The sequence below is a fragment of the Schistocerca cancellata genome, chromosome 1 (genome assembly GCF_023864275.1).
Source record: "Schistocerca cancellata isolate TAMUIC-IGC-003103 chromosome 1, iqSchCanc2.1, whole genome shotgun sequence".
In the NCBI taxonomy this organism is placed as follows: Eukaryota; Metazoa; Arthropoda; class Insecta; order Orthoptera; family Acrididae; genus Schistocerca; species Schistocerca cancellata.
In genome coordinates, this window is record NC_064626.1 from 797,584,973 (window position 1) to 798,738,405 (window position 1,153,433).

Below are 1,153,433 nucleotides of genomic sequence, written 5' to 3' on the forward strand. Positions count from 1 at the left end.
CGTACCTGGCTGGCTGCTACTAGTCACTTAGCTGCACCGGCTGTGGTGCACCGTCGGTCGTGGAGCATACCAGTGTAATATATGTAAAATTTTAAGCGAATAGGACTTCACCAGCTCTCAAGACCGTTCATTATTGGATAAATGAATTTAAAAGTTTTTACATGAACACTGTCGATTGGAAGGTTCCTTAAGCCAGGTTGGGATTTCTCCTCAAGTAATGACCGATAAAATACATGGTTTCCTGAAAGAACCTCATCGTATTGGGATTTTTTAGAATTTAGTAAATTCATATGAAAAGCAAAGCCCCACCTCTCTGATTAAACCGTGTTCCCCTCTGCCAATGGCGGCATTGGGTGCGATGTGCAGGGCCTGGGCTCCCGGCCGTTATCGGCATTTTAGACCTGGGAGACGCTACTTTTCATTCAAGTAGTTCAGTTGTCATCATGAACCTGACTGGACCCCGGTCCAGTCCTCCTACCGAGGAAAAGTCCCCCCCCCCGGCAGTACCAAAAACTGCAATCGAATTTTCCGCATGGCAGCCGTCTACGCTGACCACACAGCTGCGGAGATGCGCCACTAGTATGAAGTAGTACACGGGATCCTCAATAAAGTTCCCCATATGAAGAGGCTGTCTGCACAACTGGTCCATGTTCGTTCACTCCAGGCCAAAACAACTCATAAAAATATTTCAAAATTGTGTTCGTCAAAAATGAAGCGTAATTCAAAGGTCGTCTGATTTCTTATGTGGTATCAGATTAAGCCTCGGAACCAAATCTACTGACAAGGTACTTGGTGAATGTTAAGGTGAAAGACCAACAAGGGATCAGAAGGAAAAAATGAACTTGACTGATTATTTGGAAAATGGTAAATACTGACTTAAGTGTTTCGCAAAGGCTTCAAAGAATCACTTCAATTTCTCGGACGTGCCACTCACGTACAAAGCTCGAGTAAAACGAATACCAAAATCTTTATGAGCGAGTTCCAATTTCTCTTATGATATTACGGTTGTGGCAACAAAAACGGTTTGCATTAGGAGGAAAAAGATGGTGGTTGAAATGTCGTGGAAACGACGTGCCACAATGAAAAAGTGCTTGTTTTAAAATTGCGTCTCCAACTCGTCCCCCTGCCCCTGACCCCTCCAAAATCAAGGGAAAGAAATAAAAACATCTACAACACTCTCTCCCCTAATTCGCTGTATTACAATAGCAGCTGTCTTCTTCCAACGTTTTCGATGTCCTCCGTCAGTCCCATCAGGTAATGGTCGCACAGTGCTCAGCAATATTCCAGAAGAGCCGAACAACCGTAGTGCTGGCAGCCTCCTTAGTAGACTTCTTGGGTCTTCTAAGGATTGTGTCAATAACCCAACATTTGTTTCACCTTCGCCACAACATACACTCCTGGAAATGGAAAAAAGAACACATTGACACCGGTGTGTCAGACCCACCATACTTGCTCCGGACACTGCGAGAGGGCTGTACAAGCAATGATCACACGCACGGCACAGCGGACACACCAGGAACCGCGGTGTTGGCCGTCGAATGGCGCTAGCTGCGCAGCATTTGTGCACCGCCGCCGTCAGTGTCAGCCAGTTTGCCGTGGCATACGGAGCTCCATCGCAGTCTTTAACACTGGTAGCATGCCGCGACAGCGTGGACGTGAACCGTATGTGCAGTTGACGGACTTTGAGCGAGGGCGTATAGTGGGCATGCGGGAGGCCGGGTGGACGTACCGCCGAATTGCTCAACACGTGGGGCGTGAGGTCTCCACAGTACATCGATGTTGTCGCCAGTGGTCGGCGGAAGGTGCACGTGCCCGTCGACCTGGGACCGGACCGCAGCGACGCACGGATGCACGCCAAGACCGTAGGATCCTACGCAGTGCCGTAGCGGACCGCACCGCCACTTCCCAGCAAATTAGGGACACTGTTGCTCCTGGGGTATCGGCGAGGACCATTCGCAACCGTCTCCATGAAGCTGGGCTACGGTCCCGCACACCGTTAGGCCGTCTTCCGCTCACGCCCCAACATCGTGCAGCCCGCCTCCAGTGGTGTCGCGACAGGCGTGAATGGAGGGACGAATGGAGACGTGTCGTCTTCAGCGATGAGAGTCGCTTCTGCCTTGGTGCCAATGATGGTCGTATGCGTGTTTGGCGCCGTGCAGGTGAGCGCCACAATCAGGACTGCATACGACCGAGGCACACAGGGCCAACACCCGGCATCATGGTGTGGGGAGCGATCTCCTACACTGGCCGTACACCACTGGTGATCGTCGAGGGGACACTGAATAGTGCACGGTACATCCAAACCGTCATCGAACCCATCGTTCTACCATTCCTAGACCGGCAAGGGAACTTGCTGTTCCAACAGGACAATGCACGTCCGCATGTATCCCGTGCCACCCAACGTGCTCTACAAGGTGTAAGTCAACTACCCTGGCCAGCAAGATCTCCGGATCTATCCCCCATTGAGCATGTTTGGGACTGGATGAAGCGTCGTCTCACGCGGTCTGCACGTCCAGCACGAACGCTGGTCCAACTGAGGCGCCAGGTGGAAATGGCATGGCAAGCCGTTCCACAGGACTACATCCAGCATCTCTACGATCGTCTCCATGGGAGAATAGCAGCCTGCATTGCTGCGAAAGGTGGATATACACTGTACTAGTGCCGACATTGTGCATGCTCTGTTGCCTGTGTCTATGTGCCTGTGGTTCTGTCAGTGTGATCATGTGATGTATCTGACCCCAGGAATGTGTCAATAAAGTTTCCCCTTCCTGGGACAATGAATTCACGGTGTTCTTATTTCAATTTCCAGGAGTGTATTTCCCAGTTATGTTGTTTATATTTGTGACCCCTAGGACTTTCGGTAGATCTATAACCATGAAATTTGTTTTACTTGTCGATTTCTCGAATTTTGACGAAACCTTCTTTGTAATAATGTGGAGAGCCTCACTTTTATTATTTAGGGTCAATTGTCACGTTTTGCATCCTGAAGATATATTTTCAACATCATTTTGTAATTTGCTTTGCTCTTCTGAGGAGTTCACTAGACAGTAGCAGTACCTGCCACAAATCTAAGAGAAATGTTCTGATTGTCTGCTAAACAATTTATATATGTTAGAAATAGCAGAAGGTCTACATCACTTTACTAGTGGAATCACACTCATCACTTTTGTTTCACTAGGTGACGTCCCATCAGTGACTGCGAACTGTGACCTTTCAGATCGGAAATCACGAATCCAGTTGCAAAACTGAGACGCTAGCCCATAGGAAAGCAATGTTGTTGGAGGCCGCTTATGAGGAATGATATCAAAAGCGTTTCGAAACTCTATAAATACGGAACCAATTTGAGAGGCCCTGTGTGCAGTACGTCGTGCGAATAAAGTGCCAGGTGTGTCTCAGAAGAGTGAGGCTTTCTAAATCCATGCTGGTTTCATGGTAATAGGTAATATATTTCGGGGTATTTCATAACGCTGGAACAAAGTATTTGTTCACACGTCCTGCTTTATGTCGTTGGCAATGAAATGGATCTGTAACTTAGTGGATTACGTTTACTTTTTTCGTATGTATTTCAGTGGTCTGTGCAACTTTCCATTCTTTTCCCTCACCATAAATACTAGAATTCTCCTCACAACGCAGCAGGAAAAGTGATTAAGCCGATGCATCGTCGATGTACAAGATGTACTCCTAAGTTAGCCCACTCAAGAAAGACATTGCCTGCAGAAACATAATCGTCCTGCTACGACTATGAGAGGGTCATGACAATATAATGGAACATGTCTGGTGTCCCTGTGATAGTTTTATTACTTCCTGGAATGACAAACAATTATCTTGCAAGATGCACTTGATATATTCGTGGTATACGAATCAAAGATTCTGAATGAATTCCGCTTTAGTGTGTCATCGACTTATCAAATATGTGTCTACAGACAGGAGAGATTACTTTCACGCAGCAACTACAAATAACCTCAATGTCTACTTTGCGAGTTATCTTATCAGCCATCACAAGGACAATGGGGAGGCGAAGCTGCAGATGTTCGCTCACTCCTTGAAAATGTCGACGAACTGTAAAGAGTAATAGTAAGAGTTCTGAGTTCCAAACCGGCACGAGAGTCACATTTTACCTCCGCTGCCACAGAGCTACAAACAGCTATATCGACCTCCGAACGACTTCTTTAGAAATTTTGTCATCATAAGACTTCTCGCTACGTTCAGTAACCACTTGATCTAGAGGTAAGAAACGTAAAATACTGCAGAACTGCTACTTAAAACACACAAATCTGTTAATGAAATCGTATGACTGAATATTCTGTTAACTTTATTTCATTCAGCAACTACTCTCACAGCCACATTGTCGTATGTACGTTATATTCCGGTAAAGTTACTTGAGTATGACAAAAAGACTTCACGTTTAATAAAGATAGCCATTCGTTGTACGGTATTACGATGAGATACCAGTTCTATCAGTGTAGTGCATATTAATAGCGTTTCCCGTTAGTTTACTGAAGAAAATAGACAAAAATATCAGGAAAATTGTAAACAATATATTCCACGTCGTTATCGAAAACCTTCTGATGATGCGCAGGTAGTTTTTCGATCCCACGCAGGTAGCGACTTATTTATTTTGGGCTAAGCCATGATTAAGGCTCAATCGCAAGAACAAAACATACTAAAACAAACAGAAGAAACCAAAAACTAACTTTTTGATTGATCGATAAGGGGCGAGATAGGTATATACATGCAGGGGCCATATTAGAAGACATGCGGTAGGCGTGTTTGCCAAACAAGCTCCTTGGTGCAATTTTTCAGGTTGCATTTGTTACTCAGTGACCGCAAGGCATTTCACTTTTTGGCAACAAATGTCAACTGCGAAGCACATATCCCTGGGAAGCAGTTCGAAACACAAAACACCTTCTTTGTGCCTCCAGATGTGTATCACTAGCAGTACATTTTGTGGATTTATATAGGCCATCGTTTGAGATAATAAATGAAAAACGCTGGTTTGCTTTTGTTCTACATGAAAACTTTTGCTGTGTTAGTCAGTTTTCGGCTTAGAAGACAATCTCCAGACATTTACTGACTATTGTCACCAAAGAAGTTACAATATTTGTGGCTCAAAAATGGCTCTGAGCACTATGGGACTCAACTGCTGAGGTCATAAGTCCCCTAGAACTTAGAACTACTTAAACCTAACTAACCTAAGGACATCACACACATCCATGCCCGAGGCAGGATTCGAACCTGCGACCGTAGCGGGCTCGCGGTTCCAGACTGCAGCGCCAGAACCGCGCGGCCACTTCGGCCGGCTACAATATTTGTAAACGATATTCGAAAAGAAGTTACACATCTAGACTGAAACAAAAACGTACGGTAAATAACATCTTGAACAGTGTGATGATAATGCAATGTAAGAAGTAAAAAGTTGAACAGTAAATAAATAAAACGGAGTAAACAGGAAAAACTTTAACACAAAACTGGAACAGCAAGCCTACATAGAAATTTATATTGATAAACAAAACCAATAAAATAAAACAAAATTAGTACTTGGTAAGTCTACTCCAGGAGGTATAAATAATGGAGAGCGATACACAAGTCAATTAAAAGAAGAAAGAATTATCAATGTAACTACAGAATATGTAAGAAATTTAAGCAATATCAATAAGAAAAACAGAAATGATTAAATGCAGGAAAATGGAGTCTGAGGGAACATACAGTAAATGCCATCTTTGAGAGTGTGGTGATACTGCATTTTAAAAAGTAAGAAGTTGAGCAATATCCAAATACAAAAGGAGCAAACAGGGAAAAATCATTAACACTCTACTCAAAACTGTGCCTATGTAACAGTTTGCATTAAATAAATCAAATAAGTAAAATAAAAACAGAACTTGATGAGGCAACTACAAGAGGTATCAAACATGGAAAGTAATAGAAGTACCAGTTAAGAGAAAGACTTAACAGTTGTAAGTACAGTCTGTATGGATTACATAGACAATTTCAATAAAATAAAAGAACTCAATGGATATAGGAAAAAGGGAGAATATGTAGGAACAAGCAAAGTGAGAAGTAATGAAAAACAGAGAGGATTATGTGAAGTTTAGAAGAGGGAAAGTGTTAAGCTGTGTCTGATCATTTAAGATCTGATCTGAACTGTGAGCTAGATGATTGTTAATTTCCAGGGAGTCCAGCAGGCTGAGTTCTTGGCTTTTGTTTGCTAAGTGAAGAACTTGGGAGTCTGGCTGGTAGTTGTGACCCTCACTCAATATGTAGTCGGCAAATGTGGAACCAGAATTTTTTAACCTCCAGCTGCATACATGTTCAGTCAGCCTATTGCTATGTCTCTGCCTGACGAGATCTGTTGTGATTGTCTCAATCAAAACAGATAATTTTATATACCCCACTGTTGACTAGTAATTGAATCTTATCTTTGCTACTGAAAACACAATTGGCTGTGGCGTTCTTAACACAGTAGGGAAGCCTATACTTGCAGTTTGTCAGTGGTTTTGCTACAATAGGTGATACCTCTCCTAGATGGTAATGTACATCACTTCTTGCTTACAGTGGGAGGGGCAGCAGATGAATCATAGAGAAGGGGTATAGTTTTCAGTTTTTGTTTCCCATGCAAGACGTTGTCAATAATGACTGAATTGCAACCATTGTTTGAGGCAATAAATTTTACTGTGTCTAATTCTGCGTTAGAATCATCTGTTGGCATGGGGACAGATATGAGACAGCGTACCATTGAGAGAAAGATGCATGTTTATGAGCTATGGGGTATTGTGAGCAAGAAGATATTACTGTGTCTGTAGTTGTAGTTTTTCGATAAATTTTGAAACAATATGTCTATGTACTGATGTGAATGATGAGATCTAAGAAGATTATGGATTTTTTTGCCAATCTCCATTGTGAATTGGATATTTTTTCGTTAATTCTTTAGGTTTTGCAAAAATGTGTTAAGCTCTCTTGTTGTGCCAGTCCACATACACAGGACATCATCCACATATCCAAACCAGTATTTAATATTTGCACTCAAAGGTTCTTCTTTCAGAAAATGTTATTCAAAATGGCCCATGAATATTTCAGCCAACAGTGGACTAAGCCATCTAATTGTTTATACAGAGTCCCTTGGAACTGGAAGTAGTTTTGGGCTAACCATGTCTGAGTAGCCAGTCTAAAGTCACTCGATTCCATATGATTGACATTAGACCTGTACATAAACTCTGTCAGAAAATCAATGCATTTCACTACTGGTATATTAGAAAACAAACTGCAGACACCAAAAGATACTAATTTATCACTGTGTGAGACAGATATACCTTTTATCTTATTTACAAGGTCCACAGAGTTTGAAATACCATGCTTTGGTTTGAATTTAGTCTTGCTCTTACTTCTTAATTTGACATAATATTTGTTGCAGCTGTTTTCTCCTTATGAAGTTACCATATGGTATTTCAAATCGCCATCGGGTCTCGTTGATTTAGGTTTAGGGTGACCTCGTTAAATCTATTATGGCAAACGCCGGAATCAGTCCTTTGAAAGGGCACAGACGACTTCCTTCTCCATCCTTGCAAGTTCGAGATTGTTTCACGTCTACTCTCGTTTTCGACACGAGTTTGTACCGTTATCCTCCTTCCTTTCTTTTAACCGCAGTATGAATACTGAAGGCAAGTGTCGCACGGAGGTTAATTGTCGTCACACCTGCCAATTATCGGACACATAGTAGTAAATCGCAGAAACGTCCTTCACGGACGCCTATTTGTCTTCCTTAATGTGGTGATTAATTTACTCGTATCTCAAAACTATCGTACTTGATACCATACAACTTAACTTTCTCGACAGCACTCACTCCATACAGGGCACAGGTGTTGTCTCCACTGCTTTCACCCTTTTATTAAACAAAAAAATGGCTCTGAGCGCTATGGGAATTAACATCTGTGCCCGCAGCTCGTGGTCGTGCGGTAGCGTTCTCGCTTCCCACGCCCGGGTTCCCGGGTTCGATTCCCGGCGGGGTCAGGGATTTTCTCTGCCTCGTGATGGCTGGGTGTTGTGTGATGTCCTTAGGTTAGTTAGGTTTAAGTAGTTCTAAGTTCTAGGGGACTGATGACCATAGATGTTAAGTCCCATAGTGCTCAGGGGTCAACAGAAACATCCGATCTCACGCGTCGGCTTTGACCCGTGACGTAAGGGTGTTGTGGTGTGTAACGTCATTACGGCGCGGAGTTTGGTTTGTGAGTGTGGCGTGTTTGTAGATGTTGCCTCGTTGACGTTACCTTGGTAGGAGTTTTAGGGCCTGTAATATATAGTTTACCTTTTTACTGTACTTTTTGTTTTAACGTCGTCTATGAGGCATTTATCAGTTTGCCATTAAATTGTTCAATCTTTATGGTCTATATGTTTTGTCGCTACTCGTTATGTCTAATGAATCAATAGTGTTTTTTTCTTTATTTTTTATTTGTTCCTTCTTTTTATCTTTTGATTGACCTACACACTGATCTGTAGCGTAGCCCTGAATACGAGGTTAAGTTGGGAGTTCTTTTTGGCGGGGGGGGGGGGGGGGGTCAGGGGGGGGCGCAGCCCCCCCCCCCTGCCTGGCCTTGAGTACCACTTGTTTATTATTATCTTTGTTTGCTATCAATGTTAGCAGATTGTTCTTGTGAAACCTTTGTGTGTGTTGTTTCTCTATGTGTTTTCGTCTTTGTGATACGTATGCAACGTTTTTATATCCGCCATATTGGAATTGTCGTTTATGGTCGTTTCCGCCATATTTGTGACGTCATGGGTCAAAGCCGACGGGTTGGATCGGACGCTTCCGTATTTCCATGCTCAGAGCCAGCCACTTAACATCTGTGGTCATCAGTCCCCTAGAACTTAGAACTACTTAAACCTAACTAACCTAAGGACATCACACACATCCATGCCCGAGGCAGGATTCGAACCTGCGACCGTAGTGGTCACGCGGTTCCAGACTGAAGCGCCTAGAACTGCACGGCCACACCGGCTGGCTTTATTAAATACAAACAGAACACAGTGTTACAAATAAAAGACTTATCTCCGTTTCAGACTCTGTTTTCTAATGAATAAACAACGCTCCTCATAATGTCAAAAATTAGAAATATTCAAGTTGTCATTCCGTGAGCTATACTTCACACTCGGACAAAATAAGACCAAAGTTAAACACGCTTACAGCAACATGCCATAAAAATCACCACGGAGCATGCTGAAACATAGTAATACATCATAGCAACGTTACATAACATTATACTTGCTCATTCGAGTGCAGGGAGTCCGCTGGAGATCTCAGTCTCTATGCCTGATGCGCCGGGATCACTTGGGCAGACGCAGGTCCGTATCAAGCGGCCACCGGCTGATGGCGCTGAAATTGGTCTTACAAGGGAACATCCCCATCGCACCCCCGTCAGATTTAGTTATAAGTTGTCACATTGGATAGGCCTTGAAACACTGAACACAGATCACTCGAGAAAACAGGAAGAAGTTGTATGGAACTATGAAAAAAATAAGCAAAATATACAAACTGACTAGTTCATCCGTAAGATAGGCAACATCAAGGATAATCTGCGCTCAGGATCGGCGTGGTCCCGTGGTTAGCGTGGGCAGCTGCCGAACGAAAGGTTTTTGGTTCAAGTCTTCCCTCGAGTGAAAATTTTACTTTCTTTATTTTCGCAAAGTTATGATCTGTCCGTTCGTTCATTGACTACTCTGTTCACTATAATAAGTTTAGTGTCTGTGTTTTGCGACCGCACCGCAAAACCGTGCGATCAGTAGACGAAAGGACGTGCCTCTCCAATGGGAAACGGAAACATTTGATCGCAAGGTCATAGGTCCACCGATTGCTCCACAGGAGAACACGTCTGATATATTCTATACGACACTGGTGACGGCATGTGCGTCACATGACAGGAATATATTGTCGACCCACCTAACTTGTACACTTGGTGAATGGGTAAAAAGATTCTTCTACCTTGCCCGATTTAGGTTTTCTTGTGGATGTGATAATCACTCCCAAAAAAGTGATGAAAACATAAGAGTTTGTCACATAAACTGCAACAAATGAATGCAACAGTTTCACAGTCGCTCAGTTTTCCCTGTGCTCTGTCAAAACATATGTTTTTAACGTTTTCAAATTTTTCCGTGTGTAGACCGTCAAATCCTGCATATGTCCAAGCAAATCTGAACATGTCCTGGAATTTTGGAGAGCGAAGTCAATTTTGTGTGAGTGCCTGAACTTTCATAATTGTCTGAAAATAAAAAAATTAAAATTTTCACTCTAGAGAAGACTTGAACCAAGGACCTCTCATACCGTAGCTGCTCACGCTAAGCACGAGACCACGGCGCTCCTGAGCTCAGATTAACCATGATGCTGCCTATCTTGCACATGGACTACTCACTTTGCATATTATGCAAATTTTTTTCCTAGTTCCACATTATTTCTTCCTGTTTTCTCCATTGATCTGTGTTCAGTTTTTCAAGGCCTATCCACTGTGCCAACTTATAACTAAATCTGAGGGGGGTGCGATGGGGAGGTTCCCTTGTTAGCATAACAGGCAGCTACGAGCCTTTTCGCAAAACACGTTGTCACAGCACTTTTCTGTTACTGGTTGGTTAGAAAATGAACGAAACTGTTTCTGACCTTCTGTCAGACTGATGCTCTTAGCAGACAGACGGAATACGTCTTCAAAAAGAAAAGAAAACGATGGGTTTGATATCACAGCCTTGCGTTCGCACTGCATGATGTTTACTACTAGACCACAAATAGGTTATTCACAACAACAGCTCAAGTGGAAGTCAACACTTCTTGTACCGCGTGGTGCATACCCCTTTAAGACAAAAACATGATGCTAACACATGGGAAATTCGGTGGTTGGTTGGACTGAGGCTTGCTTGTATTTGCTAATGTATGGGTTCGATCCTCGCACCCACAATCATACCCTCTTCACCTACAGTAACGCCAAGTAAAGGACGCAGGACTGTGCCCTGGTTCCAGGTCAACATTAATCATGTCCATTCGCTACTGACTGGAACAGAGATTAGTTTTGGCTGTCAGAGGTAGAAGTCACTGCTTGCAGTAACTCTGTCTCTAGTAAGCTTTCTTACACTACTAATGTTATTTTAGTTCACGAACCAATCTGCATGTAAGGTTATAGGACCTCCATTTTGGTATTTGACGCTATTGATGAACATACTCAATATCTGACATCTGATTGTGCTAAGTTGACAATTCATATAGGTATTGGGTTTACTCGTTATCCATCACAACTTAAGTTCACACTTGTGCATTGCACTTTATTAGATACCTTTCGTGGTTAGTTCTCGTGGGCAATATAAGCTTCATGTGGTTCCTAGTGCAGCGCTAAACTTATCGTCATTTATTTCAGAGTTAGGACATTCGGCCTTGTAAACTGATATGGTGAACACTTCGATATTTTACTTCTCTTTATGCCTAGTCATGTCTCGATTAGACATGCAAGTTTTCTTTGTTTAACAGTGGCTTCAAAGTCGGATCACGAACAAGAACTATTAGTCATGTCATTTAATGGTTAGGATAAGACTTCTGCAGTGTCTCTTAACGTATTGAAGTTAATTTACAAGCGTTAAGGACTGTCTCATCTCTAACAAAGTGTTTTCTAATATTTGTTGTATGACGGTATTAGTTTACAACATCTGGACTGATTGCCAAAAAGAGCAGGGTTCTCTAGCAATCTCCTGTGGTACCCATTTTGTATAATCAAACAACTGTACTGCAAGAGGATCAAAGGACCTGCGACACAACAATGCGATGTTGGTTGCGTACACTCAGATCCAACCTACGCATTGGAATTCAGCGGTGGTCCTATTTTTGTGCTGTCGAGTGTACAAAAGCCACACAGCAGCTGTAAGAGTCGAGGGAACCAGACTGCAGTTATGAGATTCAAAGAACTTGAAAAGAAGACAGTGGTCGGGAAAGGAGTGAGACAAGGATGTAGGCTGCCCTGATGTTGTTGAATCCTTACACTGGCAACAATGAAGGCAAGCAAGTAGTAATTTGGAAAGTGAATTAGTGTTGAGGAATAAGAATTAAAAACTTGCACTTTTCCCATGATACTGTAATTTTGTCAGAGATGGCAAACTACTTGCATGGCCAGTTAAACAGAAAGGTTAGCGTTCAAATGGTTTAAATGGCTCTGATCACTATGGGACTTAAAAAAAAACATCTGTGGTCATCAGTCCCTAGAACTTAGAACTACTTAAACCTAACTAACCTAAGGACATCACACACATCCATGCCCGAGGCAGGATTCGAACTAGCGACCGTAGCAGTCGCGCGGTGCCGGACTGAAGCGCCTAGAACCGCTCGACCACCGCGGCCGGCAAAGGTTAGTGTCTTGAAAATAGATTGTAAGATGAACATCAGCAAAAGAGAAGGAGAGTAATGAAATACAGTCGAACTACATCTGACGATACTGAGGGAATCAGATTAGGAACTGAGACACTAAAATACTAAAACTATTCAATGTGTTTTGCTATTTCGGAATCAAAATAATTGACAACGTCCGGAGCAAAAAGGATATAATATACAGACTGGTAATAGCAAGAAAATCGTTTCTGAAAAAGAAAAATTTATTAACGTCGAATATAAAAGTAAGGATTAGGAAGTCTTTTCTGGACGAATTTGTCTGGAATGTAGCTCTTTACAGAAGTGTAATGTAGATTTTAAACTGTTTAGACAAGAAGAGAAGAGAGTGTTTTGAAATTTAGTGCTACAAGAGAATTTTGAACATTAGATGAGTACAGAATGAGATTTTCACTCTGCAGCGGAGTGTGCGCTGATATGAAACATCCTGGCAGATTAAAACTGTGTCGTGCTTCGGTAGCTCAGATGGTAGAGCACTTGCCTGCGAAAGGCAAAGGTCCCGAGTTCGAGTCTCGGTCGGGCACACAGTTTTAATCTGCCAGGAAGTTTCATTAGATGAGTAGATCGAATAATCGAATACCGTATCAGCAGTTAATAAACCGAACAGGGGGGAATAGAAATGTATGGCATAACTTGACCAAAAGAAGGGATCCGTTTATAAGATCCATGCCGAGGAAGAGGCATTAAGAAATCGTTAGTTTGGCAGTGGAAGGAGGTGTGTGTGGGGCAGGATTGTAGAGAGAGATCAGAGCTCGACAGTACCAAGCAGATTCCAACGGATGTAGGTTGCACTGGTTATGTTGAGATGAAGAGGCTTGCACAGGGTAGATTAACGAGGAGATCTGCATCAAAACAACAACAACAGCTCCAAAAAGTATCTTACATGAAAAAAATTTTTCGTTGAATAAAGAAATTACCTGGGCTGCGAATGAATATTACACTTGATTGACGACTCCATAGAGTGCTGTGTGCACAACGACCATATGATAAATAAAATTAGAAGGAAGGACCAGCATTGGCCGTAATTTTGATGACTTATTAACAGCAAAATCGATTTTCGATCACATAATAATCATCTTCAGAGCTTTAGCGTACAAATTAAAGCTCGTAGGCACCGCTGTCTAGTTATTAGCAGTAACAGAAGCTATGAAACGATCGCAAAATTTCAGTGCTTCAAACAAAAATCTTTTCCAAGGAAAAATTTAAATCCCTCAAGATCGAAAGCACTGACTACACTCAAGGTTGTGTCGAGAATTAAAAACAATGTTTCCGCTATTCTTTTAGGCTGCCTGTTAGCGCGACCTGGTAAGGTGCGTGGCCGGACTGTGGGTACGCGTGTAGTGCCGCCGCCGGCGCCGTTACCCCTGGGGTGCTGAACAAAGCGCGCATCGTGCGCATCTGAGCGCTGAGCGGCCTGCATTATTCATGGCGCCCTCCAGCTCACGTGGAGTGTGACCCAGCCCGTCCACTCCTTAGCCGCACGCCTCGCGTCGCATCGCATCGCCGACGTGTCCTGTCGCCCTGCCGGTCCGACAGCCCGCTCGCTTCCTCACAGCTCTCTGCCTGACACGTCGTAACGCCGCGCGAAAAAAAAAAGAAAAAAAAACGAAAACATGGAAACAATTATCTGCGAAAAATACAATATCTGATCAAAACTATCTGTACACCTGTTATCGACATTAATAGGAGCTGTGTTGGGGCTTAGCGACGTATAACGATCCTGCCTTGGAGGCGGTTAAGTGGGAAATGTGTCTCAGAGCTGGATAGTGACAGATGGTGACGCGAGACTGGACGCGCACGTAGTTTATGTATCAGCCGATAGAGGACAAAATTGGATAGGGGGACTGTGATTTTAGTTTCGATTGTGCTCACCAGAGTGCACTAAAGTAATAGAATGTTTTTCATGAACTGTTCTACTGTTTTCATAAAGTGTTATTATGTCTTTTTGTGTATGTCAAATGTTATAAATGTGTTTTAGCAGTATGAATGATACGTGAGTGTGATTTAAGGTTAATATGAAGATAATTGTTGAACGAGTTATGTAGTGGGATTTAGTGTGGGAACATTTCAAAGAAGTATGGATGTGGACAAAGGAGATTTTTGTAGAATAGTTTTGTAAAGTAAGTTTATGGTAAAGGGAAAGTTAATTCAGGTATAAATAACAATAGTAAATAACTTTATGCATAAGCAAAACTTCAGCATATTAGATAATTAAGTCGGTAAAAAGTGCAGTCGTTAGGTTTACTATTTTGCGATTGGTTATTGAGGAAAAGCGCGGTTTGACGCGGGAGAATGTTGTTTTGCTATTGGTTGTTGAGTAAACTGACCAATGGTAAAGCAATATTTTTCCCGCGCCTTTCTCTGCTGGTAGAGAAGACTTAGAGTATTCTGGGGAAAAGTGGGAGCCTAGCCATGAAACAGATGGGACGTGTGAAGTAGTAGTTCCGATGGAAATGATAAGTTGCCGGATCTAGCAGTGTTTCATACAAATTTCGGAATTTTTAAGTGAATTTTCTGACGAGAAAAGACATATATTCCCCGTGGCGTATTGAGCAGGTCGATGACTAAAAACTGTGACTGCATTTGGTACCGACAGACTTAATATTTGGCGAGCATTCTCAATCAAAAACTGAAACGTCCCCTTTGAACAATTATAAAAGACTGTGCTTAACCTGACACACAATATTTTTAGCGCAACGCAATCTGACTTTCAAAAATCCCTACAAAAAAAATGGCCCTGACTAACATTAACCTATACGTTTCACAAATCGCTTACCTCACAAAAATCTTGGTTACTCGAACTACCGCAATACAGCGAGCGCCACTACTGCCAGCTAAATAAAAGATTCAAACTACGGAAGGCACTAACTACTGATAGGGATAGTTAGCAAATGAAAGATTTTAATAGAGAACAAACAATGTATTTACCTTAATATCATCAAAAGTCATAATATATGTAATTTCAAAACTCCGCCATTTCCTTCCACACATCCACCACTGCTGGCGGCTCACCTCCAACTGCGCAACGCTACGCACTGTTCACTTCCAGCTGCCGCTGCCCAACACTACAATGGCAGACAACAATGCAAACTAGCCACAGACTGCACACAGCACAACCAGTGATTTTCATACAGAGGTGGCGTTACCAATAAAAAAACCTAAACAGCCTACTTACATAGCCCCCATGCTCCCCACAAAAAATTTTACAAATTGTTTTTGGCATTGGCCAATAATGATTTGATAAAATTTTTCATAATTACAATAACAAAGAAATAAAATGCACACACTTATCAATACAATGTTGGTCAAAGGCTAAAATTTTCTCATAGTCCATAAAGACAGTCCTGATCATTTATCACAGTAAAATTACAGTGGTTTTTTTTTCCTCAAAGTCTGAGTAGTAAAAGAGAATGCACACGGAAGTAGTGGATTTCCATGCAGTCTTGAAGAAGTAGTGTTGTCCTTCCAACGGAAAGACAGTGCTGACTCTTGACATGCAGACAGGTAATGGGCCACAACAGAGCAAACCCACAGCAGAGTCATTCGAACTTTTGAAGAATATTGGTAGGTAGGTCATCACAGAGCAGACCCACTGTAGTCCTGGTAGAGATTGTGGTATTGGTGGGCCACCAGAGGTGCAGACCCACTGCAGTCCTTGTAGAGATAATGGTATTGGTGGGTCATTAAAGGTGTAGACCCACTGTAGTCCTTGTAGAAATAATGGTATTGGTGGGTCATCAAAGGTGAAGACCCACTGTAGTCCTTGTAGAGATGGCCAGCAGCCATCTGCTGCGACTGTGCAGGTGCACAATCACCATCGAAGGGTCTTGCAGAGAATATAGCAAGTCCATAAACCACCACTTGTGCACTCACAAAGTTTTTGGAATTGTCCTTAGAACCAGCAATGCTGTTATCCAGTCCCTTGCTGAATTAGTAACACACGTGCAAACACTAACAGTCCCAACTTCTCACATATTGTGCATTACTATGACCAACAGAAACATGTGCAGTGAAATGGAACTTACAAGTTACTTAATTTGATGAACTGGTGTCAATTACAATATTATAACATGAGAATACAATTACAAAGGTACAAAATACATCATTAAAAACATAACAATACAGATAACATTTGTAGGAATAGGGGCTTTACAAAAGAATAGAAATAACGTATACATCAGTGTTACAGGAATTATGACATAAGTAAATACATAAAAGATCAGAATAATTTTTGAAACATCAACTTTACACATGAGCATTAAAGCAAAACAGAATAAATAATGTCTACACATCTTTACAATGTAAATGACATATTATTAATGCAAATTATATTCGAGGATAACAGTATTCCTCATCACAGTGAATGTAGCTTAGTATTAGAAGAAGAAAAAATTCTACAACATAAGTCTTATCAGATAAACATATAAAGACAGGAAGAGCATAAATGCACAAGGGTACACAAACACATAATGGGATAACACAAAAGGAAAGGACAGGGTTGGTTTTCAGTGTAACATTTGGTACTGCAGTCCAACCCAAAACTTCATTCCATAGATCTTTCGTCTTATTTCAACATTTGTTTCCACCAAAAAATCCTATCCAAGCATGCTTTCTGTATTTTTCTCGTATAACCTCGGGACGAGGCAATGCAGCAGCACAAAACAATTATCACGAACAGCAATGACAAAAAAAATTGAAAATTGCAAAGCAAGCTACAGTAAATCTAAATTACCAAGCAATGCAACATTACAACTAATATGAGCCAATGTGCAGCAACAAGAAAAATAAATCAGTAGTAAACTGGCTTAGAAGAGTAACACAAACTCAAATTCAGTAACACTATGCCTGGCACACAGCAGCAGCAGCAAATTATACCTAAACATGACATAGCTCAAGCATAAAAAATATTACAGTAAAAATGGCCATGTTTAATACTTACGTCACATCTTAACACTAGAGTGCTGCATCACGAGAACTTACACTAGCAGATAAGTTAGCAAATCGTAAAGAAATTATTTATGCAATTCCTCTGAAGGGAAATGTCTATTTATGTCCCTCGTTTTCTTGGAAGTAGATCATAAATTTCTTATTGACTGGATCTGTAGGCATAAAATAACTATATTAGTACATATATTAAATTTTATTTTAACCAATGTTGCAGTGCAGCTAGAAACTAGATATCAAAGAAAATAGGCAAAGCAAGGCGTGAAACGTCATTCACTAGCCATATGGCATTTCATAATGCAGTAAACAGTCTTTCAAGTAGCAAGACAATAGACACGAAATGTTTCTCATCATTTCATTTCAGTAAATATCATAAATTAAGAACTCTACAGTGAAATCATGTTTTCAAGTTTGAGGGTGTCGTATTTACGACGCTTTCTACAAAGGAATGTCAATAGCGAGGATAATTGCCTCCCCCTTTTTTTTCTTTTCTACCTGTGCCTCTGAAAAGGCACGCACTCTAATGGCTTGTTCTCCAGGCGTCTGACACAGCTGGGTGCCCATGACGCATTATGTGCAAGTGGTCACTTAACTTTCTTACGGAAATATTTACGACAGCAGTTTCCGCTACAGTGACAGTCTCATATAAAAATATTTCACAGGGCAAGAATTTGCGTTACAAATCTGTAGAAACAAAATGCTAATGACATAACAATGCCCCAAAAATTTTCGTCGGCATTGTAATACATTCACGCATTTACATACATTTCATAACTCTTAAAGTACGATTCTTGGTTTCCAACAATCGTTTTCACAAACCAGAGTCCCTAAACACTACTCATTATTCCTTACCTTATTCGTCGACACTTCAATATTTCAGCATAACAGATATGTAGCTTAATCGAATAACTCATATAGCATCAGCTTATTGATCATAAACATACCGCAACAGCATAATACACATATAGTCATCGTAATAATAACATCATAACACCTCAGTCAACTCTCAAAATCGTCGTAGCTTCCTCCAATAATTTCAAAACCTAAAAAAAATGCTCTGCTCATTTAAATAGCGTCATCTACCTCAAACGTACTTTAAAAATCGTGATCCCATACCAAATATATCATTCAAAGCTCTCATAATATCACAATGGGTCCGAAAAAATATGAACAGTTCACAAAGTACAGACAAAATACAATTTTGTAAGTGTGAAGTTATCCAACGGTGTAATTACGTAAACATCTGTCACTGCCGTAGTAAAAAAGTTTGTCTCTCTCAGTTAAATGATCAGATAGCTGTGTAATTTATGTGTTAGAGAAATATGGTACCGATGTGTAAAGTTGTATAAGCAAATACCATATTAGCTAGGGCTCCTTGTGCTTGCCAAACACATGATACACAAAGTAAGCGTGTACCCCCCTGAGGATTAATGTAATTATACCCTCAGGTGTTACTGATTACAGCAATGGAATGAAATGTATTACGGAAAACTTTCTTTGTAATTCAAAAATCTTGACAAATAAATGGTTTAAGTACAAAATTAAGCACTCAAATGCGTGTCCTGTAGCGCTAAATGTGCGTCTTGCTGTAAGATAATTCTGTGGAAGTGTCGTAGTTATTGTCCTCCGAAAGCTAAGTTCTGCAGAAGTCAATGTACTTACCTCATGATAAACAAAAGTGAAATGCATTGCGTATAGATATCTTACTTATTACGCTTATTGTTGTGATGATGAAATTACTGTACTGTAACGTATTGTTGTGCTACGGAAAAGGCTGTCTCCTTGTAGCTATACCACAAAAGTTACTACTAAAACAGAATACTGGAATTTTTCTCAAGGTTAGCGTCTATGTTATTTTTCCCTGAGCCAGCGGGCGCAGGTGGCTGCCTGCGGTACGAGTCATTGTCTGTTCCTTTGTTGGCGCGCGTCGTTACTGGGATTAGGAGACCTAGCTTCTACAAATTCACGTTGTCGAAAGTGCTCTGCTCTATTTGAATCCCGCCAGTTCTGATAAAATTCAGGTCTGTCGTTATGATTATATCGTCTGTCGTCACGTCGGTAGATCCCACAGTTTCTTTCTTGTCGGTCATGTCGTGGAGAATTTCTCCCTGAATCGTAACTGCCCGCTGAACTGTTGCGTCTGAAATTATTCTGTCTCCGTTGATAATAATAGTTCTGGTTACCATATTGTCTGTTTCTATGATTGTCTCTATCATATTCATTACTACGGAAATGCGATCTTTCTCTGTAACTATTACTACTCTGCCAACGGTTGTCATACGGGTGGTGTCTGTTTTGGCCACGATTTACATTATAAGAATAGCCTTGTCGTGTATTATTTCTGTCATCGCAGAATTGTGACAGATGTGACCTGTAATTGTTGTGCTCCTGTTTTTGCGTTCCGCGATTGTCAGTGTCAATTTCCAGTTCTTGTAACAGTCCCTGAAAAGCTTCAATGTCGTCTTTGCAACGTCCTGCTAAAATAATATGTCGTAAATGTTCAGGCAGTTTGATTAAGCAAATGCGGATGAGTTCTAAGGAGCTGTATGGGTTTGAAAGATACTGATTCTTATGCAACATGTCTTCAAAATATTTCATAAGACTGGAAAATTCAGATTGTTCGAAACGTTTCATCATTATGATGCTATGTTTTACTCGTTCTTGTGTAGCTTGAGACCAATACGCTGAGAGGAAGGCATGATAAAATTCTCCTTCACTGTGACAATCGTGAATGACCAATCGTATTCTTCCAGCTGGTTCATTCTCCAAGTAGCCACACATAAATTCTAACCTGTGCTCCAATGACCAGTTTGGAGGAAAACAATGAGAAAATTGATGAAGCCATGCTTGTGGATGAATGTCGTTGCCAGAATTCTTAAATGTTTTGCATTTACGTGTAGTAATGAACAGCTTATAATCAAAATCATCATGTCGGCGAGTCGCATGTCGGTCATTGTTACGTCGTTTCGGCGGTTCCATCTCAAAATTCGGTGTACCTTGCCAATTTCTTTCATAATTTCCGAAGTGCCCTGTGTTATTATTTTGTGGCTGTTCCGTATTTCTATGTCCCTCTTCCCGTATTGGAGCACGAGTGTCCTCTGAAATACGTAATTCTTGTATTACCTGTGTCAGCTGATCTTGTACTTCCCGAATTTCTCTTTTGTACTGTGTATTGATTTGATTTTGATTTTGTTTGAATTTTCTAATTTGTTCATACTCTTCTGTGTCAGTGAAGGCTACAGGTCTTGTGTCATTCAGATCATCATCTACCTTTGTAGATAAGTTAGTGACCTGATCCGAAAGTTCGGCTACTTTCTTCGATAGTGAACACATTTCCTCAGTGTGTTTTTCTGAACCAAGTTTCAGAGTGTCCATTTGTGTTGAAATCGAATCTACTGTGTCCTTTAAGTTTTCCTGAGTTTTTGCAAGTTGCGTAACCGAATTGGTGGATGCAACTGAGTCAATTTTAGCCCACAAGGTCTCATGATTTTCATAAACAATGGTTTGCAGTTCTTTTATGGCTGCTTTGTGATTCTGTAATGCATTTTCATGCCGTGAAGAAATAGGTTGTAAATGCTCACAAATTTGTGTTTTTACGTCATTACAGACTTTTTGACATTTCGATTCAATGTTATGTAACTCAGTAGTTAATTCTTCACGTGTTTGTTCAAGTGTGGTGTCTAACTTTTGAAGCTTTTGTTCCATTGTGTCTAACGTTTTAAGATTTTGTTCCACTGTGTCTAACTTTTTAAGATTTTGTTCCACTGTGTCTAACTTTTTAAGATTTTGTTCCACTGTTTCTAACTTTTGCTGTGTTTGTCTCTGGTGTTGTTCCATTGTGTCTAACTTTTGAAGCTTTTGTCCCATTCGTTGCATTAATTGTAATAACAATGCACTGCTGTCTGAAACATGTTCCTCAGTGCTTTTCGGCAGTGAATTTGCACCGGCAACATTCACATTTTGACAAGCGGAAAATGTGTCTTGACTCATTTGAGAAAACGGTGAGAACCCAAAACCTGAGTCTACGGTATTTGCAATATTGTGTTCTGTCATTCCAGATTCCTGAGGCGAGCTGTTGCCGACCGATCGATCGATAATGCTTCCCTGTTCACTACCTGTTTCACTGTCTACTCCATTATTTGACGCCCACTCCATTTCGCTATGCACAGCTACCAAATTACTACTTTGAGTATTAGTTAATTCATTACATGGTGGCGCTAACACACTGCTTTCGTCTTCACTGTCATTTCTCAGTTTACTTTGGAGCCTAGTATTACGTTTTTCACACGCCATTATTGTCACAATATTTCACACGACAACACAGAAAAGCACAATTTGAAGAGCAAAAATAAGAGAACACATTAACATAGCACTGAAAATAATCTCTAGTTAATTGCAAGCGCAGCTGCGAAATACTTGGTGCAAATCTACATGCATGCCACAACTGTTTTACTGTGCAACAATGAAAAACCACAACTACCAAGGAAATTCTCTCTATAATTACGCGCTAGCAATAAACAAAAGCTACACTAAATACACAAACTACAAGAAAAAATCAGAAGATTCTAGTGTGGTATCCTAGGCTAAGGGTCGACATATGAAACGTCCCCTTGGAACAATTTATACATGACTGAGCTTAAACTGACACCCAATATTTTTTAGCGCAACGCAATCTGACTTTCAAAAATCCCTACAAAAAAATGGCCCTGACTAACATTAACCTATACGTTTCACAAATCGCTTAACTCACAAAAATCTTGGTTACTCGAACTACTGCAATACAGCGAGCGCCACTACTGCCAGCTAAATAAAAGATTCAAACTACGGAAGGCACTAACTACTGATAGGGATAGTTAGCAAATGAAAGATTTTAATAGAGAACAAACAATGTATTTACCTTAATATCATCAAAAGTCATAATATATGTAATTTCAAAACTCCGCCATTTCCTTCCACACATCCACCACTGCTGGCGGCTCACCTCCAACTGCGCAACGCTACGCGCTGTTCACATCCAGCTGCCGCTGCCCAACACTACAATGGCAGACAACAATGCAAACTAGCCACAGACTGCACGCAGCACAGCCAGTGATTTTCATACAGAGGTGGCGTTACCAATAAAAAAACCTAAACAGCCTACTTACAAAACAATCAGTATTCTTGTAGCTATTACGTTTTCGGTAAATGCAACACCATAAACTTGCTAACGTCAGTGAAAGGGATTGTGAGTGACTGTGTTAAGGCTAGAACGGGCTTGGCAGTGATACTTATTCACCTAAGTTTCAGAATATATTAATTGAGGACAAAATTTCCAAACTTTCATTTGTGTGAAAACTTTCTCCCGAAACGTAGATTAGTGACTTAAATTGCAGCCTGGTTCACGTCGAAGTACAGTAGGTTTCACTCGGCTTTCCTACTGATGATCTTCTGAGACAATGTTCACATGTAGGTGCAGGTTCGTCGTAAAGCGACGGAAAGAACCGCGCCGCCGCAGTGTCCACTCTTCGTCTTTATGACGGCCTGAACTCTGCTGGAAGCACTTACAATGAAATTTCTGAATCCGTGTTGAGGAATGGCACCAAACTCCGCCTCAGAAGTCGAAATTAAATAAGGTAGTGTTGTGGTGCACTGGCGTCTGGATAAAAGTTGACTTCTTGTCCAAAAGGAGTTCAGGTCGGGACACTAGCCAGACCAATCCGTTTCAGGAATGTTGTTGTCCACAAACAACCGTTTCACAGATGCTTACACTGATATGACCAAAGTCATGGGATATCTCCTAATATCGCGCCAACCCTCCTTTTACCCTGCGTAGTGCAGCAACTCGACGTGTCATGGACTCAACAAGTCGTTAAAAGTCCCCTGCAAAAATACTGGGCCTTGCTACTTCTATAACTGTCCATAACTGCGAAAGTGTTGACGTTCCGGCATTTCGTTCACGAACTGTCCCCTCAAATTTGTTCCATAAATGTTCGGTGCTATAAATGACAGTTGACCTAGGTGGACACATCATTCGTTCGAAATGTCCAGAATGTTCCTCAAACCAATGGCGAACAGCTGTTGCCCGCTGACATGGCGCATTGTAACCCATAAAAATTCCATCTTTGTCTGGCAGTAAATGGTCTCCAAGTAGCCAAACACAACCATTTCCAGTCAATTATCAGTTCAGTTGGACCAGTGGGCCCAATCCATTCCATGTAAAGACAACACACACCATCATGGAGCCACCACCAACTTACACAGTGCCTCCTTGACAACTTGAGCCCATGGCTTTATGGGATCCGCCACACTCTGACCTCACCATCAGCTCTTACCAACTGAAACAGGGACTCATCTGACAAGACCACTGCTTTCCAGTCGTCTAGGGCCCAACCTATATGGTCACTGCCCCAGGAGAGGTACTGCAGGCGACGTCGTGCTGTTAGCAGAGGACTCGCGTCGGTCGTCTGCTGAAATAGCTCCTAGTGGACACGTTCATCGTACACCTCTCTTTGATTTCTGCTGTTATTGCTCGCAGTTTTGCTTGTTTGGTAGCACTAACAACTGTAGGCAAACGCCGCTGCTCTCGGTCGTTAAGTGAAAGCCGTCCGCCCCTACGTTGTTCATGGTGAGAGGCAATGGCTGAAATTTGGTATTCTCAGCACACTCTTGACACTGTGGATCTCATAATATTGAATACTCGAACGATTCCCGAAATTTGCCTAGCTCCAACTACCAGTCTGCGTTCAAAGTGTGTTAATTCCCATAGTGTTTGCCATTTTCATATTAATCATCTGAGTACAAATGACAGCTTCGTCAATGCACCGCCCTTTTATATCTTGTGTCCGCGATACTGCCGCCATCTGTATATCTGCATATAGCTATCACACAACTTTTGCCACCTCAGTGTATAACAGAGTGCATTGTCATGATGATACAAACAATCAACATCTCCAAACTATTCCTAAACTGTACGTAGTACATAATGCTGTAAAATGTGCTCATATCCTTCCTCATCCAGAACTTTTTAAGCACACTAACGGGACCATACCCTAACCACGCCAAACACCCCCACACTGTAATACCCACTCCTCTGTATTTCAGTGTAGGCACTACATATAGTGGCAGGTGACGTTATACCATTGGATTTCCATAGGGCACATCATGATTCATCACTTCAAATCAATCGTTTACAGTAGTCCAATGTCCACTAAAATAAATGTAAATGTCGTGTGACTAGAGCCTCCCGTCGGGTGGACCGTTCGCCGGGTGGAAGTCTTTCGATTTGACGCCACCTCGGCGACTTGTGCGTCGATGGGGATGAAATGATGAGGATTACGACAGCAAAACACCCAGCCCCAGAGCGGAGAAAAATCTCCGACCCAGCCGGGTATCGAACCCGGGCCTTAGGACTGACATTCTGTCGCGCTGACCACTTTTTTTTTAATCTCGTTTTGTTCACTTCTGTTCGTTCCTTCTGCTCGGGGCGGACGTTGTAAGACATCCGTTGAAGTTCGTTGTTGATCTCTTAACTCAGATTTTTTATTACAGAGGGCAGCTAACCCTCTGACCGAACACGCCGAGCTACCGTGCCGGCAACCACTGTACATTCTTTTTAACTACTTACGCACAGTAATTTTGCTAGTTGGACTGTTGGTAGCACATTGGAACACACAATGACTTCTGCTCATTTGATGATTTTTTACAAATAGTCTCCACTATGCCTGACAGTCCTTGTCTCGTCTTGCTTTAGCTGTGATTATTCCGCACCGTTTCCACTTCACAGTCACATCACCAACAGTCGATTTCGGTAGCGTTAGGAGGGTTGAACTGTCCATGATGGGCTGTTACTTAGATGACATCCAACGACTAGTCCACGTTCAAAGTCTTCGAGCCCTCATAACCGGCCAGTTACGATGTTACTGCTTCTGTACTTACGATAGAAAACCTCACCTCCTTTTATACTACTGGGTATCTAGAGGTCAGTTATGCAATACAAAGGGGTATCTGGGCGCTTTTTACCAGATAGTGCTAGTGAGCTGGGGCACACCGACGTAAATATCATACGAGACGTCCAGTTTGCTATGTGACTACCTCCTGGCGATGATCTGCAGTTTGATAGAACACTTGTGTATGCTGCCAACAACTGTTTGTTGTTGTTGTGGTCTTCAATCCACAGACAGATTTGATTCAGCTCTCCATGCTACTCTGTCACGTGCAAGCTTCTTCATCTCCCTGCTGCAACCTACATCCTTCTGAATCTGCTTAGTGTATTCATCTCTTGGTCTCCCTCTACGATTTTATACCTCCACTCTGCCCTCCAACACTAAATTGGTGATCTGTTGATGCCTCAGAACATGTCCTACCAACCGATCCCTTCTTCTAGTCAAGTTGTACCACAAATTTCTCTTCTCCCCAATTATATTCAATACCTCCTCATTAGTTATGTGGTGTACCCATCGAATCTTCGGCATTCTTCTGAGGCACCACATTTCTAAAGCTTCTATTCTCTTCTTGTCTAAACTATTTATCGCCCACGTTTCACTTCCATACATGGCTAGTTCCATACAAATACTTTCAGAAACGACTTCCTGACACTTAAATCAATACTCGATGTTCACAAATTTCTCTTCTTCAGAAACGCTTTCCTTGCGATTCCCAGTCTACATTTTATATCCTCTCTACTTCGACCATCATCAGTTATTTTGCTCCCCAAACAGAGAAAGCCGGCCGGGGTGGCCGAGCGGTTCTAGGTGCTACGGTCGCACGTTCGAATCCTGCCTCGAGCATGGATTTGTGTGGTGTCCTTAGGTTAGTTAGGTTTAAGTAGTTCTAAGTTCTAGGAAACTGATGACCTCAGCAGTTAAGTCCCATAGCGCTCAGAGCCATTTGAACCAAATAGAGAAACACATTTACTACTTTAAGTGTCTCATTTCCTAATCTAATTAGTCCGGTCCCTTTAATCCCCCAAACCAACCAATCCTAATCTAATTCCCTCACCATCACCCGATTTTATTCGACTACATTCCATTATCCTCGTTTTGCTTTTGTTGATGTTCATCTTACATCCTCCTTTCAAGACACTGTCTATTCCGTTCAACTGATCTTCCAGGTCTTTTTCTGTCTCTGACAGAATTACAATGTCATCGGCGAACCTCAAAGTTTTTATTTCTTCTCCATGGATTTTAATTCCTACTCTGAATGTTTCTTTTGTTTCCTTTACTGCTTGCTCAATATACAGATTGAATAACATCGGGGATAGGCTACAATCCTATCTCACTCCCTTCCCAACCACTGATTCCCTTTCATGCCCCTCTACTCTTATAACTGCCATCTGGTTACTGTACAAATTGTAAATAGACTTTCGCTTCTTGTATTTTACCCCTGCCACCTTCAGAATGTGAAAGAGAGTATTCCAGTCAACTTTGTCAAAAGCTTTCTCTAAGACTACAAATGCTACAAACGTAGGTTTTCCTTTCCTTAATCTATCTTTTAAGATAAGTCGTAGTGTCAGTATTGCCTCACGTGTTCCAATATTTCTACAGAATCCTAACCGATCTTCTCCGAGGTCGGCTTCTACTAGTTTTTTCCATTCGTCTGTATAGAATTCGCGTTAGCATTTTGCAGCCGTGACTTATTAAACTGATAGTTCGGTAATTTTCACATCTGTTAACACCTGCTTTCTTTGGGATTGGAATTATTATATTCTTCTTGAAGTCTGAGGGTATTTCGCCTGTCTCATACATCCAGCTCACCAGATGGTAGAGTTTTGTCAGGGCTGGCTCTCAAAGGCTATCAGGAGATCTAATAGAATGTTGCCTACTTCCGGCCCCTTGTTTCGACTTAGATCTTTCAGTGCTCTGTCAAACTCTTCACGCAGTATCACATCTCCTATTTCATCTTCATCTAGATCCTCTTCCATTTCCATAATATTGTCCTCAAGTACATTGCCCTTGTATAGACCCTCTATATACTCCTTCCACCTTTCTGCTTTCCCTTATTTGCTTAGAACTGAGTTTCCATCTGAGTTCTTGATATTCATTCAAATGGTTCTCTTTTCTCCAAAGGTCTCTTTAATTTTCCTGTAATCAGTATCTGTATTCCCCCTAGTGATATATGCCTCTACATCCTTACATTTGTCCTCTATCCATTCCTGCTTAGTCATTTTGCACTTCCTATCGATCTCATTTTTTAGGCGTTTGGATTCCTTTTTGCCAGCTTCACTTACTGCATTTTTATATTGTCTCCTTTCACCAACTGAATTCAATATTTCTTCTGTTACCCAAGGATTTCTGCTAGCTGTCGTCTTTTTACCTACTCGGTTCTCTGCTGCCTTTACTATTTAATGTCTCAAAGCTACCCATTCTTCATCTACTGTATTACGGCTATCTGTATCGCTGAGGCGTGCAAGCCTCCCCACCAACGGCAAGGTCCATGGTTCATGTGGGGTGCCAACAACTAAGCCACATATATCACACATAAATCGCCCTCTCAAGTCAAAAAACACTGTGTATCTACACTGCTGGTCATTAAACTGCAGTACCATGAAGACAGCGTGCAACGAACATCAAACTGGCATGGAATGCGCTGCATGCTTCAATATGCAAATAATTAACCTTTTGACACAACAGCACATCGTAAGTAACAGTAACGCCGTCTTTGCCGTGTATATGAGTAAAGATTACGCAGCGGATTTCTCATTCAAAAATGGAACTTGGATGTTAGTGGTTTGTGAGAACATCGTGTTATGTCCCTGTAAGAAAGAGAAACGTGTGACAGCCTTTGGTGTACTCGCATGGTCATGGCCTACTGAGACTGCTGTTAATAGGTCCAAATTATTGCCGTTCGCATTGGTTTGGATCGTACTACTATCAGCAAGTGTCGAATCGTTGGCTCCTTCATGACCAGTTCTCAACAAAACCGATATATTTTTCGATGCACCGAGCCGGATAAAGCCACGTCACGCACCGTGTGTCAGGAAATGCTGGTATCAACTTGGTCAGTTTGACAACATCTAGAGAACCATGAACGATCTGCGTGGCCACCGTTGTAGTGATTCCCCTTGACAAGATTGACATGACAGCAGGAAGAGGCGCACAGACAGTGGTGCAGAGGAATCCCAGCTGTACGTGCAGAATCGCCACGCATGTAACCATGTGTTAAGGTTCCAAGAAGACCGAATGTTACCACATTGCATTTATCATTCGTCATTCGTAATACGCGCCCAGAAGCTGCGTGATGGTATGATATGTCACTGGATTACGCAACTCCATCACCTCTCGTTCGCATAGCTGGTAGTGTGGACAGTATACGCTACATTTCTGATATGTTAAGGCCATTGGCTGTGCCCTATCATCAAAGTCTCCATGATATATTTCAACAAGACAACAAAAGGCTGCATGTTCCACCTATGGTACTCTGAGCTACCTCGATACAGAGGCCAGTACGTTCTCCAGATATATGGCACGTTGAAAACATCAGATTGCAAACAATGCGAAAGAACACCTTCACACATTCTCTCACAAACACAAACAGACACACACAAACTCTGCATCAGGGAATGTCATACAAGTATCTGTCATCCAAGCTTAGTCCGACTCAGTACCCAGCTAGGTTGGAGCCGTTGTAACTGAGATGGCAGCACTGTATACTAAATTTCACGCACTATATACCTCAATAGCAGCTGAAATTTCACTAACATATTATTCCTACTATCCTATGTTCCTATTTAAGAGTCTTACGCAATAAATTTGTAAAATTTATATCTCTTAGTCATGTCATAATAAAAATGTTTATATGTACTTTATGGGTTAGCTTTTTCGCATCTAGGAAAAAAAAAACACATGCAGGGGTGTCGTGAAAGTTTTAAGAGTACTCTGGTGTGCTCTGAAAGAAAGAAAAAAGGATGAGAAACGCTTTAATAAAGTAAGGTCCACATGCACTGACGAGCAACTGTATTGGATACCCTGGAATAATGGTGTTCAGTATCCACCCCTTTTGCTCTGATGGCGGCAGCAGCTCATCATGCCATGGCGTCTGTGAGACACCGAAAGCATTGAAGAGCCATAGTCACTGCCACTTATGGAGATCATTCAGAGCAAGGAGCAAGATGGGCACATCTCACTATATGAGTAAGTATCCGAGATACGCACGATATAACTGAGACTGTGCCTCACAAGCACTGTCATATAAGTGGAAGTGGAGTGTTCCTCTAACCATTCATAGTCTGGGAGTAATGGGCTGTTCGATTATATGCTGAAAGTACAAGTCACCTGGGGTCGCTCTAGGTGAAGAAATGGATGCATGTGATCGTTCCCCCGGGGCAGACGATGGCATTTGTATCAAAGGCCGCATTCTATTCCACATAAATATCCCCATCCGTGAACACCTCTGTTAACTCACCTTAGTGGTGCCATGTATGTTATTGGGGTGCAACACCTCATGTTGTTTTCTATGTAACAGTACCACGCTATCGGTGAGCAACAGCGTGTATTGCGACTTTTCATCATGGTTTCAAAGCCTCGTTACCGAGCAACGTGGCGCACTCGCTAGATATTGAACTCCTTGGCGATTCTAATCTGTATTAGGCCAACCATATTTTGGTCTTGAGCGATTTCACTAAATACAATGATGTGTAAAACTTAAGGGCGAAAGTAACTTTCACACTATTTGTCACTGCCAAGCAAAGGAGCTCAGTGAAACTTGGACCACACATAGAAACAAACGCTACAATATATTACGGCAGGAAGCCGAAAAAAATACGCAAAGAGACAACAGAAATGACTCTTTGATTCAAAGACAATAATTACGCTGAACAAACTGCGATTTATCATGGTTCCTTGGACGTTACAAAGACGGGACACGGTTCTTAATCCTGTGGTTCGCACGTCTACTGCAGTGGACAGCTGTTAATGTTCGCTTCTGCAGCGTTTCAATCATTCCTGTGGCTGCAAATGCTCGCACGGCACAGGAGCGGCAAGGAGTGTTCACTGGAGTAAACTGCGTGCATTTGCAGCCTCGGGACTGATTGAAACACCAAATTCTGTCCATTTGGTACGTTAGACCATCAAAATCCCAAGCTGGACGACCATGCCCGTAATTTTGCAAACGTTCTCAATTGGGGAGAGATCCGATTCAAAAATGGCTCTGAGCACTATGGGACTTAACATCTGTGGTCATCAGTCCCCTAGAACTTAGAACTACTTAAATCTAACTAACCTAAGGACATCACACACATCCATGCCCGAGGCAGGATTCGAACCTGCGACCGTAGCAGTCGCGCGGTTCCGGACTGAGCGCCTAGAACCGCTAGACCACCGCGGCCGGCGGAGAGATCCGGCAACCTTGGGTTTGGCATGCATGTAAACAAGCAGTAGATACTCTCACCATGTGCAGAAGGACATTATCTTGCTGAAAAGAAGCCCAGGATAGCTTGCCACGAGGGGCAACAAAATGGAGAGTTGAGTATCGTCGACATACCGCTGTGCTTCGGCCTCCTCACTGACTGGAGTAGAATTGTCTTCAGTGAAGAGTCCCATTTCAAACTGAGCCCCGATGACCATTCTGTGCGTGGCCGGAGACGCACCAGACAGTTATGGGATACCAAACAGTTTGTCGCATGGCATAAGGCGCAACAGCCAGGAGTGTTGGTTTGAAGGGCCGTACCATTTTAATTCATGATCCTTTTGGTTGTCATCTGCAACACACTTTCAGCACACTGATACATCAACGACAACCTAATGTCAATATTTTTCCTTTCTATATTAAGTATATATGTATATATTTATATATCTATTCTAATGAACCTTGAGATGGGCATAAGATACATATTTTTGATCTATCTACATTACTATAAAAAGAAAGCCATTGTTTAACATTGTTGCCAAAAATCTACAAAAGTACTTGATCGGTTTACTTCATATTTTTACGCGATAATCTAACAAACATAAGTTAATATTTTTTTATTTATAACATATAAATGTATATAATATATAAAGGAAAACATTGTTATCAAAAATCTCCGAAAGGATTTGATCCATTTATATCATACTTTTACACGCTGTTCTAACGAATATTCGAACAGACATAGGTTTCATGTTTTAAATATTTATAACATATAAATACATATAGTATATAAGGTGAAAAAAATTTTACCAAAGATCTCGAAAAGTTATTGAGCGATTTATATCAATTTTTTACACAATACCCTAATGAACTTTCAGAGAGACATAGGATACCAATTTTAATGTATATAATTATATATACGCTGAAGAGGCAAAGAAACTGGTATAGGCATGCGTATTCAAATACAGAGATATGTAAACAGACAGAATAAGGCGCTGCGGTCGGCAACGCCTACATAAGACAACAAGCGTCTGGCGCAGTTGTTAGATCGGTTACTGCTGCTACAGTGGCACATTATTGAGATTTAAGCGAGTTTGAATGTGGTGTCATAGATGGCGCACGAGCGATGGGACACAGCATCTCCTAGGCAGCGATGAAGTGGGGATTATCCCGTACGACCATTTCAGGAGTGTACCGTGACTATCAGGAATTCGGTAAAAAAATCAAATCGCCGACGTCGGTGCGACCGGAAAAAAGATCCTGTAAGAACGAGACCAATGACGACTGAAGAGAATCGTTCAACGTGACAGAAGTGCAACCCTTCCGCAAATTGCTGCAGATTTCAATGCTGGGCCATCAACATGTGTTAGCATGCGAACCATCCAATGAAACATCACCGATATGGGCTTTCGGAGCCGAACGCCCATTCGTGTATCCTTGATGACTGCACGACACAAAGCTTTACACCTCGCCTGGGCCCGTCAACACAGACATTGGACTGTTGATCACTGGAAACATGTTACCTGGTCGAACGAGTCTCATTTCCAATTGTATCGAGTTAATGGATGTTTAGGAGTATGGAGAAAACGTCATGAATCCACGAACCCTGCAGGTCAGCAGGGGTCTGTTCAAGCTCTGAAATGGTTTGGGGCGTATGCAGTTGGAGTGATATGGAACCCTCGATACGTCTAGATACGAGCCTGACAGGTGATACGTACATAAGCATCCTGTCTGATCACCTGCATCCATTCATGACCATTGTGCCTTCCGACGGTCTTGGGCAATTCTAGCAGGATAATGCGACACCCCATACGTCCAAAATTGCTACAGAGTGGCTCCAGGAACACTCTTCTGAGTTTCAACACTTCCGCTGGCCACCAAACTCTCCAGACATGTACGTTATTGGACATATCTGGGATGCCTTGTAACGTGCTGTTCAGAAGTAATCTACATCCCCTCTTACTCTTATGGATTTATGAACAGCCCTGCCGGATTCATGGTGTCAGTTCTCTCCAGCACTACTTCAGACATTAGTTGAGCCCATGCCACATCGTGTTGCGGCACTTCCGCGTGCTGGCGGGGGCCCCACATGACATTAGGCAGGTGTAACAGTTTCTTTGGCTCTTCAGTGCATAAAATGTAAAGAGAAAACATTAATACCAAATTTTTAGATAATACTCCAGTGAACTTTCGGAGTGAAATAGGCTATATATTTCAACGTATATAATACATAAATGCGTATGTAATATACAGGGTGAGTCACCTAACATTACCGCTGGATATATTTCGTAAACCACATCAAATACTGACGAATCGATTCCACAGACCGAACATGAGGAGAGGGGCTAGTGTAATTGGTTAATACAAACCATTAAAAAAAATGCACGGAAGTATGTTTTTTAACACAAACCTACGTTTTTTTTAAATGGAACCCCGTTAGTTTTGTTAGCACATCTGAACATATAAACAAATACGTAATCAGTGCCGTTTGTTGCATTGTAAAATGTTGGTTACATCCGGAGATATTGTAACCCAAAGTTGGCGCTTGCGTACCACTGCTCCGCTGTTCGATCGTGTGTATCGGAGAACACCGAATTACGTAGGGATCCAAAGGGAACGGTAATCGACCTTAGGTACAGAAGAGACTGGAACAGCACATTACGTCCACATGCTAACACCTTTTTATTGATCTTTTTCACTGACGCATATGTACATTACCATGAGGGGTGTGGTACACGTACACACGTGGTTTCCGTTTTCAATTACGGAGTGGAATAGAGTGTGTCCCGACATGTCAGGCCAATAGATGTTCAATGTGGTGGCCATCATTTGCTGCACACAATTGCAATCTCTGGCGTAATGAATGTCGTACACGTCACAGTACATCTGATGTAATGTCGCCGCATGCTGCCACAATACGTTGTTTCATATCCTCTGGGGTTGTAGGCACATCACGGTACACATTCTCCTTTAACGTACCCCACAGAAAGAAGTTCAGAGGTGTAAGATCAGGAGAACGGGCTGGCCAATTTATGCGTCCTCCACGTCCTATGAAACGCCCGTCGAACATCCTGTCAAGGGTCAGCCTAGTGTTAATTGCGAAATGTGCAGCTGCACCATCATGCTGATACCACATACGTCGACGCGTTTCCAGTGGGACATTTTCGAGCAACGTTGGCAGATCATTCTGTAGAAACGCGATGTATGTTGCAGCTGTTTGGGCCCCTGCAATGAAGTGAGGACCAATGAGGTGGTCGCCAATGATTCTGCACCATTCATTTAAAGTCCACGGTCGCTGTCGCTCTACCTGTCTCAGCCAGCGAGGATTGTCCACGGACCAGTAATGCATGTTCCGTAGATTCACTGCCCCGTGGTTTGTGAAACCCGCTTCATCGGTAAACAGGTAGAACTGCAACGCATTCTCTGTTAATGCCCATTGACAGAATTGCACTCGATGATTAAAGTCATCACCATGTAATTGCTGATGTAGCGACACATGAAACGGGTGAAAGCGGTGACGATGCAGTATGCGCATGACACTCAGTCCACCGGCTCGCGCAATGTCCCGTGTACTCATGTGTGGGTTCATGGCAACAGCAGCTAACACACCAACTGCACCCGCTTCTCCTGTGACGGGCCTGTTACGGACCTGTTTGCGTGCTACGACCACACCTGTTGCATACAGTTGGCGGTAGATGTTTTGCAATGTGCGGCACGTTGGATGCCCTCTGCCCGGGTACCGTTCTGCATACACTCTGCAGGCTTCAGCTGCATTTCGTCGACACTCGCCATAGATGAGTATCATCTCCGCCTTTTCAGAGTTCGAATACACCATGGTCACAGTTCCTACAACACTACACTATCACAGACGTCTGGTAACACGGTGTACTACTGTTGGTCTGCGTGCGGAGACGAATGCAGAACAACAATAGCAGCAAGATCTACTTGCGGACACTGCGGCAGCTAGACCAAACCACAACAGTGCACTACAGCCACACTCGTAAACACGGTCGTCATCGTAAATATGTCCCTGCAGATGCTGTTCGCCGACCGTGGCCCGTGTTTGTTACAACACGCAACTGAACGTCGGAGGTGTCAAGCGTCAACTTTAGGTTACAATATCTCCGGATGTAATTAACATTTTACAATGCAACAAACGGCACTGATTACGTATTTGTTTATATGTTCAGATGTGCTAACAAAACTAACGTGGTTCCATTTTAAAAAACGTAGGTTTGTTTTAAAAAACATACTTCCGTGCATTTTTGTATGGTTTGTATTAAACAATTACACTAGCCCCTCTCCTCACGTTCGGTCTATGGAATCGGTTCGTCAGTATTTGATGTCGTTTACGAAATATATCCAGCGGTAACGTTAGGTGACTCACCCTGTATAAAGGTGAAATGTTGTTATCAAAAATGTCGAATAATTTTTGCCTGACTGACTTTATATTTTTTATAATATTCTAATAAACATTGAGGTGGAAATAGACTATATATTTTTTTATAAAATGTGTGAAGTACATAAATATGTATGTAATATATAAAACATAAACTTTCTATCAAAAATATCGAAAAGCTCTTGAACGATTTACTTCAAATTTTGTAGGATACTGATAAACATTCATGTGCACATAGTCTACTTATTTATTAAACAAAAATATGCATGTTTTCTGTTAAAATCGACAGTGAGAAAGAAAATGTGCATTTGTCTGCTGCAAGTATAGGATGTTTTGTTTTCTTTCTTGCAGTCAGCTTTAACTACGATAGGAGGGCAGTTAAAGCATTAGAAAAACTGTTTCTCCGGGCAGTTAAAGCATTAGAAAAACTGTTTCTCCCAGACACATTCTTTCTCATTACATACATTTTTAAAGAAGTATTTTATACACAACAATGTGCTATTTTGTTTTCTTTGCCGCAATCGGTTACTTATGGCTTATCAGCTTATGATTAGTATACTACTATAGAAACTGAATTTGCAATAACCATAAACATGGCTCAAGATCAGAGAAAGGGGTCAGTGGCGATTGACAGAGAGGAGGGGGGTCGGGGGGGTGAAGGAGATTTGGAAATAAAGTACACCCAATTCCCACATATATTTTCAGTAATTGGGAAACACTGCCAGGTTCACTAGCGTATACATGCACGTGTGTGTGCTTGTGTGTATATATATATATATATATATATATATATATATATATATATATATATATGTGTGTGTGTGTGTGTGTGTGTGTGTGTGTGTGTGTGTGTGTGTGTGTATGTGTGTGTTTCAGTAGTAATTTAGAATAATATTTACTGTAACTGTAGTGCATTTATGTTTGAAATGCTGATACTTTCCGGTATAACTTCAAGTGTGTGATATGATTTTATAAAATTATTGAAGGACAAATAAATACTGCTTCTACGTGGCACTGGCTTGTGCAGGTGATGTCTGGCCTTAAGAACAGCATGTGAAGACTGTAAACAACATGTACACACGAGCTTACAAAGATGTTAAAAAATTAAGGTGAGGAACAAAGAGTATCTCGTATCAACCCAGGTGGGAGTCGTTCAGAATCTCAGTTCATTCTCTCCCCCCAACATTTCCGTCGGTTCCCATCCATAATTACGCTTTGTGAACCTTGAATAGTGGTTCTGTACAGGCTCTCGATGTTTTCTTATTCTGAACTTACCAGAATTAAGCTTAATTCTTTTCGAAATGACGTCACTCTCTATGGAAAGTTAGGGAGCAACCAAAACACGAGATAATGAGAACATGGCTAAAATTCTACTCCACAAAATAAGTTAAAATTACGGGATGGATTTAGACTCCAAACACTCATCTTTCGCGAACACTGCTCCTTCATCTGGTCAGTTCGAGTATGCCGCACAATCAACTAACGGCTCAAACTTCCGACTGGCTTCACGGTACCGTCCGCACTTTCCACAGTAGCTCTCCTATGGGGAAGACGGTAGAGAGTGAACTTTAAATGTTGTACTCCTGTGGAAGGACGTACAGTAAAACAGAGGGGAGGTTGCAGACCCTTGCAAGACATTTCCTGTTCTTACTGGCAACTGGAAGTGCCAGGAAGCGTCTAGAGATGAACAGTGCTTTACGATCCAGTTCGCCAAGAAACTGCGCGGTAGCTTGACATTTAACGCCAAACTTTGTCACGTAATGTTGTGATCACAAACTGTAAGTGCCATCTCTTCTCCCCTTAGCTACTCTAATAGCGGTCATTAAAATCCTATCACCACTGAAGTTCTAGCTCCGGATCAAGCGGCACAGCGTAATATGCCTTTACGATATCATATATACAACTATATTATGAAAAGTAAATAGGAAATTTATTGGCAATAGATATGCTAAAGAAAGACATTTCCAAACATGTTTCATACATTAACTCTTGACGAGGAAGAAATAGATATCTTACGACTGTAAGTGCTAAGTAATCAGGGTGTATAGAAAATTCACAGACAACGCTTATTATTTTGTGTGGGACTACAAAATGGTTGTCTTTCAAGTGGGCTACTCTTTCTGGATATGTACAGATTGTCCATAAAGTCCCGTTATCAATTAAAAAATTCAGAGCTTGGAAACAATTAGAGGTATACACTGAAGAGCCAAAGAAATTGGTACACCTGCATGATATAGTGTAGGGCCCCCGCGAGCTCGCAGAAGTGCCACAACACGATGTGACATGAACTCGACTAATGTCTGACGTAGTGCTGGAGGGAACTGACACCATAAATCCTGCAGGGCTATCCATAAATCCGTAAGAGTACAAGAGGGTGGAGATCTCTTCTGAACAGCACGTTATAAGGCATCCCACATATGCTCAGTAACGTACATGTCTGGGGAGTTTGGTGGCCAGAGAAAGTGTTGAAATTCAGCAGAGTGTTCCTGGAGCTGCTTTGAAGCAATTCTCGACGAGTGGTGTGTCACATTGTCCTGCTGGAATTGCCCAAGTCCGTCGGAAGGCACAATGGACATGAATGAATGTAGGTGATCAAACAGGACGCTTACGTACGGTCCGCTGGTGTGGCCGAGGGTTCTAGGCGCTACAGTCTGGAACCGCGCGACCGCTACGGTCGGAGGTTCGAATCCTCCCACGGGTATGGATGTGTGTGATGTCCTTAGGTTAGTTAGGTTTACGTAGTTCTAAGTTCTAGGGGACTGATGACCTCAGATGTTAAGTCCCATAGTGCTCAGAGCCATTTGAACCATTTGAGCTTACGTACTTGTCACCCGTCAGAGTCATATCTAGACGTACCAGGGGTCCCATATCACTCCAGTTGCACACGCCCCATACCATCACAGAGCCTACACCAGCTTGAAAAGCCGCCTGCTGACGTGCAGGGTCCGTGGATTCAAAAAAATGTTCAAATGTGTGTAAAATCTTATATGACTTAACTGCTAAGGTCGTCAGTCCCTAAGCTTACACACTACTTAACCTAAATTATCCTAAGGACAAACACACACACCCATGCCCGAGGCAGGACTCGAACCTCCGCCGGGATCAGCCGCACAGTCTATGACTGCAGCGCCCCAGACCGCTCGGCTAATCCAGCGCGGCTCCATTGATTCACAAGGTTGTTTACATACCCGTACACGTCTACCCGCTCAATACAATTTGAAACGAGACTTGTCCGACCAGGCAACATATTTCCAGTCATCAACAGTCCAATGTCGGTGTTGACGGGCCCAGATGAAGCGTAAAGCTGCGGGCCGTGCAGTCATCAAGGGCCTTCGACTCCGAAAGTCCATATTGATGATGTTTCGTTGAATGTTTCTCACGCTGACACTTGTTGATGGCCCAGGTTTGAAATCTGCAGTTATTTGCGGAAGGGTTTAATTTCTGTTACGTTGAACGATTCTCTTTAATCGTCGTTGGTCCCGTTCTTGCAGGATCTCTTTCCGGTCGCAGCGATGTCGCAGATTTGATGTTTTACCGAATTCCTGATATTCACGATACACTCGTGAAATGGTCGTATGGGAAAATCCTCACTTCATCGCTGCCTCGGAGATGCTGTGTCCCATCACTCGTGCGCCGACTATAACACCACGTTCAAATTCGCTTAAATCTCCATAACATGCCATTATAGCAACAGTAACTGATATAACAACTGCGCCAGACGCTTGTTGTCTTGTGTAGGCGTTGCTGACCGTAGAGCCTTATTTTGTCTGTTTACATATCTCTGTATTTGAATACGCATGCCTATATCAGTTTCTTTGGCGCTTCAGTGTAGCATCCTGGGTTATTTTGAAACGTGTAACTAGGTTCCAAGTTTTTTTCAGTTTCGTGAGAATTTCAGTGTGTATCCCACTCGTTACTCGAAGAACATCAAGACAATATTCGAGTTCTGTCAGTGCACGGATTAGCATTGCTGCGTCAACGCTACTGATTGCTTCATTAATTCGTGCACGAAAGGTTACAGTGGCCACTCACATATCCAAAAATGTGGAATGTTGCTTCATTTGAAAACAGACGTTTTTTGGAGTAGTCATTGTCAGCATCTGTGAAGGCCAGCATGTAACACGCAAATGCGTACAGCACAGGAAGATCGTTTGGTTCAATGCATGGAGTATATGCAGTTTGTATGCAAAAAGGTGTAACCGCTTACGTAACATTCTATGGTAGTTGATCTTGGTTCCTGCAAATCGCGTGATATACGACGTATTGATGTCTGGGGCCTGCGCTGAAATGCAGTCTGAGCTGCCGGCCGGGGTGGTCGAGCGATTCTAGGCGCTACAGTCTGGAACCACGCGACCGCTACGGTCGCAGGTTCGAATCCTGCCTCGGGCATGGATGTGTGTGATTTCCTTAGGTTAGTTAGGTTTAAGTAGTTCTAAGTTCTAGGGGACTGATGACCTCAGAAATTAAGTCCCATAGTGCTCAGAGCCATTAGGACCAGTCTGAGCTACGTCAACGCGTGCTAGAAACCCAGAGGGCCGTCCACTTCGAGGAAGGTCTTTGACATTGCCTACCTCCCCGTCTGTTTCTGAAGTACCTCACTGTGCTTGTTTTTTTGCCGGTTATGCCCTCTCATACTGGCGTCGATAATTACGCAGTACCTTTGTCACAAATTTGGACTCAATACATCAGTTGACACGTTGTGTCATCTCCTGGTCAGTCGCCATTTTGATGCATCCCAAGTCAAACCTACAATAGAGGGAAGAGGAAGCTACTACACGTTTTACAACAAACCACTGTTCACTGTCTCTAACAGTTTCCAGCTCATGAATTATTTGAAATGATAGCGGAACTTTGTGGGCATCCTGTATAATTTGGGCGCTGTGGGCGTCAGGTTTGAGGGAGGTTGTCTCAAAGTTGCTTTGGAGTGTGTTTGATGCCTTATTAGCTAGACGACCCCATTGCCACAAATGCCCGGTAGAACTGCAGAATGACCAATACCCACCCTGCATACGTGTCTATTCTTAGCACAGTCCCCAGTTCTCGTTCTAATTGGGTACTTGCATTGTGTACCAGTGCAGTAACAGGTTTTGGCGGCATTAAGAAGCGATCAGTACACAAATAACGAAAGGAGGGATATTCTTCTCGAAAGTTTCATAACGGAAATACTGCGCATTTGTCGGCGTTCGGCGAAATTTAGTCCAGTGGATTCCAAACTTCGTGGTTCCACGGCCCTCTTTGCCTGAACATAAATACTTACGCCTCCTTTCACACAATATCCGATTCAGAGTGTGAGGTAAAAAAAAACTTGAGTTTTGACAAAAAATGAATGCAGTGGTTATTTCGTTATTAACTGTTGACATTTTAATAATCCTATTCCTGCATTAAATTTCGAAAAAAATCAAAATAGTAGCTATTTCGTTATTAATTTTAACCATCTTATTCTTGCAACGAAAGCAGTGGAAAGGATGAGCTTGGTTCTTCATCAGTTCTTCAAATCTCGGCACGAGAACGAAACAGCGACTCGCATCTCGTTATACATGTTCATTCACGATATATATTTCCTGTTCATGACTGGCACCGCTGAAAAACCTACCTCACCCAAGCAGGATGTTGCAAAACGTATCAAAAGTCTTAGTGCCTCGTAACCTTCCTGCGAACACTCCTGCTTCATCAACCTCCAAAACTCAAGCAGTGATGGGACAACTTACTTCGATCTCAATTTGGAATCTGAAGAAATATCAACAAAGAACTCTTCTTCTTTAGTGACAAAAATTCATGGAAGTCCAGTACAAAAAGAATCTTTGATCCCATTGTGTTGATAAATTATTTCAGAATGTAATCACTGAGTTCAGTTAAATTATCGACAAACACAAACTTCAGTTCTTCACTCAACTGAAAGTCATTGTATTCTGAAACCGCTTGAAGGGCAGAGAAAACGTAATGTGTATATTTACAATCCAGCCGTTTCTTCCACAATAGTAGTTTCTTTCTGACGGCTGAATTTTTTGTTTGACAGTAGCATAATGCCGTCTCATCGCCTTCAAGGGAAACTTTCAATGAACTTAGTTTTTCAAAAATGTCACAAAGATATGTCAGCTTCAAAACAAAGCCACTTTCTGCGAACTTTTCGAAACTCTAATTTATCTCTTGAACAAGATAAAAGTAAAGCTCATTCCTGAGTTCATCCACCATTCTCAAAACATTACCATGTAAAAGCCAGCAAGTGGTACTGTAATGAATTAATTAAATGTGCTGAGATCCCATAGCAACTTGTATCTATTGAAACATGTTGTATAGTGGCCACCTTTTAATGAAGTTTGCCATTTCGATCACTGATTGAAGAACATAATGAAGAATAGGGCTCAAGCTTTTTGATGCCCGTGCTTTTCGATGAATAAAATATCGTGTCTAAACAACACGATAAGCCTATTTACGGAGCAGAGTTTCCAGTCCAACGTAACATAACAGCCAGCCATACTACGACCTCCATCTGTACACACGCCTATACAACTTTCCCATTTACTGTTGTTTTCTTGCCGGCCTGAGTGGCTGGGCGGTTCTAGGCGCTACAGTCTGGAACCGCGCGACCGCCACGGTCGCAGGTTCGAATCCTGCCTCGGGCATGGATGTGTGTGATGTCCTTAGGTTAGTTAGGTTTAAGTAGTTCTAAGTTCTAGGGGACTGATGACCACAGTAGTTAAGTCCCATAGTGCTCAGAGCCATTTGAACCATTTGTTGTTTTCTTCCATAAAAGACTGTAATATTTCACAGAAGTCTGTTCGCTTTGTTCCAATTGTTATTTTCCTGCAGACCAAAAGAGCTTCATGAAATGTTTTGTTATGTATAAATCGCACGTAACAAAGTAAATGCGCATGACTATAGCTGGCTGTAGCTTCATCCAACTGAATAGTGAAATAACCATTACCTTTGAGTCTTTCAACCAACTGAACATTAATGTCGTCAGCTATACCGATCATTCGACGACTTCCTGTTCAAAAATGGTTCAAATGGTTCTGAGCACTATGGGACTTAACATCTGAGGTCATCAGTCCCCTAGAACTTAGAGCTACTTAAACCTAACTAACCTAAGAAAAGCACACGCAGCCATGCCCGAGGCAGGATTCGAACCTGCGACCGTAGCAGTCGCGCGGTTCCGGACTGAAGCGCCTAGAACCGCTCGGTCACCGCGGCCGGCCAACTTCCTGTGTTTTCTCACAAAGGCACACTTGCCAGTTGCTTGCAGCTGACACATCGTAATAGATACCATGTCAACACAGCTCGTAAAATATGGCCTTCCGTCATGAAGTTTCTTGTTCCTTGCTACATGGTAGACAACTTGGTAAGATGAAAGAAGGGCCTTCGCGCAATTCGTAGCTTGTGTGGTCAAAGCTATTTTTCTGTCGTTTCTTTTAACTTTTAGGAAATAACATCTGTGCTTTGGTTACCAAACAACCGTGGTTTTATTCCAATCGTTTCATTTTATTAGGAAGCATGCTTTCAGAAGTCAGGAATTTGAAACAAATGAGACACTGTGTTCGTTCTTCACTTCCAACAACACGTAAAACCGAAATTCAAGTAACAGACCTCATACTTTCATCATTTTCGTCTCTTCATGTCTTTAAACGGCTTGATATGTTTGAAATATCGGGCTTTGTACTTACATTTAAACATATGGCCATGTCGTCAGAAAAACACAAGACACAGAAGACAAATAACAATTAAAACGGTCAACAGTCGACAAAACTAACCTTAAAACTGATTGTTACTGAATAAAAACAAATGAGTCACGTAGTACTGCCATCTACAACGCTGCCATTGTAACAAGACTTGCCGGCCCGCAAGATATCACAACTAGCCCACACGTTGTTCTTTACTCAGAAAGCAAATTAACCACATTATTATTTTTACGAAAACCACCGCGCCTGTACTTGACTACTGCGGACGCTCCTAGAAGCCGCGACGCATATTGTGAAAACGCCTGATCTAGGGAGCTCTTTAGTTCGTAATGTTACAAGTAGCTACCGTATTTTCCTCCTGTACTGCTTCCAAAATTATTGTACGAACATACAAGGAGCGCCTCCTATGCTTGTTACATTTTATTTTACAGTAGCACTACGTGGCTCTGAGAATTTTACTGTACATTTAGAGGCCTTCTCATAAAGTGTCAGTTATTTTCTTTTTGTGTCCAGTTAGTCGCGCAGTTTCAGACCCGAAGCGTAGCATTCGGTACAAAGCTTTTTTCTCTTTTTTTATATTTTAAAGGGATACTCAGGAATGCTAATTTTGATGGGTGCCACTTTGGCACCCTTGAGCAATTTTTTATGACCTAATTTTATTCGGTCATTTTGAAATGTTCCGAAGAATGCAGGAAAATAATTACTTATTCTTCAATAACCAATAATAAGTGTGATTATAATTTTACAATTACATCTACGTTCCATCCTTGTACACCATTAGATTACAGTAATGTATATGTCTGACAAGGGAAACTTTGTCTACAAAGTTAAAATAATATATTCAAATACTGCATTCTCTGTATTTTATTTAACGTTACATTTTTTGCACAGTGTGTTATGTGTCAGTTAACATTTTCCTCAACCGTGTCACGTGTCAAATTATCAATATCATCTTCAGCATCACTATCATGTTACCTCTAGTAGCTGTGAAAATATTTATACAAGTCTCTGACGACGCCCATTTACAATATGTTGGGCAAGATAAATTATAAGATTTGCAACTGCAGTTACTTCGCTAGCATCTCATACATCTGCATTCCAGTGATTCAGGAAGGCCTACTGAGCTCGTACTTGCTAGGGGTATGCATGAGTCGTTTTCCACTTTCCAACCATAGTCACTGAGGTCTTATGCAGGTGACAACTGCTCTGCCTATTTCTAGTAAATCACTTGCAAGTGAACACGTCTTATATGGTTTTGCAGGACTTCATCTGTTGGTGGAAGCAACTTTCAGCTAGAAGTGATTTCTCTTTTGATTGTAAAGAATTGGTGTCGTAGCTGAATCTCTGATTCAAATGGTCTATTGTTATGCAAAAGTGAAAAAATTTGATACACAGCTTCCATGACCAATGTAAATCGCGCCTGTAGTTCAATTCCTTTATCTTGGCGGCTCGCGCTGCGTTGCCAGTTTCACGCGCCAAGAGAAGCAGCGCCATAGTATAGTATAGTTCGCAAACTTACGTTTAGGGTGGGGAGCTCGCAGTTTATGAAGTAAAGCCACCACGGCCGCATTAACCCTTTCGCTGCTTCAGAGACGTGCTCCCCGCATTCCGCGCTGTGCGAGATTTTGTCATCACTCCACTGCTCGCCTGAGCAGACACATGGTGTTCCGACTGCTTTGACACACTTATCATTCGATTTCACAAAAACTATTTGGCCCAAAAATTTGATTTTTACACATCTTCTTGACTGATACCTTCGCCCCATAAATGACAATTTTGTTTCGATGTTCAACGCAGTTATAGTGCAGCATTTGCAGCATTAAATGTTGTAAACCATTGCACGAAATTTTGAAGAATTTGCAGAGGGAAAAGTCCACAGCGTATACTTTCCGTATGGTCGATTTTAGTTGCCACTAGAAATTTCAAAAAATTATATTCAAACGAATAAAATTCATGAAGTAAGACACAAAGAAAATATTAGGCATCAAACAAGATTTGAACTCGGAACCTTTTGCTTAGCAGCCATACACATTAACCAGAACGCTGAAAGGCATAATCAGTCTTAAATGATGATGATGATGATGATAATTAAATAAATCACGCAAAATACCGACAAACATTGTAGGTATGACTATGAATTACTCACGTTTCGTCGAAGTACAATAGGAAATAAACAATTACCGCTGTTCTTTATTGCGAAAAAGGGGTTAGTGAGAATGAATTTCCTTGCTATCGCCTGAATTAGGAGGCTTATTTACTTGTTTGGTTTAATTAATTAATATAATTTGAAGCAGTTGGTATAAAGAATGCTTTTTCCAAACTTTCTTTTACAGAAAGTCTGCTATCAAGACATTGCTTTTGTTCAATTACTTTATTTATGACTGAACGTTTCTAAAACTGAAGACACTCGTCTGTACTGTGCACTGCAGTCGAGCTCTGACAACGTCGTTCACTGTTCATTGGCTGACTGTGTTTTGTGATGTCAGATGCGCAGAACGAACCTAAACTCGGCCGCCGTCGTAAGTGACGCGCACTTGAGTAATTCCAAGCCAAATTTTTCATGTCATGGTATAAACTGCATGATGCAGCTTTGCCTTTCCGCAATGGGAAAGAGACAGAAATACTACCTGTTACAGAACGTACTCTAAATACGAGGGCAAGCCAATTATTATCCGCAAAGTAGTTACAACATTTTATTTTAATCAAATAGGAAAGTTACAGGAACATCATTTTCGACATAGTCTCCTTGCGTTTCAACGCACTTGGTCCATCGTTGAACAAGCTTCCTGATGCCCTCGAAAAAGAAGGTTCTCGGTTGAGCTGCGAGCCGGGAATGCACCGCTTCTTTCACTGTTTCGTCCGAGGCAAATCGACGGCCCCTTGATTCCTGTTTGAGTGGACCAAACTAGTGATAGTCAGAAAGGGCAAGATCGGGACTACATGGAGGATGATCCAGTACTTCAAATTTGAGTTTCTGGAGCGTTTCAGCAGTGTGGGCAGCAGTATGCGGACGGGCATTGTCGTGCAACAACACGACATCTTGTGACAACAATCCTCGGCGTTTGCATCGATTTGCAGGCTTTAGCCTGGCAGTAAGCATATCACTGTAACGTACACTGTTTATTGTTGTGCTCCGTTTCCCCATAATGTTACAGTACTGGACATTGTGCGTCCCAAAAAACTGTAAGCATCAGTTTTCCTGCGGACGGTTGGGTCTTGAACTTTTTATTGCCCGGCGAATTTGGATGTTTTCATTCCATATTCTGCCGATTACTCTCCGGCTCGTAATGGTGGATCCATGTTTCGTCACCAGTAATGATCCTGTCTAAGAAGTTGTCCCCTTCGTTACCATAGTGATCCAAACGTTTCCTTTTTGCACTTGTTTATGCAACTGTGTGAGTTATTTTGGGGCCCATCTTGACAAACTTTATGAAACCCAAGTCTGTTGTGGATGATTTCGTAGGCAGAACCGTGACTAATTTGCAGACGATATGCCACTTTGTCAATAGTTACTCGTCTGTCTAAGAGAATCATTTCACGTGAACGCTCAGTGGTTTCTTCATTTGTGGTGGTAAACGGTCGTCCGGCTCCTTCATCGTGCGTAACACTTGTGGGACCATTTCGGAATTTTTCAATCCATTCGTAGACACTCCGTTGTGGCAAAACACTGATCCCGTACTGTACCAAAAGTCTTCGATGAATTTCGGATCCTGATTCGCCTTCCGACCACAAAAAACGGATCACAACGTTGCTCTTCTTTGGTGCAAATAGGAAACGTTAGCGACAGCCCCGGACACAGTGTTACCAACTGTAAAAAACCCGAGTCGCTAGATTCTATATCAAAAGTCGCTAGAAAGTCGCTAAAACTGATTTTACTAGGGGCGTTCTGAAAATTTCGTGCCGTGAATGGTGCAATAAGCCTGTGGGGGGGGAGGGGGGTAATAAAATATTAATAAAAATTGTCACATACGTAATTACTATATTGTCTTAATTAAATGACGCATCGCTTGCAACAACATACATATAAAATACGCTAACGTTTAATTAAACATGTTATCATAATTGCAACACATAAATTGTTGTTCCGATCACAGTAGTCAAATATACTAAAAATATACAACTATATTTGTAACAAAAGAAAGCAAGAACTCAAATTAGGTTACAAAATATGTGAGCTATTCATTGTCGTCACTCAGAAGATCGAATAACTCTTCCGTTTCATGCTCTGACAGAACTGTAGTTGATGTAGAGGGTTGAACGTCGCTCAAAAGATGATGTTGCGGTTCGACTGGTTTTGTCTCAAAAGAATAACTTTTGTTCGTTTCAATAAGCTCCAATACGTCTGACGGTATGTCAAAAGATGCACAATCTTTATTTTGTTTCTTCAGCTGGTCTCTCAATATGATCAAAGCATTAATTCTTTAACGATAATCTGTTACGTTGTTTAGTTTCTATAGTGTTCACAGAACTGAATATTCTTTCCACTTCATCATTTGAATGCGGTAGGCATAGAACAGTCATTGCTAGCTGTGAAATCAAAGAAAAAGGATTCTCCCCTGCGGCATTTTTATATTGCAAAACCTCACTCCAAAATCGAACAGTGTTAGTAGTGTTATTCCACCTAATGAAGTTGATATTATGCCATTCTTGCAGCATACCTTCTATCAAATCGCCACTAAAACCCAATTCTTTGGTTACATCCGCTACAGCATTATTTTTATTCACTTTTAGTGTTTCTTCAACATTCAGCATTGACATTTTTTTCAGGATCGAAACGTTACTTGGCAGTCTTTGTTGTATTTGTTTTATGAGTTTCAGACTAAACTGAATGCATCTCTTCTTCAAATAAACTTTATTTTCTTCAGACAAACTTGACTCAGACAATTTCTGTTCAAACATAAAGCCAAGGTTCGGATTTGCGTACATACATTCGCTTGGAACTGGTGTTGTCAACAAATCAACAGTTGGAAAAACTATGTTTTGTCCGAGTGACTGCAGGAGAAATACAAGTGTATCTAGTAATTTAGTGGGGTCATTGTCTTCTCCTTCAAAAGCTTTTATTGCTATTTGTACGTCTTTTAAAGTATGTTTAAGATAAAACATGTAAAGATGATTTGAGTCGTCACAATACATCTTGTACAAAAGATCGGCAGTGTAACAATTGTCTTGAACCATGGCAAGTGAAAAATGTAGCTTTAGTTCTTCCCACTGCTCCAAAATTCTTCGTATTGCTGGTTCAATTGAAAGCCAACGTGTTGCACAGACCTTCAAAAATTTTAGTGGCTGTTTTCCACAATTTATTGTCTCATGAACCTTTTTATATTCCTCTTGTCTTTTGGGTGAAATAGAGAACCAATTGTACGTTTCCCGTACAAGAAATTCTATGTTTCTAGGTATGGTATTCACTGAGGCGTGCGAAACTGCAAGCTGAAGAGAGTAACAAATGCAACCGATCAATACCAAATGCTTCAAACCTTATTCTCTCTTGAGTTGTTCGAAAAGCCCATTGTTTATTCCAACCATTGCAGAAGCATTATCTGTGCCAATTCCTACCATATTAGCGATTGGAAGTTTGAGATCTTTCAAAGAATTCACAGAACAGCAGCAAGAATTCTTCCATCTGCAGTTTCTACTACAGCGAGTTTGAGAAATGTTGATCTAATGGTTTGGTTGTTTACACTATAGTACCGTATAACGATACCTAGCATTTTATGTATTGATACATCTGTGGATTCATCTATTAGTACACTGTATTTTTGGTTACCTATAACTTCAACCAATGATTGTGTAAAACATGGAGCCAAAACTTCAGTCATAATGTTAGTGCACTTTGTACGATGTAATTGCATGTTTTTAGCGCCCTCATCACCGGAAAACACCTTCTTGCACAGTATTCCTAAATGATCTACAGCTAAAATAGGACAATGTTCAGCAATAAATAAAGAAAGGGTGCCTTCCACTCTGCTTGCTATTTTAACTGTAGTTTTCGAAACAATTTTTACTGGTAAGGTGGTTTGTGTTTTTTTTAATCAATTTTTGTGTTTATGCGTAATAGTTTTCGAATGCTTTCTAATATTACACAATTCAGCATAAAACTCTGTTACACATACTTGACATCTTGCCTTCGATAAGTCTCCAACGACTGATTTCAGCCACCCATTGAATTCAGGTTCTGCTTCCCACGCATCCCGATATTTTTGAGCGTACTGCTTCTTCTTCTGCGGTAAATCCATTATGTAAGCCACCACAACATAAGTTTCACCAATTTATAATCACTGAAAATACATTAAAACTCAGGCGAACTAGAGGTCATGAAACAATCTACTTACTCGGTAACTCAATATCAGTCCTATTGTTTATTGTTTAAAACGTAATAATGTCTGAGATATCCCCATCGAATTGTTCTTGCGTTACCACTGTGCATGTGGTAATAATTTGACTGCAAGTTAACATTTCGAAAAGTTAGATGTTGCTGGACAGAAATGTATTTTATTATAGTTAATATTACGTATGTTTTTTGTCAATTCGAAAAATAAAGGTTCAAAAGTTTAAGAATTATAGATCGATACGCTATCGACGATAACAGGCTAGTGGGTAATGAATAATGAATTGTTCTACAGTCAAGGTTTTCTTACTCTGTAGGCAATTCCCACATTCAGGTTTACTAAATGCTGAACAGTGCTACATAATCTGCTAAGAACTTAATTTAACTTAGTAAATCTAGAACAATGTCTGCATAGTACCCATTCGATAGTTAAAATCTTGGTTTTCTTAATGAAAATACTGGCCCAAAATAGTTTTGATTTGTGCTTCAAAAGTCGTCAGTGCTCCAAAAGTCGCCAGATAAGTCGCTAAATAATTTTTGTCGCTAAAAAGTTTTTTTGTCACTAAGACGAAGGTAAAAGTCGCCATTTCTAGCGACAAAGTCGCTAAATTGGCAACACTGCCCGGACATTTGCACAAGCCCCGCCCATTTACCCCTCTCCACACCTACCACCCGCCTCACCAACCAAGAGCGCATCAATATGATCTTTGGTAGTCCTCGTCGCTGTCGTGTTTTTGTTCGTCGTTTTTTGTTTTACCGCGGTTGTTCATACTAGCAGTGTTGTGCTGTTAGTACTTCTTAGCAGTTTGTATAATACTGTCAAAATGAAACATAGATATTCACTCTCAATAAAGTTATCATACACAAGGTACCTAATCTTGACTGTTGTGGCCTACTGCTGTCAAAACTGATATCTAACAGACTGATATCTAACAGACATTAAAGTATGATAAGATGTGTTGGAATGACACTGACGAAATTATGTACAAATGTTTAACAATAGGCAGCTCTAAAGCTCTCAAACACTGAAGAAGAACTCAAAGTAATCTCGTGTCTGCTATAAGCAAGCAGTCATAAGAGTTTACAAGTACAAATTCACCCATTACACAGACAAATATTAATGAAGAATGTCACTGTATAAATATCTGACTGCTTGCATTACGCATTTCTACATTATCCCACTCTTCTATTCTTTAGTCTTAACGAGGTAATCAGAAACAAACCAAGACATCGACTTTGCCTTGTTTATGCACAGCATTGACTTTAGACAATCGAGATAATTGACAGCATCCTTGGCGATACTACCAATTAATATTCCCCAACAGAATTTCTTACACTACGTGAGGTGACGGAAATTTTCACTCACTGCAGTTAACAAATATCAGATTTTTTTATATAGTGCAGATGAAAGCTCATGAAATAAAAATGGCAGTGTGGATACCATTTTTATTTTTCATTCTTATTGATGATTTTTCAACTCGCATATTCAATGAACATATTTCTAATCCTTTTCACAATGGTACCAGAAAAACTGTATTTCGTACTAACTAGTGATTTTCTTCCTTGTTATGACTGGCATATCTGTGATACCAACAACTTTGATGTTGGAACCTGCGGCAGACCATGGATATGGATTGGTGTGGAGGGGGGTGACTGGGCGGGACTTGTGCACCATCCGGGGCTGTCGCTAACGTTACGTGGTGCAAATACACATCCGAGCAGCCATGATCAACTGCACTGCAGCGATAATGAAACTAACCTATCAGCTTGAAAAATTACAAAGATATAACAACAAATAAACAAATCACGCGTCATCAACGTAAAACGACAGAACTACCAAAATAAACAAAAATATAACTAAATCGCGGATAATAATTGACTTACCCTCTACATTAACCTGTAACTGAAAAAAGTAACATCAATCAGAGGTCAATGCTATACCATTTTTCTGAGGAATCTGAATCTGTGACAAAAAATGAAAGGTGCAATTTAAGATTTTAAATTTACCCCCTCTCATCTACTCCCAATGAAGGAGGGAGGGAAGGAATTTTTTGCGTCATGCTCTTTCCCACTGTGGTCCAACACGTATTATGATTCACTTTCTTTGCTCCAATGCTTAGTTCTCGAGATATTTCACTAACTTCAGTAAAATTTACGACATCATGCATTATTTAATACGACAAAATATATGACATCATAAAAATATATGCTCAAGAGTGCCAAATTGGCACTGGCTACAATATATATTCTTTCATGTCCATCAGCTGGAAAAGAAAAACAACTTTATATCAAACGTAACGGTGTCACTAACCACTGCCGAGCTAGGTACAAGCACGGCGGGTTTAAGGGGTAAACGCGCAAGCCACCGCTTAGCTGTACGATTTCTACACAGGATGTATCACAGTTAGCAGCGACCACATGGGCCACCAGCTGAGAGACGCGCCATGGGTACCAAGTGCAAGATTTGTGTATAGAGCGTATCACAGTCAGAAGCGAAAACAGAGGGGTGAAAGGAGGTGTGGCCGAGCGGTTCTAGGCGCTACAGTCTGGAACCGCGCGACTGCTACGGTCGCAGATTCAAATCCTGCCTCGGGCATGGATGTGTGTGATGTCCTTAGGTTAGTTAGGTTTAAGTAGTTCTAAGTTCTAGGGGACTGATGACCTCAGAAGTTAAGTCCCATAGTGCTCAGAGCCATTTGAACCAATTGATCCATATAGCACTATGAGGTGCACGTTTTCAGACATTGGAAGAGAAAATCGCCAAGTGAGTAGGGATATGTAGATAAGGTCGTATTTCACAACCATCTCCCGCAGCAAGTTGTTGAACGAAAGATAAGTGTCAAGATTCATAGGAAAGACAATTATCGTTCGCAAAATTACGTACAGTGGTACCGATGGATATAATCTTTCTCCTCTACTGTCTAATCGTACTTGGTAGAAGCAATGACGTAAATAAAAGAAAGGTGCTAAAGCGAATGATCATGCCGTTTAGGACGTCAGATAAATCGCTCAATTTTCGCGTTACGACAACGGCTGCACTGTTTCCCGCGGCCCTGGCACACTTAATATATTCTCCATTGCTAGTACTTCCACCAGCCATCTGTGATTATTACATGTTGGCATCGAACATAGTGCGGTGGTCACATTAATGTGACTGCATCGCGCAGAATCACTGGTTACAGGTATCACCAGGAATGTTGAACAATGCGCCAAGATATTTATGCTTAAAAAGGATGACAAGAACATGTTTTTGATTACTTATGCGGTCGACATCAAACATTCATCTTTGAGAAAGAAGATTAATGAGTATAGCCGGGGAAAATTCAAGAGCCCTAGACAGGTGAATGCCGAGGTATGTTGTGAGGGTTTAGAAACTCCATCCACGTAGCTCAACCATGGTGATAGACCATGTGACAAACAAAACCGAATGAAGCTAGAATGAGCGTAAGGATATCTGCACATGTACCCTGAAGCAGTACAATAGTGATATGTTATTTACTAATCTGAAAAAAAAAATCCTAACAAGTCTTGGTCTTAGGTTAAGACAATAAGCGGTTCAGAGCCCTCTATCATACACCCAGTGTCTAGACTGGCACGGAAACAGAAGATGACAGAGGGAGGCCGAAATAGTATATTCCTTTAGCCGACATTGTTTTACTCAGGAAGGTGGCACTATGATTCCTCATTTTAGTTGTACGAACACAGAAATGACAGGTATCGAGATCAATAACAGCAGGTTAATAAATTAACTAAAATGGTTAAACAGAGATCAGAAGGTGTCCGATACAGTTCCACGTTGCAGCTTTATCACCTAAACGCTAGCGTCCAGAATATCATACTAGCTTAGTAACTAGATTGCGGGCAACGGCCTTGCTGCAGTGGATTCACCGGTTCCTGTCAGATCGCCAAAGTTAAGCGCTGTCGGGCGTGGCCAGCCCTTGGATGGGTGAGCATCCGGGCCGCCATGCGCTGTTGCCATTTTTTCGGGGTGCACTCAGCCTCAAGATGCCAGTTGAGGAGCTACTCGACCAAATAGCAGCAGCTCCGGACAAAGAAAACCATCATAACGATCTACAGAGCCCCTCCTATCCGCATCCTCAGCTGAGGGTAACACGGTGGTCGGATGGTCCTTGTGTGTCACTAGTGGCCTGAAGACGGTGTGCTTTAGTAACTAGATTGAAGAGCTTCTATGAAACAGAACACAGTACATCGTTCTTAACAGAGGAGAATTTTCAGACGATAAGATAATTTCGAACATAATCATACGATGAGTTATAGGACCATTACTGTTCACAATATGTATAACATACTTGGAGAATAACTTCAGAAACTGCATGAGGCTGTTCATGGACAAGATTCTTTTATAAAGAGAAGTCGCAACGCTAGAAAATTATGTCGACATGTAGGAAATCCTGTAGAGGGTCGACGTTTGGTGCAGGGATTGGCATTTGACCCTGATAGAAACAAAAAAATAGTGCATCGCTCATAAATAGTGGAAAAGATCCCTTATTGTTTGATAGCACTGTTTCAAAACAATCACTGGAAGCAAACACGGCCATTAAACATCTTAAAGTAATCGTACATAACTATGTAAGTTGGAACGACCACATAAAACCAATCGCACGAACGGCATGTGCCAGACAGAGATTCATTGAGAGAATCGCCGGGAAACGTGGTCCACCCACGAAACAGAGTAATGACAGAACCCTGGATCAATCGATACGAGTATTGTTCCTCAGTCTGGAGCCCCTACCGGGTAGGAATACTAGACGAAACAGAGAAGATCCAATGAAGAAAAGCGCATTTCGTCACGAGCTCGTCTAGCAAGGGCAAAAGCATCACAGTAATGGTCGTGAAACTGCAGTGGCAGACGCTACAATCTAGGCATTGTGTTTACCATTTAAATTTTGACAGTGTACATTCCTATAAGAACCGATGTCCTACATTTATTTCGCAGAGAGACCACGAAGGTAAAATTAGAGAGACTGGAGCTCATATGGAGGTTTACAAACAATCGTTCTTGTAGCGTGCGATTCGAGGCTGGAACAGGGAAGGGGGGAAGTAACAGGGGTGAACGAAATACTCTCCGCTAAACACACACCGCAAAGGTTACTGAGTGTAGGTGCAAATATAGAAGAAAAAAGTTGACGGAACACTTTGGTATCGAGCAATTAGGCAAGGCTAGGTCCTAGGAGCAGCGTGTTGACCACATGGGCAGGCAGTCGGTCGCAGTCAGAGAGAGAGAGCGATAAGAGACACGTGTGACGAACCGTGTGACCAGTTCACGGAGCTTACGGGCGCACGATTGCCTAAGTGGCCGGTGGTCGGTGGAGTTGTGTTAGCCGGCAATACTTGGGCCTTATGTCGACGCAGCCGGTTTACCCTGGATTCAGGAGGCATATTGTAGATGTGAGTGTTGGAGTGCTGGTCATTTTCTGGTGCCGTCTGTTCTTCCCTTTGGGGGTGAGGTACTCGTTACTTGACACATGTGCTCCCGTGTTGAAGTTTCTCCCGTTACGCTGGATTGCTTGTGGTTCTCCATCATTCTGGCTCTGAGCACTATGGGACTCAACTGCTGTGGTCATAAGTCCCCTAGAACTTAGAACTACTTAAACCTAACTAACCTAAGGACATCACACACATCCATGCCCGAGGCAGGATTCGAACCTGCGACCGTAGCGGTCGTGCGGTTCCAGACTGTAGCGCCTTTAACCGCTCGGCCACTCCGGCCGGCTCCATCATTCTGTCTCAAGTGTTAAAATAACCTTTTGGTGCCTGTGTCTGAAATTATCTGAATGCCATAGTTGTGTATCTTAAAATTTCTTTTAATTGCAACTTGTTCAATGTCTGCTTATCTAGTCATTCTGGCCTGAAATTTTGTCATATGCTCTAGGCCGTCACGTGTATTAGTGACCACTGAGGTCAACATTGAGTCTTACTTGTATTGGAAGTTGTCGCTTCCCAAACTAAAATAATAATAAATGTCGTGTGACTAGGGCCTCCCGTCAGGTAGACCGTTCGCCGGGTGCAAGTCTTTCGATCTGACGCCACTTCGGTGACTTGCGCGTCGATGGGGATGAAATGATGATGATTAGGACAACACAGCACCCAGTCCCTCAGCGGAGAAAATCTCCGACTCAGCCGGGAATCGAACCCGGGCCCTTAGGATTGACACTCAGCTACCGGGGGCGGATGCTCCCCTACCTGATGCAACGACTATAAAATTGCCTACGGCTGTGGTAAACAAACGCTAGCGGCCCTGTGAATCTTGGCTAATTTGGGTAATTAAGTTCCATAACTCTGGTGAGATTTTGCACCTCTTAAGAAGTTTAATATTTGTTGTTTTAAGCATACTTACTATTGTAGTTGTTTGAGTGTTATCCCTCAAGATATGTCTGTTACCTTTTACGTCACTAATGTGTTGAGCACCCTGTGATTTCTTGGTTATTACATTAACTTGTTGTTATATTTTATTGTAAGATTAATAGATTAATCCTTTTAGTAATTCTTATTGTAATATTCTTTTTGTTATACGTAAGTTTTGATTGGGGCTTGGGACCACGCTCACATTGAGTTCCTTGTCTTGATCTGAGCATTTTCATATGTTCCATGATTTTTATGCATGAATTATATATGTTTGCTTGTTTGTTCTCGGCTGCCCGAGCTGTTCGTAGCCTTTGAAGGCGCTGTCTCGGATTGTTGCTTGTTACCAGCCGGTCCACCGGGCCTAGCCTGTCCACGTCGGCTATGTATGCGAGCGCGGGCGGCGCGCCGCTTCACGTCTCACCGTAACCTCTGAGACGTTACAGCCTCCCGGCTTGTTACGGCATCCCTCAAAAATTGAGTTTCTATCTCGTAGCAATCGGACGTTAATTTATCCATACGTATGTTTTTGGATAGGGTCCGCCTTTAGCGAAACAAAATTTTGTTTTTTAACCCAAACATATTTCACTGCAGTTGCAGCATCTTCAGTGGGCTTTTATTTTATGGCTGTTAAAGATAAAGAATGTTCTTTACTGTTTGTATACATGTAACTATTAGTTTTTAAATCGTAATTACAGATATTTGAAGAAACACATAAAATAATGAATTAAACCTTTTTACCACATGGTGTGGTTTTTCTGATGTGTTGTGTTTCTACAGTGATTGTTTTGTTCCACAGTTTGTCATCTGCAACCACTTACACCTTAAAGTAGATAAATTGTTTAAGCCAATATTACGATTTAAAAATTGTTATTTCTATGCCTGAAATTGATTAATTCTGTGTGTGTGTGTGTGTGTGTGTGTATGTCTATTACGTTTTGTTCTTCCTCATCTTCATCACTATCAAGCACTATATATTGAGAAATGATAATTAATCGAAACCCTCAGCTGCCAACAGGTTTTGTTGACACACATCAATGGGGACAGCTGAAAATGTGTGCCACCCATGTATGTGTATCAACAACACCTGTTGGCAGCTGAGGGTTTCGATTAATTATCATTTCTTTCTAGAGAAGCTGCATGGTCATCACTGGTATCTGTTCTTTTGGAACAGTTACTATCTTCATATAGTATGTATTGAGTTGCCACTGTCACTGTCATTGTCACTGTTTCACTGTTTACCAGCAGTAAAAGCAAACATGGCGGACAGCGGAATAGTTGAAGGTGTAAAAACGAAATGGCTGACAGTGGAACAGTTGAAGGTGTTCCTGGCTGTTGTTCTGAATCTTTCAGAGGTGTCCGCGATTTTTTTTTTTTTTTGTTAATTTAACCAGTAGTTTACATTACTCTAAACCACCTCATTCAGACCTGGCTTGTCGTACCTGCGTGTTTTTTATTATTTTGAGCTTTCCTCTGTACAGAGGCTTCTCTCCAACATAATAATTTACTTGGAAATTAAATACAAAACAATAAACGTTCTTAAACTATATTTTCAAAATATTCCTCCAGGTGTTTCGATCTTGTGTGTCCTCTTCCTCTGCGCCCATTCTCCTCACTGTGTGCTGTACATTCTGGAGCCAGGTGGTCACAGGTCGTCCTCTTCTCCTTCTCCCCTCCGGTTCCCACTCCAGTACCAATTTTGGTATTCTGGTTTTCTCCATTCGTCGTACATGCCCGTACCACTGTAATTTCTTCCTATCCATAACGTCATATATTCTTTCTTTTATTTCCATTCTCCTTATTATTTCGGTGTCCCTTATCTTTTCTTTCCTGGAGATTCTTGCTGATCTTCTCCAGAAGTCCATCTCTAGAGCTGGTAATTTTTTAATGTGCTTCATGTTAATTGTCCAGGTCTCCGTTCCATACAGAACTACACTCTCTAATATGGATTTGTATATTAATTTTTTAGTTCTGCTCATTACATTCCTGCTCCATAAGACTGAATTAAGCATCCCAATGACCCTACGTCCGCTACTAATTCTTTTATTGATTTCTGATTCTGATTTTCCCTCGATTTCTAAAATGGATCCCAAATAACAAAAAGTGTTTATCTTTTTGATTTTCTTTCCTTCAATGTATAGCTCATCTGAATCATTTGTCATGTTTTCTGTTTTTTGATAATTAATCTTCAAACCCTAAGTTTTGTATGCTACTGCTAGTTGATTGCACATATAGCTAGCATCCTCCCCATCTTGTGCTAGGACTACTTGATCATCAGCAAACAATAAATGATGCAGGTAAACTCCATCTCTTATTTCTAATCCCATACTGTTACATTTATGAGACCATGTTCTAAGGCTAATATCTATATAGATTTTAAATAATGATGGTGACATGGGACAGCCCTGTAAAAGGCCTTTGCTTGTTCTAAATTTCTGTGAAAGTTTATTACCAACTTTCACTTGGCAAATGTTATCTTTATACATCTGTTGTATTATTTTAATCAAAGAAGGGTTTATGTTTGCCATATGTAGTGCTCTCCATAGTAATTTTCTTGGAACAGTATCATACTCTTTTTATGTACGCTTTTAATGTAACAGTTTTAATATTGGTGTAATGCTCATTTGTTAAATGGTACTGTATTCTTTTTCCATGTCAATATCCTGATCACGCCCAAAGGGCTTCTCTGATTGATCAAATGGTTCAAATGGCTCTAAGCACTAAGGTACTTAACATCTGAGGTCATCAGTCCCCTAGACTTAGAACTACTTAAACCTAACTAACCTAAGGACATCACACACATCCGTGCTCGAGGAAGGATTCGAACCTGCGACCGTATCAGCCGGGCGCTTCCGGACAGAAGCGCCTAGAACCGCTCGACCGCAGCGGCCGGCATTGATCAAATATTGGATATATGAGTTGATACCAGACTTGTGTAATTTTGTGTTACTACACTTCTGGGAAGTTATATTCATTAATGTCTTGCACCGCCTTCGGGCAGCCAAATGTTGGAATTGTAATCTGTGCTGTCATTGTTTTCCCAGCGCTAAGGGCGTGTTTGAGTTGTAATTGATTGCACTACTTGCTTTTTAGTCCTTCCTAAATTAGTGCTTTTTATTTGTTTACATTAACTAATTAATCATCAATTGGTTCAACTGAAGAAATTTTGCAGTAACTGCCGGAATCACATATTTTATTAGTGTTTTTCGTAAATGTGCAATTAAGATTGTTGGACTTTTGTGAAGTAACAGATGACTTGTTATAAATGACCTGCACCTTTCCCATGCCCATTTAGTTGTTCCTCATCGTTGGGCGTCCAGTGACATTTCAGCTTTCCTGCTTTAGGTTTACCACGGTCACCCCAAATTACTTCAGGTGTATAGTGAGGTGCCGACTTCCTCTTACATCAACGCCCAATAGAGTACGAGCTCCGTCTCTGAACACCTAGACATTCACTGGAAGTAAACGTCATTTTTAAATAATTGTTAACTGAGACCCAGAGAAAGCTAAGAATTACACCTCGCGAATTTTATTTGCAGTCTAAAACCGTATTTTGTTTTCATTCATAGTATACTCTTGGCCGCAGTTTAATAAAGAATTGACAGTTTCATTCGTCTCGCCGTACCTTTGGAATGCTTATTTACAGACTTAACACAGAGATAAAAGTGGTTAGAGATCTAATAGCAGTTGCTGAAAAGGTCTCAGCTAAAATTCCGAAGCAGGGCTTGCGTAGCTCCACCTCGATGCGTGCGAGCATTGCCGTTGTGAACAAAGACGGCGTTGGCTAATATATGTGCCCTTTGTCGAGCGATCTATGCAGGAGCCCATTGTAGCGCATGACAGGGTGCCATCGAATTTACTGCCTGTCCTCTTACCACGAAATCATCACACAGAAAGCCCATTAATTCTAAATTACAACAATCATCATTCTTCATTAGCTAATGGCTCGTCGACAGTTTTCTAACTCTACCAGAATTATCTTCTGCCAGTTATTAATATTTTGTGACACTACACTTGACGCATTAAACATTTATCCTTGTCTTGATGGCATTGAAATGGCAATCGAAAGCAGCTCCCGTTATCTTCCTGTTGTGGCTGAAGACAGCCGCCATCCTTTTCCTTTGATACTTGTTCAAGGGTGTATTACATTTGTCACTCGACAAAATTTCTGAAGTTTCATTCATCAGTTATTATCACAGACGTCCTTTATTTGTCTGAGGTTAGAACTTCACGTTGCACCAGAGGTCAGTGAACGTAAGACGACGTAAGAAGGAAACATGATGAAAATGTACGGAGCCTTGTACTTTGTGACGATTTAAACAATGGAACACCTCTTAGCAAAGAAGTGTCCTTGTAGCTTGGAAGAGTATAAGATAGTATAAACTGTAGTGTGAACGTGTGAATCAGAAAACGTAGTGACTAGTAAAGATTTATTGGCAAGACGTAGGATAGAGAAGCGAGAACTCGACCCAAGTGTGATTATAATCTCTCGCAAAAAATAATTTGAAACCTGTATATTTGTCGGCTTTCTCAATACATTCTGTCTATAGGTTCTTCGGGTTCTTTTTTTTTCAATATTAGATGTTTCCAAGAGCCTGTGTCAAAATTTCATACGTAACATAGAAGCAAAGTAGCAACAAAATAAGGTAAGGAATGTAGGTTGGTAAAGGTACCAGTCAAAATTCGTAAGTGCAGTTAGCAGCCAGTTATAATTACACTGCCTGACAAACAAGGTGAAGCACCCTGTATACATGGTCGCATGTCAATGTGACTTCGTAGACTTATACACCATCGGCTAGTATTAGTGCTTCAATTTTCCATGACAGGTAACACATTAGTGTCTTGTCGGATGTAAGGGGCGTAAACAGTGTCAGACAACGACTGGTCACTGTAAAGGACACGGAGATGGGCGTACTCGTGTGAGACAGCGTTATCATTACTTGACAGAATTAGAAAGGAGCCATATTGTGGATTTTCATTTGGCTGGCTGGTCAAATCGTGCAGTATCAAAATGCTGAACTGCATGGGGGGGGGGGGGGGACATGAGGACACACATGCTCATTGCCAAGGTTCCAGTCGACCACGTCTGATTACCGTAACAGAGGATCGCTGTACAGTGCATCAAGCACATCATAACCCCTTCACATTTGTCCCCGCAGTTCTCTGTGTCCTCCTGCAGAGTTACTTAGAGACTAATAGAACCTGGGCTAGTGAATTACCGTCCTATGCGCAGGCTGCCATGAACACCACAACACAAACGTTTTGAGTGGTCCCGTGCTCGTGAAGCATGGGCTGTTGATGAATGACGTCACATTGTGTTCAGCGATGAATTTCGGTTCTGCACTATTCCAGATGATCATCATCGACGAGTAGGGTGGCCACTTGGGGTGAGGTTCCACTCTGCCAACGTTTTGCGAGAGGCACAAGTGGTGTTAATCCTGGCGTCATGGCGAGGGGAGCCATTGGGTATGACTTCAGGTCAGATGGCACAAGGGAACTTGTCAGACATCTTCCGTCCCCGTGTGCCACCTCTCATGCGACAGTCCCATAGTGCCATACGTCAACAGGACAGTGCCTGACCACACATTGCACGTGTCTCTATAACTGTCTGCATAATGTTGAGATCCTCCATTGGGCACCAAGATCCCCAGATATGTCACCTAAAGAACACATGTGATACCACCTCACACGTCTACTACATTGCACAGCAAATTGGAGAATATAAAGGACCATTTACAACAGCTGTGGGCTAAGTCGCCTCAAAGGAAAATACAATGACTTTATGATTTCCTTCCCAACCGAATCATTGCATCCATCCAGACCAGAGGGTGTGCAATGTCATACTGATAAGTGCACTCACACTGGCAAGTTGTTTGTAAATCTACCTCGATTTTGTAAACACTGGAATAATATCACATACCCTCTCAACCCTCGAATATTTATTTCGTATCCTCCTCCCCCTCTGGGTACTTCACCTTTTTGTCAGGCAATTGGTCACTGACATTGCCATCTAAGATCTCCGAACGCGGTTACCAGAGGTTCCCCCATTAGCTATGCAGGGATAGCACGACTGGCGTAAAGGTATCGATGGAGGACGGTGATTTACGCTGTCACAGGGGTATGCTTTAATATGAAATGAAGTAAACTCAGTGAAATGATATGAATGGATCAATGAAGATCTAGATGCAATTATGCGAAATGATGTCAATGCAGACCGTTCCAATATGCGATGTAATCATTACGTACTTTATATAACTTTAACATATTAGAAATTGCATTTGAGATGGATAACTGATACGCAAGTATCGATACTCAAGTCCCTATCGATACTCGCGGGAGTTTCTACTTCCGGGACGGGGGGAGGGGGGGGGGGAGGGGACCTTTGCGCTCGAAAGGCGTTAAGACATGAGCTTAAAGCCTGCGTGGCTCCGGCTCCGGATCCGGATACCAGGAGATGACGTTAAAATTATATGTACGTCTCAAGCAGCGCATTTCGAGTAAGCTGAGCATGACATTGACACCACTTTGCCCCGTGGGTGAGTGGTCCTTCGGAAATCGTTGAAACAGCTGAATATTTCACTCGCAATAATTTGGTCCAATTGGAGACGTAAGAAGGGCGATAAATTTCATGCAGGGTGAGCCCCTTAAGACGTAACACTCCCTTTATACCTCTGGACGGTTACAGATACCTGAACAAGGCCCTCAGCAATTGTTAAGAGGGCACGTAATTTTCTGAATGGATAATGCTCTGAACTCGGACATCAATCAAAACAAGTATGGTTTTTTTTTTAATGGAACCGTATATTTTTCGTAACTGCATTCAATACTTCTTGGAAAGACAATTACTGTGATATAGCTCTTGTTGGTATTGAGGTTCAAACATTTCGCAAAGATTCCGATGAATGCACTAAAATGAGAAAGAAGAGTGGCCAGAGTCGGCTGCTACGGTGTAAATACTGCCACGGACAGCTCTCATGCCATGCTTCGTCGTTATATGCAGCAAGACAGGCCTACGCTACTAAAATAAAACCTTATTTCCTATGCGACATCGATACAGGGTTCAAAATGGTTCAAATGGCTCTGAGCACTATGGAACTCAACATCTTAGGTCATAAGTCCCCTAGAACTTAGAACTACTTAAACCTAACTAACCTAAGGACATCACACACACCCATGCCCGAGGCAGGATTCGAACCTGCGACCGTAGCAGTCCCGCGGTTCCGGACTGCAGCGCCAGAACCGCTAGACCACCGCGGCCGGCCAGATACAGGGTCAGCTATGATTTTCGTATATGGAAATACAGCATGTGCTAACTTCTGGAGCATCAGATTGGGCTTAGGAAAACTGTTTCAAATGAGCGTATGTTTCAAAAAAAAAAAATGGCTCCGAGCACTATGGGACTTAACTGCTAAGGTCATCAGTCCCCTAGAACTTAGAACTACTTAAACATAACTAACCTAAGGACGTCACACACATCCATGCCCGAGGCAGGATTCGAACCTGCGACCGTATCGGTCTCGCGGTTCCAGACTGTAGCGTCTAGAACCGCTCGGCCACTCCGGCCGGCGGCGTATGTTTCCAGGTTTTTGCAGAAACAACTGTAATTCGTCAGGCAGTTTTCCATTACCATTACGACAGCATATGGTTGACGTTCGCCTTATAAAAGTAGCATGTCTAACTTTTCTTCTGAAGCAGAAATGACCTCCCCATAGACAACACAGTTCCCGCTACTTCTGCAGTTCGACAAGTAAACATTGAACGGTTTGATATAACGAAGTAGTCTGGCATGACTGTGTTTACAACACGACTGCCGATTTCAGCCAACTTGCGTTTCATGTTTTTAATATTTCTCGGATTCTTTTGAAAATTAACATGCGTTATAGCACTGCACTCGTCTTTTCAAGCACTTTCGGATGCAGTTCAAAAAGTATATCACTCTATTTAAAAAATGATACTTGCTTCAATATCTCGATCGATACAAGACTTAATGTTTTTCATTATATACCAAAGTACGTGCCCCTTAGTGTACTATAATTTGCCGAAGACTTCGTTTCGATATCTGGAACAGTTCACGAAGCAAAAGGGGTGTTACGTCTTACGTGTCTCACTCTGTATACCAGAGTTCATCAAGTAACGTAAGTGACAAGTCTAACATCTACTTCACTTTTCATTAATTCTATTCTTTTAAATTTCCTCCGCAGTTGTAATGAGAAGCCAGCAGAAAGTGCCAACTCATATATGTTTAATGCAAACTCTAACTTCAATTCAACGCACAGTGTACTATCTCCACCCATTTCGCATTCACATACATTTCCCGACACTTTAGCAGAGCAAACCGTACCAAAAACTGACGCGTTCTGAAGAAATCCTTAATGCGGCGTATAATTAAAATTACGTATTTTCGTAATACGTATGTGTAAATACGAAAATCACCAATATGGCACACTAGCTTCGCACAAAGACGAATGCAATGTCATTCTTGGTCCCAGAATCTGTTACAAAAATCGGAGATAAAAAAAAAATTACTGGCATACTCGTACACCTGGACGCAAACCTGTTTTCCTTAGCACCGTACTACGACGTCTTTATCCACACGGCCAAGCTGCACAGGGGACATAAACAGCATTATTGTTGACCTTACGATGTCCTGGAGGCTTTTATTGCCAATGCGTCATTGACATTTCATTACAAGAAATCGTACCAAGAATGACGTGTTTGTGATAAATCTTCATTGCCCCATTCCCTTGAAACGGCGTATTGCAAGATGTAATACAAGAAAGTAAAACGCCACGAAACCAGTTTGGAGGATGTCGCATCGAGTATCACTTCGGTTTGACGTCATTTCCCAAAGCGGATGCTGGAAGTGTGGTGGAGTGCGGGGAGCCGCATAGGATTTAACAGTTATTGGCGTTAAGTGCGCGCCGTTAGGGCGTTGCTGGGACCGACGAGGGAACGGCTGGGCGGTCGGTCACGAAAGCGCTGCCGGAAAGCAGAGGATCGTGTGGAGGAGTCGGTCGCCAGTCTGTACACGAGCAACATGTGACAGAGGTTCGCATGAGGGGCGTCGCATATGGTGGTCCCTCCTCCCTGCCAACAAGCAGTGATAATGAGACTGAAGTAAGGAGGGAAACTGGCCGTGCTCTTCTGAAAGCTCCTTCTCAACACAGTAACATAACCTCCGCAGAAAGGGCTGCACTACGAAATCCCCGAGAAGATCCGGACGTTGTAGTACTGAAGGCCGATAAAGGCAATTTAACTGTACTGTTACCTCGCAGTTTGTATGTGGATAAGATGTATGGTCTACTAAATGATTCTGCCTACAGGAAGTGAAACGTCCCCTTTGAAAAATTATACACGACTGTGCTTAAACTGACACACAACATTTTTAGCGCAACGCAATCTGACTTTCAAAAATCCCTACAAAAGAATAGCCCTGACTAACATTAACCTATACCTTTCACAAATCACTTACCTCACCAAAAATCTTCGTTACTTGAACTACTGCAATACAGCGAGCGCCACTACTGCCAGCTAAATAAAAGATTCAAACTACTGAAGGCACTAACTACTGATAGGCATAGTTAGCAAATGAAAGATTTTAATAGAGAACAAACAATGTATTTACCTTAATAATCATCAAAAGTCATAATATATACAGCAGCTCATGACATCTATTTTTACAAATTTCAAAACTCCGCCATTTCTCTCCCCACATCCACCACTGCTGGCGGCTCACCTCCAACTGTGCAACGCTACGTGCTGTTCACATCCAGCTGCCCGACACTACAATGGCAGACAACAATGCAAACTAGCCACAGACTGCACACAGCACAGCCAGTGATTTTCATACAGAGAGCGCTACGTGGCGGCGGCGTTACCAATATAAGAACCTAAACAGCCTACTTACATAGCCTACTTACATAGCCCCCATGCCCCCACAAAAAAGTTTTACAAATTGTTTTGGGCAGTGGCCAATAATGATTTGATAAAATTTTTCATAATTACAATAACAAAGATATCAAATGCACACACTTATTGATACAATGTTGGTCAAAAGCTAAAATTTTCTCACAGTCCATAAAGACAGTCCAGATTGTTCATCACTGTAAAATTGCAGTGTTTTTCCCAAAGTCTGAGCAGTAAAAGAAAATGCACACGGAAGTAGTGGATTTCATTGGAGTCTTGAAGAAGTAGTGTTGTCCTTCCAACGGAAAGACAGTGCTGACTCTTGACATGCTGATAGGTAATGGGCCACAACAGAGCAAACCCACAGCAGAGTCATTCGAACTTTTGAAGAATATTGGTAGGTAGGTCATCACAGAGTAGACCCACTGTAGTCCTGGTAGAGATTACGGTATTGGTGGGCCACCAGAGGTGCAGACCCACTGCAGTCCTTGTAGAAATAATGATATTGGTGAGTCATCAAAGATGCAGACCCACTGTAGTCCTTGTAGAGATAATGGTATTGGTGGGCCACCAGAGGTCAAGACCCACTGCAGTCCTTGTAGAAATAATGGTACTGGTGGGTCATCAAAGGTGTAGACCCACTGTAGTCCTTGTAGAGATGGCCAGCAGCCATCTGTTGTGACTGTGCAGGTGCACAATCACCATTGAAGAGTCTTGCAGATAATATAGCAAGTCCATAACCACCACTTGTGCACTCACAAAGTTTTTGGAATTGTCCTTAGAACCAGCAATGCTGTTATCCAGTCCCTTGCTGAATTGTTAACACACGTGCAAACACTAACAGTCTCTACTTCTCACATATTGTCCATATACTATGACCAACAGAAACGTGTGCAGTGAAATGGAACTTACAAGTTACTTAATTTGATGAACTGCTGTCAATTACATTTTTATAACATAAGAATACAATGACAAAGGTACAAAATATATAATTAAAGAACATAACAATACAGATAACATTTGTAGTACAGGCTTTACAAAACAATAGAAATAAACATATACATCACTGTTACAGGAATCATAAGTAACTACATAAAAGATCAGAATAACTTTTGAAACATCAACTTCACACATGAGCATTAAAAGAAAACAGAATAAATAATGTCTAAGCATATTTAAAAGGTAAATAACATATTATTAATGCCAATTATATTTGAGGATAACAGTATTCCTCAACATAGTGAATATAGCTTAGTATTAGAAGAAGAAAAACTTCTATGAAACTACACAGAGACAGGAAGAAAACAAATACACAAGGGTACACAAACACATAGTGGGATAACACAAAAGGAAAGGACGGGGTTCGTTTTCAGTGTAACATTTGGTACTGCAGTCCAACCCAAAATTTCATTCCATAGATCGTTCGTCTTATTTCAACCTTTGCTTCCACCAAAAAAAATCCTATCCAAGCATGCTTTCTGTATTTTTCTCGTGTAACCTCTCAGTGCATTTCTTCAAATTCATCGCAACTCATTCTCTTATAGGCTACCCCCTCTTAAGCTAACTTAAATCTATTGAGCTCAGATGCTAAACTAAGGGACGAGGCAATGCAGCAGCACAAAACAATTAACACGAACAGCAATGACAAAAATATTTAAATTGGCAAAGTAAGCAACAATATTACAACTAATATGCAATGAGCAGCAAACAAGAAAAATAAATCAGTAGTAAACTGGCTTAGAAGAGTAACACAAAGTCAAATTCAGTAACACTATGCCTGGCAAACAGCAGCAGCAAATTAAATAACTTATATCTAAACATGACATAGCTCAAGCAAAAAAAAAAAAAAATTACACTAAAGACAATAATGCAGACAAGGGAAATGTATATTCACATCTTAATGTCTATGTAATTAAAGTGGTGCATCACAACTTATTCTACGAAAAATATTACCAAGTAATTGAAAAGAAAATTATGTATGCAAGTCCTGTGAAGGGAAATGTCTTTTTGTGCTCCTTCGTTTTTTTTAAGTTATTGTTTACTGGATCTGTAGGCATAAAGTATCTATATTAGTACATCTACTAAATTTTTATTTTAACCAATGCTGCAGTGCAGCTAGAAACTAGATATTAAACAAAACGAGTAAATAAATACATAAAGCAAGCCATATGGCATTTTTCTCAACTAGCAAGTCAATAGCTGTGAAATGTTTCTCATCGTTTCATTAGCCATTTTAGTAAATACCATAAATTAAGAGCTCCACAGTATAATCATATGTTTTCAAGTTTGAGCGTGTCGTATTAGTAATGCTTTCTACAAAGGAATGTCAATAGCGAGGATAATGGCCTCCCCTTTTTTTTCTGCCTGTGCCGCTGAAAAGGCACCACTAATGGCTTTTTCTCCAGGTGTCTGACACAGCTGGGTGCCCACGACGCATTACACGTGCAGGTGGTCACTTAACTTTCTTACGGAAATATTTACGACAGCAGTTTCCGCTACAGTGACAGTCTCATATAAAAATATTTCATGGGTCGAGAATTTGCGTTGCAAATGTGTAGAAACAAAATCTTATGGATATAACAGTGTCCAAAAAATTTTCGCCGGCATTGTGATACATTCACGCATTTACACACATTTCATAACTCTTAAAGTACGATTCTTGGTTTCCAACATCCTTTTTCACAAGTCAGAGTCCCTAACCACTACTCATTATTCCTTACCTTATTATACATATTCATATTCGTCGACACTTCTTCAATATTTCATCATAAGAAATACATAGCATAATCAAATTCCTCATATAGCATCAGCTTATTGAAAGCGCTTAAGGCCTCATGGCAGTGTGCCTCCAAGACTGTGTGGCCTTCCAAAGGTACATAAAGACGGACTACCCTTACGGCCAATAGTGAGCAATATTTGGGCCCCCACTTACGATTTAGCCAAACATCTTGCATCCTTGCTGAGGCCATTTGTGGGCAAATGTCCACATCACATACGTAACTCGGCCGATTTTATCAACAGACTGGGGGCCTCCGCCTAAGTACTTCTGATCTTTTAGTTAGTTTGGACGTGGTGTCTCTTTTTACAAAGGTACATCTCACAGACTCCTTTGCACTGATTGGCAACAAGTTTCAGGTGGTAATCACTGCTTTGTTTCGCCACGCTCTCTCCTCAGTATATTTTATGTTCAACCAAGAATATTTTGAACAGATTGACGGCGTCGCCATGGGTAGCCCCTTGTCTCCCTTGGTGGCCAACGTTTTTATGGAGGATTTTGAGAAGAGAGCACTTGAATCAGCAGCCCCCAAACCAACTGTGTTTTGGAGGTACGTGGATGACACTTTCGTAGTGTGGCCTCATGGAGAAGACAAATTAACTCAGTTTTTAGATCACCTCAACTCTATTCATGAGAACATTCAGTTTACCGTGGAATTAGAGAAAAATGGTTGCCTCCCTTTCTTGGATGTGCTAGTTAGACGGAAGAGTGATGGCTCTCTGGGGCATTCAGTTTATTGAAAGCCCACACATACTGATTTGTATTTAAATTCGTCCAGCTGCCATCACCCATCGCAAACAATGAGTGTAATTAAAACACTTGCACACAGAGCTCGTGTAGTGTCAGATGCAGATAGTTTACCTGAAGAGCTTCCCCATCTGAAGAGGGTTTTCAAAGAGAATGGATATTCTACCCGGCAAATTAGCAAGGCACTTGCAATTAAGCCAAAGAAACAGGGAGTGGAGAAAGAAGAGAGCATGCCTACTAAATCTTTAGCTTTTCTTCCCTTTGTTGGCAACATTTCCTTCAAAACTGCAAGTATCCTCCAGGGTTTCGAAGTGAAAGTGATTTTCCGTCCACCATCGAAGATTTCCGACCTGCCGGGATCAGTGAAAGACGATCTGGTATTTCGGAAGGCGGGACTTTATAAAATACCTTGTCAGTGTGGCATGTCATATATCTGACAAACATTGCGAACAGTAGAAGAACGTTGCACTGAACATCAACGCTGTACTCTCCTTTGGCAAACTAGCAAGTCTGCAATTGCTGAGCATTGCATTTCCACTGGACACTCAATGGAGTATGACAAGACAACAACTTTGGCCACAGTAACATCCTTTTGGGACTCTGTCATAAAAGAATCAGTGGAAATTCGCATGACAGACAATCTTATCAACCGTGACAATGGCTACCACCTAGATAACTCGTGGAACCCCGTCATCTCTAAGATCTGTTCCAGACGAAGACGTCAGAGTACTCCGATGGCCGCGGCAATTGACAACGCCGAAGACAGCTTGAGTTCTGCAGTTCCACCAGCGAGGGCGCTGCTGGCGGGCGGTGTTGTTCGTCTGTCCATATGATTTTGACGCATGCGCGGAAACTCGCTGCACGCTGTATATTGCGGAACGGAGGGCGTCTTCGTACCGGAGATCATCGCCATTAGTGTCTCGTGTGTGTCGTCGTGTTTAGTGTTCAGTGTTCACCGTCACACTCCATCGTTCACCAGTGCCATCGACATCTTCAGTGTTTGTGCTTCGTGTCAACAGTTTGTAGTGTGGATTGTCATCGAGTGTGAACAGCTTCATGTTCTTTATCTTCATGTGTCTACTGTTTTTTCCCCGTCGTTTTGTTCCAACTCATGTGTCTTCTCTGTTTTATCATTGTACTATCTTTGGCTGAAGAGCGGCGTATTGTGCTGCTGCCAGCCTACCTGTTATACGGGTATTAAAATCACAATAACGGAAAAAAGTGTCTTCGTCAGTCTTCGATGGCTTACCTGAGGATGGCTGGCAGTTGTCCAGTCGAAATATCGTGAATGGAAGCTAACGACGACCGGCTGCAAGCCCGAAATCTTTTTGAATATTTAGTTCGCCGGGAAAATTTTAAATTTCACTTAGGCAACATTGTCTGTGGAGTGCAGCGATCTGGTGCTAACTTTGATTAAAGCAACAGACGAGATCTCGATTGTTGTTTTAATCTAAATAAATTGTGATACCTACTTTTGTTTAAAGTTAAAAAGAAGACTGTGTCAGAAATTATTAAATCTAGTTTTACAAAGCAATAGTTCTCGCTCATTCATTTAAAGTGTTTCTTTTATCAGATCTACTTATTACCTGCATGTGCATATCGGGTGTTGTGAATATAATAAAGACTGTTAACTGTTTTTGCACGTGTCGGCTCAGTGGCGACCATTCCCATATCCCCATGTCCTGTTATCACATTTCAGTAATCAAAGGTGAAAGAAAGCTAAGTCGATCTTTTTCCGGATAAATATTTAAACTTTTCGTTAAGGAGAAAAATTTTAATTTTCATAATCCACTAAAATCATATGGTGAAATAATGCAAGAGAGTTTCATAGTGTAGCTCCTCCAAGTTTTTTTCTGCTAATGTACTATAACTTTTCTAAATTGTTACGTTCATACCCAGATTTCGGTTTATTATGTAAATACGAAAGAATAAAGAGTACTAAATAGAACAATCAAAGACTGAAAACTGCAAAAAAATATGACTAGGTGACTGCTATCGGTAAAGGTGAAATCCATTTTCTAGCCCTGGTGTGGCATAGATTTTCAATTTTTACTACATAATCATTACACTGTAAGTAACCCATCGATTTCCCGTGCACTTGACTGAGTGCGTTTAGATGGTTGATCGGGAAAAAAAGGAAGGAAGAAAACTCTGAGTTTATCGTCCTGTCGACGGCGAGACAGAATACGTTTCGGGACTTGAGAAAGATGGGGAAGGCAATCGACTGTGTTCTTTCCGTAGCATCCATTCCGGCATTCGTCTTAAACTAGTTGTGGGAAAGACGAGGAAGCTAAATCTTCATGGCCGGACAGGAAACTGGAACTCAGCCATTCAGAATATGGGTCCTCTGCCTGAATCACTTCCCCATCTCGCTCGGCATGACTGGTCGACCAGCTGCTCGAACTCTATTTATAAAGCTAGAAATTTTCTCGCTTCGTATCGGAAATACTCGCAACTGCTCAGTTATCAGTAGACCAAGTCCCCTAAATGGCACGCTCCGGGCGTCTCGTGTGTATATCTTCGCCTTCATACAATTATTATTCTTTTCTGAAGCATTTGTCAGCTTGATCTTAAGGAAACACTTTACTAGCCAGTTCAATGGTGGTACCTTACCGTAGCCATAACTCTTTTAAATTGTGCACACAGACTGCTGACATCTCGTTATTTAACTTGGCAGTGCATCGAAACACGTAAAGTCCAATGAAACTAGGTTTATGCCTGAAAAATATTGCTGCAGTTTCGAATATGAGTCCACAGTCTTAATCACTTCTCCATATCGAACAGCACACAGCATTTATTTTTACGCAAACAATTTGCGCCTTTCTCATTATTGTACAGATTTACAACAATGTTACAACAATAATGTACAATTGCAAATATAGCATAATTAAATCTGAAAAAGGTTGCAACTTGAAAATAAACAAAAATACATTAGACATAAAAAGAAAACATAAATACAACATATTGCAAAACATGGTTCAAATGGCTCTGAGCGCTATGGGACTTAGCATCTGAGGTCATCAGTCCCCTAGAACTTAGAGAACTACTTAAACCTAACTAACCGAAGGACATCACACACATCCATGACCAAGGCAGGATTCGAACCTGCGCCGTAGCGGTCGCACGGTTCCAGACCGAAGCGCCTAGAACCGCTCGGTCACATCGTCCGGCAACATATTCCAGCTCTTCCAAGTATATATATTACATACATTGAGAATATATTTATCTGGGAAAGACTTATTAAAGAACCCAACATGACAATAGTCACTGAAGCGGACGTATATCGGGTGCACATACAGCAATACAGAGATTTTTTTCTAGCTTATTTCTGACAAATTCATCTTTGGAATACCACTTCATCCTATATAACTGAATTAGGTATTATCAATGCTATACGTTTTGCTATTAGTCAAATGTCGAAATGAAAAACAAAATAATCGAGGAGAGGGGGTTTCGAAAAAATTACGTTTTCGACAAATCTGGATGCATCATTGTAACATATATTAAAAAGCATAGAACTTTTTCATGTGTGTTACCGTTTCAACGGTATTCTTTGAGTAACATTAAACTCAGTTTTTTTTCTGGATAGTGTTTCACGACCTCAACGGCTGTATGGGCAAGTACAAAAAATTTGTCTCTCATATTTTGCTCTCCTTACGATGTACTCAAAGCCGATCAAACTCGAAGCGTATCCCTTGGATAGGTTTCCTTGTTAGAATAACGGAGATTGTTGAAGTCTGTACTTCATGCCTCATTTGTCTTGGATACACGAACAGTAAACGGCTTCATCATCTTCTTCTAAAGCACAGCACAGCACAGTACCCTACTTACCACCAGGCAGGCACATCGTTAAGTTTAGGTATTTTCTGGTGTTCACTACTCAGTTCCCCTAAAATTAAACCGTCGGCGTACGGGACGAGTTCTTTAACGTTGACGTGGCGCTCGACGAGTTTCGTTACGTCACTCCCTGCTATTTCTCGATGGCAAACCATTTCGTCACGTGAAACACAATTGAAGTTCTTCAATATTTCGGCAGCCACGCAAAGTGAACCAATAGGAAGCAAGAAAACTCCCCACATCACAAGCAGAAAGAAAGACGCCATTCTGTATTTATCGTGTTCAGTTTGATTTTATGTCGTACGTTACACTCTAAGAATATACAGGAGACAGGCAAAATAATGTGAACAGCGGTAGTAACGGGATGGTTGTGTCTGACGTTCAACAACGCTGGTGAAGCAAGTGTCGCGCTGGATTGTGCGTTTTCAGTATGGACTAGGTATCTGTGCAGGTTGTTAACGAGTAGTGCACACTTTGTATCTACTTTCAGAGGCCGTGGCTGAAGTGCAACGAAAGACCTAACAGAGTTCCAAAGAGGGCAGATTGTGGGGGCCCGATTAGTTGGAGCATCAGTAACCAAGAGTATCAAAAGTAAATGACAGATATCGTCACACGCTAACACGAATTGTGTCAAAAAAATACAGAACTACGACAGCTAAAGTGACTAGAGAGCTCAATAGCCATATTTGAGACACGTATCTATCGACACTGTCCATCGAGAACTCCATAAAGCGAATATCCATGGACGATCTGTTATACCGAAGCCATTAGCGTCGACAGCCAACGCAAAGAAGCGTAAAACATGGTGTCAGGAACATAAATCCTGGACGGCTGATCAGTGGAAACAAGTCATATGATCCGACGAGTCAAAATTTTCGTTATTTCCAACACTGGGCAGGGTTGTCTGGAGAACGCCAAAAGAAGCCTACAATCCTGACTGCTTGATTCCAACGGTTAAGCGTGGAGGCGGAAGTGTTATGGTGTGGGCAGCCGTATCATAGTATTCTGCTGGTCCCATCATTACTCTCAATGGCTGTGTTACAGCCAACGATAATGGGAACATTTTAGGTGATCAGGTGCACCCCGTGATTCAAATGTTCTCCAACAATGATGCCACGTTTCTGGACGATAATGCATCCATTGACACAGCCAGGACAGTACAGTCGTGGTATGAGGCGCATGCAACTGAACTGCAGCGTCTTCCCTGGCCAGCACAGTCCCCGGACTTGAACATTATGGAACCCTCATGGGCGGCACTGGAGCACAGACTACAGAGCAGATTTGCGCCTCCCTCATCACTACAGGCACTAGAAGAGGTTCTGATCGAAGAGTGACATGACATTCCACTGGAGACTATACAATCATTATACGCCAGTCATCCAAGAGGAGCCGCAGCTGTATCATGGGCAAATGGGGGTCCAACCCCTTATTAATAAACCATTCCCAAGTAGGTATAACTGTTCACATTATCTTGCCTGTCCCCTGTATGCTATTTCTAAGCACCAGCACATTGAATGTCTCGAAAAAGAATCGTTATTGGTACGATTTTTTGGAGTAAAATGACAGGAAATATCATATTGATGGTTGAGGAATTTTCGTATTTTGTTATTTTCGCGTTATAGCTCACGTATTATGAGAGAAAACCGTTTTAAGGTAACAACCCACTGAAGATTCATGAAAAGTGTCGTTCTTGTTAATATTTGTTATAATTAAATGTCTATAACATTTCGGCGGTTAATGCCTTTAGAAGACTGTAACATAAAATACGAGGCCGGTAGCAGGTAAATTACAGCATAACGTAGTTGGTTGAACCAAGGTTGGATCGGAAGGCCGTTCGCGTTCCACTGTATGCCTTTTTTTCCACTTTCGCGTTTTCTAAAAGGTTGTGGGAGTTTCCTATGAAATTAATAGAAATAATTTCTGTAATGTTTGATGTTATGTCAGGAGTGAATTTGTTTGCTTAGGTGAACGTTTATAAGCTGGTGGCCTTCCTAAGTGGATATGTATCTACCATTTTGGTCGTATTACACGTTCACGGATATTGATATTTATGTATACCACAGACAGGAAAATATGACTAGCATATGATCAGAGAGCTAACGTAGGAATTCTACACATATGTATTTTCGCGAACAGGCTGTATGGTTTGCGAGCCGAATAAAGCCGATAGCTGCCCCTGGAGAGCGCTGAAAGCGCAATATCACGTTAAGCAGCTTCTGTCATGTGTCGACAGTGCTGTGTCTTATGACGTTGGATTTCCCGTCTGTGTCAGTGTTAGCTGTCTCATCCCGTCTGACAATGGCTTGAGGCGTACAGATCTCAAGAGTTAAGCTCGTAGTGATATTTATCGTTGCCAGATTTTATATATATATAGGTTTGGAATATCTTTGGTCACTAAGGTCGATGTTATTGTTTTTTTTGTGTGTGTTTTTTTTTTCTTTAGCCAAATGTCGTCCAGCAAAGTGCAGGCAGAGATGATTCGTGGTTTCAAGCCATTGCTCGAGTTTCCGTAATCCATTACTTCAAACGTTTTTAATTCACATGAACTGGAGTACTGAATTCCCAGATACCCATCCGTGCCAGTAGGGTCTCTGACAAACCGGTTTATGGTACACTAACTTGCCAGAGCCTGAAAAGTTTGGTGAGACACAGAAAAAGTGCGAAATACTCGACACCACTATGCTCATGGCAATCTCTATCCGGGTCTGACTGTATCTAAATCTGAGTATGGAATCAATGAACATGTGATGATCATGCACCAGCAGGGAGCTCAGACCGCCAGTGTACATTGTATTTAACAGTCAGTCAGTCATTAAGTAACTCAAATTACATTACGTCCTAAGGACAGCAGACTTTGACATATCACCCCGTCTACAGTGCATGTTGGTGAGCTGTCTGATTTTATTCCTACTAAGCGATATATCGAGATTTTTACCTGATTGTTACTAAGAGCTGCAATGCATAAAATTCCGGATTGGGCAGTAGAATCTACCCTGACTGGTTTCCTTAATCCTAACTAAGATTTGAAGAAGGGCTCTCCTCCCTGTTCTTAGTAGATTCATCTTTTGCAGGCCTTACATGTAAAGTGACGGATAAATCAGTACAAAACTTTCTCAAAATCTAAGAACAGTGTTGTTCCACATCCTCCTATTTCTGCAAATTTATTGTCTCGAAGTTTGGAATCGCCACTTATTATTATTCTCACAGCACTGTCTTGATGGACTTCCTTGCTCTTTTAAAGTTTTTACGTCTGGAACATGATCTCCAAACGCTGTTCAGTGCTGGTACAAAACCCATTTTTCCCGTTATTTTGTCGTTGCATTTATTTTGTGTAGCTACGATGAAACCACTGTTGAATCCTAGACGGGACTGTGATTAACGACACAAGCTTTAAGAGATAACGACGCTCCAGGAGGCAGCGCATTTCGACTTCGTGAGGATGTTGAACGGTAACCGTCGTGTGACTGGGTTCAATTGCGCCATTCTTTACGTGTCACTTTAGTAACCGATTGCAAAACATCGCAAGTAACTGATATTGTCAGCCATTCTGTAGTAAATAATTCAGTCGCCCAGGTTGACTTTTTTAAGTATGTGACCAACTACCGTTCAGTATGGTTGTATCTCGAAATTCTACTGGACACGTCCAGCGTACACCATCTTATTCCGTTAACCTCGAAGCTTCTACATCTTCTTGTAATACCTGAAAGCTTAGAGCTTCATGCTCATATACAGCTCTCCCACGAGATTTTTAACTGGAAACTTTGAAGTCTTCTTGAACTTTTTAATAGGCCCAACTCATATCTAACCTTCTGTTATTATTTTCAATCCTATACACAAATGATTTGCGCTAAGATAGGCAAGCACCTCACTGATATCAGAAACAAGGATCTTGTTTGTAGTGAGCTAATTTTGTGTGCATCCACCTACACCATCACTAAACGCCTGTACATGGGCTCAGTTTTTTGCAAATTACCTTCTACTTACTATCCAGTACATTCCAACACTTCTTCTTCTTTCTTTACATACGAGGTACATTGCTTGTTGCAATAGATCGAGTAATGCCGCAGGCAATGTGGTATCATTTGCTCATCTCTCAACTCATTATTGTTGTTCTTTCCTGGCAGCACACCATTTTGAGAAAGTTTACTATGCTCGTTTTTCTTTTATGTGTAAAATCACTCTCACTTAATAGAAGTACACAGGAAACTCATTTATCTGGATGAGGTGGGACTAGATGTAATCTGGACTACCAAAAATCGTGATAATCCAGAAATCTGTTTCATATATAAACCAGAATGTATGAATGTATATCCAGATTCTCCTCCAGAGCTCCCAGATCTATTTCAACCAAACCTGGCACAGAAACACCAGGCCTCAAACGTATCAGCATTGTGGGATCTGTAAGCTCCTAGCCCCAATAGGAGCAGAGATACAGGCCACAAAGTGTTTTCCAGCCCCTTGCATGTAGACTGCCCTGTATGACAGGAATTTTGTCTGGGAACAGTACTGATCTGCAGGGCAACCCCAATGTCAGGGTCAAGAAATGGTTTTCTGGGCCCCAACACGTAAGCTGCCCTGCATGACAGGCTTGTTGTGAGAAAAGTATCAGCCTACTTTGCAGGGACTATGCATGCCAATGAGCATGGCTGGGGACCAGCTGAGATAGATAGAAGAGAGGAGGACAGGGCAAAGGGGGAGGGAAGAAAATGGACAGAGAGAGGGGAAGAGGGGGAGATGCATGACGCAGATGGAAGATGTAGACAGGTAGTAGGCAGATGGATAAGGAAGAAGGGTGGCAGAGATGGAAAGAGAGAGGAGGAGGAGGAGGATATGGTCAGAGAGAACTGTGGATGAAGATAAGGTCAGAAGAGATGATGGAGGAAATGGATAAAGAGAGGGGGAGGAGGACATCAAGAGACGGAGACTGTGGTGAGGAGGAGATAGACAGGTAGAGGTGGAAAGACAGAGAGAGGAAGAGGTGTACATAGAGAGCAGGAAGAGGAGGAGTTGTGCTCAGTATACATGTCGAACGCATTTGTAGGTGAAGCCATGGGGAAAAGGCTAGTATTCTACTAAACGCAAAAACTCTAATACCTACTACAGTATACAAACCTTTCATTTTGGTAATAACAAAAAACACTATTTTTTGACTTAAACTCTATAGTTACTATAGTCTACTCACTTCTGTGACATCTGAGAGTAGCACAATCCAATGTAGACTTTTCACTAATATCAGTTTGGCTGTAGTTGCTCCTGGCTAATATTCTGGGTAAATGATTAGTTTTTCTAGCTGTACCTTTGTCTACGAATGCCGCATTATTTCTTCCCCTGAAACGCCACTTTCGTTGTCCGCTCCACCATCACTGCCGTTCTCTGTATAACAGGCGACAATACAGATTTCGTCATTGGTTATCATTACATAACCAGCATCACTGTCATTCCACAACCAACTTTTGTCCATCGAAACATACACTTCTTTCGCTTTGAAGCATTTTGACTCAAGCACAGTCGAAACAGGGGAACATAAGAACAATACCGGTACAACTTCTTAACTCTGTAAGGAATAGATATACACTGACCGTCGTAACGGTGGCTCGAAACGTAGGACTGACGATCTCAGCTGTATATTTACCGTACAGTACCAACTGTACTCCGCACATTTTACGTTAAAAAAGAGAAAAAGAAACAAAAAATGAACCCCGATAAATAGGAAATCCGGATTAATGAGGGCCAAATAAACGAGGTTCTTTTGTAAGATGAAGCCAAACAACATTTGACAGAAAGAGGTTGGAAGAGGTTCTTGGTATTACGGTAGTGCAAAAAATAGCTGTTATGCAATTCCACCTATGCCGTGAAGGGTTTTGGTAGATAACACAGAGTAAAGGATTAGAAAAAAACCTGTAACACAGGTATATAATAATAATAATAAAAAGATCCGTCATGTCCGCAGCTCGTGGTCGTGCGGTAGCGTTCTCGCTTCCCGCGCCCGGGTTCCCGAGTTCGATTCCCGGCGGGGTCAGGGATTTTCTCTGCCTCGTGATGACTAGGTGTTGTGTGCTGTCCTTAGGTTAGTTAGGTTTAAGTAGTTCTAGGGGACTGATGACCATAGATGTTAAGTCCCATAGTGCTCAGAGCCATTTGAACCAAAAACATCCGTCACTTCACATCACACTTTCGCACTATATTTATTTTTCTTTTCTCGAAAACCGAATGCCAAAGCTCTTCAATGGTCAATACTGACATACTGTTCTCTTTCTGAGCTCAGTGCCTCACTCATTATGGCCAAATAGTGGGTCATTTCTTCAGGCAATCAGATGGGAAGTCGCAGTACACAAAACGAAAACGAAATATCGTCACCATGATCCTGATATGAGCTCCTAGTGAGTGCAGTGTTACATTATGAAATAATGTGTGTATATTGTGTTCGATGGTAGGTATTGAGAAATGAATTAACAATGTGGCACTAGCTTTCTCCATTATTAAACACCGGTAATTTATTTGCAACAGAGAATTGTACACAAAGGATGCACGGAACGAGATTGCGCGGTTACCGACAGAATAGCCCTGTGTTGGGTGGTGGGGAGGGGGGGGGGGATGGAGGCTCCAGTCTCCATCCAACCACCCTGATTTAGGTTTTCCATGGTTTCCTTAAACTACTCCAGCCAGATGCAAGGATGAATCCTACTATAAGGCCACAGTCAACATCTTAACAGTCTTGTATAACACAGTCTTGTAGAACTAGACCTGTAAGTATATAAATAGCTGTATATTTGAATTACGTTTTTTGTTCTTATACTGTAATACCATGACTTGTCCAGAATACTTGTGAAAGTGATTCACAGATGAACAAAACTGCTGTCATTACTATGACTAATACTACTACTACCACTACTAATACTTTGAACGGTCGTTGCAAACTGGCGTCATAGCCTCGCAGAGTGGATGTGATTCCTTTTAAGCTCAAGAAGAACATGTTTTAAGCCTCATAAATACCATCTAAGAAATGTTCCTATCGGAGCACAAAAAAGGCGAATATGCTCCTCTTTAAAAGACCGATAGGGAAGTGGGGCAATCAGTTGCCTCATTCCGTCTTCCGCACCAAAAATTTTGGCCTCCAGACATATCTCGGTCTTTTAACACAAAACATTCTAAATCCTTTTACTCATTCGCTCTCTCTAGTGAATCCTTCATACTCAGTATCTCTCTCTCACTATCATGACTGTGTATGTCTCTCTCTTAGTGCTTTCTTTTTCTCCGATTGGCACTTTGTCGCGTCTGTCTCTCCCTCTGCCAATGTTTCATCTCTTTATCTCGTTCTTCCTGACCACTGTGTCTTTCTATGCCACTTTCACTGTGCTTCTGTCCCACTGACACTGTCTCTGTCTCATTTTTTTTTTTTTTTTTGTCTCACATTTCCACTGACCCTGTCTTTCTCGCTTACAGTCTGCTGTCTTACTTTTCAGTCAGCATTCTCTCTTCTCCCCACATGTCCTTTGGGCTGGTTTTTGCCCTCTATACTGGTATACTTTAACACCTACTTATAGGGGATGGGACAAAACGGGCAAATTTTTTCGTGTTGAACTTCGCAGTATTAGAGGAAGGAGGCAGGGACGGGGGTGGTCAGGGGGCTGCAGATCCTCCAGACCTATGTATGGTCTCCACTCACGTGTTTCATTTCCACTGTCTCCTCTCTCTCATGTTCCCACTGCCATTATCTTCAGCCCTTCCTCTTTCTTTTCTACTCCCACTATCTCTCACTGACCAACATTATATCCTCTCTCTTTGGCTTGCACTGCTTTTGTCTTCACCCATCTCCTTTTCTCTTTCACTGCCACTTTTTCTCTCCCACCATCAATGTCTCCTCTCTCCCACTGCCACTGTCTCTCCTTTCTTCCACCCTCACTCCCTGTTACTCTCTTTCAGCACAAAAGTGTGAATACGTTCGCATATCAAAATAAGAAATGCAGAATGAGGACTGAGGCACTTCTCCCACTTTTCTGCCAGTCTTTTACAGCGGAGCACATTCACCTGTTTTGTGCTCTGACAGGAAGATTCTTCCACTAGTTCCCTTCTTTCCCTGTTACAGTTGCGTGTGCAGCTTATATAAAATGAATTCTGCAGGCCACTAAAATTTTGATACTTTATTTACATACTTCGACACATTTACATACTTTGACACTCTTAAACAACAAATAATTATGCATAACATAAGGTTAATACGAAATCGTCTCAAATCCAACGCAAGTTCACATTATACTCCTTTACAAAGGAATGCACAACATTTTTAGACTACACTTACAATATACCAAAAAATGCGGTGTTTGACTTTCAGGTACAAATATTTTCATACACTCCTAGAAATTGAAATAAGAACACCGTGAATTCATTATCCCAGGAAGGGGAAACTTTATTGACACATTCCTGGGGTCAGATACATCACATGATCACACTGACAGAACCACAGGCACATAGACACAGGCAACAGAGCATGCACAATGTCGGCACTAGTACAGTGTATATCAACCTTTCGCAGCAATGCAGGCTGCTATTCTCCCATGGAGACGATCGTAGAGATGCTGGATGTAGTCCTGTGGAACGGCTTGCCATGCCATTTCCACCTGGCGCCTCAGTTGGGCCAGCGTTCGTGCTGGACGTGCAGACCGCGTGAGACGACGCTTCATCCAGTCCCAAACATGCTCAATGGGGGACAGATCCGGAGATCTTGCTGGCCAGGGTAGTTGACTTACACCTTCTAGAGCACGTTGGGTGGCACGGAATACATGCGGACGTGCATTGTCCTGTGGGAACAGCAAATTCCCTTGCCGGTCTAGGAATGGTAGAACGATGGGTTCGATGACGGTTTGGATGTACCGTGCACTATTCAGTGTCCCCTCGACGATCACCAGTGGTGTACGGCCAGTGTAGGAGATCGCTCCCCACACCATGATGCCGGGTGTTGGCCCTGTGTGCCTCGGTCGTATGCAGTCCTGATTGTGGCGCTCACCTGCACGGCGCCAAACACGCATACGACCATCATTGGCACCAAGGCAGAAGCGACTCTCATCGCTGAAGACGACACGTCTCCATTCGTCCCTCCATTCACGCCTGTCGCGACACCACTGGAGGCGGGCTGCACGATGTTGGGGCGTGAGCGGAAGACGGCCTAACGGTGTGCGGGACCGTAGCCCAGCTTCATGGAGACGGTTGCGAATGGTCCTCGCCGATACCCCAGGAGCAACAGTGTCCCTAATTTGCTGGGAAGTGGCGGTGCGGTCCCCTACGGCACTGCGTAGGATCCTACGGTCTTGGCGTGCATCCGTGCGTCGCTGCGGTCCGGTCCCAGGTCGACGGGCACGTGCACCTTCCGCCGACCACTGGCGACAACATCGATGTACTGTGGAGACCTCAGGCCCCACGTGTTGAGCAATTCGGCGGTACGTCCACCCGGCCTCCCGCATGCCCACTATACGCCCTCGCTCAAAGTCCGTCAACTGCACATACGGTTCACGTCCACGCTGTCGCGGCATGCTACCAGTGTTAAAGACTGCGATGGAGCTCCGTATGCCACGGCAAACTGGCTGACACTGACGGCGGCGGTGCACAAATGCTGCGCAGCTAGCGCCATTCGACGGCCAACACCGCGGTTCCTGGTGTGTCCGCTGTGCCGTGCGTGTGATCATTGCTTGTACAGCCCTCTCGCAGTGTCCGGAGCAAGTATGGTGGGTCTGACACACCGGTGTCAATGTGTTCTTTTTTCCATTTCCAGGAGTGTATGACAAGATAATTTTTGTAAGGTTCTTACACCACCAGGTGGCATCATTGAATAATTTCCAGGTCAAGACAGCCTGTGCATGTGTGAAGTACCAATTAGACAGAGGTAGCAGCGACATAAAGTTTTATTTGTGAAAAAAAGGCGACTAAAACATAGTTTGGTGACCTCAGACCTCCTGGGATCACCCCAGAACCCTTGCCATTTGTTCACTACGTCCTTTAAAACTGCAGTTACGCCTCAGACAGGATATTACATGTAAAAAAGCACGGTAACTTTGAACCTCCGCATCTCGATAATGGATACTGACATAGAAAAAATTTCCAAGGCTCCGCGAGAAAATCAGCGTAAGACCACGTGGTAAAAATTACGACGGTTTGCCATGAATAGAAATTATGCAAGTTGCCATCTCCACAAATGGTACTTTTGGTACAGTACCCAAAAATCTTGGTTTTTTGGGTGCACCTTGATAACGAATAAAGGTTTTCGAAAATGGGAAAATGGTATTCCTAAATACATGTCCAAGGAAAGTACGCTTGAAGTTTGAGCAATTTACTATGTTTGGTTATTTCGATAATTGCTCCCATTGAGCAAAAACGGCTAAAAACCCGTTTTTCGATTTCCTGCATAAGTACAGCAGTTTCGAAGTGCTCCGAGAATATAATCTTAAGAATATATGGCAAGAATTTCGACGATGTGAAATAAACAGAAATTACAGAAGTGGCCATCTCCACAAGTAATACTTTTGATATCCAAAAATCGGGTTTTTTCGGGTTTTTTCAGGAACCATCCATGAACAAATGATGCTTTTGTAAGCTACCTAAGGCGCACCTTCGACCACACCTCATGCACGCTGGCTACGTGTTGTCTGTGATAAGTTCTTGTTCCTCGAGATACTGTCTGGCGTAACAGAGATGCAACAGTTGGGATTCCTCTTCTCTGTTCTAGAAATGACAAGGTCAGAAAAAGATGAGAGAAAGCTGTCGACAGAGAAATGACTTTTTCAAAGGAGGAAATTCATCCACAGTTGAGATCCGACAATTTCCGAAATTATTTAATAATGGATGGGAAATACTTTTCTGGGCTGCTAAACCTCGTCAGACCACATTTCATTAAATGGAATACTGTAATTAGAGAAACTATAAACTGTGACGAGAAGCTCTTAGCTACGTTATGGTTTATAACTACTGGCTGAACTTAAGAAGACTAGTGATTCGGTACAGCGGTATATCCACATTTAGGGTAAAATTACTCCTGAAACCTGCATCGCCATTTACAAATGAGTATGGAGACACTTGATGATAAAGCAAAACAAATTATGTTCATATAAAAGTTGTGTATTTATGATGCTACGAAAGATGTCCCTCATAAGTTTAAGAAACTCATTTCAAATTAGAAGCATGAAGACTACAAATAGTGGTGGCGCACATCATGTAACAAATACACAAGAAATGAAGCTAAAAGCAACTATCAGAACTGTAAAAAAATTTTGTCCTTCATTTTGCTCTTCATAGCAGAAGGCGTGGCGTTCGGCTGTTTTTAAGACTCCTAGCAACGAAGGAAGCATATTTTATAATTATAAAAACTGTCGACTGTACGTATTTTGGGTTTTCGATTTTTTTTCAGTACGTATCGGAAGTCAAAACAAAAAACCGAAACATGACAATCGAAGGACTTATATTTTCACTGTCTGTGTGCCACTTGAAACCATTATGATTCCGTCAAATATTTGAACAGCGTTTATTCCCGCGCACAGTGACAGGCGAAGTTCTTTGGGCAGCTGAATGCCTATACACAAATAATATAGGCTGTCTTGCGCGGTTCGTTCGACAGCGTTCACACGGCAAAATTTGTGGGTAAAGTGGTGGCGGGGGGGGTGGGGGGTGGGGGGGGGGGTTAGGGCGGGTGTCGGGTAGTCACCCTACTGACCGACCAAAAAATAAACTGTGTCCGTCGGTTACTCAACAAACTTACACACGTGCAGTTTGTTGGTCGGTCCTTCGATATATCGGAGCGTTTGTAAGGGCCTTTTACAGGTCTATGGAGTAAAGGTTCCGCAAACATTGCTTCGGAATAGTAGTTACACATTATAATCAAATTCCTCGCCGATGTATATACAGTACATAGAATCAGTTTTTACGTTAGCGGCTCACTAAGTTCTTTAGTTTTTTCTTATTATTATTATTTCCGCGTTTGTCACGTTATCAGTTACGCCAAGAAAATTAGTATTTGTATACATCTCGTCTAACATTCCCGAAGCTCCTTCTTTAGTGTTGGATCTACAGAAAACAGTGAATGAATATTGATTCGAAGCCACTTACTTTTTGCTTTTTTGGGGGTATATCGCGGGAATATGTTGTTTTCTTGTTGATCATTGATTTGTTGTAAATTACTTCGACATCTATTACGTAAGTTTTTTACGTTAATATGATTGAATACCATAAAAATTAAATTGGTAAATAGACCATGACCTGGAAACCTGTCTTCGCTGATAATTACTCTCTGTGAAACAAAGAAGCAACGGAATCTAGTAATTCTTGTTTTTCCCCTCACATCCTAGTTTTGGTAGGGCAATGGAGCCGCTAAATTTGCAAGTTACGTGACAGTAGAAATGAAACCAAGTTTTAAAGCCATATTGGATCCCTGAACCTTTAAGAATCGTAAGTTCAACTTTTATTCGCATCTCTGTGTTCTTCTCTCAAGCTGCATCGTAGAGAAATACCGTACATATGTTTGTTTTTCGTAGACAACTACCGCCGCTCCTTTCGTCAATGCCAATATATGTTACTCTTAATTTAAGAATGAGTAATTCGTGAATACTGAATGCCATAGTCACCGGTACGTTAAAGTTTAGAATTTTCCGATCAGGTGCACGTGAATTAGCTATTCTGGCACGAGACGAGTATACCTTTGTTGTCAGCTACATGGAAACATTATTTCCCGTCGACATTAACTGGTACTTCTTGCTGTCTCCAACACAGGGATTTTTTTCCGGCGTTTCCAAGATGACTCCACTTTTGTATACATTGTTTGTTCTCTTTGAGCACATGCAATTCTTTTTCCATCTAGCGTTTTTCACGTTTTGGAGCTTCTACACCTACATCTAAATCTAGAATTTGTGTCTGTCGCTCTGTTTCTTAGCGTTTGGGCTTCTTGCGTTGGTACCGAATCGGTAACAAATTCGGTAGAACGTTTCTACCGGCTGATCAAGAAGTCAGTATAAATTTGAAAACTGAATAAATCACGGAATAATGTAGATAGAGAGGTACAAATTGACACACATGCTTGGAATGACATGGGGTTTTATTAGAACCAAAAAAAATACAATAGTTCAAACAATGTCCGACAGATTGCGCTTCATCTGATCAGAATAGCAATAATTAGCATAACAAAGTAAGACAAAGCGAAGATGATGTTCTTTACAGGAAATGCTCAATATGTCCACCATCATTCCTCAACAATAGCTGTAGTCGAGGAATAATGTTGTGAACAGCACTGTAAAGCATGTCCGGAGTTATGGTGAGGCATTGGCGTCTGATGTCTTTCAGCATCCCTAGAGATGTCGGTCGATCACGATACACTTACGACTTCAGGTAACCCCAAAGCCAATAATCGCACGGACTGAGGTCTGGGGACCTGGGAGGCCAAGCATGACGATTGTCATGGGCAGTCACTGACGTTTTGCTGTCCGGCGCCATCTGTCGGACATTTTGTTAACTTTGCTTTTCTTTGGTTCTAATAAAACCCCATGTCATTCCAAGCATATGTGTCAATATTTACCTCTCTATCTACATTATTCCGTGGTTTATTAAGTTTTCAAATTTATACCGACTTTTTGATCACCCAGTATATACCGGTACAGATAAAGTTTTATAACCGGTCGTTACGAACCTTAACAATAAAACGATGCTGTGCGTGTTCAGTGTCATTGTTTGTGAGGCAAAATGGATAATGATTGAGTTCATAATATGCCATGGGTGTTTCATACTATACCCTACTGACTGCCATCCTTTTACAGTCGTATAACACAAAGCAGTAAACGCAAAGCTAGTAGAGTGTGACAGAAGTGCGATTTAAATTTCAACAAGTCATATATGGTGTGCCTCAAGTGTCAGCATAGTACCCGCTGCTTTTCATTGTTTTTGTTCACATAAATGACAGGAAAACACCAGGGAGCGCAAATGTTGCTATGTAGGCTGACAATACATCTCTTATGGCTAGTGTTAGCACAGAGAATGAACTGGAGAATAGACACGCACTGGATGTAGAAGATACAACCCAATATTGCAGTGGGCCTACTATAAATTTGACCATAAGCGCAAATTTATACACAACAGAAACGATCACGAAACTTCCTGGCAGGTTAAAACGATATGCCAGACCGAGACAAAAGCTCGTAATTTTTGCGTTTCGCAGGTAAGTGCTCAAGCAACTGAGCTACTCATCGACTCACAGTTTTACTTCGCCGGTACCTCGTCTCCTACTTATGTCCTTTCTTCCAGGAGGGCGAGTCCTGCAAATTTCGCAAGAGAACATCTGTGAAGTCTGGAAGGTAGGAGACGAGTTACTGGTGGAAGTAAAGCTGTGAGGCAGGTCGTGAGTCGTGCTTGGATAGCTCAGTTAGTAGAGCACTTGCACCGAGAGGCAAAGGTCCCAAATTGCAGTCTCGGTACGGCAAACAGTTTTCATCTGCCACGAAGTTTCGTATCAGCGTACACTCCACAGCAAAGTGAAAATTTCATTCTAGAAATATTCACACTGAAAGTATCAGCCTACAACTTGGGAACACAAACCTGCGTGAGACAAGCAATTACACGTTCTGGGGCGTAGTGCAGTGCACAAGTACTGGTTTCGGGAAAATCACATAGATAATTTATGTCCACAAATTCGCTCAAACGTATTCCTAATGGGAAAGATGCCTTACACAGTAAATGGAGGCACATTACTAAAGTTGTACAATGATGTTGGGATACTTTGCACCCAAAAGGGTAACTTCGCTCCAACTTTGAAAAAGCATTTAATCTTGGCTAACACCTATTCTAATACATTTCGGAACAGTTCCGACTTCGGCCAATACTAGGCAGTACAAACTACCTCGTACGTGTGGGTTACTCTGCTACTCTTCATCATGATGATTTTATGCTAAGCAAATCAGTACTTCTGTATTTTTGAAGTAATTTTTGTCAAGAAAAAGTGATACTCCGCTACCGGAAAACTACCTACACAAAAATCAGATGGCACTTATTTGTGTGTAGTGTGTATATTGAAAAGAAAAATACGAAGCTTACTGTCGCAACTGTGTAATGTGAGCTTTCATATCTTTTTTATGATAGTGCAATGGAATCTTTGGAATGGTAAAACTGAAACTGTTTGGCGCTCTCAGAGTTCAAGACAACGAGTCACGGAACTCCCACCGTTCTTCTGTATCTTCGCTACTGCACTGCCGCCAAGCGACTTACGTGCATAAACACGCCGCGAAACATTTGTATGTATGGAGTGGAGAACCACATTCAGAATGCAAATGTTGTATTTCAGAGCTTAGTGGGGTGCTATAAATATGAAAAGTCACTGTATGACGTGGGATAAAATAAAATGTTTTGTTTTTCTCTTTTTTGGAATCGTGTGGTACCGCGAATATCAAAGCGAATTAGAATAGTCTGTGCTGTCAGATTTGTATTAGAAATCAAAACAATGACAGGTCTAAGGCAAGTTGATTGTCACGTGCTGACATTTATTTGTTCATTGTAAAGGGAATTAGGAATTAAAGGCCTGTTGTTCTCTGTCAAGGATAGTAAATTAGCACAATACTATTTATTCATATATATGATGGAGTGGTAGCCGAAAGTGAACAGGATTTAGGTTACTTGGCAAATACAATGCAACACGTGTTTCCTGTGTGTTAATGTATGCTCATAGATAAGAGGAGGACGTGAAGGAGGACGAAGAGAATGTAGAAGGGACGCGCTATATAGCCTACACTTTTGACACCTCGGAAGCAGAACAGACCAAGATTATGGGTACATGCAAGGCATAGAAGCGAAGACAAGGTGGAGAAGTCTTTTATAAGAATAAATAGCTGAAAATGTCCAAGAAAATAAAAATCATGCCTCGTTTTGAATGTGATAAATGAGCCTGAAATCCTGAAAGAAACTCGCGGAACGAACTACAATCTGCGCAAAGCACCAGGTAGTACATGGCAAGCACGCGTACTGTACTGGTAAGCAGTTCACTTTCAATTTAAACACATCAGGTCACAATTTATTTCTCTTGTTAAAACATTTTCGCTGCTACGGTTACTACTCGACTGTTGTGATCCGTATAGCCAGTATTAAATTACACTCAGATTTTATTATTATATCTTAATATTAACAAGAGGTGAGTTATTGGCTTAATTAGCTACAATTTCCTATTCGTATTGAGAAACATCACCTCCCCGTTTAATGACTGGAAAATGTGGAGGTAACTGCATTAAAAATAGCAATTTCTCTGTTGATATCAATATCACAGTGTACTACATGCAGTCACGACACTCTCATTTTTGTTAAACACTATGATAGCAGCACACCGAGAGGACAGAAAGCTACACTTCTAAATATGATATCGGATGAGTGCGGATAGTATAGTTTATATAGATCTGTAACATCGTTTTTATAATACGGAGCATATGGAGTGGTATAAAAATAAACGCTAACTAAAAAGTGACAGCACAGAGGTTTTTCTTACGGATCCTGGGAGATATTACACGGTACATTACAGGACAGCTTATTTGTGATTTTCTTGTAACATATAGATATTTAATCAAGCATATCGTTTTAAGAGTAAACAGATGGCTAGTAAGCAGTAGCAGACCTGATCGTTTGCAGAAGTGCGCTATATATCTACTTAATACCGTGAAGTTTTCGTCACTGCACTTACAGTCACATCTGTAAATAGGGAACGTAGGAAACTTGTATGAAATGCAATACCTTCGTTATTTAACGTAAAAAAATAAGCCACCATAACTTAACTGAAGGGAAAACCACACTGAAGTGATAATAACACATCTAAAACAATAACACTTCCCCCCCCCCCCTCAACCACCCACCCACACACATACACAAGAATCCAGGACGAGAATTGCTGCTATATCTGAGCTAAAAACGGCAAGAATCTTAAAAACGATCGCTTTTGAAGCTAAAGTAATTGCATTTACGAAATATTCGGGTATTAGAAAGTGGAGTGAAGCGTAAGAATCTGTGAATCCTTGGACTCCACACAAAGTTGTTTTACGTATCTCGGAAAAAGCCTAGTATAATAAGAATAGATAACAACATAAATACCGGGTGATCAAAAAGTCAGTATAAATTTGAAAACTGAATAAATCACGGAATAATGTAGATAGAGAGTTACAAATTGACACACATGCTTGGAATGACATGGGGTTTTATTAGAACCAAAAAACTACAAAAGTTCAAAAAATGTCCGACAGATGGAGCGTGGAAGGTGCTTTCGTTGCAGGTTTATCACATGGGTTCAAATGTCCGACAGGAGAAGGGAAAACGCTAATTATAGCGTATATAGAGTAGCAAGTCATTAATATATGTTGGGAACAATAAGTAATCCTCATTGATCCTTGTGGGGTCCTTTTTTTTAATGTGCACTGAGATTTGAAATAAGAAATAAGTGGCATAAGCACTTATCATACTGATCAACAAAGTCATTGCTGTCTGTTAATACTTTAGAACGCGTTAGAGCTGCGTTTTCAGCAGTACAACACAAAATATCTAATACACAACTAGGGTCTGTTTCCAGGCAATAAAACATTGCAACAACGACAGATGCATGTATCAAATCGGAACAAACAAATAGGCCTATCAATAAAGAGCTTACAGTCCATGAAGCGACAGAAGATCGATGTGTTAGCAATACTTCTTTGAACAATTCGAAAATTGGAGCCAGTATAAATGAAACCAGTCCCTACATCTTAGCCAGACCTTCAGATGAGAAACCTTCACCCACTACAGATACAAATTGGCGTGATGTACAGTGTAGGAAAGGAACTTTCCGATCTACAGATCAGCAAGTATCGTTCACAACACGAAGACAACAAACCAACAACATACACAAAACGAAGCAGAATGCATCTGTACAACCAAAAATGCTGTATGCAACTGCACTAAAGAAAAGTGTAGAGGAAGAAAGACCTCAAGCATCTGCCATAGCATCAGTCAGAAATTCAAGTACTAGAGAAAGAAAAAATCAGATAATAGGCACTGGTGAAGGACAAGGAATGCTATACGGCGAGAAAAGAGCATGATTTCATTTAGGAAAAGTGAAAAACGGCACAACAGCTAAAAATGTAACCAAATTCCTTGAGAAAATCTTTCCAGGATATAGCAACTTTCATGTAGAAAAACGGGAAACAAATGGTGTGAACAGCAGCTTCAAGATTTGTGTGGACTTCCATCTAAAGGAAAAGGTGATGAACACAACACTATGGACAAAGAATATTGTTGTCAGGCGTTTTTCATTCCGGAGATCGACCAGAGACCCAGTAAAATAGTGCCTGAAATAAAAACCCAAGGCCCCATAATATCTCACAGAAGTATGCAGTGTTTAAGAACCAAGGTGGACCTTCTATCATTCTTTGTAGGACAAGTATGTATCTGTGAACACTGGTTAGATGAAGCAGAAGGTGACTATTACAGAGCCATTGAATATTTGGACATGGTAAATTCATGGTATCGAACTACTACAATTCATGGTGGTGTATCTGTATATGCAAGCAAGAATCTTAGTGTAAAGGAAATAGACTTAAGAAACTTTTCCACAGACCTAGATCTAGAATTAGCTTCACTAGTGTTAACGGATATTGACCTTATTATTGTCTCTGTGTACCACTCACCAGATGGTAATTTTGAAAACTTTATTGCACAAATGGAAACCTGTTTGTCCTACCTAACACGTCTTAAATCTAAAATTGCAGTGTGTGGAGATTTCAACATACATATAGGTGATGGATGCACTAAAGAAAGAGTCTTCATGACTTTGATAAATAGCTATGGGCTGTTTGTTGCAAACCGACTGCCAACAAGAGCCAATGCCGGCCTAAACACAGTTATCACTAACCTCAATATCTGGGACTATAATATCAGTGTAGTTGAACCAATGATTGCTGACCATAGTGCATTAGTAATGGAAATATGTATGAAATGCTTGAGTCAACTGCAACCAAGCTCATGGCACTCCAATTACACATTTACATAAAAGAAGAAAGACTAAATGACCTTAAAATAGCCCTGTCAAGTGCAAACTGGCAACAAAAAATTGCAGGAATGGGGGCCAGTGACTCATTCGAATGTCTGTTCCAATCATTAAAAGCTAAATTTGATGATTTATTTCCAGAAATCCACAAAAAGTATCCTACAGGCAAAGCTAAAGTAAGGGACAAGGGAAGATGTGGTATACCCCTGAGCTAAACAAATTAAAATGCATTGTGCTAGTTTTCAGGGACTGTATGAAAGCAGCTAGAGATCTCCCATCTAGAGACCTGCTTCATTGTAACTATGTAAGAGCCAAACGAATTTACAGAAAGCAAGAGGAGGAGGCAAAAAAGAGATACAATGACAGGTTCGTTAAAGAGGCTCACAATCCATGCAAAGCAGCTTGGAATCTGGTAAACGAGTGCAGAAAAAAGCCCACCTCAGCCTTAAATTCCGGTAGCCCTGACGCCTTCAATCAGTACTTTGTTAGGATAGTGAAAGATACTATTAATGAAATACCTGTCACAGGCTTAGTCCCCACAAGTCACATGAGAAACATAACCAGTAGCACTTTTGAAAACTGGAAAGAAGTGCACCCTCAGGATATCGTACAAATATTAAGTCATAAAAGAACTCAGAGAGCGGAGATATCTATGGTATGTGTTGCACAATGCTGAAGAAAATTATTGTAGAGCTTGCTCATCCATTATCTATAGCAATTAACAAATGCTTATCCTCTGGTGTCTTCCTAAAATTTCTTAAACTAGCACGTACAGAACCAATCTACAAAAAAGGTGACCCTTGTGAAGTGTCCAGCTACAGACCAATTTTTATCATTCCTATTCTAGCCAAAGTTATGGAATCTGTTATGAAACTCGAGTTACTGAATTATTTTGTAGTAAATAAGCTCTTCCAGGACACACAGCATGGTTCTCGCAAGGGAAAGTTAACGTTTACGGCGGCACTGGACTTAACCAGAAAAATAAGGCAAGGATTCGTAGACAGAGAAAGTGTGGCACTGACACTCTGTGATCTTAGCCAGACATTTGACTGCATTTCCCACAAGATACTGCACAATAAATTGAAGTGTTGTGGTGTCGGAGGTGTTGTTCTGGAAACTTTTCAGTCTTATCTGGAAAACTGGAGACAAGTGGTATCAATTCATGGAGCAACATCACAAGAAGAAAAGTTGGAATATGGGAGTATCCCAAGGGTCCGTCATAGGGTCTCTCCTGTTCCTTATTTATGTCAATGATATGGGTTATAACCACAATATGTTAGTTTGCTGATGACACCATCCTTTTTGCCAAAGGAAGAACTGCTGCAGAATCACTCCAAGAAACAGATGTACTCTTCCAAAACATTAAAGAATGGTTCATCAAATATAAAATGAAAATGAATTAAGAAAAAAACACAACGTCTGATATGCACCCTCAACAACATCAGATGCCATGATAATATGGAGGATGCAAACTGTTGGGCTTCATGATAGACAGGAAACTAACAATGAACGAACACACAGTGTACGTGTGCTCCAAGCTCTCCCGTGTAATATACCTTCTGAGGAGGTTAAAAGGTGTATTGAGTGACCAATATCTCATAACAGTATATTATGCCCTGTTCCATAGCCACATCAATTATGGGTTACTGTTATGGGGACATCCTGCAGGTTGTAAGGATGTGCTAATTCTACAGAAAAAAGCTCTCAGAATAATCACATCAAGCAAAAGACAGGAGCACCGCAGGCCTATATTCAAGCAGTTAGGAATTATGACAGTCTTCAGCCAGTATGTTTTTTTGTCTCATCAGCGTGAAAGAAAACCAAGGAGTCTTCAGCACGAGGCAAGATATACACAATCACAATACCCGTAACAAGAGGAGCATCGAAATACCCAGGTGTCGACTGACGGGAACGCAAGACAGCTTTCTAGTGGTTGCCGTAAAGATGTTCAACTCACTGCCTCAAGAAGTGCAATCCCTGCCGCTAGGAACATTCAGAAGGAGAGTAGCACAGGACCTGAAAGAACGCCCATTGTACTCCGTTGGTGAATTCCTTAATAGTGACCAAAGTGAATGGACAAACAAATATTGTTTCTATTAAGTATAAATGTCTTAATTTTGTGAATATTTTTTTTAAAAAATGTATGTATGTAATCAATCTTGACGCAGTCTGTCCAGTCATGACTGGTACACGACACAGATCTAGTAATAAAGTAATAAAGTAATGGCGTAACAACACCCGTGAACGTGTGGAAAGATTGCTCACCAATCGCCGCGGCACGTGTTTTTCTTTACATGAGGTACACATTATTCTTTATTTCTCCAGGGATCATTTCTTACAACGATATTGGACACGTCAGGTTTACATAAGGCTTACATATAAGTAGCGAAAATACGGTGATATATTCGTATATATCAATTTATTTATGATTGAATTTATAGTCTGGCTGTTACATATATTTGCTAGTTACAAAAATATAGTAAACATGCGCATATTTTATAGAATTTTCACAAAAATGTCATTAAAAGCATATTATAAAAAGCACCAATGATAATACAGTTCATTTTTCTGCATGTACTTGGTCTTCACTCAGCACTGCCAAAAAAAAAAAAAACAGAGAAAAAGTAGAGGACAGCAGCATCGGTGTTTGGACACGGAACATTATTTCGTACGTCTTATATACTTGAAGTGATACTGTACACCGTTTTACATTTTTTACAGTTTCCGCTTGCAGTGTATACTGACACACTACTTTTTATTTCAATATATTCTTGAACACTGTAAGGGCAAACATTGATCAGATGTCTTTTTAATTTTTTTAAAAAAAGAGACGTACTTTCTATCATCGTTATACATTGTCGTAACCCCTGTACAGTATTTTTCCAGCATTTACAGATTCTTTGTCGGTTAATTTTAGCCTACTTCCTTCTATATGATAGTCATTACAATGAACAGAGTTTAGAAGATATTGTTAAGAGTGCTGAATTTGCGGAAGACGCAACCATGGAAAAAAGTAGTGGCACATCGGCAGTGGTTGAGAAACAATGCAAAAGCAACAATTTATTGACAAGTGGACCAGGAAAATCTGTGGCCGAGCAGTACGCAACGCCTAAACATGTTGCTTCAAGTTTTTTTGTCTGTGTTTAAAGGACGAAGGTAACATTACTCCATTTTGCGAAGTTGCATAATCTTTTCTTGTATGTGAATAATGGAATGCAGAAGCACAAGGAAAATGTTTTGTCTGAAAGAATTTTTAACGTCGAATTTTATCCACGCTAGGCAAAGCACAAGATATTATTAAAGACCTGAGGGACATGATCATAACTACAAACCATAGTATGAGCCTTTTGGTTGAAAAAGTGTGTGCAATGGGACTGTATGATCACAGTACGGTTAAATCAGCAGCATTTATCGCACACAGTGGTTATAAGAAGAAAATTCAGTGAAATAAAACTGATTACATTATTAGTAAAAAAAAATTGAAAAAGAATCTTGGATGTGCAAAACGAAACTTTCCTTGTCGTAAATATAGGCAAAAGTGTTTGATCAAAAGACATGCTGTTCACATAAAGGAGTCTGGAAAGTATTCTGTATTTCCGTCACATGTTTTCAGTGCCTCACTCGATAATTGTGTTGAAGCCGACAGTTGTACTGTAACAGTGGTTCCACAAATTACACTCCTGGAAATTGAAATAAGAACACCGTGAATTCATTGTCCCAGGAAGGGGAAACTTTATTGACACATTCCTAGGGTCAGATACATCACATGATCACACTGACAGAACCACAGGCACATAGACACAGGCAACAGAGCATGCACAATGTCGGCACTAGTACAGTGTATATCCACCTTTCGCAGCACTGCAGGCTGCTATTCTCCCATGGAGACGATCGTAGAGATGCTGGATGTAGTCCTGTGGAACGGCTTGCCATGCCATTTCCACCTGTCGCCTCAGTTGGACCAGCGTTCGTGCTGGACGTGCAGACCGCGTGAGATGACGCTTCATCCAGTCCCAAACATGCTCAATGGGGGACAGATCCGGAGATCTTGCTGGCCAGGGTAGTTGACTTACACCTTCTAGAGCACGTTGGGTGGCACGGGATACATGCGGACGTGCATTGTCCTGTTGGAACAGCAAGTTCCCTTGCCGGTCTAGGAATGGTAGAACGATGGGTTCGATGATGGTTTGGATGTACCGTGCACTATTCAGTGTCCCCTCGACGATCACCAGTGGTGTACGGCCAGTGTAGGAGATCGCTCCCCACACCATGATGCCGGGTGTTGGCCCTGTGTGCCTCGGTCGTATGCAGTCCTGATTGTGGCGCTCACCTGCACGGCGCCAAACACGCATACGACCATCATTGGCACCAAGGCAGAAGCGACTCTCATCGCTGAAGACGACACGTCTCCTTTCGTCCCTCCATTCACGCCTGTCGTGACACCACTGGAGGCAGGCTGCACGATGTTGGGGCGTGAGCGGAAGACGGCCTAACGGTGTGCGGGACCGTAGCCCAGCTTCATGGAGATGGTTGCGAATGGTTCTCGCCGATACCCCAGGAGCAACAGTGCCCCTAATTTGCTGGGAAGTGGCGGTGCGGTCCCCTACGGCACTGCGTAGGATCCTACGGTCTTGGCGTGCATCCGTGCGTCGCTGCGGTCCGGTCCCAGGTCGACGGGCACGTGCACCTTCCGCCGACCACTGGCGACAACATCGATGTACTGTGGAGACCTCACGCCCCACGTGTTGAGCAATTCGGCGGTATGTCCACCCGGCCTCCCTCATGCCACTATACGCCCTCGCTCAAAGTCCGTCAACTGCACATACAGTTCACGTCCATGCTGTCGCGGCATGCTACCAGTGTTAAAGACTGCGATGGAGCTCCGTATGCCACGGCAAACTGGCTGACACTGACGGCGGCTGTGCACAAATGCTGCGCAGCTAGCGCCATTCGACGGCCAACACCGCGGTTCCTGGTGTGTCCGCTGTGCCGTGCGTGTGATCATTGCTTGTACAGCCCTCTCGCAGTGTCCGGAGCAAGTATGGTGGGTCTGACACACCGGTGTCAATGTGTTCTTTTTTCCATTTCCAGGAGTGTATATCACTGGGAATAAACAATTTGTGTCATACCGGTAGATTATACAAAACTCGATGTTCCTGAGAAGATTTCAACTGGGAAAAGTGGTGTGAGCGTGTTGTCTCATAAACAGGAAGCTATGGAAATACAAATGCACTTGAATAATGTCAGAAAAAATGCCGAATTGAAAGATGTGCTATATGTTCCTGTTTCTATTGTTCTCTGTAAAAGCAGCTGCACGAAAGTTGAGGCCTGAGACCTTGTAACAAAAGCATCAAAATTGAAGACAAACTCAAGAGGGAGAAGATTTGTGTATAGTGCCGAGTTCTGAAGAAAGTCAAACATTAAGTGAAAAATGAAGTAGTAAATGTGAAAAGAAGAAACCAAAATGGATAGCCAGTGTAGATCATGAGTACATGGTAGGAACTCTTGTCATCAGGGACAAGCATCCAACTTTATATACCGAAGCTTTGCAGTCCAGCAATAAGATTTAGTGGCTGGTAGGCATTCATGAAGATTTCAAGTCCCTGAAAGGGAATAATAGATCAGTATTAGCTGAGTGCCCAAAAGGTGGACAGATTTTGCAGAATGGTGGACCTTGCACAAGAAAATTGCAGAAAATGGAAAAGTTTGCTTCAAGGGTTAACTTGTGGCCAAAGAACATGTACAAATGCAGGAAACTAACTATGAAGACACATTCAACCATCCTGCATACTGGTAGTGGCTGCTGCAGAGGAAATGAAGCTTGACCAGTTTGACCTCAAAATAGCTTTTCTAAATGGTGTGCTCAAAGGAGACATATACGTGGAACAACCTGAAGGTTTTGAAAATGGTAATGTAGGCTATATATATGTTTACTGAAGAGAAGTGTGTAATGTCACAAACAAGCACCACATTGTTGGTACAAATTTTTCATAGACATCATAACAAAAGCTGTAGATATGACAGAAACTGGATGTGATGCTGCTCCATTTCTCTTGTGTCATCAGAGCTACAAGAACAGTTTATATGTCATAGTGTGTGTTGGTGCTGGTTTAGTTGTGAGCAGCACAGCAGCAAAAATGGAAGAGTCCATAAAAATGTTGAAGATGGATTTACATACAACTGAATGTTCTCTCAACAGTTTTTTGGGTATAAAGATATAGCCAAATGATATTGGGTCGATAGCAGTGAGCCAAGAGGACTAGACAAAGGAAGTTCTGGAAAGATTTGGAATATCTGAATCTATTGCAGTTTCTACTTCAGTTGGTCACAAAGCAAGACTTACATCCACGCCTGCTTTTACAGTGAACAGAGCAGCTGGAGCTATGGAGATTCCACAGTTCAAGATTGGAATCAAGTGAAATTAATTTTTGAATACTTAGAGAATACAATGGATTATGGAATTATCTGCAAGGATTAAATAAGGTTTAAAGGTCTACAGTGCTGCCGATCATGCTGGTGCCAAGGTCATGAGATGTTCAACAGCTGGTGTTTTTGCAACACTGATTCATGTGTCTGCATCATGGATTAGTAAATTCCAAAAGACAGTGGTAACATCTACTATGTGAACAGAAATAATATCAGAAGGTGAAGGAGCAAAGAAGTTGGTCTGGCTGAAAAGGTTGCTCTATGAACTGATTGGAGTTTCCAAACAATTGGAAGCTCCTACAGGCTATGTTGGCAATGCAAGTTCAGTGAAGTCTAAAAATGCAATATGCCATTGAAAACTTGAGCTCATTAGAAGTCCTTCACTGCTAAGCCGGGGAAAAATTCTTGAATGGAGATGTTGGATTAGAACACATTGATGGGGCAAGCCTGATAGTTGATTTACTAATGAAGGCATTAGAGGGCAGAACATCAAATCCTTGTGAAGTTGAGTAGTCTCCTTTATATGTTTCTTTGGAGGAAATGTTAACACTGAAATGAAAATATGATGTGTATGTCATATCTGTGTAATGCACAGACAATTTCTGTAGTGTAATGTGAGTTTTGATGTCTTTGTTATGCTAGTACTTAAGAATATTTGAATTGGTAAAACTGAAATTAGGACACAGAGGAACTACAGACATTAGAAGTTGCCTAGTAAACAGGAGACCTAGGTTAGAATCCCAGAATGGCACAAATTTACAACTTTCTCCATTGATTTAAATCAATGCCCACTCGCAGCCAATGTCTGTAATTCCTTTGTGTCTTAATTCATAGTGGCTGCTTGATCAAAATGGTGTCTTGTTTCAGATATGTCCAAAAGTACAGACATAACATATATAAAAGTGGAAGTGTTTGGTACTATGTGTTGTGTGTGTACCTTGAGGTGCCAAACTTTGTAAATCTTTTGTAGTATGTTTTAAATAAATAATCTTAAAATTTAGGAATTGTCTAGTGTTTAACTCTTAGATGAGCAGGAAACACAAAAAAAATCATGCCAGAGGGGCATGAACAATAATTTACATGTTTCACATTTGAACTACTTGTAACACTTTGGTTTTATTGTTGGATATGTTTTCTACAGTATATAGTACTCGATAACATTCTTCCTCTGTTCATTTTTGGTGGGATGTACCGGATGGAGAACAAAATACACTGGACAGAGAATAAAGGTAGCGATTAGCTCCACTAATCACACATAAATCCATCAGTGAAGAGAAAATTATGTTAGAATAAAAAGTGAAATTACTTGTATATTTATGGAAGTCAACATACAAATATAAACATTATTTACCAAAAATAGCCATATAAAGAAAGGCTACAGAGAGAAATCCATGACACTTCAATGAACAATACATGAAATATCAGATTGTATTGTAAATACATGGTAAAAGTACTCCATTGTGATTTTCCTGTCATCTAGTGAAACTCAACACTTAATTGGTTAATTGAGAGCTGTAAACTGAGAAAAATGTGTGGTTAGCCACAGCAGCCCTCCACCCTTCAAAGATTTAAACCACACCCACAAAATCATAATCAAAATGTAATTCATCACTGCATGATCAAAAGGAGCCATAAAATTTATTTTTAGGGAAAACTGGGCAACTGCACATCACTGACAAGTGATGTGCAGAAGAAATCAAAGTAACCCTGCAGCATTTTCGTTACTTTGATTTAGTTTGTGATGAATCTCATTCCACTGAAAATGAGTATTGCTAAGAGATTGATGTTGTTATATTATGGGAAGAGTGTGAACAGAAGCCAGTAGCTTGCTGATGTCCAGATTACAGGATTTCAAGATAGATAAATCAATCTGATTTGGTGAAACCACAACATTATGCTTCTTCATGTAATACAACATCATATCTCAAACAATAATCCTTAATATAAGATCATTACTATCAGCTTCATTATCATAATGATGATAATCAACATTAGATCTATTCATAAATAACCCTAGCACAGCTCCATCATCCCCTCAATACACAAAAATCTTCATTGCTTCCTAACCATAGTAAACGCCTCTCAGTTGACTACAATTACATGAAAGTAGTATGCACATTTCATTATCTCACCATTTCATAGAAAATATTACAATACTGCATTTCATTATTTAATTAGCTCTCAATGTTTCTGTACTCCACCACTGCATGTTCTTTCTTTACACAAACTTACTGTATTCCCTCACACACACTAACCTTTCCAGAGACAAAGAGAAATAATAGATACAAGATGTTTCTCATAGTTGAAAAGGACATCATGGCCAATAACATATCTGCTTTGGTGAAAACACATTAAATGTAATGTTGCAGTTAAATACATGACTGCACAAACAATTAAATTCAACCTCTTGTTCACCTTTACATTTTCCATTAACATCACAGCTTTGTTGCTTTTAAGAAAATAAATTCTTAAAGTATCTGAAGTGAAAATTCATTAATTTATTCATTTAACTGACAATAAAATCTCTCACACATACAATGTATAACAGATTCTGGACAATATTTTAGTAATATTAGACAATCATTCCTGTCTGTTACACATATAATCAGACACACTGTAAAAACGTTATTTAACAAAAACATGATCTGACAGGTTTTGAATGCATTTATTTGATTAGTAGTCTTTATAATTTCTGGCAATGTATTGTACAGGGTGACACATGGGAGACAGACAGTTTTGAACTGCGTAGTACTGAGAGCGCGGTGGTGGGAGGTGGTCATGGTGGGGATAGTTCTGATCCACACAAAACGCCATTTCATTTACTCAGTCACTATGGAGCAGTGGGACTTGCAACATCGAATGTTTGTCTATGAGAGTTTCGTGAAAAGTAGTGAGTCTATTATTGCTACGCAGCGATTGTTTCGTGCGTGGTTTAATGTCGATCACTGTTCAAGTTTTTGAGTTTATTATTTGTTTCTGTGACTGCTAGATTATTTATCATTTTCATAATCTGTTCGAACTGTGCATTTCTCCCTGTAGACAAACTACCAAAACTTTGATAACCTTGTGGGAACCATAATTTGGTTCCAAAGAAATACTCTGATCTTTCTAAATGTGGGATGGGAATGGACGGAACAGAACGGGCCAGGACATATACAGTGCACAAATACTGAAGAAGCATCACAAATAACATTTTTATTCAATGAAAGAAGAGAAAACAATAAGCGAATTACAATTATCAAACAGGCTTGAGCATCTACACTCTGCACTAAACAAAAAAGAAACAAAAAGATGACACCATGTAGGAGGAGAACACCAGTGCACTGATATGAAATTTTTAAATTTTGCAAGTTCTGATTCCACTGCTAGTGTGGTTCAACTAAGTCTCCTAATAAACAAATATATTGCTGATAATAATCTGGACCACTTGTGTGGGGCCACAGTTTCTATAAATGTCTGGTAACATTAGATGACTTTTGATCATGCTAGTGATGTAGCTAATTTTACATTAAATTTAAGGTTGTCTTGGGCAGAATCCTCCTATTATGGTCACCCCAACTGCTCTACAAATCAACATCAATGTTCAGTGGATTGTGTCCACAATAACAACCAACAATTGCACTATGTCTGCATACATACAGATTCATAACATCAACACTAGCAAGCTGAGTTTAGCAAGGGGTTAGACTTCAAATGGTCAGTCTGCATGTGACGTGCCATTGGCCTCTTTGCCAACTGGTAAAAGAATTAGAACATATTAATACCATGGCAGCAGTTTAGCGGAATTCATTAACTGAATTCTCCATGTGTGCAAATCATCTTGTTCCCAGCAGGCCTCAACAGCTCATTCCAATTACATTGTGCCTTTTCTTTGTCTGCCACCCTAACTAAACATTTAGTGAGCCATTAAATATCAGATGGCATTTCCTAAAGAACTTTAATTCATAGTCACTAGCAAAACACAGGTGGACACATCCATCATGTGCATTTCTTGGTGTCTCCATGGGAAGTGCCATGTTTCCAGCTGTGTGGCTTTTCCGGTAAAACACCAGCTTGGCAAAGAGGTGTGCACGAGACAAAACTATTGTTTGTTGCCTCACAAGGTCTGCAATGCTGTCTACGCTGGCTGACACTGAGGTGTTTTTCTTGTTATGGGTTGACTTTAAGTGATCGCTTTATTGTGAGATGCCAAGCCTTTACTTGTCCCCATGTAATAACAGTTATCTTCTTTTCCAAATTTACTAGTCGCCTCTTGTTTTCCCTTGGTGCAGTGGTCCTGCAATGCAGTGCCACATATTTAACTCCATGGACTTTCTTTCTGACTGCAGAGGTGTGGGGGCTCTAAGGGAGTGTCAACATTTTAATAGATCACTACAAAATCACAAAACTGTTTCCATAATTCTTCTATATTCAAATAAGTTATCAACTCACAACAACTGATAATTAACAAAGCTTTTTAAACAACATGTTCATATATGATGCTTCAATGCTTCACTAAAACCAAAGTTTGTGCCTAACTCCAGATAGAATGGCATAGATTCTGTACAAAAACATTCACCTTTCTTTAGTGCTTGACTAATTTCAACAGGTCCCTTTCTTCTTTGGAGTCCAAAGCACTGCCAAAACTTGACTGCAAGGTGAAAGCAACCCCTCACTGGCCAGTCCAAATTGCACATTTATTGTCACTTTCTGCATTGTGTCCCATTTTTCTTTCTCATATCTGCACATAAATTCCAACAAACCCAGGCACAGTAGATGCTCTTTCTTTACATTTTTACTGATTACAGCAGACATGTTGTTCACACACACATCTTTCATTGGTCTAGTAAAATAAAAGTGAGAAATGATGGTATGCTTTATAGCAACATGTACCACTACAGATTCCCCCACTAAGATGAAAGATATCGTGTGGAATAATTTACACAACTAGAGACAGTGTGTTTATCTTTTCATGTTTACCAATCTCAGAATTGTTCTTGTTCAACATGTATTCAGGAAGGAAAAGTCTAAGGAATCAATTCAGTCCTGGTGATTCCACGTCCTTTGGACTTTGGAAACATCTGACCTCAGATATAGGTTCCCTTTCTCCTAAGTAAACATACTCTCTCATTCTCGTACTCTCTACAAATCTAGATACAATCCATCTTCATGCTTACAATCATGTGCCTATCCTCCGACCACAAAGTTTTTACACTTTGTAATATTGAAGATTTCTCTTCAGCTTAGTGATCTTATCCAAAATCTATGTAAAATATTAATCTCTTACTTTCTCCTTTTCTGTTATTGCTCCTATTTCTCAACCTGTTATTATTTGTGTGTTATGTAAGTGCTTCTAAGCAACTTAGCACACATTAGTACATCACTTTGTAATTTCTTCATCACTTACACCTCCTTCTGCACTATCTATACACCCGCCCCCCCCTCCCCCCCCCCCCCCCCCCCCACAAAAAAAAATCATATCACATCACTAACATAAGCTCCAACCATTCAACTTACTTGAGGAAACTGAATGTTTTAATGAAAAGAAAGCTTTAGTTTGTGTCACTATGTCATTTTTGTCATGTTCTCTCAGGTGTACCTGTGGAAACAGGGTGTCATTACCACTATATGGTCCTGATAAGAGAAGAACTGGAAAGACGGAGCATATGAGTGGTACTCTTAGTGGAGAAGGAAGAAAAGACAGCATAAGAATAAGTGCATTGGGATAGAGAGGAAAAAGACGATAGATCCCAAAGACAGAGTACCTTCCACTAAGGTTCTTAACTATGAAACTGGAGGGAGACGATGGTCGGCATTCTGTACAGAACTGACTTTCATAGCTTCACCATTGCAGACCCCGAAAATCGATCCTAACCCACCCCTATGGATAGCCAGTAGAGATCTCATAGTCATTCATCAGTTAGTTGTTATCATTTGTCCTAACATCTTTGTCAATCACATTTATGGGTCTTAAGAACGATGTGAGTACTTGGTCATACTATATATACCCACCATGTGATGGGTACTACTGTATTTAGGAAAATACATTACTCATTCCAGTAGTTAACCTCCTGGAGAGTGAAGTGCTGCTGGGGAGCATGCAGGGACGAGGTGGAGAGAGGGTAGGGTAGCTAGGTGCAGTCAGGAAATTAGGCGGAGGGCAGGAGAGAGAGGGGGTAGTGGAAAAGGAGAGTAGTAAAAAGACTGGATGCATTGGTGGAAAGAGGGCTGTGTAGTGCTGGAATGGGAACAGGGAAGAGGCTAGGTAGGTGAGGACAATGACTAACAAAGGTTGAGGCCAGCAGGGTTATGGGAACGTAGGATATATTGCAGGGAGAATTCCCACTTGTGCAATTCCAAAGAGCTGGTGTTGTTGGGAAGGATCCATATGGCACAGGCTGCAGAGCAGTCATTGAAATGAAGAAATTCACGTTGAGTGGCACGCTGAACAACAGGGTGGTCCAGTTGTTTCTTGACCACAGTTTGTCAGTGGCCATTCATAAGGACAGACAGCTTGTTGGTTATCATGCCCACATTGAATGCAGCTTAGGTTGTAGATCACATGACTGCCTTTGATGGGATAGGCGATGTTTGTGACCAAACTGTAGTAGATGGTGGTGTGAGGATGTATGGGACAGGTCTTGCATCTAGGTCTATTACAGGAATATGAACCATGAGGTAAGGCATTGTGAGCAGGTGTTGTATAGGGATGGACAAGTATATTGTGTAGGTTCGGTGGACGGTGGAATACCACTGTGGGAGTGGTGGGAAGGATAGTGGGCAGGACATTTCTCATTTCAGCGCACTATGATAGGTAGTCAAAACCATGGTGGAGAATGTAATTCAGTTGCTACAATCCTGAGTAGTACTGAGTTTCAAGGGGAATGCTCCTCTGTGGCTGGTCTGTGATGGTGGTTGACTGGAAAGATAAGGCATGGGAGATTTGTTTTTGTATGAAGTTGGAAGTTTGTAAAGGTCTCTGTGAGATCCTCAGCATATTTTGAGAGGAGTTCCTGTCACTGCAGATGTGACGGCCACGGGTGGCTAGGCTGTACGGAAAGGATTTCTTGCTATGGAGCTGATGGCAGCTGTCAAAGTGGAGGTATTGCTGGTGGTCCGTAGGTTTCTAATATGGACAGAGGTACTGATGTAGCCATCTTTGAGGTTGAGGTCAAGAGCTAGGGAGGTGGCTTGTTGGATTGAATAGGACCAGGTAAAGCAAGTGAGGGAGAAGCAGTTGAGGTTCTGGAGGAATGTGGATAGGGCGTCCTCATCTCGATCCAGATCACAAAGATATCATCAGTGACTCTGAACCAGGGATCATAGTGTAAAGGGAGGGGCATCAAGAATGATGAGCAGGGCACTGTGTGGTAAAGGGGCAGGAACTGAGGAGAGTCAGTGGAGAAAATGTTTAGTATCTTTTATATAGGAGGGTAGGTCCCGGGTAATAGGCTGAAGGTGTTAGTCTATGAGAGCAGAGTTCTCTCAGTGGGGGCACTGTAACCAGCCACAATGGGGTGTCCTGGTGGGTTGGGTTTATGGACTTTAAAAAGCATATAGAAGGTAGGATTGCGGGGATGGTAGGGGTGGTGATAGAGATGGACTTCCAGGAGAGGTTCTGGGATAGGCCTAAGGATTTGAGGAGAGACTGGAGATCCTGCTGGATTTCTGGAAGGGGTCATTGTGGCAAGGTTTGTACGTGGATGTATCTGACAGATGGCAGAGTCCTTCTGTCAGGTAATCTTTGCATCCACCTCACGTGCTTCTCCCCCATTTCCTTTACCTGGTCTTATTCAACCCAACAAGCCACCCTGGTAGGTGTTGACCTCAACCTCAAAGATGGCTACATCAGTTTGTCTGTCCATATCAAACCTACTAACCACCAGCAATACGTCCAATTCAACAGCTGCTACCTGTTCCATACCAAGAAGTTCCTTTATACAGCATAGCCACCTGTGCCCGTCGCATCTGCAGTGACAAGTAGCCCCTCTCAGAATATATCGAGAGACTCACTGAGGCCCTTACAAACCATAATTATCCTCCCAACCTTACACAAAAACAAATATCCTGTGCCTTATCTTTCCAGTCACCCACCACCTCCCAAAGTCTCACTGTCCAGCAACAGAGGAGTATTTCCCTTGAAACTCCTTACCTCATGGCTCATATTCCTGAATAGACCTAGATGCAAGATGGCCGAGTGGTTCTAGGCGCTACAGTCTGGAACCGCGCGACCGCTACTGTCGCAGGTTCGAATCCTGCCTCGGGCATGGACATGTGTGATGTCCTCAGGTTAGTTAGGTTTAAGTAGTTCTAAGTTCTAGGGGACTGATGACCTCAGCAGTTAAGTCCCATAGTGCTCAGAGCTATTTTTGAACCTAGATGCAAGAGCTGTCCCATACGTCCTCCCACTGCCACCTACTCCCGTCCAGTCACAAGCATCACCTATCCCAACAAAGGCAAGGCTAACTGTGAAACAAATTATGTGATCTACAAGCTAAGCTGCAACCACTGTGCTGCATTCTGTATGGGCATGGCAACCAACAAGATGTCTGTCCGCATGAATGGCCACCGACAAACTGTGGTCAAGAAACAACTGGACCACCCTGTTGCTGAGCACGCTGCCAACATGAATTTCTTCACTTCAGTGACTGCATCGGAGCTTGTACCATGTGAATTCTTCCCACCAACATCAGGTTTTCAGAATTGCACAGATGGGAATTCTCCCTGCAGTATATCCTATGTTTCCATAACCCTGATGGCCTCAACCTTCTTTAGTCATTGTCCTCACCCGTCTAGCCTCTTCCCTGTTTCCATTCCAGCCCTATACAGTGCTCTGTTCCACCAGTACACCCAGTCTTTTTACTTCAGTCCTTTTCCGCTACCTCCTCCCCCCTCTCTCCCCCACCCTCCATCTAACCTTCTGACTGCACCAACTACCCTACCCTCTCTCCACCTCACTCCTGCATGCTCCCCAGCAGCACATCAGCATCTTCCAACCCTACCCTGCTATCCCTCACCCTCTATGCCGCAGCCTCCTCTTGCCTCTCATTTGCCTCACATCATACAGTGCTGCTGCTGCTGCTCGTAATCTGGCTTGAGCTGCCAGAGACTGTGGTCACATGTGTGTGTTGCATTTGTGTGTGTGTGTGTGTGTGTGTGTGTGTGTGTGTGTGTGTGTGTGTGTGTGTGTGTGTGTTTTGGCAGAAAGCTTATTTTGTGACAGTCTTTTTGTTGTCCCTATCTGCAACTAGCATCTCCTCTATATGGTGAGTAGCAAGTATCCTTTTCATAATATTGTTACCTCACATATAAAACATACATAAAACCCAGCCTGTTGTTTATATGGAAGGAAAAAATATATGAAATCCCACATGCAAAATATATAGAAGTATTTGGATCATTTTTTGATGAAAATTGTAGAAACAAATCCCTAATTGTATTGTAGTCTAGCATTTTCTTCAATTTTTATAGTAAGTCTTCACCTCCTTGCAATGAATTATGAAGATTATGCTAAACTTATGTATTTGACATGCAGGCATATCTGTATCATTTTAATAGATACCCTTCTTGTTGGCAAAATCTCTCTAAGGTAGTAGAAGAAACTTGAAAGATAATAGAATAGTTCAAGAGGAAAAAATTGCCTCACAGAAAACTAAAGTGATAAAAATAAAGCAATTAACTCAGAACCTGGCAGTTTTCACTGCACCTAACCCCTAAAGAGGGCAGATTATCCTGAGGACTCAAACACTGTTATTGTATCAATGCTATAAAGTTTTCCATCTAGTGGATTACTTACATACTTAGACCTAGGCAGATGCCATTCAGAATACTTCTTATATGTACCTCATGAAATATTATAGTATGTAGGATCTAGTAACTCTAGTGTCAATTCTTCTTGTGAACAAATGGACCAATATTTTTTCTTAAATTTTTGTTGAAAATCCTCTCATTACCTAAATTCCTCTGAATGAGCTGTTCCCCATTCCTCTGCATCAGCTAGTAAATGTCCTAGTGGAAAATTTATTTATTTTTGCGATCCAGTTTCTGAGGTATTGATCAAGAAAATAGTCTTAAGAAATACATCGGATGTACCTCTCCTTCCAGCTTAAACTTTGTAAACTGCTTAGCACAACTAATTCCACTTCCTATTTGTGATTCTAATAATTCTGGTGATAATCCTGTGTTAGATGTAACTATTTTGCTTCTAAGTTCTTACCTGATGCCTTGTAATTCCTCCCATAATTTGTGTAATTCACTATTATTATTAATAGTATCATCCACAGAATTAGAGACAACACTGTTGGTATCTACTTTTTTGTTTACTTTTTGCTCTACCATTTCGTCTAGGTGCTTCTCCGAATTAGTTGAAGTATTTGGATCGCTAGAAATGTCACTGAGTTTTTTATTTAGTTCTAATATTTCTACCCTGTGTTGAATCTCTGAGATTTTATTGCATATAGTTTTGTAATTGCTTGAAGATGATTTCTGTAACTGCTTCATTTTGTCATTTACATCTTTAACCCTTTAACGAGCGCATTTTTTGTGGAAACTCAGCGAAGCTAATTTTTTTTGCATCGAATTAGAATTGTGATCAATTTATTATATTCTACTTTTTGATAATTTTATTTTTGTGATTTACGTCTAAAAATTATGGTGGTAAATATATCACCACAGCACTTTTTTAAACCTTACATTTTCAGTGGTATGCTGATTTTCCACTTGTGAGCTTTACACTTTGGTGGGAAGAAGATGTCCCATTTCCATTTTATAAGCTGTAACATGTTGGCATTACACGTAAAAAAATTTTAAGAAGACGGTGATTTCTTTTTATTTTACTTTATTTCAAAAACATTTACATTACAAATTTACAAGTAATAATTCTTTTACAACAAAATGTTCAAATGATTGTTACTTTTTCTTTTTATTTTCCATGAAACTGATGGAAGCATGGTTTGATACACAGGGGTACATTGCAGGAGCAGCATACTTATTTTGTTCTCTTGTCACGATCTTTTGTTGAACACTTTCAGCACCGTCTGTAGGTTGTTTCTAAAACAGGCATATGATCGCCTACTTTTGCCAGTCAAACATGATCTGGTACGGTGTTCTTCATGGTTAGAATGGATACTGGATGCCCCCCCCCTTTTTTTTTTTTTTTTTTTTGTGGGATTTAAAGCCATCTATCAATTGTTTTGCGAGTCATAATCAAAAGTTCAATTGATCATCATATCCCTCTTGTCCTTTATTAGTTTTGTACAATATAAAGGTATTTACAACTGCCATGTCTAATAGGAAATAGAGAATCTGATGCCACGACTTACGAGAATGTCGATCTATTGCATAATATTCTGTAAGTTGATCAAAGTGATCTACACCTCCCATTATGGTATTGTATGTTGCCACAGCTGTGGGACATGTAACCATGCTAGTTGTGCCATCCTTATTCTTTCTTGAGACAAGTGTAGTATCTCCAGGATTGTCTGAAGTTGTCAAAATAGTGACAGGTTTGTTGTCCATCCATTTTATAGTTGCAATGCCACATTTGCATTGAAACTGAAATTCTCCTCTTTTCAAGGTACATTTATCTTTCATCATTGAAGGAAGCTGTTTCTGATTTGCTCTGACAGTCCCTATAGAGTAGATTCCATTGTTCCAAAGCATTTGCATTAGATTCACTGTGGTGAAGAAGTTGTCAAACACTACTAAAATGTTACTATATTTTAGGTCTTGGGTGAGGCTAATGACTACACACTCTCCCAGAGAATTTTCTGTACATCCGTCATTTGATTTTCCTGTGTAAATATCAAATTTTATGACATAGCCAGTCTTTGAATCTGCTAAACAGCATACCTTGTATCCTTGTTTTACTGGCTTGAGAGGCATATACTGCTTGAGTGAAGACCGTACCTTGAAAGGTATTATGCTTTCATCCACAGCCAATACCTTACTAGCAGTGTATGGCTTACAAATTGTGTTGTTCAGAAAGGTTATAAGATGTCTGACCTTGTGAAGTTTACCTTGGATGATTCAGCCTGTTGTCATTTATGTGAATAGTTTCACATATCTTTTTGAAACGTTTGCATGTCATAGGTTTTGACCTTACATACCTTACTACTGAACTCCAGTAGTGCATTACACTTGGCAACACAACCACACCCATCAAGATATTCATTCCAATCCAGGCCTGTAACTCCTCTACAGATAAATTTGTCCAGTTATTTGTTGACTCACTTACAGTCTGGCCAGATTGTCGTTTTTGCTTCTGTTGTTCTGCATACAGATTTGTCTGCTGAACTACATACTCCAGCATCTCATTGGTAAATAAAGAAAGGAAGTAGTCTCTCTCTGTGCTGTGTTTTGTCAATGGGTGGTAGACAACTGGTTCTCCTTTTGTATCAATGCAAGGAAAGTCGAAAACAGCAGTGTCATTGGACCATTCCTCTTCTGCCAATGGCTCTTCTGCACTTACAGTACTGTCACTAGAAATATCTATGTCCATGGAGTAAGAATTGTTTGCACTGTTATTGATATTAGGTTGTGGAACCAAACACGGATCAACGTCTGAAACAAATTCATCTTCTGATGCTTCATCACATTCTATTTCAGAATCCTCAGGATCACCAGGTAGTGAAAATAGCAACTCCAATGCTTCTTCTGGTGTGTATTTCTTAGTATAGGCATGCTTCTTTGACATTTTTGCTACAAAAGACAAAGAAAAATTGTGAGGCAAACAATAAGTGATAATATGATATTCCAATTATATTTGCCACCAATATTAAAATTTACTTACCACAATGTGAAAACAGTAAAGCTATGCGCTGATAATAGTGACACAGACATATACTTCAGAAGTGAAGCAAACTCTTCTGACAACAGTAGTACCCCGTGATACACACAAACTGATTGTTGTAGCAGTTTTCATACGCCTGGTACAGTGTACTACCACAAGATGTCAGGCAAATACAGCGGTGGTAAGACATATTCCCAGAAGCATAGTGGTACCTCGACATTTGTGGTAAGTGTGCTTCCCAAGGACCACAAAAGACATTGTGGTGGTATATATATTTCCCGAGCCCCTTTCAGAAATGACTTTTGGTGGTAAGCATACTTCCCAAGAACCCTGAGAACACCATTATTTGGTGGGATATATACTTCCCACAGCTCTAAAAGCTATGTTTAGCAACAAACAAAAACCAGAGCTAGTGCAGCGGACTACCACTAGGGGCCATGAGCATATGGAAGTGGGAATATGTATTTCCATGAATGCAGTAAAGGAATACCATTAGTGGGAAGTATATCTCCCACAGCCCACAAAAGGATTAAATTGTGTTTTCACTTCTTGTCTACCTATATCACAATATTTGACTATTTTTGTTTTGAACTCCTTAGGTAAATTAGCTAAGGTTTCCTCTGATTTGGAAATCTTACCTATTTTTGTTGCTAAATTACCTATTTTTAATTATTTTGAAATATTTTATGTAGTTTATCTGCTTGATTTTTGCTGTTTTGAGGTAGTTCATCTAATTGCTCCATTTTGTTAGACTTATTCTGATGCTTTGAGATAGTTCATCTAGTTTTTCTAATGCTTTAAGTTTATCTAGAATTTCCACTAAAACCATACTATCCATAATTCTGGTTGTGATAGACAAAAATCTGACTTACTGTACAACTTAAACTTTTATAGCACTAAAAACATTGATTGTTTATCAATGTATTAACACTATCACCCAATGTTAATCAAAGCCATTCACAGACAGTTGTTGCAGATTAAATAATTACACACAAATTCTGGAGGTGATAGACTGATATCTCACCTAATTTATCTGTGTGCTGCTGCAGCACCCTGCAGATACCATTGTGTGTGTAGGGCAGTCTTGGACAGTCACTGTGCTGTAGTCAGCCACTGCTGTAGTCAGCTGCACTACTGCCAACTGTGAAGCGATGGAATATTGCCATGAGAAGCCATCACAGCACCCATCCCCATTGAAACTTCTCACTGAAAATCTTCTCTGTAGACTGCTTATCATTTTGTGATTTACATGCTAAGAATGTACTCCAACACATTGACAATATTCGTTGTTGACCTTTTTGCTATGTCCAACTGACATTCCTTTTGTTATGGATCATGAAAATCTAAATTTTTTAGGTTTAACTTAAATTACAATCCCTTTAGTTTGAATAATGTTGGTGTCATTTGTACTGTTATAGCATATATGCTTATGATACAGTTCTTGATGGCTTGTTTACTTCTGTCATCCTAGGCAATGACACACATCTTCTCGTTTTTCATAAAATTTTAGTTTTAATCTCTTGTTATACCTCTCTTATTTCCTCTTGTCCATATCCTTCACTTACGATGCGACATAAGGTAGTTTGTCTTGTTATGGGTTGACTTTAAGTGATGATACATTGCAAGATGCCAAGTCCTTACTCATTCCCAGATAAAAACAGTCACCTTCTTCTCCTAGTTTACTGGTCACTATCATGTTTCCTCTTGATGTTGTGGTCCTGCCATGCAGTACCACATATTTATCTGTACAGACTGTGTATCCGATTGCAGAGGGGTGAGGGCTATAAGAGAGCTTCTACATTTAAATAACTCACAATAAAATTACAAAACACTGTTTCCATTATCTTCTATATTCAGATAAGTTATCAACTCACAAAACTGATATTTAACAAAATTTTGCAGATGACATGATCGTACTTGGTGCTTCAACACTTCACCAAAACACTAAGTTCATACTTAACTCAAGATAGCATGACATAGACTCTAGATAGCAACATTCATTTTTATTTAGTTCTTGACCATTGTTGTCAGGTCCCTTTCTTCTTTGGAATCCACAGCACAGCCAAAGCATGACTGCCAAGTGCAAGTGATTCTCTGAATTACACATCCATCATCACTTTCTGCACTGTGCCTCCATTTTTCTTTCTCTTATCCTCATGTAAATTCCAGCAAACCTGAGCACCATAGATTCTCTTTACATTGCTGCTTATTAAAGTGATGTTTTCCATACGCACAGCTTTCATCGAGCTGGTGAAAGGAAAGTGAGATGTGTTGCTATGCTTTGTAGCAACATTTACCTCTACAACGCATCTGTCATGGTGCTAGTCCACCTGCTACAGCAGCCTCCTGCCAGAAGTGTGAGTCATGCATTGTCATGTGGGCATGGACTGGCATTTTGGTGTCAGTGACCAACTCCTCAGTGTCAGTTGGCAACACATGACCCACGTGTAAGGATCCTCTGACAAGAGCATGGCAGTAGCAGGCATTGTGGGCAGCTCTGCTGACACAGAGACACAGATGGTGGTGGGAGCAACAGTGCAGCGACTGCAGAAGGCATAATGGTTAGTTGTGCTGAGGTAGATGATGGTGGGAATGGCAGCATGGCCTCCTGCAGCAGGTGGCATGGGCAGCTCTACCAAGGTAGGTGGTGGTGGGAGTGACAGCATGACTCCCAGCCTTGGGTCCCATGCACACCCTGCTGGATCATCACTGGCAGTAGCAGGAGTTTCACTTAAAGCACCCAATAGCAGCTTGATCTCAGTGTTAGGTGGCAAGCACAGGCTGGGAAGGTCAAGCATGTACGCCAGCTTTAGACAGTCGCTGGAGACCATGGTAGGTTCCTGTGGAGGTGCACGGAAAAGCCTTCAATCCTCTCTTGTGCACCAAGTAGTGTAGTGTTGCAGCTGAGGTGGCATGTGGTTGGCATCAACTCAAAGCATAACATGCAACATATGCAGAGGTCCTTGTGCATGAAGGACCCACACTTGCCATGGCACCATAGGATGCCAGGCATCCAAACTGAGAGGCCCAAGTGTCCATGAAAGTCTCAGCCATTATATCCATCGTGATGTCGCAGTTGTACAGCCTCCAACCTGTTTATGAAGTGAGTATGTAACTGTGGTCATTTGATGATGGGAGGGGTCCAACAAGGTCAATATGTACATGGAAAAAATGGTGGTCAACTGGAGGGAAAGGAGCAATAGGAGCACAGGCATGACAACCTACTTTGGCATGCTGGTAAGGCAAACTTAAGTGCACCCAGATGGTGCAGTCATGTTGCATGCTGGACCATACGAAGCTTTCTTGTACAAGGGCCTTGGATGTCCAAACACTGGGGTGAGACAGGCTGTGGACGTCATCAAAAGGCAACCGGTAGAAACTGGTAGATAATTTAGGGCATGTGCATTCTCCAGGCAGTCAGAACTCACACAGAAGTTGCACTAAATGTTTGACCCCACATCAGAAACTGTATATGGTTGAAAACAATAGGTCTGTGTTTCAGTCGCTGTGTGGCCTTTTTTGTTCAGGAGCTGCTGTGTGGGTAAGAAGTACCATCCACAATATGGCAGTTTGCCAGAATGAGGAGGAGGCCATAGTGGGTGATGAAGTCAGTGTCACGGATGAGGTCAATAATGTCGGCTATGGTAAAGGCCCATGCTAGTTATCTGCCATGGCTGAGAACTGGGCAGGGGGAACAGTAGGTGGTGGTGTGGAGTCATTTGCAGTAGTGAGAAGGTGTGAGGAGGGCTAGAGAAAGGTAGCAGCCATCTAGGTTTATGGAGGGGTCAGAGCTAGCATCAAGCTGGTAAACTGTTGGACGAGTAGGAGTTGTCATTGTCATATTCGTACTTGCAATCTGACATATTAGAGTAGCTGGGCATGCATACTGACAGCTGGTGTCAGGGTCTGCGTGCCGTGCACAAGGTGCCCAGCAGTTGGTGGCCTCATCACCAAGCATTCATGGTAGCAGCACAAGCCACTTGTGCCCAGTTCACTCTGGTTCTCCAGTCATTACTATTTGGTCAGGGGAGAAGAGAGCAAGCTGAGTGTTTGCAGGTGTGGGTGTGCTGGTGGTTGCAGGCCTGGAGAGGGGCTGTTTGTGTGTCATGCCAGGTGAGCATGTTCCAGTCACGAGTGTCATCACGTGGTGTTAGACATGGTGTGAGGGTGAGTGGGTGCGCACACATCAGAGCGGTGGTGAGTCTGCTCATTTCCATGATTGTGCTGTTCGTGAATTTCACCAAGTCTGCAGGGGTGCTGAGGGCCATGGGGGGTTGGGGAACCAACATGGTTTGTGGGTGGGGATGGTTTTGCTAAGGAGGGTCACGATGGTGTGTTGTTATTACTGTATTACGGATGTCAAGTGATTTCAACACGCTATCAGCTATGACAACTAGCACATCAATGTTCATATAGTCATGTGTGGCCAGGGTCATATGGGCTAAGGCAGGTGGACACAGAAGCCAATTTGTGAGTAATAGATTATTCAGAATTTTTGTGGGTTCAGCCAGAGCATGGCAATGTTGGAGGAACTGCGAGGGCCACATGCCTTATCTTTCCAGTCACCCACCACCTTCCACAGTCTGGCAACAGAGGAGCATTCCCCTCGTAACTCAGTACCATCCAGGACTGTAGCAACTGAACTACTTTCTCCAACAGGGTTTCAATTACCTCTCGTCATGCCCTGAAACGAAAAATGACCTGCCCACTACCCTTGCCACTCCTTCCACAACGGTATTCTGCTGTCCACCGAACCTACACAATATACTTGTCTATCCTTACACAACCCCTGCTCCCAGTCCCTTACCTCACGGCTCATACCCCCGTAATAGACTTAGATGCAAGACTTGTCCCATATATCCTCCCACCACCACGTACTCCAGTCTGGTCACTAACGTCACCTATCCCATCATAGGCAGGGCTAACTGTGAAACCAGTCATGTGGTCTTCAAGCTGAGCTGCAACCATTGTGCTGCATTCTATGTAGGCATGACAACCAACAAACTGTCTGTCCACATGAATGGCCACTGACAAACTGTGGCCAAGAAACAAGTGGACCACCCTGTTGCTGAACACGCTGCCAAACATGATATCTTTCATTTCAATGACTGCTTCACAGCCTGTGCCATATGGATCCTTCCCACTAACACCAGCTTTTCTAAATTGTGCAGGTGGGAAATTTCCCTGCAATACATCCTATGTTCCCGTAACTCTGCTGGCCTCAACCTTCGTTAGTCACTGTCCTCACCCATCCAGCCCCTTCCCAGTTCCCATTCCAGCACTACACAGCCTTCATTCCACCATCACACCCAGTCTTTTTATTTCTCTCCTTTTCCACTACTTCTCCCCCCCCCTCCCCCCCCCCCACTCCCCTGCCCACAGTCTAACCTGCAGCACTTCACTCTCCGCTACCCCCACCATACTATCCTTCTGCCTCCAAGCTCCAGCCTCCTCCTTACCCCTACCCCCTACCCAGTCACCACTCCCACCATGCTCTGGTGCTGCTGATCGCAGTCATGTGTGTGCCTGAGACTGCAGTCATGTGTGTGAGTTCCATCTGTGTGTGTGTGTGTGTGTGTGTGTGTGTGTGTGTGTGTGTGCATATGTCTATTGTTGACGAAAGCATTAATGGCCAAAAGCTATAATTTTAAGAGTCTTTTTGTCATGCCTATCTGCGACTCAAGATCTCCATTATATGGTGAGTAGTTAATTTCTATTTTAATAACATTACAGTTATTGATGCTTCTATGTTCAGAGAACCCTGTATTGATAACTGATATTCTTCAATTGTCGTTTCTGCAATGAATGATTTGGAGGAGCCATAAAAAGAAACTGACGTTAATACGATTTTCTAGAATATCCTAAGATATTAGTTTTATGTAAAAATAATGATGATCAGATATCCAGCAGGAAGACTTTTTTGGTGTAATGACAATTGTAAACTCATATACAGTGAAATTAAGAATGACAATAGTTGACAGTAATTTATGAAATGTTTGTTCTATTCACAATTTTTATATTGTGATGTACATCAGTTACAGCATCAATCACTTCACTATACTGCTTCCTGGTCTGCCACTTTACAAACTGATGAAATATCAAATTAGATGCTAAAAAGTTGTGGCCCTAATATTTGTTGTTTCCATTCACAAAGGTAATACACCATTGGTTCCTGGTATTTTCCCAGCCAAATTAAAATATTCATTGTTACGCCTCTCTGTAAGGAAAGCAGTTTTACATGTGTCAATTTCACTTTCCAAACGTTCTGGGAAGATAATACATATGATGGTTGGCACCCACTTGAGTAGTATTGGGAAACTTGCCCTGTCAGAGTTTTGGTTTCAAAAGAGCTGCTCTACAGAGGAAGCTACTGTTTGTTCATAACATTCTGAATCTTAACCAGGCCTCTCTTGCTCTAATCAGCACAAGTCAGTTTAAGTTGATCAACTTTAATCTATAAATGTTTTGTGAGTAGCCACTGCCAACCTCGGCGAACTAACAAAACCTGTGTATAGTGTCAAAGTGATTGTCATGCTGTGTCGTGCCAAATCAGTATGGACTTGTGTAGCACCAGCATGATGAGATAAAAGTGCAGCTTGTGTCGCCCTCGACACCACTCCCTTACTTGGCTTGCTGGGAATTGGTGAATGGATCTTCCTTCCTCCACTCCTGTACCCACACTCCCCTCCTTAATAATACCTTCAGTACATTGGGAACAAACTATACTTATACCTTTACTGAGTATATAGTTAAACTTTCAAGTGATAAAATATCACCAGTTTGGGTATTGCTTGACTTATGAAAGGCATTTGATTGTGCCAATCATAAATTCTATTAGAGAAATTAAGTTTTTTTAGTTCAGCACATGTCTGGTTTAGTTCTTATGTAAAATACAGGAGCCAGGAGTTCGAGTAGGATGTTTGGATCATACCAACAAGGTCACTATATCATCTTCGTGGGGAGAAATTACAATGAGTAGGATTTGATCACGGGTCAATTATTATTTGCTCTGTGACAATTATTTACCATTTCATTGCAATCAAAAGGCAACATTAGTCCTGATACAAGCATTATTGTAAGTCAATCAAAGAAGTACCCATAAGGAAAATAATAAATGATTTTGTTATGAATCAAACAGTTTTTTACTTTCAAAATTACCCAACCTACTGGGGTCAGGGCCTTTGGATAGTGACACTGTCACCTCATTGGGCTAGTCAGCCATGCCCACCTTTGCTCAGGGCCCTCAGGCTCACCTATTTTAATTTACGATGTGCACCATTATCTGTGTCTTACCCTAGATATTGTTCTCTTAGGGACCATGAAAACAAAATTCGACTAATTACAATGCACACAGACACATTTAAGTAATCATTCTTCTTGCACCCCATATGTGAACAGAACAGACAGAAGCCCTAATCAATGGGACATGCCTTCTGCTGTGCACTTCACAGTGGTTTGCAGAGTATAAACAGATGTAGATTTAGAATCTACAGATACATACCCACCCCAGAAACTTGAAAATAAGACTATAGATAGGATCATATAAATCTTTTGATACTCCATGGTTCTATATAGAAGAGAATGATTAATGTATGGTAAAGGAAAGTACAATTAATGTGCCTTTCACTGTAGTTTGCGAAATATAGAAGTAACTTTAGGAGACAATGAATGACAACCCACAATACACCAACTCGTTGTTCAGACAAGACTGAGAATGTTACTAACTTTCATTCAAATCCTCCCTGAGAGCCTATCTGCCTACATTGTCACATGTGATGACCCTGTTCCAGCACTGCAGCTTTGTTAATAAGGAATGTTGTGTGGAATGGGTGGGACATTTGTCACATTGGTGCCACATGGATTGCCTTATATCCAGTGGGATGTCTTCCAGTAACTGCAACAGCATATCTGTAAGGAAATGTATTATTATTGATTTAAGCCCACTAAGGAGTGCTTACAACTAGTTCTTCTTCGAGGCTCTCTTCTGTTCCCAATATCTCTTTGATCCCTGCTGATAATTTCTCCTTCCTCTCCTACGAAAGTAGCTTCTGACATTTAGGGACTCTAGGTGGTGGGGTCCAAAATGTGAAATGATCTTCTACTCCAAGATCAGAGATCACAGCCAAATCCAAGTCCTTTAGTACTTCATTAAGCCATTGGCTTACAGTCTTGTAGCTTTTAGCCAATGAGAAGATCTTCTTGGTAAGCCTATTGTTGTTCACTCATTGTAGGTGCCCATAGATCTTGAGCCCCTCCATAGCATACTGGTGTTGGCTGATTCTAACTGTTGATACAGTTCAGAATTAGACTTCAATCAGTTGGTTCCATCAGGGAGCAATCTCGGGCCATGAATTTTTCTGAGAATACGTCTTTCGGCTTTCTCCAGGTCATCCATCATGCCTTTTCTGTTCATCAAGAGTGTCTCTGTAGCATACAGAAATTGTGGTATGACAGCAGTTTTGTAATGACATGCAAGGAAATGTATATACTTCTGGAAATAAATAAAGCAGGGGCCAATGATGCAATTCTTGAAAAGCTTGCATCACACATACACAGATCAATATTATTGATTATCCACTTGTTTCTGCGAGTGTGGATTTTCAACAGACCTGTGGTGCATATGCAAAGACTTATTTGATTTGTAAATGTTGCTTCATTCATAAAATAGTGCATAGAAACACCACACGGCTCAAAAATTTTCATAGAGATGATTCAGAGCACTGTAACCACTAACGAAAGTCAATACTTTGAAGCTGTTGATGGAGCAAAATGTGAAATAAATGAAATGAACTGGAATGAGGTGTTTGCAGAATATTCTGTTGGCAGATTGTACTTACACACTCAAGCTGCCTTTTAGTGACATGTATAATGAGTGTTACCGTTACGAAAATTTTTCTTGCATTTCTCTCATCAGTATCGTTTCCTTTCACTGTATTTTATGCTTCATAATTTCAATTTCTTGATATTTTAAAAATGTTTGCAAGTACAAATTATAAGGGCTTGGCATACAACTACAACATTGCTCCATAATGGTGGTGAAAATTACAATAAATACATGCATACCATTTTTTTACTGTCATCTATGATATGGAAATTTCAGTACTTCGAGCAAACTAGCTGATCACTAAAACAGCAAATTTCATTCTGATAAGCTTCAAGTGTACACATACACACACAAACCATACCTGAGTTACAAGCATGCTTACATTTAGTACAGTGGAACAACATTTGTGATACCTCTTCTCCTGACACTAGCACAACGGTTTGTGATACTGTTATCTTTTTACTGCCTGATCAAGTTACAAGGCTCATCCTAATCCCACAGATACAGCTCCAATAAAAAAAAGTTTGGTGATGTAATTTGACTACTGTAAACATTAAAAATTACTTCTTACTTGCTTATATCAGAAAATTCACCACATTGTCTGCTATAGCTTAGTGAAAACCAAAGCTCAATATATTTACTCATTCTGTATACAGTTGTGATGGTAAGTCTTAGTTGTGTTGCTCTGTATACAATTTCACACGTCATCTACTGAACATTAAGAGTAGAAAATAACATTAAATGTGCTACTTTTGTAAAATAGGAGAAAATAATTTGTTTTATAAGTATCTAGTACTTTTGTTTGTGGAACCAGTAAAGATTCTTACGTCTTCTCATTAGGATGTCTTCTCATTAGGATTAATAAAAATTAATTAGGATTACTAAAGATATTTGTTTCATTCTTTTGTCATGGCTCCCAGTCACAATCATTTTTAATATATTCCAATATTTTCAGATTACGAGAGTATGGGTATATTACAAATAAAATGACTCTTTGATTGAACAGCAAGATTCTTCATTTAAACTGCAAATAAAGCTGGTTTTCTGTATGGTTTTCTTTGCAAAAAGTAGACTCAAATATGAGTACAAACATAAACTGTTGCCTTTGGCCTAAATTAGCAGGCCAAACAGGAAACATATCTGGGACCATTTCATTGCCTATCAATTTGTCAGCCACCTTAACACAAGGATGCGTACCAGCAAATTCAGGTAAAAATAAAAATAATTACTGTATGACTCTAGTAGTCGTTACTGAATGTTAGTGAATAATTGAGCTGTCACTCAGTCCAGAGACTGTAGAACAATAAATTGTGATACCAGAATATGAGACACCATGCATCCACAAAGTCTCTCCACAGTTGAGAGCCTCGCATGTCTTGCCCTGTGGGGCACATAGGGTTGGCAGAATGTACAAACCTCATGGTGCCGTGTTCCATGGACCTGCAATGGTAGAGTGGGGGTAGTAGTAGTAGTAGTAGTAGTAGTAGTAGTAGTAGGTTTATTCACATGTAGATCTCTTTTTACAAGGCTATAGGACATGTCAAAGTATTTACAAGTTTAGACCAATTTAAAATAAGCTAATTTGTATACACATATATTTACAGACTTCTAGTTAGAGACAATCATTAGATTTTACTCCCAGTATACAATACATTTTTTTACAAATAACTTATTAAATATTGTAATGTCACATTGTTCACTCATGTCTCACTATCAGTCACTGCACACAATATGCACACATTGTTTCATAACACTTCATTCACTAAACTAACAGTCCGCAGCTCGTGGTCGTGCGGTAGCGTTCTCGCTTCCCGCGCCCGGGTTCCCGGGTTCGATTCCCGGTGGGGTCAGGGATTTTCTCTGCCTCGTGATGACTGGGTGTTGTGTGCTGTCCTTAGGTTAGTTAGGTTTAAGTAGTTCTAAGTTCTAGGGGACTGATGACCATAGATGTTAAGTCCCATAGTGCTCAGAGCCATTTGAACCATTTGAACCACTAAACTAACAAACACACACACACACACACACACACACACACACACACACACACACACACACACACACACACACAGACACACACACACACACACAAACAAACAAACACAAACACACACACTGGTGATCTCTGGGCCATTTTCTGTACCGCAACTTCCCATTTGCTATCCTGAAAAACTGAGTCAGCATCCCTCCATAATGAGTGAGATGTAGAGCTCAGAAAGAGGAAGAGGTATTAGTATTGCGCTATGGATAGCTTGAGGGGAGAGTGTTTCTAGAAAGGAAAAAAGAAGGAAAAAAACATGAAGTGAAGATGTTATGTGGAACATTGGGTATTTTATAATCATTATTATTATTATTATTTATATGTATAACATTTTTTTTATCAAACCCCTACTCTGTTTATCTAACTAATCCTTCAGTGTATAAAATGTATTGCATAACAGGTACTTGTAGAGAGGATATAAAATGTAGACTGGCAATGGCAAGGAAAGCGTTTCTGAAGAAGAGAAATTTGTTAACATCAAGTATAGATTTAAGTGTCAGGAAGTCATTTCTGAAAGTATTTGTATGGAGTGTAGCCATGTATGGAAGTGAAACATGGATGGTAAATAGTTTAGACAAGAAGAGAATAGAAGCTTTCGAAATGTGGTGCTACAGAAGAACGCTGAGGATTAGATGGGTAGATCACATAACTAATGAGGAAGTATTGAATAGGATTGGGGAGAAGAGAAGTTTGTGGCACAACTTGAGCAGAAGAAGGGATCGGTTGGTAGGACATGTTCTGAGGCATCAAGGGATCACCAATTTAGTATTGGAGGGCAGCGTGGAGGGTAAAAATCGTAGGGGGAGACCAAGAGATGAATACACTAAGCAGATTCAGAAGGATGTAGGTTGCAGTAGGTACTGGGAGATGAAGAAGCTTGCACAGGATAGAGTAGCATGGAGAGCTGCATCAAACCAGTCTCAGGACTGAAGACCACAACAACACAACAACAGGTACTTTGTAGCTGCCTTTTTAAATAAGTGTATTTTTGCAGTTTCTTTAATCTCTTTTGGTAATTTATTGTACAGTTTTATTCCTTGGCCGAAAATGCTGTTTTGAGTTTTATGTTTATTTTTTCTTGGTAAATGTGAGTTGAGTCTGAGGGAATATGGAATATTTTTTCTTGGTAAATGTGAGTTGAGTCTGAGGGAATATGGAATATTTGTAGGTAAACAACTAGAATTCTCTCAGATACAGATTTATTCACACTTAGCTTCTACACAGATACAAGTCCGGAGGCTAACTGCCGTTAGCGTCCAACATCCTGCCCCAAAGCCCTCTCCTCAAAGATAGCACACTTATGCACAGAACAAATATCGATATTTATGGCGCTCTACGCCACATAGCCCCCCCCCCCCCCCCCCCCCCCGCACAGTATGGAGTACGTCCCTGTGAATGGGAGGGGGGGGGGGAGAAGTTAGGAAGGTAACGCACAGTTCTTCTGCGTCAGGCGGAAGTGGTCGACTGGTAGGAGACCGGGGGGTGAAACCCGGTACGTCGACGGTGAAGTCAGCAAGCGACGCCGGCGGCTGAAGATGACGTCCCGTCCTGGAGTGGAGGTGTAGCACTTCGTCAGCCGGCAGGCGGAGAATCACCTTGCCAGAAGGGCTAACAAAGGCACGCAAATTGTCACACGCAGCACTTCTGCTCAATTTAAAGCGGCGCACCACACAAGATTCTGCACTTCCTCCCTCAGTATTGTCACACGCGAGTACCACACACACCATATCGCCATCTACGACAACAGATAATTTATGTATGTCATCAGGGTGCACGTGTTGTGAATTCTTGGATGGCACCTGTACGAGCAATGGTAGGGAGGCAGGGAGGTGTGGGAAATCCATGGCAGGGGGAAGCATCTGCTAAGAGGGGGGTGGCAGGTGCACTGGACTGCGCAGGAGACAACCTCGGGCGATCAGCTGACAGATGAGGGAGCGTGACCGAAGGCAACAAGGAGCCAGCGTGGATTGAACGGCGTGACAAAGAGCTGTCACACGAAGATGGTAACACAATGGTAGAATCCGAGTGGTTGGCAGTTCGACTGCGAGGGCTGTGAGGAGTGAAGCCCCGAAAGATTGGCCACTCGAATTAGATGAACGCGGAGAAGGAGCAGTGCTCGGCAGAGAAGCATGCTGTGGAGAATCAATACCCAAATGCATGGTGTGGGAAGATGGATGGCCGCTCGAAGCAGGAGTGGAAGAAATAGGGGCAGAATCAGGGAGGTTCACCTGAGGCTCAATGAAAGCTGGTTTCACTCGGTTGAGTGAGACAAACCATTCAGTTACCAGACGGGTGGAAGCTTTGACACCGGGGTGTGCTAATGTGTGTAGTTTGTCAAAGACTGGCGTTGAAGGGGCTTAGGAATGAATGGCCGCATCGTACCAGTCGATTCATCACACCACACTAAGTCAGATATGCCAGGGAAAGTAGAGCGTACCGGTTGGAGAGAGGAGCTGTAGTCTGAAATTAACTGCATGGTATCGGGGTCTGCCGATTACAACCGAGGTAGGCTCATTAAGTCAATTAACGTTGTGACAGCACCAACACGCGAGAGAAAATCAGTGACCACATTGTTCGCTCCTTGGATGTAGCGAATGTCATTTGTAAATTGCAAGATGTAATCGATGTGATGAAAGCGTCGTGGGGGCGGATCAGCCACAGGATTTTTTATGGCAGGAACCAACGGCTTGTGATCAGTGAGCACATAGAAATCTCGTCCCTCAACATCAGTTCTGAAGTGTCTTATGGCCTCGTAAACTGCAAGTAATTCTCTGTCGAATGCTGAGTATTTCTTCTGCACGTTGTTTAGCTTTTTTGAGAAAAACTGCAGGGGGGTCGTAACATCGATCGTTGTATGTATGACTCAGTACTGCGCCGATAGCATTGTCACTAGCGTCAGTAGTGATAAACATTGTGACGTCTGCCTGTGGGTGAGCAATAGTGACAGCGGAGGCCAACAGCTGTTTGAGTTCATTAAATGCCTTGTCCATGTCTGGTGTCCATGGTACCTGGTGGGTGCCAGATGTTTGTGGACCAGCGAGAGCATCTGTGAGAGGAGCCTGCACCGCAGAAGCGACTGGCAAATGTTTCCGGTAATAATTAACTGTTCCGATGAACCTGCGTAATTCCCTATAGGTCTGAGGGCGTAGCATCTCAAGAACAGGCTTGATCTTGTCCTGTGGTGGTGTCAGACCGTCCGATGATACAACATAACTTAGGAATGTGACGGATGACTGGTGCAATTGAGTCTTTTTATTGTTCAGTTCAATACCAGCGGCTGCTAAAATATCTGTCACGACTTGAACATGCTCCTCACTCTGTTCCAAAGTAGAAGCAAAAACCAATATGTCGTCCATGTATACGAAACTAAATTCTAGATGGGATAAAGTTTGATTGACGAAACGCTGCCATGTTTGGCGGGCGTTTTTCAACCCAAACGGCATAAATTTGTATTGGAACAGCACGAAAGGAGTGGTTATGGCAGTCTTTTCAATGTCCTCCGGAGCCATAGGAATCTGATAAAATGTGTGCTTACAGTCCAAAACAGAGAAGTACTTTGCACCTGCGAGCGCATGATTGAAGTCTGCGATGTGTGGGACCGGATATTTATCAATGATGGTGCGGGCATTTAAACGCCTATAGTCTCCAACCATACGCCAAGTACCGTCTTTCATTTGGTCAAACAGGATAGGACTAGCCCAGCAACTGGAAGAAGGTTCAATTAATCCCTTTTGTAGCAGATCGTCCAATTGTTCTTTTGCAATTTTCATAAATTCCGGCTTGAGGCGGCGTAGGCATTGCGATATGGGCGGTCCATTGGTTAGACGTAACCGATGAACTGTGCCATTAGTGACTACTGCAGTACGTGGCGCGGCACGACAGTCAGATGTCCGTGAAGCGGAGCAGGCAGTGGCGGACGGGCCAAGCTGTGGCGCTGAGGGCACGGAAGTGCAGGTGTGCCACCCGCTCGCAGGCTGCGTAAAGGCCGAACACGTGTTAACATGGGCAAGGTTGGTACACTGGTTCTTGGTAGCGGGCCGTGCTGCTACGAGTGCTGTAGGCACAAGTGGGCATGGCCGAACAGCAGATGGCCGTAGCTCATTGCCACGAGCTTGGCAAGTTAATTGTCCATTCAGAACGCAAGGAGCATGAGCACTCGGGCATACCCTATCGTTACAAAACGGGGTGCTGACACAGTTTACAGAGTTCACAACATTGTTGTTAACGTGCACGGGCACGGGAACACCAGACTGGCATGGACTGACCTCGTCTGTAGCCGATGAGTTGTCTGCTTGTAGTGCTGCGAGGCGTTGTTGTGTGGAGGCCAACTCATGGTGTATGTCGCGGAGATGCAGCAGCATTTCCATACGTTCCATCTGCAACTTTGAAGACTTGGCGCACTCCACTAGCCACTTGTTTGTCCACGATTGCAGCTCCAAGGATGGGTTTACACACTTCTTAGCACAGCACACATGTTTGGTGTTAGCCGAACTGTCACTCGGCGAAGTGAAAGGAATATGTTTGTTAAGGGGGGGTTAAAACACACACAAAATCTAGTGACAACTGATAGTGCTTGAGGAAATCAATTCCGAGAATAGGTTCTTCAATTGTTGACACTAGAAACGTCCACTCCAGCTTGCATTCGGGCGAAAGTTTCACTGTATACGAAGTGGAACCCGAACACTGTAGGGTAGACAAGTTCACTGCACGAAGTACTGTTTTGTGTGGTTGCACTCAATTGGTTGCTAGGCGAACCGGCAGCAAAGAGACATCTGCACCAGTGTCTACCAGAAAACATACACCTGATCATAAATCACGAATATAGACTCGACCACACTTACTGTTATTGTCTGAAACGGAGTGCAACGTGGGATGGTGCCCATTGTTTACATCGCAGGAGGTGGCACCGTAGCCTACCTGCGGTTGGAGTTTGGGTAAGAACACGGTGACTGGCATTTGCGAGCTTGCTCCCCAAATCTCGTGTGGAAGAAACAGTAAGGTTGGGCGGGCCTGTGCTCCTGTGGGTAGTTGCTAGGTGACGGAGTATGTGCCCCAGAGTCTTCCACAGAGGCCGATGCACTGTCGTTGCGGGGAGTCGAAGGTGCAGGCAGGGCGGCTAGTTTAACAAAGTTGTTATTAGCAGCACCAGACAAGGGCGTGGCGTCAGAAAGCGTCTTAGTGCGGTCACGTCCAGAATGCAGTGCACGGAGCTCACGTTGCCTGGCGGAGTATGCTCTGTCGGCGGCGCATAAACGTTCATTTACTGGCCTATCTTCATACGCAGAGATTGCAGTCTGGACAGGCAAAGGCAGCTTTTCAGTCCAGATTTCTGCGAGCGTGTCATCAGGCATAACTTGCTCATCGACGAGAAGATGGATGCACCGCCACAGCTGGGACGGAGACCTGTCGCCGAGACGCTCTTCGTAGATGAGCTGTTGCACATTTTCTCTCCTGGTTTTAGAGACGCTCTCCAGTATCATCTGTTTTGCCACAGCATACTTCCCTGCTAGGGGGGTGCTTTGACCAGATCGTAAATTAAATCGACGCGGTCGTAAAGATGGTTCATGAGGCAGGCGAAGCATGCGTCGTCGTCCAAAGCACAGACATTGAATGTTTGCTCAACCAGGTTAAACCAGAACTCCGGGTGAGTGGGTTTGAAGTCTGGTAATTTCGGCAGATTCGGCACTGCAGTCACTGCGGAGGTGCGCCTATTACTTCGGACGGAAGTAGAGCATGCAGAAGATTGCGAGTCCGAATTATTGGCATCCCGTAATGTGGGAATCGCGAAATTCACTTGACGACGGGGGTGGGGGGGGGGGGGGCTGAGAAGCGATGGATGCTCGAACGGTGTGAGGATCATAGACAAAATGTGCATTCTCATTGACGTGGTAGCTCGGAGAGAAGCCACAGTGCTTAAATACGCCGGTGAATGTCCATTATGCACACAGTATTCACTCGACCGTGAGTGGTGGGGCTGGTTGTAGATGTTGGAGTAATTACTGTCCAGCACAGAATTGTTGACTTGATTAGAAGCAACACAAGGATCCCACACACGTCCACTAGGATGCACATTCGGTGTGATATTTGCTGTTTGGCGAGCATTGAACACCTGTTGACTAGCCGGCGCAGAAGTATACACACATGGCGGGAACTGATTCGAGTTTGAATTTACTACTGGATTTTCCAAAGTAGCAAAACTTCGCTCGACGCCATGAACTGTATTGAATTGTGTGTTCAACATAGGAGTAGGAATGTTCTGACCAACACTCTGTGGAGAACACGTGGGAAGGTCCAGGCTAACAAAGCCAGAGTCCACGGCCGTTGGCGGTTGGAAGAAACTGGCGGCACTCGATGAATTCCACTGCATGTTCTGGCTGAAGGATTCCAAAGATTCTTGCGGCATGTCCACTACAACGGCAGGAGTACTGGAGAGATGTTGCTGGAATCCGGGCGGTGGTGAATGCTGTAAGGCCATTGTCTGCAGCTGAACAAAGGCCCTCGCGATCGCGGAGAAACCCGACGCGGTAGGCGCATAAATAACCTTTGGGCAGTAACTCAGACGCGTATTACACAAAAACGGGGTCACCAGTGAGCGAATATGGAATAGTTGTAGGTAAACAACTAGAATTCTCTCAGATACAGATTTATTCACACTTAGCTTCTACACAGATAAAGTCCAGAGGATAACTGCTGTTAGCGTCCAACATCCTGCCCCAAAGCCCTCTCCTCAAAGATAGCACACTTACGCACAGAACAAATATCAATATTTATGGCGCTCTACGCCACAAGTCTATCTCTCGTTGCATGGTCATGGACAGAGCTGTTTTTGCAGTAATTACCAATGTTATTTTTGATGTGTACAACTGACTGGTAAATGTATTCACATGGAGCAATTAATATCACCAGTGTTTTGAACAAATCTTTGCAATGAGCTCGACCAGTATTTTTTGTTATTGTTCTTATGGCTCTTTTCTGGAGTTTGAAAATTGTATTCATATTTTGTGCATTTGTTCCCCAAAAAAGAATGCCATAGCTAAGTATTGAGTGTACATATGAATAATATGTAACTAAAAGACACTGCATGTTACACACTGATGATGGGCATCTAAGGGCATAACATGATGATGACATTCTGTTTGCAAGTACCTTTGTGTGTTCACACCACTTCAACTGAGCATCAGTATTCATTCCTAGAAATTTTGCATATGTTACACAGTTTATAGAGGTGCCATCTACATGTAATTTAACATTGTCATTTTTCCTCTTCAAAATGAAATTCATGGCATTACTTTTCTTTATGTTCAATGTCAATTATTGCTTATTGAACAATCATAAGCTTCCTTGAGAGTTTCATTTGCTTTATCAGCAAGGAGTTCTCTTCTTTTCTCAGTGACTATAATATTGCTGTCATCAGCAAAGAGAATTTTTTCACCAAGAGTGACACTACTGGGAAAGTCATTGATGTATATCAGGAATAGTGCTGGTCCTAATACGCTACCTTGCAGAAACCCTATATTAATGTATTTTGGTTCTGATAAGTGTTTTACTAAATTTTAGATCTATTTGAAGTATATGTTATTTCTACTCTTTTTACCCTACCTGCTAGGTATGATCGAAACCAGTCCTTATCTACCCCTCTTATTCCTAATTCTTCTAATTTATTTAATAGAATCTTGTGGTGGACTGTATCAAATGCCTGAGAAAGATCCAAAAATATGCCTGTGACACATTCATCTTTATCAAGAGCATCAAGTACAACTTTTGTGAATTCTACTATCGCTGACTCCGTATTTTTACCGCTTCGGAAACCAAACTGTGATTCGCTTAAAAGATTGTATTTATTTAGGTAATTCATTAATCTGTCTTTCATAATTGCTTCTATTATTTTTGAGAATGCTAATAGTAGGAAAATGGTCTGGTAATTTTCTATGTCTTCTGCATTATCTTTCTTAAGCAAATCTACAACTCTTGCCTGTTCTAGCTGCCCTGGAAGTGTCCCTGATGTGAAGGATTCATTTATTATATTTGTTAAGGGGCCTTGTATGATTCCTATGCATTTTTTCAGTACACACATTGGTACTTCATCTAAGCCTACTGACTTTATATTTTTTAGTTTTTGAACAGTTTTATTGACTTCATTCTCTGTGGTTGGAAGTAACATCATTGTATTTAGTGCAACATTATTTACAGGTGCTACATTTGTTTTGGGGAATTTTTGGTGTAACTTATCAGTAATACTTGAAAAATGTTCGTTTACATAGTTTTCTAAGTGTTGTGGATCATTTATTAGCTTATCCCCCTCCCTTAGCAGTATGTTATTGTGTGTTTGTTTGCCTCTCCCTGTTTCCTTTTTTATAACATCCCAGGCTGCTTTGCTTTTATTCTCTGCATTATATATTATTTTATCATTAAATGACTTTTTTGCAGCAATCAGCAACTTCCTATAGATCTTTTTGTATCTATGATAGAAATTTAAGAATTCTGGATCATTGCAAATCTTTTTCGTGGAACTGAGGTGTTTAAGTGTTTGGGAGGACTTCTTAAAACCTGCTGTTATCCATCTGTTTTTGTGAGATGTTGATACAGACATGCATACGTTTGGAAATGCCTTTTCAAAGTTCAATTTAAACAATGTGGAGAATTTAGAGAATTTCATAGTCACATTGGTTTCCTTACACACTTCATCCCAACTTTGTTTTTCTAGTTCTTTTGAAAAATCTTTTATTTTTATTTCTGATAGATGAGTTTGTAGGCTTCTAGTTTAGGGAATGATTCAATGCCTGATTTTACTGTTGTTATTTGACAGAGATAGTCTGATAATCTGAGATCTTTTACAGCTACATCACGCTTTTCCCTGTCCATATTTGTGGCCACATGGTCAATTACTGATGCAGTCATTGTAGTAACTCTTGTTGCACTATTGGCCAATGGGGACATGCCAAAACTCTGAAGGATGTTTATGAAGGTGCTGGTGGATTCATTTACGATATTAGTGTTGATGTTAATGTCCCCTCACAGAATTATGTTGACCTTTATACTTGAGACTTTATCTAGAACTTCTGTTAATTTATTGAAAAAAGTGTCCACACTACCACTAGGAGACCTATACACACACAAAATGATTAATTTCTTGGCGATATCAAGCCCTGTTAATTCAATAGCTGATATTTCAAAGTGTTTGTCTTCACTTACTGTACTGAGGTCATGTCTTGATTTGAAATGTGTTCTTTTTCCGATATAAATGCATGATCCTCCACACCTTGAAGTAGTTCTGCAGTAAAAGTTTTGCCCTTTCATACAATGATAATACTATATGTTTGATTTTTGTGTCTCTACACCAGTGCTCAGTAATACAAACTACTGTACTTCTAATAGTTGTATTTTATTTTTTGTTGATTGCATGTTTTGATGGAGGATTATTAAGTCTGTGAAATGCCCCATGTTACTCTTTCCAATGGTTTGTTTTTCTTTGTGACATCTGGTATGTGTGATATTTGAAGTGTTAAAATCTGTTTTGTGAGTGATTGTTTCAGTATTTTTAAAGTGCTGGAGATACTCTTTAGGCAGAGGAACCTATTGTCTGGATTTATCCTAAAAAGACCTACTTTTCCTACCTATGACAACAGGTATTTGACCTTGTGTGGCCTGAGATCCACCCCTTATACTTTCATGAATCAGCTGTACCAATCTTCCCTTCCCAGTCCTGTTTAGGTGCAGGCCATGTCTAGTGAAACCCCATCTGTTGACAGTCCCAACGGGCACCAGAGAAACATGAGCAAAGTTGGCTGTCCTCAGAGCCATCCCTAAACCCACATTGGTTCGCCTCACAGCTCCATCAAAGTGTGGTCGATCATGACGCCAGAACAGTTCAACAATGTGTACATTTGTGCCGTGAGTCAGGGACGCTATCTTGTCCAGATCACCACCTATGTCATATGCCCCATCCCTTTCCAAACTGTTTCCTACCCCACTCACTATTACTACATTGTCCTCTTTTGTAAAGTCCTTGCATAAAGACCCTAGGTCCTCTATCACATTACTTAGTCCTGCATTTGGCTTGAAGATACTGGTGGCCTGGTACGCTACTCCTAAACTTTCCTGTAACTGAGGGCCTACACCTCGCCTATGGCTACTATCTAGCAGCAGCACTTTCTTCTTCCTAACACTTTGTACATTCCTAGGCTTCTTGGCCTCAGTTGAAGTGTGCTGCACATTTCCTGCTCCCCATTCTATCTGAGTATTGTGTGTGCATTGCAGCTGTTAATTGTGTTACTGTCTGGTTCTTGTGTAGTGAGAATGCTCACCATTGCAGAGAAGGCATTTTTAGTGGAATTGTGTACCGTGAAGGAGGAAACTTTACAGAGCATCTGAGCTGGCAATTTAGATGGCGTTTTCCTGGCTCAGGGCACTCACATTATGACACTGTATGTGATTTAATACACAAATTCCAGACAACAAGTTCATTTCATGTTGCACCATGAACACATAGAACCACAATTTTAACAGAACAGGAGCCTGACAACATTTTGAACATCATGTTGTGAAGTCTAGCAAAATCAGTGAGGAGATTATTGCAAGAGGCTAAAGTCTCTCATATGACAGCACACAAGGCCATAACCAAAGAATTTGGGATGTATTAATATAAATTTACTGCTATTTAACAGTTACATTGTACCACGTGAAATGAATAGTGTATTGTGAATGGTTTCAGCAATTTGTTAACCAACAATGAGTTGATGTTTTAGATCAAACCTTTTTCACTGTTGAGGCTTGGTTTCACTTATCTGGCCACACTAATTTCTAAAATTCATTAATTCAGCCATAACAAAATCCAGATGACTTAAGAGAAATGTCATTACATGCAGAGAAAATCGGAGAGTGGGTTGCCTTAACACAAGAGCAAATTATAGAGTTGATCTTTTTCGATACTACTGTCACTTCCAATATCCATCATTCTTAGATAATCTATTCATTTATTGTCCTGCTGAATGAAAATGAGATCATTTATTTTTCCAACAAGGTAACACTTCTGCTCATACAGCACACCAGTTCCAATGACTTTTAGATGAAATCTTTGGAGACAGAGCAATTATGAAAGGTCTCTGGTTCCTGTACTCACTGGATCTGTCTCCAACCAACTATTTCCTTTGGGGTGCAACTAAAACATTTTTGTGTATCAAAATGACACAAAGATAGTGGGTGAACTGAAGACAGTGATAATTGATTATCTGCATTTGATGACACGTGTAACTTTGGTAAAGGTGTTCACAAATAAATGTGAACAGGATGAACTAGGCCTTCAGGAAAGAGAAAACTATTTCCAGCACCTTCTGTGATATTAGTGAGTACAGTGTGTTTCATTGTAATAAATGTACAATAAATTAATTCCATTGTTTTAAGTGTAATAATGTTGAATCCCATCTCTCAACATTACTGCAGCCACTAGCAATGAATCCCAGCCCCTAACTATATGCTGCCAACCTTACACGCCCCACAAAGTGAGACACGCAGAGTTTTCCACTGTTGAGAGACTTGGCAGATGGACTATATTTTGCTTAACATTTCAGCATAGTAAACATACTGATGGTCTTACCATACCTCACAATCACATGTAGTGCAATAGCAAGAAATCAATAACTGTGTATTAATAATGGTAGAAAAACTATACAGGTATAAAACAGATGTATGTTTTAAATAACAATGACACTTAAATAATCAAAAATAAGTATTGTGTCCTAGCATCAAGTGTACTTCCACAACTTCAGGCTTGCACATTGTGATAGAATGCTCGAGGGCTGCAGTTCTTTCTTCATCATATTAAACCTCAAGGAGGTATGCCTATCTATAAAGTGCACCAGCCATAGATAAAATTGTTTTTCACCAGTCTACTATTGTTTCAAAATTGTAAGCCCATACATATTCCTTCATTATTGCTTCAGCTAACACAGTAAGCCTGCAAGTGATCAGCAGTGATATAAACTAAACAGTGAGCTAGGTGAGAACAAATTTAGGATTCATGCAAGAAAATGACCTTGATTATGAGCTAGTGGGAAAATCACATACTGAGGCAGTTGTCCATGAGATAATTAGTGAGTGAAGAAGCAGTTGGCTGGTATCTGATGCAACTGCACTGCTTAATGCTTCAAGGGGGTGACACTACCTGTGACAACAGAGTGATAAATGAAAGTTTATTTCATTATTGTGTAACTAAACGATGCCTTAGCTCATATTACACAAGTTTATTTTATTATTGTTTAATTCTACTAAGATTTAACTGCAATTTTGCTCATAAATGTTTATTTTGGTAACATAAGGACAGCTCTTCTTTACATGTGTGCAAAGTACATTGTCCACCCACTCATGTTATGAAAAATGGTGTGCCCACTCGAAGATTAAGGAAACAAATTTTCTCACTGCAACTGCCAAATATATTTATTTGCATAGTAGTTTCAGAGATTTATAGCTCTGTTTTCAATAAAAAAAATTATTTTCATACATTTGTGATTGTAGAAGCTGTGTTGCAATACAATGTCAAATCACTGTCCCATCACCAACCAAAAACAAGTGCATACACCCAAGAAAATTGACACGTTTGCCCAAGGACATACTAGAATGAAAATAAAATATGAAATATTGATGGCTGATTGGAAGATGTTCAAGTATTACTAAGACAACAGGTAAATAGAAGGTAAAACTACCATTTTATCTATAATGTTTACATCCTGCACCTCAACAAAATTTGGAAGTGTCCAAGCGGTTCTAGGCACTTAAGCCCAGAACCGCACTGCTGCTACTGTCGCAGGTTCGAATCCTGCCTTGGGCATGGATGTGTGTGATGTCCTTAGGTTTAAGTGGTTCTAAATCTAGGGGAATGATGACCTCAGCTGTTAAGTCCCATAGTGCTTAGAGCCATTTGAACTTTTTTTTCATTCTTATATGTACTTGTGTCAACATTTGTCAGTTTGCAAGGGCAAATACATTTCTTCTTATTTCCACTGTGACAGTTAAAAAAAATTCTGCATTGAAAACTGAGCTATAAATCTCTGAAACCAGTATGCAAATAGACATGTTTGGAAGTGAACAATTGTTACTTTATACGACACTGCTATTGTTATTTAAGTGCAAAGTATGTGAACAGTTTCCTCATCATATGTGTTTTCCAAAATCAACTTAGCCCTTTTGTATATAGGCTCTTTTGGGAAGGGAGGGGAGGGCAAGACATAGCAAGGTGGAATAGCTACATTTACTATGATTCTGATCCTTCAGCAAATAATTTTTTTCTGTTTTCTGTTGTGCAAATAATGCATACATCATATGTAACTAAAAGTACTACATTCCTCTCTATACTGTATTTCACTAAACATTATTATACATAATATTGTTTGAATTCTGCTGATAACAATAGTGTAAACAGTTTATGCAAAAATATTTAGTTTAACGAAATATTCTAAATTTATGATACCTGTAGACCATGTCCACGTCAAAATTTGACCCCACTAATAACTGTTTGTTTCAAGATTGACATAGCTTATTTGAAAGCCCTTATTTTCCTCTTTTGAAAAATGTTTTTCTTTTTCCACAAACCAGATATTTCATCTACATCTATGTGATTACTCTGCTATTCACAATAAAGTGACTGGCAGAAGGTTCAATGAACCACCTTCAAGCTGCCTCTCTACCATTCCACTCTCGAACAGCGCATGGAAAAAACTAGCACTTAAATGTTTCTGTTTGAGCCCTGATTTCTCTTATTTTATCATGATGATCATTTCTTCCTAATGTAGGTGGGTGCCAACAGAATTTTTTTCCAATCGGAGGAGAAAACTGGTGATTGAAATTTCATGAGAAGATCCTGTCGCAAAAAAAACACCTTTGTTTTAATGATTGCCACTCCAATTCATGTATCATGTCTGTGCCACTGTCTCCTCTATTTCACAATAATACAAAGCCAGCTGCCCTTCTTTTTACTTTATCAATGTCATCCGTCAGTCCCACCTGATGTGGATCCTACATCACACAGCAATACTCCAGAATAGGGCAGACAAGTGTGGTGTAAGCAGTCTCTTTAGTAGATCTGTCACACCTTCCAAGTGTTCTGCCAGTGAATCGCAGTCTTTGGTTTGCTCTACCCACAACATTATCTATGTGATTGTTCCAATTTAGGTTATTTGTAATTGTAATCCCTAAGTATTTAGTTGAATTTACAGCCTTCAGATTTGTGTGACTTATCACATAATTGAAATTTAGTGGATTTCTTTTAGTACTCAAGTGAATGAGTTCACACTTTTCTTTATTCAAGGTCATTGCCACTTTTCGCACCATACAGATATCTTATCTAAATCATTTTGCAATTCAGTTTGGTCATCTGATGACTTACTAGATGGTAAATGAAAGCATCATCTGCAAACAATCTACCCCGGCTGCTATGATTGTCTCATATATCGTTAATATAGATCAGTAACAATAGAGGGCCTATAACACTTCATTGGGGAATACCGGATATAACTTCTGTTTCACTCAATGGCTTTCCATCTATTACTACGAACTCTGACATTTCTGACAGGAAATCACGAATCCAGTTGCACAACTGAGGCGATATTCCATAGGCACACAGTTTGGTTAGAAAAAGCTTGTGAGGAACAGTGTCGAAAGCCTTCTGGAAATTTAAAAATATGGAGTCAATTTGACATTCCCTGTCTATAGCACTCATTACTTAATAAGTGTAAAGATTTCTTCGAGGTACTTCATAATATTCAAATACAATATACGTTCCAAACCCCACTGCAAATTAACGTTAGTGATATGGCCCTATAATTCAATGGATCACTCCTACTTCCCTTTTTGGGTACTGGTGTGACTTGAGCAATTTTCCAGTCTTTAGATATGGATCTTTCTGTGAGCAAGTGGTTGCATATAATAGCTAAATATGGAGCTATTGTGTCAGCATACTCTGAAAGAAACCTGACTGGTGTACAACGTGGACCAGAGGTCTTGCCTTTATTAAGTGATTTAAACTGCTTTGCAACACTGAGGTTATCTACTTCTATGTTTCTCATCTTGGCAGTTGTTCTTGATTGGAATTCAGGAATATTTACTTCATCATGGTAAAGGAGTTTTGGGAAACCGTGTTTAATAACCCTGCTTTAGTGACACTGTCATCAGTGACTTCACCATTGTTATCACACAGTGAAGGTATTGATTGTGTCTTGTCACTGATGTGCTTTATGTATGACCAGAATCTCTTTGGGTTTTCTGCCAGATTTTGAAGCAGAGTTTCGTTATGGAAATTATTAAAAGCATCTCACATTGAAGTATGCGCTATATTTTGAACTTCTGTAAAACTTTGCCAGTCTTGGGGATTTTGCATTCTTTTAAATTTGACATGCTTTCTTTGCTGCTTCTGCAACAGTGATATGACCCGTTTTGTGTAACATGGGGGATCAGTACCATCACTTATTAATTTATGTGGTATACATCTCTCAACTGCTGTCAATACTATCTCTTTGAAATCATTCCACAACTTTTCTATGCATACATGATCAGACCGGAAGGAGTGAAAACTGTCTTTTAAAATGGCATTAAGAGCATTTTTATGAGCTTTTTTAAATAGACATACTTTGCATTTCTTTTTGATGGTTGTAGGTGTTACAGCATCATCCTGGCGGCAACTGCCTTGTGGTCGATAATCCCTGTATTCATCACAATACTCACTATTTGTCCAGGATTACTTGTTGCTAAGAGGTCAAGTATGCTTTTGCAACCATTTATGCTTTGCGTGGGCTCATGAACTAATCGTTCAAAATAATTATCTGAGAAAGCATTTAGTACAATTTCGGATGATGTTTTATGCCTGCCACCGGCTTTAAACATATAATTTTTCCAACATATCGAGGGTAGGTTGAAGTCACCACCAGCTATAACTGTATGAGTGGGGTACCTATTTGAAATGAGACTCAAGTTTTCTTTGAACTGTTTAGCAACTATATATTCTGAGTCAGAGGGTCGGTAAAAGGTCCAATTAATAGTTTAGTACAATTGTCAAGTATAACATACCCATACTATTTCTCAGCAATTTCACTACAAGGCAAACTACTTCTGACAGCAGTAAATACTCCACCACAAACTGTATTTAATCTATCCTTTCTGATCACTGTTAGATCTTAGAAAAAATTTTGGCTTAACTTATTTCTGTACCTATAACTATTTCTGTACCTATAACTATCTGAGCTTCAGTGCTTTCTATTAGGGCTTGGAGCTCTGTTCTTTGCCAACACAGCTACAACAATTTACAACTACAATACCAATTGTTTCTACAACTAACTTACTGTGTTTTACCTGTCCCCTTTTAGACGGACACCGTTTCTGTGGTTCCCTGAGACCCTCTAACCTAAAAAACTGCCCAGTCCCTTCCACCCAGTGCCCAGAAACCCACCAGCTGACAGCGCATGTCAAGGAACCTGCTGCCTACATGGTTACAGAACCACCTGAGCCTCTGATTCAGGCCTTCCACTCAGCTCTGCACCCAAGGACCACAGTTGGTTCTATCGATGATGCTACAGATTTTGAGGTCCACCTTAATCTTGCAAGCAAGAGTGGCAGTCTTTACCATTTCCACCATCCACCTGAAATCAGAGAGAATCTCCTCCAATCCAAAGTGACACACATCATTGGTACCAACATGAGCCACCACTTGCAGTTGGCTGCACCCTGTACTCTTCATGGGATCTGGAAGCACCCTTTCCATGTCCGGAATGACTCCCCCAGTATGCACACAAAGTACACACTGGCTTCCTTCCCCTCCTTGGCAGCCATATTCCTAAGGGTCCTCATTACACACCTAATGTTGGAGCTTCCAAGTACCAGCAAATCCATCCTCTGTGAATGCCCAGACCTTGGGGGCCGAGAAGCTTCCTCTGGATGCTGCAGGGCCAAGGGATATTACATGGCCCCCCGTGGGAGAGAATTTTTTATTTTGTATGTTTTACTTTTTACACCTTTAGTATTCATTTTTAAAATGTAATAGCTTATTATTTTAAAATTTTGTCATTTATGTACTATGCACATCTTTATTTAGGTGTTGCACACAAAGCCTTAGGTGGTCATAGGTGAGTGTTAAACACCTATGTCAGTCAGTCAGTTGTTGCCACCTCTAAATTTTGTGACACCACTTATAGTTTATTTATCTTACTGATCTGTGTTCTGAAAAACAACATATTACAAGCAAGATTATCACCATGATTTCATAATGAGAAAAGTAAATCAACAATGTTGCGTACATTTATTTAATAACCATTTTTAACACCAAATAATCAAAAAAGAATATTTGTGAAGATGATTATCCAGGAGACTTGCGAGGTATCAAAAAGGCTGGTAATGCTTCAAGGGATGAAGGTATTTATTAACCACTATAACACACTAAAAAATAAATTTGTCCTCTCTTTCACTATGATGCAAACTTAATAGCTATTTATAAGTAAAATCAATAATATAACAGAATGAGATTTTCACTCTGCAGCGGAGTGTGCGCTGATATGAAACTTCCTGGCAGATTAAAACTGTGTGCCCGACCGAGACTCGAACTCGGGACCTTTGCCTTTCGCGGGCAAGTGCTCTACCAACTGAGCTACCGAAGCACGACTCACGTCCAGTACTCACAGCTTTACTTCTGCCAGTACCTCGTCTCCTACCTTCCAAACTTTACAGAAGCTCTCCTGCGAAACTTGCAGAACTAGCACTCCTGAAAGAAAATATCCTTTCTTTCAGGAGTGCTAGTTCTGCAAGTTTCGCAGGAGAGCTTCTGTAAAGTTTGGAAGGTAGGAGACGAGGTACTGGCAGAAGTAAAGCTGTGAGTACCGGACGTGAGTCGTGCTTCGGTAGCTCAGTTGGTAGCACTTGCCCGTGAAAGGCAAAGGTCCCGAGTTCGAGTATCGGTCGGGCACACAGTTTTAATCTGCCAGGAAGTTTCATATCAGCGCACACTCCGCTGCAGAGTGAAAATCTCATTCTGGAAACATCCCCCAGGCTGTGGCTAAGCCATGTCTCCGCAATATCCTTTCTTTCAGGAGTGCTAGTTCTGCAAGTTTCGCAGGAGAGCTTCTGTAAAGTTTGGAAGGTAGGAGACGAGGTACTGGCAGAAGTAAAGCTGTGAGTACCGGACGTGAGTCGTGCTTCGGTAGCTCAGTTGGTAGCACTTGCCCGCGAAAGGCAAAGGTCCCGAGTTCGAGTATCGGTCGGGCACACAGTTTTAATCTGCCAGGAAGTTTCATATCAGCGCACACTCCGCTGCAGAGTGAAAATCTCATTCTGGAAACATCCCCCAGGCTGTGGCTAAGCCATGTCTCCGCAATATCCTTTCTTTCAGGAGTGCTAGTTCTGCAAGTTTCGCAGGAGAGCTTCTGTAAAGTTTGGAAGGTAGGAGACGAGGTACTGGCAGAAGTAAAGCTGTGAGTACCGGACGTGAGTCGTGCTTCGGTAGCTCAGTTGGTAGAGCACTTGCCCGCGAAAGGCAAAGGTCCCGAGTTCGAGTCTCGGTCAGGCACACAGTTTTAATCTGCCAGGAAGTTTCATATCAGCGCACACTCCGCTGCAGAGTGAAAATCTCATTCTGGAAACATCCCCCAGGCTGTGGCTAAGCCATGTCTCCGCAATATCCTTTCTTTCAGGAGTGCTAGTTCTGCAAGTTTCGCAGGAGAGCTTCTGTAAAGTTTGGAAGGTAGGAGACGAGGTACTGGCAGAAGTAAAGCTGTGAGTACCGGACGTGAGTCGTGCTTCGGTAGCTCAGTTGGTAGAGCACTTGCCCGCGAAAGGCAAAGGTCCCGAGTTCGAGTCTCGGTCGGGCACACAGTTTTAATCTGCCAGGAAGTTTCAATAATATAACATTCTACATCAGGCTTCAGTAAGACTGCTGGAGTGAGATAGTGTTGGAACTAGTATAAAACCCTTGGCATATGTGAATAAATATTCTTCCAACAAGTGCAATAAATATCAGGTCATTCTCATGCATGTTCATACATCATGATGACATTGTCTGTGTATATCACACATTTCCCCCAAATCCTTTATTCAGAAACCATAGATGTTTCACATTAATAAATGGAAGCTATACATTGAAAGAACTTTTGCATTTTCTGTATTCATATTCTAAATGTAGATCATGTGAATCATAAAAATGTCCTGGGTTTATAACTCATTTTACAATTGCTCCAGATCTTTTAATTAGCTTCAACTCAGGCAGAAGAGTATGCTCTTCCTATTAATAAAAGACTCTGTATTGGTTCCTAAGACACAGTGTAACTCATGTAACTGACAACTATAGCTGCAGTTTACAAAATTGCTTGGTCTGTAGATGACATCATACTGAGTTTGAATTTTTCTGTGTTGTGTAGGCAAATAAAAAAATAAAACAAAGACAATAATAGGCCTGTCATCAAACCTTTGTTTTATTCTTTTGATAGTGCATACAGAAAAAAATGGTTGTTGATAGTAATTTCAAGTGGTAGACAAACTGAGGGTCATAAGTTAGTGCATCATGAAATATATTTTTGATGCGGTTGCATCAGAATGTATTCTTCCATTAGGTATCAATCTCCTGTACTATATACTGAATCTACTTCATTTCTCAAAAATACCATCCCAAACAACAGCAGCACCATCAGTGGCAGTAGCAGAGCCACTGTCACCATTGGCAGCGACATCAGTACTCCCAGAATCAGAACTGTTATCATCAGAAGCACAGGCAATAAGGGAAGAAGTGACAGCAACACTGGAAGGAGGTAAGGAACCTATGAAAAGTTGTGCTTAGAAAGGCAAAGAAAAGTGAAAACAATTACTTAATTACTTATAATATAAGTGGTCTGAAGGCAGGTATTACCAAACTTGAAGAACTGCAAATTATTCTCAATGGAAGCAGAAATATCAAAGTTGTCTGCTTAAATAAATGTTGGTTAATTATTGACTTTATAAAAATTTTAAATAAATTGCAAAATTTCAATGTAGAAAGCTGCATTTGCAGAAGAGAGAAATAACATGGAGGCTCATGGATACTTCTAGATGCCTGCTTAACATTTTAAATAAAAACAGATTTTGATTACCTAAATGAGGAGTTGTGTTGAAATAAAAGAGATGAACACAATAGTTACATCAGTTTACAAAAGCCCAGAAAACACAATAGGTAACTAAAACTTTCTTGTCTTAACTCCAGTGTCTTCTATATAAACTTGTCTTATAAAAAAACTTATAAAAGAAAGGAAGAAAAGTATTATCATAGCAGCTGATTTTAATGTAATGTGATAAGTCATGAAAACAGCTCAGAAATGTTTATGACTTATTTCAGAACTCTGGTTTTAAACTAATCTTTTATGATTTCACTAAAGAAAATGCCAGTCCAGCTACTAGTATAGGCAATATCTTAACAAATTACATGTTTGACAGTGAAAGCAAGTTCTGTTTTGATGAAGCAATTTCTGGCCGATTTTGCATTGTTTAGTCAGCTGCCAGGAATAAATAAGCCAAATGGTAAGAAAGCTTAAATGAAAAGAAACTTTTGTAGTAGTAACTTGAGGTATTCAATGAATTGTTCCCACCATGGATTTACCATAGAAAAGTCAAAACCAAACTAAACTGGATTACTCAAGGCTTAAAAATACCTAGTGCAAGAAAACAAGAGATACATAAAGACCTGAAACCCTATAAAAACCTTGACTTTATTACCTATGTGAGACGTTGCAAAGTTATATTTAATAGTGTTATTAAAACTGCCAAAAGAATGTCAAATGGTAAGTTCATTTTAGGACACATGAATAAGTCTAAGACAGTATGAGATGTTATTAAATCCAAGTTATGTAATGGTTAATAACAGTAAATTAAGAAAATTAAACAAAACAGCAACAATTTTGTGAACCATGTTCAAATATCTCAATGCTTCAATAAATTTCTCAATTATCAGAATTAGTTCACTGACTGTGAATTCCTTGATATCATCTATATTTGGTATAGATCTACTACCCAACAGTAACATCTGAAGCAGAGACTCAAACCTGGGTTTTCCAGTTTTCATGAGCAGTCAGTTTAACCACTTCAGCTCTCTGTGCATACTCCCTGGACTGACCCAAACTTCTATGTCACACTGCCTATATCCTTATATCATAATCCACTAAATACATCACCTAACCCTCAAAAATTACTTGTATTCCTGCAACAGGGAGAGTGAGACAAGGAGAAATTGAGACCAATGTTGTTATCGCCATGTGTCGACCTATAGTTAAGATGGTATAAGAAGATTCCTGAGAGCTCGCAGCACTGTTACCAGCTTTCAGCTACAAAGCACTAATGGCTGCAAGTGGAAACAGTAGCCATCTGTTGTCCTCTGACAACACTGAGGCATTGCCGTAGAGATGTTTGGAAAATTGTGGTATGTTATTGGTTGAGGTAGTCTTGTGAAGCTGCCATGCCCAGCCCACTGCAACTGACAACGCTCAGCTTACACTGACTCAACTACAGGCTTGTAATACTTACAGTCATGTCTGAAAGAAAGACACTGTTGACAATCCACAGCTGTATGAGATACTTCAGAATTAATTCACTGACTGAGAATCCCTTGATATCAGCTGTGTTAGGTACAAATCTGCTACCAAGTTTCTTTTCAGACATGCATTAAAAACATAGGCAGGTACATGAGGATAACAACATTGGTCTCAGTTCCTCATTGTCTCATTCTTCCTATTGTGGAAACCAAAGTAATGTTGTGAGCATTAGAGGATGAATTTAGTGATATGATATAATAGTGTAGACAGTGTGGCATATGAAAATTTGGGTTGGTCCGGGAAGCACGTGGATAGCCAAATTGGTGAGGGCGATCACTCTTGATAAGTGGGAAATATATGTCACTATCGTGTAGTAGAACTATACCTAATACTGCTGATGTCAAGAATCCACAGTCAGCAAATTAATTTCAAAGTATTTCATACAGCTGTGGATTGTTAACATGTCTGTTCTTTCAGACATCCATGTAAGTAAAAATTTCTCATAAATGTAGTAAAATCTGAAGTAGATATGATTACTAATCAAAACAGTGTAAATTTCTTTGTTTGGGACCAGAATAGTGACTACCTAGTGATATTTAGTAAAGTTTGAAGTTGAGATGTAAAAAGTACTACTTTGTCCTTTCTAAAACACAAAAATGCTGGAGGGTGGAATCAAATACCCACCAAAGTAATTAAATTTGTGTATGATTAAATAACACATCTCCTGTGTTTATAATCAACCAGACATTTGAACAAGCCAACTTTCCTAACGCACTTCAGTATGCAGAGGTAAAATCACTGGACAAAAAAGAATCAAAGAAGGACAATCCTAGCTCTATTCTCCCAAATTTATCCAAAGTTTTTGAAAAAGTAGTTACAGTCCAGATAACAAATTTTATCCCAGAACATGGTGCTATTCTCAAAAACCAATATGGGTCCAAAAAAGAGAAAAGCACCACAAATGCAGTTAATGAATTCATCACTGGACAAAAGCAATAAAGTGGCAGGTAACTTCTGCAACCTTACAGAAGCATTCAGTTCAGTGAACCACTCTATGCTGCTTCATAAACTAGACAGATATGGTAGAAGTGAAAGTGATCTACAGCAGCAGAGGAAGAAAAGGTCATTTAATATCATAAATTATGTACCTCACTTCAATATATTTTCACAAGGAGTACCTCAAGGTTGTTCTTAGAGACAGTCTTGTTTCTCTGTTACAAAAATGATTGACTTCTCAATATCAGTGCCCAGCTAGTCACATGTTTTGATGATACTTCAGTACTTATCAAAAGACAAAAACCGAGCGAGGTGGCATAGTGGTTAGCACACTGGACTCGCATTCGGAAGGACGACGGTTCAATCCCGCGTCCGGCCATCCTGATTTAGGTTTTCCGTGATTTCCCTAAATCGCTCCAGACAAATACCAGGATGGTTCCTTTGAAAGGGCACGGCCGACATCCTTCCCTAATCCTATGAGACTGATAACCTCGCTGTTTGGTCTCTTCCCCCCAAAAAAACCAACCAAAAGACAAAATGTGAGACCAAATGGTATCATAAACACACTATATTGTTTCAGAGAAATTATCTTAAACCTGACATACTCAGTATACTATATGAGGTCTGTCTAAAAAGAATCCGACCTTTGATTTTACCATGCAAAATAGAGACAAAAGCATTGCACCACTGTACACAGTAAAGGAAGAGACCTTCATGCGCGTGTGTGAATTTTGTCCCTGTTTTCCAGCATGTCAGTCGCTGCCTGTCGGTCGCTGAGTTAGGAGCTACACAATGTGTTCATCGGATTACTGATTCTCTCAAGATGACTGAACGTGTTGAGCAAAGATACTGCATCAACTTTTTTCAAAAGCTTGGTCATTCTCAAAGCAAAACAATTCATAAGATTCAGCAGGTATTTGGAGAAGATGCAATGGGTGTAACACAAATTAAGGAGTGGTTCAACCAGTTCAAAAATTGCTGCATATCAGCAGAGAGTGACCTGCATTCTGGCAGGACCCAAACTGCTTGGACTGCAGCTGTTGTTGAGAGGGTGCAAAATTTGGTGATGGCAGATTGTCGTTTGACCATGCGGGAGATTGCCCAAGAGGTTGGAGTGAGTAAAGATTCTTCACATGCAATTTTGCATGATGATTTGAACATGCACCGAGTGACTGCAAAATTCGTTCCCAAGTTGTTGTCGCTAGAACAAAAAGACCTCCATTTTGACATTACAGAGGACCTTCTGGACACCGCCAACACTGTCCTGGGTTTCTGAACACCGTGATAACTGGAGATGAGTCATGGGTGTATGGGAACAACCCAGAAACAAAGAGACAGTGGTCATAATGGAAGCATCCTGAGCCTCCCAGGTCGAAGAAAGTGTGGCAGGTGTGAAGCAAAATTAAGGTGATGTTGACTGGCTTCTTTGATGTCAACAGAATTGTGCATCACAAATATGAACCAGAAGGACAAACAGTGACAAAGGAGTACTATCAAGATGTTCTCCAGAAACTCCATGACACAGTTCGGCACAAAAGACCAGACATGTGGACAGCGAAAAACTGGCAACTGCATCATGACAATGCCCCCACACATTCATCCCACTTAACCCAAAATTTCTTGGCCAAACATGGAATTACAACCATTTGCCAACTCCCTACTCTCCAGACATGACTCCTTGCGATTTCTGGCTGTTTCCAAAATTGAACACACCACTGAAAGGATCCCGTTTTGAGAGTAGAGAAGAGAAAATGCACAGAACATGATGACGGAGCTGAACACCATTCCAAAAGAAGACTTCCAGAGGTGTTTCCAGCAGTGGAAGGATCGGTGAGCTAAGTGTGTGCAAGCACAAGGGGCTTACTTTGAAGGGGATTAGGGTCCCAAATCTGTCAGGTATTTGAAATATTTTTTCTAGCCAAAGGTCAGATACTTTTTAAACAGGCCTCATATACCCAATATACTCAATCTGAAATCAAGCAATCAAAATTCAGTGACGTCAGTATTATATATAAAAATAAAGTTATGGAAGAAACTCTGTCCATCAAATTCATGGGACTAAACTTGGACAAAAATCTAAGCTGGTAAGCACACATAGACTATTTAGCTTTTAAATTAAACAGTCTTGCTTTTATGATGGACAAACTATCGGAAGTAACAAATATAAAAAGCAGGAAAATGGAGTACCACAGTCATTTTGAATCCTTAACTAGATATGATTCATATTCAATAAGGATAGAAGCTGAAGAAATGAATTAAAATTTTTGCTATGGCTGGGACTTGAATGCAGGTCTCATGCTTATTAGGCAGATGTACTAACCATTATACCACTGTAGCAATGTGGCCATCACAGTTGTATGGACTACCTAAGTCCAGTGCCCTCTCTAACACAAATTTCAATTCAAACCTTTAGCCCATTTTCCTCTTCTCATGTCATCAGCACAAATTTTTAACTCATTTCTTCAGCGTTGAAGATAAAGTTGAAACTCATATGTTTCCAGAAAAATGTTATTCCATCAGATCAATAGATATGATTTAATTTTTTTGGGGGGAGGGGGGGGGGGGGGGGGGGGGGGGGGATTCAGGCCACCGATCATAAAAAGGGATCATTAGAAAAATCTCCAAAAACATCTTGTTACCCATTATTCAAGAACCTAAAAAGTTTCTGTCCCTGAATTGTACATATTTGAATTATCATCTTTTTATAAAGTAATCCTGAGCAAACTGAAGAAACCCATTCCGAACATATGTATAGCATCAGACAAAAAGAAATTTTTATTCTTTTAAAACACTGCTTAAAATTCTACCTAGAGACAATATAGTATATAGGAAATAAAAATCCACAATAAACTCAAGGATAGAGATGTCAAGCATGGAGACAGGTTTACTGAAGAGAAAACTATATCATCTCCTGGTGGAAAAATGTTATTACTCAATGGAGGAATTTATCAATGATGAGATGATCATTTGAACAGTATGGCTATTTAACATCATAGTGTTGTAAATGAAATTGTATTAATAAAATAATGTCTGCAAAATTTAGACTCTTAAATACTGGTACATTATAAGAAAAGCAATTTAACAATATTAATGTGTTTAACACTAAACAGTGCTTGTAAAACTAGTGTTGGAGACTTAAGTAACTATGTATGTCATAAGACAAAAATTAACATGTCTCCTGTACAGTATGATCAGATAATCTATAGAATAAATGTTATCAGATGAATAAAATTTAATACAATTCATTTTTCCCACCTACCGCACATTCCACAAATCTTACCATGAAGGAGAGTCTTCAAGGATGAAAAAGGAGTCAGTTTGTACATCAACAGGTAGAAGCACCACCACAGGCTATTTCTATAAAGTATACTAACAACAAGTAATGACTACTGTTAATCTGTTCATACTGATCATATTACAATGTGCTAGACACACTTGGGGATGAGTGAATGGTGGTGACAAGCTGTGGGGCCCAGGGCAAACACTGTTAACAATTATAAAGAACTTTATTGAGCTTGGAAGTGGCATAATGAGACAGGCATGCCTCTCCCCACTGACGTAGGTTGGTGCTGATGAAAGGGCAGCAGCTTCTATCTGGTGCTGCTGGCCTGGCACCTCAAACTATTGAGGCCGGCAGGCTTTGTAGGCCACAGGTGTTGATGTCACTGACATGTCATGTTGTGCTGTCATGGTGCTCCAGTTGGGAAATGGTCTCCCTGCTCTGCACACATCTGCATTGGGGGCCTGTGGAGTCTGCTGTGTGCTATTTCCCTCAGAATCATGTAGGTCCAGAGCTCCTCGCCCCACTCGTGTCACTGCAACAGACTGTGAGGATACAGCTCACTGCCCTCAGACAGTAGTCAGCTTTCAGCTGGTGTTTTGGTGCTGAGTCCCACTAGGAAATCAGCATCAGAAGTGGCAGGTGTGGATGGCAAAAGGGCAGGGCTGAGACACCCAGTTCTCCAGAACTCCAGAAGAGGTATGGGCCAGATTTTGCAGGAAAAATTATGTGACAGTTACCTGGTCACAAGTATTTTCAAGCCCAGTGCACGTCTTAGCCAAGTGATAGAAGATGTAGGATCATTGAGCAAATGTTTTACAAAGCAGGATCATGTTATGGTAGTGGGTGGAGCGGGAAACAGTATTAATAGGGATCAGGGCTACAATATTGAGTGTGACCTGGTAAAAATAGCATCCGCAACGAACCATACGAATGTTGGCTTGGTTCCTGCTTTCATGTGGTATGACCAGCCCCAACTGAACACCTCTGTCAGGAGGGTCAATATGGAACTAGATCAGCTGCTTCGGATGGCTACTTTGTCAAGCATAGGTTTGGTTCTTGTTGATGGTATTGGTAGGTGGGACTTCACAAGACATGGCCTGCATGGGATGATAGCAAAATCTTTAAGGGGGCACTGAAACTCATGGGAGTACTTTTTTGGACTAACATCAGTGTCCAATGATTTAACATTGAATGAAATTAAGCTTAATGTGAATCTCAGACAGGCAGGTACTAGAGATGTGAAAATATCACAAGATTCTCATAATAGTACAGTGAAAAATAATGTTAGTATGTCACAAGATTCACATAAAAGCGTATGTCACAAGATTCACATAAAAGCACAGTAAAAAGTAATGTTAATATATTGCATCAGAATATCAGGGGATTAAAAAACAAAGTAGATGAGCTTCTTATTTGTATAGAAGATCTAGAAACTGAGGGTGGAATAGATGTACTATGCTTGACTGAACATCATATAGTCACAGGTATGGAAATGGTAAATGTAGGTACATGTAAGTAGAGACACTATGAAGAGAGGAGGAGTTGCCATATATGTTAAAATCAGTCATAGTGAGAAAAATTTGGAAACTAAAAAATTTTGCATAGAGCAACACATAGAAGCATGTACATGTGAGCTTAAACTAAATAAAGGCACTTAGGTCCCCATTGGGAATTTTTCAACTATTTTTGAAAAGCTTGGATTCTTTGTTGTGCTACCTGTCAGACAAAGGAAAGCAAATTATTGTTTGTGGGGATTTCAACGAAGATTTTCTGAAAGAGTCAGATAGAAAGCTTGACCTTGAAGTATTACTTGGTTCTTTCAATTTGACATCAGTTATTGATTTTCCTACTCGGGTGATACAGGAAAGCAACACACTGATAATAACGTTTTCATAGACCAAGATAAATTTAATCAAATAAAAACTCACACTGATGATAACAAAAATGGCTCTGAGCACTATGGGACTCAACATCTTAGGTCATAAGTCCCCTAGAACTTAGAACTACTTAAACCTAACTAACCTAAGGACATCACACACACCCATGCCCGAGGCAGGATTCGAACCTGCGACCGTACCAGTCCCGCGGTTCCGGACTGCAGCGCCAGAACCGCTAGACCACCGCGGCCGGCTGATGATAACATTTTCATGTTGTTGTTGCTGTGGTCTTCAGTCCTGAGACTGGTTTGATGCAGCTCTCCATGCTACTCTATCCTGTGCAAGCTTCTTCATCTCCCAGTAACTACTGCAACCTACATCCTTCTGAAACTGCTTAGTGTATTCATCTCTTGGTCTCCCTCTACGATTTTTACCCTCCACGCTGCCCTCCAATGCTAAATTTGTGATCCCTTGATGCCTCAAAACATGTCCTACCAACCGATCCCTTCTTCTAGTCAAGTTGTGCCACAAACTTCTCTTCTCCCCAATCCTATTCAATACCTCCTCATTAGTTACGTGATCTACCCACCTTATCTTCAGCATTCTTCTGTAGCACCACATTTCGAAAGCTTCTATTCTCTTCTTCTCCATACTAGATATCGTCCATGTTTCACTTCCATACATGCCTACACTCCATACAAATACTTTCAGAAACGACTTCCTGACACTTAAATCTATACTCGATGTTAACAAATTTCTCTTCTTGAGAAACGATTTCCTTGCCATTGCCAGTCTACATTTTATATCCTCTCTACTTCGACCATCATCAGTTATTTTACTCCCTAAATAGCAAAACTCCTTTACTACTTTAAGTGTCTCATTTCCTAATCTAATTCCCTCAGCATCACCCGACTTAATTCGACTACATTCCATTATCTTTGTTTTACTTTTGTTGATGTTCATCTTATATCCTCCTTTCAAGACACTGTCCATTCCATTCAACTGTTCTTCCAAGTCCTTTGCTGTCTCTGACAGAATTACAACGTCATCGGCGAACCTCAAAGTTTTTACTTCTTCTCCATGAATTTTAATAGCTACTCCGAATTTTTCTTTTGTTTCCTTTACTGCTTGCTCAATATACAGATTGAATAACATCGGGGATAGGATACAACCCTGTCTCACTCCTTTCCCAACCACTGCTTCCCTTTCATGCCCCTCGACTCTTATAACTGCCATCTGGTTTCTGTACAAATTGTAAATAGCCTTTCGCTCCCTGTATTTTACCCTTGCCACCTTTAGAATGTGGAAGAGAGTATTCCAGTCAACATTGTCAAAAGCTTTCTCTAAGTCTACAAATGCTAGAAACGTAGGTTTGCCTTTTCTTAATCTTTCTTCTAAGATAAGTCGTAAGGTTAGTATTGCCTCACGTGTTCCAACATTTCTACGGAATCCAAACTGATCTTCCCCGAGGTCTGCTTCTACCAGTTTTTCCATTCGTCTGTAAAGAATTTGCGTTAGTATTTTGCAGCTGTGACTTATTAAACTGATAGTACGGTAATTTTCACATCTGTCAACACCTGCTTTCTTTGGGATTGGAATTATTATATTCTTCTTGAAGTCTGAGGGTATTTCACCTGTCTCATACATCTTGCTCACCAGATGGTAGAGTTTTGTCAGGACTGGCTCTCCCAAAGCCGTCAGTAGTTCTAATGGAATGTTGTCTACTCCCGGGGCCTTGTTTCGACTCAGGTCTTTCAGTGCTCTGTCAAACTCTTCACGCAGTATCATATCTCCCATTTCATCTTCATCTACATCCTCTTCCATTTCCATAATATTGTCCTCATTGCCCTTGTATAGACCCTCTATATATTCCTTCCACCTTTCTGCCTTCCCTTCTTTGTTTAATACTGGGTTGCCATCTGAGCTCTTGATATTCATACAAGTGGTTCTCTTCTCTCCAAAGGTCTCTTTAATTTTCCTGTAGGCAATATCTATCTTACCCCTAGTGAGACAAGCCTCTACATCCTTACATTTGTCCTCTAGCCATCCCTGCTTAGCCATTTTGCACTTCCTGTCGATCTCATTTTTGAGACGTTTGTATTCCTTTTTGCTTGCTTCATTTACTGCATTTTTATATTTTCTCCTTTCATCAATTAAATTGAATATTTCTTCTGTTACCCAAGGATTTCTATTAGCCCTCGTCTGTTTACCTACTTGATCATCTGCTGCTTTCACTACTTCATCCCTGAGAGCTACCCATTCTTCTTCTACTGTATTTCTTTCCCCCATTCCTGTCAATTGTTCCCTTATGCTCTCCCTGAAACTCTCTACAACCTCTCGTTCTTTCAGTTTATCCAGGTCCCATCTCCTTAAATTCCCACCTTTTTGCAGTTTCTTCAGTTTCAATCTGCAGTTCATAACCAAGAGAGTGTGGTCAGAGTCCACATCTGCCCCTGGAAATGTCTTACAAATTAAAACCTGGTTCCTTATTCTCTGTCTTACCATTATATAATCTATCTGATACCTTTTAGTATCTCCAGGATTCTTCCAGGTATACAACCTTCTTTTATGATTCTTGAACCAAGTGTTAGCTATGATTAAGTTATGCTCTGTGCAAAATTCTACAAGGCGGCTTCCTCTTTCATTTCTTCCCCCCAATCCATATTCACCTACTATGTTTCCTTCTCTCCCTTTTCCTACTGACGTTTTCATAGACCAAGATAAATTTAATCAAATAAAAACTTTTCCTGTTAAGAATGGTCTGCCTGATCATGATGCACAGCTAGTTAAAGTATATGATATAGCTCCATACAGTAATGCAAAACAGTCCTCCAAAATAGTGCACTCCATTAATGATTTAACATTTCAAAATTTTAGGGAAAGCTTGCAACAGTTAGACTGGGCTGAGATGAACAGGGAACATGATGCTAATTTAAAATTTAACCTATTTCACGAGTATATTTGAAAACAGTTTCCCTAACAAAAACAATGAAATATAATTGTAAGAAACCGATTTCACAAGTATATTTGAAAACAGTTTCCCTAAGAAAACCGTGAAATATGATTGTAAGAAATCATGTGAAAAGCCATGGCTTACTAAAGGGATAAAAATATCTTGTAAACATAAGAGGGAAATGTATCTTATAGCTAGGAGGAGTAATGATCCTGAAACAATGAAACATTATAGAAACTACTGCACTGTATTAAGAAAAGTTATTAAAAAGTCCAGAAGTATGTCCATTATGTCTGAGATTAGCACATTTGATAGTAAAATTAAAACAGTTTGGAATATTGTGAAAAGGTAAACAAGGCAACCGAGAGCACAGGAAGACTGTATTTCTATTAAACACAATGAAAATTTTGCTAACAAGAAGTTAGAAGTAGAAAACATTTTTAATAATCATTTTTAAGTGTTGTAGAGAAAATAGGTTGCAGCAATTCATTAGAAAATGCAAGGCAGTATATGGAAGAGGCAGTACCTACACAATTTGATAAAATTGAAATTCAACCCACCTCTCCTGCTGAAATTAAGAAAATAATAAATTCACTCAAAAGTAAAAGCTCACATGGAATTGATGGCATTTCCAACAGAGTACTAAAAGCTTGTTCCCAACAAAAAAAGTAGGATTCTCAGCCACATATGTAGTAGCTCACTGAAACAGGGAATTTTTCCAGATAGACTGAAATATACTATTGTTAAACCATTGCATAAAAAAGGGGATAGATCTGATGCTAACAAGTACAACCCAATCTCACTTCTGACAGCTTTATCCAAAATTCTTGAAAAAGTAATATATTCAAGAGTAGCATCACATATTTATAAAATTGAAGTACTAACAAAATGTCAGTTTGGTTTGCAGAAACGCTTTTCAACAGAAAATGGAAGTCTGTTGCTGAGGTAGAATACTCAAAATTTCTGGGTGAGAAATTGAATTGGAAGAAACACATCGTTCATCTGCTGAAACGCTTAGGCTCAGCTACTTATGCTATTAGGGTTATTGCAAATTTTGGTGATAAACATATCAGTAAATTAGCTTATAATGCTTATTTTCATTCACTGCTTTCATATGACATCTTATTTTGGGGCAATTCGTCATTAAGAGAGAGAGTATTCTTTGCACAAAAGCGTGTAATTAGAATAATAATTGGAGCCCACCCAAGATCACCTTGCAGATATTTATTTAAGGAACTCAGGATATTCACAGTACCTTCACAATACATATATTCACTTATGAAATTTGTCATTAATAACCCATCCCAATTAAAAAATAACAGCAAAGTGCATAGCTACAACACTAGAAGAAAGGATGATATTCACTATTTTGGATTAAATCTCACTTTGGCACAGAAAGGGATGAACTATGCTGCCACAAAAATCTATGGTCATTTGCGAATTAATATGAAAAGTCTGACAGATAGAGAACCAACATTTAAAAGCAAATTAAAAGAATTTCTGAATTACAACTCCTTTTACTCAATAGATGAATTCTTAGATGTTGAATTGAATTGAATTGAATTTTATTTGATCCTGTAAGATTACATTGTGTACAGTAAATGTACGTATAATATAGGACATGTCAAAGTATTAACATTCTTTATCACTTATTTTTCTACACCTTTAAATTACATTTTTACATCGCTGATAATGAGTAACAATATATACAAATTTAATGGCATAAGTATTCTGCAACACTGTAAAACTCTTTTTCAATGAGATAGTCTTTAAGTTTCTTTGGAAAGTCATTGTCAAGTACACTATCTTGCATGGTTTTGGGCAGACTTCTTAGTAGTCTGATACCAGAGTACTGGGGTCCTTTTTCTAGCATTGCCAGTCGGTGGGGTATGCTCCGTACTTCATTCTTCTTTCTTGTATTGTGGGTGTGTACACTAGCATTTGTAATCCAGTCCTCACTACCTTTTGTGATGTACATTATTGTTTTGTATATATACAACGATGAAAAAGTTAAGATACCTAAATTTTTGAAACAGTTTCTGCATGTTTCAGAGGTCTTTCTTCTTAATATGGTCCTAATTGCTTTTTTTGTAATGTGAACACTCGTTTTGACTCTTGTTTGTTTGAGATTCCCCACACAGTCACTCCATACTGTAAGTATGGTACGAAAAGTCCATGATACACTGTACACAGAAGGTTCTTGTCTGAATACTGTGATAGCTGCATCATTAAGAATATGACAGAGGTCAGTTTCTTACAGACATTATTAATATGTTTTTTTTCCATTTCAGTTCATTAACCACAAGAATACCTAAGAATCTAGCAGATTCTACTTCTTACAGCCTTGTTCCATCAACCTCTACATCCATGTCTACAGCCTTTTCCTTGTTTTTAAACACTGCATACATAGTCTTTTTTAGATTTATAACCAGTTCATTTTCCAGCAGCCATTGAGCTGTGACATTTGCAGATATGTATGCTCTTCTCTCAAGCTGTTCCATATTTTGGTCACTATTTAGTATTGTCATGTCATCAGCATACAATATTTTCTTTTCTTCCTCCTCAACACCTATATCATTAACAAATACATTAAATAACAATGGCCCCATTACTGAACCCTGCGGCACTCCATATTTGATGGATTTGGTTTCTGATTGGTATGAGTTTCCTAATGATACATACTGCTTGCGGTTGCACAATTGCCCCCGAATGCCATAGTTGCTTAATTTCTGTATCAGCATTTCATGGTCAATGGTGTCAAATGCCTTAAAGATCCAGAAACATTGCAGAGACAACATTTTTCTCATCTAATGACTGTAAAATGTATTCTGTTAGACTGACAATTGCTGATTCTGTAGATTTACCCTTTCTGAAACCATGTTGTGAGGGCATGAGAATGTTGTTTGTCCAAATAGTTAACTAATCTGGTATACATAAGCATTTCTAGGATTTTTGAGAAACCTGATATCAGTGAAACTGGTCTGTAGTTGTTGGGATCATCCTTGCACCCTTTCTTGTACACTGGCACTACCTTCGTTATCTTCAGTTTTTCTGGAAAAATTGCATCTCTGAAAGAACAGTTTGCTATGTTCAGCAGTGGTGTTATTATCTCCTCACATACCAGCTTTATTACATGATATGATATTTCATCATCACCAGCTGATTTCTTGGACTTCAGTTTCTGTATAGTTTTCCGCAGTTCATCTTCCGTGACTGATCTTAAGAACATAGTACTGCATGATCTATTTGGTACCTTAATACCCTTCTGTTTTTGACTATTTCTTTCCAATTTTAGGTTTTCTACTACACTGATATAGTTATTATTCAGTATGTTTGCTATTTTCATACCATCTGTGACCACTGTGTTGGCTATTTTAATTGACCTAATACCTTCTTCTTTGTTTGACCCATCTTTTTCCTTTCTTTCAGCATTGATTGCATTCCAAGCTGCCTTTGCCTTGTTTCTTGAGGTCGCTATAGTGGTGTCAGTTGCTCTTGCTTTTGCTTCTCTTCTTCTTCTTCTTTCGATTTCGGCCATCTTTGGACCACGTTCAACAATTCACTTGCCCGGCTTTTTGATCTTTTTTTCTCTCTTCCCAATATTTCCTCATCATTTTCGAGTGGTTCCTCCTCCGCTCTTCCGACCATTTCCTGTTATTATTCTTTAGTTTCGTTTCTTCTGGAAAACACTTAATTTCGTTCACTATTTGTCTAAACTTTTCCCTGTCCCTGATTGACTCACGGGTGACATTAAAATAGGCCAAATCCTTTTTCACCATCTGTATCCATTTATTGTTGGTTTTTACGTTCCTGTTACTATGTTCAAACACTTTTCTTGTTAGTCTGTTTCCATCCATCCTCGACAGGTGACCATAAAACGTTAGTCTGCGTTTACGCATTGCCTCACTCACTTTCTCAATAGTTTTGTATATTTCCTTATTACTCTTTAGCTTGTACTCTTCTCCAATCTTTCTCGGTCCTAATATTTTTCTCAAAATTTTCCTTTCTTTCTTTTCCATGTTTTCTATTTCCCCCTTTTTGTTAAGAGTTAGGCACTCCGATGCATACAGGCATTCTGGTCTAATGACAGTTTTATAATGTCTTAATTTAGCTTGAATCGAAATGTTTTTTTTGTTATATATGTCTTTGGTTTTTTGAAAAGCAAATTCCATTTTCCTTGCTCTCGCCTGGTTTGCACTCTTGTCTAAACCATTCACTTGAATTATTTCACCTAAATACTTAAATTTTTCTGCTCTCTTAATATTGCCGTATTTAGTAATAAGATTTTTCTTGTTATTTCTATGATTAGACATATACACGGTTTTTTCAAATGAAATCTGCAGTCCAGCTCTGGTCGAAACTTCTTGTAGTTTCTCCAAGTAGTTCTGAGCTATTTCTTCGTTTTCTGTAATTATTGCCAGATCGTCTGCAAAAGCTAAACAGTCCACTTCTATTTTTTCTTTTTTTGTTCCAATTCTGATGTCATTCTTGGTGCCTTTGAGTTCTTCTTTCCATATTCTCAATATCTTTTCCAGTACGCAGTTGAAGAGGATTGGGGATAAACCATCACCTTGTCTAACACCTGTTTTAATTTCGAACTTCCTTGAAATTTCACCCATAAATTTAACTTTGGCCTTACTGTTTGTTAGCGTCTGTTTGCTTCTCTTATTGTTTTTCTAAACATATTTTTTAACATTTTATAGTTTTCAGCTTCGTCCATCCGTTTCACGTCCTGAAGCTTCCTTTGCTGTTATAGTATTTCACTGGTAAAATCAACTGTGTTTGATCTTGCTGCCTTTCTTGTCTTTTTACTTTGGGAAATGCTACATTAAAATGGTACTTAATTGTTGAAATAAATGCATCATATTTTTCATTTACAATCTGGGCCTGTAGGGTTTCATTCCAGGTTTCCTTACTTAACATTGTTCTAAAGATGTTGATATTTTGTTCACTGATGATCCTAATTTCTTTGGTTGTTTGTTTTGGTTCTGATACTGTGTCATTACTTCTGCAAAAGCTGATTAGTTGTCCATGATGATCAGATATTTCTGTCTGAACTACATGTGACTCATAGTTACACATATTAGTAATTATGTTGTTAATAACTGTCTCACTTTGTGAAGTCACTCTTGTTGGTGCAGTTATTGTCACTTTCATGTTTGCTGTATTAACAATTCTTCAAAATCCTGTCTTATTTTTGTGTCTTTTCCCATGTCAATGTTGAAGTCTCCACATATAATAAGATTTCTCTTCATATTCATTCTCAATAAGCTAGCAATTTTTTTAGAAAGATGCTAATATTGCCACATGGTGACCTGTACACACAAAACACTCTAAAATCCTCTGCCACTATACCAGTAACTTTAAAGTCTTTTTCTCTAGCTATGGGAAATGTAGCAGCTTCACTGTTTACATTCTTTGATAGAGTACCTGTTTTAATATATATACAATCGCCACCACCCTTATATTTAGATCTGCAGAAGTAACTAGCTAGTTTGTAGTCCTTCATTGCCACATTATGTTTTTTACTTTCAGTTAGTCCATGTTCACTTAGGCATAATATGTATGGTCTCACTTCACAAAGGAGTACTTCTGCTTCTAATTTTTTGTTACCAAAGTATTGAATATTTTGATGAAGTACTTTTATGTAATTTTTCTTTTGTTGGTTTACATGTTGTGAGCTGTATTCTGGGGCAAATTCTTTAGTATCGTCTTTTTTTGTATGGTGCTTATATTTTTCTTTTCCAGCTGGAGTGTATGATTTTTCACCCCCTTCAGGCCATATTAGTTTCCCTTGCATCTAATGATTTTGCAGACATCTGCAAACATTCTGCTGAACGTTACAGACCCCAGTATATTTAAATGCAAGCCATCCTTCGCTAGTGAGTTTTCACATAGGTATTTGTTTGGGTCTATAAAAATTGCCCCAAGACGATCACATTGTTCTTTAAGAGCACAGTTTATTTTGGCGATATATTTTTCACTCACCGACCTTCTGTTTATGATTCCGCTAAGTATCAGACGAGATCCTGCATACATATTTCTTGCAGAACGAATGATGTTTCTTGTTTCGCTTGCCATTTCTTCCTCACTGCTGCTCCTTACCGAATTCGTTCCAACATGTATAAACACCCCATTATAGTTATGTCTTGTTTCAGAATCTGGTTCTGTAGTATCTTGTCTTGCATTTACCATATTTTTAAAATGTTTACCGAGTTGATGCGTTCTAATACCAGGTCGTACGTCGATCTTGCAATTGGGGACAGCGATATTCTTCAGCAGCGAATCGCCAATTATTAAAAAGTCATTTTGCTTTTGTTGCGTATATGTCGCCTTGTTTTTCCTTTTGCTGTATGTCACCACCTTCCATTTATATTTATCTTCCGGTTTTTGGCTTACTGAGTTTACCGAGACATCAACGGGAACACTTGAAATGTTGTTTTCAAAGTACGATCATTCGTATTTTCGCGATCTTCTTGCTTTTCCGTTTGATGGCTTTTACACACACAGGACTTCTTTTCTTGTATTAATGTATCGTTTTCTTTCTTGATGGTCGAAAGTTCGGTTTTAAATGCCTCAATGTCACTTCGTAGTAACTTTATAATTTCGTTTTTTGTATCAACTGTACTTACAAGATCGGCCGCTTCTTCACGTAAACAACCGTGACATGTCCACGGAAAATCATCGCTGACGAACTTTAGATTTACTTTCGCGCACTTTTCGTGTAACGAGAAGTTGCATTTGATACACAGAATACCCTTCATCACACGCTTTTTACATTCTCTACACGAAGAACTGTTCATTTTTTGCTTTTTTAACGAGAGAGAAGCGTCACTACACTTGCCTATCAGCGCCATCTTACTATGTGAAGTAGTAATTGCAATTTAAAAACATTAATTAATTATTTGGTGTAAAGAAAACTTATGTTAATGTGACACATTCCACATCATTATGAAATGTCATATTCATGATCTATGGAACAAGGATTAATGTATGTATGTAGTACCATGGAGGACTTAGTGTGGACAGTAGATGCATCCCAGTCTCGAACCCATGGCTGCTGAAGTCCAGTTGTCTCACTGTCTGGCGTCACTCTAGTATCAGTGGTAAGCTGGCTTCCAGTGATGACAAGTGATGCTTACCTTAAAATTCATAATTATTCATATACCTCTAGTGCCCATATGTTTCACTAAAGCCCAGTGCCTAGTCACATTGCCAAAACAAGACTTGCCCTGGAACAATGACACTGCTCCACTTGCTACATGGTTACAGCTATGCAGTGCCATTTGCCACTGAGCTTGTCTGTTCTTGTTGTGCAATCTACCAGTGTGTCTCTTATTGTAACCTACATGTCACCATACTTGCAGCTGCCAAACCACAGCTGTTAACGCAGCACTTTATGGTGCTTCCATGCTACTTTTCCTTACTTTTGTCAAAAACTAATAATTTTCTGACCAGAGATTTGGTCATGGCACTACACTGCACTCTCCTACACTGGAGAAGACGTGGGTCCTCATATTTTACACTGGCCCAGAACTCTATTGTAATTACTTCTACCCTTAATCCACTAGGACCTAACACTAAATCAGCTACTCTTAACTATTACACAAATTAGGGTTCACCCCTGACCCTGTAAATCTATCTTTCACCTCTCATTCATGGTATCCAGTTTACTGGAACTTGGATTAGCCCAGGGTTGGCCTTCCATACGGTTAATTGTTTAACGTACATGAGAGATAGGCAGGGCGAAATCGAAGTCACCATGATGCTAGGAACTGCAACACTCAATGACGTGGTTACTTGACACCTACCATCCTGCAATAATTACTGTGTAGTAATTTGCCCTTCTTGGGCAGCTATCATTCAGCATAGTGAATGCTCCAGGCTAGATTCTCAGGTGTTGTGAAGGAAGAAAAGGTTTTGCTTGGACAATATCTCTAAAGGTTATTTTAGCCAGTACAGCTGTGGCTGTGCCACATTTAGTAGGATAACTCCCATCATAGTAGCTGGCAAATGGAATGTGGGTCACACAATATTACCCATAGTCTCAGTGGTCAATACTCCACTGCCTCTTAATTCCAAACACCTTACCCCCATTAGTTTCCCCTCTCATAGTAGCCAGCAACTACCTCTACATAATTATACATCAATTATATCTAATGCAAACCTGTCTTCCAAAATTATGATTTCAGTTTGATTCCTTCTTTTCTTCAACAATGTTCCTCTCTTTTGGCTGTGAAGAGTTGCATTGACAAGTTTACTCCTACTTGACACAATTTCATGAGACAGGCGCATAGTGACTACCTTGCTCTGGCTTGGCTAGAATTCACCCTTGGTCATCACCAAGTGTTGATTCCCATCTTCCATTGATGGTAGCACCCCTTCCTCTATTACATGTGGAGATTTTCCAGCTTGTGCTAACTTCATTGGATAACTGTGTACTGTGTAACACCTGAACACTCCATGCTTGCTCACTAACAGTATCTTCATCAATATGTACAGTCACATACTATCCATTGGGACTCTCACCATTGCACTATGATAGTAGAATGGCAAGTTCTGGCTTCTTGGCTCCACCATTGTCTGTAATTCTGGCAGCAGTTATTCTTGCAACTTCCTCAGTTCTCTCAAATACTGTGCAGGTGACAGAAACATAGGACTTAACTGCCCATGTAGTGCTGGATGGGTGTCTTCCTGCAGACTCATTAACTCCACCTGTCATCACAGATACTAATCCCCAAGGACAGCAACAGCCTTGTTAACATTATTCTTGCATCTAATGTGTGCATTCAGGCTAGTACTGCTTCCAGATCCTGGTTCATAGTACTAGACAAGGCCCAGGCATAATCACAAATCTCTTAGTCAGTTTCTGGAACAAGCATCTGTTGTTCAGCACACTGCTCTCAAAGTTCATAATCTGCATGGAATGCCACTCCGCAGTTACTTTATTTGCCTCTGCTAACCCCATTGCCATCTCTGCCATTTCATTCAACTTGCTTACAACACTCACATCTGCTTCCCAAAGATGGTCTTTAATATTATACTCCAATGTCTATCCGTTCCCTTTCTGCTCTCCTGGATTCATATGGAAACACTCTGACCACATCCTGCATCTGCTTCTTTAATCATCTATATGTCTCATGCAAATTCCTGTGCTTCCTTGAGACCTCTCTCAGCCTCCCATTACTAACTGCTAATTCCTGTATACCATTAAACACTTCTTCCAACATCCTGATTTCATTCTGTAGCTCCTACACATTAAACACCAGGTAGGAAAGATACATATTCCAATCCGATTAGTGTCACTTCGCATAATAACTAAGCATCTTGCCAATTATTCAATGAACTCATGCCATTCTTCCCATTCTTCTATTAGCTTGTGGGTGAAGTGGACTGGATGTCAGTTTTTTCACATTTACTACCCGACACAACTCTTTCATCAGGCCTGACATGAAGTTTGTCCCCTAGTCCATAATTATTGTCTCCAGCACCCTGAACTTCAATATCCACCTATTCACCACTTCTTGTGTGACCATGACTGCCTGTTCCCCAGCAACCCCCATGGCCCAATGAAATGGGTTCATGCATCTCATGTAACACATCTAGCTTCAGCTTGGCCAGCACCACCACTTGTGGTCTCAGTTTCTTGTCTCTACAGAATAACATGTTGTGCACACTAAACTGCTGTTGCTTGCCAGACTGCTTACACTCTTCATTGTTGCTCTTCACTGTCACGATCCAGCACCTATATTACAGATATTTTTCTGCATAGCACGTCTGCATTTCCATGTTTCTTTTCTGGTTTATGGATCAATTTGTACTTACATTCACTGAGTTTCAATATCCCCTTGCCACCCTACTGGACAGGTCCTTCAAAACAATTAAACACTTTAAAGCATCATAGTCCATTACTTCCTTGAACTTCCCTCCATACAGAAAACACTGGAAGTCCATCACCTTGAATATCAAGTTAAGCATTTCCCTTTTTGTTGTAGAATAGTTCTTCGCTGCTGTGTGCAGCTGTCTTCATGAATAGGCAACAGGATATTCTTGCCTGTTGACCTCCTGGCTTAAAACACCCTCCAGAGTATGATTCTATGCATCACATGATAATATGACCTCCTTCTGAAAGTCTGGAAACACCACAACCAGACTCGATGTTAATACTCTCTTCAACTTGAAATGCTTCCTTGCATTCTTCTGACCAAACAAACTTAATCCCCCTCTTTAGCAACTGCATAAGCAGTTGCATTCTAACTGGTGATATACACTACTAAAGTCCATTGTTGAGAAGCACTGGCTTTGCCCTAGCTTATCTATTGTCTTTGTGATGGGTAGGCATCTGCCATAGTCTTATTATTCCAATGGTGATAACTGCAACAAACCTGGTACTTCTTCAAGGCATCAACAGACTTTTTCAGCATGATCACAATTCCTGTACTCTCTTCTACACTTCCATCAATCATCTCTTTATTTATAAATTCCTCCAAAACCATTGCCAGTGATTTTGGAATTCTGTACAGCCTCCGAAACACTGGTACTTGATTTCCTGTTGGAATCCTGTGATGTGTTACTGGCTTAGCAAGCAGTAGTCCTGGTGGAAAAACAAATCCTGAAATTCTAGCAATAGATCCTCCATGTGTGTCATCTCTTTTCCCTTTAAATGCCTCAGTTTTTCATGAAATGCAATCCCAGTGGGATCCTGTGCCTCATCACAGCCAACACTCCCTCTCCAAAATCTCTAGTGCAGCCAGCAATGTTCCCCTTAATGCAGGAAGTCCAAGCCTAGGGTCATGCTGCAGCCCTCATGTACATGAGACATCACTTCTACACCATTCCTAAACCTGGTTGCCTCGAACAAAAAATTCATCACCACTGATCCCAATGCTCACATATCACTATGCCCTACCCCATCCAAATTATAACATTGTTGGTTCTGACACCTCCTTTCCATGAGCTCTCTTGAGGCCACTGACACATGGACCCATTTTTCTAATAAAATTTTGTATTTCCTACCATCTACCACATCCATTATGACTCATTCCACCTCTGCATCCATTCTTACTGCATTTGTTTTTATGGGAAACTCCTGTTGGTGGCCCAGAGGACCTCTCCTAATTATAATGGACCATTCCTTCCACCTGGGACATCTTTATTACCACCCCTACACACTTGTCGGTGACCTACAACTCCCCTACTACCATTCCCACTAAATCGCTGCCCATCTCTATTACCCCATCATTCCTTCATGACTGGTAGCACTGTCTCTGCATATGACCTGTATGTCCATTACCAAAACACTTTATATTCAATGCAAATACATACAAGGTGTGATTGGAAAGTTTTAAGAACGGGCTTGTAATCGTACAATGGTGGTACTTACATGCTGCTGTGATGCATCTCCTTCAAAATAGTCCCCTTCTGACTTAACACATCAACTCCAATGGTGTTTCCACTTTTGGAAACATACCTGGAAATTTTTTTCCTGGAGTGTTTTAAGGACACTCTCCATATTTACCTGGATGTCTTCAATCGAGTCAAATCCCTTCCGTTTCTGTGAAAATTTCAGTTTAGGAAATAGGCAGAAGTCTGCAGAGGCCAAACCAGGGGAATATGGTGGTTGTGGAAGACCAGATATGTTGAATTTGGTCAAAAATTCAACAATGGAGAAGGCACGATGAACCAGAGCATTGTCATGGTGTAGCACCCAACTCTGTCTTTCCACAATGCAGGCCTTTTCTTCCGCACCTTTTCACGCAAACACTTGAGGACACATTTGTAGTATTCCTACTTAATTGTCTGTCCTCCAGGGGCAAATTCATGATGCACAATACCGCTAGAATCGAAAAAAATCACCAACATTGTCTTTACCTCCGACTGACTTTGCCGTGCTTTTTTCAGTCGCTGTGAACTTCGAGTCTTCCACTGCAAATTCTGCACTTTGGTTTCAATATCATATCCATATACCCATGATTTGTCACCTGTAATTACCCTATTTAACAAATCTGGGTCATTTTAGTCCAATTAATCAGTTCTTGGTTTACTTCAAGTTGGTATTTTCTCTGATCACTTGACAACACTTTTGGAATAAACTTTGCTGACACTCAACACATGTTCAGATCTTCAGTTAAAATTGACTGAACTGCATAGAAACTTAAATGAAGTTCATCAGCCATCTCCCTAATTGTAAGTCTATGATCAGAGTGCACTAAGTCACGAACTTTCACAACATTTTCATTCATTTTTGATGTGGAAGGATGGCCGGACTGCGGTTCATCTCCAAATGATTCGCAGCCATTTTTAAATCTGTTGAACTAGACAGAAACATTTGGCTGGCTCATACAATTATCTCCAAAAGCTGTTTTTAAAAGTTAGTAAGTCTCCAAAGCTGATTTCCCAGTTTTAAAACAAAATTTCACACTAATTCATTGCTCCATTTTTATGTCCATTTTCACACAGACAGAATCTGGCAACAAGCCCTAGCTGACCCGCACTCAACCAGCTGCCACAATGAACTGAATAAAGGAAACACAGTTTCCTGTCAGAGGGCATGCTAGAACAAGGCAATGACTCACTCCCTACCCTCCATGCACCCGCCCACCAAACCAGTAAGCAGTACTGGATCCATTCTTAAAACTTTCCAGTCATAACTCATATCTTTGATCCCTCATCCCTGTCAGTCTATCAGCTTCCTTGTATTCCAGTGTGAACCAAACTCCAGCATGAAGATCTTTAAGTGCCCCAGTATGTACCCTGATAGACAATCCCCGTGCCAAACCCATGAGGAAAGCATTGAGTGCTTCCTGCTCAGCCTCCTGCAGCACCACTTTGCTGACCTCAGCATTCTGCAATAACTCATAGATGTCAACATTCAACTTCCTAACAATATCCACAAAGTCCTCCACTGCCCCATTATATCTTCTGGACACAATACCAAACAGCTCCTAAAAAACTGCTGCACTATTCTGCTTCCTTTACCATTGTTCCAACCCCTGTCTCAGTTGGTCAAATCCTCTGCATTTCATATAGCTCCTGTGCACCTTATGAACAACTTTAATTCCCCCATCAAATGTAACCTCACAGTGTGTTCAACAACTGCTTATCCGATCAACCCCTTTAATTACCAATGACTTCAGATCTTCCACAAATGAAATCATATCCTCAGATGTCCTGTCAGAGATGGAAGAAACAAGGTTAGCAACAGCCAGTTCCACTACTAGGACCTGAGACCACAACAAATCTATTTCATTATCCTTCTTCACCAATATGTTATTTACAACATTATCCTCACTCAGCTGAGCTACCTAATTCACTAACAGTTGAAACGTCTTCTCACTGGTGACACCTTGTGTCCCTGACTTTGATTTGCCTCTGCCTTGACCCTACTCATTTTCACTATTCAGACAGACACTGAGAAATAACAAAACTAATATAGATAGAAAAGACAGCCATGGAGTACTCTATTGATCTACTTCTTCTGTCTAACAATGAGCCACCAGGACTCCCTACACTAGCTGTGCACCCAAAACAATTACATGTAAAGCAATAAACTGCTACTGATTCAGCACAAGGGGCAGAGTGCCCAAGCAAATTACAATGAGTACAATGCACAGGCATCTAACCCTCATTCTAGAATTCCCCTTAAACTGTGATACATCAACTGGTTCCTATGGTCTTGTAAAGGTAAGCCTTGTATAGTTATATCCCCTAAACTTTTACTCCATTACTATCACCACACGAGAGCAAAAAATAGTCTCACTTGCTCTAATGATGATACTGCAAGCTGTGGCTCAAATTATGTGCTGCAATAGTGGAACCCCTCCGCTATTGATTGCAGTGACATTGGCCCTCCTGACACTATTCTGTAGCATGCTGGGGTATGAGTGTGTGGTGGTAGCAGGCCATGGGGCCCAAGGCAAACACTGTTAACAGTTACAAGAAATGTCATTGATCTTGGTATGTGGCATAGTGAGGCATGCACGCCTTGCCTTACTGAACCTGGCTAGGGGAGATGAACAGGCAGTAGCTTCTGCCTGGTGCTGGTACCATGTGCCGTTATGGCCAGCAACCTCTGTAGGCCACAGTTGATGTCAGTGGTGCGTTGTGCCGTGCTGTGATGGAGCCACACTCAGGAGATGACCCCTCACCTAAACATATGGCTTCAGTGGCAGCATGTGGAGTCTTCTGTGGGAGTACTTTCCTCCATGCTGTGCAGGCCCAGTGACCTCTTGTGCTGCTCACGTCACAACAACAGAAGGTGGAGATGGTTGTGATGGGGTATGACTCTCTCCCTTGGACAGCAATCAGCTGGCAGCTGGTCACTGTCATTGTGGCACTGAATCCCACAAGATGTAGATGTAGAACTCAGTGAACTCAGTATTAGAGTCAGGAGGCATGTCCGACAAACGGGCGAGGCTGAGACACTAAGTTCCATGAAGGACTTAATGTGAACCGCGGTTGCAGCCCGTTTTTGAATTTGTGGCTGCATCCGGCACAGCCCAGTCAAACAAATGCTGTCCATCATGTATTTAAGTGATGTCCAGTGTTCATGGAAAACATCAGTTTGTTTCTCAATACAAACAGAATATTTTTAGAGAGGAATTTTATGTGCCCATTCAGTAAAGTAGTCTCAGCTTAGTCTATTGAAATATTTGGTTTAATTATATGTGTTAACAGGGACAGTGGAATAGGAAAATTAACCAGAACTCCACAATGGTTGCTGACATTATTATATAAATCAAAATATCTGATAACATCATCAATGAAGATGGTGTTTTGTATATGAGTACAGCATGGAACTTGGCCACTGTGAGGTTAAAGTGGGGGCAGCAGTTGCAGGACAGAAACATTGCTTTAAATGGTGATGGACTGAGCTCATGTGATGTTACAGCCAGTACCATAGCTATATGATGGTGAGGGTAACAGCTGACGGCAGTCACTGATCTCTTGACAGTGGCCAACAAGCGCTCAACCAAAAGTTCATGGCTGTATAACCACTGACCACATCTAGAAACCAAAGAAGATTTTATGTCACTAGGTATTCATACAGTGGTGAAAAGATGTTTACCATTTTGAAGAGGGCTACAGCAGACTGTAACTGGCTGTTGTTTAATCCTGAAGTATAGCAAAATACTGTAGATATTATAGTGTTAGGTATGTTGAAAATGAAACACTAGGCTGTTCTCCAAAAACATCTCAAATGTGATATATTCATAGCTTTTATTAGTATTGTGGCTCTGTAGTTCAGTCTTCATCTGTTTCTAATGCAGTTTATGACAACAACACACACTGAAAGATCAGTAAAGATTTGTTCACCATGCCCTCATTGACTAACTTGCCCTGTCATGCTTTCTGGACCATGCCATCCTGTCTGTCTGCTGCCTCAGTACTCAGTTACTGCTGGATCATAAATTATTCGTTTTGCCTTGTGATCTTTTTAACATATAACATTAAACTGAGTTTTGCTCTAGACTAATTCACCACTCTGTCAAGTGGGCAAACAAAATTCCACTTAAAAATAATTTCATTGATACTGATCATTGCATTAAACATGTTATAAAAGTTCTACTACTATTTTACAACTGACAATAAATAGCCAATTCTTATGTTTTGGCCGTGGGCTGATTTTCCAAGCATATTACAGAAAGTTACATCTGATTGTAGTAGAATGTTACTTATCTTAATTTCCCCTCATTGATGTAGGAGTGACTACTGTTGATCTCGAGTTTGCTATAATATGACCTTATAACTGGATTCATTGGTCATGTAGGAATAAATACAGTAGCATTCTAATTATGGAAATGATGCTTATATTACTTTGAAGTTAGTTTCCACTGTAGTAATGGAAATTAGTAAAATACATTCACTTCTGCACAGATTAACACTCTGACGAAGCCTGACTCTGTGCCATCTTCAACAAAGACTCAAATCCAAATGCCTCAGTGTGGCCACTAACAGTTCACTTCAAAATGTAACAACAATTACATTTTCTGAACTTGATTATTGTATTATGTTCATTAAATTTAAATCAAGAATTTAAGTTTTATAAAATACTAGAAATTGAAAGAAATCTTCTGCCATAACTACTATTCAGATTAAATTACATCTTTTATATGAAAATGTATGATATAGCATGTTCTTACATAATATTTTAATTATAAATTTATTTAGCTACAGATTTTATTGGGACCACAGTTTCAATCCTGGTGTGTGTTGTAGAATCTGTTGCATGTAAATAATTTAAGGTGAATAAATGTTTAAGCCTTGATTACAGAACTGTTGACAAGATGATAATACCAGAATGTACTATGAAGAACAGGTCTGCATAATAAAAATGAAAGTCAAAAAATATGTAAACATGACAAAAAAGATAAAATAAATTTGAGGAGGAAGTTCGGGTTGGTTACACCAAACAACACTCCCATTTTGCAGTAGTTCATTTATTCACCTGAACACATCAAAGTCTTACACAGAACTGACATGGTGGAACTGCACAAAGATAATGTTTAGCTTAGTTCAAAGACGATACTCAGATCAATTCTGGTGTCGACCTCATCGGCGCCACATAGCCCCCCCCCCCCCCCCCCCTGCACTGCAGTACGGAGTACACTTGCGAGGCCGGGTGGGGGGGGGGGGGTGACTATGGCGTTGGCAGGAGTGGTCCACGGGAGCCGGACTACGGTCAGCTCGACAGCGTTGTCGGGGAGCTGTGTGGGTAGCAGTCGTGAAGGAAGGTTCGGCCACCGAACCTGGAAGTTGTTGAAGTGTGCCGGGCGTCGTGCTGGGTGTGTGGCGACAGGGAGGCCGGCAGTTTGCTGGTGGAATGGAGCGACAACGACGATGTCTCTGGTGGGCCTGGCGACAGGCACAAACACCTCGAGCGAGGTAGATGTCGGCGATAATAATTAACCGTCCCCAGAAAGCGCCGCAGCTCTTTGAATGACGAAGGTCTGGGTGGGTTTAGTATTGTTTGTAATTTCTCAAGGGGTGGTGAAATGCTGTTGGCAGATACCCAAAAACCAAGAAAAGTGACGGTGGGTTGATGTAGCTGCAATTTGTCCTGGTTGGTCTCAATGCCTGCTGCTACGAGTGTTCATAACAGTTTGCACATGTCGAATGTTATCCTCGAGGGAGGAGCTGAACACAAGAATGTCATCAAGATATGCAAAGCAGAATTTTAGTTCGAATAGCACTTCGTTGATGAAGTGTTACCAGGTCTGGGTTGCGTTATTCAGACCGAAGGGCATGAATCGAAACTGAAATAACCTGATCGGGGGGGGGGAGGGGGGGGGCGGGGTGATTGCTGTATTCTCGATGTCTTCAGGTGCCATGGGGATCTGGTGGTAAGCCCATTTGCAATCAATGACAGAGAACGTGGTCACACCTGCGAGGGAACTGGTAAAGTCGGCAATGTTGGGAATGGGGTAGGTGTCAATATTTGTTCATGCATTTAGTCGATGGTAGTCTCCGCACATGCGACACGACCCGTCTTTCTTGAGTGTCATATGTATGAGCGTAGACCAGCTACTGGCAGAGGGTTCAATGACGCCGGAGCTTAGTAGTTCAGAAATCTGTTTTTTAAGGTTGAAGAGGCGCCCAGGACAAAGTCGACGTGGTTTACTAGAGATCAGGGGATCTGGTGTGAGGCAAAGCTTGTGAACCGTGCTGTTGGTGATGACGGAAATGTTGCCGGCGGCATGGGAGGTGGTATGTTTACAATGTGTGGCGGGCGGGGCAGGAGAGAGGTGGTTGTGGTGTTCAGAGCCACTCGGCAGATCTGACAGGAACCGAGGTGATGAAGTTTCCCAGGAGTCAACACGACAAGACGGCCGCCAGCCAGAAGCAGTGGCACCGTGGTCGGGTGAGCTCGGTAGAGCTCGGGAGCCGTCAGTGAGCTCATTGTCTGAGGGTGCGGCCTGTGGCAGCATGGTAGCTTGGCACGAGTGCACTGTTTGTGTTGTCAGTGGTGGTTGCACAGTGGCGCACATAGCCAAAGTTGCATAGTTTGAGGTGCTGTTCGTGAGGGGCGGGGTAGGACCCGTCAGTTCGGGAACTTGTGACGCTCATTGCCCATGCGCACGTGTGACTGGCCGAGTGTCAAACGCTGCCGTGTTAGGAAGGTGTGGCCCTGCGGAGCTGTCAGTACATGTTATGGCAGTCTTGATAGCACAGTTGTGAGGGGTTGTGGGAGGTAAACACACGGAGGCTCGATTGCTGGGATTGCAAGCAGATTTGGCGCACTTACTGACCTTGCTTTGTCCTTGCTGTAGTGTCTGTAATTCCTTTGCTGCATCGGAGAGCTGGAGCTGTGGAGCCGGAGGGAGAGCTTGAAGTTTTCCTCGCATAGGTGAGCGACGTGTTCGAGCTCGGCAAGGCACTTATGCGTGGTTTCTTGTAACGTTGTCAACAGAGACAAGCATGTACGAATCAGATGAGCCAGGACCGATGTGTCATGGGGGGGGGGGAGGGGGGGTTGCTCGACGGAGCACAGGGGAAGTTAGTCTTGGACAGATGGTGAAACACAGTGTTTCACACTAGGTCCAGTGTAATTTTGTGGTGTCGCAAGAAGTCAATGCCTAGTATAGGTTTGTCAATTTCGCACGCTAAAAAAGTCCACTTGAGTTTGCAGTTTGCGGAGAGTGAGATGACGTGTGAAGTTGAACCCGAGCATTGTAGTTTATTTGAATTCACGGCTTGCAGTGAAGTATGATGAGGGCGGGTGTTCGATGACGCTAAGGATGTGGGCAGCAGTGAAACATCGGCGCCTGTGTCCACTAGGAAAAGGTATCCCACAAAATGTCTTTAATGTACAGTCATCCACAATTATCCGGTCATTCCCAGACAGAATGGAGCACTGGGGAGTGCCTGTCATGTTGTGCGCAGGAGGCGGCACCCGAACCTACCTGCGATTGGCGTTTGCGAAGTAGGAGGGTGGTCTGCAGTTCCGTGCCGCCTCACCAAACCATGTGTGGAAGTAACAGTATGGGTAGTGCAGTTGCATTTCCTGTGGAAAGTTCATTGCCAGTGGCAGTGGTCAAGGTTCGGTGGCTGCAGCAGGTTCAGTTGCAGGAGGGGGCGTGGCCGCGGGAAGAGCTGGTGACGTCCCAGTTGCTTGTTTACTGCTTTCCGGAGAAAGTGGAACGGTTGGCACAGTATGGCCCCGGCTGCGTCCGGCCACAGGGTGATGTGCCTGAACCTGAGACTTGTCAGATAGGCAGTGGCTGGCAAAGTGGAGCAGTGATGCATTGTGTAGCTTGTCATCAATCGTCATTCTTTGCTCGACAGGTTCAGGAGGCCTTTGAGCAAGAGCAAAGCGGATGTGAGGAGAGGCCTTGTTGCTCGACGTGAAGCACTTGCCGTATTGCTGCCTCAGTTGAGCGTGCAAGCCAATGTAGAACTATCTCTTTGGCTAGAGTGTACCGGGTAGATGAGTCCGGGGCGTCGACCAGGTCAGCAATCAAGTCCTCCTGGTCGTGCAGGTGGGTGATGAGGCACAGAAACATGGTTGACTCGTTGAGTTTGTAATGGTCGAACACTTCGTCCACAATTTTGAAACAGGTTGTAGCTCTGTTGGGATTAAACAACGGCAGTGTTGGTAAGCATTGTGGAATGTTTGGAAGAACAGGTTGAGTTGAGTTCGTCGGGGAACTGCCTGAAACGAGCTGTTGCTGTAGTATTCCAGGAGAGTGTGCCTCCATGGGATGTGGCAACGACAGCTGTTTGGGAGGCAGCGTGAGGGTGACACGTTGTGGTTGAGTGCGGTCCTTCACGACGTGGAAGGGCAACGCAGGTGAGACACCATAATGTGTTGATTGCAGTTGCAGAAGCTCAACATGTTGCAGATGTGTTCGGATTGACATGTCGCGGAAGACCGACGTGGATGAGGCACCGAGATGTGCTGAGAACGGTAGCAGAAGCTCGACTGGGGCTGGCGCATGGGTGACAGGAGAGAAAAAGTTCAAAGTTTGAGAATGCATGTTAGTCCACGGAAAGCTCGACGTATGATCAGAGCCGGGACCACCTGTGTTGGAGGAAGGTGGCGGAGTTGCGGGCGGTCCAGAAGCAGAGTGTGGAAAATGATGTTGAACGTGAGGCGGAATGTGTGAAAGTTCACTGTTCGTAGTCACTCCTCTCAAAACAGTGTGAGGATAAGGTGAATGCTGTGGCACAAAACACTGAGGCGTAGCAATGGGATGGAAGTGGAGGTCAAGCACAGATAACAAGTTATCGTTCCAGTTGCAGGCCAAGTTATTGAAGTAGGAAGGCAAGTGCTGATGCTGAACTGAGGCAGGTGCGGGCATGGTCAGATGCTGAGTAGGATGACCTGTGAACGAAGCAGTTCCAGCCACATGGCCAGTATCTGTGTGGTACCGGACAGATTGCGGCATCGAAAATCATTGTCCTGGCGGTAGTAGGTTGTCCAATGAAGCATTTGCAGAAATCAGCATTGGTCCCGCACTGCACAGAGATCCATAAAAGGCAACTGCACAGTCGATGAGGGAGGGCACATGTGGTGGGAACAAAGGCGTTTGATAGCCGGAGTCACGCACACTCCTAACCTCACTTATTGTTGCAGGCTCGAAAACGTCCGGTGATATCGGTGTAATCGTTGAGTGAGAGGCATCGTGTTACAGTGCTGGCGGGTGTACATCGCCCGCAACATGATGCCTGTTGATCACAAAATCCGGCGTTAGGCGTTGAGCCAAAGTCATTGTTCGAATGTTGTGTCGGTGTAATACACGCGAGAATAACCAATTTGGAGGTCGCAGACACAGTAAAACGGCGAAAACAGAAGACGTTACAACTCGGGGTTACCATTGAGGAGGAAGTTCGGGTCGGTTACACCAAACAACACAGAGGGAATGGGGGTAGTCAGTCTTTCAACTAGTTTGATGCAGCCTGTGCTAACCTCTTCATTTCAGACCAGCACTTGCATTTGATGTCCTCATTTACTTGTTGGATATATTCCAGTGTCTGCCCTCTTATTACAGCTCCCTATAGTGGCATGGAAGTTATTCCCTAATGTCATAACACACTTCATATTCTTCTGTCTCTTCTTCTTGGGAATATTTTCCACATATCTCCACCCTCAATTGCTCTCCCAAGAACCTCCTCATTTCTTATCAGTCCACCAAATGTTCAACAGCCTTCTACAGCATTTCTCAAATGCTTCAGTTCGCTTCCAATATGGTTGTCCCACAGTCCATCATTCACTACTGTACAATGCTGTATTCCAAATGTAAATTTTCAGAAATTTATTCCTCATACTAATGGCTACATCTGATGCTAGTAGACTTCTTCTGTCCAGGAATACCCTCTTTGTCTGTGCTTGTCTCCTTTTTATGACCTCCTGCTTCATTCATCATGAGTTATTTTGCTTCCAAGGTAGCAGAATGCTTTTGTTTTGTCTCCTTCATGGTCTCCAACTTTGATGTTAGGTCCATTGCTAATCTCATTTCTGCTACTCCTCATTACTTTTGTCTTTCTTCAGTTTATCCTTCCTTGATCCATATTAGACTGTTCATTCCTTTTAACAGATCCTGTAATCCTCCTCCACTTTCAATGAGGATAGCAATTGCTAGCAAATCTTATCAGTGATATACTTTCACCTTGAATTTTAATCCTGCTCCTGAACTGTTCTTTTATTTCCATCATTGCTTTTTCATTGTATAGATTGAACAGGAGGGGGTGAAAGGCTGTATCCCTGTCTTACAACCTTTTCTGATCCTAGCAATTTGTTCTTGATCTTTTATTTATCCCTCTTATTTCTTGCTCATATTGTTTATTACCCATCTTTCCCTTAACATTAAAACTATTTTTCTGAGAGTTTCTAACATCTTGCACCATTTTACATTCTAGACTGACAAATTCTCTGAACATGTCTTGATTTTCCTTAATTCTTGCTTCCATAATCAAGCACCATATCTGATCTACCTCTGTAGTGTCTTTACCTTTCCTCAGGCCAAATTTAACTCCATCTAAAAATCCTAAACTTTCTTTTCTATTCTTCTGCATTTTATTTTTGTAAATAACTTGGATGCATATGCTTTTAAGCCAATTGTTCTTACTAACTTTGGGATTGTGTGGTTGATTTTTTTCTGTAAGTCTGATGGTAGATCCCCAGTCTCATAGACTCTAGAGAACAGTTGTAATTGTCACCCCCAGTGATTTTAAAAATTTTGGAGGCATGTTATCTATACCTTCCATCTTATTTCATCACAAGTCTTCCAAATCTCTATTAAACTCTGACTCTAAAACTAGCTCCCCTTTGCGTTCTTTATCAACTCCCATTTCTTTCTATAAGATGTCATCAGACAGTTCCTGACCCTTGTATAGGTCTTCAGTGTAAACCTTACTTTTCTCTTCTATCTGCTCTTTCCTCTATGTTTGGCAGTGAAACACCTCCTGCACTTTTAGTGTTGATACTCTTGGCTTTAATTTCATTGAAGGTTGTTTTAGTTTTTCTGTATGCTAAATCTGTCTTTCTGATGACTATTTCTCTTTTTATTTCTTCACATTTTTCCTGTAATTACTTCATATTTATTGTATTAAGTGACTTATGTTAATATATTCTTATATTTTCCTAAACAGTTTTGTACCTCTTTTTTTTTTTTTTTTTTTTTTTTTTTTAAATATTTCTTGTGCTACTCATAGTTTCCTCAGTTTCGCCTTCCTTGTGCCTGTGTTTATCCAACTTCTGTGCTTACCCTTTTTACAGATTTCCATTCCTCTTCAACTGAAACACTTACTGTGGTATTCTTCCTCATGTTATCTACATTCCTCAGTAATTCAGTGTTCTGATTCTCTCTATGAATGATTTTTCCAGAAAATTCTCTTAATTTCCAGCTTGATCCCCATAATTACTAATTTGTGATCAGAGTTCAAATCTGCTTCTGGGTATGCCTTACAATCCCATACCTTATTTAAGAACCTCTGTTTGCCTATTATGTAATACAGCTGAAATCTCATCATGTCTCCAGGCCTTTTCCAAGTGCACCACCTCCTCTTGTGATTTTTCAACCGTGTATTTGCTATTAGTAGCTGAAATTAATTGCAGAACTTAATTACTCTTTCGAAGAGGCATGTTTGATAACATATGGAAATTTGGGTCTGGTCACGAGCCGTGCACGGATAGCCAAATGGTAAAGCGACTGCTTGCGATAAGCAGGAAATCCGTGTTTGAGTCCCAGTCCAGCTCAAATTTTCATTGTCATCATTCCATTCTACAGCTGATGGTAGTCCTTATTCGCAATTGCGAATTCATTTGATAATTAGCTTTCTCCTCTAGCACACTGACTACCAAACCAAAATTCTCTCCAAACTCTGTCTTCCTTCCTTCCCCTGCTACCATGTTCCAACCCTCCATGATTATTAGATATTGATCTGCCTTTACCCTACTGAATCACCTGTTCATTGTCGTCATATGCTTCCTCTATCTCTTCATCTTCTGCTCAGAAAGTCAGCATGTATACCTGAAGTATTGTTGTTGGCACTGGTTTGCCATGAATTCTGTGAGAACAATTATATCACTGAACTGTTTTCAATAGCTCACTCTCTGTCTTGCCTTTCTGTTCATAATGAATCCTATTGTTATATCATTATCTACTGCTGTTGGTACTACCCCACATTTATCTGTCCATAAATCTTTATTTTCCTCCCATTTCACTTCATTGAGCCCCAGTTTATCTTGATTGAGCTTTTACATTTCCTCTTTCAGATTTCTGGCATCTCTACCATGTTCAGACATCTGGCATACCATTTTGTGAATCACAGAATGTTACTCTTCCATTGGTCATTAATATTTTTCTTTTGATCACTTCCCCCTTGGCAGCCCCCTCATGGAGATCTGTTGGGGGACTAATCTGGAATCTTTTCCCAATGGAGATATCATCATCTGTGAATCACAAACTGTTACTCTTTCATTTGTCATTAATATTTTTCTTATAATAGAAGGAAACATTCCACGAAGGAAAAATATACCTAAAAACAAAGACGATGTGACTTACCAAATGAAAGTGCTGGTAGGTCGACAGACACACAAACGAACACAAACATACACACAAAATTCAAGCTTTCGCAACAAACTGTTGCCTCATCAGGAAAGAGGGAAGGAGAGGGAAAGACGAAAGGATGTGGGTTTTAAGGGAGAGGGTAAGGAGTCATTCCAGTCCCGGGAGCGGAAAGACTTACCTTAAGGGGAAAAAAGGACGGGTATACACTCGCACACACACACATATCCATCCACACATATACAGACACAAGCAGACATATTTAAAGACAATTTGGTCTTTAAATATGTCTGCTTGTGTCTGTATATGTGTGGATGGATATGTGTGTGTGTGCGAGTGTATACCCGTCCTTTTTTCCCCTTAAGGTAAGTCTTTCCGCTCCCGGGACTGGAATGACTCCTTACCCTCTCCCTTAAAACCCACATCCTTTTGTCTTTCCCTCTCCTTCCCTCTTTCCTGATGAGGCAACAGTTTGTTGCGAAAGCTTGAATTTTGTGTGTATGTTTGTGTTCGTTTGTGTGTCTGTCGACCTGCCAGCACTTTCATTTGGTAAGTCACATCATCTTTGTTTTTAATATTTTTCTTATGATCACTTCCCCCTTGGTGTCCTCCTCATGGAGATCCATTGGGGGACTAATCTGGAATCTTTTCCCAATGGAGAGATCATCATGACACTTTATTATTTAAAGGACACATCAGTTGTGGACATACAATGTGTGTCTTTAACACAGTGGCTTTCATTGCCTTGTGCATGCTCATGCTGTTGGTTATTGCTGATTCTTCCACCTTTTAGGGGTGGTTTCCCATCATAAGGGCAATAAGGTGTCTTGAACCTGTGTTCGCTGCTCTGCCCTTCCTGCAAGGCCGTTGGCAGTATGGCTGCAAGTCATCAGCCATCATTGTTAATGCAAAATTTAAGCAGTGGCTGGGATCAATCCAGGGATGTTTTGATTAGTTGTCACAGTTTCCACCCATAGACCAAAGCACTTTCTTCTTAAATAAAAGATATTACTTAATCCATTTCCCATACTTCAGGTATTTTTACATGTTTTCCAGAACAGATTGGTGGGTAGCAACAACAAGTGCAGCATCATTCCTGTACTTCCCTTCTGTCAGAGCAATGCACCAAGATGAGTGACATAGCAAATGTTTGATCAAACTCTGCAGTTTCTTTCAATCATTGTCATTAAATTATGTTCCTCTGCTGTGTTTCTCTATATTTCTCCATCCTAGTACAGGCATCTCTTCTATGTCTTCCACTCTTTTTATATGTTTCAGAATTTTACAAGCACAATTCTGGGCAGATGTTGAGATCATTTCCAACCAGACATGAATTAGTACCAAGTTTCTTGTTACATTATTCTAGATAATTTCTTACCATAGTTTTTTTCCTTGTATTATCTTTATTTGCATTTTCCAAATTTTCTGGTAAGTGTTGTATGAATGCACTGAATTTTTACAACCTCTTCAATTTCATCATTCTAGATCCTTTGCCCTGTAATGCATCTTATTTTTCTTTTTTTTTCACTCAGAGTTCTACTACTGTTTCTCCTATGCAGCAGTGAACGTCATACAACCCAATATCCATATAATTTTCTGTTGGTATTTCATGATATGTTCTCCTGCAATCTTGTTAATAAAGCTGTTTTATACTTTCTTCTTATAGTTAATGAACTTTATACATTTCACTTGCATGTCAGTGGTTTTAGGTTTCCACATAGGTCACACTTTGCAGTTAGTATATAGTATATAGTGGTCCAAGCCACTGTCACATCATATAAAGACTTGTGCATCAATGAACTGATTTCTTAGCTTATCATTTGCTTTGAAATAATCTAAAATTATCCGAGTGATAGGTTGTATGAATTTCATGGATATTTTTGTAACATCTGGTTACAGGTGTAAATTTTGTGTCAAAGTGGGGAAAACATTTACAGAAATATTTGAGCTTCTAGATAAAGGTTGTGGAGATGATACTCTGTGTCAAATACAGTGATAAAATGGTTCTGTATGTTTAAACGTGATTGATAATCAATAAAGAAGGCCTTCAACCTCACCTGATGGTGCTCATATCCAAAAAGTAAAGGATACGAGTCTCACCAGCGGTTGGGTAACTTCACAGAACTTGCTGAAGAAATTGGAATCTCAATTGGTAGATGTAATGAGATTTTAGCTGAAAGACGGAACATGCTTGAAATTGCACCACAGTATGTTCCTCATTTGAGCAATAGATGATGGTGCAGTTCTCAAGCAAAAGATCATCAAAAGAGCTGAGTCTTAATTTTATACCTACAAAATCAAAATAAAAGGCTAGTAATAACCGTGAAGTGATAAAATGATCTGCATGCTTAAATAAAGTGTGACAGTTTCACTTCAGTGTCAAAGATGCAACTGTGTATTTTGAATTTTTACTTCAGTGTCAAACAATGAACCACCACTACAGAGCAAGTTTTTTTAAAAAGCTGCATGAGAAAATTCACGCAGCGACAAAAGATATTGCAACACGACTCATGCCTCACTCATATGACATCACACCTGCCCACTCTCAGCACAGTTGGTTCATGGGCTTGTGCCCAAAATTAGATCACTGTCCTCCTCTAGTCACAATTCTGCCCACAACTTGCTCAATTATTTTTTGAACAGACCTAAAATGTTTGTGTAGGTTATTTTTCTTTATGGAAGTTTATATGATATTTAAGTGAGTTAATGGAAACAAAGTGCTTAAGTTCATTGTTCTTATTATTGCAATGATCTACTCCAAATTATCAGACTAGTCCTCATACTGACACATAATCCATTCTGGCATTAAAATATTCACACAAGATTATATGGCCATTTTTATTAATTTTATCAATCTGCCAGTGGAATCATTTATTAAACTTAACAGTTCCATCTCTTTTTGTCTCTTTAAGGCAATTAAACTACTGCAGTCAGGCAATCTTTACTTCCTCTCTCTCTCTCATACATTTAAGCATCTAATTACTGTTTCAGATTCAATACTCAATTTACATATTTAATGATTGAGTATTGATATCCCAGCTTTTGTACCTTTTTTTGGGAGATCTGTGGCATTTAGAATTGTTTGTTTTTGTCAAAGATCGTTTCGAGTGGTTGCCTTCTTTATGGCTCTTGAGAGCCATCCTTCTAAGGGTAACAGAATTATGTTTTGGATCGGTTTAAATTTGAACAGACAATTGCAAGACACAGTCTGGTTTCTCCATCAAGGCCTGTGTGATCTGGATGCCACTATTGCTAGTTACAATACCACCAGCATAGCTCCCAACTTCCCTGGAACATCCAAATCCCTCTGCCTGCACAGACAGTGCTTTGCTAAAGTGGTGTTTTTGCTGAAAGTTGTTCCGTACTGTAGGATGAAGTCACCCCCTTTTCCATGGCATAATATTTGTCATAACTACACGAGGAGGCTAGACAGTTGTGCTGGTCTTCATTCCTGCTCAGACCAATGGTAACAAATTTATGTTTTGGATTGGTTTAGGTCTGGACAGATCATTGCAAGACACTCTCTGATTTCTCCATCAATGCCTGTGTGGTTGAGTGTCACTGTTGCTATTTACAGTACCACCAGCACAGATCTCAGATTTCTTGGAACATCCATACTCCTCTGCCTGCACAAACAGGGCTTTGGTAAAGTGGTGTCACCTGAAAGTTGTGCTATATTGTAGGATGAAATCACATCCTTTCTTGTGACATAATATTTGTCATAATTACACAAGGAGATTAGACAGTAGAAAGTTAATATCGACGGGAGGGGGAGGGGGGGGGGGGAATGGCAGAGGAAGCCATCTGGTACAGTTATGCACAGAGTGTTATTTAATCATTGCTGACACTTCATTTAAGAATCATGAAAGAAGGTTATATATGATTATATATGTGGAAGACACATAGAGATACCAGAAGGCTACAGATTGATTATATAATGGTAAGGCAGAGGTTCCAGAACCAGATTTTAAATTGTAAGACATTATCAGTGGCAGATGTGGACTCTGACTACAATCACAATTTATTGGTTATCAACTGTAGATTAAAACTTCAGAAATCACAAAAAGGTAGGAAATTAAGGACATATTGAATGAACCAGAGGTTATTGAGAGTTTCAGAGGGTGCATTAAGCAACAGTTGACTAAAACAGGGGAAAGGAACACAGTAGAAGACAAATGAGTGGCTTTAAGAGATAAAATGGTGAAGGAAGCAGAGAATCCAATAGATAAAAGTCAAGGCATAGTAGAAATCCTTGAATAACACAAGAGGTACTGAATATAAATTATGAATGGGGAAAACATAAAAATGCAGCAAATGAAATGCAAACAAGGAAACTGACAGGAAATGCAAAATGGTTAAGGAGGAATGGCTAGAGGGCAAAACATATTTCACTAGGGGGAAAGTAGATATCACCTACATGAAAATGAAAGAGACTTGTACCGAAAAGAGAAGTAGTTGTATGAATATCAAGAGTGCAGATGGAAAATCAATACCAAGCAAATAAGGGAAAGATGAAATGTAGGAGTATATAGAGGTAGAGGGGCTATAGAAGAGAAATGAACTTGAAGGCAATAATGTAGAACTGGAAGAGGATGTAGATGAAGATGAGATAGGAGATATGATATTGCAAAAAGAATTTGACAGAGCACTGAAAGTCCTAAGATGAAGCAAGGCCTCTGGAGTAAATGTCATTCCATCAGTTCAACTGATAGCCTTGGGAGAGCCAGCCATGACAAAACTCTTCCATTTGGCATATATGATGTATGAGACAGGCAAAATACCCTCAGACTTCAAGAATAATGTAATAATTCCAAATCCAATGAAAGTAGTTCGTGCCAAGTGTGAAATTTACTGACCTATCAATTTAATAAGTCATTGTTGCAAAATACTAACATAATTCTATACAAAAAATGGAAAATCTGGTAGAAGTTGACCTCAGGGAAGGTCAATTTGGATTCTGGAGAAATGTATGAACACACGAGGCAATGACACTATGACTTATCTTAGAAGATAGGTTAAGTAAAGGCAAAACTTTGTTTATTCTGGAATACTCTATTTGAAATTCTGAGGATAGCAAGGATAAAATACAGGGAGCAAATTGCTATTCACAACTTGTATAGAAACCAGATGGCAATTATAAGAGTCAAAGGGTATGAACAAGAAGTGGTGGTTGAGAAGAGCAAGGAATAAAGGAAATCAAAGACAAATTTGGAGTACAAATTAAAATTCAGAGAGAAGAAATAAAACCCTTGAGGTTTGTCAATGACATTGTAGTTCTATCAGAGACAGAAAAAGACTTGGAAGAGCAGTTGAATGAAATGGACAGTGTCTTGAAAGAAGGATAGAACATGAACATCAACAGAAGAAAGAAGGGATAATGGAATGCAATTGAACTTGTGGCCCGATGAGATTGACACCAGTGTCGATCCAAGCATCATCTTTGAACTAAGCAAAACATTATCGTTGTGTAGTTCCACCATCCACTTCTCTGTAAGCTTTACTTGTGTGAAGAGGCAAACAAATGAATTCCTGATTATAAGGTGTTGTTTGGTGTATCCCACCCGAGCATCCAGCTCACTGGTGACCCCGAGTTGTAACGTTTTACTGTGTCTGCAGCCTCTGCGTCAGTTACTTTTGTGTGTATTACATAAAAACAACATTTGAACAATGGCTTTGGCCCAACACCTAATGCCGGATTTTGTGATCGGCAAGCATCATGTTGCAGGCGATGTACACCCACCAGGACTGCAACACGATGCCTCTCACTCGTCAATTACGCCAATTTCGCCAGATGTTTTCGTGCCTGCAACAATAAGTGAGGTTAGGAATGTGCATGACTCTGGCTATCAGATGCCATTGTTCCTGCCACATATGCCCTCCCTCATCAACAGTGCAGTTACCTCTTTCGGATCTCTGTGCAGTGCGGGATCAATACCGACTTCTGCAAATGCACCCTTGGACAGCCTACCACCACCAGGACACCAGTTTGAAATGCCGCAATCCATGCAGTACCATGCGGATTCTTGCCACATGGCCGGAACTGCTTTGTTCACAGGTCAACCTACTCAGCATCCGACCACGCCCGCGCCTGCCTCGGTTCAGCACCAGCACATGTCTTCCTGCTTCAATATCTCGGCCTGCAACAGGAACAATGGCTTGTTATCTATGCCTGACCTCCATCTCCATCCTACTGCTATGCTTCAGTGTTTTGTGCCATGACATTCATCTTTTCCGCACACCATTTTGAGTGATGTGACTATGAACAGTGAACATTCACACACTCCGCCCAACGTTCGACATCATTTTCCTCACAGTGCTTTTGGACAGCCCACACCTCGGCAGCATCCCTGCAACACAAGCGGCTCTGTCTCTGATCGCATGTCAAGTTTTCCGCAGACTGGCACGCGTTTTTGAACTTCGAACTTTTTCTCACCTGTCGCCCCCGCGCCGGCTCCAGTGAACTTCCACAAACACAATTGACACATTACAGTGTCTCACTCACGTCGGCCTTCTGCGTCATGACGGATCGCGCTCAACCACAATGCATCACCTGACCAGGTGTCATCGCCACATACCCTGGAGACACTCTCCTGGAATACTACAGCAACAACAGCCCGTTTCAGGCAGTGCCTTGACGAATTCAACTCACTCTGTTCTTCCCAACATTCTACAATGCTTACCTGTGCTGAGCCGTTCAATCCCGCCAGGGCAACAACCTGTTTCAAAATTGTGGACGAAGTGTTCGACCATTTCAAACTTGACGAATCAACCAGATTTCTGTGCCTCGTCACCCACCTGCACGACCAGGAGGACTTGATTGCTGACCTGGTTGATGCCCCGGACTCAGCTACCTGGTACACGCTAGCCAAAAAGACAGTTCTAATTTGGCCTGCGTGCTCAACTGAGACAGAAATACGGCAAGTGCTCCACATTGAGCAACTAGGCAATGAAAACCCTTCACAGCTTTGGAGACAGCTACCTGGTCAGCGACGATCTACTCTCTGACACAGCTCTCCTCGCCATCTGGACAGATAAACTACCTTCCCACATCCGCTTTGCTCTGGCTCAGAGGTCTCCCGAACCTGTTGAGCAATGAATGACAATTGCTGACAAGCTACATGAGGCATCACTGCTCTATTTCGCCAGCCACTGCCTACCTGACAAGTCTCAGGTTCAGGCTCCTCATTCTGCGGCCAGACGCAGCCAGGGCCGCACTGTACCGACCATTCCGCTTGCTCCAGGACGCAGTATACAAACAGCTGGGACGTCACCGGCTCCACCCTCGGTCACGCCCCCTCCTGCAACCGAACCAGATGTGGCCTCCAAACCTCGGCCACCGCCTCTGGCAATGAACTTTCCACAGGAAATGCAGCCACACTACCCATACTGTTACTTCCACACACAGTTTGATGAGGCAGCACGGAACTGCCGACCACCCTGCTGCTTCCCAAACGCAGATCCCAGGTAGGTGCGGGTGCCGCTTCCTGCACACAACATGACAGGCACCTCCCAGTGCTCCATTCTGTCCGGGAACAATCGGATAATTACGGACGACTTTATATTAAAGACATTTCGTTGACATACTTTTTCCTAGAGGACACAGGCGGCAATGTTTCGCTGCTGCCTACATCCTTAATGTCGTTGAACATCCGCCCTCATCATACTTCACTGCAAGCTGTGAATTCTACTAAACTACAATGCTCGGGTTCAACCACCCACGTCGTCTCACTCTCCGCAAACTGCAAACTCGAGTGGATGTTTTTAGTGTGCAATATTGAGGAACCTACACTAGGCATTGACTTCTTGTGACACCACAAACTTTCACTAGACCTAGTGCGAAACACCGTGTTTCATCACCCATCCAAAACTCACTTCCCCTGTGCTCTGTCGAGCAAACCCCACCCTGACACATTGGTCCGGGCTCATCTCATCCCTACATGCTTGGCTCTGTCGACGACGTTACAAGAAACAATGCACAAGTGCCTTGTTGAGCTTGAAAACATCGCTCGCCTATGCAAGGAAAACATCGAGCTCTCCCTCCGGCTCCACGAAACTCAGCTCCAGCTATCAGATGCAGCAAAGGAATTACAGACACTGCAGTAAGGACAAAGCAAGGTCAGTAAATGCACCGAATCTGCTTGTAGTCCCAGCAATCGAGCCTCCATGTGCTTAACTCCTTCTACCCCTCGCAACTGTGCTATCAAGTCTACCATAACATGTACTGACAGTTCCACAGGACCACACCCCCCTCACACGGCAGCATTTGACACTCCGCCGGACACGAGTGCGCATGCGTGACGAGCGTCACGTGTTCCCGCACTGACAGATCCTACCCTCCCCTCGTGGACAGCACCTCAAACTATGCAACTTCGGCTCCTGCACACCGCTGTGCCATCACCACTGACAACACAAACAATGCACTCGCGCCTAGCGCTTCTCCCACGACCGTGCTGCCACAGGCCGCGTCCTCGGACAGTGGACTCACTAACACTTCACAAGCTCTACCGAGCTCACCCGACCACGGTGCCACTGCTTTGGGCTGGCGGCCATCTTGTCACGTTGACTCCTGCGAAACTTCGCCGTCTCGGCTCCGGTTGGATCTGTCAACTGGCTCCGAACACCATGACCTTGCCTCGCCTGCCCCACCCATCTCACATTGTAAACAAATGGCCTCCCATGCCACTGGCAACATTTCCGTCATCACTAACAGCACGGTTCACGAGCTTCGCCTCACGGCAGGCCCCCCCGATCTCCAGTAAACCAGGTCGACTTTGTCCCGAGCCCCTCACTGACCTTAAAAAGCAGATTTCTGAACTACTAAGCTACGGCATCATCAAACCCTCTGCCAGCAGCTGGTCTACACCCATTCATATGACACCGAAGAAAGACGGGTCCTGGCGCATGTGCGGAGACTACCGTCGACTAAACGCACGAGCGAGTATTGACACCTACCCCATTCCCAACATTGCCGACTTTATGAGTTCCCTCACAGGTGCGTCAATGTTCTATGTCATTGACTGCAAACGGGCCTACCACCAGATTCCCATGGTTCCTGAAGACATCGAGAAGACCACAAACACCATCCCAATCGGGTTATTTAAGTTTCGATTCATGCCCTTCAGGCTAAAAAACACAACCCAGACCTGGCAATGCTTCATCAACAAAGTGCTATTTGGCCTAAAATTCTGCTTTGCATATCTTGATGACATCGGCATCGAGACCAACCAGGACAAATTGCAGCTACATCAACCCGCTGTCACTTTTCTTGGTTTTCGGGTCTCTGCCGATGGCATTTCATCGCCCCCTGACAATGTACAAACAGTATTAAACCTACCCAGACCTTCGTCATTCAAAGAGCTCTGGCGCTTTCTGGGGACAGTTAATTATTATTGCCGTCATCTACCTCGGGCTGTGGAAATTCAGGCTCCACTGACAGACGCCTTGGTGGGCACCAAGACTTCTGGATCTCGGCCCATTCCGTGGACCCCTCTATGACTGACTCTTTCACTGCCCTCAAAAATCTTCTTGCTGAGGCCTGCACCATCGCGCATCCTCATTCCAATGTGCAGCTTTTCATCACCACAGATGTGAGCGATACTGCCTTTGGCGCTGTCCTTAGCCAGACAGTCGACGGCCAAACTTCGCCTCTGCAGTTCTTCTCGCGCAAGCTCACCAGTGCACAATGGAAATATTCCGCGTTTGCCAGGGAGTTGCTCGCGGTCTACAAAGCAATCAAGCATTTTAAGACTGACTTTGAGAGACGCCCTTTCTATGTTTTAACAGACCACAAAACCCTGGCTGTGGCCATTCCAAACCTGCCAGCTGACCCGCCTACTCACCGTTTCAGATACATGGACTTCATATCTCAGGTCACCACCAATGTCAGACACATAAAGGGTGCTGACAACATAGTTGCTGATTACCTTCCATGAGTCGATGCCGTTCCTTCGCTGTTAGACCTCTCTGACCTGCCTAACCTCCAACCCGCTGACAAGGACACACAAAACCTCATTTCAGACTCTTACCTCTTCACTACTCTTCGTCCGCACCACCTTCCCTAGCATTTCTGGTGAGATCTGGTGCGACGACAGTATGGGGACGTTATGCCCCCTCATCCCAACCACGCTCCGTCAAGCTGTCTTCAACGCACTGCATAATACACTCCTGGAAATTGAAATAAGAACACCGTGAATTCATTGTCCCAGGAAGGGGAAACTTTATTGACACATTCCTGGGGTCAGATACATCACATGATCACACTGACAGAACCACAGGCACATAGACACAGGCAACAGAGCATGCACAATGTCGGCACTAGTACAGTGTATATCCACCTTTCGCAGCAATGCAGGCTGCTATTCTCCCATGGAGACGATCGTAGAGATGCTGGATGTAGTCCTGTGGAACGGCTTGCCATGCCATTTCCACCTGGCGCCTCAGTTGGACCAGCGTTCGTGCTGGACGTGCAGACCGCGTGAGACGACGCTTCATCCAGTCCCAAACATGCTCAATGGGGGACAGATCCGGAGATCTTGCTGGCCAGGGTAGTTGACTTACACCTTCTAGAGCACGTTGGGTGGCACGGGATACATGCGGACATGCATTGTCCTGTTGGAACAGCAAGTTCCCTTGCCGGTCTAGGAATGGTAGAACGATGGGTTCGATGATGGTTTGGATGTACCGTGCACTATTCAGTGTCCCCTCGACGATCACCAGTGGTGTACGGCCAGTGTAGGAGATCGCTCCCCACACCATGATGCCGGGTGTTGGCCCTGTGTGCCTCGGTCGTATGCAGTCCTGATTGTGGCGCTCACCTGCACGGCGCCAAACACGCATACGACCATCATTGGCACCAAGGCAGAAGCGACTCTCATCACTGAAGACGACACGTCTCCATTCGTCCCTCCATTCACGCCTGTCGCGACACCACTGGAGGCGGGCTGCACGATGTTGGGGCGTGAGCGGAAGACGGCCTAACGGTGTGCGGGACCGTAGCCCAGCTTCATGGAGACGGTTGCGAATGGTCCTCGACGATACCCCAGGAGCAACAGTGTCCCTAATTTGCTGGGAAGTGGCGGTGCGGTCCCCTACGGCACTGCGTAGGATCCTACGGTCTTGGCGTGCATCCGTGCGTCGCTGCGGTCCGGTCCCAGGTCGACGGGCACGTGCACCTTCCGCCGACCACTGGCGACAACATCGATGTACTGTGGAGACCTCACGCCCCACGTGTTGAGCAATTCGGCGGTACGTCCACCCGGCCTCCCGCATGCCCACTATACGCCCTCGCTCAAAGTCCGTCAACTGCACATACGGTTCACGTCCACGCTGTCGCGGCATGCTACCAGTCTTAAAGACTGCGATGGAGCTCCATATGCCACGGCAAACTGGCTGACACTGACGGCGGCGGTGCACAAATGCTGCGCAGCTAGCGCCATTCGACGGCCAACACCGTGGTTCCTGGTGTGTCCGCTGTGCCGTGCGTGTGATCATTGCTTGTACAGCCCTCTCGCAGTGTCCGGAGCAAGTATGGTGGGTCTGACACACCGGTGTCAATGTGTTCTTTTTTCCATTTCCAGGAGTGTATATCCCACCCCGGTGTTCGTGCATCTGCCTGCCTCGTAACAGAGCGCTTTGTGTGGAGAAATGTCAACAAGGACTGCCAGCAATGGTCATGCTCCTGCGTCGTGTGCCAACTCTGGAAAGTACACAAGCATACTTCGCCCCCCCCCCCATCGGTACCTTTTCGATCCCTCCTGGGCGTTTCCAGCATATTCACATTGACATTGTAGGCCCTCTCGCCCCCTCTAACGGCTTTCGTTATGTTTGTCTATCAACCAAACAACTCGCTGGGTCGAGGCTGTCCCCCTCCCCAATATCACGGCAGAAACTGTTGCTCGAGCTTTTGTCGAGTCATGGGTATCATGTTTCGGTTGTCCATCTATCATCACGACTGACCAGGGTAGACAATTTGAGTCCACCCTGTTCAACGAGATTTGTAACATTTGCGGCATCTGGCGCATCCATACCACAGCATATCACCCGCAAAGTAACAGGCTAGTTGAGCGCTGGCATCACACTTTCAAGGTGGCTCTTCGATGCCATGACTCTGTTTGAATGGAGGCCCTTCCCCTTGTGCTACTCGGCATTCATGCGATCTATAAGGACAACCTCAAAGGCACAATAGCCGAGAGAACATTGTTCTCCCTGGCGAACTTGTGAGCCCCTCCGCTTCTATCCCTCAATCTGACTTCCTTCGTGGACCGCGTGAGGAACCACTTCATCAACCTCCGCATCCCTCCACCCGCCAGCCATTCCCGCCCTAAGGTTCACGTCCTGAAATCTCTGAACAATTGAGAGTGCGTCATGCTCCAAGATGACACTGTCCGTGCTCCCCTCCAACCCCCATATACCGGCCTGTACCAAGTTCTCCAGGACTCAGCCAACACCTATGACATCCAGATAAAAGATTCAGCTGTTACAGTCTCTCTCAACAGACTTAAGCCTGCTCATGTCGAGCCCAATTCTACCCCTTTCAGGCCACGACCACGCCACTCACTGTCGTGGCTCACGACGCTCCAACCACTCCCTCCACATCGGAGTTACTCACTCAGTTGAGTGACTTCCAGCTCTGATCATCGAGCTCTTCTCCAACCTCATCTTCTACTCTGGTCTCACGCACTCCATCGAGTGTTCACATGCTCCCCACGTCGAGCTTACCTATGATCATGCCCTCGCCGCCAGACCCTTCTCCGGTCCCTTCAACCTCTCCCCCATCGCCTGCCTCACCCTGTCGAGGTTTCTCACCCCCCCCCCCCACCCCCCATCTTGAACATGCCCTCGCTCGAGGTGTTTGTGACTGTCCCCCCAGACATAATCCATGACATCTCTATAAAACTATGCGATGACACACTATTTGTCATATGTTTCCCTTCATCCGGTGCTCATGACACAACTGCCGCCATTCCCTGCCACCTGGTGAAATGTGTTCCCCTCTCACCCGACGTCGACCTGGACATGATTCGTATGTTCGCCATGCCCACCGGAGATGTTGTCGTCGCTCCGTTCCTCCCACAAACCGCTGGCCTACCTGTCGCCGCACAACCAACAAGCCCAGTATGACACCCGGTGCACTTCATCGACTTCCAGGTTCGATGGCCGGACCTTCCTTCACATCATCTACCAACACAGCTCCCCCACGACGCTGTCAAGCTGACTGTGGTTCGGCTGCCGTGGACCACCCCTGCCGACGCCATAGTCACCCCCCACCCCGTACTGCGGGGGGAGGGGGGGGGGGGAAGGGAGGGAGCTATGTGGCACCAATGAGATCAACACCAGTATCGATATGAGCATCATCTTTGAACTAAGCAAAACATTATCTTTGTGTAGTTCTGCCATCCAGTTCTCTGTAAGCTTTACTTGTGTGAATAGGTAAATAAATGAACTCCTGATTATAAGGTGTTGTTTAGTGTATCTCACCCGAGCATCCACCTCAAACTAAATTGGATGATGCTAATGGAATTAGATCAGGAAATGAGACACTTGGAATGGTAGATGGGTTTTACTATTTGGGCAGCAAAATAAGTGGTGATGGCTGAATTAGAGAGGATATAAAATGTAGACTGACAGTGGCAAGAAAAGTATTTCTGAAGAAGAGAAATTTGTTAACATCAAATATAGACTAAAGTGTTCGGAAGTCTTTCCTGAAAGTATCTTTCTGGAGTGTAGCCATGAATGGAACTGAAACATGGACAATGAACGGTTTGGACAAGAAGAGAATAGACACTTATGAAATGTGGTGCTACAGAAGAATGCTGAAGATTGGATTGGTACATCACATAACTAATGAGGAAATACAGAATGGAATTGGGGAGACAAGAAATTTGTAGCACAACATGGTTAAAAGAAGGAATCAGTTGATAGAACACATTCTGAGACATCAAGTAATCAGCAATTTAGTATCAGAGGGGAGTGGGGAAGGGAGGGGGTAAAAACTATAGAGGGAAAACAAGAGGTGAATACCATATGCAGATTCAGAAGACTGTAGGCCACAGTAGTTGTTCAGAGATGAAAATGCTTGCACAGGATAGAGTACCATGGAGAGCTGCATCAGCCCAGTCGACTGAAGACCACAATAACATGGTTATTAAGAACATGAAACACCCCTTTGAAAAAAGCTGAGTTAAATATTTTTCAGGGAATACCCTTCTGAAGGTAACAAGTATATTCAAAAACAAAAGAAAGCAAAAAGAAAAAAAGAATTTCTATTGTTTTTAATGTACATTACAACAGTGCACCTAGATTTGTCAAAAAAGTCATTTGTTTCAAAGACCCCTAGTCCTAGATTTTGTTTTCATTTCAACATCTGACTAATAGCAAAAAGTACATCATCATTAACACCAAATTTGATCATACATGATGAAGTGGTGTTTTAAAGACACATTTGTCAGAAATAAGCAAGAAATATCTCGCTGTCACTTCATGCATGCCTAATATGTGTCTGCTTCAATGCCACTTGTCATGTTGGGTTGTTTAATATGTCTTTCACAGTGTAGCAGCACCACCGTTTAGGATAGGAAAAGTTAGTTTTGTACAATATTCTGAGCAGAAGTTACAGCCAGGTGTGGGCTGGATTGCAGTGAGTTACGCATACCAACTGTTGCTAAGTAGAATAGAGGCCACAGGGGCGTCAAATTTCTGAAAGAGTATACGTATCAGTTTTGCATGTCACAAACCACAGGCAGAAGGGCCCACTGGCCAACCTAGCGTGTTATGAGTACACGGCATGAATTGGCGCATGTGGCAAAAGAGATGCACACAGTCATGTATAAATAGGTGCAGGTTTCTAACAAGATTCACTTAAGTGTGGCACCTCTCCTGGATGGCAGGGCATATCACACCACCAGCTACACACAGCAGCAGATGTGGCACCAGCATTCCAGTCGACGGCGGGTCACTGATTCAACCCCCTGAAGTTGACGCGGGGTCTGTAGCCAGCCAGCGGTGGGCCACTCCACAGCTCACAGTTGTCCTGGCTTCCAACACACACTGGAGGCATCCCGAGGCAAGGGCTGCAGATTCAGACTCCAGGTTGCAGGTGCTTGCTGTCTCCGCGATCTCAGCCACGCTGGCAAGAAGCACGCAGCTGGCCACCTGTGGTTCACACCGAGTGGTGCTGAGTCAGCAGGGATGCAGACCGCTGAGCCAATGCCGGCATCCTGATGACAACACAACTCCACTGGCATACAAGGCTGACACACGGTGCATGCATGGATTGCTGAGGCAGCCATTCCGTGCCAAGTTGTGTGGGACCCAGTGATGCAGATTGAGAGGAACGGGGGCACAGTAGTTGGAAACAATAAATCACTTGGAAAGCTTGGACAAGTCTTAATATCATGATTTTTATGTCTTCTCACTACATTTGGTCATCCTGATACATTCTATAGCAGAAGTTGCCACTATATTTGGTGTCAGAATAGCGGACGTCATCTGTACAGTACAATGTTCAAACCAACTGCCTGCATTACAGTCACAAGATGTGGTGAGTTTTGACCAGTTTTCATTTGAGTGTTGGACATTTTCTTTCTTTTTTGTGTTTTTCAGTGTGGCTCATGGCAGACCATTGTAGATGTTTTGCGTGAGCATATATAATAATTCCAATCCCAAGAAAGCAGGTGTTGACAGATGTGAAAAATACCGAACTATCAGTTTAATAAGTCACTTCCATGGTACTAGAGGGAGCTGTAGAGTGCAAAAACTGTAGAAGAAGACAGAGTTGGAACATATCCAGCAAATAGTTGAGGACATAGGTTGCAAGTGCGACTCTGAGATAAAGAGGTTAGCACAGGAGAGGAATTTGTGGCTTACACACACACACACACACACACACACACACACACACGCATGCACGCGAACGCATTGAGAGAACTGAGAGATTGTGGCGTCTTCTTCCATGACGGCTTCAGAAAACTTTTTCATGTTGGCAGAAATGTATCCAACTGGCTGGTGATTATGTGGAAAAGTGAATATTGATAATTAAAAATCACATTCTAAGGATTATTTCTGCATTTTATTTATTAAAATATTCCCATCCAAACAAAATTAACAAAGGTGGAGGCATTACTTTTCATTCAACCCTCATACATTATCACTATTGGCATAAAGATCCTTTGTTGGCTCCATATGATCAAAAATTTATTCATACATAAATTTCAAAAACCAATGAAATAAAGCAATTTCTACAACAGACAAAACTTCATTATTAGTCTATTAATCCTAGACAGGCCCCACACTTGTAATCTACCCCCTCCTTCCTAATTCCAGTTATTGTCCACAATAAGCAAAGTCTTTTAAGAAAAAATTGAGAGGAGCAAAGATTACGATAAACTTTCTTGTTTACTTAGCTTTTCATGTAGTGTTGGCTCTAGTTCTTCTTATCTAGGGGTCTGACTCTTGAAGCAGAAATTCTCACATTTCAGGTCCTCATGGTTGAATTGATCTAAATAAATTTGAAGATTGTTGTTGCAGAATTTTAGTTGGTACATTGATATATTTTGTCACATTTTAGTATATCATACAGTCTTCTGAATTTTCACATTAACAAACCCAAAATTACATTGTTCAACCAAAACGCAAAAATTTGACCAATCACATCAGAGGCATGCTTACTACTACTTTTCTCTGCAGTAGTAACCAAATTCCAAAGGGTTTACAATTTTTCTTGATAAATGAATTTCTATTAATTTTAATTATTATTTCATAAATGAATCCAGAAATAAATTTAGTAAATAGAACTAGATTGCGTAATTAATAACAGTAATTTCAAGTGTAACAAATAATTCATAATTTAAATTGTTTCTAAAAAAAAAACAAAAAATTAACTGTACGCTTAGAGCCAGTAGTTATCAACTGTAACATCGAAAATAAAGTAATTCCTTTCCATAAATTTTATCTTAAAATATAACATATTGTGTATAAAATTATATGAAAGTTTTCAGAAAAGCAGCTGAGATAATATTGACTGTTCAAAATTTGAAAAATAATACTGGTATCAATAACTACTGTTGACGAAAAGTAATGCTAGAGGAGGATGTCCTGTTGCAGCCTGCTAAGCTTGAAGATGGTCTAAGACTGAAACTACTAGCACTGAGCAAAATAAAATACAGCTGGAGGTTTTCACCATAATTTCAACAATTAATTAATGGATGATTTTCCCTATCCATAGGGATTCACAGTACCTACTTCAATCAGACAGTATCCTGGATGACTATGTGAAACACATCATCATCAGGACTGAAGAAGCAAGACAGCTGGCTCGCCAATGGACCCTGGATACCCATAAAAAGGCTGAGAGCACTATAATGCCAAGCACTGGCCAGCAAAATACAGCCAGAACAATTGGTTTGGATTTTTATGCATGTGCAGAAAGTGAGCTTATCAGAAAAGTTACTAAAAGCAAAAAGTATTACTTTGGGTAGTATCATATCCTATGTCACTTGTTGGGCATTGCATATAAAGTCAAAGATTATGGTCCTTCATCTACAAGACACAAGTGTAAAATGTTGTCTGTGCCCTTAATATCAAGCTCTGCTACAGTCCATTTGCAGTAACAGCCCACTAATGTCATGATGGCTAATGTAACAAGGCCTAATGTCCCTGTAACTACTGAAAAGGCTGCTGCTCCTCTTCAGGAAGCATGGGTTGCACTCATCTCTCTGCAGAAACCCCTCCATTGTGGTTTCACTTACAGTACAGCTGTCTGTTTCGCTAAGTCATGCAAGCCACCTGACCTCGGCAAGGTGCATGGTTCATGAGGGGCAGCATTATTGATGAGGGGCAGCATTATTGATGACAGCAGCATTTTTTTATTTGTGTAGTTTTTGTGCCTTATTGGTTTAAGTCTCAAAAATACTAATAAGGCTTCTTCTGACAAGGGAATGGTCAGACTTGTCATATCGAAACTTGTGTTGCTTTTTTCACCACTGTGAGTTAACATTGCCAGAAGTCTGTATGATGAATTTTAGCTGCTGACATGACCTGGAAGTCTGTAAACAATTTTATGAAGTAAGACATTATTGTCGCGTGGTTTCCGCGCTTATAACTGCCTCTTGTACAACCCTGACCTGTCTCGCTACGTTATACCATCGCCATCTAGGGACAAGGTGGCGTTAGCTACGCGCCGCTCTCTTGCCACAGCAGTGAGAGAGCTGATTCCCCCAGTGAAAGTGATCGTATGATAATTAAACATTCATTGACAAATATGGCTGATATGTTATCTACAACATTCTTTCCAAATAGCTATGAAATAGACACAAATAAATATACGGTTTAGAACACGTCCAAATTTTATTTCTTGTAATTACCGCAAAAATGTGAAATATTGATACAATGTTCAAAACCTTGGTCTTTTTTTGTGCACCAAGAACATACAAGCAAAGACGACATATGACAGCCCTGCGAATCACAGACGTTGTTAGATGTCCGTAGACAAAACTGGGCTGGTGTTAGGAATGCATCAGGCCTAGTATCAGAGTATTTCGAGGAGTGCCACGCATATTTAATCAAATTCTGAAACCGTGGGGAGGAAAATTGATAATGTACTACTGATTGAAGCTTGAGAATATTGTCACGGTGATAGACAGGAAATTGCATTGCTCTGCACACAATAATTTTCTCTGTTAGTTTTCTGTAAAATGCCTTCCACTGACTGAAAAATTCTCTGTATAAAGGTTGAATTACGTTCGTCCTGCCGGGTGGAATCTGAAGTATCTATACTTCTTTGTCATCAGACCTTTTATGACCTGACCACGGATCTAGAAGGAGAAGAGATTTGTTCCCGCAGAACGGAAGAAAACATGACATATGAAAAAGTGTAGCGTTTTCATTTCCCATTTTTCCAGACTTCTATGCGTCTACCACAAGACTGTTTGCGTAGAACATTGTTCTTTTGACACGTGGTCCAAAACGTCCAGTTGGTTCTTGAAGACACACATATAGTTTAGGCAGCAATGAACCATCCATACTAATTATGGGCATTATAGTGTATGAATGGGTGAGTGCAGTCGTGGACTGCGCAATCGCCTCAATATGTTTTTCCCCTTTGAATGAGAGTGTTCTTTTCGCACGCATTTCTTTTTGAAAACCTGACTGATCTGAATTGTACACGTACGATTCACTAAAACTAGCGATCTTATTTTTTGCATTCGTAAGAAAAGCTTCTATCATTTCGATTTATATCACTTCATTTTACGACCTGTTTCTCGATACAAATTTTGTTATTTTTCTTGCCATAATTTTATGTGATCTTTTGAAGCGACTAATCCAACTTTGAGAAGCTGTAAATTCTTTAATCTCTATTGGCAATCTCTAACGCCCAATCATGTAAAGTTGTATCACTGACACTAAATGACTGTTGTCTGGCATCAGTAAATAGCTCAAGAAGTCGCGCATTTATCTCCGTCGCATTTTCCAGTCGACTCTTATATCGTCCAGCGACTTCCTTTTTCCATCTATACAATTCACGTTCAGAATGGACAAAGCAATACTTATTTTGAACAGTATTGACACGTAGGCGTTTCTTACCACTTTCGTTCAACCAATATGTCACCGCTTATTCTTGGTCTGATAAGGTAATTGTGGTTGCTGGTGTTACTTTCGGAGATAATTGATGATGGTACGTGGCACTATCAGTCGAAGAGTCTTCATGACTGCAACTTTCGTCGGTGTCTTCGCTGTATGTAGATTCACGGTCTGCAATATCGAGTGTTTCAGTTGTTTCTAGCCACATGTCTGCGCCATTTACATGCGCATCTAGAAGTTTAACAACCATGTCGCACAACACATAGTCTTCACACGTGTTTTCTGTTGATTGCTTCATTTGACGTCTGTGGTATATCTCATGGCAAGCAGTAAAACGTTTGCAGGGTTCGCCATCACCTGTGAGGGGAGATTGAATATTCACCGTAAAGTGGCTTGCGGAGTATAGATGAACATGTACAGAACATCTTTCACATCTCTTACCAGTTTCAGGACGGTATGTTTCGAAATACGTACCAGAAATTAAAAGGACGTGCATGGCACAGAAACGAATATTCGTTTCCTCTTTCCACCAAAACCGTGCAGCGGTATTCCTCTTTAGTGAACGCCGCGATAAGACGGCCGTACTTGCCGACCATGCGCACAGCGCTCGCGACTCGCCGTTTCCAGGGGTGGCCAGCCGTCACTGCTAGCGCCAAGCAGGAAACACAGCCATGTTCGTGATTTTTTTTTTAGGTGACTTCCAGTTCATGTCAGCAGCTACAATTTTGCGTACAGACTTTTTGCACAGTTAAATAACTGCTAAAAAAAGCAATACATTTTTCGGCATGACAAGTCTGGCCATTCCCTTGTGAGTGATGCTAAAGATAATAATTCCTCTTCTCCAACATAGGCTGAAATTTGATATGTTACATTTAATTTGTAATGTATGAAACTTTAATTCTGGCCAAGATTTCCACCAGCCAATTATTGTGCTCAATAGGGTCCATTTCACAGTGCATTGGTTATGCCATTAGTATATAATAGAAATTACTCCACCTTGGCTATTTAATACTCCTTCTGTATTCTGTCAAATGTTACATGTTTCAAGCACTACACCATTTTCAGTCACAAATTGTATTAAGCAGAGTGATGATAGTTTATTGTTAATATAGTGTACAACTAAGGTTGGTGTCTTAGGTCTTTACCTATTTGAAGTGCCTGACAGTTGTTCTTCTTGATGGGCTCTACAGAATATGATGAATGAATTTATTAATTATATCTGTGGCTGTTGCATTTAGTAGTGACTGTTCTAACTGAATGTACAACATTATACATTCTTTAGGCAGTAAAATTATAATACTGTCAAACAGTCTCATGGGCAGTTAAGAAAGCCCAGGTATGGATAAATGTTTTAATTTTTTTCATAAGAAGATGACAATGTCAAAAAAATCACATATGTATCATATCACATTCAAAGAAAAGACAAATTTAAAGAATTGCCACTTTATTGTTCACATACTCTTCTTATTTAACAGGGACTGCTCAGGTCAACACATTGCTACAGCAGCAGTTACAGCATCTACAACAGCTACACCAGCAAAACTTGCAGAACATGATGAATCTACTGTCAGGTTTGGCAAATATCAATGTGCCATTTCAGGCATTAGCATCTACTAGTGCAGTAAATACAAATCAGCCTTCACTGCCCCAGTCCACACCAGCTACCACTGCCAAAACTTCGCCTACAAGTATGCTTGTGGATGGAAATAAATATGAGGTATACAAGTAACTTATCTTCAAAACTTACTATATGTTTTATAGAATAGATCAATATACTCTCTTTCAAAAAATAGCAGTTCCACTGCACATCAGATATCATTATCTTATTTGTTTATTCGTTTATTAATGTACCAATCCTCTATCTTGGAAGATACTGATGGTGAACTGTTAAAATTTAATTTATGATTGCTCACTAATCATACTGCTCTATAATTCCAATTGTGCCATATTTCTATTCCAGTTTTTATCACACTAATATTACTATGACTACTGCAGTGCTGTTCTGCATGCAATTTTCTGCCAGTACCAATACCTGTTCAGTCAGGTATCATTTTCTATCATTCTCTGCTGCTGAAAATCAAACAGTTCACACTATTTATAATTAGTTATGTTCCACACTACATTCAACTCACTTCCCTCAACCAATTACCATCTGCCACAACTACTATTACTACTACTACTACTACTACTACTACCACTACCACCACCACCACCACCACAACCACCACCACCAGTAGATGTAGTAGTAGTAGTAGTAGTAGTAGTAGCAGCATGGTCACTGGTGGTTTGCATGTTTATGAAGTTACACTGACATCCTATCACCTTGGTGTTTCACTTTTTTTGTCAGGCAGTGTATATTTCCTTTTATCAAATCTTATGACTACCAATGCCACTGGGATTTAAGTAATTATCAACTATCTTTCATATTCCATTTCCGGTTCCCTCATTTCATCTGTTTGATTTTCCTGCTCACACAACAATGAGTCTACAGAGCTCAAACATAATAAGGTATCTTGAACAGAATGATCTCCCAGTTCCAACCAGCATGGATTTTGAAAACACAGATCATATGAAAGCCAACTCGCACTTTTCTCACATGACATACTGAAAGCTTTGGATGGCAACCAGATAGATGCAGTGTTTCTTGATTTCAGAAAAGCATTTGACTCAGTATCACACCTACACTTATTGTGAAAAGTATGATCATATGAGGTATCAAGTGAAATTTGTGACTGGACTGAGGACTTTTTGGTAGGGAGAACACAGTGTGTTATTTCGGATGGGGAGTCATTGTCAGATGTAGAAGTGACTTAAGGTGTGCCCAGGGAAGTGTGTTGGGAACCTTACTGTTCCTATTGTATATTAATGACCTTGCAGGCAATATTACTAGTAAAATCAGGCTTTTTGCAGAGGCAGTTTTCTATAATTAACTACTGTCTGACAGAAGCTGTCTAAATATTCAGTCAGATCTTGACAAGATTTCAACATGGTGCAGAGATTGGCAACTTGCTCTAAAAGTTCAGCAATATAAAATTTCGCCTTCACAGAACAAAAAAATGTAGTATCCTTTGAATATAATATCAATGAGTCACTGCCAGATTGGCCAGCTCATACAAATACCTGGGCATAACGCTTTCTAGGGATATGAATACTGTGCAGAGAATGATGACATATGTTCAGTCATGGATAAATCTAGTGGTAGACTTCGGTTTATTGGTAGAATACTGGGGAAGTCACATCAGTCTACAAAAGAGATTGCTTACAAATCACTCGTGTGATCAGTTCTAGAATATTGCTCAAGTGTGTGGGACTCATACCAGATGGGACTAACAGGGGATATTGAATATATACAGAGAAGGGCATCATGAATGGTCACAGGTTTGTTTAATCCATGGGAGAGTGCCACATAGGTACTGAAGGAACTGAACTGGCAGACTCTTGAAGACAGGTGTAAACAACCCCAAGAAAGTCTATTACCAAAGTTTCAAAAACCAGCTTTAAATGATTTCTCTTGAGACGTACAACAACCCTTACTTATCACTCACACGGGGATTGTGAGGATAAGATTAGAATAATTACTGCATGCACAGAGGTATTCAAACAATCATTCTTCCTGAGCTCCATACATGAATGGAACAGAAAGAAACCCTAATAACTGGTATAATGGGACATACCCTCTGCCATGCACCTTAGTGTGGCTTGCAGAAATAGATATAGATGTAGAAAGAGTGTGTTACCACTTATCTGTAGTAAATATACAGGGTGAGGAAGCAAAGACAGGCCACCCGAAATGTTTCCAGAATGAGTAATGAAATTGAGGTGTGGTTTACTCTACGTTAAAGTTGACAATGAGGTGAATTCTTTGATTTATGCAAGTAATTCTTACCATTTATAGCTGGCAAATTATGACACCAACCTTGTTTTCTTCCCTGTGGCATTGTAATGAACCTTTAAAGAGCAGTTCAGTGGTATAGCATGTGTGGAACTTGATCAAATAGCAACAAAATAACAAAAATACAGCTTACTGTCCTATGCAAGCAAACACATAACTTAGGTATTGTTATTGTGTTTCTTAATACAATTGTCACAACACAGAATGTTAATCTTGAGCATTGATGCTATAAAGCACATCTGGACAGAAAATATTGCATGTTGAAGTTCATCTAGACTTTTATCATTTTATTTGTAAAACTGTATTGTACACTAGGGGTAAACTGAATGAGGTAGCACTATTTTAAACAGAGTTGCCTGTAATGCCATGGCTGACTACCTGCCCCATCCTTGTCATACTAAACCTGTATGTCTGCAAATGTATACATCAATTATTTTATTTTTGTTGTTCCTAAATTGTAATACCAAGACATATCCAATATCCTTATAATAGAGACCTATAGACAAATACTACTATTACTACTACTGCTACTACTACTACTACTACTACTACTACTACCACCACCAACACTACTACTATCATAGCATAGGGCCATACTATAGGGCATTTCATATCTTCAAGAGTCACTGGTGTTTCCTTGTAGTCTCCTTGTTTTAATTTTCCTCACAGACAAAAGGTTCAAGCTGTAAAGTTTGTTGAGTGCACTGATCATTCCTGTTTCCAAAACAAATAGTATTTGTGGTTAGTGATAAGAGAATGTCACCTCAATATACACCTGGGTGGAGGCAACTAGCAATGTAATCATGTAAATATTATGCAATCAGCATGAAATAAATAGCAGCTCTTTTATATAATAGATAAAACACCAACTTTTTGTGAAGTAGTGGCTTTCCCTATAATCTGTCAAGTTCACATTTACCTGACATAAGCACAAATAGCATTAAGCAGTATACTTATAGTTTATTATTAATACAGTGTAATATAGTACATTAATACAGATATGCTTTCATGGCCTATCTGTATTTTTTAAAGCATATTTTGATTTTTTTTCACATCTCTGAACATTCTCCTTCTTGGTGGTATTTACGGATTGAGAGACTGACTGACTGAATAAATGAATGAAAGAATGAATCCATATTTCTTACCATGAAGTATAAGGTGCTGTGTGAAACACTGTGACACATTTTACCTGTTCTGTAGTTTCAATATTACACAAGTTGGAAGAAATGCGTAAGACGTGATTTTAATTAATAAGCAACAATTCAAATACACAATAAACAGTGAAATCAGGTCTTTCCATGCTGTTCAACAAAGTTTGCATGTTCATAAACAACATGTGCCAGACTTTCATGCACTCTTTGAAATCAGTGGGGCTCACATAATGCCCTACACAAAATGTTGCCTAAAACCATAAACTTATAATTCTGAGATCTTTTGGGTTAAACCTGTTTACCAAAAAGACAGGCTCTATGGTGTGGGATGTAGCAATATTAGTAGCAGTAAATAAGAATTATAAACCAACTGAAAAGGGGAAATTAATTCTGTGTCCAAAATGATTTCTGCAGGATAAACTATCAAGGGCAGATTGAAACTTGGAGTTGAATTTTTCTACCAACAATGAAACATATATTCCCTTGGGACCCATTTTACAAAATTTCTCTTAAATTAAAAAGGATTGTGCAACACCATTGCTTTTTGTATGGGAATTGTGGGGTGGAGTAATACTGGCTCATGTATCATGAGTGGACAGTGAGACAAGAAGTCATAATATACCAAGTGCAATTGTAAAAATTTGAAAATGTTATATAGTCATACACTGAAGAACTAATTTGTTAAGTGTTCCAAGTCTCCACCTATTTGTCTCTGTATCTGATGGTTAAAGTCTTTTGCTGACAAAAACAGAGGACCAAGTACTATTTTATTAGCATACATTAACGTATTAGACTTTCTACACTAGTTCTCTGTAGAAAAGTTCTTTATACATCTAGAGGATGACTCCTTTCATTTCATTACTGCCTGTTGCCTACACGCATTGCTATGTAAATTATTTACTTTTATGGAGCAACGCAACACACTTTGTCGATTAATTCCCTGATGCACAATCTGTAGAATGGAATTTTAATATGTATTTTGAAACCAGTTTACCCCTTAGATGCTGAATTTTGAAAAAACTGTCCCATTAGCTACTACAATATATAATAAATGTGTCTTCCATGCTTCGTGTTTCTAGAGCCATTAGTTTAGGCTGAGTCTTGAATACTGAAATCAGAAAAATGCCACAGTGATGCACAAAAACTGAAAACCTATTTCACCCCCTTAGGGATTGAATTTTGGAAATCATTTCTTAGTGAGTACTTAAGTTACATAATAGATGTTTCTTCAAAATTTCATGTTTCTAGAAACAATTATGTAAAATGGACACTGATATGCCAACAAAACTTTAACTCTCATCTGTTCTGCGTAGGGGTTGAACTTCGAAAAATTCTTTCTTAGTAGGTGTCTATACCATACAAAGAATGTTCCACTCAAATTGCATATCTCTAGACTAAATTATTTATGTTAGGCATTGATTCTTGGATTACATCATTTCGCATTCCCCAAAATTACAATAATGTCCATTTCAGTCCCTTAGGGTTAATTTTACAAAATTCCATCTCACTGGAATAAATGTTCCACTTGAATATTTTCAGACTATATATAATTATCTTTGAGGCAGCAGTGTGCACCATAATCTTTGCAATAAACATGTATATATCAGATCGTCAACTACTGTAAGTGAACGTGCATTGAGTTGGATGAGGAAATAAAATCTAGAAGGAAAAATAAATAAATAAAATTCAAAGACAGTGAATAACATATAAGAATAATACACAATATGAAAGCTAACAATAGAGGTCGAAAACGTGGAGGAGGAAGGGTGGTAAATGGATGCTGGCTGAAGAGGGATGGGAGAGATGCAGTAATGTATATTGTTGAGCCAAGACATAAGAAAATTAAGATGGTTAACAGTGCAATTAAGTGAGATATGGATTTGAAATCAAATACTGGGAGGGGGGAGAGAGACTGAATAAAATGACAGTAGGGATATGAGTGCATATTAGAATAAATGTTGAAGTAGGACAAATCAAAATGAGTGTGAAGAGGTGGGAGTAAGTTGGGCTAGTGTATTGGGGGGGGGGGGCTAACCATAGGCGAGTGGTGGAAGGCTCAAAGTGGAGGTAAGGAGGGGTGACAAAAGACTGTGATATCTAATGACAAACAAAGCATTGAGGAATGGGGGAGAGGGGGGAGGGTGGCTGGGTGGGGAAGGATTAGTATTCCATTAGATTAGGCTGGTATAATAATACTAGCAGAAAAGAGAGCAAGGGATGAGACAATGGGGGACAGACACAAGGGGGGGGGGGGGGGGGTGAGATGAATGTGGGGTCAAAGATGGATGGAAAACATTTCAGGCACAGTGCACTATTTATGAAACATAGTAAAAAGCAGGAAAATATAGTCCCTTATTCTCTATTCCTGTTTATGCCCCCTTAGCTCCCCAACTTTCCTAGTCCCCATACATTTTTTACCCCCTGTTCACCCTCCTCCTCTAATCTCTACTTCTAATACTACATGTCCTTCCAGTCCAGCTCAGTATTGTTCTTATGTCCACAATGCAAAAATGATGCAAATCTCATCTAAATGTCCTGTAAGTCAAGACAAGGTTAACTTAATATGCTGGAAATTCTGTAATCTCCCTGTGCTTAGTTTACATCCTTGTAATAAATAAGATCTGTATCTATTGTGATTAAGATAGGTGGTACACATACACTAATGTATTTATGCTTTGTAACACCAAAGTGGCTTTCATTAAGTGCTTTATCCTACCAAGGGGCAACTACACTATTTTATACAATTGTAAGGCATTTTTCCATAAGAATATATAAAATTTTCCTACTTTTACTACATTTCATAAATATTGCACTACCCCCACCCATCCCACACCCCCACCCCTTCCCAAATACCCCCCCCCCCCCCCCCCCATCTTCTGGTCTCTCTCCCATTCTCTCACCCCCTGCTCTCCAGTCTGCCAGCATTACTATACCAGACTAACCTAATGGATTACTATCCTTCCCCACCCATCCGCACCTCCTCCCCCCCCCCCTCCTGTTCCTCAATGCTTTGTTCGTTATCATATACCACAGTCTCTTTTTAACCCCCCCCCCCCCCCCACCCCTCTCCCTTTCAGCCTTCAACCGCTTGCCCATGGGTAGGCTCGTTGAAGTTTCTTGTCCCCTCACCACCACCACCACCACCACCACCACCACCACCACCACCAACCCACCATCCACTATCCCAACTTTCTCCCACCTCTTCACTCTCATTTTGATTTTTCCTGCTTCACCATTTAATCATATATACACTCATATCCCTATTGTCATTTTATACACCCCCCCCACCCTCCCCATCTCTTACATATACCCTTCTATAACCACCTCTAACACTGCTTTCCCCACTTCTCCTTTGACATTGCCACCCCCCCCCCCCCCCGCTCTGCCACCCCTGTATATTTTATTCCAAACCCATCTCTCTCTCTCTCTCTCTCTTAATTACTCTGTTAACCATCTCAATTTTTCTTAATTTTATTATAAGTCTTGGCTCAACAATGCATATTCCTGTATCTCTCCCATCCCTCTTCAGCCAGCAGCCATTTACCACCACCCATGGCCCCCATGCCTTTTTAACTCCTATTGCTAACTTTCATATTCTGTATTACCAATGGCACTTATGATATTCTTACACATAATTCACTGTCCTTGAATTTTATTTCATTTTTTTTCCTTTTAAACTCTAGTTCCTCATTCAACTTAATGTAGGTTCACTTACACTTGTTGACATCTGCTGTATACATGTTTATTGCAAAGATTATGGTGCACAGTGCCACCCCAAAGATAGTTATATCTAGTCTGAAGATATTTAACATTAATAGTCATATATCTATGACACTTTTGTTATTTTAACATTCAGTTGTTCTATTACTTATACTATTTCATTTCACTATCATTATATTTAAGGACAGGTGCTCATCTTTTATTTACCAATATAAGCCTGTTTTTACTAAATATGACATGCTCCACAATTATTCACTGATCTGTTATGAGATAGCATTTCATGAGGAGCCAATATTTTTCTTAATGTATGACCAACTTTGAGCTTGACAACATGTTAAGTGTCCTGCAATGTATGTTAAAGACATAAAATATAAGTACATATTTAGTAATTATACACCAGTTTACATTCATTGTTTAAGACATTTTATATCTTTTGAAATTTTATGTGGTCTTACTTTATGCAATTTTTGCTTTTAGCAAATACTTGAAAATGACATAAAAGGCCAAAACCTGGGTTGTACTTAAATAAACAACAAAGAAGTCAAATGGCAGTGTGTTTCTTTAAAAATTGAGGGCGGGGGAGAAAGAGATTGAGAGAGAGAGAGAGAGAGAAAGAGAAAGAGAAAGAGAGAGAGAGAGAGAGAGAGAGAGAAAGAAATTGATTGGGATGGGGAACTGGAATTCAATAGTAGGAAGAGCAAGAGAAGGGCCTCTAGTAGGAGAACCTGGACTGGGCAAACGGAATCAAACAGGAAGCCACTTAGTATACGTCTGCACAGAGCATAACTTAATAACTCTTATCACTTGGTTTAACAATCATGAAAGAAGGGCATATGCATGGAAGAGACCAGAAGACACTGGAGTATTCTCAATATATTATATAATCATAAAACAGAGACTTCAAATGCAGATTTAAAACAGCAAAACATTTCCAGAGGCAAACATGGACTCTGAAAATAATTTATTGAGTGTGACTGCAGGTGGAAACTGGATAAAGATAGACAGATTGTGACTGCAGGTGGAAACTGGATAAAGATAGACAATTAAGGTGATGGGATTTGAATAAACAAAAGGACCACAGGTTGATGAGAGCTTCAAATGGAACATTAGGCAAAGACTGATTGAAATAGGGGAAACGAATACAACAGAATGTGATTGGGTAACTATGGGAGACAAAATAGTGAATACAGAAGAGGATCAGATAAGCAAAAAGACTAAACTTAACAGAAATCATCATATGACAAATACCATATACCATATAGAATTTAACAAACAAACAAAAAAAGGATAAAATTGCAGCAAATGAAGCAGGCAGAATTGAATACAGACATATAAATAACAAGAGTGGCAGATAGTGCAAAATGGCAAGGCAGGAACAGCTAGAGGAGAAATGCAAAGCTGTAGAAACAAATATAATTATGAGGAAGAGAAATGTTAGACAGGAACATCAGAATAAAAGAGAAACAGCTGTTAAATATTGGGAGCACATATAGCCATCTGTGCTACTGATATTTGTACAGCTAGTAACAAAGAAGGAAAAGTTGAAAGGTGGAAGGAATATCTTGAAGGGTTATACAAGGCAAATGATCTCGATGGCAATATTGTAGTGTAGTGGTTGGAGACACCTAATGTACTGGATGGGTGCAATGAGGTTGAATGTGTAGTATTAAAACTCGGCAAGAACTTTCCAAGTGATTTATTGTTTTTTTAGCTACAGTGCCCTTGTTCCTCTTGCTCTGTATCACGGGGCCCTGCAATGCTGAAGAAGCACCCCAGTGGCCCGTGTAACGCAGTGCTGTGTTGAGCTGGCCTTGTATGCCAGCGGAGTTGTGCCATCATCAGGATGCCAGAAGTTGGCTCAGCGGTCTGCGTCCCTGCCGACTCAGTGCTGCTCGGTGTGAACTGCAGGCAGCCAACTGCATCCTTCTTCTCGCTGGTACGGCTGAGATCGCAGCGACGAACAAGTGCCCCTGATCCATTGTCCGAATCTGAGGCCCTCACCTCGGGATGTCTCTAGAGAGTGTCGGGAGCCAAGACGACTGACAGCGGTAGCAAGCTCAAGAGTGGCCCACCGCTGGCTGGCCGTGGATCCCACATCAGCCTCAGAGGGTCGAACCAATGACCCGCCATGGACTGGGATGCTGGCGCCCCATCTGTTGCTGCATATAGCCCAGTGGTGTGACACGCCCCGCTGTCCAGGAGAGCTGCCACACTTGAATCAATCTCATTAGAAAATGGCACCTATTTATACTCGGCTGTGCGCCTCTGTTTTGCCAACCACGCCGCTTTGTGTCATGTACACATAACACGCTAGGCTGGCCAGTGGCCCCCTTCTGCCTGCGACTTGCGCCATGCAAACTGCTGTTTGTGCCTTCTCCGGCAGTTCCAAGGCCCAGTGGCTTCTATTTGCCTCTGAAACTGCTGGTATGCATAACTCACTGCAATCTGGCCTGCACCTGGCTGTGACTTGCACCCGGAATATCGTACAAAACTAAATTTCCCTATCCTAAACAGCGATGCTGCTACATTATATCCCTCTTCGGAAAGACCTGGTCCCCAGGTCGACCCTTAACTAGCTCTTAACTTGTTTGGGTTGGCACCTATTGCATATTTCCTTACTACTAGAAAACTTAAATGTGGTCTAGCGCCCTCTTAAAACCATGACATGAAACAAAACGTACAAATTCTTTACTGGACAACCATTGCTCAATCAAACCCTTACCTGCTCATCTCACGCCCTCAGTATCCAATCCACTGGGACTTGGACTACCCTTGGTTCCCTTATGGAATTAGCTCTCCACCTGATCAGAAAGAAAACAACACATAAAAAAGTTAAGGCTGCGATGATACTTGGCACAGAGGTGCTCAAAATGATCGTTATTTGAAGTTGCCTTTCCCTATAATGAGCGACATGTTGAACAAGCTGTTCGGCTGATTTGCGCCCCTCTTGCTTTAAAATGAACTGGTTTACAGAGCTCAATAGACCTGGCTCCAGAGTTTGATTTAACAAGGTCATATTCCGCCTTGGCAAAAACTCTAAAGTGGCTTCTGGCCAGTACAGCTGTGGCTGCATAACATTCAATTGTGTGACTCCTGAAATTGATGCTGACAGGTGGAAGGTTGGTCCTATTATGTTACACTTAGTTCCATTGATTAAAATTCTGCTCCCCTCGAGCTCTATACGTTTCGATTCTGCAAATAATCCCCGCTCAAAAGAACTTGTTACTATTATCAAATTCTTGTAGGTGGAGAAGATCAAATGCATCCCGATCTGTTGCAAGCTCAATTTTGGCCCCACAATGTCCCTTGGACAGTCTATTCCTTTCCCCCTGGCTAGAAAGAACTGCACTGTGCACGTGTCCGGTATTGTAGCTTCACAGATTTTTCTCCGACATTCACTATTTTTTATCCACAATGACACCGACTATGTGACTACTTTCAACCTTAAAATTACATAATATGAAATGGTGCAATAAACACAACTTTCCTGATCCAGCACTGTCGATAACTAAAAATTTAAACAGGAAATGGTATGACTCTGACACCATTCAACACACACTTATTACGGCTTTACCGCAAAATTTACTCCGATGCATTTATTTTTTCAGAACTGCGTTTGATCTCTCCTCCAACAACACTCTACATATGTCAGACGCTGCACTTCCCTTTTCGGTGACCTGAAGACGGGGATCACCATCACCCTTCCTCCCTCTTCAAAAAGACTGCTGCCCCTAGCAGGCACACAATACTCAGAAACATGCATAAAATACAATGCCTAATTGATCTATGCAAACCCAATGATACATAACCAGAAAAACAACAAAAACTACAAACACGCTACTGTTTTCTAGATCGAAAAGCATACGGTACTTCATGCTGTACTCTATCTTTGTGGTTTTCTCTGCGCTTATCACCTCTCTTCACTCTCTATTTCTTCCTCTTTCCTTCTTGTGACATGCCTGGAATAACATCCAGGCAACCCTTAAATGGCCGTAACCACCCGATGTGTACTATTGTTGTTCTAGTTGGCAGCTGAAGCTTAACATTAATGGGGGATGTGGTTTCAACAACTTGGTGTGGCCCTTGATACCTCATGAGGAACTTCTCCGTTTTCCCTTTGAGTGTATAGGGGCTGGATAGCATTACCCACTGCCCCACTCAATATTGTGGTAAACTTCCTTTCCACATCACTACGTCTTCCCGCCTTTCCAAAGCCTTTGTATTTGCCTTTTGTACCCATTTCCGAACATCCCGAATTGTTCTCGCGAACTGAAGTACAGATTCACCACTCCTTCCTTTCTGTAGCTTCACCAAATGAAATGGTGACGGCATCTTTCACCCTACACTACCTCATATGGAGACAAACTGGTGTTTGTATGTACTTTTGCATTGTATGCACATACAATATGCTTCAAATACTCGTCCCACTGATGGTGATGAGAATCCACATAAAAACTCAGCATCTTCCTGATAGTTCTGTGTACCCATTCTGTCCTTCCGTTGGCGCTCGTCCTCAACTTCTTTACATTCAACAATTTACACAGTTCCTTCATTAAGTCCAATATGAAGTTGGTCCCTTGGTCAGTAATTATTGTCTCTGGTACACCAAACTTCAAAATCCAATTGGTTACTAACAATTGCGCGACCACTGCTGCCTGATGATTTGGCATAGCCACCATCGCCACTTACCTCAAAAAATGGTCTATTATTGTGGGAATGAATCTGTTCCCCGAAGGTGTTCGCCTAAAAGGTCCAAGACATCAATCCCCAGCAAAGAGAATGGACATGTTGCTTCCGGTAATCGTTGTAGCTGTATTTGTTTCCAACTCAAATCTGCTCTCTGTGCACATGGCATACAATTCTTGACATATTGATCCACATCTACTTTCCTACCTTTCCACCAATACCTCTCTGCTACTCTCCTATTGATCCTTCTACACCCTCCATGACCAGATAACACATGATCATGTGCTTCCTTTAAAACCTCATCCCTCAGCTTCGCTGGCACTTCTACCCTTGGTCCTAACTTCATTTTCCTGCACAGAAGACTGTCGTACATATTAAATTGTGGCTGTGTCTGATACAATGTACAACTGTTATCCGCGTCGTGTAATTTCTGCCATACTGCTAGGTCATGAATTCTACTACTTCTACTTTTGCCACCTTCCAACTTAGTGCATCCGCATTATCGTGCTTCTTCCCAGGCTTGTACACCACCTCGTAGTCAAATTCACTAAGCCTCACAGCCCATCTAGTGAGTCTAGTGGACAGATCCTTCAACCCCAACAACCACTTCAACGCAGCATGATCTGTCACTACCCGAAATCTTCTCCCATATAAATAACATTTAAAATATGTGATTCCATAGATTACGCTAAGCATCTCCCTCTTAGTTGCTGAGTAATTCCTCTCTGCTGCATTCAACTGCCTAGACACATAGGCTACAGGATGTTCTTTCCCATAAATTTCCTGACTACAAACACACCCTAATGCTTGATTTGATGCATCACATGCTAGTATAAACTCCTTTTCAAAATCTGGGAACACAAGAACTGGACTTGAAGTTAAGACTTCTTTCAGTTTGTTAAACGCTTTCTGACACTCTTCTGTCCACTCAAATTTCACACCCTTTCATAACAATCGCATCAACGGTTGTGCTAAATCTGCAAAACCCTTCATGAACTGCCAATAGAAATGCAAATTCTGATGAATGACTGCACTTCCTTAACTGATTTTGGTTCCCGAAAATCCCTTACAGCCTGTACCAACCTCGGATCTGTTCATACTCCGTCCTTACTGATAATATGACCCAAATAGTTTACTTCTTCTAATGCAAAATGACACTTCTCCAGGCTCAATGACAAACGAGCTGCTCTTAACCTCATAAAGACTTCCCTTAACTGCTGTCTATGTTGCTCCACACTACTTGAAAATATTATAATGTCATCCAAATAGACCAGACACTGCCGTGGTTTCAAACCCCTCAAGACACTGTCTAGCAAACTCTGAAACATTGCTGAAGCGTTTTTCAAACCAAATGGCATTATAATGTAATGGTAATGACCTCCAGGTGTAGAGAAAGCAGTTTTTGGACGATCCTCTGGAGCCACCTCAAACTGATGATAACCACTTATCCATCGTAGAAAAGTACTGGCACTGTCCTAAGTGATCCAAAGTCTCCGATATGTTTGGAATGGGGTATGCGTCCATTACTGTCTTATTATTGAGATATCGGTAGTCACAACAGAACCTGTATTTCTTAGTTCCATCCATAGATTTTTTAGGCACAATGACAATGCCCGCTCCCCAGCAACTATTACTGTGCCCTATAATACCGTCTGCAAGCTGCTGATCAATGAAATCCTCCACAATCGACAGCAAATACCTCATTATTCTGTATGGTTTATGGTAAACAGGTGCTTCATTCCCTGTTGGTATCCTATGTTGAACTAATGGAGCTGCTGGTAACGGCCCTTGTGGAAAAACAAATCCTTAAATTCCCACAATAATTCTTCCATATGCTCTCTTTCTCCGCCTTTCAAATGCTTTATTTTGTCACACAATGCAGTTCTATCAGCAGTTAGTGGTTGATCACTTCGCCTACCTCTCGAACACCAGTCTTCGTCATCTGCCACATCCAAATTTGCTACTAAAACTCCTTTCCTCAAATTCGCATTTACAGCGCTAAAATTATCCACGTTCACAGGAACTACTTGCCTGTCGTTCCCCTCCTGTACGCGTAAAACACTATGATTCACTAAACAACCCAGTGAACCCAAAACTTCATTTCCTCCAATGGTTCAATAACACATACCATACCCACAGGTAGATTCAACTCTACACTTACCCAAAGCAATTTCCCAGTGCCACTAGACACACACTCATGCGAATTAAACCTTAATGCTAATGTATGTGATTCAATTGATTTGTTCATTACAGTAAGCTTGTTCGCCCACTGCTTGAATACTGCTCAGCAGTGTGGGATCCGTACCAGATAGGGTTGATACAAGACATAGAGAAGATCCAACGGAGAGCAGCGCGCTTCGTTACAGGATCATTTAGTAATCGCGAAAGCGTTACGGAGATGATAGATAAACTCCAGTGGAAGACTCTGCAGGAGAGACGCTCAGTAGCTCGGTACGGGCTTTTGTCAAAGTTTCGAGAACATACCTTCACCGAAGAGTCAAGCAGTATATTGCTCCCTCCTACGTATATCTCGCGAAGAGACCATGAGGATAAAATCAGAGAGATTAGAGCCCACACAGAGGCATACCGACAATCCTTCTTTCCACGAACAATACGAGACTGGAATAGAAGGGAGAACCGATAGAGGTACTGAAGGTACCCTCCGCCACACACCGTCAGGTGGCTTGTGAAGTATGGATGTAGATGTAGATGTAGATGTAAACACCCCTCGTGACAGCTCTGCATTGACAACAGTTTCCCCTAGCTGAAATAACATTTCACCAAGTTCCACAGTTCGTTGTCCAAGGTCAATTTTAACATGATGTTGGTGCAAGAAATCTACTCATGGTACTACCTCCATGCATGCATTAAATCAGACTTTCTCTATTCAAAAGTCAACTGTCACCAACCCCAAAGGCGTGACCTCCTTATCCCCCACTCCACGGAACCTATAATGTGGTGGGTCTAACTTCCTTCGTCCCATTATATTCCTAGTAGCCACTGACACTTGCACCCTTGTGTCCAACAAAATCTTAAACCTTTTAGTTCCTATGGATCCTACCACTGAACATTCCACCTCTGCATATGTATTCGTAGCATTGAAATTAAATGGGAGCTGCCTTAGGTGAGTCTTGGGCCCCCTCTGCCATTTAATGATTGTCCACCTCTCCTATCTCCACTTCTCCATCCTCCATGCTGCTGATTTCCACCCCTTCCTCTATTCCTTGGTGACTGGATACAGTGCCTCTGCACATACCCCATACGACGACACTTATAACAGTTTATACCCGCTGTAAACAGTTTGCCTCTCACGTACCCCTGTTGCCACGTCTATTTCCTCACATTGAATTGCCAGCTGAATAGCCGAATACAAATCTTTCAGATTCCCTTCATGCACTTTCCGTGTATTTGCGCCGGTAACCCTCAAAAATACAGTAAGTGCCCTGTGCTTAGCCTCCTGCAACAGAACACTATTCGCTTCATCGCTCTGACCCAACTTGTAAGTATACTCATTAATTTCCCTTATCCTGTCCGCAAACTTCTCCATCGTTTCCCCCTGCCTCTTTGTCATTGTACTTTACCTCTCCCTAAAGTACCAAGTGCTATTCTGTTTCTTGTACCTTTGTAAAAGCCCATCCTTCAGCTGCTTAAACTGTCCTACTTTTCTTAAGGCCTCAGAACACCTTACATGTGTCTTTACTTCACCCGTTAATCTAATCTTGGCTACATTTAATAACTGTTCAACAGACCAACCTTTCATCACAGCTGAAGTTTCCAAGTCCTCCACAAACAAATGCACATCCTCAGATGCCTTGCCAGAAAATGGAACAATCAAACTTGCGGCAGCTTGATCAATCTCCTGCACCCTAGGCAACAACGACTGATCAGATGCAGTTTCCTGCTCACTTCTAGATGTTAATTCATTTCTCACCTGTGTATTGTATGCTGTCAATTGTGCTACTTTTTCCAACAAAATCCATACTGCCTCTGGTTCCAACACATCTTGCGTCCCTAACACTGCCATTAGGTTGCTTTCATTCTCAGTTAGTCCTGAAAGAAACATTTAAGTACAAGAATAACCTGACTTCCTACAGCTCCCTATCGTCATACTCAGGATCATCATAAACCAATACAAAAGTGATTAAGTGCCTCCAAAAAAAAAAAAAAATCTTACTGTCCCAAACACTAACGCTTATTACTGAGCGAGGTGGCGCAGTGGTTAGCACACGGGAGTTGCATTCGGGAGGATGATGGTTCAATCCCGCATCCGGCCATCCTGATTTAGGTTTTCTGTGATTTCCCTAAATCAATGCAGGCAAATGCCAGGATGGTACCTTTGAAAGGGCACGGCTGACATCCTTCCCTAATCCGATGAGACCGATGACCTCGCTGTGTGGTCTCTTCCCCCCAAACAAACAACAAACAACTAACACTTATTCTGACAAAATAATAATAATAATAATACGCCTATGCAAAACATCTAAAATGTGGCCTGCCAGGAGCCATACTCGAAAAAACAAAACAAAAAAAGGCAAGCAAACGTCCAATACTCAAAAGAAAACAGGTCAAAAATCACCACATCTTGTGACCGTAATGCAGGCAGTGGGCTCGAACGTCGTACTGTACAGATGACATCCGCTATTCTGACACCAAATGTAGTGAGTGGAGACAGTAAATGTAGTGGACGGGTGCAAGGAGGTACAATGTGCCGTATTAAAACTCCGTGAGAACTTTCCAAGCGATTTATTTTTTTTAGCTACAGTGCCCTCGTTCCTCTTGCTCTGCGTCACAGGGCCCCGCAATGCTGAGGAAACACCCCAGCGGTCCGTGTAATGCAATGCTGTGTTGAGCCAGCCTTGTATGCCGCGGAGTTGCGTTGTCGTCAGGATGCCGGGAGTTGGCTCAGTGGTCTGCGTCCCTGCCGACTCAGCACCGCTCGGTGTGAGCTGCAGGCGGCCAGCTGCATGCTTCTTCTCACCAGCATGGCTGAGATCGCGGCAATGAACAAGCACCCATGATCCAGCGTCCAAATCTGTGGCCCTCACCTCGGGATATCTCCAGGGTGTGTCGGGAGCCGAGACGACTGCCCGGGTAGCGAGCCAAAGAGTGGCCCACCATTGGCTGGCTGCGGACCCCGCATCAGCCTCAGAGGGTCGAACAAACGACCTGCCGTGGACTGGGATGCTGGTGCCCCATCTGTTGCTGCGTGTAGCCCGGTGGTGTGACACGTCCCACCATCCAGGAGAGCTGCCACACTTGCATCAATCTCATTAGAAAATGGCACTTATTTATACGTGGCTGTGCGCCTTTGTTTTGCCAAGCGCACCGCTTCACGTCATGTACACATAACACGCTAGGCTGGCCAGTGGGCCCCTTCTGCCTGCGACTTGCACCATGCAAACTGCTGTGTGTGCCTTCTCTGGCAGATCTATGCCCCTGTGGCCTCTATATGTCTTCGCAACTGCTGATATGTGTAACTCACTGCAATCTGGCCCACACTTGGCTGTGACTTGCGCTTGGAATATCGCACAAAACTAAATTTCCCTATCCTAAACAGTGATGCCGCTACATTATACCCCTCTTCGGAAAGACCTAGTCCCCAGATCGACCCTTAACTAGCTCTTAATTTGTCTGGGTTGGCACCTATGTCATATTACCAAAGTATCAGCCCATTAATTCAAGATTTCAGAATCCTGCCATGAATTACAGTATTTACAGAAGAATGGAAAACCTTGTGCAAGCTTGTCACACAGAATATTAATTTGTGTTCCAGAGAACAGTAAGAACAAGTAACACAATATTGACCTTATAAGTTTTCTTAAGGTGAAGGAGGACAAAACTAAATTTACAGAATTTGAGGAACTTCTGATAGTATCAATAATAAAATACAGTAAGGAAATATGGATGATATACAGTTTTGACAAGGAGAGAATGTAAGCTTTTGAAATGTGATGCTACGTAAGAAAGTTGAAGATTACAGTGTAGTCAAATAACTAATGACAAGGTACTGAAGCACATAGTAGAAAAAGAAATTTATGGCTCAACTTGTGTAAAGGAAAGGTTTGGTTGAAAAGACACATCTGGAGGCAATGAGTAATTATCAGTTTGGTAATGGAGGTAAGTGTAGAGAGCAAAAATAGTAGAGCTTTGACACAGAAAGCATGTTCAAATGGATATATGTTGCAACAGTTATTTGGATATGAACAGGCTTCCAGATGATAAATTAGCATGGAGAGCTGTATCAAACTATTCTTTAGACTCAATACATCAACAACAAAATCAACAACAACAGTAGGCGATATGGGGCAATGTAAGTCGAGTGTCTATTTTTTCTGCAGAATAGTTCTTCTAGGTATTTTTAATGCATCACATTATGTCAGACTGGATTCCATTAGAACGATTGTGCTCAATGACCACGATGTAATCCAAAGTAGGAAGGAAGTCAGTTATCAGTCACTACTCCATCTGTACATTATTGCTGACGTAGATCTCAGCTGCAGAATAGCTATCATTAGGGCTAAAAATATAATAAATACAATGGACTCAAGACAGTGAATAGCATAAAATGAGATCAATACCACAGTTATACAAAACTGGAGACGTTATAATTTTCTTTGCCAATTTTAGTTGAAAAAAATGCAGAATTTGTTGTGAGACAATATGGAATACTCCCACTTGACCCCTATAGTTTCATTAAGTTCCAGTGTATGACAGCACTATAGCCTTCAAAAAGGTTGTAACAAAGGTGTGTTCCAAGTGAAGAACTGTCACTGAGTTTCTTTTGGCAGAAAACCACAGCATCACAGATATTCATAGTTGCAGAATGTCTATGGAGGTGTGGCAGTGAACAAAAGCATCTAACAACATGTGTGATTATAAGCCTTTTACATCTCTACGACTCACTTCAAATGATATGTTACAGACAAGGGACATTCAGTAAGTAGTGAACATTTTTTACTGGAAGCAGGTTGGTTTTATTCAAGATTACTGAATGCCTGTTGTATGTAACATACCATCTGAAGTGATTCATGTAGACTCAAAGGCTTATAATCTCACATTTTGTTACATGACCTTAGCATGTACACAGCTTAATTCAAAATGAGGTTGCTGTTTACAGACCTATACAGCCAAACACACTGAATGTCACCGAGGATGAACAACATCCTCCATCCACTGATATATGTATATAACCAGTAGTTCAAACAAATTTTGTATTGTAAAATTAAAGTAGATAAATAACAATTACAGCAAAATAACAATTTTGCATTAGATAAATTACAAGGTAATGTAACCAGCTGTAATGACTTAATGGAATAATGCACTAATCCTGATGTGAAAAATGTGAATTTAAATTAATGTTAAAACTTTTTCAGAAAATTCATTAACATCTACATCCACATGGATACTCTGCAAATCATGCTTAATGCCTGGCAGAGGGTTCATTGAACCACCTTCACAATAAATCTCTGTTATTCCACTCTCCAACAGTGTGCTAAAAAAAAAAAAAAAAAATAAGTCTGATGATCATTTTTACCTAAGTAGATCAGCTTCAATAAAATATTTCACATTGTAGATCAGCTTCAATAAAATATTTCACATTCAGAGAAGATAGTTGATGATTGAAATTTCGTGAGGAGATCTTGCCGCAACAAACACCTTTGTTTTAATTATGTCCACCCCAAATCCTGTATCATGTCCATGACACTCTCCCCTCCATTTCTCAATGAAGCAAAACATGCTGCCCTTCTTTGAACATTCTCAATGTACTCTGTTAATCCCATCCGGTAAGGATCCCACACCCTGCAGCAGTACTCCAAATGAGGATGGACATGCATAGTGTAGGCAGTCTCTTTAGTAGATCTGTTCTGCCAATTAATCGCAGTCTGTAGTTCGCCTTCCCTGCAACATTTTCTGTGTTCTTTCCAATTTAAGTGGTTCGTAATCATAATTCCTAGGTATTTAGTTAAACTTACCGCTTTCAGATTTGATTGATTTATCGTGTAACCGAAGTTTAACAAATTTCTTTTAGCACTCATCTGTATTAACTCACACTTTTCATTGTTTGAGCCTAATAGGCAATTTTCACACCATACAGGTATGGTATCTAAATCATTTTCCAGTTGGTTTTGATGTTCTGATGACTTGACTAGACCATAAACAACAGCATCCTCTGCAAACAACCTAAGATGGCTGCTCAGATTGTCTCCTGAATTGTTTATATAGATAAAGAACAGAACAGCAGAGGGCCTTGGGAAACACCAGAAATCAGTTTTGTTTTACTCAATGACTCCCTCAATTACTACAAACTGTGACCTCTCTGCCAGGAAAACACAAATCCAGTTGCATAGCAATTTGATTACAAGCCACTTATGAGGTAGGGTGTCAAAAGCCTTCTGGAAATCTAGAAATACCAAGTCAATTTGAAATCCCTTGTCGATAGCACTCAACAGTTCATGTGAGTAAAGAGCTAGCCATGTTTCACAAGAACAATGTTTTCCAAATTCGTATTGACTGTGTGCCAATACGCCATTCTCTCGGAGGTAAATCATAATGTTTAAACACAATACATGTTCCAAAACCCTGCCTGCAAATCAATGTTAATGATATGACCCTATAATTTAGTGGATTACCCCTGTTGCCTTTTTTGAATATTGGTGCACCTGTGCAACTTCCCAGATTTTTGGGTACAGATCCTTCATCAAACGAGTGGTTTTATATAATTGTTAAGTATGGAGCCACTGAATCAGCATGCTCTGAAATGAACCTAAGTGGTATACTGTCTGGACCAGAAGACTTACTTTCATTAAGCAATTTAAGTTGTTTCACTACTTCGAGGATAAACGGTCGGCCTGAATCAATCTGTCAACATTTTGCTTGTGAAACTAGGTGGTTGCTGTCACAGGAAGTCCAACTCTTTGTTTATTGCGCAGGTCACATGTTCCTGCCTCAACATCTTTAAACTTACTCGCCGAACAATGCACAGTAGTCATATCAACACAATCACAATAAACTGCTTTCATTCTCTGATGAATCTCCTTTGAGGTGACACCTTCTGCTGCAAGAATTCAATGACTGCACGTTGCTTAAATCACATTGACTGACTGTCTGTACAGGGTTCTATATCTTACACTGTAACAACACAACCGATCAGTGCTAAAGCTTCCCGTCAACTGGAACTGCCAGTACCTGCTGCATACCAATGCTGCCAACTGTTGAAGATTAGATTAGATTAGATTAATACTAGTTCCATGGATCATGAATACGATATTTCGTACTGATGTGGAAAGAGTCAAATTTTCCAATACATGACATAATTAAGTTAATTTAACAACATAATTAAGTTAATATAACAACTTTATTTTTTTGTGTTTTTTTTTCTTTTTACTTTTCTTGTTTTTTTTTCTTTTTTTTCTTAATTTATATCTAAAAATTCCTCTATGGAGTAGGAGTTGTCATTCAGAAATTCTTTTAATACTATTTGGTAAGTGACCAAAGACTTTAGTGGCAGTATAATTCACCCCTTTCTGTGCCAAAGTTAGATTTAATCTTGAATAGTGATCATCCTTTCTCCTAGTATTGTAGTTATGCATACTGCTATTACTTTTGAATTGGGTTTGGTTACCAATAACTAATTTCATGAGAGAGTATATATACTGAGAAGCTACTGTGAATATCCTTAGATCCTTAAATAAATGTCTGCAGGATGATCTTGGGTGGACTCCAGCTATTATTTTGATTACACACTTTTGTGCAATAAATACTTTATTCCTCAGTGATGAATTACCCCAAAATATGATGCCATATGAAAGCAATGAGTGAAAATAGGTGTAGTAAGCTAATTTACTAAGATGTTTATCACCAAAATTTGCGATGACCCTTATTGCATAAGTAGCTGAACTCAAACGTTTCAACAGATCACCAATGTGTTTCGTCCAATTTAATCTCTCATCAATGGACACACCTAAAAATTTGGAATATTCTACCTTAGCTATATGCATCTGATTAAGATCTATATTTATTAATGGCGTCATACCATTCACTGTACGGAACTGTATGTACTGTGTCTTATCAAAATTCAGTGAGAGTCCGTTTACAAGGAACCACTTAGTAATTTTCTGAAAGACAGTATTGACAATTTCATCAGTTAATTCTTGTTTGTCAGGTGTGATTACTATACTTGTATCACCAGCAAAGAGAACTAACTTTGCCTCTTCATGAATATAGAATGGCAAGTCATTAATATATATTAAGAACAACAAAGTACCCAAGACTGACCCTTGTGGCACCCCATTTTTCTTGAGTTTCCCAGTTTGAGGAATGTGCTGATCTTTGCATATTATGAGAACTGCTTATTTCAACTTTCTGCGCTCTTCCAGTTAGGTACGAATTAAACCATTTGTGCACTGTCCCACTCATGCCACAATACTTGGGCTTGTCTAGCAGAATTTCATGATTTACACAATCAAAAGCCTTTGAGAGATCACAAAAAATCCCAATGGGTGGTGTTCAGTTATTCAGATCATTCAAAATTTGATTGGTGAAGAGTTACGAAGGTGGAAGAATTACTTTTCAGTCAAACCTCACAGTTATTTAATAATGATTTTTTTCTTTAATTTTCACCCATTATTTCAGCCAATAGGGGTTAAATTTCCAAAAATGCTTCAAACATGGATTTGTTTATTTCTGACCGACACAACCAAAAAACTGCTTTTTTTTATGCTGACTTGTGTGGTTTAAATGAATCCCACAGGTATGTTTCCAGTTGTCATTAAAACCTGAAAAGTTCACAGAGCTGTAAGTTTCCAACTCACACATAAATTGATATCACCACCACTGCTTTTTTTATTAACTTAAGTGAGTTCTCAACATATCTAAAATAATAAAACTTTTTTCTGTCAATCTTGGATTTTCAAGAAATTTTTTTTTTTCAGTTAATTAAAGTATTGGCTAGCTGATCACAAATGGAAAGTTCTCATACTCAGTCCATCATTTTTGAGGTACATACCATTACCAAAGTTAAAGTAATTGTATTTCAAGATTAAACAGCAAATCAATAAACTCATTAATCTCTGTCCTAGACAGCCTGCCCTACTTGGTTATACTTCTCATAATAAATTCAACACTGCTGTCCATCGGCATATTGGTGTAGAAGTTTACTACATCCAGTAACACAAATTTCATGACTGCAGTTACAGGTAAATCATCACAAATCTTACTGGCTAATTATTCATAGCTGTTCTTGACTGGATATTGGTGTCTGTACTGGAAGTGTTTCCTTAAAAAATTAAAGTATTTTCTAGCAGTTTTGGTGGCCAGCATTTCTTTCTTATAAACTTTATAAGTGTAGGTGTATGTAGATTCGTAGCAAAGTTGCTGTGCCACCCTTGGTGAAAATATTTCACTACATCTTTTTTGGCTTTTCATTCATTTTTCTCTGTGTTCCAGGAGTTAGATCTCTATTGATGTGATGTTATTTTCCTCAAAAAAACTTTTGTTACCGGTACATGTTCAGCTTTCCCTCCTTAGTGATTATGGCAACTATATCAGTAAGCTTGCTGTCAGTACTATCCACAATCATTGCTTCATTTGTACTAACATTAGAAGATGTACTGGATTCATTACTAGTGATTTGTGTACTGCTATAATAACCTTACTTTTCAATCCTTGGAAGTTTTTTCAGAATCAGTTGCATACTTCACATGAACGATACTATCTTCCTACTAACGTATTTTAGACCTTTGTTTAACATTCATTTTTTCTGCTCAGTTAAGTTGATGTTTGTCAAAATTAGCACCCTATGATGAAAATCAAATTTCATTTCACTTTCTGCAGTAACATAAGAAGGCTGACCTACTGATCTCAGAACTTTGTTATCATGCCTTACCCTTGTTTCATTAGATACTTTGGCAGTGTCCATTACAACAACAAATAAAACACAAACACTAAAAAACTTGCAAGGCTTCCCAACTCAATATACAACCTATAAAAATTATCACTAACCATTTGCTCCTTAACAAACAACTCCCTAATTTCAGTTCTCATAATGGGCACTTTAAATTTTCATCTGCAATTCTACACTTTTTGTTCCTGATAATGAACTGTGTTTGTACATTACTTTGGCATTACATGGGAAGGGCAGATTTTTAGATATTGTGGAGAAGTAAATTTTGTCATCTGAGGTCCTCTGGTACTGCTCCGCACAATGAGCAGGTGGCAATGAAAAGCACCTACCTTTGGGAGCTTTATGAAAGCCACCCTCTTGGCAGCAGGTCCAATTAAGACCTAGGAGGAATGCATCTTGCCTAATATGCTCTCTATTTAGTAATACTCAATAGCTTTGCTGTTACAAAATTAGATCATTTTCCTGTAGCTGCTGACGATATCGTGGATAATAATGTTATTAACACAAGTTCATGCCATATATTTCATTGAATTCTCAATGAACATTTCATACAGGGTTTTATTGTACATCAATGGCCATGACTCTTAAGTTATTACATGATGTGCAGGATGTAGGCTTTAGTATTCAGCACAAGACATTGTAAAATAAGATCAAATGTGAAATGTCATGCCCAATACCCTACCCACCCCTACCACAATGGTATTCCACCGAACCTACACAATATACTCTTCCATCCCTAAATAACCTCATACTCATACCCCTATAGTAGACACAGATACAAGACCTCTCCTGTGAAACCAACCATGTGATCGACAAGCTAAGCTGCAACGACTGTGCTGTATTCTATGTGGGCATGACCACCAACAAGCTGTCTGTCCAGAAGAATGGACACCAATGAACTGTGGACAATAAACAAGTGGACCACCCAGTTGCTGAGAATTTTGCCAAACATGACATCCTTCATTTCAATAAATGCTTCATACCCTTCACAATATGGGTCCTCCCCACCAACACCAGCTTTTCTGAATTGTGCAGGTGGGAACTTTCCCTGCAATATATCCTACCTTCCCAGAACCCTCCTGCCCTATACCTTCATTGGTCATTGTCCTCACCCATCCAGCCTCCCTGTTCCCATTCCATCATGTATACAGCCCACATTCCACCATTGCACTCAGTCATTTTACTTCTCTCCTTTCCCACTACCCCCTCTCCCCTGCCCACCATCTAGCCTCCCGACTGCACATACCTGCCCTACACTCTCCACCTCTTCCCTGCCTGCGCACTACCCAGAAGCAATACACTGTCAGTCACCCCTACCCTACTATCCACCTTCCTCCCTGCCCCAGCATGCGCACATGCATTTTGACGAAGACCTTACGGGCCAAAAGTTTTATTTGCGAGTCTTTGTTGTGCCTATGTGTGACTCAGCATCTCTGCTATATGGTAATTGCAGTCTCATTACATGAAGTTTTCAAATATGGTTAATGACTTCTTTAAAAACAGTTTTAACAAATTTTAATTCATTGTTACATTCCATCCTGGATTTTCTGTTGTTTAATTCATATCTTTCACATAAAGAACACTGCATTAAGTCATTACAGCTGGTTCTCTACATTGTAATTTACCTAATGTCAAACTAATATTTTACTGTTATAATAGAAGGAAACATTCCACGTAGGAAAAATATACCTAAAAACAAAGATGATGTGACTTACCAAATGAAAGTGCTGGCAGGTCGACAGACACACAAACGAACACAAACATACACACAAAATTCAAGCTTTCGCAACAAACTGTTGCCTCATCAGGAAAGAGGGAAGGAGAGGGAAAGACGAAAGGACGTGGGTTTTGATGGATATGTGTGCGTGTGCGAGTGTATACCCGTCCTTTTTTCCCCCTAAGGTAAGTCTTTCCGCTCCCGGGACTGGAATTACTCCAAAACCCACATCCTTTCGTCTTTCCCTCTCCTTCCCTCTTTCCTGATGAGGCAACAGTTTGTTGCGAAAGCTTGAATTTTGTGTGTATGTTTGTGTTCGTTTGTGTGTCTGTCGACCTGCCAGCACTTTCATTTGGTAAGTCACATCATCTTTGTTTTTAGGTATAATATTTTACTGTAATTGTTATCCACTGACCATTTTAAAATACAATTTTTTGTAACTAGTGGTTATACATATATTATGTAAACAGCAAACTAGCCAAGAGACAGCTGTGCCACCCAGCTACTGAACGCACTGCCCAACACAACGTGCTTCACTTCACTTCAATCACTGCTTCACAGCTATCACCATCTGGATCCTTCCTACTAACAGCAGATTTTCTTAACTGTGCAGGTGGGAACACACTCAAATATATCCTACATTTTCTATTCCATCATTCACTTATTTATCCCCTTCCCTGCTCTCACTCTAGAATTACACAGCCTTCTATTCACGATAGTGCCCATTAGTCTGCCCCAACCTACTCCTTTGCCCACCACCCAGTTTTCTTTCCCTATAGCAGTCTTTTGTTGTGCCTGTTTGGTACTCAGTGCCTCTTCTATATGGCGGGCGGCAATCTGTCCTTTACATGATATCATTCTATCCTGGATTTTCCATTGTTACACAGGTCAGTGGATAGAGGGCTTGTTCATCCTCCGACATGCATTGTGGCTGGTTGTATAGATGTGGGAAAAGCAGCATCAGTTTGAATTAAGCTGTGTACATGCTATTCATAAAACAAGTGAAGTTATAAGCCTTTTGATTCTGCGAGACTGACAAGTGGTGTGTTACATACTATGAAGTCTGCAGTTGTGATAAATGTTTTAAGCAATTCAATATCTAATTCCCTAGTATTTCTTATATTTTTAGCCATATTGATAGCTATTCTGTAACCGGAATCTATACCTGCAGTAAAGTTGTGACTCAATGCTGACTTGCTTCCTTTTCTGGATATCATCCTGTGTGCCACAGAAATAACTCCTGCTGCCAGAAAATTCTTTACTTTGAGCAGTTTATCATCAGGAATTTGACAAATTTTGTTAAGATGTGTAAGTGGTCTTCCATTTTCAACAGTTAAGAAGTGAATTCAAACATTTCAGTACTTCCCTTGAAAAAATTCCACTAGAAAGATGTGTCAAAACTTTAATCACAAATACAAATACTTTTAAGTCCAGCATATTGTATTTGCTGACAGTTCAAAATGAATCAAATAGTTGATATTGTTATATCAGAAGGAAGATAACAAATTTCGCATGAAGAATTAACTATGCAAGTGGCTCGTGTAAGACAAATGTCGCAAGTGTTTAGTTGGCCAAATGCAAATTTGCTTGAAATGTTTGAACTCTCTTCTAAAGCACCCAAATGAATGTGTGCTACTTTCTTATTGAAAAGTAGCTTTTAGCCCATGGCTTCCTTTGCATATGCATATATTACACACACACACACACACACACACACACTTTTCACTCATTTGTACAGACATTTCATCCACATCTCTAGCAGCTTTTGCCGTAGTGTCACCCGATTCTGTGGAAACCTGTAATTCTGCCAGTAACTGCCATTCCAAGAAAAAGGGCTGTCACTGGCAACTGTTTTATACCATGAGGCTTTAAGAGCAGATATTAAATGTATCTGCAATATGGAGCTATGTAGCATGATCTTTGGCCCAGAAACACGATGTGCATCAACTACCGACCCCCACAAATCAGACAGATTGTGCTTCATACTTGTAATCTTTTTAAAGTCAACTTACATGGAATAAATATCAACAGGTCATTCTCTGACATTTCTACATGAAGCCCCCTCACATCGTCACCACACCATAATGGTGGTAGGAGTATTTTTATACAGAAAATGAATCATATATATTCCAAATAGGGTTGAAAATGTTCCAGGCATAAAGGTTATTATATTTCTTTTGGTATAATTGGTTTATTATTTGTTGCTGTTTTTGGTGGTAGTCTTTTGTCTTGATTAATTTTTCCTATTCCTCATGTTATTGCTTTGCCTTATTATTTAAAGTTTTTAACTATTACTGTAGTTGTTTTGGGTGCTTATTTAGGTTATCTTATTTCTAATTTTGATTTTTCTCAAAATTTATTTTCTTTAAGTATACTTTCTTTTGTCAGATTTTCTGGTTCTATGTGGTTTATACCTTTTCTTTCAACTAAGTTTATTAGATATATTCCTTTAAAATTGGGTTATTATTCATCTAAATCATTTGATTATGGTTGGGGTGAATTATTTGGTGGTCAAGGTTTATATAGACTATTTATTTATTTAATTGGTTACATACAAGGCTGATATGATTCTAATTTTAAGATTTATCATTTAACTTTTATTTTTTGAATGTTTATTTTGGTGGTATTATTTTTCGTTTACTTAAATAGCTTATGATTAGAGCGTAACACTGAAGATGTTAAGGAAGTATTTTTACTTTTAGGTATTTATAAATATACATATATTATTTTTACAGTGAAAATGTAATGTTTTATTTAAACTATATAAATTTTAGAAATGTTAACGGAATTTAACCACTAATATAAAAAGTTAGCAGCTTTCATATTGACTTTACATTTCCTTAATTGGAACTTTATAGTTCAATTATATTATTAACAGTAATACGCCTCTTTTTGGCTTCAATTAATAAGAATAAGGGTATTTTATTTACCAACCTTCCAGGTCGAAACTGACAGCAATATTTCGCTTCTTATTCTATTTAAGGTTGATTGATTATATCAATACTTTTTGAATGCAACCCAAATGTTATAGTTAACTACAACCCTTTATCCTGCTCATTGTAAGGCTCCTTGATTTCATTCATGGTATAGTCCTCCTAGTAATACTATAATAAAAAATATTGTTGATATTGTTCAGATTATAATATCTGAAGTTTTAAAAATAATTACAATTGGAAGGATTAGTGCGATTTCTACATCAAAAATTAAGAAAATTACTGCAATTAAGAAGAATCGAAGTGAGAAGGGTATTCGTGCTGAGCTTTTTGGGTCAAACCCACACTCAAACGGTGATCTTTTTTCTCGGTCATTAATTAATTTTTTTGATAGTGTTGTTGCAAGGATTATAACAATTATTGGAATAATAAATCTAATAAAAATTCTTGTAGATAAAATTACGATTGTTTTTCTTGATTAATATCAAGCTTTTTGATTGGAAGTCAAATGTACTATTTATACTAGAAAAACAGTTATCTACCTCATCAATAAATGGAGATGTATAAGAATAATCACACTACGTCTACAAAGTGTCAGTACCAAGCTGCTGCTTCAAATCCAAAATGGTGTCTTGGTGAGAATTGGTTTATTGAATGTCGAAGTAGACATGTTGATAAGAAGATTGTTCCAATAATTACATGTAGTCCATGGAATCCTGTTGCAACAAAGAATGTTGATCCATAAACTGCGTCTGAAATGGTGAATGGTGCTTCTCAATACTCATATGCTTGAAGTATAGTGAAGTATAGTCCTAGTAATACTGTGAAGAATAATCCTTGTAGTGCTTGAGTATGATTAGATTCTATTAAACTATGATGTGCTCATGTTACTGTTACTCCTGATGCTAAAAGAATAGCTGTATTAAGTAATGGAATTTGTATAGGATTAAAAGGTTGAATTCCTATTGGAGGTCATAATATTCCTAGTTCAGTAGTAGGTGCTAGTCTTCTTCTAAAGAATGCTCAGAAAAATGAAACGAAGAATAGTACCTCTGATGCAATAAATAAAATTATCCCTCATCGTAATCCAATTGATACAAATCCTGTATGTAGTCCTTGGTATGTTCCTTCTCGTACCACATCTCGTCATCATTGGATTATAGTTAATAAGGTAATTCCAAATCCAATTATAAATAAGTTAATGTTAAATAGGTGAAATCATTTTGCTAATCCTGATACTAGTACTATTGCTCCAATTGCTCCTGTTAATGGTCAAGGTCTGTAATCTACTAAGTGGAATGGGTGGTTTGAGTGAGTTGTTAACATAGGTTTAGTATACTTCTCTAGAATATAGAGTTCTTAAAATTGAGAAAACGTAAGCTTGAATTATTGCTACTGCTGATTCTAGAATTAATAGAAGTATTTGTCCAATAATTAATAGTGAAATTAAGTTTATTGCTATGGATGGTCCTGTATTTCCTAATAATGTTAATAGTAAGTGTCCTGCAATTATATTTGCTGCTAGTCGTACTGCTAATGTACCTGGTCGAATGACATTTCTAATTGTTTCAATTAATACTATAAATGATATTAATGCAGGCGGTGTTCCTTGAGGAACAAGGTGCGTAAATATATGGTTGGTATGATTAATTCATCCAAATAATATAAATCTTAATCATATAGGTAGAGCGATTGCAAATGTTAATGCTAAATGTCTTGTTCTAGTAAAAATATAGGGGAATAATCCTATGAAATTATTAAATAGTATTATAATAAAGATTGAAATGAAGATGAATGTTGTTCCATTAAATGAATTTGGTCCTAGTAATGTTTTAAATTCATTGTGTAAGGTTAAGTTTAGTTTATTTCAAATAATATTAATTCGTGATGGTGTAAGTCAAAACATTGATGGGATTAATAATAATCCAAAGAATGTTCTAGTTCAATTTAATGATAAATTGAAGATGTTAGTTGATGGGTCAAATGTTGAAAATAAATTTGTTATCATTTTCAATTAAAGTTTTTTATATCAATTGTTCTTTTTTCTGCTCTTTTAATAAGATTTGGTTTAAATGAAAAAAAGTTTATTTGATTAAATAAAATTAATGTAGCCGAAAATATAATGAATAGGGAGAATCATATGAGAGGGGATATTTGCCTCCAGAGAAATATTTTGTAAGTTTAGATTTCATTAAGAGAAATGTGAGGTTTCAACTTGCCTACAGATAGTAGGTCTAGCCAATATTCCAAATTATTTTTTCCGCCACACTTATGGTAAATGATGTTTGGCATGGAATGATAAGTCTTTGATTAAAAAGTACAAATTTTAGCTAACCTAGTTTTTAAGTCCTTCAACTGTTAACAAGTGTTAAAACATTCAAAATATAAAAATTTTCATAAATTCCCAATTTTTGGGAATCTTCATGAGCCAAAAAAAATTTCCTGGCAATATTTCCATTTTATAAGTTGCCTCCCACTCGGAATATACCCAGCCCACATCACTAAACATGAGAATTTTGGTTAAATATGATGTATAATGATCCACTCGCCTGTTAGGTACTTAAGTAGTCACCCGTGCAGTTTCGTTACGTTAGTTTCTCTCTTTATTATGTCTTCAGGCTAAGTATATTGTTTTGCCTTCTGGACAAAAATTCTACCACTTTTACAAAAAAAAAAATTTAAAACTTGACCTCTGTAGACCACACTCAGCTTTAACTATCCTATACAGCTCACTTCAAGAAATTCCCACAGTTTTATTTCCGAGAATGTTCCTCACACTGACCACCCTTTTAATCACGCTAAAAACATTCTCAGGTGAAGTATATTCTCCAAATTATTACTCGTGGAAACTCGAGAATGTTCTCCGTAGTTCTGGGAATTTAGTACATTCTCAGTTTCATTCATATGTCTCTCCTCTATACAAGGTCACACTGGTGTGCTCAAAATGTGTTTGGTGAAGCTGAGAGGTCAACAGATGAAACTTACTGGCAGATTAAAACTGTGTGCCAAACAGAGATTCGAACTCGGGACCTTTGCTTTTCGCGGTAAAGTGCTCTACCACTGAGCTACCCAAGCACACCTCACGACCCGTGCTCGCAGCTTAATTCCGCCAGTAAGCTGCGAGGACGGGTCGCGAGGTGTGCTTGGGTAGCTCACAGGTAGAGCACTTGCCCGCGAAAGGCAAAGGTCCCGAGTTAGAGTCTCGTCCGACACACAGTTTTAATCTGCCAGGAACTTTCATATCAGTGCACACTCCGCCACTACAGAGTGAAAATCTCTTTCAGGTCAACAGATATTCAAAAGGCAGTTTCCAAAATCTCATGCTGAGAGGAGACCGCTCTATCTTTCACATACTGCTTAATGCTAATTAACCATAAACGCCACAATGGGAGTGAAATTTGAATTCTGTGAACATTACAAAGGACAGACATTTTTCAAACGCAGACAAACAGCAAATTTTAAAATATTCGTAGTACTTACACGCCTAGGTGTGAACAAATATTGACAGCTAACTTTGCATTGGTCATCACTCCTATCATTACTTATATTTTTTTAATTACTTAATGTATTTTTCTTTATATGAATGGGGTATCCTGTCAGTGTGACGATCTAAATCATGTAAGAGGAGGAGAGGGAGTGTCAGTCTGCACTTTACAGGCAGTTGCCACACCAACAGCCTGCCACCTTAGGTAGCTGGCCAATGAGAATACACCACCTGAAATGACCTACATTTCCCAGTGTTTAATGTGTCACTAAGTTAACAAACATAGAAGATGCACTAATCAAATTCAGTATATGAACACTGTTTCTACCTCATCCTGCAGACGTGTGATGTAAATAGACTCCTAAATTGTAAGTGCTCCCTAAGCTACATTCTTACTTACCATAATACAATGTTCATACAGATTCACACTTTACTTCTGGAGCTCCTCAATGACATCTTACAAAATTTTAGGGTTGCAGAATTAAATTTCTGTCCATCTCTACACAGGAAGTTCTAGATGGTAGCTCAAAAAATTAATCCTTCACGGTATCCCTTAATCCAATTGCTATCAGAGGGTGTAGAATTTTGTTTCATTCCTTCTCATTGTTTTAATGTAGTATAATGCAAATAGCCAACACTCAATCACCATAAATTTTCAAGAAAGCAATTTAAATCAAACCTAACTTTTACAAGGGACTTTGATGGAAGATTTAAGTCAGCTCAGTTAAAATTCCAGTACCAAAGCAATATTATTCTGTTCCATCAGCAGCAGAAATAGAAAATAATTCAACAAGGTACAAGAGAATAATTCAACAATATACAAAGAAAATATTTTAACAGTTATTGGTTTTCCAGAAAAATCACTGGAAGCTATTATATCTATTTTAATGTAAGTACAAACTGCTTGTTTTCAAAATACTTTTCTTACAGGCAACTATTAATTTGAAGGACTTCAAGCCTGAAAATATAAACGTAACACTTGCCTGCGACCATATACAAGTAGAAGCTGAAAATCAAGAATACACTCCAACATCTGCATCAAAGACGAAAGTTTGTAAGAATTTTATGTTACCACAAAACGTAATTCCCGACACTATTGAATGTCTTTTAGCACCTGATGGTACCTTGACAATTACTGCAAAACTGAACCCTTAATTTTGAATTAATTGTTAATGCAATGTGGATCTACATAATGAAAAAGTTATACAATTGTGAATTTTTTCTTTATCTTTTATTTCTTCAGCAGAGAAAAGAAACTACAATTATTTCTTTGCTGGAGCGGCAGCTTTGGGTTTAACAGCCTTAGGTTTGGCAGCTACCTTGCCTACTGCCTTTTTTGCCACAGGTTTGGTATCTGCAGAACTTTTGGCCTTCTTTTCCTTCTTTGGGCGAGCCGCTTTTGCCTTTGCAATTTGTGCACGTCTCAACTCCAGCATTTTAGCACGCCTAGTTTCAGCAGGTGTTGGTGTCAATGTTATCTGTAACAAATGTTTGGCATGTCATAAATACTAAACTTTTGTTCATAAAAACCTATTAGTAAATTTTATTTAAAACAATGGTTTCACGCTATGCAGCATTCCCTTTAGTTATCTTTTCTTAATATAGTGGGTATCTGTGCAACATGATGTTTAATAACAAATCCGATAGTGTCATTAATATCGCAAATGATAGTTCATTAGAATTGTACCAGATCTTAGACATGCATTACTGTCCACAATGCAAATGAGAATTTTATTTCTCACTTGCCTCTTGTTATGTCACAAGCCTTTCTACACTATGCCATTCTGCCAGTTCATGCTCAAATGTAAGTATAAATATTTTAAGTACCTAATTTAACTTGTTACTGATACACAGATGAGAGGGCTGAAAACACACACACACACACACAAACACACACACACACACACACCAGTGGCTGATGGGGAGATGGGGTGTGGTGTTATACTTCAGTTGATAGAAACTGAATATACCTGGCCAGCATGAGAGCTATCCTTCACTGCCAACCTACCATAACACCTTAGTAGACATGAAGTTTAGCACGTTACTGGAAGCAGACAACATGCAGTCAATTACATGAAATAGGATGTCACTAAACTTTAATGTACTTCCAGTTTACCCAAATTTTGTCTGCTAAAAATGCCTCACAAAAGCATTACAAACTGATCAGACATTTGTATTTAGTCCATTCAGACCCAGATCCTATCAACCATGACTGCTAACAAACATGCGCTCTGCATTCCCTGCTAAGCACAGCTTTCTTGGTCTTCTGCTTGCCCAATACTGCTAACTGTGTTGAGAGATAGCTTTCTGGACACTGTAAAACTTATTGGATTTTGAGGACACTATTCAGTGAAAAAATTTATCATTGCACACCTTACAATCAGATTTCTTCACTCCAACAACAATTTCTTCTTGTTATTTATCATAGTAGTTGTGCTGTATCAAATTAATGCATTACACAAAATTTTGAAGAGTTTGCAGATGCAAAAATAAATTGTGATTTAAGCTCATACACTGCTATGCCAGAAACTCAGATAACATATCAAAATTTCATTTGAAACTGTGAGCAGAACAGTATCATTTCATTCGAATTATTGGTTTTTAAATCTGACAGACAGTTGCGCCCTGTACATTCGGATGCATAATCAAAACAACTATCGTCATATTTCATGACCAGTTCAAGATGTCAAAACTAGGTTTTAGCAAATTGAAGCACACAGAGGCACATATGCTGTATTATCAAAACACTAAACTTTTTTTTTACCAAGGTAAAGAACTATGCAGTAGCAAGGTCAGCAGAAGGGACCATAAATATATCAGAAGGGATCATGGGAAATCCTGAGGCCCACTTCAAAACATCCTCAGCACCTGGCAAGCAGTATGGCACCGCACTTTAGCTTGTCCACAGCAGTCTAAAAATTAACTCACTAAGGGGTAGGAAAAAAAAAAAAAAAAAAAAACACCACCACTTGATATCCAAAGCACACCAACAAAAAATACACTAAGTCAACAGCAGCATTTCTCCAGTTCAGCAATGTGAATAAAACCTATCTGATACTAATCGATAACATACGACAACGAATCTGATGCTATACCCAGAACCCATGTCATGCAGAAAGAGCAAGAACATGTTTATGCAATTACAATTAAGCTATGCAGTATACTTATACCTGTTTTTCTTAATATCTCTCAAAAATTTGAGATTTTTTGACAAGCAAGGAGACCTAGACTGGCCCAGTTCTATTTCCAAGGTCAGTGCCCCAACAGCAAGTACAATTCCCAACAACCTAAAAGAAAATCACCTTTGAAGAAGATATCCTAGAGTGTTTTAACAAAGCCACTGATAGCTGGCATTAAATCACTATCTTGAGATCACTGGCTTAGCTCTATTTTTCACGTCATGTAAGAAGGCAGCCCAATTTTCAGCCATTCTGCGCACCCCCCTCCACTAGCGGCCAATAATACTCATTCTCTTTCTGAGCGGCTAGCAGCGTTACAGCTAGAGAGCGAGAATCTAGCTGCTACATGCTGCACTGTTTCCACACTTCAAAACAACATAATTATTCATTCAACTATCAATTTTTTTGTTACTTTTTCTCGCAGCAGTATAGCTGTGAATGTGTATATCGTAAATGTTTGAAGTGTTATTTTAAAAAAGTCAAGTGACAGAAATAAACGTGAAGTGCTTCATAAGCAGGCAAGGCATATTATTTACTGCATATATAACTTTTTCAAACGTGAATTTGAAAGCAGGTCTCCTACTGTCAACATTGGGAAACAAGAACGGACTGCAGAACCATGTGGTGTCGGCAAGAGAACCATTAAGAGAATTGTAAATGAAAGAGTCAGAGCTGTAGGAACCATGGAAAGCATCGTATCACCTGGAAAGCATCGAAATCACAAGGGACCAGTAACACAAATGGATATTTTTAACAACAATGTTTTACCAAGTGCTCCATGTGAGTGATGAATGCCAGACATAACAAAAACATTTCAGTTATGCAGACTTCAGTGGTAAGCACTTCGTCAAGGTAAAGAATTTTAAAAGACGACAGTTCCAGATGTTAGGAAGAGAGTTTAGTTCAGAGAAGTGACATGTCTGCAGTATGAACTCTATCCTATATAAAGATTCACGATACAAGATGAAGAGGTAGTTGAACAGTGTATTACCTTGACGAAACATGGGTCAATTAGAATCATTCTGAGAAGATCTGCAGGAAAATGAGATATGGTACTCGCAGTTTTCAAGTTCTCAAGGGACGAATTCTTGGATAACCATTCTTCATGCTGACTCCTCTTCTGGTTTTATTTCTGAGAAACTTTTATTTATGTGCAAGAAAAACAGCAGTGATTACCATTCAGTTTCGTAACATGATGCACAATTCTTGTCATACCTTGCTTTGAAATATGTCACTGCCATTTATAATTCAACTTTTAAACAGAAAACATCAAGTACGAACACCAGAAAAGCGGATCTTCCCCCTGCTTAAAAATAAAATTAAGCACCGTATAAACCAGATTCATGCTGATCTCCTGCAGCTTGTTAATTTATACTGTACAAGTCATGTGACAGAACGTACAAACTTAAATTCCTTGCACGTGAATGGGATCACAGTTTTGGCATTTACCCACGCGTCATGTCATTGTTGCCCAATGGAATTAGTTTGGGCAAAGTGTTTTAAGGCTGTATGGCGAAGAAGCATTCAAGATTACACACAGTGAATCTCATGTGCTTGAGGCAATAGACAATGAGGCAACAGACAACATCCCACCCAGTTGTGTGGGCACAGTCTGTGTGTCCTGCCGAAAAGCTTCAGAAAGAATAATCTGACAGGGGAGTGATGATGGCTATAAACCTTTAACCTATCATTGTAAATTTAAAATCAGATAGTTTGGAAACCAACTCAAATAGAAGTGATGATGGTATTACAATGTAGACTTTGAAACAAAAGTAATAAATTTCTTAGTTTAATGACTTGTGGTTAAAAAAGTGTCAACATATCAGTTTCATACATAAAGCTGATACATCGTTCCTGTGAAACAACTAGCTCTTTATTCACATGAAGTGCTGAGCACTACTGACAAGGGATTTCAGATCAATTCCGTATTTCTGGATTTCCGGAAGGCTTTTGACACTATACCACACAAGCAGCTCATAGTGAAATTGTGTGCTTATGGAATATCATTCAGTTATATGACTGGATTTGTGATTTCCTGTCAGAGGTCACAATTCGTAGTAACAAAGTCATCGAGTAAAACTTAAGTGATTTCTGGCATTCCCCAAGGTAGCGTTACAGGCCCTTTGCTGTTCCTTACCTATATAAACAATTTGGGAGACAATCTGAGCATCTGTCTTCGGCTGACTAGTAAAGTCATCAGAAGATCAAAACAAACTGCAAAACAATTTAGAAAAGATATCTGAATGGTGCAAAAAGTGGCAGTTGATCCTAAATAATGAAAAGTGTGAGGTCATCCACACAAGTGCTAAAAGGAACTCAACTTCCACATGATAAATCAGTCTAATCTAAAAGCTGTAAATACAACCAAATACGTAGGAATTACACTTATGAACAATTTAAATTGGAACGAACACACAGATAATGCTGTGGGGAAGACTAAGCAAAGACTGCCTTCTACTGGCAGGACACTTGGAAAATGTAACATATCTACTAAGAAGACTGCCGACACTACACTTGTCAGTCCTCTTTGAGAATACTGCTGCGCGGTGTGGGATCCTTACCAGGTAGGACTGACGGAGTACATCGAAAAAGTTGAAAGAAAGGCAGCACGTTTTGTATTATCGCGAAATATGGGAGTGTGTGTGTGTGTGTGTGTGTCACAGAAATGATACAGGATTTGTGCTAGACATCATTAAAAGAAAGTAATTTTTCGTTGATACGGAATGTTCTCACGGAATTCCAGTCACGAACTTTCTCCTCCGAATGCGAAAATATTTTGACACTGACCTACATAGGAAGAAACGGTCATTACGATAAAATAAGGAAAATCTGAGTTTGCAATAATAGAGAATTGTGAAGGTGGTTCAATGAACCCTCTGCCAAGCACTTAAATGTGATTTGAAGAGTATCCATGTAGATGTAGAATGAGAACTTCCTAGCCTTTTCCATTAGGACTTTGTAACTTTAATTATGCAAACTATAATGTTCAACATATTACCAACCATGTTTTAAACCTCTCATTTTCAAGGCATGTGCTAGGTAAGGCCCTAAAATGATAGTAATTGTTAACTGTCGTGATATCGGTGGTTTTCTATGTTATTGGTCAGATTCCCTGGAGTTATTTGTAGATGATAGTTAATTGTTTGCTTGTTCAATGGATTATAAATGTAGTCTCATTGTTATGTAGAATGTGTTAGAACTACAAACACTTTTTGGACAGATGGATATTCCTGTTAAAATTGAGCAGGGAAGAATAAGATAGGCAGGACATGTACAGAGATTGCCAGAAATAGAGTGTCAAGAAAATTTTCATAGGAAAACCGGACGGGAGAAGGAGAAGAGGTACATCCATGAAATGGTGGCTGGATGATATGGAAGAAGATCTAAAGGTGACAGGAATAAGAAATTGGAGAAGGAAGGGGGTGGACAGAGAAGAATGGAGGTAGGCGATACAGGAGGCCAAGGTTCTTCAAGGACTGCAGAGCCAACCAAGAAGAATTGAGCAGAAGCAGTTTTCAAGCAAATTTAATGATTTCAGTTTGTGCTTGAAGTTTAATTTTATTGTGTGTTAAATTTTTACTTATTATGCAATTCAAATAGCAATAAATGGTGATTATTGCAAGCAGTTTCAATGTCGTGTTGTGAAAAATTGTACTTTACATCTTCACAAAACTGTGTCAGCTGTTCTCACCTCCCGACGTCACGCACAATAACTCTGTGGAGCAGTAGACGTGAATTAATATTTCTCTCATGACGATCGATCGGAATTGGTTTTAATATTTATTATTCCTTCATATATTTGAACATATAATACGATGCACCATACGTAAACTAGCCTGGCTTATCTGCAGCAATCCAGTTCGGCAACATTGGCTTTTATATGGCCGCTCATGTGCAGTGCTCATCCCCCCCCACGCTTCCTTTCCACTCTGCCTCTATGCACGGAAGTGCCGTCCTAGGTGACGCAGACTTAAGTAGATTTTTTTTAAACAATAAAATTCTGTAGTACCAAATGGAAATATTAGTTAAATATTTGATGATTTTGTGGGCAAACTCCTTTACTTTGCTTTTTGTTTCCAGAAATTTAATAGATTTTTACTTTCACATGACTCAATTGTCACAAATTTTCCATTTGTATAAAGAACTGTTTCATCATTTATTTTTATTTGATAATACAAAATTTTAGTAAAAGTACTACTAACAGGAATCCAAACAAGTAATTTCCAATATATGCTATGCATTCTGCTACCAATGAGTAATAAAATGATAATGTTTTCCACTTAACAGTGCTATTAACTCTTCAGATTCGAGGTTTTCAGAATTGCGTCTTACTGTTTTAAGACATAGACGTTCAGAGACTCAACATCAAATCTTAGCAAATCAAGTAAGGGCAGTCCATATAGTCCTCTATGAAAGTTCCTCAAATGTAGCTACCACCATATTCAGTTGAATACCCCAACATTATGCACCTGAATGACAAGGCTCTAATCAAGTTTCCAAAAATATCAAAGCAAAAAAATACTATCTTCGAAACCGGTAACAAAATGGTTATAGACAGAGGACTACATCAAGAGCCTCTGATACCCAACTGCTTTTGACATTTCAAAGAAGATACTATTATCAGAAAGTAAATAGTTACACGTCATTTTGCATTGGCAACACTATTTCACGTAACAACAGAACAAACAGAAGTTCTGTTTAACTTAGCAGTTACTTTTACTGAAAGTACAAACAGCATCCCCATGCAATTCCCATGTTAACACACAACCAAAAGCTCACATCACTTGCCACACAAGGACATGCTGAATGAGTTAAATTTTATTATTAACTAAAAATCCACATATTGTACAATTAAATCAGCAGAGTACTACCAAAGCCCACCCAACACTTAATCCTGACAATTCTGTTACAAACAGTAAATGCATTCGAATGAATTTCATCTCGTTTATAAATATGATGCCATAGAGAATCAGTTTCCCTCTATATAACAACACTGACTTCTAGCAAGATTTAAGTAACAAATTTGTCCAAATTTAGAGGAGCTATCCATCCTCGCACACAAAAGAAGTTATTCAAAGTGGGAGTAGTTTAGAGTTGTCAATGCAAAAGCCAAGCATTATTTGAGTGAAAAAACAAACTGTCAAATAACATCAACTTATTGTTAAACTAACCAATATTGTGTACACTCATTTTGTATGTCACAGCTAACCAAGTTGATATATTTGACTATACAGCTTACAATGCAAATCTGCTTTATTTCATGGTTCTCTTACCTGAAGCTGCAAACTATAAAGATGTTTCAAAATATTACCACATCGTAACTACATTCAACCCCATCAATTTTGGTTAATTAGTTTTAATAAATTGTAATGAAACTGGCAACAGCCTTGCCGCAGTGGATACACTGGTTCCCGTGAGATCACCAAAGTTAAGCGCTGTCGGGCGTGGTTGGCACTTGGATGGGAGACTAGATCAAACATGAAGTGTTACCTATAATGTAATTTTAATGTAAGCACTGCAGCTCAATAGTTCGTGTTGCCCACTTCTGATTGGTGAGAGACCTTTAAGCAGTCACAAAACGCAAGCTGAACAAGGTGCAACCTGGCTCATTCTTTAGTTTGTCGATTAGCCTTGTACAGTGCTGTTAACCTAAAGATATACAGTAAAAACTGGAGAAAACATCCTAGGGAAATGGATATTTGTGTTACCAGTATTTGGCAGAATAGGCAGCTAATTCGATTGAATTCAGATGCATTACATAAGGAAACACATTCAATACTTCTGGGAAAATATTTCTTCACAAATGCCACATCAAGGTTCGTTAACGGAGTAGCTTTTATTTTCACCGTTGCATATGAATTTATTGTATGCTGTTATTTCACAAGGAGGAGGGGAGGAGGTGGCAAAAGGAGAGAATCATACATTTGCAGAAAAATAGTTTCCCTAATCTGCCATTCCCCACCCCCCACCCCCCCTCCCCAGCCCCAACCACGAGGAAAAAGCTAACTTCCTTTTAATTTTGCATACTTCACTAACAGTCTATGGATTTACTTAACATACAATTCTGTCTATTCAGTTTGCAGCAACAGAATTCAAATCAATAGCACACAAGTTCTGTTCATGCTGCACTCTTCACCTAAGAAGTCAGGTGAGACAGAAAGCAACAGCATGAATTCATATTGCACTTGCCAGAGACACCTGAACAAATTAAAATGTTCAAGTTGGGGCTCTAAGTGCATAAAATTGGATGACTAAAACTCATAGCATTCTTGTATCAGTAAGCAATAATAAAAATTGTAAACAACATCCATTAATTAAGAGTTCTGCATGGAAATGTTCCATGTTTGTTGGAATATTACAAGGTAATTACAAAATTATGAAACAAGTAGTATAATTATGAGAATACAAAAGGTTTAATTTTACGTGGAACATTAACTAGTAATCAATAATATATGGTTCCTTCGTAATGTATCAAAGAAACCTACATGTCACTGTACTAGAGACATTTTAAATAGTTCATCCTTTCATCACATTGCAACAGCATGAATGTAACATTGTTCAGGGTTACCACAAGTTTCCCCACATGAAGTTGCCCAATATGTCTGATTTCCAGGCAAGTTTTAGCATTTTTCTCTGACAAATTTTGAGATCTCACAAATATGTAAGGACTTCTTTATTTCTCCCCAAGCGAGCAAGAATCTTGTGTACTGACATCACCATCTTTTGTAATTGACTGTTTTAGATGGAGAAAGCAAGCCAAATGGTGTATGCGTTTCATTAAACCACTAATTTTATTTCAATTAAACGAAACATTTGGTGACAAAAGTACGCATTTCCTTGGAGCTGCGAGACATTTTAAAAAACCTTCATTGTTTTCAGAAATAACCCAGAAGAAAGGCCTCTTACAAGAAATGTATAAGGCAAGGAAGAGTTGTGTAAACCAACACTATAGGTGACTGCCAAAAAAAATGTTGGTTCTACTACGTTCATCATCTTCAGTTATTATCCACTGCGGGTCAATCCAAATGAAGTGAGGTCCAATAAAAATTAAGTTGGTTGCCTAACCATTTTTAAATATTTTAATTTGTTTGTATGTGATTACCCTATAATTGAAAGGTTCAAAACAGGTTTTAAAAAAATTTTACCTTTCACCTTTACTGAACGGCGGCCACTTTCATTTGTAAGTGCGCGACAATGTTTCAGTTTAGAGATGTTAGCTAAATTATGAATATTTCTGCACTAAGTTACAACATTGCAATTGACATGATTGTTTTTAGAAAAGTGTCCTCTACAACTTAGTCTCTTATACAAAATAGCCTAAATTGAAAAACAACGAGTCAAAATGACCTCAAGTTTGGTATCCAAATTTTCAAAAATCCACTTTTAAGGCCCAAAAACATCAAACAAGGCGTGATTTATGAGAGTATTTTTTTTTTCCTATAGTTATATACCACACACTACTAGCCTCATATAGAGCAAGAAAACTTACAAATGTTTCCTTAATTTTTTTATGAATCTTTGAAATTTGAATATTTTCATTTCTTCCATTTTATTAAAGTTTGGGTTTAGTTACCTCAGGTGGGGCTGAAAATAAAAATATGATTTTTGTGCAGTTAGTGCACCTAAATGACTGCAACGTACTGTAAAAATTTCAACATTAATATCCGACTGAACAAATATATGAAATTTTGAAAATGAGGAAATAATTCACATTACTCTACAACTGACCTTATAAGCTGTTGCTTATTTAAATGGTTTATTGTTTCATTGTAATAAAATTTAATTGTGACATATTTAGTTAACACTATCACCGAATATTCATTTAGTTTAATTACCTTTAATAATGCAATATTAAACAACAGGAGCTTTCACTTTTGTTCTATGATAATAAAAATGCCCATTTACTTTTAGATTTACTGTCAGTAAAGAAGTACATTACAGCTGGGTGAGGCATTGTAGAAGTACATTATTACTTAAGTCCAGCAACCATCACTGGACCACTTTGTATGGATTGACCCGTGTTGTCATTTCAGCAGTACAAGATTTTTCTTTTGAGAAATATATGAGTACATAGTCTACAAACTGTCAGTGTCTGCCACAACTTTCTTCTTATCATCCATACTTCCTAATATAAAACTACTTCTAAAGTGCCAAAATGCACTACAATAAATAAAACGTCTATAAAACACCACACTGTACAATGCACTTGTGGTAACCGTGCCTGTTATTTTGGCCCGTCACAGAAATCCACTAGTGTGGCCAGCTATTCACATGGCACAGGCATCATGTTGATATAATGAGACCTCGAGAATCAATCCATGTGATTTGCCTTGCGCGAATACTCTGAGAATCAATACTAATGAGAATAGGTAGCAACTCACCATAAAGATGATCGCTCATGCTCAGACACACTGAGGACTACATTTACGGCCATAGCTTGTCAGAAAATGAACACATACACATTCACACAATCACTCAGATAACATTGGTACATGACAGCTGTCTCTGATCACTGTGTCTACAGCCTCTAAGAATATGAGCACAAACAAATCACTCTTCACACTTCTCTGCCTCTCGTCGGCAGATGCTACACTAGCGGCAAGAAGTGGTGGCAGTGCTGACTGCAAGCTGAGGGAAATGATAGGAAGGGGAGGGAGTAGGGAAGCAGCACACATACTAAGCCGTGTCCAACCAGCGGCCATGCACAACATATCAGTAAAAGAACCATTTCACCTATTGAGAGAAAAAAAAAAAAAAAAAAGAGGTTTTCCATTTTTTCAAATTTCCCTGACATTTTCCCAATTTTCCTGACACATTTGAAATTCCCCGATTTCCTGAACTTGTAGCAACCATTGTTGTTCTAACAACTATGCACGAGAAACATACAACTTCGTCACAGAGGGCTGTGTCAGGACTGCCAGTGCAGCCAATTTCACACTCACTGGGTAATGGTAGCACATTATTAATTGAAATCATCCAACATAATTTTCCAATACTGATGAAAGGAACAAAGAAAGCACAAGGAAACGTTTTTCAGAGCAAAATAGCAGTTTGACGTTTTTGGAGGACTATGAAGAACATTATCACTGATTTGTTAAGTGTTATGAAGACACCACTGTAACAATTTTACATTTATTTGTAATTCATGTAACCTACCATGTTTTGAACTGCATAGCAATAACACACAAGAATCAGAAGTGATGTGGATGATATTAAAGACAGACATCCTAACAGCAAATTATGAAATATTTCTATAATTTAATTACAGAACACCTACAGTAGTGACTAAGGGTTGGAAAGGAGTAAGTGGACAGCAGGAATGTCAGAAAACACAAAAATGCACTAAACAAAGGCCACTCCCTTGACATGCAAACTGTCCATTGATAGTGTGACAACAAAGGGACACTTAGCCAATAGAACACCTGAGAGAAAGGGAAAACTTGCACAACTAAGACGTTAATGAAGCAATGGCAACCTGCAAACTCACCAATGAAGGGTGTACATAAACTATGTGTACCACCTTCACATGATGTGGCAATGTAACATATGCAGACAATGCAATGATAATGTAAAAGGTAAGTGCCAAAGGTGGCTAGAATGTATTGCATAACCTAGATAAACACACAGTATAGCACTGGAATTACATAGAAAATGTTTTTTTTCCTTTTTTTTTCAAAACTATACAGCACATATGTCCCATGAGAGTGAAGCATACTATGAACAGAATGGAAAGCCGGTACTCATGTTGCACTCCTTCAGAGCACTTTATTAAACCAAGTTCATTCAATTGTGGACACTTAGATGCATGGGTCTACGAATTTTATGGCAAAGCACTTACTGAATGATTACAGTTAGCTGCACTTACCCCCCTTTTCTTTGCAAGAAGTTGGTCCCTATCTTCTTTACGCTTTAGTGCAGTAAGAATTGCCTTCCTCTTCAACACAGCGGCATAAGGATTCAACTTCAACATAGCACGAGTATTTCTAAGCGGATTCAGTTTCCTCACACGACGGACCACTTTCTTCCTGCAAGTAAGTTAGTACATCAGCAAAAACAACATAATTAACCAGTAAATATTTATCATAATGAAGATCAGATGTCAACAATAATCACTGCGAGTTCATAACCCAGTGCTCAAGGGTTTATCATCATTTTATCTTCTCTTGCTAACTAAATTAGTAAGACTAAATCTAATTATTGGAAAGAATTGTTAGTGTTTATTACAAATAATATGAGCAGAACACATGACAACTGCCAGTTTTGAGAATATGGCAAAAATTTATGGTATTCTCAGAACCAATAACCACTTACTGTGGCGGCCTCAGAACTTTCTTGATTTCATCAGCTTTCAGAAGACGTGACAAATCAGTATTAGCCATTTTTGGCATGGGCAAGTTGTACCCCTTTTTCAGAGATGCAGCCTTACGCCATGAGCCATATAATTCATCCAGTTGATTAAATGCAGACTGAGTCCAAATAACAAACCGTCCTACGTGTCCACCAGGTGCAAGCTTCAGTAAGTTCAATTTTGTAACATCAATAAGATCAACACCAGGAATGTTGCGGAAGGCTTTTGTAAGGCCCTACAAGAAACAGAAAATTAATACGAAAAACTTCCTTTGTGTGAGAAGTACGTGTCAACAAGATGAACATACTTAACAAGCACATCTTATTAGAATGACAATAAGAACAATAATAATAATAATAATAATAATAATAATCAGATGTCAACAATAATCACTGAGACTTCATAACCCAGTGCTCAAGGGTTTCATCATTTCATCAAAACAATTAAACTCTAAAACCATGCAAGAGTTACACATGTTAGCAAACCTGATCTTTTCCGTAGATTATCAATGGGCCTCGTCTCTGAATACGGCGGCGGTTCCTCATTTTCCCTTTCCCTGCTCTAAATCTGCGGGATTTGTACACCTGTTTGAGAGGGGGAAAAAGTACCAATTAATTTACATTGTAGTTATTCTAGTACTCTAGAGGAAAAATATCAAGTGAAATAGTACCTTCTGAATGTCAGTCCACGCTTTGATACGACGCAGAAAAATGACAGCCTGCTTTGTTTTGTTGTATTCCTGAATTTTATCTTCAACCACCAACGGGATTTCAGGAACTTCCTGTATCATGTGACCTAACAATAAATGCACAATTTAACACTAGGATTATACGGAAATCAAACATAATTCACAAAAACAACAAAACAGACGTTTTTTTAACTGTAGAGCACCTATGCCCCGATCACAGTATGCTTACTATGAAGGGAACGCCAAGTTGCTCATTTATATTGCACTTTTTCGGAACACTTGACTAAATTGAGTTTACTCAAGTGTGGACATTCAAGTGCACATGAAATTTCTTGCAAAACACCTACCCTTAGACATGACTAAAGCAGGAACACCAGTAGCTGCAATGGCAGACACTACCGCGTATCTCTTTTGATTGACGTTTATCTTGCGATGCCAGCGGCGCCATGGTTTAGTGGGAGCAAACATCCTCCCACCACGGCACATGTTACCAAAAGCTCCTTGTCCTGAACGGTGAGTACCACCACCACGGACACGGGGAATACGAGCAACAGCACGACCAGTTCCCCATGATTCTGCACTTGTCTGATGGCCTGCAATAAAGCCCCAAATTAAGAAACATGCAAAAATAAACAATCTTCTTAGAACTGTTATACTAAATCAGATAAGTAAATTTTATCATTGATAATCAAAAACACGGACCTTGAATTTATCATCACACTGGTCATAATAACTACGTATGATGGAATAAGTAGCCACTTGCCAGCCATTCCAAACAGTAAATAGAAATGTAAATGTTAGCCTCTTACAAGCTCATAACCTTAGAAATACAAGAAGTAGAACATACCTGCATCCTTGTTAACACAGTATGGTTGTCTGTGATTCTTGCTCATGCTATCATGGATAAAATTCACGACATCTGGTCTTATAGGTGCCTTGAACACCGATGGTAAGGCAACTGTTGTACCAGTGGGTTCATTTTTATCGCTGTGTATATTGATCAGAGGGCGAGCTGTCGAGAGAGACTGGAAAGGAAAATCACACAAAGATCAATGAACTTGCAGCATTTCAAACTGTTTCCGTTTAAATACATATAATTTACGATCACCTTAAAATCAATATGAAAACGTTTAACCATGGGCACGTAACTTACACAAATAAAACTACATACATTGCCAACCTCTGTAAGAAAAACGCAATTTCCAACAGAAGGCGGTTAGACCTAAACCCGAGGAAATAATTATAATTTTCTACACTATCATCGGTGTTGCATTTGCGCATGGGGGGGGGGGGGGGGGGGGGGGATAAGCAAACGTAATACGGATAACTGTTAGGCACATCATGTCACACATTAAACCAAAAGTTCCAAGTGTTACACATGTCAAGATATGACTCTAAATATCAAAATTCCGTAACTCTTGCACACGTTTTCCTCACCACAGCAAATAATTTAAAACAAATAAAACGGCATACGAAGAATCAGGCACCTCTACCCACGCGTGCACACAATTTTAGCCGAACACGTGTTACAAAACCAAAACATTCTATTGCCACGGCAAGATTATCTAAAATAATTGTGAAATAATTAATAACTTAACACTTGCTACACTTATTTTTTAATCTCCTATTACCATTTTAATTCCTTCTTCTGACCATCCACCGAATACTTTCACCACTACTTCAGATCCGCCATAAAAAGGACGAACGAACACGTTGGTGGAAGTCCGGAGAGCACTGCTGCCAACGCTTGCTGTCAGAGACGGAAATTGACCAGCGATAATTTACTGCAAGAAAATTCCCAATTGTTCTCTCATTTTACTTGTTCAGTAAAGAACGATTACTTTAATAAACTTTTCAGGTATTGAACCATATAGCGAGACACGTGGAAATGCTCCATTTTAGCCAGAAAGTTACACATGAAATATTTCCTTCGGAAACTCGATCCCAAGGAGATTATTCAACATCTTCACACGACGAAATAGAACGTGACAGAGCAGAACAAGACAACTGACTGAAATGCGTAAGCTGCAACCGGTATTCGGCATTTGTCATTTTGGATTCGACAATTGTTTATCCTAAGGTTCATGTGACGTCCCTCACTTGCTGTATGGTTCAATACTTTATGCTGACAGCGAATTTACGGAAGATTTGTTAAAGATTCGATTACGGCTAAATAACTGTGACAAGCAAGAATGTATATGTCATCACAGCTCGTGAAATTTTGCTCTGGTTCCTGCCTAAAAAACAATCGAAAATAGTGACATATTCGGAGAAAACAGTAACAGGTTCGTAACAAGTGAGAGTATAAATGCCATTGCTGCTGGTTTCCCATGCAGCATTTTAAGCTGTGCTCTTTGAAATCCCTGCCCAACCACACCTTTGGCAAACGCGACTAATTCGGGGGAAAATAGTTAACAATATAAACATCACTGCTGGTCGTTTCACTTGTAGAAGTTCCATCTTTAGTTTTTTTGTCAGGTTGAAGTTAAATCGAAAAAACTCCTTCCCGAGAGAGCAAGATCTTTTGCATAAGTAACATCGAATATTGCAGAACATACTTCTGTTATGTGAATAAGAAAGAACCATAATCTGTTCCAAATGCGAAGATGGAAAAAAATTATTAGCATGTTGTAAGACACGAACAAGACGAAAGACCGACTTCACGACCACACATCTCCAACCACAAGAGCATGCCGATCATATTCAATTCTGAGCATTAGTACAGTTTATCACAGGTTGACTTAAAGACAATTTACCGTCCATGTGTCGTTAACCGATATTTAATTGTAACAAATCCTAACGAAAGTGACATTTGTGGTAAATTTTCAGTGGGACATTGCCTTGAACAGCATACTATCATAACACGGAAGTTATAACATGGAAATACAAAATACAATGCAATCCAATATGGCATTTGAAAAGCAGTGAGCTAGGAACTTCACATCACCCGACCCGAATGACAATTGTAGCTTCCGAATTTTAGTGACTCGTCTTCAAAAATTCCATTGTGCCTTCCAAATGGTGGCATTCAAAAAGGCCTTCAAAAACTGGACTACGATGAATATGTCAAGTCTTTTCCAGTAAAAAGTTATGATATTGGTGAGGGGAATGGTGTCGCAAAGTATACTTCGAAATGCATTGTGGTTTGCTGACAGAAAAGGTTAATGGCACATAAAATCTATATTTTTGTTTGTATTTTAAGCAAATATTCACAACCTCAAAAACGAGTCAGCTATGGATAAGAATACTTTTTAAAAAACTATGTATTACAAGTAATTAAATAATAATAATGACTTACAAGACTTTTTATTGTCTTATTGCCACTTCATTATTACAATGTTTTCATTGGTCTTTCATTTTAACAATATTTTTATTGATACTCAATTTTTGCACATTTTGATACCTCATTAATAGAATTGTTTTGCAAACTGTTGAAACCTCACTTTCTGGGTACTGCACGTAAGATTTTATCTTTTGTCTGTAAATATATTGGAAAAGTATATAAACTTGGTATTGCCTTGTAGAAAAGGCGCCTCTGATCACTCACTTGATGCGAATTTTTATCTTCAAAACGTGTTTCATAGAGTTAACTGGATGAGGTCGGAACATAGTTGACTCATTTCATATTTACAGCCTATCTTTTCGCTTCCTCATGTATTTTATGTATTTCTATTTTATTCATCCCATAATACACATTTTACAGATCATTTGATTGCATTGTACAGGAGACATGTTAATTTTGTCTTACGAATTTCAAACACTATTTTTACCAGTACAGGATTATGATCAACACAAAAATATCACTAAACTGTTTTACCACTCCGCAGCCAAAAGACACAAAGCCACTGAACAACACCCGTTTTTCATTTGCTGTCTCACAGAGATCCAGCTCTTCCACTGCGACCTTGGGTCTGTGGAGCTGCAGCTACAAGTCAGGATATAGACACTAGTCGGTGGCATGTTATTCCCCAAACGTCTAGTCGAACAGATGCCCGACTACCACAGACACCAGCTAGGTTTCTCTGTTCTCATGGTATCATGACCTAAACCTGCATTAGTCATTCTAGCAGATAAATGAAGTAGCAGCTGATTACAAAAGGGGTGATAAAACAGTTTCCATTTGAGGACTGCACAGTTCAGAATCGGTATGCTAATCAGCAAAAATCGCTGTGAACATTAACGCCATCATCCCACCAATGTACCAGGCTGAGAATAAATAAATGTAAATGTCGTGTGACTAGGGCCTCCCATCGGGTAGACCATAAGCCTGGTGCAAATATTTCGATTTGACACGACTTAGGCGACTTGTGCGTCGATGGGGATGAAATGATGATGATTAGGACAACACAACACCCAGTCCGTGAGAAGAGAAAATCTGTGACCCAACCAGGAACGGAACCCGGGCCCTTAGGATTGACAGTCTGTCGCCCTGACCACTCAGCTACTAGGGGCCGACAAGCTGAGGATACCCACTTGGTAAAACACCATGTCCTGCTGTGTGAAGAAATTTGTAACAGCCTGTTGCACATCCTCGTCTGACAGTCAACCCTTCAAGGCCTTTCTAAAGGGAACAGAGGTGTGATAATGCCATGGTGAGAGACCAGGACTATACAGCAAGTTTCCCACTTCAGTCGGCATAATTTCTGCATACACCATTTGCGATTTGGAGACGTGTTATCATGAAATTGGAACTCTCAGCAGTGGATTTCGATAGTCATGTTGCCCCATACACATTCTTCAATGTCAAATGGATTTCTACTGGTGTCTGTCCTTAAGCGTCCGCCCTCGAGGTCTCTCGGTAGCGTTCTCGTTTCCCAAGCACTGGGTCCCGGGTTCGATTCCCGGCGGGGTCAGAGATTTTTCCTGCCTCGAGATGACTGGGTGTTGTTGTGTCGTCTTCATCATCATCATTCATCCCCATTACGGTCGGAGGAAGGCAACGGCAAACCACTTCCATTAGGACCTTGCCTAGTAAGGCGGTGTGGGTCTCCCGCATCGTTCCCCTACGCTCTGTAAAGAAGCATGGGACTTCATTTCCATTTCCATTTTTGTCCTTAAGCAGGAAAGAAAATAATACCAGCATGTTGGTCCTGCTTCGGTGCATTTCCATAATAACATCGCCGTAGTTCACGCGTCTACATTTACCACATGCACATGGGAAAGACACAAACGCCACACCAATCCCTTGCCTACATTTCAGTACTTACATAAAAACATGGGACTCACACTACATTGCACATACACTGCAGCAGTGCCATCAAATCAAAACTTTTTGATCGTCCCTTATATTTTCAATTTGTACATTCATTAAAATTTTGGAAGCTATTGCTCAACTTTCTTTCTTGGGAAGTGGGAACCTGCCACAATCATACACTCCTGGAAATTGAAATAAGAACACCGTGAATTCATTGTCCCAGGAAGGGGAAACTTTATTGACACATTCCTGGGGTCAGATAAATCACATGATCACACTGACAGAACCACAGGCACATAGACACAGGCAACAGAGCATGCACAATGTCGGCACTAGTACAGTGTATATCCACCTTTCACAGCAATGCAGGCTGCTATTCTCCCATGGAGACGATCGTAGAGATGCTGGATGTAGTCCTGTGGAACGGCTTGCCATGCCATTTCCACCTGGCGCCTCAGTTGGACCAGCGTTCGTGCTGGATGTGCAGACCGCGTGAGACGACGCTTCATCCAGTCCCAAACATGCTCAATGGGGGACAGATCCGGAGATCTTGCTGGCCAGGGTAGTTGACTTACACCTTCTAGAGCACGTTGGGTGGCACGGGATACATGCGGACGTGCATTGTCCTGTTGGAACAGCAAGTTCCCTTGCCGGTCTAGGAATGGTAGAGCGATGGGTTCGATGACGGTTTGGATGTACCGTGCACTATTCAGTGTCCCCTCGACGATCACCAGTGGTGTACGGCCAGTGTAGGAGATCGCTCCCCACACCATGATGCCGGGTGTTGGCCCTGTGTGCCTCGGTCATATGCAGTCCTGATTGTGGCGCTCACCTGCACGGCGCCAAACACGCATACGACCATCATTGGCACCAAGGCAGAAGCGACTCTCATCGCTGAAGACGACACGTCTCCATTCGTCCCTCCATTCACGCCTGTCGCGACACCACTGGAGGCGGGCTGCACAATGTTGGGGCGTGAGCGGAAGACGGCCTAATGGTGTGCGGGACCGTAGCCCAGCTTCATGGAGACGGTTGCGAATGGTCCTCGCCGATACCCCAGGAGCAACAGTGGCCCTAATTTGCTGGGAAGTGGCAGTGCGGTCCCCTACGGCACTGCGTAGGATCCTACGGTCTTGGCGTGCATCCGTGCGTCGTTGCGGTCCGGTCCCAGGTCGACGGGCACGTGCACCTTCCGCCGACCACTGGCGACAACATCGATGTACTGTGGAGACCTCACGCCCCACGTGTTGAGCAATTTGGCGGTACGTCCACCCGGCCTCCCGCATGCCCACTATACGCCCTCGCTCAAAGTCCGTCAACTGCACATACGGTTCATGTCCACACTGTTGCGGCATGCTACCAGTGTTAAAGACTGCGATGGAGCTCCGTATGCCACGGCAAACTGGCTGACACTGACGGCGGCGGTGCACAAATGCTGCGCAGCTAGCGCCATTCGACGGCCAACACCGCGGTTCCTGGCGTGTCCGCTGTGCCGTGCGTGTGATCATTGCTTGTACAGCCCTCTCGCAGTGTCCAGAGCAAGTATGGTGGGTCTGACACACCAATGTGTTCTTTTTTCCATTTCCAGGAGTGTATTTATTATTTACGTATGTATTACAAAAGGTGATTGTGTTACACTTTCTATCCACTGTGTTCTGTCATTGAGCAGAGGCTCTGCCACTTAAGTGCTACTTCTATCCATGTAAATATCTTGTGTTTAAACATAGCATAATATTTCAATTTTCTTTTCTTTGTGTGAAAAATGCCAAGTTGCACTGTGCTCCATGTTATATTCGATAAGCTAGTTCTAATACTGAAGAATACAAGACATTGTAATCAGTGCCAGGGTAAATTCACACTGGATGTCATGCCACATGACATCAATTCGCTAAGCCCTGTACCAAAGAATGAAAGTAATTTTATGGGATACTATTTGTGATACAAGTAGATTGATTATAGTATCAGGAGATGGGTTATAATATTAGCATGGTGAAGTCAGTGAATAGCCACAGCAAACTTAATAATGGATATTCTTGATGAGTTTTGAATGGTAAATTGCTGGGAATGAAAAACATTTCAAAACATCAACATTTCTTTGCTAGTAAAAATACATACATAAACGTTCATGATACAATATCTATAAGAGCATACATAGACCGTCTTTATATTTTTTGCCTTTTGTTGTTGTCATCTCCAGTCTGAAAATTGGTTTGATGCTGCTTTCCATGCTACTCTACCTTATTCATCTCTGAATAACTACTGCAACCTCCATCCTTTTGAATCTGATTACTTTATTGGTCTCCCTCTATGACTTTTATCTCCCATACATACCTCCAACATTAAACTGGTTATCCCTTGAGTCTCAGAATGTGTCCTATCAACCGATCCCTCCTTTTAGTCAAATTGTTACACAAATTTCTAGTCTCCCTAGTTGTATTCTGTACCTCCACATTAATTACATGATCTCCTCATCTAATCTTCATCATTCTTCTGTAGCACCACATTAAAAACAAATTATTTTCTTCTGGTATAAACAGTTTATCATCCATGCTTTGCTTCCACACATGGTTACACTACAAACAAAGATTTTCAGAAAATAATTTCTAACACATAAGTCTATATACAATGTTAACAAAACTCTCCTCTACAGAAATGCTTTCCTTGTAATTGCCAGTCTATATCTTATATCCTTTTTACTGTCCAAACAGCAAAACTCATTTACTATTTTAAGTGTGTTATTTCCTAATCTAATTCCCTCAGCATCACCTGATTTAATTCGACTACATTCCATTTTCATCGTTTTGCTTTTATTGAAGGTCATCTTAAAACCTTCTTTCAAGACACTGCCCACTTCGTTCAGTTGCTCTTCCAAGTCCTTAGTTGTCTCTGATAGAATTACAATGTCATCAGCAAACCTCAGGATTATAATTCCTACTCCAGAGTTTTCTTTTGTTTCCTTTACTGTTTGCTAAATGAACAGATTGAATAACGTCATGGATAGGCTACAACCCTGTCTCACTCCCTTCTCAATCACTGCTTCCCTTTCATGTCCCTCGACTCTTATAACTGTGATCTGGTTTCTGTACAAATTGTAAATAGCCTTTCGCTCCCTTTTTTTACCCCTGCCACCTTTAGAATTTAAAAGAGAGTATTCCAATCAACATTATCAAAAGATTTCTCTGAGTCCACAAATGCTATAACCTTGGGTTTGCCTTTCCTTAACCCATCTTGTAAAATAAGTCATAGGGTCAGTATTGCCTCATGTATTCCTACTTTTCTACGGAATCCAAACTGATGTTCCCTGAGGTTGGCTTCACCAGTTTCTTCATTCATCTGTAACGAATTCGTGTTACTATCTTCCAACCATGACTTACTAAACTGATAGTTCGGTAATTTTTTACATCTGTCAACAGATTTTTTCTTTGAAATTGGAATTATTACACTCTTCTTGAGATTTGAGGGTATTTCGACTTTCTTATGTTTTCTCATTTACCACAGAAGAAAGAATTTTGTTAGGGTTGGCTGTCCCAAGGCTATCAGAAATTCTGACTGAATGTTGTCTACTCTTTGGACCATGTATCATTGTAGGTCATTCAGTACTCTGTCAAATTCTTCTTGCAGTATCATATCTCCCATCTTATCTTCATCTACATCCTCTTCCAGTTTTATAATATTGCCTTGAAGTTCATCTCCCTTGTATAGACCCTCTATGTATGCCTTCTACCATTCAGCATTCCTTCTTTGCTTAGTGCTGGTTTTCCATCTGGACTCTTGATATTTATATAGCTACTTCTTTTATCTCCAAGACAATCTTTAATTTACCTGTAGGCAGTATCTGACTTTCCCATAGTGAAATATGCTTCTAAATCCTAACACTTGTCCTCTATGCATTCCTGCTTAACCATTTTGCCCTTGCCATCAATCTCAATTGTTAGAAGTTTGTATTTCCTTTCGCCTGCTTCATTTGCTACATTCTTGTATTTACTCCTTTCAGCAGTTAAATTCAATATCTCCTGTGTTATCCAATGATTTCTACTAGGTTTGTCTTTTAACCTATTTGAGCCTCTGCTACCTTCACTATTTCATGTCTTAAATTTACCCAATCATCTGCCACTGGATTCCTTTCCCCTTTTCTAGTCAATCATTACCAAATTCTTACTCTCAAACTCTCAACAACTTCTGGTTCTTTAAACTTATTGATGTCCCATCTAATTAATGCCTTACCTTTTTACAATTCCTCCAGTTTTAACCTATATTTCATAAAGAATAAATTGTTGTCAGAGTCCATCGATGCTCTTGGAAATGTCTTACAATTTAAAACCTGGTTCTGAAATCTCTGTCTTACCATTATGTAATCAATCTGAAACCTTCTTATGTCTCCAGGTCTCTTCAATGTATATAAGCTTCTGTCTTGATTCTTAAACCAAATGCTAAGGATGATTAATGTACGCTCTGTGCAAAATTATACTATGTAGCTTCCTACTTCATTACTTTTCCCCAGTCCATATTCAGCTAAAATTTTTCCTTATCTTCCATTTCCTACTGTCGAAATCCATCCCACATCACTATTAAATTTTCGTCTCCGTTAACTATAAGATGAAGTTATTTTATCTCATTATACATTTCATCAGTCTCTTCACCCTCTGTGGAGCTAGTTGCATATAAACTTGTACTACTGTGGTAGGTGTGGGCTTTGTGTCTCTCTTGGCTATGATAATGTGCTCACTATTCTGTTTATCGTAGCTTACCTGCATTCTTATTTTCTTATTCATTATTAAAGACACTCCTGCAGCACTCCTAACTGATTTTGTATCTACAGCCTTGTATTCGCCAAACCAGGAGTCCTGTTCCTTCTGTCATAAATCTTTATTACTGCCCACAATATCTAATTCAACCTATCCATTGCCATTTTTAAATTTTCTAACCTACCTGCCTAATGAATGGATCAAACGTCGTATGCTCCTGTCCCTAAAATGCCAGTTTTCGTTTATCCTGATGGTGACTGTCTCATGGGCACCCCTCAACCAAAGATCTGAATGGGAGATTATTTTACCTCTAGAACATTTGACCCAAAGAGGTGCAAATAATGTCAAAACAACTGGTATTTTCAATCTCAGTAGGGCTTACTTTTTCATTTAGTACAAGGTTATTTGATGAAAATTATTTCATCAGTTTATGATCAAATTTACACAAAGTGCAGGCACTAGCCCTGTTCTGTTGTTGTCAGATCTAAATCATTTTTCGGTTTCAGATATCTGGTCTTACTTATGGAAGAGCGCCCAATGGAAAACATATTCAACTGGTCCAGGAACATTTGCAATTTGTCAAGAAGACAAGGATTTAATATAATAAGGATTAAGAAGACACAAAAGCACTACTAAACTGAGATGACAAAAATCACGGGATGTCTCTTATTACTATGTCCTAGCTCCTTTTGCCTGGAATACTGCTGTAACTCGTCTTGGTATGGACTCTACAAGTCGTTGGACGTTCCTTGCAGAAATATTGAGCCATGCTGACACATAGCTGTCCATAACTGCGAAAATGTTGCTGGTGCAGGATTTCGTGTAGAAACTGATCTCTCGATTATGTTCCATAAATGTATGAAGGGGTTCATGTCAGGCAATCTGACTGGACTTATCAGTATCTCGTATCCTCTATAATATTCTCCAAACCAATTGTGAACAGTTGTGAGCTGATAACATGGTACATTGTCACCCATAAAAATTCCATTGTTGTTTGGAGACATGAAGTCCATGCATGGCTGCAAATGGTCTCCAAGTAGCTGATCACAACCATTTCTAGTCAATTAATAGTTCAGTTGGACCAGAGGACCCAGTCCATTCCATGTAAACGCAGCCGACACCATTATGGAGCCACCACCAGCTTGCTCAATACCTCTTTGATAACTTGCGTTCATAATTTGTGGGGTATGCTGCACACTCGAACCCTACCACCAGCTACTACCAATTTAAATTGTCAATTATTGGTTCAGTTGGACCAGAGGACTCAGTCCATTCCATGTAAGAGCAGCCTACACCATTATGGAGCCACCGTCAGCTCGCTCAGTGCCACTTTTGTAGCTTGCGTCCATACTTCATAGGGTCTGCTGCACACTCGAACCCTACCACCAGCTCTTACCAATTGAAATTGGGACTCATCTGACCAGGCCACAATTTTTCAGTCACCTAGGGTTACACCAATGTGTCCTAGGACAGGCGCTACAGATACTTTTTTTCTGTTAACAAAGGTACTCGCGTCGGTCGTCTGCTGCCATAACCCATTAACGCCAAATTTCGCCACAGTGTCTACATCTACATCTACATTTATACTCCGCAAGCCACCCAACGGTGTGTGGCGGAGGGCACTTTGCGTGCCACTGTCATTACCTCCCTTTTCTGTTCCAGTCGCATATGGTTCGCGGGAAGAACTACTGTCTGAAAGCCTCCGTGCGCGCTCTAATCTCCCTAATTTTACATTCGTGATCTCCTCGGGAGGTATAAGTACGGGGAAGCAATATATTCTATACCTCATCCAGAAACGCACCCTCTCGAAACCTGGCGTGCAATCCACACCGCGATGCAGAGCGCCTCTCTTGCAGAGTCTGCCACTTGAGTTTGTTAAACATCTCCGTAACGCTATCACGGTTACCAAATAACCCTGTGACGAAACACGCCGCTCTTCTTTGGATCTTCTCTATACCCTCCGTCAACCCAATCTGGTACGGATCCCACACTGGTGAGCAATGCTCAAGTATAGGTCGAACGAGTGTTTTTTAAGCCACCTCCTTTGTTGATGGACTACTTTTCCTAAGGACTCTCCCAATGAATCTCAACCTGGTACCCGCCTTACCAACAATTAATTTTATATGATCATTCCACTTCAAATCGTTCCGCACGCATACTCCCAGATATTTTACAGAAGTAACTGCTACCAGTGTTTGTTCCGCTATCATATAATCATACAATAAAGGATCCTTCTTTCTATGTATTCGCAGTACATTACATTTGTCTATGTTAAGGGTCAGTTGCCACTCCCTGCACCAAGTGCCTATCCGCTGCAGATCTTCCTGCATTTCGCTACAATTTTCTAACGCTGCAACTTCTCTGTATACTACAGCATCATCCACGAAAAGCCGCATGGAACTTTCGACACTATCTACTAGGTCATTTATATATATTGTGAAAAGCAATGGTCCCATAACACTCCCCTGTGGCATGCCAGAGGTTACGTTAATGTCTGTATACATCTCTCCATTGATAACAACATGCTGTGTTCTGTTTGCTAAAAACTCTTCAATCCAACCATACAGCCATACAGGTACTAAAACTATTTCTTTTAAAAGTGGCGATTAATTTATTGTAATTTGATTTCTATTTTTATTTCGGATTTTACATTAGTCATGGGACATTTTGCAGAAAATGATAGCATCACATTTCGATTGATAGACTAGATCACATGTCCTGTGCTCTGTTTGGCAGACAGATGCAAGTCAAGAAATCACCATCTCGATTTCAGCACATCTGAAGCACGTAACATTCAATTCCAAATGGCTGAGGCGACAAATTCTACTGAAGATGGCAAGAGCTGTCTATTGTTTTTGTGATCTTTCAGTCCACAATGCATGAGACAAATATGACACTAAAACAGTATCATTCGCCTCAGATAGAATGAATAGGAGGTTAGTTGAATTTGTTCATAGGTTACGGCTGCTTATGAAATGAAAAACTTTGATAGTTCCATACATGCATAACTGAAAACAAGTGAAAAACTTTTAATGTTTCTCACAGTTACCTAAGAAATCGGTTCCTGAGAACTAAAGGCTGATTACACTTGACATAAGATAGCATGATATCACATTACGTAGAAACATTCGGCAATGCACTTCAGAGGGTGGCATTCACACAGGCTGTCAGTGGCCTGGAGCATCATGTCACAACATGACACCATCAAGGTTTCTTGATAAGAAATTTTCAATGGTGACATTGGAGGGAGGAACCATGTCATCACCTGTTAAAATTATGAGTTATTATTGTTATTATTATTATTATCAATGTGCTCACTCTTGTTATATACTGATGTGATGGAAGTAATGGGACAGCGATGTGCACATATATAGATGGCGGCAGTATCTCTTACACAAAGTATAAAAGGGCAGTGCATTGGCAGAGCTATAATTTGTATTCAGGTGATTTATGTGTATAGGTTTCTGATATGATTATGGCCACAAAACTGGAATTAACAGACTTTGAGCCTGGAATGGTGGTAGGAGCTAGATGTATGGGACATCCTATTTCAAAAATCGTAAGAGAATTGAATGTTCAGAGAGCCACAGTGTGAAGGTTATGCCTAGAAATCCAAATACAGGCGTTACCTGTCAGCACGGACAGTGCAGTGCTTGACAGCCTCCACTTGATGACCGAGGGCAGCAGTGATTGTGTAGAGTTGTCAGCAACACTGCTTGAAATAGCCATAGAAATCAATGTAGGACGCACTACACATGTATCCATCAGTACAGTGTGCTCCCTGCCGCCGTTGGATAAGCAGCTGCAGCAGCAAGTCGTATACTCCTAGCTCACTCATTTGTTACATAGTTTAATTCTTAATTTCTTTGCGTGTTTTTGGTACTTGCATTGTTTAATTCATAAATTTCGGGCGTATTATAGTATTTGAGAGTTGTAGCATCGCGTTTTAGTACCTGAATAGTGTAAAATCGCGTAGTCTCCTTCCACCGCCGAGCAGTGTGTCAGCAGTGCGCAAGTAGCAGCATTACTGCACTTAATAGGCAATCTTGTATTTTAATAACCGTTTAAATTTTGTGTCGATTTTTTTGCGCACTCTGTAGATTAGTTCAGACGTTCTTTGCACAACAGTTTTTTAGCATGGATAGGGACTGCAACTGCTGTGTTCGGATGCAAGCTGAGTTGGCATCCCTTCGCTCCCAGCTTCAGGCAGTGTTGGCTTTGGTCACACAGCTTGAGGCTGTTGCCAATGGGCATCACTGTGGGGGTCCGAATGGGGGTTTGTCGGGGACGGCCAGCTCGTCCCACGCATCCCCCGATCGGACTACGACTGTGGTTGCCCGGGATACTGCTCGCATTTAGGCTGATCCCTCACCTGTGGTAGAGTGGGAGGTCGTCTCAAGGTGTGGCAGGGGGCGAAAGACATTCCGGAGGGCTGAACGGAAGGCCTCTCCAGTTTGTCTGACGAACCGGTTTCAGGCTCTGTCTCAGGCTGATACTGATCTTCGGCCTGACATGGCTGCTTGTCCTGTTCCAGAGGTTGCCCCTCAGTCTGCAAGATCCAGGCGGTCGCAGAGGGTGGGCTTACTGGCAGTTGGGAGCTCCAATGTCAGGCGCGTAATGGGGACCCTTAGAGATATGGCAGCAAGAGAGGGAAAGAAAACCAATGTGCACTCCGTGTGCATACCGGGGGGAGTCATTCCAGATGTGGAAAGGGTCCTTCCGGATGCCATGAAGGGTACAGGGTGCACCCACCTGCAGGTGGTCGCTCATGTCGGCACCAATGATGTGTGTCGCTATGGATCAGAGGAAATCCTCTCTGGCTTCCGGCGGCTATCTGATTTGGTGAAGACTGCCAGTCTCGCTAGTGGGATGAAAGCAGAGATCACTATCTGCAGCATCGTCGACAGGACTGACTGCGGACCTTTGGTACAGAGCCGAGTGGAGGGTCTGAATCAGAGGCTGAGACGCTTCTGCGACCGTTTGGGCTGCAGATTCCTCGACTTGCGCCATAGGGTGGTGGGGTTATGGGTTCCGCTGGACAGGTCAGGAGTCCACTACACGCAACAAGCGGCTACCCGGGTAGCAGGGGTTGTGTGGTGTGGGCTGGGCGGTTTTTTAGGTTAGATGGCTTTGGGCAAGTACAGAAAGGGCAACAGCCTCAACGGGTGCGGGGCAAAGTCAGGACATGCGGAGACCAAGCAGCAATCGGTATTGTAATAGTAAACTGTCGAAGCTGCGTTGGTAAAGTACCGGAACTTCAAGCGCTGATAGAAAGCACCGAAGCTGAAATCGTTTTAGGTACAGAAAGCTGGCTGAAGCCAGAGATAAATTCTGCCGAAATTTTTACAAAGGTACAGACGGTGTTTAGAAAGGATAGATTGCATACAACCGGTGGTGGAGTGTTCGTCGCTGTTAGTAGTAGTTTATCCTGTAGTGAAGTAGAAGTGGATAGTTCCTGTGAATTATTATGGGTGGAGGTTACACTCAACAACCGAGCTAGGTTAATAATTGTCTCCTTTTACCGACCTCCCGACTCAGCAGCATTAGTGTCAGAACAACTGAGAGAAAATTTGGAATACATTTCACATAAATTTTCTCAGCATGTTATAGTCTTAGGTGGAGATTTCAATTTACCAAATATAGACTGGGACACTCAGATGTTTAGGATGGGTGGTAGGGACAGAGCATCGAGTGACATTATACTGAGTGCACTATCTGAAAATTACCTCGAGCAATTAAACAGAGAACCGACTCGTGGAGATAAGATCTTGGACCTACTGATAACAAACAGACCCGAACTTTTCGACTCTGTAAGTGCAGAACAGGGAATCAGTGATCATAAGGCCGTTGCAGCATCCCTGAATATGGAAGTTAATAGGAGTATAAAAAAAGGGAGGAAGGTTTATCTGTTTAGCAAGAGTAATAGAAGGCAGATTTCAGACTACCTAACAGATCAAAACGAAAATTTCTTTTCCGACACTGAAAATGTTGAGTGTTTATGGAAAAAGTTCAAGGCAATCGTAAAATGCGTTTTAGACAGGTACGTGCCGAGTAAAACTGTGAGGGACGGGAAAAACCCACCGTGGTACAACAACAAAGTTAGGAAACTACTGCGAAAGCAAAGAGAGCTTCACTCCAAGTTTAAACGCAGCCAAAACCTCTCAGACAAACAGAAGCTAAACGATGTCAAAGTTAGCGTAAGGAGGGCTATGCGTGAAGCGTTCAGTGAATTCGAAAGTAAAATTCTATGTACCGACTTGACAGAAAACCCTAGGAAGTTCTGGTCTTACGTTAAATCAGTAAGTGGCTCGAAACAGCATATCCAGACACTCCGGGATGATGAAGGCATTGAAACAGAGGATGACACTCGTAAAGCTGAAATACTAAACACCTTTTTCCAAAGCTGTTTCACAGAGGAAGACCGCACTGCAGTTCCTTCTCTAAATCCTTGCACAAACGAAAAAATGGCTGACATCGAAATAAGTGTCCAAGAAATAGAAAAGCAACTGGAATCACTCAACAGAAGAAAGTCCACTGGACCTGACGGGATACCAATTCGATTCTACACAGAGTACGCAAAAGAACTTGCCACCCTTCTAACAGCCGTGTACCGCAAGTCTCTCGAGGAACGGAAGGTTCCAAATGATTGGAAAAGAGCACAGGTAGTCCCAGTCTTCAAGAAGGGCCGTCGAGCAGATGCGCAAAACTATAGACCTATATCTCTGACGTCGATCTGTTGTAGAATTTTAGAACATGTTTTTTGCTCGAGTATCATGTCGTTTTTGGAAACCCAGAATCTACTATGTAGGAATCAACATGGATTCCGGAAACAGCGATCGTGTGAGACCCAAATCGCTTTATTTGTTCATGAGACCCAGAAAATATTAGATACAGGCTCCCAGGTAGATGCTATTTTTCTTGACTTCCGGAAGGCGTTTGATACAGTTCCGCACTGTCGCCTGATAAACAAAGTAAGAGCCTACGGAATATCAGCCATACAGCCATACCAGCGACTGCCAGAAGTCAAGTAGGCCACTATTTCCTATAATGAGTCGTGTGTACGCTTAAATAAGAAGCCTCTCCAAAAACAAGCTGTTCTTAACTGTAAGCGAGAGGATGCGCTGGACATACTGCAGGCAATCAGGCTGGCTTGTGCTTTGAACAAACCTGCCCTGGGTGCTGGACGCACTGAAATCACAATATAGATTGTATTTCTAGGTTGTGTCACGACAGCAGAGTCCATTTTTAACGAGCACAGTGCCATTTTTGGAAGCGCCCTGGACGAGCTCTTTTGTGGACAGAATTGTAGAAAGACAGAATTCGTCAAAATCTGCAGACCACTAAGATAACATCTGAGAGTGGAATGGGGAATGGCAAATCAAATTTTAGGATGCCTTTGAAACGTATGAGACACTGCCACCGAGCTCAGGCCCTGAAAGACAAAATGTTTAATGAAATATGAAAACAGCTACTACTGGGTAATGTAAATAATTTAGAAGTGGGAGTCAGAAAGACGACTGTGGTTACAGAGGTCTGCCCTTGTTGGTCATTGCATGAATGTAGATGGAGAGAGGAAGACAACAGGATACAATTTTGCAGTGAGAGATGTTATGAACTTTTTTTTACTGTTTAACCACCATAAATGAAAGTAAAGGAAGGAGAATAGTGTCTTTTAACATAGGTTCTTACTGGTCAGCACTTGTAATAACTGTCATTCAGCCAATTGGAGATACATGACGCCAGGAAAATTTAAAGACTCGAGTCTTCCTTGTCACAAGTAGATGGTAGAAATTTACTTTTCAGCCAGGAACCATCTAGAGCATCTCTACAGACAGGAGCCACCACGGGCAGACTTGATCAGCAGGCATCTTTTCTTTCAGACTTCACTTATGCTCTTATCTGGCTGAATTGAACTTAGACACAGATGAAAGTTGTTGGTACAGAGCCAGTGACCAATTTTGCAGCCACTTCCGCTGTCACCCACAGATAAAACATCCTATTAAGAATTTTTAACAAGATTCAGTAGTTTCAGTCTTCATTCTAAAGACTTGTTTGCAGTTAAAAGTTCAATGTGTTTTCAACTCCAAACACAGATACAAACACATCCCATTTTGTAGCACTTTCTGTCTCTAAACAACAACCTTTCAGAAATCACAGTACAACTTACGTTAATGTAATTTATTTATTCAAATACACATTGTAACAACAACAACGCTATACTATTGTACATATAATAAAATTTTTCTTCTAAATTTCGATAAATTAGTATAATCGATGTTCTGATTCCATTTCTATTTTGTTTCATGCAATTATGTTAAAGAAACTGTAAACAATTTTCGATGTGAATATTAATGTTTATGTCAAATTTCAAGTAATGTTGTAATCAAAGTGAAGTGTATCTAATGTTGAAACTATTGTAAGATGTGAAAGTTGTAATTGTACGCCTGGTCCATACGTAGGATATGTAGAATGCAAAACCTTTGGTGAATACCCTGTCTGTAGGGGAGCGATAAAAGGTGGATGGCAGGAGAGCGCGGGAAAATGCACACGGGCGCGGTACGGCATAACGGGCTCAGCAGTAGTAGTCGGAGTTGGGCGTCGGTCTGAGAAACACGTACTGGATCGAGGAGGCTCTCCTGGAAAACGTGATTTCGTTGAGCCTCGGATGCACTGTTTCCGACGCCTATACAGCATGGCAATATTCCATAGGCACTAAATGGAAAAGTATTGCAACGCTATGAAGAAGTAAAGTGACGATATTTCAAGAGCCATTGCTGTGATTGTATGTGTGCTTTATGCCTCGCCATCTCCCCGACTCCGACTGCCGCATCGATACGAACAGGTTGAAACTTTTAGTACTGTAATCGTGTGGATCAGTGTTACTTTGATACATACTGGGCAATAATAACTTAAATTTTACCAGAACTGTCCTATCAGTTAATTATCCTCACAACTAACCTAGACAGGGTCCTTTCCACATGTTGTGCAATCCGAGTATCCCGAAATGAATATTTAAAGTTTATGTTAATAATAATTATCTGCAGACCTATCTATGTTAGAATGATGTTTAAAGAACTTTTTTTGTTAATGAATATATCGGTAAATAACAAATGTCTGACTAAGTTGGAAGATAATGTTGAAATTGGTTTAGTAATAAAGTTTAATCAATTTGAGACAAAAATAATGGTAATTAAATGAGCAGGAAATAAGCTAAAAAAGAGTAGTAACTCATCTATTGGAAATCTTGAGTGCTTAATGATTCCAATAATCAAAATTTTCAATACAGTGATCATAACAGTTTCAGGGTCTCGCCCCCCTCTTTTCTTTTCTATTCATTTGCATTCTGAAGTGTACTGAACTGATTTGACCAGCAAAGTTAAAGTCAAGATAAACCCAAAATTTATCAGTGTTTTGCCTTTTTTTTAAATTGACATTGTATGTGTGTTTCGAAAGTGCTATTTCTAGGGTAACCTATGCCCAATTTCAATCAGATCAATAGACAATACGAAGTTTTTAGTAAACATTATAGAGTATTGTTGTGTATTTATGGCTTGTCCATATTAGTACAGAAAGTGAAATTATTAGTTCAGTAGATTTTTGGTTCTAAAATTTACCATATAATGCAGTGTTTCTATGTGTGGTTATGCTTGAACGTACATCCACTTGTACAGGGAAGAAACTCAGTTAATGCCTAATTAGGTTGGCGACCGTATTATTAACAATTGGTAGCATCTGCTGTGTTATTTCTTGTCCGTCCTAACGTGTAGTTGCACTTCAGACTTGCTTGACGTATCATTGTTGTTACTGAATATGTGTAAGTCTGATTTTGCCTCCATTCAGGTACACGCGGTCAACATATGTACCAAAATCCTTTCTGATAAGGTGAAGCCCGTCAACTTACTATAGTACAGGCTTTAAAAAGTATCGTGCGCCCGAGCGCAGTATTACAACATCTATTTGAATCATATTCCAGATCCCCTACCAGGCTTGCCAAAGGATTAGCTTATTATTTGTTAATGATTGTTAAACCATTTCACTTTCATTTTATGTAATACACTCCATTAATTGAGATTCTTGTTTAATTTGATAAATAATGAATTTGTTGATCTTTATTTAGGAGGGTAATTGTGTCAGATATACAGGACCATTTTACATATCCAATTAACATTGCAATTCATTACCAAGCACCCCCACTGTGCCCCCTTAGAATTTGGTGACTCTGCTCAGGATTCGTTTATGTGGGAACTTCTGATACTGCACCTGGCTCTGCGAAATTTTCCAATTTAAACTTCAATTTTGAAGAAGAATTTGCATTTGCCATCTCAAAAATGATTAAATTATTGCATTTGATCAGCAGAGCTTTCTCACCAAACAGTTAAACAAAACTACTAGCTATTCAAGAAAAGTGAAAGTTTAGTCAAGAAAAATAAGGAGATGTTAAAGAAAAGTGAGATGAAGAGTGACGCAATATTCCAGAAATTAGATGAACAGTTCACGAAAAGTGGGGCAATTTTAAGGAAAAGTAAAGAGAAAAATGATGTACGTTTCACAAAAGAGAGGAAAAAAGGGACACAGATGTTGAAAAGTTCAGAGAACGACTCAAGAATAATGAGAATGTAAACAAAAATATAAGAGGACAGATTACTGCAGTACGCAAGTGGAAGAACATGTAAAGAAATATGAGGAGCAGGTTAATACATTTGACATGAAGATTGTTAGCCAAGTTACTGATATGACGAAACCGATCATGAAGAAAATAGATGATCACTTCCAAGAATTCAATATGAATGTAGATATGTTAATGCAGAATACAAAGGGGAGGATAGCTGGTTTAAAGAAAGATATTCATACCAACATGAAGAACATTAATAGATATGTGCAAAACACTGATATCAATGCAGAGAATTTTGATGCAGATAAAGGAAATACCGGGACCATCAGAATGCCGATGGAGAAGTATGGAAACTCAAAGAATAACACGATTGGAAAAGTAATAGATGAAGTCAAGGTATTAACCGCCATCATCGAGCAGTTGCCGATAGATAACGAAACAGCATCTGATAGATTAGTACCAGTAAGTCTATGCAAACATGAAGAGATCAGAGATTTGGTACAGTTTAAGGATATGCAGGCAACTATAATCAAAGGTTCAGAGAAACTCTAGACACACTGATGAAAAAGAAGGAGAGCAGTAGAAATTCGAGCAGTAATGGAAGAGAGACGTAATGAGCCAAAGTGAAAAAGAAAGGAACTAAGAGGAAGAAGAACTTAGAAATCTTACAGAGAGATAATTTCGGATTGGGGACATACCATCACATTCGACTCCACTGGTAATCACAACAGCAACAATTCGAACCTTAGTTCTGAGAGGCTTTACCAATATCATGGCCACAATTTCTGAAAATTACGAACTTACCAGAAGAGGCAGCAGTGAGAATGTGAGTGTTTGCAGGAAATGCAAGACATATAAAAAATCCGTAGATGCTTGAATTCATGTGTACTGATCAAAAGCAAAACAACATCAGGATCAGGTGAAGCTGGGAATACTGAGGGTAGAAAATTATGCAAATTCTAGATGGCCGACTGGTGACACAGCAGAACTCTTATACATTTGTTTGACAAAGCTTTCATGTCAAATCCAAGGGCAATTATAATCATCAATAGGAACATGCATTTGCATGTGTATTCCAGCATCTACTGCAATAGTTAGCCTATAATCGAAGAACTTATGTGATGGAAGCTGTGCACTTTATTCAGATGAACTTTCCACCTGAATACCAGTAAGCAAATAACCAAAACTGAAGAGAGAGACTCCCACTGACATGCAATGAAAACGTGTGGGACAGAGGGAATGAAAACATGATGGGCATGTCAGTATCAGCCAGATGAGAGAAGAAAAGACTGGAGACAGGACGAGTGGCAAGATAACTGTAGATGTGACGACAGACAAGATGGAAAAGGTGAAACTGCAGAAGTTTGCGGTCCAGACCAATGGCACAACCAGAGGAATGAAGAATGAGGGAACACACCAAGGAATTGACTATAGTTCAATTCTTTTATCTTGGCGACTCGCGCATGCCCGCCCAGACGCGGGAAATTGCTGCGTTACCAGTTGCACACGCCAAGTGAAGCAGCGTCATAGTATAGTATAGTTTGCAAACTTATGTTTAGGGTGGAGCGTGCAGTTTATGAAGTGAAGCCACCACGGCCGCATTAACGCTTTCGCTGCTTCAGAGACGTGCTCCCTGCATTTGTCATCACTGCACTGCTCCCCTGTGCAGACACATGGTGTTCCGACTGCTTTGACACACTTGTCATTCGATTTCACAAAAACTATTTGGCCCAAAAATTTGATTTTTACACATCTTCTTGACTTATACCTTCCCCCCCATAAATGACTTAATTTTGTTTCGATGTTCAACGCAGTTATTGTGGAGCATTAAATGTAGTAAACCATTGCACGAAATTTTGAAGAGTTTGCAGAGGCAAAAGTCCACAGCGTATACTTTCCATATGGTCGATTTTAGTTGCCACTAGAAATTTCAAAAAACGAATAAAATTCATGGAGTAAGTCACTTCGATATTGTTTTTAAATAAAGAAAATATTAAGCACCGAACAAGATTTGGACTCAGAATCTTTTGCTTAGCAGCCAAACACCTTAACCGTTATGCTAACGCACCTGGTCGCTGAAAAAATTCCTGGAGTACTTTATAGAATCAAGCAAAATGCCGACAAACACTGTTGGTATGACTATGAATTACTCACGTTTCGTCGAAGTACAATAGGAAATAAACAATTACCGCCAATCTTTATTGCGAAAAAGCGGTTAGTGAGAATGAATTTCCTTGCTATCACCTGAATTTGGAGACTTATTGCTTGTTTGATTTAATTAATTAATAGAATATGAAACATTTGGTATAAAGAATGCTTTTTCCAAACTTTCTTTTATAGAAAGTCTGCTATCAAGACATTGCTTTTGTTCAATTACTTTATTTATGACTATACGTTTCTAAGACACTCGTCTGTGCTCTGTACTGCAGTCAAACTTTAGCAACGTCGTTCTCTCTTCATTGGCTGACTGTGTTTTTTGACGTCAGATGCGCAGAACGAATCTAAACTCGGCCGCCGTCGTAAATGACGCGCGCTTTAGCAATGGATGCTTTGTCATCACAGTTAGTTACAGCCAGATTACCAGCAGTACTATTTATAAATTGTAATCAATTGAAGGAAATGTTAACCGAAGGAATCAAGAGACTTGGGAATAGGACTGGGGATGTCTCATATCCAATTATAAGTGCGAATATGAGAGAAAATAGGTGCAAGACATATTTGATTCAGGTAGCCTAGTGTCGGTGTTGGATAAGAAACTCTATGAATTATGTGCAAAGGATAAGAAGTGGTCGTTGTATAAGATACAGGGCATGAGAATACGAGGCACAATGAATGTCAAATGTGCAGATGTTAATGAGCAAGTGAGCGCAGACTTTGAGTGGCAGTTACAGGTATTTAGTGCAAAGTTTTTGATTGTAAATAATTTTACAGTGAAAGCCATACTAGAACTCGATTTTCTAAAACATTATTTCATATTACTACTTTTTAAGAAGGGATTTGCATTTGTGATCCTGAATGATGAGAAGATTTAATTAAAATTCGTAGACAACACAGAAACAGAAGGAATTTATTTTCTAGGCCTAATTGTCATAGAAAAAGAAGAGAGAATGAGAGTCGAGAATGAAGAGAAATGAGTGGAGAGAGCTGTAGGTGAAATTAGCTATGAACCAAGAAGAGACTGTGAAGGGATTCAAACAGGTGATTTGAGGGAAGATCTTACCACAGTTTTGATCACAGAAAGTAATGATTTGATGAAAGATGTGACGCAAGACTTCGTTCGCAGAAGTTTTGAAGAAGACAAATGATTCAGAAAATACTGGGGATGACGAAGAGTAACATATGGATGAAGAGACATGTGGACCAGTAGTTTAGAAAACGAAGAGGCCGAGTACATAGGATGCAACATAATAGAAAAGGATTATCCGATTCTTAACATTAGAAGATTGGTTAACACTTTGTCAGATGCGTCAGATAAGGAAGAGGACATGAGTGAGGACGAAGATATTTCAGACAATAGAAAATGTTTGGATGTACTAAAGGCTGGAGGAGAGAAGAAAGGGAAGAAAAACAAAGAAATGCATGACAGCAATTTTGAACATAATCTGTGGTGCAATCTGTTTGAGTGGAATAACCAGACAGAAAATATGCATTGCGAATTTCAGCAAGGTGAACAAACTTGGTGATGTGGGTTGTAAACGAAAATTGTGCAATGTGATGTAAGAAAGAAAAACTTTGTACTAACGTATCTTACGATAAGAGAGCGGGAGCTTACTGTGGACGATAAATTTCAATTAAGATCTTGGAATCGATCATAGAAGTGTCAATATTTAAGCAGCGAATTCTTTTACATGTTTTATGGACTTTCCCAGCTGTGGAAAATTGTACACCACAGTGTTAGAAACTCCATTAAGCCGAATCTGCACATTTCACACATCAAAGTATATAGAGAGAAAAGTTTTGTAGAAATATGCAGAGAAACGACATCCAGTCTCTGGTCTGTTGTAAGGAGGTATGGTAATAACGTAAAGTATTAACTCAAGAAAAAGCAGAAGAGTTACTAGGTCCTAAAAGAGATTTTTTGCATGGAACAAGTGCAGGTAACATCAGAAGAGGTCAGGAGATACTGAGAAGGAAAGGATTAAATAGATCAAAGTCTATAGTTGTCCCAATGAAGATGTGCATATTGGCATTTTTTGTATGTTCGCCAGATATGATAGAATGCTAAAAAAGAAGCCATGGAACTAGATAATTTGACCTGAAGAAACACTGCACTGTGAGGATTTACAAGATGTGAAGGATAGATTAACTGTAAGGATTTAGTAGATCTGAAGGAACACTGTACTGTGAGATTTAGCAGACATGAAGGGATGCTATAAATGTCAATAACTGATGAGAATGCAATACACAATTTATATGAGTATTTGTTAGGTGATAAGAGTATGATGTGATAATTTTTATGTATTTTCCCATACTGTTGACACGACATTGATTCTGCAGCAGCTAGTGGCAATGGAGACTTCAACAGTACACAAGTAGCAGTGATGGCAATGGCAGCTTGTGCCAACGGTGGTGACTTCAAGTTCATCAGTATCGACAGTTCGGGCAGCAGCAGTATAGCAGAAGCAGCCAGCATAATCAATAAGTTAAGTATTTGCGTTGATAGCGTTAATATGTGTGAACCAGCTGAGTAATCGTCAGTGATGGAGTTTCCAGTGATTAAGCAACCACTGAGTGGGTGTGAGCCAGTTAGTCCAAAACCTTAATCTGGTATTGTTGTTACAGATGATATTAGTGGGGCAGATAGCCCAAACCCGAGAAGGGACATGTAATTGTGGATGATTCAATGGCATGACTAAGGGAAGTGCTGACAAATTTGAACTATAATATGGGTGCATTGGATACAGGGACAGAGACAGAGTGAGTACAGACAAGTGTAGCAGAAAATTTAAAAGCTGAGATGAAGAAAATTAATTCTGATACGGAAGGTATGATAGATAAAAAAATAGAAGTAATAAGGGCAGGTGTAGGCAAATTTTGTGAGGAGGTTGGCCTAAATTAACACCAATATCTACACAATGGAAAAAGATTTTGGGGACAAGCTGAAAAAGATATAGGAAAAACTGGGTGGTGAGGTAAAGAATGGTGTGCTGAGGCCAATGCATTTGAGGAAAACAGCACTAAGTCTGTTGACAATTTATCTGATAGAACCACAGACTGTGAAAAAGAAGTGGTGAAATATAGGTAACAGTTGAAGCATCGATTAAAAATTAAATGTTGTAGCAGGAACAGCAGATTAATTTTTTGCCCCTTCCACACAAAATATGTAATAAGAAAATCAGCTGTAGGGTATATTCTATTACCTGCAAAATGCCGCTGTTTTTTCTGAATTAACCCACAAACACTTATCACAGGCAGAATTGAATTCTTTGGCAGCAACCAGGCTGCTACTGTGATAAGTGTTTGTGGGTTAATTCAGAAAAAACAGCGGCATTTTGCAGGTAATGGAATATACCCTACAGTTGATTTTCTTATTATATATTTTGTGTGAGGAATACTGGAAGGGGCAAAAAATTAATTGCCGAAAAGACATCTTAAGGGGAATGCACAATCACAGGGAAATATCATGAGTCCTCCATTTACAACTTATTTTTATAGACCACTGATAAACTTGAACAGGCATTGAAATTCAGGCGACATAATGCAAGCAGTAGACAGGGAAATGGGTACTAGAACGATAACAGTAGTAATATCTACAAAAATTATAATGATCATAACAGAAATAATTGTCAATGTAATAAAAAAATAACACGACAATTTTTAAAGAGGAAATGGAAATAGGAATTCATAAAATCGGAAATCAAAACTGGGAATGAAGATCCGAGAGCAGGATCTTCACGAAATGCAACACCAGCATGCGAGATCAAAAATTAGAGAGCCCTGTAGCTCAAGCCCAGAGGTGTAGAAACAAACCAGTGTTGAAAAGTATATGTTATTTTAAAAATCCTGAACGTGACGAAAATTCGGTAAAGAAGCCACAAATGTCAGAGATGGAGGTTATAACAAGTAAGAATAAAATGGGGAATAATTTTGAGCAGCACATCTATGAAAAGGGCGCAGGAAAAATGGTAAAATGTGTCGAGATATTAGATTATGAGGATATGGGGCTGAAAAATTTATTTTGTGAAAGGGAAGTGAATGGTGGAATGAACGTATTTTCATTGAAAGATACTGTGGTCAAAAGGCGGCAGATGTGGATCTGAATTTGATGGAGGTGGAGTGTATGATAAATAAATGATGTGCTAGACAGTGCCAACAAATACAGTAATGTAGGTGAAAGTAATGTAGATGATTTTGTATTGGAGGAAGTAGATGAAGCTATCTGTGAACCCAGCACAGCTGTAGTCTCGCCAGCTGGAGATAAATTTTGTGGTGATATTTTTGAAGGTGACATAGCAATAGTCTTGTCAGATGGTCGGTCTGTTTGATTAACTTGTTGTGTGGATGATTTTCCATGCTTATACATATTTTCATTTCTTCCAGTATGTTCATGGTGAGTCCTTTTGATAGTATGTGTAAGATACGAAGTGCAATTTCGATTCTGTTGACATTATGGATTTGATTTATTATATGCATGAGGAGACTCGAGTAGTTGCTATTACTATCTTTAGTGTGTTATGTAAATCTGATGTTAAAATTTCGTCCTGTTTGTCCAATGCAAAACTGTCACATGTAATTCTGTATATTCCTGGAATAGTGTATTCTGGTATTTTGGTTCTTCCAGAGTGGAGGTACATGATTCGGTTGCAGGTAGCTCTGCATGCTAGTTTTGTGGGTGCATTTTTTAGCATATTTTTCATTTTGTTTGACTATTTTCTCATGTAGACTACTGGTACAACTGAGCTTTTTTGATTAGGATTTATCTTTTTAGCATTGTATTACTGTCTATTGGTTAGTCTGTAGGTTCTGTTTTTTGGGTTGACATTGCTAAGGAGATGGTGACTGACATCTGAAAATTTTTTTTCCAGTGTATTAAAGATGATCTTTGTCATTTTACTGGCTGTGGTGTTGCCCACTGCAATTCCATCAGCCTATTATAGATTTTTTGATTAAATTCGAAATAGTTTTGGATTAGAGTTAGTTTGAAAAGATCTATTATTTTATATATTTCTGTGACAGGTATTTTTTATATTCTAACTGTTGTTTTCAATAATTTGTAACTACACTCCTGGAAATGGAAAAAAGAACACATTGACACCGGTGTGTCAGACCCACCATACTTGCTCCGGACACTGCGAGAGGGCTGTACAAGCAATGATCACACACACGGCACAGCGGACACACCAGGAACCGCGGTGTTGGCCATCGAATGGCGCTAGCTGCGCAGCATTTGTGCACCGCCGCCGTCAGTGTCAGCCAGTTTGCCGTGGCATACGGAGCTCCATCGCAGTCTTTAACACTGGTAGCATGCCGCGACAGCGTGGACGTGAACCGTATGTGCAGTTGATGGACTTTGAGCGAGGGCGTATAGTGGGCATGCGGGAGGCCGGGTGGACGTACCGCCGAATTGCTCAACACGTGGGGCGTGAGGTCTCCACAGTACATCGATGTTGTCGCCAGTGGTCAGCAGAAGGTGCACGTGCCCATCGACCTGGGACCGGACCGCAGCGATGCACGGATGCACGCCAAGACCGTAGGATCCTACGCAGTGCCGTAGGGGACCGCACCGCCACTTCCCAGCAAATTAGGGACACTGTTGCTCCTGGGGTATCGGCGAGGACCATTCGCAACCGTCTCCATGAAGCTGGACTACGGTCCCGCACACCGTTAGGCCGTCTTCCGCTCACGCCCCAACATCGTGCAGCCCGCCTCCAGTGGTGTCGCGACAGGCGTGAATGGAGGGACGAATGGAGACGTGTCGTCTTCAGCGATGAGAGTCGCTTCTGCCTTGGTGCCAATGATGGTCGTATGCATGTTTGGCGCCTTGCAGGTGAGCGCCACAATCAGGACTGCATACGACCGAGGCACACAGGGCCAACACCCGGCATCATGGAGTGGGGAGCGATCTCCTACACTGGCCGTACACCACTGGTGATCGTCGAGGGGACACTGAATAGTGCACGGTACATCCAAACCGTCATTGAACCCATCGTTCTACCATTCCTAGACCGGCAAGGGAACTTGCTGTTCCAACAGGACAATGCACGTCCGCAGGTATCCCGTGCCACCCAACGTGCTCTAGAAGGTGTAAGTCAACTACCCTGGCCAGCAAGATCTCCGGATCTGTCCCCCATTGAGCATGTTTGGGACTGGATGAAGCGTCGTCTCACGCGGTCTGCACGTCCAGCACGAATGCTGGTCCAACTGAGGCGCCAGGTGGAAATAGCATGGCAAGCCGTTCCACAGGACTACATCCAGCATCTCTACGATCGTCTCCATGGGAGAATAGCAGCCTGCATTGCTGCGAAAGGTGGATATACACTGTACTAGTGCCGACATTGTGCATGCTCTGTTACCTGTGTCTATGTGCCTGTGGTTCTGTCAGTGTGATCATGTGATGTATCTGACCCCAGGAATGTGTCAATAAAGTTTCCCCTTCCTGGGACAATGAATTCACGGTGTTCTTATTTCAATTTCCAGGAGTGTATTTCTTGCATAAAGATGTTAGTGTATAAGTTTGTGATATCAAAAGCAACGAATATGGCGTTGTGTTGAATTAGTATATCTTTTATGGTGCTTGCCGATGTTCTAAAAATTTTTATTGTAAATATTCTCTTGTAGGTAAACCATGAAGGACATACCAACTTCATTTAACACCAAATTCGTTTCGTTTGATATCACAAATTTATACATTAACAATCCCATGCAAGAAACACATTTACAAACAACATTCCAAAATGAAACTTCCTGGCAGATTAAAACTGTGTGCTAGACCAAGACTCGAACTCGGGACCTTGCCTTTTGCAGGCAAGTGCTCTACCAAATGAGCTACCAACGCACGACTCACGACTGGTCCTCACAGATTCAATTCTGCCAGTACCTCGTCTCCTACCTTCCAAACTTCACAGAAGCGCTTCTGCAAAACTTGCAGAACTAGCACTCCTGGAAGAAAGGATATTGTGCAGACATGGCTCAGCCACAGCCCAGGGGATGTTTCCAGAATGAGATTTTCGCTGTGCAGCGGAGTGTGCGCTGATATGAATCTTCATGGCAGATTAAAACTGTGTGCCGGACTGAGACTCAAGCTTGGGACCTCCGCCTTTCGCGGGAAAGTGATCTACCAACTGAGCAATCCAAGCATGACTCACGACCTGTCCTCTCAGCTTCAGTTCTGCCAGTACATCGTCTTCTACCTTCCAAGCTTCACAGAAGCTTTTCTGCGAAACTTGCAGAACTAGCACTCACAGAAGAAAGGTAGAGCACTTGCCCCCACAAGGCAAAGGTCCCGAGTTCGAGTCTCGGTGTGGCACACAGTTTTAACCTGCGAGGAAGCTTCATATCAGTGCACACTCCACTGCAGAGTGAAAATCTCATTCTGGAAACATTCCAAAATATAGAAAAATACTTATTACAGGAATATATGAGATAACATATCTTTTTTGCGGCATTCTTAATGTTCTACAATTTTAATTGTATTTTTTTATTGTAGGTATGCCACAAAAGACATACCAATTTCACATAACGCCAGGTCCGTTTCTTGTGACATTTCAAATTTTTACAGTAAGTAAATGAGTTGAAAAATATTTCTGTATGCATATGTAAGTCATCTTGCCCACCCATGCAATACGTAACAAAATATCATAATAAACTATGTGAAGCTGTAGCTGTTAGAACCTGTGCTATATAGATAAAAATAAAACTATCAATATTATAATGTTCCTGGCTGGTGTCTGTGTAGTCTTTAGGAATTTTTGTGAAAATGCTATGTGATAAACATGTTGTATATGTTGTGTATATATTTTTGTATTAACTTTGCCACATAATATGTATTTTTCTACTGATTTATCCTATATCAATTGTACACTATAATGATTTGATCTACTGTACAAATAATAACAAAAAGAATGAAGAAATAACCAACCAAACAAAGACCCACATATGTACCAATGATCTACATGGGAAAACTGTCAAATAAAATGAAAAATACTCTAAAACATATAACCATCAAACTAGCATTCAGAAAAACAACAACCTAAATATAAAACTCCACTCTGCAAGAGCCAAAATACCAGCATATGCCAATCCAGAGACATAATAACTACATGTGAGAATTGTAACAAATTTTACATAAGACAAATAGGACGAAATATTAACATCAGATTTAGAGAAAATAGTAGAGATGGTAACAGCATCCAATTGAGGCTCCTCAATTTAAAAAAAATCAAAACCATGAAGTCAACAAAATCGAAACTGTACTTCAAATCTCACATATAACATCAAAAGGCTCACCATTAACATACTAGAAGAATTGTAAGTTTATGTAAACATGAAGGATTATCCACACAACATATTAAACATACAGACTGACTTCAAACAGAAATATCACTAGAAAATTTTACTGACAATAAACAAACAAAGACTGCCCAAACAACTAAATTATATGTAACTCAATACCACTGGGTATCTATAACCACTTTGTATTTATTCAGCATTACTGAGAACTGTCAACTAGCTCTCAAATTTCTATATGACTTTATTTTAACATAAAAACAGCAATTGTTGACAAAACGACTCATCAACAAATAAGCACACCTCGCCCAGTTAGATGAAAGTATAGGTATAGGACGAACTCTGTATAAGACATTGCAAAAGTAAATGAAATTTATCAAATGAAATTTTCACAGTTGTACTAAGGCATGTTGTACGGAGTATAGTAAAACTGTTAACAGCTAACTTGGAACATTCAATTTTAAATATTTTGTAGAACTCTTCACACTGTAATGCTCATGCACACAATAGTTATGTTTTACTTTTCATTTACAAACTAGGAATGATACGAAAAATTCTTTCTCTCTTACGAAATTGTCCTTAGCTAATCACCTTTAACTGTACATTGTCTGACCCCATCAAACTCTTATTCTCAGCAACCCTTTTGTCTATCTGGTGGTTGTTTAACCCATTATTTCGGTCATCATTTGGAAGTTTCCACCCGTGACAGTAGTTCTCCTTATGCTTTCGTAGAAAATGTATTTACAACCACATCCTCATGAATCATGCATAGTACAACCAATCCTGAAATGTTGAGAGGTAGTTCCATTTATCTCCCGCATTGTAGTGCTAATTCCAAACTGCATTACTCTCAAAATGTCGGCTATCTGGTATCCTTGCTCCCCTCCCGCCTCACCTCCAACGCAACTCTATGTCGCCTAATGGCATTTTTACCATATAAATTAAGCATTAGTGGTTTTGTTCGCAGTTTAGCCAATTTGTCCCTTAAGGTAGACGAATCTTATGTCAGTATACCATTGGCAACAGCTCCCCTTAGCGGAAATTTTGTACCCATAAGTTTTGCCATGCCCTCCTGAGGGCATAATGTTCAGACAGAAACTTCTCTCACAGGTTTGTCTTGTGCCCTTGACCTACTTTAAACATGTCACAAACATCAGACTGCAGGTGCTTCGTAATCAACTCAAAGCATGTGTTAGCAGCTTGCTCTGCACAGATGTGACCTAGTGCTTGTTTATGCACTACTGCCAAACCTCAGGTATGCTCTCCTAAAAAGATTCCGTCTTATCAGCCTGATCACTAACTTTAGGAACATGCTGCTCTTTCTTTTCCTATCCTCATCCTGCTTCTGATGAGGCCACGCCAGTGTGGGTGGTCCCCAGTCCACAGCCCTTGGAACTATGTTCATCTGTACCATTTCTTCTACAACATATGCAACACAACTACCACCATCAATGGCTTCCAGCTCATTCCCTGTAGTATCGAGAGTGAGATCATCATCTGCAGTTCCACTCTTCTTGACACAAAAATCTATGGCACTTGAATTTCCCTGTACGTATGGTTCAGGTTCATGAGCCCTAAACAACATCCATTATCAGCCATTAGGTTAGCTAGCGCTGCACTTAAATCACCAGTGTTATATACACATGTTTATACACTCCCCTACAGCATACACTTAATTCTCATTTAAAAATGATATTGGAGCAGGTACTTCTCAGCTAATCCCCTTATTGTCAACTATTTTAATATCCCAACACTGAGTAAAATCTCGGGAATTGGTGTTGAGAATGTTATGGAAGAGTGGTAAAACTTGTGATATTTTTACCACAGCTTGTTTTGCGACTTCGTTATCCTATTATCAAACAAGGAAAGAAATCAATACATCCCAATATTACGCATACTGACAACCATATAAATATTTATATTATCCTGTAGTATAACATACGTTAAAACTTCTATGTCATTAGATACTGTCGAAAGTAAAATCTTGCAGCAAACATGCATTATTCCTAGAACATCTCATACATGTGTGTTATACTCTAAGGCTCAGTTGTAAACTATAGGCAGCTGCAAATATAGTACTTTCTCGTAATGCATATGTCATAACCCCCAACGATGCTAGAGTATATCATAAAATCATTGTGAGTCAAGTATTAGTAAATTCTAACTTTAGCTTCATTCCATTGATTCTGTGAATTCATCCAATGCAGTCTTCAAAGCAGTCATCAGTCAGAAGTGCAGACAAAAAGCTACAGTTTCATCAAGCAGGATCAACAGTTAGTCAGAGCCGTTGGTCTATGAGCTGTCACTAACCCTTTATGGTTTCAGGCTTTCTAGATGCCTTTTTGATGGCGACTTTCACACACACTATCAACAGAATGAGACAGGACGGAATGAAATGATAATGAAAGTCAATGGTACTGGGGAAGGAAGAGCCAACCTGGATTTTCGTGAAGGGGGGGGGGGCGGTGCCGTCGTGTGCTAATATAGGAAGTTAACCTATTTTCACCACGCTCCCTCAGGTTATAGCAGTGGATTTTGTTTTTTTGTTTCTTCTAAACTTTTATTTTATTATTTTGCTTTGCTGTTCGAGATACAATGCAAATTCTCCCCAACGACTTGGACATTTTCCCACCTAATTGTATGAACATTGCTGACTGGAGTTAAATTTTGACGTTGGTTCAAAAACTGAACTCTGTTCAGGTCTCCACATGATTGTATAACACTATACCACCAAAGGAAGTTCAGCATCGGTCTAAGTTAACACAAATCTTGCATAGCAACATCGCTAAACACGGCTGTCGACACAGTTTTGCACTTTCAACCCAGGTAACAATTGTGCATTGTAGACACACAATATTTATGATCAAAGGCGTCATGTTATAGAGATGGAGGAAAGCAAATCAGTAAAAGAAGCGACCTTCAAACTTCTTCCCATACAAAAAGGATCTGTTACTGGAACTCATACTGGCCCAATGTAAAGACACAACAGAGTAAGAAGAAACTGGTAACTTTTCACGTAAATTCATTTTTAATAAATACCGAACTCATTGTATTGTGACTCCTGCTACCTTCATTTTCTGTTGATACTGAAATTTCTCAGTAGAGAAATTTTCCTCCTAAATTTATATATGTTAACTTGTACATGTTATCATACACTCTGATTAAATGTAGAATCATTTCTTGGTTGAAAGTTTAATGAAAACTATCTACGAGGATTTCTAAATATCTCTGCACTTTCGAAACCAAGAGATTTAATGGGAATAAGGATGCAGTCGATAGCGCCTAAATCATCAGGTAAATATGCTAACTGTATCTAATGAAAATCACATTGGGTTTTCTCACATTATTTTCTCCCACTGCATTTTGATAGATTCCCCCTTCAGTGAAGCAAAGAAGGCCGATGCCTTGTTCACATCTCTGCAAGCTGTTGTTACATCTGTTTCAAAGAAATCAGCAACACCATCTGAAAGATTCCTGTGGAATACGATGTTAATGTTAAAAGTACCACGCACATTGAAGTCAGTGGCTGGTTTGTTTTGCTTGGTTTCAATAGATACTCTCTCGATGTTCTGTGCTCTTAACCTTAGTGATAATTGCGGCAAAGTATTTTTGCCCAAGCGAAATCTCAGCTTAAATGATTTATCATTTAATTCCGGATAAGGGTTCCTCCTTCGTCTTCATCAGTAGCTACACTGTAATACTCAGATTTGTGTTAAATAAATGAAAGTTAACGATATAATTCGCATTGCATAAGCACATGGAATGCTGCTGCCCGACACAGTAGCCCAGAACGTTCAGAAAACGGAAAGTTTTTACGGTTTCAAAACAGAGCGTTGTTATAATTACCTTTATGATCAGTACATAGAAAGTAGCATCAAACGAAAAAAAAAACAGGTTCGAAGTTGTGGTCCTCTGCACTATAAGCTAGACTATACCTAGTTTTTTTTCTGGGGGATGGGGTGGGGAGTTCGGGGGTTCATTATTGATTATTTTGGTGTGGGCAGATGTTACATGGCACTTATTCAAGTTCAGTGTTAATTCCTTTACTTAGTTTTTTAAGTAGAGGAGGTTGCCATCCTTCTGAACACGCTAAGCTACAGTGCCAGCGTTGAGCTACTGAAACAGTAACAGATTTAAGCTTTGAAACACATTGCTATAGATAGTACATGTACTGGCTTAAGGTCACTTGCTAGCGAATCTGCTTCAAAAATTCGAATTTTTTCCGTCTTAAATCAATATTTAGTGTTTTGTGGACAAAATGGTAGTTAAATGAATCAATTCGGACATCGGGAACATCTTTAAAAACAAAGTTAAACATATGTCGGTATGAGGCAACGACCGTGTTTCCACTGCGGTCGGATGTGAAATGGTGTCATTATTATTTTGCCACTTCTAAAAAATACACTGCATAATCGTTTTTTGAGTTGGAAGCCCTGTTAGCACCCACACTTTCCAATTCTCCTTTGTTTTCCTTTGTATATCTATGGTTTTCGAGAGTTTTTTGTGTTCTGACTGCTGTACGTTGTTGAGTTGCTGGTGCTGTGTCTTTCTCAGAAGTAGTTATGCCTCCAAAAATGTGTTTTGGAAAGGGAAAACGTAAATTTAAGGTAATCGGTTTATTTCGTCGGAAAGGAGAGAATGTAATTACATCCACAAACAAACTGGATGTAATGTCGACTCTACCAAGTGCCTCAAGACAGAAGCTAAAATATTTGAGTACTCAGAGTGACATTTCTATAAAGCATGATCAAAACACTAAAATGGAATGTGTTTCCATAATTGCTAAATTGAGTGCTTTATGTTCGCTTCTAAAGAATGCTGCTGCGTGTGCGCTTTGTGGAGAAGGTGGTAGTAAAATGATTTGGAAGGCAGTAAAGGTGGCTACTAAGTTACAAGTGTTTTGTCATTTCTGTGAGGTAACTAAAACTGGGTATTCTTCTGGATTGTGCAAAGGAAGAGTTTATAACACAAATATCAGACTGTCATATGGAATGAGGTGTATTGGGAAGGGTAGAAAGGCAGCTCAAACATTTTGTGGGGACAAGATTTGAGAAGTACACACAGTTACTTCTTGAAAGTCTTGGTGAAGCGAGTGCTGTGTCAATGATGAAAGCAATAGAAGAAACTGTGTTATGCAATGAAGGTGACAGTGATATAGCTGCAGCCTTTGATGGGACATGGCAGTAGTGTGGTCACATATCATTGAATGGTGTTGTCACCACACCGTCCCTAGAAAATGGATAGGTGATTGACATAAATGTATGAGAAAGTACTGCCATGGTTGCAAAGGAAATAACCAGGGTCATGTTTGTGTTCAGTATTTTTCTGGGTACAGTGGTGGAATGGAATCAGAGGGCATTCTCAGAATATTTCAAAGATCAGAAGAGAATTATGGTGTACGGTATGTGAAGTACCTTGGAGACGGAGACAACAAAGGGTTTGCAAATGTGTTGGAAAATATGCCTTATGGAAGAACTGTAGAAATCTGGAAGTTAGAGTGCATTGATCATGACCAAAAGAGGATGGGCACACGTCGACGTAAGCTAATAAAAGATATGAAAGGGAAAAAGCTCAGTAATGGCAAACCAATTGGTGGTTGGGGTCATTTTACTAAGCAAGAGGTGGACAAACTCCAGCTCTATTATGGTCTAGCCATAAGAAGGAATCGAGATAATAATGAGCCCATGAAGAAAGCAGTATGGGCTACCTTTTTCCATAAAGCTTCTAGGGTGACCATCCACAGCATACTCTCTGCGACAGTGGTGTAGACACATGGTATGGATACAAAAGCAATACCAAATGGTGAGACTTATGCACACCATAACTCCCTGCCATTTGAGGTATTGGAAGCAATTAAGCCCATATTCAGGGACCTAAGAGACGCTAAACTATTGTCATGGTGCTTATATGGAAAGACAAAAAATATTAATGAATGTTTCAACCATGTTATATGAGAACGCCTGCCTAAAACTGTTTGTTGGTTACAGTACCATGAGATTAGGTGTATTAGATGCAATTATTTGCTTTAATGATGGGGCAGTTAGCATATGTGATGTTTTAGAGTTGTTGGGACTAACTCCCGGTTTCAATCTGAGACAAGCACTGATGGCAATTGATTCCTCAAGAGTGGCCAAAGGTAAAAAATGGGTTCTTGATGCAACTAAATAGGCCAGAATAGCAAAGAGGAGCAAGAAAAGGAAGAGAGAATATGAGGAACACGCAAACCAAGAACATTTTGCAACTGGAGGGTTTTAAGAACAACAGAAGTGACTAACAGATTATAAGCTCCCTTCTCCTTGGACATTATATGGGTTAATTAACGATTATTATGTTACAATCCTCTTGTTGTAGTTGACCGTGTATATCGAGACTTCATTCATTGTTAAATGCAATGGTGTGGTACTAACTGATGGGCACGCATTAAGAACTGGTAAAATTTAATTTATTTCCTTTATCACACTGCACAAACATAAACACACTATTATTCAATCTGTGTGCCAATACTATTAAATATAGAGATAAATACTTTGCTACACAACCGCCTTTGGCTCACACAGCCTACACCTTCCACAGTCTCTCAACAACTGCCTCTGCTTGCGACTCCCAGATACTACATACCAGTACCCTCACACATTAATGATTATTATGTTACAATCCTCTTGTTGTAGTTGACCGTTTATATCGAGACTTCATTCATTGTTAAATGCAATGGTGTGGTACTAACTGATGGATACACATTAAGAACTGGTAAAATTTAATTTGTTTCCTTTATCACACTGCACGAACATAAACACACTATTATTCAAACTGTGAGGGTTACCTTTTGAGGGGACTCAGAAGTCCTAGTGAAAGTTATACAATAAAAAATCAAAATTTGAAAATTACACTTATTAGCATTTCATGTCAAAGTAGTTGCAATAAGTATCTGACCCTGAGAACAAAGGACTTTCAAAATATAACTAATGTTGATTAACCTTATCTTCATGCATATAAAACATGATCAATGAATATAGCAATTTGAAAATTATTTAATGACAGCAAGAACTTTACACATAATTTACTAACTGTCTGTTAATCAGCAAGAAAAATGTAAAAAAGATAAGATAATGTGACTGACAGCTTCTGTTTTGTTGGAGATATCAAGCATATTAGTAAAGGTTACTCTTAATTACACACATGAATCACAGTAAAGAACATAATTGACACTAAGGAATGGAATCTAAATAAATGAGCCTAATTTTAAATAACCTAATACAAATGTAAAACCTATATATACAAAAGCATTGACACTATGCATCTGTCAAAACTATAGTTACAGGCATAAAATATTTTATCAATTAACTATTGAAATTTTGTAAATTCCCATACAGCACACAGACTACTTACACAAAAATCGGTACATACCTTTAAAGAAATATTTTCCATTTACAACCAAGTTACATTGAGTGAATCATTTATAAACAACAGATATTTTGTTGGCTTGAGCACTTTTCACGCCATAAGGAAATATTAGGTACTCTGCTTTGGGGTCCTACCTATAAGCTGAGCAGAACTTCACACGATTTCACTAGGGGGAGTGGCATCGTCGCCGCTGAGGACTCACAAACACTATACGTAACACAGCACTTGTTACTCTGCTTTTATCAATGTCCTATGTGTTGAGCTGGTCGTCAAACGCAGTTACGACATTTGATGCAAGGGAAGATTGACATCGACGTCGCCGGAGACAGGAAGATCTAGGAGCTGCTGTTACGCCCACGAAGAATCGCCGCATTCCGCCGTGCAGTTCGTCGGCAGCACGTTCCCGTTATGTTGACAAGTACTGGATGCCAGTCAGCTGTTCGTGACGTCAGCCACCTCCTCCTCCCCCAAACCGTAGCGCGCCGGGCGTCGAAGGTCATTGGCAGGCAGGCATGAAAACAATAAAATAGCATTACGGCAGCATGAGGTAACAAAAGACTAATGTGATGCACGCTTAGCAGTGCACTGTTGCCTGCTTCCTAAAAACCAAAACACACGCTACAAGCGTCGCTCCGTTGTCCACTGCTGCGCCTGTCATAGGACATAAGAGAAAGTCACACGATATCAAACACAGAGAATAAAATGCACTCACTTCAGCTACCGACTACAGTCTTCAACATCTCACAATAGCTACCGACTATTGTCCAAAGGTTTGTCCAACAGTAACGTAGCATATTTATAACTGAACACGGTTCACTAATTGACACTTCTTTGTGATAGTTCAGGACACTTATACAGCTTAATGTTCTCCATATATTGTAGGCTATGATATTTGCCAGATTTAATCACTTCTAACTCCACTGAATTCGGGTGAACCAGCTTTCTAATCTTGAATGGTCCTTTGTAATAATGAATGAACTGTTTTATTTCCTCATTCACACTAGATGACTTCATGTGTGTCTGAATTAGGATCAGATCTCCAACATTGTACGTGATATGTTTCACTATTTTATCGTGGGCTTGCTTCCTTTCTTCTGCTTCTCTCTTCACTAAAGGTATTGCATACGATTTTCTGCGAAATGGTCCATGTTCCTTGACTTAAATTTTGCCAACACATCCTTTAATTAATCTAGGTAATTTTGAAAACAGGTCAACTTCGCGTCTCAGCACTTCCATTAATTCCTCCCTTTTTGCTTCTGTCAAGTTCACTGACGTCTGAATCTTGATTCGAATACCATTCAGAGCATCTTCATCATTATTCTTCTCTCTCAGATCAGGGTCTTCCTCAGAATCATCATAAGTCACCAGTTCCTCTTCTCCTTGGAAACGCATTAGCCTCATCTTCACGCACGCAGTGCCCTTATTTTCTTCATTAATAAATCCTTTAAACATTATCTTCTTCTCGACATTATTTATTCTCGTCCGCAGACAACCCTTGTCAAATTCAATACTGCACCTCATTTCAATCAACCACTCGATTCCAAGAACTAATCCGACATTAAGAGATCCAACAACTAATACGCTCTGCTCATACTCGTCTTCATTGATTCTAAACTTCAATAGAGCTTGACCTTTAACGGGTTTGCTTCTATCACCTACAGCACTGACAATACATACGCCGTAAATGGGGAATGTTGGAAATGCCGCCATATTATTTAATTATGATAACAGATTTTCTGAAATTGCACTCGCTTCGCTCGACGATTCTAGTAGTGTGTCCACAATAATTCTGCATACCTCCACCTCTACAAAAGGCATTAAGATTTCTTGATCATTATTTTCATCCTCTCGACACAAATCGTCTTTAATATCATCTACTCGTTCACACTTTATTGCGTTAATCGCTACATCCGACCCATTTCTTGTAACTTGAGTTTCGGAGCGCGTCGCCTTCGATACTTGACTTAGTTTACCGATTCACGTTCCTGTGGATTATGCTCTGGGCTCCTTTCTTGTTCTGGCGATCGTTGTTGTCTTCTGTTTTCTTCACACTGTGATCAATCTGAGTACTGATTGTAATTAAATCTGTTCGGTGCGTCGTACTCATTTCTTCTTTGTTTTCCATCCCCTCTTCTATCAAATCTGCTTGGTCTTCCATTAGTCATAAATTCTTGTCGCGGTGGGCCATTACTACGCGAATGACGATCGTCATTATTTCTCTCGCGCTGTTCGCGTTCATGGTTAAGTACGAGTACATCAATTCTATCGATCATTAGGCAGATCTGCTCCATGTTCAGTTTTGGAGTAAGTGCTAAATTTTCACGTACCGTGAAAGGTACCTTCTGTATCAAAATTAACATCAATTCCTCTTCCTTGACTGGATCATCAAGATAGGCATTGTCGTTCCAAAACTTCTGCATATATTCAAACATTGTTCCATTATGTCTTGCGTAGTTCAGCGGTGTAAGAATCTTTGATTTTACATCCCATTGTTTTTTTCGTGACCAAAATTTACTAAAGAATGCAGATTCAAATTCTTTGTACTGTGAATAATTTTCTGAAACACTGACGCCCCAGATATGTGCTTCGCCTTTCGTGTGGCTAATGCACGTATCAATTTTTACGTTCGGTATAATGTCTTGAAAATGCGTGTTTAAATTGCTTAATAAAGACAACTGCATGGATAACTTGTTTCGGATCGTAATTTTGAAAGTTGCATACACTCAATCCATTATCTACAATAACTTGAGGTACGTTAACCATACTGTTATGAACTTCGAATAACGCTGCATTGATTTCCTGATGTATAAGGTTTTATTGACATTGTTCAATCCATTTTCGGATGACATTATCTTTTGGCGAATTTCGCCTGTTTCGGTACTCAGTTCAGTAAATTGCGTTTGTACACCTTGAACTAACTTAACAAATGGTTCTTCGTTGCCTTTACATGTACTCTTAATTTTAAAAATTTCATCGTTTTGAGCCTTAAATGTTTCTTGAACTATGTGAACTAACGTGCTCGATTGTTTACCTTGTTCATTAACTTTTGTGTTAAGTACTTGCATTTTATTTTCAAGTTCTTCATGTTTGGTATCACATTCCTTTTGGAGCTCCTTATGTTTCTGATTAACTGAATTATTGAGCTCAGTTCACAAGTTAACCATTGCATTTGATAAATTCTTTGTTTCTTCATTGTCGTTCCTACATTCTTGTTTGGTTTCTCTCAACATCTGCACTATCAAATCGTTAGTGCTAACACTCAATCCATTATCTACAATAACTTGAGGTACGTTAACCATACTGTTATGAACTTCGAATAACGCTGCATTGATTTCCTGATGTATAAGGTTTTATTGACATTGTTCAGTCCATTCGTTGACTACTCACTGGTGTTGAACTAGGCGTCGTTGAATCGAAACTAACTACACCACTATCTTCCATTACGTTAAGTGTGGTATTCTCAAGTCGAAACTCGCATTCTACATTGACTAAAGCATTAACTTGTCCCTCCTTATTAATAACTTCACTGTTGTTTTGTGTTGTGTCCGCCATGTTAACAACGTTCACAACAATCACTGTCCATTAATAATTAGTTCTAACACTTAATTTTAAAATCATATTATCAATAGTACAGTCTCTAACATAGTTCAGAGGTCTTTTCCTAATTTCTCCTGTGCAACGTGGAAAACAATTAGAAACGAAGCGCTGCGGTCGCAATTAGCTGCTTCACTCACCATTTGTTCTGCCGTCTTCTCCGACGATCCGAAGATTGCGAAGGAATCACCGTCTGACACACGTGTCGACAAATATAAGGTCCCTACTCCTTGGAGATTATATGGGTTAATTAACGATTATTATGTTACAATCTTCTTGTTGTAGTTGACTGTGTATATCGAGACTTCGTTCATTGTTAAATGCAATGGTGTGGTACTAACTGATGGAGATGCATTAAGAACTCGTAAAATTTAATTTGTTTCCTTTATCACACTGCACAAACATAAACACACTATTATTCAAACTGTGTGCCACTACTATTAAACATAGAGATAAATACTTTGCTACACAACCGCCTTTGGCTCACGCAGTCTACACCTTCCACAGCCTCTCAACAACTGCCTCTGCTTGCGATTCCCTGCGCCACTGGACATTGTTGCCCTCCAAAGAACAACAACTTAAAGGTACTACACACCAATGCCCTCACAAGATGAAATGTACCTTTCAACTGAATCTCTCAAGAATCACATTTTCTGACATGTTTATTTCATCTAAAAAAAACTATTTGAGGTAGAGGTGTGAATTTTTTTGTGGTATTTCACGCTAGCATTTGGAGAAAAGTATACCACAGACACCAGCTCAACGTCACCAGGAAAAACTATACCCTTAAAATTATAAAAAATTACCTTAATTTTGATTGTCTAATTTGTGTATTCATAGTATAAAAACTATTGATTGAAATCATTTTATTGTAATCTACATTTTAGATAACAATGTCATAAAAAGGAAAGTAGTTAATAAGTCTACAGACTTCAAACTTAGACTGGCAAGAAAAATTTTAAATTACTGACTGACATAAATGTTTGTATAATAAAGTTTATATCAAAGCTGTTCTGATTATTCTTATACTAAAATGTTCAGCCTTAAAACATTTTCATTCTGATAAAATTTCTTTGTATTCAGAATTCACATTATTAGTTAGACCCTCATGAACTTTATGAAAATTCTTACTGTTTTTCCAGCCGTTCACTGACGAGTTATCTTAATATGCTTCATTCAACAATGTGCGTGTAGTTGTCATAACAGTTTATGCATATGTTTGGTAGTAATTAATACACATTGTATAGTTACTGCAACTCAAGCTAAGAGAGCACATTTAACAGAAGTTTAATCATTGTAATGTGCTGTCAAAATCAGCATACTTAACAAAAACTTAACACAAATATTTCGAATTTTCCTTTCTTACAAGCGTAGCGCTCGGTTCACAACAATTCCCGCAAACGTGACGTCGCTTTGACGTAACACAATAACGACGACACCATGAGCGGCTATCGACTTTTGTTAGCATTCGATACAGGTCTTTCAGAATATTTTATGCTCACGTACTGGAGATTTATAAAAACACGTCTTTCTTGGAATGATTTATTGCAGTTATTGCTATAATAAAATGTCACATATTGATTTATTGGCGGTTAATGCCTTCATATAAGAGTGAGTTATTGTCGTCAATGAAATACAAATTAAGACTGGAACACACTTGTTTTATAGTTTGCAGTATACTGTTTCAATGTAACAGAACACTGACAATCTTTCACAAACACATCTTAATTATCTTTAAATGTCACTTATGGGCACATCATCAAGCCTTCAATGCAGAATATGATAACCAAGATGGCAGTTAAACATAACATGGTTAAGAGACAGTGTAATGAGTAACGTCATGGTTTCTGGAGTCGAAAGTTATTGGCTCGTATCCTGTTGCATACATTTTTCATGTTAGCGTTATTAACATGTTCTGTTACTTTCTTAAGAATGTTATAAAATGCCACTTGGATGCCATTTAAATTCAATCTGATATGAGGACGAAAGATGAAATAAATGTTTCCGAGCACAAGGTTAGGCAAGAAACTTGACAGAGGACAGCTTACATTGCTGGAACTGAAACGAGCAACAGTAAAATTTATATTCTTACCTGTCCAAATATTTGACTTTATTTCCGAATATGTGCCGTGTTTTGAATGTGTAGTTAGGCAGGAACAAAAGATGGCAGTTTAAATGGCTGCGAGCGAAACGAGGAGCATTAACACTCACGTTATTCCTTGTCACAAGTATTTCGCTGTTTATTTACGAATGTTTGGCGTTTTCCGAGGGTGTGGTTACGCAGGAACCTAAGATACTGCTTTGATTGCTGTGACAGAAACGAATAGCAATAAAATTTCACCAATATTTGGCTCATTACTTCCAAACATATGGCGATTTCCGAGTGTGTGGTTAGGCTAGAACCTAAGGGTACAGTGTTAAATGCTGCTACTAAAACGAGCTGCAATGAAATTTGTATTTTTTTCTCACAAATTCTTGTATTTTTTATTTCCGAATATAGAGCGACTTCCGAGTAAGTGGTTAGGCAGGTACCTGTGAGGAGAGCTTAAATTGCTGCGATTGAATCTAAGAGTAATAATATTCATATTCTTCCTTGTCCCAAAGTCAACAGCCGATCACACGGTCGTCGATACTGCTCGTGACGTCAGAATGAGGTCACTTTCGCGGGAATTGTTGTGGATCGAGCATTACTCTTCTTACAATGCCACTGAGTGTCCATAAAGTTACTTCAGGTCTCTAAAGGCCCCCACACACGTTACTGCATACTTGACAATCAAGCTTGCTTGCCATAGCGTGCACAAATTCCTTGCGCCTCCACACGACTCAAGCATGCACGTGCAAGCATCAGTTTGTTTACATTGGAAAATGTCGAGCACAGACGACGATGCACTTGCTGTTGCAGCTTTTTGCTTTTTTACGGATAGAATACGAGGAAACGCAACATGTAGAGTAAAGAGTGGTTTTAAAAACGAAACTCGTATTCTCATACAAATTTACAGAGTGAATTGAAGATATATCCTCGTGATTGGCATAATTACCTCAGGATGAATGAGGAAACGTATTTGAATCTTTTGTCCCTCGTGACGTCTTATGGTTTAACAACAGAGGATTCTATGCTACCATTGCAAACGTCTACTGCAGGAAACATTCCACTTGATGCTAAACATGTGAGAGAGGGATTTGTGAATGAAGGACAAGTTCCTTGGAAACATAATTTTGTGCATTAGCACTAAAGAAAAATGTAAAAGAAAACAATGTGTTTTGCGTTATAGTATAAACAAATAAAAGCATAGGCATCTATCTTAATTGTAACAGTGCCACTGTAACTAAATACCAACACCAACCTATCTTACTTACTCTATTCCTTGTAAATTACGCGAAGAGCATCTTGGTGTCTCCTGATCATTTAAAAAGCCGAAAAGATCAAAGTACCACAGAACAGGTCTGCAAACTTCGTCTGCTGCAACCCCTGATTTGTAAGTGCTGTAACGTTTCCTTTTTTCTCGTCTGTAATTCGTTTGTAATGTATTAATTTTCTTAATAACAGCATCTTTAGTTTCTGGTGGCTCAATTTCTTTGTACTTTGTGAGAAGCACCTCATATGCCGCGTCTCTTTTCGTTTTATCGTGATATTCTTTACTTTTAGTATTCCATGAACATGGGTGTCTTTCGTAGCACCTAATAAATTCCTCCAACAATTCCCGGTCCGACATCAGAATGAAGAAGGAAACGACACAAAACCTAAATAAACGAGTCCTCTCCACAGTCTGTGTCCGAATGACAGATGTGTGCTTGTTCAAACTTCTTTAGTCTAGGCACACACGAACACGCATGGATACGCTTGGATGCTTGCACAAGCACGCATAATCGAAATTCGGTCAAGCGTCAAGGTGTTTGTGCAAGCCTGTTGCTTGCGCTAATTTACCCTACACACGGTCAAGCAATCATGCACAAGCACTCATGCACAAGCGTGACTGTCAAGCATGCAGTAGCGTGTGTTGGTGCCTTAGGTATTGTTAGAGGAGATCAGTTATTACCTGCTTTCATTACGTACAAAGCGGATAATTTGCTTAACCTAATCTTACAGATTGAGAATATATTTCGATCTTCAGCAGTGTAGGAGTGGCGTAGTCACATAATTACTTGTTAGTAACAACTTTTTTTTATTATTTCGCTTTGTATTTGCACAAAACAGAAGCAGTGTTTTGTAATGTCACTACATTGTAAACTAAGATTACATTTGATCACGATTTCGATCGCGAATTTTCGCCAGAGTTGATGCTACTTCAAGGCGATATAATCTATGACGAACGTTTATACAACGCAGATTTCCGAATTAAGGTTGATCTGAGGTCATTTTCAGTGTTAAATTTAGATCAAATACTTTATACAATCTGCCCTTGGATAAGATGAAAACAGAAACCGTGTACTAGTACCTTATAAATATTGTCTCATATGTCCCTATGGATTGCATTTTCGCTAGCAAATAAAATGTTGACATTTTTGGAAGACAAATGTTCTGTTGTTCCTCTTCTTTGCAGTTGACAATACAATCTTTACAGTATCAAGTACATCTTCTACGTTGCCCATTAACAAATTTTATGATTGCAGATACTTTAATTATGATGCTATATTTCGACGTTTTGTACCGCGAAAGGGATCTCAAAACCTCTCTATCACAGTGTCTAGTTGACGTTCAATCTCGCGTCAAAACACTACCAATATTTGACGTTGACAACACCTTTCGTTCCACTGACGCCTAGTGTGAGTCAGCCGAAGGGAGGATCAACAACAAGAAATCCGCTACAAAACGTGACTGCGCGTGACGTAAAGGGTTGGATTCTCACGTTAGCAGGTGACGACCCTGTACCACAGTCTAACCTGTACTCCTTCTCCATCGTCAAAGTCGAAACTCCATCTCCTTCTAACCCATTCCCCCCCCCCCCCCCCCCCCCCTCCATCACCACCCCATCCCACCGCACCACCAACGAGAAAAATTTATGTTGCCTTCTGGTTGTGTTCCGTAGGCGGCCTATATGAAAATCGCCACTTGAAATCATGGAGGCAACTCTCCATGCTTGAAATGCATTTGTAGAACGTTTTGACCTTCCTTCCGTAAATCGACCTGTATAAAGCCTGAGTATAGTGAAGTAACTTCGTGCTTGTCTTTGCTGAGTTGCTAAAGAACAAATGGGATTGTAGGGATCTAGGGAAGTTCAATCAATGGTTTGTAAGTAAAACGAAGTATTTGCGTCTTGGAGTGGTTTTCGATATTGCATTGTGTATGACGTTGCGAATTGAAAACGATGGCTGGTGAAGTTGTTGTGGATGCATTACCATACATTGACCAAGGTTACGATGAACCTGGGGTGCGAGAAGCTGTAAGTGTATTTTGAATATCAGGTTAATGTGTAATTAGGCTATAGTATTTTAGTTTCAGTAGTAATGCCCTGCGATTTCGTTTTCTAAACAGGCTCTGGCCATGGTTGAAGAAGAAACAAGACGTTATAGGCCTACGAAAAATTATTTAGAACATCTACCGCCGTTGAATTTGACAGCTTTTGAGGTAAGCGGTAGATGATATATTTTCTTCGTTGGTTTAACAGGCTGGTAGAAAGATTCTTAAGTAATTATAAACTGTGATGTGCATGATATAAATCAGTCGTCATTTGACGTTGTTAGTAAATAATATCGAAAACTACTGGAGTGATGTACTTCAAATTTTTAAACGATACTCAGTCATTCAGGTCGACTGTATGTTTTTCTAAACAGTAGTTTATATGTTTTCTGTTACAACCGGCTGTGTTGTAAAAATTCGCGGTTACGTTCTCGCAGACAGTTTTAACTGCGATAGCAGTGTATGTAAATAATTGACAATTGTTTCTCCCATATATATATCCATTTTTTCCTCTTGTGTAACGTTAAACAAAAACTGTATACTCATCACTGTGCTGTTTTGTTTTCTTGCTCGCCGTTGGATTACCAAAAAACAGGAAAGTTGTATTTATGGGTTATCGACATATAATTAGAATACTGCTTCAGAATCTAAATGGTGTAAAACTTAATGACGACTCATTCTCAGATTAAAACTATGTTATATACTATCATGGAACCTACTATCTTCACAAATGTAGCAGCAGGAGGGGTCGTCTGGACAGAGTGGGTTTTTTTTTTTTGGGGGGGGGGGGGAGGGGGAAGATGAACAGAGGGATGTGGGAGAAAGTGAAAATTGTTGCATAGTATGGGATGGAGGAGGATTTTATGATGTATATCCAGTTTCCATACATATTTATCAATTACAAATGATTTCCATGTTTACTAGTTCATATAAAATTGCAAGACAGGGGCGGATTCTGCCCATTCAGGATCCTGCACACAACAAAAACTAGGCCCCCTTGATAAAAAAGGAATACAGTTGTATATGCCAAACTGCCGTCATTTAGAGCCGTTTGCACATTACTTTTATGTTGTGCGAGCTTGGCATGTGAATCTTGAGTGGAATCTTCCACTGTGGATTGTCATTCTGTATTGTTTCAAGCCAGTGCTTCCTTAATTTATGTAATTAATGATTGTATAGTAATGATCAGAGGCTTCTGGTTGCACTGCTTTAAAAAATCCATTAGGCCCTAAATGCATTTTATGCAAAATGTGATTTCTTAACATTTATGTACCATATAGTTCATGTTGTATAGCATGATTTTTACCAAAAAAGTATTTCAAACCCATTTATCACAAAATCAAATGAAGTTTCAAAGGCCTTCCTGTTTCTGAAGTACAGGCTCAGCCTGAATGATTGATTGGGATTCAAAGCACTGTTTATTGACAAATATATGATGTACAAAGATGGATGATGCATGAAAATATACTCACCAAAATTTAAAAATACCTGCCTCATGGTTTGCATGGGCGCTAGAAGACAGATCTGTGATGGAGCTCTGTGAGACGGTAGAAATGCAGGAAGAAGAGTTTTTATGATTAGACTATGTTCATCGGTTAAGTGTGTTCATTGTGCATTTGTACACAAATATGACAAAGCTGCATCTAGTTACCAGTGCATTTTATGTTGGGTTTCCCAGCTTCATGCTACAGGTTATGTATGTAAAGGCAAAAGCATAACGTGACTGCATGTCTTGGAGGAAATTGTGGAATGCGTGAGATGGAGCTTATGTGAAGCCCATTAAAAATCAACCATTTTAGCAAGCCACGGACTGGGCAGTCTGCAGAAAACAGTGTGGAATGTTTTGCAGTGGCATTTACATTTCAAACACTACTGCTTGCAACTGTCACACCTGATCCCAGATGATTATGCCAGCCAATTGTAGTTTTGTACCTGGATTCAGCAAGCTATGGAAAATGATGGTGACTTTGTAGGGACATTGATATTCAGTGATGAGTTGACTTTCCATCATTCAGGAAATGTGAATTGTCACAATATGAAAGTGTGGGGTACCAAACTGAGTCTGTGTGGGTCAGAAAGGGATTCGCCAAAAGTGAACACCTCTGTGCCATATCCAAGGCAAAGGTGTATGGCCCTTTTTTTTTTTTTTTCCATCGAGAACATAGTGATAGTTTCTGTGTATCTGGATATGTTGCAGTTGTGATTGTTGCCACGACTTGCTGCTGACTCCTCGACTTTCATATTTCATTAAGAGCTGGCTCCAGCTCACTGGAGCACACTCATCTGCACCTATGTCAACAGAAAACTGACAGATCAATTGAAAGGATGTGTTGGCCTGAGTGATGTTCCTCTCTTGGGTCGACAGAAGCGTCCGATCCCAGGCGTCGGCTTTGACCCGTGACGTATGGGTGTTGTCGTGTGTGACGTCATGATGGCGTGGAGTTTGGCTTGTGTGTGTGGCGTGTTTGTACGAGGGCAGTTCAATATGTAATGCAACACATTTTTTTTCTCGGCCAATTTTGGTTGAAAAAACCGGAAATTTCTTGTGGAATATTTTCAAACATTCCCGCTTCGACTCGTATAGTTTCATTGACTTCCGACAGGTGGCAGCGCTGTACGGAGCTGTTAAAATGGCATCTGTAACGGATGTGCGTTGCAAACAACGGGCAGTGATCGAGTTTCTTTTGGCGGAAAACCAGGGCATCTCAGATATTCATAGGCACTTGCAGAATGTCTACGGTGATCTGGCAGTGGACAAAAGCACGGTGAGTCATTGGGCAAAGCGTGTGTCATCATCGCCGCAAGGTCAAGCAAGACTGTCTGATCTCCCGCGTGCGGGCCGGCCGTGCACAGCTGTGACTCCTGCAATGGCGGAGCGTGCGAACACACTCGTTCGAGATGATCGACGGATCATCATCAAACAACTCTGAGCTCAACTTGACATCTCTGTTGGTAGTGCTGTCACAATTGTTCACCACCTCCCAGGGGGTTCACAACTCTTTTGTGGACACGTGCGTAGCGAGCACGGGACCCCGAGCTAATGTGGCCCTCCTTCCTTTCCGGGCTGCATACCTTCCCTTTCCTCATCCTTCCCCCTCCCCCATCTTCGCCCCCCCCCCCCTCACCACTGGCTCTTTCCTTCCCTTTCTCCCCCTCTGGGAGTATGGTTTGTGCCTACGTCCGGAGACGGTCGCTCTAAACTGTTACAAATTCCTTGCTTTCTATACTTGCAAGTCTTCGTCCTTCCTCTGTCCTTCTCTTTTCCTTCCCGCTTCTCTCTGCACTTTTCTCCGCTGCGGCGTTTGAGACCCCTCTTCTTTCCTTACCCTTTCTCTTTTTTCCTCCCTGTGCATGTCTGAAGGCCGACCCACGCACTTCCATGCGTAGCCGGTGATGGGGTAACGTGTAATTCCCCGCCCCGGGTAGACAGGTAGGACACGTACGTACCCCCTGGTAACGGCCAGGCCCAGGGAGGGGTGATTACCCGAGCTGATACCTTCCGAAAGTGCCGATTGGTCCCTCCGTCCGTTTGTCGGGAGGTGTGACCTGAGGTGTGAACAATCACCTAAGGCGGGAGTGCCCTCAGTGAGGGTCCCCACAAGGGAGGAGCGCGCCATCGGAGACGCCGGTAATCATGGGAGATTCTTCCGCAATGGTTTCCTCACCTTCCACTATGTCTGCTCACAAACGTAAGTTCACTGAGTCTCAGCCACAGACAGTTCTTCCATCGTTGCCACAGTTCCTTGTTGTTTCTCGGTCTGACGAAGGTCACGACTTCTCCACGGTCAACCCTTTCATTATTCAGAAAGGTGTCGATGCAATTGCAGGTCCTGTAAAGTCTTGTTCCAGATTACGGAATGGCACCCTGTTGTTAGAAGCAGACAGTGCCCTCCAGGCATAAAAATTGCTGCGTACTTCTCTGCTCCACACCTTCCCTGTCCGGGTGGAACCGCACCGTACCTTAAATTCCTCGCGTGGAGTCGTTTATACACAATCCCTCGATGGATTGTCTGACGAAGAAATTCAGCACTACCTGTCTGACCAGGGCGTAATGGCTGTTCATAGAGTTATGAAAAGGGTTGACACTAACATCATTCCAACCCGCACTGTCTTCTTGACGTTTGACAAAGTTCAACTCCCATCGAAAATCAAAGCGGGCTATGAGATAATTTCCGTTCGCCCTTACGTCCCAAACCCTACGCGTTGCTATCGATGTCAGCGGTTCAATCACACCAGCCAGTCCTGTTCCAATCTGGCCAAATGTGTTACGTGTGGCAAGGATGCCCATGAGGGTACTTGTCCACCTCCATCCCCTCGCTGCATCAACTGTATGGGTGACCACGCTGCTTCCTCTCGAGATTGCCCCGTTTTTAAGGACGAAAAGCTCATCCAGGAAATCAGAGTGAAGGAAAAGGTGTCGACCTTTGCTGCTCGAAAATTATTCGCCAGTCGACCGCCCACCGTGCCTCAGGCAGGAAAATACGGCACTGTCCTTGCTTCTCCTTGGCCAACAAAGGAGGCGGCCACACAGACTTGCGACCTCACCTTTAGTGCCACGGTCGTCAGATCGGCCAGCGCAAAGATCGCCCGTTCAACATCACCACTTTCGCCTGCCCGCTCTATGGTTCACCCTTCGTCGGGTTCTGCTAAATCTCGAGCCCAAAAGTCAGACACCAAGTCTTCGAAAAAAGAGCATACTCGTGAAGAGTTTTTACGTTCCGCAACTTCACAACCATCGGTTCCTCCTTCATCTAAACATCATACTTCCAAGAAGGCTACAAAGAAACCCAGTTCCTCTCCTTCTCCGCCAAGGCATGTCCCATCTACAGCACCACCTGGCGGAAATCGCCCTCGGCCGTCTTCTGTGTCGCCGAGGCGCACTGCTGGTGGCCGGTCAACCGGCCGATCGCTGGTGGCAGGAGCTGCTCCTGACCAACCTATGGATCAGGATCTTCTGCCTACGGCTGAATGCCACTCCATGCTGTCGGTCGCAAGCTCTGAGCAGTCGTTGAGTTGACAGCACCCTTGGTCACATTCCTTCATTTTCTGTTCACCCTATGTCCATTATCCACTGGAATATCCGCGGCATTCGAGCCAATCAGGATGAATTGTCGATCCTCTTACGGTCCTACTCGCCGGTCATCTTCTGTCTTCAGGAAACAAAGCTGCGTCCCCATGACTGCTTTGTTCTCCCTCATTTTCAGTCCGTCCGATATGACCTCCGCTCTGTTGAAGGCACTCCCGCCCATGGAGGACTCATGATTCTTCTCCATGATACTCTCCATTATCACCCAATCCCCTTAAACAGTTCCTTCCAAGCTGTCGCCGTCTGCCTTTCCCTCTCTGGATACACGTTCTCTCTTTGTACTGTATACATTCCATCGTCCACACCAATGGCACGAGCTGATCTCCTTCATCTTCTTGGTCAGCTTCCACCCCCCCTATTTGCTGGTTGGTGACTTCAATGCCCACCACCCGCTTTGGGGATCTCCACATCCTTGTCCACGTGGCTCCCTATTGCTAGACGTCTTCCACCATGCGGATCTAGTTTGCTTAAACACTGGGGTCCCCACATTTTTGTCTGCCTCCACGACAAATTTATCTCATTTGGACCTTGCGGTCGGTACTATTCCGCTAGCTCGGCGCTTCGAATGGTTCGCCCTTGATGATACACACTCGAGTGACCACTTTCCATGTGTCCTTAGACTGCAGCCTCAACTGCCATATATGCGCCCGCGACGCTGGAAGTTTGCCCAAGCCGATTGGACACTTTTTTTGTCTCTAGCGACATTCGATGACCGTCGCTTTCCCAGCGTCGACGATGAGGTCACACATATAACCGACGTTATTCTTACAGCTGCGGAACGTTCAATACCACGCACCTCCGAATTGTCCTGGCGCCCCCCAGTTCCTTGGTGGAACGAGGCATGCCGTGACGCAATACGTGAGCGGCGACATGCTCTTCGCATTTTCCGTCACCATCCTACTTTGGCCAACTGTATCCGCTATAAGCAGCTCCGTGCGCGATGCCGTCGCGTCATCCGCGATAGCAAGAAGGCAAGCTGGAAATCCTTTATTAGCTCATTTAACACCTTCACTCCCTCCTCGGAAGTTTGGAGTCGGCTTCGACGGTTCTCAGGCACGCCTAGTTTCTCCCCGGTCTCTGGGCTCACTGTTGCGCTTGATACATTAGTGGACCCCGTCGCAATTTCTAACTCATTGGGTCAGCACTTGGCTGAGATTTCGATCTCTTCCAATTACCCACCAGCGTTTCTCCCGAAGAAACGTGCAGCGGAAGTGCAACCTCTTGCTTTCTCCTCTCCAAATCGCGAAAGCTACAATACTGTATTCTCCATGCGGGAACTCCAACATGCACTCTCTTCTTCTCGCTCCTCCGCCCCAGGACCGGATGGTATCCACGTCCAAATGTTGCTGCATTTATCAACCCATAGTCTGCGTTACCTCCTTCGCCTTTATAATCGAATTTGGACCGATAGTACTTTTCCCCGACGATGGCGGGAAGCTGTCGTCGTTCCTATTCCGGAACCTGGAAAGGACAAACATCTCCCCTCTAGCTATCGCCCCATTTCTCTCACGAGTAGTGTCTGTAAGGTTTTGGAGCGTATGGTGAATTACCGTTTAGCTTGGTGGCTGGAATCCTGCAGTCTTTTAACACCTGCCCAATGCGGATTCCGAAAGCATCGTTCTGCAGTTGACCATCTTGTTGCCCTCTCCACTTATATCATGAACAATTTTCTCTGGAAACGCCAAACAGTAGCAATATTTTTTGATCTGGAGAGAGCATACGATACCTGTTGGAGGACAGGCATCCTCCACACACTGTTCTCTTGGGGCTTTCGAGGTCGGCTGCCCCTTTTTCTTCGCGAATTTATGGCAGAGCGCACATTTAGAGTGCGGGTGAACACTACTTTCTCCCGTACTTTCTCCCAAGAAAACGGGGTACCCCAGGGCTCCGTGCTGAGTGTTGTACTGTTTGCCATTGCCATCAATCCAGTTATGGATTGTCTCCTTCCTGATGTCTCGGGCTCCCTCTTTGTGGACGATTTTGCGATCTACTACAGCTCTCAATGGACCAGCCTTCTTGAACAACGTCTTCAAGGATGTCTCGATCGCCTCCACTCTTGGAGCATCGAAACCGGCTTCCGTTTTTCTCCCAGTAAGACCGTTTGTGTTAATTTTTGGCGACGTAAGGAGTTTCTTCCACCCTCCTTACATCTAGGACCTGTCAACCTTCTGTTTTCAGACATCGCTAAATTCTTGGGTCTTATGTTTGACAGAAAACTATGCTGGTCCTCCCACATTTCGTATCTTTCGGCTCGCTGTCTGCGATCCCTCAACACCCTCCGTGTCCTGAATGGTACCTCGTGGGGAGCGGACCGAGTGGTCCTTCTCCGCCTCTATCGCGCCTTAGTGCGCTCGAAATTGGACTATGGAAGCATAGTCTACTCCTCTGCTCGGCCGTCTATTCTTCGGCGTCTCGACTCTATCCACCACCGTGGATTACGTTTAGTGTCTGGAGCTTTTTACACCAGCCCTGTGGAAAGCCTGTATGCTGAGACTGCTGAACCTCCGCTGTCCAATCGGTGAGCAGTCCTTCTGAGTCGTTATGCCAGCCATCTGTCTTCCATGCCTGCTAATCCAGCCCATGACATATTTTTCGACGCCTCCTTTGATGTAGGGTATGCAGGCCACCCCTCCTCCCTACTACCACCGGGAGTCCGCTTCCGTCAACTGCTCCATTCTCTTTCCTTCTGCTTTCCTAAAACCTTCTTGACAACTTGGGGTACAGCACCGCCTTGGCTCCGTCCCCGGATCTGCCTGCTCCGTGACCTTTGTCGATTTCCCAAGGATGGTACCCCTTCACTTGTTTATCGTCGGGCATTTGCTGCTCTATCTGCACAAATGACGGACGCCACATTTATTTACACCGGCGGCTCGAAAACATCGTTAGATGTAGGGAGTGCCTATGTTGTTGGCGACACCCCAAATCACTTTCGGCTTCCCGACCAGTGTTCGGTCTATACTGCGGAGCTTTACGCTGTTCTCCAGGCTGTCCACTACATCCGCCGCCATCAGCGGATACAGTACGTTATCTGCTCAGATTCTCTCAGCTCTCTCCTCAGTCTCCAAGCTCTTTACCCTGTGCACCCTCTGGTCCACCGGATTCAGGACTGTCTGCACTTGCTCCACCTGGGGGGCGTCTCGGTGGCGTTCCTCTGGCTCCCGGGACACGTTGGTATCTGCGGAAATGAGGCGGCCGATATTGCAGCCAAGGCTGCAGTCTCTCTTCTTCGGCCAGCTATTCCATCGATTCCCGTCGCCGATCTACGGAGCGTTTTATGTCGTCGTGTTGTTCATTTATGGCACGCGCACTGGTCGACACTTCCCCAAAATAAATTGCGGGACGTAAAAACTCTTCCTTGTGCTTGGACCTCTTCCTCCAGAGCGCGTCGTCGGGAGGATGTAATTTTAACTAGACTCCGGATAGGGCACTGTCTTTTTAGCCATCGACATCTTTTAAGCGGTGATCCTCCCCCACTCTGTCCCCACTGCTCTCAGCTGTGGACAGTAAGACACCTTTTAATTGAGTGCCCCTATTTTAATCCGTTACGCACCTGTCTACAGCTGTCGCCTGATATATCGTCAATTTTAGCAGATGACACGCGATCGGCCGATCGCGTTCTAGAGTTCATTCGTGCCAGTGAAATGACGTCAGTCATTTGATTTTTTTTTTTTTTTTTTTGGGATACCCAACCCCTTTCTGTAGTGGATTTTTAAGCCTTCCTTCTGCTTTTAGTTTCTCCACTTTTATGACTTTCGTTCCCACTGCTGCTGGTTTCTATTTTAGATTTTTTACTGTTTCTTAAGTCCCGGACCGGGCGCTAATGACCAAAGCAGTTTTGCGCCCTAAAAAACCACAAAAAAAAAAAATTGTTCACCAGTTGGGATATTCAAAGGTTTGTTCCCGCTGGGCCCCTCGTCTAACCGAACACCATAAAGAGCAAAGGAGAACCATCTGTGCGGAATTGCTTGCTCGTCATGTGGCCGAGGGTGACAATTTCTTGTCAAAGATTGTTACAGGCGATGAAACATGGGTTCATCACTTCGAACCTGAAACAAAACGGCAATCAATGGAGTGGCGCCACACCCACTCCCCTACCAAGAAAAAGTTTAAAGCCATACCCTCAGCCGGTAAAGTCATGGTTACAGTTTTCTGGGACGCTGAAGGGGTTATTCTGTTCGATGTCCTTCCCCATGGTCAAACCATCAACTCTGAAGTGTATTGTGCTACTCTTCAGAAATTGAAGAAACGACTTCAGCGCGTTCGTAGGCACAAAAATCTGAACGAACTTCTCCTTCTTCATGACAATGCAAAACCTCACACAAGTCTTCGCACCCGAGAGGAGCTTACAAAACTTCAGTGGACTGTTCTTCCTCATGCACCCTACAGCCCCGATCTCACACCGTCGGATTTCCATATGTTTGGCCCAATGAAGGACGCAATCCGTGGGAGGCACTACGCGGATGATGAAGAAGTTATTGATGCAGTACGACGTTGGCTCCGACATCGACCAGTGGAATGGTACCGTGCAGGCATACAGGCCCTCATTTCAAGGTGGTGTAAGGCCGTAGCATTGAATGGAGATTACGTTGAAAAATAGTGTTGTGTAGCTAAAAGATTGGGGAATAACCTGGTGTATTTCAATGCTGAATAAAACAACCCCTGTTTCAGAAAAAAAATGTGTTGCATTACTTATTGAACTGCCCTCGTAGATGTCGTCGTGTTGTGGTTTGTTGTGCTCTCTGGTGTTATGTTCAGGGTTTTCGTTTGTGTGGTGTAATGGGCTGAATTTGATTTTGTTCATCATCCAGAATTGTTAGTGTCGGCTGTGTTTGTAGTGGAATTCATTTCAGTGAGTTAACGATTTTGTGTGAAGGTTAATTTAGTGTTGTTCGCTGTAGATCGTGTGGTAATTTTAGTAAAATTAATTGGTTGTTGTTTTTGTTCAGGAATGGATATGACGGATAAAATTAACAGTGTGCAGTTCAAGGGAAGTGTACGATCCCATTGTGTGACTGTGTATGTTGGTATTGGTATCGGGAGATGTTTTTGTGCTATATAGGCCAAGGGAAGTGTTTGATCCTAATTTATGGGATCGGGAGCTGCTGTTGAGCTATATAGGTCAAGGGAGGTGTCTGATTTCAAATGATATTGTGTTTAGTGGTATTTGGGGAGTTTTGTGATGTCGGGTTTTTTCGTTGTTTTGTGTGGTTTTGTATGGGGGTGGGTGTCTAAATTTGTTTATATTTAGTTTGCCCCCACCCAAAAACACCCCATTTCCTGGGCTTGTCCCGTTAGTGTCATTAGGCTTTTTGTGGAAAGTGTGTGTGTTTTTCGATGTATTTTCGTTCTCATAATGTGTACGTACCGACTTTACATGCGCCATGTTGGAATCGTGGTTTATGGTCGTTTCCGCCATATTTGTGACGTCATGGATCAAAGCAGACGGGCGGATCGGACGCTTCCGTATTTACCCTCTCTTGCCACATCCTCCCCCCCCCCCCCCCTTCCAAATGTCATCAGATATCACCCCATATGATTTCTTCCTGTGGGGTTATGTTAAGAACAAAATTTATTTACAATGTCCACAACACTGCAGCAACGAATCACTGCTGCTGTCATGGAAACTGACAAAAATGTGTAAGTGAATGTTACGGATGGGACTGTGTTACCCTTTGGATGTGCTCAGGGTCACCAGGGATGCACACATTGAACATTTGTAGAATACACCCGAATCTTATTGAGTGTCCGCACCTTTTTCATGTATCACTCATCTTTGTACATCTACGTGACCATTTCCGTTCTCTCGTCTATTGTTGCAAATCTTCATCCTTTCAGTGGGGTTTTCAACTTTGGAAATGAAAAAAATCTGCAGGGGCCAGGTCTGGAGAGTACAGGGAATGAGGCATCACAGGCATTCCTCTTTTAGTGCAATAATTGTGCACCAACAGGGAGAAATGTGTAGGTGCGTTATCGCGATGCAAGAGCCTTAAATTTTCTCACTACATTTCAGTCCGTTACCTTCTCACATTATCTCACAGGCATTGCAATGCATCCTGATAGTAGCATCGATTAACAGTTTATCCCTGTGGCACGAATTCATGATCAACTAAGCCTTCAAAGTCAAAGAAAACTATCAGCCTGGCTATGACATTTGACCTGACTAGTTTTTGTTTGTCTTGGAGAACCATTCCTGACCCATTGTGAAGAATGAACCTTGGTCTCGACATCATAACCATAGACCCACATCTCACCACCAGTTATGATTCTCTTAAGAAACATCTTGTTCTCATTTGTGTGATAAAAAAGATGTTCACAGATTGTGATGCAGAGGTCTTTGTGGTCTTGGCTCATGAGTTGTGGGATGGACTTGACAGCAACACAATGCATTCCGAGGTGGTGTGTCAGCATTTCATGACATGATCCAACTGAAATGTTATATTCTTCTGCAATCTTTCAGCAGACAGTGTTTGTTTGATACCACAATTTTGTTGACAATCCTGACATGAGCATCCTTGGTAGATGTCCGAAGGGCATCCTGGAGGAGGTTCATCTTTAACTTCTGTCCAGCTATTTTTAAACCATGTGATCCATTTGTAACATCAAGTACGGTTTAAGCACTCATCACTGTGGGCTTCCTCATCATTTGGTTTGTCTCTCTCAAGGTTTTCTTGACTTTCATGCAAAATTTAATGCAGACGTGTTGCTCCTGTAACTCTTGCTATCTCGAAATTCGAGAACTGTAAAAACACAGTGTTCTATTCTATACAGCACTGAACGATAACTAATGGACATATAATGATGAAACTTCCGGCACACGATTGGTGCAAAATTATGAATGTTTTGGAATTTTTTGAATAGACCTCATAAATAAACAGTTTTTTGAAATCCAGTGACTCATTTAGGCTAACCCTGTATAGTTTCCAAGATCAGATTTATCCAAGCTGTTTTGTACGTTTGTATTAAGTTACTAACGCATGTATTCTTTTCTCCTAAACACAATTTAATCGTGTAAAAAGAACTTCAAAATGTTTTTTTTTTAGATCAGTGGCTTGTTACCTTCCTGCCACCATCAGTCTCTCTGTGCACCCATTGAGGATGACAGGAGGACTCGTAGCTGTGGTCAGTTGCGGTATTAAGTATCTAATGGTACATCTTAGGGAAACAAATCAAATGTGAACACTGAGTATCATGTAGTGGCTGAAGAATGTTTTAGTTAAACGTCTTATCACTTGAAGGTTGACAGTGGTGCAGGAATGTGACTACTACTTATCAAAACACAAAGTAAGGCAAAGATTGAGGCCATGCTCATGATAGGAAGCATCGAACTGAGATTCTTGCCCATTAGATGGAAATTAAGGCATTCACATGTAGGTGGAACATTCCAGAGAGAAAATGAAGCAAGTCGTGTGCAACCAGACCTGAGGTGAAAAAGGCTCTTAACACTAGTATAAAGAGGCAGCGAGTAATTAATAGAGTTTCGAGCAATGGAATGACAGAGTATGATAGAAGTATCCAGGAGGAACCAGCAACATCGGTTGACAGCAGCTACTTCATCCATGAGAAAATAGTATCACTCTGGTGACACAACTACTACTGAGATATGAGTAGCAATTTTACAGGTGTATTTTATTTGTTTCATTGACTGAATAGTTGAGGCAGCCTGTCTTTGTCTCACTTAGTGGATTTCACTTGCTTTCTAGCAACAAGTAGCTGCATGGTACTGGCCTCCATTGAGTTAGATGAAGGAGCCATTGATTCAGTACAGGGCAGAACAAGTGGCAGCGATTTTTTTAAAATTTTTTCTTAGATCTAGGCACCCAAATTAGTCCATTTAATAATGACTAGAACAAGAGGCTAGGTGACTCTTGTCTCTTGATAGCGGGAAGCCTATTTGGAATAGGTGAAATTGGTTTCGACAGTAAAAATTTAGTATCAAGTGTGGCTCCTGTATATATGTTAAGGGACTCCTGGGTCAGATACCTTGTATGTAAATATGTGTAATGGTAAATAAACTGATTTAAAGAATTCTTATCATTTTGTAGTTACAGCAGATTACAATTCCTGTCAAAGACCTGTCTATTCCAACCCATTGTTAAGCAACCAAGGTTCTACACCCTCTCAACTCCTCTATAAAGGTTAATCAGGGGAAATGCAACTAAACACTGTTCTTGTTGACATAAGCCTCACCAACCATATGCTGGTAGTTTGGACCTGCGTCACGGTGTGACTGTCCTGGGAAGAGGTGTCCTCCAGGAGGAAGAAGTCATGCAAAGAGCAATTAAGAGCACATATTCCAGTTGTCAGCTGATTGTTTCTCCCATTGTCACCTAAGTGTGGTTCCTGGGTTCTGATTGTATTCCCAATTCTTTCAAGAGACTGGCAGGAGTGGTGATGAAGACTTAAGGAAGGAAGTCCACCCATATCATAATACGAACTGTGAGTAAGTTGAAGTCTGAAGTAGAAATTAGGGGAAGTTTGACAACACCATGGAACATGTGCCTGAAACATAGGCTCCCCAGGAGGATTTTGTATCGTGACAAGCATAAACATTATGACTAGTAGTTTCCAAAATCACTAAGACTACGAAGTACTGAGAGAAATCTTTTCATTTTGGTGAAATCGACCAATAAAAACATAAATTTGAATCTTTATTTAAATTTTGTAAGTTTGTCATTTTATTCTACCTATCAAAATAAGGTAAAATACAGAATTAGATTTTTGGGACATTTGTTTTTGAGTTATTAATTTTTAGGGTTTACAAAATTGTGCAATTTTTGTCATATTTTGAAACCTTAAAATGGCTGTATCTCAAAGTATTTGATGTAAAGGCCTGAAATTTATAGTGTTTCATTCAGTTTCTGAAAACTTTAAAAATATGTGCTGCTTCACCTTATTCATTAAAATACTGAATTTTCCCCATACCAAAACTTTTTTGGATTCTGAAAATTACAAAATCAGACTTTGAAATAAATTTTATTTTAGTGCCATTTGCATTGCAAATTCAACCCCAACTGCATGTGATATGGAGGCAGAGTTATAAAACTGTAGTTAAAATTAAATTGTTGCTGTTGTGGTCTTCAGTCCAGAGACTTGTTTGATGCAGCTCTCCATGCTACTCTATCCTGTGCAAGCTTCACCATCTCCCAGTACCTACTGCAACCTACATCCTTCTGAATCTGTTTAGTGTATTAATCTCTTGGCCTCCTCTAAGATTTTTACTCTCCACGCTGCCCTCCAGTACTGAATTGGTGAGCCCTTGATGCCTCTGAACATGTCCTACCAACCGATCCCTTCTTCTAGTCAAGTTGTGTCACAAATTTATCTTCTCCCCCAATTCTATTCAATACCTCCTCATTAGTTATGTGATCTACCCACCTAATCTTCAACATTCTTCTGTAGTACCACATTTCGAAAGCTTCTATTCTCTTCTTGTCTTAACTATTTATCGTCCATGTTTCACTTCCATACATGGCTACACTCCATACAAATACTTTCAGAAATGTCTTCCTGACACTTAAATCTATACTCGCCTGACACTTCAATCTATACTCAATATTAACAAATTTCTCTTCTTCAGAAACGCTTTCCTTGCCATTGCCAGTCTACATTTAGCATCCTCTCTACTTCGACCATCATCAGTTATTTTGCTCCCCAAATAGCAAAACTCATTTACTACTATAAGCGTCTCATTTCCTAATCTAATTCCCACAGCATCACCCGATTTAATTCGACTACATCCCATTATCCTCGTTTTGCTTTTGTTGATGTTCATCTTCAAGACACTGTCCATTCCATTCAATTGCTCTTCCAGGTTCTCTGCTGTGTCTGACAGAATTACAGTGTCATCGGTGAACCTCAAAGTTTCCATTTCTTCTCCATGGATTTTAATTCCTACTCCAAATTTTTCTTTTGTTTCCTTTACTGCTTGCTCTATATACAGATTGAATAACATTGGGGATAGGTTACAACCCTGTCCCACTCCCTTCCCAACCACTGCTTCCCTTTCATGCCCCTCGACTCTTATAACTGCCATCTGGTTTCTGTACAAATTGTAAATAGCCTTTTGCTCCCTGTATTTTACCCCTGCCACCTTCAGAATTTGAAAGAGAGTATTCCAGTCAACATTGTCAAAAGCTTTCTCTAAGTCTACAAATACTAGAAACGTAGGTTTGCCTTTCCTTAATTTATTTTCTAAGATAAGTTGTAAGGTCAGTATTGCCTCACGTGTTCAAACATTTCTACGGAATCCAAACTGATCTTCTCTGAGGTCGGCTTCTACCAGTTTTTCCATTCGTCTGTAAAGAATTTGTGTTAGTATTTTGCAGCCGTGGCTTATTAAACTGATAGTTCGGTAATTTTCACATCTGTCAACACCTGATTTCTTTGGGATTGGGATTATTATATTCTTCTTGAAGTCTTGAGGGTATTTCGCCTGTCTCATACATCTTGCTCACTAGATGGTAGAGTTTTGTTAGGCCTGGCTCTCCCAAGGCTATCAGTAGTTCTAATGGAATGTTGTCTACTCCCAGGGCCTTGTTTCGACTCAGGTCTTTCAGTGCTCTGTCAAACTCTTCACGCAGTATCATATCTCCCATTTCATCTTCATCTACATTCTCTTCCATTTCCATAATATTGTCCTCAAGTACATCGCCCTTGTATAGACCCTCTATATACTCCTTCCACCTTTCTGCTTTCCCTTCTTTGCTTAGAACTGGGTTTCCATCTGAGCTCTTGATATTCGTACAAGTGGCTCTCTTTTCTCCAAAGGTCTCTTTAATTTTCCTGTAGGCAGTATCTATCTTACCCCTGTGTCTGTACGTCCTAACATTTGTCCTCTAGCCATCCCTGCTTAGCCATTCTGCACTTCCTGTCGATCTCATTTTTGAGACGTTTGTATTCCATTGACTTTTAATTCAGCGCACATAAGTTTGTTTTAAAACTGCACTAAATCATGCCATATAACAATTAACATAATTAATGTGCTGTAAGGAGCATTGTATCTTTTTTGTTTAACTTTTTGTTTGTTCACATTTATAGAACAATAGAACATAGGTATTAATATAATAGAGGGAATCATTCCACGTGGGAAAAATATATCTAAAAAGAAAGATGATGAGACTTACCAAACAAAAGCGCTGGCAGGTCGATAGACACACAAACATACACACAAAATTCAAGCTTTCGCAACCAACGGTTGCCTCATCAGGAAAGAGGGAAGGGGAGAGGGAAAGACGAAATGATTTGGGTTTTAAGGGAGAGGGTAAGGAGTCACTCCGATCCCGGGAGTGGAAAGACTTACCTTAGGGGGGAAAAAAGACAGGTATACGCGCGCGCGCGCACACACACACACACACACACACACACACACACACACACACACACACACACACACACACATATCCATCCGCATATACACGGACACAAGCAGACACAATCCTTTCGTCTTTCCCTCTCCTTCCCTCTTTCCTGATGAGGCAACCGTTGGTTGTGAAAGCTTGAATTTTGTGTGTATGTTTGTGTTTGTTTGTGTGTGTATCGACCTGCCAGCACTTTTTTTTGGTAAGTCTCATCATCTTTCTTTTTGAACATAGGTATTATTTATATATAGTAAAACCATTCATTTCTGTTGATAGTATTTCGCTTCAGTAGAGATGAATTGTTGAGATAATATTAGGAAAGTGCTGGAATGGCAGAGAGAGCTGGTTACTGCATAGACTATCTGTTCAAGCACATGTACTCAGGTGATAGGAGCAGAGAAGTGCCAGTGTCATGATTTAAAATGCTTAATATCAGGTCATAGAAGTGTAAACCTCTTCATACTCAGAGATCCGAACATCAACACTCTACACGATTGCCAGGAAAGCAATTTTTTTACAGATTGGATTCTGTTTTACAAGGCTAAAGATCTCCATGGACTAGTGCCCACTAGAATAGGTTATTCACACAACAGTTAAATAGAGTGTGTTATAACAAATTATAACCACATTGTCACAGCAGACATCATGAAAGGTCACCTCTACTTCCATTTAGGTCACACACTAGTGCTGAAATGTAACTCCAAATTCAAACCAAGGAAAATGTATGAAAACAAGACAATACTATCTGCAAACAACATTGCTAAGCTAAGACATAGTTTAAATCAGGAATCTTGGAATCGAACGATGGAAAATCCAGGATGGAATGTAACAATATTAGGGAAGGAAAGTTGCCACTCACCATGTAGTGCAGTGTGGTTTCAGTTGTCTGAGGGTGCAGACGCGTACGTGCATGCACTCTTTTTTTTTTCGTGTTTGATCCCCCCCAAAGAAGGCTTTGGCTTAAAACTTTGTGTGTAACTGTCTTTTTGTTGTGTTTGTCTGCATCTCAATGTGTCATCTTTATGGTGAGTAGCAACCTATCCTTTCATGACATTGTTGATATTCCAACTTGGATTTCCTTTCCAGTTAGGAATGGTTTTTAATTATCACTTTTAGATGCTATTGAAAAGATACGGCATACATATGAGTCTGCTAATGAACAGAACTGCAGTAAACTACCTGCAGTAAGCATTGATGATGTTCTGCAGCTTCATGACAACCATGAAACAAAAAATTCACAGGATTACATGAAAATTTTCCATATCCATTGAAGAAATGCAAACATGAGCTAGTGGAACCATTAGTTCACCTAATAAACTTTGCTCTCGAAGACAATGTATTATCTGACAAGTTGAAACTGGCAGTAGTCAAATCCTACACAAAATGGGGAAAGAAAGCATATTCAAAACTACAAACCCAAAGCCTTAATCTGAAAATTTAGTAAACTGTTTGAATAAAGTTAAAACTCTTGGAACATATTATTAGATGTTTTCAAGCATTGTTTCAGAAGAGGTAAAAGCACCTGGCCAGAATCAGTAAAATTGGTCCAGTATGTACTTAAATAAAAATAAATGAAAAGTTCCAAGCAGCAAGAGTATTTCTGGATCTCTCAAAAGCATTTGATAGATTGCATCATAATGTGCTCCTATCAAAAATTGCAATGAGTGATGCCACTGGAAAACTTATGCAGTTCTGGAGACATAAAGCTAGACAACAGTGTACAGAAATTAGCACTCATATAGAGCATGTGATCAGTCGTTTTGCCCTTGTTCTATTAGCTGTGAATGGAACAGTAAAGGAAGTGACCAGTAGTGGTACAGGGTACCCTCTGCCATGCACTATAGGGTGACTTGTAGAGTACGTATGTAGATGTAGTTTAGGAACTCATGCAGATAAAAATATGCATCATCAAAGGCCCAATAAACCATCACTTTCACCCACAAAACCAACATCACCAATAAATAAAGATAAATGCTTACCAAAAATCAGCTAAAAATTGAAGAAAGTAACAGTTACACCAAGAGATCAGTAAGCAATCTCTCATTCCAGAGGAGATTTTGATGTTGAGAACATTGACGTCCTCATGGGGAATCTGCCCTGTAACCTACTTTTGTAAATCGCCACCACCACCACTGAGAGAGAAGGGAGAAGAAATCTTACACAGAGCAGTGGTTCTTAGACTTCTGTATTACAGTGGAACTTTAACAAATTCAGATCGCATTAGGCAGAATTGAAGTCCTTAGCACAGGATAAAGGCATGGTCCCCATTGTTGGGTTTGACCTGCCACCAATTTTCATAAGTCTCCAGAAGTGTGTTTCGTGCAGGGAGGGTTGCCCAATGCGATTTATGCGCCACCCTTGTACTTTTCCATTTTTGCATCCTTCCCCTTAATACCGTAATACATCCAAAACCCAGCACTGTAGCCATCCCGTTGTGGTGGGGTCGTCAGGTAACTGCATGATGGTAGCCCTCTGACCATACAGGAATCGCACTGTTGGTGCCTGAACGGAAAACTCCCTATGTATGCCAAAGAGTGTGTGCCTATCGTGACTGGGGCAAGGGGGACTCTGAGCAGCGATTACTTGCCACGTAACTGCCTCTCAGGCTGGGTGGTGCCCATGGAGAGAGCCCCCATTTGTAATAGATGGCACCATGGCAGATATACCACAAATGAAGTGGATGAAGTTATGTCACTTGGTGGCCATACGGCTCCAGCAGTCTGAGCGGACAGTCCTGTTTCAATGCAGAGAGAAACGACCCTAAAATGTTCTCTTCCCTGGCTATGTCATGGGAACAGCGTAGAGCTAAGTGGCAAGCAGAGCCGTACTACCCGCAGTACTTGGTTTGAACAAGGACTGATGGCGAATCCTTATTGTCCCCAAAACCCTCGTTGTTTGTGGAGAACTGAAAAGACAAGTATTACCTTGATGACATTGTGTGACTGAACCAGCCACAGTTGCTAAACATTTTGTTCTGCAGTGTGCTCAAGCCATAGCGTCTGAGAATCATCAAGCTGCGTTGTGTGTTCTAAAATGGGGTGGAGCGAAAGAAATTATCTTTTATCACGCACCACTGGAGCCATATAATGCTCCATTCAGTGAGTGGAAATTTGTCATTGTCCTAGCCCATTCCCCTGATACAACCACAGAGGCAGACCGTATCCACAACAAAATGATAAAGCACCTACCATTAGATTGTCAGCATCATACCCTTGCCATCTTTAACCGCAACTGGAGCATGGGCGAGTTCACATCAGTGATGAGAAAACATCATTGTCCCAGTACTGAAACCAAGTAAGAATCCGCTAGAGGTGGACACTTATCAGCCAGTGAGCCTATCAGCCAGTGGGCCTCACAAATTTTCTTTGTAAGTCGGTTCAACGCATGGTGAGACGGCAGCTGTGTTGGCTTCGGGTGGTATCATACGTTCTGGGTTTGAGTTGGTGCTTCCCAGAGAACGAGGTCCCTCAAGACTCTGTACTGAGTGTCTCTCTTTCTAGTAGCCACCAATGGTCTAGCAGCAGCTGTGGGGCATTGGTATCCTCCTCCTTGTATGTTGATGATGTGCCTCTCCTATTGCTCCTATGGTGTAGGTGTCACTGAACCTAGACTGCAAGGTGTCATAGGAAAGGTGCAGTCATGGGCCCTCACCCATGGTTTTCGATTTTCAGCTACCAAGACTCGCGTCGTGCACTTCTGTCGACGTTGTACCATTCAGCCACAACTGGAACTCATCAATGACCAACTACTCAATGTGGTAAATCATCATCATCATCATTTAAGACTGATTATGCCTTTCAGCGTTCAGTCTGGAGCATGGCCCCCTTATCAAATTCCTCCATGATCCCCTATTCCATGCTAACATTGGTGCCTCTTCTGTTGTTAAACCTATTACTTCAAAATCATTCTTAACCGAATCCAGGTACCTTCTCCTTGGTCTGCCCCGACTCCTCCTACCCTCTACTGCTGAACCCATGAGTCTCTGGGGTAACCTTGCTTCTCCCATGCGTGTAACATGACCCCACCATCTAAGCCTGTTCGCCCTGACTGTTACATCTATAGAGTTCATTCCCAGTTTTTCTTTGATTTCCTCATTGTGGACACTCTCCTGCTATTGTTCCCATCTACTAGTACCTGCAATCATCCTAGCTACTTTCATATCCGTAACCTCAACCTTGCTGATAATGTAACCTGAATCCACCCAGCTTTCGCTCCCATACAACAAAGTTGGTCGAAAGATTGAACGGCGCACAGATAACTTAGTCTTGGTACTGGTTTCCTTCTTGCAGAAGAGAGTAGATCGTAGCTGAGTGCTCACTGCATTAGCTTTGCTACACCTCGCTTCCAGTTCTTTCACTATGTTGCCATCCTGTGAGAATATGCATCCTAAGTACTTGAAACCGTCCACCTGTTCTAACTTCGTTCCTCTTATTTGACACTCAATCCATTTATATTTCCTTCCCACTGACATTACTTTCGTTTTGGAGATGCTAATCTTCATACCATAGTCCTTACATTTCTGATCTAGCTCTGAAATATTACTTTGCAAACTTTCAATCGAATCTGCCATCACAACTAAGTCATCCACATATGCAAGACTGCTTATTTTGTGTTCACATATCTTAATCTCACCCAGCCAGTCTATTGTTTTCAACATATGATCCAAAAATAATATGAACAACAGTGGAGACAGGTTGCAGCCTTGTCTTACCCCTGAAACTACTCTGAACCATGAACTCAATTTACCGTCAACTCTAACTGCTGCCTGACTATCTATGTAAAGACCTTTAATTGCTTGCAAAAGTTTGCCTCCTATTCCATAATCTCGTAGAACAGACAATAACTTCCTCCTAGGAACCCGGTCATATGCCTTTTCTAGATCTATAAAGCATAGATACAATTCCCTGTTCCACTCATAACACTTCTCCATTATTTGCCGTAAGCTAAAGATCTGGTCCTGACAACCTCTAAGAGGCCTAAACCCACATTGATTTTCATCCAATTGGTCCTCAACTAATACTCGCACTTTCCTTTCAACAATACCTGAGAAGATTTTACCCACAACGCTGATTAAAGAGATACCTCTATAGTTGTTACAATCTTTTCTGTTTCCATGTTTAAAGATTGGTGTGATTACTGCTTTTGTCCAGTCTGATGGAACCTGTCCCGACTCCCAGGCCATTTCAATAATCCTGTGTAGCCATTTAAGACCTGACATTCCACTGTATTTGATGAGTTCCGACTTAATTTCATCCACCCCAGCCGCTTTATTGCACTGCAATCTATTGACCATTTTTTCCACTTCCTCAAATGTGATCCTATTTACATCATCATTCCTATCCCATTGTACCTCGAAATCTGAAACATTACTGATCGTATTTCCACCTACATTGAGCAACTCTTCAAAATATTCCCTCCATCTGCCCAAGACATCCACAGGATTCACCAGCAGTTTTCCTGACCTGTCCAAAATACTTGTCATTTCCTTCTTACCTCCTTTCGAAGACTGCTAATTACACTCCAGAATGGTTTTCCAGCAGCTTGACCCATAGTCTCCAACCTGTTTCCAAAGTCTTCCCAAGATTTCTTCTTGGATGCTGCAATTATCTGTTTGGATTTGTTTCTTTCTTCAACATAACTTTCTCTGTCTACCTGAGTTCTAGTATGTAGCCATTTTTGATACGCCTTCTTTTTCCTTTTACAGGCTGCCTTGACTGTGTCATTCCACCAAGCTGTTTGCTTCATCCTACTTTTACACACTACTGTTCCAAGACATTCTTTAGCCACTTCTAGTACTGTGTCCCTGTACCTTGTCCATTCCTTTTCCAATGACTGTAATTGACTACATTCAACTAACTGGTATCTTTCTGAGATCGTTGTTATGTACTTGTGCCTGATTTCCTTATCCTGAAGTTTCTCCACTCTTATCCTCCTACATATGGACCTGACCTCCTGCACTTTCGGCCTCACAATCCCAATTTCTCTGCAGATTAAATAATGATCAGTGTCATCAAAGAATCTCCTGAATACACGTGTGTCCCTCACAGCCTTTCTGACTTCCTGATCTGTTATTATATAGTCAATGACAGATCTGGTTACCCTGCCTTCCCAAGTATACCGGTGAATGTTCTTATGTTTAAAAAAGGAGTTTGTGATTACTAAGCCCATACTGGCACAGAAATCCAAGAGTTGTTTCCCGTTCCTGTTGGCCTCCATATCCTCTCCAAATTTACCCATAATCTTTTCATACCCTTCTGTTCGATTTCCAATCCTGGCATTAAAATCACCCATGAGCAGAACACTGTCCTTGTCCTTTACTCTAACAACTACATCACTGAGTGCCTCATAAAAACTATCCATCCTATCTTGATCTGTCCCTTCACAATGCGAACATACTGACACAATCCTAATTTTCTTGCTAGACACTGTCAAATCTATCCACATCAGTCGTTCGTTTACATACCTTATTGCAACTACGCTGGGTTCCATTTCTTTCCTGATGTAAAGCCGTACACCCCATTGTGCTATTCCTGCTTTGACTCCCACTTCCTCTTCTTTCTCACCCCTTACCCGAATGTCACTAACAGCTAAAATGTCCAGCCCCATATTACTTGCAGCCTCTGCCAGCTCTACCTTCTTCCCAGAGTAGCCCCCATTGATATTAATAGCTTCCCATCTCATTACCATTTGTTTTCCAAGTCGTATCTTAGGAGTCCCTGGTTTGTCAGTTAGAGGTGGGACTCCGTCACCTCCAAAGGTCCAAGGCATTTTGCTCTGATTGTTGCCAGCATCATATTTAAAGTACCAGGGAAGCAGGTTGCTAGCCTTACTTGCCCCGAGTCCCATTGGGTTTTACCCCTAACGGTTGAGGGTCTAACCGGTGGATTTGGTAGTCTTTGCCGTATGAGCACAAAGGTGACCATGACTCAGAATATGTCCGAGATGCCCAGCCTTATTCCAAAGTAACTGGTATCCCGACTGTCGGGACCACTTACTTGGCCACTCATACGTTGCCCGCGGTTCATGAGCTAGGACATGACTACAGGAACCCACACCATGAACCATATTTTAGGTCTGGTCTTTGATTCCCCATCTTTGCCAGCTTAAGCAAAACTGCTGGCTGCGCGTTAACAACCTTCACTGCCTGAGTAAAACCAGCTGGGGTGCAGATTACACTACCCTTCTTCCTGACACAATCCAGTCTTCATTATCGGAGTCTGGCATATGGTTTGGCATTGCCCTCAGCATTGTGGATACTGGATGTGATACACCACTGCGGTGTGACTTGCGACAGGAACCTTAGAAACTAGGTTCTTGGTCATGTAGGCTTTGCTTATACTCACATGGGACGTACTGAACTGCACTCCTTATCAGATAGCTATAGTATTTTCACTGCGGAATTGATGGCCATCTCGTGGACATATCCATTCCTGCGTTGGTGGGTCCTTGCTCATCTGCAATGACTGCTTGAGCAGTTTGCAAGCTCTTGACCAGTGCTACCCTCGCCATCCCAAGGTCATTGCTATACAGGATTCCATGTATGCCCTTGAACAGTGTGTACGCTCGGTGACCTTCGTCTGGACCTCAGGCCACGTTGAGATCACAGGGAATGAACTTGCTGATAGCCTGGCCAAACTACCAGTAAACAGACTCTCGAGATTAGCATTCCAGAAAGAGACGTCTGATCGGTATTGTGCCTCAAGTTTTAGGTACCTGGAATATAGAATTGCTTACTCTGCCCTCACCAAACTGACTATGGGTGATAGAGGAGACTATGAATCTGTGGAGGTTCTCCATGCAGGTGTGTCACAAGGACTTCACCATACTTTGCTGGCTCTGTGTTGGCCATATTTGGCTGACTTCTGGTCATCTCCTCTGTAGTGAGGACCCACCCTGTTGCCATTGTGGCTCCAGTTTGACGCTGGTCCACATTGTGTTAGTGCCCCTGCCTAGCCACTCTGTGGCGAACTCTTTAATCTCGTGACTCACTACTCCTAGTGTTAAAGAGACGATCCTCTGTGGCTGATTCAGTTTTACATTTTGTTCATGAAGTGGGGTTTTACCACTCTTTAAGGGAGGACCATTTAAACTTATTGGCCCATTGAGGAATTGGCAGAACGCTATGTTGCCTCCTATGCCCAGACCAGGCTGCAGCTGTCTGGTTTTTGTAGTCCACCCCGCTTATCATTGTAATATATTAAAAAATAAATGAATTAATAAGTAACTGATTGAATATTAGCAACTGAAAATGAATCGAATTTGTTTAAAAATGTCTGCTTGTTCTGCTGGTTCATGGTGTGGGTTCCTGTAGTCATGTCCTAGCTCATGAACCACGGGCAACGTATGAGTGGCCAAGAAAGTGGTCCCGACAGTCGGGATACCAGTTACTTTGGAATAAGGCTGGGCATCTCGGACATATTCTGAGTCGTGGTCACCTTTGTGCTCATACGGCAAAGACTACCAAATCCACCGGTTAGTCCCTCAGCCATTAGGGGTAAAACCCAATGGGACTCGGGGCAAGTAAGGCTAGCAACCTGCTTCTCTGGTACTTTAAATATGATGCTGGCAGCAATCAGAGCAAAATGCCTCGGACCTTTGGAGGTGACGGAGTCCCACCTCTAACTGACAAACCAGGGACTCCTAAGATACGACTTGGCAAACAAATGGTAATTAGATGGGGAGCTATTAATATCAATGGGGAAGAAGGTAGAGCTGGCAGAGGCTGCAAGTAAGATGGGGCTGGACGTTTTAGCTGTTAGTGACATTCGGGTAAGGGGTGAGAAAGAAGAGGAAGTGGGAGAATACAAGGTCTACCTGTCAGGAGTCAAAGCAGGAATGGCACAATGGGGTGTAGGGCTTTACATCAGGAAAGAAATGGAACCCAGCGTAGTTGCAAAAAGGTATGTAAACAAATGACTGATGTGGATAGATTTGACAGTGTCTAGCAAGAAAATTAGGATTGTGTCAGTATATTCGCATTGTGAAGGGACAGATCAAGATAAGATGGATAGTTTTTATGAGGCACTCAGTGATGTAGTTGTTAGAGTAAAGGACAAGGACAGTGTTCTGCTCATGGGTGATTTTAACGCCAGGATTGGAAATCGAACAGAAGGGTATGAAAAGGTTATGGGTAAATTTGGAGAGGATATGGAGGCCAACAGGAACGGGAAACAACTCTTGGATTTCTGTGCCAGTATGGGCTTAGTAATCACAAACTCCTTTTTTAAACATAAGAACATTCACCGGTATACTTGGGAAGGCAGGGGAACCAGATCTGTCATTGACTATATAATAACAGATCAGGAATTCAGGAAGGCTGTGAGGGACACACGTGTATTCAGGGGATTCTTTGATGACACTGATCATTATTTAATCTGCAGTGAAATTGGGATTGTGAGGCCGAAAGTGCAGGAGGTCAGGTCCATATGTAGGAGGATAAGAGTGGAGAAACATCAGGATAAGGAAATCAGGCACAAGTACATAACAGCGATCTCAGAAAGGTGCCAGTTAGTTGAATGTAGTCAATTACAGTCATTGGAAAAGGAATGGACAAGGTACAGGGATACAGTACTAGAAGCGGCTAAAGAATGTCTTGGAACAGTAGTGTGTAAAAGTAGGATGAAGCAAACAGCTTGGTGGAATGACACAGTCAAGGCAGCCTGTAAAAGGAAAAAGAAGGCGCATCAAAAATGGCTACATACTAGAACTCAGGTAGACAGAGAAAGTTATGTTGAAGAAAGAAACAAATCCAAACAGATAATTGCAGCATCCAAGAAGAAATCTTGGGAAGACTTTGGAAACAGGTTGGAGACTATGGGTCAAGCTGCTGGAAAACCATTCTGGAGTGTAATTAGCAGTCTTCGAAAGGGAGGTAAGAAGGAAATGACAAGTATTTTGGACAGGTCAGGAAAACTGCTGGTGAATCCTGTGGATGCCTTGGGCAGATGGAGGGAATATTTTGAAGAGTTGCTCAATGTAGGTGAAAATGCGATCAGTAATGTTTCAGATTTCGAGGTAGAATGGGATCAGAATGATGATGGAAATAGGATCACATTTGAGGAAGTGGAAAAAATGGTCAATAGATTGCAGTGCAATAAAGCGGCTGGGGTGGATGAAATTAAGTCGGAACTCATCAAATACAGTGGAATGTCAGGTCTTAAATGGCTACACAGGATTATTGAAATGGCCTGGGAGTCGGGACAGGTTCCATCAGACTGGACAAAAGCAGTAATCACACCAATCTTTAAACATGGAAACAGAAAAGATTGTAACAACTATAGAGGTATCTCTTTAATCAGCGTTGTGGGTAAAATCTTCTCAGGTATTGTTGAAAGGAAAGTGCGAGTATTAGTTGAGGACCAATTGGATGAAAATCAATGTGGGTTTAGGCCTCTTAGAGGTTGTCAGGACCAGATCTTTAGCTTACGGCAAATAATGGAGAAGTGTTATGAGTGGAACAGGGAATTGTATCTATGCTTTATAGATCTAGAAAAGGCATATGACCAGGTTCCTAGGAGGAAGTTATTGTCTGTTTTACAAGATTATGGAATAGGAGGCAAACTCTTGCAAGCAATTAAAGGTCTTTACATGGATACTCAGTCAGCAGAGTGAGTTGACGGTAAATTGAGTTCATGGTTCAGAGTAGTTTCAGGGGTAAGACAAGGCTGCAACCTGTCTCCACTGTTGTTCATATTATTTATGGATCATATGTTGAAAACAATAGACTGGCTGGTGAGATTAAGATATGTGAACACAAAATAAGCAGTCTTGCATATGTGGATGACTTAGTTGTGATGGCAGATTCGATTGAAAGTTTGCAAAGTAATATTTCAGAGCTAGATCAGAAATGTAAGGACTACGGTATGAAGATTAGCATCTCCAAAATGAAAGTAATGTCAGTGGGAAAGAAATATAAACGGATTGAGTGCCAAATAGGAGGAACAAAGTTAGAACAGGTGGACGGTTTCAAGTACTTAGGATGCATATTCTCACAGGATGGCAACATAGTGAAAGAACTGGAAGCGAGGTGTAGCAAAGCTAATGCAGTGAGCACTCAGCTACGATCTACTCTCTTCTGCAAGAAGGAAGTCAGTACCAAGACTAAGTTATCTGTGCACCGTTCAATCTTTCGACCAACTTTGTTGTATGGGAGCGAAAGCTGGGTGGATTCAGGTTACATTATCAGCAAGGTTGAGGTTACGGATATGAAAGTAGCTAGGATGATTGCAGGTACTAGTAGATGGGAACAATGGCAGGAGGGTGTCCACAATGAGGAAATCAAAGAAAAACTGGGAATGAACTCTATAGATGTAGCAGTCAGGGTGAACAGGCTTAGATGGTGGGGTCATGTTACACGCATGGGAGAAGCAAGGTTACTCAAGAGACTCATGGGTTCAGCAGTAGATGGTAGGAGGAGTCGGGGCAGACCGAGGAGAAGGTACCTGGATTCGGTTAAGAATGATTTTGAAGTAATAGGTTTAACATCAGAAGAGGCACCAATGTTGGCACTGAATAGGGTATCATGGAGGAACTGTATAAGGGGGGGCTATGCTCCAGACTGAACGCTGAAAGGCATAATCAGTCTTAGATGGTGATGATGATGATGTCTGCTTGTGCATCTGGCGTCCTTACAATTTTGGTGAAGATGCAGGCAGCCAAAGGACTCGGTGGGCACTGGCACTTCTCATAATTACTAAACAATTCACTTCACATACTTCAATAAATAAAAATCCTTTATATTGGTCTTCTATATTGTATTATTCATGCACATTTAAATACACTTAAATTGCAGTACTTTTGTTCTACAAATGCGCATGCTTCTCTTATGAGGAAAAAACCTTGACTATATTCTACCACTAAAAACAAAAAACAGTATATCAAAAGATGAATGTGAAAAAATTAATTCGTTGGTTTTCGCTTAATGTCTCTTCCAACTTTTTACTTTGTCAGTATTTTATCCTTGCTTGTTCTTAAAATACTAACTTAGCGGCATCCTGGGCGTCTACATTATGTTCCTGTACATCACCCTGCCGTTGTGCTTGTTCTTAATCTTTTGTCTCTGTTCGCTTCTCTTGCCCTGTCTGTGTTTTGAGCTCCAAGGCAATCTCAGAGTGGAGTACCCATCTTAGTGGTGGGGGCTGGGGTGTGTGCGTCTCCTTATTTCACTCTGCTGCTTTCAGGGGCTTCTGGTTGCTCCCTAGATGGGGTGCCTTGCCTGCATTTTTCTCTTTCCCCCTTTCTTCTTTTTGTCCCTTAACTCAGCTTCGCTAACATTTGGTAGGCCTTGGGGTTTTCTTCCCCTGGGTTTTGTGCAGTAGGCTCTCTCTGATCTACAGTCATATAGACCTGTTTGTTTTAGGAAAAAGGTGCTGGTGAGCTAGTAGTCTGGCCCAGCTAACCAACCAATACCTGTGGTTACATTACAACCTCTACATAAAGGATGATATTACTGGATAATGGGCTAAGGGTGGGGTGGCTGTTTCCATTAGTGACATATACTATATCTCTCCAGTCTCGCTTGCCATTGAAATTCAAGCAGTTGCAGTGGAACTTCTCACAACTGTTAATATCATGATGTGTCCTTACCTTCCACCATACTGCCTGCTGGATGAAGATTTGCCAAAAGAGATTTCCAAGGAACAATGGTCAAGTCACCAAGACCCTCAATCATAGAGGATGTATGCCTGTTGAATTTTGGTCAGATGATGAATTTTTCTACAGCTACAGGCCGTCTTCAGCAATTGTCCTTTCCTTTTGCTGCTCTCCAGTTATCACAGACTGTTCAGTGGAAAGTGGTTACAGATTTGTATTCTAGTGACAACTTTGTAGTATGGATCCACCTGATTAGTAGGTAGCAGTGATAGGAAGGGAACCACAAGAGTGGATGCTTAAAATGGCAAATTGGACACTATACAACCAGAAGGCTTACTTGAATAAAAGGAATGTGTCCAGCATCTGATGGACCATATTACCTCAAATGGCCAAAGGTTCTGTAGCAAAATCTATCAACTGTTTCAGAAGACTACCTTCCCTGGGTAGAATGGAGAATGCCACTAGGCAGTTTGTGCAAATGCAGAGCTCTACAGAAATTGAAATATTATCTAATAAGAGAAAAGCTCAGCACTTTCAAGATTTTGAAAGCAAATGCACAGCAAATGATTAAAGAAAGGGAGAGAAACTTATGGAAGGAAATTGTGAATTTCATTAACCAGTCCACACTGACTACACAAATTTGGGAGTCAATAAGGAGAATGTAGGATAAGGGCATTACACCTCCCTTTACATTTACATTGAGGAATGAGATCTTGGTGTACTTGCCTAGAGATGTGGCTCATGTAATGGCTGTTCTCCATATGAGAGGTGGAATTGACTCTGTCCATAGCAAGAGAAACTGCCCAAAGACTAGATAAGATTCCTTATGCTGTGCTTCATCATCAGTGCCCAGGAACTGAAGACACATTTCTATCTTGTAGCAATAAAATCTGGTATGATAGACAGTACCTAAACACATGGAGGAAGATAATATTAATACATTTGTGGAAACCATGCAAGGATTGTACTAGTCCTAACAGTTACTGGAGTGTAGTTATTAACAGCTTTAAGGAAAAGATTCTTGAGCAAATGGTGAACAGCCACCTAGTGTGGCTCCTCATATTCCAAAATCTCATGTGGAACTCCCAGTACCACCTTGATAATTTAATTCAACTGGATAAGGTGATACAAGGGTATTTGTTACATCAAAATCATTGATTAGATGTGTTTTTTGACCTTAAAAAAAATGGATGACACCGTATGGAGGTATAAAATCCTTCACCATGTTTATGAATTGGGACAACAGGGACAGCTGCCAATTTTTATTTAGTCCCTCCTTAGCAAACAGTGCTTCTACTATCACGTTGATGATGTCCTGCCAGGTTGCATTATTCAAGAGAATGGAGTGTGCTTTCTGTGCCTTATATTTGACATGGTGTTAATGTGGCTACCATACCTAAAAGACCTACAAACATTGACCATTAAATCAGTCAACATTTTTATACATCTCAGCAGAAGGGCATGAGGTGAGGTGCTGACAGGTTCCATCTCCTGCAGTTTTGTAGAGCATTTGTTAAGAGCCTAACTAGGCTAGGGCCACATGGTTTATGGATTGATTGATTGATTGATTTCTTTATTAATCCATGTAACAATTTACATTGTGTGGATTTCGTCAGCAAAATCATATAAAATACAATATACCTACAATTATACACATAAAACTTGTATTTACACACATTTTTGAGGTATCTTAAATTAGTTTTATATCCTTGTGTAATTTGTAATTTTCTTATAGTACTGTACAATTTTTGATTTCATATTATAATTATTTCCTCATGTATTACAATGCAGGCTACTTTAATTACACTACATGTTTTAATTCAGATAGTCCATTACTGCGTAATAACTTTTATTTAATAAAAAAAAATTAGTTTTGTTTTGAACTGTCCGATTGTGTCAATATCTTTTATTTTTTGGGGTAATTTATTATATAATTTAACAGCATTGTACAACAAGCTCTGCTGAGTTTTAACTTTATTTTTCCTCTCTAGATGCAGATTGTATTGGTTTCTAGTTTCATAGCTGTGTACTAAAGAATTTTTCATATAGCAGTCAATATTTTTTTTTACATACATAACACTTTGAAAAATGTATTCACAGGGGACAGTTAGGATTTCCAGCTTTTGGAAATGTTAAAGGCAGTGAGCCCTACTGCCACTCTTGGTTATTATACGAATTGCTCTTTTCTGTAATTTGAAAACTATTTGAATATTTTTACTGTTGACTCCCCAAAATATTATTCCGCAGGTAATAACAGAGTGGATATAAGAAAAATATACAGATCTGACACATGTAGTATCACAAACTGCAGTCAGAATTCTCAGAGCATAGCATGCTGTAGCGATTCTGTTACTAAGTATTTTAGTATGTTCTTCCCACTTTAACTGACTGTCAACATGCATACCAAGAAATTTTGTGTAGTCTACACATTCTATAGTTTCATTTTTTAACTTAAAGTTGTTATAGCGTGGTTTTTTGCAGACATAGAAGTTAACAGCATTTGTTTTTTTAAGATTTAGTGTTAGTTTATTATTGGATGCCCACTCACGTACACTGTTTAGTGTTTGTTTGGCTTTTTCTTTTAGTGCATCTGGTGATTTGTCACTGATTAGAACATTTGAGTCATCTGCAAACAATATTGTTTGCCCATGCTTGATGCTCTGTAGGAAGTCGTTTATGTAAATGAGGAAAAGTACTGGGCCAAGGACACTACCCTGTGGGACACCTATATTTACATAATTTGGGTCTGAAGTATACTTTACAATATAGTTTGAGCAACTTGAAATATGTGAGATTTCAGTTATCTGTCTTCAATTTTTTAGATATGACTGGAACCATTTGTTCACAAGTCCCCTTATTCCAAGTTCATCTAACTTATTTAACAATATGTTGTGGTCTACTGTATCAAACGCTTTAGTTAGATCAAGAAATATACCTGTTGTGTAGTTCCCTTTATCTAATGCTTCTAGAATGTGTTTTGTGAGGTGTGCTGTTGCTGATTCTGTGCTTTTCCCTGATAGAGATCCAAACTGGTCAACAGACAGTAAGTTGTATTTATTTAAATAATTCATTAGCCTATCTTTCATAATAGTTTCTAATATTTTTGCAAAGCATGATAGTAGAGAAATTGGCCTATAATTTTCAATTATTCCTGCATCACCTTTTTTGAAGAGAGGTAGTAATTTCGCATATTTTAAATAGTCTGGAAAGTAGCCCTGCTTGAAAGATTGGTTTATAATATCAACTAAAGGTGGAAGTAGGCTCTTGATACAGTCCTTAATTATAAAAATGGGGACTTCATCCAGACCAGCTGAGTTTTTGTTTCTCAGTTTGCTGACTGTTTTATAGACTTCTTCGTGTGTTGTAGGGAATAACACCATTGAGTGTGATACACCATTTTTTGGCTTTTTGACCTGAGGGGCTGTTAGAAAATTTTCCTGTAATTTTATTCCTATGCTAGTAAAATAATCATTTATATAGTTTGCCAAATACATTGGGTCTTTAATTAGAGTCCCTTCCTCTTTGATTTTCAAGTTTGACAGATTCATTTTCCTGGTACCAGTTTCCTGCTTCACAATCTTCCATACCGCCTTATTTTTGTTTTCAGCGGAGTGCACTATTTTGGAGTTATGAGCTCTCTTTGCTGCAAGCAATATTTTCCTATATGTTTTCCTATATCTTTTCTAAAAGAGTGAGAAAGCAGGATTAGTTTGGCTGTGTTTAATGGAGCTCAGGTACTTTAGTGTTTCAGATGATTTTTTGATTCCTTTTGTGACCCACTTGCTTTTTCCTGCTGTTGATAATGGACATAATACTTTAGGAAATGTTTCTTCAAATTTTAATTTAAACAATGTCATGAAATTTTTGAATTTTTCATTTGCATCTACCTCTGAGTATACTGAGTCCCATGTTTGTCCTGCTATCTGTTTGGCAAACTCATGTCTATTTTTTTTTTTAGAAAAAATTCGTCTGTAAATATGCATTTTCTTTGTTTCTTCTGGAGCCACTTTTATATTAATGATTTGAGCTGAGTGATCAGATAATCCTAGCTCTGCTACCACCACTTCACAGTTATCTTTGCCTAAATCTGTTAATACCTGATCAACAGCTGTCTTTGAGTATTTTGTTATTCTGGTTGCACTGTTAACCATTGGAACTAAATTGAAACTTTGAGCAAGACTTTGTAATGAGTCCCATGTAGAATCAGGATTCAGTTTATCCACATTTAGGTCTCCACATATGAGAATGTGGTTCTTTGGAGTGGATATCTTATTAAGAACATGATTAAGTTTGGAGAAAAAGATAATTGAAGTCTCCACTAGGAGATCTGTATATACATAAGATAATCAAATTCCTACACCTGTATTGGTCCCTGATTTCAACTGCTGCCAGTTCAAAATGTTGCTCTTCACTGATTACACATAAATCGCTTCTGGTCTTATACTGATAATTTTGTTTTACATAAATACAACACCCTCCACACTTCATAGAAGTCCTACAGTATGCACACGCTAAATTATAAGACTGCACGACTAGCTAAATTATAAGACTGCACGACTAACTGATTAATTTCAGCCTCATAGCACCAATGCTCAGTGAGACAAACAACTGAGCACTCTGTAGACTCCAACTCCACTTCTAGCTGTTGGGTCTTATTTTGCTAGGGAACATATATTTTGGTGGACAACTGTTAAGTAATTTTTTCCAGCATTATTTGCATTCCCACTTTTTTTCGTTTTAATGTCATTCTGTTTTGGTTCAACTGCTTCCTTATTATGATTACACTCACATTTTTTGTTTGCATATGGTATTCTTGGATAGTCACCCCCTGCAGACCATATTAGTATCCCTTATTTTTTATAATTTTACATAAATCCAGGAGCATTTTACTGAAAGTTATTGCGCCTAGTCTGTTTAGGTGCAGGCCATCCCTACCCAGACATTTGTCGTCGAGAAATTTATTTGGGTCAACAAATACAACACCAAGTTCGTCGCACTGTTCCCTAATGCCAGTGTTTATTTTGTTTGTATACGCGTTACTCACCGATCTTCTTTGTAGAATTCCGTTGATAACAATTCTGGAGCTTGTAAACAAACCTTTGGCTGACCGGATTACATTACGAATATCATTTATGATTTCTTCTTGTCTGCTGCTTCTAATAGAGTTTGTCCCTACGTGAATTATCACGCCTTTAAAATTTGTGTTGGAATCATTGTTGTTTTGGTTGGATTTTTCCGTGTTCCTAATGTTGTTGAAATGTTTCACAATCTGCTGTGGTCGGATTCCAGGGCGAACATCGACTATACAGTTCGGAACCACTACATTTTTTAACATGGAATCACCGATGACAAAGAAATCACTTTTGTCGATCTGTTTTGCTGGATTTCTTTCACATTTATCTTTTTTCTTATACGTCACAGCTTTCCACTTATATTTGCTTACAGGTTTACCGCACGAATCGTTTTCCGCCACTGTTTTCACTGGGATTTGCATATGCGAGTTTACATAGGTTTGTTTACTTCCCAATAACGGAGTTTGCACGCGGGAGTTTATTGAATTTCCACATGTTTCGCTTTCTGCCACTGTTTTTGACGGAATATGCACATGTAAGTTTTCACGGTTTTGTTTTTTGCTCGCGAACGGAGTTTGCACAAAAGAGTCCTCACATTTGTTTGTTTTGTTCTGTAATGGGTTTCCACATACGCAGCTTGCCGATTCACTTTTTAGCTTCGCGTTTTCTTCTTTCAGAGACTGAATCTCTTTTTTGAGAGTTCCGATATCACTTTGTAGCACTTTAATTATTTCTTCTTTTGACTTTATGGTACTTACAAGTTCTGATGTTTCCCACTGCAAACAGTTGGTGCATGTCCATGGAACTTCGTCATTAATGAATTTCAGGTTCACTTTTGCGCACTTCTCATGAAGCCAAAAATTGCACTTTACGCATAAGATTCCTTTTATCACACGTTTTCTGCATTGCTTACATGTAGAACCACTGATTTTTTCCTTTTTGGTAGAGATGAGCTTGTGCCTCCTGCTTGAAGATGTTAGAACTATCCATCATGAAAGTGTTGAACTATCAGCTGGAGCCTATTGGACCAGCCTAGTTTAGAATCTGTGTGCAGAGATTGGTGAACTACCACTCCAAAGTTAGTGGTGCCACTTTATGGCAAGACGGGTTCTGAAAATGTTAGCTTTGCATCATGGTTATTGGGTCTTGAGTGTTTTTTACTGTTGTTCACAATACCTCTGAGCTGTGGTTGTCCTCCCCAGAAAGTTGTTTGTACCATTGCATCAGTCGTTTGCATTTAGTGCAGTGCAACATATGAACTTTCAGCAGATGTTCAAGATTTGGCCACATGTGACAAAGCCATTCGGAATACATGCTAAACAATGTGTGCTGGATCTGAACGTGTCCAACATCAGAATAAGCAGCCAAGGATTGAAAAACTGCTCTGGCTCACTTACTGCCGTACAAGCAGTTCAACAAGTGACTTACAGAAAAAATGATTCAGACCATCCACAATGTCTTACAGCAGATCCAAGCCAAGGCAAGGTGGCGGTCCTCTGTTGGGCACCAGGACATGTCGGGATATGGGAAAGTGACTGAGCAGTCTAAGAAGGGTTTAGAGGTGGTGGTGTTATCTGGTGTGCCATCCCCCAGCACACTATCACCTCATTGTCTGACAGAAGAATCGTGTCAGTGGGAAAATGAATGGTTGGAAGTGGCAAACAAACTGTTGCCAATCAAATTGACTACTGAGGCATGGCAGACTTCTAGCCATCCACACCAGTGGAAGTACGTGATGCACACCCCGCTAAGAAAAGTCACTGTCCATTAACACACAGTTTCTACATCCAGCAGGAAGGTCCACAAATATGTGAAGTTCTTAGTACACCACTTTCAGCACAGGTTGTTTAACTAGATGTGTTTTATATGCTGACATACAGGCAACTCTGTTTGTCTGGCAAACTGTCCTCCTCATTCACCACCACCACCACCACCACCACAAAAAAAAAAAAAACAACAACAACGCTAGTGTAACACGTGTTTACAATTCTGTGAAAAGTTGGGCATCATCTTGAAGTGTTGGGCAGAGGAGGTCAGTGAGCTCTGAGTGGATATTTCGACCAGGCAATGTAATACTTTTTATTAATTGATTTTAACTGTCATAATTCAGTATATTGTAAGAGTAGCTTTTACAATTGATAGGTGGATTAATACATTATAAGTAACTTAGTTTGTGAAGACAGACATCCTAACACCTCCACTACCACCACTAGAGTCATGTGCTAACGCCAAGTAAGTGTGCTGGTGACTGTGCTATTGAGCACGTCAAATCCATTATAATCATCAATAGGGTACTGTTCTTTGACACTCAGGGGACCTTCTCCAGCGGGATGACAGACCAGTCCACAGTGCTTGTGGCATACCATTGTCTGTAACTACACTTTACAGGAGCACAGCAGTTTTTCTTATAATTAGGTGTCGTTGTTTTAAATGACAATGAGGTGAGTTTGGGAATGGTTTTAATTTTTTGTGTAATGCCTGGACTCCTGCCAAAATTACTCGATAGATAATTTTAATCCATTTGAGTTGCTGGCTCGTTCCTTCCAAGTTGGTGATCAAATCAGCCACAATTATCTGAATCATAGTTTTACAGCTCTCTCTCTCTCTCTCTCTCTCTCTCTCTCTCTCTCTCCTGCATGTCCATTTAATTTTTGCTAAGATGCACCGTGAAGGAATTATCCAAGTGGTACGGAAATCCATGGATGTGATGTACACGTACAGATAAACAAATTATTACCATTTCAGAAAAATTGGATGATCTGTTTAAGAAAGATATTCACAAATTGAGCAAGCCAGTAATGTGTTAGCCACCTACAGCCTTTATGCAGGCATTGACTGATGATAGTTGTTGGATGTCCACCTGATGGACATCGTGCCATGTTAGATTGGCACGTTAGATCGTCAAACTCCCAAGATGGTTGGAGGACCCTGCTCATAATGCTCCAGACTTTCTCTATCGGGCAGAGATCTGGCAACCTTACTGGACAAAGTAGGCTTTGGCAACATCTGCATCTATATGGTTACTCTGCAATTCACACTTAAGTGCCTGGCAGAGGGTTCATCAAACCATTTTCATACTACTTCTCTACCGTTCCACTCTTGAATGGCGCATGGGGAAAAGGAACACCTAAATCTTTCCGTTCGAGCTCTGATTTCTCTTATTTTATTATTATGATCATTTCTCCTTTCATAGGTGGGCGTCAACAAAATATTTACGCATTCAGAAGAGAAAGTTGGTGATTGAAATTTCATAAAAAGATCTCGCCGCAAAGAAAACCGGCTGTGTTTCAGTGACTGCTACCCCAGTTCGTGTTTCATATCAGTGACACTCTCACCCCTATTGCATGATAACATGAAACAAGATGCCCTTCTTTGCACTTTTTTGATGTCCTCTGTCAATCCTCCCTGATAAGGATCCCATACTGCACAGCAATATTAAAGCAGAGGACAGACAAGTGTAATGTAGGCTGTCTCTTTAGTGGGTTTGTCGCATCTTCAAAGTGTTCTGCCAAAAAAGCACAGTCTTTGTTTTGCCTTCCCCACAATATTATCTATGTGGTCTTCCCAATCTAAGTTGCTCGTAATTGTAATTCCTAGGTATTTAGTCGAATTGACAGCCCTTAGATTTGTGCGATTTATCGTATACCCAAAATTTATCGCATTTCTTTTAGTACCCATGTGGATGACCTCACAGTTTTCTTTGTTTAGTGCTAATTGCCACTTTTTGCACCATACAGAAATTCTCTCTAGATCATTTTATAATTGGAATTGATCGTCTGATTTTACTAGACGGTAAATTACAGAGTCATCTGCAAACATTCTAAGGGGGCTGCTCAGATTATCACCTAGATCATTTATGTAAATCAGGAACAGCAGAGGGCCTATGACACTACCTTGCGGAACACCAGATATCACTTCTGTTTACTCGATGATTTACCGTCTTTCACTACAAACTGTGACCTCTCTGAGAGGAAATCACAAATCCAGTCACACAACTAAGATGATACTCCATATGCATGGAATTTGATTAATAGTCGCTTGTGAGGAATGGTATCAAAAGCCTTCTGGAAATCTAGGAATATGGAATTGATCTGAGATCCGTTGTCGACAGCACTCATTACTTCATGGGAATAAAGAGCCAACTGTGTTACACAAGAATGATATTTTCTGAACCCGTGTTGGTTATGTATCAATAAGTCATTTTCTTCAAGGTGATTCATAATGTTAGAGTACAGTATATGCTCCAAAATCCTACTGCAAATTGAGGTCAGTGATATGGGTCTGTAATTCAATGGGTTACTCCTATTTCCTTTTTTGAATATTGGTGTGACCTGTGCTACTTAAGGCGCTATTTTTTCTGCATACTCTGAAAGGAACCTGATGGGTATACCATCTGGACCAGAGGACTTGCCTTTCTTAAGTGATTTGAGTTGTATCGCAACCCCTAAGATAACTATTTTAATGCTAATAGCTGTTCTGGTTTTGAATTCTGGAATATTTGCTTCATCTTCTTTCATGAAGGAATTATGGAAAACTGTATTTAGTAACTCCACTTTAGTGGCACTATCATCGGTAAAATTTCCATCGCTATCATACAGTGATGGTATTGACTGTTTTTTGCCACTGGTGTACTTTACAGACGACCAGAATCTCTTTGGGTTTTCTACTATATTTTGAAACAATATTTCATTGTGGAAACTATTAAAAGCATCTCGCATTGACGTCCGCACTAAATTGCGAGCTTCCGTGAAACTTAGCCAGTCTTGGGGAGTTTGCATTCTTCTGAATTTGGCATTCTTTTTTCGTTGCTTCGAGAAGACAAGGAATAGAAACTCTCGCTTTGTGTGGGCAGGCATTATCTTGTTGAAATGTAAACCCAAGATGGTTCACAATAAAGGGTAATGAAATGGGGCTTAGAATATCGTCGATGAACCTCTGTGCTGTAAGGCTGCTGCGGGTGACAACTAGAGTGCGGAATAAAATGGCATCCCAGACCATTGCCCCCTGGTTGTCAAACTGAATGGTGGGCGATAGTCAGGTTGTTACCCCACTCCAGTTTGGAGTCTCCAGACACGCCTTCAGTCTGGAATCTCATTGACTGGAGTGTAATTGTCTTCAGTGCTTAGCACAGCTTCCATTTGAGTCCTGATGACCAGCGATGATCTGTCAGTCAATGCCAAGCCGAATAACTGCTTGCATAAGGGCAAGAGGTGCATTATTGACTTGCACATGTTATGCTCTTTCTCTTGCATAGATCATCAGACTTTTCTGAAATTGTAAACATTTATTTATCTGTACATGTACATCACATCTACCAATTGATGTCCCATTTCAGTAATTCTTTCGTTTTTCATCTTAGTGTATTTTTTCCAACTGATACTAGTATTTTATTTAATCTGTTATAGCTGCAAACCAACTTTGACTTGTTCTTGTTCTCTCAGTAACTGTATCTTCATTGTTGTTCAAATTAGGGGTCAGCCAGGTATGAAGCATTAACACTTTTATTCAGTTTCTCATTTCATTTCATTTCATTTCTTACTTTGTCATGATTATATTAAAATGTGATGAAAGTACATGAAATTGTACACACACACACACACACACACACACACACACACACACACACAAACTTTTATTATTCGTTTTAATATACCGATAAGCAAATGCTTTCTGTGATGTCTTTGCCAGACACTCTATCAAATCTGTAATATTTGCCATCGTCCTAAGAAGATTGCCTAAGAGGAAAGAATTTGCAATGCAGCCAATCAAAAAGAGAAATATCGTTCTGTTTTGTCATGAAGCCACTCCTGGATGATAGCTGCTTATTTGCTTTGTAGTCAGCCTTACTGAAGCTGTCACCAAATCATACTCGCAAGCTATGGAAATATAGCAATAAGTTTTAAAATGCATCACTTAAAAAAAATTACTGTGATGTGTTGATTAATTTTGAACAGTGTTGTTACATGGCAAAGTCTAGTTCCCACATATCAGCTGGATTTTTCAGTAAGTCACTGCTTTCTTGTCCATAACAATACGAGAGAAGGAAAGTTGCTACTCACCATATAGCGGAGATGCTGAGCCGCGATAGGCACAAAAAAAGGCACAGAATCATAGCTTTCCGCCATTAAGGCCTATGTCATCAGTACACACACGCACACGCACACACGCAAGCGCAACTTGCACACACATCTGCAGTTTCAGAGAGCTGAAACTACATTGCGAGCAGCAGCATCAGTGCATGATGGGAGTGGCAATTGGGTGGGGGGAGGGGGAATGATAGTATGGTGGGAGTGGAGGACAGTGAAGTGTTGAACTTTAGACGGAGGTTAGGAGAGAAGGTGAGGGGGGGGGGGGGGTAAGTAGTGGAAAGGAGAGAAATAAAAATAAAAGAAATTAAAAGACTGGGTGTGGCGGTGAAATGATGGCTGTTTAGTGCTGGAATGGGAACAGGGAGGGGCTGGATGGGTGAGGACAGTGACTAACGAAGGTTGAGGCCAGGAGGTTTACGGGAACGTAGGATGTATTGCAGGGAAAGTTCCCACCTGTGCAATTCAGAAAAGTTGGTATGGCACAGGCTGTGAAGCAGCCATTGAGATGAGGGGTATCATGTTTGGCAGTGTGTTCAGTTACAGGGTGGTCCACTTGTCTTTTGGCCACAGTTTGTCGGTGGCTGTTCATGCAGACAGACAGCTTGTTGGTTGTCATACTTACATATAATGCAGTACAATGGTTGCAGCTTAGCTTATAAATCACATGACTGGTTTCACAGGTAGCCTTGCCTTTGATGGGATAGGTGATGTTAGTGACCGGACTGGAGTAGGTGGTGGTAGGAAGATGTATGGGACAGGTCTTGCATCTAGGTCTATTACAGGGGTATGAGCCATGAGGTAAGGGATGGAGAGCAGGGGTTGTGTAAGGATGGACGAGTATATTGTGTAGGATTGGTGGACCGCAGAATACCATGGTAGGAGGGGTGGGAAGGATAGCGGGTAAGACATTTCTCGTTTCAGAGCATGACGAGAGGTAATCTAAACCTTGGCGGAGAATGTAATTCAGTTGCTCGAGTCCTGGATGGTACTGAGTTATGAGGGGGAATGCTCCTCTGTGGCCGGACTTTGGGAGGTGGGGGGAGACTGGAAAGATAAGGCACGGGACATTTGTTTTTGTACAAGGATGGGAGGATAATTACAGTCAATGAAGGCTTCAGTGAGACCCTTGATATATTTAGAGAGGGAGTGCTTGTCACTGCAGATGTGACTACCACGGGTGGCTAGACTGCGCGCGCGCGTGTGTGTGTGTGTGTGTGTGTGTGTGTGTGTGTGTGTGTGTACTGCTGACAAAGGCCTTAGTGGCCAAAAGCTATGATTGTGTGAATCTTTTTATTGTGCCTATCGCAGCTCATTATCTCCGCTATATGGTGAGTAGCAACTTTCCTTCTGACAAACTGCCTATTGGCTTCTGTCTCGGGTTCTTCGGCCGACGTTCATCTACGTTCATCTAATGATTTTTCTGACGTTTCGCCAGCACGAGTGGCTGGCATTGTCAAAGCTTCACCCTCCATTGCCGGTGGTGAACTGGAGCCTAGCTCGCGGGCGCAGACTATATGTACCTGGCGCGCCAACGTCCGAGGGCTTCTCCGCGGTCATTTCCGGTGCGGTTCTCCTCTTGCTACCTGCGACGGTCATTCGCTGCAGTACGGGAAGCCAGGACCCGTTTACCTTAAGGCTTTCCTCTTTCTTGTTCAAACTGTTGGCGTGTTTTTGTATTTCTACAGCTTCTCTGAACAAGCGCGTGTGATAGTGGTTCTCTACAGCCAGAACTTCCGTGTTGGTGAATTTTATTACGTGGTCGGTCTCATTCAGTGCGTGCTCTGCCACGGCCGATTTCTCCACCTGCCCCAACCTGCAATGTCGCTTATGCTCTTTGATCCTGGTGTTAATAGATCGTCCAGTCATTCCGACATAAACTTTTCCGCATGTGCATGGTATGCGGTATATTCCCGACATTGCAAGTGGGTCTCTTTTCTCCTTCGCCGATCTAAGACACTCTTTGATCTTCCTTGTCGGTTTGAAAATCGTCTTTACGCCATGTTTGCGCAGTATACGGCCGATTCTGTCCGTCACTCTGGGAATGTATGGCAGAAAGGCTGCACCCGACATTCCTTTTTCTGGTTCCTTACTTCGCCGAATGTTTGGCTCTGTTACACCTCTAATATAATTTGTGGAGTACCCATTGCTCCTCAGGACAGTTTCCAGGTGTTGCATTTCTCGTTTGAGGTGTTGAGGCTCAAATATTCGTCCTGCTCTCGTTATGAGTGTACTAATCATGCCTCTTTTCTGGCTCGGGTGGTGGTTTGACAGTTTGTGCAGGTATCGGTCCGTGTGAGTCGGTTTTCGATACACGCTGTGTCCCAGGTTTCCGCCGTCCCTTGTGACCAGCACATCTAGAAATCGCAGTTTCTTGTCCTTTTCTACTTCCATGGTAAATGTTATGTTTGCATGGAGGCTGTTCAAGTGCCTCAGGAATTCACCGAGCTGTTCTTCACCATGGCTCCACACCACGAAAGTATCATCGACGTACCTGTACCACACCTTAGGTTTGCAAGTCGCCGAGTCCAGTGCCTGTGCTTCGAATTGTTCCATGAAGAAGTTGGCCACCACTGGACTACCCATGGCGACGCCTTCAAGCTGTTCGTAGAAATCGCCATTCCACGTGAAATAGCTTGTGGTGAGACATGCATGGAAGAGCTTTCTGATGTATAGCGGGAAAATGGAACCGATGTGCTCCAGAGCGTCACTGAGTGGCACTTTCGTAAATAACGAAACAACATCAAAGCTGACCAGGATGTCGTTTGGTGCAAGTTTCAGTTTCTTCAGCTTCTCAGTGAAATGTCCTGAGTCCTTAATGTATGTGTTGGTCTTTCTCACGTGTGGCTGGAGCAGAGAAACCAAGTGTTTTGCCAGTTTATATGTCGGTGATCTAGGAGCGCTAACAATCGATCTCAGTGGAACGTTGTTCTTATGGATCTTGGGTAATCCATACAGCCGAGGTGGTAGGGCTTCTGTGTTGCACAGGTTTCTCTGTATGTCCGCCGGCAGAGAAGACGCCGTGATTAATCGATTCGTATTCCGTGTGATACGTTGCGTCGGATCTGCGCTTAGTTTTTGGTACGTCGTCGGATCTAATAGGTCTCGGATCTTTTGCTCATAATCTTTGGTCTTCATTACGACGGTCACATTCCCCTTATCGGCAGGCAGTACCAATATACTCTTGTCGGCGTTGAGATTCTTAATGGCTTGTACCTCTTCTTTCTTCTGGTTGCAAGCTGGTGGTTTTGCTCGGCGCAATATCCTGGCTGTTTCCGTGCGTATTTCCTCTGCTCTTTCACAAGGAAGGGTACGAATGGCTGCTTCGGTGTTGGCAATGATGTCCTCCATAGGTATAGTTCTCGGGATGATAGCGAAATTCCCTCCTTTTTGAAGAACAGACACTTCCTCTTCGGTCAATTGTCGTTCAGTGAGGTTGACCACTGTGTGTGACATGACGGGAGTCGCCTTGTCGGTCTGCTTCCGGCATCTTTCAAACTTTTTCTTCTGTCGCTCGGTGCAGCACTCGAGTTCGTTCTGCATGCTCCTGTGAGTGATGCTGTCGATCTTGTCCCAGTCGTCTCGATCCATTCTGCTACTTAGTTGATAGAAAATGTCCAGAAGTTCCTGATCAGCTCTTGCCAACTCTCTCCGTGTTGTATGTATTCGCTCACGAAGAAAAGCTCGTTCCATTCTGTCGTAGATACGATGTGCTTGGGCGGTGGTGAATAGGCGCTTACATCTCTAGAACTTCGGTGTAGCACATTCATCTCGGCAACGTGACAGAAAGACGCGACTGATGTCCTCTCTTGCCTTTCTGGTGAGATGTAAGCGCCTATTCACTGAGAGATGTGCAGGAAGAAAGTCAGTGATATTCTGGACTATACAGACAGGAACGTGGAGTCGTGCTGACTTTAGTGCCATTGCCAGCTGTGGTAGGTTTCTCGATTGAGGATCCGTGGCATGAAGAGCCTGATGTAGGTGGTCCCACAGATTCTCGATTGGATTTAAATCTGGGGAGTACAGTAAATTCACCCTGGTGCTCTTCGAACCATGCACATACACTGCGATCTGTGTGACACAGTGCATTATCCTGTGATAGATGCTGTTGTGCTGAGGGTGAACATGGATCACAAGGACAGATGCATGCTTCTGTTGTTTCACTGTGCCTTCCAGAATGACGAGATCATGCAGGGAATGCCATGAAAATGTTCCCTGGATCATAACGCTCCTTCCTCTGCCTGGACCTATCCAACGATTTGTTGCAGGGTGTTTAGTTCCAGATGTTACATGCCAATGAACATCTGTCCAGTGGAGTATAAAATGTGATTCATCTGAAACGATCACATGTTGCTACTCAATGGACATGTAGTTGTAGTATTGGTGTGCAAATTCCAGCCTTCGTTGCCAATGAACAGCAGTCAGCATGGTGCATGAACCAAGCACCTGCTGTGGAGGCCCATAGGTAGCAACGTTCACTGAACACTCGGTGAGGAGACACTGTTGGTTGCCCCTTTGGTTATCTGGGCAGTCAGTGGTTCAGTAGGTTCACATCTATTTGTCCGTTCAAATCTCTGTAGCCATTGTTCACCCATGTCACCTGTGACCCATGGTGCACCACAGAGTGTCACTTTTCCGTGCGCAGCATACCTCGACCATAGCGGCACACAGACAGTTTACAAACTTAGCCGTTCTGGACATTCTTCCATCCTTGGTATGGAAGACTTTGATCATGTGCATGGAACCTCAGATAAATTGCTCCATTTCTGCATTATGACAGACGCCTCCAGGCATACTTTATGTGCCCTCCACTGTTAATGCTGCCACCTGCTGCCTGTGAGTGGGTATTGCATATTGACATTGAACATAGGTGGTGGTCACATCAGTGATACTGGACTGTGTATTTGGCTGATATTTTGAAATAGTGTGCTAATTAAAATATATTTTTGTCACCCATTGCCTGAAACTTCTTTGGAGGCAATTCATTGCTATTACAGTGAGGTTCTTTTAAAAATTATTGAAGTTATGTATGGTAGGTGTTACTTGGAAAGTATCAACTGGTATTTTAAATAATTTGCCAGTGTAATGTTTCTGTTTAGGCCACACAATGTTTACATTTAGGAGCAATCGTGATAAAATTGACAATCATGATAAAATTGAATTACATATGAGTGAATTGTTATTTCTGACTTACTGTGTGCAGATGCATGATGTGGAATGAATTTTACCACCCAGTTTTATTTTGTCACTCTTGCTTTCAGACAGAAATAATGCGAAATGAGTTTGAGAGGATGCAGCAACGCCTTCCAATGGATGTTTTGAGTATGAAGCGTTATGAACTTCCACCACCTCCTGCTGGTAAGATGACTGATATAGCTGCATGGACAGAGTGTGTTGAAAATTCCATGGCACAGTTAGAGCACCAAGCAACAAGGTATGCTGGTGAATATGTGAATCACCTTGTGGGGGGTAACTTAAGCTAGTTGATTGTGTTGCTCCATTGCCAGGAGACCACTATCCAACTGGTACTGATTGGTGCAAACTAAATGTTGGAAATTATAATCATTTCATAATTTATGATTTGCAATACACTATAACTGTAATGCTAGTTTGCTCAGTATTACAATATTCCACACAGAAAAATTTAATTTTTTGTTTCAGAATTTGTAATTTGGAACTGATGGTGGAATATGGTTGTGAAGCTTGGAAGGCGTATTTGGAGACATTGGTTCAGTTAGTTACACAGGCGCAGAAACAATTGCAGAGCATGAGGTAATGTAAAGGCTGTTGTGCGTTTCACAACCATATGATTTTCTTGTGAAGGGAAGAGAGGAGGTAGCAGTTGTTTCATGAAGAAAGCAAATTGTGCAAACTAGGCCAAAATATTTGAAATATAGCTACAAAAAGTAAACTTTATTCCATTATCTGTGCAATTTGTCAAAGCAACTCGGACAAATTGTTGGGAAAAGAGGAAAAGGGAAGGAAAGATACAGAATTTTAATATTAAAAAAATGATTCTCAGGGCAATTACTGGTAGAATATATTAAATGATATACAGGTGAGAGATAGTGGATAAAATGTGTTCAATTCTGTAATCTTAAGAAAAGTACTGCATACAAAGAATTCAACATGATAGTATAATGTAACTGCTGAAATTCAAATTACTGTGGTTGCTGAAGGGCACAGGGTGAAGATTAGAATGACAAGTAAAGACACAGGAAGAGGAAATTGGGTAGGGGACAAAAACGGAAGGTGTTTCAATAAAGCTAAACATAAGAATAGCAAAGAGATACAGAAGGACATAAATTAGAATAGTTTGAGGCAATGAAAGCTTGGCTTAAGATGATTTGGAAGAATTGGAGGCTGAAAGACAAGTATTTGTTAGATGGGTACTTGCCATTGTAGAAAGTTAGAAGCACTCACAGTTGGAAAGAGAAGAGTGTATACTGAATGTCCCAGAAGGAATGGTCAATATTCAGAGATAAAACAAGAATGATCATTTGAAGCAAAAAGTGAGTAAACATGGGCTCTGAAATACCTACTGTAAGAACTAAGGGTGCATCATTTTCGATACTGTGAAACAAATCCTTTCTACTGCAATGTCTTTGCTTTCCATATTTTGGGAGGAAATAGTATTGACCAAAACAAGAAAAACTTTTCTCATAAACATGGGCAGTAAAATGCATACGCTAATAGCTGTGAGCACTTCTTCACTAGAAGATATGTTTCATAGTATTGAAAGTGAACAACTGCTCATAAGGTATGCATTTTCGAGTTCATATTAACTAGAACATTTGGTTTGAATGATTGTACCCTGTCATGTACATACTCCGCTAGCCACCAAGCGATGTGTGGCAGAGGGCACAATTCGCACCAGTCATATTTCCCCCCCTGTTCCACTGATGGATCGCGCGAGGGGAAAAAAAGACTGTCTGAACGCCTCAGTACGAGCTCTAATTTCCCTTATCTTTGAATGGTGATCATTGCGCGATCTGAAAGTTGGTGGTAATAATATATGCTCTACATCCTCGGCGAAGATCAAATTTCGGAATTTAGTGTGGAGCCCTTTCTGACTAGCGCGCCTTCTTTCTGCAAGTGTGTCCCACTTCAAACTTTCTATGAGATTTGTAATGCTCTCGCGATGGCTAAATGTACCAATCACGAATCTTGCTGCTCTTCTTTGGACTTTCTCAATCTCTTGAATCAGACCCAACTGGTAAGGGTCCCATACAGACGAACAGTACTCAAAGATGGACGATCTAACATATTGTAAGCTATTTCCTTTGTTGAAGGACTGCATCGCTTCAGGATTCTACCAATAAACCGCAATCTACAGTTGGCCTTACCCGTTACTTGTGTAATCTGATCATTCCATTTGAGATCATTTCGAATAGTCACACCCAGATACTTGACGGATGTTACTGCTCCCAAAGACTGGGAATTTATTTTGTACTCGTACATTAATGGGGATTTTCACCTCATTATATGCAGTAGGTTATACTTACTAATGTTGAGAAATAACTGCCAGTCATTACACCACACATTTATTTTCTGCAAATCCTCTTTGATTTGTTCACAACTTTCGTGTGATTCTACTTTCCTGTAGACTACAGAATCATCGGCAAACAGTCTAATGCCGCTGTCAATACCATCAACCAGATCGTTAATGTAAATCGTAAAAAGCAGCAGACCTATTACACTGCCCTGGGGCACACCTGAAGTTACACTTGTTTCATTTGAAGTCGCCCTGTCCAGGACGACGTACTGCTCTCTGTCTGTTAGAGAACTATCTATCCAACTGCATGTGTCGTCTGATAGGCCGTAAGCACGCACTTTTTGGAGCAAGCGACAGTGCGGAACTTAGTTGAACGCCTTTCAAAATTCGAGAAATATGGCATCAAGTCGAGAAATATGGCATCAACCTGGGAGCCAGTATCTAGAGCCTGTTGTATATCATGCACAAAGAGGGACAGCTGTGTCTTGCATGACTGCTGTTCCCTAAAACCGTGCTGGTTTCTGCAGATGAGCTCTCAGAGTCTAGAAAGGTCATTATGTCTGAATACACAATATGTTCCATGATTCTGCATCAAATCAGTGTCAGTGAAATTGGCCGGTAATTATGTGCATCCGATTCTCTACCCTTTTTATATATTGCTATGACCTGGGTCTTCTTCCAGTCCCGTGGAACTTTCCACTGTAGCATAGCCAACATAAAATCTTACGGGTATACCGTCTGGGCCAGATGCCTTCCTGGCGTCTAACAATCTTAACTGTTTAACAATCCCAGATACACTAAACACTATGTCAGCCATCCTTGCGTTTGTTCAATAATTGAAAGGTGGAATGGTGCTGCAGTCCTCTACCGTGAACGAATTTTTGAAAGCTAAGTTTAGAATTTCGGTATTCTGTTTATCACTACCAGTTACATTATCTATACTGTCAGCAAGAGAAGGTATTGAATTATTTGTAGCGTTCATATATTTTACATACAACCAAAATTTTGACAATTCATCCTGGGACACCCTGTATGATATAAAAGTTGTAAAAGTTCCAAAAGCTCTGTACTCATCTTTTCATATATCAGTTGTTTCCAATTTTGTTACTGTTTCAGCTCTTAGCAGGCAGATACTTCTAATAATTTTTAACTAAGAATTAAACATGGAATGGAAAAAAATTGTTTTTGTAACATAAAACAAATTATAAAGTAACTAACCATCTTTGTCATTGCCTCTCCTTCCTTTTATTGATAGAGGGCAGGTAATATGTCAAGTCAACCAATGAATTTGCTTCAAATTGTATTTTCTGATTTGTAATTTTGTTGCTTTATTAAAATATTCAATTTTTCCCTTGAAAAGCTCAGTATACAGCAAGAATTGAATGGGCTCATTATCTGTGTGTAGACGTGCAGTCTCTAAAGTGTTTTGTATCTATCAGCTGTTTGCTGAATATTAGCAGCAAGCTGTAAAGCTTAGTTTTCCTTGACCTGACTTGACTTTACTTTAACATAAAAATTGTCATATTGAAAGTGTTCTGTGTTGTTTCTGTAGTTAAGAGTGAAGTGTCCAACCAGAATCCTTATAAGGATTGCTTATTGCAAATACTCAGTTCAAATTCTTGCTGCATATTAGTGCAGTATTGGGTAGTTAAACATGCGATACCCTAGTTTGGAGTAATTATTTTGTTCATGAAGTAACTGTTCCCCCTTTCCTCCCTTCTTATTAAAATTATATTATGTGTTATGTTAAATGTCTTGATAGGTAAGAAGCTTATTAATGTTGCAGCCTCTAAATTTAACAACATTAATAAGCAGTTCTTGATTCGCAACGTAAGTATACAATAGAATAAGTTAGGAAATGTGCATTGATACATTATTATTTAGTGTTTATACCTTTATTAATTTTCCCTAATTATCTCAGGAAATGCAAATATATATATATATATATGATTTTGTACCAGGTAATTCTTTTTTATGCTGGTGGTTCTCATATTCTTCTGTTGGCAGTCATAAATTAACCTTGAATGTAAATTTGCTTACCAGCGTGACAGCTAGTAGTAAATTTGTAGTACAGTGACTGAGGAATCTGTAACAATCAGTACAAGTAATACTCTTAACCTTTAACTAGTACAAGACCTTGCTTATTGTTCCTCCCCGTTCTTCTCTTAATGAGTCAGAGAAAATGTTACGTCAATTAAAAAAAAAAAAAAAAAAAAAAAAAAAAAAAAAAAAAAAAAAAATCTTTCTTTTGCTATGGAAACAGCATGGTAATCAGTTAGAAATTTAGTACGAGGGTCACTCCAAAAGAAATGCACACTATTTTTGTAAAAATACAGTTTTCATTCTGCATGTGTGAAAGTTTTATAGTGTATAGATACATCCTTCCCACTTGTTTTCAAACTTAGTTCAACCTGTTCCCGTGAGTGGCGCCATCACAGCATGTCTTAAAGATGGCTGCTACACATAACGTTCGTCAGAAGCAACGTGCTGTCAAAATGAGACAGTGGGGAAACATCCACAAGAGGCTGAAAAAGGTGTATGGAGATGCTGCTGTCGATTGCAGTAAAGTTAGTTGGTGGGCAAGCAGGTTATGTAATGAAAGTGGGCGTGGCAATATTGAGGATTGTCATCGCAGTGGCAGGCCTTGTACTGCACACACTCCAGACAATGTGCAGAGAGTTAACGAATTGGTGACTGCTAACAGGCGCATCACAGTGAACGAATTGTTACACTATGTTGGGATAGGGGAAGGAAGTGTTTGCAGAATACTGAAAGTGTTGGCATTAAAAAAGGTTTGTGCCAGTTGGGTCCCCAGGATGTTGACAGTAGCTCATAAAGAAACAAGAAAAATGGTATGCAGCGAACTTTTAGAACAGTACGAGAATGGTGGAGATGAATTTCTTGGAAGAATTGGGACAGGTGATGAAACATGGCTCCATCATTTTTCACCAGAGATGAAGAGGCAATCAATGGAGTGGCATCTTGCAAATTCACCCAAGAAAAAAAAAAATTTCAAAGCCACACCTTTTGCTGGAAAATTTATGGCTACGGTGATTTTAGATTCCGAAGGACTCTTGCTTGTTGACATCATGCCAAATGGAACCACCATAAATTCTGATGCATATGTGACGACACTGAAGAAACTTCAAGCTCGACTGAGTCGTGTTCGACCACATCGGCAAAAGCAGGATGTTTTGCTGTTGCATGACAATGCACGTCCACATGTCAATCAAAAAACCATAGAAGCGTTCACAAAACTCGGATGGACAACACTGAAACACCCGTCTTACAGTCCTCACCTGGCTCCATGTGACTGTTTATCTCTTAGGGAAACTGAAAGACACTCTTCGTGGAACAAGGTTTGAAGATGATGACTCCCTTGTGCACACTGCCAAACAGTGGCTCCGACAGGTTGGTCCAGAATTTTACCATGCGGTTATACAGGTGCTGGTTCCAAGAGTGGCGTAAAGCAGTTGAGAGGGATGGAAATTATGTGGAGGAATGAAAATATTGTTCCTAAAGGATGTATCCACACACTGTAAAACTTTCAAACATATAGAATAAAAGATGGATTTAAAAAAAAATAGTGTGCATTTCTTTTGGAGTGACCTTGTATAAGCACTATTTTTCTTTTTCATTTAGTAGTTTCACATTTTCACACTTCTGTTTAAATTTCTCATCTTGCCTGTGGTTAATCAAGTGTCATCTCTGGTGCTGCAATTTCGCTTCTGATCTCTCTTTAATCGAGAATTAATTTTTCAGTTTCATGCCACACCTCTTTGTGGATGACCTCCCTTGGTCTTTTTATGATTGAAAATAAAGTTAACATGCCTTTCTCTTTCTCCCATTTGATTCTCTGGACACACAGTTCCCTGGTCTCAAGGGTTACATTGATTTATGCTTGTGTGATTGGATCTATTTTGTCTTTCACACTAGCAATATAATTATCTTCCTTATTTGGTTGAAACAATATGAATGGCTGACAGGCAATGAGTCAATTGCTAAAATGAATGGTGCCAACCTGCTAACCTCATTTTGTTTAGTAATATGTACCTTTCTTATTTATATTCATTGAATAATCGTTTATTGTGATTTGAATGAAATGTTAACTTTTGTTTTTGCTTCTCACTTTGTTAAATATCAGTAATGTGGTATGTTTGTCATAACTGATAGAATTGGTGTTAGATGTTTGCTTCTTAAAAATATTGTTTGTTTTGACTGATTGTGTATTCAGAACATCTTTGATGAAACATACTGATTGGTGCCAAAATTTGATTTTCTAATTTCAGAACTTATCACCATTTCCTAAAATAAACTAGTAATTTATGAATTTTTAATTTACTGCTTGAAGAATGCAATCAAAGTTAAGCTTATGTACTTTTAGGGATGTCACTTGAGCTTACTATCAGTAAACTTAAGTGCTGATGCAGGAACGTTTAAATAAGTAAATAGTGATTAATATTTTTGTCCTTCTTCAGGAAGCAAATTCAAGAGATTAATTGGCAGCGAAAAAACATGCAAACTCAAGGTGGTGAAAAACTGAGGCAGCTTGAAGCACAGTGGGTAGGCCTTGTGAGTAAAAACTATGAAATAGAACAAGCATGTGCACAATTAGAAAAGGAAGTGGAAAAAGTGAGGCCAAAGAAAACAGAAACAAACAATGAATGAAGTTTTGCTATGACTTTGTATTAAAAAGAATCTGATTTTACTGTAACAATATATTTATTGCATACATGGTATGTTCTGTATATTACATATGTACAGCAGTAAAATCATGTGAAACATATTTAGTCTTGTCTTTCATTTCTCCTTTATACATATGTACTAAATTATCTATTAAAGCAGACTAAAAAGGCAAGACTGGCCACTAAAAATAAATTTTGCCATCAATATTTCTCTCAATAAATAGTCAGTCACATACATTGTCCTACAAATAATTACAAGTAAATTAACTGTCTTTATTAGTAGACAATCAAGTGAATTATTTCCCTGACGTACGTCTTCAGCAAAATTCAGGCACTCATTTCTCTTCTTTCGGGGGCCTGTCACAACGAAGTCTCGCTAGCTCCAGAACTCTGAGAATGGCTTCCCGAAGGTGGTATCTGTGGAACTTGGTAATTGTTTACTTTGTGGGCACAAGTCTCCTCTTCTAAAATACATATTCTTTGCTTCAGTGTCCTGACCTGTAAAAAGATTTAAGAATTTTATAAATGTGCTGTGTGATCAAAATATAAGGGACAGTCCAATGAAAAGAAGAAACTAAGTTTCCCCATTCATCAAAATACCAAATTCAATGTATATGTTTATTAGTTTCAGAAATATATGTGTGCCAAATCGGATGATTCTTTTTGTTACACACTGTACTAAGATATTCAAACAGATGCTGCTGCTTTATCTTCACTATCATGCAGCTTAATGTAAATTCAGTTGTAACATGTACTCTGCACATTACCTTAATATTGAACATGTGGCCCCCAATTCACATTTCACTGTTGTAATTTTTTACTATTCCAGTTGCTTTTATGATGTGTTACTACTTTTCTATGTGCCTTCATATTTCCACAGTAATTGTTAAGTTCTTAACTTTCAAGTGCAAAGTAAAACACTGTTCATTCACTATTCTTTATTCTGTCTGGTCATGCTGATAATTGCATGTCTGTCTCCTGTACACATGTTTATTTCCTCGTGCATACTACAAATATCTCACGGTGCCAGTATATCGTATTTTCCTTAATGAATGATATATTCGATATACTGTAATTTCTAAGTATACAAGAGGGGGAAAAAAAACCAAGAGAGCAGTAACAGAAAAGTAAACCTGTAGTGCAAAAAGGCCATGGACACTATTAAAAGTACAATAAGGCCTAATGGAGCCTTTCATCAATCCATTTTTGTAGTGAAGTTATAACATAATAATGAAGCAATATTTTAGTTATCTGTGGTCCATCAAACCATGTATTGTTTTATTTGAGAGTAATTTCCACACAACTCTCTTACCATTTGGCTTCCCTCCCCCTATTTGTCATACACTGTCACATGAGTCAGTCTTTGCTTGTGAACCCCCTGGTACACCTCTCGCCTTGGCACCACAAGTGTCGGTTTGTGTCACTTGAGCCGTAAACTGGCCCTGATATTAGTGTGGCTATGTAATGATAAAATTAAGCAACCGAGCCTCAACTCACATGTTCCTCATTCCACTCTCTCGGCCACATACTTTAACTCATTAGGTTATAGCATTTTTTTTAATGATTGCTGTAAATAGGGACAAAAAAAATCGGTGTTATTTTATGGCCAAATTCAGTGTTATTTTTCGCACTTTTCGGTGTTATTTTCTGGCAAGCTTTTTCTATCATCAGTTATCTGTTTTTCTCATATTTAACAATTTTTCAATGCTATGTTGAAAATGGAACTATTTCTAAGATAGGGTGGGCCAAACGTGAAACAAGTGTAGAGAAAAATTGACACATTAATTATTTAAAAACAAACACCAAAGGTAAAAATGAAAATAACAGTATGATGCAGATATTTTATTGATGACGTTTCCTGCTTCTTCATATCATCCTTGAGCCGTGGAGACCACAGAAGCCGGTCTCCACTGCTCAAGAATGATCTGAAGATACACTAGGAGCGTGAAACGTGTCATCAGTAAGGTATCTGCAACAGATACTATTTCACATTTTTAACATTTGTATACTGTTGCTGCACTTGGCCAGAATGGTGTGGTGTGATACATGTATTTTAAATACTGGGAAAAAACAATTTATCAGTGATGTATCCAGCAGATAAAAAATATACAGAACTTCCCTTTTTTCAGGTCAATTTTTGACACTCGACAATTTTTCTCATCGACTTAAATATTTATACTAAATGGCTGAAATTTCTTATGGAATAAGAATAATGAAACTTAGAAGAAAATCTTTTAATGTAAAGAAAAATGTCTGCTTTTGCAATGCTATTCTTAATAAATAAAATGTCTTGGCTGCATCACCAAGCAGGCTTGAAGGTTATTTTTAAGTATTCCTAAGTAACAAAATACTTATAAACATTTACAAAAGGTATTTAACTTGGGTTAAAAATAAGACAAAATTTAATTCTCTTAATATTTTTTTATGGTCGCTCAGACATATACAACTGGTAGTAAGACTCATTTATGTACTGCATTTTCAGCTGTTTTTACCAAGATCTGCACAAAGAGGGCGAAAACAGTATGCTTACCTTACTATTAACAATGAAGTGTAAATGTGAAATATCCGAACGTGGGAACTGCAATCGCTTTGGAACGATTGAAAAATGTGCCACAAACAAAACACGAGTCAAGTGAAGTGAAGTGTATCCCCACTCTAACTCAGACAGCTGTGCGCATCTGGCAGCTTGGCAGTGTCAGAAAAATTTTTCCGGGTAGATGCTGGCTGCTTCCTCTCATTGTTTATACACCAAACAGCCACACTCAAAGTAGCGAGAAGTAGGAGTAGGTGCTACTTATATGCGATTTCAGCTCCGTGAATGGGCGGCAAGCTGTCTGGTAACGGCTTAAATGAACCTTATTTCAACAAAATAGATATTAATTAAAATTTTTGTAAGTTAATACATGCAGAAAAATATGCACTCATCCGCAAGGGTTGGCAGCGAGCATATGCAAAACAGTTGTCCTGCCAATGAATGGTCTCTGTAAAACAGACTAATGGCTTAAACACAATTATGTACAATATTAACGTGGTTTGCATACTATTACAGAGTACACCTTTTTCTTTGTTTGGATGATTTGAGAAAGGGTTCTGATATGTGAAACCGATTATCAATTAAACAAAAGTAACTGAATTTTGCAATTTTGGCTGTTTTCTACATAAAACTGATTAACTCAAGTCGCTGTCCTGTTATTAATCCAGCGTGCTGGAAATCCAAAAAGGTTACTTTTTACTTTTATAGCTGCTAGTTTCCGTTGTAGAAATTAACGCTGTCCTGTAAAATACCTGCCTCACCAACCATTCGGAATTCATCACATATTCAGAAATAAACACCCAAATATTTATTTCATTCTTCAATCTCTAATCAATGGAAATGTGCCATCTATTGCAGAACACACTTGTATTACACTTTCGGATTTTTTCCTTTACTTTTACTTTGGAAGAGTTGTAAGCTCAATGATTGATGACGGTGTTGGCAGTGTTTGCGCTCACCCTCCTTCCAAATACTTGCATTACATTCATGACAAAAGACTGAGACCGTGTCAGCTATGCTACGATGGGAAAAAAAATATATTAGCACGCAGTGGAACACAAACTTACATCCATTCGTATCGTAAAACACGAAACTATCCATTACGTCATGGCTTACTCATTCGGCTACTGTCTCATCTCAATGATCACATTTCTTCAAGCCTTCTATCATTGCTGTGTTATTAACTGCATTTAATAAACATTGGTGCTGTGTTTGTGATAGATTTTAATTACGGCATTGCTTCAAAATGGTATACTGCGGCACATACACTGCAAAAGAAATAAATAATCGAAATTCACACAGTGGTTGTTCGTACACGCTTGCAAAAGTCGATAGGCCACTAGTTACGTCGTGACTGCAAATCGTAGTGCGACAGTTGAACATAGAACATTTCAACATTAAATGTCATTAGATTTACAAAACTTCTTATGTTGAAAAACTCCGATTTTGTGTTACTTCCTTAAAAACCACCAAATTTGCATTATTCCGCATTATCATTTAAACAAATTTTTCCTGTCCCTAGCTATAAAGCATTAGTTACCAAACTTACAAAGCTTCTGAGCTGTAAAACTCTGCCTAGCCAATGAACTTCTATATGAAGCAGTAGATCACAATACAGCCAATTCAGTTAATCAGTCAGTGCTGTGAGCAAACCTCTCAGAGTTTCTTGTATTCTAACTTAGTTTATTGTTCATGCTCGAAAATTTTTCCATGCAGTGACTGCTTTCAGTGGTAAGGCAGAAATTTTGGAAAGCTTCTGTGATCATAACACAAGGTTATGAATCCCTTCTCTCCACCTACTGTCACAGAAGCTGCATCAGTTGCTAAGCCCATGAACTACTTTACAGGAATTGGTAAGATCTATGTCGTGTAGTGCCCTGTCAGTGGTACAATCTTAAACAATTTCTCTCTTATTTTAAATTATCAAATGCAATTGATGCAAAAATGGCCAACTGAGCTGTGCTCAACTATATCAGTTACTTCAGCAAGCTGCAGGAAAAAATATCTGCAGCAATCAAAGTCGGTTGTAAATTATGTAGTAATGTCAAATCTCTTCCAATTACATTATATTGTCAAATAATCTGCTGCCTCTAAAAAATGCAGTTGTTAGACTGTGCAATACTTTTTTAAACTTGGAATGTCACCTCATTGCTTTATTCACGTCTAATGGTTTAAAAAAAAAGTTGATTGCTGAGCATTAAGTTTGATTTTGGCTGCCTTATCTTTTCTTTCCTTAGAATGGAATCCAGTGAGAGAGCCTTTTCAACCCTTGAGTGAATGGTTCTGAAGTTATGTTTGATGTTCCATTTCATTCGAGCTGATAAACTTGCACAGCATGGTAAACTCGTTAGCAGTTGTCACACACACACACACACACACACACACAGAGCTTCACGCATATACAATCAACTGTATGGCTGACAATGTAGTATTCTTGACTGACAGTGGCCGTTGCATGGGAGAAACAAGCATTTGTTCTCATCGTGAGTACAGTCTGAGCTCAACGGAGCAATCCAGGTTAGTCAATCAGAACATTACCAACATTCTATAGAAAATGTTCCTGCATTCTATTGGTAGCTCAAGATAGGTGGTTTGGCGATCACTACTGTAGAGTACTAGAATACTACACTCCTGGAAATGGAAAAAAAGAACACATTGACATCGGTGTGTCAGACCCACCATACTTGCTCCAGACACTGCGAGAGGGCTGTACAAGCAATGATCACACGCACGACACAGCAGACACACCAGGAACCGCGGTGTTGGCCGTCGAATGGCGCTAGCTGCGCAGCATTTGTGCACCGCCGCCGTCAGTGTCAGCCAGTTTGCCGTGGCATACGGAGCTCCATCGCAGTCTTTAACACTGGTAGCATGCCGCGACAGCATGGACGTGAACCGTATGTGCAGTTGACGGACTTTGAGCGAGGGCGTATAGTGGGCATGCGGGAGGCCGGGTGGACGTACCGCCGAATTGCTCAACACGTGGGGCGTGAGGTCTCCACAGTACATCGGTGTTGTCGCCAGTGGTCGGCGGAAGGTGCACGTGCCCGTCGACCTGGGACCGGACCGCAGCGACGCACGGATGCACGCCAAGACCGTAGGATCCTACGCAGTGCCGTAGGGGACCGCACCGCCACTTGCCAGCAAATTAGGGACACTGTTGCTCCTGGGGTATCATCGAGGACCATTCGCAACCGTCTCCATGAAGCTGGGCTACGGTCCCGCACACCGTTAGGCCGTCTTCCGCTCACGCCCCAACATCGTGCAGTCCGCCTCCAGTGGTGTCGCGACAGGCGTGAATGGAGGGACGAATGGAGACGTGTCGTCTTCAGCGATGAGAGTCGCTTCTGCCTTGGTGCCAATGATGGTCGTATGCGTGTTTGGCGCCGTGCAGGTGAGCGCCACAATCAGGACTGCATACGACCGAGGCACACAGGGCCAACACCCGGCATCATGGTGTGGGGAGCGATCTCCTACACTGGCCGTACACCACTGGTGATCGTCGAGGGGACACTGAATAGTGCACGGTACATCCAAACCGCCATCGAACCCATCGTTCTACCATTCCTAGACCGGCAAGGGAACTTGCTGTTCCAACAGGACAATGCATGTCCGCATGTATCCCGTGCCACCCAACGTGCTCTAGAAGGTGTAAGTCAACTACCCTGGCCAGCAAGATCTCCGGATCTGTCCCCCATTGAGCATGTTTGGGACTGGATGAAGCGTCGTCTCACGCGGTCTGCACGTCCAGCACGAACGCTGGTCCAACTGAGGCGCCAGGTGGAAATGGCATGGCAAGCCGTTCCACAGGACTACATCCAGCATCTCTACGATCGTCTCCATGGGAGAATAGCAGCCTGCATTGCTGCGAAAGGTGGATATACACTGTACTAGTGCCGACATTGTGCATGCTCTGTTGCCTGTGTCTATGTACCTGTGGTTCTGTCAGTGTGATCATGTGATGTATCTGACCCCAGGAATGTGTCAATAAAGTTTCCCCTTCCTGGGACAATGAATTCACGGTGTTCTTATTTCAATTTCCAGGAGTGTATTTTGTACACTTTCTTTGTGTGTGCCAATATTTGAATACTAAAGCCTGATCATGAAAATAGTAATAGTAGTAGTAAATCAGTCACTTTACCTGTGAAGCGTGTCTGTCAACCATTGCCAGCATTTGCTGTTCAAGCTTTTTCAGTCGAGTTTGGTATTTTTTTTTTGAGCGTTCCAGTGTTTGGACAAGTGCACTGAAACAAAATAGTATGATATATTCAGTTCACTGCGAAGTCTATGACAGCAAACTTATTTTCATAGTAAGTACCTGTTGGCTTTTTTGAGGTCATTAACGAGATCAGCAGACTGTTGATGCCTCATTTCAGAGTTCTTGCTGACTTTTTCCAGTGTAGAAACTAGCTCCTGTAACCTCTCCTTTAATCGTGCTTCCCTCCTTAATGCTTCTGACAGTTCAGATGTCATTTCCTCCACACATTCATTATCATCCATAGTGATTACTTTTCTCTTCTCCTGTAAAATAAATAAATGCACTGGCAGTGTGTCCTTTTATGAGTGACATAAAGAATGAATAATGCTGTTTATTCTACCGTGAGTCCCAATAATAATAATAATAATAATAATAATAATAAAATTTAAATTTTTTTGCAAAATTGACCTTTATCATCATATTAAGCAATGAATACAAGAAATAGGGAAAAAGGTAAACAATTAATTATTTTAAAGAGGTGATTTCACTTTGGAAGCACTGGGACATATAGAATGAATTTTTCACTCTGCAGCGGAGTGTGCGCTGATTTCCTGCAGACTAAAACTGTGTGTGACCGATAAGTTGAACTCGGGACCTTTGCCTTTTGTGGGCAGGTGCTGTACCACACACAGTTTTAATCTGCCAGGAAGTTTCAGATCAGTGCACACTCTGCTGCAAAGTGCAAATGTCATTCTGGAAACATCCCCCAGGCTGTGGCAAAGCCATGTCTCTGCAATATTCTTTCTTCCAGGAGTGCTAGTTCTGAAAGTTTTGCAGGAGAGCTTCTTTGAAGTTTGGAAGGTAGGAGACGAGCTACTGGCAGAATTAAAGTTGTGAGGACAGGTCATGAGCTGTACCTGGGCAGCTCAGATGGTATACTTGCCCGTGAAAGTCAAAGGTCCCAAGGTCGAGTCTCGGTCTTGGACACAATTTTAATCTACAAGGAAGTTGCACTGAGACATATAATTTTTGAACACTCATCATTTCATGAGTTATATTTGAAAGAAATTTCACAATTTTTTTTTCTAGGCACACTCGCACATCTCTAAACTTTCATGACGTCATAATGCCTCAAACAAAATATAGTCCTCAAAATGGGCATAAAATTTAATGAATTTATATTGAAAGTACATACTGCTCCAGTGGCATTATTTTAAAACCAGTCATAAAAGCAGTAGTTCAAACTCAAATTTGTCACAGAGAACCTTAAACAATATTAAGAAAAGGATAGATTGATACTCACCATAAGGATGATACGTAGCGATGTTGCCGTAGCCAGGCACAACCACAGAATGTGACAGTCATGTGAATAGCACTCTGGAGTTGGATGGGATGGGATGGGATGGGATGGGATGGTGGGGTACAGGTTGGAGGAGAGAAGAGTGCTGGCTGGCATGGCATGTGGGTACTAAAGTTCAATTCTTTTATCTTGGCGGCTCACGCATGCCCGCCCAGACGCGGGAGATTGCTGCATTGCCAAGTTGCAAACAACGCAAGCGCCATAGTATAGTTCGCAAAGTCACATTTAGGGGGGAGCGCGCAGTTTATGAAGTAAAGCCACCGCAGCCGCATTAACCCTTTCGCTGCTACAGAGACGTATTCCCCGCATTCCACGCTGTGCGCTATTTTGTCATCACTGCACTGCTCGCCTGTGCTGACACACGGTGTTCCAACTGGTTTGACACTTATCATTCAATTTCTCAAAAACTATTTGGCCCAAAAATTTGATTTTTACACATCTTCTTGACTGATACCTTCCCCCATAAATGACTTAATTTTGTTTCAATGTTTAACGCAGTTATTGTGCAACATTAAATGTAGTAAACCATTGCACGAAATTTTGAAGAGTTTGCAGAAGTAAAAGTCCATAGTGTATACTTTCTGTATGGTCGATTCTAGTTGCCACAATATTGAGAATGAAATGTGGACAGGATACCTAAATTTCATATAAAATTTACAGTATAACAATATCTCATTTAATTTAAGTACCAGATAGGTGTCGTATGTAATACTGAGAAATATTCAGTCTTTCGCGACTGTAATAAAAGTTTTATGTATGCCAGAGTCATTTCGATTTTTTTCTAAAAAGTTATAATTAAAACAAAGTTGGCAAAGTACACAAAACTGAATTGTGGACATAATAAAACATAGAAAAAACTAAAATATGTTGTCAGTGAGGCACAGTGCGCAAACAATTTGTGTTTGTCACAACGGACAGCAAATACTTGCCAAAACATAGGTCAGTCGATGAAAACATTGAATATGATGATGTTGCCAAAGCAGTGAAGCAAAGAATTGCCTCCGACAATCAAATAGCTCGGCAAACGTACGAGCCGAAATTCTGCTCTGAACAACACTTTTAATACTGTCGCATAAGAATATATCTCAATATGAATAGTAAAACAGGGACTGCGGAAGAGAAGATATACAAACAAAACAGATAACATGAATATTGTATGTGTGCTTTTTCATTGTTTTTAATTGATGTAAAAAGAAATATTGGAGGACAAAATTAGAAAAATCGAAAACTTATTATGATTATAATGAAGAGACAAAGCACTAGAAATTTCAAAAAATTACATTCAAACGAATAAAATTCATGAAGTAAGACACTTCGATATTGTTTTTAAATAAAGAAAATATTAAGCACCAAATGAGGTTTGAACTCAGATCCTCTCACTTAGCAGCTAAACACCTTAACCATTACGCTAACGCAGGTCGTCATTCAAGAGAGCTCCTAGAGGCCTTTAACATGTCACGCAAAATACTGACATACACTGTTGGTATGACTATGAATTACTCACATTTTGTCGAAGTACAATAGGAAATAAACAATTACCGCTGTTTTTTATTGCGAAAACGTTCGTGAGAATGATACAAACTCCTTTCCTTGCTATCGCCTGAATTAGGAGGCTTATTGCTTGTTTGGTTTAATTAATTAATAGAATATGAAGCAATTGGTATAAAGAATGCTTTTTCCAAACTTTCTATAAAAGAGAGTCTGCTATCGAGACATTGCTTTTGTTGAGTTACTTTATTGATGACTGAATGTTTCTAAAACTGAAGACGCTCGTCTGTGCTCTGCACTGCAGTCGAGCTCTGGCAAAGGCGTTCTCTGTTCATTGGCTGACTGCATTTTGTGACGTCCAATGCGCAGAACGAACCTAAACTTGGCCGCCGTCGTAAATGACACGCAGTTTACATGATAGCCTGGTGAGATTGGCAGGTGTAGCATCGGAAAGTGGGGTGTGGGGAACAAATGGGGAGCAGAGGAGCACAGAAGGGGTTAGGGTGGGTGGGTGGTTGCATTGGCAGAGTGCAGCATACAATGAGGGTGACGGGACAGCTGGTTGAAGCCAGGATAAGTTTGGGAGTTGAGAATTTTTTGTAGGGATAACTCCATCTGTGCATTTCAGAAAAGCTGATGGTGGAGAGGAGGATCCAGATAGCCTGGGTTGTGAAGCAGTTACTGATATCAAGAATGTTATGGCACAGAGTGGTCTGCTTTGCTCTTTGCCAGTCTGGCAGTGGCTGTTCATCCTGGTGGTCAGCTGGTTGGCAGTAATACCACTATAAAAAGCTGTGAGATCATTGCAACACAGCTGGTATATAACACAGCTGCTTTCACAGGTTGCCCAGCCTTTGATAGGGTAAGATAAGCCTTTGCCATGACTGAAATAGCCTCCCCCTTCTCTAAAGTAGTGTTGTGGCATCCACACAACATTCTATGCCCCAGGAATCATCCCCGTGGAAGACTCAGGTGCAAGAGCTGCCCAATTGACCCACCCAGCACTTCCCATTCCCTTCTACAATCACATAGTACCATTCTTCACACAAACTGTTGCTCTGAGTGCTGTAAGGGACTGCTATAATACATTACATTCATGATGTACCTCAGTGACCACTAGATGTCTCTGTCTTGCAATAGCATTGATGGTTTCAGGTGGAAACCACTGATACTCAAAGGGTTAACTCTTTTTATTACCACAAAATACAATTTTTTTTAAACCATCACCAAATTGTATGATGTGATTTTGAGAAACCATAGTCAAATGGAACAGGAAGGGATTCATTATAGTTTTACAAGATGTTCTGTCTGCCACAAAACACCTGTTGGCTTGGGAGAAGTAGGTGTAAATTTGCCTGAAGTAAATGTAAGTTTGCTTGTTTAAAAGGTAATGGAATGTTCTTCCAAGATGTTTAAAACATAAGACCATGCAGTATATAATATGTAATATGATACTGTGTGGGTGGATGTATGCGCTAATTAAATACACTCTTAAAGGAAATCTGAGAGAAAGAGCATCTCAAATTGAGCAAGTCAGTAATGTGTTGGCCCACCTCTGGCCCTTGTGCAAGTAGTTATTCGGCTTAGTATTGACTGATAGAATTGATGGATGTCCTCCCGAGCTGGTTGGATGGCTGTTCCATAATACTCCAAATGTTCACTATCTGGGAGAGATCCGGTGACCCTGCTGTTGAAAGTGGGATTTGAAAAGCAACAGAAACTCCCACAGTGTGCGTTCAGGCAACATCATCCCGAAATGTATTCCCAAGATGGCTTGCCATGAAGGGCAACAAAACGTGCCATAGAATTTGGTTGATGTATTGCTGTGTTGTAAGGGTACCGTGGATTATAACTATGAAAAAAATGGCACCCAGACCATTATACCTGGTTGTCGGGCGGTATGGCGGGCGATGGTCAGGTGAGTATCCCATCACTGTCCTGGGGCATCTTCAGACACATCTTCACTGGTCCTTAGGGCTCAATTCGAAGCAGGACTCATCAGTGAAGACCATTCCACGTAAGTCAGTGAGATTCAACGTTGAAGATGTGTAGACACCTCGGAAGCATTGGGATACCAACCTATCAACTACCACACGGCCCTACGACCAGGAGTGAATGTCTGGGGTGCCATTTCTTTTCATAGCAGAACCCCTTTGGTTGTCATTTGCAGCATCCTTACAGTGCAGCAGTATGTTGATATTCTACATCCCATTTTGTTGCCCTTCATGGCAAGCCATTCTGGGCTTACATTCCAGCAAGATAATGTCTGCCTGCACATGGTGAGAGTTTCTGCTGCTTATCTTCCTGCTTGCCAAACTATACATTGGACAAAATAATTTCCAATGCAGAATTCCACCACAAAACAAAGCACCCGAGTAAAAAACAGGCATTTGTTTGTTAATTAATCCACCGTCAAATCAACAATTCTTTAGCAGTGCTGAGGCAACATCTGAGGGCACAACTATTGTCAATACATCAGTTAAAAACAGTTATGCACAAAATTTATCTATAAAGCAAATGGTACATACCTTACTGTGAGAATTTAGAAGTTGCTCAGTTTCTTGCAGTTGGCTTTGCAAATGTTGGATAGTTGCCAGCTGAGCTGCATGATGAGCATCCATAGAACTGAGTTTGAGTTCCAGGGATGCTCTTTCCTTCTCTAGCAAATACACTCTTGCCCTGAGTTCAGCTTTGTCTTCTCTCATTGCCATCAATTCCTAATTAAAAAAAAAAAAGTCAATAGATACTTAGTAACTATACTGTGCCAACAGTGTGAAAGGCACCTGCTATGTATCCTCAGTGTTTATTTATTAATACACATTAAAACAGTCTTACTGAAGTGTCTAAATCATACTTTGTATGTATTTTTAAGAAACTACGCTCATCATTTAGTGATTGTGATTTAATATCACTTTTCATAATATTGTTACATTCTATCCTGAATTTTCCATCATTTAAGATAACTTTTTCTCAGTTATAAAACAATGGAAAATCAAGGATGGAATGTAACAGTATTACGAGAAGGAAAGTTGCTACTCACCATACAGTGGAGATGATGAGTCATAGACACGCATCTACATCTACATCTACATTTATACTCCGCAAGCCACCCAACGGTGTGTGGCGGAGGGCAAATGTAACTCTCACAGAATTGCAGTCTCAGGCAGTTGCCTGTGTGTCTATTGGTGACAAAGGCCTTAATGGCCAAAAGTTTTAATTGTGAGAGTCTTTTTGTTGTGCCTATCTGTGACTAAGCATCTCTCCTATATAGTGAGTAGCAACTTTCTTTTTAATATTTTTCTCAGTTGTACTCCTTTGCCATGGTTATGCCACTTGAAAGCAATGTTTATTCATACAGATGAGTATTTAATAGCAAATTGAAAAGTAAAATACAGTACTTTGTCAGTATGTCCCACTTAGATAATGTGCAGTCACTGATTGTATCTTTTTCATTTACTAAGATTTTTTTGAAGAACAGACACATGTAGGGGTCATGTGGGTAACATTAACTGTAGTGAACACTATAGCTGTGTCTTACTTATTCCAGAGAGGGACTGAAAGTAAACAAAATAAATTTGCTTGTACTTACTAAATCTGTACTGAGTATAGGAAATAGGTATAGGTACTATGTGCCATCTGAGATTAAGATAAACATAATTACTGCATTTTGGTTAGGATATCAGCGCAAGGTGAAAGCAACATTTCATATGAAACTACGCAAGTACATTTGCATCTACAACAGTTTATGTGTTGTGCATACTTTTGACTGTTTTAGAAACTTGACCTAAATGAGATGAAACGCGTAAAGAAAAAGTATTTGTTTTTTTTTCCCCTTCTTCTTCTTCTTCACTGAATTAAGATTTTGTATGATATATTTTAGACACTTTGCTTTGTTTTGTGAGTGTGAATGGTAATCTCTGCTATGATTTTTAGAACTGTTTAACAATACTCATGACTGTGTTTTCGTAGATTTTCCCGGTGTCTTACGTGTTTATGCCCGCACACCGTTAGGCCGTCTTCCGCTCACGCCCCAACATCGTGCAGCCCGCCTCCAGTGGTGTCACGACAGGCATGAATGGAGGGACGAATGGAGACGTGTCGTCTTCAGCGATGAGAGTCGCTTCTGCCTTGGTGCCAATGATGGTCGTATGCGTGTTTGGCACCGTGCAGGTGAGCGCCACAATCAGGACTGCATACGACCGAGGCACACAGGGCCAACACCCGGCATCATGGTGTGGGGAGCGATCCCCTACACTGGCCGTACACCACTGGTGATCGTCGAGGGGACACTGAATAATGCACGGTACATCCAAACCGTCATCGAACCCATCGTTCTACCATTCCTAGACCGGCAAGGGAACTTGCTGTTCCAACAGGACAATGCATGTCCGCATGTATCCCGTGCCACCCAACGTGCTCTAGAAGGTGTAAGTCAACTACCCTGGCCAGCAAGATCTCTGGATCTGTCCCCCATTGAGCATGTTTGGGACTGGATGAAGCGTCGTCTCACGCGGTCTGCACGTCCAGCACGAACGCTGGTCCAACTGAGGCGCCAGGTGGAAATGGCATGGCAAGCCGTTCCACAGGACTACATCCAGCATCTCTACGATCGTCTCCATGGGAGAATAGCAGCCTGCATTGCTGCGAAAGGTGGATATACACTGTACTAGTGCCGACATTGTGCATGCTCTGTTGCCTGTGTCTATGTGCCTGTGGTTCTGTCAGTGTGATCATGTGATGTATCTGACCCCAGGAATGTGTCAATAAAGTTTCCCCTTCCTGGGACAATGAATTCACGGTGTTCTTATTTCAATTTCCAGGAGTGTATTCGGCAGCGTACCCGTGAAGAGCAAAAACAATATTCATGACTCTTTACACATTATTTAATTAACTATACTGCAATTTTAGTAGAACAACCAAGTACTGAAAAACTAGTCCAAAAAATTAAATTTTAGATGTAAGACAGGTAGCTTAACCTCCATAAGTGTTTTTTAGCACAAGAGAGCATATTTATTTGTGTCAACAATGGTAACTAGGGCTGCATGCCAGTGACACTTATATTCAAGCTCTTTTGAATGAACTTTCACTGACTGTTGTCTTGGCCTATCACTGGTTTAATGTTAGCATCACTATCAGTAGCATTTTCTTTAAAATATTCATATCAATGTTGCTTTGCTACTAAGCAGGTGTTTAGTGGCACAATATGGAATTTTGTGATGAAAATAATAAGTCTAGTTTTATCACAGTGTCTCTTATTAATCAACTGATGAGTTTTCAAAATTCAAGTGAAAGACACTACAAATCATCTTGCTGTGGCACCCTCCAAATGTGGCCTACATATCTGGAAGGCCACCAGATTGCAACACTTTGTTCTTCAAAATACGTAGACCAAGTTCAGAGGGCGTTACAGCAAGCTGATTTGTACTATCACTTGAATTTTGGGGACTTGTCAATTAATTAAGAACAGAAGAATCACAACTGTCTAAGATGAAAGTAACAGTCCTATGAATATTTATCCTGGATATGCTACAGGGACTGATTCAGACATAAACACTTTGAAGACGAGCAATGCAGCTAAGTACACTCAAAAAAAGACAAGCGAAGTAAAACCTATGTCGGCCATTTCTCGTGTTTGTAAATATATTCCAGAGTTTGCCTTATATCTGTCATCTGAGTGAAGGTACTCTATGATGCTAGTGCAACAATGAAATAATACAGATAGCAGCACCTGTCACTTCTTTTGGTGGGAAAGACATACAGACAACAATATGTGCTACTTGCTTCACAGTGTTTATGTTCCCCTTGTTTCACACACAGTGCATAGGGCATCGACTGTCGTCTGTGACTTGCTTCATATTTATTGTCAAGGTGGCCCTATAGCACAGTACTGACAAATAGAAAAGGGCTAGCTAACAATCTCATTGCCCAGAAACTAATCATTCATTTTGCAGATGTGGATTATAGTAAAAACACAGATGGTGTGGAGAACAGCAACCAGCTAATGGGCTCCTAACCTTTTGGGAGGCAGCAAAAAGCTTTGTATGCTTTATGTAAAAAGTAGAGACCTACTAGCAAATGTCTTGTTGAATTGGTTATTGAATTGCCAACAGCTTTGATAAACAAATGAGCCCTGGCTGAATCAACTTCCACTCAAACTACTTAACCTGTAAATAGACTCAGTGGAAGATGTTTTCGTAAATTGACTTTGGCTACACAAATATAAAAATAGCCTCAGAGGAGATGCATTGTTTGTGCAGACTGAAGCAAGGCCAGGGAAACCATGTCCTTAAACAACTGCTTAACAGCAAAGCAACTTTCCTATGGATATTTGCAAGGAGCATGCTACAGAATTGCAATTAGAGTAAAACTGAAAATATTTTCATACTAAGTGACCTATACAGAAATGTATTTGCAGTTTTGTTTGTGTAGGTGGAGTCATCCTGAATAGATACTGCTCATCACATCTTTCATATGATGCCCAGTGTTAAAGGGAAGCATCAATTTGTTTCCCATAACAAATAAATTGAAATTTTACATGCCCCTTTGATAGAGTGGTACTGTGTGCCAGGATAGTGCTGTCACCTGCAGTACTGGTTATTCTTCATGTTTTCATAACCCGTTAATAAATATTGATAAAAGCAATATTGCACTAGATTAATTTGGGACTGCTCTGTCTAAGGGGGCACATAAAATTCTGCCTTAAAAATCATTTTGTTTGTAAAGGAAAACGAACTCACTTTCTGTTGACACTTGGCATTGCATGAAAGACATTAAGAGCAGTATTTGTTTGCGGTGACTCCAGAAACAGAAACTGCAAATATCCACTACAATGTCAGAGAAAATGCAACTGACAACTCTTAGGAGAGAAACAACGTATAATACTGCATTTTCCCCCTTCAACCACTTCATTACCTGCATAAGAACAGCTGTCTCAAGATCAAGCTTTCTGGCCTCTGCAATAGACACTGGTGGACGAGGAGATGGAGGTTCTGCATGGCAGCTCTCCAGTTCAACTACTGTGGCCCTCACTGCACTGCGTTCTGCCTTCAGTTTTCCTATGTGATCACGTAGTCTTCTTTCCTCATTTTGGCCCCATTCACTGCATTCCCCTGAGCTGCTTGTGCTGCATAAATAACATTACTTGCCAATCTAGACTGTAAATGTACAGCTGGCTTGCATTCACAACAAACAAAAACTTGATAGTAACTTCACAGCTTAGTTTTAAATGAACAAAAATTACTTTTTTTTTTAAGTTTTGTTAAATATTCTGATTATCACTAAACACTGACCATTGGAAAAACACTAAGTTATCTTCTTCTGACTGGAGTCTGCTCTCACTGGCAGTCAATACAGCTCTGTTAGCAGTTCAACGCCATTATCTGAATTTGGCAATTTGGTCACTAGACTTGTATACCACCTGTATACTCATTCTATAACTATCTTCCATACCTTGCATATGATCTCAGATTCCCATCATTCTCTTAATGCATTGAGGTGTGTTTGAAGTTGTTTAAGGCTGTAGATACCGCACTGAATACCACAATCAGATGAGGAGGAAGGGAAAGGGCACTCGTGGAATTTGGACGAATAATATTCTTGCACAAGGAATGGAACTGTGAAGAAACTCTGGGTAGCAGAAGAAACTCTGCAGCTGATCTACAAAAGAAGGAAGTACAAAAATATGCAGGAATGAAATATAAAGAAAGTGCACGAAAGCCAGTGTGAGAAAAAGTACAAAGAAATTGACAAGACATCTATATAGTTGTGAAAAGTGACCCTAAACAAACATGTTGCGAGGCAGTGAACTAAAGACTATGCTTTATTGGCAGAACACTCAGAAGATGCAACAAATCTACTAAACCAACTGCCTACACCATGCTTATCAATTCTCTTCTGGGGTATTGCTGCACGTTATGGCGGACAAGAAAAAAGTTCAAAGAAGGGCAACTCATTCTGTGTTATCCTGAAATAGGGAAGAAAGTATCACAGATACAATACACGAGTTGGGGTGCCAGTCATTACAACAAAGGCATTTTTCATTGGTACTACATGTAAAGATCTCTCCACTATCACCAACTCTTCCAAATGCAAAAATAATTTGTTAATTCTCACTTACATGTTAGAAATGACCACGGTATAATATAAGAGAAATCAGAGCTTGTGTGGAAAGGTGTGTGTGTGTGTGTGTGTGTGTGTGTGTGTGTGTGTGTGTGTGTGTGTGTGTGTGTTTTCATTTTTCCCCATGTGCTATTCATGAGTGGAATGGTTGCGAAACAGGCTAAAACTGGTTTATGAGCCCACTGCGAGCACTTAATGCCGAAACAACCTTTGATGCAATTAAAAGTGAAGGTGTCAACAGTAAGAGTTCAAGGTGAATTCCACTGTTAAAAGCAGAGGAGAAAGGGGATGGATGGAAAGAGTACATTGAAGGCATTGTGAAAAAGGAAAACTGTCTGGTAACATGGTAGAAGAAGAAGAAGAAGAAGAAGAAGAAGAAGAAATGGAAGTCGATATGGTGGATCCAGCATTAAAGAGCCTAAGTGTTAAATATCTTTGGAAGACTTAGGAGCAAATAATGCAGATGGCATAGACATCAGCCCTTCAGCATTTCAAAAGTCATTGGAGGAAGCAGCAACCAAATGACTACTGAAGTTCGCCTTTAGACTCTGAGCCTGGAAGGATTTCTTCCACGCAATCTCAGTGATAGCAAGAGCAGATAAGTGGAAGAGCTACCACACAATCAGCTTAACATCTCATGCATCCAACTTGCTGATGTGATAAATACCCAGAAGGATGGAAAACAAAATTAAGGATATGTTGGTTGCCGACCACGCAGACTTTAGGGAAGGTAAAGGTGCCAGAGAGGCAATTCTAATATTGCACTTTGCAATGAAAGCAAAGCTTTTAATAAAAATCAAGACATGTTCATGAGATTTGTCATAAATATAAAAGGTGTAAGATGTTTGAAATTCTGAGCAAAATAGGTGTACACTATTGGGAAAAATTGATAACACAGTATACACAATGTGTACAAGAACCAAAAGGAAAAAATAAGGATAGAAGACAAAGAATGAAGTATTTGGATTAAAAAAGGTGCGAGATAAGGACCTACTGTTCAGTCTACACAATGACGAACCAATGACAAAAAATGAAAGAAAGGTTCAGGACTGGGATTAAAATTCAGTGTAAAAGGATATCAAGATTTGCTGGAGACATTGCTTTCCTCAGTGCAAGTAAGGAATAACTGCAGGACCCATAGAATGGAATGACCACACGCAACCACAATGGACAGAGTAAACAGAAGAAAAACAAAAGTAATGAGGATTAGCAGATATGATATTTGCAGTAACTAAAAATCAATAAAAGTACAGGAATGCTGCTACCTTGGAAGCAAAATAACAGATGATGGGCATAGCAAAGAGGACTCAATAAGCAGACTAGTGCAGACAAATAGAGCATTTCTGGCTAAAAGAAGACTACTACGAGCAAACATCGACCATAATTTGAAGAACAAATTTTGAGAATATATGTCTGGAGCACAGCATTGTTTTGTAGGAAAACCAGAAAAGGAGAGAATTGAAGTATTTAACATGCAGTGCTACAGAAAGATGTTGAAAATTACATGGACTGGATAAGAAGTGAGGAGGTTCTGTGCACAATCAGTGAGGAGAGGAATATTCAACATTGACAAGATGGAACTGGATGTACCACATTTATTAAGACATCAAGGAATAATTTCCATGGTACGACAGGGACTGGAGGTGAGAATGTTGCATGCAAGGGTAGGGGTGGTGTTTGTAAGTAGTTGAGATAATGTAAAGAATGTTATAACATACCATGATTGTTGACTTTTGACCAGAAATCAACAGAGAAAATGAAACTTACTGGCAGATTAAAACTGTATGCCAGACTGAAGCTTGAACTCGGGACCTTTGCCTTTCATGGGCAAGTGTTCTGCCAACTGAGTTACTCAAGCAAGACACATGATCTCTCCTCCAGCTTTACATCCTCCAGTGCTTTGTCTCTTACTTTCCAAAGTTCACAGGAGTTCTCCTGTGAAACTTGTGCGACCAACACTTCTGGAAGAAAGGATACTGTAGAGATATGGCTTAGTTACAGACTGGGAGATGTTTCCAGAATGAAATTTTCACTCTGCAGCAGAGTGTGTGCTGATATGAAACTTCCTGGTGGATTAAAACTATGTGCTGGACCAAGACTTGAACTTGGGGCCTTTGCCTGTTGTGGACAAGTGCTCTGCCATAATACAATTTATGCTGTGAGGATGGGTTGTGAGGTCCACTGAATCCTCCCATACACTCGAGTAATCTCCTGCAAATAGTTATTTTAAAATGTCATGAACTATTGACCAAAATAACTGAGATATCAACACAGAGTCTAGTTTGAATGTCACAGCACTTTTCTAAATATAATAACATTAGTGTTTGTATTCTGTACTCATCTGCAAATTTGATACCTGACTTCTCTGGGAAAGTTTGGGGTGTTACTAAAGTTTAATGTGAGATCTGAACTATGGAACAACTTGTCATTATTCACACACATAAAGCATTGCAAATTGTTAAAAATCATATTAACAGCTTGAAAAGTACTGGAATGAAACTGAAATAATTCTGAATTTCAAATCTGACATATAGCTCCTGAGCCATTAGCTTACATTTCAGAGCTATATTTTTACTCTTTACTTTTTGAAACATTAGGAGACTTAATTGGTAAATGTGAAAACTTCTGGATAGTCAATCATGTATCACTTTTAGTTTGCTGACTGTAATAATGTACAGGCAACTGTGAAGAAAAATTTAAGGGGAACTGGACAAAGACAAGTATTGCAGCAAAGAAACTGTATGTTTACTGATGGAAGAAAGAACAATGAAAGATCATGACACCATCTTAGTATTCATGAACTTATACAACAGTCTTCAATAATATAAGGTGAAATGAAAGTAACTACAGAGAAAGATTAAGCAAGGTTATAGGCTTCTCAACCAATGATTAGAATGAAAGGAAATGTCTGAAAATGAGAGAGGAATAGATGATGTCCTTGTGGTTCAAAGTAAGAAAAGTTATAGGAACTGTGGCACGGAATGGACAGTTAACTCAGCAAACAATATTGATTACAGATAAACAAATAAGAGATTAAATTAATGAAGAGTAATTCAGAGGGAAGTTTCTGGGGGGTGGAAAGGAATCAAAGATGTACATTTTATTCAATTGCAATATAATAAAAAGACATACTCTTATGAAGTAATAGTGTTATACGGCTAGTATTAATAATATTAAAATATAATACAATAATTTTAAGAGACATTATATAGATAGTCTTCAATGGAATAGGATGTAATTATTGTGAAGTTATTTACTTCAATGACACTCAATTAGATAATCCAAAAGACATTGAAAACTTTCCACAAGTTGTCAAATATATGAATTTACCCATGTAAGAATTCCTTTCTGTACTAATGTTAAGTTTCTGAAATTGTTTAGATTATGACATTAATAGACAGCTTTATGAACTTGCAGGGCAAAAACATTAATACCTTGTTGTATGGCTGTATTCCTCCCAAGGCGATGTGCTGATGTTAATAGCATTACTGGCCAGAGTAGCTTCCAGTCTGGCTAAAAGATGTCTTGCAACTGTTTCTGTTGCTCTTCTGTTCTCACTGGCACGGCGCAACAGACTACCAATTTCTACAGCATCATTTTCACTATCTTTGGATTCATCTGGAAAAATACGTTCTTGTTAAACAAAGCTGCAGCAGAAGTTCAATAACCAGTTTCACAGCACTAAAGTTACTCATCAGGTTCATATTCAAATCATTTACAGCGAACATAGAAATTTATTAGACACCCCCATGACTCTCAGTTAACTATTCTTATTATGAGGGTGTGCAGAAAAGAAATGCCTTCAAATTTTTTATGTCAAAATTCATATAGCCTTAAAATAAAACAAATACTAGTAACATTCTGCATCTTTCTCCCTCACATCTGCATTTTTATTTCTCAACATAGTCATCCTAGCAATGAACACATTTCTACCTATCAGAGACCAGTTTGTTGATACCGTCACTGTAGAATAATTTTCTTGACGAGCCTCAATCAAAGCAAAGTTCTCAAAGGTGTTTTTTAAATTCTGGAAACAACTGAGAAACAGATGGGGCCAAGTCGTAACTGTATGGACGATGATCGATGATAGTGCGCCATTGACAGTGAATGTGTCAAATTGCTGCAGATGTTGCAGCCCTCGTGTGTGGTCTGGCATAGTCATGCTGTAGGAGGGAGTGCTCAAAGTGTGGGCAAAATCTTTGAATTTTGAAACTCGGTTACACCACACTATTTCTCACACGGACCATGACAGGATGCCTCAGACCCCGCGGCTACCCTGCACAGCTCACATACTGACATAGTTATGTTACACATCACCATGTTACATGCTACAAATCGGATCCCCCTAGATGCAGAGGGCTGCACCTGTGTAGACATGGATAATAAAGATGTAGAATGTTAATAACATTTGTTTTATTAAAAAAAAAGCTTTAAGAATACTCACATAAAAGATTCAGAGGCATTACTTTTCAGGACACCCTTGTAAATGTAGTAAATTCAAGAATGTCGTAATGTTTATATTCTATCAGTCAGCTGAATATGTTCTGTTTTAAATCCCCCCCACCAATATAAAGTTCATAATTAGCAAGTTTTACCTGGTGTTACTGGTAAGATACTTTCAGGTGTTCATGCATTTACTTCATCTGCCAAGATTATGATCTTCAGGTCCTCTTTTACATATAACTACACATTCTTATCAAGTTAATATTACTATATGTGTAGTATATGAGCAATTAATAATAATAATAATAATAATAATAATAGAAATGATGACGATGTTAGATACATTAATCAATTCTGTAATGTGATTAAGGACATCTAACAAAAGTATGGTAGTAACAGAAGCAATCAAATCTGAGGAAAAAGTTTACTGGTCCAGAGAAGAGCAAGAAATAAAAGGATAACATTAGCAGATGACAGAGAGGAAAGAAAACAGTAGTACACAGACATAAGGAGAGTGTGGATAGCGTTGAAATGTGGCCAAAATATTGGTTCAATGCTGGACAGAAGGAAGACAGCTGGGATGTGCCAAGAGGGAAGATAAATCAATGGAAAAGGTAAAGCTGCGATCTACTCTTGAATGCAGAGTACTTTTTGAATTAGATACAGGTTACTAGGTGATTGTTCCATGTCCATATGACTAAAATGAAGATGGAGATGGGGAAAGATTTAAAGTTATCCATAGGTACAGGCAAGATGCTGGATGTATAACATCATGAATTGCAGCTACAGAATGATGATAAGTGTTTGACATTCGAGGAGAGATATTCAGGACATCAGTGACTCTGGAAACAATGAAGAAAATAGTGTGAACTTCCTTGTCACCTGTCTGGTCACATTGAGCACAGGAAAGACTGATGTGATCAAACAACATATATTAGAAGCATTTATGGATATTTTAAGACATCTGGAGTTTCCATTATTTGTGCCAAGCTGAACTAAACCACAGTAGTAAGCATTCAGCTAGACTAATGACTGTTTATTTTATTTCTTCAAATTTTTGGCTTGTAGTTAGGCAAGAGAAAGATTACCTGCATATTCGATAAGTTTTTTCTTACCAGTTTTAAAGCTCACCAAAAATGATTCCAAAATATTTTACTGCTTTCAGATAGTGTAATTATATACAATCAAGGATAAATGTTTGTTGATCAACATTCAGTGTGATAAAGGGGCGACCTGACAGTTCTAAGTAATTAAAGTCCACATTTTGTACCCATCATGCTACTGTATAGAGATTGACATTCATGCCTGATACAGAAGCAGAAATGATGTTCTGTCTGGAATTTAGATACTAGATGTCATCAACAGGTAAGATATCACAACACAGCACAGATGAATATCACTGAGGTGCAGTGAGGAAAGCAATAGAGCAATGAATGAATCCTGTGGGACACTCATGAGCGTATGTTTCCATGATGACTTTTTAGATGTACGAACAGATTACTGATATCTGTTTTTAAGGTAGTTGTCAGCCACAGTGTTGCCCTGTTTGAGAAATTCAGCTGCTTTGTTTTCATAAGTAGTATACCAAAATAAAACGTCTTGCTGAAATGAAAGTGTTACAATGTTCGCTTCACATCTATTCAAGGCATGTTTGACATTGTCAGTGACTTTTATTAACATATTTGCTGTGCTGTGGTGTTTACAGAAGCCTGTCCTTCAACTTATCATAAACACCATTGTTCAATGCTTTAGATATTATGGGTAATAAGCTGATCAGTCTAAAGCTGCCATGAGATTTTGGGTATCATCACTGGATATCGGCTGAATTAAGTTTTGTTTTCATTCAGTAGAATATGTGTTGGTAATCAAGGAGAAATTGAAAATGTTTGTGAGACCTACATCTGAAGGTATTGGCCAGCAAGTTTTTATCGTAATTTTGTAGTGTCCTGATAAGAATTTTCCTTTTTATAATCACGACACTTTGTGTTTGATGATGATGTTGTGTGTATCTCTGAACTATCTTGCCATTAAATATAGCTGTTCATATTCAGAGTACATGTAATCTCAACCAAAGACCCAATTTCTGTGTGACTGAAATTTAGAACATCGTAATTTCCTGCAACATGCATCATTCCTTCTACACTGTGTTTCCAGAAGCTTTCTATGGTCTACAACATAAGTGACACAGTATATTTACATACAAGCGGAAACTTCATTCATCTGATCAGATAACACTTTTCCAGTCTACTACAATTCACGTTTGTTCTTTGTTGCATCACTGTATTTGGGCAACTTTCTTGGCAAGAATGTAACTCTTCACTTCATGTCTATTCCGTGTGATTTCCTTTAAAGTGGTAGTTTTGGAATGTATTTGAAAGGATTCACATTGACATCTTCCACCAACTTCTACAGGTCACTGCAGCAAGTTTCAGTGTCAAGCTGGGACATACAGACTGTTCCAGTCCATTGTATTTGTCTTCTGCCTCCAATTCTGATGTGAATTCTACCTGGACAGGGACATTTACCACAGCTTGTACATATTTATGATCATATATATGGTGATAATTATTCAAAATTTGTCACTTACTATGCAGGGCAACCTCTTACATCCTCAAAAACAACTTTCCACTTTTGTCCCTTTGTCACATCAGCCTTGCCTCCGCCTCCAGGTTACTCATAGTTAAAGAGGCAGTCACTGCACCATACCCTCACCATAGACACTTTCAGTGGTAAATGTTGCTGCTGCATTAATCAAAATAAGATCTGAAATAAAATACAGTATTTCTTGTCTCCCTGAGAAATGCGTGAAATAAACCATCAATTTTCTGCAGCAAACAGGTTATGTACATTGTTGATGTAAATAAACACACTATTTTGGATGGAGTTTTCTTCCTTCTTGCATCATGGCAAAGTTGTCATGAAGAAACTCTTGTGCCATTATTACTATGTATGAAATTGTGCTGGAACATTTGTGTAAGAGCCAGTTACCAAAAGAAAATATCTAGAGTGACCATCCAGCACAAACTTAGATTCTAATTTTTACATTATTTTACACTTTAAAGGCAATCTGTATAATTACTGTATTATAGAGGTCTCCTTTGTAATTTGGTACCAAATTGTTGCAACTACTCATAACTATGGATTAATATGCAAATTGACTGTTTCAATTAAAACAGCATGAGAATTAAAAGAATATTTAATTTACTTTGAAGAAAAAAAATAAAAATAAAAGTGACTTTTCTGTAATTCAATCAGAAGTTGGAATTTCTTACAAAAGTCTAGCACTGTAACTCAATCCAAGTGCAGCACTAAAGAGTCAATCACCATTTCTAGTTCTACAGAAAGAGAACTTTCAGAATAAAACTAAATTTATGAAAAATTTACAAATCTAGAAATTGTGCCAATGCACTTCATTGCTGACAAAATCTTACTTTCAAAAGAGGTAGAAATTCTGGACTTCAGCTGTGGAAACCTGACTGAAATATATGACAAGAATTTAAGTTTAGAAACAATGCTGTAAGAATTGCTTCAGAACATACACCCACAATTTGCTTCCTTTATTAATGATATAAGAATATAATGCCATTTAATGCAAAAACTACATGAATAAATTCATCATTATACTATGCTATGCAGTGGAACAAAAGTAATGAAATATCTGAGCAAATAATTTGTCACAGGAGGTTGTACCATTACATATATTGAGCAGAGACAAGAAATAAAGAAGAATAGGTGAAAATAACTGCACCAGTTTAAGTTTGTGAAAATTTGATATTCTGTAAAGAAGGTGGTGTACTGAACTAGCTACAAGTACCTAGAATAGTAAATGATGAACATTGTAGAAGTAGCATACTAAGATAGCTAAAAGTAACTAGAACATAAATCACATAAATATGGGATTGAAACAAACTAAGTGTCTGTACAGATTGGAAATCAGTATGATAATGTCCACAACATAGTAGTTGAACAAAGTCTATGAAAACATGGTGGGCAGAAGATGACTTGTCTCAGTAAAAGTAGCTGATAGTCATGCAGAAGACAGCTTAGTAGAATATATCTGGTTGACCATACAGCTGTTCCCAGTTGCTGGAGTTTGATGGCATCTTACACAAAATATTTAAGTTTTTCCAGATAAAATCTGATCACAGCTAGGTGAATTTATACTTAGAGAACTGCACAGCTCATGGTGTTGCATATTAGCTAGTATGCATTGACCATCAAAGCTGCTACACAAAATGGGCACAGCAGATCAGAGAAGGGCAAATGGCTAACTGTTGCTACTGCCTTATCTGTAGTTGCAACCACCAGCACTGAGCAGTTAATGCATGCCTTTATATCATCATTGGATCTGTCTTGATCTGTGTTTGGCAAATTTTTGTGAATTTGACTGAAATTACTTAGGCCAAAGAGTCATTACATTGTCTCAACATTAATCTACACACTCAGCCTATTTCCAAGCCTTCATTAATTATTTATTATGTAGTTTCAAAAATGTTGGATAGCTGATTCTTTTGTAAAGTATCCTTATTATTAAGATTTATTGATAATTAGTGCAATTATGATCCTTTAATAATTTTCCCCTATTGCCTCATGCAATTATGAAAGTTTTAATCATTATTTTCCTTTTGTTACAACTAAGTATAACTATTTACTGGAGATATAATATTATAACATAAATAATTTTACCTTTTCCTGCAAATTTTCCAATACCAGCTGCTCTACAATTTGCAAGGAGCAACCCGAGTTCACTTTCCAACAGTGCAACCAAAACATCATAAGCTTCAATTGCTCGGTCACTATATCCTAATGCTAACCTGAAATTAAAAAATAATTGTTCACAAATACAACATGAATGCCATGAATAATCATGAGAGCTGTTCTGACTGAATAGAAAAACCTAGACATCATTTTAGTGAATTACAGATCTGTATTACAATTCCCGAGTTATATTTGATCTGTGATCTAAGCATAAAAATTAAATGGCAAAACATCTGTGGGCTATGATAGCATTAAAAAGCATTTAAACAAATATGAGTAAGTATAGACAAGAAGCTGCTACGTAGAGATGAGAACTGAATAAAGTGAGTGTAATTTTATACCACAATGTAAGAAATACTATGATCATGATACTTCAACATCAAGAAGAGAAAAATAAAGATTTTTTTAAAAGTCAGAATCTTGTATTCCTTTTATAGTTCCTATCAACATATTTGCTTCCTGCTTTTATTCTACTTACTTCCTTAACTCCTTTAACAGTTGCAGACATGCTCGCTAACGTTGTCTTGAGTGGTGAGTTGTTACTGGCTACCTGTATGTAATGCACTGTGTTTGTGCTGCCACCAGGTATTGAAGTACAGGAGTGATCTGCCCCAGTCTGTGCTGAATACATAAATGTGTAACATTGGCAGTGATAACTCTTAGTGACCAAGTTTTGTCACTGCCAAGACCAACTAAACATAGTGACTGTAAATATTTATTTGTTTAATTCATTCGTGTTCTGTTGATTCGTAATACAAGCGAATTACTTGGATATGGAATGAGTCATAATTATACATGAGAACAGCCCTTACAGATGTTAAAAAGATACAAATAGTATAGGAACAAAATATGCTAATAATTACAGGCTTAAGTATTTCATGCAATGAAACAAAGGTATAAAATAATCAAATAATAAAATTATAATTATTCTACATTTCAGGCTACAAATCTGATAGAGCTAAGTACATCATTAGCCTGAGCAAAAATTTCCATGCTGACTTAGGTTATCACATTCAGTTACAAAGTGGTAATAGCAAATATTACAAGTACAATGTGTCATATCTAAATCACAATGTAGAAATGTTTACATTAAATAATTCATCAAGAGACTAAAAAGAGTTTTTCAGAAGATATTCCTTCAATTTACTCTTGAACTGTGGCACTGCACTAGTAAGATTTTCTATGTCTGGGGGGAGTGCATTAAACACCTTTGTGTTTGAGCGGTTCACCCCTTTTGTACTAGATTAAAGTTTTTTTATCAACATGTAAGCCATTTTTTGATCTTGTGTCGCCGTCATGATAGGTAATATTGGTTTTGTGCATGGGGAGGTCTTTAATTAAAAAGAATATAAGGGATAGGATATGTTGTGAGGTCATTGTAAATATTTTATGTATTTTAAAAGATTTCTGCATGAATGATTTCCGTTAACTCCTCTTAAAATTTGGATTGCTCTTTTTTGAGTGACAAATACTTTATATGCCATTTGTTGCTTACCCCAAAATATTAAGCCATAGGACCACAATAAAAGAAAATAACCAAAATATGGAGGGTTAACAGCATCAGTATTAGCAGTTGCTGCTATAATACATAGAGCATAAGCTGCTGAACTAAGTCTTATTCTCAAGTCCAGAATATGGCACGACCTTTTGTGGAGGGCTAAAATTTTTGAAGAATGAACTTTATGTATATCTGGATCATTACAGCTTAGACTTACTCGTACATCCTCCTAAACTTTCTGTGATCCCACATAAATGAAAAGCCAGGCTATTGAAGCTGAACCAGTTTTGGATATCATGGAACACAAAGTAGGCAGATGTTGCAATGTCATTGTCATGTGTTTTTTCAACTAAAAGAGATGTATTGTCTGCAAAGAGAGTAAATTTGCTAGTAGCTTTTGTAAAAAGTGAAAGGTCACTAACAAAAATAAGAAAGAGCATAGAGCCATGCACATAACTTTGCGGCTCTCCTGTACTCACTATTCCCCAACCAGATGAAGGTATTGTGCCATCTTCATGATTCAGTGATACAAACATTACTCAGTTTGTTAATTTCTGACTTTGAAGCTATGACACAAACTGAATACCATAAAGGTAAGACCATAAAGATATTAAAATGTTTCTCTTTCAAGTACGAATTATGTGTTTGATGAATTTCATTATGATTTTAGAAAGCCATTGTGAAAAGGATGTGTCACTTGTGATTCATTTCAGTTCTTTGTAGCTCCTTCGTTGCTACCTGATCATTACCTGTGCTGTTGCATAAGAATTTCTCATTGCACTAACTCAAAAAATCCTTTAATACTTAAGCGGTTTGTTTTTGGAATGCTCCTCACACATTGCCCTTTGTTGGGCAACATTATCTAGCTCATGTGGTATGTGGACTACCCTTCCAGTAATAACACTTTTGTGACCCGATACTGAAGTGTATAATAAAAAAATCAAACTTACAACTTTATAAACAGAACCTTAATGTTGGTGAAGACAAACAGAAAATAGAAAATGTAATGGAAAGATGGAGAGGTGAAAGAGTGAAAGGCATGGATAGTTCCAAAAACAAGTTCTGGTATCCCAGCCCAATGAACCTGAAAGCCCACCAGAATACAGGGGCATACATGACAGCTGCTAGGTGGCACTCCTAATATTTGCAAGCATTGCTGCTGCCGCCTCAGCATTTTGAATGGGCCATGTTCCCCTCCCCCATGCCAGCCTGTCAGCCCCTGCACTGTAAAGCTAGAAGCACAGGGATCTGGACCTCAGTCATGTACTAACTGCACTCTTGTATTGTTCGTTGTACTCATTGTTGTTTGGTTCCTGATACTACTACGTCTGGGCTCTTGATTTGGTTCACTCTCTGGACTTGTCATTCTGCCACATTGTCTTCATCTGACATCGTTCTGTGTTTTTCAGTGACTCACCATTGACATCCTCGGCCAGTCGTCCAGTGTCTCCTGGTTTGTCCACTTCTGAATACTAAAACAGGTTATGAGGAAAAAGGTTAACAATGTCTTATGGATGTGAACCTTGTGCAGTTGTGGAACAGCAAAAGCTACAGCTACTCCTGCAGCAGCAATTGCTAGACCACTTCCAACAGTAGTTGCAGCAGCAAACTGACTTGTTACATCAGGAAATTCAGCTTTTGTCATGTTTGCAAGGTCTTGGCTCACAACTCGTCTAGGCTGTGGTTGCTGCCCAGGAGGAGCCCTGCCCACCCACATTTTCAACTTTTAATGATGCCAAAGAAGACTGGGACACTTATTTGCAGCAGCTGAAACAGCACTTCGCCACTTTTCTGGTTTCTGATGACACTCTCCAATGGCTGCTCTTCCTTTCTTGGGATTCCCGGTAGACTCTCAGTAAAGAAGCTGGCACCATTCCCACATCTGGTTGCACTCACATCTGAGGAGATATGTTTGTTGTTGTCAGACAATTATTTGTAGTGTTTCCATGTGGTCACATCATGCCTTGAGTTCCATAAATACCACAAGCAACTGTGTCACTCATATCGCTGGTGGTTGACAGATTTGCAAGGACTGAGTCGACGACGTGATTTCACTTGCACAAACCCGTCTTGCAGAACCTCATATGCAGATTCCTTGATTTGAGGTGTGGTGGTACAACTGGCCTCTGATCTGAAAGTATGTACTGCAGCCCTCAAGCTATACAATCCTTTGTTTGACAATATTTTGAAAGTCATGCACTCTTTTGAGACTACACAGGCAGCAAATGAACTCCTTTGGCTCATTCCGGATATCGGCAGTTCAACTCCCACCAAGGGGATGGAATTCTCTTAAGTTCTTTTCCTGCCCACAGCATTGTGATTTGTCTCTTTTGGGCATGTCAATGGCATGTCAATGGCCTTTGAGCAGCCAGTCACAACGCTTTGGCGTAAGCACAGGGCTGACATCCTGGCCTGACTGTTCCACAATGAACCAATAATGTGTACTGTCTACATTTATGGGCACACTTCACCCATTGCAGAAAGAATGGGCATCCGTGAACTGTCTGCAGTTGAGCATCACAACAGCTGAACTCCACTCCACAATTGCATCAAGGGGTGATGCATTAACTCCAGGCCTTCATTCTCCAGGGCAATCCTCTCACCACTAAGTTGTTTATTTATTTCATGATTACACATCAGGATGTTCCTCTCCAAGTAGACACGGGAGCAACTGTCTCCCTGGTGAGCCTCCCAACAAATGATCACATGAGTTACCCAGCAGTGGCCCCACCCAACCACAAATTGGTTGCATGCGATGACAGCTTAGTTCCCCTCAGAGATCAATTCACAACTACGGGAGATTGCAACAGGGTTACACAGCTGATAAAACAGTTTGTTGTCAACAGTCACTTGACTGGTAACATTTTCGGCTTGGATGGCTTCTCACTATTTGGTTTCTACATCACGGACAAAGTTCATGTCGTCTCGAACATGGTTCCCTTCCAGAAACTTGACAACTTTGTGCCTCTTTTGCATCTCTGTTCGAACTTGGCATGGATTGCGCCACCAATTTCAAGAAACATATTTCTCTACATCCAGATGCAGTGACTGATTTCTGTTCACCAGTTCTGATTCTGGCCTTCCTATGTATGTCGTTAAGCTTGAACTAGATCACCTTCATGAAACTGAGACAATTGAACCTGTCAAAGCAAGTGCTTGGGCCACACCCCTAGTAGTGGTTAAGAACCCAAATGGCTCTATGGAGATTTTGGGCTGACAAGCAATGCTCAGCATACTTGGAAACCTACCCCATACTATGTCTGGAGGACGTCTTCACTCAAAGTATGTTGGTGGCTAGGTACACTTCACAGATGCTAATTTTATAGGCACCACTAGATGAGGAATCACAACATGTTATGGTCATCAATAAATGCTTTGGCTAGTACAAATACAAATGTTTGTCCTTGGAGATCTCTTCCACTTTGGCAATCTTCCAAAGATACATGGAACAGTTAATTATGTGCATCCCAGATTGTACCAATTATCTGGCTGACTTATCTGTTACAGGTCCTATGTGTCAGAGCCACCTGTGCAACCCCTTTGCTACATTACATGATGCAGGGCTCAAGTGCTGCTTACACAAATGCCAGTTTTTTTCAGGAGAAAGTGGAATACCTCAGACATCTACTAAACAAAGATGAGGTTCAGGCCACTGACTGTAACATTTCAGCTGTAGACTCTCTTCCACATACACAAAACCTACAGGAAGCTGCAGGTCTTTTTGGGTAAAGTGAATTATTATTGCAAGTTACTCCTGCAAGTAGCACACACTATGTACCTCCTAAACTAGTTGCAGAAGAAGGGCATTTAGTTCTGATGGTCAGGCTGCCTGTGAGCATGGTTTCATGCAGTTATGCTTAGCATCCTGCCTTTTGACTTGTTCTACATCGCGCCCCCATGTTTTGGCTGCTGACACTTCCCCCTGTGGCACTGGTGCAGTGCTGGCACTCCGCAACTATGATGGCATTGAGTAACCGATTGCCTGTGTGTCCCAGACACTGACTTCACTCAAAGAAACTGTCCATGTACCAAGAAAGAGGCTTTGGAGATCTTCTTTTCTATTAAGAAATTCCATGTGTACTTCTTTAGGACCAAGTTTACGCTCGTTACTGACCATAATGCGTTGATTGCTCTCTTTGGGCTACATGCACAGCTTCCAGGATGTACAGCTGAAAGGCTCCATTATTGGGCTCTTTACTTAGTTCTTATAGTGACAACTTTAACTACAAGCCTACTGTGCAACACGCAAACATGGATGCGCTCTGATCTACCCTCAGGACTAGACCCGGCATTTGACTAACGTGAGATCTCCTGTTTCCACATTGACATAGAATGACAACATACCATGGAACGGTTTCCCTTTACTGCTACTCGAATCACAGCAGACACGTGTCGCAATCCTACCTTACAGCATGTAAAACACTATGTGCTACATGGGTGGCCTATTTATTTTTCAGAATCTGTTGGTTCAGAACTCTGGACTTGGGCCCATCTCTCTCATAATTTACTTGTTGTCTCTGATGTTCTCCTTCTGAATGCAACCCACTGTGTTGTCATCCTGACTACCCTACGCCTTCATGTCTTGGACTCCTCCATTGTGGGCATTGGAGTATGTCATGGCTGAAAGCCATTACCAGGCAACATGCTTACTGAAAGAAGACTTGGAGGCTATGGAGCAAAGATGTTCTGCATGTGCCCAACATCATGCTGCTCCGCCTCAGTCTTTTCCCCCTCCCCATCCCCTACCCACCTCTGTCATCCTGGGACAGCATTCATCTGGACTTTGTTGGTCCCTTTCTGGGCTCTATGTAGCTTACTGTTGTGGATGTTTATTCCAACTAACTGTATGTGGTTAGCATGGCGTTCACCACTACAGCAGCCACACTCAATACACTTATTCAGATTCTAACCATCAAAGAGCTTCCCCGCACCTTCATGTCAGACAGTGGGCTCCAATTAATGGCAACAGCCTTTGAACAGTTCTGCACCACCAATTGCTTCAAATACCCACTTAGTCCAACTTTTCACCCCTACTCCAATGAAGAAGCAGAGAATGGTGCGAACATTCAAACAACGAATTTTGAAAGTATTGGGTGCATCCATGTCTGCAGTGGCACTCACAATGTTCCTGAACACTTACAGGACCACTCCTGTCCATGACTGCAACCCAGCAGAGCTTCTTCATGAGCGACAGCCACATACTCTCCTCCATCTCCTGGCACCTCGGAATCCCAGACCTGACCCACTGGATGACACCTGTCAGATTCAGTAGTCTTGGCACATTCATATGAAGCAAACCCTACATGGATGCAGGCTATGGGGATGGCCACCCATGGGCAGTACCTTATGATGGTTGACACTCCATGGAGTTTGGAGTGTTGGCACACCAACCAGCTCTGTTCCCTCCTACTGACTGCACCACCAACAATAGGTCACTTGGAGTTGGTGCATCCACCCTTACAAATCCGTCAACCAAAAGGGGGATGCTTCAGGCCCTAGTGCCCCTTTCAGAGGGGGATCTCATATCCTGGCCTGATGAGCTTGAAAGCCTGCCAGAACACATGGACCTGAACAGCCACTAGGTGGCACTCCTAAATTTTTCAAGTGCTGCTATCACTGCCTCAGTACTATGCATAGGCCATGCCCCATGTGCCAGGCTATCGGCACCCATGGCTGCACTATACAGCTAGTGATGCAATGCTCAGTGCTCAGTCCTCAATCATCTTCTGACTGTGCTCTCATATTGCTTGTAGTATTCATCGTTTTTTGGTTTCCTGTACTGCTGCGACTAGGTTCTTGATTTGGTTCCCTCTCTGGATTTGTCACTCTGCCATGTTGTCTTTGTTCTCTGTCCATCACTGTTGTTTTTTTTTTTTTTGTGTGTTTTTCAGTGATTCACTGTCGATGTCCTCGGTTGGTCAGCCAGTGTCTCCTAGTTGTGTCTGATTCTGGTTACTATACAAGTTTTGCACATTCATGTATTTCGAAATCATGGGTGAAGGAGAAAATTTTACTGGTGGCAGTCCAAGGGCATTAGCCCATTTTATTATATATCATATAATATACATGTATCCTTACAGCACTTGGGCAATAGAGGTTTGAAGCAAGCTACTTTTGCTGAGGGTGTACTCAACCAAAGAGCTTGTATCGTGTCTGTTCAGACTGCTCCAGTAACTTTTATTTTGGTCATTCGCAAGTTTCTTTTCAAAGAATATTAAAGTTTTAATAATCACTTTCTGGAATATGGGAAGTTGCAAGTTGATGTGAACTGCACCATCAGTGAGAACATGACAGTAACAGGTGAATTATTTGTTGAGAAACTTTAATGTTTCATTTCCCTTTCATCCTTATCTCTGCTGACTCAGCGAAAATGAAAATAGTATGAAAGAATATTCAATTCATCTATTTATTTTCATCTTAAAATAAAAAAATATTCATTTTTGGATGTTACCAATTTCAGCTCTATAATAAAGGCAGCATTTCTATTTCAAAATAAATATACTAACCTGAGTGCTGTGGCATTTGACTCATACTTTCCAAGCAGCAAGCTAAGGCGGTCACACTGTGACTTGCTGTCTTCCAGGGTGAGGGCTAGGACAGTATTTTGAGCTCTAAGATGTTCTACACGACTATTCAGTCTCTCCGTTTCAACTTCAAATTGCCGCCTTACAGCTGCTTCACCATGGGTCAATTCTTGCAGATCTGCCTCTTGTAATTCACTAACTAATGTTTCTGCCACCTTGGTGCTGCATACCTGTTTACAGAAGATAAAGCTATACATGCCAAATTTTTATAGAAGAGCTTTTCTGCTATATTGAAGCACTCTGAGGAGAATAAGATATACATTAATTAAATATGCTAAAAGACCATTATGAAGCCATAACATAAGAACTAATTATAAACTTTGTTAGATTGAATGTGAAATGCTTTTTCTTATTTCCACAGGTGGTTCCAGCCGAACAGCATACCTCCTTTTCTCTCACTAACTACGGCAGTTGTGCACATTTGTGATGATGTATTGTTTTCTGGCCTGAGCAAATATGTCTTCCATATTAGTAAATTTCTGTTTGAGCAACTTTGAGCTGTTTCAGGATAAAGCATCAGGCTTTTGTTGTACGTTTAGCAGAGTACATATTTCCTAAGCTGAAGTATAGATGGCATTATCAAAGGTTTCCAGTATACAGTGAATGCTTTTAAAGAAGTTTATTGTTTGTCTACAGTATCAAAGGGATCCTGATAATTTAAGAAAAATTTCTTCTACAGACTGATGATGTCAATAATTTTGTGTTGAGGTATGCTGCCTGTGATAGTGCGAAGTGGAGAGTGTAATTAGTGTAAGAGGGTCCAGTGCCAACAGGAAAGTTTGTCACAGTAGTAAAAGATAATTACTCTGGAAATGGAGCATGGCTTGACAAAAAAGAGAGGTGCTTGACAATATTCTGGAGCTTTTGTGGAGAAATGGAAAAGTCAGATATTACCCATTTTTTTTGGGACTACGGAGGTGAAAAAGCTACCAAAAGTATTACACAATTGTAGATGCAATCTCTCCCTCTAACTAAAGGATAATTTTGTGAATTACACGAGAGGTGATTGCATAGAGCAAATCAACAAGCAATCTTTATTGGAGGGCAATTAATGATCCATAAAGTTACTGTAGCCATTAAAACGAATTTAATAAAGTTAGGGTTTTGTGTGCTTGTACATACAGAAAAATTCTCATATGAAAATGCCATCAGCTCTCACCAGATGTTGCAAATGATATGCATCTACATGTAAACACATTGACAGTGTACAGTACTTAAATTCATAAAAAAACACAAAAAACATACCACCTGAATCAAAGACCAATCATTTACAGTCAATCTTCTAAGGTGTGTTCCAATAAGAATAAAGTATATAAATTTTGTGACTGCTTTCACATTCTTTCTCCAAACAGAAACAGTTTTAACAAGTAGTGTGAGTAGAAATCATGTTCATGAAAACTGACTGTGTTCTGAACATAGGCTTTATACCACTTGTCTATTACCTCTGTTACCAGGAGTATTTCTCCTCAACTGTATCTCCAACAGATCTAAACCACTAAATCTCTTATTTCTCAGAAACCATTTGGTTGTGGACATAATATATATCAACAAAATTCACTAATTTCTGAGTGTTCTACCGACTTCACCTTGTCTGAAACTGATCCTGAGTCATGGCTTCGACCTTAACTTTTTGGGAACACAAGTCCAGTGATCTGAATCCTTTAACAAAATTCGATTCTGACTGGCATACAACTCGTACGCCATTCATCAAAGTATACTGATTGCAGCGTCCGTCTCTCCTCATGGGATCACTGTGCGATAGTGTCATGTACTTGGAGAAACTATCAGCATTGTCTGTCATCTGTCATAATTGAAATGAGTGGTATTTTTCTAAAGTACAAAATTCTGACTTGTGAACTTCTCATCCTCAGGCACAGTCCCAAACAATAACATGGTTCTTTTTCCTTGTAAGGTGTTTAGCAGAAAATTTTAAAAAAAGGGTAGTACATGGATAATGGCCAAGTTGTCTGGGATGCCTTATGAAATGGAAATAAGTGAAATAAAGAGAAAAAAAAGAAAGAAAACATGTCTGTAATGAGTACCAAAGCCGAAGCCTACTTTATCTTGTACAATCAGTGACCAATAAAGATTCTTGATTATCTTTGATTTTCCATATTGTCAACTGCACTTCTTATACCATGGGAAAAGCATCCTATAATTATAAAGAAACTAAACAAATCATACCAAAACGTTTACATCGAGTGTCATAGAAAGTAATCATTACAGTAGCACCATTACTGGATTCCATTTGTGAAGAGTCAGAGACCGATTATAATGTTCATTCTGTTTGATCATATTTTATCTGCATTATCACTACACAAATTTAATGCACATCTTCAAATTATTTTCAGATATTACTTAGTAGACTGACTCATATTTTCACAGAAAGTAAATAATGATTTCTGCATCACAAACAGGTAACTATTTGCAACAGAAAATCTATATTGTAACTGAATAACTTGTCAGGATTGGGGTTCATAGTCATGTAAAATTCTGTAAATGGCACCTCAGTCACCTTCAACTGTAAAAGTTATTTAATCGTACTATTCTAAGTTTGGCCATGTGACAACTATCGGCAACTATCAAGTAGTATAAATGTGCTTTTGCATATTTAAAAAAAAACTTTTCACATGTTTCTCCTTTACAAGGAGGAATTTTAAATGTCTTGTTATGAATTGCACTGTGTTTGTTGTTTCCCAACTTTCCAATACTGGTGCTATCAAAGAGTCAGTGATGGTAAGCATTATTGGATGACATTTATCTTGGCCTTAAGGTCAGCTCTTCTCTTGGTCAGGACAAGTTCTGCAACATAAGGAACTATTGTCATGTATGTGACTGCCGGTGTACACAGCTGATGAAAAGCTCTCGAGTTTCCAGCCAGGTGGCAGTATTATACAACTGCAATGTTTCAACGAGTGACATACTCATCATCTTCTAACGAACTATCGTTTTGTCTGTCACAACTTAAGTGAAAGTACACATTTAACACAGTATTATGCAACATAAATGACAAAGCACTGCTAAAGTTAGTATAAAATGTGTAGTCACAAATTAACATACCCCAAGTGAAGCCAACTGAGAACCAGTGATGTGATGGTCCATCTTGCGAAGAACTACACGCTCAGCTACCTTGCAGACAGGGGTATCATCTTGCGGGACAACTGACAGGTTATTTGGTGTACATGCTGTTGGGGAGGATGATAAACACCTGTGCTCTGGTGATCCTTTGGGTTCCATCTCACGCACCTGCAGGATTTCATGTAAATAAAAAAAATAATAATGATAACTGATAAAGCTTGCAGTCAATAACAAACATTCTCTCTCTCTCTCTCTCTCTCTCTCTCAGCCAGCTTAATATTTAAGAATGGAAAATGTCAAAGTGCCTTTAAAACTACTAAAAATAATGTAATCTTCCAAGCTTAAAAGATTTCATTTGCTAATGGGATGTGGTGCTATCACTCTAAAATCTCAAAATTATGGAACCTAAAATATTATTTCTTAAATGGATTTTGCAGCAGCTATTTAAAGATGAAGAGGCTTGCACAGGATACAGCACCATGGAGATTTGCATGAAACCAGTCTTTGAGCTGAAGACCACAAAAACAACTACAACATCATCAACAACAACAAATGGACTTCACAAGAAGAGGAGGTCACTATACACTATTTCCTCTAAAGAATTTGATTCTGTTCTTTTAATGATTGTGTATGCTTAATGCCTGTCAACATGTACTGTACACTCTAATTCCATTTTTCTTAATTTATAACAGCTTGCATGTAATAGACACCTACAAAGCAACGGATGTTATGAAGAGCAACAGACACAACTGCTTTTCTAGAAAGCAGTTATTATAAAAGGTATTTCTTTGTGTCAAACAATGGAAAATCCAGGATGGAATGTGACAATATTATGAGAAGGAAAGTTGCTACTCACCATATAGTGGAGATGCTGGGTCACACATAGGCATGAAAAACGAGTCTCACAATTATAGCTTTCGACCGTTAAGGCCTCCATCAATAGACACACACACTCGCACACAGAGATATATATATATATATATATATATATATAAAACAAAGATGATGTGACTTACCAAACGAAAGTGCTGGCAGGTCAATAGACACACAAACAAACACAAACATACACACAAAATTCAAGCTTTCGCAACCAATGGTTGCTTTATCAGGAAAGAGGGACGGAGAGGGAAAGGCAAAAGGATGTGGGTTTTACAGGAGCGGGTAAGCAGTCATTCCAATCCCGGGAGCGGAAAGACTTACCTTAGGGGGAAAAAAGGACAGGTATACACTTGCACACACACACACACACACACACACACACACACACACATATCCATCCGCACATACACAAACACAAGCAGACATTTGTAAAGGCAAAGAGTTTGGGCAGAGATGTCAGTTGAGGTGGGAGTACAGAGGCAAAGATGTTGTTGAAAGACAGGTGAGGTATGAGCAGCGGCAAATTGAAATTAGCGGAGATTGAGGCCTGGCGGATAACGAGAAGAGAGGATATACTGAAGGGCAAGTTCCCATCTCCAGAGTTCTGACAGGTTGGTGTTAGTGGGAAGTATCCAGATAACCCAGACAGTGTAACACTGTGCCAAGCTGTGCTGGTCATGCACCAAGGCATGTTTAGCCACAGGGTGATCCTCATTACCAACAAACACTGTCTGCCTGTGTCCATTCATACGAATGGACAGTTTGTTGCTGGTCATTCCCACATAGAAAGCTTCACAGTGTAGGCAGGTCAGTTGGTAAATCACGTGGGTGCTTTCACGCGTGGCTCTGCCTTTGATCGTGATCCGGGTTACAGGACTGGAGTAGGTGGTGGTGGGAGGGTGCATGGGACAGGTTTTACACCGGGGGCAGTTACAAGGGTAGGAGCCAGCGGGTAGGGAAGGTGGTTTGGGGATTTCATAGGGATGAACTAAGAGGTTATGGAGGTTAGGTGGACAGTGGAAAGACACTCTTGGTGGAGTGGGGAGGATTTCATGAAGGATGGATCTCATTTCAGGGCAGGATTTGAGGAAGTCGTATCCCTGCTGGAGAGCCACATTCAGAGTCTGATCCAGTCCCGGAAAGTATCCTGTCACAAATGGGGCACTTTTGGGGTTCTTTTGTGGGAGGTTCTGGGTTTGAGGAGATGAGGAAGTGGCTCTGGTTATTTGCTTCTGTACCAGGTCGGGAGGGTAGTTGCAGGATGCGAAAGCTGTTTTCAGGTTGTTGGTGTAATGGTTCAGGGATTCCGGACTGGAGCAGATTCGTTTGCCACAAAGACCTAGGCTGTAGGGAAGGGACCGTTTGATGTGGAATGGGTGGCAGCTGTCATAATGGAGGTACTGTTGCTTGTTGGTGGGTTTGATGTGGAAGGACATGTGAAGCTGGCCATTGGACAGGTGGAGGTCAACGTCAAGGAAAGTGGCATGGGATTTGGAGTAGGACCAGGTGAATCTGATGGAACCAAAGGAGTTGAGGTTGGAGAGGAAATTCTGGAGTTCTTCTTCACTGTGAGTCCAGATCATGAAGATTTCATCAATAAATCTGTACCAAACTTTGGGTTGGCAGGCCTGGGTAACCAAGAAGGCTTCCTCTAAGTGACCCATGAATAGGTTGGTGGGTTCTAGCCAGATTACACTCCCATATTTTATCTTCTCAGGCTTGTCTGACATTTGGCATTACCCCCAAAGGCCTCACACTTAAAGTTCCCATCTCTGGCTGTAACCCTTCTTTCCATCAGTCCCTATACCAGTTCCAAACTGAACAATCCATTGCCCTCACCCACCTAATCCTTCACCTACACATCAACTCAGCCAATGAACACACCCGTCAACTCCTATCCCTAATAAAAGTCCTCAATCTTTCCTCTCCCACATCCACACCGGCTGTTCAGAGCATCCTCCTACAGGCCAACCACAAATTAGAACAGCATGCCACCCTCCACCTCAAAAACTATCCAATCTCCTGGTTTCCCACCTCCAGAAAGGCAACTCACTCACACTTCACAACCTTTCCAGCAAATCTCAACCACCTCTCATTGCACACAGACCCAGTCTCTCCCATCTACTCAATCTCCCACTTCCAGCTCCACTCCCTCCAAAACCTCAAAATTCCAATCAACACAATCTGGAACCACAACATCCTAATTCAGTAGTTACCCTTTCCACCAAATCTCTCTCCCAATCCGAAACCTCTGTCCTATCCAAAGGCCTCACCTTTAGCCCCACTCCCAGACTCAACCAAACAGCCCTTGTCAAAGATTTACTGTCCTACACCCGTACGCTCTGCTGGAAATATCACTTTGCCATGAAGAAAAATGATCCTAATCCTACTCCTAATGATCCAACTCCCCAAGACACTATCCAAATTGAACCCTGCCTGGAACAGTTCCTCCTCCGTCACAGCGGGACCCACCTCCTCTTCCTCAACATCACCCTCTCCAAACCTTCCAGGAATTTCTGACTTCCAGCCTTGCCTCTCAATCCTTCTTAAAAAACCTTAATCCTACTCCCAACATCACCACTGCTGAAGCCCAGGCTATCCATAATCTGAAGGCTGACCGATCCATCGTCATTCTTCCGGCGAACAAGGGTTCCACGACCGTGGTACTTGATCGTTGGGAGTATGTGGCTGAGGGATTGCGTCAGCTTTCAGACAACACTACATACAAAGTTTGCCAAGGTAATCCCATTCCTGATGTCCAGGCGGAGCTTCAAGGAATCCTCAGAACCTTAGGCCCCCTACAAAACCTTTCACCTGACTCCATCAACCTCCTGACCCCACCGACACCCCGCACCCCTACCTTCCACCTCCTTCCTAAAATTCACAAACCCAATCATCCCGGCTGCCCCATTGTAGCTGGTTACCAAGCCCCCACAGAATGTATCTCTGCCTACATAGATCAACACCTTCAACCCATTACATGCAGTATCCCATCCTGCATCAAAGACACCAACCACTTTCTCGAAGGCCTGGAATCCTTACCCAGTCTGTTACCCCTGGAAACCATCCTTGTAACCATTGATGCCACTTCCTTATACACAAATATTCCACACGTCCAGGGCCTCGCTGTGATGGAGCACTTCCTTTCACGCCGATCACCTGCCACCCTACCTAAAACCTCTTTCCTCATTACCTTAGCCAGCTTCATCCTGACCCACAACTTCTTCACTTTCGTAGGCCAGACATACCAACAATTAAAGGGAACAGCCATGGGTACCAGGATGGCCCCCCTCGTACGCCAACATATTCATGGGTCGCTTAGAGGAAGCCTTCTTGGTTACCCAGGCCTGCCAACCCAGAGTTTGGTACAGATTTATTCATGACTTTTCATGATCTGGACTCACAGTGAAGAAGAACTCCAGAATTTCCTCTCCAACCTCAACTCCTTTGGTTCCTTCAGATTCACCTGGTCCTACTCCAAATCCCATGCCACTTTCCTTGACGTTGACCTCCACCTGTCCAATGGCCAGCTTCACACGTCCTTCCACATCAAACCCACCAACAAGCAACAGTACCTCCATTATGACAGCTGCCACCAATTCCACATCAAACGGTCCCTTCCCTACAGCCTAGGTCTTTGTGGCAAATGAATCTGCTCCAGTCCGGAATCCCTGAAACATTACACCAACAACCTGAAAACAGCTTTCGCATCCCGCAACTACCCTCCCAACCTGATACAGAAGCAAATAACCAGAGCCACTTCCTCATCTCCTCAAACCCAGAACCTCCCACAGAAAAACCGCAAAAGTGCCCCACTTGTGACAGGATACTTTCCGGGACTGGATCAGACTCTGAATGTGGCTCTCCAGCAGGGATACGACTTCCTCAAATCCTGCCCTGAAATGAGATCCATCCTTCATGAAATCCTCCCCACTCCACCAAGAGTGTCTTTCCACTGTCCACCTAACCTCCATAACCTCTTAGTTCATCCCTATGAAATCCCCAAACCACCTTCCCTACCCGCTGGCTCCTACCCTTGTAACTGCCCCCGGTGTAAAACCTGTCCCATGCACCCTCCCACCACCACCTACTCCAGTCCTGTAACCCGGATCACGATCAAAGGCAGAGCCACGCGTGAAAGCACCCACGTGATTTACCAACTGACCTGCCTACACTGTGAAGCTTTCTATGTGGGAATGACCAGCAACAAACTGTCCATTCGTATGAATGGACACAGGCAGACAGTGTTTGTTGGTAATGAGGATCACCCTGTGGCTAAACATGCCTTGGTTTACGGCCAGCACATCTTGGCGCAGTGTTACACCGTCCGGGTTATCTGGATACTTCCTACTAACACCAACCTGTCAGAACTCCGGAGATAGGAACTTGCCCTTCAGTATATCCTCTCTTCTCATTAACCACCAGGCCTCAATCTCCGCTAATTTCAATTTGCCGCCGCTCATACCTCACCTGTCTTTCAACAACATCTTTGCCTCTGTACTTCCGCCTCAACTGACATCTCTGCCCAAACTCTTTGCTTTACAAATGTCTGGTTGTGTCTGTGTATGTGCGGATGGATATGTGTGTGTGTGTGCAAGTGTATACCTGTCCTTTTTTCCCCCTAAGGTAAGTCTTTCTGCTCCCGGGATTGGAATGTGAATTAACTCATTGCATGCCTAAGAACAGAATACACATAGGGGCTGGTGCAGTATTTTACAGAACAGTAAAAAGAGGATGTTAGACAAGTTTGCTGATTCTCTTTTAATTTATAGAACTGACATGGTTTCTTTGGAAATGAAGCTGGTAGGAAAACAAGTAAGATGAATCAGTAGCTTATTTTTGTGAATAATACATTCTTTATTTGTATGGAGTGTAGCCATGTATTGAAGTGAAACATGGACGATAAATAGTTTGGACAAGAAGAGAATAGAAGCTTTCGAAATGTGGTGCTACAGAAGAATGCTGAAGATTAGATGGGTAGATCACATAACTAATGAGGAAGTATTGAATAGGACTGGGGAGAAGAGAAGTCTGTGGCACAACTTGACCAGAAGAAGGGATTGGTTGGTAGGACATATTCTGAGGCATCAAGGGATCACCAATTTAGTATTGGAGGGCAGTGTGGAGGGTAAAAATCGTAGAGGGAGACCAAGAGATGAATACACTGAGCAGATTCAGAAGGATGTATGTTGCAGTAGGTACTGGGAGATGAAGAAGCTTGCACAGGATAGAGTAGCATGGAGAGCTGCATTAACCAGTCTCAGGACTGAAGACCACAACAACAACAACAACATTCTTTAAATATTTCTGCCAGTGTAAAATTTACACAAAGAAATGTAACAATATTAAGAGAAGGAAAGTTGCTACTGAGCATATAGCGGAGAAGCTGAGTCCCAGATAGGCGCAACAAAAAGACCCTCACAATTACAGCTATCGGCAGTGTATTTTCAGTTGCCTGAGACTGCAGTCATGTGTGAGGTGCATATATATAATAGAGGGAAACATTCCACGTGGGAAAAATATATCTAAAAACAAAGATGATGTGACTTACCAAATGAAAGTGCTGGCAGGTCGATAGACACACAAACAAACACAAACATACACACAAAATTCAAGCTTTCACAACCAAAGGTTGCTTCATCAGGAAACAGGGAAGGAGAGGCAAAGATGAAAGGATGTGGGTTTTAAGGGAGAAATTGCCCTGACTACTGTCAAGCAATTGGAAGCGTCTGTGAAAGATGTTGGGAGGGCTACAAAAGAGTCATGTACCAGTGATACCAAGTACCACAAGTGCTATCCTCTACTGTGGATACTGTCTCTCCTCCAGGAAATACACGATCAATCACTACTCGCTAATCTGACTGTGTGTGGCATGTCAATGACAGGTCCATGCACCCTGTGTGTGGGCGACACGAACCACAGAAAACTCAAGGTGTTCCACCCATTCCCCCAACCAGCAAGAATCAGGGGCTGTCTTCCAAGGAAACCAAAACTGAGCAGTGAGACTCGCTTCACCTTTGTGAAATGTGCTGTGTCCTTTGTCAAGAGGAGGCAAAATGCAAAAGGGTCTGGGGTTTATAATCATCAGTAATTCAAACAGATGGTGGATAATAGTAGCCCTTATGAGGGCCTCATTCAAATTGTTGAAGAGGTAATTCCAGCAGCCATTAAGGGAACAGGGTGTAACCAATTGCAGTATGTGATGTGTATTAGGACAAACAATGTTATCTGAGCTCCAAGATCATATTTGGATCGCTCCAGTGACTGTCAGAGAACGTTGATAATACTGGTGTCCCTCAAGGAGTTTTAATAAAGCTCACAATCTGTAGCTTTGCTCCAAGAACAGATTGTTGGCCCCCATTCAGAGTCAAGTGAAAGGCTTGATTCAGAGAACGTGAAGAGTATGTGACAAACTAGGCTGTGGCTTCCTAGACTTGTGCCATAGAGCTGTGAACTGGGAGGTCCCTCTAAATGGGTCAGGTGTGCACTACACGTCAGAGGTGGCTACCCAGGTAGCTGACTGTGTATGGTGTGCACACAAGGATTTTCTAGCTTACTCAAGTCTCCATCCAGTCCAGATAATGATAGAAGTAGGAGACCTGGAAGTATCAGTATAAGACCCAAAGAAATGCCACCCCCCCCCCCTCCCTCTCCCACAGGTGTGAGTGCTAAAATCCTGATGGTTAACTGTTTAAGCATTTGCAACAAAGTATCAGAGTTTAAAGTATTCCTAAAAAACAGTGAAGCTAACAGCAATGAGATTGTTGAGGAAAACTTCAGCATATATTAAAAGAGTACGAGAATGGGAAATTGACATGGCATATTTATTGCGGCAGACAAAAACTCAGATCCAGTCAGATAGAAACTGAAGCTGCATGCAAAATGCAAGACTCAGTATCAGAGTGGGCATAGAACTGTAACTGAATCCTTCTCCTGACCATCAGACTCAGTTTATGATGTAATCAGAAACTTTAGAGAAAAACTCAGTTTACTTGTCCACCACCTGGCAAACAACAGGGATAGCAACAGTTGGTTAGAGGTGGATGTGGCAAGATATTACTAAATGCCTTCTCTGAACACAACCTAGAACAGATGATAAAAATGTTAGATCCAATTGCAACTAACAGACAAGACCTCTTAGAGGACGTTCACATTGAAATTGGTATCAACAGTTGTATGGCATTTGTAGCAACAATAATTACAAAATTTCAAAGGTCAATCAAAACACATAGAAAGATCTATAGTGTCAGTAAACTACATACAGATGCAATAGTGTCATATCTCAATGAGAAATCTGAAATTTTTATCTCAGGATAGGAGCTTGTAGAGGAACTTCTAGTCAAGTTTAAAAGAACAGTTGACCATGCACTGGATACATATGCAACCAGTAGAACAATACATAATAAGAACCTACATGGTATATGCCCACAGTAAAGAAACTTCTAAGGAAACAGAGATCACTGCATAACAGATGTAAGAAAAAGCATTGGGTTAAAGTCAGAGAGATGCTGAATGAAATGTGTTTGACAGTCAAGAGAGCAATGCATGAAGCCTTCAGTGATTACATAGCAAATAATACTGTATGATCTTTTCACAAACTTAAAAAAATTCTAGTAAGTGTAAAGGCTGTTAGTGGTACCAAAGTTAGTGTCCATTCACTGACAGATGAAACAGGGACTGAAATTGAGGTTAGCAGAGCAAAAGGAGAAATGCTTAACCCCATTTTCAAATGTTCATTGTTCCTTTACAAAGGATAACCCAGGACAAATGGTCCAATTTAATCCTTATACCACTGAAAAGATGAATGAAACAGGTAAGTGGTATTGAGAAACAGTTGGAAACTACACGGCCCAATGGAATCCCTGTTAAAAAAAAAAAAAAAAAAATAATCCAGTCGTTGGAAGAAGCCTTAAGTCATATCCATCTACAAGTAGGGTAGCAGATTATCCCTGCCACTGATTTGCTGTAGAATCTTAGAACACATACTGAGCTCAGGCTTAATGAGGTACATCAAACAGAATAGCCTCTTCCATGCCAATCAACATGGATTCTGAAAACATCGCTCATGTGAAACCCAAATTGCAGTTTTCACACATGACATAGTGAAAGCATCAGATCACAGCAGTCAGGTAAATAAAGTATTTTTTGTTTGCAAACACCTTCTATTTTTCATGTTCATAACATAGCTTGAAAAAAGTTATGAACATCAAATAAATAAACACCACCTTCATATCGATCTTAAACAAGCCTATGATAGCATCTCAAGAGTGGCACTGCAGAATCTAATGGAAGAGGCTGGAATACCTCATAAGCTCATTAAACTTACTACGATGTAAGTGAAACCAACTGTAAAGTAAAAATACAGGGCAAAATCATCAGAGAAGTGGAAGGGAAGGAAGGACTGAGACAGGGTGACAATATCTCCTCACTTGCTATTCAAAAAGTCATAAGTCAGATAGAGTTAAATACAGGAGGAGCCATTTTTTACTGTTCACTGCAGTACTTAGCCTAGGCAGACAATGTGGCATTCCTTGTACAAAACATTGCTGTGCTGGCCGATGCCTATCGACAACTGGAGAGAGGTACAAGGGAACATGGCCTGGTAGTCATTGTCGAAAAGACCAAATACATGGCAATGACCAACCAATGAAACCCACCAAATCTCAGGATAGTCGACAAGGAGTTTGAGAGGATGAGAGATTTCAAGTACCTCAGATAGACTATCACAGAGACGAGTGACATCAGCAGCAAGGTGAAAGCTAGAATAGCAGCAAGCAACAGATGTGGCTTTGCCACACTGCCCATGCTCAGGAACTCGCTTCTATCCAGAAAATCTAAAATCCTCATTTACAAAACAATTATAAGACTGGTTATTATGTATCGTGCTGAGACATAGACCATGACTGCAAATGAGGAAAGAATCCTTAGTATTTGGGAGAAAAAGGTTCTGCATAAAATATATGCCCCCATATATGGTCAAGAAGGTTGGCGCATCCTTGCGAATGCACAACTAAAACAACTTTTTGAACAACCTGACATTGTCACTACCATTACAATAAGTAGACTGTGGTGGACCCAACACATGGTCAGAATGGAAGAAGACAGAGCCTGTAAGAAGATTTTTGATGGCAAGGCTGAAGACACATGATGGAAGGGCGTCCCAGAAAGAAATGGGTGCACAGAACTGAAGAAGACACGAAAAAGCTGGGTATCAGAGGATGGAGACAGAAAGCAGAATGGCAGGATATTGTGATGCAGGCCAAGGCCCTTCAAGGGCTGTAGAGCTGAGGAGTAAGTAAATAAGTAAATGACATCTATGATTTTTATCAAAACTACAGTCATATGGGGTACCAAGAGAAATTTGTATTGGAATTAAAGTTGTCTTTTTCTTTTTTTTTTTTTTTTTTTTTTTTTTTTTTTTTTTTTTTTTTTTTTTTTTTAGGGAAGACACAGCAAAATATTTTGTATGAAATGTCATAAACAGATGTAGAAGTACCTTTAGATGTGCCACAGGGATGTGTGTTGCGACCTTTGCTATTCATGTTGTATATTAATGACCTTGAAGAGAATATTAATAGTAACCTCAAACGTTTGACAGATGACACAGTTATCTATAATGAAGTACTGTCTGAAAAAAGATGTGCAAATATTCAGTCAGATCTTGATAAGATTTCAAAGTGGTGCGAAGATTGGCTACTTGCTTTAAATGCTCAGAAATGTAAAATTGTGCACTTCACAAAATGAAAAGAGGTAGTATGCTGTGACTACAAAATCAATGAGTCACACATGGAATTGATCAACTCATACAAATACCAGGGTATAAGACAAATCTGAAGGGACCGAAAAATCAGGAGTTCGTGTTAAAAAAATTTGTGTTAAGTGAAAAACACAGATTTTAATAAGTATGCATGTACAGCAGTACAGGAATGTGTAATATACACAATCAATCACATTATTGTAGACTTATCACACTATAAAGTGATTGTAAAATTACAAGTGCTCACAAATTATGTACATTACTTTCTTGGAAAAAATTCAATCATGGTTCGCTGACGTTCATGGGAACGATAATATTTTGTAATTTCACAACCAATTGTGATGATAGCATCTGTAAAACCAGCAGCGACGTTGGATGTTGAAGTGAACCATTCTAAACAGTCCAAGGCCGTAAACATCTCCTGATGAGTAGGTGGAATGGTATCTGTATTCTCTTCCTCTTCACTTTCTTCTGATGGCTCTTCTTGCACCTCGTTCACAGCTTTTGGCATGTCCGATTCCACAGAAGCACATATGGCAACATCGTCGTCTACACTAATGAATTCTTCAAAACTAATCCCAGGGTTCGCAACGTCCTGCAGAACTGTCTATTCATCAGGTGAAGTGGCATCTCCTAACTCGTGGACACCTTCAGTGTTGCTGTGTCTCCAAGCTCTGTTAAAGCACTTCCCTATATGATGTGGTGATACTGAGTTCCAGGCTGCTGCGATGGCTTTTACTGTGTCAAGCAGATTCCAATTTGGGGATGCACTATTGTTTTCAGCAGCACGAATTGCAGCTCTTACAAGTCACTTACGATAAGCTCTCTTTATGGGAGAGATTATGCCTTGGTCCAAAGGGTGAACGCGGCTTGTGGCATTGGGTGGAAAAAACTGAACCTTTATGTTGGATAGGTTCAGATCATGAACGTTATGGGCAGTACATCTGTCCAATGTAAGAAGAACATGTCTATTTTGAGTAACCATTTGACTGTTGAAACAAAGAAGCCACTTACGAAATGATGTGCCATCGATCCAAGCTTTCTTGTTGTGAGAATAGATGCAAGGTAAAGTGTCCATATTTATGTTTTTAAAACAACGTGGTTTCTCGGATTTATCGATAACCGAGGGACGAAACTTCTCACTGCCATCAGCATTACAGCACAGTACAACTGTCACACGTTGTTTGCTTCGTGCTCCACCGTGACACTTATCATCTTTTATCCCCAGGGTGTGATTTGGAAAAAGATTGTAGAAAAATCCAGTTTCATCCATGTTAAACACATCACATGAGGCATACTTTTCCCTCACTCGGTTGAATTCATGCAACCAGCTGTTCGCACTTTTTTCATCAACTTTATTTGCTTCACCGCAAATTTGTACAGATGAAACTGAATGTCTCTTTTGGAACCAATACAACCAACCAGCAGAACAACAGAAGTCTTCAATGCCCATATCTTTAGCAATATCATTTGCTTTTGACTGAATAACAGGGCCAGTTAAAGGTATGTTAGATGCATGCATATGATTGAACCATTCTAGCAGTAATGTCTCAATGTCTTCATACTTGGCAGTACGAAGTCGTTTAGATTTGTTTCCAGAAACTGATGCCGCAGCATTAATAATTTTTTCTCAATTCTTAATAATCGTAGGTAAAGTAGATTTAGGTATTCCAAACCGCTCTGCAATTGCTGTTTTCTTGGTACCACGCTCCACTTCATCTAGATCTTAAGCTTTAACTGCACATTTAGAGCTGCCTGTTTCCTCTTTGCCATTTTCGTGTGCTACGGTACCAGCTGTAACTGTAGTTTTTATTCAGTATTCCAACTCAATATGGCTACAACTAACAGAACACCTGTCAAATCTGGCACTGAGTACGTTTCTAAATGTTGCTGCACACATTATTGAATGTCTTACAATGTACAGCATACGCTGATTGTTGAGGTGATAATCGTGGCTACCAACCTACAATACGTTAAAATCGGGCCAACAATAAGTATAATTAGCTTTGTAGCTGCATTTTCTACATTCATTTTGGAAAAAAATTTACGCTTTAGAATACTCTAAGGTCGGAAGTTTGTGTTCAGTGAAATTTAATTACGCTAGGAACTGAAACAGAGTTCGTAATTCGCCTTAACCGAAATTCGTGTTAACTGATAAAACATACCATAAGAACCAATGTATTCCTGGTGGGACCAATATTTTTTTTGCGTTAATCGCGAGTTCATTATATGCGAGTTCGCTCTAACGAGGTTATACTGTATATGAAATGGAATGATTACATAGGCTCAGTCATAGGTAAAGCAGGTGGTAGACTTCGGTTTATTGGTAAAATATTAGGGAAATACAACCAGAAGGGGATTACTTACATTCATGTAACCCATCCAAAGAATATTATTGCTCAAGTGATTGGATTCCATGTCAAATATGACTAACAGGGGATGTGGACATACACAGCGAAGAGCTGAACAAATGGTCACAGATTTGTTGACCAATGGGGAAGCTTCACACAGATGCTGAAGAAACTGAATTGGCAGACTCTTTAAGACAGACATATACTATCCTGCATTCATTCTGATGCTCACCCATCCTGCTCCATGTCCTGTACAGAACTGTCATCATTAGCAATATGCAACACCACACATTTTCATCCTGTACAGCAACTAAATTTCATTTTTTTCATCTGCCTCAAAATAAAATGGTTTAAGTATTTACTAATACTGGTTTTTAGTGACTCATACCTCTAAACGAAAACCTTTTTTTGTGTCTGCATGGGGAGGGATGCTTTCATTTCATGGTAGAATACACTTTCATGTTATTTACATGATATGCCATAACTGGGGACCACAGCTGCAATAATAATGTAATGTGATCAAATGTGCGCCAGTTGGCCTTTTTACCTCAGGAGGAGAAGGATTTACTACTGCCAATCGACACATATGGAAGTACATGACCTGTCCTAGCTTTCAGAATTGATGGTTCCTTTCTTAAGGAGGAGAGAGCTTAAAGTCATGTGATTAACTGCAAAGGATTGACTTGAAAACATGAGCTGGAATTTTACGAAAATTATGGCAGTGGGCTAAAACCAGCTTATGGGTCACACCAATTTACTTATGCTGCACAGTCAAATGTAAAACATGAAATAATTGCACACATTTTTATGTTAAGCTGGGACCCAAATTTGGACCCACACCTCTCACAAGAACACTATGGCAGTGAGCTATTTATGTATGTCTCAACTTACAGTTTCAGTCTGTGAGTACCTCTCTCCTGAAACTTCCAAGTCACTCTGTGAGGATCATATCAGCAAGGTTTTGTATAAAGTACCAGTCTGACAGAGGAAGCTTCATCACAGTATACAATCTGTTAAATAGCAAGAACCATTTGTGAATGGAAAAGTACACTTATTTCTGTAAATCAAAGAAAAATAATAAAAATGACAATTCTGAGGAGCTCCTGTGTCAAATGTAATCCAATAGCTTAAAATGGATGTTTCAGTTTGGTATATCAAATTTAATACCAATAGAAAGTACGTTTATCTCAAGCAGCATTACATAGATTATAGGGTATATGCTGCTATTAATGATGGGAGTATGTGAACTCCACAAGAAGGAAATAAAACTATCACTGGCAGTCTGCATATGGCAGTTTTTTTACAGCTGTACTGTGGTAACAACTTGGGTGTCATTTGTTTTATTTTTATTTCTGCTTTTCAAAGAGAGTGTAATTATGAGTACAACTAAAAAAAAATCCACAATCATGCCCAGAGAACTGTGTCATATGGTACGGTTGGTGTATCATCCACTGCCTTATGGCATCATTTGGATGCTGTATGGTGTAGCATGGGGTCAAGTACCCAGACTTTGCTTTCCAGACCATGGAGTCATTACTTCCCAGTCAAGCAGCTCCTCATTTGGCACCAAGAGGCTGAGTGCACCCTGTTACAGTTCTCTTACCGAGAAAAAACCACTGGCACTATTGGGAACTGAACCCAGGTCCTCCGCACAGCAGTCAGACACAATGAGTACTCATCTATGGAAGTGGGTGATTATCAGGAGTTTGAGACAATAAAAGAATTTGCAAATGCCAGAAAACTGCATATCACTATAAATTTCACACCCATGCGTTGGTATATAGTGGCAGTACATGTGAGGTCAGAAGAAAGCTGATACCCAGTATTCCCATGATCAATGATTACTGGACATAGCGAGTGGAAGGCAGCATGTGTGCTACAAAAGAGTGCCGAACTAGACAAGTGCACAGCTTTGTAGTTTTTGGGAATAAAGAATGTGTCCAAAGATGATATTCATCACAAAATATGCACTGTATAAGCTGCGAACTATATTTCATAGAAAGGTGTGTTCAACTAGATACTGAAATTCAACAAATGACGAGAATGAATCACAAACAAGATGCGCCCTGTTCACCCTGTGGAGTTTTTCCACTGATGCCACAGTGCAGTGTGTGGAGGAAATGATCCATGGACATCCTTGTGTACAACTGTCAACATGGAACATGCCTACGTTGATTGTCATGAGACTATACACAACCTTCTTAATAAGCAGTTGAATTTTCATAAAATGTGCATGTTGGATGCCCCACCTGTTGACTGCAGAGCACAAATGGAACAGAATAGCTTATCTATTCAGAATGTCATGTGTGGATGTCATACTGCTGGAATTGAAGCCTCATGGTGAGACTGTTCATGCAGCATCCTACTGTACCATTCTGTTGGAACTGTGTAAGGCCTTACACCGCAAATGACCTGACTCCTGACAGCCTGCGTAATTTTTCTAGATGACAATTTACACCCTAACACAGCATGAAAAGTGCAGGATCTATTGCAAATATTTCATTGCAAACACATAGAACATCCATCATACATCTCCAACTTAGCCCCCAGTAATTTTCATCTTTTGGGTCCCTTACAAACTATCAAGGTGGGCAGCACTTTGAAGAAAATGAGGCACTTGTGTGTTGGATGTGACAGCTGCTACAAGAATGTTTTGCTGCAGGCTTTCAGGCTACCATCAGTGACTGAGTGAGTGTTAAAATTAAAAGGGAGAATAAGTTGAAAAGTGAAATAAATTTCTGGTCGTTCCTCACAGACTCCTGTCGCTACCCATTTTTGGGACTCATTTATTGGTTTACAAATTCATAGTCCTAAAACAATTTGCTCTTTTACATAAAATGCAGACTGGCAATAGCAAGAATAGTGGTCCCAAATTAGCATACTGCAATATTTTGATTAGGGACATTTTTAACAGTGACAGTAAAATGGCCCCTTATTGGACCCACATCTGCCTTAAATAGACCCTGCATGCCAGAAGAGGCTGCTGTGCAGGGCACACCCACTCACCTTCTTGCGCAGGCGGTCGCGGTCAGCGCGTAACGTGGCGATGCTGGCTCGTGCCTGTTGCAGCTCGTGACCTTGCCGTTCGAGACGCTCCCGAAGCGCAGCAGCTTCTGCACGCTGCTGCGCCAGCTCCTCAGCCAGCCCGGCCAGCTGCAGGCTGCGACATGATGTGCCCGCCTCACGGCTCAGCAGGCCTTCCCCCTCCATCTCTGTCTGCTGCTGCTGTTGCTGCTGCAGCTGCTGGACTGCTGAATGCTCAGGCTCTGCCAGAGGTGTTGTGTCTGGCTCACCAGAGGTACAGTCCTCTTCATCTGGTGGATCTGGTACGATGCACGCTTCCTCGTCAGGCTCCTCTTCCTGCACAAAATACATTAAAACCATTTGCAGAAGGACTCACTGACAACAATCTGAATTAGAAGAAACATCAGTTCACAGACCACACTGGTCACTCTGTAGTGCTGTAGATGAAGTAAGATTGGTACCAGGCAGTCATGTGATCTTCCACTCCTGATATAAATCAATGTAGTGAAATGGTGTATGTGTGTCAGTCAGTTGTAAGGAATCAGTGCAGTAAGATGATTTGATATTGAGAAGTGACAGAATGGCAGAAAGAAGCTATCACACCCATGGCCTTAGCATGAATGAAGTTGACCGATTTGATTGTGTACCAGCATGAACTATCTGATAAATATACAAGGAATGGTACAGCACTTGCAGCTATTTTACATGGCATAAGAACAATGGTTGTAAAGGTATTCTAACTAACAGGGAATCTAACCCCAACAGGAATTTCTGTCAGTTAATGCAGATCCATGTCAACTAGTTTCTGAGTGAAAACTGCAAAGGGAGCTACATGCAATGGAGATATGGAATCGTGTACCCTGCAAAAGGCCACTGCTCGTTGGGGCGCATAGTGCTGCACATCTTCAATGGGCCAAAAAATACAGAAATTAGAGAGTAGGTAAATGGAGATGTGTAGTGTGGTCCAAGTCACAATTGTCTTTTCCAAATAATGTGAGGCATTTAGTGGATTGATGGCACAATGAGATGTTTGATCTGTAGTGTGTGGAGGGTGCAGTTCAGGCTGGAGGTTATTCAGTTACGTTTTTCTTACCATGATTTTGTGCACAGTGACTCACATTATGGTGAACATGAAATAGGATGTTTATTTCAACATTATCATTTTTATGATCTTTTTATCATTCTTTATGATTAGTACACAGTGAACACTCCCAGGATGACTACACAGCCATGTAGACAAGGCTGCATGCATATGTTTGTAGTTTGATGAGAATTCATGCACCTTTAGCCCCTCAACTTGCCTGCTAGACCGCCCTGTCTTAATCCCAAAGAAAATGTCTGGGACTATTTGGGACAGAGGGTGAAATGTAACAATCACCATCAATGCATAAAATGTCTGAGGGTAGAAACCGCTATTTTTTTTCCAAAATAGCTCTCAGTTTAATTTCTTACAGCTCTTTACAGAAGTTCTCTAAAATCTAAGTGACATGAACAAGAAATAAATCTGAAGTATAATGAACATGAGATTATTAACTTTACTACTGGTCTCAGACACCAAAAATTCACAATAAACTTCATCATAAAATACAATCTCCATGTGAAGCAATTTATTTTTCTTCGAATGACACATTTTACTGCTGGACAAGAAGGAGCGGTGGGTTATTTGAGATTGTGGTCCAATGTAGTACTCTTTCTTTCAACCTAATCTCAGGGAGATGGAAACATAATAATCTGTTTCCAATTGGAAATATCTGGGAAAGTATTTTCAGTATCAGCTTTGCATCCAAGGAAAACATTCCAAAAATATTTATGTGCAAAAGTGGAAAATACACAAATGTAGCGATGTTCAGTCCAATATTCCAAGGTAAGTATCTGGATGTATGTAGATTGAGGCTATAGCTGAAATCACAACCATTGGTAGTCTAGTTTAGGTTTGTTCTGTGCATCTATGACATGCATTCTCATAGCCAATGAGACAGCAAGTCATTTAGTAAAGTTTTCTTCCATTTGTTGCCAGTTGTTATTAGAGGTAAATGGCAAATTTTACATTTCCCCCCCCCCTCTGCTCCTCTCCTTTTCACTCCCCCCTCCCCCCCACCTGTCTCCCCCAAAGTCTCCTGATCAGTGCCTGGCAACCTCATCCTGATGCCATCTAGGCCCTGTACGCACCGCCAGACTGCGCTCCTGTCTCCCCACACCCATATCCTGCTATTCCTCCCCCTCCCTGCCCCACTCAGGATTCCTGCTTTCATTCACTGTGACAGATGCATTCCGGCTGCAGCTTCCAGAGATAGTGCTCATGTGTCTGTGTGTGTGTGTGTGTGTGTGTGTGTGTGTGTGTGTGTGTGTGTGTGTGTGTGTGTGTGTGTTCATTCTGAAGAAGGCTTTGGCCAAAAGCTCAGTGTGTAATAATCTTTTCAATGTGGTGAGCAGCAATCTATCCTTTTCATAATATAGTTGATTTCCAATCAGGAATTTCTATAGTTACATTGAAATGTGTATTACTTACAGCACATGGAAACATGGCAAAAGCATTAACACATTTTTCGATGAAGGGCATGACCTACTGAAAGCTATAATTTCTGTAGCACTCGATGTAATAAGGGCATTAGCTCTACATCAAATTGCTTTCTGTGGCCATAGAAAATCTGAAAAAGGGGAACAGATGCACAGTTTCTTAAATATAAGAGACCTCCTCACCAGATATTATCCTCTTCTGTGGGAACATCTTTCAAATGAAATGATTAAAACAAAATATCTGGGCACACAAATTTAAAATAAGATGATGCAACTATTACATAGTTGGCATTTAGATTTAAGCAAATCAGATAGAAATGACTTTGAAATAAAGAAATCGTCTGTAGGATTTTTAGGAGCCATGATGCTGAGAGTATTGAAAGAGGAATAATAACTGATTTAGAGAAGATGAATACACAACTGGGTAGGTGCAGAGGTCAAGGCTACACTGGTGCTACATACGGTATGTATATGAATGGCAAACACTTAGGTCTGCAATCAAAAATTAAGTCACCAGTCCCAGATGCTGAGTTTATACATCATTCAACACATAGTTTAAATTTGGTACTAAATGATTTTGTCATGAAAACAGCTTTCTGAGAAACAGTTTTATGAGAAAATGGTGGTTCAGTGGTAACAAATAAATGAAACTGTTGCAGCTGACAGATGTGTTACAATGACTCTGAAGAAACTGTGCCCAATTAGATGGCCTTTCAGATTTTATTCGTTGTTATTAATCAAACTGTATTTCTTTGGAAAATATTAACCTAGTTTCCAAACTACTGCAGCCCATAATGCTGATACTGCAAGAAATATCTAGTTATCTTTAGAAACAATTTCGAGGTTGTTGTTAAGAAGTGGAAGTACTAGTGAAAGTTTAGAGCATTGATCCTAAGTTGACCAAAAAAAGTACCCATAAAGAGGAGAAATATTTTATATGAACTACCTGAAGATCATAGAACTGTGGATAAACTAAGGTATTTACAAGTCACAGATTTCAGTGCTTCCATTGATATTATAATTCATCATTTTACCAGCCTACAGAATGTTAATGATTGTATGTCTTTCTTACATCCAGTTCATCTTTTTAAGGTAGGAAATAAAGATCTTCAGAAAATAGCAGAAAACCTAGTTAGAAAGTATGAATCATATTTTACCACAAATCTTTCACATGAAAATATTGGTCTAATAACACATATGTTGAAAGAATTTGGAAAGAAAGGGAACTTTTTGTCAATTAAAAATTTTACAAAATTTTTGTTTGTTGAAAATACATTTCTTGTGAGTAGTCTCCCTGATCTGTGCACAGCTCTTCAGCTATACTTGACTCAACCATTTAACTTCTGCTATAGCAGAAACAAATTTTTTCTAAATTGAAATTAATCAAAACGTATCTTAGAAACTCAGTGTCTGAGTCCAGATTACATCTTTAGCAGTTTTAAGCACTAAACATGAAATGTCATTCTCTTAACATGGAAGTCAAGGTCTAAAAATTTTTGAGTGCTAAGTGTACGAGGACTGGAGAGTTGTCTTTGCTTTAGCATATAGATTCACTTCACACAACTGTGGGTAGTGCAGCAGTAGGTTAGGTTAGTTTACTTTACTTTTGACATGTATTGTGGTGTGTGAATGTCTAATATCTTTACATTTATTCTTTGAGATCTATCAGTAAATATGATTCCAAAAATTTATTTGCAGTGGGGGGTCTCAAAACTTTAGTTACACCACTGGGTCATGCATGCTTAAAAACCGCAGCAGCAGCCACCATTGTTGTATTGTCATTATTGTTGTTACTATTAGTACTGAAGTAAAATCATGACAAAAACCAAAAGCATTAAGGAAAACAGAAATGTTAGGGTGAAGAAATAGATAAAAAGGCTTACATATTTAATCTATAAAAGGACTCTATTTAGTAAACTAAAATCATAGAACTTTGCTCAGTGTAAAAATTTTCTGAAAATGTCTATTGCACAAATATTCAAAAACAGGATACAGAAATGTGGAAAGCTGTATCACCAAGAGATCAACTTTTAGTTATTACTCAAATTTTGCAAACAGTACATATTACTTTTATTACAAATTAACTGAGTATCTGATGTTGTCCAGGTATGTATTTATTCCAGCCTTCTATCAGTTCATCTTCTCCTTCCCCCTCTTTCTATCGATTTCCTCCTCCTCTCCCCTCTCCCTGTTCATCTGCTCATCCCTCTCCTGTCCGTGTCCTCGTCACCTATCTTTGTCCATCTCCCCTTCCCACCTCTTTATCCGCCTCTCTTTAATCTCACCTGCCTCTATATCTATCTCTTTTTCTCCCCCCCCTCCCCCTTCCCTCTCTGTCCATTTCCTTCTCTTTCCTTTCTCTGTCCATGTCTTTCCTTCTGCTCTCTCTGCCTATCTCCTCCTCTTCCTTTCTGTCGATTTACTCCTTCTCTCTCTCTGTCCAGCTCCTCCCCTCCTAAAGCAGACATTGCACACAGAGATGTATAAATGTAAGCGCATGACAGACTGACATAAGGGGCAGATAGGTTTCGCCATGCCCATGGACATATGGTTTGTGAAGTTTCTGGTTTTGTTGGTGTTTTGCGACAGACTATTCAACATGTCTATAAGCAGTGGTGTAACACACGTAACAATGAAACATGATGTCAGAATTGTGACCAGGAAAATATCCCCTAGAACTTAGAACTACTTAAACCTAACTAACCTAAGGACATCACACAACAACCAGTCATCACGAGGCAGAGAAAATCCCTGACCCCGCCGGGAATCGAACCCGGGAACCCGGGCGCGGGAAGCGAGAAAGCTACCGCACGACCACGAGCTGCGGACAGGCTGCCACACTTTATATCCATCCCCATCCAATGGATGGATCAACATCAATGGTGTCACATGCCCTCACTTCATGAGATACTGCAGAGAGGTTAAGTATTGAAACCAGGACACTGGCGTAAAGTCTGGTGATCAGGAACTTAACGCTACCACCTCTCCTCTCCTGTCCTTGCCAGCCAAATACGGGCAGTGAATTTTTATTTATTTTTATTTTTTTCCCCACCACTTGGGTTCAAACCAGGTTACTTCAGCATCGAGTGCAACTGCACTAGTGTGTGTCAGCAACCTTGTCCATGGAGGCAAGTATTACATTTCAACTGGCATGACTTGAGCCCCCACAAAAAATCTGTGGGACATTTGAAACAGCATGAAAAATACTGAAATCAGAAACCCACATGTTGGTGGAATTATACAAGCAGATCCTCAGTGAGTGGCTTAACCTGGATGTGATGTATCTGTACAACCTTGTGGACTCACTTCCTAACTGAATCCAGACAGTTATCAGGCCCAGGAGCGAAATTACATGGCATTAAACAATGCTTGTAATGATTTCTCTAGGGATGAGGAATTTTTTGTCCGGTGAGCTTACTTCAATTTTATCTCTAGGGAATTTTGCTTAGCAATTTCATTCTCACACACTTCAACATCTATGACATCATATCTCCTGAACAATGAGCCATAAAATGATATAATTTTGCAAATACATCCAGTGTTATATATGTGAATACTCTCTACAAAATGTGTTGCAAATAGAGTTAGTAGTAAAGATATAATAAATGCAGTTTTACTGCATGAACAGTGAAAATGTAACAAATTATATACATTTTTTTTCCTTTCATTATTATGTGCACGGTGCTCCCGAGAAAAACTCTCGCAAATGTCTTAAATGCATATAGTTTGGTGCAAGTCACTAGTGTCCTCATTCTCAAACACTGGATGAATATACTCTGGCTATTTGCACATCGTGAGCTATGCTTATTTTTTAAGCTCACCCCCATACCTTTGAGAGGTAGGTGGTTTTCATACCCACAGTGGTTCTTTCCAGATAGGTTAGTGGAACATATCCCAAGTTTGGTTGAATTTGATATAGTGTTTTTGGCGGAGATGTGGAAACGACATACCACTTTTATGATACTATGTATCACTTTTATGATATCGATATGAATGTATGGGTCTAGCGCATTTATATTTGTGTTAACATTACAAATGTAGCTCAAATTTAAAGTCGTCTGTACTGCCATTCCACTTCCTGTTCTGGTGAAACAAAGTAATTGGTAAATTCATTTCGCATTTCCTTGATTGACAGTGGCCAATTATATACGTTTAAGGGGTTCCTATGGTACATTTGTTTCGGCTTATCTGTCTTTGCATCATTCTGTTTTTTGTTACTGACATTTTCAGCAGATATTTGCAGCAAGAATGCAACAAACTGTTCCCACTAACTTGCGAAACCTACTTCTGCAAGTCGACGAAACTTGCGGAGGTCAACTTGCTGGGGGTGTCTCCATGTCATAGAATTTGGAAAAATAGCTTCTAAGCAACTTGCGGAAGATTACTGGCCAGTGGACACACGCTTTAAGACAAGAAGCAGGCCTGATGGAGACAACTCACATTATCTGCTTGGTGCTCGTTGTCTGAGTTGCTGGAGTCGGGGTCTCCGATCGTGCGGTCGGGATCTTGCAGCTCCGAGTCGTCCACCAGGTTCGTGGTCGAGCCCTCCGCGTCGCGAGACAGGTCTTGGTCCTCATTCTCGTTTTCTGTTCCAATGGAAATATCATTAGATACAAGACAGAAACCTATGACCTGTTCTAATACGATCACTCTTGTCCTTACCCGAGATGACATCTTCTTCTTCCCGTATCACTAGTGATCTCTGCCTCTCAATCTTCCGCGTCAGCTCTGCAATGACCGAATGGAGCTCTGTCAGCCTTTCTTCATATCTCTGGGCCTGCAGTTCAGCTCTCTCCTCTGTCTCGGCTACCAAACGCAGCTTCTCCAGCTGTCAAAAGAAACAAACAAAACCATTATCAGAAAAGTCTACACCCTTTAATGTGGCAACTCAGCGAAGCAAATTTTTTTGCATCGAATTAGAATTGTGATCAATTTATTGTATTTTATTTTTTGATAATTTTATTTTTGTGATTTACGCCTAAAAATTATGATGGTAAATATATCACCACAGCACTTTTTTAAACCTTACATTCTCGGTGGTAAACCGATTTCCCACTTGTGAGCTTTACACTTTGGTGGGAAGAAGATATCCCATTTTCGTTTTATAAGCTGTAACACGTTGGCATTACATTTAAAAATTTTTTTTAAGAAGACAGTGATTTCTTTTAATTTTGCTTTATTTCAAAAACATTTACATTAAAAATTTACGAGTGATAATTCTTTTTCAACAAAATGTTCAAACGATTTATTTACAAGCAATAATTCTTTTTCAACAAAATGTTCAAATGATTGTTACATTTTCTTTTTATTTTCCTTGAAACTGATGGGAGCATGGTTCGATACACAGGGGTACATTGCAGGAGCAGCATAAATATTTTGTTCTATTGTCACGAGCCTTTGTTGAACACTTTCGGCACCGTCTGTAGGTTGTTTCTAAAACAGGCATATGATCGCCTACTTTTGCCAGTCGAACATGATCTGGTGCGGTGTTATTCTTGGTTAGAATAGTTACTGGACGTCCTTTTTTTTTCTACAGGATGTAAAGCGATCTATCAATTGTTTTGTGAGTCGTAATCGAAAGTTCAATTGATCATCATATCCCTCTTGTCCTTTATTAGTTTTGTACAATATAAAGGCATTTACAACTGCCATGTCTAATAGGAAATAGAGAATCCAATGCCACCACTTACGGGAACGTCGACCTATTGCATAACGTTCTCTAAGTTAATCAAAGTGGTCTACACCTCTCATTATGGTATTGTATGTTGCCACAGCTGTGGGACACGTAACCATGCTAGTTGTGCCATCCTTATTCTTTCTTGAGACAAGTGTGGTATCTCTAGGATTATCTGAAGTCGTCAAAATAGTGACAGGTTTGTTGCCCATCCAATTTATAGCTGCAATGCCACGCTTGCACTGAAACTGAAATTCTCCTCTTTTCAAGGTACATTTATCTTTCATCATTGAAGGAAGCTGTTTCTGATTTGCTCTGACAGTCCCTATAGAGTAGATTCCATTGTTCAAAAGCATTTGCATTAGATTTACTGTGGTGAAGAAGTTGTCAAACGCTACTAAACTGTTATTATATTTCTGGTCTTGGGTGAGGCTAATGACTACACGCTCTCCCAGAGCATTTTCTGTACATCCGTCATTTGATTTTCGTGTGTAAATATCAAATTTTATGACATAGCCAGCCTTTGAATCTGCTAAGCACCATACCTTGTATCCTCATTTTACTGGCTTGAGAGGCATATACTACTTGGGCGAAGACCGCCCCTTGAAAGTTATCATGCTTTCATCCACAGCCAATACCTTACTAGCAGTGTATGGCTTACGAATTGTGTTGTTCAGAAAGGTTATAAGAGGTCTGACCTTGTGAGGTTTATCGTGGTTTGGATGCCCTCTTGGAGGATTCAGCCTGTTGTCATTTATGTGAATAGTTTCACATATCTTTTTGAAACGTTTGCATGTCATAGGTTTCGATATGTAAGGCTGACCTAAGGCAGGTTCTGAACTCCAGTAGTGCACTACACTTGGCAACACAACCACACTCATCAAGATATTCATTCCAATCCAGGCCTGTAACTCCTCTACATACAAATTTGTCTAGTTATTTGTTGACTCACTTACACTCTGACCAGATTGCCGTTTTTGTTTCTGTTGCTCTGCATACGGATTTGTCTGCTGAACCACATACTCCAGCATCTCATTGGTAAATAAAGAAAGGAAGTAGTCTCTCTCTGTGCTGTGTTTTGTCAATGGGTGGTTGACAACTGGTTCTCCTTTTGTATCACCGCGAAGAAAGTCGAAAACAGCAGTGTCATAAGACCATTCCTCTTCTGCCAATTGCTCTTCTGCACTTACGGTACTGTTACTAGTGACTCGTCACTGAAAACAATTCTACTCTAGTCAATGAGATTCCAGGCCGAAGGCATGTCCTTTCAAGACTATTCTGTTCAACAGCTCTTCCAAGCCCTCTGCTGTCTGTAACAGAATTAGAATATATTCTCCTCCCACAACTTTAATTCCCTTTTCAAATTTTTCCTTGGTTTTCCGTTACTATTCACTATACATATACAATTTACATAGAGCATATCATCGGAAGCTATTGCCTATTCGCCAATGATGCTATTGCCTACAGAGAGATGCCATCGCTATAAAATTTGAGCGAAATGCAAGAAGACCTTCAGGTCGACGTTTGGTGCAGGGACTGTCAGTTGATCCTCAGCATAAACAAATGTAACATACTGCGCATAAGTAAGCGGAAAGACCCATTATTGTATGTTTACACAAGTACCAAACGCTCACTCGAAGCAGTCACATCTCGAGTGTGCGTATGGAGTGATACAAGGTGGAAATATCACTTAAAACTGAGCTCAAGGAAGGTAGATATCAGATTGAGATTCATTGGAAGAACCCTCAGAGAGTGGATGTAACTTTCTGTACCATCTTTCAACCGATACTTGAAGATTGCTAGTATGCCTGGAACCCGTGCCAGATATACACTGCCGGAAAAAAGTAGGAGAGAGAGAAAGAGCGAGAGATGGAAGGCAACAATGTATGACGTGTATCTTTTTTTGTTACGGTCATCGGCAATCAGAGGACGCTCAGGAGGGCTGTCTGTCCGCCCTCTGTTTTGACTCTGCAGGCAGTAACTGTGCTAAATTTACAGGTGAACAGTGTTTGCAGATTCATTTAAAGATACAACCGTGTTCCACCAATGAGTACGTACGTACACCTGTTAAATAACCTTAGCCATTTGAACAGGTTTGTATTGTGGGCCCCAGGGAAGCTGGATGGACCAGTGGACTGGTTGCACAGTGTGCACAGTGGGCATAGTGTGGGCACAGTGTGTCGGTGGTGTGTCGCTGCTTTCATCAGTGATCTGTGGGACATTCCCAGACCCATAGATCAGGTTCTGGACGTCCGCGTAATTCTGGTTAAAATTGATAACATTGTGCGAGCAGTGGGTTCCGACCGAACATCATGCAGGGAAGAAATCCTGGCATGGGTTGCAGCTTCTGTATCACCTAGGACCATTGGGAATCGTCTGCTTGCACCAAGACAAAGACCACGTGTGTCTCTGGCCAGGCTGCCACTGACACTACAAAAGCAGCTCAGCGCGGCTACTCTGATATCGAGAAATAGTCGACTGTAGGTTGGGATGGTGCTCTGTCATCTTTAATGGGGAGAGGAGGTTCTGTCTGTGTGTGAGTGATGGACGTACACGTGTACGGTGTAGAACTGGGGAGCGGACTACGACGGAGTGCTTTTGGCCACAACACATAGCTCGCACCGTCGTGTGGGGCGTCATTAGTTACAGCTCAGGGTCACACTTGGTGTTTCTGCAGGGTTAAGCAACCAGCGTCGGCTACATTTCACAGGTTGTTATCCCCAGGCTACTGCCATTTCTTTGACAGGAAAGTTATGCGATTTTTCAGCGAAGAATGCACGTCCACATACGGCTGCAGCGTCGCGAAGTGCTCTTCGTGGCTTGCAACAACTGCCCTGGCCAGCAAGATCAGCAGATCTCTCGCCAGTCCGACATGTATGGGACATGGTGAAGCAGGAACTTCTCCAGAACCTGCAAGAACCACTGCCGAATCGCAACAAAATGTGCAAGATTCTTGGGACAGTGTATCGCAGCTTTGTCATTCGGCACATTTGTGATAGTTTGCATGCGAGAATAAACACCTGCTTTGCCAACAGAGAGGGATACACTGTGTATTTATGTGACTGTTTGGGGTACCCTTTATAGTGACATGTGTTTCTCATTTGGTCTGAATTTATTATCGTATACTGACATGCAGCGATGACCTACCTGTTACATCGCCTGTTAATAAAATTACCTTGTCATTGAGAATTGAGCCCCGACGACCAGTTTAGACGTGTCTGGAGACGCCATAGACGGCGGTGGGATACCAACCTCTCGTCCGCCATATGCCCGAAAACCAGGAGTGATGGTCTGGGGTGCCATTTCTTTTCATAGCATGACGCCTTTGTTCTCATCTGCAGCACCCTTGCAGCACAGCGATACTTCGACGATATTCTACGCCCCGTTTTCTTTCCAGTCATGGCAAACCATCCTGGGCTTACATTTCAGCAAGGTAATGCCTCTGCGCACTAGGCGAGAGTTCGAACTTCTTGTCTTTATGCTTGCCGAACCCTACCTTGGCCAGTAAGTTTGCCAGATCTCCCCTCAATCGAGAACGTTTGGAGCATTACCGGTAGGGCCCTCCAACCATCTCGGGATTTTGACGGTCTGGCGCCCCAACTGGACATCAATAACTCTCTCAATCCATGTTAAGCCGAATAATTGCTTGCATCAGGGCCAGAAGTGGACAGATCATGTAACTAATGAGGAGATACTGAATAGAATTGAGAAATAAATAAATTTATGACACATGTTGACTAAAAGAAGGGATCGGTTGATATGACATACTCCGAGGTATCAAGGAAACGTGAATTTGGTAACAAAAAAATGTTCAAATGTGTGTGAAATCTTGTGGGACTTAACTGCAAAGGTCATCAGTCCCTAAGCTTACACACTACTTAACCTAAATTATCCTAAGGACAAACACACACACACACCCATGCCCGAGGGAGGACTCGAACCTCCGCCGGGACCAGCCGCACAGTCCATGACTGTAGCGCCCAGACCGCTCGGCTAATCCCGCGTGGCGAATCTGGTAACAGATCACATCATGAGACATCAAGGAATCGTCAATTTGATAATGGAGAGAAGTGTGAGAGGGTAAAAATCATAGGGAGAGACCAAGGCATGAATATACTACGCAGGTTCAAGTGAATGTAGGTTGTAGGAGTAATCCAGAGATGAAGCGGCCTGTACAGGTTAGAGTAAGGTGGTCAACTGCATCAAACGGGTCTTCGAAATGAAGCCCACCACCACCACGACGACAATAGTCCTGCAGCACTCCCTGGGGGTACGGTCGAAGTTATTTTTTTGTCTGAGGATTTTTCTCCGTTAAGAGTGGCATCGGTGCTCTATTTGCTAGCAAATATTCAATCATAAATTTGGTCTGATATTCTGTACACTTATATTTTGGTTCAACTGGCTCTGAGCACTATGGGACTTAACAGCTATGGTCATCAGTCCCCTAGAACTTAGAACTACTTAAACCTAACTAACCTAAGGACATCACACAACACCCAGTCATCACAAGGCAGAGAAAATCCCTGACCCCGCCGGGAATCGAACCCGGGAACCCAGGCGCGGGAAGCGAGAACGCTACCGCACGACCACGAGCTGCGGACACTTATATTTTATTAGGCGATAGTATGGAACTGTATCGGATATCTTCCGGAAGTCAAAAACACGGAATCAACGTGAGAGCCGTTGTTCACGGCCTTCTGGGTCTCGAGGGCGAGTCAACGATTACATAACTTACTACATCGGAAAAACGTTAATAGGACAGATAGCAAAATTCAAACGCTAATCGCAAACTCATTAGGCTTATGAAACTGATTCTATAGACCATATTAAAACTGCTTGCCGAAGCCGGCCTGTTTGGCCGAGCGTTTCTAGGCGCTTCAGTCTGGAACCGCGCGATCGCTACGGTCGCAGGGTCGAATCCTGCTTCGGACATGGATGTATGCGATGTCCTTAGGTTAGTTAGGTTTAAGTAGTTCTATGTTCTAGGGGACTGATGACCTCAGATGTTAAGTCCCACAGTGCTCAGAGCCATTTGAACCATTTTTGAATTTGTTTGCCGAACAGGAACTCGAATCCAGGTGCACGCCTTTCGAGGAAGTTCGTTACCAGCTACGCTTTCCTGTAGCCGTCCCCACGGTCGGAGTCGTAGCATCAACTTGCCACAACCTTTCCCCCATTCATACGCTGCCCTATATTCCACGAGCTCTCGAACCATATACTCGTAGTTCAGTACTGGCGCTGTATTATGACTCTACCTGATCAAACATGTATTGGTGGACATTAATGAGGGATGTCTCCACCCTCCGCCTTTATGAAGGCCAGAACTCTGCTAGGGACACTTTCAATGACGTGTCTGACTGTCCCTGGAGGAATGGCAGCCCATTTTTCCTCAAGAACCGAAACCAGAGAAGGTAGTGATGTTGGACGCTCGGGTATGGAGCGAAGTCGACATTCTGACTCATCCCAAAGGTGTTCTATTGGGTTCAAGTCGTGGCTTTGGGGAAGCCAGCCTATTTTAGGAATATTGTTGCCTATAAACCATTGCCCCATAGACGCTGCTTTAAGACAGGATACATAGTCACGCTGATAGAGTCATGGTCTCCGAACTACTCCTCTACCTTACGCAGTACACACTGCTGTAAAATTTGCTCTCGCTCTTCCGCATTTAGCGTTTTCTTACGTGCAACACGGGGACCACACCCAAACCACGAATAACAACACCATACCGTAAAACAACATCCTCTGTACTTCACTGTTCACACTACACATGATGGCACGTAACGTTCTTCAGTATTAGCCAAACCAAAATCCTTCCATGGGATTGTCGTAGGGTACAGCGTAATTCATCACACCAAATCACTTGTTTCCGGTCATCCACTGTCCAGTGGCGTCGCTCTTTGCACCATCTCAAGCGTCACTAAGCACTGACTACAGAAATGTGTGGCTCTGCTCGATGATCGACCACTGTACGCCGTTCTTTTCACTCCCTACCCACCTTTCCTTTATTGTATGATTATATGATAGCGGAACAAACATTGGTAGCAGTTACTTCTGTAAAATATCTGAGAGTATGCGTGCGGAACGATTTGAAGTGGAATGATCATATGAAATTAATTGTTGGTAAGGCGGGTGCCAGAGTGGGATTCATTGGGAGAGTCCTTAGAACATGTAGTCCATCAACAAAGGAGGTGGCTTACAAAACACTCGTTCGACCTATACTTGAGTATTGCTCATCAGTGTGGGATCCGTACCAGGTCGGGTTGACAGAGGAGATAGAGAAGATCCAAAGAAGAGCGGCGCGTTTCGTCACACGGTTATTTGGTAGGCGTGATAGCGTTACGGAGATGTTTAGCAAACTCAAGTGGTAGACTCTGCAAGAGAGGCGCTCTGCATCGCGGTGTAGCTTGCTGTCCAGGTTTCGAGAGGGTGCGTTTCTGGATCAGGTATCGAATATATTGCTTCCCCCTACTTATACCTCCCGAGGAGATCACGAATGTAAAATTAGAGGGATTCGAGCGCGCACTGAGGCTTTCCGGCAGTCGTTCTTCCCGCGAACCATACGCGACTGGAACAAGATAGGGAGGTAATGACAATGGTACGTAAAGTGCCCTCCGCCACACGCCATTGGGTGGCTTGCGGAGTATAAATGTAGATGCAGATTTAGACAGTCACTTGGTGCTAGCTGGACTCATGATAGCATTTTGGACCTCAACAGGGATTCCTTCCGCTGATTTCATGCGATATTTTACGACCACCCTCGGCCATACTCGACGGTCCCTGTCCGTGAGAAAATGAGATTTGCTTGGTCTCCGTTTAGCTATGGTTGTTCCTTCGTGTTTCCGCTTCATGATACCATCACAAACAGTCACTTGGAAGATTTAGATGGGTTGAAATGTCCCTGACGGATTTGTTAATGGTTCAATGGCTCTAACCACTTAACATCTGAGGTCATCAGTCCCCTAGACTTAGAACTACTTAAACCTAACTAACCTAAGGATATCACACACATCCAAGCCCGAGGCAGGATTCGAACCTGCGACCATACCAGCAGCGCGGTTCTGGACTGAAGCACCCAGACCCGCCCGGCCACAGCGGACTACGATTTGTTAATAAGGTAACATCCAATGATTAGTTACGAGCATACGGAATAGGTTCCCAGATATGTGACTGGCTCGAAGACTTCTTAAGTAATAGAACAGAGTATGTTATCCTCGACGGCGAGTGTTCATCGGAGACAACGGTAACATCAGATGTGCCCCAGGAAGTGTGATAGGTCCCCTGCTACATATATTATGATCTGGCGGACTGGGTGGGCAGCAATCTGGTTTTGTTTGCTGACAATGCTGTGGTGTAGAGGAAGGTGTCGAAGGTCAGTGTCTGTAGTATGACACCAGATGAGCAGACAAAATTTCTAGTTGGTGTGATGAATAGCAGCTGTTTCTAAATGTAGAAAAATGTAAGTTAATGCGGATGAGTATGAAAAACAAACCCCTAATGTTCGGATGCAGCATTAGTAGTTTCCTGCTTAACACAGTCACGTCGTTTAAACATCTGGGCGTAACGCTGCGAAGCGATATGAAATGGACGATCATGTGAGGACTGCGGTAGAGAGGGCGAATGGTCGACTTCGGTTTATTGAATCTGACTGCAGAACAGTCTAACTGCCGCCAACATACATTTCGCGCAGGGACCACGAAGATAGGGTACGAGAAATAAGGGATCACGGAGGCATACAGGCAGTCGTTTTTCGGTCTATTCTGCAAGTGGTACAGGGAAGAAAATGACTAGTAATGGTACAGCGTACCCTCTGCCACGCACGTGCGGTGGCTTGCGGAGTAGGTACCCAGATATAGATGTAGAACGTTCCAAGTCGCTGAGCTCTCCTAACCGATTCATTCTGCTGTTACCCCCTCGTACCGCTTCTCTACCGACGACACAGTACTCCTTACCTCCTTTTATTCTGGAAGATCTGCCGCCCGCGACATCTGGCGGTCAACTTGGCACTGCCTAACTTTATTCAGATACTTTTGATCAGACAGTGTACAGAGCAAATCAGAACTCTTGGTTTTTCTGATCAGTTTCCTTCAATGCTGTGCAACAGTGAATTGATGAATAGTTCGCTTAATTGATATCTGCCTATCCGCAAGTACAAACCATTATAATCTACATCTACATTTATACTCCGCAAGCCACCCAACGGAGTGTGGCGGAGGGCACTTTACGTGCCACTGTCATTACCTCCCTTTCCTGTTCCAGTCGCGTATAGCTAGCGTGAAGAACGATTGCCGGAAAGCCTCCGTGCGCGCTCGAATCTCTCTAATTTTACATTCGTGATCTCCTCGGGAGTTGTAAGTAGGGGGAAGCAATATATTCGATACCTGATCCAGAAAAACTAGTAGAAGCCGACCTCGGGGAAGATCAGTTTGGATTCCGTAGAAATACTGGAACACGTGAGGCAATACTGACCTTAAGACTTATATTAGAAGAAAGATTAAGGAAAGGCAAACCTACGTTCCTGGCATTTGTAGACTTAGAGAAAGCTTTTGACAATGTTCACTGGAAAACTCTCTTTCAAATTCTAAAGGTGGCAGGGGTAAAATACAGGGAGCGAAAGGCTATTTACAATTTGTATAGAAACCAGATGGCAGTTATAAGAGTCGAGGGGCATGAAAGAGAAGCAGTGGTTGGGAAGGGAGTGAGACAGGGTTGTAGCCTCTCCCCGATGCTATTCAATCTGTATATTGAGCAAGCAGTAAAGGAAACAAAAGAAAAATTCGGAGTAGGTATTAAAATCCATGGAGAACAAATAAAAACGTTGAGGTTCGCCGATGACATTGTAATTCTGTCAGAGACAGCAAAGGACTTGGAAGAGCAGTTGAACGGAATGGATAGTGTCTTGAAGGGAGGATATAAGATGAACATCAACAAAAGCAAAACGAGGATAATGGAATGTAGTCGAATTAAGTCGGGTGATGTTGAGGGTATTAGATTAGGAAATGAGACACTTAAAGTAGTAAAGGAGTTTTGCTATTTGGGGAGCAAAATAACTGATGATGGTCGAAGTAGAGAGGATATAAAATGTAGACTGGCAATGGCAAGGAAAGCGTTTCTGAAGAAGAGAAATTTGTTAACATCAAGTATAGATTTAAGTGTCAGGAAGTCATTTCTAAAAGTATTTGTATGGAGTGTAGCCATGTATGGAAGCGAAACATGGACGGTAAATAGTTTGGACAAGAAGAGAATAGAGGCTTTCGAAATGTGGTGCTACAGAAGAATGCTGAAGATTAGATGGGTAGATCACATAACTAATGAGGAAGTATTGAATAGGATTGGGGAGAAGAGAAGTTTGTGGCACAACTTGACCAGAAGAAGGGATCGGTTGGTAGGACATGTTCTGAGGCATCAAGGGATCACCAATTTAGTATTGGAGGGCAGCGTGGAGGGTAAAAATCGTAGGGGGAGACCAAGAGATGAATACACTAAGCAGATTCAGAAAGATGTAGGTTGCAGTAGGTACTGGGAGATGAAGAAGCTTGCACAGGATAGAGTAGCATGGAGAGCTGCATCAAACCAGTCTCAGGACTGAAGACCACAACAACAACAACGATCCAGAAACGCACCCTCTCGAAACCTGGACAGCAAACTACACCGCGATGCAGAGCGCCTCTCGTGCAGAGTCTGCCACTTGAGTTTGCTAAACATCTCCGTAACGCTATCACGCTTACCAAATAACCCTGTGTCGAAACGCGCCGCTCTTCTTTGGATCTTCTCTATCTCCTCCGTCAACCCGACCTGGTACGGATCCCACACCGATGAGCAATACTCAAGTATAGGTCGAACGAGTGTTTTGTAAGCCACTTCCTTTGTTGATGGACAACATTTTCTAAGGACTCTCCCAATGAATCTCAACCTGGCACTCGCCTTACCAACAATTAATTTTATATGATAATTCCACTTTAAATCGTTCCGTACGCATACTTCCAGATATTTTACAGAAGTAACTGCTACCAGTGTTTGTTCCGCTATCATATAATCATACAATAAAGGATCCTTCTTTCTATGTATTCGCAATACATTACATTTGTCTATGTTAAGGGTCAGTTGCCACTCCCTGCACCAAGTGCCTATCCGCTGCAGATCTTCCTGCATTTCGCTACAATTTTCTAATGCGGCAACTTCTCTGTATACTACAGCATCATCCGCGAAAAGCCGCGTGGAACTTCCGACACTATCTACTAGGTCATTTACATATATTGTGAAAAGCAATGGTCCCATAACACTTCCCTGTGGCACGCCAGAGGTTACTTTAACGTCTGTAGACGTCTCTCCATTGAGAACAACATGCTGTGTTCTGTTTGCTAAAAACTCTTCAATCCAGCCACACAGCTGGTCGATGTTAAGAAGAGTCGTTAAAACATATCGTTGTCCCCTGCAGTGACTTCTGGCGGCGGCGGTTTCCACTTAATCGAGCTACTCGCAATACGTGGAAAATCCCGTCGCCGCACGACCTCGGAGATTGAATTAATCCATGCATCGAACACCCTCGATCTGACCAAGATCAAATGCGATATCGCGCGTTTTGTACGGCGACGAGCCGTAAAATGTCTGACGACATTAATCACTCGCTGTTTCTTTCTCTCTGTCTCTCAATAGTAACTACCTCTAATTTAATTCCCTCTTTAGTGTGGCACTGTCATACTTGACAACACACTAATAACAGAACAGCTTAACAGCTAAAGACATCATCTCTTAAATGAATCTGAGCAAGTGTCTTGCACTTTCGTCAGTGTATTCCGTTTCCTTTATCTAGTGAACGCTGCAACGGGAGATTCTGCAGTTAAAAACAAATCATCGCAGACCATGTGGCAAAACATATATATAACTGTTGGGCGTATTTTGCTCTTACATGAAATTCTCACTGCGTTGATCTGAAGACAAGTGTTTATTTATTTTGCATATTTTCGGTCTTTGCTGTGTTGCGGGACTATCTTCGCGGGCAATGTACCTTAAATAAATGAAGCGTTTATTCAGTAGAAGCGAGCAGTAGTAATATTGTATAAAGCAGATAGTTGGACATCTTATACATGTCTTTTTAAGAACATTTGTTCCTTAATTGTTTTTGTTGCTGACTAAAAAATCACTTTCATCTGAATGTGTTTACCAAAATCGTAATGCAAGACACAAAAATAATTTTCATGCAGACTTTGCTTCCTCGTATACGGTTGGGAATGGACTTAAACATACTCTAGAGTGAAGACTTTCAACAAGCCTCCATCTAATATAAAGAAGGAAATCGGGAATCCGCATTAACTCGAAAGAAAATTAAAACGATACCTCATCAGCGACTGTTTTTACAAATTATCTGAATATCTGGATTCAGAAAGCATAGCGAGTAGCACCTGTAGGACAAGTAGTTATCATCGGTAAACAGGACTCATTAGTTACAGAAGTTGGTAAATATTTTCTCAAAGCAATGACACTCCAATGAAGTAAAAATTGTGCTACCAGTAGCAGATAAAGAACAGCTATATACAGTAACCGAGGAGATAGCAACTATTTTCAAAGCGGCACCTCCCTTTCTAATTTACTAAATTAAATGTAGGTGTCACAAGCACGAATAACCTTACGCAGTATAGTTACAGTTTATCGTTAATGTACCTCTTCACTCGTTCCTAACCCCGGAAGGTTCTAGTTCTTGTTCGAATTTACGGAACACGATGAATGAATGTATAAATGAATGAATGAAAATAAGTTTTTCCAATGTTTTACATGTCACGGAAGAGAATGACGACGGGTTCCCACCCCATCTCGTCAGCAAACTTTTGCATTTTCTCAAGGGGTAACAGTACGAGAATGCATGGATGTGTGTGATGTCGTTAGGTTAGTTAGGTTTAAGTAGTTCTAAGTTCTAGGGGACTGATGACCTCAGGGTTAGACTTAACTGGATAGTGCTCAGAGCCATTTTGAACCACACACACACACACACACACACACACACACACACACACACACACACACACACACAACATACATAAATATTGTGAACAGTAATCGGATACCTTATCGATACGTGGTTAGGTGATTAATTTAATCTGTGGGCCTAAGCGAATGAGTGAACACTCCCCCCCCCCCCCCCCTCCCTCCAAGTTTTTGTTATCTCGGGGATAATATCATGTAGCAATTTAATTCGAGGCACTAAATTGATGAAAACTCTGGTTTCAGTTTCCTCTGACGTAACAACGATGCACATTGTTTAAATGTGTCCAATATGTGATAATTTTTTTAAAAAAGTCCAGATAGTCGTGTGTGTTAAAGTGCCGCTTCCGAGATGGGGAGGCGCGCCTGCTCCGGATCGAATCTGCCCGGCGTATTAACAACGAGGGTCGATGTGCCGAACATTTTGGGTGTGGTTGCTAGGCGGTTTCCGGCATCCCATTACGCGAATACCACGCTGTTACCCAGATTCCACTTCAGATACACGATTCGCAAACATTTGGAAAACTTTGGCTCAGTTTATACAAAAAATATTACAAGCAGACATTTGTGGTAGACATATTCCACCCCGCGGGGGAGGGGCGCGGCAGCAGAAACTCGCTACCCCACAAATTAACCATACGAAATGCGTTAATAACCATGTCAACTCTGAGCCAATGCGGGACAAAGTCACAAGAAAAAGAAAAAAAAGAAAGAAAAGGCGTCGTTGCAAAAAAAAGTCGCACATTATGGCCACATACGACTCGTGGAGTATCTCATCCTCAAAATGAGCAGGCTATCTGATTCTACGTATAATTTAAGATGGTTAAAAATGTAAATGGTATCAAGATAGCTCGTAACGACCTTCCATAAAAGCACGTTTTCACTACGGTTACGAGGGTTTTTTTCTCCTAACAATTATTTGTAACTAATACACGACATTGTAACAATGACGAATTAAATACGAAACCAATGATGCGGCTGAAGCTTCTGACGCGGTGACGGTTGCCTGGCGACGACAATGTTTCAGGAGTTCAGTTGTTTAGTGTCTTAGGTGTGGACGATCGCAGTATCCACGCAGTAACCTGTTGTAGTATTGCAACGTAACGGCTGACAGCAAAAAGACGGAAGATCATGGACAGAATCGAGCAGAATCTCAAGAGGTATTTTAACAAAAAACTTCCTGGATAGCGGAGTGAATTTTCCGAAAAATGCACGGATGCAAAAGTCATGCTAATTGATACTTTTGCAGAAGAAGCGACAAAATGTTTTTACCAAACACAGAAAAAACGAACGAGTGACGACAAAACTAGATTCGTTGAGGCACGTAAAATGGCAAAACAGCGCTAGGCATTTCCGGATAGTGAGTTCTTCAAGAAATGTAAGCTTGAAATCCTCTATCCAGATTTTTAAAGCATCACCTTATCCAGAAGAACAATGACACGCCAAATACGGAGCATAGACTATTCTTTGTTTGAACAGTTGGCGTCCAAGTGTTGGAGTTTGACTGGTTTAAAGCTGCACTGGTTTAAGATACTACGCAGATGTTTATTTTTATCCGAAGTGTTAATAATGACGTTGGTGTAACTAAAGAACATCTTCCGGTGGAGTCAATGAAAGACGCCACAATAAGAGCGGAGTTGTTATTAAATGTTAAACAGTGCATCGAGAAGCGCGACCTACCAAAGGAAAACCGAGTAACAGTCAGTCATTCAACCGCAGCTCTTCAAATCATTGCACCGATAATGCACTCAGATTTTGATGAGCTTGTGAGAGAACTCTAACAGCTCCACCTTCCGCATAAAAATCGGTAAGTTATTATTTTTACTCGCACTTGCTATTAATTTTATTTTCCTCCCCTCAAAGGGAAAATTTTGTGCTTTCCTCAACTTCATTTTCAAGAAACATGTAGTCAACCCTAGTTTCACCCCCCACCCCTTTCTTATACTCCACTTTTTCTCCCTTCTGGCATGAGCTTCCCTCCGTAGTTCTCATCCTGGGTATCTTTCGGCTGCTGGCCAACTATGGAGCCAAGAACTTTTAAATCAGCTCAAAATTAAAAAACTTGCCTTCTCTTGTGCTAATCCTCATCGACCACATACCTGTCTGAAGAATGTTTCTTCCCTCTCGTTGTTTGAAGAAAACATCGTCGTGAATAAATCTCAAAAATGAAAACTAATACTTATGTCGTATACCCGATGTCATGTGTTCATGTACAGGGCTGTTTTCTCGGGTGAAAATCAACTATTTATTTATTTTTTAAGTCTAATCTTTTGTGTAGCATACTCACTTTTGTGACAAAGCGTAGAAGGTTCTACATTTAACACAGATATATCGACCCTCATCCTATTTATAATTTTAGAATTCTCATGAAACATTTCAGGTAAAGGCTGGTACTTTCTTTGTACCAGAAAAGGCAACAATGCCTAATCAGCGATGGGCAATCGCCATCGTCATCATGTACAACAATATTATAGGGTTGAAAACGATGGTTACTAATCTTAATGGTTGCTTAAATTAATTTGAAAGTGAAGAACTAGCTGTTGCTCTTTCCCACTCTTCTCATGTGAATGCTGTAATGAAAAGTTTGGTCTTTTTTTAAATTATTAAATTTTTTTGTTGCTTGACAGAGTTCACAGATTCATGCTACATGATACTTTAGTACCTCCCTATTATCCGCGTTTTCTTTGACACTCTTGTACCATTTTTAACAATTTTCACTGGGAAATGTTTGTTAGATTTTTGAGAGAGATGTATTCAGAAATGAATGAAATGTAGGGTTCGCATCACCTGCTTTATGTACTTCGATTGATAATCGGTAAGTCCCTTCTAAAGCTTTCTATAGTGGAATCATTAACTCTTCTGTTTCTGAAGCTAACAGTGGATGTAACTGTAGACCTTGAATTTCACTGTTCTCTGGTACTGTTCGTTGACCATCGTGGTCCGAGAGTCTATTTAAAACTGTATTGAAAGTAACTTAGGTGACTATGTCTTCACACACAAAAATGTTATAGATCTTTAGTGCGTAGCACTTATGGAAAAGTAAGTGTTAAGCAATATTTCTGGGCCTTTCTGTTAATAGCGGAAGATTGACACAACAGTGATTTAACTAAAAAAAATTCAAAATATTTGCCTGCAGAAACTTTGAAGTGTATTTATTATAACTGTACACGTGGGAGTATCACTTCAGATCACATGCTTTCGTATGTTGTTGTGTGCAAAAAGTATTTGATTTGGTGATAAGAAATTAAATTTATATTCACATAATAACAACCTGTGCTTTTTGGTAGCATTGTTCATACAAATGATACCAATTAAATTAAAATTAAAACAATAGAAAAAACCTCATTTGCCAGTATTGTTTGTAAGATAGAAATATCCTAACCTCTAGTCTTTCAACTTTCCCTGCTTTGAATGTATTCCGAGTGGGAATGAGCAGCAGCTAGTTTCTCACTATCAAATTAATTTAACCAACCATTAATATTAGTAACTATCGTTTTCAACCCTATAATATTGCTGTATATAATGATGATGGTGATTGTCCATCGGAGCACTTTCTAAAAGTAACAGTGAAACTTATTACAATCAGCTCAAAAGAAAAATTATTGCAGTATTTGCGATGACATACACCACAAGTATTGAGTCAATATGAAGTCACTTCAATGGCTTCCAGGAAATCAGGACCGTAATTAGTTCTGACAAAAAGTAAAATTTCATGCAAAACATTAAACACACGTATGTTCTAGGTCATACATGTAAACCATCAATATAGCACCGTTAGACCGCTTTTTAAGAAAGGTCTTAGGACAGATATTATAGCTGCAGACTCGTTTCACTATTCATGTTTTCCTGAGAAGTTTAGAAAGTATGGTATTCTTAGAAGTGGTTTAGCTTATCTACGAACAAGAGAATTTGGCACAGTCCGTTTCCAAGAGTGACTTTCTGCTGGGAATCTCTTTCTTTGTGACCTGTCTAAAGCACTAGACTGAAATATCACAATATCCTGTCAGGCAAACTTAAAGTTAACGATTTTCAACGCGAAATGAGTAATTGGTTCATTTCATATATCATCAATGGAAAGCAGAGAATGATGTTAGACAGCGCAGATTATTTTCTGACGGAACAAAAAGAAATCACTAATATTATTTCACAGAATAGATATTGACTCCACTCCTACTCTTGTTATTTACAAATCACTTCCCTTCTTACTATGATATAGCAGAAACAATTGTCTTTGGTGATGATGCAAGCATCTTAATCAAGCCCAATAGAGAAGCTTCGACGGAAATAGTGGTCAACAAAATTTTCACAAATACTTTTTCTTGTTGTAAATCATATATCACTTAATTTACGGTATAAGACAAGGAAGATAGCAACATAATTTGGAACAGAATCCATATACATAGTTACTAAATGTTAATATGAATAGCAAATTAAATATTATAGATATACGAGTACTCTAATGTTTTAATTCAGCAGCATTTGATTTGTGTGTGGTTGTTGATTTTGGCGAAGACAGAAAAAAAAGTAGCTTACGTTGCATGCTTCCACTCGTTGTCAACTATGAACAATGTACAATAAGACTATCGCTAGTCTGCAGCAATTTGAAAACAATAGTAGTATTGATAAATATAAAACTACAAATAAAAGTGACCTCCACTGTTTGCAACTTTATCTTATCCCCTTCCACGGTGGGAGTAATGCGTGCACACGTGTTTGCCAACCAACCATCCTTGTGAATTAAGGGTACTGACTGAAAATGAAAATACTTACAGTAACAACCTGAAATCATTTTTACTGCACAGGAAAGACTCAGTTAATTTAAAGGTAGGTTACGATTAATTTAAAAGAGAATAGCATGTTGCGATATTTTTACTGAGAATATATCAAGCCACTGATACGTTCCGATATACAAGGAGCTACTGCAAATGTGACCCTTGAAACTCTAATACATCATACCTAAATCAAACTGAACAGCTGTGTTTACAAGTTGATCACAATTGAGCACTGCGTATGATTTTTACTTCACACTTTTGTGTAGTGAAAAATGTTGTATCTTGTACATGCATTATGCCAGAAGATGGATCTAGTTGCAGATTTTTCCGATGTGAAGCTTCCGGTTCACCTCTGAGTACACGCAAGCACAAGAGCAAAATACCGCAATGAAAAACATCGAAATTTCTTTACAGGTGCTAGGTCTCTCAAACGAATGCCATACACAGAGCTGAGACTATGTTGGGAAATATACGACTGTTCATAATGCCGTGATGTATCGAAATGAGACGACTAAAATGTGTGCGTCTACGTTTTAGAAACGTAATGATTAAAAAAAAAACTTTTTAATGACGTCTTAAGAACGTAGTATACCAGTCACATCGGTTTTGGTAGGGTAAAACACAAATAAACGTTTTTCGAAAACGACATGAATCATAAAGTTGCGCATGGAAAGTATCCCCTCCTCCTCTTCCTCCTCCCACATTTACTTGCGATTACGAAATTCTTCTAAAAAAGAAAAATCCTCTGATTTTGTGGCAAAATATATTTGTGCAAACTAGACCGGACAGCATTTTGTATAAGAAACTTAATACTCAAAGTACACTCTAAGACAAAAAAAGGGCACCGCGAAGGTATTATCAAGATAGGACGGAAACCGATAGATGAGATGTACACGTACGGACAAACAAATGATTACAATTAAAGAAAAAATGGACGATTTATTCAAGAGAAAGAGCTTCACAAATTGAGCAAGTCAGTACCAAAAAAATGGTTCAAATGGCTCTGAGCACTATGGAACTCAACTTCTAAGGTCATCAGTCCCCTAGAACTTAGAACTACTTAAACCTAACTAACCTCCGGACATCACACACATCCATGTCCGAGGCAGGATTCGAACCTGCGACCGTAGCGGTCGCGCTGTTCCAGACTGTAGCGCCTAGAACCGCTCGGCCACCCTGGCCGGCGAAGTCAGTACCACCTCTGGCTCTTGTGCAAATAGTTATTCGGCTTGGCATTGACTAACAACAGTTGTTGCATGTCCTTCTGAGGGATATTGTGCCAAATTAGGTCCAATTGGCGCGTTAGATCGTCAAAATCCATAGCTGGTTGGAGAGTTTTCCCGATATGCTCCAAACTTTCTGAACTGAGGAGAGGTAAGGCGAGCCAGCAGGCATACATGCAGGGTTTGAAAAGCATAAAAAAACCAGCATTAGAGATTCTCGTCTATATTGCTGAAATGTAAGCACAGGACTGCTTGAAATGAAGGGAAACAAAATGGGGCGTAGAATATCGTTCACGTAACGCTGAGCTGTAAGGGTGTCGCATATGACAACCAAAGGGGCCCTGCTATGAAAAGATACGGTATCGCAGACCATCACTCCTGAGTGTCAGGCCGCTTGGTGAGTGACAGTCAGGTTGGTATTCCACCGCTGTCCGGGGCGTCTCCATACATGTCTTCGGCCTGGAGACTCATTCACTGGAGTAGAACTGAATCCAATGACGAGTCCCGCTACGGACTGAGCCTCGTTGAACAGCGAAGACAGAAGTGTGATACCAACGTGACTACCATACAGTTGGACAATCAGGAGTGACAGTCTGGGGTACCATTTCTTTTCATACCAGGACCTCTTTAGTTGTCATCCGCGGCGCTCTTACAGCACAGCGGTACGTCGCAGATACTCTAAGCCCTGTTTTATGAGCCTTCATGGATAGCCATCGTGGGCTTACATTTCAGCAAGATAACACCTCGTCCGCAGAAGGCGAGAGTTTCTACTGCTTGTATTCGTGCTTGCCAGACCTTACCTTGGCCAGCAAGGTCGCTGGATCTCTCCCGAGCCGGCCGGAGTGGCCGAGTGGTTCTAGGCGCTACAGTCTGGAACCGCGCGACCGCTACGGTCGCAGGTTCGAATCCTGCCTCGGGCATGGTCGTGTGTGATGCCCTTTGGTTAGTTATGTTTAAGTAGTTCTAAGTTCTAGGGGACTGATGACCTTAGAAGTTTAGTCCCATAGTGCTCAGAGCCATTTGAACCACTTTTTGATCTCTCCCGAATAGAAAACTTTTGGAGCATTAGGGGCACGGCCCTCCAACGAGCTGGGGGTCGTGATCATCTAACGCGCCAGTTGGACAGAATTAAGCACGATATCGCTCATGAGGACATCCCACAACTATATCAATTAATGGGAAGCCGAATAACTGGTTGCATAAAGGACAGCGGTGGACCGACGTGTTAATGACTTGCTCAATTTATGAAGTTCTTTCCATTGAATAAATCATCCAATTTTTCTGAAATTGTAATCGTTTGTTTGTACATGTGTATCACATCTACCAACTTCCGTTCCCTTTCGGATAATTCCATCGTGGTGTGTGTGTGTGTGTGTGTGTGTGTGTGTGTGTGTGTGTGTGTGTGTGTGTGTGTATATATATACATATTTCTGTGTTTGTGTGGTCTTTTTTTCTTCTTTTGTCTTTCAGTGTATCATAATACGCAAATGAAGAAAGACTGAATACACTTCAAATTGCTCAAATGACTTAACTGTATATGTTGGCTTTATTTGCTATATGTGACAAATCTTTGTGTAAAATAAAAAAAGTTCTGTGCTCCTTGTTAAATAAATAGCGAAACATTCTTCTTCTATTATATTGCTTACTCTGACATATGTGCCGGCCGCTGTGGCCGAGCCGCTCTAGGCGCTTCAGTCCGGAACCGCGCTGCTGCTGCTGCGGTCGCAGGTTCGAATCCTGCATCGGGCATGGATGTGTGTGATGTCTTTAGGTTAGTTAGGTTTAAGTAGTTCTAAGTCTAGGGGACTGATGACCTTATGTGTTTAGTCCCATAGTGCTTGTAACCATTTGAATTTTTAGAAATATGTTGTCTTGAAAGTACAATTTGGGACCGAGACGTAGCTGTCTTTCGCCCTTCTCTGTTTATTTTCTTTTTAGTACTACTGTTTTCTAATATGCTTTTGTCATAAAGTAAAGTCAAACTCTGATATGTGCTTAGTTGGACAGCTTTGAAGTAGCTGCAGACTGGCAGGTTTTTATCTGCGAGACAAAGGATCAATCAAGCAATGAAGAATCAGTTGATTTCCCTTCCTGCTGTAACATTTCGGCGCTGCTGATGAATGTGGAAAGTGATACCGGGCGTGTGGCTTGTGACAAAAATTTATATTCAGCATCTCCGAATAAAACATGTGTTTCGCCACTCGGGAGTGAGTGGCCTTTTTAATACAGATAATAAATACTTAAAAATAAATACAAAAACAAAAATTATTGCGGTAATGAAGAAGATTCATTGCTGCTATAGTCTAACCAAACCCATAGTATTCTCTAAACCTGACAAACTTCACGTAATACCGAAAACACACTGATTTCAGGATGCTCAGAGGGGATACAGATAGCATTTACTACCAGATTCTGAGTAATATCAAAAAGATACTGCCTGGCCATAATGGGTTACGTCAACATCACAGCGGTTAGTAAACAAATGTCTTGTAAAAGTGTGGCTTTGGAGACATAACTATCACGGGATTAGGCTAAGAAGTTTGTTGCAGAACATGAGAATCGCTACAATATACAGGGTGTATATAAAGTCTGAGAACACTTTTATTGCACAAGAATCAAACATTTTACAAATGGCTCTGAGCACCATGGGACTTAATATCTTAGGTCATCAGTCCCCTAGAACTTAGAACTACTTAAACCTAACTAACCTAAGGACATCACACACATCCATGCCCGAGGCAGGATTCGAACCTGCGACCGTAGCAGTCCCGCGGTTCCGGACTGAAGCGCCTAGAACCGCACGGCCACCGCGGCCGGCAAACATTTTACAGATATCATACATATGTGATTTTGAAAAGAAACCCTGAAAGTTTGGTAATTTGCCGATCGTCAGCGCTAGTCGCAAACATGGCGAGTTCAGGTGCGGAGCGAGCTTTCTGTGCGCTGGAGTTCGACAAAAACAAGTGTGCTACAGCTGTTCAAAGAATGTTTAGGCCTAAGTACGGTAAGAAGCCACCAACAAGAAAGGCCATTTGCCACTGGCACAACAAATTCCTTACGACGGGATGCTTGTGCCTGGCAAAGAGAAGTGAATGTGGAGCGCGTGCAAGAGACATTCATGAGTCCAAAGAAATCGCTGCGTCGTGCATCCCGTGAACTCGAAATGGCTCCAATGACAGTGTGGTAAGTCCTGCGGCAGAAGCTGTCTATGAAACCATTCAAATTGGAGCTAGTGCAGAAGCTCAATGACGACGACAAAGACGAGCGTTTTAAATTTTGTTCGCAGTTGCAACAACTGAACGAGCATGGGGATGTATTGTTGGTAGCTTAATTTATAGCGACGAAGCCACTTTTCACACTAATGGGAAAGTGAACAGGCATTATTGTCGAACCTGCGGTACAAAGCATACACATGAATGCATTGAATTTGAGCCTTATTCCCCAAGGGTAAATTTTTTTGTGACTTGTCACGTCCAGAGCTATACGGGCCATTCTTCTTCGTCGAGAGCACTGTCACTGGATATTCCTGCTTGGACATGTTGCAGCAATGTCTGATGCCTCAAATGCAATCGGACTACTCGTTCATCTTTCAGCAGGACGGGGCTCCAACCCTTTTTTCATCGTGAAGTTCGTGGGTACCTGAACACGGAGCTGCCGCATCGATGGATCGGCCGTGCTACACAAGGGGATAGCTGTTTCATGAAATCGCCTCCCCGATCGCCAGATCTCACTCCGTGTGACTTTTTTCTGTCGGGACACATTAAAGATCCGGTGTATGTACTGCCTCTACCACGTGAGTAGCAGAGCTCCGGGGGAGAATACGGGAAGGGACTGCCACAGTCGACGATGCCATGCTGGGGCGGATATGGCAAGAATTCGATTACCGTACTGCTGGGTCACTCATGGTTCCCATATAGAATGTTTGTAAAAAACCTTTCAGAGTTTCTTTTCAAAATGCAATAATGTATGACATCTGTACAATGTTTAGTTATTGTGCAATAAATTTTATGTACACCCTATATTAAAAAGTAATTGTTTACCTAACAGCACGTCCATCTCTCGTAAAAGGCGAAGACTGCTGGAAAACGGTGTAAACTGACGGCACAGAATCGACAGAAATGGAAGAGGTCTACATTAGCACTGGGCAGATGACAACTAGTAAAGAAGAAAACAAGAGGATAAAGAAGCAGCCCGTGGACTATTTTGTTCTATTACGATAAGAGGAACAGTTTGAGATTCACACTGTTAACTACTGAAGTAAAACTACGTAATCCACGAAATAACGATTCAATCAGACAATAGAAACCCAAGTATGAGTAAGGCTTCAAGAAAAATAAGATATCTGACTCTTACAGAAGATCCAGATGAATCAAGGAACAAAATAAAGTAGTCGATAAGAGGTGGAATGAAACTACTCACGGTCAAAACAAGCAACAGAAGAAGAAGCGCTGCACAACATACAACAGATTCCGATAAATGAATAAAGAAAAAGTCACCATCCGCAACTAAGGCCAGAGAGAATTTGAAGTGACAATTAAATAGACGGCTACAAAGCAGCAGGCAGGACAGACAAAAATGACCACATCAGCTAGATTTGTAGCGAGACATAACATTATACAAAGACTGATCAACTTCATGAATTCAAAAATATAATTAATTAGCTGACCAGAGAATTCAAAGTGCACACAGATGCGAATGCACGCGCGAGTGCACTCATGCATACGCACACGCGCACGCACACACGTTATCGTGAACGTAAGAAATAAAGTAGCACTGTGGATTACGACGACTGACGTTCCTAAAACACATATGTCTTTAACTGATCTCTGATGTTTTCATCTGTTTATCGCTATCATATCCCAATCTTTTAGTCTGTGCTTAACTAGTAACATCACTGTCTTAAATCATGATAGCACGATAATCTTTGTCTGTATCCAAAATTTGTTAATTTAGTTGTTTCTTCAGCGTCAATATAAGATGACCTGCGTTATGCCATGCAAACACTTTTTTGTTCGTCTGTTCCTCCAATGCCTCTTCGATCTGTACTTCTCCCGGGTTCGATTCCCGGCGGGGTCAGGGATTTTCTCTGCCTCGTGATGGCTGGGTGTTGTGTGCTGTCCTTAGGTTAGTTAGGTTTAAGTAGTTCTAAGTTCTAGGGGACTAATGACCACAGCAGTTGAGTCCCATAGTGCTCAGAGCCAGCCATCTGTACTTCATCTGTCCACTTAAACTTTAACAGCTTTCTGTGGCACCATATTTCAAATACTTAAAATTTTTGTTTCATTAGACACACCCGTAGATGACTGCACTTTAAACGTACTGTTTCAGAGATCTTTTTATTTCATTTTTGGGTCAGTGTTCAATAGCAGTAGATCTCCACTGTAAATATAACTGCTTTGGACTGCACGAATCTGATGTTGATTCTTTGGCCATCGTGTCACTATTCGATACTGCCTCCCGGACGTCACACTGTTTCGCTTCCTCCACTGCGTCTTTGTGGGCACTCCCTCCTGACACTACTCGTCAATTTTGTCCTTATTTTACTCTTAGGTACAAATTGCTGTAACCAGCTTCTAAGCTCTGTTTAACTCTTGCAGTTTTCATTACTGTCAGCCGCACGGGCTACCACAACGGTTTTAACTTCGCCATCTGCTTCTGTTACATTTTAATATCTGTTCTAACTTTATCTTCTAGTCTCTTCTTACTGTGTTCAGGATTAAATTTAAGTAAGAACTGGCCAATTGCGAGAAGGACTCACGCAATGAGGGTTCCGCACAAATTTAATTATGTATGTAGACAGTTCATCCACTGCGAGAACCGAGGATCTCAACGATTACTGCCGCGCGGGATTGGCCGAGCGGTCTGGGGCGCTGCAGTCATGGACTGTGCGGCTGGTCCCGGCGGTGGTTCGAGTCCTCCCTCGGGCATGGGTGTGTGTTTGTCTTTAGCATAATTTAGGTTAAGTAGTGTGTAAGCTTAGGGACTGATGACCTTAGCAGTTAAATCCCATAAGATTTCACACATTTTGACGATTTCTGCCTGTTTCCGACATTGATACTGGCAAGATATCGGTCCAAAGGATCTCAAGACTTTCGAGAATGTTTTAATTTCAAGCGTGGGGTCAGATAATAAACGACAAAATAAATTTACAATTTTCTAATTTTTTTCCTTTACTTGTACCGTGAAACATTTCTTCCAGCCAAATCTCATAATTCTACATCAAGGAGAAGTACTAAGTTTTAAAGAGTGACTTTGGGAGTATCTGAATATGTGACGTAAGTGGCCGTAACTCTTCATTGTCTTGACTTAGAATCTTAAATTTTTTCACACCGCCAAGGGACCGTAGAGCTTAGCACAATGATCAGCCGAAACATTACGACTGCACGATTGGATGCCTGCTGGCGGCGTTGCGGACACGTGGCGCACAACGAGAAGTGTGTAAGCCGTGCAGAGACCCTTGCGAAGATACGCACTGCAAATGGAGACATCCACTAAGAAAACGACTTTGACAAAGGACAGATTATTATTACGCAGTGCCTGGGAAAGATTATCTTGAAAACGGCGACGCTGGTCGAATGTGCACGTGCTACTGTCGGGAGCATCTATGGAAAAGTGCTAGAAGGGCACTGAAGCTACCGCTAGGCGCTAAGTGGCTTGGACGTCCACGGCTCTTCACATAACGTGAGGTTTAGGCTTGACTGCTGTGTAAAGTTGGATAACTGGCGATCTGTGGCACCTCTGGCGAAAGTGCACAATGCCGGTGGTCACACATATGTTTCGGAGCACACCATTCGGTGCACATTGTTGAACAAGGGGCTCTGCAGTAGGCGACCCCTGCGTGTTCACATGTTGCCCCTACGTCGTCGTCAATTACGGAATCATTGAGATTGGACCGTGAACCACTGGAAACGTGTCGGTTCGTCGGATGAATCACGCTTTTGCTACACCACGTCGACGGTCGTCGTCTTAAACGCTGTCATCTAGGCGAGAGGCTGCTCGAAACGCGCACCGCGCCATGGACGCAGTTTTATTCTATGGGAGACGTTCTCCTACGCTTGCATGGGACCTGTGGCAGTAATCGAAGACACCATGTCAGCTGCGGACCATCTGCAACCCTTCATGCTTCATGTCTTCTCTGACGACGATGTCATCTTTCAGCAGCGTAACTGTCAGTATCTACAAGCTACGAGGGTCACTCCAAAAGAAATGCACACTATTTTTGTAAAAATACAGTTTTCATTCTGCATGTGTGAAAGTTTTACAGTGTGTAGATACATCCTTCCCGCTTGCTTTCAAACTTAGTTCAACCTGTTCCCGTGAGTGGCGCCGTCATAGCATGCCTTCAAGATGGCTGCTACACTTGACGTTCTTCAGAAGCAACGTGCCGTCATAGAATTCCTGAGACAGTTGGAAACGTCCAGATAAAGGTGTATGGAGATGCTGCTGTCGATCGCAGTACAGTTAGTCGGTGGGCAAGGTTACGTGATGAAAGCGGGCACGGCAATATTGAGAATTTTCCTCGCAGCGGCAGGCCTCGTACTGCACACACTCCAGACAATGTGCAGAGAGTTAACGAATTGGTGACTGCTGACAGACGCATCACAGTGAACGAATTGTCACGCTACGTTGGGACAGAGGAAGGAAGTGTTTGCAATATACTGAAAGTGTTGGCGTTAAAAAAGGTACGTGCCAGGTGGGTTCCCAGGATGTTGACAGTGGCTCACAAAGAAACAAGAAAAACGGTATGCAGAGAATTTTTGGAACAGTATGAGAATGGTGGAGATGAATTTCTTGGAAGAATTGTGACAAGTGATGAAACATGGCTCCATCATATTTCACCAGAGACGAAGAGGCAATCAATGGAGTGGCATCATGCAAATTCACCCAAGAAAAAAAAATTCAAAACCACACCTGTTGGAAAAGTTATGGCTACGGTGTTTTTCGATTCTGAAGGATCTTGCTTGTGGACATCATGCCAAGTGGAACCACCATAAATTGTGATGAATATATGACGACACTGAAGAAACTTCAAGCTCGACTGAGTCGTGTTCGACCACATCGGCAAAAGCAGGATGTTTTGCTGTTGCACGACAATGCACGGCCACATGTCAGTCAAAAAACCATGAAAGCGATCGCAAAACTCGGATGGACAACACTGAAACACCTGCCTTACAGTCCTGACCTGGCTCCATGTGATTATCATCTCTTTGGGAAACTGAAAGACTCTCTTCGTGGAACAAGGTTTGGAGATGATGACTCCCTTGTGCACGCTGCCAAACAGTGGCTCCAACAGGTTGGTCCAGAATTTTTACCGTGCGGGTATACAGGCGCTGGTTCCAAGATGGCGTAAGGCAGTTGAGAGGGATGGAAATTATGTGGGGAAACGAAAATATTGTTCCTAAAGGATGTATCTACACACTGTAAAACTTTCAAACATGTAGAATAAAAGATGGATTTTAAAAAAATAATGTGCATGTCTTTTGGGGTGACCCTCGTAGAATCGTGCAACAGTGGTTCGAGCAGCATGATAGCGAAATCACGTTAATGTCTTGGCCACCAAGTTCGCCTGATGTGAATCCGCTGGTTTTCATCTAGGTCGCTACCCAGCGCCACTACCGCGAACACAAATCAGTGGCCAGTTATTTACGGGGATTACATGACTTGTGCGTAGACACTTGATGGGAATTAACATCTGAGGTCATCAGTCCTCGAGAACTTAGAACTACTTAGCCCGCCCGGTTGGCCGTGCGGTCTGACGCACGGCTTTCTGGGCGGCAATGAGCGCCTGGTCCCCGGCACGAATACACCCGGCGGATTTGTGTAGAGGTCCGGTGAACCGGCCAGTCTATGGATGGTTTTTAGGCGGTTTTCCATCTGCCTCGGCGAATGCGGCCTGGTTCCCTTTATCCCGCCTCAGTTACACTATGTCGGCGATTGCTGCGCAAACAAGTTCTCCACGTATGCGTACACCGCCATTACTCTACCACGCAAACATAGGGGTTACATTCGTCTGGTGTGAGACGTTTCCTGGGGGGTCCACCGGGAGTCGAACCGCACAATAACCCTGGGTTCGGTGTGGGGTGGCGGAGGGGTGAAGTGGACTGCAGTAGTCGTCGTGGGGTTGTGAACAACTGCGGCTGCAGCGGGGACGGAGCCTCTCTGTCGTTTCTAGGTCCCCGGTTAACATACAATACAATACATACAATAGAACTACTTAAACCTAACTAACCTAAGGACATCACACACATCCATGCCCGAGGCAGGATTCGAACCTGCGACCGTAGCAGCAGCGCGGTTCTGGACTGAAGCGCGTAGAACCGCTCGGTCACACCGGCCGGCGATGAGGATGAAACTGGAGATATGATACTGCGTGAAGAATTTGACAGAGCACTGAAAGACCTGAGTCGAAACAAGGCCCCGGGAGTAGACAACATTCCATTAGAACTCCTGATAGCTTTGGGTGAGCCAGCTATAACAAAACTCTTCCATTTGGTGAGCACGATGTATGAGATAGAGGAAATATTCTCAACCTTCAAGAAGAATATAATAATTCCAATACAAAAGAAAACAGGTGTTGACAGGTGCGAAAATTACCGAAGTATCAGTTTAATAGGTCACAGCTGCAAAATAATAACACGAATTCTTTACAGACGAATGGAAAGACTGGTAGAAGCCGACCTCGGGGAAGATCAGTTTGTATTCCGTAGAAATGTTGGAACACGCGAGGCAATACTGACCCTACGACTAAATCTAACAAGATAGGTTAAAGAAAGGCAAAGCTACGTTTATAGTACTTGTAGAATTAGAGAAAGCTTTTGACAATGTTGACTGGAATACTCTCTTTCAAATTCTGGAGGTGGCAGGGGTAAAATACAGGGAGCAAAAGGCTATTTACAATTTGTACAGAAACCAGATGGCAGTTATAAGAGTCGAGGGGCACGAAAGGGAAGCAGTGGTTGGGAAGGGACTGAGACAGGGTTGTAGCCTATACCCGATGTTATTCAATGTATACATTGAGTAAGCAGTAAAAGAAAAAAAAGAAAAATTTGTAGGAATTAAAATCCATGGAGAAAAAAATGAAAACTTTGAGCTTTGCCGAAGACACTGTATATCTGGCAGAGACAGCAAAGGACCTGGAAGATCAGATGATCGGAACGGACAGTGTCTTGAAAGGAAGATTTAAGATGAACATCAACGAAAACGAGGATAATGGAACGCAGTCGAATTAAATCAGGTTGTAACGCCGGAAATGCATATCCTCCTATTTCCATCTATTGCACTGCAAATTTTTTTCCTTATTTTGTTACCTGAAGATACAACATTTCTGTGTCTTTGTATATTGTAATTGTTTTACTATTTGTATATATATATGAATTTATGCCGATTTATAATTGGTTTGTTTTGTGAATATTATTTGTATTTATACTCTGGGTCTGGCCTAGGGAAAACTATGCTATCGAACGAATACATCGATAGCTCGTGTGGAAAACCAAAGTGTTTAGGATCTTTGGGAGTGTTAACTCTGTCGCGTGGAGCGCGGGCAGAGGGGGAGTCTGGCTGGGGTGGTGCAGTGGAGCAGGTGTGTTGTGTGACGCTCCCGCGAGTTGCCGCGCTTTCGGGGTTGGGCAGCATGTAATTGCGCTCGACTTGCTATGATAGTTTCTGACACGGTGTCGCGGACGGGAAGCATTAGCTGGCGCACATCAAGAGCCCGTTTCGCCTGGTGACCGTGTCGAGAAGAAGGCGCGCCAACATCCAGCTTCTGCAACAGAGACGGCCGACAATGAGTGACTGTCGCTACCTCCTCGATTGACGGCTTCAAACCTTCAATCAACCAACGAGGAAGACTGGAAGCACGTAAAGTTTTAGAACTGTATGGCAGACTTCAGCTTTTCAAACTGTTCCATTTTCATAACTAATTACAGCAACGTAGCATGAACCTTTGTTGCTCATTGTCCCAATTGCATTACCAAGCAGGGTCCCTTCCTTTTCCGGAATGAACCCGAGTGTCGTTGAAATTCAAACGCCAGCATCATTCGATTTCACTGCTTTAATTTCAAAGTTCAGTTAAGGTATTCATAGCTGGCTACAATATTGAGATTACACAAGCACAAATTAAGAGTGCGAGTTTTGTTACCGTATTTTAGCTTACCTGTGACTGCAGCCCAGCTTGGTACGTACTAAATTTTACTATTGTTAATTGTTCAGAATCATTTAATTCAAATTCAAAGTTAAATCTCTTATTTCTAAATTGCGTAGATTCAAGTAGTTTTTGAAATGATTGTTGAGGTAGTCCAAGACTAACCGTATTTTACTGAATTTCGATGTGCTTCAGAAAGAAAGCTCACTATTAACTTCAGTCACTAAATTAACTTTCAATTTTCCGGTTTTATTAATTCTTTTGCTAAATTAAGTCAGAGTGTAGCGAAATTTATTACTTCTGACAAACTTTCAGTTTTCACACTACACGTGTCAACCTTCAGTTGCCACGCTTCTAGTGCTAATTATATGTGTAATAACCTTTCTTTTTCAGTTACTATAGCAATTGTCCTTAGGACTGGCGACCGTAATTTCCCAAATCTCAAATATCTAATTACTGCTAGCTAATTGTTAACGTAACGGCTGCACATTTACTTTCTTTATTAACTTTACCCCTTTTCAAAATTAATTTCCACCAGTTTCATTTGCATTTTTCCTTTCATTTAGATGTAACCCTTTCCTCCCTCTTTACTGACAAATTAACTTCGGTGACGATTGCTTTTCCCAAATTTCCATCAAGTACACGCGGTTTAATTTTTCACTGTCATTAAGGTCGATAAGTGAAGGGCAGGTTACAAGGTGATGTGAGGGAATTAGATTAGGAAATGAGACACTTACAGTAACAGATGAGTTTTGCTATCTCGAAGATGACTGATGATGGTCGAAGTAGAGAGGATACAAAATGGCTATGGCAATGAAAGCCTTTCTGAGGAAGAGAAATAGAGTATAGATTTAAGTCTCAGGATGTCCATTCTGAAAATATTTGTTTGGAGTGTAGCCATGTATGGAAGTGAAACATGGACGATAACAAGTTTAGATAAGAACAGAATAGAAACTTTCGAAACGTGGTGCTACAGAAGAATGCTGAAGATTAGATGGGTAGATCACGTAACTAATGAGAAGGTACTGAAAAGAACTGGGGAGAAGGGGAATCTGCGGGACAACTTGACAAGAGGAAGGGATCGGTTGGTAGAACACGTTCTGAGGCATCAAGTGATCACCACTTTAGTACTGGAGGGAAGCGTGGAGGGTAAAAATCGTATAGGGAAACCAAGAGATGAATACACTACGCAGAATATGTAGGCTGCCGTAGTTACTCGTAGATGAAGAGGCTTGTACAGGATAGAGTAGCGTGGAGAGCTGCATCAAACCAGTCTCTGGACTGAAGACCACAACAACAACAACAACAACAACAATCGAGAGATCAGTTCCTCGCCTACAGTGCAGCAATATTATCAGGAGGGCTTACCTGCGTCTTGTTGAGGGTCTTCTCGAGCAAGTCTCGCTCCTGGGTGACGGTGTGCAGGCGATTAGACAGGTCCAGGATCTCGCCTTTCAGAGAGGCCAACGCCGCCAGGTGCAGCTGAAACAGACAAAGGCAGGCCGCATTATAGCAGGCTGCAGGTGGCAGGGACGGATGTCTCGGGCGTGAACCGCGAAATCTCCACCATGAGATAGAACCACGAGCCGGTTGCGGAAGTGCACTTATAGGAAATAACACGACAGCACAGAAAAGTACACAAAGAAGGCTTGTCAGCTTCAGGGCGAAATAAATTAGGAGACTGTCCATTATCCACAGATGCTGTTTCTTTCATTCACGAGATACAAACCTATTAAAATATAAAGTCCCTATGAAAATTAGGATCACTCACATGATGGTGTACCGGTATTCACATATGAAGTATGACAGCTTTTAAAGGTACACACAGTTCCACTCCTGTGTCCACAGCCATTTAGGAGCTGGCTAACATAATCTTCGCAACTGGAAATCAAAACTTTACTCTCTCTGTCATGTCCGACTACTCATTGCCAGTTCACGGACTGGTCTGTTTATATATACTTTATTGCTGCGTCTTGTATACTCTCACAATTTTTCATGGTTGGTTCTCTTAGAGTCCGTTGTCCCTTAGAGTCTCAGACTTATACACTGCGCGTCGAGAATTCCTCTCTTCTGCTCGTTGATCCTGAGTCAAAAGTTGTGACTTCGCAATTTAGAATTAGAATTTTGTTTTGTCTGAGGCAGACATACACGAATCCCAACGCAATTAAATCTCCACAGCTACTGTCAAGAAGCTGTTGAAGACGGGGAGGAGAGGAAGAGGAAGAAGAAGAAGAAAATAGAAAACAATACGGAGATACATGGTAGTACCTTTACCGCACCTTAGAAAATCGATACTGCGTGCGATCTGTATATAAAAAGAGGAGGGACTTACAAAGTTATTTTTGCCTTGCAAATGCGATGTAAAGTCGATCCAGAACCTATATAACGAATAATTAATTTCTTGATTGCACTTAGGAAGTTTTATCATCTCAGGACTGTTGCTGGATTAATAAACACTCCAAGACTTTGCAGACCAAATAATTTTTGTTACTATATGGTCTGCAGGCTATTTCCGTCAATTCGGTTATTGTACAACGTACGCTGCAGTGTCCTGAAGCTCCGGAATATAAACACTCAAGTAAATAATCCAAATGAACAAATAAATTCTATATCTATTTAATTTCTAAATACTTAATTATATTACAAAATTAAAAAGAACTTTGAAGAAAAAACTGTAAATTTTCAGACGTGTTGTGTAACAGGTCGAGCTGCTACTAGAATAGCGGGTGATAGGAAGAGAATTGATTCGTGTAATAATTGCGAGTAACGTTTGTCTTGTTCCAGAGGACCTAATATGTGGATTTTGAAAAACAGCAGCTCATTCGCGCTGCTGCTGTTGCACAGGCAACTGCATTGAACGCTGCCACCATGCCTTATTACAGAAGATATCGTCGACGTTCAAGACAGACAATATATAAAACAATTGAAGACGTCGAAATGACAACGTCAGCTGCAGACAAGAAAAAGAATACTATAAAGTCTGTCGCAGCACACTCTCTACATTTGGAACTCCGGATCCACCTCGTACTATAGCAACAGATAACCATCCGTTGCCATGTGTAAAGGAATCGTTGATGTCAATGCTGAAGTTGAGGCGGCATCCACAGAAGACTGCTGGTCCATCCAGTAGAGAGTGTGCTGCAACCAGAACAGAAACTTCCCTTGCTCCACTCCTTGCAGGCATACCCCTTACCCTCCGCATAGCATTCCACTGGCATTGTAACTACGGTACTATTGTTCATTCTCAAAATTAACATACTGACGGACACTATCAGTCAGGATATCTTTATGTGTATGACCCAACTGTTCTCCTCCTCCTGTGTTCTCCGTAAAGAAATGACTTGCTACAGACATTTGATCACATGGAAAAGCATTCGACGTATTAGCGCTGTCTAGAGAGAATAAGTGAGTCTCTTCGACACTGGTATCTGTATCATGCAGTACTCTGTTTTCACATAATATGCGATACTGTTATGAGCTAGCTCATAAGATGACTGATGTACGTAATTCAATTTCAACAAAACTACTTGGTTAACGATACGGCGTTGAATTCACCACCCTCATATCAACGATGCTACCATAATTTAAGGAGAGCCAACTAACACTAGAAAAACAAAGTCGATATCGTTGTCTCTACTCGCACAACTTAAACCGACATAAAAAAAATTACAAGCGTTTAGTGAGGTTAGTGAGGACTCTTAGAATCAATTTGAATGATAACATAATACCGATGTCTTCAACGGCCCCGGAAATATTTGAGATCAGCGGGTTAAGTAATACACCCCGTATGAAACAACGCTCCACTTACCTCTTTACTTTTCTCGTCATTGCAAATTTTTTTCACTCTATCTTATTTTGACGTTACGTCTTAGTAACTCATAGACAATGACATTGTATTGGGGGGGGGGGGGGGGGTGCGGGAAATTTGGTTGGATCGGATATTTGCTTTGTGACAGTATGTATGTATAAGTCACGGACGCAAAATACTCACGCGTATTCTCTACAGACGAATGGAAAAACTGGTAGAAGCTGGCCTCGGGGAAGATCAGTTTGGATTCCGTAGAAATATTGGAACACGTGAGGCAATACTGACCCTACGACTTATCTTAGAAGCTAGATTAAGGAAAGGCAAACCTACGTTTCTAGCATTTGTAGACTTAGAGAAAGCTTTTGACAATGTTGACTGGAATACTCTCTTTCAAATTCTGAAGGTGGCAGGGGTAAAATACAGGGAGCAAAAGGCTATTTACAATTTGTACAGAAACCAGATGGCAGTTATAAGAGTCGAGGGGCACGAAAGGGAAGCAGTGGTTGGGAAGGGAGTGAGACAGGGTTGTAGCCTCTCCCCGATGTTATTCAATCTGTATATTGAGCAAGCAGTGAAGGAAACAAAAGAAAAATTCGTAGGTATTAAAATCCATGGAGAAGAAAGAAAAACTTTGAGGTTCGCCGATGACATTGTAATTCTGTCAAATACAGCAAAGGACTTGGAAGAGCAGTTGAACGGAATGGACAGTGTCATGAAAAGAGGGTATAAGATGAACATCAACAAAAGCAAAACAAGGATAATGGAATGTAGTCGAATTAAGTCGGGTGATGCTGAGGGAATTAGATTAGGAAACGAGACACTTAAATTAGTAAAGGAGTTTTGCTATTTGGGGAGCAAAATAACTGGTAATGGTCGAAGTAGAGAGGATATAAAATGTAGACTGGCAATGGCAAGGAAAGCGTTTCTGAAGAAGAGAAATTTGTTAATATCGAGTATTGATTTAAGTGTCAGGAAGTCGTTTCTGAAAGTATTTGTATGGAGCGTAGCCATGTATGGAAGTGAAACATGGACGATAAATAGTTTGGACAAGAAGAGAATAGAAGCTTTTGAAATGTGGTGCTACAGAAGAATTCTGAAGATTAGATGGGTAGGTCACATAACTAATGAGGAGGTACTGAATAGGATTGGGGAGAAGAGAAGTTTGTGGCACAACTTGACTAGAAGAAGGGATAGGTTGGTAGGACATGTTCTGAGGCATCAAGGGATCACCAATTTAGTATTGGAGGGCAGCGTGGAGGGTAAAAATCGTAGGGGGAGACCAAGAGATGAATACACTAAGCAGATTCAGAAAGATGTAGGTTGCAGTAGGTACTGGGAGATGAAGAAGCTTGCACAGGATAGAGTAGCATGGAGAGCTGCATCAAATCAGTCTCAGGACTGAAGACCACAACAATAAGAACAGTATGCATTGGTAAAGGAAGAGAAACCATTAGCAAATACAGGGGAATACTAAACTACAAAAAACGACAGAGAGGCTACCACTGCGGGCTTGTCTGTCACGAAACATTAGGTGAGCACGATTCTCTTTCTTCATGGTAAAAACTTGTCTCTTATACTTACCCAACAGACTACGGAGTAACATAATAAATAGGAAAAACACGTATAAGAACTCTTTTGATGGAATATTGCAGCTGTCCTGCGATCCTCAGCATAGTTCTTTGCTGCACGACCGACAATGTATTATAGTAATTTAAACTTGTACGGATAGAATAACACAATGAAGCTTCTGACGTTTATCACAATACTGAATTCTGATCCGTGTCTTTCGTGAATATATGCGAGGATAGGTCCACACAACGAACAAAAGGTTTCTGTAAAAGCGAGGGGATCGCCCGAGTGTCAGTAAATGAAGCACGGCGCCGATGCGTATCTCGCAAGCACGCGTGCGTCACGGCCCGTCAAGGCGGCGGGCGTTATTGGTGCTCGGCACGAACTCTCGGCGGGCGGCGAGGCGTGCTCATTCCTGCACACAGCCTGCCCGACACAGAGCAGCTGGCAGTGTGTGATGTCCCTCAGTCAAGCCACAGCACGAAAATTTAGCGGTAGCGCAGGGCACAGCCAATAAAATGCCCCGAATGTAACAAGCAGTGTAGTGATAGACGATGCTACAAACGAATAGCGGCAGCTATTGCTGACATTGCACCCAGCGCACTGTCGAATAACAAGGCAGCGTTCAGCCCAGTGGATGTTTTCGCACGATATCCCACGATAACGAGGACTCTGAAATGGATCTCACGTACCGACACATTAATTCTTCTGAACATGACACAAAATCATACGAAGGTTGCTTCCTTGAATAGTTTCCTTTAAGCTACTAACTGCCAGTGCTACTGCTAGTAACAGAGTTTGCCCTCGGCACACTCTGACTTGACGCCACTTACCCTTCAGCTTTAAGTAAACTATGAAACTGTAGAAAATCCGCGATCAAATACCATCATGAAAAATCAAGAATTACGTTTCATGAGCGCATATTGCACCTTCCTGGGGCGTAAAATACAGGGCAGCGTACCAAGATACATCTCCCGAAGAATTATGACAAATAAATAAAAACAAAAAATGAAAAAAAATATCAATACACGTATCTGACAGTGATCATTTGAAGCGGGGTGCGGAAACCTGACGCGTTAATCATTCCATATTTCCATACACTATTTTGGATTACAGACTATATACGTAGATCGTAATTTTCCGCGATGTAATTAGCCAGCGACAAGATCTTTCTAGATCCTTGCTGTGTTTTTACCAGTAGCTACATCGAAATATTCAGACCTATAACAAATAATCCGTTCTTGGTCATTTAATCATATACAGGGTGTTCAACGAGGAATGGTCAATATTCAGGCATATAACAGGAATGATGATCATTCGGAACAAAAAAAGTCAAGTAAACATGGGCTCTGAGCTATGAGCACTTCTCGATCATCGACACTGAAACAAAACTCTTCTGCTTGAAGCTCTGTGCTTTCAATATTTTGAGAAATGGTAGTATGGATCAAAACAAGAAAAAAATGTCCAGTAAACAAGGACTCTAAAATGCATACCTCAAATGTTATGAGCGCTTGTTCATCAGAAGAGTAGTGTCTCAAAGTAGCGAAGATGAACAAGTGCTCATAGCTCTTAAGGTACGCATTTTAGAGCCTTTGTTTACTGGACACTATTTTCTTGTTTTAGTCCATACTACCACATCTCAAAATATGGAAAGCAAAGAGCTTCCAGGAGACGTGTTTTCTTTCACAATATCGAAGATCAAGACTTGCTCACAGCTCTTAAAATACCCGTTTTAGAGCCCATGTTTACTTCACGTTTTTGTTTCGAATGATCATTCCTGTCATGTCCCCGAATATTGACCGTTCTTCCTGCAACACACTGTATAGTTTAATTCTTCGGCACTAATTTCAGGGCAATTTCTGACCATTGCTAGGTATATTTCTTAGGTATTTACTACTAAAGGCTAACGCAAATTGAGTGCAAAACTGTATGTCACCTAATGATGTTGAGCCACGCTTCCTGTGGCATCATCACAGTAAAGACTATTTTTTGCTACATAGTTTAAATATACTGGGAAAAAAATCAGTTAGGAAAACCAATAACCTGCCTGATGATTACTACGTTTACTTGTTTAGGAAGCAGCCAACCGCTTTCCAAAAACGAATTTCTTTCAATTGACAGGCGTACACAATATTTATTATTTAACAAATTGTTATGAGAAACCAGCCGATTCTTGTATTCGTTATTTTATTCACATACTCTTTACGTCCAGTTGTATTTTCGAGTCTTCTGGCCACACACTCAATCACAAAACATTAAACAAAAATATAAGTTTTAACACGAGATATTATACAATGTGTGAATTAATTAATACTTAGAACCTGCGACTGACACAAGCATCTAGTGAGCTACGTTTAAATAAAATTTACAAACGTCATTGTTTTTCTACAGAAAGCGCAATACTAATAACATTCTCCGTCACAATACAACTTTTGACAGAAAGATTGTAGCTTGAAGTACGGATGTCTTTAGTTAGTCTCAAGTTGTCGTCCAGTAAGAACTGTACATAATGACAGGTGCAAATATTTAACGCATAATTAGTTACTTTTATTACAAAATGGCATGTAGCAGCTAATTTATTTGGTAATTAGATCAAGAAGATGTACGAGGAACGCTGACTACACTAAGAGAATCGTCAGTGCTCTGTATAAGGTTTCATGAAATGGGAGCGTCACCTGTCAACTGAAAACAAGACTCGCGGCATGGGATATTGCCAATCACTTTCTTTCAGGACTCACACAACAGACATAAAGCTACAACTGAAAGCATTATCTACGCATTTTTAGATCTCTTTTATGAAAGACACAAATAAAACCATCATTTATCATGATGCTGTAGTTCAGGCGATGTTTTTTGACATCTTTCCTGGATATCGTAAGTGATAATGTTTTGCACAAAAGATTATTTTTGCCCAAAAACGTGCCACTTGGGTTGTGCGTGTTGCTGATTCAGATAACTCAAGCAGATAACTTGTCAAAAAGATACGAAGGTCTCAGTGTATCAGTCCTCACTACAGATGGTGTTGGCACCTGCACTTGTTGACACGAACAAATGCAACCATTAAGTGAACACACAAGACAGGGAGGGAACTTACCTGCATATGAGAAGCAGGTCCTTATCAGCTGCTTAGAAAACTGTGCATTATTCAGCGTCATATATTTTCATCTAATTTTCACAATGACTGAAGGAGATCAGTGAGAAAGCATATACTGACCCTAGCTGAATGCTATGCTCTTGACGAAAATCTACGATTCTCTCCAAGAATATCCTCTATAAAATGTTATAGCAATAAAAATGTAAAGAAAGTTTGACACGTTGCTTTGTAATAAGGATTCCAGATCCAACCGATCTGATTTATCGCAATGGTAAGACGCTACATTTGCATTTAGAAGGAGTTAAGTTAAAATCCCCCCCAGCCATCCAGATTAAGGTCTCCCGTGTTTCTCCTAAGTCAATCTAGACAAATGCCGCGATGGTTCCTTTTGAAAGGACACGGCCGATTTTCTTTACCATCGTTACTTGACCCGCCCTCGTGCTGCGTCTCCAATGGCCTCGTTGTCGACGGAACGTCAAATCCCTTCAGTCTGTATCGACTAATCTACGGCTCCACACTGGCAGCAGCGTGTAAGTTTTACGGTACACAATGATTAAAGGCTGTAACTACAGACGTCATTATTTAATTTTTAACTATGACCAATTGTACGAAAAACGACGCGCTTTTGTTAAATCATCATAGAACTGAAACGGTATACTTTCATAACACGCAAGTTACAACACAAAAAGCATTAAATACGAAAAGTCTTTAATTACCGATGTGTAGTTTGCTGTCATTGTGTTATAACAAATCGTACCTTGAACGATATGTTTTAGAGAGATTCTTCGTGTGCTGGTGCTTTGAAACAACTTACACCACGTAGTTCATAATATAAAAACCAACAAATACGGAGTTGAGCAATGCATTACTTTGTACTATATGGCGCTCCTAAGTTCACTTTGCGACGTAAAATCGATGCTCCATCTCATTGACCACGTTCTTCTCCACGATTCAAGAACCTGACACCGCAGTTTTCTTTTTTTACGCTTTGGGATTGTGGCAGACCTGAGACCAGACCTTATTGATAGTGGCTAAACAGGAAAAAGTTTCCAACAACTGCTTTTAGAAAACAATGATCGTTGCAACATAGCAAGACACTATTACAAATTTACCAGAACTTTCTTTTTTAAAAAGGTAAATAACTTTCCTAAATAACTTTCCTGAAATTTCACTAATGAGGTCTTCACAGTCAACAGTTTGCCAGAATTTTCCTTTTTTTATGGGACGAGATAAGTCAGCCATATATAAGAATCCGGGAGGGACAGACACCACGCATATATTTGTGTGTATATCTTCTTAAATACTTTGAGGGCTATTCAAATGATTGGTCTACACACATCCACAACACAGTTTCGCTGCCAGTACTCTCGTACAAGATATAATACTCCACCAATTGCTCGCCACTGCGACAAAGAAAGATAGCCCTGAAACAAATGCATGTAACTAGTAATTATTCTAGTTTTTGCAGATAAATAGGTGGTGCAAACTGTTTAGAAAACCAAGCGAAGAACACGTATGGCGACACCGTCTCAGACGGGCGGTTTGTATCTGCGCTGGCAACGGCTTGAGTGGCTAACTTCATTGCTAATGAACTCGTAAACGGCGAAACGTATCGATTTTTTTTTCCTTAAGAATATTTCCCAGCACTATCTACCCTGCAAAACCCTTACAAGCTTTTCAGACTTTTTCTGACGACGCTGTATAATGAAAGGTAGCAGGTTCTGGTCTAGGTATTTCCAGTTCCTTTTTCACTTTCATTTCTAAAATATTCTAAGATTTGCTTGTTAACTTAACAGAAGTTTTATCTGCATTAGTAGATGTTATTTATTATAAATAATGTATGTGCTGCAATTATTGTTGCATAGGCCAACGACTGGAATGTTTCCTCAGCGGCCATAAATCTTAAAGTGACTGCCAGACCATGTCAGAAAGCAAACGCAAGTTACATACTGCAAGTCGTTGCTATAATGAAACTTTATGTTAAACATATACACCTATATCATGGTTTCGTAGATTGCCTCATGTTTGTATCTTGTCGGAAAAATCTCCCCCTCCATTCGAATGAAATTACAAAACGATTCTCGATCTTGAAACCTATGTGATGAAGTATGTTACAACAACACCAAGTATATGAATACTATCCTTGCACAAACTGACACTGAACACTATACTTTAACTATACTCAATTTAAAACTGAAAATGTGATGGAGATTCAGTTGAGTTAACGAGTAACGTCTGCTAGTATGTACCTCAGATCGTTGTGTTCCTCCACCCGCAATTCGATGTTCCAGCCATCGACGAGTCCACAACCTTCTCCGTGATTTTCTCCGCCCTTCTTCGACAACCGCTGACAGAACTGATACAGATATTTCACGAGCGCCTCTTTCCGTGAACACGCTGTGTGAACAGACGCCAGATGTAGCCGACAACTGCCGCGGAGAGCGCCGCGGTCGCAAATCACGATGAGGAACACGTTCCGTGAGATGCAGCAGGCCGTTTCAGAGCATACAGCAGCCACGACGGATACAGCGTCTGGCGTACTTCGCGATGTTAAACACGTCTCGTAAAAGCACGGCTTTAAGACATCGGCACACGGACCGTGCATTCGAACGTTGAACGTGCGGAGTTCCTGATGTCAATGCGTCGAAAAAGCACGTTGAGATTCTTTCCGAACGTGCAGAGCAATATTTAGAACGACAGATATTCTGAACGTGCTTTTGGACGTTGAGCAATGAGATGGAAGAACGCCACCTACGACACAAGCATGCCATCTCTCTTCAGTACAAAGCCGCGGGACGCAGTATTGGATTTCAGTTGAAGCCCATATGTATATATACCGTTTATAAGCATCAGCAAATTGAGGATCTCTCGAAAACCCGTCGTTTATTGTACTATTTGTTGTAATAAAATGAGGGGAAATGTCATGCTGAGGTTAAAGAATTATGAAAGTATGCCGTTTCAAGGCGACGTCACACTGAGGATCCATAAGAAATGGAATGTTCTTGGTACAATTTGTTATAATGAAAATAACATATCGACGGCTAAATCTTTCAGGATACTGGAGGATGCAAAGCATGATCATACGTCGCTCATTGTCAGTGTAGTGCAATGAGTAGCGTCGCACAAATGTAATGTGTGAGGTGATGTGTTGCTGGTTTGCGACTCACTGTACCAAAAAAAAATATTTTTTTTAATATCCTTCACGTTTAGTTAAAAGTTCTGATACTTTTAATAAAAATATATTTTTTAATAATTGATGTTATGTACGTATAAATGCAGTCTTTCTGAGGACTGTGTTTGTTCGATTGGCTTGGTGTACAAAACAGCGTGCACTACTTGCAGTGACATATTTTGCCCTTTCTTGTTTTAAGTTTTATATTTCACATGTTACAAAGATTCCGCTGCTGAATGGGAACGGTGATCAAGTAATAATGACGTTAACGTTTTAGTAAAAACTGAAATTGACGAAATAATTTTTATCTTATGAGAAGAGTTATTGTGAAGTTGCATAGCCTATTTGTAACGGAAATATTATAGGGTTATGTTTTCATGGACTGGACATGGCACTTCCAATTTTGTTTTACACGATGTTCATGGATATTGAAGTTTTTCTTTAACCATACTACAGACAGAACATGACTAGCACATGGAAAATGGAGGCAATGTGCGTTTTAGAAGGTAGGAATTTTTTCGTAAACAGTATGATTTGCGAGCCAGGTACAGCTGAGAATTGCTGCTAGACAGCGCTGCGATCGCGTGTACCAAGTCAAGGCACACGTACCACATGCACAAATCGCATCATTTCTGAGCGTTCACCAAAACGTTGAACTCGGCACGCTCGACGTCGGCGTTCGACAGCACTGTCCGTGTGCCGATGGGTTTAGGGTAGTGAGGCTGGGGCACGATCCGCGGGCCTGCCGCGCAGTCAGCAGTGGCGGCCGAGACAAAGGCGGAGGAGCGGTGACACCTGACTGGCGCCATTACGTTCGGCAACGCAGCTGATCGATGCCCGCCTTGGACTGCCGCACTCAAAATACTGCCTGCCGCCCCGCCCCGCTACGCTACGCTCCTATCTGCTTCGCTCTGTCGTCTCGTCGTCCGAGCCGCGCCTCCTACCACATCTCCATCTCCACTGAACGTGGTCCATACGTTATCACACTGAGCAATACGCTGTACTACCCACGAGATCGCGTCGTTAACTCTTACGTCCTAACGGTACTCTTTCAATTTATCTGTCTCCACAAAACCGAGGAAACGAGAAAAATAGCAATAATGCGAAAATGTGTGGCTCCAGTGAGGTGGATCCTGGTGAATTTATATTCTAATTTGTTTCAGTTTGGTATGGAGTTCGCACAGAATGCCGTGTTGTTCAAATGTGTGTGAAATCGTATGGGACTTAACTGCTAAGGCCATCTGTCCCTAAGCTTACACACTACTTAACCTAAATCATCCTAAGGACAAACACACACACCCATGCCCAAGGGAGGACTCGAATCTCCGCCAGGACCAGCCCCACAGAACGCCGTGTTGTCATAACCAGCATCAGCAGAGGACATTCGATGAGGGATTAGGTTCTCTACTGTGACGACTGCCGTGTGGAGTTCATGCCACTCTTCTTACGAAACTGAACCGAAAACAGCAAGGGTCTGGGTGACAGGACTGCGACCAGCGACACGCTTCCCGAAAGCATTTCAATCGCGGTTTATATCGCGAGACCGAGCTGTATAACCCGCGAGCTGTACTGTTTGCTGTTGGAAGTGCACTGTCAGTCCCAAAAGTTGTGACACTGGTTTAACTAAAAAAAACTGAGAAAAGTTAACGTGGAAAAAACTGTCAGAAAGTCCTTCTTTGGGACGTTGTTCAACTCGCATGTCACATGCGCACCTTCCTCAGTCTTGGAATCGTCAGAGACGCATTCTGCACTTTATCGTTAAGTGGTAGGTTGTTATTGATAACACGAACTTTTAGTCAGCCGTGATGGGTTTTTCATGAAATAACCGTCCGTGTTCACGCCGTGATACGCGTCCATGAGTCGTCGTTTCATTCTCGAGAATGTCTCGAATACTTGAAAATGTTCAAATGTGTGTGAAATCTTATGGGACGTAACTGCTGAAGTCATCAGACCCTAAGCTTACACACTACTTAACCTAAATTATCCTAAGGACAAACACACACACCCATGCCCGAGGGAGGACTCGAACATCCGCCGGGATCAGCCGCACAGTCCATGCCTGTAGTGCCTTGACTGCTCGGCTAATCTCGCGCGCCTCGAATACTTGATTTAGAGATGTTGTTCCATTGCGATTTTTGACACAACAATGTTTACAAATTATGGCGACACGTACACTACATAACTCTGTCTGCTCCCAACTGACCAATCGAGCGCACGTCTGTTGTTCAGTTGTTAGCTCCAGCTGCCACGCTGGCGGCGTTCGCGCAACAGCAGTAGAACAAGTCTCGGCACTTTTTGGACGGACAGTGTATTCATCCACGAACAAGAGGCATGTGTCGTTGAGAGTTTCATCTTGTACGATGAAATCATCACTGGAATGAAGACAAGCTCTACAGGTTTCAGTAACTTCAATCCTGAAACTTTTCAACAGGTTAAACCTTTGTGCCGGACTAAGACCTTGCTTCTCGCAGGCAGTGCTGCCATCGACTAAGCTATGGACGCACGACTTGTATGGCTCCCCTTCCAAAGCTGCATATTCTTACTAGAATATGTACCTGCCACACACCTTCTTTCCACGACCAGGACACAGGCCATCAACCATCAGATTCCTCTGGTACCCGCAGGCATAATGAACCTTAGTCTCTAGCTTAACCAATGTAATTATGATCAACGACGAGTAGAAATTTAGAACACCAAGTTGCAGAGATTACAACCTTGTAAATAAGAGTTATAGACAGACCCAAATAAACAAATGTAATAGGTAACGGCTGCAGTCAAAGAAACAGGAAACTAAATCATTTAGTTTGTGTGACGGTACGTCACATAAATATTGACATTTTTATCGGTTGTAAACCGCAGTTAAAGTATTTTATGAATATAATTAGTGTAAAAGTGTTCTTGAAACAACTGATATGCAGCGATAATTTAAGAGTAGCATCTTTATTTAATGTCTACGAAAATAAAAAAGGATCGAAAGAGACGCGATTGTACGGCCGACGAGGAAGGACGTATTTTATGGGACACACACTGTTTTGTTTCGCTATACGGAAGGCAGCCATTGAGCGGCTACATATATTTTATGTAAGTTATTCGTATTTCTGCTAAAATAAAATTGTTATTACTATCATCACAAAATGAATTTCTTTGTAATAGTTGTCACCTCAAATGCTCGCAGTGGCTAAGTATTTTTAATAAGCATTTTTTCAGTAATTTGCGCTGCGAGAAGCTTATCTTCCGATGCAGCCTCTGGTCGGCCATTACGCGCCGAAGTATTAATTTATTTTTCAAGGTGTTAACAGTAACTGTAAATACGAGAGATTTCGTTGTAAGAACCTTTTTAAATTGCAACTGATAATTAATTTACGTTAAACTTCATTTTTTAAATTATACAGATTCCATGAGTTCAGTAAGTTCTATCTTTCCCGGTGAGATCTTGACATGTGGAATAATCGGGTCTACTGCCGGATGTTTGTGTCGCTCTGGCACTATATTTCGGCCACGTAACTCGTTGCCTTTTTCAGGTGCTACCTGAGACTGCCGTATTGGAGGATCTTGTCCAGTATTTATGCCCAGAGGGCGCTGGGTGTTCTCTCTGGACAAGATCCTCCAATACGGCAGTCTCATGAAGCACCTGAAGAAGACAACGAGTTACGTGCCCGAAATATAGTGCCAGAGCGACACAATTATTCCACATGTCAAGTTCTATATTGGCCGCTCCACGGCAACAATTGAAATTCTCTCGAGCCTTGCTTTGCAATCACTAAATAGAAATTAACAAAATTACATTCAATTCAGATCACGGCAACTATAGTTTAATCGTCACGTTCAAAATCTAAAGTTGGTACATGAATAACTGAGGCCCTTCAAGAACCCGTTTCATATTTACTTATGCACGTAAGTAAAAGTGATAAGAAAAGACAATATCCCTGAGAGAAAGAATCATGCTGATAAATTAAAAATAAAAATATATAAAATATATATGTAATTTCCTTTGTATATGACGTACCAAATGCCACCGACGTCACATGTGACGGCACTGAAATGAGTGATAAAGCGTGCTTAAACTGTTCAGCTTCTGCAGGTTTTGGTCCAGCAGTCACTACTCGGTCAAATTATCGAAATACACGAGAAAATGAAGACCAGCGAGACAGACATTCTGTCGAATGACGATACGATGGCAGTAAAACATACTGCATTACCTGAGCGGCACCATATATGACTAAGTGGGTTAGTGGTTTGGTTGCGATCGTACTTTCGAGCTACCACAGTGCACTGTACAGTCACATTAATGTGACAACTTGTCAAAGGTCTGAATAACCACATTTTGAAGCGCGGACCGCTCCGAAACATGTAGCAAGTGTGTCAATGCAGTTTTGGAAGGTATCGACAGGGATGTAGAGCCATGCCGACTGTGGAACCTTGGCCAGCTGCCGTAGGTTTCTCGGTTGAGACTCCATGGCGCGAAAATCCCGATTGAGGCAGTCCCAAAGAATCTCGATTTGGATAAATCCGGGGAGTTCAATGACGAGGGGAGTACGACAAACTCATCCTTGTACTCATCGACCCACGCACGTACAGTGAGCTGTGTGACACATTGCATTGTCCTGCTGGCAGATGGCATCATGGCGAGGAATAAAAAACTTCATGTACGGGTGGACATGGTTCCCAAGAATAGATGCATTCTTGTGTTGATCTTTTATGCTTCCCAAAATGACGAGATCATCCAGGGAATGGTCCGAAAACATTTCTCAGGCCATAACACTCCCTCCTTCGGCCCGGGCCCTTCCGACGACTGTTGCAGGAAGTTTGCTTTCAGTCCGATGGGGCATGAAAGGCGATTCATCCGGAAAGGCCACTTGTCGCCTCTCAGTGGATGTCCAGCTGCGGTACTGGGGTGCAAACTCCAGCCATCGTCGCTGATGAACAGCACTCAGCGTTCGTGCATGAACCAGGCGCCTGCCACGGACGCTTATATGTAGCAACGTTCCCAGAACGGCCGTTGAAGAGACACTGGTGGTAGCCCCTTGGTTCATCTGGGCGATCAGTTGCTCAACAGTTGCATCTATTCGTCCGCACGCGTCTCCACAGCCCCGCTGTTCCCCCTGTCATCTATGGCCCGTGGTGCGCCACTGTTGCCTCGGCGCCCGTTTTGTATAGCGCCATTCTGCCATGCGCGGTATACTTTAACCACGACTACACGCTAACAGTTTACAAAGTTAGCCGTTTCGGAGATACCTCCACCCTTGGCCCGAAAGCCAATGATCGTGCCCTTTTGGACGTCAGATAAATCACTTCGTTTCCGCATTACGAGACGACTGCACTGTTTTCCGCCTCCCCTTGACACACTTTAGGCACCGTAATGTGACTAGACCGTGTAACATCTATAAATCGAGTTTCATCGACTAGCAAGCAACAAGATGCTCAAATTACCTACTCGTCGAAAAACTGACAGCATTCCCTAAACCTCTGAAACTATAGCACTCAGGAACACTGCTAGAACATGGCACGCAAACCGCTGACCAATGTGGCCTGGAGACTCACTTTACCTATCGCGGAAGGGTGTGTTGACTTGTGCAAGGTGGTCCAAAAAGTGATAGCCATTGCTCGCCTTGACTGGTATTTAAAATCTCTGCACACAACTAAAACAGTCGAGAGGCCAAAGTGGCACTGCTGTTTAAGGCCAAGCTAACTGTGTCTTCTGTTGCAGTTCTAGAAGCATCATTCTGGAACGTTAAGTTGCCACGGAGTGTTGCTTTCTAGCGCGCGTGGAGGCGTTCAAGCTCATACACAGACTTGGTTTAACGGAAATAGCCACTTTGGCGACAGTTTGTGGCATTTTTAATCCAACTGGCTATCGACTCGCAGAAATCACGGAAAAATACCTTTATAATTATGTATCGACATTATCTGTTTATTCTGTCTCTACCGTCCTCGCATCACACGTGAAACTGATATGCGAATTTACACATTCATTAATGACGGATGTTCCTAGATTATATTTTAGCGTCTAGTGCTTCATTTTCTTTAATCTAAGTACTTACAAATTTTTATTGCCATCCTTTGAGTGTGTGGTATCACAGACTCACGACTCGTCTTCACAGTTTCACTTCTGGCGGTACCTCCGTCCTGTTTTCCTGCTTCCTGCTTTGGGATGAGGAGTGGCACTCCTGCAAGATAGGCAGAGGGGCTTCTGTCGGAGAGGTAGTGACGGAAGTGAGTCACTGTGTCGTATTTGGAAGGCTTGACCAGTAGCAGCACGCTTCTGGATTCTACTACCTATCCGGCACACAGTTTTAATACACCAGGAAGTTTCAAACCAGTGCACACTACGGTGAAGTGTGAAATATTTAGTCTGGAATTCCAGTTTTGTATGGACAGATATGGATATCCATACGTCCATTTGAAGTTGTAAAACCACCATACACAAAAACACTGACTGCCACATAAGACAATGACTGCCACATAAGACAATGTCTGCCTCGCCGAAAAGCTCCCCTCCGGGTTGTTTAGAGGATGGTAGCGCGAACCGCTTCTTCACAGTCAACATACGTTTGTTGTCACTTTGCAGGCTATGCTGGGACTCGCATATGAAAACACTCGTATACATGGCGCTTCTGTGGAGTCTAACGAGAACTTTATTGGATTATATGAAACCATTGTCTACATACATCACATAAATAAATAAAATATAATAAATATTTTCACAAAGTTTCACTGTCCCACGATCAATGGATTTTCACGACGACCCTCGCAAGTAGCGATAGTTTAATTAGGGCCGTCCTGTAAGAAGAAGGGAAAAATCTGTTCGCTGGAATGGTGCCATTTACTGAAATGGCTATGATACTTTGAGGGAGAAAATACGAAATAATGTTTTCACTCCAGCTGGCGAATTTCCACACTGTCATGGAGCATCCCACCTGGGTAACGAATGAAAACACCGCCATTAGCAAGAGTAACTCCTGCCAGCTGGCACAACGTGTCAAACGAGTGACAAATGACAGCCTGTCCCCCCCCCCCCCCCCCCCACCGTCCTCCGTGGTTTGATCTGCTGTTCGGCACACCACGGACACATCTATCTGCGTGTTAAAGGGGCGGGGGCCGACTGGAGAAAATCTTCATCCCCTTAGGTGTCTCGGCAGCTCCCCTAGACAGTGACAAATGACTTACGCCGGCAGGGGCCCAGAATCACGTCATATCCTGCGAGCGGAAAGCCACAGAGAGAAGACTCTCATGAACCTTCTACAGACTTACTTTCTGTACCAACACAACGTATACAGTACAGTATAATGACATCGTATTGCATATGAAATTAAAAGAAATAATGCATAAAGTTTTGATCATGAATGCCCACCAATGTTTCTAACACTCGCGAATGTTCCGTTTCATTATTTTTTAAGTTCATTCAGAATTATTTTACATTTTATAGTAACGAATTTATTTCATCTGGTTCAAAACACAGATTTATTTTTGAGTATTGTTTTGATAGGAACTGTGTTTCAAACCTGGGACTTTATTTTTCTTTGGTGAATTGCAGATTATGACACTCATGCAGAGTCTGTACAGCTCAAAACGCCTTTTTGTTTTGTTAGCAGCTGACGAAGATGTACAGTTACGAAGTTTTGGTGGTACATCAGGCAAAGTGAATATTTGTCTGTTCAGGTATGATAAGTCACTGTCTTTACATTTCTTTATTTATTTTCCATCATATGTATCATATGTCGCGTAATACTAATCGCAAACCGTGCTAATACAACATAAAAAGAAAGGTATACCGTAATTTCATAATATAGTCTCCGTTGTTACCTAAATTTCAGAATTACGTATAACTGATCTACTTCAAGATAGACATTAAAAATTATGATGACAGAACAAAACAGCAGATATACATTATCGGGAATGACGGTATATCCTCTTCGCGACCAAAAACCGCCACCGTAAGTGAGGCCCCTCATGTTAGACTGGTTACTCACGAGACCTGGTGGGGGAATTATTTTCATTCCCTGCATTTGTGCGAAAAAAGGGGTGAGGGTAAAGGTTGCGCGTAGAGTTGCTGATCGTCAGACCGTGTCTTTCATTTTCGAGTTAAATTCAAACTACCCGCTATCAGGTGTTGGAATATCCTCGCCCGATTACGACGTTATGGTAGGACCTTCTCTTCGAGTGGATTAGGCCATGGATCGGCACCACACTTTATCTTTTTTCCCGTTCTCACATCGTCAACAACAACAATAACAAAAACGCAGAAAAACTGGTACACCTGCCTAATATCGTGTAGGGCCTCCCGCGAGAACGCAGAAGTGCCGCAACGCGATATGGCATGGACTCGACTAACGTCTGAAGCAGTGTTGGAGGGAAATGACACCATGAATCCTGTAGGGCTGTCCATAAACCCGTAAGAGTATGAGGGGTTTGAGATCTCTTCTGAACAGCACATTGCAAGGCATCTCAGATATGCTTAATAATGTTCATGTCTGTGGAGTTTGGTGGGCAACAGAAGTTTTTAAACTCAGAAGTGTGTTCCTGGAGCCACTCTGTAGCAATTCTGGACGTGCGGGGTGTCGCATTGTCCTGCTGGAATTGTCCAAGTCGGTCGGAATGCACAATGAACATGAATGGATGCAGGTGATTAGAGAGGATGCTTGCGTACGTGTCACCTGCCAGAGTGGTATCTGATGTATCAGGCTCCGAAAGCCCATATCGATGATGTTTCATTGAACCGTTCGCACACCGATATTTGTTGATGGCCCAGCATTGAAATCTGCAGCAATCTGCGGAAGGGTTGTACGTTTGCCACGTTGAACGATTCTCTTCAGTCGTCGTTGGTCCCGTGCTTGTAGAATATTTTTCCGATCGAAGCGATGTCGGAGATTTGATGTTTTATTAGACTGCTGGTAATGACGGTACACTCGTGAAATGGTCGTATGGGAAAAAAACCCAGTTCATCGCTACCTCGGATATGCTGTGTCCCATCGTTCGTGCGCCTACTATAACACCACGTTCAAAATCACTTAAATCTTGATAATCTGCCATTGCAGCAGCAGTAAACGATCTAACAACTGCGCCAGACACTTGTTGTCTTATGCAGGCCTTGCCGTCCGCAGGGCTGTATTCCGCATGTTTACATATCTCTGCATTTGAATAGCCGTGCCTATACCAGTTTCTTTGCCGCTTCAGTGTACAATGACCTACATTAAAACAGTTATACTTACGACAACCCTCTTACCCTTCGTGAACAATGCGAATATGTGCAAAGCTTTCCTGTTAGGCAGGCCAGCTAACAATAACATACATTCTGTCGAGGCACGGGACAGAACCAAGGTGCTGGAAAAATACAGTAAGGAAGATTAGGGTTTAATGTACGTAGACGACATGGTCATTAGAGACGCAGCATCAGCAAAGATAAGGGAAGGATGGGGAAGGGAAGGGAAGGGAATCGGCTGTGTCCTTTTCAAAGGAACCATCCCGGAATTTCGCGTAAGCGATATGGGATAACAACGAAAACCCTTAATCTGGATGGATGGTCGGGATTTGAAACGCTGTCCTCAGGCAAATGTGTCCACTGTCTTAGCACAGGGAATTGTTCCCAGCTTGAACTATCACTCTGCAGCCAAGCGTGCGCATTTCTTGGCAAATTAAAATTGCGTGGCGCGCCGGGACTCTAAACTGGGATTTTAAACTGCCAGCAACTAACATACCAGCGTACATTCCGCCGAAGAGTGACAGTTCATTCTAAAAACAATCCCCTAAGGTGTGGCTAAGCTACTTTTTCGCTATATCCTTTCTTCCAGGAGTGCTAGCCACGCACGGTATGTATGGAAACTTTAATAAATATAGACTTCGATCAGAAATGGGTAGCTAAGGTAGAATATTCAAAATTTCTAGGAGTATGCATTGATGAGGGGTTGAACTGGAAAAAACACACTGAGCATCTGCTGAAACGTTTGAGTTCAACTACTTATGCTATTAGGGTCATTGCAAATTTTGGAGATATACATCTGAGTAAATGAGCTTACCGCGCCTATTTTCATTCTCTGCTTTCGTATGGCATCATATTCTGAGTAAAAGAGTATTCACTGCACAAAAGCGTGTAATCAGAATAATTACTGGAGCTCATCCACAATCATCCTGCAGACACTTATTTAAAGAGCTAGAGATTTTCACTTATGAAATTTGTTATTAACAATCCGAACGAATTCAAAAGTAATAGCAGTGTACATGGCTACAACACTAGGAGAAAGGATGATCTTCACTACTCAAGGTTAAATCTAACTTTGGCTCAGAAGGGGGTAAATTATGTTGCCACAAAAGTCTTTGGTCACTTACCTAATAGCATCAAAAGTCTGACAGATAGCCATATAGCACTTAAAAGGAAATTAAAAGAATTTCTTAATGGCAACTCGTTCTACTCATTAGATGAATTTTTGGATATAGTAAGTGGATAATTTCCCCCCTCCCCCCCACCCCCACCCAAAAAAATTAAAAATATTGAGTGTCATGTAATATTTTGTGTAATGTAATATCTTGGGTAGACACCTTTTATTAACCTGGCACGTTCCACATCATTGCGAAGTGTCGTATTCATGATGTATGGAGCAAGTACTAATCTAATCTGTGAAGTTTGGTAGGTAGGACATGAGGTACTGGTGACAGTAAAACTGTGAGGGCGGGCCGTGAGTCATGTTTGGATAGCTCAATCGGTAGAGCATTTGGCTGCAAACGGCAAAGGTCGCAGATTCGAGTTCCGATCCGGCACGCAGTTGTAATCTGCCAGGATGTTTCAGTCTTATGTTGTCACACGGTATTCGCTGGCGCTGGTGATAGGTGCAAAAAGAAACACAGGCCGTGTCTTTCTTCCTTCGATGTAAATGAATTCATTACGAGCAACCTTAATTTATTACATGTATATTTTATTTTATTTAATCATATCGCTTGGGCCCCCGTCGGGAAGACTGTTTTCCGGGTGCCAGCTTTTCAATTTGACGCCACTTCGGCGGCCTGCAGTCGATGAGGATGATAGGATGATGATGATGATGATGATGATGATGATGATTATGACAGCACAACACCCAATCCCTGGGCTGAGAAAATTCCCCGACTCAGCTGGATATCGAACCCGGGCCCGGAGGATTGACAATCCGTCGCGCTGACCATTCAGCTATCGGGGCGGACACATATATAATGAAATATAGGAAGAGAAATGTGTTTCGGCTTTGACTCTGTTGGAAGATGACAGAAAAAGATTTACTGCGTGTAAACAGTAAGTGGGAATCCAAGGACGTGCACCTTACGTCGACAGCGGGTTAAGGCAGTAACAGCTGCCGTCACGTGACACCGACCGCTGACCGGTTAGCCACGTTCGCTCCCAGCACGCACCGACGTCGTGGCTTTCGGCGAAAGCTGACACGCTCGATATGCAGCAGAAGAGCCGTGGCTTTATTACACCGAAGTGTCGTCTACATAAAGCTCGAGTTCCGTCCTAGGAATAGCTGACTTTATCAGCCATCTCGAAGCCGGTCAAGACGTAAAAAATTTACGAGTACCGTGCAGAGGAGAGACGTTCCGTCTCGTGGGCGGCGACGCTTCCGTGATAGCGGTGGTCCAGACTAGCGCCTGCATACTATAACAGCTGAGCCTATAAGGGGCTCATCTGAAGCCAACGGCGGGGAAAATGGTGTCTCATCCGGTGGCGGTCGTAGCGTCGCAGATATACGAGCCTCGGCCTGACGGAATACGGAAAACCGTGATCGTCCATTCCATCGAAGCGGGCGAGGAGGCGGGCGAAAGACAGCCGTCCTGCACAGGGAACCAGAGAAGGCATCTACATAAAGCTGGAACTGTATTGCCTCGGAACCAGTGGTCCTTGTATTGTGTGCTTTAACAACATGTGATGATTCATACTTTTTCTGTATTAGAACACTTCGCTTCCTTAATGAAAGGGAATTTAACGGAGTCACGCCTGTGCCAGATCAAACTGACGAGGCCTCTGCTCTTAGTCAGCTGAGGCAACATGCCTCTGTAAATTTTTCAGCAGAGGCTTAAGAATGCAACTCTGCGATGAAAACTATTCTTCTGCAAGCTATCTCTGTTCAAGCGGCCGACCAGCGAACGTTTCGACGCGTGATACAAACACTGAGACCCCACACTTGGGACAAGCGTCAAGGGCATATCGAGGCGTGAGTTACATAACTAAACGATTCATACATACACACACACTTGCGCCAACACACAACAAAAGATAAGCGACACCAGAAATTATCGATAGCGAAAATTACTAAACAACGGGTGTTAGTGAGGCAGCATTAACTCTGTCCCTCTGTTTAGTGACAAGGGAGAGAGCACGATTCCACATAACAGAATACAAGCAAAAAGCTCGGTCTAGCAAATCGGCTATCGCAGAACATTATCTTGGCACCGGTCACCCTATGGAATATAACAACGGAGATTCTGGCATGCAATTCCAGGTATTGGCATAGCGTTATTAAGGAAGCAGTTGACATTACATTATTAAGTAACTTTGTAAACAGAGGTGGAGATTTTTGCTTGATTTATGCGAGGAATCTTGCTTTCTCCATTGTCAAAAAACAGTTAATGCTGCCTTGTCCGTTGTTTGATAATTTTCACTATCGATAACTTGATAACTTTTGGCGTCGGTCGTATTCGGTTTTATGGAGGCGGTACTAGTCTCTTACATTGTGTGTGTGTGTGTGTGTGTGTGTGTGTGAGAGAGAGAGAGAGAGAGAGAGAGAGAGAGAGAGATTAGCCCTTCTGAACTGCTCTGCAGATTGAATTCTCTTAGACAGAGCTTACTTTCTGCAGTTTTTGGCTAGAAAAATGACAAGGTGGTCCTCTCTGAAAACTTTGGCTACCTGCCCCACAGTATATGGAAAAATATTTACCTTATGGGTACCCAGCTTTATAGGAATTATGTTCAGACAGTGCGCTGCAAGATTTGCGTTGTTAGTAGTTTTAGTGTCGTGACCTGCAGTTCGGTGCCGGTACTGGTTCGGCGACGTAGGATTGAAACACAATCATTAGTGTGCAATACAGTTGCAAACAATGAACGTGAGCAGTGCTTTACAAGTAAAGCTGTTTTTATCAGAACAACGGCAATAGTGCTGCTATTCTTCGCGAGTATCGCCGTTTTAAAGAATACGAAGAGGTCCTCTTCCCGTATCGGGTTTGAAGAACACGATTCGGAAGTTCGAATTAAATGGCGAATTGGGAGTTGCTGCAGGGACTGGACGACGACCAATTGCGTCACAATTTGTTCGAATGGTTCAAATGGCTCTGAGGATTATAGGACTTAACATCTGAGGTCATCAGTCGCCTAGACTTAGAACTACTTAAACCTAACTAATCTAAGGACATCACACACATCCATGCCCGAGGCAGGATTCGAACCTGCGACCGTATCAGCAGCGCGGTTCCAGACTGAAGCGCCTAGAACCGCTCGTCCACAACGGCCGGCTCACAATTTGTTAAAGAAGTTGCTGCTGCCATGGCTGAGAATGCTGGACGCAATGTGCGAGCATCGAGGAGTGCACAAGCTGTGTCACGACAGCTGAACATTCGACCCTTGTTTCGGGCAGCACTAGAGCAGTCTCTAGTGCGGTTCCAGGCTGTCGTGGACGCCGATGGTCGTCATACTGAGACACGTTTGTAACCTAGAACGTAAACATGGTATGCGATAGACAAATGTTGATCTCTGATGTGGAAATTAAACATGTTTATTTCAATGTTTTATTTGTTATTTCTCTGCGGCATTTCCTTACAAATGTTTACAGAAAGTGTCATTGTCGTATGGTCACTTCGTTTGTCATGGGGGGGGGGGGGGGGGGGGGCCTCTCAAGTAGCGAAAGTTTATTTATAATCATCCTGTACCAACTTGACAAAACGACGCCTCATGTCTGTGTGCTAGGCAAAGAAAATTCTCCCTCTGCCCTCGTAATACAGCTTCTATACGGCATTGTCAACATCCTGAAAACGTAATGAATGTTGTCACAGATATGGAATTCCTGTGGGAATGCAACTGTTACGAGCGTGTACCGCAGTTTAGACAAATTCTTATCGTTCGAAGTCAGAATTGCTCATTGCCTCACTAGCACATAAACTACTGTTTATAGCAATGTAAACGTGGGTGTAGTGCTGAAATAACTGTAGACTAGTTCGCAAGGTGCTGTGTATAGATCCTCAGAAATGTGGTTCCGGCGGCGGAGCCGTCAGATAACGAATGAGATGAAGTGGAATGCGGGCCACTAAACGCAGAGCAATGTCCGGTTTGGGAGAGGGGTTCCTCGTACACGGCGCGCCCGCCTGGAGCGCTGGCTCCCCTCGCTGACGAGCATTTTATGCACACTTCTGGAGGGGACCAAGGCGCTATCCGCTTCGGATCTGCGTGGAGTCCACAACGATCCAGCTGCTGCTCAAGGGGATATAAAGTACGCTACTAGCCCGACCCCGCACGCAGAGCCCGGAGACAAACTCCGCTCTCGCAGAAGCTCTGCCCGCGTTGCGACTCGTCTGCGGTACGAAGCTGCCACACGGATTTCACAGCAGTCATTCTGAAGTATCGTGTGTCTCTGAATCTCACGTTCTGTATCCGTAACCAGACGGCACTGAGTAAATCGTTGATACTGTGTGACAATAATGGCTTCGAAACACTGGATGACAGAGAGAGAGAGTCGAAATACTTAACTCCTTTTTCCAAATTTGTTTCACTGAGGAAGATAGCAAAACGGTTCCTCCTCTAAGTCGTCAGACGATCGTCAATGTGACAGATAGCGACATAACAGACAGTGGACAGAAAAGTAACTAAAATCTCGCAACAGATGAAAGGCCTCTCGACTTCATCGGATAACAATATGATTCGAAACAGACTATACGAATGAGCTTGCATCTCTTCTAGCAGCAGTGGACCATAAAACTCTGAAGGTGCGAAGCGTTCCTGACGATTGATAAAAAAACACAGGTGATTCTCGTTATCAGGAAGGGTCGCGGAACAGACGCACAACACTGTAGGCCTAATTCTCTGACGTTGGTCAGTTGCAGAATTTCGAAACACGTTTTACTCTCGTCTATTACAACATTTCTAGAGCCCGAAAATCTCCTCTGAAGGAATCAACATGGATTCCGAACACAATGATCGTCAGAGACCTAGATCGCTGTGTTCGTCCACGAGACCCAGAAAGCAGTCGATACCGGCGCCTAGGTGTTCCTTGACTTCTGGAACGCGCTCGATACATTTTTGCACGAACAAAATACGAGCGTAGACGGAACACGACACCAACTGTGTGATTGGACTGAAGAGTTTCTAGCAAACAGAACACAGCACGTCATTACCAACGAAGAGAATTTATAGACACTTTCCACTGTATACAGGGTGTTTCCGAAAGAGGGTGCAAAAATTTAGCAGGACATAGAAGATGCTCCACTGAACAGTTTGAGGTAGGGGAACCTAGGGTCAAAGAGGCCAGCTTAAGGAGATAATAGGAGTGAATTCACATTCCTGTGTGCTTTTTTTTACATTATTTACAGTTAACTGCAAATACCACCATTGACACAATGAACGTACCATTTGTACTGTATCTTAAAAAATGTGCTGAAACTGACGACCATCAACCTCAATGCAAGCATGACATCAGCGAACAAGGTTGCGACGCACCCTGACAAATATCCCTGGTGTGTTTCGAATCACATCACAGACAGCTACTGGCAACTAATTCCATCTCCTTATCCACTGGGGTCTCATACACAAGTGACTTTAGATATTTCCATAGCAAATAATCCAGGGGATTCAGGCCAGGTGGCCTCCCAGGTCATGGAATAGGACCTCCCCTTCCAATCAAGCGACCAGGAAATACAGCACTGAGGTGGTTGCGGACATCCACACTCCATCCAACAACTCAGGAAGAACTCTTTACATGAACCTCAAGTAAAGAAAGCCTGCATCATGACTTCTTAGCAATCAGGGTTGTCTTCCTTTTTTCCTTGCAGCAAATAAAGAACGTACATGTAAATAAACAGCGCAGTAAGTGTCAACTTGTACACATGTTAGTTGTAAGTAAGCTGGAAAACAGTAATGCTAGACAAAGCAGTAAACTGGCTTCTCCGACCCCAGGTTCCCTATCTCAAATTGTTCACTGGAGCATTCTCTGTGACCTCTAACGGAAAGCCCCTCCCCCCCCCCCCCCCCCCCGTATATACTGCCTGTCGAATCTCTGGAACAGTTCTCAAGCGAACGCCACGTAATAATTCCTTCATCCTCGGAATCAAATCAAAGTCACAACGACTTAAGTCCGGGGAGTATGGTGGATGGTACAGAACTTCCCAAACCCATCCGCCGAACAGAGCAGCCACAGCGCATTGTCGTCCAAACGATGGGTGAGTTGCGCAGAAAGTGTCGCCTCTTCTTTCGCAAAGCTGGTCGCAGGTGATGCTCCAAAAACGAACACTAATACTGTGAATTGACGATCTGCCGTGGAGGAACGTAATGCGTTAGGATAACACCATTACAGTCGTACACGAGAACCATCATAACTTCAGACCAGTCACTTCGCACCATCAACAGAACACGCTCTGCTAACAGTATACTAACTACGCCTTCCACATCGCTGGCAACGGGTTCTACACAACGCTGGTGGCTACTCTGAAGGACAGTAACAGGTGCAAACATGTAACACTTTTGTATCGGTTGTAAATAAATAGTTCCAAACGTCGTATAAATGATATAGCAGATAACGTCAGAAGTTCCATGAGGCTTTTTGCGGATGATGCTGTTGTCCACAAAGAGGTCGCAACGCTGGAAAATTGTAGCGAAATGCAGTAGGACCTGCAAAGGATCGCCACTTGGTACAGGGAGTGGAAATTGACACACAACATGAAGAAATGAAACGAACTGCGCATAAACAGGTACAAAGACCCGTTATTTTATAATCACACGATTGTAGTACAATCACTTCACGCAATTACTTCCATCTAGGAGTATCCGCTGGAAGGATCCTCAGGGAATGTAGCTTACAAAACCCTCGTTCGGCCAATACTGAATATTGCCCATCGGTCTGGGGTCTACTGCAGACCGGATTCGTAAAGGAAACACAGAAGATCCAAAGAAGAGCAGCGCATGTCATTAGAGATTCATTTAGCAATAACGAAAGCGTCACAGAGATGGGGGGGGGGGGGGGGGCAGCTCCAGTGACCGACGCTGCAACAGAGGCGTTGTCCATCACGGTGCGGTTTACTATTAAAATTTTTGAGCGTACTTTTCTAGAAGAGCCAACCAGTATGTTTGTTTCACAAAGTATGTCCGCAACATCCTTGCAAGATACAAGTCATGCGCTAACTGAGAGTTTATCACGGCCCAAGCCTTACAGATAAATAAAAATTAAACGATGCCAAAATTAGCATAAGAAAACTCACGCGCTTAGCGTTCAACGAATTTGAAAGTAAAATTCTGTCTACCGACTTGGCAGAGAATCCTAATAAGTTTTGGGCTCATGTTCAATCTGTAAACGGATCGAACCCATCTGTCCAGACACTCGGTGACCATAATGGGAAAGTAACCAAGGACGATTCAGAAAAGGCCGAAACAAAACTGTTTCACAGAGGAAGGTCGCAATGCAGCGCCACATTTAAATCGTCGTACGAAGGACAAAAAGCCTCATATCGAAATAAGTTGCCATGGGATGGAAAACCAACTAAAATCGTTCGAGAGAGGGAAGGCCACTAGACCTGACGGGATACCAGTACGATTGTACACAGACTATGTGAAACGACGAAATTCGCTTGAGGCTTTTCGTGGTTCATGCTGTCGTATACACAGATGTCACAGTGCTCGAAAACTTTAGCGAAATGCAGGAAGACATGCAGAGGATAGACGCTTGGTGCATGGAATGGCAATTCACCCTCACCAACAGTCACATCCATAAAATACACTCCTGGAAATGGAAAAAAGAACACATTGACACCGGTGTGTCAGACCCACCATACTTGCTCCGGACACTGCGAGAGGGCTGTACAAGCAATGATCACACGCACGGCACAGCGGACACACCAGGAACCGCGGTCTTGGCCGTCGAATGGCGCTAGCTGCGCAGCATTTGTGCACCGCCGCCGTCAGTGTCAGCCAGTTTGCCGTGGCATACGGAGCTCCATCGCAGTCTTTAACACTGGTAGCATGCCGCGACAGCGTGGACGTGAACCATATGTGCAGTTGACGGACTTTGAGCGAGGGCGTATAGTAGGCATGCGGGAGGCCGGGTGGACGTACCGCCGAATTGCTCAACACGTGGGGCGTGAGGTCTCCACAGTACATCGATGTTGTCGCCAGTGGTCGGCGGAAGGTGCACGTGCCCGTCGACCTGGGACCGGACCGCAGCGACGCACGGATGCACGCCAAGACCGTAGGATCCTACGCAGTGCCGTAGGGGACCGCACCGCCACTTCCCAGCAAATTAGGGACACTGTTGCTCCTGGGGTATCGGCGAGGACCATTCGCAACCGTCTCCATGAAGCTGGGCTACGGTCCCGCACACCGTTAGGCCGTCTTCCGCTCACGCCCCAACATCGTGCAGCCCGCCTCCAGTGGTGTCGCGACAGGCGTGAATGGAGGGACGAATGGAGACGTGTCGTCTTCAGCGATGAGAGTCGCTTCTGCCTTGGTGCCAATGATGGTCGTATGCGTGTTTGGCGCCGTGCAGGTGAGCGCCACAATCAGGACTGCATACGACCGAGGCACACAGGGCCAACACCCGGCACCATGGTGTGGGGAGCGATCTCCTACACTGGCCGTACACCACTGGTGATCGTCGAGGGGACACTGAATAGTGCACGGTACATCCAAACCGTCATCGAACCCATCGTTCTACCATTCCTAGACCGGCAAGGGAACTTGCTGTTCCAACAGGACAATGCACGTCCGCATGTATCCCGTGCCACCCAACGTGCTCTAGAAGGTGTAAGTCAACAACCCTGGCCAGCAAGATCTCCGGATCTGTCCCCCATTGAGCATGTTTGGGACTGGATGAAGCGTCGTCTCACGCGGCCTGCACGTCCAGCACGAACGCTGGTCCAACTGAGGCGCCAGGTGGAAATGGCATGGCAAGCCGTTCCACAGGACTACATCCAGCATCTCTACGATCGTCTCCATGGGAGAATAGCAGCCTGCATTTCTGCGAAAGGTGGATATACACTGTACTAGTGCCGACATTGTGCATGCTCTGTTGCCTGTGTCTATGTGCCTGTGGTTCTGTCAGTGTGATCATGTGATGTATCTGACCCCAGGAATGTGTCAATAAAGTTTCCCCTTCCTGGGACAATGAATTCACGGTGTTTTTATTTCAATTTCCAGGAGTGTATCTGGGACTATGCGTAAGGAGCGATTTAAGTGGAACGACCACATAAAACAAACTGCAGGTGAGGGAGATGCCACACTGAGATTCACGGGAAGAACTCTCAGGAGGCGTAGCTCGCCCACAAAGGAAGTAGCTTACAAGGCTCTCGTTAGATTGATACTTAAATACTGCTCGTCAAACTGGCACAGTACCAGACACGACTGTTGGAGGAAGTAGAGAAGATCCAAAGAAGGGCAGCACGTTTCGTTACAAGTTTACACAGAAAACCCAAAAGAGGCGTTGTGCGTCACCGTGTGTTTTACAGTTAAAATTCCGATGCATACGTTCCTAGAATACTCAACCATCACATTGCTTCCTCCCACGTACATCTCGCGTAAAGACCGTGAAGGTAAAATTGAAGAGAATCGAGCTCACACCCGAGGCTTACCAACGGTCGTTCTTCCGGTGAACTAAGCGCGAATGGAACAGAAAGGGGATGTAACAGTGGTGCACAAAGTACCCTCCGCCACGCGACGAAAAGCACCTTGCAGTGTATATATGTAGATGTGGAGGTTAAGGTCCTAACAAGCAGCCACGGAGCTGCTTCATACGAAAGAAGGAATGAAGGAGGAAGTTTGACGTCCCATCGGCAACGAAGTCATTAAAGATGGAAGCTAAGTTCTGATTGTAAATAAGGGTGTCCTTTTCAAAAGGACTGTTCCCGGATTTGCCTTAAGTGATTTAGGGAAATCAAAGATCTGACTACACGGCTGGGGATCTAATCTCGGTCCTCCCCAATGTGATTCCATTATCCAAACCACTGTGCCACGGTGCTCTGTCCTTTATCTGAGGACAAAGCAAAAATATCTCAACCTTCCACAGCTATGACAGAAAATTTTGAAATTTGTGTTTGATAAAAGTTGCACAATAATGTATATTTAAGTTAAGGGTGACGTTAACCTGCGGAACAGTTTTGTTTACACTAATTTATTATTAAGTTGTCGTCTTGTGTGTGTTTCGTAGAGACAGATATACTGGAATGCAATGCCGTCACGAATTTCTCTGTTGCGGATGGTTCCATCGCTAATGGAAATTTATGCAAATTTGGCGAAGATTTTCAAAGGGTCTGCTCCCCCTTTTTCCACAGATGAGACATACGAAGCTCAATGTGACCGCGGTTCCCTTCAAGGCAATTTATGTAAAGAACGTTCCAAAACTGCAACAGGAGATGAAAATATTAAATGGTTCAAATGGCTCTCAACACTATGGGACTTAACTTCTGAGGTCATCAGTCGCCTAGAACTTAGAACTACTTAAACCTAACTAACCTAATGACATCACACACATCCCTGCCCGAGGCAGGATTCGAACCTGCGACCGTAGCGGTCGCGCAGTTCCAGACTCAAGTGCCTAGAGCCGCTTGGCCACTCTGGCGGCGTGAAAATATTAAGAACAAGCACAATATAATTGGAAAATCGGTGATTAATCTGGTATGAATTATTGAATTTGTCCTTGTTGCATGGAATTGGTACAAGTGTCCGACTGCCTAGGGTTGTGCCTGGTAAGAAAACATTCTAATAACACGGTAAGAATATTTCCGAAGATACCCTCAATAGCACATGCAGAAATCTGTAATTAAAAGTTGACTCATGAGCAACAGTCAAGATCCTGCTGACGGTTGCTCGCTGACAAAATGTGTCGTCTAAAAAATATTAAAAATAAACGTGACTGAATCTCAGAAGGTTAATAAATTCTGTATCAGACAGCTGACAGTATATCACAAGAAAGAGTAATGTATACTTGTACATGAAAAATTGCCTTGAGAGAGGTTGTGTAAGATGTATGCTGTAGTTGTTGAGTTCCGACCGAAAATAAATACAAAAGCATATTTCTCAGAAACGTTCGAAGCGCTTTAAAGAGAATCCTATTTACTCTGTGCATCGATTTGATCCTGTAGATGAGACGACAGAAACGAGACAGCAATTAAAACAATGGATACATGGTGACGATCTTGTCCCAAAAGAGGCAAACTGCATTTCATTTACTGGAAAGGCTAGGGCTAATGTTTTCTGAGATGAAAACGGGAAAACTCTTATTGATTAGCTCGCTTAGGGTAAATGTGAATATTTAACAAATCTTGGGGACCAACTGTAAGGAAATAAGTTTTCATCAGGACCTGCCCACATAAATGCTTTGGTAGGGAACACTGAAGGATTTGAGGTACAAATTATTGGAACATTCGTATGCTATACATAGGGTCTATCATCTTCATACTACGACACATTTCCCCACGTAAGAAATCTGTGCCTGGGAAAAGATTTGAGATCGATGAAAGGTAACTGCGGACTAGTTGCATGCAGATTTTCGATAACCGCACTTCAGTGGCTGAATCTACAGTCGAAAAGACGGTGGACAAGGTACGTTTGTTTAAAAGTGGGCTACGCTGAAAAATTTGCGCAGTTTTCACATGGAGTACACCATTCTCCTCTACCAGGCAGAGAGATTTTCACGTCGTCCTCGTACTACTGAGGCGGAGAACACGGCAAGTCCCATCACTTGATTTTCCAAGAACTTCGCTCAGCGAAAGAGGGGCAAAATACCTGAAAGCTGACACGTGTCTCAATTTCTTCGTAGATAATCTACCGTTTCTGAGAAAACGACGGTCAAAGTTTTCATGGTAGTTTATATGCCTTTTAGCGCGTAATAAGCTTAGCCGAAGCGGTCGCAAATGGATAGTGTCGCGGCTTCACATATTTTTGCCACGTGTTCGAAAACCGATCATTGTTTTATTTTTGTTTTTCTTTTTCATTTATGTGCCCATGTCTGCAGACGATTAGTACACGAATGTTTTCCAGTGTATGTTGAAATAACGTTGTCATTATTCCTCTACTAACTGAGTGTCTGGTGAATGAATTTCAAAAAGAATAGATGAAAGAGAAAATTAATTGCTATTATTTTACGTGAAGTCCCTGTAGTGTATTTAGATTCATAATCAACTAGAAGCGTTAGTTTTCGGAGAACTGAACCTTTATGCGCGGTTTATTGCGAATTTATGGCCAACGCCTGAAATCTTCAGCAAAGAGATTCATACGAAAAAACGTCACAGTGGCATATCTGCCTTCGCGCGATGCCCACGGTGTTCGGAATTCCTACATTTCCAAAGTTTCTACGATCAGTATCCTCCACGGGAATGCACCAAATCTTCCTGAAGAATAAACAAAAGAATAAAATGTAAGAATTACTATAGGAATTGATGTAAGAATGAAGTATAAGAATGAGAGTTTAAAAAAATGGTAACACCGAAAACAGCATTTACACACACACTATGTGATCAAAAGTATCCGGATACCCCCAAAAACATACGTTTTTCACATTAGGTGGATTGTGCTGCCACCTACTGCCAGGTACTCCATATCAGCAACCTCAGTAGTCATTAGACATCGTGAGAGAGCAGAATGGGGTGCTCCGCGGAACACACGGACTTTCGAACTGGGTGTCACTTGTGTCATACGTCTGTACGCGAGATTTCGACACTCCAAAACATTCCTAGGTCCACTGTTTCCGATGTGATAGTGAAGTGGAAACGTGAAAGGACACGTACAGCACAAGAGCATACAGGCTGACCTCTCGTCTGTTGACTGACAGAGACCGCCGACAGTTGAAGAGGGTCTTAATGTGTAATAGCCAGACATCTATCCATACCATCACACAGGAATTCCAAACTGCAACAGGATCCAGTGCAAATACTATGACAGTTACGCGGGAGGTGAGAGAACTTGGATTTCTTGGTCGAGCGGCTGCTCATAAGCCACCACCACGCCGGTAAATGCCAAACGACGCCTCGCTTAGTGAAAGACGCGTAAACATTGGACGATTGAACAGTGGAAAAACGTTGTATGGAGTGACGGTACACAATGTGGAGATCCGATAGCAGAGTGCGGGTATGGCGAACGCCCAGTGAACGTCATCTGCCAGTGTGTGTAGTGCCAACAGTAAAATGCGGAAGCGGTGGTATTATTATGTGGTCATGTTTTTCATGGAGGGGGCTTGCACCTCCTGTTGTTTTGCGTGGCACTATCACAGCGCAGGCCTACACTGATGTTTTAAGCACCTTCTTGCTTCCCACGGTCGAAGAGCAATTCGGGGATGGCTATTGCATCTTCAACACAGTCGAGCACATGTTCGTAATACACGACCTCAGACGGAGTGGTTACACGACAATAACATCTCTGTAATGGACTGTCCTGCATAGAGTCCTGACCTGAGTCCTACAGAATACCTTTGGGATGTTTTGGAACGCTGACTTCGTGCCAGGCCTCACCGACCGACATCGATACCTCTCCACAGTGCAGCACTCCGTGAAGAATGGGCTGCCATTCCCCAAGAAACCTTCCAGCACCTGATTGAACGTATGCCTGCGAAAGTGGAAGCTGTCATGAAGGCTTAGTGTCAACCAACACCATACTGAATTCCAGTATTACTGATGGAGGGCGCCACGAACTTGGAAGTCATTTTCAGCCAGGTATCCGGATACTTTTGATCACATATATATTTCACAATTGTGAAACCCAGCTGTAATTTTACAATTAATCTAATTCCCTTGTATCCCATAATTTGATAAGAAACATCCGTCTAATAATATCCTACGAACATGGGTAGATAAACGAAAATGAAAAGAAATAAAATAAAAACCGTAATGGGGCTTCGAACACGGGGCGCTAAAGTGTGAATGCGCGATGCTGCAACCGCTTCGGTTGATCTTATAGCGTGCTAAAAGGCATATAAATAAGGCTGAAACTTTGACCGTCGTTTACTCATAAACGGTCAAGTACGTACGGTCAAACCCAGACACGTGATCGCTTATTCTGAGCCCTCTTCCACTGAGCGACGTTTCTGGGAAATCGGGTATGGCACTTGCCGTGTTCTCCTCTTAGGTGGGTGACGATGTTTGAATCGTAGCATCCACCGGCGCTTTTTGGGTGTGATTTGGAGCGGCGATTCATGAGAAACTATTAGCGAGGTGGAAGTGTCCGCTGGTGGTGAGGGGCCGAGGCCAGGGACGATCATTAGCGGAGCCGCCCGGCGTGGGTGGACCGATAATCGGCGAGCGCACGTGTCGCAGACAGCGCTAAGTAATTGCCGCCGTGAGGAGGGGGGGGGGGGGGCTGTTCCGGCAGTTAGCAGCAGGCAGCAGCACGGCTGTGGCCAGCACTGCCAGCGAGTCGCGTCTTCTGTGCGGGGGGCGCCACACCAGCCGGCCTTCCAGAGGATCTTTTAACAGGGTGGCAGAAAGGCCACAGTCACATTTTGTTTATTTTGCCTCACCACGTATATTTTAATAACTCATCAAAAACGGAAACACTTTTTTAAGTACTGCAAATGTAACTTAGTTATTGACAAACCAGATATCGCTTCTTAGACTGACATAATGTGACAACTGGTTGTCGCCATCACAGACAAAATGACGCGCGACTTACAGAGATATCCGTACACAGTTCTTACAAACAAAAAACTAGTAGTGAGCAAAAGTAGTAATAACGACTCGTATGAGGTTCCTTGGCATATGAATCCCATCAACATAATCGCGACGGACAAAGCCTTAAAAGTGCATATTGATGAATATTGCGGTTGTCAATATTGCGCGTGGTGTCATGTTTGCAGAACGTCTTGTGAAATGAGTATTATGCGAAAGAAGCCGCCGCCAAAGACGACATAATCTCGCCAGCTGCAGAGTGAGATTTTTGAAAATGTTGAAATAAAGTTGTCTTCGGATTTGTACTTGGTCTGTATCGCGCCAAGCAGGATCCTGAAGTTATTCTTGAAAGTGACGACGGATTTGGAAGGCTAATTAGAGTCTATGTGGCGCGTGGCTGCATGTATTACTAGAAAACACTGTCGCGTTGATTTTAATTTCTGCTGGAGGTGTTTCGTAGTATTACTCGGTCGAACTTTAGTGACGTCCGAAGACTCTAGTGCAGGGTTACCTTAATTAAAGTCAGTCTGGGTGGAGAATTTGAAGTTTTTTTTTTTTTTTTTTTTTTTTTTTGCAACTGACAGTTCATTTATTCTGTCTACATGAGTTATTCTCAGAGAGTGGCGATTATTTTTTTTGTTTCAAGAATTCTAATACACACGTTCGCCATCACCAGTTTCTGAGCAGTCAGGTACAGTTATTACTTCAGTGCAGAATTACTATCGTGAGATAGCAAATATTCAGGTACCACATTCGTGGGGCAACTTCCTCGGACGATAACTTGTACTCGGTGCGCCTAGATTCCTACGGGCCATTTGGTCGAAAAACCACATCCTCCCAAGAATATTAACCGCCTGAAGGATATACGTGGTCCGCCACAAGTCGGTTGTGTGGAATCTGCACAGTAAGATGGGTCGACGTGGAGACGCAACAAAAAGGCAGAAAGGAACTGTCGTGTTTGGACGTGCCCATGACCACACTGTGAACGAAGTTGCACGATTAGTTGGCGTATCAACGTGGACAATGCAAAGTCTCTACATGGCACGGTGTACCACTCACAGCCGCGCGACACGGCGTAAGAAAAGTGCTCGTACACAAATGGTAACCGACAGGGACCGGAGAAGATTATCACGCTATGTCAACGACATTCAGGTTCTAAATCCTACCAGGATTACTGTCAGTGAATGCGGGTACTACTCAACCAGGTTACAAGAGAACATTGCCAGGGGAACTGAATGCATTGCACATCTTGAGCCCGATACTTCACAAGACTGATGCTCACAGCGGCACTTAATGCTGGACGTTTTCCATCGGCAAAACTAAACACAAAATGGACAATACCTGACTAGAAGCGTAATGTTTCCAGATAAGTCTCGCTTTTAGTTTTTTCATGCGGTGCAAGTTGTTGAGTGCATCGACGACACAATGATGTGTTTAACTGGCAGCGTCTCGAGGAACTAGTCCAAGCTGGAGGAGGTTCTCTGATGATGTGAACGTGTTTTTCGTACCACGACTTGGGATCGTTCATTCAGGTTACCGTTTATTTGAACGTTATCGGTAACCAAGTATTGCCCTTTCTTCTGCATCATCATGATGAATATGCTGTGGATCGTCTTTTCTTCCAAAATGACAGCAGCTGTTTTCAGACGGCTGCCCGCATACTTCGCTGGTTAGATGAAAAGTCAGGCACCCTTTCCGGTCCTTGTATGGCGCTAAAAATCACCCTATATGTATTCCAAAAAAAATTTTTGGAACTACATAGAACAGCGGACTGGAGGAGCGGATTACACGTAGTGATACCCACAGTTTCTGATCACCAGTGAGTAGCTTCAGCAGGAAATAGCATGTTCACTCACGGTACTTGTTGCTGACAGCATTAATGCCCACTTTACTGATCGTCCTCAAGCTTCCACCGAGTACCGCTGCGTTCTGCCAGCGGTTTGTTTCGCCTAGGAGTAGTTGCGTTACTCTGTGCATTGTATCGTACGTTTTGGTTATCGTTTATTAGAGGCTTTTACCGTTATGAAAGTATTTTCATTGAAACAGAGATAACTCGAGTAACAACGCTAACAACACATAATTAGACTGAAAGAACCAGAGGTTGTAGAGAGTTTCAGGGAGAGCATTAGGGAACAATTGACAGGAATGGGGGAAAGAAATACAGTAGAAGAAGAATGGGTAGCTCTGAGGGATGAAGTGGTGAAGGCAGCAGACGATCAAGTAGGTAAAAAGACGCGGGCTAATAGAAATCCTTGGGTAACAGAAGAAATATTGAATTTAATTGATGAAAGGAGAAAATATAAAAATGCAGTAAATGAAGCAGGCAAAAAGGAATACAAACGTCTCAAAAATGAAATCGACAGGAAGTGCAAAATGGCTAAGCAGGGATGGCTAGAGGACAAATGTAAGGATGTAGAGGCTTGTCTCACTAGGGGTAAGATAGATACCGCCTACAGGAAAATTAAAGATACCTTTGGAGAGAAGAGAACCACTTGTATGAATATCAAGAGCTCAGATGGCAACCCAGTTCTAAGCAAAGAAGGGAAAGCAGAAAGGTGGAAAGAGTATATAGAGGGTTTATACAAGGGCGATGTACTTGAGGACAATATTATGGAAATGGAAGAGGATGTAGATGAAGATGAAATGGGAGATAAGATACTGCGTGAAGAGTCTGACAGAGCACTGAAAGACCTGAGTCAAAACAAGGCCCCGGGAGTAGACAACATTCCATTAGAACTACTGATGGCCTCGGGAAAGCCAGTCATGACAAAACTCTACCATCTGGTGAGCACGATGTATGAGACAGGCGAAATACCCTCAGACTTTAAGAAGAATATAATAATTCCAATCCCAAAGAAAGCAAGTGTTGACAGATGTGAAAGTTACCGAACTATCAGTTTAATAAGTCACAGCTGCAAAATACTAACGCGAATTCTTTACAGACGAATGGAAAAACTGGTAGAAGCCGACCTCGGGGAAGATCAGTTTGGATTCCGTAGAAATGTTGGAACACGTGAGGCAATACTGACATTACGACTTATCTTGGAAGAAAGATTAAGAAAAGGCAAACCTACGTTTCTAGCATTTGTAGACTTAGAGAAAGCTTTTGACAATGTTGACTGGAATAATCTTTTTCAAATTCTGAAGGTGGCAGGGGTAAAATACAGGGAGCGAGAGGCTATTTACAATTTGTACAGAAACCAGATGGCAGTTATAAGAGTCGAGGGGCATGAAAGGGAAGCAGTGGTTGGGAAAGGAGTGAGACAGGGTTGTAGCCTTTCCCCAATGTTATTCAATCTCTATACTGAGCAAGCAGTAAAGGAAACAAAAGAAAAATTCGGAGTAGATATTAAAATTCATGGAGAAGAAGTAAAAACTTTGAGGTTCGCCGAAGACATTGTAATTCTGTCAGAGACAGCAAAGGACTTGGAAGAGCAGTTGAACGGAATGGACAGTGTCTTGAAAGGAGGATATAAGATGAACATCAACAAAAGCAAAACGAGGATAATGGAATGTAGTCAAATTAAGTCGGGTGATGCTGAGGGAATTAGATTAGGAAATGAGACACTTAAAGTAGTAAAGGAGTTTTGCTATTTAGGGAGTAAAATAACCGATGATGGTCGAAGTAGAGAGGATATAAAATGTAGACTGGCAATGGCAAGGAAAGCGTTTCTCAAGAAGAGAAATTTGTTAACATCGAATATAGATTTAGGTGTCAGGAAGTCGTTTTTGAAAGTATTTGTATGGAGTGTAGCCATGTATGGAAGTGAGACATGGACGATAACTAGTTTGGACAAGAAGAGAATAGAAGCTTTCGAAATGTGGTGCTACAGAAGAATACTGAAGATAAGGTGGGTAGATCACGTAACTAATGAGGAGGTATTGAATAGGATTGGGGAGAAGAGAAGTTTGTGGCACAACTTGACTAGAAGAAGGGATCGGTTGGTAGGACATGTTCTGAGGCATCGAGGGATTACAAATTTAGCATTGGAGGGCAGCGTGGAGGGTAAAAATCGTAGAGGGAGACCAAGAGATCAATACACTAAGCAGATTCAGAAGGATGTAGGTTGCAGTAGGTACTGGGAGATGAAGAAGCTTGCACAGGATAGAGTAGCATGGAGAGCTGCATCAAACCAGTCTCAGGACTGAAGACGACAACAACAACAACATCGTAGCAAAACCCACAGAGATCACAGGTTCTTTGTACTATAATACTCCAAAAATGTCACTGAACAACATCCGAAATTCTGTCGTTGGAGTTTGGGTTCACCTTGCAGCACACAATACGCGAAGTACAGCAAACAGTGAAGCACTAAATTTTCAACGCTGGAGATTTACTGAATTAAACTAATACGGATTACGTAATTATCAAGGATAATGAAGACCAATGCCAGGTTGTTGCTCTATTACCAGTAAAAAATTTCCTGAAAGTGGTTTCGTGACGCAAATCAAGAAAGAAGCATACAATGTGCAGTGAAAGTTAACCGGAAAGATGGGAATCGCAAAGCTGACTCGTGGAAACTAACATTTTATTCCTCTATGGCAGAATTACGTATTGTGCACTGTGATATGTCATTTGTAACGGCTAATTAATGATATTCCTTTGCACCTAACGTCGTTGAAAGACTTGTCAGCGTTGCACAGTACAATTTGTATTTTGCTAGCAGAAGTCCATGTTTTTACTACGAAAAAACTGTCACACTATCATTCTAGTAGCAGGCCGACATAAATCCTTGAAAGTTATGATTTAGTTCATAACACGCTATACCTCATGAATAAATGAAGCTATTTTTTAGGAAGCGAGTTGGTGGCTAAGTGCCAGGCTACCAGTACAAAGATCACATGTTCAGTATTTGGTCAGTTGCACTTTTTTCCAATTATCGTTTCCTTCACATCTGACTTGTTAAGGTGAAAATTTTGATTTGCGTTGTCATAATACATTCAATTTACAGACCATACAAAAATTATATAAAACCTAATTTCTTATTGCTGTTTATTCATATTCACAGGACAAATAACTGTTCAATAAAAATGGAGGGCAAGGAGTATTAAAATGACAATGAGTATATTGTAGATTTCTATAACACGGATAATCATTTACCTGTTGTGAATTACTACTACTGTGTCAGTATAAAAATACAGAGTTTCGTTTTCGAAAATAAGCAACTGTGAAACTATTTTTACACAATTTTTTATGTTTTGGCGGTTCTAATATCACTACAAACAACACATTTTCTAGATTTCTCAAATATACGAGGTGTGTGAGAAAAGTAATGGGTCTGACAACACTGCGAGCGATCTGGCGGCGCTGTGTTGTTTCACTTGTGTAGACGGGTGTTTCCACCCATTCCAGATGCCGAGTCCGAGATTGAGCTCGGTATAGCCATCACGTGATTCCTGAGAGCACAATCAGTGAAGCTACGCTTTTGTTATGTGTTACGAAAATGGAACAGCGAAATTTAGAACAACGGTATGGCATCAATTTTTGCGTTAATATTGTGGGATCCGCGAGTATGGCCTTTGATAAGAGGAAACAGGCCTATGGGGAACATTCCTTGTCGAGAGCGCAAGTTTCCTGCTGGCAAAAATCATTTTTGGAAGGTTGAGAACACCCTGAAGGATAACGCCGCTCAGGAAGACCTTCAACTTGAAAAACCAGCGAAAGTCTCGAACGTGTGCGTACTCTTATGAGATCAGACAACGTTTAGCAATTAGGATGATCGATGAATCGTTGAACACTTTCACCGTACCTCAAATTTAGACCAAAGTTTTGCGCAGGCGAAAAGTTTATGCCAAAACACCTCACAATAGAGCAGGAGGACAATCGAAGAAGCGTGTGCGTTGACCTTGAGAGGACTGCCAATGACTACGAATGGTTCAGCCGTGTGATCAAAGGTGATGAATCCCGGATTTTTAAATACGACCCTGAGACAAAACGTCAATGTCAGGAGTGACACACCGATGCCTCTCCTCCACCGAAAAAAGGGCGAATGAGCAAATCAGAGTTCAAAGGAATGCTGATTTGCTTTTCTGACAGTACGGGTATCGCGCGTTCCTCGAGGGCGAACTGTCAACCAGGTGTTTTACAAATATATTCTACAGAGCCTCAGGATAAAGGTGAAATTAGTGCGACCGGACAGTGCAGACAAGTGGATGCTGCATCGTGACAACGCCCTACGTCACACGGCCACTTCTCACGAAATTTTTGACCCCAAAAGGCATTACTGTTGTTCCACAGCCCCTCCCATATTCATCGTATCTACAGCCTAGTAACTTTTTACGTTTCCAGAAATTGAAAAAAGTCATAAAAGGACGTCTTTTTGGAACTGTGGAGAGCATTTAAAAAATAGGCCGTAGCAGTTGAAGCCTTCCAGCGCAGCTAGCAAGACTGGGAACGACGACTTTGCCGGTTTATATTGTCAACGGGACAACACTGTTCTGAAAAAAAAAAGCTTTGATAGATATAAAATCAGTCTAATTACATTCCCCATACAGCTCGTAAGACAAAGTTATTAGATTCGCAATGAATTATAGATATTATGCAGGGACAAAGCAAACAGATGAGTGTTAGAAACTACTAGCATCAACGATCGATATCCCAACAGGAGAAAATGAATCGCCTCGGAGCCTCTCAGTTATAACAAATGATACTTTTTTCTGGTCAGTTCCCATTATTTTCAAAACGGCAACGAAATGATTAATGGCAAATATTTCACTATTTTTGCATGTGGCAGACGTACACACTGCTTCATGGCAGACTGTTTAGTTTACTCCGCAACAGTCCTAGAACACTACAGAGATAAATGTTACTAGACCATAATACATTTTCCTACCCCATATTTTGTTGAAAGGAAGTCATAATTCATAGTTTATGCACTAGTTAATTACGAGGTCTCCACTGGTATGTCATATACAAAACGAGTACAAAATATCCTACTTTACAAAAAATGGTTCAAATGGACAAAACGATTACAAAATATCCTACTTTACAAAAAAATGGTTCAAATGGCTCTTAGCACTATGCGACTTAACTTCTGAGGTCATCAGTCGTCTAGAACTTAGAACTAATTAAACCTAACTAACCTAAGGACATCACACACATCCATGCCCGAGGCAGGATTCGAACCTGCGACCGTAGCGGGCGCTCGGCTCCAGACTGCAGCGCCTAGAACGGCACGGCCACTACGGCCGGCTCCTACTTTACACCCATACTGACAATACACGATTAGTGGGAACGGTGACTTGGTCCAATTGCAATCGTAAATTTTACGAGGGTTTAGTAATCTAGGGTTAAATGTGTATTCGCTTTAGTGACATACCAAATAAGAAGCTGGTAGCAATGGATTATTGTCATTTGTCAAACCCACGTCTTGTTACAGTCGAAACGTGGCTGTATGTCACGTTACGGCGCTACCTAATTTCACATCCAGCGTGGTCCTGGAAAAAATTTGGCGGCCGCGAGAGGATAGCGGACACCCAGCCATCGACACGAACGCTGCTAGCAGTGCGAACAAGACGCCGTCTGTATCGGGAAGCCCCCAGACCTCCGCATCCGTTGCGTGGGGGCTGCACGCAGGAAGCCGCTCCAGTGTGGGGATCAGCCGATGAGACGCGGACGCACGTTCGAAGCTCAGGTATCAAGTTCTCTGGTGTGTAGTCTAGCTAACCCATGGGACTAATACATTGATCAACTCTTAAATAAGCGAAGCCTTGATTGCGCAATATTTCTTTTTGACATGATACGACATGAATTAAATGCGCTGATACAAACTGAATGGATCGATGGGGATGAAATAATTGAAGATCCACTGACATGAAATGAGTGGCCGAGCGGTTACAGGCGCTACAGTCTGGAACCGCGCGACCGCTACGTTCGCAGGTTCGAATCCTGCCTCGGGCATGGATGTGTGTGATGTCCTTAGGTTAGTTAGGTTTAAGTAGTTCTAGGTTCTAGGCGACTGATGAACTCAGAAGTTAAGTCGCATAGTTCTCAGAGCCATTTGAACCATGAAATGATATCAGTGCGAACCGTTCAGATATGCTGAACTCGTAACGTCATGAATAAGTCTTAACAACTGAAAGTTTGAGCCAGACAGCAAGTCTATTCGTCTGTTACCCAGCCCTAATGGCTGCCGGTCTTGCTTGCGAGATGAAAGCAGCGCTGACCATTTGTAGCTTAGTCGACAGAACCGATTGCGGACCTCTGTTACAGAGCCGAGTGGAGGGTCTCAACCAGAGGCTTGTAGGCTTCTGCGACCGTGTAGGCTGCAGATTCCTCGACTTGCGCCATAGAGTGGTAGAGTTTCGGGTTCCGATGAATAGATCAGGAGTCCACTACACGCAGGAAGCGGCCACACGGTTAGCAGGGGCTGTGTGGTGTGGACTAGACGGTTTTTTAGGTTAGAGGGTCTCGGGAAAACACAAGAAGGGCTTCAGTCACAAAGGGTGCAGGCCGAACACAGGAATAACGTAGATACAGCAACCATCGGTATAATAGTTGTAAATGGTCGTAGCTGTGTTGGGAAAGTACCAGAGCTCCAAGCCCTAATAGAAAGCACTGATGCTCAAATCGTTATAGGCACTGAAAGCTGGCTAAAGCCGCAGATAAGCTCAGCACAAAGTTTTGAGAAGAACCTAACGGTGTTTCGAAAGGATAAGCTAAACACGGTTGGCGGTGGCGTGTTTGTTGCTGTTAGAAGTTGTTGTCGCGAAATTGAAATAGATAGTTTCCGCCAGTTAGTATGGACAGAGGTCATTGTCGGCAACCGGAATAAAATAATAATTGGATCCTTTTACCGATATCCCAATTCAGATAATACAATTTCTGAAAGGTTCAAAGGAAACTTGGGTTTGATATCAAACACGTACCCGACTCACACGATTATAGTTTCTGATGACTTTAATTTACCCTTGATATGTTCGCGAAAATAAAAGTTTAATTCCGGCGGTATGTATAAAACATCATCCGAAATTGTGCTAAACGCATTATCTGAAAATTACTTCGAGCAGTTAGTTCTTGAGCCCTCGCGAATAGTAAACGGTTGCGAAAACACACTTGACATCTTAGCAACAAGTATTCCTGAGTTAATAACTAGCCTCTACACGGATACAGGGATTAGTTAACACAGGGCTGTCGTACAGAGACTGAATACTTTAACCCGCAAATCCTCCAAAAATAAAAGAAATTACACCTATTCAAAAAAGCAGATAACAATTCACTTGACGCCTTCCTGAGAGACAATCTCCACTCCTTCCAAATTAACAATATTAGTGTAGATCAGAAGTGGCTTGAATTCAAAGAAATTGTATCGGCAGCAGCTGAGAGATTTATACCAAATAAATTCAGAAACGACGGAGCTTATCCTCCGTGGTACACAAAACGGGTCGCAACACTGTTAGAGGAACAACGAAACAAATATGCCACATTTAAACAGACGCAAAATCTCCAAGATTGTCAACTTTTATAGAAGCTCGGAATTTAGTGCGGACTTCAATGCGAGATGCTCATAACAGTTTCCACAACGAAACTTTGCAGAAAATCCAAATAGATTCTGGTTGTATGTGAAGTATGCTAGCGGCAAGACACAATCAATGCATTTTCTGCGCGATAGCAACAGAGTTACTACCGAAGACAGTGCAGCCAAAGCACAGTTACTAAACACAGCCATCCGAAATGCCTTCACAAAAGAAGACGAAGTAAATATTCCATAATTCGAGTCAAGAACAGCTGCCAACAGGAGTAACGTAAAAGTAGATATCCTCGGACTAGTGAAGCAACTTAAATCACTTAATAAAAGCAAGTCTTCTGGTCCACACTGTATACCAGTTAGGTTCCTCTCAGAGTATGCTGAAAGGTTCCTTTCAGAATATGCTGATGCAATAGCTCCATACTTTAACCATCATATGCAACCGTTCGCTCGTCGAAATATCCATACCCAAAGACTGGAAAGTTCCACGAGTCACACCAATATTCAAGAAAGGTAGAAGGAGTAATCCACTAAATTACAGACCCATATCATTAACGTCGATATGTTAGCAGGATTTCCGGACCATATATTGTGTTTGAACATTATGAATTACCTCGAAGAAAACGGTCTATTAACACACACCGGCCGGAGTGGCCGTGTGGTTATAGGCGCTACAGTCTGGGGCCGAGCGACCGCTACGGTCGCAGGTTCGAATCCTGCCTCGGGCATGGATGTGTGTGATGTCTTTAGGTTAGTTAGGTTTAATTAGTTCTAAGTTCTAGGCGACTGATGACCTCAGAAGTTAAGTGCTCAGAGCCATTTGATTTATTAACACACAGTCATAAATGGTTCAAATGGCTCTGAGCACTATGGGACTTAACACCTACGGTCATCAGTACCCTAGAACTTAGAACTACTTAAACCTAACTACCCTAAGGACATCACACAACACCCAGTCATCACGAGGAACACACAGTCAACACGAATTTAGAAAACATCGTTCTTGTGAAACACAGCTAGCTCTTTACTCGCATGAAGTGTTGAGTACTATTGACAGGGTATTTCTGTATTCGCGGAAGGCTTTTGACACCTTACCACACAAGCGGCTTGTTGTGAAATTACTTGCTTATGAAATATCGTCTCAGTTATGTGACTAGATTTGTGTTTTCCTGTCGGAGAGGTCACAGTTCGTAGTAACGCAGATGACGCTGTCGTTTATCTAGTAGCAAAGTCATCAGAAGATCAAAACAAATTGCAAAACGATTTAGAAAAGATATATGTATAGTGCGAAATTGGCAATTGACCCTGAAAAACGAAAAGTGTGCCGTCATACACATAGTGCTAAAAGCAATCCGTTAAACTTCGGTTGCACGATAAATCAGTCGAATCTAAAGACCGTAAATTCAATTAAATACCTAGGAATTACAATTACGGACAACTTAAACTGGAAGAAACACACAGAAAATGTTGTAGGATAGGCTAACCTAAGACTGCGTTTTATTGGCAGGGCACTTAGAAAATGTAACAGATCTACTAAGGAGACTGCCTACACTACGCTTGTCCGTTCTCTTTTATAATACTGCTGCGCAGTGTGGGATCGTTACCAGATAGGATTGACGGACTACGTCGAAAAAGTTCAAAGAAGGGCAGCCCGTTTTGTACTATCGCGAAATATAGGACAGAGTGTCACAAAAATGATACAGGATTTTGGCTGGCCATCATTAAAAGAAAGGCGTTTTTCGTTGCGACGGAATCTCCTCACGAAATTCCAAACACCAACTTTCTCCTCGGAATACGAAAATACTTTGTTGACCCCGACCTACATAGGGAGAAACGATCACCATGATAAAATAAGGGAAATCAGAGGTCGTACGAAATGATATAGCTGTTCGTTCCTTCCGCGCGCTATACGAGATTGGAGTAATAGGGAATTGTGCAGGTGGTTCGATGAACCACTGCCAGGCTCTTAAATGCGATTTGCAGAGTATCCATGTAGATGTAGAGGGTAAGTCACGACCCTCCAGCGACTCCGGTCCTCGTGTGATGCTACCCCAAACATATACTGTGGGAGAACCTGTGATAGTACTCAGAATGAGTTTTTCACTCTGCAGCGGAGTTTACTGTGTTTTGGAACTTCCTTTGCGGATTTAGTGTGCTAGTCCCGGACCGGCGCATAGTTTTATCTTCCACAAATTTCAGAAACAGCGCACACTGTGCTGTAGAGCGAAAATTCTTTCTGGAAACAATTCCATAGTATGCAGTTAAGCCTTTTCTCTCACTTGATCGAACATTCGGAAATCTGTAAGTCCACGCTTATAATTTTAATGTCCTTTCAATCTCACCGGAAGAGTCTGACAGTAAAGAATGATGCGAACAATTCCCGCGAGCATGTCGCCGAACTTAGCGCTGTCCACTGGAGGCGAAAGCGGCGTGCGGTCGGAAGGGGTGCTGGATCCGTACCAGCTGACTGGCTGCGACGGAACTGCCTGGAACCGCGCGGGATAAGTCGAGCGGTCACCGGCACGGTAGCTTAGCGTGCTTGGTCATAGGGTTAGCTACCCTCTGTAATAAAAAACTGAGTGAACGGATCAAGAAAGAACCCGAAAGGCTGTCATTGGACGTCCGCCACGAACAAATTCATCGACCAATATAGAGCAAAATGAGATTAAAAGAAAAAAAAAGCTGTCTAAGGCGCTGCAGTCATGGACTGTGCGTCTGGTCCCGGCGGAGGTTCGAGATCTCCCTCGGGCATGGGTGTGTGTGTTTGTCCTTAGGATAACTTAGTTTAAGTAGTGTGTAAGCTTAGGGACTGATGACCTTAGCAGTTAGGTCCCATAAGATTTCACACACATTTGAACATTTTTTTTTAACTGCCTGGATTGGAGCCGGCGTGGTTCCGAATACTCTCACTGCGGAGGCATTCTTCCACTCGTTTGCCTGCACGTCACACGGCGGATGCAACAGAGCGTCCGCAGCATGAGTGATCCCTGTCGCGGTTGTGCGTGCCACCTGTTCTCGTGTCCGATGTACGCGGAAGACCTCTCTGCTGGCCGAGCTTTTCTTGGCTCTCAGGAATATGCAATTGTTGATCGCAAGAACTGTGATTGCTGCAGCCCGCCTAGCGGAGGTGTGTTGCAGGGTGGCGTCAGCGCCTGCTGGCTTGCGCGACAAGCCAAAAATGGTTTTTCTTACGAAGGCCTTTGCTGCACAACCACTCCAAGGAACTTTCACCACAATCAGCGAACGTCTCATACAAACAGTCGTCTGAGAATGATACTGTGGGTACCAAACCAATAACGGCGTGATTCATCTCTGATAAATTGCGTTATTAACAGTGGCTGATTGATGTTTTTGATTTTTTGTAAAAAAGTAACCCGTATATTTTGTTCAAAATGTTCAGATGTGTGTGAAATCTTATGGGACTTAACTGCTAAGGTCATCAGTCCCTAAGCTTACACACTGCTTAACCTAAATTATCCTAAGGACAAACACACACACCCATGCCCGAGGGAGGACTCGAACCTGCGCCGGGACCAGCCGCACAGTCCATGACTGCAGCGTCAAAGACCGCTCGGCTAACCCCGCGCGGCTTGTATATTTTGCTTCTTATACCAGCAGAGCAGGCATAGTGACCAACTCACACAGGAAAACATTGAGATCGTCTCATACTCGATAACTTATGACGGGTAGGGCAAAACAGACATGTCATGACGTGAAATGAATAAATTGTCGTCCATAATATCAGACAGACGAGTGAAACAATGTTTTTAGCAGCGCTGGTATACGAATTGTGGGGAGAGGGCTGATGGGGGAGGATCCGCCGGTAGCGGTGTGCGTAATCACATTACGAGGGCGGCAGAGCGGCCTCTGCGTGTGCGACGGGCAGGGGGGCGGGAGGGGGGAGGGTGTTGCTGAATGCCGGCAAGTGCGACGCGCACGCACGCACCTAGTGCTGCGATCTGCGGCAGCGAGTGCTGCTGTTTTGACTGCGGAACGTCGCCGGCAGAGCCGCCACGCATGTGTACGGAAGTGCATAGGGCGGATCACACCGTGCCGTGCGGTGCGGTTGGTCTCTCTCAGAGGTATTTGCATCTCTATATCCCTAGCGGGGTACGCGTCGTATTTCATGAAGACGTTTCCTTTGCAAACACTGAACGCCACCTATAATTCAAAAGAAACTGCACGCTTCACTAACAGATGGCAAGAAAACCACATACTCGCACAGAACTGGGAAAAAGTTGGCTTAACTGAAGCGTAATAATCTCATGTTTCTTGAAATCGCGAACGAGAGATATTTGGTCGCTCTCCTCCGCACTGATGACAGAGACATCGCGGGAGCGACAATATACAGTAGCCACATCCTAAGATTCTTAATCTCCTGGCCCCACAATAGGGATGGGAAAAACCTACCTGTTAAAACCGAGACCGGTATTTTAGTTCTGAATAACCGGTATTTTTTCAATATTGGGTTTGGTCTCAGTAATATAATAGAGTTTTTCATTTTTTACTAATAACCTAGTAAAAAGACGAAATATCAATTAGCTATAGCAACAGCGTTAAAATTTTTCGTTTTTAAATAAACCTTTTTTTTTTAAAAAAAAGGAGTAAAATGTCAATTGGTATGAAATATTGCGTTATTTTAGAAAATGAGAACATGCGATCAGTGCTGTTCCAATAACAATGTCGACAGAAACGAGCAACAAACATGTGGCATAAGAATTAGTCCAACATTGCAAAGGCAATAATGTTGCCGTTGAAGTGTGTCGCGGCTTAAAGTACGCCTTAACCAGCAGTGTGCAAGACATGCTTCCACCTAGTCTATACGGCAGTTTCTCGCTGGGCATTCTTTGTATTACAGAATGGCACCAACACTAGTCCGGAAATATTTTTACGATGTGGCATAGCAATGAAGTAGAATGCCTGATTTGCTTCAAAAGATTGATGGTTTGTCTGCCATTTCTATTAAACAATAAAACAGGAAGGAAATCACGGTAAGAGTAATAAATTAAAAAGATAACAGTTCCTTCAAGCATAAAACAAAAATATACACTAGTTGATCTGCTGCCTGTGTCTACATAATATGGCTTTATCTGCTTGTAGCCCTTGAAAACGGACAAATTGACATGAAAAACAGGGTTTTTCAACCTCAGTTTTTACCCTTTAGTTCTGACTATATTCGTAAAGCCCAAACAGTGGTATGATCTCCGTGTGAACACGATTTTTGAGCGTTGTTTCAAAAAATTAGTATCCATAGGAGAATACCGGTGATTTTTCGTAATATTCAATCACTTATTAATTTTCGAGGAAAGCTGCTAACCGTGGATGGACTAAATTTTGTTTTATTTGCATATTTAATTTAATATTTTGATTCTATGTATCTTGAAATTGAGAGATAATAGGAACAAAAAACTAAAAATAGATTTCAGAAATCGGTTATTTTGAGCGGTTTTACCAGTCAGGTCAAACTGGTCTGAAGAAAAAAATGGTTTAACCGAAAATCTGCTGTTTCAGCGATAACCGCCATCCCTATCCCACAAACAGCACGTCGGTACTTGGCCTTGTCAAGCAGCGTCCTCCACAGCATTCCATACTAGTCGTCTTCTTGCCTTGCTCTAAATACCTGAAGATCTTTGGTCACCAGGTCTCTCCATCTTATTTTCAGTCTAAGGATCTTCGCCCTTCCGGTTTCTTCTCCAACACTTCTCTCTGCCTTGATCCCCCCTCTCTCCTACAGACGTGCCCGGCCCATCGCAGCCTCCTTGTCTGGGCTTCCGCAACAGTATCTGATTCATTATACACTTCCCTGAGCTCTCTGACTTTTTCTTCTTCGCCATTTTCCTCCCAAATATCTTCCCAGGATTTTGTATTCGAAAAAACCTTTATATTTATCTATTCTCCAATTTCTGACCAATACAATAGTACTGGTCTGATTATGGTTTTATATATACTTATTGTGGCTCTTCTCGATAAAATTTTGTATGATGGAATTTTTTTGAGTGATTATGATACTCTGGATGCTGATTTTATCCTCGCTTTTATTTCTTGGTTCTCATCATTTCCGTTATTTACTCCGCCCCCCACATGTTGTCAAACAAATAGCTATCAGTCCGTATGGTTTCCCATCCTTTGTCTTGTAGGCTAATTTATTTCTAACTTTTTCGTAAGAATCAAAAAATTGCGAGGATTAAAACCACAGTAATGTTGTTCCTGGGAGACAATACATTTCGAACAAAGATAAGCAATAAAGTAACTGTTACATTTTCTGTAACTTAAGTGTTATATGACTTACTACGAAATCCTAGATATAACTGATAACTACGCACTAAACTAGACGAATGCAGTGCGACTTCACGAACTTGAATGGAACTCGTGTCGACAAGGTACGCAGAACATTGCCAGTATCAGGTAACACCAGATTCGACATATCGACAGTTAAACCGAAACCAGTTTTGTTTTGACTGTCATCTTGTTTCTACTGACGTGTTTTAAGTGTCGTCCGCAAGTTTATAAACAGCGGTTAATAAGATCCAAGGAGTCACAACAATATACGTAACACTACACACCACAGAAAGATGGTCATTTCATATGAACAAAGTGAGTTGATTATTTAAGAACAAAATTTATGTGAAGAGCAAACGAGCAAGCGAGGTGAATATTCCATCATAATAGGTTATCCTTCTCATTTTTCTAAGCATGACCACAGCACATGCTAAGAGTCTAAAGAACTACTTTAATATCTGTGTGTACTTAAATGTTTTTTGTACTGATATTGTACCCTGAAGATGACGTTTTTACTTCGAAATCCATGGCTTTATTAACATAGTTTAACTTAAATCAACAAAGTTTGTACTAGTAGCGGTCTCTGAAAAATGTTTCATACTTTGACACAGTCACGGTCGATTATTAGTCAATATCGCTTGGAAGAACCTATAAAGACTCAGATAGCGGTTTCAAGCTTAAACAAGCTCAGCAACCCGAAATGGTAATATGTATGCACGGTAGGCCTACTGATACAGTGACTGTCAACTCCTCTGCAATATAAGCTCCAGAACGCGAGTCCGCGAACCGACCGTTGCCTGAATACCTACAAAAAATCCGGTTTGCTGAGCTTGTTCTGAGTCTTTGTAGCCTTTGATGTCCCCACCTCTGGAAAACGAAATGTTCGGCAGAAAAATATGCGACTTCGACCACGACGTACTGCCCATAAGAAAATATCACCAGAAATCGAAATACAGTTTATCAGGTAGATTCAAGGTTGCAGTATGGAAGGTAATACCAAAAACGTCTGTATATGGGGGGCAAGTAGGCCCGCTAAGTTATAAGAGGCGAAGTACATGAGGGGGAAGCATTAGTTGAACAGGGAGTGAGATGGGGTTGTAATCCGTCCCCAATCTGATTCAATCTGTTCATTCAGCAAGCTTAAAGCATACCAAGAAGAAATTTGGAGATGGAATTAAAGTTTAGGGAGAAGAAATAAAAATTATCAGGTTATCGATGACATTGCAATTTTGTGCGGGACGGCAAAGGACATGGAAGACCAGTTAAACGGAGTGAATAGTGTCTTGAGAGGTCGGTGTAAGATAAACAGTCAACAAAAGTAAAATATGGGTAGCTGAATGTGCTGAATCAAATCAAGCGATACTGAAGAAATTATATCATGAAATGAGACAATGAAAACAGCAAATGAGTTTCGCTGTTTAAGCAGCAAAGTATCTGACGATGACCGAAGTAGAGGAGTGTGTCTGGAAAAGAGATGTTTATTAACGTTGATGAAGATTAGATAGGTAGTCTGATAACTAATGACGAAGTACTGAATCTAAATGGTACAACTTAAACTAAAAGAAGAGATCGATTGATATGTCGGAGTATGAGGTATCAGGGATAGTGAATTTGATAACAGCGGGGCAGTGTTACTGCAGAGGACGGCCAAGACATTACTATACTAAGCACGTTCTAATGTATGTAGGTTGCAGTGGCCATGCAGGGAGGAAGACGCTTGAATAGAACAGACTAGTGTGGAGAATTGTATCAAACCTGTTTTCGGAGTAAAGCTCACGACAGGAGCAGCAACAACTAATGGAGAGGGAGTAAAACAGTGCGGAGAAAAATTAAATGGGAAAAGCAATTCTACATTACAACCAGCTGTGTCGATAGAAGGAGGACACGTCGCGTGAAATTGGAACTGGCAGTCCCACTTTAAACACAGCAAGTTGTCATAAGGAGACAGATACGTCGAGTGGAAGATTAGACTCCTCCTCTATTTCATAAATGAAAAAGAAGTTCCATGTTGTTATGTCCTAAATGGAGTGAGGCCTTTAAAAAACTGCCATTCTGAGTCACGAAGTTCGGAAATTCGATGTCCGACTGTTAAGATGTACGGGGTAACCGGAGGCTGCAGACCTCTTTGGGGTGGAGTGTACTTGAGTCACGCTGTCCTGTTGACAGTCCACAATCAAAAGCGCCACCGGAGCACACGTGATCACCACGCAGCCTGGTCGTCGTCGTCGTGTTCATCAAGGCCCGTGAGCCACGCATTTCATGCCAAGTAACAGTAATGTCGAAAGTCTAAACTTGTTCCATATGAATAGTAAGTTCTGAATGCGTCAACGTTATCAGACATTACTCTCCGTACAGGAATGAGCCCACTAATGTTGCAATTACTGCTCCTCCAGCTATCAAATTAACTTTTCTGTCCTAACACGGAAGCAGATTTATGCCTGTAGGAATGTAATGAATTCTGACACAGTCTGTTAACTTCATGGGAGCTCTGTGGTATTAAAATTACGTTTTTGTATGTAAAAAAAAAAAAAAAAACGAGAAAACAGGCAATGCGTATAAGCATACGTTTTCAAGCAAAATTCTTTATTTACATCAGGAATTATTTTGAGCAATCAACGAAAAATTAACTTGGGCAAAATACTTATTATGCCAACAAATAGTGAACAGCGTGACACGTATGTATTGTACCTGAGATGGATGAAAGAAAATACGGCTAGAAAAACAAACTGTTTATTAACACGTTCAGTAATCGTAAGTTTAAAGATATCAAGTTATTAGTATTTTTCTTCCATTCGAGATGTACAGTGGTCTTCACTAAACACATTACTTAAGGAATTTTTTAATGAAGAATAACGGTAGGACGAAGGAACCATAGCAACACAGATTACAGAGTGAACGCATCGGCAACTCGCCTAGTTTTACAGTGTATGGTCTCTTTTACGCATGAAAACCTGTGAAAATTGATCTCGTAAAATATACTGCAGTTCCCAGAAAAGCCATGGCATGTAGACATTAGCTAAATGTATAAGTGTTGTCCATAACGACTTGGCTAGAGACCTGATTTTAATGCAAAATGATTTTCTTGTAGCTGAAGCGTACAGTCTATTGGATATGTGATGAAATTACTTCTGCCATTGTGTTTCAAACATGGTTTTATGGCACATGTAAGTACATATTTTGTGCTGTCTTATGTCGAAATATCTTCTTGTACTGGGTACTCCGCATTTAAATCTCGATGTGCTTCTTAATTCGACGGTCGTTGTGAACTTACGATTTTATTACCTTCTTTATCTCCCTTTTAGGTTCCGGTAGATATCCTATGTCACTGTAAAATTTTTCATGACTGAAGTTGGGTGTTATTATGACATTTTGTATTACGACTAACACAGAAACAACGTTACTGCAACTTCTAATATGTATAGAAGCAATGATACAGTAACAGAAGAAGAGATTAATCACAAGGTCTACATGTTTCGGCACGACAAGGAACACTGCGAATACAATAAAAAAAATTAGCATTGAGACTAGAATCTGTGACAAACCAATAAAGTGATCAAGGGGCCCTGAATCACACGTTATGATCGGTGTTACGTGGTCTACGTAGAATAAGCATGCTTGAAAGAATTCAAAATACGTTTCTCATATCGTGTGCGTCGCTCCGTTTGAGGACTGGATGTTCCAAGTCCACTCAACACACCAAGTGCAGTATGCGCCAAGCACAGATCGAGTTGGTTGGGGAATGACACCGGGGAAATACACAGGAAAAAGCAGCGCCTCTCACCAACGGGAAAGGCCGAGACAAAATTTTCTAATTTCCACATAAAAATGACGATGTGATTTGCGCGTAAAATATAGGCGTCTTCCAAGTAGCGACGCAGTTGGACATTTTCCCTCCTAGAGGGGAAGCTGGGAGAGAAGTGGTACGTGTGAAGAACATGGTCTTTGGTTCCTGATCACGACGGAAGAGTATCATCGGCGACATCTGTCGCGAATCGCCACAAGACCGGCTACTGAACTGTGCCTCGCCTCAGCTCAACAGTCACACATGCGCCACAGTAATGTACTTAAACTTCGTAGAAGTTTCACGAAGGCTGTCGTGGGCGGGAGGAACTGAACTTGTACACTGCAACTTAAAAATTTTATCCCACTCTTGTGACAGCACTGAGGAAATCTCATGTACAATAGGTCTAATCAATAAAGAAAGCTTTGCCTACTTTAAAATGCGTGATTATCGTTTGTTAGTTGTAGTTCTTTTACAACATTTGGCTCTATATTCCGACTTAATAAATTACTGCATCCACTTCTATTAACAATTGATTTATTACATTTCTGATAAATTACTTTATAATTAATGGTAATAAAATATGTAGCGATCAATAATTCTAGTTTACTACAAATCGAAAATTATATTGATTTGAATCATTGTTTTTCTGTAGAATTGAATAACAGAGAGTAACTGAACTGGATTTGGTCGTTTGGAATCAGTCCAGTTTACATAGTTTACAACTTCCACGTCAATATTTCGCAAACCACCTTACGGTGTATGACGGAGGGTACTCCCTGTACCACTGTGACTTTCCTCGTTTACTGTTCCAGCGGAAAGAACGGCTGTTGGACAGATAGCGTGAGAGCTCGATCCTCTCTAATTTCACTTTCGCGGCTTTTCAAGGGATATACGTAGGACGAAATAATACGTTGATCTACTCTCCTAAAACCGCATACTCCCGGAATTTTGTAAATAAACGACTCCGTGATGCACAACGCCTCTCTTGTAGCGTATTACGACGAGAACTAGATGACCACCTCTGCGGCGCTTTCACGTTCATTAAACGATATCGTGAGTAAACATGCTACTCTTGTTTGGATCGTCTCTGTTTGCTCTGTACCTTGTAAGAGTAGCAGACAGAGGATCAACACTTAAGTATACACTGTACTGCAAGCTGCCTCCTTTGTGGGTAGCCTACACTTTCAGAGGACTCTTCCAATGAATTTTAGTCTTGCATCCTCCTTTCCCGCGATTGATTGTATGCGGTTGTTCCATTTTAGAACACTCCGTACGCATACCCCCAGATAATTTATGGATGTTACTATTTCCAGCGATTCTTCACCAGTCGTGTAATCAAACGGCCAGCCGGGGTGGCCGAGCGGTTCTAGGCGCTACAGTCTGGAACCGCGCGACCGCTACGGTCGCAGGTTCGAATCCTGCCTCGGGCATGGATGTATGTGATGTCCTTAGGTTGGTTAGGTTTAAGTAGTTCTATGTTCTAGGGGACTGATGACCTCAGATGTTAAGTCCCATAGTGCTCAGAGCCATTTGAACCATTTTTTTAAATCAAACAGTAACTGATCTTTTCCGTATATTCATCTCCACTATGTTACATTTGTAACATGGTTATTTCCAGGTAGGTAGACTATAACATCAGTATGTAAAAAAGTTATTATAAAATTATGGTTCCGCTACTTTTTTACAACTAAATCACTGACTTCAAGTTGACTTGACAGTTTTTTGTTTAGGAGATAAAGCAATGGATATTAAGTTTTTATAATTGAATGCGAATATTATTTAGACAGTATGCGTTTATATGTTTTAGAGATTTTCGTGTAGACATGCATTCATACGTAGAGAGTACAGCTGAATGAAAATTTGGATGTTAGTGATCACCTTTGTTCATAAAAACGGGGTTTCGTAAATAGTTTAGTTCGTAGCTGCCGTGTTCTTGATAAGATTGGCCGTAAGTTCTTGGAACAGTGACTTAGTTGGCGGACTTGCACCCTCGGGTGTGCAACGGACATGGGTCTGGATGGCCGCCAGGAAGCAGTGAACTGAAGGGGGCGTGGCAGGCACGGAGAACGATGGGGGTGGAGGAAGGTGGGAGGGTAGGAGGTGGGGGAGGGCCAAAGGTCGGTGCTGCGCGACCCCGGCCGCATCAAATATGCACGTGGGCGCTGGCAGGGACGGCAGAGTGGCGGTGGTGGAGGTGTGGGGGGGGGGGGGGGGGGAGCGGTTGCTGCTGCATACTTCACCAGCAGGGCCCGCTGAGCCACCTTTATCTTACGCTTATCTTACGGAACCTCAGCCACCAGCCGTCGGTAAATGATTAACAGCGCGCGCTCTTGAAAAAAGTCGAACGCACTCTCACCTCGGGAGCGGATAACAAAAGCAAGTGCCAACGTTAATAGCGCTTTGTACAAGGTTGCCAGAGCCACCGAAACAGCTAAAAAGCGCCATCTGTGTAAAAATAGAGATTCAGATCGAGACTGTGGATCCCTGATAAAAATGAAATCTCAACTTTTCAATCCGTTTCCTGTTATCGATTTCGATAGACATTATGATCGTGTGGCCAACACGATGAAAAGCCGAGTTTCTCAGCTTAGAAACTTCTAGCAGGGAAAATACGCGATGCAACGACAGCTACTGTAGACGGGCTGTTATTGGCATCTCGTTACACCTTCTGCGCCGTACACGATCTTTACGGAGCCTTTAGAGAGAGACGCTGGTAAATGACTGGCGGTGGATGTAAACTCGTAAACATATGGAAACCTCTCAATTTGTTGCAGTGTATCAGGCGTCTGCACAAGTTACGAGTATGTCGAACTTGTGACTGAAGATTCAAACAATGGTAAACTTATGTTAATTAGAACGTGAATCACTGAACCATAATTCCTCTCCATGTGATGGGTCATCAACTGCGTAGGATTGACAGCTGCACTGAAAGTCGATGTTTTCAGTTCGCTACCGCTATCCATTTACTTTACTTTCTCTGCGGAATAACATTTAAAACAGCTCACTCGGTGCCTGTTCCCTCCCGTTTGTGTATGATGAGATTTGCCAATATAAAGAACGTCCAATATATGCCTTCCGCTAAATCCGCAAATGTATCAGAATAAAGTCTAAAACTGGGACATGGATAATACTGAACAGTATAAGAAATGCAGCGTGAAGACGGTATGTAATTGAAATGAACTTTATACCAGAAAGGATGTACCTAGAAATCAGAGCCTCACCCACGTAACATGAATGTGGCTGTGGCGATATGTTGGTTTGGACGCGCAGCAGGCAAATCTTCAGAGCCAATAGCAAAATCTTGAGACGAATGTGGTCAAATTTAGTAAAACAGTAAAAATTAACTATACCAGTTCCCTAAAAAAGCATGAGTGTGCGTACACACACACACACACACACACACACACACACACACACACACACAGGAAGCACTAAAATAATGTTTATATTCAGTTCTAAAAGAAATGATAAAAAATGTAAATTCCACGACATATCTAAAATACACTCCTGGAAATGGAAAAAAGAACACATTGACACCGGTGTGTCAGACCCACCATACTTGCTCCGGACACTGCGAGAGGGCTGTACAAGCAATGATCACACGCACGGCACAGCGGACACACCAGGAACCGCAGTGTTGGCCGTCGAATGGCGCTAGCTGCGCAGCATTTGTGCACCGCCGCCGTCAGTGTCAGCCAGTTTGCCGTGGCATACGGAGCTCCATCGCAGTCTTTAACACTGGTAGCATGCCGCGACAGCGTGGACGTGAACCGTATTTGCAGTTGACGGACTTTGAGCGAGGGCGTATAGTGGGCATGCGGGAGGCCGGGTGGACGTACCGCCGAATTGCTCAACACGTGGGGCGTGAGGTCTCCACAGTACATCGATGTTGTCGCCAGTGGTCGGCGGAAGGTGCACGTGCCCGTCGACCTGGGACCGGACCGCAGCGACGCACGGATGCACGCCAAGACCGTAGGATCCTACGCAGTGCCGTAGGGGACCGCACCGCCACTTCCCAGCAAATTAGGGACACTGTTGCTCCTGGGGTATCGGCGAGGACCATTCGCAACCGTCTCCATGAAGCTGGGCTACGGTCCCGCACACCGTTAGGCCGTCTTCCGCTCACGCCCCAACATCGTGCAGCCCGCCTCCAGTGGTGTCGCGACAGGCGTGAATGGAGGGACGAATGGAGACGTGTCGTCTTCAGCGATGAGAGTCGCTTCTGCCTTGGTGCCAATGATGGTCGTATGCGTGTTTGGCGCCGTGCAGGTGAGCGCCACAATCAGGACTGCATACGACCGAGGCACACAGGGCCAACACCCGGCATCATGGTGTGGGGAGCGATCTCCTACACTGGCCGTACACCACTGGTGATCGTCGAGGGGACACTGAATAGTGCACGGTACATCCAAACCGTCATCGAACCCATCGTTCTACCATTCCTAGACCGGCAAGGGAACTTGCTGTTCCAACAGGACAATGCACGTCCGCATGTATCCCGTGCCACCCAACGTGCTCTAGAAGGTGTAAGTCAACTACCCTGGCCAGCAAGATCTCCGGATCTGTCCCCCATTGAGAATGTTTGGGACTGGATGAAGCGTCGTCTCACGCGGCCTGCACGTCCAGCACGAACGCTGGTCCAACTGAAGCGCCGGATGGAAATGGCATGGCAAGCCGTTCCACAGGACTACATCCAGCATCTCTACGATCGTCTCCATGGGAGAATAGCAGCCTGCATTGCTGCGAAAGGTGGATATACACTGTACTAGTGCCGACATTGTGCATGCTCTGTTGCCTGTGTCTATGTGCCTGTGGTTCTGTCAGTGTGATCATGTGATGTATCTGACCCCAGGAATGTTTCCCAAACCGTTTCCCCTTCCTGGGACAATGAATTCACGGTGTTCTTATTTCAATTTCCAGGAGTGTACTTCAACAGATAAATGAGGCCGGTTGATTACTTGGCGAGCCAGCCACTCTGAAAAAATCTGCAGCCTAAAAGCCTGGGCTGGAGGATATTACATCAAATTTAAAAGTTTATCATTATTGTATCGCCGTGTGCTAAAAAGGAGAGCAGGGCCCACTTTCATTTGCGTCTGCCATCCCATCAAAATGCAACGCGTATGACGAGCAATAGCAATATCGACACGGGTGAAAATAAACGTTAACAGAAGCAAACACGGCCAAGTAAACACGGGTCGCAATGAAGCCGTTTGCGAGATACCTGCGAATGTGTGGTTGCGAGCCGCCACTGGTTACAAATGAATTTGAAACATAAGCTTTTTCATGAAGACACCATCTAATCGCAGCTCGGTTAGAAGCACCATGTCACGGATTGTGCGGCCCATCTCGCCGGAAGTTCGAGTCCTCCTTCGGGCATGTGTGTGTGTGTGTGTGTGTGTGTGTGTGTGTGTGTGTGTGTGTGTGTGTGTTTCGTAGCATAAGTTAGTCTGAGTTAATTCAATTAGTGTAAGTCTAGGGACCGATGACCTCAGCAGTTTGGTCCCTTAGTAATTCACACACCTTTGAACCATCTAATTGCGGTCAAATCTCACTCACCGTACGCAGTTGGAGAATGTGGTACATGATGAACTGGAGAATGTGGTACATGATGAACCACCGGCACCGGCATATTTTGTTACTGATGTAAGACGACATCTAATGCGCTCCTAAATTGCACCCAACTGCGAATAATGAGAGTTGACTGATGGTCAACGGCGTAGGCTGCCAGATGGCGGTCGAAAGCGGCTAACACGTATGCGGCTATCAATGAACAACGACTTCAATGAAAACATTACATTTTATCCCTAGTTACATCGGTGACTATGTGCCCACTGCAGTCTGCTGCATTGTCTGTTTCTGGGCTCTGCAAGGCGCCGCAGAGGTATGCGTGTCACGCATTCCAGCAGAGGCTGACGTGTCGTTGGCACAGATAGATACACCCCACTCGGAATTCTCCACTGCCGAGCCAACACTATGGCCGAAGCTGTGCGGTTCATTAGAACCACAGACACCGTTTACGTCGTTCCGCAGTAGTGTTGTCTGGCTTGTACAGTACCCACAAGTCTCTGCGTGCGGCAATATTCTACCGACTGGCTTGACACACGCATATCATATCAGCATGTACATGTCACGGTAGTAGTTATTCATTTCCCAGAGTCCGACCGAGCTCCCTCACGTAGTGGTACTTCACCGGCCAGGGTGACCGAGCGGTTCTAGGCGCTATAGTCTGGAACTGCGCGACCGCTACGGTCGCAGGTTCGAATCCTGCCTCGGGCATGGCTGTGTGTGATGTCCTTAGGTTAGTTACGTTTAAGTAGTTCTAAGTTCTAGGGGACTGATGACCGCAGAAGTTAAGTCCCATCGTGCTCAGAGCCATTTCTTTTGTAAAATTTTATGGAGAGGAATATACACACCCAGTAGATCTCCGTGATTGGCGGATGGTTGTTGTAAATTTGTGAGGTTAAGTTGTTGTAGAGTTCGTACCACCACAACTAACTGCCCTCGTTAGGGTGTCAGAGTGCTACACGGGACTAGAACTCTGTCTCTAATTCAGCTGTTAATAATTACAGAGCACTGTACACAAAATATGATTCTCTTCCGGTTATAACGAGGTCATAAAAATGTTTACATCAGCCTCACATAAGTCGCAAGTATTTTTCTCAAAACTCTTTCACCGTAACGAAATCACTCAGCTGTCTAATGGCGGTAAAATCAAACCCCGCAATCTCAGTGCAATTCACCAGAGCGCGCTGTGAATGGGTTAATGCGGCATGAGTACTCAGTTTAGTCTTCAGCGGATCTCGAAGAGTCACTTCAGGCTTATACAACACGCGCAATGTCAGTTTACGTGAAGAAGGTTGCCAGAACAGCACCACAGCGACTTCATTAGGACATTCAACCGCTATCATGACGCACAAAAAAATAATGATCTAATATACGTTCATACGCCTCAACGTCTATCATTTTGAATAAAATCATTTTGTACGGCCGCGTCACGAAAAATACCTAAAATACCGACGTTTCGACTGTCTTTCCGACGGTCGTCTTCAGGCCAACTACCTGCTGGAATCTGTTGATGTCTTCCCGTACACACAGACTAATCATAAAAAGTCTGAAAATGTTGTAAGGCTATTGCAGAGTAGGTCGTGCTCAGAAACAGCTATTATGAACAAAAATGACATGCATTGTGCCGTTTCCTAGTTGATTAGCATTGAAGTTGGCCAATCAGGCCGCTGCACGCGCAAATTCAGGCGGATCACCAGAAACGGTGTCGCCAAACGTGTTCTTCGTTTGGTTTCCAAAACCAAACAAGAAAACGATACAAAGGTTCGACATGAGACGTTAGTAACGATCGAACCACAGGCAAAGGTTGAGTCGTCTCGTGAGCTATCATCTATGAGAACAACTGACACTAATTCTATCTGGCGAACCGCTTGAATTCGCACGCAACTGTCTGATTGGCTAATTTCAATGCTAATGAACTCGGAAACGGTGCAGTTTACAGCAGTTTTTCTTGACAATTACTTCACAGCACAATCTATTCTGCAACGCCCCTGAAAGCTTCTCAGACTGTTTCTGACTAGCCTGTATAGAGGACCGTTGCGAAGACGGTCGAAACGTCGGTATTTTAGTTGTTTTTAGTGTTTTATACAGACAAGCCCTGATACACAAAACGATTGTATTCACACTGAAGACCTGCCGTATAGTAGTCGCTAATGGTCAATACTATCAGCTGGTAATAACTTCTTACAAATTATGGCTCACAGATATCCCAGTAAGTGCGACAGAACTGCAGCCTGCCTTTTTGGAGACAACTGTGTGGGCTGTGTCGACACAAAAAAGTAGGCAGCTGTCTCTATATGTCTCTTGGCGCTCACAAGGAACAACCGTACAAACTGCCCACCACAGTGGAGCGTGAAGAGAAACCTATATCAGTGGTGTCGGATTCTATTCGCTGACGAGTGCTTAATCGCCGCAGAAGAATGTGGAGGTATACAGGAATCAACGCATGTCTCCGGCATGTAGGCTTAAGAGTTCTGTGGGTAGTTATCTGGGTCAGTCAGGTTTTGGGAAAGTATCCCATACGAATGTCGGATGCCTCTCTTCGGTATCGAGGATAGTTTTCAAGTTATATGCGATTGGAGAAGATCCTCCAACACGTTGTCAAGTCCTACAGTCAACATTTCAACTAGAAGACCTACTTCAGGATGATCTCGGGAGCATATTCTTCCAAGAGGCAAGAATGAATGTATGGGATGACGTGAGGTATCAAAGGTTTGAAGTCGACTGAGTTTGCTTGGGGGCAGTTTAAACTTGCAGCGCGTCGTCGCAGGAACGCTCCGCGCACGTGAGATACACCTGGAGAGTCGCCGTTGAAGAGCTGGGCACGACCATATTGTCGACTGCATGCCAAAGAGGATCAACCGTGTCACTACATATGGGTATTGGATCCACAAGGCTTATTTTCTTCGTTCCATCCCAAACCATAGCATGTTCGAAGGTATGACTGTGTGATGAATGGCAGCTTGCTCTAAATGTAGAAAAACAAAAGCCAGCACAGATGGGTGAGAAAAACAATCCTGTAATGTTTGAATATGGAATCAGTAGTGCGCTGCTTCACATTGTCACGTCGGTTAAATATCTACAGATAACTCTGCAGAGCGATATGTAATGGAACGAGCACGTAAGGTCAATATAGGGAAGCTGAATGGTAAAAGTCTGTTTACTGAGGAAGGTGAATGGTGGAACTCGGTTTACTGAGAGACTTCAAGGAAAGTGAATCTCATCTACAAAGGAGACCACCTATAACACACTACTGTGATCCACTCTTGAGTACAGCTCAAGTGTCTGGGTTTCCATCCAGGTCGGATTAAAAGAAGACATCGAAGCAATTCAGAAGCGTGCTGCCAGATTTGTCACCAGTAGGGTTAATCAACATGCGAGTATTACGTGGATGCACCGTGGACTTAAAAGCGAATCACTTTTTCGTGAAACACTACTGAGAAAATTTAGAGAACCGCTATTTCAGGCTGATTGCACATGGTTGTTCACCCAGCAAGGGCTAAATTTCGCCAGAGGACTGAGAAGACAAGACAAGAGAAATCATGGCTCGTACAGACATACATGTACGACGGTGATTCAAATGAAAACCTTAAAAGTGTACAATAATTTTAATTTGACAATGAACAAAAACCTTACACGTCATTTTTCGACGTTATCTCCCTCACGTCGAATGCACATATTGCACCGCTTTGGAAGTGTATAGATACCACAATGAAAGAAATCTTTTGGTCGTGTTTATAATCAGTCGTGCACAGCGGTTTTCACTTCTTCGTCACTTCTGAAACGCCTGCCTCCTTTTGCTTCTTTGAGTGCGCCAAACAGACGAAAGTCACTACGAGCGAAGTCTGATGAATAGAGAGCATGTACCACACGTTCAAATTTAATGTCCTGAATAGTTCAACTGTCTTACCGGCTGTATTCGGTCGGGCGTCTCATGTTGCAGCAATACTTCTGAAGTCAGAAGTCCTCATTGTTTATTCCTGATTTTAGGGCCAAGTTAATTTTTCAGCATGTCTGAATAAGAAGTACTGGTTACCGTCACATCTCTATGCATTTAATGCTTCAAAATTACTGCACCATAAAAGAGAATGAGCATCCCTTTACCAGCAGACGATTGTGTGCGGAATTTTTTTGGTTTCGGCGATGAGATGTTGCGCCATTCCTTGCTTGACCTCACCTTTTCTGCTTGGCGATAGTGGGCGAAAGTCTCATCGCCAGTAACAATTCTTCCCAAAAATCCGTCACCTTCAATATGAAAATAACGCAAAAGTTCTTCATAGGCATCGACTCGACAGTCTTTTAATTTGGCAGTCAAGTGAAGTGGCACCCATGTTGTAGACACCGTATTGAAATGCAATACATTGTGAACGATATTCTGCGCTGAACAAATGATAACCTTCTAATTTGTGGCTATTTCGTTCAGAATGAAGCGTCTGTTCTCCTTTACTAGCTTCTCCATTAACGCAATGTTCTCGTCCGTTACTACGCGGTTTGGCGGCTGCTGTGACCTAGCGGTTCTAGGCGTTTCAGTCCGGAACCGCGCGACCGCTACGGTCGCAGGTTCGAACACTGCCTCGGGGATGGATGTGTGTGATGTTCTTAGGTTAGATAGGTTTAAGTAGTTCTAAGTCTAGGGGACTGATGACCTCAGATGTTAAGTCCCGTAGTGCTCAGAGCCATTTGAACCATTTTACTATGCGGTTGGCCTACCATGGTCTTGGGACAGCCTCCACAGACGTTACTGCGCTTTTAAACTTCCTGTGCCACCGGCACACTTGCTGCAACGACAAACACAAATCATTGTACTGAGCTATCATTCTGCAATAATTTTACTGGTTTGACAATTTCACTACACAAAAAAACGCATCACGGATCGCCGCTGAATCGCGGTGCATGTTGACAGTGGGAAGGCCGTCTTGTTGTGGATTTTGCTGCCTTTTCCTGTGTTGTAGCATCACTCTGCCACCTGTCGGTCACTTTCTGAACCTCCACTACTGCCACCTACCAACTTCACCACACAACTTTTCGAAATTTTATAGAGCTTTCAAGGTTTTCATTTGAATCATCATCCTCGTACACAGTCGTTTTCCCCTCGCTCCATTTGCTAGAGGAATACGGAAGGGAATGATCAAGAGTGGTAAAAGGTATCTTCCGCCATGCACAGTAACGTGGCTTGAGAAGTATGTATGCAGATGGTAGACACGCAGGTGCTTCAAAACTTCTTTCGATCAGTTTCGTCAAGCTTCGACACACAGTTTTAATCTTATCTGTACCAAAGGGTAAAATGTAAGCAGTTTGTTTACTCCGTTCCAGGGTAACGCGGGCGCCACAGCGCGACAGCAGGATGGGAGCGCTCGCGGACACGTACTTTCAATAGAGCGCGCTGCGAGCGGGGCGACCAATTAGCCAGCAGGCAGCAGGGAGCAGGGAGCAGCCGCTGTTGCCGGCTCCAATTACAGCGCCCATTCAGCCCGGCGAGCCCCCCACCCCACGCTTCCGTTTCACGAGTTGCGTTCCTGTCGCTAAGCACCGCACGCCTCACCTCTCGTCGCGAACCCACGCTCAACCGTGGAGCGAAGGACTCTGACACTCACCAATGCTTCGCAATGGCAAAATATGTGTTCCATTGTTAATCTGACCCTATTTTGGCCAGCGGTCGCTATACAGTTCCATCGTACCATATTCTCATGTTTTCAAACCCCACTCTTTAGTTGTCTGTCATCTGACAGGTCAAAAAGCCGATACTCTTCAATTCACTATATTTCCAGGGATTTTTTTCTGGGAATATGATACGCCTGCACTTTTTCTGCTGCTCAACTCTTGGCAGTAGCAATTTTAAATAAAGCACTATATACATTCTACTAGCGTACAGTCGCAAATGACATCACTTGTGAATAACACACAGTGTGTCAGGAGGAAAATCCCGCCCCATCAAGCGTTGTAGCTCGGAAAATGGCAGGTGGCCGACACTCGCCTATTGTGTTCTGACTATAGGCGCCGTCTAGCCCTTGTTTTGTTTAGTGTGCGGGTCGGATTTGCCTCAGTTCGTGCCCGACACTCTGCAGTGAACGTCGGACATTTTCGGTCGAGCCGGTAGAATGACACGGTCCTGATAAATCACAAGAAGAAATTTCATCCTCGCATTCAACTGAAAAAAAAATGTTAATTTCAGAGATGAGGTGGAGAAGACAGAATGCTGAGAACATTGCATACATTCCTTGTCACATAATCTCATAATATTTCACTGAGTAATTTACTGAACATATAGTGAAAATTCTATAATAAAATTATGATATCGAATATTACATATGTATGCAAAGTATCGTAGAGGGAGACCAAGAGATGAATACACTAAGCAGTTTCAGAAGGATGTAGGCTGCAGTAGGTACTGGGGGATGAAGAAACTTGCACAGGATAGAGTAGCATGCAGAGCTGCATCAAACCAGTCTCAGGACTGAAGACCACAACAACAACAACAACAACATGCAAAGTATGCATTGAACAAAGATAATGAAAGACAAAACAAAATATGAAGGGTACGTGTTTTAATTTATAGTTTTTCCAAAGTTACCTTCAACAGGAAATAATTTCCTCTTTCTTCCACATCTGTTTTGAGACATGTCTAAAAAATAGAATTCTGGTGAAATTATGTTGAAAGTAATTATTTTATAGATAAAGAACCATAAACTGAAAACAAATGCACTTAGCTGCACGAGTTTCACCACAGAATGGTAGAAAGATAAATCAATAGCTGAATCGCAACCGACGTTCACTGTGCCCGGGCACGGACTGAGGCTAATCCGACCCGCACAGGAAGCAAAACACACGCTCTCCGGCGCCGATAGTCAGAACACGATAGAAGTGGCGTCGGCCACCCGCCATTCCCCGAGCTGCCCCGTCTGACGGGGCGGGGACACCGAACACGTGTTATCGGTGGCAGTATTAGTGAGTCTGAACAGAATACGTCATACAAACGTATGTCCTGTTTTTAGCAGTTTACAAGGAAACTACTGAAATCAATGGGGAACTGAACAAATTCAAGTCATAGTAAATGAAACATTGTTATCTAATGTTTTGTTTAATTGTGTACATTTTCTCACAAAAGATGCTCGAAAAGTCTAACGTCAACCGCAATGCATTTTGCAGCACCTGTACACAAAAAAATGGTTCAAATGGCTCTGAGCACTATGGGACTTAACATCTATGGTCATCAGTCCCCTAGAACTTAGAACTACTTAAACCTAACTAACCTAAGGACAGCACACAACACCCAGCCATCACGAGGCAGAGAAAATCCCTGACCCCGCCGGGACCTGTACACAGCTACTGTGCTCTTGACCTGAGCTCATTCCTACGGTCCTTTACCAGAGCACACGCATGTAGATACGAGCAATAAGTTCCTTCTCTGTGTCCACACTGCATTTGTGGACTTCGCTCTTAAGCCAACGCCACAGACAATAACATAATGGACTGTACATGTAACAACACTGGTGCAACCACTGTAGTACCGAGACGAGAGGTAGAAACAACGTGTACACTTGCAGGACTCGTCGCCCCCATCAGGCGCAAGTAAAGTGCGCACTGATATGTTCAGTAAAGACAACAGTATGTAGCCCAATATCACTTTGGTTTATTCGAATGGGAGAGCTGGTGAAGAAGGACATGCGACTGACGCCCGTGTTTTTCAAACAGTTCTATGTCGGATACAATTAAGAAAAGGGAATACATTCATTTGAAATTTCTTATTCAGACCTACCAATACTATCATCCGGCAACGCATGTACCTTTCATCCAGACTCAGCCTGTATTTCCACCACAAAAAACTTACCGTAATGCAATCCTGGTGAAAAGAATAAGAAACATCATTCGCCTCTTCTGTTACCGCGAAAGTATAAGGCTCCTACTCGTTTTATTCACGCAATGCTCCGAAATTGACTAGAAAACAAGACTCTTCTAAAGGAAACGTCACTAATGTCTTCTTCGGCATATTCATTATCCGAGAGTTTTTACTGTCAGACATATTCGACTAGCTAGTTAAATTACTAGCACTTCTCATCCTTAGAAAGCATCTAAGTATACACTACAGTTACACACGACTTTTGGGAAGACCGTGTCTGAGCGTATGTATCAAGTAACGTGCAATCGTTCTCCGAAGACCGATGGATACCGCTGCTCCGACGGTCTTTGCAATGGCCATTAACAAAATTTTTAATGGCGATTACGAAAGTTTCTAGAGTGCGACGAAGAAACACTTAAGAATTTCAATTTTCAGGAAGTTTGTGGTTCTAGAATTTGAACCTCAAATGTTACTTCATTACAGTATTACAAATATCATAAATAAAAATACTCCCAAACAAATAGAAAATAGTTTTGTGTTATACGAAAAATTATCATGGTGCCAATATGGAACGAGAATGAATTGAAAGAACATTCACTGTAGCTGCAGATTATTAAACTTTAGTCTGCCCGATGCGGCAGTACTATTCCACACATGCGTTTGCTGTTATGTACACTGGTGTCCAAAACTAAAGCAACAAACGGAAATTTTGCATGGATGCTTTTCTTTTGCCACAAAACAGTATAAACAGGTGATGGTACAGTAGAAACAATGTAGAGAATACAAAACGCAAACAACTCCTACATGCATAACGGCAGACAAAAATGTTCGTTTTTTCCAACTTAACGGATTTGCACCCACATTCCGACAACTTGTAAGGGGTTCATTAGGGGTTCATTACTATTCGCTAGCTCATTTGAGCAGATGTAATTTCGATGGATTGCTCACGCGCTGCCTGCGATATGGAGTATCTACGCTACAACAGAATCGCACGTCAGAGCAGTGTTGGCAGTAAGTCGACTTTAGTAGCTCGCACAGAGCACTTGAGTTATGGAGTTCGGACAGGGCAGTGCAGCGACTGACTTGTGTTGGGCCGGTCGTGCAGAACGATGGCAGTGCCTAAGCGATGTAGTATAAGGTGATAAAAAATTGTTCTTTGTTGCCGCGCGCATATGTTAATTGCCACAACTGATTTAACCACAATTGTAATGTTAAAGTCCCATGTAATTCCTTGCAGAAATGTTGCAATAATAACTTTTGTTCGGAAGAAAACTTTTGCCAGTCATTTACCTGAGTTTAAAGATTTTACCAATTTTTCGTGTGCATACTCATGTTGAATAAGCAAAATAAAATCAGTTGTTTCCCTACAAATGAAAATCTAGTGGTCACCATTGTACTGGGCTGTCAGTAATATGCAATTAAATTATTCGTTGCAAATGTGAATGCCTTAGTACACAATGCATAGATTGTAAATTATTCCATAGTAATGGTTATTTATACCGTGGCTGTGCATTTTACCTCTAGTATTATTCACATATTCCTAGACTGTCGTTGCTGAAACTTGAAGCAGTATGTAAGGGGAGCTGTCACTCCACTCAACAAATGATTTTAGAACAAACAAAATATGGTTCCCTAAAAATGCACAAATTATCATTATTTGACAATAAATCAGATGGAATCTTCGTATGTATTAGACAATTAATTTTAGGATTTATGCAACGAAACGGAGAGACAGAGAGAGAAATAAATAGAGAATTTGAGATAAATATTAGCAACAGAACAACATAAAATATGTAACACATGAGGAAAAAATCCAGAAACATTCACTAAATGCGCCTGAAGCTCTACAGGAAATTGCCATACAAATTAAGAAACTAAAGCCAAAACAAAAGACAAGAGAAAAAAAGGAGCAGTAGAAAATTTTGAAACATAAAAAGTTCCAAGAATTCAAAGAGAAAAATGAACAGTACGACGAAGGAATGACATCATAAATGAGAGTAACTACAGGAGAAAATATAAAGCTACTTAGTGGCTTTATGTAAACATGATGTGGCGAAACGGAAATAAAAGGAGAACAAGAAGGGACACAATACAAATAGTTACTCCAAATTATTCTCCAAAACTGTTTTTGGAAGCTTAGAATGCATTATTTATATGCAGCAACAGTGTCTGATAAACAATCAGCACACGAAGCTCAATCCAGTGTCAGGTTATGGCATGTTTCGGCAGATAAGCTCTGTACAGAAATAGCCTATGGAAATCACAGCACGAACTTCTGAAATAATGAGCTGGAATATAAAGCTCCACACAGTGAGCTACGCTTTAATACTGACTGTTCAGTGTTGCTCTAACGATAATCTGCGGTGCAGTACCTAAAATGCAGCTTCGAAAAGAATACTGCTCGCCATTAAATCGTTTACCGCACGAGGAGGAGGCATGGGAAATAAAAACACGTACAATACCGTGGATCGTTCAGCGACAAATCTGACTAAACAATTCTCTAAATCTCATGAGCACGACGATGCATTTATAAAATTATAGAACCGCTGGAATGTCAGGAATCACAATCATTTTTACGTAGTACCGCGATTGCAACTGAGACGAAGGGAAATGGAAGAAATTGTGACACGAGTGCAGCCTCTAAAACGAACCTGGTGCCAAGGCAAAGCTGAATGCATTCGTCTCCCCTCGTCCAGAGTGCGTGCTTTCCCAACGCCTCTTTGAAGGGTCCGTGGATTTTAATCACAAAGCTGAGAGTGCCGACTGCGCAGGAAAGCAGTGTTGCCCGTCCTCGTGTTAACTATTCCATCAGGTCTGCGAGGCGGAAGTCTCAGCCTGCAGTGGGCGCCAGACCGAGTTTCGTGGGCGCGAAATTTGTGAGTGTGAGTGTGAGTGTGTGTGTGTGTGTGTGTGTGTGTGTGTGTGCAGATTTATCGCCTGTTAACAGCTGCGACGCGACAGCCAACAAAATACGAACGCGGTTGTTTCAGGAGCGGCGGGTTTAAACGGAAATCGCGTTTACATATCGCCTACCCGTACGCTTTACAGGAAGACGAGGCGCGTTTTTCGGCAAATCCGAGTATCAAGGGCGAGTCATCACACATCTGCGTACCACCGTTTGGACTTGTTTCTGCCTGCAATGGGGAGGAAGGGAGGGGGAGGCACTGAGAGTGAGAGAGTGAGAGAGAGAGAGAGAGAGAGAGAGAGAGAGAGAGAGATAGATGCTGAGGCAACGCTGTGACGCATCGGAAATAAAGCTGCGTACACCCGATGAGAAATGGACCGAGCACTCGCCTGAGTTGGAAGATCGACGAAAATTATATTTTTCTGTGTTTAACAAAGGGATTCAAGTTTTCTTATCAGGGAAGCACCAAACACTTTATTCTCACAAACTCATGACAAATCACAAATTACAATACAGCAACATGCTATGTGAAAAAAAAACAGGTAAATGAAAATTTCTTGTGACCGAAAAATTATCTTGGTATATCGTTCAAAAGTTTCTACTCGTTCGGCACAATCCGCAGTATGACTTTACAGATCGACTTGATGATTCCGACTGTTTATTTGTTTTAACATTTATCTCACCTGGCAACATTAGAAACCTAAGGCCCTCTCTTACATGTACCCAGACAAACTTTTTGAGTCTACCTTACAGCCGGCCGGTGTGGCCGAGCGGTTCTAGGCGCTTCAGTCTGTAACCATGCGGCCGCTACTGTCGCAGGTTCGAATCCTGCCTCGGGCATGGATGTGTGTGATGTCCTTAAGTTAGTTAGGTTTAAGTACTTCCAAGTTCTAGGAGACTGTTGACCTCAGATGTTGACTACCATAGTGCTCAGAGCCATTTTTTCTACCTTACAATGTACGAGTATAATAATAACATAGTATTAGCACTTAAATAATGAATAAACAGTTTCTTTCTAACTCTAAATAAAGCAGTTCAAAAATCTTGCAAAATAGCGACCTTATACTGTATCATCTAACTCGCGTCAACCAAATTCGCATGTCGAGTAAAGCTGTTCTTATTATATGAAATACAAAATCTTTATCCGTCTTATAAAGATCGTAGGCAATTTTGTGTTTTTCGCATCGAACAATATCATAAGTTACAAAACCTAACGTGGCCGAATTTAACCATATTAAGTCAAGAATGTACTGATTATTAGATTTTTGAGGCTAGTCTGACACTGTCGAATGTGCTTCACGTGGAGAACTTAGTCGGCCGATTGCGGTTGTGTCTGAGGACGGCTCGCGGAAATTTGTAGTCTGTCTTTCATCTAACCTTTCCTCTCAAGTACTACTACTACTACTACTACTACAGAACGTCCGATTAGCCGTGCGGTCTAACGCACAGCTTTCCAGGTGGGACGGTCCGGTGTGCCAGCCAGCCTGTGGATGGATACTATTATTATTGTTACTATTAGCATCCTCAATATTCGATGACCCCTTTTACGGCTACACTTGTTTTTGAAATGTCAAACAATAGCTGTGCATACAAATTTTTGTGCTATTTAGATATCTGAATATGCTGTTCATCGACCTACTTAGTACTTTCCTGGTAGACAGCGCCGACGACGGTTAAACTACATCTCAATATGCCAGCTCAGAATACGTGAATGTATGCGAGAAGACGACTTGCAGTATTTCATTCCGTGGAGTGGTACTGCAACTCACGTATTTAATAAATGCGTCTTCAGCATATTTTAATGGTAGCACCTCCATGCTCGGAACACAGAGTGGCTCAAAGTCTAGCATCAGTTTAATAGCTGCAGCCAGAGAAAGGGAAACACCTTGAGGAAATAAAAGCGTTAAAGGGCAAACGATGTTAATCTACCGCATTTTCTTAGACTAACATTAATGACCTTTTCATTAACACAATATTTAACAGAAAAGCTGAAAGCAATGCAGTCTGAGAACCATGGCAGAATTTAGTGCTTCCTGTTTGAAACTATAAATCTTGCTTCGTACTTGTCTGAAGTCCGAGAGGACGCCTTTCTTCCAGGATTGCTTGTCCCGCAAGGTACGCACGAGAACCGCTGTGAAGTCTGAAAGGTGGACTATGAGGTACTAGCGGAACAAAAGCTGCGAGGGCAGATCGTAATACTTGGACAGACAGTCGGTAGAGAACTTGTCCGCAAAAGGTGAAGGTTTCAGGTTCGAATCCCGGTCTGAAACAAAAATCTGGCAATATGTTTCAAAGGAACCTGTAATCGAAAAGAAAGAATTCGTACATGTTTTCAGTTAATATAAATACTACACAGGTTTAAATGGAAGAGAGTTTCCAGCTCAGTAAATACTCCTCCGCATCACTTCCCGACATTTCTGTATGGAAATTGGCTTTAGTCTGCTAGCGACCATGCAGATACATCATTAAATAATTTCCTCGACCGTGAGAAACTTCTCTATACGGGTCTTGCTCCGGTGGATTAAACTGTACTGTTATGCCGGCAAGTATAAATTCGTCGTTACAATGTCTGACCGAGTAACTGTATCTCTAGCAGTACCAGCATTCTCAGTACTTGCACTACCCAAGTTAGTTCTATCTGACAATGAGAGACGCATAGGAGTTGTGTTTTCACTTTTCTGGCGTAGGCGGAGCTGGCTGCTACCCGGAACGGGTGGCTGCAGTCCACGAACTTTAGATTGCAGACTTGGGCTCCTGGAGCTCTCAGGTCCCCATGACGGCTTCAGATGCCTCTGGGATCGCCCGAGATGGTTGAATCTGCGCCGACACATTTGGCTCCACCCCAGGTTGAATGACGTACAGTGGAGGAAACACAAAGAATGGGAGATTAGGTTTTAACGTACCTTCGACAACGCGTTCATTAGAGACAGAGCAAAAGCTCGCATTACGAAAGGATGGGGAAGTAAATCGGCCGTGACATTTCAAAAGAACGACTGGATGGTCGGACGGAGATTTGAACCGTCGCTCTCCCGAATGCGAGTCCAGTGTGTTGACCACCGAATTACCCCTCTCGGTGTGTGAACGCCGATCTATGCATGCGTGCGGTATGCGAGTAGCGGCCCGGCTGTCCCTGTACGCCTGTTCAGTGATGCTGATAAGCCGCTCAAGCCAGAATGAAACGCTTCATCTGCTGGAATTGGGGACGATCTTCCTGTAGGGTCAGGCGTTCCGATTGCAGGAGGAACTCCTTTTCGTTGCGAGCTTCAGTATTAAGCCGCCTAAGGGAAACTTTCAGGGGAACAACGCTCACGCCAAGGAGAAGGGCAGTACAGCTCTGCTTACTTGCAGAGGAATCTCGTTCGGCACGTGGAGGAAGTTCTGCCGCCAGCTTTTGAACGCAGTGAGTGCAGCTGCCTCAAGGTCGTGCTTCATGACGACACAAAGACACATCTCGACTGGTTTTAACGCTGATCCTTTGCTTCTTTTGACGACTGGACAAAATAGTGGAGACATTAAGAGGATTCAAAGACCGCGATTTGCAACGTCGTCTCTAGGCTCAACTAGGCCTCTCCGGTTCGCAATCGGGTGGACGGCTTACGTCGATTCCCTGACGATGACGGGCGCAGTTTTCTTGACCTGCATTACCGGGCGGAGAATTTTAGGGACTGCCTGAATAGGTCAGACGTGCGTTAATTCTTCGGCTACAGCAAATCGTAGGGCAGAGTAGGTGTGTCGCTCGTCATAGAGGTTTTCCAGTAGACCGAAAAATCCTCTGTATGCCCTCGATAATATACCACAGATCCGACAGTGGGTCACCCACACTTGCCACACAAGGGAATACATATTTTAGGACGTCAGCAAAAGTAAACACGATATTAGTGAACCGTCAAAGCGTTAAGAATAAGGAGTAAAATTACTCTTGCCTCTTAATGGTAGTACCGCACATGTACTAACAGACAACAGGCTACAACCAGAAATACACAGCGACGATAATTAAATTTCAATTGGGTCAGAAACTATAAAGACGGGCTAGACACCAAAGTGGGGCTGCATTTACTGAAGTGAATGTGATATGAAAGAAATATGCAGTCAGACTGCAATATAATTAATAAGAAGAGAATCATCAAAGGTGTTTCAAACATAGTAAGTTAGTTAGTTAGTTACATGTTCCATACGTCATTAGAACGACTGTTTTATCGAAATGACGTGGGAGGAGTCACTTCATAGGATATGTAAACATGATGATTAGTGAACATATTTTTTAGTCCTACTGATGCAACTACACTTGAAAAGGAGTGTTTCTTCTTTTTCTAATGGCTACCAGTTTTTAATTAAAAATTGGCCCATGGAATAAATGAGTTGTCTAGGAGAAACTATTTTAGGTTAGATGTAAAACTTGCTTTACTACCTGTCAGACATTTTATGTTATTGGGCAAATTATCAGAATTTTTAGTTGCTGCATATTCAATTCCTTTCTGGGCCACTGCCATGTTTAATAACAGCTAATGAAGGTATTTTTTCCCTCCAGTGCTGTCACAGTGGAGATCACTATTCTTCTCCAATGGTAATGGATTATTTACGAGGAATTCTACAAGAAAATATATGTACTATGATGGTAATTCTAAAATGTCTAACTCCTTGAAGAGATACCTACATGATCGCGAGTGAACGTCACATATTATTCTCACTGACCACTTTTGTAAAGCAATCAACACTTTCTTCCCGAGTAATAAGCTACCCCAGAAAATTATTTAAGACATTTCTGAGCGGAAATGTGCAAAATATGTCAAGAGGATCATTCGTTTGTTTCCAAGACTAACAGTTATCATAAGATCAAAACTTGCTGAACTTAACTGTCGAGAAGCTCAGTAATGTGCTTCTTCCAGTTTTATCAACACATACACTTAAAAATTTGGGGCATTCTGACCTGTTTACTGAGTCCTGTACATGTACAACACCAATTGTTGGTATTACTATTTGTTCTACAGAATAAAATATAGTGTGTCTTCTCAAAATTTAGGGAGAGTTGACTTCCAGAGGACACCTTAATAATTCTTTCAAAAAAAAAAAAATCGGTAACAAGCCCTCCTGTTGCATTCTCTGTGACGGGATTTATTTTAACACCAATCCTGGTTGTCGGATGTTAACTGGATGGTCATTCACAGATATAACGAATAGCAGTCGACCAGAAATTGAAGCCTGTGGGACTCCCTTCGTGAGTTTTCTTCCCGAGTCACTAAGATTTTCTCCCTTTCCAACATTGTCTGAATTATGACCTGAAGTTTTTGCGTTCTATTTGTTACATATGATTCAAACCAGTTGCGTGCAAAGGCATCATTTCCATAAAATTTAAGTTCTTTAAGAGAGTAATATGATCTACACAATCAAACGCTCTGGAAATATCATAAAAAATAGCAACTTGTAATATTTGATGAGGATTCTTCTGTAATTCGTCTGGAATCCAAACTGCGATAGTTACGCTAATCGGATGTTCCCACACAAGTACCGAAGCGCTCCGATGCGTCAGAAAATGTTCGGGAAATACCTCGTACAAATTACCCGATCATGCCATTGTAATAGAAGGAATTTGGTGCTACCAGTTACAGACTGTGCGTCACACACATTCAGCATTGGAGACAGGCAGGAAAGTTCTTGTGGAAACTGTACTAAACATACACGAGTAGTACGGAAATTATTCTAAGCAGCTGCTTAGATAAACCAGTAGCAAGAGAAACACATCAGATAGGATAGCGACTCACAGTCTGTAGGTGGTAGATCACAATCTCTTCGTAAGACAATGGCACAATCGGAGAATTAGTATGAGACATTTTCCGACCATTTTCTGACGCCCTAACGTACTTCGATACTTGAAACATCGATTAGCATGATTATCAGAGTTTGAATTCCTGAAGGGTTTCTCGATTGAGAATGGTTTTTATACGTTCATTCAGCAAATACCACATGCCTATAATACAATACTACATATGCGATGACATAGATGACCGAACTTTTAAATTCAGTGAATGGGGAGGAAAAGAATCAGCAAGCACGATCACTGACCTCTGGCGTATTATATTCAGTTTCCGAAAGCTGTTTCACTGAAGAACATGTATCTTAGGTTCTCTTTTCCAACTTCGCGCGAATATCAAAATGACAATTTCGAGTTAAGTGACAACAGGATAGAAAATCAACCACAGTCGCTCTACAGAGGAAAACCGCACGATTCGCGACTGAAGCATGCAAGGGGGAGAAGTGAAAGTGCTCTTCGCTACACACATTAAGATGATTACGATGTTGCACTGCCTGTGTTATTCTGATTACAATGCGAATTCCCTTTAAAGGAACAGGCACTACGGCGACTATAGCCGTTATGAAAAACATTAAATGATTTCTTAATTGCGAATAAGGACAACCCTCATCTGTAGAATCGAATGACGACAATGAAAATTGTACGGGAGTATACATAATGGATGTACGAGTACAGGTCGCAGACGCATGGTTGACGACATATGGAAATTTGGGTGTGGTCGTGAGTCGTGCAGGGATAGCCTAATGGCAAAGCGACCCCTCGCGATAAGCGAGAAATCCGAGTTAGAGTCCCGGTCCGGCGCAAATTTTCATTGTCTTCATCCCATTCTATAGCTGAAGGCTGTCGCTATTCGCAATTGCGAATTCATTTAAGTCATACATACGAGGTTCGCAAAGTGTAGAGGTAGATGCATTATTGAAGGACGATATTTAGGAGTTTCAAGAAAATGGTTATATCCGCGTTTTATACAAGGATTACAATTCACCGCTCTAACATGGATGCCACAAAAGATCAAAAGCACCTCTACGTTTTTTACAGTGAAACTGATATTTAAAAGATAATGCGAAATGGACAGAAAGAGTCATTTTACGAAGAAGAAAACACTTTAATGTACGTAATCAAAGGCAAAAAGAGAAATTTCTTAAATATGCGCACGAGAAATTCGCATACGAGTGAAATTTCGGCGAGTTCTGGCGTCGGCAGTATGATTTATCGATTCCTGCCGGTACTCCTTAATGATGGCGCGACAGAATCGTGATCGGCCCTCATTATTCCAAACGTTAACGACCGAGCGTAGAGGCGGTATTGTCAGCAGGACTTTGCAAAATCAAAAGTTCTCACAACTTCACCCGATAGCAGTCACAGCCACTAGAGTTAACCAATGTCCGTGCAATATAAATGCGTGGCAGCGTGGCTAGATAGATGATTGTTGGAGACCTCAATACTCCTTAAAGACCTACGAGACTCGCTGACTGAAGGGTCTTCGATCACTTCTATCAAGCAAATGTATGGTGAAGATAAAAGTAATTTCGAGGTTAGTTCAGTAAAAATGAGACCTATAACTGAAAATTAGAGCCATAGAATATTCGGATTCATAAGTATAAATGGAGATCAGGTATGTCGTCCGCGACGGACTCTTTGTAATGGGCTGCGACTCTAGACATGAACAATTATTGGTATACTGTTACTGTCACTTCTTTTTAAACACCACTATACGTGTCGATGGTCATACCATCATCTTCAGGTGGATTACATACAATAAGTTTAAAATACAAGAAAGTGACTGAAGTAGTACAGAGTACAGTGTGGTAAGTCTCCGCGGTGGGTACGATTGCACAACGTTTATATCTCAATTTTGATAACCCAACAGTTACCTGTGCAAGGCACGAAATAGAATCTGCGGCTGACCCTTTGTTCCGTAGTTTGGTTGTTGTTGTAGTGTTAAAGTTGCGGAATGTGGCAAGAATTGTTCTGCGTTATTTTCATATAAAATTTCACGTTGCGGAAATAAGCTATATCTCAGGCAATAACGGGCCTACGCATTTCAACTTTATTCCATTGTGTACTAGGTTGTATTGTCAGTCTTGTGATATATTACCAAATCGACATTGCATCAAAGTGTTTCCACGTGCAGACTAAAATTGCAGTCTCGTAGTATGGGGCAAGTTTACGAGTCGCAGGTGGGGTACAAGTGCGCAGTGCGTAATCTTACGCCATCCGTTATAATTAACAGCTTTTTCGTTGATATGGAGCTAGAAATGTTTATGAACGTTACACCTCGATATTATACTCCGATAGTAGTATTCAAAGAGTCAATTTATTTCTATTTTAGCGTCCACAAAAGGAAAACCGAATGGAAGCCACGCACTCCAGAAATGCTGGAAGCTAAAAAAGAGGGCTTGGAAAATGGGACACCTAAACGACAAGCAGCAAGGGAGTTTGGAAAAAGCGAAACTGCCCTCAGAAAGCCCCTTAAAGAAATACGTGGCCCTTTCAAGTGTACTTTTATCTCTATACCTTTTATTTTGCCGCCTGGAGTGGCCGTGCGGTTCTAGGCGCTACAGTCTGGAACCGGGCGACCGCTAAGGTCGCAGGTTCGAATCCTGCCTCGGGCAACCTTTTATTTTGAAGATTGCAGCTTTAGGGTTTTAGTTAAACAAACTGAGAAAATTGGGAAGAATTTTTAATGATCAGCAGGAGCTGGAACTCACCGAACCCTGCAAATCTTTGGACAGATGTTATTATGGTATGAGACTGAAATATTTCAGAAGATTAGTTCATGACTTCTCTGAGAGGTATAATATAAAAACAAAGTTTGATAAAAAGACTAAAATGGCCGGAAAAGACTGGGCCCATGATTTCATGCAGAGACGGGACCTTCGCCTTCTGATCCCACAGAGAACTTGTCTCGGATGCGAGATGGAATTGAACAGCAAACGAGCATTTTCTTTGATAATCTTTCAACGCTAATGGAAATACAAAAACCTGAATCTTCAAAATGGTTCAAATGGCTCTGAGCACTATGCGACTTAACTTCTGAGGTCATCAGTCGCCTAGAACTTAGAACTAATTAAACCTAACTAACCTAAGGACATCACACACATCCATGCCCGAGGCAGGATTGGTACCTGCGACCGTAGTGGTCGCTCGGCTCCAGACTGTAGCGCCCAGAACCGTACGGCCACTCCGGCCGGCAAACCTGAATCTCATCGCATATTTGACATGGATGAATCGGAGATTACAACCGTTACTAACAAAGTTCTCAAAGTGACTGCAGCATGCGGCAAGAAGGCAAAAGGCAAAATTGCATCCGGACTAAGAGGTCAGTTGATAACGGTTGTACGCTGATAGGAGTTGGGCGGGGCGGAGGTGAATTATATCCTACAGGAAACAAGAATAATACTTTCTCGGGAAAGGATGAAGGAGAGTTTGAAGAATGGTGCCCCTCCTCAGACACTAAAGATGTTTTCGAACACGTGGTACATCAACTCGGATCTGTATCTCACGTGGCCACAACGCTTTGAGAAACATACACAGCCCAAAGAAGAAAATCCAGTCTTGTTAATTCTAGACAGTCGCTTATCACATTTCAGTCTGAATGACGTCCTTCATTGCAGAGTCCATAACATCCGTGTGCTTACCATTTCTCCGCACAGCAGCCAAAAACTGCAGCCACTGCATCGCTTCTTTTTCAAGCCTCTGAAGGACTTTTATTCGCAAGAAGGCGACCGGTGGCTCATTATCACCCTGGATATATAATTACGCTCCAATTTATTGCTGAATTATTTGGAAACGTTTATCAAAGAACGGCCACAATTTATCTAATCGACCATCACATATCAGCCGAGGAAGATGGTCGACCGTTACAGACCAAATTGAGAGATTTACTGACGCATTCACAGATGTAGCTATATTTCTCCAGAGCCGAAGTTCACACACATCTACAAATGAACCACCATCAGGATCCATTCATGAAGCAACTGGAATCTCAATCAACAGAACAAGAAATAAAGAAACGGAAGAGAAAACCATTTGATTCAGATCAAGCAAACAAAATGACATCAAAGCAAAACTTAAATACGTCGACGAAAAATCCACAAACTTTTCACTCTCCAGCCTATACTGAAAAATGTAATAATCCGCCAATAGAAGACTGGATTCAATGTCTAAAGTGCGAGGAGTTGTGGCATTAGTCCTGCTGTTGTTATGAAGGCTCTGGACACTTCATTTGTGATCTCTGTACGCAGCTTTTCCTTCGACTGGAATATTTTTGCCGATTTTTGTACACGGGCCCCAGTGCTGCTCGTTAAATCTTTTATCAGCAGCCCGCCGCGGTGGCCGAACGGTTCTAGGCGCTTCAGTCCGCAACCGCGGGACTGCTACGGTCGCAGGTTCGAATCCTGCCTCGGGCATGGATGTGTGTAATGTCCTTAGGTTAGTTACTTTTAAGTGGTTCTAAGTTCTAGGGGACTGATGACCTAAGATGTTAAGTCCCATAGTGCTCAGAGTCATTTGAACCATTTTTTTATCAACAGTATCTATTATGTGCTGAGAAGCAAGGCCTATTATGTTTGTGTACGCTAAAAATTAAGTAAAGAAGAAGAACTGAACGGCACATATGTTTTTCTCATTTAATAAGAATGTGCAAATTTACTCCCACAAGAAATGCACTGTTAACCCGCGGTCGGGTAAGACTGCACATCTGCATTACTTTTTTACTAAGTGCGAATTACAGTTTAATTCGTACATATGACTTTCGGACTCTGTTATATATTAGGAAAAAGTCAGCTGAAATGCCAGTTAAAACATAATTGTAATTTGCAAAGTTTCCTTCACTACACCGGTAAATAAACCTGAACTGCGCAATCTTGCCCCACTTTACCAATAATTGTTAGTAGAGCGTTATTCGTAAAGTACCTCCGAGGTTTCACAAAACGACTGCGCGAAAATTGCAGGATATAAAGAAAACAGACACATATCAGTGGACAGAACATCACTCAGTTTTAATTCACAGTACAGGTGCTCAATAAAGGCACCGTGCTCAACAGGGGTACCGCTTATGACGCGGAGAACGTCAATACTTACGTGGAAGTGTGTAAATTTTATGGAAATCTGTTCATTAGGTTTTCTATCTGCAAGAGCGAATTAATGTGATGAGACAATAAGAAGCAGATGATATATCTACATGATCTGACACGCCTGTCCCTAGCGGTGCACTATGCAACTGTGCCATGGCGCAAACTACGAACTGAAACTTGGAAAGATGCTCTGTCAAATAGTATGTGATAGTATGTGTAATTTTTCTGTAGGTCGTGTAGTTTTTGTGAAGTCGTCTCCTGGAATCCCGCAGGTACTTATGAGTGACTCTGTTTAGAGGGGAGCCAACACGTAAAAGAATATAAAATTTTTATAGAACTTACCATCGAGTAGTTCCTTATTATATGGAAGAAGTAAGTGACGTGTCAGTTGTGGCGGTGGCCAATAAAGACCTTCAGATATACATTTATAAGTTTATCAACAATACGTACACATAATAATGGATATATACCAGGTGATCAAAAAGTTAGTATAAATTTGAAAACTGAATAAATCACGGAATAATGTAGATACAGAGGTAGAAATTGACACACATGCTTGCAATGACATGGGTTTTTATTAGAACCACAAAAATACAAAAGTTCAAAAAATGTCCGACAGATGGCGCTTCATCTGATCAGAATAGCAATAATTAGCATAACAAAGTAAGACAAAGCAAAGATGATGTTCTTTACAGGAAATGCTCAATATGTCCTCCATCATTCCTCAACAATAGCTGTGGTCGAGAAATAATGTTGTGAACAGCACTGTAAAGCATGTCCGGAGTTATGGTGAGGCATTGGCGTCGGATGTTGTCTTTCAGCATCCCTAGAGATGTCGGTCGATCACGATACATTTGCGACTTCAGGTAACCCCAAAGCCAATAATCTCACGGACTGAAGTCTGGGGACCTGGGAGGCCAAGCATGACGAAAGTGGCGGCTGAGCACACGATCATCACCAAACGACGCGAGCAATAGATCTTTCACGCTTCTAGCAATATGGGTTGGAGCGCCATCCTGCATAAACATCGTACGTTCCAGCAGGTGTTTATTAGCCAGGCTGGGGATGATGCGATTCTGTAACATATCGGCGTAACTCTCACCCGTCACGGTAGCAGTCACTGACGTTTTGCTGTCCAGCGGCATCTGTCGGACATTTTGTGAACTTATTTTTTCCTAATAAAATCCAATGTCATTCCAAGCATGTGTGTCAATTTTTACCTCTCTATCTACATTATTCCGTGGTTTATTAAGTTTTCCAATTTATACTGACTTTTTGATGACCCGGTACATAACTTTTATTATTGTAGGTTCTTCTTCGGTGCCGAGTTACACACAGTGAGAGCGATGTTCTGGATAGAAAGAAATAGTCTTGATGGCCAGTACAATCAGATAAACAAGTAGTCTTGAAGGCTGGTACAATCAGGAAATGTCTTATCGTACTGTTATGTCGATAATTTCTCACTGCAGTCTTCCACGCTAAAGTTGAGAAGAGTCCAAAGAATCATTGAGTCCGATGCGAAGCTCTGAATGTGGCTGCTTAAAAAGAGGTATCGGCCGATCAGAGTCGCAGGCAATGAGGTGACGTGAATTCAGCGTCCACTGGTGGCGTGTCTGCACGGCGTCTCTCAACGGAGACAGCGAGCGATGGAAGAGCAAGCTCTGCCGGCGGCACGGTAGCGGGAGATAGAAAAGCGCCGTCTCCCACGTGGCTGTGAGCTGGGTGCCGTCCACGAAGATGTCGCCTATACCACACTAAGCGCGAGTAACATCACAATACACGGAAGATAGTCGCTTGACGACCGATTGTACCTATCGCTATAGCAAGCACCTCTTTTTAGGGATAGTCATTCACAGTACCTGGTCTTCATCGATCAGACCGCTGTGTTCTTTCTATACAGTGGAAGACGGAACAACTACTTCGTGCCTGACAAGAATGGCGGCACGGAACTGGCCGCGTTCATAGTGAGCTGATGCTCCCGGTTGCTGACAGTCGCCGTTTACAGACAACAGCAAAAATGCAATCGTGACAATTCTACTGGGGTGTAACACCCAATCCTCTCATAATAATTCCAGCATTGAGCCCGGTTTACGCATCAACCGATAGATCGATCAGTGAGTTACATAAACAGTTTCACACACCTCTCAGAATTACTGCACGCGTATGAAGGCCTATTGACGATACAGTGGAAAACTTTTCAGATGTATGGCGCGCAACACCTTTTATGTAGTTCCTTCTGACAAGGAACCTTTAAGTAATAGGTAAAACATTTATTCTTCAAAGGATGTTTGGGAACGTGCCCATCAGAAAGCTGTCAGAGGATATGATACACAAAAATCAGATATTCATCAAATCTCAATCATTACATCCGTTAATAAAAGGAATTACAAAACGAAACGCACCCTAATATTGCATTGATCAATGAGTCAATCGAGACAACTGAACGAGTTGGAACATTGACGGATTTTTAGGTGACTCCATTTCGGCCATTCTGTCACAGGGACTTTACAAGAATTACAGGTGTATTGCACCACAGCTGACGATATCACCGTATAGTGGAGCACACCGGGAAAGCACGAAGCCCAGGCATTGCTAAAGTGGTCATCTCAATTAGGACACAAACTGCATGTGGTGATTCTTGCATAACTTAACTGGTTTTTATTGGGTCGCCTTTTTGAGCAATACTGACATTCGTGGCGTAAGTGGTGCAGAGTCGCGAGTTTCAATACTATATGAGGCAAAAAAAGTTATTGTTAGAGTCATAATTTACGTAAAAATAATAAATAACTAATGAACATGTGGTAAATTTAAGAACTTTATTCAAAACTTGTATCATGGATTACACAGGATGGTTAAACTGAAAGAACGTACAAAAGCCTGTGAAAAAGGGCGGATAGTTCAGTCTACTAGGACGCAAGTCGAGATGATGAGAACGCAGCAGCACACAGTAGTGGTGAAAGGCGAATGGAACGGACAATGAGCCGCGCGCGGTGGCCGAGCGGTTCTAGGCGCTTCAGTCCGGAACCGCGCGACTGCTACGGTCGCAGGTTCGAATCCTGCCTCAGGCATGGATGTGTATGATGTCCTTAGGTTAGTTAGGTTTAAGTAGTTCTAAGTTCCATACTGCTCAGAGCCATTTGAACCATTTTTGGAACGGACAATGTCTATTTATGCAGCGAAGTATGATGCGAACTTTACACGTTAAGGCACAAAACTGAGGTGCAGTTCACTGTTATACTCTACGTTACTGAAGATTTTCAAGGCTGTATCTGACTTTCTGAACCTGGGAAGAGACTCATAGTATTTCAGTAGCTGTACGCAACTGCTATCACTGGGGGTAAACGCGCCGCCATGTTACCACCACTCCTTCACGAGAGATAACTGAAGACAGAAGGAAATGAGAACGAAAACATGCAACTAAGTGACGAATATTCAGCTTAGTTCTCTAATCCTGGTTACTTCAAAACAGCCAGTCAGGAGCTGGACGTGTTAGGAAACCACAGGTCAGTGAACTCGTAACGTTTAGATTGCAATGAGTAACTTTATTGGCGATCCTAAAAAAGTCAGTGCTTTCGTAAGTGAAGAAGAAATTTTGTATGCTGCGCGGTACCCAGTTTTCAGTACTTTTGATTTTACAAATCAAGCAGTTATTTCATATGAGATCTTAATTACAGTGACTTGTAAAGAAGGTAGTGTCAGTTAAATTTCATTACGAAAGACTTGGGGTTTGACTCACTTTACTACAAGCAAATCTTTTCAAGTAAAATGTTACAAAGTTGCCATGAAAGAATGTTAACTGACTCTATGATCCATTGAAAAAGAAACCACTTAGCCACTCTCATCAGTACTTTCCGTAGCGCTGACTGTCAGCGTTGTTGTTCGACGTATTTGTTTCATTAACTTAAGTAAGTAGGAGCAGATTCTGTTGAATTCTTCCAAATTAATCGTTTAGTGTCACGGTGAATCTCTGGCAAACGCCTTGATACATTATCGCAAAAAGAAGTAATCTCCTGCCAGACTATCTGGAGTGGTGTGAAAGCTGTTTTTACGAATAAATCCAAACCCTCAGTGTGGGCACTATAAGAATTCTGGGACACTATTAACGTACAGTTGAGATTGTACTAATAATTGGAAAAATCACTGCAAAGCTTCAGATGCACGGTCTTACATAAATACAGAATAAGTGCGATAGGTAACTAGAGACTGTTACAAACGGAGTCCAAAACGAAATCCGATTGGACGGTCAAAAAGTTACCGTTACACGCAAAATTCCACACCGTACAGTGCGTAACAACTATTGTGATTTCCATTTACTGATAAAGCAAACTAAGGAAAATTAGAGTTTAATGTCCCATCGACGAAGAGGTCATTAGATACAGCACAAGGCGTCCTCCAGAATGTAAGTCCACTGCGCCAGCTAGCCCCGTTTTACGGCTGAAGACTTCCACTGCAGCTCCTTGCAGAGGCCAGAGACAGAGCAGGGAGATTCGTGGAGTAGCGACAGGATTCCGGCTGCCGTGCAGAAGGCACATAGAAGAACAGGAGGCGATGTCCGGAGAGCCGCAGGCAATGTATTCATTGGCAAGTGTCTGATTCAAATACATACTTTTGATCGGGGGCCATTTCGTCACGTGAAGCGTTCTCAGCGCATGAAATCAAAACTATGCGCCCGTGATGTTAATGTTTACGGGTACCGCACCGACGTGAATGGTACCCTTTGCCGACAAGCTATGCCACGAAACTTATGCCTCAAAACACGCGATTTTGGGAGTATATTCAGGATGTTTCATTTATCATGACTAACCCACATAACATTCTGTGCAGAGCAAAATAAAAATTTACCACACGTATGTGATTTAGCTACCAGGGTGACATTAACCACCACGATTATGAAGATGTGAACAGCAATACTTTTTTTTAAAGAGTATCCTGTATTTTTATTGGGTAATCCACTTCCTCAAAAATGGTTCAAATGGCTCTGAGCACTATGGGATTTAACATCTATGGTCATCAGTCCCGTAGAACTTAGAACTACTTAAACCTAACTAACCTAAGGACAGCACACAACACCCAGTCATCACGAGGCAGAGAAAATCCCTAACCCCGCCGGGAATCGAACCCGGGAACCCGGGCGCGGAAGCGAGAACGCTACCGCACGACCACGAACTGCGGACCCACTTCCTCCCTTCAACGCTTGTTCACAAACATAGGTGAGTGGACGATTCACGAAAACATGACGTTATTAAAAAACGTAACACAAAATTCACTTCGTCTCTCCTTTAATAGTGCACAGTGGAAGTACAAGGGGTTAATGTAACTCGTTTACTTGCTGGAGGTCGTGGTATCCAAATGAAAGCACAAGGAAAATGCACACCTGTCTTTCAGTCAACCGTCTTCAGTTTAAGTTGTGTGAGTACAATGTACACAAAAGAAGAGAAAGTACCCATGATACTCATAAGTGAAGAATGTACGTTAGTAGAACAGTAATTGCAAATAACGTTTTGTTATTTACGATACGGGAAGCTGTGGTACAGTAGGGTTGCACTTTTAAACGATATGTTGTGTACAGTAAAGGCAGTTCGTGTTTAAGAACTGCACCATCATTACTTTTCTTTTATTGTGGTTGAAGGCAGGCAACGCAATAGCCGTAGAATGGCACACACGAAACCACCGAAGTTACTGTTCTTGCTTCTGTCGCAGTGAATCTATAAGAGAGTACACCGCAGCTTGAATAGGACATTGCCGTTCCCAAATTCAATGTACATCGCATCCTAACACGTCACCTGTCACACCCATATTATGCTCTGCATAGATCAGTAGCATCTTTACCTTCTATTACAAGGGGTGGCCACGGCGTTCGGATCGCGGATTTACTGCAGACTTCGCACACTTTTAATAGTCAATTAGGACAACATAATGTGCAATTACTAAGGCGTACTACTTAGGTCATTTCTTGAAAATAACAGAAGAAGCTGTACGCGTCTATGGATGTACCGGTGCATTGCTACCCTGGGCACCAGCTAGCGGCGGTCACGTGGTTATCGTTCAAGCTCCATAATTTGCGGATCGCTGGATCGAGTCCCGTTCATGTATTTTTTTAACTTATACTTTTTTTCAACTTTAGTCACGTCATGTCGTACACATTACATTTTAAAGGTAATATGATGAAAAGAAAGTGTGCTTGCATGAAATTTTATTGAATTTCGAATGTTATTTCGCTATTTACTAATTTTTATTTTTACAACAAATATTAAGCGACTTTTATTTCCATAGGCAAGTTAAAACTTTATCTAGCGCCTTCAGACTTGCTCATATTTGATTGACAACAAACGAGGAATCGCTTCTCGTAAAGATGCTATTAAAATAACGCCATTCGTACTTCGCCAATTTTTGGCATTGATATTTACGAAAATGTTGCGTTACGTATGGTTTGCATCCAAATTGTCGGCGGAAAGAGAAATTTTTCAAAATGTCAACGAGCTTTGCTTTTCCGTAGAAACTCTGAAGATTCCTTGTACATGCGGGAAAATTGCATTTATTCGATGTACTGGACGCCGTTATAATTTATGTTTCCAGTTATTTATGAAAAATTGTAATGTCGAAAGCACATCCGACGATTAATCCTAAATTACTCTAATTTTGTGGCGTATTGCAACTCACTGATTTATTGAATAAAGTTATTTACACATTTATTAATGATGTTTGAGTCGGGCTTTCCAAACCTACCCTCGTCTTTGAAACCTTTGCTGCAGATCGAAGCGTCCATGTGCAAAGCAGTACTCGGTACCTTACACGATTGCAGGTATGAGGAAGTTCGGAAATCACGACAGGCATACATTTCCAGGAAAACTTTATGCGTTTGGTTGTTTAATGGTCGACCATTATTAATATAATATTTGTCCTGATAATAAAAGTTAGTAAACAATCAAATAACATTGGAAATTCAATAGAAGTTAATGCAAATACACGTGTCTTTTCATCATTTTACCTTTCAAATGTAATATTACGAAATAATGACTACTGCTGAAAAAACAGAAATTAAAGAAAACATGAGTGGGACTCGATTAACTGACCCACTAATTACGGAGACTGAACGCTAACCACATGACTGCCGCTAGTTCTTGCTCAGGATCGCAAAGCACCGGTACATCACTACCGCGCATAACTTCTCTTGCGATGTTCTCGAAAATGCCTACACAGTACGCCTTACTACTTGCGCATTATGTTTTCCTAATGGACTACTAAAAGTGTACAAAGTCTGAAGTAAATCCGTGATCCGAATGTCGTGGCCTCCCCTTGTTAGTTGGCTCTGGCTCTGAGCACTATGCGACTTAACTTCTGAGGTCATCAGTCGCCTAGAACTTAGAACTAATTAAACCTAACTAACCTAAGGACGTCACACACATCGATGCCCGAGGCAGGATTCGAACCTGCGACCGTAGCGGTCGCTCGGTTCCAGACTGTAGCGCCTAGAACCGCACGGGCACTTCGGCCGGCCCTTGTTAGTTGGTGTATATTATACTCACAGGTAAATTCAACTGAAGACGGTTAACTGAATGACCGGTGGGCATTCTCCTTGTGTTTCCATTTGTTTACTGTGAACACCATCAAGTGGACGAGATACGTTTTTCCGGTTACCTGCACTGTGTGCTAGTACAGAAGAGTCAAAGTCAGTCGTATGTTTCGTTCTTAATAACATCATCATGTTCACGTGAATGTTACACGGTGACACGTTCTTCAATATGTCTTGCGAACAGAAAGTGGATTACGGAATAAAAAAGATGTAATATTTTGCACGCCTAGGTAAAGAACAAAGTTACAGGAAAGGCCATCTTACCAGCTCACGACTAGCCTCTGCGGCTGAGGTCGCTAACGCAAGCCTGTGCGGCGGCGCTCGACTCTGAGGTAAGCCGGTTCTTCGAATCCTTGTGGTGGATGAACTTTTCACAGCCAGTATTTCGCCCAAGGGCAGGAGGGATGGTGGCGCAAAGGTTCCTGATCATCAATCTTTGTGCCACTGTCGTATATTAAAGTCTATATCTCTTCGCAGAGTCTCATCAATGTGAGGGTATATGGCACTGTTGTTAAAGATCTGTCCGTCGTATGGGAGGTGCTTTTCAAGAAGAGTAGCCTATATGCTGGCACTGGTTTTCACCCTGTCTCTTCTCTCATCAATAATATCACACAACACAAAGACACAACAATCTACACGCATCCATTACACTCAACTACATCTACAAATACACATACGACCCAGCTCTCACGCATACGCAGGGAAAGCGATGAATGTGTGCGGAGGAAGAACACCCTTCCAAACAAGCAGCTCAACCCACCCTGTGGGTTACCTCAGCCAACAATGCTATACGACATTAACATATTAGTTTATGTCCCTCTAGTAGATACACAACATTTGCTCGATACATATTACAGCAGTCGATTATAATTAAAGTGCAGCTGGTCACGGAGGTCCAGATACGGGAATAACTGTCGTATGGCACCGAAACTCGGCAGATATGCTAATGCATTAATGCGCAACCGATTTACACTGGAAAAAAATTAGTTCCAACTTTGTCCACTAGGTGCAAATATGGCGCCGTACAGCATCTCGTCGACGTTACCGGTGCTCTTACTGAACAAAATGTGTAAGTTGCAGTTAATAATAAAATCAAGATTATGCCTTTCGCACTTCTTTGACCTTTCCCGCCCGCATCCCGTGTTTAGACTATTACATAATATGGATACATTACTATACGTATCTCTTGCCTTCACAGAGCCAGATTTGCATCTGCTGACCTAAATGGAAATTAATTTTGTTTCCGCCCTAAATCGCTTAACGCGTTAGAATATCTACCCAGTTTTGCCGACATACCAGCCCACAGAGGATCTCCGTGAGTAGCTGCACCTTAATTATAACCACCCGGTGTTTTGATTATGGACAAAAAGTCATTTGGGATGGTCTAGATAAATGGGACATCCTGCATAGGGAAAAACAAAATTAAGAGTACTCTCACGATACACTGTGCTGGCCGTTTTCTATACGCGAAAAGAGTATTCAAAAGTTGTTCGTTCACTGTGAGTATCGGTACGCTGGAATTAGCAAAGTTAGCTCCAGTGCGTCTCCGTCAGTAGCAGTTAAGGAGGTTACGGCAGAGAGCAGCAGAGACATTAACATCACAAGGGAGAGCACACACTGGGTGGCGCACACACAGGCAGAGAAGGGCGGGAGACAGCCTGCCGTTGTCTCTGGAAGGTGCTCGCACAGCGCAGAGCTGGGCTGAATATTTGAAAAGGCCACGCCACGGCGCGGAGACAGCCCGCCAGCTCGAGGCGAGCGCACATCAAACGCCGCGCGTTTAGACGGCTCGCTGCCGGCGGGGTGTTTGAAAGGGCTGCCGGTGCAACGGAGCGAGGCGAACCTGCCGATGACACGGCGGCAAGTGGCTCTGGAACGCCGTGCGTTTAGCCGTCAAGTATGATGTGGGCAAAACGGGGCACGTAATCACTTCACTCACAACTGTGTGGCACATCAAAATTAAATTTTTCTCAGCCACAAAGGTTTGCCCGCGCAGGGAGCTGGTAAGTTATCGACATTTCGAAGCCGGGCTGGCTTGCATTACTCTGAAACAACGGCCCCGCAGCGAAAATAGTGTTAATTTCGTCTCCGCTCTCTAGCTGGGATTCCGATTTCCGCTTGCGCGACCGCCGTTTCGGTCACAGCGACAGGCAACAAGAGCTGAAGTGACACAGGAAATCAAACAGCACGAAATTTCAGCACCTTCGTGATATTTTAAGGCCTGTCTGTGTACACCAACAATTAACGAAAAAAATATCTGTGAAAATAAAAGACACGGTATGACCTGGAAAAGTTGAACTGAGGTGATCAGTACTCTATCTGTCGGTGGTTATCTTACCTGACATAATGGATAGTAGCGAATGGCATGCCTATTTCAGGAATTGAATTATGCTGTAATTTTTAAAAATCTCTAAGGGACTTTTCAAGAAATGCTAGGCTTGCATTGAAAGCGAGAAAAATCATAGCGTGACAAAAATGAAACTTCCAAGTTCTTCGTCCGGAAAGAAGTGGTACGCTTTTTAAATCTTCTTCGATCATCTAGACAAGCTCTTCCGTGGATCCCCTAAATCACTTAAGGCGTGTGTGGCATTTCCTGCCCAATCCTTTTCCAGCCAAAGTTTGTCATTCGTCTCCAATAACTTCGTCGCTGAAGGGAGTTGATTCGACCTTAATTCCCTTTCTTTTTAAAGTAACAAGCAATGGATGAAACTTACAAAGGCCGCCACAGTTACCAGAGTTGAACGCTATAGATTGCGTTTTGGTATTTTCCAAGAACAGGTTACTAAAACATTTTTAGCAAAGAAAACTGCAAGGTAGCAGCATTAAAAGTATCTCAAACGAGTAAGCTGCTCGGTCAGCCAGAGCGATCATGTCGAGCAGTCAAAACGAAAACCTGAATGCTGTAACGTCATTTATATCACTTGAGAACAATGATACAATGATTAAATGCACGATAGCTGCGCGGTTAGAGGCGCCATGCCGCTAATCGTGCGGCCAATCCCGTCGGAGGTTCGGGTCCTCCCTCGGGCATGGGTGTGAGTGTTGTCCTTAGCGTTAAGTTAGTTTAAGTAGTGTGTAAGTCTAGGGACCGATGAATTCAGCAGTTTGGTCCCTTAGGAATTCACACACATTTGAACATTAAATGCACGATAACCAGAGGGGTACTAATCTTCCTTAATTTGTTGCCCTTTAGTTTGTATTACCTTGACTACGTTTCCAATGCGAGAGAGGTATATCCTTTAGTACGTCCCAAACACTGTAATTATCATGTTGCAAAGCACATACTCTCCATTTTCCTTAAATCCGATACGAACCATGCAGCAGATCTTTGTTAAATCGATTTCAGCACGGAGGATGTACAGGAGGAAATAGAAGAAAAGTGCATTGGTGACTAATGTTTAATCAATGCCAAAGATTTCTAAAACAAATCATATTCGACTTCTTACTTACTTACCTTTGATAGCCAACTGATGCCTCACATTTGCGCTTCTGTTTGCTTTAGCACTAGCTCGAGGTCTCGACGTATACAGACATGCGAATTCGTCAGAAATTTGTTTGGTGGCCTGACACCATGTGATAAAATAAATACAGTGTGGTTTTAAGAGGATTTCTAGACTCATTTGGTGAAATATTACGTTATTCCCCATTTTATTCCCAAACAAACAATGATACCCGGCGAATATGAGTCTGTTTTTGTTTTAAGGATTATGTAGCAGGTACACAAAGCACGCACAATCGAGATTAGGAATGTTAAAACGTGCCAAGGAAAATCAGGGAAAGGAAGGTAGCGGTAACATGCGCACAAACAGGTCCAGAAATTGCCCTAAAACCACAGGCATTCTTAACAGTTCCTTCTTCTATCTGTGGAGAAGCACAGTTTTATCTAAATTGATGGTGGAGGGAAGCAGAAAGGAAAGGGAATGGAAGGAAAGGGATTACTGATGTCAGCTGCTGCGGGACATTATACAGAATCAGCGGCGACGAGTGAAAATGTGCAACGGACCGTCATTCGAACCAGGGATCTTCTACTTACTGGGCAGCTGTGTTAACCATTGCGCCATCTGGGGCACAGTGTTATCGCAACAGTCCGCACCATCTCGGCACGCCTCACGGAAGACCCACACTCCCACCGTGCGCCACCTATCCGCAGAGCTTGTCCAAATCCTCCATGCTCGCTACTCAGATTCCCGCAGGAGGTCGGACATACTTTTGCATCCGCACTGAAGAAGGTCGGTCCATTGCCCATGTAGGCGAATCAGATATATGCGTTGTGTCTGTATTTTCGGACAAGTCCGAAAGAACAGATTCAACGCATTCACATAAGCACAATCATATTTACAACTACACTTTGCACGACAGGCAGTCCTTTTTATTGTACCACATATTAAAATTTTACTTGCGCCGTTAACGAATGTGACGTGAGATAAATAACAGCTTATTTGGCTGTCTGTGAGCTCTTATATGCCTAATGCCCAAAGAATGTGATAGGTAGGTGAGTTCTTGGATTCTTATACCAGTAAGTAAGTTTATGCAAAGCCCGCCCGGATAGCGGTGCGGTCTAACGCAGTTTTCTGGGCGGGAAGGCGTGCCGGTCCCCGGCACGAATCCGCCCAGCGGATTAATGTCGAGGTCCGATGTGCCGGCCATCCTGTGTATGGTTTTTAAGGCGGTTTTCCATCTGCCTCGGCGATTGCGGGCTGGTTCCCCTCATTCCGCCTCAGTTACACTATGTCGGCGATTTCTGCGCAAACACTTTCTCCACGTACGCGTACACCATAATTATTCTACCACGCAAACATAGGGGTTACATTCGTCTGGTGTGAGACGTTGAGACGTGGACTGCTGTAGTCTGTTGCGGGGTTGTCAACCACCGGGGGTTACGGCGGGGATGTCGTTTCTAGGTCCCCAGTTCAATACAATACAAGTTTATGCAAAATAGTAGTTGTATTAATCAGGTATTTGCCAATCAAATTTCATAACATTTCTGTAATATCCACTCTCCATACATCTCTTTTGCATATGTTCGATGTATACTGTTATCTAACCTCAGATAGGTTACACGCATTTGTGGTGTATTTCGGCACAGGCCGTACAAATACTCCACAAGAAATCCCTTTCATAGATGAAGTACAGGTTTCCAATAGCCTACCAAAGAAGCGAAGTGTGGCATCCACCTTCAGCTTGTGTGATCGCCCCACTTCGTATCCTCACCTCTCAGCTACTTGTATGATACGAAGGAATGATGGTTAGAAATTGTTTTCATCGACGACAAGAGTAATAAAGAAGGAGCGTTATCTCAAATGGAGCAACTATCTTGACCTTATATGGCAAATAATTCTAAACATAGACCGGGATGGCTCGTCTAGGCCGAATGCTTACACGTCCAGTACCTTAACTACTGCACTACCTCGTTCTCTGTGTATGACAGGAGCCTAGAGAGGTGCGACTTATTAGCCGGTAATAAAACGTTTGTCTGTCTTTAGGTTCGCGAGGTACACAAAATGATGTCGGCATATATTACGAACTAGTTGCCAAACTCTGATACAAATGGCTCTGAGCACTATGCGACTTAACTTCTGAGGTCATCAGTCGCCTAGAACTTAGAACTACTTAAACCTAACTAACCTAGGGACATCACACACATCCATGCCCGAGGCAGGATTCGAACCTGCGACCGTAGCGGTCGCTCGGCTCCAGACTGTAGCGCCTAGAACCGCACGGCCACTCCGGCCGGCAAACTCTGATACAGTCTAGTATTTTGTCAAGATCTGTCTCAATATTAACACAATGTTTTACGCATAATATGCGAGGGTGCGTTCAATAAGCTATGCAAAACTTTTTTCTCGGCAAATTTCGGTTAAAAATGTGGAATTTGTTATGGAACATACTGAAATTTTCCCGCTTCAGCCCCCTATACTTCCATGAAGTTCCGATAGATGGCAGCGCTATTCAGAACCTTCAAAATTGCGTCTGTAACAGAGAAGCGTTCCAAGCAGAGAGCTGACATCGAGTTTCTTTTGACGGAAAACAAGAGCATCTTAGATATAGATAGGTGCTTGCAAAATGTCTACGGAGACCCAGCAGCGAACAAAAGCACCATGAGTCTTTGGGCGAGGCGTCTGTCATCGTCGCAACAAGATCGCGCAAACTTGTCCGGTCTCCAGACACGCACGGCTGTGCCTCCTGCAACGCTGGAACGAGCGGACACTCTCATTTGAGTAATCGATGGATTACAATTAACACCTTGCTGCACAAGTGGACGTCTCTGTTGGTAATGCAGACGAACTCGCCCACACTTAGGGTACTCAAAGGTGTGTGCACGCTGGGTGTCTCCCCCATAACATAAGACCATACAGGACAACGACTTTGGCCCAATAAAGGCTGTACTCCGCTGGAAGCAGTACGAGAACGATGGGTAGGGTATTGATGCAGTAAGACTTTGGCTCTGACGTCGACCAGTAGAATGTTACCATGCGCCGGCCGAAGTGGCCGTGCGGTTCTAGGCGCTGCAGTCTGGAACCGCGAGACCGCTACGGTCGCAGGTTCGAATCCTGCCTCGGGTATGGATGTGTGTGTGATGTCCTTAGGTTAGTTAGGTTTAACTAGTTCTAAGTTCTAGGGGACTAATGACCTCAGAAGTTGAGTCCCATAGTGATCAGAGCCATTTTTTTGTTACCATGCGGGCATACACCCCCCCCCCCCCCTGCCCTCAGTAAGGTGGCGTGAAGGCCGTCCCACTGAACGGAGGTTATGTTCAAAAACAGGATTTCTTAGCCAAAAGAGTGTGGAATAATATAGTGTATTGGAATACTTAATAAAATGAGTATGCTGAGGAGAGCGACAAGAGCGACAACAACCGTGTTCAATGATCTGCACGCATGCGCTCCGTGTTTGACGAAGATTCAAGTACCATTTGTACAACTCTACTGGCCCGCTAAATCATCTAATCTTGATCTCGTAGAAAAAAGAAAAAAAAAGAAAAATAAACTGGGATTATTTGGAACAGTGGCTGAAACGTAGCAACTAACATGGCTGCAGTTTGGTAGATTTATGGGATATAATCATGAATGAGTGCTTTCCACTGAATATGGCATGCCCAACGAAACTTGTGGACTTCCTTTCCGAACGGAGGCTACAGTCAAGGCTAACGGCGATGTTGCCACGGTATTAACGTTATGCGTCCTAGTGGCGACCCGCTGTTTGTCGAGTGTGCTTAGCTGTCCCATTACTCATCAAAAATTGCTTTTGCCTCTGTGGATGTCTCTCCGACAAGGTAAAAGAGCTGCAACCTTCCAAGCATTAAATTCTAAACCTTGCAAAGCTGACAGCACTAAATATCGACAGCCGTATGGAATGTTTAGCGATTATACGTTACAGTTTCACAGAGGAGAGTTACGCTATACTCACTTACGATGTCGGATCTGTTCCGTTCGAGCGTACCCGTGGCAAAGTTCCATGGCAGTGTAGCGTCCAAAAAACGCGCGAAACAAATGAGGATTATGTGCGCAGGTGCCTCGAGGGTTAATGAGATTTTGCGCCGTAGGCGGGCACGCGGCGGCACAAGCGTCAGGTAATAGCCACACGGGAGCCGGGCCTGGACGGTGCCGGAGTAAGTGATCCCGAGTAACGAGGGCCCCAGCACGGAGCCCTGGAGGACGCCCTCGCGACCAGCCGCTAACGAGCGGCCCCTCGAAATGAGGCCACGCCGGTCGGCCAGCCACGGCCCGCCCAGCTAAACGCCGCCTCAACACATTCCCCACTAACGGCTACCCCACTGAATTTCCATTACGCGTTCCCAAAATGCTACGAACAAATGCGTTCATACTTACCGATTTCATAACGCGCGGCAACTGGTCAACTATGACTACAAACTGCGCGCCAGCAACTCGACTCGTTCCCCAAAAACCGCCTCGGATGACGCTTCCGTTAACGACAGTGATGTGGCATTCGAGCGGGAAAATGGTATTTCGAATCGCGAAAGGAATCATTCGCCGGCACTGTAAGAAGAGGTGGAGTGTGCAATTACCGAACGCCGTAATGCGCCGATAACCTGCTTTAGCCCAATTCTCTTGTAGTGCTACAAATATTAATGGTAACACGGCTTTCTTCCCCCCCCCCCCCCCCCCTGAGCTACGTCAGGTAAACGTTTTTAAATAAATATTTTAGTGTATTCACATTAGTTTTATTTAAATATATGCACACAATATTTTCTTTTCTTCTTCGTTGCGCAGCTCACAGATAGTGACAATGCAAAAGGCGTATTTCTCCGTTGAAACGTTTTCCATTGCCGGTCGCCGCGATGTTTTAGCTGACGGGCAGCGACGGCAGAAGATGGGATCCGCATTGTCAAAAACCGAAGTCCAAAGTACTATAATTGACTGGAGAACGAATTTGCACTCTGCAGCTGAGTGTTCGTTGATTTGTTCCACACCGTATCTCGAACCTGGGATGCTTGCCTTTTTGTGGGAAAATGCCCTACCGACCGAAGTACTCGAAAAGCACTCGCACCTCGCCAATATCGCTTCTCCCACCTTCCCAATTTCACAGAAGTGAACCTGCGTACCTCAATGGACTTTCACTCGTGGACAAAAGGATTATGCCTTCCACCGATCCTTGAACTGGATTACTCAGTCAATCACAGAACGCCTACGGTTCAACGTAGACTTCTGAAGCGTGGCGCCTTGTTTCGCTCCCGTCTGTAGCTTGTGTATCGGGAGAATGGCTCACGCGTGCACAATGACTGATGGTCTGAAGCGGGTTCAGTCGAGTACGTAGTTCTAATTTTCATCTGCTAGAGGACATTAGTGCACAGAGACATTCAAGAAACAGGTCAAGAGAATGTTTTTGTACATTGTTTTGTTTATATCTTGAAGGCTTTTTTGTTTATATATGTTTGTATAGTTTTGTATATGCTTTTAGTAACGTGAATGATGCGTGAAAGTGGTCTAGCCGGCCGAGGTGGCCGAGCGGTTCTAGATACTTCCGTCTGGAACCGCGCGACCGCTACGGTCGCAGGTTCGAATCCTGCCTCGGGCATGGATGTGTGTGATGTCCATAGGTTAGTTAGGTTTAAGTAGTTCTAAGTTCTAGGGGACTGATGACCTCAGATGTTAAGTCCCATAGTGCTCAGAGCCATTTGAACCATTTGAAAGTGGTCTAAAGTAAATATGTAGAGCATTGTTATACTGATGAACGTTATACAACGGGGAATTTTGTATCGTAATATGTTAAGTAAGTTTATGGCAAAGGGAAGCTAATTCGAGTGCAAATGAAAATAGTTAATAACGTAAAGCACAAACAAAATATCAGAGTGTTAAATATTTATTTCGCGAAAAAGTACAGTTAGAAAATGTGTTTCTGTTGATTGGTTAGTCATGAAAAGCGCGGACTAACGCGGGAGAATGTTGTTCTATTAGCCTTAAAGAAAACTGACCAATCAGAACGGAGTACTTTTCGCGCGTCTTTTCTCTTGTAGAGAGAGAATGCTTACGGCAGCCTAAGTAGTCAGAGGTCGGAGCCCAGCCTTTCAATGGTACGGTCGTGTGTAGTATCAGCTCCGAAGGAAGTTATAATTTGCGGGTTTTAGTTGTGCTACATGTTTCAAAGATGTTTCAAAGTGAAGGCATATTTATTCCGGTGTTCTTTTTTTAATACGGATTTTTTTAAAGTAGTTTTGTGTATAAGAAAAGTAATTCGGCGTGGCATATTGAGCAGATCGGTGACTAAAAACTTGAGTGCATTAGACACCAATAAACTTAATAGTATGGCGAGCATTTTCATTTAAGAACGATCCGTGCTTAGTAGCTGCTAGCATTCCGGGAAATACGTTACCATAAACTTGCTAATGTGAGTGAAAGGTTTGTGCATGACTAGGTGAAGATTAACACGGGCTTGGCAGTGAAAGTGTACATTATCAAGGTTCCGAGGATACCAAAGTTTTGCCAGTATTTTTACTTTTTATTCAAAATTAAGACCTTTTCCCGATTCTTGGAATAGTTACGTTGCATGCAGCTTGGTGCGAGTTGCATTACGGTAGGTTTCTGCTCGGCTTTCCTACCGGCGATCTGCTGCAGCGAGTTCACAGGTAGGTGCAGGTAATGGGCGAAAGGAACCGGCCGCCGTATTCGGAACCACGGCGGAACTCGCCCTTTTTCACATTAACAGGTATTTTCAACGGTGAACATTAGCTACCAGGGGGGAATGTATGATGGGTATTCAATAAGTAAAGCACCACACTTTTCCGAAACCACGTTGGTTTTATTCAGGCTTCCAATACCCGCATGGTCTCACTCGACTGGTCGACGTCGGAGCCAATATCTTGCTGCATCAATAACCTCCCTATCGTCCACGTACGGTTCCCGCGGAGAGCATCCTTCATTGGGACAAACAGATGGAAGTTGGAAGGTACGAGAACCGGGCTATAAGGTGGATGAGGAAGATCTGTTCAATGAAGTTTTGCGAGCTGTCTCGGGTGCGACTACTTGTGTGAACCCTTGCGTTGTCATGGAGAAGGACAAGATCGTTTGCAGTTTTGTGGCGACGAACACGCTCAAATCGTTTCTTAACTTTTCTGATGGCAGTAAAATACACTTCAGAGTTGAACGTGCACCCTGAGGGAGATATCAAACAGAATACACCGTTCAGAGTGCCAGATGACCGTCGCCTCCACTTTACCTGTTGAGGGAGCGGCTTTGAACTCTTTTTCGGAGACGTGGTGTGGCGCCACTCAATGGACTGCCGTTTTGTTCCCGGTTCTAAGTAATGAACCCATGTTTAATCGACTATGACGATGTTCGACCAATAACTGTCACGTTCAGCCTCGGAAAAACACGCAAGCAATTCCACACAGATGATCCTTCGTTGCTCTTTATGGTCTCCCGTAAAGTGGCGAGAAAACCAGCGGGCACACATCTTTTCAATACCCCGACTGGTGGACGACTGCGTCAGCATTACCAACAGAGACGTTCAATTGAGCAGCGAGGTGTTTGATTGCGATCTGCCAATCACTGAAATGAGAGTGTCCGCACGTTCCAACGCTGCTAGAGTCACATCTTTGGGCGGCCGGCAGGCACGCGGGAGATCGGACAGGTTAGCGCCACCTTTTTGTACGGGGACAGTCCCCCCACCCAGTGCCTCACTGTGCTTCTGTTTACTGTCAGGTCTCTGTAGACATTCTGCAAGAGCCTATGAATATCTGCGAAATACGGTGACAGCTCTCTACTTGGAATTCATCTACGTTACAAACACCATTTTTAAGGATACGTATAGCGCCGCCACCAATCGGAACTTCATGAAACTATGGGGGTTGCAGTGGGAATATTCCACGTTGTCACACAACAAATACCGCCTTTTTTCAACCGAAATTGGCAGAGAAAAAAAATGCGTTGCATTACTATGGAGCGCCTCTCGCACATCTACGTGTATAACGTCCTTATGCTTCCTTGTCCCGTTATAATAACTGCAATGAAACCGACCATAAAGAAGAGTGGTTATCTGAAAATGCATCGGATCTAAAAAACATAGCTGTTCCCGTTCGAAGAGAGAAATACAGCTAAGCGTAACAGTGGTCACTATCCGGCACAAGAGATAAATGAAGTGCGCGGTATAGCTACGTATCTTCCAGGCATCACAGGTCGCCGACCAATGGCAGCGCATCAGTCGGGAATGACCTAGCTGTTAAATTTCTATGCATCTTGGAAAAAGTTGTTGTGGGTGTTTTGTCTCGTCGATCCCCCTGTGAGTATTTTCTTTTAGGCTTTTCTCTGGCGATAGAATCCCATCAGATGTGAAGAGTGGATACGTGGAGAATTCGGTTTGAGAATGGCAGAGCAGAACAATATAGAAAACGAACACTCATCACGAAATGTACTCTTTCTGCCAGTGCTGCTGCTGTTTTTGTTGTCGTACGCGTACAGTGTGTGAATATTAAAGTAGAAAGTGTGTGGTCACGGTTAGCTGATACTACAAAGGTTATTTTCCGCTACAAAAACCCAGTGGCGCGGTGAAAAGCGCTGCAGGTTGTGATTTTGGAGAGAGGAGGCAGGGCGGGCGCCGCCACAAAGGGCTGGGGTTTAATTCGCTGTGGCAGCGGCGGCGGCCTTTAAGCGACCTCGCAGCTACCTGCCGTCGCGGGCCATTGTGCCGCTCGGCTAACGATTGCTGCCCGCAGCGCCGCAACGCCAACACACACCGCCCGCGGCTGCGTACCGTAAGTTCCAACTGCAATTTACGGCTTCGTCCGACGGATAGAGACGTATACTGCCAGCAACGGCACTTTCTCGATTTTGTACACAAACGTGAAACAGACTTATGACAAGTTCGAACTAGTCAGACATTCCTATACCTTGTCGCGGGAAAAGTTTTCACTTCTAATATATATATATATATATACGTGGCTTCAACGAGTTATCATCCTCTTTAAGTATTGGCTTGGTTCAAATGGCTCTGAGCACTATGGGACTTAACATCTATGGTCATCAGTCCCCTAGAATTTAGAACTACTTAAACCTAACTAACCTAAGGACATCACACAACACCCAGTCATCACGAGGCAGAGAAAATCCCTGACCCCGCCGGGAATCGAACCCGGGAACCCGGGCGTGGGAAGCGAGAACGCTACCGCACGACCACGAGCTGCGGACCTTTAAGTATTAATAAACTGCAAATCAGCAATGTCGTTACTGCACAAGGTCTTCCTTAATTAGTTCAAAGAGCACGTGTACACTCTAAGATAAAAAACGACGCACCACGAAGGCATTATCCAAATGGGACGGAAATCTGCGTATATGCACAGACAAACAACTGATTACAATTTCAGAAAAGAATTGGATGATTTATTCAAGGAGAAGAGCCTCACAAAGTGAGCAAGTTAGTAACACAATGGTCCACATCCGCCCCTTATGCAAGTAGATATTCGGCTCGGCAATGATTGACAGAGTTGTTCGATGTCCTCCTGATGGATATTGCGCCAAATTCTGTCCAACTTGCGCGTCAGATCATCAAAATGCCGAGATGGTTGGAGGGCGCTGCTCATAATGCTCCAAATGTTCTCAATTGGGGAGCGATCCGGCGACACTGGCTAAGGCTGGGTTTGCCAAGCACGAAGTCGAGCAGTGTAAACTCTCGCCGTGTTTGGGCGGGCATTGTCTTGCTGAAATGTAAGCCCAGGATGGCTTGCCACGAAGGGCAACAATACGGAACGTAGAATATCGTGGACGTACCGCAGTGCTGTAAGATGCTGCGGATAACAGCCAAAGGGTATGATTCTTCAATTTCTCCAGGCGTATTTTATGACGAAATAAATCTCGGGTGAACAGCCTGGTATGAGTGTGCACAGGACACAATATTTCGGCAATAGACCACGTTGCCATCATCAGGTGCGCTGTCCGAGGCTTTCTTCGTACATGTGTACTTTACAGTAGATAGGTAGGCATTAAGCAACAGCTACGAAAGCTGCTGAAAAATAATTCGACTGGGGATATGAATGATCTGAGCTGGTCAATCAGATATAAGGAAATAGCAGAGATATAAGGAAATAGCAGATTTTCCAGAACACTAAGAATCTCTCCTTGTGTAGCACACATTGATGCGAGACTTCGTGGGAGACACTTAGCTGCCAGTTCTGATGTAAGTCACGTGAATTTCTGCTTGGCAAAAGCAAGTGCAGTAACTGTCAGTGGGAGTCTCAAGGAACATTACCAGTCAAATCGCAACCACTGTCAGGGAACCAGCATACAGAGTTACCTAATTCTTCGGCGATATAATTGTGTTTACCTTCGCCCACATTTTCTAGTTATTCTGAAAAATAAAAAAGACAACTGTAATTATGTTGCAGCTTAAGCATCCCGCCTTGAATAAATTGTTATTGACGTGTGTTATCCATGGCTATTCCTTTTCTAATTTTTATACAAATATATCAAAACTCACAGAATATGACACACAGGTGTTGCAACATATTTCGGTAAACAGAATAAAGAAATACATTGTGTTTCGGAGAATGCGGAGTTCAAAAATCCAAATTTAATTCGCAAATACGAAAGAAACGTCAACAGGGTTTCCAACCCCAGGAAGATGATTATAGTCCGATTAAAATAACCTTTTGATTGATGTTTCAACGAGTGGAGTGGTAGGAGCCAGCCGCCACGTACTCTTTATCGAGCACCAGGTGTTCCCAGGTGTAGCTACGTTCTGAGCGTTGTCTCGCGTGGCTGCCTGCACGCCGTCAACACCGTCATCCGTCACTGCAATATGTCAGTCACAAACCTATTTTAATCGGAGTATATAAACACACCAGCCGTGCCCCGTGGCTTCCGTCGCTTACGCGTTCGACACATGTATTACATACATCTCTTCCTCCCTTCTCTCAGTGTTGACCTCTTCCTCCCCCTATATCTCTACCCATCTCACCCTCCTACCTCTATCTGTCCATGTCACCACCCCATTCTCTCTATCTGTCAATCTCCTCCTCCCCACTCTCTCTGTCCATTCCCTCCGCTCCTTCCCTCCCTCCGCCCACTGTACATATCCTCCTTCATCTCTGATGCTGAAAATATATAAATACATCCTTGATTTGTGAAAAAAAGAGATTCTGGTGTTGTGACCTTCCAGGGGCTGTTTTTGAAATTTAGACTTCTTAAAACTTTATTTTGAAGCTTTACTGAGCATTTTCAAAGTACGTATACAAGATTATAAGCTTCATTTTTTATGGTAAGCACTCTTGTATAATTACCTCATGTCAGAGGCTTTTTGTCAACTGAACTGTTTCTCATCTAACTAAACGGTTTGGGAGGCAATGTGAGCAGCTATCTTAGATTGTTTGCGTATGGTGCTGTCGTTTACTTTCATAGAAAGTCATCAGAAGATCAATGCGAATTACAAAATGATAAAATACTTGTTCGGTGCGAAAAGTGGCAGTTGACCCTGAACAATAAAAAGCATCAAGAAGAATTCGCTAAATTATGGTAACACTATAGAAATTTAAAGGTTATCGATTAAACTAGATACCTAGGGATTACAATTATGAACAACTTAATCTGTAACAATCACATAGATAGTGTTGTGGGGGAAGCGAATAGATAACTGCCTTTAATCAGCACAATGCTTTGAAGATGCAACAGGTCTATTAAGAAGACTGCCTACAAACGGCTGTCCGTCCTCTGCTAGAGTACTGCTGCGCGGCATGGGTTCCTTACCAGACAGGATTGACGGAAGACATTAAAAAGTTCAAAGAAGGGCAGTAAATCTGTTAAGAAAATTTCAATAGCCAACTTTTTCCTCCGAATGCGAAAAAATACATAGGGAGAAATGACCATCGAATACGAGCAATAAGAGCTCGCACGGAAAGATTCAGCTGTTCATTTTTCCCGCGTACTGTTCGATATCGAAACGGTCGAGAAATAGCCTTAAAAGTGTTTCTGTGAACCCTCTGGGAAGCACTTGAACGTTAACTGTAGAGTAGATTAGGTGGCCACCTTGTATCAACAGCGCACATGCAGGATCAACGTTCTCGCCTACCAAAATTAGTGAGTGCCTTTGGAAGAAAGTTCTAATGTAAAGGATAAAGCGAAATTGGGCAAGTGGTACAGAGGTATTCCGTACAACAGTGTAGGCACGTTTCGTGGCGTTCGGAATGCCACGTGCACGCGGCTTTTCCCCACATGTGGACGCGCGCAGTCCACACAGTGGCTGCCCCGTCGCCGACGAGGCCGTAGCGAGAAGCACTTACCGGAGGTTGGCTGCCGTGAGAGCGGCTCAGATCGATGGCCGGCCGCGCTGCTCGGCGCTGTGGCGGGGGCGGCGCCTTGTAGGGCCGGCGCTGCGTCCCGAACGCCCTCATCTCGCCCATCCCGACCCTAACAGTCCGGCGCTCGTCGCCACTAACGAGGTAGAGTTATAGGCGCGACGGTGAGATTCTGTTACGCTTGGCAGGTGTTATGCTGTTGATTTTGTGGTATTGTTTGTTGGCGCTTTAGGGTGCAAAACAGCTCAGATCATAATCGGGCAAATCGTGACTTACAACGAGAGGTCCCCAACAGTGGGATCGATCTTTATAAACCATTTATACGGTGATATAGATTACATTCCTGAGTACCACACTCTGCAGCCATTCACCTTGGTGGGTCCTCGTTTGCGAGTAATCAACGAAAAAAAAAAATTCTGACTTTCACCTGATTCTCTACAGCTTTAAACAATGAATGTTATAAATACTGGTTGTATAGCGTATTTTTTAAGGTACATTGTACGCAGGCAAAAGGTGATGGGTTCGAATCTATCAGGCGCTTTGAATCTTTTTTTCTTTTTAAATGTTTTTCGAAATGATTTTCGCCATTGTTATCGTCATCCGTAACCAGCTTTAACGGTTCAAATGGCTCTAACAAGGGAACCTCCCCATCGCACCCCCCTCAGATTTAAGTTATAAGTTGGCACAGTGAATAGGCCTTGAAAAACTGAACACAGATCAATCGAGAAAACAGGAAGAAGTTGTGTGGAACTATGAAAAAATGGTTCAAATGGTTCTGAGCACTATGCGACTCAACTTCTGAGGTCATTAGTCACCTAGAACTTGGAAATAATTAAACCTAACTAACCTAAGGACATCACACACATCCATGCCCGACGCAGGATTCGAACCTGCGACCGTAGCGGTCGCTCGGTTCCAGACTGTAGCGCCCCGGAACTATGAAAAAAAAGCAAAATATACAAACTGAGTAGTCCATGCGCAAGATAGGCAACGTCAAGGACAATGTGAGCTCAGGAGTGCCGTGGTCCCGTGGTTAGCGTGAGCACCTGCGGAACGAAAGGTCCTTGGTTCAAGTATACCCTTGAGTGAAAAGTTCAATTTTTTGTTTTCAGACAATTATCAAAGTTCAGGCGCTCACACATAATCAACTTCGCTCTCCACAATTCCAGGACATGTTCAGTTTTGCTTGGACATATGCAGGATTTGACGGTCTACACAAGGAAAAATTTGAAAACGTTAAAAACATATGTTTTTAAAGAGCACAGCGAAAATTGTGTGACTGTGAAACTGTTGCATTCATTTGTTGCAGTTTATGTGACAAACTCTTATGTTTTCATCACTTTTTTGGGAGTGGTTATCACATCCACAAGAAAACCTAAATCGGGCAAGGTAGAAGAATTTTTTTACCCATTCGCCAAGTGTACAAGTTAGGTGGGTCGACAACATATTCCTGTCATGGGAAGCACATGCCGTCACCAGTGTCGTATAGAATATGTCAGACGTATTTTCCTGTGGAGGAATCGGTTGACCTCTGACCTTGCGATCAAATGTTTTCGGTTCCCATTGGAGAGGCACGTCCTTTCGTCTACTAATCGCACGGTTTTGCGGTGCGGTCGCAAAACACAGACACTAAACTTATTACAGTGAACAGAGACGTCAATGAACGAACGGACAGATCATAACTTTGCGAAAATAAAGAAATTAAAATTTTCACTCAAGGGAAGACTTGAACCAAGGACCTCTCGTTCCGCAGGTGCTCACGCTAACCACGGGACCACGGCGCTCCTGAGCGCACATAATCCTTGATGTTGCCTATCTTGCGCATTGACTACTCAGTTTGTATATTTTGCTTTTTTTTTTCATAGTTCCACACAACTTCTTCCTGTTTTCTCGATTGATCTGTGTTCAGTTTTTCAAGGCCTATCCACTGTGCCAACTTATAACTAAATCTGAGGGGGGGTGGGTGCGATGGGGAGGTTCCCTTGTTTTACTATGGGACTTAACATCTGAGGTCATCAGTCCCCCCTGACTTAGAACTGCTTAAACCTAACTAACCTGAGGACATCACACACATCCATGGCCGAGGCAGGATTCGAACCTGAGACCGTAGCAACAGCGCGGCTCCGGACTGAAGCGCCTAGAAACGCTCGGTCACAGCGGCCGGCCCAGCATTAACGGTCCCTGTTTTGACCGACCAAGTACAACACGTCTGGAACCGCGCGACTGCTGCGGTCGCAGGTTCGAAACCTGCCTCGGGCATGGATGTGTGTGACGTCCTTAGGTTAGTTAGGTTTAAGTAGTTTTAAGTTCTAGGGGACTGATGATTTCAGATGTTACGTCCCATAGTGCTCAGAGCCATTTGAACCATTTGACTACGAGATAGCCGGCCGCTTTGGCCGAGCCGTTCTTGTCGCTTCAGTCCGGAACCGCGCTGCTGCTACGGTCGCAGGTTCGAATCCTGCCTCGGGCATGGATGTGTGTGATGTCCTTCGGTTAGTTAGGTTTAAGTAGTTCGAAGTCTAGGGGACTGATGACCTCAGATTTTAAGTCCCATAGTGCTTAGAGCCATTTTTGAACTACGAGGTAATAAGTGACGAAGCACATGCTTGGATAGCGGAAGAATAGCGAAAGAATTGTGTTGTGTCCTTTTCAAAGGAATCATCCTTGCACTAACCTTAAGCGATTTCGGGCAATGTTGGAAAACAATTCCGGATGTCTGGACTGGGACTTGAACCTCCGTCCTTCTGAGCGCGAATCTAGTGTCTTATCACTGCACCATCGCGCTCGGTGATTCCATTGGAAGTTCTAGATAAAACTGGCGGAGGCTGCTTCTCTTAAAGGTTGCTGTTGGTACTACAGAGCATTAAATTCTTTAAAGGCGTCAAGAAAAAGCGTTCATTGGTACCGGCATGTAATGTATCAAAAGTAATGAAATTAAAATAAAAAGTTATCAGAAGTCTGCAGGAGCTTCAACTGCACCCATGAATGACTGCAAAATTGAAAAGAATAGAACCTGGCTATTTCCACGAATAAATGCCGGGTAATGTTTAAGTACATCAATTATAAATAACCTCTGCAATCAGTGACAACTGTTAAACAGATATTTTTATCCATCTAAAGCGGTTTAAAACGGAAACGGCAAATTAAGCAACATGTAAGAAATGAACTCCGATACTGATTGGAATAACCCCGAAGAAGCACGGAGGAGGTCATTTAAAAACTCCTGTCCGACTGCTCCTTGAATATTATTCAGTGCGTTGTGGCCCTTACAGAGTTGTACAAATCGAGACGATACTGAATATTTAAAGACAATGCCATGGATTTGAAGAGTTTAGTACCGACATTTGGTGACGCTACAATAAAGACGAGCGTTGGGAAAGACTTACTTTTGAGTAGGAGGAAATTAGCGTTTAACGTCCCGTCGTCAACGAGGTCATTAGAGACGGGCCACAAGCTCGGTTTCGGGAAGGACGGATAAGGAAAGCGGCCATGCCCTTTCGAAGGAACCATCCCGGCATTTACCTTATGCGATTTGTGGAAATCAAGGAAAACCTAAATCAGGATAGCTAGACGCGGGTTTGAACCGTCATCCTCCCGGATGCGGGTCCAGCGTGCTAGCAACTAACTTACTTTGGAAAATGGAAATTTAGAGACGAGTTAACACACAGATCACGTCCTGCTTCATGGATCTCATGTAGTGGCTACAACAGTAAGATTAGAGACACTGCGACATTTACAGAGATTTACAGACAGCTGTTCTTCCGCGTATGGAGCGGATGCAGAATAAACGAGGATACCACCACACACTTCACAGTGACTTGCAGAGCACAGATACAGATGTAATAGTCTCTTGCTTACATTCTGCGTTCGAGCTACGTCTTTACTCTTGTGTAAGTTTCGTGTGGAATAATAATTTTTAGTTAGTAGGATCAAACTTTTTGTCACAGAACAGTTTCACGTTTACGAATGGAAACAGGAAATGTCAACATCTACTAGTCAGTTTTCCACTTTGCTCATCATCCTCGGGAAGCAAATGGCTATCATCGTTAAAGGAACAGTGTATTAAGCAAATTACCTTTTTTTTCCTTCAGTCTAAAGGATAGTTTGATGTGGGTTGGCGCGACTTCCCCTCCTCAGGCAACCTCTTCATCTCACAGTAGCACTTACTCATAACGTACTTTGTTATTCACTTGATATATTCCAATTTCTGCTTTCCTCTATAATTTTTTTCCCTCCACGGCTCTCTCTGGTATACTGCATATTATTCCGTGATGATTTAACGCATGTCCTGTCACTGTGCCCTTCTTCCAGTGGGTGCTTCCAACAATCTTTCTTTTTTTTCTGGCCGATTCTACCGAGTGCACAAACCACCACAGAGTGCGTCAGAAAAGTTCGACGAATGGTGTCAGAAAATAAAGGAAGCGGAAGTTACAAACGAAAAAAATCCGAAGTAATCACCGTTAGGTTGAACACACTTCTGAAATAAGTTGTAACTGTTGGAAACTGTCGGCAAACGCTTCTTGTGGAATCACTCGAAGCACCGTGGACATGCGTTGCTGAGTATCCGCATCATTATAGGAGATAAGACCTGGCGCTGACAATATGATCCAGAGAACAAGCGACAGTCAGTGACATGGTGATCGTCGCCTTCCCCGCCTCCCTCGGTTATACATTACCGCTATCGCAAAAGGCGATCAACAACGCCTTAATCTTGGATTTTGTCAGCCGATCTTTTTAGGAGGCGGGGAAGACGACGAACATCCTGCCACTAACCGGATCGCACTGGTAGCACCAAGTCTCATCTCCTTCAACGCTGTAGATATCCAGCAAGGCGTGACCACGCTGTTTAGAGCGATTCCACAAGAAGCATTTGATGACAGATGCCATCTGCTTTACAACCGATATCAGAAGTTCTTTGTAGGTAATACTGATTACTTTGAAGGTCTTAAAGGTATTTTGTTTGTAACTTTTGCTTCCATTATTTTCTAAGACCATTCAGCAAACAGACGTACCTTGAATCTACTGTTTCAAAGGATTGTACGCCACCCGCTCACTATCGTTTCGATAATCTAAAGACGTGAGGCGGTATTTTTATTCACAGATCTGGTTTACTGCAAATTTCGTAATAAAGACACATTAATACTTTTCTGCTCAATCCAATTTTGTTCAAGGAAGCTCTCTCACGATGGGTCGTCTGTGTGAAGCTGCAGTAAGTTTATTATCTAAGACGATAAAAACAAGGATAAAAGACCCCTACTGATAACCACTGTAACAGCTGCAGGCTAGAGGCACTGCACTCTGAAATACACGCGAACCTCAAATACTGTTTCGGCTGACGTTGGTTGGTTGATTTGGGGAGAGGGGACCAAACAGCGAGGTCATCAGTCCCGTCGGATTAGACAAGGATAGGGAAGGAAGTAGGCCGTGCCCTTTCACAGGAACCATCCCGGCATTTGCCTGAAGCGATTTGAGGAAATCACGAAAAACCCAAATGAGGATAGCCGGACGCGGGTTTGAACTGTCGTCTACATCTACATCTACATCTACATCCATACTCCGCAAGCCACCTGACGGTGTGTGGCGGAGGGTACCTTCAGTACCTCTATCGGTTCTCCCTTCTATTCCAGTCTCGTATTGTTCGTGGAAAGAAGGATTGTCGGTATGCCTCTGTGTGGGCTCTAATCTCTCTGATTTTATCCTCATGGTCTCTTCGCGAGATATACGTAGGAGGGAGCAATATACTGCTTGACTCTTCGGTGAAGGTATGTTCTCGAAACTTTGACAAAAGCCCGTACCGAGCTACTGAGCGTCTCTCCTGCAGAGTCTTCCACTGGAGTTTATCTATCATCTCCGTAACGCTTTCGCGATTACTAAATGATCCTGTAACGAAGCGCGCTGCTCTCCGTTGGATCTTCTCTATGTCTTGTATCAACCCTATCTGGTACGGATCCCACACTGCTGAGCAGTATTCAAGCAGTGGGCGAACAAGCGTACTGTAACCTACTTCCTTTGTTTTCGGATTGCATTTCCTTAGGATTCTTCCAATGAATCTCAGTCTGGCATCTGCTTTACCGACAATCAACATTATATGATCATTCCATTTTAAATCACTCCTAATGCGTACTCCCAGATAATTTATGGTATTAACTGCTTCCAGTTGCTGACCTGCTATTTTGTAGCTAAATGATAAAGGATCTATCTTTCTGTGTATCCGCAGCACATTACACTTGTCTACATTGAGATTCAGTTGCCATTCCCTGCACCATGCGTCAATTCGCTGCAGATCCTCCTGCATTTCAGTACAATTTTCCATTGTTACAACCTCTCGATACACCACAGCATCATCTGCAAAAAGCCTCAGTGAACTTCCGATGTCATCCACCAGGTCATTTATGTATATTGTGAACAGCAACGGTCCTATGACACTCCCCTGCGGCACACCTGAAATTACTCTTACTTCGGAAGACTTCTCTCCATTGAGAATAACATGCTGCGTCCTGTTATCTAGGAACTCCTCAATCCAATCACACAATTGGTCTGATAGTCCATATGCTCTTACTTTGTTCAATAAACGACTGTGGGGAACTGTATCGAACGCCTTGCGGAAGTCAAGAAACACGGCATCTACCTGTGAACCCGTGTCTATGGCCCTCTGAGTCTCGTGGACGTCCTCCCGAACGTGAGTCGAGTGTGCTAATCACTGCACCACCTCGTTCCGTTTCGGCTGTGGGAAAAGATGTAAAACATGCTCGAATGGAATTAGGATGAGACAGAAATAGGTCTTGCCTTTTTGTAAGAACCCGTCCCGTAGCCCGCATTGAGTGATTTAGGGAGAACGTAAAACTGGAACGCTGTAGAGGATATGAACCCTGTTCCTCATAAATGCGCGTCTAGTGTCTTAATTGCAGCACCCATCAGTTCAGTCACTCGGAAGTAGCAGTGGGACTACTTTTTTTCAGCCGAAAGAAAGGCAGCGGTATCTCGGGTATCGTGGGCTACGATTAATGACAGGGGAATCTCAGCGTCGCCAGTGGCCCTGTAAGGTAAATGGAAGTAAAAGATACTCTACTCTCAGATTAGCAGATGAGGGCCGCCGCTTTTAGGGAGGAGGGGTGAGAATGCTTTCAGCAGGGAAACGCGAGCGCCCCTCAGGCTGCGGCCGTAATGGCTGGGAGGGACGCGACGCGCCGCTGTGGCCTGCCACCTGTCAGCGCCTGCCGAACGCCTTGATGGATGGCAGCCCGCACAACGGATAGCGACGCCTGTCGATCCTGCCTGCACCTGTCCCCTTTCCCTTTTTTCTGACCGCGTCTGTTACCGTATAACATCACACACACACAGAAATGGGACGTGCTACCTCATGACCACCGTCACCAGACGCTACCAACGCCAATTCACGTGGGATGCATTTATTATTTTCAGTACAGAAACAAGACTTTGCTGCAGATGATTTATGGTGTGAGTACAGATGGAAACACAATTCTAAGCAAAGAAGGGAAAGCAGAAAGGTGGAAGGAGTATATAGAGGGTCTATACAAGGCGAGGTACATGAGGACAATATTCTGGAAATGAAAGAGAATGTAGATGAAGACGAAATGGGAGATACAGTACTGCGTGAAGAGTTTGACAGAGCACTGAAAGACCTGAGTCGAAACAAGGCCCCGGGAGTAGACAACATTCCATTAGAACTACTGACAGCCTTGGGAGAGCCAGTCCTGACAAAACTCTACCATCTGGTGAGCAAGATATATGAGACAGGCGAAATAACCTCAGGCTTCAAGAAGAATATAATAATTCCAATCCCAAAGAAAGCAGGTGATGACAGATGTGAAAATTACCGAACTATCAGTTTAATAAGCCACAGCTGCAAAATACAAACGCGAATTCTTTACAGACGAATGAAAAAAGTGGTAGAAGCCGACCTCAGGGAAGATCAGTTTGGATTCCGTAGAAATATTGGAACACGTGAGGCAATACTGACCCTACGACTTCTCTTAGAAGAAAGATTACGGAAAGGCAAACCTACGTTTCTAGCATTTGTAGACTTAGAGAAAGCTTTCGACAATGTTGACTGGAATACTCTCTTTCAAATTCTAAAGGTGGCAGGGGTAAAATACAGGGAGCGAAAGGCTATTTACAATTTGTACAGAAACCAGATGGCAGTTGTAAGAGTTGAGGGACATGAAAGGGAAACAGCGGTTGGGAAGGGAGTGAGACAGGGTTGTAGCCTCTCCCCGATGTTATTCAATCTCTATATTGAGCAAGCAGTAAAAGCAACAAAAGAAAAATACGGAGTAGGTATTAAAATCCATGGGGAAGAAATAAAAACTTTGAGGTTCGCCGATGACATTGTAATTCTGTCAGAGACAGCAAAGGACCTGGAAGAGCAGTTGAACGGAATGGACAGTATCTTGAAAGGAGGATATAAGATGAACATCAACAAAAGCAAAACGAGAATAATGGTATGTAGTCGAATTAAGTCGGATGATGCTGAGGGAATTAGATTAGGAAATGAGACACTTAAAGTAGTAAAGGAGTTTTGCTATTTGGGGAGCAAAATAACTGATGATGGTCGAAGTAGGGAGGATATAAAATGTAGACTGGCAATGGCAAGGAAAGTGATTCTGAAGAAGAGAAATTTGTTAACATCGAGTATTGATTTAAGTGTCAGGAAGTCGGTTCTGAAAGTATTTGTATAGAAGTGAAACATGGACGATAAATAGTTTGGACAAGAAGAGAATAGAAGCTTTCGAAATGTGATGCTACAGAAGAATGCTGAAGATTAGATGGGTAGATCATATAACTAATGAGGAGGTATTGAATAGAATTGGGGAGAAGAGGAGTTTGTGGTACAACTCGACTAGAAGAAGGGATCTGTTGGTAGGACATGTTCTGAGGCATCAAGGGATCACCAATTTGGTATTGGAGGGCAGCGTGGAGGGTAAAAATCGTAGAGGGAGACCAAGAGATGAATACACTAAGCAGAGTCAGAAGGATGTATGTTGCAGTAAGTACTGGGAGATGAAGAAGCTTGCACAGGATAGAGTAGCATGGGGAGCTGCATCAAACCAGTCTCAGGACTGAAGACCACAACAACAACAACAACAACAACAACATGAGGGGTTTTTGGTGTATCTATCATCGTCGAAACTTTTCAAGTATATAAAGTATAGATACAAGTCCTTCGGACTTGGAGAAAGGTCGAATCATTGACATGAGACACACGTGAACATCTTACCGACATATCGCTGTAGTCAGTAAATGCGGAATGAGTCACCAGATGGACTCAGGATAACAGTGTAGCAACAAGTCTAGGCACAGAGCCTTTCAGAAGGACAGACAGACAGGTCACATGGTCGTACGATTGTTCAATTAGCTCTGACGAATAGATGAAAGACAACAGCGAAAATGCCATAGGTTACGGCAGATTGTCACCACAGACAGTCGGGAACGGATAGATGGTAGGTGTGTTAAGGTATCGAGTTGTCACGCGTTGTATAGCGCAGTCACCATAGCAAATACAACAGAGATTTGCATTTCGTAGAGCCAGTGTTAACTGGGCCACGGAGTGGCATTCTTCGTGTTCAGTGATGAGTCTCGCTTCTGTTTGCGGTGCTCGGATTGACGTCAACGTTTTCATAGACGACCTGGTGGTTCACAAGAAGCAGCGTTTCTCCAGATCTGTACTTCTCCAACCCCACGAATCTCGATGTGGGGGGCTATTGGATATGGCGACATCAATCATTTGGTAGTTGTTGAACGGAGGCTAAATGCTCAGCAGTATGTGACAAGAACGGAATACCCTATCGCCATTAGCCATTATGACCAGACGAGCAAATGGGATATTCCAGCAGGATAACACAAGGCTGCACACAGCAGTTCAAACCACGAATGTCTTGAAGAATGTATGGATCACTGACTGGCCTGCTCTGTGCCTTATTTCTTCACTGCTGACCTTGTCTGGGATGCAGCCGGAAGACGTATGCTTTCACAGCTGCCTCCACCCTGATATTTGTGGACTGACACAGGAGATGTTTCAAGCATGGCATGATATTCCTCATGATGGTATTAGGTGGCTGTTTGCTTCCACTGCACAGCGAAGACAAGTGTGTATTCGTGCCCTTGAGGGACACGCACCATACTGGTGATGATAATCAACACGAGTTCCCGTAAGCAGGTATGTTACTACTCGTATTTCAATATGGACTCTTGCATTTATTATAAATTCCTAAAAAAAGTTTTATACTAGCTTCTTAACTGTGAACACGTGTGGGCATACATTCAGTGACGCCAGGAAATATAATACAAGCCTTGAAAAAGGAAGCTTAACTGTGAAATAAAAATCAAGCAACAGCCGAAATAAAGGTAGTTTGTTCAAAAGTTAACACATAGGCACATCTGAGAACTCAAAATTTGCTGCTGTGTAACATTCAGTGTCTTGATAAACCACACCGCGCAGTGTTAACATGCTTGGACGCTCCTTGTCACACTGTTCACAAGGTGGACGAGTCTTCTCAGGCCCGTTCGACTCTTTCACTCTTCTCGGTTGATTCCTCCATTACTGGAGGAAGGTGTCCAGGAGATGGGTACGATGTACTTGTGCATTATCGCCTTAGAAGAAGAGCCCACTGCCGGTATGCTGACTGCGGGACTGGAAGATCGCCCCACGTTACTGTTTAGTCCTCAAATTACGCCCCATAGCAACGAGATGCGTCCAGCATCCTTAGATGATAGAGACGGAAAACATCACCATGTCCCTGACGAATCCTTCGGACTGCTTGCTTCAGGCGTGTAATGGCGTCTAGCCACCTCCTCACTCTTCTACGACGCCCATTCTTGTCCCATTCTGGATGTTCCTCTGGCAACTTTCTTCGCGCACCATTATGCCGTGGGCTTCGTACTATCGTTCGTAACAGACACCTAGAGGCCAAACTGACCTTACGGAGACGGTTATCTGGGTCGACACAGCCCTCCAAATCATGAAATGGCATCAAGTCTTCTGTTTCCTGTGCCCGGCGAGCTGTTAGACGATCGATAAAGTCAGAAAAAGTAGTAAAAATGCAGTTGTAGCACAGCTTTGCGGTCTTCTTCCGCTCGCGTGTAGCGTTCTGGTTCTCAGCAAACAAAAGGAACTCTTCAAGTTAAACGAGCGTGAATAAGTTGGGAGGCGCACTCTAGCCGCACCATGTTCGTTAGCGAGTTCGTGAAGTTTAGTCAAGAGTAAGTAAACCGAGGTCTCCTCAGCCAAAACCGGCAAGAATTATGGTCAATTTTCAACGAGAGTTAGGTGCTGTAGCGAGACTTTTATCTTAGTTTTTACTCTATGTTCTAGGCAGGGCAATGTTACAGTATGTGACCAAAAGTTTATAATAGCATTTTGTAACTTCCGAAAACCCAACAACGTGGCTAATAGTATCTACGATCTCATTTCGGAACTTAATCTTTCCGACGTACTAAAAATTTATTTATCGATTTACTTTTTGCATTCTTTTAGAAGTATGGTGAGTAGTTGTTAGGGTCTCGTATGAAGTGGTATGACACATGACGTAAATACAGGAAGATTGCAGGGTCTCGTATGAATTGGTATGACACATGACGTAAATACAGGAAGATCGCTAACATGAGAACAGAAATAAAAGACTGCGGGGGCATTAAAAAGAGAACCAAGAGTAACTTTCACAAAGAGAGAACAGCAGTTAATTGGCGTTCTGCGTACAGGAGTGAGTGACTTACGCTTTAGCAACCATCAGTTTAAAGAAAATCCGTACCGTGCCTACTAACGCAGTTTCTCGGAATTATTTAAGAGCAAAAAAATAGACAACTGTGGTTTTAAGATCGACCAGCGTGTAAAAGACAGCGAGAATTGTTAAAGTTTAAAATTATGCGTCCTGAAAGTGTGCAGGACTGGTAAAGGACTGAATCGAAGAGGGACTAACAGAAAGCCCACCCTCCCATCGCATATCAACTCAAAATATTTTATATTCCAGTGGTTACACAAAAATCTTATAGGCAGATACTGCGTCATCTACACATGGCGCGAAAATCACACTGGGTAATTAAATGCCGTTGAACGTGATCTGATCGGATTATAGCTATACAGCTGTGCTAGTATCCTCCCGTTGCTTGCTGAGATTAATTAATAGCGCATGGCTCACACTTGGACTGACTGTGCCCGCTTGGCTCACTGAGATGAATGAATGGTAGATGGTCGCCAGGCTAATGTCACTCGGCGAGTCCTCAGCAAGAGTAGCCGTTCACATTAACCAGAACATCACCTACAGACTTGCTCTGCATCAAGGGCATCGGTTCGGTCCTCCTTTCAGGGTTGAACAGCGGTACCATAAGCGTTTATCATTTCCAAAACTCCAATATGAGCCGAGCTAGGAATACAAAATCTGCTTCTTGGGCAGCTCATGGTAAATAATTTATGAAAACAGAAAGATTGGTATACTATATACCAGAATTTTATAATGTTTCGACTTTCCGTCGGCTACGCTGGTACCATAGGCTGGATATTAATCCAAATTCGAAGAAATGGTAAAAGGATTGGCAGTTACATTATTGATAGGGGTATCCAGATTTCACCAACCTGAATCAACGGAAATACAGAAAACATAGGTCATAAAAGCCGAACAAGCATGCAAACATTACTGTTTCCATGCAAGTAACCAAACTCATACCACTGCGTTACTTTGCTTGGTATAGTGACTTTGTCCACGACATAATGCGCAGTCAAACTGCAACTGATTACAAAGGAAAGCATAAAAATGAAAATGAAAGTGAAATACCTGAAATGTCTGCGGAGCCCGTTGCCCATTAGTAGAACGAGAAAGACGGCACGTACACGAGGAAGACAAAAAGCGACGTAAAAGCGGTTCGCAGTGGGACGATGCAGGACAAGGTAAACGGACCAAAAGCAAAGCTTAAGTACCCCTAAACCGACGTAACGCTAGAAAGAGCGCGATAAAAATCAGCGATGCAGATAGAACAGACAATAAGGAAGTGATGACTAGTGTGAAAAAGATCATACGAACAGAAAAGAAAGAACAACGGACAAAAGAAAATACTCGTGGTTTCAGAGTAACTGGCTGGTGAAAGGAGACAATTACGACCTGACATTTTACTTTACTGTACGATTAAGGCGAGTATAGTGTTGGCTCCTTGTTCTGCTGTGTCTGTCGACGGAGACAATGGAATTCTCAGTGCCGAGGCAGTAGACAAGCGATGCTTTTTTTTTTGCCTTTCATAGGTTAGACGTAGCAGTGTGCCTCAGGGTGCATACTAAATGTTTTCTGACGATGTAATTTGTAGGGTGACGACTGAAAAACGCTCATTCAAAAGTCTGCACATTTTTCTGCTTATTTCAAGACGATTCTGTCAGACTACACGATGCATACAGCTATGCAACATTTATGCAAGTTGAAAAAATTGAACTTTATTGCTGGCTGGCATCAAGTCGAGTATGCGTCTGTCTGCAAAGCATTAGCCCATACAGACACTTGGGAAAAAAATAAAAAATAGCCTGACTCGTTATTTAAATGATATCGGTGGCTTCAAGGGAAACACAGGAAACTCCGTTACTCATGCCACTGCTTTCTTAGCAACTACAGCTCTTCTGACATTGCACCTATGTTATTCTTTACACAAAGAACACAGGTGTTCATGAAGCATTTACGCGATTTGTCTTTCGTGCATACTTCCTTTTAATATGCTTACAAGGGGACCGTACGAAAATTCTCTCGCCAATTTAGTTCATAGTAACAATGCGTGTAGGGCACGACTAGGACTTCAGCACATGCTAACAGCAAGACGCAACTCTCAACCATTTCCGAGAAAATCGAGTTTGAAAACTTTAGGCGTGCTCATACACTTCGTAGGGCCGGTGGCATCCAACGAGACCACAGGGGAGCGAGTAAGCGCTTAGTTTCGCAAGCGCGAGGTCTCTGGATCGAATATCGTTGCCGGTACACATTTTTTATTTTTAAATTGGTTGAGCTATCTCGGCCAACGATCAGTAATAAGCTTCGACATGCGTGGTTCGCTGCGAAATTGTTTCACGACCGAGAACGGTTGATCAACGTAACAGCCGGTGTGGCCGAGCGGTTCTAGGAGCTTCAGCCCGGAACCGCGCTGCTGCTACGGTCGCAGGTTATAATCCTGCCTCGGGCATGATGCGTGTGATGTCCTTAGGTTAGTTAGGTTTAAGTAGTTTCAACTCTAGGGGACTGATGACCTCAGATGTTAAGTCCCATAGTGCTTAGAACCATTTGAACCATTTGATCAATGTAAACCAATGTATTTTGCAAATACACATGAAAAAATCCATGCACATGCAAAAATTCGGCGTATATCGAAAAAATTATTGTTTGCGATGTTCCTATGATTAGTATCATTCGCATTCATGCAGTGCTTCATAACTTCTCCCGCACAGGCAATGAAGGCCGAAAGGTACCGACTGGCCGCCGTGTCATCCTCAGCCCACAGGCGTCACTGATGCGGATATGGAGGGGGAATGTGGTCAGCACACCGCTCTCCCGGCCGTATGTCAGTTTCCGGAGCCGTTACTTCTCAATCAAGTAGCTCCTCAGTTTGCCTCACAAGGGCTGAATGCACAGCGCTAGGCAGACCGGATGGTCACCTATCCAAGTGCTAGCCTAGCACGACAGCGCTTAAGTTCGGTGATCTGATGGGAAACGGTGTTACCACTGCGGCAAGGCCGTTGGCCAGTGCATCATAGGTTACGTATTATACTTGTCACAAAGTACATCCAATAATATACATAAAAGTGGTGTAATGAACTAAAGTTTCTCGTGTATCTTTTTTTATTTCCAACCTCTTTCAGAACAAAAAAATCTCCTTTTTCTCGGGATAAGCATCAGGAAAACAATAAACGAATTATTAATTATCGATATATTGCACGCTCGTAATACATCTGTTGTTAGTGTTAGATGGAAATGAAAAAAAAAGTACCGGTGGAGGGATACGATTCAGAGACCTCGCTTGGTCGCACGGCTATGGGCTCCTGGGATATTATAAACCCCTCAAAGTATATAAGCACGCCTAAAATTTTCAGATTCTATTTTCTCCAAAACGGTTGCGAGTTGCGTCTTCCCATTTACACATGCTGAAATTCAAGTCGTGCCCTACACACCCAGTCAATGTCAATCAAATCGCGAGGGTAACTACGTACAGTCCCCTTGTTAACTCTTCAGCATAACGATTGATAAAGTAAAACAGAAGTAGATGAGTGCACGTTGCCACCGCTGAAGAAACACTGTTCACGTACTGTTTCATTTTGCTGATGTTTCCATTGACGACAGTATTTGTGATACAGGAAAATATGAAGGTCTTTGTGACAAAGAGTACGTTCTCCTCCACCATATACTCTACCTGCCCGTGTAAATTTTAAACATATTTATACTGCGCTAGTATAACTAGGCGTGTGTTTCTACTGTTACAGTATGGACGGGCCGCAACGCCGAGGAAACTAAGGACACGTGTTCCAACTACCATACCGAAGGCACGCGGCTGACGACTCGTCCCAGACGTTAGTGAGGGGAAAAAACCGACCGGTTGAAATCGATATCGGTATTTTAATTACGAATAAACGGTATTTTTCGGTACTTGTTTGGCCTCGATTATAAGAAATATTTGTCATTTTTACTAATCGCCGAGAAAAAAAAGGACAATGTATCAATTAGTCACAGCAGCGGTACTATAATTTTACGTTTTTTTAAAAAAAAAACGTTTTTTTAAGAAAGGTGTAATATTTATCCGTAAAATTTGCATTGGTTGAAATATTGCGTTATTATAGAAATGGGAAAAACGATTAGTGCTGTTTTAATAACAGTGCCGACAGAAACGAGCAACAAACACATAATAAGAGATGGTTCAGCATTGCTGGGAAATAACGTTCCGGTTGCCGTGTGTCGCGTCTTAAGGTAAAAGTGTGTGTGTGCAACGTGCGAGAGCTGCCCCACCTGGTGTAGACGGCAGTTTCTCGCTGTCGTCGCCAGACATCCGTTGTACTGCAGAATGGCATAAACAATAGTCCGGAAATATTTTTACAAAGTTACGTGACAATGAAGTGCAATGCTTCAGTTGCTTTCAAATATTAAGGATTTGTTTGCCATTTCTATGAAGTAATAAAATAGGAAGGAAATTATAGTAAGAGTAATAAATTAAAAAGTTAACAGTTCATTCACAGTATACAATAAAAACAGAAAGTGACTAATTGGTGTCTGAGTCTACACAACATGGCTTCATCTTCTTGTAGCTCTTGAAAACAGACAAATTAACGCGAAAAACAGTGTTCTCAATCTCAGTTTTCATCCTTTAGCATCGACTACTCATAATGCCCAAACACTGCTATGATCCCCGATCACATGATTTTTAAGCACAGGTCCATAAAATTAGAATCAGTAGGAGAATATTAGTGGTTTTTAGTATTACTTACCACGTAACACTTTTCGGGATGGACTAAGTTATCTTTTATTTGTCTGTTTAATTTAATATTTTGAATCTTTTTATGTTGGAAATGATAGTGTCAGAGCTTTTCAATGTTTGTTCGATTGTAGGAAATAATAGGCATCAAAAACCGAAATCGGTTATTTTGAGCGGTTTTAACAGCCAGGTGAAACTGCCGTGCAAAAACCGATATAACCGAAAAATAGTTGTTTCAGCGATAACCGCTATCGCTATCACACGTTACGTCAACGTGCGGCGAGACCCTCGTAACGACTCGTCGACGCAGTATTGCACGAATCGGCGGCGCACGCCCTCACTGCCAGATAGCCAGTGGGCCGGGGCGTTATTTATATGCAGCGGTCAAGCCACCACACAGGTTCGTAGCCGTAACCACGCAGCCGTCGTGGCGTTGGACCCCCCGAGCACAGCCGGACAGCCGCCGTCGTCATTAGCCCGTCATTCGTACGTACGGAGGGGTCCGGAGTAGGGACCGCCCACACGCTGCTGCCCAGCGCTGCGGACGACACCGGTGAACGCCAGCAGGGCCGTGGGGGCCTTCACCGTCAGCCGCCATCTCGGCACCTCTACATCTACAGGGTGACACACGGGAGACGGACGGTTTTGAACTGCGTAGCGCTGAGGGCGCGGTGGTGGGAGGTGGTCGTGGTTGGGGTAGTTCTGAACCACACAAGACGCCATTTCATTTACTCAGTCACTATGGAGCAGTGGGACTTGCAACGTCGAGTATTTGTCTATGACAGATTCGTGAAAAGTGAAGAATCTATTATTGCTACGCAGCGATTGTTCCGTGCGCGGTTTAATGTCGGTCGACATGGAGCTGTTCCGAGCCGTAACACAATCCTCAGATGGGTGGAAAACTTCAGATCAACTGGAAACATACTGGATATGAAGCATCCTGGCCCGAGACGCAGAGTAACGACACTAGAAAATGTTGAAAGGGTAAGGCAAGCGGCAGTCAGAAGCCCAGGACGGTCAGCTAGGCGTCATACTAGTGAGTTACAAATCAACAGAGAATCGGTTAGACGAATTTTGCATAAAGAACAAAAATTCCATCCCTACAAAATATTTATTGTCCAACAACTTAAGGAAACTTATTTTGCTGTACGAGAAGACTTCGCTTACAGAATGCAAGTGATTTTGGGATCGAATGAAAATGAAATTTTATTGATGAGCGATGAAGCTCATTTTCATTTAAACGGGACCGTGACTAAGCAAAACCTACGTTACTGGGCTGCAGAGCATCCACACCTTATCCACCAGCGTCCTCTACACTCCGAAAAAGTAACAGTCTGGTGTGCTCTTGGCATTATTGGACTTTTTTTTTTAAGAGAACGGGGCCACAGTTACTGTTAATTCGGTTCGTTACATTCGTATGCTTGAAACATTCTTGAATCCCGAACTAAGAAGACGACGAATGCCTTTAAAACGCGTTTGGTTCTAGCAGGATGAGGCAACATCGCACACTGCAAACACTTCAATGACAGTTCTTAGACGCATGTTTCCTGGCCGAATTATCTCACGTTTTGGCAATGTTCCTTGGCCTCCCAGGTCTCCCGACTTGTCAGTATGTGACTTTTTTTCTGTGCGGGTACCTTAGGAACTGTGTCTATAACCACAAACCACGAAATTTGGACGAGTTAAAGAATGCAATCATTCAAGAAATTCCTGCCATCCCTGCAGAGATTTTAGCCCGTGTGATGGAGGATTTTGAGAAGAGACTTGAGTCCTGCATTGGAAATGATGGACATCACCTTGACGACATTATTTTTCACAAATAACTTTGTTAACTAAAATGGCAAATAATGATCTTTGATTTTGTGTAAATAAACATGCATTAATTTTAAAGTTGGCTGCGTATTATTTCAAACCGTCCATCTCCCGTGTGTCATCCTGTACATCTACATGTTCACCATACTCCGCAAGCCACCTAATGGTGTGTGGCGGAGCGTACTTTTGGTACCACTAACTGACCCCCTTCTCATTCGCGTGGGAAGAACGGCTGTCAGTAAGGCTCTGTATTAGCTCTAATTTCTCAAATCTACTCGTCGTGGTCATTTCGCGAAATGTATATGAGAGGAAGTACTATGTTGACCGACATTTCCGGGGAGTGCTTTTTCGAAACTTCAATAGTAAACCTTTTCGTGATGCACAACCCCTCTGTTTTAACAACTGCCAAGGCAGTTTGTTGAACATCTCTGTAACGCTCTCGCGTCGACTACACGATCCCGCGACGAACACGCCGCTCTTCATTGGTATCTTTATCATTTCTACCCAGTAAAGATCCCATATTCGTAATCAATACTCAAGAATCGGTCGATAACCGCCTTGAGAAATTTATACCAAATAAATTAACAAACGACGGAGCATGGTACACAAAACGGGTTAGAACACTTTTGCAGAAACAACGAAACAAACATGACAAGTTTAAACAGACGCAAAATCCCCAAGATTGGCGATCTTTTACAGAAGCTCGAAATTTAGCGCGGACTTCAATGCGAGATGCTTATAACAGTTTCCACAACGAAACTTTGTCTCGAAACCTAGCAGAAAATCCAAAGAAATTCTGGTCGTATCTGAAGTATGTTAGCGGCAAGAAACAATCAATACCTTCTCTGCGCGATAGCAATAAAGATGCTATCGAAGACATTGCTGCCATAGCCTTCACAAAAGAAGACAAAGTAAATATTCCAGGATTCGAATCGAGAACAGCTGCTAACATGAGTAACGTAGAAGTAAATATCCTCGGAATAGTGAAGCAACTTAAGTCACTTAATAAAAGCAAGTCTTCTGGTCGATATTGTATACCAATTAGGTTCATTTCGTAGTATGCTGATGCATTAGCTCCATACTTAAGAATCATACACAACCGTTCGCTCGCCGAAAGATCCGTACCCAAAGACTGGAAAGTTGCACAGGTCACACCAATATTCAAGAAAGGTAGTAGGAGTAATCCACTAAATTATAGGCCCATATCATTAACGTCGATACGCAACAGGATTTTGGAACATATATTGTGTTCAAACATGATGAATTACCTCTAAGAAAACTGTATATTGACACACAGTCAACATGGGTTTCGAAAACATCGTTCCTGTGAAACACAACTAGCTCTTTATTCACATGAAGTGTTGAGTGCTATTGACAAGGAATTTCAGATCGATTCCGTATTTCTGGATTTCCGGTACGCTTTTGACACTGTACCACACAGGCGGCTCGTAGTGAAATTGCGTGCTTATGAAATATCGTCTCACTTATGTGACTGGATTTGTGACTTCCTGTCAGAGAGGTCACAGTTCGTAGTAATTGACGGAAAGTCATCGAGTAAAACAGAAGTGATTTCTGGCGTTCCCCAAGGTAGTGTTATAGGCCCTTTGCTGTTCCTTATCCATATAAACGATTTGGGAGACAATTTGAGCAGCCGTCTTAGGTTGTTTGCGGATTACGCTGTAGTTTAGCGACTAATAAAGTCATCAGAAGATCAAAGCAAATTGCAAAACGATTTACAAAATATATCTGAATGGTGCGAAAATTGGCAGTTGACCCTAAATAACGAAAAGTGTGAGGTCATTCACATGAGTGCTAAAAGGAACTTGTTAAAATTCGGTGACACGATAAATCAGTCTAACCTAAAAGCCGTAAATTTAGCTAAATACCTAGGAATTACATTTACAAACAACTTAAATTGGAAGGAACACACAGAAAATGTTGTGGGAAAGGCTAACCGGAGACTGCGTTTTGTTGGCAAGACACTTGGAAAATGTAACATATCTACTAAGGAGTCTGGCTACACTACGCTTGTAAATCCTGTTTTAGAATGCTGCTGCGCAGTGTGGGATCCTTACCAGATAGGACTGACGGAGTACATCCAAAAAGTTAAAAGAAGGGCAGCACGTTTTGTATTACCGCGAAAGATGGGAGAGAGTGTCACAGAAATGATACAGGATCTGGGCTGGACATCATTAAAAGAAAGGCGTTTTTCGTTGCGACTTAATCTTCTCACGAAATTCCTATCAGCAACTTTCTCCTCCGAATGCGAAAATATTTTGTTGACACCGACCTACATAGGAAAAAACGATCACCACGATAAAATAAGGGAAATCAGAGCTCGTACGGAAAGATGTAGGTGTTCGTTCTTTCCGCGGGCTATACAAGATTGGAATAATAGAGAGTTATGAAGGTGTTTCGATGAACCCTCTGCCAGGCACTTAAATATGATTTACAGAGTATCCATGTACATGTAGATGTAGATAAGCTACTTCCTTCGTGGATGATTCTTCCTATGAATCTCAGTGTGGCATCTCCTTTTCCTAGTATTTTTCTTATGTGACCATTCCACTTAATGTCGCTTTGGATAGTTACTCCTAGATATTTTACGGTAGGTACTGTTTCCGGCTATGCTTCTTTACAGTCGCTAGATACCCGTCACTGCTCTAGTGGTCTACGATAAATTGGTGCTAGAAGGGGAGCAAGTTCTTTCACATAACATTTGAAGCGTCTTATAGGTGTCTCATCTCGTCCTGATGCCTTCTAGTTGCTTCTCTATTCCTGTCAGTCAGCACCGTCAGACAAACACGCTGTCCCGCAGCATCATGCGTGGCCTTAGGGCACGTCCGCCGCCGCTACACTGATGTCAGAACACGTGGGTCGACGCCAGGTTGCGCACATACATCTGATCTAGCTGATGAACTATAAAGAGTTCCTCTGACCGCCGTCTATCTTGCAGCAGCCAGTTTTACCTCCAACGGATTCGTGTAGTCCCTCGCCAACCCATCGAATCCGCAACGCCTAAGTGTGAGGGCCGAACGCCATTCTGCCAATTCGAAAGAACGGGTCCTCTGCAACCCACTTACAGGTCACCATATCGCGACACCACTACAATATGATGCCTTTTGTTTGGAATAATTCACGTAATAAGCATACCAGACTATTTACCACTTCTGACGTAGAACATTCCAACGGGATGTATGATACCATTTTAAGGGAATATCACTCACTGAAACAGAGTAGTAAGACAGAAGAAGTGGTTCAATTTAAAAGTAGCTTACGCCTTTTCTTGTATGGAATACTTCACGAAATAACTTGACGAGTCATAATTCTGTGTCACCTCATTTAATATATATCTTATTAATTCCCGTGACAAGTTGGAAAATCGCGACTGATAAACTGGATATGACTAGCATAATAGCTGACAAAAAGACCTATGAACTACATTCGGTGTATACAAAGTACCACAGCGGTGTATGGGAAGTCGGGACGAACTACATTTGTCGGGTATCAAGCCAGGAAACAACCTCAAATTGGTTAAAATAACAGTCTAGATCGCAATTATACTAATTTATTACGACCGGTTTCGACTTTAACTAAAAGTCGAAATCGGTCGTAATAAATTGCGATGTAGACTATTATTTTAACTACATTACAACACCAGTTCTCCTATGGCCCACGTTGACTACATTTATGGACCTCAAATTGGCCTACAAAAGCGACATAAGCTATTAGGATAACATGAATGGATTTATGATCGGGTTCTAGCATGCTGAACAACGCTGAAAAAATTTCTTATCAAGGCAATATACAAAAAATATGATCGAAATACGTGTTGGCGTTATCATCAGTCCATTCTAACATGTCGATGGTAAAACGACAAATTCATTTTTGAAACATTTCGTAATCCGCTCTTTATTATTCAGAATGACAAATTTTTAAAAAAGCCAACTTTTCATACGCGTTTGCAACACAACTTCTTTCCATTATTATTATTATTATTATTATTATTATTATTATTATTATTATTATCATTTTCTTTTAGGACGCCGTACTTTTTAGGTTCGTTTTTGTACCTGAAAGCAACAAAACACAAGCCTGCTGTTCTACATTTCATTACCAACTGGCGTTCGACTGCTATACTCTCGTGTGGCTCAATGGCCTGGTGCAAGCGTTACAATCGGACGTCGCTTCGTAGACTTGCGTGTCCCTAATCTACCGAGTTATACAACGGCAAAAAGGCACCAAAGGTTTCACGTGGAATCAGAACCACATGTCGTTCGTGGTAACTCCTGACATCGGTGAGAAATGAAGGCTACATTGAAGGCACACGAAAATTTCTGTGCTCTGACCGGGATTCGATCCCGCGACCTCTCGGTTTACAGGGATGCACTTTACCGTCAGGCTACCAGGCCCGACAATCGATTCGTTCATTGCTGACGGTTGAACCCCTTTGGCCCACGATCACCAAGTTTCTTCTGCTCGCAAACTACGGCGGAAATACAACACACTGCGAATTTTGCTTTTTTTCTTTTATCGCTACTACCTACGCTCTTTCGACAAGAAATCTGTTGTCAAAGACAGTTGTTTAGTATCTAACACTGTAGTTGAAACGACTGAAAAATGGCTCAATTTCCACTCACAGATACGATCGCAGATTTAGTGTCCCACTTGCATTTGCAGTTGAGAGTGCACTTCAATTTTTGCCAAGTGTAAACGTACCGCAATGTGCTAATTGTTGTGGCGTGTTCCACAAGGTCTATGAGCAGCGGGTTAACGGACCGCGTCATTCTGCTGCAGATATTGCCCGCCCACGTGTTTGCCAAGTTGCTTCTGCTACGCTGTAGAAGTTTTGCTAGGAAGCCCTTACACATCCTTCATACAGTCCCGATATCTCCCCATGCGATTTCCATATTTTTGGAGCCCTGAAGGAAGACTTTCGTGGCCGTCGATTTGCTTCCCACAAACAACTGCATGCCTGGATACTATCATGCTTCCGTACGCAACCGCAAACATTTTTCCACGGAGGTACTGACTATCTCGTCTGACATTAGTATAAATATATTACCAGTTATGGCTATTACTTTCGAAAGGTCTTCGACAAATGATGATAAGCGAAGGGTTAATTACTTAATGCAGTTAATATTCGAAAGTTTTTGATCTGCCGAATACTGGAGCATCCATATTTTTATCTGCATGCAATCGCGTAGTGTTTTTAACATCATTTTACACGTCATCAACGGAGTAGTCCAGTGACAAGCAGATTTAAAAAAAATTTTTTTGTTCCTTCCGGAAATGTGTGATCACATGTTGTCTTATATTCAAAGAAGCAAGGAATGAAATAAGTATGGAGGAACTAAAATATAACTACAATATAACAACTAAAATACATACAGTTTGTTCGAAAGTGTACATCTGTGTAATAAATTTCTGCTGCTAGGTAATATTCAATACCACGCTACTGCGCCCCACGTATTGTTAACACGCTTGGATCCTAATTGGCATTTTGTCCACAAGGTGATGGAGACGTTACCACTCAACCGTTCTTTACGGGCGACCTCCTGAGGCATTTCACACGCACGCGAGCGCACGTTTGTGTTGGCGTGTGTGTGTGTGTAAGATCTGTAGGGCGATGTGCTGCAAGTTTCAACAGCTCTCAAGCATGCTGAGCCCCGTTCGTATCGGAAGATACGGCAGAACATTACCTTCGGCTGATTTTTGTCTTCTGGAGGAAGTTCATGAGGTGGGCGTGATGCGCTCGTGCATTGTCGCCTTGAAAGACAGTCCATCGAATACAAAAGGTTGCAGAATTCCATCCCAATGCTGCACAGCTCTCAAGATGGATAGTGACGAGAGGTGTCAGACATCCGTAGTTGACACCGGCTCGCAGCACGCTAAAATCGCGGGACTGCAGGCCTAAGACGTGCCACAACACTCTTCTACAACGCGCGCACTTCTCTGACGATTCTAAGGGTTGAGACGTGTCCTGCACTCGCCAGTGAAGAAAACGTAACGGCAATGATAGAGGTTATATTCTAGGTAATACTTTTCACATCTCCGCGCACCACAGCGACGAGAGTTTGAACTTTTGTTCGTAATGGACACTTAGAGGGGAAATTGATCGTATGTAGACACTTTGAGGACTATGTGGATCCAAAAAGGCTGCACAGACTTGGGTTGCTTTCTCGTCGGGGAACATACGACTCATAATTTATAAGTAGTAGCGATCAAGGCTGACAACTGCGAGGAAGATATTCAATATTTTGTAGACACGATATCGGCGGAGCGTTGGCATCACGTCGCCGTTGATGCACGTCAATTCGGCTTGAAACGCCCCTTCGTCGCATATTGGCATTCGGGACAGTATACACCACCCGCATTGTCCCGTTCACGATTGCAGACACAGTGCGCTCTACTGAACTCTACGGATAATGCAGGTTTACTTTTGCCTCCATTACGCGGGTCGCTGTGTTTGAGTATTGACAAAGATGTTTCCGAACAAAAGGCAACATAGCGCGCAGCTCATGGCGGTAGTGCTGAACTTTTTTGAGCAATTTATATCACGTCCTAATACATACGGACATTGTGCTAGCGTACGCTTCGCCAGCACACCGGTCGGCACTAGGAAACATTGTATAGCAGGCGCTGAACTAGGCGCACCTATGACAAGAGAAGACCAAGACACGCCCCCAGGCTACGCGCCGATAACGCCCCGTGGCCAGCGTGCATATAGGCCGGCGCCGCCGCCGACCGAGCTGTCTCAATCTATGTCTCAGTACCTCAGTGCGTCGCATTGCACCTAAATACGCCACAGTGATAGTCGTCGCCTCGCAAAAATGGTTCAAATGGCTCTAAGAACTATGGGACTTAACAGCTGTGGTCATCAGTCCCCTAGAACTTAGAACTACTTAAACCTAACTAACCCAAGGACATCACACACATCCATGCCCGAAGCAGGATTCGAACCTGCGACCGTAGCACGTCGCCTCGCACATTAGCTACACTATGTGATCGAAAGTATCCGGACACCGCCAAAAACACACGTTTCTCATAATAGGTGCATTGTGCTGCCGCCTACTGCCAGGTATTCCATATCAGCGGCTTCAGTAGTCATTAGACATCGTGAGAGAGCAGAATGGGGCGCACCGCGGAACTCACGGACTTCGTACGTGGTCAAGGACACGTACAGCACAAAAGCGTACAGGCCGACCTCGTCTGTTGACTGACAGCGACCATGGACAGTTGGAGGGGATTGTAATGTGTAATAGGCAGACATCTATCCAGACCATCACATAGGAATTCCAAACTGCATCAGGGTCCACTGCAAGTACTATGACAGTTAGGCGGGAGGTGACAAAACTTGGATTTCATGGTCGAGCGGCTGCTCATAAGCCACACATGACGCCGGTAAATGCCAAACGATACCTCGCTCAGTGAAAGAAGCGTAAACAATGGACGATTGAATAGTAGTAAAACGTTGTATGGAGTAATAGTAGACAATATGGCGATCCGAAGGCAGAGTGTGGGTATGGTGAATGCCCGGTGAACGTCATCTGCCAGCGTGTGTAGTGCCAGCAGTAAAATGCGGAGGCGGTGGTGTTATGATGTGGTCATGTTTCTCATGTAGGGGGCTTGCACCGCCTGTTGTTTTGCGTGGCACTATCACAGCATAGACCTACTTTTATGTTTTAAGCACCTTCTTGCTTCTCAGTGTTTAAGAGCAATTCGGGGATGGCTATTGCATCTTCAACACGATCGAGCACGTGTTCATAATGCACGGCCTATGGCGGAGTGGTTACACGTCAATAACATCCCTGTTATGGACTGGTTGAATCCTATAGAACACCTTCGGGATGTTTTGGAACGCCGACTTCGTGCTAGGCCTCACCGACCGACATCGATGCCTCTCCTCAGTGCAGCACTCCGTGAAGAATGGGCTGCCATTCCCCAAGAAACCTTCCAGCACCTGACTGAACGTATGCTTGCAAGAATGGAAGCTGTCATCAAGGCTACGGGCGGGCCGACACCACACTGAATTCCAGAATTACCGATGGAGGGCGCCACGAACTTGTAAGTCATTTTTAGTCAGGTGTCCGGATAGTTTTGATCACAAAGTGTAGCTGTGAGGGAACGTAAGTCATTGTACATAGTTGTGATATGGACACGGGCTATATTAAAGAATTAGTACGTGTTGTTTTGCTGTTAACCACAGAATTTCAGACTGAACGTCAATGATGTTAAGTACTCAATTGGTTCCTGTAATAAAGTGTATTTTAACCACGTCTGCTTTTTGTGTTGTAGTTGAGAGGAAACTGGCCACCCACCTATCATGTCGCCCTCTCCTCATCCAGCCAGGAACAGAAAAACATTACAGTAGCGCACAGCCACAACAGACATAACCTTCACGAAATGGATAGGAAAAACAATCCAAAAAATCACAGAGAGCGTGCTACGTGTGAAGCTGGAGATTACCACACAATGCAGTTTAATCCGTTTTACGCTACACTAACGAAGGATTGGAGCTGAAACAGAGGCCGTATGGTAAAAGACTTTAGAATCAAACTGATCAGGATTCCCGGTTATTTTAGCGGTAAGTTTCTCTGTACACACGCAATGCGCTATATCATTGCACCCGTTTTCATTGTCTATCAAGTGCAGTAAAGACACATACCTCTAAAGTGAAAATAATTGCAGTTGCTCCATAAAATTAAACGCATAGAACAATACTTATATCTTTACTTATTACTAGTTACTAAAAGCATTAATTTGGTATTCTGAATCGATTACCATATGTGAGATTTGGTACGATTTGCAGTATTTACTCTGTATAAGGGACAAGCCCCAATTCCACCAATAAAATTCCGGAGATTGTTAGAGGATATTTTCAAAGTATTTCGGTATGGCTTCCGTGATGTGGTTCTTCGTCACAGAGTAACTGCATATTGCTTCATTTTTTACCCACGTTTATCTTTGTTTCTGTATCGTACTGAAAATATCTGCGCAACAGAGCAAATGTGGTCGGCAAGTACTGTGTGTCCACTTTGGAAACAAACTTGTTCTGTTGATTTATGGTACTTGCCGTTGGCAACAGTAAAGCCCACTTTACTCTTTCCCCTCAAGCTTTCGGTTATTTATTTATTGGCTGTCGGAACGTGTCCATACAGCCATCTCAAGAAAGGAAATATTATATTACAACTTGCTTTGACAATTCTTGACAATTCGAAATAAAACAAGATTTACAGTCATAGTATAAAGAAAAAGAGCAAACAAGAAGAAAATCGATCACGGATCCGCAGTGGTAGTGCACTATAAAAATCCTACTGGTAACATAATAAGAAATGATAAAACACCGTTGGTACACGTTTGGGCTATTTCCAAATCAGTCCTTATTAGTGGCTAAATATCTAAATTAACAATGAAATGTTCTTTGTATGTCCTGTAAGAATTATTTCAAAAGCTGCAGCTTAAGAGTTGAACACTTGTGCCGGCCGCGGTGGTCTAGTGGTTCTGGCGCTGCAGTCCGGAACCGCGGGACTGCTACGGTCGCAGGTTCGAATCCTGCCTCGGGGATGGGTGTGTTTGGTGTCCTTAGGTTAGTTAGGTTTAAGTAGTTCTAAGTTCTAGGGGACTTATGACCTAAGATGTTGAGTCCCATAGTGCTCAGAGCCTTTTTTTTAACACTTGTGCACTATCTGGACAGAACAGTTGAACAGTTTACAAGAAATTGAGTTGTGTATTGCAGCCACACATATAGATGCACCAGTATTCAGCATACACATATAGGAGGTACACAGTGACCTACACGAACGTGACAAAAGTGATGGGACAAACATACAGTATACAGATGGCGGTGGTATCGTGTACACAAGGTATAAAAGGATAGTGCATTAGCGGAGCTGTCATTTGCACTCAGGTGTCTCATTTAAAAACGTCTCCGACATCATTATGGCCGCACGACGGGAATTAACAGACTTTACCTGGGATCGACAAAATCGAATTACTTAAATTTTAACGATCACACAAGCAATGTTATGGGGAAAGGAAACCACTTAGAAAGTGCAACAGGTCTACTAAACAGACCGTTTACACCATGCTTGTCCGCCCTGTTGTGGAGTACTGCTGCGCAGTGTGGGATCCGAATTATATGGGACTGACGGAGGACATAGAAAAAGTTCAAAGATGGGCAGCAAGTTTTGTACTATCGCGAAGCAGATGAGAGAGTGCTACGGATATGATACGCGAATTGCGGTGGCAATCATTAAACAAAGGAGTTTATCGATGCGGCAGGATCTTTTCGTGAAATTTCAGTCACCAAGTTTCTCCTCCGATTTCGAAAATATTATATTGGCGCCCACCTACATATGGAAAATGATCATGATAAAATAAATCAGAGCTCGCACGGGAAGATTTAAGTGTTCGTTTCCCCCGCGAGCCGTTCGAGAGTGGAAGGGCGGAGAAAGAGCCTGAAGGTGGTTCGATGAACCTTCTGCCAGGCACTTAATTGTGAATTGCAGAGTAGTCACGTATATGCAGTTGTGTAGATGTACAACACTGCCGAGAAAACATATCAAAGACAGGAACCAGCAGTAGTAAATGCAAGCTTAAGGGCGACGAGGAAAGTGTTCCTAAATACGGTCGACATTTGCACTAATCTGCAGATATTTTGAGTGCAATATGGATACAAAGATAAATGAAGGTGAGAAGCAAACAAAATGTAATTACCTCGCAATGAGTTACCGAAGACCGCGGATCCCTTGCAAAAATGCGCTGAAAATATCCATGTATGGCCTCCAATATTTTGTCGGATGAGTTAAGGTTCAAACTGAAATGAGAGTTACACGTACCGTAAACCGGCTATACTTTGATCGATATTCAGATTCAAATGTGCTTGTCAACACTGTTTTTTAACCTATGTGTTATTTATTTTAGAGAACATAGAGGCTTGTATGAAAAGATTACATACTAATTAGTACAATACGTTTTCTAAAATCATGAGGAAATAATAGGGAAAAGTGTACGTGGTGAAACTTAGCATGGATTTGGGGACACATTTATCCGTCTATCAGTTTCACCACAGCTAGCAGCTACCATTCCAATTGTCGTCAATGCTTCAAAAACACAATGAAACTTTGACCACTGAGAAATAAATACGAGGATGAGTCAAATGAAAACATTAAATATTTTTAAATATTATTTATTGTGCAGAAGTAGCACAAAGCTCTATCACTTTTCAACATAATCTCCCCCACGCTCAATGCAAGTCCGCCAGCGCTTACAAAGTGCATAAATTCCTTTGGAAAAAAATTCTTTTCGTAGTCGCGCAACCACTCATGCACCGCGTGGCGTACCTCTTCATCAGAACGGAACTTCTTTCCTCCCATTGCGTCTTTGAGTGGTCCAAACATATGAAAGTCACATGGGGCAAGGTTTGGTGAGTATGGTGGATGAGGAAGACACTCAAAATGCAGGTCTGTGATTGTTGCAACTGTTGTACGGGCAGTGTCGGGCCTTGCATTGTCATGCTGAAAAAGGACACCTGCTGGCAGCAATCCACGTCGCTTTGATTTGATTGCAGGCCGCAGATGATTTTTTTAGGAGATCTGTGTATGATGCACTGGTGACAGTGGTCCCTCTAGGCATGTAATGCTCCAAAATGACGCCTTTTTCGTCCCAAAAGAGAGTCAGCATAACCTTCTCTGCTGTTGGTTCTGTTCGAAACTTCTTTGGTTTTTGTGATAAGGAATGGCGCCAACCCTTGCTCGTTCTCTTCGTTTCCGATTGGTGGAAGTGAACCCAGGTTTCGTCCCCAGTAACGATTCTTGCAAGAAAGCCATCACCTTCTCGTTGAAAGCGCCGAAGAAGTTCTTCACAAGCATCAACACGTCGTTCTCTCATTTCAGGAATCAGCTGCCGTGGCACCCATCTTGCAGACACTTCGTGAAACTGAAGTACATCATGCACAATGAGGTGTAATGAACCATGACTAATCTGTAAACATGCTGCAATGTCATTCAGTGTCACTCGGCGGTTTTCCTTCACTACGGCTTCAACTGCTGCAACGTTCTGTGGAGTCACAACTCGTTGTGCCTGATCTGGACGAGGATCATCTTCCACTGATGGCACACCATTTGCGGACTTCCTACTCCATTCGTAGACTTACTGCTGTGACAAACATGCATCATGTTACTGAACCTTCATTCGTCGATGAATTTCAATAGGTGTTACACCTTCACTACGCAAAAACCGAATAACAGAACGCTGTTCTTCCCTGGTGCAAGTCGCAAGTGGGGCGGCCATCTTTATACCTATACTGTGACGGTATGTGTGCATCTGCACTATGCTGCCACCTACTGGCCATTCTGCACGCTGTTTATAGCACGCTTACCAACTTACAGGATAACGGCGCGAAATTTTGATTTGTTATTACAAATTTAAGGTTTTCATTTGACTCACCCTCGTACACTGGTCTAAAGTTTTCTTAAGTGCTTTATTAAGCCACAGAAAAGAAAAAACATAGTATGGTACATGACTCAAATAGTGTGATCAGTCATCAAAATTATAAATATAATGAATGGTACGAAGACGGGGTACATCACAAACAGCTTCAAATTTAGCTGATTATAATACTTTCAATTTCGTCCATCGTAGACCTAGATTCTCGTTTCAAAACGGCCAATGCAGTTGGAATTACTGGTATCTGTTCTTTACTTATCGAGATAATATCTGCCACTTGTAGCCAAACAAACGTCTTATCTCATTTCCAGAGATATTTGACGTTACATGTTGCATCTGTCTCACTTACAATTTGAAAACTATACGACTGACATTTATTTTCTTAGTTGGAAGTACATTAACAATTACAATTGATCCTTCGTCTGTATACCGATGGTTAATGTATGTACTCCTTAGTTCCACACTGACACTGGCGTCGAACACAGTTTAATAAATTGTGTATCTGTAATCCTGGGGTTTCAATGAGCAGTGGTCAAAGTAACCCAGAAACAGAGAAATCACGCACATGACCTCAGTAATCAAACCAATCAGTCATCTGTTTTGAGAATTAATCGAGTAACATTGGTTCAAATGGCTCTAAGTACTATGGTACTTAACATCTAAGGTCATCAGTCCCGTAGACTTAGAACTACTTAAACCTAACTATCGTAAGGACATCACACACATCCATGGCCGAGGCAGGACTCGAACCTGCGACCGTAGCAGCAGCGCCGTTCCGGACTGAAGCGCCTAGAACCGCTCGGCCACAGCGGCCGGCAGTAACATGCGCAACACAGTTGAAAACATCGATCACTTTGCGGTTAAATGATATCGGTGGACTTTGATTTTATCCATACTGGATGAGAGGTCGTGGTAGTGAATGTCAATGTTAAAAAATATATCGGCTACTACAAACAAGTGGTTGAAACGATATATTTTTTTAACATTGATGTCGGTGGATTTTGCACAATCCGTTTTCAACGTAATTTTAACAATTATACGTTGAAACAGATTCGCCAACCGTTGGACATGAAATTCGGCACTACAGGGCGGCATTTAGCATATACTGATGCAACTTTAGCATAGAACAGTTACTGGATTGGTGCATCAGTTCGTAGTGTTTTTTGATAAGTTTAACAGAGACTTCAATCATCAATAATGTATCCTCTTTCATTGTTTACAAGAGTCTTCCAAGGCTGATGTAACTTTTCGATTGCGAAACTGTAGAAATCATGTGCTTTGAAGCGAAGAACTCGTCGAGCTATGTTCGGAACGCATTTTCTCCTAGTAAAGAAGTTCGTTGAAGGCTGTTCCATAGAGAGCGGAAAAGGTGCAAATTTGAGGGCGCAAGGACAGGTAAGTAAAGTGTATGCGGAATGACTTCCCACTCCTTCTCCTGTATAGTGTTTTCTATCTGTATAGCAGAATGCGGGACGGCGTTATCCTGCAATAACATCACTTTGCGCAGTCTTCCAGGCCATTGTTGTCAGACAGCGTATGTAAGACATCTCAGCTGTTAACAATAAACGTGAGCAATGATGGTTACCCCTCGGGGAAGCTATTCTTAGCATACCACACAGTCGCTTTTCGACGAGATGAACAACATTCTCTTTTATGGGTGTGCGCAGGTCTATGTGCGGGGAGTTGCTCCTTCGTTTCGGCTCCATCATTCCTATCTTATCCTTATGTTAGCACCATTTCACGTCACCAGAGGCGACACAGGATAGGAATAGTCTGTGTTTTTCACAAACCAGTTGATGACGAGCAAGCAGAGATGCGCATATGGCCACCGGCGGTTTTTGCGATTTTGGCTTAGAGATGCGGTACTCCTTCACCCGATTTCCGAAATGTCGCACGATAATAGAATGATCACATTTTATCTCATATGCCTATTCTCGAGTACACTGACGGGGCTCATTGTGGATTAATGCGTTTAAACTATCTTCGTCACGCCCTGGAGGTCTTCCTGAACGTGCAGAGTCACTAGTGGCAAAACGATTCTCCTTAAAACGAGAAAACCATTTTCTTGTTGTGCTCAGTCCAGTACCACTGTCACCATACACGGCGCAAATGTTTGTGGCTGCCTCCGTTGCTGAAATGTTCAAATGTGTGTGAAATCTTATGGGACTTAACTGCTAAGGTCATCAGTCCCTAAGCTTACACACTACTTAACCTAAATTATGCTAAGGACAAACACACACACCCATGCCCGAGGGAGGACTCGAACTTCCGCCGGGAACTGCAGCGCCTGAGACCGCTCGGCTAATACCGCGCGGCCCTCCGTTGCTGCCACCCCTCTACTGAACTAAAACAGAAAAATATGTCGGAAAAGTTCCTATTTCTCCACTAGGCACTCCATTCTCTAGCGTACACAGCTCCACTCGCCATCTCCAGATGACAAAAAAATGGCTCTGAGCACTATGGGACTTAACTTCTGAGGTCATCAGTCCCCTTGAACTTAGAACTACTTAAACCTAATTAACCTAAGGACATTACACACATCCATGCCCGAGGCAGGATTCGAACCTGCAACCGTAGCGGTCTCGCGGTTCCGGACTGTAGAGCCTAGAATCGCTCGGCCACTCCTCCAGATCACAAAATGACAGCATATAAACCAAATATCAACAGTGAACTGCAAATAAAACGATAATCGATAAATAAACCCTTAGCAACCGGAACACGTACCTGCAAAACAAAAACGCTACGAACTTATGCGTCAAGCTAATACTAAACGTCCAACTGGGAGCCACCAGAGAGCTGTAAAACTTTTGGTGTTTAATGGGTCGAAGTAACCAGAACGATCAAAGTATACCCAATTTACGATAGCCGATAACAGACAGCGCCACCATTTCAAAACTCGATGAGTAGCCACTTTGACGGTCACAACAAATGCGTCCTGCGTTTCGAGTACCTAGGAGCGTTGGGTACTAGGAGACTGTGCGTAGCCGCAAGTGCATTACGATCGGCGATGGAAAGGAAACGGAGCGCGCCGTCCGGGCAAGGCGGGCGGGACCAGGCGAGGCGCGTGCGCAGTATTGATTGCCGCTGCGGCGCCACGCCACGCCGCGCCGCGCCGCGCCTGATGACGACCGCCCAGCCAAACAACAACAAACAGCGCGGCGCGCCACAGCTGTAGTGTGTCCCGTCCCGTCCCGTCCGGTCCGGTCAGGACGCCACACAGGCTGCGGCCGTCTGGAGCCTCCACTAGCAAAGAGCCACGCAGAAAACCCGCTAAATCTGCTCACGGCGCGTAACTCTTCTCTTAAGGCAACTCGTCTGTGAATCCGCTTCAGAAAAGCGATTTTTCGTTTTTTACCATAAATCGATGTTCAGAGTTAAAAAAATGGTGGTGAAAGAGATGAATTGGACATCAAACAGTTTTCTGAAAATCAACTTAAAAGATCTTTCGGTGTGTGCCAACACCCATGCTTCCGCTGCTTTCACACGTCAGTGTTGTAATTACACTCCTGTTCGAGAAATTTAGATTACACATCTGTTTTCCAAGTTGGCAGCCCTGTTATGAGATACGCTAGACGATGCTCTTTCGCGTCTTTGGTTTTCGACACAAAGCACAAATGTCTATGGAGTGCGCATTCCGGTGCGCAGAACGAGAATTCTATCCGCAGCATCTGCTGCAGCTCAAGTCACGTGATTTTGGGACGGCGCATATTAGCCGTGTAGCGCTTACCGTATTTTTGAGTGTTATACTTTGCTGTTAACAGGCAGATCACCTTCGTAAGTACAGTAAACTTTGTACATACGTTTTACAGACATCTTAACAACATGGTCCCAGAAAATGAAGTTGGCTTAAAGGTGTGAAGAGCAATGGTATTGTGCTTTTTCGCCACAGTATCATAGCTCAGATTCCGCTTTATTGACGGCTTTCGGTAGCGGGATAAGAAGTGACAGCCAACAATACTTTCTACTGCACGTACTCATACTGTCGAAACTTTGTTCTAATTAATTACGTTACAATGATATTGTAGACCGCGCCGAAGTGTCACGAAAAAACAACTATGAACTTACTACAATACACACGGTTACCGATTTGCACCACCTGTTCGTCTATTATTATTTTCAGTTTTTGTTTATTTACCCTTCTGCTTTTTACAGACAAGTAAAATGTCTCGTCGGAAAAATAAAATCATACACTATCCACAAAAGAATAAATAAATAAAAAAGATACACAATCACTGCTCGAATTTTCGGGTAATAAAAGCAGTGACAGCCACCAATACTTTTTTTACCATTTTCTATTACACTGATACATGTTGTTGAATCTTTCCTAGTTATTTACGATACATTGATACAGTACAGGAGTCTGCCTCACGCAGAAATACTTACATCCACACAACGGCTGGGGGACGTGCATAAATTGAACAAAATTAATCAGACTGTGCTGTACAAATTTTATCTGCATTTGAACATAGCACCGACATGTATACACTGACTGACAGTTTATGGTTCAAATGGCTCTGAGCACTATGGGACTTAACATCTGAGGTCATCAGTCCCCTAGAACTTAGAACTACTTAAACCTAACTAACCTAAGGACATCACACACATCCATGCCCGAGGCAGGATTCGAACCTGCGACCGTAGCGGTCGCGCGGTTCCAGACTGAAGCGCCTAGAACCGCTTGGCCACAATGGCCGGTGACTGACAGTTTACTCGCCATAAAATCGCAGAAATTATCTCTACAATACAAGACTTTATAATACCATGTTTCGATACCTTTAAACACATAAAGTACCTCATATCAATATGACATTTACCACTACACTTTTTTTTGTACACGTCCCCATACTTCTCATTACATACGTAGCAACCACAAAAGCTGTTACTAAAACTCAAACGTGCAGAAGCGTATATAAATCTACGTGTAATATTAAAGTTTCGCTATTGTCGCACATTGTAGACAAGCAGCGTCACCTCAAAATCAGGTGACTAGCCCGGTTTGATGTTGAGAACATGCGCAGTCGGCTATGCTCACTCCATACACATGTACGCCCTATGGTTTTCGAGCGTTGTTTTCTTTTGAACTTTCTCTAGTTTCATTTGATATTATTTTGTCATTCTCGAAAGTTATTATGCCTGTAACTTGTTTTAAAGTGGGGCGGTTAGCAGGTGCGAAATTCTAGAGTTGCTAGGAACATATTCAGGGTTTAATGTGAGAAAATCATGGTTGACAATTGATTCCGTGAGAATGGCGGACGCTGAAAAGTGGGTCCTTGAGGCAAGTAAAGACGCCAGAATAACCAGGAGAAACAATAAAAGGAAGAGGGAAGATCAGGAACATGTAAATCAAGAAAATTATGCAACTGGTATGTATTAGGAATAGTAGACGCGAATCGTAGATAAAATCTAACTTTTAATCGATTTTCCCGAGAGTTAAATTTTCTGACTTGTCTATTTTGTTATCTTTCAACTTCTCGCACTTCCGGTCTACCCGGAGCCAGTCGAATCTCCGAGTGAAATGGCGCGGAAGATCTGACTCCGGAACATGTGCATCGCAATTAGTTCACGCCTACTTAATACTCGAGCGCCGAGACAACGTTAGACGCAGCTGTATGGTATTGGCGACCACGGGGACATTTTGTGTTCACCCTGCGCTGTGGTTACTTTGAGTAGTTTAGCAGCTACTCATAGCTGCTAGCAACCTTTTTCTATCCATCGGTCCACTGTCATAGCAGTGTGGCCTGTAAGAACCGAAATGTCGCAGTACGACAACCCAGTTTCCCCAGAGCGTGCCCTTCTGTCTAGAGATGGGCAAAACTGTTCTTTTCAGAGATCGGATCAGAACTGTTCACTCCCTGAAACGAATTAGCTCTTTTTCATGACTCACCACTCATTTACAATAGAAAATAAACGGAAGGCACATTGCCCTTTAAACTTGGTTTATTCCAGTACTATACCTGTATTTTGATCTTATTTGATCCTATTTTGAAGTAACACAGATAATGAGTAAGAATTTTGTATTGTTTATTGAAATTTCCACGATATGACAAAGTTTTTGATTATTGATTTATTTTGCACTATCGTGGTTTTTTGGGTGATCGGAAAATGTTGTAACTTGAGATTTACATTAACAATATATTTGGCTATAATGTATTACAATTTCATTAACCTCATACAAATACATCGCAAGCCATATATTTTTAAAGTGAACGTTTCCTTCCAAAGACGCCTAAAATCGCAAAATCCGTACCAGAATAAGAAAAAAATATATAAATTTGACTGGAAAACGAAAGTGCTGCATATAGCCTTATGCAGAATAAAACAAGGAAAATACTGGTGTATCACATTTTGCGATACGTTTATCGGTTCACTCGTAATTAAAGCGTAAATTCGAGTGTCCGTAATAAAAATCCTATAGTAAGAGGAGTCGTCAGGAACCTAATCTGATCAGTTTAAACAAATAAAAATAAAATAAAAACAAATGATGTATACATAACATAATAATGTAATATACATAGCGGTATTACTACGAAGAACAATATCCAGTAGAGACGAACTCCGATGCAGAAGCGCTGAGTCGAGCAGGTCGAGCCACGAGCTGTATTACTGCGTGAGCTGAGACCGCAGAGACCAGAGTGACACCTGCGTTGCTTTGCTCGACGCTCTGGCTAGAGTCGAGAACGGTGGGGTGAGCGTTGAGCGGGCGAGTTCCGAGGGTGGGGGGAGCGGTGAACTCACCCGCTCCGAGACAAATCGTCCGTTGCCTTGAGAGCAGGTTGTTGCAAGTAGTTCCTATGTTATCCGTTAGGTGGCTCTCTGTCCTGTTGCTCGCATCAACTGCCCAGAGGGCAGGACGTGCGACTGAAACGGTCGCCGACGGAGTGCGATGCCAAGTTAAGCTGCGCCAGACACTCACTGCGCGCGGCAGACGACGCACAGAGACGGCACGGCATATGTGAAACACGAAATCCAATGGGGCACTGTACAATGCAGGCAGCCAAGGTAGAAGCAGGGCAGAGGCCGGCGCTGGCTGTGTTGTGTGGCGTGCACTGTGCTGTGACCAGCAGAGGCGCCGCTGATATGCTCCGTCTCTCTCTCTCTCTCTCTCTCTCTCTCTCTCTCTCTCTCTGCCGTGGGAAACTTTTGGAGCTACCGTTCTTTTTTTTCTGAATCACTGATTGTTCACTCCTTTGAAAGATTCAACTCTATGTATCAGTTCAAGAGCGGATCCCCCATCTCTACTTCTGTCCAGTACGAACTCACTCACATGCTGCTATTGCATCTGGTGAATTGGTGAGGCACAGTGATACTTGCTTTTACGTTTTCACTTCCTCTGGTAACTCCCCTCAGCCTAAGCTTACCATAACACTGAGGTTTTCGGTCATGCTGGAAAGGTCGGTGCTGGACCTTATTGTACACCACATCTCCACTGCCGTAACCAACTACTGCTGGTACGCTCTCCTATACATCCTCCAAGTACCGTAAGTTTCAAACAATTATGTGCACTGGTCTCCTCGTGTTATTGTTTTAATGGAAGGGCAAAGTTAACATTGTAAGTACCTTCGACGTCGGAGTTACCAGAGACGGAGAACTACCATAAGTGTACTATCAGTACAACCGTACCAGTAGTACAACTGCATAAGAAACGATCCAAAAAAACTTGGGAGCAGACGAGAAAAAAGACGAGAACGCACCTGTCCCCGGGATGCAGAGTCTTTGATGCGGAAATAGCGGGGAGCATCTGTGACGATCCACTTATATCGGCCGTCCGGGAGCCTTTTATATTTCTCCTAAATAATAAGGCTAGAGCGACGTGGAAAAACGCTGCTGAGCGAAAGAATTAAGCTAAAAGTGAGGCATAAAACGTCTGTCAATCTTTTCGATAAATACACGTCTCTCTTGACAGGACATCCACAACTCTTATACGTACTATTCAACATTGATAGCATTCACTACAATCGCAACAAATTATTTTCCAATACAAGGAAAGCACAACCAGATCTCCTTTTATTAGGATATAATTTGCTACGACTGTAGCATATGTTATCAATCATGAATATTTTTTACAAATGTAGTAAAACAGAGCGCAACAAGGCAGTAATCCGATTTGCCTGCATAAACAAGTACCTAGCCGTAGCAGCGCGCCCGGCGACAGCGGCTTAACAAGTGGTCTTCGGCCTTTTAATGAAGATTTGAGTTAAACTCTGTGAAACTCCAGTCTTTGAATTATATGGGTATGAGACAGATGTAACGATATCTTGAAGACAGCTAAGGAATTCGTAGACACAGTGTGTAACTTGTAAATTAAGAACAACTGTTGAAGTTTGTTCCACCTTTCCTTATCCCTCCCGTGCGTCGCTAAGCCACAGTCGCACCCACCATCACTGTCGTTTGCAACTGAAGTACTTTCCCGTATAAATCGCGTCCATATCACTGATTTCGTTTTAAAACCTAATCATTTCATTTAAGATATTTTCCTGGTCAGTGGAAGCCTCGACTTCTTTCTTCCTAACTATCCCAGGGACACCAAGCGCGGTCTAAGGCGCGGCAGTCATGGACTATGGGGCTGGTCTCGGCGGAGCTTCGAGTCCTCTCTCGGGGCATGGGTGTGTGTGTGTTTGTCCTTAGGATAATTTAGGTTAAGTAGTGTGTAAACTTTGAGACTGATGACCTTAGCATTTAAGTCCCATAAGATTTCACACACATTTGAACATTTGACACCAAGCGGCGGTGCTTAGCGCTCCACAACTCCGTCGAATTACTCAAATATAGGAGTTCGTGGTCTTCCTGAGACACTACCGGTAATCGGTGATATACTTAGAGTAGACCACGATTGATATCGATCTCCTTGATGTTTCCAGTATGTATCTAATGACCTCGACGTTTAAGGGACCTTAAATTTTAATCTTCATTTACCTTCATTCTTTCAGAAATATGTGGACAGCTGGACAGAAGCATAAATGATTAGCGAACAAGTTAACACAACAAACAGAAGATTTACTTGTATTTCTCCAAGTGTATGAAGATTCATTACAAACATCCATGCAGCAAGAAATAGAGTCCAGTTATCACAATGTCAGCTACGACGAGGTCCACTGAACGAAGCACGAACGATGGTGTTGGAGCGTTGAAGCTCCAACCACAAGTGGGCTCTGTGGCTGCGAGCGACCGTGCTATATCGCGGCGGCGGAGGGCGTTCGTGGTACGGAGCTGCTAGGGGCACGGTTCAGCGGGCGCACACCACAGGGTCCGTCAGGTCCAGTGCGACCGCTGTTGGTGTTGGACGTTACCAACTTTCCGACGCCCGAGTTGTAGTATTGGTAAGAGATGCCACAGAAATCCTCATCGTCATTATCCTTCAGAAATGTTATGCCTTAAAACTGAAATGAAATTAGTATGACTGAATACGGTTTTATCCAGTGCCCGTTACACAACAGCTGCAGTTACCTGTTCTTTACTTTCTTTTGTTTTGCCAGCAAGCGTGTTGTCTGAGAAAATGTATCACGCAACGACCGGGACAGACGCTCTTCATCCTCAGGTTTGTGGCGTTTCTGTTATTCGGTAACGTCTACTGCTATCTGTTTCAGACTCCCGTTCTTGAGCGCTTGAATGACTAGAGAGTTCTGGTGAAGGTGAAATGTCCATCAAACAGAAGCCTAATATGGAAAATCTCCAAATATACGTCATAGATTGGTGACTAAACTGTCTACTTGCGGCCCTAAATGTGCATCTGACTGCCCGTTAAATACAGCTCTTCCGTACTAAAATCTATATCAGTTCCAAGGAGTAGTTGTATAGCACAAATTTCATGTAATAATCTTCGAGTTAATGAATACCTTGCACTGCCTGTAACATTACTTCTCAAATACACTCATGAAATAAAATCCCAATCTTCGAACAAACTTCAACAGATATTCTTAACTTACAAGTAACACATACTGCGCCTAGGAATTCCGTAGCTATCTTCTAAATATTTGCTTGCTCGCAGTTGCGTCATCAACTGCAGCAGCTACGGTTAAACGATGAGAACATGCGCTCACCATCCACAGACCTGTAGGTCAAATTAACATACACGAAGCGTTGAGTTGTCAGTAGAAATTCGACAGCCGCATCCCAAAATGGGGGTACTTTTGCTTTCAGTGACGCAGTTTGGCCGCTGGAAGCGAGGACGTTTCCGCAGAAGCGGTCTGACGTCACAGCGAGGGATGTGCCGGCCGTCGCCATGGCAACGCTTCCGAGGAAGCCTAGGCGGGGGCTGGAGCGGCCACTGCCCGAAATAGCGAGCTGCGCCGCGAGCGCCAAATATTGGCGTAGCCGGGAAATAGCAGGCTCTGACCCCAATCCCGCCGCGCTCACCACCTAGCCGGGGGCAGCGGAACGTAATCAACCACCTCGACCTCTCGAACGCATATCCCACTTCCCAGACGACACACTAAACTGGTGGTAAGGTCCAGTAGTCTGTAGCTACGAGAGCTTCTGATGATAGGATGACGCTAGAGAGCCAAATACAGTCATACAGACAGACAGAGAGAGAGAGAGAGAGAGAGAGAGAGAGAGAGACTGGCCAATGCACGTTAGACCACAGAAAACACGCACAAGCTGCCATCACTTTTTTTGCTAGAATTCACGCGGGAAAAACCGTTGCTTGTTAACTATAACTAGTCATGGATTTGACCCTCACATTACAGCAGTAATTCTAGTTTGTTATTTAGTATATGACTACTACACATTTCATGTAGTGTGAATTAAAGTATGGCGTGATACAGTGTGTTAGGCATTTATTACAATGTTCTGAAAAAAAAAAATGGAAATCGATTAGGAAAAAAAAATAATCTGTATCATTTTCGACGCGCTGATGCGATTTCAATGTTTCCACCTTGGACATTCATTGTTAAAGTTATAGCTGGAGTGACGAGCGCTGGCGGTCGATTTTAGGCTTGTTTTGCGCACCTACGTCACGCTTTCTCCGACAGCCAATGAGCGTTCAGTGTTCTGAGCCCTCTGCCCTGAATGCCGTAGCTAATGCGAACATTACACGTGATCATACTGAGTTATTTAGTGAATTTCCATTTCATTTGTAGCGAGTTGTCATCGCTGATGGTGGTGGTAAGTGATAAATTCTATATAAGCACGCGGGATACAATTTGCACGATATTCGCTTTCATCGAGCGGAAAGCATACGTATGCGCATACCGCAAGTGTCGCTTGGACTCGTCAACAATTTCATTCTCGTGAGCCGTGTATCTCCTTCCTGGTGGAATGACTGGAAATGATCGACTGTCGGACTCCCTCCGTCGAACAGGCACTGCTCATTCACGTTTGTTACATCTTTGGGTGGGTTTAGCGACATCTCTGAACAATCAAAAGGACTGTGTCTGTGACACAAAATCCACAGTCAACGTCTGTGTTCAGGAGTTCTGAGAACTGGGGTGATGTAAAATTGTTTTTGATGCGTGTTTTAGTGTATTAGCCAGCCAGTGTGGCCGTGCGGTTCTAGGCGCTTCAGTCTGAAACCGCGTGACCGCTACGGTCGCAGGTTCAAATCCTGCCTCGGGCATGGATGTGTGTGACGTCCTTAGGTTAGTTAGGTTGAAGTAGTTCTAAGTTCTAGGGGACTGATGACCACAGATGTTAAGTCCCATAGTGCTCAGAGCCATTTGAACCATTTAGTGTATTATGTAAAGATAAGATGTTAATTTATGCTGTGATTCCGTAAACAAGGGAAAATATTTTCATATACATTATAATATATTGGATGGTACTGATATAAATCGTTGAGGACTAACAAGACAACTTCTGTATCAGTGCAATATATCACAAGCCCAATAACAAAGCATAATTAATGTCTATACTACAGTCTATGAGCTCTCGCGGCAGCCGCAAATATGTGACATTAACTGAGATGATTGACGAATTCCTGAGGACACTTTGTCACTTCTCCAAAAGAAGATCTCAAGTTGTATAACGGGCGTTGGAGATGATTGCCTCTCTACAACGGCGTCTTTCAAGTGAATGCCATACGATTTTCATTGTTTTCAATCCTGGCATGTTGTCCTGTATCTTGGACGACATACCTAACCAATTCAGGTCTGTGTGCATCGCAAACTGTAAATAACATATCACCACTGGCACTAATACACACTGATCAGCCAGAACATTCGACTACCCACCTAACAGTCGGTACGTCCACCTTCGGTACGGATAACAGCGACGACACATCGTGGCATGGAAGCAATGAGGCCTTGATACGTCGTTGGAGGGAGTCTGCACCACATTGGCACAAACAAGTCATCAAATCTTGTAAATGCTTGGGAGGGGGCGAAAAGCTCTGACGCCATGTTCAATCAAATCCCAGATGTGTTCCATCTGGTTCAGATTTGGCGAGTTGGGGGCCCATCACATCAAGTGGAACTCGCCATTGCGTTCCTCGAACCGCTCCATCACACTCCCGACCTTGTGACATGGCGTCCGGCCTTGCTGAAAAATGCCACTGCCATCGGGAAACATGACCGTCATGAAGGGATGTAGTGGTCTGCAACCAGTGTACGACACTCCTTGGCCGTCATGGTGCCTTGTACGAGCTCCACTGGACCCATGGATGCCCACATCAATGTTCCCCAGAGCATAATGGAGCTACGCCAGCTTGTCTCCATTCTGCAGTACAGTTGTCAAGGAGTTGTTGCTCCACTGGAAGACGACGTATTAGCGCCCTTCCATCGGCATGATAAAGAAACGGGATTCATCACACCATGCAACGCTCTGCCACTGCGCCAACGTCCTGAGCCGATGGTCACGTGCCCGTTTCAGTCGTAACTGCCGATGTCGTGGTGCTAACATTGGCACAAGCATGGGTCGTCGGCTGCGGAGACCCAGCGTTAGGAGTGTTCGGTACATTGTGTGTTTGGACACACTTCTCCTCTGCCCGGTATTAAATAATGATATTAGTTCCACCATAGTTCGCTGCCTGTCCTGTTTTACCAGTCTGCCCAGCCTACGATGTTGGAAATCTGTAATGAGTGTGGCCGCCAAACCCCACGACGTCTGGACGTGGTTCCACTTTGGTTTCGCTACGTGTTGAAGACACTCTCCACAGCACTCCTCGAATACCCGATACGTCGTGCCGTTCCCGAAATGGTCGTGCCTAGCCTCCTGGCCGTCAAAATCTGCCCTCGGTCAGATTAAGATCTATCGCACGCCTTTTTCCATTCCACACATGGACAGCACACTCACTGACGCTACATTAGCGGTTACCAACATGGGGGTAATTACCTCCTTTGGGGTAAAATGAAATTTTTCTGTTTCAATCAAGAAACTAAAATATTTTCAAAAGATTACTACTATTATCGCAATTTCGTAACATTCTAATCTTGATAACTTTATCAATAATTACTTTTTCTCAGTTAGTAGCATTAATGCACTGGAGGTTACAGGTTCCTCACATAGTCCACCCACTACACACATGTACTGTGCTTTGTACTGTACACAGCTGATGATAAAAGTAAGACACATACGTAACAAATGCAAAATATCTCAAGAAAATATCTTCTCCAAGCTTTAGATAGTACCTGCAGTAGTCCACAAATTGCTTCATTACTCGCTTCGAAGAAGATAAATGAATTAATTGACAGCACGACACAGCAATAACCACATCATGACTACTATAGTATTATTATTATTATTATTATTATTATTATTATTATTACTATTATTATTATTAGTGGCTGTGGTCAGACGCAAAGCATTAACAGCCGGAAATCTTCCAGTTTCTGCCATTTCAGAAGTAATTTACGAACAGTAAATATAGTGTACGCATTTAAATCTGGTTGATTTTAAACGGAGTTAGAGTGTGCAGGTCAAGCAAGTGCCGCAATGGGGAGGAGTGATGCAGAGTAAGTAAGTTTTGTAACAAGAATATACCCTCACCGTGGATAGTTAGATAGTTCTCTCTCTCTCTCTCTCTCTCTCTCTCTCTCTCTCTCTCTCACACACACACACACACACACTCCGTCAGAGCAGGGCTTGGAAAGCCCATCGGTACCGACCGGCTGCTGTGTCATCCTCAGCCCACAGGCGTCACTGGATGCACATACACGAACTATCATTCATCTTTCATAATTTTTAAAACAAAAGTAGTCTAAGAAAAGTCCTTCATTCTAAAGTTTAGTTAGGTGTTAAGGTTGGCAGTAATGTGGGGGAGACTGGGGATGGGCAACAGACGGTAGGAAAGGTGGGGGGGGGGGGGGGGTTTGAGGGCGGGGGTACTAGCTAATTTCACTAAGGGGTAATAGCCTAAGAAGGGTTGGGAATCACTGCACTAAATGCACCGTGCGTGTGTCTGACTAGCAGTTGTTCCTCGCCTGGTGATGCTGCTACCGACTGGACGGATTTATATCGATAGTAGGTCGGTGGTCATAATGTTCTGTCTGAACAGCGTATGTTAAAAACAAAAGATAGGCGAATCTTGACCTTTTACCTTCGAGACGTCCACGAACCATTTTGACTTAAGTATAGGTCTGCTCCTCCACCAATACTGATCTCTGCACTCACTACAATACCACCATCACGATATTGATATGTTTCGCATACAGTGAGGGATGTTCGTATTCCACACACTCTCCAGATCAGCGTCGGTTGCGAGTTACAACACTGAACCGCGAATGGTAGAAGAATAGAAAACGCTTACTTTCGCTGTGCCTCACCGATGATGGTTCTCCGTCCAATATTTTCGACGACTACGATACCAGTCTAAAATAGGACACAGTCCAAGTGTCCACGTACACAAAGAGCACTTTCGCAAAGGCGGTCGTATCCTGGCGACAGTTCGATAACGATACTACTGTTGTTGCTTGTCTCGTCCTTGGAACGACGGGAGGCACAATTTATTACAGACTTCTAATGTTCCTAAGCCCTACTATACATCAGTTCGAGGGATATATATACACACACAAATCACAGCTACTCTTTTTTTCTGTGAGAGAGTTACACAGGGAATTGTTCTTCCCACAGCTTAACGTTCTCAAGTGTGAGAGGAAACTCATTTTGGTTACGCACAGGTAAAATTTACGATTGGGAAATAGTGCTACTGTGGATATAAGAGTGCAAGTGTAGATATAAGATGTGATGTAACGTCATAACAAATGATTCAAATGGCTCTGAGCACTATGGGACTTAACTTCTGACGTCATCAGTCGCCTAGAACTTAGAACTACTTAAACCTAACTAACCTAAGGACATCACACACACCCATACCCGAGGCAGGATTCGAACCTGCGACCGTCGCGGTCGCGCGGTTCCAGACTGTAGCGCCTAGAACCGCTCGGCCACCCAGACCGGCTAACGTCATAGCAAATTAACTATTTATATGAATAATAATGTCACCATTTATTATATAGTCTATGCTGATACAATACAGTACAGAATGTAAGTGAAAGAAGAAAGCAATGAGACGAACAAAAACGAGATGTTTATTCAAAGACAATAATACAATGGAGTGACCGCGACCCGTGATGGTCCCCATGACACTGCAAAAGGCGGTATATGGTTCTTAATACGGTGTCTGATCATCTCGACCATGTACGGCCAGCAGTGTCGAATATGATCGTTTTGGTGGTCCGTGTGTAAACTGAGTGTGAGGGGCGTACTGACCTCCAAATCTTTGAACACGGTACACTCACCGGTCAGCGTTATCGTGACACCGTACTCCTTACCCATGTACGTCTTTTCAGGGGTGCATTCGACCCTGATTTCGTTTTTATGGATGAAATGCGCGACAGCATCGAACTGTACAAGTGGAGGAGTCCTAGGAACGAGAGAATATTCGGCGAAAGGAGAGGACCTGTCTGTTCCCGCTACTTAAATGCAATGGAGCACGTGTGGGGTGCGCTGAGGAGGCGTATTGCAGCTCGTCCACGTGCTCGAACCAGTGGTCAACAGCGCTGGTGGAGGAATGGAACGCCCCACCACAAATGCTCCTTATCAACCTTCTGACCGGCGTGGTAGCTTGATGGACAGCATGCACTGCCGTCTGTAGTGATCACATACCCCACTAAAAACCATGTACCGCCTTTTGTGACTTCGGTGTCCATGAATAAAAACGTCATTTCTATTCGTCTCATTGCATGTTTCTTTCGGTTACCTTCTGCAATATAGCAATTCTTTCTATGTATGGACCAAGTTTCATCGAGCTACGTTACTTGGCAGTGGCGCTTTATGTGAAAATTTTGCACACCGGTGTATATATAATCAAATGTCTGATCGATTATCGCTGCCTGCCCATTCAGCTACTCACTTCTCCAGATTGTCCGTCTCTATGAAAATCCCAGACAACCACTGCACTGTCCTTTGCCCTTCTCAGGACCTCTTGTTTATTATCAGAACGAACCTTCGATAGCTGCCTATATTGACAGGTTGTTGCTAACAGTCAGTAACATCTGGCCAACTACGCTTCTTCAAAATTTCCTGGGCGACTAAAACTGTCTGCTAGATCGGGATTCGAACCCGGAAGCTATGCCTTCCGCGGGCGTGCTCTCGCCGAATCTGCTGTGCATGCACAAGTCATGATCCGTCCTGACAGCATTACTTCCGGCTCCGCCACTACCTGTCTGCTATTCTCCAAACCTTTGAAGCACCGTACACACTGCTGCAGAATGAAAAATTCATTCTAGCAACTTTGCTTCTTCTTTGAATAACTACAATTATTGGCAAGCTGGTGCACAAGAGTGAAACTGGAATACTGCTGCAATGGCATTTGCTACGTCACGCTGTAACTGACGAACAATTATCATATCAAAAGCTCACCGAGTCACTGACACAACTTTTGCCAAAGCTGCTAAATAATGTTTTCACTTATCTCCTTAAGTATTTTTCTGAGACTGTGTCGGATATTACAGTACCGTACAACACGTCGCCCTGTGAAGAGGATTATTTTTTGTACGTGACAACAGGGTCGAATATGCAGACAGCTCAAGTCCTCTGCTACGTTTACGCAGGCAAGCACCAAAAAGGTGTTTCTAGTTGCTGATTGAAGTGGGCTTGGAATTAATTATCTGGCGTCCAGAAAGAATTTCTCAACTGAAATATATTATGTTTTCAAGATACTGAAGATAACTAGGTAAGAGCTGAAGTTTATTATTCAACTTCCCCAAATCTCGCCTCGAAATAAATACTGCTGCCATTGCTCGGAACAAAGTATCAACTTACATGCAACGACCAGTTTAATGGACGCCTGACTTCCTACGCACGAGAAGACAAGCGAATGATTTCTATGTACCATGTTACATACACTGCAGTGTCTCAGCAGTGCTCTTTTCAATATCAGGCTAGTGGTCGCAATATTCTTACACTTTTCAAGCACAAAAATTTCGTACCTGAAACATTTCCATCATAAACAGCAGGCATACATATTAATTATTCACAATTAATCCATACGGGTATGAGTGAGTTGGTTTTGTAGCTTTGGCAGGAAATGTTGACGCAACGCGTGCAGAGAAATTTTGCAGACAGTTCTCTCTAGAAATGGTCCGTATCACGTAACTACATCTCCAGCAACAATTCCACGTGGGCAGGTATAAAGACGGACGAAAACCTGCCGCCAACAGTCACCTCCTCAGCTTGCCAGCACGAACACCCGTTGCGCAGTCCGCCACGTCATCCCTGTACCCCCCGCGAATGCCGAAGATACCACGGTCGTACTGGCCCTTGTGCTACTGCTGCAACTGTCTTCAGTGCCTGGCGATATCGTACTTAAACTTTCCACCATGACAGTTACCAGTTATTATTACAAATACTTCTAGTGCATGGAAGCACCGGCCATAATATACCGCTCTATCTTGTCCCACAGATCAAAAACCGGTTTGAAGGCCTACACATTATTTACCTCGTATTCGCTGTCGTTTTGTAATATTTCTGGCTTATTCAGCCATCATATTAGGCTCCAGGAAGCTATTCCCAGGGCAGTGGAGATGCAAGAAGCATAGAGATGACGCAATGTGGGATGAGGCACCGGTGACAGATGTTAGATTCGGTACCATTCCCGTGAGAAAGACCGCCTGCATGATGCTGCTGCTCTGTGATTGGCTGCTGTGTTCAGCGGTAGGGCGCCAAAACGTTAAACTTTAGTTGCTATTATTAATTAAACCTGTCATACAAATTACGTCATTTTTTAAATAAACATCTCTCAACAGCCAGCTATCAATCAGTCATTTCAAAATTATTAAAATCAAAGTATTACTAAAATAAAAGACTGACGATATTACTGCCGATTCATTTCGGTGGCGTTCGGGTCACGCCTTGCTGGCTTGGCGCGAGAAGTGTCTCGGGCAGTCCGGCTCTCCATTTCTGACCGTTCCAGTAGACAGTCATGTTGTCTGTGGCAGGATGTATTTCATGTTATTTTAGCCAGATATAATGACTGTGGAAAGATATGTTCAATACGTTGTGATCAAGAATAGTTTCTCGTGTCTATATCAATAAAAACGCGAGTGGCATCCCAAATGAGTTATAGTTTACTCGTAGCAGCAGTTCCTTGCGAAGTTAATTTCAGCCTCAAGAAAAAGAATCCACGACCTGCGTGCTGTTTTCTGCGCTGGGGACATCATCATCATCATCCTGAAGACAGCAGGTTAGTGATGTGTATAAGAACTTATGTATTCCACACAGGGCAGTGGAAACAACTAGGCACCTCACGTGTACTGCATCCACAGTACAAATGTGCTCAGTGACACGTCATCTGCAGTAATGCAGAGGAGGCAAAGAAGGATGAAAGTATTAACAATATCTCACTTTTATTCCTTTTTCTTGCCGCAGTTTGTAATTTTAAATTACGCCTACGTCATCTTTGGATTTTGTAAACTGAATTAAAAACTGTTGCCTATTTCAAAGTGGAGGGTCATAGTTTAGTACAGTTATCCACTGGTTATCCTTTTACAGATACCAAAAGCTTTATAAGTTAATGTTCCACTGACGTCTCCGTTACGCCATATATAATTCAGTTTATGACAAATTATATCTGGAGGGATAGTTACACGGAAAGAGAGATGAAAGTGGCATACAGGAACAGAAACGATAATCCTTTGCACAAAGTATACTTTGTTTGAAATAAGGATTGGTATTTGAAGGAAATCTGCTTTAGCTTTCAATGTTATGTTTCAAATTACCTTGAACAGTGAGACGATTACAGGAAAAGAGCGCCGACTGCGATAGGGTAGGTGGTACACAATCATAGGAGAAGAAAGTAGTAACGGAAATAAGATGTGAATGAAACTGGAGGCGAAGGTTTCATTTTCAGTGCGCACAAAACTTCTGCAGCAGATCACACAGTTCGAACGCTCAAGACAAAAATGCAAACGAAAAAGACATGTAATCATCTTCATTCTAAGCACCACGTACCATTAAATTATAACGTTTCAAAATTCGCGCCAGTCTCTGCTTTATTGTATTATGCCGGAAATGCAAATAGCGTCACGCGAATCTAACAATACGGGAAGATTAAAAGTACAGTAAAATAAAATGTGGAGTATACAGTGTACAAGGGTTAATCACACACTGTAAGATCCAAACTACACCGCGCATCCGAAATGACTATCTCAGGCTGAAACGCATTGAAAGTGAAAGGAGACGACATAAATTTTTAGAAAGGATAACTCGTATGTCTATTGACTTTAAATAATGAAATCGCTCCACTATGTGACATTATTGATGACATACTGATGACGCCTTCATAGGGAACTACTGTCAACTAAATGAAGACACATTGTGGTAAATTCCACCAATAAATACTGAGATATGAACTGGTCTACTCTAAGAACATCTGTGACTTCCAAAAGTTACACGTAACAGAGTGGAAAGATTGAAGTGAGCATAAAATCATAAGCTCAGAGAAATATAACTCTGCACTCGCTCACATAAAATTTGTTTGCGACGAACGTGTAAGTAATGAAATTTTAAGATGTTTGCATATAATGGTTGAAATGTTTTACAAGTTATAGAGAAGCATTTAGTTTAGAAAGGTTTCGTCTCAACAAATACACAAAAGAATTAATATTAGACAATAAAGGAGTAATGTGTTTCAGTTTAAACGGTAATGAAGACTGCTGAACTTAAGAGAATCCGCGATTCACTAAAGGAGTCCAGAAACCCTGTACGGACTACGAGACTGTGGCAAAAAAAATACACAATATAGTACCCAATTGCAGTCGATTTTAAGCATATGAGCTCGCTGAGATAGGTATTAAGTAAATATTTCCTAACCCCTATATTTTACGTGAATTTTTTGATGTGGCAAATGGGTACAACATCTGTTAACTATCGACCAAAAACAGAATCGAACAACTCGAATACTTTGCCTCAGTAGATTTATACGACATTCCATAATAGCAGATGAAACGTGCATTCATAATCACACGCCACAGGTTAAAGATAATGCAAAACAGTGTGTGACGAAAGGTGAATGTATCGAAAAAAGGCAAAAACGGCTATACGTGCATGAATAATTATAGACACTATTATATGGTATTTTCACTGTGCGGTGTTAAAAATAGTAGACCTACAGCTTTAGAGTTTATGTTCCACTACAGGACAAGTTGGACTATGGCACTCACATTAGGCAGCCAACTGCCTTTCCGCAGCGGTAACACCGGATCCCGTCAGATCACCGAAGTTAAGCGCTGTCGGGCTGGCCTTGCACGTGGCTGAGCGACCATCCGGTCTGTCGAGCGCTGTTGGCAAGCGGGCTGCACTCAGTCAGCCCTTGTGGCGCGCAGAGTGGCCGCGCGGTTAGAGGCGCCATGTCACGGACTGCGCGGCCCCTCCCGCCGGTGGTTCGAGTCCTCCCTCGGGCGTGGGTGTGTGTTTTATTCTTAGCATAAGTTAGTTTAAAGTAGTGTGTAAGTCTAGGGACCGATGATCTCAGCAGTTTCGTCCCTTAAAAATTCACATACATTTGAACATCTCAGCCCTTGTGAGGCAAACTGAGGAGTTACTTGACTGAGAAGTAGCGGGTTCGGTCTCGGAAACTGACATACGGCCGGGAGAGCGGTGTACCGACCACATGTCCCTCCATATCCGCATCCAGTGACGCCTATGGGCTCAGGAAGACACGGAGGCCGGTCGGTACCGTTGGGCCTTCATGACCTGTTCGGGAGGAGTTCAGTTCAGTACTCACAGTAGACATCCATATCTTCCGAAAAAGAAAGCCGCTCCACTACAGGGCAAATTGGACTATGCTACTCACATTAGACATCCGTATCTTCCGAAAAAGAAAGTTATCTAGTATCACGATAAAGTGTGTCTGATCTTTGCTATAAAACTACATGACCTCCACTTCGATATTATTACACAACCATTGTATTTGAAACTTCCTGGTAGATTAAAACTGTGTGCTGGACCGAGACTCGAATTTGAGATCGAGTTCGAGTCTCTGTCCGGCACACAGTTTTAATCTGCCAGGAAGTTTCATATCAGCGCACACTCTGCTACAGAGTGAAACTCTCATTCTGGAACCATTGTATTTGTACACCGGTTATTAATTTTTGTTCGTTAACCCTAATAATGGCTGGGTGTACGAAGATTCAAATCGAGTTTTGCTATCGAAGCTGAGGTACACGCTTGTTTTGGACACCTCAGCTTATTTTAGTTCGGTTATTTATTGGAATAAACTCAAAATTTCGTAAGATGACTACGCCTGTTTCTTGTTTAGTAGACAACTTACTGGACGTCCTACGCACATTTTACGTCTGGTTCTGAACAAGCCTATGGAAGGTGAGGCGAGTCAGTGGCACAGATAACTCGGCCTATCGTTGTCTTCCGTTCAGGCCCCTGATCAACTAGACGCCGGAATTCTTGCCGTTGCAGGCATTGTCCGGCTGAAAGTAACAGGCTGAGCTGCGGCGAAATCCGTTACCGGAAATACGAAGGAACGAACGGAGTAAAGGCATACACATGGAGCCTGCACTCCCGTGGGGCTACCTGGGGCCGAGCTTTCCAAAGTTCCGGCAGGTGCCCGTCTGGTTACAAAGTCGCGCCGACGTGGGCGGCGCGGTCCCCAGGAGCCCGGGACCACAACAAATAGATAGCGAGCGGGCACCGCGCGGCGCAGCGCAGCGCTGTCCGGGCAGCGGGGGCGGCTGGGTCGGTGGCGGAGGCGGAGGCGGCGTGGGCGGGGGCAGCGACCGGCGCGCCGCAGCCGCATTGCGGACCCTGGCGGGGACCGGACAGACACCACGGCCGCCGGCCAGCAGCCGCCAGACACCCGCCTCCGGCGCCGCTGCATAATTGCCGCACGCAGCGGATTGCGGCGCGCCTGTGCCCGCAAGCCGGATAAGTGGCCAGCCCGGCATTACACTGTATTATAAACACTCGGCCCCTTCCGCTTCCGGACACAATTATGTCCTGCTCCCGCACTCTGTCCTGGCGGCACTGCGGATCCTCAAGTGCTGTTTCTCTTTTACTGACCGCTTTCTGCATGTGTCCTTTAGATAATAGTCAATGTCACTGCAGAAGCGTCGCGTACCCCGCATCGGTGAAGGGAACATACCACTGTACCATGTTATTCCTTCGTGGAGAATCTGCAGCACAACTTCCCAAACTTATTCGTTGCCCCCCCCCCCCCCCCCCCCGCCACATCCCGCCCTCTCCCACCCCAAATTCCATATAGGCCAGACGCGTTTCTTCGCGACGTACTCATTTCCACATCTTTTATGGTGGTGGTGGTTAGTGTTTAACGTCCCGTCGACAACGAGGTCATTAGAGACGGAGCGCAAGCTCGGTTTAGGGAAGGATTGGGAAGGATATCGGCCGTGTCCTTTCAAAGGAACCATCCCAGCATTTGCCTGAAACGATTTAGGGAAATCACGAAAAACCTAAATCAGGATGGCCGGAGACGGGATTGAACCGTCGTCCTGCCGAATGCGAGTCCAGTGTGCTAACCACTGCGCCACCTCGCTCGGAACATCTTTTATTTTGTGAAATTAGTACCAACAGCGTTTTCAAACAACAGACGTATTAATTTCCATCCGTATTTTTCAGCATGGACACTGTCCCATCGACGCTACTTGTTGAAATTCTGGTCGAGTAAACTCTTATACTCGAACAATTTATGAGAAAAAAAATACAGCAGTTGTTGGTGGCACATTAACATGACGTATATTTAATTGTGCAGTTTCCACACTTCCGAGTGTTACAATTCAGTTGCATAGGTCTGCCTGCGGTACTTGTGGAAAAAAATCCATACTGCAGGAACGTTTCACCATATTTTCGCTTTTATAAATGCGAAGGCACAAAGCAATACTTGCACGTCCTTGTTATAGCTGGATGGTCTCGATGCTGTATAGTTATTGCTTCAATATTACCTGTTGTTTTTGCACTATCCACTGCAAACAAATGTTTCGATTAGTTTTGGCTCTGAAACAATGCCAGCTAGTAGTTCGACACAATTTACTCGATCGTTTCCTACTTTGTATGCCGAAGTACGGCAGAAACGCTGAACTGTTACACACAATGACATATATCGTGTTCTCAGTTCCTACACACCAGAGGTGCCTGTTAGATTACTGAATACAACAGATTGCAAACAGTCATTAATCGTAAACTCGAAAACAGTTAGTGCGCAAGCGCGATTGTTGGGTCTTGCCGAGAATTCCCCATACGCAAGCATTTAAACGCTGTCAAAGTGGAGGCAACAGAGTGAACAAACGGCAGAACTAACGAATCTGAACGTCTATGGTTACTGACGACTATTTCCGATGAACTGTATCTAATGGCTTTAAGCAGCTAGAGATTACAGTTCATTTTCTGCCGCAGATGAAACAATATTAACACTGTTGTCGAAAGCTAGACTTATGTTTAAAAATTACGTAAAACAGTTTTCACCAATATTATTATCTGATGCCCATAAACGTTCAAAAAAAATGGTTCAAATGGCTCTGAGCACTATGGGACTCAACATCTTAGGTCATAAGTCCCCTAGAACTTAGAACTACTTAAACCTAACTAACCTAAGGACATCACACACACCCATGCCCGAGGCAGGATTCGAACCTGCGACCGTAGCAGTCCCGCGGTTCCGGACTGCAGCGCCTAAACCGCTAGACCACCGCGGCCGGCATAAACGTTCATGCGGCCCCCACTTTGGGACGCTGTGTTCTAGAGAAAACGTGTCATTCTCACGGAGTGAGTTTCAGTTGCATTATTAGCAAGGGAATAACGGAATTTTAACGTATTTGTTTAACTTAACTGAGCACTAACGGTGTTTGCCGGACTTCAAATGGAGGGGGACGCAAGCGATATATGATGACGTTCTACCAAGCCGCAACGAATTAACGTTAGCACACAACCGTGGACGTCTATAAAATCGGATGATGTTGTTCATCAAACAAAACTTTCACTGTTTTTCTCCTTTTTCACGATAAATTTTATTATTTTAAAATAGCAATATGTGAATTTCGGGACAGCTTTCATTTTACGTATTGCTGAAGAGTAAAAATTTTATTTTCGAGTTTTCTATCAATTCCAGCTGGTCGGAAACGGATCCTGCGTCGTGGAGTTTGATCTCGATTTTTTGAAACCAGAAGCGTAATGACCTAAGCCCTTTACAAGAGTTACTTTCAAATGGCCCAAGACTAGTACGCCGAAAGTTCACACCAATATCTGCAGTAGAATAGTTTCATCCTGTCCTCTCAAATCGTATCACAGGTAAATCCAAGCCAAAGTAACTTTGTCTGTTACGATTCCACAACTAAAACCGCTGAACCCGATTTTCATAATATGTTTGTTGATTTGAAGAATATAACACGAAATATGGAACAATAATTACTCTATCGGAAAGTTATTTCCTTTTTGACTTTTGAATTTTATTGTATTTGTGAAAATTCTTTTATTGTTTGATATGTTCTACATAATAAGATTCAACGTAATGATTACAATGTTTGTGCGATCCTCTGCGTATTTAATCGATACTTCCATACTAATATCAGTCACAAACCCGCTACGCTTTAATCGCTGAGCGTCAAGCGTTTCTTATAATTTCTTTGATTTCTTGAAATTTGCGTGAACAGCTCGTGGTCATGTGGTTAGCGTTGCTGTTCCATGGTCATCGGTTGCAGGGTGCAATACCCTCGCCAGTTTTTTTTTCTTTCCTGCTCGCGTCTGGATGTCTGCGTTGTTCTCCTCATCATTTGATCATCATTGACGTGCAAATCACCGAAGTGGCGTAAAGTAAAAAGATTTGTACCAAGCTCCCGAACTTTCCAACGGGGGTCTCCCGGTCAATATTTCATTTCACTTTAATGATACGTGAGCGCAGTCGATGGTAGCAACTAGAATACAATGCTAATACAATCAACGTGCTTAATCCATGCCAATCCATGGTTCCATACTAACATTATAAATGCGAAAGTAATTCTGTCTTTTGCGTTTCCATAACTAAATCGCTAAACCGACCGTGGAAACTGGCGTGAGACAGCTTGAACCCTGATGAAGAAGATGGGCTACTTTACAAAGTGTGTAGTACAAGATGTTTATTGATTTGAAGAATATTACGCAAACTAAGGAAAAATATTTACTCTTTGAAGAAAGCTACTTACTCTTTCACTTTTGCACTTTATCATATTTGTGAAAAAGCTTTAATGGTTGATATGTTCTTGGTAATAAGATTCAACGTAATCAATACAATGCTTATTCAATACTCAACGTGTTTAATCAATGCTTCCATACCAATGTCAGTACTATTAATTGTGAAAGTAAATCGCTCGGCTACGTTTTCACGACTCTACCGCTGAACCGATTCCGGTGGTATTTGAAATGGAGATAGCTTGAATGCTGAGTAATATCATAGGCTTTTTTTGAAAGTTGTATCTTTCTGAGTATTATTAGCGTTTTTAAATATGGTAAAGGTGAGTGGCATGCAGACGCCGCTGGCGAGATGGTCTCTGTTATTCCGTGACAGCGCAAATACGTGCGTGGTTTATGGTACTGAATTCGTACACCACCTGGCATAGCTAGAGCATTTTCATGGAAATACGGCAACAAAATCGTACGTAAGTCCGAGAACCATATTTAAAACTACTACTATATGGTTCGCAAACGAAAGTCTGATTCAGCGCATATTTTAAAGAGAGCTCACGCTGCGAAAGTTACTCGTTTCCAACAAATCTCAGAGCAATCTCATATCCACCGTAACTTGGATGCAAACTGTCAGGCGGTCTTCGCAACTACAGAGACTTCAGAACAGTCACAATCCAGTCGCATTTTAGATGCTGAGCGTCGAGCGTTTCTTACTGTTTCCAAGACGCTAGAAGACTCACAACGGCAGTGTTATTTAAACACTATACGACAGACAGAGTCGTACCTTTACATGTGGAACATTGGAGGCATTTCTTGAAGCTGCATTTAATTACGATCTATTAACTGATTACGTTAATCATAAATGAATCATCAAAGGGGAACGGATAAAAAATGTACGCACCATAACGCATTAAAATGGAAGGGATGAACGGTATGTGCTGCTCTGGCGGCAAAATCTCACATCTACCACAAGGTGAGCGACAGAACTCCTTAAAAACTTTACTTCTGCACGAATGTAGTGAATTGAAGCATGTTTTAACTATAATTACAAAATATAATGGATGCTTTCAGAGTCGACGTACAGCAAATTAATAGAAACACATTCATTATGTACCTACATACCGGCACTGCATAAATTTTTATACATACATCTCTAAGCCATTATATACACAGACATCTCGTGAAATTCCTACCTTACTTACTCACCGTCACTAATCACAACAAAACTACAGACACGCGAACGAAGCAGCGCGTACAGCTAGTATGGTAACAACCCCTGTCCATATACTATATTTTCTTCTTCTACGTCTGTGGAATGTTGGCTGAAAGTGTGGCCATAGCTTTTTGTTACATCCTGAATTCTACACTATAAGCCGCATTCCACGACGGCTTACACCGGTTCAAATAGCGCGCCGAGCCGTGAAACTGTTCAGCTGTGTCAGGCAAACCCAAATGAGCTCCTTTGCCTCCTACTGACCATGGTCGAGTGCTTTGTGCATCAGTATGAGCCCCAAGACACATAAGCAGAGCAAGTAGTGCAAACATATGGATTCACGACAGCTAAAAAACGCCAATGGAATGGAATGGGGGAAAGAAATACAGTAGAAGACAAATGGGTAGCTCTGAGGGATGAAGTAGTGAAGGCAGCAGAGGATCAAGTAGGTAAAAAGACGAGGGCTAGTAGAAATCCTTGGGTAACAGAAGGAATATTGAATTTAATTGATGAAAGGAGAAAATTTAAAAATGCAGAAAATGAAGCAGGCAAAAAGGAATACAAACATCTCAAAAATGAGATCGACAGGAAGTGCAAAATGGCTAAGCAGGCATCGCTAGAGGAGTGCAAAATGGCTAAGCAGCCATCGCTAGAGGACAAATGTAAGGATGTAGAGGCTTATCTCACTACGGGTGAGATAGATACTGTCTACAGGAAAATTAAAGAGACCTTTGGAGAAAAGAGAGCCACTTGTATGAATATCAAGAACTCAGATGGAAACCCAGTTCTAAGCAAAGACGGGAAAGCAGAAAGGTGGAAGGAGTATATAGAGGGTCTATACAAGGGCGATGATCTTGAGGACAATATTATGGAAATGAAAGAGGATGTAGATGGAGGTGAAATGGGAGATACGATACTGCGTGAAGAGTTTGACAGAGCACTGAAAGACCTGAGTCGAAACAAGGCCCCGGGAGTAGACAACATTCCATTAGAACTACTGGCGGTCTTGGGAGAGCCAGTCCTGACAAAACTCTACCATCTGGTGAGCAAGATGTACGAGACAGGCGAAATACCCTCAGACTTCAAGAAGAATATAGTAATTCCAATCCCAAAGAAAGCAGGTGTTGACAGATGTGAAAATTACCGAACTATCAGTTTAATAAGCCACAGCTGCAAAATACTAACGCGAATTCTTTACAGACGAATGGAAAAACTGGTAGAAGCCGACCTCGGGGAAGATCAGTTTGGATTCCGTAGAAATACTGGAACACGTGAGGCAATACTGACCTTACGACTCATCTTAGAAGCTAGATTAAGGAAAGGCAAACCTACGTTTCTAGCATTTGTAGACTTAGAGAAAGCTTTTGACAATGTTGACTGGAATACTCTCTTTCAAATTCTAAAGGTGGCAGGGGTAAAATACAGGGAGAAAAAGGCTATTTACAATTTGTACAGAAACCAGATGGCAGTTATAAGAGTCGAGAGACATGAAAGGGAAGCAGTGGTTGGGAAGGGAGACAGGGTTGTAGCCTCTCCCCGATGTTATTCAATCTGTATATAGAGCAAGCAGTAAAGAAAACAAAAGAAAAATTTGGCGTAGGTATTAAAATCCAGAGAGAAAAAATAAAAACTTTGAGGTTCGCCGATAACACTGTAATTCTGTCAGAGACAGCAAAGGACTTGGAAGAGCAGTTGATCGGAATGGACAGTGTCTTGAAAGGAGGATATAAGATGAACATCAACAAAAGTAAAACGAGGATAATGGAATGTAGTCGAATTAAGTCGGGTGATGCTGAGGGAATTAGATTAGGAAATGAGACACTTAAAGTAGTAAAGGAGTTTTGCTATTTGGGGAGCAAAATAATTGATGATGGTCGAAGTGGAGAGGATATAAAATGTAGACTGGCAATGGCAAGGAAAGCGTTTCTGAAGAAGAGAAATTTGTTAACATCGAGTATAGATTTAAGTGTCGGGAAGTCGTTTCTGAAAAGTATTTGTATGGAGTGTAGCCATGTATGGAAGTGAAACATGGACAATAAATAGTTTGGACAAGAAGAGAATAGAAGCTTTCGAAATGTGGTGCTACAGAAGAATGTTGAAGATTAGGTGGGTAGAACACGTAACAAATGAGGAGGTATTGAATAGGATTGGGGAGAAGAGATGTTTGTGGCCCAACTTGACTGGAAGAAGGGATCGGTTGGTAGGACATGTCCTGAGGCATCAAGGGATCACAAATTTAGCATTGGAGGGCAGCGTGGAGGGTAAAAATCATAGAGGGAGACCAAGAGATGAATACACTAAGCGGATTCAGAAGGATGTAGGTTGCAGTAGGTACTGGGAGATGAAGGAGCTTGCACATGATAGATTAGCATGGAGAGCTGCATGAAACCAGTCTCAGGACTGAAGACCACAACAACAACAACAACAACCCATCCGTCGTTGGGTACGATGAAGTTGAGTGTTCTTCAAGACTGCCATGGTATGGTGTTTACACTCTCGTAAGGGGCAAATCGTCATATAGGGCACACTACGAAATAGCCTGAGGCGATTAGAAAGTCTGCCAAGACGAAGCGTCGCGGGAGGCTGTGCGAGGCCATGTTTTTGCTCGACGACTGCGCCCCAGTTCATTCTCCGCAGGACACAATCACACAAGCCGTCTCTCTGGGATGACAAATATTGCCTCACCTACGTATTCTTGTGACATGATGCCCAGTGACTCCATATTTCCTGGTATAAACCATTGCTTGGCAGGTATTTCCTGAACGACGACAAGATGACTATGAAGGTGGAACATTTCCTGAACAGCGAAAATGCCGACTTCTACGACCAAGATCTCCGCCAAGTCTTCCAACGTTGGGAAAAAGATCTCTCACTGAATGGTGAATACGAAGAGAAGGACTGATGGCGTCATCAAGTTTCATAGAGGCAGTTTGATTTTTTCGATGTGAGAAATAAAACCTCATGACTCTCCCTGGCAGGAGCGAGACGTGGCTCCCTCTATCGACATGCCACCTGGCCGCCTCTGTGATGCCGAGTAGTTTGCAGTGAGCGCCCACGGTCGCAGCTTCCGGCTAGTCGGCACTAACTTCGTTAGGCGCCGCCCCAGGCACGACGTGGCGTCGCAGTAACCAGTTTGGGCAACGCCAAGCGACGCGACGAAGCTTCCGGTGCGCACTCTCAATGAATCTGTGTTAACTAGCGGCCGGCCGCGGTAAGCGCATTACCCACTCGCCGCGTAGCGGAGTTTGGCGAGGCCGCTCTAAATTATGAACCTGAAAAACCAGCACCACACGCCACGGCGGTGTTTAAGTGCAGCGTTCTGCGGAACAGTATGAAAATTTATGGAGCGCGGTGATAACCGACGGTAGAACAGCAAATGCGGTGTTGTTTACAGCAATTACTTTACAACCGTGTTGCGACTCGGGAGCAATATCGCAATGAAATATTCATTTCTGCTTAATAAACGGGACAATATACAGGAAAAATTAAATAAACGTCCTTTGGTTACTTCCAGAACGAATTTTCATTCTGCAGCGGAATGCACACTGATTTTTAAACTTCCTCGCCGATTAAAACTGTGTACCACATTGGGACTCCAACGCGTAATCTTGCCTTCGCGGGCGAATGCTCTACCGACAGAGTACGTTTCAAAAACAATGCACACTCCGTTACTGAGTGAAAATTCCCCTAAGCTGCTCGAACCATTATTCCGTAATTGCTTTCTTCCCGCTGTGCTAGTCCAGCAAGGTATGTTCGCGTCCTTCTGGTTAGTTTCGGATGCAGGAGAGGTACTGGTAGAAATAAACTGTGAGGGCACTCGTGAGTTGCGCCTGAATAGCTCAGTTAGTAACATCATTACTCGTGAATGGATGGGTTCCGAGTTCGAGTCCTGATCCGCCAGATAGTTTTAACCTGCCTGGAAGTTTCGTCTTCTGGTTACATTAAACCTGCGGAATACACAGGCGTCAAAGGCACTACAACCAACATGGTAGAGAATACCGCCACGACATTTTGCAAACCCAAAATACTTGGGTGTCACATTATACAGAGCATTCACTTACAGGAAGTAATGAATGACCACGAAGCATAAAGCAGCTGCTACAAATAAAACGGTGCGCAAACCAGCAGCACTATATGGGGTGCGCAACTTCTACTCAGCTGCAGGGTACGCACGTCCCATGTGGTCTACGTCTACCTCCAGCCATGCCACGCAAGTAGACATACCAGTCAATAATGAATCATGTTGCGGCATCATGCACTGTTTGAAACCAGCACTGGCCGGCAAGGTATACTGGCCGGTATCGCCCCCCCCCCCCCCCCCACCCATTCCCCCAGCATCACTAGTGAAGCGGCAGCAACGAAGGAAGAAACTAAAACGTTTACATCTATGAACCACCCGATTTTTGGATACTAACCAAACCACGGCCGGCCTTAATCGAGGGGGTAGCTTCCTGCTCACAACAGAAAATCTCACTAACACACCGCAGCAAACCACAATAGAAATCCTGTAAGAAGAAACTGTCCATACCATTGGTCTATGCCAGGGGAAGAACTCCCCACAGGACAATTAAAGACGTGGGACATGTCGATATCTTTGAATATACTACGTTCCGAAATAAAGTACGCAATATGGAATGTGCGACTGCGGACTAGAGGAGACTCCTACCCACCTTACTCAGTGCGAGCTATGTCCAAACACTTGCAGTGTTGAGAAGCTCAAGAACGCGATACCAAATACGGTATATGTGGGCAGCTATTGGTGTAAAATTTCTTAGCCCTACAGCATTACATGTTAATTGTATACTTACAGACAGTTTTTAGTTTTAGAAACTTCATTCACAATTTTTGTAACACACAGTGTAGGATGTTTCTACAGGCTTAAATAAAATTAAAGCAACCTTGGAGTTTTTGCAGTTTCCAATTACTTTTTTTTAAATTAATTTTTCTTTTATTCCTCTGACAGTGTGGTACACATCTCACTGTTTGCTAAAGCAATCGTGCTTCGTAGTTGGCTTTGGTAACGGCATCGACAGTTCTGAAGACCTGTATGCAGGAAGCAGCGAACAAGAAGTAAGTATGCGATTACAGGTAGGGGCATCCGCAGAAATTTTACTACAGCCGATTTCCCGGAGCGAGTCCCTTTGTTACACACTTGCAGGGGCTAACAGCAGCCGGCCGCGGTGGCCGAGCGGTTCTAGGCGCTTCAGTCCGGAACCGCGCGACTGCTACGGTCGCAGGTTCGAATCCTGCTTCGGGCATGGATGTTTGTGATGTCCTTAGGTTAGTTAGGTTTAAGTAGTTTTAAGTTGTAGGGGACTGATGACCTCATTTTTTTTACTAACAGCACGCACAGTAACCACACTTGTCGTTTTTCGTTTTGTAGAGCTTTCGTGAGAGACTGTTGCAAGCTGAGTCTAATAGTGGAAACTTTTCAAACGAATTTTGATGAAGGTTCAAAAATGGCTCTGAGCACTATGGGACTTAACTTCTGAGGTCATCAGTCCCCTAGAACTTAGAACTACTTAAATCTCACTAACCTAAGGACATCACACACATCCATGTCCGACGCAGGATTCGAACCTGCGACCGTAGCGGTCACGCGGTTCCAGACTGTAGCGCCTAGAAGCGCTCGGTGACCCCGGCCGGCTTTGATGAAGGATATCGGAACAATATGTTATGGATTTGGTTGGTGTAAATACCGGGCTCTGTGATGCCACACATTTCATATATAGGGCTATTAGTAAACAGATAACCTACAGGCTTTCGGAAGACAATTGCGCGAAAACCACAAAACACACAGAAAATAGACACCAGTGGACAGAGTCTCTCCCAGTTTTTACCTCACAGTACAAATACTCGATATGGGCACAGTTTCTGACGCAGCAAACGTCAGTCTTGCGTGTGGACGCGCGTGCGTGCGTGGTAACGACAGCAGCCCACTTTGGAAATCTCTTCACTGGGTTCGCCTACTCCCAGGCGCGAACCAATTCGATGTGACAACATGGCGCAGCCCATTTGTCTACGTTTTATGACCCGTCTGCCCCTAGCGTACTACCGTCATGGGATGCTCCATCCACTGATATGAGTCATTTTTCTCTATATCTTGTAGCTTTCGCTCAGTCGTCTTCGAAATTCCCGACATACTTATGAGAAAACAGTGTAAGTGCCAATTTCCCGCGTTACATCGCGGGCTGTCTCATGAAGTGTGAGAAGGGGACACTGTAGACGGTTATCACCTGTCATATCCTTCCACTTCCATTTATCATCCACAACAATACTGCATAATTATTCATCAAAATCGAAGACTGGAGTGACAATTCCGGCAATGTTCTGTAGAGGTTCGTTTCCACCTTGACTGCAGGAAAGCGTCGAAACTACAGGCTGTACCAAGGAATCGGCATACTTTCACGCGAAGGGCCTGACAATCAAAAAAATCCCAAAAAATCCCTTTTGTGCATTCTAAAACATATAAAATAAAATTTTTAATTATTTTGTTCGCAAAAATACATCAGCTACATAATCGTCTTCAGATCTCTTTTGCTGAAGGTTCTGTGTTTATATACATCGTAGACTACAAAGCTATCATCTGGAAGTGTTTCTCGAAACATGATCATTAATGAGCCAAGCTGCTGGTTATAAGAACGAAGTTACAAATGAGTTCTGAACCGTGCTTATTAAGAGGTGTACCTGAGTACAAAGTTGACATATCCTCACTATGAAATCTAACACATCAACAGTAAAAATATAAAAGTTAAAAGTTGCTCAGAGCATGCCTGTCACCATATGAAATCATCGGAACCCTAACAGTTATGTGTAAATGGCATTTTAAACATTAAGAAAGGCTCTACTGTCATTCATAATACACTGAAAAGAAAAATAAACATTACCGCTGTTCTATTTCGAGACAGCGGAAAGAAATCCACAAGGACGAAAAATCAATCAGACCGACTGGTAGCAACACTAACGTTCCTAAGTATGAACTGAGTAAAGCGGTGAACAGGAAATTCAAAGTGATACACAGTGGTTAGGCTTCTGATGGTTTCAAACGGCGACAGACGTGCTTTGAGCAACTTTTAACTTTTATATTTTTACTACTGACATTCTACATTTCGTCACGAGGATACGTCAAATTTTTTCTCAGATGTTCATTTTAATAAGCATGGTTTAGAACTGCACTTTGTAACTTCGATGGGGCAACAAAAAGTTTTTGAAAGCTTGGCTCGGTAATGAGCGTGTTCCGAGTAACACTTTCAGACGATGGTGTTGTAATCCACAGTTTAAGTTGCACAAAGGCTCTGAAGATGGTTATGTATCAATCGAAACTAGTAATGAATTGTAAAGTAATATATTATTGTGATTGCCGGCTGCTGTGGCCGAGCGGTTATATGCGCTTCAGTTCGGAACCGTGCTGCTACTACGGTCGCAGGTTCGAATCCTGCCTCGGGCATGGATGTGTGTAATGTCCTTAGGTTAGTTAGGTTTAAGTAGTTCAAAGTCTAGGCGACTGACGATCTCGGATATTAAGTCGCGTAGAGCTTAAAGCCATTTGAACCATTATTATTGTGATCAAAACAATTCAAAAATTTCTAAAATTTTGTTATAAGTTTTAGAAATACATCAGACCACTTATCTCCGTAATCTGACCATTAAACTATTTCTGTATTTATTCATGAAGCTATTATGTTTCGCATCGCCCGCGATGATGTTAAAGTCAAGATTTAATTGAGTCACGAATAATCAATTCCAGAAATGCATGAGAATTCAGTTGTTTTTGTTGTGGTCTTCAGTCCTGAGACTGGTTTGATGTAGCTCTCCATGCTACTCTGTCCTGTGCAAGCTTCTTCATCTCCCAGTACCAGCTGCAACCTACATCCTTCTGAATATGCTTAGTGTATTCATCTCCTGGTCTCCCTCTACGATTTTTACCCTCCACGCTGCCCTCCAAAACTAAATTGGTGATCCATTGATGCCTGAGAACATGTCCTACCAACCGATCCCTTCTTCTAGTCAAGTTGTGCCACAAAACTCCTCTTCTCCCCAATTCTATTCAACACCTCCTCATTAGTTATGTGATCTACCCATCTAATCTTCAGCATTCTTCTGTAGCGCCACATTTCGAAAGCTTCTATTCTCTTCTTGTCCAAACTATCTATCGTCCATATTTCACTTCCATACATGGCTACACTCCATACAAATACTTTCAGAAACGACTTACTGACACTTAAATCTATACTCAGTAATTAATGAAATACTTGTAGTATGATAGTATGAACCCAGAGACGAGCAGGCGACGAAGGCTCGCCCTTACTACCTTGTCGATGTCTACGCACAAGATAGACAAGGATGGAGAGTTGCATCTGACCGGTCTTCGGAGTAATGAATACAATAACAACGTACTTCGGACAATAGGTACTTCTTCTAGCTGGTTTATCACGCGCCGCTCAAAGAAACATCACTTCCTTTGTTGTTTAATAGGTGCTCTAAGGAAAGCAAGCAGATATATGTTTAAAGGGTTTAAAAGCGCGCGGCAGACTCAAATATTTGTGTTGCGTGAGTGACGGAGAGTGAGAGGCCAGCTGTGGTGGAAGCGCTCACCGGGGCGGCAGTAACAGCTAGCACGTGCAGGACACGCGTGCGTGACGTGACGCGGCGGGTCGGCTCCGGAATGTGGGACAAGTGCTGTGCCCGCTCGCGTGCGCCACGCACCACCGCAACTCCGCTCGGAAGGGGCTAATTCTGAACGGCCCTACTCACGGCGCAGTCAAATAACTTTGCGGCTTCAAACTTCGCCGGCGCAAGCGGCGCGTCGGAGGTCTCTCTTTTTTTAATTTTTTTTTATTTTTTTATTTGGCCTTTGAGTGTGTACTCAATGTAGCCATCGGCAACAAATAGTGACAATGTACACATAATTGAATAAACAAATACAGAAATGCATATTTACAAGAATAAAAAGCTTAACTGTTACAGTTTTGTACATAATGTTTTAAAAATTGAATTGAATTGGAAAATAATTAAAAGCGTCTTGGCTTACAATTCACACCACTTCTGAAATATCTTCATCAGCAAGACATATTTATAATTTATGTACACCATTAAAACCTGAGGTCTCTCTTGCCAAGCAATATTTACTTGTTCAAGCTCCACGACATTTCTCTGGCGCGTCATACGGGCCACATTTGAAAAGGACCGTTTGCTTGTACATGGTGGCGCAAAAAGAACGCATGAATTTCAAATTACTATGACTACTATTCTGATAACATAGAAAATGTACTTACATCAATAAAACCTATAAGCTACCGATTTTAAGAATTCAATTATTTTTAAAAGATAACTTCGGAGAATGGCGTCCTCCTTCGTGTACACACATTAAGTTTTTCTTCGTAATGTATATATGCAGACTGAAGCGACGAATGAAAATTTGTGCCAAGATCGGGATTGGAACTCAGGTATCCTGCTCACCAGGCTGGTGCACTAACCAATACGATACCTTTGCACAGTGGCTTTGCACAACTGCGCGGACTATACTAACGCGCCTCCCTCCTCAATCTACATTCCTGTTCACCCTGAACTACAACAGCATTGCAGAGGTTCTCCAGCCGTATTGGAATAACACCACAGCGCCGGACGAAACGGTACCCTGCCTGAAACCCAGGTGTAGGTGCTTTAATAAAATGGAACTATCTGGTTTTAGAGACCTTTTCGAGTCCCAAACTTCTGTAATGTATTTATGGTGAATCACCTGAACTTGCACCGCAAATATTGCGGAAATGATAAGTGCTACTGAGTTGCGGTTTTCATAGAATGCGTTGGTAGCCAGGAGCTCGTGTTGTTAGTCAGTCAACACATTGTAATAACACTTAGACAGTGTTTGAATGGAAATATTACAACTGACATTAACAAACTAAAAGTAGGCTAAATTATATAATATCACTGGTGTTTGTTGCAGGAGTCCAGTGCGAGTCGTTTACGAGATACCGTATTTTGAAAAGTTCCCACAATTGAACGAACGAGGTTAGCGGCAATGAACTTTGCATTTCATATGACTACATAAGCAAAAACTTAGCAAAATGACATATCAGGCGAGCGAGCAACTTAGTGAAGATCGCCGAAACGTGAGATTAAGTGTTGAGGAAACATTTCTCGAACCGTATGGGCTGTGGCTCCATCTTGTTGAAACCACGTGATGATGATGTTTGGTTTGTGGGGCGCTCAACTGCGTGGTTATCAGCGCCCGTACAGTTACCCAATCTTTGCTCAGCCCAATTTCGCCACTTTCCTGGATGATGATGAAAATGATGAGGACAACACAAACACCCAGTCATCTCGAGGCAGGGGAAAATCCCTGACCCCGCCGGGAATCGAACCCGGGACCCCGTGCTCGGGAAGCGAGAACGCTACCGCGAGACCACGAGCGGCGGACGTTGAAACCACGTATCTGACACGTTGCTCTCCAAAGCTTCATGTTACGGCCGCAAAAAATTTCATAGCATTGCAAGATCATAACTTACTGTTACAATAGCGCCGCCTTCTTAAAAAGGACGATCTCCATTTGGAAACTCACTTTAGCACTGTACAGTGGTTTATGATGCAACACTTTAGGGTAATCTGCTGTGCAATAGCGACAGCTTTGCTTGCCTATAAAATCGTCCACGTGAAAATGAGCTTCGTCGTTTATCGTCAACAAAACGACATCATAAACAATAACGTCAAGCATTCTCTCACAGGACAGTCTCCGCTTGTCAAAATCACGTTCTTGAAGTTTCTGGACAATTGTAATTTTATAAGGATCGAACTGTAACTCACAGTTCCGGAAACGCTGCAGAGAGCGACGAGACGTGCCCACTCTCGGAGCACGCCACCTTGAGCAGCAACGAGGACTTTAAAGAACAGACGCTCATACTCTATCGATATTTTCTGGGGTTCGCGCCGTACCAGGACGAGCAGTCGACTTTTTCTTCGTAACTGATCCAATTTTACGAAAAGAGTTAACCCAATCATGTATTGTGTTGCGATGAGGCATCGAAGCATTACGTTCAACATTGAACTGTGTAAGAAAAAGCCGTTGAACACCGATAACAGATTCACTACTTTCTGAATAATGTTCAGCAGTGAAAATACGCAGCTGAACGGTTCACTGCGCCATTGTTACTGAAACTGGACGCTCTAAACCAAAAGAATAACAGTGCTCGGGGGTGACTGATCGTTCCCCTCCACTTTCACTACGCAACTCAAATCCGTGAGTTCATTTTTCCACCCTGTATATAAATGTCTGCAGGTCAAAAAAATTTGAACGCAAGCAGCGCCATCTATGATGGCTGGTCATGAAGTCTTAATCATTACATCGAATGAATAAAATTACGTAATTAAACTTTTATTTGTTTTGAAGGTACATGCCTGCAGTTCAGGTATAGGTTGAAATTCCCACGGTGCAGTACCGTAGCACGCCATCAGAACAACCAAAACGAATTGGCGCAGCCCCTTGGTTAAGCTGAATATCGTGCAGTAATTCGTTCTCTGCAGGTGAAGGTTTAAAACTGTGCAACAATTTATGGTAAACTTGTGGAACTGCATGGCACCTGTAGGCCTAATGACCGAATCTACATCTACATTTATACCCCGCAAGCCACCCAACAGTGTGTGGCGGAGGGCACTTTACGTGCCACTGTCATTACCTTCCTTTCCTGTTCCAGTCGCGTACGGTTCGCGGGAAGAACGACTGCCGGAAAGCCTCCGTGCGTGCTCGAATCTAATTTTACATTTGTGATCTCCTCGAGAGGTATAAGTAGGGGGAAGCAATATATTCGATACCTCATCCAGAAACGAACCCTCTCGAAACCTGGACAGCAAGCTACACCGCGATGCAAAGCGCCTCTCTTGCAGAGTCTGCCACTTGAGTTGGTTAAACATCTCCGTAACGCTATCACGCTTACCAAATAACCCTGTGACGAAACGCGCCCCTCTTCTTTGGATCTTCTCAATCTCCTCTGTCAACCCCACCTGGTACGGATCCCACACTGATGAGCAATACTCAAGTATAGGTCGAACGAGTGTTTTGTAAGCCACCTCCTTTGTTGATTAACTACATTTTCTAAGGACTCTACCAATGAATCTCAACCTGACACCCGCCTTACCAACAATTAATTTTATATGATCATTCCACTTCAAATCATTCCGTACGCATACTCCCAGATATTTTACAGAAGTAACTGCTACCAGTGTTTGTTCCGCTATCATATAATCATACAATGAAGGATCCTTCTTTCTACGTATTCGCAATACATTACATTTGTCTATATTAAGGGTCAGTTGCCACTCCCTGCACCAAGTGCCTATCCGCTGCAAATCTTCCTGCAGTTCGCTGCAATTTTCTAATGTTGCAACTTCTCTGTATACTACAGCGTCATCCGCGAAAATCCGCATGGAAATTACGATACTATCTACTAGGGTCATCATGAAGGGTTGCCAGAAAAAAAGGAAAAGCATGTAAGTATGAATATTAGCTGTAAGACTTGTTCAACTTACGTAGAGGAGTACAGTGCAAGCCGCTTTTGTCAGTCCAAGAAGAGGTCATAAGCATTGAGAAACCGCTAATTTACATCCACTGACTTCGAACTGAAGGAAAAAACAATGCAGTCACTTCCGTTATGTAGGCAAATAGCCCCAAACGCCAAGCAGGGCAGAGTTCGGAAGTTCAGGAATCCCAGCGAATAGCTGAGTCCAGCTACTAGGTTCTATTATTTAAGAAGTCTTCGAGCCACTCACAAATCTGTGAGCTTATTGCATATGCTCGTACCTTAGTTAACAGCCTCGGATGATCGACAGCATACAGCAAATCATATATAAGTGAGCATTATCTTCAGTTAAGCTTGTACACTGAGAAGGACTTAGAAAACTTATCTGCACCTACCTCTGGACTAATGTTATTGGTTTTCATTGTACATTTGTCTATATGTACCTCTGCCTGTACGTCACTTTCATTGTGACGAGTAATGGGATCTAAGTGTTCGATTAGAACAATAGAATCTGAAACTTCCATGGTTCGTGGTCTGTAGTACCGCAAGTTACAGTGTATAGCCGAATCTTAATAAAGTTATAGGTCATGGTGGCTAATTGTTCCGATAGAAGATTCTATTAAGACTCATCGATGTTTTTTACCAACCAGAGTCTGCGCTCGTCCGCATGTTCATTGCAAACACGTGAAGAAGTAATAAAAGTAGACCAGCAAGCCATCCCACAGTCTCTTTTCGCTGCCATCAACATATCCACCTCCTTAGCCTAACATCCGAGCCACTCTGCATTGTATGCAACCACTGACCTGAAATATTTCAGCTTGACCCCGTCGCCGTTTCACTTCTGTACGTAGCCGCTCGCGTACCACGAAACGGATGACCAAACATCCCGCATCACCTCTGATCTGAGTGTGAGCGTCTAATTCAGTATGTTGCGACCCACGTCGGTTTACGACATACCAATACACTACAACATGAGACTGTGGTTAGATGGAACGGGCGCTTCCACTGTGGTGAAACAAATCTGAGAGACGAAAAATGAAGTGGCAACCAGTCTCTCTCAGAAGAACAGAAATTTTGTGAGAATTGCTTCTGCTCGGTACTCGAAAACTCAGTGGAAGTGAAGTGAAAACCTGCCATGGATTAGTTTTCAACATCTTGCGCGGCATTTTGAACACGACAAAGAACGCCGCCCTTTGGATTGCACGACTGCTCACAATCATTCAGAAATCCTGCCGAGCCGCGCGGTCGTAGGCGGATTGTCACGGTTCGCGCGGATCCCCCCGGTCGGAGTTTCGAGTCCTCCTTCGGATATGGGTGTGTGTGTGTGTTGTCCTTGGCGTAAGTTAGTTTAAGTAGTGTGTAAGCTTAGGGACCGATGACCTCAGCAGTTTGGTCCCATAAGATATTACCACAAATTTCCAAATCCTGCCGAACATAGACGGCAATGGAAATGTTGCAGCAATGTCAGCCCGACCCAGATGATTTCCTCAGCTGTTTAATTACGATGAATTTGTGGCGGTTGTAGTACTATGATGCTGCAACATAGAAGCAAAGTAAGAATCGAAAACATGTGGATTGTCACCGCCGAAAAGTGGAGTGACAACATCATGGGGCAAGGTGATACTGAGCGTTGTTTTGTACTGTCATGGTTCGGTGTTAAATGGTTACGCTCGTAAGGGACAACTGTCGTGCGAGTATTCTACACTAACACACACTCCTGACGAGGATACCGGAGGTAGTCAAGACGAAGCGTTGCGGAAAGTTGTCGAAAGGGATTTTTTCGTCCACGACAACGTCCCAGTTAATTCCCTACAGGACGTAACCAGATATGCAGCTTCTTCAGTCAATCAAATTTTGCCTCACCCCCCTTATTGTTTTGACGTGGAACCCAGTGACCGCATCATTTTTTCTCGAATAAAGGAACTATTGCGTGGAGGCATTTCCAGAATGACAAGTGAATTTCGAGATGAACAGCGAAAATGCAGACTTCTCCACTTAAGATATTTACCAAGCGATCAGTTGTTGGGAAAAATGTTTCACACTGAAAGGTGAATATGCAAATGAAGCCAAACACCATCAGCAACTTTCGTAGTCGCAGCTTGATTTGATGATAAACGATCTGGTGATAAATAAAACTTTATTACTACCACTCGTATTGATTGTTAACAAATCCACAGGTCACTTTGTGTTGATTCAGTAGTAGTCTGACTGTGGGCGAAAGTAAACAACAATGACTTCGAAAAGCGTTGTTTCCGCTACTTGTTTAAAATGGTTCAAATGGCTCTAAGCACTATGGGACTTAACATCTGAGGTCATCAGTCCCCTAGACTTAGAACTACTTAAACCTAACTAACCTAAGGACATTACACATATCCATGCCTGAGGCAGGATTCGAACCTGCGGCCGTAGCAGCTGCGCGGTTCCGGACTGAAGCGCCTAGAACCGCTCGGCCACAGCGGCCGTTCCGCCACTTGTTACGTGCATCCAGTGATTCAATTTTTGTCTGGGCAAGGCTCTACAGCAAGTCAAACTCATCAAGTGAGCCGAACAATAATAAGCAAAGAAAAGGTTGACAGTGGTAGCGAGAACAGTGCGTAAGTGACTTGTTTGTTTACATTTGGTACAGCGGGGCAGGCGATTGTGCGCCGGTTTGCTGCATAATCCCTGAACATATTCTCAATTGGAATATAATAAATTTTCTTCAGTCTGAGAAGCTTGTGTCCACGAATCAGCATGGTTTTAAAAAGCATAGCTCACATGATATACTGTGGACTGTGGATGAAGGGCAATAGGCAAATTCCATATTTCTACATTTCCGGAAAGCATTTGACACGGTGTCCCGTTGCAAGCTGTTAACTAAGGTACGAGCATATGGAATAAGCTCACAGATATATGAGTAGCTCGAAGACTTCTTAAATAATAGAACCCAGTATGTTGTCCTCGACGGTGAGTGTTCATCAGAGAAAAGTTATCGTCAGGAGTGCCCCAGGGGAGTGTTATAGGACCGTTAGTGAATTGGCGGATAGTGTGGGCAGCAATCTTGCGGTTGTTTGCTGATGATGCCGTGGTGTACGTAAGGTGTTGAAGTTGAGTGAATGCATGAAGATACCAGACGGCTTAGACAAAAATTCCAGTTAGTGTGATGAATGGCAGCTAGCCCTCAAACTGGAAAAATGCAAGTTAATGCGGATGAGTGGAAGCTCAAACCCGTAATGTTCGGATACAGTATTAGTAGTGTTCTGCTTGACACAGTCATGTCGTTTAAACATCTGGGCGTAACGCTGCGAAGCGATATGAGATGGAACGGGCATGTGAGAACTGTGGAAGGGAAGGCGACTCATCGACTTCGGTTTATTGTGAGAATTTTAGGGACTCATCGACTTCGGTTTATTGTGAGAATTTTAGGGAAGTGTGGTTCACCTGTATAGGAGACCGCATATATACTGAAGCGCCAAAGAAAAGTGTCTAGCGCAGTTGTTAGATCGGTTACTGCTGCTGCAATGGCAGATTACCAAGATTTAAGTGAGTCTGAACGTGATTTTATAGTCGGTGCACGAGCGATGGGACACAGCATCTCCGAGATAGCGATGATGTGGGATTTTCCCGTAGGACCATTTCACGAGTGTACCGTGCGTTATCAGGAATCCGGTAAAACGTCCAGTCCTGCAAGAATGGGACCAACGACGACTGAAGTGCAACCCTTTCGCAACTTGCTGCAGATTTCAGTGCTGGGTCACCAACAAGTGTCAGCGTGCGAACCATTCAACGAAACATGATCGATATGGGCTTTCGGAGCCGAAGGCCCACTCTTGTACCCTCGATAACTGCACGACACAAAGCTTTACCCATCGCCTGGGCCCGTCAACACCGACACTGGACTATTGACGACAATACACATGTTGCCTGATCGGACAAGTCTCGTTTCAAATTGTATCGAGCGGATGGACGTGTACGAGACAACCTCATGAACGCATGGACCCAGCATGTCAGAGGGGACTGTTGAAGCTGGTGGAGGCTCTGTAATGGCGTGCGGCGTGTGAAGTTAGAGCGATACGGGACCCCTGATACATCTAGATACGACTCTGACAGGTGACACGTACTAAGCATCCTGTCTGATCACCAGCATCCAGTCATGTCCATTGTGCATTCCGACGGACTTGTGCAATTCCAGCAGAACAATGCGACACCCCAGACGTCCAGAATTGCTACGGAGTGGCTCCAGGAACACTCTTCTGAGTTTAAACACTTCCGCTGGCCACCAAACTCCCCAGACATGAACATTGTTGAGCATATCTGGGATGCCTTGCAACGTGCTGTTCAGAAGAGATCTGCACTCCCTCGTACTATTACGAATTTGTGGACAGCCCTGCAGGATTCATGGCGTCAGTTACCTCCAGCACTACTTCAGACATTCGTCGGGTCCATGCCACGTCATGTTGCGGCACTTCTGCGTTCCACTGTTTGGGATCCGTACCACGTCGGTTTGAAGCAAGCAGTTCAGAGGCGTGCTGCTGGATTTGTTACCGGTATCTTCGAACAGTATGTAAGTGTTACAAAGATGCTTCAGGAACTCAAATGGAATCCCTGGAGGTAAGGCGACGTTCTTTTCGTGAAACACTACTGAGAAAATTTAGAGAACATGCGTTTGAAGCTGACTGCAGAACGATTCTACTGCCGCCAACATACACTGCGCAGTAAGGACAACGAATATAAGATACGAGAAATCAGGCCTCATACTCAGGCATATAGACAATCGTTTTTCTCTCGCTCTATTCGCTCTATTTGCGAGTGGATCAGGAAAGTAAATGACTAGTAGTGGTACAGGTTACCCTCCGCCACGCACTGCACGGTGGCTTGCAGAGTATCTATGTAGATGTATTGGTAAAAAAACTAGTTTATACTCTAATCACTTCATTTCCTTTTTCTATCAAAGTTTGGTCTCTGAACTTTCAGTCACATTTTCTTAGTAGCCGAAAATAGCCAATCCTATGTTTGTTTCTGACAGATACTAAAGGTGTGTCTTAGCGAATGTGAGAGCACTTTTTTTTTATTTTTTTTTACGCCTGCATCTGGGTAGGTGCTCAGAAACTGTTGCATATCCTAGTCATTCTTTGGAGTACGTCGACTTAACAATGGCCTCGTTCCACAGGCAAACATACGTATATGAGATTAACAAAATGTGCAACCCGTTTCATTCCTTTAAGTTCTTGTTGAGGAATATTCAACTGTATAGTGAAGAGGAAAATTTTAAGTACATATACTGCTTGACGCAAACTGAAGTCGGTTTTCGACCAACCTCCTAGGTACAGGAGTAAGACTCTGTAGTCTTCATTTCGATGAATGTCGTCTTTTACGACAATCTTGGATGCAGTTACCCATATACACTCGTTGTTCTTCTACAAAGCCTTGACGGAACTATGCTCATCCAGCACTGTCGTATTTGACTTCCTATCAAGTATACACGCTTAACAAAGAATATTTATCACAAATAGTGCACTGAAACTTTAGATTGCTCAGTGAGACACAAAAATTCTATGAACTACTATATAAAGGAAAGACTCGACGTTATCTTTGTCTAATCGCTTGTGTTTTTGATCTTGTTGCTTAGCTCTTGTCTTGCGCTCGTGTGCAGTTCCATGTTATAGAGGCTTGCTGCATGTTCATGTACATTGAATTACCGCTGAATAATAATTATCAGAGTTGAATTCTAAAAATTTCTTCTTGCTGTGAAATGGAAAGCTTTTTCTCTCTTTAACATTTTCCATGTGCCCAATGCTTTGTAGGAGTGGAAGCTCGCGCGGTATTTTAATGTAATTCCCAAACGTAGTTTCAAATTAATTTGTCATCATTTTTCGCGCTCTACATTCCGAACAATTTATATTTAAAGTTATTTACGAAATGCGATTTTCAGTTACCACAGTACGGTTATCTTTGATTGTTTAAAATTTATCTTTGCGTAAAATCACATTAGCAGAAGCTTGCATTAACTCTGGCTTGAGCCTGACGAAGTAACATTTCAGAATTACAAGAATTTTCAATTTATATCGAGTCAGAAAGAAAAATTCTTAATATCCAAACCAGAGATAATTTTTTGCTGCAGTAAATATATCTATGATCTCAGAATAAAAATTCCTAACATCAAGATATTTCCACTTTACGTAAAGTACATATGTTTGAAGTGCAATTTACATTCTGAATGTAGGAAGAGAAGTTCATAATAATAAAGGGTATTTATTCTTGCTCCCCAATTAATTGTTTAGAGAGACGTCTTCTCAATTTACCGTAATACAATCAGGCGGCGTCTAGTTTAGGCACAACATTAGAAATACTTCTTTCATTATTGGTTCACGGTGTGATGATGGCAAACCAACTACAACAGTTTTCGTCTGCATTCCCTTTCAATTCTGGTACATGCCCCTTAGATCAATCTTGTATCAAATGCTCTAGTATCAAAAGAGATACCGACGATATTGTCACATAGCCCAAATCGATTCACTTACCGAATAACTACTGCAGCCATCTGCTCACCAGTGCCTTTTAGAGTAAGAGGTACGCCAAGTAAATGCTCAAAATCTTTGCCTGTCACTAGAACAGCAACTTTATCTTCCAACGTTTTGATAGTCTCTTGGGCAACTGAGGGAAACTGTTTAATATCCCAAGACAAGACCACATGAGCAGAATTTTGTAAGAATGACTCTTCGATTTTCTTTGTTATTTGCCTTTTATTGATCGCCAGGGCTCGGTAAATGTTAGCTGGAGTTACGGAAGTTACTGAAACATCGTGGCCAAGATTCTTTGCAGCTGCAATAAATGAAGAACTTGCTTCTCGAATAGAGAGAGCTGTTCTCGATACCAAGCAGAGACGAGTGTCTGATCAACATGTTATAATCTAGGGATTGAACGTATTTTTTTAATTTTTGGAAGCGAAAACTTGCCCTCTGTCACTAGGTGCTGCTGACAATTATGGAGATGAGTCTTCCAGTATAACTGTCTTATTGATATTAGCGACAGCTTCGTAAAGTTTCTTCTTATTTGAATCTTTTTTTCTTACTTTGTACACCGAATTCTTATTTTCGTGGTTGAAACTTTGTCTACTCCACTCACTGTTACCGAGCGAGGTGGCGCAGTGGTTAGCACACTGGACTGGCATTCGGGAGGACGACTGTTCAAACCCGCGTCCGGCCATCCAGCTTTAGGTTTTTCGTGATTTCCCCAAATCGCTCCAGGCATATGCCGGGACGGTTCCTCTGAAAGAGCACGGCCGATTTCTTTCCCCATCCTTGACACAATCCGAGCTTGTGCTCCGTCTCTAATGACCTCGATGTCGACGGGACGTTAAACCCAATCTTTCTTCCACTCACTGAACTCCTATGATCTCCTCTACGTGACCCAAGAAATTCTTTATCTTCTTGTGGTATGCTGGTCATGCCAATCACATTTTGCCGGGAAATGTCAAATAACTCAACGGATCACTTTTCCAAATTTGCAGCTTCGTATTTGCTTTATCCGTGTTTCCCGATTTCTCTTTTAACCCAGATTTTGGTATTCTTTGTACAGCTTCTGTATAACAGTACGGATGTTCTCTTCCGGTTTAAGACGGATAATGGTTTCCCTCCATACTTCCTACTGTTTAACACTAGTAGACTTAGCAGCATCCGAAATTGTTTCATTCATTTCCCTGTTATCGAAAATAAAAAAAAACTAAAAGTACTTGTTCCTTTGAAGGGAGCCGAGCTCCAAAAAACTCACCATTAGACACCTTTTTTTAGCACCCAAATTCCTCTTTTGGCCCCCATTTTAAAGTTCAGTTACCTGCAAAAGATGAAAGAAAACACATGAGAAACACATTAAGGCAAAGCATTTCAGTATTAGAAACTTCACAAGTTTGAGATAACAATGAACAATGTGCGTAACCCCTTCGTATCATCCAATCTTTTTGAAACTTGGCATGTATATCTTTTACATTATTACTCCGGGAGGAAGCAAAATCATATAAAAATCACATCTCTACAAACATGAAACATGCTAATACGCTGGTTCTGGATGTATGGGGGTAGCCTGTGTCGTCTGCCTCGCCTTTTACAGTTTCTTACTTCCTTCTCAACATGTTTCAGAACCACTTTTACTAAATACCTTTTCACTTTTAAGCTACCGTTCCGAATCCAACTGTACACGCCCCGACAAAATATGAAAGAGAAACAGCAAATTAATAAGGAATGGAAATCACCGCCGTTCTGACCAGAGACAGGCGATCAGAGCATGACCAACCGCCTTGTCATCTTCAGCAATGGCGTCATCGGAACTGCAGTCTGAGATGGGAACATCAGATCTGTCTGCTGGTCACTGTCTGGTTAACAGACGCGGTGCCGATACTTCTCATTCAAGCAGCTCGTCAACTGACATCAAGAGACTGAGTGCACTCCGTTCCAGTCCTTCCGCCAAGGAAAAATCCCTGGCAGTACTGGGAAACGAACCCTGGTCCCCAGCATTGTAGTCAGCCCTGATGATAACTCAATTACAGAGGCGGACGCAGGTTAACGTACAACATTATTTCCTTTGGGCGTTATCGCAACCGTCTACTTGTGAAATAATTTACAATCTGATAATAGAAAGTTTAACATGACTGTCACCCAACTGGCGTACTGAATCTTTATGGTCCAAACTGTATAGGAGGTGCTGCATCAAAACTGAGTACTTTGAGAAAGGAAACTAATTCTCTCGTACGAACAGACCTTAACTGACATACATTATTTACAGCTTACAGCAAGTATTTAAACTCATAGCAAGTGTTGAAAGTGATGACCACCAGTCTCAATGTACGCTTTGCTACACAATCCACTGAAAGATCTGTACCCTGAGTTCAAAATCATTTGACCTCAATACCTGCACACGCTGTTTATGATACGGGTATAAGTGCTTAACAACAAATGCTCTTCACTTCTTCACAGAAGTGTGAATTTGACGGGTAAATTGATAAGTGTTGGTCTATGAGTTCATATTCCCTCGATCCTAGACCATCTTCTCAAATTCTACAATTCTTTCTCAAAAACCCTGAGTAGGTCTCATGCTCGAGCGACCGATTTTCTCGCAGTTTCTATACAACGCGAAAAATTTATTCCTATTAGGACGAAAACTCCTGTGAATCTCTTCTCTGAACATCCGTTAGCCTTCCTGGCACAACTTCCTACTGCACCTTATATTACATGCAACTTTGCAATACCTCTATCGGCACTCGTGATGACTGGGTGTTGTGTGATGTCCTTAGGTTAGTTAGGTTTAAATAGTTCTAAGTTCTAGGGGACTGATGACCATAGATGTTAAGTCCCATAGTGCTCAGAGCCATTTGAACCAACCTCTATCGGCAACCAGTCATGAAGTGTGAGCACTGGTAAACTCCAATGTGTGCGCGTCACCCAATGTCGAGTCGCAAGTAGTTTTTTGTTACTAAACATTAGCAGTTTGCGAACACTTGCTCCCCACACACTGCTCATTCAAGATCTCGTAACACTTGAAATATTCACTAGTTCTTTATCTCAAAATACTCTGTGGTCTTCTGTCGTTTGTGGCACAGTGGTTAAGTGCCACACAACAGATCCAAAGGTCAAGCGTCCGATACCTGGTCTCTCCTAGGATTTTAATGTTATTATCATTTCCGTCACCTCTGGAAATGTTTGTCAACGTAAAGAATGTGGATCTGCATCGTGGTGCGGAGTTCACGCTAAACTGTAGGTCTCCCTATAACTAACTGGCCAAGTCAGTGCAAAGTTCGGGGGGAAGCCACGGCATACCATTAGCAATAATACCTTGGCTAGAGAACTAATATGGTATTCAAACCAACCTTTGAGTCGTTGACAGCTTCACTTCCCGTCTGTACAATTTTCCACCTATGAATGAATTCTGACGTCAGAGTTGTCGGAAATCCGACAAACATACACAAGAAAATCCAAGCTAATTCAGAAATAGAAGCTAAGAGTCTCTACAAATTAGAGACCAGAAAAGTTCTAAAGTTTTAGGAGAATAAAGTTATTAGAAGAATACGGCGGTCTAGACATTTCTAACATTTTTCTTTCCCATTGGCACTTTGTGACCGCCACACAGTCAACAATACAGTCCATCACTATTAATACTGACCAGTCGTGGTTAGATCGTTTCTTATGTCTAAATCTCTCCCTGGAAATATAGTAATGGAACCATAGACAGTAAAAATGTTCACTACCGCCTCAATTTTGTTAAAATATTTCAAAAAATTGATGATGAGGAAGGGTGGCCGTAACGCCCTAAGCCTTGTGTATATCAACAAGAGTGCAATCAGGTTGTATGGGAGGTTGTGTAAGATGGAATTATTAGTAACAGGATCGGTGGTACGTAGCGAAAGATCTGTGGAGACCACTATCGTGTGCAGAATCGTCCCCGGACGTTGGAATACCCGCGGGAGACATGTTACACAACCGCTCTCTGGAGCGCTGCAAACACGCAGCCACCTCAGCTATTCTCTCTCTCTCTCTCTCTCTCTCTCTCTCTCTCTCTCTCTCTCTCCCCCTCCCCCCCCTCTCTCTCTATCCATCTATCTATCATGCCTTTGAATTTCTGCATATACCCCCACTGGTCCACCATTAAAGTCAGTTCATGTTACACGCTATCGAAATGTGGCGCAATGATCACATACATGTTAACGGCGATAAGCACTCAACAGAAACTTCAGTACGTTGGCAGAAAAGTAATCTCTACGATTCGAACAAGAAGGCTATATAAACAAAGATGTAGGTTAGGATTCAAGATCTCTTCGACGTCGAGATTTTTAAAGATACTCCGCTAATTTTAATTAATTACGAAGTAATTTAACAAATAGAATGCAAGGTAAAAAAACGGAATATTTTATCATCGAAATGTTCATTTCAAACCTGTATTTTTGTCCGCAGCTCGTGGTCGTGCGGTAGCGGTCTCGCTTCCCGCGCCTGGGTTCGATTTCCGGCGGGGTCAGGGATTTCCTCTGCCTCGTGATGACTGGGTGTTGTGTGATATCCTTAGGTTAGTTAGGTTTAAGTAGTTCTAAGTTCTAGGGGACTGATGACCATAGATGTTAAGTCCCATAGTGCTCAGATCCAAACCTGTATTTTTCATTTTATTTGTTAAACTACTTCCTAATTTACAAATGTGAAATTAAGTTTTTGACGCTACACTATTCCGTTTTTGTAGTTTATTGTATTTGTTAAACTATTTCGTAATTTACTAAGAAGCACCGTCCATTATTAATTAATAGCCTGTTCCTTACAATTAATGTTGTATCTTCTCATATAATAAAAATAATAATATAATAATAATAATATAATATATATATAATATAATATATATAATATATATTATATATAATATATAATATATATATATATATATAATATATATATATATATATATAATATATAATAATAATAATATAATAATTTATTATTTTCAGTTGTCGAACTCTTTTACCGTCTTAAACAGCAGCATCACGAAACATAATGTAATTTTAATGATTCAGTACTTGATACTACAAAATCCGACGTGTTACACCTTGTAACGATATTTTATGGTACGTTCTCTGCCGCTTCCTTTCCTTTTTCTGTTGTACATATTGTAAGTAGATGGTACTTTTTATGTCTATTTTACATCTGAATACGACTGGCAGCGCAATCGAAATCGGTCATATCATTTTATAAACTCGCAATCTAGACAGATGAAGGTTAAATTGCAGCCTAGATTGTTGAAAGGGTTGAAGGAAAATGGAATACATCTATAATGGAAATCGCATACAAGAGGCTACTGTGAGAATAGTTCCAGTGCTTGAGAGCCCATATGAAGCAGGCATCAGAAGAGTCGTCGAGCTAATTCAGAGGTGCGCTGTTAAGACTGATCAACACAGCCCATACAAATGTATAACAGCAAAACACTGGGAACTTAAACGGGAGCCCTTGGAAGAAAGACGACTTAATTCTCGCGAAACGTATTTGGGCAAATTTAGAGAACGTGTATTCGAAGACTACTGTGCGACCATGATACTAGCACCACCCAGTACCTCGTGTAGGGATCGCGAGAGTAATATAAAGAGAAATTATGACACGTACAGAGACATACAGACACTCCTTCTTCTTCGCTCAATATGCGAATGTAGAAAGAACATGGATAACATTGATACGATGTACTGTAAAGATTTGTTTCCGAAGTGACAGCTTGCACGGAACTCTTTATCACGCAACACGTTCACATTCAATTCCACCTATCTTTTCAATCCTAAGTCCCGTCTGTATTTTATCTGCAGAAGATTTGCAACACTTGTTGCCCAAATTGTTGGTACGTGTTGACTGTAAATTTACTCGTATTATGCTAAGTCAAGGTATTTATTGTAAAAGCAGGAGGGCGGATGTCAAAATTATTTCCGCTTCCTGTCAGCGATGCAGCAGCGTCGTACTCCGTGCACCAGTTGAACTCCATTGATTGGACAATGTTTTGTTTTCTTACCGGTATGTGGTGGTCCGCAGACTTTTCTCTCGATGTTCCTAGGGTTTTGAGTCCCAGTGCACTATCCCGCTTTCTCGGGTTAGCTCAGAATCTTCTTACGTTTCTATAGCAGCGGCCTGTGAACTAAATCCCCCCCACCCTCGGTTTACTGTCCAAGACCAATAGGACTAAAGCATATTCGCCTCTCTAAGGTTTCTGCCACCCGCGTAATCCCACTTGTGCAACCCGATATTCAGCATCGGCTTGAAGATTAACACGAACACATCTGAACACCTTCTCGAAAAAAATGTCGTCGTTCTTTGTAACACGACACTGAGAAAATCGTGATACTCATTCTTATGCATGAAATATGATTTTGCCGTTACATTTTACTACGAAGAGGGTTTTTATTCATTTATAGTTCCCATTCAGATAATAATGTACATTTAGTTTAACTCGGGCTCTCGTTTCTTTATAACACTACGGAATCTTCGTCCAAGCGTACCTCCTTTTCATTGCACTACGCCCAAAACTTTTCTTGGTTTCTATTCTATTTCTGTGTTTTAATGATGTTCTGGGCGTACATTACTATGTCCGTGGATACCTTTATTGCTGCTCTTCTAATAAAAAATGTCCCTGCTCCCACCCACAGCACGCACACAAACCAACAAGAAACCAGGTCGGACAATAACAACATTCAAAAATCAGTTGGTAGATTAGGGAAACATGTGGCAAGTCTACGCGTTGTGCGTCACTTAAGTAATTATTACTGGTGCATGCCGGGCAAAATTAAAATAAAACAGACATGTAACTAAACAATAAAGCTTGCAGTACTATCGGCACGGTCAAATTAATACATGCCCAATTACTCCAATGTTTCCGCGAAATAATAAAGCTGCCCATTCATGAAAACAGAACCCAAATCAACAATAATAATTTGCTCCTCAAGTACATCGGGCCAAACGTCCAGTCCGTTAAGACATACAAGCTCGCATACAGGAAGACAGGTCACAGTACCAGCAATGTTATCATTTGACGATCCTTCCATGGGCATAATGAAGACGCCTGTGTACGACTCACCTCGTAACCTGTGGTCACGTCTAATGGCATCTACACAAACAATGAAACACCTTTCAACACAGGAATTATACTGACTTCTTCCCTCTAGCTTCAAAGTTAACTGAATATATAAAACGAACTTATATTACTACAGTGACAGAAAGTACTACCCAAAACGAATCAAAAATGAAGTCGGAATAGAAAGACATAAAAAATGTACCGTTTAGCATACTTGACATATGCATAGAAAGGCATAAGCGCTGCAATCTGAAAAATGATATATCAGGTGTAATAACCATGCAGATTCTCAGGATAGTGCCGGTTTGTCAGTAGTCGCAGATACTGAATAGGACTGAGAATCCTTGCCTTTACGATCTCCAGAGTGCCTACCTACACTAACTTCAATTGGGATCGCCGGCCGAAGTGGCCGAGCGGTTCTAGGCGCTACAGTCTGGAACCGCGCGACCGCTGCGGTCGTAGGTTCGAATCCTGCCTTGGGCATGGATGTGTGTGATGTCCTTAGGTTAGTTAGGTTTAAGTAGTTCTAAGTTCTAGGGGACTGATGACCTCAGACGTTAAGTCCCATAGTGATCAGAGCCATTTGAACCATTTTTTTCAATTGGGGTCACAGTAGTATGTTGTTCGGGCAGATAATTCGGAGCTGTAACGCTTGCATGATTTCTTCTGTGATGAAGTATAGTGACGCCTGTTTTCTGGAAAGATAATCGATATCGATGCTGGTTCATTATTTGTTTCCATTATGGCGAAAATTTGGAAAAGGTCAGACATATCTGACACTTTCAACTCCTGATGACGACGGTGGAGATAGCTATAGAAAATTTCGAGTGCTTTATTCGAAACGACGCGGCTTGTAAGCCGAGAAGATTTTTATTGAAGCGTATCACCGCGAAAGACTCCGAGGTCACATATCTGACACGATTTGGTATAACCAACTTACGCTTAATGTATTTTACTTCAGTCTTTGATCAAAATATCAATTCTTTTGACGATGACCGGTTTCAGTCAGTAATAACCATCCTCAGATCTACAATATCGCTGCTCACTGATCTATCTTTTCTTTAGCTGTCATATAGACATTTCATCTTTCATAGGTCATTTATAGGTTGCTACAGGCAATGTATTACGTATATTAATTTTTGACCGTAAATTCACCATAAAATTGTCAGACCTATTATCTTTATATATTTCCTTTTAATAATTTTATATGGGTAACTGTATTCGTCTTTTACTTTATCACAATTGGTTTCTATAATAGTTATCAATATTTAAAAGTCTGCTACATGTATTTCACCTAATGTGTTTTATCAGATTATGTTTATTACGTAAATGATGACTACATCTAAGCCCACAGTAGCGACATCTATGTAGGATGTAGGCAACGTATTTCTGGTAGCTACTGTACTCCGTAGCCAGTTGCAAAAATGACTGTGTGGACGATGTGGCCTATTCTACACTTTATTTTAGATCTATGTGACGATGCTGTGCTGAGTATATTTATATGTTTTGAAGATGCCATTACGGCCTTACCACTTTAGGACATGGTGTAGGAAAGGTACGTTTTACCGTATTTTATCTGTACATTTCCTTTGGTTGTATGATAGTATATTGTGATACGTAATGATGTACCGTGTTGAAAGAAACACTGCTCACTAGGTGTATATATTTTAGATCTGAGGATGGTCATTACTGACTGAAACCAGTCATCGTCAAAAGAATTTATTTTGTGATCAAAGACTGAAATAAAAAAACATTTGATAGCATTGGATCACTGTTCATATACGCGGCCATGTCGCAGCAGGTGCGACTTACGTTTATTTCTCAGCTCCTATGAACGTTGATTTCTCAGATCCAACGTAAGCCAAGGAGTATGCCCACTTGCACAACGTCTGGGGTGCGTTTGCATAGTTGTAACATTTCCGTACATATACTTTTACGAATTTAGCTCACAATTTCAAACGATCTTTTCATCATTTATTAGTTATGAAAAACTTAACTGTTAACAGCGTCGGTTCCACAACCGGCCCATATCACCGGGGTGAAAAGAAAATCAAAAACCAAAAGCTATTCCCACTGGCCCAAGTCTCCTTTCCTAATAATAAATTTTAACTTTGGTTATAGCAATGAACATATAGTATTTCAATAATGTCAGTGTTACTAAAAATATGACAAACATTTTCCTCATTACGCTCCGGTCTAGTGTAAGGAAATACTAACATAATGCATGGCGCCGGCCGCGGTGGTCTAGCGGTTCTGGCGCTGCAGTCCGGAACCGCGGGACTGCTACGGTCGCAGGTTAGAATCCTGCCTCGGGCATGGGAGTGTGTGGTGTCCTTAGGTTAGTTAGGTTTAAGTAGTTCTAAGTTCTAGGGGACTTATGACCTAAGATGTTGAGTCCCATAGTGCTCAGAGCCATTTGCACCATAATGCATGGCAGCAGTACAAAAGGAATCACTTCAAGACAAAAGGAGGATCGAGTCAGGAAATGCTGAAAAACCAGAATTGACAGACGCTTGAAGACAACCGCCAATTACTCCGCGAAGTACTGCATACAAACTGGATAAACTTCCGGGTTATATGGTCGTATCCGACGACACTTGAATTTATCGTTGCTGACGTTTCGTGCAAAGCTGCGTTGTATGTCTTCAGAAGTACTCCTAGGCCCGCTGACAGTTCGGATGTTGAAGAGAAATAAATGCCGTGAAAAGGGAGCGTGGTAGAAGTTTAAATTGATCGGCAAAGAGAACGAGTGTTAAAGATAAAACTTAACTATTAAATTGTCATATGTTCAAAGATAAAACTTAATCATCGATTCCATAGTACTACTGTTCACATATCACCAATCTTCACAATCTCTTCTTTTCTATTACAAATGTCCTATGTTTACATACTACGTTTGAATACACATCTGAAGGAATGCAGTAAGTCTTTACCGTCTAGGGAAAGTAGAAAAATTAGCTTTAGTAGAGAATGCTCTCCAGTCAGGAAACCATGAGATGAACGTTTCCGAAACCAAAGTTTTATCTTCAATGACAAAGTTTTATCAACAGCTATATATACCAGAGAAACAAACATTGGGACAATGTTAACAGAAAAGAAGCAGCCATGAAACTCAGGGATATATGAACAGTTGCTCTACAGAATCGATAGACGTTTTATTTTTGACAGACGAGTGTTCGACAGTTAAGTTTCATCTTAGCCAAGGATTCTCTCTGCCGACCATGTGTGGGCTTCTATCACGCCCCCTTTCTACGGTATTTTTGTCGTTCTCCGACGTTACGAGTACAACTCGTTCCTTGAGTCGGCATGACTCAGCGGAACCCGGGGTACCTCTGAAGATGTCCAACGCAGCTCGGGACAAAACGTCGGGAACAATAACGTTTCATCGTTACGCCCATACAACACGGAAGTTTCAAGAGCCAATATAAAGCGATGAATCCGAAAATATACTTTTAGCCCCCTACGTATCGCTCCAGCAGGGACCGCGAAAGAGATTAGACTAATTAGAGGAAGTGCATAGCCTTTTAAGCAGTCATTCTTCCCGCGCTCCGCAGGCGATTGGAACGAGAAGATATGCTAACATGTGGTAGAATACTATGTGCCCTCTCCCATCGACTACAGAGTGGTTTGCAGAATATATGCGTAGATGGAGAATAGAGTTGACAACGTTATAGCAACTTAGGAAATATATATCTTCCAAACCGAAAACGCTTGGATTCTCCCGGCTAGAGCCGTTGAAATGAAATGATCGTATGGCATTTACTGTGTTCGACTAGTGTCTGTTGGATATAACAAACCAAGAGTTACGACTACTTCCTGAGTTAACCGAAGTTTGAGGTACCACTTTCTCTTTAGTAATGTTTAATTCGATTTTCGGCTACAAAGAATGGGACTCATGTTTCTCACATTACTAAACAATACACTGGTGCATATACTAAATTTTATATTTTTCCAAATTTGGCCATAACATAATAATAATAATAATAATACTAATAATAATAGTAGCAATAGTAATTTTCATGTTTCAGTGAGATATTGTTGTGCTCCGAAAATCAGCTATCCTACAAGTTTCACTGAAGTTTCTCATACTGAGAAAATGGAAGGAGCAATTTCTTTCTTAACTTAAATTTTTGTACCCAAGATCGCTTTAATCAATATTTATTATTCACGACCAGTTCCGACAGCTGAAACTGTCATATTCCGATATGTAACATAATGTATTTATATAGAGTACATCTACTATCATGTAATTTGGAGAAATTTGTTGTACGGGAATGAAAATAGTACATTTTCATACCCTCAAAACATTTTTGTTCATAAATCGTGTTCCATTATAAGTTTATCACAGACACCATGTCGTCATTATGGTGGAGAATATGCAGCACATTGTACATAGGTTTTGTCAAAACTATACCATATGCAGATACATTGCTCTTCGTGCAAATGGATATGTTCACACACGTAGCACTCCACTGAGGCTTGTTACTTCTTAAAGTGCACGATATATGGTAAGAATGCACATTTGTATATATGTTTACGTTTACATAACGCTTATATATCATGGATACATCGCAGTCAAAGTAAACGGTGCAAATGGAATGACAGTGAGGATGGCGTGCACATTGTTGCAGACACTAGCTCGTTCTCACGTAGGTATCTTAAAAGGCGAACGTAAATTATTTTCTTTCTACGTTTAAAACTACATTTTTGTGAATAGTCCTTTAACTCGTATTTGTAATTTTAAATTTAAAGAGAAAATTATTTACGTTTTGTTTTTAAGATACCTGCGCAAGAGCCATCTAGTGGCTGCAACTATGTACAAGCCTTAACTTTGCCTCACTGTCATCCAAATGCACAGTATACTTCGACTGAGATGTATGCATGATGTACACAACTTGACACGTACATGTAAACATTTGTACAAATGCGCATTGTTACTGTATGGTGCACGGTACGAATTAACAAGCCTCAGTGGAGTGCTATGTGTGTGAACATGCCCATTTGCACAAGATGCTTTCTATCTGTATATGGTTTTAGTTTTGACAAGACCAATGTATAATGTGATGCACAGTCTGCACCATAATGGCGACATGGCATAAGTGATAAACTCATAATGGAACGTGATTTAAAACCAAAAATTTTCTGACGGTATGAAATAGTACAGTTTCCGTTACCTTACTTGTACTGTCAAACAAAAAAATTTTCACAAATAATGATGGTTGATGAAGTCAGTGTAAACGCATTACGCTACAGATCAGTCGAAACGAGTCGTCAATAACAAATATCAATTATTCGTCTTGTCTGTAAAAAGTTTTTCCACAAATTTCACTTTACAATAGTCGAACCTGTTCTATTTCATGCCTTAGCAATACCTTGACGCAAAGAGCGCCTAATAATAAAAAACATAGCTCTTATGTACGTCACATGATTTATGAAATTTTTTTGAACCTTCGTAAGTCTCTTGTAAAATTTAGTTATTCTGAGTTCCTATTATCTAGCTCCAGGTGTCTCAAATATGTGTTGAAATAGCAGTGACGAATGCTAGAAGAGTACATTATTACGATACTAAATTCCAAGAATGATTTTTAGGTGACACACGCCGCCGTGTTCGCGCGCCCGGCGCCTTTAGTTGGCGGGGCTATCACTCGACGTGTTCGTTGACCTAAAAGCAGAGGCAGCACGCACGTGGCCGCTCCACCCACTGACCTTAACTCACCCCCGACAGCTACCTCCGCGACGCGCGTGACGTACCCTTTCCACTTTACACCGCGCACCTGACGGCGAAGCATCTCTGGAGCACTCCGGGCTTAAAAAATTGCACAAATCTTATAATGGAACTGAGGAAAACGCAGTAGCACTGATGTCTCACGCCACATCGAGTGTTTCGCACAAATATGTATACACCAGGTCATAGGCAGAGCTAATTTCTGTGGTAAATACGCCGCACTACCAGAGCCAAATTGGGATTTCGCACAATGTTACGACATTTTGCAGCGCCTGGGTAACAGTGCTTGCTTATGATGCCTTGTTAGCTGAGAAGTGATTATATGGGCGAAATTCTAGACTTCGTCTTCTTAAGCGACGACGGTGGCAGATAATGAGATTTACGCCTCCCCTTCAGGGATGGAGTTTCACGCAATATCACATTATTCTGCAAACTTCAGAGCGAGATCGGTTACAACAGCACTGGTAGTACCTCTCACTGCTCCACAGGCAACTTGCTGCCAATTGCTTATCTTTCCCTCCTGCTTTGCTCACTCTCGAAACACTTTCTCATTGTCATAATGATTCATTATTCGTCTCGATGATTATTGTCGTCGTCGTCGTCATCGTCATCGTCGCTGTTGTTGTTGTTGTTGTTGTTGTCGTGGTTGCGGTTCAGAGTCCGAAGACTGGTGTAATGCTGCCCTCCACACTATCCCGTGCAAGTTTCTTCATCTCTGTGTAATTACTACAGCCTACAGCTACTTGGACGTGCTAAGTGCACACAATAGTCGAGCCTTGGGCCCAGCCTGCAGCTTATATCCCCCAAACTTTCCTCCATTGCAAAATTAACTATTCCTTGATGTTTCTGGATGTGTCCTATCAACCGACCCCTAGTTTCAATCACTGTATCATAAAGACGCTTATTCCTCGACTCGATTCAGTTTCTTTCCACTGGTTATCTTCTCTATCCAACTTCATCATTCTTCTGTAAAACTACATTTCAAAAGTTTCTATTCCCTTCTTGTCTGAAGCGTTTATTCTTCAAGTTTTCTTCCCATACAAAACTATGCTCCATACAAACACCTACGGGAAAGACTTCCCAGTATTTATATTCAATGTTAACACATTTCTCTTTTTCAGAAATGATTTTCTGACTTTTGCCACTCTGAATTGGGCTGTCGGGGCACTCTTCGTTTTGTATCATTTGAAAAGAGGCAAAAATCGCGATTCGCCGAATCATGCCACAGGACTTCAGTCACTCACTGTCTAGTTTCTGTATTATTTGGCCTAATGAAGAAGTACAGCATTATATGCCGCTGAAAGCAAGGGCCTTTTGGGAGGAACAGTCTCCTATGTCTACTACACGTAGTTCTCTTCGCAATGTTCGCTCGGAAACTGGTGGAGATGGACCTGCCGTCACTGACGGCAGTAAATCGAGTGTCACTGGCAAGGCGGTCCCTGTCTTTCGGCCCTTGTTCCTGAGCCGTGTTACGTCGCTGCTAGTGGTACACTATTCGTCGTAGACACCTTGGACAGTCCTCATCCATGCAGCAACAAATCGAGCAACTTCACCCATTCTGTGTTCATGGTCAAGTCCCAACACGATAGCTCTTTTCTGTAATTGTGTCATATCTCCACGTCGATCCATACTACTGAGCTGATTCTCTACAACTGACTAGTACAAACACACCATTTCACTGCCACGATTAACGTGAGTGTAATGGGTCACGTGACCAGTTGGTACCAGTTCTACACCGTCTACAGCGCTACGAACTACCAGTGACATCTTCTAAATGGATGACAGGTGTTTCGTATGGTGTGCTGTTCTTCTGATCCATACCAAAAGAACAGATCACGGATGTACAGGGCAGCACTCTTCTACCTGCCTGCACAACGCCTCGCTCCTAACTGGCTACAGTTACTCCATACGGGCGGCGGCCCTCCAGAAGTTCACCGCCATGAGACTTTACGAACACAGGCAACCGCTGTCTTCTGTCTTGTGGCCTCAGTACGGTATTGCGCTTCTCTATTCTACTGGAAATAATTAATGAATCGCTGGGAAGTCGGTAAGGGATCTGTAAATATTGCATTACATTACTATGTGTTAAGGCACTGTGTATCTGGTATTTTCATGAAGTAACCTGATTATCCCGTCTACTTGAAACGTCCCCTTAGAACAATTGTACACGACTGTGCTTAACCTGACACACAATATTATTTAGCGCAACGCAATCTGACTATCAAAGATCCCTGCAAAAGAATGGCCCTGACTAACATTAACCTATACCTTTCACAAATCACTTACCTCACAAAAATCTTCATTACTCGAACTACTGCAATACGGCGAGCGCCACTATTGCCAGCTAAATAAAAGATTCAAACTACAGAAGGCACTAACTACTGATAGGGATAGTTAGCAAATGAAAGATATTAATAGAGAACAAACAATGTATTTACCTTAATAGTCATAATATATATAGCAGTTCATGACAAATTACAAAACTCCGCCATCTCTCTCCTCACATCCACCACTGCTGGCGGCTCACCTCCAACTGCCCAACGCTACGCGCTGTTAACATCCAGCTGCCCCTCTACAATGGCAGACAACAATGCAAACTAGCCACAGACTGCACACAGCACAGCCAGTGATTTTCATACAGAGCGCTACGTGGCATTACCAATATAAAAATCTAAACAGCCTACTTACATAGCCCCCGTTTCATACTGTAACATGGGGTTGTTAACGTCTTTAGCGAGGCATTTAGGAGGTGGTGGTGGTGGTTAGTGTTTAACGTCCCGTCGACAACGAGGTCATTAGAGACGGAGCGCAAACTCGGGTTAGGGAAGGATTGGGAAGGAAATCGGCCGTGCCCTTTCAAAGGAACGATTTAGGGAAATCACGGAAAACCTAAATCAGGATGGCCGGAGACGGGATTGAACCGTCGTCCTCCCGAATGCGAGTCCAGTGTGCTAACCACTGCGCCACCTCGCTCGGTGGCATTTAGGAAACACTACTGGCTCCGCATGAATTCTGACATAGAAAATACCCCAATATTTTCATTAACTGATACTTTTGGACGTAGAACTACAACTAATATAGACTCATGCTCTTCCAAGTGGTCCAATAATGTAGTCAACGTAAGGATGACTTTTCCCACGCTTATTTCTAACGCTCTGACTGAATATTCAGGGGCTGGTGCACAACACCGTCGGACTGGTCATCGGCCGCCGCCATACGGATTAAGAGTAAGACGACATTAAGTGCTATGTGTGGAATCGTAGCCAGTCGATACCACGCAGGGGGCAACCGTTCCGTGTGCAGAGGTTGGCACTAGAGATTTCACTGTTGTCCGACAGCGGCAACGGCAGCGAACGGCGCCGCCCTAACTCTGCCAGCACGTATGCCACGCCTCCTGAGCTGGGGCACCAACTGCGTCATGGATCACGTGGATAAAGTGACTGCCCGACTGGACACTAACCCAGTTCTAGAGAAGTTCTAGCCGAGCTCTTGCCTAGTTGTCGGGTACTTGCAGTTAGCAGCAGTCAAGGATCGTTACAGAGTGGTCGGAACTCTCTCTGCGAAATTAGTACATCAGAACTGGCCTCAAGTCTTATGTTTAGTTCAATATTGTTGACTGCTGAAGTGTTTAATGTCTCCCGGCTTTGCCAAGGGGTTCTATATGGATTTCGACAAGGGTGCTCTGTACTAAACTTGAGTATAATACAATATTTCTCTCAGTGATTGTGATTTCTAACTCTTTTGATTTCTGCGTCATGCACCGCATCATTGGGACATTGCACTTCTGGCGACGAGACGCACTTTATCACTTCGCAATGAGCAATACTTTGGCCATTCGTCAAACGAAAAAATAAAAGGTGATATTTTATAAGACGACTGAGCTGTTGAAGAAATCATTTGGAAATATTCAAGAAGGGAAATAGGCTACTCACTGTAATAAACTAGTTGCCACAAATGCTGTTTGTCCTCAAGTTTGCAATGGTGTAAATGAAGAATATGTCCGTTCGTCCTCTCGGGCGCTGGTCGAGCAGAGCCGCTTATTTTCTGCATGGCGTTGAGTGTGGTCCTATAGAATCCGCCCAAAGGAAGCAGCAGCATCACTGAATGAAAACCTGCAGTCTCGATACGTCACGGAGCTGCCGCTGCTTGAGGGGGGTAGCACGTCAAACGGGCCGACTTCGAGAACGAGAGGCACCAAAGGACATTTTAATTTGCACTGTCTATACTTTTACAAACAAATTCATAAAACTTTGTCAGCATGACCAGGAAGGATTCAGGATTCACACTCAATAGTAGTGGAAGTTCAAAAACACAAAAAATAATATTTTTAAATGTGAAATTTCATGAGTTTTTTCACTTACTGTCGGCTGCATTTGCTGCTATAGGTACACTTTTCTTCATAAGTAAGAGAGATTCTTCGATGAATTTTGCACAGCTTACAAACCATACTTACAGGTGTATAAAACTCTAGAATTTATTTTATCTATGGAAAAATGAATGGGCTGTTACGTTTTAAACTTCGTGTTTAGAGAAAACTCGAATTTTATAGATAATTATCTCAATTTTTACCACAGTTTTTAACAGATTTGGGAAAGTCTACAGTTTCATACACCTGTAAGTATGGTTTGTATGCTGTGCAAAATTCATCGAAGAATCTGTCTTACTTATGAAGAAAAGTGTACCTACAGCAACAAATGCAGCCAATACCAAGCGAAAAAATGATGAAATTTCACATGTAAAAAAATTGTTTTGTTATGTTTTTGAAGTTCCTCTGCTATGAGTGTGAATCCTGAATCCTTCCTGGCCATGCTAACAAAGTTTTATGAATTTATTTGTAAAAGTATAGACAGTGTAAATTAAATTGTCCTGTGGTGCCTCTCCAGCTCCAAGTCGGCCCGTTTCACGTCCTACCCCCCTTAACTTCAACACCTGCTGTTAGTGGCTTCTCCTTCTCAACCGAGAGTTAACACCATTTTCTCACAAACAAACAGCATTCAAATGCGATTTCTGAATTAAAAACGCGTTTTCCAATCTTTCCTTCCACGCAGACTATAGACTTTGTCAGGGTGCAACGAAATACTTCATCACTTGCATATCCAAGCATGCAGTAGACTCAATACCAATCTGACGCATGTTGTGTGTTCCTGGTAAAACAAAATCCCATTTGACGTCAAGTTTCGTGGCACACGCGGACAATCAACAAAGGCCGCAGCCAACTGAGTGGCGCTGCGCGCAGCCGCAGCTGCAGACACTTGACAGGGAGTGGAGCACAGCGCAGACCGGGCCTAGGGCAGCAGCAGCTGCGGCGCCATCACTCACCGCTGCCGCCGGCGCTGCAGACCAACATTTACGGCCGGTTCGCCAGAAATATGAGCCCTACACTGGAAAAACTTCGTGCGACGACTTTTTGCGAGCCGTGCACCGAGCCCGCGGAGCCCATTACAGGGATGAAAACTGGCGGTTGGGCAAAGGCTGTCCATCATCAGGCCATCTCAAACACTCGCTATAATGTAGCGGGTCCATAAACCTTCACCTGTGTTGCACACAAGAGCGACCAGGAAAACTAAAATGTTAAGCGGCATATATTTATTCAGGAAACCACACAATAAAGCACTGACAATACACAGCTAAGCGTTTAGAGAGTACGGTCTCGTCGTGTGGTAGTCTGCGCTTGAGAGTAAATTCGAATGAGAGGGAGTTCATAAATACAATTTACGGTTCAAAATGGCTCTGAGCACTATGGGACTCAACATCTTAGGTCATAAGTCCCCTAGAACTTAGAACTACTTAAACCTAACTAACCTAAGGACATCACACACACCCATGCCCGAGGCAGGATTCGAACCCGCGACCGTAGCAGTCCCGCGGTTCCTGACTGCAGCGCCAGAACCGCTACAATTTACGGTACAGTACTTGGCTATTCCTGTTGTGGTCTTCAGTCCAAAGACTGGTTTGATGCAGCTCTCCATACTGCTTCATCCTGTGGAACCCTCTTCATCTCCGACTAACTACTGCGACCACAGCTTTCTGAACTGCCTGCTGTATTCATCTCTTGGTTTCCCTCTACGATTTTTACCCCCCTCAAATCCCTCCCGTGCTAAACTGGTGATCCCTTGAAGCCTCAAATGTGTCCTACCAACCGATGCCTTCTTCTAGTCAGGTTGCGCCACATATTTCTCTTCTCCCAAATTCTACTCAGCACAGCCTCATTAGTTACGTGATCTATCAAACTAATCTTCAGTAGCATTTCACTGCAAAAGCTTCTATTCTCTTCTTCTCTAAATTGTTTATCGTCCATATTTCACTTCCATACATGGCTACACTCCATAAAATTACTTTAAAAAAAAGACTTCCTGACACTTCAATCTATACTCAATGTAAACATATTTCTTTTCTTCAGAAACGCTTTTTTTGCCATTGCCGGTCTACATTTTATATCCCCTCTACTTCGAGCGTCATCAGTTATTTTGCTGCCCAAATACCAAAATTTATCTACTGCTTTAAGTGTGTCCTTTCCTAATATAATTCCCTCAGCATCACCTGATTTAATTCGACTACATTCCATTACCCTCCTTTCATGATACTGTCCATTCCGTTCAACTGCTCTTCCAAGTCCTTTGCTGTCTCTGACAGAATTACAATGTCATCGGCGAACCTCAAAGTTTTTATTTCGTCTTCCTGGATTTTAATTCCTACTCCGAATGTTTCTTTTGTTTCATTTACTGTTTGCTCAACATACAGATTGAGTAACATCGGGGATAGGCTACAACCCTGTCTCACTCCCTTCACAACCACTGCTTCCCTTTCGTGACTCTCGACTCTTATAACTGCCATCTGATTTCTGTACTTCAGCTCCCTGTATTTCACGTCAGTTACCCTCAGAACTTCGAAGGGAGTATTCCAGACAACATTGTCAAAAGCTTTCTCTAAGTCTACAAATGCTATAAACGTAGGTTTGCCTTTCCTTAACCCATCTTCTATGAGAAGTCGTACAGACAGTACTGCCTTGCGATCTCCTACATTTCTCTGGAATCCAAACTGATATTCCCCAAGATCGGCTTCTATCCGTATTCCCATTCTTTTGTAAAGGATTCGTGTTAGTATTTTGCAGCCATGGCTTATTAAACCGGTAGATAGTTCGCTAATTTTCACATCTGCCAGCACCTGCTTTCTTTGGAATTGAAATTATTATATTATTCTTGAAGTCTGAGGGTACTTCGCCTGTCTCATATATCTTGCTCACCAGATGGAAGAGTTTTGTCATGGCTGGCTCTCCCAAGGCTATCAGCACCTCTGACGGAATGTTGTCTTCTCTCGGGGCCTTTTTAGATTTTGATCTTTCAGTGTTCTGTCAAATTCTTCATGCAGTAGCACATCTCCCACCTCATCTTCATCTACGTCCGCTTCCATTTCCATAATATTGCCTACATGTCCATCTTCCTTGTATAGATCCTCTATACACTTCTACGTTTCTGATTTCCCTTCTTTGCTTAGGAGTGGTTTTCCATCTAAGCCCTTGGTATTCATACAGGCGGTTCCCTTTTCTCCAAAGGTTTCTTTGATTTTCCTGTATGCGGCATCTATCTTACCCTTACCGATATATGCTCCTGCATCCTTACTTTTGTCCTCTAGCCACTGCTGCTTAGCCATTTTGCACTTCCAGTCGATCTCATTTTTTAGACGTTTGTATTCCCTTTCGCCTGCTTCATTTACTGCATTTTTATATTCTCTCCTTTCATCAATTAATTCCAATATCTCTTCTGTTCCGAGAATTTTCACTAGCCCTTGTCTTTTCACCTACTTGATCCTCCGCTGGCTTCACTATTTGATCTCTCAAAGCTACCCATGCTTTTTCTACTGTATTCGTTTCTCCTGCTCTTTTCAATGTTCCCTAATGCTCCCTCTGAAACTCTCTACAACTTCTGTTTTTTTTCAGTTTATCCATGTCCCATCTCCTTAAATTTCTACGTTTTTGCAGTTTCTTCAGTTTTAATCTACATTTCATAACCAATGTGGTCAGTGTCCGCATCTGCCCCTGGAAATTCTTACAATTTAAAACTTGGTTCCGAAATCTCTGCGTTACCATTATATAATTAATCTGAAACCTTGCAGTGTCTCCAGGTCTCTTCCACGTATACAACCTACTTTCATGATTGTTGAACCAACTGTTAGCTAAGATTATACTCTGTGCAAAATTCTACCAGGCGGGTTCCTCTTTCATTTCCCTCTTTCGCTCCCTTTTCCCCAGCCCATATTCACCTACTATTTTTCTTTCTCTTCCTTTTTCTTATATCGAGTTCCAGTCCCCCATGACCATTATATTTTCGTCTCGTTTAACTATCTGAATAATTTCTTTTATCTCATCATACATTTCTTCTATCTCTTCCTCATTTGCGGAGCTAGTTGGCATATAAACTTAAACTACTACGGTGGGTGTGGGTTTCTTGTCTATCTTGGCTACAATAATGCGTTCACTATGATGTTCATAGCAGCTTATCCATGTTCTTATTTTCTTATACATTATTAAACCAACACCTGCATTACCGCTATGTGACTTTGCAATTATAACCGGTATTGACCTGATCGGAAGCCCTGTTATTCGTGCCGTGGAACTTCACTAATTCCCACTATAATTAACTTTAACCTATCAATTTCCCTTTACAAATTTTTTAAACTATCAGTCCGAATACGGGATCTGACATTACACGCTCCGATCCCTAGAACACCAGTTCCGTTTCTCCTGGTAACAACGCCCTTCTGCGTAGTCCCCGTCCGGAGATTCGAATGGGGGACTATTTTACAACCGGAATAGTTTATCGAAGAGGATGCCATCATCATTTAACAATACAGTAGAGCTGCATACCCTCGGGAAAAATTAGACTGTAGTCTCCTCTTGCTTTCAGCCGTTCGCAGTACCACCACAGCAAGGCCGTTTTGGTTGATGTTACAACGCCAGATCAGTCAATCATCCCTGCAACTACTGAGAAGGCTGCTGCCCCTATTCAGAAATCACACGTTTCTGTAGGCTCTTAACAGATACCCCTCTGTTGTGGTTGCACATATGGTAAGGCTATCTGTATCGCTGAGGCAAGCAAGCCTCCCCAGCAACGGAAAAGTCCACGGTTCATGGGGAAGTTATAGAAAATCAACTGTACCCAAGTGCATACAGCGTGTTTCAGGTAATGCGTTTTCTCTGTAACTTATCAATAAGTGAGCGGAATACTTATTTACGTAGGTAAACGTAAGAAGGTTACCTTTTCTGCAGACTTATGAGCATACTATATTTAGTCAATTTTCAGCAAAGAGTTCTAATTTTTTAAACAGAACAGTATTTTTTGTCCATCATGTAGCTGATGTACTCGTATTTAAACCAACTGTGTACAAACCAATTTAAAGAAAAATATAACCATTTTAGTTTCTGGGGTGGAAGCAACATGCTGTACATACATGTTCGAGTTACATTCATGTGACCACCGCTCATGTTCCACGTTAACATGCAGAACTACTCACAGGTAGCAATAGCAGTGGAGGGTATATATAAAGCGTGTCGGGGCGATGCCGAAAACAGCGGCGTTGTTGTCGTAATGTAGAAACTAAGTGATTTATTTGCGCCCAAAAGGGCATGGTCATTGCAATTTGGGCCAAGGGTGAAAGGATATCCGAAACGGTGACGTCTGTAAACTGTTCGCGTGTAGCCATGGTTAAAGTATACTGTGCATGGCTAAATGGCTTTGTCTAAAACCAGCACCGAGGTAACTGTGCTGCACCACGGGCCACAGATGACAGGGGTGAACGACGGCTGCGGAGATGTGTACGGGCGAATAGACGTGCAGTTGTTGAGCAACTGACAGACTAGATGACCCAAGGGTCAACCAAGAGAGCCTCCTCAAGGACCGTTCGGCGAACGTTGCTGTGCATGGGGTTCCACAGCAGGCGCTTGGTTCATGCGCCCATGCTGACGGCTGTAATTTGCACGAAATAACTGCAACCGGACGTCAACTGAGTGGCGAGAGCGGGCCTCTTTGCGCGATTCACGTACTATGCTACATCAGATAGATGACTGACTGCATATACCGCACGAATCATCCGAAAGCAAACACACTGCAACAAACATCGGGACGATCCAGGCCCGAGAAGGAAGAGTTTTGGTCTAGGGACTGTTTTCGTGGCATTGCCTCGGAGATGTAGTCATTCTGAAACGCCCAATAGATCAACACAATTACGCATTTATCCATGTCCAGCCCTACATGCAGTTTTCTTTTCTTCGGCACGATGGCACCTACCAGCACGACAATGCAATGTGTCACGCAACTCGCAGTGAACATGCGTGGTTCGAAGAGCACCAGGAATAGTTTACCGTACTCCCCTAGCCACCAGAGTCTCCGGATTTAGACCCAATCGAGAATCTATGGGACCACCTCGATTTGGCTGTTCGCGCCATGGATCCTCCACAGAGAAACCTATCGCTGCTGGCCAAGGCACTGGAGTCGGCATGGCTGCACATCCCTGTCGGTACCTTCCAGAGCCGCACTCATTCCCTTCCTGCACGCCTCGCAGCGGTCTGCACGGCAGAAGGTGGTTATTCAGGCTTCTGGCAGGAGGTCACATTAATATCACTGGACAGTGTAATCGGCCGTGTTCGCTCACATGCTGTGGTGGCGGAATATTAATTTGAGTGAGTTGTTCAAATGAGTGCACACTTTTCCGAAAGCACAATTCAATGTGGTATCTAAAAGAACTGTGGATGAGACAAAGTTGCTGATATTATGAAGCGACAGCCTTCCACGATGCACTGTTTGAAGCCATGTTCGATTAGACTGTAGAATGTATACTTCCACTGCTGTATACAACGCAGGTCAGAATGTACAGACAATCGTGGTTCCATCTGCCACGGATACTGCTGCGGAATACAGATGGAGTACACATCCAGCCAGTGCACTGACATGCTACAAGTGTTCGGCGAACACCGACACGATGTCAATGATAGTCAAAGAGCTCTAGCCCTTACGTTCTTATGCGCTGAACAAGGACTTAGAGAAAAAGGTAGTTCGAGAAGGCGCGGAGGTAACAGACGAAGACCAGCGAGAAGTGAGGATATGTAACGGCTTGTTTCACCTGCACTATATCGCCATCCTCATGTCAGCTTACAAGAAGTTCCTATGGTCCATGGCCTTATAGCTCTGTGGTGAATAACACACCATAACAAGTTTTACTAGCCGGCTGCTGTGGCCGAGCGGTTCTATGCGCTTCATTCCGGAACCGCGCTGCTGCTACAGTCGCAGGTTCGAATCCTGCCTCGGGCATGGATGTGTGTGATGTCCTTAGGTTAGTTAGGTTTAAGTAGTTCTAATTCCAGGGGACTGATGACCACAAATGTTAAGTCCCATAGTGCTTGGAGCCATTTGAACCAAGTTTTACTGGTACCACCAGCCACTGAAGCAAGAACTGCATGGGAACGATTTCAATCGGAGAATTACTTCCTGGGAATTCAGTCTGGATGCCTTAAAAAGTGTTACGTTCTCTGACGAATCCACGTTCACAAACTGTGGTAACAGAGCAAGTTAGTGCAGTGATTAGCACACTAGACTGGCATTAGGGTGTACAACGACTCGAAACCGCGTCCGGCCATCCAGATTTTGGTTTCCCGTGATTTTCCTAATTCTCTTAGGGCAAGTTCCGGAATGGTTCCTTCGAAAAGGTCAGCCGATTTCTTTCTCCATCCCTCCCTAAACCGAACTTCTGCTTCGTCTCTAATGACCTCCCTATGGACGAAACATTAAACACTAATCTCATTTTCCTCCTCTTCCAAATTGTGTTGAAACGAATCTCCTAATGCGTATTACTGTGTCAAAGAAAGAGAACAACAGATTTCCTGGAATATAGTTAGGACGCCGCGATCCTCAGGAATGGTCCGGACGATCGTCAGAATTCTCACCAGGGCATTTCTTTTTATGGGGATATCTAAGGTATCATGTTTATGTCATCGAACTCAAAAACCCAGATGACTTCAAAGAAAGCGTAGAGTAAGCTTGTCTCCAGCAACATTACATATTGTCCGTAGGTCGTTTAGAAGGCGAACTGAGTTTTTCATTCACGAAAATTGGCAATCGTTTGAACATCTCACTTACACATCCGACACCGGAGCATCTCTCTCAACACACCCAATTATGTACAGCATGTTGTATTCACCCTAAAACCCTGAATATTTCTAGCTCCCTAACGAAAATGGATAGAAATTTGACTTAAACTGATTTGTGCGTATTTGGTAAATACATCAGCTACATGATATAGGAAATACTATTTTATTTAAAAAATTATAACTTGTTTCTGTAACTCTCTGGAAAATAACTAATAAACTACGTTCGTAACTCCGCAGAGATAATAACGTTCATTACGTTCACTTATCTAAATAAATATTCCTTTCACTTACTAATTTTTAACTTAGGGGGATAGGCAACAACCCTGTCTCACTCCCTTCCAGTTATTGTCTCCCTTGCAAGGCAATCATCTTTTGAAACAGCAGTCTGCTATATTCACAAGTTGTAGATGCGCTTTCACTCCCTCTATTTTATCCATGCTTCCTTCAAAAGTTCAAAGACTGTACTACAGTCAACACTTTCAAAAGCTTTCTCTAATCTACAAATGCTAAAACTTAGGTTTACCTTTCTTCCGCCTATCTTCTAAGATAAGTCGTTGAATCAGTGTTGCTTCGCCTACTCCATTTCTCAGAAACTGAAACTGGCCTTCCCCGAGGTCGGTACAAGTTTTTCCATTCTTTTGTAAATAAATCGCGTCAGTATTTTGCAATCAGGACTTATTGCACTTATGCTTCGCCGATACAAACACCCTGAATAATAGGTGGAATATTTTTACCATGGTATTCACAATAACTCTGAGGGTTGAGGATAATGTCGTCTCCTCTAGATGCCTTTTTTCAATTGAGGTCTTTCAGTGTTACCTCAAATTAATAGCACAGTATCTTATCTCTTACCTCATCTTCATCTAATTTTTCTTCCATTTCCATAATACTGCCCCCAAGCTCGTTTCGTTACTACAGCCATGCTATATATTCCTTCCGTCTTGACTTAGTGCTGACTTGCCATCTGAGCTCTTGATATATATATACAGCTGCTTCTCTTTACTCCGAAGGCCCCTTTAATTTTCCTATACGTGGTATCTATCTTTCTCACAGTTATGCGTGCTTCTACAACTTTGCATTTCTCTTCTAACCAGTCCTGATTTTCCTCTACGCACTTTAAGTCAGTCTCCCTTTTAGACGTCTGTGCTCCACATTGCGTGCTTCATTTGTTGTATTTTGATATTTTACTTAATTAATTTCAGTACTTCGTATGTTACTCAAATGTTTCTAATAGATCTTGCCTTTCTGCCTATTTGATACTCTTCTGCCTTCACTACTTCATCTCTGAAAGGTACCCCTTCGTCTTCAATTTTATTCATTTCCCCCCATTTCATAATCGTTACCTAATGCCCCCTTTGAAACTCCCGAAATCCACCGGTTCTTTCAATGTACCCAGGTCCCATTTCTTCAATTTCCTACTGTTCTACAGTCTTAATCTGCAGTTAAGAACAAATATATTAAGGTCAGACTCCACGTCTGGCCCTGGAATTGGTTTACAATTTAAAATCTAGTTTCGAAACCTCTACGTTGCCAATATAGAATCTCTCTGAAACCTTTCTGTGTTTCCAGGTATCTTTAACGTACATAACTTTGTTTTTGATACTTAAATCAAGTGTTATCAAACGATTAAAACGAGCTCTGTGCAAAATTCTGCCGGACGGCTTTCCCTTTGATTCCTTTCCGACAGTCCACGTTCTACCATTTTTCCTTCTCTTTCTTTCGCTACTATCGACTCACAGACTCCCATCAAAATTGGTTTTTTGTCTCACTTAATGATCTGATAATATCTTTTATCTTACACATTCTTCCAATCTCTTCACCATCTGCGGAGTTAGTAGGCGCATAAACACGTTTCATTCCACAGAACGTGTAACAAAGTCGTAAAATTTATATCGGAGGCCGCAGACTGGATGGCTTTTTCAGATGCTCACGGCCTGCTTCATAACCCATTAAACATCCGCAGGCGGCGTAATTACGTGATGGCGCCGCACCCATTCTCGCGGATCAATGTTGCACGACTCGACACGTTTTTCGAATAGAGGCGCAACGAATCGGACAACTCAGTTAATACCGGTAATTCCCGAAACCTGTGAACGAATAAGTTACAGTTAACTAACATGAGCCAAACAAGAGTAGTAAAGTAGATAAACACGAGTCTGCAATTTGGAACACTGCTGATAGTTATAGTTTATCTTCTTCGCTTTTCCTAGTTTCTTCTCTTTAATTCCTCTTCGCTGGAAACTCTTTTAACGTAAAATTAAGAGGACACAAGAGAGCCTAAAAGACAACAAATGTTAATATGCGTCATACGTGCAACACGGCGCAGAATAACATTTAGCATAATCTACGAGTATGAAAACGAGCAGGGTGGGACAAGGTTAAGGGACTGACTCTCATTTAGATCCCTTACTGAGCAACCAGATGTAGTGCTACCGTGACGTTCACAAGTCGATGGAGGCGAATGAAAGACATAGCCTGTTTCCTTACACCCCCTACGCCATCTGAGATTGTCGTTCATCCCTAATAACTTCGTCGCCGACCTGACGTTATAACCTGATCCCCCTTCGACATCTTCGTGTAGTGTTTGCAGCTTAAGTATTTCAAATACATAAAGACGAGATGCATGTGCGTCCAATACATATATAAGACATCACAGAAATTAAGACGACCACCAGATTTTTTCTGAGCAGCGCTGAGGATGATCGGGTACCGGTTCCAATAGAAGTACACATTAAACCTGTGTTTGGCGGGTTCATGTCGACCAGACAAAACTGTGCACCCAGTCACATTCGTTTTACTTAACGAGGTGCGCTCCGTTTTCGAAGTAACGCATTTAGTGGTTCAGCTGATTCAGTTTTACACCGAGCAAGGCGATGATACGAAATGCGTTTGAAATACTGCAGAAAACAATTCAGTAGTGATACTCGTATTTTCCACTATGAACGAAGATTTAAACCCGTTATTTTCATCGTAAATGTCTCGTCTGATGAAAGCTAAAGACTCGGTAGGTACACTACTTTTTCTAACCACGATTTGAACGCGTTTACAGTAGTCCAGCAGTCATGTTAGATCTACAAATTGTTCACTCAATCTACAAAACCAAAGTTCATCGAGAGTAAGAGGACCGGCGCACTAGACGGGTGAGTGCTTTTCTAAGCAGCTGTCCCAACAACTGGCTGGAATGACTGAGGCATACGAGGTCACCGTCTTGATCTTCGTCTGTCTACTTCCAACATACGTTTATCGACAAATTCGTACGCATTATTAATGCTACCATAAACTGCACTTCCAGTCTGTGTTTTTACGTTTGTCCACTAGGAGACAATGACGTATATATTTTAAAAGTATCACTATGCAGATGTCAGCTCATCAACGGTTACCAGAACGAAATCATTCAGTGGTAAATTCTGCACTGCCGCCTTTCTAACTCCGACTGAAACCGGCTGGAGTCAGCCTGCCGGAGTGGCCGAGCGGTTCTAGGCGCTCAGTCCGGAACCGCGCGACTGCTACGGTCGCAGGTTCGAATCCTGCCTCGGGCATGGATGTATGTGATGTCCTTAGGTTAGGAAGGTTTAAGTAGTTCTAAGTTCTAGGGGACTGATGAGCACAGATGTTAAGTCCCATAGTGCTCAGAGCCATTTGAACCATTTTTGAACCGGCTGGAGTCAGTCGCACATTAGCGCATGACTTAAGCCAGCTTCGTTTCTGATGATAGTGCCGTCTAGGAGATTTTAAACTACTGAATATGTTCATACAAATAAGCACAAATTCGGCATATGAGGTGAACCCTCTAGTAAGTCATCAAAAATGACAGTTGCCTCAGATTTGAACAGAACGGAAAAAACATTCTGCGAACCGATGCATCTCGGATAAGAAATGCTTGTGACGCAACGAAAAGTGAACACCTTTTGTGTTCTACAAATTACGTTTCTGAGCAAATGCTGCCACAATAAATGAAGAGTAGTCATCTCCGAAAACAGCCACACGAAACTCACTGGCAACGCTGACTACAGCAGTGCTGTCTACGAAGAGAGGACAGAACGAGCGGTACAGCCGAAATTAGTAATGCTAATACGAAAGAGAGATCCCAGAGAAACCGTGTTGGAAAAAGAGTTCCACTTTAGAAACTCTCATCTACAACTGAAATTGTTCCTCAATTCACTCGAGAAAATCAACTTTATATTTGTAGAACCTCACATATTATTTCTAGACATAAAATTGAAATAGCGGGATCAGAATGCAATGGATACTCCCAACTGGAACGCGTACCGAATCACAAATGACTGCATGAGGATTGAATGAAAGCAGACTGTTTCACGTTGTTGATGAAATCTTCTCGCGTTAGCAACCGAGTCAAGACGTCGTTCTGCGGCAACATTTCGACAAGTGTCCTACTTGTATTTTCAGGCGAAAATGACGAATAGGAAACTGTCGAAAGGTTGCCGCAGAAAGAAGCCTTGACTCCGCTGATAGAACGAGAAGACTTCACCATCGAAATACACCGTGAAAGCCTGCATTCCCATTTATGTTCCACTTCATTTACGTTTACACAGAAAAGCTTCACTTAATCGCCTCTACAGCAGCACAATAATTGCCGGGAGTTTGCCTTACACAGCATTTTTTGGATCAGTGTACGCGCTAACATTTTCTCTATTTTAAATAAAACCTGTCAGTGTGAGAAACGACCAAGATTCAGTATCTTTGTTACCTTAATATTTTCCCAACGATAATGTCAACTTTCCTTCTGCTCACGCATCTTATTTCAACGTCCACAGCCGAAATCGCAAAATATTAGCAATTATACGTCAATGCATGCAACACTAGTAGGCTCGATATTCTATCGTAAAGTCTATAAAACGAAATTTACTGGCAATATGTGAGGAACACCAATTTACGATGCCTACCACCGGTATACACATCACAGTGTTTTAGTGCAGGGCAACTGTAATAAAAGCCCTTTAGTCTTCACAGTAAAAGAGAAGAAGTCGTCATCATTTTTCATTCTTTTCTCACCTTATTTCCACACTTCCCTTAAGAACAAACAATGCGGGTCTGACTATAATGCTACCAGTGACAGTGTGATCCCGTCACACCATAAAACGAAACACTGGGCTTCGGACTAAAATTCAAAGGTAGACATCCGTAGTAGGACTACCCACTTCCACATCTACATCACTGGTCGGCTAACCCGGTTCATCGTGCGCAGTTGCAGTTGCAGGTTGCCTATCTGGAGTCTTGCAGGGGAAACAAAAATTTGATTTTCAGTTATTCATTTAATTTTGGCCGAATAAAAAAATTTAAATGTTGAAATAATCTGTTCATTAAGAAGTATAACCTTATGTTATAGGTTTAAGACAGTAAGACACGTATTACAATTCTAAAGTATGCACATTTCTGAGGCAGCGGAACTCAGGGCGCGCAAAGCACGCAGTACTTGACACTGACAATGCGAGCACTTAGCGACTTCCAATAGACTTTGCAAACAATGTCAAGCCTCTACGAAAATCTTTCTCGCTGATACCCCCAAAAAATGATGAAGGGGAGAAACGTTATGATTTGCTACATTCTCGCTGGCGTTTTAATTTATTACTTTATCCTACTAATTCTATTCGCAACACATTTTCCAAACAATGTACACGCACACCACTGTATGTACCTAGAAAATGATAACATTAAACGATACATAGTTCTGAAGGTATGACGTTCTGAACATTGAAATTAGTGAAAAACTACTCTTTGCTTAAATCGGAGCGCAAATTACCCGAACTACAGGGACTCAGCGATTTGTGACAAACCTTAAAGATAATTCCAAACTTTTCTAAAGTTTTTCTTGCTTATACGCTTAACGTCAGATATTTAACACACTAACTCCTTTGTAAAGTAACCGGACGTTTGAAGTTGTTTGACATTTGGGAGTTCTATTCTTTAAAGAATCGGGTGTGTGCGATTTGCTCGTGTAATTATAACACTCAAAGACATATCTCGGTAAATTGTATAGTTTACTTACGCAATGTTGGTGGAGTAACAATTCTTGATGTTTTATTGTACTAAATAGCAGCTGAGAAAGACACCGATACTGTTCCTGTTTCACAGGCCACTTTGCAGTTTCGAAACATTCTGCTTGCAATCTTCAGTTCCTCATCAATTTTTGGACCTCACCATTTGACAAATATTACAGAAAGATCTTTATTTACATCGTTACAAGTTAATTACTACCTAATCCAGTATGAAATATTGTCCTAGTTAGTACAGATGCACTCCAAATGTAAAATTTTTTTCGATTACATCCCCATCTAATTACCATTAAGTTCCACGTTCGCTTACTCGTCCCTTACAGATTTCCTTGTAGCTCTAGACATTTCTTCATTTAAAAAACGACAAAATAGTCCTCCTCTAATGTTTATACATGTTCTCCTGCTGTAAATAAACATTACTGGTGTTTTGCTTTCAATCAAGAAATGTGTAAAGATGCAAGAGAACGTGAAATTGGCCAAAAATACCAGCAGGAAGGCCTGGAAAATACTTGCAGAGGTAGGCGATATTAGACGAGAACACAACCAATGTCGATATTTTCAATCAACCAATGAAACCGAACGTGTATGGTAAAAATAAATTTGCATTTTTAGTAGTTGCAACGCCAGAGCTCAATTGTGTGAAGGAATGATGACTATGCTAACGCAAAGTTCCAGATCGCAAATATAACCATGTGACACGAATATTTCTTTGATTCTCAGATTGTGCACACTGTCTACCTTAAAATGAATACAGTTTTGTTTACAGGTAGCTAGAATTCCTCTTAAACAGAGCGAGCGCCTAACCGACTAAAGAAATCACAGCCACACGTACACTAGGCGATCAATAGTATCCGGACACCCCCCAAAACATACTTCTTTCATATTAGGTGCATTGTGCTGCCACCTACTGCCAGGAACTCCATATCAGCGACATTAGTAGTCATTAGACATCGTGAGAGAGCAGAATGGGGCGCTCCGCAGAGTTCAAGGACTTCGAACGTGGTCAGGTGATTGGGTGTCACTTGTGTCATACGCCTGACGCGAGATTTCCATACTCGTAAACATTCCTAGGTCCGCTGTTTCCGATGTGATACTGAAGTGGAAACGTGAAGGGACACATACAGCACAAAAGCCTACAGACAGACCTCGTCTGTTGACTGACAGAGACCACCGCCGACAGTTGAAGAGGTCCGTAATGTGTAACAGGCAAACATCTATCCAGACCATCACATAAGAATTCCAAACTGAATCAAGATCATCACGCCGGCAAATGCCAAACGACGCCTCGATTGGTGTAAGGAGCGTAAACATTGGACGATTGAACAGTCGAAAAACGTTGTGTGGAGTGACGAATCACGGTACACAATGTGGTGATCCGATGGCAGGTTGTGGGTATGGTGAATGCCCACTGAACGTTGTCTGCCAGCGTGTGTAGTGCCAACAGTAAAATTCGGAGGCGGTGGTGTTACGGTGTAGTCGCGTTTTTCATGGAGGGGGCTTGCACCCCTTGTTGTTTTGTGTGGCACTACCACAGCACAGACCTTCATCGATGTTTTAAGCACCTTCTTGCTTCCCACTGCTGAAGAGCAATTCGGGGATGGCGACTGCATCTTTCAACACGATCGAGCACCTGTTCATAATGCACGGCCTGTGGCCTAATTGTTACACGTCAATAACATCCATGTAATGGACTGGCCTGCACACAGGCCTGACCTGAATCCTATGGAACACCTTTGGGATGTTTTGGAACGCCGACTTCATGCCAGGCCTCAACGACCGACATCGATACCTCTCCTCAGTGCAACACTCCGTGAAGAATGGGCTGCCATTTCTAAAGAAACCTTCCACGACCTGATTGAACGTATGCCTGCGAGAGTGGAAGCTGTCATCAAGACTAAGGGTGGGACAACAGCATATTGAATTCCAGCATTACCGATGGAGGGCGCCACGAACTTTTAAGTCATTTTCAGCCAGGTGTCCGGATACTTTTGATCACATAGTGTATCATCACACGTTACGGCGAGACTTCCCAGCAGGAGTGAGGAGTTACTAATAAATATGTTTTTGAAGTCTTTGCATTCTTAGGCATTACACCTCGCTGATACTTCCTATGTACTTCGCACAGTCATTGAGCAGACAAACAGGTGCACCGGGACATGAAGAACAGCCAGAGAAGGGACTTCAAACAGTACGTTACACATTATTATGGCAACCCCAGTAACTTTCACTGAATACTGCACTACCCTTCGAAACGACTCAGATATATGACACTAATTTTCAACATAGTCACCAAGTCTCTGTAAATAACGGCGGAACGTTCTACCAATCGTTCAATTTCTCGATGACAGAAATCCGCTCCTTGGTCACGGGAGTTATTCGACAATACCAGTGTGAATGTCCTAATTGTTCGAAAATCCGCGACTACTGCGAACCAATTCCTCGATTACCTGGACATTCTCGTCTGCGGTCGATGTCAATAGCATTCCTAGGTCCGCTGTTTCCGATGTGATAGTGAAGTGGAAACGTGAAGGGACACGTACAGCACAAAAGCCTTCCTTGATCCGCCTCGGTGCGACGTGTCGTCGGATTTCCTCCTACCTGTGCGCGGTGCAGCTGGTCAAATTGCTGTCAGCATTTCACTACGGTTGGACGCGACATTGCATTTGGTCCGTATACGACCAGAATTTCACTGTGAATTTAGAAGTTTTGCCCACAAGAAATGTACCGTCTCGCGTACTTTTCACTCTCACACTGCGACGCACCTGCTACCTGCGACGCAGCAGAACTGTGCGTGGAGTAAATCGGGAAGATGTGCTCTTTTCTGACAATGCAACTCTCTTCTTGCGTAACAATAATTCGCATGGCTTAGGACTTAACAGCAGAAGTTATCAGTCCCCTAGACTTAGAACTACTTAAACCTAACGAACCTAAGGACATCACACAAATCCATACCCGAGGCAGGATTCGAACCTGCGACCGTAGCAGAAGCGCGGTTCCGGACTGAAGCGCCTAGAACCACTCGGTCACAGAGGCCGGCGCAGCAATAGTCTTAGCGTGGGACGACATATATAATTTAACGTGTGGTTCAAAAAGAGCGCCGGTGTTGATATATCGAAGTAAGAAGTTTATTTTTACAAAAAACACAAACAAAATACAAAAACACGTTCATCTAACCTTCCCATTTCATGTATGAAAAATGTGAGGCATATGACCTCTACTGTGTTGGCATGCAAGAACTCTGTCCATGAAATTCACTATGACTGCACTCAAGTTTCCACGTCCATTTCGCTGATAACTCGTCGAATTTTCTCCTTCAAGTTTTGGATGTTTCGGCGTTTATTGGCGTACACCACTGACTTAAGATGACCCCAAATAAAAAAATCACAAGGCGCTAAGCCACATGACCTTTGTGGCCACCGTTGATAAGCAGAGGGCAAAATGATGCGATTCGGGAACCGCTCATGGAGCGGGAAGTATGGCAGATGGCACAGTCCTGCTGAAACACAATTCTTCAATGACCATTGCATCCAAATGAGGCCACAAAAACTTCCTTATAATCTCAAGGTATAGGTCTCCATAGACTGTCACAGCTTGTCCTGCCTCATCTTCAAAAAAATAAGGACCTATGACGCCGCCCGACCAAAAGCCGCGGCAAACTGTCACTCGTTGCGGGTGCCTTCCCCTTTCTTTGACCATGCAAGGATTTTCTGAGCTTATTCACAAAACCACTTAAATGGTAGTGTGCTTCATCACTGAAGATGACTTTGTTTGCGAAGCTGATGTCCTCCAGTCATTCTCTCAGAACCCAGTCAACAAACTGTCGTCTCTTCATGAATTTTATGGGGGTTGCAAGATATCCTCGCTTCTAAACAGATACTGTTATTACTCAGCTTAGCCGCGAGTCCGTAGAGAGTGGTATATGTGACGTACTGTATAACTGGTCAGCATTTCCACCCGGAATTTGCAAGTGTAAGTCGGACCTTCCTTGATCCGCCTCGGTGCGACGTGTCGTCGGATTTCCTCCTACCTGTGCGCGGTGCAGCTCTCGTAAATGTCGTCCCGTGCAGATTCTTCATTGGCGCATTGGATGTCTCTGTCGGTGGAAGCCAATTATCTGAAATTGCTGTCGATCAACTTTGGAGTGTCTATTTACTCGAAATTAACATTCAGAATGCCGTAATACCACTTTTATTCCTATTAGATCAATAATGAAACACTCAGGTCACAAACCACTTGTATCCGACAGCATGGCTACCATCGAACAAGACAGGAAGAGCTCTTAACGTCGACTGCCGACTTTGGCGCGCAGTCCGTGTCTCTTACTAGTTTCGTCACAGTTCGTGGATTTCCGATCAAGTTCGTACTTACTAAGCTATGCATTTGTTAATGAACGGATGCGAATTTTAACGAGGCAAAATTATGATAAATAGTTTTAAACATCCAGAGGCTCCTCCTAGTATTCATGTTATCATAAATGACTTTAATTATTAAATATAAATAAACAAAATCGTTGACATTGGCGCCAAGATGGCGGTACTTCCCGTCATGTATATTTCCCAGGCTGACGCTTGTTGCTAAGGTCCAGCGCCGAGTCCCACCCCACTACGCGCGACATATGGTCGCTTCGTCACCTAGCCAACCAGCGTGGGAAATGCTCTCAGACTCATGGCCGGCTAAGGCCTACAGCACTTCGTAACTATCGTGAATACATCAATAAGAGACAATAATTTATTAAAACTGGTAAAAATGTCTTCCTCACGTAAGAGGCACCTTACAGGGTGCTAATGGAAATCACACTGGAGAATTCTTCGTGCTTAAGAACAGCTTAAGCAAATTGCTGGAACTATGACGAACTGATTTCATCGGGATAACAGCCACAATGTCACGAACCACCGCAATGTTCTGCTCACTTCGGCAAGAACGACGACGCCAAGGACTTTTAAGGTTTACTGTTGAACACGTCTCAAAGATCTTTTTCATAGGTCTATGAAGTGTTGATTTATTCGGTGCCAAGTTACGCCCTAGAATCGCGCGAAATCGCATGACAATTGCTGCACAACTTTCTCCATTCTGATTAAACGTTTTCACGATTAGCACGCGTTGTGCACAAGTGAACTGCTTCATGGTTAGACACCGAATGCGAGAAATTCAAACTGGATCAACAATCGGAATGTTCCTGGAAACAGAAACGAATCAAAACAATGTCACCAACCGAGAAACAAAAATTTATCGGCAGTTTCAAATCCGGCGCTCTTTTTGAACCACACTTCACATTTCGAAGTCTCCTTGTATCAATAACAACCAGTAGTCCGACGAAAGAAGTATAACGTTCCGATTTAGCATCCCTCGACGTGCGCTTCACATGCATGTTCACTGAAACCATCTGCAGAAGCTTCAAGGGTGTCATCGTTAGTACTCGCACATACAGATCAGATTTTTTCATAAAAAGGTATGTATTACAAATTATTGCGGTCTTTATCGGTGGCAGCTCGAATTCTAGGATTATTAGCAACAGTCTTCGGCACAGCCGCACTGCGGAGGCGCCCACTAAGCGGGCTCCTTGTTCCGCGTTTACGACACGTATGTGTCACCGTCTTGAACGGCCCTTAATGGGTGGAATGTCTGGCGCACAAGTAGCGCGGGTGCCTCGCGTTGCCACCGGGCAGTGCCAGCCACGTTGTTCAGAAATCTGTCGTAGTGCACAAAAAGCTGCTTGAAACTATGCATGCACAAGTTGTCTCATTGCTGAAAGACATTAAGACTCCAGCTGTTTTGTCCGTAGGTGTTTGGAATAACTGTTTTCACTTTAGGTTAGAGATCTTTGTATTGTAGGCATATTGCAGAGTCATTTGAAGACCTTACAGAAGTATTAAAGATAATAACTGAATTTGGCGAATGTTATGGATTACACATCAACATAACAAAAACCATTTTTTTTTCACTGAAGCCACATTACTGATTCTGAACGATGGTGAAAGAGTTGACAAAATAAAACACCAGACATATTTCAAAGGAAATTAAATGGCGTGCATAATGGAGACGGGGAGTGACCATTAAACGCCGAGCACCGCTAAACACGAAACTATGGCTATTTAAAACTTTTACTTTCATACTTGTTCTGTATAAGGCATAAGCTCCAGCAGCGATTACAAAGAAATTTAAGAAAAGAAAATAAGAAGATACATTCACAAGGTGCTACTCTGATCTCGTTACGAATAGCGAAATACGAACGAGAACTGGAAGGAAGCTGATTTCGCGAAACCAGTGACAGTGTTACTATCACATCAAAACTGATGAAAAAATACAGTTTGAACAAAAGTGCTAATTAATGCAATGCGCTCTATTGATCACTTTTATTTACATGTTGTTGTTGTTGTTGTCGTCGTCGTCGTCGTCGTCGTCGTCTGATAACTGGGTTTATTTACAAATATCGTAATCGTAGCGATTTGCTTATATCGGCTGTTCTTTTATTTTTAGGTAAACATTTGATTTCATTACTTAGTAATTGGCTTGGACATTATCAAGCTATACGGCATTAAAATTGTTATGTTTACGGTACGCTATATACATCAGCGTAGGAGAGAGTAGGCTGCGGCCGTGTCTCGGACAAGAGTTTCGCAGTCATAGTAGGTATGGGCTAATGTATGCCAAATGTAAAGTCCATACCGCCTTCAGACAAGAAAAGTGACATACGTCTATAAACGGCATCTTTACTTTTCGTTTTTATTACTGAATAATACGTGCGAAGTGCACCAACGTGAACTAATAATATAACGTAATTTACTGCCACCAATACTTACTTGAACGTTGATGGAAGCATATACTAGTTCAATATAAGTTTTATATAATTAATTTACTGCAATTTTGAGTTGTGTCACGGTTATTGCCGGGGTGCGATATGTAAAATGGAAAAAGCGCAACCCCTGCCCGGGTTTTGTCACTGTGCCATCGTAGATAATATTAAAATACGTTGGCGTAGCTACTGAAGTTGAAATACACAAGGCGTGGTCTGGCCCCGTAAGTACCACAGTAACGCAAAACTCTTGTTTTGGACACAGCCACATGTTGCTTAGTCCCGACACTGATATGTGAAATATAACACGTTATAACATTTTTAGATTTCGTTTTGGAGAGGGTACCCCTTCAGCAAAAAGCAATTTTTATTCTGCTATTCTGCAGATATGTTTCGCTAAAGTTCAGCATCATCAGTGGCACTAAAAGAAAAGTGCGAGATCATCGACATGGGTGCTAAAAGAAATTCGATAAATTTTGGGTATACGATCAATCGCACAAATCTAAGGGCTGTCAATTCGATCAAATACCTAGGAATTACAATTACCAGCAACTTAAATTGGAAAGACCACACAGATAATATTGTGGGGAAGGCGAAACAAAGACTGCGCTTTGTTGGCAGAACACTTATAAGATGCGACAAACCCACTAAAGAGACAGCCTACAATACACCTGTCCGTCCTCTGCTGGAATATTGCTGCGCGGTGTGGTATCCTTACCAGGTAGGATTGACGGACGACATTGAAAAAGTGCAAAAAGGCCAGCTCGTTTCGTGTTGTCGCGCAATAGAGGTGACAGTGTCACTGATATGATACGCGAGTTGGTGTGGCAGTCAGTGAAAAAAGGCGGTTTTCTTTGCGGCAAGATCTACTAACGAACTTGCAATCACGAACTTTCTCTTCCGAATGCGAAAATATTTTGTTGGTACCCACCTACGTAGGGAGAAATGATCATCACAATAAAATAAGAGAAATCAGAGCTCGAACGAAAAGATTTAGGTGTTCCTTTTTCCCACGCGCCATTCGAGAGTGGAATGATAGAGAGGTTGTATGAAATTGGTTCGATGAACCCTCTGCCAGGCACTTAAGTGTGAATTGCAGAGTAACCATGTAGATGTAGATGGGTTTTTTAGTACCTTCTATAAAACAGGAAAAATGCTTTTTACAACTTTTGCAGCAATAAATTTGAGTTTTTAAGACAGTATTTACATATTTGAAAAACACACTATATATATATATATAGTTAACACATGCTGTAGGTTTCCTGGGTTTTATGTTATTTAACACAGTTGTTTTGTTTCACAGTCTGTCGGCTCCAAAAAAACAAATCTATTTGTAAGCAAACACGGACAGAAGAGCTCCAACCTCAAGATCATTATAACATTTTTATTGCGATGTAGCTTGATAAAGCCAAAGGGGGCTGGATTAGCTAATTGGTGAAATAATAAAGTATCAAGTGTTTACTTGAAAATAACAAAAAACCGCCTACTCAGGGACTGACTTCCTTTAAGACATTTAGAGCGGCTGCGGACCACTAGATACAAAAGACCACAGATATTTGGCCGTTTCGGCGTATGCCATCGCCAAAATGTGCGAGACGATACTAAAGAAAACAAGTAAGAAATAATTTTACGCGTTTGGGCGTATGCAGTCAGGAGAATAAATGAGGTGAGAATACTCGAGCAGCAGTGGCAGGTACGGAAGACGGCAGTAAGTATCGCTACTAGGATGGGGCAGCGGCGGCCGGAGCGTTGTACCTGGTGCGCCTTGTCGGCGTCGCGGTCGCGCTCCCCGGCGTCGGCCGGCGCGCCGCCGCCGCCGCCACTGTGCGCCCTGGCGGGGCAGCAGAGCCAGGAGCGGCTGCGCGGCAGCGAGCGCTCGCGCGGGCTGCCCAGCTCGGCCGGGCCCGCCACCGTGCCGTGCTCCGCTCGCACTCACCCACCTCGCAGCCGGCGGCACTGCCGGCGCGGCCGCCGAGCGCGGCCTCCGGCGACGCGACGCGCCCCGCGCACGCGCAACGCGAGCCGCGCGCCGGGCCCTCGCCGTCTGCCCCGCCCAAAATATACAACACTCACGCTGACTGCGTCTACAATGCTGGCCACGAAAAATCGCAACACCGGGAAAGACAGTAATGGCTCTGAGCGCTATGGGACTTAACTTCTGAGGTCATCAGTCCCCTAGAACTTAGAGCAACTTAAACCAAACTAACCTAAGGACATCACACACATCCATGCCCGAGGCAGGATTCGAACCTGCGACCGTAGCGGTCGCGCGGTTCCAGACTGTAGCACGTAGGAAGACAGTAAATAACGGGTATTTACTTACTGTGCGTATACAGTACAACCGTTTGTATCACTTCTGGGAATGGCACTGCACCAGCGAGCAATAAGCACCGCGGTATCTCACTGGCATGCGGTAATCTGACTTGAACCGCCCTGAAGATGACCGCAGCAAGTCGGTCGAAACGTCAGCAATTTGAGAACGAAGTCTTTCGTGACGGCACTTATATGTAAAACATTCTCCACCGAATATCATAGCAAAATGACATCACTGTTGGCAGACAGTAGGCCTATATACAAATGTCTTAAACGGTCACTAGTCGTGCGTTCTACCCATATCTATGCCGGTTTGGGAAAAGGGCTACACCTGAGTGTGACTGTGGCGCATCGGAGGGTACTCCCGACCATGTGGTTTACGAGTGCCCCCTTATCGATGATGTACCAGTTACATTAAGACAACAACTACCAAACAATAACACAAAAAAGTGTGTGAAATCTTATGGGACTTAACTGCTGAGGTCATCAGTCCCTAAGCTCATACACCACCTAAATTATCCTAACGACACACACACACACACACACACACACACACACACACACACACACACACACACACACATGCCCGAGGGAGGACTCTGTGGTGTCACCGCCAGAAACCACACTTGCTAGGTGGTTGGTTGCCTTTAAATCGGCCGCGATCCGTTAGTATACGTCGGACCCGCGTGTCGCCACTACCAGTGATTGCAGACCGAGCGCCGCCACACGGCAGGTCTAGTCTAGAGAGACTCCCTAGCACTCGCCCCAGTTGTACAGCCGACTTTGCTAGCGATGGTTCACTGTCTACATACGCTCTCATTTGCAGAGAAGACAGTTTAGCATAGCCTTCAGCTACGTCATTTGCTACGACCTAGCAAGGCGCCATATTCAGTTACTATAATTACTTCAAGAATGTATTCTGAACAGATAATATTGTGAATCATGTACCGTCAAGAGCGACGCTAGCCTGCGTGAGCTAAAACGCGTGCATTTCGGCCTCCACTCGTAACACGGTGTTGGCTCTTCTGCTAACACAGAAGACTCGAACCTCCACCGGGACCAGCCGCACAGGCCATGACTGCGGCGCCTTACACCGCTCGGCTAATACCGTGCGGCCACAATAACACATACGACCTACTAAGACACGACGAGACTTTTGAAACATTCAAAAATTTGGAAAATGAGGTACCACGAAAAGTTCTGACTGCATACCTGAGGGACTTTCGCGATTAGAACCAACTACTGAACGTGTCCTAGTACCATAATCCTGTACCGTCTGTGCGAGGACAGGTCGACTTGTTAGTTGGAATCCGCCTCGTGCAGGGTTAGGGGGACTGGAGTACACCAACTTCTCGATTATGACAGCATCGGATTTGATGTAGGTTAGTTAGTAGATAGTAGGATTAGAAGTAGATACTAAAATAGGAACCTGCAGCGACTAGTAGTTTTGGCCTGCCCAGCTCATCGGGATTAGCTCGATGAGAAAGGCCTTGAAGTAGGTTTATATCTATACTGACACATCTGTAACGCTGCAGGCAGTTAGGATTACTAACAAGTAGGTAGTAGTGTATAGTTTAACAAATCGTAATTTGCCCATTAACCTGTACTGTTCACACTGTCTGTTGTTTACAAATTAACTGTACTAACTGTAATAGCTGCAAATAACATATAACATTGTATTAACATTAGGACCCACTAATCACTAAGGTGATGGGTTAATTTGTATAATTATTATTATGTAATGCAATAAAGATTAAAAAAACGGGACGCAACTTTGACGTACAGCAGAAAAACCATGGGGCTACTGAATAATTCCGGTCTGCCAGATGATGCTACGAAAAATCTCAGAGTCCGAGCTCCTAGACCTCCCAGCTTGTACGGACTACCAAAGATACACAAGGATAATGTTTCCTTGAGACCTATTGTCAGTGCAATTGGTTCTCCTACCTACAAGCTGGCCAAATACCTATCGAAGTTTATGACTCCTATAGTCAGCTCGTGTGAACATCACATCAAAAACTCCCAGATCTTCATTGTGAAAATCAGATTAGAGTTGGTCCAAATGACATTTTAGTCAGCCTGGGTGTGGTATCGCTGTTCACAAAAATGTCCGTGGAGGACGCTTTGAAAATGCTGGCGGATCTTTCTCCTCCTGAAACTATAAAGTTATTCCGGCTTGTGATGATGACCATCGACTTCTCGTATGGTGATGAATTTTATGAAATGACGGTATGACGATAGGCTCTCCGTTGTCTACATCATTGGCTAAATTTTTTATGGAGAATTTTGAGGAACATGCAATAAATTCAGCTCCCCTTCGTCCATCCTTATTTTATCGACACGTTGACGATACATTTATGGTCTGGTCACACGGCGCAGAAGTTCTCGAGCAATTCATGGAATACATCAACAGCATACATCCGAATATCCGGTTCACTATCGAGATGGAGAAGGAAGGAAGGCTGCCATTCTTAGACGTTTTTGTACGACAACTGGCGGACGGGCGTCTGGGCCACTCAGCGTACCGTAAGCCGATTTATCCTTAATGCACAGAGTTTCCATCATCCTGTTCAGAAGAGAGCCGTTTTGAACACGTTGGTATACAGAGCAAAAAACTGTTTCTGACGAGGACCACTTGAAGTCCGAAATTAACCACCTGAAGCACGTGGTTCAAATGGTTCACATGGCTCTAAGCACTATGGGACTTAACATCTGCCGCGCGGGATTAGCTGAGCGGTCTGAGGCGCTGCAGTCATGGACTGTGCATCTGGTCCCGGCGGAGGTTCGAGTCCTCCCTCGGGCATGGGTGTGTGTGTTTGTCCTTAGGATAATTTAGGTTAAGTAGTGTGTAAGCTTAGGGACTAATGACCTTAGCAGTTAAGTCCCATAAGATTTCACACACATACACACACAAACACACTTAACATCTGAAGGTCATCAGTCCCCTAGAACTTAGAACTACATTAACCTAACTAAGCTAAGGACATCACACACATCCATGCCCGAGGCAGGATTTGAATCTGCGACCGTAGCAGCCACGTGGTTCCGGACTAAAGTGCCTAGAACCGCTCGGCCACAACGGCTGGCTGAAATACGTGTTCCGGAAGAATGGCTATAGTGCACGCGACATAAAGGCATCGTTCTCCAACAAGAAGAAACGTGAAAATGCTGCACACTTACAGGATGAAACGCCGATTGCCGTTGTTCCTTTTTGTGGCGCTATACCCAGAAAAATAGGAAGAGTCCTGGATAGACGGGGTATAAGACAGATTTTTCGTCCTCCTAATGAAATTAAGGAGATCATGTGCCCTGTTAAGGACAGTCTCGGCCTCAGGGTCCCTTGAATTTTTAATATCCCCTGTGAGTGTGGAAGCAATTATATAGGCCAGACCATTCGTACCTTTTCCGACCGCTGCGCAGAGCACCAACGCCATATTAAAAATAGAGAACTGGAGAAATCGACAATTGTGAAACTCTTGGCAACTGTGAAATTCTTGGCAGGCGGTGCTTTCCAACTTACCACGTAATAAGGTTTCCTCCCATTCAATTCGCATAAGGCACCCAGGAAGACAGATTGCTTACAATGCCTTTGTGCGAGCTGTAATTAATGTATTATGGTCGGGCACACATAAGGGCAAAGGGCTTGTAGTGTATTTCTTGACTGTTCGCTTAATCCTGCTGTTTGAAACTTTGCCAGTATGCTTTCGCAGTATAGTAGTTGTCTACATCTCCGTGTCTGCAAGCTCTCTCATGGATCAAGCAAACTTGTGATTATACCAGTTCCTTGTAAACGTTCGATAGCCCTTGTCCATTTTATTTGGTATGGATCCCACCCACGACAGCAATATTCATTCTAAGGGGGTGCATGTTATTTTAAATTGTGGGCAACCGCAGCCAAACTTCCACAGTTTGAAAGAAATAATCCGCACTGGCTGCAGAATACTTTTTATTAAAAGTCACGACCGGTTTCGCTCCACTAGAAGAGGCATCCTCAGGTGATAAAGATGGTTTTTAAAAGGCACCGCCTTGCCTGCTGCCGCTCAACCACCTTCCTGATAGTGGCGCGGTTCTGCTATCCCCTTTGTTTTAAATAATGACTACAGCTTTTAGCGCGTTATTTGTTTACATGACGTGAATGACGAGGAGTGGTTCTAAGACAGTTACTTTTCGGCGATGAACTGTTGAAAAGAATCTTTTGAGGATCCGTTTTCTAGTGGCGCGAAACCGTTCGTGACTTTTTATTAAAAAAATTCTACAACCAGTGCAGATTATTTCTTCAAAAAAAAAAAAAAAATTCTACGGTGGTTTGCACGAGTATTTTGTAAGCCAGGCAAGGGCAACCTTAGGGGCTGATTCACATACGTACTTAAATCTCACGGGGCGCCTCGTCTCATGACGCGACAGCAGAGCTCCTAGCGCATAGAGTCAAAACTAAAGGCGTCCGTGTCGTCACATTCATGGGGTTACAACCAATATCAATGGCATCCCTTTACCCATACGTCACGCCCACAAAATGTGCCTCAAAACAAGCATTTCTGAGAGATCATTTATTTTATGTTCATCCCATCTTCCGAAGTCCAAGTTTATTTACCGTCAAAGCAATGTTTATTTACTTACGAAATTCTACAATTTCACAACCTTCGACTGCAAAATTCTGCAACGGAGTTAGTAAAGAAGCAGTGTTAACTATACGTAAATAAATGTAAACTTCTGAAGGATGGGATGCAAGGCATTTTGAAATGGCGTCATGGAAGAATAAACACCTACAAAGGCAACCAGTTGGATTTAATTCACTATACATTACCTTCAGTTTCGACACTTGCAGTATTCTAAGACGACAACAACGGACAAGAATTATTTATTAATGTTAATACGAGGAACAATAGAAACACAAAATATGGCAATGAGATAGATAAACAATCCCAGTCGAACAAGCAATTATAAGTTAGTTTGTGATTCTGGCGACATGGAGATCATTCAATTACTTGAAATTTAGTTTACTGAAAATAATATTGAACGTGTGTGGGTCCCTTAACTTCCGTGTGGCATTTCTACCACTGCAGATGATAGACACGAATCATAAGTCGTTAGCATGGCATTAAATGGCCAAAATTGCTCAAATCCATGATAGCAGAGCAGAAAATGCGTCGCGAGCAGGTTACAATGCGAGCGTCTCTCTCTCTCTCTCTCTCTCTCTCTCTCTCTCTCTCTCTGTCGCTCCCACAAATTTCTTCTGCGCGCCGGGTTGAGTGCAATCGCGGGCCGGTTTGAAAGCAACTGAGGCCCCGGATGCAGCCCGCGGGGTGCCAGCCCTTCTGCAACCAGGCTCGCTGTAGGCCATTTCCTTTGTAGACTCATTCTATTAGAAGTTGCTCAGTAAAGAGCGCGGGGAAGATCCAACTGCTACTGAATTAACAAAATCTGGAGGTGTAGCAGACGGAAGAAAACAAACATACACGTAAAAAATAGAACGTAGGGAGAAGAAAAGCTTTAAAATGACTGAAAAATGACCATAGTCCGTTCATTATTTATAGCGAAAATAAGATAGATGCCAACAGGACTCGCGCTATGCGGGTTCCGTACAAAGTTAATTACGTATACGGAGAGTTCATCCATTCTGGGAATCGAGAACCTCGACCATTTTTGCCTGCTATTGACATTGATACTGGCAAGATATCAGTTCCAACTATTCCAAAATTTTCTAGAACGTTTTTAATCTGAGTAATTTTAATGTAAATGAGACAAAGTCGGGCAGGAGACCATTATTACAATAATCTGCAGCACAATTCATGTTCACAGGGTAGCAGTGATAAAAGTTAAAGCGCCGGCCGCGGTGGCCGTGCGGTTCTAGGCGCTGCAGTCCGGAACCGCGGGACTGCCACGGTCGCAGGTTCGAATCCTGCCTCGGCCATGGATGTGTGTGATGTCCTTAGGTTAGTTAGGTTTAAGTAGTTCTAAGTTCTAGGGGACTGATGACCTAAGATGTTAAGTCCCATAGTGCTCAGAGCCATTTGAACCATAAAAGTTAAACATCAGGCAAGGAACGACTTTATTGTTCATATAACGCGTTTCAGAATTTATCCACCATCAGACAGCCAGGAGCGATTACTGCCATCTGATGATGGATAAATTCCGAAACGCGTCATATGAGTAGTAAAGTCATTCCTAGTCTGATGTTTGACTTTTAGCATTGAGACCCAGTCAGTCTGAATGAAGAACTGTTCACTGTTTTAACTTCAAGTTTGACATAGGATGACAAATGACAAAATAAATCTTATTTCTTGTGATATAACTAAAAATGAACAATTTTCAGATTTTTTCCTTTAATTTTGCTGTGAAACCTTTCTTTCTGCCAAATTTCATGATTGTAGATCAACAGTAAATACCGTATAGGTTTCAATGAGTGAGTTTGCGAGTGTCAAAATATGTGACATAAATGGCCGTAGCTTTTGGTTACACTGACTTAGAAGGTTACACTCATTACGTCGCAAAGGATCTAGAGTTCTTAATACGCAACATAAACATAAACCTCATACGTCTACATGTTCCTGAGAAAAAAGGTTTTTAACAATCGGACAGACACAAGACAGACAGACGGACAACAAAGCAATCCTATGAAAATTCTGTTTTCATCGATTGCGTTACGGAATGATAAAAAGAATCATCAATTCTTTTGTGACCGCTACAGGAGTATTACCGTACTGAATATCAGCTATAAAATTATGTTGTTAGGTTTATTAAAACTGGTTACTGCCAGCAGCCGAAGACATTATAGAGGAGTACCACTGCGGTTTTAAGAGAAATAGATCCACAGTTGATCAAAGCTTTACCCTGAGATAACTTAGTGCGTAAATCTGGGAATTTGATACTGACACCTATACGTCACAGATTTCAAAAGCAATACGACATTTTACATACGTCAACCGTACAATACTTATTACGAAAATTCCAGTTTCCCAATAACAGTCTGACTAGTCGTAATATGCTGTAAACGAACACTGTGCAAGGTTAGATTTAGTGGAAGAAACTGTGAATAGTTCAAGTACGAAATCGGAGAGGACATTAAGAGGCGCATTGTTCGAACTATTCAACCTAGTACTAGAAAAGACTGACAGAAAATTCCAAAAATGGCAATCAAGAAGAATAAAAGTAGGAGGAGTAAATCACCTTGTCTGTGCAGAAGGCATTCTCCCAGTATGTAAAAGCAGATAAAATCTTCTTGATAAGGCGAGTACATATAGAAACATGGCACTAAAGCAGAGAAGAAAATTAGTCATGAGAAAACTGAGAACATAATCAACTGTAAGATAGACAACGGGGAGGGACCTGTAGTAGTCAATGATGTGATATAGTAGTCAATTATGTGATATTCTCAAAAGAAGGCAATTTAAAACCTGGGAAGCATTTTTAATGAACGCGACAGCCGTGAAACTGAAATTCAAACAAGGCAGTCAGAAACCGACAGAACATAATATTTTAGAGTGGCACATACATTAAGAAACAGCTCACTAGCATCAGTCTTCAAAATCCGACTACACCGATGCTCTATTCAATCTATCCTCTATTCATAAGACACATTAATCTTCAGGTAGGAAGCTGAACAGAAATTGGAAACTTTATACAGGGAGCTTCTAAGAAAAAGTTTTGGCCCTATGGGAGATCCCGAAACGAAGTACTCGATGAAACCAAATTGAAGAAACAAAGAAATGACGGACCAATACATCCCAGCATAGTAAATCAACTGCAAAGGAGAAGTCGTTATTGGGCTGGGCCTCTAGTGAGGATAGCAAAGGGCAGAATGTCGCAAGACACACCCAGAGGAGCAGCGGATGGCAGCAGATGACGGAGAAGGCCTCGAACGAAATGGAAAGACAACACCGTTGAAGATGCAGAAGAGATGGGACTTGGAAAAAGTGAGTGGATTCGAACCTCCACGAACTGGAAAACAAGAAGACGAAATGAAAAGCAAGCATACAGCAAACTAGACTCACACAGGAACACGTAAGGCGTTGCACAGTCGCGTGGTCTTACGTCTTACCCTCTGCGGATCTGAGGGTAGCCAAGTTCCCGCCGAGGAAAAAACTCCTGCTTTCCCTGTCTCTGTTGTTTGCCTAACGGCGAGAGGCGTAGAACCGCGCAGTTCTTGGCTTGAGGTAATCCCTGAAATCGCACCCGTGTTTAAGAGGCAGCTGTGTGAAGTTAATTCATGCCACCTGGTGTAAACGTCACAACCCGTATATAATCTTTGTTCCCTTGCTGAGAAAAGCAACTCGCCCAGAACTCTCTCTGCTGAACCCAGTGGATGGGAAACCAAATAGTCGTTTCAAAATTCAAGTTTGGAAGTTTGTAACCTGTCAAAGAAACTGACACTTTTCACCTTTCACAAATGTGTTTATTAATAATAAACGACCTCGTTTCGGGGATTAACACGTTTTCAGGCATTTCGCTATACATCACCTCGGTTTGGAAAATACTACTGCCGTGAACGAAAATTACACAATGTATATAATGAATATTAACAAAAGTAAAACAAGGGTAAATGGGTGACATGAACGAATTAGATAAGTAAATGACACACTAACAGTAACTTGAGAGTTTCTCTATTTGCACAGCAAAATAATTTATGGTGGCCGAAGCAGAGAGGAGATAAAAATGCAGACTGGCAATATCATGACAACCGTTTCTGATAAGATAGATTTGTTAGTATCGAATATAAATTCAAATGTTAGGAAAACTTTTCTGAAGGTTTTTATTCTAAATTGTAGCCTTCTACGGCAGTGGAGTGTGGACGATAAACAGTTGCAACAAGAAGACAATAGAAGATTTGAAATATTATGCTACAAAACAATGCTGAAGATCAGATGAATAGACCAAATAATGGGAAGGAAAGAAACGTGTGGCAGAACATGATTAAACGAAGGGGTCGGTTGGTAGGACACATCCTTAGTTAGGTCTCTAGAAGTCGCCAGTTTGGTTATGGGCGGATTAGTGAGAGAGAGAGAGAGAGAGAGAGAGAGAGAGAGAGAGAGAGAGAGAGAGTGTGAGGGGGAGGGGATTTTACTAAGGCAAGAAGGCTCATATGTGTGTAGTATAGTAGTCATGCAGAGATGAAGAGGTTTGCAAAGGACAGTACCGTGGAGACATGCATCGACCCGGTCTTTGCACCGAAGACAAGCACCGCCCCAAAACAACAATAACAAGTGAAACATCAGTGAAGAGAACTCCGAAAGTTAAGTTTGTCACCTAACGAAAAAACAGGTATTTGTACAAAATTTTGAGGGGTTTTGCTAAATATTTTATAGTGAATGCTGTATTGGCTCGTTTGAAATGGAGGCCGTCGATTCAATCACCAGTGTTGTTTATCCGAGCTTCTGTTCCCTATCTAATGACCTCTTTGTCTATGGGACGTTTCACCTTCATATTTCTTTCCTTCCTTTCGTCGTAGATTTGTTCATTAAACTTTAATCTACAAAATAAAGAACCAGACCAACAACAACTGAGTTACAATACACTTGCTGATCGTTTCTGGACCGAGGTGAACACATGATTTTCCATTCCTATTTAGTTTCTGTGCTGTATCCATGCACTCGACTGCCTTATATCTGTGACAATCATCGAAAAAGTGTTTGAATTCTGTTGAGATGTCTATTCAGACTTTGTCTAAAGTCACGTTCTTTCTGTTTGTTGTCCATCAGTCATGGCACAAACTTTGCTGCAATCCTACGTATGTTGAATTACGCAAAAAAAAAGAAAAAAAACGGAAAAAAGGAAAAAAAATCTATTCGCTCGCTGCATTAGCTTCCCAAATGTTCCAACAGAATTCAACACGTGAATATTTCGCAGTATAATTAATACTTGCAGTTTCTCTAACTGCCGAGATGTCGAACCAGGTACACCTCTGTGCCGTTAGCAGTGGGCTTCATATTTACTACGGTCCTGGCCACTTTTCGGAAAAAGTATCACTGCAAATCACAGCAAGAGTCGTATGGATAGATTTCTGTTTTCAGAATCTCTTATCTGTTATTAAAAATTACACGTTCTATATGCCTAAACATATCATCATTATCACCACCATCATCACCGCAAGCTGCTTCCAGAGTTCTCTAAATATTGCGATCGTAGCCTTTCGCATTCAAGTTTACCCTACTTGTTTCTTTATGTCGTTAATCCATCTTGCATTAGGCTGTCCAATATGTCGTTTTCAGGAGCAATCCAACGCAGCATTTCCTTAGGTATAACTGTTTCGTGTCGCAACTAGCCAGTTCTCTTCCATTTCAGTTACGTAACAGTCACCAAAACGTCACCAACTCGTGTCTTTTCCTCTATCCTTTTCTTCGTTTTTTGTCTGTTCTTGTTATGCCCAGCATTCTTCTTTCTATTTTTCTTTGAGCAATGCTCCGTTTCTGATCTGCTTGCGAGCATTTAACGCCTATATGTTACTTCCGCAAAGTACTATTGGCAGTACACACTCGTTGGCACACAAACACCTGTTTTCTTCTTTCATTGTCCATCCGTTGATTTCTTTTCAACTGTCCTAACTGTACACATTCGTCGAAAGAACTTCATTACTAACGTTTACTCTGTGTAGGTAAATCAAATAATGTTACGAATATTACTTTCCAAGAGAAATATTCAGGCTTTCCAAGAAATATTCAGCCAATGAATTCTATCGTCTGTGGAAATTCTTCCGACTGTGTCTTGAACCGTTAATAAAATATAGTATACAAAACGCAAGAGATATCTACATTACATGAGATATTGTGAGAGAGGTTTGTAGGTCTCTTTCTCTCTTTAGGTTATGAAATTTATTTTGTTTTCTTCACCTCTAGAAGCTTCGCAGCCACCTAAAGAATGTGCACGAATTTTCAAAAGAAATAGCTATTACATTTATACTCTGCAAGCCACCTTGCTGTGTGTGGTGGGACTACCTCGTGTACCACTGTCTGTTCTCCTTTTCCTGTTCCAGTCGCGAGTGATTCGCGGGAAGAACGACTGCATGTAAGCTTCCGCGTGAGGTAGAGATATTTGTATGAGGAATCATATAATGTCGCAGTCTTCTGGCAACATACGCTCTCGCAATTTTAACAACAAATCGCACCATGGTGCAGCACTCCTCTCCTGTAGTGTCTGCCATTGGAGTTGGAATCATCCGTGAAAAGTCTCATTGAACTTCCGACGTTATCAGCTATGTCATTTATACGTATTGTGGAAAGTAATGGTCTGTTAACACTCTCCTGGGGCACGCCCAAAGTCACTTGTACGTTTCAAGACTTCTCTTCGTTTAAAACGACGTGCCATGTTATGTTAGCTAGAAACTCTTCAACCCAATCACACAGTTGCTCTAATATTCTGTTCGGTCGGATTTAGTTTATTAGGTGGCATTGCGGAACTGTGACAAATGTCTTCTGAAAGTCAAGGCACACGGAATCTACCTGGGCGCCAGTATCTGCTGCTTTCTCGGTCTCGTGCAGTAACTGAGCGAGCTGGCTCCCACACGACCGTTGTTTTCGGTACCAGTGTTGACTCACACAGAGGAGACTTTTGGTCTCCAGAAATGTCTCCACATGTAAGCATAAAATATGTTGCAAAGTTCAGCAACGGAGCGACAGCAGCGATCGGTCTATAGACCTATAATCTTGTGCTTTTTTTTTCCTACGACCCTTCTTGGAAGCGAGAAAAACTTGCGCTCTTTTCCAGTCATGAGGAGCACTTCACTGTTCCACTCTAAGATCAAAAACGTTGGACACAGAGAATGACAGTGGCAATATGTCGTACGAGAAACTGACGATCGGAGGCCATGACGTTGGGATCACGGATTTACTTCAAACTCTGTACACCTGTAGTACGCCATTAAAACAACGTAAGTCCAAGTAGTAAGTTGCACTACTCAGGAAATTCCGAGAAAATCGCAAGATACGTTTTACGCGTCTGTTGTGTAACTGATGTACCTATGCGTAGGGGCCGGACGTTAAGAGTCCATGGTAGTCAAGTGGTTAGCGTTCCAGCTGCGTAAGACGAACCTGGAGGAGGCGACGGTTCCACTCCCACCCAGATCTTCATTTTTGTAGTACAAGTGTAAATTCTTTCAAAGAAATTGCACCTACACTATTCGTTCTTGCTACATTACCAAAGTCTCACCGCTAAGCAGGCTGACTGCCAAAAGCGGCCTGCCTCTGTGTTTGCAGTTCGAAGCGTCGAGGTGCAAAGTAGTTCCGGGTTCCTTACCAGGCCGCATGTATAAGGGATTTCGCAAATCACGACAGGCATTGATTTTCAGGAAAACTCCATGCGTTTCTTCATTTACTTGTCGATAGTTATAAATACGTTCGTTCTAATAATTAAATTTAACTAAAATAGTAAGTAGTCAAATAACATGAGATTCACTAAAACTTCATGCAGATACAGGTGGTTTTTTTTAAAATTATATTACCTCTCAAGTGTCATATAAATTAATTAATATGGCCAGTGATGAATAAAATATAGATTAAAACTTAAGTTTGAGCAGGAGTCGAACCGTCGCCCCATGTCCGTTCGTCTTACGTAGCTCGAATGGTAACCACTGTGTTTTTTTTTTTTTTAAATCTCATTTTGTTCGTTATTGCTCGTTGCATCTGTTCGAGGCGGACGTTCCATGACATTCATTCAAGTTCATCGTTGATGCGTCCACTCAGTTTTTTATTACAGAGGGCGCTAAACTTCTGACCGAACATGCTGAGCTACCGTGCCGGCGGTCCACTCGACCACGATGAATTGTAACGTTCGGCCCCTACGCACACATACTTGTTTCATTGTACATAGTAGACACGTAAAACTTCTCTTGAAATTTGGCTCTGAGCACTATGGGACTTAACTTCTAAGGTCATCAGTCCCCTAGAACTTAGAACTACTTAAACCTAACTAACCTAAGGACATCACACACATCCATGCCCGAGGCAGGATTCGAACCTGCGATCGTAGCGGTCACGCGGTTCCAAACTGTAGCGCCTTTAACCGCTTGGTCACCCCGGCCGGCTCTCTTGCAATTTCCTAGGAGTTGCCACAGTAGTGCACATTACTACTTGCACAGTTTGTTGTTTTAATGGCCTACTAACGGTGCACAAAGTTTGAAGTAAATCTGTCATCCCAACGTCGTGACCTCCCCTTATCAGTGTTTCTTTGGTTATCACACTCAAACACACAATTTCCGGCCACGCCTGTATGTTCGTCCTGTGGCTATTGTGAAGGCGAGAGCAGGTTTCCGGTATTTCGGGAACGGACCTTTTCTCCGGCCTCGATATGATGCGCGGGTCTTTCTCCAAGCCTTTTCAATGGGTGATGGTGGATATCTATAGGTTTGACGTCCTCCCCGCTAGCTGCACGGTCAGTGCGTTGGAATTCCACGCACGGGAGGCCCGGGTTCGATTCCCGGCTGGGAGATTTTGTCCCCTCGGGGACTGTGTGTTGTGCTGTCGTGCAAGTCGCCCAATGTGGCGTCGCAGTCAATAAGACTTGCACTTGGCGGCCGAACCTTCCGTCTGGGAACTACCGGCCACTGACGCCATTTCCGTTTTTTTATAGGTTTGGCGCAAGGATGAGTGGCTTTCCGAGAGAGGTGACTGTTCTCGAGCAACCGTTGGAAACAATAGCGCGACCGCAGTCGACGAAATTTCCTGCTTGTGGCTACCGAGACTTGCTGGGCGAAAGACCTGAATGTGGAAATAATTTACGCGGAACGGTTCAGAGTTCGAGAAACCGTGTGTTTTCTGGAGCGCAGATGTTGATTCGAGAGTATAACTGATTTCCGGTTGTTAGATTTACTGAACCAACGTGATCCTTGAAGCATTCTCTTCTAGTAGGGAAGTGTACGAAATAGCGTTTTCCAGTACAGTGGTCAGATTTCGGAATGTTTCTGAAGTAGTTGGATGTCCACAGGGGTTTTAATGATTGACTTTATGGTTATGGGAAGTTTAACCCTGTGGTGCAGCTGTCCACTGATGTGGACAGCAGTTAATGCCGCTTCTTTGGCGGTTTTAATCAGTCCTGGGACTGCAAATAGACGCAGAGGATAGCAACAGTAGGGAATATCTAGTGGAATGGACTGCCTGCATCTGCAGCCCCAGAACTGACTAAAAACGCCAAGGAAACAACATTAGCAGCTGAACACCGCAGAGAAAAACTGTAGCACAGGGTTATTTGTCTCACAAGTTAAATAGAGGCTGGTGACCCTTATTTAGATTGATTTGTCAAATTCCAGAAGTATAGAGTATTGATGCGGGGCCGCCAGTGAACGTTTCAGAGAAAATCTGAGGAAGAATACGACGCGCAATTTGTCTTGCGCGCCGCACGTCGCAAAAGGTGAATGGACACCGGGGGCGCACGGCACTGAGATTTCGTGGTACACCACGGAGGCTCAGACGACGGACAAAAGGAACTGATGTAGCAAGTAAAACGATAGAACAATTTTAACTTAATGATACACCGTACGAAAATAAGAAACCTCTCTACGCTGTGTTAGCCGCGTGGTGTGTGGGGTCTTTTGTAAACACCAATGCTCGTTTCGCTATAAAGAAACACTTTTAATGTGGATATAGACTTATCATTCTCCAGGTACGCTTTTCATGGGCTTTTTATTATATCTGGGTAAAATAGTCATGGTTATATCACGGTTCGTAATACAATAATTTGAAATATGTGCAACTGAATCAGAAAATACCCTAAAATATGTGATTTTCAATGTTATACTTCAACTTTATCACGAAAATAAAAATTTGGCAACAATGCACCTTCTAAAATAACACTTGTAAGTCCAGTATTGTAAAAAATTCGTAGAAAATATATACATATGCATTGTTGTGATAAACTCACAGTCAGGAATTGCGTTTTGTTGAAGTAAGACGTGGTGTTACATTTTATTCGTCATCGATGATGACATACGTTTTTAAACGGGCTACAGTGTCGAGCAGGCTTTAGCTGATTTACAAAAGAGTGATAGTAATAACTGAACAATTTTTGGAAATGAGGAAGAGAGTGATTCTGAAATAGGTATGATAGAGGAAGATGTACAGGTCGCAGATGAAGTGGATCTGCGTGAATGTGAAGATATGGACAGATAACATATGACCTAGTACTAACTGACGTGCGCCAGTAGGTTCAAGGAATGTAAATAAATGAAACTGCACACATCCCACGTCACCTCAGACCTGAATTACGGACAAGGGCAGATTGGCTCAGATTTTTTATCACCAATGACATGAAGTACGTAACAGTAATATATACCAATAATTAAGCAGCTGACAGTAAAATTCTACACCCTCATCTTGAACGCTGGATTGAACTTGATTCCACAGAACTGCAGGCATTGGTTGGTTCACAAATAATAACTGGCTTACACAAGGTACATGGGAATTTTGGTCAGATGCGTATGACTTTCCTCTTATTCGAGCCCCAATGGGCTTCTCGAGATTAATTAATTACAGTATTATTAAATAATGTGTGGTACACTAACATTTTGTGTTAAAATAATTTCTGGAGCTAATGAAACAAAAAATGCAAATTTTTTCAAATTTTAAAGATAGCTAGTACATAATTACAACTTACACGTAAGGTAATTGCAGAAAGCAATTATGAAGTTGTAATTTCAACAATGTACCTGGGTCTTGTAATGGTCGCCTGGTCGTAGATATTGCTAATTGCTATAATCGCACTATTTCACTCCCATTTACGGAGCTTGTTAGCACTTGATGTTAGGTTGACGCCATTAAAATGCATTGTGTTGTAGTAATCGCTGCTACTTGCTGGATCGCTGCTGTCTCTCGATGCTGATGCTGGCTCTACATCTGGTTGTCTAGGGTTAAAAACATGAGGTCCCGTATTTTCTATATGCTTTTGATGATAAAGAACGAGCGAAACCAACAAATATGTAAACTTCAAATATTTATTACTCTGGTGGCCATCTTAATTCCACTGTCCACCAAAGACCATGTCACAACACAACTTCCTTTACATGTTCTTTGCATTGTTTATCCACCTCAAACAATAACACACAAACACACTGTACCGAAGTGACATTCCGACTGCCTCTCGACCGTTCTTGCTGCTTGTATTTATAACATTGTCAAAGAACTACTAAAAAGAGATATAGTTTACAAGTCACATGTACATCTGTTATCATAATTTGTGCAGAAAAGTTATTAATTTGCATCGAGTGACATAATTTAACATGTTATTAAAATGACAGACAGATATGTTGACTTGACAGAATAATTCTTTGTTACAAAAAGGCAGTTTTTTAGAAGTTTGTCAATTAACTTCTCTAATTTGCATAAATAAGTAATTAACATGAATTATTAAGAATTCCATTGGTTTTCGTCTAAAATAGGATTGATTTCGTGAATACTGAGTGAAAACGCTCGTAGTGAACAAATAGGTTTCACTGGGTGATTTTTATTTAAGGAGATCCAAAATACCTAAGTTGGCCACTATTTTTCGTACTTCATATTAATTATTTAAGATGAACTTAGTGTTTTTACATGATGACATTTGCTGTATCTGTGATCAAGTGATATAAACTTTTGTGTGGGTCAGTTTTTCAGTATTATTTAATGAGTTGACTGTTTATGGAGACATGTTATGCAATCATTGTTAACATACACAATAACTTTTCTATAATCATAAATACTCGTTAAACTGGTTGAATTTGGAGGGTATCGCATACTTCGGTACAGTAAAGCCTTTAATATGTTCCGTTACAGTCTCTCAATAAATCATTATCATTTTTGTAGAAATATTTTTAATTTTATCGTCATTAAGTTGCTAGACTCTCTTTGGGGTCAAGGAAGACCACAGACACACAATATGTTTTTACGGATCTGAGACCATTGCGAGGGTTAAGTTTATTTTGAGGTATATTTCATGCAAAGCGGAAGGCTTTGGTGCCACAGAGAAACGCAACTGAACTGAAAGGGAAAGCGAGCGTACGTGTGTGGCAATAGTTGGGGAGGCCGGAACCAGAAGGCAGGAGAGACCTGCCGGCTAGCCCGCCCTGGCCAGCCAGGCCTTTTTGTGGAGCGCCCCTTGACCCGCGGGCCGCGGCGCCATCGACCGCCTCTTCGCGCCGTGCCGCCACAGCTGTGGACTTGCTGCGTGTCTGCTGCGATCAATGGCGCACCTCACTACACCACATTACGCGTACTTCCGTTATTTTGCATCCAGGTCTGTGTCGCATTAGCAGCTTCACCGCTGCGAAAATGGACGAACCACATGAACTCCTCCAGTTTGCGGATCGTTCCAAGGAAATGTGCAGTCGATCATCTCACTACTACTCACTTGTTGGTGATGTAGCAAATTATTATAGAAATTGAAGTAAAGTTCCATTCTTTTTACCTATATCTCACAACTACATCAAACGAAACGAAGACAGTAGTTGCCAGTGGGCACTGGAACAAGTCAGTGGGGAAAGATCAAAATTTGTCCCGCACCAGGACTCGAATGCGGATTTACCGTCTCTAATGTGCGGTTGCCTTGACCGCTTCAGCACTACGTCAATGATGTGCGGATACGCTGAAAATTTGAGGCGGGACCGTGTACGGATGGCCGAAGCGGTGCCAACACGGTAGCTCAGCGTGTTCAGTCGGAGGGTTAGCTGCCCTCTAAAACTGAAAAAAAAAATTGAATGCATGGATCAACGATGAACTTGAACAGGTGTCATGGGACGTTCGCCCCGAACAAATGCAACGAACAATAACGAACAAAATAAGATCAAAAAGCGGTTAAGGCAACCGCTCATGAGAAGCGGTAAATCCGAGTTCGATTCCCGGTCCGGTGCAAATTTTCAGCTTTCACACTGACTTGTTTCAAAGCCCACTGGCGGCTGCTGTCTTCGTTTCGATTGATTAATTTCGTATAATGGCTGCACGATATATTACGAGGGCCCTGTGAGGAAACTTAGTCCTGCCACATCAGACTGTAGCGTTTTGTGTGTGCCAAAAATGGAATTATTTTTGAGCGACTTCCCCCTTCCCAGTTTCTCCAACGTTCTTTCAGTGAAGAGGTTTCATCTCCAAATTGTGTTTCTCGGAAGTCTCCAACATACTGAACTACACCAGCCATAATCTCTACTTAATGCACAAGACGTTTCCATCATAAAAGCACACTTGGAAAAAATAAGTCACTCTTCAAGACATCACGATTATACCATAGTCCATAACTTACTTCAGGTATGCCATATACAAACGAAGGTATTTACAGATAATTAGACTCTAACAGCTTCTAAGCGGCCCCCTCGAAGTTCGACAGGTGGCTGAGTGTTCATCAAACATATGCGTGGATCTTGTCAACATTTTGGAAGACGGGATGCCACGCAGCATATTCATCAAGAAGATGTAGAAGAAAAGGCTGTCTTGGTCCCCAAAAATGTTGAGATAACATCATCGTTCATTTTTACGCAAAATGGTTCAAATAGCTCTGAGCACTATGGGAATTAACATCTGAGGTCATCAGTCCCCTAGAACTTACAACTACTTAAACCTAACTAGCCTAAGGACGTCACACAACTCCATGTCCGAGACAGGATTCGAGCCTGCGACCATACCGGTCGCGCGGTCCCAGACTGAACCGCCTAGATCCGCTCGGCCACAGTGGCCGGACATTTTTACGCAACTTGGATGAGTGGATCCAAATAATGGTACGAAAATCACCCAGAGAACGTCACGGCACCACCTCCGGCTTGTAGTGCATCCTCTACATACTGCAAGTTAAAAGGTTCATTGGACCTTCGACGCAGTCGACGCCTTGTATCATTTGAAAAGAAGCAAAATCGCGACTCGTCGGACCGAACTACACACCTCCAGTCGGTTACTGTCGAACCTCTGCGTTGTTTGGGCCATTGAAGAACTGCGGCTCTATACGCCGCTGTGAGGGATGGCTCTTTGGCGAGGTATTCGACTCAGAATGCCCACTACATACTCTACATACTGCAAGTTAAAAGGTTCATTGGACCTTCGACGCAGTCGACGCCTTGTATCATTTGAAAAGAAGCAAAATCGCGACTCGTCGGAACGAACTACATACCTCCAGTCGGTTACTGTCGAACCTCTGCGTTGTTTGGGCCATTGAAGAACTGCGGCTCTATACGCCGCTGTGAGGGATGGCTCTTTGGCGAGGTATTCGACTCAGAATGCCCACTGCAAACAGTTCCTTCGCAATGTTCGATCAGAAAAAGGTCAGGACGAACGTGCATCGGCAGCAATAATTCTTGTGGAGTTTTAAATCGATTGTCACTGGCAAAGCACACACATGTTTTGGGGCCTGTCAGTAAACATCCTTTTACCACCACTGTTACAACGTCGATTTTAATGGCTGCGAGTTATACATACATCATTCTGCATTTTACAACAACAAAGTCAATTTCATTCACGGTCAGGGATGAGTCAAAACTTTGACAGTTCCTTTCTGCCATTCTGTCATGTTAACCCATATTACTTGGGCTAATTCCATACAACCAACTGGCTCATAGAATGAAATTTTCACTCTGCAGTGGAGTGTGCGGTGGTATGAAACTTTCTGGCTGATGAACACAATGTGCCGGACCAAGAATCCAACTCGGGGATAATGTCATTCTTGTTCCTTGACAAGATTTAAAATACTCTCTACTGCTGTTGGATTAACTTTCCTACATAGTTTGTAATTATATGTGACATTTGTTTGAGTACAAAAGCCTTTTAGTCTTAAAATTTGCGCATCATAGTCTGAAAGGCCATTCACCCTTTTACTAACAGAATACCCATCTAGTAATAAAGAATATATATAAATATTGTCTATGGCTGTGCTACTGTTCCCCTGCACCCTAGTTGGAAAAAACACAGTCTGCACTAGATCATATGAATTTAACAGATCTACCAACATCCTTTTTCTTGCACCATCATATACAAAATTTATATTGAAGTCGCCACAATAACTAATTTCTGGTACTTCCTACAAAGTGAATTAAGGACCCTCTCTAGCTTGAGCAGAAATGCTTTGAAATCAGAGTTAGGGGACTTACAAACAACAATAATTAAAAGTTTAGTTTCACTAAATTCAACTGACCCTGCACAACATCAAATATCTATTCAGTGCAGACTGAAATGGAACAATTTTTTTTTTTTTTTTTTTTTTTTTTTTTTTTTTTTACGTACATGGCCGCTCCCCCAACCCGCAAGGAACTCCTTGAAAAACAGCCAGCTAATCTGTATGCTAGTAAAGAAAGCCTCTGAACTGTCCAATTATTTAAGTGGTGCTCTTATATACTAATAATTTCAGAGTCAACGTCTATAAGCATTTCACTAACGTTATCTCTAATATCTCTTATATTTTGATGAAATATGCTAATTCCTTCTCTATTTGAAAAAACGACGTCCTCTGAAGGTGAGCCCTTAGTTTGAGGGACTTCCTATAAGATGAGGTCGATCACGACGCTGAAACAGTTGCACGAAATGCACATTAGTGCCACCAGTTTGAGTAGCTATCTTTACCAGGTCACCACCTACATCACATTCCCCGTCCCTATCAAGACTGTTCCCTGCTCCTCCCACGATCACTACCTGATCCTCCTTCGTAAAATTCCTACGTAACTCCCCTATGCTGTCACTCACCTGAGTCAGCCCTGCACTAGGGTTCATACTGGCTAGTACTGGCTCCGTCCATGGCAATGTTATTCCGTTTCTTTTGGGTACCCCCTCGTACTGCTGCGTAAGAAGTGACGTAGCTAACATATCTAAATTGTTTTTAATGCTGGAAAGAAAGTTGTACACCTCGCCTGTCTCGATTGAATACGTGATAAGATTTGGCGTTTGGCCACGACGAGTTACGGGGAGCGTCTCGCTGTGCGGAGCTGTCTCGTGTTGCTGCAGCATCGTACACCGTATCGCCCCAGAGGGAACGTGAGTGTCGTGCCTATAAGCGTCGCGTCGCCAGTCACCTGTTACAACGAATCGTATAGCAGCCTCAGTGTGAACCACGCCTAAGAAGTTTCCTATCTGGGTTCGTGGTAACCAGTCCATAAGCTTTCCAGCATACGAAACTGATATACCCTATCATGCGACGTGGTTCAATTCTGTCCTTTGATTGCTGTTCCTATTTGTTGTTACGATTCTGTGACACTCTTCACAAGATTCACCTTCAAGAGTAATACGGGCACTTGTTAACCCAGCCGCCCACTTCTTAACTGTAGAAAAGCCTCGTAGCCCTTCGCCAATTCTGGATGAATTGCAATATAAAAACTCGCAAAAAACGCATACAATTACGAATACAAACATGGTGTACAACCAATTTATAATGCTTAGGAATAGCTGAAAATTCGAGCGTACTAGAACGAACTGCAGTGGACTCTCACATATAGACATTTCTGCCGCCGCGACGATCCTCAACAACGATAACCGGGGCTTACAGTACCGTGGATATCTCGCACTAATCCTTTCTCTCAGGTCATCCAGTAACTATATTTCCTCCTGTCACTGCTTGCAGTGCCTTCCATTTTCCTTCCAATGGCAGTGTCAGCGTAACCAATTACTCAGCCCGGTGCACGTTTCAACTAGTATCGATATGGGTGAATGGTTACCTGAGTGTCACCGGAGGAGCCGAACCAAGCCATGTTTGAACGACTCTTGACATTATAGAGTCATCACACAGTAGAGCGCTGGTCAGAAGACGCACTGTTTTTGAGTCACCCTGGTATTCGTTTCCCTTTCCCTAATGGAAAAAAAATGTTCAAATGTGTGTCAAATCTTATGGGACTTAACTGTTAAGGTCATCAGTCCCTAAGCTTACACACTACTTAACCTAAATTATCCTAAGGACAAAGACACACACATCCATGCCCGAGGGAGGACTCGAACCTCCGCCGGGACCAGCCGGACAGTCCATGACTGCAGCGCCTCAGACCGCTCGGCTAGTCCCGCGCGGCTCCCTAATGGAGAATTTTGGTGAAAGTGAGGTCAATAGAGCAGAATATAATTCTGTGTCCAACAAGAAAGAGGAGAACGAACTTGCCTACTCGTTTTACAGGAACTGCTCCAGTGATCCGTATGAACAGTTTAAGGTGACCTCATAAATAAGAATGTCGGAAGTGGATCTGCAGTCTGCTACTCAGAAATATAATACTCTTCATTCCCTCTAGTACTGTCTCGGTCGAAATCGAGAATAGCTAAATACAGTGTCGGAGAAAACTGGATTAAGCGATAAACTGATCCTTTCTGTGGTCTACTACATGGTGCTGGGTGCCATTAACAAGAAAGAAAGACGATCGCAGTTTATGGTCACGTCGACGCCGAAATCACTAGAGGAAGGGTACAAGCTCAGACAGGACAGATATGGGGAAGCAACCCGCCATTAGTTTTAATCGATTTAAGAAACCCACAGAAAATCTAAATCTGGAATGACCGAATAGAGATTTGTACCCCTTCATGCCAATTTTGTATCTATCTCTCGTGAACATGTGAAAAAGTATGTCCACTGAGCCTCGTGAAACCAAAAAAGAAGTTACTTGAATAAATAAAGAAGGATAGTGAGATGCATCTGCCTAAGTAAAGTCGATCTGAAATAGGCCAAGAGCTACAGGATATTTACTTATTTTAAGACTAATATGTTTTACAAACTTACCCGAAATAATATTAGCCACTCTCTTGGAATCCTGCAGGTGTAGAACTAGTACCAAGTGACCACGTAATCCCACACAGCTGACGTAACTAGTAGCTGTGAAGTGATTTTTGTATGCCAGTCGGTTGTATGGAATCAGTGCAGTAAAGATGGGTCGACGTAAGACGTGGCCTGTTAGGACGTGCCCATGGCCACACCGTGAATGAAGTTGCCCGCTTTGTCGGCGTACCAACGCCGACTGCTCGTTGGTGTCTACAAGGAATGGTGTATTACACGACCACAATACTACTGCGTGTGGAAGTGAGGGCGCTTCGGTAGGCGTATCGTGAATTTTTTTCATGATATTTCACGAGGACATACTGAACCACCTGATAGTGGATGCACAACTCTCCTGAAGGGATTCAAAGTGCGATGCGGCTTCCTTGGTCAACACGGTATTTGTTTACCGTAACATCGCCACATGTTCCCGACAACGGCCACGGGAGGCCAAGTTCAATAATATCGTGGTCGACTACAACCACTAGCAGATATGTAACATGGCGTAACAACAGTGGTCGTGCATAGATCCTAGTCAACCGGGATAGGAGTCGAGTGTCACGCCTTGTCAACGACAATCGGTTTCACGCCCTACAGGATTGATACTGGCAGTAAATGTAGATTCATTTCTGAATCAGTTTCCGAGCGAAGCTTGCAAAGGAAACAGCATGAAATTTTCAGTCGGCCATGTCGAAAAAGGGCTCTGCTGACAACGAAACATAAAACTGAAAGTCTTCAGCAAGCCGAACAACACAGAAAATTATCTGCTGTAGATCTTCAGAGTTGTATAGTCATGGTGCACGAAACTTTTCCATTCCTTCAGAAAAAAATTGTTCAAATGGCTCTGAGCACTATGGGACTTAGCCGGCCGCGGTGGTCTAGCGGTTCTAGGCGCTCAGTCCGGAACCGCGCGACTGCTACGGTCGCAGGTTCGAATCCTGCCTCGGGCATAGATGTGTGTGATGTCCTTAGATTAGTTAGGTTTAAGTAGTTCTAAGTTCTAGGGGACTGATGACCACAGATGTTAAGTCCCATAGTGCTCAGAGCCATTTGAACCACTATGGGACTTAACTTCTAAGGTCATCAGTCCCCAAGAACTTAGAACTACTTAAACCTAACTAACCTAAGGGCATCACACACATCCATGCCCGAGGCAGGAATCGAACCTGAGACCGTAGCGGTCGCGCGGCTCCAGACTGTAGCGCCTAGACCCGCTCGGCCACCCCGGCCGGCATTCCTTCAGAGGTGCTAGTGGTTCTGCGTAGTCTTTGCAGTGCAACTCTGGACGAAACGTTAGGGACGAAATATCTGATGGACCACGACCGTAGAACTCGCAAGATTTGCCAGCAGCTACGACTTGCGGTCGTGAAACCCTTCATCGTACGAACACAGAAAACTGACGGCAGCTGACTGGAGCCGTGTAGTGTGGTCCGACGAGTTGCAATTTTTGCCTCTTTTCAAATTATGCGGGCAATGAACCTTTTAATCCGTACTGTGTGGAATGTGTAGCTCATACCAACCTAGAAGTGTGAGGAAGGGGAGGGGGACGTTTTCCGTACCATGGTTAGGGGTCACTCTTTCCGGTTAACGTGAACATGAATTAGTATGTTTATTTCATCATTCAACCGTAATCATGGTATAGCACGGATAAGTTCCTGGCTTGACGAACCTCCCGGCACTCTACCGCGCCAAGAATGGCCAGCTACATCACCCGACCTTAAGGTAATTTGCCTGTGAACGCCTGGCTGGAAAAATACTAACAATTTTCATAAAGTTTACGTTGCTCTAACTAAAAATCGTGTACGATGAAAACTTTAGGCCAATTGGAGTGTTTCTTGCCCAACATTCTGATATACAATTAATCACATTACTTCTCTTACAGACTTTATTACAATTTTTTGTGTAGATCAATAAATTATGTATTCTATTTCCCGAACAATACTTGGAGTCATTGCACTGACTATCTTACTTAGATGCTTGAAACTTTATGTACACATTAACAATATGCCGACCTAAAACTCAGACTACAATCATGTCATTTCAGTCGTAAGTTCTTATTCTAGAGATGTGTAGATCTCATAATCAGAATTAAGGCCACTTTACTGTAACTTATCACCACGTATTTTCCTTCGTGCTGGTTGTACATTAGTGTCTGTACTTTACTCCAATTAGTATTCCGAAACTTCCCAAAATATTTCAGACTTCTAGTTCAAACGGATTTTTTGTTCTAAAATAAATAAGCTGGAAAATGTAATTCTCAGGTAATTCATTCAAAATTATTTTTTATTTATGGCTCACCTCCGTTGTCCCTAATAAATTCCAGCTGCATACCTTCTTGGTTTTCTTCTCCCTTCCTTCCCCTATTTCTTCACGTTATTCAGGCCTCTTTAATTGCCTCAAGGACCCACATTTCATCTCTGGGCGCCCTCATGGAATCAAGTGCCACCAGAACTCATTCCTAGCGATTCTAGAGCCTCACACCGGTAACAAAACACTTTTTTTCGAGACATAACATTATTCGACAATGACAAAATAGCAAAAACTCAAATTCAGAAATATTTATATGCAAAACAACCCTCGAAAACGAAAGATATACTAGAAGAAAAATCGCAAAGCGTATATCCTAATAGGGCTGCCATCTCGAGAAACAGTTGTGAGTATATCTTTCTCGGATGGGAGTCCACGTGAATGCGGTGGAAATATAAGTGTGGTAGACCACCGAGAGATATTTGAAGTTGATTTTTAAATACATCCCGATGTCCAATTCACTTCTTTTAGTTATGATTTTGTTCAAAAAACTCTAAGAATCGTTTTAAGATCGAATTTTTGAGGCGGATTCAGATGCAAGTGACCTTAATCGTACATAAAATGTATGGGACTATTTGGAAGAGCGAGTGAAAAGTAGCGGTAAACATCCTTTCAATCTGGTAGCTACACGGGTTATAACCATCAATGAATGGCTTCGGTAGGATACGGCATACCTGAAGAAACTTCCTCTCCAAAACGAAGCCATGAGCAGGGCTACAGTTGGTGTTGTACGCCTACGTGTGCTGGAGGTGACTAATTTTTTGCCCTGTGTGCGTATAAGCTAAGTGCGTATAAGCTGCCACGTTGACCATAAAGCCCGCGACGCGCAGCTCGGAGCACTGGTTTACGACGCTACTGCTGCAGCCCGCAAAACACGGAGAGCGAGGAGCCGGCAACCAGAACCAGCTAGCGAATGCATTTAGCTGCGGCCGACTAGCGAATGGCAGCCGTTAACGAGCCCCGGCTCACCCCCAACAGCTTCTACGGACTGTAATTGTCGCATAAATGGCTATCCAAACAGCTGCAGACGCAGTTGCCGACCAGCACGCAGCTGAATTACGGGCGCGCCGGCGCGGTTGGGGCATAAGTAACCGGTACTAGCTACGGCTCACTGCAAACCTCCTGGCCGTGCGGTTCTAGGCGCTTCAGTCTGGAACCGCGTGACCGCTACGGTCGCAGGTTCGAATCCTGCCTCGGGCATGGATGTGTGTGATTCCTTAAGTTAGTTAGGTTTAAGCAGTTCTAAGTTCTACGGGACTGATGACCTCAGATGTTAAGTCCCATAGTGCTCAGAGCCGTTTGAACCATTTGCAAACCTCCCTAAGGATACGCTCCATACCAGCATACCGGCTGCCTCTGTTCGGCCTACAATAGATCGGAGTTCTAGTTTCGCAAGAATGCCTTCTCTTATAGAAACATAACCATATACACTATCTGATCAAAAGTATCCGGACACCCCTGTGTAAAGTCGTCACTAGACGTCGCAAGAGACATCCAACATTACTATCCTTATGGTTTCGGCACTTGAGGAAGGATGGACTCCCACTTCCCTACAGACATAGGGACACCTCACTGAACGTGTCCCCAGTAGTGTACAAGCTGTCATCAATGCGAAGGGTGGAGACAGCACACATTAATGTCCGCTAACAGATGTCCTCGACGACTATTGCGACTCGACGGGCATCCGCCTACAAAATTAAAATGAAAATAAATTGCTAAATGATGAAAAACAGCGGATCCTTACAGTGCGATACACGCTAAGAAAGAGAGAAGGTGGAAACGCTTGCCATTTTTCCCGAAGCCTCGTCAATTACTTGTTGCTGGGAGATCTCATGGCTTGCAACTGACCCTTTAATTCGCCTCAAGATGTTCGATGGGGTTCTATTTGCTGTTTCAGTAGACACGTACACTGCATGTTTCTTCTCTTTAACCACCATACGATGATTAGGCGCGTCTGTCCCGTTGGCTGCTGGTAACGTTAGGACGATGATGCTTCGATGGTCGTGTCAATTTTGCACTTTCTCGCTTCCTTGCAATTGTAAGCTAAATTTCTCATATTTTTGTATATACCTATACTACTGGCCATTAAAATTGCTACACCAAGAATGCAGATGATAAACGGGTATTCATTGGACAAATATATTACACTAGATCTGACATGTGATTACATTTTCACGCAATTTGGGTGTATAGATCCTGAGAAATCAGTACCCAGAAAAACCACCTCTGGCCGTAATAACAGCCTTGATACGCCTGGGCATTGAGTCAAACAGAGCTTGGATGGCGTGTACAGGTACAGCTGCCCATGCAGCTTCAACACGATACCACAGCCCAAGAGTAGTGACTGGCGTATTGTGACGAGCCAGCTGCTCGGCCACCATTAACCAGACATTTTCAATTGGTGAGAGATATGGAGAACGTGCTGGCCAGGGCAGCAGTCGAACATTTTCTGTATCCAGAAAGGCCCGTGCAGAACCTGCAACATGCGGTCGTGCATTATCCTGCTGAAATGTAATGTTTCGTAGGGATCGAATGAAGGGTAGAGCCATGGGTCGTAACACACCTTAAATGTAACGTCCACTGTTGAAAGTGCCGTCAATGCGAACAAGAGGTGACCGAGACGTGTAACCAATGGCACCCCATACCATCACGCCGGGTGATACGCCAGCATGGCGATGACGAATACAAAAAATGGTTCAAATGGCTCTGAGCACTATGGGACTTAACTGCTGTGGTCATCGGTCCCCTAGAACTTAGAACTACTTAAACCTAACTAACCTAAGGACATCACACACATCCATGCCCGAAGCAGGATTCGAACCTGCAACCGGAGCGGTCGCGCGGTACCAGACTGTAGCGCCTATAACCGCTCGGCCACTACGGCCGGCCGATGACGAATACACGCTTCCAATGTGTGTTCACCGCGATGTCGCCAAACACGGATGCGACCATCATGATGCTGTAAAAGGAAACTGGATTCATCCGAAAAAATGACGTTTTGCCATTCGTGCACCCAGGTTCGTCGTTGAGTACACCATCGCAGGCGCTCCTGCCTGTGATGCAGCGTCAAGGGTAACCGTAGCTATGGTCTCCGAGCTGATAGTCCATGCTGCTGCAAACGTCGTCGAACTGTTCGTGCAGGTGGTTGTTGTCTTGCAAACGTCCACGTCTGTTGACTCAGGAATCTAGAAGCGGCTGCACGATCAGTTACAGCCATGCGGATAAGATGCCTGTTATCTCGACTGCTAGTGATACGAGGCCGTTGGGATCCAGCACGGCGTTTCGTATTACCCTCCTGATCCCACCGATTCCGTATTCTGCTAACAGTCATTGGATTTCGACCAACGCGAGCAGCAATGTCGCGATACGATAAACCGCAATCGCGATAGGCTACAATCCGACCTTCATCAAAGGCGGAAACGTGATGGTACGCATTTCTCCTCCTTACACGAGGCATCACACCAACGTTTCACCAGGCAACGCTGGTCAACTGCTATTTGTGTATGAGAAATTGGCTGGAAACTTTCCTCATGTCAGCACGTTGTAGGTGTCGCCACCGGCGCCAACCTTGTGTGCATGCTCTGAAAAGCTAATTATTTGCATATCACAGCATTTTCTTCCTGTCGGTTAAATTTCGCGTCTGTAGCACGTCATCTTCGTGGTGTAGCAATTTTAATTTCCAGTAGTGTATGTCCATATGGTCGTTTGCTAGGTAATTTCATCCATAAGCAACGTCTGATAGAGTCGTATACTTTAATTACACACATCCCAGTGAAATAACGAACGCCCTTCTCCCTTTCTCCAAATTCACGTAACCGTGCAGACGCGATTGATACTTTAAACATACTATTCTCTCTCAACCTGTTCGTTAAATTTGAGCCTCCAATATGCCAACAGATATGCAGATATGTCATGCAACACGTTTCTGAAGTATACATCGATGTGTCAACCCACTGACGTACAATATTGAATCTTTGATCTGTTTGCATCCTGCGCGGACAGCATTGCCACTTACTTTGTCACTACGAAAGCGAGCGCATACTGTGTCTAGGAACGTGTCAATATATACAACGATGACCATTACTGTATTCAGTAAATATTATATTTTAAACTTGACGCTTGCACAGGTATGTCCTCGCTTTAATCGGAGATATATATATATATATATAGTATGTTGGAGCTATCTGGAAGTTCGAATTTTTAGGTTGTCCCACTTACGTAAGATGTTATTGTCTATTACTAACCGTAAGCCAGACATAAACTCTCTGTATTTCGTGATCCGTTATTTTGGATACAGCACATAAGAGTGGCCTATAAGGCCGAAATTGATTAGTCGGTCGAAACGCAATAACGTAAAAACTTGTTAACTGAGCAAAAGCCGGGACGGAAACATGAGTGCGTTCTTTAACCATGGAAAGCAGTGTGACAGCATTGCTACTGGCTACTGTTCCCGATTTACGATACGTCAACGATGTGCCAAGTAACGTAAAAATAGCTGTTGAGGCCGTTCGTAGACGGCGCACTTGTGGACTGGGAATTTGCACCGTCAGAATATTTCTAATAATCTTAGAGAAATTTGCCTGCTGGATCTCCAACAGAAAATAAATGTTACGTAACGGGCTCAAAAAGGAGAAAAGACCACATAGTTTTTGACTGCGTGTTCGGTGATCAGTCACAATCGTCAGATATCCGTCCTGAGTGACTGAAGGTGGAATGATAACATGAAGGTAGTCGAAGGAAACGGGGAAGCATTTAGTTATAACGTCGACATAGTTCACGCATGAATTTACCGCACGGAAGTCGAAAAGGACCGAATGCTACACTAATTTCTTGCATATATATAGAAGCTTATATACCAGCATTGGAATCGCGCTATGTTGCGTATACGCTGTAGCAACGTCCTCAAACGGAAATGTTTTGATCCCCCCCCCCCCTTACGTTACTTAATTAATACATCAAAAAACCAAAGATTTTCGAAACGTGAATTTGTACAACAAATTTCTTTGTATAGTGGTGGGAAAACAGCTTTCAAAGGTTATAGAAGTATTAGAAGTATTAGAAGTATTACGGCCACACTCCAGCCCACATACACACAAAACCTACCTTAACAATAAAAAGTTATTTCAACATGTTACGAATAACTGTTCATTCGTATCTGCTAAAAGAGCCATTCCATGTATCGACCTCACATTTGGTTGGAATACTGCATTCGCTTCTGCAGTAAGCTACGAATTCTTTCTAACACCCCGGATTATCTCGTAAGGCTTGATAAATTTTAACCATTCGTAATATAGTCCTTCAACAACATTATTGGATGTGCGATATACTTCAGTTTAGAGATGACCGCAAACAGAAAAATTCAGTGACTGAGGTCAAGTGACCTCGGAGGTCAAAGTACTGGCGCTGCTCCTCCTCCTTATCCTCTACCATACTGTAAAGTTAGACGTCTCACATCAGCAGCAAAATAGGCCAGCGCTCCATCATGCGTGTACCGCATTCCCAAAAGTTGCACAAGCTTAACATCGTCCCGTAATCCGGGAAGATGCCACTGCAGAAACCATCTTGTTTTCCTGGAAGAATGTCTGGCCCACTGAGTTGATCACCTAGTACCTCTAACCAACCTCTCAATGACAGAAGTTGCGATGTGGTGAATTACAAACTCTCCTGCGCTGGCATGGGCCTTTAGTAGTAATCGAAGACGCCATCTCCGCTGCGGACCGCTTGTATCCCTTCATGCTTGATGTCTTCCCTGACGATGATATCATCTTCCAGCCGTATTGTCAGTGTCTAGAAGCTAGAATCGAGCTACTATGGTTCAAGGAGAATGACAGCGAAATAACGTTGATGTATGAGCCACCAAATTCGCCTGATGTGAATCCGATGGTTCCCATCTGGATCGCTATCGAGCGCCATCACCGCGTACACAAATCAGCGACCATACGGGGATTACTTGACCTGTGCGCAGAAACCTGCTGCCACGTAGCTCTACATATCTGCCAGCGAAATGTAGAATCGACGATACGCAGAATTGGTGATATATTATGTTACAAAGATGGCTCAACAAGTTATTAAGCAGCTAGCCATAAAGTTTTGGCTCGTCAGTGTATATTGTTCAGTTATTTTTCGAGAATAGACCGAATACTCACTTCCTTTGCCCAGGTTCACGAATCGAGGTCAGAGCTCCGAAGCCGTCTGACCGGTTGAGGACAGATGCGATGGCACACTCACAGACACAACACTAAATTATGCAATTTCGGTCTCAAACCAATTACAACAAATAGTATTACGATAGACATCGTCTAGCTTCGACTAAATTTACTTGCGTTAATTCCATTGCCGTACAGTTACCTGGAAACAGAACACTAACGCCATTATGTCCTTGCCCGCCAACAGGAGCACAATTAAAGGCACAGAACACGGAGTGAGCTGGGACGGCGCATGCAGAAACGTTAATTACGGACACGGAGGCGAACACTCGGCAAAGCAAACGAGAACAACAGAATACTGCCGCGTAATACATCATGGGCAAACAGCAGGCGCATGCGAAAGAGCCTGACATGAAAGCTATACGTAACACACTCATTTACGTCCAATGCTGAGTTGACAAACGAAGTACAACCGCTAGTTTCACGCCTCACACGGCAAGCAAGAAGAAACTCTGTTACGCCGTGGCGAACTCACCAACGCCGTAACAAAACGACTCAAAACCGTTACGGAGAAAAAATAATGGAGTCATTTCATTAGCGAAAATCTTTGATCACGTCGTTACAGAGCTATTTCTATATAGTACCATAGTTTTACACACACACACACACACACACACACACACATACACACACACACACACACACACTTTCTATACAGTAACTATAAGGCAGACAAAGTATATTAATCTCGAAACTGGACACAACATAAAAGATATTTCTAAGACCAAAACAGGAGAGACATACGTATACGAAGTCTACAAACCACACGTTACTAACTACCAAATCGTTGAGTCTAAATTCTTTACTTGATCGTTACAATATTGGAGACGTTTCTATGGAATGAGTTGTTTCGGATTATTATATGAAGTGGTAAGATTGACGGAATTTTAAATCCATAAGAAAATAGTATCGCTACTAAGAATGCATCCACAACAAATATTCGTTTGGAAATCAGATGTCACGCAACGATAGCTGAAAATCAAACGGGAACCACTAACTCCAAACAACGACGAGACTACAGCTCAAAACAGACACGGCACAGATGAAAGGCTTACACGTGTTAGAGTAAAACAGAAATATTCTTCGAAACACTGGAAAGGTAGTGGTATTTTTCCTTTCTTCGGAACCTCGAGAACTTAAGATCTACGCACGCGCACTATGCACTTATTTCCCATGCGAGATGAGATTAAATTTCTAGAAACATTTGAACAGGCATGTGACAGTATTTGAGGTACACTAGCAAACGGAAGTCTACGTATATCTCAGTCTGAATGGAGACATCGTCAGAATCAAGAGCACCGTCCCACCGCCCATCGTACTGCAATAATAGGTGATAGGACAATTAAATGGTGTGACAAGACGACGTTTATAGGCCTCCGAGACTTTTCTCGAAAGACACGTTTGCGTACAGGATGGTTACATTGTTGGAAGGTTATTACTGAATGTACAAGAACTTGGTGCTTGGTGCCAAGAATGGCAACTGACCCTTAATATAATAAAATGTAGTGTAATGAATATGCATGGCAAAATAACCAATAAATTTGGCAAACACGATAAGGATCAATCATTGGAATCAGTCACAACCGCTAAGTGCCAAAATATATCTTTCCGAAGTTGTTTACGCAGGAACGATCACATCAATCTTCCTTATGGAGAGAAACCGACAAACTGAGATTTATACGAGAAACCCCAAAAAACTGTAATTCACCCAAGACACAGATCACTTACAAATGGTCGTTTGGCCGATTCTTGAGGATCTTCCGACCATCTGCGACCCTTAACAAACCGTGTTAACGCAAGCGATACAGTACGAAAAGTTGTGCGCTTCTTCACTGGCGAGTTTAGTCTGCGCGGAGATACCAAGTAAGGCACAAGAAACTGCAGTGGAGACACCAAACCAAAGGAATTGCGCTATCGCAGTCACAAAATTAAGAGCCTTCATTCCAAAGCGATGTAAGAAAAATGTTTAAAAATATAAATGTAAATTCTGTGGCACAATTCCGTGACGGGGCTACTGGCATGACTGTAGGTAGAGCGCAGCCGTTCTTCGCCGCGGTGCTAGGAGGGGGAGGATGGCGGGCTCACAAAAAGAAACACCACGAAGGAATTATCAAAATAGCACGGAAATCGGTAGAAGTGATACATATGTACAGACACAGACATGATTACAGCAACAAAACGGGGCGTAGAATATCGTCGACGTACCGTTGTGCTGTTAGTGTGCTGCTGATGACAACCAAAGTGGTCCTGCTATGAAATGAAATGGTTCCCCAGACCATCACTCCTGGTTGTCTGGCAGTATTGCACGTGAGTCAGGCTCGTATCCCACTGCTGTCCGGGGCGTCTCCAGACACGTCTTTACTGGTCATCGCGACTCAATTCGAAGCAGGCTCAGACAATTCTACTGCAGTACATAAGATTCCAGGCTCTGGAGACGCCATGGATAGCGACCTGAGTGTTGCCCATCTTACGGTCGTTTCATTTCATAGCAAGATACCTTTGGTTGTCATCTGCAGCACGCTAACAGCACAGCTGTACGCAGACGATATTCTACTCCCCGTATTGATGACCTTCACGGGAATCCATCCTGGGCTTACAATTCAGATGGATAATGCCCTTCCGCAAATTGCGAACGTTTCTACTGCTTGCTGTGCTTTTGCAAACCCCACCTTGGCCAACAAGGTCGGCGGATCTCTCTCCAACTGAGAACATTTGGAGCATTATGAGCAGGGTCCTCGAACCAGCTCGAGACTTTGACGATCTAACGCGCCACTTTCCCTCTGGATGACATCCAACAACTATCACTTCCAAGCCGGAAAACTGCTTGCATAAGGACCAGATGTGGACCAACACGTCACTGACTTACTGTTTTGTGAAGCTCTTTCTCGTCAATACATCACCCAATTTTCCGGAAATTGTAACCAGTTGTTTGTCAGTACATGCACATTACATCTGTCCCATTTGGATAACTCTTTCGAGGGGCGTCGTTTTTGAGTGTAGTTGAGGTCGGAAAACTGGAACATTATTGGTAAAGAGCTTGCATGTTCCACTAACTGTCTGGGGAAGGAATGTCTGGGAGGAGAAGAGAGCCAAAGTCACATAAATGTCTATGGCCATGACTACATTTTACTTGTACGTGAGTCCATCGTAACTGTAACTGTTCGACACTACTGGAACAAGACATGTGTATATACCACTGCTCACTTTGTAGTGCAGCGACTCATTTCGCTTCAAAAGATTGAGATGATAACTTTCGAAACACGCAAGCAAAGGAAAATGTAAAACGTTCATCAAGAAACTAACTCAGGAGATCGAGGTTTTCTGCTCAACGAGGCTAAAACGTAGACTGCGGATGGCCTTGTGTAGCCATCTCGGGTACAATCGATGCCGACAACGTCTGCGAGCTACAGCGATCTAGGATTGATGCCCGTACAGCAAAGAGGTGGCTACGCTGTCGACGCTCTCTGCCAGCGACCAGGGTGTAAAGCACGAGCCAGCCGAAGTGGCCGTGCGGTTAAAGGCGGTGCAGTCTGGAACCGCAAGACCGCTACGGTCGCAGGTTCGAATTCTGCCTCGGGCATGGATGTTTGTGATGTCCTTAGGTTAGTTAGGTTTAACGAGTTCTAAGTTCTAGGGGACTAATGACCTCAGCAGTTGAGTCCCATAGTGCTCAGAGCCATTTGAACCATTTTGTAAAGCACGGCCCACTAAGAGACAGTATGGTATGTACGAAGCTGCTCGCTACCCGCCACATCAGACCTGTTACATCGACTCGGCTATTCTCTTCTTTCTTCTTGCTGGAAGTCTGTGTCTAGCGACTTTGGCTTCGCTCATTGGTTCCACGTACGGTGGTGCTCTGTTGACTGTCTGAGGAGGTCCGCCCGCGAGGCACGTGTTTACGTTGGCAGGGTTCGCAGTTCCGCTTGAACCCGCACTTTGTGCGTTCTAGTGCGTTAATACAGATGTGTTCCCAAACATCCGAGACGCTCCGTCACAGAGCGAGCCACGTGGCCAGACGAAAGGCGTCCTCGAAGACGGCAGTGGGCGGGACCGCTGGGCGCAGCGAGTAGGCGTGGGTCGCGTAGGCGTGGGCGGCGGCCGCTCAATACACGGGCGCCGTGCCGTGGGCCTGCCGCCTGTATAACCTGTACCTGTTGCTGCTGCTGCTGCTCAGCTGGTGCACCCATTGCGCAGGGCCGGTCAGCGGCGCACGAGATAACCGCGCCCTCTGGCGTCTTGGCCACGGCCGTGCTTGGAATCGATACAACCTCTCGGTGGCTCCTTGGTGAAAATGAGAATACAGACCGAAAAGCCTCGGATTTAATCTCTGGTCAACTCTAGGACTTTACCTGTCACTTTTCTGAAAAATGCAGAGCTGTGATATGGTTCGGAATCAACGTTAACCAGCAGATCCTCCAATAACCGAGAAAGTCAGCTCAAAGATCGGAGGTATGCAATAGCATACGACTTCCAATAGGGCCACTGCTAGCAAAGCAGTGAGAATAACCTTCGGGTTCATGACAACTTTACATTTTACATCCCTAGCCTGACCCTGTTATGCGGACACTGCCACGCAAATATAGCAATTTCGGGGAAATTTTCAAATTAAAATCCTATAACGCTGTATTTAAGGTTTATTATTTAACTGTGTAAAGTTCGACAACACAATCTATGATTTAAAAAGAAAAAGAATTGGAATCAATACGACATCCCACACGATTTATTCACTATTACAAACAACAATTGTTTTTGTTGTTGTTGCTCTTCTTCTTTTTCTTGGCTTCAGTCCGATTACTGGTTTGATGCGCTCTCCAAGGTCCTGTGCTGTCTCTTCGTCTCTGCATAAATATTGTAGCCTTCTCTTCTTATCTGAAATACGTATCTTCCACGTTTTCTTTCCGCGCAAGACTACACTCCAGTAGACAAATACCTCCAGCAAAGCTTTTCCAATTGAGATTGGATTATTGTGTATGGGTTACTAACAACTAATAATAACAAATTTTTGCTGACGTTGCTCCAATAATTTACAAAGATATTGACAGAAACACTTCACAAAATCGGGTCTAAAATTATATTACAAATATCATTTGAGAAAACGGTGTACATGGAACATAAAGACAGAAGTGAAAAATATACAAAAATAAAACACGTAAACATCGAAAGAAGTCATATTTGGGAGACAGCATTTCTCCCATATTTAGGAGAAAGGATACTATCATAAGGACTGAATAGGACCACAAGTATCTGAAGATTAAAGAGAAGAGAATTAGCATCGAGACTCACCCAAATAATAAAAGACCAACATCGTTCCAGGCAACAATTACACATTACGCAACAGCAATTAAAGCAGCAACACTGTATGGATCTGAATGCCTTACAATGAATAAAACACGTGAATAAGACGAACTGAAAAAAAAGAAAGAAACAGAAAGGAAAATACTCGGCCGGCCGCTGTGGCCGAGCGGTTCTACGCGCTTCAGTCTGGAACCGCGCTGCTGCTACGATCGCAGGTTCGAATCCTGCCTCGGGCATGGATGTGTGTGATGTCCTTAGGTTAGTTAGTTTTAAGTAGTTCTAGGGGACTGATGACCTCAGATGTGAAGTCCCATAGTGCTCAGAGCCATTTTTTTGAAAATACTCAAACAAAATTTACGACCACAAAAGAACAGAGATAATAACTGGATGAAGAGGAGAAATTAACATTTATACAGAAATATACGATTATAGACACAGAAAGGGAGAGCGGTTATATGAACAGAATGAATGACAATAGGCTAACCGAGAAAATTTTCAATTTCATTTCCAAATTAAAGAAAACTGCACGGGATGTCTGCAGAATACAAGAAGAAATTTGAGAAGTTTTAACATCACACAAGACACTACACAACACACGAAAAATTTCAGGCTACTGATGATACTTCAAAATTTCTAGTCAAACAAAGAAAACCACGACGTAGGAGAGTGATATCAAATGAACAGAGGCATGCCATCGGCCAAAGTATGAGGAAGTTATGGGAACATAAGACCAAAATATTATGCCTAGCATCAGATTCTAAGCGGTATATAATTGGCTAAATTCTTTAACAACAAAAACAGCAAAAGTAATAATACTTAAAACTCGTGCATCACTCTTCTCAACGACATTTAAAGCAGTATACAGGACCATGTGGAAGGCTCAGACCAATCCTGAGGCAAGAGAGTAAACCACAGCCTTTTTCCGCACATTTCTCACACTGCTGTCCTCCCGTCGTAGGAGATAGCTGTGTCAGGGTCAACGCTCCCCTCTCACCCGTGTAAGGGCAACTCTTCTGGTCATCGTGGCCGGAAGAAGGTATCCCACGCCGCACTGTCATTGGCGCTCACTTCCAGCCACAGTGCCGTGCATGACAGATATGTGCTGAATGCTCGCAGGGGAAATAAAGAAGGAGCAGGTCGCGGAAAGCAAGCCCAAACTGTTATAGATACCAAACAAATTTGTTCTAAAAGTTATTATTTGCAATGCAGTATTATGCTGTGTGGACATAATTCCTAACTTTCTCACCTACTGAGATACTGAAGTAATTTCTTTTAACTGAACTAAACGGTTTATTTAGGGTATTCGAGTGTCTTTGAAAAGTGATTTATAATGGCACAACGCTTGCTACACTTACCAAACACACTTTTCACAACATGTAGTCAGAAACAGAGGCGTTACCAAGTCTCTAAAATCTGGCGTTACTTAGGTCTCTAAAATCTCCCTGATGTAGCAGTTGGCGTTCACGCTGCCTTCTGTATGTGCAAGTGTAGAGAGCTTGCTGCATCTAAAAGGCACCGCAGATCATAGCACACAGCTGTTAGTTATACCGCTCAACCACGCAGGATGTCAGGACCGACTCTTAGGAATGGCGTGTCGCGGACGCCTGGCGGCGGTGATTCAGTGATGTAGCGCAAACGGGACGTGACCAGTTCACACTGAAGTGGCGCTGTCAGAAAGACGAAGGACAGTTGTGCTACGAACGAATGTCGTCTTCATGAGAGGAAGATATTGGTGCACTGGATCTTTTTTAACTCGCAAATGCTGAGCAGCGAAGAAGATACTGGGTCCGTCCGTTATTGTTGAGAACAGGGATGGGACATGGTACATCCGACATAATGAAAGAACTGGACATGTATCCCGAACGTTTACAGCATTTTTACACAATGTCTCAAAAGTGTTTCTATACTGCGACAGAGACAGTGAAGAACGGCATTCAGAGTAAAGCAACGAAACTAGAATGTTTTGATCAAAATTCCTATTTCTAAACATAGCTCATTTGGTGAGAGATGTTCAAAATATTACGACGCTTATCCAAAATCTGACATCAGCAAACATTTCACTGCTGTAGACCAGAAATCCCTCGGTACAGGGCATAGTTTCCTACCATGTAACAGAGATTTTGCCCTTATAGAGAGAAACAAAACATACTTTCACCGAGAAAACTAGATTTCACCCACTGCCAACGCCACGGACAAAGCATTCCTTCTGTGCAATACGGAACTAGAGGATTTCAGGGATCTTTGTGCCCTACACCATGGGTTGCACAAAACTTCATTCAAAATAACTAAGTACGTCAGACCACACATTTCATCTGAGAGCCCTCCTACATTAAGGGGAAGGAGAAGTCGTAACATCCAGCAACCTTGGATTTGTCAAAGGATAGTAAAGAAACCTAGAGGTGCTGGGAAAAGAAATCTGCTGCTCGATAACATAACAGTTTTTCCTATCTTGCGTGATAAAATTCTGCCAGCAAAAAGTGATAAAAAGAAAACCTTGAAGAACATGTCATATCATAACACAGCTGAAAAACGCGTATTCTATGGGCAAGTACCACGTAAGTAGTGGATTTGCACGGCTATCTGGTAAAACCCACTGATTGAGGACAGAAAATGTACTGCACAGTGTAAATGTTTAATGCGATTGCAACAGGAGTAGTGTTAAAATTTTCCGTATCTTCTGCTGGTGCCTGTGCAGATACGTATTGCAGTAAACAATGTGAGCGTTATCTGTGGTTCTATACTTTTCAAAATAGTTGCTATACTTTTTCAAAATAAGGTTTCCATTTCTGCACCAAGTAAGACAGAAAAACCAGAGTGTTTCAGCAGTACAACGTTCTAACTGTACAGATTCAACGTTGTTCGTCCCAGAAAATGAAGAGGATGGTGGTATTCTTTCAAATATGGTGGCTCTGAGCACTATGGGACTAAACATCTGAGGTCATCACTCCCTTAGAATGTAGAACTACTTAAACCTAACTAACCTAAGGACATCACACACATCCATGCCCGAGGCAGGATTCAAACCTGCGACCGTAGCTGTCGGTCGGCTCCAGACTGTAGCGCCTAGAACCGCTCGGCCACCACGGCCGGCATTTTCAAAGATAACATGAGTAATTGAATAATAACTGTCACAAAAATATGCAAAATGACGTTTTACCTCAACACACCGCCCGCATAGCATAAAATAGGTAAGCAAAAAGGCAGGCATAAAACATGGAGAACACAGGATATTTTAGTTACATCAATAGAAAAATCCCATTTCTCATTCATTACTAGCTGGCACACACGCCATGTTTTCGGAAATATGTTAACTGAAATACTTATTGAATGTTTCGTGAATAAAATTGTTAGTGGAGGCAAGAAAAAATTAAGTATACAATAAGTAGCTAATACTGCCTCTGGATCTGTGATTGCCGGCCGCGGTGGTCTAGCGGTTCAGGCGCTCAGTCCGGAACCGCGCGACTACTACGGTCGCAGGTTCGAATCCTGCCTCGGGCATGGATGTGTGTGATGTCCTTAGGTTAGTTAGGTTTAAGTAGTTCTAAGTTCTAGGGGACTGATGACCACAGATGTTAAGTCCCATAGTGCTCAGAGCCATTTGAACCATTTGATCTGTGACTATATTTCTTTAGTGTTAAAACGAAAATAACTTTTAATAAATATGAACTGAAAATGTGATTGCAATTGACATCATAAACAACATATAAAAGAGAAACATGAGCCACAAATCCTCTTAGCGTGCGGCCATGACGTCGAGTGTTTGCACGTCGTAGCTCGTCGCGGCCAAACGACAAAATATATCACTTATTTACTCCGGACTCAAATGGTTCAAATGGCTCTGAGCACTATGGGACTTAATATCTGAGGTCATCAGTCCCCTAGACTCAGAACTACTTAAACCTAACTAACCTAAAGGCATCACACACATCCATGCCCGAGGTAGGATTCTAACCTGCGACTTACTTATTTTGGAAGTATCACAACAACTACGGGCAATACGTAAATAGTCTCTATCGAGCTGTAGTGCGGGTTATAAGATGTCGAAAAATCAATTTTTTGCCGAATAGTTTCCTCCATAATATAATGAGAAAGAATGCAACGCGAATTTTTAATTTTTTACGCGAAAGGTATAAATTTACTGAGACACTGCTGAGACGGATGTAGCTTTGCTTCATCTACATAAAACAATTAGTTTTGAGCCATATCGGAAGACTTCAAATTAATGACAACAGGAGGGCGCCACTTGGACGTCTGCGCCACGCGTCCCTTCGGTGCGCCACCCGTGGCGACAAACGGACATGGCGCGGACCCCGAAGTGACGTGTCCCCTCCATGCCATTTGAGTGTAAACTGGGAGTGAGAATGCGGTCATCACGATAAGGCTTAATACGTTTGCGCCCATCAGTGTCCGAAAATACTACATGTCTCCACTCTACGTGTAAGAGACATCTACCACCGGCAGTTACAGTATGAGGTATTGGTGACTACTGGACAATGCAAGCTGACTAAGACGTAAGTGTGCGACCAGTCGATCCCGCAGCAGGTGGCGTGGTACTATCTACGGAGACAGGTTCACTTCGGTTACAGTGGTCCTGCGTTGAGTCAACACCGTGAAGGACTCTGCAGAATAGATTACAGCCAGTCAGACATGTTCAAATGTGTGTGAAATCTTATGGGACTCAACTGCTAGGTCATCAGTCCATAAGCTTACACACTACTTAACTTAAATTATCCTAAGGACAAACACACACACCCATGCCCGAGGGAGGAGTCGAACCTCCGCCGGGACCAGCCGCACAGTCCATGACTGCAGCGCCTTAGACCGCTCGGCTAATCCCGCGCGGCGTCAGACATGAGAGCAGTAATCCTATGCTGTGGAGATAAGCGCAAGCTCCAGTACAATCGGTCGTCGCTAGAGTGTATGGGAATAGCACACTGTGAGAGAGGAATCAGTGAAGATACGTTGCTTATCGAGCCACCAGGGATGTATATGAACAGAATCAGATTCGCTGAAACTAAATTAAGATACGATGTACGTTTCCAGTAACATAATTTCACGTCATCACGTAAGTACTAATTCTAACTTAACACCCATACATTTCGCTTTAAAAAGTTAGTGCCCTTATATTTAAAATCTTGATGGACAAATTGGGTGAGCACGTTCTTATTTCTGCAGGTTATCATTCATAAGGTCTTGAGAAACTAAGTTACAAGTGACGTTAGCCGGCCGGTGTGGCCGTGCGGTTCTACGCGCTTCAGTCTGGAGCCGCGCGACCGCTACCGTCGCAGGTTCGAATCCTGCCTCGGGCATGGATGTGTGTGATGTCCTTAGGTTAGTTAGGTTTAAGTAGTTCTAAGTTCTAGGGGCCTGATGACCTCAGATGTTAAGTCCCATAGTGCTCAGAGCCATTTGAACAAGTGACGTCCCACGCGAAGACCTTTCTGCAGGGCTTTACTGCAGACAGAGTTCTGCTGCAGTAAGGATGCATGGCATACTGCGAGTGAAATGGCGTGGCAACTGGAAACGTACTCCAAAGTTGAAACACGAGAGATAGTAGCATTTTTGTGGACAAAAAGTTTAAACTGCACACCGGTTACTCCCGAACTTCTGGTGGTATATGGACCAGATGCAATGAAATTGTGGCAACAATCTGACGAAGCGGCACAGACGTGGCAAATGCTGATCGGGAAATACAGGTCTTGCACCACACGATTTCCACCTCTCCGACAGGCTAAAAGCACACGACTGCAAGGATGTTCACACAACGGTTATCGAATGGCTCCGTGACCAAGGAGCGGATTTCTGTCGTCAAGGAACTGAGCGATTGGTAGAACGCCCCGACCGTTGTTTACTGAGACTTGGGGACTACGTTGAAAAATAGTGTCGTGTCCGTGTCACTTTGAAGTGTAGTGCCGCAGTCAATATAAGTTACCTGGCTTGCTACACTGATGTGTAACTTACTGTCTGAAATCCACTCGAACTTACTCGTTTGAAGCTGACTACGGAACACGAACAAAGAAGTACCTGTGGAGTGTTCATGGGCCGGAGGTGGGCGCGCTCACTGTCCCACGGCTGGCTTCCCGGAACCGGCGCTGCGTTATCAGCTGGTGCTGCTCGTGCGGCCACCACAAAGGGACAATGAGAGTGTCTGAGGCACGGCTCGCAGTGGAGCGGCACGAGGCAGGTCGCTGCGAGGCTGGGCGCGGCCGCCGCCCCCGCAGTGATCGAACCGCCTAACATAGAGCACGCGTGGGTGCTGTGCGGGCACGCGACCCGCACACCTCCGGTCATATCGTCGGACGGGCCGGCCCGCGCACGTACGCACCGGCACGGAAGCCCGCCGGGGGGCCCCGCGGCAACCCGTCACTGGGGGCCGTGTACCGTGCACGGCCGGTCGATACCGCCTCCTCCATCTCTGCTGGACTCATTCTTAACGGTGCAGAACACAATACCAAGTCACAAGCAACCTTACCCATTTGACAAAGAACTTTAAGGGTTTGTGTAGAGATTCTGAGGAACAAGATCAGTTACTTACAGAAGGAGAGCAGGAAACAGCATGGCTGTAGTATTAAAGGTGACCTGGGAGAAATAAGAGTAACAACAACTCACACTCGTGTTTGGTTTCTGGAGGTTTTGCAGCGCCATGACCAGCCCTGGGTTAACACAGCAGTCAACCGCGTAAACAAAGAGCTCAATGAATTGCTTTTGACTGGAATAAACTGTCAAATCATGGCTTGTAGCTGAATATGAGGGTGAGGGCCAGATCTTTCCAAGGCGTTTGATTGTGCAGATCACATTACTTCCACAGAAAAATTTAAGTTTTATGGAACTTTATCAAATCTAGACATGATTGTCTCAATGGGAATTCTACGATCGTTCATTAAATAAAATATGGCGTTTCAGTATTCGATCGCTATTCTTTACTTTCAATTACCGGTTTCGGGCTAGCTGCCCATCTTCAGATCATATATTGTAGTTACAGAGTAACTTGTCGGTACAGAACACTCGGTTCGCTGTCATAACCGAGTGTTCTGTACGGACAAGTTACTCTGTAACTACAATATATGATCTGAAGATGGGCAGCTAGCCCGAAACCGGAAACTGAAAATAAAGAATAGCGATCGAAGACTGAAACGCCATATTTTAATTTATGTAACTGATGTCTTCACACAACTGGTTTGAACTGCAAAAATTTGTCATCAACATCTCCAAGAATGTTCACAGGAGAAACCACAAATGAAGTCCCACAAGGTTCAGTTTTGGGTCCATTCCTCTTCTTTACATAACATGTGAATGATCTTCCACTTCACATCAGTCAAGCAGAACTGGTACTTTTTCCAGACGATACTAATGTTGTAATAAATATCGAGAGAGAGAGAGAGAGAGAGAGAGAGAGAGATGTCTGCACCGCCAACACTACAGGAAACAATTACGTTTATAACCCATTATTAAAACTGTCAGTGGCTCAGGAAAGAAGTTAAATATGCAGCAAGATTTTTTTTTTTTTATTTCCCAAATAACGAAAAATCTCTGACAGGCAGCAAAGCAAGTTTGCTTGTGTATGGGTTGTCTGTCTGCATCTTAGAATTAGATAACTTTAAACAAGCTGGTATTTACTTATAAATTTTGATGTGCTATATGTTTAATCTAGTTCACGTCTTTTCTATTTGGTAATCACATTTGGCATTGATGGATAAAGAGATCCTTGTACGGCTTCTTCTGTTTATTAAGAATTGTTCAATTTGAGATTTTGTCGTTTGGTATCTCTTAAAACAAATATGTGTTCCTAACAATTAAATTGTAAGTTTTTAATATTTTACCTTGTGCAACTGTTAAACTTGTCTGTTTTGCCGAAAGGCAAATCGTTAACAATACTTTTCCAGCAACTTCTATTCATGATTGTAAATAAACTTTCTTTTTGGTTGAAGTGGAAGTTAATAAACCAGCGAGCTCCACTCCCCAAAACCGTACTCCCTATCGTCGTACCATTATCTCAGTAATACTTCAGAAAATGACTGGACATTAACGTGTCGTGGACTACGAGGTAATTACAGACGGAAAACTAGTTCTGAACTGACAAGTATTGGTAGAGAAAAGTGCCAGTGCCCTCGCAAAAGAACCAGACAAACATTCACATTAAGCTACCGAAGGCAACTAAGGTTGGAAGGACGTATGAAACCCATCCCCTTCGAACGAGAATCCACTGTCTCAACACCGAGGCTCTTCGCTGTTCATTCTACACTGAATACGCTAAGGAATCGGTCCCTTTCCTAGCTCACATTTATCAAGAATCTCGTGCGCAGTGAATGGCGGGAAAACAGCGACGTCATCACTGTTTACGAGAAGATGTGAAGGATGGGAAGCGCCGAATTACAGACCAATATTGCTGACGTCCATCTGCAGGATAGTAGAAAATATTGTATGCTCAAACACTAATACATTCATGGACAAAAGGAAGTATCTCTCAAAGAATCAGAATGGGTTCGGGAAAAACGGCTTGCTTAATTCACACAATATCTGAAAAACAAAGCATACACTATGTGATCAAAGGCATCCGGACACCTCGCTGAAGATGACTTACAAGTTCGTGGCGCCCTCGATCGGTGATGCTGGAATTCAATATGTTGTTGGCCCACCCTTAGCCTTGATGACAGCTTCCACTCTCGCAGGCATACGTTCAATCAGGTGTTGGAAGATTTCTTGGGTAATGGCAGCCCATTCTTCAGAGTGTTGCACTGAGGAGAGGTATGGATGTCAATCGGTGAGGCGTGGCACGAAGCCGGCGTTCCCAAACATTCCAAAGGTGTTCTATAGGATTCGAGTCAGAACTCTGTGCAGTCCACTCCACTACAGGGATGTTACTGTCGTGTAACCACTCTGCCACAGGCCACAGGCCGTGCATTACGAACAGGTGCTCGATCGTGTTGATAGGTGCAATTGCCGTCTCCGAATAGCTCTTCAACAGTGGGGAGCGAGAAGGTGCTTAAAACATCAATGTAGGCCTGTGCTGTGATAGTGCCACACAAAACAGCAAGGGGTGCAAATAGCTCTGAGCACTATGGGACTTAACTTATGAGGTCATCAGTCCCCTAGAACTTAGAACTACTTAAACCTAACCAACCTAAGGACATCACACACATCCATGCCCGAGGCAGGATTCGAACCTGCGACCGTAGCGGTCGCGCGGTTTCAGACTGTAGCGCCCAGAACCGCTCGGCCACTCCGGCCGGCAAGGGGTGCAAGCCCCCGCCATGAAAAATACGACCACACTCCATAACACCACCGGCTCCGAATTTTAGTGGCACTACACACGCTGGCAAATTATGTTCACTGGGCATTCACCATACCCACATCCTGCCATCGGATCACCACATTGTGAAAGGCGTTCGATACAAATTCACGTCATCAAATAATACCTAATATGCAAGAATACGGAATATCTTCGCAGATAAATCATTTGTCCGGTAAATATTTCACTGTTGGAATTCAGTACGTTTTTCTGATCGTTGAACATGACGAAAGTAGCATTGAATGTGCCCCAAGAAAGTTTAGTAGTATCTCTAATGTTCTTAGTAGAAGAGTGAATAAACGATTTACCAGATAGTGTCAGCAGCAGTATAAAATTGGTCAGTGATAATGCTGTCGTTTACAGCAAAGTATCGTCGGTGGACGATCATAAAACGATGCAGAAAGACTTGGAAGCAATTTTAACTTGCTGCAATGAATGACAGCGCTCCCTGCATCTTGATAAATGTAACATACAGCTTGTAATAAAGATAAAGAGCCCGCGACTATTGTGTTACAGTATTAGTGGTGAACATTTTTAGCACCTCACACCCCATACGTATCAACGGTAAACTAAGAAGCGATATAAAAAGGACACTCACGTAAAACAGTATAAGGGAAGGTGAATCAAAGACTTACATTTATTGAAAAGGTTCTGGGAGAATATTTCATACAAGACGCAAGAGTGACCTACTGTATTGTTCCAGTCTTCTGAGTCCTTACGAAGCAGGCATGATAACTGACATCGAACGAATTCAGACACGTTATGCTAGGATCATAACATGACGGTAGAGGCATTACGAAAATCGAACAGAAATGCTCGGGGAATTTTCAGTGAGAATCTGCGGAAAGAAGATGTCCTTTGGTGAAATCCTGATGAGTAAATTTAGAGAATCTGTATCCGAAGACGACTGTTATGCTGCCATCACCGTGCATCTTGCATAGGGATCGTGAGAATAAGACGAGAGAGTTTAGGGAGGGTTCAGAGGCATATAAACAGCCATTTTCCCCTCGTTCACTACGCAGACGAAACAGCTCCGGTGAGAGCAGTTTAGTATAATAGTTAGCGCTCTTTGTGTTGCCAGTTCAAACCCGATCACTAGCGACTATTTATTATTTCGTATTCATCATTTCTGTAACGTTCTTCAAATATTTTACGTTTGTAATTTTTGTACGCATCTGGAATACTCATTGGTTGTATGTATGCAAGCATGCTGCAATATTCTGTATCTACATCAACATCTATACTCCACAAATCCCCTTTCCTGTTTCAGTCGCGGGTAATTCGCGGGAAGAACGATTGCCGGTAAGACTCTGTGCGGGCTCGACCGTCTCTAATTTTATCTTCATGGTCTTTTTGCGAGATATATGTAGGAGGAAGCAATATCTTCGCTGAATCTTCTAGGAACGTACGTTCTCGGAACTTTGACAATTAAGACACCGCGACGAAGAACTTCTCTCTTGCAGCGGCTGCCACAGGAGATGGCTGAGGATCTCCGTGACGCTTTCGCGCTTACTTAATCAACCTGTTACTTCGAATGTTCTCGATGTCCTGTATCAGTCATGTCTCGTACGAATCTCATGATGACGAGCAATATTCAAGTATTGGCACAACGAGTGTTTCGTATGCTACTTCCTTTGTTGATGGACCACATTTCCTGAGGATTCATCCGATGAATCTCAATCTGCTATCAGCCTCACCCACAGTTAGCCTGATGTAGACGTTCCATTTAAAATTGCTCCGTGCGCATACTCCTAGATATTTTATGTTCTGCAATCGTACAATCAGGCAATAACGGGACTTTCTGTCTATGCATTCGCACTACGTTACATTTTTTAAATATGTATTTTTTTATGTTGGGGGCCAATTGCCACCTCCTGCAGTAAACGTCGACCCTCTGCAGTTCTTCTTCAAGCATTTCGTTAAAGTTTTCTAGCGTTGCGACTTCTCTGTATACAACAGCATCACCTGCGAGAAGCCTCGTGAAACTTACGTCGTTCTCTACTCGGTCATTTATATACACAATGAGAAGTATTTGTTCTACAACAGTCCCCTGGGGCATGCCCGGAGCTACTTCTGTGCCTAAAGACTTCTCTTCGTTCAGAATGACGTGCTGTGTTCTATTTGGTAGACACTCTTCTATTCAGTCATACACTTGGTCTGGTATTTCGTACGCGCGTATTTTGTGCGGAACTGTATGGAACAACTTTCGAAAGTCAAGGAATACGGCATGGCATACGCCTGCTTTCTCGGTCTTGTTTCACACAATCGCTGCTTTCACAATCGGTGTTTCCAACCTCCAGGAATGTTATAGTTGTATATATATACTTCGCTCCGTCGAGGAGGTTGGTTGTGTTCTGTTGCAAGTAACAAACGTGGTTTCAATTCCATAGACGACCCCGCCTTCGGACTTGGACTTGATTGTGGATTTTTGTTTCGCATGTTGGTATTCCGGTTTCTATGGGCTGCTTTACCGTTTGTCATTTGTACCCCACTGTTGCTATATGAGTTTACAATTTGTCATTTTGTTAACTGTAGATAGTGAGTGCAGGTGTTGACGATAGAAAATGGAGACCAAGTGCAGAAATTTGAACATTTCTGACAGTCTTCTGTTTGAGTTGAACCGACCGGTGATAGCGTTGGTTGCCAGAAACATCTGCGCCGTGTATGGGGATAATCTTAATGGAAAAATTTTCTCGTTTTAATGAGGATTGTTTAGACATTAGTGACTACCCAAGTTCAGCAAGACGTTCGAGGTTTGACGAAGATAGTTAGTTCAAACGCATTAATCCACAATGATCGACGCCAGTGTTCTCGAGAAGTGGCAAATGAGATGAATTGTGCTCATTCCACCATCGTGGGACATTTGCATGCAATGGGGAGGATTCAAAAATCGGACGGCTTAATGGGTACCGCACGCTCTAAGCCAAAATATAAAAATCAGCGGGTGGGTATATGTGCATCCTTGCTTGTTCACTGTCAATTGGTTAGAGAACAGCACTAACAATTTCTATCCTGTATCCTTCCTGGTGACGAGAAATGGCGTATTTATGCTAACATAAGGAAAAGAAAGGAACGGTTGCGCCCGCACAAAGCAGTAATTCCACTTACAAAGATCTGCACGCATCCACAAAATGTAAGGAGATGCTACTGGTGGAACTTTGAGACGGTGTGGTGTTCTAAGAATTGCTGCCCCGAGGTGTAACTATCAGTACTCACGTTTATTGGCAACTACTGGGACGTCTTGCAGACTCAGTCCAAGGACAACGACCAAAAAGACTGTGTGATGTGAAGCTACTCCATCAAAACGGCCGCCCGTATTTCGCTAGACTGACAAAAAACACTATACTGGAATTGCGTTGGGAAGTCATTCAGTACACACCTTATTACACACCTTATTCACCTGATCTTGCGCCCTCAGATTTTCACCATTTTCGCTCTCTATAGAACAACCTTCAAGGACCTTCAAAAAATGTTCAACTGTGTGTGAAATCTTATGGGACTTAACTGCTAAGGTCATCAGTCCCTAACCTTACACACTACTTAACCTAAATTACCTAAGGACAAACACACACACCCATGCCCGAGGGAGGACTCGAACCTCCGCCAGGACAAGCCGCACAGTCCATGACTGTTTCTTTCCGGATTTAAATGCGCTTCGAACATGCCTCGACGAGTTCTTCACCTTCAGGCCATGTGTTTTCTACAATCGTGAAAGCGAAACATTGGTACCCAGCGTTAGCAGATGTCAGACTGTTGTAAATAGTGAAGGAGAACACACTACTGATGAGTAAAGTCTGTTACGTGTATCTGTCGTGTTTATTAAACTTACGGAAAAACGCAACGAATTTATGCACCAACCTAATAGAAGGTAACTATTTTTTATTTGTTTCTATTTTTTCAGAAATTTAGCACAATATACGTAATTGTGTTAGGTAACTAGCAGGCTGCATCGGTAGTGAGGATCAAAAATCTGTCGTGAGCTATTTGTGAGCTCTTTACAATGGCGTCAGAACCAAAAGACCTAAATTCAGAGCAGTACGTGTTGACTGGGAGATCAACTACGTGGCTGGTTAGTTTGTCGCCTATCAGGCGGCACGTGCCATCCCAGCAGCCGCCGTCACGGAGCCCCGGGCTTCCAGAGCGTCCCACTGCTGCGGGGGCGTCCAGTCCGGCGCGCGCCCCGCTAATTGGTCCAATTACTGGGCCCGGAGCCTTCCTGCAGCCTGCCCACGGCTCGCCTACTGCCCGACACCTCCGCGGCCGCTCCGGCCGGCTAAAAACCGACTGCCCGTCCAAGTTGCTCGGAGCGCACTTGCGACCAAGTTATAGCAGCAGAGTGCTTTCACAACCACTGCGGAAACATTTTGTAATAATAGCCGAAACCACGAGGCATTTATTGATTACTGAAACAATATGCAGCAACAGCACACAGTTGAGACATACTGTGTCCCACCTTTGTCTACGATAAAATTTGTACCAGCAACAGGTTTGGAACCCAGGTCTTCTGCGTACTAGGCAGATGTGAAGGCCGTTACGCCACACGAGGGTATTCCGTGCAGCTGTGGCAGCCGCAGTGGCAGTGTGGCATAACGGCTACTGCATCTGCCTCGCAAGCAGGAAGCCCATGTTTCAATCCCGCCGCTGGTTTAAATTTTAATTTATTGCTTCGGCCTACATCACTAGCGTAAATAGGCGGCAACTTCAACTGTGTATCGAGCCAGTTTGAAAGCTCTCACGCCCATTTTTCTTTCACGGAACCCGTTGTCACCGTTACACCAAGTGGTGCACTAACTGAAATCTTCACGATGACTGCTTTTATGCTGCCCAAGTTCACAGCATTGGTTTCGGTTACACTTTTAATAGTATTGGAAGTAGTCAGCTATCGTCGTTGCTGCTCTATAAGGTTACTTACAGCGATAGTACCGTTTAACATACATATTACGAAATATTAGAAAATTCCCGTTTCCTCTGGTGTTGGTCAGAGATTACGTAACGGTGCAGAGAAGTCGACAGCACGGAGTATGAATTCTTGCCAATACTGGTATAACTCGCTAGTCTCTAAAGGATAATATAAAAGCATTTACATCCACTGTGAAACCTCACTCATTCTTAATTTCTGGAAGAGTATAATATTCTTGATGGAAGGGTAACTGTATGCTTCGCAGTAATAAAAATCATTATGTTTTAAAGAAAGAAATAGTTTACGCTTTCTTATCGCATTCCTTCCAATTCGGAAAACACGAATAATTATGTAAAGTGACGGTCATTAATAAGAAGTCAGGATAAATTCGTAAATAATATTATATAATCTAATTAGAGCTTATCTAGAACGGCAGTTACGTGAGACGAGAATCCACTTCTCATATTATATGCGGTAAACGAAGAATCTGATGACTTATCCTTTAGTTTAAAGATGACCTTTTATTGTAATAATACTTAAAAGAAATTCCTGATTATCTGTGTGCCATCATATAGGGGAGGCGAATTCATCAGAATAGAAATTCTGTTATAATCGCTTCTTGGAAATGTTCTCACCACGGCTCAGCAAAATAATTGTGGCCGCAATGGGGAGTATCTTCGCGTCACACTTTTTAAACGTACATCTCGGTATACGTTCACGGGACGATATGACAGGTTCAAATGGCTCTGAGCACTAGGGGACAACATCTGAGGTCATCAGTCCCCTAGAACTACTTAAACCTAGCTAACCTAAGGACGTCACACACATCCATGCCCGAGGCAGGATTCGAACCTGCGACCGTAACGGGCGCGGTACCAGACTGAAGCGCCTAGAACCGCTCGGCCACTGCGGCCGGCAAATATGACAGGGTTACTGACTCACTGTACCAGGAGTGTGCTTCAGTACGTGCGAAGAGACAGAGTTATTTCGCGTCGGCAGGAACTTATGATAAAGTTACGATGTCATGCTGCTCCTGCGACGTCAGCCCCAATGTGTTTCAAATCATTTCGCCACACACGATGTATTTATCATAATGGAAAAGGAAGTGACGGAATAATAATTGTAATTCACAATACACACGACGAAACGCGATCCTTACTGGGCTGTTTGTAATCAGATATTCCCAGTAACTGGCGTGTATCAATCTCAAGCTGCAATGGAAACAAAAAATGCAACGATGAAAAGAAGCAGCAATTCGTCAGAATTTGACTGCCACTGCCGCAATCAGTGCGAATTTTCTAGAACCAGTCAGTATTACTTATATAATGATATACGGAATTGTCAATTAGCTCAGTCCGAATTTCCGTATCGGCGAAGTTCTACATACATACAGATCGAATGAGGCGGCCCCGAAGCAAATGTGTTTCTTACTGTTTCTTACGTGTCATCCACATAACGGAGAAAACAAGTAGGTTTCCATTTGGATGACGCCGTTATGTGGGTGACACTTTCGTGATCTGGCCCCATGGAAGGCACAAGCTCATACACTTCCTTACACATCTGAACTCCATACATGCGAACATCAAATTCACTATGGAGACCGAAGTGGAAGGAAGATTACCATTCCTGGACGTCATGATCTACAGAAGAGCGAATGGCACCCTGGGCTACGGGGCATACAGGAAGAAAACGCACACCGACCTGTATTTGCATGCAGATAGCTGCCACCACCCTTCGCCGAGGAATCGGGTGCTAAAAACACTGGTGCACAGGGCGCGCACCATCTCTGACGCAGAGAGTCTGCCCCACGAGCTGGAACACCTCAAAACTGTGTTTCAGAAAAACGGGTACTCGGAATGGCAGATCAGACGCGCTCTCCGCCTCACCTCTACAGCACAGCGTGCGCAGACGGAAGAAGTCACGGAGGAAGAGATAGTCATTGCCTATATACCGTGTGCTGGCGCACTATCGGGGAAAATAGGACGAATATTGAGGGAACACCGAGTAGGAACTGTCTTTTGAACACCCAATAAAACACGGGGATTACTGGGAAGTGTCAAAGACGATCTCGGTTTGTGGAAGGCCGGCATATACCAGATTCCGTGTCAGTGTGGGAAGACTTATATTGTACAGACTGTGTGCACCATCGAAGATCGTTGCCGAGAACATTAGAGACCACTCGACTTAGGTACCCCAACAAGTTGGCGGTCGCACAGCAGTGTTTGTCCGAAAATAACGAAATGGACTACCAACATACTAGGGCCTTGGTACAGTCATCTAAATACTGGGACAGCGTCGTTAGAGAGGCTATCGAAATTCGTACCAGGGACGGACTCATCAACCGAGATTGCGGCTATAACCTCATCAAGGCATGGGAACTAGCATTGGGTCTAATGAATCACGTGTTTCTTACTGTTCTTAAACGAAGTTATTTGATCCAGTTCCTTGAATCGTGACAACTACAACAAATTACGTACATTCTGAAACTGATGCCTCGTTTCATGACTTAAGAGAGATCTGTCGCCACCCGGTGTGGCCAGCGGTTCTAGGCGCTACAGTCTGGAACCGCGCGACTGCTACGATCGCAGGTTCGAATCCTGCTTCGGGCATGGATGTGTGTGAAGCCCTTAGGTTTGTTAGGTTTAAATAGCCCTAAGTTCTAGGGGACTGATGACCTCAGAGGTCAAGTCCCATAGTGCTCAGGGCCATATGAACCATTTTGAACCAAGAGCTAATGTGGGTTAAGCGGCTTGGCTCTAGCTCATGAGACACGTAATTGACGTTTGGTAGTCGATAAAGTGCACCTTGGCGGTGAACGGCCGTGGTTCTTTATTTACGTCCTCGACTTGCAGCTCCCGTAAAAAAAATTGTTGTACACTTTTACTATCTCGCCGTGAAAGCCATAGCTTCACCCAAGTATGTTTCTTTATCCTTTTTCTCCGTTTCTCTTCCAGATACAAACACAATGCAGTAATAGTAGTAAACGCAACTGCAGAGCATAGTAACAATGTGTTGTCCACCATTTTGAAACTTTGACGAAATATTGGATGCGCCACGTCAAAGATTTTTGTCAAAGATGTCTGTCCAACATCGGATAAAAATCTTTGTGTAATAAATTTGATAGTGTAATAGCCACCTAAAATATGACACACAATTGAACACACGCGCGACGAGTGCTATGTAGTCGCTCGTATGATTTCGTTATGATAAACGGATCGCCGTAAGGCTTACTCTTAACCTGTTAGTAAATTTTCTGATCCATCTACGTATTTGTAACATAACTAAATTTAAGTTTTATGCGTGTTTATGGCGGTGAGAAACATACCTTAAATAGTCCAGCCAGTTGTCGCAGAAAGAACAAAAGCGATACAGAAACATTACTTCCGTATTACAGTAATTATATTGTAAACAGCAATGTTTATTTTGTGTGATATAAATTGAATTCCTGAGATGAGCCTTATTTTGAGTTAGTTGCTGATACGGCGTTCGTGTTGAGATATCGAAACTTACGAAAATATAATTCTGTTATGTGCTATTTACCATTGTTAATACCGCACTTGAAACATTCAGCTGAATCCTCCTGTTCTTCATTTCTGTCGTGACAATACATAAACCCTCCTGATATCACTCTCGCCGCTGTGACAGTTGCTTCAAGGGTCAGTGTAACTGTAACTGTTCGTATTTAATGAAATGAAAAAAGTGTGTGCGACTAACTTGAAAAAGACATGATTTCTCAACAGTGACCAGTAATATGCAGTCTCGGATCTTCCTTTATGCGGTAATAATCATAAACATGACGACGAATCGATATTGGTAATCCGCTTATCCATACAACTTTCTCCTCAAAGAGTTTAAAGTTTCGATGTTATTTCAGCTTAATTGTATTTCTCGAACATTTCATAGTAAACTTTTATGTTCAGAGCTGCAGCAGTTCGATCGATTACATTTTTAACGGAGAATAGTGGGCCGCCATTAAGTTTCTCAATCTCAAAGTAGGTACTTAGCGCGCAAACCTGACCAAAAGAAGGACGTGGAACTTTTCCAGTCATAACTTTCGGTGAACTATGTCTAACATTGTTCAGTCCACACAGCAGATATCACAAACAACAAACAAAAGAACAACTGCAGCAGTAACAACGACGTCTAACAAAATCACAGGCTATAATGATCACACAGCACAGCAAGCAGCCTGAAACTCAAAACACAGTGTAAGTGGAAGTGTTGTGGCGGTGGGGTCAAAGTTTGGCAACTTCGGGTGTCTGCTGCGGCTACAACATCGTGAGATAGGCGAAATGCGGTCCGTGACCCCGTATGGGCTCCCCCTACTACGTTCGTCGTGGCTGTCAGTTCTAAAATAATGTACAACAGACTATAGTAGTGTGTAAACAGTGGTTGATCCCACAATGGGTAGATTCTGTCTGTGCGTGTTTGTCGCGTAGTTTTTCTTTTGTCCGTAACTGTGGAGGCCATTCCTAATTTGTTTTGTGTCATATTTTAAATTGATGTAGCGTAGTGACACCTTTAGCTAGAATATTGATTCGGGTGTCATTGTGAAGAGCTGGCGAAGCGCTACTAGGACCCAAAGTGAGATAAGACATTCCCCGGAATACAAGTGAAAATCGGTATTAAACTGAAAATTACAAAATAAAGAAAGTTGTGTCGTAAGGCTCGTAAATATGCTCGGAATTATTGAAAGCACAAGCCGGAGGAAAGCTCGCGTCGAGAGGAATCCAAAAAACCCTAAAAAGTACGATGCCGAGCTACGGCAACATCGGAATGGAAATGAAGAAACTGCGCAAATTGATTACGTAGCTGGTCCATCGGACATATGTCCAGGGGCAGTCAAAACTTGTGATTTATTATTCTCTAACGATTGTATTGAAGGGTTTGATAGTTAAATTACATGTTAATACGAAACACCAGTTATGATTTTATCTCGACATTTTCAGGATAAATCTTCGGTGCAGACCTGAACAGTGCGCACAGAAATTTTTTTCTGTGGTGACGGATGACTTGGCAGACCTTACTTGTTGCAAGTCTCCATTTTGGCTGCATAGGAAACGTTCCACCTGGAAAATCTCTTCGTCGTATTCTCGAAATGCCTGCCACGCAATGGTTTCTTCATCCTAGGACAGAGTAAGAACGCACTACGAGACGTGTCAAGAGAAAACGAAGGGAGAGGTGACATTTGAAATCTCAAAGGAGAAGCATGTGTGAGTGTGTCGTGTGGAGAAAGATCTGGGGCTTAGAAGTGGAGCAAAAACACGTACTTGGACATCTTCCCGCCTTGAGAGCCTCCCGTAACCTCGACAGGAGTTTTCGGTAATGTGGTCAGTGACATTTTGCACTTTACGAGCATGATCAGTAAGTCTCACAGTATTGCAGTCCCAAGAAACACTCAGCGTCGCCTTGCCCGATGGTATTGCTCTTCAACGTTAACAGCGGTTGTGAATCCACGTGTTTGCACTACTAGCTTTGCTGCTTTGTCTCGGGGTCTTGGTGATACTTCCAGCAGTCGTCCATGGAAATTATGTGGGTAAAGATGTGATCTGGATTGGCCTGAGATTGCTATAACGTTTCTACTGGTGTGTCTGTTCCTCGGGCATACTCAGTGCATGTGAACCTTTGTAACATTCAAAATGTCGTGCAGCTTGTTGAAAACTGATCCATGAATGATTCTCACATTTTCCAGTTGCGGCTCGATTGTGATACGCGAATCTTTGAGTACCAGGTCTCCACTTCTCTTGCGATTCCCACATCTTGACAGAGACGATCTGCGCCTTCGTTCTTCGCCATTCAGACTTTTTTGACCACACTGGATGCATCTGCACCGTCCAACCACTGAGCCATAATTATGAAGGTGCACAGTTTTCGTACACTTCCACCTACTCAGCAGCGATTTTTGCAGTGTTGTTGCCCTTCAGATGCACATAATGAATTTCTGCACGACTTTCCACTTTATCAGTGGACTGTGAGCTGATCTACTTTAATAATTTCAAACTAAATTGCAACCTACTCCCAGTTTGGACATGGAAGGATCGTGGACACACACCTAGAGACAACAAAATAAACTGAACACATTTGTTTAACAATTAATTATCACGAATCTATAAATTACAACAACATAAATCATGCACTGTTTTGCACAGTTAATAAATTTAAGTTGCACCGCTGTTGTAGATACAACGGACGTCGTAACTTTCACAATCAAATGGCGTTTTGCAACGTTCCTGGCCGATGTCTTCACAAATACGTTGTCATAACATGACTCGGGGGAAATCTAAAACACAAATATAAAATAATTACACGCATAGCACCAACAAACGAAGCAGTCAATAATGTCCCAATTTAGAACCAGAAAACTGTTAAAAATATCAAACTTGTTCGGCCAACGGACTGCATTCTCCATCCGTATTTATAAAGTGAGTTGTTTGCAAGTTTGAACCATCTGAACGAAACTTAAGATTACGCGGGACTCGGCAACTCTGCACCGCGCCAGCACGTGCTCCCGCCGAACTGTCAATCCTAATGTAATTCTGAGCAGACTCTATGGTGCCCGCATCTCGTGGTCGTGCGGTAGCGTTCTCGCTTCCCACGCCCGGGTTCCCGGGTTCGATTCCCGGCGGGGTCAGGGATTTTCTCTGCCTCGTGATGGCTGGGTGTTGTGTGCTGTCCTTAGGTTAGTTAGGTTTAAGTACTCGTAGTTCTAAGTTCTAGGGGACTGATGTCCACAGATGTTAAGTCCCATAGTGCTCAGAGCCATTTGAACCATTAGACTCTATGGTCTCGTAGTTGTTAGCGATTTAAATCTGACAGCACTTACTGATACAAGGAAGTTCGAGCGAAGAGCACATAAATGTTTTCACATCAATAATGTGTGGCACTTGTAATGGTTCTTACGGCACTCCAACCCCAGTTCTCGATACCAGTAATATCGTACTACTTTTCTGCGAAGTATCAGACATATTTTTGTGACATTATTCACATTTGGTTTTATTAATGTATAGGTACTCCGACGACGTCCGCAGCTCGTGGTCTCGTTCTCGCTTCCTGAGCACGAGGTCCCGGGTTCGATTCCCGGCGGGGTCAGGGATTTTCCCCTGCCTCGAGATGACTGGGTGTTTGTGATGTCCTCACCATTTCATCATCATTCATGAAAGCGGCGAAATTGGGCTGAGCAAAGGTTGGGAATTTGTACGGGCGCTGATAACCGCGCAGCTGAGCGCCCCACATACCAAACATCATCACCACCCCAGGTACTCCGATGTGTCGATATATTACAGTGATATGGTTCTTGTGTATATCCATTTCTGTGAGACTATCATAATCTTTGACTAACTTGTAACCGTTTTGGCGCGAATGCGCACAGAGCAGTCTTTGTTTCACTTTGCAGAAGTTAAGTTGTTATTTCGCTTTGTAAAAGAACAGTCAAGTCTTGTGTTTGGTTAAAGTGGAAATTAAATTTATGAAGATTGATACAAAACTGTTTTCTTGATGATGTGACAATTAAGAAGAAGTATATGTGAATTTACAAGAAGTTTAATAAAAATGTGGATAGTGAGCACCAAGTCAAAAATTATTTCTACCATTCCATTGTTCTGATCTGGGATTGTTTGATCATTAAGAATTTCCTGAAAAACGCATTCGTTAGGTCTTCAAATATTGCTAAAATACAGATCTAGACCTTCTAGCAGTCAAAGTAGAATCACCCTAGAATCAACAAGATGAACCATAACAACTTCAACGAAATCTACGTGGGAATCCATTCAAGATCAGTGCCACAATCAATGACTTTTTTTACAATGACTTTATTATTTCCATTCTGACGATACCATCCACAGTCAATAACTTTGTTGTTGCCCGATAAAGCGAACATATGCTGCGTGAGCAACATTATTAATCTGATTTCTAACCTACTTTGCAAGCGGTGGTATTGTTAGACACTGAAGGGTGAATCCGTAGAAGAAGGACTGATACCACAACCGAGTTTCTTGGTCGCAGCCTCTTTTATTTCGTGGCGATAATTAAAACTTTCTATCTGTAGTATCGTTGCGACGTCGTCAAAACTTTTGGCTGCTTTGCACTTCAGCACATTCATTTGCGACGCGTTTCTATAATGGCGGTTGGAAAATAACGGCTGGAGGCGCCCTCGCGTGCCAAACTGAGGATCTCGTCAGTGTGGGGCTGTTAGCGGAATGAGGCGCTTAAAGCAGAAAGCGCTGGCGCGCGTATCGATTGCAGCCGCGGCCGGCCTCGCCGTGTTTTTCTTAGGCCGCGCGGCGCCTGCGGCAGCGGCACCGCGAGGAGGCACCGGCCGCCACTTGGCGCATTACGCCGGCGGCAGAGAGGTGCTCGCCGGTCAAAGGAAGGCCGCTCCGCCCCCGCAGGGCTGTGCCGCCCCCACCGCCCACCTGCTGCCGCCGGCTGGCAGGTACTCGGCGAGAGCGCGAGCCGCGCGCATAGCCTTCTGTAGAGCACGCCCACCTTCCGCGGCGATGAATGGCCGACGTCTCATCGTTTTCGAGTGTGTCTCCACGTCCTCTTTCACGCCGTGAATAACTTCACAAATTGCATAATCATATTCCCAGGCTCGCAAAGACGCACGGTGAATGAACTAAAGGGTGCCCCGTAACTACGGATCTATAGCTATTTTTGTAACTTCGTTATGTTCCGTGTAAATTACGGCACCGACTGCGCAAGATGTAATACAACTTAGTCTGCTGGTAGTGATCCCACTACAACCGATAAAAGAATTCGAAGCATACAATAGGCTACATCTATCTCGCAGACCAATTATGAAAATTATTGCATTGGGGAACTAAAAAGCGCGAAGAATATGCGACGCCCATGACCACACAATCCGGCAGTGTTATGTCTACACACAACAGGAAATGTCCTGAGTTATTCACTGGCCGGCCGGCCGGTGTGGCTGAGCGGTTCTAGGCGCTTCAGTCTGGAACCGCGCGACCGTTACGGTCGCAGGTTCGAATCCTGCCTCGGGCATAGATGTGTGTGATGTCCTTAGGTTAGTTACGTTTAAGTAGTTCTAAGTTCTAGGGGACTGATGACCTCAGATGTTAAGTCCCATAGTGCTCAGAGCCATTTTGAACTTATTCAGTGACTCATCATTGCCCACCCTAAACTACTAAGGACAGAAACTTGAAATCAGGAGAGGATGTTGAGCTTATGCTTTACGCGCCATTTAAAAAGGGGCTCTTCATAATTCCCCCCCCCCCCCCCCCACCAGAGGGTGAAGTAGAGGATGAAAGGTTTTTTTGAAAATATGTCGCTATTAAGGCAATCAGATAGAACTACGAAAATTGATATTTGATTTCTCGGTCAGAAATAAAAAACCATGTGTTTTAGCATCTGGACCGCTGAAATTTTGTGTTCAGATGACAGTTTGATCCGGCTGCAAACGCGACAAGAATTTGATGAACTACTACAACATTTTTAAAGCTACATCAATGAGAACTGGTATTTGTCTTCTCGCTTCGAAATAAAAATGCGTGTTTCAGTGTTTGTGAAAATTCAAACCTTAAGGGGGTGAAACAGAGGATCAAAAGTTGAATGAATATATTTCATTATGAAAGCATTTTTAAAGCTAAATCTATGAAAATTTGTATTTGCCATTTCTGTTAGAAACTTAAAAAATACGTGTTTCATTGTTTTGGAAACTCAACTCCCAAGGGGGTGAAACAGGTGACGAAAATTTAATTGGGGCTGTCCGCATTTTAAGAAAATATTTTTAAAGCAAAATCTACGAAAACTCATGTTTGACTTCTCTGTCGAAATATGTGTTACGGGATAAAAGTTTTTATGGAAATATCACCACAAGAACTCAAAACCTCCACCTCCAGCTACCAGAATTGCTTTTTGGTAAGAAATGCATTCGGAAAAAGCCATGCTTCCATGGCCTGAACTATCGCGAAAAATTTACAAGATTGCAATCAAAGAAAGATATTTAACAGTCATCACGATAAATCGGCTTTGTCAGAAGTGCATAGAAAAAGAAACGGCTTTTTAATAATTTATTTCTCATTAGGCCTAATATATGTTTATAAAATTATTTTTGCTGTAATTACTATGCAAACTAAGCGAAGCAGCGGACGCTAAGCTAGTTAATAATACAGTTATAGTGACTGTCTGCTGTAGCGCTGGATGAATGAGAAGACCTGGAAGACCTATCGCATGTAAATTGCGATGATAACAAATAACGGATTGCGGGCGGTAGCGTACCCTCCGTGCACTGCGCCACTAGGTGCCGATGTATATTGAGGTGCCATGAACAGAGGACGAGGCCAGTAATTTATCAGCAATACCGCAGTATGCACGCCGTTACCGTCCAGTGTTATCCGAATGGGACGGAAAACGGTCGATGTGATGTATATGCACGACAAACAACTGATTAAAATTTTACAAAAATTGGACGATTTATTCAAGAGAAAGAGAATCACAAATTGAGCAGGTCAATAATTCGTTGGTCCACCTCTGACCCTTATGCAAACATTTATTCAGCTTGGCATTCATTAACAGTGTTTTTGGATGTCCTCGTAAGGTATGTCGTGCCAAATGTTGTCCAACTGGCGTATTAGATCGTCAAAATGCCGAGCTGTTTGCAGGGCACTGCACATAGTGCTCCAAACGTTCTCAATTGGAGAGAGATGCGGCGACCTTGCTGGCCAAGGAAGGGTTTGGCAAGCACGAAGACAAGCAGTAGAAACTCTAGCCGCGTGCGGGCGGGCATTATCTTGCTGAAATATCAGAGGGGTCCTGCTATGAAATGAAATAGTTCCCCAGTCCCTCACTCCTGGCTGCCGGACCGTACGGGAGGCGACAGTCATGTTAGTATCCCAGTACTGTCCGGTGCGTCACCAGGCAAGGAACTTTCGGACTGGAATCTCAAGGGCTGGAGTAGAATTGCCTTCAGTGATGAGTCCCGCTTCGAACTGAATTCCAGTGATCAACGAAGATGTGTCTGGAGAAGCACCGGACAGTGGTGGGGTACCAACATGACTGTCTCTCGCTATACGGCCCCAAAGCCAATAGTAATGGTATGGGTTGCCAATTCTTTTCATAGCAGACCTCTTTGGTTGTCAACCGTGGCACCCTTACAACGTAGCGGCACGTAGCGATATTCTACGACCCGTTTTTTGCCCGTCATGGCCCATCTTGGCCTTTCATTTCAGCAATATAACGGCCGTCAGCAAACGACGACAGTTTTTACTGCTTGTCTCTGGCCTGTCAAACCCTGTTTTGGCCGGCAAGGTCACCGGATCTCTTTCCAATTGAGAACGTTTGGAGCATTATGGAAAGGATTCTCCAACCAGCTCGTCAGCTGAACATAATCTGGCTCGCTACCCCTCAGGAGGATGTCCAACAATTCTGTTAATTAGTGTCAACAGCCAGAGGTGGACAGATGCGTTACTGACTTGCTCAATTTGTGAAGCTCTTTCTTTTGAATAAACCACCCAATTTTTCTTAAATTGTGATCATTTGTTTGTCAGTACATCCATACCACGGCCACCGATATGTGTCCCATCCATATAATTGCTTCGTGGTTTTTCGGTCTTATTTGTCTAAGAGTGTATTTGCAGTTTCCGACCTTAAGTTTTCTTACCATGTTCAAGCAAAATTTACGGGGTCTTTCTTTGAGGGTTTGCCATTCAAGATTTGTCAACATTTCCGTTGCGTTATCTGAGCAGCCAAGCAATACTTTATCCATTTGCCCCGCCCCTCTTTGTAGACAATCAATGTCCCTTGTTAGTGTGACCTTCCAAAGCACATCCGCAGTATTTAGTTACAGCTGATAGAAAAATGTGTACACAGACTTGACTTTTCGAGTATCCTACCAAAGAATAGTGACTTACCATTTGCTTCACCCTCAAAAGAGCCTATATGACCGTTCCACGTCGTACCTATACAAAGTGCAGATTCCAAATATTTGTATGACGTGACTGACTATTGTTGTGCTTCATTAATTCTCCTGTCAAAGGATACCACACTTACAAGTTTCGTGACGTACACAACATGGCATTATTCAGAGATATACATTGAGAGCTACTTGCAAGCTTTGAAGCAGAAAGCTATACGCAATGTGTCCCAGTTCGGTTAGGTCTGTGGGTATGAAAAATGTCATGGATTATGTTCACAAAATCACTATATTTATCCAAAACAGTATCCCCAATGAATTAATACACAGCTCAAATCGTCTGAAAATTGTTTTGAAACAGTCACTGTAGTCTTCTTTTTGGAACTCCATTTACTATTGCAATACAATTTCCTTGGTTTTCTTTAATTCTCTCGTAACAGTGTCCTTTCATTACCAATTTGAGTTTGGGGAACAACCAGAAGTTGGCTGGGGCAAAATTCGTCGAATTGGGCGGGTAATGCGGGACTGTGATCGGCCTGCTAGGCTAGTATTGGTGTGCGATCGTCGCTTTGTCGGCTGCGGTGCTGTCGTGGAGGAGCGACCGGGAACCTGCCTCTCGGTAATGTGGTCGACAACGACGAGTTATCGCCCACAACCAATGGAGGACTGTAAAAAGTTGACGTCGCTTCGTTGCTCCACCGCCACTTTCCGACGAGTGTCCGGCTCTAATGTTCCATTCGCAGTCGGGACGCCTGCTTTTGCTTTTTACACGATAGTTATTGAAACTTCAAGGATCGTAACGCCGCAACTCGCCACGAGATAGCACTGTAGTTTGGAATTTCACATAAGCAATCCTAACGGAGCTGGGGTACACTGTGTACATTATCTGATTAAAAGTATCGGGACACCTATTAGTGGACATTACTATTAGGTTTATCCAACCCTTTATCTTTATGACGGCTTGAACTCTGCTGGGAACACTTTAGTGGGTAGTCTAAATGTCTGTGGAGAAATGGGAACCCATTCTCGCTCAAGAGCCAAACCAGAAAAGGTGGCCACGTTGGACGCCGGATTCTGGAGCGAAGTCGACATTCCAGCTCATCCCAAAGTTATTCCACGGAATTCAGGTAGCAGCTCTGGGCAGGCCAGTCTACTTGAAGGAGAACTGTCTCGCTGATGCTGCTCTATGACTTGGTGCATTACTATGCTGATACAAACAATCATCGTCTCCAAACTGTCCCTCTACTGTGCGCAAGACAAAATGTAAAATGTGTTAAGAGCTATAAGGGGACAACATGTTAACCAGGATAAAGAGCCCCATACTGTACACACCACCTCTTCGATACCTCAATCTTGCCACTACACGTGATGGAAGCTTACGTTCTCCAGGCATTAGTCAAACCTAAGCCCTTCCACCGGATTACCGCAGGGTAGAGCGTGATTCATGATTACAAAACACTCGTGTCCAGTTATCCGCCGACCTGTGCCGTTGCTCTTTGCTCCACCTCAAGCTTCGCTTAGGACTGACCAGAGAAATGTGTAGCTTATGAGGAGCTGCTCGACCACTGTACCCCAGTGTTTTTAACTCACTAACCGCAGCCACTCTGCTAGCTGGACTCGTGGTAATTTCGTGCGATTTTTTACAACCACCCTTCGCAATGTTCGACGGTTCCTGTCCGTCAGGTACTTGGGGTCTGTCTGCTCTTGATTTGGCTGTGGTCGCTCCTTTGCATTTCCACTTTCCATATACACCACCAACAATGAACACAACACTCCCAGCCTCCCTTTACACAGGGTGCGGCGTAATTTGACTTGCGTAGTACAATGACGTAGTGCAGGAATGCGCGTCAGCTCGTGCCGCATTCGTGTACTAATGAGCTGCCATTTCGAGTGTGACGGCGGTATGGAGCGGTGGAGTGCACAGGTTAGTGCCTTTGCTGTTGAAAGTTATTTCAAGAATCATGACTCTGTTATTACTACCCACCGTCTATTTCGGCAACATTTCAACTTGGGACGTCATGGGAAAGTTCCACATGGACGGACCATTGTGAGACGGGTACGTGCATTTCGAACAACAGGTTTTGTTTGCAATCGCAAACCGGGAAGAAGTGAAAGAACTGTGCGCACACCAGAAGTCGTGGAAAATGTTCGTGCTACACTACTGCGTAGTCCAAAAAGATCTGCTCGTCGTCATACGCAAGCTGTGCATACGCCCGATCGCTCATTCAGGAGAATATTGCACGAAATCTCCATTCTCACCCATATAAGCTGCAGATTGTTCAGGAAATTAGGCCTCGCGATTGGGTTTCACAAGACGCATTCTGCTTCACCATGCGTGATCTCCTTCGCCAAAATCCACAAATGTTGCATACCATCCTGATGTCAGATGACGCTCATTTCGAGTTATGTGGTTCGGTGAATAAATAGAATACGCGTTATTGGAGTGATGTAAACCCGCATTAACTGCACATCAAGCCCTTGCACAGTTTTCGTGTCACAGTGTGGCGTGGAGTTCCTTTCTTTGGGATTATTGGCCCTTACTTCTTTGAGGATGACAGTGGTGTGGCTGTAACTATAACCAGTGAATGCTACCTAAACATGCTGCAAGACTTCGTTCTTCCCCAATTAGGTATGGTTGATGTGGATCTGGTACAATTATGGTTTCAACAAGACGGAACAACCTCGCATACAGCCAGAATTTGGATGGATTTCTTGCGACAGACATTTCCCGGCAGAGTAATTTCCCGTTTTGACATTTCCTGGCCGCCTCGCTCACCTTACCTTTCACGTGCAGACTTTTTCCTATGATGCTACCTGAAGCAAGAAGTGTTCCGAACACGCTGTGCCACAATTCCTGAATTGAAGGATCGCATCAGAACTGCCGTCGGCAATGTCCCGGGGAATACCTTACGCCGAGTTATGGTAAGCTTCCAACGCCGTCTAGACGAATGTGTTACGCAGAGGGGGCATCATTTGACAGGAGTCATACTCAAAAAGTAATCCACGCAATGGACAATGACTTACACATCAGTAAATGGCAAACCTTTAACTATTAATTGACATAAGAGGTAATAAATTACAGTTACTCCCTGATGGCGTGTTTTTAATATCCTACTATGAACGCTGCCGCACCCTGTACTAACACGTCCTTGTCTCGTGACATCTAGTGATCCATTTCACATTACACACGCGTGCCCGATACTGTCATCAGATAGCGTATGCAAAAAATTTCCAACGAGCTACCTTATTACATTGTCTTTGCTGGCAATTCATGGGAGATGCCATACTATTTAGAATGCAAACGATAATGACTAAGCCGGCGACTATGCCCGAGCGGTTCTAGGCGCTTCAGTCCGGAACCGCGCTGCTGCTACGGTCGCAGGTTCGAATCCTGCCTCGGGCATGAATGTGTGTGACGTCCTTAGGTTAGTTAGGTTTAAGTAGTTCTAAGTTCTAGGGGAGTGATGACCTCAGATGTTAAGTCCCATAGTAGTTAGAGCCATTTTGATAATGACTATGACATTAGTTTCAGGGCGCTCAATATCATGATTATAATCGTCCAGGCAGAATATACTTTATTCTCAATATTTTCTTCATACACGCAAGCAATCGTGTTGGGACAGTTGCGCGTAGAAACATACTAGAGACTTGAAAGACTGTCTGGTAACCACAACACGGACTGTGGTTGCTTACCAATATATTAAAATTGATAATAAAAATCACACTTGGGATCCTGCATATCTATATGCAGGTTCATGCTCTTTCTACGCCCTTTAATAAGCCTATAACATAGTTATGAGATAAAATATTAACGAAAACGCGACTTACTTGTAAAGAGTGGATAAGGTCATTCCCTGGTACATGTTGGCGAACTGCTAATAAAAACGGGGAAACTGTCACAACGAGGAGAAGTTAGTTAGCAGTTACGTACACTGGTTTTAAAACTGCTTCAGTATAATTTCAGTTAAAAATAAGCATAAAAAGAGAAATGCACAATCAGCTAAAATTGTGATTCAGATAATGGTGGCTGCTTTGATCACTGAACAAAAAAAGTTGAATTAACAACTCTAAAGCGGGTTAAAATAACCTATCCAGTAATTTTGGCTGGAGTCGAGATGACACACAAAACCTTAAAACCTTTTTCCAGACTCGTATCATTGTTATTTAAAACAGTGAACAAACCGTTATAAAGAAAAACTTCTGTCCTGTATACAATACTATCAGGTAAAATGTGGCGTACCAACACTGGTACGCCTCAGGCATCGCACATTCGAGTATGTGTTTCAGAGAATAGTGCCCTGTTCTCAGTCGTGTTAAAGCCACTTCTTTCCATCTGTCTGACTGGAACGTTGTTTTTCATGGCAAAACTGTAGGCTTCGTCAGCCTGAAATTTTTATTTTGTACTTCCAGCCACTCATTCTCCCACTGACAATAAGCTCTCGGCTTCAATAACGTGGTAATAGCACCCATTGAGACAGCACCGGTAGTACATTACCTATATTACAAGCCTCCCTTGCCACCATGTCAGTTTGTCATTTCCGAGGATTCCCACGAGATACAGCCAAATACAGATGAGCACCGAGCCGCTTGCAACTCACAAGGGGACCATGAATTTTGATGTCTCTGAGGTATGTTGTAGAGGGAGGTGTCCTGAGTACCTGGCTAGCAGCTTCTCATGCAATAGCCCCTAGCTTCCGGGAAAATCAATGTTGAAATTTTATGCGTAAAATAATTATTAAAAAATAGTCATTTTTGCCTTAGTAATCCCATTAATAAATCAATCATTACAGAACACTTTCTTCACATGTTATTTCGTTTGTGGTTCGTAGTTAAAATTCCAAATACTGAGACTGCTCCAAACAGTTCGCAACGATCGATGAAGTATTAGCAGCTGCGGAAGGATTCCCGATACAGACGATAGTATTCATCCCTAATATTGATCTCGGTTATGTAATTAATACCGATAAAACCGGCTGCCAGTACCGATCGACGTCCAACAGACTTTGAACAGGATTAGCCATTCCTTCACAGCACAGTATACTACAACTGTAACAGTAAAGACACTGATGTACGTTTTCTTACGTATTCAAGAACTATCTGGGAAATTTGGTCGGACTGTTTATAAAAGAATTGATGAGTTGACTCGCAAATTACCGGCACGAAATCAAAGATGTTCACGAATGTGCTGTACGAATAGTTTTTGCAGGCAGATTAAAAAAACTTTAAAATGCCCCCGACTTGTTAAAGACTAATACAGAAACCGCCTCGAGGGAAGATTCGATAAAAATACATTCTTCAGTTCTGCATCAATTAGTGCACCTGCTTCCACAGGAATGATCAAACACGTGAGGTTCGCATCGAAGTTGTTCGAGAAAAGAACAATCTTCTGGATTTAAACGAAATGTGTTTTCCAGTGACGTTTCTGAAGAATCCGTGTACCTGCAACACAGCAGTTTTCTTTAAATGTACATGCTGCTCTACGAAACTGTGTTTCGGTTGCTTCTATGACGAATACCATCCGTAATTCCGTTCTAGCACAGCAGGCGATGCAATCGATCGCGAGTAACACGATTCTGTAATCTACTCTGTAACAAATGGAATAAACATTGGAAGAAAGTTTGCTGTAATGATTAATTTATTAAAGTAATTATTACGGCGAAAACGAGTACCGCATTTTTGAGTAGTCTTGCATGACATATACTATTAAATGATATTCTGTACAATTAAAGGAAATTAACTTCATGGGTGGGATCTGTACTTGTACCACCTGCATTTTGGCCATCAAATTTAGCTCCTGCGTTATGATTACTTGGCCGAATCACGTTTAAAGTTAAACGTACATGAGATACGCATAAGACCTCAATATCGATTTTCTGGGAAACTAGGGACCGACGCACGAAAAGCCGCTAGCCAGGTACTCAGGATAAGTCCCTCTACAACATAACCAAGACGCATCAGAATCCGTGATTAACAGGGCTGATTATTCCCTTGCCAAACAGCACTGATTCCAGAGAGGGCGTCAACTTCCCAAGCGGTCATTCTTCCGCCAAACATGGGTATAAACGGACAAACGGCTCCACTAGCAGTTACTATTCCAACAGTAGCTCAACACAACGTCAGGACCGTGTCTACAGTCGCCGCCAAGAAGAGCCCAACTGGACATTTTACACGTGATCGCAGTTATCGTTCATTGGATTCAGGACTCGACCAGAGTAAAAGACAGACTAGTGCATGAGAACGAATTCTTTTGCTTCGTAACTATTGTGTAAAACATTCTCATACACCTTGATGCGTCAGTTCAGGCTAAGACCTCGAGCGTTCGACGATTATCTCCATCGTCTTCGTCAAGAGCAAGTACCTTCGCTCCTGACAAAGAGAATGGAGGCAACTGTCGAAAGCTCGAGGTCTTACGCTGAATTGAAGACCTCCGAGGTGTTTTATACAACAAATCGGTGCAAGTGAACATTTAATTCTGCCAACAACAACTAGTTTCAGTAAGTACGGGGTCTCTTCCTGCCACCTGTTTATGTTTGACACAAAGTGCGTTTGCTGAATTCCACACCCACAAGGACAGGCACTTTTCTGAGTGATACTTGCTTCCCTTGCCACTGTAGCACGTGATGAGTGTTATATGTCGTGGACTACTTTGTCTGCTGAGTACATTTACCGAATAGTCTATTGGCCACTTGACCGATCATAGCAGAGGAGAAAGTTATTGCATCAATTGCGTCTCATCTGCTCCAGTGCCTTCAGGACTGCATATAAACCGAGGTGACGAAAGTCATAGGATAGCGCTGTACACATACTCAGATGGCAGTGGTATCGTGCACATAAGGTAGTAAAAGGCAGTGCATTGGCGAAGCTGTCATTTGTACTCATGTGATTCGTGCGAAAAGATTTCCGACGTGATTGTGGCAGCACGATGGCAATTAACAGACTTTCAGCACGGAATGGTAGTTGGCGCTATACGCATGGGACATTCCATTTCGGAAATCGTTAGAGAATTCAATATTACGACATCCACAGTATCAAGAATGTGCCGAGAATACCAGGCATTTCCTCTCACCATGGACAACGCAGTGGCCGACGGCTTTCACTGAACGACCGACAGCAGCGGCATTTACGTAGGGCTGTCAGTGCTAACAGACAAGCACCACCGCGTAAAATAACCGCAGAAATCAATGTGGGAGACACGACTAAAGTATCCGTTACGAGAGTGCAGCGAAATTTTGCTTTAATGGGTTGTGGTAGCAGACGACCGACGCGAATGCTTTTGCTAGCAGCACTACATCGCTTGCAGTGCCTCTCCTGAGCTTGTCACCGTATCAGTTGGACCCTTGGCGACTACAGAACAGCGGTCTGGTCAGATGAATCCCGATTGCAGTTGGTAATAGCTGACAGTGGAGTTCGAGTGTGGCGCAGATCCCAAAGTTGTCAACAAGGCACTGTGCAAGATGGTGATTGCTCCATAATAGTGTGGAATGTGTATATGTGGAATGAACTGCGTCTTCTGGTCTACCTAAACCGATCATTGACTGGAAATGCTTATGTTCGGCTACTTGGAAACTCTTTGGTTTGAAGAACGATCTGGAAAATTCCAGCGAATATTTTGGTCACCCAGATCACCCGACATGGATTCCATCAAACATTTATAGGACAGAATCGAGAGGTCTGTTTGTGCACAAAATCCTGCACCGGCAACAACTTCGCAATTATGTGCGACAACAAAGGCAGCGTGATTCAATATTTCTGCAGGGGACTTCCAACGACTTGTAGAGTCAATGACACGAGGAGTAGCTGTAGTGCACCGGGCAAAAGGTGCCGACACGATATTACGAGGTATCCCATGACATTTCTCATCTCCATGTACGACTGCATCACAGACAAAACATCTTCTGAAAGTCGAATCCCGAAGACACTGTCACAGGAATCTATTGAGCAGTCGACAATTTGGCCAAACTTGCATCCATCATCGTAAAAAAGGATGCTCTTGTTTCTTTTTGCATATTTCAGAGGAGGACCAAGCGCAGAAAATTCAGCCACAACATACTGCCGATGCACGACTGAAGCTTATTCCGCGCCACGACGTGGAGTTTGCAATAACAGCCGCTGCTCGTCCGAATACCTGAGCAGGCTTGCGTTACTTCCACGTTGGCCACTACCGCCAGTGAAAGGTGACTTAATGAAAAGCGAGTGCGCGGCCGCTTTTAATATAAAGGCAAGTCAGCGAGCGGCCTGCGTTCCCCGTGGAAATGTTTAGTGCGGGCGGGCTGCTTTTTTTATGAGCGACGAGCCTCGCGGGAGCCGTAAAGCGGCGCTGTAATTGCCAAAACAAACACGAGGCGCTGTAATCGGCAGGCATTCGAGGCCTCCAGCGCCCTGCCACGTGTCCGCGGCCCGCCGGACCCTGCCCTGCAATCACAGGCTTAACGTGTCACGCACTTCACCCCTCAATTGCGCGCCGAGCGGCTCACATTTTCCACCGTAATCTGCCACAGCTTTCAGATGGCATCTACACGCTTCTGGACCATGTTTGCCGTTACAAACGAGCTGGAAACTGCTTTCCAATCTCATTACCTGCCCATCGCTTCCCCTTCAACTGTTGTCGCGCAGGCATGAGCGCGGACTGGTTGTCGCGATTCTATCTCTTGTTGGATACTATGCTATAGTACTCGGCGTAGGTGAGAAAAGTTGTGTATAACACGGCGCACAACGACGCGGTGACCGGTAGAACAAACTGCAGTTCAGAGTCGTCTGTAACGAGTACGTCCACGTAATGGGCGGGTAGCTACAAACAGTGTCACAAACACAGCAAGATCGTCGTAAGAGTGCAAGACCAGTCCAGAGTGAGTACAGAAACACAGAAAACCGTAGCACAAGGAAAGGCCGAACACTGTATCTAATGGCGCGGTCTGAGGGCTTCAAGTGAGCACAGGCAAGTGGTAGCGCGTGAGCGCGCGTGCTATTTAACCGCAGAAGTCGGTCTCATTGCAAACTCGGCTTGAGCCTTCCGCGGAACCGCAGTACCTCACACTCCATAGCGATACTGCAGCTTAGTGGGGAATCTAAATTACTGCCGAACACAAGAAACTCAGTGTTTCAAACAGACGTACATTTCTGACGTCAGTTTTTACAGTCTCTACATCAACATCTGCGTCCAGCTGATATCTCTCAATAGGTAGCGGTGAGTGCTTCGAGTGCCACTGTCGTTTCTCTCTTTCCTATTCCATTAACGAATGGGGCGGGGAATTAATTACTGCGGTTAGCTTCAGTACAGACTCGAATTTCTCTCATTTTACCGTTATGGCTCTTTTGTGTGACGTACGTAGAGGAAATAACATGTTGCCTCATTCTTTTACCAATAGCCGCTCTTGGAATTTTAACAGCAGACTTCTCTGCCATACACAATATCTGTCTCGTAGCTTCTCCCATTCGAGTTGGATGAATATTTCCGTAATGCACCTGCGCATACTAAACGTGCCCGTGACCATATGTGCAAATCTTCTCTATCACCTCTATTAACCGTACCAGGTAAAGGGTCCCCAGAGTGAAGAGAGGTAATCACGAATCGGTCGCACGAGTGTTTTCCAAGCTACCTCGCTTCTGGCTGAACGACAGTTTCTTACGATTCTTCCAACGAACCAGTCTGGAGTCTGCTTCTCCTATTAGTTCTATGTGGTCGTTATACTTCAAGCATTTACGTACACATACACCCACATTTTTACAGTTGTTACTGTTTCCAACGCTTGATCGCCATTGTTTAATCGACCAATAATGCGTATTGTCGACCCCCCACCACCAATTTATACGCAGCACGTTACCTCTGCTTATGTTAAGGGTCAACTGGCACTGGCTTTCAGGTGGCGATCTTCTGCAGGAGTTCTGTATTTAGCTTCACTTTTCTGGCGCGGGAACTTTCTAAGCAAAACCATACAGACCGGCCTCGTGTAACTTCCAACGTTGAACTAATCGTAAACACACATACAACCGAGAGAGTGAGCACTTAATCACCAACGGCAAAGGAAACATCGCGCCTTCTTTATACTCTCATCGCTCTCCACCCCTTCCTTCACAACCTGGCCGCGCGTGGCGTCAGGTGGACTGGCATGGCGATGGTGCGGGTGGGGGAGGTGGGGTTGGTACACGACATGATCGCTGACTGCGGGGCGCGAATTACGGTGCCTCAGTGCTTCTGCCTGCCCCGTCGCGTACAATGCAGCTCTCGGTAGACTACAGCACTGGGTCCCACGCTTTTCTGAGAGCGAATCCACTGTCTCTGTTGCTCACACCGTCGGCCGCTAGTATTTCAACACCTCTCTCTACAACACAGTTACAAAATGTCGTTTTCTGTCTTAGCACTACCGTTTGTCCATATTTCACTGAGTCCCCTGTAACTACGCATTGTTCCACAAACGCAGATTTTGTTGGTTTCTTGAATTCGGCGTGTCTTTTCTGCTCCTCTCCGATTCCCCCCAGAGAAAGTCACCCGCTTAATGACAAATCTCTTCGATTTTGTCCTCACATCTACAGTCTTTCTCTTCACTGGAGATTATTATGAATATACGGATGGCGTCGCTATGGGATGCCTTCTGTTACTGGTTGTGACAGACTAATTCACAGAGGGAGAAAACTCTGGGAAAAGCTGCAGTAAAGCCTACACGTTTTTCCATATATTTTGATGACACATCTGCGGCGTGGCCACACGGAGTGAGAGAATTCAGGAATTTCTCCAGCATCTGAACTCTCTGAACTCCAGCATCAAATTCACTTTGCAGGTGGAAGATAATGGCAAACTGCCCTCTTTGGACGTCCTAGTCAAGCGCAAAGCGGACACCGTTATGGGACAACGTGTACAAGAAAGCCACCCACACTGATTAATATCTCCACGTCTCCAGCTGCTTTCATCCTTGAGTGTGAGTGTATGCTGCCTACACTGGTCCACAGGGCCCGTGCAATTTCGTACGAAGAAGGTCTACCAAGGGAACTCAACCACCTTAAGGAGGTATCAGAGAAGCAAGTATAACGTGCTTTCAGGCAGAAGACACAAGCCCAAATAATAGAACACGACGAGAAGGTTAAGACAATGGCATATGTGCCGTACGCCGGCAAAGTATCGATCAAAGTCGGCAGACGTAACATTAAATGCGTTATCCGTCTATCTCCCAAAAGGCATGCACTACTAGGCACGGTGAAAGATGACTTGGGAGTTCGTAAACCGGTTTTATACCGTGTACCTTGCAAATACGATAAGGCATACTTCGGGCAGTCTGTGCTGACTGTTGAAGGAGAGTGCCAGGAGCACAAGAGACACATGGAACTCTAGCAACCGAAAAACTATGTGGTTGCAGGCGACTGCATATTTACGCGGGACTCAAATGTGAACAAACGGTGATGCTAAGGTAGACCTCGTCATTTTGGGATTGTTTTCTAAAGAAGGTCGTTGAAATACGAGTTGCCGACGGCCTGATCAACAGAGACAGTGGCTTTCGTCCTCACATCTACGGTCTTTCTCTTCAATGGAGATTATTATGAATCTACGGATGGCGTCGCTATGGTATGCCCTGCCACTGGTTGTGACAAACTAATTCACGGAGGGAGAAAGCTCTGGAAAAAGCTGCAGTAAAGCGGAACACCCAGCGATCAGTCAACCGTAGTCACAATGTCGGCCAACAGCAGCTTTCGCGCCCGAGGAGGAGGGGGAGGCAGAAGCACTGAAGTACCCGATTTCGCGCCCAGCATTTTACGATAGCGGCCACTTCCGCCTCCCCCCCCCCACCCCCCTCGCCACTCCCACTCCCTCAGCATTCCATCCTACCCGACACCAATCAGGTGGAGAGGGGGCCGTGTGGAGCGATAAGAGTATGGGGAAGACAATCATTAGACACGTTATCACGTTAAGATGACGGTACGGTACGATACGATGTCGAAATATCGCATTTCGTAAACGACAGCACGTGGGTGGACACCCGAGAGGAATACAAACAGTTGATTCGCCAGAAAAGCTTAAGCTCACAATAATTTTGTAGCTAGGACGTAATCCCACTACGTTCTTGTAAAATTTTAACTCTCCATTGGTGTTAGTAGTTAGACCAACACGACATTTAAAATCTACTTTTGCAATCGTTTGTTTAATTGTGAGCAAGAATAGTATGTGTCAGTAAAGTAACCAATCCGTTCCTATACCTTTAAAGTTTGAAAGCATATTTCTTGTGCCGACTACCTGCAGAGTTCGATATTGACACAAGTTTGAAGTCAGAAGTGTCGTAACTGCTCAGATGTTTCAGCAATGAAGCATTCTACTGAAGAAAAAAAAATGTCTTCAGCCAAGGTAGTGCTGGCGCTGTTGTGTTCGGTGCATCGATTTCTTGTCAGGAGTACCGCCTTTCAATATGAGTATCGACAATGAACATAAAAAGCTTAGATGCTACGCCGACCAGGCCTTCCATAAAGTACGGCTACGGGATACGGACCCCGTTAATATGGTCCGAGCCGAAAGGTCTAAAGAACAGATCCAAACTATCGCTCACACTTGTCCCCTTTCTCTGTCCCAGCCACATACTTGAAATCTGTCACCTTGAGATCACTAGCTATACCTCGGAGGAGTTTTGCAGTGATGCAAACATGTACGACTGATAGGGAAGTAATATGTTTCTAAACCTCTGTTTGTTTCCAGTTTTTATTCACGTTGACTTAATAAGAAAGTATGACTCACTTATCGCTGGTGTCGTCTCTAATATTTCATGATCCATTACTATCAATAAAATAGAGTAGAAGAAAAAATGGCAAGTTAGCCACAAATACAAACGTACAGCAATATACTAATGAAGCACTACGTTTGAGCAATGGGCAGTACTTTAAATCTGCTTACGTGGGTTTAATATGCTCGTCGCGATGAGGTCGTCAGAAGATTCTATTGATACAAGCTAAATTATATAGTTCCATAGGTTTCGAATATTTGCGCTTCTAACCCCAGTCCCGCTACTGGCAGTTAGGGAGATAACACAAATTCAATAACGATGACAGCCGCAACTGCAGGCAAATACAACTAATGTCTATGTTCAGCATAACAGAGTTAAATAGCGAACCACATAAACGTACATTCAATTACGTTCAGCCTTTACATTCCACTGTTTGCAATATACGACACTGATTCTCATTAACTCCTTGTGTGACTCCTGTTCATAGCCTACGAGTACCCGGGGAGTAACGCGTGACGCGGGAAACTGATGTATTTCATAAGCGGTTAAAGTTCGATCGTCGCAAAAAGGCTTTTGACAAGTGACAGTACACAAAGAGACAAGTATATTTCTGTAGATAGTAAGTTACTAACGTAAGGAACTGTTTCTTAAATCTAAACGCACAGTTTTAAAAGAAATTCTTGACTCTCGAAATTACGAATATGGCAATACGACATTCTTTTAAGTCTTTAATGGAACTCTACGTAAGAAGAGGCACTGAATGTGTTAAACACTAAATCCAAGACTGACGGTTTAGCACATTTTGTCGTAGGTTACCAAGTACGTATCGGCTAACAAGTCGAAACTGAGCTCCACTGACGGCCTTCACATTTAAAATGTTTCTATTTCATCGCTGAATAAAATATTCGTTCAGTCACAAAATCCTGGGAAATTGCAGTGTGAGGACCCACATCTGGTTACGTGATCTCGGTCAGTGTCAGTGGTTGGAACACGACAAGAAGGTAGCCCTCCCTGAAACTACTGAGTGGCGACCTGAGAGCGCCCTAAAATAACTGAGGCCCTCACGAATACTAACTCTGTTAATGGCGAAGGCGATTCAGCAGATTCCTTAGCAATAAGAACGGACGAGGATGTGCAGCAGGCAGTTACGGACTTCTTCACGCAGCAGGTCACGGTGTTTTAACGGACCTGGTGCGTCGGTGAAATGACTGCCTTAGTGCTCACGACGATTTTGCCTGAGTGGCATATCGCTTCTGCATTATACGGCCTTCGAACGCAGAACTTTTCGATCGCCTCATACTTTACAAGTAGCATCATGCAGCTAGTTGACCTTTTAGCTGAAGTTTAAGAAGCGAGTGTCCATATGCACATGTGGCCAGTGCATCACTGCCGTACGTTGGAGGCAGCCAAAGGCAGCATAATGTTGTGTAGCTGATGAGGGACTCCAAGGTCGATGACTGTCTGTATTGCCGAAGGTACGAATAGCTCAAACTCAATGGACGGCCCTGCCTTCAGTCTTAATACGAGGGTAAACCCAAAAGTAAGGTCTATTTTTTTTTGTAAGTACACAGACCTGTTTATTTCTACATTGGTTTACATCAGTTTACAGCTTGAAAATTTAGCTATTTTTAGACATAATCACCATTTCTATCGATACATTTTTGCAGACGCTGTGGCAGTTTTTGTATGCCCATGTCATACCAGCTCACCGCCATGCTGTTCAGAAAATTAGGAACCTCTTCTTTCACCTCGTCGTCGGAGCTCAATCGCTTTCCGGCCAAAGGTTCTTTTAACCTAGGGAACAGGTGATAGTCACTGGGCGCCTAGTCAGGACTACAGGGTGGATGGGTGATTATGTCCCACTGAAACTGTTGCAGTAGAGCAACGGTTTGCCGAGCGATGTGTGGGCAACGGTTGTCATGGAGAATGTGTACGCCGTTGCTCAATATTCCTCTTCTCCGGTTCTGAATTGTGCGTTTGAGTTTTTTGAGAATCTCACAGTACCTGTCAGCATTAATTGTGGTCCCAGCGATTCAGCTCTGACGACGAGATGAAAGAAGAGGGTCATAACTTTCTGAACAGTATGGCATGGGCATACAAAAACTGCCACAGCGTGTACAAAAATGCATCGACATAAATGGTGATTATGTCGAAAAATAGCTAAATGTTCATCTGTAAACTGATGTAAACCATTGTAGAAATAAACAGGTCTCTGTACTTATAAAAAATAGGAGACCTTACGTTTGGGATTAACCTCGTATCTGTTGACCACATTACGTCAAACTGGCAGGAAATAACTACTGCTAATAATGTGCTCGCTTTTCTTCGAACATCTACTGAATACGCCACAAAATACGAATTGCTTGCAAGAACTTTCTGAATTTCCCTCATGTGGTACTTTTTGTGGTTTGGAATTAATTAGGTCTTAAATTTATCCATGTTATATAGGTGTTATTTGAGGGCTGCAAATGTATTACATGATTGTTATGAAATAATATATAGTGCAACAGTCACTTGTTACTAATAGTTTTAATGTAAAAGCAACTGCAAATTCGCCTGATGATGGCAGCATGCTGCCGACACTCGTCGTGCAAATGAAATATTAGTGACACGTGAATGTTCCAGTATAAATTATTTCGTAAGTATTAATTAAATGGTCTGAAGTGAAAATCTACAGACTGTTTCAGAAGCGAAGATCAACAATCAGGTGTATGACAGGAAGGACCATTCGAAACAAAAAAGTCAAGTAAACATGGGCTCTAAAACGCATACCTTAAGAGCTATGAGCAATTCTTGGTCTTCAATACTGTGAAACAAATCTCTTCTATTGCACGCTCTTTGCTTTCCATATTTTGGGAACTGGTAGTACAGATATAACAAGAAAAAAGTCTCGTAAACCTATGCTCTAAAATGCATACCTTAAGAGCTATGAGCACTTCTTCATCTTCGCTACTTTGAAATAACTCTTCTAATGAAGATGGTTCAAATGGCTCTGAGCACTATGGGTCTTAACTTCGGAGGTCATCAGTCCTGGACATTTTTTTCTGTTGTTTTGGTCCATACTATCACATCCAAAATATGAAAAGCAACGAGATTGCAGTAGAAGAATCTGTTTCACAGTATCGAAGATCAAGAATTGCTCACAGCTCTTAACGTATGCGATTTCGAGTGCATGTTTAGTCGACTTTTTTGTTTCGAATTATCATTCCTGTCATACCCCTCAATATTGACAATCACTTATGAAACACCCGGTACAGCGTAGCTCGGGGTCTAATTTGAAATTTAGACCTCTTTTTTACGACCGAAATGAAATCATCTCGTCGTAACGTCACGAGTACTGACAACAAACCGGCGCTCCTGACGTCTTAATTCACACGGTTGCTCGACAAGACGCCTGGCCGTTCCTTTTTGGACTCTAAAGTGAAGTACTTGATGATGGGATGCTGACGCTGGGTGGCTGCAAAGTTAACGCACCTTGTTGGCGAGGTCCAGCATGGAGGCAGGCGACCCCGCGGTGAGCGAGCCGCCGGCGGCCTCGACCAGCTTCTGCAGCGTGTGCGGCTCCGGGCTGAGGTCGCGCGCGCCGGAGTCGAACTCCCAGCTCTCGTGCTTGCCCGCCGACGCCGCCCCTGCAACACAGCCGCCAGCGTCACACGTCGCTCGGCGCCGCGCCGCACGAGCGCGCTTCCGTGCTAGCGTCGTTCCGCGCGTTACCACTCTACTGTGTATCGAAAGTGGCTCACTTTAAACAAATACACGATGAGTACACAGTCTTTTCTTCATTACAAAACATTATTATTATTATTCGTATGGCTTACATATATTTTCTGTATTCTCATTTTAAGATTTCAGATATACACTGAAGAGACAAAGAAACCGGTACACCTGCCTAATATCGTGTAGGGCCACCGCGAACAGGCAGAAGTCAACCTAACTAACATCTGAAGTAGTGCTGGAGGGAACTGACATCATAAATCCTGCAGGGATTACGTGTACGAGGGGGTGGAGATCTCTTCGGCACAGCACGTTGCAAGGCGTCCCAGATATGCTCAATAATGTTCATCTCCGCGGAGTTTGGTGGCCAGCGGAAGTGTTTAAAATTGGAAGAGTGTTCCTGGAGACGCTCTGCAGCAATTCTGGACGTGTGGGGTGTCGCATTGTCCTACTAGAACTGCCGAAATCCGTCGGAATGCACAATGCACATAAATGGATGCAGGCTACCAGACAGAATGCTTACGTACGTGTCACATGTCAGAGTCGTGTCTTGACACATCAGGGGTCCCATATCACTCCAGCTGCACACGCCGCACACTATTACAGACCTTCCACCAGCTTGAACAGTCTCCTGCTGACATGTAGGGTCCATGGATTCATGATGTTTTCTCCATGCCCGTACACGTCCAACCGCTCGACAGAATTTGAAACGAGACTTATCGGACTAGCCAACATGTTACCAGTCATCAACAGTTCAATGTCGCTGTTGACGGGCCCAGGCGAGGCGAAAAGCTTTGTGTCGTGCTGTCATCACGGGTACACGAGTGGGACTTCGGCTCCGAGTGCCAATATCGATGATGTTTCGTTGACTGGTTCGCACGCTGACACTTTTTGATAGCCCAGCACTGACATCGGCAGCAGTTTGTGAAAGGGCTGCACTTCTGTGTGTCAAGAGTTAATGAATAAATACTGATGATGTCAAAATCAACAATATTCGAGCGACCTTTACTGAAACAAAAAAATCATGGGTCTGTTAACTGTAAAGCATAAAGAGGAACCGACACCCTACATAATGAGACCGCCATAGCAAATTAAATAATATTTATCTGTTAATATAATGTTTCTGTCATCCTTCCATAACCCGGTGGGACCGATGATCTCACTGTTTGGTCCCCGCCGCCGCCCCCCCCCCCCCTCTCTCCCAAACCAAGAAACCAACTAATAATTAGTTCAACGTAGGATAGTTACTTTTTGTACATCTACAATCATTTTGATAGTAAGGGATGTGTAACATTATAGCATACAGATGTGACTATCGGCAATCTGTTTCCATTACTATATACCATTCAATCTCCTTCCCTCTCCAAGTTCGGACTCCGCTGCTACCCTCAAAGAGTTCCCATGATCCCTCAAACATCTTAGCAGCAAGGTCCTGCGCAGTAAACAGGAACAATGTAGCAGTACGATTAACTAGAGTGTACAGCAAAGTTGGGACAGATAGTTGTCAATGATGTTTGCGTCCAAGAGTGCTTACACAAGGGACAATGAATTTACACTTGCGAGCCAAAACACTGCGACCATCTCGTTAGTGGTGTGCATCCACACTTTTGGAACCCAATAAGGCAACCATTCCGTGCAGTACAGATTCCAGAAGTCGTTGGAAGTTTTTCGGAGGTATATGGCACCTTAAGACTACGGACAGGTCAACCAATTCCCGAAAATTATGGGCTGGTGGACTGTGGGCGCGATATGGCGTTTTACATCCTTGGCGTTTTACATAGGATACCAATTAGGCAGCTTTAGTGGCAAAGACATCAACGCGAGTACCTCATCTAATCTTCAAACCACTGTAACCCGACTGTGGCCTTGTCAGACAGGCAGCTACGCTTTCCTGCTGGAAGAAGTCATCGTCGTCAACGAAGCTGCCACGAAAGCAAAGAGAGCTTAACTGCAGATTTAAACGTAGCCAAAGCGTCACAGACAAACAAGAACTAAACAACGCCAAATTAGGGTAAGGAGGGCTATGAACCAAGAGTCCATCCGATTTGAAAGTGAAATTCTATCTATAGATTTCACAGAAAATCCTAACAAGTTTTCGTCTTACACTAAATCAGTAAACGGGTAGAAGCCATCTGTCCAGATAGTCTGTGACCGTAATGGCATTGAAGGAGAGGATGAGACAAACGACCGAACTACTAAACGTCTTTTTTTACAAAACTGTTTCGCAGAGAAAGATCGCACTGCAGTTCCTCCTTCAAATCGTCGCACGAAGGGCAAAATGAGAGATGTGTAAATATCTGACTAAGTGATGAAAAGCTACTGACATCGCTCAACACAGGAAAGGCCACTGGACCTGAAAGGATACCATTTCGAGTCTGCATAGAATATGCGAAAGAGCTTGCCCCTCCTCTAGCAGCAATGTGCCGTAAGTCTCTAGAGGAGCGAAGCAGGTCATTCCAGTTTTCAAAAGGGGGTTGTCGAGCAGACGCACAAAACTATAGGACTATGTCTCTTAACGACGGTCTGCTGTAGGATTTTGGAACATGTTTTATGCTCGCGTGTGGAGACATTTCTGAAGACCGAAAATGTTCTCTTTACAAATTAACATGGGTTCCGAAAGCGACGATCGTATGAAACCCATCTCGCTCTCTCCGTCACTGCGTCATTGTGCTTCGATTGCTACCACGGACTCAACGGAAGGTCAGGTGAACATCCCCCGAAACAATAACTGTCCTAACTGGCCTGCATGATGGTGCGGTGCAGCCGCTCGCCTGCATAACGTAGTATCCGGCTCCCGACCACTGACCTCGTGAAACAATTATCCAACTTGGCGATACGTTCCCGCAGATGCATGGTCCACGGCACATGATCCTGTACCCAGTGCAGTCGTAACTGACGATGTCGTTGTGCCAATATCGGAACACAACGTTCAGTAACAACTGAACGGTGTGCTCCGAAACACTGACGCCTGCTCCAGCATTGCACTCTGTCGTCAGATCCGCCACAGATCGCCGCCTATGAACACTGAAATGACAATGAAGTGCTCCTATTAAATAATATGTACATGACAAGAAATTATTTATCGTTGAACGAAAAATTATTTCTCTGTAGATGGCCGAAAGTGGCTGAAAGAAGTTCGTGAAACACGTTTGGTTTAAAAAAAAAACTATTCTGATGTGACAAAAGTCATGGGATACCACCTAATATCGTGTCGGACGTAGTGCAGCAGCTCGACGTTGCACGGACTCAACACGTCGTTGGAAGACTCCTGCACGAAGATTGAGCCATGCTGCATCTATAGCTGTCCATAATTGCTAAAGAGTTGGGTTGGGGTTGTTTTAGGAAAGGAGACCAGACAGCGAGGTCATCGGTCTCATCGGATTAGGGAAGGACGGGGAAGGAAGTCGGCCGTGCCCTTTCAAAGGAACCATCCCGGCATTTGCATGGAGCGATTTAGGGAAATCACGGAAAACCTAAATCAGCATGGCCGGACGCGGGACTGAACCGTCGTCCTCCCGAATGCGAGTCCAGTGTGCTAGCCACTGCGCCACCTCGCTCGGTGCTAAAGAGCTGTCCGTGCACGTTCCTGTGCACAAACTGGCCTCTCGATTACGTTCCATAAATGTTCGATGGGGTTCATGTCGGTCGGACTATCTGAGTGGCCAAATCATTCGCTCTTATTGTCCAGAATGTTCTTCAAACCAGTCGCGAACAATTGTGATCCAGTGGCATGGAGCACTGTCATTCTATCGTTGTTTGGGAACATGATGGCTGCAAATGGTCTACAAGTATCCGAACTTAACCATTTCCAATGAATGATCGATTCTGTTGAACTAGAGGACCCAGTCCATTCCCTGTCAACACAGCCTAACCGTTATGAAGCCACCACCAGCTTGCACAATACCTTGTTCACAAGTTGGGTCCATGGCCTCGTGGGGTCTGCGCCAAACTCTAACCCTAACATCAGCTCTTTCCAACAGAAATCGGGACTCATGTCACCAGGCCACGGTTTTCTAGTCGTCTAGCGTTCAACCGATATGGTCACGATCCCAGGAGGGGCGCTGCAAGCGATGTCGGCTGTTAAAGGAACACGGTCGTTTGCTACTATAGCCCACTAAGCGCCAAATTTCGCTGCACTGTCCTAACGGATACGTTAGTCCTACGTCCCACATTGATATATGCTGTTACTTCACGCAGTGTTGCTTGTCTGCTAGCACTGACAACTCTACGCAAACGCCAATGGTCTCGGTTGTTAACTGAAGGCTGTAGACAACTGTGTTGTCCGTGGTGAGAGGTAATGTCTGAAAATTTTATATTCTCGGCACACTCTTGACTGTCTTGAAACGGAATGTCCGATGCGTCTAGCTCCAACTGCTGCTCCGCATTCAAAGTCTGTTAGTTCCCGTGATGCGGCCATAATCACGTCGGAAACATTTTCACATGACTCCTTTGAGTACAAATGAGAGAACCGCCAATGCACTGACCGTTTATACGATACTACCGCCATATGTTAATGTGCATAAGGCTATCCCATGACTCTTGTCACCTTAGTGTAAAATCTGTTCTTGTTCTATTCCAGGGCTTTCTCCTAGGATGGTAGTCGCACGTCAATACATCCATGACGGACAGACTGCGGAATTAGCAGGCGCCAACCGTCGGCTACACAACACCGCCATGCATGCACAGATTATCAATCATAACACAGGCCGGTGTACGCCGCACGTCAACAAACACACATCGACCTGCCAAACTGTTACGCATACAGGCAGGCATACTTCTTCGGGTCGGTACACTAAGTCCACACCGAACTTATCATAGTATTAACTCTAGCGCTCAGCCTACTGTAGTCATCAGACGAGGTACATGGCTCAGCTACTCCGGTGTCTGGGTCATCTTGGGAGCATGTCTGATCTGAGTTTAATTCAACGTCAGATAGCGCTGCCTACCGATAGAGCGACTGGCCGCTTGTAGCGGAAATGGTTGTCATTCCTTCTCCAGAGATGGCGGGACTTTGTGTAGTCTTTTCGCTTCACGCCCAAGATTTCACAAGTTAGCCTGCGGCTGGCTGTTTGGTCAGGTACATAAGTGGATTTCTGGGAGATTATAAATAGGTTATCTGACAGAGAGAGAGAGAGAGAGAGAGAGAGAGAGAGAGAGAGAGAGAGAGAGGGGGGGGGGGGAGGGAGATACCCAAATTGCATTCGGACTGCATTTGATCAACAGTGAGCGTGGGATTCCGTCTAGCAATTAGGAGTCGGAAGGAAGACTGTGGTGGGGATGTGAGTGCTGAATGGTGTGATTAACTGATTAAGAACTTAGACAACCGCACTAAGTGTTCCCTAACAAGCAATAGAGCACGTCCGGCAGATCATCTCAGACAAGCTCGTAGGAAGCCATATATCCAGATCTACAGCGAGGACAGACCCTCGAGCACTGCTTGCCTACTACTGACAGATGGTGAGACCATTCCACAGCATTACCAGCCACTGTAAGGAACCTAATGGAGCTAATGGTGAGGGAAGAATGACGTTACGTATCTTGAACAGTTGAACGAATTAAGTCAGCAAGAAAAGGAAAGTTTACAGAACTACGTGCGTTTGGGAGGGACGAATCAAGCCCTCTCACCGCTCTTTTGTAAGAAAACAGAAAAACAGATCCAAACCTAGAATTATAATTATGTTGCTAATTCATCGCTGATAAACATCGAATGTACCAGAACTCTTTCGATATAATAAAGTCGCCTAGTCCTTAAAGGACTGTACCTGAAAGCACGAGAGCTTGCTGTGAATAGCCGGCCGTTGTGGCAGTGCGGTTCTAGGCGCTATAGTCTGGAACCGCGTGACCGCTGCGGTCGCAGGTTCGAATCCTGCCTCGGGCATGGATGTGTGTGATGTCCTTAGGTTAGTTAGGTTTAAGTAGTACTAAGTTCTAGGGGACTGATGACCTCAGCAGTTAAGTCCCATAGTGCTGAGAGCCATTTGAACCATTTTTTTCCTGTGAATAATATCATATCATTAAATCTACAATAATTAAAGAAACGTACACATAATTTAATTTGTCATATGACTCTTAGTTTAGATATATTAGAACTTTATGGTCGAATTTTGTATGTTTAGTCACGTTAGACTGAGCAAGGAGAGCTACTAACAACCTCGTTGGCACAGAAGTCACTGTATCCAAAATTAATAGCATTCGCCACCTATTATTTAATTAAAATACTCAAGACGGCATCCGTTACCCATTTTGAACGCGGCTACTTGGTTAAACGCTCTCCTCCACGACGCACAGTAGGCGTCACCCTGAATACCTTTACAACGGCTCCTCCCAAGTCCATGGGGCGTATAGAGGAGTCGACGTCATCGTCTCTAAAGAGCTGGCAGCATGCACACTCAAGCACGCATAAGCTAGAACGCTTGCACAAGTATGCATAATCGAAGTTCGATCAAGCATCAAGCTGCTTTTACAATCCCTATACTTGCGCAGATTTATCTTGCACACGTTCTAGCATGCTTGGGCACGCACGATTGAGCATGCAGTTACGTGTGTAAGCCGCCTTTGGCAGTATCCCGCTTTCTGGAAAGCGAGCTGATAAAACTACCACCGCACCTCGCTTCCCTCTCACTCTGTGGCTACGCTTCGACCCGCCCTTATTCGACAAATGAGATGGACTGATAGACTGAGACTCGTTACCGCAGCACGTCCATCTTTGTCTGCGTTCCGATACAGACAAAGCAAGCGTTGCCAGGTCGACGAAGTTAAGTATTCCCCTGCCAATTAAGCCATGTTTCAGAGTTATTAATTTCATCAACTGCACTGCCACTTTATTCGTAGTAATTCACCGCCGACGACGCTGCAGCAACGCTCGACGCCGCCGGTTCCTATACAGAACTCGCGGCCAAGTGAAGACCGCATGTCGGGAGTTCCGTCTCCACAAAAGTCCTCAGTCCTGCTATGCCTCATGGCTCTTTCCAACCATTTATCTATACTTCAGCCTTGGCAGTTAGCCTCACAGTGTGTTGAAGTGTGTTCTTCAAGTCAGTAGTAGTATAGGGTCAGAGGCACTGATTGCTGTGCTCGCTACCTTACTTGTGATAGGGACAAGCCTATTTTAAATTGTTAACTGAAATTTTGTGTTAACGATTTCCGTTAATCATAATGAAGCAGTACATGTTCCGTTCACTGAAAAGCACTGTTATTTGTCAGTGATTTACTTTTCGTGTAATTCTTATCATTATTGACCAACTTAGTATGCTAAACCAGCTATCGTCGATCTCCCTTGTTTTCTGCTGTGCAATTATCCCAGCGACGGTCATATAAACAAACGAAGACCGTCCGAACAGGCCGTGAAGGCGCAGCGGTACCGATCGGCCGCCGTGTCATCCTCAGCCCTTAGGCATCACCGGAATTGGGACACGGAGGGGCATGTCGTTAGCACACAGCGACGGCCGTATGCTGGAATGAAACCCCCGTGCCTGCAAGTTAAGAGATGGTTCCTACTGCCAACTGCCAGCACTTTTATCAAATAATCACAGCCGCCAGCTGACCTAGGGCTTAGGTAACAATAGCGACAGTCATTCAAACAATAGCCAGTGCAACAGTAGTTCACACGACACACTACACTTTATACTTACAAGGAGAGAGGTTGGCTAGCGAGTACTTCACAGTGAAAAATGCAAGTACAGGATGGTTATAACTAAACCTCTACTTGAGCCAATGTAGAGGGAAAAATTATTTACCTTATGGGTACTCAGTTTTGTATCCCGCCTGGAAGGCGGCGCGTGGGTCTGCTTTGAAAACTGGAAGGTTGGCCGAATGACGGGAGCGAGTAGGAGCATGAGAGGTAAAACACTTCGGCACAGCGTGTAAAATTATAGATGTTTACTATAGGCAAAAACCAAGTCCATAAATAGTTACATAACTTTGAAATGATGGGCACGTAGGTGCGAAGTCTTAGACCCGTCGTAAGTAGTGCAAGGTCTCTATATGAAACGAAGTGTCCCGGCCGTCTGCTCTTGATTAAATGGGTAGAATCTGCAGCGGCGCTCGTAGAGCTGAAAGCGCCTGCTAGAGGGCGCTGTCGTCGGTGTCGGTGTCTTACTGCCAACCTATGAACTTGCACCTAAGCCATTGAATCGTAGCTATCGATACCACACTCAGCTTCATAGAAATGACGTTCAGACCATGTGCTGCAGAATTAGCGCTGTTATAGTGTTAGTGTCATGACTTGCCGTTAGGCGCCGGTGCTGGCACGCCGACGTATAACTGAAACAAGCATCAGAGTGCATTGCATCTGCCGACAGTCCACATGGGACCGTAAAAGGTGAGCAGGACTTTGTTCAAAAAGCTGTTTTATCAAGACAACACGAATAATGTTGCTGCTCTTCGCGAGTATCGGAGTATTAAAGGAATGCCGATAAGTGCTCTGTCCGCACTGGGATTGAATAACATCATTCGTTCGATTAACTGGTGATTTGTGGACTGCTTCTGGGAGAGACCGATGACCAGTTGCGCCACAAATTGTTGAAGTTATTGTTGCCGTGGCTGAGAATGCTGGACGCATTGGGTGCTCTTCAAGCAATGCACGCGCTGTGTTACGACAGCTCATTATTCCATCGGCCAGCGTTCGAAATGTTCTGCGAGCAATTGTGAAATCGTATCTGTTGCAGTTTCCAGGCTGTCGTAGACGTGTTCCTTTCACTGGTTTATTCGTTATTTCTCTTTCGTACGCCTTATACATGTTTCCACAAAGTTTCATTGTCGTTCGATCACCCGTTCTTCATGAGGGGCCTAAAGAAGCGAAAGTTTAATTATATGTGTAGTAACCAAGTGATACACGAAACCAATCCATGTATCACAAATATAGATTTATTCATAAACTTCCGAACAATAACGGAAATACGCCTCTCGTGACTCCACATGTAACAGGACAAAAGAATCATGCAGAAGGTGCAACACAAGCGAGACACAGAACAACTGATGTGAGCCGTACAAACTAAAAGAACACAGTGAGGATGAGTGAGCGCTGCTCCGCGCGTATACAGGGGCGAGTCGCCGATACACGACGCGGCGGAGACCGTGCCGTGTGCACGCTTCCTGCAGACGGCCTCTAGTGCCGGCCCGCGCTGATACGGTAGGCGGTTGATGTAAGCACACGCGCGCGGCAACACTACACCCGGCACTCTCACACGCACTAGTAGCGGGATACGGCAATAACCGCCCTGTGTCTGCCGTAAAAAGTTAAAAATAGAAAAGAAAGCTTTACACAGCTTAACGGAGTTTGCGTATTCCGTCCTCAGCGTCGGCCGGCCACTGTGGCAGAGCGGTTCTAGGCGCTTCAGTCCAGAAGCGCACTGCTGCTACGGTCGTAGGTTCGAATCCGGCCTCGGGCCTGGATGTGTGCGATGTCCTTAGGTTAGTTAGGTCCAAGTAGTTCTAAGTCTAAGGTACTGATGACTTCAGATGTTAAGTCCCATAGTGCTTAGACCCATTTGAACCATTTTTTCCTCAGGGTGGAGAGAGGGATAGGTTTTGGAAGCTTGGAAACGAAGGATAAGTTACTCACACTCTCTGTTAAGAGGTAACCAGTTGTGAGGACTTTTTAAGAGTTTGATTCTGGCACATACTTGGAATTTCATCTTCTGACCAGCCTTCCTGTCTACTTGTATGACGGGCTATCAAACCCGATACGCCATTCTGTCAAAAACCGTCGTGAGCATTAAGGCAAATCATTTCACCGTCGGGGGTTGAAGATACCTGTTTGGTAAAAGACCGTCTCCTGCTGCGTGACGGCGTCCGCAACTGTCTGCAGCACATCCTCGTTCGACAGGAATCGTCGATCCTTTAAAGTCTTTTTTAATGGACCGAAAGCGTGATAATCGCATGGGAACAGATCAGAACTACAGGGCGGGTACTCGAGTGTCTGCTACTTGAGTTAGCGTAACTTCTGTGTCACGACAATTGCGATACCGAAACGTGCGCACTTGTGAACAGCAGCAGCCCTTGTTGCGCACCAACCCACAACGGTGGTTTTCGACCACAACGGTGGTTTTCGACAGACATTCTGCCCCATATACTTTCTTCACTATCCGATCGATGTCTACCGGTTTTTGTCCTTCGGCAGCCAAGAAAAGCACAACACCACGTTGGTCCTGTTTGGACACATTTTTTAACAACATCACCATACTTCACGTTTCCACATTTGCCGCACTCACGTCGGGAAGACACGAATGCCTCACTAATCCCTTGCCTCCATGTCGATGCTTATGTACCCGCATGGGAGTCGCGCTACGTTAATTATACGGTGCAGGAACCCACCTCAAACGGAAACTTTTTTGATCGCCCCGTTATGACTCCGTAGGTTTCTCAGTTAAATTTTTCTCTCGATATGCCATATGATACAGCACTTAAAATATTGATCCCATTGTTACAAAAATGAATGAATCGTTACTATTGGTATCACTGCAGCTACAAAGTTAGTATCTATAAATTTTGAGAGTGGGGAGGGGGAGAGTGAGGAAGACCCTAAAACTTATAAAACATTACTCATCAACATATACAATTGCGAAAACATACATGGAAGTGGGTGTGTGAAACTACAGGCACTCTCAACACTCGTGACACCGCATTTAGTACAACGAGAACGGTCGCGATATGGAACACCTCTAAATGATAGGACAAGCGGCTGAACAGCAGCACTGCAACTTTTCTCCACAGACGTACAGCACGCGGCTGGGCTGTGCCGCTTTGTCTGCGAGTAACATCGACCCCGCGCTCGCGCTGCAGTTTTCTGGGCACGCACCACGGAGCCGCATCCCTAGAGGACCAGTCCATCGCCCCTTTCCCAGCCACCGTCCTGGCTACTGCTGATCCTCTTCTCTCACAATCTCCGACAGGCATATCTACAGCTCCGCACGTTATTTATGCTACATGGAGGAACTATTCCCTCATACTACGAGTAACACTATCGACTCTCTACCTCACACCAGTAGAATCGAGCGAGGTGGCTCAGTGGTTAGACATTGGACTCGCATTCGGGAGAACGACGGTTCAAACCCGCGTCCGGCCATCCTGATTTAGGTTTTCCGTGTTTTCCCTAAATCGCTCCAGGCAAATGCCAGGATGGTTCCTTTTAAAGGGCACGGCCGACTTCCTTCCCCGTCCTTCCCTAATCCGATGAGTCCGATGACCTCGCTGTCTGGTCTCCTTCCCCAAAACAACCCCACACCACTAGAGTATGGAGCGAGAAGCAAAAGCCACAAATTTTTCCTTTCGTTTAAGCGGCAGACAATATTCGTGACAGTAGGCTTCTTGATAACATTAAAGTGCATACGAATACAACTGATGTCACAAGCGGCATATTGCAAAAACCTACTCACGGTCGCACGCGAGGGATTCGTACCACAAAAAAGTTACTGATGAATAATCGCTTCAGGTGCTAAAAAGTTCCTTATTTTATTCACCGAAATCTTTCAGATTTCATGTTGAAGCAATCTAGCTGAATATGAAACTGACTTTTCGTAAGTTTACATTACACCATAAGTACAGAAAAAAGAAAAATATAACTTATATTGTGCTACAGTGAAACAAAGTCGAATGACTACGAAAATAAAAAGAAGGGCAGTTTTAAAAGGAAGAACGGTCGTGTCATGATTATAAAAACTATACATTTTGGTTCTTTAAAAGTTTTGGTACGCTTTATCGTTAAAAGGAGTTATATTTTGACATGCTCAAAATTTTAAATTGCATGCTTTAGCATTGATAAGCTGAAGTAGAAGCTTAGTTTTAATGAAATTCTACGATACACTGACAGAACGAAAGTCGTTAGGCGCGTTTCTACATCTGAAAGACGACGTCTATTTCAGCTTCGCGCCAGTTGCATAAGAGTGGCCTCGTAGCACCATTATGAGGACGCAAATCAGATTTGCTTTAAACATACGTTCTACCGGTCGTGAGCGTGAGTTACTTTTGAGATTGGACGTGTTCAACTGATGTTCGTCAAGAATGCCTTTAAGGCGACCAAGACGCTATTATCAATGCCACGCTGAGTTTGAAAGAGGTCCTGTAATAGGGCTACGAGAAGCTGGGTTCCTTCTGCGATACTGCAGGAAGACTTGGCCAGTGGACATGACTGCTGGCAGCGGTGGTCACGGGAAGGTAAAGTCGTATGAAGACCGGGCTCCGGACGGTCACGTGTTATTATCGAGAGGGAAGACTATCGTGTTCGGCATTTGTATCTGACAGAATGGCGAAACCCTATCGTGGTATATACAGACAGCCAGTATTGGCAATAGACCGCAACACCTCTGCTGCCTCCATCGCTTCGCGCAACGAAAATGCGAGCTCGGAATAGGACAGGGAGTAGCAAATGCTGCTATGAAGCCGCCTTCTCCATGCTCTGTGTAGTGTTTGGCACAGCGTACAGTGATTAGCCAAAACATTATGATCACTGACCACCGCGGGATTGAAGCCGCCTGGAGACGCAGCGGACACGTATTGCAGTACAGGAAGTACGGGGTGGCTCAAATGGTTCAAATGGCTCTGAGCACTATGCGACTTAACTTCTGAGGTCATCAGTCGCCTAGAACTTAGAACTAATTAAACCTAACTAACCTAAGGACATCAAACACATCCATGCCCGAGGCAGGATTCGAACCTGCGACCGCAGCGGTCGCTCGGCTCCAGACTGTAGAGCCTAGAACCGCACGGCCACTCCCGCCGGCAAGTACGGGGTGGTTATAATTACAATTCAGCTTCTCGAGAAGTCCTTTCACGGATATTCTAATGCGTTAATCCAGAACCGAATTACGCTGGAAAAGATTAGTTCCAATTTTGGCAACCGGGAGCGAATTTGCCGCTATACAGCATCTTGTCGACGTCTCTGGTGCTCATATTGAACAAAGTGTGTAAGCGGCGTTTAATAATGGAATCACCTTTATGCCTTTCTCGTTTGTTTGACCTCTTCTGCTCACATCCTTTTACTAATCCATTACATAGGGCAAGATATCTATGTATCTTTCTTGCATTTTCTGAGCAAGATCTGCACCTTGTGGCCAAAATGGGAACTAATTTTTTTTTCAGCGTGCATTGTTTCGGCATTACCGTATTAGAATATCTACCACGTTTTGCCGACATACGATAATTACAGTCCACACTGGACCTCTTTGAGTAGTTGCACTTTAAGTGAGGCGTTCTCTGGAACAAATGGTTCAAATGGCTCTGAGCACTATGGGACTTAACTTCTGAGGTCATCAGTCTCCTAGAACTCAGAACTACTTAAACTTAACTAACCCAAGGACATCACACACACCTATGCCCGAGGCACGATTCGAACCTGCGACCGCAGCGGTCGCGCGGGTCCAGACTGTAGCGCCTAGAACCGCTCGACCATCACGGTTCTCTGGAACAACTGCAATCCACATCAGTCAGTACCTCTTACATACTATGCTGTCACATCATATATTCTAAGGGCAGAATATTTCGTTTACATATGACTGCACTTTAGTCCATGTACGACAGTTTGAAATGAATAAAAAATTATTTAAAACATTCGATGCTCCGTATTTCAATATATTTCAGTTAAGTCCTTGTTCCACAGAGAGCCTCAGTTATAACCAACCGAGCAGAGACAAATAGGGAATCTTTGCAGTGACGATTCAGGATGCAAATGGGTAAATTCACCGACATCATGCTAGTGTCGTGGCATCTATGAGCAGTTTTGGCGAACGGCGAAACCATGATCATGCGATAAGACGTTGGATGTCCATGCCTCATCGTAGACCATGGAGGTCGAAGGCTACCCCGCTCTTTAAAGCAGGACAGGCGGCTGTATATGGCGGAGCACATCGTTCAGTGCACATTCTAGAACATCATGTTCCCAACTTGATGCAATGACATCATCAGTTAAAACGCAGTGGGTACCGGATCACAAAGACTGAATCGCGAACCAATGGAAATGTGTCGTCTCGTGCCAAGAATACACCATGTCGATGGTATTGTCCAGATACATTATCATCCAGGTGAACGACTCCTGGAAACTGCGCAATGGACGCAGGCCGGTGGGGGCAGCGTTTTGTTACGGGGGACATTCACACTGAATTCCACGAGATATGTAGTAGCAAGGCATCACGATGCTTGATGTCTCTCCCGACGGCGATAACATCTTCCAGCAGGATAATCGTCCATATCACAAGGCCAGGATCGTGCTTGAGTGGTTTGAGCAGTACGATTGCCAAATCAAGTTGATGTCTCGGCCACCAAATTTGCCTGGTCTGATGCCGGTGGAAAACATCTGGGACACGTTCCGCGCCCACAAACCACCAGCCTGTAATTTACGGGAATTGCGTAACCTGTGTGCAGACATCTGGTGTCACGTACCACAGGAAACCTACGAACACGTCGCATCCATCCCACGAGGAATCTCGTTTCAAAGGTGGACCAGCACACTATTAAGTACCTGGTTGTAATGTTTTGGTTTATCAGTGTACATGGCGCTTGTTTTAATCTGAGACAACTACATACCTCGAAAAAGACACATCGAGCGAAAAAATGTTCCAGGTGAAATGTTAATGTTAGTAAGGAGGACATCTGTGTGTGCTACAACGGGCCATCTCCAAACGGCATGGGCGGGATCAGCTTTTTATTTTCAAATGGAAACCTCTCAATTTCATTGCTTATTCGGAATCTACGCTAAAAAGATAGTACTGTTTACTCAAACCATTGTTTCTCAATCGTAGTAGGTGGCACAGTAATCTACAAGTATCAAGTGCGCCTGTTTATGCAGATAAGAACGGACGCATTTGAATCTACATTTCATTCAAGAGGTGAATGTAAACCTTTGCGTTGTAACGGTTGATATTTATGTTCGAAATTTACTTCAGTGTTGCAAATTCGATTGTACAGCACAATATGATTAGCCATTTCAAGGTATGGTTAGAAACTACGTTTAGCGTGATCCAGGAACAAACGATGTCAATGTAATAGTTTCCTGTTTCCATCGGAATGCTTTATTTCGGTGTGTCCCCTTGTCCCTCACCACTGGACTGCTTGCTTTCAGTGGGTATCAATGGGAGGTGCGACTGTCACTATCACTTCATGTACCTTTTACCTTATTACATTGGTTGTGATTTGTATTTCGCTGGAGCCGCGTAGCGACCAGCACGACAGTTATGGCGGCTGGATGGTAACACGTGCCGAAATCAGTCATCGTGATGGTGGGGTTCGTGGGGGCCACCGAAATCAACCATTCCGATGGTTTGGGGACTCACCACAATGAACCCCGTAGGAACAGAAGGCTACGTTACCATACAAGTAGCCTACTTGCCAGAAATGTCAAAGTCTAACCATATTATTTGTACTGTATGTTTGTAACATTCATGCAGACCCTAACGTTTGAAGAACAGTATGAAGCGTCAGACCACAAAGGTTTACATTTACATCATAAATGGAAACACAATCAAATGCGTCCATTCTCAACTGTAAAAAACACACATTCGATATCCTCGATTACAAAGCAGTATACCACGAGTGAGAAATAATGGTTCGAGTATGCAATAAAAATGGGACGGGGACGGAGGCGTCCCTTTTTAAAATGCAAAGTTGATGCTACCTATGTAGGAGGAGTGTTCAGGAGCTGAGCAGTTGTAGCACAGACACATGACCCCGTAATTAATATCAGCTTTTCATCTAGGACGTTTTTTTCCTACGGTGCGTTGCGTTCGAGATATTTAATTGTCTCAAGTTAAAACAAACTCTTTGTATATGTGTAATAGGTGAGGGGCTGCACAATCCTTCTTAGCGGCGCCTTCGTCCATTGTGATTTCGGAGAAGCAGCGACCGATAGCTATGGAATTTTTTAAATAATTTGATACAACTATGGGTGCGAATATTTTAATTAACGAAGGTATGCACCTATGCATTCCACAATTTTCCAGTTTGCTTTTTAACGCCGCATTTTAAATTTCCGTTTGGAAGAATTTATCGGATTCTCGCACGCTTTTATCGATACCCGATGCCCACTGACGTCATAATGAAGCTCACCCACGAGAATATTACCAGTGGGCGTGGCAAAGATGTACAGCGTGAATTACATACAACAGTAGAGCTAGTCGTTAAAATTAAAGCAATAGTTACGTAAAACTCCTGGCTCATGTATGTAAGGAAAAACACTGTAAAACGAACCCACAGCCGGTTCCCTTTACCACTACTGGTTGTGCTTTTAATCGCATCGATGGTTACGGATGTTCTTGACTTTTTCCCAAACAGCAATCGCTGAGTAATAAATGATTCCATCACGCGGCTCTCTGGCACTGACAACTACTACTAGAAACTGACGATGCGAAAGCGGCCGTAATTTCTGGCGTCACCAACTACCGTCAATCAGCACACTGTTTAGCAGCATTAATAAACATACTCTAAAGTTAATCCAAACTTCATTGTACGGGTCGCATGCTGTGGTGATGCGCTAATTCGGCAAGCAGTATTTTGTCCTGCATTCCGTCAGGTAGGCAGTGTCACAGGAACAGCTGTTCTTCAGCAACGGCTTCACAGCAACCACCACACAGACGAATATATAAATTTATTATTATGTACGGGAGTAAGTACCCTCTGTCTGCACTGGACACGGGAAAGTAAGCAGGAAAGTCTACTTGTTCAATAAAATGGATGAAGAGGAGGTTACCTTGCCAACTGACCAAAATTGTTAAGAACTTTTCGTCTTATGTAAAGTCGGTAAGCGGATCGAAATAATCTGTCCAGTCGCTCAATGAGCATAATACTTAACAAAAATCTACGGTGACAGAAGGCCGACATACTGAACGCGGCCTTCCGGAGCAGTTTCACCGCAGAAAATCGTTATTACATTTAAGTGACCACCGCCTATGTTCGACGTCAACGTGCAATAACCACTCACAGACGGCGGGTGGCAGCACTGGCATTCCGAGGGTATATAAAGCTTCCCGGAGAGACGTGGAAAACAGTGCAGTAGGTGTCGTAAAGCGGAAACGGAGATTCGTCTGACACCAAAAACGTCATGGTCGTTGGCTTTCGGGCCATGGATGGAAGCATTTCCGAAACGACTAAGTTTGTAAACTGTTTGCGTGTCGCCGTGGTTAAAGTACACCCTGCATGGCAAAATGGCATTATCTAAACCGGCGCCGAGGGCATTGTGGTGCACCATGGGCCACGGGCCATGAACGACAGAAGTGAACGACGGGCGAATAAACATGTACTGTTGAGCAACTGAAGGCCCATATAAAACAATGGGCTACCAACAGTGTGTCCTCAACGACTGTTCAGCGCACGTTGTTACGTATGGGCCTTCGCAGCTGCCGCCTGGTTCAAGCACCCATGCTGACTGCTGTTCATCGGCGACGAAGAATGGAAATTTCACGATAACACCGCAACTAGACGACCATGAGTGGCGGCAGGTGAGCTTTACAGGTAAATCACGTTTGTTCGCTCCATAGGACAGACTGCCGTTGGTGTGCACAGCATGAAACATGAGAAATCAAACACCGTGCAACCAGCAGCGCGCGTTATGGTCTGGGGAATGTTGTCGTGGCACTTCCTGGGTGATCCCGTCATTCTGGAGACACTATGGATCAACGCAAGTGTGCATTTATCCGTGGGATTTGTTTTCCTCGCCACGATGACATCTACCAGCAGGGCAATGCAACGTGTGACTTGGTTCGCAGTGCACGTCCGTTGTCCGTCGAGGACCAAGATGAGTTTACAATACTCCCCTGACCACCAAACTCCCCGGTCTTAATGCAAATCGAGAGCCTGTGAGACCACCTTGATCGGGCTGTTTCGCCACGGATAACCGAGAAACCTAGCGCAGCTGTTGGCATGGTTCCACATCCATGTCGGTACCTTCCAGAAGCTCAATGACTGTCTTCGTCCACTTCTCGCGCTGCAAGAGGTGGTTATTCACGTGGCCATACTAATGTGACTGGACCGTGTATTACTTCACCCCACAAATGTATCGCAACGTGACTGCGACGAGAAAATCGGAGGAATCAGAGCTCATACGGAAGTTTATCGACAGTTGTTCTTTTTGTATCCCGCCTGCAAGGCGGCGCGTGGGTCTGCTCCTGTAAATGGAATGTGTAGGCCGAATGTAGGAGGTAAGCAGGAGCAGGTGAGGTAAGATTCTCGGTACAGCTTTTTACGTGAAAGTACATTATTAGTCAATGACAAACGTAACTTTACAACTGAAGAGCCCGTAGGTGCAAAACCGTATTCCCGTCGTAAATAGTACATAGTCTCAATAGCAAGCTGAGGTTGAAGCGATGTTTCCAGGCCGTCTGCTCTTGATGAAATGGGGAAGAATCTGGAGCGGAGCTCGTAGATCTGGACAGCGCCTGCTAGAGGGCGCTGTCGTCGGTGTCGGTGTCGTAGTGCCAACCTACGCCGTGGCATCGTAGCTATCGGTACCACAGTTCTTCCCACGCACCATCAGCGATTGGAACAGGAACCGCGAATGGGACAGGAAAAAGAGGATTCAAATGGCTCTAAGCACTGTGGGACTTAACATATGAGGTCATCAGTCCCCTAGACTTAGAACTACTTAAACCTAACTAACCTAAGAACATCACACACATCCATGCCCGAGGCAGGATTCGAACCTGCGACCGTAGCAGCAGCACGGTTCCGGACTGAAACGCCTAGAACCGCTCGGTCACAGCGGCCGGCGAAAAAGGGGGATAATGACAGCGACCTCCGTATGGTGGCTTATGGAGTACAGATGTGGATATAGATCTCATTTCTCACAGTGGAATTAGACTCATTTGGTCTTGGTAGTGAAGATAAGTCGAAGTATGATTTAAGTTCAAACGAATAGTCGACCACGCTCTACAATGATGTGCAGTTATCAGAACAGTTGAAGATGGTACAGGTCCCCTTGTATACGTAGAAAGCTTCTTAAGACACAACTTCTGTTGCACTGTAGGTACAAAAGAAAGCATAAATTCGTACACAAGCAGGTGTTGATCCCAACCCACTCGGCTTTGCAGAAAGGCAATATGTGACGCCTTAAATAATTACTGCAGCAAAATATAATCACAAGATCTGTCCCAAACCGCACAGAAATTTTGGTCATATATCAGGGCTACCAGTGGTATCAAAATCAATGCCCAGTTACTTGTAGACGGGGCAGGAACGTCAACAGAAAAAATCGAAACAAAAGACGAAATGTTGAATTACGTCTTCAAATGTCCCTTCATAAAAGAAACTGAAGCAAAGTTGTCATCATTCAATAGTCATACAGATGCTACCATGGTTCACTTAAATTCGGTATAAGCACTGTTGTAAATGTCAAAAACTTCAGGTTCGTGAACAGCACAAAAGTTATGGAAGGAGGAGCACAGTTTAACGTACAGTGTAAAGAGGCGCCATGAGACAGACACCACAGCTCAGTTTGTAGAGAATTGTAAAATATTAAATGTGGCAGTTTCGAAGGAACCATCGCAGCATCATATGAAACTATTAAAGAAAATCAAGGACAACCTACATCTGTCTGGCCGGACGAGAGCTGAAACCGGCTTATTCATTTTATGAGCAGGTTAATGAAAACAGTCTCATTTATCCTGACGCACGAAATGCAGCATTCGCCAGCGTCGCACTTCGCAACGAGAGTATCACCGTTGAAAGCGACTAAACCTGAATCCAAAGGGATAGCAATGTCCATACAACAAGCACGCAAAAAAATACTACCGTATTTCGAACGATACCAGTTTTTTTATGTAAATTGTGGAAGACAAGCGGGGAGGGGAGGGGGGGAATCGAAAGCTGTTCAAGACGAGTGCTAACTCGTATGTTTGCACAATCCCCGTTCAGTAACTACTTGATAAAAATGAATTTTTTTATTCCAGTATTCTAGACGAAAATGTTAGTACAGTATTTCAGTATTGCCTCTGTAACAACTCGTCGGTTTTAATGTTAAGAGTTTCCTTTTAATTTTACGATGCCGTCCAACTGTGCGAAGAGCGCTAAAACTTCTCGTGCAAGCGTATGAATGTAACTGCATTGTTGGTCCAACACTCGTTTAACCTTTTCTCTCCATATTTCGTGAGAACAGCTTAATCGCAGAGAAAGCGGTTCGCGAAAATGCGGGCAGGTCTTACGCTGGAAACGCCGTTAGGCCGTCCCCTTAAAAGTGGATCGATGGCCAAAGTGGAACTTAAAGCCGTCGCGGGGCGGGAATAATGTAAGGAGCGCACCATTGTCCTCGCTGCCGGGCAGCGGGCGGGCGGGCGGGCGCCCCGTGCTGTGCCGTGCTGTGCCGTGCCCTGCTCTGCTCTGCTGTACCGCCCCACCGCCTGGCCGCGGCAGCTCCTCGCTTTGAGCTTTCCTTCACAATTACGTCCTTTACCTCCAACTCTTTCTTCCGCGCGCGCTCGCTTTCCACATAAAGTACAATTCAAGTTTAATTAGAGGTAGAAAGAAAATCTCACTCGTCACATTTCTATTTCTTCTGAGGCAAACTCAGCTTTACCCGACGAAATGGTTACTATCACGTCTTTCTGAAACCGGAAGCTTTGCTTAAATGTGTTTCTCATTGTACGCCGTCCAATTACAGAGTGGACTGGATAAAAGACACTTGTAACCTGCTCCTTTTGAAATTGCTTTCTCTAACAAAATCACGTCTCGTCTTTCGTATTCAAATGGAGCGAAAAAACCGAAACTATTCTCCTGTAATCTGCCGATCGTAGGACCGTTGAACTAGCAATACACGTAAAAAAAGTTGAAGCACTCAACACCTTTTTACGCCATGTAAATGGTCAGACTCTGATACGATACAGCATCTTGACGAAGTGGGTCACTACACTTGGGTCTTATCTGGTAATAATCAGGCAGAATCCGATCGTGTAGGTCTGTACTTTCCGCACTATATCTAAATCTACAGCTGGCAGAACGACTGCGTCAACAGTAAAACAGACTGGTGAGTATACCAACCTTTCCCGTGCATTCGAGAACGACTAGGTCTAGGTCATGTGAACTGCAGTCAGGGAATGGTATATAGCCTAACGGACATGGCCCATGTCCGGTTTACCCGTACAGGTTCAACAGGAGAAACAATGACATATGTCAGTGTGGTCATACGGGAACAGCAGACCACATTATCTTTAACTGTGACGCCAGTAATGGAGTTAGGGAACCAATAGTGACTAACCAACGACTACATGAACTTTTGAGAAATTAAGAATGGTGTACAAGGATACACAAAATGAGAATTATACGAATAACTTCAGCTGCTGACGGGCGATGAACTATATCAACGGGGACGGGTGAAAATGTGTGGCCTGACCGGGACCCGAACCCGGGATCTCCTGCTTACATGGCAGACGCTCTATCCATCTGAGCCACCGAGGGCACAGAGGATAGTGCGACTGCAGGGACTACCTCGCGCACGTCTCCAGCGAGACACACATTCTAACCTCATATGTTAACACATTACATTCGTAGTGTCCCACCCGAACACAGTCATCACTTGTGAAAGACATTCTTACCAAGTCCCGTAAGAGTTGGGGAATATGTGTGCATCCGCACAGAAGAAGAAGGTGATGGCCGGTATTGCCAGAACTATATACTTATATGGATATGGTGTCTGTTCTTTGGGACATGTCCGAAAGGTATAAGGATAGACAATGTTGCTAACACCATTTCTCTGTGTGAAAAAGACAAATAAGCCAGGATACGGCAATTATAAAATCCCCCCTATCTCGCGCAACATCACCAATAGGATCGTCAATGCGAGTAACGATGTGCCACCGAGTGCACATACTGTTGCGAAAGGTGTCAAAGCGAGAGTTGGGTTACAGAATGTGCGTGTGCAACGAAGATCACATCGACACACTTGGCAGAGCCCGCAGTACATCAGCCCCACGTCGTCACAGCGTCCAGTTCCACCTCGGCGACGGTGAAGAGGAGAAGCGCGTCGGAAAGTGGTGCATAATCATAACGTGTAACACAGTGGTGTAAACAGTCTCGACACATTTCCGAGACTGTTTTCAAAAACACAATAAAATAAAAAAGTGATTGTTACGACAAAGATACAACAATAATGTGCTCTGACGCCTTTCCGAAGCATCTACACGTTTAAAAAGGGCAGTCAGGTAACAACTGAATGGTCCCAGATATCGAGTCGAGGTTTCCGGCAAACTGTAGTACGCTAAGGGCATGTACTTTTGTATGTAATAAAGAATCTCAACCCAACACTTGTATCTATCGAGACATTGAAGCAAGTACGATTTCTTTTAAATAGAAGGATATTCTTTCTTAATGGCATTCGAAAGAGCGTGAGAAGATAAGTACAGCGATATAATGCTTGCTAATTTTGAGGTTGAAACTCTTCGCAAAAGAATCCAAGAAAATTCTTAAACTGAAAAGCAAGTCGGCCGAAACCGGCTATTGCGTTGTCAATGCGCTCACGCCAGGCTACGTCGGTGTATCAAACCTTTAGGCTGTTTACTTGTGTGCACTGCACAACTAGCAGGAAATGTGTTTTATGTTTGCCTCGGTAGCTGCGCGGTCAGCGCGGCGGATTGCTAACCGAAGTGGCCGGGTTCGATTCCCAAGTAGGTCGGCGATTTGCTCCTCTCGGGGCTGTGTGCTGTGCTGTCCTCAAGTTCGTATCACCAGAAATGACATTTGTTGAGATGGTTACATCGGCATGTCCTGAAAACCTGTAATTTAATATTTAAAAACTGTGTCGTTTATTGGTACGTCATTTCTGCTCTGTCGTACGGAGGTGACTAATTTTAATTTCTGCTGGCATGTATTCGAATTAAATCAGGTGATGCTGAAGGAATTAGATTAGGAAATGAAACACTAAAAGTAGTAGATGCGTTTTGCTATGTCGGCAGCAAAATACCTTTTAAGAGCCGAAGAAGAGAGCAGACTGGTTATAGCACAAAAGCATTTCTGCATAAGCGGAACTTAACAGTTATAATAAATTTTGGAAAACAGAGTCATTAATAAAATGGCAATGAATCTAAGCGTGGAAAAAAGAAATTCGTGGCACAACTTGACTAAGAGAAAGGATCGGTTGACAGGACATATTCTGAGGCATCAACAAATCTTGTTTGGTACTGGATGGAGGTGTGCGGGGCAAAAACTGTAGAGATTACCCAAAGCTCTAATACAATACATACGTTCAAATGGACAGAGTTTCAATATTTATTCCGAGATGAAGAGGCTTGTAAAGAATAAATTAGCATAGATAGTCGCATCAGATCAGTCTTCGGACTGACGACGGTGACATCAATAACAAAAACAACGTTACATCGAACTTACACTGAATGATCGAAACTACAGAATAAAAATGTACAGGGCTATTACAAATGATTGAAGCGATTTCATAAATTCACTGTAGCTCCATTCATTGACATATGGTCACGACACACTACAGATACGTAGAAAAACTCATAAAGTTTTGTTCGGCTGAAGCCGCACTTCAGGTTTCTGCTGTCAGAGCGCTCGAGAGCGCAGTGAGACAAAATGGCGACAGGAGCCGAGAAAGCGTATGTCGTGCTTGAAATGCAATCACATCAGTCAGTCATAACAGTGCAACGACACTTCAGGACGAAGTTCAACAAAGATCCACCAACTGCTAACTCCATTCGGCGACGGTATGCGCAGTTTAAAGCTTCTGGATGCCTCTGTAAGGGTAAATCAACGAGCAATAAAGGATGCTCTAAAAAAAGGCGAACCGCATATAGCAATAAATCAAACAGCCATTTATTTAGTGACAGAGAGAGGCCCTCACACCTGTTCGCATACTCTAGCTGATCACAAGTCTCCCGACACCTATTCGTGGACATTAATATAAGGTGTGTCTACCCTTCTCCTTTATGACGGCTTGAACTCTGCTCGGGACAATTTTAATTAGATTTCTGAGTGTATGTGAAGAAATGGCAGCCCATTCTTGCTCAAGAGCTGAAACCAAAGTAGGCAGTGATGTTGGAGGCTGCGGTCTGGAACGAAGTCGACGATCTAACTCATCCCAAAGGTTTTCGACTGGGTTCAGGTCGGAATTCCGGGTAGGCTAGTCTGTTTGAGGAACGTTACTGTCCACAAACCAATGCCTCACAGATGATCCTTTACGACAGGTTGCTCTGTCACGCCGATACAAACAATCATCGCCTCCGAAGTGCTTGTCTACTGTACGCAATACATAATGGTGTAAGATGTGTTCATATCCTTCCACATTTAGTGTTTTCGCAAATGCAATAAGGGGACCACATCCTAGCAGCGAAAACCATCATCATGCAGTAACATCATATCCACTGTACTTCGTTGCTGTCATTACACATAATGGCAAATAACGTTCTCTAGACATTCGCCAAAGCCTAACACTTCGGTTGGATTGCTACAGGGTACTGCGTGATTCATCACTGCAAATCACTCGTTTCCAGTCGTCCACTCTCCAATGGAGTCCCTCGTTACAGTATCTCAGGCGTCGCTTAATACCGACTACAGAAATGTATGACTTACGGGGAGCTGCTCGCCCATTGTACCCCGTCATTGTGCTAGCTGGATTGCTGGTACCCCTTACGAACTCACGATTTATGCCTTCTGCTTATTACGTGCGATTTTTTACGACCACCATCCGCAATGCTCGACGTGCCCTGTCCGTCAGAACATGTGGTCTGCCTGGTCTTGGTTTAGTTGTGGTTGTTCTTTCATGTTTCCAGTTCACAATCACATCACCAATAGTGGACTTGGGCGGCTTTGAAACAGTCCAAGTATCCCTGATGGATTTGTTAATCTGCTGACACTGAGCTCTTCTAACTGACCCATTCTGCTGTTACAGCTTCTAATTTTTTAAGCCCCATCGTTTCTTCACTGATCTACGCTTCTTGGTGACACGGTAAAGTTTAATTTTCGACACTTTATTGCAATCGGGGAGCACTTTTACGGGGCACAGGTCTGTCTCTCCTCCGAGGGTTTGTTCCTTTATTTTTAGTGTCTTATTTCCAATTTCCTATTCATCTAATGCCTCGCTGACTGTAGCGATGCCAGAGTTCTGCTCAAGTGGTACCTACTCTTAGGATGTGGACAACACAATACTTCCTGCCTCCTTTTATACTTGTCGCGTCATCTGTCATGACATCCGGTGTTCAACTGGGCATTACATAAGCGTGTACGGATGCTTTCAATCAAACAGTGTAGCTAACATGCGGCGCGCTTGTTTGCGGGACAGAGACGTGAGCTTGACGCGCATAGAGACCGTGCGGCGTATCAGCACAATCGGCCTGGTACACCGGCCAGCCGAAGTATGTTCGGCAGGCGGTTTTCGACGTTCTTTTAGACAAATTCTTCGGTAGTCCCCAATATACGCCTCAAACAATACGATACAAAGCCAGGTGGCGCACACGACTTCCGTCCCTTAGGTTAACTGGCGACTGTAAGAACAATTCGCCCACAAAGTTAAAACAAGTAGCCAAAACACGAAACAACCGACCCCGTATGGCAGGCCAACACACACACACACACACACACACACACACACACACACACAGAGAGAGAGAGAGAGAGAGAGAGAGAGAGAGAGAGAGAGGAGGAGGGGGGGGGGGGTAGGAAATACCTTATACATTAAGAAGATGTCAATAATAAACTGAGTGACTATGGGACGAGAAAAGACGTACCGGGTGACTCAGCTGCCCCTACGAGTAGGTTTTATGCAACTCATAACGCCTTCAAAAGCCACGTCCGAGACTGCCGTGTTCTGTCAGCTGATAAGCGCGAACTATTAATTGTACAGAAAAAAAAACTGGAACTTTTTGTAGTAAATTTAATGCAGGTAAATTTTGTAGCGGGATACGTTTTCATTGGAGGCCACGGTTTTTGATTTACCAAAAAAAAAAAAAAAACAACGCGTTTGGAGGTCACTTTTATACGTTTATCTTGAATAATTGGAGAAGTATGGCATCTAGCGAAAATATATCACAATACAAAATTTAACTACATTACATTTCCTACAAAAAGGTCCTGCTCATTTTTTTCTGTAGGGCTAACAGTTTGTACGTAGCGAACGAGCGAGCGAGCGAGCGAGAGAGAGAGAGAGAACGATAATCTAGGAAATGACGTGTTACGGCGTAGCGGGTTGCACAAAACCGATAGGCAGGGGCAGCTGAATCATACTGTGTTACACGGTGACATTTCGAGTCTATTCTGCAACACCATGGAGAATTTTCACTTTCAGAGATCGCGAGCAAAGGTGTACTCGTGATTATTGGTATAGACTATGGGAGCAGAGTACGTACCTAGGCTGTTGTCGCTGCTGGCGGGCAGGTAGTCGCGCGCGCCGGCGGCCGTGTGCCCGCGCAGGGCGTCGATCTCCGGGCGGAGCGCGAGGCGGCGGCGCAGGAACTCCTGGTAGGAGATGCGGCCCTGGTCGTCGGCGCCCAGCTCGCGCATCAGCTCCTCCAGCGAGTCCTCCAGGTTCAGCTCGCGGCACACCGTCAGCAGGTCCTGGCTGCGGGCACACACCACATGCACCACCTGTTAACTGCGTTGCCCAACTACTGACGATGGAGGCATGATTCGTCGGGGCTACCGATTTTGCTAGCCTCTCGCACGATTGTGTGACGTTGTTGAATGTAACTAATGCTGTTTTACTACGATGCGCTTCTCTAGCGTATTCGAGAAATCGAAGTACAAAGTTTTCCGAGCCTGCTGAATACTATACGACAGTGGCAGCAACTTAGCAGCGAAGCTGGCGCAACTCGCAAAGCACAGCTCCGCGTTCTGGCCCTGACGGGTCAACCGGGACGAATGGACCGTCCTGTCATCCTCTGTCGATGGCGTCATTTTTATGCTGTACGGAGGGGCATGGGGTCAGCACACCGCTCTCCCGGTCGTTGTCGACTCTGAAGATCTCAATTGGCCTCACGAGACTGAGTGCGCCCTGTTACAATGAAAAATCCCTGGCAATACCGGCAATAGAATCCCGGTCCTCCGCAAAGCAGTGAGACACGTTGACCACGAAGCAGTGCAAGAGGGCGACCGGTGAGGCAGCAGACCAGACATCTGCCCGAGCTGTGTCCCACAACCGACGCCTTGTTTTAATTTTTTTGCTAATTTTGTATCTCTGCCATGACTCAGCTTTCTTCCTAAAGCAACAATAACAATGACAACCGATAAGATACATTGATAGTGAGGCATCGTGATGACATCAACATTTATCTATCGACAAATTCATGTGCGTGCTAAAGATACAGTGTACATTACTCAAAGCCGGTACAGCCCGCTATGACTCGAATGTGTCAATAAATAAACGTAATTTCGTTATAATTCCGTAATATACCTCAATTGTAGCTCCCAGCGCATGTACCATTACGATTAACATTATTAGTGTTCTTCAGTTTCAAAGAAATATGATTCGTTGTAACGATACAAGTGTATGATGTACGATAAGAAAAAGAACGATGTGACTCGAAACCAGTTCGGGCAGACTTCCAGACAGCCGCCTTAGCAGGATGCGCTAAAGCCGCTGCACGATGGCTGGCGCTCTCGTATGGTGTTCAACAGGTTAGGAAAGCTGTGGACCTCGATTTTTCGAAAAAAAAAATCCATAAACGAACTGTTCTACAGCAGCATCTGTGTCGTCTAAGTGTGTACTACAATCATTCGAAAGTTCAGCAAAATCGGTGACTCCTGGATGTACGCTTTCCTTGTGAGATTCATCAAAAACTGTAATATACATTTCTTACTAATCTTATTTTGCTTACTTATAATAAGGAGTGGTTCTCATATAATTAGACAAACAGTGCATTTTAATTTTAAACATAATACACAAGGGCTATCCCGGAAGTAACACCTGTTAGGTTAAAAATAAAATACCAGCATAGTTAAAACAAATTTCTTACAACGATCTTAAGCCTATTCCTTTGTATTATTTCTCTACATAATCAGCATTTCGACTTAACCATTTATTATATTCTCTGAACGTGATGTCAAGTTCTCTCCGCTCAAAATTCTGCCGAAAGAGACTGCTGTCAGCCCGTGACAGCCTCCTGAGGTTCTCCGTCAGAGTCAAAGCGTTGAGAGCCAAGTGTCCATGAAATCTGCGGAATGTCGCGCTACAGACGAAAAATTGTGAAATTTTTGTTTATGATTTCTCTGCACCACTTCCTGGCTGATTATAGACAGACGGACAACCACTTCTTTCATCATCATGAGCATTCTTCCTCTAACTTGTAAACAAACGACACCATTATTACTAAACACTCTCAATAATCACATATACAGACGGCGGTAATATCACGTACAAAACGGTATAAATGGGCAGCGCAATTGTGGACCTGTCATTTGTACTCAGGTGATTCACGTGAGAAGGTTTCCGACGTGATTATGGCCGCACGACGGGAATTAATTGACTTTTTCCGTTTCGGAAATGGTTAGGTAATTCAATGTTCCGAGATCAACAGTGCCATGGGCGTGACGAGAATATGAAATTTCAGGCATTACCTCTTACCACGGAGAGTGCAGTGGCCGACGGAATTCACTTAACGATCGAGAGCAGTGGGGTTTGCGCAGATTTGTCAGTGCTACCAGACAAGCAACACGGTGTGAAATAACCGCACAATGATTTCTGTGGGAAGCACGACGAACTTATCCCTTGGGACAGTTCGGCTAAATCTGGAGTTAATGGGCTATGGCAGCAGACGACCAACGCGAGTGCCTTTGCTAACAGCATGACTTCACCTGCAGCGCCTATCCTGGGCTCGTGACCATATCGGTTGGATTCTAAGCGACTGGCCTGGTCAGATGAGTCTCGATTTCGGCTGGTAAGCGCCGATGGTCGAGTTCGAGTGTGGCTTGGACCCCAAGAAGCTATGCACCCTAGTTGTCAACAAGGCACTGTGCAAGATGGTGGTGGCTCCATATTGGTGTGGGCTGTGTTTACATGGAAAGGAGTGGGTCCTCTAGTCCAATTGAATCAATCATTGACTAGAAATGTTTACGTTCAGCTACTTGGAGACCAGCTGCCGTCATTCATGGACTTCATGTTCTCAAACAATGATGTCGTGTCACCAGGCAACAATTATTCACGACTGGTTTGAAGAACATTCTATACAATTCGAACAATTGATTTAGCCGCCCATATAGCTCGACATGAATCCCACCCATTATTTGTGCGACATAAACGAGAGGTCAGTTTGTGTACAACCTCCTGCACCGGCAAAACTTTCGCAATCATGGACGGCTATGGAGACAGCATGGCTTAATATTGTTCCAGGGGACTTCCAACGACTTGTTGAGTCCATGCCACGTCGAGCTGCTGCATTACTCCGGGCAAAAGGAGGTCATGACACGATATTAGGAGATATTCAGGACTTTTGTCGCCTCAGTGTATGTCTACTTGAATCCAGAATGTTTCTCTTCACTGAAATGCAAGCACACGCGTCTCCCACTTGTAGCAATGTTCTCGAGATATGTATCCTACTTTCAGCTTCGTGAAATTCAGTGTAGTCTTCTTAGTAATAATGCTGTGACTAATGTCATGAAGGTAATAAATTTAGTTTCCTTGACAAAGTAATATGTTTAAATCAAAGGGGAAATAATGTCTACAGACGTTCAAGAAAATATGTAAAAGACGATACAATACATACAGAACCGCATCAGTTGTTTATAAAATACCAGGATACTCAAATTTTGATAAATGAAATAATGAAAAAGAATAACACTACTCATTGTCCTACAATTGCGTTATTCCTTACTTAGAAGTGAACTACACTTAGTAAATCTATAAAGACACAGTACAGTGGGCAGTACATGTCTGATGAACACTGCAGGAATGATTGAAGTATCACTTACAATTCATTACTGAACGATAAAGCATAAAACGTTTTTTGTATCAGCTGTGACGTAAAACGTGGTTTTAAAATCAGAATTAATAAAACTGCTTGTATTTGCACTGGTTCGGAACAACGGACAGCACGTGACAGATCGGTTTTCTGAAAAAACAAAGAAATAACTAAAGAAGGGTTCTGCTTAGGCTTTACGCCGGTATCGTCTCTGATGCTACCCGCACGACACATGTGGTTGGCGGGCTGCTTCGAAATGGAGATCCGGTCATATGTCCAACATCCCTCAACAAAAGGCCTCCTCCTACACACAGCTGAGCGTTGTAAAGCGATAAAAACTTTCTCACGTTATAAACTTACTTTCTGACTAGCATTTTCCTACGGTAGATTTAACCAATTGGTGTGTAGTAAATGCTGCGGATGCTTCATTGAGTAACCTGGGTACAGTACAGCAGATTCCAATGGATGTAGATTGCAGTACTCGCAGTTATGCAGAGACAAAGAGGCTTCCACAGAACAAATTGCGTAGAGTGCTGCATCAAGTCAGTCTTAGGAGTTAAGACCCCCACAACAACAACAAATCTGCAGGATTAAAAGAGAAAGTGGTGTTCAAACAAACGCCTACAGCTTCCCTAAATTGCTAAGCAAGCAAGACATGAATGAAAGTTTATAATTTGCACGTTGTATCCTACACTCATAAAGACTGTCACATATTATGGCAGAAATACTAGCCATCGACGTTCTGCAGTTTGCGGAAAACATCCAACAGATCTCCATTCTTTCACTGTACGAGAGTAGTAATAAAATAGTGAGACTTCGCACGAAGACGACGTCAATACAACGAATTTATATGCTTTGTGTTTTGATTTATGTTAAGCAATAGCGCAAGTGAAATATAGGATGACTCAGGAGGAAAGGTAGATGCTTTGAGGGGTGATAGTATTGTTCATTCTGAGCAAAAAATTTCAGGTTAACATATGCCCTTTTCTTAACCTATCGGACACACAGCTATTTGAAAAAACAAGGGCGTCAGTAGCATGTCCTTCACCAGCACTGACATGCGAATACAACCAAAGCAACAGTAGGTTTTGTAGTGTTGTCTTTACTAACCATTTCAATGCAGTATTATTGATGACCAACTGATCGGTCCAATTGTTTTGGATAACCGCCTTCACAGAGATATGTATCTTGATTTCCCTCAAAATTGTTACCATATTCATGGAGGGCGCTCCTTTGGCAACACGACGCCGTATGTACTTTCAGCACGGCGGAGCTCCTTGCAAATTCCGTACAGCCAGTGACACAGCAAGTCAGTGAAACACATCCTTGGTGTTGGATCGGTCGCTGTGGAGTCTTACTCCATAACATTACTATTTATAGGGTTGGCTTAAGAGCCAAGTCTACAAGCACAGAGCAGACACAAAGAAGGATCTTCGCCGGCCGCTGTAGCCGAGCGCTTCTAGGCGCTTCACTCCGGAACTGCGCTGCTACTACGGTCGAAGGTTCGAATCCTCCCTCGGGCATGGATGTGTGTGATGTCTTTAGGTTAGTTAGGTTTAAGTAGTTCTAAGTTTAGGGGACTGATGACCTCAAATGTTCAAGTCCCACAGTGCTGACAGCCATTTGAACCATTTGAAGGATCTTCTCGCTCACATTTTACAAACGTATGCTGAAGTAAAAAACCGTACGAATGACCTCAGATCAGCAACACAGAAGCTACCTACAAGAGCTGCAAAATTCGTTGCGGTTAGTGGTGAACTTTTTGAACATCTTTTGCGAGGAAATGTACACAATTTAAAAAAATAGATCCTAATTTATCATTTAATGTCATCTGCATTTGTCCTGTTCCATGCTGTTTTCGTTAGTTTCCTCGCAAACTGTTAAGAACAGGACATGAGTTTATATGACGTTTTTTGTTCAGAAATACTACTACTATTACCTCTCTAAACATATTCATTTCCTTCTGACTCAACCTGTATAGACTTGATCCACTTATTTTTTTTCCGCCGATGTATACAGCTTTAGCAAGTTGTCAGCTTTCATGGTTTCGTTTAAATGGATAAACTCTGATATCTTACCGACATATAATTATTTGTTTAGAACGGCTAAATGCCAACGAAAATTCGTCCTAAGTTAACGAAGGTTTGTGATGAATCTGCTCCTCCATTTTCAACAGTTACGAAACGGTTGGTTGTTGCTCTTCTCTAGAAGATAATGCCTGCGCGTTCTAAAACTACAGCCGTAGGTGAAACAATACAGAAAATGAAACTTCCAAACTTTACAGATCTCCTGCGAAACTTGAAGAACTAGCACTTTTGAAATAGGACGTGAATCGTGCTTGGGTAGCTCAGATGGTAGAGCACTTGCCCGCGAAAGGCAAAGGTCCCGAGTTCGAGTCTCGATCCGGCACACAGTTTTAATCTGCCAGGAAGTTTCATATCAGCGCACACTCCGCTGCAGAGTGAAAATCTCAATCTGAATACGGAAAGTATACAACATGATATTTTACGATCAGTGATTAAAAGTGGTGTAAATTCATGACGTCATAGATAGTACAATACGTGTTGTATGAAGAGTTAAACATGAGAAAACAATGTGTCACATGGGTGCCGCATCTGTTGAATACTAACAAATACAGAAATACGTCAAGAAAAAATCCAACTTATTATAAGTACAATGTGTTACTATGCATGAGACGTGGATCCACCATTTCATACTGGAAACGAAACACTGGTAGTGGATGGAAGCCAATGTTCCGGTATCGTTGTAGTAGACGTCGATTCCATACATCGTAAAGGTTATGATCCCTGACTTCCAGAAGGTAAAAGACAGTCTCCAAACTAAATATAATACAACAATAATTATCACTAACATATAATACTTCAGAAGCGACTGAGTGAAAAACTACTGGATGCGAGGCCTGGAATGCAAAAGAAATATTTATTTTTCATCATAACAAAGTAATTGTCCGCAACTATTGTTTGGCAATCGGAAAACTAAGCGATACGAAGCTCAAACTGTTGGATCATCCATGTTATTCGCCACATTTGGTACCATATGACTTCCACCTATTTCCATATGTAAAGTAGCTTGTGCATGGGGAAAGCGTTGTCCAGTGAACAATTATGGCAGTCTTAGATTCATATTTTTCACATTCCCAGGATATAGCGTCACGTAACAACTGTAGCTTCCCTAAATAATACAGTCTTTCACTGAGAGCCGACAGTTATTCATCTAAATGTAGGAGGAACCTATTGCTACCTGACTGATTTTGACCCGTCACGTAATTATTTTGTGACGTGCTACGTCACACTTGCGTGTGTAAACAGATATAGGACACACACTGACAATATTTAGTTTGCTTCTAAATTATTTTCTGGGATGAAGGTTGTGCTGAAAGCCTGATCTGTAGCGTAGCACGAGGTCTAGGTTAGATAGGAGGATGACAGTGTGGTCGGAATTTGACGGACAACGAATGTGATGAGAATAACTAATTTTGTAATTACTCGTATTTCACTCGAATTGCATTTCGAGGAGTAGTTTATATCCACCATTTTCATGATGTAATGAGTCAAAGCAAGCGGCCAGTATCGGCAGCTTCAGTATTTCTTCACCTATCCTTTGTAGCGCACCTGCTGGTATTTGCGTATAGACGGAGCCTTCATTTACCAAGGAAAGAGAACGCGCACCGTAGCTCCTGCGATCTTACTCACAGCGGTGTCGTTATTCTCCTCACGATACACTTTCACACCAGAGGAACGCGAACAGTTCATAAACTTTGTTGAGCATATTACTAGCAGATCGACATATAATGGGATGGTCACATCTTTTTGAACTAGCATATTTCACCGATGACAGCATGGAATACAATGTATACAAAGAGCCAGTCATTCCCCTGACGTCGTACTCGTATCTACTTCGCTAGTGCAGACGAAGTGAAAGATGATCTACGCATTATAGGGGTTACATATATTAGATGACCGTGCTAATGTACTCGACAGAACGGACGAAAACTTCCAGATAACTGCAAAATGTCAAAGGTTATGCCCGTTTCCACGAAGGCTCACCGGACAAATGCACATAATTATAGACTTATATCGCTGCCGACAATCTGTTTTACAGTTATGGAACGCGTTTACGGTTATGTACCACAGCCGTTTTGAGAAAATTATCTCCCCTGATACAGTGTTCCTCAACATACGATAGGCATTCGATACACTTCTCCACTGTCGCTTAGTGAACAAAATACGAACTTACGAAATACGGAAAAGAGTTGTGATTGGATTCAGGACTTCCTACAAGACAGAAATCGACACATTTTCAACGAGACGGAATCGTCAAAGATAAAAGTAACTTCAGCACTAACTCAGCTGAGCGTTATAGGGCCATTACTGTTTATGACGTAGATAAATGATCTGATAAATAACGTAGGAAGAACAGCGAAGTTGTTCGTGACTGATGTTTATATGAATGTTGCAACATCAGAATTGCATAAAGACCTATAGAAGAGCGACGCTTGGTTCCAGAACAGGCATTTGACGCTGAACGTAAATAAAAGTAACACATTACGCAAAAATGGGCGAACAGATCCACTGCTATTCGAGAGTTATCGCACAATCAGCTTAACAGCTCATGCATCCAAGTTGCTGACAAGAATAAGATATAGAAGAAGGGAAAAGACAACTGAGGATGTGTTGGATGACGATTAGTTTGGCTTTAGCAAAGGCAAACGCAACAGAGATGCAATTCTGACGTTGCGCTTGATAATGGAAGCAAGACTAAAGAAAAATCAAGACACGTTCATAGGATTTGTTGACCTGGAATAAACGTTCGACAATGTAATATGGAGGAAGATGTTCGCAATCCTGAGAAAAATAGGTGCAAGTTATAGGGAGAGACGGGTAATATGCAATATGTACAAGAGACAAGAGTGAATAACAAGAGTGGACGACCAAGGACGAAGCGTTCGGATTAAAAAGGGTGTAAGACTGGGATGTAGTCTTTCGCCCCTACCGTTCAATTTATATATCGAAGAAGCAATGACGGAAATAAAAGAAAGGTTCAGGAGTGGAATTAAAATTCAAGGTGAAATGATATCAGTGATACGATTCGCGGATGACATTGCTATCCTGAGTGAAAGTGAGGAAGAATTACATGATCTGCTGAATGGAATGAACAGTCTAATGAGTACAGAATATAGAAAAAAAAATTGCTATGAGCACTATGGGACTTAACATCTGAGGTCATCAGTCCCCTAGAACTTAGAACTACATAAACCTAACTAACCTAAGGACATCACAAACATCCATGCCCGAGGCAGGATTCGAACCTGCGACCGTAGCGGTCGCGCGGTTCCAGACTGAAGCGCCTAGAACCGCTCGGCCACACCGGCCGGCTAGAATATAGACAGAGTAAACCGAAGAGAGAGGAAAGTAATGAGAAGCAGCAGAAATGAGAACAGCGAGAAACTTAACAGGATCGATGGTCACGAAGTAGATGAAGTTAAGGAATTCTACTATCTAGGCAGCAAAATAACCAATGACGGACGGAGCAAGGAGGACATCAAAAGCAGCCTAGCACTGGCACATAGGGCATTCCTGGTCAGGAGGAGTCTAGTAGTATCAAACATAGGCCTTAATTTGAGGAAATTATTTCTGATAACGCACGTCTGGAGCACAGCATTGCATCTCAGTGGAACACGGACTGTGGGAAAACCAGAAGAGAAGAAAATCGAAGCATTTGAGATGTGGTGCAACAGAGGAATGTTGAAAATTAGGTGAACTGATAAGGTAAGGAATGGGGAGGTTCTGCGAAGAATAGGAGAGAAAAGGAGTATGTGGAAAACACTGAGAAGGACAGGATGAAAGGACATCTGTAAAGACATCAAGGAATGACTTCCATGGTATTAGAAGGAGTTGTAGAGGGCAAAATCTGTAGAGCAAGACAGAGATTGGAATACATCCAGCAGATAACTGAGGACATAGGTTGCAAATGCTACTCTGAGATAAAGAGGTTGGCAAATGAGAGGAATTCGTGGCCGGCCACATCCAACCAGTCAGAAGACTGATGGCTCAAGCAAATAAGAGTGTTGATTAATTCTAATAAAACAATCCATGTAATACGTGTCCTATTCTTATCGTTTACAGAGATACAGCTGTTACATTGTAACCAAAACACATACTCAAAGAAAGAGTTAAGCAGAGGCACATAATTAAGTTTAAAGCTTTTGCCGATTCATCTTCTGGAGAATGTTAGGTTCAGATCACGTCCATTCGACAAAGGCAGTGCGAAAGGGCACCGTCAATCTGGAAGAACATATCCACTCTTGCATCCAAAGGAATCTCTTCCAACATCGCTGGAACCTCGTTTTCAAGAAAGGATAGAAAACGGGCGCCTGTAAGATGATACGGTAACACATAAGGCTTCATCAAGTGACTGGTTATCATACCACGCCACATATTTACAGGGAATCGTTATTGGTAACGTGCCTCCATAAAACCAGTATTAATGGGATTAATCAGTGATCTGCAATAAGCCAACGACAAAATTCCACTCATCTAGCATCATCTCCTACTAGGAAAACGTTGAATCCGCTTTTAACGATAACGATAGAAGCCATGTATACATAATATCCGCCATATTCTTTTATGTGGAACACCAATACTGGTCGATATTCTGCGTGCGCTTTTTGAATGACTACGTTATGCCAGCAGAATAATGTCTTCTGCATCATCCACACTCGGTTCATTTGCACGTTCAGATGAAACGTGGCTCTTGGTCGCAGCACCAGTCTCACGCAGTTTAGAGAAAATAAGAGTTAACACGCTTGAATCTGGTACTAGGTGGTTAGGAAATCGTCTATTGTATTCTCTAGAAGCAACAGCAGCTTTTCCGTTACAAAACGCGTACATACATGCCATACTGAGCATTTCTAAATACGTGCGGCATGGTTAACCGGTACTGTAGAATTGGTCAATGTTTCCCAATCACAATCATATTTGAAAAAATTATTTATGTAAACTCTAGCATAATGTCACAACTTGAACTTTAAAACAAAAATGATTATCGATAAATAAACACATTGCAACTAGAGCATCAATACGTGAGATGAAAACATAACTCAGTAACCAATAAAAACTTGACAGTGTTGATGCGCAATGTTTTACTCGAATTAGTCGCTAAGTCTGTACTAAACCCGTCCGAATAGCGGCGAGTGTTAAGGCGCCGTTTCCAGGACGGGGAGATACACCGGTCCCGGATTGAATCCGCCAGGCAGCTTGACGATGTGCACAGCCTGAGAGCCGAATGCACCAACATCGACGAAAATTAACCACGGTTAAATCGGCATTTAATCCTAGTAAACGCAAAATTCGACTTCATCAACCTCGGTTAAATTTAAACGAGGGAGTTGATCACGATTACAGTTGACCACGGTCGGAAGCTTGTTTATTTTGAACTGATCGCGTTTAGAATAAAGTAAACGCGTACCGTATTAAGATGGCTGCGCGTATGATGTTTTAGATAGCACAGAAGATGAAACATGTTATATCTTGAACAAGTAAATCGTCGCCGTAGCTGTATTTGTGAAAAGAGGAAATCCTTTCCAAAATTACAGGACAGACATTTGAAGAGAGAGATTTCGTGGTTAAAAAGAAACAATGTGGTGGTTATTTGGTCAAATCAACGAGAGGTAGGAATTTCTACATACGTGCGGCATGCTTAACCGGTCCACTGTAGAGTAACCCTGTCTCGCCCATAAGCAGACTTCTAATAGACATTAAGGGCATACGCAAAACTGGCGCACTTAATACAGTTTTGCTACATTTCGTCATCGTTAAATATCGAATAATGACATTTGTAGATAAGGTTTTACACAGTGTATACCGAGACGGAGACGTAGCAGCTCTGTTGAAGCCGAACCGTAATTGACAGTGTGGTGAGCTGTGAAAAGAAAGGTAGCAGGTTCGCGTAAATCCCCTTCCAATTTTTTTTTAAGTCTTTTGTTTCCTAAGTGATTCTGTCTCTTTCTTCTTAATTTCATAGAAGTATTACGAGCAATAGTCGGTGTCATTATTATAAATAAAGTATTTGCTCCAATTCTTGTTGCAAAGGCCCCGTGGACCGAAATCTTAATGTAACTGTCAATCTATGTTCAGCGAGTAAACACAAGCTACACACTGGAAGTTTTTATTATTAAGAAACTTCAAGTAAAATATATATTCCCGTCTCTCGGTTTTATGGACTGCCTCATGTCCTCATGTTTGTATCTTGTAGGTAAATATCTTTTTCAATGATGATGAGCGATTTCAAAAAATATCTCCTCTTCCATTCAAATAAAATTACTAAAGGAATCTCGATCTCGTAATCTATCTGATGAAGTACGTTATTTCCGAGTGACGGCAGTCATTGGAACATGGGGAATATTAATATTATGCAAGTCTCCGCTCCGATAAGTGAGTGGTCAGCATGGCGGATTGCCGTCCTACGGGCCAGGGTTCGATTCCCGGCTGGGTCGGAGATTTTCTCCGCTCAGGGACTGGGTGTTGTGTTGTCTTCATCATCATTTCATCCCTATCCGGCGCGCGGGTCGCCCAATTTGACGTCGAATGTAATAAGACCTGCACCAAGGCGACCGGACCTGCCCTGCAAGGGGCCTCCCGGCCAATGACACCAAACGCCCATTTAATTTCCATTATGCAAAAGTGGAAATTGACATTAGACACTATATTTCAACTACATTAAATTTAAAACCGAAAGTGTGGTTAAGGTTCAATAGAGTTAATGAATAACTTCTACTAGTATGTATGTCAGATCGGAGTACAGTATTATACGCTGTTGAAGTCATCGCCGCTGCTGCAGGGATTCTGTGGCTACCTCTCCATGGCATTGCTGCTGGCTTTCTACAAATTTACAAATTTCCCTCCATGACATTGCTGCAGACATTCTGCAGGACGAGTCCAGAATCTTCTTAACTCTACAGCCGTCCGTTTTTTCTTTTTTAACCACAACCACATTACGATTCCTAACTGATAAGCACTAACTACCACTGACAGCGATTATGATTAATTTTGCATGTATAATGGACGCTTTCCTTATGGGGCTGACGGCGGTCAAATTCCCAGTTAGTTGAACGCATTTTGCTAACTGGGATTTACCGTTGCTGCACCCCAGAGACAACTTAACCGCAATTAAGCTTTAACCATGATCGCGAGACCGTCGTTATCTTGCTTTTTAATGGACGTTGGTGCAGTCAGCCATGAACGTGGTTTTCAGGCAGTTTGCCACATCCCGTTTGGTGAATACTGGGCGGCTACCCAAGTTTCTCTTCCGTTACATGATTCGCAAATATTCACAAAAGTTTCGCCCACTTTCACTAGAATAACATCGCACGCACACAGCAGGGGTACACATATTCCGTCCTGGAGGGTAACGGAGTGGCGACAGGAAGGGCATCCAGCGACCCCTTACACACCGTACCACATCCGTTAATAACCATGCCAACCCTGCGCCGACGCGGGCAAAGGCACAAGAAAAAGAAGGAAAAAGAAGTAGATAAGTCTGTACTACCACCTTCTAAAATATTTATATTATTCCTTGCGAAACACCCTGTACATGTAGATCCAGATGCAAACTGTGCGACTACTCTTCTTGTGGAGGGGTTTCGTACTTTTGTGCGTATGATTTAAATAGCAAGAACTCTTCAAAATATTACGTTAATAAGTGTCGCCCTTCCAACTCTTATAACAGAGTACTGTGGTGGACAAATGAGGCCCGACGTCACGTCCCATCGCTTTAATCTCGGCAGTCTACCCCCGCCACGCGAAAGAGACCCACGTTCCGGGGCTGCCACAGAGGCAGGACGTGGGTCAGGAGACTGAAGCGAGGTCCTGCGGCGACGTAGGGCCGCATAAAGACACGCGCGTATCCGTTATTTACGAGCGCGTGATTACGATGCACCCTCAAAGCACTGCCGGGTGCGCCCCCCCCCCCCTTTCCTCACCCCCAGCCCTGACAAATCACAGCCTGACGAGCAGCCCCCACTGGCGCACTCGTCTGGGAGCGTCCCGAATCAATCTCTCTCTGCCCGCTCTGCGCTCATCAGCAACCGTCTGCCTCCTGCGTTTACGATTCGTAAATGACGCGCCAAGCCACTGTATTTTTACGCATCCTTAAAAATAACCGTCATTTTCTGCTAGTGGCGACGTTGAGCAAATACAGTCGAGTCGCTTTATTACGATAAGGGAAGTATACGACCAACGTTCAGACACTTCTCGGCCTACCAAAGTGTGCTATTGGTTACTCCTGTGTGCCTTCTTCACCAAAAGTCTTCTTTAACCAATCACCATACACTACGCATATAGGGTCAGATCTGTGGCGGAACAACTGCAACGAGTGGAAATTACCAAAATACGAGCCAGAAATACCACACTGAACAACAAATCAAAATGTGTCGACATAAAGTATGACGTCATACAGTACATGTCGAGGTCCACGAGAAAGATAGACCACGGCATGTACGTCACAGCACGTGATGCTGCAGGTCTTACCAGTGCCAGCAGCTGTCTCCGTAGGGGGCGAGCAATTATTTGCGACGAGTTTAATAATTCTTAACTGCGCATTTAAATGCTTGCAAGTTCTCGACACCACACGACGAAGCTAAGGTCTTTAGTGGGTTCCTTTTCACTGACATTCCGATTTCCCGTGGGCCCTCCACAAAGCCAACGTTCGCGAAGCATGGTGGGCAAGGCGACTAGTGTGACGTTACAAGTTCGTTGCGGGGCCGGCATTTTTCAATTTGCTCGCGCATTTGGTAATAAAAAACAATGGGATGGATTAGCCAGAATATTTTTTCAAAGATTATCAATTCTTGGTGGAACAGAAGAAAATGCACAACGTAAATCAGAAGCCATATTGAGTTTTCTTTTGCATTTCGTTTTCATTGGTAGAACTGGTAAAACGCCCTTTCGCACAAACAAGGGCTTGAAAATGTTAAGTGCAGATGCAGTGCTTGCTTTGCTACCCTGTGTTCTGGCGTAACCACAAACGCCGGAACGAAGAGGTGGCACGCAAGAGCAGAGAAGGCTGTAAAGAATTGGCGGCTAATCGTGCGCGGAACTGACCGCGCCGCACAAGGCGCGCCCCCCACTACATAAACGCAGCTGATCCTAGCCTCGGCCGCACAAGATCGGCCCGAGTCGGCAACGTGATTAGTGCTACGCTGTCAGCATCAAGTGTTTCCTTGGACCCTGTGCATACCTGGAACTGTACTGTTTTCACGTCGCCTCTCCCTAGCGACATTTGCCGTAGTAATGTTAAGTATTGTCAATTTGATTTTCTGGAAATGAAACTACTAATGTTGTTTGTCTGAAATTGTCGTGTAGCATTACGAGAACGCTGCTTCCCGTAGGCACCCTATTAGCGACGAGCGGGTAAGATCCCTCACCCTGGAATAAACTCTCTGATATTTTACCCAAAATAATGACTTATCCACCTTCTCGAAGTCATATTTGCCTGCAGAATCGTTTTTAATTTCCAAAGTTTGTTCTTGCAGTTTTCCGGCAGTACAGCTATGTCAACGTGAAAAGGATATGTTACCCATCTGTAAATGTTATATACGAGCTAAGGAAGTAGCGTTGGATCAGTTAGCTGATGCAAATGATTTGATATTTTACCCGTAGTATCAGTTTGCTTGAAGACCTTCATAAAGAGTGCTTCTTCCAGGATTCCAAATAACCTAAGAAAACAGGAATAATTGCAGGCTACAATTTTACTTTTCCAAAGTCTAAACTTACCAGTAAACGCTGTGCTGGCATCCCGATCATAAATTATGTTCGCATCTCCACTTTGTAATTTCAAGTTTCGTGACTCAAATGAATCGAAAATATCTGACAGGTATGCCAAGTCAACCTGAACACTTGGCTTTCACAGTTCCACGCACAATTCAGTTTGGTTTTGAATATCCAAAAACTGATAAACTTCATAAGTTCAAATAATCTAGCTAACGTATTTTCTTTCGAGAGCTAGCGTACCTCCGTATGAAATAGCAGTTTTTTGTGTTCTATTCCCAAATATTCACAAAGGGCCGTAAAAAGACGACTATTTAACGCACTCTTTTTAACATGACTCACAAATTTGATGCATCATTTTAAGACGTCGCTGAGTTCGTTTGGAAGCGTCTTCCCCACGAATCCTGAGCGGGATCCTTTTGAAGTAGTCGTAAGCTCTGTAGAAACTAGCATCTCGATTTTAATTGCTCCATTCTGTATGTACCGAACTAAAACTAACAGTTGACAACAGTTTGCAACAGCTGTACTCTCGCCTAATTGTATTGCAAAAATTCTAATTCTTTCACGTCCGCACTAACTGATTTGTTATGTCTTCGACCGTATCATCACAGTGTTGTCACAAAACGGTATTTGTGAAAGTTTTTGTTTACTTTCTGGTCCAAGAACAATATCAGCTGCTTTCAACAAACAGGGTTCGGCAAGTGCTTCTCCGACAATATGACTTTCCTTACCCTCTGCGATGAGTAGCAGTAGCTCATTGGAAGCTAAGATCTGTTTTTTCATAGGACTGGGCAATAGATCCAGTACTATCAAACTTCGCCGGCCGCTGTGACCGCTCGGTTCTAGGCGCTTCAGTCCGGAACCGCGCTGCTACAACGGTCGCAGGCTCGAATCCTGCCTCGGGCATGGATGTGTGTAATGTTCTTAGGTTAGTTAGGTTTACGTAGTTCTAAGTCAAGGGGACTGATGACCTCAGATGTTGAGTCCCATAGTGCTTAGAGCCATTTGAAACATTTGAACTATCAAACTTAATACATTTCAAACACGTACATTTTGCAGCAAAATCCTCCATCGGCTTACCTTTTAAAGCGCTATCTTTAATACACAAATGTCGTTCGAGACGACAAGGTATCATGGCGTCATTGCTCAGTATTTCATAGCAAATACGAGGTGCATTCAAGTTCTAAGGCCTCCGATTTTTTTTCTCCGGACTGGAAAGAGATAGAAACATGCGCATTGTTTTCAAATGAGGCCGCGTTCATTGTCAATACGTCCCAGAGATGGCAGCACCGTACGGCAGATGGAATTCTACCGCCAGCGGCGAGAATGAGAACTGTTTTAAATACTTAAAATAGCGACGTTTTCCTTACTTGAACAGCGTGCAATCATTCGTTTTCTGAATTTGCGTGGTGTGAAACCAATTGAAATTCATCGATAGCTGAAGGAGACATGTGGTGATGGAGTTATGGATGTGTCGAAAGTGCGTTCGTGGGTGCGACAGTGTAATGAAGGCAGAACATCTTGTGACAACAAACCGAAACAACCTCGGGCTCGCACAAGCCGGTCTGACGACATGATCGAGAAAGTTGAGAGAATTGTTTTGGGGGATCGCCGAATGACTGTTGAACAAATCGCCTCCAGAGTTGGCATTTCTGTGGGTTCTGTGCACACAATCCTGCATGACGACCTGAAAATGCGAAAAGTGTCATCCAGGTGGGTGCCACGAATGCTGACGGACGACCACATGGTTGCCCGTGTGGCATGTTGTCAAGCAATGTTGACGCGCAACGACAGCATGAATGGGACTTTCTTTTCGTGACAATGGATGAGACGTGGATGCCATTTTTCAATCCAGAAACAAAGCGCCAGTCAGCTCAATGGAAGCACAAAGATTCACCGCCACCAAAAAAATTTCGGGTAACCGCCAGTGCTGAAAATATGATGGTGTCCATGTTCTGGGACAGCGAGGGCGTAATCCTTACCCATTGCGTTCCAAAGGGCACTACGGTAACAGGTGCATCCTACGAAAATGTTTTGAAGAACAAATTCCTTCCTGCACTGCAACAAAAGCGTCCGGGAAGGGCTGCGCGTGTGCTGTTTCACCAAGACAACGCACCCGCTCATCGAGCTAACGTTACGCAACAGTTTCTTCGTGATAACAACTTTGAAGTGATTCCTTATGCTCCCTACTCACCTGACCTGGCTCCTAGTGGCTTTTGGCTTTTTCCAACAATGAAAGACGCTCTCCGTGGCCGCACATTCACCAGCCGTGCTGCTATTGCCTCAGCGATTTTCCAGTGGTCAAAACAGGCTCCTAAAGAAGCCTTCGACGCTGCCATGGAATCATGGCGTCAGCGTTGTGAAAAATGTGTGCGTCTGCAGGGCGATTACGTCGAGAAGTAACGCCAGTTTCATCGATTTCGGGTGAGTAGTTAATTAGAAAAAAAATCGGAGGCCTTAGAACTTGAATGCACCTCGTAACACGTAGCGACTGGTAGACACAATAGCTTTGTTCAACCACAAAACCGTATTCAATGTAATCATGGCAGTATCTGCGTTTCTTCGACAGGCTCACGACGATGTAAATAAAAAAACAGCTTTACAAGTCGACAGTTCACTTTCACAAAAAAAGTACACACAACTATGCTGGCTGTTTGATCGATACTGACTGAAAAACTTAGTCCAACAAAAACTCGAGCGCCAACGCTTCTTAGAAATAAAGCCACTGGTGGCAACAATTACTATATCGTTGAAGTTGTGACAAGTCCTATACTGAAGACAATTAGCACGAAGTATTCCGAATGGGGTCGACGTCCGACGATCGGACAAGTTTTCGCACGTCTACTGTACTCGTACGCTAGAAATTCCAGCGGTCAGATTGGCTACGGTTAGTTACTGCGCTTACATTCAGGCTGATGATCCAAGACAAAAGTTAATCTCAGACTATACAGGAAATACTGGGTACAAAGTAGACACTTCATCTTAAGTACTGAGACATTTGTTTTGATTACGTATCTATCTTTTTGATAACTTAAGGCGTTGGTACCACTCGCCCCAGCTGCGCCCTCTTCTATATGTCCCCATCTCCTCTTTGGGGGGGGGGGGGGGGGCGCAAAGTTGATAACCAATGACCTAGATGGACTTCTGTGTGTTTTCTGTGGCCTGGGAGCAATGGCTGTTTACACAATGTTTCCTTTGGAAAAAAAATTAGACGTCTGTGAAAATTATATCACGGTAGTGAAAAAAGGGAATAAATTTAACAATATTTTTGCACAATCTTTTCAATCCAAGCTGAGTCCAGGACATTTCTGACGAGAATAAATGAAATTCTGAAATATGTCAGTGTAGTTAATACGGAACGTAAACGCGTTAGAAATTTAACCACCAGAACATAGCGATGTAAGTAACTGTTCCTCTGTACGCTAGTAAACACTGCACGAATCTAGTAGCTTTGGTCTCAAAGGCCACCGTAGCCCCCGCAGTTTTGACAACAGTCTCTGCAAAACAGGCAGAGCCACTGTGCCTTGGAACCGAGTTATCAATATAGAGACATAACGGACTGCTTTCCTAAAATCCCAAAAATCAGTACATTACTCATGCGTAGTATGTATACAGGCTGTTCATTTTAACTGACATTGAAATAACTCGAAAGCAACACATAGGTTCAAAAAAAGTTATAATTCCAATTTGTTTGTCTCGGAGGAGGACATCCGATGATATCACACTCGACCTTCAACCCTACCCCGCGCTTGGGTGGGGTGGCGTGGGGGGGGGGGGGGGGGGGGGGAGGGGGGAGAGGCAACTTTGAAATCTTCAATGGAAACCTCCATTTTTTATTGCAGATTACAATTCTACGGCGAAATCTACATGGTTTAGTGTGAGCATTTTCTACGTTTCGCCACAGATGGCACTGTAATAGGAGGAATATAAATGGACATACAATCGTAATTTACGACATGCTGCTCAATGGCCGTTAAGTATCCAATGGCACGTGGAAGCCCACCTCCATGCTGCGAGAGTAGTACAAGCCGGTATTACATAACGTCTAATTGGAAACCCGGTTCGCAACGTGGTGTTCCTCCAGAGTATCGAACAGGGGACTACTCGGCACGCCACTGTGGCCATGTAGCGAATCTACGACGTATCATCACAGGTAGTGCACTGCGACAGGAGCTCACGTACCGCGCAGAAGTAGAACAGATAGCGGCTGTAAACATTAAAATACTTACGCAGTGTTTATTGCCTGCACACCTATCTGTAATTTGGAGAACAGACATGCAAGTGGAAGATGAATGTTGCAACCACGGAAGAAACAATTGAAATAATCCTGATTTACGGAGAATGTAGGAGAAATGTTGAGGCTACTGTTGCCTTGTATGTCGAGCGTTTTCCAGAGAGGCTCACTCTGGTTCGTTCTTTAACAAAGTTGTGAACGCCTGCATGTGTGATGGCAGCGTACAGAGCGGCAAAAGGAAACGAGGCAAACGTGTTACACGAGAAGCTGATGAAATAACTGTACTAGCGGCATTGCATCACAAGCCATGGATAAGCGCATGGCAATTAGAACGCGATTCGGTATCTCCCAAGGTAATATTGTCACAATCCTGCATCGTCGTAAGTATCATCCATACCATATGTCACTGCATCAAGAACTTCATGGCGCCAATTTCCACGAACAGGTATTTTTTTGTGAATGGGCACGTCAGCAAATGCAAACGACCCTCACATTCTTTCCCGGGGTACTATTTTCCGATGAGTCTACATTCACAAACGATGGTAGCGTTAACCGGCATAACACGCATTACTGGAGTGTAGGCAATCCCAAATGGTTACTGCAAGTTGATCATCCACTTCCTTGGTCATTAACGCATGGGGAATAAACTCACTGGTCAGTATTTTTTTGACGATACGTTGAATCGACGCAAATATCAAATACCGAACGTTTTTGGAACAAGAACTACCGGTACTACTGCAGGATGTTGCCCTGGACGTTCGACAACGTATGTGGTTGCAGCATGATGGTTGTCTAGCACATTACGCAATTGAGACACTGTTTACAATGGTCGGTGAATCCGCAGGGTGGCTCTGTTAACTGGCCCGCTAGGTCGCAGGATTTGACGTCGCCGGATTTCTTTCTGTAGGGGTATTTAAAAGGTAAGCTGTACCAGCAAGTGCCAACAGGCCGTGAACACATGGTCGGACCGTATCACAAACGCCTGTGCTGACATTCCCGCAGATATGCTTCTGTCCTGTGTACGGTCATTTGAATAGCGATCACTAAGTGTACTGAAGCTGTGGTTCTACGTTTGAACAGTTACTCTAATTGGCAAAGTAGACTAACGTTCGCGTTGAGCCATGGCCACAGTGGCGCGTTGAGTGGTTCATTTTTTAATTTCCACAGCCACACAGCATTAACATAAAATAACCAGTGCTCAATGATCAAATAAATATTGGAAATCAGACTCTATAAAAATAACTGATGAAGTTACATGAAAAAGAAATGAGCCTTTTCCATCCTTCACCCTCTTCCACCAAATCCCCTCCCCTCCCAATTTCATTTCACTTCTTGCTCTTCAACGTCTTCTACCACCCACACTCTATCATTCTACCATACACTTATTTCCACTTATCATTGCTTCACCCTCCCCTACACAAAAAAACCTACAACACTATTCCTTCCCTACTCTTACACAGTATATAAATACACAGCAATTTAATTAAATAGAATTAAACACATACAAGAAAGTAAAATTTTAAAAAAAGAGTGTAGGTCAAAGACAAACTAGTGGCAAGGTTATGTTGGCAACACTACAAAACACAAATTACAATACATACTTAGAAGTCTAAAAACAAACGGAAAACAGTGCTGTGTGAGAGTGTGCTGTGAAAAACATAAAAAAATGTATAGTTCTGCAGGGAAACTAAATGTTAGACCACAACTAAAGAAGAAAAACATCAACGATGTGCTAGTAGACGGCATTTCCGGATGTAGGCGAGAAATCAAGCGGAAATTAGCGTAAGTAAAAAGCAACATATTGTTAACGAACTGTTTTTCGATCTTAATGCAAATCAAAGTGTAAATAACGTTACTACAAACCACTGATGATGCTTTACCTCAACAAAGCGAAACGTATCTGGTGAAAAAAAAACATTTTTTGTAGTTGCAACGACAGAACGAAAACACACTCAAGAATTGTAAAGCAACTACCGATAATATGGCAACATAAATGAAGGTATCACAAAACTTTCATATTGAGTTTAAACACATAATTTAAATTAGATGTATAAATGGTAAAAGCTTTTCGCTTTTCCAGTTATTGTTGAGGGTTTCTTGTTTTTCGTTCTTCAAGTATTATTTCAGGTTATACAGTCTACAGACTCTCCTCCCTCGTTGAAGATTTGGTTTATAAAACGATTTATGAACCATGTGAGCCTTCTTGTCTCGGATGCTAGAAACGCTTTTACGTCCCTATACCTTATTTTCTTGCTATTTATTTCGTTGACAGTGGCTGACAGCAAACTTGCTGATGCAAAAATTTCCCGTTTCCATTGACCTGCAATTCTGGAGCAACCTACTGATCGGTGTGTGGCAGTGTCAATCAATCCACAGTACTGGCAGTGTACAGTTAGTTTCATTCTCTGGCGTCGCGCAGCTTACGGAACCAAATCACTTATAAACATGGTAACTTAATGATTTGTCTGCGAAATTTGACCAGGCCGCCTGATTTGCTGGGGGACATGTAGTTTTCTCCCCAATGAGTTCGATTACTTTCTTTGTCGTATAGAATTTTGCTTTGGAGTCTTCTCTAAAACATACGTTGAAGTTTGCAATAGTACGAATTATATTTGGTTGCATCATTCCGCCACCTCTATTTTCTGTAACGATACCCCACTCCGCCTTTAGCAAGTGCCACTTGCTAGTTAGTAGTTTTTCATTATAAGGGCTGAACATTTTGCCTCACAGGCTGTTATGGTTAGGCCGCCTTCGTGGTTTCGTCAGTTGATCTCTGGCTACCCTAAACAACAGGGCATGGATGTGTGTGATGTCCCTAGGTTAGTTAGGTTTAAGTAGTTCTAAGTTCTAGGGGACTGATGACCTCAGAAGTTAAGTCCCATAGTGCCCCCATAGTGCTCAGAGCCATTTGAACCATTTTGAACCCTAAACAACATACCTTTCCAAATAAACCAGCCCACGTACTTTTCCACTTGTGATACATTTTCTATCGATTAATACGATTGTGCAACATACCACATTTTGGATAGGGCCAGTATGTTTACATATTTAGTCTTTTAATGATGTTTAATTTTCTTGAATATTCGCTATCAGGGCACCTCTTACTTTTTCTACCTCTCATTTGAAATTGGCGTCAATTAAATCGTTTTATGTTTTTCCCTAATTTCAGACCTTGCACTTCCATTTCAGCACTTTCGGTGAAGAAGTGAGCATGGGATGAGCACTTTCATTTAGCCATAGTAGCGGTGTTTTATGGTCGTTTATCGTTGCCTATACTGCTTCTTTAAAACCACCCATTATTTATTATTCTTTTGCGATGTCTTGGGGCTCTGTAAGTATAATGGTAACATCATGAGCACAGGCGCTTACGTTGAATCGTTGTGCACCAATATGTAATCCTTGTACTGAGGTACTGACTATACGGATTAATGATTCTAAAGAAATGACAAACAATATCATTAATACGGGATAACCCTATCGGACAGAACGCTGGCTTGGGAATGCTTCCGTGAAATGTCCGTTGATCAGCACCATGGAAAACATTTGGTACTGGTTTGGTAATAGTAAATCTATTGTTGCTTGTGGAAATCTGCAATGCGCCAGCGCACCCCTTAGGTACTGAAGGCTGACTCCATCTAATGCTTTTCTCTAAATTGATGTTCAATAACCCTAGTGTTAATTCCTGATGCTTCCATGAGTAGAACGTCGTATCTCTTAAGGAACAGATTCAATCTATAATACTTTTGTTAGATACGCTACACGTCTGTTCTGGCCCGAGGAGTTCTGGAAGGGTTTGCTTTAATCTTGCCGCTATGGCACGAGAAATTATTTTCGAGTCTGCGCACAACAACGTTAACAGCCCGAAATCCGTTCTTCTTCGAGGCATCGGTTTCTTGGAAACGGGTACGATAACTGCGGGTTCTTTTTTGGATTACAGGTGAACGCCTTACTGGTTCTCTCTCGCTACTTCCTTGAATTCTTTTTTAATAACTGACCAGAAGGATTTCTAAAATTCATTGGGGATACCATCTCCTTCATGACTCCTGCGTTTCGGGAAACTTTTGACAACATCTTCAATTTCTTCCTCAGATATCGGATCTGATAACAAAGTGATACTTTCGTTTGTTATATGTGACGAACAATTTTGTAATAACTCTGCTGCTTTTGGAGTATCAGATAGTTGTACTCTAAACAGTCCTTGGAAATGTTCTTCGATCCCTTACCGACTAACACATTCGTTCCCAGTTCCCACCTCTAGAGAGTGTGTTGCTTATACATCTCTATTTGTCCCTTTTTCGTACTCTTTTAAGGTGATAAAACACTCCAATTCTCGTCTGGTATAATCCTTGCAGCTGATAATTTTCCCTCCAAATTCATTTTCCTATAGTTCTAAAATTTTCTTTTTGAATTTTTTTAAAAATCACTTGCTCGGTCTTCCCCGTTGTCTACCTTTGCTTGCAGCTCACGAGCGATATGGTAGTACTATTCGACGTCATTTCTCCTGGTTTCATTAAACCCGTAGGCGACATTCGTAAATAATTTCCGATTACCGGGTTTCACTTAATCTCGTTAGGGAAGAAGCGTTTACGGTTAACCCACGATTGGTAAAGAGCAGTGAACTTCATATATACCCTTGCTACGTGGAGCAGGTTACGTTTTAATCTCCAGTATCCTCTGCCAATTAGTTTGGGACGAGGTAGGCCTCTCGTTTTAACAGTTACAGCGTAATGGTCAGAAAAGCTGATATAGATTCTGTCAAGCCTTGATGCTGCTACTGCCGAGACATACGCGTAGTGAGTACGTGTAATGGCTAGCCGCTCAACTACATCTTTCACCTCCAGTCATATTTTGCAGGATACCACAGAAGAGTGTTGTACTTTTTGAACCTCCCACCTTTAGAATGCAATTAAAATCTCCTGCGGTCACTATTTAGCCTTTTGCCTGTCTCATAAAATACGGAACTCCATCGCAGAAAACTTTTTCACTTGCATCTCTGCTATCTGATCCGGCGGGAGCGTAGAGATTTATAAAAAGGTTACTCCCGTTCAGGAAGCCTTTGGCAATGCGAACTCCCGGCTCTCTTTCTATATCCTGGAATTCTAATTCATTTCTGGTTAAAGTACAGCAACTTCTTTTACCATAGCCAACACAGTTATATACATGATACGTCTGAAATAAATCTACCTTTTCGCATATGATTTCTTGCTAGAAGGTGATATCAATATCATTTTTTCTAAGAAATTTCCTCCTAATGTTAATCTTTTTTTCGTTTCTAATCCCACTAATATTTAACGTAATAAACGTGATTACTCTTCTATTTTCCATGCAGCTAATAGTTAATATTTTCTGATTTCGTCATGCGTTTTATTTGTTTGTTTGGATTCACGTTCAGTTTGTTCACTTTCCAGTTCTTCATTTTATGGTGTACCAAGGCTAAGTTTGTTTTGGCCATCACCCACGTTCATGTTTGAGTGACTTCTGACTACCGGCTATTTCTCAGCGTCCCTAGCAGTGCGCTAAACTGATCCGCCAGTGACAGTGTGAGTATTTTTCGAAGTGTGCCTTTGTTTTCTTGCCTATTGCCTTCATTTTCATTTACGACTGTCGAAGTCGAAGCTGGCTGTTGTTGCACTGAATCCTGTTCTGTTCCTTCGTCTATTAATTGTTGTTTACTTTCTTGTGGGGATAGGCTCCGGTCGCCGGTTATAAGTGGTTGACGTGACTGATATTCCACAGTTTGCACTTGCACTGCTTCCGTCTCAAGTTCGGTCAGTAAATTCGTTACTTTACTAGACTTCTTCTTTCTTGGTGTTTGTGACGGTCTCCCGCTATCTTTCTTCTTGCTCCTCCTCGGCACTCTCTTTTCCCAGTGGAAGCTTTTTGTTCTTCTGAAATTCGTTTGCAGTGAGATGATCCCTAACTCTCGTTTTGGTGGCACTAACTTTTCGATAAATCTCTGCATCAAACTTTTTTTTTTTTTTTACTGTTACTTTGGGTAGTAATCTCAGGTTGGAAATGAGTACTCCTTCCGCTAGTGGTCTTCTAGTGATGCTTTTCTCGTTTCTTTAATAAAAGGGAAGTAGTCATCAAATGAGGTCAGCTGTTGTTGTGTAGAGATCAGTTGTTCTGTACATTCCATTGGGACGGCTTCACTATTATTTGTACATTAACGGCAGGTGTCATATCTTCTAGTTGTCTGCTAAGCTATAGTAGATTATTCCTCAAAATAAACACCCATCGCGGACAATTTTCGCGAAGGTGCTCTGGCTCGTTACACAAGTGAGATGCAATGTTCTGCCCTGAGCCAATACGTAAACTGCTGCTCGAAAATCTCTCGTACTCTACGCGTAAATCTTTAGAGAGCGTTTTACTTTTTCCTACGGATCACTCTGGCGAAATATTCTAGGAACGTGAAAGGGGCACCTACCTGCTTCCACTCACACAGTTTGTGCCAAATCAGTGAAATTTGTCCCACACTCTCCTATTGCCAGATTTACATTTGTTGTAGATCTACCCAATTTTTTAAATTGTAGACCTACCCAACTCCTTAAATCTCACTTTCTCCTTTTACTGGTAAAGGGCCTCTTCAGCAGATCACCTACAGAAAACACTTTCATACTACATTATCTCATATACTCTCTTTTTTACCACCGTCACAAACCTTTTGACTTGCCGGCCGCGGTGGTCTAGCGGTTCTGGCGCTGCAGTCCGGAACCGCGGGACTGCTACGGTCGCAGGTTCGAATCCTGTCTCGGGCATGGGTGTGTGTGGTGTCCTTAGGTTAGTTAGGTTTAAGTAGTTCTGAGTTCTAGGGGACTGATGACCTAAGATGTTGAGTCCCATAGTGCTCGGAGCCATTTGAACCATTTTGAACCTTTTGACTTACAAGGATAGTAATCATGCCTAACTGAATATATTAATTTTATTTGCATAAACTAAACTAATTAATCTTTTAATATTTCGAGGAATAAAATAAAATTTAAATAAATCGTGGTAGCAGTGGGAATCGCGCCCGAGCTGGTGAACTGCCAGTCAGAGCGCATGACCACTCGGCTGCAGTGTCGTTACGTCAATTGCTCCACAAGAATTTCTCGCACTCTAGGCTTGCACGATACGTCACACTCACTTTCAAAGGAAAATGCTGACCTGGTGCTGTGAGCAACGTAGCACTCTTAATGCCAGAAGGGATGACGTCACATCAGAGCACGAACAGCAGAAAACAAACAGTTCCATCGCTTCTCTGACTTGACCACAGCGCAACTGGCCGTCATTTCATGACTTGACACTTGTTTCTAGTAATCAGACAGAGAGCGCAAAAAAACATGTTTCGTCAATGTATTTGCATACCAGCAAGCGTTCGAAGATAAGTGGTGTAATTTTAGTGCGATTTCCAGATCGCATTCGAAGAGAAATTGCACAATTTTACTGCAATATTTACAGTGTGCTGTAGCATCTTAGCACATGGCAACTGACTCCCACGATTCTTACTGTTACATTGTCTATATATAATAAGTAAACTTTCGTTGTTCGCTTTGCTTCCTGGCTTTGCAATTTTAATAGCTAGCTGTGTATATCCGAAAACACGAAAGGAATCTCATTACAAAATGAAATGCCAACGCATTGGTGTTTACTTTTTGTCTTCCCGCTTTCCGCCATTTTACATAAAGACTTTTTCCAAAGGGGTAAGAAATTTGAAATTTCCATGATGTACCTCGGTTAATGCTCGAATTATCTCGCGACGTGAAGTGGAGACGACTGACGACCTCTGCCTTTCCCTCCCCTGTTCCTCCGTATCTAGAGAACTGGAGAGCACGTGCGGCTCCAGTGTGGCCGCTGAGTTTAATAATCTGGGGACTTGTCAGACGTCGCTTGAGGACGGCTCTCCACAAATGTTTGCCTCTCCTCTCCTCTCGTTTCGTCTCCCCTCTCCTCCCCCTGGCCACAGTTACGTCCCTCCTCGACGCCCCTTCACCACCAAGGCTTCGCCGACATCCACCGCCAGGCACTGCGCTGTTTTTCATCTTTCCCTCGGCGCTCCAGCTGTCAGACCGCCCAGGCATCCGAAGCGTTCGCCTTTTGGCAGATGACGTGCTCGCCGGCTTTCATGTATAAATGCATATCTCGCTCCATCTCCGGTCCCGTCGACGATGGAACGCTACGCCACGACCGAGTCTCCGAGCGGTAAAAATGCTTGTGGTTAAGACACGGCACAATATTGTATTCCAAAGTCGCCTTGAAAATGCTCCGAATCAGTTTCTCGAACTTCAATGGCTCTATAATATCCTGAAAAAAATCACTCTAAATAGTAACGGAAGTACGACGACCTGTAGCCCATTCAGTAGCTGTACGGCAGCTCGCTTTCCAGTAGAAGACATGAAAATACTATAACCAGCCACAGACTGCTGCAACTATGTGGCAGAAAGGAAATCACGAACCCTAAAAATGCATTATGCGCTGTTTAATGCTTAATGATACTGTTTTCCGACTGTAAAGAGGCTGTGAATAACTCTTATGTTGAACGATAATCAAAATATATTAATTGGTCGATTTTCCTTTGTTTTTCGTCGCAATTCTATCGTTTGCGCAGTCACACAGCTTTGCAACAACTCTCTTTACTCTGTGTAGTGTCAAATACTATTAATATTTAGATCTACACATTCCTGAAATTTATTTATTTTTCTTTTCTTCCTGGCACTATTGCGCTTTGAAGGGTCCGCCGTTGGCAGCCCTTTGGTCTTTTGGATCTGGCATTCATTTCTGCAGCATGATGCGCTTCTTGATGTCACTATATTACCTTCATGAAACGCAAGGAATGTAATGCAGCCCATCTGTTTGCAAATCATTCACACCCTTTTTTTAGTGTTACCGCGTACCAAGTGTGTGTGTGTTCCTGAGACAGAGAATTGAAGCCCGCGTAAACCGTTTTTATGTAGTCTTGCATCGGTGCATGGATTCGGCCCGTCTGTTCTAACTTCCTAATATCCTGACGTTATACTGCAAAAGCCCGTGAATGCCGCAGTAGAGGGTTGCAAGTTGACTGTAGTTCAACATAAAAATAATTATTAGAAATATAGTCGTAAATCAGAATATTTATGAGTTCTAAAAAAGTTACTAGATAAAGCCCGCCCGGTTGGCCCTGCGGTCTAACGCACGGCTTTCTGGGCGGCAATGAGCGCCTGGTCCCACGCACGAATCCACCCGGCGGATTTGTGTCGAGGTCCGGTGAACCGGCCAGTCTGTGGATGGTTTTTAGGCAGTTTGCCATCTGCCTCGGCCAATGGCGGGCTGGTTCACATTATTCCGCCTCAGTTACACTATGTCGGCGATTGCTGTGCAAGCTAGTTCTCCACGTACGCGTACGCCACCATTACTCTACCACGCAAACATAGGGGTTACACTCGTTTGGTGTGAGACGTTCCCTGGAGGGTCCACCGGGGGCCGAACCGCACAATAACCCTGGGTTCGGTGTGGGGCGGCGGAGGGGTGAAGTGGACTGCGGTAGTCGTCGTGGGGTTGTGGACCACTGCAGCTGCGGCGGGGACGGAACCTCTCCGTCGTTTCTAGGTTCCCGGTTAACATACAGTACAATACTAGATAAAAAGAGTGTGGTTCCTAATGCATACATACTCTCCACTTTTCGACACAGAAGCAGGCTACTGCACATCGCAGTGCTTTTCAAACAAACGTTTACCAAGACACTTACATCTAATGCGACGTTTACATATCAGACAAATGACCCACAGAAAATAACTTTAACAAGAAAACGCAATGTGACCTGTACGGAAAACCACTTCATATTTACGCTTTCAGTCCAAAATTTTATTATTTTCTACCACGAATATTAGAATACACGCTACGGGTCACAAGATGTATGTGCAGAAAAAAAGCAGTGTCCTTCGAGATGACGTTGAAGTCATTCGGAAACTTTACACTAGCATTTCACCAATCATTCGAAAATACAGTCTAAGATAATGCTTAACAATATCAATACACTAAAACATGGGAAGTCTCGTTATGTGCAAGCTGTGACGTCACCACGAACCCCCCTCGCCACGACGCACTGCGTTAAAGGTTATAGGCACAGGGCGCGTATGAGCTCGCTCTATGCCTATAGGCTTTAACGCAGTGCGTCATGGCGAGGGGGTTCGCGGTGACGTCACAGCTTGCAGCCGACCTGCAAATCTTCTACCCTGTTACTGAATGTAACAGTGTCCCTAATAATAATATACACTTGACTAATACATAGGGAGTCCCAAGAGGAATGGTCGTTTTTGAGAGATATGACAGGAATCAGCAATCGAAGTAAAAAAAATTCCAGTAAACATGGGCACTAAAATGCATACCTTACGATCATCTTCGCTGCTAGGAACCCCTTGTCTTCTATTGAAAAAGTGTTCGCAGTTCTTAAGGTATGCATTTTAGAGCCCATGTCTACTAAACTGTTTTCTTCTTTAGGCCCATACTAGCCCCTCCCAAAATATTGAAAGGAAAGAGCTTGCAGTAGACGATATTTGTTACACAGTATCGAAGACGAAGAAGTGCTCATGACATTTAAGGTATGCCTTTTACAGCCAATGTTTACTAAACTTTTTTGCTTCGAATAACCGTTCCTGCCATACCACTGAATATTGACCATTCCTCCTGGGACACCATGTTCACTTCGAGGGGCAAAGAGATAGGTACATCATCATTTTTCGCATTAACGTTGTCGAAAATAACGACACAACTCACTTAGTACTTCTAACATTTCTATGAGCGGCATTACTGTCGTTTCTTTCATCACAAGTGACCTTCCACAGGATGGAGTTTCGCATTCCTCTGCCACAGCGCCTAGTAGGAGCTGGTCAGTTTACAGGGTCTCATCGAACTTTAGGCGCAATTGATTCATATTGGGAGACGGATACTCCGCTGTGTAACCGTTCAGTGCGGTAACAGCGGACATGTAGCAAATAAATAAAAAAAAAATAAGCTAGTAACGTCACCTCATTTTCAGAGCTCTGTTCCAAACTTATCTGCAGCGGTCGGCATTGACTTTTGTTTCTCTTCCGCCATGGACATCCGCAGGAATTTTCAGAGAAGATGGGATGGGATGGGGATACGATTCTCTAACATTTCCATATTTCATGTAAATGAGTTAATCAGTTTCGAGCTCTGTCATGCCACAAGAACTAAATTTTTTCATGATAAAAAAAAACCAACTACAACTCAGAGAAGTGATGACTGTTCACTCATTCAAGAATTATATGAGAATTCTGTAAAGAATAAAAACTATGTGCTTCATACGGCAGGGGGGGTTGGGCGCAAGCGCCCCATCTTGTCCGCCCCCCCCCCCCCCCCTTTCTCCTGCACTACAAGACATATGAGGGAACACCGCAGGTGCTTGCTCAGATGCTGCGTTCTTGACAATAGCAGAAAACATACCAGGTGTATACGCCTGATGTGTCTAGTTTCCGTGAGATAGTTTCGTCTATTAAAAACAACAGTGAAACTACACGTACTGACAGAAGGGCGGCATTAATCAGTATGGTTACCGCTATTAAGACGACCTCTGCCATGAAAGTGGTGAGCTTAGTACGTATTTATGACGGTAAGCAAAAACTACTCTGCACATCATATAACAACAGTGAGAAAGTTACAATGACATCATTATTTCAACATAGGCTGCTTTTTAATGTACTTGTTCAATCGTTGCACATGCTTTCGTGTCCGCAGAAAAAATATTTTGGTTGAGCAGCAAGTCACGCATACACTGCTTCCTTACCCTGTTAAACCATCTCTAAGCGAATCAAAAAAACAGAAATCCGACGGCGCAAGATCGGAACTGCACGCAGGATACTGCATCGAAATGTAAAACTTGCAGACTTTGAATGGAATGGGAGGCGATATGCGACCTGAAGATCCAACTTGTTTACTTTCTATGCTTTGTTGTTTGCTCTCTGCTCCATAGTAATGAAGCGATGTTCATCTCGAGCTAAAGTCGTTTCAAAAACATTTCACCTTTATCAGTACGAGAGTCCAGTAGCTACTGGCAGATTGTCACACATCTTCATTGTGTTGTTCTGGGAACCATCATGTACAGACTTTAACAAACCTCTGCCTATTACAGACGATGTCATATGCAGAACCATAGTTAACGTGCATTTGGTCTACCACTTCATCAACAGTCACTCCCTGGTTACTCAAAATCAGATCACGGTCTTGCTCAACTTTGGCATCGGTGTGACTGGACACGCTACTCTTCCCTCGTCCTTGAACCGTGAAATCCACTGGTATACACTTCGTTGTAGTAAAACTTTGTCCCCGTATAGTGCTGAAGTCTTATGTGGATTTCAACTCCCGTTTCTCCTTGCTACCAGTAATATGTATTACACAAAGCCGTTCTTCACTGATGAAAACGCAGAGTGGCTCAGCTATGTTTACTTAACAAGAACGCAAAGCGATCTGGTGTGTCAAAATTAGAACCAGACACATGCAAAGGGAACGGTGCCAACACAGCTATCGGCTAGCGAGCGCATTACGCTGTACACGACAGTTAGGACCCAAGTGCAGATACTTATTGACTTACCCTAGTATAGCTCGAAGAAACATGTGTACTTGGAAGAGCAGTGGCGCATTTCGTAACTAACAGAATTACGGTATGTGCCATGTCGCCACATATCGATAGTCGCACAGAGGGGCAATGACCTCTCTTCAGTCTGTGAAGCACCGAAGGTTCTTTGACACGATGGTCGGCTGGTGGGGAAGGAGGTTGTTGACTGGCCGCAAGCTTGGTGGGCGAGGCGTGACTGGTGGGCAGAGAGAATTAGCCGAGAACAAGTGATGTCCTCGGGGGCCCTCCTCGAGCAGTGTTATTGCGTGAGTACCAGGACTTGACTGGAAAATGTGATGGCGATGCAAGCACGTACGAAGCCGACGTTTCCATTAAGATATGACTGTACTGTACCTCCGCCAAGAGTTTACTGGCGAAGCCTCTTAGAACCTTCATCGGCGTTTGTCACAGCCTGTCTATTGTGAAATATCGAGTACTGGTTCAAATGGCTCTGAACACTATGGGACTTAACTTCTGAGGTCATCAGTCCCCTAGAACTTAGAACACAACTAACTAACCTAAGGACATCACACGCATCCATGCCCGAGGCAAGATTCGAACCTGCGACCGAAGCGGTTGCGCGGTTCCAGACTGTAGCGCCTAGAGCCGCTCGGCTATCGAGTACTGTTTGTGGTTCGGAGTCAAGGCAATCAATTTAATAATGGATAGTCTTTTGCACCTTATCCACGGAATTTTAAAAGGAACACTAAAGCCATCCTTATAAGGCGCCAGTGTAACAGACTGGTGTTTCTCTATTAGTTTTCGTGGCAGTCTGACGCTACTGACCTCGCCAAGGATGCTTATTAAGCTGATGAAATGATGCGTAACATTTGCCCGTTGTAGATTAATGAAACCTGTGTCTAGGTGATATGTATGTGAGGGAACGGTCAATGCAGATAAAAAAAAAAAAAGAGCCGCGTACAGGCTCTATGCTGCTGAATTACTGGACAGGATAGTGGAAGCGGTTGGGACGTGGTGCAGCAAAACGAAAGCATTATTTCGTATTCATCGTAGACTTCTGTATTTCTGTAAATGACGCTGTGATAGGGGGTTCTAGCCTGGATCGTAAAGCCAGTGGATTCCATTATTATGGTTTATTCTATAATGGAGATAAATCAAGACGATTGTATTATAGTTTTATAAAAGTTATAATTTTGGATTTTGTAACTGTTGTTTTTAGAGATTCTTGTCTTAATAGCATCCTGATAAGTACTTGTTTTATCAGAAACTATCTTATGGAAGTTAAGGGAAGGATTTTTTTATTTTTCAATACTGCAGCAAGTTTACGTCCGTAAATGGCCGTGATGGTAATTCAAATTTTAGTAGCTTTATCCTGCCAGTCACACTTAATATATTAACTTGCAGTCATTACTTTGTACTAGTTATGCTATTCATACTTTGGGTCACTATTGCGTAATCTGATGATCAACACATTTGCCTTTGTATTGTACGCTCAGTCAATCGACTCCACGAGTAATTAATTTGGGCCCAACTCCCTACTTCAATAACAGATATTTTCAAATCGTGAATGTTTCTTAGTCTTTCACATTCTTTCTTCAGAGAGCAGGCTTTAAAAGCCTTGGTGTCTAGTTTTTTTTTTTTTTTTTTAATGGTTGAATCCATCAATCGTGACACATTTATCCTCTCAATCACAGACAGTATAGAGGCTGCCATCTTCCCTAGGCATACAAGAAAGACTTTGCGAAAACGATAGGACGGTAACTGGTTCAACAAACACTGATAGTACAGCGCCTGTTTATTTGTTGTTATTGTTGTTGTTGTTGGTGGTGGTGGTGGTGTGTTCTTCAGTCCGAAGACTGATTTGGTGAAGCTCTGTTTGGTACTTAGACACATTTCAACTTTTTTGGAGAAATCCACACATATACAAATCCGCCTTTGACAGTCACGTAACAAATACTGACAGAACCTGCAATTTCAGTCAACGATTCACGATCAGTTCACAGCCAGGGCCACAACCGAAATGCACAACCACAACTAATCCAAGCATCACCATCGGTGGAGACCTAAGAGGGAAACCAAGCCGTTGTCGATAATCCGTGCCTAGGTTGCTTGGTCGCGGTAGTATGTGTGCAACGAGCTGCCCTTCTGGCAGATGGTAGGGTGCGCTATTTACACTCATTTCGGACCGCGGGGAGCGTGGCAGCTGACGTGTCGCAGAGGTTGTAGTAGTGTTTCCTTATGGAAGCTCCCGTGGTAGAACAATAATGAGTTTCGGTCGATCGATCGCTAAATATTTTGCGAATTGTGCTAGTCTAACATGGGAAAGCCTCTTCATCTCAACTGCAACCTACATCCACTTGAACCTGCTAATTAAACACAAACCTTGGTCTTCCTCTACAATTTTTACCCCCACAGACCCACTATCACCAAATCAACCATTTGTTTATGACTCAGTGTATGTTTTATCAGCCTACCCTTTCTTTTCGTCAAACTGTACCGAAACCCCTAAGACTCGTTTCAGTATTTCTTTTCTTTTTTTTAAATCAGTCACCCGACTACCCTTCTAAACTTCAGAAATCTTCTCCAGCACCATATTCCACAGAGGCTATTCTCTTCTCGTCCATTGTTTTTATTATCCACGTTTCAGTTCCATATAAGGTTGCACTCGGGACACATGTTTTCAGAAAAGACATTATAAAACTGAAATTTATATCAAATGTTAACTTATTTCTCTTTTTCAGAAACTTTTCTTGTTATTGCCTGTCTGCATTTTATTTCCGTCTACTTCAGTAAGAGTCAGTTGTTTTTTTACCCGAATGACAAAACTCATTGACCATTTACAGTATCTCATTTGCTTATCTAATTCCCTCAGCATCAGCCAACAAAATTCGATTATATTTCTTATCTTTATTTTACTGCTGTTGGCGTTCAAGACACTATCTTGTGTAACTGATCGTCAAGTCCTTACCCTCTCAGATATAATTACAATGCCATCAGCAAACCTTAAAACTTTCATTTTTTCCTCTGAACATCTACATTTATACTCCGCAAGCCACCCAACGGTGTGTGGCGGAGGGTACTTTACGTGCCACTGTCATTACCTCCCTTTCCTGTTCCAGTCGCGTATGGTTCGCGGGAAGAACGACTGTCTGAAAGCCTCCGTGCGCGCTCTAATCTCTCTAATTTTACATTCGTGATCTCCTCGGGAGGTATAAGTAGGGGGAAGCAATATATTCGATACCTCATCCAGAAACGCACCCTCACGAAACCTGGCGAGCAAGCTACACCGCGATGCAGAGCGCCTCTCTTGCAGAGTCTGCCACTTGAGTTTGTTAAACATCTCCGTAACGCTATCACGGTTACCAAATAACCCTGTGACGAAACTCGCCGCTCTTCTTTGGATCTTCTCTATCTCCTCCGTCATCAGTTAGATTTGGCGTTTTCCTTGTTTTACTACACTGCTTCCACTACGTCCTACTGCCTTCTCAACTATTGACTCCCTTTCCCGTCATACGAAAATTCCATACAAATTCTTTCACAAAGTTTCACTATCTATTGTTGTTGTTGTTGTTGTGGTCTTCAGTCCTGAGACTGGTTTGATGCAGCTCTCCATGCTACTCTACCCTGGGCAAGCTGCTTCATCTCCCAGTACGTACTGCAGCATACATCCTCCTGAATCTGCTTAGGGTATTCATCTCTTGGTCTCCCTCTACGAATTTTACCCTCCACGCTGCCCTCCAATACTAAATTGGTGATCCCTTGATGCCTCAGAACATGTCCTACCAACCGGTCCCTTCTTCTTGTCAAGTTGTGCCACAAACTCCTCTTCTCCCTAATCCTATTCAATACCTCCTTATTAGTTATGTGATCTATCCATATAATCTTCAGCATTCTTCTGTAGCACCAAATTTCGAAAGCTTCTATTCTTTTCTTGTCCAAACTATTTATCGTCCATGTTTCACTTCCATACATGGCTACACTCCATATCTCACTATCTATATTTCATCCAATTCCAAAGAGCGCATTCCTGTCAACACGATCAAAAACTTATTTTCCAAATCCACAAATGCCATAAATATTGGTTTCTCTGTCTTCAATTTTTTTTAGAACGCACGCTCGCTTCACCGGGGCACATTCACGCACAGCACTTTTCTTGGGAACCATTCCTGCTCTGACAATCTTCACGGCACCAGTTGAGTGAATACCTTAGCGCGACGAATGTATCTGTGTTTTTGTGGAATGTATGTAAATTTTGTTACTCAAAATAGTGAAGCTGCTCCGGAGCATATCTTTTAGAATTGAGAATAGAGAAATATACATTCGTTTACAGCAGACTTTTAATTTTCTAGGTGCATCTGTATAATATTTCGGCCTGTAAGTTAGCACTGTACTTTCGAAACTAATTCAAACAGGGTGATGGAGTACATTTAAGCAGTTTTGATGGGGCGAGTTCACGCATTGTGATCCTAATTGATACTCCAGTCAAGGAAACCACGGCACCAGAAGTTGGAAACGTAATCTATAAAAATGAAAGCACAGGAGACTAAAAGGTATAAATTGCTAAAAAAAAGCTATTCGAACCTAATGAATCTCAAGCAGAATGAATTAATTCTTTGATAGCAAAGACTGATAATAATAAATTGCTGAAGACATGAACATGGGAAAAGAGGGAATGCCTACTTCTGATATCATCAGTGCTGTCCAAAGGCAGCTTTTCACACCTTAAAATCGTCCATGCTCTCCTGTCCTCTGCCATCCTCTTCAGGTCCGCGTATGTTCCGCTTCCCTCTATTTCGTATATCCTCCTTCCTCTCAACCTCCCCTCACAAACTAGAACTTCCAAGGCGTTTGTTAGCAAACACTCCTGTCTGAAAGAACGTCCCAACCAGTACTCCTTCCTTTCTCTTACACTGATGTGACAAAAGACATCGGACAGCGATATGCCAATACACAAATCACAGTAGTATCGCGCACACAAGGTACAAAAGAACAGTGCACCGGAAGAGTTGTCATTTGTACTCAGGTGATTCAAGTGAAAAGGTTTCCGACGCGTTTATGGCCGCACGACGGGAATTAACAGTCTTTAACGCGGAATGGTAGTTGGAGCTAGACGCATGGGACATTCATTTTCGAAAATCGGTAGGGAATTCAACATTTCGAGATCCAAAGTGTCAAGAGCTACCATGGACAACGCATTGGCCCGTGGCTTTCACTTAACAACCGACAACAGCGTAGATTGCGTAGAGTTGTCCGTGCTAACAGACAAGCAACACAGCGTGAAGTAACCGCAGAAACCAATGTGGGAGTACGACGAACGTATCCGTTAGGACAGTGCGGTGAAATTGGCGTTAATGGTCTGTGGCAGCAGACCACCAACGCGAATGCCTTTGCTAACAGCACGACATTGCCTGTAGCGCCTCTCCTTGGCTCGTGACCATGTCGATTCGACCCTAGACGACTGGAAAACAGTGGCCTGGTCAGGTGAGTCCCGATTTCAGTTGGTAAGAGATGATATTAGGGTTCGAGTGTGGTTTAGATCCCACGAATCTACGGATCCAAGTTGTCAGCAAGGCACTGTGCAAGCTGCTGGTGGCTCCATAATCGTGTCGGCGGTGTTTACGTGGAATGGAGTGGGTCCTCTGGTCATCTAGTGACATCATGTTTCAATGACAATGCGCCATTTCAATAGGCCACAATTTTTCGCAATAAATTTGAACAATATTCTGTACAATTCGAGTGAATGATATAGCCACACAGAGGGCCAGTCATGAATCCCACCTAACATCTATGGGACATAATGTAAAAGTCAGTTCGTGCACAAAAGTTTGCACTGGCAACACTTTCTCACATATGTACGGCTATAGAAGCAGCATATTTCTGGAGGGGACTTTCAATGGTCAAATGGCTCTGAGAACTATGAGACTTAACTTCTGGGGTCATCAGCCCCTAGAACTTAGAACTACTTAAACCTAACTAACCTAAGGACATCACACACATCCATGCCCGAGGCAGGATTCGAACCTGCGACCGTAGCAGTCGCGCGGTACCGGACTGAAGCGCCTAGAACCGCTCGGCCACAGCGGCTGGCTTTCAATGATCTGTTGAATCGATGCCACGCCGAGTTGCAGCATTACGTCGAGCAAAAGGAGGTCCGACATAGCATTAGAAGGCGTCTCAAGGCTTCTGTCACCTTAGAGTATAGCCTGCAGCAGTCTGATGAGGAGGATGAAAATTTCGTTTGTCTTTAATGCCTGAAAAGACACATCTAGTCAAAAAGACATCAACAAGGACCCCGTGCCTTAGATGTTAAATGTAGGCTTACGACTTGTGACATGCAAACACTCTACATCAAGCAAACGTTGAGCATTCCCCAAATTTGTAACTCTTTTGAATTGACTGTCATCAGATTGATTCACCGGCAGACGTCGGTTCCCGACAAATACTAAGTTTCGCAAACATGTGGCCTTGATAGATCGATAGTACACACATATTTCCGTATATTAAAATCACTTTATTCGGTTTTCGCCCTTACAGTCTGGAAACTCCTCTCGTAAAATAAGCTGCATGGTCAATATTGCTTCGCATGTGCGTGCATTTCTATGTAACCCAAACTGATTTACCTTAGGTAAACTTCCATTCACCGTTCCATTCTTCTACAGGTAATTCGTGTTAGAAGTAGCTATGACCGTTAATAGTGTTGCTTTGGTTATACCCATACCTGTCAGCACCGTATTTTATGGTACTGGGCTTAATACATTCTTCTTAAAACCTAAGGTTCTTTCGCGTGTTTTATATATCCTGCATACCAGCTGGCTCTTGTAAACAAAGTAAAAACACACAGGATGGGCGAAATAAGACTGGCCTGGAAAATACTATCACACAGGAAATGCTGGAAGCGCCGATCGCCGTTACAGTCGACGCAGCGCTGTGCTCGAGTCACCGAACTGCGAGACACGCGTGGTAGCGCTGATGGATAGCAGCGATAGCGTTTTTAATCTTCTGCTGTAGCCCCATCCAGTCTGTGACGGGTATTTGAGTACACTTGACGCTTCAGCCCATACGCAAAAATCACAGCGAAAGAGGTCAGGCGATCGACGTGGCCAGGAGATTGCACTGCCTCTGCCGATTGTCCTCTCCTCAGCGAACACCTCAGGCACTCATGACAAGGTTGTCACGGCAGTCTGCACTGTTACACCAGTGCTTAGTACATAAATGAACGACAAAATAGGACTGAAACAGACGCAGGACACGGCAAACAATGATAGACACACCTCAGAGGAAGTTGGCGAAAATGACTCAAGAAATAACACAGACCGATGGTAACAACTGAACTACGTTGGCGGGAATCTAAAACTCACGTCTAATCTTTCCTATCATCTTTACACTTCCTTCAATTTCAACAATTTGCTAACAGTATTATCTGACACCCTCCGTTTCCGTTAGTTAATTAAAATTTTTTCTTTGTAACTCATTATTACTTCGACTTTTATTACTGAATACAATACTTGCTTGGAATAACGAATTAATTTACTTTATCACATGAAAAAGTGTAAAATGTACGACCAGTTTTAAAACCCTATCAACAGGTCTCTAAATAAGCAATAAATGAAGTGAGAATGAAGGAAAAAAAAAGTTGCTGTGTCTTCCTGAAAATACCAATACAATCTTTCATCTTGTGTGAGAAGATCCACGTATGGTTCAACCGTTTCTGAACATACCACTTGGCATTAACAGTTTGGTAAAAAAATCGTGTTACGATACAGACCCTAGACATTGCGCACTAAACACCAGTCTCGAGATTATGCACCGGCTCTTCAAAGTGCTGATGCTGATTTTCTGATGCATAACATCACATGCTCTGAGTGTTCCCATTCTCTTATAGCTTATAGGCATCATAAGAAGAATGAAAAACTGAGGATCCAGAAGTCCTTATTCCACTTCAGAAACCATCGGCAGGAGTCAACACGAGCTTTAACTCATGCACAAAAGCATTTTCTGAGATGGGTACTTCTCCCGCTCATTAACAAGTTTCAGTACCGTGCCATTTTAGCGACGGCTATTCGGAAAGTGAGGAACGATCGGTCGCGAAATGGAAACCACTGTGAAAACCCGACGAGCCTTTTCACAGACGTTTTGTGCAGTGTCTCTTGTATGCCCGTTTATCGCATCAAGACGCTCTTTTCAGTTGTGAGCGCACTGTGAGCGAGTAAAGGTGCCTTCCCTAGAACAAGTAGGAGGGCCCGCTGAGAGAATTAGAATGCAGCCCACCTAACACAGCTGCCACGCACTTTCTTCCTCATGGCAATTCTCAGCCGCACTCTGCAGGGGCAGTGAAGACGCTCCTACAGTCTTTTCGATGGGAAGTGTTCGATCACCCGCAACACAGCCCTAACTGGCTCGTCCTGAGTATCATCTATGTTCACATGAACCGCTGGATACGAAGACAACACTTGGGCGCAGCCTACGCGCCATAGACCAGCGTACAGAATTATCGGAAAGCACAGGCGGCTGCCTTCTATGACGATGGTGTTGGAAATTTGGTGTAACGCTCCGACAAATGTCTAAGTCGGAGCGGCGACTATGCAGAGAAGTACCTGAAAGGTGTAGCTAAATGTGCAAAGAAAACAGTTTTGATTTTCGCTGTGGTTTCCACTTCGCGAGCGATCGTTCCTTATTTTCCGAACAATTTCGTACTTCGCCCACGCTGTGTGAAAGGCTTCAGTAGCGCAGGGAATATAAAATCCACACAACGGACTAATGGAATGTCTAAAGTGGCCCAGAAAGTTTACTTTCACACTGTTGCACATGGTGGAACATGTTCAGACAAGAACACCACGGAAAGCGTACAACGCAGACTCTCTTCTTCCAACTGCGATAAGCTATTTTACGGTATGTGACGGAGGGCATTTCTACCACTATCTGCCCCCTCCCCCTTTTCTGTTTCATTCGCGAATGGCGCGTGGGATAGATGATTGTCAGTAAAACTTACGTACGGGTTCTAATTTCTCTAATTTTCTCGTTGTGATCTTTCCGCGAGACGTATTTTGGAGGAATTTATACAATAACAGGAAAAAATCGCAACACCAAGGAGGAGTCGTGAGACATAAACGAAAGTTGGTAGGTGCGCCTCTTCATCTCAAAGATGATGTCTATTCAAATTTCAAGCCAGTCACATAAGAGTGGGGCTAGTAGAGCCACTATGAAGATACAAATCAGGATTGCTTTAAATATACGCTGTAACGGTCGTGAGACTTAGTTACCTTTGATACTGGACGGGGTGCGTCAATGTCAGTCAAGAATGCCTTTTAAGGCGACAAAGACGCCATTATCAACACCTCATTGAGTTTGAATAGGTCGTGTAATAGGGCTGCGAAAAGCTGCATGTTTCTTCTGCGATACTGCAAAAGACTTGGCAGGAATGTAGCCGCTATACATGAAAGCTGGCAGCGGTGCTCACGAGAAAGTGCGGTCTCAAAAATACCGGGTTTCGGACGAAAACGCAGCACTGCCGAGAGAGAAGACCATCGTGTTCGGCGTATACCTCTGGCGCATCGTTATATGACTGCAGCAGCAATTTGAGCAGCAGCTAGCACATCAGTGTCACAACAATCTGTTACACATCGGTTACCTCAAGGACATTTCCGAGACAGACGCCTTGTAGCGATAATTCCACTGACGCCAAATCAGCGCCATTTGCAACTTCAGTGGTGTCAAGCGAGAGCTCATTGGAAGGCAGGGTACAGGTCTCCAGTGGAACACATATGGGACATTCTCGGACAACTCCAGTGTCATCCACAAACAGTATTAACTGTCCCTGTATTGACCGACCAAGTCCAACAGGCATGGAACTCCGTCCCACAAACCGACAGCTGGCACCTGTACAACACAATGAATCCACGTCTTTAAGCTTCCATTCAACATTCCTGTAGTTAGACCGGTTATTTATGTACTGGCGTTTCACATTTTCAATGGTTTATCTCGTGCTTACATTAACCTGTCATCTTGCAGTGTTAATACTTAAGTATGTTACCTAGACAAATATATTCCCGAAATTTGATTACTCTACATAAATTATTAATTGGTGTTGCAATTTGTCTCCGTCAGTGTGTGTTCACTGATTCTTCCCAAGAATTCTTCCCTCAGAATTTCAACAGTAAAACTCTCCGTGCGTCTGCCACTGAAGTTTGTTGAGGATCTATGTGGGGCTCTCACGCCAACTAAACGATCCCGTGGCGAAACGTACCGCTCTTCATTGGATCTTGGGTACCTATTCTACTAATAAGACGTGGTAATGGTTCCAGATTGACGAGCAATACTCACGAATGGGTGGAAACAGTGTAGTCTGGTGAGCGACAGGTGGCTCTACGCATTAATTACGTAGGTCTCACACTATTTTGACCACCCGCTTGTATCTGCCACTTACACGGACAACAGCAATCGAGGATTTGCTAATACACTCCTGGAAATGGAAAAAAGAACACACTGACACCGGTGTGTCAGACCCACCATACTTGCTCCGGACACTGCGAGAGGGCTGTACAAGCAATGATCACACGCACTGCACAGCGAACACACCAGGAACCGCGCTGTTGGCCGTCGAATGGCGCTAGCTGCGCAGCATTTGTGCACCGCCGCCGTCAGTGTCAGCCAGTTTGCCGTGGCATACGGAGCTCCATCGCAGTCTTTAACACTGGTAGCATGCCGCGACAGCGTGGACGTGAACCGTATGTGCAGTTGACGGACTTTGAGCGAGGGCGTATAGTGGGCATGCGGGAGGCCGGGTGGACGTACCGCCGAATTGCTCAACACGTGGGGCGTGAGGTCTCCACAGTACATCGATGTTGTCGCCAGTGGTGGGCGGAAGGTGCACGTGCCCGTCGACCTGGGACCGGATCGCAGCGACGCACGGACGCACGCCAAGACCGTAGGATCCTACGCAGTGCCGTAGGGGACCGCACCGCCACTTCCCAGCAAATTAGGGACACTGTTGCTCCTGGGGTATCGGCGAGGACCATTCGCAACCGTCTCCATGAAGCTGGGCTACGGTCCCGCACACCCTTAGGCCGTCTTCCGCTCACGCCCCAACATCGTGCAGCCCGCCTCCAGTGGTGTCGCGACAGGCGTGAATGGAGGGACGAATGGAGACGTGTCGTCTTCAGCGATGAGAGTCGCTTCTGCCTTGGTGCCAATGATGGTCGTATGCGTGTTTGGCGCCGTGCAGGTGAGCGCCACAATCAGGACTGCATACGACCGAGGCACACAGGGCCAACACCCGGCATCATGGTGTGGGGAGCGATCTCCTATACTGGCCGTACACCACTGGTGATCGTCGAGGGGACACTGAATAGTGCACGGTACATCCAAACCGTCATCGAACCCATCGTTCTACCATTCCTAGACCGGCAAGGGAACTTGCTGTTCCAACAGAACAATGCATGTCCGCATGTATCCTGTGCCACCCAACGTGCTCTAGAAGGTGTAAGTCACCTACCCTGGTCAGCAAGATCTCCGGATCTGTCCCCCATTGAGCATGTTTGGGACTGGATGAAGGGTCGTCTCACGCGGTCTCCACGTCCAGCACGAACGCTGGTCCAATTGAGGCGCCAGGTGGAAATGGCATGGCAAGCCGTTTCACAGGACTACATCCAGCATCTCTACGATCGTCTCCATGGGAGAATAGCAGCCTGCATTGCTGCGAAAGGTGGATATACACTGTACTAGTACCGACATTGTGCATGCTCTGTTGCCTGTGTCTATGTGCCTGTGGTTCTGTCAGTGTGATCATGTGATGTATCTGACCCCAGGAATGTGTCAATAAAGTTTCCCCTTCCTGGGACAATGAATTCACGGTGTTCTTATTTCAATTTCCAGGAGTGTAGTTCGAAGGAAAATCACAAACAAGGAGGATAGAGCTGGCGATGTTGGTGCGTCACCGAGCGTACGGCACTGCTCGCCGTCGACCAATTGGAACGGCGCGCTGCACAAAAGTGGGCGGCATGGGATGGGCCGCCAGCCCTTAAGGGCTCAGCCCAGCCTAGGAGGAGAGTCGCTGACGCCGAAATGCGTCGAGGGTGTCGCCATTGTCACCGCCACAAAGCCTCCAGGCCCTCGAAGGCTGCGGCCTGAGCCGTGTAGAGGCAGGTCGCAAATTCTGGGACGTGTTTTCTCCATATAAACGTCTCTACTGTAGTACAATAAATGCGACAATAAACGGCGAATTAGAAACCGCTGCCAGAGTTTCAACAAAAAAAAAAAAAAAAAGAAAAAAAATTCATGCCACTCAAAAACAACGAGCCCGGCACAAAAATCGACGAATGGTAGGTTTTTTTTTTTCTTTTTTTCTTTCTTTCTTCCCAACTGACCATTCAACTAAGCGATCATGCAGTGTGAGAGTACATTCTCATGTCACCACATCATACTAATTTTGCAAATGGAGATTCTAGCGAAGTCAAAGTAAAACGGAGGTTACGGGATTGCATGTCCATAATAAAGAGGCACTTAGAAAGCTACAAATGTTTTTAACGGGGGCGAAGTTTGCTGTAACTAGTTCCCTAAATATCTAGACATAGCCTCCGACTGGTCACTATCATTTAAACAACACTGCACAGAAGTGTCAAAGCAGCTTGGCTCAAGCGTAAATCTACTCCACAAACAACCTGAAAATAGCTAGGAAGCAAACGCAGATACTGTAGTGACGCATAGTGCGATATAGGAAAACAATATCAAGGAGATAACAAGTTTATTGAACAAAACGTCTGCTTCGATAGTACGGAAAAAGGGCAAAGAATGTAATAACAAGAGTTAACACAATAGGTACAAAGGTACTGGCACAGATACCGAAAACGGGTCACAATAAGGTCAGACTCGCACTAACCGCCGATGTCACTAATCGGAGACTAAGGTCAGAAAGAAAATACTGGAGGGATGCTGAGTTCGAAACTACACATCACCTCGAGAAAAGTCGGGAACGAGCACTTTCTGGGCGCTAAGTTCGTGTCCTGTAATTCTGAGTCCGAAGATGACGACTGTTCTGGGTTAGTTTCAAACAGATAGCAGTAATAGTTGGGGCCGAAAGCCGAAACGTCCAATTCAGATTAACGTCACTAATGATGAAAACAATGTTGTGCTGCAGAAGCTATCGTTCTTGGTATCAGCTAGCGTTAGTCTGGAAGAGGAAACGACAATGACTTCTAACAGCGACGTTTGTCCCTAACGATGAACTTCGAGAGCAATCCTGTTTGATGTGGTGTGTGGCATCCGTCGCTTGGACCAGGAGAGGCTCTCGAAGCCTGGCTGACTCGTGCTGTCCCGTCGTCGGCTTACATAGCTGCCTGCGGCAGAATACTGTGGGAACTAATTCCCTGTCAAGTGGCGTCCATACGCGAGTAGGCTCCTTGTTGGTGGCGCCCTCCTGGTTGCTGGTCCTTTATGGGTCATGTCGTACTTGTGATGTTGAGGCGTGCAGGGGCAGTGGTGGCTGCAAGCATGTTGGAGTTGCCCGACGGGTTGCCGATCGATTAGGCGAGAGCCTCCGACACGGCAGATACACTACGCAACGCTGCAAGTTTACTTCTTTTTACTCAGCTGTTGAATATTATATCCTGCATGGGAGAACACCGCACATACTACTAAGGCTCATGTACATATTAGTGAGGCCATGAGGACCACTTCTGGAAATGTCAAATCCACTGCCACTCAGTGGTTGCCTGTTCTATTCAATATTGCTCCTCTAGTTCCCAGAAGAAACGCTATCAAAGTGCAAATATTTTAAGACGACTGAGTTCCACAGGGATTCACATTGACGTGGCGCTTTTTGGGGAGGTGGCCAGATTTTGAAGAAGTGAGGACATTGCTAAAGTGCTGCGTGTGACTGTGTTGCAGAGTAACAGACAATAAGACTTACTGCAGAGAACCACTCCACGCTTACATGGGAGATCTGAAAGACTTGCAAGAGATGACGCCGAGTGCTGAGATCTGGATGTCAAACATAAATATTAACCTGTAAATTCATTATGTATGTCTACGTGTACTTTCTGTAATGTCACACAACGATAACCGTGATAACAACAATTGTTATTATTACAGACGACTATACAGGGTTAAAAATTTTTTCCAGATGATGGACGTGGAGGTGTCATTTTCTTTGTTTTAACCACTACAGCACTTCAACAGCACTTAAACAGCCCCACAGTTACTGAGTACGTCACCTTCAGAACATTAACAAAACCAGAACATCACCTACAAGTCAGTGGTATAGTGTTACATAAGTAAAATGGATTGCATTGTGTCTGAAACAGCCCTCGCTTGGGATAGCAGAATTCAAATACATTCTCCACTATCAGGCCCAAATACACACTCTTCAAAATCGAGCTCATCATATTAGTGCTAAGTGAAGCTAGGTCTTGACTTTTGTTTACATTCTTTTTCTCCAACATGCAGCAAACCGCTCCCGATATCTCAAGTTCAACCATTGGTAGCATCATCTTCGTCATTACCATGCTACACCCATTCCACAGTTCACAGTTTCTCCGCACAAATATTACCTACAGCAAAAGTTCTCCTCAAGATTCAACCACTTCACTGGCCTACATTTCACTTCCCAACCGTTGTCTTTCTCATTGCTCATTCTCGCTTTACTCTGTTGTGCACAGGTGACTCACAACGATTATCTACGAGATGTCTCTAGCAAACGGTTCCCATTTCCAGAACGAAATGAATCTGTGGTATTAATACACAACTCTGCATTTCCTTTCGTTAGACACGAATTAATATGAAAAAACATTTACAGGACTACGACAGGCGGAATCTACAAATAATAAAGTATGTAATTATGCTTTTATTCCTTTTAAAAGTGTTTACGAAGGACCGCCATTTCAAATAATAATAAAGGACATTTTTCAACCATTTTCCGTGACTGAATGAGTTACTGACCACATAAATCATTAAGCAGATGGAAAAACTACCGACATATGTACACGTCTCTATATAACACCAAAAGTGTAAAAATCACAACATATGACGTTAGACCCGAGTAGCCATTTAAATGATTGCGACTAATTTTACCGTATACTAGATTCAACATACTGGAAACAGCGAAGTCAGCAAGCTTCTAAGAATAATGTGAACTCTGCAGAGCTAGACAAGACTAAGGTGAAAAGCAAATTTCAATAGTAAAGATTCAATGTTTGGCCTACACAGTTACTGTATTCGGACAACGTTTCTGTTAAACTAAGTCTTACGATAACGTCGACAGCGGAATCATCAGGAACACACTACTAGCTTAGCTATACTACGGACATGAAGCAGTGAAGGTCGTCTCAAAGAGCTTGTCATATTATGGACGTACATCTGTGACACGAAGGTCTTTTCAGTTTTTGGAGATAGATTTTCAAAAAAAACTTTGTGGTTTATGTACCGTTGCAATGGGTCTGTGGTTAGCCTGTACCAGGTTGGTTTCACTTTTACCGTTAGGTTCTTACATCACGTATAAACCATGATGAAGTCTTTAAACATTAATGAACACTTTTAGTTGGATCATGTCCGATATTTGGAACACTATGTTACTTTTACACCGTGGTACGATGTGTTGTTTTTATGATTTGAAAGGAATGAAAGTTGCTTTTTTAGATGATAATTGTTTTTACATATGACGACAGCCATGTGTGTTGCGACTGTAAATCAGGTTTATTCTGTGTTTATGTTTTATACGCTTATAAATTTCTGGACTAGAGCAGAAAAAACGGAGGTATTGACATACGTATGTGCTCTCTTGGTACTTCGTAAAATATTACCTTCAGTTACTTCAACTTATATATTTGAGTACCATAATTGCATGAGTTAGTTATTTTGTAGTTGTTCAGTTTTCAAATATTGACATTATGTTACTGTTCTTTAGTAAACAGGGCCTGAGGATCGCGGTAATGTGCCGCCAAAACTAGTCGTTTGTTACAATAAGACATTCTCAAGTTGCAGCTGTGGTGGTACTTTTTCGCATATTACTTGTCATACACTTTAAGGACTTGGTCTCACGCACAGTCGACCAGCATTGTTAGCTATAATTCTGTCGAAGCATTTATCACCTTCACTGACTTTGGGAGTCCCCGCAGTCGATGGAGGGTATGAAACCGTGCCCCCACACAACTAACATGACGATCGAGACTGAAATACGTAACACCTCAATTCAATTCCAATCAAAGGAACTGCCGTACTGCTCCTAAAAACCAACGTGCGTTCATCGTAAGAATGGAATTGTATTTGGAAGCAGGGAACGAAAGTTACCCAAGAAGGCAATCCTCCAATCTGAGAAGAATCAATTCCGAAACTTGTGCACAAAGTGGAGCCTTTTGCGTGGGTGTACCGTCGTTATTTGAGTGATAGCCTCATTGATTCACAGAGCTCCGCGACGCATTTTTTGCGAAACTCGTGCATTTTGTTTCCCCTGAATGATTTCGACCCCCAGCTGATACAATGTGGCACGTTGAGAGCTTTTAAGCAGCTTTTATAGTAGATGCTCATATCTTACATCAACATCCCGTCGAGCTAGGGTTCTCGATGATTTACTCACGACATTTCTGCCACCACAGCATCCCATAAACAGTTGACGAAGGCGCCGTTTCAAAGATACCTCCCCTCTCCGCAGTGAAACGAGAAATCCCCCCCTTTTGCATAAGGGATATACCGCATCTTTTAACCATGACAGGAACGAATGACGTATGCATACGGCCTACATAGAAGCAGATACTCACTCAATGCGGCAGCTAACGGCATGGCACATACTTCACTGGCAATACGATGCCGATCTCTGATACAGAATATAGTAACGGTGACGTAATGCACAAGGCACTTTACAGTGTCTTTTTGACAAATGCAAAGAAACTTAGCTTGTGTAACAGGACAAAATGTGACGCGTAATGATGGACTTACTGCCTTCCATGCAACGCACGTACCATAACAAACTGATAATGCGGTAATTCCGTCTAGAAAGACGAACAACGTACTACACAGTCAATGGAGAGCTCATCCAGGCCATATTAGGACAACCCACGTTCAGCAGACTAGATGCGCGAGACGCTGCGGCATGAGTCACACTTTGGAAATCTATTATCTGCTGACCTCTTTCATTTTTCTGTTACACAAAAACGCTACAAGCAAAAAGACGATAGAGTGCAAATTACAATACTGTAAGACACTTATCATGCGAAAGAGCAGTTAGGACAGCAGTCTATATAAGGAGGAGGTCAATTCCGGTTGTCGTCAACTAAAGACAACAGAGTGATAGAAGATGGCCGTAGGTAGTCAGCAGCGGCTGGAGAGGTACACTGACGCACATGTGGAGCAAGTCTTCATCTTTAGTCATCATGCACAGTTTTGTCTAGGACACATTCTTCCCCGCCCCTCTTCACCATTCATATATTCCCAACTGGAACTCTGTCTGCCCGACTCGTCTGGTATTTGGCCAGAAAGGACTCAGTTCTTCAATAACCAAGGTCTCAAACAGCCAGCCCTTTGTTTCAGGTTAGGGAATGAAAAATATTGGAGAAGGTAGTAATCATTCATTTGTGAAATAAGTATAACTGGAAACTGGAGACTGTGGTTTTTTTTCCCAAAATGTTCAATAGGAGCGGCATGGCCCTTGCTCCATAAAACGCCGGCGAGAGTGATACTTCACAGGTAGAGTTGTCATAAGTGAGTCAGTCACAAGTTGATCAAGTGGGACTTGACGTTTCCTACTATCCGTATGAAAATAAACTAACTCACATGAACAACACGGTACCTCCAAGCCCTTCACCTTTCCCACGATTCGATGATGCTGACTGTCTACTACTCTGTGAACATATGCCAGACATCATCTGGATCGGAAATGCCAATGATTGATATACATTAAGACAGGACAGGATGCTTGACTATTCTGTACAACCTAAATGTGCGTAAGCTCTATACATCGTACATTTGCGTACGTAATAATGGTAGCTGGTAAGCGAAGAACTACGTCACTCAAAGCGCAACGAATAAAATGCATTTATATGACAAAGGGGACTGATAGTTTGTTGGGAACGGTGATAGTACATCAAGGAAACAAGGATTCCTTTGTCAAGTTTCCCGTTCAGCGCACTGCTCCAATTCTTTGACTGGCGTTTTTTAAATGCTTCTATATTATTTCGCTCTCATAAGTGGCCGCTGTTTACAAAGAGCAGTCTTCCTCCGTCGCTACAGCGGGGATTTTCCAACATCCCACTCACATTTCTTCGGGTTTTAACTCTTAGGTCTACAAGGGTGACACGGCCAATTCGGAATGAAGAAACGCGCAACCAACGATTTTACTGGCAAAAGGAATGGGATGAAGCTATATCTGAGCACATCACTTTGCACTTAACGAGTTAATATGCAAATGTTCCTGCTCCTCTTTGTTTCAGACGGTGACTTTAGGTTGCTGTAAAGTTGTTTATCCGCTAAGTACTATAACCGACGCAAATAAAGTTATGGCTCATAAATTACTGGTTACCGTCGGACGCATACTGCCAGTAATTTAACACACCATGAAATACACTGCGCAAGAAAATTAAACGTTCACATTTTTTAAAAACCGTCATCTACTCCCACTGTACTGCAGAAGTACGAAATTTGACTTGGAGGTGCCTATAAGCTCCCTCTATAATGATGTAAAAACCTGGCGCCTCGCGACGTCACACTCGGGTCGGCGACGCTCCTAAAAGTAAGGTATTGACACGTACAAAGAAAGGTCAGAGCTCAGAAGTTCATGTGAGTTGTAACGTGGATTAACGATATCACACTGGCACCAAATTCTGCTCAACGGCTCGGTGAACGCGACACACACGGGAAGATAGTCACACCTCCCCTTACTTACGCCCGGCACTGAAATCGAGCGGTTTTCTTACAGGTTGCGAGGGAAACATTTCGGGCACATCGTTGCTCGGAAACGACACGGCAAGGACTCAGGTGTCAAAGGACGTGAGTAAAGCCACTCCTGCCCTTGTGATGTTCATTTTCACACACTTCGCAGTCGGAAACGACAGTTTGCAGCGCGATGTGAAACAGGGTGACGTTTTTCGTAATCTTTGATACTAATTACACACTCTGCACGATTCAGTCCATCTATACGGACATCACGCGGCTGTAACAACTTCGAACGCCATCTCACGTCTTTGGATTGTCGCATAATGGTAATCTTTGCTCTGATGTACAGAGTGGAACCACTAGGGACCGTCCAAAACCATTAGACGAAATCCCAGTGTGATCTGAAGCACAAAGGGGTGTTCCTGGTTTTTCAGCCCTCCTTTTTCGCGCTCTCCTGTGGCAAGTTCACAAGAAGGGGGAGTGGGCGGGCGATATTGTCATGTGCGCGAATAAAACGGCAAAGGGCACCTCTAAGACCCCAATCGGCAACACCCTCGGCCACCGGCGCACCTTTGGCAGGCACTGTAAAAATGTCTCTGTGCAGACACACAAATCCACCGATCCCCACCCGCTGGCAGGACAGGCAACCCTCTCGACAGTGACGCCTGCTGCCTGCATACGAAATCAGAGGAGTCCCAACGAATAACGATTTCTGATCACCGGACTGCGACCCAGTGCCCTGTGTTAAATGCTAAACATCTCTGCAGAGTCTCTTGGAATCAGGGTATTTCGGCACTACTGGTGCTAATCCGTCTCTGTAAATCCCCGTTTACACTGAAGCGAATACAAGTGAATGTGCAACAGCGAACGAGAATTCTCACTCGTGTCAACACTAGCCGCCATTGCACGAAGGGCGTTCGGTCGTGTGCAGTTCGCGTTCGCAGTTGTTCGCTAGTGTTCCGCTTGTTACCGGTTTTTCAGCGAACATTGAAAGGAAGTTGGCGCCCTCTCCGCTTCGGCGCTAGCAGTGCAGAAAAATTTCGTCTGCTGTCTTGTCTACTTTCGTTGTTATTGACAAGAGTTGTGTGCTATGGAGGGGTCCGAAGGGAAAGCAATGATGCTGATGGCTATCAAACGTGCTTCTGGGGTCCAAGAGGTTCACAGCACCAATTCCGAAGAAAAAAAAATGATCGGTAGAAAATTGCCAAAGGCCTCAGAGATCCTACAGGTGACTTGAGATAGATGTTAAATTGATTTGATGCCTGCATCAGGCGGAAAGTGAGCGAATATAAACAAGCTTTGTAATATCTTTTCATTAAAAAACGAAAAGTAAAATAAATTTCTTTGTAGGTAAACAAGTGCGAATATGTATACATTACGTCGATAAAAATTAAAAATATATGAAAGACTTGATCATTTTCATTGCTTACGTTCATGGCACCTGTTATTACGAGACTGATGTATCATTGGTATGTTGGAGATTTGTTTTAAGATAAATAATCATGGTTTACTCGGAATCACGCTGTTGTCTAACAAACTGTATACAGTGTGATTAGAAACAGACTGAAAAGTCTGGAAGGTTGTGCTGAGAAATAATTGCTAAGAAAAAAAAAAATAGATACGATGCGCCATTTCCGAGTTACTTAGCACTGAAATTAGCCAACCAGGTCGTTGCACGCGCAAATTCAATCAGCCTGCCAGAAATAGTGCTCTTCGTTTGGCTTCATCAAATCGGACAAACGTACCTTTTGCTCAGCTACCTTTATATATACCTAAAAAGCCATATTTTAACTGGTGACGAACATTTGAACAAGTGGTAACTAAAGTACCCAAAGATGCCTGTACATTGCTGCTTTTTAGAGCGTGCAAGTGCTTGAATTAACGTGCACAACGACCTGATTGATTAACTTCAATGCTGAATAACTCGAAAACGATGGAACGTAAAGTATTAACCGTTATTTCTCAGCATAACATCTCCTGCAACGCCCTTACAAGATTTTCAGACTGTCACTCTGAAGAGTGACATTATCTTCCTTACATGTTATTTACTAAAATCCTTAGCCAGCCGAAGTGGCCGTGCGGTTAAAGGCGCTGCAGTCTGGAACCGCAAGACCGCTACGGTCGCAGGTTCGAATCCTGCCTCGGGCATGGATGTTTGTGATGTCCTTAGGTTAGTTAGGTTTAACTAGTTCTAAGTTCTAGGGTACTAATGACATCAGCAGTTGAGTCCCATAGTGCTCAGAGCCATGCATATGCCACTGCGTACGTTATAAACTACCAGATATACAGTGACTACTGAAATGTGAAATAATGTCTAACGTAAATGTTTCTAGTTGAAAATAAACCGAATGTAACTGATAGCGTTTCTTGAGGTTATGTTGGTCGCCAGTAATTAGTTTCTGCTTTTAAATTTGCTCCTCAGTAGTAATGAGAAGCCACAAAAAAGTGTTACCCGACATATGTGAAAAATTTTAGACTGACACTAAGGAAAGCTGGAGCTTCAATTCTGTGTTAATTGTACAAAGTCCACACATTTCAAGTTTACGTACAAACCCATACACCCAAATTCTTCCCTTCCTGAGCCAAGTCGCACGATTCTGTTTTCCATCGAGAATGTAATCCCCTGTACGACATGTAACTCACGCAACTTCACCGCGACGGCGTTAATGCCAAAAAGCAATACACAGCATAAGCTTCGATGTTAGTTCCCTCGCGGTCTCTCCCATTCGCTCCAGTGTAAACGCTTATTGCCAAGTACAAGTCAATAACAGAGCGCACTAGGAAGCCCCTGCGCATTGTTTGCGAATGTGCATTCTCTTGTGTTTGTTTCTGTGTAGAGGAAACTAAACAGGGACGTTAAGCTACTTACCCTCCTCCCCGTCTTCCTGCTGTTCCAGTATAGTTGTATAAACATCTGTATTCAGTTTCGCGCTCTGCTTCCCTTTCATCTCCATACTACATAGTTAGAATACATACCGCACTGCTCTTGAATGTTTTAGTTCAACATATGACTGCCGTATCATACATATAGTCATTAGTCCTTACTGAACAGCTTCTGAATCACTACAAAATCGAATTTATAGATATGATGATAATATTTAAAACATCCAGATACTCTAAATCTGGAAGTACCAACCCAATAAAACTCACTGCATTTGAAGCGTAATCTCCCTACTTGATATTAATTAATATCGTAAATGCTAGTTTTCTTAGGGGCCGGTGAGTGGCGTGTGATCTTATCTTGTAATTTTAAATGCGCTTTAAGTCAAGATAAATCTACGGAGAATTTGGTCAGATTCACTGCAGCAGTTTTTCTAGTTGTTTGCCTTATTTAATACACTACTGGCCATTAAAATTGCTACACCAAGAAGAAATGCAGATGATAAACTGGTATTCATTGGACAAATATATTATACTAGAACTGACACGTGATTACATTTTCACGCAATTTGGGTTCAGAGATCCTGACAAATCATTACTCGGAACAACCACCTCTGGCCGTAATAACGGCCTTGATACGCCTGGGCATTGAGTCAAACAGAGCTTGGATGGCGTGTACAGGTACAGCTGCCCATGCAGCTTGAACACGATACCACAGTTCATCAAGAGTAGAGACTGGCGTATTGTGACGAGCCAGTTGCGCGGCCACCATTGACCAGACGTTTTCAGTTGGTGAGAGATCTGGAGAATGTGCGGGCCAGGGCAGCAGTCGAATATTTTCTCTATCCACAAAGGCCCGTACAGGACCTGCAACATGCGGTCGTGAATTATCCTGCTGAAATGTAGGGTTTCGCAAGGATCGAATGAAGGGTAGAGCCACGGGTCGTAACACATCTGAAATGTAACGTCCACTGTTCAAAGTGCCGTCAATGCGAACAAGAGGTGTCCGTGACGTGTAACCAATGGCACCTCATACCATCACGCCGGGAGATACGCCAGTATGGCGATGACGAATACACGCTTCCAATGTGCATTCACCGGATGCGACCATCATGATGCTGTAAACAGAACCTGGATTCATCCGAAAAAATGACGTTTTGCCATTGTTTTGCCATTCGTGCACCCAGGTTCGTCGTTGGGTACACCATCGCAGGTGCTCCTGTCTGTGATGCAGCGTCGAGGGTAACCTCAGCCATGATCTCCGAGCTGATAGTCCATGCTGCTGCAAATGTCGTCGAATTGTTCGTGCAGATGGTTGTTGTCTTGCAAACGTCCCCATCTGTTGACTCAGGGATCGAGACGTGGCTGCACGATCCGTTACAGCCATGCGGATAAGATCCCTATCATCTCGATTGCTGGTGATACGAGGCCATTGGGATCCAGCACGGCGTTCCGTATTACCTTCCTGAACCCACCAATTCCATATTCTGCTAACAGTCATTGGATCTCGACCAACGCGAGCAGCAATGTCGCGATACGATAAACCGCAATCGCGATAGGCTACAATCTGACCTTTATCGGAAACGTGATGGTACGTATTTCTCCTCCTTACACATGGCATCACAACAACGTTTCACCTGGCAACGCCGGTCAACTGTTGTTTGTGTATGAGAAATCGGTTGGAAACTTTCCTCATGTCAGAACGTTGTAGGTGTCGCCACCGGCGCCAACCTTGTGTGAATGCTCTGAAAAGCTAATCATTTGCATATCAAAGCATCTTCTTCCCGTCGGTTAAATTTCGCGTCTGTAGCACGTCATCTTCGTGGTGTAGCAATTTTAATGGCCAGTAGTGTATATACGACATTCTCTTAAACACGGTACGCCTTGGACTTTACATGGGGTATATTGCTATCCACATGCAAAATGTAAACCATGAGTTATTCTGGTGTTATTTGTTGTCACAGGTTCCCACCCTGCAAGGATTCTTATCTACCAAGAACTCGTCATACGCATGGCATAAGTACCCACCTACACTGACAGTACCTTGAGCTCTGAATCGTATTCACAATCAGAAAAAAGTTAATAGCATAAAGGAAGTCTAACAATCGTAAACAGAATATTTTCCAACATGGAACAAATAGTGCGACTGACACGTCCAGTACTGTCTGCGGCTGTTTGGTGGCCGCCTCAACAGTTGGTGAATTCCTCCTCTCGCTGAGCATTCGCTACGGGTGCTCGTTTTGTTGGTATTGTCAGCAAAGACCAACTGTTCGTGGGGTTCCATTAAGAGCATGATATCTCTGACCGTACCTGCCATTATCTTGCAAGACGGGCAGTCGTTATTCTCAGACTAGAGATCTTTCTCTTGAGGAAAGATTTCTGATCAGTGGCAGACAACGCATCAAACCCACCTGAAAAAGAAGAGAACTAAAACTTCCCTGAGTCCCTTATTCTCTGCGATGACTTTTTAAATTAGCCATGAGCATGGCAGTCACAATCGAGTGCACGAAGATTTAATCTCAGAGGAGACAAAATAAAATCACCGTTGAACTTTTTTTACTTTGCTGAATCTGAAGTATCTGACAACAAGCAGCGCAGTGATATCCTTTCCTTTAAACACTACGCCCAGCAGTCGACGTAGTTGGTTAATCAGCTACTACTGGAGAGCAGCCAGAGCTCTGGCATATGAACACTAAACCCTCTGTGTCTGCCCATATCTATGCTAACAAAACGGAAAAGTACGCACTGATAACTGCTCAAATACAACACCATTAAAATCAACGAACTTAAACAGTTGTGATTTGGATTAGACATAATTTCTACCACACAAGGCGATGCAATGTCAAACAGCAAAAGGCCATCGAAAACCGAAGTGCATTAATGAATATCAGCAGTACCTATCACCACCCTTATATTTTTTCTTCTGTTTAGTTAAACAGCTGTTCTTTCGTTACCATCTGAGTATCACACTGATATGTGTTACAATGAGCAAATAACTGCCACATATCTTCAAGAGGAAAGTGAAAAATTTCTCGGCCTAGCAGGAAATGAAATTATATAGTGTGTGTGTGTGTGTGTGTGTGTGTGTGTGTGTGTGTGTGTGGGTGTGGGTGTGTGTGTGTGTGTGTGTGTGTGTGTGTGTGTGTGTAAAATTATTCGTTTTGAACGATTTATTGCGGAAGAAAATTCATCCGAAGTCAGTGAATATGCTGACAAAGGATCAGTCTTCTTCGATTACAATGGTCGATAAATGTGTGTTGCATTCACACGTTTGTCTTGGTATAAATAGTAGAGGCCACAGGTGTGTCAGCAAAAAGAGAATGGTACATTTCACGTGCAGAATTAACAATTAGTAAGCTTGTTACAAGTTAAGTGCCGCATTTACTAGATGCTAACAGAAAGTAAATGTGAAAACGACTGTCTTAGTACTCTTCGGGTCGTTAAAAAGATCATCTGGATCCAGGCCAACTGAGTGTAAAAATACGCGACAAGAGTCTTGGAATACGAACTAAAATAATCCGACGAATGCACCACACCACGAAATTCCCTAGCAAAGTGAAAAATCGGGGGAATTCGAGGTCCGAATTGTTGGAATATCTACCAGATTTACAGTCACTCTAGACTTCAAACTTTCCTTGCACCTAAAAAAAAAGTTCGTGGTTGGACAACGCTTTCTGTCTAATGTAGCCGGCCGAAGTGGCCGTGCGGTTAAAGGCGCTGCAGCCTGGAACCGCAAGACCGCTACGGTCGCAGGTTCGAATCCTGCCTCGAGCATGGATGTTTGTGATGTCCTTAGGTTAGTTAGGTTTAATTAGTTCTAAGTTCTAGGGGACTAATGACCTCAGCAGTTGAGTCCCATAGTGCTCAGAGCCATTTGAACCATTTTTTTTGTCTAATGTAGAAAACTTTTGGCCATAGTAGACGACAGTTTTGTATACAGTAACTACTCAGTGGACAAGCAGTGGGCACAGAGAACTGACTTTAAATGGAATCAGATCAAAAAGGAGTTCTTTGCACTAAAAAGGCAAGATATTTCGTGTGCAGAACGAGAAGTTTTCATACTGTACGGTAATAATACCAGTGTCCATTGTTCACTAGGAAACGTTTGTTGTATTACAAACCTTGACATAAATGTAACAGGTCTAATGCTTACCAACCAGTCCGCAAGACAGTGGATCGACACATACAAACAATACCTCCCTCTTAAAGACGAACTTTAAGGGAGAGATTACATCATAAAGGCAGATTCTTCTCATTACGTTACATAAATTAGCAAACTCGTTTAAGGGAAAAGCAATGCCTCAGAATCAACGCTGGGGAGATTCCTGCGCTACGATGTGCATCAGATGTGGTACACGAGCGCAAGATGAGGACAAATATAAACAGGGCGTCAGGGCACATGTAAAACCTGTATCTATCAACAGGAAGCCTTCTGGAAACGAAAGCTGAAGCTCGCACGCATATATAGGCAACTCACGCCCCTGCCTTATACATGACAGGACTCGTTTTGTCAACGAAATCTTCAATAGCGACAAAATTAGGCTCATGTAGTGGATTGGTGGTTAGACCTCCTGTTTTGAAACCCATACAGCGTGGTCGGAACGCACTCGGAAGTTGTTTTCATATCACATAAGTTTTTTGTCCTCACCTTTATGTCTGTCCGAACTCAGGAAGAATGTAAAGCGACGAATGCGTTTCTTGGCAAATTTTGCTAATGAGTGACCTGTGTCAAACCTGATAAACATGCCAAAGTTTCTCACTGAAGCATCATTCCTAGTTTCATTCTGCTTTGGATGTTGTAGTGGGATTAGCTATCGTGTATCGGTTTCTATAGCTCTTTCTCTTCTCATTATGTCTGATGTTTCTTCAATATCTGTGATAACCGATTTTAATTTTCTTGTTTATAATAAACCCTACGTCTAAATTTACTTCCTACTCTATTTCTCCGCAGTAAAACATGTGATCACAGTTTAATTCTACTTAGCCTTAATTTGCTGCTACACTTCTGATAATTCTGCTGAAATCGATTTCATATAATGTACTTTTTCCTACAATTCAATTACAATATCTATGCATCGTAGAGTTCTGCAACTTATTTCTCTGGATAAAAAGTAGAAGTATAGAAGCACACTGTCCAAGAAGAAATGTGTGTGAAATCTTATGGGACTTAACTGCTAAGGTCATCAGTCCCTAAGCTTACACACTACTGAACCTAAACTATCCTAAGGCCAAACACACACACCCATGCTCGAGGGAGGACTCGAACCTCCGCTGGGACCAGCCGCACAGTCCATGACTGCAGCGCCCTAGACCGCTCGGCTAATCCCGCGCGGCGTACACTGTCCAATCACATTAATGTGACCACCTGTCAAAAGGCTGAATAACCACCTTTTGCAGTGCATGCCGCTGCGAGAGGTACAGAAAGAGTCAGTGAGGTTCTGAAAGGTACCGTCAGAGTTGTGGAGCTGTGCTGACTCCAACGTCGTAGCCAGCTGCGTGCTGACTCCAACGTCGTAGCCAGCTGCGCTAGGTTTCTAGAGGTTGAGGATCCATGGCGCTCATAGCCAGGTCGAGGTAGAAGTCCCACAGATTCTCATTTCCGTTTAAATCCCGGTAATCTGATACCCAAGGCATACGGCAAAATCATCCTGGTGCTCCTCGAACCACATACGTACTTTGCAAGCTGTATGACACGCTCCACTGTTCTCTTGGTAGATGCCATCGTACTGAAGGAAAACAAACTACATATAAGGGTGGACATCTTCCCCAAGAGTCCCCAAGAATAGATGCACTATGACTTCCAGAATGACAAGATACCCAGGGAATGCCACAAAAACGTTCCCCAGACCATAATTCTCTCTCCTGATTGTAGGATGTTAGTATTCACACGTTTCAGGCCGTACATAACCACGGCCATCTGTCCGTGGAGCATAAAACGTGATTCATCAACGTCAGCTGTCGCTAGTTGCGGTACTGGCGTGAAAATTCCAGCCTTCGTCGCCGATGGAAGTCACCATGGGTGCACGAAGCAGGTACCTGCTGCAGAGACCTAAACGCGGCAACGGTCGTTGAAGAGTCACTGTTGACAGTCCCTTGGTTCATCTGGGCGATCAGTTGCTCAACAGCTGCACGTCTATTCGCCAGTACCCATCTTCGCAGCCGTCATTTACCCCTGTCATCTATAGCCCGTTATATACCACAGTTGCCTCGTCGTCGGTTTTGGATAGTGCCATTTTGCCATATATGATATACTTTAAACAAGGCGACACGCGAACTGTTTACCAACTAAGCCATTTCCAAAATGTTTCCACCATTGCCCTGAGACCCAATTATCATGCCATTTTGAACGACAGATAAATCGTTCCGTTTCCGCTTACAACGACTGCCCTGTTTTACACGTCCGCCACGATACACTTTATATATCCTCGCCTACTAGTGCTGCCATTTGCCTTCCGTGAGTGGTTATTGCACTCTGACGTCGGACATACGACTTTGACAAAGGGCAGACTGTTATGGCTCTGCTGTTTCAAGTGCTACGTTGTGACCATCGGTGGAAAGTGGTTGAAGGACGGTGAAACCACAAGTAGGCGACAATCTGTTGGAAGTCATGCCTCACAACAGAAACTGGGCGTCCGAAGCTTGCAAACTTTGTACAGCAGGATACACGACGATCTGTGGCACGTCTGACGACACAGTATAATGATGGTGGAGGAACTAGTGTTTCGGAGCACACCGTTTAGCGCAAACTGTAGAATATGTAGTTCCGCAGCATATGACTCCTACGTTTTCTCATGCTGACCCAACGACACTGTCAACTACGACTGCAGTGAGCACGTGCTCACCAATGCTAGACCGGGTTTCAATGGAAACGTGTTGCCTCATCGGATGATTACGTTTCTTCTTTCACCAGGTCAATATGCTGTTACCCACGCGAACGGCTGACGAAACATGTGCCGCGCAGCGGACGCAGGCCGACGGGGGCCGTGTTATGCTTTGGGGGACATTCATCTGGTCTTCCATCGGATCTGTCGCAGTAAACGAAGCAACCATTGTTGACCATTTGCATCCCCTCATGCTTGGTGTCTTCTCCGACGGCCTGCCATCTTCTACCAGGATACCTGACCGTGCCACACGCCTAGAGACCATTGCAACCATTCGTGGACTTCATGTACCCAAACAACGATGGAATCTTTATGGATGATAGTGCGCCATGTCAGTGGACCACAATTGTTCGCGATTGGTCTGAAGAACATTCTGGACAATTCGAGAGAATGATTTGGCCACGCTGATCGCCCGACATGAATCCCTTCGAATATTTATGGGACGTAAGACCCTGCACCGGCAAAATTTTCGCAGTTATGAACAGCTATACAGGCAGCATGGCTCAATATTTCTGCATGGCACTTCAACATCTTGTTGAGTCTGTGCCACGTCGAGTTGCTGCACTACACTGGCAAATAGAGGTCCGATACGGTATTAGGAGGAATCCCAAGACTTTTTTCACCTCAGTGTATCATAGACCAGAAAGTTGTCAACATAGTTTGCAACAACTTTTAGTTTTCCTTTTTGGTATTACCCTCTTTCTACGGGTTATTAAGAAGTTTTGGCTCTCATGCTTCTCGAACTATTTAATCATTAGTTCTACCTACGACAGTATCGTTATCTTTTTTTCACTATGACACGACGGACTGTTATATTTTTATACACTCCAGTCGGCAGTCCTTGCAATACTTAAACGCACATATCGACTCTTTGACATTTCACGTGCCACCTGCACATCTCCGAAGATGATTTTCTACGATTTTGCCAATAGCGGTGACAGGTGGCACAGAGTGCCCATGTCTGTTCGTTGTGTTGTCAATGTGCTGTTCAGTTTGTTTGTGCGTCTAAGTGTTACGAAGGTAACTGCTGCCACTGTAGAGTGTAAACGCAGTAAATACAGGGTGACAGCTTCTGAACTATACGAAAAAAACGTAAATTAGTAACAAACTACAGCGTGCACACACTTTATTCAACATGCAATCGTCACTACAGATATTCGGATTTAGGTTGACATGTTCGATATGCCTGCCACCCTTGGCGATGGCGATGATGTGGCGCAGACGTTTAGCAAAATTCTGCATGACCCGCTGAAGTGTCGGAACATCGATTCTGTCGATGACCTATTGTATGTCTGTTTTCAGCTCAGCAATGGTTTTGGGGTTATTGCTTTACACCTTGTCTTTAATATAGCCCCACAAAAAGGAGGCGCATGAGTTCAGATCCGGAGAATATGGTGGCCAATCGAGGCCCATGAAACTGGCCACTGGGTACCCCAGAGCCAGAATGCGGTCCCGTAAGTGCACCTTGATTCGATGGGGTCGAGCTTCATCTTGCATGAACCTCATCGTGTCGAAATCAGGGTCACTTTGGATAATGGCAACGAAATCATCTTCCAAACCCTCATGTACCGTTTGGCACTCACCGTTCCATCAAGGAATATTGCACCGATTATTTCTTGATTGGACATTGCACATCACACAGTTGCCCGTTGAATGCGAAATGCAGATCCTCAATTCCCCAAAATGCGCCAATTTGGTTACTGACGAACCCATCCAAATGAAAGTGCGCTTCGTCGCTAAACCAAACCATAAAATTCTCATCCTGCGCCGCGGCCAACCGTGGAGTTTGAATGTCTTAACGCAAACCGATCAGAAGTCATCAAGACTTTATTCCATATTCTTCAATGACTGTCACCCTGCATGTTCAGTCAAATATTAATGACAGAATGTGAAAGGAAGCGTTCGTCAGCAACAAAAATACGATGATTTTCGTACATGCATGTTAGGAAAATTTAGAGCACAGTTAGAAGAAGGAGTAAGAAAAGTAGTTCAATCTATTTACAATTTACAAATCAAATTTAAATGGGACTCTTTCAGTTATACGTATATATTGTGTTTTGAGTCACTTTACCCTCACTGATGGAGATCAGTCACTGCCAATACGAGGTCTCTTACAATGAGAAGTCATCGTCCGCTGGAGATTACACGTATCTCTTAAGTATATTTACGAGGGCATGCTTAAAAGTAATGCTTCCGAATTTTTTACATGAAAATTCTCTAAGCTTCTTAAATAAAACACATTTCATTAAGATGCTACATCTTTATTCTTCATGCTCACATATTTATTTCTCATCACCTCGGCGGCGAACACGTTTCTCCCAACGAGAGACCAGTTTTTGGTACAGTCAGTGTAGAATGTTTGACGTCGTTGACGGATCTATAACCTCACCAATGTTTGCACCGCTCCATCACTAACAATGTGAGATTCTCCAAGGTGTTCTTTAACTTTTAGGAACAGATGAAACTCGGATGGGGCGGATGCTCGACGACTGTGAACCCAAGGCGTCGGAGTGTGTCAGCATTCATGTGTGGTCTGGAACTGTCTTGCTGAAGGAGAGTGTACTCCATGTGTGGACGAAATGTTCGAATTCGTGCTTTACTTTTTTAATAGTTTTCTCACCCACCGACATACTTACATTACACATCGCCATGTTTATATGGTACGATTCGGAGCCCTCTAGCGGCAGAAGGTTGCAACCTGCGTCAGCGAAGTAGGAAACCCGACCGAGTAATGTGCGTGACACGTAACACCTCAAACGATATCAGTAGCATTGCTTTTCAGCACGCCCTCGTATTTGTGCGCTCTGGTACAGCGGTGGTTGTAATTACAGTGCAGCTGCTGATGGAGGTCCAGTGTGAGCTGTAATTATCGTATGGCATTGAAAGTTGCTAGATATGCTAACGTGTTAATGCAGAACCAATTTACACTAAAAAAATTTTCTAATTTTGGCCAACAGGTGCAAATCTGGCGAAATACAGCAAGGTTAGTAAAATCAACATTATGCCTACCTCACTTGTTTAACCTTTTCTGTACACGTCACTTTCCTGACCCACTACATAGGGAAACATTTCCATACATCTTTCTTCAGAGCGCCAGATCTGCACCTGGTGGCCAAAATAGGAACTAAGTTTTTGAAGCGTAAATCGCTTCCGCGTTAACGCATTATGAACAAGTTTCGCTGGCATAAGATAATTACAGCCCACACCGGACCTCTATGACTAACTGCACTTTAATTATAACAACCCAGTTTGAGAAGAATGAAAGGAACCCACTTCTGTTAACATCAGCTTAAGGAAGTTGAGGACGATTCAAGGCGATGTTCGAAATGCAAATGACTGTGAAAATCCTGACAATGATTTGCAACGCTCGTACGCTTGTATGCCGTGACGCGAAAAGATGTACAGTATAAAATTTCCAATATTTCACGAAATCAAATAGGAAAACGGACGCGAGTGGATCACGAGAAAGGAGAAGCCGAAGCGTTGGAAACAGCATTCGATCCCACTAATCAAATCAGACGCGATCTCTGACCTATTCCCGCTGACCCTTCACATAAATTTGGCGTCCGACATGTTTACACGCATTAAGGAATATTAGTGGCATCCATCGAATGTGTCTCGCACCAAACAGTCGTGCTGTTTCGGTCAGTGTCCCGAATTTCACAACCCGGAACGACGACCACAGAGCACAGATAACAGACACAATGGCTGTGCGTGCTCATAGACATTTCATCACAGTAGCAGGGAGAGAGAGAGGTATGCTGGAGCCGCTAAGTAAAACATTTTTTCCTGAACTGACGATAAACACTCATATTAATACAAGGCCTCTGTGAAACTACAAACGACGGAAAATTATTATATATTAGGATCACCAAGAATCTATGCAACATCAGTTTCTTTCTCTGTCTTCGTAATCACCATAAAGGTGAAGCTCTAGGACGTTTAAAGTGTCCAATGCTTGTGTTGTAATGAGAATACCAGTCCAGGCGTCTCGGTCACTAACGCTCGTCCGGTTAAGTGACGATGAAAAAAATTACAGCAATCTTCAAAAATAATCGCCGATAAAGTTCTGTAACTGAATTCGAGTTACAAACAATGTGCTACGATTTTGCGTATATTCCCAGAAAATAATAGCAACGATTAAACAAAATTTGGAACACAGTACAGAAATTAACATTCTAAGAGAAAATGTTTAAAAGCACATCAGATAGCTCAACTCAAAGTTAAATATCAGCAAACAGATCATTGTACGTAAATCCCAATATCTGATCGGTACACTTCTTGGAACCTTTGCAAAAATTCCAACTTGGTTATTCGAAAACAGTGGAGATAACGAGGGCCTGCGATGAGTCAACTCCGCAGAAGAACCCGCAACAAACTACTACGTTATCCAAACGTCAACTAAAAGATTTCTGACACTGACAAACTTTGCACTGCCGCCAGCCATAGGAAAATTCTTACAACAGGCGACTCGAGATGATAAAGGCAGTGAGAGTATGATCAGAAATCTTCATACTGCTTACCTTAAATGTATATGTGTGACTAGGGCCTCCCGTCGGGTAGACCGTTCGCCGGGTGCAAGTCTTTCGATTTGACGACACTTTGGCGACTTGCGCGTCGATAGGGATGAAATTATGATGATTATGACAACACAACACCTAGTCCCTGAGCGGAGAAAATCTCCGATCCAGCCGGGAATCGAACCCGGGCCCTTCGGATTAACATTCTGTCGCGCTGACCACTCAGCTACCGGGGCGGACTGCTTACCTGTTAAACAGAATATCGCAAGCAAGCGGTCAACCAGAACTCGTAGTGAATAATGTGTCCGTTTCATGGGGTGGCTCTTACACATTTTTGATAAACAGTTTTCCCATATTTCAGTCCCCATTGTCGCTGTAAATCTACCGGTAAGTTGGCATAATGTTATTGGGGGCACGAGAGTAGAGGCATCTGACCCTATTCATTACTCGCGAAAATAATCATCAATGTCTCTTCTTTCGTATCTTCGTCTGAATGTACATTGTCTGTTGAACACGGCGGTACGCAACATACGACATAAGCTTCCCTCAAATTGTATTACCATCCGGATATATCACTTACGCTTAAATAGGTTAAAAATAAAAGTAGACGCGACAATAATAATATACATCAAATGTATTCGCAATTGCGAATAGCGACATCCTTCAGCTGTAGAATCGGATAAAGACAATGAAAATTTGTGCCGGACCGGGATTCGAACCTGGATTTACCACTTATCGCGAGCGGTCGCCTTACTATTTTTTTATCTCATTTTGTTCGCTTTTGTTCGTTGCATCTGCTCGGGGCGGACGTCGTAAGGCATCCGTTTAAGTTCGTTGTTGATCGATTAAATCAGTTTTTTTTTTTTTATTACAGAGGGCAGCTAACCCTCTGACCGAACACGCTGAGCTACCGAGCCGGCTCACATTAGGCTATCTCTGCACGACTTAGGGCCACACCCAAATTTTCATATATCGTCAACCATATGTGTACAACGCGTACTCGTACATCCATTATGTATATTCCAGTACACACGAAGCCGGCCGGAGTGGCCGAGCGGTGAAAGGCGCTACAGTCTGGAACCGCACGACCGCTACGGTCGCAGGTTCGAATCCTGCCTCGGGCATGGATGTGTGTGATGTCTTTAGGTTAGTTAGGTTTAAGTAGTTCTAAGTTCTAGGGGACTTATGACCACAGCAGTTGAGTCCCATAGTGCTCAGTGCCATTTCAACCAACCAGTACACACGAGACGTTTTATTTGAAAGCCGCTTGCCCTGTGTAGGCGGATCAAAATGACATTGCAGTGCCTGTGTTATTCCGAATTAAGATACAGCGTCCCTTTGGACATGCAGGCATGTCTGAAGGAAAAGGCACTGTGGCGACTACAGTCGACATGAAATACATGAAATGTATTCGCAGATGCGATTATACACAACCATCAGATGTATAATGGAATGATGACAACGAAAATTTGTAATGGACCGGGATTCGAACCCGGATTTCCCGCTTACCGCGAGAGGTCGACACTGCATCGTAATTCGGAATAACTCAGGCACTGCAATATCGTACTTATCCACCGACACCGGACAAGTGACTTTCAAGTACAATGTCTTGCCTGTACGGGAATGTACGTAATGGATGTACGAGACAGGTTGTAGACACGTGGTTGGCGACATATGGAACTTTTGGTCTCACCGTGAGTCGTGCTCAGATAACCTAATGGGAAGGCGACCGCTCGCGATAAGCGGGAAACTCAGGTTCGAGTCCTGGTCCGGCACAAATTTTCATTGTCGTCATTCCATTCTACAGCTGACGGTAGTCCTTATTCGCAATTGTGAATACACTTAATGTGTTTCATAACGACTGTAGTCGCCACAGTGCCTGTTCCTTTGGACATGCATGCATGTCCTAAGCAACACTGCATCGTAATTCGTAATAGCATAGGCACTGCAATGTCGTCTTAATAATAAGCGCAGTACACAGTGCAAGCGGACTGTCGATGTAAGTACACTACTGGCCATTGAAATTGCTACACCAAGAAGAAATGCAGATGATAAACGGGTATTCATTGGACAAATATATTATACTAGAACTGACATGTGATTACATTTTCACGCAATTTGGAGGCATAGATCCTGAGAAATCAGTACCCAGAACAACCACCTCTGGCCGTAATAACGGCCTTGATACGCCAGGCATTGAGTCCAACAGAGCTTGGATGGCGTGTACAGGTACAGCTGATCTGGAGAATGTGCTGGCCAGGGCAGCAGTCGAACATTTTCTGTATCGGGAAAGGCCCGTACAGGACCTGGAAAATGCGGTCGTGCATTATCCTGCTGAAATGTAGGGTTTCGCAGGGATCGAATGAAGGGTAGAGCCACGGGTCATACCACATCTGAAATGTAACGTCCACTGTTCAAAGTGCCGTCAATGCGATCAAGAGGTGACAGAGACGTGTAACCAATGGCACCCCATACCATCACGCCGGGTGATACGCCAGTATGGCGATGACGAATACACGCTTCCTATGTGCGTTCATCGTGATGCCGCCAAACACGGATGCGACCATCATGATCCTGTAAACAGAACCTGGATTCATCCAAAACATCAAGTTTTGCCATTCGTGGACCCAGTTTCGTCGTTGAGTACATCATCGCAGGCGCTCCTGTCTGTGATGCAGCGTCAAGGGTAACCGCAGCCATGGTGTCCGAGGTGATAGTCCATGCTGCTGCAAACGTCGTCGAACTGTTCGTGCAGATGGTTGTTGTCTTGCAAACTTCCCCATCTGTTGACTCAGGGTTCGAGACGTGGCTGTACGATCCGTTACAGCCATGCGGATAAGATGCCTGTCATCTCGACTGCTAGTGATACGAGGCCGTTGGGATCCAGCACGGCGTTCCGTATTACCCTCCTGAACCCACCGATTCCATATTCTGCTGACAGTCATTGGATCTCGACCAACGCGAGCAGCAATGTCCCATACGATAAACCACAATCGCGATAGGCTACAATCAGACCTTTATCAAAGTCGGAAACGTGGTGGTACGCATTTCTCCTCCTTACACGAGGCATCACAACAACGTTTCACCAGGCAACGCCGGTCAACTGCTGTTTGTGTATGAGAAATCGGTTGGAAACTGTCCTCATGTCAGCATGTTGTAGGTGTCGCCACCGGCGCCAACCTTGTGTGAATGCTCTGAGAAGCTACTCATTTGCATATCAAAGCATCTCCTTCCTGTCGGTTAAATTTCGCGTCTGTAGCACTTCATCTTCGTGGTGTACGAATTTTAATGGCCAGTACTGTAATAGGGAGTTATTTGTGACTGCCGATGCACACTGTGCTTGTGCTATGTGGGGCGTGACAGTATTTGGGGGACACTGTGCAGCGCGTGACATCACGCGGGCGGAAAAAAGTGTCCCTGTAAGGAGAGGAGCAGCAGAAGCGGCGGCGGCGGCGGCGGCGGCGGCGCGTCATCCGCGGCGACGGCGACCTCTGCCCGCGGTCACGGCCGCACCGCAACGCTTGCAGCGTGCTCTCAGTAAAGAAATCATCCCAGCGTTCTCATGAAATGGTTCACGCCACGTACGGAATGCTACACTCGAGTGTCGCAACGGGGATCTCAACCACACTTCTCCAACTAGTTTGGAAGTTTATCCTGTTTATTCCTTGAATATACGTACTTGTCAAATATATAGAATGTTAGGGGTATAAGTGTAGATATTTTTAGTGGTGGCTATGGACAGCGTACTCGATAACAATAAATCGGTATTTATTTGCAGACTAATTATTATAGCTACAAGGAGTATCATGTTGTTAGATTGGTAAGTACTTCCAAGAAGGTGTGGCAAGAGCAAGCCATTAAAGCTTATTTTCACAAGGGTAACAGGTGAAGTGTGGACGCGTGAACGCAAAACGGTTAATCTATACTTATACGCGTAGTCCACTTAGTGGCGCAGTTACGACCGTGGAGAAAACATCAGGTAGTTAATTACATGACGTATTTGCGAGAAAATTGTTGGGTTCAGAGAAAACTAACACATTGAAGTGGGCACATACAAAAGTGATCAAAATTTCTGCACTTATACCCATAAAACCCTGTCTGTAATACATATAAAAGGAATAACTCTGTACACACGAACAGCCTGCCTTCCAAATGAGGTGTAACGGTTCGAGACTCGGTACAGCAATCCTTTCCATCACAACTTCCCCCAAATGTGAAAAAAAATTCATTTTGTTTTCTAGTGCTTCTCTAGTTATCTTTTACGTTAAGTACAACCAAAAGTAGCATGATAATAGTGAAATTTCAGATGACTCTTCATATAGAAGATTTTCAGTGTTGACCTGCAATCATGGATCGTCTACAGCTCTTTAATCAAAAGAAATCTTCCTAGTACAGAGGCTCATAACTGTCACGTGCACAGTGCCGAAACAGTGGCTCCCATTGCAATGTGACACCATGTAACTTGACAGGCTTTCTTTCCGTTTAGTTTCTTTATCTCTCTCTGCTCAAAGTCCAATCCACATCACTAAGGAGGCTTGTGATCTGTCCTCCTTTTTCAGCGGGGGAAAGGGGGAGGGTTCAAAATGGCTCTGAGCACTATGGGACTCAACTGCTGTGGTCATAAGTCCCCTAGAACTTAGAACTACTTAAACCTAACTAACCTAAGGACATGACACACATCCATGCCCGAGGCAGGATTCGAACCTGCGACCGTAGCGGTCGTGCGGTTCCAGACTGTAGCGCCTTTAACCGCTCGGCTACTCCGGCCGGCAAAGGGGGAGGGAAAAGGGGAGCGAACGCCTAGTTTCTTCTATGCACCTTCGTTCGTTAACCACCAGTTTATTACCTTTTTTTTTTTAAAAATTACCTGTGTCTTTAACACGAAACCACCAATGATAATGCATGATTGAGACATCTAGTGGTACACTCAGGTACTTCTACGATTGTAGTGCATTGTTAAGAATCACTTATAGCGTTCAAAGCTGGAGATGGTGCTACGTGATGGTAGAAGATTGCAACATGCGGTTTTTTTTAATAATGTCCATAATGGGGAGAGAGGGTATATATAATGTTATTGTCATGGAAATCTTGAATTTGGACTACGGTTTTTATGAATGGTTCCGAAATGAAATCACAGGGTGCAATATGTTGTTTTGATAGAAAATTTATTTTTTGCATGTTATTTAGAATTTATTTTAGGCTTTATGAGTTCATGGAAGTTTCGAGACGTGAGATAGTGTCTACACAAAAAACGGCTTTCCTTTCAAATATAACACATGAAATGAGGGGTGGCTGAAAACTGTACGTCCTAGTGGTTCCGAAGTGAAACGACCTTCTTAAAACAATCGACTGTTTACTTATTGCCAGGTTCTTCTTGCATTGGTTGCTTACTAAGATAATAAAAGTTAATTTTATGAAAAATTTGATAAGTATATATTTTTTTCATAGTGTCGGGGCTCAAAAGAGTTAAACCTAGTATCCAGGCACGATTGTGCACATAGATTTATGATGCATATCTTTCTCCAAGAGGATCTCCTTGGTGCCCCGAATGTATTAAAGACTGCAGTAAAGTCCCTATCTTATGATACACCTAAATCTTTCACAGCGTACTGATCTCCCTTTCAAAGATGATTTGACGCGCGAGGGATGTCCAAGGTAGTTCCTTTACTCTAGAACACTACTGCAACTACCAGCGCTCTCGGTTCCACTACTGTGATTAGTATCACAATCTGGACTCTCAATTATGGTGGTGCAACGGTAGTGGTTAATAGTATCCGATTCGGCAGCCACCACCACCAACACCACCACCACCACCACCATCACCACTGTCGCGATAATGATTTACGTAATGACAAACAACGTCACTCTACTTGTCTGCGCGGTCATCAGCGCCCGCATACTTTCCCAAGAAACTGATATCTACCTGAATGAGATTTTCACTCTGCAGCGGAGTGTGCGCTGATATGAAACTTCCTGGCAGATTAAAACTGTGTGCTGGACCGACACTCGAACTCGGGACCTTTGCGTTTCGCGGGCAAGTGCTCTACCAACTGAGCTACCCAAGCACGACTCACGCCCCGTCCTCACAGCTTTACTTCTGCCAGTATCTCGTCTCCTACCTTCCAATCTTTACAGAAGCTCTCCTGCGAACCCTGCAGAACTAGCACTCCTGAAAGAAATGATATTGCGGAGACATCCCCCAGGCTGTGGCTAAGCCATGTCTTCGCAATATCCTTTCTTTCAGGAGCGTTCGCAGGAGAGCTTCTGTAAAGTTTGCAAGGTAGGAGACGAGGTACTGGCAGGAGTAAAGCTGTGAGGACGGGGCGTGAGTCATGCTTGGGTATCTCAATTGGTAGAGCACTTGAATGCCAAAGGCAAAGGTCCCGAGTTCGAGTCTCGGTCCAGCACACAGTTTTAATCTGCCAGGAAGTTTCATATCAGCGCACATTCCGCTGCAGAGTGAAAATCCCATTCAGGTATTCTTTTATTTGTAACTGAAATGTCTAATAGCAATTTTCATAGACGTAGCTTTAAAAATGCTTTAGTAATTCCTTAATAATGATTTATTTTCGCCCAATATTTCAGCGCCAAAGCGGTTACATTTCCAAAAATGTTTTTCTTTATCTCTGATCGAGAAATCAAAGACCAAGTTTCGTAGGTCTAGCTTCAAAATTGCCCTAATAGCGATATTTTTCGAAAAAAGAATTCATCCCCTATTTCACTCCCTTAGGGAAGGAATTTCGAAAAATACGTTCCTAAAGAACACCTACAGTATAAAATCAGCAGCCTATCAAAATTTCAAGTTTCTATCTTTAGCAGTTTGCGCTGGGCGATGACGAATCAATCAGGCAGGACAGTTTTAATCTGCCAGGAAGTTTCATATCAGCGCACACTCCGCTGCAGAGTGAAAATCTCATTCAGGTATTCTTTTATTTGTAACTGAGATGTCTAATACCAATTTTCAAAGACGTAGCTTTAAAAATGCTTTCGTGTGGACCTGTACGCAGTCAGCTTGGGGCGCTTTATGAAGGACAGACAGGTATACCTTAGCCCTGTCGATAACCACTACACAAAATCGTGTTCTCATATAGACAAATCGAGGACGTAATTCAAACTACTACCAAAATTTAACGAACGTAGCCACGTGTGTGAAAGGGGTAACTGGACTTGTGGATGGTTCAGAAAATTTAGATCCTGCTGTATAACGCTAAAAAACAACTGGGTGAAAAATAACGGTAGGATGCTGGTGGCGTCTGAAAATCGTTGAACTGTAAAGGACATAACTAAGCGTGGATTACTGCACGGCTCCCCGCTGCTCTGAGAAGACGAGAAACTGGATAAGCGGACTCGTCATGAGCTCACTCTGTAGCACATGACGCATCGCTTGGATGTGTGCGCATCTCCCTGCTTCCCAGCCACGGAAGTGTACCGTGCGTTGCATGCCACAAATTACGAAATGTTAACTTTATATGATAATGACTAATGCACTGTGTGGTGTCACCGCCAGACACCACACTTGCTAGGTGGTAGCCTTTAAATCGGCCGCGGTCCTTTAGTATAAGTCGGACCCGCGTGTCGCCACTATCAATGATTGCAGACCGAGCGCCGCCACACGGCAGGTCTAGAGAGACTTCCTAGCACTCGCCCCTGTTGTACAGCCGACTTTGCTAGCGATGGTTCACTGACAAATTACGCTCTCATTTGCCGAGACGATAGTTAGCATAACCTTCAGCTACGTCATTTGCTACGACCTAGCAAGGCGCCATTACCAGTTACTATTGATGCTGTAAAACATGTACCGTCAAGAGCGATGTTCACCAACTATGGATTAAAAGTTAAGTATTTCAGCAGCTACGTACGTTCTTTGCTACTATAAATTCCTTGTCCTGTTCCAGAACTCACGCCAGCCTGCATGAGCTTAAACGCGTGCCTTTCGGCTTCCTCCTAGTGGATTGGCTGTCTTGCCAGTCCACAACAGTTGGCGACGAGCCCAATTCGCGTTCGTAACTATACTGCCCTGATTTACTTGTGTAATGGCTTCGCCACAATCTCCAGATGTACTGTCCGAATTTTATCGCTTACAGAATCAGCAGACGCAGGCCTTACTGGATGCCCTTGGACAGCTCGTCCAGGGTCAACGTACACTGCAAAACGATGTGGCAGCCGCCATTCGACCACTCACGCAGCCACAACACGCAGTTGCACCAACTTTTCGTCCTTTTCATGCGGCACTGGAAAGCTGGACGGAGTGGTCACGCCAATTTGGATTCCATCTCGCCGCCTACAGAATTCAAGGCAACGAGCGGCAGCCTTTTTTGTTGGCATCCGTCGGCGTCCAAACGTACCGTGTGATAGTCAAATTGTTTCCCCGACGCGACGTAGCAACTCTGTCCTACGACGAAATTTTGTCTGCATTAGATGCATATTTCAAAGAATCAGTCAATGTAGTTGCCAAACAGTATACGTTCTTTCGTACAAAACGTACGGCAGGTCAGACTAATCGGGAGTGGGTTGCAACCTTGCAAGGCCTTACTAGGGATTGTGCTTTTGGATGTCAATGTGGACCCCTTATTCAGATACTAAAGTGCGTGATGCAATTGCACAGAGCGTTTCCGATGTTCGTATCCGGGAACAGATTTTGAAACTAGTCAATCCCTCCCTTCAACAAGTGATGGACATATTGGATCGGCAGGACACACTTGACTTTGCTCAGGAACTTCGCCACCCGTGTGTCAGGTTAACCGGCCCGCCGGGCAAGCTGCACGGAACAGTAAACAGTCCTCGCGCCAGCAAGCAAATGCAGTGAAATCATGCCCGCGGTGTGCTACTAGACATTCGCGTGAGAATTGCCCGTCACGCCAGGCTATTTGCTTTTTCTGTCATAAAAAAGGACATGTTCAAAGTGTTTGCCAGAAAAAGCTCCGATCGGAAGCTCAAAACCATTCCAGGCCCTTTGCTTCACACCGGAATCGGAATCGAACCAAGGATACTCCGGCTCATTAAACTTCGCCTATGGAAATTCTTGTAGTTCATGCCACTCCGCCCAGTGGCACTCTCTCTAACAGTGACTGCGTTCGTCCCACAAATAGTGTGTGTCGACATCGCCGGAAATCCCGTCAAGTCGCAAGTGATTCTGTACCAGCGTCAGTTCACGATGCACGCGACAGTCGCTCTTGTCGTCAGCAGGACAATAAACTTTTTGTAGACTTGGACATTAACGGCAAAATGATACCATTCCAGCTCGATACCGGAGTTGCAGTTTCACTGATCAATCACGACACGTACAAACGGCTGGGCACACCTCCGTTGCGTGCCGCAAATGTTAAGTAGTTATTCCGGACAAGCGATCCCTGTGTTAGGACAGTGCAGCCTTCTTGCAACATACAAGGGACACACAAAACTTGTGTCATTTTACGTCCTTCGTTCTTCTGCTGCAGTGAACTTGTTTGGTTTCGATTTATTTCAGTTGTTTAACTTGTCTATAGTAAATCAGGTCCTATCAGTGAACCAGACTGTGCCTTCCGACAGTGTTTCTCGTCTATGTGAAGAATTTGCAGACATTTTTGCACCGGGCCTTGGTTGCACTAAGAACTATAAAGCACATTTGGAACTGAAAGTAAACGCGCAACCGAAATTTTTCAAAGTGCGCAATGTTCCCCACGCATTGCATTATGAGGTCGCAAAAACATTACACGATTTGGAATCACAAGGTGTAATTGAACGTGTGCAGGCTTCTCTCTGGGCATCCCCCTTTGTAATTTTGCAAAAACCTTCCGGAAAATTGAGACTTTGTGTGGACTTCAAGGCAACAGTGAATCCACAACTGGTGACTGCAACTTTTCCTTTACCCCACGCCAGAAGATCTTTTTGACAAACTGTGCCCGGGTAAATATTTTTCGAAGTTGGACCTCGCAGATGCGTACTTGCAAATAGCGGTGGACGAAGAATCCCAGCGCGCTTTGGTGGTTAACACGCATCTTGGTTTGTATCGATTCAAACGACTGCCATTCGGGTGAGCATCCGCCCCTGCATTGTTTCAGCAATATCTACAAACTGTTTGTGCGTCGGTCCCTACTGCAGCAAACTATCTGGACGATATTGTGGTCTCCGGAAAGACGGCAGAAGAACATTTAGCCAATCGCAGAACATTATTTCAGGTCTTGCGACAAAATGGTCTTCGCTTGCGGAAGGACAAATGTGTGTTTTTTGCTCGTGACTTACCATATCTGGGACATGTACTTAATGCCCAAGGCATACATCCCAGTCCCGAGCACCTCCGTGCCATACAAGACTTGCCTTCGCCGCAGAATTTGAAGCATCTGCAGTGTGTGCTGGGAAAAATCAACTATTACCATAAATATGTCCGCCACGCCTCTTCCATTTCAGCTCCGCTTCATCGCTTACGCCGTAAAGGTGTTCCGTTCGTCTGGACGACGGAATGCGAACGCGCTTTTCGCCAGTTGAAATCGGCGTTGCTTTCCAATACTTGCCTTACGCCATTCGATCCCCGGAAGCCCCTTTTGTTGATGGTGGATGCATCGGATTTCGGGATCGGTGCTGTGCTTGCGCACAAAGATGGTTCGCACGATCGCCCTATTGCCTTTGCGTCCAAATTGCTCTCGCCTGCGCAACGAAATTATTCCCAGATCGAGAAAGAAGTGGCTCTCGTATTTGGTGTTCCAAAGTTTCATGATTTCTTGTATGGTCGTCACTTTACCATCTTAACAGACCACAAACCGTTGACATCGCTTTTTCATCCGACCCAGCCTGTACCTCCACGTACAGCGCAGATATTCATTCGCTGGTCTATTTTCCTCTCGCAGTACCGCTACGATATCTTGTATCGGTCCACTGCTAAGCACGGAAACGCCGATGCGTTGTCCCGTTTGCCTGTTGCTGAGGATAGAGCATTCGATTCTTCCGAATTTGCTTGCATGTTCATGGATGCGGAAACCGATGACGTGGTCGAATCGTTTCCGACTGATTTTCGTCGTATAGCTACAGCCACAGCTGCTGACCCTGTCCTTGCTACCTTTCTGCGTTTTGTTACTACGCAATGGCCCTTGTCAAAGTCACGGATCGGGGATCCGTTGGTTCGCCGATTTTTTGCTCACAAGGAGAGACTTTTTGTATGACGTGGTGTTTTGCTGTTGCGTTCTGATAATGATCAGTCCAGGGTCGTGGTCCCACGTTCGTTACAGTTCTCTGTCTTACGGCTTCTCCACCAAGGACATTGGGGTATAGTGAGAATGAAACAACTTGCTCGTCAGCACTGTACTTGGTTCGGAATCGCTGCCGTGATTACGAATATGTGCTCTGCTTGCATGGTGTGCGCCGAACAACACTCAGCACCACCGCGGAAATTCTTTGCATGGCCAAAAGCCACTTCCCCTTGGCAACGCTTACACATCGATTTTGCTGGTCCATTCTGGAATGCTCGATGGTTGGTTGTGGTAGATTCATTCAGTAATTTTCCTTTTGTTGTCCGGATGTCACCATCTGCCACCATCCAAGCGTTATCTGCTATCTTTTGCATTGAAGGTCTTCCACAGACTATTGTTCCGACAACGGCCCACAATTCGTGTCCGCAGAATTTCAGTCATTCTGCAAGGCCAATGGTATTCGACATCTGACGTCCACACCGTTTTCGCCACAGTCAAACGGTGCCGCTGAACGTTTGGTGAGGACTTTCAAGTCACAGATGTTGAAGCTGAAACAGTCGCATTCTCGGGAGGACGCGTTATTGCTCTTTTTGTCCTCGTATCGCTCTCAGCCCCGAAATGGTCGCTCGCCAGCTGAGTTGCTCCACGGTCGCCCTCATCGAACCTTGATGTCTTTGCTACATCCGCCGCATCAGGTTCCTGTGCAGCGGCAGACACCTGTTTTTGCCCCAGGCGACGTTGTCTACTACCGCAACTATAGAGGTTCACGGCGTTGGCTCGAAGGGCGCATTCTTCGCTGCCTCGGCCGCGCTATGTATCTGGTTTTGGGGGCCTCTGGTGAGGTGCGTCGGCATCTCAAACAGCTGCGCCTCTGTCGTCGCACGGGATCTGCCGCTCCCCGTCTGCTTTCAGCGACGGTGCCGTCCGGTCAGCGCCCTGGGGACCCATCTACTGGCTCGCCTCAGCCCCAGGTGTTACCGACGCTGCCTTCCATTTTGCCCCATGGCGACGCGCCGCCGCCGCCGCAGCCTGTTCTCCCGCCGGCGACGCCAGCCGTGGACGCGTCGCTCCAACCGCCGGGCGCCTCCCTGGGTCACGCGCCGCCGATCGCTTCCCGCGACCGGTTGTCCTCCGACATGGAACTCGCTCCGGACCATATGTCGTCTTTGCCCGTCGGGTGCCCCGGCCCGATGGAGGTCGACCCTTCGGCCCCTCCTGTCTCTCTACGGGCGCATACACCGCACGTTGGCGTGCACCCTGAAGCAGGTTTTCAGGCGTTTCCTTGCTCCCCTCGGGCCGAATGGCAGGGTGCGGGTGGCACAGCCTCGCCTGTTGTTAGGCTCCCCACCTCGTCGCATACGCCAACATGGGGTCCTCTCCACGGCGGGCGGAAGCCTTATACCACAACCGTCCGCCGATTTGCGGCGCAGGAATGTGGTGTCACCGCCAGACACCACACTTGCTAGGTGGTAGCCTTTAAATCGGCCGCGGTCCTTTAGTATAAGTCGGACCCGCGTGTCGCCACTATCAATGATTGCAGACCGAGCGCCGCCACACGGCAAGTCTAGAGAGACTTCCTAGCACTCGCCCCAGTTGTACAGCCGACTTTGCTAGCGATGGTTCACTGACAAATTACGCTCTCATTAGCCGAGACGATAGTTAGCATTGCCTTCAGCTACGTCATTTGCTACGACCTAGCAAGGCGCCATTACCAGTTACTATTGATGCTGTAAAACATGTACCGTCAAGAGCGATGTTCACCAATTATGGATTAAAAGTTAAGTACTTCAGCAGCTACGTACGTTCTTTGCTACTATAAATTCCTTGTCCTGTTCCAGACCTCACGCCAGCCTGCGTGAGCTTAAACGCGTGCCTTTCGGCTTCCTCCTAGTGGATTGGCTGTCTTGCCAGTCCACAACACACTGTACGTTTTATACCCGGAAAAATAGTGGACGCTGAACAGCTGAGTGTTGCACTTTTCATTATTCGTTCCGAATTTTTTTCGGTGGTAAAAAAATTACTGGTGAAGCAGTATTTTTACGGGTTGTTAAAGCTGAATGTGTTCGAAAGCGCCGTTCGTCTCCTACTGTACTCTTTGGAGAAGGGTACATCGTTGCACCTGACTAGACTGAGGAATGTAAATTTCTTCTATGACGTTACTGTTGCCGGAAATTTTACAACCAAATAGCATTTTTGAAATGTGTGTGTTCAGTGTACGATAAAGTCGTTGTACTTGGGACGAAAATATCCACATACATTAGCACAAAAAGAGTGAGGAACATGAATTCGTTTTAATGACCGAACGCATCTATGGCTACGAAATGATCATTGCTTTAGTACCACTTTTAGATGAAAGGCCGGAGAAAGTTGGCTTCCAGAAAACTGTTGTCTGGACACGCACTAATAAAACAAATCGGGCGGACAAGAGTAATGACTGTTCTCATTTTCTCATTTACATAAAAAAGAGCTCCTCGTCCAGGTCTTGAAGGTCCAAGGAATGTCGACCGGCCGCCGTGTTATCCACTGCCTTGCAGTGTTATGCGAATGCAATATGGAGGAGTATGCGATCAGCACGACGCTCTCGCGTCCGTTATGCAGACTTTCCAACCTTGGAGCCATACTTCTCATTCAAGTTGCTCCTCAGTTGACATCACGAGGCTGAGTGCACGCCGTACCACCGTACCAGTCCTCTCACGGAGGAAAGTTCCTTGGGAGCACCGAGAACCGAACCCAGAACCTCTGCATGACAGCTATCTACGCTTACGACACAGCTACGGAGACGGACGTCTTATTTACATAAGCTAGTTGATTATGTTCCCTGCTTGAGGATCAAATTGTATGATATTCAGTCCCTGCGTGGTATATGCAGCCAATACTCGAGTTACTTTAATTCTTGCCTCTACTGCAAGTAAACGAATGTTACGTGGATCAAAGTCCGTGGAGAGTAAGCGCTATTCTCATTTAAAATGTCAGCAACAGAACGTAATGCTTTCCTCATACCAGCCTGAATTTTGAAAAATTAAGTTCCTTCAGACGTTATAAAGAGTCCAGTCATTCAAATACAACATGTGTTTCGCTTGCTAGATACATAGTACCAAAGAGACCCGCAATTTGATAAGAAAAAATGGTTCAAATGGCTCTGAGCACTATGGGACTCAACATCTGAGGTCATCAGTCCTCTAGAACTTAGAACTACTTAAACCTAACTAACCTAAGGACGACACACACAGCCATGCTCGAGGTAGGATTCGAACCTGCGACCGTAGCTGTCGCGCGGTTCCAGACTGAAGCGCCTAGAATCGCTCGGCCACTCCGGTCGGCATTTGATAAGAGAATAATTAGTTTGGATTGTGGATACCAGAGAATATGTACAGAAAACATACAACATATTTCACACTGCATCTTGGTAAAGTCCGGTAGTGCAACATACCGCATAAAACCCATTTCAAAACAATTTCTACATACTGTCACCGACTGACTCCCTTACTCTGTCAATCAATCAATCAATTTGTCTGACTAGCTAGGAATATCTTTCGAGCAGTTCATTTTCATGTCAGGTATCGTAAAGCCATGATATGCAAAATGAAGTCGATTCTTTCTGCGTACAGTTCCCTTTTTCGGTCCCTCGACGTGTAACATTTTCCTCGTTTCGAAGCGGTACCAAAATGAGGGAAAAGTCATAGAATCTACAAAAACATTCAGTTTACAACGTTGATGAAAATTCTGTTTCATTCATGCAGTGTGTATATGATCAGTTATTTCCTCTCTTCTTCTGAGACTTTATAGGTGGATACAATAACATATCAAAATACGAAAGTAATCAGGATCGAAACATCGACAGAATGGTTCTTTCGTTCTGACAAGCAAAATCAGTCTTAACACTGGTTGAGGCACGCATTCTTGAAGGTTATGCATTCGTCAGCAAGTACATTATACAGTCTTAAATTTCCGATTAGTTTAGTTTTGCAATGATTTTTCTGAATGACGACCTGGGAACCCTTTCTGTGTTTCCTTCACATACTGCATCCTGGTCTCGGAGTCTCGCGATTAGAAATCTCATTAACCGCCTTTCTTCTGTCTGTTCATTTCTAGCAACAGAGATTAAGATAGCATTAAGTGTATTAAATCTTATGGTTTTTCATTTCGAACCACATTTACCCCAACTGATCTACTTCGATATTCAACCACCTACGCAGTCGACTTCTCAGCCTCAATACAAGAAATTTTCAAAGGTTCCCCATTCTGGTCATAAGGAAGATGACAAGTGATACTGACAATCGTTCGGTTACGTTGAATGCATAAAAGTGTTCACTCCCTGACCAGAATGTGATGCAAGTAGGAAGTATCGCTTTATGACAATAGAATCTAGAAGTATACCCTCTCTCTTCTGCTCATTAAGAAGTAATAAAGCAGATATACGAAAATAAAGGAAAAACGAGTTTCATCAACAACACAATGAAACGGAAACCAGATTATTACGACACTTACTTTGGCATAACGGCATCTTAAAGATCTTTAGTGTAAGATGTATACTGGGAGACATGTCACTCATACTAAAACGTGGAATGAACTACAGCCGCTGGAATTCAATAGTACAGATGTCAAGAGTCAGAGAAGAGCGGCTACATGAACAAGGTTTTAACTTAGATGACGACGACGACGACAACAACAATGGCAATGATAATGGTGGTGGCAGTGGTGATGGTGATGTTGGGGGTGGTAAAGGTAGGATGAAACTATAAGTCTATATCCACGACGAAGGGCTGCTGTACAGTTTTGGAGCATGTTTTATGCTCGCTTAATATGACATTTAGTGTTTGCCAAAGATTTCGTAGCGACACATTCGCATTTAGCTCAGTGCGAAAAGACGCAAAGATAGATACAACAGAAAGTTAGATAAAAGGGCACTTATGTCCGTGTAGTTGTGCGCCACAGATTGGCCATCTCCTTACTGAGCAGTCTGACTATCTTGACTACAACGTACACGTATAGTGAAGGAACTAGCACAGAGTACGGTGACGCTCGTGAAGAAATCCGAAGAACCCGGTCGAATAAAATAAGGTTCTTAGCTTTTAGAGGAGGAAAGGAAAATTAGGGTTTAATGCCGAGTCGATGATGACGTTATTAGACGAAGTGCAAACTATGGATGGACAAGGACGAGGAAAAAAATTGGCTGCGCGCTCTTAAAGGAATCGTGATTTGTCTCAAGAGATTACGGGAAACGGTAGAAAATCTAAATCAAAGAAGAGTTCGGTGCCTTACCATTGCGTCACCTCGCGCGGTGCCGGGCGTGGTGGTCTAGAAGCAGCTTGTCTGAGAGCCTCGTCGAGAGCTGAGCTAAAATGAAATGATCGTATTGCATTGATGACCGGGAATCACCACCTGGGGAAGTTCGGCCGCCGAGTTGCAAGTCTTTTCAATTACACCACACTGGGCGACTTGCGTGTCGATGATGATGAAACGATGATGAGGACAACACAACACCCACTCAAGCGGAGGAATCTCCGACCCGGCTGGGAATCGAACCCGCATCCGCTGCACGACAGTAAAACATTCTGACCACTCTGTTAAGGAAACGGACGACGCTGAGCCGCGCACTGCAGAGACCACGGCGTATTGGTCGCTGAATACTTGGCTATTGCACAGCTATTTTCTTTAACGTGCATTATTTGAAGTTTATCTTTGATCGTGATTGTGTGAAGCCCAATGCACTTGAATTCCATATTTTTATCGCCGAGAATGTTAGAAGTTCTTTAGATGAGATTATGGGTGTGCACTTTCGCAATTCGCTGTTATCGTTTACATGAAATGCAAAAGTTCGCTAATTTGCAGGCAAATAATTTAAGAGACAGGAGGCACAAATGATTTTACACATGCTAACAGCGTATACACTAGAATGAGATTTTCACTCTGCAGCGGAATGTGCGCTAATATGAAACTTCCTGGTAGATTAAAACTTTAGGACGCGGCGTGAGTCGTGCTTGGGTAGCTCAGTTGGAGGAGTACTTGCCCGCGACAGGCAAAGGTCCCGAGTTCGAGTCTCGGTCGGGCACACAGTTTTAATCTGCCAGGAAGTTTCAGCGTATACAATGATTAGCCAGAACGTTATGAACATCAGCATAGTAACTAGTATGTCCACCTTAGGCACGGATAACAGCGGCGACGCATCGTGGCACGGAAGCAATGAGACCTTGGTAAGTCGCTTTAGAGAGTTGGTACCAGATATGCACACACAAGTCACCCAATTCTCGTAAATTCCAGGGAAGGGGCAATGAGCTGTGACGCCACGTTCAATCACATTCCCACAACGTCCGATCGGTTTCAGATCTGGCGAGTTGAGGGGCCAACATACACTCCTGGAAATTGAAATAAGAACACCGTGAATTCATTGTCCCAGGAAGGGGAAACTTTATTGATACATTCCTGGGGTCAGATACATCACATGATCACACTGACACAACCACAGGCACATAGACACAGGCAACAGAGCATGCACAATGTCGGCACTAGTACAGTGTATATCCACCTTTCGCAGCAATGCAGGCTGCTATTCTCCCATGGAGACGATCGTAGAGATGCTGGATGTAGTCCTGTGGAACGGCTTGCCATGTCATTTCCACCTGGCGCCTCAGTTGGACCAGCGTTCGTGCTGGACGTGCAGACCGCGTGAGACGACGCTTCATCCAGTCCCAAACATGCTCATGCTCAATGGGGGACAGATCCGGAGATCTTGCTGGCCAGGGTAGTTGACTTACACCTTCTAGAGCACGTTTGGTGGCACGGGATACATGCGGACGTGCATTGTCCTGTTGGAACAGCAAGTTCCCTTGCCGGTCTAGGAATGGTAGAACGATGGGTTCGATGACGGTTTGGATGTACCGTGCACTATTCAGTGTCCCCTCGACGATCACCAGTGGTGTACGGCCAGTGTAGGAGATCGCTCCCCACACCATGATGCCAGGTATTGGCCCTGTGTGCCTCGGTCGTATGCAGTCCTGATTGTGGCGCTCACCTGCACGGCGCCAAACACGCATACGACCATCATTGGCACCAAGGCAGAAGCGACTCTCATCGCTGAAGACGACACGTCTCCATTCGTCCCTCCATTCACGCCTGTCGCGACACCACTGGAGGCGGGCTGCACGATGTTGGGGCGTGAGCGGAAGACGGCCTAACGGTGTGCGGGACCGTAGCCCAGCTTCATGGAGACGGTTGCGAATGGTCCTCGCCGATACCCCAGGAACAACAGTGTCCCTAATTTGCTGAGAAGTGGCGGTGCGGTCCCCTACGGCACTGCGTAGGATCCTACAGTCTTGACGTGCATCCGTGCGTCGCTGCGGTCCGGTCCCAGGTCGACGGGCACGTGCACCTTCCGCCGACCACTGGCGACAACATCGATGTACTGTGGAGACCTCACGCCCCACTTGTTGAGCAATTCGGCGGTACGTCCACCCGGCCTCCCGCATGCCCACTATACGCCCTCGCTCAAAGTCCGTCAACTGCACATACGGTTCACGTCCACGCTGTGGCGGCATGCTACCAGTGTTAAAGACTGCGATGGAGCTCCGTATGCCACGGCAAACTGGCTGACACTGACGGCGGCGGTGCACAAATGCTGCGCAGCTAGCGCCATTCGACGGCCAACACCGCGGTTCCTGGTGTGTCCACTGTGCCGTGCGTGTGATCATTGCTTGTACAGCCCTCTCGCAGTGTCCGGAGCAATTATGGTGGGTCTGACACACCGGTGTCAATGTGTTCTTTTTTCCATTTCCAGGAGTGTATAAACTGGAACTCGCCGCTGTGTTCCAGGAACGACTGCTTTACATTCCCGGCGCCTTGTGACATGTTGCATTATCTTGTTAAAAAATAACACTGCCGTCGGGAAACATGATCGTCAAGAAGTGGTGTACGTGGTCTGCAACCAGTGTACGATACTCCTTGGCCATCATGGTGCAATTTGCACGAGATCCACTGGACCCATGGATGCCCACGTGAATGTTCCCTAGAGCATAATTGAGCCGCCGTCAGCTTGTCTCTGTCTCACAGTACATGACGGATTAGCGCACTCGTATCGGTGTGATGAAGAAGTTGTCGGCATTCATCGCCATGTAACGCTCTGCCAATTCGCCAAAGTCCAGTGTACGATGGTCACGTGCGCATTTCAGTCTTAGTTACCCGTGTCGTGGTGTTAACGTTGGCACATGCAGATGTCGGCTGCGGAGGCCCATCGTTATGAGTGTTCTTCACGAGCGTCATCGTACTCGGCCCAGCACTAAAGTCTGATGTTAGTTCCGCCACAATTCGCCGCCTGTGCTGTTTTATGCTGTTTTACTAGGCTGCCCTGGATAGGTGGTCGCCCAACCCCACGACGTCTGTACGTGCTTTCATCTTGGTTCCGCCACGTGTTGAAGACACTCACCACAGCAGTCCCCGAACGCCAGACAAGTCATACAGTTTCCGAAATGCTCGTGCCGAGCACAATTTGTCGTCGGTCAAATTCAAGTAGATCGCGCGCCTTCCCCATTCTACATGCACACAGTGCGCTCTCTGATACTACATACACCGTGCGTGTGTGAGCAGCAGCCATTACTCGCCAGTTGACGCTACCATCGCCCGGACGGTTTTATATCGATATTAGATCGGTGGTCATAATATTCTGGCTGATCAATGTAAGTGAGGTTCAACAACACATGCTGGTCTAGAATTGCGCACCATAGAAGTATTCAAATTCCTATTTGAATACCATGTGTTCACGTACGTCAGGATTTAAGTGGACATGGACAATAAATTTCTGTTTATGGTGGGAGATGGAGATAACAGATTTTCCTTGCCGGATCTCAACAGAGTATACCAATTAGGATCGATTTACTGTAACACGTTACGTCATTAGTGCATCAGACTGCCGGGTATCTGTTGTCTAGGACGAACAGCCGAGGACGTGCGCGATACGCAACCCCACTGAGAGCTCGAGGTGGCGCGTGGCCCGGCTACCTTCCAGAGGCACCGGTCGAGCGCACGGCAGGCCCAGGCGTGTCAGCGCGCCTCTGACGTATCCACCCGTGTCGACAGACACCAACCCGGAAACGGAGAGCGTATATGTCCCACACACAGAGAACTTAGAAATGAACGCTGAGACAGTGCTGGCAAAGAGCAGTTACTAAACACAGCCTCCTAAAATTTGTTCACCAAAGATGACGGAGAAAATATTCCCGAATTCGAATCAAGAACAGCTGCCGACATGAGTAACGTAGAAGTAGATATTCTCTGAGCAGTGAAGCAACTTAAATCACTTAACAAAAGCAAGTCTTCTGGTCCACAAAGTATACCAGTTAAGTTCCTTTCAGAGTATGGTGATCAAATAGTTCCATACTTAACAATCATATACAACCTTTCGCTCGACGAAAGATCCGTACCCAAAGACTGGAAAGTTGCACAGGTCACACCAATATTCAAAAAGGTAGTAATCTACTAAATTACAGGCCCATATCATTAACGTCGATACGCAGCAGAATTTTGGAAAATGTATTGTGTTCGAACATTGAGAATCACCTCGAAAAAAACGATCTACTCACACACAGTCTATATGGATTTACAAACATCGTTCTTGTGAAACACAACTAGCTCTTTATTCGCATGAAGTGTTGAGTGCTATTGACCAGGGATTTCAGATTGATTTCGTATTTCTGGATTTCTGGAAGGCTTTTGACACTGTACCACATAAGTGAAATTGCGTGCCTGTGGCATATCGTCTTAGTTATGTGGCTGGATTCGTGATTTCCTGTCGGAGAGGCCATAGTTCGTAGTAACTGACGGAAAGTCATGGAGTAATATACAAATGATTTCTGGAGTTCCCCAAGGTAGTGTTACAGGCTCTTTGCTGTTTAGGAGACAACGTGAGCAGCCTTCTTAGGTTGTTTGCAAATGACGCTGTCGTTTATCGATTAGTAACGTCATTAGAAGATCAAAACGAATTGCAAAAAGATTTAAAAAATGTCTGTATGGTGCGAAAATTGGCAATCGACACTGAGGTCATCCATACGAGTGCTAAAAAAAAATCTGTTAAACCTCGGTTACACGATAAATCAGTAAAATCTAAGGGCCATAAGTTCAACTCAATACCTAGGAATTACAATTACGAATGACTTAAATTGGAAGGAACACGTAGAAAATGTTGTGGGAAAGGCTAACCAACGATTGCATTTCATTGACAGGATACTTAGAAAATGTAACAGATCTACTTAGAAAATGTAACAGATCTACTAAGGAGACTGCCTCCTCTTTTAGAATACTGCTACGCGGTGTGAGATCCCTATCAGATAGGATTGACGGAGTACATCGAGGAAGTTCAAAGAAGGGCAGCACGTTTTGTTTATAGCGAAATAGGGGAGAGAGTGTCACTAAAATGATACAGGATTTAGGGTGGACATCATTAAAACAAAGGCGTTTTTCGTTGCGGCTGAATCTTCTCACGAAATTTCATTCACCACCTTTCTCCTCCGAATGCGAAAATATTTTATTGACACTGACCTACGTAGGGAGAAACGATCAATCAGAGCTCGCACCGAAAGATATAGGTGTTCGTTTTCTTCCGAGCGCTGTACGAGACTAGAATAATAGAGATTATTATGAAGGTGGTTCGATGAACCCACTGCCAGCCACTAAAATATGATTTGCAGAGTATCCACGTAGGTGTAGATGAGTCAGAGCATACCGATTACAGTCAACGGAAAATGGAAGCTACAGAAAACACTGAAAACTGTGAGGCTGTCCTACCGAAATCCATACCATACAACAAAATTCAAAGGGAAACGGGCAGCAATGCAACTGAAGATCGTGTTGCAACACTCCGTAAAAGAAGATCATGTCAACCGCCAGCTGAAACTGAGACCCACAAAATGCAAGACAAATCACGTCAAATCGAGTTTAAGCACAAATTCGTGACACACCAGAAGGAAATAATAATAGTTAAAAAGAAGACATTGTCGATATTTCCAACAACAGTCAGGACGAGGACGACAACGGAAGCAGTGCCTCTCTCAGCCCAAGTAAAAGAACAAATATCTTGAAGTTCCGCCAGCCAATGGTTACACTGCAAGCAAAAGAAAACATGAAGCAAGAAATGAGGATAAAACCTTAAGTACACTCGTTCCGGCGACTGAAATGGAAGCCAAGGAGGATTGTGGGGCATCGATAACCATTTGATCATTTCAATGTTGACTGATACTGGCGATAATCTTCACTGAATCAATCCTGAGTCATTGATGGAAACAGAGGAAATCAATAGTATTACTGTATCACTGGAGGAAATGACCCCAGTCAGTTTTACATACAATGCCTTAAAGAAATTTTAAATGTGGCTTTAGATAAATTTGCCAACAGTGTGATCAACAGAAGAGAATTCAACTCAATTGACTAGCGACGAGTTCTCACATCACGTTGATGAGCATGTTCCGCATGATGGACCGGCTCTTTTCTGAGCATCCACGAGCCACGTCGAGAAAAACGCTTGGTGTGCTTCGCGTTGAAAAATACGCGGGCATTCAAATCCGGGAGCAATAGCGAAAACAAAAAGTAGCGTCATGGCGGCGCAGTGATGTTTGCTGAACCTGAACGCGGAGTTAGTTCAGTGTTCACTCCACTACAGCTCGTTTTACACGAGCGGCTTTCTGGTCAACATCGACTCCTCGTGGTTGGTACGCGTCACGTCCTGCATGTAAACAAGCCGTTAACTTCGTCGCGTGTGTCGAGTGTTGAGTTCTAAAATCCTGAATATGACGGGGAGAATGTGTATGCGTAGAAACAGAGCACTGTGACAGTCTCTGCTAACATCGGAAGTTAACCTATTCCCCCTTCATTCACGTTATAATAATGGATTTTGTGCTTTCCTCTCTTGTTAATTTGTATTTTATTTTTCGCTACATTTTAGTGACGCACTGAAAAAGTTGCACGAGCACTTGATATTTTTCCTGTTAGTGTTATCCTACAAGAAACCAAACATCTGAAAGCAATATTTTTTAAGTTTCTGAGTACTTAGACAAAGAAAAAGTCTATGGATAAATTAGCTAAACGCTTTTAACGAAAATTCTTTCAACAGTGAAAAAGAAAGATACACTGAACGAGAAAATTTTCGGCGATGTTTTTGGCACTTAGAAACAAACATGATACACAGGGTTAAGCAAAAAGGTACATGTTTTCCTCTAAAAATTGTTTCTTATCTTGTGTATGTATTTTCTCGAGCGCAAAGTTGTTCATGTTTTGAAACTTTTGGACGGTACTTCTCCATTTCTTTCAGTTCTCAACAGTGTGGAAAATGTACTATACATCTTTTGCCAAGAACATCCACTACGAATTTTACTTTGGACATTAATAAACTTCTGTTAAAATTTCTAGTTTCTTCATTCTGTTACTATATTTCGAATTTTTGCAACACGAACTGTCCCTAATTACCTGACTTTCACGGTTCTGGCTCCTAATTGCACAGCAACAGCACTCACAAAATTAAAATTTGGCCCCGTCCTGTAACAACTCGACTTATCGTTATAGGCGAATCTCTGTGCAGGAATGAGGCAGTGGCGCTGCAATACATTCGCTCGTCACTAGGGCTGCTACATGTCGTATGCATCCGTTACTGAGTAACAAGAATTCCACTAGGCTCGAAGTGCCGTTTCGTTAGTGCCTCAAGAGTTTCGTTTCTTCCGTGTGTTCTTCCCTATACGCAATTCGTGTCAGACTCGGGCCAAATCAGTAGTTTTCGGATTGCTATAATTCGCTGCCCTCAGCATACCCTGAGTAGAAGCATTTCCTTATTCGCCTTTCCGCACGTTCGTACCCACTTGGCAGCTTTCGTGTTCCTCCAATTTCTTATTTTCAACGAAGCAAGTCGACAGTGACAGGAAACATCGAACACATTTTGTCACTCACCCTGTTTTCTTCCTCCATATATAATTCTTGTTCGACTCGGATGGAGTCGGCTGTATTCGTAACCCTCTAATTTCCTCGCTTCACAGGCTACAGTTTCCGTCATCTACCGTATGGCAAATCGCCCACAGGAATAACTGTGTTTTCATTCGCTCTACCAAGTGGCCGGAACACGCCTGCTGCCATGGTTCAAATGGTTCTGAGTACTATGGGACTCAACATCTGAGGTCTTCAGTCCCCTAAAACTCAGAACTACTTAAACCTGACTAACCTAAGGACATCACTCATATCCATGCCCGAGGCTGGATTCGAGCCTGCGACCGTAGCAGTCGCGCGGTTCCAGACTGAAGCGCCTAGAACCGCTAGGCCACAATGGCCGGCACATATTAATCACATACTCTGTGGCCCAAGGTCTCTTAGCCTTCAATATTTGTTCCTTTATCTCCACCCTTACTTACGTGATTTCTTACGTTTATTCCGTTTACCGCTCTTCGCCTTGAAACATATTCTTATTTATTTCCGTAGGTGGATGTGTCCTGTATATTTTATTGGATAACGTACCATTTTTTGGTGATTGCGGGGCGTTCTGTACTCTTGCCAGTGGACCTCTGGTGTTTTTACTCGGTGGACATGTCCGGCAAATTTTATTGGATGACGTGCCATTTTTTGTGATCCTGGGACTTTCTGTACGCTAGGCAATGGTCCTGAGTGTTCTCAATCGGTGAGTTTGTCTTTGGTTACGCTCTTTTCACAACTCAGATCGTGGTTTCAAAGTCGTTTTATTTACTGACAATGTAGCTTTATAGAGGATTCCTGACTCATAAATTTGTACTGAGGAAACCCGTTTTCTGCAGATGTCTGATGATGAACCTGTGACAGTGAAACGCGTCACAAATTAAATAAATAAAAAACGATTTTGCAACCGAGGCTACTTATTCTTTCTTGTTTAAAACATATCTCCTGCCGATTCTGACTTTCAGCCTGGAGTGCTGTGTAATTAACGAAGCAGATTCCAGCAAGTCGCACGCACGCAAAATGAAGATTTTGTGATCACCTTGCAGAAGACTTGAAGAGCTAACAGTAGGAATGAAGACATCGGAAGAGAGATGCAAGTGCATCTATCAGTGGCTGAGAGACTGAGTGACGCACGGCTCAAGTGCTTTCGACACTTGAGGAAGTTGGATAACCGCCTACCAGAACAATACTTAGACAAAAATATGCAGGGGGAAAGGCCAATAGAATGACCCAAAAAAAGATGGCTGCATCAAATTAATCCTTTATTCAGCGATGTTGCTCTCAAGCAATATCAAAATTGCACACTATTTCCTACGGTACCTTTCAGGTTTCGTCCACTGATGGCCGATGGCACTTGCAAGCAATGTTTAAAAACTCATATAAAGCGACACTCTGTTGCCTTTGGTGATAAATTTCTGAATAGTACGCATATTTAGCAGACACTGAGCAAGATAGCGTGAGCGTCAGTTACAGGTGTAGCAGTTTCTTTCAATTTTGTGGTGCTGTTATTTCTCGTACTACGAAAATTACTTATAAACGGAAAGCGGATGTCTTGAAGGTGAGTTGATACAAAATTTGTCAGCAAGTTCTTATCTGGAGCATTGCAAATGGACTGATCTCTTTTGGGAAGAGAAACTCTGGCTTTGGCTATTGGATGGAGAAACAAGTCCAGAAGAAGAAGAAACAAGCAGCTGTTATGCCAGTGAATAATGTGTGATATGATAGTTTTTGTCATTGGCCAGAGGATGAGGCAAAATGGAACATGATGGCTTTGCCCTCAGGAGTATTCGACTGTGGATCTGTTCTGTGCTTTGTACCGAAAAAATATCGTTTCACTACATTTCACATTAAATACTGCAAGATGCAACATTCTTTTCTGCCACAGGAACAACATTGTAGTGTTGATGTTGTAGCGCCCATGGGCCTTCTGTGACAATATGCAGGGTAAGTCAAAAAGGATTTTACAATTTTGAAATGATATACAAATTATTGAGACAACTTGCAGATTCGGTAGATGCGTTATTTTGTAGCAAACAACAAGTTTGATTCACGTGGAGCATCAGTACTCCATTCCGCCACCAGGAGCGCTAGCGTACTGTAGTGTTAAAATAGCTACTTTCAATGGTGCGGTGCGTGCTGGCTCAAATGGCTCTGAGCACTATGGGCCTTAACTTCTGTGGTCATCAGTCCCCTAGAACTTAGAACTACTTAAACCTAACTAACATAAGGATATCACACACATCCATGCCCGAGGCAGGATTCGAACCTGCGACAGTAGCAGTCGCGCGATGCGGTGCGTGCTCGCTGCCTGTTTCGGTTTCATGAAACGAACTCTGCAACATCCGTTCGGCGTAAATTTCGCATTGAATAGGCTAAAGAATCCCCAAGCAGGCCTGCAATTCACTCTTGGCATAATAACTCTGTTGAGACGAGGTGTTCACTGCAAAAGAACGTTTACACTCGAAATAATGCAGCTTCACAATGGCACAGCACATCAGTGATGCAGACAAGCTTGCTCGTGGGAAAATTTGTGCGGAAATGTTGCATCGTATAGAGGACGACGAGACATTCCTTAACAGTATTGGTTGAAAACAGTCTTGGTTGCAATTTTAGTTTTTTATTTTTCAACAACGCGTTTCACCTTATTTCGGCATCTTCAGGTTGATCTTAATTTGGTATTTCTTAGAACGATCCTTTAGACAGTGTAGCCAAAGAGCATCGTCGAATACATCAGGCCAACATCGCCTTCGTTAAACTCAGTAAAAACTTCCTAGATGGACGTGAGTGACACCAAGACTTGCATAACGCGTTCCCGTTCACAGGAGCGAGTAATAGAATAAGATGGGGCTCAAGTAGTAAGCCACAGATGGAGTGGAAACATTCCTTAACACAATAATCTTTAACGCTGAGTCACCATTTCGTATCAGTGATATGGTGAATACCCAGAACTGCAGAATATAGAGTAGCAAAAATTCACATGCAACCCTGGAACTCAATCATGACAACCCCAAAGTTAATGTGTTTTGTGCCCTTAGCAAACTGAAAGTGTATGGCCCTTTCTTCTTCGTGGAGAAAACTGTCACTGGTATTGTGTATGTGGAAATGCTTGCATACTTTTTAATCCCATTGATGGATGGAGATGACCAAGATGGAATGGTTTATTACCAGCAAGACGGTGCACCATCTCATTTCCTCACGGAACTTCAAGGTTTCCTCGATAATACCTTCCCAGGTCGCTGGATTGTGCCGTGAAGGGCAAATCACATGGCCACCTCGCTCCCAAGACTTGGCATCACGGGATTTCTTCCTCTGGGGTTTCATTAAAGACCTTGTGTATGTTCCTCCCCTACAAAACAACTTAGCCGACCTGAAAAATCGAATGTATGCGCTGCCGTCCCACAAGTTACGCCCGATTTGTTGCAACGCGTGTGGGGAGAAACTGATTACCGTTGAGATGTTTGCCGCATCACAGATGGTAGTCAGAGAAAAGCAAAATTACGTTTACCACTTTTAGGTGAAATCTGAGGTTGTTTGCTTAAAAAATGATATGTGTCTACCGATTCTGTAAGCCATCTCAATAAATTTCTATATCATTCCAAAGTTGTAAAGTCCTTCTGGCACACCCTGTACTTACAGAGAGCATATTGCAATTTGAAAAAAAAAAAGTACTTAAAACTGTTCACGTGAATACATCTATCTAATTTAAATACTAATAAAACTAAATAAATCACGGAATAATGTAGATAGAGAGGCACAAATTGACACACATGCTTGTAATGACATGGGGTTTTATTGGAAACAAAAAAATACAAAAGTTCAAAAAATGTCCGACAGATGGCGCTTCATCTGATCAGAATAACAATAATGAGCATAACAAAGTAAGACAAAGCAAAGATGATGTTCTTTACAGTAAATGCTCAATATGTCCACCATCGTTCCTCAACAATAGCTGTAGTCGAGGAATAATGTTGTGAACAGCACTGTAAAGCATGTCCGGAGTTATGGTGAGGCACTGGCGTCGGATGTTGTCTTTCAGCATCCCTAGAGATGTCGGTCGATCACGATTTCAGGTAACCCCAAAGCCAATAATCGCGCGGACTGAGGTCTGGGGACCTGGGAGGCCAAGCATGACGAAAGTGGCGGCTGAGCACACAGTCATCACGAAACGACACGCGGAACAGATCTTTCACGCATCTAGCAATATGGGGTGGAGCGCCATCGTAATAAAACCCCATGTCATTCAAAGCATGTGTGTCAATTTTTACGTCTCTATCTACATTATTCCGTGGTTTATTAAGTTTTCAAATTTATACTGACTTTTTTTATCACCCGGTACTTCTGTGTGTGCCAAATAATGGATTAAGGACGATCTGAAGGCTAGTGGCGACTGGGAAGCCGTATCGAGACATGAACTATATGAAGATAGAGCAAATTGGAGGCAAATTGTTCATAAACACCCTGTCCGCCTTGCTAGAAAGATAGTGACCGACTACATAGGGTACAAAACTGGATCGTTACTTTTACAGTACTAGTTTCCACGAAAGGGGGCAAGAAAGTCGCTCGTGTATGACACAGGGACTGAACAGCAAGCAGCAGGTGCGAGACGAGGGGTGAGACTGCGCCTACTGACCGTGGGTGGTGGCGGCGCAGGCGTCGCAGCGACCTCCTGTGCAGCGAGCGCGACCGACTACATAGGGTACAAAACTGGATCGTTACTTTTACAGTACTAGTTTCCACGAAAGGGGGCAAGAAAGTCGCTCGTGTATGACACAGGGACTGAACAGCAAGCAGCAGGTGCGAGACGAGGGGTGAGACTGCGCCTACTGACCGTGGGTGGTGGCGGCGCAGGCGTCGCAGCGACCTCCTGTGCAGCGAGCGCGCCTCCCACTGCTTGGGCGTCCTCTTCCTGCCGGAGTCCGCCATCGGCGTCGCTCGCCTGCCAACTGCCCGCAGCCGGCCGCTCTAGCCCGCCAGCCCTCTCGCCGCCTTATCGCACTCGCAGCGGCGGCCCACTTCCAACCGCCTCTGATTATCGCCGCAGAGCGCCGAGGCGTCGACCGGCGGCCCTCAACACATCTTCCGGACCTCTGCGTCACACTCGCCACACACGGTTTCCTCCTCAACCATCCGCACTGGCGGCATTTGACCGCGCAGGACGTTGTGTACACACGCGGAGAACGGAAACAACTAAGCGGCAGTGAGCGGACGCGAAGCCGCGTGCGACGAGGAGGCGCAGTGGCGACGCCGGCGGCGGCGGGGCACTGCTGGAGGCGGGCAGAAGCAGCGAGATAAAACAAGTGGGGCCGCCGCCGCCGCCGCCGCACGTGTGCGCTCCTACACACATTACGCGCTCTCTCACACGCACACGCACAAGCTGTGGCTCGCTCCAATTGCTTGTGCGTGACGACAGCTGACGTGGCATCTCTCCCGGCGAACCCCTTCCCCTCCCCCCCTCCCGGCCTACTTGAATGTCAGTAAGCAAGCCTGCACCACATACCAGATCTCATTCACTTACACTACACACGACATAGCTTCAGTTTTGCTATCTTTATTACTAAACGGCTAATCCTGTTCATGGTTCATTATCCAGGTTCTAGGTTGCCCATCTAACGGCTGGCATTGTAACTGTACCGTCACAATCCATATGTTCGCTAATGTAATTCGTCATAAATAATCAATCGCAATTTGAGAACAACAGTGATGTACACATCTACTACACTAGGGGGAAAGATAACCTTTATTTTTGACTAATAACATAAAGCATCCGACAGATAGAGAAGCAAGTTTTAAATCTAATTTAAAATAATTTCTCGTGGACAATTCCTTCTATTCCATTGACGAATTTCTACTTAGAAACTAGTAGCTACAAAAAAATACTTGTTTTTAATTGTAGTTGCATGAGTGGGAATAAAATGATAATGTTTTCGACAATGTTAACAGTAATCTTGTATACATATCCTGCAAACTGACCCGTTCCACATCATTACGATAAAAGCATCGTTGAAATGGTATACTGAACATGTAACTAAATGACGAACTAACAGCTTCCAAGAACAACAAAAATTTTATTTTCGATAGTTCAGAAAATTATACAACGCATTTAAAAATTTAACATGCTGCCATCAACTACACACTACAAGATACATTCTTAGGTTAAAGGTTTAACACCGTATGACAAGTATTACTCTTAGGCCGCGTAACTGACGGCGCAACAATTACCCACAGCATATTCATCCAGTATTTGAAAATCCGAGCACTCAGCGACTCCCTACAAACTTCATCCATAATTTCAAACCTTTATGAACGCTAGTCTCGCTGACATTCCTCATACAATCATAAGAAAAAAATATATCGCTTACTACGCTTTCGCTGTTCATGCACTAAAACTTCAGCATATGACATGACGTTTTAATTCATTACTTCTTTACTACTGACTCTATTGCCAACTCACTATTCAAACAGGATCCACAAATATCACTGACTATAACAGCAAAATTATATCTTTGCACGGCACACAACTAAGAAAACACGACATCATAAACAGTGAGACGCATTAAAAACTAGCTTTTACTGATCGCAAATTACACAGACTATCTTCATCCAGTGCTTGATAACGGCAGCACATAATGACTTTCGACAAACTTTAAACATAATTTCAAATCTTTTCTAAACCTTTCTCCCTTAAATCCTAAACGTCGGACATATAACATATTAACTCATTCGTAAAGTAGTCAAACCTCTGAAGCTATTTTCTACGTAGCATTTCGATTCTTGACAGAATCGGGTGTTTATTGGTCTTCTGTTACAGCCACAATGCACACTTCACGGCCTGTGTAAACGCTCCACAAATTATTTGGCACTGTGCGGCTTTGTTTGGCGAATTTGCCTAAGGCAAACGCGTTTGACTTATCTGAGAGCAATTTTGATTCACGTCCGATTTGACATGATGACGGATGATGTGTGCGTTGATGTTTCGCCGCGCATGTTTAGTGAGAAATAGTTTTTATTACAATTTATCTGACTGTATCGTGAGTTTCCACATTTCTCGAAACTGTGATCATGGATAAAAATAAGAGAGAACTGGCAGGTACCAAATTGGTACATGTGTTGCGTCTTTCCCAGCCATATATTACGCAGGAAGACGTTACGAAGAAAATTAAAATTCTACGCACATCATACAAACTGAAATGTAATAAAATAAAAGACACATAAAAGTCGATAAACGAAAGTTGATATCATCGGGTTTTGAGAATAATATTTTTTTAGCCGATTTTCATGGGTATTTTTCTCCCTCAATTTCAACCATTCCCTAGATCAGTGTCATATTTTTTTTCCTTTAAACACAGCGCTTAAATCAATGTAAGAAATGCTTTTCCTGGCTTCACAACTTCAAAGAGCGTATTCCAGTCAACACTCTCAAAAGCTTTCTCTAAATCTACAAATGCTGTAAACGTAGGATTGACTTTTTTTAACTCATCTTCTAAGATAAGTCGTAGGGTCAGTGTTGGCTCTTATAAACTGGGGGTAAAAATCTCCTTGTATTGGCTTAGCGGTAGTAGAAAATACTGTACCGTACATTTTTTTTATCAACAGAAAAATCCTAGATCCCTCCGCAGAATCTCATGGAAAAGAGAGACCATGTGGCGCAAATGACTGTGATCGGCCGGATGGGTGGGACATTAAGTTCAGCGATTCCATTGGTGCTACTCCAGCGTAATACTCTGTATGACGACATCGTCTGATCACACGTAAATACAAAACCATTAATTAGAAAAATTAAATTTTTCTCGGTTGTCAAGCGACTGCACTCACCAAATAATCGCCACATACATTAAATACTGCTAGCTTGACCTTGATGAACACACGAGAGGTATATATTCTGCAGACTATTTATTTATTTATTTATTTATTTGATACTCGTTTTTGAGGAACACAAAATTATTATACGAGTAGGCCGCTTTGCTGTTGTACCATACCATTCCGGTCTGACATCTGATCATGGATAAACGTTTGCCATGCTAATTGACAGCAGCTACTAAAACAGCTGGATAAAAGTTCAGCATTTCCTCGTGTTGCTCACTCAAACCGATGAAACAACGCATTATCTAGAGGCTCCTACTCCTCTTGTTTCGTCCTGCACCGTTCCTGGACCGTACTGTGTAAAAATATCCGCTCGCTATTTGAACGCCACCGAGCGGTCGCTGCAAATGCCACTGCAATAGCGTCAACCGTTCATCCGTGGTTCTCATTCAACGGAAAGCGGCCATTCCGCCTAAAAATTATTTTTAAAACATACGTGGAACACACATAGTGACGAATAGTGTGGCGTTGCGGCGCTGTTTATCTGTCTACCAGCTAGCAGTTCCGGTACGATAGTCAAACACGGTATTGCATTTAAGTGAAACACGATAAAACTCCGGCCTTGGGCTCGACCGGGCCACTGCTCTCGCTCACTGCGCTTTCTTACGTGATGGGGTTCTCACTTCTAATGACCCCACACCACACACAATTCCACATGTAACGGCTCGACGTCCTCTGGAATACCGTGGTAACAGCAAAAGTATTCCACTTTCCTCGCTCCGATCGCGGCATAAATAACAGAAAATGTCTAATTTGTATTTGTATCACTAAAATGGATTCATCTCATAAGAACCTTTACGTCGAGTAATAGTGCAACGGTATATATGATACAAGGGTAAACATCCAAGCTTATCACCGATGCTGAATCATAAGCGTGGTCTTTTAACTGCTCCACAATAGAATATAGTGATCTCAGACGTTAAGTAACAGTCTTTTAACTGTTCCACAATAGAATATAGTGATCTCAGTCGTTAAGTAACTCGAAATATCAAAAATTTCAGAAATAATGAAGCATCGTTAGCAACGAACAAACGTTATACATTGAGGTGAAAAAAGTCGTGGGATACATCCTGATATCGTGTCGGAACTCCTTTTCTCCGGTGCAGTGCAGCAACTCGACGTGGGATGAGCTCAACAGCTCGTTGGAAGACCCCTGCAGAAATATTGAGCCTTGCTGCCCCTATAACCGTCCACAATCGCGACAGTGCTGCCGATGCAAGATTTTGTGCTCAAGCTGACCTATAAATCACGTCCCATAAATGTTCGATGGGATTCATGTCGGGCGATCTGAGTGGCCAAATCATTCGTTCGAACTGTCCGGAACGTTCTCCAAACCAATCGCGAACAACTGTGATCCTGTGACATGGCGCATGGCCATTCCGTAATTGTTTGGGAACATCATGAATGACTGGAAATGACCAAGTAGCCGTACATTCCAGAGGACCCAGTCCATTCCATGTACAGAGCCCACACCATTATGGAGCCACCACCGCCATGCACAGTGCCTTGTTGACAACTTGGGTCCATGGCTTCGTGGGGTCTGCGCCACACTCGAACCCTCCCATCAGCTCTTACTAACTGAAACCGGGACTCATCTGACCAGGCCACGGTTTTCTAGTCCTCTACTGTCCAACCGATATCGTCACGAGCAGGGGCGCTGCAGGCGATTCCGTGCGGTTAACAAAGGCACTAGCGTCGGTCGTCCGCCGTCATAGCCCATTAACCCCCGATTTCGCCGCACTGTACTAACGGATGGTTCAAATGGCTCTGAGCACTATGGGACTTAACTTCTCAGGTCATCAGTCCCCTATAACTTGGAACTACTTAAACCTAACTAAGGACAGACATCACACACATCCATGCCCGAGGCAGGATTCGAACCTGCGACCGTAGCGGTCGCGTGGTTCCAGACTGTAGCGGCTAGAACCGCTCGACCACAACGGCCGGCCACTAACGGATGCGTTCCTCGTACGTCCCACATTAATTTCTGCGGTTATTCCACGCAGTACTGCTTGTTTGTTAACACTGACAACTCTGTACAAACCCGTTGTTCTCGATCGTTAAGTAAAGGCCGTCGGCCGCTGCGCCGTCTGTGGTGAGAGGTAATGCGTGAATTTGGTATTCTCGTCCCAGTGTGGAAATCGGAAGACTGAATTCCATTAATGATTTCCGAAATGGAATGTAACACGAGTCTATCTCCAACTACCACTCCGCGTTCAAAGTCTGTTAAGGGACTTCGGAAAGGTTCAAAATCATGAAATGTTCAATTTTTACTTTCTTGCATTTTAAACATCTACAGCCTTTCCCCTTACAAGTGATATGTAATTTATTCAGTTCAGGAACTACAACTATTTTTAAAATATTTTTAAAATATGTTGTGCATGGGCGCGACCCACTGTCGCGCTGTTAAACTGCTATCAAATGTACTTATGAATCTACATGCTCATCACGCACATTTAAGCGATGTGAGAGAAAATAAGTGTTATAAAATAAGTGTTGTGGCTAACCTCTGATATTTCGATATATATCGCTTGCTCAATTGTCGTGTGTTTCATGTTTATTTAGTCTTTTGTAATCATGAAAATATTCGTAGTGAATTCTGTTCATCGAAGTCTCTGTTTTATAGAAGGATAATCATGAGTAAACGTAAAGTGATTAGAAATCCTCTGAAGACTTTTAAGAACAGGAGAAATGTTGGAAAGCCAAAAGGTAAGTGTTATTACTGTAAAAACAGACGAAAGTGTGTTAACCTAACCTTGCTGGTACACCTGCCCATTGCAAAAAGGTGAGAAAGACAGAACGTCGCAGAAGAAGCTTGGTTCAGTTAGTGAAAATTATGAATGTTTTATGGGCGAATCGAATATCTGATATGGCAGTTCTCAACGGAATTTTTGCAAACTGTGTAAAATGTATTCAGTGTAGTGAAGTCGGTCTGGAACACTCTACAAAAAATCATATAGGACTTGCAAGTGAAATGGAACTGAAGTGTGGTAAGTGTTCGTACATGACCACCTTTTGGAACATTGTTGCAGTAGCTCCAAATGTCGAAAATGGTAGAAAAGACTATGAACACGTCAGATTTATTTATGCCTTGCGTACAATTAGTAAGGATGCTACAGCACGTGCAGTTTTCTGTGGCATGATGACTCTTCCAAATCCCTCAACCAAGTTCACGAACCACAACAAATTTATAGGGTCTAAACTAGAAGATGTTTGTATAGAACCTATGAAGAAAGCTGTGAAAGAGGCAGTTATAGAAAACAGTGGTAGCAGAGACTTGACTCCAGGATTCGATGGCGCCTGGCATCATGGCGTAGTATCCGCCACCTGTATGTATACTTGGAGAGTTTCAAATGTAGCAGTAACATCTAAATATTATAGGTGTCCACAAAAAAGGGTACACATGAAAATAATTTCACAGCTAACTACAATGGCAGTAGTGGAAGCATAGAAGTGGCTGATGTTTCTAGTCTATATACTGTATTTCAACATTCTGTTGCGTGTGATAAAGTGTGACATGTGAATTTCCTTGGTGACGGTAATTATAAAAGTTTCGAACGTATTCAATGAATGAAGCCCTATGGTGATTATGTTGTAATGCAGAAATTTGAGTGTATTGGACACGTACAGAAACGAATGGGATTAAGACTTCGGCGACTGAAAGCTTCGTAAAAAAACTCAGTGATGGCAATGGGTTGGACAGGATGAAGAAGTTATCTGACAGTGTAATTGACAAAATACAAAACTATTATGGAATGGCTATAAGGCAAAACACAAACAGTATTTCGGCTTTTTTTTTCATACTTTTTCAACCGATGAAAGTCCCCATCATTACCTGTGACCCAAAAGAGAAAACAGTTGTTGTAAGTACAACAAGGGATTGCTAACTGGTGAAGTATACACTCATACACGTAGTCTACCTGATGCGGTAATGGAAGTGATAAAACCTATTTTCAGAGACTTAGTAGCACCTAAACTGTTGAAAAAGTGTGTTCATGGAAAAACGCAAAACCCCCAATGAAAGTGTTAAAGTGTTATATGGTCAACAACCCCCAAGACTGCGTTTGCTAGAATAGAAACACTTCACTTTGGTGTCTATGATGCTGTTGCTACCTACAATGATGTCAACGTTGTAAGGCGCAAAGTACTTCGAAATATTGGAATAAACATAGGTCTCAACATGGTACGAACGATGCTTACTTTAGACAAGGAATGTCTTCGGGCTGCTGACAGGGCTATAAATAGCCTAGAAACACAAGCCAGAGTAAACAGGGGGAGAACAAAGTGGAACCTGTAGGAGGAGTTTGCAGAAGATGAAGATAATCCAACCTATGGAACTGGAACGCGCTAAAAAGTTAATCCAAACTTTGTCACTCGATTCCCAAAAGTTTTATATTTTCATATAAATTACATATTTGCTTCAGATTTCCAGGAAATGTTGCATAGTCCCTTCTGCGTAAAAGCCTTTTTCGAAAAACCTGTATATTGTTGAATTTATAAACAAAAAATGGCACAAAAGTAGCGAATTTTCATTACAATAGAAAAAAATTAATCTCTAAAAAACTGAATTCAGATTTTTAAAACTCCTTGTGTTACGTTGTAGCCAAACTCCAATAAATAACATGTAAAAATTTCAACTTTCTATCTAAAATGCTTTCTGAGAAATTTATAAGCGCTATTTTCACATTGGAAAGATATGGCTTTCCGGAGCCTCTTAATTCCTGTCGTGCGGCCGCAATCGTATAGGAAATCTTTCCACATAAATCATCTGACTACAAATGACACCTCCGCCAATGCACTGTCCTTTTGTAACTTGTGTACGCTATACTATCGCCATATGTATACTTGTATGTGCATATCGATATCCCATGACTTTTGCCAACTCAGTGTAGGGTGAATCGTCTTTAGTAAACCAGTAATATCAATGGTTTTCTCATGCATTTGTTTGATTTCCTACGCCCAATATTTCTCTCGCTCCATTACTCGATAAACAGCACTCACTAATGGAAAGTTTTCATCCCTAATGGTACGACTAAATACCCATACATTGTACTGATAAAGGTCTCCGACATTATCGCACTGTCTTACAAATTATTGATATGTCATAAGCAAAGTACTTTTCTGAACCATGAATCACTTTTAAAAAGAGCAAAAAATTACTGTGTTTAAACACGGAGACAGAGCGTATGAACACACAATTAAAAATTAAGGCGTCTGTCATATATGTATAAACAGCTAAAGACCACTGTCGAATTTTGGATGTATCAAGTCACTGGTAATATAGTCAAATAAGATTTGGTTTATTGATCTGATGTAAAAACAAATGTGTTATGTACTGTAAAACATTACAAATGCAGGTATGTCATGGTAGATTTATTGCACTGCTGTAATCTGTGTAGACAATATGTGTGCACACGTTTTACTTCTTGTTTTGTTAGTAACATTGTACCTTCTAATGTAGGAAATGGTTTGACAATGAACAAAAAATGTTCGCAACTAATCACAACTAAAAACGTTATCTGCAACTCTGACGGAAACCTTGATTAATAAATTACAAATATACTGAGTTGCTGATCCTGATACCAACAAAATGCTGGATTTACGTATGTACAGTTTGCTTGTCTGACTGCTGCAATGACGATCCTTTTAGTGCAATGGCAGTCGTAAGAATGCGAATTCAGAAAGCATACCAGAATTCTCCAGCGGGTAAATCTCATTCGCATGCTCCGTAAATCTTGTCTATCTCCTGTCTGCTAAAAAGCGGCTCTGTCACGGAATATGCTATAAATCACAAGTGGTTGCAGAGCCTGTAACCGTACACAATGTGACGCAAGGAAGGGAAACCTTTTAAAGTGTGCCATGCAGCCATTTGCGCTTATTGGCCCCACGGAACGTTATATCTGAACTTTTAAGTGGAACGAAATCCCCAGGCTTCCCACCACGAAAATGTATTACAAAAAATTATAATTTGGAATGTGCGCATAGAGTTACAGTGCCAATGCCGGCTGCCTTTGAAACACAGACAAAAACGTAGAATACAAACATTTTCCTGTCAGCACGAAAGCACACCCAATTTAAAAGATACTTGATGCACAGGTCAGCTGCCGGTCATCGCCTCAAGATAATTTTATTTTCTGCACGTTATTATATTCGTGTTTCTTAGGAGAGTTCACTGTTGTGAAACTTGCTGCCAGGCTGAAGCTCCAACAAGGACCTTTGTTCAAACGACTGGCCTTTTCAGCCTTTATGGCTTCACCTTCACCAGCGTCAGAACTCCTCTCCTGCTTTCTTGCATATGACAGGGACTGTGTTCAAGCCTTGCGCTGGCATTTAACGTCAATAAGTTTCAAAATGGCGCACATTCCGGTGCAAAATTAAAGACTCATTCTGGAAACAGTAAATGTTATTTATGACTAACTATCCGCCACATCGTCGACAAAAAAAAAATGTTCAAATGTGTGTGAAATCTTATGGGACTTAACTGCTAAGGTCATCAGTCCCTAAGCTTACACACTACTTAACCTAAATTATCCTAAGGACAAACACACACACACACACACACACACACACACACACACACACACACCCATCCCCGAGGGAGGACTCGAACCTCCGCCGGGACCAACCGCACAGTCCATGACTGCAGCGCCTAGACCGCTCGGCTAATCCCGCGCGGCCATCGTCGACAAATCGGCCGTTTGGAATAACAAGGCTCGAACAGACAAAATCGAGTAAAATGTCTTGTCGGTGTGACAAGGTTCTGTCTGATTTCTGCTACAAGTAGAACGTATACATGCTGCAGTCTCTGGAGAAATAGCCGAGCTAGAAGAACGCGAAAGCTCCAAGTGATATCACTTTGTTGATTCGTTTGGATGACAAGGTTGCATTTGACAGGAGGAACTTACTTTTATATTGTTATTGGATTACTTTTCTTGTTAGCAGTGCTAAACAAAGTTAAATATTTGTATAATTACTAGTTTTCATTAATCAAATCTTATCATCCTAACAGGTAAGTCACATGTGAAAATGCATGAGATGCTTGAATAGCATGATCAGATACCAATTTCTTGTAGTTTTTAGTGATTGTTTGCAGCAAGTTTAACACAGAATGTGGTAGGGGGAAGCTTAGAACAGTTATGTTGGACTAGTATTATAATGTTTTTGTAAATGTTCTTTACAGTTCACTGTGACAAGCACTGAGTAGTGCCATATCAAAAAATAACCACTGTATGTGGAGAGACAGCTGAATAATGAGTTAATGAAACTTTGGCATCAAGTTACACGAAACTAACGAAATATTATTTGACACTTGGTCATTCCGGAGGGTCGAAATATTGAAACAGCATCGACGAGTACCCGTTGGCCGAAAACGCCATGATCTTACATACCAGATGTCGAGCTTCTATACGACTGACAAAAGCAGCCTAGTATTACATCGTTCAAGAAGTATCTAAAATGAATTAAGTAATTTTGTAATACGCTACTCGTGCACATGATATTCATAGATCATTTCTGTTTATCTGGAGAGACTGAAGGAGATGTACTTCTAGATTCGTAGCTCTCCTTCATAGTTATTTTTAAAGTATTTCAAAAGGAATGTCAGATTAATTCTTCGCCACAGAAGAACGTGCTTGAGACACTTGTGAGAATTCGTTTCCTCCACGGCGCACATTAGCCTGATTCATCGCTGCGCCCGCGCGTTGACATCTGGACTCTCGTCTTCTGAGTCACGTCACGCGTCCGAATGTTCTAGCTTCACGGTGACTGGTGTGAAGAAACGTCCGAGCTCAAATTATGCTCGAGACCCCCCTAACTCTTATGTTGTTAAATACCGATGAAAAACAATGTAACATTACAGCGCGACATGTATTTCTCTTAACTTTACCACTATAGCTATTACGGCTCACGCCGTAATATCCAATGTGAATTACGTCAACTTTTCACGATTTATCTCATGTAGGGCGTGTAATAGTTGCCTTGACCAATCTTTCCACTCTCAGAGGCACGTCTGTGATTATTTGCCGACTGTTATCCTTGGGAACAGGAGAGCTGTAAAGAGGACAGAAATTAAACAGAATCTTGAGAACAGCACCCCTAAAACATCACAGAACCATATCCTGCCTGAACTATACACTACATTCACCGCAGGTTGAACGCCTCGTTGGCCTTTGGTGCACTTGACGCCTGATACAATCTGAAAAGGAAGAAAATCGCAACTCGTCGGACCACACTACATACCTCAAGTTTGTGTGTTGTTCGGCCATTGTAGACCTCCAGCTCTATGTGCTGCGTGAGCAACGGCCTTTCGCGACGTACGCGACCGTTCCTGCATTCACTGACAGCACCGACGCCGGGTTTGAAACCAACTGTCACTCATACGGCGCAACATTCGTCTCCGGCCCTTGTCGGTTAGCAACTATTTACGATCGTTGTCCTTATGTCGTGATTCGTGGTTGCGAGTGGTTCACCGTTCTTTGTAGACACGATCGACAGTCCGCGTTGATATATCAACAATGCAGCCATAGTTATTCAAGCTGTGGTCATAGATACGTCCAAACACTATAGCTGCTCTCTGCCATTCTGTAACGTCTCGAAGTCGACCCATCCTGCTGAGCAGGTTCCTGACATCATGTATACCACTACACTGTGAGGCCTTGCCAGTGATGAAGGCACATATGACCGCCTGGTACAAGTTTTACACCAACTACAGCGCGCCAAACGACCACTGTGTTCTTTTAAAGGTGTTACTCATATTTTGCCCAGTGATATTAGTTCCTCTCGAGAAAGAAGAGTCGGAGATAGCGACAGTGAACGTTTCGGTATTCTCACACGCGATGCGCTGCCATGCGGTAAAACGTCTAGCAAGACAAACGCTGATCACCACTTCTGTTCGGCAGTACTCATCGTACACTTTCACTGTAACAGCATTTATTCACAGCGTATACTGTATGAAAATACATCTCAAAATTGTCTATTTTTTTTCAGTCTCAAATCACAGCGATGTGCAGCCTGAAGAAATTACGCACTTTTGCGTGAGTAAAGATATCAGATAATTCCCTTGTGTAGTTTTGAAAATACATCTCGTCTGTTTTAAACACAGGTCGTTTTAATTCCATTTTTTGCTGTTTTTGTAAAAATCTAATGTAATATGCCGTCCTGGCACCTATGTTTTGTCGTTATCACACGAAGATGATTCATGTGCAATACCAACTTACAAAAGGATATCACACAGACGAAATAATTTTTCTAGGAGCTTGTTTGTTGACTATGAACTCCTGTGTTTGCCAAAAGCTGGGAAGTTTTCATTAATTGGTAGTTCTTCATCAGAGCATCGGAGAATTTCCCGCATTACTGCAAACCAATGTTTATCTTCAGTGGAAGCCTTTTCTGAGCATTTTGCTTCTTGCTCTTTGCGGCAGAACCTGAAACCCCATTTCCTATAGCACAGTACCCTCTTCCATAATCTGCAACTCATCGAAGAACTCAGCTTTAATACTTTGCGATCATGTTCCGTTGCCTTTCTGTGTCAACTCTGTTCATCTTTCTTTAACAAATTTAACGGCGTTTATACGAAACCGTCGCTTCGGCAGGAACCACACTAATAGTGAAAGGTAAACCCGTAATCTCACATAAAAAGAAATAACGAATTTAACGACTGCCGGGCACCCAGGTCATCACACAGTAAGCACTAATTCGGGAACAGGAGAAATGGTAGTAGGAATAGATCGTTGAAGGGGTACCATGTATACTCTACCTCAAGTTAACATCTCCTTTTCTCAACACTTACTAATCGTACAGGGATGAATGAGATATCGTTAGAAAGGTTTTTTAACTGGATTCTGACAGCGCATACCGATTTTGCGCTAAAATTTTGTAGAAAATTTTAACATAAAAGGAAGCTTTAACTAACATACGTAAAAGGGCATCATAGATGTCCAACTTCGTATCTATATTTTACGACGTTAACTTATTAATCATGCATAAGAGACTTCCTTTCCATATTATCTTATTACAAATACAATTTTATTTGTTTTAAAGAACTTATTAATTTTATAATTTTTACACAGCATTGTCATACATAATAACCGTGACCACTGCGGCAGTCCATTCTCTCTGCCCGTCTTATCAGTTGACTTTTCTAAACGAATATCATTTCCGGAGCAACAAAGACTTTTGCACTGTCGCCATGGATTGTGATGTACCTATTGCTACGACGGTCTAACGTGCTTACTGTAACTCAAAATGCTTGTCCAGTTAAAGTTATAGGTTATGTGGCCCTACCGACAGTGCCCGATCTTTGCCCGCCGTACAATCCGGGACAAAAACTCCGAATGCAAAACACATTTCTGGAGACACTGAAATGTTTCGGCCTATACATTGAGGTGACAAAAGTCATAGTATACCCCCTACTATCGTGTCGGACGTCGTTTTGCTCGGTGCACTGCAGCAACTCGACGTGGCATGGACTCAACAAGTCGTTGGGAGCCCTGCAGAAATATACAGCCATCGAACCATGCTGCCTTCAGAACCGTTCATAATTGCGAAACTGTTGCCGATGCTGGATTTTGTGTACGAACTAACCACTTGATTACTTTCCATAGATGTGATTCATGTGGGGCGATCTAATTGGCGAAATCAACCGCTCGAACAGAATTTTCCTCAAACTAATCGCGAACAATAGTGGCTCGGTCACATGGCTCACTGTGATCCATAAAAATGCAATCATTATTTGGGAACATGACGCACATGAATGGTTGCAAATGGTCTGCAAGCAGTCGAACATATCCGTTTCCAGTCAATGATAGATTCAGTTAGACCACAGGATCCAGTCCATTCCATGTAAACACAGCCCATATGATTATGGAGCCACCACCAGCTTGCACAGTGCCTTGTTGACAACTTGGTTCCGTGGTCTCGTGAGCGCTTACCAACCGAAATCGGGACTCACGTGACAAGGCCACGAGCCCAGGAGAGGCGCTACAGGCGACGTCTGTTAGCAAAGGCACTCGCGTCCGTCGTCTACTGCCATAGCCCAGCAACGCCAAATTTCGCCGCACTGTTGTAACGGATACGTTCGTTGTACGTCCCACATTGATTTCTGCGGTTATTTCACGCAGTTTTGCAATGAAAACTACGCAAACACCGCTGCTCTCGATCGTTAAGTGAAAGCCGTCTGCCAAAGCGGTATCTGTGGTGACAGATAATGCCTGCAATTTGGCATTCTCGGCACACTCTTGACGCTGTGGACCTCGGAGTATTGAATTCCCTCACGATTTCCGAAATGGAATGTCCCGTGCGTCTATCTCATTGGTTTCCAACCTTTCTGAAACCACTACCCGTAGGTTCAATCAGATATAAGCTGATACCTCTTACTCTCCCTCACCTCCCTCCCTCACCATCATCAGCATAAAGTCTAAATAAACTTTAGCATGAAAATTAAATTGCTTTGAACAGTTCAGTTTTTAAAATGATGAAAGATAAATGATATTTTGTTTCTGTAGCTTTTTTTGATTCAACCATGAACTACTGACCAATGAGACAATTTAAACTGCTTCTTTCTAACAACACTTTTTTATACGACGATGTAGCAAATCTCAGTGCATCGTGAGTGCTACCAACAGCTCCTTTTCGGAAAAGGAATCTAACTATTCACATTGAGGGCAGCCACTTGTTACGAATACAAAACATGATTCCTCTCCAGCACTCCTCTCGTTACTGACACCTGCTTCATCGACACCCCGCATACTCATTTAATTCAACCAAATTCAAATTTATGCACTACATTTGTTGTTTGTAAACCAGTTGACTGCAGGAATCTTCAGTTCTGAACTGGCACAAATTGAAAGTCTTCAAGCTGTCTGACCACTGCCACTAATAATAATCAGCTTACCGTCCATTAATAATAATAATAATAATAATAATAATAATAATAATGTGTTGACGCTACTGCAGTGTAGTAGCCATTACATACACTAAGGTGATAAAACTAGTGGGTGACCTCCTAATATCGTGTCGGACCTTATTTTGCCTTAGTCCAGCAACTCGCCGTGCTATGGACTCAACAAGACGGAAGTCCCCTGCTGTCCATAATTTCGAAAGTGTTGCCGGTGTAGATTTTTGTGCACGAACTAACCTCTCGATTATGCCCCATCTTCGTGGCCAAATCATTCACTAGAATTGTCCAGAATGTTCTTCAAACCAATCGTGAACGATTGTGGCCAAGTTACATGGTGCATTGTCACCCATAAAAATTCCATCGTTGTTTGGGAACATGAAGTCCATGAACGGCTGCAAATGGCCTCCAGGTACCTGAACATAACAATTTCTAGTTAGATCAGAGGATCCAATTCATTCCATGTAAACACAGACCACACCATTGTGGAGCCACTACCAGCTTGCATAGTGCATTGTTGACATCTTTGGTCCACGGCTTCGCGGGGTTTGTGCCACACTCGAACCCTACCATCACCTCTTACCAACTGCAATCGGGACTGATCTGACCAGGCTACGGTTTTCCAGTCGTCTGTGGTACAGCCGTTATGGTCACGAGCCGAGGAGAGGCGCTGCAGGCGATGTCGTGACGTCTGCTACCACAGCCCAATAACGGCAAATTTCGTCGCACTGTCCTAAGGATACGTTCGTCGCACGTCCCACGTTAATTTCTGCGGTTAGTTCACGCATTGTTGCTTGTCTGTTAGCACTGACAACTCTACGTAAACGCCCCTATTCTCGGTCGTTAAGTGAAGGCCGTCGGCAATTGCGTTGTCCGTGGTGAGAGATAATGTCCGAAATTTGGTATTCGCGGCACGCTCTTGACAGTGTAGATCTCGGAATATTGGATTCCCTAATGATCTGAGAAATGCAATGACCCACCCGTCAAATACTAACTACCATTCCACTTTCAAACCCTGATAATTCCCATCGTGCGGTCATAATCATGTCAGAACCGTTTTCACATAAATCACCTGAGTACACGGCCGGCGTGGCCGAGCTGTTCTTGGCGCTACAGTCTGGAACCGCGCGACCGCTACGGTCGCAGGTTCGAATCCTGCCTCGGGCATGGATGTGTGTGATGTCCTTAGGTTAGTTAGGTTTAAGTAGTTCTAAGTTCTAGGGGACTGATGACCTTAGAAGTTAAGTCCCATAGTGCTCAGAGCCATTTGAACCATTTTTTCACCTGAGTACAAATTAAAGCTCCGCCAATGCACTGCCCTTTTACACCTTACGTACGCGGTACTACCGCCATCTGTGTTCGTGCACATCGCTCCATGACTTTATTCACCTCAGCGTACAAGGATGTATCATATATTCACGATTATTATTTCACGTCGTTCGGTTCATTTTTAAAGATGTTTTCTCTTCATTCCCACAACTATCCTTATCCCAACGGCTACACTTATTCCAAATACTGTTGTTATTTAAAACAACAAAAGTGCGTAAGTTTCGCATGGGTCCCCTGATGTAGATATATTTTTGAAGTGATTTTGGAAAACCACACGAAAAATCTACAACAGAATGGCTGCGGTGAACAGATCGACGTCCATACACACGAAAGCTCCTTTCCAGTGGCAGATCTACGGAGGGTCATACGTTTTAGTACAAGCGATAATATCGTTACATATCATCTTACGAATATCAGATATATGGTAGCATGAAAGCTAATGGTACCGAAAATAGGAAGGAATTTTATAAATTACCAGTTAACGGGACACAGCACACTTTTCAATTGCTTCTTGGAGAACTTCCCAATTACGTCGTGACCAATAACATTGAAGCCAAATATAGACGCACATTCCTGCAACCAACAACAAATCGGACATGGTTCGGAAGCCCCTAAGTAGAACCAGCAAACGGCAGGAAAGAAGACAGAGAGGAAAAACCTTCCACAAAAAAAGGACACTCTTCCTGAACGTACGTGAAAACGAGTGGAAGAACGAGCATTCGCCTCATTTTCACGCTCACACGGACCACAGTCTTCAGACCTTGTGACGCATCGTCTTTAGCGTCCGTCAGGCTTGATTTTTTATCCGCGAGTGCGCGGCTGAATAACTAGGACTTCAAAAATGGCTCTGAGCACTATGGGACTTAACATCTTAGGTCATCAGTCCCCTAGAACTTAGAACTGCTTAAATCTAACTAACCTATGGACATCACACACATCCATGACCGAGGCAGGATTCGACCCTGCGACCGTAGCGCTCGCGCGGTTCCAGTCTGAAGCGCCTATAACCGCTCGGCCACTACGGCAGGCAACTAGGACTTCGGTTGGTTGGTTAAAAAGAGGGGGGAAGGGACCAAACTGATAGGTCACCGGTGCCTTGTTCCGAATAAAACAATGCCACAAGGGTGAGAATAAAACAAGCGAGACTGACAACACAAAAGGGAGAGAAAGGAAAAACCACAAGAACGACGGAAGGGCAACGAACACTTCAATGGACAAAAGGCGAGAAGAAAACCAGAGAAACGCAAGAAACAGGTAGAAGAGATTAAAACGACAAAACAGATTACCACGGCTGGCTGACCACGAGAATACAAAGGAGAAACCAGCCACTCTGCAACACATTAAAACCTCCACCCTAAAAGCACTAGGGTGGAGGACACTGAGGGAAAAAGGACATCGCTAAAACTTACGTAAAATGATAAAATCCACCCTCAATAAATAAAACGTAAAACTAAATCAGCCGATGAGGCGTTGTCAAATAAAATTAGCGGCAACGAGTATGGTAACGAAAGATTTCGTCGCTGGGCGGTCAAAGTGGGAAAGTACACCAGAATATGGGCCACTGTGAACCAGGCGCCGCATCGACACTGAGGAGGGTCTTCACGGCGCAGGAGGTAGCCGTAGGTCGCCAATGCATGACCAATGCAGAGCCGGCAGAGAACCACAGAGTCCCTGAAAGAGGCCCGCATGGAGAACTGCCACATATTCGTAGTCTCCTTAATGGCAAGCAGTTTGTTGTGCGTACTGAGACTATGCCATTCCGTCTCCCAAAGCCGAAAAACCTGGCGGCGTAAGAGCGAACGCAGTTCAGTAATTGGAATGCCGATCTCCATAAGCGGTTTCCGTGTAGCCTGTTTGGACAGCCTGTCAGCAAGCTCGTTGCCTGGGATTCCGACGTGTCCTGGAGTCCACACAAATACCACTGAACGACCGAACCGTTCCAGAGCATAGATGGACTCCTGGATGGTCGCTACCAAAGGATGACGAGGGTAACACTGGTCGATAGCTTGTAGGCTGCTCAAGGAGTCAGAAGAAACGACTCCCCAGGGCATGAACGGATGTGCTCAAGAGCACGAGATATAGCCACCAGCTCTGCAGTGAAAACCTTGCAGCCATCGGGCAAGGAATGCTGTACAGTATGTGCTCCATGGATATACGTGAAGCCGACGTGACCATCAGTAATCGAGCCATCAGTATAAACCACTTCATGGCCTCGGTACGTGTCAAGAATCGAGAAGAAGTGACAGCGGAGAGCCGCGGGGTGTAGTGAGTCCTTTGGGCCATGTGAAAGGTCCAGGAGAAGCCGCGGACTAGGTGTGCACCGAATGGATATCGAGTATAGGTGGTAAAGGCAAGGACTCCAGTTCAGATAGAAGGGATCGGACGCGAACAGCAATTGTAAGCCATGACCTGGACCACCGATGCGGGAGATGAACCACCGTGGGTGGGAAAAGCAGATGGTAATTCGGATGCGCAGGAGAACAACGAACGTGTGCAACGTAACAGGCCAGCCGCTGTGCACGCCTGACCTGCAACGGAAGAATTCCAGCCTCTGCCAGGACACTGGTCACAGGACGCGTCCTAAAAGCTCCCGTCGCTAGTCGAACACCACAGTGCTGCACTGGTTCGAGTAAATGCAACGCTGAGGGCGCCGCCGAACCATAAACCAGACTCCCAAAGTCAAGGCGGGATTGAACAAGGGCTCTGTACAGCTGCAGCAGCGTAGAGCGATCTGCACCCCAGTTGGTGTTGCTCAGGCAGCGGAGGGCATTGAGGTGCTGCCAGCACTTCCGCTTAAGCTGACGCAGGTGAGGAAACCAAGTCAATCGAGCGTCGAAACCCAGTCCTAAAAATCGATATGTCTCCACTACAGTGAAGGGATGGTCAGTAAGGTAAAGTTCTGGTTCCGGATGAACGGTACGCCGCCGACAGAAGTGCATAACACACGACTTTGCGGCCGAAAAGTGGAAGCCATGGGCTAGAGCCCATGACTGCACCTTGTGGATGGCTCCCTTTAGGCGCTGCTCAGGAACACCAGTACTGGTGGAGCAGTACGAAAGTCGTCTGCATACAGAGAGGGTGAGACGGACGGCCCTACAGCTGCTGCTAGACCGTTAATGACCATTAAAAATAGATACTCAATACAGAGCCCTGCGGGACCCCATTCTCCATTCTTCTGGATATGGGGTGGGGGGGGGGGACTATGGGAGGCACCAACTTGGACACGGAAAGTACGAAGCGACAGGAAATTCTGGATAAAAATCGGTAGCGGGCCTTGGAGACCCCATTCGTATAATGTGGCAAGGATATGATGTCGCCAGGTGGTGTCATACGCTTTTTGTAAATCAAAAAAGACAGCAACAAGGTGTTGGCGTCTGGAAAAGGTTGTTCAGATGGCAGACTTGACGTACACAAGGTTATCAGTGGTAGAGCGACCCAGGTGCAAACTGCTCTGGCATGGAGCCAGTAGGCCACGTGACTCGAGGGCCCAATCCAACCGCGGACACACCATATATTCCAGCAGATTACAAAGAACGTTGGTGAGGCTGGTGGACCGATAGCTACCCACATCAAGCGGGGTTTTACCGGATTTGACCACTGGTATGATGGTGTTCTCACGCCAGTGCGATGGAAAGACGCCATCGCACCAGATCCGGTTGAAGATCACGAGGATATGTTGCTTGTAGTCAGACGAGAGATTTTTAATCATCTGACTGTGGATCCGATATGGTCCAGAAGCTGTGTTGGGGCAATGTGCAAGGGCACTAAGGCGCTTCCACTCTGTAAATAGGGCTTTACAGGGTTCACTGTGACGTGTAGTGATCGAGAGGACTTTCTCTTCCATCCGCCGTCTGAGAGTGTGAAAGGCTGGGGGTTAGTTCTCTGACACAGAGGCGCGAGCATAGTGCTCAGCAAAGTGCTCAGCAATCGCGTTTGCGTCGGTAGGCAACACGCCACTTATGTTAGCACCGGGAACACCTGTTGGGGTCTGGTACCCACAGAGTGAGTGGCACAGAGTGAGGAACCACTGGCACTTGGGACGGCGATGGTGACTTAGCTTCAGCATAGGTCGACGTCAACCGAATGGGGCATAATCTTTCAAAATTACGTTTAGCCTCTGTGTAAGACAACCAGTCCAGGGTCTTGTACTCCATGATTTTCCGCTCCTTTTGGAGTACTGGGCAGTCTGGCGAGCAGGGGGAGTGGTGCTCTCCACAGCTGACCCAAGTGGGAGGTAGCGCACATGGAGTATCTGGGCGCAGTGGACGTCCACAATCTCGACATGTTGCACTGGAAGTGCAGCGGGAAGACATGTGCCCAAACTTCCAGCACTTAAAGCACCGCGTAGGGGGAGGGACGTATGGTTTAACATCACAGTGGTAAACTATCACCTTGACCTCTACAGGCAATGAATCACCCTCAAAGGCCAAGATGAAGGCACTGGCAGCAACCCTGTTGTCTTTGGTTCCCTGTAAACGCGCCGGATGAAATGAACACCCCGCCATTCTAAATTGGCGCTGAGATCGTCGTCAGACTGGAAGAGGAGATCGCGAAGTAAAATGATTCCCTCGACCATGTTGAGGTTTTTATGGGGAGTGACGGAAACAGGAATGTCACCCAGACGGTCACAAGCGAGTAACACCTGGGATTGGGCTGAGGATGCTGACTGAATCAAGACTGCACTGTTTCGCATCTTCTCCAAACTTATCCTAAAGGCGTTCAACGAAAAACTGAGGCTTCATACGTAAAAAGGAGACCTCATCAGTTCTGCTACAGACTAAAAACCGAGGCGAATATGGCCCAATGTTCCTCCCATGGTGTAGCGAGGGAGGGAAACGATTTAGCGTCATACCCGTCGGCATTGTACTCGATCTTGCCCTTCTCACAGACTGCTAGCGCCGTATGGTCACCAGCAAGAAATGACTTAGTCCACTTCATTTCGGGTCATCCGCCCTGATGCCACCCACTCCGATCAGGGGCTCTCCCCACAGGCGCCACCCAGCCACATCAAAGGCCAACTGGCATGATGGCCATTGCCGGGAGTCCTGAAGACAGGTATCTACTTCTTGGCATACGTGGGTAGTTTACAGCTCAGGCTTCAGCAGTGCGATCCCTGTGTTATCAGGGGGCTACCACCACATGGCTACATGACGGCCCCACCACAACAGACTGGCTACCGTGTTGGATACTGGGCACAGAGAAATCCAGTGTTGTCAGGGGGGGCCAAAGAGGACAGGAAACAATGGAAGAAGATGACATATCCCGGAAAGTGTCGTCGCCCAAAGAGTTAAGGAGATGCAAAGCCATGACAAGCGATTCAGAAGATTGAATCTAAGGGCACTGTGGATAACTCTTGCACCACGTAAGGCGTCCTTCCCCATATGGCCCGCACTTCTGTAGAATTTTGAAAGTGGCAGATCAAACCTTAGAATGGGACCTGAACTCATAGGGCCGAAAAGTGAGAGACTCCTTTTAGTCGCCTCTTACGACAGGCGGGAATACCTCGGGCCTAGTCTAATCCGCAGACCACAAGGGGTAAACTAGGACTTCGGTATGAAACACTGCTCAAGAGATTAATCAGCTACCGGCATCGGGGAGTTACTTAGATGCTCACATGTATGAAAAATGTTTCAGAATATTGTCAACTGCTCGAGCTACGCTGCCCTTGGCCCGACCGGTGGACTGAAAGCAGACGCCGTTCCGTTAGAAGCGACCTCTGCAACAGGATGCGACAATGGGCGGTCAAGGAGTCCCAACTGCGATCGCTCATAATATTTTAAATACACTCTTGTCCTGTACTAAGTCTTGCAAAATGCCTTGCATTGTACAGCACATGTGCGCTTCGCCAGATTTGCTTGACACGAATTTGGTTTGAAATAATACTGATGAACGATAGCCAGGGAATCGCTGTGCAAAATCTGTATGAGAAAAAACATATCATGCGTGATTTACAGCATTTCTGACTTGTGATTGGTAGTTGGACTCTACTAAAGATAATTTACTGTTGGTTGGACTAAAGTTAATACTGATCAGTTACATTCTTTATTGAGTGTGAAAATATTATCGTGGAAGTGACAATCCATTTACTCGTTGAAAGAGGCATAGGTTCCACGGAAGTTGCAGTTATTAGCAGTCGCGGTAGTGGCGATTTCTGCCTACCTGATGCTTCATAGTGAGGTAATTAAAAGAGTTCACGGCTTGTTAATTACTGTAGTTAGCGACTGCCAGGGAATTTTAGGAGGGCTATTTTTTTCTCCAGTGTCTGCCGCGTGACGTCGCACATTTCAGTTCTGAGCGCACAGTGGCACATAGGGATGCCTCGAAAAGTGTGTTTCCCGCCAAATCTCAAGTCCTGCTCAGACGTTTCGCCTGATTTTATGCAGCCGACATAATGTAACAGTCATGCAATTCCTTCTTCATGAGCATACTCTCGGCGACGCACTGCACGTGCAACGAAGACGCTTCTGCAGCGTTTTTGATGGGTATTGGAAAGTTGCTGCCACAAATGTCTTCGTCGGCCGGGCAGCTACGTACGAAAGTAGCTGAAAAGTGTAGTTAAATGTCGCAAATAAAACATCTTTGATTTTCACCGTGATTTCCAATTCTCGACCGATCCGATGTTGGAAAAAAAGGTCCCTATTGTATGGTATCTGACATGGGTCGATGACGAGAACGCGTTACATCCAGGTTGGTGTAGGCTGCTGACGGACTGTAGACCTATCACCAAGAATAATACTAGTTTAGCGCCAGCGTAGACTGTGTGGTCTGCACACATTTTTTTGTTTTTCTTTCATCCAATTTTTTCGACGTTCAGAAACTGCAGCATCTTCTACACTTTTCATGCTAATTAAGGCCATAGAAGAATGGTCTTTTTCGAATGTACATTTGAACAAAAAGAGAGTCTGGCAGCTGGAGACGGAGGTCTTTCTTAATCCTGCACCGGCCGGAGTGGCCGAGCGGTTCTTATTTACTTAGAAAGTTTCATTCCCTAACGCACATTTCTTTAGAAGTCACATACCGAACCCCTATTTCACGCACGCAAGGGACGAATTTCCAAGAGAAAAAAAACTCTGAAATATACATTTTTTAATTTCTAATCGAGAAGCCAAACACAAATTTTCCTCAATTTTGCTTTAAAAATGCTTTCATAGTGTAATATTTCCATAAAACATTTAATCCCGTATGTCACCCCTTTATGGGTTGAATTTCTAAAAGCACTAACCGAGAATTGAAATAGTGATGGTTCAAATGGCTCCAAGCACTATGGGATTTAACATCTGAAGTCATCAGACCCCTAGACTTAGAACTACTTAAACCAAACTAACCTACGGACATCACACACATCCACGCCCGGGGCAGGATTCGAACCTGCGACCGTAGCAGCAGCGCGGTTCCAGAAAGAAGCGCCTAGAACCTCTCGGTCACAACGGCCGGCTGTGAAATAGTGATTTTACAGATGTAGCTTTAAAAGTGTTTCAGTAGTTCTTTAATAAAGACTGAAGTCTAACAAAATTTTCACCCACAATTTCACCTCCATAGGTGTTAAACTTCCAAAAATGCTGAAATGCTGATTTTTATTTTTGACAGAGAAACCAAATACCTATTTCGGTAGTTCCAGCCTGAAAATTGCCTTACTAGCGACATATTTTCAAAGAACCGTTGATCCCCTATTTCACACTAGGTGGTGGTAAGCTCCTATGGGACCAAACTTCTGAGGCCGTCGGTCCCTAGACTTACTCACTACTTAATCTACCTTAAACTATCTAACGTCAAGGACAACACACACACACACACACACACACACACACACACATATATATATATATATATATATATATATATATATATATATATATATATATATACGTCCGAGGGAGGACTCGAACCTCCGACGGGGGGAGCCGCGCGAAATGTGGCAAGGCGGGATGAAATTTCGAAAAATCTCTTCTTAAACGATGCCTACAGTATACGACCAAGTATTGAGTTGTGCGATGATGAGCCTGTCAGTCAGTCAGGACTTTCTTTATTTAGATATAGAGATAGAGCCACACGATATCGGATTCGCTGTGTTCATAATTGTAATGATAAGCGAAATTCGAATAATGGTGAGTGCACAATTCAACTTTACAATGTGTAAATTACGACTTTGTCAAAGTAGTGAGAAGTTGTTACTATTAAAGTTATTACGTTAAATGCGTGGACGAACGTGTTTCAAATGCAATATGCCTTTTAACTGCAACTTCTTGAATGTTATGCTAAAGCGGTGAACTAAGTTCAAATGGTTCTGAGCACTATGAGACTTAACTTCTGAGGTCATCAGTCCCCTAGAACTTAGAGGTACTTAAACCTAACTAACCTAAGGACATCACACACATCTATGCCCGAGGAAGGATTCGAACCTTCGACCGTAGCGATCGCGCGGTTCCAGACTGTAGCGCCTAGAACCGCTCGGCCACCACAGCCGGCGGCGAACTAAGTGCTGATGTAAATTTATTATCATTATAATATTAAAACACATACATTTTATTGCTATTATTATTAGAATCGAATTCACCCATGGCACATTAAAAGCTTCACTGACGGGAAGTAATATTTGCAAGGGGGATGGGGGTGTGAGTAACGATCTCTGCCCCTCTCCCCAAAACTGAACCCTGCTGCCGCTCCTGTTCCTTCCCGTCACTGTCACGGCTCCACGTCGACTCACCTTACTGTGCTGATTTCGAACAATCGGCTGACACACACACAGAACTTCACTTGACACACAGACAGCACTTCACTTCTACAACGTACGTCACCCGCAGAGGGTCGCACGATCGCCTGCCACCAGTTCTACTTCATCTACGGCGCTCCGAAGCGACCATGGTACTGTTTTGAGGGATTGACTAACACTTCGCCCGGTGAGCTATGTCCATTAACGTAATTCGGCCATTACTAGTGTGGCACAGGAGAGATGGGACGAACTCACCTAGCACAGCGCAAGGGCCGGGGAGAGCTAAAAGGCGGGAGATTAGCGGCCAGCAGCCACTGCTGCGAGGCGACAGGTACGTGGAATTTGTGGCGCGTTTGGGTGCCCCGGCGCGGAGCTAGTGCTCTGAGGCCGGTGCACGCACGAGCGGCTGGTCGGTGGTCGGCCGGCGCCGCCCTCCCCCAATATTTGGCCACCGGCGACCTACGCACGTCCGCACGGGCCGCCGCGCCGCGCTCCACAAACAGCGGGTTATACAGTGACGCGCCGCGCTGCATGTTACCCCACTGGCCGCACGCCCGCGCTGGAGCAAAGGCGGCCGAGAGCCATACAAACAGCTCTCGCTGCGCCTCTGCTCACAGCTTACTATATGCGCCCGTCATGCACACTAACCGTCAGGGAGGGAATCGGTACGCACGCGGAAGCATGCGCTACCCAAAACCTTTCAAAATGCCACGCATGAAAACGGAATTTTTCCGGGCTTCATACTTCAGGTTCTACTGCTGATAGAAAGGTATTATAATTATCTACATCTACATCCATACTCCGCAAGCCACCTGACGGTGTGTGGCGGAGGGTACTTTACCTCTATCGGTTCTCCCTTCTACTCCAGTCTCGTATTGTTCGTCGAAAGAAAGCTAGTCGGTATGCCTCTGTGTGCGCTCTAATCTCTCTGATTTTATCCTCACGGTCTCTTCGCGAGATATACGTAGGAGGGAGCAATATACAGCTCGACTCCTCGGTGAAGGTATGTTCTTGAAACTTCAACAAAAGCCCGTACCGAGCTAATGAGCGTCTCTCCTGCAAAGTCTTCCACTGGAGTTTATCTATCATTTCCGTAACGCTTTCGCGATTACTAAATGATCCTGAAACGAAGCGCGCTGCTCTCCGTTGGATCTTCTCTATCTCTTCTATCAACCCTATCTGGTACGGATCCCACACCGATGAGCAGTATTCAAGCAGTGGGCGAACAAGTGTACCGTAACCTACTTCCTTTGTTTTCGGATTGCATTTCCTTAGGATTCTTCCAATGAATCTCAGTCTGGCATCTGCTTTACCGACGATTAATTTTATATGGTCATTCCATTTTAAATCACTCCTAATGCCTATTCCAAGATAATTTATGGTATTAACTGCTTCCAGTTGCTGACCTGCTATATTGTAGCTAAATGATAAAGGATCTTTCTTTCTATGTATTCGCAGCACATTACACTTGTCTACATTGAGATTCAATTGCCATTCCCTGCACCATGCGTGAATTCGTTGCAGATCCTCATGCATTTCAGTACAGTTTTCCATTGTTACAACCTCTCGATATGCTACAACATCATCCGCAAAAAGTCTCAGTGAACTTCCGATGTCATCCACAAGGTCATTTATGTATATTGTGAATAGCAACGGTCCTACGACACTCCCCTGCAGCACACGTGAAATCATTCTTACTTCGGAAGACTTCTCTCCATTGAGAATGACATGCTGCGATCTGTTATCTAGGAACTCTTCAATCCAATCACACAATTGGTCTGATAGTCCATATGCTCTTACTTTGTTCATTAAACGACTGTGGGGAACTGTATCGTACGCCTTGCGGAAGTCAAGAAACACGGCATCTCTCTGGGAACCCGTGTATATGGCCCTCTGAGTCTCGTGGACGAATAGTGTGAGCTGGGTTTCACACGATCGTCTTTTTCGAAACCCATGCTGATTCCTACAGAGTAAATTTCTAGTCTCCAGAAAAGACATTATACTCGAACATAACACGTGTTCCAAAATTCTACAACTGATCGACGTTAGATATATAGGTCTATAGTTCTGCACATCTGTTCGACGTCCCTTCTTGAAAACGGGGATGACCTGTGCCCTTTCCCAATCCTTTGGAATGCTACGGTCTTCTAGAGACCTACGGTACACCGCTGCAAGAAGGGGGGCAAGTTGCTTCGCGTACTCTGTGTAAAATCGAACTGGTATCCCATCAGGTCCAGCGGCCTTTCTTCTTTTGAGCGATTTTAATTGTTTCTCTATCCCTCTGTCGTCTATTTCGGTATCTACCATTTTGTTATCTGTGCGACAATCTAGAGAGGGAACTACAGTGCAGTGATCAAGCGGTTTGGTTAGCCCGTGGACTAAGAACCATTTGTATACACAACATGCTATCCAGCAGTACAGGGTCGAAGTTTGAATATCATGCACTTCTTCCAGCTTAGGCAAATGGACCAAATCGGATGGTCCTTTTTGCATTAGACGTGGTCTACGGTGCGCCTTAAGGTGCTTATGGAGGCATCATTCAGTTCATGGGCGATTTCTGAGAAAACCCGAAAAAGGTTTTTGCACAATTTTTAGCCGTCACCACCACTAAAATGCAGCCGGTGATTGTAATGGCTATGCAAAGCAAATGATTGTAACTTTTACGATATATTCCTAAGATCCTGATCTCGAAAAACGTTGCAAATTTTCCTGATATTTTTATCCGTTTCCGAGACGCATGGGTTCAAATTTATCCTATGCATGTAAAAACCAATGTAACATGAAAATGTAGTGTATAAAATGACGGAACAGGAAGAAATATGTTGAAAGGTGTCCGTTATCATCAGAAGGGTTCAGGGGAACCCATGTTGTAGTACTTAAGCACATGCAAAGCTTTTGTGCACTTAATATCTGGTCTGAGGTGTAAAATTAGTTTTGTTATTTCAATGTCACGTAAGTACACTATCAAAATTTTACTTACCCGTAACGTTCTTTTCGTATGAGTAATAATCCCAGCTGTAGCAGTGCTGGGAAAAGAAGGAAACCAATGGAAAACTGCTCCTATCGGAGCACAAAAATGGCGATTATGCTTCATCGGGACATTTAAAAATTTCTCCAAAATTTTTAGCAAGCGAACAAAAGGCGCTTTTTTATGCCCAGGCAGAAGGATACAGTGACAATGGGAAAGAGAGGGAAAAGTAATAAATACCGGAAGATAACATACAGTGATTGCGGTATCGAAAGAGCGAAGGAGACAATGCCAGTGCGAGAGAAAAAGAAGGGGCACAGTGGCAGTGGAACGTAATTGACAATGTCAGAACAGTGTTAGGAAAAGTGTGAAGGAGACAGTGCCAGGTTAAGAGGAATAAAGAGAAGGAGAAAGTGGAAGAGGCTGAGGGACAGTGATAATGACAGTTTATGACAATGAGAACAAGGAGAAGAGACAGTGACCGTAAGAAAAGAAAGCAGTAGTGAGAAGGAATGAATAAGATAACAGCTACAAGAGAGGGCAAGAGGGAGACAGTGACAGTGAGAGGAGACAATAGTAGTAGTAGGACAGAACGAAGGAGACTGTGGCTGTGAGCAGGAGACGGTGACAGAAAGGCACAAAGAGATAATGACAATGAGTTGGGCTGAATCAGTGGGGAAAATTTCAAAGGTGCTGACGAAGGTAGAATGAGGCAACTTGCACCACACTTCTCAGTCAAAGTCTTTTATATTTAAACATATTCACCTTTTTTTGTGCTACGACAAGAGCATTTTTCCGCTGTTCAACGATCTTTCGCTGCGTCTAGCTAGTCATGTCTTCAGAAGCAGACTCAGAATAGACGTCGGAATAGAAATACGGTACTTGCATTTCTGCACTTGTTAGGCAATGAGCAGCAGCATTCATTCTCATGGTCTCCAGCGCTAGGTACATAGAATTGGAACATCTATGATGGACTGCTCTTGTCGCCGCATCAGACTGAGACTGTTACCCTACATTCGTATAACGCTTACTTTGTAAACATTTTGCGACAACCCTGCAATTTAAAGCTTGACAGGTTTTTACACAATTGTTACTAATAGCAATGGTGAATAACTATTACAGCAGCGAGTGCAAATTGAAATACGTCAAAAGAGGAAAAGTTACTTTTCATAACTAAGTGCCTCAAGATCTAATTATAGTTGCCATATCAGTAACAAGCGCTTCGTTTCTTGGACAACATCAAGAATATTTCTGGGGTCATCAGTCTTCCGACTGGTTTGATGCAGTCCGCCACGACTTCCTCCCCTGTGCCAACCTCTTCATCTCAAAGCAGCACTTGCAACCTACGACCTCAATTATTTGCTGGATATTCCAATCTCTGTCTTCCTCTACAGTTTTTGCCCTATACAGCTCCCTCTAGTAACGTGGAAGTCATTACCTGATGTCTTGATAGATGTCCTATCATCCTGTCATATTTGTCAGTGTTTCCCACATATTCCTTTCTTCTCCGATTCCGCACAGAACCTTCTCATTCATTTCCTTATCAGTCTACCTAATTCTCTATATTCGACGGTAGCACCACATCTCAAATGCTTCGATTCTCTTCTGTTCCGGTTTTCCCACAGTCCATATTTCACTACCATACAATGCTGTGCTCCAAACGAACACTCTCAGAAATTTCTTCCTCAAATGAAGGCCTATGTTTGGCACTAGTAGACTTCTCTTGGTCAGGAATGATCTTTTCCAGTGTTAGTCTCTTTTTGATGTTCTCCTTGGTCCGTCCGTCATTGGTTATTTTGCTGCCTAGGTAGCAGAATTCCTTAACTTCATTCAATTTGTGACCATCAAGTTTCTCGCTGTTTTCAATTCTGCTACTTCTCATTACTTTCGTCTTTCTTCGATTTACTCTCAATCCATATTCTGAACTCTCAACCGCAACGTCAGAACTGCCCCTGTGGTGCCTTACCTTTCCTGAAGCCAAACTGATCGTCATCTAACACACTCTCAATTTTATTTCCTGTTCTTCTGTATATTATTCTTGTAAGCAACTTGGATGCATGACCTGTTAAGCTGATAGTGCGATCATTCTCGCATTTGTCAGCTCTTGCAGTCTTCGGAATTGTGTGGATGATATCTTTCCGAACGTCAAATGGTATGTCTCCAGACCTTCTACACACCAACGTGAATAGTAGCTTTGTTGCCACTTTCCCCAATGATTTTAGAAATTCTGATGGAATGTCATCTATTCCTTCTGCCATATTTTATCTTGAGTCCTCCAAAGCTCTCTTAAATGCTGAGTCTAATACTGGATCCCCTATCTGTTCTAAATTGACTCCTGTTCCTTCTTCTGTCACATCAAATATTCCCCCTCACAGAGGCCATCCATGTACTCCTCCCATTTATTCGCTCTCTCCTCTGCATTTAACAGTGGTATTTCCATGGCACTCTTTAACGTTGCCACCCTTGCTTTTCATGTCACCGCAAGTTGTTTTGACTTTCATTTATGTTGAGTCACTCCTCCCGACAATAATTTCTTTCTCGATTTCTTCACATTTTTCCTGCAGCCATTTCGTCTTAGCTTCCCCGCACTTCCTGTTTCTTTCATTCCTCAGCGACTTGTACTTCTGTATTCCCGAATTTCCCTGAACATTTTTTGTACTTCCTTCTTTCATCTTCTGTTACCCATGGTTTCTTCGCCGTTACCTTCTTTGTAACCATGTTTTTCTTTCAACTTATGTGATGGCCCTTCTTAGAGATGTTCATTCCTATTCAACCGTTCTGCCTACTGAGCTGTTCCTAATTACTATGTCTACAGCCTTAGAGAACTTCAAGGATATCTCGTCATTCCTTAGTACTTCCGTATCCCACTTCTTTGGATACTGATTCTTCCTGACTAATCTCGTACACTGCAGCCTACTCCTCATCACTACTGAATTGGGATCTGAGTCTATATCTGCTCCTGGATACACCTTACAATCCAGTATCTTATTTCGGAATCTCTGCCTGACCATGAAGTAATCTAACTGAAATATTCCCGTATCACCCGATCTTTTCCGATTATACCTCCTCCTCTTGTGATTCTTGAACAGAGTATTCGGTATTACTAGCTGAAATTTATTACAGAACTCAATTAGTCTTTTTGCTCTCTCTTTCCTAACGCAAAGGAGATATTCTCCTGTAACCTTGTCTTCTGCTCCTTCCCTATAACTGCATTCCAGTCCCCCATGACAAATAGATTCTCATCTCCCTTTATGTACTATATTAACCTTTCAACATCCTCATACACTTTATCTCTTCATCTTCAGTTTGTGACGTTGGCATGTATACCTGAACTATCATTGTCGGTATTGGTTTGCTGCCGATTCTGACAAGAGCAACCCTTTTCCACTGAACTGTTCACTGCAATACACTCTTTGCCCTACCTTTCTATTCACAACGAATCCTACTCCCGTTATACCATTTTCTGCTGCTGTTGATATTACCCTATACTCATCGACCAGAAATCCTTGTCTTCTTTCCATTTCATTTCACTGACCCCTGAGCATTTGCATTTTCCTTTTAAGTTTTTCTACTTCCCTAGCACATTAAAGCTTCTGACATTCCATGACCCGATTCGTAGAATGTTAGCCTTTTGTTGATTATTCATTGTCTTTCTCAAGGTCTCCTGACCCTTGGCAGTCCCCACCCGGAGATCCGAATGGGGAACTATTCCGGAATCTTTTGCCAATGGAGATATCATCATGACATTTTTTCAGTTCAGACCATATGTCCTATGGATACATTTTATGTGTCTTTAATGCAGTGGTTTCCATTGCCTTATGCATCTTCATGCCGTTGATCATTGCTGATTCTTCCGTTTTATGGGCCGTTTCCCACCCCAAGGACAAGAGAGTGTCCTGAACCTCTGTCCGCTCCTCCGTCCTCTTTGACAAGGCCGATGGCAGAATAAGGATGACTTCTTACGCCGGAAGTCTTCAACTGCCAGTGCTGATTACTAAACAAAATTTACGAGGTGGCGGGTTTCGAACCCAGGACCGAGGACGCTAATCAAAGACACTACCCCTAGACCAGGGGTGCAACAGCCATAGCATAAAAAAAAATGCAGTTGATTTTTATATAGGCCTTGGGGATAAATTCCCTGGTATGTGAGTGTGCAGCCAGTCGTTGAATGTATACATATCTGCAGCATTCACAAGTAGATAAGATTTACAAGGCGTGGGGAGGCGTGGTCGTAAACAGTCTGACAAGGTTGCAAGGGAGTTGCAGGGTAGGTTGCGCTGAGAGAGAACTGTTCAGAAAGAAACTCTGTAAGTAGCGACCATTCCGAGTTAATTATGAGTGAAGTTAGCCAATCAGGCCGTCGCGCGCGCAAATTGAAGCGGCCTGCCATAGACGGTGTTGCCAACCGCACTCTTCCTTTGGTTTCCTGAAACGGAACAACAGAGCGATATAACAATTGGACATGGGACAGTACTAAGGATCGAACCCCAGCCAATGGCTGAGCAGTCTCGTGCGCTAGCATCTACGCTATGAGAACAACATACACTAATTTTGTCTGGCGGCTCGATTGAGTTTGTGTGCGCGACGGCCTGGTCGGCTAATTTCAATGCTAATTAACGCGGAAACGGCGCAACGTGTCGAATTTTTTTGTTAACCATTATCTCTCAGCCCAACTCACCCTGCAACAGCTTACAAGTTTTTCAGATCGTTTCTGACCACCCTGTGTTTGACAGTTACCTCCGGAGTACACGGATTTCCAAGGCATTATGCTTATTTTAAACTACCCGCAACTTGAAAGTATAGTACTAGTGTCTATTATGCACAGAATGATTCTTCTTTACTTCCTTAACGTTTGTCCTGCAATTACGCAATTAGACGGATTCCGCCCTTTTGGCTCTGTCTCTATTTGGCGCGGTCTTCTGCTTCATCAGGATGGAGCCCCGCTATCTTGAGGATTACATGGAGGGTATCTGGCCAACCTCGCTTCGGGCTGCTAATAGGTCGTTTACCGTCGACTTTCAAGAAAATGCGAGTTTCCATATTGCTTCTTGATTTTCTCAAAATACGGGTCCGTATTACCGTAGACGACTTTCCTTCATCTTCTCAACGATATGTACCATTCCGTACCTCCTATATTACTATTGGTCACCCTATCATAAAGAGTCCAGCCAGATGTCCAGGGAGGCAATATGGTTGCCATTACGGTAACTTATTTTTTTCTTTTTTTTTTCCTCCAGGCCAAAGATTTTGCAACGTACAAGACTGGGTGGATTGAAGAGCGGTATATTATCAATCTGAGTCGGTGTGGGATCTTACCGCAAATCACACCAGTCACTGCCCATCATTTAAGACACGCACTGCTAAGGCGGTTTGTGATTTCGGGAACCAGTAAGCCGTCGGCAGCGATTTTTGAGCCAACGTATTTGAAGATACGAGGGATGTTCAATAAGTAATGCAACACATTTTTATTCTGAAAGCAGGTTGGTTTTATTCAGGATTCCTACAAACCATATTATTCCCCTCTCTTTTAGCTGTAAAACCATATTCATCAACATAATCTCCGTTCAATGCGACGGCCTTACGCCACCTTACTGGGAGGGCCTGCATGCGCGTGTGCTAGCACTCTACGGGTCGGCGTCTTGCTGCATCAATAACCTCCCCATCGTCTCCATACAGCCTCCCGCAGACTGCATACTTCACTGGGCCCAACAGATGCAAGTCAAAAGGTGTGAGATAGGGACTGTAGGGTGGATGAGGAAGAACAGTCCAATGAAGTTTTGTTAGCTTCTCTAGAGTGCGCACACGTGTGTGAAGCCTTGCGTTGTTATGGAGAAGTAGTAGTTCGTCTGCAGTTTTGGGGAGACGAACACGCTGAAGTCGTCTTTTCTATTTCCTGACGGTAGTGCAGTACACTTCCGAGTTGATATTTGCACCATGAGGGACGACATGAAACAGAATAATCCTTTCAGAATCCCCAGAATAATCCCTTGAGTTTACCGGATGAGGACGCTGCTTTGAGTGTTTTCTTCGGAGGAAAGGTGGTGTGGGCTTCACTCCATGGATTGCCGTACTGTTTCCGGTTCGAAGTGATGAACCCATGTTTCATGGCCAGTGACGATGTTCGACAAAAGATTGTCACGATCAGAATCGTAACGCGCAAACAGTTCCGTACAGATGGTCTTCGTTGCTCTTTATGGTCTTCTGTTAGGTGGCGAGGGAACCAGCTGGCACACTCCTTTTGTTCACTGCTAGGTCTCCGCAGACATTCTGCAAGCGCCTATCAATATCTGCCACGCTCTTGTTATCCGCCTAAAGAAACTCAAATGATAGCTTTCTGCTTGGAACGCACCTCTGTTACAGACGCCATTTGATGGCTACGTATTGCGCTGCCACCTACTGGAACTTCATGAAACTATAGGGGTTGAAGTAGGATTCCACGATGCCCCAGAACAATTTCCACATTTTTTCAATCGAAATTGGCCGAGGAGGAAAGTGTGCTGCATTACATATTCAACACCCCTCGTATTATTCTTCGCCAGATGTACACAGTCGATCTTAATGGTGTCCGTGCTATTTACACTTGTTGATAGGTATTCATTCTTCTTTATATTGAGTCGCAGTCCAAACTGTTCTAGGTAATCGTCTGTCCTTGTCTTCAACGACCAACAGAACACCATCAACATACAGTTGCGTCCAGAGGTGCTAATTTGTGGAAATCGCTGGTACCCGATCCGTTATGATGATGAAATTTAGGACGGAAAGAGTAGATGATAGATGCACACCCTCTGAAAGAGGAAAGTCACCAGACTCCACAGCTTTAGGTTTGTGGTAGAGCAGCCGGACCCATTAAATTAGTTCTTCAGTTATAGGGTGTAGAAAAATTTCCGCTACCAGTCACAATAAGAGGTTACTTATTTGTCACACGACCGATTTCGGGCTTGTGTCCATCTTCAGGTGTTTATACATTCATGTACATGTTTATATGCTGGAGATCACTGTATAAATACAAAAAAAAAAAAAAAAAAAATTGCTGGTGACTAAACAGATACAAGTGGGACATTTGTAAGTGGCAAGGCAGCATTTGTCGAAAATATATCTGTACTTACATGAAGCTGAAGCATTATTATTATAGTTACGCTGTGGTGACCGTTTTCCTATAAAGGAACAGTCACGGACTTTAACAGCATCCACTATGGATAAAATTCAGTTCTTCAGTTACTTTAGGATCTCGGAGGCCAAGCCATATTAGATCACGTGATACTTCGTCAAAAACATTTTAAAGGTCCACGAAAGCGAAGAACTTCTGTTTCGAACACTGGACTGGCGGGGACTTTCAATCGTCACCACATATTCAGAACCTACATTATTTATATCATGCCGCTTCCGGTGTCGAAATATTGCACCGTATCATTTCACAGAGTACAATGACGCGTATGAACGCGTCTGGTGTCTTTATCACTGCAGGCATGGGGTGCGGGCTGTCTCGGAGTGATGAAGACAAAGGAGCCCGGGGCAGTAATGCTCGCCGAGCGGGGGCCTCTTTGAGGGGTGATTCGCTTTTATGTGGTACCGCCCCGCTCTCTCTACGCTCACTGTTTCCACTAAGTTGCACGTCATTTCTGAGGACGGCCAAGAGCACTACGGCGGACGACTGGCGTTGCGTTTGTGACCACGATAAGCACGGCAGTCTGCCGATCCAACGCAAACAGCACGCTGTAGTCACGCATCTCCTACAATTACACAAATAGGTAAAGAGCACAGGTCTAACGTTACTCCACCCGAATGAGCGACGAAAGCTGTTCCTCAATTATTCGTTCACATTTTCTGCTTACAGGTAATATTTTCTTTAACCATATTCATAAGGGAGAGGAGAAAAATCACAAGCAGTGTGAAACACTTGTCTTCACGTTAGGCGTGTATCACATTATTGTTTGATAATTTGATAATTTTTCGTTAACACCGCATGTACAAACCAGTGACCATATTCCATCTTTTTGAGGTAATACATTCTAATATTCCTCATAAAATTCACAAAACTCTAAGACACAATATAATGGTTGTAATATATTTGGTCAGTTTTTGTAAAATGTATGGTTGACAGATTTTACAGCTCAAAACACTTTCTGCATTCCGATATAAAGTGTACACAAGCTACTTAATTCATGTTATGAAATAACATACATTTTTCGAAAGAATATACATTAAAACTGTAATATAATATGGAGTGAATGTATTGAACATAGTTACTTGTTCCATGGATCATACAGATTGTATTGCTACTTATCACATACAATGACTGTTCGAGATGCCCTATTTGGCCTATAAATACACTGTCGGTCCAGAAAGTTACGAGACTGATATTAATCCTGGCGTATAAGCGGAATCAGCGCAGTAACTCCGGTGGTAACTAACCAAAAACTATAAACAACAAATGTGCAGTCCACCGGTAACTTTTGAGCAGGGAATGTTAAGTGGACGTTCGATTGTAGTGTGTCCACACTGTTGTCACCAATCGCAGTGGACACTGTTGCGCCACAAATCGCAATGGACAACATCTATAAATCAAGTGTTCAAGATATCGTCTAGAATGTTTTGAAGAACCGGAAAGTGTGTGAAAAGTCTGTCCCGTACACATAGACTGCCGCACAAAACCAACCTCGCGTGGACGCCTGCTGCGACTTGATTGCAATGCAAGACGCGGAAAAAGTCCTTTCTAGAAAAAAAATCAACACGGATGAGGAGACTAGATGTTATCAATGCCAACCTATCGCCAAACGACAAAGTGGATGAAATTACATGAAGCGTCAACGCTGCGATGACATAACTGACATCCAAGCCGAAGTGGCGCGCGAGTCGAACAACATCCAAAGACTTTTCTGTTACTTTCACATGGTTGTATGAACGTTCTGTTTGTTGTACTCAAGTGGGGGAAGAGGAGAGGTGGGGAGGGTGGTTATGAAGCACGCCTCTAGCATTAAAACACCTATCTCAACGTTTTCTGTTTTTTATTCATCTAGTCTCGAAACAATTTTGACTTACGTGGCAGACTGAATGTAGAGCTCTAATTCAGTTGTGTTCCACAAATTGATGATGTCGTGCGCAACCCATTTACGGGCAACCACTGAAAAACTAAATCTGCACTGTCAGAAGCGGATCTTAGACCCCGGATGCGAAGTGCGGCGCCATTCCGCTCCATAGCTCGCGATGGAGAACAGAAATCTGTGGGTGTCACCACAACGCTTTGTTTGACGCAACGTATAAAAGAGGCATATGCAGACTTGCGCTTACTGTCGAAAGAATGATCATACGGGCTATCAAATTAAATTTGTAACTGGACTGAGGATTTCTTGGTGGAGAAGACACAGCTTGTGCTTTTGGATGGACAGAAATAATGACAGGCTTGTCCCAGGAAACAGTTTCGGGCACTAGCTGTTCAAAAGCACTTTTTAACGACTTGCAGGCAATGTTAGTAACCTCAGACTTTTCGCAGATCTATACTGAAATACTGCCACAAAAAAGCGAGCAAATATTCAGTTAGATGGCGATAATATTTCATACTGGTGCACAGATTGGCAACTTGCTTCAAATGTTCAGAAAGTTAAGACTGTTCATTTCACAAAACGAATAAACGTAGCATCGTATGATTACAATATCAATGAGACATAACTAGAATCTTCGTACATCCATAGTTGAAATGGACAGTGGGACGTCAGCTGGTATACATTTATATTAAAAATGAAGAAATTCCTCCAGCTGTATTTAAGGTGTCGATTTTATTTTGGCATCTAGTTTCAACGTTGTAACGACGTCGTCTTCAGGCCCATACACTTGTTGACGTCAACTGCGTGCGGCTGATACTAGAAGACAGTAGTGAGATACGGACGTGCTCCGTGTGCACGTCCGTATCTCACCACTGACTTCTAGTATCAGCCGCACGCAGCTGACGTCAACAAGTGTACGGGACTGAAGACGACGTCGTTACAACGTTGAAACTAGATGCCAAAATAAAATCGACACCTTAAATACAGCTGGAGGAATTTCTTCATTTTTAATATAACTAGAATCTGTCAACTCGTACATATAGCTGGGTATAATGAAATGGATTGATCAAATGTGGTGTTAAAAGCATTGCAGACTCCAGTTCATTGGTGGGACACTATGAAAATGTAATCAGTCTTCAAAGGGGAAAAAAAGTTGTCTGGCACATCCTAGAACATTACTCTAGTGTGTACGGCCTGTACCAGATAGGACCAACAGAGTATACACAGAAGGACAACCCAAAATGGTCACATATTTGTATGACTCATGTGAGAGAAAACAGAACTGGCAGACACTTGAAGACAGATGTAAACTTCCCCGCGAAAGAGTATTTACAAACCAGCTTTAAGTGAGGAATCTAAGAATATGCCATAAAACCCGAACGTGTCGCTACCGTAGGGATCACGCAGACATGATTACACAAAATATAGCGCGCACAGAGACATTTAGACAGTCATTCTCCCTGCATTACATACGTAAATGGAACGGGAAGGATACCAAATAAGCAGTACAATGAGCAGTATCCTTCGCCATGCATTTCACAGTTGTCTGCAAAGTTTGGATGTAGATTACACAGCATGGTGCCTGCAATACCAGTCCAAAGATTTGCTTGTTAGAGAATATGGGGCTGGTCAAATTCTGTTATGTTCTGTTCATTCTTTCTTCTTTTTTTCCTGTTTTTACAAAAAAAAAAAAAAAAAAAGGCGGAGGTGTGGAATCTCGTAATCACGTTGATTTCTTGAGCTGTGACCTATGAATCGGAGACATTTACAAACTGCTAACTGATTATTTTACAACCTGAACCAACGAATTACACTTTTCTGAAATTAGACTTTGCTGTTCTACTGATTTTTGATTATTTCCAACTAGTTTTCGGCTTAATAGACTATCTTCAAGAATCAACTGACTAGCGTCTGGAAGGGACACTGGCTCTTTGATAACCAAACATTATAGGCGAAGATATAATCACTCGCACAGAGAGTTGTGCAGTGCATCAAACTTGTTTCTTAACGTGAAATTACACTTTACGCAATGGACAATGTTAAACTCAATAAATAATTATACTGCACTATATTACTGGATAATTGGTTCTGAAGCCTTTTGTATGGTCTTGACAGTGGCTGGTGAACTGAATGCTTTTCATTTACGTTGTGCAAAAAACATGTTTTTTAACGCTAAAATGCATACTCCGGCAGTAACTCGCATTTACGCAACCGCATGTCCAGCAACTGTGTCTAGTATGCTGGAAAGTCATCACACTTGTGCTACTGAAAAATGCAACAAAATACAGTTCGTTTACAAGACTGTCACTGTGTTCTCATGCGGTAGAATACCCTGTTTCTGTAAGTCGTAATATTTCTTTTAATTACGACCTCAATTTCACAAGGTTTTGTAGTAAACGGTTTTTATGAGCATGCTTGTCCTTTTTTGTTCTGGTATTCGCAGGAAGCGTTATTCTTCACGCCTAACCAATGTAGGTGGGAAGGAGTAGAACAACGCTTGGTACGCATTCGTACCACGGTATTTATCTTTGCCCTGCTCGCCTGGAATTTACGAAACCAAAGAGTACTTCTAATTACTAGTTGGATAGCAGCGTAGTACTGACCTTCGTGGCAGTCTGAAAGTTGCCAATCTTCTGCCCATTCGCCCTCGCCCAATTTCCGTATCCATAACTTGGTGTCCAGTGCAGGGCCAGAATCACTGGCCTTCTTCGACAGCTGGTCGACCTTGTCATTGTAAACATACGAGTAGAAGAAATTTTCGGTGTCAGCACTTGGCCAAACCTCCTCAACACCAGACTTTGCATCAATACTACAATAAACTCGGTACGAACAGGCCTTGAAAGGCCCAACGGTACCGACCGGCCGCCGTGTCATCCTCAAACCGCAGGCGTCACTGGACGCGGATATGGAGGGGCATGTGGTCAGCACACCACTCTGCCGGCCATATCTCAGTTTACGAGACGGACTTTGCATCAGTGTCGTCGATTAAATTCCATACATCTCCGCAGTGTTTGATGAGGTGACGACGCGACATTGTTGATGGTGATCTGTGAGGACTTAAGACCGGCAGCCCCTTTACTCCCTACTCGAGATGAGCGTGCAATGTGCCGACACCGGGTTCCATCTTCTCCCTTCTCTCGTTATCATACAACACAAATATGACACCACACTATACACGCACCCATTGCAGTCACCTACGTGCAACGGATACAACCAAGAAACAGCTCATACACCTTGTGGATAGAGGCCATTGTGCGCGTAAAAACAAAAACCTTTTCAATCGGGCGGCTGAACACCCTACAAGAGATCTCCCACCTAAGAATTCCATATGACTCTTTCTTCCTTTTTTAATTACAAGTCTTCGTCATAACAGTCTGCATTACGTAATATGACGTAAGTCCTGGACGTCAAGAACTCTGACGGGCCATTCAAGCGAATCAGTGTCCCAAAAATGTGTTGTTGATTGTAAATCGGTGAACTGAACAAAAAGCTGGTAGTTCAGATAAAGCAGTCACCAGCATTTTTAACGAAATGCAGTAAATTAAGAAACCTGAGTAGTGCGGTTCTGCCAAACAGAAGCAATGGACCATCTGTCTGAAAAACATAATTATCGGACGGAGATCAGGGTACCACAGCAGAAAATCTTTGTATTGTTGTTTTTTTTCCCTATAGATCCTGATTCCAATAAATTTAGAGCTAGTATGCACTGTTAAGCCAAACACATATTCTTAGATTGACTGCTTCTCAAGAATAGCAAATGGTACACTTACACTCATGGGCTAGAACATTATGACCACCAGCCTGCTATCGATATAAACCCGTCCAGGCGGCAGAGAGGAAACATTGCTAGTCAGACGCACGCACGATGCATGCAGTATCAGGGAGCGTGCTGTCCGTGTGTAGAATGAGGACAGCGCGCGATCTATCTGCGTCTGACCGAGGGCAGGTTGTGATGGGCCGGAGGCTCGGCACTAGCATTTCTGGCAGTGGACTGTTTATCGGGTGTTCGGAAGTGCTGCGATGAGTTCTTCAACACGTGGCGAGACCACGGTGAAATCACGACCAGACAACGTAAGGTTGGGCGGACAACCCTCTTTACAGATGTCGGACGTCGTAAGCTGGGTAGACGTAAAACAGGACAGACGGAGAACTGTGGCAGAACCATCAACAGACTTTAATGCTGGACAGGGTACAAATTTTTCTGTACACGCAGTGCATCGACCACTCCTAACGATGGGCCTCCGCAGCCGGCGACCCGAGCATTTGCCAATGTTTACCACCACAGCATCGGCAACTATGACGTGACCATCGACACTGGACGTTGGTCCAGAGGCTAGTGTTGCATAGTCTGATGAATCCCGATACCTTCTTCGTCATGCTGATGGGAGGGCGCGAATCCATCTTCTTCTCGACACCTGTACAGCAGGACGGAGACAAGATGGCGGCGGCTCCATTATGCTCTGGGGGGAACATTCACGTGGGTATTCACGAGTCCAGAGGAGCTCGTGCAAGGCAATATGACGGCCAAGGAGTATGATATACTGCTTGCAGACCACTTACAACCCTTCATGACGATCATGTTTCCCGACGGCAACAGCATTTTTCAGCAAGATAATGCGCCGTGTCAAAGGGCCAAGAGTGTGATGGAATGGTTCGAGGAACACAGTGGCGAGTTCGAGTTGATGTGCTGGCATCCCAACTCGCCAGATCCGAACCCGATCGAACATATCTGGGACGTGATTGAACGTGGCGTCAGAACTTATCGTCCCTCCCACGGAATTACGTGATTGTGTGTGCAGATGTGGTGTCAGCTACCTCCAGAGACCTACGAACGCCTCATCACTTCCATGCCAGGACACGTCGCCGCTGTTACCCGTGCCTGAGGTGGACATACCGGCTATTAGGTAAGTGATCTTAATATTCTGGCTCATCAGTGTATATTCCCAATTCTAATTTTTACATACTCGTGTGATATTTTACCTGCTACAATGTCACGCAGTTTTTACCAGTCGACGAAATGCAGTAATATTTAATTTTGCTGGAACTTTGTTTTCCACAAGTACGTCATCCTAGACGTCACAACGAGTGCTCCACGAGGCTTTCAATAAATGCACCATACTATACGTGGCCACATATCGCTTGCAAAGGGCTTGCTGCACAGCAGGAGTTGGCAGTGTGTCCATCAGCCCCGTTGCATCCTAAACTTGGCACCTTGGTACTTCCATCTACTCAGAAACAGTACGCAACATCCACGAGACAAGTGATTTCTTCACTGATAATGAAGTGAAGGTCCATTTGGTTCAACGAGGACATGCAATAAGTATCACTCATTGGACATAGTAAAAAATTGTATAATTTAGAAAAATTTTAAAAAATGCTGCAAGAAAACAATGTCGTTCTTTCTCTTCGCCTGTCTTAAGTCGTTCACCGACTTTGTCGTAACCTAAGTATGTAACTGGTTCTTGTTCGAATTATCTTGTTGTCAAAATGAAGTTATTTGATTGTCATTCGGTATCACAGTAGTATCGAGTACACAAGTGAAATTATTGGATAAACGAAACACACCGCAGTCGCTGACAACGCCCAAGGACTCCCGAAGGCAGCTGTCACTTGCATTGCCATACGGACCGATGGGCCACAAATACAGTCTCGTCTGCCGTCGATAAGGAAAGAGTATTTCTCATGAAAGAAACACAATGGCGTACGCCGTAGCTGTTTGAGGCAGTGCAAGGACTGATACAATATTCATGCAAATATGAGACGCCAAAAACAGAACAATGTAGTTCCGGAATGGCTAGCATTTTTTATGTATTCTCTATTGCGAACACACCTTGAATAGACTTTGCCACGACTTCACTTCCAGACCAATATACAGCAGCTAAAAATCCAGTTATTACGTCGTCTGCTTAACGCATTGTATAAACTCCTAGAGTACTATCAGTAGACCCCCTATGCTACGAAAACTTTTGTCACAATGCAGGAACAACAGACATTTCGCAGCACTGGTAGGTAAAAAGCGTGAGGTTCAGACCAGGCGAAATAATATAGTCAGTCTACTTCACCCCCTCTCTTTGTCCATCTTCCTCCTAGCTGTATGTCCATCTCCTCCTCTTCTCCCCCCCCCCCCCCTCCCAACAAGTTCTCTCTCCAAGTTATCACGCTCACCTCAATAGCATGCCTGGGTTCTTATCACCACAGTATTTCTTTCCGCATAGTAAGCACATATTTCTTTTCGCATAGTACGTAATATATGTACCAAATTTGGTTAAAATCGTCCCAGGGGTTTAGGTTGAGCTTTTTACCCGTAGGCTTGCCCGCGAATGGGCACATCAAAAATATTTCATATGTATTTAACATATTTCACACAAATTTGTACACATATGTCATCCGCATTTCTAGTGAATTTCGCCCTGCAATTTCTTTTTCACACAACTCATTGTTTTTTATGCTGTATGTGCTGCACTAAGTCCTGCTGGACAAGGATATAATTTTGTAGGTACATCCATTGGTACCTCTGGCTACTGCCTACAAAATGCGTTGTGAACAGAGTTACTATTAAAGAAGTCACAAATTAAAACGCCATACATGATGCTGCAGTTTTTCACACATCTCAGTATTTGACGGCATACCTCATAACTGTGTGTTGGTATATACAGCGACGGGTGTGCATACTGTGCCAATAGATTTAGCAACAACGAAGTAATAAATTTAAACGTCTTCCATGAAGAGACAGTTTTTCACATATCTCAGTGTTTCAAATGGCTCTGAGCACTATGGACGTAACATCTGAGGTCATCAGTCCCCTAGAACTTAGAACTACTTAAACCTAACTAACCTAAGGACATCACACACATCCATGCCCGAGGCAAGATTCGAACCTGCGACCGTAGTGTATCTCAGTGTTTATGACGTCATTGTTCCTAAACTATAAGTCGTACTACGTTAAAACGTTTGCGGTACATTCAGTGCTACATGCGGCTATTGTCTGCAAAATGTATGGCGAAAATACTGAGTGGTACTGAAGTAATCAATTAAAACGGCATGCTTGATGAGGCAGTTTTGCTGCATGAACTGCGAAAATGTAGTAAGCGATAAACTTTTTTTCGTTCAATCATTTCTGAGGGAGTCGTACGCGGGAAAAAGTTTCGTAAAGATTTAAATTATGTGTAAAGTTAGCTACAAGTTTCTAAATGATCTCACTCTCAAATACTGGACAACTAAAGTATGTGTATTCCCACGTCTTGGGCTACACAGCTTTTTCACCCACAGTTCCACCCCTTTAACAAGTAGGTGGTTCTGACCCACCACAGCGATGATTTTCAGACAGTAGGTGATATGTGTACCAAGTTTGATCGAAATGGGTTCAGTGGTTTAGGAGGAACTGTGGAACAATACATACTGATTTTACATTCAGCAGTGTCGTATTTTAGTAGTGCAAGAGACGTTGCGGTTTACCTACACTGCGTGACAACCGCTAATGTCAGAAGGTCATATGAACATACAGAGAACATGCCGGCTTTATTCACAGGATGTGGCTGAGAAATCCGTTAGGAACGGACAAAGCACACCAAAAATCAGACCGTTTACTCGGGGGCAGCAGTCTATGATGACAAGAATTTTCATTGCCTTATGCATGAAAACATATCATGGGAAGTGCACTGATGAGCCAAAACGTTACAACCACATGCTTAATAGCGCGTTGGTCCACTTTTGAAACGCAATACAGCAGCGATTGTCCGTGGCGTGGATTCGACACGTCCGTGGAAGGTTTACCTCGTATGTACGTCGCCCCAGATGTCTGCGTGCAGGAGCACATAATTCCCGCAAATTACGGGGTATGGAGGTGGTACCTGATAGCGTTACAGAGTGTTGCACCGGATTCAGATCACATGAGCATGGTGAACAATACAAAATGTGGGTTTCATTTCCACAAACCACGGGAACACGCATCTGGCTTTAAAACACTGACAGTTACACGCTTAGACGACGGCATCGTAGCTGGAGTCCGACAACAAGCATCCAATGAAGCAGGTGGTCTGCAATATCATGGGGCTTCCATTACTAGCAGAGATCCCATGGACGTACAGGTGAATGTCGCCCGTAACATAATACTGTCCCCGCCGGTGTGCGTCCGTGGACATATGCTTGTTTCGAGCGACTGTTCTCCTGAATATTGACTTATCCGGACACGAGCGGAACAAGAAAAGTGATTCATCCGACCAAGCGACACGTTTCTACCGTTCCACAGTCCAGTCTCGGTAATTCTGTGGTCACAACAATCGCAACTCATGTCGTAGCGTTCCGGTTCCCCACGCTCAGCAACTTTACGCTGAAAGGTGTGCTGCCAAACACTTATGCCTGAAGCAGACAGATCTGCCACAGACCGCCGGCTCTTCTGCTTTACAGAGAGTGCAGGCGTCCGACCTCCACGTCCTGTGATGAGGCGTGGACGCCCACCTTGTCGCCTACTCGTGATTTTACCGTGCCGCTACCACTTTCCATATATGCTCAACCCTAAACCCTGCCTGTCCACATGTAGCTTCTACGCACACATTCATTTTTAAATTTTTATTTGCCTTGATCTGGCATTTATAGCGAAGTGTAGCGCGTTTAAGGACTCTTATTTAGCCTTTCAGAATTTTCTCCGCAGAATATGCATCGCACACGCATAGCTGTCACACAAGAAAATCTGGAACAAATGAGAAGCAAAGCAAAGCCGGTAGTGTTCATATCATCATTGTTGTTCGTAATTGTTATTCAGAATCTGACATTAAAGACCGATCCTGAGAACAAATCCCTATATATAAAAGGAAATGTCCTGACTCATCATGACCCAGCCCAAACCCTTACGGATAGATACTCGAAATTTGGAGAGGGTGTTGCACTTATACTGTAAGCGTCGTTTAACAAGCAATTTTTGGAAATTCGACACCTAAGGGAGTGAAATACGCACTGAAAGATTGTTTGAAAATATGCCGTTATTACGGCAATTTTGAAGCCAGAACTACCGAAATTGATATTTGGCTTCTCTGTCGGAAACAAAGATACAAGTATTTTAGCATTTTTGGAAATTTTACAGCTGTGGGGGTAAAATATTGGGAGGACTTTTTAAAAATAAATCATTATTAAAGAACTACACCATATTTAAAGCCATATCCAAGAAAACTGGTATTCAACTTCTCGATTAGAAACTAAAAAAAAAAAAAAATATGTGTTTCAATGTTATTGGAAATTCGGCCCTGAGGGAGTAAAATAGAGGATGAAAGTTTTTATGGAAATATTTCACTACAAAAGCATTTTTAAAGTTAAATTTAAGAAAATTATTATTCGACTTCTCGGTTCGAAATTAAAAAAAAAAAAAAAATACGTCGGTTCGAAATAAAAAAATGCTTGTTTCAGTGCCCTGCAAATCCCAACGCCTAAGGAGGTAAAATAGTGGATGAAAGTTTTAAGAAAATACTTCATTACGAAAGTATTTTTGACATTAAATCTCTGAAAATTTGTATCTGGCTTCTCGCCTACAAATAAACAATATGTGCTTCAGCGTTTTTGTTAATTCAGCCCCTAAGGGGGTGAAATAAGGGACGAACATTTTTATGAAAATATTTGGTTATGATGAAACATATTGAAAATTGGTATTCGAGTTCTAAAGATATATGTGTTAGGAGATGAAAATTTTTATGGAAATGTCACCACAAGAACACAAAAGGCAGAATTAACAAAGGTCTCCTGCTAAAGCTTACTGAATCACTTTTTGGCCAGAAGTATATTCGTAAAACCTCAGGCGTCTATGGCCTTAATTAGCGCGAAAAGTTTAGATGTGTTGCAATATGCGAACAACATAAAAAGTCAGTTAAAGAAAACAAACAAGCAAAACTGCGCAGACCAGACAGTCCAAGCGAGCGAAGCAGCGGGTGCTAAGCTAGTACTGATACATGCCGAACAGGATAAGCACGTGGTAATTTCACATAAGCTCCATGAACTCCCTCGTCAGCCCTCCCAGCACTCGTCTGTGCGATATCGAACATTGCATCCCGGAGGAAGTTTATAGGGCTCGTTCCGGAAAGCAAACGGCGATGGGAGAGACTACGGAAATGGAAAAATGGTGCGTTCAGCTAACGGAAAGAAAATTTCGATGCAACGAAAGAATAGTACGCTTGAGGAAAAGCGACGACGCCGCTGACTGAATTTGTCTGCTCTGATGAGGACTTCGCCTCAAGTCACAAGCCGGTCCCATTCCACTTATTTCGATTTGCAGTGTAGTTCTTCTTTATAATTTCCCATTGTGGAACGCGTATAACGCATTACGCGCTTCCTTCCAAGACTACGAAGCGAGTGCGACTAGGACCATAGCCGTTCATAGACTCAATGAGCGAGAGATTGGCTGAGTCCTCTTCTATTTTAGCAGGGTTCAAGGGGACCCTTTTCTCCACTCCCTCCTATAAACGCAGAACTTTAAGAATTTCACTTCATCGTGCAGATAATGGATTACTTGATCACATATAGATAGCTCCTATTGTATTTGTATCCACAGAAAGGTAAAGCTGGTGTTGTTTCCAGCAGCAGACTGCTTCAATTCAGAGACGAATCCAGAAGGGTGAGGGAGGCCGGTGATTCTGGGGAGGGGGGGGGGGGGTGAGGCAGGCATGCTATGAGGTTGCAACTCCCATCCCCCAAGAGCTACATCTATTTCGCCTTAAAATAAATAAAAAGCGAGAGAAAGATAAGAAAAAGTAAGAAAAAGATTCTTTGGAGCACAGCTTTCAGATCGAAAATGTTCTGGCTGCTGTCGTTCATATTATAATACATTAAGAAAACACTTTCGTTTGCTCTAGATAATTTGGAGACGGCACGATGATACTAAATTTCTATGAGCGCAGAACCACCCCCCCCCCCCCCCCACATAAAAAAATCCCAGATTCAACTCATCTTCTGACGCCTAAATAACTGATAAGATGGTAATGACTTTGAAAAGGAAGGACAAAATATTCCAGCGCTGTCTAGGTAGTGAGGCGCAGTTCCTGACTACCAGACGCTACGCCTATGTTTTATGTTAAAACTCGAGCCTTTCGCAGTATCTCATTAGGTGAGGACATTTTGGAGGTAGGGGTAGATCGTGTACTGTAGGCAATGTTCACCTTCTCCTCTCTTCATCACTAATAACAGAAATTCAATGCTACACTTCAGAAATCCATCCGCGCCCGTCTCCCCACAGTCACATACACGAAACAGACACACTTAAAGATAAAATACAGTATACCTCAGGCTGTTTCAGCCAATAATGTTATTTTTTAAGACTCTTCCTTTAAATATGGCAGGAGCTCACGCTTAGCAGTGATAATAATGGGTGGAAAGAAAAAGCTGTTGACCATCCATTAATTCACTATCGACCCAGCGATATTATCCAACATCACTCTCATGTACTGTCTACACAGTGTGTTCATTTTAACATTGGTAACTTTGATGGAAATCTACTCTGTGCTTTGGGGCAGATATGTGCTTGATTAAAATTTTAGCTCATTTTTCAGTGCAGCCGAACACACAACAGTAAAGGCCCAATTTATGAAAGTCATACTCCTTATTTGCTACATAATTACATACAATTTAAGCATCGCTGTGCAGTAAATAATTAATCAAAAGAACACCATTTACAGAAAAAGAACAGTCGTGTCGAATTTTATTAAATTTTGCTAAATATAATGAAAAACTTATTCACTGTGACTGACGAATATTTAGAGAAGGAACGACCACTTCGCTGCACAAGGATGGAGAAAGTAATCAATCGTGGCCTTGTTCCAGCGACCATCTAGACATTCTACAGAAATAATTTCGGGAAATCACACAATGAGAAAAGCTAGTCTCAAAGGAATTTAATTAGATTAAGTTTTTGTAGATCTTGTCTAATTGCATATTCTACTTCTACATTGCCAAGAAGCCACAAAAAAAACTCTCACGAAGACGCTTTTCTGAAAATCTTCCATCGCCACCTGTGAGCAAAGTAAAAATATATGTAGCGCAGCTTAGGTAAGGACGTGTCTTACAAGATTTCAGTGAACTGAATGTAGAAGTATCACTTTCGGATTAGGCTTTATCCCTGTTCCGACTGGCCGACTGACAAGGCGTTACGATTCTATTCTATCGCTTGCGCCTTGTCCCGCTGTTACGCAGGGTCGGCCATGGTTAATCAGATTTGGCATGTTAAAGCCACCCTGTACCCCCCCCCCCCCCCCCCCCAGGACGGAATTAGTGTACCCCAAATGTCTGTGTCTAGTGGAATCCATGAATCACTGTGAATGTGTTCAGATGTCTGCGAACTCTGTAACTGAGGCGGGACGTGGGTACCAGCCCGGTATTCACCTCGCGGGATGTGGAAAACCGCCTAAAAACCACATCCAGGCTGGCCGGCACACCGGCTCTCGTCGTCAATCCGCCGGGCGGATTCGATCCGGGGCCGGCGCGCCTATTAGAGCCCAGGGAGCAGCGCGTTAGCGCTCTCGGCTACCCTGGCGGGTCAGGGCATTACGATTGTGAGGTGTGTAATCAGCATGTCGCCCATCCCACCGGCAGTTATTGCCAGTAGATCAATCCTGATTATGCCATTGCTTCTTTTTTTATTCAAGCAGTTCCATATTTGGCTTTACAAGGGATGCGTGGACGCCTTAGCAAACTCCTTAAAGAAAATAGGCTGCGGAGACTGTCTAAATTTCATAACTGTACTCTTCGATTACTGCGAGCCAACAAAACCCCACTACATTTAAAAGCCTAACGTTAAGTAAAAGAGAAACTTTCTGCATTGGAAATTCCCAACGTCCACGCGGTAAAACAGTGCACGGATCTAAACGGTAGATTTTCGTAAAAACACACCGCGCCACGACCACACGGAGCGATTCCATCAGATCATAAATTTTATTCCCCTTACGCATGTCCACTGTAGTACTATCTGCGAGTTTGTGCGTTGGTCCACAAAATCGTTACTACGTCCAGCAACCCTCCTCGCGAGGACCGAATGTGGTATTTGCAGCAAAAGATAAACATATTCTTCCGGGGATCGTGGATGAATGTATTAGAGTGCATACTGGAGAGCATGCTGAGTAGATTTCTGCAGTTAATATCGCGTCGTGTTGCGGGACTCTGATGTAGCTTAATACACATCAGACGTCGGCAGCTGAGGGCATCTTCTCCATGCAGTAATTATAATTAACATTGCTACTGCTGCCTCAAAGGAATCTAGTATGAGAAGTACATATTTTAACATCCTCAGGTAACGGTCCGGGGTTGTTCGATACCATACTGTATGTCCTGGCCTGGTGCTGCATATTACTGTTCTGCCTACAATCGAAGTCTTAAAATGATTTCCTTTCCTCATTTCATGGACAGACTATTTCTTTCCGACAGTTGAAAAGACTCTTGCATGCAGGGAGTACTCAAAATGACTATTGTTGATATCAGTGAACTGATAAAAGACACTATTCACGCCCTGCAGCTACTGAACGAATTCGTCAGATTTATTTCTTAACCGTATTGAAACCTTCGTTTTAAGGGTCTGATTTGGAAACAAATTAGACAATGTCAGTTACTTCTTCGAAGAAATCGACGGTTATAAAAAGCAAATAAGGAAGATACGGTTTTAGCGTCCTGTCAACAATGAGGTTTTAGAAACGGAGGATAAGGCCGCGACCTTTTAAAAAAAACCATCTCGGCATTCACCTTAAACGATTTAGGAAAATCACGGAATACTGAAATCTGGATGGCCAGATTCACTCAAAGGCGAATCCAGTCTTACTCGATGGTTTCAGTTTCTGTGCATGGTAAAGCTCAGTGCCGACAACGGCTTTCGCGGCGTCAGCGAATCCACACAGTCGAACCCAATGACAACAGATCCGAATGCACAGACGCGCTCACGCCGCTAGAGCTGATGTCAGCAGTGATTAAATTCTTTGAAAAATAAGAAAACCCCCAAGTTGCGACAATCTTAGCACAGAGCTCATTAAATATACACCGCACGCAGTAAAAACTAGATTTTTAAATATCGTTAATATACGCTAGAGTCCGAAGGAGATTCCCGAAGAGAGAGTGAAAGCAGCTGTGATACCCACTGCCATGTGGCAATTACAGGTGCATGTCTCTCAACAGCACCACATAATGTCAATTCCCACATTATCACAAGGCACCTAAACGCAATTATCGAACCCCTTTAGCAGAAAATCAGCATTGTTCCAGGAAATGACGTTTTCTGGTGACTGGAGTCACATCAAAACAACTGAACTAGAAGAGACTAGAGTTCAAATTAGAAACTCATATTTCATTCAATAACTAGACAAAAAGTACCTGACAGTTTCAAGACACAAGCTTTGGAAAACAGTGAATGTCAAAAAGAGCTTATAGACAGATACTGCCATCTGTGTGGATAATAAGGAGAAAAGATCTCCGGATGCAATCATAAATCCGGGGACAGGGTGCCCCTTTATCAGCGAACCGTTTTAATGCCTTTATTGACGCAGTTCTATATGACTGACAATGCAATACATAACATTTTAAAATTACGAACACAGTTTTAAACTCAGTTTTATTGGTTGATGTTGCAGTCTTACTTGCAAGCAACGAGACTGGCAGACTCTTGGTTACTGATTACCTCTGTTTTAAATTATAGCCTAAAGAGATTACTCCACAAATCTAGGTTAAAGGTATTTAAAGGGAAATATTCGGATCTTTCTAAGTTTGTAATTAAAAATAAAATATTTGTACACGTTATCAAATTGAGTTATTTAAGATGTTTGACTTCCGATGATCAAGATCTAAGATCCGATAAATAATCTAAATAAATTCCATATGATTCGTGGCAGTACAAACAGAATGCTTACCTAGAAAACAAGAAGGGACACGCACATATCAAATTTCAAAAAGTGATGATACTGGCTATATTCCTGTATAGTTTTAAGAAATGAACTTTGAAGAGAAAGGAGAAGACAGCTATGAAACAGTGGAAATCAAATTCCTAAGACGAACGACTCGATAATCCCGCAGCGACAGAATGAGAAACTAAACCGACAGAAATTAAAGCTATTTAAAATAAATGAAATGATGGAAGAACAAAAACGCGTCTGATACAATCACTTCTTACTAATGGAAGACAAAATATATCCACAAAAGATTTGCTCTACGCTTATGTTGGAGTGTGGTTTGAAACCTACGACCGTTCATGGTTCAAATGACTCTAAGCACTATGAGACTTAACATCTGAGGTCATCAGTCCCCTAGACTTAGAACTACTTAAACCTAACCAACCTAAGGACATCACACACATCCATGCCCGAGGCAGGATTCGAACCTGCGACCGTTGCAGCAGCGCGGTTCCAGACTGAAGCGCCTAGAACCGCTCGGCCACACCGGCAGGCTGACCATTTATGACATAAAAAATAAATTAAAACAATAAAGTGACAAACGGATAATTTATCTTTTAGGCTTTCCTCTACAAATCAAATTGTCAGAGGGATTTTGGATGTCCATGGAAAAGAAATGACTTTGAATTCCTATTTGAATGGAGTCGACTGCATGGTTCACCATGAAAATGGAGGTGATGACGATGGTTACGTGTTGGTGAAGTAAAATCGTAGGAGTGGTACAGTACTGACTGATGTCCTCATGTGGGATCATAGGTTCTGCTGTAGATATTAGTTTGCCTGTCATCCCCAGAGCAAGCAGATATTTTCTCGAGACAGACTATCTGAGAGACTAGACATAACTTAATTCTTATAAGCAAATTCGCAAAACCTAACTTTGTTCTTCAATAATAGAAAAAAATCTAGTTAGAATAATCTTGACACATTTAACTTACACAGACTTATCTCACTGTCTAGAATGAACGAGTGAATGAATGAATGATTGATTCAAAAGTATTTTGTAATTTAATAAGTTTAAGTACAGAAATATCAAGGCTTATTACTTTTTTTTCTTTGCTCAGTTTCTAAACTAAGTTGTCAACACACGTGCGATTTAATGACGTTTTGTCTGTTTGCTACGCAGCCAAAGGACAAAAGAACCGTTTACGATTCTTGGCTTCATTTCTCCTAACAATTGAAGCAAGTTTTTCGCTTGAGCTGATGGAGCAGCAAAGAGATGTCTACTTGAGAGGCAACCAATCATTACCCCTCTGAATAAGGGTATTACGTCGGAGAATTGAGAATGCAGGATCTTAGTTACAAAAATGTTCATACATACCTACCTTCTCTGCTTCAAGCTTAGATGCGCGGGTACTATTAAACTATTTACTGAAGATCCATAATAGATACACTTACACTCCTGGAAATGGAAAAAAGAACACATTGACACCGGTGTGTCAGACCCACCATACTTGCTCCGGACACTGCGAGAGGGCTGTACAAGCAATGATCACACGCACGGCACAGCGGACACACCAGGAACCGCGGTGTTGGCCATCGAATGGCGCTAGCTGCGCAGGATTTGTGCACCGCCGCCGTCAGTGTCAGCCAGTTTGCCGTGGCATACGGAGCTCCATCGCAGTCTTTAACACTGGTAGCATGCCGCGACAGCGTGGACGTGAACCGTATGTGCAGTTGACGGACTTTGAGCGAGGGCGTATAGTGGGCATGCGGGAGGCCGGGTGGACGTACCGCCGAATTGCTCAACACGTGGGGCGTGAGGTCTCCACAGTACATCGATGTGGTCGCCAGTGGTCGGCGGAAGGTGCACGTGCCCGTCGACCTGGGACCGGACCGCAGCGACGCACGGATGCACGCCAAGACCGTAGGATCCTACGCAGTGCCGTAGGGGACCGCACCACCACTTCCCAGCAAATTAGGGACACTGTTGCTCCTGGGGTATCGGCGAGGACCATTCGCAACCGTCTCCATGAAGCTGGGCTACGGTCCCGCACACCGTTAGGCCGTCTTCCGCTCACGCCCCAACATCGTGCAGCCCGCCTCCAGTGGTGTCGCGACAGGCGTGAATGGAGGGACGAATAGACACGTGTCGTCTTCAGCGATGAGAGTCGCTTCTGCCTTGGTGCCAATGATGGTCGTATGCGTGTTTGGCGCCGTGCAGGTGAGCGCCACAATCAGGACTGCATACGACCGAGGCACACAGGGCCAACACCCGGCATCATGGTGTGGGGAGCGATCTCCTACACTGGCCGTACACCACTGGTGATCGTCGAGGTGACACTGAATAATGCACGGTACATCCAAACCGTCATCGAACCCATCGTTCTACCATTCCTAGACCGGCAAGGGAACTTGCTGTTCCAACAGGACAATGCACGTCCGCATGTATCCCGTGCCACCCAACGTGCTCTAGAAGGTGTAAGTCAACTACCCTGGCCAGCAAGATCTCCGGATCTGTCCCCCATTGAGCATGTTTGGGACTGGATGAAGCGTCGTCTCACGCGGTCTGCACGTCCAGCATGAACGCTGGTCCAACTGAGGCGCCAGGTGGAAATGGCATGGCAAGCCGTTCCACAGGACTACATCCAGCATCTCTACGATCGTCTCCATGGGAGAATAGCAGCCTGCATTGCTGCGAAAGGTGGATATACACTGTACTAGTGCCGACATTGTGCATGCTCTGTTGCCTGTGTCTATGTGCCTGTGGTTCTGTCAGTGTGATCATGTGATGTATCTGACCCCAGGAATGTGTCAATAAAGTTTCCCCTTCCTGGGACAATGAATTCACGGTGTTCTTATTTCAATTTCCAGGAGTGTATTTGGAAATGCCCATGAGCGCCTCTTGAGCAGACATGAACCCTTCTCATACCTTTAGCGATCCCCACGGCTACTCACAGCGTTTATCGGACGAGAAAGACATGACATGTGGCCAGAACTTAGCTGTGATGTGTACGTTGAAATGTCTAGCTTTATTTTGTCCTACCTGAGAGCAGGAGCGTCGTTGTGGTGAAACAAGCTACCACACCACTGGCCGTTGCTTCTGCACCTTCGAAAAGCTTAGAAAGGATTCTGCCTTATGACAGACTGTAGTTACTGTCCTACTACCTTCAAGCGGTAACCGGTAATGTGTTCACTTGTAGCGAAGAAAAAGCGTACCTGTCTCTTCCGCACACTCACGATGAGTCTACAACGAGGAATGCTCCCACCCATGACTGCTTCCTTCACTAGTTAGGATTTCTGTTACTGATTCTGACCTGCAGGATGTGCCAGTCCTATCAACCATCAGTCAGCAGAACTTCAACGCTGGCCTTCATCATCCTGGGCTAGACAAAATAACGTCGAACGACAGAGGAACTATATGACAGCTCTTACAGACGCCCACTGGACGAATCACGCTAAAGTGCGTCCCATGTGCTGATAGATACAAGAGATGCCCTCTTTAATCGTTCTGTAGTGCATCTCATGTGCTGACAAATACAGGAAGTGTCCTCTTCAATCATTCTCCGAGCACGAAACTATTTTTTGCTGTGTCTGTTCCAGAAAGTCCAAAAACAATTTTATCTTCGAGATGATTTATTTTCAGTCTTGACTTCGTTGAACGAACGAAAGACGATATCCATCAGGGAGAATAATCCCCAAATGCAATCGCTAAAGGGAGTAACGAACTCTGAAACCCAACATGAAACTACAAAACCATTTCGATCGAACGCTTTCCGGTTTCAGATTCACTGCTGACTGATTGAAAGCTCTGACAACTACACGTTCGCGACCTAAGTCAATGGTATGTAACCAGGCTGGAATGCGGCACGTTGCGGCAAGACCTTCACAGTCGAAGAATAGATAGTCTACAGGAGCATACGTCCCGAAAGCAGAGTTCCTACATTCCAAACTCGTGCCTCAGCACATGGTCACTGGTAAGCGAAGCCTGTCCCGATTATGTAGAAGGCGTCCGAGTGTGTGTGTGTGTGAGTGTGTGTGTGTGTGTTTTACACAAAATAACTCTCACTCTCTCCCAACCTTACTCTCCGTCACCTGCACAACCACACAATCTCACAGTCACAACCTGTAACACAGCGTAAGTTTGATGTTATTAAACTGCCAGTAAGTAACACACAAGGAAAGCTAAAAAAAACTACTGTACACAGAAATATGTGACTGAGTCCAGTCACGCTGATGACAAATTAAAAATTTCTTCCTACAATTTTAGCGAACAAGTAGGACATTTCACATAACCTTAAAAGTCGTATCACATTCGTTTGATTTTCTGTTAAAACTGACGGTAAATCTGTCTGTAAATTAGATGCTCCCCTCTGGTCTGAATATAAAACACTGTCTACTAAAATGTGGCGTACTGTCAAGAAGCTACGCGTTATACGGTTGTGTTCTATGCGAATACGAGCGACAAGGCCTACTGTGTGGCCGGAAGGAGGCACGCCATGGCTAAACTTTGGACTTTACTAGGGGCAACTTATTGGCTGTCGCTGCCAACCACTCTTCTTGCCATCTACGCATGGCTCTGTACCTCGACAGTGAGGTGATAAAGTGTAGGGGGAAGGCACACTGAACTATGTGATTATCACGACACGCCACCTTGTCTGCTACATGCGCCATTTTTATTCTGCATTAAACACAGTGAATTCTCAAGATAACTGGATCTTGAGAACACGACCAGGAAACACAACACAGCAGCCAATGGACTCCCGCTGTACAGACCCATCCGTGAATACAGTTATATTGTTGTGGTGGTCAGTTATAAGGTCGCAGAATGTTGTATTAAAAACAGATGCTGGAGTGCAGTTTCCCCTGTACGTCACTAAGTTTAAAATTTCTCTGGGCCGCTGCAGGTGGTGACAGTCGGTTCCAACTCTGCGTATTTTCCCACACCAAGTGACTCCAAGGCATAATTCACAGGGCTCCCAAACGGCCCTGTTGCTCGTGGACGATTCGATAAAAGGTATTCCATAGCTGGACGAGGAACAGTACGAAATGTTGGTGAACTGAGAGCAGCGAGGATCTTAGACGCACCAGGAGAAGTTGCCCCGGGTGGTAAGTGGCAGTTCGCCAGCCTTAGCGTAGAGACTGCGCTGGTCCGGCAAGCACCCGTGGTGGATAGCGTCAATGATCTCGTTGATGCGTACACTGTGCACCTACAGTCCTACCGCGACCGCGATCTCATGAAAGGCCTTTAAAACTGGAGCAGACGCGTCCTGTCCGCTCCCCAATACCTGTGGCTAACGCACTGTACGATATTAAGTGCTTTTCTGTTTCCCTGCCTTCAGGTCATTTACGTGTGGTAACCACGGCAGTTACAAATCAGAAATGAGGCCAAGAGAAGGCAATCGAATCGAACGGGCTAGCAGGCTAGTAAAGGACATCAAAGCAGCAACCTTTTTAGTGTAACAATTCACATACCATCCTATTAAAGCGACAGCGCTGACATTACGAAATAATGCCTGCATCTACGCATAATATACTTTGTAGCCCACTGCGAATACGGCAGAGAATGCTCCACACTATTATTAGTCGTTACATGTTCTAATATTCTGTTTGAAAATAAGTTTCTCGAGGCGATTATATCCTTCAATAAATCACTTTCGTTTTTTAATACAAAAATTCTCTGCATATAGCGCCGCGTTATATTGTAAAATAGTTGTCAGAGAATAAAACCGACGTTTTGGTCACGGTTGCCCGGGCCGTCCTCTGGATCTATTGCCGCGTAAAATCTGAGAAAAAACTCGAAATTTCGACAGTGATCTATCTCTCTCTTCTACATGAGAAAAAAAAGTCTGGATGACAATTAGTGGGGGAGGGGGTCATTAGAGATGACGCTCTGGCTTAGTTGGACAGTGGCACAGAAGAAATTGGCATTCCAGTGCGGTGATTTAAGGGAACCACGGTAAACCTGAATCTGGTTACTAAATAAGGTATGTGACTCTTGCTTCATGCAACTCGCTCGATCATCACCAAGGGGGTTGTCGACCATCCCATAAAATTAGACCGCTATTCACCAGCAACCGTACTTTCATGCATTTCTGAGCATCGATTAGGTATTGCTGTGGACCTCTTCCAACTAGCTTTCAATCCGCTATAACTGCCTTGCGTGTTCATTTATGCTTACTGAAAGGAACTCTCTATCGTGTGCCATCCTTGTGATGACTTAATGTCCATACCAGGGATATCTGGTCCCTCTATGTGGAGGGCACACTCTGTACGGGCCTTGGGTTAAAGCTGTAGGTTCGGTTTTCTTACGACGGAAGATGGCAGGTCTGCCATTGGGAAAAGAAGTGCAAAAGCTCCTGGAAGCGTGTTTCTGGGAGTTACGCGTTTTCCTATGCAAGACATTCATCTAGCTGAAGAGCAAACGTGAAATTATCGACAAGATCTGAAAACAAAAATAGAAAACTTCAGCCACAATCGCTTTTGTAGAGCATTTATTTAGATTACCGGCGTCATCAAACTGTGTTGCCATCTTCGGATCCGTAAAGCATAGACCAAGTAGTAAGCACACTGCGTTTATATAAAATATGGTTATCTAAACGTACCTTACGCACTATACATCAAAATATCATGCATAGTGTACAGAATACATGCGCTCATGTTCGCTTAAGAGTTGAATGAAGACAGATTCGACAGTAAACATTACATGGAGGAGATTCTCTAAAGTTTAGTGCATAAGGTCCGCCATACAGGTGATTAAAAAAAAAAGTTTACAAACTGACACGACACATCGGGCATACAACAAGGACCAGTAATCACATAGTAACCGGGGGTCGCAAAGGCCACCCGGGGCTACTAAATGGCGTTGCAATTATTTATTCACATGCTACAAATGGACGCCCGCTACAGAAGATGCTCAAAAGTCTTGTACAGATGCATCGAGACACGCCTGACCGACGCTGCATTGAACTGCGGTCACTCTCAAGTATATAAATGATTTAACCTTAGTTTAAGACAGAAAATTGCCTTAGATCAAACTTAACCTGGAGATCTACGTTGTATGAACTTTAATCCTAGATCATATAGCCGTGAGGTCGGATAATGTTTGACTGGTGAAAATTCGCGGTTCAAAGTCAGGTTCTGCTCTAATCGTCAGTTTATAAGTGTAGTGGCACAACGATTCATCGCTTTTGTTTTTAGCAGATACCAATTGAAATAATAAAAAAGTTGTTATTAACACAATAAATGGCAAATAAATATGTGACTACGACATTACGACACCGCTGATGCTCAAAATACTTTTTTCGCTCTGGAAGGTTAGGTTATGGGGGGATGTAACGGAAAATGTAAATATTTATTTAAAAAATTATTATAGCCATATTTATCAACGCACAACTCTAAAATTTTGCATGTGTAAAGCAAAAGAGCTGTGTTTTAACGGAAAATATATAATAAAATATACAGGATTAATATTTTGCCAGAAATTTGAATTTTTTATTTTTTATTGTCTTTTATAGAAAGCCATAAATCAAATTTTAATCATACAATTAATCTGAAAATTTTATTGTAGTGTCCTGAGAAGCACATCCAAAATTAACTTTTTTTCTACATACAATTATCTGAAAATCAGAAAGTAATTGCATGATCTTGTATTTTTTAGGTCCAAGGAGACAGCAACACGTTGCGAACAGTTCCTGAAAATTTCATTGCATTAGCGCAGATGCTTTTTGAGAAAAGGCTTATAATAACGTAAAAAATGTAAAACTGAGGAAATGAGATTCTAAGATTTTCTTCTCATATTTCTACGTGTAATAAGCTTACCTCAATTTTAAAATCCTCCATGCTGATACTCCTCATACTCCGGGTTTCTCTTCTCTTCGAATCTTCCTGGCCTGTATTTGCAGGTAAGACACTGATCTGTTACTTTTCTTGACCCTGCTATCGTCGACGGTGTAAAATGCTTTTGTTGTAAACACACCAGCATCTCTACCAACTCTCTTCAGCACTTCAATTCTGCCATTATTTCAGTTATTATGACATAAAACTGCATCATAGACTCCTATTTTGAGTACTTCAAGTCCACAGAATGTCCTTTTTGAGCATATAGGCCTAAACCAAATTAAATTATTGAGGCTTTCATTTGCATTTTGTGCCTTTCCTTGAAGACACTTCCTCAATTAATCAGGGTTTACAAGAAACCTGAATATGGGCTTAACTGCATTCATAACAAGTTCCGGTAATGAGTGTTTATGTGAATACGTCTCATTTATGTTGTTCAACTTACACCAATCGTCTTTCGGACACAGATTGTGCATTGGTGTTTGGTCATTGGATAGTTTGTGGAAAAAAACTGCCCACACAGCACGCCTCATTGCCTCTACATTATGTGTGTTTTTCCTTATAGCTCTCCCATAAAATAACTGAACAGAATCACTTCCTTTCAGAGAAAGCCTACCTTAGTGGTTTTCCATTCTCAAGTACTTATCATCTTTCTTCTCTTTCAGCAAGTGACAAAGCCTACCACCAAGCCTCTTTTGGATGTGGCCAACACATTCCAACTTTTCTATTGTTGTATTGTCCGGATTTTTATGTTACAGCTTTGAACGAAGACGAGTCCCCCATTACTAAGGTATTTAGTGTATTTAATACCACACTGGTCCTCAGATCTGGAGAACATCCTCACAAATGCAGCAGCCTCCATGCCCCCACTTGAGCCACTATAATTTTTACAGCATGCTTTTCTTGTCACAGTTTCTCACTATCTTCATTGTTGGACATCTTCCTTGTTGCACGCTGGTGGCAGTATTTAGACACAATTTCTACATCTAAAACTTTAGCAGAGTCAATACCAATAACAGCTGCAACTCCATATAGAGATGTGTGACCCCTTTCCATCCAGGTCCCATCTGCAGACACACACAGGCCAGTAACATTTGTAGGAGATTCACTGTCATGAATGCCTACCCCAAGATCTATTTCTTTTTCGTTTATGTCCACCAATTCCTCCACTGCTTTCTTCATAGAAACTTTGGCAGTATCGCATACAGCATTAGACATTTCACCATTTGTTTTTTCAAACCTTGCACAAGGTGGACGCTTGTTCACAAAAACACACAATAAATTACCTCCTTCCCTGCTCTTTCCAAGGCATCTCAGGGCATATGCTACGGTAACCTAAAAAAAAAAATGGCTCTGATCACTATGGGACTTAACATCTATGGTCATCAGTCCCCTAGAACTTAGAACTACTTAAACCTAACTAACCTAAGGACATCACACAACACCCAGTCATCACGGGGCAGAGAAACGGTAACCTAAAATTGCTTTCAAGATACCAGTGTTAGTTTTTTTTGGACGAGGAAAATGAAAATTCATAGCAACACGAATTACAAATTAATTTAAAATTACAAGCTATTTCCACTCTTCTTTCTTCAACAACAATCATGCATTCCGTATTTTTACAGCTAACACATGAGCGTGAAAACTTTACAGCCTGGCAGGGAAGCTCTTAATCAATAAGTCTGAATCCAAAGGAATCCATATCAACATCGTCCACGCACCTTTACAGTTCTCCTGTTCAAAGTTTCGATGCTTAAGCTGAGAGCTTGTGTTCTTCATTTCGAGCTGCTTCCTCTTTTTTGTTGATAAACCGATTTCCATAAAACCTCCGTTTCCTAAACACAGTTTTTCCAGCACCCATTCTGCATAAATCTTGACTTCCACGTAAAGGTTTGTGAATTCAACCTTCCGCCTACTAATGTGTGTTAATGTTGTCAAACGTAAATAAACCACATGCAAGAACGTTTTCAGGCAAAGATATATATGTCAGCCAGAGATATAGATGTCAGCTAAAGATATAGAAAGAAAATAGCCTTCATACTGACAAAAATTCCGCCGAAGCAAGCAGTTTCCAAAATGTCCGAAAAGATGGGAGTGGCCGCCAGTGCAGAGTTAATAAGTTTAACAATTTAAAGGCATTTCTAAAGCTCCTATCAAGATAAAATTCGCACACAAGGTAGTTTAAACAGTGTAGAATAACAAAATAATATATTTGAAAAATCGATTTTTTGGACCAAAATCCATTACATCCTGGGCTTAATTTCGGCCGGAATGCGTTCCGGCAACTCCCAGAGACTTTTCAGGACCGTAGATTTGAAATAGTACACGTGTATTAAATCACAACGTAACTATAATTCGCCAACGTGATGTGACGGGCAGGAGGTACTGTGTGTGTGTGTGTGTGTGTGTGTGTGTGTGTGTGTGTGTGTACAGTATATCCAAGATAAGTTGAGTATCATTCCAAAGTTGTATGGAGCTGAACTATGGAGCAAAGTGACAATGGTACGGCGACAGTCGGTGGCAGCTGTTGCTTATATTGGAACCTTGTGGTGTTATGTTTTCTATTATAAGATATTATGGTTTAAAAACCGGAATTTCAGAACAGTATTTTCTCAAAAATTATTTCTCATTGTAAGTCTTTTATCACAAGTCTCTTTCGGTGGCCGGGGGGGAGTGGCAGAATGGGGCGCGTTCCGGCATCTAAAAGTTTTGAAATTAAGCACTGATTACATCCCCCCGTAAGGAAAGTACCGGCTACAGTGTGCATAACAGCTCTTGGGAGACAACTCGTAATTTACGTGATAAGTTCAAAGGTATTTTATAGACACTTAGCAGTAGGGTAAGAACGCAAAATTCGAAATATTTGCAGTGAACAGTCAAGTATGTGAATTTTGACAGAACCAACAACGATTCAACATCACTTACATATGTCCTCTTTCGGCTCGAGTAGCAGTAGCTATGCAATTCGTATTAAACTGTTGACTACCGAACACGTCCTTAAGCTGCTATGACAATTCCACATGTGTTGATAAAGAGTAGATAAGCAAGTGTGTTGAAATACACTAACCAAATATATCTGTTTCACACATTTTGGTAGCTCAGAGGTCGCGTTGTGTACTGCCGTGCAGAAGACCGCATGTTCGAGCCCGTCAATTCTTGATTTTCTTTCCATTTGTTATTACTTTCTCTACATTATCTGTCGTAAAGATAACTATAGCAGCGTCTTAATGCCATTCCATACCACTAAAATCATACCATACTCTCCGTTTTCCGAGCGTTCTGGACCACTATTGGGGAAAATTCTGTGTTCAATGTGAATTACATTGTTTCCTTTAGTTTACTTTACAAATATCTGAGCATTCAGATGTCTCTACAGAGGACGACGATGACGGGATCCTACGAGCTGCCCGCACGTTCCATGATAGGGTGAATCGACTCTTGGATTTAAATAACTAGTAATTTAAGATGAAATTTCGTTTGAGGAAAAGTACCGTAGAGTAGCTGGAATTAAGGCTCAGAGACTATCTGATGAAACCAATCAGAGAAACCAACCACTGATGCAACGAGCATGTTGCTGTTAACCTTAAGATTACGCCACAGGACTCTTTCAAATAGTGGTTGGTGATCTGTTTAAATCAGACATAGCAACAGTTTGCAGAGTTGTCCGTAAGGTATCGGACTGACGAAAGAATTACAGTCAACAGCAACTTCTCTCCATAGCTTTACCTTATTCGCCACAGTAACTTTCTTTCACTCAGTTATATCTTTATTCTGGTCTAACACATTTTCCAGCAGCAAATCTTACTCGTATTGAGAAACGCTTGACGATCGCTCCTTTTTGTTTACTTGCTCCCATGGTTATAGCACACATCCGACAATAAATACTGCGTATCTACGATGTACGATAAATATCTGCGGTAGAAGCGGAATAATCGAATCGATAGCCGATTTTAGCCATGTTGCCAAGCTATGCGCTACCTAAAATCAAATCTATACCTACTTCGGGGAATCGAAGTTTAGAGAGCCCAGTCCAGAACATCGTTCACTTTCTGCTCTAATGCCAAATTTGATCTCCAGTCAGTGATGTTTATACAATCGTCCCCCAAAGATACCTGGTGTAACTCCTCGAAGATATCCTGCTGCCGCAACAATACTACCCACTAAGTCCTTCGGCGAAGCAGCAGGTGTTTCATACACAAGGCCCCCGCATGAAAAAATCCATTGTGGTGGTCACGCGACTGGCCCACTGTGGCTGGCGAGTCACTTCGACTGCAGGTGTGCTGCTGAAATACGCGGGGGCTCCCTCGTGCTGAAATCGAATGCGGCGACGAATAGACACGGAACATCATTCAACATGTCCTCCAGAATCCTCTCGCAAGAATACGAGACAGGTGCTACCATCAAGTCGGTGCGGGAGAATATACGCTACAATTAAAAAGGCTCTGACGATGCCAGGCCACACTTTTAGGGTAAATTTGCGTTGTGGGGCGTGCGTACGCGTAGCATGTGGTTTCACATCCGCCCACGTATGCAGGTTGTGAACGTTGGTCACAGTCTCGGGTGAGAACGCAGCCTCATCAGTGAATAGGACACTCGGTGTAAGGCTTCGGTCTTCTGACCATAGCGCCCTCTCGTGGTGTTTACGACCCCCGGTTCGTATGTGATTACTGATACTTATTGTATGGCCGATGTATCATCAGCTTGTAAACTTTGTTTTTAATCACCCTGTATATCCATACTTAGAAAAAAGAGTTATGAAGATGTGTGTCCCACCTGATTTGTATAACCATATTGTGCTCACAACTCGGTCTATGCTTTACAGCTCAGAACATGGCAACATAGTTTGCCGAAACCAGAAATGATCTCCAAAAGCGATTGTAGCAGTTTGAAGTTTTTTACTTCTGTTTTCATATTAATCTAGATTGACCCTGCAATTGGAAAAATGTCAAGCATAATCAACAGGATCACCGGTTGCCTAGAAACACAATTGTGGAGATAAACTGATCACTGCTGTGAATTCGCTCACAACACTTGCTTCGTTTTGACACAGACGTTAGTAGTAATTAGTAACGCCTCACTGAAAGAACCATCTTCGATTCACCTACAATGTTTTGAGAAAGAATCGCAAAATGTAAATGAGACAGGAGGAGCTATAATTTGAGCCTGATATATGCAGGACACAAGCCTGATATCTAATGCTGAACTGTCTCGCTCGTTGAGAAGAACAGGACGTTCGTGAAGGTCGCATGGAAACGATCACTAGCGGCCTCGTTCCCGAAAGTTAAGAGAACGCGTGAACGCGTCAAAAAGAAAAAAAGAAGCGGTTATCCACTTTCTCTTCACCCTGCCTCTCATGATACGCAATCGTCGGCCAGACTATGTATCTCAGACGAAGTCTTAGCGACAACGCCTCGTTTAAAATGATGTTTATCATAACCATCAATATAATTATTAATACTGATTTTCAACAATTTGGGGAGTCCTGCGTTAAACATTTGTTTTGGTGTGTATCTGCCTTGTAGGTCACTGTACACCATTGCTTGCGGAAAAGAACTATAAATTTTGTAAAACGGTACTCTGCGAAAAACGTATCTGCCTAATCCTTACAGAAACGATGCATAAATCTTCACACAGCAGAACTCGTGCTTCATTGAACGTCCATACACCTGGGACAGCTCCTGCGGTTTCGAAACTTTCTTGGGTCACAACATTTATAATAAAGCTCTCATTTATTTTGAAACTATACCTGCAGCCAACACTTCTAGCAAACCATTGTCGTAAACCCAAGAAAAGTCGTTTACTTAATTAGTGAAGGCTTTTATCACTTCCACGAAATATATATTCAATCATTGATATTTTCACAAAGTTGCTATGGAGATACCGAGGTGGGAGGTTTGAACAATTCCTTCTTCATTTCTTAAATTAGGGTATAATGTCCCCTCGACGACAAGGTCATTAATGATGTACTCACAGGTCGGACTATACAAAGGTAAGAGTACGAAAACGGCCGTGGCCTCTTCCTTTACCCTATACTTTTCATTCGCCGAAAGTAATTTTAGGCCAACTACAAAAAACAAACTCTGGGCACCCGCACCATAAGTCTACGTCCGGCCATTGCAATTAAAGCTTTCCGTTACTACCCCAAATCACATGTAGAAAACGCCAAGATATTTCCTTTGAAATGGACATACTTTCCTATTTCCGTAGCGATTCTTGACCATTCCGAGACTGTCGTCCATGTTAGACGACTATAATAAGTCACTATGTTCGCCAACATTAATCTAAAAAACGAATGCAGAAAATATTAAACACGAAATCTAAATAAACAGTCCCCTTAACGATGTTCTGAGTGGAACGTACACACAGAAAACATCACGAAATTTTGAATCTGTCTGTCGCCGTTACCGTTGGGAAAAACAACCCGAAGAGTTGATAATAGCACATTCTTTTACACGTGTGTGTTCAAATTGATGACGTCATCATATAGTGACTGTTTTCCTATGTACTTTTTACACCTGTTACATGTGTCACTACAGAATTCCACACAACGAAGCTAGATGCAACAATCACAATGGTCCAGTTCAGTCGTTGACTGCGTTACGTGCAGGGCTACAGACCCCCAAAGGTCTGGGGAACAATTCTGTCGCTCCCTCAACTTTGTTTCTGTCACTTTTAATTCATTTCTGACAATAATTTGTTACTGAAAAAAAAGCAATGTTGGGTATCTGGCTTGGTCAGTCAGTCCAATGACAAGAGGATAGGAATGCAATACCGCTTCCTATAGCATTTTGGTGTTCCAGTACATCTTCAGATTGGTGAGGGCTTTTTTTTTTTTTTTTTTTTTTTTGAAAGAAAATTTTAATTTTCTTTCATTTTATCGTTTATGAGTTAGCACACCAGTTAGCATCTAAGCAGCACTCATACAAGCAGAAATCTCATGAGCTCCTGCAGAATACAGCTATTGTTTATGTATCACCATTATCATTCATTTATTGCTGCAGCACACAAAGGACAATAGTGTATGAGCCTCTTGCATACTATGTTATCCAATCATTATATTATTACCATGGGTGCACCAGCTTCCAGTGCCTTCAAAATCGTTTGTCTCTAACATTACAAGCAGTTCTTCCACTTCTGCAGTTGTTTCAAAACACAGCATTAGGATCCATCATTAATGCTGGACACATGAACGCACCTAAATGTATATAACTGAGAAACTTAGAATTAACTGACAATTTTTTTGTCAAGTTTCTTTTTACTAATACATAGTACAATCTGCAAATTATATTCTCAGCACAACTATTAATTTGGAATTTAGTGGAGGTAAAACTTTAGATCTTTATTGAAATTGTATTGAGTGGTACATGGCAAATAACCATTTTAAGTGCATGTTATGTGGACATTATAAGGAAATGAACATATGTCAACAGACTTACCGAAAAACAAAAAAAATATATCAAACAGGATGTAAATTAAATAAATATAGCTTCTTCACTGAATGCAGTATTAACACTTTTGAAGACTGCTATCAAAGATTATAATTATGGCAACAGACTTGCTTCAAGCCATAAGACTGCTGGTACAACCTGTCAAAAGAATGTACTCACTTTAAATTACTGTGCTGAAAAAGCTCCAAAATAATATCAAATTTTATTATAAATGGCAGAGCCAGATGATAGTATTGCAGATGATCTTCACCCTCACTGCTTTTTTATGGTGTTATGGTGTGGTTTCCAACAGAACATTGCACAACACATTTATAAACATGTAGGGTCTAATCAAGGTTGGTTATATGATTTTCTCTATCATCAACCATTTTTATGTATTAAATGTGTGGAACTGGGTCCCCTGCCCCTTGCCAGGTACACCCTTGAATATGATCTTGTCTAGGAAAGCACTGTGGTGTTCAAACTAATGTTCAGGTTGAGGACAGATTTACTTAAGATTTAAAAGTCAAACCAATTATTTTGATGGCTGTAGAAAAGATACACGGAATTATATGTTTTTTGTCTGTAATTGGCTTTTAGCACTATTTGTTGTTCTGCATTCATGCATATCTGTTTTTTTTTTTGTTATAAAGGAAATTATTAGATATTTCAGTTTCCATTGCATTATTATTTATGCATCAGGCTCCATGGGATCATATAGCCCCAAGCCAAAGCTACTTTGTCATGGAACATATCAGGACATAGTTTCAAAATGCTGATTACAGGATTTATAAAGAAAAGAATTAATGTAAAATATGTGATAGATTATACAAATAGGTAACACAGAGAGAAGAGTTCTGAAATGCTACAAAGGCACTCCTGTACAAATCAGGAGCATGCTACAAGAAAAACTTTCAACTTGGATCTGAATACTTGGGGTTTATCAAACTGTTTTTCATTTCTGCTGGAAGTATACTGAAAATGAAACATGCTGAACAACACTGTCAGATTCTATGTACAGATCATTAAATAGTATTTCCAATTGGAATAAAATTGTACGTAACTACTGGTAATGACCACCAAATGATTCTGGCAACAGTGGTGGTGCAAAGTTCAGCTTTGGCATTGAGACACCACACTCATATTCTGCAATCTTTATTTTGCACATGTTAGCATAACTTCAGCACCTATAAATTATATACATCCAATTTTGACAGAATTGTGTAAAATAGTGTTCATGAATAATGGGACATTGAATGCTTAAGTATGGATAAAACACATTCTTCTGAAATATAATATTCCAACCAATCTAGCACTATTAATATTTTCTAAAAAGAACAAATCATCAGCAGACATTACAATACAAGACAAAACTTTTGCAAATGTTGCTAGAGGTGACTGCAAAATCAATTTTACATTCTTGCATTTTACAGCTTCATATTTCTGAGAAGATAAAGCAACTGACAGTTGGACACAGGTACTTGATTCAGAGAAGAAGAAACTGAACATCCTTTGTAGTGCAAATGTGGCAGCGACCGCATTAATAACAGAATGTTTCTTTCTGGCACTACTGCTTATGTACCAACAAGCCCTACCATTAGTATTATTGAACGATTTACAGTGGTGTTAAACCTAGATTCTCTACTAACAGAAGTAAACATGAGAAAACCACAACTGCAAAATTATAGGACCAGCTATGTTTCACTGTGTGCTGCGAAGTTAGAAATTATTTTTTTTGCAATATGGCACTCACCTGTCAATGTAGCCGTCTCCATCACCATCGCAAGCCTGAAACAGTTTCCTCACACGATCTTCATCACACAGTGAGCTTGCATCTTCACTAGCAGCGTATAACTCCGAATTCTGTTCCGTATTATCTGCCATTTTCACTAATGTGGAAGCAAAATACAATATATTGTAGAGAAACGAGAACACGTAAAGTAGGTTTCTTTCCGGAAAATGACTTGGAATATTTTGCACACCGCTGTTACGTTTGCGAAATCGTGTATCTTTATACTGTACAGCTGCTCTTTACACACTGTTTTCATTTAGGAAAATGTATGTCACACATGCTAACAAATTGTTCACTTAACTACACATTATTAATTAAGAAGTCAACCGTCTAGTTTCACACTGTGCTTGTATGAACCACTCCTAACGTCAGGACAGATATTAAATCCTATTATCAATGAGAGGAACAGCTAATTTTCACAAACATAAACAACGTGATCACTGTAAATATTGTGAAGCTGTCAACATAATTCGCTATCGATTACTTATGTCATTCGATATATATCGATATTTTCTGTCACCCGTCCGATACTGTGTTTTTATTATTTATTTAACAATTAACACAGCTAAATACCTTACAGTAGCGTTAAAAGGAAGTCTATAAACTAAATAAAAATATAGTTTCAACGTTTATGCAAAACACGATAGATGGACCGTCATCCACTTGCTCTACTTGACATGTGCTTGAAAGTATTGCCGAAAATTGATAACTCAGTTTCATTCCTAATAAATAATGCTCTGTCAAAAGTCTTCAAAACTGTCAGTTGTGCTTTAGGTAAATAAGTTGCTGCACTAATCACAGATCCGGCCTAGATACTTCATTTAATTCGGAATTAATAGCAAAATAGAGTTATCTTGGATACGGAGCGATTCCGTTGCTTAGCTGATTAATAACGGTAAATTTGTGATGATCCTATCCCAACCCGAGCCTAACTTCAGTTTAAATCACGAATGTAGGACTTATGCCTACAGGGTGTTTCCATGATGATGATAAAAATTTCAGGGAAGGTGAAGAAGAGAAAATGTATCGGTCTGAATTTTATTCAGTCACTTATCGTGAACTGCAAATCCTATCACAAAGGAACACTGCTCCAGAACCCATGCTGAGTCTGACTAGAAGAAGGAAGGAGATGATGAATATATACCCACTCTTGGGCGCAGACTGTGTTCGAAATGCCAGGGTGGAGGAAGGGGAGTAAGAGATATAAGCCCTGGCAGATGATCAATTCGTCAATGCACCTGATGATGGCAACATAGTCACTTGCTGAAATATCGTGTCCACTGGACACTCACATCCACCTGTTCACCCATGAACTATTTATAATGAACTGCACTGGGAGGCACTGAAGAATCACATTGCGTACCTCTACAGAAAGGAGATTTACCACAGCACGAAAATACTTAACAAGCTGTGCCACTGGAGGAACTGTTTACTAAGTTCCTCTGTATGCCTTTACAAGATGGCATGAGGAATGAGTGGTGGCAAAATTTGTCAAGATAATGCATCACATTGACCCAGTGGAAGCAAGAAGAATCAGCCTAGCCATAGTATGGGAGAGAGCATGCTTTGCTTGTTTGTGCCTGTACTCGACTAACAAAGAACTATTCGAATTACATCTACAGTTGGCCATCCAGTTCAGTTCTTAAACATGGAAACAGATTGATGGTGCCAATTGTACCACATCTTATTCCACATATAGGAAGGACACTGCACGTCAAACAATGAAATTTGAGACCACGTCAGAGAGAATACATTCTGATGGTCCTTGTAAGACTATCAACAATCTCTTGACTGAATAACTGAATGTGGACATGGTTTTAGTTCTTAAGAGAGAACCAACTCCTAAATCCACATCTATCACGGATGTTATCATTGCAATAGAACATGCAGCTCCACGGCTTCCATTTCCATCTGAAGCAGCTGAAGAAGTATGTCACAGAATCTGCCATGCTCCCAAGTGAACTTAAGCTATGAAACAAACATCTCTAGCAGGGAGACTCTGGCCATATGTGAACTAAAGGAAGAGCCAGTTATCACAGTCTTATCACTCAGCAAAGGTAATGCAACTGTGATCTTCTGCCATCATGATTACAGTGAGAAGATTCAGGCTTGCTGAAAGACAGTACATATCAGAAGATCAAAACTGATCCCACCAGGTGAGTGTAAAGGAAGACTTCCCTCAAAGAATCTGGCTTACCAGATGAAGCTGGCAAGAAGCTATGACAGAGAGCACCTGTTCCAGCAAGACTTTATGGACTTCCAGATATTCTCCAAGATGGGGGCATCTATGCCCCTTTGTCAGCAGCATTGTTGCCCCAACATACTCGCTTGCTAAATACCTGAAGGATATGTTGGACTTCTGTTGGAAAATATCTGCATCACACTCACAACTCTGTGGATTTTGCTGGATGACTTAACAACTTTGAGCTTAGTGATTCTGATATCCTTTGTAAGCTTTGACATTGTCTCTTTTTTCACCAGCGTGCCTTTACAAGAATTTGAACCTCTGGAATTTATTGGCTGGAAATTTGACATAGAAATGACCAATCTTTTTAGGCATGTGTTGATGTCAATAGACTTTCATTATGAAGGTTGTTATTATGAGCAGAAGGAAGGAGGAGCCATGGGGAGTCCACTTTCACCAGCTGTCTCCAACACATATATGAAACATTTTCAGGAAGAAACCCTGGATTTATAACTACTGTATATGGTCAGCTGCCACTACCTGGTGCAGAGAAGTGACATGCTCAAAATTTTGGTACATAGGGCTCACACCCTCTCTGAAAATGAGAACATCAACAAAGAAATTGAACATCTGAAGACAGTGTCCCATAAAAATGACTACACAAAGAGGCAAATCTGAGGGCTCTATGTCCTACATTGGCTGTACGAGTGGCAGAAATGGAAACGGAACCTCAGGAGGATGTGACTATTGCATTATTCCATTTTATGTTGCATTATCTGGGAGGATAGGATAAATTCTTCAGAAATATCAACTGACGTCTGTTATCTAACCACCAGTTAAAACACAGGCACCACTGGATTGTGTCAAGGAAAATCTTGGACTACAGATATCCAGAGTCTATCAGATTGCCTGCCATTGTAACAGGACTTATTAGGTCAAATGGTGAATGCTCTCAAAGATCATTGCTGAGAACACCAATAGCACACCAGAATGCAGCAGCCCAACAAGTCGAAAGTTGTGGAATCACCTATCGCAATTAAATGGAATGTATTATGACCCTACCAAAAGCCTGACGTTAATGTCTAACTTCTGGGACTGTTTCATTAAAGAATCTGTCATTATGATAGTGACTACATCTTCAGTAAGAAGAGGAAGGATACATCGCACAGTGAACTGACTTAGGGGGCAGGCGGAGAAACAACAGAGATGCCACCAGCAGTCGTCTGTGGGTGGGAATCTCAGATAGAGTGGCTTTGTGACAGGGGGAAGGGATGCTGGATTTGTATCCTACTTGGAAGTGTACCACATTCAGAACACCCAGTCAGGTGGAGGAATGAGGAAGAGATGTAAACCTCACACCAGCTCCCAGACATTCATTTCTCCAGCATACCTGATGATGGCAGTGTAGTCATTTGCCAGAATGGTGTGCCCCTTGGATACTGGCATCTGGTTGTTCACTAATGAACTGTTTCATCACAATGAATGTAGTTTACAAACAAAAAATTATAAACAGCATAGAAAGTTCTAAGTTCCTGGGTGTGATAATAATGAAAACTTAAGTTGGAAAAACCATATCATAGATTTTATAAAACATTTATGTTCAGCTGTTTTTGTCATAAGAATAACTGTCAACTTTAGAGACAGTTAGGTTAATGTATTTTGCATATTTTAAGTTACTGATGTCTTATGAGACAACATTCTGGTGTAACTCCTCACTTATGAAAAAAGTGTTCATTACACAAAAAAGTAATTAGAATTATATACTGGAGTCCACAAACTTACATCCAGCAGGAGTTTGATTAAATAATTGGGAATATTAACCACAGTCATACATTTATTCTCTCATTAAATGCATTGTCAATGATCCAAAGCAGTTTGAGAATAACTGAGATATTTATCAGTACAATGCTAGAGGCAAAAATGACCTACAGTTTCCTGTAGTGAATCTAACTTTGTCACTGGAAGGGATGCAATGTTCAACTATAAAACTCTTCAATAATCTTTCCATGGAAGTAAAATATCTGACAGATAGCAGAAGTGTTTACAAATGAAATTAAAGTTTTTCCTCCTTTACGACTCCTTTTACACCATAGAGGAATTCTTGAATAGAAATAATTAGTCTCTGCAGTCTTTTGTACAATTGTACTGTTCCGCATAACAATATTTATTGTGACTATGACTGACCACTGTATGCTGATGAATAACACTGATAACCACAGGTAAAAAATTAAGAAGTGTTGAAAATTACAACAGAGAAATTACTGAAGTGATGAATCACTGGTGTCTGGCCAACCAGGTGTCCATTAACAAAACAAAAACTGAATAAGTTTATTTTAATCTCAGAACAACGAAATCTGAGAATAACAATGTAAACTTACTTAGACTTACAACTGGTAAAAAACTGTCATGGGACAGATAAATAAGCTACTTAGGCAGCAAACTTCCAAAAGTCAAACAATGGAAAATCCACAATGGAAACTAACAATATTATGAAAAGGATAGTTGCTACTGACCATATAGTGGAGATGCTGAGTTGCAGATAGGCTCGAGAAAAAGAGTGTCACAATGAAAAGACTGTCACAAAATGAGCTTTCGACCAACAAGAACTTTGTCAAAAATAGGAAAATGATGTCTATTTTTGACAAAGACCTCGTTTGCTGAAATCTCATGTTGTGATGGTATTTTTGTTGTGCCTTTCTGTGACTCAGCATCTCCACTATATGGTGAGTAGCAGCTATCCTTTTCATAATACTGAAACTTCCAAAAGTGCTATATTTGTTACATAAACTAAGGCAAAATATTAGTAAGATTATGTTACTATGCTCTTATTATGCATTCACCTCAGTGTGAAACACTCTCTCTCTCTTTAGTGTTCAATCCTGAGGCTGATTTGCAGAAATTTGCCATACACCATTCCCTTCTTCTGTCTGCCATCCTCTTCATTCCCTATGTGTGGGCAACCAACATAATACATAATCTGTTGCATGTATGACATCCTTGGTCATCCTTGGCAACACTTTCCTACAATAGCTCCTTCTGCTATTGCTCCAGTGATGTTGTTGTGTCTTAAAATGTGTCCTACAAGTTTGTCTCTTCTTTTCTGGACATACCTCCACTCAGATCTGGTTTTCTCCACTCTTCTCAGCATCTCTTCACTGGTAATTCTGTCACTCCAGCTGATCTTCACCATCCTTCTGTAGCACCAAATTTCCATGGCTTCTATTGTGGAGAAATGCATCTGAGTTGGCTTACATTCTGCAATGGCATAAGAAAGTTATTAAATGTAGCCTAGATCTGTCTCCCAGGAAGACTTGCAAAAGTTTGTTCAGATCACTTAACATAATGATATCACCTAGCCTTTACATCTTTATTACTTTATTTTATGCCAAAGAAGTATTACATAAACTTAAACTAAGAAATAATATTCATTATAATTATTAGAAACCAGTGCATGCTTGCGGCTTACACAATACAAGAAAGAGCCACAAGATAGATTTACCATACTCAAGACTTCATCACATATACAAAAGCCATAAAGACATGAGCCTGAAATTCTTCAAAAAATTACCAAAAACAGCGCACTTGACTCCCTTACACAAATTTAAAAATGTTTTAGAAACATACTGAAGAGAGCATGAATTCTACCCAGTGGACAAGCTCATGGACAGTTATGTACAAGAATTGTGCTTTGAGTATTTGTAATGGTATTTTTATTTGTAAGTGTGTATACAAATACAATGTATGTAATTAATGTTCCATTATATATAAGCATTCATATACCAATATATGCAAAGCTGTTCTATCAACTATATTTTTTGACAAGGTCAATTGTTTGTAAAAATATGGAATGGGTGACGATAAACATTCTAAACAGAACATGGAACTAACTAACTGACTATATTTCCAAGACCATGCCAATAGTTAAAGGAAACAGAACATCTGGTACCTGAATATAACTGAAGAGATCAACAAACCATATGGATACCCAACTTTGCAAACGTGTTGCATGCTCAAGTGAATGATGAGTCTTCAATCACACTCAGTCAATTGTACATTGAACAAGTAAAATAGGTGAAGTACACTGTACTGTGTGTAAAATAATACAAGAATAGCTACTAAGCTCAACCATTCATAGAAATTGCTAATTTTAACTTCTGATGACTTTGTCTCATGTGTTGCATTGTGTGAACAGGTGCTGTAATTAATATCATTTTATTTAATGTTTCCCCACTCAGTATTTATTTTACTCCTATAATATCATTTGTTAATAAGACACCATGTATTGTATTGTGAAGACACAGCCCCATCCATAGAAGGGTGGTGCCTTTCATGCCTTTGCATTTTACTCTTGTTAGAATTTTATGATCAACATAACTGAGGTATGTAAGAGTAGGCATACAACCTTTCATGTTTGGAGTGCATTATAAGAAACTTCTAATGGGTGAGTGACCACGTTGTATGTGGTAAAACTACCAATGTTTCCACTGCTACTGGAGGCAGCCTTCATTGTGGTAACTATCTGAGAAGCCGAAATGATGGTAGATTTATTACATGTGATGTAGTCACCACACCATAACAGTTTATTTGGAACGAAAGTATAACTGAAGGCCTTGGCGAGGTCATAGAATATAGTAAGAGGATAATTTTTCATTCTCTTACCACTATAACACTTGAAACATTACCATGGGAAGAAAATCAAAGGTGGATTGTAGTAACACTCAGTGGTTCAATCTATACCACATGAGAAGAAGTCAGTCTTTGAAATCTCCATGTCTTCTCAATGGATTTCTCCAGAACCTGATGGAGCAAAAAATACTTCCTATTGGGTGCCTGTAGAGTGTTGGAACACCTGTTTTATATCTTTCCAAGTCTGTTACTGAAACACAGCAGTCAAAAATATGTTCACTGGTTTGACACTTCTTTCCACTTTTGTTTATAGCCATTCCGTTATTCCTTATATTATACCAATAGAAGCTGACACTGGTATTTGAAAAGATGCATCTGTTGAATTGGTGACTTCCAAATGATGTTCTGATATGCTTAACTCATCTGTAGAAATAACTTTTGATTTTTCAGTTGTCCGTGTAGGCATAAGAAGTTCGTCTTCATTATTTAACAGACTTCTCACTTTTTGATGGAAAAGTTTGCATGTGTTTTATTCTTAAAATTTTTATTGTCCAAGATGCCATTTTTTTCTCTCCACTAATTGCTGCTACTGTGTTTATAGCCATTCTGAGTGTGGCTTCAGGAAATGTTAATCCTACATTTACATCTACATCTAAATTCATACTCTACAATCCACTGTGAAGAAAAAATTAGACTAATCACAGTAGAAATTGAGGCACTTAGGCAATCATTATTCCTGTGCTCCATATGAAAGTGGAATGAGAAGAAATCCTAATACTTGATACGACAAGACATTCCCTGTCCCAAGCACTTAACAGTGATTTGCAAAGTGATCTTATCTCCTCTTACTTGGACTTAATGTTGCATTAAATTTGGCTCTTAAGTTCATCAGTTTCTCTAAGGGTACCACAGAAGAGGTGCTCACCTTTACTCTACACCCAGAGGAAAAATAACAAATGCACGAAATCTCAGAGCAGCAATGCATCTCGGTAAGAAAAAGTGAGAGTGACTGTTTCTGTATTAAACAATTTGTTAAAGTTTACTTAATTTATAACAATAATGAAATTTCCTGGATGGAACAATATGCAAAATAAGGGAAAGCCAAGGAAGAGTATGTTTGGGTGTCTGTGTGGTTGTCTGTGTGTATGTGTGTGTGTGAATACTGTGTAGTGTGAATACTGTTTCTTGTTACGTGTTTCTTTGCTCCACACATCAGTCAACTACAGGTGAATGGTCAATTTTCCTTTATTTTATGTATTAATTTAAGTTATTGTATTCCCAAAACACAATAGCACATTGTGAGTTGCATGTAGAATGGGTGGCTCTTAACCAATGCTCGAATGATCAATCCACTATTGTATTTCTGCTACAAATAAAGTAACTCATGTCCAAAATTGTCTGCATAAAATCAAAGACCCATGACCTCAAATGATTCTGTCCAGTGAGTGCCAGAAATTTTCTAAGTCCAGTGACTGTCAGTAATTTTCTTACTCCGGCATTAACCAGAATATTTCTAAGTCCCACACCCTTGCAGATTTTCTCCACATACGACTTCATGGCAGTTACACTGCTCATCTCCAAACATACACCATACTGTTGCTGCTAACATGAGACTGCTCACAACACTTCCTGGCAGAAGACTGATAATGAAATTTACTAGCAAAAAACTGACCATGCAAAAGCTAGCAAAAAACTCACCTTTAGCACTCTTTTGTTCCTTTATTTATACTTGCGCCAACCATTTTCCAGGCCAATGGAGCACATTTTGCATTGCCATTTCAAAGCTTTTCATTTTACTTTTAAGTTATACGTGTCAGATGACACTTCTTAGCACACTCTGTGTTTGTAAATTTTCTACAATAATTACTAATGCCATAATCTATAAATTACTAAAATTATTCTTAGCAGAATAAATGTTGAAGCAAAGACAACTTACTTAAAATTAGTACAAAGCTATAACATTCTCATATAATAAGAAATGATCAATCACATGCCTTTTATTGTGGTGGGTTCTATTTTTTGGTCATATTTTAGTGATCATAACTGCAATCTCATTTTTGATGTAACTCAATGCCAGTTTTTTGACAGAAGAGGTATGCCATAGGTTGAAACACCTCTGTTGACTCATCTCAAGACTTACTTTCTCATGCTGCACTGAATTCCTCACTTGTAATTTGCAATTACAATACTTCTCTCAAAATTATGTACAAAATACAGAAAAGTTCTAAAACATGTGAGTAAACATTAATTATTAGTTTTTGATATTAGAGTAGTATTCCACATTTCTAAATTTATGACAAGTGATACATTATTATCACTCATTATCTGCTCAACTAATTGTGTTATGTTCTCAGTTTTTACTACCATCTGTATACAGTCCACAACTGTAGACTTTCTACAATTTCTGTTGTATTAGCATCAACACTGAGTCCAACTTTCTGTCTACAAGAACATCTATCTCTACATTGATACTTCTGGAAAGTGCATGACAGACGAAACCTTTTATTGACAAGATTTACTTATTGTTTCATTTATTTGCACAATGTGTTCTGTAAATACCATAATAAAGGCAACTTTGAGCATACTGAAAAAGTCAAGGAGGCCCATAAATTTGCAGTGGAAATAAAGTTTTGGATTGTTTGAAGTAGGTTTCCGTGAGATTTTGGGGCATCACTTGTCTTTTAGTTTTTCTTGTGTTTCTTTCAATCTCTCCTGTGACTCAAACAAGCCTCAAATTCCTACACTGCTATGTGTACACACTACATCTACATTAGTACTCCGCAAGCAACTGCACTAGGAATGGCAGAGGTCATGCAGTCTGCAAGTGCCATTATATTCCCCTCCTGTTCTGTTCACTGATGGCATACAGAAGCCATATGGTAACTGTTTGGTCAACCCCCTATAAACCCAAATATGTATAATTTTACTTTCATAATTATTATGTGTGATGTTTGTTCTTGGAAGTATTATTCATATCTGTCCTTACTCATCTTGGAACATCCTCATACTGTTATGAATAGTCCTTCTGTGATGTGCAAAATATATTCACATCTTCTGTACGATGTCTTACTACAGACAGTTGAGAATTTTTATGATTCACTTGCTCTGAATGAACAAATTTGATATTGAGTAATACAACTTTCTCCAAATCTTCTGTGTTTCTTTTGTTTACCCAGCATGGTTAGGCTCCTACTTTACAGACAGTATTCAAGCGTTATTCAGATGAGTGTCCCTTTTGTGTTGTTTTCAATAGATGAATTACATTTTCTAGAGCATTTTTATGGCTCTTGTAAATCAAACCTAATACAGATCTCGGGTACTTGAGCATCATTTGTCATGGATTCACTAACAAAACACTGTGTACATTTGTTTCAAGTACAGCTGTAACTATTATGCCACAAACACAAAACAATTCAGAGATCAGTAGTCACAAACAGGGTATTTATTATTCATAATCTTCAACATTCTTCCCATCCTGGTCAACCAGAAGAGGAATGACTAAATAAACATGCTGATTGTTATTATTTCTGTAACTCATCTGAAGAATTGCATTTAATAGTTTATTCACATTGGAGTCTGCACGTTGTATGAAGTTATTAAGTGAAATCATGGTTCCTTTATGGGCTGTTTAGATTAGATAGAAGTCCACATCTTTTATATAATCAGCAGATTTTGACCACACTATCAATTTTAAGTCATATACAAAATTTGGAGATGGTGTCTAAATCATGTGCATCTGTATAAATATCTGCGAACTGTCTTCATATATTCAGGAATTGTTTTAGCAATAAATGATTCATATTTATGTTTTCGATCACTTTCATATAAATGTTAACAAGGTGGCATTTGTTATTAAATTTTGGGGGCCTCAGCAGGGTTCTTAGTCTATATTTTCATTAACTAAACATGTCAGACTTCTTTGAGTTCTGATCTAATGGAAGAGTTAAATCCAAATTTTTAAAAGTTCTGTGTTGGTGTCAATTACAGAATAGCTATAGAATTAAGATTTGGTGCTACAACTCAGGTGGCAGGATAGAACTGGAGAACTGTGGGGGTACATTACACTTGGTAAAATTAAGAAATCTGTAAAAGAATACTCTGAAGTCAACATATGCATCATAAAAGTCTGCCATGTAGAGAATAATGAGAGCAAAAATGCTGCCTTACAAATAGTAAATAGGTGAAGAGTTTGTGCCAAAGTTCCACATTTAGCCTCTCTTGTGAAGAGAAGTTGTTTTTTATACAATACTGAGCATCAAAAACTGAGCCATCCCAAATTATGGTGAAATGAAATTTTAAAGACATTTGGAATAATTCCTTAGTTCTTAAATCCACTCAAACCTTGTGTACATAATTTTTCTGATAAATCAGCACTGACTATAAGTGTTCTATTAAGAATGAATCTTTCACTATGTAATAGAATGTATGCTCTGACAAAGTTTTGGACAATGTGGGACTGTAAGTTACACCTTTGAGCCAAAACACTCAACCTGAGATTAAATACTGCCTGATGGTTTGGTAAAAGAAGTATATAAGTGGACCAGAAACAAATTCAGACATGCCTCATGGAGTCCAACCCGCGGGAGACTGAGACATTTATCAATCAGAAATAACCTAGACCCCAAGCTATGTTACATATCAGTCTATTACAAGAGGTGTGGGGCCAATACCACACTCTATCAAAAGGTTTACATATTGTACCTTCGTTCCATTTCATAATCAAGTACTGAATAACACCAACAGCTAACTCCAAGATAAGATCTATAGGTAGCATATTACACTCACACATAGTATTTTCCGATGCTTTATCACAATAAATTGTACTAAAAGACACCTTTGCCATTTTTTAAATTCTAAAGTTAAGATTTTTAATATTTTGTGTGTGTTCAATCCATGGCATTTATAAGTTTGTGCAATGAAACAGTGATGATTCCTTGAGATGCTCTTGTGCTGTGATTGATTTTTTAATGAATAAATAAATACTGAAATGGGATTGAATCAGATTGTAGCATAGAAAATAATTTTGCAATTCATTGGCCCACATTGTCTTTCATATTCGCAAAATGGTACATACACACTCCTGGGGAAAGGGGTGGAGAAGTAGAAAAGAGAGAAAGAGAGAGAGAGAGAGAGAGAGAGAGAGAGAGAGAGAGAGAGAGAGAGAGAGAGAGAGAGAGTTTTAATATATAAATAACATCTTATATTACAGAACATGCCTCTATTAAGTTAGTAAGAAAATCAAAGAATCTATTATAACTGAAGGGTGAATAAAAAAATTGGGCAAAGGAGGACACAAATCCACAAATTTCAATGGTCTATGCCCATGCCTATATCCAGTACACTAATGTAATCTTCTGTGCTTCTTTGTATTTTATTACATGATCCCCCAATTGCTGATATGTGACTAACTGACATTTCATTATAGCAAATCGAACCAAGAATGACCCATTTTCAGTGTGCCATTGCTTGAAAATGGTATAGTTTCATAACATGCAAGTTGTAATATGAAAACAAAGAAATGCAAATATCCTTTAACCACTAATGAGATGTTTCCTGTATTTTCTTACAGCAAAAATTTTGCCAATAACAAGACATTTTTGAGAGATCCTCAGCATGCTGGTGCTTTGAAACAGCATACATTGATAGGACATAAGTTATAATATAAATCCCACCAAATATGGGCTTCAACTGATTCAGCTGAATCCAATATGGCATCTCCCAGGTTCTGTTTGTGATTCTGACATGACGTAAACAGGATGTACGACAGCTAGGCTGAAGGGTCAGAGCCTTTGGGAGATCCAAAAGAGCTGTATGCTGTTGAACCGGTGCCTCCAAACCTCTACTATTTAGAGCTTAACTGCCATTTGAAGGTGCAGCCCCAACTACTACCTGTTCAAAAAGCATCTGTCCACATCAACAGTTCCAAAAACATGGACTATCACCATGTAAATTTATGTGAAAAATATTTAAAATGCATCCTGATCAGTTAAATTCTGTAATATATTACTGGAAAATGTATTGTAATATATATTCTGGAGTGATTGTGCCTCAGAGCCTTTAACTATGAGCCACACCTGGGGATTCATTCAGCACTGGTTACAAAACTTAAAGCTGAAAGTGACAATATTATGAGAAGGAAAGTTGCTACTCACCATACAGCGGAGATGCTGAGTCACAGATAAGTACAACAAAAAGACTTACAATTATAGTTTTCGGCCATTAAGGCCTTCATTAACAATAGACACTCGTGCAGACACACTCGCGCAAACACAACTCACACACACGACTGCAGTTCCAGGCAACTGAAAACACACTGAATGTAACAATAATATTGTTACATTCCATCCTGTATTTTTCACTGTTTGAAAGATGAAAGTGACTTTAACATAATGTGCCACTGCCAAGTAACATAACTCAATGAAACTTGGTTCATAGCTGCTACAGTCCAATACAGAAGGTAACTGAAAGAAATGTGCCATGAGACAAAACGAAATGACACTTTTATTCATAGACCATAATTACACGGAAGTCACTGTGATTTATAATGGTCTCCTGGACCTTATGAAATGTAGGACATGGTTCTTAATAAGTTGTGTGACCACCATGAATCCGATGCATGCTCTGCAACATGCTATGCAACATGCTCTGCTGCTGTCCACAAATCAAGTTTACTAAGGAATTCTTGAGGCAGGTCATTTCATTTCTTCACTAGCATGAGTGACAGCTGCTGGATGGCTATTGGGTTCAGGCTATCTCCATACCAAACTTCATCAAAATTGGTTTAACAATTTAGTCGTGAAAATGTAACCAACCAAATTACTTTCACATTTAATAATATTAGTACAGAATTATGGATTAAACACATTGATGATCTACATCCACATATCAGTAAAAGCAAATTAAATATGCATATGACTTTTTTTTGTCTGGGAGATCTCTTTCAGGATGTTCATCTGTCTGGTGTAAGTCTTTTTATTTGATGCCACTTGAGCACCTTGTACACCGATTAGGAGAAAATGATGATGAGTACAACACACACACACACACACACCAAGTCCCAAGTGGAGAAAATCTGACCTGGCTAGGAATGATCAAGGGTCAGCAATGCTAACTACAAGATCATGAGCTGTTGATGCATACCAGTAGTTTTGTTGAGTAATAGTGACAGTATTAAAATAAGATGTGGACTTTCTAAAGTTATTAAACAGCATTAAACTGACAAAGAAATAAAATAAATAATCTGTAGATCAGTGCAGTGCAAATTTTATAATATTTATATGTGCAATAATGTCAGTTGCCCTCACATGACTGCCTGTTATCTGCAACTGAGTTCACATATCAATCAAATGCAGCCTCATTAAAAGCCTCTCAAATTCTTTATGTAAAGGCACAATGTCTCTCTTTTTGTCATACAACACTTAAATGATGCCATCATTATAAGTCTTCAAGTGTTGCAGAAGCTATAAGAGACATATGTCGCTTAGAGGCTAAAATGCGATGAACTCGTGACTGATATGGAAGTATGGATTAAACATGTTGAGAATTGTGTAAGCATTGTATTCATTGAGTTCAATCACATTATGTAGACCACTTGAAACAATAAAAGTATTCTCACAAATGTGATAGAGTCCAAAAGTCAAAGAATAAACAGCTTTTCAAGGAGTAATTATTGTTCTATATTTCATGTTATATTCCATATCAATAAATATTGTGTACTACACATTTTCTAAAGTAGCCTGTTTTCTTCCTCAGTATCCAAGATACCTCCATACCAAATTTAATCAAAATTGGTTCTGCTGTTCAGACAAGAAAGTGTAACAGACAGAGTTATTTTTGCATTTATAATATTAATATATTCTGTTTACATTGTTGTGAATTTCTTTCAGTTACCTTCTGCACTATGCTGTAGCAGCTCTTTCCATGTATGGTCTAAATTTCATCAAGCTATGTTACTTGACAGTGACACATCATATGAAAGTTACTTTTGTCCTTAATGTTTTGTACACCAGTGTAATTATGATACAAGCCACAAATGGAGAAATCCATTGACGTAAGCATCTTTGACTAAAGATATATTATTATGACCTGACATCGGGGAGCAAGCATCTTAGAAATGGTGAAGCTGTCCAGATATTTGCATGCTACTGCCATGACCATCCATGGGAAGTTTTGAGAGCAGTGAAACCACGAGTAGGCAACAAGGCGTGGAGCACCCACGCCTCATCACAGAATGTGGAGGTTTGCCTGTTCTATAAATCAAGATAGATAGAGATCTATGGCAGACAACAGAGTACAGTACTGGTGCAGGCACAAGTGTGTTGACCCAACAACAATCATTAGTTATGACTGCAGTGGATACTGGATCATCAAGATTGGATCATGGATTAATGTAAACATGTTGCATGGTCAGATGAATAATGTTTATTATTACACTAGGTCAGTGGCATGTATGGATAGTCCATGATCCATGTGAATTATTGCTTCAAACATGTATTGTACCATGGATGCAGGCCAGTCAGGGCGGGCAGTATTGCGCTATAGAGGACATTCAGCTGGGCCTACCATGGGACCTGTGATAAAAATCAAAGGCACCATGACAGCTGCGGACTACGTGAACTTTGCTGTGGACCGTCCCTTCATTTTTAGTGTCTTCTTAAACAGTGAGATCATCTTCCAGCAGGTTAACTGCTGATGTTGCAAGGCCAGAAACATGCTGTGGTTTGAGGAGCATGATGGTGAACTCACAGTGACATCTTGGCAAACAGAGTCATTAATCTGAACCTGATGGAATGTACGTGGGACACTATCATGCACCATCTTGATGTCTGCAATTAACTGGCCTGTAATTTATAGGAACAACATACTTGTGCATAGATATATGGTACCATACACCTCTGGAAACACACCAAGGACTTGTTGAACCCAGAATCTCTGCTGTACTGCATTCTGAAGGTGGGACAACATGCTATTAAGCAGGTGGTAATACTGTCTGACTCATCATTGTAGACTAGGACTCAAACATGGACTATTTCCTGTCCTGAAAAATAACGATGCTCGTTTGGGTTTGTAGAGAACTGAAATTTAGACCAGTTTGACAAAATAAACTGTGTAATACCATGTTTGGATTTGTGTTTCAGATACCATTTTAGTTTGGAAATTCACGATACATGTTTTCTGGTGAAGCATATGATACAGTGGAGCTTTTACAGCAATAGTAATTCTATTTGCTGTTTGTGCTGAAAAGAACATTCCTGTCAATCCCAACGCATAAACATAGCAGTCAACAAATTTAGTCATCATATTAACTTCACTTTAAAAAAGAATAGAATAGGTGGGAACATAATTTTGAAGACAAATGTAAATTGAAAACACTGTTCAGTTTCAGTATTTGATTTGTTCAAGTAACAGGAAATGTCACCAAAACTTGTGAAATCATGAAATTTTAATTAATTACCAGTGTGATTGTGATACAAGCTGTGATAATTTATTGTTTGTTAGGTATTTTCAGTATGGGAATGTAGTTGGTTGTACAAAAAAACATTTTATGTACAATCATGCAAATGCAATATTTAAAAATTGTTTCATAGGCATCCCATTCTAAAACATTTGGTTTTTATGCCATGATTATTTAAAATATCTATTATCATTATGTCAATTCCTTGATTTCTCTGGACAAGAAACCATTTATTTTTGTTTAAATTTATACTTTGAAAGCTAGATGCAAGTCAGATAACTGTGATGTCACTAAAGGTATCCAGAATGTTCTGCAAGCATCCATAACTTATCTATACTAGTAAAATGTCCACCAGAACAACATTGTATTTAGTTTGCATTTGACAGGGAAAGGTGCAGAAACTGCTGCACAACAGGTGTGAAACAAAAGCATAGAGCTACAGATAGAAAGGTTCTAAATGAAACATGTTTGGCTGTGATAATGACAATTTATGAAGCCTGCAGTGACTACCATAGCAGAATCTTATCAAAAGACCTCTCACAAAACTCAGATAAATTCTGGCCATATATTAAGTCTATCAGTGATACCAAAGTTAGTGTCCACATACCATACAAATGGATGAACACAAGGACTAAAACTGAGGGCAGCAAAGCAAAAGCAGAAGTGCTAAAATCCATTTTCAATTTTTGCTTTACAAAGGAAGTTACAGGAGCATTACCACAGTTTAATTCTCACTTTACTTCATAGATGAAAAATACAGATACTAGTGTCTGTTGAAGTGTAATAGAATGGGATGACACATAATGCAGGGAGTTATACGTAACCAATCTGGAGAACCCAATACTAAGTCGTAATGTATACCCAAAGTAGGTGAACTCAATGAGCACATATTGTAACTGTGTTAAGTGGCTGATACAACTTTGTTTGCATACTTTGAACATAATAATGATGATTTGTAATTGAAATGAAATGAAATATAGTTTTCATCCAAAAGTACATTCAACAAACATAAACAAATACTGAATCACCTATTGACAAAATATTTGGAGTAAAACCCAACTGTTATTTCCATTCAGTTTAATGAAAAGAGTCAGAATACATGTTAATAACCCAATCCATTTGGTAATTAAAAAGATATTCTGTATTATAAATTACATACCATTGCAAAACTACGTTTTCTGCATTTTGGCAATGTAAATGATACTCCTTCTACCTGTTTGTTATTGTAGAATGTTAGAGGTGATTAATGCATCCAAATTCTGTAATTTATTCTCAATGAGTGTCTGACTTTTAAATGAAACCATTGAAATTAACAGTTTAAACAACATAAGCAAATGAATTCTAGTTGTTAAAATCCAATAAAGAGATGATGCAACAGCCAGAGAAGGTTTTGGTGTTATTTAGTTATTGTTGTGTTCATGTAAAGTCATTTGTGGTACATTATTGAATGTATTATAAAGCAAATTATTTTGTTTTGGTTATGTTATTTCGGTAGAAATTGATTAGCTATCATTAACTGCCTGACAAACAGCAAATCCAGGAACTATTTTCAGGTGTAGTTTACTACAGTGAACAGATACACCCAGTTTTCAAATACCAAGAGACTGAAGCTAATTATCAACTTTTGTAACCCAACAGAGTAGTCATGTTTTACAGAGGTGTTGAGAAACACTGAAATTACTAGAACAGAACAAACCTCCAGTTGCGCCCTACATGCTCAACTATTTGTTGAATGTATTCCAATCTTTGTCTTTCCCCAGTGTTTTTACTCTCTACATCTCCCTTTGGCATCATGGAAGTTATTCCTTGATGTCTTGACACATGTCCTGTCATCATGTCTGTTCTTGTTAGTGTTTTCCACAGCTTCCTCTCCTCACTGATTCTGCGGAGAAACTCCCCATTCTTTATCTTATCAGTCTACTTAATTTTCAATACCCTTGTATAACAACACATCACAAATGCTTCACTTCTCTTCTTTTCCTTTTTTCCACAGTGCATGAATCACAAGGATGAAATGCTTTATTTTGATGTTACAGTTCATTGCTACTCTCATTTATGCTACTCCTCATTACATTTGTCTTTCTTTTATTAATACTCAATCCCTATTCTGGACTTATTAGACTATTCATTCACTTCAATAGATCCTTTAATTCTTCTCAACTTCCACTGAGGATACTAATATCGTATGTGAATCTTTTCACTGATATCCTTTCACCATGTTTTTTAATTCCACTTTTGAACTCGTCCATTATCTCTGTCATTGTTTCTTCTATGTGAAGATTGAACATTGGGTGCAAAAGATTGCATCCCAATCCTACACCCTCTTTAATCCAAGAACGTCATTCTTGGTCTTCTGTTCCTATTTTTCCCACTAGGTTCATGTACATTATCCACTTTGCACTATAGCTTACTCCCATTTTTCTCAATATTTCGAAAATCTGGCACCATTTTACACTGTTGGACACATTTTCCAGGTCTACAAACTCATGTCTTCATTTTTCTTAAGGCTTGCTTCTATTGCCAAGCACACTGGTGCCCTTACCTTTCCTAAACCCAAACTGATCATCTTCTAACACGTCCTCAATTTTCTTTTCCACTCTTCTGTATATTATTCTTGTCAGTGACTTGGATGCATGAGATGTTAAAATGACTGTGTGATAGTTCTCATACTTATCTGACCTTGCTATCTTTGACATTGTATGGACGATATTTTTCTGAATGTCCAATGGTATGTCTCTAGTCTAGTAGATTTTACATACAAACTGTAATAATCTTTAGTTGCCACTTCCCCTAAACATTTTATAAATTCTGAAGGAATATTATCTGTCCCTTCTGCTTTACTTGACTTCATGTCTTCCAAAGGTTGGTTACTCAGTGACTCCAATACTGGATTTCTACACGGGTTGGACAAAAATATGAAAATACCAAGAGAAATGCATGCTTGAACATGAATGCAGATAAAATTTAAGCCTGCAGGTTGCACTGTTGTATTACACCATGGACGGCATCTGTTCAATGCTCCCCATATGTTGCAAGTGTCAATCATGGGCAGAACAGTGTTCTATCTAATTGTGAGTTCATTACGTTGGAGCTAAGAGAAACTGAATGTGGGTAAATTGTTGGTGCTTGTGTGGTGAGTACTTTTGTATCTAAGACAGCAAAAGTGTTTGGTGTTTCATGAGGCATTGTATCTAAGATTTATACCGCTTACAGGGAAAGTGGAAAAACATAATTCCCTAAGTCACAATGTGAATAAAAGTGTGTTTTGAGTGATTATGACAGATTATCATTGAAGATGATTTTGATGAAAAATAAAAGGATGACAGCTGCAAAAGACAGTGAAAACTGAATGTTGCAATTGAAAACCCAATCAGCACCAAACTAACATGATGGGAGCTCCATGAATTGGGAATTGCAGAGTGAGCTGGAATTCCCAAACCACACATAAGCCATGTAAATGCCTGCTACAGGGCAATGTAGTGCTGAAGTCATAAAACCTGGACTTTGGAGCAATGGAAGTGTCATTTTGTCAGATGAGTCTCGTTTCATACTGTTTACAACTTCTGGCTGAGTTTAAGTTTCAAGAATGAAGTATGGCAAAGTTTCAATGATGATTTGGGCAGCCATATCATGGTATTCCATGGGCTCTAGGGGGACGCTGCACGATCACATTCCTGCAAAGGATTATCTGACTATTTTGGCTGGTCAAGTCCATTTCATGATACAATATTTGTATGCCAATGGTGATGCTGTGAGCTAAGATGGCAAAGCCCATGTTTACACAGCTTGTATCATCTTGGACTGGTATTGTGAGGATGATGATGAATTTTTCTCTCTTCCCTGGCCACCACAGTTGCAAGATTTCAATATTATTGACTGTTTGTGATCTAGTTTGGAGACTAGGGTGCAACTGCTGTATGTTTCCACCATCTTTACCTGAAACTGCCACAATCTTGCAGAAGAATGGTATACAGTTCCATTCAAAACTGTACAGGACCTGTATTTATGTATTCTGGGATGATTGGAGGCTGTTTTGAATTACAGCAGTTTTCCTAGGTTCTATTATGCATGGCAGTGGGCTGTGTTTTCATATTCTTGTGGAATATGACACATGATGGAAATAAAAGAAAGGTTCAGGAATAGAATTAAAATGCAAAGGTGAAAGGATATCAATGATATGATTCGCTGATGACATTGCTATCCTGAGTAAAAGTGAAGAAGATTTACATGATGTGCTGAATGAAATGAACAGTGTACTGACTACAGATTATGGATTGAGAGTAAACCAAAGAAAGATGAAAGTAATGAGAAGTAGCAGAAGTGAGAACAGCAAGGGACTTAACATCAGGATTGATGGTCAGGAAGTAGAAGAAGTTAATGAGTTCTGCTACCTAGGTAGCAAAATAACCAGTGACAGACGGAGCAAGGTGGAAATCAAAAGTATACAAGCACTGGCAAGATGGGCATTCCTGGCCAAGAGAAGTCTATTAGCATCAAACATAGATCTTAATTTCAGGAAGAAATTTCTGAGAATATATGTCTAGACCACAGCATTGTATGGTAGTGAAACATGGACTATGGGAAAACTGGAACAGAAGAGAATCGAAGTATTTTAAATGTGGTGCTACAGACAAGTGTTGAAAATTAGGTTGACTGATAAGGTAATAAATAAAGAGGTTCTGCCCAGAATTGGGGGAGAGGAAAGGAATATGACTGTGGAAAACACTGACAAGGAGAAGGGACAGGATGATAGGACATGTGTTAAAACATGAGGGAATTACTTCCCTGTTGCTGGAAGGAGGTGTAGAGGACAAAAAGTGAAGAGGAAGACAGATTGGAATACATCTGGCAAATAATTGATGAAGTAGGATGCAAGTTTTCCTGCAGTCATTTCATCTTAGCTTTCCTGGGCTTCTTATTGATTTCATTTCTACATGATTTACATTAGTTTATTCCTGTCTTTCCATGAACATTTTTGTATTTTCTTCTATCATCTACCAGTTGAAGCATTTCTTCTGTTACCCTAGGTTTCTTCAGTTACCTTTATTGTACATACACTCCTGGAAATGGAAAAAAGAACACATTGACACCGGTGTGTCAGACCCACCATACTTGCTCCGGACACTGCGAGAGGGCTGTACAAGCAATGATCACACGCACGGCACAGCGGACACACCAGGAACCGCGGTGTTGGCCGTCGAACGGCACTAGCTGCGCAGCATTTGTGCACCGCCGCCGTCAGTGTCAGCGAGTTTGCCGTGGCATACGGAGCTCCATCGCAGTCTTTAACACTGGTAGCATGCCGCGACAGCGTGGACGTGAACCGTATGTGCAGTTGACGGACTTTGAGCGAGGGCGTATAGTGGGCATGCGGGAGGCCGGGTGGACGTACCGCCGAATTGCTCAACACCTGGGGCGTGAGGTCTCCACAGTACATCGATGTTGACGCCAGTGGTCGGCGGAAGGTGCACGTGCCCGTCGACCTGGGATCGGACCGCAGCGACGCACGGATGCACGCCAAGACCGTAGGATGCTACGCAGTGCCGTAGGGGACCGCACCGCCACTTCCCAGCAAATTAGGGACACTGTTGCTCCTGGGGTATCGGCGAGGACCATTCGCAACCGTCTCCATGAAGCTGGGCTACGGTCCCGCACACCGTTAGGCCGTCTTCCGCTCACGCCCCAACATCATGCAGCCCGCCTCCAGTGGTGTCGCGACAGGCGTGAATGGAGGGACGAATGGAGACGTATCGTCTTCAGCGATGAGAGTCGCTTCTGCCTTGGTGCCAATGATGGTCGTATGCATGTTTGGCGCCATGCAGGTGAGCGCCACAATCAGGACTGCATACGACCGAGGCACACAGGGCCAACACCCGGCATCATGGTGTGGGGAGCGATCTCCTACACTGGCCGTACACCACAGGTGATCGTCGAGGGGACACTGAATAGTGCACGGTACATCCAAACCGTCATCGAACCCATCGTTCTACCATTCCTAGACCGGCAAGGGAACTTGCTGTTCCAACAGGACAATGCACGTCCGCATGTATCCCGTGCCACCCAACGTGCTCTAGAAGGTGTAAGTCAACTACCCTGGCCAGCAAGATCTCCAGATCTGTCCCCCATTGAGCATGTTTGGGACTGGATGAAGCGTCGTCTCACGCGGTCTGCACGTCCAGCACGAACGCTGGTCCAACTGAGGCGCCAGGTGGAAATGGCATGGCAAGCCGTTCCACAGGACTACATCCAGCATCTCTACGATCGTCTCCATGGGAGAATAGCAGCCTGCATTGCTGCGAAAGGTGGATATACACTGTACTAGTGCCGACATTGTGCATGCTCTGTTGCCTGTGTCTATGTGCCTGTGGTTCTGTCAGTGTGATCATGTGATGCATCTGACCCCAGGAATGCATCAATAAAGTTTCCCCTTCCTGGGACAATGAATTCACGGTGTTCTTATTTCAATTTCCAGGAGTGTATATATGTCTACCTAACATCTTTGATTACCTTTTTTAAAGATGTCCATTCCTCTTCAGCTGAACTGCTGATTGAGGTATTCAATATCACAATATCTACAGCCTTTGAGAACATCAAATGGATCCCATGGTTCCTCATTATTTCAATTTCCAATTCTTTCCACATTGGTTCTTTGGGACAGTTCTCTTAATCTTCATTCTATTTTTCTTCATTACTAAATTGTTATCGAAGCCTATGTCTGCTCCTGTGTATGCCTTACAATCCAATATCTGATTGCGAATCTTTGTCTGGTCATAGTGTGATACAGCTGAAATCTTCCCATGTTTCCAGACATTTTCCAAATATACTTTGGAATGAGCCTTGTCTGTGGTTTCTTCATTATCCATGGTAGAAAGCCACTGAATGTCTGTCATCCTGCTGTAATCTTGTTTTATGATACATTATTAAAAATGTATGCAATAAAGTATTGAATTAATTTGACTGTTTTTCATATTTATTATCATACGACCAGCTAGTCTATAAGACATCCTATAGAACTTTGATCACAGGTGGACACTCCCAATAAACTACTAAACTCATGGACAGTGGCAAGATTTTTACAGAGCACTTTACGAGCGAGCTTTGGTGGATGAATATCATGAAGTTGGTTTTGATATACAGTCATTGAACACAACAGGTTTTCCAATAATTGATATCAATACACAGATGTTCATGTTGTTGACATGGAGAAATTAATAAAATAATTAAGGCAGATTGTAACATTGAGGTGATGACTGGTTGACAGTTATGTTCAGACTGCTTAGTGTGAAAGAGGTCCACAAAGATATTAACATAAATGACTACAGGTTGTTACCAAATTGAATGCTGATCTCCAATTCATTTGATCAAAAAAGTCCAAAAAGTGACTAAACAAAGTGAAATATTCTCAACATACAGACGTTTGCATGTTCATACCCACTCCCAACTTTTCAGTGAAACTGAACTATATGATGTCAACGAGACAGGTAACATGGAGAAGTTACTTGAAACAATTACACCCACAGACTGAGAATTCATTGTCAGGAGGGGGGGAGGAATATGAAGATGGGCGTATGTATATTTTGTAAAACAGATCATTATATTTTAGTTAATAACCATGGTCAGATTTAGCTGTAGAGTCAACGTATTTAGCTTAACAATAGTTTTTTTAATTGTATGTTACTTGATTAGGAAAATATTAGTCAGCTGTACGATTTGACTGATACACTGTATACCTACACAGTGAATTACTGGTAATTATCAGGTTCATAATTTCTCTAATTTATGCAGTTTCTTAATTAGTTGCTTATGTGGATAATCAGTGGTACTACCTAATTCAGAAAAATTAGGGCAACAAAAGTATAATGTCAAATATGGGAAATAAAGAAGCTCACAAGTTCAAATAACTAAATTGTTTTTGGGTGTTTCCAAAACTTAATTATCAATAATTTCTAAATAAATGAATTTTCATTGAAAATAAACTGGTTAATGGAAAGAGCAAAATTAGGGCTTTCTAATGAACCAGATATTTTTGTGAGTAAACTGTTATTAGCTCACACTATTTTGACAATAACCTGTTAGTGGAACAACTTCAATCACTGTTTTATACTAAAGGAAAATGTTTTGCAGAAAATTAATAACACCATTGGAATCAGCAGATAATAAATTATAATGTGAATAACAAAATTCTCTAAGCTACTACATCTATAATAATGAGATAATTTTGGGTATTCATGATATACGCATTACTTGTATGGTAGAGAGCACATGAAAAACAAGAAAAAATAGTTATTTAAGGAGTAGTAGTGTAGCAAATAGAATAAATCCACTTTTCTACATTACAACCTCCTCCTCCTCTTGTGACTTTTGAACAGAGCATTTGTTATTACTAGCTGAATTTATTGCAGAACTTATTCACATATTCTCTTGTAACTTTGTCTTCTGTTCCTTTTCACACTACCACATTCCAAGCCCCGTGATTATAAGATTATCATCTTCCTTTAGATGCTGACTTACTCCTTCAATGTGTCCATATACTTTCTCTACCTCTTGACCTTCTGTTTGTGACATCAGCATGTTCACCTGAACAGTTGTTACTGGTGTTGGTTTGCTATCAATTTTGATAAGAGCAACATTGTCACTAAAGTGTTCACAGTAACTTCCTCTGTACCCACCTTCCTATTAATAATGAATCCTTCTGCTGTTATGTTTCTTCCTGCTGCCTTTGACATTGCCCTATAATCTTCTGACCAGAAAACCTTAGTTTCTCTCCATCTCACTTCATTGGTCCTCACAATATCCAGATTGACCCTTTCCATTTTTGTTTTCTAATATTCCTACCATATTCTGACTGCTGACATTCCATGCTCCAACCCTTCCATTGGCTACTCAATTTTTTCTCTTGGTCACCTGTTCCTGGGTAATTCCCTTCCAGAGAGCCAAATTGATGGGTAATCCAGAATCTTTTGTCAATGAAGAGATCATCTAGATACCTCTTTCAACTACAGGTTACATGTCCTATGGATACACACTGTGTGTCTTTAATGCAGTGGTTTCCATTGCCTTCCACAGCCTCATGCAGTTGACCATTACTGATTCTTCCATCTTTTAAGAACAATTTCTGTTTCCTAGGACAAGACAGTAACCCAAACCTCTACTTGCTCTTCCATTTTCTGAGTGAGTTAACCCCTCTGTTAACCATAAAATACCACTGCACTAAATTATGCCCAGAAGATGAAAGAAACCACAGGTCACATCCATCTACAAGTAGGATAGCAGAAGTGGAGAAGTGAGCCACACAAAATAACTGATTAATATGTTCATTTATAACAAAGAAAGAGAATTGCTCATTATTTTACTGAGTAGAGATTAAATTTATATGCTATACATTTGTTTTCAGAATCATTCCCACATTTTTCATCATATATGTTTGTCGTATACTAGTGAACAATAGTGGTTTTAATGATATACTGAAACAGACTCTCAAAATCTCTACATATTTCTTCATGTAAATGTCGTACTAACACACCAGAATATGCTTAAGCAATAATAATCCTAAAAAAGGTGATAGTAAATATACATAAAATATAAAGGCAATTTGCAACAAAAACAGAAACAAGAGCCTACAACATGTAATTAAATTGTCTAAATTATTACATAACAGTCACAGCTATCCGCCTCATTTCAGTGATTCTGATTCTCCAAAACCTTTCGTAACTTCTTCATTAATTGTAATGTTTCAGCACTTGTTTCTACTTTACTTTTAGTTGGTATATGTTAAAGATAGCAATGTAGATATCATCATTAATTACTCATGTACTCATCAGTAATTCCTTGTCTCACCACTTGTAATCATTACCAAGTTAACAGTTTAAACTATGGATTATTACTCACCATCGTCATCATCACTACACTAACAGATTCACAAATATCACATTACGTCTCATCTTATCAATAACCAAACTTGCAAATATTCTCATAAATTATTTCCTCAGCTTGAAACATTCTACATGACTCAATGTACATAAGCCAGTATATTTCATGACAATTTATCCCAATTCTAACTTTAATATCACTTTTCTTATAATACACCAATAACATTCTTAATACCTCATAATGTTCTCTAACATATAACCATAATAATAATAATGATAATAATAATAATAATAATAATAAACCCCGTGGAGGCCCAGGAAAAGAATAGGCCTCCGGTATGTTCTGCCAGTCGTAAAAGGCGACGAAAAGAACAAACCACTAATAGGGCTAACCCCCCTTTTAGTGTGATTACTTGGTTCAGGACAGAACTAAAGAAGCCTCAGACAAGCACTGTCATGGTCGGGGACGACGGTTGAACCCTATGCCCGCCCACAATGGTAACAACACTGCTAGCCAACTGGAAAATGATTTAAATCCAAATAGAGGTGTTTTGCAGGATATGCTTCCTGCAACCACCCTAGAAGGAAAACAAAGACAGAGGATGAGATGGTCAGATGAAGTTAATCGACACCTCATGTTCTGTTATTACCAAGCAACAAACCTAGGAACCAACATAACTGGATACAGATCACAAGTATACAAAACATTTATTACCAGATACCCAGAATTAAAATTTTTAACAGAACAATGACTAGCTGATCAGATCCGTGTAATAATAAAAAATAACAGGATACCCCAGTCAGAATTAAAAAACATCAAACAACAAGTACAACAAATACTGGAACAAAATAATGTGCAATCAGAAGAAGAAGAAAATACAGTAATGGACAAACATCCCAGAGCAAACAAACAAAGACCACGCATCAATTAAACAATCAGAGGAAAACAAAATCTTAAGACAGCCACCAGAACAAGCACAAATAGAACACAAAGTGACACACATGTTAGATATAGAAGAGAAATTTCAGCTAACATATATAGAATACAAAGACACAAATACAGACATTAGACCATTCTTGCATAGACCGCCAAATAACCCACAAGTCAAAACAACAATAAAAACTATCAACACAATAATACACAACAAAATAAATGAAAACACAACTATGGAAGAGTTACAACTACTGGTTTATATAGGAGCACTCACTACACTAAATATACACACCAGGCAGAGTCAAAACCAACCAACACACAGAAGAAACCCACAAAACCAGCAATTTATAAGAAATGAAATGTCAGAAAAAAAAAAAAAAACGAAAAAGGTTAGGTAAAATCTCACAACAAGAAGCGATAGAGCAATTAGATGAAAAGAAGCAGAAATTACAAGCATTGGCCAAATGACTTAAGATACAAAAAAAGTGAAAATAGAAGGAAACAAAACCAAACATTCAACACAAACCAAAAGAAATTTTACCAGACAATAGATAACACACACATTAAAATAGACAATCCACCAAGCATAACAGACATGGAACACTTCTGGAGCAACATATGGTCAAACCCAGTACTACATAACAGGCATGCACGGTGGATACAAGCAGAAACAGACACATACAAGATGATACTGCGAATGCCTGAAGTGATAATTTTGCAACATGAAGTCACCCAAGCAATTAATTCTACTCACAATTGGAAAGCCCATGGAAAAGATAAAATACCAAATACCTGGCTAAAGAAGTTCACCTCAACAAATTCACATCTAACTAAATTATTTAACAGTTACATTGCAGACCCATACACATTCCCTGATACACTTACACATGGAATAACGTATCTGAAACCTAAAGATCAAGCAGACACAGCAAACCCAGCTAAATATCACCCCATAACATGCCTACCAACAATATACAAGATATTAACTTCAGTCATTACACAGAAATTAATAACACATACAAACAGAACAAAATTATAAATGAAGAACAAAAAGGCTGTTGCAAAGGAGCACGAGGATGTAAAGAGCAACTGATAATAGATGCAGAGGTGACATATCAAGCTAAAACTAAACAAATGTCATTACACTATGCATACATTGATTACCAAAAAGCTTTTGATAGTGTACCCCACTCATGGTTACTACAAATATTGGAAATATGCGAAGTAGATCCTAAATTGATACAGTTCCTAAACATAGTAATGAAAAATTGGAAAATCACACTTAATATACAAACAAATTCAAATAATATCACATCACAGCCAATACAGATTAAGCGTGGAATATACCAAGGAGACTCATTAAGTCCTTTCTGGTTCTGCCTTGCTCTGAACCCACTATCCAACATGCTAAATAATACAAATTATGGATATAATATTACTGGAACATACCAACACAAAATCACACATTTGCTATACATGGATGATCTAAAACTACTGGCAGCAACAAATCAACAACTCAACCAATTACTAAAGATAACAGAAGTATTCAGCAATGATATAAATATGGCTTTTGGAACAGACAAATGTAAGAAAAATAGCATAGTCAAGGGAAAACACACTAAACAAGAAGATTACATATTGGATAACCACAGCGACTGCATAGAAGCGATGGAAAAAACAGATGCCTATAAATATCTAGGATACAGACAAAAAATAGGAATAGATAATACAAATATTAAAGAAGAACTAAAAGAAAAATACAGACAAAGACTAACAAAAATACTGAAAACAGAATTGACAGCAAGAAACAAGACAAAAGCTATAAATACTTATGCTATACCAATATTGACCTACTCATTTGGAGTAGTGAAATGGAGTAACACAGACCTAGAAGCACTCAATACACTTACACGATCACAATGCCACAAATACAGAATACATCACATACATTCAGCAACAGAAAGATTCACATTAAGCAGAAAGGAAGGAGGAATGGTGCATATCACAGTCACAATACTAGCAGGAAACATGATATCCACTATGAACAGCCAAATCTAAGTATGGTGCAGAAAGGAGTCCATTTCAGTGGCTGTAAGATTTTTAATGCCCTCCCTTCAAGAATTAAGTGTTTGATAGATGATGATCTCCTGTTTAAAAAAACCTTAAGGCAGTTCCTACTGTAAGGATCATTTTATACATTAGAAGAATTCCTGAACTACAGTGTTTAACATCTCTTGTATTGTAAATTGCAAATGTATGCCCAAATTTGTATTTGTAATACCGAATATTTTTATTGTGAACATATATTTTGCAATATTTATTTCTTTGTAACACTTATTATTTTGTAATCTTTATCTCTCTCTAAAATGTATTTTTGTAGTGGGACTTAAGATACTGTTCACTGTTTTTTGTTTTGTAATCTCTATCTATATCTAAAATGTATTTTTTTTGTAGTGGGACCTAAGTTACTGTTTACTGTTTTTGTTTTGTTTTATGTATTACCATAAATTCTGGCCAAAAGCTTGTAAAATTGACACGTTCCATATCCTGTGATACTGTCACAACATGGATCACCAGATCAAGAGATAAATAAATAAATAAATAAGGAAGGGGATTTATCGACATAAAAAACCTATATTATGGACAGGTAGACAATTTAAGAAAATTCTTTCTAGAACGAGCAGAAACTAGCAAAATACACAAAGCAATCACTCATATAAATACATCGGCTACACCACTGCAATTTCATAACCACTTCTACAACCCTCTAGATCACATAACATCAACAGATACAAAGAAAGTAAATTGGAAAAGGAAAACACTACATGGCAAGCACCCATATCATCTAACACAGCAACACTTCGATCAAGACGCATCCAACACATGGCTAATAAAAGGCAATATATACAGTGAGATGGAAGGATTCATGATTGCAATACAGGATCAAACAATAAACACCAGATATTACAGCAAGCATATTATTAAAGATCCCAATACCACAACAGATAAATGCAGACTTTGCAAACGACAAATAGAAACAGTAGATCACATCACAAGCGGATGTACAATACTAGCAAATACAGAATACCCCAAAAGACATGACAATGTAGCAAAAATAATACATCAACAGCTTGCCTTACAACATAAACTTATAAAACAACATGTTCCCACATACAAGTATGCACCACAAAATCTACTGGAGAATGATGAATACAAATTATACTGGAACAGAGCCATTATAACAGATAAAACAACACCACATAACAAACCTGACAGCATACTCACCAATAAAAAGAAGAAATTAACACCAAAAAAATGGCTCTGAGCACTATGGGACTTAACGTCTAAGGTCATCAGTCCCCTAGAACTTAGAACTACTTAAACCTAACTAACCTAAGGACATCACACACATCTATGCCCGAGGCAGGATTCGAACCTGCGACTGTAGCGGTCACGCGGTTCCAGACTGTAGCGCCTTTAACCGCTTGGCCACACCGGCCGGCAAATTAACACAACTAATCGAAACATCCATACCCAATACAACAAATATACAAAAGAAAACAGGAGAAAAAATTGAAAAATACATCCAACTGGCTGAGGAAGTCAAGGACATGTGGCATCAGGATAAAGTTGACATTATACCAATTATACTATCAACTACAGGAGTCATACCACACAATATCCACCAGTACATCAATGCAATACAGCTACATCCAAACTTATACATACAACTACAGAAATCCGTAATTATTGATACATGTTCAGTCACCCGAAAGTTCCTAAATGCAATATAACATACATCGTACAGTTAAAAGGAAGTCACGCTTGATCAAGGTCCGCGTCACTTTCCATTTTTGACCAGACATATCGTCTGAGAAAAGAAAGAAAGAAAGAATAATAACAATAACAATAATAATAATAATAACAGTTATCCATCAAGATCCCTGACACATAAACATAACAGTATAACATTATAATAAAACCTCATTACTTTATAATAAACCTGAATACTTTGACTCACAGGTACATCTTGCCTAACCACAGCATCATAAAAACAGTGTATCAATATCCATCCCACTGAAACATCACTATATATGGCATGTTAACAAAAACATCAGTAGTGCGTATTCAACATTATGTTTTCCTAATCATGACAAGAGCAAGCATTATTTCTCCCTTGAGGTTTTCATTACTTAATGTAGTGCAACATTAAACAAAGTTTTCTCCTCTTCCAATTATTAACCTGAGACAATCAGTAAAAGTTGTTCTACATAAAACTATTGTGTTGTTAAACAATGGAAACTCCAGGATGGAGTGTAGTTAGTTGTTTAGTTTGTTTCATGTTCCATGAAACATATGTGTGACTAATTGTAGTGACATGGAATGAGTAGTTTTCAATTCATATTATGTGTATGTAAATATGACTGCACACTGCCCATTTACATTTTTTTTAAATACAGTTGTGACTTAGTAATTCCTAGCCACCACCTTTTACACATTACAAAAGTAGAAATTCTTCTATTGAATGGAAGGAATTGTCAAGGAGAAACTTTTTCAATTTGTTTTATAGTTTAACTTTGTTGTCTGTCACACATTTTATACCATTGAGCAAGTGATTCAAAATTTTAGTGGCTCCATTCTGCACCCCTTCTTCTGCAGAAGGCAAACTTAATGTGGAGTAATGAATGTATTTTTTTCTTCTGGTATAGTAATATTCACACCTCACTTATTTCTGTTTCCAATATAAAGGTCAATAATACATTTGCTCTCCCAAAAGCATGAGCATTATTTACTGATTTTACTACTGTGCTAACGTAACAATAAAAGCAACAAGTCTAACCCCCTTTGCCTTTCCAATAAATTATGTTATCATCACTCCAATTTTATAAAAGCAGCGTAACAACTGTTTAAATGTAATCAAAATAAGCACCAAAATTAATTGACAAACTACACACAACAGGACAATAGTGCAAAATATTTATAATTGCAGTTAGAAATACATTGAATAAGGAAGTATGGATGTGATATTAATTTTAAAAGCTACAGATAAATCTTGATTAGAGAAGCATATGTTTCAGCTGATCTGTTCATGTGTGGTCACAGGTCCAAACACAACATAATTAACTCACAACCAAAAACTAATAGAGAGTGGATAGCTATGACAGGAAGACAAATCTTTGCCAGGCTGACAGAAGAAAGATGCAGCACAAAAAAGTGAAAATGGAAAATAGCTCTGGACCCTGTGCTCACCAAGCACGTAACATACAAATAGTGTATGTCTCCCCAAGGTCATGTACAAAAATTATTATAGCAGTAATAAAAAATCACGTAACCATAAAGCATAGTTCACTTCAGAACATACCAAAACATGAAAAGTAGCATAGTTATCAGATCATCAAGTCACCATAATGCAACACAAGACCTTGTAGTAACCACTACACAGTAAAATAAGTGTGCCAATCAGTAAAAAATGGTGTACCATACACAAAAGCATTGTGCAGTCACAGTATGAATCAACTCTAGCACAACATACTCTGTAGCATCAGATAATCTTCAGAAAAATCATCAGTGATCAGTATACAGAGTACAGCACAAATCTTAGTATAAACCACAACATGGCAAAACTAAAGTTTCATTAAGCAATAAAATTTAAAAAGGTCTGTTAATTCTCCAACAGAGACAAATTTGTGTACACTGCTGTTGTTTCTGTGTCACACATTAATCTGTCTGGCAATTTTTAGGCTCTCTTAATTAACATACCTAGCGATACCTTTTCCATCACAATTTCATAACTACTATTTCCAGAGATTGCTAGGAGCTAAATCTTGTGACTGGCTTGTAGCACATTGGATGCTAGGACAAACCTTGCCTCCTTCTTCGAGAGCAGCCAGCTTATAACTTGAACTTATAATCGATTAATACATCACAAACATTGATGGCGAGCCACCAAGGTGAAGTACTGTCTTTGTGCAATTAGTATACTCAGTACTACTTTTACATCAACTGTCAAATCGAACTGTGTAACTTTTGAGGAGAAACAAAAATTAACTCACTTTCAATACTTCCCTTTATGTAAATGACATGTCAAATTTGTGAACTTCTCATCAGTATTAAACATTTCACACAAATCAGTATGATTGACTACTTTACCACTAATTTGTTTCCAGTTACTTTTGAACTGTTTACAAGGTTTAGTTGGTTTTCCCCAAACAATATATTTACAGACAGTAGATTCTGAATAGTCTTCTGCATTTAATGCTGAAAATTTTTCTACGTTTGACAACTCATATGCAACACCTTCACTTTCTTCTGATAAATGTTCATCTTTGAGAACATGGAAACATTTTATCTCTTCATTAGTGGCATCTGCTTCACTCAAAACATTTACTTCTACATAATCATTGTAAGACCTAATTATATTGTCACCAGTCTGAACTATATCAGGTACATTAAGACTTTCAGCATTAACTGCAGTAGTTTTCTCACTTTCCAAATCATATTCCATCTGAGCATTTAATCTTTTTCTGTCCTGAATTGACAGTAACTTTTAATTGACAGGTTTCTGCAAGCTGGATATTCCTGCTCTGAATTCACTTCTAGTTTTGGGTGTACTTGTGAAACTTTGTCAGTTGTTTCCATTATCTGACTACTGAGTTTGCTTTTTGACTCATCAATTTTATTACTTGTTTCCACTACCTGATACACTAAACTCTGTGATTAGGCCCTGAAGAAATGGGATGTCAACCAGCTGCTGTGTCATCATCCAATATGTGGGTGCTGAGAAGTTTCCAAATAAAAAGAGAGCTATTCTTGGCTGGGATTAAATGCTTTACCTGCATTGTCAGCTCTGAAGAGCTAATGTTGCTGCAGTTGCTATAGAAAAAAAGAATAAATCAACATGTGTTGTAATGCCCACATTAATTCATGCCAAACTTTGTTTTGAGCTTCAGTTTTTGTTTATTTCAGAGTATAACTGTACAACATTGGCACAAGGTGTGCTGTTTAGAACGAATTACATGTTAACTGATCAGTGCAAGTGCTGCACCAATACTTCAAGCAAAACTAGGCATACAACAGTGGCACCACATGGGTTTTATATAGGTTTTGTTATAATGACATAATTGTAAAATCAGAAAATTAAAGAATTACAAAGAATTCTGACATATAACAATACGACACTGAATAAAGCATAAAATAAAATTACATTATACAATACATGAAATTCATTATAAAGCAGTCTCATTCAAAAAGAAAATAGTGATATACATAATTCTGACAATATATATTACATTTTAGTGGATTATTCATTAAATACACAATATGAATTCTTCCAAGCATGTTTCCTAGCTCTAATGAAACTGCATTTATTTTAATAAAACAATCTTTTCAAAACTGAATGAGGCAATTGTTTCTGTTCTTTGCTTTTTTGAATTACATTAGTTTTAAACAATATATATCATGAATACTGATTATGATTGAATTATTTCTGATTTTAATTATTTTCAAATTGCTTCTGTTTGAAATGTGTTATCAACAAGGATGGTAGAAAAAATATGTGATTATTAAGGGAATAGCATAGTTTTACACATTCCTTTCAATTACAGTGTCTACTTGAGGCATAAGGAAGACAATGTGCAGGTTTATTTCATGATAACACTGCCCATGTATGGCTGTGCTTAGGATTGCTGTTGACATGTTATTACACTACTAGAAATTAAAATTGCTACACCTCGAAGATGACATGCCACAGACGCAAAATTTAACTGACAGGAAGAAGATGCTGTGACATGCAAATGATTAGCTTTTCAGAGCATTCACACAAGGTTGGCACCAGTGGCGACACCTACAACGTGCTGACACAAGGAAACTTTCCAACCAATTTCTCATACACAAACAGCAGTTAACCGGTGTTGCCTGGTGAAACGTTGTTGTGACGCCTCGTGTAAGGAGGAGAAATGCGTACCATCACGTTTCCGACTTCGATAAAGGTCGGATTGTAGCCTATCACGATTGTGGTTTATCGTATCGCGACATTGCTGCTCGCGTTGGTCAATATCCAATGACTGTTAGCGGAATATGGAATTGGTGGGTTCAGGAGGGTAATCTACATCTACATCTACATTTATACTCCGCAAGCCACCCAACGGTGTGTGACGGAGGGCATTTTAAGTGCCATTGTCATTACCTCCCTTTCCTGTTCCAGTCGCGTATGGTTCGCGGGAAAAATGACTGTCTGAAAGCCTCCGTGCGTGCTCTAATCTCTCTAATTTTACATTCGTGATCTCCTCGGGAGGTATAAGTAGGGGGAAGCAATATATTCGATACCTCATCCAGAAACGCACCCTCTCGAAACCTGGCGAGCAAGCTACACCGCGATGCAGAGCGCCTCTCTTGCAGAGTCTGCCACTTGAGTTTGTTAAACATCTCCGTAACACTATCACGGTTACCAAATAACCCTGTGACGAAACGCGCCGCTCTTCTTTGGATCTTCTCTATCTCCTCCGTCAACCCGATCTGGTACGGATCCCACACTGATGAGCAATACTCAAGTATAGGTCGAACGAGTGTTTTGTAAGCCACCTCCTTTGTTGATGGACTACATTTTCTAAGAACTCTCCCAATGAATCTCAACCTGGTACCCGCCTTACCAACAATTAATTTTATATGATCATTCCACTTCAAATCATTCTGCACGCATACTCCCAGATATTTTACAGAAGTAACTGCTACCAGTGTTTGTTCTGCTATCATATAATCATGCAATAAAGGATCCTTCTTTCTATGTATTCGCAATACGTTACATTTGTCTATGTTAAGGGTCAGTTGCCACTCCCTGCACCAAGTGCCTATCCGCTGCATATCTTCCTGCATTTCGCTACAATTTTCTAATGCTGCAACTTCTCTGTATATTACAGCCTCATCTGCGAACTTCCGACACTATCTACTAGGTCATTTATATATATTGTGAAAAGCAATGGTCCCATAACACTCCCCTGTGGCACGCCAGAGGTTACTTTAACGTCTGTAGACGTCTCTCCATTGATAACAACATGCTGTGTTCTATTTGCTAAAAACTCTTCAATCCAGCCACACAGCTGGTCTGATATTCCGTAGGCTCTTACTTTGTTTATCAGGCGACAGTGCGGAACGGTATCGAACGCCTTCCGGAAGTCAAGAAAAATAGCATCTACCTGGGAGCCTGTATCTAATATTTTCTGGGTCTCATGAACAAATAAAGCGAGTTGGGTCTCACACAATCGCTGTTTCCAGAATCCATGTTGATTCCTACATAGTAGATTCTGAGTTTCCAAAAACGACATGATACTCGAGCAAAAAACATGTTCTAAAATTCTACAACAGATCGGCGTCAGAGATATAGGTCTATAGTTTTGCGCATCTGCTCGACGACCCTTCTTGAAGACTGGGACTACCTGTGCTCTTTTCCAATCATTTGGAACCTTCCGTTCCTCTAGAGACTTGCGGTACACGGCTGTTAGAAGGGGGGCAAGTTCTTCCGCGTACTCTGTGTAGAATCGAATTGGTATCCCGTCAGGTCCAGAGGACTTTTCTCTGTTGAGTGATTCCAGTTGCTTTTCTATTCCGTGGACACTTATTTCGATGTCAGCCATTTTTTCGTTTGTGTGAGGATTTAGAGAAGGAACTGCAGTGCGGTCCTCCTATGTGAAACAGCTTTGGAAAAAGGTGTTTAGTATTTCAGCTTTACGCGTGTCATCCTCTGTTTCACTGCCTTCATCATCCTGGAGTGTCTGGATATGCTGTTTTGAGCCACTTACTGATTTAACGTAAGACCAGAACTTCCTAGAATTTTCTGTCAAGTCGGTACATAGAATTTTACTTTCGAATTCACTGAACGCTTCACGCATAGCCCTCCTTATGCTAACTTTGACATCGTTTAGCTTCTGTTTGTCTGAGAGGTTTTGGCTGCATTTAAACTTGGAGTGAAGCTCTCTTTGCTTTTGCAGTAGTTTCCTAACTTTGTTGTTGTACCACGGTGGGTTTTTCCCGTCCCTCACAGTTTTACTCGGCATGTACCTGTCTAAAACGCATTTTACGATTGCCTTGAACTTTATCCATAAACACTCAACATTGTCAGTGTCGGAACAGAAATTTTCGTTTTGATCTGTTAGGTAGTCTGAAATCTGCCTTCTATTACTCTTGCTAAACAGACAAACCTTCCTCCCTTTTTTTATATTCCTATTAACTTCCATATTCAGGGATGCTGCAACGGCCTTGTGATCACTGATTCCCTGTTCTGCACATACAGAGTCGAAAAGTTCGGATCTATTTGTTATCAGTAGGTCCAAGATGTTATCTCCATGAGTTGGTTCTCTGTTTAATTGCTCGAGGTAATTTTCGGATAGTGCACTCAGTATAATGTCACTCGATGCTCTGTCCCTACCACCCGTCCTAAACATCTGAGTGTCCCATTCTATATCTGGTAAATTGAAATCTCCACCTAAGACTATAACATGCTGAGAAAATTTATGTGAAATGTATTCCAAATTTTCTCTTAGTTGTTCTGCCACTAATGCTGCTGAGTCGGGAGGTCGGTAAAAGGAGCCAATTATTAACCTAGCTCGGTTGTTGAGTGTAACCACCCATAATAATTCACAGGAACTATCCATTTCTACTTCACTACAGGATAAACTACTACTAACAGTGACGAACACTCCACCACCAGTTGCATGTAATCTATCCTTTCTAAACACCGTCTGTGCCTTTGTAAAAATTTCAGCAGAATTTATCTCTGGCTTCAGCCAGCTTTCTGTACCTATAACGATTTCAGCTTTGGTGCTTTCTATCAGTGCTTGAAGTTCCGGTAATTTATCAACGCAGCTTCGACAGTTTACAATTACAATACCGATTGCTGCTTGGTCCCCGCATGTCCTGACTTTGCCCCGCACCTGTTGAGGCTGTTGCCCTTTCTGTACTTGCCCAAGGCCATCTAACCTAAAAAACCGCCCAGCCCACGCCACACAACCCCTGCTACCCGTGTAGCCACTTGTTGCGTGTAGTGGACTCCTGACCTGTCCAGCGGAACCCGAAACCTCACCACCCTATGGCGCAAGTCGAGGAATCTGCAGCCCACACGGTCGCAGAACCGTCTCAGCCTCTGATTCAGACCCTCCACTCGGCTCTGTGCCAAAGGTCCGCAGTCAGTCCTGTCGACGATGCTGCAGATGGTGAGCTCTGCTTTCATCCCGCTAGCGAGACTGGCAGTCATCACCAAATCAGATAGCCGCTGGAAGCCAGAGAGGATTTCCTCCGATCCATAGCGACACACATCATTGGTGCAGACACCTGCAGATGGGTGCACCCTGTACCCTTCATGGCATCCGGAAGGACCCTTTCCACATCTGGAATGACTCCCCCCGGTATGCACACGGAGTGCACATTGGTTTTCTTCCCCTCTCTTGCTGCCATATCCCTAAGGGGCCCCATTACGCACCTGACGATGGAGCTCCCAACTACCAGTAAGCCCACCCTCTGCGACTTCCTGGATCTTGCAGACTGAGGGGCAACCTCTGGAACAGGACAAGCAGCCATGTGAGGCCAAAGATCAGTATCAGCCTGAGACAGAGCCTGAAACTGGTTCATCAGACAAACTGGAGAGGCCTTCCGTTCAGCCCTCCGGAATGTCTTTCGCCCCCTGCCACACCTTGAGACGACCTCCCACTCTACCACAGGTGAGGGATCAGCCTCAATGCGGGCAGTATCCTGGGCAACCACAGTCATAGTCCGATCGGGGGATGTGTGGAACGAGCTGGCCATCCCCGACAAACCCCCATCCGGACCCCCACAGTGATGCCCATTGGCAACAGCCTCAAGCTGTGTGACCGAAGCCAACACTGCCTGAAGCTGGGAGCAAAGGGATGCCAACTCAGCCTGCATCCGAACACAGCAGTTGCAGTCCCTATCCATGCTAAAAACTGTTGTGCAAAGAACGTCTGAACTAATCTACAGAGAGCGCAAACAAATCGACACAAAATTTAAACGGTTATTAAAATACAAGATTGCCTAGTAAATGCAGTAATGCTGCTACTTGCACACTGCTGACACACTGCTCGGCGGTGGAAGGAGACTACACGATTTTACACTATTCAGGTACTAAAACGCGATGCTACAACTCTCAAATACTATAATATGCCCGAAATTTATGAATTGAACAATGCAAGTACCAAAAACACGCAAAGAAATTAAGAATTAAACTATGTAACAAATGAGTGAGCTAGGAGTATACGACTTGCTGCTGCAGCTGCTTATCCAACGGCGGCAGGGAGCACACAGAATGCCGTGCTGGATCCCAACAGCCTTGTATCACTAGCAGTCATGATGACAGGCAACTTATCTGTATGGCTGTAATGGATCGTGCAGCCACGTCTCAATCCCTGAGTCAACAGATGGGGATGTTTGCAAGACAACAACCATCTGCACGAACATCCAAGCTCTGTTTGACTCAATGCCCAGGCATATCAAGGCCATTATTATGGCCAGAGGTGGTTGTTCTGGGTACTGATTTCTCAGGATCTATGCACCCAAATTGTGTGAAAATGTAATCACATCTCAGTTCTAGTATAATATATTTGTCCAATGAATACCCGTTTATCATCTGCATTTCTTCTTGGTATAGTGATTCTAATGGCCAGTAGTGCAGTTTTTCAATTGATTAATGTGAGTGTTAAATTGCTGGTAACAAACTTTAAATGAAAGGGAAAGGTCCTAGCTGCTATGTTTCAGTGTGATGAGGTTGTGGTATGGAGTGACAAGGATCAGCACACCCTCTCATGCTGCTATTGTTGGCTTTTCAGAGCTTGTAGCCACTATTTCTCATTCAAGTAGCTCCTCATCTGGCATCATGTGCCTGAGTACACACAAAAGAAAAATCCCTGTCAGAGATAGGAATTGAATCCAGGTTCTCTGCATGAGGGTCAGATGCACTGACCCCATGCCTATGGAGGTGCACTTCCTGATAACCTAATTCACTTCTGTTTTCCTTATTTGACTGCTGAGTGCACATTTTGATTCAGCTTTACTGAAACACTTAACTATTCATTTAGTTTATCGATTTTATCATTATTTCTTCTCACATCCTTTGTGAATCATTCCCACATAGCATTTCCTCCTGAAAACAAACTTCCAAAACTTTGATGAAAACCCAAATTATCTCCCTCTATTGTTTCCACTTCTACTTCATATTTAATTTCTTTATTCATCAGTGTTGCACATCTTTAGTTTCTACCAGAAAATAATGATATTTCGAAACAATTTTTCCTCAAAATGTTCCACTTCACTTACCAATATCACAGAATATTAAAAAAATTTATATATTACGTTTGAGTACTAGTATTTATTTATCTGCAGATGTAATATTTGTGCTCTCATACATGAATTTTAGTCCACACATTGCATTGTATTCAATACTGAAAAAAAGTTATGAGGAAAGAAACTTTCTTTAATGAATTGATACTCAACTTGTTAAAGTGGAGGAATCCGTGATTGTCGATCAAGTCTGCACAATATTCTTATTCACTGTAGATGTCTTGGACTTGTTTCTTTTTGGATTGCACTGCATTCTTACATTTCATGGTTTTGGCTTTTTGAAACAAAAGTTCAACATAGATACTCACATATACACTACTGGCAATTAAAATTGCTACACTAAGAAGAAATGCTGATGATAAACGGGTATTCATTGGACAAATATATTATACTAGAACTGACATGTGATTACATTTTCACACAATTTGGGTGCATAGATCCTGAGAAATCAGTACCCAGAACAACCACCTCTGGCCGTAATAACGGCCCTGATACGCCTGGGCATTGAGTCAAACAGAGCTTGGATGGCGAGTACAGGTACAGCTGCCCATGCAGCTTCAACACGATACCACAGTTCACCAAGAGTAGTGACTGGCATATTGTGACAAGCCAGTTGCTCGGCCACCATTGACCGGACGTTTTCAGTTGGTTAGAGATCTGGAGAATGTGCTGGCCAGGGCAGCAGTCAAACATTTTCTGTATCCAGAAAGAACCGTACAGGACCTGCAACATACCATCATGCATTATCCTGCTGAAATGTAGGGTTTCACAGGGACTGAATGAAGGGTAGAGCCACGGGTCATAACACATCTGTAATGAAACGTCCAATGTTCAAAGTGCCGTCAGTGCGAACAGGAGGTGACCGAGACATGTAACCTATGGCACGCCATACCATCACGCTGGGTGATACACCAATATGGCGATGATGAATACACACTTCCACTGTGCTTTCACCACGATTTCGCCAAACACAGATGCGGCCATTATGATGCTGTAAACAGAACCTGGATTCATCTAAAAAAATGATGTTTTGCCATACGTGCACCCAGGCTCGTCATTGAATACACCATCACAGCCGCTCCTGTCTGTGATGCAGTGTCAAGGGTAACCACAGCCGTGGTCTCCAAGCTGATAGTCCATGCTGCTGCAAAATGTCATCGAACTGTTTGTTGTTGTCTTGCAAACACCCCCATCTGTTGACTCAGGGATTGAGACGTGGCTGCACGATCCATTATAGCCATGCGGATAAGATGCCTGTCATCACGACTGCTAGTGATACAAGGCTGTTGGGATCCAGCACGGCGTTCCGTATTACCCTCCTGAACCCTCCAATTCCATATTCCGCTAACAGTCATTGGATCTCGACCAACGCGAGCAGCAATGTCGCGATACGATAAACCACAATCGTGATAGGCTACAATCCAACCTGTATCAAAGTCGGAAATGTGATGGTATGCATTTCTTCTGCTTACACTAGGCATCTCAACAATGTTTCACCAGGCAATGCCGGTCAACTGCTGTTTGTATATGAGAAATCGGTTGGAAACTTTCCTCATGTCTGCACGTTGTAGTTGTCGCCACCAGCGCCAGCCAACCTTGTGTGAATGCTCCGAAAAGCTAATCATTTGCATTTCACAGCATCTTCTTCCTGTCAGTTAAACTTCGCGTCTGTAGCACGTCATCTTCATGGTGTAGCAATTTTAATAGCCAGTAGTGTAGCTTTCAGCCATAGTCTTCGTCAGTAAAGGAGACACACACACACACACACACACACACACACACACACGACTGCCAACTCCTGCATCTGGGGCCGGAATCCCCCTTTGTCTGCAGGTCGGACCATTAGGTCAGGATTTGTTTTGAGGTTGTGTATGGCCATTCTTTTTTCTGCTCTAAGATTGGTGTTCTGAGGAAGAGACCTGGGGAAGGGTAATGAGGCTAAATTGGAGGTGAGGAATTCCTGGAAGGTGACCAGTGGGTGTTTAGGAGGGAGGGGGGAGGGGGGATCGAGCCTGGATGATGGTACAAACTGGAAGTGGCAGTGCCGGGATTAGGGTGGTTTTGGTTGGAGGGATTGGTAGCAAACAAGTGTTTCCATTGCATGGATCAGGAGAAGGAGAGTAGGTCTTTGACAAGTCCAGTATGGTTAAATTTGGGTATAAGGCTAAACGGTGAGGTCTTTGGATAGGACTGAAACTTCTGTGGGTCTGAGGCTTTTGGTGTAAATGTTAACAACAGTGATACAGGGATGTTTGGCTCTGTATTGAGTGGAGTTTTGGGGTATGTGGGAAGTTGAAAAGGTCAGCTAGACAGGGTTTAGATTCGATCATTTTTTATTTTTTTTTCGTAATTCGTACTGGTTGCCTAGTTGGTGACATCACAACTCAGACCTCCTGGTCATGGCTGCCTTCATTTGAAGAATAGTTGAAAATTAAAATTAAATAGTTCTGTATCTCAAAATCAAATACCACTGCAAGCCAAGAAAGTAGAGGCATTTGAAAGAAGAGCGCTACCGGCGAGGTGCTGTTATGGACTTTGCAGTGTGGTTTGTTTGATTTTCTTTCCTCTTCATGTCTCTACATTACATTAATTTCGGCTGTTGAATGTTGTTTGTCGATGTACTATAGATCTAGTACAGAGGAACGTAACATTTCGTATTTTTGAGCTTATGCTTCGCAATATAGTAATGCCTCAAAAATGTAAAACGCAAACCATTGGTTGGAATGAGGCTCGATGTAGGCAAGTGTGGAGCGAGTAATAAGAGATTTAAGAATAATAAGTTCTCTACCTGTGATTGAGCTCTCAGTTTACTGTCGTCAAAGGTAAAAAAAAAATCGTTCATTAGTTCAAGGAATGTTGTCATGACTCACGTTGTGGAGCATTCAACGCACAAGGGTTTCTTGCAACAATGGTAAACATACGGCATGTTCTTCTGGAGTAGATTTTTCGTTTTCACAACCGACAGGCTTTGCTCTGTTATACCGAACTCCCGATAAATTGATGCACTATCTGATGTGACTTCACACTCTCAAGTGCTGTCGAACCATTTTAAAATAGTACTCTTCAAGTCTGTACCGGGTAAGACAAACGGCAGGTTAACGGCTGGACACTGAAACCACTAGGTAGAGCCCAAGTGTGGTGCCTGAGGCAGGTAGCACTGTAAATCCCTCTAAGTGGCTACTGGCGAAGGAAATGAACATTTTTTCGGGAGGCAAAAACCAGATAACGCTCTAATCCCCTACCCTTCCACTAAGCATTAGCAGCAGACTAGCACTAAACCTTATTTAGTAACCTTGGCACGAAACGCTAGTTGGCCGTGAGATGGCAACAGTTTGTTGGAAGTACAGAGCTGCAGACAGATGTTCAGCCACACAACATGGGTATCAGAAAATTTTTTGGTGAGTGATTGCTTTCTGTTTTATATACATCTTTTTATTATTATTGGTGTTTTGCCCTTAAAGAGCGCATTTGGACTAAACTACATGGCCAGTTCCTTTTGCTGCCTTCCTTGCTGCCCAAACTTCCCTCATTCGCTCGCTGTGTTTCTGTTTCCGGTCCTCTGTCTATGCTTCTTGTCGGCTTTGTGTCTTCGGATTCATCTTGATTGCCTTTTTGGTTGCCCATATTTCTTTCATCTTCTGGCTGTGATCTTGCTTGCGTTCTTCGGTCCATTTTATGCCTGTTCGTTTGTCACATTGTATCTCATGTAGTTTACTTTTCTTAATGATGTTTCTGAACTTTATTCTGTCGTTTATTGTGTCTGCTGTTATGTTGAGTTGGTTCAGGTCGTTTTCTACCTCTGCCACCCATTTGTTGTTTCTAGTGGTTACCCAGTCAAAGATCTGTTTGGTCAGCCTGTGTGATGGCATTCTGTATAGGTGTTCATAGAATTGTAGTCTGCGTTTTCTAATCTTTTCTGTGATTGTCTCCGTATGTTTGTACAGTTCCTCTGTAGGTTTCTTGATCCATATTCCATTGTTGTTAGTTGCGCCAAATATTTTCCTAAGTATTTTCCGTTCTACTTTTTCTAATTGTCTGATACGGGTATGCCCTAGGATTAGTGTGGTCTCTGCTGCATATAGTGCTTCGGGGAGCACCACCGTGTCGTAATGGCGTAATTTGGCTTTTTGTGAGATAGACTTCTTGTTGTAATGATTACACACTACTTTGTATGCCTTGTCCAGTTTAGTCTTTCTTTCTTCGTTTGAGTCTCTGTTATGTCCACTCATTTGTAGTGTTTCACCGAGGTATTTGAAGTTTGCCGTTTTGTAAATCGTGCCATACTTTGTGTTCAGAGATGAGAGTTTCTTTGTGCTCATAAACTGTGTGTTTTCGTAAGAGATCTGTAGTCCAGTTTTGGAAGCGATTTCGTGCAGTTTTTCAATAGCGTCTTTTGTTTCCTTTATACCTTTCGTGACAATCGCCAAATCGTCTGCAAAAGCCAGGCATTTAATCTGTAGGTTTCCTAAGGTTATCCCCTGTTGTGATGTTTCCCATTCTTTTATGACCTTATCTAACACCAGATTGAAAAGGAGAGGTGAGAGGCCATCGCCTTGTCGGACACCTGTGCGAATTTCAAAGGGCTCTGATAGTTCCCCACAGAACTTTACTTTGGAGGTAGTGTTGGTTAAAGTTTGCTCTATGATAGCCCGTGTTTTGTTGTCTACTTTGTATTCTGCTAGAATTTTGAAGAGAGTTTTCCGGTCGATAGAGTCATACGCCTTTTTGAAGTCAACAAAGGCAATGATCAGGTTCTGTTTGTGTTGTAAAATCATTTTCAGGTTCCAAATTTGTTCCGCACAAGACCGCCCTTTACGGAAGCCTGCTTGGTTTTCCCCAATCAAGTGGTCGGTCTGGCATTCGTCTGTTCAGTAAAGCTTTAGAGAGGATCTTGTATGTGACCGGTAGTAGGGATATTCCTCTGTAGTTGTTCGGGTCAGTCTTGTCACCTTTTTTGTGTAGTGGGTGTATCAGGGCAGTTTTCCAGTCGTCAGGAATTTTCATGGTCTTCCAGATGTCTTCCAAGATCCTGTGGATGTCTTTGGTGAGTTCTGGGTCTTGTAACTTCCAGATTTCCGCGATGATGTCATCTTCTCCTGGTGCTCTACGATTCTTGAGTGACTTTATTATTTCTTTAACTTCTTCTAGAGTTGGAGGTTCACTATCTGGATTGTATGTGCTCGTTTCTGTCATCATTTCTTCCATGGGGGGGTCCGTGTTGAGCAGTTTTTCAAAGTACTTTGCCAGAATGTCACAATTGTTTTTGGTATTGGTTTCTAGGGTTCCATCCGGTCTTCTGAAGCACAACTTGGGTGGTTGATATCCAGTCATATTTTCTCTGATCGTTCTGTAGAAGTTTCTTGTATTGTTCTTCATGAAGTCCGATTCGATCTCTGTCAGTCGCCGTTTGTCATACTGTCGTTTTTCACTGCGAATGATTTTGCTTGATTGCTTCTGTGTTTTCAAGAAGTTCATCTAATTCTCTTGGGATTTATGGATACTAAATTTTTTCCATGCACTGATTCGTTGGTCAATAGCTTGGTCACATGTGTGGTTCCACCAACGGTGTTTCCGTGTGCGTGGTGCTTGTGCTAGTTTCATGGCCTCTCGGATTCTTCGTGAAAGTTGTGTCCAGTCTGTCGTTTTCTCTATTTTAATTTTGTGTAATATTTGTGTCTGGTTTAAAGTAACGTATTCTGGATCTGGTCTAACAATTTTGTTCTTCTAGAGCTTTTTCTTGGGCAAAAGACGAATCCTGATCTGTAGTAGGTGGTGGTCTGAGTCGAAGTAGCCTTTACGGGTGTCTATGTTCAAAATTTCTTTTTGTGAGTCTTTTTATGATTAGTTATTAGTGTTGATATAATCGCCAGCTTTTGCATACTGTTAATTTGAGAAAATAGTCATTAATATTTTGACACTACATTTATAATCCTGTTCGAAATTGGGCTTTGATTAAGTCCTTTAAGACGCTCACAAGCAGCAGATCAGCATTAAACGATCTGGAAGGAGCAGGAATAGAAAATAGGTGTGATCCCTGTTGACTTTATATACCGGTTGGTCTAATTCATTTTTGTGCTCTAAACAATACTGCTGTACAAATTAGCAGCTAACTAGACCAGCTATAAAAGCAGAGAATAAAAGAACAAATGGACAGCTCACAAACATGTCAGATGAGTTTGAAGTAAACCTCTTATTATTGTGGTTAAAGCCAATATCCAAATCCACGTATACAGAACGGGCGGAAACAGAGGGAACCTCTTGATTTGAAAGGAATTTGTCCATTGTGCATCTACACAGTGACTTAATTTTTCTGCTGGATTGGAATTCTATATCCAATAACACATGAGACTGCAATAAAAACACGAGATTTGCAGTGACAACCATATGCATAATAGGGCACTGGGACCCAAATTGAAAGTATGTATTGTGAGACGGAACAAATATACTTTCGTTGAAATTACAATTAATAAAATCAAATTCTTTGTTTGAAAGTCAGCCTCTATAGCGTAGCGGCACCGTTACTGCCTATAACACAGAGGGGCCAGGTTCGATTCCCGTCAGGGGACTAGGTGTTATGTGTCCTTCGTTATCATTGACTCACAAGTCACCTATGTAGCGTTACCTAAAAAGAATTTGCTATAAGGCGGCGGAACTCCCCTGAATGGAGCCACCCGACCAACAATGCCAAACGATCATCTCATGTTTTGTTCGAAAAATAAGTACTGTTTCTAAGACATTCAAACCAGTTTCTTGACTTAGACCCGCAGCAAAACATATTGGCGAAGGCTGTTCTAACCATTAATTAAAATTAAAGGGGAGCAAAGTCGCAACTCACTAGTCCTTAGTAGGTTCAAATGGCTGAGCACTATGGGACTCAACATCTCAGGTCACCAGCCCCTAGAACTTAAAACTACTTAAACCTAACAAACCTAAGGACATCACACACATCCATGCCCAAGGCAGGATTCGAACCTGCGCCTAGAACCGCTTGGCCACCAGCGGCCGGCAATCCTTAGTAGGTCTACGTGATTGTTTTTATGCGATTGTTTGTAATGCAAACTTTTTTCTGTCAAGCAGAGCGCTATAAATAGTCTTACTATTACTGTCGATGGAAGGTTTTATTCAAGCATCTTGTAATTTATTATAAACTAGCTTTTTCTTGTGACCCTCCGCGTATACAAAGCGCTGGCGTGGCCTAGAAGCCTTCAAAGCTTTGCCGAGCGGGCACATTGCGTCGTTCACATCAGGCGGCTGTGGCCTGCTGTGTGCAACAGCGCACGCTTTTATGGCAAAAATGCGATAACTCGGCTTCGTAGAGTGTGTACAAAGATGGAACATGTACCAGATTTTTTAGCTTTTGCGTCATGCACCTATTAACACACCGACTGACAGACAAAAAATAAATGATGAAATAATAAGTGCAGTGAGCAAATTCTATGAAAGGGATGACATTAGCAGACAGGCCCCTGAATGCAAAGACGTTGTGACTGTAAAAGATGAGAAAGGTAAGAGTAATTTGCAAGTATGACACTTGATGTTTCCTTTGAAAGAAACCCATGCAATGTTTTGTGAAGAAAATGGCAAAGTGATTGGTAAAAGTACATTCGCAGAATTAAGTCCCAAACATGTCATGCTTCCCACTAAACTTCCACACAATGTGTGTCTCTGTAGATATCACGAGAATTTCATCTGTGCTATCACCGTATTTACTCGAATCTAAGCCGCACTTTTCTCCGGTTTTTGTAATCCAAAAAACCGCCTGCGGCTTAGAATCGAGTGCAAAGTAAACGGAAGTTCTGAAAAATGTTGGTAGGTGCCGCCACAACGAACTTCTGCCGTCGAATGTATGTAGCGCTACACAGGCATTCTTTGCGTTTGCAGGCACAAAGATAAATACTGGCGCCAAAACCTCTGTGTCAGTAAATAAATTTTTAAAAAAAGGTGGAAGACGAGCTTTTTTTCTCCGTCCCGAGTTTCGACCACTGAATTTTCGTACATTATCCAACGAAGTAAATACAAATTCCGTATTGTTCATCTTCGAATGAAGCAGCATTTCAATGTACTACGAATATCCGACAGGCAAGACTGTTTGGAATGTTTGTCAATATGGCCAACTCTACGTTCCGAATTTTTTCCTATCTGTGAGAAGAGATGGTTGCTAATAGGAACTTTTATGAATTGTGAATCACATGCAGTATTCTCTTCATCTTAAGAATAATATGAATGTAAACATTTTGCCATGTATTCATTCGTGTTTGCTGCTATCTCATTTAAGTCCTGTCTGCCTTATAACCTATGAAACTAGTGTGAGACAACAGCAAATACAGAAGAATATACATATCATGTCATGTTTATATTCGTATTATTCTTATGCCTAATACTGATACAATCTGAAATGAAGCACAGAAATTGACTACATTTTTAAATCTAAGATGACTCTAATTTCTGTGCAGAATGTAATGTACAAAAGAAGCGTCTGCAAAGATTTTCAAACGGAGAAAAAATTTCGCTAAACACTCGTTTATAACATCTATCATACGCAGTATATTATTTGGTTCTTTTTGATCATTATCAAAGAAAGCAGCAGTGTAAGTAACAACAAATAGCAGTCTCTTGCCATTGTTTCGTTAATGAGACAATTCCTCTCTTTTTTTTAATTGTAAGCGGCGGTAGCGCGCACAAAAGCAAGCCATGCCGAGCGGCGAGAGGTCGTAAATACTCATTATCAGAATGCGACAAACAATGCATGACACAGTACAATAATGCATTTTCAGCTTAGAGTGACGTAAACACCTATAGCAAAGAGAACGGCACTTATCAGATCAAAGAAAAATAAGCAACCGATTCAAACCAGACGAAGCACGTGAAAAAGGAAGGGTATCCGTATAAATACGGACGGAGCGCCTGGCTACCTTACCTGGTAAAGCTTAACTGCTAAGCTTATGACTCGAACCAAACTACTGTAGCTGTATCGTCATTCATTCGACCTAAATTGTGCCTCATATTACAATAGGCCAATTTTGTTTCGATTTGGAGGTGCGGCCTAAGACTTTCGAGTGTCAAATTTGACGTGCGGCTTAGATTCGGGAATTTCTTTTTCCTTTATTTCGAGTCTCATTTTTCTGGTGCGGCTTAGATTCGAGTAAATACGGTAACTCTCTTCATAGCATAGTACCTCAAATACCTAAGTACACCAGTAACTGGCCAGAATTTTTTGTGTGGGCAGAGCCTACAGCTGATTGTTGGTTGGGAAAGTGCATGAAATGTAAAGATTTATTGGCAGCTAAACTTCTTGATTTATGTACTGATGTACAAGAGTACGGCATGAGGTGATATGTGTGGCAGGAGAGTGTTGGCAGAATTTTGAAACTAGAGGAAGAAGATACATTACAGAATCTTATTGATCATATTCTTACCATGGGACCTAAATTTTTAGAGCACTGCTACTTTAAGAGAGAGCAATCAAAGAACTATCAGAGTGATAAGGAATCACTGCCTTCTGCAATGCTAACTGCCATGATGCAAATCGATTTTTCTGAAAATTTTACAAATGTAAGTCAAGATGAAATTTAAAGTTCACATTGGCAGCAGAATCAAATTAGTATTTTTTACTGCCATGATTTGGCATTCAGGTACTTCCCACCCCTACATGTTGGTTGCTTTTAATCCGGATCACACAAAAAACACTGTCTCTCCCTATAAAGACTTCTTGTAGAACTACCAAAACATATTAGGTAAGTTACAATCAGATGGCCCTGCTTCCCAGTTTAAAAACAGATATATTGCAGAGGCTATAAAAGTTCTAAGTAAGAGTCATGCCAAAATAATTACATGGAAGTACTTTGCAGTGGATGGAATTGGTGGGACTGTCAAATGCCAAGTTTGGTCTTGTGTGAAAAACAGGAAATGTGTTGTAAACAATGCAACAGATTTTGTAAAAGCATTGTTGAATTCTTCTTCTAATGTGACAGCAGTTCTTATGGGTGAAGAAGACTTTAGCCAAAGAAGCAAAAACTACATCTCTCAGCCTTAATCAAGAACTGCAAGCCTTTCTTGAACATTTCTAAAATTCATCACTTGGAACACTATAATAATGAAGTTGTAGGACACACCACTTTATCAGCTGCAGAGAAAACACTAACAGAACAGAAATCACTAACTATACAAGTAGATGACTGGGTTGTGGCAAAATATGACAATTCATATTTTCCTGGTAATGTTACTAAAATTGAAAATGGTGAGTTTAAAGTTGATGTTAGGATGAAAGATGGGAAGTTTTAGAAGTGGCCTGAAATTAGAGATACACTACACTAAAGACAAGATTGTCAGAAAAGTGAACCCTCCAAGTGTCGTAAATTCCTGTGGTTTTTCAAGTTTGACTGTGATCTGTGACAATGTAACATGAGTTACCATATGTTGTAATGTGAGTTCTTATAAGATCTTCTAGTATTGTGTGTAAAACTTACAAGAAATGTTCACATAAAACAGAGCAGACTTTTGTATTTTCTTTTCTTGGAAATGTAATGTGAGCTACCAAGAATAATTATAAGATTTGGTTTTATAAATATAGTAATGTAACAATTATTGTGATATAGATTTATAGAGCATTCTGTATAAAGTATGTTTTGAGGTATAAAAATATTTAATAGAAACATTTCCTTCTGTTAATTGTCCAAAACTTATAATGTAGACATCACTTAGTAATGTGAGTTACCATGGAATGACCAAGTTATGTTTTTATTTAATGACAGTCTATTTTCGTGGAACCACTGAGCTGCTTTTTCCATCATTCTGTTGTTCGTTTGTTTGACAACATTCGCGTCACTATGTGACATGATAAATGTTGTGTCGTCAGCATATACTACAGATTTATGGTAATAAGTTGGGCAGCAACTCTCCAGCAGAAAATCCATTGTAATTTTGGATGAGGTCATTTATAATACCTTGTTTGAATTCCATTATTACCCCTCTCGAAGTCCGTTTTCCTAATGAAAACACTAGCATTCGCTTTATCTAAATTATATCCAGCGCAAATGGAAACCATGCCAGTTGATCAACTGATAGGAGCTTGTGAAACCTTTGCCCGATGTTACGGTTTGTCAAATATTAAAAGTGAAACTGAATTTTGGAATAAATTATGGCAGAATACACAGAACCAAGAGGAGCTAACTATTTGTGGTAAAATTTATGCTAAATAGGATCTGACTTTTCATACATTGTTGATATTCATTCCTGGTGTTTTTGTTGTTTGAATCTAAGGGAGATGATTTTTTAAATTTCATTCACATATTCATAAAAAAAACGGTGGTTGTGCTTCCATAACAACTCAAATTTATCAACTTACTGCAACTGACTCTCAAGAGAAAATTGTTTTGGCGTAATGTTGACCCTTCTATAGATTATTGGCAATACTTTCTTTTTAGTTATCATGCATTTTTTGTAAATTACACTGGAGAAAAATTTGTACAAATAAATTTACATGTCAGCATGCTCTGCAGAAAATAAAAATATATTTTAAATAATTATTTTGTGACATGCAAAGCTTTGCTGTGCTAAATTTCATAGAATGAATTTCTCTAAAAAAAATTTATTGTTATTATTATTTATAAGTTTTCATTGAAAATAAATTCATATTTTAACTGCCTACAGTAATATTAACTCTAACATCAAATCTTTATCATGTGCTCCAGTGTGTCCTGAACACAAGAAATGTTAAGTTTGTTTTCTCATTGATCAAACTGTTTTGTTATCTTATAAGATTCTGTTAACATACCTTATTTTGTAGGTCAGTTATGATCCCAAGTACCATCATAAAAGGATTAGTGTATGTTGGAAATCAAGACCTCACCCTACATAAATGCTGACATGTGTCCTGAACACAAGAAATGTTAAGTTTGTTTTCTCATTGATCAAACTGTTTTGTTATCTTATAAGATTTTGTTAACATACCTTATTTTGTAGGTCAGTTATGATCCCGAGTACCATCATGAAAGGATTAGTGTATGTTGGAAATCAAGACATCATCCTACATAAATGCTTACATAACAAATTTACAGTTTATCGGAATGTTTACGTATCAGATGTATCGTGTAGTACAATTAGTGAGTCTTGGTCCATTACATTACATGCTCCATATGCAAATGGGATGGGAAGAAACACCAATATGTGGTACAGTGCAAAAAATTCTCCAACATGAATTTCACAGTGGTTTTCAGAGTGTAGATAGAGATGTAGATAACAGACCATAAATAATGTATCATGTGAACTGGCAACTTTTACAGTCATTTTAGATTACCAGCATAAGAAAAGTAAAGAATTGTGCAAATAGACTAACTTGTTACAAATTAAACTGTTAGATAATCTTCTGGTTGTGTAGTTCTATTAACTAAAGAGAGGGCAATATGCAGATATGGCACTAATCACTGATAGACAGTCCATAGGATGCTATGGAATCTCACCATGTGAATAGACAATTATGTATACAAAAGTCAACAGTTGTTCTGCAAGTTACTGTATATTCTGATGCTCACAAAGTAGTGATGCTAATGATAAATTTATATTTTAGCTTGCACAAAATGGACTGACAGCCATGGTAATATTTACACAAAAGAAAATGTGATTTCATTTACCTTATTATGTCAATTCACACAAAGAAGATGGGGAATCCTGATGGCTGCCCGGTGGAGGTGACTGAAAAAGTTAAGAGTTATGATGGTGGAAGTGTAGTTTTATTGTGGTTACAATGTGCTATTTGCTGTGTGGTTAATTCCATTAAGCACAGTTTTCAAGGAGGGAAAGAGCAGTTTGTAGATTACAGTACTGTCAGCCTCTGTGCCATGTGACATATTTCATACCATTCTTCTTTCCACCTGTTATATGCCATTGCTTTTGACTTTCAATTGTGTGCAAAGTTTGATACCTACTTGGGGTGGGGGGGGGGGGGGGGGGATTAAGACAGCGATATGGGCACCGTAGAGCAAAGCAGACTGAAGAGTACTTTTTTTATCCACTTATCATTATGCATCCCAGTTGCATGGGATATTACTCATGATTCACATCATAAGTGATCAACAGTATTTATTTTGGGGACCAAAAAGCTTTGCTGTTAGATTGGGATTGTATAAATTGTTTTTTGTAAGATTAAGTGTTTAGCTTTTTTGGTTGCGAAACAATCATAAATATGTTTAAATACTGCCATGACTGTGTCTTCTCTGACTGATTTATTAAAATACTTGTTTCATCAATGAACATTGCATTTTGGGAAGTCATTTAATGACCTTAGTAGGCGACAAGTAGGACATAGCACTCCCATATTTGTTTTTACTCCACTCTGAGTTTAACATGATTTCTATGATTCAGTCTCTTAATGAAACACAATGTTTTCTAAAGACATGACTTTATGTGTAATTTGTGTGCCACTGCTATCATAATTGTTTCATTTTCATAGTAAAACTTTACAATCTGCTTTATTTGACTTTGCAAGGCCACACAAAATGGCAGCAGGTTACTTCAGTTATTTTATATCTTCTTTCCTTATTTTTTTCCAACCGAACTTGATTTGTAAAATCAAAAAGTTCTTTCCATCTAGACGAATTTAACTTGGAGTTTATTTACAACTTATTATATTTGCAACTTATTGCCAAAAAAGTAGGCACGTGTTCTATCATCGGCTACTTTCTTAAAAATGAAAATTAAATATTTGAGCTGCATGGGATTAGCCGAGCGGTCTAAGGTGGTGCAGTCATGGACTGTGCGGCTGGTCCCAGCGGAGGTTCGAGTCCTCCTTCGGGCGTGGGTGTGTGTGTTTGTCCTTAGGATAATTTAGATTAAGTAGTGTGTAAGCTTAGGGACTGATGACCTTAGTAGTTAAGTCCCATAAGATTTCACACACATTTGAACATTTTAAATACTTGAAGGATGATGTAGTTCGTAATCAGCGGTTTCCTACTTAACTTAACATGTATTAACGGCATTGCTTGCTCTCCATAACAGGAATAATAGAACATTTCATCACTGAAGAAGCAATGCCATATCATTGACTTTGTTTATTTTCCATGTAATATAGAATCAGAATTTTTATAGTCCCATAATATACAAAGTTACATCATAGATTTAATGTACTGGGGCTCATCAACACTGCAATTACAATTCAGATGTCTTACAAAAGCAATATCGAACAACAGCATTAATATAAGAAACACAGCTATTACAGTCATTCATTTGACATAAACCTGGTAAATTTAGTTAACAACCATTTGCTTTCTTGCTCAGATTTCCACATTATCATTCAGAAATTCTTCTAAGGAATAATTCTGTACTAACAACTTCCATAGCTTTTGTTTCATTTCCTCTAGCTTCATGCTGTGGATTTCTTTCTTATTTAGAATATTGTACATTCTCACACTGGTGTATTCTGGGGTTTGTGCATATAGCTTTGATCTATGAGCGGAAAGCATGAAATTCCCCATGCTCCTAGTGCTTTATTGATGTTTAAAGTTATTGTCTATTATTGACTTACTGTATACAAAAATGAACAGTTTGTAAATGTATGAACAGGGGGCACTTAATACTTTTAAATTTCAGAACAGTAAATGAAAGGATTGTTTTGGTTTTGCATTACACATATTTCCAACAACTAGTTTTTGTAATTTTAATATTCTCATCATTTTCTTGCTTTACCTGAAAATAATGCCATGTCTTACAACTGACTCAAAATAACTGTGGTAAACTACTTTTCTCATCTCCATGCTAATTGAATATGACAGAATCTTCATTGGAAAGGTCGGACTGTTTAATTTATTTGCTAAATACTTTATATGTGAAGACCAGGATTAATTTTGATCCAGATGAATTTCTAAAAACACAGCCTGCTTCTTTCAGTTCTTGGTTTCTATGATCATTTACCTAGAGTTTTTAGTTTAAGCTGCAGTAAATGTGTCTTTCCAACATTCAATTTAAACCCATTTAGTTGGAACCAGTTTTCTAAACTGTTTAGTAGATTTGTGACAGTTGAGGGAATTTGTTCTGATTCATTGCTTTTGACAATGGCAGAAGTATCACTGGTGAACAAACCTGAGTGTGAATTTGTGTTGAGGGGCAAGTCATTTATGTAGAACAGAAATAAAATTGGACCCAGAATTAAAACTTGTAGGACACCTTGTGAAATAATCATCCATTCAAAGAAGGGATTTCCCTTGCTTGATGACATAACTTTCTTTTGTTTTCTGTTTGTGAGATATGACCTAAACCATTCTGCAGCACAACCCCCAATTCCATATCTTTCTATTTTATACAGGAACAAGTGATGGTTTACACAATCAAATAGTTTTGTGAGGTCAAAGAACAATCCACAACTTTTCTCAATTTGTCTAAGGTGGAGTTGACTTTTTTCACAAACTCATTAACGTCCTCTGTTGTGCTTTTACCATTCTGAAAGCCATATTGACTATCTGAAATTGTGTTTGCTTTTTCTAGAAATGTTTTAATTTGCTCTACCACAACTTTTTCAAATATTTTTGAAAATATTCGAGGAATAGAGATTGGGCGGTAGTTCCCCGTATCTTCTCTTGAGCCTTCTTTAAACACAAGCTGTACCTCTGCATACTCTAAGGGAGCTGGGAACTGATCTTCTTCAAGTGATTTATTAATTATTGAGCAAAGGGGGTAAACTATTATCCTGGCAGCTGCTTTAACTACTTTGGTAGGTATGCCATCTGACCCTGCAGAACATATAGTTTTCTGTACATCTTTGAATGAAATTTTCTCAAATTTGTTTAATTACTATTTGTTTAATTACTCTTCTGCCTTCTTATCTAAATGTACCTTTTCTGTATAAGTATCTACATTCACATCTGATTTTGCTACATTTTTAGAAAAAAAACTATTGAATGATTCTGACGGCTGAGCAGGATTTGTTACAATTTCATTTCCCACCTTAATTTTGGAAATATCTTTGCTGTCAGTTCTAATTACCAGTTCTGATTCTGCAACAGAACATGCTGCCTCTGATTTGTGTCTATGGGTCAATATGTAATTATTATTAGCCATTTCTTTTGCTGTTTTCACTAACCTTTTAAATATGCTTTTATTCTATTTGACTTATTTATTGAAAGTAGGGTCCCTGTTGTATTTCAGTTCCTTGTGCAGTTGTCTTTTTCTCTTACTGCATGTTTCTATTCCAGCTTTGATGCAGTTTAGTTTATTTGACAGTTTTGTATGGAATACTCAGTCTAAGTGGAAATATTTCATTAAAAAGATGTAAACTTTTTTCTAAAAATATGTTAAAATGCACAGAAACCGGAATATCATCTTGAACTCACCATTCCATATTTTCTAATGTAGAGCAGAACAATTATAAATTTTCAACAATAAAATGTCTTTGTGGTAAGTTTTTACAGTGCTTGGTTTATTTGCATTAGTTATTTCAATAATTAGAGCAGAGTGGTCTGAAAGTCCTAAATCTACATGTAGCTTCCTTGCATTATCAAATTTATATTTAGTTAAAATATTATCAATACAGGTTCCTGTATTTTTATTTTCTCTTGTGACTTACATGAAGTTTGCCTAGAAGCCAAATTTTTGGATTACAAAAACATGCACAGCCACAGCATATTATCATTGCTCATTACATTTCTTTCAATCTGTTCTTGATGAAGGCTTCAATTGACTGAAATGTACAGCATTTCATTTCACAAGATGATTTTTTCACCAAGAATGAAATTGTTTGTCTCTTGATAAATAGTATATGAGAGTGGAGATTTCTTTTTGAGTGTGACTGTCAGCTTCTAACAACTACTCAAATCGTCAATCCTCTGCAGGTATTCCTGCATTTTATTCTCATTTGGCATACAAACACCCTACAAATAACAGCATTATCGATGAATAGTTTCACGGAGCTTCCAACTCCCTAGTTATATGTTACTTCATTCTTTTACAGTTACACAGAATTTACTCCTTTTTTACCTGCTTGAAAATGAGTGCTATTTTTACAGCTTTATTTTCATTGTAATATGATGGCTATTCATCAGTCCAATGGTAACAGTATGAGCACTGGGTCAAGTATGTTTCTGCTGATTATGGAAGCTCTAAATAAGAGCCGGCCGAAGTGGCTGAGCGGTTCTAGGTGCTATAGTCTGGAAACGTGCAACCGCTACGGTCACAGGCTCGAATCCTGCCTCGGGTATGGCTGTGTGTGATGTCCTTAGGTTAGTTAGGTTTAAGTAGTTCTAAGTTCTAGGGGACTGATGACCTCAGAAGTTAAGTCCCATAGTGCTCAGAGCCATTTGAACCCTCTAAATAAGAATACTAGTTTGACAATAAAGCAAACATGTTCGTTTTTTATGTACATTTTCATTTCTCAGTGCTTAAACTTTGTGATGAGTTAGTGAGAGTAGGTTTCACAATTCACGTTTATTAGTACTCTAGTGATAAAAGTAACCACTTTGTAAAGTCTGATTGCTTTACTGGTGTCCTTTTGGTGTCTGCTTGTCAAGTAGTATTGGCTTTTTTCACAATCCAGTAAGTACATTAACATCAAAATAAAGTAGTTACTTTTATACTGCGTTACTTGCCTAAGGATAACCATGCCAGTAGTTAGTGCAGATAGAACTAAGGAGGTGTACAAGAATAAATGAGGAGGAGCAAAATCATAAATTAGTAACAGAAAAGAAAGAGAAGAGTGGCGAAAAATAAGCTGGAAGAGGCAAACAGAGGAAAAAATATAACAGAGTCAGGGAACAAATGTTTGTGGTAATGTAGTAGAGGTATGTTATCCACCTATTCAGTCCAAAGGAACTGGTGCTTGGTGGAGAATTCAGCTAGTGTTATTAATGAATTATTAGTTATTAAAGTTACCTTTGTTTTTCTAAGCAACATATTTGGATTCTAGTTGGGTTAGTTCCACTGAAACAAATTGCTGCTACCACGGCTGGCCTATCCTCATGTAGCATGTTACGTATGCTGTATGTTTTATATTTTGACACAGTAATTTGCATTGTATTACCTTGACAAATCCTATATCATTGAGTTGATCCTTGGACAAAAAAAGATAAATAAATATTCATTTGTGTGACAGGGTGGCAGTTACACCTTCACATAATGTTATGGCAGCAAGGCCAGTGCAGGATGTGACTGCCTTTACACACAATACCCATTATTGGATTAGCAGATTGGGGCATTGTGAAAATTTTACACGTGAGTCACTTATAAGAAAAGGAAAGAACTTTAGGGTCTAATATTCCAATAATGTCCATAAGAGCGGGAGCACAAGATCTGAAGTAACAAAGTAAAGTCTTACCATCAAAATTATAATGTGTCCTCTTGGGACAGTGTGTGGGTTTCTGAGGCAGAAATCAAAGGAAGGAGAGAACACAATTACTGTTAGAAATATTGTAATATACTCCATTTGTACAAAGAATTGTCATCAAAAGCTTTATACAAGTCTTCATGCAATGCCTGGACAAGAAAAACACCTGAAAATTTCACAGTTGATGTCTGGTTTGCAGTCCAGAGAATTAAACATAAGGCCAGTTCTATTGTAGTACACTCATAGAAAAGTTGCTACTGCTATTACAATGCTACTTGGCTGTTGCTACACTGGAGCTACTCAACTGGGCTCAGCTGCAGTTGGGCAGCCTCTTAAACACTTGAATCATCCATAGTGCGTCTGCTCAGGTGGTGTGACACTATCGGACAACAGCAAAAGCTCTAGGGCCATTCTCTGTACCCCGGACTATAGCCCCATGTGGTATTGACAGGCTATGATACCACAAGATCACATAAGACAAGGACAGAGAAGGAGATGAGCCATGTCCTTTTCCAAGGTCTTGTAGCCCTAAAAGACTTATTGATGGAAGGTGTGGACTATCAACTAGTATCTGGTAAGTACACTGTAAACAAGCAAAGCAGAGCATCTCCAACCAACCAATCACATGAAACTAGTTTGCCAGCTGATTTAAACGTTAGCAACCATGAGCTTGATTTCATTCTCTGTGAGGCAGTTGACACGGTCTTCTGATGTAACCAATGTTTCCCTAGTTTATGATGCTATATTTATGAACTCTGCCGGACAAAGAAGTGGACTACACTTACTGTTGTGCAAGTCAGATCTACGTGTGTGTGAGGTTGATTGTGTTGAGTTGTCCATCAGCACCTATGTACTGTTATATTTAGCTTCATGAACTTTCACCTTCCAAGTTCAGTCATGCAGGACTTGTTAAAAATCTTCACTCCTTCTCCCAGTCCCTACAGTGGAAACACTTTTTTGCCATCAACCACCAGACTAAATCAAAGACCAATATTGAACCCTGCCTAACTCACTTCACTCCACCATCCAACTGTGATCCACCACCACTGCCCCCAAATCACCCCCTGTTAATTTTCTAGAACTTCTTAACCTCAAACCTTGCCTCATCATCATTCCCCAAATCCCTCTACATGCAAACATCCATAGAAAGAACTGCCATCCACCATCTAAAAACTGATCCCAACCTTATAATCCTGCCTGCGGACAAAGGCTCCACCACTGTTGTTTTAACTGCAAGGATTACCTGGCAGAAGGACTCCACCAGCTATAAGACACTTGCACCTACAAAACTTGCCACAGTGACTCAATTCCAGAAATCCAGCAGGATCTCCATTCACTACTCAAATCCTTAGGCCCATCCTAGAACCTCTCCCCAGAGTCCATCTCTCTACTCACCCCTACCACTCCCCACACTCCTACCTTATACATGTTTTCTAAAATCCATAAACCTAACCACCCAGGATGCCTCATTGTGGCCGGTTGCTGTGCCCCCACTGAGAGAATCTCTGCTCTCCTAGACCAACATCTACAACCTATTACCCGGAACCTACACTCGTACATAAAAGATACCAAACATTTCCTCCAACTCTCCACATTTCCCGTCCCTTTACCACACAGTGTGCTGTTTGTCACTACTGGTGCCACCTCCCTTTGCACTAACATTCCTAATGCCCATGGCCTTACTGCTATTGAACACTGCCTTTCCCAACGCCTGATGGATTCCAAACCAACAACCTCCTTCCTAGTCACCATGACCAACTATATCTTCACCCATAATTACTTCTCCTTTGAAGGCATTACCTACAAACAAATCTGGGGTAAGGCTATGGGCACCCACATGGCACTATCCTATGCCAACCTAGTCATGGGCCGCCTAGAGGAATTCTTCCTAAATACCCAGAATCCTAAACCCTTCACACGGTTCAGATTCACTGATGACATTTTTCCAATCTGGATTGAGGGAGAGGACACCCATCCACATTCTTCCAGAACCTCAACAACTCTCTCCCATTTGCTTCACCTGGTCCTACTTAGCCCAAGAAGCCACCTTCATAGATGTTGACCTCCATCTCAAAGATGGCTACATCAGTACCTCCATCCATATCAATCCTACTGACCACCAGTAATAACCCCACTTCGACAGCTGCCACCCATTCAATACCAAGAAGTCCCTTCTGTACAGCCTAGCCACCTGTGGTCGTTGCATCTGCAGTGACGAGCAGTCCCTCTTGAAATATAACAAGGTTCTCACTGAAGCCTTCACAAAATGTAATTATCCTCCCAATCTTGCACGAAAACAAATCTCCCGTGCCATATCTTTCCAGTATCCCACCACTTCCCAAAGTCCCACCGTCTAGCCACAGAGGAGTAACCTACTCTTAACTCAGTACCACCCAGGATTGGAGCAGCTGAATTACATTCTCCACCAGGTTTTCGACTATCTCTTGTCGTGCCCTGAAATGAAAAATGTCCTGTCGACTATCCTTCCCACCCCTCCCACAGTAGTATTCTGCCGTCCACCGAACCTACACAATATACTCATCCATCCTTACACAATCCCTGCTCCCAACCCCTTACCTTATGCATTATACCCCTGTACCCTGTAGTAAACCTAGATGCAAGCCCTGCCCACATCCTCTCATCACCACCTACTCCAGTCTGGTCACTAACATCACCTATCCCATCAAAGGCAGGGCTGCCTTGAAACCAGTCATGTAATCTACAAGCTGAGCTGCAGCCACTGTGCTGCATTCTGTGTGGTCATGACAACCAACAAGCTGTCTGTCTGCATGACTGGCCACCAACAAATTGTGACCAAGAAACAAGTGGACTACCCTGTTGCTGAATACGCTGCCAAACAAGACATCCTTCATTTCAATGACTGCTTCACAACCTGTGCCGTATGGATCCTCCCCAACAACACCAGCTTTTCTGAATTGCGCAGGTGGGAACTTTCCCTGCAATACATCCTACTTTCCCGTAAGCCTCCTAGCCTCAGCCTTCATTAATCACTGTTATCACCCAACCAGCATCCAGCCCCTTCCTTTTTCCCATTCCAGCACTACACAGCCATCATTCCACCAGCACACCCAGTCTTTTTACATCCCCCTCTCCACCTTTCCCATCCCTCCATCTAACATCTAAACTGCAGCACCTCACTTCACTGTCTGCACCATGCACCATACTAACCCTCCCCCTCCCCACCCCAGCCTCCTCCTTACCCCCACCCAGTCGCCACTCCTATCACACACTGGTGCTGCTGCTCGTAGAGAGAGAGAGAGAGAGAGAGAGAGAGTGTGTAAAAAAAACCCGTTCACGAAAATCAAGACGACTTCAGTCTTGTGCCTCCTGAATCTGAGTATAATATCTTAACCACTGCTCCTTCCAGGTCAGTTCCGAGTCGTCCACAGAGATATATTCCATGAAGCATGAGCTTTGGAATAAGAGTAGTGTTACATTTTTTGGAAATTTTTGTGTTAAGTTCTTATGGGACCAAAATGCTGAGGTCATCAGTTCCTAGGCTTACACCCTACTTAATCTAACTTAAAACTAAGAACAACACATACACCCATGCCTGAAGGAGGACTCTAACCTCCAAAAACCGAGCAAACTGTGGCAAGGCACCTGAGACCATGTGGCAGAGTAGTTTTATATATTTATGCTCATGAACTATTCTGTTAGTGGCAGTTTAAACATATATGCTCATGAACTATTCTGTTAGTGGCAGTAATAACTAGAATTCACATTAACAGAAACTAGTATCATTATGGTTTACAGTGTCTATGTTCACGATTATAACCTGCAAGTCCTAATTTCATTGTACACAGAAGTAATCTCTGTAGATATTTATTTAGTATAGTTATCAGTGTACATATCTAAATGTTAAGCAGTCTGTCATAGGTAAACAGTAACTGAACAGTATTTCATCAGTGTTATGTCTTCTCCTAGATCTCCAGTTACAACTTTTGTGCTCAAAGTGAGCCAGATAATTTTTAATGTTGATTAACTGATAACAAGGAATTTAGCATAACTCTTTTACTTTGACTCATTTTACCTCCTTGGGTATTTCCTGTAGTTTCAGAAATTGTTTAGAACAAGTGCTGATACAATTACAAGAACAAGGCTAACAAACATTCCTATTTTTCCCTGTCAACAAGTTTGGACATCATTCATTCATTCACCATGATCCACAAATACCATCACGGAAGAGAAACTTCAGGAATGAGGAATAAATGAAGGTATACTTTGGCAAAAGATGATGAAATCAAACACAATCTGTACACTATATCGACAATAAACAATCACTGTACAGCTTAGTTCAACTCATGACTATATCAGCTTAATTTAATCAAGTAAGCTAGAGAGAAAGTTGTTCTTTTGAAAAGTTACTGCCTTTTCAGTTACACTAAATGGCTGTTGACACTGATAGTTGTTACATTGTTAGTTTTCAAAGGAAACAGTTATTTTCATAAATACTGAGTTCTGTTTGCAGTCTATTACTACTTGTGTAGCTTTACAGTGAACAGTGCAATCCACAAGAGAGAATTTTTCAGCCCTTGCATATACATATTCAGATTACACTGTTCTACAAAAAAAAAAAAAAAACATTTTTTTCTATTTCTGATAAAAAATATTGTGATCCTAGTTGTATTTTGAGTGCTGAATTGAAAACTGTTTTTGGTTTTTTTCTGTCAGGGATAGTTTATGAGTAATTGCAATTTTATTTCTCTTTTCAGTTTCTGATATAGTGCAGCAAATGTGAGGTGAAATTTGATAAACAAATGCACATCACATTAATGGAGGGTGGGATCTAACATATAACACAGGAAACTTTGTGTATACAATTTGAAGCATTTATTTGACATGAGAAATTACAGAAAATTGACAAACAATGAGTCACTGCCTTGTAATGCACATCACTTTTTTCTCTTGTATTGTGAATCTTTCTTCTCTCGAATGATATTCCAGCAATAATCTGCTAACATAGAAGGTACCCACTTCCTTTCATAGCGCCTTTCTATGGTAGAAATGTCTTTATGGAATCTTTCCTCATTTTCATCCGATACGTCACTAGAACTCTCTGTGAAGTAGGCCAGATGAGTCTCTCTCATATGTGCCTTCAAAGACATATTGCACCGCAAACCCTGATATGCTTTGATCATATCCTTCACCATTGCTTTGTAGTTAGTAGCTCTTCTTCTTCCGAGGAAGTTTTCCGACACCATCTTGAAACAGTCCCATGCGGTTTTTTCTTTATCAGTTAAACATGCTTCAAAATTTGCATCTTTCTGCAGCTCCCTGATTTGTGGGCCCACAAATACAACTTCCTTTATTTTTGCAGCTGAAAGACGGGGGAATTTGGTAGCTAGATATGCAAACCCACAGCCTGTTGGATCCATGGCCTTCACGAATTGTTTCATCATTCCAAGTTTGATGTGAAGCGGTGGAAGTAGTATATATTCAGGAGCTATCGGACTTTCACGTTGTACATTCTTTTCGCCAACTTTCCATCTTCACCTAGGCCATTTCTTTTTCACGTAGTGAGAATTTCGGTCTCGACTATCCCACTCGCAAAGAAAACAGGCGTACTTTGTGTAGCCTTGTCGCATTCCCAGTACCATACCAATTACCTTGAAATCTGCACATATTTTCCATTTGGTTCATTGTATTTTAATGAATTTAGCATCCTTTGTACGAATTCGTAATTATCTTTTGTCAAACTAGCGTAAGCTACTGGAACAGAGGGTATTTTATTTCCGTTATGGAGCAAAACACCCTTCAGACTTGTTTTCGATGCATCTATGAAAAGTCTCCACTCCTGTGAAATATAAGTGAAGTTCAGCACTTTCATCAGGCCAGCAATGTCATTGCAAAATGTCAGTGTTCACCAGTTGAAAAATAAGAAATAAAGGCATGTTCTCTGTGCCTGAGCACATTGATTTTAGTACTTTGGTGCAGTAGATTATACTCTTGTAATCTTGAACCAAGAAGCTGCGCCTTTTGTTTACTTACAAGGGGAGGCCGCCAATTGTGAAATTCAGATTCGATTCATACTGTGCACAATAAAAGCTCATGGCCAGAGGTGTAATGTGGCAAAGCACCAAGATGCACTTCTCAGCCGTTGTCGAGAAAATCGACAGTTAAAAGAAACCGTTGCGGTGAAATACTCTCTACGATTAAAAGTTTGCAATAGCGTCGTGGCGCAACAGTAAGCGCTCGGGTTCGTAATCCGAAGGTCGCCGGATCGAATCTCGCGCCATGCAACTTTTTTTTAGTATTTGTTTTTTGTCATTCAAAATATATATATATATATATTGATTGCCGGGAATTTTATATATATATATATATATATATATATAAAATTCCCGGCAATCAGTTGAAACAATTATGCATATAATAAGTTTTGAAAGTCGTTTGTCGTGGAAAAACTGGCGACTTCGAACATCATTATGTTTTCCGCAAACAAAGTTGTATTTCACAAATGTTATTAATTGTCTTCATAATGTTAACCACGTATAGTTAACGGAAGACGTAGAAACGATATTCCGAAACGAACACGTATACCGTAAGTCAAACGTTCGAATTAGAATAGAGACCCCACGAACACAAATTTGCTGTGGCAGATATGAAATATAAACTCCGTTACTCGCTCGTTACACTTGAAGAACAGACGTTGAATGGGCCGAAACGAGCCACCGCATAGCAGCGTAGTTGCCTGCTAACTTCGAAAGAAGGTAGATGCGGTCCCTAGCGCAACTTATAACATCGTCGAAAATCAGTGCGGACGGGAGAGCTTTGGTACACCCTGTTAAACAAACGGAAACATGGAGGCGGTACAACTGGAGAGCGATCCGCCTTCACCAACATGCATAAGCAATTCATTAATAGTTTATATATATATATATATATATATATATATATATATTTGAATTACAAAAAACTAATAATTAAAAAAATTTGCATGGCGCGAGATTCGATCCGGCGACCTTCGGATTACGAACCCGAGCGCTTACCGCTGTGCCACGACGCTGTAGAAATTTATTAATCGTAGAGAGTATTTGACTGCAACGGTTTCTTTTAAATGTCGATTTTCTCGACAACGGCTGAGAAGTGCATCTTGGTGCTTTGCCACATTACACCTCTGGCCATGAGCTTTTATTGTGCACAGTACGAATCGAATCTGAATTTCACAATTGGCGGCCTCCCCTTGTTAGTCCTAGATCACGTACTAAATCATTTAAATCTGCCCGTGTTAACAAATGTGGCGATGACACTTGTGCAGTGATATAAAGAATCATCATCTGTGATTTCTTCAGTACTACTTATTTCACTGTCACTCGGAATTTGACCTCGAGCTCTTGAAGGTATGGGAACGTTGTCGGAATGCTGCACTGGCATTCTCGCTGAAGGCAGATCTGGGTAAACAATGTGCCTCTTCGACTTTTTGTTTGTAAAACCCTGAATTTTTGTTAGACAGAAATAACAATCAGTAACATGGTCCTTAGGCTCCCTCCACACCATGGGAACAGCAAACAACGCCACATTCTCTTTACCTTTCCACCACTGAATTAGTTTGCAGTAACATGTACCACAACAGAAATGTGGTGCCCATTCTTTATCTTGGTCTCCTACCTCTACTCTAAAGTAATGTTTGTATGCTTTCTTTATGAATGAAGAAATTTTCTTCCTATTTCTGGCAAAACTGAACTTCCCACAGATGTAGCAGAAGTTGTCCGGCTTATATCGACATCCACGACGACGTGGGATTTCTGCAAATTTAAAAATACCACTTTGGTAATACACCTGTATTAAATTAATAGTATGGAACTAGAGGAACGCTGATGTGTAAAAACAAGCAGTCATTTTACCTTCAGCAGCAGGCTCAATCAGTTTACACACAGGAACTAAAAAATTCAACCGTGTTCGGAAATAAGACAGACAGTTACTTGTCATCCAAAACACCCTCTCGTTAAGACTGACACAAATTGTGGCTAACACCACTGTTGTAAACTCGATGCACCTGCCCCTAGGAGGCGTGAAGCTTTACTGCTGAGGCAGCGACCGGCTGTTGCCGTTCGAGTTCATGAGATGTTTCAGGTGGTCTTAATGACATAGGTGTGGCGGGGGATAACTTAATGATGTCTGATTCTTCCCACCTACTGTTGCACAAGAAATTATCACGTTCTGTCACTACTGGATGCGGCAACATACCTGTATTTCTCTATAACGTCTCTGTGTTTGCCATGAATTGTGAATATACATATATATATACATATTACATAAAAAGTATCCCTGACAATGATATTTTGTTTACATATTTGAATTTTTCACGGTAAAATGGTCTAGAAGCACATACTTTAATATCAGAAATAGAACCCATGTCGAACAGTGTTATTTGTTGAAAGAATGACTAATGAAAAGAGTTTTTAAATCTCCTCTTGAACTAGTTGGGATTCCCAATTCCTTGCTTTATGTTATATGGGAGCTTGGTGAACACCTTTGCACCAGAGTACACAATTCCCCTCTGCACCCTAGGAACAGAGGCAAAGTTAACATGCAAATTATTTTTGTTTAATTTTGACATTACATAAATTACAATTAGCCTACCCTAAAGGTGATTTTTATTGTTAGCAGCAAAAAGCATTAATGAGATAATCAACTGGAAAGTGTGAATAACAATTCCAAGACCTACAAAAACATTTCTGAATGACAAAATAATCTTCTTAAGTGCTCACTTCTGCTGACACTTTATTTGCTGCCACAGATGATGATTTCAAAAGACATCAGGAGCAAAAACAAGGAGATCAACACAATGACATATGCTTCTAATGGCAAAACATATTGAACTGAGCTCCTTGTTCAGTTTATCAATGTGTTGATTATTTTAAACTTTTATCCAACTGCATCTCAAGGAATTTTACACAGGATGTCTCATTTAGTGTGAGACCATTAATGTCTACTTCTGCTAACTAACTGGGCATATTTGTTCCATTTGTAATGCAAATGATACGTAAAAACACTTTTGAATATGTGGCATAATGCAGACCCTTTTTTCAAATAGTATCTTGTTAACAACTGCTCAGTTTCCTTTTTTGTAAAGATGACTTTATAGGGGACCATTCGAAACACACAAAAGAAAGTTCCTGGTGGATTAAAACTGATTGTTGAGCTGGGACTCAACCTGCAGTAACTCTTGCCATACTTGGACAAAGTTTTTACTACCTGCATCATGCACAGCTTACAATCATTCAATAATTCACTGAGCTGGAGTTTATATAAGCAAGAAAAAAAAGTATTAACTGATTGGAGTTAGGGTCAGCTTGCAAGGCATCCTTTAACAGCTCAATTGGTAGTGTCTTCAACATCTATGAAGGACAAGTACCCATTTTGACTCCTGGTCCAGCACTCTAAGTTTAACATATTAGGGAGCTTTATTGCACTGTATATTATGCTGGTAGGTAAAATATTCTAACTGCAGATAAACCAACAAAAACGAAACAAGAGAAGTTGCTCCATTTGTGTTTTATGTGGTCATATGAAGGCCTTTGTCTATGATCATAACAAAATGGCATTACAGACCATCAGAAAACAGCTACATTAATATTAATAACCCCCTCAAACATTAATAAATGAAGTTAAAATGATGAAATTAAGAATGACAGGGCTTTAAGTTTAATACTTTGCATATTTTGTTCAAAGTGTTTATAAGTTACCTACAGAAGACATCATGTGACAACGGGCTGAGTGAAGATAAACACTCAGAATATAACAAAGGCCTTGAGTGATAAAAGGATACTGTTCAAGTTCTTGTTTATGTTCACAATCTGGTTTGTATATCTATATGCCATGCAACACTCCAGTGGTGATGGTTATCTTTACTTATTCCATTTCTCTACATTCCACTTGGAATTTTATAGTTGTTGTTGTTGTTGTTGTTATGGTCTTCAGTCCTGAGACTGGTTTGATGCAGCTCTCCATGCTACTCTATCCTGTGCAAGCTTCTTCATCTCCCAGTACCTACTGCAACCTACATCCTTCTGAATCTGCTTAGTGTATTCATCTCTTGGTCTCCCCCTATGATTTTTACCCTCCACGCTGCCCTCCAATACTAAATTGGTTATCCCTTGATGCCTCAGAACATGTCCTACCAACCGATCCCTTCTTCTGGTCAAGTTGTGCCACAAACTTCTCTTCTCCCCAATACTATTCAATACTTCCTCATTAGTTATGTGATCTACCCATCTAATCTTCAACATTCTTCTGTAGCACCACATTTCGAAAGCTTCTATTCTCTTCTTGTCCAAACTATTTACTGTCCATGTTGCACTTCCATACATGGCTACACTCCATACAAATACTTTCAGAAATGACTTCCTGACACTTAAATCTATACTCGATGTTAACAAATTTCTCTTCTTCAGAAACGCTTTCCTTGCCATTGCCAGTCTACATTTTATATCCTCTCTACTTCGACCATCATCAGTTATTTTGCTCCCCAAATAGCAAAACTCCTTTACTACTTTAAGTGTCTCATTTCCTAATCTAATACCCTCAGCATCACCCGACTTAATTCGACTACATTCCATTATCCTCGTTTTGCTTTTGTTGATGTTCATCTTATATCCTCCCTTCAAGACACCATCCATTCCATTCAACTGCTCTTCCAAGTCCTTTGCTGTCTCTGACAGAATTACAATGTCATCGGCGAACCTCAACGTTTTTATTTCTTCTCCATGGATTTTAATACCTACTCCGAATTTTTCTTTTGTTTCCTTTACTGCTTGCTCAATATACAGATTGAATAACATCGGGGAGAGGCTACAACCCTGTCTTACTCCCTTCTTAACCACTGCTTCCCTTTCATGTCCCTCGACTCTTATAACTGCCATCTGGTTTCTGTACAAATTGTAAATAGCCTTTCGCTCCCTGTATTTTACCCCTGTCACCTTTAGAATTTGAAAGAGAGTATTCCAGTCAACATTGTCAAAAGCTTTCTCTAAGTCTACAAATGCTAGAAACGTAGGTTTGCCTTTCCTTAATCTTTCTTCTAAGATAAGTCGTAAGTTTAGTACTGTCTCACGTGTTCCAACATTTCTACGGAATCCAAATTGATCTCCCCCGAGTACGGCTTCTACCAGTTTTTCCATTCGTCTGTAAAGAATTCGTGTTAGTATTTTGCAGCTGTGGCTTATTAAACTGATTGTTCGGTAATTTTCACATCTGTCAACACCTGCTTTCTTTGGGATTGGAATTATTATATTCTTCTTGAAGTCTGAGGGTATTTCGCCTGTTTCATACATCTTGCTCACCAGATGGTAGAGTTTTGTCAGGACTGGCTCTCCCAAGCCCGTCAGTAGTTCCAATGGAATGTTGTCTACTCCAGGGGCCTTGTTTCGACTCAGGTCTTTCAGTGCTCTGTCAAACTCTTCACGCAGTATCGTATCTCCCATTTCGTCTTCATCTACATCCTCTTCCATTTCCATAATATTGTCCTCAAGTTCATCACCCTTGTATAGACCCTCTATATACTCCTTCCACCTTTCTGCTTTCCCTTCTTTGCTTAGAACTGGGTTTCCATCTGAGCTCTTGATGTTCATACAAGTGGTTCTCTTATCTCCAAAGGTCTCTTTAATTTTCCTGTAGGCAGTATCTATCTTACCCCTAGTGAGATAAGCCTCTACATCCTTACATTTGTCCTCTAGCCATCCCTGCTTAGCCATTTTGCACTTCCTGTCGATCTCATTTTTGAGACGTTTGTATTCCTTTTTGCCTGCTTCACTTACTGCATTTTTATATTTTCTCCTTTCATCAATTAAATTCAATATTTCTTCTGTTACCCAAGGATTTCTACTAGCCCTCATCTTTTTACCTACTTGATCCTCTGCTGCCTTCACTACTTCATGCCTCAAAGCTACCCATTCTTCTTCTACTGTATTTCTTTCCCCCATTCCTGTCAATTGTTCCCTTATGCTCTCCCTGAAACTCTGTACAACCTCTGGTTCTTTCAGTTTATCCAGGTCCCATCTCCTTAAATTCCCACCTTTTTGCAGTTTCTTCAGTTTTAATCTACAGGTCATAACCAATATTTTATAGTATCATATTACAAATGTTAGAACTATTTCAAATAATTATGTTTCCTGATGACTAGTGTAATCAAACATACAATATACCAGGCACTAGGATGAAAAACACCCTCTAAATTTTCCAAAGACCAATGCTATGAAATTCAAAATAAGTAATACTGTCTGGAAACTCCTAAAAATGTTTATTAATTGTACAAATGTATTAAAAGAAACTGTAAAGTCCCATCATTTCAAAATTGGTAAAGTCTAACTCACTTTAAGTAGTTTTGAATGCTAAACATATATCTTTATCTTTGTTGTGCCCTGGAGACAAAAACGTGAGTAAATTATGTATATTGCTATTTTGTTCCCTTATGGAGACAAAAATGTGAGTAAAGTATGTATATTGCTATTTTATTCCCTTATAGAACAACTGCAAGAGATAAAAGTAATTTTTCTGCAAAAGCAGCTGGTACGTATATTTTGTAATGATTAACCAAAGTTTAGAGGCCTCAATGACAGCTCTGTAATTTTTTTCCATCAACATACATTTAATAGTGCTTATAACTAACTGTGATACACATAGCACACAAAAATAATTTTCATATAGACTGAGTGTCCTTGTCTAAAATGTACAGCAGAAGTCCCTATATTGATGCCAAGATATGTTAACTACTAAACTGCCCACAAAAATTAAAACAAATATGAGATCCTCATGAATTCCAAAGAAGAATTAAACAAAATTTAGTAGCCATTAGCCCTAAACTTTTTTTTTTTAATTTATAAACTCTGGGACAAAAAATTGATATGAGCACTATATTAAAGTAGGCTTCATTCTTGGAATGTGTAGATTAAAGATTTTCCATTTGTAAATATCTTTCTGTTTACTTGAGGTAGCAGTGGCAAATTAAGACCAGCTATATAATATAACTGGTAACACATAGTGTCTCTTCTCTATACAGGAAATTTATAAAAGCTACTTTTTCTGTTAACTTCTCACACACTCCACCCCTACACCAACTTCTGTGATAGTATCACCATGAATAAACATTTTAAATACATTTCATCTATCTAACAAAGTGTACATCCAGTGAAAAAATTTTCCTTTTTTTTTTTTTTTTTTTTTTTTTTTTGTTTCATATTTGTGTATTTATGGGACTAAAGGCCCAGTAGTTTCCTAGATCACTGTGATAAAGTATAAGTAGTTATTTTTCTCTATTAACTATCTAAGCTCAGAGAATATATATGTCAAACACTGATTATCTCCATAATAAGGTACTTTAAACTAATAAAGCCTTACATTAAAAAACCTCTCACTACGTACCTCAGAGCAACCTCAATGCTTTCAATTAGCATTGATTTTTGTCCGAGTGAAGTAGATTAAGTTTTTGAATGATATATTTTAGGAAGTTGGGAATAAAGACTAACAGAAGATGTAACACAGCTAGTTGACAAAGCTCATGAGAAGCTCACAGTTCACTTTCACCAGGTTTGGCATATTTGTATTACAGGTATGTTCTGTGCATTCATCTCCAGATCTCATACCAAAAGGCAAGTAAAAAAAAGTTATCCATGGCCAAAACAAGCTGGAATTTTATGAATACATTAAAAGGTTTGGCAATAATTTTAAAAAGGCTGTATTCTGCAGGATAATGAGTGAACATCAAGGCTTACAAAGAGCAAGTACTAATTACTTCGAAGTATATATTTGTGACCAGGACTCAATATTTCATATATAGTTATTAAATTATTTATTGACTATGTATGTGGTTTAACAATGCCATAATGTTTTCTCAAAACCGAGCTATATATAAGTACATTTCGAAATATATTTAAAGAAAATCTACAAAATTTTAAAACAATATCCACAGTGTTGACTTTTCATATGTTTATATATATTTTTAATTACTGTGTTATATACATTGAGAAACTAGTATAACATGAGAATGTTTCTAAATATTGGACTAACTTCAGTATTCTAAATGGGGAATGCTATTTTCTAACAGTATATACAAAAAATAGCTAACACCATTGCATTTGCTGTATGTACAAAATTTTGAAGAAATGTGCAAGATACAAACACACAACTGCTACTTAAATAAATATTAATATATTCTAATACACACACATTCTTTCCACTGGCACAAATTTTTCTTCAACAGTTCACATTCATGGTATTTGATATCAGTTGATGGGTGAGTGAACAACTTAAAAATATACAAAAATTAAATTCATACCATATAACATATTGATATGAAATAAGACAAAAGTAGAATTTACATTTCCTCTGACTTCCACACTGCATCAGAATCTGTATTTTGTTGTTATGCTTCTGCAGCAACTTCACCATTTGTACTTATTTCCTCTTTTGGTTTCTCAGCACTTTTACAACTGTCTTCATTGACACTGCTGCCATTGCTGCTGTTGCTGTTGCTGTCACCATTACTATCAATAACCATGTTTTCTTTTGTTGCTCCATTCAGCTTCTCTGCTATTTGTGGTATCAGCTTTTTAATTTTGGTGACCTCAGGACTATAACCCCATTGAATCATTTCAACATGTTCTTTGCTTGGCAGTCCTCTGTACTCTATATCAGTCTCAAATAAAGGAAGATGTTCAGTCTTTATGCGTGTTGAAATTTCCTTCAGATTCTTGTTGCGGTGTATGTCCCAGGTAATGCTATTTTCATCATCTTTGTCAACCTACCAGAGAAAAATTCATTAGTATATTGCATGTTATCATCAACATAAAAATTGAAGCTTATGCACAAATATTTAAAGCTTGAACAGTTATTTCATTTCATTAGGCTGATTTCTACCTTTCTTTCATAGAAACAAAGCAAGCAGAAGTGTCTGGCTTATGTATTCTGATGTCTGACTGAATACTCAATATTCAAACTTTATTTTACTTTGTGAGCCACAAGATGACAAATACAAAACTGTTTGTGAAACTCTTCAGCCTTTAGCACTAAAGTTGCCTTCATTGATGGTGTTTACTGCACTAAAAATGATGAAAGTGACTACTAATGAGATAGTTCTGAATATCTGTGTGGAGAAATGAACTAAAACAGCTATGTAGCTTGAAAGGGAGGTGTCTTAATTCTAACATCTGAATCATCAACACAGAAACTAAATGAACAAATATTGCATCACAGTGTTTTCAGTGCAGAACCTAAACTCAGATACCTGTTGATATACAAAGTGATTTAAGAGTCCATTCTTCATTCTGTTAGCGCAATATTTTGAAGCAGATAAATGCATTCAAGGTGCAAGTTTAGCAAATTTGGATGTATGGATATTGAACTGCCAAAAAATTTTCTCTCAGTGTTTACTAATGACATGTGGTTTTATTTACCTGTCAGGTATTTAAAACAAATACAGTGGCTTAACTTAATTTATTATATATTATTTTAAAGTCCTTTACAGTCAAGCTATCAGCAGCTACTTATGCTTTTAGCATCTCATGTTACATACTGTATGACTTCAATGATTATGAAAAGTAGAATACCTTCAGTTGTCTTAGTTTTTTGTGATCGCCTTCTGCTTCTTTGTACACGTGAAGGAATGACTTTTCACCTTCCACAAAAACACCATAACGTTGTGCTAATGGTTTATAGGCATCAACAGTTTCCAGTGGAAGGTAGCTGAAGTTCTCTCTTGATCTATTGTGTGCTTTGTAATCATTAATCCAATTCTCAAAAACTTCAATTGCTTCTGTAAGATTGTGAACTTTTTCCTCATCTTTTGTACGTTTTAGAATAACCTGTGCAAGAAGAAATATATGCAGTAAGCTGAAGTTACACATTGCGTTATGTTATGGTCTAAATAATGGTTTTGAGAATAACTTTAAAGTGCACTGACTTGACAATTTAAAATGTATCTTTGCTTAAAGCAGTGAATGAATGTGTAAAATAACTTCACAGCAAGATAGCACATCAAAACTCATGCATGAGAAAAGAGGTAACAGGACTAAGATAGCAGTTTTAGGTAGTGATGTACTAGAATGGCGGACCTTTTTTGAGGGGGAACAACATATAAGACATTAAGAATTGTGCAAAACAGATTTTGATAAGAGCAGAGAGAGAAATATAAATGCAAGTAGGAACAGCAAGTTACACTGACAATTTCTGTTCTGACAAGTTCAATAATTTGTAAGTCTAAAAGAACATAAAAAGTTAAGAAAATCTGGTGTATCCCATTTTTAATTTACCTTTGCTCGATGATACATGGAATTTATTATCTGGAACTGATACGAGATGTCACGACCATCAAGTAGCTTTAATGTCTCCAGTGCCTTGTCTTTGTCCTTAAAGCCTGCTCCTTGAAACGTGTTTTCATTTGTCTCTGAGCCAAATAGCTGACCACCACTGCCCCATCCTGATTTCTTTTCCCCTTCCAGTGGGCTCTTTGAGGGGCTGTTTCTTTTCTCAGATTTTACTTTAGGCATAGCTGTAAGAAATAACAAAATTTAGCTTCCCTCTAGAAACAATAGCAGCTACAACTGATAATCAGTGAGTCCAAAGGCCACATGCAAGGCACTTCTTTTCTCACTACAAAAATTTGAAACTTATGAACTATTATATGGAGCCAAGATTTAAAGTCACACAGAACAGCAATAGCACATACAAGAAAAACACATTTTGCTAAACCCTAAATTCTTTAATTTATCTATCAGTTTTCATGACAGTCTAACTGTATGATAAGCTTATTCTGGTCCAGGCCAGGACCAACTTTTGCACACTTTAAATCAAGTGTACATCTAATGACCAAATGGGTCACATAATTAACTAAACTTCTCTGAAAATTTGGCGGACAGTACAGTTCAATATCTGATCGAACACAACAATATAATCTGAGACTTTGTATGGCCTAGTGACAGACTGATACTATGTAAACAATCAATCAAAGCACACACTACTAATTTGGGGTATCAACGCAATACTGTGAATCTAGAAGGTGACAGAACACGATGCAATATACCATGATATCCCACTAACAAGCCTGTTTCGCCAAGTTGCCAGTGAATTGCTGTAAATGTTTGCGGGTGTGGGCGGCTTCTTACTGGGTATCATTCCTCATACAACTGTCATGCTGCATGCACATTACCATCAGCTAGGCCATACACAAAAACCATATGTCTTTGTTCTTCAAATGATAAATCCTAAGGCCAAGCGGAGCATGTGATGCCAAGTTTCCATAGTTTAAAAATGGTGCACTGTCAACCAACACAACATTAGTAATTTTGGTTCTTACTGGCATCAGCTATCCAGAGTTAAAATTGTGACAATTTTTCTCCACCCTATTTAATCTAATTCTGTAATCAGTTGCCCTAAGGCTAGGAGCCAATATAGGAAGGGAAGCCACGTGTGCTATCTATGAATTGGATAATCTGTTTTGGCTATTCATATTTTGATAGTTTTCATTTGTTTTATGTATGTCTGAGATAAAAATGGGATACAACTCTTAACTTACTTGTACAAAACACACTGAAAATAGTTAATGTACCTTGTCAATGATAATTAATGTTTTGCGCAATTACTGTATCATCCACAGCTGATCCTTGCCTGGATTCTTTCTCCTGCGTTACAGACCAGTGCACTGCATGTCAAGCTGTTACATGGGCATCAGTCAAATCTACATTTACAGTCAGTAACATTACAGCACAATTTACATACGAAAATAGTGTTTACCAGTTCTGTCAGCCTACTTTCTCTTTAGTTCACCAACAGTTTTGAAAGCTTACTTGTTCCAGAAAATTATTCAGATTTTACTATCATAGCCCTCCTCTGGGTTTTGTCTGGCTTCCTTATTATGCAGACCATATCATAGTAAGCTGCACCTATTATGTACTGTATCTTTTTCACTCAAAACATGTTACAGAGAGAAGCAGTATCTAAAAACTGATAAAGTAAAAGACTTCTTTACTTGGTATACCAAGTCTACTTAGAACCCTATCAAGAAATGCCAACATGACATCTGCCTCCAGAATGAGACTTTCAATGCACTACTGTGGCTTAAAACATTTCAGTAGACCATGTTAACACTTCTGACTGTAGCAACTATAAATTTATTGTGATGAGAAAACTTTCTGTTAGCTAGATGTCTGTACAGTCAGTTACTTTGTGTATATCCTCATTAATGATTACTTTGTGGGTAAGTGTTAAAGAGCAGTGTTAACATTATAATATTTTTGTCAAATAGTGTTAACTGAAATCAATGAATGAAATTAAATGAAGCAATGCTTGTTACAATAAGAAGTGTAGGATATTGAGATGATTTAACATGGTGATGAACATACATATCATGATCTATGTGATTAACATTTAATAATATTCAACATGTGATAACTTGTACAATGTCTTCATGTAACTTTGAAATGTTGAAGAAAGGATGTGCGGAAAATTTCACAAAATTTGTTTCAGTCATTGCGACTGAATGATTTAATTGGCTAAGATTTCTCAGCACTGGCAGGCTATATTATAAATGTGGCTATGGTGTAAATTACAAGGTCAATCAGTCCCTTATTAAAAACTGAGTATGAAATTTGTTCTCAGCAAAAGGCCTTAAACATAAATTGGGAACACAAATGTTTTACGCCATTCTTAGATGCAGAAAGAAATTGGTTAAAATTTGATGTGACTGGGCACCAAAATACCTACAGCCATTATTTCATGGCAAATTGCTAAGTATGGTGTTATGGAAACAAAAAATTCTATCCCTGCCACAACTCAGAACTTAGAACATCCACAGATTTGGACCAAAGATTTATGGATGCAGATAGCATTTCTCACATCTGCACACCTGTGGCAACAGGGGGCCTTGCCCACCCCTGAAAACTTTATCCATGATTTGTATTCATTACAGAATTCTCACTAATATCTAGCAATGACTGACTGAGATTCTAGCAACAGTATATTGAACACTGCCAAGGCCAGTGTAAAATACTGTTTCTTTAGCAGCTAATTTTGCATTTTTTTCTCTCTTTTGTGTGTAAAGCTGTTCATGAGAAACCATGTTGATTCCTTGGTGTGTTAGTTTTGGCGCTGTTCCACAGTCAAGGTGCTTGCGAATCTTTACAGAACAGTGCCTAAATAGTGCCCTCAGTCTCTTTTCTGGCGCTTCGTTTTAACACTCTTATCAAGCTCCAAAATGGGTCTGACACAACACCCTGATGTGTAGATTCCTGACAACTTAAACATGGTAGCAGTATTTGTGACTGTCACCCTTCTGCAATATCCTTAAACAAAAAGTATGACAGGAAGAAATTGCAATAAACCTAGTCAGTTGCTCACATATGAAGTTCTGTAAGCAAGCAAAGGGCTGTAGAGGGCTTTAAAGTTGGATAAGACTTAAAGTTTATTTTCTGTTTCTCTACTTTGATGTGTATCTGCTGCTAGTTATTTTTGTTGGTATCCAAAAGCATTTGAGCAGTTGGTCTGATTTGTTTTTCTATCTCACATTAAGGAGGTATGAATAAATATCTTTGTAATTATTTTCTAGCTTCATTTTGTACCTGATTGGATTCTCTGGTTTAAAGGATAAGAGGATATAATTTAAAATTGATGAATCATAAAGACGACATCCCTATTCATATTAATAACATTAAAAATGTACTTTGTACTTATTGATGGCGTACCGTTATTGTTTATACATCACAAATGCACATCAGCCTTTTGAGATAAAATAAGTTTTGGTGCACCTATCAAATATAGCTCTTGGGCTCATGACAAACTAGTAATCTCGCTAAATCAATTAATGACAATTTTGGACTCCTGCTCCCGCTTGGCAAAATACCGGCGGCCGCCCGTGAATACAATTTGCTACGGCAGCATTGTGGATTGAGCCTTCAGCGTGATCTTTCTTTTTGCCTTTCAAAGAATCTTCGATGGACTTCATGTTAATAACAGGCTAATTTACGAACTCTCAGTTCTTGAAGAAGTAGTTTACAGAGTGGCCCCTGGGTAGGCTGAATTAAAGCCTTCGCGTCAGTTTTCGGCCGAAAGTGGAGAAACATGCCGCAGTGACGCAATGCAGCGGCGGACTCCCGAGGGAGCCCCAGCGGTACTCGTTTGCGTGACAGACAGTCATTTGGTGTTTGGCCATGGCCTATTCCTGTTTCACTGGACACACACATCCAGAGCGGCCGTGACGTGATGCATGAATGTCTCGCTACCGGTTTGCCATCACGAATCGCATAATAAAAACACTATGCCCCTCAATTTATATATCAACACAGGGCAACCACAAGCGTTGAATTAAAGTTACGATGCAAAATGAGACCTCAGGGATGGCAGTTCGGGGTAAATAGATAAATACACATCTTGCAGGTTTAAATTACAGTTGGAAGACTGATATGATGGCTTATAGACAGGATGGCCATCTATTACTGTAGTATATGGCAATTCATTTCTGAAAGTGACGATGTTTCACAAGTGCAGATAGCCAACTGGCACGATATTAAATCGAAACATTTATACATCTTCGATATTGAGAACTGTAATATGCCTACCTTTTCTATATCCACGGTCGTACAAAAGCATTATGGTGCAATAACCACAAATACATTTGTGATGAAGGCAAATATCATACAGATTTGTTGGAAGAATCCAAATTGATTATATTGTTTGGAGGAAGAAGAGTGCTACAAAAAAATATCTCGTCCGAGCAACTCTTCAGTTTTGTTAGTCTGGGAACCTAACCAATCCGAATTTATTCACAATCCGTCACCGTCGTACCTCACCAATATTCATCTACTTTCTCGATACATACTATGCATATACGCAATAGGTTACACCGAGCTGGACAAGAGGAGAGAAAATCTGCCATGGTCTCTTAAGAATGAGTACCGGTATTCAAAAAGGAATTTAGGGAAGACACCAAAATTTAAATTTGGATGGGCAATTCAGGATTTGAAATTTCGTGAATGTGAATTCACTGCGTTAAGTATTGAGCTACTTCAATACAAAATTTAATGCAGAAAAATGAATGAAGTGCGAGTCGTCACAGAACTGTTTATGAACACGAGGTGTTAAGTATAACGAACACCAATAAGAGATTCTACACGAAAAGATACCGGTAATCTTAAAATTCCAAGAACGTTCGAAAAGAGTAAATAAATAAATTCCCCCTCCAACATGTATTTTCCGTTACGACCATGTCTATAAAATAGGAGAAAAATTAACTAATAATAACGCGTACACAGTTCTTTCTGAAGAGTAGAATATGGGTGCTAAACTCAGCCACAGCTATATCGGAGCTTACGGAGACCAGATCTAGAAGTAAAACTTTTTTGCTTTCCGATATGCGGTGTAAACATACAGTTCAACTTGTTTATGTTTACGTTGAGAAGATGGACGAGGTCATTCGCGACACGGAGCTACTTGTGTGAAGGCGGGCAAGTGATTTACAGGTTTTTGAGTCAGACTATAGATACCATGTCTCATATTTGTGCACTTCAGTTGGTTTGGTCAACAATTCGAAATACTGTTTCGCGATGACTACGCCGTCCTGCGCCTTGTCCCTAGTGTTACGATTGGCAGGGAACCGATGGAGCAACAATGTAGATCACACAGCAGTCTTTTCTCTTACAGGAAACACGAGCCAAGAACATAAATTAGTTCTTTGGAGAACGGGACTGTTTTGCACACTAATGTACGCAGGAAAAGCGATTGGGTCACTCTAATAGTAACACCAAGTGCAACTAACAACATCCTCACAAATACGTAAATTCACCCTTCCAAAATATTTAAAAACACTCTTCTGAAACAAGTGTGTTACCGCATCCAGTCATCAGTTTTGTTTGCTACACCGCGGGTTTAAGTTCACTGTCTTATTTCGTTGCCACCTACACCTTTCGCGTTTAAATTTTTATACAAGTTAACAGTGAGCGTACTCATATTCTAACTCAAAAGACAGAAAAGTGCTGTTGTTTGGCGTAGTCGAAACAGTTGTCCGTGCGACTAAGTAATACATGCCAATAGACAAAATAAATGTTTTTACAGTAATAAGTACATTAATGCCCGCAGTTAATTTATTGCATGATGTTGCACACTGTATGCGAGATAATTTACAAAATTTACGCGAAGTTTCTTGTAGCAGTTTCTTCATTGGTCCCTAACTACGGCGTTAAGTACCTGCACTATGAAGTATCAGCGCATACACAGTGCTCACATGTCAACGTTAAGAAAGTAAACAATACGTATTGTTACACACTCGGGGCACTTCGTTGTGTCAAACAACTGGACTCACCTGGTGTTGTGTTGGTAAAGTTCCCTGGTTGGATACAACGCTAACAAGACGCAGTGTTTCTTGCCGAAGTGTCCGCCTGCGGTTGACCGACTGAAGCGTCGCACACGCAGTTAAGTGCAGGCCTCGGGACGGCGGTAGTGGTGGCGGGATAGGGCGCCAAGGCCGGTCCAGTCTCAGGGGGGGGACGTAGACAGGGACAGAGCGAAGCAAGCCGCGTGGGGCAGAGCAAGACGGCGCCAATAACAAACACCGCACCGGCTGCAGTCAGCGCGCCAAAATAGAGGGTGACGTAAGCGCTTCGCGTCACGGCACGCAACTGTTGCTGATGTCATGGATACCGGCGCGCGCAGCCGCTTGTTGGCCCACTGTTCGAATTTCGCGCTAGCCGCAGTCTCGCCAACATCGAGCTTCTTAGCCTTGTCACTCCCGGGTATGACAGAATTTAAAATACTGCTTTTTTATTGTTATATAGTGTTTTCAGTGACAAAGAAATATTCCTCCATTAAACTGTTACTTCTCTTTTAACACTTGACTCAGTTCTCTTTGCAACCGAGAGAAAAGCATGAGCACCTAATGTTAGCCAACATTTTCTTTCGCCGAATGATGTAGTGCAGGAACTGTAGGCGTGCATGGAGAGGGAGAAGTCGTAGTGCTGTGGTAACTTGATTCAGCTATTAGCGTGGTCACCCTGAATGCTGTCATTGATATAAATGGTTCTTAACCGACTTCAGAATAGCAACTGCTGTCTTCGTACCTTTGAAATCAGTTTTAACGCTGTTGGGAACTGCTCGTTTTTATTGTTAAGAAACAAAAAGGATTGGCATCAACGTGAACATGTATGCAATTTTAAACGTAATTTATAAGCTATTAGTAAGTATCAAGGGCATAATTAATATTATCATCAGTCATTCGATAACTGTTCCCCAATTCAGGCCTCTTCAGCACTTTTCCATGTGTTACGTTCGTAACCGATACAATCAATGCTGCTCTCCTTATATTTTCTATTTGATCTGTACCCACCTTCCGTTAGGTTGTCGCTTCACTACTTTATTCTCTCTTGGGATGCAACAAAGAGCTTCCGTGGTCTACCCACAAACATTTCGCCTGGTTACGTTTTACTCATCCTTTTAATTTTCATTGCATTCATAAGTAAGCACTTAAGTTGCTTCCCCGATCCATTTATTGTTTTTTTTTTTCCCTACAAGTAATTCCCAACATACAACATTCTATTGCTCGCGGAGTTTTCAAACGGTTTTCGCATTTTAAGTCCTCGTCTTACCGCGATAAGTCAAAATTCGTTATACATACTAGTTGTTCAGGCACATTAAAAAGCATCGTGTTGAGGATAACTCTATTTAACTTACCAAAAACATTCGAGAATATTTTACTCTTTTGTTTATTTCTCTTCCTATATTTTCAGTCGTTGTTTTCAACTGCCCTAAATACAACTGGTTCTGTGACTTAATTGCTGGTCAATCTTGGGCCCTCTCTTGTTCATATTATATATGAATGACCTACCTAGCAATGTAATAGATGATACTACAAACTGTTACTTGTATGCAGATGATATCAGTTTAAGTGTTACAGTGCCTACGAACAATAACATAAGTAACTCTACCTCACTCAAGGTAGATATACTTTCTGACTGGTGCAATGCCAATAGCCTGTCTATGAACATTAATAAAACACAGGAATTAAACATTTCTTATAACAATAGAATCACCTTAGAGACAGTTCCTGTAAAGTTTCTTGGCATTGTATTGCAAAACAATTTAGGCTGGCAGGCACATGTGAATTATTTAACACCAAAAATTTCTAAAGGAATATTTATGCTCAGAAAATTACAAGCAACAGTAGATGAGAAAATTTTGCTTTCTATTATAGTTATATTCACTCTCATTTGACGTATAGGACAATCTTGTGGGGAAATAATTACTACTCAAAATGCTTATTTACAGCCAAGGAAAAAGCTGTCAGACTGATATGTAAAGTACCACCTAAGACTCACTGTAGAGAATTATTTATTAAACTTAGTATTATGACCTTGCCATGTATATACATATTTCAATGTCTCTTGTACATTAAAAAGAACTTTTCTAGTTTTCATCTGAATTCTGATGTACATAGTTATAACACACGGCACTGTAATGATGTAAGAAAAGACTACTGCTCATACACCAAAACTCTAAACAGTTTCAAGCACACATCTGTAAAGCTATTTAATAAACTACCAGAGTCAGTTAAGAGTCTGGAGCTGAAAAAGTTTAAGATATTTGTAAGAACTTTATTAATTCAGAATTGTTTTTTATACAATGGAGGATTTCTGTGAGCATAATTTCTAACATAGATTAATTATTTGTGTATTTATTGTCATTGTTGTTTGTACATTTATTGACGTTGCTTATACAAGCTTTACATCCCTGTAAACGTTTTGTTTTTGGGCAATAAAAATCAATCAATCAATCAATCAATTGCTAATTTGTACTACTTTCTTTTCCATGATCGTAGTCTTATTATAACGAATTTTCAGGTTTATTGGAAAACTTACTCTATCAAATTATTCCACTCGTGTTTAAAGTTTATTTGCGCTAGAGGTAGACAGTACATTGACATCAGCAAAACGGAGGCGGCTGAGATACGTCGCCGCTGACGCGACGGTGGCGGAGAACCAGGTTTCTACCCGCGGGGGCTCAACCTATTACGTCCCGGACCTCACCCAAGGAGTCTACTCGACACGTTTATTGGACGTTTTTGTAAAAAACGTGAATGTAAGAAAGGAGATTTTAATATATAGAGGTTTGAATTTATAGTGCAGGTATCCTTGGTTCCCTTCAGGTTAATGAGCTCCCTTCTCTACCGCGGAACGAAGGTAGTAGCCAGAAGAAAAGCAGTGGCCGTTACCGACTTCCTTTACTGACTTCTCGAACACTGTTGACAAGCTGACATCGTCGTAGTCTTCTTACGTAATCGACAACAGCTAAGAGTAGCACTTTCTGGAGCGTTGTGCGATTTATCCGATGTAGGAGTACATGCTGTGGAACCAACTTTGGGTAGTCAATTGAAGTTACGTGATCTGCCTGACAGTTGTTAACGAGCAAGGAAAGCTATTTTATGAGCTTAACTATCTATTATGTATGTAGCTTCGTGAATAACATTGAAGTGTGTTAGACGAGATCTACTCTCAAGCCCATTCTGGCTCTTGACGGACTTGGGTATATCCCACTGACACGCATTCCTCTTCAGCTTTGTCAATATAAAGATCTAGAACTGCCTCTAGGTTTGCTGAAAACTGCTTAGGTATTAATTTTTATTGTTATAAACGACATTAATAAATTATTAAAACTTTTATCGGATTTTGGGAGGGATTCTAAAATGGATTTTTGCCACTATGGTCGGATCAAACTCTTGTTTTGCCCTGTGGCAATCCAGGGTGTTTCAATTAATGCGGGCCTTTCCGGGGTAATATGCTTTGCTTTGTACCGAATACCCCAATAATTGTGAAAGTTTGTTGTTGGCCTCACCTACATAGGGAAAAATAATAAATTATGAGAAATCAGAGCGCGCACAGAAAGATTAAGTGTTCGTTTTTCCCGCACGCTGTTCGAGAGCGAAACGATAGAGGGGTAGCTTGAAGGTGGTTCGATGAACCTTCTGCCAGGTACTTAACTGTGAGTAGCAGAGTAATCATGTAGATCCGCTCACGTAGGGATCGTGAGAATAAGATTAGAATAATTGCTGCATACACAGAGGATTTCCTAATAATTTTCTTTATTCTGGTTATACGAGTATACCGCGCAGTAACTTCCCTTTTAACTATTCCTCTAGGTACATATATGTTCGTAGAGCTGTATGCGGACTTGAAACCACAGCTCCTCTACTTCAGTTTTGCCGGAATTAAATCTGCTTGCATTCTGTGTTAGACGTGACATGATGGCCTGTTTGTGTCTTACTGAATATGCTACGTTTTCTGCATGTTTTTTGTAGCCTCTCGTATGTTGGTTTTGTGAAATTTTGTCATGGGTACGTCATCCAAACTGAACGTGAATATTCTCAATACGATCACCTTTTCGTCACGAATAAATATAAATTTTCCCTCGCCAAATTTTTTAAAATTATCTTTTCTAGATGGTTTTCGTTCGACACTTAAGAACTGCAAATTTTCTAATCTGTTGATGAATAGTTGTAATCAGCTTCAATTATGACACTTCTGAGGTACAAAGTGCAAGTTCACGGCGAATTTCTTAAAACATTTGTTGATTAAATATTCAGCTAACGTGCGTCTGCACATGAGTTAGTCAACGGTAAAACATCCAGCTGCACTTTTAGCCTATCCTGACAGTAAATCTTGGACAAACGATTTCGCACGCAAACTCAGTCCTATGCGTCTTTTTTATGCCTACAAATATTCATATGTGCGTGAAATCTTATGGGACTTAACTGCTAAGATCACCAGTCCCTAAGCTTACACACTACTTAACCTCCTAAGGACAGCCGGCCGGAGTGGCCGAGCGGTTCTAGGCGCTACAGTCTGGAATCGCGCGCCAGCTACGGTCTCAGGTTCGAATCCTGCCTCGGGCATGGATGTGTGTCATGTCCTTAGGTTAGTTGGGTTTAAGTAGTTCTAAGTTCTAGTGGACTGATGACCTCAGAAGTTAAGTCCCATAGTGCTCAGAGCCATTTACCCTAAGGACAAATACACACACACACCCATGCCCGAGGGAGGACTCGAACCTCCGCCGGGACCAGCCGCACAGTCCTTGGCTGCAGCGCCTTAGACCGCTTGGCTAATCCCGCGCGGCTTTCTGCCTATAGTAACAAAAACTTTTACTCAGTTTTCTTCTTCTTTCGTTAAACATTTAGTTTTGTCCAATGAATATCAGTGTTATCATTTTAGAGCATTAGTTACATTTCTCAGAGGAAGACTCCGTCCGTTTTTATCTCGGTGTATTTAGGCTTATAATCTACTACAGTTAATACATATTTCCACATTCCATTATCCTATCCTTCCATTAAACATTTTTTAACGAATATGCATTGCCTTCACTTGGCAAAGAGTGGCAGGAAACGTATTATTAATAAAGTGCTGTCAGCTTGTTGTACGCATGAATTTTATTAATATAAACATTTCAGAGCGAAATGTGAACTCTGTAACTCCAGCTTTCGTCGCGAAATACATACAGGTCAATATCAAACCCCATCACAGAAAGTTCACTAACAGAATATACACGATGTCTCAGAAAGATTCATCCGATGTTTTGACACACCGTGTTTATTTAGTTATGTTTCAAAGATCACACTGCTGTTACTTTCCCGTTCCAATCAATTTCGATACAGAGTATTATAGCCCTTCTTTCCGGATAATGTGCGTACGACCAAACAAATCAGAAAAATGAAATAACGATAGTTTTCACAGTTATCACTCAGTCATCATACACGTGTTACGCATCAGTTCGTTTCCGTAAGTGTAGTCTCTTTTGCAGCTCATAGGAACACATCGTGGTAATACTGTCAACAATGCAGGGCGAAGGGAGAATAATTTGCCAAACGCGTCGTAAGTGAATTAGAATTCGGTTCATGAACAATCTCCAAATGATGCAACTTTCGAACTGAGAACGACCGACAGAAAGGAAAGAGAAATAGAAGCCCAAGCAAAGAGGAGAGATAACAATAATTTCATGTGGCTCACTGGCCTGGTGCAAGTCTTTCAGTTGGACGCCATTTCGGCGATTTTCGTGTCCCTACCCAAGTTATACAACCGGGGGAAAAGGAATTACAGTCTAGCGTGGAATCCGAACCACGCGTTGTACCTGGCGATGCCTCGCATCGTTGAGAGGTGAAGAAGAGGGATGAGGAGCCCGGTCATCGATTATAAATTCCTCGGGTAACCAGGAACTACGAGAAGCTCAAGGAATATGAATGTTCTTTAGCGGTACGTTGCCCTGGCAGTTCGGCAGCAACGATTGGTATGCCGCAAAGGACTATATGGCGTCAGGGCGTTGGCTTTACAGTCCACTGAGAATGTCTGCGACAATACCAATTGGCGTGAAACGTCATTCTGTTACCCTGCTGAAAGCAGAGGCCTTTGGTGGCACGCATTCCTTGTGACACTGGAAGTGTTGGGGAACATTCCCGAGCCATCATTTAGAAGCTACACTTAGTTGACGGACACTGGTTGAAGAAAGTCCAAGGTGCGCACCGACATCTCCACAACGCCCTACAGAAACTCAACAGGAGTGTTTCGATGATCATTTACTGTGGAGTAGTGAACTATGTAGCTCAGTGGTTCCCACGCTTTCAGAAACCATTAGCCCTGAATCTAATCAGATATTAGGTGCTGTATGGGCCCCTCCCTCTACCATCATCTTTAGAGTCTAGCTTAACATTAGAGTGAAACCGAATTTTGTTAGAACATTTTCATATTTTGTAGGTGTTTTATTAAACCATGAACTAATGAGCCAGTGAAACAATTGGAAACGCTTTTTTATACCAACATTTTTTATAGATCGACGAAGCAATTTTTCACTGCATTGTGAGTGCTACCTACAACTACACCTCAGAAAAGAACGCTAACCATCCATAATGATGGTAGACTTTTGCTATGAAGCATGCTTCCTCTGCATCACTTCTCTCCCTAGCGACACCCAAACCCTATACCCCGTTTAAAATCAACCAAATTAACATGTATGAACAATACTTATGTTTGTAGATCGCTTGATTGCTGGACTCCTTACTTCTGAGCTGGCAGAAACAGGCAAACTTCAGGTTGCCAATGTTATTGTGTCTGACCAGTGATACTTCTAAAATAATAATACTGTGTAGCCTCCACAGCAATGCAGTAGCCATTACATGATTGCTATTGTATCGTGATGACAATTAGTTTATTCGTTGCGAAGTGAATTATGAAGCAATTTCCGGTCCGTTGCGGTAACTACCTACAACTCTAAGAGGCATTTTCACGGAATATTTAAGCGTAATTACATGTTGTATAAGTCTCAGTTTTACCGTTACAGGTGCACGATACGAAGTAGAAAGTATCTGTGGACTGTGTGAGGAAGATGTCCATAAATCCGTTTCACAAAATGGAACCGCCATATTTTATCACAGATTAATGCTACTCGTATTTGAGGAAAAAAGCAATTATTTGTTCTATTTGACTGATGAAGTCTTCCATTTGACCATCCAGACTTGGCACGTAATAATTCCATGGAAATTATGACGCGTTTCGAGTCATCATCAACAGATAACTGGCAAAATTTACACAACAGACAAATTAGAAAAGCTAATACATAATAATTACAAGACCCATGTGATACCAGGAACGGAAGTACATGCTAAGTACAAGTACTTACAATATGCTTAGGAAAGCTCATACAAGTGAGCAGAACAAGAAAAACGTACAATCTCATGTGCAGTTACCATTAAGCGTATTTGCGAAAGATGGTGTTTGGAAACTTTGCATGCCAGACTGAAGACAGCAGACTCGAGGAGCGTATTATATCAGCTTGGTCTTGGGATGGCTTAGACGTCAAACATAGATACAAATAATATAAAAAGCAACGCAAATATTCTGACCACATCCGTTTTTTTTTTCAATAAGCGTCATATCGGCAATGGACAAATAGAACATAGAATATATTAAGTTGCGAGTCAAAACCTGTCACGGGACATAATATCGTACAGCACATTGGGCAACTAGGTACAATGTCCAAATATTCCATGTCAAAAACAAAACCTATCAAAAGGTAGTAATTTTTTCAATTGTGTCAGGGTGGACTGGGGATAGATAGGAACACGGGGGAGAGGCTGGGGGGGGGGGGGCACTAAGGGCAGGGTAGGTATCGTTCACTCGTATGAGATTTCCTAAGCATATTGTAAGAACTTGTATCTAGTATGTACTTACGTTCCTGATGTTACGTTGGCCTTGTAATTATTATGGCAATTTGTCTTTTGTATAAATTTTTGCTACAATTATCTGATGATGATGACTCGAAATGCGTCATAAATAAAGTTTTTGGCGATCAAGACGTTTCCATGGAATTACTACATGTAATTATTGGTAACTGATGTAATGATTACAGTCTTACGAAATATTGGGTTGGTGCATAAGTCCGTAGTGTTTTTCCATAAGTACAATAAACACAACAGATACGCATAAAAGAGACTTTAGTCACCAATAACATATTCTCTTTCACTATTTGCAACTGTCTGCCAATGCTGGGGTAACTTTTCGATTCCGCGACTGTAGGAATCATATGGTTTTGAGGCAAAGAACTCGTCGAACCACGTGCGGAGCGCTTTTTCGTCCGGAAAGGAACTTATTTGGAGGTTGTTCGATAGATAGCGGGAAAGGTGAAAATCAGAGGGCGCAAGATCAGGTGAATAAGGTGGAGCGGAATGACTTCCCAACCCAACTCCTGTTTTTGTCTGCCTAGCAGAATACAGGCGAGCGTTATCGTGGAGCAGCGTGACTTTACGTAGTCTTCCTAGTCGTTGTTCTTGGATTGCGTCTGCGAGACGTCTCAGTTGTTGGCAATAAATGTCAGCATTGATGGTTACACCTCGGGAAAGTAGTTCGTAGTGAACGACAGCGCTACAGTCCGGAACCGAGCGACCGCTACGGTCGCAGGTTCGAATCCTGCCTCGGGCATGGGTGTGTGTGACGTCCTTAGGTTAGTTAGGTTTAATTAGTTCTAAGTTCTAGGCGACTGATGACCTCAGATGTAGTGCTCAGAGCCATTTGAACCATTTTTTTTTTTTTTTTTGAACGACAGCGTCGCTGTTCCACCAGATGCATAACATTGTTTTGGGGATGTGTGCAGTTCTTTGTACGGGGAGGTGCTGCTTGGTTTGGGCTTAACCATTCCTTTATTTCCCTGGTATTAGCATAACGACACCATTTCTCGTCACCAGTAACGATACAGGATAGGAACGGTCGGTAATGTTCACGGAACAATTCATGACGCGCAAGCATAGATGCACATATGGTCGCCCTCCGATTTGTGTGATTTTGCCTTAGCGCATGAGGTACTCGATTTTTGAACTTTCCCCAACGCATACAGATGTCACACGATGGTGAAATGATCACAGTTCATCACATTTGCCAGTTCTCTAGTACACTGACGTGGATCATCGTGGATTAACGCGTTAAGACGATCTTCATCAAACCACGAAGGGTCTTCCTGAACGTGGAGAGTCACTATTGTCAAAACATTCCTCTTTAAAATGAGAAAAGCATTTTCTTGGCGTGTTATATCCAATGGCATTATCCCCACACGGAGCGCAAATGTTTCTGGCTACCTCCGCTGCTGTCATACCTCTACTGAATTAGACAGAGGAATATGTCGAAAATGTTCCGATTTCTCCATCTGGCACTCCATTTTCTAGGGACACAGTTCCACTCACTGTCTCCAAATGACAATATGTAAACTCAAGTACCAACAGTGAATTACAAATAAAAAATGACAGTCGGTAAGTAAACCCCTAGCATCCGGAATACCAGCATGCAAAACGAAAACGCCACGAACTTATGTACCAACTTAACAGCTATAATAGTAATTACGTTTTAAAAATACACTGAAGCGCCACGGAAACTGTTATATGTATGCGTATTCAAAAACAGAGATACGTAAAAAGGCAGAATACGACGCTGCGGTCAGCAACGCCTATATAAGACGACAAGTGTCTGGCGCAGTTGTGAGATAGGTTATTGCTGCTACAATGGCGGGTCATCAAGATTTAAGTGAGTTTGAACGCGCTGTTATAGTCGGCGCACGAGCGATGGGGCACAGCACCTCCGAAGCAGCGATGAAGAGGAGATTTTTCCGTACTACCATTTCACGAGTGTATCGTAAATATCAGGCATCCGGTAAAACATCGATCTCTGACATAGCTGCGGCCGGAAAAAGACTCTGCAAGAACGGGACTAACGACGACTGAAGAGAACCGTTCAACGTGGCAGAAGTGCAACCCTTCCGTAAACTGCTGCAGATTTCAGTGCTGGGCCATCAACAAGTGTCAGCGAGCGAACCATTCAGCGAAACATCATCGATGTGGGCTTCCGGAGCCGAAGGCCAACTCGTGTACCCTTGATGACTGCACGACATGAAGCTTTATGCCTCACCTGAGCCTGTCAGCAGCAACATTGGACTATTAATGACTGGAAACATGTTGCCTGGTGCCGGCCTCTGTAGCTGAGCGGTTCTAGGCGCTTCAGTCAGGAACCGCGCTGCTGCTACGGCCGCAGGTTCGAATCCTGCCTCGGGCATGAATGTGTGTGATGTCCTTTGGTTAGTTAGGTTTAAGTAGTTCTAAGTCTAGGGGACTGATGACCTCAGATGTTAAGTCCCATAGTCCTTAGAGCCATTTTTTGTTGCCTGGTCGGACGAGTCTCGTTTCAAATTGTGTCGAGCGGATGGACGTGTACGTGTATGCAAACAACCTCATGAATCCATGGACGCTGCATGTGAGCAGGAGACTGTTCAAGCTGGTGGAGGCTCTGTGGGCGTGCGCAGTTGGAGTGATATGGGACCCCTGATACGTCTAAATACGACTCTGACAGGTGACACGTACGTAAGCATCCTGTCTGATCACCTGCATCCATTCATGTCCATTGTCCATTCCGACGGACTTGGGCAGTTCCAGCAGGACAATACTACACCCCACACTTCCAGAATTTCTGCAGAGTGGCTCAAGGAACACTCTTTTGAATGCAAATACTTCCGCTGGCCACCAAACTCCCCAGACATAAACATTATTGAGCATACCTGGGATGCCTTGAACGTGCTGTTCAGAAGAGATCTCCATTCCCTCGTACTCTTACGTATTTATGGACAGCCCTGCAGGATTCACGGTGTCAATTCCCTCAAGCACTACTTCAGACATTAGCCGAGTCTGTGCCACATCTTGTTGCTGCAATTCTGCGTGTTCGTGGGGGCCCTACACGATATTAAGAAGTACGAGTTTCTTTGGCTCTTCAGTGTAATTTATTTCTGTGACCGAAACACAATCATATCCTTTTGTTTTCACCCCTTAGTAAATTTCTTTTTGCCCCTATGGGGCAGTTTTTTCCAGGATGGGGACCACTGGTCTAGCTGAAGTAGAGATCTCCGGCGCTATGCTAGGTGCAAATATGTAAGCGGCCACACGTTAATTGCAAGCATGTCCACGTGAAGCGACAGACACAGACATACGGAGGGGCCTACTTCATCCGGAACAGACATTCTCCTTAAGATAGCCTCATCGCCGGCCTGTGCTGCACACCATTGATGAGACAGAACTATCATCTCAGATACTTGCTGAAGGATGCACACAATACCAAGGGATGTGCTAATGTGTTCTGTAAGACATCATCCGTGGCTTCTAACATTCAGAAGCAGTGTTTCTGCAACGGTGCTAGCTTTTTACCCTCGTGAACTGTAATGAGCAGAGCTAGCTTCTCTTGTGTGCTGACGGCTTGTCTATCTGATAACCAGGAAGCGCCCTCAGCAATACATAGAGCCTAGGCATTGCCTAGGACACTACATGAAGACTGAGTCAGCTACCACCGCGGGACTGATGACCTCGCCGTTTAGTCCCATAACCCCCCCTCAGTCAGTCAATCAGCTGCCGCTGCAGATGTCTTTTTTATGCAACCCGCAATGTGAATCTCGCCTTCAAAAACCACGCGTGAGATTTTCATATTCTCTCGCTCGCTACGCGCGAGGAAAAAATGAATAAGACATTTTTGTAGGAAATTTAATTTAGGTAAATTTTGTACTGAAATACCTTTTCGCTAGAGGTTGTAGATTTCGAGTTATTCAGGAAAAACAAAAGTGATCTTCAAACGCATACCCACTCCCACACTCAGCCCCCAACGCTCAAGACTTCTAGTACGTTGTTCATGGCACTCTCTCCTACCAGTGTGCAAAAATTTGCGACTGCATGAATTATTTCGCACATTCGATTTTTTTTTTGTATTCATTGGATGGCCTTATTACGCCACTGGCATAGTCGAGTACTTGCAAATTGTAAAATTGACGTTATTGTAAATTTTACCGAACAATTTTGCGAATTTTAACAGCATAAAATAAACAATTACATCGTTGTCTTCCCCAGGCCTTCTGGCTACGAAACCACTGTACTTATAAGGGCTAAGTTTGGATCGAACTGTCAACGTAAACAGTTTTAGCGTAAGGTTTACAAAAGTCGTTTCTTTTTTATTACTCTCACGGGCACTTTTCAATTAATAATGTGAACGAAATAGCCGAATATGTTGGTCGCGGAATAGACCAGCCAATAGAGACCAAGGAAGCTCGAATATCGGGAATAGTTCATGTAGACGGTAATTTTTGTACAGTGGTAGGAGGGAATGTCACGAACAACGTACTAGTAATCCTGACTGGCGAGGGATGAGTGTGGGGGTTGAGGTGCGTTTGAAGGTCACTTGAATAATTCGAAAACCGTGGCCTCTAGCGAAAACGTATCCCAGTACAAAATTTAACTACATTAAAGTTCCTACAAAAAGGCACTGTCCATTTTCTTTAGGATTAATAGTTTGAAGAATAGCGAGTGAGTGAATATGAAAATCTCGTGCGTGGTTTTTGGAGGCAAAATAACACATTGCGGGTTGCGTAAAACGACGTCCCTAGAGACAGCCGAATCGGGGACTTAGGTAGCCACTCTAGACGTTATGTCTTCGTGTCTCATGTACTCGTTCAGTGGTATCAAAGTTCATGATTGTCGGATGGATCCAAATCTCATATGCACCACCAAACATCTATATAGACCCTACTATCACCGTCCCCCAGGTGATTGAGCTTCTAAAATAATGCTGCTGCACACAACGGCGACACCAGCGTCGCCATATCGGCACCTTTCCACAGCGTCGGCACAGTTATACTGCGGCGCCCCAGACCCACAACCGACGGAAATCACTCTCCAGACGACTCATGTCTGAGCAAGGATACCATCTCACTGTCATTGGGGCCACTCGTAAATAACGTAAAATATTCGTTTGAGTTAACATGGTGCATTTGCGAGATGGGTATGCATTAGGATCCTCACCGAACAGCCGGCCGTTGTGGCCGAGCGATTCTAGGCGCTTCAGTCTGGAACCGCGCGACCGCTACGGTCGCAGGTTCGAATCCTGCCTCGGGCATGGATGTGTGTCATGTCCTTAGGTTAGTTAGGTTTAAGTAGTTCTAAGTTCTAGGGGACTGATGACCTCAGATGTTAAGTCCCATAGTGCTCAGAGCCATTTGAACCATTTTGAACCTCACAGAACAAACAGAAGAACTTCCTGAAACGACATCTTTCTGGAAGAGGATCAGCCAGAGGCCTTTACGAAGTTCGTAGCCAGGGCAGGCACTGCGCTGGTTGGACGCTCCTGTAGGACGCTCTTGAATTCATACCACAAACAGTTCGGATTATATGTTATTGTACTAGGAAAACTTAAGCTTCACTCGAAGAGTTAATTCAAAATGGGTCCTTATGTCATTACTGAATGAACCTGAGCAGTATGCCACCTATTTTATGCATTTATATTTTTCACAACACTAAAGTAGATAGATCAGATAATGTGCATTGTTTACAGAACATATGCTTACGAACTGCTCTTACTGCAGTATCGTACAACGGTTCACCACTGAACCTACTAAAACTATAAATTATTTATTATTTCACTGTGGATGCGGAATCTCTTCATTTTACTGGTGATATCCTGACAGTAGCAAGAGTAATTGTAGTACGCGCCCAAACATGATGAATTACGGTCGCATTATTTGCTGTTAATCGCGGCAGAGAATTACGTAATAACTCTGTACAGCGTTTCCGATTCAGGCTTAGTGGAAGTTTCTACACTGTATGACATGTGTGATTAGTATACAATGATAAGGCAAAATTTTCTGTAAGTAGTTTACGTTATTGATTATTTTCAATTTTTAGATTTTTCACGTAGCGTATTTTACAGTTCTTGTTCGCATCGCTCACTGACAGAAGAGTTAATCTCTGTTCCGCCCTAAATCTACTGTTTCCATTAAAAATATTACTATTGTATCGAAGTTACATGCACGTTGTACTGTCACTACAGCGGAAACATGATTTTGTAAGGGGTGGGCGGTATACATACGATTTCTGATGGATACGCATGTAGGCGCCTAAACTTCAGGAGTGGCCTTCGTGCTAAAAGTGAATGTGTTTTGGTGCAGAAACTTTGGCAGATGTATTAGCTCACGATGATCAAATAGCCTCCAGTTCCTACCAGGTATTTTACTACAACTCACCGATCAACACAGCACGCGAGGGCTTGACGTAAGTCACACAGCCGGCAGGGACAAACGAGAAGTGAATTACGTCACGGTTATAAATGGTGCGACAGCTGAAGCGTTCGCAGCATATATTTTGTGCTCTTGGCGATAACCCGCGCTTAAACAAGGCAGACGCTGAGCGGGCAAAACAGTGTACGATAAACCGTTGTCGAAATTTCGAGTATAAAAGCAAAAAGGAGGACGCTGTCAGCTATGTTCCCTTTTTTGTTTGATAGTGAAGATACATCTGTTTTGGGTTTCGATCGTTTGGCAGAGCCATTTGATCGAGGTATATGTCTATGTTATGGGGAGGAGGGGAAGGTGGAGGGGCGATGTGGGAACAGGGCCAGCACCGGAAACTGGGCCTGAGCTGACCCAGATATTGCGAACAAAGCCTGGCGCCAGGCAACAGCTGCCCGACCCGCACCTGCCAAGGCTTAGCAGCCGCGTGTTCTAATGAACACTACGATACTCTTGCGACTTCACTACGAAACCTTTATTGCTTTTTCTGCATCTCTCTCCTCTTGAAAGCTCGAACATAGCAACCCACAGTTCTAAAACGTTGCATTCATTTAAATCTGTGCCCTTGTCGAACTATCGTATCTCTTTTTTCTTGTTGGGATCAACATCTAAGTACCGTTAGGAACATGTTTTACCTCTGAGTGTTTATCTCAGTGTTACTTTCAGTTTTCTCAAGATTACCATGTTATATTGTTCACATTACTCCATTTAGCTCGTTCAAAATACAGAAGTAATATCAGTGTAAAAACTGGCGCCGGGCGGCGATGGAACACCAAAATGAGGTAACGCGAGAGTAATTCGGACGGGGCTTGGAAATCTGTCATGAGAGCGACGCTTTCTGTTTCATTGTAGACGTACTGACTATTCAGACCGACACTATGAAATAAATGAAAAAGTCACTAATAAAAATCAGTCTACTGTCTTTTCATAGCTTCTTACTAAGCCAATGTACATTTAGAAGGGCTTCTATTCTCATGTATGGACCTTCATTGCGATGGCAACACGCAATTTTTGCTGATTTCTTTCGTATATGACATCACAATGAATTAATTCCCACTTACACAGATACGCTTTTCTGGCGCGTTAACATCTCCCTGAAAATTCCTACCAATAACTGAATCCCTGATGATGAAAATATACGTTAGCATAGTAAAAACACTACGAAAGGACAGTAAATGAAATTCAATTATTAAGTTTTCCAATTTTTTTTTGTTCATACTAGCATGACAGAATAACTAGCAAAGAAAATAGTATCTCAACAATTGTGTTACAGCTCGCCTGCTTTTGCACCCCATGAAAAATTTAATTATATTAACTTCGTTAAGAAAGATATTAATTATTAAATGTTAGATTAAGTGTTATTGGTAATAAATGTAATTTATGGGTAGCCATCTCTGTATATGTCTGTTGCAGGCACATCTATTACAACAATGCAAGTTATTCTGCGAGGAGAAAATTTCATGCACATTACCTATCCACATCCTCGCTTGTTACTCGTCAAGAAAATGTCACGGGAGCGCTACCTCAAACTTTTTTTCCCTGTGCTAAACATCAGCTCAGATATGTGGTGTATACTAATAATTGCATGAACAGAAACTTAACTACAAATAGGTAGCCGACACTTTACCTTATTTGATTATCTTCTTGAAGGAACATCAGCATTACAGGAATGACTCGCCTCCCAGTCAGTTCATAGCATAATTTTGGGTCAACAGAAACATCCGATCTCACGCGTCGACTTTGACCCGTGACGTAAGGGTGTTGTGGTGTGTGACGTCATTTCAATCTTTATGGTATATATGTTTTGTCGCTACTCGTTATGTCTAATGAATCAATATTGTATTTTTCTTTTTTTTATTTGTTTCTTTTTTTTATCTTTTGATTGACCTACACATTGATCTGTAGCGTAGCCCTGAATACGAGGTTAGGTTGGGAGTTTTTTTTTGGCGGGGGAGGGGGGGGGGTCAGGGGGGGGGGGCGCACCCCCCCCCCTGCCTGGCCTTGAGTACCACTTGTTTATTATTATCTTTGTTTGCTATCAATGTTAGCAGATTGTTCTTGTGAAACCTTTGTGTGTGTTCTTTTTCTATGTGTTTTCGTCTTTGTGATACGTATGCAACGTTTCTATATCCGCCATATTGGAATTGTCGTTTCCGCTATATTTGTGACGTCATGGGTCAAAGCCGACGGGTTAGATCGGACGCTTCCGTATTTCCATAATTTTTTATCTTTAAGTTCATATGTGTTATTATGGAAGCATTCGAAATGTACGTTCTGCTCCTGTGATGCTCAGATCGGACAAGCTCAACAGTCTTATTAGGTGCGAAAAAATCGCTCATCGGAAAAGACAAATGCTAGGCGATGGGCTAGCATCAGCGATATAATATGTACAATATTATAAGCATGGGGGTAAAAAAAGTAGGGAGGTGTTATTACGTCACAAACTTGAATTCTACGTCCGCCATCTTAAGTAGCCCAAAACATTAGGTTCACCGCATTCATATCTCTGTGATACACCGGCTTGATACTTCCCCGTGACATCGCTCTGACGTGCCCGTGCCCAGTTTTGAACTATGTTGGGTACTCCGATTGCGTGGACACGTAGTTGTTTCATCAAAAATGCCAGCTTGCGTTGTTTACGTATGTACTAATCAATCCGATCGTGGTCTAAAGTTTAAAAGTAGCACATTTCATTTGTAAATGGGGGCCGTACGAACAATATTTCCTTTTGTATACGCGAATTATGGCTCTAAGCACTATGGGACTTAACATCTGAGGTCATCTGTCCCCTAGACTTAGAACTACTTAAACCTAACTAACCTAAGGACAGCACTCACATCCATGCCCGAGGCCGGACTCGAACCTGCGACCATAGCAGCAGCGCGGTTCCGGACTGAAGCGGCTACAACCGCTCGGGCACAGCGGCCGGCTACATGAATTATGGTTGCATTGTTTACTTTTATCGTTGTGGTTTATTTCTGACATTTGACTTTAGATTTGCCTTACTGTACTCAGCGTCCGTTCTTTCTCTTCGTTCCTATGTTTGTCATTGCCTTCCAAATCGCAAACGCTCCAACGTCAGAGCCACACTGATCAACGGTCTCTTCCCCGCACAACCCCGTAATCGCGCTGATTGCTGGGGCAGCATCTCATACCCTGAATTCCTCCCTCCGATAATTATTCATTGTTCACATTTTCTCCCCCATTAAAAAAGATTCTAGTTAGAACAGCCAGAGACATCGATCATATGTGTGCGAGTTTTGTGTATATTATTGTATGAACGTGCTTTGCTTACTTTCTGAGGAAGACTTTGGCTGAAAACTTCTGTGAACACCCTTTTCGTCGTGCCTGCCTGCTACTCGGCATATGAGTAGCAATCTATGCGTTTCACAGTGTAGTTATTACCTCGTGAAATTTGTTGTAAATAACCCACTGTACTTAAACAGGCACAATGTTGTACATATTTACACTACCAGAAGAAAAAAATGAAACTTATTAGGCCACATTAAGGATGTCTGTAGCATAAAGTTTTGATCACTTACCCATTGATATAAAATGCCTGACAGACAGCAAAGTAAAATTTGAAACTAAACTGGAAACGTTTCTCTTCGACAACTCTTCCTACTCCACAGAATATTATCTATTACTCTAATGTGTAAATGGTGATGGGTAGGAATTACTGACTACCATATATCTTTCTTTAATTAAAAAACGAAAAAACTAATAAATAATCACTATGAGGTAAATATATAATGACTCGTTCCACATAATTACAATTAGTCGTGCAAATGATACTTGGAACATGAACCTAAGTGACTAACTGTGGTAATGTCACAAAGCATGGTATAAGATTATATACTCTGAAAACCTCAAACTGAAATTCTGAAGTAAAATGAAGCAGATGAACAAAGTAGATGTAGATTCCAGTTGTGCTATGTTTGGTTATTCCTGAAAACCTGCCAGAGTCACTGGCGACAATATTTCGGGAAAAGAAGCAAATAGGCTACTGTTAGAAAGGTAGGCCCACATCTTACACAGGTTATGCAATCATTACTGAAATAAATTACTTATATACATTTTTAAGCGTTTTGCCCTGTAAATCGCTATCATTGACCAGGCACTGAATAACGCATCATTGGTAAGATTACGAAGTGAGAAACTAATGCACTGACAGTCTAATAAAACAGGAACTCTATCTGCACGCACCTCTGTGCATTCTTGTTTCTTTGACATTTCAGTAATCGTTCACTTTGTTGACACACACAAGATACGATAGCATGCCATGCTTCTTTCCTCATTGCACACGTGGACGGGCTAACCAAGAACACGTAGATAAGATTTTTGCAAACGTGAACATTAAAAATGTTGTGCACACGAGATGAAAGCTGCGACTAACAGGAAGCTGTATCAATAAGCAAACAAGCATTAGTTTCGGAGTTACAGCTTCATTTGTTATCGATACAAATGTAGTAAAAGTGGACTAAATTGCATAACGAAAGCATCCTTTTCACCTAACATCATTCTTTTCTTCGTTATTTGAAATGCATCAACGAAAACAAGTTACATTAACGAGGCCAAATGCGTCGTATTACTAAAGCGAACACGCATTCAAGAACAAAAAGACATTCGAAATTGCCTTACTGACTCTATGTTATTCAAGCAGGCACTGTAATTTTTAGTATTTAAAACAGCTGTTGCATGCACACGACAGCAATTACGAGCAAGAAGGAATCGTAAACAGTAGTCTGCTAATGTTTTAGACTACTTGAAATGGTGGCACGCCCCGTCCACTCTGGCTTCAAAACAACATACAGCTGAAGACTAGAGCGCCATCTCCCTTCTTTTCTTACCTCCAATGATCAAAAAGTTTCCGTTTGAGGGCATTGCTGCTGCGCATACGCAACGTAGCGCGACTCCGATGCGAGTATAGATGCACCGACAGGTAGGCAAGGGATTAACGTGGCATTCGTGCCTTTCCGACGCGCGTGCGGTAAACGTCGTATTGACCCGAAAAGGAATTTATTCTTCCATAACTTTTTATTACGAGGGTCACTCCAAAAGAAATGCACACAATTTTTGTAAAAATACAGTTTTCATTCTGCATGTGTGAAAGTTTTACAGTGTGTAGATACACCCTTCCCGCTTGTTTTCAAACTTAGTTCAACCTGTTCCCGTGAGTCTTCTAGATGGTTGCTACACTTGACGTTCGTCAGAAGCAACGTGCTGTCGTAGAATTCCTGTGCTGTGAAAACGAGACAGTGGGAAACATCCACAAGAGGTTGCAAAAAGCTGTATGGAGATGCTGCTGTCGATCGCCGTACAGTTAGTGGGTGGGCAAGTAGGTTACGTGATGAAAGCGGGAATGGCAATATTGAGGATTGTCCTCGCAGCGGCAGGCGTCGTACTGCACACACTCCAGACAATGTGCACAGAGTTAACGAATTGGTGACTGCTGACAGACGCATCACAGTGAACGAATTGTCACGCTACGTTGGGATAGGGGAAGGAAGTGTTTGCAGAATACTGAAAGTGTTGACGTTAAAAGAGGTTTGTGCCAGGTGGGTTCCCAGGATGTTGACAGTGGCTCACAAAGAAACAAGAAAAACAGTATGCAGCGAACTTTTGGAACAGTACGAGAGTGGTGGAGATGAAATTCTTGGAAGAACTGTGACGGGTGATGAAACATGGCTCAATCATTTTTCACCAGAGACGAAGAGAATATTTCTGAAGAAGAAAATCACACCAGTGATGGCAATATTCATCCTTCATCTGGTTCAGAAGATGTTTCAGATGTTGATACTTCAAATGACAATATGCAAGCTGTTCAAATGGTGGAGCTTAGAACCTTTTCCACAAACTGGAAGAGCATATAGTGCAAACATTATAAAATTGAAGCCTGGTCCGACAACAGACGTTATCGCCAGAGTAAGTGACATAAAATCATCTTTTCAAGTTATGATGAGCGATAACATTTAGAGTATTGTGGCGCTAATGACTCTTGTTGAGGGTCAAAGTGTTTATGGAGGTAGCGGGGATGCATTAGATGAAATTACACTAGAAGACTCTATGTTCATAATGCACGACCTATGGCGGAGTGGTTACACGACAATAACATCCCTGTAATGGACTGGCCTGCACAGAGTCCTGACCTGAATCCTACGGAACACCTTTGAGATGTCTTGGAATGCCGACTTCATGCCAGGCCTCACCGACCGACATCGATACCTCTCCTCAGTGCAGCACTCCGTGGAGAATGGGCTGCCATTGCCCAAGAAACCTTCCAGCACCAGATTGAACGTATGCACGCGAGACTGGAAGCTGTGATCATGGCTAAGGGTGGGACAACACCTTGCTGCATTCCAGCATTACAGATGGAGGGCGCCACGAACTTGTAAGTTATTTTCAGCTAGGTGACCGGATAATTTTGATCGCATAGTGTATTTGCTGTAAACAGAGAGGGCAGACAATCATTCTGCTCTGGGTGCATCCGCTATAATGAGGAAGTTGACGTATTAGCGAAGCAAGCAGCATCTACAGCAACAGTTACCGGATACAGACTACTTATGTGAAGTCAAGAGCCACGTAAAACAGCAATGGCAAGAGATGTGGAATGTGTCCCAAAACACGAAAGGTGGGTATTATGCGGCATTATTAGGGATACCACTATCGTATCTTACATTCCAAGGAAGAACCAACAGGTTGTTCCTATGAGCACAATGCACAACAGTGAGTAATTAAGCAACAGAGAAGGTAAGAAATCAAAAATGACATTTGTCTAGAATGCAATTAAGGGAACAAATGAGACATTGGATCAGCTTATTGGCAACAACACATCCAAAGGGAAACCAACCGCTGGCTAGCGACGATCTGCTACAATATTATTGACACTTCTGTCTACAGTGCTTTCGTGCAGCGGAGAAAAATAAATTCAGGGTGGGAAAAAATGTTCTTTATAAAAAGAAGAATATTTCTCAATGAATTGGGAAGACTCCTAATTACTCCTTATATGGAAGCTATGATGATGATAATGATGATGAGGTCCCATACTCCGAGGAGCGTAGGGGACGATCCGGGAAACCCGCACCGCCTACTAGGCAAGGTCCTAGGGGAGGTGGTTTACCATTGCCCTTCTCCGACCGTAATGGGGATGAATGATGATGATGAAGACGACACAACAACACCCAGTCATCTCGAGGCAGGGAAAAACCCCTGACCCCGCCGGGAATCGAACCCGTACCCCGTGCGCGGGAAGCTATAGTTCGATTAAAATTACTTGATAGTTGACGTCTGTAACTTGCAGCTACAGTGTGGCGATATCGGCTGCCGCTTACCGCTGGGTTATAGGTGACACAAATCACAGCCGTGGCTTCACAAATGCAGTGATGTGTAACGCGGAGCAGTGTTCCAAGTGATCACCGCGAGGTACGTCGCAAAATCGAGATGCTCTTTCGATTGCTGACTGTACTGCTGCAGACGACGTGCTTTGTAGCCCTGACTTTCAATTCATGTCCTAAGCTAACCGCCGGCTGGTGTGGCCGTTGCGGTTCTACGCGCTTCAGTCTGGAACCGCGCGATCGCTACAGTTCAAATGGTTCAAATGGCTCTGAGCACTATGGGACTTAACTTCTGAGGTCATCAGTCCCCTAGAACTTAGAACTACTTAAACCTAACTAACTTAAGGACATCACACACATCCATGCCCGAGGCAGGATTCGAACCTGCGACCGTAGCAGTCGCGCGGTTCCAGACTGTAGCGCCTAGAACCGCTCGGCCACTCCGGCTGGCACTACTGTAAAATTGTTTATATTGCAACAAATAAATCTACCCTTAAACACCATAATGGGTCATTAGGACTGGAAAGAGGATCTGTGCATATCTTTTTTAAGGAAGGTAGCGGGCTTAAAAAAGGCGTTGAAGGGTCGACGATTCCTGTCGGACGAGGTTGTGCAGCAGGCACTTACCAGTTACGGACTTATTCGCGCAGCAGAACAAAGTGTTTTAACGATGGCTGTCACCAACCTGGTGCGTCTGTAGGGAGATCGCCACAATGCTCACGGCGGCTGCCTCTAACAAATGGAAAGCTGAAACCGGCGAGGAAAAGTGCGCTAGTAGTCAATATCAAGGTCAGATGTTATGGAATATCAACTAAAATCAAAGTTACAAAAATGTAATCGATAAAGCCCCCATATGGCTGAGACGAGCATATGAGAGAAATGCTAGCAATGAGGAGCATATCGCCATGTTGTGCCAACGGTGGCTGGCGGTTGTCCTCAAGGGGTCCCACGGACGCTACGTGTTTTCCTACTTCAGGACACCCACAAAACTGAGGCTGAGTGACCATGCTGTGTCCTTTTTCAAAACTCGGTCTCAGCAAAAAAAGAAAAAAAGAAACAGCATACTGTCAGGATAGGCACTATTTTCTATTTCCATCCTAAACGGCCATTCCTAGAAAAACTATGTCTGTTTCACTTTGGGTTTTGAGGAAACTCTCCAGATCTGTTAGGCTGCCATTAACTTGGTGGTCCCAACCACCAACTATTCCTCAGAAATGTGACCCAGCGCTCCTGGAGATATTCTTCCATCCGTCTTCCATCCGAGGAGGTTCTGTAACGCCACCGCTATCTTGGTGATCACCAATAATTACAATTGGAATGGCGTTGCCTTGAAATCAGAATTACTCCTGTACAGAGTGAGTAATCTTAAGTCACTTCCAGCTCTCTCTCATCTCGGGAACACACAGAAAATCGGGAGGCACGTTTTCCTCATATTAATGTGTAGCTTAATTCCCTACGAATTTTCCTAGATGAGCACATCGTAATTCTGCAATGGTTACTGTGCTGTACCATTAAGAGTTGTACGTGTGCCTCTGTTGCTCCCCACCTCTCTGTATCCCGTTGCTGGGCAAGGTGAACAGCTCTGTGTGACGTCAGCTCTGGAAGTGCGTGAACGACCTCAAGAGACGTAGTAAAGCACGTACTTCAGCAGCTGGTTAAAGGTCTCTAGTATTGGTGGATGAACTCCACCAAGCCTCGAACGTACTCATTGGGGCACTTTCTAGTCGCAAACTTTATTCACAAAATGGAAAGATCTTAGGATAAGGATTGTAAAGTTCGCCAGTTGCATTGATTGTTGGTAGTGTTCTTAAAGCAGCTTCTCATACGGCCATCAACGTCTCTCTCCCTCACTCTTTTGTTTTACTTTACTGTTAGCTCCTAAAGCTTTATAGAAATTACATCGACATTCCAGTGTCGTCTTGTTTGAATATTGTCTTTACATGTTACATACAGAATATCTCAGGACCTCACTGGCAAACGTGAGAGGTGATAAGTCGCATAAAGACAATTTTTCTGAAGGATTATATATTTTTTCATCATGTCAGTTACGAGTTGCTTGTTGTTCTGCTTCTATGACTTCAGTGAGCCTTCGCTGTTGTTATTTATATGTTTCGCTCTGCAGTCCACAATGAGTACGAATTAATGACATCACGACACGACTGTGTGAGGTGCAGTAGAAGAGACATACTTAGGAAGGTGTCCTACCTAGCAGAGACACTCGTGCAGCAGTACCTCTGCTGCACTTGATCCATGCCTTCGGGCAACTGCGGTCCATCATCAAAATGGTTCAAATGGCTCTGAGCACTGTGGGACTTAACAGCTGTGGTCATCAGTCCCCTAGAACTTAGAACTAATTAAACCTAACTAACCTAAGGACATCACACACATCCATGCCCGAGGCAGGATTCGAACCTGCGACCGTAGCAGTCGCGCGGTTCCGGACTGCGCGCCTAGAACTGCGAGACCACCGCGGCCGACGGTCCTTCATCATTAGCATGTGCACGGCAAAAGATGTGATATGAAAAGACAGTATTTTGAAGGTGTGGCGATGGAGAGGTTTCGTAATACACTTTCAATCACTACTGGTTTTGTAGCACGTGTTATGGGCGCATGTTACTTACCAGGGAGGTGTTGCATTAGGGCCACCCAATTTTGCACCTCCTATAGATTAGGAAATGAGACACTTAAAGTAGTAAAGGAGTTTTTCTATTTGGGGAGCAAAATAACTGATGATGGTCGAAGTAGAGAGGATATAAAATGTAGACTGGCAATGGCAAGGAAAGCGTTTCTAAAAAGAGAAATTTGTTAACATCGAGTATAGATTTAAGTGTCAGGAAGTCGTTTCTGAAAGTATTTGTATGGAGTGTAGCCATGTATGGAAGTGAAACATGGACGATAAATAGTTTAGACAAGAAGAGAATAGAAGCTTTCGAAATGTGGTGCTACAGAAGAATGCTGAAGATTAGATCGGTAGATCACATAACTAATTGAGGAGGTGTTGAATAGAACTGGGAAGAAGAGGAGTTTGTGGCACGACTTGACTAGAAGAAGGAATCAGTTGGTAGGACATGTTCTGAGGCATCAAGGGATCACCAATTTAGTATTGGAGAGCAGAGTGGAGAGTAAAAATCGTAGAGGGAGACCAAGAGATGAATACACTGAGCAAATTCAGAAGGATGTGGGTTGCAGTAGGTACTGGGAGATGAAGAGGTTTGCACAGGATAGAGTAGCATGGGGAGCTGCATCAAACCAGTCTCAGGACTGAAGACCACAACAACAACAACAACAACATTGAATTTGTGCGCTAGTTACTTCATCAGTATGCTTGTGACATTGTCCTCCTCATACTTGCCGGCCAGAGTGGCCGAGCGGTTAAAGGCGCTACAGTCTGGAACCGCACGACCGCTACGGTCGCAGGTTCGGATCCTGCCTCGGGCATGGATGTGTGTGATGTCCTTAGGTTAGTTAGGTTTAAGTAGTTCTAAGTTCTAGGGGACTTATGACCACAGCAGTTGAGTCCCATAGTGCTCAGAGCCATAGAGCCTCCACATAAATGAGTCTGTTCTTACGCATCAGGGCAGTTGCAATGGGACTTTGGTACCCCATGTCCAACTGCTACTAGATCTCATCAACAAATTTTTTTGGAGGATATTTTGGCTGGAATGGTTGGGAAACGTATTGCAAGACTGTCTGCCTCTAGTCTCATCACGATGGAGGTCCAGCACAGTTCATAGTAGATGTGCGAGCATACTCTCTTGTACTGGTAGAAATTCCGTCTGCTAGCTGATAATTTGTACTAGGTGAAGAAGGCCGTCTTATTGGAAATTGAAGGCTTTTAAACTTTAATGGTAAATTAGTTGAAAAAAATGGAATTCATGATATGAGCACTGATTTTCCGGTTAATATTTCCATCTCTTTGAGGCTGTTTAGAGGCTTTTTACGAGGGCATACCACGAATATTGAACGAATTTAGGAATACTGTTAGGAAGTTTACACTTTCGTCTTGATTCATCATTATATCAGTGGATTCAAATATTTCATCTTCCCCTAGTAGCGTATTCTCTATTTCAATGATTTGTTGAATTATGGCATCTTTTGTAGCTGAAACAGTTCGCTCACAGTACTGTTCTTTATGTAGTTCTTCTGTATAAGTGGATAAATTTTTTCGATGAGTTATTCATAACTATTTACTACACTATGTGATCAAAAGTATCCGGATAATCCCCAAAACATTCGTTTTTCATATCAGGTGCATTGTGCTGCGACTTACTACAAGGTGCACCATATCAGCGACCTCAGCAGTCATTAGACATAGTGAAAGAGCAGAATGGGCCGCCGCGCAGAACTCATGGACTTCGAACGTGGTCAGGTGATTGGATTAAAAAATGACTCCAAGCACTATGGGACTTAAATCTGAGGTCATCAGTCCTCTAGACTTAGAACTACTCAAACCTAACAACCTAAGGACATCAGACGCATCAATGCCCGATTCAGGATTCAAACCTGCGACCGTAGCAGCAGCGCGGTTCTGGATTGAAGCACCTAGAATCGCTCGGTCAAAGTGGCCGGCTAGGTGATTGGGTGTCACTTGTGTCATATGTCTGTACGCGAGATTTCCAAACTCCTAAATATCCCTAGGTCCACTGTTTCCTATGTGACAGTGAAGTGGAAACGTGGAGGGACACGTACAGCACAAAAGCGTACACGCCGATCTCGTATGTTGGCTGACAGAGACCGCCGGCAGTAGAAGAGTGTCGTAATTTGTAATAGGCAGACATCTATCCAGACCATACACAGGAATTCCAGACTGCACCAGGATCCACTGCAAGTACTATGACAGTTAGGTGGGTGGTGGGAAAACTTGGATTTCATGGTAAAGCGGATGCTCATAAGCCACACATCACGCCATAAATGCCAAACGACGCCTCGCTTGGTGTAAGGAGCGTAAACATTTAGCGATTCAACAGTAGAAAAACGTTGTTTGGAGTGACGAACTACGGTACACAATGTGGTGATCCGATGGCAGGCTGTGGGCATGGCGAATGCCCGGTGTACGTCATCTGCCAGCGTGTGTAGTGCCGGAGGCGATAGTGTTATGGTGTGGTCGTGTTTTTCATGCAGGGGGCTTGCACCCCTTGTTGTTTCGCGTGGCACTATCACAGCGCAGGCCTACATTGATGTTTTAAGCACCGTCTTGCTTCCCACTGTTGAAGAACAATTCTGGGGTGGCGATTGCATCTTTCAACACGATCGAGCACCTGTTCATACTGCACGGCCTGTGGTGGAGTGGTTACACGACAATAACATCCCTCTACTGTACTGGCCTGCACAGAGTCTTGACCTGAATCCTATAGAACACCTTTGGGATGTCTTGGAACGCCGACTTCGTACCAGGCCTCACCGATCGACATCGATACGTCTCCTCAGTGCCGCACTCCGTGAAGAATGGGCTGCTATTCCCCAAGAAACCTTCCAGCACCTGATTGAGCGTATGCCTGCGAGAGTGGAAGCTGTCACCAAAGATAAGGGTGGGCCAACATCATACTGAATTCTAGCATTACCGATGGAGGGTGGCACGAACTTGAAAGTCATTTTCAGCTACGTGTCCGGATACTTTTGATCATATAGTGTATGTTGAACAACACATCACTTAACAAGATTTTGCCAGAGAGTGAATCAGTACAATACGTGCTGTTTCCAAGGTTTATTGTAGAACGTTCTAGAACATTTGTTAACATTCGAGAATGTTCATAAAAGTTCTAAATATGATACAACGATGTGGAATTTCCTTCCTCGCAACAAAAATTCATGCTAAAGAGACAGAAAATGCCTTGGTGATCACGCAAATGTGTTGCCGATCACTTCAGGTTATAAGCTCCCTTCTCCTTTGGAGATTATATGGGTTAATTAACGATTATTATGTTACAATCCTCTCGTTGTAGTTGACCGTGCATATCGAGACTTCGTTCATTGTTAAATGCAATGGTGTGGTACTAACTGATGGATACTCATTAAGAATTGGTAAGATTTAATTTATTTCCTTTATCACACTGCACAAACATAAACACACCATTATTCAAACTGTGTGCCACTACTATTAAACATAGAGATAAATTCTTCGCTACGCAACCGCCTTTGGCTCACGCAGCCTACACCTTCCACCGCCTCTCAACAACTGCCTCTGCTTGGGACTCTGCGCCACTGGGCATTGTCGCCCTCCAAAGAACAGCCACTTAACATATACTACACACCAGTACCCTCACAAGATACTCATATCTCCATAACAATTACAAATGAGACGAAATGATCGTATGGCATTTATTGGCCGGGATATCCCCTTTGGGTTTCGACCGCCGTATTACAAGTGTCTTTAGTTGACGCCACTTCGGCGACTTGCGTGTCAGTGATGATGATGAGAATAATGATGAAGAACACACAACACCCGGGCCCCCTTGCGTGGTAGGCGGTAACGCTGCCGCTGCGCTACGGAGACGGACACAACCGTAACACATATCACCACACAACCACTATAGTGCACAAATGGGGAACCAATTACTGGCGGTGTGTAGTATATACTGTATAATAACATGATAACAAGGCTGAAACCATACATTGCACTGGAAATCCATGTTAATTATTTATCAGTAAACATTAGCATCATGTTAAAATGAGAACCACTCTGGTAGGTTGTTATGGAGTAAGGCATAACAGTCACAAGTATAAGCCATGTGGTCCCGTAGAAGGACAGAAAACAGAACAGCTTAATTTGAACACAAAATAACATGGTAAAATAATGTAAACCAATGTATTTAAACCCACAGGTCACTTGTGGAGGTATTTGTGACAACCTAAGATAACGCAAGTATAAAATTCTCCTTCCCTAGGACATAGTTTGAACTCATACCAATTTCTGTAGGTAGGTGCAAGTAATACTCTGCTATGTAGAGTTGTGCGTATATAGGAGTGGCCCAACGTTTTTTCTGTGTTTTGCCTGCAACATCAAAGACGTGGAGTACATATTATTTATGTCAACAAAGCTGCAACAAGGCTGCTTCTTAAGGTAAGCCTGTACGTAGTAAAAATATTCTTAAAAATAAAGTTCTCAGCAGAGTGACAGCTTGGGATGCAAAACATTTTCGCAATAAGTAACTGTAGGGATAAAGCTAAACGTAACAAAACAAACACATGCACACACGAGTAGCCTGCGGCAGGTGAGGTCTTGCATCTGTATCAGGACCAGCGTGTGTAACATTTTGAGGAAAGAAAATATTTAAGTTGTTAGGAATTTTGTAAACTGGTAGTTACTAGCGACTTCTTGTCGGCACATGTCCTGTTTTTTGTTGAACCAATGTTTCCCAAAACGGAATCAACTGCTTTCTCACTCATGGAGAGTATTTTTAGCGACGCCTTGCGGCGACGCGGGTTAAAAGTCGCGTTGCGTTGCGTAATTGTTTGACCACTGTCTTTCATTGTACTGTGCACTACAAAAAGTTCCACCTACCTCAGTACGGCGTCTGGTCACCAGCCCGATTCTCTGCATACGTAGATGCTGTTCAGACGATGTTAAAAGCAGTGTTGAAGAAAAACATGGTCAAACGTTTGCAAAGTCCGCCTACACTCTGGTAGCAAGCTATGCAGTAATACCTTATAACTATTTTCGGGAGGAGGGCGATGGCTTCATTGTCAAAATTCCACAACACGTTCTTTATTTCTTTAGGTTCAAAATTAAAGAATTAGCCATCAGCCCATATTTATTTAAACGACTAATATCAATCTCCTTAGCTCACAGTTCATACAACCCAGGCACAGTACTGACGAGACAGCCAGAAATGTACTTAAGTCCGACCCGAATTATTACGTGATATACAGTCGATGCTCTGCTACAATTTCACAGTAGGTCTTTCTTTTCAGTGGATTTCTAATAAAGAAACTGCTCGCCAACTATTCCATAGATGAATATGAAACATGCCAAGCGGAATTCTACAAAGGCCAAAAGTTAACAAGCGTTTATCTTTCCAACTAAACGCTTCACCAATCTCAAATTCCCACAAGTCTGTCCGTAAATGCAACTGCTTTCACGGCAGTACCATCCGGACGCGAAATACCAGTAACTTCTTCATTTTACTCACAACGTAGACACGTCCAACATAACCTGTAAGTCCGATAGTTGACCCCCTGCCGTTCCTTCCAGGGCCTATAACTACTTGATAGAGCGTGGGAAATGCTTAACTCTGATTTTTTGTTCAAAATGACCAGCCAATCAAAACAATCCTCCGATTTCTATCTCGAGCCAAAACTGTCCTACGCCAATCAATATTCACAGATGCATTTACGTCACTTCATCATGCAAATCTTAAAAAAAAAAGTTTAACAAACCCAAACGAAAAGAAAACTAATCTTGAAATTACTTTAGAAAATCATTACTCTGCAAATGGATATTCTGGCTGCCTTCTTACAAAAGCAAGTACCCTTGGACATACGTCATCAGCAAGGTAGGGAAATTGCAGCTTTCACTCGAACTGCTTGCTTCACACTTTCCCGTGATATAGTTAGGTAATGTTTAACTTCAGATAATATTGAATCTTTACGTATGTCCCACATATACACTCTCACTCACTCTCATTTATTCACACAACAAAACAAATAGTTATTAAATAAATATTAATCCTTTCTGAATTCTATGTTATGAAAACGAAAACAATGAATGTTTTTAATCATAAAAAATGTAAATAAATTGTTCCGCCATTTAGTGAACTTCAGTAATAATTTCAAATGATACTAAAAGACAAACTGCTATGAGTCCTAACTGACTTTAATCTTATAAGTGTCGGTTTTTGGTGTTTTAGGTGATTGTCTCTAAATCTGAAAGTATCTCAGCTAGATAGCTGAGATTTTAATAAAACCTTCCTTTTAATACCAAAGGGCTGTATATTGACTTTTAACAAAATTGAATAATATTTAATATTGTTTATTTAGATTCTTAGGGGCTTGAATATTCTGTCGCTTGAACTAACACGGGTTGCGCTTCCCACGGCTAGGCTAGCGACAGGTGTGAATGAGTCACGCTAAGATACCAGCGGCTGTATATTGCCACCGCCAACGGCTCCAAAGCTACGAACCTGTACTTCAAAGTAGCATGTTGTTATTGTTGTGGTCTTCAGTCCAGAGACTGGTTTGATGCAGCTCTCCATGTTACTCTATCCTGTGCAAGCTTCTTACTGCAATAAAATGCTATTGCGTGTTGACTCGCGACGTTACAGTCTCTCAGTTAATGTGTAGTGTAGTATCCACAATAACAAACTCACTGGTACAGTTTTGTAAACTGGTCATGCAGAGAACGATATGCAATCGGTTGCTGGAGTAAACACAGTGGCAATAAAACTTCCTGGCAGATTAAAACTGTGTGCCGGACCGAGACTCGAACTCGGGACCTTTGGCTTTCGCGGGCAAGTGCTCTCATTCTGGCACAGTGGCAATCTTTCTTCGGCAACAAGAAGTGGAACGTACCTGCATCAGGATGGAGTCCCTGTGCAGATCCCGATCAACGGCGCAGTGCCACAATGAAATCTTTCCTAGGAGGATAGGAAATTTCCGTGATGGTGAGATGCAGTGTCACGGGTAACGGAAAAGCGAAAATACGACTTACATATTCGGAAAAGCAAATAGGAATTGTGGGTATATTGCCAGGTTGTATCGGGCCGGACGTCCGACGCACCCACTTCCGTATGCGTAATTCCACATTCACGAGATCAGTTTGCTGACGATGGTGTTTCATTTATCTCAGTTGTTCTAAGTGGAATCGCCCAGTTTCTATGCAGACATCATGTCGCTGCACAACGTTCGTCAGTACCCGATCGGACAACAGTGGTAGCATTCTAATTGTGTTGCAGGCGATACAAGACGTAACACACGGTATATCAAGCAGAAGCAGATTAATGAACGAGCTGGTCACAAAACCTACGTTACAAGGATGTTCGTTCAGGTGTTAAAGAGAAATATATACAAAGTGAGCTGGGACTCCATCATGTTGCAACACGTGTATGGATGACGAACAATTATGACATCTTTCAACTGTATAGGGAGTGTGTCTCTTAGAAACACAGTGCACACGGCTGCAAATAGCTGGAAAGAGATCAGATGCGGGCAGATTAAGATATAATTAAAATATAAACCCACAAGTTCATTGCAGATTTGTGTTGATCGCTCTTGGCAGTTAAACGTTGGAATTATCAAAGGCTGAATCATGGCCATTGTCTCTAATGAACATTTCACCTCTGGCAAAACTGGCTTCATTAAGGAAACTACTTGTGCATTCAAAGGCAAATGAAGAGCTGCTATACAGCGTTGCAGCTCCGAATGGTTCTGCACTACGCGATGTTCGAAATGAGCAACAGCTTAAGCTTACACTTCCTGTCAAATTTTTCACACGGGACTGTAGCCGACACACACATTTCGCGTAAAGCTGATCGAGTGCTGAGTGAAGGCTTCTCACGCACACGTGAAAGCATTGTTTCATGTAAATCGAGGGTGCGTACAGTTTGCTGCCGCTTCCTGTCGTAACACATGTCTGCCTCTGTCAACCTTGGGAGTGTTGGAACGGTCGCGCCGCGTCACTGCCTCGTATAGAAAGAGCACTCGGTCGTTTCTAGGGCCGGCCGGTGTGGCCGTGCGGTTCTAGGTTCTTCAGTCCGGAACCGCGCGACCGCTACGGTCGCAGGTTCGAATCCTGCCTCGGGCATGGATGTGTGTGATGTCCTTAGATTAGTTAGGTTTAAGTAGTTCTAAGTTCTAGGGGACTGATGACCACTGATGTTAAGTCCCATAGTCCTCAGAGCCATTTGAACCATTTCGTTCCTAGGTCGGACGTGGATGTGGGCTTTAACTGTGCCATTACTGTGTGTGATCTCCGTAGATTTAAAACATGATATGAAAATAATAAAATGGGAGGTAATAAGCAAAATACGCAGGGTATTTCTCTCTCTCTCTCAAACAGACTTTGTGGGATGATGGCTATCAAACAAAGAATTTTTTTTCTTTTTGCTAATAATCATGTTTCTAACCCGTCGTTTATGAGTTATGTTCGTGACACGTAAAGTTATGAGGCTGAATAACAACTGTTCACATTTTATTGTATACATGTTCGAATGAAGGGTTTTGAAATAGCTTGCCCTGAGGTCCGTGATACGTTTCATATTATAGTGAACTGTCTGTACCTTTGATGCAGGACCGCACAAAACGGCATCACTCCCTCAGCAATGATCTTCATACTGCCTTTGCGTGCTAGTGCCATCACCAAACCTTGCTGTAGTTGAGCAACAGCTCAAAGATCACTATGAAAATGGAGGGAATGCGGAATTACGCATACGGAAGTGGATGCGTCGGACGTCCGACCCGGTACAACCTTGTAGTGTCCCATTTGCTTTTCCGAACGTGTAAGTCGTATTTCTTACTTCTGTTATACCGTACAACGCCATTCTACTAGCGTCGATTGGCTGCGCACTTCAACGTGTAAACGCAGTCACCAGTCTCACGGACCTTCGCATCAGGACTGGCAATACCCGTTTATAGATCGCGCCATCTGCAGTACATTAGTGGAGTTGCCCGTACCCTCTCTCCATTATGCATTCAGGCATGTTGGTCGAGTTTTCCGGCCATGAAGTGACTGCTTCAACGCACATAATAAATCAGTTTGTTACATTGCGCTAATAACAATCACTAGGTTATCGTATTACACCGACGGAGTTAACACGACAACGAAACAACTCTCTGACTCAGTCGGTTGAAAACCGGGGTTCCTCATTCCAGACTGAAACATTTTCCATCAAACACGAAAGTTTGTATCGTCATGACAAAAACGTACTGTACAATCGCTCGAGCAGCTGTTGTTCCGTAGGTAAGAAGATGATCCGACCTTCCTTTGCTAGATTATTGTTTGTGCGGTTGTGCAAAGACTCGGGTCTACAGGCAATAAGTACAGCTATCTCGCTTTTTCAGTTCGTGCGTGGACATTAAACAAGATTGTAGACACAAATTGTGGATAGCAAGACATTATCTCTCTACTCGTACAATGCTCGAAAGTTAGGAATGGAAACGATTCGAAACGATTTGTAAAGATAAAACGACAATAAAACAAAGTAACGATATGTAAAATTACCGACACTAGGATGACTGTCATTTGCATATTTCTATTAGCAGCCGTATCTCGGAAACTGTTTGGAATAGAGTGTGACGTCTTCCCTAGAAAAAGTCCGCACTGACATCTCTTAATGTACACACACCAAAAAGAGTTTTGCATCTCCCCAGTTCCCAGAACTCTTGAAGATAGACGTTGACTGTGGATATCGTACCACAGATACAGTCCCTTTGACTGTTCAGATATGTCACTAAACCCGCCCAAAGATGTAAACAACCATGCATGAGCAGCGCCTATTAGACGAAGGAGGTCCGACTGCCGTTCAGTTCCAGTCATTCCACCAGGGAGAAGGTACCCGGCTCGTGATGTTTGTAGTTCAACCATGCCTGGACGGTCAGTACCGCGGTTCGATCGCGTCCGCATTGTTACCTTGTGCCAGGAAGGCCTGTCAACAAGGGAAGTGTCCAGGAGTCTCGGAGTGAACCAAAGCGATGTTCTTCGCACATGGAGGACATACAGACAGGAACTGTCGATGACATGCCTCGCTCAGGCCGCCCACGGGCTACTACTGCAGTAGATGACCGCTACATATGGATTATGGCTCGGAGGAACCCTGACAGCAACGCCACCACGTTGAATAATGCTTTTCGTGAAGCCACACGACGTCATGTTAAGATTCAAACTGTGCGCAATAGGCTGCATGATGCGCAACTTCACCCCCGACGTCCATGGGGTTGTCCATCTTTGCAAGCACGACACCATGCAGCGCGGTACAGATAGGCCCAACAACATGCCAAACCGACCGCTCAAGATTGGCATCACGTTCTCTTCGCCGCTGAATGTCGCATGTGGCTTCAACCAGACAATCGTCGGAGACGTGTTTGGAGGCAACCCGGTCTGGCTGAACGCCTTAGACACACTGTCCAGCGAGTGCAGCAAGGTGGAGGTTCCATGTTGTTTTGGGGTGGCATTATGTGGGGGCGATGTACGCCGGTGATGGTCATTCAAGGCGCCGTAACGGCTGTACGATGCGTGAATGCCATCTTCCGACCGATAGTACAACCATATCGGCATCAAATTGGAGAGGCATTCGTCTTCATGGAAAATTCGCGCCCCCATCGTGCACGTCTTTTGAATGACTTCCTTGAGGATAATGACATTGCTCAACTAGAGTGGCCAGCATGTTCTCCAGACATGAACCCTATCGAAATGTCTGGGATAGATTGAAAAGGGCTGTATATGGACGATGTGACCCACCAACCACTCTGAGGGATCTATGCCGAATCGCCGTTGAGGAGTGGGGCACTCTGGACCAACAGTGCCTTGATGAACTTGTGGGTAGTATTCCACGACGAATACAGGCATGCATCAATGCAAGACGACATGCTACTGGGTATTAGAGGCACCGGCGTGTACAACAATCTGGACCACCATCTGTGAAGGTCTCGCTGTATGGTTGTACAACATGCAATGTGTGGTTTTCATGAGCAATGAAAAGGGCGGAAATGATGTTTATGTTGATCGCTTTTCCAATTTTCTGTACAGGTTCCGGAACTCTCGGAACCGAGGTGATGTAAAACTTCTTTTGATGTGTGTACATACATTTCATCGTGAAACGTTCTTTTTAAACTAACGACAAGGTGTCATGATGTCATCATATGTATACACAGCGTAGTTTTCGGTAGTGAGTAACCAGTCACAGTGGCTAACAAGACGTGTGAATCAGCTAAAACTTGCACGGCAGATATTGCAAAACTGGGAGGTGCTATTAAAGTGTGGTTTTCACAGAGTGAATTGGTAGTCAGGGTCTGTATTACTACCAATAAACAGATTGTAATAATACTGAAAAAGTGTATTTTTTGTGCAAACATACACTTTTTAAATAATCAGTGCCTCTTGACGTTAACAAACTAAATGTTGGGTATATTAGAATGTTGCTTGTGCGTTCCTTGAGTGCAGTGCGACTTGCTAGTCAGTTAACATGTACAGTCCAAGCTGTAGATCGTGAGTGGCCGATGGAAAATTAGCAGTGCAGAAGAAGTCGACATGCTCATGATTTATGGAGAGAATGGGAACAATTTTGCAGTTCGGTTTTGTACGGTGTATACGGCAATACATATCCCAATAGACGTCAACGACCTCGGCAATTATTTATCAACCTCTTCAACCAGTTATGCGAAAGTGGTCGTGTAACATCTAGACAACGTAACAAAAGGAAACATGTTACGATAGAAGAGGGAGAAATTACTGTTCTTGCTGCTCTTGCAGCTGATCCGCACGTTAAATCCCGCGCAATCGCACGAGGAAATGGCGTGGGTCAGGTAAGTGTCCTACTCATGTTCCAACGACATAGGTTCCATCCCTATCACATCTCTCTGTATCAAGAGCTGCATGGAAACGATTGTGTTAACTTTTGTACATGGGAATTAAGACAGAATACTCCAGATATATCATATATCTTGTTTATCGATGGAGCCATATTTACCAACCATGGCCAGGTAAACCGTGGAAACATGCACTGTTGGCTTCGTCAGGTGGAACATCAGTGCCCACTTGTGGTGTGGGCTAGTGAACCATCAACTCATAGGCCCGTTTTTCATAGACTGAACACTGAACGCGCAAAAGTATAGAAGACGTTCCTCTGCAGGTTAGAAGGAACCTGTGGACAGCCATGATGGCTGTCCAACCCATAGTGCATGATGTATTATAGCATGTCTCCACGAATTGTTTCCAAGTCACAGGATTGGGCGTGTACCTTGGTCGGCCCGTTCCCTTGGATTTGACGCCTACAGACTTCTTTCTGTGGAAAACGCTGAAAGACGCTGTCTGTAAATACATACAAACTACGTCCGAAGATATGCAACTACGTGTTACTGCAGCCTGCTCGGACATCTCCGCTGAAATGCTAGCACGTGTGCAGCAGTCGTTCCGTACCAGACTGTAAACGAGTATTACCGCTGCCAGTGGTCGTTTTGAACGCAAACTGTGATATTCAGTTGTCTTGTTACTGGTCAGAATCCACATAACTAACGTATTGCACTTGTGTTATTCTTTAGTGTGTACTATCACGGGTATTGTATAAGTGTCGCTGTGGGAGCTTCTCAAAAAACGATATCTCGTAAACGACTCACACTAGAATCCAACAACAAATATAACTGACATTCGATTTACCATACTTTTAGACTGTTGACATCAATAGGCATTGAGCAGTTTAAAAAAGTGTATGTTTGTGCAAAAAATACACTTTGCAAGCATTATTATAATCTGTTGATTGGCTAACAAATGGTTCAAATGGCTCTGAGAACTATGGGACTTAACTTCTGAGGTCATCAGTCCCCTAGAACTTAGAACTACTTAAACCTAACTAACCTAAGGACAGCACACACATCCATGACCGAGGCAGGATTCGAACCTGCGACGGTAGCAGCAGCGCGGTTCCGGACTGAAGCACCTAGAACCGCTCGGTCACATCGGCCGGCCGATTGGCTAACAATGCGAGCCCCTGACTTACCAATCCATTCTGTGAAAACCGCATAGCAATAGCATTTCCAATTCCCGCAACATTTGCGGTGCAAGTTTTAGGTGGTTTACCATGTATATAACGCTTCCATTTTTTGCAGTACTGGAAAGAAATATGGCGTTATCAAGAAGGGAGGTAGCGGAAGGAAGAGACGTTCAGCATATAACAGAACTGTTTGATGCAGTACAGGCGTACACACGATCCTCCAAAAACTTTGTAAGGAAATGCTGCCGTGAGACTGGCTCGCGTTGACTGCTAAGGCGTAAGCAGCGTTGCTCAATCGCTACTGGAGTGCTGGTTATTTTTTGTGTTTTACTGTCCCTGTTAATACAAGCCGATAAGACGAATATCACCCAAGAATAATTTGGGAACTTTCTATCCAATGGGCACGTAAAATTACGCTTTAGAATTGGTTCAAATGGCTCTGAGCACTATGGGACTTAACATCTGAGGTCATCAGTCTTAGAACTACTTAAACCTAACTAAACTAAGGACATCACACACATCTATGCCCGAGGCAGGATTCGAACCTGCGACCGTAGCAGTCATGCGGTTCCAGACTGAATCGCCTAGAACCGCTCGGCCACACCTATGCTTTAGAAATCATTATGTTTGTAACGGGAAACAAATCGACACTTACAGTCGACATTGGACATCGCATGAAAGACGTGATGTGCAGTATTTGTTAGGGCGGACTCCAGCTACACGCTGCAAAAACGCAGTTGCAAATATTGCTAAAACATTAGGAAAAATGCGCCTGACGATTCTTAGCAGGGACATCCGGTATACGTAAAAAACCGATCGTGCCGCGTCACTGTTTCGTTCCTACATCGGACGTGGGTGTGGGCTTTAGTTGTGTCTTTACTGTGTGTGATCTCTATAGATTTAGAACATGCTCTGAAAATAAGAATATAAGTAGTAATAAGCGACATGTGCAGGGTATTGCAGTCTGTCTCAAACACAATTTATGGAATGATGGCTAAAACACAAAGAATATTTTTTTTGCTGATAATCACGTTTTTTGACCCATCGTTTATAAGTTATGTTTCCGAGACATATTTCCGTGAATGAATAACAGGATTTTATTATATACATGCTCGAATGAAAGGTCATGAAACAGCAAAGCTTCCCGACACGCTTAATGTTACAGTGAACTAACTGTGCCGCTGACGCAGAGCCGGCCGCTGTGACCGAGCGGTTCTAGGTGCTTCAGTCCGGAACCGCGCTGCTGCTACCGTCGCAGGTTCGAATCCTGCCTCGGGCATGGATGTGTGTGATGTCCTGAGGTTAGTTAGGTTTAAGTAGTTCTAAGTCTAGGGGACTCAAGACCTCACATCATCTAAGTGTCATAGTGCTTAGAGCCATCTGAACCATTTGAGCTGACGCAGAATCATACAGAACACCATAATCGCCGCAACAATGCTCCTCATACTTCGTTTGCTTTCTGCTGTAATCACCAAATGTTTCTGCAGTCGTTTTATCGATATCTATTACCATGGAAGTAAAACACGAAGAATAACCAGTAGTGCAGCAGAGACAGGACCACCCTGGCCCGCGCTGACTGCTGCCACCACCATACAGCAGCGCTGCTCAGTCGCTGCTGGAGTACTGGTTATTTTTTCTCTTTTACTGCTCCTGTTAATACCATGAAAACGGAGTGCGGAATTAATATATGTGCCCCATTTCGGCTGTGGCAATATGGAGAAACATAGTGTGTAGCGGGAAACAGGATATCCAATGAGACAAGCGTGACGTAGAAGTGCGAGAACCGGTGGCGTACACAGCGCCAACTGACGGCGGCAGCGACGACGACGACAGAGACGGCGCCGCGTCTATTCACGCAGATGACGCGCCGCTGTCGGCACGCGGGAGGCGCCGCAGCGCACCGCGCATGCGCACACGCGCCGCCAAGCAGCGGCAGGAACCGACACGCCGAGCCGCTATTTCTGCTTGTGATGGGCGGCACGAGGTGTGCGGGTTGCCGCATAGCAACTAACAGGGGCAGCAGCTGGCTCTCACCGGCACGTAACTCTCACTCTACACCGCTGGCCGCTAAAATTGCAACATCAGAAATAACGGCATACAACGAAATGTTTTGTATTTTACGTATACAGCATTCCAGGAAGGATACATGATCAAATCTGTAACTGATTCGAAGGCATCAGAGAGTTCATCATTTGAAGTGACTGGCGAGTGTCGATGTGCCAGTTAATCGACAAACTATGATCAGTTGTTTTCAGTGAGTGAGACATCCGGAGAAACTGCTGGTCGAGGCGGCAGTTTAAAACCCTCTGAATCGATGTAGGTCAGTACAGCACTGGCAACATGTGGTCTTGTGTTATCTTGCAGAAAGATAACGTCATACAGGCCTCTAAGGCAAGGCACAGCCATTGTCCTTAACACGCCAGAAATACAACGCCTGCTATCTAAATTACCGAGTCTGCGAGCCGGAAATAATTGTATTGAATATCCTATGGCCCCCGATACCATCACAGAAGATTCTGGGTCCGCATGAGGACGACAAGTGAAATCTGGCTATGTTCTATATCCTCGGAGCCTGCACACACAGTTTCACGCACTGTGATCCTGTACAAGGAACCGTGACGAGTCTGAAAAGGCGATATGATGCCGCTGCTGTAGTGTTTACCGAAAATCATACTTCTCACTAACAGTTCTATACGACGTGACTTGTGGAATATAGATGTACACTGTCCAACCACATTAATGTGAGCACCTGTCAAAAACCGATAATCAGTATTGGAAGTGCGGACCGCTGCGTGATGTGCAGGAAGAGAGTCAGTGAGGTTCTGGAAGGCATCGACATGGATGTCGAGCTACGTGGACTCCAGTGCGGTGGCCAGCTGCGCCAGGTTTCTCAGTTGAGGATCCATGGTACGAGCAGCCCGATCGAGGGGGTCCCACAGATTCTCGCTTGAATTTAAATCTGGGTAGTTTGGTGACTAGTGAAGCACGGTAAACTCATCGTGGCGCTCTTTAAACCACCCACGCCCACTGCAAGTAGTGTGACACGTTGCGCTGTCCTCTTGGTAGATAACTTCTTGCCGAGGGAAAACAATCTGCATATAGAGGTGGACATGGTCCCCAAGGAAAGATGCATACGTGTGTTGATCCATTGTGCCTCCTAAAATGACGATATCATCCAGAGAATGCCGCGGAATCATTCCCCAGACCGTGACGCAACCTCCTCCGGCCTGGACGCTTCCGACTGTTGTTGCAGGGTGTTTGTTTCACGCCGTACGCGACAACGGCCGTCTGTCCGATAGAGAATAAAATGTGATTAATATGAAGAGGCCATCTTTCGTCTTTCGTGCACGTGTAGTTGCGGAACTGGCGTGCAACTTCCAGCCTTCGTTGCCGACGAACAGCGGTCAGCATGTCTGCACGGACCAATACCTGCTGCGAAAGCCCGAAGGCAGCAACGTTCGCTTAACGGTCGTTGGGGAGGCACTGTTGGTGGCCCCCTGTTTTACCTGAGCGGTCAGTTGCTCAACAGTTACACATCTGTTCGCTCATACACAGCTCCGCAGCCGTCGTTGACCCCTGTTATCTATGGCCCGTGGTTCACCACAGTTGCCTCGGCGGCCGTTTTGAATAGCGCCATTTTGCTATGCACCCTACTTTAACCATGGCGGCAGGCGAACCGTTTGCAAACTTAGCCGTTTCCGAAATGCTCCCACCATTCTTCCGAAACCCAATGATCATGCCATTTTAGACCTCAGAGAAATCGATTCCTTTTTCTGCAGCGTGTCCGAAGCAACCATGGCAACATGTGTGCTTGCTGGGAAGCCCTTACACATCCTCCACACAGTCCCAATCTCTCGCCATGCGATTTACATATTTTTGGAGCCGTGAAGAAAGACATTCGCGACTGTCGAATTGCTTCGCACGAAGAGGAGCAGGCCTGAGTACAATCATGCTTTCGTAGACAACTCCAAACATTTTACCATGAAGGTACTGACCAACTTGTATCCCAGTGTGATAAATATACAGAGGGGTCCAAAAAAAGTAACCACTGTTTAAAAGCCCATAACTTGCAAACTGATTGACGGAGTTGTCTCATTTTTGATGAAAGTGTAGCTTAAAGTCCAACTTAAAGATATCTCTGTAGGTGTTCGAAATGGTCACCATTAACATCGACACACAAACGATGCCGCCGAACTGCAGCATGAACTACTGACTGCAAAGCGTTCAGTTGGATATTTGCATATGAATGTACGATGGATTCTCGAAGTTCATCCAATGTGCGTGGCTTTTGTCGATAAACGACGTCCTTTGATGTTCCCCACAGGTAAAAGTCCAGAGGAGTTAGGTCTGGGGAACGTGGTGGACACTCCACTCCTGGTAGATTTTCGTCAAGATATGCCCTAATACGACTTTGGTTGTGGGCTGGGGCACCATCTTGTTGAAGGTAAACTCTTCAGTCTCCATACAAGTCTCGGATGGCAGGTAAAATGGATGTCTGAAGCTTCTGAAGCTCATCGAATGTAAGCCTTGCGCCAGCCATGTTTACTCCAGTAACTGGGTGCAACTAAGAACAAAACACTATCTGGCGACTGTCATCTGACAAAACAAAACAATGTAATACAACGCTTGTGTGGCGATTGCTGGAACTACAAACTATTACACTACCAAAGATGAGACAACTCCGGCAATTAGTTTGCCAGTTATGGACTTTTAAACTGTGGATGCATTTTTTTGGACCCCTCTGTATTAACAATATGGTGATTATCTTTGAAATAACAAACAATTCACTAACATTTTTCCATCTGTCTCGTTTTGATGTGATTGCCTCTTATACATCTATACTCTGTAAACCGGTATGAAGTTTATGGCAGAGGGTACGTCCCATTATAGTAGTTATTAGGGAACGTTCTCGTTTCATTAACGTACAGAAGCGGGAAAAATGCTTGCTTAAATGCCTCTGTGCGCTCTGTAATTAGTCTAGCAACTGGCCAGTCTTTGCGGTCCCTATGTGACCGATACGTAGGGGGTTGTAATACATTCCTAGTTGCATCACTGGAAGTTGGTATCTGAAACTTTGCGTCTGTCTTCACACGTCTGCCAGTTTACTTTCTGCAGCATCAGTGTGACCCTCTTCCATGGGACGAATAAACCTGTGACCATTCGTGCTGCCCTTTATGTGCACGGTCGATATCCCCATTAGTCCTGTTTGGTACGCGTCCCACACACTTGAGAATTATTCTAGGTTGGATCACATGCATGTTTTACGTGCAGTCTCCTTCGTAGACTGACTGCATTTCCCTAGTTTTCTACTGGTGAGCCACAGTTTGCCCCTGCTTTACCTACGACTGAGCCTATGTGACGGTTCCATTTCATATTCCTAACAATTTGTTACACCAAGGTATTTGTATGAGTTGACCGATTACAACTGTGACTCACTGGTATTATAGTTATACGAAACAACGCTTTTTCGTTTTGACAAGTGCACAATTTTACATTTCTGAACATTAAAGACAAGTGGTCAGTCACTGCACCACTTTGAAATCTTATCAACATCTGACTGAATACTTCTGCAACTTCTCTCAGACAGTACTTTATTACAGATAACTGCATTATCTGTACAAAGTCTGAGGTAACTATTAAAATTATCCGCCGAAGGTGTTAAGGGCAGAAAATAGTTTTACTGGACAAAAATAGGTATGGGAATCACATCGGAGATCACTAAAGAACTGACAGGGCAGTGCCCCAGTTCGAATGGTTTCAAGAATAAAACTAATTTTAAAAAATGGAGACGAGTCTGTTGCACTACCTATCGAGGTCAGTTATCAATAAACTCACCATTTGCGTGCAATGTATGTTTCATGGTTAAGATATCGAAATGTTAGAAGTCACTGAAGGAAGAACACCGCGTAACAGACACCAGATTGTAACGTGTCATGAATGATGTGTTATTTGGGAAAAAGCTAAACGTTTGCTTAACACTTGCCATCATTTCAGAGCCACTTTCACAAAACAGAAATTATCGTGTTGTCGTACGTTTTTCCCGTATTCGCTATCTGAACATGTAAGTCTAGTTTGAATGAAGAATTTCACAGCGAAGTGGAGCAGTATGGGCATCAGACAAGAGCAGCATGTGGACATGCTACGTCACTTCCTGTCTATCTGGACCGCAGCAGTCCAGTATGAACAGGGCTAAGTGATCACATTAGCCGGATCTTTGCCGCGAGCTGTTCCATTCTGCTGTACTTTATTCACTGCGTTGAAAAAATATATTTGCGTTTCGATAACCGATAAGGGAAGAAAGTTTGCCTTTCATTAAGAGTGATACTTCTTGAAATCTGAAAAAAAAAGAATTCAACGTATGAAAGTACGTTGTGCTTTATTTTGAAGATTAGGCATTGCCGTTATATTCTGAACAAAATATCGTTCAAATGTCCACCACAGGTCTGAACACAATGACACACACGATGGCTCCAATCGTTGATCACTCTGTCCATTATCAGTGACGTTATGTCTGCGATAGCCTGCCGAATGTTCGCCTCCAAATGTTCCAAAGACTGTGGCTTGTCAGAAAAGACTTGGGCTTTGATGAAGCCTCAAAGAAAAAAAATCCATGGGTGTTGAATCAGACGACCGTAGCGGCCGATTCACAGATCACGTCTTGACATAATGCGGTCGTCAAACTTCTCCCTCACCAAATCTAACGTAGCGTCGGCTGTGTGGCGCGTAGCGCCATCTTGGTGGAACGTCATGTTTTCAGTATCTATGATCTCAAGTTCAGGCCACAGTAATTCGCGTAACATGGATCTGTAGCGGTTGCCATTGACGGTAGCGGTTCTTCTCTCATCATCTCGAAAGAGATAAGGCCCAATGACGCCGCCACACCATAAATCGCACCACAAGGTGCTTTTTTTCTGAATGCAGTGGCTCCTCGCGCACTACTTGTGTGTTCTTCTTCGCTCCAATAACGACAATTTTGCTTACTGACGAAATTGCTAAGACAAAAATGCGCCTTGTCTGAGATCATGATTTTTTCCATTGAAGTCAGGATCAGCTTCCACCTGCTGCACGGCCCACTCAGCTAACTCACGACTTAACTCCCGAGTCAGTAAATCATTGTATAGATGCAGGCCCAAATCCTTTTGCAACATTCGACAACCTGATGTCTGCAAACCGTTGAGATGGCCTGCCTCAATACTGGTCGCAACTTCAGCGCTGTTGTCCTCACTTCACCCTTTACGTTGTCTTCTCGGTGGCTTCTGGTCGTGTAGAGTGAAATTCGACTCAAACTTGGTCATTGTGTGGCCTATTACTCGAACAGATAAATGGTGGTGGTGATTCAATTTTCTGGTGCACGAACAATGAGCACCTACAACTGAGTTGCCAATTTGTTAAAATCTTTTAATGATTTCTAAACGTTCAATAAGCGTAAGCCACTGCATGATTCAACTGCAAATTGTATGCATGTTTTCACACCGTGAATCACACCAAATAGTGTATTAGAAAACGGAAATTTCAATTTCATAAAGCATGACTCTTAATGAAAGACCCTTTTGACAACACAACTTCTATTTTGGAAAATATTACTGTAAGTACTACATGTGTTAATATGTATTGTTTCGCTGGCGCTGTAGCCGAGCGGTTCTAGTCGCTTCAGTTCGGAACCGCGCTGCTGCTACGGCCGCAGATTCGAATCCTGCCTCGGGCATGGATGTGTGATGTCCTTAGGTTATTTAGGTTTAACTAGTTCTAAGTCTAGGGGACTGATGACTTCAGAGGTTAAGTCCCATAGTTCTTAGAGCCATTTGAACCATTTTTGTATTGTTCCAAGCAAACATTTTTAAAAGTAATACCTCATCTATGACTCTTGTGAATCTGCTCTCTGTTACACAACTCTGTTTTGTCCGCGACTTTCCGTTGCCTTTACATTCTTTAACTTTCAGATATCTATTACAAAGAAATGCGGAGTTTTACAGATAAATGATCTGATGGGTGGTAGAATAGAAATTTCCCCATATTTTAAAACCCTTTTTATTGGTTTTTAACCATTCTAGTCGGGATCTTCCCTTCTGAGTGGAGTGATTAAGAGACTTACCTAGTATTCAGGTATAGTGGTGTTTGAATTTCTGTCAGGCCATTCTAAGCTATGGTTCCGCGTCCTGCATAAAGAACTGAAACCGAGCGAGGTGGTGCAGTGGTCAACACGATGGACTGACGTTCGAGAGGACGACGATTCAAATCCCCGTCCGGCTTTCCAGATTTACATTTTCCGTGATTTCCCTAAATCGCTTAAGGCAAATGTCGGGATGTTTTCCCCATAGTGCATATTCGATTTCTTTCTTCATCTTTCCCTTATTCCAGCTTGTGCTTTGTCTCTAATGATCTCGCTATCGAGCGTACATTAAACCAATCTTCCTTCCTTCCTCAAATAACAGAAGCTGAATTTCGGGATGATTCTTTCATACAAAGTAGGTCGATTTCCCTTCTCAACCTTTTCTAACCTCTTCGTCTCTAACGACATTGATTTCGACGCTACGTTTAATTGTAATTGCTCTTTTACAAGAGAGGGATTACAGAAAACCTAAATCTGCATTACTCGTGCGGAAATTTGAACACCTTTTCTTTTCAGTACGATTCCAGGCTCCTTAATTAGTCTGTCGTTAACATTCTTCATTCTCAGACATAATCTAAAACTACGCGAAGCATTATGTATTTCGAGATGGTGTTGCTTTAGCTCCGTCATGGACTTGGTTTGACAACAGTATCTAAGTGTGTGTTCAAACACGGCACTGTTCAACAGTACCGTGGTATGAATAGGGAGAGTCCTGAGTTGAAGAAATTCTTGCCGAGATACCAGCGTTTTAAAGGTCGTGATATCAAATTTGCATCGCAAGGCGATGGCGATGATCCTGAATGGTGCATTGTCTGTACCCACAGACGAGCCTTTTGTTTCGGCTCCGCTGTGGAAACTAAGGAAGTGAAAGTGAGATATTCAAGTTGGCCATAATACTGCTATGTGTTAAATGAAGCTGTCTCCTGCAATGATTACATTAAAACAATATGTCCGCTTATACAAAAATATGCTTGTAACCAAGTAATCTTGAAGAAGTGATGTCTGATGATTTGCGGAATTGAATAGGCACTGAAAATGTCAATGTAAAAAAAAAATCTTCAGTTGATCATATTGATAACTGCTAATTATCTTCTTGATTTCATTATGAAACCATAAAGTTGCTAGTTTCTCAGTAAACAACACGATGATTATGTATATTAGGATAACTATTGGGTCGAAATTGAGAAGAAATGAAAATAAAGTAGTTAAATTTATCCTAAGATATATAAAACACGCAAACCAATTTGGCCGTTCGTTGCTATTCAGGAGGGCTATCAGGGAGATGACATCCGTTTTCACGTTGTACGGTAAGCAATGGGTGTAATGGAACAGCCGCTAACACTGAATCCAGCAGTACGCCAGTGTGCTTTGAGGTACGGTAGAGGGCAAGTCCCATTACCTCACGTTCACTTACAGTAACTGTTTAAAGTGAGCGTTCCAATTGAAAATATCCGTCAGATCTGAAATTCGCTCTGTAATACGGTTATTAGTGTCAAAAAATCTCTAGGCTGTTGATATTCATTTCGAAGTTTGTGTTGCATACGGTCCGAATGTGATGAGTGAAGGTAAAGTGCAAAATGGTGTTTGCTTAAGAGTGGAAGGATGAATGTTTAAGGCGATTTCAGACGTGACCGTCCATCTATAATCAGAAAAAAAGTTTGTACAGAAAATTGGCGAGAAGAATTTAATAACCGCCCCAGAGTCCAGACTTTCAAAAAATGGTTCAAATGGCTCTGAGCACTATGGGACTTAACATCTATGGTCATCAGTCCCCTAGAACTTAGAACTACTTAAACCTAACTAACCTAAGGACATCACACACTCCATGCCCGAGGCAGGATTCGAACCTGCGACCGTAGCAGTCGAGTCGCGCGGTTCCGGACTGAGCGCCTAGAACCGCTAGACCACCGCGGCCGGCAGTCCAGACTTTACTGTAAGAGAATTCCACCTCTTCTTGCACATGTAAAATTATTGGTTTGGTTTTCAATGCTTTCATTCAGACATAAAACTTTCCAGATACTGTTACGAGCCCGTGTAATCTCATGCGACAGAATTTTATGGAGAAGGAATTTATCAGCTCGTTAAATGAGATGATAAATGCTTAAATCTGCATGACGATTCTGAACAAAATTAATAGACAAGTGTAGTTTTAAGATTTATGTAGTAAAATTACTTTAACTACTCCATAATTTTATTTGCAGAATAATGTAGCATACTTAAGTTAGATCTCGTTTAGCCACTGAATAAGAATTAAAATCATTAAATGGAAAAACTTGCTTTTAATTTTGTGTTATAGGACAGTGACCGCCGCTCCCTGCACTGCCTCAGGGTTCGTGGAATGGTGGTGTTGTGGGGTCACATAATTATGATCACACGGGTCTCCCAGCCGAGAAGTGACCTCACTTACTGTAGAATAGAAAGGATCCACAATGGAAAAAGAGCTGTTGATCGAAAAGGTTATTGAATGCAAAGGGCAAGACAACGAGGATACCTAAGGGAGACCCACAGGGGTGTCACTGTAAATACTACTTCGTGAAACCATGGAACTAATAGCCAATGTTCAGACCGTTTACGTAGGCAATGGTGTAGATACAGTATATTTCTCTGTCTTGAAAGTGCAATGATTTTCTTCAAACAAAGAAAATTGTTTTAAATGGTCTATAAAGCAAGTAGGAACTAAGGAAGACAATTATAAAGCTTGTTGGATCGATACGATGAGGAAATGTATAGTCTTTAAAAGCAAATGGTATCTGAATAGACGACGGAAACCTAAGCTGATTGACAAGACTCTCTGTGTATAGGCTACTGTATAAGGTTCTCAAACAAGCCAAGGGAAATGTGTCTTATATTGCCGGTCATGAAAAATAATATATTAATGGAAATGGGTTGTAACATCTAAAATTAATTGCACTAGTAAAATAATTGTGATTTTTTTATGTACCTTGCAGTCACATATAAATTATACCTTATTAACTCTTTGTTATTTCAGATGAAAATACAAGGTTATTACAAATGATTGAAGCGATTTCACAGCTCTGCAATAACTTTATTATTTGAGATATTTTGAAAATGCTTTGCACACACATACAAAAACTCAAAAAGTTTTTTTAGGCATTCACAAATGTTCGATATGTGCCCCTTTAGTGATTCGGCAGACATCAAGCCGATAATCAAGTTCCTCCCACACTCGGCGCAGCATGTCCTCATCAATGAGTTCGAAAGCATCGTTAATGCGAGCTCGCAGTTCTGGCACGTTTCTTGGTAGAGGAGGTTTAAACACTGAATCTTACACATAACCCCACAAAAAGAAATCGCATGGGGTTAAGTCGGGAGAGCGTGGAGGCCATGACATGAATTGCTGATCATGATCTCCACCACGACCGATCCATCGGTTTTCCAATCTCCTGTTTAAGAAATGCCGAACATCATGATAGAAGTGCGGTGGAGCACCATCCTGTTGAAAGATGAAGTCGACGCTGTCGGTCTCCAGTTGTGGCATGAGCCAATTTTCCGCGGGCTACGCCTGAAACTTGCCCGCACGCGTTCAACCGTTTCTTCGCTCACTGCAGGCCGACCCGTTGATTTCCCCTTACAGAGGCATCCAGAAGCTTTAAACTGCGCATACCATCGCCGAATGGAGTTAGCAGCTGGTGGATCTTTGTTGAACTTCGTCCTGAAGTGTCGTTGCACTGTTATGACTGACTGACGTGAGTGCATTTCAAGCACGACATACGCTTTCTCGGCTCCTGTCGCCGTTTTGTCTCACTGCGCTCTCGAGCGCTCTGACGGCACAAACCTGAAGTGCGGCTTCAGCCGAACAAAACTTTATGAGTTTTCTACGTATCTGCAGTGTGTCGTGACCATATGTCAATGAATGGAGCTACAGTGAATTTATGAAATCGCTTCAATCATTTGGCCGGCCGAAGTGGCCGCGCGGTTAAAGGCGCTGCAGTCTGGAACCGCAAGACCGCTACGGTCGCAGGTTCGAATCCTGCCTCAGGCATGGATATTTGTGATGTCCTTAGGTTAGTTAGGTTTAACTAGTTCTAAGTTCTAGGGGACTAATGACCTCAGAAGTTAAGTCCCATAGTGCTCAGAGCCATTCAATCATTTGTAATAGCCCTGTATTATATCTGAATGTTGAGTCATTATAACATATCAAATACATCAGACATCTGTTCCGTGGCATATTCTCCGAAAATTTCTAATAATAAACTGTTATATTAAAAATGATGTAGCTTATAAAAAAGAAAAAGTTAACGCGGGAGAGTTGAATGAGAACTCCAATGACAATAATGATGACATATAACGACGAGAATTTATCTTAATGGCAGAGAAAACAGGAGAGCTATGGAGGGCTCTAAAGGAACCACGAACTTGTTATTCACAACTGTTCTGCAGCCCACTCCGGCTAAGCGTTTTGTAGGAAAAGGAAGACTAACTAACTCACTCGATAGAAATGCTGTGGTCACTGTGCACGAGCATTTGCACCGTTTAAATACAAATACGAAGTTGCGTAAAAGTTGATCAAGCAATGGGAGGCAGTGAACGCCCTTCAGGAGAAAAAGAACAAGGTTTCAAAGTCCGTATAGGGTTAAAAAAGACATTTATGAAACTCTGATAAATTTAATAAAAGATTATACTTTCCACTCAAAATTATTGTATTAGCCACCGATGAGACAAGAGTAATGCACTGGGGAAAGCAAGGTAGTGCTGAGTATTTCGGCGACAAATTCTTCGATTCAATAACGACACGACAGCGTCAAGGTGAGGCATGTTTGCTCAGCCGACAAAACCTTAGTCACCTGGCGTTAACAGTAGCTTTAGGAGCCAGTATATGACACGGAAAGAGGCGGAAAAATGGGAAACTGAATAGGGTGTGTGTAATGGTGCTCACACAGCGGATATCTCGCTTGTCTGAATGGGACAGAAATAGACAGATGGGATGTGACAAAAATTCAAATGGCTCCAAGCACTATGGGACTTAACATCTGAGGTCATCAGTCCCCTAGACTTAGTACTATTTAAACCTAACTAACCCTAGGACATCACACACATCCATGGCCGAGACAGGATTCGAACTTGCGACCGTAGTAGCAGCGCGGTTCCTTACTGAAGCGTCTAGGGCCGCTCGGTCACAACGCCCGGCCTGGGATGTGACAGCGGTGTGATACCACCCTGACTGTGGCCCACCATACGGCCCGACAATCAGGTCTGATGGTATGGGTGTCATTTCTTTTCACAGCAGGACCTCTTTGGTTGTAATCTGTGGCACTCTTACAGCACAACGGTACGTCGATGGTATTCTACGTCCCGTTTTGTTGCCCTTCATGGCATATCATCCTCGGTTTACATTTCAGCATGATAATGCCCACCCGCACGCGGTGAAAGTTTCTACTGTTAGTCTTCGGACATGGGAAACATTACCTTGGCGAGCAAGAGCCAGAGGTGGATCAACGCGTTATTGACTTGCTCAATTTGTGAAACTCTTTCTCTTGAATAAACCATCAAATTTTTCTGAAATTGAATCATTTGTTTGTCTGTACATGTACATCACATCTATCTATTTCCGTACCATTCGAATAATTTCTTCGTAGCGTACGGTTTTTTGTCTTAGAGTGCACTCTACGTATAACACGGGGCACAGTACCAATATAACAGAGAGACTTCGGGTGAACCAAAGGCCTTCCAGAGAAAGCGTGGCGAATTACGGTTCTGTATTAACGGGTTCTGTCATTCCGATTCATTGTCACCAGAAAACATTCTGATCCCAGGGGAACTGTGGCCGTAAGTCGAATATTTCGCCGGCCAGTGTGGCCACGCGGTTAAAGGCGCTTCAGTCTGGAACCGCGCGACCGCTACGGTCGCATGTTCGAATCCTGCCTCGGGCATGGATGTGTGTGATGTCCTTAGGTTAGTTAGGTTTAAGTAGTTCTAAGTTCTAGGGGACTGATGACCTCAGATGTTAAGTCCCATAGTGCTCAGAGCCATTTTTTCGAATATTTCGTTCCGGAAGCGCCGGCTATTTTCGTGGCCGTGGCTGAAAACTTCTTTCGTACCAGGCTGGAATTTCTGTAGGATGTTCACGCCGGTTTTGTCTGACGTAAAGTCGACAAGCTATTGCTATAACGACGGCTAACGTTGTAGGCCATGAACAGATGCACAGTCGTCAATATTACCTTTTGTGAGTTGATTTTGTCTGGTGGGTGACTTTGTTAATGTACTTGCGTTCACCATATCTTAACTCTTTAACGAAGTCACGATAAACGTTTCTATGGCGAGTTAATCTTCGGCAACTGTTGTTGTAAATATAATGGAATGTTTGCGTTGTCTATCGTTGCCATTGCTCTTACTTCTATCAACACCACTAGCACTGTAACACCGTTGTGAGTTACTCATCGACTAAGTAGATCAACTACGCTCCGAAGCCTCATGCTGCGCTCACAGTTGGATACCTCCAGTCCCGCCCCCTGTTGCCACCAGAAGCCAATATTGTGGTTGTATGGTAGACAATATGCGGAGTGTCCAATGCCGTAAACATCATTGGCTTTTTGTGACCTCGCACACAAAGTGTTACTTGTGTATCAAGCTCTCTTGTATTTCATTATTAGCCTCGCAGCATCGTAGGAGAGCCTTTGTAGACTTTGGAAGGTACGGAGAAGAAGTGGTGGTAAGTCGGAGCTTAGAGGCGTGATCGAAAAGTGCAGTTGCTACCGTACTGTCCGCGAAAAGCAGGTATTTAAGTTTGAATCCTGCTTTAGAATAAAGTCTTAATACTCTTCTCAAAATTTAATTTAAGTAATATAATATTTAAGTAATATTTTGCGAGTAAAATTATGTCTGCCGGAACTTCCTCCCAACATCACAAAAATACGGTTCATAACGCGAAGAAGAGAACATCTGCAGCTGTTTATGTACTCCTCAACCCACCATGTGGTGTTCCAGAATTCTTATCCCCTTGGCGTTCTCTTAAGTGATAGTGCATGCGAAGAAAGATTCTCTGCACCTCTTTGTATGCAACGGAAGTTATTATAATTTGTCTTTCTCGGTCATTACGCGTACGCATGATATAATATAGAGCTAAGAAGGTATTTTTTGAGTCGTACTGGAAAATGTACTCTCGGATTTTCTATAGTCTGGGATATTTTCGCGGGGGATGATTATTCTGCTATCGTCACCGGCGACCGATACACGAACCTATTGTCTGATCGTGGGCTTACGATCGCCTGCACACGACGGATTTGATAGTGCCTGATATAGACATTCTTGCTCAGCTTGCGCAACACTCAACAGTGAAGAAATATGACCATATATACGTGACCAATGAGTCACTATCAGTTAGTGCCTCACGTTTCTTTTTAGTCATAATATATTTCGTACAGCAGCAGCAGGAAATGAGTAGTGCCTGTTTGCCCTTGTTGCCTTCTCGGATGTGTCAGAAACGAAGTAGGCAGCACGTCGAAATACTCGTAAATTTTTCAAGGCAAATGTTTAGTTTACATTGTTCACGTTTAGTCCCTAATCTTGCGAGCGTTGCAGTAGCCTATCGATTACTACTGCGTATTTCATGACCTTTTATTCTACTGTACATTTGCTCATGGGAAAAGTTTTCTGTTGTAATTCTTGAAGTTTTCCCGGTGTAATGAGTACTCCATGGGATTTCATTGTTGTAGCCGGATACGACAGCTTGCCATGATATTTCAGCTGACAACCATCTTTACGTACGTGTAAAGAATTGGTGTATGTTCTTCTTATTTTTTACCTAACTTTCAGTAGGAGAATTTTGGTTTTGGCCAAGTGATATTGCATTTTACTGAGCTGACAACAGCAGAAGCTTTCAATATTTCACGTAAAGCTGCTGGAGTTGAAGAACGTAGCATCTCAGGTAATTTTCGAAGTTCGCCGTTACTACTGTCGTCACCTCTCAATGCATGTAAATTTTATCCTGACAGCGTTTCATTGCAGCATAGCAACACGCGTGCACAGGAAATCCAGGAAACGGTGGTTACAGCCTGGGGTTAAGCATTACGAAACAGGAACTGCAGCGGTGCTGTTTTAGATTTTGCAGGCGTGGACAGATTTTCTTCTGGCACTTCACTTCCTGATAAGCTTGACAAATAATACAGTAGAAGAATTTATTTGCCTTTGTTTGCGCGTTTATTGTTTCCTCATTAGTACTTAATCTGCTCCTCCGCAGTGTAGACTTAGTTATTAGTCGACGCAATATTATTGCACCTAGGAGCGAGGACGCTTCAGTCGGCTTGTCGTGAGTCAGCGCGTAATCGGGTTTGATACTGTGTGCCCTAGTGACCTGAAAGCATTGCTAGTGCGATGCGTATCCCTCAGTACTTGTTTACTGTAACGGCACCGCAGGTTTCCAGCAACGGCCAAGTGTGGTTGAGTAGTAAAACTCTGTGGTTAATAGTGAAGAGTGATTGGTGTATTTGTTACCGTGCCATTGTCTTTTCTTTCAAGTTATTAAGGAAACGCTGAAGTCTGCAACTCGAGAACTTTCCATATAGCTCCGAAAATAATTAACATAAAAAGACCGGAATAAATTATCACTCTGCAGCGGAATGTATGCTGGTTTGAAACTTAGTGGCAGGTTATAACTGTGTGCCGGATTGGCAGTCGAAGCTGACACCTCGCCTTCCGTGAGTTAGTCCTCTACTGGCTGAGCTTTCCAGGTACGACTCACGACCTCCCACCCCCACCCCTCACAGTCTTACTTCCGCCATCCGCCATCTACCTGGAAGTTTCAACATGAAAGGTCATCGTTTTTGCGACCACTGCAAATTCTGAAGCAGTATATCGACTGTGAACCATACTGTCGATTAGCTCATTTTTTCTACATCACCAAGTCCTGTACCATCAGTCAGTACCTCTTATGATACTTGGTAAGGTAAGGAACTTCCGCAGTAGGAACAAGGTGTCTCCGAACTTAACATAGTCACTGTAAGGATAATCATAAACAGTGTCACATGACTTCACTCCGAAAGACACAGCGTCGAGGTTATCGACCGAACTGGGATACGAGCGTCCAGCCTTGGTGATCGGGAGCTGCACACAATTGCCTCTCCTCTATTTGCCTTTCGAATCCTGTTGATGTTAATTTTTTGCACCACAAGAATTCGATTGATCTATCATTAGGACGAACACTGTTTTATTAACATGCGTTAGTAGCATCGGTCACCAAGACAGGTTTCAGATGGTCCCGTTGCAGAATTGTAGTTATGACGTCGTAACGAGAACGTCAGACATGTCAATTATATTGCAGGCAGGGACTTGAGGGTGTGCCACAAAATAAACTTATCACGTGATCCTGAGCAGTACAACCAAGTGGACATTCCTGTACGGAGATCATAGTTCAGTCTGAATGCCGCGTTAGTTTCCTTGTCCCGAGGAGCCTGTGGGAGACCGTGTTTACTCCCATGTTTTACGCAAACATACCCAGAAGCGGAAGCGACTCAGCGATAAGGAACAGTACGGTTGTGGACCTACCTGTGAGGCCTGAGCGGTTCGCTACCAGCGCCTCTGGAATGTGGTGGCTGTGTGTGTAATGTGTAGTTAGTTAGGTAGTTAGTTACATATTTCATAGATAATTTGAGAGATTATTTTATAGAAATGATGTGGAACGAGTCAGTTTACAGGATACGTACACATAGTTAATATTAACAAAAAAAATGGTTCAAATGGCTCTGAGCACTATGGGACTTAACATCTGAGGTCATCAGTCCCCTAGAACTTAGAACTACTTAAACTTAACTAACTTAAGGACATCACACACGTCCATGCCCGAGGCAGGATTCGAACCTGCGACCGTAGCAGTCGCGTGGTTCCGGACTGCAGCGCCTAGAACCGCACGGCCACCGCGGCCGGCTTAATGTTAACATTAATGAAAACAATATTATTTTTAGTCCTACTTATCCAACTACACTTAATGTTTTTCACCGTCTACCAGTTTTTAATTAGTATTTCGCCAGTCGAATAGAAGGCGTTGCCCAGAAGAAATGTTTTTAAATTAGATTTAAAATTATCTTCGCTACCTGTCAGGCAGCAGGCGAGATCGAAACTGCCCGGAAATGTGCAGAGAGGACAAAATTGAATGAAACTGGAACAACTAAAGATATGTTGCTAGTACAAAGTAACAATAGGGAAAAGTGAAATGACAACCCTGAAGGTCGTTATTCCGAAGCGAGTTCAGCGACAGTTTTTCAGGTGTTATTATATTTAATGTTAGACTCCGCAGAACCTTCTTTACATGGCTATATAACTTGCCACAGTTATTTTCGTGTTTTTCTCCCTATCGGCGTGTTCATCTGTTGTACAAATAGAGAAGAACACGCTACATGTACGAATTATCTTCAGTACTTGGCTTCTGAGAAACATACATATCTGATGAAAACTGCTGTTAGAGGCCTCTATGGAATAAGACTCAACCATCTTGAAGAATTCCAGCTGAGAAAATTGAAAATGTATTGAAGTGCAGAGAGCAACAGCAATTGCAGTAACATTAACTTGATAGCACGATTCGTTACTTCCGCATCGCACAGAAATGTAGCTACGAAACTCACAACCTAACTCTAGGGTGGGAGTAACGCCAGATTTCACATAAGGTGGAAGTGAAGTCTGATTAGTGTTTGTTACATTATGGGAACTCAAGGCCACCTATCGTATCAAACAACTACTATTTTTAATGCTCGAACGTATTTTGGCGGAGTTGTGGCAACATAGATACCCACTTTCATTCATGTATTATTCTGTAGCTTGTTAGGTTCAGGAGTAACATAAACGTGGTGTTGCGTAAAGTTAGGAGTTTTAACCTGTGAGTGTCGTTCAGAAAAACATGTAGCGTGTTCCTCTCTATCTGTTTGTGCAAAAGATGAACATGCAGAAGCACGAAAAAACTATGACAAACTATGTAACCACGTAAAGAAGGTTCTTCGGAGTCTAACATAATCTACAATAAGACCTGAAAAACTTCACTGGACTCGCATTCGGGAGAATGACCTTCGACTCTCCGACTGCCCATCCAGATTTAGGTTTTCGCGACTCATCGAAACCGCTTAAGGCAAATGCTGGGATGGTTGCTTTGAAAAGGGCACGACCGATTTCCTTCTCCATCCTTTCGTAATGCGAGCTCGTGCCCCGTCTATAATGACCGTGCTGTCGACGGCACGTTAAACTATAATATTCCTTCTTAAAAAGTTCTAAAGCCAAGAGCGCATCAATATTTCTTTACTTAAAACAACAGGTTTGAACAGACTTTGATGTCATATACATGGAATATGTCTCATAATACGAGGAGATGTAATGATTGAGATAAAAGCTTCACATTTACATATCTTAAAACATTTTTTTTGTTACGATAAGTGTTTATTTTAAGGTGAACCTCACGACAAGTTGTCTTGTGGATAAAAAAACAGCACGTTATAAAAGGTTTGTCAGAACTAAAATGTTTAAAAACAATAAAGCACCTCGTGCAACTGACCACGTTCATTCATATATACCGCTCACAGACGATTGTTACAAAAACACAGTACACAGAAGGACATCTGTTTACATAAGCTGGACATTTTCTAAACATTGAAACTCCACTTTGAACGGCATATAAGGTACAATTGAAAGGTATTATTGAAAAAATAACTCTTGTATACCGTATTACAGCCACTAGATGGCTCTTACATCGGTACTATGCTATCAAAGCATAAATTAGTCTCTTTCTCACATTTAAGTGTGAGTGGCCTTTAAGAATAGTAACGATTACAAAACTGTACTTTTGTATTGTATTGTATTGAACTGGGGACCTAGAAATGACGGAGAGGCTTCGCTCCGCCATAGCCCTCAGTGGTTCACAACACAACAACAGGCTACAGCAATGCACTCACCCCACCCCGGCCCCACACTGAACCCCAGCGGACCCCCCCCCTCCCCCCTCCCTCGGGAACGTCAAACAGCAGACGAGTGTTACCCCAAATGTTTGCGTGGTAGAGTAATGATGGTGTACGACACTGTTTGCGCAGCAATCGTCGACATAGTGTAACTGAGGCGGAGTAACGGGAACCAGTCCGCATTCGCCGAGGCGTATGAAAAACCGCCTTAAAAACCATGAGCAGACTGGCCGGCACACCGGACCTCGACACTAATCCACCCGGGCGGATTCATGCTTGGGACTGGCACGCCTTCCCGGCCAGGAAGCAGTGCGTTAGACCACACGGCTAACCAGGCAGGCTAACTGTACTTTACTTACAACTGGAACATTACAGAATTAAAAATATATCAGTTGTAAATAAAGTAGAGTTTTGTAATCGTTACTGTTCTTAAAGGCTAATTGCTATAGTAGTTAACATTAAATGTGAAAAGTAATATTAACACCATCACCATCACCATGGCCACCATCTTCACTCCCCCCTTGCTCACCACCGCCATGTCTCACCCTCAATCGACACCACATGAATGCCTTCATCCTAAATGAAACCTTCCTCCAACTCCATCTCTCTGTCTCCACAGCCCCTTACATCCTCCACCACACCGATAACCCATACCCCCTACCACGTGGTGGGGTTGCTGTCGGCCACCTTAAACACCTCCCTGCTCAGCCCCAACCTTTTCTCAACAATACCACTGAGCATCCCACCCTCAGCCTCTTCTTCCCCACCCTTACTGTCAGATGCGCCAACATCTACATCTGCCCTTGTACCCCTCTCCCATATGATTTACTGGCCCACATTGACTGCACGATCTGCACCTATGTGAACGCTGCAAACCTCAATGTCCACAGCCATGCTCCAGCCAATCTCCAGCGGCGGCACCAGTTTATCACCACCCTCCAGGGAGACCTGGTTCGCCTTCCCAAACACACCCGACCTGAATCCAACACCACTCCTGACGTGATCCTAGCATCTCCCAACCTCCTTGGGTGCATCACTGTGGAAGTCCTTGACCTAATTGGCAGTGACCGATGGTGGCACAAATGTGCCGGAATATGTGTGTATATTACAAAGAATAGTTGTTTGTACTATAGGCGGTCCTATTTCTTACACTTTGATCTGAAAGCATGAGTGCTGAGGTCGGATCAAGCATTATGTATTTGTTAGACTTCAGTCAAAGTGTGTTTAACAAGGTCTACTGTTCGCCGTCTAGGAAAGAAGACCATTTCGCCTTTTGTCTGCCCTATGCGACTAAATAATTGCCTTGTGCTATTGACATCACAGTTAATTATTTTTTTCTTTGTGGATTAAAACTGCACGAATTTCATTGTACGTTACGCAGTTAAATATAGATAAAAACAGAAAAGAGATATTCTGCACAAGATAATGTATGCTGCGTTATTAAGTGCCATGGCTATACCACATGATATCTGGATAATGAGAACTTTTTAACGTTGACAAGCCAGCTCAATAAGCAACGCTAAAAACTTCGTTCTATGTTAGCTGTATGCTCCCCTTAAGCAGCGCGTTATTGATGTGTGAATTTCCTAAACGGAGGCAATGGGGGGCTCTATATTCATAACCTAAAAAGGCAATACATCTTGTTCTCTATGGTGACAAAAGTTATGGGATACTTCCTAATATCGTGCCAGACCTCCTTTTGCCCCATGTAGTGCAACAGCTCGAAGTGGCATGAACTCAATAGGTCGTCGGAAATTCCTGCAGAAGTACTGAGCTACGCTGTCTCTACACCCGTCCCTAATTGCGAAAGTATGCTGGTGTAGGATTTTGTGCACGAACTGACCTCTCGATTACGTCCGATAACTGTTCGGCAGGATTCATGTCGGGTGACCTGGGTGCCCAGAATGTTCTTGAAATTAATCGCCAACAATTGTGGCCCGGTGACATGGCACATGGTCATCCATAAAAATTCCATCGTTGTTTAGGAACATGAAGTCCAAGCATGACTGGAAATGGTCTCCAAGTAGTTGAACGTAACTATTTCCAATCAATGATCGGTTCATTTGGGCCAGAGGTCACAGTTCATTCCATGAAATACAGCCACACCATTATGGAGTGACCACCAGCTTGCACAGTGCCTTGTTGACAACTTGGCTCCATGGCTACATGGGCTCTGCCCCACGCTCGAATCCTACCATCAGCTCTTACTAACTGAAATCGGGACTCATCTGACCACGCCGCGGTTTCGATGTCATCTAGTGTGCAACCGATATTTTCATGAGCCGCGAAGATGTGCTGCAGTCTACGTCTTGCTGTTAATGAAGGGCCCGCATCTCGTGGTCGTGCGGTAGCGTTCTCGCTTCCCACGCCCGGGTTCCCGGGTTCGATTCCCGGCGGGGTCAGGAATTTTCTCTGCCTCGTGATGGCTGGGTGTTGTGTGCTGTCCTTAGGTTAGTTAGGTTTAAGTAGTTCTAAGTTCTAGGGGACTGATGACCATAGATGTTAAGTCCCATAGTGCTCAGAGCCATTTGAACCATTTTTGTTAATGAAGGCACTCGAATTGGTCGTCTGCTGCCATATCAATTTACGCCATATTCACCGCACTGTCCAAACGGATACGTATGGCTCTGAGCACTATGGGACTTGACATCTGAGGTCATCAGTCCCCTAGAACTTAGAACTACTTAAACCTAACTAACCTAAGGACATCACACACATCCATGCCCGAGGCAGGATTCGAACCTGCGACCGCAGCGGTCGCGCGGTTCCAGACTGAAGCGCCTTTAACCGCGTGGCCACACTGGCCGGCAAAGGCGAATGGAAGACTTACTTTTCTTGCAAGAGTTCTGGGAAAATGTAACGCACATATAATGGAAATCTCTACACGTGGTTAATAGCATAAATTATAGCTTATTGTTCCAGTGCTTGGAATCCTTGTCAAAGAGGCATGACAACAGATAACGAGTGAATTCACACGCTTACTAATAGGATTGCAAAATGTCAGTGTATGCCATAGGATGTGTAATAGAAATGCTATAGAACTTAAATGGGCATCCTTGGAAGAAAGACGACGCAGTTCTCGCAAAACAATGATACGTAAATCTAGGAAACCTATGCTGGAAGATGACTGTGCTACAAATATTCTGTCACCATCGTCTATGTTGCGCAGGGATAGTGAGGATGGGATAGATTTTGGCAAGAGTAGAGGAATATACTCATTTCTCCCTCGCTCCATACGCGAATCAAATAGCAAAAAGAAAATCGATAATACTGGAAAGATGTACCCTCATGCTCTGCGCAGCAGAGGATCTAAAAGTCGCTAGACTTTTTTTTCCTCCGTTTGCTAAGGAAGAACGCAAAGAGAAAGCGAGTTCGATTGAAACCAGGACTGCCAGTACGCCTCCTCCTATGCATGCCTGATTCAGATGTGGAGAGCAGGACCTGCAGCTATCCCACGCTACACCAGCGCGACAAGTTTCTCCACCTCTGGCGATCTGAGTACACAACTGCGCGTGGGATGGCGATCTGTCCGCGGCTCCAAATGCGTGAATTATTCACCGGGGGAGGAAGTGTCTTGAAGCACACATTTGTCAGAGAACACCTGCGCAGCACCTGCAGCGGAGACACACATCCTTCAAACTTGTCATTGATTGCACCTCCATGTAACACTGAAACCTGGTGGGCAGACCTCGCTAGACACTCTATAATGTATTTTGCTCAACTTTTATGCAACACGATTACATCGAGTAACTGACAGCACGTCAAAAGAGCTGCAGCGAGCGCCACAGTAGATTCGCGAGTTTTCGCTGTGTCTTGCAGTTTCCCGGAACTGCAGTGCACACGCTGTTTACAAATGTCTTTCTGTTTGCGGCTCTCCGCCGGGTCTGCCAGATAGTTTGTTCAGCCTCCTACAGTGACTGGCATTTTGTAGAAGCTGTAAATCTTCGTTGTTAGCCGGTTGATAATCGTTTTGAAAATAGCAGCAAGGGGAACGTGCACGCAGCTGTCAGATGACGCGCTAAGTCCCACAGTCACAGTGAGACTTCGCAGACGCGAAGGTATAAATCATTTCACGCACAAGACAATTAAAACGCTTGCTTCTTTTGTATCATCTGATTGCTCATCACAAAGTAAGCCAGAGATTTGTACATTTCTCTGCTCACTGAGGTGGCGTTGTGGTTGACACTACATTCATATTCGAAAGCGACGGCATTCACATACCTCCCGCTCATCCGATTTACATTCCACTTACGTATTTCAGCGAAAGGCTGGTATGGTTCACTGAACACGACCAGCGTCCACTTCCTCACACACAGTTGTCAACCGAACAGCTTCCTTGTTTCTAGTAACATCGATAAAGACACAACTCTAAACTATAGCATTACTTCCGCCTTACATCCTTCGCTATCCGCAATCTAAAACTCATTCGTAACTTACAATACACCCTATACCTTAAGTAATCTAGGGATATGCCGCACGTTAAATGATAGCGTAGTACTCGCTTTCCTTTGAAACGGGCTCAGCCGATTTCCTTCCCGTCATTTCGTAATCCTAGTTTGTGCTCCGTCTTTAATGGCCTCGTCGTCGACGGGACGTTAAACTGTGACCATCCTTTCCCTTTTGTATCACCAGTATCATCACAAACAAACGCAAAGACGATTTCCAAATAGGGACTCCAGTCTTCTTCTGTCCCTTCAGTGTTTGTCCCACCCATCATGACAATGTTTCCACAAATTTCAGTTATCCTAAAAGGGATAGGCAGGGAGAAGGGGAGAGAATTCTTGTACTTCATTTGTCTATATACCTTATAAACTTTATTCTGTTTGTGAAGAGAACACGAATTAGTGAGACAAAAATAGATGCAAATGTCATCCAGCATGCAATCCACGGCGCTCTGCGGAGTGGTCGCTGGAAATGTACAAAGAGATGCGTGTCAATTTCCATGTATATGTTTCCTGATACTGGTGCAATTACGTCCGATCTTAGAACGTGGCAGCATTTGGGAGGAATTACTTCTATCTTCACACTTAGGAGAGCACAGCTTTACCTTCGGAAGAAATTTCTTGGAGATAGTGTAAAGACGTATGCGCAAAATGAGTTTCGTGCAAGCAGAACATCGGTCAGGCCTCCTCCGTTAAATGTGACTTGCAGTGTGTGTACAAGCTGGAACTACTGACATCATTGAAACTTCAATATATCCTTCAACAACATTAATTTTGAGTTTATTAAAAGAAACATTAACATTATCAGATTGAAAGAAGTATGAATTTCAAATATGTGAAGGTATCACTGGTCTTTATTTATTTTATTACATTCATATATTAGGTTCCGTTAGATCATCCGAGCCACAGCTACTTGGTCTTGAGTCAGTTCATAGTTTACAGCATGATGATAATAAAATTTATAAACAAAACAATAAAACGGGAAAAACTTGTAAGAGAGTCTACAAATAAGTAACACATTGCAGAGGAAAGTTCTCAACTAATACGACGAATTCCTGTACAGGACAGAAGTGTGTTACAAGGAAACCTTTTAACTTGGATTTGAATATTCGGGGTTTATTACTCTATTTTTTCAGTTCTGCTGGAAGCCTATTCAAAACTAAATTTGGTGAACAGGGCACATCCCTCTGTACAATGATCACCTATTCAGTTAATGCCGCATTAACATGTGTCCGTGGAACTAACTGCAAAGCACCAGAGAAGGTAGAAGGTGCTAATGTGGAATTGTCCACGAGAGCGAAAGACACTGATACGTTTACTTCTTGACAATAAAGACATATGTGATTCTGTGACGATGTTAAAAACTTTCAGGATGATGGAGAAGGGTAAACGTGTCATCATGAGGTAAGGGACAAGAAACGCCCGAGTCAGAAGTTATAAGCGAAAATCGTTCTGATACCTGTGAAGGTGGAATTCAGGCACGGGTTCCGTTTTGCTAAACTAGTGGGATGGGCAATCCCGGCGAGCAGTTAGGTTCCAACATAATGGAGCCCCACTTCACTATCGGCTGAGGGCTCACGAACACCTGGAGCAGGCATTCTCTGAAAAGCGGATAGGCAGAAGAGGCCTTGTTCCGTGGCCAGCAACTTCACCTGATCTCATATTCCACTTGATTTCTTCTTTTGGGCGGGGGGGGGGGGGGGGGCATGTGGGCGTCTTGCTTGTGTATGAGACGCCCGTCGAGAGTGAATAGGATCTGCTGGTAAGAATTGTCGCTACCTGCGGCATAGTTCAAATGATGCTGGGGTTATTAAGACGGATACGACAGAACTTTTTGCGTCGATGCCATGCTTGTATTGATGCTGGGGGACGCCATTTTGAACAACTGTTGTAAACGTATCAGATTGTGAAACTTGTGCAGGTAAATGGAATTCATTATTGCTACACCGTGCACGTAGTATTTTTGGGCTCTCTAACGTCATCTGCGCCGTTACTGGTGCATCAGCAGGGAAATCATCTGAGGATATTTGGCGAGGATTCATAGGGAATTCTGTACGCCATGATCGGGGTTCAGAAGTTGGAGCACAGAGCGCTGCACGAGGCTAAGACGGAACTCGACCAGATTTTCGCTTATACTTTTTGACTCGATCGCTTCCGGACCAGTATCTCTTACGGTACTTCAAGTTGATACATTTACTATTATCCATCATCCCAGCAAGTCTGTAACATCAGAGAATCACCCTACATAGTCTGAAAATAATGGTATCTTTAGATCCAACGAATAATGAAGATCACAGAATGACATTGATATTGGAAATGATTATGAGTAAACAGAATATTCAGCAGAAATAGAGCGTAGATTAAAATTTAGCCGGTGTGTGTTTACCGAGATTTACAAATCTGATACAATTATGAGAAGTACCATAGCAACAAAATAGAGAGTTAGTATAAGTATTTGCATGCAGGGAAAATCTAATGATGGTTTCCAATGTACATAGCGGGAGCTCTTCGACAGTTGCATGTACTGAATATGCATTTTCTTCATCTAGACTATTCCTGTACTCGCGTGTCAGTTCTTGAATGAAGAATTAACTGGAAGCATCAACCAACGCCTGTTTAGGAACGTTAAGTTTCCATCTAACGGTCGGTAAGCAGCTTGACTTGTACAAAAATGTTTAACACTACTGTAGAATCTTCCAGAAATCATTTGTTTATTGGCTTAAAAGATGCTCTGTACCTTCCAAAATATAAGGTAAAAAGACTAATCCCTAAGAAAAAAATTGTTCTATTGAAGTTCGAGCTCTTCCTCTAGCGCCTCGGTCCAGTAAATATTAGCTTGGCGTCAGCAAGCGTCAGTAAGTGTCCAAGACAATTCTCTCGCTTCGAATATTGGCTTTTGATAGTTTATTTGTGATCTTTTAGTATACCATTTTGTCTTTCAAGTAAAAATGGGTGGTAAGAAAGTGTATTCGAGCAGAAAAGGTACGAAAACGTCGTATCCAACGCGGCGTAAAAGGAGTGTCACCAAAGCGTCCAAAGTATAGGAGTGAGACTGAGAGGAGTTAGAAGGGAGTCAGCGCCTCTGCTAAGAAATTGAAAGACAGTGACAAAGTTTTGATGTGAATTACGAATTGTGCTACAGGATTATAAATTTTCTTGCCACTTTCTCTGTTATTTCTCAACACGCGAAAAGTAAAACGTTCAATGCAGACATCACTTTGCAACAACGAAGTCCTCGAGGCTTAGACTTTACAATAGTTGTTGCTCGTCCAAACTACCCGGAAGTTGTAATACCAAGTGGTAAGTTTATACGAAACGCATATGAGATTAACTGTCGAATCGTCCTAGCAATACTCCTGACTGGAACAGGGCTAAACAGAATTTTAGCGTTTTGTGCGTTCACGTAATTGTCGCGACCGATACATCAATCGTTCTATGATGAACTAGTGGATATGTCTTCAATCGCAACGGCAACAGTACGACATGCCAGTCCTGGTACAGGGGATTAATAGTATGAGTTTTCTAGAAGTAGATTTCTTTATTAGTTCATGTCTCGGAGTATGACTTTTCAAAACGGCACGCAGCGTAACTCCAGCAATTTTCAATATTTTTATTTGAAAATTTAACTACAATTTTGAAATAACATTTCAAAGTGAACCACGTAGGGGATTTTCGATTAGTTATTTTAAACAACAATATTAACAAATGACTGTCCATTTTTTGGTGAAAATTGGACGACTTTATTGAAACAATCGCTAATTACACAAAAATCAGTAGTTCTAAATCCCCTATGTGGTTCACTAGCTATACTTATGAAGACTACATAGAATATTTTTCTTTTTCTCAGATTCAAATTAGCACCACTTATAGTGCGTGTCTGCAGATCGCCTCAAATTCAGCATGTCTCGGGAGAATTGCTGCATTGTCGCCATTTTGTAACATTTTCCGACAAAACTTTTTTTTTGTAATATACTTAAATATATGATCAATAACTATCCGAAGTATCATTTCCTTGTCACCTTTCCTTCCACCATAAAGGTCAAACGCTTTTTCAAGGCCGTTACGCTGGTGTTACCCCATAACGTCTTTTCAGGAAGTAAACCATGGATAAAAGGAAGTAATAAGATTCAGTGGAACGTTTGAGCGTAATAGATAGTTTTCAATAGTATATTATGTTTTGGAGAAACTGTTCGTGCAAATGAAAGTCTCCACTATATCATGGAAAAGACAGCCGCCTTTATGCAAGATTTTATTGCAACATTTCTGGTAAATACCATGGACTGGTGGTTTCAGGGGGAACAAAAACAATGAAACGTGGTACTAATGACCTTGCTGAATGGTACACATCAATCAAAAATACACGATTTTTTGTCAATTGTACGTCCATGTATTTCAGACTGTCTTGAAAGGGACAGGTGCATCAGACAGGAAATTAATGGATCGTTTCTGAAGAAATAGTATGCACCATAGAATATATCAGATAAACGTATGGTCTGTTCTTTAAATTTTTTCGAGTCTTCAGAATGGCCGGCCGCTGTGGCCGACCGGTTCTAGGCCCTTCAGTCTGGAACCGCGCGACCGCTACGGTCGCAGGTTCGAATCCTGCCTCGGGCATGGATGTGTGTGATGTCCTCAGGTTAATAGTTAGATTTAAGTAGTTCTAAGTTCTAGGGGACTGATGACCTCAGATGTTAAGTCCCATAGTGCTTGATCTTCAGAAAGTAATTTACATGTGTTGTCTCATGCACAGCGAGAATGGCGCATTATCATATGCTTGCGTTTGTCCTGTGGTACGGATAACAGATGAATCACAATGTGTGTGAAATGGCACACCAACTTCAAACGTACACCAGAGCTGAAACACGCGGGACGGTACGATACCTGTGGGCAAAAAGGTGGATTCACCGCTGGCTGTAATGGACGAAATGCAATACCACCTCCAGCCGAAGTGAAATGGTGTCAGTAATATGACCAAAGGTGCACAGACGATGACGCTGATAGGGAAGTTCAGACCTTACACCCTGCAATTTCCATCTTTTCGGCAAACTTTAGGAATATCTGGGGACGAAGAATTCTCCAACGATGAAGAAGTTCAGACAGAGGTTCTCGCACGGCTCTATGACCGAGGAGCGGATTTCTATCTTCGAAGAACTGAAGGGCTGGTACCAAATTCCGACTTTTGTTTACAGAGAGTTGGTGATTCCACTGAAAAACAATGTCATGCATCTACACTCCTGAAAATTGAAATAAGAACACCGTGAATTCATTGTCCCAGGAAGGGGAAACTTTATTGACACATTCCTGGGGTCAGATACATCACATGATCACACTGACAGAACCACAGGCACATAGACACAGGCAACAGAGCATGCACAATGTCGGCACTAGTACAGTGTATATCCACCTTTCGCAGCAATGCAGGCTGCTATTCTCCCATGGAGACGATCGTAGAGATGCTGGATGTAGTCCTGTGGAACGGCTTGCCATGCCATTACCACCTGGCGCCTCAGTTGGACCAGCGTTCGTACTGGACATGCAGACCGCGTGAGACGACGCTTCATCCAGTCCCAAACATTCTCAATGGGGGACAGATCCGGAGATCTTGCTGGCCAGGGTAGTTGACTTACACCTTCTAGAGCACGTTGGGTGGCACGGGATACATGCGGACGTGCATTGTCCTGTTGGAACAGGAAGTTCCCTTGCCGGTCTAGGAATGGTAGAACGATGGGTTCGATGACGGTTTGGATGTACCGTGCACTATTCAGTGTCCCCTCGACGATCACCAGTGGTGTACGGCCAGTGTAGGAGATCGCTCCCCACACCATGATGCCGGGTGTTGGCCCTGTGTGCCTCGGTCGTATGCAGTCCTGATTGTGGCGCTCACCTGCACGGCGCCAAACACGCATACGACCATCATTGGCACCAAGGCAGAAGCGACTCTCATCGCTGAAGACGACACGTCTCCATTCGTCCCTCCATTCACGCCTGTCGCGACACCACTGGAGGCGGGCTGCACGATGTTGGGGCGTGAGCGGAAGACGGCCTAACGGTGTGCGGGACCGTAGCCCAGCTTCATGGAGACGGTTGCGAATGGTCCTCGCCGATACCCCAGGAGCAACAGTGTCCCTAATTTGCTGGGAAGTGGCGGTGCGGTCCCCTACGGCACTGCGTAGGATCCTACGGTCTTGGCGTGCATCCGTGCGTCGCTGCGGTCCGGTCCCAGGTCGACGGGCACGTGCACCTTCCGCCGACCACTGGCGACAACATCGATGTACTGTGGAGACCTCACGCCCCACGTGTTGAGCAATTCGGCGGTACGTCCACCCGGCCTCCCGCATGCCCACTGTACGCCCTCGCTCAAAGTCCGTCAACTGCACATACGGTTCACGTCCACGCTGTCGCGGCATGCTACCAGTGTTAAAGACTGCGATGGAGCTCCGTATGCCACGGCAAACTGGCTGACACTGACGGCGGCGGTGCACAAATGCTGCGCAGCTAGCGCCATTCGACGGCCAACACCGCGGTTCCTGGGGTGTCCGCTGTGCCGTGCGTGTGATCATTGCTTGTACAGCCCTCTCGCAGTGTCCGGAGCAAGTATGGTGGGTCTCACACATCGGTGTCAATATGTTCTTTTTTCCATTTCCAGGAGTGTATTTATTCGCCTTGGTATTGATTGATAATAGTTGTTGGATGTCCTCCTAATGGATATCGTGTCAAATTCTGTCCAATTGGCGCCTCACCCCGTCGGAGGTTCGAGTCCTCCCTCGGGCATGGTTGTGTGTACTGTCCTTACCATAAGTTCGTTGAAGTTAGATTAAGTAGTTTGTAAGCCTAGGGACCGATAACCTCAGCAGTTTGGTCCCATAGGAACTTCCCACACGTTTCCAAAAATTTCTAATTGGCGCGTTAGATTGTCAAAATCCGGAGATGGTTAGGGGGCCTTACCCATCATGCTCAAAACGTTCTCAACTGGGGAGCGTTCCGGCGACCTTGCTTGCCAAGGTAGGGTTTGGCAAGCAGGAAGACAAGCAGTAAAAACTCCCGCCGTGTGCGGGCGAGCATTTTCTAGCTGAAATGTAAGTCCAGGATGGCTGGCAGTGAAGTGTAACAAAACGGGACACAGAATGTCGTTAATGTACTGCTGCGCTCTAAGGGTGCTACGGGTAACAACCAAAGAGTTTCTGCTATGAAATGAAATGGCACCCCAGACCACCAGTCCTGGTTGTCGGGCCGTATGGCGGGCGACAGTCAGGTTGGTGTCCCACCGTTGTCCGGAGCGTATCCACACACGTCTTCAGTCTGAAATCTCATTGAATGGAGTACAACTGTCTTCAGTGACGAGTCCCGCTTCGAATTGAACCCCGACGACCGGCGAAGACGTGTCTGGAGACGCACTGGACAGGGGTGGGATATCAACCTGATTGCTGTCCGCCATACGGCATGACAAACAGGACTGATGGTCTGGGGTGCCATTTCATTTCATAGCAGGATACATCTGGTTGTCACCCGTAGCAGCCGTACAGCGCAGCGGTATGTCGAAAATATTCTACGCCTCATTTTGTTCCACTTCATGGCAAGTCATCCTGGGCTTACATTTCAGCAAGATGACGTCCGTGTGCACACGGCTGGAGTTTCTGTTGCTTGTGTTCGTGCTTACCATACTCCACCTTGGCCGACAAGGTCGCCGAAACTCTCGCCAACTGAGAACATTTGGAGCATTATGGGCAGGGCCCTCCAACCATCTCGAGATTTTGGGTATCTGACGCGGCAACTGGACAGAATTTGGCACGATATCCCTCCGGAGGACATCCAATAATTATATCAATCAATGCCACTCTGAATAACTTCTTGCATGAGGGCCGTGGCGGACCAACACGTCACTGACTTGCTCAGTTTATGAGCTCTTTCTCTTGAATAAATTACCCAATTTTTCTGAAATTGTAATCACTTGTTTGTCTGTTCACATACATCATATCTACCGATTTTAGTCCCATTCGGGTAATTCCTTCATTTATCTTCTTTTTGTAGTAGAGTGTATTTAGTTATTTCTCAGTGTCAGCAACGATCAAAATCTGAAGTTGCAGAATTACCTAATGAGCACAATAATGCAATAATTCTTTGCCGAATTCTGAAGTGGTATTTCGCTGGCTTATATAAGAATGCGAAGCCGTAGGAGCACCTAAGGCCTCAATCTCGAATTTGAGCTGAGTTAGGGACTTATACAGCATGGACGTAAACAACAGCACCACTTTTTTGTTTTCATTGCAACGTGAGAAAACTCTTATTATCTCCACAGTGTCCGTCCAGTCTAGTGTATTATCCTTCCTACTAGACACTGTGTATGTCATCGCCACCAATAGTTGTGTTGATTTATAAATAATTTATAGTTAATATATCATAAGTATTATTAAATTATTTACAGAAACGAGATGTTAATCGTATCCTGAGATATCTAGTTTCTTAAGAAAAAAATTAATTTTTTAAAGTTGGTTGTTTTTATTTAATTTTTAAGTATAAACATTGACTTATTTATTCTTTAAGGGATAAGCATTAAAGTTATTAACCTATAATTTGCTTTTTAAAATATAATAGTAGGCTTTAAACCAGCTATCTTTAAGATTACGTTTTAGTTCATTATTTTATATTTTGATTTTATAATTATTTTAGGTTTTGTATTAAGATTATTGATTTAATTTATTAATTTCAGACACGGTATCAACATAATGATAGTTATATACACATTTGTACGTGATGACTGAGAAATTTTAGCAGCTTTCCCCTCAATTTTAAGCTTCTAGGCACGTTCATGTTCCATCATTGGGCTAGATGTTCAGTTGAGAGTGATGACCACGGAATTTTTCAGGCATTCGCTTCTTGGCTTTCGACCTGTACTGACTGTGGAGTTTGAAGATGAAGTGTCGCTTTTGCAGAAATCATGAGGTGTTACTGATGTTTCAGAGTTCGTATTCTGAGTAGCTCACCTTGAACGCAATAACATCGTGCATCTTTGTATTATTTCTCTTGTTAATTGGAAAATATGACCTGGCCTAAGGAGGAAAGCCTATTTTCTCTTCTTTGAGTCTTCCTAACGGTTTCTGTCGAAGTCACGCCTTCACTTTTTTATGTTAATTTTCTGTGCGGATAAAGATCAACATTGCAGTAAGATTTGATGTTGGTTTTTTAAGTTAAATAAAAGTTTGGTAATTGTGAAATCGACTTCCATTTGTGAGCCCTGTTTCCTACAAATGCTCCCATGATTATTAGATATAACCCGGTGTACTATAATAGTAAGTTATAACTGTCTGGGTAACCGATATCAACTTTGTTCAAGGTGCGTCTGTATTGTTCGGAGCACTTCGCTTTACGAATTACAGATACTTAAAGGCAAATAAAGAGACTAATTTATCGATTCGTACTGTGTATCATGGCGTTTTTTGCACAACAACGGAGAATGAGTAAATCATGAGTGAAATTAAAGCAGAATCAATTTTTTAATTAGCTTGCCAATGTACACCCTCCAATATCGAAATGATACAGCAGAACTATCACGGTTGTCGCACTAATCTTGAAATAGTTAATTTTCTCTCTCTAGGAAGCTGGAACTTTCGTCATAATAAATTTACGTGTGTGCAGAACCTGAAAGTATTTTCTTTTACGTTTTAGTGACACTTTGTGGCGCCCATGTCGTAATTAGGTGTGGATCGAAATACGACGATATGTAGCCGGCACGCCGAGATAGGTGCTGACCGAGATGCGCTCCAGGTAGCGATCAATGTGTCGCGAACCTACTCCTCTCAACATTTAAAGATCAGTAGCTTGTACTTGGTTGATATCTGATCGACTTGTTCTGTCTGAAAGTTCTCTCTGGTTTTCTAACCTCAATTTTCACACATTAAATGTCGTTTCTGTTATAACACGACGTACACTTTGGTTACAGCGTATGATCACTGCAAATATCTTGTTTCTTTTTGTAGTAATAATTTCACATATATTTACTCAAATATATATTAACACATGGTCTAAATTTGGCACTGTTACTTCCAGTTTTAGAAATGATGTTTAGCATTGTTGGCAATTATTGGCAATTTAAGCCTCCTTGTAATACATAGTGAGACATGTATTGCGGGGATAGATTTCTTGAGCTGATCACACTAAACATGATTAGAAAACACTGCACCTCATATTTGATATTCATTCTACAAAACAGTTTTTTTATGCATGTTATCCAAGTACAATGTTATTCCAGGCTGATATTTTCTAGTTCAAATATTGTCGGTTGATATGATTGATGATGCATGGTAAAAGTTACAAAAATCAGACTGTCTGCCGAGTGAAACATAATTTTCGAAAAGAGAAAACGGAATATTAGGGCTTAACCTCATATCATGGTCATTAGAGATAGCCCGTAACGGACTGGGGAAGGAAGGAGAAGGAAATCGGCAGTATCCTTTTCCACATCTATGTTTACTTGTATACTCCCCAAGCGGAGTATTTTCTAGCTGCAGTATCATTATCCCTCTCTGCTGTTGCAGTCACGAATGGTGCACGGCAGGAATGCCTGTCGGTAAGACTCCGTATGATCTCATCTTTCTCTGATATTCCCTTCTGGGGTTATCTTGCGATATGTGTATGCGGTGCAGTAATGTGTCGTCTGACGTACACTCCTGGAAATGGGAAAAAGAACACATTGACACCGGTGTGTCAGACCCACCATACTTGCTCCGGACACTGCGAGAGGGCTGTACAAGCAATGATCACACGCATGGCACAGCGGACACACCAGGAACCGCGGTGTTGGCCGTCGAATGGCGCTAGCTGCGCAGCATTTGTGCACCGCCGCCGTCAGTGTCAGCCAGTTTGCCGTGGCATACGGAGCTCCATCGCAGTCTTTAACACTGGTAGCATGCCGCGACAGCGTGGACGTGAACCGTATGTGCAGTTGACGGACTTTGAGCGAGGGCGTATAGTGGGCATGCGGGAGGCCGGGTGGACGTACCGCCGAATTGCTCAACACGTGGGGTGTGAGGTCTCCACAGTACATCGATGTTGTCGCCAGTGGTCGGCGGAAGGTGCACGTGCCCATCGACCTGGGACCGGACAGCAGCGACGCACGGATGCACGCCAAGACCGTAGGATCCTACGCAGTGCCGTAGGGGACCGCACCGCCACTTCCCAGCAAATTAGGGACACTGTTGCTCCTGGGGTATCGGCGAGGACCATTCGCAACCGTCTCCATGAAGCTGGGCTACGGTCCCGCACACCGTTAGCCCGTCTTCCGCTCACGCCCCAACATCGTGCAGCCCGCCTCCAGTGGTGTCGCGACAGGCGTGAATGGAGGGACGTTGGAGACGTGTCGTCTTCAGCGATGAGAGTCGCTTCTGCCTTGGTGCCAATGATGGTAGTATGCGTGTTTGGCGCCGTGCAGGTGAGCGCCACAATCAGGACTGCATACGACCGAGGCACACAGGGCCAATACCCGGCATCATGGTGTGGGGAGCGATCTCCTACACTGGCCGTACACCACTGGTGATCGTCGAGGGGACACTGAATAGTGCACGGTACATCCAAACCGTCATCGAACCCATCGTTCTACCATTCCTAGACCGACAAGGGAACTTGCTGTTCCAACAGGAAAATGCACGTCCGCATGTATCCCGTGCCACCCAACGTGCTCTAGAAGGTGTAAGTCAACTACCCTGGCCAGCAAGATCTCCGGATCTGTCCCCCATTGAGCATGTTTGGGACTGGATGAAGCGTCGTCTCACGCGGTCTGCACGTCCAGCACGAACGCTGGTCCAACTGAGGCGCCAGGTGGAAATGGCATGGCAAGCCGTTCCACAGGACTACATCCAGCATCTCTACGATCGTCTCCATGGGAGAATAGCAGCCTGCATTGCTGCGAAAGGTGGATATACACTGTACTAGTGCCGACATTGTGCATGCTCTGTTGCCTGTGTCTATGTGCCTGTGGTTCTGTCAGTGTGATCATGTGATGTATCTGACCCCAGGAATGTGTCAATAAAGTTTCCCCTTCCTGGGACAATGAATTCACGGCGCTCTTATTTCAATTTCCAGGAGTGTATTTGGACTGTAAGCTCTCGAAATTTTGAAAGTAAATCTCTCTGTGGTGCGAAATACCTTTGAAACGTCCCCTTAGAAAAATTACATCCCTATCTTAGCTTTGCTCCATGGTCCCTATCTGCTTATTCTTAGCTTGTTCCTATTCTAACCTTGTCTTACTTCTTGTCCTCGTTCAGGTAATGAGCTTAAACTGGGACAATATATTTTAGCGCAACGCAATCTGACTTTCAATAATCCCTACAAAAGAATGGCCCTAACTAACATTAACCTATACTTTTCACAAATCACTTACCTCAACCGATCGCATTCTTTCAGCTGGTTCATTCTCTAAGTAGCCACACATAAATTCTAATCTGTGCTCTAATGACCAGTTGTGAGGAAAACAATGAGAGAATTGATGAAGCCACGCTTGTGGATGAATGTCGTTGCCGGAATTCTTAAATGTTTTGAATTTACGTGTAGTAATAAACAGCTTATAGTCAGAATCATCGTGTCGGCGAGTCGTATATCGGTCATTGTTACGTCGTGTCGGCGGTTCCATCTCAAAATTCGGTGCACCTTGCCAATTTCTTTCATAATTTCCGAAATGCCCTGTGTTATTATTTTGCGGCTTTTCCGTATTTCTAAGTCCCTCTTCCCGTGTAGGAGCGCGAGTGTCCTCTGAAATATGTAATTTTTGTGTTACTTGTGCCAACTGATCTTGTACTTCCCGGATTTCGCTTTTGTGTTGCGTATTAATTTGATTCTGATTTTGTTTGAATTTCTTAATTTGTTCATACTCTTCTGTGTCAGTGATGGCTACACGTCTTGAGTCATTCAGATCATCATCTACCTTTGTAGATAAGTTAGTGAACTGATCCGAAAGTTCGGCTACTTTCTCCGATAGTGTACTTATTTCCTTTTTTTCTGAACCAAGTTTCAGAGTGTCCATTTGCGTTGAAATCGTATCTACTGTGTCCTTTAAGTTTTCCTGAGTTTTTGCAAGTTGCGTAACCGAATCGGTAGATGCAACTGAGTCAATTTTAGCTTGCAAGATCTCATGATTTTCATGAACAATAGTTTGCAGTTCGTTTATGGCTGCTTCGTGATTCTGTAATGTATTTTCATGCCGCAAAAAAATAGGTTGGAAATGCTCACAAATTTGTGTTTTTACGTCATTACAGACTTTTTGACATTTAGTTTCGATTTTATGTAACTCAGTAGTTAAATGTTCACGTGTTTGTTCAAGCGTGGTGTGAAGATTTTGTTCCATTGCGTCTAACTGTTGCTGTGTGCGTCTCTGGTGTTGTTCCATTGTGTCTAACTTTTGAAGATTTTGTCCCATTTGGTTCTGATTTTGTTCAAGCGTTGTGTCTAACTTTTGTAGCCTTTGTCCCATTTGTTGCATTAACTGTAATAACAATGCACTGGTGTCTGCAACATGTTCCTCTATGCTTTTCGGCAGTGCATTTGCACCGCCAACATTCACATTTTGACAAGCAGAAAATGTGTCTTGACTTATTTGAGAAAACGGTGAGGACCCAAAACCTGAATCTACAGTATTTGCGAGATTGTGTCCTGTCATTTCAGATTCCTGAGGCGAGCTGTTGCCGACCGATCGATCGATAATGCTTCCCTGTTCACTATTTGTTTCACTGTCTACGCCATTATTTGCCGCCCGCTCCATTTCCCTATGCACAATGGCGAACAACAATACAACCAACCACAGACTGCACACAGCACAGCCAGTGATTTTCATACAGAGCGCTAGGTGACGTTACTAACATAAAAACCTAAACAGCCTACTTACACCTTTGTTGTAGCGTCTACCACTGGAGTTTGATAAGCACCCTAAGGTGCTCCCACGCCTGCTAAAAGAATCTATGCCGACACTTGCTCCTCTTCCGTGTTGCTTCTCTGCCTTCTCTTTTTAATACTAAATTGTAAGTTCCGAGACTGATGATCAAAACACAAGAACTCTTCGAACAATTATTTTGTAGCTCACTTCTTTCGTGGGAATCGCCTTAAACGGTTTAGGGGAACCACATCAAACCTAAATATAAATTACGGATAGCGTATTGAACTTCAGTCGTCCCCAGCATCACAATTTTCGTCCTCAACATCACAATTTTCACGTAAAACCAAATAGTACTAATAATGCCATATGTTAACTTAGACAGTTCGCGTATCTGATCTTATAGTCCTTCATGACCTAATGTCCCGTGCCAATCTGATGCAGTCTCATACTGCAGGTAGCAAACGAGACATCCATGTTCCAAGGACAGTGACTGATAATCTAAATCAAAATATAGCAATTTCTGAGACTCTTCAACCTTTCACTCTACCTCATAAATCTGGACATAAAATCCTTCAATGGGTCTGCGACTATGTTTGGCTCAAATAATTTACTCTTGTCTTACACCCCAAAATTAATTTATATTTTCCCGGGTTCGGTTCCCGGCGGGGTCAGGGATTTTCTCTGCCTCGTGATGACTGGGTGTTGTGTGCTGTCCTTAGGTTAGTTAGGTTTAAGTAGTTCTAAGTTCTAGGGGACTGATGACCATAGCTGTTAAGTCCCATAGTGCTCAGAGCCATTTGAACCATATGTTATATTTACTCCTGACGTATTTCGTTATAGAGTATCTTCAGATGTCTGGTATAAGAAATAATGTAACAGATGGGCACATATTTTCACGACTATACAGTAACTATATGTACCGTTCAGCGTTGAGCTGCAAAGATCCTCACACTCATTGCCGCTCACCGAAATAAAAATAATAATTCGATTGTCATTTTTAATGTTATAATTAAGGAAGGTTTGCAAATTCTAATATACTCAATGAAGGTTTATAAATTGGCCACAATTAAAAGTGTACATGAGATATCGTTATTCTGTGTATGACGTTACCTCCAACGCCACCTGATGTCTTAATAAGTTTGTTTGTAACATGCCATGCGGCGTGATCCAGTGTGGCCTGTGATGTTAATAAAGGAAGTTCAATGCTGACTACGTATAGTGTATCCATTAAGGTACGTAATTCACCTTAACGCGTCACCAAGACTTCTGCTACATCCTATCACTGTTTAAATGAAAATCTGGTTCCATCTCTTATGTTGTTTCTTGTACCACAGATGTGAAGATACTGTATAGCGAAACGCGTCACGAGTAAAAATGAATTAACAGACTAAGACCAGAGTAAATTATGTGATTTATTTTCACTCTGTCTTGCTATATTTTTTGTATTAGCATAATGACAAAATAAATACAGTTACAAACATGATGTGATTCCTGAGAGGCACTCTGAAATAGGTTAAAATTTTTGTTATTTATGTAACAATATTTACTTTCAGGAAACATTGGTGATCATATAAATACTGCGACATAAAAGTGTAATTTATTCACGGAATAAAATGTACTTTCAACTGTATGCGTTTACGCCATTAATTACGATGCGCCCTGTATAGAAATGTCAAAACAACCTTCGATGAAATTAAAAGCAAGGGCGGTAACATCAAGAGAGCAATGGAGAGTCCACTGTTAAATGATGAGGAGAGGTCGGACAGGTGGAAAGAATACTCTGAATGCCAGTATGAGGGGAAGACTTGTCTGATGTGATTGAAGAAGAAACAGGAGTGGATCGGGAAGAGAAAGGGGATCCAGTATTATAATTTAGAAGACCACTGGAAGACTTAAGATCAAATAAGTAAGAAGGGATAGATAATATTCCATCAGAATTTCTAAAATCACTGGGGGAAGTGGCAACACAACTACTATTCTCGTTGGTATATAGAATGTCTCATCTGACTTTCGGGAAAATATCATCCACAGAATTCCGAAGTCTGTAAAGACGGACAAGTGCTAGAATTGGCCTGAGTTTAACAGCTCATGCATACAAATTGCTGACAAGAATAATACACAGGAGAATGGAAACGAAAATTGAGGATCTGTTAGATGACGATTAGTTTGGTTTTCAAAGGCACCAGAGAGGAAATTCTGATGCTACGGTTGATATTAGAAGCAAGGCTAAAGAAAAATCAAGACACGTTCATGGGATTTTCCAACCTGGAAAAAACGTTCGACAATGTCAAATGCCGCAAATTTTCGAAATTTCTGAGGAACACAGGGGCAAGCTGTAAGGAGAGATGGGTAATATGCAACAGATATAACGAGCACAGGCATTAGCCATGAGCTTTTCTGAAAAAGGCCTTGTATGATAACATCGCTGTAATCAATAATTGGAACTGTAATTGTTTATAAAGTTTCTTTTTTAGGTCAAAAGGGAAGAACATCTTATATATTTGTAGGGCATAGAGAGATGATGATGCCTCCTTGCACGTGCTCAGTCCAATTTAGATTGATAGAACCTAGATAGGCTGAGACAGTCAGAGATTTCAAATGGAACATCAGCAAACACGCAACGTAAAGAAAGAAAAGTAATACAATAGGATCGATGAATATTTTACTTACAGAACTGAATACTTTGTATTTGATGGCGAATGTTCTACAGAAACGAAAGTAACATCGGGTGTGCCCCAAGGAAGTCTAATAGGAAGCAATTACATAAGTGATTTGTCAGATATGTTTATCAGCAATATACATAAATGATTCATCATATATGATCAGTAGCACTCTAAGTTCGTTCGTTTACAACGCTGTGTTCTAGAGGAAAGTGAAATGCAGACAGGCTTGGACAAAGTTTCCACTTGGTGTAATGCATGGTAGCTCTCTTTAAATGCGGGTCAATGTAAGATTATGATTGCAATAAAGAGAAAGGACGTCATAGTATCTCATTGCAACATTAGTTATGTACATCTTGAGATCATGACATTGAGTAAATGTTTGGAGTAATACTAAGAAATGTAATAAAATTAGACGAGCACCTAAAATCAGTAATGGGGAAGACGATGTTCTCACGAATCGCTGTTGTATAAATTTAGAGAATCTTTAATCGAAGAAGACTGTGTGACCAATATGCTACGACCATCCTATATCTATCGTAGGAATCGTGAGGATGCGATAAGAGAGATTAGGACACGTACAGAAGCATATAGATTGTAATTTTTTTATCTGTCAGTACGGGAGCACAATAGGAAAGAACATCGATAATGTTAGCACGATGTACCCTCCGCCACGTGCCGAACAGTGGCTTGCGAGGTTTACTGAGTGATTCAGCTAAACTGTTCATCTCGAATATTTCCTGAGGTGCTTATGATATCTTAACTCTGTTTTCACTCAAATGAATTGTGAAAAAGTCGTCGCTGATTGACACATTGTCTCTTTTAGTAGGTATTTTAATTGGAGGGGTATGGGCATCAACTTCTCTTTTTAAAATATAATTACATTAACTTAAGCTGCTATTATTATTGTTTTAAGAGAGACGGCTTTTCCCTCTTCAAAATCCGGTTAACAGTTTCTGAGGAATTACATATTAAATTACGTATTAAATTAGAATTCATCTGTTATGAACATGAAAGAGATTTCTGTCTGACGAGGAAGTTGGTACTGTTAAACGGAACAGTCACGTCAGGTCGATGGGGAACTGTACTTGACTCGGGTAAGAGAGTCTACGTATAAAAACGAAATAGTGGAGAAAATTGTAATTAGATGTGATACTGATCAATTAATGAAAAGTTGCTCCAGTTGCTAATAAAAACTTTATTAATTTCACGACCGGTTTTGGCCTTTACATTAGGCGATTTTCAAGTGGATATTGTACTGTAGAGAATCTACGTAAAATGAGCACTAACACAGATTACGAGACAGAAGAATGGAACGTTTGGTGAAAGCCGACGGGGGTAGGGAAAGAGAAAGAATCAGTTTAAGGTCTGAGAAAACATGGGAACACGTGAGCCAGTGCTAACGCTATGCCTATCTTGGATAGATTGAAGCCGAATAAAGACATATTTTTAGCATTTTTGTATTTGGATATGATTTTCATAATGGGAGACAGTGAGATAGAGTTCTAATCTATGCTCCGTCTGTACGTAAACCTATCTGTAAAGGAAGCTATGGAGAAAATTGGGGCCGGCCGGTGTGGCCGACGGTTCTAGGCGCTATAGTCTGCAACCGCGCGACCGCTCCGGCGCAGGTTCGAATCCTGTCTCGGGCACGGATGTGTGTGATGTCCTTAGGTTAGTTAGGTTTAAGTAGTTCTAAGTTCGAGAGGACTGATGACCTCAGATGTTAAGTCCCATATTGCTCAGAGCCATTACTTTTTTTTTTTTTTTTTTTTTGAGGAGATTGGTAAAGGAAGTAAGATTAAGGGAGAAGAAATAAAAACTTTTAAGATTTGTCGATGGCATTTTATTTCTATGAGAAACAACAGAGTGCTTGAAAATCAGTTGAATGGAAAGTCTAGTGTATTGTGGAGCAGATATTAGTCGAAAAACAATAACCGGAAACCATCACATGTAGTTGAACCATGTCAGGTGACGCTTGAGGAATCATATACTAAACGTAGTATACAATTATGCTAAGTGATCAGTAAAATAACTTACAATGGCAGAAGCAAAGAGGATACAAATGGCAGACCGGCAACAACAAGACAAGCTTTTCTGAAAAAATGAAATGTATTAATTCTGAAAATAAATTTAAGTATTAAGAAGTGTTTCTGAAATCATTTGTCTGGAGTTTAACCTGATGTGGAAGTGAAACATGTGCGGTAAATAGTACAGACGAAAGTTTTTAAATGTGGTTGTATAAAAGAATGATCTAGATTAGATGGTTAGATCGGGTAGCTAATGAGTGCACTGAATCGAATTGACGAGAAAAGAGCTTTATGGCACAATGTGAAAAGCACAGATTAATACGAAACCTCTTTAGGCGTTGTGGTACAGACAATTTTGGTAACAGAGAGAAGAGTGGGGAAGAAATTTCAGAGAGAGAGATCAAGTCATGAACACGGTAAGCAGGTTCAAATGTATCTAGGTTGTTGGATTCATGTAAAGCGGAAGAGACTTGCAAAGATTCAGCTACCGTGGAGAGCTGCATCAAACCGATCTTCAGATTGAAAAGTACAACAACGACAAGCTGAGGAGTAATGTACGAGAATATGAACAAGTAAATTATGCGCTACTGGCCATTAAAATTGCTACACCAAGAAGAAATGCAGACGATAAACGGGTATTCATTGGACAAATATGTTACACTAGAACTGACATGTGATTACGTTTTCACGCAATTTGGGTGCATAGATCCTGAGAAATCAGTACCCAGAACAACCACCTCTGGCCGTAATAACGGCCTTGATACGCCTGGGCATTGAGTCAAACAGAGCTTGGATGGCGTGTACAGGTACAGCTGCCCATGCAGCTTCAACACGATACCACAGTTCATCAAGAGTAGAGACTGGCGTATTGTGACGAGCCAGTTGCTCGGCCACCATTGACCAGACGTTTTCAATTTGTGAGAGATCTGGAGAATGTGCTGGCCAGGGCAGCAGTCGAACATTTTCTGTATCCAGAAAGGCCCGTACAGGACCTGCAACATGCTGTCGTGCATTATCCTGCTGAAATGTAGGGTTTCGCAGGGATCGAATGAAGGGTAGAGCCACGGTTCGTAACACATCTAAAACGTAACGTCCACCGTTCAAAGTGCCGTCAATGCGAACAAGAGGTGACCGAGACGTGTAACCAATGGCAGCCCATACCATCACGCCGGGTGACACGCCAGTATGGCGATGACGAATACACGCTTCCAATATGCGTTCACCGCCGTGTCGCCGAACACGGATGCGACCATCATGAAACTGTAAACAGAACCTGGATTCATCCGAAAAAATGACGTTTTGCCATTCGTGCACCCAGGTTCGTCGTTGAGTACACCATCGCAAGCGCTCCTGTGTGTGATGTAGCGTCAAGGGTAACCGCAGCCATGGTCTCCGAGCTGATAGTCCATGATGCTGCAAACGTCGTCGAACTTTTCGTGCAAATGGTTGTTGTTTTGCAAACGTCCCCGTCTGTTGACTCAGGGATCGAGACGTGGCTTCACGATCCGTTACAGACACGCCCATCAGATGCCTGTCATCTCGACTGCTAGTGATACGAGGCCGGTGGGATCCAGCAACCTACCGATTCCATATTCTGCTAACAGTCATTGGATATCGACCAACGCGAGCAGCAGTGTCGCGATGCGATAAACCGCAATCGCGATACGCTACAATCCGACCTTTATAAAAGTCGGAAAGTTGATGGTACGCATTTCTCCTCCTTACACGAGGCATCACAACAACGTTCCACCAGGCAGCGCCGGTCAACTGCTGTTTGTGTATGAGAAATCGGTTGGAAAGTTTCCTCATGTCAGCACGTTGTAGGTGTCGCCACCGGCGCCAACCTTGTGTGAATGTTCTGAAAAGCTAAGCATTTGCATATCACAGCATCTTCTTCCTGTCAGTTAAATTTCGCGTCTGTAGCACGTCATCTTCGTGGTGTAGCAATTTTAATGGCCAGTAGTGTAAGAAGTGGCTAGTTTCAGGAGGATTGCGCATTACCACTGACGTTGGTATCGAGGGTATAACATAATATGTGGAGTGTGGGATTGCGAAGAGCCGAGATGTGATGCGGGATCAGGAGGAGATAGGTTTTTCACGGTTGCACAGCATCACAGTTCCTCGTATTTTATCAGAATCGCTTACTAGTCCCGGCTCAGCAATACCTCACTAAACAAGTACCACTGGACTCCGAAAGTGAGCGGGCACCCTGTTTCGATTCTCGCTGCTATCAAGAACTTTTGCGCTATGGGGGATGGTATTGGTATAGCGTCTTGTTGTTGTCTGGTATAAGAGCACACAACTGTGTGCCCACAGCGTCCGCAAACCGATATTGAAAGGTTTATAGAAAATAAAAGTAACTAATCGAAAAGCACAATGCTGATAAATCAGCAAATCACTTAAAAGGCGTTAAGCGCACAAAAAGCTATTCGGAAGTACATAAATAACTACAAGAACAATTTTGAAAATCTGAAGGACTTCAAATTTTGAGTATCATCGCTCAAACTACAGGGCTAGTCCATCTGAGATCAGGGGCCGCATTTACGAATACCGACTGGTCTCATTCTTCCACAATGTAGCATGCAGTTGGTAGTGTGGCACAAGCACAACACAGTGGGGGATTATTTCGCTGGAGTAAGAAAACGTGTCAAAGAGCTCTACTCAAGTTAGAAGGCAAATTAAGAGCACGTGATTCTTTCTCATTGGCTGATAACTGGCTTCACTGGTTTTCACTCAGTCTTCCTCCCAAAGGCACACGGCCCCGAGTGTCAACAGTGAGGTCTCAATATGTAGAATTAAATATTATGCCACTTCAGATATCATTCAGACTCCTTGACTGCTACATCTGCTTGTCCATTCTCTAGAATTCATAAATTTAGACAACAATGTCTATGGAGTACAGCGACCAGGTTTAAGTTAAAATCAACAGTGAGATCGCAACAATATTTTTTTATTTACCGTTTCAGAGTTATTAATATTGTTATTATTATTATTATTATTTTGGCCCCCTATGGCTGATGCTGGCGGCTCCTTTTCAACCTTTAGGTGAAGGAGACTGTCCTGGATGGGACTACTTTTTCTGGTGATAAAATTCACTCGTTTCTTGAAGTCTGTTCAGAAATTTGGAACAGGAGCCAACTGACACCCAGTCACTAGTGCCACTAGCAACTATCACAGAGTCGGTGTTGAAGACAGTTGAGACCAGCTACCGCAAAGGGAGTAATTAAACGTTTCTTCGTCCGTCCTCAGAGCTTTCGTGGCATCGCTCAACTTCCCACTCGCGAAATCCCGTCAGAATAGACGCACTTTAGCGATCTGCGGCGCAGAATTACCCGGAAAACTCTATTGGCCAAACCGAATTAAGCTTCTAACGACTTTCACAGAGCTTCGCGACCACGGACTAGACAATGCATATGGCTACCAGTTCTTATAACACCTCCAGCTGGCTGCAAGCAACTTTTGTCGATGATCTCCACAAAGATAAAAAGAGAATAACTGTTTAAAGTCAATGTGTGTGTGTGTGTGTGTGTGTGTGTGTGTGTGTGTGTGTGTGGGTGGGTGGGTGGGTGGGTGTGGCAGGGAGGGGGGGAGGGGGGGACGAAGACAAAAAAAACACCTTGCTCTAATTTCCAAGGAAACAAACGTAATGCCTTTTCTTTTAAACTGCGTGTAGCATATTGCGCAACTATAGAGTACGAGCACTTACTAAGCAACTGTAGTGATGGCACTGTGAGCGACTGGTCTGTAGTACAGAGTGGTAATTACTGAACAAGGATTCGATTCCTGCTGATACCAGCATTTCTTTTCCATTTTATTTTATTCCTCGCAATGTTGAACTATTAATTATAATTTTTAAAAATAACAATTCATATTACATACACTCCTGGAAATTGAAATAAGAACACCGTGAATTCATTGTCCCAGGAAGGGGAAACTTTATTGACACATTCCTGGGGTCAGATACATCACATGATCACACTGACAGAACCACAGGCACATAGACACAGGCAACAGAGCATGCACAATGTCGCCACTAGTACAGTGTATATCCACCTTTCGCAGCAATGCAGGCTGCTATTCTCCCATGGAGACGATCGTAGAGATGCTGGATGTAGTCCTGTGGAATGGCTTGCCATGCCATTTCCACCTGGCGCCTCAGTTGGACCAGCGTTCGTGCTGGACGTGCAGACCGCGTGAGACGACGCTTCATCCAGTCCCAAACATGCTCAATAGGGGACAGATCCGGAGATCTTGCTGGCCAGGGTAGTTGACTTACACCTTCTAGAGCACATTGGGTGGCACGGGATACATGCGGACGTGCATTGTCCTGTTGGAACAGCAAGTTCCATTGCCGGTCTAGGAATGGTAGAACGATGGGTTCGATGACGGTTTGGATGTACCGTGCACTATTCAGTGTCCCCTCGACGATCACCAGTGGTGTACGGCCAGTGTAGGAGATCGCTCCCCACACCATGATGCCGGGTGTTGGCCCTGTGTGCCTCGGTCGTATGCAGTCCTGATTGTGGCGCTCACCTGCACGGCGCCAAACACGCATACGACCATCATTGGCACCAAGGCAGAAGCGACTCTCATCGCTGAAGACGACACGTCTCCATTCGTCCTTCCATTCACGCCTGTCGCGACACCACTGGAGGCGGGCTGCACGATGTTGGGGCGTGAGCGGAAGACGGCCTAACGGTGTGCGGGACCGTAGCCCAGCTTCATGGAGACGGTTGCGAATGGTCCTCGCCGATACCCCAGGAGCAACAGTGTCCCTAATTTGCTGGGAAGTGGCCCCCTACGGCACTGCGTAGGATCCTACGGTCTTGGCGTACATCCGTGCGTCGCTGCGGTCCGGTCCCAGGTCGCCGGGCACGTGCACCTTCCGCCGAACACTGGCGACAACATCGATGTACTGTGGAGACCTCCCGCCCCACGTGTTGAGCAATTCGGCGGTACGTCCACCCGGCCTCCCGCATGCCCACTATACGCCCTCGCTCAAAGTCCGTCAACTGCACATACGGTTCACGTCCACGCTGTCGCGGCATGCTACCAGTGTTAAAGACTGCGATGGAGCTCCGTATGCCACGGCAAACTGGCTGACACTGACGGCGGCGGTGCACAAATGCTGCGCAGCTAGCGCCATTCGACGACCAACACCGCGGTTCCTGGTGTGTCCGCTGTGCCGTGCGTGTGATGATTGCTTGTACAGTCCTCTCGCAGTGTCCGGAGCAAGTATGGTGGGTCTGACACACCGGTGTCAATGTGTTCTTTTTTCCATTTCCAGGAGCGTAGATAAAATTAATATATTCGATTTTGTTCCGTTGCTACCCTTGTAAGGCAAAAGGCCATAAGCTAGATGTTGACAGCCGGACGCGGTGGCCGTGCGGTTCTGGCGCTGCAGTCCGGAACCACGAGGCTGCTACGGTCGCACGTTCGAATCCTGCCTCGGGCATGGGTGTGTGTGCTGTCCTTAGGTTAGTTAGGTTTAAGTAGTTCTAAGTTCTAGGGGACTTATGACCTAAGATGTTGAGTGCCATAGTGCTCAGAGCCATTTGAGCCCAGATGTTGATAAAACAAGAGAGTATACCAGGAAATTGAGTATGAAAGTGATTTCTGTAGATATGTAGATGATCTACTACAGTGGCCCTTTTCCAGTATATGTTTGGAGGAGAAAGTAAGATTTAAAGACTTAGACAGACGTTCGTCAAATGTAAACCTAACAACAGAGGGGCGTGCGATGAGGCTCGCTGATGTGGCTTGCATAGCACTCAATATTTAGAAGTACTTGCAAAATATTTTGATCAGCTTCTTAATTGTCCAGAACCAATCCATGAACTCGAGTACTGAAACACTCATGAAAATCTAGAAAACTGATTTACCCTGAAGTATCGAAGAAGTTATTAAAACCTTATAAAGCTAGAGGAGAAAACAGTTACTGCAGTACTTTTGAATTGTAACTATATATGACGGTAGTATCTGTTCCCGAAAGAACAGTTACCGTGGATGACCATGCAGCTTTGTTAGAAATGAAATGATAATTAAATGGGCATCCTAGCTGCAAACAGGCGTTGATGTACTTCATTGGGGACACGTTGAAAATGTGTGCCCCGACCGGGACTCGAACCCGGGATCTCCTGCTTACACAGCGCTCTATCCATCTTTTTTTTCGCTTTCGTTTCGTACGAGTTCGGGCATAGCGTGTGCGTTCGCACAAGACGGTCAATGGCCGAGAAGCCATAAAATACTCGTGGCAGATTAATCTACCAAGTCCCGTACGAGTTCGGGCATAGCGTGTGCGTTCGCACAAGAAGGTCAATGGCCGGGAAGCCATAAAATATGGCTTCCCGGCCATTGACCGTCTTGTGCGAACGCACACGCTATGCCCGAACTCGTACGGGACTTGGTAGATTAATCTGCCACGAGTAATGAGTATGATGGGCAAACATCTATTAGGCGCACTACGAATGTAGTGATGTGGACATGTTGGGAATGTGGATCTCACGGGGAGCGTGCAAGGGATAAGTCCCTGCAGACGCACTATCCTCTGTGCCCGCGGTGGCTCAGCTGGAGCCGGCACGGTAGCTCAGCGTGTTCGGTCAGAGGGTTTGCTGCCCTCTGTAATAAAAAAACCTGAGTTAATCGATCAACCACGAACTTAAACGGGTGTCTTCCGACGTCCGCCACGAGCAGATGCAACGAACGAAAGCGAAAAAAAAAGATGGATAGAGCGCTGTGTAAGCAGGAGATCCCGGGTTCGAGTCCCGGTCGGGGCACACTTTTCAACGTGTCCCCAATGAAGTACATCAACGCCTATTTGCAGCTAGGGTGTCCATTTAATTATCATTTCACTTTTGAATTGGTGTCTATCAAAAATAGAAAAAATCTTAAATTAATACTTGAGAAAACCTGGTCAGTAGAAAAAACTCCCAAGAGAATGAACGGTAGCCTTGGTATATCCACTGCATAAGAAAGGCAATAAACAACATGTTAACAACAACATAGGAATTTCTTTGCTACCAGTTACATATCTGATTTTTCCAAAATTTTTGCTAAGAGAGTAGAAACAAAATTGAAGAGTAATTTAGGCGAATATGAAGGTGGTTTTAGGAAGGGCAGATCATGTTCTGAACAAATATTTAAGCTGAAATCAATCATTTCCCTCAGATTACTGAAATCGAGAGGTCGGTATTCCCGTTTCAGTTCGTCGTTGATCCATTAACTCAGTTTTTTTATTACAGAGGGCAGCTAAGCCTCTGACCGAACACGCTGAGTTACCGTGCCGGCAAAAGAAGTGATTGGGTATGAAACTTCCTGGCAGATTAAAACTGTATGCCGGACCGAGACTCGAACTCGGAACCTTTGCCTTTCGCGGGCAAGTGCTCTACGAACTGAGTTATTTCTTTTGTCGTTTGTTACGCCTTCAGACTTGAAATGAAAACATTCTCGAAAGTCTTGGTATCTCTGAGACAGCTATCTTGCCAGTATCAATATCGATAACGGGCAAAAAAATTTCGATATTTTTGATTCCTGGAATGGATGAACTGGCTATATGTATAATTAAGTTTGTATGGAACCCTCATGCGCGAGTGTTACTCCCATTTGTTCAATTTTTTTTCTTTTTAGTTTATTCCTCGAGATATTGAACTTTTATTTATAGAATTATAATGTCAGGGTGATCAAAAAGTCAGTATAAATTTGAAAACTGAATAAATCACGGAATAATGTAGACAGAGAGGTACAAATTGATACATATGCGTGGAATGACATGGGGTTTTATTAGAACCGAAAAAATACAAAAGTTCAAAAAATGGCCGACAGATGGCGCTTCATCTGATCAGAATAACAATAATTAGCATAACAAAGTAAGACAAAGCAGAGATGATTTTCTTTACAGGAAATGCTCAATATGTCCACCATCATTCCTCAACAATAACTGTAGTCGAGGAATAATGTTGTGAACAGCACTGTGAAGCATGCACAGAATTATGGTGAGGCATTGGCGTCCGATTTTGTCTTTCAGCATCCGTAGAGATGTCGGTCGATCACGATACACTTGCGACTTCAGGTAACCCCAAAGCCAATAATCGCACGGACTGAGGTCTGGGGACCTGGGAGGCGAAGCGTGACGAAAGTGGCGGCTGAGCACACGATCATCACGAAACGACGCGCGCAAGAGATCTTTCACGCGTCTAGCAATATGGGGTGGAGCGCCATCCTGCATAAACATCGTACGTTCCAGCAGGTGTTTATCAGCCAGGCTGGGGATGATGCGATTCTGTAACATATCGGCGTACCTCTCACCCGTCACGGTAGCAGTTACTAACGTTTTGCTGTCCAGCGCCATCTGTCGGACATTTTTTGAACTTTTTTGTTGTTGTTGTTGCATTAAAACCCCATGTAATTCCAAGCGTGTGTGTCAATTTTTACCTCTCTATCTACATTATTCCGTGGTTTATTAAGTTTTCAAATTTATACTGACTTTTTTATCACCCGGTATGTACACGTTTCAGTTTATATTTAACATTAATATTACATTTAGTTACGATTACTGCCATAGTAAGTCATAATGCCCATCACACTGTGGCACACTGGTATAGTTTTGCACGAGGCGCTACTGGGTTGACACAATGGCCATGGCGCAGAGTACAGACGCGGATAGGGAGCGATCTGTCTCGAGATGAATGACGTTTCCTTTTCAGTTGAGGTAGCGAGACGGGCTGTGGCAGCAGTGGGCCTCAGCGGCCAGCCAGCAGGCTAGCAGCCTAGCAGCGAGCCCACCGCGGGCCCCAGCTGCCGCTCTCGGTTTGGCAGGCAGCTGCTCGGCAAGTGCGGACCTGCCGTGCGGTGAGCGGCGCGTCTATATCTGGGCGTGCAAGAGCGGACGGAGCCGCACCGCGCATTCCGCTGTTTACGTTGCGCCGCCAGCGCATAGCTGACCCGCTCTGCAAATAGCGAGCGCCCCTCTCTCTATCTGCTCTCCACCGTTTACTTCGCCATCTAATTCCCAGATTCCGGAAGGTTCCTCGAGAGGCTTCCCTCCAACTCCCCCCTTCACTGTACTTGTTTCCGAATATTCCTGTCCTCTAGTTTCTCCACGTTCTCCTGCTAGTAACTGATCCGTCGTGTTTAGCCAAGGGAAAGTTCTCGAAACATATTGCCCGCTGTAAGTCAGCCTCTGTTCTTCGCTCTGGCGCGCGTCCTGGGAACGAAACAAATTGATTATACTGACCCTTTACTCGTTACCAATTGGATTCCTGTAACGTTTTATCGAGAAGTATTTTGAGACGTTTCATCAATATGTTTTCTTCGTAGTACCTTACGGTAGGTATGAGCTGATGTACTCCGGTGGAGTGCGCGTCTGTTGCTACAATGCGTCCTTCACTCTACGGGCGGAGACTACGGCAATTTTGGAACCAATTAACATTGTATCTTCAACTTCCTTCTTAAAGATACACTACTGGCCATTAAAATTGCTACACCATGAAGATGAAGTGCTACATACGCGAAATTTAACCGAAAGGAAGACGATGCTGTAATATGCAGATGATTAGCTTTTCAGAGCATTCACACAAGGTTGGTGCCGGTGGCGACACCTACAACGTGCTGACATGAGGAAACTTTCCAACCGATTTCTCATACACAAGCAACAGTTGACCGCCGTTGCCTGGTGAAACGTTTGTTGTGATGCCTCGAGTAAGGAGGAGAAATGCGTACCATCACCTTTCCGACTTTGATAAAGGTCGGATTGTAGCGTATCGTGATTGCGGTTTATCGTCTCGCGACATTGCTGCTCGCGTTGGTCGCGATGCAATGACTGTTAGCAGAATATGGAATCGGTGGGTTCAGGAAGGTATAACTAGCAGTCGAGATGACAGGCATCTTATCCGCATGGCTGTAACGGATCGTGCAGCCACGTGTCGATCCCTGAGTCAACAGATGGGGACGTTTGCAAGACAACAACCATCTGCACGAAAAGTTCGACGACGTTTGCAGCAGCATGGACTATCAGCTCGGAGACCATAGCTGCGGTTACCCCTGACGCTGCATCACAGACAGTAGCGCCTGCGATGGTGTACTCAACGACGAACCTGGGTGCACGAATGGCAAAACGTCATTTTTCGGATGAATCCAGGTTCTGTTTACAGCATCATGATGGTCGCATCCATGTTTGGCGACATCGCGGTGATCGGACATCGGAAGCGTGTATCCATACTGGCGTATCACCCGGCGTGATGGTATGGGGTTCCATTGGTTACACGTCTCGGTCACCTCTTGTTCGCATTGACGGCACTTTGAACAGTGGACGTTACATTTCATATGTGTTACGACCCGTAGTATAATATATTTGTCCAATGAATACCCGTTTATCATCTTCATTTCTTCTTGGTGTAGCAATTTTAATGGCCAGTAGTGTATTAATCGTGTTCGAGTCCCAGAAACGTATTCAACATCGAAGATGGAATAAGACAACCAATCGATGTACAGGGTGACAATTATTGAATTATATGAAATAAAATCGTCATAACTTCTGAACGGTTTGCGTCAGGACTGCATGATTGGCGGCGGGGCATGATGGGTATTAATATGCGTTGTGTGGTTTGGTTTAGCAACTTTCATTTGGATGGGTTCGTCAATAAGCAAAACTGGAGCAGAATCCACTTTTCACTATCAAGAAGTATCTTCACCCTCAACGAGTGACTGTGTGGTGTGCAATGTCTAGTCACGGAATAATCGGTGCGACATTCCTTGATTGCGCGGTGGTTACCGAACGGTACGTGAAGGCATTTGGAAAACGATTTCATCCCTATTATCCAAAGTTATGCTGATTTCGACGCGATGTGTTTCATGCAAGAAGGCGCTCGACCCCATCGAAGCAGGAAAATATTCGATGTCCTAGTGGAGCACTTTGTGGACCGCATTCCGCCTCTGGGGTACCCAGAGGCCACTGGAATGGGCCTCGATAGCCTGCCATATTCTCAGGACCTGAACATATGCGATTCCTTTTTGTGGGGCTGTATTAAAGACAAGGTGTACAGCAGCAACCCCAAAACCACAGCTGGGCTGAAAACAGCCATTCAGTAGGTCATCGACAGCATCGATGTTCCGACACTTCAGCGGGTCCTTCAGAATTTCGCTATTCGTCTGCGCCACATCATCGCCAATGGTGGCAGGCATATCGAACATGCCATAACCTTAATCCGAGTATCTGTATTGACGTTTGGATGTTGAATAAAGTGTGTGCATGCTGTAGTTTGTAACTAATTTACGTTTTTTTCATATAGTTGAATAGTTGTCACTCTGTATTTTGAATGAGATGCTGGAATACATTCGATGTAAACGGAGAGGGCAGACAATCATTCTGCTCCGGGTGCAGTCCCCTGTTGGCGCCCGCTATACTGAGGAAGTTGATATCTTAGCGAAGCAAACTGCATCCGCAGGAACTGTTCTCGATTTCAAATTACCGTATACAGACGACTTTCGTGAAGAGCCACGGGGAACAACCATGGCGTGAGATGTGCTACGTGTCCCAAAAAACGAAATGTGGATATTATGCGGAATTACACTCTCAAATTACTACAAGTCCGTGGTTTACGAGGACGCATTTGGACTATATCTCCGATTCCACCGTTATTGGACTCCACTTAAACCACGCTTCTTTTTACGATTCATCTGCATGTGAGTGTGATTCCGAGTCAGTGATTGATGTAAATCATTTCTTGTTACCGTGTGCCAAATTTTACAACGAACGATCGGAATTTTTCAAGATTTTGATGAGTATGGTTTGCCTCCTCCATCAGTCATCATGTCTTTTGGTTTCTAAAGATATTTGGCTACATAAAGTGATTGTCAATTTCCTTAAGAATTTAGGGAAAAATCTGTAGATTTTAAGAGGACTCATATTTTCATTTATCTGTATGATTTGTTATGAAATTTAAGGAGTAGAGTGAATTGGTAACGTAAGTTTGTCTAGTTTACTAATTATTCTATTTGTTGGCTCCCCCCGTCGGAGGTTCGAGTCCTCCCTCGGGTATGGGTGTGTGTGTGTTGTCTTTAGCGTAAGTTAGTTTAAGTTAGATTAAGTAGTGTGTAAGCCTAGGGACCGATGGCCTCAGCAGTTTGATCCCATAGGAACTATTTGTTAAACATTTGTTGCGGGAAATAATCGACGGTTTGAGCTTTCAATTCTGTAAATATGGATTTATGTATTTTTTGTGCAGTTATGTATTCCTAGTAAACAAATCTTTTCGATGGCCAAATATAGTACAAACTGCAGAGGCGAAATAAAACAAACAGGTTTGTAAACAGGAATTTTACTTGTAGAGCGTTACGAATATTGGCGATTCTACCTTGACTACAAAGCTTATTTCGGTGAGTATAATAAACCACTACATAAGGTTATACTGTTTCACGAATTTGACTTGGACAAGATCCATGGTCGAATTTGACTGGGACAAGATCCATGGTCCAGTTGTATGTGTGTGTGGGGGGGGGGAGGGGAGGGGGGAATCTATAGTTTGTTACTGTCTTTGTCTGCCCACCCTGATCCCCAAATATAACTTGTCGTCAACCCATTGTTAATGTGTCACATGTGTGCACGATTTTAATAATAACACATTATAATGTATGAAATGTTTTAATATGATAATAATAAATTGTTTAATTACAGGAAAATATTTTAATATAATAATAATTTCTTTACTTTAGTGAACTGCTTCAACAGAAAATCCAGACACTGCTATTGGAAAAGTCTTTGAAAAGCATACACCCGAAAATTTGAGAAGTACATGTCTAAGGCAATTATTTTAAGACCTATAGTGGCAACAAACTCTCAGAATTTTGATAATTTCCTCAGTATAAATGAATTGTGCACGCATAGTTACCAGTTGTTCACTGATCTGCAAACCAAGCTTATACAAAGGTATAAATTAGCAGAATGCCGTTTCTTGCAGTCGTTTCCGTCTACGTTCGGATAGCTAGTCTTTGTGACTTTATTCCCCCTTAGTGTAGGGCCTTTCTCTTTCTGTCCTCCCTTACTCATCTTTCTATGGTTTTCCGGCACTACTTATGGCTTCACGATTTGTTGCTGATAGCAGATATGTCATCCCCTGCATCCGCGCCTTCACTTGACTGCGTTGTAACGGGCCAGCCTGCATTTCCATCTACGTGGACAGGCTCTCATGCAAGCAACGGAAAACTATCCCGTGTTAAACGTAGATTGAAAGTTAGGAGATTCCCTACCATTTTCAAGACTCTTAGTTTTATGCTGCCCTATTCTCTAAATGTTAGCTGTGATGTTTGGAAATTGACGTACGTATAAATACAACCTCTTCAACCAAATTTTTCTGGAGGATGTTTTCATGACCTTGACGTGCATGAACCGTGCTACCCATCGCCCTCCTCTCTCCCCTCCTTGATCCATCCTGCCTTTGTTTGCTTCGAGTTCCTTGTCCTTTATCAAGACAATTCAAAAGAGAAAGAGTCCCGTTTAGTTGCTTAGTTACATGCCTGATAAATAATAGTGTTAAGTATAACATCTATATCTATACTCCACAAGCCACGTTACTGCATGTGGCAGTGGTTGCTTACGGTACCACTATTTTTTCCCCTGTCTCTGTTCCACTTGTTAATGCTACGTGGGAAGAAGACCGTCATAGAGCCTCCGCAAGAGCTCTAATATTCTTCTCGTGCTCATTTCGCGAGATGTACGTGGGTGGAGGTAATACGTCGTCCACTTATTCCCGGATCGCACTTTCTCGGAATTTCAATAATAAATCTTCACCGTGATCCACAACGCCACTCTTGTAACACTGACCACTGGTGACTGCTATGTACGAGTATCTCTGCAAGGCACTTGCGCCGACTAAACGATCCCGTGGTGAAACGTACCGCCTTTCTCTGGATCTTTTGTATCTAATCTGTTAATTCAATTTGGTAGGGGCCTCTGATTGATGAAGAGTATTTCAGAATCAGTCAAACAAATCTTTTGTAAACCAGTTCATCCGTGGACGAATTACCATTTTCTTGGCAAGATCAATGTGTAGTATCCAAGGTTGGACCACTGAACCCCAGATATACTGTGGCGAAATTACATGAGTATCTGAAAATCTAGGTGCATTTCATCACAAAATGGATGCTTGTAATTAATCAAGTAATATACAATTCAGGGAGGCATAGCTAGACTCTTGGTATGTATTGATGTTTTGGACTCTAACTTTCACTACGAGGTCTTCATATATAAATTTTTTCTTATCCTGCATCTGCTTTTCTTACTATTTGTTTCATGTGTTCATTCCATTGCAGGTCACTCAAAATGGTTACTGCCAATTATTTTATGGCAGTTGCTGTTTCCAGTTATTTGGCCGCCAGTGGTGTCATCGAACAGAAGTGGACCTCTTTGGCCTTTTATGCGCGGTGCTTACAACATTTATTCAGAGTGAGGAACCTGTCGGTAGAAAAAATTTGCACATACTTCTAAACAATATATTTATGTGGCTGTATGCTGCCTTTTTATGCGATTGCAATTGACAGTTCTCGAGTATTTCGGAATACGTGTACGCTGCAGGAGCTGTTATCGAGAAAGAACTTTACATCTCAGAACATTTCTGCATCCTTTCAGACATTTTATTGTCATGAATATAAGTTTAGGGAGTTACATGGCCGTGTATCTCACTCTTTTCTGTACCAAGCTGGAGAGTAGTACTGGTCATTTTTCTTCGTGGTTTTGTGTTCATAAATATTTTTATTACTTCCGAGCTAACACTGCTCGCAACAAATTTCATCACTTTCCTTTAATTAATATTCTTTGAGGCAGCTGCTTAGGCAGCTACCTGGAGGAAAAACGTGTGTGAAACCTACACTTAATATGAATTACACTTTTTCGGACAGAAAAGCTACCTAAAAAATATCATTCCAAAGGACATTAGTAAATGAAAACATGCAAAAATTTAATTTTGTCACTTGTATGTACTCTTGTCTATTATTCTTACGACAAAAATAGCTGAACATAAAAGTTTTCGCAAGGCCGTTGTAGATATAAGTTTATTGATCCGTATAACTCGAACTTGGATCACCAGCATTTTTGTGAGATATGGGCTGATTCTCTCATAGTACCTCTCGACAGAGGTTTCCTCATTCATGTCATAAAACTGCAGACGTAGTTTTCTTGCTCGACTACACGCATGTCTCCAAGAAATATAAACTAATCCAGTTGCTTTTGTTTTGTTTTTAGTATGCAGTTTGTGTTAATTGCTTCTTCGACACGTAGTAACTCACCTAACAAAGTCGTAAAACTGTTTACCCGAGGACAGTTTTACGTCTAGGTATGGGAAAGAGGTTGAGAAATGCTAGATGTAGCATATTGAGCAAAGACGATGGAGAAAAAAACTACAGCGACCCGCATGCACCCACCAGCCACGAGTTTATGCCACGCATATAGACACAGGTTTTAATAGAACGCCGACCGCATTTGATATAACAGACACAGAAATGCGCGCATGACCGTGCTTTGGCGAAGAAATACATAAACTACACAGAGAAGACAACAAGAGTTATCAATATAAAATCGGAATCCCTCAAATATTATAAATTAAAAGACTTAAGACAATTATCATCTTTAGGGAAGTACACAATCCATTTTATAAAATATACAGAACTGATTGTAATGTATTTAATGTACAAAAAACTTTAATGTGTTCAACACCTCTCATTAAATCCAAATTTACCGTGAAGTTTGCCAACATGAGACGTAATGATTTTACAGTCTTCACCAGGAAATGTTGTACTTGATTTTGTCCTGAGTCACACTGTGAAAGTGAACACGAGACTGGTTTTCGACAGTGTTCAGCCGTCTGGGGACACTTGCAGGCTCTTGCAGGCGGCCGAAACATCGAATATCGTAAGAGAAATGAAACCATTTCCTACCTCGAATGTTACTAAATGTATGTAGTCACAATTCCTATTTTGACCTATTATGCAATTTTCAAGTGAAAGCTGACTATGGAATGCGTCAGTGCGTGGACACAGGAAGCAGCGATTCCGTGACTCATTCCTCTCCAATTTCTTGGATCATGATGTGAGGAGCTATTGAATATAACAAAAGGACTGATTTGGTAATTGTTGAAAGGAGTCTGAGTGTTCGCTATAATGTGACAAGAATAGTATACTCTCTCGTCATATCCCTCATGAGCCGCACGGGATTAGCCGAGCTGTCTTAAGGCGCTGCAGTCTTGGACTGTGCGGCTGGTCCCGGCGGAGGTTCGAGTCCTCCCTCGGGCATTGGTGTGTGTGTTTGTCCTTTAGGTTAAGTAATGTGTAAGCTTAGGGACTGATGATCTTAGCAGTTAAGTCCCATAAGATTTCACACACATTTGAACATTTTGAACCCTTCATGATCAGGCTACCGTGTACTATACAGCAAACAGCATATTCCAGCAGCATTATGTGAGACGCCACACTGCAGTCCACACCACAAACGACTTGAGAAATGTATGGATCCTTGACTGGCCTGTGTGGTCTGCTGGTTTGTCGAGCATAGAGCACGCCTGGGATGAGATGGGAAGACGTAAAGCTTCATGCCATCCTCCAGCCATCATCTTCGTGAACTGACACAGTATATGTTTAAGACATAGGGAGAAATTCCTCGAGATGAGATTCAGAGGCTGTTTGCTTCCATACCACAACGAAAACAAGTGTGTATTTGTGCCGGCCGTGCGGGGTAGCCGTGCGGTCTAAGGGCGTCTTGTCACGGTTCGAGTCCTTCTTCGGGCCTGTGTGTGTGTGTGTGTGTGTGTGTGTGTGTGTGTGTTGTCCTAAGCGTAAGTTAGTATAAGTTAGATTAAGTAGTGTGTAAGCTTAGGGACCGATGACCTCAGCAGTTTGGTCCCGTAAGACCTTATCACAAATTTCCAAATTTTTATCCGTGCCGAAGGGGGTCACACATACTGTCACTGATATGGACATCAGTTCCGAATGGAATGAAAGTTTTCTCAGTTAATCTCATTTATGTGATAATCATCTCGAAAATGTTTGATAATTATCGGACTAGGGCTTCATGAGGTAACACTTATCATCTTCAACAACGTGAGTAACAGCCAAAAACATCAGCGCAAGTGGAACTTGACAATTGTTTCTACTTAGATTTACGCCATCACATTACTGTGGGTGGTTAATGCTACTCAGACTAAAAACTACTAGTTCTGCGGAATGTGATTCTAAGATCGATTCAATATGAAAGAAGAGAGCATTTTCACGATGAATCGGAGATTAATACAACTGCAGAACCCTTGAAATAAGAGATGTAAGACACCTTAATTCCACAAATAGGAAACATAATACATGCGAAATGCAAGTTATATGTCTAGGGTTTTACACGACTGGGTTTCAGTGTGTATAAACCACGTTGCAATAAAAAATATTTCTAAGATATAGAAACTTAACACACATATGAGCAACATAAACTGAGGTGACAAAACTCATGGTACACCTCATAATATAGTGTCGGACCTCCTATTGCCTAGTGCAGCATGTCGATGTGGTAGGGACTCCACAAGTCGTTGAAAGACCCCTGCAGAAACATTGAGACATGTTGTCTCTGTAACCGTCCATAACTGCGAAAGTGTTGCCGGTGCAGGATTTTGTGCACGAACTGATCTCTCGATTATGTCCCATAAATGTTCGATGGGACTCATGTCGGGTGATCTGGGTGTCCAGAATGTTCTTGAAACCAATCGCGAACAGTTGTGGCTCGATGAGCCGGCGCATTGTCATCCATAAAAACTCCGTCGTTGTTTGGGAACATGAAGTCCATGAATGCCTGCAAATGGTTTCCAAGTACCCGAACGTAACCATTTCCAGTCAATGATCGGTTCATTTGCACCAACGGATCCAGTCCATTCCTTGTAAACAAATCGGACACCATTATGGAGCCACTATCAGCTTCCAAAGTGCACTGTTGACAACTTGGGTCCATGGCTTCGCGGGCTCTGCGCCGCACTCAAAGCCTACCATCAGCTCTTACCAATTGAAATCGGGATTCATCTGACCATACACGATTTTCCAGTCGTCCAGCGTCCAACCGATACGGTCACGAGCCCAGCAGTCGCGTGGTTCCGGACTGAAGCGCCTAGAACCGCTCGACGCAGCGTGGACATTGATTTCTGCGGTTATTTTACGTATAGTTGCTTGTCTGTTAGTAACGACAATTCTACGTAAGCGCCGCTGCTGTCGGTTGTTAAGTGAAGGCCGTCGGCCACTGCGTTGTCCGTGGTGAGAGGTAACGCCTGAAATTTGGTACTCTCGGCACACTCTTGACACTGTGGATCTTCGAATATTGAATTCCCTAACGATTTCCAAAATGGAACATCCCATGCGCCCAGCACCAACTACGATTCTGCATTCAGAGTCTGTTAGTTCCCATCGTGTGACCATAATCACGTCGGACACGTTTTCACATGTATCACCTGAGAATAAATTACAGCTCCGACAATGCGCTGCCCTTTTATACCCTGTATATGCGATACTACCGCCATCTGTACATTTGCATGTCGCTAACTCTGTGACTTTGGTCATCTCGGTGTAATCCCTCTTGTCATATCTTTCCTGATTAGGGTACTCAATAATATTTGGCGAATAGAATATTCCAGCAGGATTATACTATACTCCACACTGCAATTCACAACGCAAACGTCTTGAGAAATGTGCTTAGCCTTGCGCTATCCCCTGGCCTGCCAAGCATGGAGTATGGCTGCGATGATATCGAAGGACGTGTGCTTTGATACAAATCTGCAGGCAGCAGTCTCTATGAACTGACACAACATGTGACTAAGCAAGGCAAGAAATTACTCGAGATGCAATCAGAGGTCGTTTGCTTCCAAGTCACAAGGACATGCTGAAAAGTAATGTCTCCAAATTTTTTGTATGAAAACTCTTAAAAAACGTTATTAATATTCCAAATCTTTATTCTTCATGTTTACACATTTTCATGCCTCTGCCGCTATAGGGCTCCGAACTGAAGCATGTAACACGGTGGTGTGCAATATAAGTATGTCGGTGCGTGAGGAACAGCGTGCTGTAATCGAGATTCGAATTAGAAGAGTTCGTTCACACATGGAGCACGCTCTGCTTCAGCATGACAATACCAGACCACACACGAGCGGAGAGTCACTTGCAACAATCCGATGCCTTAAGTTCACTGTGAACGACCATTCTCCATAGCCACGACCTGGCCCCAACCGATTTCTTCTGTTTACCTTCGAGGACTTCATTTTGATAGTGATGAAGAGGGGCGAGCAGAGGTGAGGTTGTGGCTCCATCAACAAAGTCAAACATTCTACAGTGACCATATCAACGAACTGGTCTCTCACTGGGACAAACTTATTGGTCGTCAGGGTGGCTACCTTGAGAAATAATTATGCAGACATGAAGTGTAAAATGTAGAATGTTAATAATGTTTGTTTTATTTAAAAAGTTGTATGAAATGTTCAAATGTGTGTGAAATCTTATGGGACTTGACTGCTAAGGTCATCAGTCCCTAAGCTTACACACTACTTAACTTAAATTATCTTAAGGGCAAACACACACACCCATGCCCGAGGGAGGACTCGAACCTCCGCCGGGACCAGCCGCACAGTCCATCACTGCAGTGCCCTAGACCGCTCGGATAATCCCGCGCGGCTAAGTTTTATAAGTTTTCGCATAAAAAATTCGGCGGCATTACTTTCCAGCACGCCCTCGTATTACAAGAGTGTATTCGTGCCGGTGGGGGTCACAGCTAATACTGACGCTGATGGGGGACATCAGTTACGAATGAAATGAAATTAAACAGTTAATACTCATTTATGTGATGAATATCTTGAAAACGTTTGGTAAATATCAGAGTGACACTTCATAATACAACACTTCCTATTTCTGTCAGTATAAGTAATAGCCAAGAACATCACTGCAGGTGTAACTTTACAGGTCTTTTGATGTAGATTTAAGGCGCCACATTAGTATCGTCGGTTCATGTTAGTCAGACTAAAAACTGCAAGTACTGCAAAATGGGAGTCTACGATCAGTATGCAAGAAGAGATAAAAAAAAAGTTTATAATCTTCAGAATGAATTAATACAATTACGTAACCCTTAAAAAGTGAGGCAGAGGACTTTAATCCTGCAAATAGGAAACATAATGCGTATGAAACGGAAGTTGAATGTCTAGGGTTTTACCCGACTGTGGTTTCAGAGTGTATAAAACAGCTTAGGCCGGCCGGAGTGACCGAGCGGTTCTAGGCGCTACAATCTGGAACCGCGCGACCGCTACGGTCGCAGGTTCGAATCTTGCCTCGGGCATAGATGTGTGTGATGTCCTTAGGTTAGTTAGGTTTAAGTAGTTCTAAGTTGTAGGAGACTGATGACCTCAGAAGTTAAGTCCCATAGTGCTCAGAGCCATTTGAACCATATAAAACAGCTTATACTGACAAATATTTCTGAGAAAATGTTCACATTTATGTGAATTCCTAAGGGATCAAACTGCTGAGGTCATCGGCCCCTAGAGTTACAGGCCACTTGAACTAACTTATGCTAAGGACAACACATCCATGGCCGAGGGAGGACTCGAACCTCCGGCGGGAGGGGCCGCGCAATCCGTGAAATGGCGCCTCAAACAGCGCGGCTATTTCTGAGATAAACCAACTTAACACACATATGAGAAACATACTTCCTCTACTCAAACGTTTATTTTCATTTAGACGGTGATCAGACAAATAATAAGTGTATGTGCATGCTGTTTACAAAAATAATCGTCTGCTCTCGGTGAAGCATTTTCTTCTTCCTCGTTTGAAGGTTGGAGGAGCTTTCCTCGTCGTTTTATAGAATTGTTTTTTTAATGTTTTTCTTCCATTGTGATTTGTCATCTGTTTGCCGCAGGCCCAGATGTTTCTCTGTCGTTGTCTTGAGTTCCATCAGTCATTTCGTAGACTTTCAGTTTCATTATAGTCTCATCTTGTTCACCGTCTCTTCCTGTTACACACGTATATCACTTCAAATTGTCTTCAGTATGTTTGGATATATTTCCACAGTTTCACTATTACTCCTATCTTGATGTATCCTCTGGATATTACACAGCTTTCTTAACATACTGATGTCGCTTTATCAGTTAGTTACCAATGTATAAATCTTTTAATCTTTCTGAACAATTCTTAGAGAGTTCTCAGAGAGTATCTGTGACACTATAATTCAGGTACGACACCGAACTGCTGAACAAGTGCTGCTTCATTCTCTGTCACGGATTAGAGGTGTATGTTGTTTCACAGAAATTAGGTTTTCGAAACTGGAGTTCATATTTCTCATAAGCGTAGCTCTTCATCTTTTATCTGACGGGATCCCATTCCAGTTGACACGAATATTTCATGGTATTACAGTAGATGGAGTAGTGGTTCCGCACGTGGCAGTCAGAAGTGACGAACGAACGTCGGGACACGGAGGCGGACGGCAGTTCTTATCCTTCAGGGACGACACCACACACCACACACCACACACTGCGCAAAGGGGTGACGTCAAGCCGGTCGTCTGTAGTTGCGTCACGCCGAGCCTGTCCGGCTTCGTATGCGACCACTTTAGCAGAATGTTGTAAGGAATGCTGGCGGCGTGAGAAACAACGGGCTACGAAGAGTTGCAGCACGTGGATAGGATCGTCATTCTCTGAAATAAAAAGTTGCTTTAAATTTGAAGACAAAATTTAACATCTACATCTACACGATTACTCTGCAATTCACATTTAAGTGCTTGGCAGAGGGTATTTAGATTAGTTCCTTCTCATGCATGTAGACGTATATTTCCGGTGAAAAAATTAGTAATTGGTGTCGGAAAGTACGAACAATGTGAAATGGCGTGCGAATGAACAAAACAGTCATAGTTCCATACAACCAATATGGAGTAACTTGGCTATTTGCGGTTGGACGACGTGAGACTATTTTGCGGGGAAACATTGGAGTTTATTGCACAGAAATTATGCTGACATCCCACATCATCGCCCCATGATTTCACGCAAGGATACAGAATAGTCCACCGAATAGCGCCGCGGTCCCCTACGGGTACTTCCTGAATGCGCTCAGCGATGATGCACAAGGCGACGGAAGAAATCATTAGGCCCCGACGCTTAACGCGTACTCAAGTTACCATATTGGAGTTCTGGGCTCAGTTCCCGTGACTACAGAAAAATAATAATGAATTTAGCATGGCTCCGTCTTCTTGCGACCACACAAATTATTGTTTTATCACCCGGACACGTTTCACCACAGTTGTGTCATCCTCAGTGGTTTTCTTCTTCTTATTTTCCTGATGTAGATACATACAGGTTATTTTTAGATTAAGGAATATGATATATCATATTTTGTTGTCATTTAAACTGTATATGTACTTTACCCTTTATTTTGCATCGTGTCTGTCTTGTTGCTGCCATCCAAAATCAACCACTGGTCTAAATTAGTACGTCATCTGCAAACATGAGGGATGTTAGAAAATCCTCTGCACTGATTTTTGTCTTGTTTATTATCCATTCTCTAAAATGTATGCTCTGGTAACATTCGTGGCATATGCCCGTTTTTGGCTTTACCGATGTAAGCAGATGTTAGCTGTCACAACACTACAGAGTTTCACAGGAACAGTCACAGGACTGACTATTCACAGTAAATTAATATCTCAATGCACCGGCCGCTGTGACCGATCGGTTATAGGCGATTCAGTCCGGAACCGCGCTGTTGCTACGGTAGCATGTTCGAATCCTGCCTCGGATATGGATGTGTGTGATGTCCTTAGGTTAGTTAGGTTTAAGTAGTTCTAAGTCTAGGGGACTAATCACCTCAGATGTTAAGTCCCATAACGCTCAGTGCCATTTGAAGACATGCTGAATCGTGCGGATGCCACTATTCGTGCCGACCGGCGCCTCACAGCTCGGTAATTGGCTCTACAGTTGTCGGTCAGCATTGGATGTGCTTGTGCAGTGATCAAAACTCTCGGATATTCAAAGAGGTGCTCACAATGGGCTCCACGAATGCTCACAGCGGACCACAAGATTCAAACAAAGGCGATTTCATCTGAATTGTTGGAGCGTTTTGCGACCGACGGAGAGGCTTTCCTGTCACGGATCGTTACGGGGGACGGAAGCTGGGTGCACCACCTTGCGCCGGCAACAAAAAGACACCCCATGGAGTGGCATCATCCTCATTCATCACAAAGAAGAAATTCACGACGATCTCCTCTGCCGGAAAAGTCATGGTGACTGTCTTCTGGGATTGTGATGGCGTCATTCTCGTGGATGTGATACCAAAAGGATCAACCATCAATTCAGAGGCATACCTGAAGACTCTGAATAAGTTCAAGAGTCGTTTCCAAAGCGTTAGATCGGACAAGAATCCAGCAGAAATCTTGCTCCAACACGATAATGCACGCCCACACACAAGTCTGAGAAACCGGGAACACATCGCCAAATTGGGTTGGACATCATCGCCTCATCCACCCTACAATCCAGACCTGGCACCCTCGGACTTCCATCTCTTTGGACCGCTTAAAGATTGTCTACGGGGTCACACTTTGAAGATGACGAGAGTGTCAGTCGTGCAGTGAAAACGTGACTACGCCTACAGGACAAGAGCTTTTACCAGCAGGGAATACATGCTCTTCCACAACGTTGGCGTACGGCCACAGAACGTGATGGAGAGTGCGTACAAGAATAGGACATGGACGAGACGTGTTGATGTATATTGTCACCAAATTCTGACTCTTAACAATCAATATGTTCTGAGAAAAAAAAGTAGGGCATTACTTATTATTGAACGAAACCTCGTAGGTTGACTTTTGACGCAAGGAACTACGAGAAAAGAAACTTCTGGAAATATATCAATTTTGCCAGTTATGAGTGAATTGTAATAAATGTGGATGTATTTTGGAACTACAGTTTAGGCATAACATAATTGCTCTTTCTGTTTCTTTTTAAATTATGTTCTTATTTATAATCTAAGAATCACGAAATGCACAGTGTGGTTACGTTATAATTTTACTTATTTTTCAATAAATTAAATGTTTTGGAGCACATAAACTATCTTATTATATTCAGCCATGTGAAAACTAAGACTTATGTAGTAGATTTCTACGTAAAAAGTTTAAATGCAATTTTTGTAAATTAGTGGTTTGGCATGTTGAAAAGTCCATGATAGCATGTTTAAAAATGGATTAATAGTTGTAGATAAATTACAACTCTCGCCTTTTACCTCGTTAGTTTGTTCCAAATGAAATGAAGGGATAACGAACTTTGTTTGAAAAATAGTACGTTTATGTACTGCGCAAAAATAACTGAAAGGACTGCTCACGTTAACTACTTACAAGATCAGTTAAAGTATTTAGTTGATTAAACCACGTGTATAACTTAATTTCGCTGTAAACATGCATCAAAACTGTTTATTCAAAACTGTATCACATAGTACAATCTGTGTTTCGTGTTGTGTACTTCATAGTAGAAATTTTGGCTTATTCCGTGATCTTGCTATCGTCCTCTACACGAGGGTCTCAGTTAGCCTTCTGCAGCTCCCGAAAAGTGAACCAACAGCCGGCGCGTGTACAGTAGAGAGCGGTCCTCCTTGGGTAGGCAGTTTTGTGTGTTTTGTTCAGGACGTCCGCAAGAGAACGGTGGCCACCGGCGCAGAACGTCCCCAGCGAGGGAGATCCGCCACTTGTTTGCCGAGACTCGCCTGCGAAGGCCGGCGCAGCGGCATCAGCAGCGGTTTCGTCACAGAGTTCGCAGGTCTCCTCTCCAGCCCACGCGCCGCGATACCGTGCCGCCGGCTCCTAACCGCCAAAGACACGCTACTCTGGCAACATCTGACTTTCGTCTGCCAGGACCTCAGTGATGCTTCCCAGATTTTATCCACACTCTTCGTTCACATGGGGCTAACGAAACCAGACTTCATAAACCGATTTCTCAATACCGCTTCTGATTGGTCATGGAAACACCTTAGTATCGATTCTGAAAAATAAAGTTCTAGTTGCCGAATTTCCTCTTCCACAGTCGATTTTTGCTGTAAACGAACAACCATTTCTCAAATATGTTTGCGTTGTCAAGGTAAATCTTGCTTTTAAAAATTTTCTGATGATCTGGACGGCGTGACTTTTTATGCAGTGAAGGAGAAGAATAAATTTTAGACTAAGCATGACGCTAGCTATGTCCGATATTTAAAAAGCCGTTGTGCCGACTAAATCAAAAAGCGGAACAGCTGATTTCTATATGCCATTTCTGTAAAACAGCTGACGATTGCAAAACCTATAACTGATCGGTCTAGCAAAACCGATTCAAGCCTTACAACATATATACACGACAGTGAAAAACGGTTTGCCTTCCGGAAGTTGTGTCTCACGTAAGTACAGCAAATCTCACCACTGTGTTTGAGTCCTCGTTATTTTCACTGTCATACAAAGCTTAACACAATGTCTGTAATTAATGTAAGGACGTATGGGATTGTTGACTGGGAGACTTCTGAGGGGTTATTTGGTGGCCTAAAGCAGAAGGTCTTCCTTCGTATACGACGGCCCCCGACTTTCGCGGATTGTGAGTGTTTTGTCTTAAGTGTATTTTTTCGGTATAGGTGACTTTGATGGGTGCGTCTAGAGTTTAAGGTCGTGTTTGGTTACTCAGTCATCCTGTCAGAGAAGGGAATGGGGAGAAATCCAATGCTGCTTCAAAGCCTAATCTTGAATAGCACCAACGAGGCCGCCGAGTTAATTTGCTCATCCGATGGAGAAATCACCATCAACAGTCACATGCCCTCACTCCATGAAACACCGAAGAGGTAGGGAATTTAATATAAGACACTGGGACAGACCACACGTATTTTAACATTTCAACATGCACTTGAGTATCGCTCCAAGGTCGAAATCATGATTGTGTAAAATAAATGAACAATGACAGTCAAATGGCGGATATCTCTTTCAGAAAAAGGTATGCCACCAGTTCTCCTATCCCAGCTGTACAAATACGATTCTAGGAAAGCAGAAAGCAGAGTCATCTGCTGCGCTGCTGCAAAAATTTATTTATATAAACCAAGTAAAGGTTCATCCCTTGCTGTGTTTTACTCTATGCGCAAATAGAATCGCATGTTGTTATTCTTTATATAAACTAAGTAACGCTGTATCCCATGTTGCGTCTTATTCTATGCTTAAATAATTGATTCGCATGTTGTTGATTATAATATCAGTTGCATACAACCACAGGAAGAACTTGGAAAAGGATAATGAGTAAAGTTCTTCTCCTAGCATGTCTCGAACCAGATACCTCAGACTCGAGAGCCACTGCACAAGTTTGCTTTAGCGATTTCATCTACAGAGGCGAGTTCCGTCCTCATAAACAGGTAAGAGTTGTGCCGCAGCTCAATAAATCTCATACTTCTACTGTACTACGAGGGCTGGACAAAAATTCGCGACCTGGCACAGAAAATCTTTGTTTCTTAGGTAAAATACACACTTTTATCAGATACAGTCCTCTTTCAAGTCAGTGCACTTTGTACAATGTCGTTCTAGTGAAGTGCGAATCTAGAAGGGGGCAAAAATCCCGTTTACGTCTGCCATGACTTCTTCAACGGTCACAAAAATTTTTTTCCAGCCAGAGAAGTCTGTAGATACTGGGCGTTAGAGAATGACAAATGTGGTGAATAAGAGTGAATGCTCCAACAGGTAGTACTCCAAAATTGACAGTGCTCCCACTGGCAACGTAGTATCAATGCCTGATGAGACTTTAGCTGTTTTTTTTTCTCCCTTACAATCCAAGCCTTTTCGTTACGACATATTAGCACCCAGTTGATCCCGAACATTTGTGTGGAATTATTCCGTTATCGGTTTACAATTTGCAAGGTAATCGTTAAGAAAGACGCACATTGCATACTAGGAAACACTGCCCATAACCTTTCAGTACGACAGTATGATGAAATCTACTTCGGAGCAGATTAGTTTTACACGTTCAGAAGCGTTACATGAGTTTTCATCGGCGATAAATAAATAAATAAAAAATAATTTTATGATGTAAATATTGCAGTTTATACATTTGATAGAAACACGTACAGCGTAAATACTTTTAAATTGTTCATTTCTAATGTTAGGCTATTCTCCAAATTTTAAATATATTTTAACCTGAGCTGTAGATATAATTTTCTCTTTCACTGTGGCTACCACTTTTGTTACCGCTTGGCAGCTAATAGTTTGTCGTCTAATATTTCCTTCCTTTCATTTAATACTTATATTCCTCACTTAGTCAGCTATGTATGTGTCTTAGAACGTCGAACAGAAAATTTACACTTGTATGTGTACACTTTCTTGAAGTACTTGATTGTTACATAAAGGTATAGCGCACCCTCTGCCGGTTGCATTATATAACTTGTCATTTACATGGGTTCTGAATGTGATTTACTGAAGTTGTTACTCTTCCACTGTCTAAATTTAATCTTTAATTTCCACAAGATTATTGAGGATTTGTTATTATTTTAATTTCATTTTATACTGACAAGTGCTGTTGTCCAATAAGGGATATAATGCTTTGTCTCGCTTATCAGAGCTACGTGAAAAAAGCATAAATCGCTGTACGGAAAAACGTAGCACAAGACAATCGTGTAAACAGTCAGCATGTTGCAGTGTTTTTCACTGTGAAATTATATTATACTTGTAAAATTTACTCATCCGCATCACAATTCTCAAGGCTGTCAATTCAACTAAGTACCTGGGTGTTAAAATTACGAACAACTTCAGTTGGAAAGACCACATAGATAATACTGTAGGAAAGGCGAGCCAAAGGTTGCGTTTCATTGGCAGGACACTTAGAAGATGGAACAAGTCCACTAAAGAGACAGCTTACACTACATTCGTTCGTCCTCTGTTAGAATATTGCTGCGCGGTGTGGGATCCTTACCAGGTGGGATTGACGGAGGACATCGAAAGGGTGCAAAAAAGGGCAGCTCGTTTTGTATTATCACGTAATAGGGGAGAGAGTGTTGCAGATATGATACGCGAGTTGGGATGGAAGTCATTAAAGCAAAGACGTTTTTCGTCGCGGCGAGATCTATTTACGAAATTTCAGTCACCAACTTTCTCTTGCGAATGCGAAAATACTTTGTTGAGCCCAACCTACATAGGTAGGAATGATCATCAGAATAAAATAAGAGAAATCAGAGCTCGAACAGAAATGTTTAGGTGTTCGTTTTTCCCGCGCGCTGTTCGGGAGTGGAATGGTAGAGAGATAGTATGATTGTGGTTCGATGAACCGTCTGCCAAGCACTTAAATGTGAATTGCAGAGTAATCATGTAGATGTAGATGTAGATGTAGATGTAAATGTAGATCACTGCGACTGGTCAAAATTACAATCTTTGGAACATGAAAATAACGGTAACGGTAATTTGGCCGCTGTGTTGAAATCTAAAATTCTTCCTTCACTTAAAATTAAAAGATGCAGAATAGAACGTATGCCCCCTGTACCGTCAGCACCAATGTCGACACAACGGTGGATGGAGTTTTGAATTCTTTATCCCTACGATAAGCGGATCTGACATGTGACTTCACTTTTGTGTTGTCACTGATACAGATGCCGGTGGCACCGCGGTGTCCCATCTGGAGGTAGGCCTTTGGAAATTTTGGTCGAAATTATAGTAGCCAGCCAGTATTTGGCCGACAAGAGAAGAGGCAATGTTGGTGTCATTCCAAGATGACTAGATTGAGCGACAGTGTCCCGAGTTAAATCCTTGATGCTTCCACAGTGAGTGCAAATGGTTCAAATGGCTCTGAGCGCTATGGGACTTAACATCTGAGGTCATCAGTCCCCTATAACTTAGAACTACTTAAACCTAACTAACCTAAGGACATCACACACATCCATGCCCATGCCCGCCTAGAACCGCTCCACAGTGAGTCAACGACAAGAACACTCATCAAATTCATCTACAGCTCTGCGCCAAACGGATAGGCACTTGAGACACTATACAGATGAAAGAAGAGAGGATCGTACGTTCTCAGTATTTTAGTGCACGTTACTAGTATCCGAGAACATGGCTCACATCAGTCGGGTGTGAACCACCATTCAGAGGCAGAGGTGCGGAGACCGTGTGGCCGACCGCTCACATCTTCGGGCAGGAAGGACGGAGCTGAGGGTCCGGAATTCCGGCGCGCCTGGAGTCAGTGTGTCAAGGCCGGAGGACCAGCGGCGGCCGGCTGCCCCTCCCTAGCGCGCCGAGGCCGAGAGCACGGGCGCCAGCCGGCGGCCTCCGAAGTGGCTGCGCGAGCGTCACGGGCGCGCCACGCGTCTCGTATAGGGGATTCTGCAGCTGATGCCTGTCTTGTGCAAAGGTGCACATAACCATTCTCTTTTCGACATGCCTGGCACGCGCCTCAGTAACAAATCAGTATCACCTCTGTTGTTGTTGTTGTGGTCTTCAGTCCTGAGACTGGTTTTGATGCAGCTCTCCATGCTACTCTATCCTGTGCAAGCTTCTTCATCTCCCAGTACCTACTGCAGCCTACACCCTACTGAATCTGTTTAGTGTATTCATCTCTTGGTCTCCCTCTACGATTTTTACCCTCCACGCTGCCCTCCAATGCTAAATTTGTGATCCCTTGATGCCTCAGAACATGTCCTACCAACCGGTCCCTTCTTCTTGTCAAGTTGTGCCACAAACTCCTCTTCTCCCCAATCCTATTCAATATCTCCTCATTAGTTATGTGATCTACTCATTTAATCTTCATCATTCTTCTGTAGCAACTCATTTCGAAAGCTTCTATTCTTGTCCAAACTATTTATCGCCCATGTTTCACTTCCATACATGGCTACACTCCGTACAAATACTTTCAGAAACGACTTCCTAACACTTAAATCAATACTCGATGTTAACAAATTTTTCTTCTTCAGAAACGCTTTCCTTGCCACTGCCAGTCTACATTTTATATCCTCTCTAACTTCGACCATCATCAGTTATTTTGCTCCCCAAATAGCAAAACTCCTTTACTACTTTAAACGTCTCATTTCCTAATCTAATTCCCTCAGCATCATCCTACTTAATTTGACTACATTCCTTTATCGTTGTTTTGCTTTTGTTGATGTTCATCTTATAACCTCCTTTCAAGACACTGTCCATTCCGTTCAACTGCTCTTCCAAGTCCTTTGCTGTTTCTGACAGAATTACAATGTCATCGGCGAACTTCAAAGTTTTTATTTCTTCTCCATGGATTTTAATACCTACTCCGAACTTTTCTTTTGTTTCCTTTACTGCTTGCTCAATATACAGTTTGAATAGCATCGGGGAGAGGCTATAACCATGTCTCACCCCCTTCCCAACCACTGCATTCCTTTCATGTTCTTCGACTCTTATAACTGCCATCTGGTTTCTGAACAAATTGTAAATAGCCTTTCGCTCCCTGTGTTTTACCCCTGCCACCTTTAGAATTAGAAAGAGAGTATTTCACTCAACACTGTCAAAAGCTTTCTCTAAGTCTACAAATGCTAGAAACGTAGGTTTGCCTTTTCTTAATATTGCCTAATATTTACGTTTGCGTTATATTTGAAGGTACCATATTTATCGCAGTTCTCGCAATACAACCTAAAAGAACAAGGTAAAATCGGAAAATATAGTTAATGAATGAGCATTCACATAATATTTTCATACATATTATGATGGTCCGCTTTTCCGCATTTGCCACGGCTGCAACCGGGTTAGTCTGTCACCACATTATCGATTATTCGCATTCGATCCAGGTTTTTAAATTTATTCCCATAGTTTAAGCTCCATTGAATAATCTGGTCTTATTTGACGTTCCAAAATGACAGCTGTGGGCAATCTATATGTAATTTTTAAACAACAGGTGAGCGACGTCGCTAATCTGGTCTTATTTGACGTTCCAAAATGACAGCTGTGGGCAATCTATATGTAATTTTTAAACAACAGGTGAGCGATGTCGCTTAATGTCAATAGAGCTCATTATACGTCTTGTCACCAGGCGGCACTGCTACACACGTTGTCTCCCTGATGACGTCATGAGCCTCAGCCAATCAGCAGACCCAATTCCCTCGTGTCCCCTAGACGCAAGTAACTAAGAGTCGCAAGTAGCAACTAAAAAGCGCAGTTAGCACTGCCATCTGTTGAGCAAAGTTCATACTACGCTATTCGCTACCGAGTCAAACTGCGATTTCTGTGACAAATCGCAACTAAGAGTCGCAAGTAGCAACTAAAAAGCGCAGTTAACATACTTTTTCTAGTGTCATCTGTTGACAGACGTACGTACTTCGTTATGAGAGCCTTGTGCCTCACGAGATCGATGTGCTGTGTGTGCATATGAAGGGCTTCTTTCAATAGTGGTACAAGTCCATTTTTGTTCATTTTGAGATACAGAGTCTTAAAGTTAAATGAGCGCTGACAAATCTGCATTTGAGATACCAGAAATATTCAAGCATATGTCTTCTTGCTAGAGATGAACCTTTATTTATGTTTGTTTGGATCACTAATTTCAGACGCATTATAGACAGAAAAGTGGAGGTAATGGACTTTTACCATTATTGAAATAAGCCTTTCATATTATATGACGACATGCACATTCAGCATCAGTTATGGTTGGTCAAATACTGCTGTGACTCTGAATGTATTATATTAATAAGAAGCAACATTGCCTTTTTCTCCTGAAATTATCAAGTAACGTAACAAATGTGTTTGATTCTGCTTCCAATATGACAGTTTTGGTTAATACTCCACATGCCTACAGGACTTTGCAATGTTAACACAGCAGAACTCAGACATCTGTATAAGTGTAGAGAAATGAAAACAGTCATATGAATGCCTCACTTTTGTTCCAACATAGTCCAAGACTCGGGAGAAAAGTTTTACACCTGGTGTTCTACATGGCAACTTCACACACAAGAACTTTTTGCCGACACTACTACCACCTACATAAGTAAGCTTTTCCTGTGTTACTTTCAAGTAATGCACTTAAGCTATTCCTGATTTAACTGGAAAATCTGTACTTCCCACTTTCATATCAACAGCTTCAAAATGCATATTGTAGACTTCGGGATAAGTTACAGGTCAGTGTCACACCAAGATTGTGGAGAAAGGGGGGGGGGGGGGGCATGTCACTCTCCAACAAGTGTTTACCAATAAGTAAGTGGCGGAAAATTATGGGTATAGGACGGCTTAAACATGTGGAAAATGAGATTTTTATTATTCACTCACTGTATTTGACATTTATTATTCCTTTAAAATCGCACAACAACTTCAATAAAACACAGTTTAATCATTCACACACTTATTTCACAATTATTTCACTTTTAAACTGCAAATCCTCTAACAGCTGTCTTGAATCTTCACGAGTCTCTCTCAAAAACAGCCTTGATGTGGATAGATACGTACAGCAACCAGTAATCAGAGTCAGAACTGTGTCTGCAAAAGATAAGTCGTAGGGTCAGTATTGCCTCACGTGTTCCAACATTTCTACGGAATCCAAACTGATCTTCCCCAAGGTCGGCTTCTACCAGTTTCCCATTCGTCGGTGAAGAATTCGCGTTAGTATTTTGCAGCTGTGACTTATTAAACCTTTGTTATTAACCGCAAATTCAGGTTTCCAGTTCCAACAGTACCACCACTTGCAAAGTAGGTTAGAAATCAGATTAAGAATGTTGCTCACGCAGCATATGTTCGCTTTATCGGGCAACAACAAAGTCATTGACTGTGGATGGTATCGTCAGAATGGAAATAATGAAGCCACTGTAAGAAAGTCATTAATTTTGGCACTTATCTTGAATGGATTGCCACGTAGATTTTGTCGAAGTTGTTATGGCTCATCTTGCTGATTCTAGGGTATACCAAGGCGAAAATCCTCATTAATGTATGAGTACAAAATAAATGATCAGTCTCTGGAAGTGGTAACATCAGTCAAGTATCTGGGTGTGACTATTCGAAATGATCTCAAATGGAATGATCAGATTACACAAGTAACGGGTAAGGCGAACTCTAGATTGCAGTTTATTGGTAGAATCCTGAAGCGATGCAGTCCTTCAACAAAGGAAATAGCTTACAATACGTTAGTTCGTCCAATCTTAGAGTATTGTTCGTCTGTATGGGACCCTTACCAGTTGGGTCTGAATCAAGAAATTGAGAAGGTCCAAAGAAGAGCGGCAATTTCGTGACTGGTACATTTAGCCATCACGAGAGCGTTACAAATCTTATAGAAAGTTTGAAGTGGGACACACTTGCACATAGACGACGCGCTAAGCAGAAGGGGCTGCACACTAAGTTCTGAAATCCATCTTCACCGAGGATGTAGAGCATATATTGTTACCACCAACTTTCAAATCGCGTAATGACCATCATTCAAAGGTAAGGAAAATAAGAGCTCGTACTGAGGCGTTCAGACAGTCGTTTTTCCCTCGTGCGATCCGCGAGTGGAACAGAGGGGGGGAAATATGACTTTGGCGCGAATTGTGCCCTCCGCCACACACCGTTTGGTGGCTAGTGCGGTATATATGTAGATGTAGATGATTCCACTTTGACTGCTAGAAGGTTCAGATCTGTATTTCAGCAATATTTGAAGACCTAACAAATGCGTTTTTCAGGAAATTCTTAATGATCAAGCAATCCCAGATCAGAACAATGGTATGGTAGAAATAATTTTGGACTTGGTGTTCACGATCCACATTTTTATTAAAATTCTTGTAAATTCACATATACTTCTTCATAATTGTCACATCATCAAGAAAACAGTTTTGTATAAATCTTCATATATTTAATTTCCACTTTAACCAAACACAAGACTTGACTCTTCTTTTACAAAGCGAAATAACAACTTAACTTCTGAACAGTGAAGCAAAGAGTGCTCTGTGCGCATTCGCGCCAGAACGGTTACAAGTAGGTCAAAGATTATGACAGTCTCACAGAAATAAATACACACAAGACCCATATCACTATAATATATCGATACATCGGAGTACCTATACATTAATAAAACCAAATGTGAATATTGTCACAAAAATATGTCTGTTACTTCGCAGAAAAGTAGTACGATATTACTGGTATCGAGAACTGGGGTTGGAGTGCCGTAATGGTCACGTAATTAAAGAACCATTACACAGTGGAAAACTGTACTTTTTTGCAGACGCAGCTTTTCTTCTCAAAAATTCTGAAGCTAAATTTTCTATGATTTCTAGTTCAGGAATGTTACACTGGTTTACTTGTTCACACTAAACTTAAAAAAAAGTTCGTTGTCTTACGTAGATCATTACTGCTTTTTGTTTGATTTCGACAAATTACAAATTCTAGAATACGAAGGTCATTTCAGAAGTTCTGCCCCTAACATAGAATTGAAGAAAATATTTTATGTTACAAAATACACTCCTGGAAATTGAAATAAGAACACCGTGAATTCATTGTCCCAGGAAGGGGAAACTTTATTGACACATTCCTGGGGTCAGATACATCACATGATCACACTGACAGAACCACAGGCACATAGACACAGGCAACAGAGCATGCACAATGTCGGCACTAGTACAGTGTATATCCACCTTGCGCAGCAATGCAGGCTGCTATTCTCCCATGGAGATGATCGTAGAGATGCTGGATGTAGTCCTGTGGAACGGCTTGCCATGCCATTTCCACCTGGCGCCTCAGTTGGACCAGCGTTCGTGCTGGACGTGCAGACCGCGTGAGACGACGCTTCGTCCAGTCCCAAACATGCTCAATGGGGGACAGATCCGGAGATCTTGCTGGCCAGGGTAGTTGACTTACACCTTCTAGAGCACGTTGGGTGGCACGGGATACATGCGGACGTGCATTGTCCTGTTGGAACAGCAAGTTCCCTTGCCGGTCTAGGAATGGTAGAACGATGGGTTCGATGACGGTTTGGATGTACCGTGCACTATTCAGTGTCCCCTCGACGATCACCAGTGATGTACGGCCAGTGTAGGAGATCGCTCCCCACACCATGATGCCGGGTGTTGGCCCTGTGTGCCTCGGTCGTATGCAGTCTTGATTGTGGCGCTCACCTGCACGGCGCCAAACACGCATACGACCATCATTGGCACCAAGGCAGAAGTGACTCTCATCGCTGAAGACGACACGTCTCCATTCGTCCCTCCATTCACGCCTGTCGCGACACCACTGGAGGCGGGCTGCACGATGTTGGGGCGTGAGCGGAAGACGGCCTAACGGTGTGCGGGACCGTAGCCCAGCTTCATGGAGACGGTTGCGAATGGTCCTCACCGATACCCCAGGAGCAACAGTGTCCCTAATTTGCTGGGAAGTGGCGGTGCGGTCCCCTACGGCACTGCGTAGGATCCTACGGTCTTGGCGTGCATCCGTGCGTCGCTGCGGTCCGGTCCCAGGTCGACGGGCACGTGCACCTTCCGCCGACCACTGGCGACAACATCGATGTACTGTGGAGACCTCACGCCCCACGTGTTGAGCAATTCGGCGGTACGTCCACCCGGCCTCCCGCATGCCCACTATACGCCCTCGCTCAAAGTCCGTCAACTGCACATACGGTTCACGTCCACGCTGTCGCGGCATGCTACCAGTGTTAAAGACTGCGATGGAGCTCCGTATGCCACGGCAAACTGGCTGACACTGACGGCGGCGGTGCACAAATGCTGGGCAGCTAGCGCCATTCGACGGCCAACACCGCGGTTCCTGGTGTGTCCGCTGTGCCGTGCGTGTGATCATTGCTTGTACAGCAATCTCGCAGTGTCCGGAGCAAGTATGGTGGGTCTGACACACCGGTGTCAATGTGTTCTTTTTTCCATTTCCAGGAGTGTACCTTTACAGGCATTCAGTCTAATCTCCATTCCTGGATATGAGAGCTTCCCAATATTTTGGCTACTTCTCTATTCCGGATACAGCACCTTAATTATTGAAATGTCTGATTACTAGGGTCACCTCACTGGAAGATTCATAAATTGTATCAAAACGTTTTTCACGGAGTTGTTCCTTCAATTTGGGAAACAAATCAAAGTCTGGTCGGATCATTCAGGATTGTATGGTGGGTGGGGGAGCGTTTCCTATTTATATCTGTCGAGCTTTTCTCTAACTGGTAGGGCAACATGCCGTCTTACATTACCGTGCAAAGTGAGGACACCAGCTGCAAGCATGTCAGACCTTCTCTGAGGAATTTTCGGGCGCAAAACATTCGCAGAAAGGGTCTATGGTACGCGCCTGTTACAGACGTCCCCTGAGGCAGTCAGTTGGTAGCTATGACTCCATTCGTGTCATACTCAAAGATCATCGACAGTTTCACCTCTGATTGGTGGCAGCGAAATTTTTTCGGCCGCAGAGGGTCGGCACTTTTCCATTATAACGACAAAGACTTCAGTTCTAGCTCCAAATTTCGTATCCGGGTTTCACTAATGCAACAGTCCTTTTCAGAAACTGGTTTCCTTGTGTTCAATAACGTTAAAGCAATACTTTTGCGATTCCTTTGCGACCTGCTTTCTGCTCTTTGGGATTAGCCGAGCGGTCTAAGGCGCTGCACTCATGGACTATGCGGCTGGTTGCGGCGGAGGTTCGAGTCCTCCCTCGGGCATGGGTGTGTGTGTTTGTCCTTAGGATAATTTAGGTTAAGTAGTGTGTAAGCTTAGGGACTGATGACCTTAGCAGTTAAGTCCCATAAGATTCCACACACATTTGAACATTTTTTTTCTGCTCTTTGCTCAGGTCATGCGGAACTCATCTGACAACAACTTTTCTCATCTTTCAACTTCTCAGTAATTATTCTGAAAACTGAAGTGACAGACATTCTGGCCTCTTATGCAATTTCCTCATATGTTTATGTCGATCCTCTTTCAAAACTTCAGTAAAAGTGAACTGAGAGGTGTAGACCATTGCCGTTGATGGCCTTGCACTTCTTGGATTGTCCTCACTGCTTACCCAACCTTCACAGAAACGAACAAACCACCGTGACACTGCGCTACGATCCACTACATTGTTCCCACACACTTCTCTGAAAACGTTGTAAATTTACGTTAGCTTCATTCCATGCAGGGATTCGAATTTGACATACCTGGTCACTAGGTGTATCCGCCTTGATGCGGTTTCAGCTTCCCTTTCAAATGTGAGTTATGACCGTTACACCTAAAGTCTCACTCACACCTGACATGACTTTCAAGTTGATCACGCCTACGAGAACGGTCGAGCATGCCCAGTCTCCAGTACTTTTGAAATGACCCTGTTAATTAAGTGCTGAACGTTAACCAGAGTATTGCTAAAAAGGAATAATTAGTTAACTAAGTATACTTGTACTTGGAGGACCAAAGTTTAAGTTCTTATCCCGGAATTTTGGTTTTCGGTTATTTCTCCGAATCACCTCACATCTTCTGTCAATGTCTTCCTTTAACGCCATGAGAATGACGCAGTTTTATGACTCTAACGACCTGAATATCAATAGGATGCTAAATACCCACTTACCTTCTTTACAATCTAGTAGGCTAAACCGTGCTCTCACCTAATGGAAAATTGAGTGTGCTTGTTGAAGTAGTTCTTCTACACTGTGAGTTGAAAGGTAGGGAAGCAATGAATGAGAAAGATTCATGCAACGTTAGAACCGATAACTTCCAGAGAATGAAGAATGACTTATCCTGGGACTGGTCGGAATGCTGAGACCAGCTCTGTTTGATATGGGCTGTTTCGAGAATGTGCCGTAGTTTCGACACCCCAATACAGACTGCAGTGATTCGATCGAAAACTCGGCACTATTTCATTCCATTTTAAATTATAATAGAGAATATTACTCTGGCAGATTCTAATCGAGTCAGTATTAGCCGCAGGATCTTCCTCTCTTGTACACATATGTAGTTCCGTTACTTATTTGTTGATCTTACAGAATACTGCGACTGTATATAGAATTTTAGTTTTTTTTCGAAAAACTTCAAATCAGTCTTTCTGTTTGAGGATCTACATCTACACTGACGGAAAACAATCGCAACACCAAAAAATAATTAATGTAAAGTAATATGTAGGTAACATGTAAGTGATTAACATTGCAAGATCGCAGGTTAATGTAAGCGCGAGATAAGCTATTGGAAATGTGAAATGCTGGTACATTAATAGCCGGAGTAACCATCAGAATGTTGAATCCCAACATGCAGACGCGCATGTATTGTAATGTACAGCTGCCGGATGTCAGTTTGTGGGATGGAGTTCCACGCCCGTTGCACTGAGTCGGTCAACACAGGGACGCTTCATGCTGTTTGTGGATGACATTGGAGTTGTCGTCCGATGATGTCCCTTATGTGCTCGACAGGAGACAGATCCGGTGATCGAGCAGGCCAAGGCAACACGTCGACACTCTGTAGAGTATGTTGAGGTACAACAGTGGTATGTGGGCAAGCGTTATCCTGTTGGAAAACACCGCCTAGAATGCTCTTCATGAATGGCAGCACAACAGGCCGAATCAGCGACTCGATGTACAGTTTTTCAGTCAGGGTCCTGAGATAACGACGAGAGTGCTCCTGCTATCAGACAAAATTGCACACCAGAGCCTTAACTCCAGGTGTACGTCCAGTGTGTCTAGCACTCAGACAGATTGGTCACAGGCCTTCGACTGGCCTTCTTCTAACCAACGCACGGCCATCACTAGCGTCGAGACAGAACCAGCTTTCATCGGAAAACACAGCAGTCCTCCACCCTGGCCTCCAGTGAGCTTTCACTTGACAACGCTGAAGTTACAAATGGCGAAGGTTTGGGTCAATGGAATACACGCTACAGTTCGTCTGGCGCGAAGCAGTCTTTGAAGTAACCAATTTGTAACAGTTCATTGTGTCACTGTGGAGCCAACGGCTGGTCAAATTGCTGCTGGAGGTACAGTACGATGCGCCAGAGCCATACACCGAACACGTTGGTCTTCTGTCGCGACACGTGGCCGGTCTTCTTGCGATCGTACGTTCTCGTGACCACCGGTAACAGCAGTCATGTACAGTTTATTTATTTATTTATTGTTCCGTGGGACCAAATTAAGGAGAAGTCTCCATGGTCATGGAACGAGTCAATACATGAAATTATAACACGATATTAGAAACAGATAAAATGAAATATAAAAAAAACATATTCAGGTGACAAGTCGTAAGTTTAAATGAAGACAATCAACAATGTAACACTGGAATTTGCTTAATTTTTTAGCTCTTCCAGGAGCTCCTCGACAGAATAGAAGGAGTGAGCCATGAGGAAACTCTTCAGTTTAGACTTAAAAGAGTTTGGGCTACTGCTAAGATTTTTGAGTTCTTGTGGTAGCTTATTGAAAATGGATGCAGCAGAATACTGCACTCCTTTCTGCACAAGAGTCAAGGAAGTGCATTCTACATGCAGATTTGATTTCTGCCTAGTATTAACTGAGTGAAAGCTGCTAACTCTTGGGAATAGGCTAATATTGCTAACAACAAACGACATTAAAGAAAATATATACTGTGAGGGCAATGTCAGAATTCCCAGATTTTTGAATAGGGGTCGACAAGAGGTTCTCGAACTTACACCACATATAGCTCGAACAGCTCGTTTTTGAGCCAAAAATACCCTTTTTGAATCAGAAGAATTACCCCAAAAAATAATACCATACGACATAAGCGTATGAAAATATGCGAAGTAGACTACTTTTCGTGTTGAAGTGTCACTTATTTCAGATACTGTTCTAATGGTAAATAAAGCAGCATTTAGCTTCTGAACAAGATCCTGGACATGGGCTTTCCACAACAGCTTACTATCTATCCGAACGCCTAGGAATTTGAACTGTTCCGTCTCGCTTATAATATGCCCATTCTGTCTGATCAAAATATCGGTTCTTGTTGAATTGTGAGTTAGAAACTGTAAAAACTGAGTCTTACTGTGATTTAGCATCAAATTACTTTCCACAAGCCACGAACTTATTTCATGAACTAAATTATTTGTTACTGTTTCAATATTACACACAAGATCCTTCACTATCAAGCTGGTGTCATCAGCAAACAGAAATATTTTTGAATCACCTGTAATACTAGAAGGCATATCATTTATATAAATAAGAAACAGCAGTGGCCCCAGCACCGACCCTTGGGGAACGCCCCCACTTAACAGTGCCCCATTGGGACTGAACATCACTACCACTCTCAATATTGCGGAGAATTACCCTCTGCTTTCTGTTCGTAAAGTAAGAGGCGAACCAATTGTAAGCTACTCCCCTTACTCCATAATGGTCCAACTTCTGCAGTAATATTTTGTGGTCAACACAGTCAAAAGCCTTTGTTAAATCAAAGAAAACACCTAGCGTTCGCAACCTTTTATTTAATCCGTCCAAAACCTCACAGAGAAAAGAGAATATAGCATTTTCAGTTGTTAAACCATTTCTATAACCAAACTGAACATTTGACAGAAAATTATGTGAATTTAAATGCTCCAGTAACCTTGTATATACAACCTTCTCGATAACTTTAGCAAACAGCGATGGCATAGAGATAGGTCTAAAATTGTCAACATTATCAATGTCTCCCTTTTTATAAAGCGGCTTCACTACCGAGTACTTTAATCGGTCAGGAAACCGACCACTCCTAAAGGAAAAGTTACAGATATGGCTAAGTACTGGGCTAACATACATAGAACAATACTTCAGTATTCTGCTAGATACCCCGTCATATCCGTGAGAGTTCTTGGTCTTTAGTGATTTAATTATTAACTCAATCTCCCTCTTGTCAGTATCATGGAGGAGCATTTCAGGTAACAGCCTCAGAACACTTTTTTTTAAGAGCGCTATATGATTTCCTGTTGGGACTAGGTTTCTATTTAGTTCACCTGCTATATTCAGAAAGTGATTATTAAGTACTGTACATATATACGACTTATCAGTAACACGGACATTGCCACTACGCACTGATTCTATATCCTCGACCTGTTTCTGCAGACCAGCCACTTCCTTTACGACTGACCATATGGTTTTAATTTTATCCTGACACTTAGCAATTCTATCTGCATATCACATACTTTTTGCCTTCCTAATAACATTTTCAAGCACCTTACAATACTGTTTGTAATGGGCTGCTGCATTTAGATTTGACTGTTTCTAACGTTTTGATATAATTGCCACTTTGTTCTACAAGATATTCTTATCCCTCTAGTCAGCCACCCAGGCTGCCTGTTTGTGCTAGTACCCTGTCTTTCTGCAATATCGCGAAAGGAACATCCAGCTTCTCATAGCCCTATGACAAGACCTCCCTCGAATTCAGTGATGTGTTGATAATGGCGTCTTTGCCGCCTTAAAGGCATTCTTGACTAACATCAACCCACCACGTCCAATCTTAAAGGTAACTAACGCTCACGACCGTTACAACATGTATTTAAAGTAAACCGGATTAGCATCCTCAGAGAGGCCCTGCTAGCGCCACTCTAATGCGACTGACGTGAAATTTGAACTGACATGACCTTTCAGATGTAGAAACACGCCCATCATCTTTCGTTTTATGTCTCACAACTTATTCTTGGTCGTGGGATTTTTTACAATCATTGCGTAATAACGTATCTACATCTACACGAATACCCTGCAAACCACTGTGAATTGCGTGCCAGATGATCATTTCCCCTTGTAGCCCTTATTAAGAGTTCTTTCCATTCCATTTGCGTACGGAGCGCGGGAAGAACGACGGCTTAAATGCATCTGTGCGCTGAGTGGTTAGTATAATCTTGACTTCGCAGACCTTACAGGAGCGATTCGTAGGGGGTTCTAGTATATTCCTCAATTCCTCAATAAATACGATTCTTGTAAGTTTGTAGGCAGATTGTCGTGGGGCAATTGACAAGTATTTTCAGGTGTCTGTCATTTCAGGTTTTTCAATATTTTTGTGACGCTCTTCTTCGATTCACACAAATCTGTACCCATCTTCTTCACATATCTTGTATATCCCCAGGTAGTCCTAACTGCTAACTGGCATGTGTTCGACGGGCTTGACGAATATACAAGCATCGATCGGACAAGCGTTTTTGCAGACTGAGTCCATTTATCATGTATCCTTCAATGAACCGGAGCCCCCCTTCCCGTTTTTCCTACGACTGGGTTTATTTCTTCATTTTGTTTCATATCCCCACAAAGTGCTGCACCCAGGTATTTGTATGTGTTTGGCTGATTTCATTCCTGAATCATCGCTATTGTAGTCCTAGGATTTTCTTCGTTTTGGAAAACACACAGTTTTACTGTTTTACTAGCAAATAAAGTGAGGTCGATAAGTAATGTGGAAATATGTAGTAATAAATGGTGGCTGAGCAAGTAAGGATTCAGGCAAAAACATCTATACATAAGGTTTTGCATGAGTTCGAAATTTTATCGAGATGTAAATAAATATTAACTCCGCCTTGGGGCAGTTGCCTCGCAACAGCCACTGCCAGTCCCAAGCCAGGATAAAGGAGGAGTATTGGGCATTGGGCTAACAACCCAATCCTGTAAATAAACTCTTTGTTACGAAACACAAACTTGCTTCGGACATAGATGGATAGAATGGAATACGAAAACTGCAAAGGAAAAACGGTACACGATTTAGAAATTTTAATTTAGGATCTTGGAATGTTCAGAGCCTCTATAGACCAGGAACCATCCATACTATGGTCTCAGAAATTAACCGATATAAACTGGACCTGGTGGCGGTACAAGAGACAAGATGGCTTGGAGAGGGAATTCACAAAGAGGGTGAATACACACTATTATACGGCGGATGTGTAAATAAACACGAATTCGGCACAGGTTTTGTAATACACAACAAAGCAACAAATTCGGTTAAAGAATTAAAAGCTGTTCACAAGAGAATATCCTACATAGTACTTGGAAACCAAGTGTCAGACATCACATTTGCTAATGTTCATCCCCCGACTGAGGATAAAACTGATGAGGAAAAGGAAGAGTTCCGTGACCAACTAGAACAAACAGTTGAGAGCACACCAACTAGAAATATCAGGATAGTGCTGGGAGATTTTAATGGAAAGGCAGGAAAAGAAAAATTCTACATACCAACTGTAGGAAGGCAAAGTTTGCATGATGAGATCAATGAGAATGGTCAGAGGATGATGAACTTAGCTATCTGAAAGAAACTGAGAGTAAGTTCGACTTACTTCGAACGTAAGAGAATACATAAGGTAACATGGTGCTCACTGGATGGAAGAACCACCAGCCAGACAGATCACATCTTGGGGAACCAGCCCTATACCCATAGAGTCATGTGCGTCAGCCCACTTCCTCATTGCGTGCAGCCTTAAACTCATGTTCACCTACATGCTTAATAAGAAGGGAACACTAGAAACTGCATTGAATGTTGAGAAACTACGAGAAAGTGCTATTAAAGAACATTATGCTATAGAAAACAAAAACAGTTTTGTGGTCTTAGAGACCCTTAAAGCAAGAGAGAACGTGGAGGAAAAGTGGAAAGAAATAAAGTCCATGGTACTAAGTGTAGCGGAGGATATATTGGGAAGAAAGAAGATTATGAAGAAGAGGAAATGGTTCAACGAGACATGTCAGAAGGCTACAGAAAAGAGGAGGAAGGTGAGGGAGAAGTGGCTAGCTGACAGGGAGAATGAGCAGAAAAGGGAGCATTTTATCAACGTCAGTACGGAGACAAAGCGAATCCTAACAGCAGAGAAGAAACTATATCTATCCAGTTTGCCAGAACAAGTTGAGGCAGAGAGGCAAAACAAGAATTTAAGGCAATTCCTCCAAAACATAAAAAATCGGAAATGTAGATTTCGGAGCCCAACTTTTTTCATTAGAGATAAGAAAGGTAACTTGATAAATGACGAGGAAAGAATTGTAGAAAGATGGAAAAAATGCTTCTCAGAACTGTTGAATCATTCAAACGCAGATGAGATGTTGCCTGCAGATACTACGGAGGAAAGGAAAGATAAAGAAGAATGGGAAGTTACTGAAGAAGACGTGAAGATCGCAGTCAAAGGACTCAGAAACAATAAAGCCCCAGGGGAGGACAGAATAACATCAGAACTGATCAAGGAGGGAGGTGAGAGCTTACACTTAGAGGCGTACAGGGTGAGTCACCTAACGTTACCACTGGATATATTTCGTAAACCACATCAGATATTGACGAACCGATTCCACAGACCGAACGTGAGGAGAGGGGCTAGTGTAATTGTTTAATACAAACCATACAAAAATGCACGGAAGTATGTTTTTTAACACAAACCTACGTTTTTTTAAATGGAACCACGTTAGTTTTGTTAGCACATCTGAACATATAAACAAATACGTAATCAGTGCCGTTTGTTGCATTGTAAAATGTTAATTACATCCGGAGATATTATAACCTAAAGTTGACGCTTGAGTACCACTCCTCCACTGTTCGATCGTGTCTATTGGAGAGCACCGAATTACGTAGGGATCCAAAGGGAACGGTGATGGACCTTAGGTACAGAAGAGACCGGAACAGCACATTACGTCCACATGCTAACACCTTTTTATTGGTCTTTTTCACTGACGCACATGTACATTACCATGAGGGGTGAGGTACACGTACACACGTGGTTTCCGTTTTCACTTACGGAGTGGAATAGAGTGTGTCTCGACATGTCAGGCCAATAGATGTTCAATGTGGTGGCCATCATTTGCTGCACATAATTGCAATCTCTGGCGTAATGAATGTCGTACACGCCGCAGTACATCTGGTGTAATGTCGCCGCAGGTTGCCACAATATGTTGTTTCATATCCTCTGGAGTTGTAGGCACATCACGGTACACATTCTCCTTTAACGTACCCCACAGAAAGAAGTCCAGAGGTGTAAGATCATGAGAACGGGCTGGCCAATTTATGCGTCCTCCACGTCCTATGAAACGCCCGTCGAACATCCTGTCAAGGGTCAGCCTAGTGTTAATTGCGGAATGTGCAGGTGCACCATCATGCTGATACCACATACGTCGACGCTTTTCCAGTGGGACATTTTCGAGCAACGTTGGCAGATCATTCTGTAGAAACGCGATGTATGTTACAGTGCTCTCCGATACACACGATCGAACAGCGGAGGAGTGGTACTCAAGCGTCAACTTTAGGTTACAATATCTCCGGATGTAATTAACATTTTACAATACAACAAACGGCACTGATTACGTATTTGTTTATATGTTCAGATGTGCTAACATAACTAACGTGGTTCCATTTAAAAAAACCTAGGTTTGTGTTAAAAAACGTACTTCCGTGTATTTTTGTATGGTTTGTATTAAACAATTACACTAGCCCCTCTGCTCACGTTCGGTCTGTGGAATCGGTTCGTCAATATCTGATGTGGTTTACGAAATATATCCAGTGGTAACGTTAGGTGACTCACCCTGTACGCCTCTAAGTGTAAGCTCTCACCTCCCTCCTTGATCAGTTCTGATGTTATTCTGTCCTCCCCTGGGGCTTTATTTGATGTGGTTTACGAAATACATCCAGCGGTAACGTTAGGTGACTCACCCTGTATAAACTGGAGCAGTTGATATGCGAGAAGGAGACCCTGCCAAAAGAATGGAAATTGGCTATAATACGCCCAATATACAATAAGGGAAGCAAAATGGAATGTGGTAACTACATAGGAATCAGCTGGTTGAATGTAACATATAAGGTACTGTCTATGATTATCCTCAGATAATTGCCATCATTCATAGAGAACAACATACAGAAGTACCAAGCTGGCTTTCGACCAAACCGATCGACAATAGATCACATATTCACACTAAGACAATTGTTTGAAAAACACTAGGGATATGATAAAGATATCTACAGCCTGTTCGTCGATTTTCAACGTGCATATGACAGCATCCACAGGAATGGGTTATACAATGCAATGCATGACTTCAGAATCCCTGAGAAGCTATTGAGAATGGTGCAAGCTTGTATGGAAGGGTCAAAGACAGCAGTACGTTTCCGAGGAGCCACATCAGAAACATTCGAGACTGAGGCAGGACTCAGACAATGGGATGCTCTCTCATGTGTTCTGTTCAATGTCATCTTGAGAAAGTAATATAAGAGTGTAGGTAACAGGAATGGGCTGGAGTACGGATGGACGGTAACTTCAATTGTCTCGCATATGCAGATGACATAGTGCTACTAAGTGAATTAAAGCATGAGTTGAAAGGAATGTAGCAGAAAATGGACAATTATGCACAGAAGGTAGGGCTCAAAGTGAATCAAGACAAAACAGAGTTCATGCAGTTAGGAAGAAGACAAGGGCTGGAAGAATTTCTTGAGATAGATGGCAAGAGGTTCAAGAGAGTACACCAGTTCAAATATTTGGGACCTTGGTTTACCACGGACAACAACATAAAAATGGACATCAAGGAAAGAATAGCAGTGGGAATGAAATGCATGCATTCCCTCAGAGAGACGCTCGGCTCTAAATCGATCTCAGTGAACACCAAGATGAAAATCTACAACACAGTGATATGCCCAGCAGTAATGTACGGTTCAGAAACTTGGAACTTGACTAAGCGAGAAAAGGAAAAACTATTATTATTTGAAAGAAGAGTAACGAGGAAGATATGGAGACCAGTTTTAGATAACGGAGAATGGAGGGGGAGGAAAAACGAGGAAATCTACCTTCTGATGCGACAACCAACTATCCTACAGGAGATAAAGAGCAAAAGAATACAATGGGTGGGCCATGTAGCCCGTATGCCAGATGGAAGATAGGCGAAGATGGCCCTAGAGGGTAAACCAAACACCAAACGTCCCATTGGACGACCAAGGCAGCGCTGGATGAACGACCTGGCTAAGGACCTAGCAGCCCTGGGGATTGAAGACACCTGGAGCAACCGGGCACAAAACAAGAAGGAATGGGATGACCATAGCTGTTAAGTCCCATAGTGCTCAGAGCCAAGAAGGAATGGAGCAGATTGTGGAAGCGGCGCGTGGTCTGCAGGGCTGCATCGCTGGATATCTGTCTATATGGAAATAAATATTTCTACTTTTTTTCAAACAGTGCTTCATTGTAGATAGCTGCACCATCCGTGAAGAGACTGAAGTTGCTATTGCCTGCCAGGTCTTTAATAGACAACATAATCAACAAAGACCCTAACACACTTCCCTTGTGGCATGCCTCATGTTTCTTCTCTATCTGTTCATGACTATCCATTCGAAATAACATGCTGCATATTTTCTACCAACCAACCCTCAATTCAGTCACAAGTTTCGCTTGATACGGCATATGGTCGTACTTCCAGTAATAGGCACTGTGCTGTGTAAAATCCTTTTGGAAAGTCAAGAAATATTACATCTAGAAGACTGGTTAGATCCATGGGTTTCAAGATGGCATGTGAGAAAAGTGGGAGTTGAGTCCCACATTATCGACGTTTTCAGAATCTATACTGGCTAGGATGAAGGAAGTTATTCTGTTCGATATACCGTGGCGGAAATTCGTATTTTCATCTTTATATGATTGGTATCGTCAACTAGTAAACAAAGTGATGTTGATAAGTAATGTGCAATCATGTAGCAACAAATGGTGACTGAGCAAACAAGGATTTAGACAAAAACATCTATACATAACGTTTTGTATCAATGGTGGAGTGTATCGAACAGTCTTATCGATCTAAATAAATAACTGTAATTATTATTTAGGATAATATATTGTTTTTGTATTTGTGGTTTGCGAATGAGTGTTAACAAAACATTTAAAGACCTATTTCTGATCTTGAAGAATGCTGTAAATGAATTTAATTTTGTATATCAGTGCGGAAGCGAAAGTAATTTTTGAAGTGGAAGATTTATGTTATTAGAAGTGATCAAATGGTTCAAATGGCTCTGAGCACTATGGGACTTAACATCTATGGTCATCAGTCCCCTAGAACTTAGAACTACTTAAACCTAACTAACCTAAGAGCATCACACACATCCATGCCCGAGGCAGGATTCGAACCTGCGACCGTAGCAGTCTCGCGGCTCCGGACTGAGCGCCTAGAACCGCTAGACCACCGCGGCCGGCTATTAGAAGTGATGTGTGTGGCGGTATGTATGGAGACATGGATGACGAGATTTGAGTGACGCTGAAGATATGAGAGAGGAAAAATAATTGCGATAATTCATCTGACTAAGGAATGTGTGTGTGAATTACTAAGGGACCAAACTGCTGAGGTCATCGGTCCTGACTAATAAATAAGCAAGACTCCAAGAGAAAGTGAAGATTTGGGGAGTTGTAGGGGGAACATGGGAAAACATGACTGATGGAGTTTACAAGGTTCAAATGGCTCTGAGCACTATGGGACTTAACATATGCGGTCATAAGTCCCCTAGAACTCAGAACTACTTAAACCTAACTAACCTAAGGACATCACACACATCCATGCCCGAGGCAGGATTCGAACCTGCGACCGTAGCAGTCCCGCGGTTCCGGACTGAGCGCCTAGAACCGCTAGACCACCGCGGCCGGCTTGAGTTTACAAGGAAGGCTACCAAATGTAACTGCTGTCTATCGTATTATTATGGGTCTTTTAGCTTAAAAAATTGTGACACAGTCTGGCCCGGCCAGAGACAGTGGCTGTGAGTGTATGAATTATGCTTGTGTGAATGTCTGTGCTTTCTGTTTCCGAAGAATTCTTTTGACCGAAAGGTTAAATATTTAGTAGTCGTTCGATCGTGCCTGTCTATAACTCACTGCCTTCTCTATACGGTGAGTTACAATCTATCCTCCTCACAATATTGTTGTTATTCCAGCCTGGACTTTCCATTGTTTGATCGTGTCAAGACTTTGATGGTTGTTAGTCGGCCTTAATAATACAGAAATAATCGAACAACGCCAGCATGCATCAGACTGAATTCATTTGTGCCACGTTTCAGTGCCTGTGATGCGGAAGTATTAATTAATCAGTATTAATTTGGTTCAGGTTTAAGTTGACAATAGCTTTGCAGATCGAAGAACTGACTGCAATTTTGTACAAACAGTTCATAAGTGTGACCTTGACGACGTCACTCTTCATTGCACACTGCGAACTATCGGCAACAAGAAATTAACTAAAAAGGTGACGATGAGTTTGTCTGCCTTTTCCGCCTATTAGATATGATCAAATTTCGCCATTCCAAGTTTCTGGAAATCAAGGAAAATATCGTCGTCCTATCGTTTAGTAAATGGATCAGTGAAATTAAATGAAATTTCGCAAAAATACTTATAAAGGCGAAAACTTCGATTATTTGCAGGTATTCCTGAATTTCGTTACTTCTCTGTATACAACAGCATCGTCCACAAAAAGTCTCATAGACCCGATGTTACCTGTTAGGTCATATACTTATATTGTGAAAAGTGATGGTCCTGTAACATTCCCCTGGTGCACTCCCGAAGTTACTTTTGTGTCTGAAGATCTCTTTCCGTTCAGGATGACATGCTGTGTTGTGTTCGCTAGAAACTCACACAATTGGTCTGGTATATCATACGCTCGTATTTTGTTCATTAGGCGGCAGCGAGGAGCTGTATCGAATGCCTTCTGGAACTTAGCGAATGCGAGCTCTACCTAGGCGAGCCGACCGGGGTGGCCGAGCGGTTCTAGGCGCTACAGTTTGGAACCGCGCGACCGCTACGGAAGCAGGTTCGAATCCTGCCTCGGGCATGGGTGTGTGTCATGTCCGTAGGTTAGTTAGGTTTAAGTAGTTCTAAGTTCTAGGGGACTGATGACCTCAGAAGTTAAGTCCCATAGTGCTCAGAGCCATTTGAACCATTTTTGAATAATTTGGACAAGAAGAGAATAGAAGATTTCAAAATGTGGTGCTATAGAAGAATGCTGAAGATTAGATGGGTAGATCACATAACTAATGAGGAGTTATTGAATAGAATTGGGGAGAAGAGGAGTTTGTGGCACAACTTGACAAGAAGAAGTGACCGGTTGGTAGGACATGTTCTGAGGCATCAAGGGATCACAAATTTAGCATTGGAGGGCAGCGTGGAGGGTAAAAATCGTAGAGGGAGACCAAGAGATGAATACACTAAGCAGATTCAGAAGGATGTAGGTTGCAGTAAGTACTGGGAGATACCGGTTCATACAGACTAATTTTACGGTATCCATAAATGTCATAATACGCGAGCATAAAACATGTACCATTGTGCCGATTGTAGTATCGCCACATTACCTCATTACGGTGGACCTCAGATATATTCTAAGATACAGCAACAGATGGATGAGATGCAACGGTAATTTTGTAGACGAATTTTGCTACCTTTCTCACTGACTTGTGTTCCTCTTTCAACTACTGAGCAAAGTTTCTTGTTCGAGAAATCAACGGCGCATTATGGTTAATAGAGAGGCTAACTCAGCCGAAAATTCTCTACAGAATGTGAGAGCGATTCTATCGGTCTATAGAGCTTTGCTCACTCATCGTTGAAGTGATACGAAAATTAAACATCGACAGTACTTCTGGATAGACGGTTGGTTAGTTGATTGGACTTAAGGAACTGAACAGCAAGGTTATCAGTGTCTGTACTACTGGATTTTCCTTTGTAAGGAATATTCGAAAGTGGAAGTTGGCATTCCTGCTTTTGTTTTGCTACTCTCTCTTTTATTTCTTGAGTCACCCACGAGAGTCGGAACAGTAACTATGATGCTAATGCAGACCAGTAACAGACCACTGACCTACTTCGTTTGTTTCCACTTTGGCACGGGACACAGCATGTTCCACAGCAGATGAAGTGTGTGTCATTGGCTCAGTTATAGTTCAGTTGGGAAATAGCAATTCAGAGCTGTTGGTCGAGTGGGCGGGTACATAACCTTCGGTAACCGCTTCACCTGTACATAGCCCCTAGATGTACAACAGATGCCCCACTCACAGACAATTTGATGTTTGGTGATAAGCCCTGCATTCCCTGGAGAGTAGACAGAAGCTACGAAAAAGGATAATATTTGAGGTACCGTTAGTATCTACGATACGTGTCTCGCTGTAGCAGTCCTCACACACCCATTACAGCAGCTTCCAACCGCTTGATGAGTCAGTGCGATTTCCAGATGCTTGCGTAAAGCTACTAATTCATTCTGCGCCCAAAAAATGCAGTTACAATGAGGATGTATTTTTGGTGATGTAACGTTTTTCAGAGAAGCAAAGAAATAACTTTAAACTAAGATTGCTGATTCTCTTTTAATTTCTGCAGCTGTTATGCTACAAGCATAGCAACCCGCATTTAAGAACTGAGGCGACCACCAGACAAGAAAGTGATTTTCTTTTATTACAAGAGAAAAATTTGGGATAAACTTTACTTATTTTCAGAGGTCACCTTTGATTCTCGGACTTCTGTTTTGTTGAGGATTTGCTCACTAACAAACTCAAATATACCACGATAAACGAATACAATTTACTCACGGACTCTAAATATAACGCGATATGACAGTTACTATGTGCACAGAAAAACTATTACGCTACAACAGTCGATTTCATAAGAGTTATGTTAGCGTCATAGTTATAACCATCAAGCGCTTCCTTAATACAAACTCTTCTTAGAACAGCAAAAGGCGAAACTATTGTATTACTTACATAAGTACCTATGCTGAGATTACGGGGAAACCATTTTTCATCTAGATATTGCTGCCGAAATTTGTGCAATGTGCAATTGCAACTCGTAATCGTCAGTCTACTACGACGTACACTGACCGAAAAAATCGCATCACCAAAAAATAATTAATGTAGAGCAAAGAAATTTTGAGAATACATTTTTCTAGGTATCACAATTAAATGATTAATACTCCTTCACCATAGTGTAATGTAAGTGCAAGATATTTCAAATGTGAAATGCTGGTACATTAATAGCCGGTGTAACCTTTTTTCTGGTCTAAGACGAGTTTGTATTAAGGAAGCGCTTTATTTTTGGCAGGAAAGGTGTTCAACTGATGTGATGTTGGTATTGGACACAGAGGAGTTTAATAAGTGTATTACCTGTGAGCATGCGGCTGAGGACAGCACCTGTAGCTTTCTAAATGAGGAATGGAAAGAGGTGATATTGGACAAGTATAGGGGGGATATTTTCCAGCAAATAATGGTGATATAGCAGGATGGACTGAAGATGCATTTCACAATTCATGGAGACTAGTACCTGTGTTGGAGCTGTTTGTGTGTCTTGAAATCGCGGAGCAATGCACAGTGCAGGAGACAGCTTCATCCCACCCCAGGCTGAATGAACCACAAGTGCTCACCTTGGTGTAGGGTCTCGACTGTGGATGCTTGAAACAGGTTTTTTCCCCCATTGCATTTGCCTCACCTTCTTGTGTGCCTTAGTCCACAAGACCACTCAAAAATGGCGGGAAACTGTCCCAGCTGCTGTCAGAAGACTTGCCTCCTACTGATCTACAAGTGTATAGCTGCTGAGAAGGTTGTACACAGATATGCGGTATGAAGGGATAGGGCAGCAAACTATCACGGAAGTGTAGGAAGAGTTGCCTCTTACTGATCTACAAGTAACTGCTGAGCGTGGAGGGTAAAAATCGTAGAGGGAGACCAAGAGATGAATACACTAAGCAGATTCAGAAGGATGTAGGTTGCAGTAAGTACTGGGAGATGTAGAAGCTTGCACAGGATAGGGTAGCATGGAGAGCTGCATCAAACCAGTCTCAGGACTGAAGACCACAACAACAATAACTAAAAACTAGTGACGATGCATATTTTTGCTCTACGTTTACAATATTTTTGAAATTTAGACGGGCTGTCTCTAGCTCGATCTAGTTTTGACGTCTCACAGATTGACTGTGACCTAGAACTGCTTACAATCGCTAACCAACAGGCCGCTGCACAGCGAAATCGTTACAGGAGAGGAACAGGAACAGGAAGGAAGAGTCAATGCTTCTGTGCTCGTGCCCCCGGTTAATCCCCTCCGCTGTCATACCGTAAGCGTCGCCAAATTAAATTAAACTACGTAAGCTTTTAGTCGTATATCCATTGTTTCAGTTTAGCTTTCTTGTACACAGTTGAACGTGTTTATGACATGAAGTATGTAATGTGTTGTGCGCCATATCGTCCGAAAAAAGAAATATCGTTTCGTGGATAGCTGACCATCCTAGAACATTTACATATGATGGAATTGTTTTATATTGTAGAGTTTACGAGGAAAACGTTTCGTGAAAAAAAAAAAGGGTTTCAGATAGACCAGCATATCAAGACAAGTCTTCATATCGCAGGAATGCAGAGGAAAGGACCATGACAACGACTTCTGACAAACAAAGTAGCAGGAATTTGTCCAAAGGTAACCATAAAAGTCGGTTTAAAATGGATCTATGTGAAGGATTCATTGCAAGCAATATTCCTCTTCACAAACTTACAAACCCTATCCTCAGAGGCTTCCTGCGGAAATATTGCTTAAATCAAAATATACCAGACGAATCAGCATTGCGTAAAAATTACACACCGACATTTTACGTAAATTTTCTGGAAGAAATACGCAATGACTCAAGGACAGCATTATCTGGACTTCATTTAACGAATCTACAGACACTTGTGGCCGTTACATTGCAAATTTAATTGTTGGTGCTTTAAAAGAAGAGCCTTCTTCTTCCTAATTAGCGGCCTGCAAAGAACTTGGAAAAGTAAATCATTCTATCATCGCCAGTTCCACGTTTGTGAATGTAAATAAATTGATTTTATCCACAAAGAAAGTGTTTCTGCAGTATCCTGCTCGCATCAAGACCTACAAAGAAAAATTGCCAACTGTGCCTTTACCTCCAGAATCAGTGGTAACTTGTTGGGGTACGTGGGTCGAAGCTATGTTGTTTTACAATGAACGTTTCAAGGCCATAAGAGGGGTTGTAAACGACATCGATAGTGCAAAGGCTTTGGCAGTTTGCCAGTGCAAGGAAGCTTTTAATGATTGCGGTATTAAAAAAGACATTGCTGTGATTAGCACTCATTTTTCCCGTATATCTGCAAGTATTAAAAAGCTTGAAACTAAGATCTGCCGTTGAATGAACCCATTCAGTTAATGAATAAAATTATTCTAGTGAACTCCTCATTGGTTAAAGCGTTCCCAAGAAAACATAAAGAAAAGTTTTAAAACACATTAAACAGTATCCAGGCTTTTAACCCTTGTGCCAAACTGATAGTCTTATTAATGGGACTGGTGAACTTTTACCAGCAACAATAAGTGCCAACATAGCACCCAAATTAAAAAACTGCCCTGTTACCTCAGTTGATGTAGAACGGTCCTTTTCTGCTTGTAAAAATGTTTTGAGTAATCAAGTCACAATCTTACTACCGAACATTTGGAACAGTCCTTGGTCATTTATGTTTGCAATAGTAAAAAAATGTAAAATAAATTGTAAATGATGCTTTGGTCCAACATTATTAATTGAAAGTTAACGCTGTTCAAAAAATTCATGATTGTATATTGTTTTTTAAATAAAATATTTTAAATAAAATATTACGGAGTTTTTGAGCGTGTGCCGCTGCATGCGTTGGTGCTGTGAATATCGACTGTTTCGCTACGATTCACTTGAGTCGCATCTGCTTGTTACCGACAACAATAGCAAAGAAGGAAGAATTCTCGAAACATGGTATGCGACCCCGTTTTGCAAATTTTTAGCAAATAATCCCAGAAAAGCCCCCTTCCTAACCTCCACCAGAAAGTATTCAGAAAATGTTATCAGCGTCTAAATGTACCGATTTTTCCGTGGACGGCGCTCTTCTTCGTAACTGACATGCACAGGTTCGACATTGAGATATAATGCACATAGTAACTACTATGTTTTTTTATTATTTCATCTTGCATATATCGACACTTTTCATTCATTTTTAAGCATTTTTCATGGATGTTTGCATGCAATTTTAAGGTTTTATGATGCATTTTATCCGGTCTCTACTTATTACAGATCGAAAATGTGAAAAAACCACCACTCGTAAACAATGGATCATAATGTAACATATGCTCTGGGAACTGAGATAAATCATTGTAATAACACAACTACTGGTACTGTAAACACCAACCCCAAAAGATCTCGCCAGGTGAGAGTGGAACCAGCTGCATGGGTGTTTACCTCAGTGTGTGGATGTAGACTAAGCAGCTTAGAACCAGTCTTATCTCCCCTACTATCTCACATCGACCCTCCTCTCCTCCCCCTCTCCCCTCCCCCACCCTAGGTTTTCCAGGCCTGTCATTGATGGTACATAAAGAGATCCATCTGCTGGCAGTTATATACTGTTTCCGGCCTGCAGAAATCACTCACAGGTGTACAAAAAACTCAATAACAGGACGCCTCCTGCAAGGCGTTAAACGCATTTCCCAGAAAGACTGGCCCTCCTGGAACAACAGCGAAATACCAGATTATCATCATGAAAAAGAGCCGAATGGTCAACAGCGGTGTGTTTTCAAACGCTTGGAACATGCTGGTAAGTGGTCCTCGGCTAAGTAAAACCAGTCTCATATTGGAAAAACATTGAAATGATATGTCCTGCGCAAATGAGATACGCACGGATCGTTACACTAGTCGGCTCACTGTGCGCCGATACTCCCGCTCTGCTCCCGACAGGTGGAAAGCAGTGATTTCACTCGCTAACCTCCACTGCTGTATGCCATTATAACCCCTCATCGCTCATGTTTATTCTACTTCTTCCTCTAAACTGTCTGTAGGCTGTCTGGTAGAGGTTTCAGACGCTCTGTGTGTGAGTGTGTGTTCTTGCACACTGCGGAAGGCTCAGACAGCCCACTTGTCTCATAGAATGTCATCTTCATCTGTTATTTAGGAGCATTCACTTAAGTAAACTACTTTGTTGACAGTTTTCTAGGGACATTCTCCAGACATGTTCCAGAAAGAATATGCACACACAACCACTGAGGGATGTTGGTGTTGAAAGAGAGACATTCCTGCTGTACAGATGGTGGATGAATAGATGGTAGAGGAATTTTGCACACGTCACTTGCTCCTCGTGGAACAACACACTGCGTATCTGCCTAAAGTGTTGCTGCTCTTAACAGCTCAATTGCTGTATTGTCAGCTCATTAATTAAACAAACGTAACTAAATAACTACAAACACTCGTTTGCTGTACCAAGTATTACCATTGTCTACTCTTCAGCTGTAATTCTTATGCTTGATAGTATGAATATTGTACCGAAGGATCTCATCTCACCTTATGTAAAGAGTTCAATCTTACACTTTTAAAACTAATACCGCGACAGTGCAAACAGTGGATATAGTTCTGAAATCAATGGAATCTCCAGCTAAATAAATGTAAACTCACTCTCTTGTATGAACTTATGCTTGCTACAGACAATATCGAGCCAAGAACATTGAATCTTGCGTTGAATATACAGGGCGAGTCAAAGGTCCTTGGACACCTTCATAAGTTGGAAGATTAAAGGGAAACTTGAAATGTGATGATGGGAACATAGGATTGATGTGGGGCCGCAACTTTTGGAGTCAATGTCATTTATGGCCGCCATCTTGAAATCCGACGTTTTGTATTCAAGTCTTTTTTTTTTTAACTGGCAAGGGGGCTGTATGACACATCAAATAACACTCGCTTGAGCTCTGACGTTGAGTGGCGTAATTTGTTTTTGTCTATCTTGTACAGTTTAGAAGTTATTAATGTTCAAAGTTACCTTGATACCGTCTCATGTCTCTCTTTGTTCCAGGTGATCTAAAATGGGTCTGACACGTGAACAGAAGATCGAAATCATCCTTATATAAGGGAACGCAGCTACCGAACAATAGCAGCTGACAACAACAGACGGCACCCGGACAGAGAACCGGTATCACACAGCACGGTGGCTCACGTGATCACCAAATTCCGGGAGACGGGCTCTGTTCACCATAGGGCACGTAGTGGGCGACCAAGGACTGCCACCAATGAGGAAACTGCAACTGCGGTTGTTGCGTCGTTTCTGAAAAGTCCTAAACGAAGTACCTGTCGTGCCTCCGTTGTCCGGATATTGCACACCAATAAGTGGCATCCTTACATCGACATATTGTTCAGCGACTAGGAGTATTTCACTTTGAACGGGGAGGTTAATCGACATAATTGTCGATACTGGAGTGACGCAAATCCGAACTGGGTTGCCCCAATTCGAGAACATAGTCCAGCGAAGGTGATGGTGTGGTGTGGCATATGGGACACCCGCATCCTTAGACCATTTTTCATTTACAACACCTCAACTGCAGCACAGTATCTGATGCTGCTGCAGGACCTTGTGTTCCCTTCCAAACTGAACGATGGCGGGATTTTCCCATCTTATTTTCAGCACGATGGAGCCCCTCCACACTATGGCATTGGTGTCTGTGAATGGTTGGAGGAACAACTTCCAGGGAAGTGGATTGGTCGCCGTGGACCCGTGGAGTGGCCGCCCAGATCCCCTGACTTAACGCCCCTTGATTTTTATCTATGGGGACATCGTAAGCAGATAGTGAATGCTGAGAGCGTCCGTGGTTTGAGAAACCTGGAGGAACGCATACAACACGCCTGTGACCAAATTGCAGGAGACACTCTCCTCCGTGTGCAGTCACAGTGGTTGGGGCGACTACAGTTGTCCATTGCATGGGATAGACAATTCGTGGAACATGTGTTGTAGCAGTCGGTATGAAGGTAATTTCTCAACTTTGAACATTAATAACCTCTAAACTGTACAAGATAGACAAAAACAAATTGCACCACTAAATTCCAGAGCTCAAGCGAGTGTTATTTGACGTGTCATACAACCCCCTTCCCATTAAAAAAAAAATGACTTGTATCCAAAATGGCGGATTTCAAGATGGCGACCATGAATGACATTTACTCCAAAAGTTGCGGCCCCACATCAAACCTATGTTCCCATCATCACATTTCAATTTTCCCTTTAATCTTCCAACTTATGAAGGTGTCCAAGGACTTTTGACTCGCCCTGTACTACAAAACAAGCACTTAACACCATCCAACAGCCCTTAAACATACATTCAGCTATAAATTTCCTCACTCTATGGCGAGCACAAGGCTTCGCTGATAATGTAATGCCGGTAGGACCAAACAACAACACAATAACCAGTGTTGAGCGAACATTCGAGGATGGATAGATGTGTTTTCTTTTGAGTGGCACCAGTGTGTCTTAGGAGGAGAGAGACATAATCCTCGTATAAGCGAGCAACTATTAAAAAATACAATAGCAACGACTATGTTATGCTATCAGTGCATACCACAATTGCTTCAACAGGAAGATTAAACACTGTAATAACATCACACAACCACAGAAAAAAATCCTTCCACCAGAATTGTGCATGTGTCTTCACCTCGATGTGTGGATACAAACTAAGCCGTTTAGAACCTGTCTTACCTCCCTTCCTACCTCCCCCTCCTCCCTCCCTCTCCTTTCCCCCATAGGTACGGATACCAATTTTCCAGGCCTGTTCTAACCTGTCGCTGATGTTACAGAAAGAGGTCCATCCACTCAATGTGTTCTGCTTTGGTTGGTGTTGGGTTGACAATGATAAATTGTTTCCAGTCTGCAGTTGACCCTCCTGTAAGAAGGGATACTGTACTTCCAGGCCTGTTCTAACCTCTCCCAGGTGGTACACAAAATGGTCCATCTTTGATCCACCCTTCTTCCCCCAATTCACAAGTGGGGGAGGCAGTTGTAGGACAATCCAGTGGCAGGGTAACACCCTCAAAAATAAAATGAAGTGAATAAATACTTATATCCTTCCTTTCCAACAGATCAGCACAGTCTGAGTCTTTTTCCTGCCAATTCACAAGTGGGGGAGGGGAGGGGAAGAGGAGGAGGAGAGAGGGAGGCGTCGAAAGGGAGGGGAAGTGGGAGAGAAGGAGTGTTAACGTCATCATTGTAACATTGCCACTTCTACCCTGTGTGGAGAGGGGGACTTCTCAGAGAGAGCCGCCATTTTGAATAAATCTGGCAACAATACAGACCGGTGTTACATGTACATTACCCCACTACTTCTGTGTGAAGATGGGGTAGTATACTATACTCGTAAATTACGTTTCTCGCAGCACTCACTGTTCGAATATACAGTGTATATCAAGACATATGCACGTCTTTTAGTACAGTCAATGAAAGATGCTGGGGAAACGAACACAAACAGCATGTCTGTACTGAACACAAAATATTAGAATCTTGATTCTCGATGCTAATTTATCTGTCGTGCTTTATCTCACTCGAACGCAAAGGAAATACTGTAAGTCGCCTTAAATATGGAATTAGGAGGTGAAAAGCACAAATTTTGCACGTAGCTTGTTTCATGACGTCTTCTAGACAAGCGTGAACAAGATAACACTGCCACATCAGTTTATCATACAAAAAACAATTAAAATTGGGGAGCGCGTCAGAGCACGCCTACCGCAAGTGGCGGCTAACAATTCTTATGTGAACTTATGTGGCTCCCTCCAACGTCTCAAATGAGGGTGTTCTTGCCGAACATTTTTGGAGTCCGTGGATACTGAACTTTCTAACCTAGTAATAGAAGACCCAGCGGTTGCTTGATGGGTTGATTCAAGCAATTACAGTCAGTATTTTACATCGTAATTAGTGAAGAAACGAAGCTGTACTAATTTTATTGGGGATTTAAACGTCAAAATGTGTCTAGATCACGACAGTGGCACTAGTTCAGTAAAAATGAAAAGAGAGGTTACGGTTAGCAAAACAACAATGTGAACATTATTCTGTGCAACTAGAAAAGCCACCACAGATACAATGGAGGAAGGCTGGATGGAAACCGTAGGATTGACATTCTGGAGCATGCATTCTTAAGTCTGCAAAATAGCCGAAATACACGTCAAAGATGAACCTGCGTGAAGTACATTCATATCACCTCGATGCGTCTGTCTGGCGGTCAAAATAAAATAATTACCCATTTCGCAAGCTGATACTTCACCTAGATCTAACACAACGCGATGTCTTTTAACTTACAAAACCAGACAGAAACGGAGATCGGGTCTCGAGTCTCCGAGAATGGATGGAACAATGTATGACGCGTTTTCTGTGCAGCATATCGGGAAGTCGTTAGTGGGTGGTCTAAATGGCTACATTGGTACTGGAAATTTGAAAACTATTCTTCGAGAAGCAGTAAAGATATTTGTTTTAGAAGAGCGTGAATTAGCGTGTCCAATGCACACTTCTTAGCACAGGAGCACTTGGCAGGCTGCAGGAAGCACGCCTGACTGCGCAGTCAGTGAACGATAAGCCCCCTCCAGATAGCAGCTATCTCGCTCTGTGGTAGGCTCGGGGTCGCGGGGGTCCTTTCCGGCCGCCAAACGCCGTAGCCCGCCGGTAAATGATTGCACTGGCTCGCAGTAACGCTCGTGAAACGTTAAAATGAATCCTTAAGTACAGCATTTACACCCGTGGTACTAACAGCGCAGTAAAAACATGTATTGGGGAAGTAGCAGCCAGAGACGTATAGCGCAATACTTTCCGCCGGTTCCCTACTGATACAGTAGCTGTAAAGTAGGAAGAGTCAATTTTGTAGCAGACTGCCTGCTTTCAGGCGCTTTGCGGTTACTGTACTACTGTACAGTCCTGTCCTGCTAGTTTCATGCTTGCGTTCATCTTAATACACAATTACATTCAAGAATTATAATTTAGAGCTAGTAAAGGCTAGTAAAAAATCGAAATTTTAGATATTTATTATTATTGTATATCAGCATGCTGCACAGAGCCATTAAATTATTGGACTTGCTATGGGAGAAATGTTCTTGTTGTGGTCTTCAGTCCTGAGACTGGTTTGATGCACCTCTCCACGCTACTCTAACCTGTGCAAGCTTCTTCATCTCCCAGTACGTACTGCAGCCTACATCCTTCTGAATCGGTTTAGTGTATTCATCTCTTGGTCTAATGGGAGAAATATTGTATGTTAACCCTGATTTTTTTAACACAAGTTTGCGAATTATTTATTTAGTTATGTAAAAATATGTGACTGCGCCCCTTACTCGCCAAGTCTTGGCCATACATTGTTCACATTTGTATTCTACACAGCTGCGAGTCAGTGCGAAACTTTTTTTTTTTTTTTTTTTTTTTTTGCAGACGTTTAATCAAAGAGCTAGATCACCAGATGAACGTCTTTCCCCAAAATCTATGGTCCCGAGAGGCAGTACGATCTGCGATGTGTCGTAATTTCTTCTAAATGGCATTAAATCTACCAGTGATTCGCAAAAAGACTGAGGGGAAAGAGCCGGCCGGTGTGGCCGAGCGGTTCTAGGCGCTTCAGTCTGGAACCGCGCGACCGCTACGATCGCAGGTTCGAATCCTGCCTCGGGCATGGATGTGTGTGATGTCCATAGGTTAGTTAGGTTTAAGTAGTTCCAAGTCTAGGGGACTGCTGACCTCAGATGTTAAGTGCCATAGTGCTCAGAGCCTTTTTTTTTTTTTTTTTTTTTTTTTTTTGAGGTGAAAGAGTTGTTAGAAATCTGGCAGTGAACTGTAATACAATCATGTGGAAGTGTGGTACTACGATAGAGCACGTGTGGTCTTGGATATACTGGCAATTGAAACTGTAATACCGTGGAGAAGGCATGCAAGAAAATATCAGTTTGGTATGAAGTGATTACACGCTTGCACATGCAAATGATTAGCATTTTACACAGCCATAAAAGCTAAGGTACACAATGACTTTTTCATCTAGAAATCGCATTGGAATGTTTTTTGTTTGTGAGAAAATCTTGTAATGTCTCATATAAGAAGGAGAAACGTCTACCAGCACGTATCAGTATTTTACAGTGGCAGCATCGTAGCCTATCGAAGGAAGCAAGGGAGAAAGGAGGAAAGATATGGTTTAGCGTCCCGTGTACAATGAGGTCATTGGAGACGGGTGGCCTATCGACACTGTGAGTTATCATTCCACGATATTGCTGCTCGTGTTGGTCGGGGCTCTACGACTGTCATGTGAATATGGAACTGATGGGATTGTGAGGGCTATATTCAGCGCCATGAAAGATGTCAACGAGCCCACGCGTCTAGCGTCTGATAGGACAGACACACTTTCATCTAGTCTTACAGGATCGCACAGCCTTGTGTCAGGAAATGGCTTGCTTGCAACGAGACAAGTATCCACACGGACAGCCGGCCTCTGTGCCCGAGAGGTTCTAGACACTTTAGTCCAGAGCCGCGCTGCTGGTACGGCCGCAGGTTCGACTCCTTCCTCGGGCATCGATGTACGTGATGTCTTTAGGTTAGTTAGGTTTAAGTAGTTCTAAGTCTAGAGGAGTGATGACCTCTGATGTTAAGTCTCATAGTGCTCAGAGCCATTTGAACCATTTGAAACACATGTTTGCTGGACTTTTCTTTCCTTGTTTTGATCCGTACTGCCAGTTCCCAAAATTTGGAAAGCAAAGAACTTGTAGTAGAAGAGATTTTGTTTCGCAGTATCTAAGATGAAAAATTGCTCGTAGCTATTAAGGTATGCATTTTTGACCCTATGTGTACAGAGACTTTTTTGCTTGTAGTATCGTGTACTTTCAATTGTATGCGTTTACGCCATTAACTATGATACACCCTGTATAACCCGAATAGATATTTTTAAAATTTATAGTTAACAGTTTAAGATTCCAGGAATAAAACAAAATACAAAAGAAATGCTGATATCAGCAGGAATCGAACCCTGGTCCAATAATTACCAGTCTACATTGCAGACCAGTCGTTCAAAGTGCTATTACTACAACAGCTGCTCAATTAGTCTTCACACTCTACGGTTGCGCAACATGCTACACGCAGTTTAAAAGAAAAGGCATTACGTTTGTTTCCTTGAAAATTAGTGTAAGGTGTTTTTTGTGTGTCTTCTTCTTCCACTGACTATTAACAGTTATTATCTTCTTATCTCTGTGGAGATCATCTGTGAAAGTTGCTTTTAGCCACCTGGAGGTGTTGTGAGAACTGCTAGCGATGTATAGTGTCTAGTCCAGTAGTCAGGTCGCGGAATTTTGTGAAAGCCACTAGACTGCTGGAGAACATTTATTAGTGATATAGGAGCAGTGACAATTTTAACACTGTCTCAAGTGTGAAAGAGAGGCTGGATACCCTTATTTTGCTATATTCAATAGTGTAGCAGAGCAAAAGATTAATCCGGATTGGCCAATAAAGTTTTCCGAGTAAATCTGCGCCGCACATCGCTAAGGGTGCGTCTGTTCTGACCGCACCCGCGAGTGGGACGTCGCGTGATGCCGCGGGAGCTCTGAGGGCGGACAGAAGTAACGTTCCACTCCTCCAGTTGCGGTCACTGGTCTCAGCTGTCTTCAACACCAGCTCTGTGACAGCTGCTAGTGGCACTAGCGACTGGTTGTCAGTAGGCTCCTGTTCCAAATCTCTGAGAGCACTTCAAGAATCCATTGAACTTAACCAGAATAACTAGTCTCTCCCAGGACAGTCTCCATCAGCAACATGTTGGAAAGGAGATTATGTTCCGTTGCATAACAGGGCGTATGAGAATTCTAGAGAATGTACTAGCACATGTAGCAGTCAAGAACGTCTGAATGACCCGTAGTGCTTAGAGCCACTTGAGCCACTTTTTTCCACACGGACAGTACGCCGACATGTGGACCACCATTAGCTGTCAACGCGGCGACCATTGTCGTACCTTTCCTCGTTATGGCAGCAGAAAGAGGCTCGGTCACAGTGGTCCGTCCAACGGCACTACTAGAGACTGGGGCAGTCTTTTGAAATGAGTCCCGATATTACCTACAGCATCACTACGGAAGCATCTGTGTGTCTTTAGGCTCGGAGGAAGACAAACATTTCCAGACAGCATTCATCCTGGGTTTATAGGCCCAACACCTGGCGTGATGGTATGATGTGCCACTGGCTCTACAACACTGCTACCTACGTTTCGCGTAGCTGGTAATTTGGACACCTGCTGTTATAATGCCACTGCCTGTGTCCTATCTTCGAGGTTTCTGCGACGGTATCTGTCAACAAGATATCGCAAGACCTCGTGTTGCGCATGCTGTCCTGACCTACCCCGATACAGAAGGTATTCGATCGTTTCCCTGGGCAGCATGGTCTCCAGACATCTCACACACTGGAAAATTCTGGTCATGGGTTGTCGAAAGACTGGTACGTCTCAATTGCCAGCCACTACTATTGACGAATCCCGGCATACAGCGGAAGCAGAACAGAGTGAATCGTGTCTGTCCTCCAAGCTCAGTTCGACTCGATGCCCAGCTGCACTAAATTTGTCTCTCTGTATAACCCATGTCAACTACAAATTTAATGATGTATTCTTCCCATTCCGCTACGTACGCAAACACGTCTGGAAAAAAAAAAAGTTTGACCCCTCTGACGTCAAGTAGGGCCTAATGCATTTCCGTAAAAATGCAATAGGGAAGTTAAAGGAGTGCACGTACTGCTACTACGTCAGCCATGTCATGCTACCTAATGGAACTTCCCAAATGTATAAAAGAACACACGACGTTACTCTATTATTCACATGTAATAAATAGAAAAAGGGGACCTCAAAAAGTGCTTTTCCTAGCTTTCAGCTTAGCGAAGTCCTCAATCACGTCCTGGAAGTTAAGAAAACTGGTCACACATGTTCAGTTGATAACAAGGCGGAACGAAAATGCGCTTTTCATGCAACTTAGTACGTTATTTGTTCTTGATAAGGGCTAGTTTGGAGAATCCCTCTGAGCTTCACAATTCACGATTTGTTCAAAATGGTTCAAATGGCTCTGAGCACTATGGCACTTAACTTCTGAGGTCATCAGTCCCCTAGAACTTAGAACTACTTAAACCTAACTAAACTAAGGACATCACAAACATCCATGCCCGAGGCAGGATTCGAACCTGCGACCGTAGCGGTCGTGCGGTTCCAGACTGTAGCGCCTAGAACCGCTCGGCCACTCCGGCCGGATCGCGATTTGTATTGAGAAGAAAATCCGGTTAGCAATTATTACAGTTGGAAAAACAATAGCAAAATAATTTTCAAACATTGATTCGTATAACTCGATTGGTGAAATGTTATCAACCTTTTCCTTGAGGGAACGCTTCAAGTATTCACTAAAATGAAGTATTTCCGAACGAAAATTTACTTCGTCGAAATCACCTCGATATTTTTCACAAAGTTTTGACGTTTCCGTTAAAAGTTCTTTAGCTTCTTGCTTCATTGTATTATGTGTTAAAGCTCGGAAAAGATCGACTCCTCCGTAATACGTCTCTTATCGCTGTTTTTTTAGTTCAACTTGTAGTTTATCAACAACTGTAAAAGTGCTGCACTAAATTTATCACGTGCAGTCAGTTCATCTGATTTTTCTCCATCAGGGAATCTTCTTCTAGTGTTGCGTTTCCTTTCGTCGCTAAATTCTTGGCTCATGCTCACTTAAGCTCATAGTTTTGTTTTCATATTCGTCAAAATTTTCCCTAACACGGCTGAAAAACAGGATCAATGATTGCAGCGATTGACACCAGCTAATTAAGTCCAGACCAGGTTTTTGCAAATATCTGGGAGTTTTGTCCATTCGAGAGAACACGTCATCCCAGAAAGAAACCAATATAGCTGTGTCAAGTATTTTTAGCTTTTTCCGAACCGATTCTGTTCCATTTATTGCCTCTGCCTTTTTATCTTTGTTCTTGACGATTTCTTCCAGTGACACGTAAACGGCATGGCAATTCTGTCGAACAACTGATATAGCTTCCTCGTGGCACGATCATTCAGTATCGGCCAGTGTCTCAATTCGGCCATTATTATACGCGAGAATGTGCCAACTATGAGCAGAAGTTACTAAAAAGTCTTATAATCTCTGCAGAACTTGAGAAAAATCACCTGATTGTAAGGATTCCTCTGCAGCGTTCTGGGCCACGAGATTTAATGACTGCGCAACACAGCGCACATAAAATGCTAATGAATTCAATTCCTTTAGCTTTGCATTTAAACCTCAATATTTTCCACTTATGTTACTGGTATTGTCATAGAATTACGAACCACAATCTTTTATCCTAAAACTGTATTTTCCAAAGACTTCCTGTATTACTGTGCGTGGAACAAAACACAAAAATCTTTCGTGAACTCTTTGCTACGGTCGCAGGTTCGAATCCTGCCTCGGGAATGGATGTGTGTGATGTCCTTAGGTTAGTTAGGTTTAAGTAGTTCTAAGTTCTATGGGACTGATATCTTCAGAAGTCCCATAGTGCTCAGAGCCATTTGAACCATTTTCTTCCCTCGAAACAATGCCTTACTAAAACAGCTAGCTCATCTTCATGTCCCGTGTCTACCGTTGAATCTACA

At 42.2% G+C, this 1,153,433-nt stretch overlaps 4 protein-coding genes across 5 annotated transcripts; 1 reads left to right on the forward strand and 3 right to left on the reverse strand.

The window, feature by feature from the left end:
• Positions 1–230,669: 230,669 nt before the first annotated feature.
• On the reverse strand, positions 230,670–245,452 carry LOC126187789 (60S ribosomal protein L4). The gene is made up of 8 exons (XM_049929065.1): positions 245,307–245,452; positions 244,523–244,700; positions 244,023–244,268; positions 243,658–243,782; positions 243,473–243,571; positions 242,951–243,222; positions 242,505–242,664; positions 230,670–230,938 (listed from the first exon to the last, which is right to left on the reverse strand). Exons 1-8 carry the CDS (start codon positions 245,307–245,309, stop codon positions 230,723–230,725), a joined length of 1,299 nt encoding a protein of 432 aa, XP_049785022.1. The 5' UTR covers positions 245,310–245,452; the 3' UTR covers positions 230,670–230,722.
• Positions 245,453–290,624: 45,172 nt separating this feature from the next.
• LOC126187808 (pre-mRNA-splicing factor SPF27) lies at positions 290,625–343,538 on the forward strand. The gene is made up of 5 exons (XM_049929097.1): positions 290,625–291,048; positions 291,141–291,233; positions 336,519–336,691; positions 336,919–337,029; positions 343,231–343,538. The coding sequence occupies exons 1-5, from the start codon at positions 290,974–290,976 to the stop codon at positions 343,418–343,420; spliced, it is 642 nt and encodes a 213-aa protein (XP_049785054.1). The 5' UTR covers positions 290,625–290,973; the 3' UTR covers positions 343,421–343,538.
• Positions 343,539–343,785: 247 nt separating this feature from the next.
• On the reverse strand, positions 343,786–926,508 carry LOC126187797 (colorectal mutant cancer protein). Of its 2 annotated transcripts, none has more exons than XM_049929077.1 (16): positions 926,004–926,508; positions 763,000–763,211; positions 736,496–736,650; positions 436,177–436,290; positions 404,686–404,851; positions 404,464–404,609; positions 397,489–397,842; positions 381,478–381,663; positions 378,340–378,587; positions 370,264–370,391; positions 364,569–364,752; positions 359,929–360,139; positions 355,545–355,733; positions 350,289–350,491; positions 350,112–350,214; positions 343,786–343,935 (listed from the first exon to the last, which is right to left on the reverse strand). In XM_049929077.1, the coding sequence occupies exons 1-16, from the start codon at positions 926,132–926,134 to the stop codon at positions 343,798–343,800; spliced, it is 2,868 nt and encodes a 955-aa protein (XP_049785034.1). In that variant the 5' UTR covers positions 926,135–926,508; the 3' UTR covers positions 343,786–343,797. The 2 variants fall into 2 exon arrangements, with proteins under 2 accessions (XP_049785034.1, XP_049785043.1); XM_049929086.1 differs by lacking the exon at positions 926,004–926,508 and adding an exon at positions 857,175–857,584.
• Positions 926,509–998,438: 71,930 nt separating this feature from the next.
• Positions 998,439–1,007,223, reverse strand: LOC126187818 (uncharacterized). The gene is made up of 4 exons (XM_049929109.1): positions 1,007,065–1,007,223; positions 1,001,027–1,001,265; positions 1,000,325–1,000,579; positions 998,439–999,519 (listed from the first exon to the last, which is right to left on the reverse strand). The coding sequence occupies exons 2-4, from the start codon at positions 1,001,261–1,001,263 to the stop codon at positions 999,142–999,144; spliced, it is 870 nt and encodes a 289-aa protein (XP_049785066.1). The 5' UTR covers positions 1,001,264–1,001,265; positions 1,007,065–1,007,223; the 3' UTR covers positions 998,439–999,141.
• Positions 1,007,224–1,153,433: the final 146,210 nt, after the last annotated feature.

What these genes read in the sequence shown, in the direction of transcription:
- LOC126187789 (XM_049929065.1), bottom strand. An exon ending in TAATCTACGGAAAAGATCAG is followed by an intron (nt 243,223 to 243,472) that starts GTTTGCTAACAT and finishes TGTTTCTTGTAG; the next exon opens with GGCCTTACAAAAGCCTTCCG. An exon ending in TTCTTGCAAAGAAAAGGGGG is followed by an intron (nt 230,939 to 242,504) that starts GTAAGTGCAGCT and finishes CATTTGTTACAG; the next exon opens with ATAACATTGACACCAACACC.
- LOC126187808 (XM_049929097.1), top strand. Translation starts at nt 290,974, where the DNA reads ATGGCTGGTGAAGTTGTTGTGGATGCATTACCATACATTGACCAAGGT. An exon ending in AACCTGGGGTGCGAGAAGCT is followed by an intron (nt 291,049 to 291,140) that starts GTAAGTGTATTT and finishes TTTTCTAAACAG; the next exon opens with GCTCTGGCCATGGTTGAAGA. An exon ending in AAACAATTGCAGAGCATGAG is followed by an intron (nt 337,030 to 343,230) that starts GTAATGTAAAGG and finishes GTCCTTCTTCAG; the next exon opens with GAAGCAAATTCAAGAGATTA.
- LOC126187797 (XM_049929077.1), bottom strand. Translation starts at nt 926,134, where the DNA reads ATGGCAGATAATACGGAACAGAATTCGGAGTTATACGCTGCTAGTGAA. An exon ending in GGAGACGGCTACATTGACAG is followed by an intron (nt 763,212 to 926,003) that starts GTGAGTGCCATA and finishes GTGTGCCCGCAG; the next exon opens with CCAGGACCTGCTGACGGTGT. An exon ending in TTCTAAATTCTCACAGTAAG is followed by an intron (nt 350,492 to 355,544) that starts GTATGTACCATT and finishes TTTATTTTACAG; the next exon opens with GAGAAGAGAAAAGTAATCAC.
- LOC126187818 (XM_049929109.1), bottom strand. Translation starts at nt 1,001,263, where the DNA reads ATGCCTAAAGTAAAATCTGAGAAAAGAAACAGCCCCTCAAAGAGCCCA. An exon ending in CCATGTATCATCGAGCAAAG is followed by an intron (nt 1,000,580 to 1,001,026) that starts GTAAATTAAAAA and finishes CTTCTTGCACAG; the next exon opens with GTTATTCTAAAACGTACAAA. An exon ending in AAAAACTAAGACAACTGAAG is followed by an intron (nt 999,520 to 1,000,324) that starts GTATTCTACTTT and finishes TTTCTCTGGTAG; the next exon opens with GTTGACAAAGATGATGAAAA.